Below are 1153433 nucleotides of genomic sequence, written 5' to 3' on the forward strand. Positions count from 1 at the left end.
TTCGAGTCTGCAAGATTCTTTTTCAAAGCTCTAAAACATTACCTCTGTTTCTCTCCCCACAGATGCTGCCAGGCCTGCCGAGTTTTTCCAACATTTTACATATGAACAAGGAGCAGGGGAGGAAACAGAGGCCAGAATTCCCTAACTGTTCCTGCCAGCAGGATTTTCCCATCCCACTGATGCTAAATCCCTGCTGTGGGTTTCCCAGCGACAGGGATGCCTACAACAGGGAATCCCATTGACAGAGGTGGGACCTGGCCAATAGAAGGCCACTTCCACTGACAAGAAACACACCCCCTAATATCACTAGGCCATCGCCTCCCCATGTGGGTGGACAGATTGGTGGACTGCTGTGACACCCTGCATGTCAACTGAACACTGAGAGCTATGATGGCAGCAGTCTAAGCTGGATGGCAGAAGCTGTGGGCCTCATGACATCAATCTGAGCTTCCATTGCAGGGCTGAGAAATTAGGTGGCTTCTGCCTGTGTTGTGATGGAAGCTGAAATATCAACCATCAGGCACCAAAATGTGGAAAAGGTCTGCAATTGCTGTTTAATTTTTCTACCACTCCCATTTTTAAAAGATAGGCTCCAAGCTTTATGTAATGTCCTGTGTTAAGTTGGAACTGCATTGTTCCATGCTCTTTGACAGGAACTTTCAGGAGTGTGCATCAAACTATGTTCCCATGCTGTCTCCTCATCTAAATGATTGTAGCTTTGGGCCAAGCAGAGCTGTACTGTCAGCTGCCTAAATACACAGTAGGGGGACCTAGCAGTGTGGGTGTGGGCAAGTTGTGAATCAATGCTACCATGTCCAAGAAACTGGTGTGAATTAATTTTTAGCCTATATCTCTGGTTTCCATTACTGTCAACATAATATGCAAATGCACAGTATTAACTTATACATTTCTTACTAATACTGAGACCATAAGTAATGTTATGGTTCAGTTCAGAAACTCCAAAGTGTTTTATGGAGCCTGCCTGGATCATAAGTTCTGCATCTTGAATTTGGCTAGGACATGCATGCTAGGTTCCAAATGATTCAAATGACTCACTCGGGAACTTTTATCAAACACATTTTATTTAAGATTATAGTTAACATGTATGGTAAGAATATTAGCAATACCTTCTGTTAATTACAAACAACACCCTTAAGGAATATAAGAGCTGTCCCAATCAAACCAATCCCATAAACAATACCCTTCAAAACAGGTTTAATACAGCATAGACTAATGTGCACGTGGTGCTGGAATTGAGTACTTTAGATGACGTCTGCAGCTCTCGGGATAGACTCGGGAGAAGTTTAAAGTCAGAACAGCATCCCAAAATACCGGGGACTCTAGGCAAACCACCAACAGCTGATTCCCCCCTTCAGAAAGGCAAGAATCTGCTTTCAGATAACCAGCAGAATTTCCAAATTAAACAGAGACAGAGAGAGGGAGCGAGAGAAACTTCTTTCCAGCTTAATGTCATTTCTAAAACCAAACTAAATGACAGCTCAAACTGAAAACAAAAGTGCCCCTGTCATCTGACCAGCCAACCAGCTTTTCTCCTAACAATGCAGAGTCATAAATATCCCAGTAAAAATAAACAAACCTCCCTTTGAGCATCAATAAAAAGACTTCTCCAACAAACCAGTGTCGTAATGAAAACAACTGAAGTCAAAAAGATTTGCTGACAACAGCAGAAAACATGATTTAGAAAAACAAAATCTCTTAAAGGTACACTAACATCATAGTAACAAGCACAGAATTACATAGCTTTACATCAAATTTAAAGCACAGAAACAGGCAATTCAGTGCTGCTGATCTGTCAGTGTGTATGTTTCACATGAATGTCCTCCCATTTTACTTCATTGATTCCTACCTCAATGCAGAGTTCATTGACATAGAAATGTAGAAAATAGGAGCAGAAGGAGAGTTCCAAGTGGAAAAAGCCATTCAGTCATTTGAAGCTGCTCTGCCATTCATTATGATCATGGCTGATCATCCAACTCAATAGCCTGATCCCACCTTCCCCACATATTCTTTTATTCCCTTTGCCGCAAGTGTTATATCTAACTGCTTCTTGAAAACATTCAATGTTTTGGCCTCAACTAGCTTCTGTGGTAGTGAACGCCACAGGCTGGTTACTTTCTGGGTGAAGATATTTTTCCCTCACCTGTGACCTAAATATACTACCCTGTATTTTCAGACAGTGACCCCTGGTTCTGGATACCCCCACAATCAAGAACATCCTTCTTGCATCTACCCTGTCTGGCCTTGTTCAAATTTTATAAGTTTCTATGAGATCCACCTCTCATTCTTCTGAACTCCAGCAATCCTAACCAGCTCAAACGCTCCTCATACGTCAGTCTGGTCATCCAAGGAATCAATCTGGTAAACCCTTTCATTAGCTATCTAGCTTATTTTTAAACATATCTCAGCTCATCCTGCATGGAAGGAAATCTGTCATCCTTAACTGGTCTGGCTTATTTGTGATTGCAGCTACATAGAGATGTGGTTGACTTTTAAACGTCCTCCGAAATGGCCTAACCAGCCACTCAGTTCAAGGGAAAACAGGACTGGGCAAGAAGTGCTGGCCCACCCAATGACACCTACATCCCACGAATGAATAAAACAAAAGGTTTGCCTCCATCACTCCATGTGGTATCAAATTCCACATTCTAATGACTCTTGATATTATTCGTTTTTCCTGATTGTAATGAAAAATAGCTTAAAAAGTATAATAAAATAACTTCAATGATTGTACTTTGGCAGTCTCCAGTGCAATCAGACTGAAATATGTTTGGCTTTGCAGTGTTACATTGAATACCATTATATAATTCTAAACACTCTTTGAATTGGTAGCAGTCTAGTGAATCAAATTCACATGTAGGATTAGCTTAATGTTACATTAACGCTTTATTCCAGCATTGCCCTTCATTATTTTTAGTGAGAAACATTTTATTGGTTATACTGCTGGCAACATTGCATTGTAGGAGGGGAGACCTGGAGCAGCAAGGCACCCTGCAGAGTAATAGGGTGGAAATTCCACATGTCCTCCATTTCATTCTGCACATCAAGGGTTCAGAGTAAAACTATCCTGGTATTGACCTCCCCGAGACCCAACCACTGAAACAGCCTTAACAAGGTAGTAACACAGCAAATGTGCTCCTTAAACCATTACCAGCTGCGGAAGGCAGCAAGAGCTCTGATAAAAGGGCCATTTTGCAGATTGTATATCCAAGGAGATGCAGAATCGTCATAAAATACTCACTAACTAAACATCCAAGATTCCATCCATCAAAAAGCAAAAAAAAGTATTTCATTTATACAGAACCTTACCAAGTCTCTCGAAACACTTCACACAGATGAGCTACTCTGAAATGCTGCAAATGCTGTTTGAGAAGGTCATTCTTTACATTAATAGTATTGAACCCTCCAGTATCTGTTGCCGTTTCATAGATAAAATATGGTAGCTGTGTTGTTATTTAAAATCCCTCAGATTGTAATCTTCATTTATTTGAGGCAGTTCAGGCAAATTGTTAACTCTTTAAATGCAACAGTCATATATTTGCATTATTAATAAATTAGATGCTGATCCTTGTGGGGCCATGCTGTGTATGTTCCAAAACACTGTTTTGACATTCCTCACACTGTCTTGCTTGTTGCATTTCCAAATCAGTAAAACTCAGTTCTTTGATTTCCTCACACATTCTATTTTAATTGCATCCTGATGCATGTTAAATGGGCCAATAAGTACATTAATTAAATTCGTATCAATATTGTGAAATCATGTCAATAACTGCACCTATGACCACTGTAGTGCTAATTTATGCAGGAGCCATATTTTGACCTTTATTTGAACTAAAAAATATAAATATTGATAACAATGAACATTACACTCATTTTGATTATCGAAAGTATGCTTACTTACATTCATAAGATAATCCTTTATGAAATAAACAAACTAGTATCCAGCGTTATTGGTAGGCATATGGGATTAAAGCATTGTAAAGTCCATTTTCAGGCACAAGGGTCATGGTTGTGACCTGCCAGTATTTGATCCGACGGAGACAAGTAGCATGCAAATATGGTGCTGCCTTTTCATTACCCTTTCATAGTGCTGGTTGGAGCAAGATCTGGATTGCTGGGTTGCCTGTGCACTCAACAGGGACTGAGTGGTGTATGCAGTGAGCAATTGGTGCTAGCCAATTCCTCTCTAAGTGAAGTTCCAATTATTGGAAGGGAACTGCTGCTAGCCTATTGCACTGACACAAATGGAGATCTCTCCTTTCACTGGGTCTTCTAGGTTCACAGATGTGCTGCAGATGCTTTAGTCACTGAGGTGATCAGGAGGAGAGAGGTCATGTTTATGTTGGGGTTCAAGCCTGTGCTATGAAAGAAATAGGAACAAGTGTCCAGAGAATATCAACTAAAGGAGGACCAATGGCTGTAATACAGGCCAATGGTTTGATGATGCAGAAAGTCAAGGTTATTGAATGCAACTTCAAAGAAACTCATAACCACTGTAATACCAACCTCTTATGTTGCTCAATTCACCACACCCCCATTACTCACCAAAAAGCACAGCATTCAGGACTCCTGCCTAATATCCAGATACTCCATATCACTCCCATACACCTTTCAATTATGCCAGACTCAGACCAGACTATTGCTACCACACGCTTTCAGCTACTAAAGTGTGGCAACACATTGATTGATATTCTACCTCTTCCTTGCAGGGCCAGGTTGCCCATTGCCACCCAGAGGAAAGCAGAACTACTGACATCCAGGACATATCATCTCCTGAGCTTTTCAGAGCATCATGGAGCTGGTAGTGACACAGCCCATGGCAATGCTGAGAGTGCTGAAGAGCATGAAGGAATTCAGCTCCAACTTGGCAGAAGATATCTCCCCCAGCTTCCAATTACCACAGCCTCTTCAAACGCATCTTGCTGTAGTTCCATCGTTCCACAGGCACAGCCACTATATTTGCAGCTCCCAAAACAATCACAACTTTTGTGTGGACAAGTCACCAAATCCTCTGCCCTCTCAAATGTCAAAAGCAGAATTGACCAGGAGCTAGCACCACTGAGCAGCATTTTCGATTTTTCTAACAGTTTAAAAATACTTCTTGATACAGTGAAGAATTGTAACGCAGTAAACTTCGATTAATAAAGATGAAAGAAGGCTCATACCAAGAAAAGGTGTTGAAATTATCATATCAATCTGTGGGTGACTTAAAAATGACTTTTGAATTATCTGCAAAACTCTTTTTCTATCTAAGTTGGGGTTCCTCGGTTCACAGAGAAGATATTTTATTCAAAACATGCCTAACAATGGCCTTGCACCCAATAGGTCCAGCTTAATTTTGAGAGCCTCCTTGAAGGCATGTGAACATGCAAAATTAGCAGAAAGCCCTCAATCAACCCTATGGGCATGGACTTTTTTATTTGCAGAGGTGGGGGACTTGTTTCTAGTAATATTCTTAGCACAGAATATGGCAACAATTCAAGTTGCTCTGAACACAGAAATCCTGTGATTGCATTGGCTATGCTGAAAGCAGGGGGCATTGCACAAAGGAAAGCAATGCAATGGAGCGGAATCGCCTGGTCGAACAGTTCTGCGCAGTTCAGTTCACTCCATATTTCTCATTTAACAATAGGAGAAAATAAATCTGTTTTCATTCCAATTCATGTGACAGTATTTCATCATTTTTGAATTAGAGCAGCTAAGTGAGTTGTGATCAGCTGATTAACCACTGCTCCAGTCCATTTCCAGGCAACCTCTCCTAATCTCTCAATAGTCTGCTACATTTAATCATCCAACATGATGGAGTAAGGTGCAAAAAATGTTTCCTCAGAAGTTGTGTCTAACTTCTTGGTCGAGCTATTGTTTTGATGAGAGGCTGCAATATTTATTCCTTCTGGGGGGCAGAAGTCAGTCCAAAAGGCACAGCAACACCATTTCTTAGTATTTTAAGAGGTTGGTCAAATATTACTTAACATAAAATATAGAAAGTGGATTATCTTCATGACTTATCAGTTTTAATCACAGTGATTACAGTAGTTTTTTTACTGTCTCCCTCACTTTTTCCACAAGCACAATTTTTGATTTGCTAATTTAATGTACAAATTGATTAATGTTTGAGCAGAAAAGCTACACAAGGGTTGCATGCATCGTCAGAATCAGGACAGGAATCTCAGGCAATGGTGTCAATTGGAAAGATTTTGTAAATAGCAGTTACTTACAAAGATTACTTTAGAAATAAGGGCCAGAATTTTCTGGTCTCTCATGTCCCGCTACTGGTGCTAGTGAGAACGGAAAATTTGGCACTCAGCTGAATCTCCATTCACAGCAGCGAGACCAGATAATCGCAGCCACAGGCAAGGTCGGAGAATTCTGACCAATAAATGTTAAAAAGCAAAAAACAATCTGCCATCTTACGTCAACTGAAAAAAGGTTTCAACTCACTTGGTTGAATGTGACGTACCTGTGAAACATTAATGCAAATGAAAACAGATGTTTTCTGCAGTTACGTGCAATATTAATTTGTATTATTCCAAAATGTCGAAGGGACAAAAATCAGCAACTACAACGTGAGAAAGCTGAGATTGTTTTATCTATTTGCATCGCTCTTTCATTCAAAAGCAGAATTTACACTCTGCACTGGCAGGACACTGACATTAATATTGCTGCCTGTCCCCAGTGAGATAGGAGAAAAGTCTGATCTCAAATCCTCTGTTGCCACCTGGTGTATATAAAAAAATGTTGCAGTCTTCATGTGAAAGCTTCTTCATGCCCTATTGTTTATTTTCTGAACTTTAAGAGGACTGCGTTAGTAAATCAAAATTATGAAGGAGGGAAAAAATATCGATCACTTATACAATTAAAACTAAATTGTGTGATAATCATTGGTTAATCTCATAAAACACAAAATTTGAATTTGTCTTACTTGGGAGTGTTAATTGTTGAAAGACTTCTTAAATTTTACTTTATAATGCTTAGCTTCACAATCCAAAATGGATTTGAATGTTTTTTATTGCAAAATTATCATACTGGTTAAAAAGAATAAAACTGAAACAGTGTACTGAGACATGACTGTAAGACAATAACCTTGTCATATGCAGTAATGTACAGAGTTGTCACTGTCAGTCCAAGGGAGTTAAAAAGGACTGTCATTAGGCTGACAGTACTCAACGTATCATCCTTAACTGACTGTTTAAATTATAACAACCCCACCTTCTGTCAGTGCCTGCATTCAACCATCAAGACAACTAACCTGTCTGCTAAAATCAAATTTTGCTTCACTAATATTGCTTATTTCGTAGGTAGAGGCCATTTTCCTTTCTTTATTAATCATACTGAAGCATGTATTACAAATGTTACCACTACCAGCTGGACATTTCACGCAAAATCTACTTCAAGAGAAAATGCTTACTTGCAGCTTTCAGCAATCAACAGTTTAATTCTTATTGTTTAAATTAACAGCCATTTTCAACTTTGTTTTGGTGTTTCTGTTTTCTTTCAGACCTCACATGGTTCAGTATAATGGACATCCTAAGAGACTATTGATACAGCTGAGACCCAGGATGCCCTTTGCACAATCGTAAGGTATTCTATGGGTATTTCTAATACGGCAAAAAAAATCGGAACAGTTCTGGCATCATCCATTTTCTCCACTCCCACCCGTCCTTCCCTGCAGCAGTATACGTTCACAGCCTTTAAATACCCAGTTACCTCTGTGGCTTTGGAAAGCCGCATGCATTTGCCATTAAATAGGTGATATGAAAAGCAAATTTCATGATAAAAAAAATTAATATTAACGACTAAAGATGAATTAAGTGAGAAGAAACATTAAGCACAGTGATTCATTCAGATCTTTCTATATGTACACATGTGCATACAACCTCTCTTCCACAAGGAAACAAGCTGATACTCAAGTACTGGCAGGAATGAAAAATAATCCAGACCAAACAAAATAAATGATCGTTGTATTTTGGTGGTTTCCAGTGTGAACAATAGAGTTCATGTAGTAACATTATTACTTCCCTTGATCAATTCATCCAAATAAAGACAAAATATAAAGAAAAAGTCTTGTTGGATAAAATGCTAAGGGACAAAGTCCACGTGATAGTTGTATGTCAAGAGTCGAGCAATAATTTCACTACTGTCAACTGTTAATTCCTGGTGAACAGTTACAACCACAGGCCTGACTGATTGATTTTCACCGGTCAAATTCTGGGAGTGAGTGATTATGCAAGAACACTCTTTATTTGTTCCATCAAGTCGTCTAAGACAGATTATTTTAAAAGTAGTGGACCAATAATAAAAACGGAAATTATGGTCGGGGTGTTTGAATCCCTCCCCTTGCCCAAACACTGGCTTGTCTATAGGATCTACATTTAGCCAGCTAAAATACTGCAAGCTGCCCCTTTATTTTGAAGAATTTCAAAGTTATAAAAAGATTTATGGTGGAATTAAATTGATAGGCATGGCGTGCTTTTGATTGTGAAATTGTTGAAATATGAAATGTAAAACACAATGCTCTTCATTAAAATGTTGTTAGTGATAGATGTGGAATAAATGTAGGGGGCAGAATGGCCTACAGATGCTAATAGGGCTCAGAGTGCATAAGTCTGGGGATTGTAGGAAATTAATTCTGAAAATTCAAGATAAGCAGCTGGCACCCGTTCCACTTTCACAGTCAAATCACCCAATGGAAGCATGCAAATATAGACTGTGTGTCTCGCTGTTGGCAGCCCTCAGGTAAGTTATGGCAATGAGGACAGCATGGTGGCACAATGGTTAGCACTGCAGCCTCACAGTGCTCAGGATCCCAGGTACAATTCCTGGCTTGGGTCACTGTCTGTGTGGAGTCTGCATGTTCTCCCCGAGTCTACATGGGTTTCCTCTGGGTGCTCCGGTTTCCTCCCACTGCCCAAAGATGTGGTTAGGTGGATTGGCCATGCTAAATTGACCCTACTGTAAGTGGGATTGGCAGGCTAAATACGTGGGGTTACAGGAATAGGGCCTGGTTAGGATTATGGTTGGTACAGACTCAATGGGCTGAATGGCCTTCTTGCGTACTCTAGGGATTCTATGATTCTATGAGACAGGACAACAGGGGTGGGTCCAATCGTGACTGGCAGTAGTACTCCTCTTCATGGCTCCACAAAATAATATTAAGAAAAACAGTTTACTCACCTTTATAGTAGTAGCTGCTGACTAAGTCATAAGGCCATAAGATATAAGAGTCGAATTAAGCTATTCGGCCCATCAAGTCTGCTCCACCAATTGATCATAGCTGATGTTTCTCAACCCCATTCTCCTGCCTTTTCCCCATAACTTTTGTTCCCCTTGCCAGTCAAGAACTTTCTCTCTCTCTCTCTCTCTCTCTGTCTTAAATACACTCAATGACCTGGCCTCTACAGCCTTCTGTGGCAATGAATTCTATAGATTCACCACCCTCTGGCTGAAGAAATCCCTCTTCACTTCAGTTCCAAAGGGTTGACCCTTTACTCTGAGGCTCTGTCCTCAGATCCCAGTCTCTCCTATTCATGAAAATATTTTCACCACATTCACTCTATGCACGTTTTTGTAAAGGGTCTTTAAACTGGCCAATAGAAAGGAGAATTGGGAAGTATGTATCATGCCTGGTGAATGCACTGCACTTTGCATTGGTACCCACCAATGTGGAATCCCACCATTATATCATATTTGAAGCAAGTGCATTTTTACAATTTACATGTAAAATCTAATTTTCCTAATGATGGTGTCCTTTTAATTCCTTTAACTATAATACTGCGGGAAAGGAGACATTTGTGTAAAATTTCAAGATTTCCTCCGTGACTGGTAAGTTGAGATTTCTTAATTTTTTTTAATCAAGAAACCGCTTTCTAAAGGTTTTATTTTCTGTTATGGTTGGTGGTCTTTGCCTCTGACTTCTATATGAACAGCCTAAATGCCACTATGAACAGGAGGTGGGCTTGTAATATGTTAAAATGAGCAACCTAAGCATTCCCCGCCCCACTCCCAGGGAGGAATTATTGTAAAGCATTCCACTAAGCAGCCAGACAAGTAAAAGCTGCTAAAAGGCACACCAACTGTGACATGGGAACTTCACCCCATAATATTAATGAATAGCATTGTTAAAAATCTATGGTTTCCACAAATTTCTGAATCTTTACCTTGAATCCTTTGGTGACTTGTCTGTGAAGGAAGATTCATACACAAAAGAAACAGAATAAAATAAAAAGTAACAAATTCACTGAAAGAATACCATAAATTCTAAATATATTTAGCAATAGTGTATCTATTCTATAATCCTACTTCATAATGTTGAATATTAGTAGATAAATTATCCATTTTGATTGGCTTGCCCTCAGGGATTAATTCCCAGCAGGGTCACATAGTCTAAGAACCCTATTTGAATTTGAAAGCTCTACCACAAGAGATCTATCTACTAATGGTTATAATGCAGTCCCCAGCAGGTTCAATGGTAGAATAAGGGGCAGAGAGCTGATTAATGCACTGTTGTTCTCTCTCATGCTTTAACTAGGTCTCTGATTCCATTCCGACACAGAATCCCTTGAAGATTGTATTGCAAGCAAACTAGGATTTTACAAGGGGAAAGCATTATGAATTAATGATTATCAAAGATAATGCACTTTGAAAGCAGCAAAGGAAATGTATTTAAGTAATGTTTGAAATAGTAATGTTAATTTTCACACATCAGATAGTAACTGGCTGGGAGCAAAGGCTAGAATTAGCTCAGCCAAAATTCTTATAGTTATTATAATAAGAGTGACTTAAAAACAAGCTTTATTACATGAGCCATAAGGTAATGCTGATGACATTACCTTTGTCTGCTATTTTAATGGATGAGATAACCTATTAAAGAATAAATTGGTTAATGCTTTAGACAAAACAATATTGCATTCAGATTAAAGCTTTGTATGCTGATATTTCTAGGCTAGTAGAACTTCAGTAATGCATTGGTTTTATTAGTTATAGAAGATATTGTGTAAAGAAAGTCATAAATTTCATACAGCATACAGTAGAAGAAAAAATGTTTACCTCCCAAATGTATTTTTATACCAGGGTAGCAACTTGCTAAAATGCACCTATCATTTTGCCATGTAGAAATAAAACAGCAATTATTTTGCATGGCTATGTTTGATCCAGAAAATAATTGATCCTTGCTCTGGATCTGTCATCAGATAATAAATCAATAGATAACAATTTATTCAATTTAATTATCAAAAACAAACCATATAATTTTCATGATCTTTGCTAATTAATACAACTTAATTTTCGGGGAAATAGCAAGATATTTAATCATAAAAGGACATAAGTTTTTTATTCATTCGTGGGATATGGCCATCACTGGCTGGCCAGCATTTATTGCTCATCCCTAGTTGCCTTTGTTCAGAGGGCAGTTGAGAGTCAACCATATTGCTATGACTCTGGAGTCACATGTAGGCCAGGCCAGGTAAGGACAGCAGATTTCTTTCCCTAAAGAACATTAATGAACCAGATGGGTTTGTCTGACAATCAACATTGGCTTCATGGTCATCAATAGATTCTTAACTCCATTTTTTTATTGGATTCAAATTTCACCATCTGGCAAGGTGGGATTTGAACCCAGAACCCCAGAATATTAGTTGAGTTCCTGGATTCATAGTCTAATACCATGAGGCCATTGCCTCCCATTAAATGCTCAGCTGTTTAATTGTACAAGCCCAGACTTTCCGCCCATGCCGAATCAAGGTGTATCTCTACCTGGTAGGAGTTCCACCTATCATACAGATGCTCTCTTATACCTGAATGATCTTCTGGCCTTGGGGTATTTTACGCATTTTTAATGGGCCACAAACATATACAGAGGAGCACAGAATAACATCAAACTGCAGCCTCTGAGCTGCCAGTAAAACTGTTACACTTGATACAAATTTAAAATTTTAGCTCTCAGACTTGTGCAATCAATTGCAATTTCTGAATTTAAGAAGTAAAAAGCAGGCTCTTTCTGCTACTATAGCACCAGTGCACGAGCAGACATCTCTGGGCATAGATCTTAATTAAATTGTTGTGATGTTGCAAAATTCCACATGCCGTGTGTATAAAGTAACTTTTCTTATTGCTATCACTGTACAATATATAACAGGGCATAATTCCTGAGTAATAAGAATAGTGGTGGAAGAAACAGAGCAGATGATAAGGGATTGGAACAGATCCCAAAAGCAAGATCAGCAGAATCTTAATGCTAGTTGTGATTTTCCAGTCGGCCTTTAAAGTAGCTTAAAGTGGTCTTACTGAAATGAGCCTTGGTAAATGCACATTACATGCATTGAAATGAGGCTGGCAAGATTTTCCATCCGTATAGAATAGAAACAGGCTGTGAACTCCTTTCACTATCTGAAGTGGGCTTAAGGGAAGCTCCATGAGGGATGAAACTTTTAAATGAGGCTCTTCAGTTTTTTTTTATTTTCCAGTTTGTTTTATGTACTGCACTCTGTTATTAATTGTTGCTGACATTTTTATGAGAAAACATTTTCATCAATACTGAAATCCAAGTATGGCGAGGTCTCCAGTTGACAGCTGCATTTTGAATCTGTTCACATTTGGAATATTTTTTATTTATGTCACAAGTAGGTTTACATTAACACTGCAATGAAGTTACTGTGAAAATCCCCCAGTCACCACACTCCGGCACCTTTAGGGTACACTAAGGGAGGATCTAACATGGCCAATGCACCTAACTAGCATGCCTTTTGGACTGTGGGAGGAAAATGGAGTTCCCAGAGGAAACCCACGCACACACTGAGCGAACATTACAGTGACTCAAACTAGGAATCAAACCCTGGTCCCTGGCATTGTGGAGCAGCAGTGCTCACCACTGTGACATCCCTGAAGTTGCTGTTATGTTACAAAATTAGTATAATTTTTAGAATATTAGTATGTAGGCTATGTAATGAAGGGGCGAGATGTGTAAAACTGGTTGACGTACATTCTCGAATCATCCGCTTGGTTACTACTGCATAATAATACCTTTGCAGCTTCTGAAAGACACATCTATTCCCACATGATGCAGACAGCACATATACCAACACATTGTATGTCTTTAACCCCAATGCACTTGTGGGGTGTACAACACTGGCGGCAACTGTTATTTCCTGCTAGGTAGAATATAACGTTGTTCTCTGGGAAACGCATATAGGAGCATCAAAAATGACAAACCTCCTTGTGTCCGTTTCAGGCACTCTGTGGATGCTTTGGTAATCCATGATAAAATCAGAAAGTGCTGGAAATATTCAGCATGTTGGGCAACATCTATGGCTGGCATGGCAGCACAGTGGTTAGCACTGCAGCCTCACAGCACCAGGGATCTGGGTTCAATTCCTAGCTTGGGCAACTGTGTGGAGTTTACACATTCCCCCCATGTCTGCGTGGGTTTCATCTGGGTGCTCCAGTTTACTCTCGCACTCCAAAGATGTGCGGTTTGGGTTGATTGGCCATGTTAAATTGCCCTTAGTGTCAGGGCGACTAGTGAGGGACTATACTTGGGGTTATGGGATAGGATCTGGGTGGGATTGTTGTTGGTGGAGGCTCGATGGGCCAAATGGCCACCTCCTGCACTGAACAATTTTGTGATTCTAAACAAAGTTAACTCTTTGTTCAGGACTTTTATTATATCGTTAATCCATGACTTGGTCAAAAACTGTCTTACTTCCATAGTTATTTTGCTTTGTATGGACAACAGAAAGGTTGAATTTACTTTTAAAGTACCTACATATTTGTAAAAACGCTAAACAAATGTTAAATGCAACTGTTAAATTTTAGGAAATCCTCCCTAAAAGCTGATAATTTATTAAAGTAAATGCTCCCAGAAACTAGTCCAATATGGACAATGGTGAACCATGTATCATTCGGGCAACCCTCAGGAGTTCTTCTACCTGGAAGGAGGTCATTGAGGATTATCTTTTAATACTGGAATTGAAAAGTATACTTCTCTACATTATTTACAAAGGATGCCTCTGGTGCCCATTATTTTATCTGATGCAAAAGTAAGCCTATGTGAGTGCAATATTCTTGTAAATATCGTGTATTATTTTTCCATTAATCCTTCCTCACATCATCATACCTCAAGCATAACAACATAAATTTGGAGTGGGCAGGGTGCGATTTTCAGGGACTATTCACCACAATCCAAATATTGTTATGACCGCAAACTCTTGTGAGAGGGCCATGATGGAATTTGCAGTGGGCGATTTCCCTTCCCATCCCCTACCCCACTGGTGACATAATGAGGTTAATGCCCAGAACCTGCTTACCATGAAATCGACTAACATTTCGGCTTAATGCACATTTCTGTGAGTGTTATATGCCTCCCTCCCCTTCACTGGCGGAATCACTACTGGTCTCCACCAGTTGAGATGACCAAGCTGGGGCATAGAGGTCAGTGAAGCCCTCGGGTGGTCAGGGACGTGGTTTCAGAGCCTTTCGGGAATCTTTTGATGGTTGATCCCATTATGTGTAGGCCTTTACATCAGCAATTAGTGGTGAGAGCTGATGACAGTGATGATGGATGCATGTGGGGGTTGAGGGGGTCTGCCTTTCTGATGTGGCGGGGAGAGGGGGAGTGGTGGGCAATGACCTGCATATTTAGTGGTGGGCAGGAGTTGCCCTTCTTGGTCAAGGGTTAGGAGTGTTCCCCTTGTCTGCGGTGGTTGCAATGTCCACTGGGGGACTGGGGGGTGGAGTAGCCTGTCACTTTCCTTTGAGATCACAACACCCTTTAGAAATGGCATTCAGGTCTCTGTGGAGTTGGTCTTGCCGACTCTATGATGCCCCACCAAACAATAATGATGGGGCAAAATAAGTCCCTTTGCTTTTCTTTGACAAAGTGTCAAGAGATCTGGAATGAAAACCTGTCTGTCTTTCTGGGGAGATTTCACAGTCAAAATCTGACTGGGAAAATTTGGGAAAATTCTGTTCTTGGGCCAGAATTCACCAACATCATCCATAGCTGGGATTCACCGGTCCCACTGCTGTGAATGGAGATTTGGCTGAGCACCAAATTCTCCGTTCTCACTGGCAGCAGTAGCAGGGCATGCAATACCAGAGAATTCCAGCCTTGGTCTTATATATATTATGGCCAAAATTCTTTAAGTCTTGCTCTACTGCTAGAAAAGTGATGGAGCAATCGGACAGTCCAGCTCACAGTCATGCCCTATGGAAACCATGTCCAAAATTCTGGGGCTGAATTTTACCGGCCACCTGAGGATGGGAAAATTGGTAGGTTGATCCATAAATTATGGCACCTGGCCTCTTTGATTTGTGCACTGCCGATGATCAGAGCTGATAGCCTCCAATTGGCTGCAGCTCTATGAGGCAGGTTAGTGATGGATGGAAGCCCCACTTCATACTAATTAAAGGACTGTTGTCTTAAAAGTTAAAGCAGGGCAAGCTGTTAAACAGGGGAAGTCTCACCCCGAACATTTATACTGAGAGGAGGAGAACACAGCCCCCAATGTAAAGTCCAGCCTCTGGTGTTAGGTTCACTCATATAAATGGAGATGCTAACTTATGCTACTAAGCCTCATGTTGGGGATATTTAGAGTGGTACCTTGCTTTTGCATTGGGATAGAGGTATTGCAACACATCACATCTTTAAAGTCGGTCCAGTTAATATTACATTGCCATTTCCATGCCAAACTATAGTATACTGAGCACCACTTCCAGCAGCATGTGCACAAGCACTCTCACATCTATAAATGCCATGAGCCAGAACATTGCCATATCACCATTAATCAACGCTGATAACGTGACTCTAGAAGTTATTGATAATTTCACTCATCTAGACTCCATAATCACCAACAATCTGTCACTTGATCTTTCTATAAATGAATGCTACTGGAAAATTGCTATTGGGTCCCAGTGGCACATTGCAAAATGGAGATGCCTGCAACATGTAGGCCTTGCTGTATTTGATATTCATTCATGGGATGCCAGCATGTTTCGACTAGCGTAATTATCCGTCATAGGGTACCCTCTTAAACTGCGGCAGTCCATGTGGTGCAGACACACTGACAGTGCTGTTGAGAGGACTTTGGCCCAGGGATACTGAAGGAATTGCGATATATTTTCAAATTAGGATGATGTTTGACTTGAAGAGGGACTTGCTGTTGGAGGTTTACCATTGCATCTGTTACCCTTAAGAACATAAGAACATAACATAAGAACATAAGAAATAGGAGCAGGAGTAGGCCATCTGGCCCTTCGAGCCTGCCCCGCCATTCAATAAGATCATGGCTGATCTGTCGTGGCTCAGTTCCACATTCCCGCCCTCTCCCCATAACCCTTAATCACCTCTCTTATCAAAAACCCATCAACCCGCGTCTTAAAAATATTTAGCGAGGTAGCCTCCACCACCTCAACGGGCAGAGAATTCCAGAGATTCACCACCCTTTGAGTGAAGAAGTTCCTCCTCAACTCCGTTCTAAACCGCCCCCCCTTTATCTTGAGGCTGTGCCCCCTAGTCCTACTGTCCTTTCTGAGCGGGAAGAGCCTCTCCACCTCTATCCTATCCATCCCATTCATCATCTTATACGTCTCAATGAGATCTCCCCTCATTCTTCTAAACTCTAATGAGTACAAGCCTAGTTTATTCAGCCTCTCCTCATGGCTCAACCCCCTCAACTCCGGTATCAGCCTAGTAAACCTCCTCTGCACTCCCTCCAAGGCCAAAATATCCTTGCGTAAGTACGGCGCCCAAAACTGCACACAGTACTCCAGCTGCGGTCTCACCAATGCCCTATACAGCCGCAGCAAGACCTCCCTACTTTTATATTCAATCCCCCTCGCTATGAAGGCCAGCATCCCATTTGCCTTCCTGACCACCTGCTGTACCTGCAAGCTGGGTTTTTGCGACTCATGCACAAGGACCCCGAGGTCTCTCTGCACCGTCGCCTGCTGCAGTTTTTCTCCACGTAAGTAATAATCCTTCCTACCATTATTCCTACCAAAGTGGACCACCTCGCACTTGCCAACATTAAATTCCATTTGCCAGTTCCTGGCCCATTCGCCCAGCCTATCTAGATCCTTCTGCAGACTCTCCACACCCTCCGCGCAATTTGGCGTTCCACCAATCTTGGTGTCATCAGCAAATTTCGACACCATACACTCGGTTCCCTCCTCCAGATCATCTATATAAATGGTAAATAGCTGAGGCCCCAGCACCGACCCCTGCGGCACTCCACTAGTCACCATCCGCCAATCCGAATAGCACCCATTGACCCCCACTCTCTGCCTCCTATTTGACAACCAGTCCTCTATCCACGCTAACACCCTACCCCCAACTCCATGTCCCCTGACCTTCTGCAATAACCTTGTCAAACGCCTTCTGAAAATCAAGAAAGACCACATCCACCGGCTCTCCTCTATCCACCGCCCTAGACACATCCTCATAGAACTCCAGTAAATTTGTTAGACACGACTTCCCCTTAACGAAACCGTGCTGCGTCTGCTCTATCAAGCAATTCCCCTCAAGATGCCTCGCTATTTCCTCCTTGATGACGGATTCTAACATTTTACCTACAACAGACGTTAAACTAACCGGCCTATAATTCCCCGCCTTTTGCCTGGCACCCTTCTTAAACAACGGCGTAACATTAGCCGTTTTCCAATCTTGTCTTTCTAGGTGATAGAGGTTGCAGGTTTTGAATGGGCTGTTGATGAAGCCTTGGCAAGTTTCTGCTCTGCAACTTGTAGACACTGCTAATACTATGCATTGATGGAAGGAGGAGTTAATAAATAATTAATCTAAACAAACAAAAAACAATTCCATCAACACTTCACAAGTTCAATTTTATCACCACCAAGTGTAAATAACCCTAATTCTTGAAGCCTATCCTCATGACTAATTACAACAAGACTATTATTCGAGTCATCTTCCTGCTTCACTGTCTGAAGATCTTCAATGTGTGTGGGAATTGAAACCTCACACAAAATTCTAACTGTAGGTGTAACTATATCAGATATTTGTCTGTTTTCGATATGGTGGACTATGCAATACAACCAAAAATTCTATGCACTTTGCCGAAACTTTTCTCACATTTGCTGAATGAACACTTGCTCTGAGTATCTTCCTCAATCCAGTCCCTTTAATAGGAGGATGTAGAGTAGAAATTCTGAGCATTGGAAACAAAATTATAATAAGGAGCAGCAGCAATGGATGATGAAAGGGCATTGGGAAGACTGGAAAGCTCAAGAAGGAAATAATCACGAGAATGCCACAGGGAGCATGGAAAGAAATGTAAAGTCCCAGATGACCTGCAGTGATTTGACTTGAGAATCACTGCATCTGAGGCAAGATTGAGAAGTCAGGCCTTCATGAGTAACCTCAGCAGGTATGGGAATTGAACCCAAACTGTTCATGCCTTTCTGCATCATTAACTAGCCATCTGAATTAAACCAACCCCAATGATGTACAGAAGGTTAAAATCCATAGAGAGAAAGAGAGAGAGAGAAAGAGATGGGGTCATATACTCCGCTGAGATGCGACCTGATGTGGGAGAATCTTAAGAGACCCTGCTTAGAAATTGAGACCAAAACTACACACAGCACTCCAGGTGTGATCTCATCAAAACTAGAAAACTGCAGCACGATTTCCTTATTCTTGCACACCACCTACATTGCGGTAAAGGTAATCACATGATTGGCCTTTCTAATTGCTTGCTGCTATGTGCTAACTTTCAGTGTTGATATAAGAGGACACCCTGAATCTTTCTAAACAACATTTAGAGGTTTCACACCTTCTGATAAACTCTGTTTGTCAATGCTTGCTACCAAAGTGAATTGCCTCACACCTCTCCATAATATAATCTCACACTTGTTGCCCGCTCAGTTAGCCTGCTTATACCTCTTAACATCCTTGTGAGTATGGGATCTGACACCTGACAAAGTTATACCACTCACCTGACAACCCCTTTCGATGTCCTGGGTCATCCTGGTTCAAAGCCTCCAGATTGGAGGGGCGTCAATGCCACTACTCATTATCACGGACATTTCCCTCCATGTCTGCTTGGTTGAAGAACCTGTCCTCATTCTCTTCATCACTGGAGAATTTGCCTCACTTCAGCTCCTCAGCTAGATCTCTAGATGATGGTGGGACACCTGGGGCCAACCATCCCAATCCTCTCAGCGTTCCTGTGGTTGTTGCAGCCAAAAATCCAAGTGTTGGTGAGTGTCTCTGAGGTATGCTGTGGTTTCTTTAATTAGAAATGCTTCTTCAGCCAAAATGCAGTGCTCTGTAATTGGTGAGGAAGCCTCGAGGCAGGTTCTTTATTGGTTTCCCCTGGGGAAGATTAATCTTGAGGCTCACTACTCCAGTGATCCAGTTCATGACCTGAAAATGTTCCTCAGGACTCAGAAAAAACTAAATTGGGAAAATTCAGCCTTTATGTCAACAGGATCAGGTACACAGGGAATCAATCTAATGCCTCATCTAGAAGTTATCATTGTAATTTGCAATACTTCTGTGAAAGCATACAACCTAACTGTTAGTCAAGCTTTTGCACATGCCTGTGCTGTCTGAGCTGCTGTCAAAACTTACTTTCAAGTTTGAAGTCTCTTAATTCACTAACTATCTGCCAAATTTTGATATTCCAGTGGAGGAGTACAGGCATTGGTAGATAAATTCAGAGCAATCTAAATTTACAGGAATTCTTTTGGTAGTAATTCTTTCAAATCAGATTGAAGCATTCCCAAATGGTGAACCGATTGGTGTCAGTAATGGGACAGTGAGCATTGAAGAAATGTTGGGAATAAGTGTGCATAAAAATATATGTAACAAGAGAAATAGAAAACTGTTAAAAATGGCCTCAAAATTGCTTAATGAATCTTATTTTTGACCATTTAAAACCAGGTACTTTCACAGCCATCCACCTTAGTTGCCTGTTTGTAAGAGCATCCCATGGAAGTGACATAAAATCTGAAAACATTCACGAAAAATTTAATAATGGCATTGTTATATTATTTGCATATCGTAATATAATAGAAAGCTGTTTCAGTTCTTTACCTGCCTTTGCAATCTTGGAAACAAAAAGGGGAGAGAATCTATTTTACGTGGCAAAACTTTTTCAGTCTGTATTTCTCTATAAACAACAATATCAGCTTGTATTTATATTGCACTTTTAATCTAATAAAACATCCAGAGGTTCCTCATAAAAGCGTTATGCAACAAAATTAGACAGCGAGCCACATGAGGCGATATAAAGACAAATGGCCATAAACTTGCTCAAATAGATTTTGAGGAGAAATTTAAAGGAGGAAAAAGAACTGGAAAGTCAGAGAGGTTTGATGAGTGAACCACAAAGTTTAGGGCCTTGGCAGCTGAAGGCACAGGCATTGATGGCGGAACAATTAAAATTGGGGATGCTCATGAGGATGGGGATGCTCATGGATCAGAAGCTAATGGGCCCAATTCTCGAATCGCGGCGCATCAGTTTTTTGGCATGTTGTGTTGGGAGATGTATTGGGAGATATCCATCACCAGAGAGCAGGCACAGTTGAAACCATGCTGGAAACTGGCGGGAAGATCAAGTCAGTGATCTTAATGTTTTAAATGTAACTTATATGTCTTTATCGGGCATGGGACTGAATACACCGGGCCGATAGGATCTCCCACCCTGCCAAGAGTATTTTACTCTGGAAGGGTTTAGTGTAGCTCCCCACATTAGGGAACTAGCAGGAGACCATGTTGGAGTGAAGGCGGGGGCAAACGGGGCCCCCCAGAAGTTGGGCGGTGGAGGGTGGTGCCCCCTGGGCATGGCCACCCTGGCAGTGTCAGCCTTTCCCCAACACTACCCAAGAGGCAAAGTGCCCATGCCCACAGTACACCTTGGCACTGCCCACTGGGCATGTGGCAGTGCCACGGGGGCAGGGCCTATTGTGTGCAGGGCCTGGGGGGCGCTTGGTGGGAGAGGGGGTTGTCCTGCTGTCACTCTGCTTTGGGATTTGGTTGGAGTTGGAGTAAGACCAGTGATGGGGGCGGGCTGGACAGGGAGGGGTGTGTGGTCTGCTGGGGGTGTAACCGTCTTTCAGAGGTTGTCTGCCAGGGCGGGGGTCGATTATCAATGCTGGGGCGGGGGGGGTGGCTGGGGATTGGGGCACTCCGGGTTGGGAGAATGGGATGGAGGGAGGTCAGCAAATGGGGGAGTGACAGATTGGGGCCACTGAGCATGCGCAGAGGCCTAGAATTGTCAGACTCCGAGTTGTATAGGCCCCACTCCCCTAAGCTTTTAATGATATTCACTATTGTGACATCTGCAGTGCAAAGAGTGTGGGAGATTCAGGTCTGAACTCCCAATGAAAAAACAGTCATGATTTACACCATTTTTCCCGGAAATTCAGCATTCAGCTTTTTTTTTGGGAGAATCAGGCCCAATAGCTTCTGTTATCCCAATACTAAATTGGAGGAGATATATGCTCATTCAGTAATGCATGCCAGATAAACAATCAGAAAAATTAGCAACAATGGAGGAGTCAAGAAACATGGTGGTGAAAGAGAGCTGGATTATTACCTGAACTGTGTACAAATAGGCATAGGGTACATAAAATGACAGAGGTGAACATGTGGCTCAAATGCTGGTGCGGGAGAAGTGAGTTCCAATTTGTGGGGCACTGGCAAAAGCACTAAGGAAAGTGTGGACTGTACCATGGGATGGTCTGTTCCTGAATCATATTGGGACCAGTGTTCCTGTGAACCGCATAAATGGGAAAGTAGAGAGAGTTCTAAAGTAAATAGTGGGGGCAAGGGATCAAATGTGGAAAGATGTGAAATATTCAAGAGTAGAGATGAGGGAAGAGAGGAAAATAGTAAGGTGGGAAATGAGGGTCAGAGAATGGCAGGAAGGGACAGAGAGAAAAAAAACCTAAGAATGTACAAAGAATCAAGACTAGTTGTTACAAAGATAGCAAAAAGACTAAATTAAAGGCTCTAGATCTGGCTGCAGGAGGCAAGGATTGGGTCCTTGGGCTATATAACATTCAAAAAGAATAGGAAGTGAGGTAAAGGTAGAGGGGTAGCATTTTTGATCAAGGATGGCATTAGTACAATTGTTAGAGATGACCTTGGTTCAGGAGATCAGGATGTGGAATCAATTTGTGTGGAAGAACAGAAGGGAAAAGAAGTCACTAGTGGGAATGGTCTGCAGACCACATTAACCGCAATGTAGGGAAAAGTATACAAGAGGATTTATTTGGTGCTTATGAGAAAGGAACAACAATAATCATGGGTGACTTTAATTTAAACTGAAAAAATTGGATTGATGAGAGATGAGAAGTTCTTAGAATGCTTTTAAGAAAGTTTCTCAGAACAGCATGTTCTGGAACCAACCAGAGAGCAGGTTATCTTAGGCTAAGTATTGTCTGTGCGACAGGATTAATTAATGACCTCAGAGTGAAGCACTCGAGGTAACAGTGACAACAATATGATTGAATTTTACATCCAGTTTGAAAGAGAGTAAGACTGGTATCTTAAAATTAAATAAAAGCAACTCTGTGGGTACTAAAGCAGAACTAGCTGAAGTGAACTGGGATATAAGGCTGGGGGATAGATCAATTAAGTTGTGGCAAACATTGGACGGTATATTTCAGAATACTCAGAATAATCATGTTCTTGCTCGAAAGAAAACATTAAAAGGGATGAGCCATCATTCATAGTTAACTAAAGAAGTTAAGAAAACCATCAAACTTCAGGCAAAAAAGCCCATAACTGCGCAAAGATGAGTAGCGAATCAGATGATTGATCAGAATATAAGGACAGCAGAGAATGACTAAACGTTTAATCAGTAGAAAGAAATTAAAGTATGAGAGAAGGCTAGTTAGGAATTTAAAAACATGTAGCAAGAGTTTCACAGTGGCACTGCTGCCTCACAGCACCAGGAATCCGGTTTCGATTCCTATCTTTGGTCTCAGTCTTTCTGGAGTCTACATGATTTCCTCATTTCTTTGTGGGTTTCCTCTGGATGCTCTGATTTCCTCCCACCGTCTGAAAGATGTGCTGGTTACGTGCATTGGCCATGTTAAATTCTCCATCAGTGTACCTGAACAGGCACTGGAATGTGGCGACTAGGGAATTTTCACAGTAACTTATTGCAGAGTTAATGTAAGCCTACTTGTGGCAATAAATAACTGAACTTTCTGCTGGTTTTTAAACAGGAAAATCATAAGTAAAGTGAGCATTGGTCCTCTAGAGAGTGAGAATGGAGAATTCATAGTCCATAATTATGAAATGGACAAATATTTTGCTGCTCTGTTCACTATAGAAGGTACAAGAAACATTACAATGACAGTTATAAATCAGGGAATGGAGTAGAGAGAGGAAATCAGTGATATTAAAATCAATAGGAAAGACGTACTAAGCAAATTGACAGGGCTGCGGGCTAACAAATCTTTGGGTCCTGCTGGAATAGATTGATGTCTGAGGTGGGGAAGGTGTGAGAATTAATCATTAAAGAGATTATATCTGGGCCCTTAGACAACCTCAAGATAACTGGGGAGAATCATTATGATTTTATTAAAAGGAAATCACCTTTAACCAATATATTAGCATTCTTTGAAGGAGTGACATGTGCTGTGGACAGAGGAGAGCCTGTATAAGTACTGTATTTAGACTTCCAGAAAGCATTTCATAAGGCACTACGTCAAAGATTGTTGCAAAAGACAAAAACTCATGGTCCAAGGGGTAACATATTTGCCTGAATTGATGATTGGCTGGCTGTGTGGCAGAAAACGGAGACCATGCATAAATGGATCTTTATCTGATTGGTCAGATGTGACCAATGGAGTTTCACACAGGTCTGTGCTGGGGCCTCAACTTTTCATAATTTACATCAATGCTATGGATGAGGGGAGTGATGGCAATGTATTAAAATTTGCAGATGACACAAAGATAGGTAGGAAAGTACATTCTGAAGAAGACATATGGAACATGCAGATGAATATAGATAGGTTGAGTAAACAGGCAACAGTCTGGCAGAAGGAATATTATGTGGGAAAATGTGAAGTTATCCACTTTGGCAGGAAGAATAAGAAAGCAGAATGTTATTTAACTGGAGAAACACTGCAGAATGCCAAGTGCAAAGGGATCTAGGTATTCTCTTGCAAGAGTCACGAAGTGTTCATATGCAGGTGCAGCACGTTATCAAGAAGGCTAATAGAACGCTTTATTATTAGAAGAATTGAACATAATAGTAAGGATATAATGCTTTAGATATATAGGACATTAGTAAGACTACATCTTGAATACTGTGTGCAGTTTTGATCTCCTGAATTAAGGAAGGATGCAAACACGATGAAGGTGTTTCAGAGGAAATCTACTAGATTTGTAGCTGGGTTGAGTGGGTTGTCTAATGAGGAAAGATTGGAAAGGCTGGGCTGTTTTCCATGAGAGTTTAGATGCCTAATTGAAGTATACAAGATGCTGAACAGTATTGACAAGGTGAAGGTGGAAACAATGTGGCTGAGTCCAGAACTAGGGGGCACTGTTTTAAATTTAGAGTTTGCCCTTATAGGACAGAGCAGAATATTTTCTCTCAGAGGGTTGTGCAACTGTGGAATTTTCTGCCTCAGAAGGAAGTGGAAGCGGGATCACTGTATATTTCTAAGGCAGAGGTAGATAGATTCTTGTTAGGCAAGGGAATCAAAGGTCATGAGGAGTAGATGGGAATGTGGAACTCAACACAAACAGATCAGCCATGAACTTATTGAATGGTGGAATAGGCTTGAGGGATCAAATGGCCTACACTGCTCCTATTTCATATGTTCGTATGTTCATATGGATGTCTTCAGTGCACACGTGAAAACCCATGCCATGCTTGAGCTGATGTTGCTGAGAGGCTAAATAGGAGCTATCCAAGAATAGATCGTTGGGGGACACTAAAGTAGTGGAATAGCAGCAGGAATAGAGCCATTGCAAATGACACTCTGGTTACAACTAGATAGATGGGAATGAAAACAGGCTAATGCTGTTCCACTCGGCTGGTTGACAGTAGTGAGGTGTTGGAGAAGGATCATGTTACCAACCATGTCAAAAGATGTAGACAGGTCAAGAGGGATAAGTGGGGATATATTAGTTTTGTTACATAGGATGTCATTTCTGATTTTGATAGCACTCCTTTCAGTTCTGTGGCAGGAGCGCAAATCTGATTGAGAGATTCAAGCATCAAATTCTGGGAAAGCTACGCACCAAGCTTGGAGATGGTAACATATTCAAGGACTTTGGAGAGAAAAGAATGCTTGAACATGGCTGGTAATTTGTAAGGAGCATGGTGTCAAGGATTGTTTGAGGAGAGAGGTGTTGAAAACAGATTTAAAGGACAGAGGAGCAGCACATGAAGAAAAAGAGCCATTAATAATATCAGCTAACATGAGGACCAGGAGGGAAAGTTTAATGATCAGCAGTTTAGTGGGAAGAGAGTTGAGGGAACAGGAGGTGCATCTCATGGATGAGGTGAATTTGGAGATGACATAAAAGAAAAAGGAGCAAAACTATAGAAAGAGGCGAATTCAGGCGAGAGCCAGGTACATGAGGAAGCTATGAACAGAAAGATCAGTTACCAACCAGTTAACACAACCCATGCACTTGCTTCCAGTATCAGAGTTGGTTAGTCCAGATTTGGAAATAAAATGTATGAGAGTATCGAACTAATAACAATAACTTTGACAAAGTGTAATGAAATTTGGTATCCTGTGATATGACATGAAGTGTAAATATCAGTAAATCTCAGGCCTTTAAATGAATCAAGAGCTTTAATAAGATAATGGGGACCTGTTTCTGACTGTTTGTCCTAACATTACCCACCATGTGGTTCAGTCCAATATTTATTTAAGGATATTAATAGCCTACAGTGCAGGTTAGTACACAATGACCTATGGGGGAGGCTTCAGCTGTTTAAGATTGAAACTTCAAACACAACCCAGCATGAGTTGAAAAGACATCACAGTAAACAAGGTATAATAGTTGTTCCAGGAATGATGTATGGTTAAAATTAGTCTCAGTAATAGCTGTGGTTGTGTCGGTCAAAGTGCAACATTACCTTTCTTGTTCAGGTTAAGTAAATGTTTTAGCTCATGAGCCACCATCAACGAGCAAAGGACCTACTTAGCCTGGCATTATGTCAAAAACTTAAATGGTCTAGTTAGGAATTTTATATGTAACAGATTTACAGCATTTTGATAAGTGGCACCAGACAAGAATTATACCTTTCTTAAGCTAAAACTCATAATAAATCTCATTTCAAGAATCTTTTTTTATTGTCAGTGATCATCTAACGACAATGCTTTTTGCCATCATAGGCTTGACAGAAACATGATATGCGAAATTGTTATGTCACATCACTTATCATGATTTAATACAAGTCAGCCAGAACCATTTTAATAAATCAAAACAATAGCTTTATACTGTAATGATTCTGTGGTATGCTCATTCCGTTACTATGATATATAAGCTTTTTCCTTCAAATGATTTACTGTCCATGATATAAAAGTACTAAGACTGCAGGAGACCAGAGCTCATTTTTCCATTTAGCTCACGTATGACAAATGTGGTGACTTAAAACTGCCCTTTATGTATTTTTGTGACCGAGAATTCTACTTCCATTTCTTCATCACATTTTGACTTATCTTCCAGGATTTCGAAGTAATAGCTCCACCACTCAAATGGTTAGAATGTAGGATAATTGAACAGAAATTTGTTGGTCTTTAAAAAACTATTTCCATTCTTGTGACTGTTGTGGGCTAATTCACATTGCATGCACTGACCCGCACAAAATGTGAAAGTTAATTGAAGACTGTTGGTGTGGGTTTACTGGAAAAACTGAATTTTGAAGAAGTGGCTGATTGGATGAATGAAGGAAATGCAACAGTTGAACTGGATTTGGATTTTCAGAAATCGTTCAACAACATATCTCACAAAGGGCTTGTTCAAAATTTCAAGGTGTGCTAAGGTAATCAATAGTCCAATTAGAAAGTTGGTTGATGGACAGGAATTATTTTTTTGATTTGACTTGCTTTGATTTATTATTGTCACATGTATGGCATACAATGGAAAGTATTTTTTTCTTGTGTGCTAGACGGACAAAGCATACCGTTCATAGAGAAGGAAACAAAAGAGTCAAAATGTAGGGTTACAGTCATAGCTAGAGTGTAGAGAAAGATCAACTTAATGCAAGGTAGATCCATTCAAAAGTCTGACAGCAGCAGGGAAGATGTTCTTGAGTCAGTCGGTACGTGACCTCAGACTTTTATATCTTTTTCCCAACGGAAGAAGGTGGAAGAGAATGTTTGAGATGCGTGGGGTCCTCAATTATGCTGGCTGCTTTGCTGATGCAGCAGGAAGTATTTACAGAGACAATGGATGGGAAGCTGGTTTGCGTGATGGATTGGGCTTTTGAATTTTCTTGCGATCTTGGGCAGAGCAGGAGTCATATCAAGCTGTGATACAACCAGAAAGAATACTTTCTATGGTGCATTTGTAAAAGTTGGTGAGAGTTGTTGCTGACAATTTCCTTAGTCCTCTGAGAAATTAGAGGTGTTGATGGGCTTTCTTATCTATAGTGTCGGCATGGGGGGACCAGGACATTTGCTGGTGCTCTGGACACTTCAAAGTTTGAAGCTTTCGTCCCTGTTCACTTCATTCCCATTGATGCAGACATAGAATTTGAAGGTATGCTGGGTACAGCTTGCAAGAAGTCACCTCACCAATGAAGGACTGGTGTAAATGGATATTGTTAGAACTGCAGAATGGTTGGAAGTAGTGTACCCTATGGTCAGCACTAGATTCTGTTGTTCCTGCATATTTGATTTGATCTATTCAGTCATGGCATGAGACTATTTGTGCTGTTCATCCTTCAGTCCTGTGCTTTCTAATCTATATTGATTCCCTGTTAAGCAATATCTTTATTTTAAAATTCTTATCATTCCATTCAAATCTTTCCATGGCCTTATTCCTCCCTACCATTGTAATATACCTACAAACCTCTGAAAGATCAGAATTCCTCCAATTATGGACTCTTGGCAATTCCCCATTGAGAATTCTGCCATGGACAACAATGCCTTCAGCTCTCAAGGCCTTAAACTCTGGAATTCCCTCCCTGGACCTTATCTTAACTGGCCTGCCTACATGTTATTTTAAACCCCACAGAAATATGGTTGACTATTAACCAGCCTCTGACAAGACCTAGCCGGCCACTCAGTTCAAGGACATTTAGAGATGGGCAATAAATGCTAGCCTAGCTAATGACACTCACATCCCATGAATGAATAGGAAAATATACCACTCTCAGGCTCTCTTCCCTCCTTTAAGACATATCTTTAACCACCCTTTTTGACCAAACTTTGGTCTTAGGGCTTAATTATTCCTTATGTGACTCCTTGTCAAATTTTGTTTAACACCCCCAAGAAACACCTTGAGATATTCTTCTACATTAAAGGCGCTATCTGAATGTAAATTGTTGTCGCTTTTTAAATGCTCAATTTTTAAAAGGTCAGATCACCACTGGCGTTCAGTTACAATTCAATTGCAAGGAAGATGAATAAATGATAAGAACTGCATTCTAGACAGCAGCTTGAAACAATCATCAGGGTCATAAGTTTTCGTTGAGGGAACATTAAAATGAGTAGGTTTTTAGTGATACTGATGATGGAGTGAGTTGTGGATTTTGCAACAGGTTTTTTTAAAACCAGTTCAATCACATTATATGTAGTTTTGATAAGCAGACCATTTGATCACATTGTTCTGGCCATTGACTATTTGATCGCAGTATGATGGCTATTGATCAAAGGAAGTCAAATGCTGAGACTACAATCGCTGCAAAATCTAACGGCAAGTTTTCATATTAATTAAGTGGGTTTAGAAGCAAAATAAAATGAACATGCAAGGAAGACATGATGATAGATTGACAGAATGTGTACCACGAGGTGGTCAAATGATACACTGACAACAGGAACTTATATTTATATAAAGCACCACAGTGCAGCAGGAGGCCATTCAGCCCCTTGAGTCTGCACTAACTCTCTGACAGAGTGTCTTACCCAGGCCCGTTCCACCATTCTATCCCTGTAACCCCATAACATTCACCATGGCTAATCCATCTAATATAAGAACATAAGAACATAAGAAATAGGAGCAGGAGTAGGCCAACTAGCCCTTCGAGCCTGCCCCGCCATTCAATAAGATCATGGCTGATCTGTCGTGGCTCAGTTCCACATTCCCGCCCTCTCCCCATAACCCTTAATCCCCTCTCTTATCAAAAACCCATCAACCCGCTTCTAAAAAATATTTAGCGAGGTAGCCTCCACCACTTCAACTGGCAGAGAATTCCAGAGGTTCACCACCCTTTGAGTGAAGAAGTTCCTCCTCAACTCCGTTCTAAACCGCCCCCCCTTTATCTTGAGGCTGTGCCCCCTAGTCCTACTATCCTTTCTGAGCGGGAAGAGGCTCTCCACCTCTATCCTATCCATCCCATTCATCATCTTATACGTCTCAAAGAGATCTCCCCTCATTCTTCTAAACTCTAACGAGTACAAGCCTAATTTATTCAGCCTCTCCTCATAGCTCAACCCCCTCAACTCCGGCATCAGCCTAGTAAACCTCCTCTGCACTCCCTCCAAGGCCAAAATATCCTTGCATAAGTACGGCGCCCAAAACTGCACACAGTACTCCAGCTGCGGCCTCACCAATGCCCTATACAGCCGCAGCAAGACCTCCCTACTTTTATATTCAATCCCCCTCGCTATGAAGGCCAGCATCCCATTCGCCTTCCTGACCACCTGCTGCACCTGCAAGCTGGGTTTTTACGACTCATGCACAAGGACCCCAAGGTCCCTCTACACCATCGCCTGCTGCAGTTTTTCTCCACGTAAGTAATAATCCTTCCCACCATTATTCCTACCAAAGTGGACCACCTCGCACTTGCCAACATTAAATTCCATTTGCCATTTCTTGGCCCATTCGCCCAGCCTATCTAGATCCTTCTGTAGACTCTCCCCGCCCTCCGCACAATTTGCCTTTCCACCAATTTTGGTGTCATCAGCAAATTTCGTCACCCTACACTCAGTTCCCTCCTCCAGATCATCTATATAAATGGTAAATAGCTGAGGCCCCAGCACCGACCCCTGCGGCACTCCACTAGTCACCAATCGCCAATCTGAATAGCACCCATTGACCCCCACTCTCTGCCTCCTATTTGACAACCAATCCTCTATCCACGCTAACACCCTACCCCCAACTCCATGCCCCTGACCTTCTGCAATAACCTCTTGTGAGGTACCTTGTCAAACGCCTTCTGAAAATCAAGAAAGACCACATCCACCGGCTCTCCTCTATCCACCGCCCTAGACACATCCTCATAGAACTCCAGTAAATTTGTCAGACACGACTTCCCTTTAACGAAACCGTGCTGCGTCTGCTCTATCAAGCAGTTCCCCTCAAGATGCCTCGCTATTTCCTCATTGATGATGGATTCTAACATTTTACCTACAACAGACGTTAAACTAACAGGCCTATAATTCCCTGCCTTTTGCCTGGCACCCTTCTTAAACAACAGCGTAACATTAGCTGTTTTCCAATCTTCCGAACTTCCCCGGAATCCAGCGACATCTGGAAATACACATACACATCTTCGAACACTGAGGGATAATTTAGCATGACCAATTCACCTAATCCATACATCTTTGAACTGTAGGAGCAAACCAGAACACCTGGAGGAAACCCTCGTGGGCACAGGAAGAACTTGCAAACTCCACACAGACAGTCACTCAAGGTTGGAATTGAACCTGGGTCCCTGGCGCTATGAGACGGCAGTGCTAACCACTGTTCCAATATCCTACAATAGCATTGTAGGAGCATTATAAAACAAGTCTGACACCGTGAGACATTGGGAGATGTTTGGTCAGTCAACCAAGAACTTGTTTTCAGGTAAGTTTTCAGAAATGTGTTAGAGGAAATCCATCTAGTGAGGTGGAGAGATGTAAGGAGGTTATTCCAGAGCTTATAGCCTAGGCAACTGATAGCAAAGCCACAAATGATGGTCTAATTACAATTGGAGAGGCAGAAGAAGCCAGAATTAAAGGAAAACGGATATCTCAGTAAGTTTTGAGGCTGGAAGAGATTACAGTCAAAGGACATATCCTGATATGAAAAGAGGCGAATGATAACTCTAAAATTACGAATGGAGGAAGAACATCAGGAAGATGTAAAGGTTGTGTCTCTACCTAAATGAGCAGCTGACAAAATTTTGCTTATTCTGCTGTATTATTGCTATTTACTTTGTTTGTTCAATTTCAATAGTCTCCACACAATCAATATGGAGTGTCCGTCAAATGTGTACACTGTATTGGTAAACAGCATATTCCTAGCAGGAAGTTAGGAAAATCCCATGGAGATTCATTTGCTTCACATTAAAAAGAAACTGAACAGTTAAAAAACAGCATTTTGCACATTTTCAACATGGAAGTTCAAGAGGAAATGGCCCCAGCAACAGTATAACCCGTCCATGTTTGTCCCATTCACACTGAAGCAGGGTTGTTGGATTGAACTGCCAGTGCCACTCTTGCCATCCATTTCTTGACTGTCAGTGCAAAACTTGTTGGGGGCAATTCCCCCAGCCCGCGGTGCTGCTTTTGTAGCACAGCGGGCCAGGAGACTGAAGCAGAGGCTGTTTAGCGGGCTTCCCACTGGGTGCCATGGCCTCTGCGCATCTCCAGGCGCTGGATTTCCAGTCACTCTCATCATCAGACATCGGGAAGTGCCACCAGACATAGGGTGGGGCCTAATGGAGAGTCGGCAGTGTGGGGCTGATCTTGATGCTGACATATTGGCACATGCGCAGTGGCCTGCTCAGTGCTATGCTGTCAGCCCTGCCAGCAGAAACAGGCCCCACCTCCTGATTTTTGCGTGATTCACGCTAGTGAATTCTGTGCACATGCGGGAGATTCATTTTGGAAATCCTGCTGAAAAAACCAACTGGATTTACTCCAGTTTTTACGCGCATTCAATACTTAAGAAATTTTTTGGGAGAACCTCACCCTTTGTTTTGGATTACTTGAAATTTCATAAAAATGATAGCTCATAAAGTTGGGCTATTAACTATTCATGTTGCCTTCTCTTTCTTTAGTATCTAGTGCCAGGAAACATAATCACAAGCTCTTGAAGCTCTTTGCAGATGGTACATGAAGGACATGCCTGATGGCAGAACCACTGGTCATCTCTTCCTGTGGAAAAACTCTCTTCAGACTCTTCCGAAGTAGAATCTGACCTAGAAAATCCCTTGTAGAAGCCCACACTGTCTGCCATCGCCACAGCCGCCCACCCCACCCTTACACTGAACTAAGCCACATTCTGCACAAATAACTGGACTACATCTGTATATATCAGTGTTACACCGATACAGGCTATTATGAGGTCCCTCTGTGTTCTCCTCTACCTCAGGCATTAGCCCATTTAAAATAATCAGGTTAACACTTATGGTGACAGCACCAGTTGAAAATTAGTGTATAATTTAATTTGTGATGTGAATAACTGTTTAATTACTTGGCACAGTTATTGTTATTTGGAATTAGTATTTTCATTTTTAAAACATTATTACGATTCCCTTGGAGGAACCCTGAACCAAAATAACCAAATCCATTGCAAGATCCCCAAAAGAGGAAATTACCACCATGGTTCACTTTATGTAGCTTTTACTTTAACACAAACCAGAACCAATGTAAATTACACATAAATGAACAGGCAAATGATACTTCAAATAAAAGTTCTTTTAAATTTATTTAATTAGTTAGTGCCACAAGTAGGCCAACATTGACATGGCAATGAAGTTACTGTGAAAATCCCATAGTTGCCACATTCCAACACCTGTTTGGGTATAGTGATGAGAATTTAGCATGACTAATGTACCTAACCTGCACCTTTCGGACTGTGGGAGGAAACTGGAGCACCTGGAGGAAACCCACACCAACACAGGGAGAATGTGCAGACTCCACATAGACAGTGACCCAAGCCAAGAATTGAATCTGGGCCCCTGGCTCTATGCAGCAATGCTAAGCACTGTGCCACGCCTAAACTTCACTTCAAATTGTCAATACAACAAAGATACATCTTACACAACCTAAAGCATTTGCAATACTCCCTACACAACTATGACACTGTGTAGCTATAGTTCCATAATATGATGTTCTTTATTCATGCCGGGTAATTCAGGAGTCCTATCCAAAAGCAGTTTTCATCTTATCATCGCAATTATTGTCAATAAGGCATACTTTTATGAATCTTTCTCCCTTGGATCACATGATGTGGGGTTGCCAACGTTGGACTGGGATAAGCACAGTAAGTAGTCTCACAACACCAAGTTGAAGTCCAACAGGTTTATTTGGTAGCATAAGCTTTTGGATCTCACTTGATGACTTGTTGCTCCTTCATCAGGTGACTCACCTGATGAAGGAGCAACGCTCCGAAAGTTTGTGCTACCAAATAAACCTGTTGGACTTTAACCTGGTGCTGTGACACTAGTTACTTTGTTCTTGGATCACAACAGTCTTGATGGTGTAGCTTTCCATAATTGCTTTTCAACTAACAAACTAAAAACATCCTTGTTTACGGTTTGGCCACTTCTGGGAAAACACCCAGCTCTTCGGCATGTGTGAGCTATTCACATAGCTTGTCTAGTTTTAGACCCTTTTAGCCAGTCCTCACGGTACCTCCAAGAGTTCCCATCCCCTTTTCTGCCAAACAGAAGAACTGACCTCTCCCTGAGAATGATTTGCTTCTCTGCATGAGAAATCTCAGGCTGAAATCTTTCAACATCGTCCACAGCTGGGATTTTCTGGTGCCACTGAAAGTTAATGGAGTTTTGGCTGGAATATCAAAATTTCTGTACTTGCTTGCAACAGGTCACACCACATTCAAGACACGAGTGTTCTTCATTCTATCTCTGTCTACTTTCTCTTTCCATCTGCTGATCGCCTTCATCCTTGTGTCTGCCAGTCATATGCTTCTTTCTTAAAATCCTTTTTGTTGGTATTGCTTCCAGGCCAAGGATCATCAGGTTACATGGATGAGTAGGTTGTATTATCCAAGTAAATTACAATGGATCCCTTTACAATTGATGCATATACTTAAAAGTCCTTTTTTAAAACATTCTGAATAAACAATTTCAGATTCCACTGAGCTTTTAAAAAAAATCACAAGTATTCCTTGTATGTATTGCTTCTGTGTCAAAGCTCATCAGAATATGCAATTTTTAACTGTTCACATTCCTCATGTTAGTTTGTCTTGGAGAACTGCTGGTTTTGCTGTGCTTATTGTTTTCTCAGCATGGAAATGATTATATCGGCTCGATGTATGAAAAGCAAAAGAAAGAGGAAAAAGCAGGTTGAATTAAGAGGAAAACAGGAATCAACACCGAGACCCAGACCAAGCTCTTCTTCCATATGATAGAGGTCGTAAAGGGGAACTCCTCCACTTTGCCTCAGAGGACTTGATTAATGTTCCATCTGGGTATTCAAACCCACTTCTAATGATATGGAAATTGATAAATTACTCTCCAGCAATTATCGAATAATGAATATTAAACACTTTTGTTCCACTTTATAAAATAAAAAATGAGTCAAAATTGTGTGAAATCATGAAAACAACTGGATGTTTCCTAGTGCCTCTATAAGATGCCTCGGCACAGTTTCTACAGAATAGATGTTGTTGCTGAAATTATTACTAGTAGAATCTTGTGAATTATGGGCTCTATCTCAATATAACTTTTCACAAGCACACCTCAAGACAAATTTCTGCACCAATCCCAAGATGACCACAGATAATTTTTGTCAAGTTATGCAGAGTTATGTTCAACTGCCATTGCAGTTAAAAGAAAATGATCATTTACATAATAAGAACATAAGAACTAGGAGCAGGAGTAGGCCATCGGGCCCCTTGAGCCTGCTCCGCCATTCAATAAAATCATGACTTGTCTTTTTGTGGACTCAGCTCCACTTACCCGCCCACTCACTACAACCCTTAATTCCTTTACTGTTCAAAAATCTATCTATCCTTGTCTTAAAAACATTCAATGAAGTGGCCTCACCTGCTTCACTGGGCAGGGAATTCCACAGGTTCACAGCCCTTTGGGTGAAGAAATTCCTCCTCAACTCGGTCCTAAATCTGCTCCCCCTTATTTTGACATCTCATAATTCCCAAAGAAGTACAGTTAGCCAGGATTTTACGATGTTGTTTGCTGGTGGACAATGCCATTCTGTGGCACCATACTAAAGTTTAACAGCTGTTGCCTTCATATTATTTCATTTTTATTGTCATAGCTTAGAATATTGCCCCATAATGATATCAGCTGTGATTTATTAGGCAACTGTTAATAGAACTATAATTCAAAGATCTCTACTTCCTTCAAAACAAAAACTTAGGTGTTGATAAGCTGCATACAAGTTTCATGGCTTAAGTGTTTAAAATAACATAAGCTTTTTTTTTGTTAGACCTGTTCTTCTTATTTTGTTCAGTTAGTGACATTTGTCGCCAGTGAAATTAAATCTACATAGACAGGTCTGATTTAACCACATTTTTAAAAAAAGTATATGTTTTACTGTATACCAAACATCAGTCAGGGTCCAATGAGTCAAATTTCATCAACAGCAGTGGGGACAACAAATTGATTTTACAACTATAATAACAAGGGTAGATTCCACACATCTGCAAAATATTGTGGTGGACCAACTGTCAATTTGTAGACACGGGGTGATTTTCACTTGAATTGAAATCCGTCCTCCTCACCGCACTTGTAAATGTGTTGGGTTCCCTAAACATGGACAACAAGGATTTGTAACACGCAGTAGTTTATCCACTAGCTGAACAGATACTTCATGCTTGTACTCTGTTCACATTCCCTGGGAGAACGCAAGTGTTCCCGGCACATTGATATTTTTTGTAACTCTATCATCACTAGGCCTATAGGACTCATCAGTATTTTCCATGACACCACTGCTTGCCGCTGTTGTCAGAATCCTCTTTACTGGGTAATTTGGGACATGGTATGGAGAACATCCATAGTTATGAAGAATTTCTGCCCTGTTCTAAATCCACTCCTAAAAGGCCCCCACCAGAAAATTGCCAGAATATTGCTCCTGAAATATTGATGAAAATATTGCGTCTTTGTTCTTCAAGTAAGCTATTTGTTCTGGGCATTCAGACAGCTAGAAGTCTTCCACATAACAATCTTGTAATAAATGTGATTTTTTTTAACAAAGTATCCTTTCCAAAAATACCTTAAGAGTCCTGTCACTTTTATATTGGCTGTTTTCATAAAATCAGAGCTATTACTGACTATCCACAGGAAAACCTACAATTGCAATGCTTTTTCCACTATGTATACAGTAAACAAAGTGGCAAGAAGATACACTGACTTATACAATGTCTTTTGCAAACTCAGGATGTCCGATAACTTTGTAGGCTTTCTAAGTGGCAAAGTGAAAAAAATAGCCAACAACCATTTTACACACAATGTGGCCCCAAAAGTGGCAGTTAGATTAATGAGAGGGTCATCTATATTATTAATGGTGGTAAGGGATAAATGTTGACCAACACAGATTTCCTGCTCTCCTCACATAGTAATGTGGGAATTTTTTTTTGTTCATTTAAGAGAATAGACAGAGTCTCAGATTCATCTAAAAGACAGCTGGCCCAATTCTCCTATTCTGGCGTGTCGGGTTGGGAGATGAGTGTGTCAGCCATTTTGCGGGATTCGTGCATGTGTTCCTGGAGCATAGGCGTCTCCCACAGCAGGAGAGCAGGTGCAGTCAGGATTATACCGGAAACCGGCGGGAAAACAGGTAAGTGATTTAAATGTATTTAATCTTATTTAAATATCATTATCGGGCCCAATAGCATCTCCCACCCAGCCAGGAGCATTTCATTCTGCAGGGGTTTAGAGTAGCTCCCCGCTTGCAGGGAAATAGCAGGACACCCCGCTGGAGTGAAAGAGAAGCAATAAACCCCCCAGGGGGTTGGGCAGCAAGGGTTAGTGCCCCCGAGTATGGGCACCCTGGCAGTGCCAGCCTGACTGTTGGCACTGCCCAAGGGGCAAAGTGCTCATGTTCGGGGGGGGGGTGCCTTGGCACTGCCCACCTGGCATCAGGCAGTACCGAGTTGGCAGGGCCTATTGTGGACAATAGGTGTGGGTGGGGGGTCCTGCTGCCACTCTGCAGGTAGGATCAGTCGGGATTAGTGAGAAGTCAGCAACTGGGGGGGATGGGGGGGGTTGGTCTGCTGGAGGGATGGCGGGGGGAGCGGATTGTCACTGCTGGGAAGGGAGCCTGGCAATTGCGATGCTCCAGGACGGCAGGGGGAGGGTTTGGGGCTGGCCCTGGAATACTTGTGCGGGCTGTGATCAGTCCGTGATCAGGCCATGGAGGGGGGGCTAGAGGGGCAGCACTGTGGAGATCCCGGGCTGACCAGTGATCAAGTTGGCCAGCAAACTGCAGTCTGACAGTTTGGGGCCACTGCGCATGCATGGAGGCCTGGAACTGTCAGACTCCAGTGTGAATAGGCCCTGCTCCCCCGAACATTTATTCAGATTCACAATTGTGATCTCTGCAGTGTGCAGGATGGGAGATTTGAGCCTGAACTCCCACTGAAAAGACAATCATGAATTACACCATTTTTCTCACCAATTCAGCACTTCGAATTGTTTTGGGAGAATCGTGCCCAGCATCTCTGACAGTGTAGACAGCATCTTTGTGTTCAATGCAATTGTTATTAAAGTGGAATTTCAATTTATGACCTACTGGCATGAAGTTAGAGGAATATGACAGCCCAGAATAACACCTGGAACTTACGCAAAGAAGCTCAAACAAATAAAATTGATGTCTTTTGCTGAACTTTCCTCCTACCCACCACAGAGAAACATGTTAAATCTGATTTGATTTTTAAATAATTGTAGCACCATGCGCAGAACATAAATGACATCATAGCTATTGATTCTGAGAACAAGGTTCCAGTTGTTCTTCATTTGTGAGATGTTTGGGAAACAGATGACAGCCACCAGGATAGAGATAAAATCTTAGATATCTGCCATTATTCTTACCACCAGAGACAAAGAACTTATCTGTTAGGATGGCAGTACAGCCAGCCCGACCCTTCACATTCTCAAGTCAACAAGAGTCAGTGGCATATTATTGAAAACCAAACAATTGTATTCATCTAAAAATATCTTCAGTTCATCTTGCAATAATGGGCTAACATACATTTTGGCAAAATCCTCTGTTCTCTTATGTTCAAATTTAGCTTATTCAGAAATATCAGCACCTCTTGGTACACATAGCCTAGTTGTGAGATCAATGTACAGTATTACAAAGGGAAAGTGTATTAAATCCTTCATAGCACTAAAACATCAACGGCAACTATGTTGAGGAAAAAAGATCACGAACAGAGAATGTATTCCTGGTATTTCTATGTTTCTTAGGAACTCAAACAGTAGGAACATGGGAACAGTTCATCTATCTGGCTTTTTACAAAAACAAAGAACAAAGAACAGTACAGCATAGGAGCAGGCCTTTTGACTCACTAAGCCTCTGCCGATCACATTGTCCTATCTAGACCAGCCGCCTGTATCCCTCTATCCCCCGCTTGTGCACATGTCTATCCAGATAAGTCTTGAATGTCATTAATGTATCTGCCTCAACCACCTCACCTGGCAGTGCATTCAAGGCCCCTCTCTGTGTAAAAAACTTCTCCCCCTGTACATCTCCACTGAACCTTTCCCTCCTCATCTGGAACTTGTGCCCCTTGTAATTGTCATTTCTGCCTTGGGAAAAAGCTTCCAACTGTTCACCTTATTTTTCCCCTTCATAATTTTATAAACTTCCAACAGGTTGTCCCTCAGCCTCTGTCTTTCAGGGAGAACAATCCCAGTTTATTCAATCTCCCCTCATAGCTAATAGCCCCCATAGCAGACAACATCCTGGTAAACCTTTTCTGTATTCCCTCCAAAGCCCCCACATCCTTCTGGTGGTGTGGTGATCAGGATTGGACATGGTATTCCAAATGTGGCCAAACCAAAGTTTTATATAACTGTAACATAATTTGCCAACTTTTATTCTCGATGCCCTGCACGATGAAGGCAAGCTTGCCATATTCTTTCTTCACCGCCTTTTCTACCTGTACTGTCACTTTTGAGGATCTGTGGACCTGTACTCCCAGATCTGTGTGTGTCTATGCTCCTGATGGTCTGCCTTTTGTTTTATAGCTCCCAACTGAATTGGATCTATCTAAATACACCTCCTCGGGTATATCTGGATTAAATTCCATCTGCCATTTCTCTGCCTAATTTTTCAGCCTACCTATATCCTGCTGTATTCTCTGACAATCTTCATCAACATCAATGTTTTCTTCCAAGTCATTTATATATTATAAACAACAGAGGTCCCAGCACTGATCGCTGTGGAACACCACTAATTATAGACTTCCATTCAGGAAAACAGCCTTCCACCACCACCCTGTCTTCTACGGTCAAGTCAGTTCTGAATCCATCTTGCTAGTTCACCCTTGATCCTCTGCGATTTAACCTGTTACACCAGCTTGCTGTAATATAAATAGGGCCTAGTTTTAAGAATTGGATGTCCTGAAATAAAGAATTGGGCATATTAAAATCAAACACAGTCAAACCGTGGGCAGGTCAATTGTACAATACACAAACATGTCTGGGTCTGATTCATCAATCACCCATCAAAGGTCATTACACCCTACTGATACTTAGCAGGAGACCATTGCACTTCATTGAAATACACCGGTCTATTGTTAGAAGCCCAGATTGGGCCAGACTTTCTGTCACCGAGAGTTCCTGCCGAAGGTTAATCTGATAACAGGTTACATGTAAGCAACAGCATGGAGATAGACACCTGGGGACAGATCCTGGTGTCCTGTCAGGCAGACATCAAAAAACACACTGGGTATTGGGACCCCCTCTGGGGACCTCATTGGCCGGAAGCCAGAGAGGTTTCTAGAAAGGCAAGTAGGCAGGGGACATCTTCAGACATCAGCAGCAAAGACTCGATGAAGGAGGCAGCCTCTGACCATCCGGAAGACTGACCAGAGAAAGAAGGAAGAAAGGAAGGAAGAAGCTGCCATCAAGACTCACCTTCGTGATGACGGACCAGAGGGACTCAGAGAATCGAGCGTGCAGTTTTAACCAAACCATCTTTGCAGGTAGTATACTCGAATCTGGGGTATCCTCTTGTTTTATGTGGGTAAGTTAAGGGTTAATAGTGTTATTATTTTAAACTTGTTGAACCTTTACTGTGTTTGTCCTTTGTCCACCTTGCAAATAAGGGCACCGGGGTAAAACTTTGGAGTAAGCAAACTGGTTGAAAGTATCTGAGAATTAATAGGTACAACATTGCCATAAGGAACCTTGTCAAATGCTTTACTAAAGTCCACATGGACAACATCTACACCCCTTCCCTCATCAATCATTTCTGTCAGCTCCTCAAAAAACTCAATCAGATTAGCAAGACATGACCTCCCTTGTACAAAACCATGCTGTCTGTCGCTAATAAGACCATTCAGTTCCAAATGTGTGTAGATCCTATCACTAAGAATCTTCCCCAACAATTCTGACCGCAGGTAGTGCATGACCTGGAGAACTGGAGGGACAAGGAGTGATTTTATATATTCACATGCAAAGACCTGGTACTGAATACTATGTGGGAAATAGACAGCTTTCTCCCTCCACAACAGCTCACTCAGCAGCCATAGTGCACTATGGGTGGTCTGAATTGCTTGACTGTGGGACTTTGGTCTTTCATTGTGAGAAAATCCTGCCCTCAAACTCGCCAACAGCTCCAGCAGCACAGGCAGCACCAACAGCTCTGTAGTAGGTGCTGCCATGACTGCAACCAGTCCCACAATGAAACCTCAAAGCATCCTGGAGTAAGCTAAGATCAGGGTATTTGGTGGAGAATGTTCAGCCAGTTTAGGGAGGCAGTCATAAGGTTGGTCAGGGCTGGGGTGGGATGGTTGAATTTTGGAGAGCAGACTGGTTGCAAGAAATTTGATGTATTATCTTAACAGAGCTGTCTCCTAATGCACAAGAGACAATCCCTGAATGTAGTACCCCTTCCTTCTTTTCCATCCTATTCAAACCTTTTTTTCAAAATGGTTTGCCTACTCCTGCCCGACTGTCCAAACCAACATTATTATGGCAAGGGCAATGTATTATTGGGATTAATTGGCTTATGGACAAGCTGAAACCAGACCTATTTTTAAATGCCCTCCGACAAAATACACACCCAACCAGGGTCAGATAAGATCCAGCCCATAGTCTTTCCAATGCAAAACAATCGCTTTCAATACTTGCCCCGATTTGTCAGATTACATTTTTTGATGTTTATTAAAGAAGTGCAATTTACTCCTAAGAAAATTTCTTAAATATTTCAAACATTGTAAACTACAAAACTTGTTGAGAGTGAAGGCCTACAACAGCTGTGTGATATGGACTCGTAATGAATTAGCAGCCAAATTTTTCACTGTGTGCAATCTTCCTTCCACTGAAGTTCACGGAACAAGTCCTATAGCTGTGGTTTGTATTCTCACTGCTGCTTTATATAGGATGCAGTGTGGCACAGTGATAGCATCTCTACCTGTGGACAAATCTAAAGTCAGGACTTGGTGCTATGAAAGGAGTGTTCATAGCCCAGTTCAAAGGGCTGACAATCAGCTTGGGATTCTTTCCACCACTTTCCCCCACTGTTCTCCAAAAGGTGAACAGTATGTGAGTGAAGACATGCTGAAAACAAGCCCTTGGTTTGAAATGAAAAAACTTGGCAATATTTTCCAAGTCAGTGGAAAATAAAAACAGGCCTGATCAAAAATCAGTTGTTGATTCTCTCTGACCCCATTTCGCATTGCAGGCTTAATCCAATTTCACCCTCAATATATTGAAGAAAAACAACTCCATTTGATATTGACAATACAAAAACAGTTCTTGATTTTTAAAACAATTCCAAGAGAACTAAATTTGTAGAACCTTTTCCCTAGAATTTACAATGCTGAAAATAGAGGAATTGACTGAAAAATGAGAAAAATTGAATGTATTATTGTACACTTACAGTACAAGGAAATATTTCCACATATTGGTGAAAACATCGACTTTTATTAACCCATGCATTTGAAAGGGGTGTGCACTCAATAGGCATTCAGAATATTTATCGGCATCAGTCCAGACAATAATAAAGTGGTCAAAGTGTGTATGACTGTGTATGAATATCACTTTACAAATGGTACAGCCCATTGAAACAAATCACCTATAAAATAGGTCATACTAAACTTACAAATAAAGATAAAAACAGAAAATGATGGAAAATCTCAGCATCTGTGGAAAGGGAACAGAGCTAATGTTTAGAGTCTGGATGACCTTTTGTCAAATAAAGACATTGGTGATCAATTTTGAATGTACCAACAAAATGAGCTGAACTTGCATTTTATTCAATAGGTTCTTTCCTGAACAGTGACTTATTGTTACGACTCATTTAACTTACGTGTTGTCCATATCAGGACAAAACATTCCACTCTCACCTGTCACCACTATTGAATGGCTGGATCCACATACGCAGAATTTGACTGTCCCCAATGTCTCAGCCACAAATGTTGTTAAGTTGCCATCTTTAGCGCAGATGTCATGTGGGGCTTCATGTCCATTCTGCCAAAACTCCCCAGAGCCCCAAACAAACAGGAGCTTTTTAGATGATCTTGCCATATTATGCTGTAAAAGAGAACAATAACATTATAAATCTTTCTCATTGTCGTCAAAGGAGTGTGGCAGTGTTCTGTTCAGAAGGAAACAAGACTTTGTTTTTAAAGTTTATTTGTTAGTGTCACAAATAGGCTTACATGAAGTTACTGTGAAAATCATCTAGTTGCCATATTCCAACAGCTTTTTAGGTACCCTGAGGGAGAATTTAGCATGGCCAATGCACCTAACCAGCATGTCTTTCAGACTGTGGGAGGAAACCAGGGCAGCTGAAGAAAACCCGCAGACACAAGGAGAATGCACAAACTCCACACAGACAGTGACCCGAGCCAGGAATTGAACTCAGGTCCCTGGCACTGTGAGGCAGCAGTGCTAATCGCTGTGCCACTGTGCCACCTTTTGTGAGACAAAGACAAACAGGCACTTACAACATTCTTGTGTACAATTTTGTGTGGAAATAATTAACCTCAATAAGTGAGGTTTTACATAACTTCCTCTCATTTCAGTTCTATGCTTGAAATGATAGCACCTGCTTACAATATAACTAAATCCCAGTTTTCATGCACCTCCTTATTTCATTTACACTTCTTTTGTTTCTTTGATGTTGAATTTGCTTTTCATGAGTATGCTTGCTATGTACTAATTGATGCAGGTTGTCATAATTTACTTCACGATAACTGTCTTTGTTGCACACTAAGATAATAACTTAAGACTCTTATAATTTGGTTGGTCATGCCTTGTTCCACCCACTTCCATGGCAATGTCACTGGCTGGTGGCAATAATGTAGGACCGCCAAAAACCAGCGTTAAAGTGCCTTGCTCGAACAAAGTAGTCAAAACACCTTCTGGTTTCAGTGCCCCTGTTACTGGGCACTATTATTCAAACCCACCATAACCTCTTATTACAAATGCCCAAACACTTTACATCTCTTAGACCACATATCCTATCTGTCCCTAGGAAATTTTATTTAACCTTCGTCACACACACACACACACACACACACACACACACACACACACACACACACACACACACACACACACACACACACACACACACACACACACACACACCACTTTTTTTAACTACACAGAAAAGATAACCTCAAAAATATAAAAATATACATCTTTCATCATATCATAAACAGGGACCTGTCCTCTGAAGGCAAAACAAATGTCCAGGCATTGTATCTTTTTTGAATAAACAAAAATATAGAGGACAATCCCTGCATTCACCACAACAATATCTTGACCAATGAAAGCCAATTTGTCAAACAATTAATGCCCATTTTCTCATGCAGTAATTGTTCCCTGAAAATTTGGCATTCTTGCCTCTTTCCTTATGAGTGTAAGACATAAAGTGTTGATGGCGTATCTCTTTTTTAAGCAAAACTCAAGTTCTTGTTATCATGGTTGCCAACACCAGTATAGGTGGACAGAATAGATTCCACAGCAGTTTTTTGAAGGAGAGCAGTAATTCTTCCCAGCATCCTTTTAACACCCACCCAGAAACACTAAAAAAAACCCAGATGAATGGGTTATTTATCTCATTCCTATCACTAGAATACTGTGTGCCAATTAAAAAAGAGAAAGACTTGTATTTGTATCATACTTTACATGCCCATTCGACATCTCAAAGCGCATGATAGACAATGAGTAACCTTTGAAATGTTGTTACACTTTTACATCGACCCAATGGGGCCTCACTTTAACATCTCATACAAATGACAGTACCTCTAACAGTGCAGCGTTCTTTTATCGCCACACTGGAGCAGGAGTCTTGATTTTTGTGAGCAAACCATAGACTTGGTCTTGAATCTGGAATGTTATGATTCAGTGGAAAGAGTGCTACTAACTGAGCCACAAATCAACTATTGCTGATAAAACAATAACAACAACTGGTTCGATGAATGAAGCCCCAAAAATGCTTGATATAGTGAAACAGACATCTGAAACATTGTTGATTCTGGGACCCATTTTTAAGAATGACTGAAATTATAGAGTGCAACAGAACATTTCAGTGTTGTTTGCAGCCTCCATCATTTTTCATCATTTTTTTTGGATTATAAAAAATGAGCATTCTGGGGGGTAACTGTGCTTTAAAGGTAACCTTTTGGATGCACAATATTTAGCAGCTTACCTCAGTAGCTTTTACTACTTCTGAATATGTTGCTTGCAAGAGCAATCAAAGGCTGAGCATTTTCTTCTTAACATTCTTGTCCTTAATCTTTTTCCCATTTTTGCCCTTTTATGCCTCCTGTTATATGATTTTCTAACTGATGGCATGCCATATCCAGTTTTGATTCTTTTTAAATCTCTTCATGGAGGAACATTCAAAAACAAAAATGCTTAATTACACAGCTGACATGTCACAACAGGAAAATTCTTCAAATTGGCCTTTTTATTTACAAGTCAGAACTTGTTTCAAAATGTTCGCTCAATTCTACCTGTCTCTGTGGTTTCAGGTTGCTCTTCATCACTGGCACAATGGCACAGTTACATTGTTCAAAGCTTATAGATTTGTTGTTAATACTTAAACCCCAAAAATGCAGCCCAGTGCTTCTATTTTTGTGTTAAGTTCATTTTGATTGAGAGGCATTCCAATATACACGTGATATTATTTCATAAATATGACTATTTCCTGTATATTAGCAATAAATTTGAGCAAATACCAAATGTTAATAACATGGCCACCTCTGCTATATCTGTAGCATTACCTGGTTCAGTGGTCAATTCTGCATTGCCGGAACACAAAATAATAATAACAATAATATTTCTGAAAGTGGAATACCTCAGTGTCAGCCTGCATTGGAAGCCTCCCGTAAAATCTCCAAAGGGTTTTTGTTCATTATTTGTTAAACTGCCCTATAGCACTTCTCTGCCACATAGCCCACGGGATCACGCATGATAAAGAGGTTGACAAGTCAGCAACGTAAACATTTCATTCTGTGCCGCATATTTTAATATCTTGAAAGTGAGAATAAAACTCAACAAGGTTTTGCAGGAGTACATTCTCAGAATGCAAACTCACGGGGTTGATTTTTAACCTAATGTCCCATGGCAACCGGGCAGGTGGTAGTTAAAAATGAGCTAGTTACTTACCCACTCACAACTCAATCCTCTCCAGATTTTAACTGCAGGATACTGAAGGCCGGTGAAGTGTTCACTGAAAGGAGGCAGGAGGCTATGAATTTGTAAAAATAGATTTCTTAGTGTGCCAATAGGCCATCAACAGGACTTTACTGGGAACCTGAGTAGGAAGTGGCCTTCTCACTAAGCAGGTTGGCAGCTGGTTAGAGGGATAAAGAGGACATCCAGGTCAAAACATTCTTAGGACCAAAAGGAGCAAATTTGCCCCTTCCATTCTAAGAGACACTCACAAATCAATTTATTTATTTATTTTTATTCATTTATTGGGCATGGGTGTCACTGGCTGACCAGTTGCCCATCCCTATTTGCCCTCAGAGGACAGTTGAGAGTCAATCATGTTGCTGTGGTTCAGGAGTCACATGTAGGCCAAGATCCGGTAAGGTCAGCAAATTTCTTTCACTAAAAGACATTCGTGAAACAGATGTTTTTTTTTCCGACACTGGTTTCATGGTCATCAGTAGATTCTGAATTCTAGATATTTTTTATTGAATTCAAATTCTGCCATTTGCCGTGGCAGGATTCCAACCCAAATCCCAGAACACTGACTGAGTTTCTGGATTAATAGTCTAGCGATAATGCCACTAGGCTGTCGCCTCCCTCCTTACCTAGAAGCTGGAGGGTTGCTAAATAGTTCCCTAATTTTCCTTGCTGGTAACCTCTGCACCCACTCCTAGAGTTAAAACCAGCAAGATTTAAATGAAGGCCAGGCAGCTAATACTGCAGTGTCCTCTTGCTGCCTGTGAAGGCAGCTTTCAAACTGGGAACTTCTTCCAAGTTAAAATTCAGCCCCGGATATTTAATTACTCTGAGGAAACTGACTCCATTTTATACAACCAGCAATGTGGCTGTAAGTACTTGTGCCTATCACACAAACTGTAGGAATGAACATATATTCAGTCAAATAATTGTCATATTGGATCACTCTGACCTGTTAGGTCTTGCAAAATAAAAGTGCCATTATTTAATACTATTCTTAGCAAAACATATAACATGAAGCTAGATACTCCATAAAACATTGGAGCAAATAGAAGATTGAATTTGTTGCAACTGTAACCTGAAATAAAAACAGAAGCTGCTGGAAATGCTCAGCAGGTCTGGCTGCACATCTGGTGGGGGAAAGAGTTAGGGCGCGATCTTACTGGCTGTTCACAGCCTGCTACCACTGCAGCGAGGATGGAAAAATTGGTGCCCAGCTAAATCTTTGTTCACTACAACAGGACCAGAATATCTCACAGCCGTCAATAGCAGTAAGATTCCGGCCTTAGATGGAAAATGTCTTCTTCAGAACAATACAATAATCAAGAAAGTTTGAAAGTAGGAAAGAAATTGAGAAAAGTAAAAAAAAGACAGCAAGGGATAGAAAATGACACGAGTGGCATCTGCTTTTCAGGTGTAAAACAGATGCAAATCTAATTTAGCAGTGGGACAGCTGGCACTAAATGCTTCAACTGCATAGAAATAACACAACTACTTCCAAGAAAGTACTTGTCAAAGTTTCAAATGTATGAAACGTAGTAGTACAAACAGTTCCTTGCTATGTACAGTAATACGCTTAGTGTTATTAAATATTTATGTCCTGGTTGTATTTTTTAACATTGACCTTTCTAATTAAAGCACAACCCCTGAGGATGTAAAAAAGCTGTGCAATCAGATTTAAACCTAATAATTTCACATGGTGATGAAAACTTGTACCTGAGGTCGTTGATCGCTTTAATTCTATGACAGTAACTTTACTGTGCAATTCCCAAGTTGGCTATATCTGAAATTTTGAAAGAGCAAAGCAATACATAACCTATTATAAAACTATTCTAAATCAATAGCTAATTTCTCAGTATTGATTACTATTTAGACATTTAAAATTCACCCTAAAGCAACAATATAACTTTATAGCAATGAGTTCCCAACAGATGCTCATAAGTATTAAAATTATTGACTACTGGCATAAGATCAAAAATGTCAGCCGATCTATTAATCTTTATCTAAAAAAAATCATTTATCCAAGCTCAACCTTTATTGCCAACATCTAAACTGAATTTGTTTAATAAAGCTCACCTATCATTTCTTCATAAATGAATACTGTAAATCTCTCAAGTGATTATTCTTGTAAAGTTTTATAGTTTGAAACACTAGAACAAAGTTGTTTTAGATGGTGGAACTCCCTTTTAATACATTTATTTTATTCAAAAGCATTTGCAGAGCTTGCTGTATCCATTATTTGTGCATTGCACCGGCACAAAAAAACAGAAAGGCTTTGCATTTGTATAGAACCTTATTGCAACTCTGAGAAGAACTTCATACAATTTACTTCCTTGAGTACAGTCAGTGTTAGGAAGGCAAAATAGTAATATTCCAATTACCAAGGGATTTATTATCTTTTAAGCATTCACTGATATAATTTGTGATTTGCTCCTCCCCAAAATGAACTCACGATCACTAAAGCAATGCCTCTTTAATCACATGGTGCACTTGAGTGCATCCATTCACTGGTGGAAAGCAGCAATTGTATTAATTGCAAGGACACATCAAAACTAATTAAATAAATCATTGGAAGATATCATCAGAATTACAGAATCTTGTAAATTTGTAATAGGACCACTGCAGTGCAAATTGTACTAGGTGAAAAAGAAACTTACTAACATTCAGTGATTGAGACTCAGTTCATTGGGCTTATTATCTGTATAAGGTAAGATTTAACGCACAATACTTTTATGACAGTGAAATAGTGCTGTTAGAGCACACCGCGGTGACACTTCCGCACCTTCAAGTTTGAGTAAATTTGTAAACTCAATACGACCCCCTAAATGTGGACATTTAAGTAGCTGACATTGGAAAAATGCTGTAAACCTGGTCAAATCCAATCACACGCTCACTCCTCCCCAAACTTCAAGTTGAAAAGAAACTGACTTGAATAGACAAGCAGAAGAGAATGGGAAGGTAAATTTTGAAGGTTCTTTTCAGGGAACAGAGCACGTGGCAGCTGGAGTGACATGGTGATACCCAGCAGAGGTAGCCAGAACAGCTGTATGGGTCCCAGATGAGGTATCTGGAGCAGCAGAGTGGAGCCCAGGCGAAGTAGCCAGAGCAGCAGTGCGGATCCCAGGAGAGACAGTCAGAGCAGCCATGTGGATCTCAGGTGAGGTATCTGGAGCAGCAGTGTGGAGCCCAGGTGAAGTAGCCAGAGCAGCAGAGTGGATCCCAGGTGAGGTGTCCGGAGCAGCAGAGTGGATCCCAGGTGAGGTATCTGGAGCAGCAGTGTGGATCCCAGGTGAAGTAGCCAGAGCAGCAGTGTGGATCCCAGGTGAGGTATCCGGAGCAGCAGTGTGGATCCCAGGTGAGGTATCTGGAGCAGCAGTGTGGATCCCAGGTGAGGTATCCGGAGCAGCAGTGTGGATCCCAGGTGAGGTATCCGGAGCAGCAGTGTGGATCCCAGGTGAGGTATCCGGAGCAGCAGTGTGGATCCCAGGTGAGGTATCCGGAGCAGCAGTGTGGATCCCAGGTGAGGTATCCGGAGCAGCAGTGTGGATCCCAGGTGAGGTATCCGGAGCAGCAGTGTGGATCCCAGGTGAGGTATCCGGAGCAGCAGTGTGGATCCCAGGTGAGACAGTCAGAGCAGCAGTGTGGATCCCAGGTGAGGTATCCGGAGCAGCAGTGTGGATCCCAGGTGAGGTATCCGGAGCAGCAGTGTGGATCCCAGGTGAGGTATCCGGGGCAGCAGTGTGGATCCCAGGTGAGGTATCCGGAGCAGCAGTGTGGATCCCAGGTGAGGTATCCAGAGCAGCAGTGTGGATCCCAGGTGAGGTATCCGGAGCAGCAGTGTGGATCTCAGGTGAGGTATCCGGAGCAGCAGTGTGGATCCCAGGTGAGACAGTCAGAGCAGCAGTGTGGATCCCAGGTGAGGTGTCCGGGGCAGCAGTGTGGATCCCAGGTGAGGTGTCCGGAGCAGCAGTGTGGATCCCAGGTGAGGTATCCGGAGCAGCAGTGTGGATCCCAGGTGAGGTATCCGGAGTAGCAGTGTGGATCCCAGGTGAGGTATCCGGAGCAGCAGTGTGGATCCCAGGTGAGGTATCCGGAGCGGCAGTGTGGATCCCAGGTGAGGTATCCGGAGCAGCAGTGTGGATCCCAGGTGAGGTATCCGGAGTAGCAGTGTGGATCCCAGGTGAGGTATCCAGAGCAGCAGTGTGGATCCCAGGTGAGGTATCCGGAGCAGCAGTGTGGATCCCAGGTGAGGTATCCGGAGTAGCAGTGTGGATCCCAGGTGAGGTATCCAAAGCAGCAGTGTGGATCCCAGGTGAGACAGTCAGAGCAGCAGTGTGGATCCCAGGTGAGGTATCCGGAGTAGCAGTGTGGATCCCAGGTGAGGTATCCGGGGCAGCAGTGTGGATCCCAGGTGAGACAGTCAGAGCAGCAGTTTTACATGGAATTTACAGCACAGAAACAGTCCATTTGGCATTCCCCAACTATACTGATGTTTATGGTCCACTCAAGCCTCTTCCAAGAGTTCTTGATCACACTACTGAGGTAACATTCAGCTTCTTTCTCCCTTATGTGTTTATAAATTCCTTGAATGTATATTTTTAGAATCGTAGAATGGTTACAGCACAGAAGGAGGTTATTCAGCACTCCAACTTTGTGCTTGTTCTCTACAACAGCGACTCCGCAAGTCCTGCTCCTCGGCCTTTTCCTTGTAACATATTTTCTCTACAGACGATTAACCGTTTCGCTTTTTTAAACTGCAACTGAATCTGTCTCAGGAAGTGCATTGCAGATCCTAACCACTTGTTGCATAAAGAAGCTTTTCCTCATGTCTCCTCTGGTGCTTTGGTTAATCTCCTTAGGGTTCTTTACATTTTGTCAATAGGAACAGTTTCTCCCCATTTACTCTGTCCAAACCGTTAATGATTTTGAACTTGTCTAACAAATCTCTCCTGAATCTTCTCGTCCTCAAGGAGAACAGCCCCAGTTTCATCACATAACTGAAGGCTCTCATCCTCGAAATCATTCGTGAAAATTCTTTCTGCATCTTGGCTTAAACTTTGTCATCCATCCCATTGAGGCTGAACCAGTGTTTTATGAAGGTTCATAACTTATTTGCTTTTGTCCTCTGTGACCCTATGCATAGAACACAGGATTCAACACAATTTATTAACTGCTTTCTCAACCTGCCCTGCCACCTTCAATGATTTATGCACTTACACGCCCAAATCTGTCTTTTCCTGTGTTGCCAATAGAATTGTACCCTATATTTTCTGTTACCTGTTTTTCCTTCTGACCAAAATGTATCCCTCTGAACTTCTCCGCATTAAACTTCATCTGCGGCATGTCGGCTCATTTCATCACCCTGTCAATACCCTCTTTAGCTTTCTCACCATCCTCCTCGCAGTTCACAACAGTTCCAAGTCTTGCATCATCTTCAAATTCTGAAATCGTTCCCTGAACACACAGGTCTAGGTTAAAATAGTTAAATCAAGAAAAGCACTGGTACTTTTATTTACCACCCACCTGTCAGAAATAAGTAAAGTCTTCTGTTTGCAATGGGACTAAATTAAAAATTAAACTGTTGTACAATAAAATTCTAGCTATGCTAAAGACCACATGGATTGAAATGCACCACTAATTTTCACTTAAAAAGCATTGTTCACTGACATTTGGGAACTAAATTGATTATGCATAAGAACATAACGAAATAGTAGATTTCCTCACAACACATTTCCTCACAAATCTTGCATCTCAAAATTTCCCACTACACCTAAGCTTGACGAGATTGCTTGGACAAATCTTTATCATAATCCTGAAAGCTATATTGAATGCTTTCCACATACACCATTGCAAGATGAACAAAAGTAGCTGCGTGTACTCAATGTTGACTTGATAATTAGCCATGGAAAGCTACTCAAGCCAATTCTGCAGCCTTTGACTTCTCACATGCAGCATATTATCTCACACAACAGACATCTGCTGTGGAAGAAGCAAAGGGAGTTGGCAGAGTTAGTGATGAGGATGGAACAGTCACACAGGGTTCAGTTTAATTGTGTGCTAACATTATGAATGGAGACTGCAGTGCCACATCAATGGACAAGTGAAAAGAGAAAGAGCAGTCGGTGCAGAAAAGGATGCTCCAGTAGTTAGAAGTTAGAGAAAGCACATTTCTAATACCTAAGGCAAGAGCTGTACCATGATAGATTTTAAATGGCTCCCAATCACAGTATTTCATTCCTTTATTTACTGCCCCATTTCCACTTTATTCCCACCTGTTGTTATTTTCCTGATGTCCGAGCTAGGTTCCAACCAAAGATCATTGAACTGAATTGTTGGGCAGGGTATTACAGCCTTGCATGAGCAAAACTGGAAATTCATGCTTGAGTTTAACAGACAATTGTGTTGTCCACCCCTCGCCCACTCTGATTCTGTGGTGGGTGAGGCAGTAAAATTCCAGCGATTACTTCTTTCTTAGAACCTGTTAGATGATAATTCTAAAATCATGGTGGTGGGGTGTGGCAATATTGGATAGTCTCATTCAAGAAGAGGGTCTCTGAAAGTAAGGGTGTATGTGGCCTTGAGAAGTGGAGGGATTAGATTAACAATGAGAATGGAGTCATCAACATGGGGGGAAGAACAGAAATATCCACATAAACAGCAAGTTGATTTGATTTATTATTGCCACATGTATTATTATACTGTGAAAAATATTGGTTCTTGCGCGCTTTACAGGTAAAACATACCGTTCTTATAGAAAGAAACGAGAGAGCGCAGAATGTAATGTTACAGTTATAGAGTGTAGAGAAAAATCAACTTAATGCAAGGTAAGCCCATTCAAAAGTCTGACAGCAGCAGGGAAAAAAGCTGTTCTTGAGTTGGTTGGGACGTGACTTCAGACTTTTGCATCTTCTTCCAAAAGGAAGAAGGTGGAAGAGAGAATGTCTGGGATGCGTGAGTTCCTTAATTATGCTGGCTGCTTTACCAAGGCAGCGGGAAGTGTTGACAGAGTCAATGGATGGAAGGCTGGTTTGTGTGATGGATTGGGCTACGTTCACGACCTTTTGTAGTTCCTTGCAGTCTTGGGCAGAGCAGGAGCCATACCAAGTTGTGATATAACCAGAAAGAATGCTTTCTATGATGCATCTGTAAAAGTTGGTGAGAATCGTAGCTGACATGCCAAATTTCCTACATCTTCTGAGAAAGTAGAGACGTTGGTGAGCTTTCTTAACTATACTGTTAATAGGGTCAAGGGTAATGGGTGGTTGCAGGAGGGAGTGAAGTTAGGAGGTGATGACTGTGGAGGCAGGAACTTGATGTATGATAATGGAGGTTGGAAAGTGTTGGTTGCACTCAAAGGTTAGCAGCACCATCTTCCCCTTGCTAAGTAATGAGGTAGTTGGAAAAACAAGTCTGAAAAAACTAATATGGGAGAGGGCTCAAAGCATGTGGGATGAGTTCAGGACCACTCTTTTGAGCTGAGTGATGGGATACTCTTATTAGTTGCTCAAGTCATGGAGAACAAGGCTTAGCTGAGTACTAGTTTTCAGGGAAAAATGCCAATTGAAGGAGTATTGCTCCTTGACTAATGGTACGCATTCCTGAAAGAATCCATTAAGTTTTGGGACTCCATTTGAGTTGCCCTGATGTAATCAGGTAGTCAACACTGAGGGCAATACTGACAATGAGAATCAAGCACGATGGGAATTTTGGTCAAGTTATATTAAACTTAGATGCAGGTCAGAGAAGGCTGCAGCAACTTATGGTCTGTCCTGTAAGATGTAACCTGACACTTCCTGTGTTGACCAAATAAAGGATGGTTGTGTGGACTATGCTGGATACACTGGAGTCATTGTCACCACATATGGTGAGGCTATGTAATTCTCAGACAGTTTGATATAAATGTTTGGGAGTTGCTTACAAGTAACTCATTGTCTATAATCAAACATCGTGATCAGTTTCTAGTGATATCATTGAGTGAGTGCCAGAGAGTTTTATTGAATAATGTGAGAAGTTTAAAATATAAGATGTGCTTTAAAAGTTTTGGTCTTCAGCAAAGTCCTGAGAATCACCTTCACAACATGTGCCCTGAAGATTTTCTTCAGAGAAAGACAAAGAACCAACAGGGAAATTCCTACTGGAGAGCAAGCCTGACCAGCTCACTCAAACAGGCATTTGTTTTCAGTCAAAAGCTTAAAGTTAAAATTAGAGTTAAAAGCTTAAAGTTAAAGTTAGATGAGTCAAAGTGTTGCAATTGAAGCGAGTTTATGTTGAGTATTGAATAAAGATAAAAGCTTTGTTAAATTTGACTTGACCCCCTGTCCTTTGATTTGTCACACAGGAAAAATCTCTGGGGAAAGGTTTTAGGTTTATAGTCAGATAACAGTAATATCTATTCCTGATAGAGGGATGGAGTTAAATCATTTCAATACTGCTGGACAGAAGCTATATGCACACTTCAAGCATTAGTATTCAAGTTAAATGGCCATTGCTTACAAGGAATAATGGGCGGGATCCTCCAGTTGTGCTGTTCTAAAAGCTGGAAATTCCCACCTGACTGTCAATGGACCTTCACATTGTTGGCAACCTGCCCACTATAATCCGGCCAATACCTAAAGTCGTGACAGATGTTCTCTGTCTTGAGTATCTAGCCTCATGGAGGCAAGCCGACAATTGCCTGACAGAGGGTTGTGGCACATGTATTCCCCCTGATCCAGGCACTCTTTGAGAATGCAGTCATGAGTGAAATAGAGGATCATCCACCTGTGGCCCTGATCAGCCTACAAAACGTGCTGAAGGGGTGGCCTGGGGGGTACAATAACTAGATGGAGGGCAGGTCAAAGGCTTTGCATTGGCTTCCTAGATTAGAAATGGAGGGAAATCAGTCAACAGTCAACAAAAGTCCCTAATGTATTCATTGACAGATACGAAGAGGAGTAGAGCCTGCAGGCAACCCTGCCTTGTTTCTAGCTCTAGTTCAAATAAGGGCAAAGGCCTACCATCAACTGGCACAGACCCAGGAAGAACGGCAGCCTGAGTAGTAAGAGGGAATACAGCCCTAAAAAATAAAAGGTGTTCCCAAAGAGGGGCAAATTCAATGAAGATTAATGGCCCAGCCAGTGTATATATAGAAGATGCTGCACATATTTGGAAACGAGGGAAAGACAATGCCACAAGCACATTCACTTGTCCAGGAATGTGATAACTCACATTTTATACCTTCTCCAGGAAAAACCGATGTCACACGGATTTGGAGGGCAACCAATGCCAGTGACTTTGAAGGATACTACTGCACAGAACTTCAGGCCAGCGGTTACTTCCACTGGAAACCCAATCTCCCAATCAATGGCACACCAATGCGTAAGGGAGGTGACGGATGACTTTTTCAATAATGTTCACCAGTTCCACATGGATGCCAGAAGACAGGCCACCAGAGCTGTTACATTTGCGGCAATATGTGGTTTCCCGCAAGATGTGGGAATGCTGGCGTTGGACTGGCGTAAACACAGTAAAAAGTCTGACAAACCTGGTGTTGTCAGACTTTTTACTTGTTTCCCGCAAGTACAGAGCTCATCAAATGCACACATGTGGCCGAGGGCTCCATGGTAGTAGCCTGTGAGATTCATCAATCGGAAAAGGGGAAAGAGGTCGAGATGCCCTGTCCCTCTCACACCTAGCTACCTAGAAATATAGCCATGGTTAGAGTTTTCGTGGGCAGGTCCAAATGCAAATCCAGCAGAAACTACTGGACTTGGATCTCCAAGGCGGCCATCATCCTTCTTATTGTAGCTGCTGATCCTTCCCCAGTATGTGATTGAGAGGCCGTTTGTCCAGGAACTGATACAAGATGGCTAGAAATGGCTGGTGGACATTCAGTGCTAATGTCCCATCTGCTGGCGATGTGCGACATCCCTATGCATTCTAACCCTTGGACTGCCTGATCCCCTTTTGAGAATGTGAGTTTGTCGAGGGTAAACAATGCACTTACCCTGATGGAACACAGCAGATCATTCATTTTCTTCCAGGACTATAAGCCGGTCTTATTTTGGGCCCCATGGGCAGTAACCATCCTGGTGACCATCTCACAGGCCACCTTGATCAGGTGGTGGGCCTCCTGCTCCCAGCCTGAGGAAACAGCGCCTCTTGCCTTCCATGGACAGTGTGGAGGAGGGTTTCCAAGTGGGGTTACAGGAATAGGGCCTGGGTGGGATTGCAGTCGGTGCAGACTTGATAGGACGAATGGCCTCCTTCTGTACTGTGGGCATTCTATGACCTATGACCACAATGCTAGTAAGAATGATCCCCTGTATCTTCCATCTGTTATTTTCTTTTCATGAGACAGGGTTTGAAGGAATGGTTTATAGAAAGATAAAGGCTAAAACAATTCATAATAAGGATTTGACCACGTAGACATCAACAAGCAAGATCACAGTGAATTCAAAATTGAATGGATAGAGAACTTATAAATTGTTAGAACTCACGAAATTTGAACTATTCCTCCTCGAAGTAATGGCCTGATTGGCCCTACATCACCTTTACCAAGTTAAAATCATATCATTGAAAACACAATAACATACTCTAAATGGAATACAATTAAAAGTGAAGTGTACATTTTTTTAGCTTTTAGAAATATTTAAACAACTGACCTGAAGTAGCAGGAGACCTAGAGTTGCTGTGGGGGATAATTTGAATCGACTGGCTCTTTTTAAAACCCTGCTGACTGTCCATAAGGTTTGCCTTTTACTTTCATACTTAATAAATACCACACCTACAGGCTTACTAGACAAGCCCAGTAACTGTCACCCTTAGCGACTACAGCACTTGTAACACAGCTGACTGTTTATTCAACAGACTTGCCAAGACTCTGTTAGAAGAATAATTGTTGTTTCATCCATTATGTTATATCAAAGCAAGCCAGTTGGAATCTCTTAATGATAAGGAGATCCTCGAAGGAGGAAGTTGCTCTGGAATTCTATCTTCTGAACAATTACAATGGTGCTCCGGTTTCCACCCACAGTCCAAACATGTTGCAGGGTAGATGAAGTGGCCATGCTAATTTGCCCCTTAGTGTCCCAAGATGTATAGGTTTGGGGGAATTAGTGAGGCAAATATGTGAGGTTATGGGGATAGGGCTTGGGTATAATGCCCTGGTGGAACGTCAGTGTACTCTCGATGGGTCGAAAGACCCCCTTCTGCACTGTTGGCATTCTATGATAATTCTACATTGACTCCTGCTCCCAACCTGAGCAAACAACACCTCCGCCTTTCCTGGACAGCCAGGAGAAGGATCTACGGAGAGTTATCGCTGAACCATGGGGTTGAATGTTGCTCTCTTCTCTTGGACATTTCTCTTGTTGAGTCATCTGGAACTCCTGGCCTACAGTGAGTGAATAGCTGTCCCCGGTGCTGATTAAGTATGGCGTCAGGACCTTTGACCCCATGAGGTAACGGTGAGGCAGACCGCCCTGTCCATACTGTCACAGGATTCACCAAACTCCTTACAGATGAATAATTAATGAGCTGAACAGCAAAAAAATGGTGGACCTCAGCCGTTCTGCCACCCAGCAGATCTTTGAATTTCCCATGGATGATGTCTATATCTACCATCAGGAAATGTGAATGACCCAGCAGAGTTATACTCAAAACTTGCCCTAACACATTCACTCATGAATTACCACACCAGCCAAAATATTAAAATTTCCACTCATGCGATTTTGAGACTATCTGTATTAAACTGAAAAAGCAACAAGTTAGAAAAATAAAATCAAGCCTATAAGGGGTTTGGGATGAACAAGAACTCTTACTTCCTGTAGAAAATATTTTTCCTTATTTAAATCATTTTATTAAATGAAAGACAAAGGAGGAAATCTTACCAAAACAATTCTATGAACTGAATGAGCACGGAAACAGAAGAGAGTCGCACCCATTTTTTTGGGCGAACTTCCATATGCTATCTTATGGCACTTAGAAAAGAAAAATTCCAGTGTGATTCTCGCCAGTAAGAGGGGTGGACAGAGTCTATTCACGCTGGGAAGCCGGCTGCAAACTGTTAGAGTTCACTATTGTGCATGTGCCCTGATTTCCCACTGTGTACAAGAGTGCACTGAGAATCTGTCAATCTCCCAGCCCAGACATCGCATTCCCACTTCCCCTATTCCCTCCCCCAATTCCCCACCCACTCACAACCTCCGATCACCGCACCTGATCAGGAGCCCCCCCAGCTGATCATCTTCCTCGATTCCCCCGACTCTCACAGGTTGATCACTGTCCCCAGTTGCAGCTCCCCCTCCAACCAATTGCTGCACCTGTTTGCCACCACCAACCACTTCTCCCCAGTGGCCAATGATTCCCAATGCAGAGTAGACTGCTCTCCATGCCTTGCCTCCCCTTCAGACCCTTTCCCCTTCAGGTCCCACCTCTTGGGACTACCCGGTGCCTGATGGGCAGTGCTAGGATGCCAGGCTGGCAGTGCTTGAGTGCCCGGCTTCAACTCAAAATATGGCCCTACTGTTTTTCCACAAATGCTGTCAGACCCGCTCAGTTTTTCCAGCATTTTCTGTTTTTGTTTCAGATTCCAGCATCTACAGTATTTTGCCTTTATGATACGATTGAATGTTTGTGGAAGGGGTAGCAATCAGGTGTGCTACTTTGTCCTGGATGGTGTCAAACTTCTTGAGTGTTGGTGGAGCTGCACCCATCCAGGAAAGTGGAGAGTATTCCATTACACTCCTGATGTGTGCCTTGTAGATTTTGGACAGGCTTTGGGGAGTCAGGAGGTGAATTACTCATTGCAGGATTCCTAGCCTTTGACCTGCTCTGATAGCCACAGTATTTATGTAGTTAGTCTAGTTCAGTTTCTGATCAATGGTAACCCTCAGGATGTTGATAGTGTGGGGTTTAGTGATGGTAATCCTGTTGAATGTCAAGAGGCAATGGTTAGATTCTCTCTTGTTGGAGATGGTCATTGCCTGGCACTTGTGTGGCATGAATGTTACTCGCCATTTGTCAGCCCAAGTCTGAATGTTGTCCAGATTCTGTTGCAGTTGGACATGATCTGTTACAATATCTAAGGAATTGTGAATGATACTGAATGTTGTGCAGTCATCAGCAAATATCCCACTTCTGGCCTTATGATGGAAGGTCATTGATGAGCAGCTGAAGATGGTTGGGCCCAGGACACCACCCTGCGGAACCCATGTATATAGTTCACATCTCTGAACCATATAAGAGGGCAGGTACTATACCTCTTAGGCCATGATATCGGTTCTGATCCTGATGTCCAGGCCTTCAAACACCCTTCCCCAGGTGACCAAAACCTGCAGTGGCACAATGAAGGCAATGTTGAACATTAATGTGGATATACACTCCTGTTGACAGTGGGCTCCCAAGGTTAAAAAGTGGTCCACATTGTCCAAGGTCTCATCATGGATTTGGATGACCGAGGGGCAGCGCTGTGCGGCAGGCGCAGGGTAGTTGAAGATGTTTAGTGTAAAGCCCTTGCTTCATATGCCTTAATGAAGATGTTGGCAATGGCTTAGAGCTCAGCCTCTGAGTTTGCACTGATGCAAACATCATCTGCATAATGTAGTTCAATGCCAAAAAATTGGATGACCTTGGATCTGGCTTGTAGGTGGCAGAGGTTGAACAGATTCCCTGTCTATTCTATGGTTTGGTTCCACTCCAGCAAGGACCTTGCTGAGGGAGAGATGGAGCATTGCAGCAACAAAGGTCAAGCAGAGTGTCAGTGTGATGACACAGCCTTGCTTGACCCCAGTCCACATGTAAATTTTGTCTGCGGTGGATCCATTGGTCAGGGTCACAGCTTCCATATTATTGAGGAAAGTGACAATCTGATGGGGACAGGTGAATTGGAGGAGGCTCCATAATCCCTCATGGTTGACAGTGCGGTCAAAAGAACGCCATGTGTAAGGATTGGTGCAGTTCCCCGCATTTCTCTTGCAGTTGCCACACAATAAATATTTTATTTGTTGTATCTCTTAGTGTGCACAATCCCCATTGAGTCCTTTTTTTATTTGTTCGTGGGACATGGGCTTCACAGACTAGCCAGCATTTATTGCCCATCCCTGGATTCTTGAGGACATTTAAGAGTCAACCACATTGCTGTGGCCCTGGAATCACATGTAAGCCAGATCAGGTAAGGACAGCTGATTTCATTCTCTAAGGGACATTAGTGAATCAGATGGGTTTTTCCAACAATCGACAATGGCTTTGTGGTCATCAGTAGATTCATAATTCTAGATATTTTTATTGAATTTAAATTCTGCTATCTGCTGTGGCGGGATTCAAACCCAGGTCCCCTGAACATTAGCTGAGTTTCTGGATTAATAGTCTAGCGATAATATCACTAGGCCATCGCCTTTCCCTAGTCTGGGAGGAGCTCTTCATCCACAGACAGAAGCTGATTAGAGAGAACACTAGCAATGACCTTTGACATGGCAGATCTAAATTTAGTTCAGGAGTCTGGAATCCTTGAATGCACGTATGATAGATATGAAAATAGAAGTTAGTGTTATCAAGCAGGAAGATCAAGAGTTGCACTCAGAGAGCGAGAAATATAATACATGGAAAATGAGAATTATAGGGTTAAAGATAAAATTCAGCTGTCACAGTGGAAATAAAAGTCAGTGATTCACAACCTATGTTTTTAAATTAATTTATGAAAAGTGGGCATCGCTGGCTTGGCCAGCATTTGTTGCCCGTTCATTGCATTTATGGCTGAGGCCATGGGCAGGATTTTCTGGTCCCTCATATTTGGTTTGAAGAAGGAAGTGCCATCCATACTGGCAACATGCCTTCTGAGATGGGCATTGATTTTGATGGCCTATTAGTACGAGATTAAATATCGTAAGTCAACAGATCATGCAAATGTAGACATGTTTTTGCTATTTCCCATGAAGATCGATTCATTTCTAACCACGGAGTTACCTGTGAATTACAAATGACATCCCAATGTCTGCCAGAGAAATGAGTAAAGTACCTCACAAGGATGCTCAGTAAAGTGCTCAATTATGTCAGGTATGGCTGGCCTAACGAGTGTGATGATGGGAAATTGTAGGAGTATTTCACATGAACTGTGTTGATCAAGACTATTTCCCATGGGGTTTAAGAACCGTTATTCCACTAAGGTTTAGAGAGAGATTGTTAGTTGAACTTTATCAAGTTTAGCAGGGAAAACCCATATGAAAGCTGTAACAAGAATCTATTTTTGGTATCCAAAGCTGGATAGTGATATTGAGAAGTTAGTGAAAAGTGTTTCTCAGAATGAGAAATGATTGTGCAGAGGTCTTTGGGGAAATATTTGTTAGGTAACAAGTTAAGCAGTAATTTCTATGTTTCTCTTTGATGCAAGCTGGACAATTCTCCATTCTCTTTCAGAGTAACCCGACAACCCACAAAAGGTTGCTTACCTTACCAGTTAGTGTTTACACACCTTCCCAAGACAAGGTTTAGTTTGTTTAAGTATGATGTCAATAGGTAAATAAAAGAGGGCAAGACAAAATTATTTCATGATACACCAGGCATGAAACTTAAAGGGTTATTGCCTGTCAGGAGACCATCATGAAATACATTGAGTTGAAAAGGAAAAATTTGTTATTTTAGTCTTGTAAATACTGTTTTTTTTAATTCACACGCATATGCTTTACTGGCTAGTCCAGACTTTATTGCAAATCCCTAATTGTCCTTGAGAAGGTGGTGATGCCTCTTTCTTGAACTGCTGCAGTCCATATGGTGTAGATATACCATAGTGCGGTTAGGGAGGGAGTTCCAGGATTTTACTCAGTGACAGTGAAGGAACATCAATCTAATTCTAAGTCAGGGTGTCAAGTGGCTTGGAGGGAACTTCCAGGCAGTAATGTTCACATGTGTCTGCTGTCCTTAACCTTCTAAATGGTAGTAGTCATGAGTTTGGAAGGTGCTGAATGGGGCGCCAGTCAAGCGGGCTGCTCTGTCCTAGCTTTTTTCAGTGTTGTTGTACATGTACTCATCCAGGCAAGTGGGAAATATTCCATCACACTCCTGATTTGTGCTTTGTAGATAGTGAACAGGCTTTGGAGGCAGGAGGTGATTTCTTGTCATAAGTATTTATATGGTTAGTTCAGTTCAGCTTCTGATCAATGCTAACACCTAGGTTGTTGACAGTAGGGGATCCAGTGGTGATAATACCATTGAATATCAAGGGGGCAATGGTTGGATCCTACCCTATTAGAGATGGTCATTGCCCGGCACTTGTGTGTTACGAACGTTACTTGCTACTTGTTAGTCCAAATCTAAATATCGCTTAAGTCTTGCTGCATTTGGACATGGGCTGCTTCCAGTTAAATTTGTTTAAATGATTAGCTGGAGAAAGGTAATATTCTCTGGTGGTTTCTTTCTGTTGGAGAAAGTAAGATCAGTTCTTCAGACCCATCTAAGTGTCTGTGAGGCCTGCCTTTCTCAACCTCAAGCGAGAATGATAATCCGAGGGGTATGCGTGATCCAGTATAGTTCCAAACTTAGGTTAGGATTGTAATCCACTTCATTATATCCATTCCAGCTGAGGATGTCTCAACAAAAATAGAAACTTTAGCTGCCTTATGAGATGTTTATTTATCCAGTTTGTTAACAGTGTTTTCTACATGCTGTCCTGCTCATCTTTGTACCACTCTAAAATGTCCTCACAGGCCTGAATATATTCTTTCTCTACTGCAAAGGTGGTTATATCTGACCGGGCACATAATCAGTCACAATGGCAGTCTTCTGGTTGTGATACTTATGGCCTTCCCCCTACCAGAGACTGAATTAGTGGTAACTATTTCCCACTCCTGTCTCTCTCCCTCTCTCTCTGACTCACCATCCTCCCCAAATTATCCAACATCAGTCTTTAGCCTGCTAGTTCTGTGAAAATATACACCACTGTGCTTTGAGTCTTCTCCAAACTCTTGTGAAACAATAGTTTTTATTTTGTCTGCGCCCTGTACCTCTTTCTTTTCGCTATCCCACTCCTATTGTGTGAATGAAAACAAGACCATATTGCTCCCCTCTTCTTATGTTCGCGTGTGTGTAAATAACCTGACCCTTTTAGTTCATCCCATCTCTAAATCTTCATAGAGAATTGGATCATAGAAAAACTGAGAAATTGGAAAATATGCCACCACTTATAAGTCAATAATCACTGCAGACATTTCTCAAGGTGGTGTCCTAGGCCCAACCATCATCAGCTGCTTCATCAATGACCTTCCTTCTATCATAAAGTCAAAAGATGTTCGCTCACAACTGCACAATGTTCAGCATCATTCATGAGTCTTCAGATACTAAGGCATTCCATATTCATATGCGGAAAGACTTGAACAATGCCCAGGCCTAGGTTGACAAGTGACAATGTTTGTGCCACACAAGTGCCAAGCTATGACCATCTGCAATAAGAGAGAATCAAATCACCATCCTTTGACATTCAGTACCATTGCTGAATTCCCCACTATCAACATCCGAGGGAACTAACACTAACCAGAAACTGAACAGGACTAGTCGTATAAATACTGTGCCTACAAGAGCAGATCAAAGACCAGGAATCCTGCAGTGGGTAACTCAACTCCTGATTCCTCAAAGCCTATCAAACATCTATAAGGAACAAGTCAACAGGGGGATACTCCAGAACAGAGGAAATGAGAGAGAGCATCCGACCTAAGGAAGAAGTATACAGATCAGCCAAGAAAAATAACAGATCTGAGCAGTTTAGAATTCAGCAAAGAAGGACCAAGGGATTGATTAAGAAGGGGAAAATACAACACAAAAGTGTGCTTGCAAGGAACATAAAAACTGACACTGGGAGTTTCTGTAGATACATGAAGAGAACGAGGTTGATGAAGACAAATGTAAGTACCCTACAATCAGAAACGGGGGAATGTATAAAAGGGAACAAAGAAATGGCCAAGCAACTGAATATATAATTTGGCTCTGTCTTCACAAAAGAGGACACAAATCAAATGCCAGAAATGTTGGAGAATGCAAGATTTAGTGAGAGGGAAAAACTGAGGGAGATCAATATTAGTAGAGAAATGGTGCTGGAAAAATTGATGGGATTGAAGCCAGATAATTCCCCAGAGCCTGATAATCTACATCCCAGAGTACTTAAGGAAGTGCTCTAGAAATAGTGGATGCATTGGTGGTCATCTTCCAGGATTTTATAGACTCAGTCTCTGCAGATTGAAGGGTAGCGAATGTCAGTCCAATATTCAAAAAGGGAGATGGGGAGAAAACAGGGAATTATAGGTAAGTAGATTGTAGGAAAACCATCAATTGTAGGAAAAATTCTTGAATCCATTATCAAAGACTTTAGAGAACAGCATTAGAGATCCAGTGGCAGGATCAGATGGAGTTAGCATGGATTTATGAAAGGGAAATGATGCTTGACAAATTTGTTGGAATTCTTTGAAGGTGTAACTAGTAGAGTTGACAAGGGGGAAACCAATCGATGTGGTATATTTGGACTTTCAGAAATGCTTGACAAAGTCTCGCACAAGAGAATATCATGCAAGATTCAAGCACATGGAATTGGGGGAAGTGTATTGAGATGGATAGAAAACTAGTTGACAGAGATGAAACAAAGATTAGGAATTAAAGGCTGCTTTTCAAATTGGCAGGCTGTAGCTAGTGGGGTGCCACAGGGATCGGTGCTGGGACCCCAGCTATTCACAATATATATTAATGATTTGGATGAGGGAACAAAATGCAACATCTCAAAGTTTGCAGATGATACCAAGTTGGGTGGGAGGGTCAACTGTGTCGAGGAGGTAGCGATTCTTCAGAATGATCTGGACAGGTTGGCTGAATGGGCTAATCATAAGAACATAAGAACATAAGAAATAGGAGCAGGAGTAGGCCATCCAGCCCTTCGAGCCTGCCCCGCCACTCAATAAGATCATGGCTGATCTGTCGCTGCTCAGTTCCACTTTCCCGCCCTCTCCCCATAACCCTTAATCCCCTCTCCTATCAAAAACCCATCAACCCACGTCTTAAAAATACTCAGCGAGGCAGCCTCCACCACTTCAACGGGCAGAGAATTCCAGAGATTCACCACCCTTTGAGTGAAGAAGTTCCTCCTCAACTCCGTTCTAAACCGCCCCCCTTTTATCTTGAGGCTGTGCCCCCTAGTCCTACTGTCTTTTTTGAGCGGGAAGAGTCTTTCCACCTCTATCCTATCCATCCCGTTCATCATCTTATACGTCTCAATGAGATCTCCCCTCATTCTTCTAAACTCTAACGAGTACAAGCCCAGTTTATTCAGCCTCTCCTCATAGCTAAACCCCCTCAACTCCGGTATCAGCCTAGTAAACCTCCTCTGCACTCCCTCCAAGGCCAAAATATCTTTGCGCAGGTGCGGCACCCAAAACTGCACACAGTACTCCAGCTGCGGCCTCACCAATGCCCTATACAACTGCAGCAAGACCTCCCTATTTTTATATTCAATCCCCCTCGCTATGAAGGCCAGCATCCCATTCGCCTTCCTGACCACCTGCTGCACCTGCAAGCTGGGTTTTTGCGACTCATGCACAAGGACCCCGAGGTCCCTCTGCACCGTCGCCTGCTGCAGTTTTTCGCCCCGTAAGTAATAGTCCTTCCTACCATTCTTCCTACCAAAGTGGACCACCTCACACTTGCCAACATTAAATTCCATTTGCCATTTCCTGGCCCATTCGCCCAGCCTATCTAGATCCTTCTGCAGACTCTCCACACCCTCCGCACAATTTGCCGTTCCCCCAATCTTGGTGTCGTCAGCAAATTTCGACACTCTACACTCGGTTCCCTCCTCCAGATCATCTATATAAATGGTAAAAAGCTGAGGCCCCAGCACCGACCCCTGGGGCACTCCACTAGTCACCATCCGCCAATCCGAATAGCACCCATTGACCCCCACTCTCTGCCTCCTATTTGACAACCAATCCTCTATCCACGCTAACACCCTACCCCCAACTCCATGTCCCTCGCCTTCTGCAATAACCTCTTGTGAGGCACTTTGTCAAACGCCTTCTGAAAATCTAGAAAGACCACATCCACCGGCTCTCCTCTATCCACCGCCCTAGACACATCCTCATAGAACGCCAGTAAATTTGTCAGACACGACTTCCCTTTAATGAAACCGTGCTGTGTCTGCTCTATCAAGCAATTCCCTTCAAGATGCCTCGCAATTTCCTCCTTAATGACAGATTCTAACATTTTACCTACCAATGGCAGATGCAGTATAAGTTGGATAAGGTGAGGTTATTCACTTTGGAAGCAAAAACAAGAAGGCAGATTACTACCTGAATGGGAAAGGGGAATAGGCAGAGAACGGGGATGAGAAAAGTATCAGCCATGATTGAATGGCAGAGTAGACTCGATGGATCAAATGGCCTAATCCTGTTCCTATGCCTTATGGCCTTATGATCTTATGTATTAGTATACAGTGAAAAGTTATCCTTTCAGGGTCTGCCCCTTTAAGTTGACCTCTAGTTTTTTAAAAATTTATTTTAATTAGTTTTAATCCAGAATAGGGATAGCAACCAAGTCAGGCAAAGCAACAGAAGCTAATGGGATTTACTCAGTATTCCCAAAGAGCATTGGATCACAGGGAAGGAATTATAATAAAGCTGTTTACCAGCATCTGCAGCACAGGCACCATTCCAAAAATCTGACTTCAAAGCAAGATCGTGACCTTTGCCAAGTCTGGGAAACCACTCGATGACTCATGAGGCTACCACCCCATCACACAGCTCTCAATACATAAAGGCCTCTGGTAAACAGACTGAGTTTCACTCTGGAAGTGATGATCCCTCCTCCCACTGCAACAGGCAAGTTTTTGCACAGGTTGCAGTTGCTCAGAGCAGGTCTTGGTAATGACCTCACACACTGAGGTTGGTTCCCAGAAAGGTCTGCAGACAGGAGCCACCTTTATGACTTTTCCTATGCCCATGACACAGTGCGGCACTCAGGTATGCTTGTGAAAGCGCCAGGGACCTGGGTTCGATTCCCAGCTTGGGACACTGTTTGTATGGAGCTTGCACGTTCTCCCTTTGCCTGCGTGGGTTTCCTCCGGGTGCTCCAGTTTCCTCCCACAGTCCAAAGATGTGCCGGTTCGATGAATTGGCCATGCTAAATTAACCTTTTGTTTCAGGGACTCTAGCTAGGATAAATGCATGGAGTTATGGGGATAGGGGCTGAGTGGGATTGTGGTCGATGTAGACTTGATGAGCTGAATAGCCTACTTCTAACCTGTAGCACCTTATGATTCAAAATCATTTTCAAAATCATCGGCTGTGCCAAAACCCTACAACCAACCAACTCATAATCAGCAATCAAGAGTTTCTCGTGCACCTTGGAGGTCAGATCAGCTGCCTGTGCATAATCGACAATGGGCTCGCAGAGAGATCAGTCTCTGCAGTTGCTCTCTTCAACATGTATACCAGAGATCTTGCCGGCAGGAGGAGCTGGAAAATTCCACCAGGATTCAACATTCCACAGAAAATCGGGATAATCCTCAATCACTTGAGGACAGGTCGGAGATGAGGACTACTTGCTCCACAAGTGAAACATGGGAAAACAGCTCAAATAGTGACTGACTATCCACGTCAGACAATCTAAGTCAGACAAACGTCTCTACTTTCTCAGGAGGCGAAGGAAATTCGGCATATCCGCTACAACTCTTATCAACTTTTACAGATGGACCATTGAAAGCATTATTTCTGGTTGTATCACAGGCTGGTATCTCTCCTGCTCTGCCCAAGAGTGCAAGAAACTACAAAAGGTCGTGAATGTAGCCCAATCCATCACACAAACCAGCTTCCCATCTATTGACTCTGTCCACACTTCCCACTGCCTTGGCAAAGCAGCCAGCATAATTAAGGACCCCACACACACCCCAGACATATTCTCTCCCACCTTCTTCTGTTGGAAAAACTTATAAATGTCTGAGGTCACATTCCAACCAATTCAAAAGCAACTTCTTCCGTGCTGCTATCGGCCTTTTGATTGGACTTACCTCACACTTTTAATCTTTCTTTATTCTAACCCTAATGTTTCTAACCCTAACCCTAACCCTTTGCTATGACTGTAACACTACATTGTGCACTCTCTCCTTTCCTTCTCTATGAATGGTATGCTTTGTTTGTGTAGCATGCAAGAAACAATACTTTTCATTGTATACTAATACATAAGATCATAAGACCATTAGACATAGGAACAGGATTAGGCCATTCAGTCCATCAAATCTGCTCCGCCATTCAATCATGGCTGATATTTTTCTCATCCCCATTCTCTGCCTTTTCCCCTTAACCCCTGATCCCCTTATTCATCAGAAACCTATCTATGTCAGTCTTAAAAACATTCAGCGACCTGGCCTCCACAAGCCTTCTACAGCAAAGAGTTCCACAGATTCATCATTCTCTGGTTGAAGAAATTCCTCCTCATCTCTGTTTTAAAGGATCGTCCCTTTAGTCTGAGGTTGTGCCCTCTGGTTCTAGTTTTTCCTACGAGTGGAAATGTCCTTATGTCCACTGTATCCAGGCCTCGCAGTATCCTGTACGTTTCAATAAGATCACCCCCCGCCTTCCCCATCCATCTAAACTCCAACAAGTACAGATCCAGAGTCCTCAACTGTTCCCCATATGACAAGCTCTTCATTCCAGGAATCATTCTTGTGAACCTCCTCTGGACCCTTTCCAAGCCCAGCACGTCCTTCCTTAGATACGAGGCCCAATACTCCAAATGGGGTCTGACCAGATCCCTTTACAGCATCAGAAGTACATCCCCGCTTTTGTATCCTAGCCCTCTCCACATGAATGCTAACATCGCATTTGCCTTCCTAACTGCCGACTGAACCTGCATGCCAAAACTAAGAGAATCCTGAACAAGGACTCCCATGTGACAACAATAAATCAAATCAAAATCAAATCAAATCAAATCATGTAGAACCTGAACTTCTGCCCTGAGAGATCAATTTCCAGTGGCATCACAAACACTCACACTGCATCAAATGAAGCTTCAACATTGGACTATAACTGCGTCCAAAGCCATATGAAAAAGAGTTACATTACACTGAGCAATCTGTTTGAAAATGTAGTCCCACTCAGTTCAGCTACTGTTAGTTTTTTTTAATCATCAAAGTTCAATACCACTGTTTGGCCACATGATGGTGCAATAGACCAAAATCAGGTAAAAAATAACAGCTGATTGGAAATCATTGCCACAGCTTTGTGTTTGATTTCAGCAGCTACAGGTCTTGCCATCAGGGAGCCCATTGTCTGTTATTCACCATCCAGAAATTATTTATTGTCACTGGAGCTGCCCCATCCTCAGAAATACTCATGCAACTTGGATAATCAACATTTTCAGTGCTTAAAGTTAAAAAAATAGTTTTTAGGAATATTTGGGAGATTTCCATTCAATAAAATCCCAGCAGTATCATGAGGAGAGCAATCAATTTCAAAAGGGTGAAGAGGATTTACAAAGGGAACAAACAGGGGAATTGAAATTTAAAGAGATGAGAGAGAATATGGATTTTCCCACTAGTGTCAGGACCAAGTGTGGCTCCTGAGTCCAGATGCGTCGGGAATCAGACATGGATTCCTGTAGGCACCTCCTAATTGGTTGCCTCAGAGCTCCCCATCCTATTATCCATGGCAATCAGGCTCTCAATGCCTTTGGCCCAATTAAAGGACTGGTATCTCCCGAAAGAGATGGTGCCACTGAAATAATTGGAGAAGTGTCTCTGAGATGGCTTACTATAGGCTGAGTGGTCATGTGGATGTTCGGGTGACACGGGTATCACTGAGAGAATCCTGAACAAGGACTCTCATGTGACAATAATGAATCAAATCAAAATCAAATCAAATCAAATCATGTAGAACCTGCCCTGAGAGGTCAATTTCCAGTGGCATCACAAACACTCACATTGCATCAAATGAAGCTTCCACATTGGACTATAACTTCAGTCATGTTGATTATCACTGAGAAATGGTGTCAGGAGCATGGCAATCCTCCCGGGCAGGGACAGGATATGTAAGAGCTGCTCAGTCATCGTTAAGAAACATCTCCTGTTGTTAGTCCCTGGTCACCGATTATTCCAACCCAATACTTCTACATGGTGTCAGGAGGTGGCAGAACGTCACAGGGAGTTTGCTACATCGAGCTGCTTGTGTCTGACAAAAACTCTACCGACAACTGAACACGTGGTGTACCTACTATGGTGCCAACCTCTCAGATAAAGAAGGCACAGGTGTACATTTTCCTAAATGTAGCTGGTCCTGAGGTGGTTGAAAAGCACCAGTCCATTGTTTTTCAAATGGAGGGGGAAATTCAAGCATATCTGTTTGTCAGTAAAGAGCATCATACTGGATAGACATATGTTCAATAAAGCCAACCAAATGTTTGGTGTCTATTTAGTCATACGCTGCAACTTTGGCACACTCACTGACAGGTTGGTGAGAGATCACTTTGTGTGTGGGATCTAGAGTGATTGTGCCCTCAAGCAGATACTTCACGAGAAAGATTTAACCTTGGAATCTGCTGTTAACATCAATATGCTGAATGAGCAATCAGAAAACAGCAGCAAAGAGTTGAAGGTTTTTGCAGTACAGGATACGCCATGTCTGCTGTTTGGCAAATGCCGCAACAAGTGTGACAAATGAAACCATTTTGCACAGTGCTGCAGATTCAATCCACAACAGCCTGTCCACACCATCAGCCACACGGCCAGTCAATTCTCCATGGTTTGGAGCATGAATGGGGTAAATAAATTGGAATGCAAACTGAGCAACCAAAAACACTTCACTGTGGGAGTGTTGACACCATTACAGAGAACAGTGAGCTTTTCACCATATTAAACTATGTTAGTTTTCCATCCGTGTGGAAACAGGAGTTCATCGGGACAATATGGCTCCCGGTATAAAGATCATCTGGCGGGATTCTAAGAAGAAATCCACAGGCACTCATTTGGGAGCCAGTCTGTCTGTTTAAAGGTATTTTCACTTACTGAGATCATTTTAGTTTAAGACATACTAAATCTGTCTATATTTGTGAAGCTAAGGGGGGAATAAAGGGGTATTGTATCATAATCCAACTTTTCATGTTTAATAAGTACTTCTTTTCTTGTTGTTAAAACTAATTAATGGTCCCGTGACTCTGTTCCCTGAAAAGAAAGGCAGTATTTTGAGCCAGGGTTCTATTCTGAAATCTGAACATGCCTTATCTATTCTGTTAGTTACGTCCTCAAAACCTCCAGTAGTTTTGTCAGGCATGGAATAGTTTAAATTAGAGGGTCATTAGATTGGTTCCACTGGTCAGCACAACATCGATGGCCAGAGGGCCTGTCCTGTGCTGTAATGTTCTATGTTCTATGATTTCCCTTTCACTTTGTCTAATCCCATTCATTTTTCCTATGCACATTGTTATTATTTACAAAAGCTTCCCCTACTACTGGTGTTAGGCTAACTGGTCTGTAATTCCCTGTTATCTCCTTCCCTCCATTTTCAACTAGTAGGATTACATTTGCCACTCTCTAGTCTGCTGGGACGGTTCCAGAAGCCACAGAATTTTGGAAGATGAAAACCAATGAATCCACTATTTCTATGGCCACCTCCTTTAGTGCCCAGGGGTGTGGATTATCAGCCTGGGGGCTTATTGATTTCCAGTCCCATTAATTTCTTCAGCAATTTTTAAAAATTATACCAATTTGCTTCACTTCCTCCTTCTCCCTGGACCCTTGGTTCTCTAGAATTTCTGGAAAGTTATTTTTGTCTTCCTCTGTGAAGACAGAACTAAAGTAGCTGTTTAATTACTCTGCCTTTTCTTTCTTCTCTGTTTTGCATTCTACAATTTCAGACTGTAACGGACCAATATTTGTCTTCACTAATTTTGTTTCTTTTTACACATTGATAGATGATTTTATAGTCTGCTTCAAAGTTATTTGCAAGTTTACTCTCGTACTCTTTCCCCCTCTAATCAATTTCTTCATCCTTTTTTGCTGAATTCCCAACTGTACCCAATCCTCAGGCTACTTCTTCTAACAACTTTATATGACTCCTCCTTGCCTCTAATACAATCTTTAATTTCTTTTATTAGCTGTGGATGGACCACTTACCTAATTGTGTTTATCCACCAGAACGGAATATATAACTTGCAATGCACACTTGTTCCTTACCTATTAGCCATTGCCTATCCACCATCATGCTTTATAATAAAGTGCTCTAATTTATCTCAGCTAACTCATACCTTCACACTTTCTTTTGTTTAGATTTAGGACTCTAGTTTCAGATCAGAGTTCTTCACTTTGCTTCCTAATGAGAAATTCTATCATGTTATGGTCTCTGTTCTCTAAAGAACCACGACAACAATTTTTTTTTATTCATTCAAGGGATTTGGACTTCACTGGTAAGACAGGCATTCATTTCCCATCCCTGATTGCCCTTGAGGAGGAGATGGTGAGCTATCTTCTTTAACAGCTACAATCGATGTGGTGTAGGTACACTCATAATCACAATGATGTTAGGGACTTGTTCCAGGATTTTAATCCAGCAACAGTGAAGGAACTTCGACATATTTCCAAATTAGGATAGTGAGTGACTTGGAGGAGAACTGCCAGGTGGTGATGTTCCCCTGCATTTGATGCCCTTGTCCTTCTACATTATAGTGGTCATGGGTTTGGAAGATGCAGCCAAAAGACCCCTTCTCATCACATTAGCCAAATCAAAAATAGTATGTTCCTTAGTTGGTTCCTTCACGTACTAGTCTAAAAAAAACATCTTGTAGACGTTCCAGGAATTCATTCACCAGTATGATTGCTAATTTAGTTTGCCCAGTCTATATGCAGATTAAAACCACTCATAATTACTGTAGCACATTGTTACAAGCATCATTAATTTTTTGTTTAATGTTATCACTACTGTTTGGAGGCCTATAGACAACTCCTAGTAATGTTTGCTGCTCCTTGTTGCTTTTTAGTTCCATACAGACTTATTCTATATCTAGATTTCTATATCTATATCTAGATTTTCTGAGCAAATATATTTTCTTATTTGTCCTTAACTGATAACGCCAGTAATGCTGCAGCAATGTTCCTTCACATATGACCTGCGTTGCCTTCTCCAGGATGTTAAAACATACAGTGGGAAATTGTCAACCACCACCATCCTGCCTCCCTCCAACAAGAATCCTTTCTTATTGTCTCCAATTGCTCCTGCACAAAAGAAGGAAGTGTGTCAGTGTGATGATACTGTGCTATTTTAATATACTTTATGCATAAGGTGGGGCTGCTTTAAGAGGCACTGTTTTGTTACAGAAGTTGATTTATCTGAAAACCATGAAGCAGATCCTTGGAATGCGAGCTAATAACTGATTTTAGCTAGGAAGGTGTTACTTTGTAGAAGTAATGGGCCTTTTGTTTACTTAGGATCTCCTGGGATTTTAGATTCAGTATACATGTGAGTTTTTGATTAGGTTGATTGACAAGGGCAGAGACATGGGAGCTTGGTTTAATTTTCATTTCAAAATACAAGAAATTGCTGCTGGGACTGGCTAGAAGTTGCAAGTCTCTCTCTGTCTAAAGGCTTTTTGAAGCTCCAAGCCTGGTAACCTGAGTCAAAGCAAGTGTACCTATGTTTTGCTGACTAATTTTAAAGAGAAATTTAAGCCTATTAGAGAAATATTGCTTGACTGGAACTCAGTTTAGCAGTTAAGACTTGTATCTTGTCATGTTTAAGTATTGTTCAAATGTTAAAGGTTAAACTGATTCATTTGTTATAAATAAACTGGGTTGTTAAATAAAGTATACTTTGATAAAAGTGAGTTAGTAGAATCCAGTCTGGAGTGAAACATCTTATCCTCACACTAATGCCAAAATAAAAAATTGTTGGGGTCTAGTCTGGCTTCATAATATACCTTGGGCTTTCTGGTCTGGTACCCTAACAGTCAGTGAGTGCACTGCAATTATGCTTGGGTAATATGGCTTTTGTAGTTGATTAGCATGTTCAGCCATGCTTCAAAGACTCATCGCAAGGTTCAATTAAAGCAATGGTTCTCAACTGGTGGTCTGTGGACCACTGGTGGTCCATGGGGAAAACAGAATGCAATTGTGTTCATCTCGTTTAGATGAACACATTTTTGAAGAAATAAAGTTATACAAAATTGAGGTGCAAAAATATTCAGTGTGTTTGGTGCTGTGTGACAAGGAGAGAGTCTCAATGATTAAATCACTGAAGAAATTAAGCAAGACAGATATTGCATATTTAAGAAACACAATAGATATTATGAAAAATACCAGAATGAGCTTGGTCTTGACAAGCGCTGCAGTGCTATTGTACCCAGATCTTCTATCAGGCTAAAGGAATATGATTGCTGGGGTGGGGGGGGGGGGGAGGGAATGAGGATATTGAATTTGATGATCAGCCATAATCAAAATGAATGATGGAGAAGCTCAAAGGGCTGAATGGCTTACTCCTTCTTCTAATTTCTATGCCTCATGATGTTGCTTATCCAAACACTGCACTGGGTTTTGCAGGAGGAGCTACAAAGCCCTGCTGCTGTGTTTCCTCACATGGAGGTGGTTCCTCTGGCTGCAGCACTGAACTGGCCTTTAGTGTCACTGCTGGCTATCTTGGAGTCTAAAGGGCATGAGCAAACTGAAACCACGCAATCTGATTCAAAAGGGATGAAAGATAAATGGATGGAAAGTGTGCAGAGCTTCACTGCAGTGCACACAACCAGTTGTGTAATTTGAGCTGGTCTGCAGTGGGACCTTACACAATGTAAAGGATGTAACGACAAAGATACTTCACCTGACCAAATAAACTGTTTCTGAACTTGGCAACATGGTTGGAGAATAGAAGCGAGAGCTGCAAAACTCTCTTGATAATAAAGATTGTTGAAAATGCATCAGTGGTCACCAATTCTCAGAGGCAGATCGACTTCCCATCTATTACCTCCATCAAGCTCATACAAGCAACCAATGAGTCAACACAGCATAACTTCCTCAGCACTGTTGACCACTCATCTGACCAAAATGTGGAGATTGCATATGGGCATAGAGTGGCTACAGTAATGGAAATGTCCAAAGGGAACAGAAATTTTGGGTTAAATGACACATTGTTTTCCAATTTTCAGCTGGAGGAAGTCATGTAAAGTAAAAACACAAATGAGGCTCATGATGAACCACCCAACGAGGATTCTGCTCCATTTCTTAGCAACGGATTAAATGGGAAAATTTATTTGTAGGGTCAAAAGAGATTGAGCTGAGAGCAGGTCCAGTACTAGTCACAGCAGCCACAATTCCTAAGAGCTTCGGTCGATAAATTGCACCTTCAGTAGACACTAAATCGGGTCAATTGACTTGTCATTGTTCAGAGTTTGCAGATGGTGATGAAAGGACCTAACAGGGTTCCACATCAATCTGTATAAAATTATCAATCCCAGGCAGTCAAACAGCGATTCCCAATCTGTAGATAACCTTAAGCAATGATTTTATTGCAGAGTCAGTGATAGTTTTTCATGTGCAGAACAAGGCAGAAACAACGATCAAGAAAATGGAGATGTAAGCCAAGTGACTTGATAAATCAGTTTAAAACTCACCTGTGAATCCGTCAGGTTTTTTTTGCAGAAATGCAGCTTCTAAACAGTGTGAAACATGACATCAGAGACCACTTGCAACGTTTGAAAACACAGCTATGCAACTATTTCCCCATCCCCGACACAAAGTTCAACTGGATATAAAATGTGCCAAGAAGACCCCCCTCCTCCCCTCAAAAGTGATTCAAACTGATATAAAATTCATGGAGACCATTTTCCCATCCCGCTGCTCTGCTTTGTCAAACTCATGGGGGGGGGGGGGGGGTAGGAGCGGGGGGGTCGAGCCTGGCTCTGACGTGTCCAGGAGGCCAGTGATTGGGGAGGGACGTGGGGTGAGGGGATTGGTAGGGCAGCACTGGGGGGTCACAGGGCTGGCTCGCAGTTGAGCTGGCCAGCGGTCGGGAGGCCAGCAATGCGGGGCTTCTGCGCACGCACCGATCTCCACTCTGACAGATTGTTGCATGCGCAGTGGCCCGCTCAGCTTTATGCTGCTGGTCTCCAGTGGGAATAGGTCCTGCACACTTATTTTTATTGTGATTCACACTATGGCACTCTGTGATGCACAGAATGTGGGAGACTCATTTTGAAAGTCCCGCTGAAAACCCAGTGGGATTTACTCCAGTTTTTAAGCAAGTTCGACATGTAGATTTTTTGGCAGAATTGCAACCGATGTAACCAAACTGAAACTAACTGTCCCTTCTGCCCTGCGGTTGGCATCTGCAAAACCTAATGAATCTTGGGCCTCCTGTTCATGTACCAGATGGGAAAGAGCCGCACATGCGTGATTTCGATTCTTATGTTGGCCAGGCCAACAGGAGTTGAAGCTGAAGACAAAAGATCCCATGTGCCTGCTCAAAAAGCGAAATCTGAAAAAGGGTGCAAAACCCTAGGAGAAACAAAAGACAAAGGTTGATTTGATTTATTATTGTCATATGTATTGGGATGCAGTGAAAAGTATTGCCCCTTGCACACTACAAAGACTAACATATTGTTCATAGAGTACATAGGAGAGAAGGAAAGGAGAAGGTGAAGAATATAGTGTTATCGTCACAGCTAGTGTATAGAGAAAGATCAACTTAGTGTGAGGTAGGTCCGTTCAAAAGACTGATGACAGCAGGGAAGAAGCTGTTTTTGAGTCAGTTGGTACTTGACTTCTGACATTTGTATCTTTTTCCGATGGAAGAAGGTGGAAGATATATGTCTGGGATGTGTGGGGTCCTTAATTGTGCTGGCTGCTTTTCCGAGGTAGTGGGAAGTGTAGACAGTATCAATGGATGGGAGGCTGATGTGAGTGATGGACTGGGCTTCGTTCACAACCCTTTGTAGTTTTTTGCGGTCTTGGACAGAGCAGGAACCATGCCAATCTGTGATACAACCAGAATGCTTTCTACGGTGCATCTGTAAAAGTTGGTGAGAATTGTAGCAGACATGCCAAATTTCCTTACTCTCTTGAGAAATTAGAGACACTGGTAGGCTTTCTTAACAATAATGTCTACATAGAGGGGCAGGACGGGTTGCTGGTGATCTGGATACCTAAAAATTTGAAGCTCTTGACCATTTCTACTTCATCCCCTTTGATGTAGGTAGGGCCATGTCCCCCACTATGCTTTCTGAAGTTGACGACGATCTCCTTCATTTTGCTGACATTGAGGAAGAGATTATTGTTGTCGCAACAGTTCACCAGATTCTCAATCTCTTTCCTGTACTGTGCCTCATCATTGTTTGAGATCTGATCTGCAATGGTGATGTCATCAGCAAACTTGAAAATCAAGTTGGGGGGAATTTGGCCACACAGTCAGAGGTGTATAAAGAATTTAGTAAGAGGCTGAGGACAGCATTGTGGACCAGCTGTGTTGAGGATGATCTGGTGTTGTGGAGTCCTTAGTGACTGATCTGAGGTTTCTGAAGTTTAGGATCCAGTTACATGTCCAGGGCCATGAAGTTTGGAGATGAGTCTTGTAGGAATAATGGTGTTAAAGGCTGAGCTATAGCCTGAAGAGAAGTCTGACATTGGTGTCTTTGTTAGCTAGGTATTCTAGAGTGGAGTGTAAGGCCAGGGAGATGGCATCTGCTGTGAACCTGTTGCAGTGATAGGTAAACTGTAGTGGATCCAAGTAGTCTGAGAGGCAGGAATTGATTTGCGCCATGACTAAACTTTCGAAGCACTTCATAATGATGGATGTCAGAGCCACCGGACAATAGTCATTGAGGCATGCTGCTTGGCATTTCTCTGGTACCAGGATGATGGATGTCTTCTTGAAACAGGTAGGGACCTCAGATTGGTGTAAAGGGAGCTTGAAGATGTCTGTGAATACCCTTGCCAGCAGGTCTGTGCAAGACCTGAGTGCTCATCCGGGTACCCCATCTGGGTCAGTTGCTTTCCGTGGGTTAACTTTTGAGAAGGCTACTCTGACATCAGCAGTGGTGACCTTGGATACAAGTTCGTCTGAGGCTTCCGGGATGGAGGGCATGCTCTCACTGACCTCTTGTTCAAAATGGGCTTAGAATGCATTGAGCTCATTGGCAAAGGATGCTTTGGAGCTGCTGATTTTATCTGCCTTCATTTTGTAACCTGTATGTCTTGCAGACCTTGCTATGGTCAGCGAGGGTCTGTGTGGCTAACCTGGCATTTCAGGTTGGTATGGTACTGTCTTTGGCATCTTTAATGGATCTCTGTAGATCATATCTGGCTTTCTTGTATTGGTCAGGGTTGCCTGACTTGAATGCCTCAGACCTGGACTTCAGTAGGTAGTGAATATCCTAGTTCATCCACGGTTTCTAGTTGGGAAACACACAAATTTGCTTTTTTAGCACATAGTCTTCTACACGATTACTAATGAAGTCAGTTATTGCAGTGGTGTACTCGTTCAGGCTGACCGCAGAGTTTTTAAATACTGACTAGAGTACTGACTCTAAGCAGTCCCGTAGAGGTCATTCAATTCCTCAGACCAACATTAGTGAAAGTGGTCGCAAAGTATGTCCTTTCAAGAGGTATAGCAGCATTTAAATAACACTGGTTATACAGGCAATGAACAGGCTGCACTCAGTACTGATTTCAAACAGAAAGCGTTTAATGTGCTAAGGGTAACACAAAATACGGACAATGTAATTCTCTGTCTTAAAACAGGAGAGATAGCATAAAACTAAAGATTTCTGGTTGTTTGGCAGCTTGGTAAGGCTCCTGCTCTGCCCAAGACTGTAAGAAACTACAAAGGGTCATGAATGTAGCCCAGTCCATCACTCAAACCAGGCTCCCATACATTGACTCTGTGTACACTTCCTGCGGCCTTAGAAAAACAGCCAGCATAAGTAAGGATCCCATGCACCGCAGACATACTCTCTTCCACCTTCTTTGCGAAAAACATCCGAAAGTCTGAGGTCACAGGCAAACCAACTCAAGTACAGCTTCTTCTCTGTGCCATCAGACTTTTGAATGGACCTACCTTGCACTAAGTTGAACCTTTCCTTCTCTATGAGTGGGATACTTTGTATAGCGCCCAAGACACGATACTTTTCATTGTATACTAATACATGTGACAATAATAAATCAAATTAAAATATAGTTGTCTTTCCCCTTCCAGTGAGGCGGAATTGCCATGAATCAACTGTGCGTGTGTTTCTGCGAAACAAGATTATAATCCTGCCATGCCAGTTTCCCAAAATAGAAACAGAATTAGTTTACAGATAATTTTCAGGGCGTAGCGCTGCTGATTATTTAAAAATCCCAAGAAGGGTGGTGGCTCCTTTCGGTCGAAACCCCGCCGCTGACTCCACCGATTGGCAATGATCTCGAACTACATCTCAGCTCCTCGGCCGCAGTCATGGGGAAAGTGAAGAGTTTTACCATCCTCTATGACCGTGCTGTTGACAACTGCGTCCCCACCTACAGCAGCGGGGAGTGGGTCTCTGGCCGGATTATTGTAGAGCTTGACGCTCAGATCGAGGTGAAAGTTCTTAAAATTCACGCCAAGGGACAAGCCTATGTTCACTGGACGGAGACACACAAATCGGGTTCCAATTCTCGCACTCGACACTACACACAGCAGATCAGATACTTCAAACACGAGTACTTTCTCATCGGAACTGGTAAGTTTGACTCATTTACGTATTTGGAGTGCTCCATGTAAATCCGCCTGCCATTACTGGGAAAAGTCTGGAAGTGCTGTGGGCAACATTACATTTTTACTTTAAAAAAAGAACAAACAGGAAGTGATGGAAATACTCCGGCACTTTGTACTTTTATTTCAGATTCCCACCAATCGGAGTATTTTCCTTTGACTGCATCTTTTTAAGTTTTTGCAAATACGAAACTTCGAAATGATATTGTTGTCAACACTTCAAGTTTCACGTGTGCAGTTTCAGGGGCACAAGCTGCATTTTTTTTGCATCGTACCAGCTGTCATAGGGTTGGGGAATTTCCCCGAGGCATCATGATGTTGAAGCGCCATACAATTTGCAAATATCTGGTTGTGTTTACAATGACCCGGATCTTGCTGTTGATCAAAAGAAACTGACAGTAACTCCTGGTCTCCGTGTGGCGCACAGCTAAACAGGGGAAACTTGCATCATCTCTGCTCTGGCACAGGACGTGCTGATTAAAGATCCTCCTAGATTAAAACTGAGAAATCACATGGTGTGAATTTGCTATTGTAATCCTGATGTAAAAATCCTTGTCATTCAGAGTGGTGCCTCGTTGAAAGAGATGCAAATAGGGTTTAAACGATTACCAATGGTGATGAAAAACGTATTTTAAAATTGAGAAACTTTAAATTTCACAAATATGATTTTAAAAATCCAAAACTTTTTTTTCAAAATGATATTTTAGGTTCTACTTAAATCTCTATCTCAATCTTAATTTCACTTTTAGAGCAAGTTTAGATTCACCAGGATGTTTCCTGGTCTGGAGGTTCTTGGCTATGAGGGGAGGTTGAATAAGGGAGGATTGTTTTCACTGGAAAGACGGAGGCTTTTTCCAAGGGTGAAGGTGTCAATTACAAGCAGGCACAGGTTCAAGGTGAGAGGGGGAAAGTTTAAGGGAGATGTGTGCGTGATATTTTTCACGCACAAAGTGATGGGTGCCTGGAATGCACTGCCAGATGAGGTGGTGGAAGCAGGCACATTAGCCACAATTAAGAGGCATCTAGATGGGTACATGAATAGGGAGGGAATAGAGGGATACAGACCCAGTAAGGGCAGAAGGTATTTTTTAGGTAGGGCATCATAGGCCTAATGGAACCCAGTTTGGGAGATACTATTTTAATGTAATTGACTCCTTATCCTTTTTGATGACATTATTGTTGCAGAACACTAGAACTCTCCCAAAGCTGGCAACAGAATGTAATGTGAAATCCACACTAAAGTTATTGCTTGATGTTTGTGTGCAGCTCACTATAACACACAGAAATTTAAAGTTTTTAAAAATTTATTGAGTAGTCACAAGCAAGCTTACATTAACACAGCAATGAAGTTACTGGGGTGGCACGGTGGCACAGTAGTTAGCAGTGCTGCCTCACAACATCAGAGACCCAGGTTGATTCCCGGCTTGTCTGTGTGGAGTCAGCAGGTTCTCCCCATGTCTGCGTGGGTTTCCTCCGGGTGCTCCAGTTTCTTCCCACAGTCGGAAAGACAAGCTGGTTAGGTGCATTGGCCATGCTAAATTCTCCTTCAGTGAACCCGAACAAGCACCAGAGTGTGGCGACTAAGGGATTTTCACAGTAACTTCATTGCAGTGTTAATGTAAGCCTACTTGTGACTAATAAATAAACTTTAACTTTTACTTTACTGTGAAAATTAGAGTAGGTCACCAGGCTCTTCAAACCTGCCCTGCCATTCAATACGATCATGGCTGATCTATGCTGGCCTCAATTCCTTTACTGTGCCGTTTTCCCACAAACCTCTATTCCTTGATCCATCAAATATTTATCCACCTCCACTTTAAATGCTTCTAATAATCCAGCCTCCACTACCCTTTGGTGCAGAGAATTCCAGTACAGCACAGAAAACAGTACAACACAGGAAACAGGCCCTTCGGCCCTCCAAAAATTCCAGAGATTCACCACCCTCTATGAGAAGAAATTTCTATGTACCTCAGTTGTAAATGACCAGCCCTTTATCTTGTAGCTATGTCTCCTTGTTCGAGACTCTCCCACCAGTGAAATCATCTCACCGTCTACCCTGCCAAGCTCCCTCAGTATCTGATATGTTTGAATAAGGTCACCCCTCACTCTTCTAAACTCCAAGGAATACAGATCCAACTATTTAGTCATTCTTGATTTGAACCTGTAAGGTCAGCGTTGAGTGGCATCACTCTGACACTAGGCACAAAATCTAGGCCAACATGCTTGCTTATAAAGTTTGGGCAGTTGTATGTTTCTCCTTGTAGTTTTGTGCCAATAGCTGTTACATTTAGAGCTATCCACTCAATCACCCATGAGTGGAAACAATCTTTCATTTTACCAAGTTAAAGGCCCCCGATGACACTTGCTTTTTTTACTGCTGTAACTCTGCGTGTCTCAGTTTTAAATTTTGGTACTACGTGCAAAAAGCAATGGGACCTGATGCAATGGGACCGCACTCATGGACACAATTTTGCCACTCAGTAAGGGTTAGTGGTCTAGAGGTACACCTATAATCAATCCCATCACCTGGAAATATTGTCATAGTGTCTGAACTAGTGGTGCATTCATTTCCAAGATCTGGACCTGTCTTTTTAAAAGTTAATACCCTTTTTCCATGTTTTTTAGTATACTTACCACCCATTGAGCACAATAAAAGGCCCCATATATTATCAGTTTAGTAAACCTGTCTGCTTAACTTATTGGTCAACTCATTCCTGGATAAAATTAAAATCCTCCTCAAAGAGCACTATACCAGTTCTTGTCTTGTTTCCACTCATTCATGGCTCATAGATAACATTGGCAAAGCCAGCATTTATTCCCCATCCTTAATTGCCCTCAAGAAGATGATGTGGTGCTGTTTATTGAAGTGCTGCAGTCCATGTGGTTTAGGTGAAGGGGTATGGTGCCAGGTTGCTGTTAGGGAGGTGGTAGTGTTCCAAGGCACCTGCTGCCCTGTTCCCTCTAGATAGTAGAGGTCATGGATTTGGAAATGTTACTGAAGGAGTGTTGGTGAATTGCAACAGTGCATTTGTAGATGGTGCATACTGCTGTCAGTCACTGTACATCAGTGGTGGAGGGAGTGAATGTTCAAAGTGGTGGATGGGATGGGCTGCTTTGTCCTGGATGACTCGAGTGTTGTAGATGCTGGACTTTGAGGAGTCGAGAGGTTATTCTGCAGAATTCTGATCTGCTCTTGTCAGCGCAGTTATGGCTGGTCGAATCCTGTTTCTCACATATCAAAGGTGGTTTTAGTGTTGTGCCAACTAGGCTTGCAAGTCTGTAAGATCCCCTGATATGGGATATCCCAGACTTTGGGATATGACAAAAAAAAGCAACAGATAATGATGATGTCAGTGCAAGTTGAAAGAATATATTAAGTAAATGATACTTAACAATCGGCAATAGTTGAGCAACTGCTTTTGGTCCATACTCCTGGACGTGGACAACTTTGTTCTCTCCAGGATCTTTACTTCTGTGGCTCCTCCCTCTGTATGCCGCAATTCTCAAGATCGATACTTTTATTCCCACCTGAGGTCTGCGTATGTGCACCTCCCCAGATACAGACTTGGCTACCCTTGCATATGTGTGGCCTGGCCATTTTACTCCAGGCCCATCCCTACCATTTTTGTGCTATTTTCTGTTCACATGCCATCCAGGCATCACTTTTGGCATCAGAACAGCAAGTTTTCTGTGGGAATTGCTTAACCTTTTATCCACAGTACAAATCAAACATTCATGTAATTCAAAACTTCTCCACAAAATTCAATCAACATATTAGTGGGAACACCTTCATAAGTAAATAAAGCAACACTTCTACAATTTCCCACAGCCGACCTGTCATACTGTACTGTAGGAGTGTTAGCCTATGAAGGTGGCGTGTGTGGAATTTTTAAAAAATGCTGTGAAATTGGTCATCCTGACCCAGAACTTTGGATCTCTGGATGCGTGTACCCTGGAGGTACACTCCCCCAACCAAGATGCACTGGGTGATTCTTCATAAGTCCCCACACACAGATTGCATGGGAATTACCTGGAAAATTCGAACTCAAGGAATGCAATTCCTTTGTGTCTGGAACCCTTCAAAACACAAATCGGACTCTTTGGATGGGTCTGACTTATACTTTCCAAAATTGTTATCCAGGAAATGTTAGAACTATTAAAACCAGTTGTAACATCTGGGTAACTATACAAGAGACATCCCCTCACTCACCTGCCACACTATGCCTCCCCTAACTCCCACCCTACCAATTTACCCCCTTGCCCAACTACTGGCCAGTCTACCCACCTCTCCCATCAATTCAACCTGGCACCATACTCCTTCACCTATTTTACACACTTGGGTTCTCTTCATAGCTTCTCAAAGTGGCTTCGGGACCTTTTAAACAACCCAGAATATAGCAACAAGTGCTATAAAAAGGGGTTGACTTCCCCCCGTGATTCTGCACTATGAGGAAAAACTCCCAATGCAGGTAGCTCCGCATTTCTGAAGTGGCCCGGTTCAGAGGTCCCGGTGAAAAATGCGGTGCTCTGGTACAAGTTAAGTAAACAAGAGCAGAGTGGCGGTCCAACGGCAATTGGCGCTCCTTTCAAGATTTGGATTCCTGTGATCAATTGCATAGGCTCTCCAACTATTTAGTTTACCTCCTGCCATTACCTATAGCAACAGTGATTGTCCATCCATCATTCCTAGAATGGCCAAGGTGCAATATGTGAAAAATACCTTACATGACAGATTCTCATCATTTGATTGTGATTATGATGCTGTCCATATTTGGATAAATTATACTTCACTTCACTTATGGTTGTGACCAGAGAAGCTATTTCCTTTTGACACACCATGAGGGCTGCTGTCGTTTGAACACAAAATAATGACCTAGTTTTTAAACTTCAAAACCTTCTAGCCACCTAAAGGTTATATAATTATATCTGATTATTGTAGTCCATGTTTAATCATGTTTCTGCACTTAAAATTAGGAAAAATTACTCATCCTGCAATTAGTTTTGCAATAGACAAAATAAGATCGTTTATAAGAACATAAGAACATAAGAAATAGGAGCAGGAGTAGGCCATCCAGCCCTTCGAGCCTGCCCTGCCATTCATAAGATCATGGCTGATCTGTCATGGCTCAGTTCCACATTCCCGCCCTCTCCCCATAACCTTTAATCCCCTCTCTTGTCAAAAACCCATCAACCCACGTATTAAAAATATTTAGCGAGGTAGCCTCCACCACTTCAACGGGCAGAGAATTCCAGAGATTCACCACCCTTTGAGTGAAGAAGTTCCTCCTCAACTCCATTCTAAACCGCACCCCCTTTATCTTGAGGCTGTGCCCCCTAGTCCTACTGTCCTTTCTGAGCGGGAAGAGTCTCTCCACCTCTATCCTATCCATCCCATTCATCATCTTATACGTCTCAATGAGATCTCCCCTCATTCTTCTAAACTCTTAACGAGTACAAGCCTAGTTTATTCAGCCTCTCCTCATAGCTCAACCCCCTCAACTCCGGCATCAGCCTATTAAACCTCCTCTGCACTCCCTCCAAGGCCAAAATATCCTTGTGTAAGTACGGCGCCCAAAACTGCACACAGTACTCCAGCTGCGGCCTCACCAATGCCCTATACAGCTGCAGCAAAACCTCCCTACTTTTATATTCAATCCCCCTCGCTATGAAGGCCAGCATCCCATTTGCCTTCCTGACCATCTGTTGCACCTGCAAGCTGGGTTTTTGCGACCCATGCACAAGGAACCCGAGGTCCCTCTGCACCGTCGCCTGCTGCAGTTTTTCGCCCCGTAAGTAATAATCCTTCCTACCATTATTCCTACCAAAGTGGACCACCTCGCACTTGCCAACATTAAATTCCATTTGCCAGTTCCTGGCCCATTCACCCAGCCTATCTAGATCCTTCCGCAGACTCTCCACACCCTCCGCACAATTTGCCGTTCCACCAATCTTATGCTGTGAATAAAGAGGTAGGAAGGTGGCTAGTGACAATTCTACAATCCTTTGGCCTCCACCCTGATTAAATTGGTATTAGGAAACCCTGTGTTTGGTCTTCCCCTCCCACTGCAATCCATGCCCACACATGCTGCCAGTGGTATTAACCCTGTAGTGGGCGGAAAGCCCATCATGCAGGGAATAAGCCGACCTATGTAGGTTACTTCAGCCTCCCAAGGGAAGGGTCCCTCATTCAAAGACACTTGGTGTGTGATCAAGGAACCAAGCATCAGGAGGGGTGGGCTTGCAGAGAACTGAGCCATGCTCTTTCTGCAGATCTTCCTCCTCCCCCTTGACCCCTATTGTGCCACTCCCATCACTCACCAATGCCTGAGTCCCTGTTGCAGGATGGGGATGGAATATGCATTACTGGCAGCAGCCACTGCTTTGCTTGTGGCACTGCTATCCAGGATAGCTGTTGGACTCTGCTTGGGCAGCAACTCCCAGCAGATAAGCTGCTGCTGTCCAGTTAAGCACCTTTCATTAAAAAGGCAATGTGGGCTTTCACTGATAGGCAAGACCATCCTTGCCTCTGTTTAAAGGCTTACTCATGTGTTACTCCTGCTCGTATCAATCCTGGCATCATTAACCGGCTATCCAATCAACTGAGCTAAACTGACTCACTGCTGATGCCAGACCTGTACCAGACAATGGTTATATAGTGTAATATCTTGGAAAGAATGGTGACCACCAAATGGAGTAATTAAAGGATTATTTATTAACAGGAATAACTGCTTACAGAGCATGAGAAAGATGCTACACAGTCTCCAGACTGCCTGAGAGAGCCTGCGCTCAGGCCTAGGATTCATGTGTTCCCACCTGATTGGCCAAATGAGTTACATGCCCCTCTGAAACTTTGCCTCTTAAAGGGGCTTACTACAACATCCCTCCCATTTTAAGTCCCTTATTAACACATATCAACAAAAGTTAAACTATTTACAATATAACACCATACAGTCCATTATAAAGTCAGTCTGTCCAGGGATTTCTTCTCCCTCTGGGAGCGATACAGTCAACAGGGGGAGCCTCATCAGCAGAGATAGACTTGGTCTGACTTTCAGAAATGGGACTTCCAGCTTGTCAATGTGCATCAGTACAGATCACTTCTCCATTTCCCACAGGAACACTACTCAACCTTTCCTCGGGCTGAGTAAGTTTCCTTCCTGCTTTCAACCACAACAACCTCACTGGTGGGTATACTCAGAGAGGACATCCCCATTGCTTCTCGATGCAACTTCCTTCTTCTTAAGTGATCTGTATGCTTTTCAATAGTTTACCTTGAACTTCTGCTTCATACAATACAGGGCCTGTCCTGGCCACATCAACACCTAGGACCCAACCCTGACCTATCCCAAAATTGTTAGTGTACACTAGATTATCCATGATGAACGTTCGCTCGGGCTTTGTCGAAACATAATGTCTCTTTTGCACACTCTGCTTCGCCTCCACCCTGGAAACTCCAGGCCCAACCTTGTTCAACTACCCATCAGCAACTTGGCAGGAGTTACTCCAGTGGTCATGGGGGGTCTTGTCATTCTATAGGTAATACAAAAACGCGCTCATTTGGTCTGCAGGGATGGTGGTGGTTGCTTCTGCACGGCTGCTCAAAAGTTTGCACAGCCCTCTCAGCCAGTCCATTTGAGGAGGGAAGGTAAGGTGCAGTATGGATATGCTTATGTCATTTAACAATATGAAATGCTGGAACTCCTTACTGGTAAATGCTATCCCATTGTCCCGCTGTCATACACCTCTGGCAAATTATTGATGGCAAAGGTTTGCCTTAACTTTTCCACTGTTGCAAAAGAAGTCATGGACTTCATTTCATAGATGTTTAGCCATTTTGAGTGTGCATCCACAATAAGTGGGAACATTGTGCCCAAGAATGAGCTTACAAAATCAACGTGGAGTCTCAAAGCTGCCCTGCAAGTGATCACACATGCAGGCAACTCCATGACGTCATCATGAATGGATATTCTATGATGTTTAAAGGGCTTCCCCATGAACTCTGTATTTTTAATGCAATGGGAGAGGTGTTAACTATGCAGGAAGGACTGATACTACATGACCAGAGGTTCGTCATCCCCAGCTCTCTGCAGAAGTACACACCCAGCAACTCTACCAAGGGCATCCTGGGCAGAAGCAAAAAGTGTAAGGCAAAGGAAATAATGTACTGGTCTTCAATGTACAGTGATATAGAAAGGGAAGAGTTTCAAATATGCACTATGCATCAAGCCAAATCAAACCAAAGAACTATTGCATCTGCATGAAGTCCCAGACCTTCCATGGTCACTCACTGCACAGATAATTCTCAGTTATTAATACGCAGGGTGAAGTTGATTACTTGCTCAACATGAAGAATACCACAGTAATTGGAAAGCTGAAGAGATGCTTAGATACACATAGCATTCCACAAAGGCTGTAAGAAGTTCAAAGACTTTTCTCATACATGAGATTTTGAACATATTACAACAGCCCCCAACCTACAATTGAATGATTTGGCAGAGCAAACAGTACATTCAGCAAAGCACTTCCTCAAAAAATGCCTCCACAACACAGACTTGTATACCACACTATTTAGTCTGTGTAATCTGCCAAGAGAGGCTCTGCTTTCCCTAGCACACAGAATGTTCTCCACATACACCAAAACCATGATCGCTGTCACCAACACCCTGTTGCAACCCAAAGTAGAAACAAATGTTAGGGAAGCCCACATGAATCTATAACAAAAAGATACAATTACCATAACTGCTGTAGACTCTACATTCTAGAACCGAGCTGCACAGTCAAAGTGCAAACCACATGTGGCTATGATAAACTGGTAGTGGTCTACAACCATGTCTCCCAACCAGTCACATGGTCATCTCAGATCATGCCCTGCATGTCAGGAACTGCCATTATCTGTTACAGGTACCTAACCCAACACTGCCAACTGTCATGGATGTAGTCTATATGGATTTTAGTAAAGCGTTTGACAAGGTCCCTCATGGCAGGCTGGTGCAAAAGGTTAAATCTCACAGGATAAAAGGTGAGCTAGCTAGATGGGTGGAGATCTGGCTTGGCCATAGAAGACAGAGGGTTATAGTGGAGGGGCCTTTTTCCAATTGGAGGTCTGGGACTAGTGGTGTTCCGCAGGGCACTGTACTGGGACCTCTGCTGTTTGTGATATATATAAATGATTTGGAAGAAGATGTAGCTGATGTGATCAATAAGTTTGCAGACGACACAAAGATTGCTGGAGTTGCAGATAGTGATGAACATTGTCAGAGAATACAGCAGGATATAGATAGGCTGGAAAATTGGGCGGAGAAATGGCAGATGGAATTTAATCCAGATAAATGCGAAGTGATACATTTCAGTAGATCTAATGTAAGGGGGAACTACACAGTAAATGGCAGAACCATCAGGAGTATAGACACAGAGGGACCTGGGTCTGCAAGTCCACAGATCCCTAAAGGTAGTAGCACAGGTGGAGAGGGTGTTAAAGAATGCATATGGCATGCTTGCCTTTATTGGACGGGGCATAGAATATAAAAGTTGGCATGTGATGTTGCAGCTATATAGAACATTGGTTAGGCCACATTTGGAATACAGCATCCAGTTCTGGTCACCGCACTACCAGAAGGACGTGGAGGCTTTCGAGAGAGTACATAAAAGGTTTACCAGGATGTTGCCTGGTATGAGGAGAGATTGGGTAAACTGGGGTTGTTTTCCCTGGAAAGATGGAGGATGAGGTGCGACCTAATAGAGGTGTATAAAATTATGAAGGGCATAGATAGGGTGAACAGTGGGAAGCTTTTTCCCAGGTCGGAGGTGACGAACACAAGGGGTCACAAGTTGAAAGTGAGGGGGGCAAGGTTCAACACAGATTCAGGGGGACGTATTTTACACAGAGGATGGTGGGGGCCTGGAATACATTGCCAAGCAAGGTGGTTGAGGAGGACACGCTGGGATCGGTTAAGACTTACCTAGATAGCCACATGAACAGACTGGAAATAGAGGGATACAAACGAATGATCTAGTTGGGTGCATGAGCGACGCAGGCTTTCAGGGCCGAAGGGCCTGTTCCTGTGCTGTATTGTTCTTTGTTCTTTGTCACAGAAGTCCACAATCTACATCCCCTGCACTGGTGGAGATGGAGCCTCTTCCTGCCACCAAAGTAGATGTTATGCACACTCCAGGCATGCCTGATGCCATTCACCATGTGAACAGTAACCTGGGTGTATCCCAACATAGACAACTGGTGTAAATTACACACTCTGGGGGCTGAGCAGACCAAACCCCAAGCTCAAGGACTATATTTACTGACTTAGGTGTACATATGGGCACATGTGCATACCTTTTGTTAAAAAGTGAGGGTGGTGAAAAGGACATGCTTGGGCTTTGTTTCTGATTTTGTGGTACAAGTTCATGTTTTGTGCAATTTAAATGTTCAATATTCTTTCAACATTGTTTTTTGCACATGAGTATGGATCATCCCAGCTGAAATGGAGAAGATGTAGAAATGTGTATTCATTTATATATATTACCATGACCTGTACACAGGAAGTATCATGTTGGCAGCTTGAGAGTTCTCACCAGTGTGGCTACAGGCAAGGTGTGTAAGAGCTGCTGAAGATCTGGGTGGCACAGTGGTTAGCACTGTTGCCTCACAGTGCCAGGGACCTGGGTTCGATTCCCGGCTTGCTTCATTGTCTGTGTGGGATATACACATTCTCCCTTTGTCTGTGTGGGTTTCCTCCACTTTTTGAAAGATACGCTGGTTAGGTGCATTGACCCGCATAGACGCCAGATTGTGGCGACTAGGGGAATTTCACAGTAATTTAATTGCAGTGTTAATGTAAGCCTTATTTGTGACTAATAAATAAGCTTTAAAACTTTTAAGATCTTAGAATAAACCGTTCAGAGTTGTAATCCTTTGTTACATGATGGCCGCACCCAGTGAATGGGCAAGAGATTAATTTTGTAATATGACCTCCATGCGAGTAACCCGCATTCTCCACCAGCTCCTTTGAAAAAGGGAGAAGGGGATTTTCTGAAAGCATTGTGAGAATTTAACTGCATCAGTTTGAATTGCAACAAAGAGTGTGCGTTCCCTGAGCAGACTGTCAGTGTCATCTGGCAGAATGCCTCATCACCAGAACTCACAAACAAGCACCAAGACCTGGCTTGGCTGGTGGTGAGAAGGGCACTCCCCGTCAGATCCTTTACGCACGCTTGAGGTCTCAACATCACCGCACGCTGCCCTTGAAGCGGCTGCGGGGGTGGTGAGGTGGTCGCACACCTCCTTGTGGAATGTGCCTTTGCAAAGAAGGTCTGGAGTGAGATGCAGTGGTATTTGTCGAGGTTCGTCCCGAACAGCTCGGTGACACAAGACTCTGTGCTCTATGGGCTATTTCTGGGGACGCACACCGAGACAAATATCAGTTGCTGCTGGAGGGTCATCAACTTGGTGGAGGACGCACTTTGGTCCACCCGAAACTTGCTGATCTCCCAGTTGAAAGAATTGTCCTCAACTGAGTGTTGCAGACTGGCACATTCCAAGATCCAGGGCTACGTGCTGAGGGATGCGCTGAAGCTTGGGGTAGCCGCTGCAAAGGCACAATGGGGAAAGGCCACACTATAAGGCCTTTGAACGGAGGCAGACCGAGGGCCCGGGAACTCAGAGTACCCTCGACCTGCGTAACTGTGTGCCAATCTGAGAAATAAAGAACACAGTAAAATCTGAGGCATGTATACTGTTTTAAGCAATGAAATGTAATGAATGTAATGTGTAAATAAGCATAGTATTGTACTGGAAAAAAGATTTTGTTTTGCATTGTTTGTAATGTTTTTGCAATAGGTGATTTGAGGTTTTTTTAATGAATAAAGTAAATGAAGTATGTGCGTTCTGAGAAATGATTCAGCAGCGACTGTCCTATTTCTCAAACCTTACGCAAATTTCGGAGCGCTGACGGCAATTGCAAAACGGGGTGTGGTGTCTGTCTTTCGTTGGATTCATGTCTCTCTGACCATCCAGAACCCGCCCCATCTTCCACCCGTTAGTGCAGGAGATGCTCTCGAACTACACCTCAGCACTTCGGCCGCAGTCATGGGGAAAGTGAGGAGTTTTACCATCCTTTATGACCGTGCTGTTGACAACTGCGTCGCCACCTACACCAACGGGGAGTGGATCTCTGGCCGGATTGTTGTACAGGTGGACGCTGAGCTCGAAGTGAAAGCTCTTAAAATTCACGCCAAGGGAGAAGCCTATGTTCACTGGACAGAGAGTGATGGATCAGATTCGGACAGCCAAAGCTACTCTCAGCGGATCAGATACTTCAAACACAAGCAACTGCTGCTGGGTAAGTGCGTCCCTGCATTGCAAAGAAACCTCAAACATCTGAAATCGACAACAGTTCCTTTTCAGTGAATCACAATTGATCTGTGCGGGTCCACTAATATTGTGATGAACTGAGGTAGGAACAAAGTCTGGAAGGTTTCTCCAACCCAACATTTTCACCGTAACAAAAAAAAACCTTCCCAGCGATTTAGTTCCGATTTCCAGCATCGGCAGCAGTTTGCTTTTACTGTATTTTAAAGGTTTTTTTTTGCAAATGAGCAACAGGTTAAATGATACTGTTGACAGCATTAAATCAGTTCCGAGTTTGCAGGAGTGAAAAAAAAGCTTGGAGCCACAAGCTTCCTTTCTTTTGGTTGTGAAATGAGTTGGACAAATTCCAGGAAGCTTGGGCATGTTGGAGTTGCTCCAGAAGTTGCCATCATGAATTGGGTTTACATTACTGATGTAAAGATGTTTGGTTACAAGTGTCAGTGGTGACTGCTGCCTGTAGGTTATTGCTGTCTGGTGACGGCGAACCTGGGTTATCATGGCACCTAGGAATTTGGGAGTCCGTGTCCATAACTCACCCAAAGCTTGCATGCAACTTCAGCAAGCAATAGGGAAGGAGATGTTGCAATTTTGAGCCAGATTTCTTCAAATAATGAATTTGGAAAGAGGTTCAAAGTTCTGTTTGTGCTTTCTCCAACTTCTTAAAAGATTAAATGCAATTGGGAAGTGTAGATGCTGCGGTTTGACCCCATTGTTTACTGACAACACCGTGGTTTGGGATGATGGTTTTATTTCTGCTCCGCACCATCTAGCAGTCCTGTACATAACACTTAGCAGCAGAATGGTAAACTCCAGCCCAACTTTCAGGAGAGGTGTTAGAAAACAAATCTATATGCAGGGAGTGGTGGTTTGGAACTCTCTTCCTCAAATGGCAGTGGATGCTGATTCGGTTGTTAGTTTTAAGTCTGAAATAGGCAGATTTTTATTGAGCAGATATATCAAGGGATATGGGCCTAGAGTGGGTACGTGAGGTTAGGCCGCAGATCAGCCATGATCTTATTAAATGGTGGAGTGAGCTTGTGGGACTGAATGGCCTAGCCCTGTTTCTATATTCTCTTCACAAAATTTGAATCCCCAGTATGTGACAATTACAAGAGCAGAATCCTGCCTGTACAAGATTGCACAGCCACAGTAATGCATCTCTTGAAAAATGGACACAGGGCTCTATCAAATTCCTAACTTGCCAGTCCGAATCAAAGCAAACAGGAAATCTGTACAAGCTGTTCTTAATTTCTGCAATCCTTGAGAAATCTATACAGACTTGCACCACATTCCTGTTGTGAGAACACCATTAGTTTCTGCAATTCTTGAGAAATTGTGTGGATGGGATTTTCCAGCTGCGCTCACCCCAAGATGGAGAATCCCGCCTGAGATCAATGGATCTTTGCATAGTTTGTGTCCCACCCGGTACCATTCCTGTGGCGAGCAGGACGGGAAAATAACAACACATTTGGTATGTGTTTGTACCAAATTATTTATCATACAAAATTGAAATCATGTGTCCTAAGAATCTGGGTAAGAAGAGCACAGTCTAAAGTACTGAACAGGGGCAAGAGCAGGACCAATAGAAAGGGGTCATAATGCAGTACTCACAGCTGCTCCTGAATAGGTATTCTAAGTTAATTCATTGCACTGTCTCTGGACGTTGCTGTTCATAAGGTACAAGTCTCATCAAATCTCAACAGCAGTCTCCGATCGTTCGCCATCAGTGCATACAAAAAAAATTTCCTACTGAAGTAACTTTTAGTCTTATTGAGTGTGACCATAACTGAACAGAAGACAGCATTGGAAAGCCTGTCAGTAAATTGAAAGGCAATGCAAGAATTTAGTTATTTTGTTTGTAAAGAATCATAGAATCCCACCATGCAGAAGGAGGCCATTTGGGCCATCTAGTCAACACCAACCACAATCTAACCTCGGGCTCTTTCCCCGTAACCCCATGTATTTACCCTAGCTAGTCCCCCGACTCTATGGGGCAATTTAGCATAGCCAATCCACCTAGCTTCCACATCTTTGGATTGTGGGAGGAAACTGGAGCACACGGAGGCAATCCATGCAGACATGGGGAGAATGTGCAAACTCCGCACAGACAGTGACCCAAACCGGGACTCAAACTCAGGTCCCTGGCACTGTAGGGCAACAGGACTAACCACTGTGCCAATATGCCATCCACTGCCACTGTGCTGCCCACTTAGACTTTATTGACAATGTTGACAATTATAGACTACAATTATCACGTCACAGTGGCACAGTGATTAGCACAGCACCAGGGACCCAAGTTTAATTCACAACTTGAGTCATTGTCTGTGTGAGTTTGCACATTCTCCCCATATCTGCGTGGATTGCCTCTTGGTGCTCCGGTTTCCTCCCACAATCCAAAGATGTGCAGGCTAGGTGGATTGGCCATGCTAAATTGCCCCATAGTTTTGGGGGAACTAGCTAGGGTAAATGCATGGGATTATGGGGAAAGGGCCTGGATGCGATTGTGGTCGGTGCAGACTTGATGGGTCAGATGGCCTCCTTCTGCACTATAGGATTCTATGATATAGATTTTCTTTGTCTAGATAATCCGACTATCCATCAGGATCCTTAGTATCTTGTGGCTCCTAATAAGACCATTTCAATCAGCACTGGAGATCAGTTGGTATTCGCAAATGAATAAGCCTCACCGTACTTTTCAACAAAGTCTACTGGGATAACAAATGATCAATGCTAGGAACCAAGAAAACAAGAAGAGAAAATTCATTATGGAACCAAAAAGCATCATTAGGATTTGTTATCCAGTTTCCTGTTTGAATATTAACTCTGGTAAACCCTTGCAAAGATCCAGTGCAACTATGATGAATTTTGAGTTCCGTCCACCACAATTATGTATAGTATCCATATCTCGTAGTGTTAATATAGACTTTTCATAGAGTTTGCTGAAGTAATGAAAGTTTTCATTTTGTTAAGAAATAACTTGCTGTAGCTTCATCTTGTCATGAAATCTGCATGAGAAAGAAGTGGTGATGTATATTGTGTCTACTTAACATATTACAACTGGAATTAACCTTATACTATTATATCCCCTCAAAATATATAGATGAGTAAATCATCAACAATACTGAGGTATCCTCTCTATTCTTTGTTCTGAGAATGGGATTGTTTGGTATGCATCTGGACCATCCTTTGATGGAGTACTTATTTGCCCTGAGCTCACACTTCATCAGTTTTGTGTCCATCTCTGATTCCAATAAGAAGTCTCACAACATCAGGTTAAAGTCCAACAGGTTTATTTGGAATCACAAGCTTTTGGAGCGCTGCTCCTTCATCAGGTGAGTGGAGAGTTAGACTTCGTCAACATGACATATATAAACCTGATGAAAGAGCAATGCTCCAAAAGCTCGTGGTTCCAAATAAGCCTGCTGGACTTCAGCCTGATGTTGTGAGACTTTTAACTGTGCCCACCCCAGTCCAACACCTGCATCTTCACGTCATGATTCCAATATGTCACAGAGTTGTTGCTGGTAGTGTTGTGCTTTGGTCAATGCACAGGGTTCTGCCCTTTCAACAAGGGCTCCATCAACCCTGTTCGGGTCTTGCCATTTGGATACAGGTCAAAGCATCTGCTGTACTCAGTTGTTTTCCAGAGCACACTTTGTTTGCATAAAACCACATCCTGAAGCATTGAAGGTGGCACGGTGGTTAGCCTGCTGCCTCACAGCACCAAGGACCCAGGTTCGGTTTCTGGCTTGGGTCACTGTTTGTGTGGAGTTTGCACATTCTCCCCTTGTCTGCGTGGGTTTCCTCCGGTCTCCAGTTTCCTCCCAATGTCCGAAAGGCATGCTAGTTAGGTGCATTGGTCATGCTAAATTCTCCCTTAGTCTACCCGAACAGGAACGTGAGTGTGGTGACTAGGGGATTTTCATGGTAACTTCACTGCAGTGTTAATGTAAGCCTACTTGTGACACTGATAATAAACTTAGCTAATAGTAAACTTAAAGTTAATAATAAATTTTGTACTGAAAGAAGAGTTTTGCCAAGTCCTTGAAATTAAAGCTTTGAGGTTTGGCTCCAGCTTGAGTTGGACGTCACAAACAGAAGCTGCAAACTTTTCACAAGTGCGCGTAGCAGCTAAAGCTTCTTTCTATATCACTGCATATCTCTGTTCAATCCCTGTCGGTAAACGGGATGTGCAGAAAACTGGTCTAAATGTTCCATCTGTCTGTGTCTGAAATCAGTCCCTGGCGCCGATCAGTTTTCCATGTGGTGAATCTCCAGCCTCAACAACGGTAATCATAAAGAAGCGATACAAAGGAAAAGCTTATGCACACAAACAACTATCCAGTAATAACTACAAAGTGCTTTCAGCAGATTTTGGAATTGATGGCCTGCCCAACTAGGGAAGATGCCACAACGGAGAGGAGAGTAGGAAAATTACATTAAAGTGGCAAAGTTGTCTATGTAAAATTCAAGGCCAAGTTTTTAAATCCTTCAGCATCAAGAATTGCTGACTGAATGCCCGAGCGAGCAGTTGTTATGGCATCACTTCAACATCCATTAGTATCAAATAACAAAGAGCCTGGCCCATAAATGTACCAGCAATTGTTATCCCTCCTTATGCTTTGTGAATGGAGCGAAGTTTAACATTAGATTAGTTCATTAAGGGAATTGCAAGCATCATAATAACAACAGCAACACTAATGTCGATGCTTATTCTGCTTTCACTTGGCAAAGCTTTCAGGGCACTTTACTGGGATTTGCAGGGAGTTAAAGACCCTGAGCAGGACTCAAAGACAAAGATTTTAAGACCAAAAGAAATAGGAATACAGGTAGACCATTCAATCCTTCAAGCCTTTTCTAGCATTTGATAACATCATGGCTGATCTAACTTCATTAAGTTCACTTTCTTGCCTTCTCTCCATAACACTTAATACCCCTGATTAAAAACTGATCACTCTGAGAATTTTAACATCAGCTGCAATCTTGTATTAGGAGCACAGTACCACATATTTTCTAAAGGACTACTTGAGAGAGAGAGCAATCCCACCAGTTGTGTGCTTGCATAATTAATTCCTGTGTAGCTCATGACATGATTTTTTTTGATATTTCTAAACGACTAACTCATTAACATTTGCTTTTTTTCCAGATGGTTCTGACCAAGTTACCGTTCTACCTCCTGGCAGACATGAATATCCATTCAGCCTTATACTTCCACAAACGTATGTTGGTATGAGTGTAATTTAATATAGTACTGATTGCGTTTTAGATTGGTCCATTTAGCCGGTTATCTAATTAGAATCAAAGAATGGCTACAACACAGAAGGACATTATCCAGCCTGTCATGTCCACACCAGCAGGACCCAATTCAACTAGGTTGCTTTCCGCTGTACACAGGCAAACTGTTTCGCTTCCTCTGCTTATCCAGTTCCCCTTTGAAGCTGCCTCAGCCACAATGTCAGGCAGTGCACTCCACCTCCTTATCATTCTTCTTTTCTAATTTATACATGGGATGTGGGTGTCACTGGCTAGCTCAGCATTATTTCCCTTCAGAAGGTGTTGCTCAGCTGTCCTCTTGAATTGTTGCAGTGCATGTGGTGTAGTGCACCCACAGCACTGTTAGAAAGGGAGTTCCAGAACCCTGACCCAACAACAGTGAAGGAATGACGATATAGTTCCAAGTCAGGAGGGCACATGACTTGGAGGGAAACTTATAGGTGATTGAGTTTCCATGCATTCACTGATTATAAAGATTTTTCCTTCAGGTCACTGTTGATCCTTTTGCCGATCCTCTAAAATTGGTGTCCTCTGGTTCTTGGTCTTTCTAGCAATGTTAACAGCTTCTCTCTATCTAGTTTGAATGGGCCCTTCCTAATTTTGGGCACTTTTATTAAATTGTGTCTTAATTTTCCCTACAAACCCCAACTTCTCTTATCTGTCCATGTTACTGAATGCCCTCATCCCTGGAACCATTTTCATAAATCTTTTCTGCAACCTCTATGAGGCTTTTACATCCTTTCTGAGATTTGATGCCCAGAACTAGACCGAATATTCCAATTGAAACCAAACTAGTCTTTTATAAAGGTCCTTCATTATCTCACTTCTTTTGCGCTTCTATGGCTCTATTTATAAAACCCAGATTCCCATATGCCATTCTAACCACTTTTCTAACATGCTTCACTGCCTTCAATACTCTTAAAACTCCCACATCTGTCTGTTTGTGCAGCAAAAAGTCTGACAACACCAGGTTTTAGTCCAACCGATTTATTTGATAATACTCACAAGCTTTCGAGGGGACTGCCTCTTCGTCAGGTGAATGGAGAGTTTTTTTACTGTGTTTACGCCAGTCCAACGCCGGCATTCCCACATCATGTTTGTGCAGCCCCAGTTGTACACTTTTCTTTTAGAGGCTCTGTCTATACTGGGGAATCTTCTGGGTCTTTTGTTGGGTGTCCTAAAGGTGCAGTTCAGAATCGTTCCCTGGCACCTTCATTGCATCTTGGAAACGTGTGTTCTTTGTGTGCTGCAATGTGATTTTTGAGAACCTGCTGACCATATTTCTCAATTGTTGGGTATAAATGGGATTTGAAGCTACATCCAATATCTGATTCCAAGCAAGATTTATGTTCTAGTTAGTCCTATTTTTGTAGTTGCATTATGACTAAGCCATGATTTAATTTTGTTTGATTTTGATAAATACTTGTATTGCCCACTCAGCTTTCCAGCAGTGACGTACATGAATTCATATAAATGAGTGCATCCCCATTGCTCTCTCACCAGACGTGATGTTTGTTTCCATTGTAATTCTAATACAGAATATCATTTGAATACAGTGTTATGATAGGCCTTTTCTCTAATGTAATTGTTTTACTGGTTTTAATGTCAGATTTGAACTGAGCTAAGTTTTATGCTGAATTACTGCATCAGGAATTGAACCTGCAAACGTCTGACTCTGAAAAAAAATTGGCACAACCAATAGATTACTCGACAGATAATTAAGATCCAAGCTGGAACGCTATGTTGAGATGACTGAGCATGTGTGGGCTTTGGAGGGCTTTTCAGCCTGCAAGAGACTGTTCTGCAAGCAAGATTTATGTTCTAGTTAGTCCTATTTTTGTAGTCCTATCTGTTGCTGAGTTATTATTGTTTGTAAGGTTTATTATTTTATTATCAACAGAACATCCATTTTTTGACAATGCATTCAACTACCTTTATTGAGGGTTCAAATTACCACAAACACGGCATTTTTAATCTTTATTTTTTCCTTTTCTTTGCTTATTTGGCCCAAATTTATTGACAGTCAATTAACTTGAAGCGCAGTCATTATGAATATGTGAGCAGTGGTAGTAATCTGTAAGTACACAGCAAGGTCCCATGAACAGGATGGAGATCCTTTTGCTGGATTCAATTGAGGAAGGAATTTTTGTGAGCACACTGAGAACATTCTGTGTTCCTCTTCAGATGATGCCATGTAATTTTTAATACCCACCTGGCAAGCGAACAGGGTCTCAGCTTTATTGTCAGGTTTGAAACATTACTGAACTGAACTAAGTTTTATGCTGTATTACTGCAGCAGGAATTGAACTTGCAAACATCTGATTCAGAAAAATACTGGCACAAACAATAGATTACTCGCCAGGCAGAGAAGTAAGATCTAAACTGGAATCCTATGTTCTTGCCCAGTCAACAAGTCTGTCCGAATCCTCCTATAGCCGGTTTACATCTCCCTCACAACACACATTCCTGCCTAACTTTGTATCATTCACGAAATTGGAAACACTATAGTTGATCCCCATATCCAAATCAAAGTTAAAAGTTAAAGTTTATATATTAGTCACAAGTAAGGCTTACATTAACACTACAATTAAGTTACTGTGAAAATTCCCTTGTCACCACATTCTGGCACCTATTCAGGTCAATGCACCTAACCAGCACGTCTTTCAGATCGTGGGAGGAAACCGAAGCACCCCGAGGAAACCCACACAAGCATGGGGAGAAGATGCAAACTCCACACAGACAGTGACCCAAGCTGGGAATTGAACCCGGGTCTCTGGTGCTGTGAGGCAGCAGTGCTAACCATTGTGTCCCTGGGCAGCCCCATTGATAAATATTGTGAACAGCTGGGGCCTAAGTACTGATCCTTGTGGTATCCCACAGCCAATGTGAGAAGTAGAATTCATTACCACAGGAAATGGGTGAGATGAATGATATAGATGCTATTTAAGGAAATAGGAAATAAATGATATCCAATAGAAGGGGATGATGGGTTTTCCTGATACAGCTGGATAACGAAATGTGGGAAGAGGTTGAAGTGGAACATAAACACTAGCATGGACTGCTTCAGTGCTTCATTTCACTTTCCATACAATAGATCGAAAACCACAAAATCAAGTGGGGATTGCATACGAATGTCTCATCGGAGGAAGTCAAACTCCTAGGTCGAAATCTTCCATTCACGTTCGCAGCTGAAAGCAAATGGAGTTTTGGCCGGAATGCCAGATTTCCCGTTCTCACTCGCAGGGGAATCCACCCATAGTATCATTTCAAGATTGATTTGGATAACTTTAGCATTGCACATTATTCGATTGATGTTAAACAATTAAAATTGGTATTATATGTCATTGATGCCCCATGATGCCTTGTCTCCCTGACAGACCACCACTTCCTGCCTCCTTCAACGGTGCCTATGGCAACGTGAGCTATTGGATGACAGCCAAACTGCACAGGCCATGGAAAATGAGAAAAAAAGTTAAAGAAATGTTTACAGTATATGACCAAGTTGACATCAACACTCCATTGCTGTTGGTAAGTCCTTTGGAATTATGTGGTACACGTAAATTGTGGAATTACTTGGTAAATCAAGGTGTCAATTTGCAAACTGCTAGCACCATGTTCTTCACTCACTAACTTTTTTTTTGTCACTCTTTCATTGGATATGGGCACCACTGGCTAGGCCAGCATTTATTGCTCATCCTGAATTGCTCTTGAGCAGCTGGTGGTGTGCTGTCACTTTGAATTGCTATAGTCCAAGTAGGTACCCCTACAGTGATCCTCCGACAGTGAGGGAACGGAGATGTATATCCATCTCAGGATGGCAACTGGCTTGGAGAGAAACTTGCAGATTATGATATTGGTCAGGCGGGGCATGGGGGAGGAAGTTATCACCAAAAGAATCATTCGAACATTATGGTTATACAGTATTTATAAACATGTAACTGCAAGCAATTCATAAATGTGCGGGATGAGTTTAGGTCTGTTGCCTCATATACAAACTGAAGGTGGTCACACAGACTGCCCAGCGCCAAGCTTAGGAGTCACGTTGCGAGGAGATAAAATGATGTTCTAAATACCTATTGCAGGTTAATATGAAATACTCCCATTCATGAAAGTCTATTTAAAATATTTATGTTTTTGCAGTGCTTACCATATTTAACATGAACAATAGAAACAGTTGTTCATATAAATGCATACGAAAGATAGCTCATCCTTTAATAGTCTCTTCGAGCTGTCAATCAAACTGAACTTAGTAACCCCTCTATTGTGATAACTTGCAGAAAGCTGTCGACAACTAATAATGATGTAATGATAGCCCTTAGAGTTATGTCAATAAGCAGCTATTGGACTTGCTAAACTATTCCAAACTACCTTCTAACCATTCTTTTGAAGTTAATTGAAATAAAAACTTTCATTAACTGAAAGAGTCATTAGACCATTGAGTGGAGCTCCTCACAAAAAATAGCGGCAAAGTACCCCAACTGCTATTATTGCCTATTGTCTCATGAATTAAAAATTCAAATTGAACTATTTAACTTAAATTGTAGATAAAGCATGAAATTCATAGATGCCAGTGACCAACAACAAACTCTAAAGATTATTATCAAAGTCTTACTAGCCCTCTCTCCCTCCCCCACCAAAACTTTGATTGCATTTGCTTTATTGATTTTAAATTCAATGATTTCCTTAAACTTCAATATAACTATCCATGATACACTGGGGGGTTTTGTAAATAGTGTTTCATTTGTACTTTTCAATCAACCTTCCTGTGAGTAAATGAAAACCTTTTACATCAGTGGTTGAATGTTAGGGGCCATCAAGAAAAGTATGATTGCTGATCTATGCACCAGATATGGGATCATTGCCCACTCTTGTAGAATTAATAATCTTGATACCAGCAGACACATCATGGCCAGGAGATGATCAGGAGTGGAGTGGGGTAGTTAATACTGGAAAAAACAGGGAATGTGGCCCCAACCTCATGGCAGGTGGCACTTCTATGTCGTCCAGACACACACCATGGACAGATGGTACACTGCATTGATATATTTGTCTGGGGCTTCCACAGGACAAACTTTTATTTCCCAGAGTGCAGGATATTTGACAGGGAAAGGGGGGAATGACTGGCTCCCCAAACCAAGTGCCACTTCCAGCATTCATTGTGGGCCAAGTAGGGATGCTTCCCCCACTTGTCCCTTGAAGGAAGCCATCAATGTTTTCTCTGACAATGATAGCATCTCTCATAGAAACATAGAAGATTGGAGCAGGAGGAGGCCATTTGGCCCATCGAGCCTGCTCCGTATTTCATCATGATCATGGCTGATCATCCAACTCAATAGGCTAATCCTCCTTTTTCCCCATAATCTTTTATCCCATTTGCCCCAAGTGCTACATTCAGTTTTGGCATCAACTATTTCCTGTTGTAATGAATTCCACAGACTCACCACTCTTTGGGTGAAGAAATGTCTCGTCACCTCCATCCTAAATGGTCTTCCCTGAATTCTCAGACTGTGACCCCTGGCTCTAGACTCCCCCACCATTGGGAATATCCACCCTGCATCTACCCTGTCGAGTCCTGTTAGAATTTTATAAGTCTCAATGAAATTCCCTCCCTCATTCGTCTGAACTCCAGTGAAAACAATCCTAACCCAGTCAGTTGCTCCTCATAAATCTCTCTTAAGCAATTGCCCTCTCACGCAAACATCAATCTTTCACAATGTTCAATCACTGTTGATTTAGCCTACTCCAAACTCAAAGCACAGATCTCTCTATGTCACAATCTCCATTGATTTCTGCCACCCTGTCACATCATCTGTGATTGCTGTAATAAAACTCCCTGGACAAACCACCATACCTTGATTTAAAATTTATATAGTTATTTAGGTAATTTAAAAGTTGAGCTTGATGGAAATAAAAGTAGTTACTATGCTTTCTGTTGATTTTCCAGACACCACAGGTAGCTACAGGTGAGAAAACTATTTGTTGCTGCTGCTGTGCCTCAGGCCCAATAACCCTAAATGCCAAAATTGAACGGAAGGGCTACACACCAGGTAAAAATCAGAAAATTGTCATACTGTGAATATCTGTACTAACCTTGCATGTGCAGGAACTGCTAATTAATTTCACCAGTCCACACAATTTCAATCATAGAACCTCTTACATGCAGAAGGAGGCAACACATCCACCCCTATTCCCATGTATTTATCTTCCTAATCCCCCTGAAACTAAGGCAATTTAGTATGGCCAATCCACCTAAAGTATACATCTTTAGAGTGTGGGAGGAAACTGGAGCACCAGGAGGAAATCCACACAGACACGGGGAGAATGTGCAAACTCCACACAGTCACCCGAGGCCGGAGTTGAACCCTGACGTTCTGACACAACAGTGCTAACCATTGTGCCACTGTGTCGCTTTAATACTTTCCTGTCGTAACTAAACCATCTATGCTTACCATATACTTCGTAAGTAGTCTCAGAACATCAGGTTAAAGTCCAACAGGTTTATTTGGTAGCACAAGCTTTCAGACCAGTGTTCCTTCCTGAGCGCACACATCTGAGGAAAGAGCAGTGCTTCGAAAGCTCATGCTACCAAATAAGCCTGTTGGACTTTAACCTGGTGTTGTGAGACTACTTATTGTGGCTACCCCAGTCGTACAGCAGCAACTCCACATCATGGCTATCATATACTTAGCTGTAATTGAGACTCCCTCCTGTAATATGTTTTTCTGCAATAATTAAAAACAGTTGCTTGGAGTAGAGAGGTCATATATTGGTGAAAGGAGAACATGTTGTCAGAACAGATGCAAGGTGGTCAAATTTCAAAAGGAGCATCAGTTTATCCTGCATGAAAAAAATGTGCTGATTGGTTGGCAAGGCAGTTCTGGTTGCTGCATTTCCTTAGCGAATGCACCAGAGAACTATTGTCCCTCATGCTTTTAAAATTCAAAATATTACTCAACTATGGCCATGCTTGGGGAAACTCAGAACATAACGTCGAACATTTGATGTGATTCCTTGACTGTATAACACCAGCCGAACAATCCCAAGTATGCTTAAGAATTGCACTAACAAGAAACTTAAGATCATCTGTTGAGCTCAAAATGTAGTTCACCTACAGAAGCTAGACATATTCATACTCAAGAACCTGTTCTCTGCAGGCAAAAAGAATATTTCTAGATATTGCACCTTTTCTGAATTAAACAAAAACATGGGGAACAATAGTTCCCTGGTGCATTTCCATGGCTTCAACTAATCAGAGTTGACTTGCCAATGCATGAGTACCCTCTTATGCAGTATCAATTGTTACTCCCTTTGAAATTTGGCATTCTTGTACCTGTCCCAATGAGTACAAGATAAAATAATTCAACAGCATGTCTCCATCTATCTGAAACCAACTGAGATTTGACCTGTAACCTCTCACTGCAAAATCTTCAGCATCTTATATGCACGTTCAAGATGTTCATACACTTCTATGAATTTTAAAATGTTTTGCACCTCACTGTGATTTTTGGAGGAGGATCAATAATTTGGTATTGCAGCTCTACAGCTGTGAGAACCAATTAGTTCCCGAGTTACACCATTCAAGGAAAAGGAATGGAGACTCAGGATCCGATTTTACCATTTTCATTCTAATTGCTGAAGGCGCAATCCAGATTCAACTTGAGAATCTGCTTTCAGGTGCTCCCATACGCACTTAGCCTGAAAAAAAAATTGCAAGTCTGAATCGTGCTGTGGGCAGGGCTTCGCGCTCCCGAAACAATCGGAGCTCTGAACTGCGCATGTGCAATGAGAAAAAAATTTGAAAATTGTGCCCCTGTCACATCGCTCCTGGGGTGCAAAAACAGGATAAAGCGGCCTGGGAGCAATGGTCCCCACAGACATCACCCCCACCTCTACAACATAACTTTCCTCCCCCTTATCCACCCAACCCCTGCTACCAAAACTGATTTCAACCCTCTACCTCTTTTCCCCTCCCACCAATCACCCGCAGAGTGGCAGTGGGCCCCGCTGCCCCTGCAACCCACCCACCACCACCAGAGATCCATCTGGCCTCCCCCAGTTATTTCACATACTCATAGTCAAGTACTTAGACTGCAGCTCGTACTTGCAAAATCCACCGAGATACATACTCAGGCCTTTGTTGAAGTTGTGTGTGTACAAATAACTGTTGCTTGATTCAACAACCTTTGGGATTGTGTTTAGCAACAGCCAACTCGCAGTAAATTCTAAGAGCTGCATTTCCAAGTTTAGAAGATAATTAGGGAAACTGTAATAAAATAATTTCTTCTACTTCTGAAGTTGCTGGTGTAGGGGGAAAAAGACAACATTCATGGCAAGTGAAATATAATCTAAGTAGCATTTATAACAGGAATGATCAGAATCCCCCCCGCCCCGGCCCCACCAGAGAATGATCGGGCCTCCCTCTTCCCTCCCCCCTGGCCACTACCGCCACCCCCACCCCCACCTCCCCCACCCCCACCCCACCCCACCCCACCCCACACCGTTGGAAGCTCTGAACTTATCTCTTCAGAAGCTGGAGTGCCCGAAACAGATCTTTGCCGAGCAGGTCTGCTTTGCACCTAGTCTAGAATTGTGAACACAATGGTAAAGGAGGAAATGCTGGTAAAGTTGGACGAACAGCCCATTAATTCAACTTAAATGCGTGGAAATGCATTTAAATCGCCATTGTGCCCGTTTCAGGCACGAATCAGATCACAGCCATTTTTGGGCCTTGGTAAAGTGGGGATCTGTGCGGATGCAGGCGTGGATCACGTTAATGACCTCACGCCCGACTTTACCAAGTTTTCGCACCCGAAAACGGGCATGACGCAATCGTAAAATCAGGCCCTCAGTTTCTTCCTTAAGCATAACCACGTGACTTCTGAAACGTTAATTTGCATGTGTGCCTGTGTGTGTTGGTTGTGTGTGTGTTTATTGGTCGTGTGTGTGGATTGGCGTTGTCTGCCAAGGGCTGCCCATGGGTTTGGGGATGGGTATTCCTGGCCTGCTGTCACATTGACCAAAAGGAAGAGTTCCCACACATTCCAACATGGGTGATTAGAAAAGTTGGCACAGTGGTCTAGCTACATATTATCACCCAGTGACTGGTACTGATAGTCCACATTGAGTTGATGACAAATTGAAGATTTAAAAATGGGTCACTTCTAATTCTGTGACAGTTGAGATATCCTGATTGATATCCTGAACGTATGCACATTTTTATCAATTTACAATTACAATTTACCCCCAAGTCTAAGGCATGCAATGAAGACTTTATTGATTTGAGCAACTTTATGTCAAGCTGCTAAAATGTTACATTGAACACAGAAGTGATTAAACTAATAGGATTAGTTTCTGTTGAAGTCTTTCCCACATTTCGCATCAGTGGGTCAGTGGGGTTGATAATACATACTGCAGAATGTTATAACCAATCCCCAGGTGGGATTCCCCAAATTTGTGAGTCTGGATGAAATCTCTCAATTTGTTACCCTCCTTGAGAATGATCATGGCACAAGCTACAATTTGCAAAAAAAAAATCCCAGATAACACCCCTCAATTTGCTCAGTTGCAGCTAGGATACTCCAAATTTTTATGTCTCCAGGATTGAACTGGCTCCCAATCTTTATTCGACCCCCTCAGTTGGTTACACCACTACTAATATGGAAAAACAAAAATTCCTGTTTGCGATACCTTGTTTTATCCCAATATTTATGTTTTAAAAGGAACTAATTTTATCAGGCTTTTTTGAATTCAAGAAAGTAATTAACTATTAAAGGCAAGGAAATCATAAAACACATGCATTTGCATTCATATTGTTGAGAAATGAGAATTGAGTCCAAAGTAAGTAAGCAAAAAAAAGTATATGAATAGACTTTGACATGTCCATGAGGAGTCGAAGATCAAACTTTGCGGCCGTTGTGATTGATGATTCCACTAAACATAGAACATAGAACATTACAGCGCAGAACAGGCCCTTTGGCCCACGATGTTGTGCCGACCAATTAAAAAAGCAATGACCCTCTAACCTAAACCAATCCCTTTCCATCCATCAGCCAATTTATTCACAGCAATTTATTCACTAGGCCTGATTTTAGATGAATAATCGGTTTGAGGTTCCGATGTTTTGCTGTTTGATTGAGAAGCTGCCCTGTTATGTTTTCAGCTGAGGCTTAGCTGGTTTGGCTTGTTTTCTTAAGCTCCGCCCTGTACTTTCACTACCTCACTAATGTCTCCACGATTTGTTCCCCTTGAACTTCTTAAAAGCCTTTCTTTTCGTTCTCATTGTATCCTGATTATCTCTGGTCATCCATGGTTCTCTGGGCTTGTGATTCCTACCTATCACCTAGAGGGAACATGCTGGGCTGGCACCTTCCCCATTTCCCCTTCCACTTCTCTTAAGTAGATTTTCCCATTAGAGCTGTTCCCAGTGGACCTTGGTCCAGATCCTGTCTTATTTTACTAAAAATCCACGCTCCCCCAATCCAAAACGTTTTTTGCGACTTCTCTATTTCCTTGTTCATAACCGGCGTAAATTATACCATGTTGTGATCACTGTCACTGAAATGCTCCCCCAGCATCATCTCAACCACTTGTCCAGCTTCGATCCCCAGAATCAGGTACAGCACAGCTCCTTCCCTTGTTGGACCCTCCACATATTGATTTAAATAGTTCTCCCATACGTATTTCAAGAAATCTACTCCATCCAAGCCTTAACATTATGTATATCCCAATTAATGTTAGAAAAGTTGAAATCACCCAGTAACAACCTTATTGTTATTATTTTGATACATCCCCACAAACTGAGTACATATTTGCTCCTCAATATCTTTCTGACCATTTGGGGTCTATAATAAACACCTAATAATGTTGCTACCTCTTTTTTATTCTGAAGCTCTACCTACAAAGCTTTGTTTGATGTCCCCTCCAAGATATTATCTCTCCTTACTGCAATAACTGAGGGCTTAACTAATAATGCAATGCCTCCTGCTCTTTTACCTCGTCCCCTGTCTTGCCTGAAGATTCTACGTCCTGGAATGTTGAGTTGCCAATCATGTCCTTCCTTCAACCATGTCTCTGTGATGGCTACTATATCACACTTCACGAATCAATCATTGCCCTCAACTCATCTATTTTACCTGCAATACTCCTGGCATTAAAGTAGAGGCCATCCAGCCTTATTCCCTTGAAACTTAATACAGCTGCACTTCCTTTGACTTGTTTGTTTTGCTGTATGATAACATGCCCTTATTCTGCTAAGTCTGTGCCCTGTCCCCTGCCAAATTAGTATAAACTCCTCCCAACAGCACTCGCAAAATGTCCCGCAGTCTGGATGGAATATACCAAATAAGCTGCATTGTGGGATTTGTTATTTCTGCAGGTGACTCAATTCTGATATTTGCTGAAATTGAGAATCATTCTTCCCGCAAAGTGGTGCCAAGTGCAGCCATTTATAAAACTCAGACTTTTCATGCTCAAGGAAGGAAAAAGAAGGCCATAGATCTCGTAACCAAATTACAAGGCGCACCGGTTTTAGCCGGCAAAATGGAAAGTTGGAATGGAAAGGAACTGAAAATTCCAACTGTGCCTCCCACGCTAATGAACTGCAGCATTATCCAGATGGAATACTCACTGATGGTAGGTGGTTTTTCAATTACTGTTTAGTGCTATCAATGCACATGATAATGCCCAGGCCTTTAAAATCAAAGTCTTACCCCACTTCAATGCACCACTGTGCTTTCCTGTCCACATGTCTGTCCTTGGCTTTTTACAATGTTCTAATGAACCCCAATGCAAACTGGAGGAATAGCACCTCATGTTCTGATTGGGCACTTTACAGCCTTCCGGATTGAACACTGAGTTCAACAACTTCAGAGGAGGAACTTTCTCTTCCATCTTCACCCCATTTCCATTTATTCCATTTCATTTCATCCTATTCATTCATTTTATCATCCTTTTTCATTTCTATTTTTCCACTCCTTCGTTCCAGCTCTCCTTTTCACACCCTCCCCCTCCACGTCCCCCCATCCCCTCCCTTTCTAGGGCAACTGCCACATTGCTCAGGCATCCCTTTAACAATCTGTACCTCTGTTCTGCCATTCTTGCATTCTGATCACTTAATGCACACTCTGAGCACCTTCTCAGCTTTCTGTATCCTCATTTGCATTCCCTTTGTCCAATTCCACACTTCTCCTCACCCTGAGCCTAATAGTATGAATCTCTGCTGATTCTCTTTGCTCTTAGCTCTGACGAAGAGTCATCTAGATGACTCAAAATGTTGGTTCTATTCTCTCCCTGCAGATGCTGCTAGATCTGCTGAGATTTTCCAGCATTGTCTGTTTTAGTCTTACCCCACTGTTTCTCTTGTCCTTGATTTTCTCACTTAGTAATTTCAAAGTGAGGAACTATTAAGTTTCTCAGTACTGAGAAACTAAGAGTCAGCAGGGAATTAATCTCTGCCAATCACAGCACGTCCACAGCCACTTAACACTCCAAGGAGCATTAATTGTCTGGAGGCGGGAATACATTCCTCATTCAAGAAGAAATGGTGCCTCAGAGAGTGTTCAGCCAATCTACTTGAATGATAACTCTGTCACCCCAGCAACAGCATTTGGAGCATTGGCCACAGCTGATTCCTCTGGAAGTTCCCCAGCATTACAGATGCCAGTCTTCAGTCAATATAATTCATTCCACATGATATCAAGAAATGGTTGAAGGTATTGGATACTGCAAAGTCTGTGGGCTCTGACAATATTCTGGTGATAGTACTGAAGACTTGTACTCCCAAAATTGCCGTGTTCCTAGTCAAGTTGCTCCACTACAGACATGACTGTTATCTACCCAGAAATGTGGAAAGTTACTCCTGTACACCAAAAGCAGGATAAATCCAACCCGATAATTAATGCTTCATTAGTCTATTCTTGATCATTAATAAAGTGATAGAAGGGGCCATCAAGAGTGCTATCAAGTGGTGCTTGCTTAGCAGCAACGTTCAATTCGGTTTCTGCCAGGGCTATTCAGCTGTTGACCTTATTACAGCCTTAGTTCAAACTTGGACAAAAGAGCTGAATTCTCGATGAGGTGAGAGTGACTGCCCTTGACATCATGGCAGCATTTGACCAAGTGTGGCATTAAGAAGCCCCAGCAAAACTAGAGACAAAGGGAAAAGCCTCCGCTGGTTGGAGCCATAGTTAGCACAAAGGAAGATGGTTGTGATGGTTGGATGTCAGTTATCTCAGTTCCAGGGCATCACTGCAGGAGTTTGTCAGAATAGTGTCCTCAGCCCAACTATCTTCAGCTGTTTCATTAATGACTTCCCTCCATCATAAGGTCAGAAAGGGGATGTTCACTGATTGCACGTTGTTCAGCATCATCCATGAGTCCACAGATACTGAAGCACTCCATGTCCACATGCAGCAAGACTTGAACAACGTCCAGGTTTGGGCTAAACAGTGGCAAGTAACATTTGTGTCACATAGTGCCAGGCTGTGATCATCTCCAGTAAGAGAGAATTTAACCACCAGCCCTTGAATTCAGTGGCATTACCATGACTGAATCCCCCACCATCAACATCCTAGGGGATTAACATTGACCAGAAACTTAACTGGACTAGCCATATATATTGTGCTTATAAGAGCAGGTCAGAGACTAAGAATTCTATGATGGGTAACATACTTCCTGACTTCCCAAATCCTGTCCACCATTTGCAAGGCGCAAGTTAGGAGTGCAAAGCAATACTCTGCAATTGTCTGGATGAGAGCAGCTCCAACAGCACTTGAAGCTTGGCATTGTCCAGGGTAAAGCAGCTCATTGATTGGCACCCCCATCCACAAACATTTACTCCCTCCACCACTATCACACAGTGGCAGGCATGTGTTCCACCTACAAAATGCACTGCAGGAACTCACCGAGGTTCCTTAGCAACACCTTCCAAACCCATGTCCATTACCATCTAGAAGAACAAGGGTAGCAAACACATGGGAACACCACCACCTGGAAGTTCTCTTCCAAGTCATTCAGTGTCGCTTAGATAAAACCCTGGGATTCCCTTCCTCACAGCACTGTTGCTGTATGTACATCTCAGGGAATTCAGTGGCTCAAGGTAGCTCACCATCGCCTTCTCAAGGGAAGTTAGTGATGGGCAATAAAGCCAAGCCAATGATGCCCACATCCTGCAAATGATTTTAAGAAAAGACTAGAAGCCATCACACCAATATAAATGCTGGCGCCAGTGGATCTAGGAGGCCCGGAGTCACAGTGGAGATGGGGGCGGATATCTGGTGGTGATGTTAAGTGGATGGCAAGAGTCTGTCGGCTGAGACAAGTGCAGGCAGACAAGGGGAACTGAGGGATGCTGTGAGCAAGCAATGGCACAGTGGCATTGTCACTGGTATAATAATCCAGAGACCCAGAGCAATACTCTGGTTCAGAAATCCCCACTCACCTGACGAAGGGACAAAGCCCCGAAAGCTAGTGGCATTTGCTACCAAATAAACCTGTTGGACTTTAACCTGATATTGTGAGACTTCTTACTGTGTCAACTGCACCATGGCAGATGGTGAAATCTGGAATGAAAGGTTTGAAGATGTAATAACTCCACGGAGGCAAATGTCCCATCACCAAGTTACTTCATTTACACAATACATCTGTACACAGCCAGCTGTCTAGTTGCTCCCTGCTGAATGCAGGCTGGGAGTTTGACATACCTGCTTTAAATAGTGAGCATGAGCCTCCCTGATTTAACCATCAGTTAAGATTCATCACGTTTCTTTTTGATACCAACCAAATAAACGAACTCAAATTAACTTAAGGACAAATTAAAAAGGGCAGCTCCCAAAAGGAGGGCTGGCAGCCCGAACCAACATCTAATCACAAAGGAAACTTAAAACATCAAGTCAAAATGGGATTGTCGGGGTTTATAATGCACTCCAGTCCCTGCAGTGCCCAGCTGACGTAGAAGGCATCAACTGTGTCCGTGGACACCGCATGTTCCCTCTCCAGGGACATGTGGCTGCGAATATAGACGCGGTAGAGGGACAGACAGGATGGATGACCCTGTCGATCGCCCGCTGCCTGGATCTATTGATGTCATGTCTCGCCATGTCCAGGTTCACAAGGAGGTCATTATCCCGCCCTGCCTCTCCGCACCAGGTGCCCGTAGATCAGGAGCATGGGACTGAAGTGCAAACAAAACATCAGTAAAAGGTTTTTGAGAAAAACAAAAAGGGAGTGCTACCTAAGACATGAAATGTAGACATGGTCCACGGACTCCACAAAACACAGAAGGAGCAAGCCTGAGAACCTGTGAACCTAAAAAACTTACGGTTGTATGGAACTGCTGCATGCAGCATTCTCCGCCCCAGGTCCCCAAGATAATTGGGGGAGATCCCTCCGTAGAGAGACCTCCTGTGGGGACCTCCACCGCCCGGTGGCAACAAGGCTCGCCAAGGTGTATCCAGGCAACAGGCGAGGACATGGTAGTGGAAGACGTGCAGCAGCAGCCCGTACAGGAAACACCTCTGTGTGATAGAAAAGGACACGGAGGACATTTCCGTGAGGTGGCACATGTGCGGAATCTGACCTGGGATGGAGGGGGGGGGGGCCTAGGCTTTGGGTCAGTGTGAAAGTCTGAGCAGGGGAACGCTCGGGCGAGATCTCACCGCATACCTGCGCCACCTCAAAACTGGGGGCTGAGCATGACCAATGACTCATCACGTCATTCATACTCCAGCAAGCCAACTCATTAGGCTGGCTGAAGTCATCACAGAAGCTGAACATGAAACTATCATCGATTACCACAAAAACTCATTTGGTTCACTAATGTCTTTTCAGGATGGAAATCTACCATTCTTACCTGCTGTGGTCTACATGTGACCCCAGAACCACAACAATGTGGTTGACTCTTAAAATGTCCTCTGAAAGGGTCTAAAAAGGCACTCAGTTCAAGGGCAATTACGAATGGGCAATAAATGCTGGTCCAGCTACCAATGCCAGATCTCATAAAAGAATAAGAAAAAAATCTAAAAAGGCGGCCAGCAGTAGAAGGTACCACCTCGTCCTCCCCCACCACCCCTTCCACTCTCCTCCCCCGCCCTATGATGGAGCTATATAAAACACTTGTTAGGCCACAGCTGGTGTGCAGTTCTGGTCACCACACAATAGGAGAGGGTGCAAAGGAGATTCATTGGGATGTAACCTGGGCTGGAGCACTTCAGCTATGAAGAGAAGGCAGGCTAGGCTGGTGTTGTGTTCCTTAAAGCAGAGAAGGCTGAAGGGGGACATGATCAAGCTGTACAACATTGTGAGGGTTATAGAGAGGGTGGATAGGAAGAAACATTTCCCCTCATGAAAGAGGGCATAGATTTAAGCTAAAGGGCAGGTGATTTGCGGGGATTTGAGGAAAATCCTCAGTGTTTCTATGTTTTTTCATAGAAACCTTACACCGCAGAAAGAGGCCATTCAGCCTGTCGAGTCTCCACTGTTAACAATCCCAACCAGGCCCTTTCCCTGTAACTCCACATATTTGCCCCACTAATCCCTCTAACCTACACATTCCAGAACACTAAGGGGAAATTTAACATGGCCAATCAACCAAACCCACACTTCTTTGGACTGTGGGAGGAAACTGGAACACCTGGCAGAAACCCATGCAGACACAGGGATAATGTACAAACTCCACACAGACAGTGACCCAAACCGGAAAACGAACCCAGGTTCCTGGAGCTGTGAGGTAGCAGTCCTAACCACAGTGCCATTGTGCTTTTTCACCCAGAGGGTGATGAGAATCTGAAACCATGGAGTGTGCACTGACCATCAAGCACCTATCTATTCTAATCCACTTTTCCAGCACTCAGTCCAAAGCTTTGTATGATAATGGTGTTCTAAGGATCATGTAAATGCTTTTTAAATGTTGTGATGGTTCCCGCTTTTACCATACTTTCAGACAGGGATTTTCAGATTCCCATCGTCCTCTAGATGAAAAAACAGTGTTAGCACTGCTGCCTCAGAGCTCCAGGGACCTGGGTTTGATTCCCGGCTTAGGTCACTGTTTGTGTGGAGTTTGCACATTCTCCCCATGTCTCCGTGGGTTTCCTCCGGGTGTTCCGGTGTCCTCCCACAGTCCAAGGACCCAACATATCATCTTTGCTTTCTCTACATCACTGTTTTGTATGGGCACTAATAAGCTTGTGTCTCATTTTAAGCCCAGCGATGAGAATGGAAGCTTGATGTGTCTCTCTGGTGTCTTCAGAGCAGATTATTAATGATGCTTAATGAGTGTTCAACACACCTTGCTAGATAATAATATGATAAACTGATGATCAGCAAACATTTTTGTGCCTGATTTGGACAGCCAATTTAGAATTCTGGTAATGACGTAAATAGATGTAAAGTGCAATATTTGTGCATTCTTATGGAAGCTAGTCTCAAGGACAGATTGCCATGTAATATGGAAACTTTCTGGCACAAGTCGCTGCCCTCTGTAGAGCAGGAGTAAAGGAAGCAAGCGTATTTGAAAAAAAAGTATTGGCAACAATGCTTTTTTTTAATTCTTAAAAGATTGTTTCTTTTTTCTTAGGTATCTCTAGACATCACAGGCTCATTGAATTTAACTGTTAATTTACCAATTGTTATTGGTACAATTCCCTTGCATTCCTTCAGCAACCAGGCTACCAACTTTAATACCCAGTATGGTATGAACTACAACAGCTTTAATAACACAGTCTCTGAAGGACCCCCAGGTAAGCACAAGATCTGACAAGAAGTACAAAGCTATGTGAATTGAGGTAGACAATCAGATATGATCATATTGAAAGGCCCAAAAGACTAAATGGCCTACTGCTATTGCTCTTTGCATGTGGATGACTAGCAGAGGGCTCAGTAATTGAATTGAGCTACCCTTCTGAGAGAAAGATTCAACATTATTAAAGTGGTTTGCACAGGCCTTCTTCACTAAAGTATGCCGGTTTACATGCTTACATGGGCACATCAGAGGAGATGTTAAGTTACAAGTACTATCACAGGGATAGACATTCCCCAATTTCAGAAAAGCTTGGGTGCACCATAAAACCAGATTCTATTACAGTGATTCTGGGTATCGTACCCTTGGTAGGCTTTCACTTGAACATTGCAACCTGTAGAGGGTAAAATCATTGTCAAGGATTTGCTTATTTCAATCCAGTGACTTGTAGATACGCCCAATGTTGGCAACCTGCCAACATTCATTGCTTAGACTTGCCTGCAAAGAATATCGACCTGCCACAACAGATGAGTTATAGGTTCCAGAGATTTGAGTTACAAAAAAACAAAATTGTAAATCAGTGAATCATCAGTCCTTCAGAGCCGCTAACAAAACTATTTAGCTCGGATCCTTTATTACTGAAAATCCCATTTAATCAGGTTTACAGGATATTCTTGGCTCCAGATTCAGCAGAGGAAGGGAGGTACTTGTTTGAAGAACATCACTGCTTTAAGGATATTATTCTCAACAGGATATGGTGTCCAGTAAACTGATGCAACTAGACAGATCTTCTGGTAAACCAAACTCCAAGCAGGCGTCACCTAACACTCTCACATGAATGATGACCTTTGGTTATAGTTTATTTAACAATCATAAGTATTTTGTATTAATCCAGCTTAAATAAGAACAATCTGGGTGGATGCTTACACTGTAATCCTTTCCTTTCCAGGGAACTCTGACTTTTTATTCACCAAACAGAACCTGGGATACCAGATGGGGGATGAAATGTCTTAAGAAGGACGATGGTTTGAGGTTTACATTTGCTCTTTGGTTGCAGACCTGACATAATTCAACTTCACTCCAAAAATCTATTTAATTTAGAATGGAGCATAACAATTGTTGTATTATGTTATTTCTTTGTGCACATGGGTATAGTAATTGTTAAGTTAGTCACTGTAAATGAAACAACCTACTTGCTTGAACACTAACTCAGCCGTTGCATGAACAATTGTATTGTGTTCTGTATTGTGCTGGTTCTGTTCTTTTTGAATATATTTTCAGAGTCTTCCCCATAGTAGTTTTTATTTCAATAGTCAATTGATTCCTTATACATTTATATATGTCTTGTATTATCATAATACCACTATTTAATACCATGACTCATAAGAACTAGGAGCAGGAGTAGGCCATTTGGCCCCTTGAGCCTGCTGTGCCATTCAGTAAGATCATGGCTGATCTTTTTGTGGACTCAGCTCCACTGACGTGCCCGCTCACTAAACCCTTAATTCCTTTACAGTTTAAAAATCTATCTTTACCTTAAAAACATTCAATGAGGTAGCCTCAACTGCTTCATGGGGCAGGAAATTCCACAGATTCACAAATCTTTGGGTGAAGAAGTTCTTCCTCAACTTTGTCCTAAATCTGCTTCCCCTTTTTTTAAGGCTATGCCCCCTAGTTCCGGTTTCACCCACCAGTGGGAACAACCTTCCAGTTTCTATCTTATCTATTCCCTTCATAATTTTATTTGTTTCCATAAGATCCCCCCTCTTCTAAATTCCAATGGCTATAGTCCCAGTTTACTCAGTCTGTCCTCATAAGTCAATCCTCTCAACCCTGGAAACAACTGAGTGAAGCTCCTCTGGACCCCCTCCAGTGCCAATAACCTCCCTGTTTTTAAACTCCATCCCTCTAGCAATGAAGGACAAAATTCCATTTGCCTTAATTATCTGCTGCACTTGCAAACCAACCTTTTGTGATTTGTGCACAAGGACACCAAGGTCCCTCTGCACAGCAACATGCTACAATTTTTTACCATTTAAATAATAGTCCATTTTGCTGTTATTCCTGCCAAAAGGAATGACCTCACATTTACCAACATTGTGCTCCATCTGCCAGACCCTTGCCCATTCACTTAAACTATCTATATCCCTCTACACACTTTGCTCTGCTTAGTGTCATCTGCAAACTTTGACGCACTATACTTGGTCCCCAACGCCAAATCACCTATATAAATCGTAAACAGTTGCGATCCCAACACTGATCACCAATCAGAAAAACACCCATTTATCCTCACTGTTTGCTTTCTCTCTATCCATGCTAATACATTACCCATAATGCCACGAACCTTTATCTTATCCTTCATCTGTTACGTGGCACCTTGTCGAATGCCTTCTGGAAATCTACGTATACCACAGCTACTGATTCCCCGTTGTCCACCGCACTCGTAATGTCCTCAAAAAATTCCAGTAAATTAGTTAAACATGAACCTGCCTTTCATGAACCCATGCTGCGTCTGCCCAAGGGGATAATTCCTATTCAGATACCTCGCTATTTCTGCTTTGATGATAGACTCAAGCATTTTCTCCACTACAGAAGTTAAGCTAGCTGGCCTATAGTTACCCATTTTTTGCCTACCTCCTTTTTCATAAAGTGGCATCACATGCATACATACATTTTCGTATTGTTATACCTAAGGCTCACGATCTTTGTGGAGATTTCTTTCAAACTAACTTTTGCATTCTATTCATCTCATTCATATTTAATGATATTTTCTTATATTTCTCCCTGACAGCAGCCTGAGATTAAGCCAACCTTAGTGTCACTTTTGATATTGAAATGTGCTTCCAATTACATACCCGCGTAATCGCTAAAACTGCCTATTTTCACTCTCATACCCACTCGATTTTGTCCCTTTCTTGGGCCACTTGCTGCTGAAGCTCTCATTCTTGCCTTTGTTACCTTTAACTTAATGATTATCCTGGCTGGTCTCCCACATTCTATCCTCCGCTATCAGTGCCTTAACAAGCAGCAAGTAGCATTCATAACATTTGTTTCTGGTAAGTATTGATTTTAATGTTTTCAATTTCCTTTATGGCCTCACCTTTCCCTATCTCTACAATTCCTCGAGTCCACACCAAGGTTTGGGATATCAGCACTCCTCTAATTCTGGCATATAGCTTCCTAGATTGTAATTGCTCCACCATTCGTAGCTGCTTCTTCAGTTGCCAAGAGTCTAAATTCTGGAATTGCTTCCCTATACGTCTCTATCTCACCGTCGCCATTTAAAACACACCTTAAAACCTACAATGTCTACCAGGTTTTTGGTCATCTGAACTAATATACCAGACTATTAGAGTTCTTGCAATTCCAGAGCCTTTTTAAAAGGTGTATGGGACAAAGATCTGCATACCCCTTCTCACTCAAATAGCATTACCATCTCTGAATCGCCCACTATTAACAGTCTGGTGGTGACCATTGACCAGAAACTGAACTAGATAGCCATATAACTATTGTGGCTACAAGAGCAGGTCAGAGGCTAGGAGTCCTGTGGCAAGTAACTCACCTTCTGACTCTCCAAAGCCTGTCCACAATCTATACTAGTTAGGAGCGTGATGGAATACACTTTACTTGCCTGGACAAGTGCAGCTCCAACAACACTCAAGATGCTTGACACCATGTAGTACAAAGCAGCCCACTTGATTTGTACCCCATCTACAGCATTCACTCCCTCCACCACAGTAGTAACAGTGTGAGTCATCTACAAGATACATTGGAACGATTTACCAGGGCTCCTTAGAAAGCATCTTCTAAAACATTTAGATGATTAAGGGCAGCAGATGCATGGGAACAGCATCACCAGGATACATTGGTACATTGATACATTGGCCTTGATACATTGGAACAATTTATCTTGTAGATGATTCACACTGCTACTGCTGTGGTGGAGGGAGTGAATGCTGTAGATGGGGTACAAATTAAGTGGGCTGCTTTGTACTAATTGGTGTCAAGCTTCACCTCCAGGCCATTCACAACCCTGACATGGAAATATATTGCCATTTCTTCACTGGGTCAAAATCCTGGAACAACCTCCCTAACATCACTATGGTTGTTTCTACGTCACGTGGACTGCTACAGATCTAGAAGGCAGATCATCACCCTCTTCCCAAGGATAATTAGGAATGGGCATTAAATGCTGGCCTGGCCAGCAACGTCCATATCCCTTAAATGAAATTTTTAAAAATGCCAAAAGATCTTATTGTTGTTGGCGAGGGGAAAGGAGGCATAACTCTGCGGGGTAATGGGAGGTGCCATGCAAGGTGTGGAGTGGCACAGTGATTGTAAGTTGACAGCACGAAGAAGATATCAAAAAACTGGCTGTCTTTAATATAATATATTTAACATAATATAAACATAAATATTTGTTTTCAATCAGGAATTAAGTATTTTAGGATATTATAATTAATGGGCTTTCTTGAATGGGTCTGTTTTGTTTTACATTTTTTATATACTACAAACAATAGTTTATTTCATCTCAGCATGACTCCTGAGGCCTGTTGATCGTGGATACTGAGTCAGTTGGCATTCAGGAGGGTCTAAGGGCAAAGGATAGTGCATAGGGGATGTGTTGGCATAAGTTGGCACTCAGTGGCATAGAGCCTGTAAGGGACGATGAGCATGAATATGGAAGCATAGGTTGGCATGAGTTGGCATGTATATATAGGCATGGGGAGTGAGTGAAGGGGTATGAGCGTTAGTGGGCCTAACAACTGGTAAAAAGTTGCAGAGAACTGAAGTGGACCATTTATCAGCCCGCTTCTACGTTCCGTAACTCCTATGGCTGCCTCCAAGATGTATCCAGGTCTATTGGACTCAAATCTACGAATGCTTCTTTGACCAACCTTGGAATGCAAATTGCACTGTTTTGGGCAGTTCTCCAAGCTAGGAGGTTTCCTGAGTTAATTCTAACTGCCTTGGGAGCAAAAGTCTAGCCCAGCATCGCCTTATGAGATTCTATGTCATATTGTATTTTATAATGCACCGTGGGACATTTAATTATGCTAAAGTCACCATATATATTTAAATTGTCCTGTATATGTAAAGGATTTCTGTAGTTCTACAGCACTTCTGATCTGTTATATTCCAGGTCTTACATTTTTTATTACATTTTTATTTAGCATGGAAGGTCTAACATGAAAAATCTGCTGTACTTAAGTATTCTAATTAGAGTGTATTTTTGTGTGTTTCCCAAAATGCGCCTTTCATTTTTTGATATAATTGAGCAGTGTTATTGTTCAAGAACAGCTGCTGTGTTCTGTTTTCCTAACTAATTAGCTCCAGTTTGCCCTGGGATATATTTAGCAACAAACTAAATTAATACAAATGTTTTAAAAAAAGCCTAAAAAAACTTCCAAATCTGACTGCAAGTATTCAGACGTTTGGGGTTTTGAAGTTGAGATAGAGCTCAGTGGAAACCCTGTAAAGTAGAAAACATTTAATGAATGAGACAAAGCCGTAAGTCCATCAAGCCCATCCTGTCTCAAAGATCACTCCCGTTCTACTGTATCGTTCATTATCTTCCCTCTACAGGGGCTCATGGTTTTATGATATATTTTTGATTCCACTACAATGCATTCATGACGTGCAGGCAATGTTTTACTCATTATAAGCTCTCCTGACTTGCATTTCACCAGTGTCAATCAAAGAAAGATAAGATGGATCCTCTATCAGGCAGGCAGTCAGCTTCACCACGTTGTCAGATCTTGCAGTGCAGGTGTAAATTTTCCCTATTGCCTCTTAAACCTGTTGATGTTGGGGGCAATTCTACCAAACAAATTCTAAATGATGAATTCACATGAAAATGGGAGTAACTCCCGCCACTTTTTTTTTAGCGTGATTTTCAGAATGAATCTCCCACACTCTAGCAAGATTCACAGTGAAAATCTGGGCGCAGGGCCTATTCCTGCGGGAGAGGTCAGCACATAGCGTGGCACTGCCCATGGGGCACCCCTCCTCTCCCTACCCTCGAGCTCATGGAGGGAGTCTCAGTGGCCTCTGTCCCCTCCAGCAGAGTCAAGCCGCCAGCTCTCCGTTAGTGGGGTGCAGGATTAAACTGGCTAGAGTGAGCCATTCTCGGCAGGTGTGAGCGAGCCCTGAGACATTCAGGAGTTAAATATTTAAATCAGCTCTGTGTCAGAAATTTGGAGCCGGAGAACTTGTGGAGGCTGTGGCCCAGCAGGGAGTCCACTGAACAGCCTCTGCTGAAGTCTCCCGACCCATTAAGCTGCTAGAGCAGCGCAGCTAGCTGGGAGACTCGCCCCCATTAACTTTTTCAATATCCACAGCTAGGTGGCTGATTCCACATCTATGTTGCTCATTGGGAAAACGCTATTGCCTGAAATCCCTGTTATCTCATCTTGTATTCTGCTCTTTACAATAGGGAACAGTTTGCCCAGATCTTTTTGTTAATTCCCATTGTATAACCTAAACCAGTTAAGTTAGGCCATCTAGAATTGTGTTTTCCAAAAAAAGAACGATCCATTGCCCTTAATGTTCTCTGATAAATTAAAAGCTCGTATTGGATCAGCAGATATTTCCTCCAGTTAAATATTGGGAAATCAATGATTTCTGTCACAAATTACATTCTCAGGCTTTCAGATCCATCCCGCTCCCTGGCATCTGTCTGAGGGCTAAATATTTGCAAACTCGGACTTGTATTTTATACATATGTTGACTTCCGGTTAAGCAACACCTTGATTTTAGAATTCTCATCTTCAATTTTAAGTTCCTATATGGCTTCACCCCTCCTATCTCTGTAATCTTCAGCTGTACAACTGTCCAAGATATCTGTGCTCCTCGAATTTCAGCCAAATAAGATCCCTCATTTTAATCATTCCACTGTGTAAGAATGCAGATTACCACTACATGGTTTGTTGTAACTTAACCAAACTCCAGGGGCACAATCTTCGGCGCTTCATGCTGATTGGATCTTCTGGTCCTGCCAACGGCACGCCCTGCACCATTTCCCAGTAGCGTGGGGTCGAAAGCATAGGAAATCCCATTGACTGGCGGGACCACAAGATCATATCGCCGGCCAAAGGCACAGTGCTTTCTGCCACTGAGAAAAATGCCACAAGGAGGCCAGAGAATCCTGATGAAAGTGCCAGTATGGTTTACAAGACCAAAAAGGTTTTCAAAGTAAAATAACTGCTGAATACTTCTCAGGGTAGGAATGAAATATTATACTCTGTGTAATCCTGGTGTTCCATGCATCAATCACTGAAAGTAAGTGCACAGGTACAGCAGGCAGTAAAGAAGGCAAATGGTATGTTGGTCTTCATAGCGAGAGAATTTGAACATAGGAATAGGGATGTTTTACTGCAGTTGTACAGGGCTTTGGTGAGGCCATACCTGGAGTATTGTGTGCAGTTTTGGTCTCCTTATCAGAGGAAGGATGTCCTTGCTATAATACAGCTAGAGTACAGCGAAGGTTTACCTGGCTGATTCCTGAGATAGCATTTCTATCATATAAAGAGAGACTAAATTAGTTAGGGTTGTATTCACTGGAGTTTAGAAAAGTGAGAGGGGATCTCATAGAAACTTATAAAATTCTAACAGGGATAGACAGAGTGGACTCAGAAAGAATGTTCCCATTTGTGGGGGTGTCGAGAACTAGGGGGTCAGAATTTGATGATCAGTGTGTTATCCAGTTCCATCTGTGAAAAAGGGTATAATGAATATTTTCAGAAAAACTCTTGGGGCTACAGTCGTGAGGGCAAAGTGTTCATTTCCAACTTAAAAAGCTATGTAAAGGCACTGCCAAACCTTTGACCGTTTTCCGCATGTTCATACATAAGAGCTTTTTTGTTTATATTCACCTGAGCTTAGAGTACAGTTAGATATGTTCATACTTGTGTGGGATCTGGATAATTTTGTGGCTTATCTGTACTAGCATGTTCTTGTATTTTTCTGATAAATGTTTAAATAAAAGGAATTATTTCCAAAAATCCTTGTTTTACCTTGTTTCCAAGTTCAATACATTAAGTCAAAATGGAATTCTCAGTGCAAACCTCTCTGTATTCCTACATCACTTCCCTACTTTAAGACTCTCCTTAAAATCTATCCCTTTGACCAAACTTTTGATCATCTCTTTTATGTGGCTCAATATTGAAGTCTGTTTTTTTAACATTCCTGCGAAGCGCATTGTAGCACTTATTAAGATGCTAGATAAATTTACGTATGATTACATAGTATAATTAGCACAGAAGCAGGTCATTCAACTCGACCAGGCATTGCCTGTTCTACTTGCACCCGTCCTTGTCTACATCTAACATGATACCAAGGATGAGATTTTGACCAAACTTTTGATCATCTCTCCCAAAACCTCCTCATTGAATTTTGTTTTAGCACATTGCAACACTATGATATTCAAGGTGCTACATAAAGACAAGTTTACAAAAGTCACATAGTAGAGACAGAACAAAAACAGGTAATTTGACCCAAGCAGTCTCTATTCATGTCTGCTCCCATCTTTTCTAGAGCCATCTATTCTGTTCTTCTCAAATGTTCATTTAGCTTCCTCTTAAATAGCTATATTATTTGCTTCAACCATTCCTTATGGTAGTGAGTTCCACATTCTTGCCTCTCTGTGGGTAAAGGAATTTGTTGTGAATTCCCCATTGGAGTTACCATGGAATCATCATTGAATCATAGAATCCCTACAGTACAGAAGGACGCCATTTGGCCCATCGGGCCTGCACCGACCATAGTCCTCCCATCCAGGCCCTATCCCTGTGACCCCACATATTTTCCCTGCTAATCCCCTGACACTAAGGGGCAATTTAGCATGGCCAATCAATCTAACACACATATCTTTGGACTGTGGGAGGAAACCAGAGCACCTAGAGGAAACCAAAACAGACATGGGGAGAATGTGTAAATTCCAAAGACCGCTACCTGAGGCTGGAATTGAACTCGGGTCCCTGACACTGTGAGGCAACAGTGCTAGCTTCTGTGGCACCATGCTGATTTCTTGGTGACTATCTTATAATGATGGCATCCAGTTGTGCTGTTCCCAATTAGAGAAAATACTCTATCCTATAAAAATCTTTCGTAATTTAAAGACCTCTATTAGTTCACTCTCAGTCTCTTGTTTTTTCAAGAGAGAAGAAACCCAACCTGTTAGTTATTCCCTGATGTACATACCTACACACTTTGGTATCTGCCTTGAAAATATCCTCTACACCTTCTACAGTACCCTATTCAATGGGCTGAATGGTCTGCTTCTGCTCCTATGTCTTATGGTCTTGTGTGCCCTAACTAAAGTTTGTTACAGATTTAACATAATATCCCTATTTTTCAAAGTGTTTGGTTTGCTTTTTCTGAACAGCTTCACGAATTTTTAACACAGAGATTTTTCAGTCAATCCTATTAATGGTGAGCCTCTCCTGCAAGTTCCTTGGTGGTGGAGGGTGCGAACAATAGAACCCATGTTTATATCGGTAGGACTGGAAAATTTTGCCCCTTAGTGTCGGGGGATTAGTTAGGGTAAATGCATGGGGTTGTGGGGATAGGCCCTGGGTGGGATTGTTGTTGGTGAACATAAGAACATAAGAAATAGGAGCAGGAGTAGGCCATCTAGCCCTTCGAGCCTGCCCTGCCATTCAATAAGATCATGGCTGATCTGTTGTGTCTCAGTTCCACATTCCCGCCCTCTCCCAATAACCCTTAATCCCCTTGCCTATCAAAAACCTATCAACCCGCGTCTTAAAAATATTTAGCGAGGCAGCCTCCACCACTTCAACGGGCAGAGAATTCCAGAGATTCATCACCCTTTGAGTGAAGAAGTTCCTCCTCAACTCCGTTCTAAACCGCCCCCCCCCCTTTATCTTGAGGCTGTGCCCCCTAGTCCTACTGTCCTTTCTGAGCGGGAAGAGCCTCTCCACCTCTATCCTATCCATCGCATTCATCATCTTATATGTCTCAATGAGATCTCCCCTCATTCTTCTAATCTCTAACGAGTACAAGCCTAGTTTATCCAGCCTCTCCTCATAGCTCAACCCCCTCAACTCCGGTATCAGCCTAGTAAACCTCCTCTGCACTCCCTCCAAGGCCAAAATATCCTTGCGTAAGTGCGGCGACCAAAACTGCACACAGTACTCCAGCTGCGGCCTCACCAGTGCCCTATACAGCTGCAGCAAGACCTCCCTACTTTTATATTCAATCCCCCTCGCTATGAAGGCCAGCATCCCATTAGCCTTCCTGACCACCTGCTGCACCTGCAAGCTGGGTTTTTGCGACTCATGCACAAGGACCCCGAGGTCCCTCTGCACTGCCGCCTGCTGCAGTTTTTCGCCATGTAAGTAATAGTCCTTCCTACCATTATTCCTGCCAAAGTGGACCACCTCGCATTTGCCAACATTAAATTCCATTTGCCAGTTCCTGGCCCATTCACCCAGCCTATCTAGATCCTTCTGCAGACTCTCCACACCCTCTGCGCAATTTGCCGTTCCACCAATCTTGGTGTCATCAGCAAATTTCGACACCATACACTCGGTTCCCTCCTCCAGATCATCTATATAAATGGCAAATAGCTGAGGCCCCAGCACCGACCCCTGGGCCACTCCACTAGTCACCAACCACCAATCCGAATAGCATTCATTGACCCCCACTCTCTGCCTCCTATTTGACAGCCAATCCTCTATCCATGCTAACACCCTACCCCCAACTCCATGCCCCCTGACCTTCTGTAATAACCTCTTGTGAGGCACCTTGTCAAACGCCTTCTGAAAATCAAGAAAGACCTCATCCACCGGCTCTCCTCTATCCACCGCCCTAGACACATCCTCATAGAACTCCAATAAATTCGTCAGACACGACTTCCCCTTAACGAAACTGTGCTGCGTCTGCTCTATCAAACAATTCTCCTTAAGATGCCTCGCTATTTTCTCCTTGATCACGGATTCTAACATTTTACCTCCAATAGACGTTAAACTAACCGGCCTATAATTCCCTGCCTTTTGCCTGCTACCCTTCTTAAACAACGGCGTAACATTAGCCGTTTTCCAATCTTCCGGCACTTCCCCGGAATCCAGCGACGTTTGGAAAATAATCACCAAGGCATCCTCTATCACCTCCGCCATTTCTTTCAGAACCCTTGGATGCATTCCATCCGGTCCTAGGGACTTGTCCACAATCAGTCCCTCCAGTCTGTCGAGCACCGCCTCTCTAGTAACAATAATGTCATTCAGACCCTCCACTCCTACCATCTTTCCATCGCTAACACCTGGCAAATTATTCACGTTCTCCTCCATGAAGACCGAAACAAGACCGAAGATCGTGCAGACTTGATAAGCCGAATGGCATCCTTCTGTACTGTATGATTCTATGATTTTACATGGTTTGATGGCGATGTCATTTGGGTGTTTCACAAACTTCTGTCTTGGTGAAGAGAACATCTCTGTCAATGAACCTGCTGTGTATTACTTTGAATCTACCTATGCAAACACCTTGTCTTTTTGTTAAAATCCCACAACCCCTAAATAGTTCAGACTTACAAAAAGACAAATTGAGAATTGGCAACGAGTCTGGATTTTTTGTCGAGAACATTGAAAAAAGATTTTAAGTTTAGAAAAGAAAACATTGAGTATTGGAAGGCTGGCAAAAAATCATCGACAGTATCAAAGATTGAAGTGCCAGTGTAGGAAAATAAAGCAATAAGAAAGGACAAATAAATATCATGAAAAAGAAATCAGGTAGACTCCTCTAAGCTGGAGGTTCTGTGTATGTGTCACAGTGAGTAGTGGCAAAGGAGAAGACTCACGATGCACCTATAAAAGCTCTTTATATGGTTTTAAAAGAGGAAGTTGTTCCGATCAGAGAAGGGTGTAATTCTAGGCAGTATCTCAGCGTATTTGAAAAGAAGGGATGCTATGCTTTATGGCTGGGGCTGTTTGAAAAATATACATTCCCCAGGATCCCCAGGGTAAAAAAAGGGAATGCTGGACAGATAGTTAACAAAAATATGTACTGATCAGTCTTGAGTCCAAGTGACTACAAGAGAAATAAAGTAAATGAATCATGGAGTTCCTATGCAGGAAACAAGAGAATAAAACTACACACACGTTGCTTGTACCAAGTTTTCTGAGTACAGTAGGAAGTAAAACTTTCAATTTGCTCCAGAGCTTGGTTCATCCAGCAAAGCCAGGAACCAAAACTTACAATGACTTGACAAGATCTGTATGATCCAGCCCAGAAACTCCAAGTTGTTTCATGAAGATAACCTATCCCCTAAGTTTTTAATGTTTAAATCTGGCCTGGGTGAGCAGAAGGTGCTTCATTCAAGGTATGATTCAAGTGACCCACTAGAAAGCTTTTATCAAAGTTTATTTAAGAACAAAATTAACATATAATAAGAAAAATCAGCATTACTTTTACCAATCACAAGAAACAACCATGATATAGTATAAATCTTAACAGCTGACTGTGATGTTTCAAGTCAAGCAACACCTCAACCATACACCTCATTCCAGGTTTGGTACAGAAAACAAGTAGGCTCACGTGATGCTGGATTTTGCAGCTTTTTAACACCGACTGTGAATTGGTCTTTTAGATATTGGATTAAAACTCTGAGGTTTCCCAGCCCTGGAACTTACAGCATGCCTCTAGACAGAGAGACAGAAAAATGCACTACCTTCTTATAGTAGCTTCTAACAGCAGCTCACAGGCAGCAAAACTTTCAACTCCAGAGGGGAAAAAGCAGCCATCACATCCAAACAGCATCTGAGCAAAATGAAATTAAAACCTTGAACTTTTCTATGGGGAAAAAAAACTGTCCCCAAGCAGCGCCTAACCTGTCAATCATGTTCCACCCAGCAATTCCAAAACTTCAAGACACTGCATTAGCCCAGATTAAAAAGAAACAAGATGTCTATTAGATTGTGTCAGTAACAACAAGAGGCGACCGGCTACAGGCAAAATGTTGCCAGTAAAAGCTTGCAAAGGAACATGATTAAAACACATATCTTAAAGGCACAGTATCATCACAGGTCCTTGTAATGTATTACCCTCCAAAACCATTGATCATTGAGGAATACAAACATTGAAATTAGAAGCAGGAGGAGCCCATTTGGCCCATCAAGCCACCTCCATCATTCATTGTGATCATGGCTGATCATCAAATTCAATATCCTGATCCTTCCTTCCCCCATATCCCTTTAGCCCCAAGAGCTATATTTAATTTCTTCTTGAAATCAGACAACATTTTGGTTTCAACTATATTGTGTGCTAGTGACTTCCACACATTCATGGTCCTCTGGATAAAGAAATTTCTCCTCACCTCAGTTTTAAAAGGTTTACCTCTTATCCTCAAAGTATGACCCCTAGTTCTGGATTCCCCTACCATTGGGAACATTCTTTCTGAATCTACCCTGTCTAACCTTGTCACAATCTTATAAGTTTCTATGAAATCGCCTCTCACTCTTCTAAACTCCAGTGAATATATTCCTAATCAATTTAGTTCCTCTTCATATGGGATCTGCCATCCCAGGATGGTAAACCTTCTATTGCGAGGACATGCTTCTTCAGATACAGACACCAAAACTGTACACAATATTCCAGGTGTGATCTCAGCAACATCCAATACCATTGCAGCAATTCATCCCTATCCCTATACGCAAATCCTCTCACTATGAAGACCAACATATCACTTGCCTTTATACTCTTGTACTATACCTACGCACTTACTTTCAGCAACAGATGCATGAAAACTCCAAGGTCTCATTGAGTATCCACTTCTTTCAATTTAAACCCATCCGAGTAATAATTTGTCTTTCTATTATTGCTACCAAAGGGGATAACCTCACATTTATCCACATAATACTACATCTGCCATGCAGATGCCCACACACTCAGCCTGCCCAAATCACACTGAAGCATCTCTGCATCCTCCTCACAGCTCACCTTCCCACACAGCTTCGTATCATCTGCAAATTTGGAGATAATACATTCAGTTCTCTCTTCCAAATCATTAATATATACTATGAACAATTGGGGTCTTAGCACAGATCCCTGCGGAATTAATCACTGACTGCCAATCAGAAAAAGACCCATTTATGCCAACCCTTTGCTTTCTATCTGCTAACCAGCTTTCTATCCATCTCAAGACATTAACTGCAATCCCATGTGCTTAACTTTACATAATAGTCTCTCATGTGAGACCTTGTTGAAAGCCTTCTGAAAGTCTAAATAAACCACATCCACTGGTCCTTCTCAGTCAACTCTGCGAGTTACATCCTCAAAAAATTCCAGTAGATTCATCAAGCATGATTTCCCTCTTGTAAATCCATGCTGACTTACTCTGATTATAGCACTGCCTTCCAAATGCCAAATTATGAAATCCTTGAAAATAGACTCCAGCAACTTCCCCAATACCGATGTTAGGGTCACTGGCCAATAGTTCCCTGTTTTCTCTCTGACTCCATCTTTGAATAGTGGGCATACATTAGCTACCCTCCAATCTGTAGAAACTATTCCAGAGTTCAAAGTCTTTTGGAAAATAACCACCAATGGATCTATGATTTCTAGGGCTACTTCCTTATGTACTCTAGGATGATGATTATCAGGACCTGGAGATTTATCTGCCTTCAATCCCATCAATCTCCCCAAAATCATTTCTCTATTAATGCTGATTTCCTTCGGGTCCTCACTAAAATCTGTCTCTCTCAGCACTTCTGACACATTATTCATGTCTTCCTTTGTGAAGGCTGAAGTAATGCACAAATTTAATTCCTCAACCATTTCTTTATCCGCTGTTATGAATTCTCCCATTTCTGACTGTAAGGTTCAATGGTTCAGTTTCTGCTGAAGGCATCAAGTGAAGAGCAAAAGCATTGCTTAGTTTGTGGCAACCTTAAAAGGATGGCACAATATTCAGAGCTTGGTGAGTCATTTGAAGATACTCTTCAAGATGCCTAGTTTGTGGCCTCCAAAATGAGGCTATCCAAAGAAAATTGCTTACTGAACATGCTTTGACTTTAAAGATAGCAGTAGAAATTGCAGTGTTGATGAAACTAGCTGCTAAAGAGGCTTCACAATTTGATGCAGGATTGAAGATCCCCAAGTTAGGAACTGCCCATAAGAAGTTAAAGCAGCAGCAAGCATATCACAGATATGCCAAAATGGGCCATTCAATGAATGAATGCTGGGGCAAGGATAGCGACTGCAGAAATTGTGGTAAAATGGGTCACATTGCAAAAGCTTATTGGACTAGACCAGCTTCCCTTGAGAAGAATATTCAGAAGAATTTGGGTATCTTCAAGAAGTAGAACAAGTTGCAATCTACAAAAAGAATTTGTAATATGGAAGAATAGAATTATGGATGAAGAAGAAAATGTCTAGAAAAATTATGTAGAGCTCCAACTGAATGTTTTATCTATACAGGGTTAATCACATAAACTCTAGGTGATCCCTACAGCAACTTATTAGGATCGAGTTTGATATTGGTGCTGCTATTTCGTTAATTCTTGAGACTATGTACCAACATAACCTGAAACATCTTCCTTTAAAACTAGCTGATGTGATTTTAAGGCGATACACAAATACGGGAAGTTATGGCCCAGTGATATAATCATTAGACTATTGATCCAGAAACTCAAGTAATGTTCTGGGGACCTGGGTTTGAATCCCACGACAGCAGATGATAGAATTTGAATCAATTAAAAATATCTGGAACTCAGAATCTACTGATGACCGTGAAATCATTGTCGATTATCGGAAAAACCAATCTGATCTATGCACTAATCTGATCTGATGCACTAATGTCCTTTAGGAAAGGAAATCTGCCATCCTTACCATCTGGCCTACATATGACTCCAGAGCCACAGCAATGTGGTTGATTCTCAACTGCCCTCCAAGGGCAACCAGGGATGGGCAATAAATGCTGGCCAGCCAGAGATGCCCAATGTCTCGAGGATGAATTTTTAAGAAGTTAAAACATTACATCATGCTCAATGGAGAGTTTGGTGGAAAAAAGTAGTTTCCTCTCCATGTGACCTCTGATAATTTTCCAACTCTATTTGTGAGACCATCATTGGAGAAGATAAAGCTTAATGTTTTATTGTCAAAATAGACCTATGGGACCTTCTGGATAAATATAAGGGTGTATTCGAAAAGACACTCGGCTCAAGTTCAAGTGAAACTCATGATAAAGCCTAATAGTCAACCAAGAAGTCTCAAAGCAAGGGCAGTACCATATGCAATTTGTCCCATGGTTGAAGAAGAATTAGGACAACTTGTTAAAACTGATGTGTTACAGCCAGTTACAATGAATGACTGGGCTACCCCCATCATATCAGTCATGAAACCGGATGGTTCAGTTTGTATTTATGGTGATTTTAAAACAACCTTAATCCAGTATTGTGTTCTGATTAATATCTGCTTCCTTTGATTGAAGATTGTTATCAGGTGGGCAGAAATTCAGCAAGGTTGATCTTTCACAAGCATATTTACAGATTAAAGTAGCTGCTGAATCTTAAACATTGCTTACCATTGTCACTCATTAGAGATTATTTTGTTATAAAAGGTTTCCTTTTGGAATAACATCCACACTATTCCTATTCCAGAAATTGGTGGATCAATTGTAAATAGTCTCACTGGTGTACAAACGTGAATGATATTCTCATTACAGGGTCCAGTGAACAAAAGCACTTGAATAATTTAGAAGCAACACGGGAACATCTTCAAACACAACCTGCACGTTAGTCCATTATTTGGATTTCTTTATTGAGAATAAAACTGATATAAAACTCTTAAAAAGGTAGAAGCTATGTGATGCAATTGAGGTCCTTTCTAGGATTTGTAAATAATTATGGTAAATTTGTTCCTAATTTAGCTAAATTATTGAAGCCATTGCATAATTTACTGTGTGAAACAGTCATGGGACAGGACAACACAATGTGAGAAGGCATCAAAATACCTGTGAGCTCATGAACAGATTATGGGTGAAAAAAGTGTAAGAGATCCAGCAGACAGTTGAGAGTCAACCACATTGCTGTGGATTTGGAGTCATATGCAGTCCAGTTCATGTAAGGTTGGCAGATTTCCTTCCCTAAGGGACATTAGTAAACCAGATGGGTTTTTTCTGACAATCAACTATGGTTTCATGGTCATCAATAGATTCTTAATTCCAATTTTTTTTATTGATTTCAAATTCCACCACCTGCCACAGCAGGATTCGAAGCAGGGTCCCCAGAACATGATTGAGTTTCTGGATTAATAGTCTAACGATATGATGCATGAGGTTTCTATAGCACAGTCAAGCGGCCTGCAGGGAGACAATAGTCTAGTGGTATTATAGCTAGACTATTTCCATGCTATAAACTCTATGACTCTTTGACACCTCAGGTGAGGGGCAAGGTCAAGAAGGCAAAGCCTCTGTGAATAACCTCAGCCAGTGTGGGAATTGAGCCCGTGCTGTTGGTGCTGCCTGCATCACAAACCAGCCATAAAGCCAACTGAGCTAGGCTGATGGCCTACCCTCTGAAAATTATATTTTTATTTTATTCATTTGTGGGGTATGGACGTCACTGGCTGGCCTGCATTTATTGCCCATCCCTTGGTGCCTGAGGGCAACTGGGAGTCAATCACAATGCTGTGGCTCTGGAGTCACATGTTGGCCAGACCAAGTAAGAATGGCAGATTTCCTTCCCTGAAGGACATAAGTGAACCAAATGGGATTTTTCTGACAGTTGAGAATGGCTTAATGGATTCTTAATTCCAGGTTTTTTTAAAATTGAGTTCAATTCCACCATCTGCGTGGTGGGATTCAAACCGGGTCCTCTGAACATTAGTTGAGCTTCTGGATTAATACCTTAGCGATAATATCACTAGACTATCACCTCCCAGAACATTTTCGGCAATTAACATTTTAAACTAACGATCACCAAATTTGTTTCCCAAGAATGTTCATCTGCTGCTGGATCCCAGAAGGTGAGCAGCTCCTCTAAGAATATCGTGAAAATGAGGATCCTGATACGGTATCAGCAGGCCTGAAGGACACCATATAAAGTGGCAGGAAACAGCACAGCACATTGATTTCACGTACCCATGTCTCAGGGCGGGGAAACTGCTGCACCACCAGGGAGCAGCCAGAGAACAATCACACCAACAATTAAAGTTTTATTTATTAGTCACAGGTAACACTGCAATGAAGTTACTGTGAAATTCCCCTAGTCACCACAGTCAGGCACCTGTTCAGGTCAATGCACCTAACCAGCACGTCTTTCAGAACATGGAAGGAAACCGGAGCACCCGGAGGAAACTCACGTAGACACGGGGAGAATATGCAGACTCCACACAGACTGTCCACCCAATCCGGGAATCAAACCCAGGTCCCTGGCGCTGTGAGGCCACCATGCCACCCCAACAGCTCAGAAATAATGCAGATGCCATTGTTTCACAACTCCTCATCAACTCAAAGATACTGCCAGCCAGGGAGATAAGTGGATGTTAAAAATAGCACTAATGCAATCTCTGAAGATTGTCACAGAGCAGGCAGAATTCCCAAACCCTTACACACAGGAGGAATCCAGGTTTCAATATTCCATGGAAAATCTGCACACCCCTCAATTGCTTGAGGACAGATCGGGGAGACGAGGGGTCCACAAGTGAAACATGAGGAGCGGTTCAAATTGTGACTGTGACCATCCAACTCAGACCATCACCCACCCAGACACTTAACTTCTGCCCTGAAAGATCCATTTCCAGCGGCATCACAACCACTCACACTGCATCAGCTGAAGCCCCGACATTGTACTATAACAGAGCCATGTGAAAAAGAACTGCATTATACTGAGCAACCTATCTGAAAATGTAACCCCTCTCAGTTCAGCTACTGTTAGTTTTTTTAAAATCACTACATTCAATACCACTGTTTGGCCACATGATGGTGCAATAGACCAAAAACAGGTGAAAACAAAACTGATTGGAAATCATTGCCGCAGCTTTGTGTTAGATTACAGCAGATACCGGTCTCGCCAGCAGGGAGCCCATTTATCCACCATCCAGAAACAAAATATGCATGTTTACTATTTATTGTCGTTGGAGCTCCTTTACCCTCAGAAATACTCAGGCAACTTGAATAATCAAAATTATCAGTGCTTTATGTTAAAAAAATGTTTTTATGAATATTTGGGAGATTTCCATTCAATAAAATCCTGGCAGTATCATGAGGAGAGCAATCAATTTCAAAAGGGCCTGCAACTGTAAAGATGCCTCTTAAACATTGCTGTTGTATCTGCTTTTACCACCGGATTCCAGGCACTTCCAGGCAACGGATTCCAGGCACTTACCACCTCTCAGCAAACAATTCCCCTCTCACATCTCCTTTAAAATTTCCCCTTATTACCTTAAACTTATGTCCCCAAGTAATTGACATTTCTATCCTGGGAAAAAGACCCCAACTATCCATTCCATCCATGCCTCTCATGTTTTCATAAACTTGTATCAGGTTGCCCCTCAGCCTCGGATGTTTAAGTGAAAATAAAAGTTTTTCCAACCTTTCCTCAGGGAGCTTATATGCTTCTGTTAGGGTGAGGGGAGACCTGATAGAGGTCTACAAAATTATGAGAGGCATAGACAGGGTGGATAGTCAGATGTTTTTTCCAAGGGTGGAAGTGTCAATTACAAGGGGGCACAAGTTCAAGGTGAGGGGGGGCAAGTTTAAGAAAAGTATGAAGGGGAAGCTTTTCACGCAGAGAATGATGGGTGAATGAAGTGCGTTGCCAGAGGAGGTGGTGGAAGCCGCACATAGCAGCGTTTAAGTAGCATCTGGATGGGTGCATGGATAGGGAGGGAATAGATCAGAAGTTTTTTTTTAGTTAGGGCACCATGATCGACACAGGCTTAGAGGGCCGAAGACCTGTTCCTGTGCTGTACTTTTGTTTGTTCTTTTGTTCTCTTTGTTATACAGGGGTATTGGCGGGGTCACATCCGGAGTATGGCGTACAGTATTGGTCTCCTTGTTTAAGGAAAGGTTTAAATGCATTGGAAGCTGTTCAGAGAATGTTTATTAGATTAATATCTAAAATGGTGGGTTGCCTTATGAGGAAAGGCTCGGCAGGATAGGCTTGTATCTGCTGAAGTTTAGAAGAGTAAGAAGCAACTTGACTGAAACATATGAGGTGGTGAAGGGTCTCAACGGGATGGATGTGGAAAGTATGTTTTCTCTTGTAGGGGAACCTAGAACTACAGGTCACTAATTAAAAATAAGGGATCACCCACTTAAACAGACAAGTGATAGAATAGGACCATCCAAGAATCTAATGACAGCACAGAAGAAGCTGTTCTTGAATCAATTGGTATATGTTTTCAGACTTTTGTATCTTTTTTCCTGATGGAGGAAGTTGGAAGAGAGAATGTCCAACAATCTGTTTCTGTGGCAGCTGCATTCAAGTTTGGCAGTTTCATCTCAACAACTGTTTGGATTGTATATGCGCCAAGCTGAATGTTAATACAGCTACTGGTGTGGGGGCAGTGTCAGAGTGTTTCACGCCCTCTCTGAGGAAATTGTGTTTATTTGGTACATGTATTCTGATCTTGACTTCAATTTAGTCCACAATATTACGGTGGTTTATCCATGGAAACTTTGGCAGCCATGCAATGGGTACTAAAACTGCTGTGCTTGGGAATGATCAAGACAGTCAAATCATTTGAGCATTAGTATCAGAATCTAATTTTTACTTTGGTATTTGATCCCAGTTTTCTCTCTCCTTTTAGTAATGGTTTCACATGAGAGAAGAGAAACGGGGATAACTTTTTTTAAAATAAAGTTTATTTATTAGTCACAAGTAGGCTTACATTTACACTGCAATAGAGTTACTGTGAAAATCCCATAGTCGCCACACTCCAGCACCTGCTCAGGTACACAGAGGGAGAATTTAGCATAGCCTCTGTCTCTGTGGATTCAGATTCACAGAGGGCGAAATGATGTTGCCAGGACTGGCTGAACTCAGACCACAATCAGACAAGAGGTATGAGAATCAGAAAGAGAGCTCAGTCATGGCAGTTAACACCTTGACAAGAATGAGGAAATGTCACCCATACTGGTTCTACATTTGCCAAGTCCTATTTATCTTAGCACGTCTAATGAAGTAGTAGTATGACACCAAACCAAGATTCAGACACCTGACGAGCCAGAGATCTCCCAAGCTTTTAGATGAGATTCACATACCTACAGATGCCGAATCTGTGCTGCCACTTCCTCCTTCCAGGATCACAGAACTGTTTCACCTTTTGCAACAAAACCATGATGGCCTTAAATACCTTGGAGTTTCTGCTTGTCCCAAAGATATGAGGGTCAATGTGGAGTACCTTGACCCATCATTTCACTTGAAATCAAATAGGGATTTCAAATTGTCACAGAAATCACCAATGTCAGGTAGTAAGGTAAGCTTTAATCTTTCCTCATGCCAGATTTTACTCAACTTTGTGCATGGCTGCCAGTGGAAACAAATCATTGCAACAGATCTAACCAATGCCCTCCACCAGATTCCTTAGCACGATCTTCCACATGGAGTGGTCACGTCCTGCAAAGGTGTTCAGGTATCAACTCTTATCTGCCGTAAGCATGCCAGATCTGAAACTGCCCTTGAGGAATTGACATGCTGTATCCTAGATGAACTTTGAGAGGAAGGTATAGTCATTATACTTGCAGATGACCCCTACTATGGTGGTAGCAGCCCTGAGGAACTTCCTTACAACCGGCAACACGTACAACTTGCCTCTGTCACAATGTGGCCAATAAAATGTCACCTTCCCGAAGACTATGACAATTATCAGATGGATTTGGCTGCCTTGCAAGCTAATCCACACAACAAAACCTTACGCTCGACTGGAGAAAGTTTCTGGCACAAGATCGTTCATTGGTGAGTGTGAGGTGTTTTCAAAGGTCCTTCCTCAGTGTGCCTCTTACACAGTGTCCCCTGGATGCTGTTACCACTGGTTGTCAGTCCAGTGAAAAGATCACATGGATCTCCATATAAGCTTTCAGTTGGCACAAACAGCTCCTTCATCCACCTTCCTTTCTCTCTCCAAACTAGGTTGTCAGAGACAGAACTGTTATGAAGCAAGACATCACGTCCATTCTATATGTGATTCATGACCACGGGCTTGATGCAAAATTTCACCTTCTCCTCCTTCAAGTGATGCATTGTGCAGTCCAACCTTTGTTCTTGTATCCTCAGACAGACAGCAAGTCTAATATGCTGGCCCCTGAGAAACTGTGCTGGGGAGACTATTCTTCTATCCGTGTATCATTTCCTTTTCACTGTCAGTCATTGACATGCCTCTGTCAAACCCCTCGCTGGATCTATGAACATCCCTTCAGATTTCACAAGCTGCGATGCAACTGACCCACATCCCACGTCCGTTCCTCCATACACCAGGCCTCCAATTCTACTGTTCATTAAATATCTATTGTTGATACTGTGATAGGCTTCCTTTCACCAGCAGGCCAGCATGGCTAGTTATCCAGTTTGAATGTCTCCTTCACATGCGTGGCCAGCTGCTGCAAGGCACCTGCCCTTCAAAGAAACTTACCAACACATTCACAATGTCAAATGCTACCATTGCACAGATGGTTCACTTGTCATTCACCTTTGTGAGCACTGTTATGGAGTCAGTTTTTGAGCTGGAGATAGAAACCATTCATCCCATTGTGTCTCTGCCAGCACCTAGAGGATCACTCTAACCTGAAACCGGAGCCCTGGGAGGAAACCGACATGGACTCTGGGAAAATGTGTAAAATCCATGCAGTGGCTTACCCTAGGCTGGAATCGAATCCGGATCCCTAGTGCTGTGAGGCAGTAAAGCTAACTACCATGTCGTCCAATGTCAAATGCCACCAATGGGTTGCTACCATGGTTCTGGAATTGATCTATGTCCTCTTGTAGTTAATTAGAGTCATGCTCAGTGTTTGCTACTCCTCTGGACTCGGTACAATTGTTTTGTAAGTTTACAAGTTTTGTAATTTTACTTTGTATTCCAATATCCAAGGTCTATAAGACCTGGTCCTAGCATAAACATTGGAAAACATTACTGTTTCTACCATCCCACAGTCTGTCTTGAGCCATCTTCCTTTCCAGTTTGATAATGGCCTTCCCATTCCAACAGCATCCATTTTGCTAACCAGCTTTTTACATGGTCTTGTGTCAAATACTTACCTAAGATCCCTACAAGCAACACCCATTGCATTCCCTTCTCTATTACTTCAACACAAAAATAGGATGGATGGCAAAGTGGGAAATGGATGCTGTTTAAATTTGCCCCAGATCCCTGGCGCTGTGAGGCTAACCACTGTACCCGATCCTGAAGGCACTTGAAAGGGTGGATACTGGAAGAATGTTTCCCCTTATGCAAGAGGCTGGAACTAGCGGACACAGTTTTAAAAATAAGGGGTCTCCCATTTAAAATCGCGATGAGGAGAATTTTTTCCCCTGTGAGTTTTTAATCTGTGAAATTCTCTTGCTTGGAGTATATTCGAGGCAGCCCATTGAATATTTTTTAACACTGAGTGATAGATTCTTTGTTGATGAGGGTGACAAACGGTAAACAGGAAAGAGGAGACCACAATTAGATCAGCCATGGTTTCATAAAATCATGGAATAGGCTCAAAGGGCTGAATGTGTCAAATTGCTGGTGTGCACCGACTAGGCTAGAGCTCTGAAAATTTCCACTGCAATCTCTAGAGCAGAACTAAACCACCCTGTCAGCAGTGACTTTATCATGCAGGTGTAGCAAGCAATTGCAAAGAGAAATAGTATGTTGGTCTTTATTGCATGAGGATTTGAGTACAGAGATAAAGATCTCTTGTGACAAGACAGCACGGTAGTACAGTGGTTGGCATTGCTGCCTCACAGTGCCAGGGATCCAGATTCAATTCCCAGCTTGGGTCACTGTCTGTGTGGAGTCTGCACATTCTCCACGTGTCTGCATGGGTTTCTTCCAAATGTTCCAGTTGGCTCCCACAGTTAAAAATAAGTGCTGGTTAGGTGCATTGGCAATGCTAAATTCTCCCTCAGTCTACCCAAGCAGGCGCTGAAGTGTGGCAACCAGAAGATTTTCACAGTAATTTCATTGCAATGCTAATGTAAGCCTACTTGTGACATTAATAAATAAACTTTATAAACTTTATGTAGAGCAATGATGCCACCACACCTGGAGTATTGTTTGATGAGGAGGGATTGAGGAGACTGTGCTTGTATTCTCATAAGCTTAGAAGTATGAAAAGTGACCTTATTGAACTATACAAAATTATTTCAGGGTTGAAGAGCGTAGATGCAGGAAGGATGCTTCAGCTGGCTGGGGAGTTTACAACCAGGGCACACAGGACAGACTTGAGAAGGAATTTCTTCATTCTGACCATGATGAACCTTTGGAATTCTCATTTAGTAAACTCAAGGTGGAGACTGATCGACTTCTGGATATTAAAGAAATCAAGGCACATGGGGATGGTGCAGGGAAATGAAGTGAAAGATCAGCCATGATCTATTTGAATTGTGGAGCAGATCCAAAGAACCAAATGCCTTACTCTTATTTCCTATGTATCTATGCAGCAACAGCTCACCATTTATTAAATATGCCACCTTATCAAGAGCTGCAGATTGCCTTTCAATGGTAAAGGCTTTTCCATACCTTAACCACCACCCCCACAAATACAATACAATCCACCCTTACTGTTGTTCTGCTAATTACAAATGTGTGCAGCATTTACAGCCCACTCTTACTATAACAAGATACATGTTTCAAAGCAGTGTATACCTTGCATCACCAAATTTGAGTGGGCATGGCAGACAAACTGCCCACGTTGTGCGCATTCTTCATTAATTCCCCTGTGTTTAGTTGAATTACAACAAAGCTCAATAATGCTGAGAGTGTATCTGAGAATCATTCTAGTCACTTTCTGGCCACTTACAATCAACGTTTTCAATGAAAGGTGCAATGAATAATTTCCCTCTTCTCTCGGGTGTTCCACTCCTTCAAAAAGGGCAATGATTTATTGATGCACCTCCTTTTGTTTGTTCCCTTAAGGGCCAATATCCTTGAAAAAGATTGTACATCAGTTACTTTTCACTCACATCAAAACACAATTGTAAAGCCAGTTATAGTCCTTTCATCTCAACTCCCACTCAATAACATTTCCCTTCTCCCAGCCCAATCACTTCCATCTCTGACAGCAACACAGAAAATTTAAACGTGATGACATTTCATTTCCAGCATGGCAGTATATGTTTTGTGTGAGATCACTTGTGAAGCAGAAATGCCAGTAGTTGTTTGCCTGCAGTAGAATTAATATAAATTTTTCTGCTATTTCTAAATAACTAATATATTAGCATGTGCTTTTTTCAGGTAGTCCTGAACATGTTACCATTCTGCCTTCCAGAAGACATGAATATCCAATCAGCTTCATTCATCTACAAACAGAAGTTCATAGAAGTGTAATTTAACATGGTACTTACTACATTTTAGATTGGTCCATCCAATTAAAATCACAAAATGGCTACCACACTGAAGGAGTTTATTCAACCTGCCATGTCTACATCAGTAAGTCCAATTCAGCTAGGCTTGTTTACCCCATAGCCCCGCAAATGTTTTCTCTTCCAGATTTGTTGATGGGATGTGGGCATCAATGGCTAGCTCAGCGTTTATTGCTTACCCCTAATTGCTTTTTCAGAAAATGCTGGTGAGCTGCCTTGTTGAACTACTGCAGTCCTTGTATTATAGGAATACCTACAGTGCTGTTAGAGAAAGAATTCCAGGATTTTGACCCAACAACAGTGAAGGAACAATTGCATTGTTCCAAGACAGGAAGGCACATGGCTTGGAAGGAAACCTGCAGATGATAGTGTTTCCATGCATTTGCTGATCATAAATGTTTTTCCTCGATGTTGATTCTTTTGCCATCATCTGAAATTGGTTGCTGATGCTATTTACTCGGTTTTGTTTTCATACAATTTTGAGCACATCTATCAAATTGTCTTTTAATTTTCTCTACAAACTCCAACTTCTCCTATCTGTCCATGTAACCGAAGTCCCCCATACCTGGAACCATTCTCATAAATCTTTTCTGCAGCCTCTCTAAGGCTTTCGCATCCTTTCTAACATTTGATGCCGAGAATTAGACTCAACATTCCAACTGAGACCAAACTAGTATTTAATAAAGATTCTTTGTTATCTCATTTCTATTGCACTTTTATGGCTCTATTTATAAAACCCAGATTTCCATAGGCCATTTCAATCACTTTCCTAAAAGTGATTTGTGTGTATAGATGGCATCACCATCAATACACACAAATCCTCAGATCTCTCTGTTCGTGCAGCCTAGTTATACAGTTTTTTTAGACGATAAGTCTATACTGGGGGATCTGTCTTCTGGGTCACTTATTGGGTGTCCTAAAGATGCAGTTCATTATGTCTCTGTGATAAACCTCATGACTTGCATGGGGAATCACCGACTGACTTCCTTGTAGCACTCATTGAATATGGGATTTGTAATTGACTAACCAGGCTCATATACTCAGCCCTGTGTAAAACAGGCATCTGAGTGGGTCCATTATTCCATTGTACTGGTTGGGACCTGTTGTTTACCGCATGCTTGCGGTTTTGCTTTAATTTATTTTGTGCAATATTGTTCCTTTACAGATGACGCATAGAGTTATTATAGGTCCCTGGCACCTTCATTGTATCTTGGAAATGTGTGTCCTTTGTGTGCTGCAGTGTGATTTTTGAGAACCTGCTGACCATATTTCTCAATCGTTGGGTGATAAATGGGATTTGAAGCTACATCCAGCTGACTCTGATATGTGCGCTGTGATTAAACCACGATTCAAAAATGTAATTTTGTTTTGATTTTGATAAATACCTGTATTGCCCACTTAGTGTTGACCTTCGCAACAGTAACGTTCATGAATTTAAATAAACAAATGTATCCCCATTGCTCTCTCACTATATGCTAGATTTGTTTGCATTACAGTACAAACACAGGCATTTCCATTCTGTTTTTTGTTTGCTTATATGTCCCAAATTAATTGACAGTCAATTTATATGAAGTGCAGTCATTATGAATATGCAGTGATAGTAACCTGTAAGTACACAGCAAGGTCCCATGAACAGGATGAAAAGGTTAGTCTTCTTTTGCTGGATTTGATTGAGGAAGGAATGTTTGTGGGCATACTGAGAATATTCTGTGTTCTTCTGTAGATAGTGACATGAATTTGTTTAATAACCACCTGTAGGTAGACAAGATCTTATCTTTAATGTCAAATTTGAAACGATACTGAACTGCCAATCTTATGTCAGTCTATGCTGAATTACTGCAGCAGGAATATAACCCACAAACATCTGACTCAGAAAAAAATTGACAAACCAGTAGATTACCGCACAAATAGAGAAGTATGGTCTAAACTGGAATGCTATAATGCTACACCATTCATTCGCCATTTCAACCAAGCAACCTATTCTCGGAAACAGTCCTAGAATATTACTGCCCTTCTGCTTTTGGCAGCAGTTGTGTTTCTGAAAGTGTTTGGACAAGTGTCAAAGCAGAGAGCTTCTCTTCTCCAGGGTACCTTCTATGATTTGAAACATAGTAGGTACAGATTGTTTTCTGCCGCACAGCGGAGGTAATATTTGCTACATTCATTGGGTGAAAAACACTGATATAGAATCTATTCAATGGAAAATAACATCAGATAAGGTGCAATCTAGGCTGCCAATTTGCTACCACCTGTATTTGCTTGGTGATTAAATTAAAATTGCCCCCCAGTGGACTTTGATCCTGGAGAAATAGTGGCTGAAGGTATATTGTTGCCAAAATGTTTGGAGAAGGATCAAAGTACTCATGAGACTTGCTATGTCTTTATTGATCTTTCCCTGTTACATCGCTTCCAATGTCATCAGTTACAGTAGTCCTTTTTACGCCCACACTCCTTGCTGAAGTCTTGCTCTTTATGCCCCATTCTTCTCACAGGAGCCTCGCTCTTTATGCTCTGACAGGATAGGATGTTGATTGACAAGAGGACTTGTGAAGTCATTAAGGATGTTGGTTGACAAGAGGACTTGTGAAGTCATTAAGGATGTTGGTTGACAAGAGGACTTGTGAAGTCATTAAGCTTTGTCTCGCACCATGTGACTGCTTTTGGTGTGGGAGAGGTTGCACTGACTATTTAGAAGACTCTCTTCGTACAGCCTCAATGAATCTGTTATAGGGATTCAGCTACCGATATTCAGCAAGATTCCTTTTTGCCCTGACCAACTAACAAAAGATAACGGGAAAGATTGAACAGACTTGGTCTCTTTACCGTTGAAAAGAGAAGGAAATATATAACCTGATAGATGTCTAGAGTAAACATCAAGAGATGTTTCCACTGGAGGATAGAGCAAAACAAGAGGCCGTCAATATAACAAAGTCACCAACAAATAAAATTGTGAATTCAGAAGGAAGTTTTTCACCCAGATATGGTGAAAATAGAATTTGTTACCAGAGAAAGTGAGTAACTCAAATAGTATAGATGCAGCTGAGGGAATGGTGGGTAAATGGCGGCACGGTGGTGCAGTGGTTAGCACTGCTGCCTCATAGTGCCAGGGACCTAGGTTTAATTCCAGCCTCAGGTCATCGCCTGTGTGGAGTTTGCACTTTTTCTCCATGTCTGCGTGGATTTCCTTTGGGTGCTCTGGTTTCCTCCCACAGTCCAAAGATGTTTGGGTTAGGTTCATTGGCAATGCTAAATTGACCTCAGTATCAGGGGGATTAGCCAGGTAAAATGAGGATTATGGGGATAGAGCCTGCGTGGGATTGTGGTTGGTACAGACTTGATCAGCCAAATAGCCTCCTTCCATAGTTTAGGGATTTCAAAAAGGATATCAAGTAGGAGAAAATAGTGGGCTCTTCTGATGTAGTTGTGATGTGGAGATGTTGGCGTTGGACTGTGCTGGGTGCAGCAAGAAGTCTCACAACACCAGATTAAAGTCCAACAGGTTTATTTGGAATCGCAAGCTTTTGGAGCACTGCTCCTTCATCACCTCATGTGTGAAACTGTGTGAAACATAATGCGAAGGCAACTGAGAACCATCTGAAGTGACCCTAGACTGTGTTAAGGACTAACCCAAACAATGCACAGTGAGTACTCAAATCTTTCAAGTTTTTTATTAACCTGCTAGCAAGAAGAACAGACATAGTAAACAGTGAATTTCAGTATGGTGCTCCATTGATCCATACAGGTACTTAACAGTTATAGTTAATTAATTATATAGTTGTAGTTATAGTAAATGAGAAATGAGCAACTTTCTAATCCTTAATTTGCAGACATAGTCCACCAGTCACAGCATAGCCTTTTACTCTTTCTTAACCAAGAGAAAACCATCTCCCTGATTAGCATCCTATTTTGTTATTTGATAATTGTCATGGTAACTTGTCCTTGTTTGCATCCTGTATCATAGAGTCATAGAGGTTTACAGCATGGAAGCAGGCCCTCCGGCCCAACTTGTCCATGCCACCTTTTTTTTTTAAATCCCTGATCTAATCCCAATTGCTCGCATTTGGCCCATATCCCTCTATCCCCATCGTACCCATGTAACTATCTAAATGCTTCTTAAAAGACAAAATTGTGTCCGCCTCTACTACTACCTCTGGCAGCTTGTTCTAGATACTCACCAACTGTGAAAAAATTCCCTCTCTGGACACTTTCGTATCTCTCATCTTAAATCTATGCCCTCTGGTTTTAGACTCCCCTACCTTTGGGAAAAGATATTGACTATCTAGCTGATCTGTGCCCCTCATTATTTTATAGACGTCTATAAGTTCACCCCTCAGCCTCCTATGTCCCAGAGAAAAAAGTCCCAGTCCATCCAGCTTTTCCTTATAACTCAATCCATCAAGATCCGGTAGCATCCTAGTAAATCTTTTCTGTACTCTTTCTAGTTTAATAATATTCTTTCTATAATAGGGTAACCAGAATTGCTCACAGTATTCCAAGTGTGGCCTTACCAATGTCTTCTACAGTTTCAACAAGACATTCCAACTCCTGTATTTAATGTTCTGATCGATGAAACCAAGCATACCGAATGCCTTCTTCATCACTTTGTCCACCTGTGCTTCCACTGTCAAGGAGCTATGAACATGTGTCCCTAGATCTCTTTGTTCTGTAACTCTCCCCAGCGCCCTACCATTAACTGCCCTGGTTCAAGCTACCAAAATGCATCACCTCGCATTTGTCTAAATTAAACTCCATCTGCCATTTATCAACTCACTGTCCCAATTGATCAAGATCCCATTGCAATTGGAGATAATGCCCTACTCTCTTCCTTGTTAGTCTTTTGCCCTTTATGTATTTGTAGCTCTTTGGATTCTCGTTTGCCTTATATGCCAAAACAATCTCGAGTCCCTTTTTTGCCCTCCTGATTTCTCTCTTAACTCTACTCCTACAGCCCCTATCAAGCAATTTACTTGATCCCAGCTGCCTATGCATGTCATGTGCCTCTTGCCCTAGCCTGGAATGCAGTGTTTCTGAAACTGACGCAAGTTGTATTAGTCTCTTATCCTGAGTACATAGGCACTGGCCTCACTGAAGCCTAATAGGCTAATAATCATTTTCCATTACTTAACAGAGTTGTTTATCATTACTTAATTTCCACAACTGTATTGTGTAAGATGTGGGCTGAGTGCCAGATATAAGCCACCCATCCAGGCTGCACTAAACAGGCTAGCAATAGGTTGTTTTCTGCAAGATGTCAAGCCAATCCTCTTCCTCCTGCTGGCTCAAGTGTTGTACCCAAGGACCTTGCTGCTCCAAGGCCTCCATGACGATGTCTCTCTTTAATAGAACAATGCAAAGCAGTAGACTACATGAACTTGCATCTATCTTTGACTAGAAGAGTCTCAGGAAGCGCAGTTGTGAACCCCAAAGAGTCCTTCAGGGCTGGCAGCACATTCCACCGTATGATTTTTGCCCCACACTCTCAATTTGGCATAGGGTCCATGTCTTCCACCCCATGCCCATTGGCCAGCCATATCAAACAGAATATCTACTTGACAGGCTTTTTATGATTTGAAATCTGACTGATTTCCTTCACTATCACAATTCTCTCAATCGCTCAAATTCTTCATCAGATTTTAAATAAACTTGATTGCTTCGCCACTCTCTCCTCTTCCCCACTAAGACTTGATTGCCTTTGTGTTAATAAAGATTCAATTTAATGATTTCTGCAAACTTCACTACAAATATTCGTGAAAATGGAGAGTTTTGTAAATGGTGTCTCATTTCTAGCTTTTAATCAATTTTACTATGAATATATGGAAACCTATAGAGATCTTTCACATCAATGATTTATGAATGTTAGGGCTTGTTCATCAGGAAGAATATAATTGTTGATTGATGCATTGGATATGGGAGCAGCATTGTCTACTCCAGCAGAACTAGCAAACTTGATTTCTGCAATCCCACGATGGGCAGGTTAGGGAATGGGGTGGAGTAGTTAATACTGAAAGAACAGAGAATGCAGCTCCAACCCCATAGCAAGTTGGTACTTAGAGTTTTATGGTGACCAGACACTACGCCATGGAGAGACAGGACACTGCATTAGTACATTTATATCAGACACCCACAACACAGTTGGGAGCCAACTTTAAACTTAACAGATGATTCCTCAGAGCTCAGGGTACTCAGTAGAGAAAGTGAAGAGTCAGGGTCTGGGATGTCCGGCTCCACAAACTAAGCATTGCATCCAGTTTGTGGACCAAGAAAAGTAGGAATGTTTTCCACCCCAAACTCTTCAAGGAAGCAATCAGCCTCTCCTCTGTCAATTGTAGCATCTCTCTTATAGAGTCACTCTCTAAGCCAGAACACAACCTCTCTGCTGCAATCACTGTCAATTTTACCTCATGCCCAAGCCCAAACCATTGGTGTCTCCATGTCACAATCTCCATTGACTTCTGTCACCCTCTCATGTCACCCATGATTGTTGGGGAATGTCTCCATAGTTCCCTGATTGTGATTTTCCCACAGCAGTTAGCCTGGCTGTCAATTTGGCTGGCTGCCTGGCCAAAAACGGAAGAAAACAATGATAATGAGGTCCTGCATTATATTCATCAGTGCGTCTTCCTGACTTTGCTGTGCTCTTCAGCTATTTTCAGCCATCCCATCATCCTCCCTACCTCCCCATAAATATCAAAGCCCACATGCCTGTAATAAAACCCTCCAGACAAACCACTAATGCCTTGATTTAGAAATTATATAGCCAGAAATTTTCAGTTAATTTGTTATTAATGTGAGAAGATTTCATTGGTGTGTTATTTGTTAACAAAACTTTTAACCTGGTTTATTGAACACAGGTCAATGATGCTGCTTCACCCTGCAAACAGAGGAGATCTTTAGCCATTGTTCCATCTTGAAAGAGTTTAGCTTGATGGAAGCAAAAGTATTTACTGTGCTTTCTATTGATTTTTCAGACACCACAGGAAGCTACAGATGAGAAAACTATTTGTTGCTGCTGCTGTGTCTCAGACTCAATAACCATAAATGCTAAAATTGAACAAAAGGGCTACAACATGTTAGGTAAAAATCAGAAAATTGATGTCACTGTTTGCAACTACCCTAGCACCCCCCACCCCCACTCCCCCATCCCTCACTGGGACCGGTACCCCCACTTGTGGATGCTGGCACCACAACACAATCTATGGTGCCATGTGTCACCTGATTAGGTTGCCTGCCATTAGCATTGTGAACACAGCTGGCAGGGAGAGCATGATGTGGATATGCCGGCGTTGGACTGGGGTAAACACAGTAAAAAGTCTGACAACACCAGGTTTAAGTCCAACCGATTTATTTGATAGTAAACTCACAAGCTTTCGGGGTCTGTCCCTTCGTCAGGTGAATGGAGAGTTCTGACCTCAGACAGAGCATATAAAGCACAGACAGTTTACAGATTACTGGTTAGAATGCGAATCTTTACACCTAACCTGCTGTTCAAGTCCTAAAGTGGCCGACAATGTGAGTGGAAGGAGCACTGATCACAGGTTACAGAGATGTGTATTGTCTCCAGACTGTACAGTAAGTGAGGTTTTGCAAACCCAGGCAAGTCATGGGGGTTACAGATAGTGCGACATGAACCCAATGAACCCAAGGGAGAGCATGCAGATTGGTGTACGGGCATGACCACTGCACCCTCTTGAGCCATGGTGCAACTATAGTATTCCCTTCCAGACGTGTTGCAGATCAGGCACACGGGAAAGACTCTTTATTATCACAAGATGGGTTCCCATTCACTGCAGAGTACTTGCACAGTGATTGTTTATGTTAACCTGAGCACTTCTGCTTGGAGCATCAGCTGCTTGAACCGATTAGCCCCCACTTCTCTACACCTAACCTCCTCCCCCCCACCCCCCACCCCCCACCAACCCTGGCCTCCAAACTCCAACACTCAATCCAGTCCCTTACCACACCCTAAGCCAGAGTAATGGAACAGCCCAGTGGCTGCAGACAGCAGCCTGACCAGCACTCAGTAAAGGAGAACACCCCATTCCACACAGACTACATGGAACATCCCTGGGCTTAGGGATAGCACTTCCAGCTCTCCAAGAACTTCCCCATAACAAGTCGAAAGCTTCCAGGCCCTGTTTCCAACCTCCTCTACAGTCTGGGAGCTGCAGCTCCACAAAGCATACCTCCATTCTCCTGTTCAACGCTGCCATGCTGGCTTTTATACAGCAGCTGTAAACCCAGCCAGCATGACATCACGCTAGCATTGAGGGGGGGATGCTAGCAGTGGCGGAGATTCTAGTCGTGCACCCGCTAATTAGATGTTAAGGTACGTAAACGCATGGTAATGTCGTTACGCTGATTTTCGACGTGGATCCATCAATACCAAAAAATGTAGGCTGGGAGACATGTGGAGGCCCAAGGCCCAGCGCAAATTGGCCATTGCTAGAGTCTGCTGGCCCGCTGCGTTAAAAAAGCAGCACAATCACCCCCATTCTATCTGTATCCATTCTATTAAAATCTTTCATAATTTTAAGGATCTCTATTAATTTACTATCAGCCTCTTGTTTTTCAAGAGAGAAGAAAGACAGCCTGTTAGTTATTTCCTGATATACAGACCCACACACTTTGGTTTCTGCCTTGCAAATCTTTAGTCCAAAGTCCAAAGATGTACGAGTTAGGTTTATTGGCTATGCTAAATTGATCTTAGTGTCAGGGGGATTAGCAGGGTAAATGTGTGGGGTTAAGGGAATAGGGTCTGGGTGGGATTGTGGTGAAGTGGTGGAGGCTACCTCGCTAAATATATTTAAGACGCGGGTAGATAGGTTTTTGGTAGGCAAGGAGATTAAGGGTTATGGGGAGAAAGTGGGAAAGTGGAACTGAGCCACTTCAGATCAGATCTTATTGAATGGCGGGGCAGGCTCGAAGGGCTAGATGGCCTACTCCTGCTCCTATTTCTTATGTTCTTACATTCTTATGTTCTGCATCTTCTCTAGTGTCTCTGTACTATTCTTGTAAGATGGCAAGAGCGTGCAGTATTCTATTTGATGAGCCGAAAGGCCTACTTCTGCTGCTATGTCTTATGTGCCCTAATCAAGGTTTGTTACAGATTTATCATAACATTCCTACTTTTCAAAGTGCTTGTTTTTTTTTAAACAGCCTTACTAATTTTAACACAGCGGTTTTCCGGTCATTTCCACTGGCGGCGAGCTTCCCCCGGTGGTGGAGGGTGCGAACAATGGATATCGGTAGGACTGGAAAATTTTGCTGATGGCCTCTGCCACAAAACACATGCTGGGGGTTGGGGTGGGGGAGCATGGAAAACATCACCCATAGTGTTTGACGTGCAGTTATTACAGATTAAAGCAGACAGCAAGTTCCTGAGACAACACAATCACTGTTAAATGTGGAAAACACATAGTTGCTGTTTGACATGTCTTATCCATCTGGATACTTGGCCATAAGCAGTATCTCTCTGAGACACTCAGCATTGAAATAGATGGAATCATTTAAAGTTGTTGTGCTTATGCCAGCATTCAGTGCCCCTTTTGTCTTCACTGGGGTTGCCACATGTAGATGATTGTACACAATCTCTGCTGCATTGAGGGTGATACAGAAAGATGCTACCGGACACAGTTTCATGGGACAGTCTTGTCCCCTCAAAACATTGACTGGAATGCTGTTGTCTATTCCCAAGATTTTCTGCATCAGTTTTCACCCTTCGGTGTCTTTGAGCTTTGAGGGTGCTTAATGCTGCCACCTGGTGACAAAAAACTTTGCACAGTCAGTTCAGCTGCCAGATCCTCTTTCAGACCAAGCAAAGGAGACAAAATAGCCACAAAACGTTCAGGAATGCAGTGTGTAATTGATACCTCTTTTTGTACTACATAAATTGAAACAGTCTAATTTAGCTAATTACATAATCTAATATGTCACCTTATATTGAATGCTGTTAATTTTTTCATTACATTTAAACCAACATAAACCTGAATTGTTGATATAGAATTGTATTGTTAAACTGACACCAAATAATGCTATTTTGTAATTCCACATCCAATTTATCTGTTCAGCTAAACACAATCTTAAAACACAGACGTCATGGGGTGCATTTTTCAAATGCTCTACCCAACAGAAATCTTATCTGCTGAACCAATATTTGAATAGATAAGTCAGCAATACATTTTCCTTTAGCTCCTGTAATGACATAAAAGGACATTATAAAGAAGGACATTGCTATTGTGCGCACTGACCTAAATTGATTCATGGTCCAACAATGCCTCAATTTTAAAATTCTTATTCTTGTTTTCAAATCCCACCATGGTTTCTTTCCTTTCTCCTAATCATCTCCAACCCCGCAGACATCCAGATCATAGAATCCTTATACTGTAGAAGGAGGCCACTCAGCCCATTGAATCTGCACTGACTACCACAGAAGATATATCCCTGTAACACCACTAATCCCTCTCACCTACACATCCCAGGAAACCAAGGGGCAATTTAGCATGGCCAATTCACCTAATCTACACATCTTTGGACCATGGGAAGAGTACCTGGAGGAAACCCAGGCAGACATGGGGAGAATATGCAAACTCCACACAGACAAGGTTTGAATGTAACCAGGGTTCCCTGACACTGTGCGGCAGCAGTGCTAACCACTGTACTACTCTGCCACCCAAATGTTTGTGCTTTCCAGCCATGGCCTTTTCAGCATCCCAAATTCCAATTCCTCCACCATTAGTGGCTGTTCCTTCAGTTGATTAGGCCCCAGGCTCTAGAATTTCCTTCCTAAACCTCCCCATCTCTCTACTTTGCTTTCCTCTTGTTAAGTTGCTCCTTAAAACCAACTTTCCTTAACCAAGCTTTTGATACGATCCCAGCTGACACTGCTGGACAAGTCTGTTCAGAGGTGAAACCTAGTTTGATAGATCTGAACTTTCTTTCAGAAACCATCAAGGGCAGTTACTGAACAGATTCACAGGAGTCTGCTGATAATGATTTGACAAAAGAATAAAACACTTACTAAACATGGCTGGCACAGTGGTTAGCGCTGCTGTCTTACAGTGCCAGTGACCCAGGTTCAATTTCGGCTTCAGGTCACTATCTGTGTGTATTTGCACTACCTCCCTGTTTGTGCGGGTTTCTTCCGGGTGCTTGGGTTTCCTCCCGCAGTCCAAAGATGTATGAGTTAGGTTTATTGGCTATGCTAAATTGATCTTAGTGTCAGGGGGATTAGCAGGGTAAATGTGCGGGGTTAAGGGAATAGGGTCTGGGTGGGATTGTGGTCAGTACAGACTCGATGGGCTGAATGGTCTCTTTCTGTACTGTCGGGATTCTTTTCTAAAAATGAACTATATTACATTGGACAAAAAGATTGGACCAATAATTGAGTCAAATCACATTATTCCTTTGCTCCAACTATACCTTTACCAATATATACAAAGTCATAAAGATTATCTATCTATACTCTAATGTTCAGCATAAGTATGTGCAGGACATATAAACTAATAGCTAAATTCACAATGTTCCAAAATGAAGTGACACATGCCATCCAAAGTAGATTGTATGGCTTTTTCAACAACTCCCCCTCTGATACCCAATGCCTGTAAGACCATGCTGCTTTACTCTGGATTTTCATGTACATACAAGTTTCACCTTCTATGTACACACTCAGATATTCATTCCGTCATGTCATGCTCCAAAGGCCCACAGTTAGGAGTCGCCAAACTTTGGCTGCTTCCTCAGATTTTCAGGCATCTCTCAAGCTCATTCTGCTCCAAGTCTGCTCCTTGTAGTTATGTCTTCTTAATTTGGATCATTTATCTTTGCTCCTTGCTTTTAACTTAACTCAACAGGACCTGTTTCCGATTCTTGTTAAGGTTCTGGACCCAAACTCCAGGATATATCATGAAGCAAAATTAGACCCAACATTTTTTTTCTATTTTGGCATAACTGTGAGAATGGGATGCTTTGCTCCAGGAGTAATTCTACTAACAAATTAGAGATCTTTTGTCAAAGCAAGCTTTATTCATAACATAGGTTAAATATAACTCAAACAAAATTAAGCAGATTAACTTTAAACAATTGAACAAAAGTTTAATAATGAATGGAAACAACTTTAATTTCTGACTTAACGCTATTTCAATTCCAAATAACCAATATTCCTCTTAAACTCAAATGCCACTTTAAATACAATAAGCAAACCCAGGCATGCTTTCTATATATTGTGTTAATCGTATTGAAGCTATCAGAGAGGTTTTGATTTTCAAAGCAGCTTGCAGACTTCTGTCTGTAACCAACCACAGCCAGAAACTGAACACTAAACTGAAACTAAACCAGCAACAAGTCCTTGCCACAGACCTAGCTCCATAGAACCCTACATACCTAAATCTACCTTCCATTCCTTTAATAAAAAAAATCCAGGGGACCTTTTCTGTTGTAAACAAAAGTCTATTAGCTCTCTCCTAAGTAAATACTACATGTCTAAAATGAGTAATTATCCTGCTTTCCCAGCATCTGAGCTGCGTGCCTGCCAGACATACTGACTGCCTATAGAAAAAGAACTGAACAGTCCCCTTAAAGTATATCAGTAGCACAGTATGATCACACTGTCCTTCTTCATTGGCTTGGAACTATCTTCGAAGACTTGTTTCTGCCCCCCTTCTTGATTTGGGATCATCATTATTTGAAAATTTTTATCAGTTCCCCTCCCATATCCTGTTCCTTAGGACACCTTCATTGGAATGGCACTCTTCTTCCAAGTCACCTGACCTCCTTTATGCGCTGTTTCAGTTTTGGTCTTTTTTTCCTTTCTGCAGGTGGACAGAACAGGTTTCCAAGGTGAAACTAATTCAACAATGAACTGTGCATGTGCACGGGGCCATTTACCAGACTGAAGGCAGTGAAAATGGACCAGCTACACAGGTGCAGCCAATGTCTGGTCAGCACATGCACAGGAGTGCCAAGAACTAAAGACACAAATTGCACATTATTTTTTATTCATTTATGGGACCATCTTTCCAAACCAAAAACATGATAAAGTTACTTATAATTTTTTTAAGCAATTAATAACTACAAGGCTTCAAAAAGAATATAGACTAAATGTAGTTAATACTATAATATAGTGAATATATAGATAATATATTTGCTTCCTCCCTTCCCCCACCCCCACCCCCAAGACTAAACAGTAATGACATCAATAGATTGGATAATGGGGATGCAATGGCCTAGTTGCATTATCACTAAACTATTAATCCAGAAACTCAGCTAATGTCCTGGGGACTCAGGTTCAAATCCCACCATGACAGGTGTTGGAATTTGAATTCAATAAAAAAGTATTTGGAATTAAGGATCTTCTGATGACCATGAGACCATTGTCAATTGTCAGAAAAACCCATCTGGTTCATTAATGTTCTTTAGGGAAGGAAATCTGCCATCCTTACCTGGTCCAGCTTACATGTGACTCCAGAGCTACAGCAATGTGGGTGACTCTCAACAGCCCTCCAAGGGCAACTAGGGATGGGCAATAAATACTGGCCAGCCAGTGATACACAAGTCCCACGAATGAATAAAAAAAAAACGAAAAAAATCGCAACACTGTGAACATAAGAACTATTTCTTGCGTTCTTATGTTCAGAGTGTTGTGAATTCCTTTGATCTCTGTCTGTTTGTGAATGAATGAAGTAGATTTATTCATCATTGTTGTTGCTGTGAATGTTCATCATTCATTTCAAGCCTCACCGCATATTTTCATAACCCCTCACTGGAGAGATTGAAAAAATATACCTGTGAAAATTACAAATATCCAGATCACATGGGAATACAAAATCAAAACAGGCGGTTGCTGGAAATCACATTAAAAAAAATTACTGGAAATATTCACCAGGCCAGGCAACGTCTTCAGCAACACAGTTAAGAAAGGACTTTTATCAGTCCTATGGAAACAAGCTGAGAGGTGAGAAGGCTGGAAAAATAGTATGGGAAGGCGTCTAAAGATATATCCGATGTCCTGCCTCCTTGCAGCAGGGAAGCTGACAGACATGCTGTTCACTGGACACCCAATTGAAGCACTTACATCGCCAAATAAAGGCCTCTTGCCAACTCCACAGGCATTTTATCAGTGGCAGAGCAGTCCATCACCTCTAGAGGAGACTGTCCCATGAAATCTGGCAGCAGGCCAGTGGGCTTGAAAAGGAGCTACATTTTGTGCACTCCAGGACTTTTAGAGGGCCATAAGGAGCAATCGCCGCCACCAGGGCAACAATGCCATTTGCCCTCATCAACCCACTTCTGACCCCAGCATCCCAAGTGTTGTGACTTAATTGGCCACCATGGGAATATGCCTTCCTGGGTCCTGTAGCCAGTCAAAGTGGGGTCACACCACTTTCAGTCACAGTGGTGGGAATTTAGCCTTGGTCATAAAATTGATCCATGTCACAAGTTTTTTAAGCAGAATATTGGAATGGCATCAACCTGAAAGGTTTACGTAGCTTTTCTCACTCTACAAAAACTGCTTGACCTGCTGATCAGCTGAACATTTTGCAAAGGGGCACCATTGTAATATCCCTGAGTGACGTTATCATGGAAGTTTATTTTAAGCAAATTGTGAGATAACAGCCTCCTGAACTTTGCTGCTGAGAAAGCATCAGCCTGCACCATAGAACACAAAGGACATTGAATAAACTAAGTGGTAAACATGCTGGAAAATTTCAAATTGCAAGTCTTGGGTTTACAGTTTTAATTCATGTAGAACTGGAACTAGAGGACATTCTAAATGATGAATGAGATAAGGCTGAACCCTTAAAGTCCAAGCATTCTGGTAGAGGCCTTTCTTGGTTCCTCTGTACTATACTTGATTCAGTGGGGCTTCCCAAAAAGAGACAACACCTGGCCCTCGCTGACACTCCAGCTGGTGGGTGAGACCCCAATTGCCTCCATTGAAGACCACCCTATCTGTATTGATGTATTAGAAACAATGAATGTATTTAACATGTGCTAGTGCACGTGCCTGAGTTCCATGATCGTACTGGCTGAATATCACGTCTTCAGGTTGGATGAGGTTTGACTTATGAAAGACAGTCTTTCTCAAATGGAAATTAAAGCTTTGAAAGAAGATGTGGGAAGCAAGGCTGAACAACCAAGAATCCACAGGAATTCCCACCTTTAGCATAAATACCATCATTTGGATGAGAACACATCTGGAATCGCAGATTGAATCCAGCCAAGACAATTGAGACTTGTATATCTCCTGCAGCTGGAAGAATCCCCAGGAAATTGTTTTTGTGCCGTTTCAATCTAGTTTGTGTTGATCCATCAAAGCAAAAAAAAATCAGCAGCAAATAAGTTGCACTAACAGATGGAAATAGAAACTATACATTAATTTTTTTTTTTACTTTGTTCATGGGACATCGCTGGCTGACCAGCATTTGTTGCCCATCCCTAGTTGCCCTTGGGGGGTAGTTGGGAATCCTACACATTGCTGTGGTTTTGGAGTCACATGTAGGCCAGTCACATGTAAGGACAGCACATTTCCTTCCCTAAAGGACACTAGTGAACCAGATGGGTTTTCCCAACAATCAACAGTAATTCCATGGCCATCAGTAGATTCTTAATTCCAGGTTTTTTTAATTGCATTCAAATTCCACCATCTGCCATGGCAGGATTGAACCTGGGTCCCCAGAACATTAGCTGATTAATAGTCTAACAATAACATCACTCGGCCATCGCCTCCCTTGAACACACATTTTCCTCAGTTGTATTAAGAACATTAAGATAAAGGCAAAATACTGTGGTGCTGGAATCTGGAACAAAAACAGAAAATGCTGGAAAACCTCAGCCAACATTTCAAGTCAGGGTGACTCTTCGTCAGAGTAGTAATTGAGATTTGTCTATCTCTATTTTCAGAGTCTCAATTGAGAAGTTCTTCAACATGTTCTCTGCAACAAACATTGACTGCATCCCTGTCCTTAGTGAGCTCCCCTTCATGCTTGGCTCCCAGCTCTGTCAATCGTAAAGAATTACAGAGGAGGTATCCTCCTCAAATTTGGCTACTCTCAGAAATTTTTTACCAGCCTCCGTGAATCATGATGACATGCAAGCCATGATCGTAACCACTAAACCACCACAGAACCTATCTCCATGAAGGCTGGGGTCAAATAAGATTATGTCATCACACCAACCCTCTTTGCCACTTTCATCACTACAATACTGCATTTAACCTCCAAGATAATTACTTGTAAATGTAGAGATATTCTATGAAATTGATGGAAAATTTTAACTAAAACATTCACATAACACAGGAAAAAAACAGAAAGGTAGATTATTTCTTAAATGATGGGTGGTTGGGGAGTGCCTTTGTTCACGAGTCACTAAATGCTAGCTTGCAGGTGCAGCTAGCAATTAGGTAGGCAAATGATATGATGGCCTTCAGCATGAGGGGATTAAGTACAGGAATAAGAATGTCTTGCGGCAGTTATATAGAGCCTTGGCAAACTTTCACCTGGAGTACCATGCAGAGTTTTGGCCCCTTTCTTTAAGGACGGATATACTTGCCATGAAGGGAGTGCAACAGATGTTTACCAGATAAATCTTGGGATGGAGGGATTGTCTTATGAGGAGAGATTGATGAGACCAGCTCTATATGCCTGGAGTTTTCATAAATGAGGGCTGACTTCAATGAAACTTACAAACTTCTTACAGGGAGTGACAAGCTGAATGTAGACAAGATGTTCTCCCTGGCCAGTGAGTATAAAAGAAGGGAACATAATCTAAGGTAAAGAGGTCAGCCTGACTCAAAACATTGCCTCTATTCTCTCCCTGCAGATACTATCAGATCTGCTGAAGTTTTTCAGCATTTTCTGTTTTTAGAACATAATATAAAGGGCAGGTCATTTCAGACTGAGACAGGGAGGAATTTCTTCGGTCAGAGGGCAGTAGATTTTCAGAATTCTCTACCCCGAGGGCTGTAGAAGCTCAGTCATTGAATACGGCCAAGACGGAAAGCGATAGATCTTCAGAGTCAAATGATATCAAGGATATGGAGATGGTAGGGTAGTAATGAGGTTGATGATCAGCAATAATCTAAATGAATGGCAGATCAGGCTCAATGGGCCAAATGGCTTACGCCTGATCCTATGTTCATAATTCAACTCTCAGAACACTTTCATTCTTAGTCATGCCATATTGAGAATCCAGAATCTTAATTACTTCAGCATTTTTCATTGGACTGGAATCTGGTTAGGGATTGCATCCAAGCTATCTGGCCCCATAATGGTGGAGGAAGACATTAACTTTATTCCCATCACCCATTTTATTTGTTTTCATCCAAATGTTAAGTTGCCATTCATAAATACACCAATTTCTTTCCTTCATTGATCTCAAATATTTTGCCATTTTTCTATTCAAAATTTATATCTGCTGACAGTTCATACACCTGTGGAGCGAAAATGCAATTGTTTCCAGACTATGTATTATATGCTGACTCTCCAAACTTTTCACGAATGTAAGGTGTGCACATGGAGTAATCTTTTGAAACATTCAAAACATCCTCAATTTTAACTTTGAGAATTCCACAAAGTGTGTGATGGTGCTCTCTAGTCTTTGATTAATCGCCATCTTTTTGTAGTGTTTTGGGTCTGGAAATCACTCACACAGAGACTACTTTTAATCAGCCATGTTATGGCACACTTTATTCACTCTTCCCAGCAGAGAGGACAGTATTACAAACGATCATCTCTTACAATATACCACATGCATCGTCACTTCTATTGATACAAGCACTTTATTTACAAATTTTTTAAATGAAATTCAAATTCTCGAGAAAAGAAATAGAATGGGGATGAAAGGGTTGATATGTGAGGAGAGATTAAACAGTTTGGACTTATACTCACTGGAGTTTAGAAGGATCAGAGGGGATCTGATCAAGGTATATGAAATTTTAAAAAGGATTGGTAAAGTAAATGTAGACTAAATGTTTCCTTTTATGGGGCAATCTAGAACAAGCGGTCACAGGTACAGGTTGAGAGGCAGTAGATTTAAAACTGAGATGAGGAGGAACTATTTCTCAGAGAAGGTGGTGAATTTGTGGAACTTGCTGCCCCATAGCACGGTGGAGTCAGAACCATTGAATGGTTTCAAGAAGGAGATAGATTTATTTCTAATTTTAAAAAGGGATAAGGGGATATGGGGAACAAGTAGGGAGATGAATTTGAGACCAGGGAGAGATCAGCCATGATCTGATTGAATGGCGGAGAAGGCTCAAAGGATTGAATTTGCCTACTTCTGCTCCCAATTCCTATGTTTCTAATCAAGAGTACACCATACGGCCAGATGAACGTGTTCCATCATTTAATGCAATCATGACTAATTTTGGGCTTCACCAAACTCCACCTTTTTTGCCGGTCCCCAGATCACTTGGTTCCTTATTTTGACTGATTTTTGGTGCCTCAGGGAACCAAAATATTCATAGGATCAAGAGACACCAAAAATCAGTCTAAATAAGCTGGCCTTAAATATATTTAACAATGAAGCATTGTTGAGTATCTTGAGCAGAGAACTGAATAGGTTCACTTTGAGTGATGTAATTTCTCCTCATCTCAGCTCTAGTTGATGGGGCCTTTATCCAGAGACTGTGCCCTATGTTTTAGATTCTCTGACCAGCAGAAACAACTTCTCTCAACATCCACATCAAATCCCCTCAGAATCTTCTATGTCTTGAGCTTGGGCTGACAGGTAGCAAGTAACATTTATACCACACAAGAGCCACAAATCTCCAAAGAGAGAGAATCTACCATTCAGTGGCATCACCATCACTGAGTCACCCACTATCAACATCCTGGGTGTTACTACTGACCAGAAACACAACTGAAATAACCATATAAGTACTGTGTCTCCAAGAGCAGGTCAGAGGCTAAGGATCCTGTGGTGAGTAACTCACCTCCTGACTCCCTAAAGTCTGTCCATAATCTACAAGGCAGAAGTCAGGAGTGTGATGGAATACTCTCCACTAGCCTGGATGGGTGCAGTTCTAACACTCAAGAAGCTCGACATCATCCAGAGCAAAGCAGCCTGCTAGATTGCCATTCCTTTCACAAACATTCACTCCCTCCGCTACCAACGCACAATAGAAGCAATGTGTGCTTTTGATACGCAGAAGCCATCCCCTCCGGATGCAGGAACTCAGCCAGGCTCCTCAGAACTTACCTTCCAAACCATGACCTCTGCCATTCAGAAAGCCAAGGGCAGCTGATACATGGGAACATCACCCCCTGGAAGTTCTCCTCCAGCCACTCACCATCCTGACTTGGAGTTATATTATTGTTCCTTCACAACATCAGGTTAAAGTCCAACAGGTTTATTTGGTATCACAAGCTCTTGGAGCGCTGCTCCTTCATCAGGTGAGTGGAGAGTTGGGTTCACAAACACAGTATAAATGGACAAAGGCATAATTGCAAGATAATGGTTGGAATGTGAATCTTAACAGGTAATCAAGTCTCTACAGATGCAGACAATGCGGGTGGAGAGAGGGATAATCACTGGTTAAAAAGGTGCGAATTGTCTCAAGCCAGGATAGTTAGTAGGATTTTGCAAGCCCAGGGCAATTGGTAAGGGTTACACATAGTGTGACATGAACCCAAGATCCTGGTTGAGGCCATTCTCATGAGTTCGGAACTTGGCTATCAGTTTCTGCTCAGCAATTCTGCATTGTCGTGTGTCTTGAAGGCCACTTTGAAGAACGCTTACCCGAAGATCAGAGGCTGAATGCCCGTGACTGCTGAAGTATTCCCTGACAGGAAGAGAACACTCCTGTCTGGTGATTGTCAAGCAGTGTCCATTCATCTGTTGTCGTAACGTCTGCACGGTCTCGCCAATGTGCCATGCCTCAGGACATTCTTTCCTGCAGTGTATGAGGTAGGCAACATTGGCCGAGTCACATGAATAAACAGAGGTAAGCTATTTCCTATGTTAGAGACACACAGTACAAGGGGCCACGGGCTTAAGGTGAGGGGGGAGAGGTATAACACAGATATTAGAAGGAGGTTTTTCACACAGAGGGCAGTGGGGGTATGGAATGCTCTGCCAAGTAAGGTGGTGGAGGCAGGCACACTGGAGTTGTTTAAGAGTAACTTAGACAGGCACATGAGTGGGTTGGAGATGGGAGGATATAGGAGATTGTTTTAAATAAAGTTCATTAGCAGTGGGACGTCCCTGGTCATGTAAAAGGATATGGTATGATAATAATGTTTTTTTCTCTTTTAATTCACAGGTTTTAAGTCGGTCTGCCTTGTTGTCCAACGAGGGGCATACACGCGATGGGTTGTACTTGGGCTGCTCTTGAATGTTCAAGATTGGCCTAGTACTTCATGTCGTTAGTGTGTGCTTAAACTGGACCAGATGCTGGGCAAGCCGACAGCTCAGTGACTATCACTGTTTGCTGTGCAGACACATGCATTTGGGCCGGTGTCTGTGGGAGTTTGCGCATTCTCCCCGTGCTTGCGTTGGTTTTCTCCGGGTGCTCCAGTTTCCTCCCACACCCCAAAGATGTGCTATTAGGCTGATTGGAAGTAATAAATTGTCCCTAAATTAGTTTCCCTCAATGTGGATTGCCATAAAAACAATAGATAAGGGTCATGGGTGGAGGGGGGGACGGGTAATATTAAAATGGCAGTGCTGGCTCGTTGGGCCTGTTTCCCGGACTTTTTTTTGTTCTTTGTACCGTGTACCTGGTGGGTGGTGTTCTCACTTGTTATGGTGGTATCTGTGTTGATGATCGGGCACGTCTTGCAGAGGTTGCTGTGGCAGGTTGTGTGGCTTTGTGGTTGCTGTTCACTTGAAGGCTGGGTAGTTTGCTGTGAACATTGATCTGTTTGAGGTTGCATGGTTGTTTGAAGGCAAGTAGTGGGAGTGTGGAGATGGCCTTGGTGAGATGTTCGCCTTCATTGATGATATGTTGAAGGCTTCGAAGAAGATGTTGTAGTTTCTGTGCTCCGGGGAAGTACTGCACTCTTGTCAGTCATGTCCCATGTTTGTCTTCTGAGGAGGTCGATGCAGTTTTTCACTGTGGTGCATCTGAACTGTCTATCGATGAGTTGAGCACCATATCCTGTTCTTACAAGGGTGTCTTTCAGAGTCTGTAGCTGTCTGTTGTGTTCCTCCTCATCTGAGCACATCCTGTGTATACCAAGGGGATGGCTTCTTTAACATGCTTAGGATGATCACTTCTCCAGCTTCCACCCAAAACAAAATTCAATGAGATCACCTCTCATTCATCTAAACTTGAGAAAATATAAATCCGAATAACTTAATCTTTCATCATAAGCCACTCCCCTGTCCCAGGGAACAATTTAATAATTTTTCACTGTACTGCCTCCAATATGCTTTCTTAAATGTGAGACCAAAACGACACAAAGTTATCCAGATATGTTCTCACCACAAACCTGCACAATTTTAAGCTAGGCTTTTTTATTCCTGTACTCCAATCCTCTTAAGGCCAATATGCCATTTGTCTTCCTAATTGCTTGCTAACTGCCATGGTGAGAGTTGAACTCATATTGTCTTGATTGGTAATCCAGGCCTTTTCTCCACAGTAATGTGTAATTACTACACTATTGTACTCCTAATCTTGCTGTCAAATAGTGTATGCATTGAAGAGTTGCTTCAAGATATTTCAGGTATCTTATTATTTAAGATGATTAAAGGGTTTGATGGGCTAAACAGAGATAATCTATTTCCAGTAGTGTGGAAAGGGGAATGACCTTCAATTTAGATTTGGGCTCTGTGGCCTGAGATCAGGAAGCACTTCATCACATTGGAACTCTGGAATCTTTGCCACCCACCCTCCTCACACTTCAAAATAAAGAACTGCCATTTGGTCAATTGAAAATTTCAAAAATGAGATTGATTGTTTTTTGTTAGGCAAGTTATTGAGCAACACAGAACCAAATCAGATAGAAGAAGCTAAGATAGAGATCAACTATAGTCTAATGAATGTGGGAATAGGCTCCAGAAGCTGAATGGTCTACCCCTACACCTATGTCGAAGCGTTTAAAAAGTCAAGCCAAACTCATTTTGCGTGGATACGTTTCACCTTGTTCAATTTTATAACCCTCTGCATAAAGAATAGCAACACGAAAACATTTTAAATGACTTTTATATGTAGCATTTTGACAGCTGTGCATGAGATTTTGAAAAAGAAAATTAAACAAATCAAAGGGTTTAAAAAAGCGAGGGGCTGCAAACGTGCATGCGGGAGTAAACAGAGAAATGTTGAAACGTTGTAATGAATTTAGCAGATGTTAAGTCGTGGGAGAAAGGAAACTAAGCCAATGAAGTCCCTAACTTTAGAGAATAAATTTGTAACTGGCTATAACCTGAAACAGCCACACGGTGTCGTCAAGGCACAGAGACTGAAGCCAAATCTTGCGCTTTAGGTTTTTTGGGGGGGGGTATGACTATTGCAGCAGCTGTCTTTTGCATTTTACTATTAATTTACATTATCATTCGACAACGATTGTGCCAATTTGAAGGTGTGGAATGAAGTATTCAAATTCCATTCGTGGGTTAGAGACGAATAATGCAACACGGGAGTGCTGCGGATGTATGCTACGGGCTCCAATGTGCTACCATAACAAGCCGGAGAGTGGCGCCTTGTGCATAGAATTGGCCGAATTCATTGCCTTTTGTCACCGCATTAGTGTAAAAATCGCCTTGGAGACATACATTGCGAAGGTTGATGTAATTCTTGTTTGTAAAGTGCGTGCAAAAAATAGAAAAGTGGGTGTTTTATATGTTGTTTTCCCCCTCTCCCTCCTGCCCCCTGATCTGTTGCGATCAAGGCAAAAAGGAGATCTTTCGAGGGGAGGGAGGGGGGAGGAATGACCTCGATCAGCTGTTGATCAGCTGGCACCAGCTCCACTCTCTCAAGGCGGAAGCAGAGTGAATCATGCACAGGCGCACTGAGGTTGTTTTTCACAAAAACCGTTTTAAGTGAGGTGGTAGGTATGATATCCCCGTCTTTTGTACAGACCAAAAGCTGGGCAACAGCATCTCTGCCTGTCCAGATCCAGATGCTTCTTTTTAATATTGCAGTGGTCGCGCCTGCAGCTTTTGCAGCCAAAGGCATTGATCAGTGGTGAAGATCCTACTTTTCAGATCTTCATTTTTTTGTACATTTTTTATAGTCACATACACACACACAAGACATTATATCTGTATAGATATATAACCATGGTGCTGGGGAAGGTGAAGAGTTTTACAATAAGCTATGACTGTCCCAATGATAACAATATCCCCGTCTATGCCAGCGGAGATTCAGTCTCTGGGCGGGTGATTATAGAAGTTACTGGTGAAATCAGGGTGAGATCTCTTACAATCCATGCGAGAGGACAAGCGAAAGTGCGCTGGACGGAATCGAGAAACGCCGGTTCTAATACTGCCTACACTCAGAACTACACTGAAGAAGTGGAGTATTTCAACCACAAAGACCTATTAATCGGACACGAGAGAGGTAAGCTTGGAAACTGTAATGAATCAGTCTTACAATATGGCCTGGAAGTTTGCATTGTTCATCGTCTTTGTGCAGCTTACTGTAACCCTACTGTAAAATGGGAGCAACGCAGGGCAGCTCGTTGGCTATTTGGAATTGAGTGTTTCATTATGTAATAAAACACTCTATTAAGATATGCGGTAAAACAAAAATCCATTCGACATAACTTCACAGATGTAAAAGTTCGGTATCCTGTGGCTCACCTTTCACTGCCAATTTGTTTGCCACTAAGTGGCGAGATGTTGCACAGGGGTGGATAACAAATCCTGGTAAAACAAATTTTCGTGTCAATATCTCGCCGGTTTTGTTGCAATGCTACTGCACCGATTCATGGGGTTTAACCCCCTTTTTTTGTCTCTCTGATCATGCCCGTCATTCCGGAGTATAAATGTGATACACGTGAAAAATGACTTCTCTACCGAATAATGCCGACACAAACTTCATCCACCGAAGCTTTTCTTTATAAAACAAATGTCGCTTTTATTTCGAACCCAAGAACTGCCAAAAGAACCCAACAATATTGTGTGAGTTACAATAGAAATGCCCGAATGTCTTTCCAGAATTGCAGTAATTTATATAATGCCCTATATATGCAATGGCTTCCAGACTTAGTCCTTGGATTTTACAGCCCAGAAATATTTTCGAAAATTGATTCCTTTTGTTTAAGCAAAAAACCTAATTGATATGATGCATTGGGGTCGTATTTTATTTACATGTGTTATGCAGGAGAGGTTATAGGAACATTTATTATCATTCGACAATATCACTTGGATGAGATGCAATGACATCAAAATGGATATTTTATATTGTGGATTTCTATCATGACATCTCTTGACCCAATATTATTGTAAGTGTAAATCGTATACTAAATAATTGTAAATGCATTGTACATTTGGTAACATTTTTTTAAAAAAGGTTAGTTGTTTTCCTAAGTTTCCACCCTTTGTTCAAAGCGGTTCAATCCTGTTTGGGACAAGCATTGGGGGAGAGGGGGTGGGCTGTAAGTCTTCTCTTCTCTCATTGGTTTACATCGTCAGATGGTGAGGATGACTTAATGCTATTTTGCAGAAAAACAATTTGCAACAGCTGCTTCGCACCTTCAATATATATATTACCAAATGAAAATCTGTATTTTCCTTAATAATCTTTTCAACTCTAACGTAACGATCCTGATACTGTACCCACAATATTTCAATTGTCAAAGCTTTCACTATAAAATTATGTCAATTAATTCCAATTTTATGGACATTTAGGAATATATTGCAAACAGTATTGTGTGTAAATATATAAGCTGTGTATTTATACATCCAGTTTGAATTCTCACTGGCAATTCAGTTAATGGGTTAAGAACAATTATTAGCTCGAATGCTTAGGGTCTCTTCAAACATACTTTGACTATCTCTGCGATTCCCCAATCGATAGTGTGCATCGTCTAATGGTCACAATGGATATGCATTGACTGTAGTACATTTTCTACCTTTTTTTCACAATGAAGTTACGGATTCTCTATCTCACCCAAGTTTCTGTGGTTCAGCTTAGCTTTGTTGCAGTTGCCCCTCCCCGACCTGCCGATTGGTGCTGCTGTTTGTTAACACTGTTGCTAAGGCGCTGTTAACTTTCCACTGGCCAGCGGAGCTGTCCATCATTTCGTTAGTTCTGTTCCAGCCATCAAGCTTTTTTAAAAATCCTCTAGAGAAAAGAGTTCAAGGCTTTTATTTTTAAGAAAAGGTACAGTAGAGAAGCGTGGATTGAGAGAACAGGGGACGTGGCAGAAATGCAACATTGCTTTAGAATTTTTGTATCATTGTTGCCATTTTATTTCTTAGTGGTTACAATCTTGCCTTCCCTGAAAAAAATCAATATCATTTTGATTCAATAATTGTTCAAATTATGGTTCCAGAACATTTATGTTTGACATGCCAAAATGTAAAAAACTAATCATAATCCCTTGCGAACAATTTTCTGCATTTAAGGAGCAATTGCAATTTGTTACCCTTTGCAGTTTGCAGAATGTGCTCAATGTGCTGTGACTGTAAGTCCCTCCCTCTTGCTCCAGCCTCTCCCTCAGCAGGTTAGGCTGCACAGAGCTGATGAATACCATGTGGTTGCGGCTGCTCTGGGCTGTTCACTCCGGTTCAGGCCGGCTCTCTCCGCTGCCTGCCTGCTGCTGCTGATTGACAGCTCGCTACTTGTTTACCGCTTCACTGCAAAGCTTAGCGTGCTGAGCTGGCAGAACAGAGGGAGAAGGAAGAAAGGCATTGAATCCTGAGCAAAATCTTGCAGGGAAACAAAGTTGCACAGGAGGGTTTTAATCAATGCAACATTTTAATTTAAAAAATGTAACATTGTTGTTCAATATTTCTGCTTTTGTATTCTTTTTGAAATGACGAATAAATATAAAATTGTTCTTTATATTGCACTACGAGGTTGGGATTGCACGTTTCTAGTTATTATTTGACTCCTTTTTTTAAAAAAACCAAGTATTGATTTTAATCTCCAGTGTAATGTGGGGAAAGATTGAAGGAATCCCAATTTTACCAGGCAGGTGCAGTTTGGTAAACGGGTTCTCAGTAAATGGAAAGCAGCATCAGGTTGTTGCAGAATTTGCTGACGTTTTCTTTAAATCCCCATGCTTGTCAGTAGCCGTATACCTGAATGTGGAAAGGACCCGACGTGGTCTCAAGCGGTCACGTCATTGCGGAGAATAAGGAAGGTCAAATTGTTTATCACTTTAAAATTAAAATCCCGAAAGGCTCAACTGTGGCTGTGCAAGGGTGGAGCTGCTCGGAGCTTTGTGCCTCCTGATAGGAGCACTTCAAACAACGCCGAAGATCCCCTAGTAACTCTAAAGCCTTACCCCTTTACCTTACTGGTCTGTACCTTCGCCATTTCCTGGAGAGGTAATGGGCTCATTGCTGTCATTTACTGGGAAGCAAAAAAGGACGTTGTTAACTACTATTACAGCCTATTTATAGACAGCAAGACCATCACTAATTTTTGTTTCGCAGCTTCCTGCTTGAGTTAGATTTTAAAATTCTGGTCTACATGCACTGCCCTTCAACTGACAAAGGTTATATAATTGACATTTGATTAATGCAGCTTATCCGTATAGTTTCAGCAGTAAAGAAAAATCAAATAATGCATTCTTGGGGAAGGAAATCGTTGTTCCTGGGCTGGCTTATGTGAGATTCTAGCCCCATATCTTTTGTGGTTGACTTTTAACTATCCCCTCCCCCCAAGTCTTGTAACTATGCCACTCAGTGGAACTGCTACCGGCAAGTCATAAAGAAAGCCCCCCAAACTAGGAATGGACAATAAATGACATGTTTGCCAGTAAACCCCACATTCTCAAATTATTTTAAATTATTGGAGAAAACAGGTGTTAGCAGTCCTATTAAAACATTGACAAACTAGAGCAGGGCTTGTGCAAGCTTCCATCAGATTCTTTTTGATGTTCATGCTCATTTTTCCAGACTGTTTCAGGTGCATTTCTTGCATTAATACTTGGTTTTAATGTTGTCCAGAAGTTACTTTTCCAATATAGATATTTCCCCAAATTGGGTTTGTCAGTAACACTGAGGGGTCTTGATGTTTTACAAAGTAATTTTTTGCTTATTCAGCTTATTGGTTGTGAACGTTTACATAACTCATAATTGATTTGCTGCGTCAATTAATTTAAACCACTTTTATTTCAGATGATGATGATTCTGAAGAAGACCTCACCACTATACCTTCAGGGAGGCATGAATATCCATTCAGCTTTGAGCTTCCACAAATGTAAGATTTTGCATTTTTCTTTATTGCCGCTTCCGTATGATGTCTCTCAAAGTAAATTGCAAATCAAAAATGTGAATATGAATTTATACCACAGATTTACTTATCTGAGATTTATTCCTCATACAAAGCCTTTTGGTTGAGGTTCTGTTAAAGAAGCTGGTTCAGCCCATTTAATCTCCCCCTTTCTCAATAACAACCTAACACCTCTTTTTATGGAGTCTTTTTTTTAACGTGTCCATGCTCTGGCCATCCCCCAATTTTTCTACCGATCCATTTCAGATAATCACCTTAGTGTTGATATACATGTTATATACAGCACGCAATTTGGTCCATGCTGGTTTTTATGTTGACATGAGTCACCTGTCAGTCTACCTCATTTGACCCCATTAACGTAACTTTCAACTCCTCTCTCTCGTTTTGATCTAGCTTCACCGTAAATGCATCTGTGCTGCTTGCCTTTGCTACATCCTGTGGTAGCATGTTCCACTTTCTAACAACTGTACAGATGAACATGTTTCTTCTGAATCCTGCTATTGAACTTTAGAGACTATCCTTTGATTTATATGGAATCATCCTCTCTGCATCTTTGCTATAGATATCTTTCACAGTCTTGTACGTCTATCTCTCTTCTAGCTTATGCCCTTTTTTGCTACAGTTGCAGATCCAAAAGTATACACAGGGGATTTTCAGTTTGATGAACGAAAGGATCTGAGATATTGTGATCAAAATTATTTCAACCAACTGAACTGCCTATGAATTTTAAAATAATTACTTGCGTAACTTTTGACTGATGCTTTGTCCCAGTTGATTCCTATGAAAGTGACTGTTGTTGCAAATTTGTACCACAGTACTTGTGGCTATTATGATTTTTTTTACACCTGGCAGACCATTAGCTACCTCCTTTGAAGGCAAATATGGCAGTGTGCGCTATTGGGTGAAAGCTGAACTGCACAGGCCATGGATGCTGGTAATGAAAGTGAAGAAGGAATTTACAGTCTTTGAACACATTGACATTAACACTCCATTGTTGCTGGTAAGTGCTGGAGGCTTTTGCAAAATAACCAATGTAAAATTCCACAGATTTCTTCAATCATGGACATTTAATTCAATTTAAAAGGGATGCAAAATGTTAATATAGGCTCTCAATAACTGAAACCAACAGGTTACAATAAAAGAAAATGATGGCTGAAGCAGCTTAGTAGAAAGATTTGAAGAAAAAAATATTGCTATTGTACTTCTCTGAAACAATTGCTGTTTTAGCTCAGGTTAGGTCCTTTAAACTGAAGTATAGATGATTATTTTAAAGACTTGCATTGGTTTTGCTTAAACTGAAATGTAACCTAACAACTATTTTGATTATTTTTCATAAAATTATAAACCTATTTAATTACAGTAGTCCTACAAATTCCCCAATTAGATTCAATTGGTTCTCCAGACAAGAACATTTACAAAGCAGATACATTCATCATGTTTTAAAAATACTTATCAGCACAAGAAATTGTAACCCCCACCTACACAAAGCTATGCAAACTTTACTCCTGCAATCCTGATTAGTTGGAAGTGAAAGATGGCCAACAATTCAACTTTGTCACATTCTAGTTTGGCTCAGATTTTTAAAAATAATTTAGTTCTAAATGCATTTTTTATTAGTTTAATGGACAGTTCTAGCAAGAATAGGTGCATTATGAAACAGAAACAAGATGCACATGTGAAAAAATGCAATCTTTTAGTTCTCCCTGGTCAGAGGCCAGTGCATTTCCACAATTCAGGTCATATAAGTGTCAAAACAAGCAGGAAAGGATATAGCCACAGAAAAGTAAGACCATTCCAGTGTAGAGGTCATCATAACTATGTTCTATCCAGACAGTTACTGGCATGTACTTGCATTTCTTGCGGTACAAGACTGGGTAATGACCAGGAGCAGATTTTTCTTTAACCCAAACCAATGCACATAATTAATATGATTTCAATAAAAGTTCCTAATTGCCACACATTTTTCTAGACCCAGGCACTGATTGCTGTTTTTTAAATATCCATAGCAGTCAAAGGTATTTTTGAGAACACTGCTCAAAATTGGAACCTCTAAACAGTTCAGAACAAACTAAAACATTTCTGACCAGTGGTGTTTCAGTGATAATTTTAACTTGTCCATTAAGGGTGGTGGGATACTGTGCACCAGCTCGGAGACTTGACATTAAGCACTCTGTGCAATGTGCAAATTGAAAAATGCCTGTAGTAAAATTCTCTGTACAATCATTAACACCTTGCACTTAAAAGTGTATAGCAGAGATTTTCGGGCATTTTGCTATTAATACAGCTCCATATAACGTCCTGAGCGACTGTCTATTCTGAAGGGGAGCAGGGGTATTTATTGTGCTTTCTGTTCTTTTTGCAGTCACCACAGGCAGGCACAAAAGAGAAAACTCTTTGTTGCTGGTTCTGTTCCTCAGGCCCAATATCCCTAAGTGCCAAAATCGAACGGAAGGGCTACACACCAGGTAAAAATCTGGAGTACTGAAAGCTAAATAAATCCTTGGTCTATGCTAAATTAACTGATTTCAGCCAGGCGGCAGTATTGGTGCTACAACTGATTTCAGTGTGTATGGACTAAGTCAAAAATTTAGCCAAGCTTTGCATTCCAAAATTGCTATCCAATTATCCCTACTTCCAACCACCCTTACTGGAAAGTGCACATGTACATTCTTTGCTTCAGGAGAGGTTTAGGCTTGGCTGTCATTGAATAGCCTTTCTCAAATTTATCAAATTGCCTGCTAGCAGTTATTGTCTTCGTCAGCACCAGTCTGCACGTTCAGATCACTACCAGAGGGTTGCTGGTGGTAATGGGACCACATCTTGGCATGGGTTGCCACTTCACAAAAGGGTCAAAGAGATTTGCGCAGATTCTTTACAACAGTAACGATCAAATTTATAGTTAATTAGTTTTCCAAATTTTATAATTGCCTCTTTTCAAATCTTGTCTTTTAATTGCAATAAATTAATTAAAATCTGTTTCTTTAAATTACTTTTCCCAGTAATGTTTTAACTGAAAGGAGCAAAATGGCTCCTGATTTCCATTGTTAACACTGAGGCCAGTACTATTCATGTTGTCATTTTAATAGATGCCTGTTAAAGCACAAATATTATTAATACAGAATGGCACAGATCAATAATTTGATGCATTAGATGTTATTGAAACAAAACTGTAAACTCTTCTCTCAAATGACACAATGCACATTCCAGATATAGTGCACAATATAATTTACATTTGTGTGTATGGATGTGCTCTTCTTGTGCAGGTGAATCAATTCACATATTTGCTGAAATTGAGAATTGTTCTTCCCGTATGGTAGTGCCAAAGGCAGCCATTTACCAAACACAGACTTTCTTTGCCAAAGGGAAAATGAAAGAAGTTAAACACCTTGTAGCCAACTTGCGAGGTGATTCATTGTCATCTGGAAAAACAGAAAGTTGGAATGGAAAACTACTGAAAATTCCACCTGTGTCGCCCTCGATTGTAGACTGCAGTATAATTCGTGTGGAATACTCACTGACGGTAGGTGATCTCTTGAGTTACTGTTTTGTGTGCTCCGTTGCAAAACGAGGGCATTGAAAAGGACTTCGTTGGTGGCATCAGTCCATCAAAGAAGGTTTTATTGTGCTACCATCTTTTTTCTTGCCTTAGTTTTCCCTCACCTTTTAATTTTCTTCTCTTTGCCCATCACCCAAGTCCAGCTTGATATTTGAATAGGGTGTTTAGTTTTTAGAAACACCCAAGATAGGTGGGGATCCTTTTGCAGCCAGTTTCCTTCCTTATAACTTGACCAAGGCTGAGAATCTGGCTGTCGAGGAAAGCCCAAATAACTTGAGGGGGACATTTTCACAGTGTTGATATTTTTCCTAACCCTTTTGTTTTAGGTTTTCTGCTGTAAACTTGAGGAGCGCAAAATTCCCTTTTCCACAGGTAACGTTTGTGTATGTAGGTGTTTGTAAGATGAAGGGAAAAAAAATGAATAAAATGTCTTTTTTCATGTTTGTATGTATTTCTTTCCCATTTAAAAAATTATTTTCTCCCTTCTCTAGATCACCACGCACTACATCCCGGCCAAGAGGGCGTGAAGGTGACCTGCTCCCAGGCCAATGCCGCTCTGTAACCGGCTGCCAGGAGGTGCGCGGGGTGACTTGCCCTGTTTTTAAAACTGTTAAAACATTTTTTTTTTATTATTTTTATGGGGAGACAGTTAGCTTCCACTTATCCCTCCTCCACTGGCCCGGTTGAGATTGGTGACACACTGTCTTGGGAATAGTGTCATTTTATATTTTAGAAGAATTGTCCCTTTTCTAGGAGCCTGCTAGTTTAAAATGCTGTTGCATTTTTTTTTGGTGGGTTAGTTTGCTGTGTTCATTCTAGGGTACGTTTCTGTGATGCATAACAAATTTAAGAAACTAATGTCAATTCGTGTCCTTCTGCAAAAAAAAAGTGCGTGCTGGAGGGTAACTGTGGTTTCCTGTGGGGAATTCAGTAGTGACTGTGTCATCGCAAACCACATCACCTGTTGCTGTGTAGTCAAATCAAAATTTCTTTCCTGTAGAACACTGGGATAACTTGGTGATGAATGCAATGTACTGAATTTGAAAATAGCCCTGTAGTAAAACTTGGGAAATTGTTTATCAATGTATTTTCCCCTTTTACTTGACAATCTTTAGCTCATGCAAGATTTTTCAGCTCCCTGATGGGTGAGGCATTTATACAAAGGCATACTTTCAATTTTGTTTCATTTTCGTATTTGCATTTCAAAGAGCTAACACAGAAGCCTAAAGGATAAAAACATTATATACTGAACCAGGGAACATCAAAGTTACCAATCTAATTACTTAGCCTTTGCTGCGTTAAGCTGATCTCAGCCAACATGGATAATTTGGATATCTCTGCATTTGGCTGAGGGTAAGGCGGGGGAGGGTTGTGGTTGGAAATCAATCCAGGCTGGTGTTTCCTGATCACTGTTCAGTACCTCTACGTTCTCTAAACATGCGACCGTCAGTTCAAAACAAGATCACGTTTGGCTGTAATGTCAGTCATAGCCTACAACTGATCCCTATCTAGGATCCTGAATGAAGAATGGTTATTTGGGTGAAATCTTAGGCACCAGTAGACTATCAGACAAAAAGAATCACTGCCTTTGATGGAAAGAGGGGATGACATTTGAGGGGGAATCTTCATTTGAAATTTGCATCCAACTAAGAATGGCTCAAAAATACTTTACAACGGTCCTTTAGAAACCGTGCAAGATGGATGAGTTGCAACCTATGACTTTTGAGAAATGAGGCCAATTATATTTACAAAGAATTTACTGATATATTTTTGAACACAAGTATTGTAGTTTAACTTTATCTTTTCAGTAACATGACGTTCAGAGGTAAATGGCAGTGCCTTCGCCCAAAGCTTAATGCACACAATGTATGTTATTGAATTGTGCCACATGTTGTGCCGTGAAGCTCACATGTTTTGATTCCAGCTCTGTCGGGTTAGGTGATATCTGCCAGACATTGGCGAAGGCACTACTTTTGGCCTCGGTGGTTCCAGGATTTGGATGGTAGTTTTCTCTTTAATATGGAGAAAACAAAACTGATCAGGTTTCCCACCCCAGATTGCTATCCAAGAATCATGCTGTAAGTGCATGTGGATGAATATGTTGGAAACTGGATTAGTTGGACCCCAATAATGGAGTAGATCACCGATCTTCAGTAACCAGGTGGTTGTGTGAAAATTAGTCACTTGGGTGAGGTATCAGAGGGCTGTACTGCTGCCGTTGGCACCTTGCTCCAGCACAAGTGGAAGAATAAGGGGAAAAAATTGGAGGGGGGTGGAAAAACAAGTGTCGGTGATTAAAACTTTCAACTTTCTTTTTCCTTAGGTCTATGTGGACATCCCTGGAGCAATGAATTTAACTCTGAATTTACCGCTAGTTATTGGTACGATTCCCTTACATCCTTTTGGCAGCCGAACATCCAGCGTCAGCAGCCAGTGTAGCGTTAATTTGAACTGGTTAAGCCTCGCACTGCCTGAAAGACCTGAAGGTAAGAACAAGTTCTGGCAAAAATTGTAATCTATTAGAGGGCAGCTTTTCTTTGGCTGACTGGATTGAATGATCACACATTGTAGCATTTAGTTGGACTAGCTAGAAGGTCCAAGGTTGGAATACTGGCTTGTGCTGAGTTAACTAAATTCAATTCAATTTATTGCATTACAATTGGCCAAAGTGGCGGATTTAAAAATAAATCGGTCGGGCCTAATGTTCTGCATCCATTGGCAAAGATGAACATGTGACTGGATGCAACAGGAATGTGTTTTACTCAGAAATTTTACAGGCCAGAAGGTGGCTAGTTAGCCCATCTTGTCTGTGGCAGTCAACGAGAAGGGTCCTATGTAATCTCTCTTTCCAGCTCATAGTCCATGGTCTTGTAGGTTACAGCATTGCAAGCGTATGTCCAAATGCTGTTTTACGTATCATGGGAGTTTCTGAGGCTACCTTCAGACAGTGAGCACCAGATCACCACCAGAGTGAAAGAAATTCCACTTCAATGCCCTGTAAAGTCTATCTGTAATCCTAAATGTATACCACCTAATTGTGGACTCCTCAAACAAGGTGAATAAGACCTTCCCATCCAACTTATTTAGAACCCTAATAATTTTACACACTTGAATTGTGTCTCCCCTCAGCCTCCACTGCTCCAAAGGAAACAAACCTAGCCTATCCATATCAGTCCTTGCAACTAAAATGACCCATTCCAGAAAACATCTGCATAAACTTCCTTTGTGCCCTTGCTAGTGAAATCACGTTTCCTATAATGTGGTGAACTGCACATATTATTCCAACTCTGGCCTAATGAATGTTTTATGTAGTTTCAGCATTCCTCTTACCTCTTATATTCCATGCCTTAGCTTGTAATGGATAAAATTCTGTATGCCTTTTTGACCGCCTTATCTATTTGTCCAGCCCGTTCAGGAATCTTTGGATGTTCACTTCAAGGTCCTTCTCAGTGTCCTCCCATTAATTATGAACTCCTTAGTCTTGTTTGTTCTTGCCAAATGCATTACCTCACACTTCTCCAGATTGCACTCCATTTGCCACTATTTTGCCCACCTGACTAAGTCATTCTTTTTGTGATCAAATACTTGGCCAATTTTTGTATTAGCTGCAAACCTCTTACTCATACCCTCCTCCATTCAAGTCCAAATCATTGACATAGAAACTGAATAGTCTAACCTTCCAGTTGCAGAAACACCCATTGATCTTTGCTCCTTGTCTCTGAGCCAACTTTGCACCCAAATTGTCTCTTTGCCATGAATCCCAAGACTTTTATTTTGGTGACCTGTCTGCCCCTTTACGAAAAGTGCTTAAAATCCCAGGTACACCATCTCAAATATACTGCCCTCATCAACCCTACATATTATCACCTCAGAATTCTGTCATGTTAGTCAGACAAAACCTTCCCATAACTAATCCATGTCTTTCTAAATGAAGAATAATCTGCTGCTCAGGATTTTTTCCAATTGAGGTTATGCTATCTGACTTGTAACTCTGTCTTTTCTCCTTTTATTTCTTATTCAATGATGAAGCTGTCTGTTGGACCTTGGCACCACACCTTTAAAAAGTCTCACAACACCAGATTAAAGTCCAACCAGTTTATTTGATGTGTGTTTACTATGAAATAAACTGGTTGGACTTTAATCTGGTGTTAAGAGACTTCTTACTGTGTTTACCCCAGTCCAACGCCGGCATTTCCGCACTACACCTTTAGCCAGGGAGAATTGGAAATGATGACCAATCATTCTACTATGTCAGTCTCGGATGCATTTTGTCCAGGCCTACGCACTTATCCACTTTGATAGTTAAAACTCTTGATACTTCCTCAGTCACTGCTTAATTTTATCTAATATTTCATACTCCTCTCTGATTGATTGCAATGGCTGCACCATCTGTTTATTTTGTGAAAATGGATGCCAAGTGCTCATTAAGAGCCATACCAAAGCTTCCGTACGCACATATTGCTCTTATGCTCCTTTACTGCCTGTTAAGTTTTCCACTTGCTCTTTATGTATTTATAAAACATCTGTATGTTTTGCTTGATTTTACTTGTCAAGGGTGGCACAGTGTATAGCATTGCTTCCTTGAAGCTCTACGGACCTGGGTTCAATTCTGGTCTTGAGTGGAGTTTGCACATTTTCTCTGTGTCTGCGTGTGTTTCCTCCCATAGTCCAAAGATATGCAGGTTAGGTGGACTGGCCATGGTAAATTGACCCTGAGTGGCCAAGATGGGTAGGTTAGATGGAATAGCCATGGTAAATGTGTAGGAGCGAAAGAGAGGGCCTGGATAAAATACTCTGTCAGAGAGTTGGTACAGACTCAATAGGCCAATTTGCCTCTTCTGCACTGTAGGCATTCCATGATCCTAATGTTTTTTCTGCCTGCTCTTGCTTTCCTATTTTTTCCATCCACCCAGTTTCATTCCCTGAAACCAAGTCTAGAACTGCTCCTCTCTCTGAGTTTGCTACACACTGGCTTAAAAAAAATCTCCTGTTCTCCTGACTGTATTTTAAGAATTTGCCCCCCCTCTGTCTTTTACTCGAATTTTCTCCCAATTAATATTGGGTTAGTTGAATTGGCGTCCCCATTATTCTTAGAGAATTTGCATTTTCATTTTCTTCTGACTGTTTGCAACTGCTTCTAGAAAGGTGAGACCTGTGAAAGCTGATGTGTTATACTTGACCCTTTAACAAACTCCCCCGCCCCACCATCCTGAATGCATTCCCATGGTGTGATTGCCCCTTTTTATTGTTCTTCAGTTCAATCCATATGGACTCATTTAATCCTTCTTGCATATCATCCTCTCTCATCAGAACTATCATTGCTTCTGCAATCAATATTAGAACCTCCCTCATCTCCTCTGTAAACCTGATCAGCAGGAGCATTGAGCTGCCGTTCTATGTTATCATATTCTCAACTGTTGATTTGTATTATTAGCATATTTGCCTTGCATTGAACCATTCAGCACGGTCAGACTCATTTGTTGATTTTCTTTCCTTCATTTCCTCTGCATTGCAACCACACTTGCACTCCTTTCCAAAACTTCCATTTCCAACTTTATTCCCTTCTGAATCTCTGGCTTCCCTTTCCCTGGCCAAGTTAGTTGAAACCTTTACCAACAACATTAGCAAAACCGCTCGCAGGAAAATGGTCCCTGCCCTCCTTCAAGTGTAACCTATCAGCTTTCACAGGTCTCGCTCTCCAGAAGCAGCCCCAATCCCTCAGAAGCCTTTCCTCCTGCACCATCTCTCCAGCTACATACCCAGCGGCTCTACCTTCCAATTTCTAGAACTCGCAAGCAGATTGCACCAGGACAAATCCAGAGATTACTTGGGGGTCCTGCTCTTCAATCTCCCAGCTCCCTAAACTCTGCAGAAATCCATTTTTCTATCCATATTGTTGGTGCCGATTATGGACTGTCTTCTGGCTGTTCGCCCAATCCCCTCAATGTCCTGTCGCCACTGCAACGACATCTGTGACCCTGGCACCATGGAAACAACATGCCATCCTGACGTCATAGCTCCAGACACAGAAGGATGCTTCTCTATCTAGTCGTCTTCCATTTTTCATTCCAACTCCTGCCTGTACATCCAAGCCACTTAGTGCACTTAGAGTCACAGAGGTTTACAGCATGGAAGAAGGCCCTTCAGCCCAACATGTCCATGCCGCTTTTTTTTAAAACCCCTAAGCTAATCCCAATTGCTGGCATTTGACCCTTATCTCTCTACACCCATCTTACCTATGTAATTGTCTAAATGCTTTTTAAAAGACAACATTGTAACCGCTTCTATGACTACCTTTTGTTCCAGAACTCACCACCCTCTATATGAAAATATTGCCCGTCTGGACCTTTTGTATTTCTCCCTCTCACCTTAAACCTATGCCCTCTAGTTTTAGACTCCCCTACCTTTGGGAAAAGATATTGACTATCTAACTGACCTCTGCCCTTCATTATTTTATAGACCTCTATAAGATCACCCCTCAACCTCCTACGCTCCAGAGGAAAAAAGTCCCAGTCTACCCAGCCTCTCCTTATAATTCAAACCATCAAGTCCTGGTAGCATCCAAGTAAATCTCTTCTGCACTCTTTCTAGTTTAATAATATCCTTTCTATAATAGGGTGACCAGAACTGCACAGAGTGGCCTTACCAATATCTTGTACAACTTCAACAAGATGTCCCAACACCTGTATTCAGTGTTCTGACCAATGAAAGCAAGCATGCCGAATGCCGTCTTCACCACTCTGTCTACCTGTGATTCCACTTTCAAGGAGCTATGAACATGTACCCCGAGATTTTTTTGTTTTGCAGCTCTGCCCAATGCCTTACCATTAACTGAGTAAGTCCTCCCCTGGTTCAGTTTACGAAAATGCATCACCTCATCTTTATCTAAATTAAACTCCATCTGTGTTTGTCAGCCCGCTGGCAAACTTAGTAACCATGTCTCCTGTATTTTCATCCAAATCATTAATGTAAATGACAAACAACAGTAGACCCAGCCCTGATCCCTGAGGCACACCAGTGGTCACAGGCCTCCAGTTTGAAAAACAATCTTCTACGACTAGCCTCTGGCTTCTTGACAGAAGCCAATGTTGTATCCATTTAGATAACTCACCCTGGATCCTGTGAGATTTTTACCTTGTGCAACAAACTACCATGCAGTACCTTTTCAAAGGCTTTGCTAAAGTCCATGTAGACAACATCAACTGAACTGCCCTCATCAACCTTCTTGGTTACCCCTTCAAAAAACTCAAACAAATTTGTGAGACATGATTTTCTACTCACAAAACCATGCTGACTGTCCCTAAATAGTCCTTGCTTCTTTAAATGCCTGTAGATCCTGTCTCTCAAAATACCTGTCAACAACTTACCCACCACAGATGTGAGGCTCACTGGCCTGTAGTTCCCAGGCTTTTCTCTGAAGCTCTTTTTAAACAAAGGCGCAACATTTAGTGGACTTGGGTTAGGTCTCACTCTCTGGAGGGACCATCAGTCACCAGTTCAGAACTAAGTACCAGTTGGACAATGAGATGCTATGAGGATTCCTGCTGGGTCTTCCTTGTCCTTCTGACTGTCACTCCTTCCCTTTCTGCATGTTTTAAGCTCTTGAACATAGAACATCAAAATTACAGCGCATTACAGGCCCTTCAGCCCTCAATGTTGTACCGACCTGTGAAACCAATCTAAAGCCCGTCTAACCTACACTATTCCAATATCATCCATGTGTTTATCCAATGACCATTTAAATGCCCTTAATGTTGGCGAGTCCACCAGTGTTGCAGGCAGGTATTCCATACTCTTACTACTCTGAGTAAAGAACCTACCTCTGACATCTGTCCTGTATCTATCACCCCTGAATTTAAACCTATGTCCCCTCATGCTAGCCATTTCCAACTGAGGAATAAGGCTCTCACTGTCGACACTATCTAATCCTCTGATCATCTTATGTGCCTCTATTAAGTCACTTAACCTCCTTCTCTCTAACAAAGACAGCCTTAAGTCCCTCAGCCTTTCCGCATAAGATCTTCCCACCATACCAGGCAATATCCTTCTAAACCTCCTCTGCACCCTTTCCAATGCTTCCACATCCTTCCTATAATGCGGCGACCAGAACTGTACACAATACTCCAAGTGCGGCTGCACCAGAGCTTTGTACAGCTGCAGCATGACCTCATGGCTCTGAAACTCAATCCCTCTTTCAATAAAAGCTAACACACCATCCACCTTCTTAACAACCCATTCAACCTGGGTGCCAACTTTTGGGGATCCATGCACATTGACACCAAGATCTCTCTGCTCATCCACACTACCAAATATCTTACCATTAGCCCAGTACTCTGTATTCCTGTTATTCCTTCCAAAGTGAATCACTTCACACTTTTCCGCATTAAACTCCATTTGCCACCTCGCAGCCCAGCTCTGCAGCTTATCTATGTCCCTCTGTAACCTGCAACATCATTCCGTACATCCACAACTCCACCGACTTTTGTGTCATCCGTAAATTTACTAACCCATCCTTCTACGCCTTCATCCAGGTCATTTTATAAATGACAAACAGTAGTGACCCCAAAACAGATCTTTGCGGTACACCACTAGTAACTGAACTCCAGGATGAACATTTCCCACCAATCACCACCTTCTGTCTTCTTACAGTCAGCTAATTTCTGATCCAAACCACTAAATCACCCTCAATCCCAAGCCTCCATATCTTCTGCAATAGCTTACCATGGGGAACCTTATCAAACACTTTACTGAAATCCATATATATCACATCAACTGCTTTACCCTCATCCACCTCTTTGGTCATTTTCTCAAAGAACTCAATAAGGTTTGTGAGGCACGACTTATCCTTCACAAAACCGTGTTAACTATCCCTAATCAAATTATTCCTCTCTAGATGATTATAAACCCTATCTCTTATAATCCTGTCCAAAACTTTGCCCACAATAGAAATAAGACTCACTGGTCTATAATTACTAGGGTTGTCTCTATTCCCCTTCTTGAACAAGGGGACAACATTTGCTATCCTCCAGTGTTCTGGCACTACTCCTGTAGACAATGACGACCTAAAGATCAAAGCCAAAGGCTCTGCAATCTCCTCCTTGGTCTCCCGGAGAATCCTAGGATAAATCCCATCCGGCCCAGGGGACTTATCTATTTTCATATTTTCCAGAATTGCTAACACCTCCTCCTTACGAATCTCAATCCCATCTAGTCTAATGGCCTGTATCTCAGTATTCTCCATTTTCCTGTGTGAATACTGACGAAAAATATTCATTTAGTACCTCTTCAGACTCTATGCACAACTTCCCACTACGGTCCTTGACTGGCCGTATTCTTACCCTAGTCATTCTTTTATTCCTGACATACCTATAGAAAGCTTTTCCTTGATCCTACCTGCCAAAGACTTCTCATGTCCCCTCCTGGCTTTTCTTAGCTCTCTCTTTAGGTCCTTCCTGGCTAACTTGTAACTCTCAAGTGCCCTAACTGAGCCTTCACGTCTCATCTTGACATAAGCCTCCTTCTTCCTCTTCTCAAGAGATTCAACTTCTTTAGTAAGCCACAGTTCCCTCATTCGACCACTTCCTCCCTGCCTTTCAGGTGCATACTTATAAAGGACACGCAGTAGATGTTCCTTGAACAAGCTCCACATTTCAATTGTGCCCATTCCCTGCAGTTTCCTTCCACATCCTTTGCATCCCAAATCTCTCCTAATTGCATCATAATTTCCTTTCCCCCAGCTATAACCCTGCAGTACATACATATCCCTTTCCATTGCTCATGTAAATGTAACCGAATCGTGGTCACTATCACCAAAGTGTTCCCCTACCTCCAAATCTAACACCTGGCCTGGTTCATTACCCAGTACCAAATCCATTGCGGCGTTGCCTCTTGTTGGCCTATCTACATACTGTGTCAGGAAACCCTCCTGCACACATTGGATAAAAACTGACCCATCCAAAGTACTTGAACTATAGCATTTCCAGTCAATATTTGTAAATGTTTGTCAATACTTGAGGTGATGACCTCCAGAAACATGCATTTGGTGAAGCTCTGGGCCTTGTGGATGCAGTAAAAAGTCTGACAACACCAGGTTTTAGTCCAACCGATTTATTTGATAATAGACTCACAAGCTTTCGAGGTTTCCCTCTTCGTCAGGTGAATGGAGAGTTCTGGCCTCAGACAGAGCATATAAAGCACAGACAGTTTACTTGGTCTCCCAGTTTACTGTCTGTGCTTTATATGCTCTGTCTGAGGCCAGAACTCTCCATTCACCTGACGAAGAGGGAAACCTCGAAAGCATGTGAGTCTATTATCAAATAAATCGGTTGGACTAAAACCTGGTGTTGTCAGACTTTTTACTGTGTTTACGCCAGTCCAATGCCGGCATACCCACACCTTGTGGATGCCCCATGGTGACTCCAGCTTCCACTATGCAACCTGAAGCTTGACCTAATGACACTCCTGGATATGTGACTGTCCAAGCCACAAGGAAAAATCATGAATTCCTACATGGCACAGGAGGGATGACCAACTTCCTGACACCTACTGTTTTGTGGTGCCTTGTGAAGCATCACCACGTACCGGAGACTAACCAATGGTTTTTGCGACTGTATACCAGCAAGAATCTGTGCCTGAAGGGGAGGCAAAGCAGGACAAAAACCATGAATAAAACCAGCCATGACATACTGTATGTTTTACTGAGGTTCCTGCTGGATGTTAAACTCGTAAAATAGGATTGTGTGACACTGCAGTAAATTGAACCATTTCAGATCATAACACATAACTGTTTTCATTTCAGCTCCACCTAGCTATGCAGAAATTGTGTCTGAGCAGCAACGACGAAATAACCTGGCCACCACAGCAGTGCGGGATGAATTAGAAAGAGTGTTTGAGGGACCATTGTTTGCCTACATCCAAGAATTTAGGTACCAGCCCCCACCTGTGTACTCAGAGGTAAGGATCTTTTATCTTCTTTGCAAGAATCGGGATATGGAGACTTATTGGAATTTTAAGTATGCCAAATAGATGTTACTGAAAATCTTGTGTAAAACATGTGAAATTAAGGTAGATGGCCCTCAATTCTGAGCTGAACCTGCCCAGACGTGATGTATTAGAAATACCAAAAGGCATTCCTTGTGCAAACCTGTTCTGACTGACACCTGGGGCATGAGTTTCATGTAAAACGTGTCACACCAACTATTTGAAAAATGCCTCATTGTCACGTTGGTGGGTGGCAGCTCCCCAAATGCACCTGTGTCAGCGAGTGTCTCAGCTCATCAACAGCAAGTCTGAGAATTTGGTTGTGTTATCTCCTTGACCAGAGATATGAGCTAATCCCTCCAAAAGGAAAGTCACAGGCGAGGCCGACGAGTAATTTTCAGTTTCTGCTTCTCAATGGATTTATTAATTCAATAGACGTTTAAATGTAGGCAGCTATCACTACAACAATGTTCAGAACATCAGGGCATGCAACCTCTTAAACTGATGCCAAAATAGGCCACAAAAATGCCCATTTTCAATGCAAAAGATCAAAGAAATTTGCTTGAAGTGACTTGTACTCATTGTTACACTCCCTAAATTTAAAACCATACAGCAAAGAAGAAGAGCATTCTATACCAGATCTTTGAAAGAGTTAACTGATTAGTTCCACTTTTCCTTCTGTTTGGACCTTTTTCCATCATACATTCCAGATAATCCAAACATTCTGCATCAAAATATTTCCCCTTGATTCAACTCTTGACCTATTAGCTAATTATTTTAAATTTGTGGGCACCTAATTACTAGCTCTGTTACCAGTAGAAACAATTTCTCTGCTCAACCAAACCTTCCTTATTCTAAACATCTCCATTAAATCTCTTCTTAACACACTGCACCATACCCATCAAGTAACTAAAACCCTGTTTCCTGGTACCACTTGACTGAATTTCTTCTGTGGTATCTTCAAGACCCTGTCATCCTTTTTAAAGTTTGGTGCCCAGGACTGAACACTGTACTCCAGTGGAGTCCTGATCAGTGATTTACGAAGAATTGGCTTAACGTGCCTTTTTATATTCAGTGGCCCTGATATTTATGGTAAGGCTGCAAATGACACTGAACTGGTAAGGCAGAGGGCAAGGACCTCATTAACATTTCAATTCTCGCTGGGCTGAAGCCAAACTGGCAGCAGAAGGTGGCTGTCCTGTCAGGTGGTCAGGGATGCCTGTGATGGAAAGATTTGGGCAGAGGCCAGTGACTTCCTTACAGGGCTTGGACAGAACTGTCCTGCCCCTTCTCACCCTTTATCTTGGAGAAGGGTAGCTTCCATACACCATTTACTGTTACGTTTTCCGGCCCCTTGGGTAGCTCATTCAGAAACTAATATTTTAAAGTGAACATCGGATTATGCAGTGGAAGCCCAACTTTAAAAATGTTAACTAATGTCCCATCACTCTGCAACGGACCTTTCAGTAGTACTGAAAGGAAAAGAATCATTCATAGTGTATTGATCATTTGTACAATTTTCAATATTTAAATGATGTTGCATGATAGCAAAATCCATACTTCTGCATTTAGAAAGCCAAAATCCTATATGCTTTTATATCAGCCTTCTCAATTTTTGTCCTGCCAATTTTCAAATGTATTATCCCCTTGGATCCTGTCCCCTCCTCCTCCTCCTCCTCCTCCTCCTCCTCCTCCTCCTCCTCTCTCCCTCTAAACGCATTTTGCACTTTTTCTGCATTCAATTTCCTGTGTTGTGTGTTGACCCATTTCACAGCCTTTCTCCTCAATTCTGCTTCTGTCCTTGTTTACTGCATTGCCAAGCTTTGTGACGTGTCAAACCTTTGAAATTATATCTCTGGTACCAAAGTCCACGTCAATCATTTCCTTAATTGCAACACTTGTCCCAAACTGTTCACCCTTCATTAACAAAACTCAGTGTCTCTTCCGTTCTAAATGGTAGTGCATAAGTTAGTTCTTTTTTTCATTTTGGCTTTGCTTTATGCTTATTTTACTATTTTGCTCATCAAAACCCGGGCTGCACCTTTTGGCTGCATTTATATTACATCAGAATGAGTTGAATTTAAAAACACTTGCAGTTGCATTTTCATGGAGATTTGCGCCTAATGTGTCTTTGAATATTTAATCTGTCGTTCATTCAACGAGTATAGAATACATTCATCACTGTCTTAGGGCTCTGCTAATGCTGATTTCTAGCGGTTTTAAATTTGTAGCATATGCTAATGACGTTCTCAAATTTCAGCAATACCAGATTTTGAGATGAATTATCAGTTACATATTTAAGGAAATTAAAGGCCTGGGATTCTTGGGAGCAGGAGTCAATGGTCAGGGTAGCTGATGAGGTTAAACCGAGGTGCCACCTGGTGCACGTTTTGAAAGCCTTCTCAGCCTTTTGGATAAGATGAAGCATCAGATCAAGCCCAGGATGGGGACAGTACCTCATCATGTCAGCTTGGATCCTGTTTGTCTCTCTCGTGGTAACTGAATTGGATTCAGTTGGAATTTGAATTTAGATTTTTGGATGGAATAAAAAATTAGAAATAGCTACTCATCTCCACCATTGGACTATCCTTTATAATAAGCCAATCCCACCCATTCTTTCCTTGGAGCATAGGAGGCTTAGGGGTGATCTTATAGAGGTCTATAAAATAATGAGGGGCATAGATAAGGTAGATAGTCAGCACCTTTTCATAAAAGTAAGGGAGTCTGAGCGGTCATAGGTTTAAGGTGAGAGGGGAGAGGTAGTGAAGGTTCAGAGGGGCAATTTTTTTACTGAGGGTGGTGAGTGTCTGGAACGAGCTGTCAGAGGCATTAATCAAGGCGGGTACAATTTTCTCTTTTAAAAAACATTTAGACAGTTGCATGGATAAGATGGGTGGGTATGGAGGGATATGGGCCAAATGCAGGCAATTGGGACTAGCTTAATTGGGATCGGTCTGTTTCATTTACTTATTCTTTGAATGCATCTTGCTTTACAGATTGACCCTAATCCAGATCAGGCGAATCAGAACCGAGAAATGAACCCATGCTGTTCCTCCCGCTGATTTGGCTTTGTGTGGCTCTCGAGCCTATTCTTTCACGATGGTTTTAAAAGTGCATCGCTGCGCTGTTAAGGATGAGACGCAGAAGAGAAAAGGACGGCGATGTTTTATAACAGTGGATATAAGACAGAGACAATTTGTGCTAATGAAACCGAAAACCTGTGGCTTAGACGGAAAGCTGCTGAAAAATGCCGGAGGAAATCTTAACACTTTCAAGCGGCACATCCAAGAAGCAGCTGAAGTGGACAAGTGGCCACAGTCTCATGACATTCACACCATTCTACTGGGGTTCTCGACCTTACAACAGAAATTTGCACATATTATTCAGTGCTTGTGTTGCGCTTCATATTCCATTCAGTCTTGAAGATGGCTGTTTATTTTTACTTCTGGTTGTGGTGAATTGCAGGCTGCAGACTTCCAAGTTACTGATTTTTTTTTTTCTCTCTCTTTTCGTCTGGGGTCTGCACAGTTCAAAAAGATCAAGTCAGCAGCGTACAAAACTGACAATGCACTGATGTTATGTAGCCTGGACTGTACCTGCTTTGCACGTGCTCAGTATTGTCGTCTCAGACAGGACTTGCAACACCAACCTACTGTGGCTTCTTTTTAAAACATCAAATGCCTTCAAGCCAATATTCGTTCTTTTGCAGCCTATTGTCGTAGAATAGCAACTGATCAAAAAACCCGGGATGAGGTTGCAGAGAAGATTCTGGGTTAATTTTCTATTGTTGGGAGGCTATGTATTTTGTTGTTACTCCTATTTGTTGCATTTCTACAATATACAGAGTAGTTTTGTGTTTCAGACTGCCTAAAACACTCAAATCTCAGGTGAATTTGTCACTTGCCAAATTGTTGGTATTTTCTTTTTTGTTCAAATGTGTTTTGATTAAATTGCACTGTTTTAAAGCAAGGGACACTTCCAAAATATGGATGGATTTTGAATTCCTTTTTCTCCCCCCTTAACCACCACCATCTGACCATAATATTTACCCTCACAAAGAAGCATTATTTTTTTCCCTTCTATATTTTGTGACCCTGCTTCTGGTGAAGTGGGCCAAGATTTGGCCAACCTATTTCCAAAAATAAAAAAGAAATCTAACAATTCTATATCATCTATAAAAGTCTGAAGAACCTGAACACTTTGTTTAGTATTGGATGCTACAAGTTTCGCCCAGATTGAAACTTTTAGAACCGGTCACGGGCATTTCTGTTGCAAACGAACGTCAAACTCTTCCAGTTCGATCAGCCGTAGGATTGAGTACAAGTGGTCTTATTCCATGAGTGGCCTTTTTGTAAAGAATCCAAATGCAACTGAAATATGCTGTTCTGCATTGCCAAGTGCAGCACAAACATGGGATAGACATGTGGAAGGGTTTGACTATGGTTATTCTGCTGTGTATTGTTCTGCTGCAGTGTGGAGGGACGGCATTGAGCTTCACAACACTTTGCAATTGCCCCTGATCTATAGATTATTTTGTGGGGTAGTTGGCATTATAGGGCATTTGATGTTTCCATTTGGGCAACTCTCGTTTCTCTTTTTTTTTCAAAATTAGGGATCAACAATTGCTTATGTTCTGCAGCAGGTATGAAACCTGATTCCATACAAGATAAAACTACAAAAAATTAAGAAGGGATTGATCAATATTCTTCTGCACGCCTTCATTAGCCAAAAAAGGGCTGGTCATCATTACTCAGGATGCTCAGTTTCTCTTTGCTTTTGAGTGCAGTTATTTGAATGGAGTTCTCAATGCTTCAGATATAGATGCATTGCTGAAACTGAATTGGTGCGAAAATGTTTCCTTTTATATAATTTTTTTTTCAATATTGATTGATCCCTAATGTAAGAAAAAAAGGACTTCGTAGTCCAGTATTCAATTTAGTTTCCTGATTTAAAAAATTAGGAATAAATATTTTAAAAAATCCAAAATGTTCTAGAAACCAAGTGCAATATTTAATGTTTTTTGTAAGGTTTATTCCTTGACCGTGTACAGACTTTTTTTAAGTTTTGTGCTGTAATTATCTTTGTAGATTTTGTTAAGAGATAAAAGTTCCATGTCCTGTATGGTTTAATTTTTTTTGTTTAGCTGTTCGTGTAAAATAAAAAAATGTTTTGCTATTGAATTTTTTTGCACTTCGTATTTCGTCTTTATTTGCTGCCTCTCTCCCCAAAGCAGACAATAATGTAAAGCTCTACAAGTAGCTGAAGGCACAGCCCAGGGAATTTCCGGGTTTGCTTCCTGCCAGAGTATCAGCATGGTCTTTTCAATTGGCTGCGGAGTCATGAGGGAGGTGAAAAGAAAAGTGACTCTAGCCTATTGCTATCTGCTTCCCCCTGGTGGAAATTGGATGTACATGAAAGTATGGCAAGGTGCAGGATAGAGCTCAGTTGTCGGATGCCCCCAGACACCCACGCGCCTCCCAACACTCACTTTTTAAGGTTTGACATGAAAGCTGGATACAAGACTGACCCACAAGCCTACTAACGAATGGAAATTTATCTTTTGAAATGTGGGATTTGGAGAAGCAGATGAGTGCAGCCAATGGGGTTGGGGGGGGGAGGCGGTGGTGGTGGCGGTGGTAGGTGAATGGATTGAAGATTTTGTGTTTAGTTATGGTGGTAATGGATTATCTACACACAATCAAGGCAGGCTAGATGATCTGTCTTGTCTCATGTTCGATCTAAATTCAATGCAGCTGTTTCTGCTTTTACAGTGAGGAAAGCTAAGGCAAACAACACTGACCTATTTTCAGTGAGGAATTTTTAAAAAAATCGAACATCCAGGATTAGAATTAGTGAATTTAATACTGAACTTAGTTGTTTTTATTCTGCAATCATCCTCCTCCCAGAATTTTCAACATTAGACATGCAAATACTTTTTTGGTTGGTTGAAATTCTAACCAAAAGTGAAATATTCCTTTTCAAGTTTTTATTTTTCCATCATGTGTAATATAGACCAAGAACCATTGTGTTAATGCAATTTGAATATGCTGTTCACAACCTATCTTTTTCTACTTAACATTAATTTTCACACACAACCCTCCAAAATGCAGCGTATCCAGTACGTAAAGTGAGATTGTTTGGGGGCAGAACTGGCAACTCAGTGCAGTATCCTGTGAGGGTTGTGGGCCATCAACAGCAGAATTGTATTCTTTCACAACCTGTAACATTATGGGCCAGCATCCTCCTCATATCTTCATTGAGTCAGGATTTTTTTATTTCAGAAATATACTTTATTCATAAAAATCTCAATTGAACTATTGCAAACCTACATGTCTAAAAATTGCAAACAGTGCAGAATAAAAACATTTTTACAGTAGTATACAAATTACAGTCATTACATTTCAAAACTTAAAACTATATACATGCCTCAGAATTTACTGTGTGCCATTATTTGTCAGATTGTTCTTGGAATGCTGCCGGGATAGTTTCCTGGAACAGTGTGTGTTGGAGCCGACGAGGGAGCGAGCTATCTTGGATCTGGTGCTATGTAATGAGGCGGGTAGAATTAGGGACCTTGCGGTGAAGGATCCTCTTGGGGAGAGTGATCATTGTATGGTGGAGTTTCTGGTGCAGATGGAGGAGGAGAAAGTGGGTTCCCGGATGCACGTCCTTTGTTTGAACAGAGGGGAGTACGGAAGGATGAGAGAAGAATTGGCGAATGTGGACTGGGGGAGCGCGTTGGAAGGTAGGTCTGCTGAGGAGCAGTGGAGGATCTTTAAGGAGATCTTTCTTGGTGCTCAGCAGAAATTTATTCCGATGGTCAAAAAGGACAGTAGGAGGAGAGGTAATAAGCCGTGGATAACGAAGGAGGTGAAGGAAAGTGTTAAATTAAAAGCGGAGGCATTTAGAGTAGCAAAGAGTAGTGGGCGAGAAGAGGATTGGGAGAGGTTTAAATGTCAACAAAGATTGACAAAGAAGTTGATAAAGAAGGGTAGGAGAAACTATGAAGCTGGGCTAGCGCTTAATATAAAAAAGGATAGCACGAGTTTTTATAAATATATAAAAAGGAAGAGGCTAGCTACGGTGAACGTTGGTCCCTTAGAGGATGAGAAGGGGGACTTAGTGGTAGGGGATAGGGATATGGCTGAGGTCCTGAATAACTTTTTTGTTTCTGTCTTCACAGAGGAGGACGTGAATAATTTGCCGGGTGTTAGAGATGGAAAGGTGGTAGGAATGGAGGGTCTTAATGACATTACTGTTACTAGAGAGGCGGTGCTCGACAGACTGGAGGGGCTGATTGTGGACAAGTCGCCAGGACCGGATGGAATGCATCTGAGGGTTCTGAAAGAAATGGCGGAGGTGATAGTGGATGCCTTGGTGGTTATTTTCCAGACGTCGCTGGATTCCGGGGAAGTGCCAGAAGATTGGAAAGCGGCTAATGTTACGCCGTTGTTTAAGAAGGGTGCCAGGCAAAAGGCGGGGAATTATAGGCCGGTTAGTTTAACGTCTGTTGTAGGTAAAATGTTAGAATCTGTCATCAAGGAGGAAATAGCGAGGCATCTTGAGAGGAATTGCTTGATAGAGCAGATGCAGCACGGTTTCCTTAAAGGGAAGTCGTGTCTGACAAATTTTCTGGAGTTCTATGAGGATGTGTCTAGGGCGGTGGATAGAGGAGAGCCGGTGGATGTGGTCTTTCTGGATTTTCAGAAGGCGTTTGACAAGGTACCTCACAGGAGGTTATTGCAGAAGGTCAGGGGACAGGGAGTTGGGGGTAGGGTGTTAGCGCGGATAGAGGATTGGCTGTCAAATAGGAGGCAGAGAGTGGGGGTCAATGGGTGCTATTCGGATTGGCGGATGGTGACTAGTGGAGTGCCCCAGGGGTCGGTGCTGGGGCCTCAGCTATTTACCATTTATATAGATGATCTGGAGGAGGGAACCGAGTGTAGGGTGTCAAAATTTGCTGATGACACCAAGATTGGAGGAAAGGCAAATTGTGCGGAGGGTGTAGAGAAACTACAGAAGGATCTAGATAGGCTGGGCGAATGGGCCAGGAAATGGCAAATGGAATTTAATGTTGGCAAGTGCAAGGTGGTCCACTTTGGTAGGAATAATGGTAGGAAGGATTATCACTTACGTGGCGAAAAACTGCAGCAGGCGACGGTGCAGAGGGACCTTGGGGTCCTTGTGCATGAGTCGCAAAAGCCCAGCTTGCAGGTACAGCAGGTGATCAGGAAGGCGAATGGGATGCTGGCCTTCATAGCGAGGGGGATTGAATATAAAAGTAGGGAGGTCTTGCTGCGGCTGTATAGGGCATTGGTGAGGCCGCAGCTGGAGTACTGTGTGCAGTTTTGGGCGCCGTACTTACGCAAGGATATTTTGGCCTTGGAGGGAGTGCAGAGGAGGTTTACTAGGCTGATGCCGGTGTTGAGGGGGTTGAGCTATGAGGAGAGGCTGAATAAACTAGGCTTGTACTCGTTAGAGTTTAGAAGAATGAGGGGAGATCTCATTGAGACGTATAAGATGATGAATGGGATAGATAGGATAGAGGTGGAGCGACGCTTCCCGCTCAGAAAGCACAGTAGGACTAGGGGGCACAGCCTCAAGATAAAGGGGGGGCGGTTTAGAACGGAGTTGAGGAAGAACTTCTTCACTCAAAGGGTGGTGAATCTCTGGAACTCTCTGTCCGTTGAAGTGGTGGAGGCTACCTCGCTAAATATTTTTAAGACGCGGGTTGATGGGTTTTTGATAAGAGAGGGGATTAAAGGTTATGGGGAGAGGGCGGGAATGTGGAACTGAGCCACGACAGATCAGCCATGATCTTATTGAATGGTGAGGCAGGCTCGAAGGGCTAGATGGCCTACTCCTGCTCCTATTTCTTATGTTCTTATGTTCTTAGCACACGGTTATGCAGGCTGAGGGTATTCTGCAGTAGGATTTTTTTAAAACTTTATTCCAATCCAATCAAGTCAAATTAAATCCAATTCAGAGTCCCAACAAGTTGAGACACTCCCGATCCAAGCTGACAAGACAGGGCTCTCACTTCCTGTCTTGGGCTTGATCTACATGATCCAAGCTGATTGGAGTAGGTGTAGCTCCGCCTCCAAGGCTTGATCTCATTTGCATCTTAGCCCAAAGTCCAAGATGCTGCTTTAAAAAATTGCTTCAAATGAAGCTGAAATGTAACCCAATGACTTCAACTAAGTGCAGCATGTCGATACTACACTTGATCTTAACAATGAGGCATATAGGAAAACAAGCTTGGCAGTGACATTAAAGGAGATAGCGATGCAGTGAAGCTACAACCTAAGACTGCCTGTGTATCAAATAGTGAAATCAGCCTTTTGAGTAAGATCAAATGTTGAGTCAAGTCATAAAGTTACATTGTAGCTTTATTTGAAACAATTTTTTAGAAGTGGCAACTTAGCCTTTTGGATAAGATGCAAATAAGATCAAGCCTTAAAGGAGGTGCAATGTCTATTCCAATCAGCTTAGATCATGTAGATCACACCCAAGGCGAGGTGAGACTTAGCCTTGTCAGGTTGGATCAGGAATGTCTCACTTGCTGATACTTTGAATTGGACTTTGATTCGATTGAATTAGACATATACACAAATAAAATAGTGAAGTCGGGGTGCTACATATGGGGCTAAGCAATCCCATTATCAGTAAAATGAGCAGCCCTGCAACATCTAGTTGTAAATGGTGGTGAGCAATTAACCAACAGAAGGCAGATGTTCCATGGACAATGCAGAACCTGGTATTTCAGCATTAAAAACCAGACTGAAGCTTCTGCAAACCTCTTCAGCCAAAAGTACTAAATGAATAATCTTTTGAATCCTCATCCTGAGACCCTTGCCATCAAAGATACCAGTTTTCAAGCCAATTTGTACTCAACATGATACTAAGAATCCAGCGGGTGCATTGGACGCAGCAAAGGTTATGGACCCCTGACAAAATCCTGGATGTGGAGTTGAAAACACATGGCCTAGAACTAGCTGATTCCTATTCAGTTACAACAATGTAAAGATTGCCCAGGTAGCTGCCATCTACAAGCTATGTTAATTTTGAGAAGAACTTAGTCGTTGCCTTTAGACCCATCTGAGTATCTATGCTTGTCACCGATTTCAGGCACTGAGCTATTGTCAATAGCATGCAATCTTGCCACCTCATGAGTGTGTGTGGAAAAAGGCGCAGAGGCTATAGAACTATAACATCCAGAATGCGTTGTTATTCTCAACATGAGTGCCAGGCAATTTTTTTCTTTTGCAAGGAACAGAACCTGAAATATGGAAAAGTTTGAATTTGACATCAGGTGAGTTTCACGTTCTAAGGAATGCTCCCTGAAACCGCCAGTACTTTTGATGAAGGGAATGTCTGAAACCACCAAAGAAGTGAGGTTTAAGTATTTTAATTACTTCTTCTAAAAGGTGAAGAGCCAAGTATAGAAACCAATATAGAATCCCCACAATGCAGAAGGAGGCCATTCAGCCCATTAAGTCTGCACCGATAACAATCCCATCAGGCCCTATCCCTCTAACCCCACACATTTACTCTGCTAATCCATCTAACCTACACATCCTGGGACTCCAAGGGGCAAATTAGCATGGCTAGTTAACTAACCCAAATATCTTTGGACTGTGGGAGGAAACTGGAGCACCCAGAGGAAACGCATGCAGACAAGGGAGAATGTGCAAACTCTACACAGTCACCCAATCTGACAACTGAACCAGTCCCTGGAGCTGTGAGGCAGCAGTGCTAACCTATATTGGTTTGGGATAACAGAGAGATTAACTTTTTTCATTCATTCATAGGACATGGGCATCACCAGCATTTATTGCCCATCCCTAGTTACCCTAGAGGGCAGTTGAGAGTCAACCACATAGCTGTGGCTCTGGAGTGACATGTAGACCAGACCAGGTGAGGACGGCAGGTTTCCTTCCCTAAAGGGCGTTAATGAACCAGCTGGGTTTTTCTGACAATTGACAATGATTTCACAGTCATCAGTAGATTCTTAATGCCATTTTTTTATTGAATTCAAATTCCACCAACAGCCATGGCAGGATTCGAACCCGGGCCCCCAGAGCATTAGCTGGGTTTCTGAATTAATGACCACTAAGCCCCTGTATAAATTTGTTAGTGATATTTAAGTTTGTGATGTTGACAAAGCAGAAGTTGGGCTGAACACATTATGCAGATATAGGGGAGATTTCTGGGACAAGGTCAGGGGAGCGAGCTTAATTTCCTGAAGTGTTATGCTGACTAATCACCAACAAAATGCTAGTCAGGAATGTATATTTAACTCACTGAGATAAGTAAGTAGCTTGGCTTTGTTTTTCATGCTACAAGGAGTAATGCAAAATTTGTTATGATTGTTACTCTATTCACATATTACATTTTTTAAAATCAGCTTGTTGGTTTAACTGGCCTCATCTCAATACAGTAAAGACACATCCAACATTGCATCTACGAAACACACTTAGGAACTCATGTAAGATAATAGTATCCAGTTAACAGAACAAAGGGCACGATCTTACGACCTTGTCCCATGCGTCCTATGATGAGGTGAGATGATAAGAATGCATGAGAGGCGAGAAAGCAGGTGCACTCCAGTTTCTCCCCTCTCACTCTTACTGGCCCTGTTTTGCTGGCGAAATCAGTTTCGTGCCCATTCTGGGCACAAAGCTGATTTAAATATTGACGTGAATGAATCAGTGAGCCCCGGATGTTATTGTCCAGGCTGACTTATCTGCTTGCTGGTGGAGCTTCACACCGGCGAAAATCAAAGCTGGTCTCCACCAGCGGAGACCAGATGTGATGGCCTTGCTGGGGGGCAATCAGAGGCTATTGAAGCCCCCACATGGTTGGGGACATGGCTGGGCAACTTGGCAGTACCCACTGGACACCATAACTTTCCAATGCTGAGGGGGTGGGACAATGACTGAGAAGGCAAAGACAGGGTAGGGGGAGAACTCTGTGAGGGGGATCAATTTGGAGGGTGTGGGTGACAGGTGGGGGATCAGCAGAAGGCACGATAGGTAGCAGTGGGGAGGGGCAGTGCAGGGGGCCAGCATAGGGAACAGGGAACGGGCAGGAGGTTTCTTCACTGGGAGAACATGGCACTTGAACAATGGCATCCCATTCGCTCTATTGCTGGCTTCAGTGCTGAGCATAACTCCCCCCACTGGCCAGAATCACACCTGAGCGTTTTTTGCACCGAATGCCGCTAGTTTGCGACTCACAACTTGCTTGCTGAGAAAAAAAGGTGCCAGTCTGTCCCATTTTCTCATTCGCTTGGCATTCAGAATTTTCATCATTTCAACATCCCTGGCTCACCCTGTTGTATGACTGGATATTGTTCAGTAAAGTTAAACTCCTAATAATAGGTTATTGTTGGAGGATTCTCACATGCACCACTCTGGTGACACTGACTAAATTGGAAGTTAACCCTTGGAAAACTGATGTGGACTGGTGGCATAAAAGTGATTTAAAATATTTACAAATTAAAATAAAACTGAGGCAGAGACACTTTTAAATGTTTTCCATATTAAGAGGCAGAACTTGAGATTATTAGATAATTGATAAAAAGGACTCAGTTCAAAGTGTGCAAGACTGACAGACTGTGAGAAAGAGTCATGCAGACTGGAAGAAGAAGGGAGTCCAGGTTTAAGGCTAACAAGAAAAAAGAGCATCACCATAGCCTTCAACTGTCAGAAACAAGTGTATCAGCAGCAAGTCTAGTACACGTCACTAAATACTTCGTCCATTTTTTTTTTAATTGAGTTTTATTTGTTATCTTTAAGCAGTGGATGGTACTGATAGTTTTATTCTGGCATTTGAACTGATAGCTTGTCCTCGAGTGATACTCGTATATGTAACATCAGAAGGTCAGAAGGCTCTTCCTTACTAAGCATAGCAAGGGTTGGACCGAACAGATCATTCAGAGGCTGTGTCTGGGGGAGATTATGATTCAAGGTGGTAAGTTTAATTGATAGCTCAAGTTACTAAACCCCAGACGTGGAGAACTGGGATAAATTCAGAGGTCAATTATTTGGCCTCCTATTAGGAGGGAAAGAAACTTTCTGGAGGAATAGCAAAGCAAGAAATATGACTCTTCTTAAGGTGTTAAAGTTTATTTATTAATCACAGGTAAGGCTTACATTAACACCACAGTGAAGTTACTGTGAAATTCCTCTAGTTGTCACTGTCCAGTGCCTGTTCTAGTCAATGCATCTAACCAGCACGTCTTTCAGAATGTAGGAGGAAACCAGAGCACCCAGAGGAAATCCACGCAGGCACAGGGAGAACGTACGGACTCCACATAGACAGTAACCCAAGCCAGGATATGAACCCAGGTGCCTGGCACTGTGAAGCAGCAGTGCTAACAGCAGTGGTGCTGTGCCACCGTTGCTAACTAGATTCAGGGAAAAGGCAAATCAATAAAGTGTCTCATGGGGAGATGTGATTTTCCCATGCGGTGCAAGCCATTATAAAATAAGTTCACTAGTCATTACTCTGTGCTACATATATAAGAGGTAAACCAGTTTGTTGATTTAAATAGGTCTTTCTTGCAACTAGAGTGCAAAATTTTCAGTTTTTCTAAAAATAAGAGTAACAGATGTGGGTCATATGAGATTACAGTAGCCCAGTTTACATAAACAATGAATTTTCAATGTTATGACCACTAAGTCACGCTATCATATGACTAGATATTGGATAATAAATTGCAAGGGACACAAAGATTGTGATTGTTTACAAGAGAGGCGAGTGACGTTAAATGAAATGCAGGCTGATGTGGACTTAACTTTCATTTTGTGCTGAAAACATTACTGTGCTAAAGATTTTTTTGTATCATTGATGGTGCTTGACATTTGCATTAAGGCAATAAAAATGTTTGTGAATGAGTTGCTTTTAGATTTTGCATTTTGAGCCAAATCACTTGCACCGTGGTCAATAACCAAATATTCAAGGTGCTATTCATTGGAGATATTTCAATGGGAGAGTTTGAGGCCATTGACGCCTCTAAGACTGTTACTGCAAGAATTACACGTCAACTATGAGATATAAATAAAAGTAGATGCACTTCTTCTGAAAGCACTTTAAACAAATATGTTATGTAAAGCAGGGCTATATAATTAAATATGTAAAATATCTTATGAATTGTAATATAAATGATAAGTTTGCTGAGAAAAACAAAATATTTGCATCCCAACATTTTATAAAACAGTAGGTGGAAATCTTTTTACTGTCAGGCAATTATCTTTCGATATCAAGCAATATTTTTACTTTGCGTCAATTATATGATGCATGACTTTAATATATTTTATACTACTTTTATGCTGTATGCAGTGAACAGATTAATTGTAAGCAACACCACGTGAGATCTAATCTGTTAAAGATGTCATACTGATTCTAGACGTTTGATATGGTATTATGACACTGCTGGTTAAATTCCCCTCTATATTCATTATTAATTTATCTCCTGTATGTCATATAACACCAAACATTTCTGCCAGTGTAATTCATCTGTATCCAGAACCAATGGAAGGTTGTATCTTTCAAGCAGTTCATGCATTTGCTATATCTTAATGAGGATCTTCCACAAGGTATGGGCCTTTCTTCTCGACAGTCATGATTAACAAATTGGGAAATAGCCATTGTTTACCTGGTGTTTCTGACCTTTTGAATAGTTGTCAAGTTTATTTGCGATTAAACCCCATCACATCCTTTTCTTTTATGTACTCCTGTTCAAGAATCACAATACTACTTTCAGGCAATCCTCTGAAATATTGGGATTATTCCTCTGGAACTATAGCTCTGGAGGAAGTGAAAAGCTATACTCCAGTATATACTTCTTTCCAATCTTTGTGTAATACAATATTCCAGACTTACTGTTTAGCTGACACATCATCTGTTAGAGATGATGGGTTAAATTCCTCTCAATATCCATTATTAATATATCTCTGTGGTCATAGAGTCTACCAAATGTAATGGATGTGATACCTGTACTACAGTATTTCATTTTGGTTGTCTGTTGACATTGTCAGCTATTCAGCAGCTTATGCAATTGTCTCATGTATAATCTTGAGCTGGAGTTTAGGACACCACACACCAGCCCAGGACTGGTTTAGCAGGTGGGCTTAGCTGTTAAGTCAGGCACTAGGCCATTGTGCTATATGTATATATATGTATGTTGGGGTTTAAGGTGCATACTGCCTCTTTAAGAGTGCAGGTCTGGTGACCCCTAGGGGATTAGGTCCTCCATTATGGGACCTTGTTGTGCAGTCTTGCATCTGACCAGGGAACAATGTTATTAGAACATCTCTAATAAAGAGCTCTCCAGTGTTCAAGTTATCAAGTTACTCGTGCTTCTTTATGCACCCTAAGTCAATGGGTGCATACATATTAGTCAATAGCACCATTCTTAGTGCCTACCTGCCCACACCCACCCCTACCACATTTTACCAACTGTAGGGAAGGCATCATTATAGAAGGAGGCCATTTGGCCTACTGAGCCTGCATCAGCAACAATCCCACCCAGGCTCTATCCTATCAACCCTACACATTTATCCCACTAATCCCTCCAACTGACACATCCTGGGACATAAAGGGGCAACTCAGCATAGCCAATGCACCAAACCCACACATCTTTGGACTGTGAGAAGAAAAGGGAGCACCCAGAGGAAACCCACACAGACACAAGGAGAATGTGCAAACTCCTCACAGACATTGACACAAACCGGGAATCAAACCTGGGTCCCTGGACCTGTGAGCAGCAATGCTAACCAGTGTGCTGCCCGATCATGGTTTGCCCATAGCTCATTAATTGGCTATCTAAAGGCTTCCTCCTGCCACTGCTGACATTGGTTTGAAGTCTACACTGATTGTCCAGCTGGCAGATTTTACTGGGCAGTCTGGTGACTGGTCAGGGGGTCATGGAGGAGTGGAGCTGCCTCTTTTTTGGGTTCCCTCATGCCTTTGGTAACCCACTTCCCAAGTACTTCAACCAGCCACCATCCCTCCCCCACATACCCCGGTTTCTCCTCCCCCTTTCTGTGTCCACCAGGGCATTTCCACCCTCCACCATTTTGCTTTCTCACTGCGACTTGCTCTCGGGAGATCCTGGAATAACATTAACTTACTAGTTCCATCACAGCTCTCTTCCATCTGGACCTGCTGAAGTCCAAGAAGTGGCTACTGCTTCTGAAGATGGGACTTAGATCCTGATTAAAGCTGAAGGCCTACCTCAAGCCAACTAACAACCCAATGGCTATTAAATGGCTGTGTGACTGACCTGTCAGCATTTATGCAGCCCCCCTCAACACACCCCACCCCACCTCTGCATAATCCTTTTGTCCTCTTGTTTCCGGTTATGCGATAATTTTTTTGGAAATAAAACATGTCCAAAAACTCCAGAGTCAAAGAATAGAATCAAGTATTATACTGCACCAAAAGAAGGCCGAATAGAACATCAGGGCTGTGTTGTCCTTTGAAATAACTATCCAATTTTGTCCCTTGCTCCACCTTTCTCCCCATATCTATTCAAATTATCCTCTTCAAGTTCTCATCCAATTGCCTTTTAAAAATTTCTGTGTGGTTCAGAGACTGTCTTCATCCTGTCGGACAGTGAAAGTTTGGGGACATCTATTTTAGAGAATAATAAGTGAAACTATTATGTTTTAATCCTATTTACTAATAATTACTAAGTGCCTTCTTCATTTATAATCTACCCATCTCATGAAACGATGATATGCTCCTTGTACTCAACTCTGTGTTCATTGAAAACAGAGGGTGCGATCTTATCACCTGTTCTTGCCATGCTCCCACTGCAGCGAAGATGGAGAATTTGGCGACAAATTAAATCTCCATTCATTGTAGCGGGATAGGAAAATTCCGCTGGTGTGAATGATCAGAAAATTCCAACCTAAATGTCTTCAACATGGCACAGTTTGATAAAATTTATAGAGGCTTTGGGCTGTCCAAACATCAGGGTGAGTCTCCCTCTCAATCTCTCCGGTTGGGTCCAAAGGAATGCACAGCACTATTTTTGGCACAGGCTTGCCTGTAGAAGTAGCCGGCAAGATGTCAGGACTGAGGCAGTTGTCAGCATTTGGGCTCCACTCTAGATATTATAGATTCCCTACAGTGCAGAAGGAGGCCATTCGGCCCATCAAGTCTGCACTGACCACAATCCTACCCAGACCTTATTTCGGTTACCCTACATATTTACTTTGCCAGTCCCCCGATTCTTCCAAGATATTCACAAGGCACTGAGGCTATTTGCCCAAAGCTGGAAGTTTGGTTTGTCAGCACCAGTGGATGTCCTCATTACAGTCTGCACACTGCATGTCTGGAGGTCCGACGTCTTCTTGAGTTCTTCCAAAGCTTTAATCTGGGGCCACAAGGGCGTAGTCTCCTTGCGTTGCCATGAGGAGGCAGAGCGGTGCACTTGCCAATGAGGAGGCTGTGTATTGACAGACATCCTTTTCATATTGCTCCTAGCCAGTGGTATTAAGTAAGAAGCAAACAAGCACACAAAAGCTGAAAGCGTGCTAACTCACATATCAACTTGTGTGCATCACATTGACCAATAGGAACACTTACTTAATAGTATAATCTTATTTATCCTTATCCTGTTCTGAGTTTCCCTCCTGAAGGAATGTTGTAATAAGTTCCACAGGCATCATCTTTGATGATTATTGAAGTGTGAACCTGGACAGAGTGTTGGTGGACCATTAGAATATGGAGATATATCTCAGCTTGACACTATTCTTACCTGACATTTATAAGTTTTCAATTTGCAATCAAGGTCGTTGGATAGTAATCAAGGGCAGGAGCACTTTTCTCCTCCTTAGCCTGGGGACATAGATTCTAATTATTGTATACCCACTGTGCAGCTGCTTTTCTGGTTGTGATTATATAATTCAGGACAGACCTGGGACTGAATCTGGGGAACCTTCCTCATCTGTATTGTTCAGTATCTAACCTTACAGCATACGCTGTGCAAAAGGGCAAGGAACTCCCCTCCACCCTCATCATCTTGCTCCCAAAGACACACCTTAAATTTCCTTTCATATTATGTTACATCCCTGAGTAAAGAGTAGGCAGGTAGGGAAAGGATTTGTTGCTGTAATCTGTATAAACTGTACGAGTTTGAGATTAGTTTTGCTGCCTTCCTCTGGCAGTTTAACCAACAAGAGGGACACAGATTTAAGTCAATATCCCACCATTGTGTTGTACAGCATGCTGGTAAACCAATGTTGATGTACTGCACCTCAGAGAATCATGTTTTGTTAAAGCTTGTAAGCAGCAAAAACAAGTACCTCATCAAGCCTTACATTGAGACCAGGATTGTCTAAAGTTCCTGTGGATGTCTTTTGCTGGGCAAGAAATTAATAGTTAATTCAACTGATATCTGCAGCCAGTAGTACCTTGCCCAGGAGGAATGAGCAAAGGTTTTGGATCAATTAACCCATTCCTCCAATCTAATTATGCATTAGAGATCTGCACAATATAACTTTCCAATATTTTCATATCCAAGATGTTACCTGCAAAGCAATGAGATCTGAAGGCTGGTGGCTGTCTCTTCAGCAGATCAGAACTCCCACCTCACCTGACAAAGGGGCAAACCTTGAAAGCTAGTAGCATTTACTACCAAATAAACTTGTTGGACTTTAACCTGGTGTTGAGAGACTTCTTACTGGGCTTTCTCTTCAGCAGAGGGGTACAAAATGTCTAGATATTTTTTCTAATTACAATGACCTATGATAGTATAATGTAAATATAGATAATATAAATTCTAATGAATCATTATAGATCCTAAATGAATTGATATTTGTTATGTTTTATATTTCAGAAAGAAGTATATATTGTTACATTGAAAATGAAGCATATCTGTCTTCCTGAACATAGCAAAGAAGTTGTGAAGGATCAATTTATTGAGTTGTAGTTCTCAAATGATATATAAATCTCATGTGTTGTTCACAGTTCAGTTCCATACCATTCCGATTACAGAAGTGTACAAACTGAAAAACCATCAGTGATTTACAGGAGCCGCTTCAAGCTGGTATCTCTTAACTCAGTTTCTAAAAAATCAGAATTCTCCTGTTCATATTGCTGATGTTTATGGTGACAGGAATTGGATGCTGGCTAAGATTTCTAAAGGAACACATCAGCTTGTTTTCATTAGATCAGTCACGCAAAGAATTGAAATAATCAGTTCAGCTGGGGCTGGATTATACACGTTATATTAAAGCTACACATTTATTTTCCTACGCTTTATTGCACTTTCATTTTCTTTGTTTAAGGTAATCGTTAGCTCACAATTTTAACACAAAGAAAATGAACATGAAAGAAGATCTCAGAAAGAGCCACGGCCTAAGACTTATATCGAAACAGCTGACCTTGATAACTTGGCAAATGACAAAGTTGCAAGTTAGCTTTAATCAGCGCCACGTGTGATAAATACATTGTATACCACAGCCCTTCATCATTTGTTCTGTTTATGGTGATAATTTTCTGAGTTTACACTCCTGTCCTTGCCAATCGGCAATTGGGCAAGCATTTGGTTACATACCTCCTGCAGTTGTCTGCATCACATGTGACATTAAAATGATAAGGATTGTTGATTGTCTCCTTTTGAGAAGTTTTTTTTCACTATGCTGCTTGTGCTTAGCTATAATATTAGCTCCATGATTTTGTGAGAATACATCTTTGTGTCTGGTATAAAAGAAAATGCTTACAAGATATTCAGGGGAAAATTTGTTTGCCCCTGATTTTCCCCAAAGTAAAATAACCTGTCAAAATCTCATGAACACATGATAACCACCAGTAAGAGAAATAGCACTGGAACACCACTGTAGGCTATGGAACAACAGCAAGTTAAGCATTTAAGGGAGAAAATGGAAAATATAGCTATTTAAGCCAAGTAGTGTGTCGATATGTAGACAATCAAAAGTTACTGCCTTCAGGAGAGGAAAGTAAGGGGAATTTTTCTTTAATAATCCTCATTTGCAATAATACAAGATGTAGTCCACTTGCCAGATCTCAGTTTCAGGAACAAGAGCTTAAAACTATAACAGCAGAACTTGGCAAAACCCAGAAGGACAAATTTGGTTGACAAAACTTGGCTGCACTAATGGAAAAATTTGAAGTTGTGTGATAAAACACACAAGTTGGTGATACTAAAAGTGAATCCTGTGGCATAAAGATGCTAAGGGAGAAGATTCATTCTGTGAACTAGCATAAACCTGCTCTTGATAAATTGGTTATATTTTACTGATGGACAACACCAGAACAAATCACTGCCCATTATTTGCAAAGCCACTAGAATTTCCAACCTGCAACCTTTCATTTTCATGATATGGGGGCAAACAAAACTGTCCACCCATACAGGATGCAAGATGTTAAAGGAGTAAAGCAAAACATAGAGATATACAGCACAGAAACAGGCCCTATGGCCCAACTTATCCATGCCAATTTGAAAAATGTTAATTGTAGAAAAAAGCTAAAATTAATTTAATAAAAGAGTAAAAAAGAGACATGTTGTTCTTATAAGACCAACCATCACAATGTGGACCATCCTGAGGATGCTGGCCAGCATCTTGGTAGCATTTCAGCATAATTCTTTATATATTTCAACAACTAATGGAGCACTTCTGAAACTCCATTAGTAATAATCATCTTACCCAATCTCACATAGTGCCAGCCACAGTGCTTCATCCTTCTTTATTAAGGCAAGCTGTGATGATGTTAGTCAACATTGTCTGAATTATCTATTGAATGCTTACTTTATGCCATACAGTGCACTTTGTTTTGTATTCATTCTCATTGATTATACCTGTGGATGTTGGAGGGACTGACAACATCCTTTTGGACAATGGCAGGAGAAAGTTTGTGAATTGTCACGAATGGATTCCAAACAAACTGCTGGCATCACTGTGAATCCAGGGCTATCTTTGTTGGCGTTGGCAACTGTGTAAATGTGGTAAATTTCAAAAGCTTTACAGCATCTTTTGGGTGTTGGTGACAAATTCCAAGAAGTTAAATATGTCCATCTGGCAAAGGCTACAGAAGATTAACAGCGTCATCCCAAATGCTGACCATGGACTCTCATTAGTAGCCTTGGAAAGATCAAATGTTTAAGTGTGTTGTTGTGCTACATGGTCACAATGCATATGAGACTATTATTCAAGGAATAACTAATTGCTGGGAGTGATTATGAAGTTGTAACCTCACAAAGAACTTCAGGTTATGTCATAAACCATGAAAACAAACTACAAATATCTTTTACTCAGTAAGTTAATTATGTGGTGAGATAGCCTTGAGTGATTTCAGAACTATTAGCTCTATATCATACAAGGGCCAATTGATCTCCTACAATCCATTTATTGAATGCAGGTCAGACTGTGAGTCTAAATGGAATGCACGTCAATCTTTTGCCCTGAAAACCTTAAAGAAACTTGCAGTTTGGGATGTTGACTGTACTGTCCTCCCGTCAAGGGAGAAACAAATGCAAGTCGTGAGAGACTGCCTGCTTCAATGAGATAGCTATCAGGTTAACAGGGTGGTGGGACCAGGCATTTATCAGGAGGTGGTACATTCCATTAATGCCAGAAGCAACATGTAGAGAATGTGGCTGCACTCACAAGAATTTTTATGAGGCCACCAGGAGAGACAATGGAAGCCAGTATCATTGTTCTATATTTATATAGTATGCCAACAATTGAGGAGGCCCTGTGTGGATATGTCTCTGCTCCTGAGCCAGAAACCTCATATGCAAGACCCACTCCAGGACTTGCTGATCAAACAAGGTGCATTCATAACATGGTCACAAGGCTAGTTAGCAACATGTAAATTGTTCCAACACACACCAATAACAGATGGTAAGAGTGAAAGATATTCCTAGTTAGTCATTTTTTTAAATTCATTTGTGGACAAGAACATTGCTGGCTGGTCAGCATTTATGGCCCATCCATAGTTTGCCAGTGGCAGTTGAGAGTCAATCACATTGCTGTGGCTCTGGAGTAACAAATAGGCCAGACCAGGTATGGAAGGCAGATTTCCTTCCCTAAAGATGGGTTTTTCTGACAATCGACAATGCTTTCATGGTCATTGGTAGATTCTTAATTCCAGATATTTTTTATTGAATTCAAATTCCACCATTTGCTGTGGTGGGATTCAAACCCAGTCCCCAGAATATGAGCTGAGTTTCTGGATTAATAATCTAGCAAAAATACTATTAGGCCATTGCCTCCCATGTGCGGAAAGAGAGTTGGGGCTTCTACCATAACTGTCCATAGCTCCATCCTACAACATGCATGTAAAACTATATGTCGCCACAGCAACGTGCACTCCCTTTGTGCTCTTTAACACACCATTACCACCAAATATTCCTATCATGTGTGGAATTTAATGCCCCAATGTCAGCTTGGTTGCAACAGGTCATTTAATCAGGGGTAAGAATAGAGATGGAGAATCTATCTCTATTCTAAGCCTCTATTCTATCTGCCTCTATTCTAAGTCATAGAATCATACAGTGTAGAAGAGGCCCTTCGGCCCATTGCACCTGCTCTGACACACAAGAAACACAACCTCCCACCAAATCCCATTTGCCAGCACATGGCCCATAGCCTTGAATGTTATCATGTGTCAAGTGGTCATTCATGTACTTTTTAAAGGATGTGAGGCCACTTGCCTCTACCACTCTCTCAGGCAGCCCATTCCAGACTGTCACCATCGTCTGAAGGTGAGGGCGCAGAGGTTCTCACAACCTTCTGCCCCTCACCTTGAACATATGTCCCCTTGCGACTAACCCTTCAACTAAAGGGAATAGCTACGCCCTATACACCCTGTTCATGCCCCTCAAAATTTTGTACACATCAATCAGGTCACCCCTCAGTCTTCCCTGCTTCAACAAACTCAACATAAGCCTAATCAACCTCTCTTCATAACTTTGATGTTCTATCCCAGGCATCATCCTGGTGAATCTCCTCTGCACAGCCTTAGTACATTCTTAATCTTCCTATAATGTGGCAACCAGAACTGTACACAGTACTCTAGCTGTGGCCTCAGCAAAGGTCTATCCAACTCCAACATGACTTCCCTGATTTTGTAATCTATGCCTTTATTGACAAAGATAAGACCATAAAATCATAAGACATAGGAGCAAAATTAGGCCACTCGGCCCATCGAATCTGCTCCACCATTCAATCATGACTGATATTTTACTCATCCCCAATCTCCTGCCTTTTCCCCATAACCCCTGATCCCCTTATTAATCAAGAACTTCTCAAGCTCTGTCTTAAAGACACTCAGTGACCTGGCCTCCACAGCCTTCTGCAGCAAAGAGTTCCACAAATTCACCACTCTCTGGCTGACGAAATTCCTCCTCATCTCTGTTTTAAAGGATCATCCCTTAAGTCTGACATTGTGCTCTCTGGTCCTAGTTTTTCCTACTAGTGGAAACATCCTCTCCACATCCACTCTATCCAGGCCTTGCAGTATCCTGTAAGTTTCAATAAGACAAGTGCTCCATATGCCTGTTTCACCACCCTACCAACATGCCTTTCCGCCTTCAGAGATCTATGAACAAATATGTCAAGGTTCCTTTGTTCCACGGAACCTCCTAGTGTCATGCCATTCATTGACTACTTCCTTGTCAAATTATTCTTTCCAAAGTGTAACACCACGCACTTTTCAGGGTTAAATTCCATCTGCCACTTATTTGTCCATTTAACCCTTCCATCTATATCTTCTTGTAGCCCAATACACTCTGCCTCACTGTTAACCAGCTGGACGATCTTTGTGTCATCCGCAAATTTACTGTCAAAATAATTCAATCAAATTTGTTAGGTATGACTTCCCTCTGAGGAAGCCATGTTGATTATCTCCGATAAAGCCTTTCCAAATGGAGGTAACGTTCTCCTTCAGAATTTTCTCCAATATGTTCCTTACCACTGGCGTGAGACTCACTGGTCTGCAGTTCACTGGTTTATCACTGCAAGCCATTTTAAAGGAAGGAACCACATTAGCTGCTCTCCAGTCCTCTGGTAGCTCACCGGTGGCCAGAGAAGAATTAAAATGTCTGTTGCGGGAAGGCCCATGGTGGCAATCCTGCCCTGTTAAACCTCTGAATTGAGGCCCTTAGGTGGAGAATTAATACCCAGTTAAAGAACAAAGAACAAAGAAAATTACAGCACAGGAACAGGCCCTTAGGCTCTCCAACCATGCTGCCCGACTTAACTAAAACCCCCTACCTTTCAGCGGACCACGTCCTTCTATTCCCATCCTATTCGTGTACTTGTCAAGATGCCTCTTTAAAGTCACTAGTGTATCCACTTCCACTACCTCCCCCAGCAATGAGTTCCAGGCACCCACTACTCTCTGTATAAAAAATCTGCCTCATATATCTCCTTTAAACCTTGCCCCTTGCATTTTAAATCTATGCCACCTGGTAATTGACTCTTCCACCCTGGGAAAAAAGCTTCTGACTATCCACTCTGTTCATATCCCTCATGATCTTGTAGGCTTCTATCTCCCTTCAACCTCTGTTGCTGCAGTGAGAACAAACCAAGTTTTCTCCAAGCTCTCCTCATAGCTAATACCCTCCATACAGGCAACATCCTGGTAAATCTTTTCTGTACCCTCTCCAAAGCCTCTACAGCCTTCTAGTAGTGTGGCAACCTGAATTGGACACTATATTCTAAGTGCAGCCTAACTTAGGTTCTATAAAGCTGCAACATGTATTCGCCAATTTTTAAACTCAATGCTCCAGCCAATGAAGGCAAGCATGCTGTATGCCTTCTTGACTACCTTCTCCACCGGTATTCCCACTTTCAGTGACCTGTGTACCTGTACACCCAGATCCCCTTGCCTATCAATACTCTTAAGGGTTTTGCCATTTATTGTATATTTCCTATCTGTATTAGACCTTCCAAAATGAATCACTGCACATTTGTCCAGATTAAACTCCATCTGCCTTCTCTCTGCCCAAGTCTCCAACTGATCTATATCCTGCTCTATCCTCTGATGATCCTCATCACTATCCACAAATCCATCAACCTTTGTGTCGTCCGCAAACTTACTAATCAATCCAATTACATTTTTCTCCAAATCATTTATATATATATTACAAACAGCAAAGGTCCCAGTACTGATCCCTGAGGAACACCACTTGTCACAGCCCTCCATTCAGAAATGGGCCACATACCCACATCATGTCTCTTCTGGGTTTAGCCTAGCAATGGGTGGCAGTTCTCCACATGCAGGGAGAATGACAAACAGACTTATATAAGTTTGATTTTGGTGTCATGGTTTAGAGGGTGAATGTTGGGGTGACACAGTGTTCCCTTGTCCAAAGTCCTTGATTGAGTGATCCAGCACCAGGGAGTGGGGGAACAGTGACAGTCAAATCGCTGTGCAGGCTGCCAACTGCCTTCCCCCACAATGTGGGAATGCCGGCGTTGGACTGGCGTAAACACAGTAAAAAGTCTGACAACACCAGGTTTTAGTCCAACCTATTTATTTGATAATCTCTAAACTGTCTGTGCTTTATATGCTCTGTCTGAGGCCAGAGCTCTCCATTCACCTGACGAAGGGGCTAACCCCGAAAGCTTCTGAGTCTATTATCAAATAAATAGGTTGGACTAAAACCTGGTGTTGTCAGACTTTTTACTGTGTTTCCCCCACAACCCCACCCAACCCTGCTGCCACCATTCACCTATGGCCTGGGATCCAGTGATGACTCTAGGCTTCAGGTGGATGTTGCACCAGAAACAATCACACCTCTCTGTCTCTCCTTTCACTGTCATATAAAAATTCCCTCTCCCTATACATGATGTGAAACAGCTTTAAAAACAGTCATAAGCTATCAGCAATAAAATCAATGTTCCTGCTGCAGACAAAAAAGAAATCCCCAACAGATAACTCAAACTAGATGACTGACCAAAAGTGAAACAGAACAAATTAATTTTTTTTGCCAGAAGGTTAGCATTGTGCAAGGATGCAACTTTCCCTAACCATCATTATTATCAATATTATAAGTACAGCAACATCTATTACTTCATAAGGAGCATTATGCCTGCATTTTCATTTTACGTAAATGATTCTTTTTGAGACCCAAGTTTTGCTTCAGGAACAAGTTATTTATTTTCCTGACTGAAGAGAGTATAACGTTGTCATCATGTCACTTTAGGTCACATATTCAGTTTAATTCCTTCTAAACATTACAGTTAAATGTTACAATAGATGTGACAGCAGCCAAAGCAAAGCTGAAAGGTCCTAAAAATGTTTAACTGAAATAGTTTTCTTGTGTGGGACTTTTGGAGTTGATGAAAAGGAAACGCGTAATTTTGAAGAGCGACAGGACTAATTTTCTTGGTCTGCTGAAAATAGTACTGAAGGAACCAGTTCCACTGCTATGAAGTAACCAGTGTTTCATTATTTGGTAAGCAACTCATACATTTGTCACTCCAATTGCCATTTGGCAATTGCTTCATGCCTTATCCCAGCAATGGAATTTTGTAATAAGAACAGAGAGTGCTGTAAGACTCAACAGGACTAGCAGCATCTGTGAAAAGTGAAACAGAGTTCATGCTTCGAGTCCAATTTAACTCCTAAGTTCTGAAAAAAAAGTAATATTTGGCTTTGCTGTGTTTTTGGTTTTTATTTCAGACATCCAACATCTATAACATTTTGTTTTTACTTTTAATGAAATTTTGCAACTAACAGATTTTTGTTCATATAACCTGTAGGGAGGGTGTGCAGTAGCAATCAGTTGAACAGGGAATAAATGAATGAAGTAAGGAATGTAGAATAAATGACCTGAAATAGAGGTAAAGACAAAATCCATAAAAGCTTTTGAAAGGGAAACGGATAAATACTTGAAAAGTAACATTGAAACAAAAAGCAGGGATTGGGACTAAGTAAGTCTTTTAGAGAAGGACGCCAAATACCCAAATGATCCCCAATTTCCTGAGGCCTCACTGTAATTATATCAGTGCTGTGGGATGGAATACCCACCTGACCTTCACTGTGATGTTTTATGCCTTCACAATTGTAAGGTTTAGTTGTGCAGTCAAACTGTTCCGTTCTACAGGTGTCAAGTCCAAATACCAATGTTAAAATTCACCAACTGTTTCTTCATTACTATAAAATGGTTGATGAAGCAGATAGTGCTATCACAACAATAAAGGGATCGTTGCACTATGGAGAAGAAAAAGAAGCCAAGAATTATACTCCAGATTGCCATGCTGTGACCTCCTGATGGTAATACTCATGTGTTGATTTGAGGTCAGCACAGAATCAAGATCAGAAATAGATATTTATCAAGATCAACATCTTTGCTTTCCCTCCACCCCACTCCCCCACATCACCTCCCACCAGCACTGAGCACACAAGTATTTTCTCATTTAAACTCACACATGAAGAATAACCATTTCTGAAGTAGTTGAAGGAGGAAGGGAAAGTTAGGGAAAAAAACTGTTAGTCATTACAGTATACTAAAAATTTAATTCAAAAGTCATTTTACAAAATTATGCCAACCGGTATATTCTTAGGAAGATCCAGCCTACAAATGTGAGGCTAACTCTATATCTCATGCAAATTTCAGACCATATAACATTTGTAGAAATCGGGATTTGTTTAACAGGTGACCTTCCCACAGAGTTCCTCACTGCAGTAACTTCCTAAGCTGTTGATAATAGAAAGTGCTAATGTCCTTGCTCTGTGATGTTTAGCTGTAAACAAGGCTTGAAAATGTTTTCTCCAGTGATGACCTTGTGATACCTGAATCATTTAAAATTGGTATTAATGAATAAACGAATACAGAATCAGACAGGTTACAGGCCAGAAGGAGGCCATTTGCCACTTCATTTGGGATTTTCTGGGACAAGAAAATTTTGCCCCTTTTGTCAGCACTGGCTCTCTGAAGAAACAATTCACCTAATGCCATTCCCACCTTCTCAACAGTAGCTTGACAGTTTCTTCTGTTTCAGATAGTAATCCAATCCCCTCCTGAATGCTTTGATGAAGCTTGCCCCTAATATTCCCAGACGACGCATTCCAACTCCTAACTACTCACTGGCTGGAATATTATCACCATTCACGCCAGAGGGATTTTCCTATTGCACTGCAGTGAACAGGGATTTGGTTGGGTGCCAAATTCTCCGACCTCGCTGCAGCAGGAGCATGGCATGAACAGCCAGTAAGATTGCACCGACTGTATGAAAAAGTTTTCATCATGTCGCCATTGCTTCTTTTGCAGCTGCCTTAAATTTATGCTCTCTTCTCGATCCTTCCATCAATGCATTCAGTTTCTTCCTATTTACTCTGTCCAAACCCCTCATGATTTTGAATATCTCGATCAAATCTCGTCCCAATCATCTCTTCTCTCAGGAGACCAGTTCCAACTTCTCCAACCCTCCTGCAGAAATGAAGTTCCTCATCCCTGGAGCCATTTTCATGAATCTTTTTTGCACTTTCTCTAATGCCTTCATAGCCTTACCAAGAACTGGATGCAATACTCCTGTTGAGACCAAATTAGTGTTCTATCCATGTTTAACATAATCTTTTCCCTCTTGTACTGTATGTCCCTATTAATAAAGCCTAGGATGTTGAATGCTTTATTACCCTCTCTCTTAACATGTCCTGCCACCCTCAATAACTTATGCAGATTTCAGATTTAGAATCATAGCATTCCTACAGTGCAGAAAGAGGCCATTTGGCCCATCAAATCAGCACCGATCACAATCCTCCCAGACCCCATCCCCACAACCCCACTTATTTACCCTGTTAACCCCCTGACATTAAGGGGCAATTTAGCAAGCCAATCAACATAACCTGCACATCTTTGGACTGTGGGAGGAAACTGGAGCACCTGGAGGAAATTATGCAGAGATAGGAGAATGTGCAAACTCCACATTGATAGTGACCCAATCCAGGAATCGAACCTGAGCCCCTGGCACTGTGAGGCAGCAGTGCTAATCACTGTGCTGCCTAATTTTCTCTTGCTTTTGCTTTTGGATGGCAACTGTTCAACATTCTGCCATTCTTACCTCCTCCAGACACCAAATCCCATTCATCCTGACTCATTGACCTGTATTGGTCTACAGTTAAGCAACACTTGAGTCATTGACCTGTATTGGTCTACAGTTAAGCAACACTTTGATTTTAAAATTCCCAGCCCTGTTTCAAAATTCCTTCAGACATGCCACTTCCTTTCTCAGTAATCCCCTCCATCCACACAAACCTCTGAGATACCTGCTGTCATTTGATTTCTTGAGCTTGCCCAGTTTTAATCACTCCACTATGTCTTCAGCTTCTTGGGCATTAAATTTTACTTTCTCTAAACGTCTTCACCTCTGGATCTTACTTTCCTCCTTTAAAATGTTCCTTAAAACATACCACTTTTGGTCATCTGCCCTGATATCCCCCAATGTGGCCTGGAGTCATATTTTGACTTGTGTGAAGCACATTGGAATTTTTTATGATGTTGCTACAAGTTGTTGTTGTAGCTGGAATGCTCCAGCTCCAAAACAGAAGCCTTAAACAATGCTTGATATCACCATCTGCCTACTCTGCATGCTTCGGGTGAATGACCCAAAAGATACCCACTGAACCTCAAATTTGCTCCCAAGTGAGTAATCCTAATTCACTATCCATCTCTGCCCAGTGAATAGCCAGTGCCAAACTGAGTGCACTTCTGGCAAAAGTACTCAGAGGCATGAATGCACTGGACTATATACTTGCAGAAGTTTCCTGCCTCCAAAGCGGCTCTTACCTGGTTGTTATATCCTACTCCACTTGATCAAGTGAGGCATTACTGATCCTTGATAAAATCAAAATCAATGGGAATCAGAGGGAAAAATCTTCACTGGTTGGAGCCTTTGTTCGAGCAAAGGGAGATGCTTGTGGTTGCTGGAGGTCAATCACCTCTAGCCCAACACACTGCTGCAGGTGTTTCTAGTGCCCTATGCTTAACCATCTTCAACTGCTTCATTAATGACAGTCCTTCAACAAAGTTAGAAATGGGATGTTGTCTGATGATTGCACAGTGTTCGGTACCATTGCAACTCCATAGACACTGAAGGCCTCCATGTTCATATACAGCAAACACAGACAATATTCAGGTTTGAGCTGATACACGGCAAGAAACATTGTTCCAGGTATTGATCATTTCCAACAAGAAACAGTTAAACCATCTCTTTTTGATATTCAGTGGTATTATCATTATAGAATTCCCCCCATATCAACATCCTAGGAGTCACTTTTGACCAGAAACCTAATTGGGCTAGTTATGTTAATACTGTGACTACATGAGTAGGTAGTACTCAGTATTCTGCAGTGAGTACCTCACTTTCTGACTCCCCAAAGCCTGTCCACCTCTGCAAAGGCACTAACCAAGGGCAGCTTCAACAACACTCAATAAGTTCAACAGAAGGACATAACAGTCTATTTGATTGGTGCTCATCCATTACTCTAAACACCTACTCCCTTCACCATTAACCCATTGTAGCTGGAGGGTACACCATCAAAAAATGCTGTGCAACAAGTGAATGAGGTTTCTTTGATAGCGCCTTCCAAATCCACAACCTCTACTGTCCAGAAAGACAAAGAGAGCAAGCACATGGGAACACTATCACCTGTAAGTACCCTTTGAGTCATCCATGAGCCTGACTTCAAAAAATATCACTGTTCCTTTGTGCCACTGGGTCAAAATCCAGGAATTCCCTACATAACAGCACTGTAGGTGTAATGCCACAAGGACTGCAATGGTTCAAGAGGTGCTCAGCATTACATTTCTAAAAGAATGGACAATTAAAAACTGATTTTTTCAGCCACACCCAAATCCCATTATCGTTTTTTAAAAATTGGTGCAAATCCTTGACAAACTTAATAATGTGTTCGGTAATGACACATAATTTTACTACATGCAATTTGTTTCTTTTCTCTCAAATTACTGCATGTATCTGGAATGTTGTCAACTTGGCTGAGTCACAGCAGTTTTACCTCTGAATTACAAATTCATGGATTCAGACTTCACTCCAGTTCTATGTCTCAACAAGACATAGATAGAATGCAAGACTGGGTGGAGAAGTGGCAGATGGACTTCAACCCAGATAAGTGCGTGGTGGTTCATTTTGGCAGGTCAAATGAGATGAAGGACTATAATATTAAGGGTAAAACTCTTAGCAGTGTGGAAGATCAGAAAGATCTTGGGGTCTGGGTTCATAGGACTCTCAAATTAGCTTCGCAGATAGAGGATGTGGTTAAGAAGGTGTATGGCGTACTGGCCTTCATCAATCGAGGAATTGAGATTAGGAGTTGGGAGATAATGCTGCAGCTGTGTAAGACCCTGGTCAGGCCCCACTTGGAGTACTGTGCTCAGTTCTGGTCACCTCATTACAGGAAGGATGTGGAAGCTATTGAAAGGGTGCAGAGGAGATTTACAAGGATCTTGCTTGGATTAGGTGGCATGTCTTATGAGGATAGGTTGAGAGAGCTCGGTCTTTTCTCCTTAGAGAGATGAAGAATGAGAGGTGACCTGATAGAGGTGTATAAGATGTTGAGAGGTACAGATCGGGTGGACTCTCGGAGGCTTTTTCCCAGGGCTGAGATTGTTGCCACAAGAGGACACAGGTTTAGGGTGCTGGGGAGTAGGTACAGAGGAGATGGGGAGTAGGTACAGAGGAGAGGTAAGTTTTTCACTCAGAGGGCGGTGGGTGTGTGGAATCGGCTGCCAGTGGTAGTGGTGGAGGCAGATTCAATAGGGTCTTTTAAGAGACTTCTGGGTGAGTACATGGGACTTAGTAAGATTGAGGGTTATTATAGGTAATCCTAGTGGGTAGAGATATATTCGGTGCAACTTGTGGGCTGAAGGGCCTGTTTGTGCTGTAGTTTTTCTATGTTCTATGTTCTAAAACTTACTTCAGTGCAGTACTAAAGGAGTGCTGCATTTACTAATGGAACTGTTTATCTTATTAAAGATTAACACCAGGCTGATTCTACATTTCAGATGGGTATGAGATATCCCTTGGATCTTTACATCAAAAGCTGCTGTGTATTGGCCAATATCTATATGACAGACACAAACAGATGCAATGGCAATTGATTCATCTTTTTCTTATTGCAACATGCAGATCAGCTGCATTTGTCTCCAAAACAAAATTGGCTACACTTCAAAAGCAGTTAATTGGCTATTTGAGGTATTTCCAAGATATGCAAAATATGATATGAAAACAATTCGTTTCTTAGTTTAGCAATCATCAGTCTTGTAATTATCTTCTTCTCCTCCTTAGCCAGTCCTTTGGGATTGAGGATGACTTGCTCCCATTCTGGTTCAGCATGTTCTCAAATAGATGGTAAATCTGACGTATGAACTGCAGACTCTGTTGCATGCAGGAAAGGTGGTGCTTGACAAGTCAGGCTGATGAGTTGTTTGGAGGTTTAAGCGCTTTCTCCAGTGCCTCAGCTTTGCCTCTGGAATGCTATAGGGGCTCCATTCTTGACAATGGATTTGGAGAATCTTGCAAGGTACTGTTGATGGTACCATTGCGTGCTCTAATGAAGTCTTAACATGTGGTTTGTGCCTTCCCAAACAAATCTTCTCCGTATTGTTCAGTCACAATCTAGGGACTCCGATCATGTGTCTGGGATGGCAGTGATAGTCCATGGCTTCAGGAATGCTTTCAGGACATCCCTATGGCATTCCTGCTATCCGCCTGAGAATCACTTGCCTTAATTGAGTTCCACGTTGCTTTGGGAATCTGGTGTCAGACATACAAGTGACATGACGTACCTTCCAGACCTGGTGGGAGGTGGGTAGTTTTCCTGCCTTGGGTATCATAGCGGGTGGGGGTGGATCATGAAAGGTCTGTTGACCTCAGTAGGATTTTTCCAATTTTGGGTCAGTGCGGCCAGAAAATCTCACCCATGATTTTGAACAATAACTGCCTCACTGCTGGGCAGGCTGGCTGAGGGGAGGATGATATGGTTGGAGACCCTTTCTTACAAATTTGGAGGATCTTGCGAAGGCAACACTGATGGCACATTTCCAGTGCTTTGAGGTGCTGCTGTAATTGACTGCTTTATTGAAGCATATAGGATCACGGGAATCACTGCTTCACAGTAAACCATAACTTCAATCATGGGATTGAGTTCCTAGACCTCAAATACACTTCTTCTCAGTCAACCAAATTCTGAGCTAGCCAACTGAAGGTGGTTAAATTTTGTTGTCTATTTCTGCCTTTGTCAATAGGAGGTTCAGAACATCTGGAAAATGATCCATATTTTTCAGAATCTCACTAGTGGTCAGAATGAATGGGGGAAGGTATTGCATTGTGAGAGCTGGTTGAAAGAGGACCTTCATTTTCTGGGTGTTTAGTGAAAGGTCCACTTTTTCATGTTTTTCAGAGAAAGAATTGACAATGACCTGGGGATCAGTTTCTGCTTGAGCGCACACACGTGCATTAACTGCATACTGAAGATCTATGGCTGGCATTTTCCAGTCCCCTGCAGCATGTTTTCCAGTGGCAAAGGTGGCTCACCATTGCCTGCCAGTGGGAAGTCCTGGTCCCACCAAAGTCAATGGTGATTTGTGTGGCTCACCCACCCTGCTACCAGGGAATCTGCTGCAGAGGTCACCTTCAGGGGGCCAGAAGATCCTACCAGCAGGGAGAACCAGAAAATCCCACAATCTAACTGAGGTCAGAGTGGTTTTGGTTTTGGGGTGGTGGAGGTTGAACAGTTTCCATTTGTTCTGTCGATAATCTCCACATATATGGATAATTTCCTGAAGGTTAGGTGCAGTATTGCAGCAAAGAGAGTTGGTATTGCTGGTACAGCCTTGAGTGATCTCACTTTTTGCCAAAATAGGATATTTGGTGGTTCCATTGATGAGGATAGCAGCTTACAAGGTATTGTGAAGCAGGTGGAGGATGGTGACAAATTTCTGACGGCAGCCAAATTTGCAGAAGGCATTGCATAAGCCTTTGCAGTTGAACAAAGGAACGTAAGAAATTGGATCAGGACTGGACCACAAGGCCCATTGCACCTGATTCAATACAATTGTGGCTGATCTTGGGCTTCAATTCCAATTCCCACCCAGCTTCCCATATCCCTTAATTCCCTGAGTGAACAAAAATCTGTGTATCCAGCCTGAAATGTTTTCAGCATTGGAGCACCCACAACATTCTGGCATTGGAAGTTCAAAAGGTTCACAACTCTTTGATGGTTGAGTCTCTCAATTGCAGTTCGAGTTCGAGTTCGAGTTCGAGTTCGAGTTCGAGTTCGAGTTCGAGTTCGAGTTCGAGTTCGAGTTCTTCATAAACTACCTTCATTTCTTTGATTCAACTCCACATACAATCATCCCCCAACCTCCAGTGCTACATGTAGTTTTTTTATATATCAGTGACTTCTATTGGATAATTGACATCAAATTAGGACTTAATTGTTTGTTAATCCATTCCTAATATTTGAGTGAAGTAATTTCTCCTCGTCTCAGTCCTAAACGATTGGCCTTTTATCCTAAGACTGTGCTCCCATTTTTTAGATTTCCCAGCCAATGGAAACAATCTCTCATCATCTATCCTCTGAAGTTCCTTGAGAATTTTATGGGTTTTGATGAGGTTACCTCTCATTCTTCGAACTCCAGCAAATAAAAGCCCAATTTACTCAGCATCTCACGGTTGGACAACACCCCCACCTCAGGGATCAATTCAGTGAACCTTTGCTACACTGCCTCCAATACAAGTATATCCTTTCTTAAATGTGGAGACCAAAACTGCATACCTTAATGCAGATGCAGTCTCACCAAAACCCTGTACAACTGTAGTAAGCTTTCTTTATTCTTAGACTCCAGCCCCTTTCAATAAAGGGCAATATGGCATTTGCCTTCTTAATTGCTTGTTGCAACTGTGTGCAAATGTTATGTATTCCTTGTATGAGGACACCCAAGTCTCTTTGAATGTCAACACTTAGAAGTTTCTCACCTTTTAAAAAATACACTGCTTCTTTCATTCTTATCACCAAAGTGAATAACATTACACTTGCCTTCACTATATTCCATCTGTTATCTTGGTGCCCACTCGTCTAAAACTGTTCAGATTTCTTTGCAGACTCTCTGTGGCCTTTCCATAGCTTGTCTTTCTGCCTAACGTGGTATCATCAGCAAACTTAGGTATATTACCCTCTGTCTCTTCATTTAAGTCATTGATATATTTTGTAAACAGCTGAGGCCTCAGGCAAAAACCCAGTCTGCAGGTGCAGCAGGTGATCAAGAAGCTGAATGGAATGCTGGCCTTTATAGTGAGGGGGATAGAATATAAAAACAGGGAGGTGTTGCTGCAACTGTACAGGGCACTGGTGAGGTTGCAACTGGAGTATTGTGTGCAGTTTTGGTCCCTGCATTTGTGAAAGGATATATTGGCCTTGGACGGAGTACAGAGAAGGTTCACCAGGCTGATACCGGAGATGAGAGGGTTTGCTTATGAAGAGAGATTGAATAGACTGGGTCTGTACTCGTTAGAGTTTAGAAGGCTGAGGAGGGATCTTATAGAGACTTACAAGATAATGAAGGGGCTAGATAGGGTAGAGGTAGAGAGATTCTTCCTGCTGAGAAAGGATAGCAGATCTAGAGGGCACAGCCTCAAGATAAGTGGGGGGGGGGGGGGGGGGGGCAGTTTTGAACAGAGTTGAGGAGGAACTTCACTCAAAGGGTGGTGAATCTCTGGAATTCTCTGCCCATTGAAGTGGTGGAAGCTACCTCGTTGAATATATTAAAGTCATGGGTAGATAGATTTCTGATAGACAAGGAAATTAAGGGTTATGGGGAGAAAGCGGGAAAGTGGAACTGATCCACTTCAGATCAGCCATGATCTTATTGAATGGCGGGGCAGGCTCGAAGGGCTAGATGGCCTACTCCTGCTCCTATTTCTTGTGTTCTTATGTTCTTACGTTTATGTTCAAGCGCTCAACTGCTTGTCAACTTGAAAACAAATCCTGTTTATACCCACTTTCCATTTTCTTTCTGTTAATCGCCTCTACTGTTAATACGTTACCCCCAAACATGAGCCTTTGTTTGCCTATTAACCTCCAATAAATTGTGAAACAAAATTTCAAAGCCAGCTTGACTTGTTGTAGCTAGGATAGGGCTTAATGGTGACAGCTGAGCGATCTATTCTCATGTCTGCATTCCAATTTAATGTTTCCGAAATAACAAAGAAGCATTTTCAGCTTTGGATGGTGAGAGTATAATTGTTCTGTGAATGTCTTTCCTTGACTTTCACTCAATAAAGGCTGTATGCTTCATGTGGTTGTTGCCCAGTAGCTCAGCAAACTTACTCAGTAGGCAGCTGAGCTAAAGTAGATCATGCAGGGTAGTTGGTTCAGTTCATTGAGCATGGTGATTTCAGCTCAGGGCTGTGCTAAGATATTTCGATCTGGCTTCTGTGTTATGTGAGGAGCGGAAAGTTGGCCAAGATTCCCGTTCTGGTTCCTAATAGCTATCCAGTGATTGCATATTCGAACTGTGCGTGCATGTAGATGACAGGTAAGGAAAGACTGGGCTTTAAAACAGATGTGGAAATCAGAAATAAAAAAAAATAGAAACATACATCAGGTCAGGCTATGGAAAAATAAAAAAAAAATTCAGGTACAACCATTTAATATACTATAATTGCAAGGCTGACCTGATGAATATTTCCAACATTTTCTAAAACTGTAAAAGATTTGGATTTGCTTGCAATTATTTGGGGATCAAAAATCCTTAGCCCCAAGCCAGTAGTATAAGTAATGGTAATGGGGATATCAATGACTTGAAATCCTGACACGGTCTATTTATTCAGGTTCAGAATGGGGTCACATTACTAAATCTGATTGGCTTGCTATCTAATTGGCACATCATTGGCACCTGCCAGTAGATGGATGTTAAGAACATAACATAAGAACATAAGAACTAGGAGCAGGAGTAGGCCATCTGGCCCCTCGAGTCTGCTCTGCCATTCAATAAGATCGTGGTTGATCTTTTCGTGAACTCAGCTCCACTTACCCGCCCACTCACCATAACCTTTAATTCCTTTACTGTTCAAAAAATAATCTATCCTTGCCTTAAAAAAATTCAATGGGGTAGCCTCAACTGCTTCATTGGGCAGGGAATTCCACAGATTCACGACCCTTTGGGTGAAGAAGTTCCTCCTCAACTCAGTCCTAAACCTGCTTCCCCTTATTTTGAGACTATGCCCCCTAGTTCTAGTTTCACCTGCCAGTGGAAAAAATACCCATGCTTCTATCTTATCTATTCCCTTCAGAATCTTTTATGTTTCTATAAGATCTCCCCTCATTCTTCTGAATTCCAATGAGTGCTGGCACTTCCTGTTCTATATGGATATGGTAAAGTAATGGTTATGATGATGGATGAGCAATCCCGAGGCCTGAACTAACCTGGAGAACATGAGATTAAAACCTGTCTGTTTAAAAAATTGAATGCAGTTCAAAAGGAAATGAAAACTGGTCTGTACAAATGACTACGACGCAGCTGGATTGTTGGGAAATCCTAAATGATTGACCTAGTGTCAAATGACGATCACCTAATGAAGGAGCAGCATTCTGAAAACTTGTGATTTCAAATAAACATGTTGGACTATCACCTGGTGTTGTGTGACCTCTCACCTTGTCCACCCCAGTCCAAACCAGCATCTCCACATCATGTCCACACAGACAGTCACTCTGGGCCAGAATTGAACCCAGGTCCTTGGTTCTCTGAGGCAGCAGTGCTAACCACTGTGCCAACATGCTGTGCATGTTTGGACCAAGGCTAAGGCGTGGGGCCAAGTGGTTCTGGTGGAAGTGAATAATTGCTGCTTGATAGTCTTGTCAACAACACTTCCTATCATATCTGGGAACTTTTACCAACAAAGGGGAAGCTGTCCCACAGGCTTGTCAAGTGACAGCCTGATATAATCATTCTCATTGATTCAAATCTTCCAGCCAATGTCCTAGACTTTTCCATCACCATTCGTGGGGTATATTCTGCCCCACCTGCAGGACAGACCTACAAGAGGAGCAGCAATGTCATATATAGTTAGGAAGGCATTGTCCGAGAAGTCCTCAACATTGCATCATGGCATCAGGTCAAAGAAACCACCTGCTGATTACCACTTAATAGCTTCCCTTAACTGATGAATGACTTGTTTGTGTTGCTAGGCTAGATCACTAATAAATCTGGGAAGGACGTGTTCGGAGGTTAAGGTGCTGGAGAAACCTGGGCTGGCAGCCTGCACTATTTTCCAGGACATCAAACACAAATATAACATTCTCAAGCTGTTAACTTGTGGCTACATAAATTAAAAGGTATACATTAAAGGAGATTCATGAAGTGTTATACAACCAATGAATTACCTTTGAAGTGTCGTCACTGTCACATATTCAAACACAGTCTATTATGGACAGCAAAACTGCACAAACTACAATATGCAACAGCTCTCGCATACTCCCATCATAAATCAGGCAGGAGCGCCACAAGAGAACCCAAGCTTATGGTGGGATCTGTGTACACTGAGTCCTGATCTCAGTGCCCAATGCCCAACAGGCCTTATTTGCGGTGGCATTTCTGCCTTGCTCCACACTTGGTCCAATTGATATCTGGAGAAGGGGTCGCCCAGGCTGAAAGTCCCCTTGACCCCAGACTGGCAGAGAGTACCAGGCGGTATGCCAGAATAAAGGTGGCCTACTAGCTGCAGGAGAGACGCAAATGGGGCCCACTTAGGGATGCAAGTTTCAACTGTGGGCTGACTTGCCATAGACAATAATATTAAAGGGTGGTAGGGTGATACAGTGGTTAGCATTGCTGTCTCACATCGCCAGAGACCTAGTTTCAATTTCAGCGCCGAGTGACTGTCTGTGTGGAGTTTGCATGTTCCCCTTGTGTCTGCGTGGGTTTCCTCCAGGTGCTCCAGTTTCTTTCCACACTCCAAAGACATGCAGTTAGGTGGATTGGTAAATTGCCTCTTAGAGTCAGGGGAACTAGCAAGGTAAATACACGTGGTCACGGGGATAGAGCCTGGGTGGTTTGTTCTCAGTGCAGGCTTGATGGGCTAAATGGTCTACTTCTGCACTGTAAGGATTCTATGATCAGATTCTATGATTCTGTGAAATGCTATAAAGAGGTCTGTAGGTTAATTAAAGGCCACATTTTCAGTGGAGATCTACCTCACCACAATCTCCTTGGCTTAGCCAATGGCTAAATATGTTTAACAGTATTGCCTGGGGCATTAAATGTTGCCAGGACACTAGGAAATTGATTATCCTTCTCAAAATAGTGTCATGAGACCTTTTATATTTATCCCAGCAGACAGACTGGAGCTAGGTTTCAGGTCTTCTAACAATGCATTGATCACTCAGAGGGTGGTGAATCTCTGGAATTCTCTGCCCATTGAAGTGGTGGAGGCTACGTCGCTAAATATATTTAAGATGCGGGTAGATAGGTTTTTGGTAGGCAAGGGGATTAAGGGTTATGGGGAGAAAGCAGGAAAGTGGAACTGAGCCACTCCAGATCAGCAGGGCAGGCTCGAAGGGCTAGATGGCCTACTCCTGCTCCTATTTCTGATGTTCTTATGTTCTTCACTGAAGTGTGAACTTAAATTAACTGCTGGAGATCTGAAATGGGGTTTGAACACGTGACCATCCAATTTATTAGCAAGAGTGCCAACAATTCATCTCAAACTAGCAGAATAATGTTAACAAAAATATATGTCTGTTGCATTTTTTCAAATAATTATTTTTCTCTTGTGGGAATTTGGGTTCTCTTGAGCTTTTACGCTCACTGTTGGTGCAAATTCTTTATATTTTGTCTCTAGTGCCAAACATCCCAACAGAAATTGACTTAGAATCATAGAGCGCAAAAGAGACCCATCAGCCCATCAAGTCTGCACCAACACGTGAAAAACATCTGACCTCCCACCTAATTCCATTTACCAATACTTGGCCCATAGCCTTGAATGTTATGACGTTCCAGGTGCACATCCAGGTATTTTTTCAGTAGACACATTTCTGACTCTTGTGCTATATTGTGCAATTTCACACGATTTCAGTTGGCGATTAATGCCACTTAAGAGCCTCACCCTGCTTCTGCTGGACGTTGCTGGTACTTACCCAGCAGCAGGCAGAGCACTCACCTTGTGTGAAGCCCGAAAAGGGCACTCTATCGGGGTGGCTTGCGGACTGCCAAGTCCCACTCAGTGTCTGATCAAAAAGCCCAGAATCAGGATGGAAGTGCCTGTTGAGTGCCACACACACACATACACCATCCTGGAATCCCTCTCCCATTCACTTGTTACTTGTGACCTGGGTCCCTAGGCGATCCAGGGTCTCAGGTGGGTGTGTCACTACCAGCAGCCATCACCTCCTTGTGGCGCTGCCAATTAATAAAGAGTTGCTGGTCTCTGACTGGCAGCTCTCGGCAGGCAGAACTTCTGCCCGCAGGGCCCCGGAATGTGGAGGAAGTCTACCGTTGGCTATTTAATCCTGGATTGGCACTTAATATGGCATGCCATCCTGAAAAGGAGAGATGCTGGTTTGGGGCAAAATTGACCCCTATCTCAACATTCCACCCTTTTCTCTTGTCTAAAAGACAGTTTTTTTTAATGGGAGCTTTTATTTGTAAGCATTAGGAAAGGGGATTTCTGAAAATTCTGTCGCAAACAAATTCTGGAAATCAAGCCTATTGTAAAACAGGGATAGAGTTATGCACAGTGTAGTTGAACTAATTATATATAGTCACGCAATACTGAGAGTGATTCAATGTTGACTCATGATTCCCAACCAGTCAAAGGATTTCCCCTGCCTTCTTCTTATTTTAAATGGTTCTATCTTTGAGAAGCTCTGAAACTAAACTTAGCTGTTTTAAAATTTATTTATTTATTAGTATCTCAAGTAGGCTTACAATAACACTGCAATGAAGTTATTGTGAGGGGGGTTGCCTTTGAGGGTTGAACCTCTAGTTCTGCAGTAAAACAACTCTTGTTATTTGTTCCTCTTTCACACAAATTTCATCCCCCCACCCCCCCCACAACTTGAAAATCAAAGGTTGAGCAAAATGGGCAATCTGTGGCAGTGTATTAATGTTTTCAGAAATTATAACATTTCCTTTGTCATGCTCTTCTGCATTCCTGGTGAGGTGGCAAACAGACAGGTTTTGTCTTTGCTGATTGTTCTGAAACATAGCCACAAAACATATTCCCAAGATATAGTTGGCATATTTTAGTGAGATCCATTACCCTCATACTCATCCATGTTTATTTGTTTCACCTTTTAAAATAAGCACATTGCCTATGCTAATCTTCCAGCTGGTTGCAGACCAAAATCTAGGCTGACGACATGTTCCAAGATGGGGAAGGGGGAGGGGGCCAGGGGTATGGGAGATTAGGTTTTTGGAGTCGGACAGAGAGGACAAGTCCCCTTTTTCATGCGCTCCCTCTACTTTCAGCTCACATCCAAACATTGTTGTCCCTGTGATGCCTTGCCCTTATCTTGTGGCTCGTTGTCTTGTTGTCCCCTGGAGCTTTTTCTTATATATTATATATTATTATTTGTGCTAGTTTTTTCTTGTGTGGGATGGTGAATAGGGAGTACCCTTGTGTGGCAGAAGAGAAACACAAGTGGGCGCAGAGAAAAAACAAAGGAAAACAAAGCGATGGTCTGCTTCAGCCATATTTTAGGTGGTTGGGGTTAGCTGTTTATTGAGCTGGTGTGTATTAGGGGGGATAAGGAGACCAAGACCTAAGCCAAACATTCTCGAGGACGAGCAAATAGTCCTTTCTTTGATTCACCAACGCAGCAGAATGTCACAAAAAAAAATTGGGAACAAGTCAATGAGTAAACTGATAGTTTTTTTAACTCTTTAGCAAAAGTTAATTATTACTTCAGACTATTTAAAATGGGATATGAATGCAGGAGAATGGCATAGTGGCATTATCACTGGATGAGAGTATTGTTCTGGGGGCCTGGGTTTGAATCCTACCCTTGAAGATGGTAAAATTGAATATTATAAATCTGGAATTAGAAGTCTAATGACGTGCATGAAAACTTTGTTGCAAAAATCCATCTGGTTCATTAATATCTTTTAGTGGAGGAAATAGGCTATCCTTACCTGGTCAGGTCTGCATGTGATTCCAAACCCACAGTGATGTGGTTGACTCTTAAAATGGCCTCAGTTCATGAGCAATTAGGGATGGGCAACAAATACTGGCCCAGTCAAAGATGCCAACATCCCATGAATGAATAAAAAGAATGCTTTTTTTTAGCTGTTTGTATTTATCTCAGCAAAGGAGAAGGTGGTGTGTGAAAGATCATAGAACCATAGAAATCATAGAATCCCTACAGTGCAGAAGGAGGCCACTAAGTCCATTGAACCTGCACCAACAAGAAACCCCATCTAGGCACTATACCCATGTATTTACCCTATTAATCCCCCTGACTAAGGGATGATTTATCATGGCAACATAGCATGCACATCTTTGGACTGTGGGAGGAAACTGGAGCGCCCAGAGAAAATCCACGCAGACACGGGGAGAATGTGCGAACTCCACACAGACAGTCACCCAAATCAGAATTGAACCCGGGTCCCTGGAACTGTGAGGCAGCAGTGCAAACCACTGTGCCACCATGCCAGTTATCTGGTTGCTTCATCTTGTTCTGTTTTTTTATTAGGAGTTGTTAATGGTTGCCCAATTTTCATGCATCTTTACCTTTGTGATCGACAGATTCATTCTAACTTAGATTAATAGGTCATTGTCGATTGATGTGGCACTGAATAATGTATGCCAGATCCTTTGTAATCCTTCACCAATTTACTCCTCTCCCCTTCTGCAGCCTTGCTGGGGAACAAGATATATGGACACCAGTCACCAATGTTCCCTCTAAACAGCATGAAAGCATGGCCACACAACAATCAGAATGTGCTACCAAAGGAACAAACAGGCTGTGCACAAGCAGTGATCCCCGTAAGATACATACTTGCACAACCAAGCACCAATCTAAAAGGCACACAGTACAACTAATGAACTGTGTACAGTGAAGGGAAATTAGAGAGACCATTGGATAGAATGTTATGTATCCCATTAGGCTGAGAGAGAAGGGCTCAAATTTGGATGGCGTGGCAGGGGCACCACACACATCACCTACCCACCACCTCTGGAATTTTAGCAATGGAGGGGAGGCATTAGCTCACCTGCCTGCCCTTGAATCAATTGAGGCTCTTTAGCAGCCTATTAGTAGCCATTTAAAGCCCCCTTCCTGCCAATGCCTGTACTTTCCTCTTGCAGCCATATTGAGGGCTCAGGGAGATCAATCCCCTTCAGGCACATTGTGCCTAACCGAGGCCAACTCCTTCCTCCCTTCCCTCTGCCCTCACATACACAATTTCTTCCCATTCCTTCTTCCTGAAACTGCCCCCTTTCCTCGTCACCAGGATCTGCCAACCTGGGCCCTGATTACCACCTCATCTGGCTCCAGCAACAATTTTTGATGGGGACGGCCTCCAATCCATTCAGCTGGCCAGCAGCTCGGCTGAATTTGTTCAGGATGGGGCTGAAATTCTCACCCTCAGCTCCTAAAAATAGCTTGAGGCTTCACAGCCACATGAAGATGGACTTCCCCCACCCCTGTATTTTTTTTAAACGTCATTCCAATCCAATCAAGTCAACAACACCCCTGTATTTTTTAAGCCAGTAGGCGGGGCCACCAACCCTACATAAAATTCCACTCAGTCAGCCACACTCTGATCTTATCCAAGCAGCCACTTTCACATAAGCTCCCCAGTAATTTTTATTTAACCAGCCCTAATGAGTAACAGTTTGTTCTATACATTAAGTGACCCAATTTTGTGGTGTTACAACGCTGATCTCTGTAGTGCCATCCCAATCTGAGAATAGTTCATCAGCTGAGCATTTGTTTTATTGAATATCACAGGAATATTATTACTGTGGGGAAGCATTACAATCTTGTCCATGTTTATCCTGATGCCCACACCCAAAGTGAATGAGTCAGGGGGCCAGACTGGCACTGCCGAGCTGACAATGCCCAGAGGAAACCCTCTCATATCCCAACCTCCTGGGGGCTTCGATGGCCCTCCTATACTCCAGCAGGATCAGGTTGCCAACTCCCCGCAAGTGGGGAGCTATTATAAACCCTGCTGTATTTTCTCCTTCCTAAACCAGGTGCTGAGAAGAAATAACAACAACAAATCCCGGGAATTGAACTTCTAACTTTCCTGGTCTCTGTCACTCACTGGGTAAACTTGTAGAGTTACCGAGGAGCCCACAGTCCAAAGTCTGATATATTTTCATCTGGTATGACAGGTAGGTTCCTGTAATTCCTGTTCCCTGAAGGTCGAGGAAACAATTGGGATTCCTGTTTATGGTAATTCACTGACTCCCCATGTGTATGGATTTTGGATAGGATACGTGTCCTCCACATTTGATTAATCTGTCAACGCTTGCTATTTAGAATTCAGTCATTCAGAATGACTATTTGAGAGAACACTTCCTCTTGTGTTGAATCAGCAACGATATCATAAACCCGTTTTGTTTTACATATTTAGTTTATCACACATGCTGCACAGGGGAAATCTTTCTCTCCTGTTGAAATATCACTGGACTATTAACACTCATCGAACTGCATCCCAAAATGAGCCAGCGGCTGTGGAAGAGAAGAGAAGAAAAGCAGGGAGGGCTGAAAGGAAATCAGAGAAAATGAAGCTTGTGTCAATGTTTTCACAGCTGCTGGTGAGGCACTAACAGGCACGCAATGGAAAATATCAGCCACAATCACTGAGTGCTGCCAAACTCAAAATAGTAAAAAAAAGAGAAGTCTGCCTTTAAAGGCTCTTATTAAATCCTGGTATTAAATCTGGTGAACCTTTCATATTTTGGAAGTGCTCTTTACTTGCAAATGTTGCTGCCTCCTGCCACACGCACACAGGCATCACAGACTGGGCGTGTGAACATGATAGCAGCTGTTGCTGTCTGCTAATCGGCAAATCGCATGTCAGCAGCAGAGGGCCTCGGCAAGAATGAAAGGAAACCAGTTCTCATAAGCGTGAGTCAGCATGAAGAAATGAAAGGTTCCCCTCCACCTATTAACTTTACTTGGGCAGTGAACAAGCCACTGTAGTAGCTTCATTGCAGTAATATTTCCCAAGTCCCCAGCAGGCAGTGACACTCAGTGTGTGTGCATTCCTGGAAATCATTGCTCACAGTACGTAACTTTCTGCCCATTCATTTTAATGAGTGAGGAGTCACAGCCCGGCACCAGGATTTGTTTTTATGTCATTCCTCTAAAGCCCTACTCACCTTTGATTTATTTTTTTTTACAATTTTAGATCAGTAAAGTAAAACTTTAAAAAAAATCCTGAAAGTGTTGATTCCTTCCTAGAATATGGTTTAGAACATAATCCAGAAGCCCTGACAAATCCTTCCTGGACATGGGTTCAAATCCCACCACAGCAGCTGGTGGAATTTAAATTCAATAAATTATAAATTGGAATTGTAAAGCTAATCTCAGTAACAGTGACCATGAAACCATTATTGGTTGTCATTAAAACCCACCAAGTTCACTAATGTCCTTTAGGAAAGGAAATCTACCATCCTTACCTGGTCTGCCTAGAACAATGTGGTTTACTCTTAAATGTCCTCTGAAATGGTCAAGAAAGCCATTCAGTTCAAGGGTAATTAGGGATGGGTAGCAAATGCTGGTCAAGCCAGAGAAGCCGACATCTCATGAAAAATTAAGAAAGAAGAAACATATGGGGGGAGCAATTCTCCCAGCCTGCTGCGTAGCCCTTTGGTGGGCTCCCACTGGGCACCATGGCCTCCATGAGTCTCCGGTTGCTGAGTTTCCTGCCAGGTCTGTGCCAGCAATCAGCAGAGAGCTGTATAAATTATTCTAATGAGAATTAGCATCCCAATAGCAGGCCCTGGACTGAAGTCTCTGGGATCGGCAGAGTCTATCCCCCTCCCCTGCCAGGAGTGTTTCACTCCAGTGGGTTTATAATAACCCACTATTAGTGGGAAGCTGGCAGCCCGATCCCACTGGAGTGAAGGAGGGCCATCGAGGCCCGTCAGGAGATTGGGGTAAGGGGGTTGCCCCCTGGGCATTGCCAACTTGGCAGTGCCAGTCTGCCTCTAGCATTGCCCAAGGGGCAAAGTGGCAAGGGGGCACCTTGGCAGTACCCACTGGGCATTAGGAGGAGATCGGTGGGGCTCCCGCTGCCACTCTGGACTCAGCGGTGATACAGGGAGATAGGATAGCAATCGGGGCTGGCCATTGGTGGCGGGAGGGGGTCTGCTTGCCAGATGGGGGTTGGGCTTGTGGGAGTTGGTCGGGATTGCGGCGGGGAGGATCGGCCTGTGGGAGTCGGGGGAATTGGGAGATTGAGACTGCAGGGGGAAAAGAGGATGATTGAGGCGGGCTTGGGAGGGGGAAGTTGGTGTGGTGTAGCTGGCCTGGACATGTCCGGGGGTCCAGCTATCGGGGAGGTCAGAGGGCCAGTGATGTGAGTTTGCGGGGCTGGGATGCTGGCAGTGCAGGGCTACTGCGCATGTGCTGATCTCCACTATGATGGAACAGCGCATGCACAGTGGCCCACTCAGCACTATGCTGCCAGCCTCTCCGGCGGGATTAGGCCCTGCCCAGTGTTTTAATGAGATTCACACTAGTGCACTCTTCAGTGCACAGAGTGTGGGAGATTCATTTTTTAAGCCCTATTGAAAAAACCAGCACGATTTACTCCAGTTTTTATGCAAATCCGACACATAGAATTTTTTTGGGAGAATCTCACCCATGATATCAGTGCAAGAGTAAAACATTCAGCCCCTTGAACCTGCTCCACCATTCAATAAAATCACGACTGAACTTATACATCCACTTCATTTTCCTGTTGATTCCCCATATCGCTTGATTTCGCCGACTGATCAAAGAAACAATTAATTGACCTTGATCTTGAATAGACATTCACACCCACAAAGGCAGAAAATTCCAAAGACCCATGACTCTCTGAATGAAGAAATGTCTCCTCATCTCAGTCTGAAATGATTGACTCCCTAACTTGAGACTCTGCCCATGTGTTCTAGATTCTCCAGCCAGAGTAAACAACCACTCAGTGTCAAACCTGTGGAGTCCATTCAGAATATTGTATGTTTCAGTGAGATCACCACTCATTCTCCTAAATTCCAGAGCAGAAAGGCACAATTTACTCATGCTAACAGCAACAAAGGAAAACCCTCTCATGTCAGGGACCAATCTAATTAAACTTCACTGTAAAAGATAAAGTCGCCATAGTTCCAGATGACAATATCCCTTTGAGGGGGAGAGCTGACTGGTGGTGATTTAACCTGAGGAGCACCACACATCAGGCTTCAGTCTGCATCAAAAACCAATTGCCCAGCCAACTGAGCTAACCAACTCCCCAATCTTCATTGTGCCAGTACCCCAAGGCAAGTTTATCCGTCCTTAGATGTGGAGACTGAATCTTTGCACAGTATTCCCTATGCAATTAGAACAAGATTTAGCATGTATTCTTGTACTTCAATCTCTTTGCAGTAAAGACCAACACTCCTAATTGCTTGCTGTACCTGCACACTAACTTTCTTTGTTCCTTGTACATATATTCAGTCTCTCTGAACATCAACATTTAGAAGTTATACGTCATTTAAAAAATATTCTGCTTGTCTGCACTTACTACCAAAATTAATGCCCTCACACTTCTCCACATTATACTCCATCTGCTCACTTAACCTGCCTATATCTCTTTGCAGCCTCTTTGGGCCCAATTTTACCATTTTGATTCTAAGTGCTGGGACTTGAATCTGGGAATGTTTCAGATCTGACTTTTAGACCCATTCTCCGGTGCCCCCATACACACCCTGCCTGAAAAAATTTCAGCGAGTCCAAATCATGTTGCACAAGCCTGTGGGTGGGACTTATCGTGCCCAAAACCCTGCTGCACTGATTGGCACCTTCAACTGTCCATGCTCACAAAAAAAAAGAATGCGGCTCCCCTGCCACATTGCTCCCACACCGGATAATGCTTTCCCCTGGTCCCCACAGAAATTGCCCCACCCCGACAACATTACTGAACCCTTCACCTGCCACCCAGACCAATCACAGCCCCCTTTCCCGCTTCCCCCAACGATCTCAGGCAGAGTGGCAGCAGACCCCCCACCTCCTCCTCACTCATCTCAGGCAGAGAGATCCAATCTCCCCCCTCCACCCGACAAATAACAGGCAGGGTGATCCCCATTGCCCCCATCCCAGACCCTCCCACACGAGGCTTCCATCTCCTCCAGACTCTGGGGCTGTATGACGCCTCCCTCTCTCTTCCCTCTCCCCAATCATTGAGGCACTGATTAAACCCCCCCACCTCGCTCACCACCACCACCACCCCTTCCCATCAGCACACCTGCAAGTGCTCATTTGCCTTCCCCTCAGTGTTAAAAAGCGAACTGTATGTAATTTGCTGGAATGTTCTGCCAAACAGCCTGCAGCTGATCTGCCTTAATAAGGAGCAACTCCATTAAAAGTTCAAGAATGGATAAACAAGCAGGCATTCCTGCACAAAATGAGTGCATGACCGGCCAGTATAGGTATAGTGTCTCAAAACTGGCAAGCTTAGGACTGAGGGCATGCTGGATTCCAGATCTTCAGAATTTTGGATTGGATGGTTCAAGTCATGAGCAGTTTGGGTCAAGCCTTGTTGAATAGGTTAAAGGTCATTCAGAGTGCTGGAACAGATGCATGTGCAGGTGACGAAAGAGATTACTAGTCAGGTGTCTCCCCATGCCAATGCAGTGCCTAGCTGAATTGCCCAGATAAATTAGATTTCTTTTATTGTACCCAATTAAGATTGATACATGGCACGTTCTAAAGATGACCAACTCTCGGAAAACTTCAGTTTTTGGACTGTTGGATTTGAGACAACGTATCGTAATTATTAAGGAAATTTAGAATTTGGGAGGCCCTGGCTGGTTAACTGCTTCACAATACCCATCTCAAATCTTGGGGTGGTCTCAGGCTGTCACACAAAGTAATTGATTGTTGGCTTGCTTTTTGTCCAATTTCTCAGCCTATGTTGAGGCAGTATTATTCTGGAATGGAGTGTGCACCATTTTCTTCAACTGGCTACCTAACTTTTCAGGAACAACAAACAACCAGCAGTAGACAACGCAGCAGGTTTTGTGGTGCAGTGTTGGCATCCCTACCTCTGAGTCAAAAGCTCTGGGTTCAAATCCTACACTGGGACTTGATGACCTAGGACAGCATGTACATAAAGTGGTGAAACAGGCTGACTAACAGCTTATAAATCCATCGAATGTGCTTAATGACAGTTGATAAATGTGGGAGAGTTTCCTGGTCGGCCATAATGCAGAGGGCAATAGCAAACCACTGCTGTAATTTAACCAAGCAAAACCATGAACCAATCCAATAGAAGTCACTCGTTGCCAATACTGCCTTCGGGCATGGCACTTGAAGTAGGAATAGGAATCCAGGCTTCTTTGACACAGAAAACTGAGACAATGGCAAGTATTCAGTGTGCTTCCAATTTTTCTGTTTTTCTTTACACCTTTCAGAATTGGCTTGCTAGGTTAGGATTTGTTTGTTTTCACACAATGGATTATTCTCTGATTGAAATAAAAACTTGCTGCTTCCTACATCCTTGTATTGAGTGTATACTTGTGATATTTTGCCACCATGAAGCAATATTAGCTGTAATATTGGCATAATATTGTGAATGTCATTCCTTACGAAGCATTCGTTCTACCTTTTCTCAGAACCAAAGAATGGTTACGGCACAGAAGAAGGTTGTTCAGCCTTTTGAGTCTATGTCGGGCTTTCCACATGAGCAAGCCAGCTCACTCCACTCTCCCCCACCTGCAATTATTTTCCTTTGGGCACCTAACCAATTCCCTTTTCAATGTCACAATTGAGTCTACCTTTACCACCCCTCCAGCAATGCATTTCAGGGTGGTACAGTGGCACATGGGGCAGCACAGTGGTTAGCACTGCTGCCTCACAGCTCCAAGGATTTGAGGTTAATTCCAGCATGGGTCACTGCTTGTGTGGAGTTTGCACATTCTTCCCTTATCCGAATGAGTTTCGGTTTCCTCCCACAGTCCAAAGATGTGCGGGTTAGATGCACAGGCCATCCTAAATTGCCCCTTAATGTTCCGGGATATGTAGGTTAGGAGGGATTAGTGGGGTAAATATGTGGGGTACATGGGGATATGGTTATAGGTGAAATTGTTGTGCCGAATGGCCTTCCTCTGCGCTATTTGGGTCTATGATTCTATGATTATTATTACTATGATTATTATGGCCAGAATTCTCTGATCTCGTTCACCCCACCACCGCTGCCAACAAGGACAGAGCATTTGGCTCTCAGCCAAATCTTCATTCAGAGCTGCAGGAGCAGAGAATCCCAGGCGCTGACAAAATTGGAGGATGTCATCTTTGAATCTTTTGCCACTCACCTTAATTCCAGGTTCTAGACCTTTCTATCAAAGGGAAAGGTTTCTCCCTATGCTGTACCCTGTCTGAATTCCTCATGATTTTGAATACCTCTATCAAATATCAAATCTCTCAACCTTCTCCACTCCAAGGACAACAACCTCTGATTTTCCAATTTATTGACATCCCTGGAATCATTCAAGTAAATCTTTTCAATATACTGTTTGGCCTTCACATCCTTCTTGAATGAGGTGCCCAGAATTATTTTTCAAACTCTTTATGGGAAGTAGCCAGTGACTGCCTAGGCCTACATTTTTATACCCATCCCTAATTGCCCTTGAGAAGGTGATGGAGAATTGCTTTCTTGAATCGCTTCATTCCATGAGATGTTGATATGCACACAGTTCTGTTAGGGAAGGAATTCCAGGATTTTGACAAAGGGACAGGGAAGGGACAGCAATATAATTGTAAGTCAGGATGATGTGGATTTTGAGGGGAATTTATAGGTGGTGTTGCTCCCATGCACTTGCTGCCCTTACCCTTCTAGCTGGTAGAGGTCACAAATGCTGTCAAAGAAACCTTGGGAGTTGCTGCAGTGCATTTGCAAGACACCAGATGCTGGATTTTGTCAAACTAGTTCTATATAAAATGTCATCAAAACTTCTTTATTTCTGTCAATATTCCATTCTTATTGACAACTTTATCAATCTGCCTTGTCACCTTCAACAATTTTTGCTCCTGCACCTCCTTTGGAATTTATCTTTTGGCTTCTATGCATCTCCAGTTTCTTCCTACCAAAATATCTCACTTCACACTTCTCCACATAAAATTTAACCAGCTACATACTGCAGCAGGCGACGGTGCAGAGGGACCTTGGGGTGCTTGTGCATGAGTCGCAAAAACCCAGCTTGCAGGTGCAGCAGGTGGTCAGGAAGGCGAATGGGATGCTGGCCTTCATAGCGAGGGGGATTGAATATAAAAGTACGGAGGTCTTGCTGCGGCTGTATAGGGCATTGGTGAGGCCGCAGCTGGAGTACTGTGTGCAGTTTTGGGCGCTGTACTTACGCAAGGATATTTTGGCCTTGGAGGGAGGAGGTTTACTAGGCTGATGCCGGAGTTGAGGGGGTTGAGCTATGAGGAGAGGCTGAATAAACTAGGCTTGTACTTGTTAGAGTTTAGAAGAATGAGGGGAGATCTCAATGAGACGTATAAGATGATGAATGGGATGGATAGAATAGAGGTGGAGAGACTCTTCCCGCTCAGAAAGGACAGTAGGACTAGGGGGCACAGCCTCAAGATAAAGGGGGGGCGGTTTAGAACGGAGTTGAGGAGGAACTTCTTCACTCAAAGGGTGGTGAATCTCTGGAATTCTCTGCCCGTTGAAGTGGTGGAGGCTACCTCGCTAAATATTTTTAAGACGCGGGTTGATGGGTTTTTGATAGGAGAGGGGATTAAGGGTTATGGGGAGAGGGCGGGAATGTGGAACTGAGCCACGACAGATCAGCCATGATCTTATTGAATGGCGGGGCAGGCTCAAAGGGCTAGATGGCCTACTCCTGCTCCTATTTCTTATGTTCTTATGTTCTTATCCATGCCAACAGCCTATGTCCTCTTCAAGCCTTTCACAATCTTCCCCACAGTTCAATACACTTCCCTAAAGTGATATTAACTGTAATATCAGTAAAATATTGTGAATGTCATTTACCACAAAATATTAGTTCCATTAGTACTGTGTCATTTGCAAAGTTTTGCCTTAATTGGACACCCATTTTCAAGTCAATAAACTATATAATGAAAAGCAGTGATCTTAATATTGATGTTATAATCCTTCAAGGAGAAAAACAACTGTTCACCACTGCTCTACGTTTCCTGTCCTTGAACCAATTTTGTATCCATTCTTTCCCTTTTATTCCATGAGATGTAACAAGCCTGTTATGTGATACTTTATCCAGAGCATTTTAGAAGTCCTTTTGCACCATATCAATCACATTGCCCTCATCAGCCCTTTCTGTACCTCATCAAGAAATTTAACCAAAGTTAGTTAACAAATGCATTCAGGCTTTCCTTCATTATTCCACAAGTGTCAAAGTGATTGGTAATTTTGTCCTAGATTAAACAGACTGACTGAAAATTGCTGGGTTTATCCTTTGAACACAGGTGTAACATTCACAGTTCTCCAGTCCCCTGGCACCATCCCCAATTCTAAATGAAAACTTTTTCATTGTACTCTGACCATTGGGGCTCTGGAACTCATGTGCAATAATAATCAATTTTCTGCGGTCCTTGTAATGTAAAACTCCTTTTCTCCATTCCTGTTTATTGTGTGAATGCAAAGTGGGATGTTACTAACACTTCTTTTTGAGGGTTTTAAATATGTGAAATAAACTAATCTTCTGAGTTAATCCTAACTTGAGTTTGCTGTTGGATTAATAGTCAAATTGGATCACACAAAAACTGAAAGGTTGGGAAAATACACCACTGTTTATTCGAAAAACAATCTCTCATAAAATATCATGTATACAGATTAAATACATATCAAATATTAGGGCCATTGCCTTTCATGATGTATTTTGATGATTAAGGCAAAACTTCAAAATTTGCAAATGACACAATACTAATGGAACTAATATTTTGTCGTAAAAATCTTTTAAAAATTCTCCTTGTTAAGATGTCATGGAGGTTTGCAGGATAACCCTAACAAGAGACTGGATTTTTATTAATTTAAGATATTTCACAAAAAATGCTTATTTTGTAGTTTGCTCCATTTAATTATGCATTTGTGATTAGGACAATAGTGTGCATAGAAACTATCATTTGACCATGAGAGAAGATATTGTGTAAACAGGGACAGGGGAAGAAAAAATGTGATTCAAAGTAGATCAACCCCAGTTCTGTTCCATACAACTACAATGTCAGTTCCATAACAAGCAGTTAATTGTTATTACCATAAACATCACAAGATTTTGACATCAAATGGCATGTTTGGGAGTTGGAAAATTGCCAGATCAATACCAAAGAAGTCTGTAATTCATCAGAGGGACTAGATTTAACATGCCTAATCAAATCTTGCTCCTGGATGCGGTATATGCAACATTTTAATTGAGGAATTCCTAGATTATACGAGAACCAATGAACATTAATAACCAGCTGGACCGCTCCATAATACACCACTATATAGTTCAAATATTCTGGCAGAGCATCATGTTTGTGAGTGATCTATTTGTCATTCTTGAAATAGAGTTTCAACCGTTGAATGGGGAATTCAAGCTTTTAAATAAGAATGAGCTATTATAAAAATGCTTCCTGATTTACTACTTTAGACACATATTTGGCACAATTCTCATTGTTCTCTTATCCCAGGTAGACATCAGAGGTGCAGTTATTAGCTTCAGAGAGTGAAATATACTAAGAGATATCACAATGACAGTGTGTAGAAAGGATTTGCTTTAGGTATTGAGGAAAAGCTTTGACACCCTGCATCAAATGGTTTCTAACTTAAAAATATGTCCCATTACTTAAGGTTGTTTACAGTTACAAACAGGAGATGAATACATGATTCAGCTTCAATTTGGGATTATGTCAAGGGTATGAAAAGATTGGTTTATGTTGCAGTATCATATTATTACCAGATCAAGAAAAACTTGTTCTTCAATATTTTCAGCTCCTATTTATCTTTGACAGAAACTTGTCTCATGGGTGACATAATTGACCACGCCTTTCTTCTGTTGTTTATCTCGATAGAACTGCACTCACTTGGTTTCACTCTGAATATTTAATTGTCACCAATGAATCTCTGGCAATTCTTACCCACATCATTATCTCTCGAGTCAAGGATCCATTCCTCACTCCCTCCTCTCTCCCAGCTTTACAGTATCCTTTGTGGGCACCATCTGAAACATGGGCGCAGAGTTTCCATGTGTGTTGACAATACAGAGCTCACCCTCCAAACAAAATCCATTTGCTCTAATAGAATGTTGGAACAGGGTCAAGAGACTGAATGGCCTACCACTCTTCCAATATTCCGAGGTTGTTATGATCTCTTCATTGTTTTTGAGCTATCCCATTGTTTCATAGCCAGTCTTGGATTGATCATAACCTTCTCCACTTTAACACTAGGAAGACCAAATTATTTTATCCCTAAAACAGATGTTTGATTCTTGCCTGATTTCATCTTACTCCCTGGTCACTTTCTCAAGTTAAACCAGACTGTAAATAATGTCCATGTCCTCTTTGACCACAGGCCAAGGTTCTAATACAGCTTCATTTTTTTATAATCTATTTACGGGAAACGGGTGTTACTAGCTAGGCGAGCATATATTGCACATCCCTAATTGCCTTTGAGAAGGTGATGGTGAGCTGCCTTCTTGAACCATTGTAGTCCATGTGGTGTAGATACACCCACAGTTAAGGAGTTCCAGGACTTTTGACCAAGTGACAGTGAAGGAGCAGCAATATATTTCCAAGTCAGGATGTGTTTAGGTGCTGGTGTTACCGTGGGTGGGATTTTACAGCCTTGCTCAGGCGAGACCAGAAATTCCTGCTCAAGGTCAATGGAGATTTCTGTTGTCGGACCCTCGCCCGCTCCAATTCTGTGGTAGAGTTCCATCCCATGTATCTGTTGCCTTAGTTCTCCTACATGGCAACAGTTGTGGGTTTGGAAGGTGCTGTTGAAGGAGCCTTGCTGGGTTCCTGCATGTATCTTGTAAACTGCTGTCACTGTCCTTCAGCGATGGAGGGATTGTCTGTTTGTGGAATGGGTGTCAATCAAATGGGTAGCTTTTTCTGAATGGTATTGATCTTCTAGAATATTTTTGGAGTTGCACTCACATCACACTACTGACTTGTTCCTTATAGGGGTATACAGACTTTGGGTAGTCAGGAAATGAATTACTCACTGCAAGATTCCTAGCATCTAACCTGCTGTTGTAACCATAGTATTTATATAGCTAATCCTGTTCAATTTCTGATCAATGGCAACCTCCAGGATGTCGATGTTGATAGTTGGGGAGGTGGAGTGGGGGGTGGGGGGGTGTGTGGGGAGTTGGGGGTTTGGGGGGGTATTCAGTGACAGCAATGCCATTGAATGTCAAGGGGCAGTGGTTAGATTTTTTCTTTTTGGAGATGGTCATTGCCTGGCACGGTGTTAATGTTACTTGCCACTTGTCACCCATGGCTGGATATTGTCCAGGACTCGCTGCATTTGGACACTGATTAATTCAGTATCTGAAGAATTACTAATGGTGCTGAATATTGTGCAGACATTAGCGAACATCCCCACTTCTAATATTCTAAAGTGAGGAAGGTTATTGATGAAACAGCTGAAGATGCTTGCACCCAGGACACTAAAGTAAAGTTAAAGTTTATTTATTTGTCACGAGTAAGGCTTACATTAGCACTGCAATGAAGTTACTGTGTAATTCCCCTAGTTGCCACAATCCAGCGCCTGTTTGGATCAATGCATGTTGTCAGCACGTCTTTCAGAATGTGGGAGAAAACTGAAGCGTCCGGAGGAAACTCACGCAGACACGGGGAGAATGTGCAAACTCCACATAGACACCCTGAGGATCTCCTGCAGTGATGTCCTGGGTCTAAGATGATTGAACTCCAACTACCATAACCATCTTTCTTTGTGCCAGGAACGACTCCAACCAGCAGACAGCTTTCCCTCTGATCCCATTTGACACCAATTTTGCTAGGACTCTTTGAGGTGACACTTGGTAAAATGCTGTGACAGGCAGGTTAGTGGACCAAATGGATTTTAATGACGATCAGCAATGGTTTCCTAGTTATCATTAGACTTTTAATTTCAGGTTTTCTATTGATGGGATTCAAATCCAGATCTCCAAAGCACTACCTGGGTTTTTGGATTACTCATCCGGTGACAATAGCACATGCCATGGCCTTCCTCTCTTTGCCTGAAACATTTCCTACTTCCATCTCTTTAGCATCATCGGTTCTACTCCTGCCTTGCAATCTCATGCTGAAACACACATACACATGTTTTCCACCTACATATTCATTATTCCAATGTTTTGTGAGCCAACATGTTATAGTCTATTTCTGTAAATAGTGCATTCAAAAGTCTGCACATTGTAATCTATCCCATATCAAGCCCTGTTCACACATTACTCTGCCCATGGATTTCCTGCCAGTGTGGGGTGACATCAACCTGAATTTCCATTGGTGGGACCAGAGAATCTCGCCACTAGCAAGTAACACACCACCTACTGCTGGCGAGAAACACATGGCTGGGAAGCCAGAGAATCTCACCCATTGTGTGAAGTCTTAGCTTCATCACACTTCCTATTGCTTTAACCTCTTCCAACCGCCCAACTCTTGGTTCCTCTGATTCTGGTTTCCTCCTCCCTTTGCTTCACTTTTGGCAGCTTATGCATTACCGTGTGTCTGGTTTCCATTGCACTGACTTCAATCAGGCCTTTGAGATTGGCTGATTGGAATATGAACTCCTTGATTAAGGAGCCAATTGATGAGCCAATCAGGGAGTCTTTTCTTTGTATTTAACCATGAGTGTCAGTTCCTCTGGCACTCTTGAAGATAGACTGCTGACTGATAGCACTCTTAGAATTGTAAATAAAGGGATTTTGGCAAAGGGACTTCTGCCTCCAAAGACTTATTAGATCAATGCTCCAAAATTCCCTCCCTAAACCATCTGCATCTCTCCACTTCTCTCATTTCATTTAAGACCCTCCTTAAAATCCATCTCTTTTACCAAGCTCGTAGCAACTCATTCGTTTTTCAAAGCCTATTTTGTCTGATTGGGTTTCTATGAAGTGCCTTGGGATATCTTTTTTCTACATTAGAGGCTAGTTTGTGTAATTATAATTCTATACCTTAGTTGTGCAAACATAATTCAGCAGGTGCAAACCAGTTATTGTGGCGCCACGTATTTTCTGTGTAGCAACAGGATGTCTAACTTTGTGCACGCATTCATCACCCTGCCTTTACATTTTATAGATCCCAGGAGCCTGCAGCAATTCAGCCTCTCCCAGCAGACAGTCTTAGCCCAGCACATAGCATAATTCTTAACTTGAAGCATTCACCAGTGCAGAGAAACAACCCTAATTTCTGCAAAATGTGCAGAAATAAGTGACGTACAACATGCATCCACTGAAAAAGAAATGGGCTGACTTCACCAGCATTTAAGCTTCAGTCAAATTACAATGATGACGATAACTTGCCATTGTGCAAGCATCTATTTGTTTCTCACTGCTAGGTTTTATAAGGTTTGCTTCAGTTTGGAGGGATCACATCCAAAATCGGAAATCTCCAGTAGCTCTGAAAGTTCAACAAAACAACTGAGAGCTATTGGAGACGTACATTGGATGTGCATTTAATGGAGTTTACGCAGACTTGGAATAAATGTTCCAAACTTTGCAACAGTGTCCTGCAAGGAGGTGGAAAAATCAGGTAATCAGTACCAGGGCAGTCAGTACCAAATCTTCAGCTCCATGCATCGCAACACAATGTCAAAACTACATTTACCAAAGAAAGGAAAAGCGGCCTTTCTCAGGGCATATGAAACTGAAATACTTCAAAAGTGTTATCACTGTTGTAAATGTATTACTTTATGTACAGCAAGATCCCATAAATAACAAATGAGTTACTTTTTTTACTTAAGAGACATGGGTGTCACTGGCTGACCATTATTTATTGCCCATCCTTAGTTTCCCAAGTTCAGAGGCCAGCTGGGAGTCAACCCCATTGCTGTGATTCTGGAGTGACGTGTAGGCCAGACCAGCTAAGGATACAGATTTTCTTCCCTAAAGAACAGCAGTGAACCAAATGTTTTTTTTCCAACAATTGACAATGGTTTCATGGTCATCAGCAGATTTTTAATTCCAGATTTCTTTTTACTGAATTCAAATACCACCATCTGCCATGGTGGGATACAAACCCATGTCCCATGAATATTAGCTGAGTTTCTGGATTAATAGTCGAGTGATAATACCATTAGGCCATTGCCTGCCCAATGACTGACCAGTTAACTGACCAATTAATATGGTATGGCTGTGTTAGTTGAGATTTAAGTGCTGACCGGCATGCTAGGAAATTTAAACCAAAGTGTCTTTTATATCCATAATCAGAGGAAGCCTTAGTTTAATGTTGATATGGAGATGGAGGCGTTGGGCTGAGTGGGCAAGTAAGAAGTCTCACACCACCAGGTTCAAGTCCAACACGTTTATTTGGTATCACAAGCTTTTGGAGCGCTGTTCCTTCATCAGGTGAGTTTCATGTTGCACCAGAAGGACATCACCTTTGGCAACACAGTGCTAAATGTTATATGCAAGTATCAGACAAGATTCATTTAGTTCTAGAGTGGAACTTGAACATCTTAATTAGATAAACAGCATTTCACAAACATTGAGCAACAATGTTTTCATTGAATCATAAAACCCCTACAGTGCAGAAGGAGGCCATTCATCCCATTGAGCCTGCAGCGGCAACAATCTCACCCAGGCCCGATCCTTGAAATGTCATGTATTTACACTACTAATCGCCCTGACACTAGGGTCAATTTAGCATGGCCAATCAACTTAAGCTGCACATCTCTGGAGTGTGGGAGGAAACCGGAGCACCCGGAGGAAACCCATGCGGACATGGGGAGAACATACAAACTCCACACAGTCCAAGCCGGGAATCAAACTAGGTCTCTGGTATGTTAGACAGCAGTGCTAATCACTGTGCCACCATGCTGCCCACAATCAAGACTTGCTCAAGAGTGAATCCATTACAGCTTTTCACCTTGAGTATTACAGGAGAAAACACAAGTACAATGCCATCAATATGACCAATGCAATCTTCCAAGTTTCTCTCCTGAGGAGTGACAAACACATTTTGATTGAAAAACGTAACCCACTTTGATTTCTGCCATTCTGATACCTAAACACAGCTTACATTTTTCAATAGATTTTTAGTTGGTGCTAAATCACTTAAAAAAAACTCTCTTTACGTTGGTAGCCCTGAATGAGCAGTATTTAGTATTTCAGTATTTAGTCATAGAGTCATAGAGGTTTACAGCATGGATACAGGCCCTTTGGCCCAAATTGACAATGCAGCCCTTTTTTTAACCACTAAGCTAGTCCCAATTGCCCACATTTGGCCCATTTCCCTCAATACCCATCTTGCCTATGTAACTGTCTAAACAAAGTATAACAAAGCTTTTTTATGCACAGAGGTTCTATATTATAATATTCATTTGCTGTTATATACTGTTAGTGTCCAGTATGACAATTTATTTTTCCCTATTTTTGATTAACATTTTGTTCTCCCTGTACTCCTATGTTTCTCTGTGCGATGCATTGTCTTACACACTAAAAACATTAAAGTGAACTTTCTTGATTCAGTACTGCTGCAATTTTTAAATAATCTTGAATCTGTTGTTTAAAAGTTCAATAGGCTTCAGCCATGGTGAGATTGGTTCTCTAGCTAAAGTAATAAGATGAATGATTTTTGCCTGTAACAAGAACAAAATAAGCTTCCATTTATACAGGATCTCTAATATAGAAAAAAATCGCAAAGTACTTCACAACGGCATTGCTGCTATTGCAACCATAGGCCAAAGTTTATCTCATTGAGCTTCTGACAGTCAATGTTCGAGCATCAGTCGCCAACATCAAGAAGCAAATCGCTTCAAAGCTCTTAATGTTTAAACAATGCATGGCACACAGAAACAGGAATGTAGGAAGAATGTTGATCAAAAATAGGGAAAAATAAATTGTCATACTGGAAGCTAACTGCATACAACAGCAAATTAATATCATAATATGAACCCTCTGTGCTTAAACAATCTTTGTTATACTTTGTTTTCCAGCAAACAAGGAGTCTGATAGATTGGGTCCACTGCGCATGCACAGATTTCCAGAACTGTCAGACATATAGGCCCCACCTCCCTGGGTTTTTAATGAGAATCACAATTGGGACCTCTGCAGTGCACAGAGTGGGAAGATTCGAGTGTGAAGTTGAACTGACAGAACTGTCATGATCTAGAACGGTTTTCCCAATTCAGTGCTTTAGGGAGAATCACTGCCCCCCTCTTTATTTCAACTTTCAGAAGCAGTTTTCTTTTAACAGCCACAGCATGTAGCCAAGGCTGACAGGACTTTTTAAAAATATGTTTTAATGCATTATGGCACTTACTATAATTGGAAAAGTTCTGTAATGAATAACAACAATGTAAGGGTCAACTTATCTTCCCAAGGCAGATCTTTATGATGAATCACTGCATTAAAGATATATCTACATTGCAATACAACATCAAATAATGACATTTGAAGGTGCAAAACATTTTATACTTATCTCTCAGAATGTTCCATAAGAACATAAGCAGGAATAGGCCATCTAGCCCCTCGAGCCTGCCCCGCCATTCAATAAGATCATGGCTGATCTGAAGTGGTTCAGTTCCATTTACCTGCCTGCTCCCCATAACCCTTAATCCCCTTATCTATCAGAAATCTATCTACCCGTGACATATTCAATGAGGTAGCCTCCACCACTTCAATGGGCAGAGAATTCCAGAAATTCACGACCCTCTGAGAGAATTTCCTCCTCAACTCTGTTCTAAACTGAAGCCCCCCCCACCCCCACACCTTATCTTGAGGCTGTGCCCTCTAGTTCTAGTTTCCTTTCTAAGTGGAAAGAATCTCTCTACCTCTATCCTATCTAGCCCCTTCATTATATTGTATGTCTCTATAAGATCACCCCTCAGCCTTCTTAGCTCCAACGAGTACAGGCCCAAGCTACTCAATCTCTCCTCATAAGCTATAAGCTAACCCCCTCATCTCTGGTATCAACCTGGTGAACCTAGCTCTCAGCAGACTTCTCTCCAGTGATCACAAACTTCCCCAAGGAGATACTTTTCTAGTGCTTCATGAACTCTGGGCAGCACAGAAAAATAGTGTTTTGGGAGGAAATAACTTTTTCCTATAGTGTTGACAATTGGGACCCCAACCTCAGGTGCAATGCATGTGTATTTTGCTTTTTCGACCTGTGAAAAGTCCACACAAAAATGGTGTGGAGTAGGGAAGGCACAGGAAAATTGCTTTTCCAGAAAAAAACTGAAGTTCATAATTTTGCCATCTGATCAACAACTCCATTGGGAGAAGAAAAATTAGCTCCTGTTATGCAGAATTGTTTTGAGCAAACATGAAAATCCAGGACTGGTAACATGTGGCTCTGCAACAAAGTTAACATTATGGACCAAATGGTTGTTAATGGCAGTAAGTCCATTAAAATTTTCTGGAGCCCTCCCAGGCACTAATTTAATGGTCTTTGTCAGGTGCAAGTAATTCTAATGTATCTAAATAGGAGGAGGGGAGATGGAAGAGAATGCAATCAAAGAGCTATGTTTCAAGGTAGATTTCAAACCAAGAATGCATAATGAGGCTTGTCTGAGAGCTTAGACATCCATTAATCTGTTGAAATAGCTGTATCCAAGGTAAAATGTTGTTTAATTGACAGCTTGCTTTCTTAGATCTATTTCTTGATTGTTCAATGTTTTATTTTATTCTTTCACATGACATGGCTAGACCAGTATTTTTATTGCCCATCCCTACTTGCCTTTGAGAAGGTCGTGAAGGCAGAAATGCCTTCCTCCCATGCATTCTGGAGTAGAGACATTGCAGTCTAGGTCATATCATCAAATTTCCAACGTTGCAAGTTATTAAAGACTGATACTGACAGGTTGTATGAAATGGACTATTTCTATGTAGTAACTGCCATGAAACCCAATGGATCAAACATCAGCTACTTGACTTTTTCTTCCTTCTGGGCTTACATCTGTGTCTCCAATTAAAATAACTTCTCTTTATTTCACAGGATTAGTTATGTGAACTTTTAAACCAACACACTCCTATTTGCTAGTACAAAAGAGGCAAGAAATCTTCCTAATAATATATTCAATTTTAGTGTGACTGAGTGGTCAGTCTAATATAGAATCATAGAACCCTACAGTGCAGAAAGAGGCCCTTTGAGTCTGCACCAAATACAATCCCACCCAGGCCCTACTCCCATATATTATACCCACTAATCCCTCTGTCCTACACATCCCTAGACACTAAGGGGCAATTTCTTGACATAGCCAATCAACCTAACTCGCACATCTTTGGACTGTGGGAGGAAACCAGAGTACCCGGAGGAAACCCACACAAACACGAGGAGAATGTGCAAACTCCACACAGACAGTGACCCAAGCCAGGAATCGAACCCAGGACCCTGGAGCTATGAAGCAGCAGTGCTAACCACTGTGTTACCATGCCGCCCAAAGTAACAAGCATTCTGGTGACATTGTATTTCATACAGCCTTACAGTTAACTAGCAACACAGATGCTAATTAAATTATGTAAGTAGTATCACTCTGCCTCCCAGTACACAGGCATGTTCAGTGCATGTAATTTGAGACATTTCACTTTGAGAAGTAGCGACACTGTTCTAACATTCACTATATAAGTTGTACAAATAGCTATCAAGGTCAAACCATTGCTTATACAGCGCATCACACAAAAATACTGTGAAACAAATCATTGGAGCCCAATTCCAACATAGTGTGAGATTATGTTCAGAATTCTCCATATGTAGAGATGTGAATATCGATGGTGCTACTAAAGCAGATATTTCTCCATGGATTCAGAGTTAAGAGTCATATCACACCTCTTTAAATAGATGGCATCACAGCAGCCTTGGTGGAGGCCAAGAATAAAGATGTAGCCCACACTGCCTCTTGAATAAAATGTTGTGAGGCCTGGGATAAAACAAATGGACTGAGAACATTGAAAAAGAGCTTAATCCTCAAATACAAAATAAGTAATAAAGCTCCACAAGTCTCATTGACCTTAATATACAAAGGCGTTAACTTGTAACCTTTAACCTTAATTTTGTCTTTTATCTCTGACTCAAAGTGAATGACTTAAAATCCCACTCCTTTAATGTGAGCACATAATCCAGCCCACCACTCCAGTGTGTACTGGTGGAATGCTGACCATTGGTCATTTCTGTCATTAGGATGAAACATTAAGAGTAAGACCCCATCTTCCCTCTCCAGTGGTGTACAAAAATCAATTCTGTTTGAAAAATGGCAGTGGTGTTCTGTCATCCTATGCAGTATTGATTCATCAATGTACATCACTAATACATTCTGGCCTTGAAATTTGGCTGTGTAACATTGTTTTTGGGCGCTGAATGGTCACCTTAATCTCTGGTACAATGGTGAGGTAGTGCATGCTCATTACCAGCTGGAAGTGTTAAATTGTTAAAGGGTAAAAGATTGGAATATAGTGTCTGAAACAGGTGTATACAAAACCACCAGGTCTATTTGCTGCTCTTTGAGGGAGTGCCTGTTAGAATGCAAGGTTTTAAAAGATATTTTCTTAAATGCAGAGCTAAAAGCTGCAGGAGTGTTTCACCCTAACCCACCTTCAAAGAACAAAAGCAAAATAACTGCAGATGTTGGAAATTTTCTGAAATGAAAACAGAAAATCTTGGGTACACTCAGCAAGTCAGGCAGCATCAGGGCAGACATAAAAGTGATGTTTCATTACCAGTGACCTTTATGATGAGTGTTAAAAGAATGTGGACCATTGCCTTCCACTTTTCTTCACCTAACCCCCTGTGATTGTCACCACTATCTTTCCTCCAATCACCATCATTACCTCTAGGCTACTGCTTTGTTCCGCATTTTTAAAAATTTATTTGTAGGACACGGGCGTCATTGGCTGGCCAGCATTTATTGCCCATCCTGAGTTGCCCTTGAGAACATGGTGGTGAGCTGCCTTCTTGAACAACTGAGTGACCTGATGGGCTATTTCAGAGGGCTGTTGAGAGTCAACCACATTATTGTGGCTCTGGAGTCATGTGTAGGCCAGGCCAGATAAGGATGGCAAATTTCCTTCCCTAAAGGATATTAGGGAATCAGATGGGTTTTTCCTACAATCAACAATGATTTCATAGTCATCAGTACATTCTTAATTCCAATTTTTAAAAATTAAATTCAAATTCCACCAGCTGCCATGGCCTGATTCGAACCCTAGTCCCCAGAATATTAGCAGAGTTTTTGGAATAATAACCTAGTGGTAATACCAGTAAGCCATCACTTCCATCATAATCCCATTCTATATTAATAAGAACATAAGAACATAAGAAATAGGAGCAGGAGTAGGCCATCTAGCCCTTCGAGCCTGCCCCGCCATTCAATAAGATCATGGCTGATCTGTCGTGGCTCAGTTCCACTTTCCCGCCCTCTCCCCATAACCCTTAATCCCCTCTCTTATCAAAAACCCATCAACCCGCGTCTTAAAAATATTTAGCGAGGCAGCCTCCACTACTTCAACGGGCAGAGAATTCCAGAGATTCACCACCCTTTGCGTGAAGAAGTTCCTCCTCAACTCCGTTCTAAACCGCCCCCCCTTTATCTTGAGGCTGTGCCCCCTAGTCCTACTGTCTTTTTTGAGCGGGAAGAGTCTCTCCACCTCTATCCTATCCATCCCATTCATCATCTTATACGTCTCAATGAGATCTCCCCTCATTCTTCTAAACTCTAACGAGTACAAGCCCAGTTTATTCAGCCTCTCCTCATAGCTCAACCCCCTCAACTCCGGTATCAGCCTAGTAAACCTCGTCTGCACTCCCTCCAAGGCCAAAATATCTTTGCGCAGGTGCGGCACCCAAAACTGCACATAGTACTCCAGCTGCGGCCTCACCAATGCCCTATACAGCTGCAGCAAGACCTCCCTACTTTTATATTCAATCCCCCTCGCTATGAATATTACCCCCTTCCCATCACCCCACTTGCTTTTTGATGACTGATGCTGGCAACACAGTGGCCTGAAATTAACAGAATTGAAAATGGGGTGGGTTTTATAAAGGGCAAGTGATCTACTCCTCCAGTTCACTACCAAAGCGGTAAAGGTGAAAATTATTTTGATATGTGGGCAGGGGAAATGGCTGCTAAAACCAATGGATAACAACATAAATATGGAGACAATTCATAGAGTGGCAGAGTGCCGGTTCCCATTTAGTGTTTGATGACGGCAAATATTTTGCTAGGAAGAACATTAGTAGCTTGTTGTCATCCCAGAACCTCCCCTCCAACCCATAGATGCCTGGCAAAAGGCTTTGGTCATGGCACTGCAGATGTTTGGCAGAAGGTTTTGGCTATGGCTAATGATGCGTATGTAGTGGCAGGACTTAGGAACGAGTTTGGCTATAAATAGTTCTTGCATGCCAGATACATAGCCCAAAACTGCAATGCAGAAAGTGTTGCCTGTTAACTGTCTACAGTAATATAGGAAGTGCCAAGCCCAAATGTCTTGCATCCTTTTCAATGCACACCAGGAGAGAAGTGGCTCACTCAGATGCATCAGGTAAATGAACACCAGTAGCATGAAGAAGGTTAAAAAAAATCTTGTTGTTTGGTTAAATATTTGCTTCAAGATTCACCTGAAATGAAAACAGGCAGAAGTCAAAATTAGAGGAATGCAAATAGTAGAATTTGGTGGAAAGTATCTGATCTAGCTGATCTTATATGATGTGAACTGCAAAGGCAACTGCAAGTAATAAAGTAAACATGGATTATTATTGCAATGTCAAAATATATCCTGAGTCCTTAGAGAATTACTGTTCCCTGAAAGTGTATCTCCAAAGACTAATCGTTTCATTTTCTCATTCATTTTCTAATAGTAATTCTCAACAGATGTAGATTATCATCATGCTAATATCCTCAAGTACCGGCAGTGAATTAACATTATATAATTTAAAAATACCAATAAAGATTAACATCAGCTGCAGAAGAGTATTTTCTGAATATCCTCTGCATCCTAAAACTCCTGTACATTAAACTATGGTTCTCAAAGTGATAAATGGAGGTATGAAAATTCCTTGAAACTGAAGAAAAACTTTAAAATGAATGATGACTAAGAACAAGGTGTCAGCTACTTTTCAGAGATCATTAGCAACTTTTTTCTCACCAGAATACATATCATTGTAAAATAAGCAAAAGTTTGCAGATGCTAGAATCTGAAAAAAGACCACAGAGTGCCGAGGATACATATCACTCTTCCTGCTTTTGGTTGAAAATTTTAATTAGACATGTTTGTGAGCATCAAGGTTTTTAGAAAATAAGTGGAAGTCAATGGTGCTTATTTATTGCTAAACTGTTAATAATACAATAATTTCCCAGCTACTATCAGACTTCATCCAAAAAATGAGGATCAGGACAGTCAGAAAATTTCAAAACTACTTGGTCATCTCCCAAATTTGTTGGCATTCAGGGCCATTCTTTGGATAAATGTATTTGGATTCACCAAGATATTTGGTTAAGCTTCATACCTAACACTGTTATTGAAGATGAAAGACTTTGGAATTATGGGTGAATAACTGGCTATGTTGAACTTAGAATTGGTTTGGTAAAAATAAACCAAAAAAGTGTTGTGAACAGAGAAGGCCAAAGAGAGAGTGCAAGCACTCTTGAAGTAGTGTCAGACAGCCACAATGTACAAGCCTGCATTCCACATTATGAAACAAGATGGGCACTCAGCCCTCTGGGGAGAGTGAAAGACTTTACATTGTTAAATAGAACATAGAACATTACAGTGCAGTACAGGCCCTTCGGCCCTCAATGTTGCGCTGACCAGTGGAACCAATCTAATGACCTTCTAACCTAAACTATTCCAATGTTATCCATATGCCTATCCACTGACCATTTGAACGCCCTTAAAGTTGGCGAGTTCACAACTGCTGCAGGCAGGCCATTCCATGCCCTTACTACCCTCTGAGTAAAGAACCTACCTCTGACATCCGTCCTATAATTACCACCCCTCAATTTAAAGCTGTGTCCCCTCGTGTTAGCCATCACCATCCGAGGAAAAAGGCTCTCACTGTTCACCCTATCTAACCCTCTGATTAGATAGTTGGCTTTACACTGCCCTGTAACCTATGTTTCTGAGATGAGATACCAAAATGCAATTACCTGTTCTAACAGAATCACTCATAACTTCCTGTTTCCCCAGCATTAGGTTTGGTGGGACTTATACCAAAGATGCAATGGGAAAGTGCCCAGGTAATGGTTTACATGGCAACTGTCTAGAAGCACTAACTTCCCCTGGACAATTATACTGGGCTGGGAACTATCCAACAGAGTGATTTAAATTGGTAACTATGGATGGTTCTGCCAGTGCTACACTAATAACTCTCTGACAGAGTTAGAAAAAATAAAAGAGTTTCACTTCAATGTAACTGATTTCATTGTCAGACCAATTCCACCTGCCCCCCCCCCACACACCCTGCCATGGTATTCCCCATCTGCACAGGATTCCCCACCCTTCCCTTTGACTTGAGCTCCCCTCCCCCCAACGCCACCAACCCAATTGGGCTGAATACCCTCCCTCACGACCTGACCTGACTGATCACCCTCTCGCCCCTCAAACCCCCACCCTCCACCTCCACCTCCACCAACCTGACCAGGCTGGTCAATGCCAACTCCCTCCGAACCAACCTGACCCCCATTCCCCCAAGTCCGATCCCTCCACAGTGTCTGATCCCCCGATATCTGACCACTCTATCCCTGATGTCAGGACCCCCCCCCAACACCGTCCATGCCCAACCCTCTCCATTTCCCACCCTCCCACTCCCATGATGTCCAATCTCCCAACACCTCTCTGTTGCAGTGCCAGGGAACATGATGAGGGAGCTTTAAATGACAGCAGCAATTTATTGAATAACAGCAACAAAACAATACACACAAACTCAACACTGATACAATTCTTGTTCCTCTGAATCCCTAGTTTGCAATTAGGGTTTCTCCTCCCTGGACCCGCTTTCTACCACTCCATAGTTCGAGATTTGTACACTCTGTTCCGATAGCTCCTGGGTGAGTCACGTGACTCGCAAACTATCACCCCTTAAATGCGCCACGCTATCCCATCCCCACATGCCTGACCAACCCCAAGCCCAATTCTCCCATGTCTGACCCCATCCCATGCTCCCAATGCCTGTTGTCCCTGATGTCTGACACCACTCCCATCTCCAAATCCCATCCATGTACATTGGACACTTACCTTCTCCCTGGCCTGTTATTTTCAATGGAACTTTTGTACTCACCTACTTTACATTAGCTAGTGCCATAAAAAGGGGGCATGTCCTCCTTTGCGATCTCTTGGATCCAGAGAGTGGCTGCACTGCCTGAATTTTGCCCAGCCAGAATCAGACCAGTCATTCAATGCCAGAGAAGGCTTAATGCTCCTAATGACCTACTCTTGCACCTATTTCTTATGTTCTTAAGTTACATGATGGTGACTTCTCAAAGGTAGTCTTCATCCTCAGTTTTACCCTCCATTGATTCTGTAAGGAGAGCATATTTGGGAGGTGTGATCAGTTCCTTCTTGAAGATTATGTAATCTGTGAAATGGCTATCAGAGGAAACATCAGGTCTGTAATTTGATTGGGATTTATTTAGGATTTTTCCATGGTTTCCATGGGGGGAGTTTTCCCGTTCAGCCCACCATGGGAATCACAGAGGGTGGGGGCAGACCACACAAATGTCCATTGACCTCAGGTGAGATTTTCCGGTTTTAAGATGAGCACAGCTAAAAAAACCCACCCCATGTGTTTCAATGGTAAAACAAGGCTTTTTAATGGGATCTTGAAAACCACGCAGTGTGTTTAAGTGAATAAAAACCTAAAGCTATTCCTGGAGAACAGTAAGAAACAAATTTAACAGCCTCTATCTGATACAAACTCGGCAGAACAGAAGTGACTCTATTCATCTTCCATTCCTGTCCTGCAGTAGGTTAACCTATTTGCCAGGGGGCCCCACTTAAAGCTGATCTTAAATTTGCCAATGTACATTTATACAAAGAACTAGTTCTACCTTTATCCATTGGGTGCTTTGCTCAGTAAAACCTGAGAAGAGCAATATATAGTATAAACATAACTTTGTAGTTAAATAAGGAACAGAAGTGTACTTCTTCAGGACCCAAAAATAAAGTCTAGGCCCCAGTAGCCTTGATGTCTTCACAACCCAAACCCCATATCCCACACACACCTCCCACTTGTCAGATCTGCATCCCCTTATCTAAGTGCTGTTGGCACCTCAATACTTGGTTCAGGTGGGCAACTGGGCAAGAGGATGTAAAGGACCCCAATGGATACTATTAGCCTGCTCTCTCTCTCTCTCTCTCTCTCAGACTTCCAGGTTAGCATCTTGCTAGCTTCATGCCAAGGAGTTAGAATTCTCTCTTTACATTCTGTTGGTAAAGATGCTTCATCATTTGTGCTTGTACAGAATATAGCTTGAAAAGAAAAGTTTGTTTACTGCTTAATTGTACTTAAGTTTGTTTGCCCTACTTTCTTGCATTTCTTCAAATAAATCAGCCGCTTATTTTGGAATCGAACAATAGCATCTTCTGGAGTGACTAGTAGAGACGGAAAGTTCCACTAAGCCATTGATGTCTGAGTTCAAAAAGTTTATTTATTTATTAGTGTCACAAGTAGGTTTATATTAACACTGCAATGAAGTTACTGTGAAAATTCCTTAGCTGCCACACTCCAGTGCCTGTTTAGGGACATTGAGGGAGAATTTAGCATGACCACTATACCTAATCGTCATGTCTTTCTGACCATGGGAGGAAACCAGAGCACTCGGAGGAAACCTAAGCAGACACTGGGAGAATGTGCAGACTCCGCACAGACAGCAACCCAAGCCGGGAATCAAACCTAGCTCCCTGTTGCTGTGAGGCAGCAGTGCTAACATCTGTGCCACTCTACTGTGTGAGACCTTTGCAGGAACAGAAAATCTATAGCCATTAGCTGATGGGAGACCAATTCTCTGTTTATGACAATGGGGTGAAATCCCTGCACAGTAGAATGGTTCAGTAAAATGAAATCACTTGTTGGCTGTGAGTTAGGACAATTGCCTGCTCTATCACAATCTCTTTGAAAAAGAGATCCCATTGAAACTTTCAGAATACTGAAAGGCCTGGACATGGAGAAGACATTCCCATTAGTAGCAAAGACGAGGATCCAAGGACACAGCCTCAGGAGTAATGACCCTTTAAAACTAAGATGATGAAGAATTTCTTCAGCCAGAGGGTGGTGGATCTATGGAACTCATTGCCTCAGAAGGCTTTGGAGGCCAGGTCACTGAGTGCATTTAAGACAGAAATAGATAGGTTCATGACTGGTAAACGGATCAAAGGTTACAGGAAAAAAGTGGGAAACTGGGGTTGAGAAACTTATCAGCTGTGATTGAATGATGGAGCAGATTTGATGGGCCAAATGGCCTAATTCTGCTCCTATATCTTATGATCTTATGGAAACTTCCACAGGGCATATTGGTTGTTTCCCCAATCTGCTGTGATGGTGATTTTCCAGCTGCAAATGTCATCAATGGGTTCTCAATCTAGCATGATAAATGTGTCATGGTGTTAGCTACTTGAAAAAGGTCAAATTTGCCTTTCAAACAAGTGCCAAATAAAAACTGCCTCGCCCATCAAAATCTAGTCCATCACATCCATGTTAATCACTTCCAGCTGCATCCAGGCATGTCCTGAAGTTATCCAACTACTGCCTTCCCCAAACATATCCCATCCTCAGAATTGTGCCTTTAATCCTCAAAAGGCTTTGCAATGGAGGCACAGACGTCACGAAAGACACTTCATAAATGCAATCCCTGAAACGCATCCCCATATTACTGTCCAGATTCAACAACAACATTGAAATCTGTAAACAAACAGTTGAGTGAGACATGGATTGCCAGGCAACAGAGGTGGAATGGAAAGAGTTTTAGAGGCACTCATCACAACTACCATTCACAGCAGAATGTATGGGATTCAATAGACCACAACACACAATATTTACAATCCACAGATTTCTCTGTGAGGTAAATGTTGGAGGCAATGTGCACAGAGAGTTATACGGTGGCTGAATTTGGGTCCCTTTCCTCAATGTCAGCTATTCTGGGTAGCAATCTGCAAGGACATGGCATGCAGATCAGTGCTTATAATCCATGCAATTCTGAGCCTGCAGGCTAGACCTGCCCACAGGACACTCCCAAACTAACCAGCACAACTATACTGCTGGCCACAAGATGTTCTGATCTCTCACAGAGTACATTCTCTTCACAACAAGCATGTAGGTTAAACATCTGTGGGACATATGTCAGCTGGAAAGGTTAGATTCTGCGTAGAATTTGGGAATAACAAGCCATTCTATGGTCCATTCCTGGAATCCCACATGCCTTAAGTGCCTTTCACACAATCTCAACATAACCCTTCAAAGCTGTTTGAAACCAGAAACCAGCAACCCCCTTCCTATTAGTACAAAAAAAAACTCCAAACCTACAGGGCTCTTTAACATTTGTACAAGTCCTCAAGTACACTGATATACTAATATCCCTGTAACTACTGTCATGACATTGAAAGCATTCCTGATATGTGCATATACGGCAATTATCAAAAAACAAAATGTGCTGGAGTTACGCAGCCTGTCTGGCATTGCCTGTGGTGAGAGAAACAGGGATGGGGATTTTCTCAGAAAAGTCTCAACATCAGGACCAGATGTGAATCCTGAGCCTGCGTGGGTGGCAGTGGGATTGCAGTAGCAATCTTCTGATTTGCTCGGCTGGCTCTGCATGCTGCTAGGAAGTTGCAGGTAGGCCATCACCTGTCAGCAGGTGGCCTCCCCCTGCAGTGGGGTGATGCTCTGCCACTGGCTAGGTGCTGGTGGGCCTTCAATCAAGCACTGAATTATTTAAATTAATTGCTCGCTTCCAATGGGTGAGCAGCGGCTACATTTCCAATGTCACCACTGATAGATTGGCCCGACAGAACGCATCAGGTAGCAGTCCCAATGCTTCTCGCCAACATTTTACCATGTCACTCTCACAGCTCCAAGTCAGCCATTTGGAGGTCAATAACATTTCAGGCAAAGTAACCGAGGTGGGTTTGGGGGGAATACTCTGCCCTTGCTCTTGTGGGCAGGAACAGCAGAAAGGGAGAAGACGTCAAGCAGAAGACTCAAAATGGCTTTTATTCCAGCTGGATTTCCATATTCGATTCTCCTGCAGGTGGTGCCAGGGTAGTGTCAGGGAGAAGTGCTGTGGGGGGGGGGGGGGGGGGGGGGCAATGGCAGTGCTGGGGAGAAGTGGCAGTGCCAGGGGGCTGTGCCAGGGAAAAATGCTACGGGAAGAAGTGGCTGTGCTGGGGCAATGCTAATGCCAGTGAGAAGTATGGGGTGGGTGCAGTATTGGGGTGTTCTGTGGGGCGGTGATGAGGTTTCTGTCGTTGATGGGGGTGAGGAGGTGGTGGGGGGAGCAACTGGTGGGAGGGAGTGGTTCTCTGTCTGCGGGGTGGGGAGTGGGGTGGGTTTTCATGTCAGTGGAATGTTCCTTTTAACTATTTTTTTACATTGTTCAAGAGCCTCAGCTGCTGGTGGGGCAAACTCACTCTGAACCCACCCCACCAGCATGACATTGTGGGATCTGCTCCTTACACATTCTGCTTAGGGCGGGAAAAGCCAACAGTGCCACTGGCAGGCTAAACTCTGCTTTTCCCACCCTAGTTGACACTTTGCCAAAAAATGGAAAAATTCTGTTCAATGTTTCAAGTCAATGGCCTTTTAGCATAGAATTATAGAAAAAATAGTTACAGCATAGAGGTCCATGCTGGTTCTCTGTAAGAGCAACTTCATCTATAACCATCCATCTGCATTTCCTCATAGCCCTGTAAATTATTTCTCTTTAGATAATTGTTCAATTTTGTTTTGAAAGTCATAATTGAACCTGTCTCCACCAAACCCTCAGGCAATGCATTTCAGATCCTAACCACTTGCTGCATAAAAAAGTTTTTCTTCATGTCACCATTGCTTCTTTTGCCAATCACCATAAATTAGTGCCCTCTGATTCTCAATCTTTCTGCCAAGAGAAACAACTTGTCCCTATCTATTCTGCTCTGATCCATCATGTTTTTGAATACCTCTATCAAATCTCTTCTTAATTTCCCTTTCTCAAAGGAAAGCAGCATCAGCTTCTCCAATCTATCCATGTAATTCAAGTTCCTCATCCTGGGAGCATTCTCCCAAATTTTGTGGGCACCCTATCTAATGCCTTTGCATCCTTCCTTAAATATGGTGTCCAGAACTAGACGCAATACTCCAGTTGAGGCTGAACCAATATTTTGTTTTACAAGTTTATCATAACTCTCTTGGTTTTGAAACCCATGTCCCTAAATATAAAATCTCAGGCTCCTGTATGCTTTGTTAATTGCCTTCTCAAAATATGCTATCACCCTCAGTGATTACTACACCTTGAACCCTCCCTCCCCTCATTCCCCCCTCCTCAGGTTTTCTGCACTTCCTTTTAGAATTCTTTCTTTTATTTTATACTACCTCCTTTTGGCCTTCCTATCAAAATGAATTACATCACATTAATCTATATTCAATTTCATCTGACCACATGGTTTCATAGAAGGTAAATCATGTTTGACACATTTATTTGAGTTTCTTGAGGATGTAACTGGAAGGCTGAATAAAGGGTAACCAGTAGACATAATATCCTTGAATTTCTGAAGGACATTCAATAAAGTCCCACAAGAAAGGTGAATAGGCAACATAATGGCTCATGGAGTGGGGAGGTAATACATTACCAAGGATAAAGGATTAGTTAAGGGCCAGGAAGCAGGAATAGGCATAAATGGAGAGTTTTCAAGTTAGCAGGCCGTTGTTAGTGGAGTGCCCCTAGGATCAGAGTTGGGGTCTTAATTATTTACAACCTATATTTAATGACTTAGATGAAAAGACAGAGAGTCATGTACCTAAGTTTGCTGATGATACAAAGCTAGGTGGGTACGCAAGCTGTAAGGAGGGTATAAAGAGGTTGCAAGGAGACATGGACAGGTTAAGTGAATGGGCAATGGGATGGTGTATAATATGAGGAAGAGTGAGGTTAATTGAATTGGCTAGATGAATAGAAAACAAAATATTTTTTAAAACACATGAAAACTGTAATGTTGTTGTTCAGAGAGACCTGAGTATACTTGCACATGAAACACAAAAGGTTAGTATGCAAGTAGAGTAAGCCATTAGGAAAGCAAATGGCATTTTGGACTTCATTGCAAGAGACTTGGAGTACAGGAATCATGTTACAATTGTGCAAGGCATTGATGAGACCATACCTGGAATAATGTATTGTAGTTTTATTCTCCACATTTAGGGAGGAATCCACATTAATTGGAGGCAGTATAGTTCACTAGTTTTGTTTTTATGTTCCCTGGAATGAGAGTTCTCCTGTGATGAGATGCTGAGTTTATATTTTCTGGATTTTAGAGATATAGACCTAATTTATTCTCGAGTTTAAAGAATGAGAGGAGACCTCATTGAAGTGTACAAAATTCTGAAAGTGCTTGACAGGGTAGATAGTGAGAGATTGTTTCTCTTGGCTGAGAGCTCTAAAACACAGGGCACAGTCTTAAGATAAGGGTACAATCATCTTGGACTGAGATGATGAGAAATTTCTTCAAAGAGTTGCGAATATTTGGAATTCTCTACCCCAGATGAATGTGGATGCACCATTGTTGAATATATTTAAGGGAGAGATAGGCAAATTACTAGTGTCTCAGGGAATCAAGAGATAGCAAGGGGAAATGGGTGATAAAGTGAAGTCCAAAATCAGCCATCATCTTGTTGAATGGGGAACGGAGTGTACCAACCATGTGGCCTCCTCTTACTACTTTCTCTATGGTTCTTGTGTTCTCTGGCATAGGCCCATAGGAACCCCCATTACACTGGCAGGACTCATTACCTGTAATATGTACTGAAGCAATCCATACCAATATGCAGCAAGGCCTTGACAATATTCAGGTATGAGTTGATAAGTAACAATTTAGATTACCTGACACAAGTGCCATCTTCAATAGGAGGGCATTTAACAATTTCCCTTTGACATTCAATGGCATTATCATCAGTGAATCCCTCATGGACGTTCTCAATAACCAGAAACTGAACTGGACTAGCCATATAAATACTGCAGTTAGAAAAGTAGATCAGAGGCTAGGAATCCTGGGGTGAGAAATGCACCTTCTGATTCTGAAAAGCCTGTCCACCATCTACAAGGCACAAGTCAAGATTGTGATGGAATATTGTCCAGTTTCCTGGATGACTGCAGTTCCAATGACACTCAAGAAGCTCAACACTATCAGGACAATGCAGTCCACTTCATTGGCACTTCATTGACAGTGGCACAATGGTTAGCACTGTTGCCTCACAGTGCCAGGGGCGCGGGTTCAATTCCTGGTTCAGGCCACTTTCTGTATGGAGTGTCCACATCCTCCCTGTGTCTGCTTGGGTTTCCTCTGGGTGCTCTGGTTTCCTCCCACGAGCCAAAGATGTGCAGATTAAGTGGATTAGCCATGCTAAATTGCCGCTTAGTGTCAGGGATACTAGCTAGAATAAATACATGGGGTTATGGGGATAGGCCCTGGGTAGAATTGTGGTCGGTGCAGACTTGACGGGGTGAATGGCCTCCTTTTGCACTGTAGGATTCTATGATTCTACACCTCACTTCCTCTAACACCGATGCACAGTGACAGCAGTACTATCTACAAGATACGCTGCAACAATTCACTAAGGCTTCTTAGACAGCACCTTCCATACCTGCAACCTCTATCACCTAGAAGGAGAAGGGCAGCAGATACGTGGGAATACCACCATATGGAAGTTCCCATCCAAGTCACTCACCATCCTGACTTGGAAGTATATCACTGTTTCTTCACTGTTGCTGGGTCAAAGCCCTGGAACTTTCTCCCTAACACCATGTGGACTGCAGTGGTTGAAGAACCATCACCTTCTCAAGGGCACTTAAGAATGGACAATAAATATAGGCCTAGCCAGCAACACCCACATCCTGTCAAAGAGTAACAAATGTGTCAAAAACCCTTTAAAATATCAAATATATATACAAAACCCCAATCCAATTTTTGAATGAATTACTGAATACTATGTCACTGTTGGAGTGGTTGGTAGGGAATATGTTGTTGAGTAGAGTTTAAAGATCAGAGGATAAGGTAAAGATACAGTTAATAGAAAGCTGGAAGACACTGAAGAGATAGAGAGTGACAAAACTGGATGGATTTGTTCATTTGTAGGGCAGGGAACCAATAAAAGTCAACAAAAGTTTCAAAGAGTTGAAGAAATCCATATGGGATAAAATACAGGTGACAGATTTGGGCCAGAATTTTTCACTGACCAACTGTGTGCAGAGTAAACACAAATGGTTGTGAAAGGGGCCATGATGAATTTGGGAAAATATCATTGCACTATCTGATGATATTTCGGTTGCCAAGTGCACACTGAAGTCAAAATCACATCCACCGACAGTTAAAGTGCCAATTAAGGAATTAAGAATATACTGATGACCATGCAACCATTGTTGATTGTCAGAAAAACCCATCTTGTTCACTAATGCCCTTTAGGGAAGGAAATCTGCAGTCTTAACCTGGCCTGGTCTGCATGTGACTCTGGAGCCACAACAATGTGGTTGACTCTCAACTGCCCTTAAGAGCAACTAGGGAAAGGCATGTTCCACAAATGAATTAAAAATAATTCATTCTACATCCAGCGTGAGATTAAAAAAAGTCTACGGGACATTGTTAAGTTGAGGAATTAAGAGCTTTGCTGTGAGTTATTTGGAATTGTATAGATCGATTCAGGCAATTTTTTTCTGTGTTTTGGGGAACTCTCTGATTTTTAAGCATTTGCAGAGGTTTTCCTACAGTGCAAAAACCCATAAAACCATCTGGACAAACAGGGGTTGTTGACTCTGTTTGAGGGCTTCCTTTCAAAGAGGAGAAAAGAGCCAGAAGGGAAAGGAGACCAGCTTCCTGCAAACACCGACCCAGAATTGGCCCTATGGACCAAGGGGCGCAGCTGGATAGGGAGGAGGGCTGACAAGAATTGCAAGGCAGAAGAGTCCAGAGATGGTGCCATTATCCAGTGAGTAGGGCATATAGGCCGAGATCATGCTACTTGGACATGTCAGATGTTCAGTGCCAAAGAATGATGTCGGGAATCAATCATGGGCTGGAGTCCATCCTCTTCCAATCCTGCCAATCACACTCACCCGACAGGCTAAAAATTCAGGCCCTGGCTGAGTTTATGACGGAAGGCTGATGAGGAGGATATTGCAAAAAATTAAATCGTGACAAAGATATGAATGAAGGGGCGAGTGACAAAAGTGTGTGTGGTTATATCTCAAACTATATTGCAAATGTATATGGTTACATAATTCAGAAAACATTGGTGGCCCTGGATACAATCAGTGACACGTGTCATCATATACTACAAGCTTCTTTGTCATTATAAAGCAACCTGAAAGCACTTTACCACAATGACAATGCATCTTTAAGACAATGAAGCACTATTGTTCCACATCAGGCAAACAAGTGTTTTTCTTATTATTTTTGTTTCAGTGACAACTTTTGGGTTTTTTTAATAAATGAAAAGTTGTACTTCTAAGTATTAAAGTTGGTCAGAATGACACAAATTTGGGTTCACTGAAGATTTCTGTAGAGTACACTGCTGATGTAAGTTGACACTGTTAAACAGAGGGCCAAGCCCTGCTCTGAGTAAACATAACCGGTTTAATCTGGCTTGGCAGCCTAGTCAGCCCTGCAACTCACTAGCACCACACCACATAACAAGGATAGTTTGGAAGCACGGGATGTTTCAGCTCAGACTTGTCTGCTTATCACTCTTTTTAGTGATAGCCTTTCTCGGAATTGATCAGCAACAGATTCAGAACCCAGTGTGGGCTTTTCTGTGAAGCAGATAAAAAGTTTTCTACCAGCAGCCAATCTCCCACTGTATTCATTTTAAAATGGATTAAAAAGCAGCCACACAACAAGCTGTGGCATTTGTTTACTGTATGCTCTTTTTTAAAATTTCTCTTCAGGACCCTACCCTCCTGACAGCCTGTATTCCCAGATGATGGAAACCAGGCAAAAACACCAGCTTGCGTTTTTAATAGTGAAGCCACTAACATAGAAACATAGGAATCAGGAGCAGAAGTAGGCAAATTCAGCCCTTCAAGCCTGATTCAATCTGATCATGGCTGTTCTCTCAATATTTTTCACTGTATACTAATACATGTGACAGTAATAAATCAAATCAGATCAGATCAAAAAAATTAAATCCACCTCCCCATCTGTTCCCCATATCCCTTTATCCTCTTTTTATTAGAAATATGTCTATCTCCCTCTTGAAACCATTCAACGATTCAGACTCTACCACACTACGGGGCAGCAAATTCCACAAGTTCACCACCCTCTGCGAGAAGTAGCTCCACCTCATCTCAGTTTTAAATCTACCACCTCCTAACCTATACCTGTGACCCCTTGCTCGAGACTGCCCCATAAGAGGAAACATTTGGTCTACATTTACTTCTTCCTTTTAAACTTTTATATACCTCGATCAGATCCCCTTTCATCCTTCTAAACTCCAGCGAGTTTACAAGCCCAAACTGTTTAATCTCTCCTCATACCTCAATCCTTTCATCTCCAGAATCAATCTGGTGAACCTCCTCTGAACTGCCTCTAATGTCACCATATTCTTCCTCAAATAAGGATCAAAACTGGACTCAACACCCCAGATGTGGTTATCACCAACACCCTATACAGTTGCAACAACACGTTTCTACTTTTATACTCCACTAAAGGGAAGAGTAATGACACACATTAGGAATTAGTGGAAGAGATTATTGGAAGCATGACTGGTTTTGAGTAAATTTTTGAAGTAAAATAATAAATATAACACATCGGAGAGAGATTTAGTAAGAAAGTTAGAGAGTTCAGGGAGGCAGCTGAAGTTTATTTCTCTAATAATTGAACAAAGGCCAGAGTCTAAAATCCAGAGAATGGACAGAGAGATAGAGATTCACCCTAAGTAAGGGAGGGATTTTTAAAATATTTGTGTCAGGAATTTCCTTGCCGATTCTCTTAATCTTGTCCCTTTAACAGAAGATTGAGAGGTATGCCACTTACTGATTTTACTTCCCTAATCTTCCATTTTTGTGGCAGCCAATCAGAAGAATAATACCTTGTATGTTTTCCTTTAAATGCGTTGAAATAGCAAAAAGTCAAGTTTAAACAAATAACTTGCATTTATATAGTGCCTTTCACATCCTCAGGAGGTACCAAAGGTCTTCACACTCAATGAAGTTCTTCTGAAGTGTAATTGCTGTTGTGATGTAGAAAACTATAATATAACGTAATTTAAGATTGATATCATGCAATTCTTCTTCACACGCTCCAGTATTCAGAGATTTGACAATCCTCAAAGCATTGAGAATTATCAACAACGCTGCCCTCGCAAGCTCCTCCAAATCTAATGGCAAGAAATAAGTCCAACAGCAGTGTCCTCTCATTCTAAACAACCTCTGCTTGGCAGAGCACATCATTCATATGCCTGACACCAGGCTCCTGAAGCAACAGTTCCACTTGGAATATGATCACAGCAGAGACACCCAGGAACATTGCACAAGGATGTCCTGAAAGCATCCCTGAAGAGGTCAAACATCCCTACTGCAAATCCCTGGCTTGTATTACTGACCACAGTGGAGAAAGTTCATTTGGGAGGCACTGAATACCTCAGGAAACTTTTTCAGCAATACACAGAAGCAAAGTCAAGGTGTTGGAAAGAGCACAAAAACCTCCAGACAACTCATCCAACCGGCATCTCAAACATCATCTTTCCCCCATGTGTTAAGGTATGCAATTTGACTTATCAGCCATCCCAGAATCTACTGAATTGAAGCGGAAGCAAGTCATCCTTTCTCCTGAGGGATGTAGTATAACATATGCAATTTAAGACTGATATCATGTAACTCTTAATCACACAAAGAGTGATTAACCGTGTGGATTGAACTTCCAGGCAGAGTAATGGAGACAATGATTGGGGAATTATTTGGGAGAAAATTAAACAATGAAATAGGGAACATCAGACTTTCTCTGATGAATTAGAATAGGTTGAATGGCCTTCCTCATCCATAATAATCCAATGATTGAAGTGTTGGGGAGTGTGGAGCCAGTGAAGCTTGGTTATGTCAAGGTAAGTAAACAAGACTTAGCCTGGAATAAAATGCATAGGATGTTTAGGATGAGTTAGTGCTTGTAGAAGGGGAGCCGGAAAGATTCACGCAGAAGTAATTGTAGAGTTAGACTACCTGGGGGTGACAAAAGCTTGGATGACTTTTCAGCAGTGTAGAAACTATTGGAACAAATGCAGGAAAGGTTATCTAAGGAAGTGGGTTTGTGTTAGAAGGATATGGGATTTGACAATGAAGAGCACACTGGGATTATGCATCACAAAGTTGGAGATGGGTTAGCTGTTGCCTAAAATCAAGAATTTCTATCAGAAGTTGAGAATGATGTTTTTATTCTTCCTGACTGAAAATGGAATCTGACTTGTGCTGAGAGTTTTGTGGGATCGGAGATAGAATAGAGGGAGAATTGCAGAGCAGGGAAAAGAGCAGGACGAATCAACAAAGAAGATAGCTCACCTTGAAAGTCAAAATGCCTTGAATTCTTCAACTTGGTGTGAGAAATGACAAAAGAAAGGACGTGGAAGGAGGCTGAGAAATGCCATTGTTCTTCTCTTCATTGATACTGAAGTAATTAATAGATTCAGCCATGAAGAGAAGTTGGGAATATCATGGCCAGCAGCACTTTTTTTTATTCATCGCTGGTTGTGCCAACTGGTTGTCCATCCCTGGAGGCATGCAAGAGTCAATTACATTGTTGTGGATCTGGAATCAAGAGAACATTAGTGAACTAGATTATGACAGTCAACAAAGGTTTCATGGTCATCATTATATTTTTAATTCCAGATTTTTTATTGAATTCAAATTTCACCATCTACCATGGTGGGATTTGAACCTGGATCCCCAGAACATTACCCTGGGTCTATGGATTACTAGTCGTGCAACAATACCACTATGTCACTGCTTCTCATGTGCGCATTCCTTATTGTTGCATCCAGTACTTCAGTGCTTCTTAAAGTCATGCCCAAGTGGCTGGACACTGGTATTTATGGTAATGGAGACCTTGTGAAGAAGCTGAGCAGCATCATCCATATGACACCTTTGGCTGAAGATGTTGCAAATATTTCAGCCTTGTCCCTTCAATTCATAGATTGGGTTCATGTCTATGGTCAGAGCGATAAATAAGTGATCAATAATAGAAAAGTACCTGCAATGAAAACTTGGGAAAACTCACAATGCCATTCTTGAGACAATCAAAAGAGCATGCATGCACTAGTCTGGGATGACTCACTGTGCCCTGATCACTAGAGTCTTATCTCAGCAATCAGGCATCCACAGTACATACTGATAAAACATGTTGATGTAGTATAGCTCATACAGCACTAACATGCTCTATCATATGCCAATACACACTGAGATTCATTGTTTCTTCAAATCAGCATATAGAATCAAAGTTTACTCTGAATTATGAATTAAGAGGAGCAATGACATAATTACACCTAAAGTTTAATTTTGCTCAATTCCTACCTGGACATAAAAATATTTGTCACAGTGCCTCCTTTGCATCTTGCAAAAGAACATATAAATTAAATGCAAATATTGCTGATATCACTTTGCATTACGTATGCTGCCTTATTGGGAGTTTACTCCTTTAGGAATGCTCACATGGAACACCTGGCAAATAGGATCATGTTTCTGGAGCACCGGGGCACTCACTGTGAATTTCTGCAGGTGACAACTCCTGCCTTCTAACATAACAAATTAGGTCATGAGCAATGAGGTATGCAGGTCCCAGGGGTATAACCATATCAGCAATTGTTTTGACCTGCAGCTCATTGTTGCCATTAGATCATCTTCATAATACTTTGTTTTACCTTTAAAACAAGCTAAGAGAAAAGCGAATGACAGTTTGAATGCTAGCAGCAAGACTAAAAAGCATATGAATGAAATAATTGAAATTCAAATTGATTTTGAATGTACAATGGCCAATGGCGAAGCATTTATTAGTGAACGAATACTGCGATTTTGCTAATGACCTACTGAAAAGGCAGCAGTCTCATTGCGGATGAAAGTGCAGCGTGCAGAGAATTAGAAAAACTGTTGGTGATAGAAACAGTAGAAGCACAATTGAAATTTGTTTTGGCTGTACCATTTTCGACATTGTTCTTCATTATTTTCCCAAATGATGCATTATTAATGAATGAACTTTAATGTCAGTAGCTACTATTTTGAATATGACTTCACACAATTTCATAAGGGGATTTAAAATGGCCAAAGTAATTATTGTTTAAAGATAGATCCTATTTATTTATATTGGCTCTACCTATGACTACCTATAGCATATCCACCAGCAATCTATTTAAGTCAAATAAGCCAAAGCTGAAAAATAGCACCGTTTCTGGCACAGAAAAATAAATTGGTTTCATGATAAAATGTTCTCATCAGGTATCTAACAAAATGCATTTCATATAACTTACCTTAGATCAAAATAAATAACTGTAAAGTGCGTTAACCTTGATTTGGAATTTTTTAAGTACAAATAATTAAACTAAATTAGTTTTACTGTTTTGCCCAAAACTAATATAATTGACTATAATTTCTAGTGGCAATTGAGACGGAATGCCAGTCTGCTAGGAGTTCTTTGCCTGGGAATTCAGACATTCCCATTTTGTCCAACTTTCTGACTCAGGCCGGGTGAGATCTGTTTAGTTCAACAGGATCCCATGGCCTTCAATTCAGAGCAGCAATGTCAGAGGTAAGGAGGACATACCCCATTTTTACAGCACTCACTGCCTGCCATAAATCAGGTAAGTTTAAATGTCAGCCAATGAGAGAACAAGCAATTGGCAGGGTGGAGGGTAGTCAGTGGTTGGGGAGGGCAATCAGGGAGATGAGGAGGGGGTTATTAGTGGGGAGGGTGATGGAAGGGTGAGCCAGTGCTATAGTTACCCAGAAGCAAGAAGTGGTTTTAATTTCTCTTCAACTTTTTCTGGGTAACTATTGTAAGAAACAGTTAGAACTATCAAAGTTTGCCTGTTAAATCACATTTTTGGACAGTTCTCTGTGGAGGGAGCAGGTCAATTGCCCAAAAGAAGTTTGAACATTCCAGGAAACAGCCATACAATCCTTACCTGGAAACCTCTGGGGAAGGGTTGTGTGTGTGTGTGTGTGTGTGTGTGTGTGTGTGTAGGGAGGGGGGTGGGGGGGGCGGTGGGTGCGGTGTAGGTGATGGTAGCAGGGCATGTGGGGGTGGGGGTGGCGCTGCAGCCACCTAGCGCATCTTTAGGTTCACCCCCAGGTATACTACTCTGGAACTTGGACGTTACACACTAATGTCAAAATCTGCTTTTGCCAAATTGGGTTTCTGAATCAACCTATAGATTGTTATAATAGTATAATCCACAAGTTGCAGTAAGATAAATGAATGCAGTCATTGTTTAGATTTTAAAACAGCATTTATTATTAAGATTGTCACTTTAGAAAGTACATTAAATGATTCAATTGAAAAACTCTGATCTTTCATGTTGTTTCCATTCTGTTCTATATCTGCTTTAACCTAACAATTGATGAGATGGATCTTTTAACCAGTTTAGAAGGGCTGTTTAAAATCATATATTACATGATAGCTCCCCTCTCACCAGTCCCTGGCATAGGCACTTACTACATGATCTAGCAGGCATACTGGATTTTCCTCTTCTGTCTGCCATGAAAGCTGATGTACTACAAACACTGCCACTTAGTGGCCTAGCTATGAATGTACAACACTCATGGAAACAACAGTAAACAGATTCAAGTGACAGACAGTTCAGTGACTTGGATTTCAATCATCTGGCGTAAAGCCAACGCCGTAATGACCAGCCAGTTATGTTACTATTCAGATATTCATAGATGTGATTCCTAGAATAATGACAATGCATATGTTTCTCCACGGTCAGTTTTTCCATTATCTTCTCTGAGTGATCGAATCTCGTGTATGTCAGTCTGTAGAGACAGCTGTACATATTACCAATTTATATGCACAAGACAAATAATGAATTTCCAATTATGTAATGGCACATATCTAATTTCCAGCTTTTCTTTCTGAAATGCAAAAACCAGCATGTTCTATGCATGTCATTATTTGTCCTGTATGTTTTATTGTCACAGAACTGTAGTTTTACAAATATTTCATTTCCAGTTGTCCAACAAACTTAACTGGAGGAAACCAAAAACATGTCTGTGTGTGTTTGTCAACCATCTCTATGTATCTTCTCTTAGAACTCTGTATCAATGTGACTATCCAAGGTTGTCAGATTGGTGAATCTCACAGATCTATGTATAGAGAAAACTACTTTGTTTCTTTTACCCCTCCCTTCCTGACACACAATGAGTAGTGGATATGAGTGCGTTTGTTATAGATTTTTTTTTATTCAGCGTCCTAAGTAGAACCTTTTTTTTAACTCATTCATGGGATGTGGGCGTCTCTTGCTAGGCCGACATTTATTACCCGTTCCTAGAGGCTCTTGAGAAGGTGGTGGTGAGCTTAAATTGGTGTGATTAATGTGGTATAGGTGCACCTACAGTGTTATAGTTGTCATGGTTTTAGAAGGTGCTGTCGAAGGAGGCCTGGTGAGTTCCTGCAGTGCATCTTGTAAATGGTATATAGTGCTGTCACTGCACAGTGGTGGAAGAAACAAATGCTTGTGGATGGGCTGCCAGTGAAGTGTGCTGTTTAGTTTTGGAATGTGCTGTGCTCTTTAAGTGTTTTTGGAGCTCGCTCAGTCGAGCATGTGGAGAGTACAGAAACATAGAGGACAGGAGTAGGTCATTTGGCTCTTCGCAACTGCTCCATCATTCAGTTTGAACATGGTTGATCCTCTATCTCAACACCATATTCTTTCCTCTCCCCATACCCTTTGACACATTTAGAGTCTGGAAATCCATCTATTTGCTTCATAAATACATTCAGTGATTTCTATTCCACAGCATTCTGTGGTTGAGAATTCCAAAGAACCACCATAAGACGTAAGGTGTAGGAGCAGATGTAGGCCATTTAGCCCATCAAGTTTGCTCTGTCATTCAATGAGATCATGGCTGACCTGATATAATCCTCAACTCTGCTTTTCCACCTCATCTCCATAACTCTTAATTCCCTTACTGATTAAACATCTGTCTATCTCAGCCTTGAACATATTTAACAACCTAACCTTCACAGCTCTTCTGTGGTAAAGAATTCCAAAGATTCACTGCTCTCTGCGTGAGGAAATTCCTCCTCACCTCTGCTCTTTCAATACAGTTACAACACTGGCATCTACTTGAGAATGTGGAAAATTGCCCAGGGATGTCCTGTACACAAAAAGCAGGACAAAACCAACCTGCTAATTACTGCCCAATCAGTCCACTCTCGATCATCAGTTAAGTGATGGAAGGGGTCATCAACAGTGCTATCAAGCAGCATCTGCTCAGTGGCGTTCAGTTTGGGTTTTGCCAGCGTCACTCAGCTCCTGACCTCATTACAAGCTTGGTTCAAACATGGACAAAAATGCTGAATTCCAGAGGTGAGGTGAGAGTGACTGTCCTTGACATCAAGACCACATTTGACCGAATGTGGCATCAAGGGACCCTTGCAAAACTGGAAATAATGGGTATCAGGGGGCAAACTCCCCATTGGTGGAGTCATAGCTGGTACATTAGAAGATGGTTGTGGTCACGAAGGGTCAGCCATCTGAGCTCCAGGACATCTCTACAGGAGTCCTTCAGGGTAATGTCCTATGCCTAACCATCTCCAGCTGCTTCACCAATGACCTTCCTTCCATCACAATGTCAGAAATTGGGATGTTCGTCGATGATGCACATTGTGCAGCACCATTTGTGCCCCCTTCAGATACTGAAGCTGTCCATATTCAAATACAATAATATCCAGACAATATCCAAGCTTGAATGACAAGTGGCAAGTAACATTTGCGCCACACTAATGCTAAGCAATCGCCATCACTAGTAAGAGACACTCTAACCACTGCTCCTCGACATTCAATGGTATTACCATCACTGAATCCCCCACTGTCAACATCCTTGGGGTTACTATTGACCAGAAGCTCAACTGGACTCACCATGTAAACACAATGCTACAAGAGCAGGTCAGAGGCTAGGAATACTGTAGCAAATAACTCACCTCCTCTCTCCCAAAGCCTGTCCACCATCTACAAGGCATAAGTCAGGAATGTGATGGAATGCTCCCCACTTGTCTGGATGGGTGCAGCTCCAACAACACTCAAGAAGCTTGACACCATCCAGGACAGGGTGGCCTGCTTGATTGGCACCACATTCACAAACATCCACTCCTTCCACCATTGACACACAGTAGCGGCAGTGTGTACTGTCTACAACATGCACTGCAGCAATTCATCAAAAATCTTAGACAACTCCTCCCAGACCAATGACCACTTCCATCTAGAGGGGCAAGGAGAGCAGATATATGGGAAAACCACCATCTGTGGGTTCCCCTTCAAGCCACTCACCGTCCTGACTTGGAAATACATCGCCGTTCTTTCACAGTCACTGGGTCAAAGTCCTGGAATTCCCTCCCAAATGCCATTGTAGGTCAACCCACAGCACGGGGATTGCAGTGATTCAAGAAGGCAGCTCACCACCACTTTCTCAAGGGCAGCTAGGGATGGGCAATAAATGCTGGCTAGCCAGTGATGTCCTTATCCCACGAATGAGTAACAAAAAAAAATGGGCAATTTCTCATTATGCCCTCTGGTCCTAGACTCTCCCACAATAGGAAACATCCTCTCAGCACCTATCCTGTGAAGCCCCCTAAGAATCCTAAATGTTTCAATAAGGCTGCCTCTCGTTCTTCTAAATGCCAATTCAGGCCCAATTTACTTAACCTCTTCTCAGAAGAAAATCCCTCCATATCTGGTATCAACCTAGTGAACCTTTTCTGGACTGTTTGTAATGCCAGTATATCTTTTCTTAGATAAGGGGACCAAAACTGCTTGCAGTATTCAAGGTGTGGTCTAACTACTGCCTTGTATAGATTTAGCAAGACTTGCCTACTTTTATATTCCATTCCTTTTGAAATAAAGACCAACATTGCATTTGTCTTCCTAAATATCTGCTGAACTTGCATGCTCACTTTTGTAATTTATCCCTCTGTGTTGCGTCATTCTGCAGTCTTTCTGCATTTAAGTAGTATTTAGCTTCTTTATTCTTCCTACCAAAGTATATAACTTTGCATTATATTCCAACTGCCAAGTCTTTACCCACTCATTTAAACTGTCTATATCCCTCTATATCTGTTGACTCTTTGTGTCATACTCACCACTTGTTTCCCACCTATTTTTGTGTCATCCACACATTTGGCAATAGTACATTCACTTCCCTCATCCAAGTAAATGTAATATATTGTAAATCATTGTGGCCCCCGCACAGATCCCTGTGGCACTTCACTAGTTACAGGTTGTCACCCTGAAAATGCACCTCTTAGCTCAACTTTCTGTCATCTATCAGTTAGCCAATCCTCTATGCATGCTAACCACCATCAGAGTACAGAATTTTCTCCTCATCTCAGTTCTAAATGACTTACCCTGTATCCTGAGACTGTGACATCTTGTTCTAGATCCCCCAGTCGGAGCAAACAACATCCTTATATCCAAGCTGTCTAGCCCTATTAGAATTTTATATATTTCAATAAGATCCCCACTCATTCTCGGAAATTATAGTGAAAATACAGGCCTAGTTGACTCAATCTCTCCTCACATGACAATCCTGCCATCCTGTAGTGAACTCATGCTGCCCTTCCTCTTTGGCAAGTATATCTTTTCTTATGTAAGCAAATCAAAACTGCATGCAAAACTTCAAGTTTGATCTCACTAAGGCCCTGCACACCTGCAGTAAGGCTTATTTACTCCCATACTCAAGTCCTCTTGCAATGAATGCCAACATACCATTTCGTTCCTAACTGCTTGCTATATCTGCATACTTGCTTTCAGTGACTGGTTTATTGGACACCCAGGGCCTTTTGTATGTTAACATTTCCCAATCTATCAGCATTTAAATAATACTCTGCCATTCTGTTTCTTCATCTGAAAGGTATAATTTCACATTTATACTGCATCTGTCATGCATTTACCCATTCACTCAACTTGTCAAAATCACCTTGAGGCCTCTTAACATTATCTTCACACTTCATATTCCCATCAGGTTTTGTGTCATCAGCAAACTTTGAAATATTACTTTTGGTTCCCTCATCTAGCTCATTGATGTATAATGTGAATAGCTGGGGCCCAAGAACTAATCTGCGCGGGACCTGACTCTTCACTGTCTGCCGCTTTGAGAAAGACCCATTTATTCCTACTGTCTGTTTTCTGTCTGCTCACCAATTCTCAATCCATGCCAATATATTACCCTTAATCACATGTATTTTAATTTTGCACACAAATGACTTATGTAGGACTTTATTAAAAGCTTTCTGAAAGTTCAAATTCACCTTATCCACTGTTAGTTATGTCCTCAAAAAACTCCAAAAGGTTTTTCAAACATGATTTCCCTTTCATAAATCCATGTTGACTTTGTCTAATACTGTTGATATTATCTAAGTGTCCTGTTATCACATCCTTTACAATAGAGTCTAGCAGTTTTCGTACCGCTGATGTCAGGCTAACTGGTCTGTAATTCCCTGTTTACTCCCTTCCTCCATTTTTAAATAGTGGGGTTATATTTTCCACCCTCCAATCTGTCAGGACTGTCCAGAATATGGAGAATTTTGGGAGGTAACATCGAATGCACCCATTATTTCCAAGGTTGTTTCCTTCCCTGGCATGCAGATTATTAGGGCCTGGGGATTTATCAGCTTTCAGTCCTATTAATTTCTACAACACTGATTTTGTAGTAAGACTAATTTCCTTCCATCCTTCTTTCTCACTAGATCCTTGATTTCCTTAGCATTTCTGGGAAGTTATTTATGATTTCCTCCTGACTTGTGCCTTGTATGTGGTGGACAGGCTTTGGGAAGTCAGGTGATGAGTTATTCACTGCAGGATTCCTAATCTCTGGCATACTGTTGCAGCCACAGTATTTAATAAGCTAGTCCAATTATGATTCCGGTCAAAGAATGTTGGTAGTGGGGGATTCAGCAATGCTGGTGCCATTGAATGTAAAGGGGCAATGGTTAGATTGTCTCTTATTGGAGATGGTCATTGCCTGGCACTGGCACTTTTATGGTGAGACTGTCACTTGCCACTTGTCAGCCGACAATAGATATTTGTCCAGGGCTTGCTGCATTTGGACTGGACTACTTCAGTCTGAGTCTGGTGAGAGGATATCAGCTCAAGTTTGATCACTTTGTTATAGGGCTTTGCTTTGTAAATTGCCCTCTGAGTAAGTGAATTAACAGTTTGTTTCACTGAATGCTGACCTGAAATATATAATCAAGCCGTAGTGATTTATCTAGGTTAGGTACTTTTGGATCAACCTCTAACCAGATTGGAACACAGGCTTCTATGAACATCATTGAAGCTGCTCTGGGATGCGTGGCTTATCCCATAATGTATCTCAATAAGACAGTTTGGGAAGGAAGCAAAGAGTTTAATTGGCAGTATTTGTCAAGCGAACAGTACATTGCTTGCATATGTCAATGGTCCAAGAAATGAAGTGCAGCACGGTGGCATTGTGGTTAGCACTGCCTCTTTGGAGCCGACAAGGGAGCGAGCTATCTTGGATCCGGTGTTATGTAATGAGGCGGGTAGAATTAGGGACCTTGTGGTGAAGGATCCTCTTGGGGAGAGTGATCATTGTATGGTGGAGTTTCTGGTGCAGATGAAGGAGGAGAAAGTGGATTCCCGGACACCCGTCCTTTGTTTGAACAGAGGGGAGTACGGTAGGATGAGAGAGGAATTGGCGAATGTGGACTGGGGGAGCGCGTTGGAAGGTAGGTCTGCTGAGGAGCAGTGGAGGATCTTTAAGGAGATCTTTCTTGGTGCTCAGCAGAAATTTATTCCGATGGTTAAAAAGGACCGTAGGAGGAGAGGTAATAAGCCGTGGATAACGAAGGAGGTGAAGGAAAGTGTTAAATTAAAAGCGGAGGCGTTTAGAGTAGCTAAGAGTAGTGGGCGAGAAGAGGATTGGGAAAGGTTTAAATGTCAACAAAGATTGACAAAGAAGTTGATAAAGAAGGGTAGGATAAACTATGAAGCTGGGCTAGCGCTTAATATAAAAAAGGATAGCAAGAGTTTTTATAAATATATAAAAAGGAAGAGGCTGGCTAGGGTGAACGTTGGGCCCTTAGAGGATGAGAGGGGGGACTTAGTGGTAGGGGATGGGGAAATGGCTGAGGCCTTGAATAACTTTCTTGTTTCGGTCTTCACGGAGGAGGACGTGAATAATTTGCTGGGTGTTAACGATGGAAAGATGGTAGGACAGGAGGGTCTCAATGACATTATTGTTACTAGAGAGGCGGTGCTCGACAGACTGGAGGGACTGATTGTGGACAAGTCCCCAGGACCGGATGGAATGCATCCAAGGGTTCTGAAAGAAATGGTGGAGGTGATAGTGGATGCCCTGGTGGTTATTTTCCAAACGTCGCTGGATTCCGGGGAAGTGCCGGAAGATTGGAAAACGGCTAATGTTACGCCATTGTTTAAGAAGGGTGGCAGGCAAAAGGCAGGGAATTATCGGCCGGTTAGTTTAACGTCTGTTGTAGGTAAAATGTTAGAATCCGTCATCAAGGAGGAAATAGCGAGGCATCTTGAGGGGAATTGCTTGATAGAGCAGACGCAGCAGGGTTTGGTTAAGGGGAAGTCGTGTCTGACAAATTTATTGGAGTTCTATGAGGATGTGTCTAGGGCGGTGGATAGAGGAGAGCCGGTGGATGTGGTCTTTCTTGATTTTCAGAAGGCGTTTGACAAGGTACCTCACAAGAGGTTATTGCAGAAGGTAAGGGGGCATGGAGTTGGGGGTAGGGTGTTAGCGCGGATAGAGGATTGGTTGTCAAATAGGAGGCAGAGAGTGGGTGTTAATGGGTGCTATTCGGATTGGCGGTTGGTGACTAGTGGAGTGCCCCAGGGGTCGGTGCTGGGGCCTCAGCTATTTACCATTTATGTAGATGATCTGGAGGAGGGAACCGAGTGCAGGGTGTCGAAATTTGCTGATGACACCAAGATTGGTGGAAAGGCAAATTGTGCGGAGGGTGTGGAGAGTCTGCAGAAGGATCTAGATAGGCTGGGTGAATGGGCCAGGAACTGGCAAATGGAATTTAATGTTGGCAAGTGCGAGGTGGTCCACTTTGGTAGGAATAATGGTAGGAAGGACTACTACTTACGTGGCAAAGAACTGCAGCAGGCGACGGTGCAGAGGGACCTCGGGGTCCTTGTGCATGAGTCGCAAAAACCCAGCCTGCAGGTGCAGCAGGTGGTCAGGAAGGCTAATGGGATGCTGGCCTTCATAGCGAGGGGGATTGAATATAAAAGTAGGGAGGTCTTGCTGCGGCTGTATAGGGCATTGGTGAGGCCGCAGCTGGAGTACTGTGTGCAGTTTTGGTCGCCGCACTTACGCAAGGATATTTTGGCCTTGGAGGGAGTGCAGAGGAGGTTTACTAGGCTGATGCCGGAGTTGAGGGGGTTGAGCTACGAGGAGAGGCTGAATAAACTAGGCTTGTACTCGTTAGAGTTTAGAAGAATGAGGGGAGATCTCATTGAGACATATAAGATGATGAATGGGATGGATAAGATAGAGGTGGAGAGACTCTTCCCGCTCAGAAAGGACAGTAGGACTAGGGGGCACAGCCTCAAGATAAAGGGGGGCGCGGTTTAGAACGGAGTTGAGGAGGAACTTCTTCACTCAAAGGGTGGTGAATCTCTGGAATTCTCTGTCTGTTGAAGTGGTGGAGGCTACCTCGCTAAATATTTTTAAGACGCGGGTTGATGGGGTTTTGATAAGCGAGGGGATTAAGGGTTATGGGGAGAGGGCGGGAAAGTGGAACTGAGCCACGACAGATCAGCCATGATCTTATTGAATGGCGGGGCAGGCTCAAAGGGCTAGATGGCCTACTCCTGCTCCTATTTCTTATGTTCTTATGTTCTTATGTTCACAGCACCAGGCTGGGGTCACTGCCAGTGTGGAGTTTGCATGTTCTCCCCATGTCTGCATGGGTTTCCTTCAGGTGCACCAGTTTCCTCCCACAATCCGAAAGACTGGCATCGGCCATGCTAAATTCTCCCTCAGTGTACCCGAACAGACACTGGAGTGTAGCGACTAGGGGCTTTTCACAGTAACTTCATTGCTGTGTTAATGTAAGCCTGCTAAGAAATAAACTTTAAACTTTAAAATAAAGTGATACTGTTCACTGCTCACCTTGAAGAATGTTGCTCAGAAAGATCTAGCAATCTCTGTGTTACAACATTCATTAATCCTAACATTAATTTTATTCTGGCATCAGCAATTAAGTATCAATAAGCAGGTTAAGCAATCAATCAAATTGTAGAATTCTTACAGATAGCAGACCAGGAAGTATTAAGCAGGCTTTATCATTCATATTTTAAATAAGTAATTAAAGATTGGGACATACACGTTGGGACATACAGATGGGTAGAAGCAGAAATATAACAAAGGATCTTTAAAATATTTGTATTTTGTTTAAATAATGGAATGTATAGCAAGGATTGGAAAAATTTGAACTCTTAAAAATATAAAATTTGTTTTCCTTATCTGGAGAGGTTGTGTAGCAGTATTTATGACTAAGCTCAACACTAAAGTACAGTTAAATTTCATTCAAAAATGCATAAATTTGACTAGGATTTTTATAGGTAGATTAATAATGTGAAAAATGGAAGTAAAACCAATGATGTCTAATTGATTTCTATTCTTTATGCTCTACAATAATAGTTCAGTGCCTATTGGGGTAGATCTATTGATGGGGATATCAGACATAGGAACACCCCTTAGATAAATGCAGCATTGAGTTACAGTGATACTTCAGAGAAAGCTGGGACATTCACTAACACGGCGTTGCTAAGACATTGAGCAGAAGGGCATCTAGTTTAAAATAAAAATGCTTGAATAGGCTGATTAATCTTTGATTAACTGATCCAAACTAGCTTGAAGCTGATTATGTAATTGTTGTTCAGTACCATTAATTTGGTTAAGTCCTAAATCTAATAACCTGGTTAGCAGAATATAAAACTGGCACCTCAATTTAGCATCTGCAGGGGAGTCAGTGCAAGAATCTTCACTTTGTGGAAGCATAGTTGCCTGCTGCCCAACTTTCTCTGGGAATGTTGGATTATTCACAAGCTGATTTCATTATTTTTCAATTCCGTGCAAGTTGTCATTCTTAAATTCCTTTTCCTGATGGTAAAATAAAATCGCATCAATTTACATGTCCTCCATGAACAATTCTATAAAACATTGTTTCCTGAATTTGTTTTGCTGTTATTAAATTTACTTGTCAAGTGTGAATCCAACATTGAACAATAACACCTCACCTGTGCTGCCAAGGCTACACTTCTCACAACAATGACGTTCCAGTTCCTGTTAAAGCTGTGAGAACAACCATTGCTGTTACAGATGCACAGAAATAAGATTGTGTATCATGTATTGGTGCCTTTTCCATGTTTTTGACATTTAAGAAGAAATCAGATTAGCCATTGTGCCCAGCCCCCATCACCCAGCTAGATGCAAATCATATCTATTTACCAGGAGTCCACTGATCGTTATAACAACATGACATGGTGATATGCACTGGGGTCGCTGGCTCATTGAATCGGAGCTGAAACATATTACTCCAATCTCCAGCAACTTATCGTTATCAGTTTTAGTTGAGATGGTGCCGCCAAATTGGACTTACTTTCCCACTTGATGTTACTAAGGTTGTAAATTTGGTGCAAAATACAGGAATCACTGTAATTTTCCACCATATGCTACCAGTGGAAGTAATGCAGATTTATTGATATAAGACAGCTGCCTTGTTACAAAGCACCTAACTGGATTAATTAGCATGATTTTTTGCCATTCAGTGGCTAAATTTAATATTGGTATACTGGCATGCACACTTCGAAAACTACATGAAATATAAATACAAATGAACTGCTTTCCAATGGAATACCTTGCACTTCATTGCAGAATGAGGATATTGAATATAATTAGACCTGAATAATTAATCTGCTGCTGTGTTTGCCACATGCTGATTCCAAGTTAGGGCATCGGAACTCGGAGTGCCTGAGGAATAATGTGGTTTATATCATCTAATTTTCACCATTGATACATGTTTACAGGGAGAATGAGGGTGATCAGTCAATGATCTTAACCTTGGCTTGCTTCTTGGACTCTTTGCAATGCTCTCAATCATAAATGGATACCAAGATTTATTTACCTTACAAGGGAGAGTGCATTCAATGTAATCTCAGTGTACAATTGGGAAAAGCAACTTTCTTGATAGCAAACTGGGCAGAAACTGGATGGCTTTACCCATCAGTTATTCTTAAGCTTCTTTGCGCTTCTTGATTTTCCTGCCCACTGAATCCAGAGAGAACTCATTTTAAAAAAACATAAGGACTAGTTGTGTTGTAGCTCCAGATTTCCTGTTTTCACACTTGCAAAATGCCTAGCATAATGTAGAATGGGACTCCTATGGCATGTTGCCAGAACCCAGGTAGAAGTGAAACGCTTGTCCACCTGAAGACTATGGATTGTTTTCACTAGAGATTGCTACCGCTGGGAATAACTTCTTGGAATATTTTTTTCCTGCTCTTCTTACTTTCACAAGACTTTTTTCACTACTTTTAACAGTATATGGCTACGGGATAATTTCTGTTCCCTAATGGTTAGTCACCTCATCAATGATCAATTACCCTCTGGTGCTATGTTTAAATACCATCTAGATGCAAAACTCTTTAACTTCACTCTCCGCTGTGCCAGAATGAAACTGACCACCATAGATATATATGGCCTGCATTTTACAGATGAGTGCAATGTCATTGTCCTCTCTGCACAACATTTGCAATCCACTGTCAACCTCTTCAATGCTGCAAACAAGAAACTTGGCTTGTCCTTGAATGTTGCCAAAGCAAACTCAAATATGAACTCACATGTGGTCAACCAAATATTCCAACCCCAATGTATGTTGAAGGAGTGACTCTGGATACATTGAGCACTGCCCATATCTTGGCAACTACCTCTTTCAAAAGGTTGCCATTGATCAAAAGAAGCAACACTGGATCAGCTGTGCCAGCTCAGCTTTCTACAATCTATGCAACAATGAGCTCTATTCATGGGGATATCTATATATATTTTAATAAAATATAGAGTGCGATGTCTTAGCCCCCTGATATTCAGTAGATTTGGTAGCATCTGTAGAGAACAGAAGTTAATTTTTCAAGTCAAAGGTTCAGTCCTTTCTGTGTTGGTTCTCCTCATCAATGGCAGCCTTTTGAGAGAGATAGCTGTCAAGGGATAGGAAGTGCCCAACAAAGTGTATCCTTCAACAGCTCCCCGTTTCTATACTTTCGAATAGGGTTGTATCTGGATACCTGATGAGTGGCTCATTTTCCAAACCCTCAATGCTTTTTCCCATTTCCAAGGTTAAAGTATAGAGTGTGCTAGGATGCTTATCAAGAACCTGGGTGGCTTCTGCTACAACAACACTTGAAGCTTGATATCATACGTGGCAAGACAGTTTGCTTGTTCAGCGACTTTAAGATTGCCGTCAATATCTGTCCCCGCCAACACCAGAGCACTGTGGTTGCTGAATGTTCAATCTACAATCAGATGAACTACAGCAACTCAGCAAGGTTACTTCAACAGTGTGCCCTCCACTGTAACTTCTATCTCTGACAAAGGGAAAGGCAGGAGCGTTGTAGGAACATCATCAACACTAAGTTCCCCATCAAAAATCATACCATCATGACTGGGGCATTTTTCACAATTTGCTTATTTGCTGCCGGGTTAACATCCTGGAACTTTCCTCCTAACATTATTATGGAAGTACCATCAACACAGTATTTGTAGCAATTCAAGGGAAAGGCCCACAATATTTTCTCTGGGAACTAGGATGGGCAATAATTGCTGCTGTACCATTTCACCCACATCCTGAGAAGAAATTAAAAAGAAAAATAACATTCCCGTACACTCCACCTCATCCAGTGATTATTGGTTGCTTGTGACTTTATGTCTTACCCTAAATTGAAGAGAATTTATAGCTCAGGCAGAATAATCTTTTCACTCCAGCAATAAGTGCTCACTATTTCAAAATCTGCTCAAGTGACATCATTTGTTCTTCTATTCATATTCTTTGCCTAACAGTTAGCTTGCATGATAGATATGGTGAAACGTGTCTGCCTGTATGAAATGACTTTTGACTCATAGCAGCTGACGAAACTTGGAGAAAGCACATACCTTTTAGAGTAAAGATATGAATGATGTGGATTGTATAATTGGTTCCAGGCAAGGAGTTGGTCTGTAAGTGTATCTATTCTTAAAGCAGATTAACAACTGTGATATGTTCCACCCTTGGCCCTTTTTGAACCCGAAAATGAAAGTTTGTAAACTTTCCTCTTTTTCTGAGATCCCTGCACACATGCTAGAAACTCAAAGTAAAAAGTCTGACAACACCAGGTTTTAGTCCAACCGATTTATTTGATAATACTCACAAGCTTTCGAGGGGACTGCCTCTTCGTCAGGTGAATGGAGAGTTCTGGCCTCAGACAGAGCAGGTACTGTCTGGAGACAATACACATCTCTGTAACCTGTGATCAGTGCTCCTTCCACTCACATTGCCAGCCACTTCAGGTCTTGAACAGCATGTGAGTATTATCAAATAAATCGGTTGGACTAAAACCTGGTGTTGTCAGACTTTTTACTGTGTTTACGCCAGTCCAACGCCAGCATTCCCACATCAGAAACTCAAAGGACAGGGTTTTTCAGCTGCGCTCGCCCCGAAACTAGAAAATTCCGCCCGAGGTCAATGGAGCTTTGCATGGTCCGTTCCCTGCCTCCTACAATTCCTGTGGTGGGCAGGATGGGAAAATTCCCACCAACTTGTCTAATTAAAATGGTATTAAATGGAAACAACTCTGAAGTCAAAGGGTTCAATTTTACTTCTGACAACATCATTGAAGATAGCTTTATTTAAATAATGAAATTTATATGTACTTCGGTGCCTGTAATGCAGAAATGGTGTATTAGTTTGTAATTTTAATATAATCTCTGTTCAATTTTACCCTATATTTAATATCCCATCTACCACTTCCCCTGCTACCTGCTGAATGTGTTTGTCAGTTCTTGCTGCGACATGATTGTTACATTTTTGCATGCTTTTAACCTAATAATTAGATTGTTTATTAAATTTTGAATATATGTCACACTGCAATTCAACCTTCATGTTGTGAACGTGGCTCTTGATAAAGTACCCTTACTATTATTTCATAGAAGAAGGCCATTCGGCCCATTGTGCCTGTGCCTGCTCTCCTAATTAACAATTCACCAAGTGCCATTCTCCCACTTTCTCCCCGTAATCCTGCCAACTTAGTTTAAACCCTCCCAAATTGCACAGACAAATCGTCCCTCAAGGAACTCAGTCCGAGCTCTATTTAGGTGCCAATGGCCCAAGAATTGAAAGTGCTCCCTCTTGCATCATCTCTCCTTCCACACATTCATCTGCTTTACTTATTTTATTTTCATATTTACTTGCACATAATACTTGGAGTAATCCGGAGATGACTACTTTGAGATCACAGTGATCTGCTTCATTCTCCTCCTCAGATATTATCAGCTGGAAAAAGTACAGACTAAAGTCGTACAGCAACTTGCTGGATGCTCCACATCAGGTGTCCTGTAAGAGCATTCTTGTGTTAACATGTATTCCTAGTCTGTCAGTGGATGGCACTCATTGTTGTGAACTGGAAGTGACATCCTTCTCCTTCCTGAAGACAAATCCAGCTTTTAAATGAGGTACGGAGCTTTCAAACTAGTTGCAGTGAAGTAGATCCTGATGTGCATCTGGATAATATGGAATTGTTACCAATGCCTTCCTTCACATATTGCTTAAATTCCTGATTTAGGTGCATTGTACATACAAGGGGTAAATTAGTAAATCAGCTTTCCAGATATAGAGTCAGGGAACCTTCACAAAACAATTTAAAGTATTTGTCAATGGACCCCATGAGCTTTTCATATGAAAACCGAATATTTTTTCAGATTTGCAGGGCCCAATTACAATGACACTGTGAAGTCCTGTGAACTGGTATTTATTTCTCCCAAATGATCCATTAACATACTCTGTTGTATTTATCGTCAGAATCTATTGACTTAAGTCAGTTATTTACTCATTACATAAGGGGCAGTGGAAATCTGGAACTCTCTCCCTCTGCTGTTCAGAATACATCAACTGAAAAACTCAAAACTGTGTTATGATCAGGTGAGGAGCAGTGAACTAACTCCTCACTGCTTGATTCTAACTTAAAAAGGATCTGCTATTGCCAATTCAGTACATACTTGACTGTGTGCAGTCTTGTAAGAAATAAGTCAGACAAGAATGAATCCATTTCATTGCTCAGTTTTCAATTTTACCATCCTCATAAAAGGTTCTATCACATGACTTCTATCTCCGTGTCAGTTGTATATTCTGAAGAATGGAGGACAAGGTCATATCTCGTCTAACTATCCTTTAGCCATTGTTTCATAACTGGGGTGATTTAAAAAATACACCAGTAAATGAATCCTGAATGATCCATCGTCTACCTTGATAAATAGGGCTCCTGTTGTCTCTGTTGGGATCACCATTGACTTTGACTCTTCCTTTGAATTGATTTATTATTGTCACATATATTAGTATACAGTGAAAAGTATTGTTTCTTGTGCACTATACAGACAAAGCCATACAAAGAGAAGGTGAAAGTGGTGAATGTAGTGTTATAGTCATAGCTAGCGTATAGAGAAAGATCAACTCAATTCGAGGTAGGTCCATTCAAAAGTCTGATGGCAGCAGGAAAGAAGCTGTTCTTGAGTCAGCTGGTACGTGATCTCAGGCTTTTGCATCTTTTTTCCAACGGAAGAAGGTGGATGGTGTGGCTTCACAGGCCCAAATTAGCAGCTACTTTGAGTCAGTGTCCTTTATCTAACAGAAGTATCTTATTATTTTAAAGATTTTAATATCTGTATGATCAGTTGATTAAATTACACATCAATATTCCATATAGAACATCTTTGCAACACATCCACCTCATGTGGAATGAAACCAGAATTGTAGTCACATTTCATTGTAAAATATCAACAAAACACTAAAATAAAGAAGCACATACACACCTATTCACATGATTAAAGTGGTTGAATCAGTCATGTTCTATTGTGGTTTTGGTAGCTCGATCATTCTCAGCTGAGTTAGACTCTGGCTAATGCATGACCTGCCACATCACTCTTTCCGTTCAGGTGGTAGTCACAAACAAAACGTACCTTCACTGGAAAAAGATTGCTCTTGTTTAGAACTCTGACTTTTCTTGGTCTTTTGGAATCAGGCAAAAAAAAGAGATCAGTGCCTATTCCTACTCTAAGTTCTGATTAGGTATTGTCTGAAGTGTTTTAGTTTTTTAAATTGCTGTTAGCTTTGACTTTGCAGTCACAAAGCATTCTTATATTATATATTGTTGTATTACCAAAAAGCATTTGTAAACATCTAGGAAGTAATTAGCTAGGAATTCATTGTTATGTGTACCTGTTCAAGGGGGTTGTATTTTACAGTTGCATTAGAGAGTTATGAGGTAACTGGCAGATCCAGTTCAAACTGGTCCTTTGTTTCTACAAGGCAAAGAGTTCTGATCATTCCAAGTTTAGAATGTTATTATTGCCAACATCTGGGAACAAGGCAATAAGAACACATAACATCTTGTAAGTTGCTGTAAAGAATCAGTTGTATTATGCAAATATTTCTGAGTGGGGGCCTGTGCTGTTCTGACCAGCTTTAACTCATCATCCATAATCCAAAAAATTGATAGTTAACTCCTGGCATTGTTACAAGTCTGATTTCTAGAAAGTCAGTGGGTTCCAGCTTGATTTTAAGCCATGGTAGGGTGCCTGGACTAACTTTCTGCACATCGCTTTTAGTGGACTTTGCCTCTGTATGCTGGGTTTGTTGAGGTTTAAGATTTAAACTTGTTCAATGTTTAAACTTGTTCACTTGTTTACCGATGGATTACTCTGCATAGATTTCACTGCTGTGTCCTTTGTTGTCACCAGTGGTTCATTTTGGGGTAGGATTCTTTCTCTTTCTCTTTTGTCTTGAGAATGGGCTTCCCATTAACCTTACTGCCCCAGTTGACTGTTCAGCTCCACATAATACATTTCCATAAAAACTGATATAGATATTTTAGATAATTTGTTAGTTAAAGCTATTAAAAGATATGGAGCAAGGGTGTGTAAATGGAGTTGAGGTGCTGATCAGCTGTAATCTAATCGAATGGCAGTACATGTATGGATGGCTGAATGTCCTCTTCCTGTTCTTGTCTTAGAATTTTAAAATAATGTACACCCAGACAGTGGACCAGAAAGCGTTGCCTTAGTCAGCACATAAAAGTGACATTCCTGCAGCAAAGGTGAGAAGGAAATGAGGAGAAAGGAGAGAGTGACTGAAATTTAACATTGCCTTGCAATTTGAACTTCAATTAAAACTCATTAACTTATTGCTGATAGTATAATGATGTCCTGTATGATGGAAGCTCTGCTATAACCCCAGGGAAAACCTGAAGCAGCACTTTGAGGACAGATTTTGTTCATTTTAATTGTCAGCAAAAATACAGAAAGTTAATTTAAAAGATCCTGTTTCTATTTATGTAGGATAACTTAGGGCTTCACTGTAGGCTTCCTATTTTAAAATAAATGCTGTACAGCTAAAGCCAGTGCAGTTCACATTGTTTATGTAAAGGCTGCAAAAACATGGATGTAGATCTGTAGGCTGACAGTAGGTTGGAGTCCATGTGTGCAGTGCAAAAAAGGTGACATGTTGCAAGCTCATGTGCAGAATCCTTCACATAAAAACAGGAGGCAATGTCTCTCACTTTGTTTCCCATCCCCCAACATTTCCTATTCCTTGCTGAATGCTGTTTCTCTGTAATTTTTTTCTGGCTCTAATGAAGGTATCTATAATTGAAATGTTAATTTCGCATAGCAGCTTCCAGTCAAATCAAAGAAAGCGCTATACTTGTCTCTTAATCTCTATCCTCATCACTGTCCAAGGGCCCAAACATTCCTTCCCAATAAAACAGTATTTTTTTTCAACATAGCGCACTGTATTTAATGCTCACAATGTGCTCTTCTCTATATAGGCAAACACAAACTGGGCGATTGCTTTGTAGAACATATCCCTTCAGTTTGCAAGCATAACCCTGAGCTTCCAGTTGTCTTCATTTCCATTCCCCATTCCACTCCCACTCTGACCTTCGAGTTCTCATCCTCCCATACTGTTTCAATGACATTAAATGTAAGTTTGAGGAACAGCACCTCACCTTTCACTCAGACACTTTATAGCCTTCCAATCTCAACACTGAGTTCAACAATTATAAATCATAACATCTGCTTCCTTTATTTTTGTTTGTTTTTGGTTGCAGCTGTGGATAATAATTCTGCATTTTCCCACTGACATTTTGTCTAGACGCCTCTTTCATTTCTGTTCTTGTCTCATTACCACCCCAGTTTTACCTTGAAGCATCATCTCTTGTCTCATTTTATGTATCCTGTTTTCCACATTATAACAGAACTGCAGGACCACATCCCCTTTGCCTTGCCCTTTCCCTGCCTCTGTACTTGCTTAAAACTGATTCTATCATGAACTTTTTCCAGTTCAGATGCAATGTTAACAGCAAGAGAGTGTGAGAGGAGCAGCGGGATCATTAACAGAAGGGAAAGTGAGAGCCAGTGGGGCCATTAATGGTGAAAGAAGCAATGGGGCCATTAACAATGAGTGCGTGAGGAGCAACAGTGCCATTAACAGTGAGAAAGTATGAGAGCAGCAGATCCTCTTGGCCTGGGAGGAGGTTGCCACATTGGTCAGTGGCAGAGAGGTGAAGAGAAGGATACCCTGCAGTGTAGGAAACAGTTGAATGATTGAATCAGCGCTGTCAGGCTGCTGGAAGGTCCATGTTGCATCCCTAAAAGGGAAATTTATAGTTACACTAGCCTTCCCTTTCCCCACTGCCTTGCAATAGTCTTCGCTTCAAGTGCTTATCCAATTCCGTTTTGAAAGGCATGAATGCATTTGCCTGACCATGCTCTCAGATGGTGCATTGCAGATCCTAACCACCTACAGTGTAAAAACCACCTTTGGTTCTTTTTATAATCAACCTAAATTTGTATCCTTTGATTCTCAACCTATCCACAAATGGGAACAATTTCTTCCTATCTACTCTTTCCAGACCCCTCGTAATTTTGAAAACCTCTAACAACTTTGTTAATAAAACCTCTAACAACTAAAGCAAAGAGCATCATTTTCACCAAGCTATCCATGTAACTGAAGTCCTTTATGGGTGGTGGGGGGAGAGATTCACCTGCCCCATTAGTCACTGGCAGAAATTCTGAGCACCTGCTGAATTAGGTGTAGGGCCTAAAACAGGATTTCTGCCAGATGGCAAAGCATTTCAGATTTATCCAGCCCACCTTCCTGGCCCCGATTGGGTTTCCACCTGGAGCAGGTGGCAACCTGACAATCATGAAAAGCTCCTCATTGACACATCATTAGTGGGCCAGATGGCCCATTCATGGCCACCCACCATTCACCTGCCTCTGCAGAGGGAAATGCCCTGGGCAGGCTTTCATGCTGGTCATGACCAATGTGGACCTGGCACATTGGACACTGAAGGGGGTCAAGGAGGTAAGTGGCAGTGCCCCTGTGCTCCTCTGCCACTACCAGGCAACAGAGACAGGGTCCCCCAAGAGTCCTGGGAGTTGGGTGGGCTCAAGTTGGGGACAAGGAGTTGACCCTGGGATGGGGTTCCAGTGGCTTGGCTTCCTCATTCTAACACTGGAAAACCTGAACTGCTGGCATGGTGATTTCAAGTTTCTTACTGATCAAAGACTTCATTCTAGTCTGAGTACTGTAAAAACTTTGAATTGGACTGGTCACTTTAATCTCCGTGCTCCCAGGACATCTGGCAGGCTTCCAAATCCCAGCAACAATCCATTCTGCAATCCATTCTCTCTAAGAAGCTGCATGTCTGAGAAGTACCCTTTCAAATCCTCTGATTGACAGAATTCAGTCACTTTCGCTGGGTGGTGTGGGGTGAAAAGGGGGATTCAGAACCCCCTTCTGCACAATTACTCACTTATCTCCATTCTTTTAACCCAGCATTTATTTCAAGTCCCTGAGCCTTTATAGAAAGCTGAAAGTCTTTGAAATACCTTCAAACCCTTTGAAAAGCCATGTTTGTATTCAATTTCAGACAGTGCTTAACTCTCCTTTGATTGACAGCTTAATGGGTTTTAGACAGCATGTAAAGCCCACCATTCCATATGCCTTATTGATCACATTCCCAACCAGCCTTGCCATCTTTAATGATTTATACACATATACCCTTGGTGACTCTGCCTGTGAACACCCCCCAGTATTGTGAAGTAAACATCAGAAGGGCTGGTAAAGGAGTGTAAATTAAAATGGATGAATTCAATTGCAAATTGAATACAGAAAATGGAAATAGTGGCCGCGATTCTCCCAAAAGTGCTAATTTGGCAGGAAAACTGTTCTAAATCCCGACTGTTTTGTCAGTTCAGTTTCTCATCTGAATTTCCACATTCTGTGCACTGCAGAGGCCCAAGTTATGAATATCATTAAAAGCCCGGGGGGGCAGGGCTTATTCACACTGGAGTCTGACAGTTCTGGGACTCTGTGCTTGCGCAGTGGCCCGATCTGTCAGACTCCCCTTTTGCTGGCCTCCCTGGGACCCCCGCAGTGCTATCCGTCCAGCCCCAGCAGTGCCCGATCATGGCCCCCACAGCAATTACCAGGCCAGCCCTGACACCCGCCATTCCATAACATCCCGATGCACAGCCCATCCCCCCCCAGCAGTGGCAATCCCCCCACCCCCTCATACCCCCTCACCCTGGCAGAAACCCCCCTGCTGACACACCCCAAGGGTCAGATGCCTCCGGAAGCAGCCCCCCCCGGCAGACCATCCCCCCTTCATTCCCCAAACGTGGGGAGCCAGTATAAACCCCGCCAGAATGAAGTACTCCTGGCAGGGTGGGAGATTCAATCGGGACCTGCAACTTCCCGATAATGAGCTGATAAAATGTTTAAAATATATCTTTAAAAGGTTCAAATTACTTACCTGCCTTCCTGCCAGTTTCCAGTGTGGTCTGACGATGACTGTTTGCCAGCTCTGGGAGATGCAAATGCATTCTCGGCGCATGCACAAATTCCTGTTCAAGGCTGGAAATCTGCGTTTCCCAGCTCGACCCATCAGTAAAGTCATGGGTCGCAATGGGAGAATCAAGGCCAATGTGTGGAAAGATTAGGTTAAGAGAGTGAGAGAAAGGAAAAAGGAAAAGTAAAAACAAAAGTTAAAGCTTGAAATATTAGTTTTTAAAATTTTCAATCACAATTGAAGATGGAGATATGAAATTCTACACCTGTAATAGTTAATTTTCAGTGCTACAACAGTTGACTAGTAGTTGCATTTACCAAAGATGTGTAGGTTAGGTTGATTGGCCATGCTAAATTGACCCTAGTGTCAGGGGGATTAGTGGGGTAAATATCCGGGGTTACGGGAATAGGGCCTGAGCGGGATTCTAGTTGGTGCAGACTCGATGGGCCAAATGGCCTCCTTCTCACTGTAGGGATTCTGTGATTCTAATTAACAATTTTCACATCATTAAAAAGATAGTTAGATGAAAATGGTCAATTTAATTTTCTGTGGCATGATTAGTTCATATCTGTCGTACCATCACAGCAACTCCATAGCATTCAATTCATTTTAATGGCAATGTAAACAGTGCGGTGTGATTTTTGTAAAGTTAATAAGGGTGAAATTCAGACAGTAACTTTTGGATATTTCAGTTTAACCACACATTTGCTCCTTGTCTGAATGCATTGTACCAGTTGTGAATTAACAATGTCAAGAACCATAAATTCCATTGTAATTTTGACAGTTTTTTTGTCCATTATTACCATATGATCAGGGGTAAACTGTGATTAGATACTCTGGGGAAAGAATAACTCATGACTTTCCAACTACCCGTGATTTATTGAATCGCATTGTATCTGTTCCCACTTGACCTGAATGATCACAGAATTGGCTCTTTCCTTAGTCAAGACTTTAGACTGGCCTGAAGAACTTTGGGATGTCCTGAGGTTGTGTAAGGTGCTATACAAATGCAAGCCTTTCTTTTTTCTGAATGTGAATGGAAATCTTGTAAAACAAAAAGTGGCTAAGTTCATGAGTCTGGACTTCCCCTGGAGCATCTGGCAAAATGTGGCAGTGATTGGAACTTTTAAGAACAGTACAACGAGTTGTTTTTACATGAAGGATTAAGAGTTTTTAGGATAAATACAGGAAGGTCAACTGAAAGTACTCTACGTCAAGAAAGGCAGCACATCATGGATTGCAAAATGTAGGCTGTAAGATTAATTAAATATGTAACTTAAGGATCAGGGATGAATTTATGAAATAAAATGGATTGGTTAGTTTTAGACTAATATAGTTTTTAGAGGAATGGACTTGATGAATTATAGCCTCACGATCTATGATTTAAACTATACTCTCCTTGGCATTATAAATAGTAGTCATTGATGATAGATTTTAAATTCAGAGAAGAAATTTGCAGAATTGTGACAAAATATGTGATACACATTAAAACAAATTGTAGACTTTAAACACCAGTGAATTGGACACTCCATTGCACGATGGATGCAATCTGTTGTCACAAGGACATTCTTGCAGAATAAATAATGATTAGGACCCCTGCTGTGAAGCAACAAAAAGCAGTTCCAGCCTAGAACATTATCTGTTCTTTTTTTCTAAATTCTTTTGGAGGAAGGGAACTCATTCAGCTGACTGAGTGAATTCAGTTAGGTGGCTGTGCCTTTCTGGCACGTCCAAAGATATGCAGGAAGTGACTCTGATGCTTTGTTACACAAACATGGATGTGAATCAGTATTTGCTCAGTGAAACACCCTCAGGGCGATTAGCAAGCCAAAAGCATTAGCAAGCAGTGCTGCTTTTATAGTCACTTCTTAAAAATCAGTCATAGTTCTTTTACTTTTCAGGGCTCTCTGTGCTTCAGCTGTGAAGTTAGGCAGATGAGACAGCTGCTTGTATGAGACTTATTATACCGTAAGTTGCCTGTTGCGTAACAGTGAAGGCAGCTATGGCGTGACTTGTTCTCAGAGAGGTCTCTCCCTCAGTGGGGGAATCAGCTGAGTTACCATACTGTCTGCTCCTTGACTGGAGCGGGCGATCACTAATTGGGGCTTACTGACACAGTACACCTGTTTCTAAAAATTCCTGACACATGATTTCCAGTCTGTGTGCCAGTATCCATTTCAGAAAGCCTGCGAACTCCCCTGATGACTCAGAAGATTTAGTTCCTGAGTAGTTCAAACATACTGATCAGGAAGGACCGGGGTTTCTGTTGTGTTAGCACATTTCAGCTTTTCTGTTTTTTGGAATTACAGTTGGGCAAAGCACCAGGATTAAGGAATGAAATATTATCCAGAGTTCCAGGTGACAATTGCTGGAGGTTTACAGGGGAGTTGCAGAGATTCAATATAGACAAACAACAAACAAAGAACAAAGAACAGAACAGCCTACAAGCCCGCACCGCCCATTTTAACACTCAGTGAGTGCCCTATTCAAGTCATTCGTTGAGCGTCGACATTTTTGTCTACCTCTAGTGGAACTCCACAATAAAGAGGGTGCAAATTTAGGGAATTATATGTGCGCCAGATTAAGGGAGATCCAATTCAGGGACAATTTATTGACACCAATCAGCCTAAAAAGCATGTTTTTGGGATGTGGGAGGAAACCGGAGCACCCGGAGAAAACCCACGCAAGCACGGGGAGAATGTGCAAACTCCCACAGACATTGATCCAAGCTGGAGATCCGACCCGGGTCCCTGTAACTGCACAGCCGACAGTGATAGTCACTGAGCTGACGTGTTGTCCGTCAATTGGTCCAGTTTAAGCTTACACTAACGGACGTGAAGCACTAGGCAACTCTCGAAGCAACATCCTAGAACAATCCTCGCACAACCCATTGCATGTATGCCCCTTGTTGGCCAACAAGGTGGATGTAAAAGGAGACACGAAGGGTCAAATGGCCTCCTTTTATGTTGTAACTTTTTTATGACGCTATATGATTTAACCTGGTGGGAGTTGAATATCTGTACATATAGCAGGTTAAAGGGGCAGGAAATGGTTCTGTGCTGGGAAGCCAGCAGGAACTCACCATCTTTCACATTTAACTGGAGTTTATTCATTAGTGTGAGGGAATACTCCCCACTTGCCTGGATGGGTGTAGCTCCAACAATACTTAAGAAGGTTACATAAGAACATAAGAACATAAGAAATAGGAGCAGGAGTAGGCCAACTAGCCCTTCGAGCCTGCCCCGCCATTCAATAAGATCATGGCTGATCTGTCATGGCTCAGTTCCACATTCCCGCCCTCTCCCCATAACCCTTAATCCCCTCTCTTATCAAAAACCCATCAACCCGCGTCTTAAAAATATTTAGCGAGGTAGCCTCCACCACTTCAACGGGCAGAAAATTCCAGAGATTCACCACCCTTTGAGTGAAGAAGTTCCTCCTCAACTCTGTTCTAAACCGCCCCCCCTTCATCTTGAGGCTGTGCCCCCTAGTCCTACTATCCTTTCCGAGCGGGAAGAGTCTCTCCACCTCTATCCCATCCATCCCATTCATCATCTTATACGTCTCAATGAGATCTCCCCTCATTCTTCTAAACTCTAACGAGTACAAGCCTAATTTATTCAGCCTCTCCTCATAGCTCAACCCCCTCAACTCCGGCATCATCCTAGTAAACCTCCTCTGCACTCCCTCCAAGGCCAAAATATCCTTGCGTAAGTACGGCGCCCAAAACTGCACACAGTACTCCAGCTGCGGCCTCACCAATGCCCTATACAGCCGCAGCAAGACCTCCCTACTTTTATATTCAATCCCCCTCGCTATGAAGGCCAGCATCCCATTCGCCTTCCTGACCACCTGCTGCACCTGCAAGCTGGGTTTTTGCGACTCATGCACAAGGACCCCAAGGTCCCTCTGCACCGTCGCCTGCTGCAGTTTTTCTCCACGTAAGTAATAATCCTTCCTACCATTATTCCTACCAAAGTGGACCACCTCGCACTTGCCAACATTAAATTCCATTTGCCATTTCCTGGCCCATTCGCCCAGCCTATCTAGATCCTTCTGCAGACTCTCCCCACCCTCCGCACAATTTGCCTTTCCTCCAATCTTGGTGTCATCAGCAAATTTCGACACCCTACACTCGGTTCCCTCCTCCAGATCATCTATATAAATGGTAAATAGACACCATCCAGGACAAAGCAGCCCGCTTGATTGACACCACACCTTCAAACATTCACTCCCTCCATCACCGATGCTCAGAAACAGCAGTGTGTACTATCTACAAGATACACTGCCACAATTCACCAAAGATCCTTAGACAGCATCTTCCACACCTACGACCATTTCTATCTAGAAGAACAAGGCAGCAGATACATGGGAACATCACCACCTGCAAGTTCCCCTCCAAGGCACTCAAGAAGGGGAATTGTGCAGGGGGTGGGGTGGCTGAAGAGGCAATTGTGATAGAGGGGTGGCACGTCGGGGGCCCACCAGAGTACTCATCAGGAGGGTCCTGATGCAACCACTCATGTTGGTGTTGGGGGGTGGGGGGGTTGGGGTGGTAACAATGCCACTGATGATGGAGGGGTGGGGGGGTTCTGATGTCCGTGTACGGGATGAGGTCTCTTGTTCAATAGAAGATCAGGGCATACTGTGCAATGGTGCTTGACTGCTCTGAGATGGCATCGCTTGTGTACTTTGGCCCTGCCCCCTACCCCCTCCTCCACACCAGCACAAAGCCTCCAGTTGTCAGAAAAACTCAGTGCCATAAAAATTGCTGGGCTTGCTCACCCAAAACAGCAATGTGGAACACTTCCGTTTTCAGACTTTTATGACGCTTAGAATTTTTGGGGGGGGAAGTTCTGTTCAAAGTAGTGAAGTGAGAAGTGAATTCAGACACAGATAAAACAAGAAGATTTAGAAGCGCAAATCAACTGGCAAAGATTGAATCAGAATGTTCCCATTGTGGGTTAGCCCTTGATTCCTGAATGTTTCTTCTGTTGCTGGGAAAGACCATTTAACGCTTCGATGCAAAAGCAAGTCAAATTTACCCAGTAGCCAACAAAATAGAGTGTCACATGTATGTAATGTGGAAGAAGCTGGTACCAGTGGTTTAGATGTTTACTCCCAGGTTAATGTGAAAGTGGGCAAGATAGCTCCCATTACTGTAATGCTCCTAGAATCATAGAAATCCTACAGTGCAGAAAGAGACCATCTGGCCCATTGAGTCTGTAACGACCATATATCCTACCCTCATATTTCTACATATTTACTCGCTAATACCTCTAACCTGCGCATCTCAGGACACTAAGGGGCAATTTTTAGCGCGGCCAATCAACCTAATCTGCATATCTTTGAACTGTGGAGGAAACCAGAGCATCTGAAGGAAACTCATGCAGACATGAGGAGAATTGCAAACACCACACAGACAGTGACCCAAGCCAGGAATCGAACCGAGGTCCCTGGAGCTGTGAAGCAGCAGTCCTAACCATTGTGCTAGTGTGCCGCTCCTGGCAAATGGAACGTCTCTTAAGATGGAAGTAAATACCAGGGCATCTGCAGCTGTGATGGGCCAATTGAAATAATACTGCAGTAAAGTTAACAACTTACACAGGAAAAACCATAAAAATAATGGGCACAACAACAATACCTGTGAGCTATGGGTAAGACTTTGACCAGCGCCTAGTGATAATAGAGTCAGGCTAAAGACAAAACCTTATGGGCTGTGTTTCGCTTAAGGGAATCAAGTTAAATTGGACCAAGATATTCCAAGTGCGGGAAGGACAGCTCAAACTGATGAAGAAATATGAGTGCGTCTTCAATGATGAGTTAGGCAGGGTAAAAGACCTGCAGGTGAAGACCTATGTGAATCCAAAGGTGACCCCTTGATTTTTTAAGGCAAGGACAATACCATATGCCTTACCAGAAAAAGTGGATACTGAATTAAAGAGATTGGAAGAATAGGGTATTATCCAGGCAGCTCAGTTTGCCAAATGGGTAGTCCCCATGTTGAAGCCAGACGAGACAGTTCACATTTGTGGGATCTACAAGTTAGCAGTTAATCAGGCTGCCAAGTTGGATAAATATCCTGTCCTGAAGATTGAAGACCAGTATACAAAGCTGGCCGAAGTCAATTTTATACAAAGCTGGATCTGAGTCATGCATAGCAACAACTGGAATTAGGAAGTGTTTCCAAAGGTCATGATAAACACACACAGAGGCCTGTTCCAGTATATACACCTGCCCTTTTGTGTGTCGTCAGTATGTGCTATTTTCCAGACAACAATGGAAAGTCTGTTGCAGGAACTGCCATGGGTTATATGATGTTCTAAGAGCATAAGAACATAAGAAATAGGAAGAGGAGTAGGCCATCTAGCCCTTTGAGCCTGCCCCGCCATTCAATAAGATCATTGCTGATCTGAAGTGGATCAGTTCCACTTTCCCGCTTTCTCCCCATAACCCTTAATTCCCTTGTCGATCAAAAACCTATCTACCCGTGACTTAAATATATTCAACGATAACAATATTCTGATAACTGCATCACTAGAGGAGGTATCAAAGTGATTTCAAGAGGCTGGAGTTTACTTCAAGAAGTAGAAACATACTTTTTAAGCCACTGAGGCAGCCTACCTGCATTACTATGTCAATCCACAAGATCATTCATGGAAGACAAGGTCAAGGCCATAAAGGAGGCATTGACCCCCAAAAACATATCTGAGTCCAAGCCATTTTTAGGAATGGTGAATTACCATAGGCGGTTTTTACCAAATTTGTCGACATTTTTGACCCCATTGCATGTGCTGTGAAAGAAACACCAGCATTGGTTTTGGAAGACGCTTCAGATAGAAGCTTTGAACAGAGTAAATCAATTGCAGCATTCTTCAAACTTACCAGTACTTTTCACCCATCTAAGAAATTGGTGTTGACCTGCGACGTCTCTCCAGATGGCATGTGTGCGGTGTTGTTCATGAGATGGACAACATATCTGAAAGGCCAATTGGACATGTCTCCTGGACCCTCTTGGAAGCTGAAAAAAAGCCACTCACAAATTGAGAAAGAAGGCTTATCAGTAGTTTTTGTCAAGAAATTCTGCTAGTATTTGTACAGTAGGTACTTTCCTTTTGTTTCTGACCACTTTTGTGTCTTTCTAAAGAAGACAAGGCTATTCCACCAATTGCACTAGCAAGAATTCAGCATTGAGCATTAATCCTCTCTACTACAAATATACCCTCAGGTAGCGACCTAGAACACACGTTGAGAATGCGGAAGTACTTAGTCGCCTATATTTGCAAGACAGTATTGCATATCCCCCAGTGGCACAGAAAATTGTCATGCCATTGAATTTCTTCAACACATTGGCTGTCTCGGCAAAACAGATCAAGTACTGGACGAGTTGGGATCCACTGCTGCCCAAGGATAGTAATGGGTTGGGCTAATAATAAGCAAGTTACTGAAGAGATTAAACCATATTTCATGTGAAAAGATGACTTGAGTTGCCAAAATCGCATCATACTTTTGGGAGCAAGAGTAGTCGTCCCTGGGCGAGGAAGAAAGTTGCTCCTAGTTGAATTACTTAGTGCCCATCCGCGTATATCTAAACTGAGGGATGCTGACCATGAATTATGTCTGGTGGCCTGGCAATGATGCTGACATTGAGAACCTATTAAGCACTGTGAACTGAGTCAATTGCAACAAAGGTTGCCGGTTATGGCCCCACTTCACTCTTGTGAGTGTCCTCGCTGGCTATGTATACGAGCCAAGCTGATTATGTTGGTCCTTTCATGGAGTTTTGTTCCTTATGGATGCATGTTCCAAGTGGATGGAAGTGTTTGAGATGAAGTAGCTGACATCACAAGTTATAGATGAGCAGTTACTCCAATGCTTTTCCACCCAAGGAATACCTGAAGCCATGATGGAGCAGCCTTCATGCAGTGCTGGTTTATAAGAACTTCACCGCCCTCAGTAGTATCAAGCACATTAGGACTGCTCCTTGCCACCCAGCATCCAATGGACTAGCTGAACCATCCGACAAACCTTTACATCTGGCCAATTGAAGCAGTCAGGAGCGATCCTGAAGACCAGGATCTCATGATTCCTTCTGGGCTATAGAACTACTCCACATACAACAATGGGAGTCCCACCAGCAGAGTTATTAATGGACCGTCATCTCTGAACGAGACTGAGTCTCGTGTTTTCAAATTTGCTGGGGAGGGCAGAGGCCAGACAAAGCAGTCAGAAAATAAGTTATGATTCATGGAAATCAACATGGTTGTTTTTCAATGGGTGAGACCGTGTATGTGAGGAATTTTGGCTGTGGATCAACTTGGGTCTCTGGAGTTGTTGTATCCAAAACTCCTGTCTTATGAAGTGGATGTACAAGAGAGGATTGTCTGGAAACACGTAGACCATTTGAGAGATCGAGAGTTGCCCCAGAAGCCAGTACTGACATTAGGAGCTATATTGCCAGCTGGAAATGTTGTTGACTATCCAAGCATCGAAGTACCAGATCATCCTGTAACAGGTTCAACAGATGTCCCCATGAAAACAGATGAAACTGAGATGCCTATACTTGAGGAAACACCTGTGATTGTGGTTTCTACTGACAACACTCTAGTGGAAGCACCCTAGACACAGCTCCACTAGGAATCAGAAACCACCTGAAAGACTTAAATTTATAATGGGCTGGGTTCATGTACTTAATGTTTAATTATCTGGTACTGTGTGATTGAGTTTTGAGATTTGTATGAAAGGAATTAGAGGGGGAGGAATGTGTAGATTGTCCCTTTAAGGTTCAACCTGCAGTGTAAGGGTCACAGGACCTGGGGAACCAATTGGGAAGCACGATGGAGCATCACTCTGGTAAACAAGTGTTTCTGTGGCAGAACCTTCTCGGGAGCTGGCTGCAAGCCTCTGTATAGCCTTTAGTTGTAAGTAAATATATTATTGTTTTTCCCTTAACTGGTGAACAAGAATTATTACATAAGTGTAAACAGAGAAATACAGAAATTAGAAGTAGGGGTAGGCCACTCGGCCCTACAAGCCTGCTCCACCATTCATTATGATAATGGCTGATCATCAAATTCAATATCTTGAATCCCCCACTTCCCCCCATTTCTCTTGATCCCTTTAGCTCCAAGAGCTGTATCTAATTTCTTCTTGAAATCGGACAACGTTTTGGCCTCATCTACATTTGGTTATAGTAAATTCCGCACATTCACCATCCTCTGAGTGAAGAAATTTCTCCTCACCTCAGTTTTAAAAGATTTGCCCCTCATCCTCAAACTATGATCCCGAGTTCCGGACTCCCCCACTCTCTGATTCTAGTGAGAACAGGGCCGATAGTGCTACAACTGTTTTACATGATGGAAAAAAAAACTACTGAACAATAATTATATTTTAATAATTAACCTTTGCCTACCCTTTATTCCAGCTTTTCATTTGTCCAGGCCAATTTAAACATGAAAATCTTCCCTTTTTTTAATGATTTTTTTTAGTGACTGCCACCCACAGATGGCAGTCACACTAATGACTGCCAATTTGAGCTAGAATGTGGACAACTTCCCAGGTGTTTCTGCCTTCCTCATCACTATTTGAGCAGACAACCTCTCTCGGGTCATTAAGGACTCTGAATGCGAGCAAACACCACTTCTCAGCAGGCTGGCAATGGAAGCGGGAATACAGATAGAATTGGGTCCATCGCCTGGTTTCTATCTCATACAGGAAAATCTGGCCTACAAACTATTGTTCACAGGGTTTGTTCTGAGAATGTGCCTTCACTGCTCCCGAAGGGATTTCCAAGAGTTGGGAAGTTATTTCTGCTCATTCAGAGTTTTTGCCTTCGATCTGCTGTTCCCAGCAGCCAGCCTTCTCAGCAGCATGGGAGCCACTTATATAGATCTACCTTGGACCTCTGGGCCTCTGGTGAGGAACTAGAGGAGTAGCAGCAGCAGCTACATACTCCTCAGAGGTTACTGCAGAAGGTCAGAGGACATGGAGTTGGGGGTAGGGTGTTAGCGTGGTTAGAGGATTGGTTGTCAAATAGGAGGCAGAGAGTGGGGGTCAATGGGTGCTATTCGGATTGGCGGTTGGTGACTAGTGGGGTGCCCCAGGGGTCGGTGCTGGGGCCTCAGCTATTTACCATTTATATAGATGATCTGGAGGAGGGAACCAAGTGTAGGGTGTCGAAATTTGCTGATGACACCAAGATTGGGGGAAAGGCAAATTGTGCGGAGGGTGTGGAGAGTCTGCAGAAGGATCTAGATAGGCTGGGCGAATGGGCCAGGAAATGGCAAATGGAATTTAATGTTGGCAAGTGTGAGGTGGTCCACTTTGGTAGGAAGAATGGTAGGAAGGACTATTACTTATGTGGCGAAAAACTGCAGCAGGCGACGGTGCAGAGGGACCTCGGGGTCCTTGTGCATGAGTCGCAAAAACCCAGCCTGCAGGTGCAGCAGGTGGTCAGGAAGGCGAATGGGATGCTGGCCTTCATAGCGAGGGGGATTGAATATAAAAGTAGGGAGGTCTTGCTGCAGCTGTATAGGGCATTGGTGAGGCTGCAGCTGGAGTACTGTGTGCAGTTTTAGGCGCCGCACCTGCGCAAGGATATTTTGGCCTTGGAGGGAGTGCAGAGGAGGTTTACTAGGCTGATTCCGGAGTTGAGGGGGTTGAGCTATGAGGAGAGGCTGAATAAACTAGGCTTGTACTCGTTAGAGTTTAGAAGAATGAGGGGAGATCTCATTGAGACGTATAAGATGATGAATGGGATGGATAGGATAGAGGTGGAGAGACTCTTCCCGCTCAAAAAAGACAGTAGGACTAGGGGGCACAGCCTCAAGATAAAGGGGGGGCGGTTTAGAACGGAGTTGAGGAGGAACTTCTTCACTCAAAGGGTGGTGAATATCTGGAATTCTCTGCCCGTTGAAGTGGTGGAGGCTGCCTCGCTAAATATTTTTAAGAAGCGGGTTGATGGGTTTTTGATAAGAGAGGGGATTAAGGGTTATGGGGAGAGGGCGGGAATGTGGAACTGAGCCACGACAGATCAGCCATGATCTTATTGAATGGCGGGGCAGGCTCGAAGGGCCAGATGGCCTACTCCTGCTCCTATTTCTTATGTTCTTATGTTCTCAGCCACCTGATGCTCTGCTGGACATAGAGTCTGAATATAGAACTCCACCTCACAGGAGGAGATACCCCCATTATAGGATAAACAACATTGGTTCCATGTCCTGGGCATGTCTGAGCACCAGTATCTCAGGACTGTCAGACAGATTGCTGACATTTGTAGTCTCCTGGAACAAAATCTCCAACAAAGTGTGCAGTGAACATATATTGCCAGTGGTGCTGTGAATTCCTTACCCTCTGGTTTCTTCCAGGGATCTTTTAAAGTGTATTTATTTATTAGTCACAAGTAAAGCTTACGCTAACACTGCAATGAGGCTCCTGTGAAATTTCCCTAGTCACTGCAGTCCAGTGTCTGTTCGGGTCAATGTACCTAACCAGCATGTCTTTCAGAATGTGGGAGGAAACCCACGCAGACACAAGGCAGAACATATAAACTCCACACAGACAGTGACCCAAACCAGGAATCGAACCCAGGTTCTCTGGCGTTGTGATTCAGCAGTGCTAACCACTGTGCCACCATGCTACTGGTGGAAAGAGCAGTGCTCCAAAAGCTCATAATTCCAAATAAACCTGTTGTGCTTTAACCTGGTGTTGTGAGACTTCTTACTGTGCCCACCTCAGTCCAACACTGGCATCTCCACATCATGCTTTACACAAGTCCAACTCTCAAGTGGTGGATAGCATGTTTGCCAAAGCTGCCACTTACATCCATTGTGATATTGGCAAGGCCAGGCAGAAGAAGGGGCTCTTGGAGTTGGCGCTCTGCCTGAGTTTCCACAGGCTCAGGGAGTGATATGTTGTACCTCTGTGTCAGTCTAGAAGTCGCCCCCAGTAATCTGCACCTCCAGTTTGAATGACAGCCAACTCAATTTAACGAACTGATTCAGGGATCACTGATCTCCCCCATGTCGATCTCCACGTTCACTAGAGCTCCATCCAATGCTACTTGGACAACGATACCCTGAAATTTCCGCAGGACATCCTTATACTTCCGATCATATAGATCTCAACTAATCTCACATTGACCTGCTGCCATGTGACAACTGTATGCAGTGATACCCCTTCCTCCAGTTCGTGTTTTCTTCATTTACATTCTTTTGATGTACTTTAGCAAGTTGACCCTTCTTCTTGCAACTGTAGTACTTTTGCCTTCATAAATTTATAATTCTGTGTCTGATGTTGGCCTAAACACTTTTTAAGCGGCCTTGCTACTACTAACTGTATACTTTGTGACCTTAGACTTACTCAGCTGCAGCTTATTTACTTCAGCAGACGACTGGCAGTTGTTAAGTATAACTTATCTCCAGTCACATTCCAACATGTCCTTGGACAATGCTATTTGGCAAGCTATGTCAGCAACTTACTGTGAATGCATTCACTTTTTTAAATTGCACACTAAACTGTCCCACAGTGCACTCTCTTGCAGTTTTCCAAAATTGCAATGAATGAATTTTTTTCACAAAGGCTTGATAAATTATCCACTGTCCTCACTGGGCAACTGATTCCTTGTTCCAATTTGATAACTTTCTACAATTCCCAGCAACTTGGGATTGAAGTGCTGCCCAAGCTGACACAAAATGTCCGACAGCAGAGTTTGCAGGGCTGAGCAAATTCCTGAGCATTTTATACACTTTCTGGGCCTGCTTCCATCAAAAATATCACCCTTCTCTGTCTGATTAAAGTTGGATTAGCAGGATCTCCAATGATATCATTAGAAGTGAAAAATATCTCTAGTTGCTCCACCTAAGCACCAACAGACTCTTGGTCATGGCTATACTCTTCCAGCTTCCCAATAAGACCTGCTGATGCAGCTTTCATGGAACATCAGTTGACTCATGTTACAAGCACCCTTCCTTCTAAGACTGGTCGATTATTATATCCTCTCTCATCAAACAAAACCTCACAGTTCCTCTGCAGGTTTTTTGGCAGCTTTTCCAATCCAAATGAGTTCAGTTAGACAAATCTTACTCTTGTTGCCAGGCTGTGATATTTGGACAGGACAAAACCATTGGAAAATATGAACTTGTCCACTTTAGCAGGGAACACGGAAAAGCAGGATCGTGGTTGAATGGAGATTGCAGAACTCAGCGACATAGAGAGATCTGGGAAGTGAACAGGTACAAGTGATTAGGAAGGTGAATGGAATATCAATGTTTTCTGCAAGGGGAATCCAATGTAAACATAAGGAATTGGGGGTCATAGAGTCATAGAGGTTTACAGTACGGAAACAGGCCCTTTGGCTCAACTTATCAATGCCGACCTTCTTTTTTTTAAACCCCTAAACTAATCCCAATTACCCGCATTTGGTCCATATCCCTCTATACCCATATTATCCATGTAACTATCTAAATACTTTTTAAAAAACAAAATTGTACCTGCCTCTACTGCTACCTCTAGCAGCTTGTTCCAGACACTCATCATCATCTGTGTGAAAAAAAATTGCCTCTCTGGACATTTTCGTATCTCTCCCCCTCACCTTAAACCTATGGCCTCTAGTTTTAGTCTCCCCTAACATTGGGAAAAGATATTGACTATCTAGCTGATCTATGCTCCTCATTATTTTATAGACATCTATCAGACCACCCCTCAGCCTCCTACGCTCCAGAGTAAAAAATCCCAGTGTCTCCTTGTAACTCAAACCATCAAGTCCCGATAGCATCCTAGTAAATCTTTTCTGCACTCTTTCTAGTTTAATAATATCCATTCTATAATAGGGTGACCAGAACTGCACACAGTATTCCAAATGTGGCCTTACCAATATTCTGTACAACTTCAACAAGATGTCCTAACTCCTGTATTCAATGTTCTGACCGATGAAATCAAGCATGCCGAATGCCTTCTTCACCACTCTATCCACCTGTGACTCCACTTTCAAAGAGCTATGAACATGTACCCCTAGATCTCTTTGTTCTGTAACTCCCCCAGTGCCCTACCATTAACTGAGTAAGTCCTGCCTTGGTTCTACCTACCAAAATCTATCACCTCGCATTTGTCTAATTTAAACTCCAAATGCCATTTGTCAGCCCACTGGCCCAATTGATCAAGATCCTGTTGCAATCGGAGATAACTTTCTTCACTGTCCACTATGTCACCAATCTTACTAACCAAGCCTCCTATATTTTCATCCAAATCATTAATATAAATGACAAATAACAGTGAACCCAGCACTGATCCCTGAGGCACGCTGCTGGTCACAGGCCTCCAGTTTGAAAAACAACCCTCTAACACCACCCTCTGGCTTCTGTCAAGAAGCCAATTTTGTATCCATTTAGATATTTCACCTCGGATCCCATGTGATTTAACCTTGTCTTGTTAGAAAACCCTGGGGAAATGGGAGTATCTTAGGGGGAGACAGAGCTTGAGGGAGGGGAGACCGATGTGAAAAAGGGGCCCTTAAGGGAGGTGCCAGCCAACCACCCTCCCCTCCCCCAACCCCTGCTACATGTTCCAGGCCTGAGCTGGGTAACCTGGCTGGCTTTTACCCCACCTCTGAATTCCCTCTGCCAGCTACAGGATTGAAGCCTGATAGGATTCTGACCTTAACTGACCACTTAGCAGTCACAATTGAAACAAAGAAAAACAGGATGCCCTAGGTCTCACCCACTCCCTTAAAATTGCAGATAGTTTAGTAGGTGGGAGGATGGAAGGAGTGTCAGCCCGGGAATTAAATGGCTCTCTCTACCGGTAAACCCACCAGCGGGGACGGCAAAATTTTGCCCATGAATTTGAATTGACAAGATGAGAGAGTTCTCAGTCATTATTGTGCAGGCTGTTAGTGTACACTATCTCCTGACATCATGCTAATGTGACTGAGTCCTGGTCCTGGACTCAATATGGCAATAGGTAGCTGGGAGACCTCATTTCTCCAGCTCCAATTGCTTTGCATGTCATGGCTTTGCCTTTCTCCACTGCATCCTTTTCCACAGCTGTCAGGCTTATAGTGGCTGTAGGCCTCAACTTTAACCCTCCCCCCCACCCCATCCCCACTTCCAGAAGACTCCTGGTTCTCTGCCCCTCCTTAGAGTTTGGTGCTGGCTTTTGCTGCAATTAGAGGAGGAAGAAAGTTATGATTATGAGAAATGGATTGTGTTCAGAGGATGAAGAGCAACTTTATGAAGGATCACTGTAAGGAATGGATGTGACGTAGCACAATGATAAGGATAAGTGGCATTGAGTATAAAAGTTGGTAAATTGTGTTATAGTTATATAAAACATTGGTTAAACAACATTTGGAATACTCTGTCCAATTCTGGTCATGGCACTACCAAAAGCAATTGGAGGCTTTGGAGGGAGTACAGGAAAGGTTTACCAGGATGTTGCCTTGTATGGAGCATATTAGCTATGAGGAAAGACTGAATAAACTGGGATTGTGTTCCCTGGAAAGACAAAGGCTGGGGGTGACCTGATTAGAAGTTTATAAAATTATGAGGGGTATAGTTAGGGCGAACAGTTGGAAGCTTTTTCCCAAGGCAGAAATGACAATTGCACGGGTAGCAATTTCAAGGTAAGAGTGACAAAGTTCAGTAGTGATGTGTGGGGAAAGCTTTTTTTATACAGAGGGTGGTGGGGGCCTGGAATTCACTGCCAAGTGAGGTGGTTGAGGCAGACACATTCGTGACATTTAAGAGTTATCTGATAGACACATGAACAAGTGGGGAATAGAGGGATAAGGTAGTAAGTAGGTTTAGATAGGACAACATGATCTGCGTATGCTTGGTGGGCCGAAGGGCCTATTCCTGTGCTGCACTGTTCTTTGCTGTTTGTTCATCCCCTCTAATTGTCCTGCCCCTCAGCTTGAAGCTATGTCCCCTCGTAACTGACACTTCAACTAAGAGGAAAGCTGTTCCTTGTCCACTCTATCCATGTCCCTCATAATCTTGTAGACCGTGATCAGGTCATCCCTCAGTCTTCTCTGATCCAATGAAAACAACCCAAGCTTACACAGCCTCTTTTCATTACTTATATGTTCCATCAGAGGCAGCATCCTGGTGAATCTCCTCTGCACCCCCTCCATGTGGCGACCAGGACTGCACATAGCATTCTAGCTGTGACCTTACTAAAGTTCTATACAACTCCAACATGATTTCCCAGCTTTTGTAATCTATACCTCGATTGACAAAGGCAAGTGCCCTATATACCTTTTCACCACCCTAACAAGGCTTTCCACTTTCAGAGATCTATGGTCAAGCACGCCAAAGTCCCTTTGTTCCACAAAACTTCCTTGTGTCCCACCATTCATTGAGTACTCCTTACAAAGTGTATCATCTTAAATTCCAACTGCCACTTAGCTGTCCATTGACCATTCTGTCTATATCTTCTCACAGCCAAGACACTTGTTCTCACTGTTAGCCACCCTTTCAATCTCTGTGTCATCTGCAAACTTACTAATCTTACCCCCCACACAGTCATCAATGTCATTTATATAAATCACGGATAACAGGGGGGCCCAAAACAGACCCTTGTGGTACACCACTGGACACTGGCTTCCAGTCACAAAAGCAGCCTTCTGTCATCACCCTCTGTCTCCTACAACTGAGCCAATTTTGAATCCGCTTCATCAAATTATCCTGTATCCCATGTGAATTTACCTTTTTTACAAGTCTCCCATGTGGGAATTTGTCAAAAGCTTTGCTGAAATCCATATAAACTACATTGACTGCACTACCCTTGTCTATACACCAGGGCACCTCCTCAGAAAATTCAATCAAATGTGTTAGGCACGATCTCCCTCTGAGGAAGCCATGCTGACTATCCCTGATCAAGCTTTGCCTCTCCAAGTGGTGACAGACATTCTCCTTCAGAAGTTTCTCTAATAGCTTCCCTACCACTGGTGTGAGACTCACTGGTCTTAATTTCCCTGGTTTATCTCTACAACCCTTCTTAAATAGCAGAATCACATTAGCTGTTCTCCTGTCATCTGGTGCCTCCCCAGTTTCCAGAGAGGAAGAGAAAACTTGGGTCAGAGCCCCTGCAACCTCCTCCCTTGCTTCCCAAGGCAGCCTAGGGCACAATTCAGCTGGACATGGAAATTTATCCACTTTTAAGGTTGCCAACAGCTTCAATATCTTGTCCTTCCCCATGTCAATTCACTCAAGAACTTCTCAGTTTCTCTCTTTGGATTCCATACCATTGTCCTCATTCTCCTGGGTGAAGTACTCGTTCAACATTCTAGCTCCTCTGGCTTCACCCACGGATTATCCCCTTGGCCCCTGATGGGCCTCATTCTTTCCCTGGTTATTGATATACTTATAGAATATCTTGGGATTTTCCCTACTCTTACCAGCCAGAACTTCCTCATATCCCCTCTTTGCATTCCAAATCTCTCTTAAGCTCCACCCTGCACTTTCTAACCTCACTAATGCCTCCACTGATTTGCACCCATTGAACTTTTTAAAAGCCTTTCTTTAATTTCTCATTGTATCCTGAATATCTCTGATCATTCTTTGTTCTTCGGGTTTGTTATTCCAACCTATCATCCAAGAGTTGTGCTTGCACCCTCCCCATTTCCTTTTTGAATGCCCCCACTGCTCTCCTGTTTTGCCATTGGTAGCTGTTCCCAGTCTACCTTGGCCAGACCCTGTCTTATTTTCTTCAAATCCTAAAAGTACTAAAATATGATAAAGAGTTTTAATGACTTAGTGAGGCAATACTTAAACTTTAGGCATCAAATCTTGTGGAGCAAGTAAAACGTCCAATCATTTCTAATAAAATAGTGGTTAACCACGAGAGAAAGGGCAAACAGAGGGAGTTTATCATTTCTCTTGCAGATCTTCAGAATGATCTATTATAACAGAAATTCTGCCTGTTTAAGTTCATAAAAAGCTGAGCAATAAAGAGAACATTGATTTAAGCCAGTTATTTAACCTTTGAACAATGAACTCAGGGAGACAAGTACAATGTTTTAAGCCTAAAATTAGATAAGCAATTAGATAGGCGGCACGGTGGCACAGTTGTTAGCACTGCTGCTTCATAGTGCCAGGGACCCAAATTCGATTCCCAGCTTTGGTCACTGGCTGGATGGAGTTTTCATGTTCTCCCCGTGTCTGCATGGGTTTCCTCTGGGTACTCCAGTTTCATTCTGAGAGATGTGCTGGTTAGGTGCATTGATGCGAACAGGCACTGGACTGTGGCAACTAGGGGAATTTCACAGTAACTTCATTACAGTGTTAATGTAAGCCTTACTTGTGACTAATAAATAAACTTTTATTTCTTTCCAATTAGAGCCCTGAAAATCCTGGTGGGCTGCAGTGATACTGAAAGTGTGATGGGGAAGATTTCAGGTTATAATCCTATTCTAGTTCCCAGGAATTGGGTTCTTTATTTAAAGTCATTGTTAAATCTAAACTTGAGGATTCCAATGTGTTGTTTTAATTGGCAGGGCTTCCTCCCAAATCCTTAGCAGGTCGGGCAGAATCATACTATTTTGGAACTACTATAGAGGTTTATTGAGTTCTTTACTCAATAGATGCTATTTAAAGTATGCCTTCTGGCCTAACACACTGAATTCAAAAGAACACCTCAGAATCAAAGTTATCATGTACAAAGCCTCATATTTTTGAATTCTGACATGGGATGTGGGCCAGCATTTATTACTCATCCTTAATTGTGTTTGAACTGAGTGGCTTGCTCGGCCATTTCAGAGGGATTAAGAGTCAACCACATTGCTGTGGGTCTGGAGTCACGTATAGGCAAGGATGGCAGATTTCTTTCCCTAAAGAAAATTAGTGAATCAGATGGTTTTTTATGACAGTCGTTTCATGATCATTGTTAGACTTTTAGTTTCAGATTTCTATTGAGTTCAAATTTCACTGTCTGGTGGAGGTGGGGGGAGCACCTATAATGTGGCACGGACCAAGCTATTGGCTTATCCTGTTGATAGATTATCACTTTCTGTGGATTTGTAATCAGAGTCCAAATACATACATTGAACTTTAGGTACAAAGGCTGATATTTTGAATGCTGGTGGAACTGTTTGCTTGGCTTGAATATGGAGAAATTGTTGACCTGATTCTCGTGCAGCATTTTTGGTCATTTCTGAAATTATTTCTTATGGGTCAGGAACAAATGTGACAAAAACTGTTGGATTGAATTTTCAACATGGATGTGGGAAACAGGAGCTGGGTTTGTTTTGTGATCAGAAACCTTTGTTTTGTGGTCCTTGGGGGATCTGATTAAAGTTAAGATTTTCACTTGGGTGAGCATTTAACTGGCATGGATATGGTTTTCTGACAAATTAAGGAGAGCGGGAGGGCTCTTGAAGCTGGAGGGTTAAAAGGTAACAAGAAACTGCCCCCCTCAGCCGCTTTTTAACTCCCAATCAGCCTCCTGTACTCGCTTTTAACAAGACTCCTGGTGACTATAGTTGTTTACCTGTCTTGTGTGGAGGCAGGCTGCCTTTCTAAGCTTCAAACCTCTCCCCTGACTTATACACTGTCCAGCACAGGTAAATTTGAGGCCTCCATCCCTCCGTTCCTGCCTCCAAGGTTTGACAAATGTTGCCATAATGAGTTTCTTCAAAGGAATCCCCCTAGACTTGTGTTTTTTGGAAGACCAAGAGGAAGAGCAGTAAACAGTGCCAGACAGACCCGACTGCATCAACAGTAACTTGTCCCCACCTGTTGAAAACCTTGCACCCGCATTTACAGACTATTTTCACACAAGCAGAATGGGTGAAGAGTGGAACATGTGCAGTCTCCAATTCTTAAGAAAAGAAGGGGCAAGAGGAGGGGAAGGGCTGTCACAGAAAGAGGGTATTTCTAATATACATTGTATACTCTAACAAAATTCCCCTCAAAGTATTTTCTTCCAAGAAGAACATCTTAGCTTCTCCAACCTAACTGTTTGGCTCAAATCGCTCATTCTTGTGTGGAATCATTATGGTAAATGTCTTCTGCACCATCTCAAGGACCCTCACATCTTTCCTAAAATGTGGTGACCAGAAAAGAATGCAGTACTCCAGATTGTGGCCTCATCAGAACAATATAAAGATTCAGCATAGCTTTCCTCTGCTTATAAGCCCAAGATTCCACATGCCTTGCTTGTTACCCTCTCAATCTTGCCACTTTCAAAGGTTTATGCACATGTACCCCAAGTCCCTCTATTCCTCCACATTCTATAGGACTGTGCTATTAAATCTATTTTGCTTCCCCCGCCTCCCTCTCCAAAATACATCACCTTCCAATTCTTTGTATTAAATTCCATTTGCCACTTGTCTGTCCATTCTGCTAGCCAATCTATGTCCTGTTGAAGTTGATTGGTATCATCCTCATTGTTTGCCACACTTCCATTGGCAAGTATTGAAATTTTATTTTGTATTCTAATATCCAAGTCATTATATATATCAAAAACAGCTGTGATCCTAGCACTGGACCTTTGGGAATAAGACTGTTTAACATCCATCAGTCCAAAAAATAACCATTTACCACGACTTGCTGTGTTCTGTCCTTAAGCCAAGCCAAGCTAGCACTGACCTTCCTATTCCATGAGCCTCCAAATGATAACCAGCCTTTATCAAACTTTCTTAAAATTCATGCAGAAAATATTCTGTGCTTTCTGTTTTTCACCATTTCTGTTAAATCATCAAAAAATTCAGTTAGATTAGTTAAGCATAATCTGCCTTTTACAAATCTGTGCTGGTACTAATTGATTAACACAAATCTCTCCGTGTTTTTGTTGATTATTTTTCATGATTATTATTTCTGAAACTTTACCCATGTTAAACTGACCATACTGCAGTTATTAAGAATTCTCTTACACCCTTTCTTGAATAAGGGCGTCACATTTTCCACTTTCCAGTCCTCTGGCATCTGCCCCCATGGCTAGAAAAGATTGATTGAATATGACCAGCCCTTCATTTACTTCACCTAATCAGGAAGAGCTATCCTTTCCAGTATATCATGCCCATCAATTTTCATTATCATGACCATCTCCTTTCTCACTGATACTTTGTCAGTACCCTTTTCTTTGTAAATCCCAATACAAAGTACTAATGAAGTATTTTAGCCTTGCCTTGTGCATCTAAATGTATATCACCCTCCTTGTCTCTAACAGAATGCATCCTTGGTCTTGGTCAACATTAATCCTTCAGGCAGCATCATTAGAATAAATTATCTGGCCTCTACGCTGTTTGTGGGACCTGGCTGTATGTAAATTGGCTTTGAGGTTTCCTGCATTAAAACAGTGAACTTCAAAAATACCTAATGTTCTAAAACACCCTGGGATGGTCTGAGGCAAAGAAAATCCAATATATAAATGCACATCTTTCTTTTAGTAGCCTCATGCTCCCTAACATTTTTTTCCCTTTCCAGGAAAAATGCACTGTATTAATTGACTTGGGAGTTCTTGGGTCCTGAACTCACAATCAATGATTTTGAGGAATGGATGGTCAGTGATGGTCAGTGCAAAGGAGCATGGATGTAGGATGTGAGACTTCAATGTTCCAGTCTGCAATACATAAAATGAAACACTTGATATGAGTGCTGGCAAATTATTTGCTTCAAGGACATGGAGCATAATGCATGGAAACCATTGTTCTTGGAAATACCCATGCACTTCCTTGTAACTCAAATACCTGTCATTCGACTGAAATCACTTACCTTTGTTCACCTAGTGAAGTTATTAAACTTCTTCTGACACAGCATTACGTTCATTACTTTGGCCAACACTACTTTTACATTAGATTCGGAGAAGTTAGATGCTTCTTGATTTCAGAAGGCATAAGTCATTGTCTACTACACCTTATGCTGTTCATTTAAATTGCCACAGATATTTTATGAATATTTTTATTTGTCTTGTTTTGTCTAATGATTATCCCTTTAAATGTAGTCACAAGGCATATAAAGTAAGTCATTATTGGCATATAAAGTAAGTTACCGTGAACAAAACAGGCTTAAAATGCAAATAAATTCAATATATGCAATGTCAAGTTAGTTTCAACTTTTTTTTTCAAAGTCAGGTTTGAGGGGAGCCCCTAAACTGCTTTTGAACAAACGTAGACCGTGATTTGTTTTGTGAATTGAATTATGGTCAATTACGTTTGAATGCAGTTGGGGAATAATGCAGAAGATTGGGAAAGCTTTCAAAACCAGCAAAGGATGACTGAAAATAAATATTTAGAGAGAAATTGGAGTAGGAGAGAAAAGAAGCATGAAAAATAAATAAAGATAGTAAAATCTTCTATAAATTAGTAAAAAAAAAATAATAGCTTTGCTAAGCATTGATCCCTTTGACTGTGAGACTGGGGAATTACCTGCAAGCAATTGGACCCCCCCAGGGGGTTGGGTAGTGGGTGGGAGGGGGGGGGTAGTGACCCCTGGGCATGGACATCCTGGCAGTGCCAGCTTGTGCCCCAGCACTGCCCAAAGAGCAAAGTGCCCATGTACAGGGACACCTTGGCACTTGTCCACAGGGCATCAGGCAGTGTCAAGTGGGCAGGACATATGGAGACAGAGCCTAATGAGGGCAAGGCCTGGGGGCAATTGGTGAAGGTGGGCTTCCCACTGCCACTCTGCATTGTGATCGATGGGGGCAGGAGGGATGCCAGCGATCAGGGCGGGTGTCAGTCAGGGGGGTTTCTGGCTCCTGGGGGAAGTGGGGGAGGATTGGCACTGCCAGGAGGGGAAGGTCAGCTGAGGGAGAATCTGCACTGCTGGGGGGATCATCACGGGGGAAGGGGGATGGCTGGAGAACGGGCCGGGCTGGGGGGGGCCTGCCTATGGGTCGTCAAAACTGCTGGGGGAGGGGAGCTGTGGTGGGGGGGGGGCTATGCTTGAGGTCGGGGTGCTTCAGGATGGAAGGGTGTCTGCACTGTGGAGGGGTGGGGAATGACTTGCCTGAACTTGCAACATCTCACTGTGCTGTCTGAAGACAATACATATCTCTTTAACCTATGCTTAATGCTATCTCCACTCACATTGTCTGTACCTTTAAGACTTGATTAGCTGATTAGCTGTAAAGACTCGCATTCTAATCAGTATTCTATACACTGTGTGGGCGTCTATATGCCCTGTTTGTGATCAGAACTCCCCAAGGCTAGTGGCGTTTACTACCAAATAAACCTGTTGGACTTTAACCTGGCGTTGTGAGAATTCTTACTGTGTTTACCCCAGTCCAATGCCGGCATCTCCACATCATCAGTGATTGAGCTGGCCAGCAATTGAGCTGTGATTGATGGGGGGACAGGAGGGATGCCAGCGATTGGGGACTGACAGTTCAGGGACACTGCACATGCGCAGAGGCCTGCTGGTTTCAACCTCATGGGCAGGAGTAGGCCCGGCCCCTGAAATCTACTGATATTCAGTCTGGTGGCCTCTGCATTGCACAGAGTGTGGGAGATTCTAGTGTGAACTCCCACTGATAAAAAACAGTTTTCAGTACATGGAATTTTTTTTTGGGAGAATTCTATCCAATGTATTCAGAATGCAAATGGAACTAAAGGCTAACAAGTCCTCTTGACATGGTGGCCTTTATCCTCAGGTCTCCAAAGAAGTGGTTGATTCATTAGTTGTCATCTTCCAACCTTCCCTAGAATCTTAAGAGATCCCAGTGGATTGAAAACAACAGATGTAACTCCTCTAATTAAGAAAGAAGTGAAGCAGGTAGTCTGGAACTATAGGCCTAACATCTGTCATTGGAAAATGCGACAATCCATTATCAAAGCGGTAGCAGCAGGATATTTAACGTATAATATTATCATCAGAGTAAACATAGTTTTGTGAAACGGAAATCATGTCTGACAAATCTATTAGAGTTTTTTGAGAATGTAAGAAGCAAGGCAGTTAAAGGTGAATCAGTGGACATCATGGATCTTGATGTCTAAAGACACATAAAAGGTTACTACCCAAAATAAAAGCTTATGATGCTGGAGGTGATATATTAGAACATAGAACATAGAAAAACTACAGCACAAACAGGCCCTTCGGCCCACAAGTAATACCTATCATATCTTCACCTACTAGGCTTACCTATAACCCTCAATCCTATTAAGTCCCATGTACTCATCCAGAAGTCTCTTAAAAGACCCTATCGAATTCGCCTCCACCACTCTATAGCACCTCTGCTATTTCTACCGGTTCTATACAAACTTTCCCACTGTCACATTTTATAGGTCCTATTCCTTCACATCTCATCCTTTTACACTTTACATATCTCTCTATGTGTATGGTGTCTTCCTGAATAAACCTTCTACATTTTGGTCAGTCACAAGCCAGAGACTGCCATGTATCAGCAGGGATGTTTGATCTCTTTAAGGCTCCCTTGGCGTGGGATTCTCCTGCCTACTGGTTTCAAGCAAGATAATTTCTTCAGGAGTTTGGAGTCAACTATATGAGTGACATACCCAGCTCAGTGGAACTGGTTTGATTAGCACTTCAGAGCTGGAAATGTTGGCTCAAGAATGGACTTTGCTGCTGAACTGCCTTTTTTACTATCGAATTTAAAGAATCCTGCAAAGGCACTGCTGATGGTATTTCTCCAGTGCCTTGAGGTGTCCAATGTAGGTTGTCTAAGTCTTTGAAGCATATAGGAGCACAGGGATCACTGTTGCTCAGTGAATCATGATCTTAGTCTTGGGTTTGAAATCATGTCTTCAAAAACTCTTTTTCTCTGTTGGCCGAAGACTGAGCTGGCACTTTGAAGATGATGAATACATAAACAATAGCCCTTATTGTTTTATTATTGTCACATGTATTAACATACAGTGAAAAGTATTGTTTTTTGCGCTATACGGACAAAGCATACCATCATAGGAAAGGAAAGGACAGAGTCACAGCTAGAGTATAGAGAAAGATCAATTTAATGTGAGGTAGGTCCATTCAAAATCCTGATGGCAGCAGGGGAGAAGCTGAGTCGGTTGGTATATGACCTCAGATTTTTATATCTTTTTCCCATGGAAGAAGGTGGAAGAGAGTATGCCTGGGGTGTGCAGGATGCTTAATTATGTTGGCTGCTTCTCCAAGACAGCGGGAAATGTAGACAGAGTCAACGGATGGGAAGCTGGTTTGCTGCTTTACTATCATGCTTAACTAGCCAAATTCTTCAGCTCTCATAAGGACTTCACAAATGCACATTCAAACAGCTCCCTGTGTGCTTCTTGCCACAGATCCTCATGTTTGAAATGGCTATGACATAAACTTTCATGCAGTCATCAATTTCATAGTCACAGGTAGGCCTGACTGGGTCAATGATTTTCGCCATTTGTCCTGTCAGTAACAGGCAAACCTCCCCTATGGCTCCTTTGGTGAACTTCTGGTGGAATTTCTAACTAAGATCTTCCGCATATATGATGTGTAAATTCTTTGGGGTGGGTCCTGATACCCGACACTAGGTACAATTTCAATAGCATCCAATGATGCTGTGCTGACACAGAATTTTTTTTAATATTCATTTTTGGAGACCAGAATTTTCCCATCCCGCCATAGGAACCTGTAGTGTTCCCTGCCAATGAGCAGGGTGAGCCTTTACACACAATTTTGCCCTTCTTACTGAACTAATTATGCATCACCCAATTTGTAACACAACTCATGGCAGGGCAGACAGGAATTCACACTGCCCGCCATCATGTCCGGGCAATATATTTAAAAGGCACTTTGACAGTCAGTGAATCAATTGACACAGACATAATAAGCTGAATGGATTCTTTCTATGTCATAACCTTCCTACAATTTTATGACATGCAAAACTGGTTCCCGATGAGAGTCAGCGGCGAAGTTTCTTCCATCATTTTATGCCGTTGGGGACACAATTGTTTTATTCCAACATTGTACCTGTGGAATTCATTACCACAAGAAATAGATGATGCCAAAACATTGAATGTATTCAAGAGATGGCTAGATTTAGCACTTGGGACGAATGGGATCAAAGGTTATGGGGAGAAAGCAGGATTAGGCTATTGAGTTGGATGATCGGCCACAATTATGATGAATGGCGGAGTGGGCTCAACGGGCCAAATGGCCTCCTATCTTCTATGTTTCTATTTAAAAGGTGTGTGGATATGCAGATCAAGACTCATAACTATGGCTAAAGAGCAAATGTCGGTAAGTGGAATTAGGCTGGTCGGTTTATTTTTTGGCTGACGCAGACATGGTGGCCTCTTTTTGTGCTGTAAAGCTTTTATGATTCTCTGAAAGAACATAAGAACATAAGAAATAGGAGCAGGAGTAGGCCATCTAGCCCTTCGAGCCTGCCCCGCCATTCAATAAGATCATGGCTGATCTGTCGTGGCTCAGTTCCACTTTCCCGCCCTCTCCCCATAACCCTTAATCCCCTCTCTTATCAAGAACCCATCAACCCGCTTCTTAAAAATATTTAGCGAGGCAGCCTCCACCACTTCAACGGGCAGAGAATTCCAGAGATTCACCACCCTTTGAGTGAAGAAGTTCCTCCTCAACTCCGTTCTAAACCGCCTCCCCTTTATCTTGAGGCTGTGCCCCCTAGTCCTACTGTCTTTTTTGAGCGGGAAGAGTCTCTCCACCTCTATCCTATCCATCCCATTCATCATCTTATACGTCTCAATGAGATCTCCCCTCATTCTTCTAAACTCTAACGAGTACAAGCCTAGTTTATTCAGCCTCTCCTCATAGCTCAACCCCCTCAACTCCGGTATCAGCCTAGTAAACCTCCTCTGCACTCCCTCCAAGACCAAAATATCCTTGCGCAGGTGCGGCGCCCAAAACTGCACACAGTACTAAAGAGGATGAGTTATGTCAGCACAATAGGCAACACAAGAATAACGCCATAGGAAGAACTTAACATTCGGCTTGCTTTTACATTTGAGCTATCAGTAATAAACACAAAATACAATTTATTGTGCTTGTTTGAAAGAAAGATGCAAATATTTTGCTGGTTTTTATTTTAGAATTTGTTCTAAATTCTACATGAATTGTATGTCCAAGTTAGTCACAGTGACTTAAATTTTACTTCTCTCTAACTATGTAAAAAAAACCCTACAGGAAATGATTTTTAAATAGATTCGACTAAAGGCTAAGGTCAAATATCAGTTGAACATTACAAAAATGTAGTACAAACATTGAAAAGTAAAACACTGCTCTACATTTTTAAATGCAAAATTTTAGTGCAAAAGAAGTATGTTTGTAAAGTATAAAAATATGAACAAATTTGATTCAAAAAACACAAAAAATGTGTTAGAGGTGAGTGTCTGCTATTGGTATTCTTCGGAGTTCCACAATCTGTGAGTTAGCAATGCTCCCACCATCTTGGCTTCCGTGATATGATTCATTGTCACTGGTGTTGAGGCCTGCACCTGAGACAAGAAGAAAAATTTACTCAAAGTAACTCTGAGAGGCATATTTGTTCTTTCCGACAGATGATACAGAATTTATCACCTGGAAATAACGGAAACGGTTGAAGGTTATCTTTTTGAATATGGTAACACAGAAATTCTCCAGAAGGCTCAGTTGATAAAGAAACCATATGGCATGATACTGAACCAGATGTCGTGTTGAACAAGTTGTCTGCAAGTTTTGTGCTTGGCCCTTTAATGAATTCTAATGCAGTGCCCACCTTGAAGTTTAATGCTTGCCCTTTATACTCTGAAGGCATAAGTTTATTTTCTGGGACCTCTGTAGTCCGAATTAGGCAGTCTGCTGGCATACTAGCTAGTAGGGCTTGTCTCATCAGGCCTCCGGTGTACATTGTAGATGCCCATGTTGATGCCGCTGGAGACACCCTATTGAACTGATATTTATGCCTTTGAAAACAATGCTTCTTGGGCTGTAAGTAATCTGGCCTTGAAAAAAATCATGGAATTTGCTGTCAATCACTTCATTATATTAATGTTGTCTGTACCAGTGTTTTAAAAAAAGCGGACCATCCAATGAGTTGACATCCCATTAGCAGCAAAGAATTTTAGCACTAGGTCCAGTTTGTAAGTTGTAGCAGTTGCTATGCTATGTTGCTAGGTCACAAAGTGCATGTTCAAATTGCTTTTATTACTGTGATGTCTATTTTAAGAGCTGCACTTGACTCATACCTGAATAGCCCTTAATGTCCTATAACATATGCTGAGCGCTCCTTTTAATGTACTGCTGGTAAAACTAAATGCAGGTACGTAATGATTGTACTCCTAAAAAGTTCTATGCTGTAGGTGTACACAGAATAATTCTTCACAGAGATCAGCATTTAACTGATATAGATGTCATGAAACCAATTAACAAACTGTCTTCTGATTTGTGTAGGATAATAGTCATAGTGAGCTGAATCTTACCAGCCTCTGGGGATGGACTGGGAGGTGGGAATGCTGGCAAAATGACACGGAAAGGTATTGCGTAGCCAAAGCTTCACAACCTTTTTAGTAAAGTAATTCCTTCCCATCTCAGTCCTAGCCGATTGCCCTCTTACGCTGAGACTGTGCCTGATGTTTTAGTCCGCCCAGGAGTTAAAATTCTCACCCTTAACTCTGATGTTCATTTGGTCCCAAATTTGGTCCCAGTCAGCAGAAACTATGTTGACTCTGTCACACCCTTTCAGAATCTTACATGTTTCAATGAGATCAGCTCTCATTCTTTTAAATCCAGAGAATATAGGCCCAATTTACTTAGCCTTTTATCTTAGGGCCCCCTCATTCCAGGAACCAATCTAGTTATACTCCATAGCACCACTTCCAAAACAAGCATATCCTTTCTTAAAACTGCACACAGTCTTCCAGGTATAATCTCACCAAGTCCTGATCAACCATTAGAATGACTTCTTTACTACTGTATTCCAATTGCTCTGAAATAAAGGCCAACATGCAATTTGCCTTCCGAATTGCTTGCTGTACCTGCATACTAACTTTCTGTGTTTCTAAGAGCATGTAACTTACATGAGGCCTAGTTAGAGCAGAAACTTTGTCCACATCATATAAGGCACTGATTCAGAACAGGCATCAAGGAGAGGAACAATTTCAACGATGCTAGTATAAGTTGAATATTGCGATGAATTGGTATTTAGATGGCGTTCACCTAGTTCCTGTCTTTCCTCCCTGGCAATCTAATGAGATTCTGTTGTTAAAGTTGTCTCGGGCTCCCGCTGCCATTTTCATGCAAGCCGACTACTTGTTAAACTAGTTGCCTGCCCGGGAGTTAAAATTCTCACCCATAACTCCGACGTTCATTTGATCCCAAAGCACATAACAGAAATTAGTAAACATGTGCTCTATGCAAGGATTAGACGTCTACAAAGTTGCTGTGCCAGATGAGATATATCCTAGATTTCTCAAGAAATTTAAAGTGACATTTGTGAAGCTTTAGTTGATATTTTTCAGGGTTCCTCGAAAAGCAAAAGTGCCACTGAGGGCAGAGGCACTGCAAGAGGTGGGATTTTATGGCCTCGCTCGACCCGAGACTAACTATCAATGGACATTTCCACTGTCCATTCCTCACCTGCCCCAATTCCGTGGTGGGCAGGGCAGTAGAATCCCAACGCCAATGAACAAAGAGGACAATTTGTATAACAAACATTGTAGCGAAACTACTTGTGGACATTTCTGAACATAGTTTAGAGGTAAAGAACATACTATTGGACTTAAGCAGCAAACAATGGATCACAGGACACGAACACCAAATTCAAAGCCTCAAGCAAGACATGAGATTAGGAAAAACTCTTCATTCCGCAGAATAGTGCGATATAGGATAAATTTCCAAAAAAAGTAGTAGATTCAAGATCAACTGGCATTTTTGAAGAAACTGAATTGTTCTAATTTCAGAAAGGGGACTGCAAGTTATAGGGTTGAATTTTTGGGTCCTGCCAGGGACAGGAACAGAAGCGGATGGGGCCTGAAGATCTTGGTGCCAGCTGCTGTACTATTTTCCTGATGTCATCCCTTGCATTGCCTGTTTTGTTCAGGCAGGATCAGAGCCAACAGGATCACCCATCCCCTCATTAACTCTCCTTAAGGGTGCAATCAAGGATACATAAAGGAGGCCAACTATGATTTTCCAGTTCACTTCTGTTCGCCCCCAGCAGCAGTAGCTTATTTAGCTGTAAGGAGGTGGACACCTGACACCACCAAGCCAGGGCCTGCTGCCAGGTGCCCACCTGATAGGGCTGAGATTTTCCAGCATTTTCTGTTCTTGTTTCAGATTCCAGCATCTGCAGTATTTTGCTTTTAACATCCCGATTCGATAGAAATTCTGTCTCTGTGCCAATTAAAGGGACAGGCAGTGAAAATGTGAGTGAGTGACTCCCCCCTAGGGCCTGCTTCAGGACCCGGAAACAGTCCTAACACCTATTTCCCCTGCCTGGAAGGAAAATGCAGCCCATAGAGTTGGCAGCAATACTTTCTTCAGGTGTGGTGTTGGCATGGTGGTATTGTTGTCACTGGTAATCCAAAAATCCAGGGTAATGCTTTGGGGACTGGGATTCAAATCCCATCATGGCAGATGGAGAAATTAGAATTCAATAAAAATCTGAAAATAGAAAATAAAGGAATGATGACCGTGAAACCATTGTTGATTGTTGTATAAACCCATCTGTTTCACTCATATCCTTCAGGTAAGGAAATCTGCAGCTCTTACTTGGTCTGGCCTGCATGTGACTCCAGACCCACAGGAATGTGGATTGCCCTCTTAACTGCCCTCTAAAATGACCTAGCAAGCCACCCAATTCAAGGGCAATCAGAGATAGGTAACAAATGCTGGCCCAGCCAACAACCTCTACACCACATGAAAGAATCAGGCAAAAAGTAGTGGAAGTAATTGAACTTGAATGTTTCTCACTCTACCATTTGGGTGATAATTGGGTTACTGGAAACGTGTGATGAGTCAGTGCAGCTTCCTGTGGGCTTGATCATTTCCTCTTGTTTTGGTATGCAGGATGTCAGGTGAAAAACAGTTATTTATGTGTGCATTGAGTGCTGATAGAGGCCACAAAACTGATACAGTAATAAATCTATTTTAGCCATTTCTTACAATGTTTCTTTTTGTGTGTCCTTTTTACTGTTAGTTTCTCATGTAGCTGTTATAAATTATTTAATTATGGCCCCAACGTGAGTGAGTTTTGCAATGGGAATCCCGTAGGTGTATGCCAAATAGATCTGGTTGCACAATGCATGCTCTGTGCACACCCATCGATGCGCAACTGCATAGGGGAATGTGGGTGAACATAACTTTGAGAGATGGGATTAGTCCACACAGAAGCTCTTTTTCCCTGAGAAATCTGGAGCAATAGAGCAGATGACGTTTTGAGGATATGTCTATGTCTAACTAACAGTGTGGATCCTCTCTTGGAAACTCTTTAATTATAGCATGCCATGTTTTTATTGGCATGAAAGGCTGATTTGTCATTGTAGCTTAAGTAGATTCCTGCCACTGTGTGTCGAACCATTTTTGAAGGCCTTGCATACCTATTTTATAATGGCATGGACATCTCAGGATCTGGGTCTAAAGGTTGACAGATGCAGAGTTGTGCAATTTGCCATAAGGATACCATATAGCAAAGGGCTGACAATACAGTGACAGCAAGAATCAGCTACGGACTGGATTCATTCACAATAAAAGCATTGCAATAAAAAACATCCAATACTACAGTTCTTCCTCATGATTCTATCAGCTCTGCCGTTTCCGATTCCCTAAAAAGCAGGAGCCTGAGCGTGAATTCACCATCTGATAAAGCAAGGTATGTTCACTTCTACCATCAAGTTATTTATCAATCACTCACCAGTTTTTAAGGCAAATATTAAGTCATCAAACTCCTGTGATTCCTCATCAGCCACCAGGTTGCGGTTGATATAACCCCCTGTAGTGCTGTAGATGCTGCCAATCTGTGGACTTTGCTTGAAGATGCTGCTTGCTTGACTGCCAGGTCTTAAAGAGGCTCGTTCCCAATCAGCAGGTATCTAGAGCAAACTTCTAACAATTAGAAACTTCTGCATAAAAAAACATTTTATTTATTTATCAGTGTCACAAGTAGGCTTATATTAACACTGTAATGAAGTTACTGTGAAAATCCTCTAGTCACCAGAGTCCAGTGCCTGTTTGGGTACACTGATGGAGAATTTAGCATGGCCAATGCACCTAACCGGCATGTTTTTTGGACTGTGGGAGGAAGCCAGAGCAGCCGGAGGAAACCCACACAGACAGTGACCCAAGTCGGGAATCGAACCCAGGTCCCTGGCGCTGTGAGGCAGCATTGCTAATCAGTTAAAACAACCAGGGGCAGAGTTAGTAAGTAAAGTTTATTTATTAGTCACAAATAAGGCTTACATTAACACTGCAATGAAGTTATTGAGAAATTCCCCTAGAGTTGTACATTCCATGACGAAATTTGTCATTGGTTGAAGACAAACAGAAATAGGATGGAAAACACTATTCTCATGAAAATGATGTTCTTCTAATAAACGAGCTTGCCTGTGTGGTCCAGTCAGCAGCACTCTCAACTTGTGCTTTGACCCTCACTCCAGCATGTATATGGCGTGAATTTCTACTAAAGTTATCAGCCAGAACTCTGCCACTTTGCCCGCCATGGAATCAGAGTGGTCAAGGGTCCAACAATGGAAATCTCTGTTGACCTCGGGCAGTAATTTCCGGTCTCGCCTGAGTGAGGCTGTAAAACCCTGCCCATCTTCTCCATTGGTGTAATCTTGCTGGAAGAGATATAGAAAACTCGAACACTAGCATAAGTGATGAGCAGGAAAGAAAATCTAGTGCTGTTTTGTGAACAACAGGAAGTTTTCCCAGTGTTCTGGCCAACATTTATCCCACAATCAACACTGCCCAACAAATTAACTGGTCATTCATTTACGCACAGTGGGATCTTAAACTGTGAGAAATAACTGCAGTGTTTGCCTATGTAGTAATTTAATTTCAAAGTAATTCATTGTACATGAAGTATTTTGGGACAAATCTGAAAGACCAGGATACTCCCAAAAGTAAGGGCCCAAATGATGGGAAAACGGAGTATTTCCCACCCATTTTTTTACTGAATGAATCTCTGATGCTCTGAGCGTTGCAGAGTGCCTCAGTGTGATCCACTCTGGAAAATAAGGGGCGGGGCCTTATCCCATCCGTACACTGCTTAATGGGCACTGCACATGTGCCGATCTCTCAGTGGGGAGATCAGTGCACGTGCACTGCACCCCCCCATCATTGGGCTCCCGGTCGCTGGTCTTCCCAGAAGCCTCCCTGATTGCTTACCTTCCCAATCACCCCCCACCCCTAATCATTGCCCTACTGGACCCTCCCCACCCCCACCGCACCAGTCCTGATCTCCCCCCAACAGGAGAAGCCAATGTGGTACCATTATTTAAGAAAGGAGAAAGAGATAATCCAGGAAACTGCTCAGTGCCAGCACCCTCCAGAAGATCAGTGGCAAATGGATGTCAATCTGGATAAGTGCGAGGTGAAGGGCTTGGGCAGATCAAATAAGGCATGATGAATGACAGGATTGTGGGAAGCACCAAGGATTAAAGGGACCTTGGCATACATGTATACCGGTTCCTTAAGGTAGCAGGACAGGTGGATAAAATGGTTAAGAAGGCATATGATACACTTCCCTTTAGGTTATGCTGGAACTATCAATGACTTGGAAGAGGGGGCTGAAGGGTGGGTTAGTAAATTTACTGATGACACTAAGATTAGTGGAGTAGTGGATGAGGTGGAGGGCTCTTGCAGGCTGCAAACAGACTTGATAGGATGCAGATCTGGACAGAAAAGTGGCAAATGGAGTTTAACCCTGATAAGTGTGAGGTGATTCATTTTGGTTGGACAAACTTGAATGCGGATTACAGGGTCAATGGCAGGGTTCTGAGGAATGTGGAGGAACAGAGAGAGGTCTTGGGGTTTGTATCCACAGGTCTCTGAAGGTTGCCACTCAAATGGATAGAGCCGTGAAGAAGGCTTATAACGTGTTAGCATTTATTAACAGGGGATTTGAGTTTAAGAGCCGTGGGGTAATGCTGCAACTTTCCCGGACCTTGGTGAGACCACATTTGGAATACATGTGCAATTCAATACACCTCACTATAAGAAGGATGTGGAAGCATTGGAGAGAGTGCAGAGGGGATTTACCAGGATGCTGCCTGATTTGGAGGGCGTCTTATGAGGAAAGGTTGAGGGAGCTGGGGCTTTTCTCTTTAGAGAGAGGAGGATGACAGGCAATTTAATAGAGGTTTATAAGATGATGAGGAGAATAGATAGAGTGGATGTGCAGAGACTATTTCCTCAGGTGGATGTAGCTGTTACTAGGGGGCGTAACTTTAAAGTTCGTGGTGGGAGATATGGGAGGGATGTCCAAGGTAGATTCTTTACTCAGAGAGTGGTTGGGGTGTGGAATGGACTGCCTGCTGCGACAGTGGAGTCAGACACTTTAGGAACTTTCAAGCGGTTATTGGATAGGCACATGGAGCACACCAGAATGATAGGGAGTGGGATGGCTTGATCTTGGGTTTGGTCATAGCTCGGCACAACATCGAGGGCCGATGGGCCTGTACAGTGCTGTGCTGTTTTATGTTCTATATAAAGCATTGGTTAGACTATAGCTAGAGTACTGTGGGCAGCTTTGGAATCTACATTACAGGATGGATTGGATAGAATTGGAAAGGGTGCAGAGGAGCGTTTTAGTTATGAAGAGAGATTGCATAGATTGGGGTTGTTTTTCTTGCAGCAGAGGAGACTGAGGGGGAACATGATTGAGATGTATAAAATTATGAGGACACAGATAGATAGGAAGAAATCTTTCCCCTAGGTGGAGGGATCAATGACTCGGGGACATAGATTGAAGTTAAGGGGCAGGAGGTTTAGAGGGGATGTGAGGAAAATCCTTTTCACCCAAAGCATGGTGGGAGTCTGGAACTCACTGCTTGAAAGGTTATTGGACGTAGAGACCCTCATAATATTTAAGAAATATTTAGAAGGCACTTTCGTTGCCAAGGCATACAAAGCGATGGGCCAAGTGCTGGAAAATAAGATTTGAAAGTTAGGTAGTTTGTCTTTGATTAGTGCAGATGCAATGGGCAGAAGGGTTTTTTTTCTGTGCTGTGTACCTCTGTGTCCTGAGGGGATATCCCCTGTTCCCAAAGAGCCATCTCTGTAGCCTGGGATGTCCCTCAAAGATTCCAGGGCTCTGTGATTAGCCAAGGATGGATCTATCATATACACTCCCTAGAAAACGAGCAGACATAGGCAGGACAAGTATCAGGTGGTTGCACACCAGCTGCACATTGAAGGAGGGGAACACTTTCTGGTTGATGAAGGGACTCCTTGGTGCCACGGGGTGCAGAGAGCAACATGGGTGCAGCCTACCAGCCACTGCACCTGTGGCAAACCAGCTACATACCCAAGCCCTATAGCCCTCTCATTCTGCCAGGCTTGGTCCACACCAAAGTAGATGTAGTCGACACACCTTGCATACATTGTAATCCTCATGGATGCAGTTGTGGGTCAATATGGATGAGATACCACAGAGATCCCTGGTGGATGCCTGGAGGGACCCCATGGCAAAGAAGTTGAGGGCTGCCGCAGCAAGCAGGTGGCCTCCGCCACCACAAGGAGATGGCACAGGTGTCGCACTGTCTTCTTAGTTAGGCAGATTCTTCATCGGCAAATGATGTTGGACAGCTCCAGGAAGGAGACACAGTGCTGGTAGATCCTGAGTGGCGGGCATTGGGGACCAGACAGAGAAGTGATGCAATTACCTCTCAATCCTGTGCCACCATGCTTAGAGCCCTCAAACTTGAGGCTTTAATGTCATTCCCTGACTTTGAGACTGTGGAGAGCTGATGTTGCCAAGGGTTAACTTTCGATGGCCAATTAGTGTCACAAGCATGAGTCTCATGAATGCAGCAGGGCACAATTGCTTTCTCCTTCAAGGAGAGGCAGAGCTAATAGACTAATAATAATTCAGAGAATGCAGAGCTGTCATCCCTTTACACCTAAGGCTCCTGGACTGCAGATGCATAGGTTGACATTCCCGTCCACCCCCCTCATCCCCTCAAATCCCTGGGCACCAAGTTTCTTTACCTTTCTGGTCTCATCACTCAGCCTATCTGACTTGGCTTCATTATGGCCCTCATCACATCCCACCCTCATCCCCAGGCAGCCACCAGAAGCCACCTCTGAGTGCTTACTGGGCCCACCCAAGTTTGGGAACCCCATCAACCTACAAATGAGTATGCAACTCTGCAGATTGGCTACCTGCTGCTGCTGCGATCACAGCAGGTAAACTCACTTAGGTAAAGATTGTCCGACGGGAACATATTAAGTTGCTGACCCGACGTGTATTTCTCAGAAGTTAAGAAACGTAGAAAATAGAAGTGGGAGTAGGCCATTCGGCCCTTTGAGCCCACTCTGTCATTCAGTTTGATCATGGTTGATCAAGTTGTTCCTGGTCCCAACTTGTTGTCTGTCTCTAAGGGATTGGGATGATTTCACCTTTAATTAACAGCTACTGCTTTTCTGAAGTAATTCTGAAGTGTGGAGTTAGTAGGAATCTTTGATTTGTTATGAGAGATTTATAAATGTCAAGTTATTTCAGTGGTGTTTGGATGCTCACTTTTTTTGGGCAATCGTGACATTGACAATATTTTCTAACACAGATCTCAGAATATCATGCCGCAAATAAATACTGCTGCGAGGGTTGAGTTCAGCAGTTATTACTCCATTTTTCCATTTTTGCAGCCTGAATTTGAATCCATCTAATTCAGACTGACATGGTGCTTATTTCTACTTGTTAGTAAATATACTAATGAGGAATGCTTCATCCAGGATCAGGGCAAATTGCTCTGCATAGAAAATCTGGTGGCAGCAATAGACAGTGAATCAAGTTCCAAATTTGAGATTCGATATAATTGGACTTTTAGTTGGATTCAATGGTTCTAGTTTAGAGCACCTCCATATAGTAAGCATAGAGTTGCAAATCTCAATTACAGCTTACATAAGATACCATTTAATTGGCTTACTTCAGACCTATAACTGATTGCTCTATTCTTCTATGAAACAACTAGAAGACTCTTAATTAGATGGATATGTACTATTCACCAGTCAATTCATAACAAGTATATTGTCTACTGCAACCATGGGAGTCGATGGCCCAGTGATATTATCATTAGACTATTAGTCCAAAAACTTAGCTAATGTATGGGTGAGCCAGGTTTGAATCCCACCACACAGATGGTGGAATTTGCATTCAATAAAAAAAATCTGGAATTAAGAATCTGCAGGTGTCCATGAGTCCATTGTCAATGGTTAGAAAAACCCATCTGGTTCACTAATGTCCTTTAGGCGAAGAAATATGAAGTCCTTACCTGGTCTGGCCTACATGTAACTCCAGAGCCACAGCAATGTGGTTGACTCTCAACTGCCCTCTGAAATGGCCTAGCCAAGGGCAACTAGGGATGGGTAATAAACGCTGGCCAGCCAGCCACTCCCATGTCCCATCAATTAGTTTTTTAAAATGGTATATACGAGGTGGTGGTACTTAAGGGGCACTATGATGGTTGGGCACTACTAAATGCTAGCTGAACCACATTTCCTTTGTGGCTGTGAGTGGAGCCTGAGCTGCATGTAAACACTACATTTAGAATCATTTAAACCAATGGCAATTGGGTGGTTGGGACATGGTTGTAGTGAGGAGAGGTTATTGAAAACAGATATAAAATATTTCTGAGCTAGAAACTGCAAACTCTACTTAATAAGATTTCAATGATGTATTAATGAGAAAATTTGCTCTTTTGGTTTCTACCTTCACCCTACCTCACAATCGGTGTGGTATTAGATTCCTGGGACGAATCCTTGTACTATTGGAAAGCTTCAAGTGTCACAAGAGTTGTTGCCTAGCCTTTGATCTGTGCCAAGAATAAAATACACTTTGTGACATAACCACAAAGGAGAACGTTAATCTTAGGCATGGCAAGAAGTAAATCAATATGGCGATGGCTCAGATTTAAGGAATTATTATTCACTTCGCTTTTCATTACTGTCAAAGCAATTGGACAATACCTGGACAACATTAATATAGAATATTAATTTACAGAAAACGCAGAGTTTTTGTGAATCTATGACAGTTAGAAATCAGAACCAGTTATAAAATAAATCTATTTATTGTATTCAAAATATCTGCAAATTTTTGATAGTCTTTCTGAAAATTATTTAAACAATAATGTCACGGCAGCATGGTGGCACAGTGGTTAGCATTGCTGCCTCACAGCGCCAGGGACCCAAGCTTGGGACACCCTCTGTGTGGAGTTTGCACGTTCTCCCCTTGGCTGTGTGGTTTCCTCCCACAGTCCAAAGATGTGCAGATTAGGTGGATTGGCCATGCTAAATTGCCTCTTAGTGTCAGAGGGACTAGCTACAGTAAATAAATGCGTGGGGTTATGGGGATAGGGCTTGGGTGGGATAGTAGTCAGTGCAGACTTGATGGGCCGAATAGCCTCCTTCTGCACTGTAGGATTCTACGATTCTATCATTCAACTGCATGCTGTTTTTGTACAGTTTTATAAGGAGTTATTAAAACAGCAGTTCAATGTCCCAGATTCTTTTAGTCAGTGGGGAATGAAAGGAATTAAGCCACATTTAATCCTGTGGATTTGCATTGAAGGTTTTGGATATTGTAAAGCCATTTATGTGCAGCATTCCCTCCTTTGGGTAACCAGTGTGAGCAGGACAAGGAACTGACCAGCCAGACTGAAGAATGGGAACTGCAGGAGGAGGTAGAAGTTGGCCATCAGGGCCTGAATGAGCAGGAGAGCTTGGGGCACCCAAGCTACTGAGGTGCCATCATGGGAAATGGCTCTTTCTGACTGAGTAATAGCAGTGCAACTATACCCCTGATACTGCTCCTATCATGGGAAAGTGTAATTGATTTGATTTGATTTATTATTGTCACATGTATTAGTATACAGTGAAAAGTATTACTTCTTGTGTGCTATACAGACAAAGCATACTGTTGATTGAGAAAGAAAGGAGAAAGTGTAGAATGTAGTGTTACAGTCATAGCTAGGGTGCAGAGGAAAATTAACTTAATGCAAGGTAAGTCCATTCAAAAGTCTGACAGTAGCAGGGAAGAAGCTGTTCTTGAGCCGGTTGGTATATGAGTTCAAATTTTTCTATCTTTTTCCCAGCAGAAGAAGGTGGAAGAGAGAATGTCCAGGGTCCGAGGGGTCCTTAATTATGCTGGCTGCTATGCCAAGGCAGCGAGAAGTATAGACAGGGTCAGTGGATAGGAGGCTGGTTCGCATGATGGATTGGGTTATGTTCATGACCTTTTGTATTTTCTTGTGGTCTTGGGCAGAGCAGGAGCCATACCAAGCTGTGATACAATCAGAAAGGATGCTTTCTATGGTGTGTCTGTAAAAGTTGGTGAGAATTAGAGCTGAAGTGCCAAATTTCCTTAGTCTTTTGAGAAAGTAGAGACATTGGTCAGCTTTCTTAACTATTATGATGGCACGGGGGGACCAGGACAGGTTGTTGGTGATGTGGACAGCTCAAAACGTGAAGCTCTCAACCCTTTCTGCCTCGTCCCCGTTGAAGTAGACAGGGGCAAGTTCTCCTTTATGTTTCCTGAAGTCGATGACAATCTCCTTCATTTTGTTGACATTGAGAGAGAGATCACTGTTGTTGCACCAATCCACCAAATTCTCTATCTCATTCCGACACTGTATCTTGTCATTGTTTGAAGTCTGACCCACCATGGTGGTGTCGTCAGCAAACTTGAAAATTGAGTTGGAGGGGAATTTGGCCACAGACTCATAAGTGTCATAAGTTGCCCACGGTCCTTACGATGCAGGAGGACGATAATGACTTACAGTGAGGACAGAACATTGGTCCACAAAGTCTGACTGCCAGTGGGTGGCACAGTGCCTCACGGCGCCAGGGACCTGGGTTCGATTCCTGGCTTGGGTCACTGTCTGTGTGGAGTTTACACGTTCTTCCCGTGGCTGCGTGGGTTTCCTCTGGGTGCTCCGGTCTCCTCCCACAATCCAAAAAACGTGCTGGTTAGGTGCATTGGCCACGCTAAATTCTTCCTCAGTGTATCCGAACAAGCGCCGGAGTGTGGCGACTAGGGAGTTTCACAGCAACTTCATTGCAGTGTTAATGTAAGCCTAACTGTGACACTAATAAATAAACTAAATGGCTGATTCCTGCCTGGCTGAAGGCAGCTCGTGAAGTCTCAGTGACCAGGGTAATCTCAGGATGATGAGATGCAGACAGAGCCTCCTCCTTTGATGCAGGCTCCTCCATAGTTAAAGTGTACCCCGATGGTCAGTGTCACTGGTGCCAGAGAAATGGCTCTCACATGGGCGTCGCTGCGCTTGTAGTGAGATCAGATTTTCCCAATGACTGGTTGAGTGGTCAGGCTGACCATAGACGAGTGGCCAAGGTGACACTGGCATGAGGGTGTCCAGTCGGTGTGAAGGAAGGCCAACCAGTGGGCTAACGTCCTCGTAAACGGGTGGTGGAGGCAGTGCTGTTTGTCAGCATCTAGCGATTGCATGTTAGATGTATGCTACTGTGTTTGTAGCAGGTTATGTAGCAAAGGAATGTGAGAGCAGGGATGCAGTAAGGCGGTACAAGACATTAGGTTTAATACTTTACAGAGGGGTACACACATTCACAGAAATGCTCGCTATGTACAAGTGGCTAACAACGCATTGTGCAACTCTCATTCCTTTAACTTCCTAACCCTGACGCTAACTCATCTTGGTGTTTTCCCAGGATCCACAACTGAGGTGGAGGAGGCCTGTTGTCCGCCACACCATGGTGTCTGTGATGACGTTGGTGGGCATCCTCTGGAGAACCAAGACCTGAAGGACCCAATCTGCTTCAAGGCAGCATAAGTTTGGTGGTGCCACCCTCATTGGTGTGTGGGGCTGGAGTAGTGTTGCTCACAGGAAGAGGGGACTCCGATAGGCTGGATACTATCAGGGTCTCCTGGGTGAAAGGCCCCAGGCTATACACCAGGTGCTCCTACTTCTTATGGAATCTTGGGAGCCCTTGGATTCGTCCTTGGGTTCGAGGGCAGCTGGACTGAAGTCCAGAAGCCCTGGCATCCTCTGGCAACAGCATCCCTGGATACCTACAAGTGCCTCCACCATGCCCTGAATCATTCCCTGAACTGTGAGTGCATGGTCTGAACCATGCAGTGAACATCTGCCGTCATGGAGTGCACATCCTGCACCAAGGTCTCCACTGCAGCCGCCACCCTCGCTGTGTTGGCTTGGTTACCTTAGAGTGATGGCATAACCTCCTCCAGTCGACCGTGCGCTCCAAGCAGTAAAGCTGACATCCCTTCCTGATGTCCCTGACTCTAGCTTTGTAACTCCAGCAGCTGAGGGATGTCAACTGACTGCAGCTCAGCAGTGCCCTGGTCTCCAGGTGTCCGTTGAGTGCCAGATCTCTGGGACAAACCTGCCTCCAACTGTTGTGGATCATCAGAAATGAGCTGCTCACCAATTAGTGACCCAGAAGCTTATCCTACTGATTTCAACTGAATGGTGTGCGTGTCTGTGCTGGTGGAGATGCAGGCAACACCCCTGATGCCTCTTTGATGGGAACATTTGAGAATTTGTCAGAACTACTCCACTGGCTAGTATCCAAAGCCACATTTGTGAATGGCCTAGGCTGCTCCATTGGCTTCCCTGTAAGGAAAGGGACGTGGGATTAGTGCATGGCAAGGCATAATGATAGGAAAGAGAAAACTCATGTTAATCTGGCCAGATTGATGATTATGTCGTGGGTCCTTACTTTTATCTCTTGCATTCACCTTGCTCTTGACACAGGTACGGTCCTCTTCCTTTGCTACTAGCTGGAGGACTCTGTTCTTGATCAGTGAGAAGGTTTTCACTTTGGACATGTCCCTGTTCATCTGTGCCCTCTCCTTTTTATTGTGAGCCAGCTTGTTCTGCAAGGAGACGGATGAGGAAAGCGTAAACAGGACGCATGCTGGGTCAGATGGTATTTGTGGTTGGTGAGTGGGAGCTGGAGTGTGCTGAGGAGAGGAGATGCAGGGTAGATGAGGAGGCTTATGGGAGAGTGAGTGGTGGGGACCTATGAGGTGGCAGTGATGAGCTCCCAGTGGATGTGTGATGAGTGTGTGAGTGGGTGACTTATCATGGATGCACAGAAGAAGACATTCATCTCCTTTCTGTGCAGGAAACTTATGCTGACCAGCATTGTCACTGCCTCCCATGTGGGTTTGGTGACCTTGCTGTTTACTCTTCAGCCAGCCCGAGGGTATTGTATGTCCAGCCTCTCCTCCAGCACATCCAGCATTTTGGGGAGTGTTCTTTCAGAAGACCAGCCTACCTAGCATGCCATCCTTTTGATTGGACTTGGAACAAGTGCTGAGGTGTTTAAATGGTGCATCCTCTTTATTGAAGTGCTCACGCAATACTGGGGAGGGCAAATCAGAACCAGCCCACCATCTGTGTGGTGTGAAACTTATGAAAAAAAAATTCCAAGTTCCTAAAAATACAGCACGAGAGTTCATCGATGTCACCAATGGGCTATTCACTGTTCTTTCTCGTCTAAGCAACACTAAGCCAAATTAATGAAAAATTCTGCCCATGATCTTAGTTGCTAGCTGAAGGAATTATATAATAGGATTTCAAAACTTTTGCTGTAACAAATTATTAAAAGCACCATTGACTATTTATTTTGTAGGCAACTTATACTTGAAACTACAGAGAGGAACATTTACCTTTCATATTTATCACGTTACACATTCTCCATGGGATTATTGTCCTTCTAGCTAACATTTCAGTGATGCTCCCAACTTCCAATTGGTTCTTGTATCCCCACTTCATCATGTAGTAACTTCGAATGACTGTCTTTACATGCTTTCCTCAGTTTTTGGACAGTTTCTTAAATCTACCACCAGCAGTCAAGTCTATTCCAATAATTCTTCTGATGTCCAGCCATGCCAGAATAAATCTTTCAGAGTCTGTAGAAGGCTTCAACTAGAGACTCCCTCATGTATCCAATGTAGGGGTTTGGAAAGTCAAGCAGCCTTTTTCTCTGCTAACCACAACGAACCTTTGTCCGCCTGTGATATTTATTGATTTGTCGGGCAGCCTGTAACCTGATCTCAAAAATAGCTTTCTTTGCCCCTTTCTTCTATGACAATGTGAAACCCATGAACATTGAATCTTGGCTGAAATATTTATTAACCATCTTTGATCTATGGTTCTACGCTGCCAGATGAAGTGGTGAATGCGAGCTCACTTTTAACATTAAAAAAAAACTTGCACAGGTACATGGATGAGAGGGGTGTGGAGGGATATGGTCCAGGCGCAGGTCAGTGGGACTTGGCAGAAAAAATGGTTCAGCACAGCCAAAAAGGGCCAAAAGGCCTGTTTTTGCACTGTAATATTCTATGGTTCTATGGTTCTATCTCAACACCCTTTCATCTTAGAAATAAATGGATAGTTTCCAGCACAACTGTTTAAACCAGATACCTGTAACACTTTTCAGGGCCTTTAAGAGACTTAGGATCTACTCATTGTAAACTCAGAGACTGCTACCATTTTCCCCAAGCATAAATACCTTGCTCCTCCTTCTCAGTAAAATAATCTAAGATTTCCTTTGTCTCTGAAAATCAATCCACCCCAGCTTACGATCAAGCAGAGATCAGAAATGATCACATGACCCTCTACATTTTACCCTGAATTTAAAGCTACAGTGTTCAAAATAAAATAATTATAATAATATGTATTTTTTGTCTTGTTTCTCATCCTTTGTTCTCCACGTTACTCAGCTTCATTGCTCAGAGGGAAAACTATTGACCAGTCACCATGTGCCTGGCATGGTGGCACAATGGTTAGCACTGCTGCCTCACAGCACCAGGGTGCTAGGTTCAGTTCCTGGCTTAGGTTACTGTCTATGTGGAGTCTGCACATTCACCTGTGTGTGGATCTTCTCTGGGTTGTCTTGTTTCCTCCTGATTACGTGGATCAGCCATGCTAAATCCTTCCTAAATGTACCTGAACAGTTGCTGGAGCATGGCAACTAGGGGATTTTCACAGTAACTTCCTTGCAGTGTTACTGTAAGCCTATTTGTGACTAATAAATAAACTTTACTTTACTTGCCCTGATAGAGGGTGCTGAAGAACAGACCAAAATACTGCTTCCTCCAATATTAGTTCCCTCTTCAATCTTTGTTCTGTCCCTTGCTATGATGGAATGGACTCCTATGGTGTCCAGTACTATGAAGCACAATGTATTGTAACTTTGCAACCACAGCATTCATTTGAACGACAACTCAATCAACTTTTTTGACAGGCAAATCCTGACCTTTGTGTGACTAATTCGGACCTAGAGCTTCTTTGCCCAAAATTAAACGGAATTTTTTTTGGAAGTTGCTGGTTTTAAATGAAATACAGCAGCACTATAACACTCTCGATCACACAGGTGATGCATGTGTCTATAAAGCTGCATGAGATTTCTGAGAACACACAGACATTTATTTGTCTGGATGCCTGCAGAATGTGGTGGAAAATGTTAACACCCGCTTATGGACAACATGTTCACTGAAAGCAGTCAAGCAAATCTGCTCTAAACAGCTGGTTCTAGAAGAAGAAAACAACTCCTTAAAGAGTAGCATTAGATGTACTGCTCTATTTTGCTATTTTTGGAATATCCTGAAACACGCATTGCTTTACTGCTAGTTAAAAAGGAAATGAAATTCAGGCAGAGTTTCATTTCATTACATTACTAGTTGCTATCACTACAGCTATGTCTTATTCGACTGGTGACGACAATTACAGTTCAGTAGTGAAATCATGGGCTACATTTTCTTCTGCTATATCATTGGAATTTAGAAAAAGGAAAGGTGGTGCAAGCTGAATAGTAGGCAGAAAAACAGGGCAATGAACTGTAATATTGCCATCCCACTCAATCTGAACTTTCATCCCCCTGTCCAAAATGGGGCTATTGCCAGGCATCCCTGCCTTCCCTACTGCACACAAATGTCATCAAAAGGTGAGGCCCAGAACCCTGTTCTATTTCTATCCCATCCACCTTCCACAGGAGTACCTTGTGAAAGATGCTTCTTAGCCCAGACTAGTAGCAGTGAGGTGCTGAACATCCTGAATGGAGTATTGGGCAGCATGGTGACACACTGGTTAGCACTGCTGCCTCATAGCACCAGGGACCGAGTTCAATTCCGGCCTTGGGTGACTGTCTATGTGGAGTTTGCACTTTCTTCTCGTATCTATGTGGGTTTCTTCCAGGTGCTCCAGTTTCCTCCCACACTCCAAAGATATACTAGTAAGGTTGATTGGCCATGATATATTGCACCTAGTGTTAGTGGGATTGGCAGGCTAAATATGTGGGATTATGTGAAAATAGCCTGTGTGGGATTGTTGTTGGTACAGCTCAATGGGCTAAATGGCCTCTTTTTGCACTCTATGATCCTAAATGGCTCTTGTGGGCCTCCTTTCAATTTTGGCTTCACACCAAGTTCAAGGCTTGGCAGAAGGCCTACAAAAATTCCCTCTTCTCTTTCGAACTTTTCTGCCTCTTCAAATGATTGGCCATCTCTTATGATGATGCACTGGTGGTTTCAGTCCAGCGCTATTGGATTTTTCACAATCTCAGCAGCTGCCTCCCATTTGAAAGCAGGGAGTGCTAGCCCAGGAACCTATCTTGGATTGCAACTGATTTAAACAAAATGGGGCAGGATTTCTATTATCTCACAGTAGTGGGTAGATTTTATTTTAGCAGTTGAAGAGGGAATCTAGCTTTATGACAGCACTTCATGCCCTCTGAGTCCCTGGAATTTTCATGTTGAGTCAATAGCAGATGGAAAAATAGAAATAGAATTGAATGTTTCCCTGATGAAACACAAACTCTTGCAGGGGATGGTTCCACTGATACTTTGAATGGCTATTTTTCATGTATGTATCTAAACAGTGAGTGCCAGGAGTTGATTTCCTTTTGGTTGTTTAACAGTGCACCCTTCACTGGTGTGGGTGCAAATGCACCTCTGTAGGGAAGCACAGTGGCACAGTGGTTAGCACTGCTGTCTCTCAGCACCAGGGGTCCAGGATCGATTCCCAGCTTGGGTCACTGTCTGTGTGGAATCTGCACGTTCTCCCCGTGTCTGTGTGGGTTTCCTCCGGGTGCTCCAGTTCCCTCCCACAGTCCGAAAGATATGCTGGCTAGGTGCATTGGCCATGATAAATTCTCCCTCACTGTGCCCGAACATGCACTGGAGTATGGCGACTAGGGGATATTCACAGTAACTTCACTGTCGTGTTAATGTAAGCCTACTTGCTACAAATAAATAAATCAACTTAAACTCTCCCCCTAAACCTCTGGAAAATCTTTTCATTTCCAATACTGATGTTTTTAGTATCTTGTCCACATCAGTCAGATCCCTCCACACCCACTAAAGTTTGTTGACCAATCCTATCTCAAAGTCAGTAGGCCACTGGACTCCTGGCCAAACCATTTTACATCCCTCTTTTTCAAAATTCCACTGAGCTTAAAGTCTAAAGTTTATTTAGTAGTTACAAGTGGGCTTACATTAACACTGTAATGAAGTTACTGTGAACATCCCCATACACACATATAAGCTTTATACGCATGATTGTGCAGGGAAAGACACATATTCAATATTGTTTTTTCAAAATGTTCATAATGGGTGGACATCAAGCCAATTAATACTCTCACTGTTAAGCAGTAAAAACATGGCACATTGTGTAAAGTCATTTTTCCAGTTCCGGTATATGAGTGACCATACATATACATGCAGCGCATTAAATTTAACTCCATTCCACACAGAGAAAAATGCACCAGAAATAAAACACTTGTGCAGTTGAAGCTCGTTCATGTTCCAAGTTTTTAGTTTCCTATCACAAGCAGTTTGTTTCAGTGTTCAAAGCAGCCCCCGATACTGAGGTGTTGGTGTGGGGAACGGGGAGGGTTGGGTGTTCTCCCACCTGTCGAGATTTCAGGGCAGGTTGAGTCTGAATGCTCCCTTGTGTGTGCTGCGGATTGCATTTGAAACAAATTGCTCACTTTACCAGAACTATAGCAGCTCTGGAAAAAAAAAATCCTCTGAAGCGGAACGCAACTTTGAAGGAAAATAATTGAGTGTGACGGTGTTGCAGGTAATTTCTGAAGGTCACGACGTTAATTTATGGTCTGTGCTGAGCTAATTTATAGGAATTTGAAATTGTGAAAGTGAGAGACAGAGAGACTGGACTTTGGATTCCACACACACACACAGGGCGGAATTTTACTGGCACATCTGCCCAAGTTTCACCCGATCCCCCCCTCCCCGGGCCAACGTTCTCCAAGCCGAGCCCGCCCCCGAAATCGGGGCTGGCACACACACACACACACACACACAGATACTCACTCAGGCATGGATTACACACACACTGACTCTCACAGGGGCATGGAATCCACACACACTGACTCTGACTAGGGCATGGGTTCGACACACACTGATTCTCACTGGTGCATGGGTTCCACACACACTGACTCTCACTGGTGCTCGGGTTCCACACACACTGACTCTCACTGGAGCATGGGTTCCACACACACTGACTCTCACTGGTGCTCGGGTTCCACACACACTGACTCTCACTGGAGCATGGGTTCCACACACACTGACTCTCACTCAAGCATGGATTCCACACACACTGATTCTCACTGGGGCACGGGTTCCACACACACTGACTCTCACTGGAGCAATGGTTCCCCACACACTGACTCTCACTGGGGTAGGAGTTCCACACACACTGACTCTTACTGGAGTGGGAGTTTAACACACACACACACTCTGACTCTTAGTACAAGTTACACACACACACACACACTGATACTCACTCAGGCATGGATTACACACACACTGACTCTCACTGGAGCAGTGGTTCCCCACACACTGACTCTCACTGGGGTAGGAGTTCCACACACACTGACTCTCAGTCAGGCATGGATTCCACATGCACTGAACTCACTGGGGCAGAAGTTCCACACACACTGACTCTCACTGGTGCACCGATTCCACACACACTGACTCACACTGGGGCATGGGTTCCACACACACTGACTCACACTGGGGCATGGGTTCCACACACACTGACTCTCACTAGGGCATGGGTTCCACACACACTGACTCTCACTGGTGCTCGGGTTCCACACACACTGACTCTCACTGGTGCTCAGGTTCCACACACACTGACTCTCACTGGTGCTCAGTTTCCACACACACTGACTCTCACTGGGGCATGGGTTCCACACACACTGACTCTCACTGGGGCATGGGTTCCACACACACTGACTCTCACTGGTGCTCAGGTTCCACACACACTGACTCTCACTGGAGCATGGGTTCCACACACACTGACTCTCACTGGTGCTCAGGTTCCACACACACTGACTCTCACTGGGGCACGGGTTCCACACACACTGACTCTCACTGGGGCACGGGTTCCACACACACTGACTCTCACTGGTGCTGGGTTCCCCACACACTGACTCTCACTCAAGCACGGATTCCACACACACTGACTCTCACTGGGGCACGGATTCCACACACACTGATTCTCACTGGGGCACGGGTTCCACACACACTGACTCTCACTCAAGCACGGATTCCACACACACTGACTCTCACTCAAGCACGGATTCCACTCACCCTGATTCTCACTGGGGCACGGGTTCCACACACACTGACTCACACTGGTGCTGGGTTCCCACACACATTGACTCTCAGTCGGGCATGGAATCCATATGCACTGAACTCACTGGAGCACGGTTCTACACACACTGACTCTCACTCAAACACGGACTCCACACATTCTGACTCTCACTGGGGCACGGATTCCACATACACTGACTCACACTGGGGCATGGGTTCCACACACACTCACTCTCAGTCAGGCATGGATTTCACATGCACTGAACTCACTGGGGCATGGGTTGCACACACACTGACTCTCACTGGTGCATGGATTCCACACACACTGAGTCACTAGAGCATGCATTCCACACACACTGTCTCTTACTGGGGCGTGTATTCCACACACATTGGCTCTCACTGGGGCATAGGTTCCACACACACTGACTCACACTGCAGCATGTGTTCAACACACACTGATTCTCACTGGTGCATGGGTTCCACACACACTGACTCTCACTGGGGCACGGGTTCCACACACACTGACTCTCACTGGGGCACGGGTTCCACACACACTGACTCTCACTGGGGCACGGGTTCCACACACACTGACTCTCACTGGTGCACGGGTTCCACACACACTGACTCTCACTGGGGCACGGGTTCCACACACACTGACTCTCACTGGGGTACGGGTTCCACACACACTGACTCTCACTGGGGTACGGGTTCCACACACACTGACTCTCACTGGGGCACGGGTTCCACACACACTGACTCTCACTGGTGCATGGATTCCACACACACTGAGTCACTAGAGCATGCATTCCACACACACTGTCTCTTACTGGGGCGTGTATTCCACACACATTGGCTCTCACTGGGGCATAGGTTCCACACACACTGACTCACACTGCAGCATGTGTTCAACACACACTGATTCTCACTGGTGCATGGGTTCCACACACACTGACTCTCACTGGGGCACGGGTTCCACACACACTGACTCTCACTGGGGCACGGGTTCCACACACACTGACTCTCACTGGGGTACGGGTTCCACACACACTGACTCTCACTGGGGCACGGGTTCCACACACACTGACTCTCACTGGTGCATGGATTCCACACACACTGAGTCACTAGAGCATGCATTCCACACACACTGTCTCTTACTGGGGCGTGTATTCCACACACATTGGCTCTCACTGGGGCATAGGTTCCACACACACTGACTCACACTGCAGCATGTGTTCAACACACACTGATTCTCACTGGTACATGGGTTCCACACACACTGACTCTCACTGGGGCACGGGTTCCACACACACTGACTCTCACTGGGGCACGGGTTCCACACACACTGACTCTCACTGGGGCACGGGTTCCACACACACTGACTCTCACTGGGGCACGGGTTCCACACACACTGACTCTCACTGGGGTACGGGTTCCACACACACTGACTCTCACTGGGGCACGGGTTCCACACACACTGACTCTCACTGGGGCATAGGTTCCACACACACTGACTCACACTGCAGCATGTGTTCAACACACACTGATTCTCACTGGTGCATGGGTTCCACACACACTGACTCTCATTGGAGCACGGGTTCCACACACACTGACTCTCACTGGGGCACGGGTTCCACACACACTGACTCTCACTGGGGCACGGGTTCCACACACACTGACTCTCACTGGGGTACGGGTTCCACACACACTGACTCTCACTGGGGCACGGGTTCCACACACACTGACTCTCACTGGGGCACGGGTTCCACACACACTGACTCTCACTGGTGCACGGGTTCCACACACACTGACTCTCACTGGGGCATGGATTCCACACACACTGACTCTCACTGGTACAGGGGTTCCACACACACTGACTCTCACAGGGGCACAGGTTCCACACACACTGACTCTCACTGGGGCACGGGTTCCACACACACTGACTCTCACTGGGGCATAGGTTCCACACACACTGACTCACACTGCAGCATGTGTTCAACACACACTGATTCTCACTGGTGCATGGGTTCCACACACACTGACTCTCACTGGTGCACGGGTGCCACACACACTGACTCTCACTGGGGCACGCGTTCCACACACACTGACTCTCACTGGGGCACGGGTGCCACACACACTGACTCTCACTGGGGCACGCGTTCCACACACACTGACTCTCACTGGGGCACGGGTTCCACACACACTGACTCTCACTGGGGCATGGGTTGCACACACACTGACTCTCACTGGGGCACGGGTTCCACACACACTGACTCTCACTGGGGCACGGGTTGCACACACACTGACTCTCACTGGGGCACGGGTTCCACACACACTGACTCTCACTGGGGCATGGATTCCACATACACTGACTCTCACTGGAGCATGGATTCCACATACACTGACTCTCACTGGAGCATGGGTTCTACACACATTGGGTACAATCTTTCTTCCCCCCTGTGCTGTATAGAGGGTGGGTAAATAGAGCAAGACTTGAAAAATCGAAATCGCAGCCAGGGTCAGGCGGTTCAGGATCCTCCTGGGCAACTTTTGGTGGTGCAAAGAGCATCACGCCCATTCAATTTCCATGCATTGGAACAGTTTTACATATAATTAGTGAATTTGACACTGCCCTTTCCCTCCTCCCGTACCTTTCCTACCTCTCCGGCATGACATCACATTGGCGCAATTCACAAATTGTCTCTAAAAGTCTGGGCCAGGTGCAACAGTGGTGAAAGGGAGTGAGGAGGTAAGTCCCATTAAGTGACAGTCTCAGAGTACTAGGGGCTTATCCAGTGCTGCAAAATTGCTGTGTGGGGGCTTGCATGCATGCTGGGGTTTGTTGGGGGGGGGTGGGGTGCAGTGGTATCATGCTGGTCTAGGAATCCACAGTTTGGAGGTGAGTACTGGCTGCAGGCTCACGGTGCGCGCATTGTCCCTGTCTGCTAACAGACGTAAATTCTTCATAACCTGTTTATTTGGGCCCCTCATAATTTTGTACACCTCAATTAAGTCTCCCCTCAGCTTCCTCTATTTCAAAGAAAACAAACCCAGCCTATCCCATCTTTCCTCTAATATAAAATTCTTCATTCCTGCCTACATCTACGTCAGTCAGTATCGCTTTTATTTTGTATTCCTTTCCCTTGTTTGTTCTCCCCCACATCATTTCCACACTTCTCCAGATTGAATTCTATTTGCCACTTGTCTGCCCATCTGACCAGTCCACTGATATCCTCCTGCAATCTGCAGTTTCTTTTTCATTATCAACCACATGGTCAATTTTTAGATCATTTGCAAACTTCCTAACAATTCTTGTTCATGTAATTTGACATGTACAGTCAAATCTTTATTATGCGGCGTGGGCGGGGAGTGAGTTTTGCTGGTTAATCAAAAATGCTGGGTGATGAAGAGTTCCATTTACCAATGGAATACAGGGAAACATCTAGCGTGAACTAACATGTAAGTACTCTGGAAGTAACATAATTCTTTTTACTTACAATCTTCAAAAATATGTTCACACCTACATTAAAGTATAAAATAATACTGCATGAAGGTACGGGTTCCAGATAACTTCATAATCACTTCTGGTTGGGAAAGTGATCATTTGTATTGGGAGAAAGACCAGAAATTCTAATAGAGAATTCTAGTTGGTAGAATATTAGTTAACACAAAGATTATTGTACCATGAATGGCAAGAAACCTAGTACAGAGTGTCGCAGAACTCCACTGAACGAAAACAGCCATCCAGTCATAAAAACACCCATCCACCATAATCCTTTGTTTCTTGTCACTGAGCCAATTTTAAATTCCATGACATACTTTGTTTTGGATCCCATGAGTTTTTAATTCCCTGGCCAGTCTGCCATGTAGACTTTATAAAATGCATTACTTCCCTCATTGCTACTTCCTGAAAAAAATCATTCAAATTTGTTGGACAGGACTTTCCCTCAAAAATCCATCCTGATTATCCCTGATTGAACTGTACCTCCTTAAATGATGATTTTATATTCTCAGAATTCTTTTCCAATAAATTGTCCGTTATTGGGGTTAAAGCTGAATGGCTTAATTGTAATTTGTTGGGCTATCTCTTCTTCCATTTATAGGCAACAGTACAACATTAACTGTTCTCCAGCCCTCTGGCATCACACCTGTAACCAGGAAAGATTGGAAAATGATGGTCATAACTTTAATTATTTCTTCCCTTGCTTCCCTTCACATCCAGGCATACATTTAGTCTGTGCCTGGTAACTTAATACTTTAATATTTCCTCTCTCATTAGGTTTAACCTGATCCACACTCTTCCTCATTAACTACGATGTCTACTCTGTACCTATTTTCACGAAAGAGGGGACAAAAGGCTGAATTTTCACATAGGCATATGAGTTGCACCATTTCCTCACTTTAGAAATCTGAGTCCATCACTTCTGCCCGTACCTGCTATATTTTCATTTCTTGGAGATCTGGGTTTCCAGTTTTCGGTTTTATGTGTCGAGGAGTAGGAGAAGGCGAGGGGGTTCTGATTCGACTTGGCTAGAAGACCTGCTTCAGTTTTCTGGAACATTGGCCCAGCTCTACAACATAGTTTTCATGTCCCTAACCGACTCACCCACCCATCTCCCATGTCTCCTCATATCCACCTTGTTCTCTCCATATCCCCTCATACCTCTTCATGCCTCTTCATAATTCCCATGCTCTCTTCAAGACTCCACATATCCCATGCCTCATCCATGCCTCTTTATATGTTCCATGATCCCTCAAATCACGATGGGCTCTCATACTCATCATGGCACCTCTGTACCCAACATCTGCATGTCCTCATATGTCTTCCATTGTCACTCACTCAATTTCCACTATGGACAGACTCAGAAGCCATGACTTTGAAATGGACATGAAAAATATAATCTTCTAACAATCTGAAAGATTCAGACCCACTGAAAAAAAGGATCTTATCCCAAAAGTCATTAAAAAAAGTCCCCTCTAGTAGTCAACCTATTATAGAAATAAGTATTGAATCATTTATCGCATCAATGCCAGATAATCCTTCACAAGCCTCTTAAAACTGTCACTTGAACTGTGAACACAGCCTGTTGAGTTAAGTGGTTCTGTAATTTTTGAAAATCAACCAAACATTCACAATAGCTGCAGATACATAAAAACCTACTGGAAATATAAACAGTGGAATCTATTCAAACTGGAAAACAGAAGGCACTTTTTTCTAAGTTATTGCATGGTGACTTTCCATTTCAAAGCAAATTGCCCAGCAATAAATGGAACAGAGCAGGTAGTTACTTTCAACAACAGGGCAACTCTTTTTTTCAAAATTCATAGTCCAAAACATGACATGGAGATTTTCCAGAAAAAGCTTTAATTGCATCTCAGTGAGAGATGGTGACATATGACAATGTCTCTAGATCAGTCACTCAGAGATCCAGGCATAAACTCTGAGGAAATGAGTTCAAATCCCACCATGGCAGCTGGTGGAATTTTAATTCAAATTAATAAATTTAATTGCAGTAATGGTGGCCTGACAACTATAATGGCTTGTTGTTAAAACGTAATGCTAGTGACATCTGCATCCCATGGAAGAATTTTAAAAAGTGACATTTGAAGATATCAAAACATCAACACAGAATGTTCCCAACTCCTCAGCAATCTTTCTCCTGTGGTCACAAACACTCCAATTTTTTTAAAGAATTTCTAAAACCCAAACTAGCACATGAGAATAGCAGGGTGGGCTGGTGAGTGGATGAATTCAAATTTCACATCGGGCTCACAATGACCACCCTGTCCTCAGAAGAGCTGCATATGGGGTCATCATCCTACCCAGAGACAATAGCCTGGTGTTGGGAAGGCATTGCAAATTTCAAATTAATGCAAAATATTCCTGACCCCATTCCTACTTCCATTGCCACATGAAAATCTGGCCCAAGGTATTCATTCAGATCCATGCTTCCACCTCCACACACGTTCCCTTCAGGCCCCACTCTAATTGTGGTTATCCTCTTGTACTTTATGTATTTTATAAAACATCTTTGGTTTTTGCTTGATTTTACCTGTCAATGTTTCAAAAATATCCTTTGTTTGCTTTTCTAATTTCCTTTCTAATACTACTCTTGCATTTTCCATACTCTTCTCAGCTTTCCGCGGTATTGTGCTTTTGCCATTTGATATATAATTCCTTTTTATTGCCTTATCCTGCTCTGTGTTCGCTTTGACATCCAGTTGATTTGGGATCCCCACCCTTTTTCTTTGTTGGAACGTATTAGTTCTGAAAACTCTTTAGAAACTCTTTGAATGCCTCCATCCTATTCAAATGGCAGTTCCCAGTGCATTTTTGTCAAAAGACATCACACCTCAGTAAAATCCTCTAAACTTGTAAGAGTAACTACCAAATTCATGGAAGTAACCGATCAGCACAAAGTAATGTAAACAAAACCTTTCACTCAAACGGTCAAGGAAGTAACTGTGAGATGGCTGTATTTATTGACAAACTTGCCTGTGACATCATTGCTCTTGATTGTTGTTGTGTTCTCACCTTGCTTTCACTGGTGATTTCCAGGGAGCCCAAAAAACCCATGGGCCAAAAGCAATGTCAGTATTGTTGTAGTTGAACTACTACTGTGTTGAAATTGATAATCCCAGTCTCCTGAAAGGTTTGTGGAAACACGGCCGAATGTGCTCGAGTTAAATATGGAAGTGTGTGGATTGGAGTTGGATTTCTGATGTGCTCACATTTTCAAACTTAACTCCTCTGACTCATACCCAAACCCATGCACTCATCCAGTTAAAACTCTCCCTACCTGCCTACAACTGTGAAGTCAATGGAAAAGAAAATCCAGCATTATGTGAAACAGGACAATATTGCTATGCTATTTTGTAGCTGAAGACCAATTTCACATCTCACCCCCATGAGTCAGGAAGTTGAATCCAAAAAATAACAGGCATGCTTGGGTAAAGTGGTGTGTTTAAAGTCTCAGAAAGCAAACATCTGACACAATCTTGTCTCACACCCATTCACTTCTGGCTTAAGCTTTGGCCAGAGAGGCAGGTTGGTACTTTATAAATGACACTGAGACTGTTAAACTCATCCTGATGAGAGTTTGGTAGCTATCGGATGGGGGGCATTTACACCCACCTCCTGGATCTAGTGTGTCTACAATCTGATACTTGCCCTCCAACCATTTCATGAGGTTTCCTGTCCTGCCTGCAACATGGCCTCTGATCTCCCCCTACCAGGCTCCAATTACTCCTCTCTTCGGCCTCCAACCTCCCCCACCTCCACTCCTCCTCCCACCACACACATACCAGCCCATCAACCTTCCAGTAGGACTCTCAATTCCTACCATGGCCCACATTTTGCCCCAGGTCTCCATTATGCCTACCACTAGAACTCTCATCCCTGTTAAACCCCTGACCTCCCACCAAAACCTTCAATTATCCCACCTCAAGCCACAAATTCTCTGTGGCCGGGCCACTGATTTCCCTCTTAAGACCCCACGTGCCATGAAGCCTCTGACTCCATACCCCAGGTATCTATCACCTTCAGGACAGTAGAATTGGCAAATCCGATCATCCCTTTCCCCCTTTAAGCAACCTGACACATCCCCCCACCAGCAGAGCAACCCACCCACCCCCACTCCCCCCAACTCATATCTATCTTTTCCCCCTGCCTTCACTGACGAGCTCTCTGCCCAAACAGAAATCAAGCCTATAAATCCAGAAGGGAATATAATGATGATTGATGACACATTGATGTTGTGGAGTTAAACTGCATAGTATCTGAGGGAATCCCGATTCTCAGGCTCCTCTCAACTTTCAGACTGCCTCACTCTAAGATCAGGAAATAAAACGTCTGCCCTGAATGTTAACTGATGACATTAGTTATCATTGACCTGTTGAAAGCTCTTGTGCAAAACAGGAACACTGGCCAAAAGTAAGCCATAAAAACAGATCCATCTCCTCAAGTTCCTCCATGCATAAATAGCATGATAATACTTCCTATGCATCATTAGACTTTCACCAATATGGAGGTTTCTGTAACTAATTAACTATGTCAATTAGCCACTATTTATTTTATGGGTGGCAGTGAAAATTTCTCTGGTCAAACACATAATCATTTGCAGCAGAAATTGACATAACAATCCAACCATGGTTAGTTATTGATTAACAATTTAACTGACTGAAGTATTTGGCACATACTTAAACTGCACCTGAACATAACAAAGACTTTAAACCTTAGTAGCACATTGTGTAACTTTCCTCATTCTACTGACAGGCTGGCAATGATTGATGGCTTCTTGGTCTTTTGGCTCAGATCAAACATAGGATCAAGCCTGAGATCAGGTATGCCTGCCCTTGTCAGCTTGGATCGAGTGCATTCCTTTTGTGGGGGCCGTAAATTGGTTTTAATTTAAATTTGAATTGGTTTTTGGAACAAGCAAGGGGATGGATTAAGGGCTTGCCCTGTCTGTTTGGCATATTGGCTTTGTGACTCTGAGAAAGAAATAACATTTTAAAAAAATTTAAGATTTGTGAAAGCAAGTCTGAATCCCAATTCTAATGCTTTTAAGCAGCACTGTATTTTATTTTGCTCACTCTTAGATGTGAAGGTGATCATATTCATCATCTGGGGTGTTTTGTTAGTTTTCGATAGGGGCGTAGGTGGCTGCTCAGACTGATCTGAGCTTGGCAGGTTCTGCTGCAAACAGGAGTGGATACTGCAGACAACTGAGCTTTCAGCATTTTGCTGGCTAGGAATTTCCTTCCTCTGTGTTTTTTCTCTCCACCTTTGATTTGTGCTTGATTTTGAAGGAGGCCCCACATTTATATTTGGTTACACTAGTTGCAATGATCCCGGAAAAACTTCTCCAAGGCCTTGAAGTTGATATCAAAACCCCTAAGTGAAACCTTCAGAGTATCTTTGTAGTGCCTCCACTGATGAGAGCACACTCCAGAGTCAAGGCAGATTATTTTGGTAAGCCAGTGCCATATATTCTGGTTACATGACTGTTCTAACTCACTTGTGACTGTCTCAGTATGGATTGGGATTTGTCGGTCTTGCCTGTGGCGGAAATCAGCATGGGCAGAACCAGAAAATTTGGAAAGCAGCCAAAAATCCATGGGCCTGACTCTCCAGCCTAACCCGCAGCTAGAATTCTGACATCCACCCTCAACTGGTTTGGCCTGCCTTTTGAAGAGGTTTACCTGGGTGGGGTGGTCACTGCCACATACTAACAACCACTTGGAGCAACAGGTGAGTGCTGAGTGAAGTTGAGGATCAATATAGTATGAGCCACTCCAAAAAGTGCAGTGAGCCCTCTTGTGAAAGGTATACATCACGCTGCACCCCCCATTCCTGACTCTCAGCCCTGCATCAGAGAATGATGTGAGCTGGTAACTAATGATGGTTGTACTTTGTACTAGCATTGTTAATAGAAAGAAGACTCTCGTAGAAACCCTACAGTGAAGGAGGAGACCATTTGATCTATTGAATCTGCATCGACTCTCCAACAGAACATTATACCAGGCCTATCCTCTGCCCGAACCTCACTAATTCCCTCTAACCTACATGTCTTTGGACACCAAGAGGCAATTTAGCATGATCAGCCCACATAACCTACACATCTTTGGGCTGTGGGAGGAGAATGGAGCACCTAGAGGAAACCCATGCAGACATGAGGAGAACATGCAAAGTCCACACAGTCAGTCACCTGAGGCTGGAATTGAACCCTGGTCCGTGGCAGTGCTAACCATTGTGCCACCATATCACCTTGTGGGAATGAGGAGTTAGGGTTCATGGACATGCATTGAACAAGCATGGGGTGTTTATTATTGGCTTCCAACAACCTGTAACATTCATCATGCCAGGAAAGTCTTTCCTTTTCTTATCACAATAATTGACATTTCTAAAGATTTTTCATTTAAGAACAGTCAAGATCTTGTGGAAAGAACTGAGAGCTAAGCTGTTCAGGCAGCCACTCTCTAGCTCCCTTCTGTTTGCATTTTGAGTATTTTTCCCTAAAATTATGGCATAACTTCTACCCAAAATGTCCAAAATTTTGATTTGATTTGGATTTATTATTGTCACATGTATTAATATACAATGAAGAGTATTGTTTCTTGTGCACTGTACAGACAAAACATATCGTAAGAGAAGGAAACAAGAGAGTGCAGAGTGTAGTGCTACAGTCATCTTAATATGAGATAGGTCCATTCAAAAGTCTTATGGTAGCAGGGAAGGAGGTGTTTGTTTGTACGTGACCTCAGACTTTTGTATCTTTTTTTCCCGATGGAAGAAGGTGGAAGAGAGAATGTCTGGGATATGTGTGGTCCTTAATTATGCTGGCTGTTTTGCCAAGGCATTGGCAAGTGTAGACGGAGTCAATGGATGGGAGGCTGATTTACATGATGGATTGGGCTACATTCACGACGTTTTGTAGTTCCTTGTGGTCTTGGGCAGAACAGGAGCCATACCAAGCTGTAAGACAACCAAAAAGAATGCTTTCTATGCTGCATCTGTAAAGGTTGGTGAGAGACATGCCAAATTTCTTTAGTCTTCGTTAGTCCTTCCTTAGTAGAGGCATTGGTGGGATTTCTTAACAATTGTGTCGGCATGGGGGAAACCAAGACAGGTTGTTGGTGATCCAGACACTTAAAAACTTGCAGCTTTCGAACATTTCTACTTCATCTCCATTCATGTAGACAGGAGCATGTTTTCCACGATGCTTGCTGACATCAATGACAACCTCCTTCACTTTGTTGACATTGAGGGAGAGGTTATTGTCATCGCACAAGTTCACAGATTCTCTATCTCAATCCTGTACTCTGTCTCATCGTTGTTTGAGATCCGGCCCACTATAGTGGTGTCGTCAACAAACTTGAAAATCGAATTGGAGAGGAATTTGGCCACATTGTCATAGGTGTATAAGGAGTATAATAGTAAAATACAGCTTTGTCAGTGAGCTAGCTCCCAAGTCAAAGGAAAAATGTCCTTAACGTATCATAATGGTGAATTGAAACATCTGAATTACATGCTCATGAAAAAAAATTAATGCAATGTGTTTTTCTTCATTAATGTCTTCCTATTACATTGCTGGGCATTAGGAAAGTGATTGTGCTACATGCCCAGTACTGCCATGGAATTGGCAGAAAATATTACATTAGGTTATCTATGGTCAGCCTGCAGCATGTAAAATCTGAAAGAATGGGGATTGTTACTTCAGCGGCCCTGGAGGTGGCTGTCTACATTCTGCTGCTACAGATGCCAGGGGCGAGATTTTCAAAGGCCCGCAGGTTTGGGAATTGGTGGAGATTGGAAATGACACTTCTAGACATCATTTCAGGTTTGCATTTGGGACAGTTTCAAATGTTCAAAGTGCTGGCAGGGTTAGAAGGATTGGGAAATCTATTTGCCTCCAATGATCAGCCCTCTGAGTTCCTCTAGGGGCTTGTTAAGGGATTGGTGTTGTTCAGGAGTACAATCTTTAAAGCTAATTATGGCAAATTTGAGTGCTCCAGTGCATGTAGTGCATAGCTGCTGGAGTTGCTGCATTGCAAAAGAAAAGCTCTTTGTTTAAGATTGAAAATGAATGACCAGGCCCTCAGTAATCTGCACTGGGACAAACACATGACCTGGTCACCCTCATTCTGAAGTCTCTATTTTCATGCTCCTTTGATGAGCTGCCTATTCTCCTCAGCAAGGCAGTGGCAATCTCCAAAATGGCTGCCTACCACCTTTGCTGCTGAAGCCAATGAGGTAGCTTCTGCTTCCTGGATGTACTCAGCACCATTAGCTACCTGCCAAGCTCGCCTCAGACCAATTAAGGCATTAACATTCAAGATTGTATTGCCAGAGCGATGGGAGGTGGGGTCTCAAATTCATCTGGACATCGGGTTCCCGAATGAAGCTTTGACAATCTAGCCCCAGAGATCTGCAGTTTTGACACTTCACCCTTCTCTTGGATAGGCTCCCTGCCACTGCCAGCAAGCTTATTTAGTAAATTTACAGAAGCCAGGCTAATTTAGGAAGTCATTGGTGGAAGTCCTGCTGTGGCATGCTATCGACAGTAAGAAGTCTCACAACACCAGGTTAAGGTCCAACAGGTTTACCTTGGTAGTAAACGCCACTAGCTTTCGGAATGCTGTTCCTTCGTCAGGTGAGTGGAGAGTTCTGGTCACAAACAAGTCGTATAAAGGCACACACAGTTTACAGTTTACTTAACCTGGTGTTGTGAGACTTCTTACTGTATTTATCCCAGTCCAACGCTGGCATCTCCACAGCATGCGATCAAGGCAGGCCTCTGAAAGTGTTGTAGGACGGAAGATAAAAAATGCACAAGATAGAGGGGAAAGAGAAATGCTGCTTAGCAGAAAGCACAGTAAAAGAGAAAGGTTTTGAGAAGTTTCTGAAACAGAAAGTGAGGTGGCAAGATAAGAATAGTTCAATTGGATAACCCCTGAAAATAGGTGCAGTGATTGCAATGTCTGATTATCCAGTGCCCGATTGATTGCATTGTAGGTAGGATGCCAACTTTATACTGCCTATTGATGTCCATGTTTGCTTATGCAGCCAACACTCTCCATTCTGTTGATTGCCTGCACAGATATTCAGGAGAGTCAAATACACGAGAAGCCAAGCACTTCTTAAAGGTTGTCTGCAGTGTTTAAAGCCAGCCTGCACCTCTTAAAGAGGAGCTGCATTGTTACTGCTGGTGGTTCTGAGTGCATTCTGAATATTGTGCTGTGGAAGATTAAGCAATGGTGGGCCATAGAAGACAGCAGACACCAAAATATTCAGATGCTGAACTGCAGTTTTAGTTGAGGAGGAAGAAAGAAGGAAAGATGGCTTGTATTCTCAGGGACACTGGAGGCCCTCTAGACAAACGTTCATAAAGCAGTGGCAAGAAATAACAGCAGAGATCAATGTCGGGGGTGTAGGCTGAAGGGCCTGCATACTGTGCAGAAAGGAATTTGATGATCTCATGTGAATGTTCAAGGTGAAGAGTGCATCTCTAAATGCTTCTAATTGCACCACAAACTTCTTGCACTTTTCAATTCACTACACCTCTAAAATTCACTTCAGGTCTCATGTCAAATATTCATATGCTTTATCTCACCCTTGCACAATTTGCACTGTTGCAAACCTTCCATCCTCATTTTACAGCATCTTCACCCTAACAACTATGCAACCATGAGGCCACATTGCCCAAATGCATTGCGTAATATTCACAGCTGCACTTTCCTCTTTCTTACAGAACTTAGCACACATCGGGAGACAGCAGGGATCACTGAGAGGGGAGAGGCAGATTTACATGTTTTAACTCCCATGGAAGAGGCAACGCTGGACATAATGGGAAGCAGCATTGCTGAGAACCCTTCCTCTCTATTCTAACAGCTTGTCTTGCTCTGCATGCCATTGCTTATTCTGCCATTCTTGCTCAATGCCAAGAGGAGGCCCTACGTTTGAAAGGTCTGTTTTTGTGCTGTACATCCTATGAGTGGTTTGTGCACAAGTAAGTACTTCAGCATCATCCAGACCACATCTTGTCACCCAAAATGGGTAGAATTGTAGCAACAGCTAGAAAAGATAATCCAGCATTTCACTTGCAAGTAGCTGATGATCATTTTAAATGGCATGTGATGCAAATATTGTCAAATGTGTGTTTAGAGGTTTGGAAAGTTTTAGGCTGGTCCACAGAGCTCCAGAACTTTTTTTATTCATTTGTTGGCTGGCCAGTATTTGTTGTCCATCCCTAGTTGCCTGAGGGCAGTTGAGAGTCAACCACATTGCTGTGGCTCTGGAGTCACACGTCGTAAACTGATTAAAATTAAGATTTCCGTGTGGGGAAAGTTTTTATTTGGTAAAGAGGCCAGTTTTCTGTCCAATGATCCAGTGGGGGCAGGAGCAGACATGGGTGATTTGCAGTGTGGGACTAATTTCAACTCTCCATGGTAGTGATGCTGAAGGAGAGATCTGAGGTTTGTGTTAAAGCCTTCCATTGCACCAGAACAAAGCAAGATGTGACTGGGGCCTCACATTCCTGCCACTGGGGACAGACCAACCCTGACTTTATTAATGCTGACCCAGATTTAATGCTGGAGGTCATGAAGGAGAGAAGGGAGGTCTTCTTCCTGAATGATGCTAGGAGGAAGCAACAGAGGTATCTCTTGGTTCAGCAACATCTCCCTCCACTTCCTCTTCTCTTCTCCTGGCCCTGCTCCTCCTCCAGTGAGCTATCTCTTTCCAAGGCCTCATTGTCCTCAAGATCCACACATATTTGTTATAGAGTGTGCTGCAAACAACTACAATAACTGCACCCCCTGCAGTTTGGTATTAGAAGGCACCATCTTACTTATCCAGTCACCAGAATTGTACCTTCAGAAGCCTGAAAACCAAGTCAATGTTGGTCCTACTGAGCAGGTGGCAATGGTCTCCATGTCTGGGGCTACTGTAGAGAAGTGAGTAGTCATCTATTTAAAGGGTATCCTTTGTCCCTAGGATTTATCCATGTACTTTGAAGATTGGAGTGAAGATATGCAGCAACTCGAACTTGCAAAAGACAAAGAACTTATGGCAGCTGCCAAGAAACTGAGCACACACATGGAGGAAGCTCTTATTGTGGCTGCACGTTAATTGGATGGAGTGGGAGTGGAAGCCCTTCTCATTCTTGGATCTCAGTGGCCAGTTTTGGGTGCCTTGATGGTCAGATACAATTTATGATGCTCTGCATCAAGGGAAATCTGGAGATGGAAGTGAAACTCATTACTCTCTGCTCCTTGAGGCTGTATCTATCATTAAATAAATGTACAGTTCAGCTCTGGCAAAATGCACATCAGTGCCATGCTAGATGCAGTGGCGAGCAATATTTGTGAGATGTCAGTAAGGTCCACAGCTGATCCTTGGAAGCAGCCAGAAATAAGGTGCTTCAAGACCGCAATGACTTGGATACTACTGTCAGGGCATGACAACCAATGTTGCAAGCTGGAAGGTCTTTGCCGACAAGCGCACAGATGCTCATTTCCATCTGTCCTAAGAGTTGCAGTCCCCTGCAGCACTGGATTTTAATCACCTCAGGTAACTTAGCTTTCAGCTCTAGGCCCTCTCTGAGGAATGGGTCTTCTGGCCCCTCTCTCCCTTCTTGTGCCCTTCTAATGCTCAGGGTTCTGCCCTTTCTGCAGATATATTTTCCCCTCGTCACCACTGGGCCCAAAATCTGGGCAACTGGCCACCCAATTGTCCTTGACAGTTTTGTCCATTGTTGTTCTGCCTCTGAGCCAGGGGTTTTCCAACCTTTACCAAGTCCTGGGTGCTGAGTGCCCACTCTCTTGCCATCTGTGCAGTACCAGTGGCACCCTTTTTCCAAGTGCCCAGTCCCCCCGTTTAAGAACATAAGAACATAAGAAATAGGAGCAGGAGTAGGCCATCCAGCTCTTCGAGCCTGCCCCGCCATTCAATAAGATCATGGCTGATCTGTCACTGCTCAGTTCCACTTTCCCGCCCTCTCCCCATAACCCTTAATCCCCTCTCCTATCAAAAACCCATCAACCCACGTCTTAAAAATATTTAGCGAGGCAGCCTCCACCACTTCAACGGGCAGAGAATTCCAGAGATTCACCACCCTTTGAGTGAAGAAGTTCCTCCTCAACTCCGTTCTAAACCGCCCCCCTTTTATCTTGAGGCTGTGCCCCCTAGTCCTATTGTCTTTTTTGAGCGGGAAGAGTCTTTCCACCTCTATCCTATCCATCCCATTCATCATCTTATACATCTCAATGAGATCTCCTCTCATTCTTCTAAACTCTAACGAGTACAAGCCTAGTTTATTCAGCCTCTCCTCATAGCTCAACCCCCTCAACTCCGGTATCAGCCTAGTAAACCTCCTCTGCACTCCCTCCAAGGCCAAAATATCTTTGCGCAGGTGCGGCGCCCAAAAATGCACACAGTACTCCAGTTGTGGCCTCACCAATGCCCTATACAGCTGCAGCAAGACCTCCCTACTTTTATATTCAATCCCCCTCGCTATGAAGGCCAGCATCCCATTCGCCTTCCTGACCACCTGCTGCACCTGCAAGCTGGGTTTTTGCGACTCATGCACAAGGACCCCGAGGTCCCTCTGCTGACCTCCAGGGTGATGTTCTGGGACACATTTGACTGTAGCAATTCTATGGTTCTATAACTGGCTCTCCATTTTGTACCCACCTCCTTTCAGCTAATCAGTTTTTGAAGGCATGGGTATCTGACTGCCTCTTTTAAATGTTGCACAACAAGCCTTGACAAATTCTCAACAAGCTTTCAAACAGTTTTAACTAACCTCAGGAGGGAGGAGAGTGGGATTGCTGCTCTGCCTACCCATGGCCTGGGCGATTCTTGCTGGCTCTGGCAACGTCCTTTTGAAATTGACGTTTCCCGTCATTGGTATTTAGGGACCAGCAATTCTCCACTCCCAACTTTGGGAGGGTACATAAATTCAGCTCATAATGGTGGAGTGGAAACCACATGAAAGAGAGGGTAAGATGCTGACAGTCAAACAGAAAGTGATTGCCGGGGACAGAAGGTTGGAGGGTCTCGCAAATATTGGATGGAGTGAGGACCTGGAGAGATTGGAAGATGAGAATGATGGCTTTGAAATCAATTTGCCCATGTACAGGGAACTTGGAAACGTTGGGAATGATCTAAGCGGGCGCAGGGTGTCGTGAGTGGCAGTGCTTTATGTGAATGGGGATGGCATTTTGGATGTATTGTCTTTTGTCAAGAAATCAAATAGGAATTAGGCAAGGGTCACTTTAGAGAAGGTCAACCTTGAGTTAAAATGGGCATGAATTAAGTTCTAGGTAGTAGTTGGGTACAGATAAGGGATTTAAGAAGGGGTAGACATGTTAGGATTTCGAGAAATATATAGAAATATTAAAAAATGAATGCTTAAATTACTCTTTTGATCCTTTTGTTTGCTTTTCCACTGAGGTGCTATTTCATATATGTTACTGAAGCAAAAATAAATGCAAATGAAAATGTTGATGAAATTTGTTGTTTGCATGGATGGACCACAAAGAGAGACGTGCACTATCTCAACTAACCAATGACACAATTAAATCATGAAAATTTGTAGGCCCTCTGCCTGAATGATCACAAGCCTCGCTGAACGCATCTGAAAATTCCCTTGAGAGCCACTAACACCTGTTTAACAACCAGTGAGAAAGAATCCCCAACACCTCACTGTACCATTATTCCCAGCCATTTTGAAATAATTTTGCAGCATTCAAAGTTTTCCAAGGAAGCATCTGGGGCAGAAGATTAGCTGACTAAAATGTTACATATATAGTTGTGCTAGAGGAGAAAGCTTTAACATCACATCAGAAGGAAAAACACGTTCATTCTTATGACACTCATTTTGTTAATGGGATTTCATTACTTATATAAAACGTATTGACAAGAATATCCATATGCACTTCAAATTAAACTCCAATGGTCAGATAAATCTAGTGTACTGAAGCAGCCTTAAAATCAAGCCTCTATGAAAGTGTAGCTCTGGTGAGTATTACCTCCTCCATTGCCGTGATCAGGTTTTGAGTAGATTTGCTGATCTCTCCTCCCACCGATGATGCAGCGCTACCTGGTGTGAGATAAGCTGACCCTGGACTTGGATGACCACTGATTTCCATACTGTAGCTTGCTTTTACTGGCCAGCAGAGCTGGTTATGCAGGATAAAATATACCACAAAAACGTACAGGCCCTAAAAAACACAACCAAAAATATTATAAACAGTCTATCGAGGTGGTTAAATAGATTCGATAAAAGCTTAAAAATGTAATATACAAATAAAAAGAGGTTTGTTCCTGGCAAGTTTTTTACGCAGAGGGTGGTGGGTGCCCGGAACTTACTGCCGGAAGAAGTAGTGGAAAGAGACACAATAATGACTTTTAAGGGACGTCTTGACAAAACACATGAATAGGATGGGATTGGAGGAGTATGGTTCCCGGAAGGGTAGGAGGTTTTAGTTCGGTCAGGCAGCATGGTTGGTGCAGGCTTGGAGGGCTGAATGGCCTATTCCAGTTCTGTAATTTTCTTTATTCTTTATAATAGGATTGCTAGTATGTAGATTTTTGACCATTTTGGTTTTATTACCTTGTTTCATTTTTTGTAAAGTTTTTTGGTGAGCATCAATGTCTAAAGTTACTAATTTGTAATCTGGATTCATTTTCTGTTATCCCTCATAATATTTTCCTCTGATCTTAACTATACGGTTATACTCATTGGAATTCAGAAGAATGAAGGGAAATCTTAGTGAAACATATAAGATAAGATAGAAGCGGGAAATTGTTTCCACTAGCGGTGAAAATAGAACTAGGGGGCATAGCCTCAAAATAAGGGGAAGCAGATTTAGGACTGAGTTGAGGAGGAACTTCTTCACACAAAGGGTTGTTAATCTGTACAATTCCCTGCCAGTGAAGCAATTAAGACTACTTCATTGAATGTTTTTAAGGCAAGGACAGATAAATTTTTGAACAGTAAAGGAATTAAGGGTTATGGTGAGTGGGCGGGTAAGTGGAGCTGAGTCCACAAAAAGATCGACCATGATCTTATTGAATGGTGGAGCAGGCTCGAGGGGTCAGATGGCCTACTCCTGCTCCTAGTTCTTGTGTTCTTATGTTAATTTCTGTTTTTGAGATTGATATCTGGTGATGCCTTTCCCGCTGGCCAGAATGGTGGGATTCTGCACCAGATTGGAAGCTCATTAAGTATGCACAGGCCAGTTCCCTATGCATCACCTGGTGGGCTGGCAGCTGATTTGTCTAACTGCTGCCGTCAATTGGCAAGTTTGAAGGTCCTGGCACCATCTTTAAATATAAGCCCAGCACACACTCAGCACTCTCTCCAGTCCACCTATCCTCACCAGATCAAGCAGGATACATGCAATCCAGAGGGAAAAGTCTAGCAGCCTCAAGATTCAACACCCCCTCTCCTCCCCAGAGGAAGGAGACCCCTATAGTCCCCAAACCCAAGATTTGTACTGATCTGTGATGGAGACATAGGAGGGTCTGTAGGTCCAACGACATGGTGCTATCCACAAATACCAGCTTTGAATGGAGGTGCAGGGCAGGAAATGGTCTGCCCTGCAAAGTGTAAACAGCACAACAGGACCAGAAAGGGTTGAGATGAATGTAATTTCCCACTGGCATGACCAAGATCGCAAGGTATGAAGCGGTGCCGGTGAGCAGTTGTTTTAATGAGCATTCATGAGATACAAATGAATGCAAATGGTGTTCATGCCACCGGCCAGTGCGAAGACCAAACTCCCCGCCCCGACAACAACTCCCCCCCACATTGGGAGAATCATAACGTGATTTTACACTGCTGGGTATCTAACTTCTTGTCTCCTGTTAGATTCTACACTCCCACAAACTCAGCATGGGTGGGATGGAAGAATTCCATCCCGTGATCTATGTTCTATGTGTTAGCAAGACGGATAACAATGAGTCGCTAAATATATCTTAACTTAACCTCTTTCCTGCTGGATAGATAATAATTTTACATGTTTTGACAAAAAAGCAGTTTAAGGGTTAATTTGATATGTATCCAGTTTAGATAATTGCATTCCATTTCCACAAGTTTGCTTGACTGTACATTGAGGTACTGCTGGTGGGCAAAAAGGATCTGTTTCTTTTTGGAGCATTGTCGAGGTTAATCATCTGTTAGAGGCTACCATCTCATGCTCAGTAAACAGCCTCTCAGGCTGATTTTCATTTGCTAATAGTTGTTTAAAAGTGTGGTATAACAGCTTTACAGAAACAGTTGCCCTTCTGTAGTTGTTTGTGCCCAATGTCCTAAATTCCCACAAGGCCTTAAACCCTTATAAGGAAGACCCTAGTCAAAACAAAATACCACATTACTAAGATCATCTTTTCTCACCAGCATACATCACTGCAGCCAAAACAGGCTGGGATGGCACTGTTCATTTTACATGTTTATCAAATTCAGAAACATCACTGTAAATATCTGAGGATTTCGCCTACATTAAAGATTAGAATTTTCAAAAATGTTACTCATTTAATCAATAAATCATCATTTAAAAAAACAGAATTTGTGATTAGGGTTTAATTATATAAATTTTGCATTAAGTGTGTCTCAGGAGATAGCACAGGCTGGCAGCATGTATCAATTTCTGTCCTTGATCATCAGTCCCAGTTATTCCTGATCTCACAAGGCATCATGGTATTTAGAAGATCCTCACTATTGACAGTATCCTTAATTCTGCAGAGCTTCTGTGCGCTCACATTTACCTAACTGCAATCAATGCAGGTAGCTACTCAAGACTCAGTGTTCGCAGGGGGCTTGGAAAGGGACCAGAAAATCTTGAAAACAGGATCAATGCAAACAGTACTTTTTTCTCCAAATTTCTTAAATTGGATTACATTTTTTTTTAAGTTCCATTTCATACAGGACAAAAATGAAGTGAATTCATATTAAAACTGAATTAATCCATACTTTCACTTTGCAATATCAGGCTCAATTCTGCTGGGAAACTGCAGAAGAACTGATGTGGAGAATTTGCTACCAGACTTTCAGAGGCATACAATTCTTAGCTGAAGCAACTTAGAAGCATGTAAATAAAAATATTCTTTTGTTTGTAATCACGTCAGTTTAATGACTTTTCATACTCTATTCTCCTTCTGTCTGATGGCAATGAGTTCCAAACATGTGCACATACTTACCTGTAAGGTGTTAAAAATAATAAACAGAATTAACATCCAGAAGTGTCGATATGCCATATGTAGGCCTCCCCACAGCCATGTCAGTGATAGCAAAGCGAAAAGGTATAGCACAAGGGGAACCTCTGTGAATAAAGGACGAAAAGAGTGAGATGACATATTGGAAAGTTCTGGAACATATCTTAATTGATTAAAAATGTTGCATTATCTGTTGATTGCCATTCTGTAATTACCAATATGAGCAACACTGTGGGGGAGATATTATGCTCCTGTTTTTAGGGATGGGAACGGCAAAGGAGGTGGAGAATAGCATGGGAGTCCAAAAGTAGTTTTTATACCAGCAAGATTTCCTGGTGCGATTATCCCAGTTCCCTGCCAATAATGTAACCGGATTAAAAACTGGGATCGCCATTTGCTTCAATTTAAATTTCGATATTAGGCCTTCAGTGGGGCGATGCCCCCCAAAATATTCTAAGTGCTGAATTTGTGGAAAAACTGGTGTAAATCATGATTGCTTTTCAGTGAGAGTTCAGACTTGAATCTCCTACACACTGTGCACTACAGAGGTCACAATCGTGAACATCATTAAAAGTTTGGAGGAGGGGAGGTGGGCAGGGCCTATTCATGCCAGAGACTGACAGTTCCGGCCAGTGGCCCTGAACTGTCTGCCTGCACTTTGCTGGTCAGTTTGATCGCTGGCTAACCCAGGACGCCCACAGTGCTGCCCTCTCCATGGTCCAAACGTGGCCCACAGAAGCATTCCTGGGACAGCCCCAAAGCCACCCCTTCTTCCCAGAGTTCCCCGATCTCTAGGCCCCGCCCACCCAGCATTGATGATCCCCATGGTAGGTGCCTCCGTGGGAAGCAGGCCCCTCCCCCCCAGGAGGTAGAACCCCCCTACCCTGACAGACCCCCACCCTTCCACAGGAGGCACACCCCCCAGAAGATGCCCGCATAGGCTGCCCCAATCGCTGGCCTCCTTCCAGTCCTGACTGGATCCAAATAGCAGAGTGGCAGTGGGACACCCTACCCCTACCAATCATCCCTAGGTCCTGCCCCAAATAGGCCCCAACACCCCCCCCAGGTGGGCAGTGCCAAGGTGTCCCTTCAGCATGGGCACTTTGTCCCTTGGGTAATGCCAGGGACACAGGCTGGCACTGCCAGGGTGCCCATGCCCAGGGGGCATCATCCCTGCCGGATTGATTGTGACCTCAACGGGAAAGGGAGTGTTCTGTGGGAGGAGAAGCAGTTATATGCGTGGTGGAGGGGCATTTTGCTTTTTATTTATTTACATCTGGGCGCCCTTTAGAAAAAGGCACCCTGATTTTTACCAACTTAAATTGCTGGCGAATGGTCACACAGACCCAAATTCTTAGCTCTATTTTCTCTCCACAGATGCTGTCAGATCTGCTGAGATTTTCCAGCATTTTCTATTCTTGTTTCAGATTCCAGCATCTGAAGTATTTTGCCTTTATTCCTTCTTACGTAATTTGTTTCAAATAATGGAGGTTTCAAGTTTGTCAGAATCATGTAAACACGTAGCATCTATTTTGAACATACAGCAAATAGGAAACTGGGGAACATGAGACTCTAACTTGAAACATTTGCTTTAACACTCAAGCTAACATACACAAAGATTAAATAGATATTCTATCCAAATATCAAAACTGAATCATTTGAATACTCCCTGCAGTGGCAATCCAGAGGCTAATTGAATCTATCAATGTAAATAACCTCAATAAACAACATCTAGAAATAACTCAAATTAGATTTGACCTAATTAGATAAACAATTCAGGTTCATGCTTGCGTACTGTGAAATCATTCTTTGTGCCATTCACCCATTGTACCTGGGGTCTCTTTGAAAGAGCTAGCCAATTAGTCTCTCTCTCCTGCTCTTTCCCTGTAGCCCTACAATTTTTTTCTTTTCCAAACAGAGATTTGATTCCCTTTTGAAAGCTTTTATTCAATCTGCTTCCATCCTTTCATGCACTATAAACCGGTTCGTAAAATGTGAAAAAAACTCATCAACTCTCCGGTTATTTTGCTAATTATTTTAAACGGTTTCCACTGGTTACGGATCCTCCTGCCAGAAGGACCAGTTTCTGCCTATTTACTTTATCACAACCCTTCATAATCGCCCCTTAACTTTCTGAGATCTAAGGAGAATATTCCCATCTTCACTATTGCCTTTCCATATCTTATAACCTTATCCTTGGGATCACAGTGATAAAACTCCTCTGCACCCTCTCTGAGATCCTGACATCCTTGTCTTGTAACCAAGATTGCCAAATAGTCAAGTACTGTTTACTGGTGTCTCAAAACAGACATTTTGATCTCTTATTAGGAAGCCAAAAAAACCATGGATCATCCAGGAGGAATGCGTGAGGAAGCCATCCAAGTTTCTTCATCACTGACTCCAATGCTGCTCACGTGAACTTTCAAAAAATTAACTTATGGGATGTGGGCATTGCCGGGTAGGCCAGCATTTATTGCCCATTAGTCAGTGGTGGTAAGCTTCCTTTTTGAACCGTGCAGTCTCTGACGTGCAGCTATATCCACAGTGCTGTTAGGGAGGGACTTCCAGGATTTTAACCCAGTAAAAATGAAGGTACAGCAAATATATTTCGAAGTTAGGATGGTGAGTGTTCCCAGGTATCTGCTGCTTTTGCCTCTCTTGGGTTTGGACGGTGTTGCCTATGGAACCTTAGTGAGTTTCTCCAATGCATTTTGTAGATGGTACACATGGCTGCCATTGTTTGTTGGTTGAGTAGGGAGTGAATGTTTGTGGAAAGGGTAGCAATCAAGTGGGCTGCTTTGTGCAGGATGGGTCAAGCTTCTTGAGTGTTGTTGGAGCTGCAACCATCCAGTCAAGTGGAGAACATTCCATTACACTCTTGTGCCTTGTAGATTGTGGACCAGGATTTGGGGAGTCAGGAAGTGAGTTACTACCACAGCATTCCTAGTCTTTGACTGATCTTGTAGTCACAATATTTATGTGGCTATTGCAGTTCAGTTACTGGCCAATGGTAACTCCTCAGGGTGTTGCTAGTGAGGAATTCAGTGATGGTAATGCCATTGAATGTCATGGGGAAATGGTTAGATTCTCTCTTGTTGCTGTTGGGCATTGCCTGGCACTTGTGTAGCGCCAATGTTACTTGCCACTTGTCAGCCCAAACTTGGAAATTATCCAGATCTTGCTGCTTTTGGACATGGACTTCTCCAGTATCTAAGGAGCATGGAATGGTACTGAACATTCTGCAATCATCAGTGAACATCCCTAGTTCTGACCTTATAGGAGGGAAATCACTGATGAAGCAGCTGGAGATATTTGGGCCTAGGACATTAGCCTAAGGAACTCCTCCAGTGATGATCTGGACCTGAGATGTTTGACCTCCAACCACCACAACCAACTTCCTTTGTGCCAGGTATGACTCCAACCAGTGGAGCGTTTTCTCCCGATTCCTACTGACTAATCTTTACAAGGGTTCTTTGAGGCCAAACTTGGTCAAATGCTGCCATGATGTCAAGGGCAGTCACTCTCACCTCACCTTGAGCATTCAGTTATCTGGCTCATGTTTGAACCAAGGTAGTAATGAGTCAGGAGCTGACTGACCCCGGCAGAACCAAACTGAGTGTCTGTGAGCAGACTATTGCTCAGTAGGTGCTGCTTGATAGCACTGCTGATGATCCCTTCCATCTTTTCACTGATGATCGAATGTTGACTGATAGGTGGGACAGAGTGGCTGCTGGTCAGAAGGAAGAAAAAAACTGGCTGCTGATGTGTGTGAGAGTGGGAGTGCATGTGTGATTGACAGAGAGACTGTGTGTGAGGGAAAGAGACTGTGTATGAGACAGTGAGAGTGTGAGTGAGAGTGAGTGTGTCTTCATATATGAGTGTGTGTAAGCAAGAGTGAATGTGTGTGTCAGCGAGAGCATTTGTGTGTGTGTGTGAGAGAGAATTTGTGTATGCATATGTGTGTGTGTGAGCAAGATTGTGTGTACATGTGTGATAATGTGTGTGTGAGTGAGAGTGTGTGTGTGTGAGGGAGTGTGTGTTTAATAATGTGTGTGTGTTGTTAAGATACCAGAGCACAAACCCCAATGCATGTTATGGAGCCTGACTAGACTCCAACATTTGTGTGACGATATGGTGTTTCACTCCAGGTGTGATTCTGTTGGCACTCTAGGAAGCTTTTATCAAAACAAACTTTATTTAACATGCAGTTTAACTATAACAAATGAATTAGCCTAACTTTACCAACTGAAATACCTAAACATGAGAAGATACAATTCTTAACTGAACCTTTCTCTATTAATTCCAATTCAAGCAATATTCCTCTAGTAGACTTATAGACACCTCTTCAAAATCTGTTAACAAATATCATAGGTTTACATGCCTGTACACTCATATGGCCTTTTGAACATCTCTGGAGAGAGAGACAGCTCCAAACAGCAGCCTCCAGAAAGAGAGACAGATAGAAAAACACCTCTTACTTCTTTCAGGACCACATAGAAACTGACTGTTTAAAATAAAAGAAGTCTGTGTGTTTCTCCGACAACTTTATCTTCACCCATTTGCATGACTCTACCTCTGTCAATCAACATAATCAAAACACTACTCTGAAACCACAGAGAAAAATCCAAATAAACAAAAATGCTTTAATTCAGATTAAAACAAACACATCCCTAGCTAAAATCAATCATTAGCCTGTATTCTCAGCATGTGAGCTGACTAGTATAGACAAATCGGCACTGTGTAAAACAGGGCTCAATTCTAAACATACTCCTTACAAGAAACATGATATGAATACATTTCTTAAAGACAGTGTATCATCACAGTGTGAGTGAGAGTATGTGAGACTGAGAGAGAGTGTGTGTGTGTGTGTGTGTATGCGTGAACACGATAGTATGTGTTTGTGTATATGTATAAGCAATTTATTGCTTTAACATTTCTTTATCTTTACTCAAAGTTGTTTCCTTTCTTCATAATTCAGCATCTTAGTGGGATTGATGTTTAATGTTGTGCCAAACCATAGGTGGGATTTTATGGTCTCGCTTGTCCTGAAACCTTAAAATCCAGCTCAAAGTCAATGGACCTTTCCATTGTCTGCCCCTCGCCTGCTCCGATTCCCGTGGCAGCTGGAAAGGTAAAATTTCAGTCTATATCTTTTTGAAATTTGCCCATTGTGTGAGAAGAAAGATTGAAATGTGACTCCTCACGTGAAAAGGTTGGACAAGCCTGCCATTGAGGAAGTTTTGTCCAGTGAGCTAGAGGAAGGGAAGGAAGTATATGACTACAAACCGGAAAGATTAAAGCTTATATACCCGAAACATTCATTTAAGGTCAATTAGTTGAAAACATATTGTTTTAGAAGAAGTTTTAGCTTTGGAATACTTTGTAAACCTATTAGTGATACAAACATTTAATATTTTAAAACCAAGTCACCCTTATTCTGTAGTGATCTCATACTATCAGTAACGTGGCATTGGAAGATAATATGTATGTGAAATCTGCTATGACTAAGTGTAGCTGATCTTTTCTGGTCAATTTGACCTGCTCCATTCTTGTTTAAGCACAAGCTTGGTAATGTTCTTTTCCCTCCTGAGTATCTTTGAACCTTGACCCTGAATGGTACTTAGTGACACAGCAAGTTGGAAAAACTAATGCACAAACTGAAGAATAGGCTGCACGTTTATTTTTACTCTGCTGAGTTGTCAGGCATTGAGAGGAAGGGAAAGCTATAAAAAGCACTATTTAGGGGAAAATGCGGTGTTTGGATAAAAGCGAAGGGAGAATAAATGTGCTTACCAGGAGACATGGACTCACAGGTCAAATTAGCTGTTGTAACTTCTATGGGCCTCTCAATTAAAACAAGTGTAGATGAACTTTGGCATTTCTTTTACTTTATCTAATCATTTTGATCATTTTGTTTTATCCTTTGATTAATCAGTCAGCCCTAATGATGACATCAGTGGGATTATAAAGGGACAGAATTCAAACACACAGAGATGTAACTCCCTCAGAAAACCAAGGGATATTCATTCCATTCCATTTGAATCATTAAATATGTAAAACTAGCATCCATAAAGCTGTCAGGAGGACACATAAAATAAAAGCAGGAGACCAAATATTCAGATAAACAAGTTGCAAAAGAGAAGATTATGGGCAGGATTTTCTGGCCGTGCTTACCTCAAAACTGGAAAATTTCACCAAATGTCAACAGGCCTTACCATAGACCACCACCAGCCACGCCCCCACCGCCCCCACCCCCCCCGGGGCTCGCTACGATTCCCTTGGAGGGCGGGACAAAAAATAAGTGGAAAAGATATTCTGTAGACTCAACTTTTGGAATTATTGATGGACACAGTAGGTTGCCAACTCTGGTTGGAGGTATTCCTATATTGGCAGTTATGTGAGGATTGACCATGTGATATCTCGGATGGGGGTTTGGGTAACTATCCAGTCTCTTGGTACTGAGCAGGCATTGGGGTGTTGGGATGTTGGGCTGCCGGAGATGAGGGGGTTGGACTATGAAGAGAGACTAAATAGACTGGGTCTGTACTCGTTGGAGTTTAGAAGGATGAGGGGGGATCTTATAGAGATGTATAAGATAATGAAAGGGTTGGATAGGGTAGAGGTAGAGAGATTCTTCCCGCTTAGAAAGGATAGCAGGACTAGAGGACACAGCCTCAAGATAAGGGGGGTGGGGGTGCAGTTTAGATCAGAGTTGAGGAGGAACTTCTTCACTCAAAGGGTGGTGAATCTCTGGAATGCTTTGTCCGTTGAAGTGGTGGAGGCTACCTCGCTAAATATATTTAAGTCACGGGTAGATAGGTTTTTGACAGACAGGGGAATTAAGGGTTATGGGGAGAAAGCGGGAAAGTGGAACAGATCCACTTCAGATCAGCCATGATCTTATTGAATGGCGGGGCAGGCTCGAAGGGCTAGACGGCCTACTCCTGTTCCTATTTCTTAAGTTCTTATGTTCTTATAGTGCCGATGGGCACTGGACGAGTGTCTGTGATGGCATGTGCCCTCAGCCAGCCCACTGGAAATGATATATCCTCCTGATGATCTCCTAAGGATCAGTGCTCATTGGCACACGTGACTATAAATGTCAACTTCGTAATTTTAAGGAACGCAAAAATAAATTATTATATTTCTGCTCTTTCCACGGACTGAGTAATACAACAAGTATATTTATTCTGAGTCCACCGAATGATCTTAACATGCAATGTAACTTTAGATGTGTTTATTTTTAGCACATTTTGTAAGTAAATTAGTGCACAACTTAAATGTTTAACCAAGACTTGGAAAGTACCACCGATATATCCAAACAGGAAGGAATCAGCTGCTGACAAGATGCTGTGGGTTGCTTTCTCTCAGTTATAGTGTAGGCTGTTGACCTATGCTGTGGTTAATTTCAAACACCACCTACTCCATGAACTATTTATAGAAATTTATGCAATGGAACGTTTGGCCATATTTTCATAGATTTGTATTTTTTCACTAATCTGTCTGCTGTGTTGTGAATGCATCGTAGGGCTTCATCCGGAAGGTTACAGTTTAGGATCTCATAAAATGCTTTTCTCATGCTTAACAAAAACTCTTCCAGAGGCAAAGCACTCTCACATCCTTTGCTCTGAAATATGTCCAAGTGTGCAAAGTGGTCTGAGGAAACTTGCCATGCTGGAGAAAAATAACTTATGATTTGAACTTATACTTGATGATCACTTCAACACTGGTGATAATTAGTATCAGACATGTCGCACCCTTTTACATTAGATTGAATAGCCAGAATAGTCTATATAACCTTATATATCAAAGAATGATTCAGTAACGTCAAATTTGTAACAGTATAACAAAATGAAAGCAAAAATTTGACTCCCTCTTTTACACAGAACTACAGAAGTTTACAGTGTAGATGAAAGCCATTGGCCTAACTTGCCTGTATGAACCTTTTGCTGGAGCAGTCCAAAACTAATCCAACTACCTTGATCTCTTCCTGTAACCTTGTTTCTCCCCCTGCTTCAAGTGTTATCAGCTCTTCCTTTAAAAGGCGCAGTGATGCTTGTCTCAACTATTTTCTATGACAAAAAATTCTTAACTTAATATGTAAACGTAGTTATCCAAACTTCTCTCTCCAATTTCTTTTAAACTGATAGCCCCCTGTTACTGACTCTCCAATCAGAGGAAATAGTCAGTTCCTATCAAACTCTTCATCATTTTAAGCAATTCCAGCAAATCTTCTTTAGGCTTTTTCTGCTTCAGTGCAAGTAGTCCCAGTACCAGTCCCTTCTCATAACTGTTGCTTTCACATCCCTGCCAGGATCCTAGAGTGAAACTATTCAGACTTCCTTTCTGATTTAATCAACTTTTTTTTACAGCAGAGTGCTGACAACCACACACAATTTTCTAACTATGTCTAATCTATGGCTGATAAGACTGAAATTGAACATGGAAGGCTGGAAAAGGCATTGAAGAAGCAAAATACTGCAAAAGCTGGAAATCACTTTGAAGCTACATCCTGACGTGGAAATATATTGACATTCCTTTATCATTGCTGAATCCTGGAACACCCTCCCAAACAGGAATGCGGGAATATATTCACCATAAAAACTGCAATGGTTCAAGAAGATGGATCATCACCATCTTCACAAGGGCAATTAGGGGTGGAAATAAATACTGGCCTTTCCAAAAAAATGAATGTAAGAAACAATTAATTTACAAATATAAGAGAGGTTTTAGTTCCCCAACACAGGTGAGGCTGTGTCAAGCAACATGTAAAAATGGAAAACATCTGAAAATTCAAATAAAGTCACTTCTAGCCTGCCCACTTTGAGTTTTAGCAGGGGTGGGAGAGTTGGGCAACCAACCTGCTTGCTGGAGGCAGATTGATTATTTAAATATTATGTTGAGGCTGCGTATCTCAGAATGATGTGGAGATGCAGGCGTTGGACTGGGGTAAGCACAGTAATTTTACTATCAAATAAACCTGTTGGACTTTAACCTGGTGTTGTGAGAGTTCTAACTGTCTCAAAATGAATCATCATTTTAAATTTACCCCTGATCTGTCAGGTTTCCTGGGCCTTGGTAAATTTATTGGCTAGAGGGAGTCATGCAGGATATGCTCAAAATGCTTGGGATAGAAATCACCAAGACACCCAAGGTCAGAATCAAATCCAGGTCCTTAGTACTGTGAGGCAGCAAAGCTAACCATTATGCTGCCTAATATATGTGAGAATGTGTGTGAGATTTCCATGTTGGCTTAGAGGAGGGTAGGTATACAGAAAATATAGACTGAAGTGTTTTAATACTTGGAGCAATGAATATATGGGACTGACCAAGGAGGTGGCGAAGATAAAATTAGGTAAAGAATTTAAAGGGTTGGGCAATTGGGTAGTACTACTGCCTACAACAAGCCAGATGGACTACACAGCCGTTGCTACTTCTGTACTTTCCTATATAACTTCATGCAATTTAAGTATCAAAGTACAGCTGTCACATACTTCAGGAAGTCATAAAAGGCTGGCCAGAACATTACGCACTGTACAGTGGGCAGGGATATGCCAATATGGATCTGTGCCAATATCCTCCTCTCCACTTGCTGTTCAACTCTAGTGTCATAGGCTATGTAAAATAGAAACTTTGCCCTGTAGACACATGACATTTTTTTATGAGAAAATACTTACAACTCCCTGCATGTAAAAATATTAATGATTTTAACACAAGTAATAACTTAAAAATAAGTGATTAAAGTTGGCACACAGGTTCAGAACTGAGACATCAATTTTACTGTGTTGTAGCCAGTTTAATTAACCTGACTACCTTTAACCTTGTTGCTCTCCAAAGGGGTGTTTATAGCAATGCAGAAAATAACTCTCTTCATGATTCCTAAAAGAGAGATGATACCTGCTGTATGGCATCATGATGCAGAAAAACCCACATTAGCCTCAAGCAAATGTAAATTGGCAGCTCAATGATAGTTCTTGAAACCAATTAAGCAAATGCAACATGACATTATTTTAAGGACATTGATTGGCTTTTACTTTCCTCCCTGTGTACAGATGACTTTAAATAAATAATCAGAACTTTAATTTCACTGACCTACTTGTTTTATTAAAATGTATCTTGTTTCTCATGGAGGTATTATCTCAAATGACCACATACTCAATCTGTCAATTTTAATAATACTTTATGGGTCTTACCCACATTTGTTGAAAACTTGCTTACATTATTGAACTTGCAGAAGATTAATCAAATTATCCACTGGAGAAGGATAAGATGTTAAATAGAATATGTACGTAAATACTTTTTAAAAAATTGTTCATTAATGTTGGGCCTGCATTTATTACCCATCCTTGTGGGCATTTAAGAGTCAGCCACTTTGCTGTGGAACTAAAGTCACAAGTACGCCAGACAGGTAAGGATGACAGATTTCCTTCTCTAAAGGATATCAGTGAACCAGATGCATTTTTACAACAATCGACAATGGTTTGATGGTCTTCAATAGACTTTTTAATTCCAGATTTTTATTGGATTCAAATTGAATTCACCATATGCCATGGGAATTGAACCTGGGGGCTCTATTTTACCATTTTGATTCGAAGTGCTTGGCGGACTTGAAACTGGGAGTGTTTCAGATCTGACTTTTAGACCAGTTCTGAGGCATCCCCGAATGCACTCTGCCTGAAAAAATATCAGCGATTCTGAATTGCGCTGCAGAAGTCAGTGGGTGGGGTTTGACGTGCCCAAAACCCTGCAGCTCCAACTGGCACATCCAACTACGCAAGTGTAGAAAAAAATGATAGAATGCTGCTCCCCTGCCACATCCCTCCCAGAGTGGATGCGGACCCCCACCTCCCCTTCCACTGATCTCAGCAGAGTGGAAGCGGACACCCCTTCCCCTTCACTAACGTCAGGCAGAGTGGCAACAGAACTCCCCCTTCCCCTCCACTGATCTCAAGCAGAGTGGCAGAGGACACACCTTCCCCTTCACTAACCTCAGGTAGATTGGCAGTGGACCCCCCTCCCTGCAACAATCTTAAGCAGAGAGCCATCGGACGTTTAGCACCTACCTCCTCACTGACTGGAGTGCCCAAATCGGACTTCTATGGAGCATGTCTGTTTCATGCCGATTCTGGATGGGTGAATGCTGTGATAAAGGGGGAAGTGCCAGTAAAAGGTTGGGCATGCAACCCATTAAGTCTATTTAAATGCATGCAGATGCTTCTAAATGGCTGCTGTGCCCATTCTGGGCGTGGTCCCGATCACAGCCATTTTCGAGCCTTGATCAAAGGAGAAACGGTGTGGAGGCAGCCGCGGGTCGCAGTACTTGCCTCACACCCAACTTTATAAAGTTTTCACGCCCAAAAGCGGGCGCAACATGATGGTAAAATAGGGCCCTGGGTCTCCAGAGCATTACCCGAGGCCTCTGGCTTACTAGCCCAGTGACAATATCACTATGCCTTTGCTTTTTATTACATTATCCAGAATAGGAACAAGCAAGTTCTGTCGGACATTCTGACTCATAGTTTATTCCTTATCTGACACTTGAAACAGAATAGCTGGCCATTATTACATCGGGAATTGGGGTGCATAATCTTATTCTGGCATTTCTTCCATTACAGCAACTATTCACTTCGCTGCAAAGCACTTTGGGGTGTCCTGAGGTTATGAAATAAAGAACAGTTCAGTTCAGTGAAAACAATATCATCAACAAACTCAACCTGATTTGTTCTCACCTTTTCAATTCAGCATCTTACCCTTACCCTTGGCCTGCTGCAATGCAACGATGAAGCCCAATGCAAACTGGGGAGCAGTACCTCATCTTCCGATTAGGCACATTACAGCCCTCAGGACTCAAAGTTGAGTGTGACAACTTTAGGCTGCGGCCTTTCTCCTCCATCTTAACCTCCTTTAATATATTCAAAACGCTTTTTTTCCAATGCAAAAGTCTTCCCTCCCCCTCCCATACTGGGATAGTTGTCATTTCTTATTAAATTTTACTACATGTTTGTTGCAATGTCTCCTAGCTCCCACTAATCTATGAACTGCTGCTTTGTTTCAGCTGTTCCAACCCCCCCTTTCATACAGTACATAATGCTACACATTTCTACCTCTCTTCAGCTCTGAATAAGTCATATGGACTCGCAATGTTAACTCTGTTTCTCTCTCCCTACAGATGCTGCCAGATTTGCTGAGTTTCCCAATATTTTCTGTTCTTGTCTCAGATATCAACATTTTAGCACTAGTGCCTCACAACGCCTGGGGTTCGATTTCCGGCTTGGGTCACTGTCTGTGTGGGGCCTGCACATTCTCCCGGTGCCTGATTGGGTTTCCTCCGGGTGCTCCAGTTTCCTCCCACAGTCTAAAAGACGTGCTGATTAGGCGCATCGGCCATGCTAATTCTCCCTCAGTGAATGCGAACAGGCGCCAGAATGTGGTGACTAGGGGATTGTCACAGTAACTTAATCGCAGTGTTAATGTAAGTCTACTTCTGACTAATAAATAAACTTTACTTTTATTTTGTTTTCATCAACAAACCTGACTGGCATGGAATGAAACTCATGTCTGAAATATAAAAGAATATCAATTCACCCACTAATTCAGATCTTTTATTGCAACAAAAGCTGCACTTTTGCAATAAAACAGTTTCATTCCTTTAAGATACATAATATAATAATTCCTTTAAAACTACTATGAATGAAGCTAACAAATGCTTCTTAGCACTGTCTTGCACACAGGAGATTAACTGCTGTATAATATGGAGTGCGGTGTTGTTCTGGCAAGGCAAGCATTTGCTGATCATCCCTAGTTGCCCTTGAACTGAGTGACTTACTTGGCCATTGCAAAGGGCAGTTAAGAGTCAACCACATTGCATATAGGCCAGACAGGGTAAAGATGACAGATATTCTCCCCTGAAGGGCAATAGTGAACCAGATTGGTTTTCAATGACAATCGATGATTGTTTTCACACTCACAATTACTGAGACTAGCTTTATATTCCAAATGTTATTATGTAATTTAAATTCTACTGACTGCTGTGGCAGTACCAATTCAGCAATTCCGTGTTACTATTATTTTAGTTTTCGGACAGTGTCAAAACAAAGAAAAATGCAACTAGTGTTGAATATATGAATAGGAGAGATTGAAATGCATAGAAGATTTGTCACCTTTCCTGCATAGAATAGTTTAATACCATCATAAGTATGAAGACAAAAATGAGCTTTAAGGAAAAATTGTCTTGAAAATAATATTGAAATTATTATGTTGTAACTCATTCAAACTATAACATTCATGTTGTCCTTACCTGTACTATTAGCTTTTCCTCTGAAAACATCATCATAGGACTTCCATTGTTGAATCATCTGATAGACATATATAAATATCACGAAAACTCCCACAAGGCACAGTAAGGGCATCAGAACTGCTGTGGCAAGAGCAGCATAAATATTTGGAATGAAGCACCTATGGATAGCAAAGAATAGGCAACAAAAATCCCTTTTAGTATATGTCTTTGTCAGCCTATTTTTCATGTGATCAGATAACACCTTTACAGTTAAGTTCACAAAAATATTAATTTCACTAAGGTGAACTGTGACTTACCATGTTTAAATATTATTTGCACTCCTGTGTAACTCTTTGTAAAATAAGAAAAAACAGACTAATGTTTCAGTGACACACAATAATATATTTCCCACATTATTAACACTTGTTAATGTGTTCTTCACCTATGATTTTTGTACGCAGCATAATATGTTCTTTCCTCAAATGAGCAATATCATTGTAGTTGGTACAGTTGCTCTAGAAACATAAGGCTGGATCTTTGTGGAATTGGGATGAATCTAGAGACCTTTAAAAATGGCAGGCTTGACCTGGATGCAGTACTGCCCCTATTTCCAACAGATTCAATTTTTGCAGGTAGGGAGTAGGGGGGAAGAGTGTGTCTCACACATTTGGGAAACCCAAACTCAGGAGGATCATCTGAAATTAGTGCTGAGTTCACATAGATCCCATTTTCACTATTTCAACAGACTTAGCCTGCAGTGTAGAACCTACAAGTTTACGGAGCAAACGTAAACACTCTTGAAGGGCGGATAAGGTCTGTGACGTGTCATGATCTAAAATTATTTAAATCCTCAGCTTTCTAAATCTGAAATAAATCAAATTGCATCTATCAGTTGGAGTGAAAACCAAACATGTCTTTCTGGAATGCATCAATTGGTAGGTCATCTGGTGTAGCTTAGGTTTTTTAAAAATTGTATCTGTTCCTAAAATTTCAATAGATTTCATTGTTGACATTTCTCAAGGGCTGGTGTGACAGCTGAGTTCATGATAAATGCCGGGCTAATTTTCACATTTTGATTGAGTTTTAAGAGAATATAAGAGAGTTGGCTGCTTTTGATGTGGTTACTGAATAGAACTTTGCTTTGATAACAGATAGACCACTTGAATGGATTTAAAATCTTTGAATGTGTTTTATGAACAAATCTCTTTTTCTCTACCAAATGTGTGAGTGGGAACTCTTTTAGATTGTTGCATATTTGCTATTTTTCATCTCTACATGGCTCCTTAGATCTGCCCAAGTGGATACTGGTTGGGAGTATGGGAATGGTATGAAGGGTGCAGACTAAAGGGTCTTAACAGCTTTTTAGGAAACTTGACTTAAGTCTCAGAAAACTGAGAATGACCCTCTAACCAGCCCATCTCAACAACCACCTGTCTCCGTGGTCACCTGTGGACTGCCTTTGGAAGCGGAAGGCTTGGTTGAATCATGACCCCAACACGCACCCCCCCCCCCTCCAACCCCACTACTTGAAGCATCCAGAGGGAAAATTGAGCATGTGGGAGTTGGTTTCATGGAGATGAGTCCTCACTCTAGTCCTTAATTGCTGGTCCCATTGATATTTCAGAAATAATAATGGTCCCTTACTGAGATTCCATTCTCAACACAAAGTCATCAGCAGAGAGAGTGGAAGCAGACATAAGATAGCTACAAATTTATGGAGGAGACATAAACGCTCCTGTCTTCTGATCCACACATTGCTTGATGACTTTATACTTGGGGAAGAATCTTATCAAATTAGCCAAATGCTGAACTCCACCAATATATTAATTAATGCAAACCTTTTAAGCAATAAAACTGAAAGTGCACTGATCTATCTTTAGATTACTCCCATTTCATACCCTTCAGAATTTCACTACACATTGACAGAACTGTAAATTAACAGATGCCTTGAAATTATATCATTGTGACATTGCAGTATAGTCTGAAACATCCTTGAATTAAATCATATTTCAAAAAAAGTAAGTTAAGAAAGTAAGAAATACCATCAGCAGTAGACTATACAGCTGTTCGAGATAGTCCACCAATCAATACAATCATGGCAGATATTCTGTGACAGAGCACAGAAACAAAAATCTGTCAAAGCCAGCCTTGAATATATTCAACAATTGTTGAGAATACCCTCTGGAATTGATAACTCCAAAGATTTTACAACAATTAGCAAAGGAATTTCATCCCATCGCAGTCTTAAATGATCAACCCCATTAAACTGAGACTGTACTCCAGTGTGGTCTCACTAAAGCCCTGAAAAATTGTCTAGATGTCATTATTCCCCCTCCAGAAAGGCCAGCATGCTATTTGCCTTGCTTGCTGCACCTGCATGCGCACTTTCTGAGTTCCTTGTATGAATACACCCAGGTGTCTCTGAACATTAACATTTAGAAGTTTCATGCCTTGTAAAAAATATTCTATTTGTCCATTTCTTGTTATCAGAGTGAATAATCTCACAATCATCCACAAAATATGCCATCAACACCTTGACATTTACTTATTTTACCTGTCTATATCTCTTTGAAGCCTCTTTGCGTCCTCATAGGTTACATTCCGACCTGACATTTTATCGTCGATGAACTTGGATATATTATTTTTGCTCTCTTTATCAAAGTCAGCAATTTTTGTGAATAGTTGAATCCCTAGCAATGATCCTGGCAGCACTCCACTGATTACAACATACCAACTTAAAAATGTCCCAAGCAACCAGGATCTCTGCTTCCTGTCACTTAACTAATCCTTTGTCCATGCCAATATATCACTCCCAACAGCATGAATTTTCTCTTGTTTATTAACCGTTGGTCTGGCATCTTAATGATTGAAAATTATTGAATTTAAATCAAAATACACATCATCTACTAGCACCTCTTTCTCGACCCTACCAGTTACATCCCTAAAAAATCTAATAAATGTCAAACATGGTTTCCCATTCATAAAACCATGTTAACATTTAAAATGTACTTAGAACATAGTATAATCAGGCCAGGTATATTTTTAAGATTCCTTAATAATGGATTCTAGCATTTTCTCAACGACTAATGTCAAGCTAACTTCCAATCTGTTGGAACTATAGAGAATTTTTGAAAATCATAACCATCACTATCTTTGCAGAACCTCTTTTAGAACCCTAGGATATGGGCCACTACATCTGGGGGATTTCTCAGTTTTTATTCCTTTAAGTCTCTCTAATACATTGTCCATGTGGATATTATATTGATTTGAACATTAAGCTCCTCCCTGGTAATAGACCCTTGCTTATCCTTTAGTTCTGGTATGTTCTGTGTCGTCTACTGCAGACACAAAACACTTGAGTATCTCTGCCATTTCCTTATACCCCACAATAATTTCTCCTGTCTCTGCCTCTAACGGCCAATTTTCAGCTTCTTCAGCTGAAAAGCCATTAAGTTTGAAAATTAGAGGCCAAAGACAAAAAAGTCTGAATTTTTTTGTGATAAGGAATTGTGTGTGCATTATCATGCATTGTGGCAAAGTCACTGAAGCACGAGGACTTAGTAAATTACAGCACTCTGTGGTGCAATGCAGACACTTTTACACCAGTTCAAATGGGTGGAATTGTAACAGTACTATGACAGGAGTGCAGTTAGGCTCATGCCTGGACCCCAAATCTAACAGCCACCTGACCAAGATGCTGACGTTACAGTTACCTTATTACAAAGGTAAAGAAATGTGATAGCATGTAGAGAGAGGGTGAAATGGAATGCAGCACCCTCTCAGTGCAGCTGTTCTGACAGTGAGTACAAATGCTCCATCACGAGGTCAATCCAATATTCCAATACTTCCACAGAACTGCCTTTCTGATTTAAGCATTCCCTTAGTACTGTCTCAGAATGCAACATGACCGATGTATATAGTTTGAAAAAACTGTACACCCTATAATGAACAATTTGAAATGTTTGTAATGTTCTCATTACTGAACTGAAGCGCCTCAGTATGCACCTTGATCTATGGAAAAATGTGAATATCATTGCACTTTGTTGTTATAGAAATTTGAAATATTTTGTAATGTGACTTTCAGATTTTATATAAATAAGTATATTCTTGCAAAGTAAAAACTGACTCTACAGCAGTGCAGCACTCTAAATCCTGTCCCTCTCACAGAACAGTACTTCCTCGAAACCGCATCTCTGAAGATACAGCATTAAATCAATATTTAACCTCCAACACTGCAGAGATACCTCTGTACTGCCTCTCTGTCAGTGCAGCAGCCCTGACTCTTATTACAATAGCATGGCACTTCTTCATTACTGATCGTCGAGCAATGGTTCTCTCAGAATCTCAGTCTCAGACGTCCAGACCTTGGTCAGTCCTGGCCCCCTGAGGTTACTGCATTGCCTCGGCACTGTACATCCAACAGTGCAGCACTTTCTCAACGGTGACCAACAGGTAGGTGATTCCAGGCTGATTTGATTTATTATTGTCACATGTGTTAGTATACAGTAAAAAGTATTGTTTCTTGCATGCTATACAGCCAAATCACACTGTTCATAGAAAACGAGTGAGTGCAGAATGTAGTGTTACAGTCATAGCTAGAGTGTAAAAAAAATCAACTTAGTGTGAGGTAGGTTCATTCAAAAGCTTGATGACAGCCTGGTGATGGGAAGAAGTGATTCTTGAATTGGTTGGAATATGACCTCAGACTTTTGCATCTTTTTCCCGATGGAAGAAGGTGGAACACAGACTAATTGATGGGACAGTTGAGCAACAGTGAAGGATTTTTAAGGAGATTTTTCTCTAGTCAGCAAAAATATATTCCAGTGAAAAAGAAAGAATGTAAGAAAAGAGATAACCAGCCGTGGATAACTAAGGAAATAAAGGAGAGTATCAAATTAAAAACCAATGCATACAGAGTGGCCAAAATTAGTGGGGAACTAGAAGATTGGGAAAGCTTTTAAAAACAACAAAGGACTACTAAGAAAGCAATAAAGAAAGGAAAGATAAATTATGAAAGTAAACTAGCACAAAATATAAAAACTGATAGTAAAAGTTTTTACAAATATATAAAACGGAAAAGAATGGCTAAAGTAAATTTTGGTCTGTTAGAAGATGAGAAGGGGGATTTAATAATGGGAAATAGGGAAATGGCCAAGGCCTTAAACAAGTTTTTTGTCGGTCTTCACAGTGGAGGATGCAAATAGCATACCAATAATTGACGGTCATGGGACTGTAGGGGGTGAGGACCTGAAAATGGTCACTATTACTAAAGAGGTAGTGCTGGGTAGGCTAATGGGACTAAAATGGGGCTTTCTTTACTCAGAGGGTAGTAAGGGTGTGGAATGCCCTGCCTGCAACAGTTGTGGACTCGCCAACTTTAAGGGCACTCAAATGGTCATTGGACAGGCATATGGATAATATTGGAATAGTTTAGGTTAGAGGGTCATTAGATTGGTTCCACTGGTCGGCGCAACATCAAGGGCCGAAGGGCCTGTACTGCGCTGTAATGTTCTATGTTCTAAAGAGAACATGTGGGGTCTTTAATTATGCTGGCTGTTTTTCTGAGGCAGCGGAAAGTGTAGACAGAATCATTGGATGGGAAGCTGGTTTGCATGATGGGCTGGGCTACATTCATGACCTTTCGTAGTTTCTTCCGGTCTTGGACAAAGCAGGAGCCATACCAATCTGTGATACAACCGGAAAAAATGTTTTCTATGGTGCATCTGTAAAAGGCAGTGAGAGTCGTAGCTGACATGCCAAATTTCATTAGTTTTCTGAAAAAGTAGAGGCATTCATTGGTGGGCTTTCTTAACTATAGTGTCATCATGGAGGGACCAGGACAGGTTGTTGGTGGTCTGGGCACCTAAAAACTTGAAGCTCTTGACCATTCCTACTTTGTCCCCATTGATGTAGACAGGGGCATGTTCTCTACTACGCTTCCTGAAGTTGATGACATTTTCCTTCATTTTGTTGACAATGAGGGAGAGATTATTGTGGCTGAGTGACATCACCCCGAAAGTCTGCTCCTGGCCTCGCTATGGGTAGAGATTTACCAAGTTTTAAACCTTCCCTCCTGTTCTGGTGTGCCTTAGTCTTATTGTCCAGCAGCTGTCAAAAAAATTGGTGATGGCATAGCTAAAAGTCTCCTGCATGGCGGCAGCAGAACCAGCTAGAATGACTATTTGACTTCCAATCACAGGCTTCCTCCCTTTCACCCTTGCTAGTCCTCTGATCACTGATTCTGCCTCTGGAGGAGCAGGAAGATAGGAAGAGAGAGAACCTGTGATTGGAGGGGCAGCTGACGCAGTAAGTGTGGGAGAGACAGGATTTGTGATTGGAGGAACAGTTGTTTCTCTCCAGAGTTCACTGGTCCTCCAGTCACAGCTCTGTAGCCAGTTCCCTCTCAGTGACTAACAAAGTTGAGATTTTTTAAAGCCCTGCAGCTGTCCTGAAGGTTGAAATATAAATATTTAAAATGGTGGGTTTCTAAAGTGTCAACTTCAGAAATTAGCCCAGTGGTGGAAATATCGCAGTCCCATTTTATATCCTTGTCAAAGCTCGTACCAGCTGTTTTTATATTCCTGGCTAGTTTACTCCCATATTCTATTTTTGCCCATTTTATCAATTTCTTGGTGGCCCTTTGCTGGATTCTAAAACTCTCCAAACCCTCAGGAGAATACCATTGTTTGCAACATATACAACTTTTATTTTAACTAATACTAAGGTTATTTATTAGTATCACAAGTAGGCTTACATTAACACTGTAATGAGGTTACTCTGAAAATCCCCAAGTCTCCACACTCCGGCGTTTGTTCGAGTACAACAAAGTAGAATTTAGCATGGCCAATGCACCTACCAACACATCATTCAGACTATGGGAGGAAACTGGAGCACCCAGAGGAAACCCCCACAAACAAGAGGAGAATGTGCAGACTCCGCACAGAGAGTGATCCAAGCCAGGAATCGAACCTGCATCCCTGGCACTGTGAGGCAGCAGTGCTAACCACTGTGCCACCCGGTAACTTCCCTCCAACTTCCCTCCAACTTCCCTCTAACTTCACAAATGAGCCACAGAAGAATTTCACATATATTTTGTGTGCAATTTTAATGCATTTGAGGTGCTAGAGCATTTAATTTTGATGTTGAACAGTAAGGTTCTAGTTGGGCTTAGGAATTTGTAGAGGTTAAAGCCATGAGCCAGGAGTTAAGTATAAAGGTTTTGCTATTTCCTCATAAATTAAAATATTCATAGGTAGTCTGAATCAAGTGATCAAAAGAAAACAATGAAATCCCTGTTTTCATAGCCTGAAATGTTCTTTTCAATATTTTTCTCTTTTCTATACATAGATTCTTTGAGCAGTGTGAGAAAATTAATTGTCTGAATTCTGCTTGGAACTGTCAGGTTTCCCTCATTATGAATGAATTTAGTTAGTTTGCAGTCTTAATCTAATCAAAACAATGACACAGCCATGACGAACTTCCACAACTTAACTTCTGATCAGCTAAACATTCAATCAGATTTCTAAACAATAAAGAGCTGAATTTTTAAAAATAGTTCCCAAAAACAATTTCCTTTTTTATTATTCATTCGTGGGACATGGGTATTGTCGGCTGGCCAACATTTCTCACGCATTGCCAATCCTTATGGATTTAAAATACCCAGCTTTTACATCAGAATTGTTAGAATTAGTTGTTTTGACGCAGTTAGGTAAAGATGTTTTAAAGATAGTTCTATACACGATAAGTCTCTGAGGAAACATTTCCAGTTTTTGAGAAACAGTCCTTCCTGTCTAAACAATAAGAAGTATTTTTGATTGCTATACAAGTTCAACACCATAGTGTCACAAGCAGCAAAGGCAAAATTAGAAGCTGCAAATTTTTGGAGGTCCCGCAACTGAAGTACTTTGTCCCTGAATATTCAGTGTTAGGGACTTAATAGAGCAAGCATGTTTTGTGACTCCCAACATGGAACACATGCAGTTTTTAAAGCTCAAAGAGTATATCAAAGTTTGAGTGGTCCACTGCCTTTTCAAAGAGTTGGAGAATCACTTTCTTCCCAAATTAAACTCGCATTAAACCAGTTGGCGACTTTCTAGTTCTGACCTTATGTTCCCTGATAACAGTGAAGATGTACTTCTGTCTCAGGATTTTCAGTCAACAGGATGTTACTACTTTTGTCTAGGCATTTCATAGACAAGAATTATAAATGCTGGGAATTTTTTTGAGATGCTTCTCTGTTTGCCAAATCTGTGTGAAAAACATCAGAATTGATTAGTGTTGCATTTAATAGCGCTTATAGAGACCACGGCTATGATCTGAAGCGGGGTGTGGGGAGTGATATTGCAGAATTCCTCAAAAGAAACCCAGCAGTTTGATTTTGGGGTATTGGCCACGCTAAGTTCTTTAGTGTTGGGGATTAGCAGGGTAAATATGTAGGGTTATGTGGACAGGGCTTGGGTGGGATTATTTTTGGCACAGACTCGATGGGCAAGGTGGCCTCCTTCTGCACTGTAGGGATTCTATGATTTTGAGAAGGTATGGATGGCTGTAGCTGAGGAATTGAACAGCCGGAGCTTTATGACCAGCTTAAGGATACGAATCAGGAAGCGATTTAAGACATATCTGGGTCAAAAAAGGTCAGAACATTTGCTGATTCAGCTGAATCCCCGAATTAAGCCATCTCAACTCCTTCACCAAATCTTGCTAAGTATGCTCCATCATATTGCTCCTTAGATCAACTTTCAACATCATGGGGTCTTCATTTTCTGTATATATCCTCATCTCCCCATTTATCCATCACTGTTGCCACTTAGCCCAATCCTTATATAATTTGATGCATTGTTTCATTGCCACTCTCAATTAATACACTAAATCCATCAGGTGAACGCAACAATTCTGTATTTATATAGTACCTTTAATGTAGTAAAGCCTGAGGTGCTTTGACACTAAATGACATAAGGAGAGATTAGGATAGATGACCAAAAGTTTTGCCAAAGAAGTGGGTTTTCATGAGCATCTTGAAGTAGGAGAGATAGGGAGAGTGGTGGAGGGATCTAGGGATGGAAATCCAAAGCTTAGAAACTAGGCAGCTATTAGTACAGCCAGGAGTGGTGGAGCAATTATAATACTGAATGCACAAGAGGACATAAATGAAGGAGAGCAGGGGCACCCAGATGAGCGTAAAGCTCGAAAAGATTATAGAGTTGGGAGGGGAGACACCATGGAGGGATTTGAAAACAAGGATGAGAATTTTAACACTGTGATCTTGTTGTGGGAGTCAATATAGCTCAAACACAGGGATGATGAGCGTATGGCATCTTTGTGCAAGTTGGGAGGCATATGGCATAATTTTGGATCAGGTCAATATCCCATCTTCACTCATTTTTACAGGTCTGTTTTTGCACCCTTTCTAGTACAAGAAAGCACAAAAGTCAAAGGAGATGACTCAACCTGGCACACCACAAACAGTCTAGCTAACTGATGCAGAAAAAGGCACAGCTAGAATAATGTGCACACCATAGGAAGAATGTGATGGCACTAGAAAAGATGCAAAAGAGATTCCCCAGTATGTTGCCTGGATTGTAATGTTTCAGCTACGAAGAGAGGCTGATTTGATTGGAATTGTTGTCCTTAGATTCTCCTTAGAGGGGAGGTGAGGAGGTGGGGGGAGGGAGGGTAGAGGGGGACGGGGATGTGGATGGGACTTGATTGAGGTGTACAAAATTATGAGGGACATAGTTGGGAAGAAAATTTTCCCCTCCATAGAGAGCTCACTAACCAGAGGGAACAAAGAACAAAGAACAACATAGCACGGGAAACAGGCCCTTCAGCCCAACGAGCCCGTGCCACCATTTCAACATTGTGAGTCCCCTCTCCACCCATGACCTTTCTCTATGCTTATGGCACTCCACATTGGAAATCAGATCGAGGGGAGACTAATTTAGGGACAATTTATTACACCAATCAGCCTAAGAGCACATCTTTGGGGTGTGGGAGGAAACCGGAGCACCCGGAGAAAACCCATGCAAGCACGGGGAGAATGCGCAAACTCCCACAGACACTGGTCCAAATCCATGTATCTGCACAGCAAACAGTGATAGTCACTGAGCTGTCATGTTGCTCAGCAGCTGGTCCAGTTTAAGCGTACACTAATGACGTGAAACACTAGGCTACTCTCGAAAAATCTAACAGCAGCCCTCGCACGAGCCACCGCGTGTATGCCCCTTGTTGGACAAGGCGGACCGAAGCACCTGTGGATTAAAAGAGAAAAACATCAATAACGTGCACATCTAATGCAAACATTCAAGGGAATCCCCAGAAGCTCAAAAGTAAAACAAGTGAGCCAGAAAATATGTTGGAAGGTCCATAGGAGTCAATTGATTCCCAGGGACGTCCCAAGACTCTTGATCCTTATTTAAAACAGTCTTCTGTATCCCTCCATCTCCATCCCGCTCACGTGCCTATCTAAGTATCTCTTAAACAACTCCAGTGTGCCTACCTCCACCACCTTACTTGGCAGAGCATTCCATACCCCCACAACCCTCTGTGTGAAAAACCTCCCTCTAATATCCAAATTATACCTCGTCCCCCCTCACCCTAAGCCCGTGGCCCCTCGTAATATGTGTTTCCAATCTAAGAAAAAGATGTGTTTACTCTATCCATACCCTTCATAATCTTATACACTGTTTACTTTATCTATACCCTTCATAATCTTTTACACCTCTATTAGATCTCCCCTCATTCTCTGTCTTTCTAAGGAAAACAGCTTCAATTTGCCCAAACTTCCTTCATAACCCAGTCCTTCCATACCAGGCAGCATCCTGGTAAACCTCGTCTGCACTCTCTCCAGGGTCTCCACATCTTTCCGGTAGTAAGGCGACCAGAACTGGACACAGTATTCCAAATGCAGCCTAACCAATGTTCTATACAACTGCAACATTAGACTCCAGCTCTTGTACTCTATACCCCTTCCAATAAAGGCCAACATACCATAAGCTTTCTTCACAACCTTCTCCACCTGTACTGCCACCTTCAAAGACTTGTGCAATTGCACCCCCAGGTCCCTCTGCATTTTAATAGTTTTAAAATAATGGGAAGGAGATTTAGAGGGGATTTTAGGAATAACTTCTTCACCCAGATACTCCTTTACTGGAAATAGATAGCCATGATGTGGAGATGCCAGCATTGGATTGGGATGGGTACAGCAAGAAGTCTCACAACAGCAGGTTAAAGTCCTACAGGTGAGTCACCTGATGAAGGAGCAGCACTCCAGAAGCTTGTGATTCCAAATAAGCCTGTTGGACTTTAACCTGGTGTTGAGAAACTTCTTGGGGAGATAGAGCATTTCCTGGTTGGCTGCACCTAAATGTATAAGGCAAATAGGTCACTGGTGGATTATTTGACAGAGTTGAAAATTGTGTAAGTTTCCTGTGATGCCAGTAGCCAATGAGTGGACACTGATTCATCTCTCTGGATGAATTCTGATAGGTACAGGCTGCCATTAACTGCACATATGTGGCCATACAAGCACCACCACAGAAACCAAGATTTTTAAAAATAATTTGTAAGGGCCAATCAAGTGTGAATATACAGCTGGTGTGAAATCACAAAATGAAGTTCATGCAGATGAATGTCAGGTCACATAGGAGTTGTCATGACGCTTTTATACGGTGGCAATCCAACATTTAATTCCTTCTAGAAGCACAGTTAAGTTATGGCTCATAGGAGACAAGAGATACCCCCTTCAAACTTGGTTCATGTCATCTGTGAGGAAGCCCACCATAGGAGCATTACACAGGAACCACATAAACTTGAGGTGTGTCATCAAGCAGACTATATGAACGTTGAAGATGTGCTTCATATGTCTTGATATATCTGAAGATTTAATGTTCAGCAATGAGGGTCTCTACAATAGTCATGGTTTATGCATCCTGTATAACTTTGCACAGAGGATTGCAGGTAAAACAGAATGAAAGGGCTCATTCATCTTTGGATAGAGAAGGTGGAAGATGAAGATCAGATACCTATCTCCAGATCAGCTTGCACTAATGCTAATGTTGATCTAATTTTGCAAAGATTGTCAATACATTGAAGAAAGAAGTGGTGGCATCTTAAATTGCATTAAGGTAGACAAGTCCCCGGGGCAAAGCTTTGACAAAGGGTCATCTGGTATCGAAACATCAGCTCTTTTCTCTCCTTATCGATACTGGCATTCCTGCTGAGATTTTCCAGTATTTTCTCTTTTGGTTTCATGGGAATATGAGGTTGCATGCCAGATACTGGGTAAGGGAGAAAAGGATGAAATGTGGAGTGCTTTCAGTGGATTTTCAATTACCTTGATTCCTTTTAAGAGGGACCTCGGAGTCCTTGTGCATGAGTCGCAAAAACCCAGCCTGCAGGTGCAGCAGGTGGTCAGGAAGGCGAATGGGATGCTGGCCTTCATAGCGAGGGGGATTGAATATAAAAGTAGGGAGGTCTTGCTGCAGCTGTATAGGGCATTGGTGAGGCCGCAGCTGGAGTACTGTGTGCAGTTTTGGGCGCCGCACCTGCGCAAGGATATTTTGGCCTTGGAGGGAGTGCAGAGGAGGTTTACTAGGCTGATACCGGAGTTGAGGGGGTTGAGCTATGAGGAGAGGCTGAATAAACTAGGCTTGTACTCGTTAGAGTTTAGAAGAATGAGGGGAGATCTCATTGAGACGTATAAGATGATGAATGGGATGGATAGGATAGAGGTGGAAAGACTCTTCCCGCTCAAAAAAGACAGTAGGACTAGGGGGCACAGCCTCAAGATAAAGGGGGGGCAGTTCAGAACGGAGTTGAGGAGGAACTTCTTCACTCAAAGGGTGGTGAATCTCTGGAATTCTCTGCCCGTTGAAGTGGTGGAGGCTGCCTCGCTAAATATTTTTAAGAAGCGGGTTGATGGGTTTTTGATAAGAGAGGGGATTAAGGGTTATGGGGAGAGGGCGGGAAAGTGGAACTGAGCCACGACAGATCAGCCATGATCTTATTGAATGGCGGGGCAGGCTCGAAGGGCCAGATGGCCTACTCCTGCTCCTATTTCTTATGTTCTTATGTTCTTATCCCGCTATTGGGCCAGCACCACATAACTCTCAGCACAAGCTGCAGCCATCTGCTGAAGCTCAATAATGTATTATAAGACTGTGGATAGAATTTTTCCTATCTCAAAGGTGACAAACAAGTTGGGATCCAACATCCACACAGCCATGGTCAGAGCCTACATGACCTCCTTCAAGCGCCATGATTGAAGGCACCCACTCTCTACATGGCAGCCATTCTTTCATTTCTCTGCACCACAAATCCACTAATGATTAAGTTGGACTCCTCCATTCTTACTGCTATTGAGCCGAGTGTGAGTAACACACTTGTTAGCACTTGGCTAAATTACTAATGCACCACTAGCATTCTCCTGCTCAGCTTCAGCATCTGTCAGTTGCTCAGCAGAGCTTGGAAAGGGTTGCATGCCCCAACAAAGACCGTTCACAGCTGCCCCTTCTACCAATGTCTATCTGTGTTTAATTGTGAGGAGCGAATCACCAGGATAAAATCCATCTAAGTACATCCTGTGGTTATGCACCCATAGAAGGAATGAGGTCCTCTGAGGAATCTTCCTCGTGGCTGTCCTGCAACACTTGCTTTAACCCAGAAAGAGAAAGGAAAGGGATGTGGTTCAGCAAGGTAACAAACCTGATAACTGTAATACCCAGACTACTCATAGTTCAGTCTTTGTTGAAATAAAGTCACCATGTGTGTCACAGATATTTATAATTCTGTCACTAGCTACCTGCAACTTCCTTATCTTGCCAACTCCAATTGAGAATATATCACTTTTCTCCAGGTTTCTCTTTTTCTGCATCAGTTAGCTAGACTGTTTGTGGTGTGCCAGGTTGAGTCATCTCCTTTGCCTTTTGTGCTTTCTTGTACTAGAAAGGGTGCAAAAACAGACCTGTCAAAATGAGTGAAGATGGGATATTGACCTGATCCAAAACTATGCCATATGCCTTCCAACTTGCACAAAGACGCCATACGCTCATCATCCCTGTGTTTGAGCTATATTGACTCCCACAACAACAAGATCACAGTGTTGAAATTCTCATCCTTGTTTTCAAATCCCTCCATGGTGTCTCCCCTCCCAACTCTATAATCTTTTTGAGCTTTACGCTCATCTGGGTGCCCCTGCTCTCCTTCATTTATGTCCTCTTGTGCATTCAGTATTATAATTGCTCCGCCACTCCTGGCTGTACTAATAGCTGCCTAGTTTCTAAGCTTTGGATTTCCATCCCTAGATCCCTCCACCACTCTCCCTATCTCTCCTACTTCAAGATGCTCATGAAAACCCTCTTCTTTGGCAAAACTTTTGGTCATCTATCCTAATCTCTCCTTATGTCATTTAGTGTCAAAGCACCTCAGGCTTTACTACATTAAAGGTACTATATAAATACAGAATTGTTGCGTTCACCTGATGGATTTAGTGTATTAATTGAGAGTGGCAATGAAACAATGCATCAAATTATATAAGGATTGGGCTAAGTGGCAACAGTGGATGGATAAATGGGGAGATGAGGATATATACAGAAAATGAAGACCCCATGATGTTGAAAGTTAATCTAAGGAGCAATATGATGGAGCATACTTAGCAAGATTCGGGAAGGAGTTGAGGTGGCTTAATTAGGGGATTCAGCTGAATATAAAGACATACCCTGTCTTTACATGCCCTGTTTGTGATCAGAACTCCCCACTCGCCCGACAAAGGGGCAGAGCCCTGAAAGCTAGTGGTGTTTGCTACCAAATAAACCTGTTGGACTTTAATCTGGTGTTGTGAGACTTCTTACTGTATTTACCACAGTCCAACACCAGCATCTCCACATCATAAATTAAATTTGCCACTGTTCTGCCATCTGACCAACCCATCTATCACCCTGTAATCCCCCTCGCTGTTTAACACAACAACAATTTTTGTTCATCTGCAAACTCACTGATCATAACCCCCACATTCATGTCTAAATTATTCATGTACACAATAAAGAACAGGAACTAGCACCAATCCCTGCGGTACACACCTGGACGCAGGCTTCCAGTCACAAAAACAACCTTTGACCAACACCTCGGCCTCCTGTCACTATGCCAACTTTGGATCCAATTTGCCAAATCGTCCTAGATCCCATGGACTCTTACCTTCTTAATCAGTCTCCCATACGGCACCTTTTCAATAACCTTACTAAAGTCCATGTTGACTACATCAACTGCACTGCCCTCATCTACACTAATCAATATCTGAGGAGTTATGATGGTACTGAATATTAAGCAATGATCAGTGAGCATCCCGAATTATGACCTTATATTGAAAGGAAAGTCACCTTTGAAGTAGCTGAAGATGGTTGGGCCTTGGACACTACCCTGAGGAATTCCTGCATTAATATCCTAAGACTGAGATGATTGGTCTCCAACCATCTCAACCATCTTCCTGTGTGCCAGGTAAGATTTCAGGAAGTGGAGAGTTTTCCCCCTGATGTCAACTTTACTTGGGTTCCATAATGCCACACTTAACATAAGAACATAAGAAATAGGAGCAGGAGTAGGCCATCCAGCCCTTCGAGCCTGCCCCGCCATTCAATCAGATCATGGCTGATCTGTCGCTGCTCAGTTCCACTTTCCCGCCCTCTCCCCATAACCCTTAATCCCCTCTCTTATCAAATGCTGCCTCAATGTTCAGGGCAGTCACTCTCACATCACCTCTCCTTTGCGTGTGCATGCAGTGCATCTCTCTTATGTACAACTCATTCCTGTGTAGTTGGATTCCCACAGTGAGAAGTCTCACAACACCAGGTTAAAGTCCAACAGGTTTATTTGGTAGCAAATGCCACTAGCTTTTGGAGTTCTGCTTCTTCAGCAGGTAAGTGGGAGTTGTGTTCATAAACAGGACACATAAAGACACAAACTCACATTGTCTGTACCTTTAAGACTTGATTAGCTGTAAAGATTTCGCATTGTCGTGACAGTGACCATGACACCACACAACCCTGCCACAGCAACCTCGGCAAGACGTGCTGGATTATCGACACAGATGCCATCATCTCACGTGAGGACACCATCCACCAGGTACACTGTGCATACTCTTGCAACTTGGCCAACGTTGTCTACCTGATACACTGCAGGAAAGGATGTCCCGAGGCATGGTACACTGGGGAGACCATGCAGACGCTACAACAAGGGATGAAGGAACACCACTTGACAATCACCAGACAAGGCTGTTCTCTTCCTGTTGGAAAAGACTTCAGCAGTCACGGGCATTTGGCCTCTGATCTTCAGGCAACTGTTCTCCAAGGTGGCCTTCATGACACATGACAGCGCAGAATTGCTGTGTAGAGATAGCCAGGTTTTGCACATGTAAGGATGGCCTCAACTGGGATCTTGGGTTCATGTCACACTATCTGTAACCCCCATGACTTGCTTGGACTTGCAAAATCGCACTAGCTGTCCTGTCTGGAGTTAATACACATCTCTTTAACCTGTGCTTAATGCTCTCTCCACTCACATTGTCTGTACCTTTAAGATTTGATTAGCTGTAAAGATTCGCATTCCAATCATTATTCTGTAAATTGAGTTTGTGTCTTTCCATGTCCTGTTTGTGAACAGAACTCCCACTCACCTGACAAAGGAGCAGCGCTCCGAAAGCTAGTAGCTTTTGCTACCATATAAACCTGTTAGACTTTAACCTGGTGTTATGAGACTTCTTACTGTGTTCACGCCAGTCCAACGCCGCCATGTCCACATCATAGCTGGATTCCACCAGAACAAATTGCTATGGATAATAGTGCATTGTCTTCCAATATGCTATTAGACACATCCAACATGCCTCCTATCCTGATCTTGCGAGTTTGCAAGCCTCCAAGGTTGAAAAAGGTTGTATCCACACAAGTACTCTCTGCCAATTTGGACAAAGTTAAAAATCAACTTTCAAAGCCCTCATAAACATCTCATGAGGATGTTAATTGCACCAGTTGTTACTTGCTACCTACCATAATTGAATCCCCAACTTTGCAGAGTTTGTTGTTAAAAGAACAAATTATTTGGAACATCGGTCCCAATTTTTGATGAACTTGTATAAAGGAACAATATATCTTTGAGTGATTACTTCAGTCTGGAGCATTAATATAGATGTTTTTCTCTTTATTTATATCTATTCTCAACCTATTTTTAATAACCATTCAAGTTCATGTCTTCAGGAATTTAGAATATATCCTGTGCAACACATGCAGATTACGATGGCAGAAGGCAATGATGTCCCTGACTTTGGTAAAGACATTGTGACATGAGAGAATATATAAAAACATTACCAACTCACAGGTAAGTCAAGGCTCAAGTGAATTGTTTAGATCCCACAGAAGCATTATTTTGCTCTTGCTGTACAATTTATCACTTTCCTCATTAATAACCAATGCCAACATGTCAACTTGACTGAACAGCGAGATTCCCCAAAGTATAGATTGCATCCATATAGTCATTGGAGCTTCCATTATTAATCAAATTACCTATATTAACAGGAATTAAAAGTAAAGTTTATTTATTAGTCACAAGACAGCTGACATTCACACTGCAATTACTGCGAACATCCCCCAGTTGCCACACTCTGGTGGTTGTTCGGGTACACTAAGGGAGAATTTAGTATGGCCGATGCACCTAACCTGCATATCTTTGAACGATGGCAGGAACCAGATCATTCAGTAGAAACCCACACCGACACAGGGAGAAGATGCAAACTTCACACAGACAGTAAACCAAGCCGGGAATCGAACCCAGGTCTCTGGTGCTGTGAGGCAGCAGTGCTAACCACTGTGCCACAGTGCCCATTATGGTTTTGATTTTGATTTTGATTTGATTTGTTTTATTATTGTCACATGTATTAACATACAATGAAAAGTATTGCTTCTTGTCCGCTATGCAGACAAAACATACCGTTCATAGAGAAGGGACCAAGAGAGTGCAGAATGTAGTGTTACAGTCATGGCTAGGGTGTAGAGGAAGATCAACCTAACGCAAGGTAAGTCCATTCAAAAGTCTGACAGCAGCAGGAAGAACTTGTTATTGAGTCGACTCGTACGTGATTTCAGACTTTTGTATCTTTTTCCTGAAGGAAGGAGGTGGAACAGAAAATGTTCAGGATGCATGGGGTCCTTAATTATGCTGGCTGCTCTGCTGAGGCAGCGAAAAGTGTAGACAGAGTCAATGGATGGGAGGCTGTTTTGTGTGATGGATTGGGCTACATTCATAACCTTTGGTGGTTCCTTGTGGTTTTAGGCAGAGCAGGAGCAATACCAAGCTGTGATACAACCAGAAAGAATGCTTTCTATGGTGTATCTGTAAAAGATGGTGAGAATCCTAGGTGACATGCCAAATTCCTTACCCTTCTGAGAAAGTAGAGACATCGCTGGGCATTCTTAACTATAGTGTCAGCATGGGGGGGACCAGGACAGGTTGTTGGTAACTCAATGCCGCTACCATAAATAAACGGCCAAAATCTTGAAAGACAATCCTAAAATGGATTATCAGGGAATAAAAATCTAATTTGACTAATTCAGGTATTATAAACCTGCAGTGTAAAGATCATCCACACAATAAGCAATCAAGCTCTTAAATCTCTTGCAAAGTTGCACTCCTGGGATTGGATTCTATGCATCTAGAAGGCATAATGCAAATTTGAGGGAAGCATCTCAAATTGCTTGCTGTTTTCACATCAACTATCACAATGCCACTTTTTTTAGAAACTGTTTTCATTTCAAGTTTGGTTCTAAGCCTGTAAGCCTACTTAAAGTGGATCCTAGTGTGCAATGCAACTTCCTGGTACAAAGGTCAAAGCATTTTGTTTGGAATGAACTGAACTGATTAATAAAACTTCACAAGTTGGCCAAATAGTTGGTGGCGCTTTCTTCGGCACCTTTTAATGTCCACTTTCACTTTCCCAGCATAATATGTTTCCAGTGGGTGAACATGTTCAGAAACAAGACGAACGTGTCCTGTTCAGCAAAATGTAAACTACTGAATAACTGCCAATTCTAGAAACACCAAATAGCACATATTGTCACACATAGGCAGCTGTGTTTTTTTTACAACAGTCACAAAGCCAACAGTTCTTAACATTCTTCAAATAGAGAAGCTATAAACTTCTGAACTCAAACGGTGATAAAACATATATCCTCTTTTATAAGCTGAAGTCAAATCCAATCACATGTTTTTTTAAGATTTCAGTGTGAATGCAGCACCCCCTGTGAATAAATGCTTAATTCATACCAGGTCCAGAGACAAGTTGGGTTTGGGTTCCGCTGTGATCATTCAGTGCTAGACTTTATTAGATCTTAAACATAACAAAATAGTTAAATTCAAGAGAGTGATTGCCTTGACAATAAGGTACTAAAGAGCCATAAGACAATGGGGATCAGGGGACAACTCACATGTGGCTAGATCATACCACAAAGGAGAATGCTTTTAGTTTTGGAGGCTAATCATCTTCATCCAAGAAATCATTACAGATGATCCTCAAGAAAGACATAACTAACTACAACTGCTTTATCAATGACTATCACTGATGATTTCAGTGTTGAGATCCATTCACAATTGCTCAGATAATAAAGCAGCCTGTGGCCCCATGCAGCATGATCTGGACAACAATGAGGCTTGAGCTAATAAGTGGAAAATAATATTCTCCCTCTACAAGTACTATGCAACTTTCATCTCGAACAAGACAGTTCAATTACTTCTCCATCTAAAGGCTTTATCATCAATTATCATCACCAAATCTCCAGATGACTTGGGGGTGGGTGAGCATGGGAGGTGCAGCGTGCAGGGAGGGTATGGTGAGGAGGAGACGGGTGGGTGGAGGCAGGCACCATTGACCAGAAACTTAGCCACATTAATGCTGTTGCTATTAGATGAGGCGGGATATCCTGCTGCAAGTAGCAAGTGGCTGATCTACTAATTTTCAGGGATCCCTTGATCACCAGCAAGGCACAAGCCTGGGATAGTGTAGCTGCAGCAATACGTAAGAAGTAATATGAATACGTAATCCAGAGAGGAGCAGTTGCTTGAATAATAGTTCATCTACCACTCAAACATTCTCTCCCTTCAATACCAATGCACTGTGGCTGAAGTGTCTGCTACCTACAGAATGCAATTCACTAAGGCCCCATGAGCACCTCCAAATCTTGCATCGAAAAATCTCCACCATCGAAAAGAAGGGCAACAAATGTATGGAAACATGACCTTCATATTTCCTTACAACTCACACACGTTCCAGACTTGGGCACATATTGAGGTTCCTTCATCCTCAATGGGTCAAAATCCCAGAACCCCTCACACAACAGCATTGTAAGTATCCTTGTGGACTGCAGTGGTTCAAGTAGGCTTACCATCTTCACCTTTTCTCAAGCAATAAATACTTGTCTTACTAGTGACACTCATATCCCAAGCATGAATAAAAATAAAATGAAAAGCTTAAACCAAATCATGACCAAGTAGTAAGATGGTCTGCCACTGGCATTGTTTAATTATAATTAGTTTGGAGACGAAGTATAACTTGTTCCTCTCAGTAGGTTCACTAGCCTACTCTGAAAACTATAATTTTGAGGACATTATTTTACAATCTTGGCTGCTACATGCCACCTATTCCAAACATTTTTGTATTAATTCAGAGTCTCCACAGATAACAACAGAATGATACCTGATCAAATATGTCATTGTTTACAATCCTCACGAACACTCATCTCCCACAGAGCTCTTGAAGTTTCTGACATTTATATAGTGATATATGATTATATATCATATCAGTTACTGCACTTTATCTTGCAAAACCTTTTAGTAGCTTCATGCTTACAGCAGTATAATATTTGCTTTATCTTTATAACCTTTACAATTTTTACACTGCAGAGAAGCCTGATACCACTGATGTCATTTGGTGTCCAAAATGGGATCCGCTGTACAGATACCTACTTTTAGGGTGTGTCGGGTTGGTACCATATTGGTATAGCATTAGCACAGGTTCAGTGAATGGCCGCCAGAGATATGAAGAGCATTTAGGTCATAATAGATATGAGCGAGGCTATTTTAGATTCCAGCTGCATCCTCTCAACTTTGCACAGCTGAACACACCTTCAGCAGTAGCAGGAAGGATCTACCATCAGCTGAAGTTAAAGGGATCATTAACAGTTTAGGTGCTGCGCAGGGCTCGCACAAGAATACAAGAGGTAGGAGCAGGAGTCGACCACACAGCCATTCCATATGACCGTAGCTTTCCAGCCTGCTCCCCATATTCCTGACATCTGAATATACTAACCTTAAATACAGTCAATGATGGAGAATCTATAATCATCTACGGTAGAGAATTCACAATCATTTGAGCGATGAAATTTCCTAAATTATCCTGGGATTATGCCCCCATATTCTAGATAATACTGTAATGAAGTTACTGTGAAAATCCCCGAATTGCTATTCTCCGCTGCCTGTTCGAGTACACTGAGGGGAAATTTAACATGGCCAATCCATCTAACCTGCACATTTTTGGACTGTGGAAGGAAATAGGAACACCCGGAGGAAACCCACACAGACACGGGGAGAATATGCAGACTCCACACAGGCAGTGACCTAAGCTGGGAATCGAACCTGGGTCCCTGGCACTGAGAGGCAGCAGTGCAAACCACTGTGCTGCCTCACGCTTCTAAGTTAGAGCGTTCACAAAATTATGAGGGAAATAATTTCTCCTTACCTCAGTCTTAAATTACCAGCTCCTTATCCTGGGACTGTGGCTCAGCTACCAGCAACAATCTCTCAGTCTCCACCCCATCAAGCCTCTTCAGACTTTAGTAGTTTGCTTGTTCTTCTAATCTCCAGAGAATATAGTCATAATTTATTTAGCCTCTTATCACAGGACAAACTCCTCATCCCAGGGAACCGATCTTGTGAACCTTTGATATATTTCCTTTGCTGCAAATATACCCTTCCTTAATTATGGAGACCAAAACTGCACACAGTACTCTGAGTTTTGTCAAAACCCTGTAGCAAGATTTCCTTATTTCTGTACTTCAATTTCCCTGCAATAAAAGCCAGCATGACATTTGCCTTCTTCAGTGCTTCCTGCACCATGCTAACTTGCTGAGTTCCTTGCATTAGCACAGCTAAGTCTCTCTGAACATCAACATTTATAGGTTTCATTATTTTTAAATAAAATTTGACTTTTCTATTCTACAAAATGAATAACCTCACACTTCCCTACATAGAGCAGCTTCTGCCATCTTATTACCCACTTATTAACCAGTCCATATCTCTTTGCAGTATCCCTATGCCATCACAACTTAGATTTCCATCAAATTTTGTAACATCAACAAATTTAGATACATTACTGTCTCTTTGTCGCAGTCATTAACAAAGACTGGGATTCCCCCAAAAATATTCTAATGTGCGTAAAAACTGGAGTAAATCCTGCTTTTTTTCCAGCGGTGTTTTCAAAATGAATCTCCAACTCTCTGTGCATCACAGAAAGCCCTAGCATCAATCACAATAAAAATCAGGGAGCAGGACCAGGGAGCAAGCTACTACACATGCGCCAGTCTGTCATAGTGGACATCAGCACTGCCGGCCTCCTGATCGCTGCCAGCTCAATCGCTGGCCAGCCCCACGACCTTACAACGTCCGTGTGACACCCTCATGCCGCTGTCACTGGGACTTCTCTGGGGCCATCTCGATAACCCTGCTCCGAGGCAGTCCCAATCTCCTGATCCCCTCCACCCACCTGCAGTCCCACCACCCCACCACAGCCCCGACCCTGCCAGCAGGCCGACTCAGCCCCTTCCACCTGATCGCTGTCCAACCTCCCTCTGTCACTGATTCCAAGTGCAGAGTGGCACCAAGACCCCCTACCACCATCCTCATTGATCTCCCCCTCCCTAATCCCTGTCCCCTCTGGCCCCATCCACTCTGGCACCAACCCTTTGGCACTGCTTGATGCCCAGTGGGCAATGCCAAGCTGCCCCCTGGGTATTGCCACTTTACCGCTTGGCCAGTGCCTAGGGGCTAGGCTGGCACTGTCAATCCAGCAATGCCCAAGGGGTGCCCTCTTTATCCCTGAACTCCTGAGCTTCCAGTCCTAGGCCTGCAAATGATATTAAAATAGAGATTACCATATTTAAATCAGCTCCACACTGGAAATCCAGCGGCCGGAGAATCGCAGAGGCCATGGCGCCCAGCAAGGAGCCCACTAGATGGATAATTGCCCCCACAGTTCATAAACAGCCGAAGCTCATGTTTTTATTTATTCATTCATGGGACATGAGCATCGCTGGCTGGCCAGCATTTATTGCCCATCCTTAGCTGCCCTTGTTCTGAGGGTAGTTGAGAATCAACACCATTGCAGTGGCTCTGGAATCACAGATAAGTGAGGACAGAGTAAGGACAGGACTGAGTGGGCCACTGCGTATGCGCCGATCTGTCATAGCGGAGACCAGCATGTGTGCAGTAGCCCCGCACTGCTGGCTTCCCAACTGGGTAAGGATGTCAGATTTCCTTCCCTAAAGGACAATAGTGAACCGGATGGGTTTTTCCGACAATCGACAATGGTTTCATGGCTATAAGTAAATTCTTCATTCCAGATAAATTTATTGAATTCAAATTCCACCATCTACTGTGGCGGGGTTTCAACCCGGGTCCCCAGAACATTAGCTGAGTTTGTGGGTAATAGTTTAACTATCATCTCCCCACTGACCCTTGCAACACTCCATTAGTTACAGCCTGCCAACTTAAAAATTCCCCACAGAGACATCCTTTCTCAGTGGTGCTGGTGAGCTTGCCAAACTGCTGAACTGTGCTTGAACCAAAAGCTCTGTGGGGCTGGCCCCTTTCCTGAATTGGATGGTGGTCATAGTGGTGGTCTCTTAATTGGTCACGTTAAGCCCATAAATTCCAAACCAAATTTATGAATCAAATACATCTCAATCGCATCACTGAAGTCAACTTGAACATTCTTTTACTGCCTTCTCCCATTTGCTATACCTGTCAGTGTTACCCATGCATCATGGTGGCACAGTGGTTAGCACTGCCGCCTCTCAGTGCCAAGAACCCAGGTTTGATTCCTAGCTTGAGTTACTGTCTGTGTGGAGTTTGCATGTTTTCCCTGTGTCTGCATGGGTTTTCTCTGGGTCCTCCAATTTCCTCCCACATTCTGAAAGATGTGCTGGTTAGGTGCATCGACCTGAACAGGCACCAGAGTGTGACGACTAGGGGAATTTCACAGTAACTTCATCACAGTGTTAATGTAAGTTTTACTTGTGACTAATAAATAAAGTTTATTTTTATTTACTGTCGCTGCAGTATGATTGGTGAAGGGCTGCTGACTTTCAGTGGAGGAAACTGCAGAGAGTGTTGGAGGAAGATCTCGAGCAATTTTTGGGTTTCTCAGCATGAAGCAACTTCAACAGGGAATCTGTGACATGTCTGAGCAGGGCAAGCAGCCATGGCACAGTTGGGCAAGCAACCAGACAGAAGAATCCTCACTGAGGTAACTCAGGGCCAAATTTGACAAGGCCCATTTCCAGGCATGGCATAGCTAAGCTGTAAGAATGCCAGCATTACGCTGGAATGACTAGAAACTCTGCTATGACTCAGTTACATCAGATCCCAGCCTTTCTTTAGAGTATATACTATGGTTTTCTAGATGGAGGCACTGTGTATCTCAAATATGGCCATTATTTGTAAGGACTGAGGTTGGGTGGGGCGTCAAAACAATGACATTCCCAAACCATGGCACTTCAGTGATATTCTAGATATTATTGGCAGACAGACAAAAAAGTTTAAAGTTTATTTATTGGTCAGAAGAAAGGCTTAAATTAACACTGCAATGAAGTTACTGTGAAATTCCCCTAGTTGCCACAGTCCCTGTTCGGGATCATGCACCTAACCAGCATGTCTTTCAGGCTGTGGAAGCAAACCAGAGCACCCAGAGGAAACTGATGCAGACACAGGGAGAATGTGTAAACTCCACAGAGACAGTGACCCAAGCTGGGAAATGAACCTGGTGCTGTGAGGCAGCAGTTTTAATGACTGTGCTGTCATGCTGCCCCACTGGTCATAGCAGATGTTCCTCATGAGTAGGAGCAAAATTAGCAACCATCATGGCGTCCAGGACAGAATTAAGCCTGAATGTCTAAATCATTTTGGCTTTAAAATTGTTTTTAAACCTTGTCGCTTTTCCAAGGGGGAACTCAGTGAAGATATTCTGGGAGGTGGTGGCGGGGGGAGGTGGGGAGGGGGAGGGCTGGGGGGGGGGGGGGGGTGGGTTGGTTGCTGCTGGCACTGCAGTTGATTGATTTTGTGCCATTTCCAGCAGTTAAGCTGTGCCCCTCTTGGTATGACAGCTTGCCACTGGCGGGCCACTTCCAGGACTTCCATCTGATCCAGCCCATGCAGTGGAGTCACAGCTGAGGCTTCTGAGAAGTCTGATCTGGCATTCACACAGACACTCTACAAAGCTCTTCAAGTTGCACATATCAAAGTATTGTCACTATTGGCTGATGCACCTCTTTCCGTTCATTCTGAGTTTGCCATTCCCTAATGTGGGCTTATGTCACGGATATTTGGTAATTCCTAAGTCAGCCATCGTCATTTACATGTCATACAAAAACCTCCCTACAGCAGCGAGAAACATAAAAATGAAATACTCCAGGCACAAAAGTGAGCAGCCATTACACTGCAGAATCCAAGCAGAAATAGGTCCCTCCCAAAATATATTATAATTACGCTCCAAACCTGCTGTAAAATGTGAGTTTATTCAGGATTCCTGTTCTGCTGATACATTTTATGCAACACTAAATAACAATTTTACAGGCCATTCATACTTTATTATAATGCAGCGTATGAAAAGGCTTCACTCCTGAGGACTGCATTATAATGAAGATGGAACACAATTCATGCTTCACTCTTCTCATGAATGATTCACAGCAGCAGTTCTTTAATATTTCTGTATCATTTCCTATTTTAGCATTACCTGTTAGGTGACATCAGTACATTTTAACATCCTAGAATTAAGTAAATTATGCAGAGCAAGTTTGGTTACAAATCATCGATCCACACGCTACCATTGGTGCTAGTAGTGGGTAAGTACTTGATGCTAGTCTACTATTTTTATAGACATTACTCTACTGAAGTAACCACACTTAGAATACTGGGTAGAGGAATTACATGCAAACCATTATCTGTCCTTCTGCTACTATTCAAAAGTAATTTTTAATGATAATCTTGAGTAAAATTTTTAATAAAAGGTTATTTAATGGGAAATGGGCATTGCCAGCATGACCAGCATTTGTTACCCATCCCTAATTATCCATGAACTTTATGGCTTACTAGGCCAATTCAGAGTTCAGAGTTAACCATGTTGCAATGGACGTAATGACATATATAGAGTAAGAAGTCTCACAACACCAGGTTAAAGTCCAGGTTTATTTGGCAGCACAAGCGCTAACTTTCGGAGCGCTGCTTCATCAGATAAGTGGGAGTTCTGTTCACAAACAGGCCATATAAAGACACAAACTCAATTTACAAAATAATGGTTGGAATGCGAGTCTTTACAGATAATCAAGTCTTAAAGGTACAGACAACGTGAGTGGAGAGAGAGTTAAGCACAGGTTAAAGAGATGTGTATTGTCTCCAGACAGGACAGTTAGGGAGATTTTGCAAACCCAGGCAAATCATGGGGGTCACAGATAGTGTGATATGAATCCAAGATGCCAGTTGAGGCCATCCTCATGTGTGCGAAACTTGGCTATCAGTCTCTGCTCAGCGACTCTGCATTGTCATGTGTTGTGAAGGCCGCCTTGGAAAATGCCCACCTGAAGCTCAGAGGCCAAATGCTCGTGATCACTGAAGTGTTCCCCAACAGGAAGAGAACACTCTTGCCTGGTGATCGTCAAGCGGTGTTCATTCATCTGTTGTCATAGCATCTGCATGGTTTCCCCAATATACCATGCCTCGGGATACCCTTTCCTGCAGCATATCAGGTACACAACGTTGGCCAAGTTGCAAGTGTATATACCGTATATCTGGTGGATGGTGTTCTCACGGGAGATGATGGCATCCATGTTGATGATCCGGCACGTCTTGCAGAGGTTGCTGTGGCAAGGTTGTGTGGTGTCGTGGTCACTGTTCTCCTGAAGGCTGGGTGGTTTGCTGCAGACAATGGACTGTTTGCGGTTGTGCGATTGTTTGAAGCAAGAAGTGGGGGTGTGGGGATGGCCCTGGCGAGATGTTCGTCTTCATCAATGACATGTTGAAGGATCTGGAGAAGATGTTGTAGCTTCTCCGCTCCGGGAAAGTACTAGATGACGAAGGGTACTCTGTCCACCATATCCCATGTTTGTCTTCTGAGGAGGTCAGTGCGGTTTTTCTTTGTGGCACGTCGGAACTGTCGATCGATGAGTTGAGCGCCATATCCTGTTCTTATGAGGACACCTTTCAGCATCTAGAGGTGTCTGTTGCAATCCTCCTCATCTGAGCAGATCCTGTGTATACGGAGGGCTTGTCCATAGGGGATGGCTTCTTTAACATGTTTAGGGTGGAAGCTGGAGAAGTGGAGTGTTATGAGGTTATCTGTGGGCTTGCAGTACAGTGAAATGCTGAGATGACCATCCTTGATGGAGATGCATGTGTCCAAGAATGCAACCGATTCCGGAGAGTAGTCCAAGGTGAGTCTGATGGTCAAATGGAACTTGTTGATGTCATCATATAGTTGTTTCAGTGATTGTTCACCATGAGTCCAAAGGAAGAAAATGTCATTGACGATTCTAGTGTCTCAACATCATGACATATATCGGCCAGGCCGGATAAGGGTGGAAGATTTCCTTCATTAAAGGACATTAGTGAACTAAATAGGTTTTTATAATAGTCATTGACAAGTTATCATGGTCACTATCACTGCATACAGCTTTATAATTACAGATTATTAAATGATTTTAAATTCAATGGGAAACTTAATGGGATTTGAAGCCATACCTCCTAAACATTAACCTGGGCCTAGAAGACCATTAGATATAGGAGCAGAATTATGCTATTTCCCTTTTCCCCATCTTCTGCAATATCCTCACCACCAAGAACCTATCTATTTCTGTCTTAAACACACTCAATGACTTGGCCTCCACAACGTTCTGTGGCAATGAATTCCACAAATTCACCACCTTCTGGCTGAAGAAATTCCTCCTCATCTCAATTTAAAGGGTTGTCCCTCTACTCTGAGCTGTGCCCTCGAATCCTAGTCTCTTCTACTAATGGCGACATCTTTTCTGCTCTATTCAAGCCTTTCAATTTTCAATGTAATATTCAATGAGATCCCTCTCTCACCTTCCTAAACTCCATCGAGTATAGACCCAGAGTCCTCAAACGGTCATCATACATTAAGCAGGACACCTTAGGATTATTCGTCTGTGACATTATCATGGCACCATCATCTCCCTCTCTTACATATTTCAACATATATTTCCGAACCACCCCAAAAGATATACTGGCTGAAATTTTCCTCTGTTCCCATAACTGAATTGGAAATGCAGCAAAAATCTTCCAGTTAAAATTTAGGAGACTATTGTAATTTAGAGTAGTTGCTTTAGTGGATGAGTAATCCACAAATTTAGATTTATGATCTGGAGATTTAGGGAAGAATTTGATTTTTTCATTCGCGGTCTCACCTGCTGGCTGCAGAGTGGCAGCAGTCCTGTGTTGCCTCCAATGATGAAGGGTCACTGGTATTAAGTGCCCATTAGACATTTAAATGATCAGCCTTCTCCAGGATTAAGGACCCTGGGCGTGGAAATCTTGCTCCCGGAGAACTGTTGGCAAAGCAGAGGCTGGCAGCTCTCCATTGTCCTCAACACAATTAGGCACAGTGGCAGCGGCTGGCAAAGAGCTCGCCTGAGGGAGTCCAGGTGAAAGGTGAGTGAGAGGGTTGTGAGGTAGGGATTGTGGAAGAGGGATGGGGGGGCAAGTTGGAAGTAAGATCAGGGGACTGATTCTCAGCATGCCCACCACTTTCCAATGCCACATGTTTGAATGCCAACATGGCGGCAAAAAAATTTAAATACAGCGAATTAAATCCAGAATAAACAGCTAAACACAATGATGGTGATCATGTAACTATAGGGTTATTAGGGAGAGAAAAGCTATTTGACTAATTGATGTTCTTCAGGGAAGAGACATTAGACTTAGGAGCAGGAGTAGGCTAGTCCAAGAATAGAGCTCAGAATGAACAGAGACCAGTGAATCCTGCAACTTCTTAATCTACCATCTTCCTCTGCAGCAAATGTGGCCGAGAGCAGGGCTCCTCAACAACATGAGGCAGGGCAGAAATTACAGAGCTTAATGCCTCAACAGCTAATGACATGGCCACCAATGGTGGAATAATTAAAATCAGGGTTGCTGAAGAGGCTGGAATTAGATGAGAGAAGATCTCTCAGACGGTGGTTAGGATGCAGAAGATTGTAGGTTTAGAGAGGGGGAAGGCCATGGAGGGATTTGAAAACAAGGATGAGAATTTAAAATCAAGGTGTTGTTTTTTGGAAATCCAGGCCAGCAAACATAAGGATGGTGGGTGAATATGACTTTGCACAAGTACGGACACAGGCAGCAGACGTTTGGAAGACATCGGGGACAATTCTCCCAAACAAGTTCTAAATGCTGAATTCACAGGAAAACTGGTGTAAATCACAATTGTTTTTTTCAGTGGGCGTTCACACTCAAACCTTTCACACACTGTGCAATGCAGAGGTCACATTCATGACTATCATTAAAAGCTCGGGTGGGGGGGCAGGGCCTATTTATGCCAGAGGCTGACAGTTCCAGAATTCTGCGCATCTGCTGTGGCCCCAAACTATCAGCATGCAGTTTGCTGGCCAGCCCAGGACTCCTGCAGTACTCCCCCTTCCGACATCCCCTACAGCCCTATTGTGGCCCCCACGAGCATTCCCAGGCTAGCCCTGATGCCCTCCCATCAGGAACACCCCGAACTCCAGCTCCCTCCACCATTCTCCTCAGCTGTGATGATACTCCAACTGTCACCTGAGCAGACAGCCCCAAAGGGAAGCAGACCACCCCCTCCCCCCACCCCCAGGGAGGCAGACTACCTTCCACCACAACAGGCCCAACCCCCCCCCATGGGATGCAGACCAGGCCCCCACAGATCACCAGCCACCCCCCCCTCCCCCCCCCACCCCCGCAGCCTGCTCCGATCACTGGCCTCCCTCCAGCTTCAACTGATCCCTGTGCAGAATGACAGCGGGCAGCCCCACCACTACCCATCACCCCAAAGCCCCAGTTCCCTTGGCACTGTCCCCAGGCCCCCGCTCGGCACTGCCCATGGCTGATGGGCAGTGCCAAGGTACCCCCCTGGGCATGGGCACTTTGTGCCGGGGGCACATGCTGGCACTGCCAGGATGCCCATGCCCAGGGTCTACCCCACCGCCCGACCCTCTGGGGGGCCTGATTGCCTCCTCCCTTCACTCCAGTGGGGTCTTCTGGTAGTTCCTCAAAAGCGGGGCGCTATTCTAAACCCTGTCAGAGTGAAATTGTGGGAGATGCTATCAGGCCCGGAGACTTCAGTCCCAGGCATGATAATGACATTTAAATGGCATTAAAATAAGATTTAAATTATTTACCTGCTGGTTCCGTCGATTTCCAGCATGGTCCAGATTGCATTGGGAGATGTGCACACGTCAGGAAAGCATGCATGAATCAGCACACATGTGATTCTTCCGGCCCAGCGCGCTAAAAAATTAGCGGGTCAGGATGGGAGAATCGCCTCCCTCAAGTTTACAGAGGATAGAATGTGGGAGGTGGGACATGAATGCATTGGAATTGTCAAATTGAGTGACAACAAAGGCATGGTTGAGGATTCCAGCACCTGATGAGTGGAGGCAGGGGCAGAATCAGGCAACATGATAGAGGTGGCCTTAGTGGTGGTGCGGGTATGAGGTCAAAAGCTGGTCAAGTAGGACATCAAGGTGAACTTTTGGCTGGAATTTTATGAGAGTCCAGTAATGGGACTGAAAGCGGGTTCCGAATTTGCGTGGGAGAACGCTGGGACCCTAGGAATAATTTTACTGGTGACGGCCTGTTGAGAAACCGCTGCTGGGACTGCCATTAAACTAACAATGTTGGCCCCACTCAGAGAACTGGCAGTTCGATAACCCTGGCAGTTCCCCTGGTGGAACTGGGATACTGCTGGGACTGCAGAGAGAAGGGAATGCGAAGCATCATCAGGTAGGAATTTGTATTTAATGTGCTGGGGCAGACAGACACCAGCACAGCAGACAGACCCAGCAATCAGAGGAGTGAGATCTGGAGCAGCGGCACTGGAGCTGCAGAGGTTACTGCCATCAGGGGGGAACCCCTCTGTGAATCATGGAGAGAACCGAAAGAAGGAGCTTTCAGGGAAGCTCCAGGTGGGCTGCCTGAATATACCTGTCCATCTCATTGCACAGGAGGGGCTCACCCTATTGCCAACACAATATAAATGCCAGTGGGGATTAGAAAGTGGCTGTTACTTAGCCAGTTAATTTAGTTGATAGGCTGCTCATCTCCAGTTGGCAGGCGGCCATGTGCAGCCATTCCCCTGTCTGGGAATATGCCATGACAATGGGAAGATGTGAGGCTCTTCTCCCAAGACCTTCCACCACTATTTTATAAGCCCTCTTACTCTGTCTCCAGAGGGCTGATAAAATTTTTGGTCGCAAATTCAGTCTTAGAGTGTTGCCATGGAGATGGGTGGACTTGGTAGCTAGGGAATGAAAGACAACGGCTTCATTCTTCCCCATGTTTAGTTGGTGGGAAACGTCTGTTCATTCAGTGTTGAATGTTGAGCAAGCAACCTGATAATTTAGTGACAGCAGAGGAGTTGAGCGCACAAATGATGAGGTAGAGCTGGGTGTGGTCAGCATATATGTGAAAGCAAATGTATTTTCAGATGATGTTGTCAAAGGACAGCTTGTAAATGTGGAATAGGATGAGGCATAGGAAGGATTCTTGGCCTCTTCTGCTGGAGCACGAATATAGAAAAACCTAAGTCATCCTCTTTGGCTGCTATAAACATAATAGTCCCAATTTTACGAGGAACATCAGTTAAATATTCATCGTCTGCCTTATATCTATGCAATCCTTGCATAACAATGAACAGTGAAAAAGTGTGGCTTATTTTCTCTCCCTTTGCCATCGATTCTGCTATGTACAGAGGTGGAGCTGCTGCAATCAGGCAGCTCTTCGTAACATGTTGCATTGCTGCTGTCAGTTTAACACGACGAGCACGATGAGAATTTATAAGGAGGGACAGAAAATAACTTATACATTTCCACACTTAAAATTATGCAAGAAATGGAGAGATAACAAATGCATGCAAGCGTGAGGATTGCTTTGTGAAACGCTGTCAACTAAACAGCAAATTATTCACTGAACAGAAATGAGCTCTTCCTGTGTCTAAGCTTTGTTATTGCTGCTAAGGTCTAATTTGTTTCAGCTAGTACACTTCTGATTTATTAACATTACAACCATTTTACATAGTAGATTTTACCAGTTGTACTCCAGGCACAAATCTTTCGCTGCCAGGAGAACATTTAAGGAATTTGTGGAAGTATATTAAGAGCCATAGCAGGATTTTCTGCATTCCTGATACATTGTTTTTGTCGGCAAAGCTCCGTGCTCACTGACAGTTTTCCCTCTCAACCAATCTGCTACGTGTAACTGGATCTACTGTATTTACAGTACAGATAATGTAATAAAAATGAGGAATGCACATTATAAACCAAAATTTGCTTCATGTATTGGGATAGCCCAACTCTGTTATTCTATGATTTTAAGTATTGTTTTTAATTATGTCATATGAACTCTGACTCTGTTGTAGATTGGCTGAATAAAGCCTCTGCAACTCTTATCAGAAATGCTACATCTGTTTCTCACAGATGGTGAATAGGAAGCTTGTAAATTTCTGCTGACCTTCATGCAAAATAGCTGGAGGGACGCTTTCTATTGGTTTGCTGAGCTGTTGCTGAGTGAATTGTAAGCCAATGCTGAAGGCTTGGATTGGTTAATTTGCAAAAGAGCTTGTTACCAAGTGAGAAAAAAAACACTGCCAACAAAAGAATTGAGCATAATTCATATTCTGACATGAGAAATGGTACTCGCAATACAAAAAGGCATTCTTGCGCCAGCTGTGTTTTAACTTTAACATGCAACTATTTAAACCTTTTGAAATGACAAAGGTTAGGCGAGAATGAAGCAATTGATTTGCAAAAGAGAAAGCACAAAGGAGGCAGCATTTCATACTCACGACATGTATGTCTGGAAATGTGTACTGGTGCAATTTCTAAGCCTCTTTCGAAGCTTTGTCACTTCCAATGGTAATTACTCTGTCGAATTTAAGGCATAATAATGCTAATGCTGCAAGTGTGCACTATTTAAATCATTCCCGCTTGACAATTAAAGAATCACAAACAGCTTGTTTAAATTGTAAAACGGATTACTTAGCAACTTTCAGGGATTGTAGCCGGTAAATGTATTCAAAACATAACCCAGGGCACCCATTTTGAGAATGAAAGGAAGTAACTATGTCTATTCTGACTAGATCATCTGTATTTGGCAGTATTTTATTAATCTCCACCTTACGACTAATTTCCCAAAAGAGACACTGAATAAGTAATCAGTGAGGTTTCTCTCGGATTCTTTCATTAATAAGCATGAAGCAAGTCATCATTCTAGAGGTGTTGCTATCCCATGATTCATAGCAATACAGAATGTCCTTGACAGGAATTATAGAGACTGGGTGGCACAGTGGTTAGCTCTGGGACCCGGGTTCAGTTCCCGGCTTGGGTCACTGTCTGTGCAGAGTTTTCACATTCCCTCCATGTCTGCATGGGTTTCCTCTGGGAGCTCCAGTTTCCTCCCACAGTCCAAAGATATGCAGGTTAGGTGGATTGGCCAGGCTAAATTGCTCCCTAGTGTCAGGGAGACCAGCTAGAGTAAATGCATGGGGTGGGGTTAGGGGATAGGCCCTGGGTGGGATTGTGGCCGGTGCAGACCCGATGGGCTGGGTGGTCTCTTTCTGCACTGTAGGATTCTATGATATCTATGATTACTTTTAATAAAGGGCTTTGCCTCCTGGGACAAATTCTGGGTAGGCATGTTTCTACAGCTGCTTTCACTTAGACGCCACCAAAACATTTGCCAATTCCATAGCCAGGTAGAAACTGTAAAAACCGAAGGAGATTTCAAAAAAACAGAGAGAAACAAAAGAAGATTTAATGATCGGAGAGAAGAATACACCAATATCTTTGGGTTATCCCTTGCACGCCATGCAACAGATATGGACTAAGGCAAAATATTGCAGATGCTGGAATCTGAAACAAAAACAGAAAATGCTGGAAAATCTCAGCAAGTCTGACAGCATCTGTAGAGAGTGAATAGAGCCAACAATAATATGGACTGCTGCTTTCAATCTCATTCATCGTTTTAGTGCAAGTGGAACAAGGATTGAAGGAGTTGGAGGACCGGGTGAGTCGGATAATTGGGAGGGAGTCAAAGGGAAACTGGAAGGCCGAGGCGTGACGAGAGGAAGTCAGAAGGTTGTTGGGGGGAGGAACAGTGGAGGGTGGAAGGGGGGATACTGAAGAGTTGGGTGGTACCTGTATAGTTGCCAAGGAGGTAAGACTAGAAATTTTCCTGTCTAATATTTCCTGGGATCTATTCTGTTGAGTCAGAACTAACGTTTCAGAGGATTTTAGATGTAGAAGAATTTACTACTGAAAGTCCAAACTTCTCAGGCATTTCTCATGGAGTCCTTATGTTGGGACTTAAAAGGAGCCCCTAGTACATCTTCTGGGTAATCTCCAGGGTATGACCGATTAGAGACCAGAGGATGTGGGTCAATAATTCTCACAGCCTAATCGGTGGCATCGGGATGTATTCGTGCTGACGCAGGTGTCTGATGTCTACTATAATTAACTGACCATGTCCTGACCTTTGATATTTTGGCAGAATCGGGAGTGAAAGTTAGATTACTCGCTCCTTCATTTATACCAATGAAGCAAGGCCAAGGAATTTTGGATCCTTGGCTTCTGTCAACTGAGCTGGTGGGAGATTAGTAAGTAAATAGAACATGACTCGTTAGCGTTTAGAAGGCTGAGAGGGGATCTTATGGAGATATATAAGATAATGAAGGGAATCGATAGGGTAGAGGTAGAGAGAATCTTCCTGCTTAGAAAGGATAGCAGGACTACAGGGAACAGCCTCAAGATAAGGGGGGTGCAGTTTAGATCGGAGTTGAAGAGGAACTTCTTCACTCAAAGGGTGGTGAATCCCTGGAATTCTCTGCCCATTGAAGTGGTGGAGGCTACCTCGCTGAATATATTTAAGTCACAGGTAGATAGGTTTCGGATAGACAAGGGAATTAAGGGTTATGGGGAGAAAGTGGGAAAGTGGAACTGATCCACTTCAGATCAGCCATGATCTTATTGAATGGCGGGGCAGGCTCGAAGGGCTAGATGGCCTACTCCTGCTCCTATTTCTTATGCTCTTATGACACAGCACAAGAGGGTAGATGTAAATTGAGAATTAGTATTTGCTTTTGCCCAGAACTAATTAGTATCATTGGATATTTGTGATCATTCTGTAAGTAGCCTTGGTCAGTAATAAAATGTATTATTATGTTATTTGTAAGAGTTAGGAACATGACAGTGTACATCCAGGGTGCCTGTGATATTTACAACAACACTGCAGTCAGGTGCTGAGCAACAACTTATCAGCCCACTAGTTGCGTGGAGAGCTGCAAGAAACACATTTAATGCCGCTCCAGCATTTTGAGTCCTAAAGTGTGATCATTTTGAAATTCTGGGAATCCGAAGAAATAACATGGTGGTAGCAGATGTGTGAGAGTTAAGCCCAAACATTTTAAATGGAATTAATGCTGAAATAGATGGAAAAGAAATCAACCCAAATTAGTGCTCAAGAGAATAACTGAGTGAGTCATGTAAAAATGAAATGGCTGCTGCTGTAGCAATGAACACACAGCTACTGCTCATGTTCAACTGGAAAGCTGATGATTTTGGAGAAGCATTTGAGAGGTTTAAAAGAAAGTGACGGCTGATGTTTCTAAAAAGGATCTAGTGAAGAGGAAAAAATCAGGATTTTGTAGGAAGGAGAACAAGGGTTACATTTGTTTAATAGCGGTGAGATGAGGGAGAATGACTGTTAAAAACTCAGGCAACATATTTGGAAAATTCAGCACATTCCCCCACCAAAGTCAATGCACCAATTGGATCCACTGATATTAATATCAAAGCTTGAGGCAGGAATCAGGTAAACCTGTTGATAATTTCTTAACAAGATTGAAAAATGCGATCAGAAATTGTAAATCCAAGGAAACAGATGAAAGGCTGATGGATCGACTTATTTGGGGCTCTTCCCAGCCCAAATTGCAAAAGGATTTGATTGGAAAGGACAATCTCACAATATCAAAGGCTGTACAGCTCATGAAGCCACCAGTAGGCAGATGGAGATGCTGACTATCCAACAATCAGGCCTTTAGGATAACACAAGAGAAAGGTTATTGGGTGGATGCATTGTTGTATTGTCCCTGAACTCGTAATCCAGAGACCCAAGGTATTGCTCTGGGAGCTTGCTTTATAGCCCATCAGTGCAATTGGTGGAATTTGAATTCAATAAAAAATGAGATTAAATTGAAAAAAAAGTCCAATAATAATCATGAAATCATTGTTGATTGTTGTACAAACACATTTATTTCACTTTTTTTTATTCATTAAATGCTGGCTGGCCAGTGTTTAATGCCCATCCCTCATTTCCCGAGGCTCTGGAATCACATGTAGGCCAGACCAGATAAGGATGGCTGATTTCCTTCCCTTAAGAACATTAGTGAACCAGATGGGTTTCTCCGACAATCGACAATGGTTTCATGGTCATCAGTAGATTCTTAATTCCAGTTTTTTTTATTGAGTTTAAATTCCCCCATCTACCATGGGAGGATTCGAACCTGGATCCCCAGAAAATTAGCCAAGTTTCTGAAATAATAGTCTAGCCATGATACCACTAGGTCCTTTAGAGGAGGAAATCTGCTGTCCTCAATCAGTCTGTTCTACATGTGACTCCAAAAGGGTAATCTGTTGACTTCTAAATGCCCTCTTAATAGATGGACTTTGAACAGATCTAGCAAATCAATACTGAGCAACAGAATTGCACTCAATCACAATCTGTAACCACATGGCTCAGCATTTCCTCACTCTACTATTACTATCAAGCCAGGTGATTAACTGTGGTTCAATGAAGACTGCAAGAAGTATGCCAGGATCAGCACCGGGCATACTTAAAAATGAGGAGTCAACCTGATGAAGCTACTGTACAGGATTACATGCGTGCCGAACAGAATAAGTAGCAAGTGGTAGACACAGCTATGCAATTCCATAACCAACAGATCAGATCTAAGCTCTGCAGTCAAATCTAAGCTCTGAAGTGCTGCCACATCCAGCAATGAATGGTGGTGGACAATTAAACAGCTCACTGGAGGAAGAGGCTCAACAAATATCCCCACCCTCAACGATGATGGAGCCCAGCATATCAGTGCAAAAGATAAATCTGAAACATTCTCAATCTTCAGCCATAAACACCGAATAGATGAGACATTTTGGCCTCTTCCAGTGATTCCCAGCATTGTGGATGCTAGTCTTCAGCCAATTCAATTTACTCCATTTAAAATGAAGAAGTGGCTGAAGGCACTGGATACTGCAAATGCTTGGACCTCTGACAATATTCTGGCAATAGTACTGAAGACTCGTGCTCCAGAACTAGCTGCGCACTTAGCCACGCTGCTCCAGTACAACACCATACTGCCGAGGTATGTCCTGTATACAAAAAGCAGGTCAAATACAACTTGCCAATTACTGACCTATCATAAGTAAATTGATGAAAGGAGTCATCAACACTGCTGGCAAGTGGCAATAACCTGCTCACTGGATGCAACAGTTAGTAGAGAAAATAAATTCAACACAAACCACTCCGATCAGGAAGAGGGTAAGAAATAAGCTTACTGCCATAAATCTGAAGCTGAAACTAGGGCAAAGTAAGCCGCTCAGACTATACCAATTATTTTCTGAAACTTTCAAAGAAAATGGTTACCCAAAGAAAGATGCTCTGAAACCAAACATTGTCACGTGTAAGGAAGAAATTGTGGTGGGTTTCTCTTGTCCTGCTGGGGTGCATGCAGTGAACCACCCAAAAGCCCATTTAAGATCCTGTAAATCCCAATGGTGGATGGGATCAGAAGAATCCAACATAAGATTTGTCGGCTCGGAACAACCCGAATCAGAGGGAAACAAAATGAAAGGTAGTGACTATGTTTTTCATCGCTGAAACAGATGGTGCTGTTATTCTGGGCTTGAGCAGTTGCGAGCAAGTTATTTTGCAGACCTTTTGCAGGAGGCATCACTAAAGGTTGAGTGTGTAATGTGATTGAAAAGAGTCCTCCAATCAGAAGTAAGAAAGTGAATGCCAGAGCAGAGAGATTTTGTCAATTCCACCTTTAATAGAGCAAAGCCAAATAGATTGGTTGCCTTCAGATATTGATATTTCAAGGCCAATATCAAAACAAACTAAGAGCTCTTGACAGAAAAGAAAAGAGGGCTATTTAGAAAGGTCAGTCTGATGAGGAAGATGATTTCCAGGAACTTACAGTACTTCAAGATGAAAATTTGGAGCTAGAGAATCAAGTCGCTACCTTGGAAAGATTGAAGGTTGAGCAGGACAAAATGCAGAAAGTTGAAAAGGAGCATATGGAAGAGAAACTCCATGTTGTACAGATAGCATGGGAAGCATTCAAGAGAATATCCTGAAGCTCAGGTCAAAACCTCAACATGCTTCAAACAGAAGAACTTGAAAATGAAAAGAACAACAGTGTTGAGTTCAGGTGCTCAGTTTGATTAGAAACGTTGATTGTTAATCTTTTTTATTTAGATATAAATAAAGATATATGTCAATGATCGGAAGTTATTTGTCCAAAGATATGCAGGTTAGATTGATTGGCCATGCTGAATTAACCCTAGTGTTTGGGATTGGCAGGGTGAATATGTGGGGTTACAGGAATGGGACCTGGGTGGAATTGCAATTGATACAGACTCGATGGGCCAAATGGCTCCTTCTGCAGTGTAGGGATTCTATGATACAGGGGCATATTCTATGTAAAGAAAGATGTTTGTTATATTATTTGTATATATTGTTATATATTTTGGACATTATTCAGCAATTAGAAATTAATAGCTATGAGAACATATATTCAGTTTGCCATATTTTATTACTTTGCTACAGCCAGGTATCAAGCAACAATGCATCAGCCACAAGGTGAAATGCGCTCAATAAAGTTTCAGCTTTTTGACTCTGAAAGTGTAATTATTTCAAAACTCTAGGAACCAGAAGATGTAACAACTAATATACTTGTAACAACAGAGGAAAGGATCTCAAAGCATCCATATTTGCGAGCCTTAAGTAAAAAAAATGCCAAATTTGCCTGCATAATTTTGATGTATAAATGGTTCCCCATCTAGTAGAATTAATGTTGCTTGGGTAGAGTTTCTGCATTCATCCTTAAGACACATGGAACAATTCAGGAATGTGTGCATTTGATGTTGAGATCACAGAACATAGGAGGAGGCCATGTAGCTTTTCAAGCCCACTCCACCATTCAACTAGACTGTGGATCATTATTGTGAAATCATTTTTCATGTTAAGATTACACTGTAATCCTCTTCCAGAAGGCAGATCTACCTGCTCATTATTGAATGACAAAAATGTGCCTCAAACACATGCAAAGGAGTTATAGCTGCATCAAGCCTGCAACAAAATTAATTAATTAAATATGTACACGTGCCTGTACAAATGTAATCGGACTTCTGGGTCAGTGGCTCGGCTTCAAATTAATCAATTAATAAATGGACAGTGAATAGCTTTGTCAGGCCTCAGTGCCATCAGGATAGACACAAATGTTTTAATCCTTTCACTTTCCATTACCATCCATCAAAACTACTTCCTCATACAAAAAAATGTTTGCAACATGATAGGAGATAAGAATTTTTAGGGTGCGAAATTCAATCTAATGGCACAAAACCAACATACCGTAACCTTAGTAGCACAGCAGATGCTATTGGCTACTTCCTGCACGGGCTATGCTGTGTCAGGCGACGGGAGTGGCAAATGCAGGTGTCTCATCTGCATGCAGCCAAAGAGGTTGTATGAGCGAGATCATGACTTCACAGGTCAGCAATAGACTGATGCAATGCACAAATAGTAAAACTGGCCAACGAATGTGCAGGGAATGCCTTCCTTACTCACTACTCAAACAACAAGCACTGGCAGGATGGATCCTGCTTTGGGACTATTTGAAGGGCAATGCAACAGGTTCTAGCTCACGGGCTACTAACTTACATATGCTCAGGCAAAGTTGATAGAAGCTCTGTGGTGAGTTACTGGGGGAGGTTAATGGTTTCTACTGATCACAGAATATCTGACAGAATTATATAGGGCTGAATTTTCATGGATTTGGGGAAACCCCATGGAGTACCTGCAGTTTCTGCTATCGATACATTAAATGTACTGGACGACTGAAATTTTGATTGGCATTTTTTTAAAAAAGGGGGAAAGTTATCCAGGAATGCTTTCTTTAAAAGCCTTTTCGTATATTTTTGAAACGTCACCCTACCCGGCAAAAGACAGCAGTCTACAGTCAACTGAGGACTGAGACCCAGCGTCACATTCATAAAAAGGAATAACTGGCAGATGGACAAGATGCATGTGATTCAGGCCTATGCTGATCAGTACGACATGCACAACTCCAGGTTGCCCAGACAAATCCATGAACTCCCCTCAATTGGACAAAACCCTTGATGATCACAGGATAGCACCTCAAGGATGATGCCATCTAGATAGGCTGGATCTAGATAGGCTGGGCGAATGGGCCAGGAAATGGCAAATGGAATTTAATGTTGGCAAGTGCGAGGTGGTCCACTTTGGTAGGAATAATGGTAGGAAGGATTATTACTTACGTGGGGACAAACTGCAGCAGGCGGCGGTGCAGAGGGACCTTGGGGTCCTTGTGCATGAGTCGCAAAAACCCAGCTTGCAGGTGCAGCAGGTGGTCAGGAAGGCGAATGGGATGCTGGCCTTCATCGCGAGGGGGATTGAATATAAAAGTAGGGAGGTCTTGCTGCAGCTGTATAGGGCATTGGTGAGGCCGCAGCTGGAGTACTGTGTGCAGTTTTGGGCGCCGTACTTACGCAAGGATATTTTGGCCTTGGAGGGAGTGCAGAGGAGGTTTACTAGGCTGATGCCGGAGTTGAGGGGGTTGAGCTATGAGGAGAGGCTGAATAAACTGGGCTTGTACTCGTTAGAGTTTAGAAGAATGAGGGGAGATCTCATTGAGACATATAAGATGATGAATAGGATGGATAGGATAGAGGTGGAGAGACTCTTCCCGCTCAGAAAGGATAATAGGACTAGGGGACACAGCGTCAAGATAAAGGGGGGGGGGGCGGTTTAGAACGGAGTTGAGGAGGAACTTCTTCACTCAAAGGGTGGTGAATCTCTGGAATTCTCTGCCCGTTGAAGTGGTGGAGGCTACCTCGCTAAATATTTTTAAGACGCGGGTTGATGGGTTTTTGATAAGCGAGGGGATTAAGGGTTATGGGGAGAGGGCGGGAAAGTGGAACTGAGCCACGACAGATCAGCCATGATCTTATTGAATGGCGGGGCAGGCTCGAAGGGCTAGATGGCCTACTCCTGCTCCTATTTCTTATGTTCTTATCTGTCAGTTGGAAGTAGCAATTTGAACTGCTCATGAACCAGGAGGCCATCCGTGCCATTCGACAATGCCCTGTGAAGGATCCCTTGGCAATCCACCAGCTATTGGTGAGCTTAAGCAGATGAAAAATCTAACAAATGAAAGCCAATAAATCTTGCGGACCAGATGGTATACTCCCGTCACAACTCTACCAGTTTATCTTCTGCCTCTGGGATGAAGAGGACTTGCCCTCAGATCTCATGAAACCAACCTTCATTACTATCCATAAGAAGGATGATAAATGTAATTCCAACAAATACAGGGGGATGTCTCCCACCCATCCCGGAAACCCAGCTTCCAACCATCTAAGGATATAGTGGACATGGTCTTTGTGGCCAGACAGATCTAGGAAAAATGCTGGGGGCAAAACCAAGAGTTATTCCTTGCCTTCCTCGACTTGAGCAAGACATTTAATTCTTTAATTAATGAACTCTTTGGATTTTTCTTCTATGCTTTGGTTCTCCCACTGGAAGAACGTATGGATCTGGAATCGGGCATCAATAGACTCACTAAGCATGATGGACATCATCTTCGATTTCAAGGGACTGCCAATGTATGGTGTGTCAATGTGCATGAAAGTGCAACAGCTTGGTGTGAGAGGAGGGAGCATGTGGAGCCATGGAAATTGGGAGGGGAGGGGGGACATAAAATGAGGTATTAGGTGTGTGTGGGGAGTGTGGACTGATGGCTAGCGGGTCTTTCCTTTTTCATTATAACTTGGACAGTGTCACATAGCATCAAGATGGGCTTTTAAACAGCCCATCTCAGCACCCTGAACTTTTTTCCTAGGCTGGCTGGCCTAACTGTAGCCTGGACCCACCTCATCAGAATGAAAATCCCATTTTTTTTCTGGGAAGAAGAGAAATGTAGGAAGGAGACTATATCCATCAATTGCAACTGGAGAAAGCAGCAGAGTCAATATTGTGAGGATTTGATTCAGTTTGATGGAACTTCCTCACCCCAACATGGATACACCATCCCATTTCAACATGTCCATCTCAGAGTCTATCTGAATTCATGGAATCCCCTCCTCTGAGTTGTTGTCTGATTTTCCACCATGATTCCCAACTGAATGTGACACGTCTGCAGAGCTTTGATCTGATTTATGGTGTGGGATTGCTTAGCTCTATCTATCTCAAGTTGGTTCTGTCACTTAACATCTTCTGTGTTGTAGCTTCATCACGTTGGTATCTGAAAATAAGTACATCACGTTCTGCTCCTAGCATGGCATCCTTCATACCTCATTGAAGCAGGGTTCATACACTGGCTTAATGGTAGTGATAGAGTGAGGGATATGTCAATAGGTTTCAGAATATACTGGAGTAAAATTCTGCTATTGATAATGGCCCACTGTGCATCATGGATGCCCAGTTTTGAGCTATTTCAGTCTATTTTGTAGATGCCTGAGCCAAGAAATAGGTTTGTTCTTGATTCAGGATACAACCTCAATGTAGCTACGTTGCCGAGCTGTTGGCAACACTGAATTGGTATGCAGACTCATTTGATTATTAGCGTTGCACAGTTGGTGTCAGGCAGAGTCCTGCAGGAGTTTTGAAGACGAGTGGTCACCAGACACTGATCTAGATAGCAAGCAGGATCCAAGATGTGGTGGGGTGAAATTTGGGAATGGGCTAATGGGATGTTACAGGGCAAATGGTGGTGGGTATGATTAAAGTGGAGTTTAAAGTGGAGCTAGGAGAAGTACTCTTGTTCTTCCTTGTCCCATAATAAACTGATATAAAATATGAACTTATCTTTTAGAAGGCAGCCTTCAGCAAACCTTGCACCCTTTAAATGACCATTCATCTGGCTAGCAAGTACCTGAGAATACTGACTGCAATATGCATTGAGCATGTTATGGTGAATAGCTAATGGATTTTGCTGAGTATCTCAATACAGCATATATAACATTTGTAATGGCCCTAATGTCTTTTTTATGCATGGTCCCCTAACCTCTACACAAGAGCCTTTACCAATATATTGGATGCCACAGAATCTGTACGCACACACTGCTTGCCATGTTGGATATTTAATTTTTGATACCTGTCAGGTGCTGCAGTGCAAAGAATATCTTGATTTGGAACTGGCCATATGAAGTGCAATTGTATCTTCCAGTCCTGACTTGCCTTCTGAGGACAGTATAGGTTTAGGCCTATGCTCACTGAAATTTAGAAGAATGAGAGCAGATCTAATTGAGGTATATAAGATGATAAAGGGGATTGACAAGGTACATGTAGACTGAATGTTTTCCCTTGTTGGGTGTTCTAGAATGAGAGGCCATAGTCTTAGGCTAAAGGATTAAAACAGAAATGAGAGGGAAACTACTTCACTCAAAGGGTCATGACTCTGTGGAGTTCTCTACCCTAGAGCGCAGTGGACGCCAGAACACGAAACAAATTTAAGGGGGAGATACGTTTTTCATTAATAGTGGGTTGAAGGGTTACGGGGAGCGGGCAGGAAGGTGGATTTGAGGCCGAGATGAGATCAGCCACGATGGTGTTGAATGAACAGGCTCAAAGAGCTGAATTGCCTACTCCTGCTCCTTGTTCTTATGTCCTTCCTAAGTTCATATTAATTAAGGAAAATATAATGTATGAAGAATTCCTTTGCATATCATTCCAACTCTGTGCATTCATATTCTGCAAATTGTTCCAAATGTGGGTAAAAGGCGATACCATTTGTAGTAATTCAATTATCATTACACAAACCTCTCAGATTTCAATGTTAAGGTAAGAGCTTCTTTCCTTTCTCATCTACAAACAAAAGTTTGGCTGTGGATGAAAAATCCAGCTAACCAATCTGCTAAAAATCACTTGCGGCCCCTTCAGGAATGTATTCTAATCTCAGACAGTATGTTTTCCAAGCAAATGTTTATCAAATGCTGCAGGTTTTCCATTAATTCTCAGTAAGTAATACTATCGGCAGAATGTGAATTTGAGGTCCAAAATATCATCAGATCCATTATAATTGAATACAAATGCAGAACATATTTTCCATTTAGCTAAGAAATAAAGAACATATGCACTGGAGTTTGTTTTTTATTGTGTACTTCCTGAACTGATTTTTTTCTACTGTTCTTTTCTTAACATAATAAATCATGTTTACAAATGTTCCAGGGGCACTTCCATGTTTTATAGAGTCAACACAGTTACCTGTAGCAAAGCTGGGCAATCCACGTGTACAAGAAACAGCTTGTAAAATTAATCTTTCAATTGACAAAGATGTATTTGCTTAGTGCATCACATGTTTGTGCTTATATGCATTTATGGACATCACACCAGAAGCACACAGTCAAATTTTGTACAATGAAAAATGCTGATCAGTGGCTGAGTTTAAAACCATGAGAATTAGGTTTCCAAGAGAGGGGAAAATAATGAAATAATGCAGGAGCTGAAAAACCTAGTGCCAAAAATGAAACTAATGATAGGAAGCATTTCCCTAATTGGTGGCATACCATCATTAATTGTTACGAATGGCACAGTAGTTAGCACTGCTGCCTCACAGTGCCAGGGACCCGGGTTTAATTCCAGCCTTGGGTCACTGTCTGTGTGGAGTTTGCACATTCTCCTCATATCTGCGTGGATTTCCTCCGGGTACACCGGTTTCCTCCCACAGTCCAAAGATGTGCGGGTTAGGTTGATTGGCCATGACAAATTCCCCCTAGTGTCAGGGGGCTCATGAGGGTAAATATATGGGGTTACAGGGATAGGACAGTACCTGAGTGGGATTACTGTCAGTGCAGGCTCTGTGGGCCAAATGGCCTCTTTTTGCACTGTGGGTTCTATGATTCTATAACTTTTCATGTTAAACAATTATCAAATAATTTGTCACTTTCAAAACTATTAGATATGCTCACTGTTGTAACACACTTCAACATGCTGTAACTCCACTGCTGCATAAAGTTAAAAGTTTCACTCCACCACAACACATTAATCTCCTGAATTTGCATGTCAAGACAACATTTTATGTTAACTATGCGATGTGTAGCTCTTAACCAATCATGTAACTAACAGGTTCACTGTGTCATTATAATAACCAAGCCAAAAATACTCTGTGTACTTTGTATAAAGTTACACGATGCATCACAACTTAATGACTACAAGTTTCCATGTGCAGCTGCTGAACTTTCAGCAATGGAACAGGACCAACAATGGCTTGAATTCAAAACCACCACAGAAAAACACTGTCTGGTCTACCCGGCCTGAAATAGCGAGACAATCTGATAAAACAGCCACTGTCACGCTAAGAGGCGAAAAGGAACAGAACAAAACAGAACACTGAGTTTCCTTCGTCTGACTTCCCTTGTGCCTCAATCTCATGTGTAAATGAACTTTAATGAATCCAACATGATGGATTAATTTATTCTATATAAAAACAATGGCAGTTTCATAAATTAGATTCTAATACTCTTTCAATGTTTTAATTATGTGCATAATATTAAATTGTGCATAAACGTGAAAGTTAGGTAATAATGTCCATTGTTGATATTTAAGGAATTAAATCTTCAGAATCCATCTTGTTACAGCACGCAACTAAACAAAACATTTAAATTCTTATATCTTGCTACAGTCTCTCCCTATATTTCAGATAGAAGGATTTTAGTGCCCATTACCCAAATAATGTACTTAGCACACTTTAGCTCAAACTATTGACTACTGAATTGCATATATAATAAGAGTTGTATTGTCTCCCTGTTTTCTACGTGGTATTGCTATAAATATTAAATTGTGGAGGATAGCCTGGACACTGGATCCTGCAGTTGCTGTGGGTGGCTGTTGGCTGAATCTAAAAGAAGCTTCGCTGGGTGGTGATGGTAAAAAGTGCAGAATTAGTGGATGTTCCTGTGCCTAGAGTTCCTTCATTTGAGTTGTTCAACAGGGTCACTGAGGTTGGGGACTTATGATGCCACAGACACAGGACGGACGAGGACAGTTGGCTGACTCTCAACAGTTAATTTTGGAGTTAAGCTCTCAGCTGATTTTTGAGTTGATAAGGTGCCACACAAAAGATTAACAAACAAGATTGAAGGTGGCTTGGATAGAGGACTGACTAACCAACTGAGAGCAGAGAGTGGGAATAAATGGCTCTTTTTCTGGTTAAAAGTCTGACAACACCAGGTTTTAGTCCAACCTATTTATTTGATAATATTCTCACTAGCTTTCGAGGGGACAGCCTCTTCGTCAGGTGAATGGAGAGTTCTGGCCTCAGACAGAGCATATAAAGCACAGACAGTTTAGAGATTACTGATTAAAATGCGAATCTTTTTCTGGTTGGCATATTGTAGCTAGTGGTGTGTCACAGGGTTCAGTCCTGGGGCCCCAATTATTTAAAATCTATATCAACGACTTGGACGCAAGGATAAAACGTACAATAGCCAAATTTGCAGATGACACTAAAATAGGTGGGAAAGCAAGTTGCAATGAGGAAATAAGAAATTTAGAACATTGACAGGTTAGATGAGTGGGCCAAAATTTGGCAGATGGAATTTAACATGGATAAATATAAGGTTATCCATTTTGGTTGGAGGATAGAAAGGCAACTTAATGTCTAAATGGAGAGAGACTTCAAAATGCTTCGTGCAGAGGGATCTGGGTGCCTTTGTGTATGAATTGCAAAAAGTTAGTATGCAGTTGCAATAGGTAATAAGGAAGATAAGTTGAATTTTGGCATCCTTTGCTAATGGAATAGAGCATAAAAGTAGGGAGGTGCTGTTGCAACTGTATACGGCATTAGTGAGATCACATTTGGAATACTGTGCACAGTTTTGGTCATCTTGCTTGAGGAAGAATATAAATGCAGTTCAGGGAAGGTTCATTCGATTGATTCGAGGGATGAAAGACTTGTCTCATGAACAGAGATCTTGGAAGAACTCTAGCAAATTAGTCAAACATAATTTACCCTTCTTAAAAACATGCTGACTCTGATGGATTACATTGTGACCTTCCAAATGTCCCATTACTAATTCCTTAATAATAGACATTAATAATGGACATTAAATTAACTGGTTGATAGTTTCCCACTTATCGCCTTTTTCCTTTTTTGAATAGATGTGTTATATTAACCTTTTTCCTTTTTCTGGAACTTTTCCAGAATATAGGAATTTGGAATATTATAACCAATGTTTCCACTATCTCTGCTGCCACTTCCTTTATGACTCCAGGATGTAAGCCATCAGGCCCTGGGGACTTGTCTTCCTTTAATCCCAATAGTTTGCTCAATATCTTTCCCTGGTGCCCAAGGCAAGGTATATTGGCAAAACCATGCATACACTATGACAAAGGATGAATGGGCACCGTTCGACAGTCATTAGACAGGAATGTTCCCTTCTTGTTGGGGAACACTTCAACAGTCAAGGGCATTCAGCCTCTAATCTTCAGGTAAGCATTCTCCAAGGCAGCCTTCATGACAACGCAGAATCGCCGAACAGAAACTGATAGCCAAGTTCTGCACACATGAGGAAGACCTCAACTGGGATCTTGGGTTCATGTCACACTATCTGTAATCCCCACAACTTACCTGGGCTTGCAATATCTCACCCACTGTCCTGGCTTGAGACAATTCACACCTCTTTAACCTGTGCTTAACCCTCTCTCCACCTGAAATGTCTGCACCTGTAAAGTCTTGATTACCTGTTAAGACATGCATTCCAACGATTAACTTGTAATTGAGTTTGTATCTATATATGTCCTGTTTGTGAAACAAATCCTGCACTCACCTGATGAAGGAGCAGTGCTCCAAAAGCTCGTGCCACCAAATAATCCTGTTGGACTTTAACCTGGTGTTGTGAGACTATTTGCTGCTTTAACATTCTCCTTTGGAACAATCTCTGCATTGCCTGTTACAATTGGGGATGATTCTAGTGGATGAGCACTTGGCAAGGATGGAACTGGAACTGGCTCTGTCACTAAAGTGAGGATGAAACAGCTCCAGCAGGGGCACTGGCTATTCGGGTGAAGTTCGGCATCTAAAAGACAATGAAGAGGCTCTCAATGTGTCCTTCCTTAACTGAGCAGAAGAGCAAAGATGTATCCTTTCACACATGTTCTGTCTACCAACAAGAAGGAAGTTGGATAGGTTTGGAGGGAGACCGGAAAAATCAAACAATCCTTCAGCTGAAAACAGGATTGAGGTAGCACAGAAAATCATGGCATCCAAGTGCCACACTGAGAGTGAGCAGACAATGTTCTTGATGGAGAATCTGTTCAGAAAAGCATGTGGAGAAACACTAGAGGTATTGACCATACAGAGCTTGCAACAGATCTTTGAAGCCCTGACAAAGTTGTGTGCTTGTAGCAGTAGTCTGCCACAGCTGTAGCAGAAATTCTACAGATATGAGCAGTCTGAAGGAGAGAAGTATAGTCTCTTCATGTCTGGACTTACCTAGACCTGTTTGACTGAGTCATTCTTCTAGATCCTCCTTCAATCCAACAAGGGAAAGAAACTGAGGTGAAAAATCACTTAGTTGAAGCAGTGAGGAATGAAAGCATCCAGATGGGACAAAGAAGACTCATCAGTGGCAAATCCCATCATGGGCAGAACAAGAAAATTCCACCTCTTGTTTTTGATTCGAGTTACAAATGCCTTTACCCCCACAAAACCATCCCTTTCCCTAGCAACTGTCTGATGGTGAACCAAGCTGTGCGCACACTTAATGTTATATTTGAAGTTGAGTAATTCTGACCATTTCTCCACCATCTCGCTAAGGCAGCCTATTTCTACCACTCCATTCAATTTGAGTCTATTTGATTGAATCAATTTCTGCCACTGTCAAAAACCTTCATTCATGCTTTTGTTACCTCTAGACTTGCCTCATGACCTACCTCTCACACTCCAGCTCCTGTCCTAAATCATATCAAATCCACATACCTCCCCCCACAACCCATACTCCTGGTCTACACGGTTTTCAGTTAACACCACTAAGCTCCTTTTTTCTAACAATTCTTCCATGGCAGTGTGGCTCCCCATTTCTGTAATCTTGTCCATCCTCACAACCCACTGAGTATCTGCGGTCCTCTAATCCTGGATCCTGGACCCTCCCTGATTGTAGCTGTTTCACTATCACTGGTGGCCATGACTTTAGCTATCAAAGCTCTAAACTCTGGATTTCCCTCCCCAAACCTCTCCATCCTTCTAATTAGCTTTCCTGCTTTAAAATGCTCTTGCAGCTTCCCTCTTTGTCGAAGTTGCTGCTTATCTGTCTTGATATCTCCTTATATAATTTGATGCATAATTTTGCTTCGATATTCCTGAGCAATACCTGGAAAACTTCATTATATTAAAGACTGATATAAAAACAAGTTGTTATTATAAGTGGTCTCATCTTACGTCAAAGAATAGAACTGTGGTGCATTGAAAGTAAGTTGGCCCATGGTTTACTGAAAAATATGAAAAAAGAAAGGTCCTTTCTTTAAAAAAAGCTAATTCTTATATTACAAACTACTGCAATGGAAAACCCAAGCCATGATTTTCCCCCAAAAAAACCTGTCATACTGGTGATAAAGCTGGAGAGATCTGGTCTAAATTATCCCACATTCAGTCATTTTTTGGGAGAGTGATGAGTTCTGGGGAAGGGGCCTTAAGCACATCAGTAAGTCCGGCTGCAAAGCAGTTGGGCACCATTTTGAAAGTCTCCCCAGTTACACAGTGCACTAGGGGCCCTCCCCCATGGACATCGGGACTCCCTCCTCTTCACTGGCAGCATATTTCCCCACTCCCTCTCAGGCCCCACTCCCTTGATGCTGTCCCTGACAGTGCCCACCTGGGTGTCATGTGGGTACTGCCATAGTGCTAGGTGAAACTGCCAGATGGGCACTGCATAACCATGACCCCAACCACTCAAAGCTCTAAGCCCGCCCCCGTATGGCCATCGTACACAGCCAGTGGAGCCCAGTAGTGATTCTTACTAATCTCACAGCATGCCCAAAGGTCAGAAGGTCCTGGGAACTGAGAGAATCTGGCATCAAACAGGCTAAGCATATATAAATGTTACTTTAAATATGTGAATCTGCTTTGTGTGATCTGGTTTGCGCTACATGAAAGGGACCAGGATGATTGCAAACTGTTTGGCACCAGGTATAAAACCGATTTTTAGGCCCATGTGTGTTTTCTGGGATCAGTGCGATCTGCGCCAGGCGTGGTGAGGCCGGAGTCTTTCACATTGTACCCCTTCCTGCCCACACTGAGGCCCTTACTAACAAAGGATGCAAGGAATGCTGCATATAGTTTGCATTCAGTGTTGCTGGAGCACAATTAACAAATAATAGCACAGATTCTGTGATCCTGCCACCATAAATGTGAAGCTAATAGGCAGATCCCAATCCAGTCTCTGTGCAACATAAGAAGTAGGAGCAGGAGGAGGCCATCTAGCCCTTCGAGCCTGCCCCATCATTCAATAAGATCATGGCTGATCTGAAGTGGATCAGTTCCACTTTCCCGCTTTCTCCCCATAACCCTTAATTCCCTTGCCTATCAGAAACCTATCTACCCATGACTTAAATATATTTAGCTAGGTAGCCTCCACCACTTCAACGGGCAGAGAATTCCAGAGATTCACCACTCTTTGAGTGAAGAAGTTCCTCCTCAACTCCGTTTTAAGCTGCCCCCCCGCCTTATCTTGAGGCTGTGCCCTCTAGTCCTGCTGTCCTTTCTGAGCGGGAAGAATCTCTCTACCTCTACCCTATGCATCCCCTTCATTATCTTATACATCTCTATAAGATCCCCCCTCATCCTTCTAAACTCCAATGAGTACAGGCCCAGTCTATTTAGTCTTTCTTCATAGTCCAACCCCCTCATCTCCAGTATCAGCCTAGTGAACCTCCTCTGCACTCCCTCCAAGGCCAAAATATCCTTGCGCAAGTGCGGCGACCAAAACTGCACACAGTACTCCAGCTGCGACCTCACCAGTGCCCTGTACAGTCGCAGCAAGACCTCCCTGCTTTTATATTCTAACACAGATTCTAGATTATAACACAGTGAAATTGGAAACCAGAAGAAAGTTTGCTGCAGAGACCTTGGTACCAGTGTTATTAATAGACATGAAAAATTCTAAATAAACATAATTTTTTTAAGCTTGTTTCTTTTGAATTTTTCAATATTTTTCTTCGAATTTTGAGCCATAATGACCTGTTTGAAAGACTACTTGGCAATTCAGCCTGAGGTGAATTAGGCTTAATACATACAAGCTGCTTTTGCCTTATGCTCATGCTGTGAATTCCCAGGATGTTGTTGTTGTGGTGGTAATAAGAAAGTAAACTTGCAAGGTTCACTAAGACCAGCAGCCGGGGAGACACATTTTTCCTTGTTTTTCCTGGCTGCCGGCCTTAGTGAACCTGGCAGGTTTATCTTGTTGCTGCCAGCTGCACAAGACTAGTTCACTGGGAGTTGACAGCTCCACTCATTAATCTCTTGGACTTTCAGGAATATTGGTATTGCAATTGCCAAGGGTCTTAGTTAGTTTAGCTCCATCACAGTGCTGAGTATGATAACCCTTAGAAGAATTTTCAAGGCTTTTTTAGCTTGTGGCTCAGTGTAGTCTGGATCTTGGATGATGAAGCCAAAACAAGTATTTGTGTTACATCTTTACTGTAATAAGATGTCCCCCAAGGAGAGACAAGAGTTGAACGTTAGGTGCCTTTTGGAGATTTGGCAATGGACACAGCTAGTGTACTCTCAGGTTCAGCCTGAGTGAGAAGGTATAGGGAAATAAATTACATTCATATAACACCTTTCTCAACCTCAGGGCAATCCAGAGTGTTTGATAGTATTTCCTAAGTATGGAGGAGGAGCTGTAAGAGCGGGAATCGTGGAGTGAAGTGTGACTTAATCAGACAGGAGCTGAAATTTTGCTTTCCCAGTAGCGGATTTAAATTTAGAGATTAACTCAGTGGGGTTGGGCCTCATGCTCACCCTACTTGTATTACAAATGCATGCTATGAATACTCATTATATTAAAACTTTTTGTAGTTATGTTCCATCTTCATATAAAGTCCACAGTGCACGAGGATCTGGTAGCACCGGATCATGTTTGTTTAAAGATGGCGTGCAATAGTTGGCTTTGTGCAGTTTGAGGTCAGCAGTTTTCCTCATTGAACTCTGCAGCACAGGGGAGGTGAGGAGACGAATGACAACTTGAATGGAGGTTTGGAACTGCAAGTGTATAGTGTGCAAGAAACAATATTTTTCACTGTATACAATACTTGTGACAATAATAAATCAAATGAAATCAAGAGTCAGTTGTGAGGGGTGAAGGGGAGTGGACTGGAATCAGGGACATGGAAGAGTGAAGTGAAAAGATGGCCTGGAAGTGGTTGCAGTGGGGGAGTGGCAGGGTGCAAACAGTCTTTCAAATTAAGAAAATGAAGGACTTATCGAGCAGTGTCTGTCGTGTCCAACGGTGGGTCATTCTTAATGTGTTGAGATTGTTGCAGGGCTTTGAGTTCATCTGCAACGTGTCAGTTATCCTTGCTGAGAGTGATCTCGGGCAATATTATTTACAATACACAGATAGGAAGGCCATCTGAACCTGTGAGTTAAACCATGTCCCAAGTAGAGGTGAGTACAACACTAGACACCAACATGAACATTCAGTAAAGACCGAACAAAATAACATCACCTCTCCTGTAACTAACAGTGTGTACCAACCATGAGGGTCTCTGACTAAACTAGTCGCTGCAGGCAACAATGAAAGCAATGCAATGTGAAATAGTTACAAGTAAAATTCAAATTTGAAAAACACCCATGCCAGCTTTGTGCCCTTAAATCTTATGTTAATTACAGTGGAACTGGGGAAGAAAATTGTGGCTGGGATGAAGCGCCTCTCTGTTTATGCAGAAGGCTTTTGTCTAAACTTGTTGCATTGTCAGCTCATGGTGGACTTTACCATTGAAAAGCTCCCCCATGTATCTGATCATGTATCTCCAGTGCAGAACCATTCGTCCCTTTATCCAAGTCATTAATACAGTTTGCAAATAGTTAAAGTCACAGCATGATCACTGTGGCACTTCACTCACTACAGTTTGTAAACCTGATAATTAGCCATTTATTCTGACTCTGTTTCCTTCTATTTATGCTAATGTAGCATCCCATCACCATCCTGTCTTGTGCACATTATACCTTTTATGTGGCACATTATCAAAGAGCTTTGGAAAATCCAAATACGTGACATCAACAAGTTCCCCTTCATCCACCCTGCTTGTCACAGGCTTAAAAACTCGAATAAATTTGTCAAATATGATTTCTCTTTCACTAAACCATGTTGGTTCTGACTGCATTAGTTCTGCTACCATCTCTCTAACAATGGATTCTAGCATTTTCACAATGATAGATTGGGCAAAGTAGCCAATAGTTTCTGTCCCCGTCCTGCCGATAAAAATAGATCAAATGTGAACATCAGATAAGAAGACATCAGTCGAAGTTCAACAACATTGCAAACAAGGTCCTTGACATTTGGAAGTGACCATTTATTCTTAATGCAAGATATTTATCATGTGCATGATTGTCAAGGTTCAAGAAGCTGTGAATACTGGGCCTTAGGCTTTGTTCTGCTGCAGTGGAAGGAATCTCCCCCCAGGTAAATGATGAAAATTTGGATAGGTACAAGCAGCATAGGCCTTGTTGGCCATGCAGGCCTTGGGGAATCATCGGTGGTGCTGGCTGCTTCAGGGCAAGTAAATGTTTTAATAGGGACCTTAATGCCTTTACCTGCATGTGTAATGTGATAACAACTAACAAGACAAGGGAGAGATCAGCCATGATCTGACTGAATGGCAGAGCAGTCTCAAAGGGATTAATTTGCCTATTTCTGCTCCTAATTCCTATGTTCCAACTGCCTGTTCAGACAAAGGTAAAAGGTGCCTGACCGATCTGGCAGTTGGAAATCTTCCAGTCGCAAGCGCATACACGCTTCTTGCCCTAGTTCTGAAACATAAGGTACCTCACAAGACCATGAAATTGAGCTGCAGTTTGTATACTTAGATTAGATAGTGCCTGAAAAGTGGGTGATTTGCGACCTGTCTAAATTGGAGAAAGGGTGATGAACCATATCAGATGATGTCTATCAAGCTGCACTCCAGAATGAGGTTATCTTTAGAGATTCCACTAATTGTGTGTTGTTTGAATCAAAGTATTCAAACTTTTTTAGGGTTAAAGTTAACTGGAATTCATTCAAACTATCTGACTTTAAAAGAGTTTCTCTTGACAATAGCTACAGTTCGAGATGGTTATTTTTCAATTCTTGGTAAGCACTGACGCTGAAGATATTCTTAACCAAACTTTCTCATAGCAGATCTGTAATTTATAAAATTTCTGTAAAAGGACTGTAGCAGGATGTGCGTGTGTGCGTGTGTTTATGAACATGTTTGTGTATGAGGCTTATGGGGGAGGGTGATGAGCAGGAGCAGACCAAGAAGCAGACTAAGATTTTGGTCTGACATAGCTTTGCATGTTAAAGTACAACAGGAAGTGGGTGATACTTACCAACTAGTATAAATAACTATTTGGCCTAATTCTAGAAACAGCAAAGTACTGACAAAACTCATCCCCACCCTGTCTTATTACAGGAAGTTTCAGTCTGGCTGAACAAAGCTTTAAATTCAACAACTGAATTTAATTCATGACTTAAGCCAGGAGCTCTTCTATCTTGCAGAAAATGCTTGAATATGAAAAGGCAAAAATAAGTTATGACATATCTTATGTTCTCTGGGATGATTCCTTTTATTTTTGTTGAGTTCACCATCACTGACCTTCCTGGAAATGAAGATGAACCATAACCTGACAATTTCTAATGTGCCTTCTAATCAGTGCATGATATCGATCAACTAGACTGGTCAATGCTTTTGTGACTTGCAATACTCACACATCACCATGTACAGTCCCATAGATTTCCTGCATGGTCCAGTGATAGGCTCCTCTCAGGATAATTACAAGCAGGGCCACAACAAGGGCAGGTAAACCCCAACTTAGAATGAAGAACAGTAGGTACCGTCGATCTGTGTGTTCGTCATTCATTACAAGCACTTGCCAGAAATTGATGGACTAAAGAGAAGGAAAGAAACATACAGTAAGTGGAACAACTCCCCATTCTACCCATTGCAAACACATGCATGTTCCAAGTTTGTGATTTATTTTACATAAAGTGGCCTCCATCATAGAGACCACAATAGCAATTATTTTCTGATCCAAAAAATTAAGTTTGCTCTGTACTGTTGGTGTGCCATTGGCACAATGGATGATTTTGCTGTATCAGCATTTTTAATATCAATAATTCTGTTTTTAATTTAAAATAAAAGCCTTTATAGTGTTTACAATTGTAATAAAGAAGTATGAAGCATAATATAGCCAAAAATGGCTGGGTTATGGTGCAATTCTGCTGTGGGACAGGATAGTGCATCCAAATTCAAACGTCACAATGCTCACAAATACGCACCATGTAAAATAATGTCCAAGTGTTGTTTCAAATGTAGTTCTGAAATTCACCGAGCAATGAATATCAATCAAGCAAGTTTTACAGAAAATAGTTCTTAGCTGCAGGATTGATATTTTCAATTCCTTTGACGCGTGCATAATAAAGCAATGAGGAAGAAGTTATCAAGTTATCCTTTCAGTCTGGCTTCTGCTTTTTCTAATGATCTTGATAATGCTAATGTTTCACTGTACTTTCATCAATGAATGGATGATTGGGCTCTCAGCCAAGTCTCATTATGTATATTTGGCTGAGAGGCCAGACAACCATTACACTTATTGAAACACCTGCACCCCAGAGAGAACATTGCTTGGTTGACAGCTCAAGCTCTTGGCTCTCTCTGATATATTTACACACAGTTAAGCAGATTCAAGGGGTTGTGGTTTCTGTTACTTGACACGTTTATTGCTTTCAAAGTGAAATAACTTTTTTAGTAGGAAATTATGAAAAAGTTACTTCTTAAAATTTTTTATGTATCCTACTGCCATATGGGGTTCAATGAATCCATACTGTGTACAATGGGCCAATGGGTATTGAAGTATCATAGCTTAGCGTGGGAGCATGGGGATTATAGGGGATGGGTAAAAGTGCAAAGCTTAGCATAGGAAGCATGATAGGTCATAGGTAGTGGGTGGCATAGCAAGCAGGGTGGATCATAAGGGTGGGCAGAAACGCACAGCTTAGCATGATTAGCCATATGGAATGGGTGCCAGGCCATAGTTTGGTACAAGGGTCGTGAGAGACCACAGGAATGGATGGAAGGACAGAGCATGGCATAGGGAGTATAAATACCTTTGGGGTAGTTGGGGGGAATTGGAGTGACATGGCTAGGACATAGGAATTATTTAGATGGTGACGGAGTGTGAGGAGTGAAGGCAGGAAGGCTTCTATATTATTATTATAACTGGGATTAAGTGGTAATCCTTTTAAACTGCACATCTCTGCACCTGGCAGCCCTGTGGCTGCATCCAAACTTTTTCCTGGGTTGGCTGATCTGACTCCCAGCTCCTTACTCACTGAGCAATCAAAATCTAACTTTTGCAGGCACTTTCTTCCAGGCTGAGTTGGGAATTTTCCCGACTCCTGCTACCTGCCTCAGGATGAAAATTCAGGCCAATGTGTTGAAAGGTACTTACATAAGCGTGGTGACCCTAAATATCTTGATGATTCCACCAATCTCCCACAGTAACGAGAGAAAAATCTCCAAGGAAATGGAGGAGATCGAGATAAATTTGTTGGAGATTCCTCATTTTCCTTTAAGGAGCTAAACTTCTGACTGACTATTGCAACTGATGGCCATGGACCGAACTCCTTACAAGGGAGGTTCCCACTTCCCAAGCTGGAGAGTGACTCAGCATATCAATGGATGTCAGTAAGCTAAATGGGTCTAGTTGCCCTAAACTTCACAAGGGCACGTGTGGGTACCAATGGTCAGGTATGAGATCTGAAACACCAAAGATTTCATGCCTTATTTTTAAAAATTCTTTCATGGGTTGTGGGCATTGCTGGCAAGAACAGTATTTGTTGCCCATCCCTACTTTGCCATTGAATGGCATGCCAGGCCATTTCAGAGGGCAGTTAAGAAGCAATTGCATTGCCATATTTCAGCAAGATTTCAGCAATAATACCTGCGTTGGCTCTGTGGAGAGTACCAGTAGCTGGAAGGATCATTGCTGAAACACTGTTAGGGTTGGAAGCAGTTTTAAGGGATGGAACTAGAGTAAAGCTAGATGGTGTTGGAGAGGAGGCAGAGTGGAGAGAAAGAATTGGGTGGCTGCTACAATACCGCACCCCTACTGAAACACTGTCAGGGCTATTAGCATCATTTCCTGTTTTGACTGCCATTTCCTCCATGAAACAACAGTAAATCAGGATATTACATGATTCCCTTAAACACTACCCTGCAGAGTCATTTGAAATTCAGTTTAATATCCCGTTTAATGGGAGTGAAATCAGTAATTCCCTTGGAAAGGCTGTAATTTCCTCCAGCTAACAATCAAAGTTACCGTCATCAACCTCTGCCACAAGTTACATATCCCCAGCCATTAACTCCCAGCCCACCTTCCCAGCTACTGTTACCAGTTAAATCTGGCTGCTTACACGCTCAGAATCCTGCTCAACTCAGAACCAAATTTCCAATCCCGGCTCCCCTCCATCACAAAAACTGCCTGCTTCCATCTCTGTAATATCATCCACCTCATCTGCTGCCGGGAAACTCAGTCATACCCTTGTCAGCTCAGACACACTTATTCCAGATTTCCCAGCCAACTTTCCATACTCTACCCTCAAAAAACTATAGACCATCTAACTTTCTTCTGCTGTATCCTTTTTCAGATCATCCTTCTGACCCATCACTCCATCCTTGCTGACCTATATCGACTCCTGAAGGTGGATCTTTGTCCCTCTGGTGGGAGGGGAAGGGGTGTAAGTCTTTAATTGATATGGAGATGGGTTTCCTGCTTGGTAAGAGCCAGTGGTCGTGGGAATAGAGAAGGGTCATATGAAATCAGGAATTTAGACTCCCCAGAGCCACAATCACTGAGACTGCGGGTTGTTCTGATGGAGATGTTCTGTGGTTTGTGCCAAAGCCTTCCACATCATCAGAGCGCAGGGAGAAGAGTTAAGAGAGCCAGTGGTGTGGCACTTAGGTCAGAACAGCCTTCGCTGCACTGATACCAAACTGGATCTATTGTTAGAAACCTGGAGGGAGAGGTGGGAGGTCTCCTTCTGGAGAGTGGCAAGAGGATCCTACAGCTTCAGGCGGAGCACTAAGTGGTTCACTGAAGTGTGCTCTTACAGTGACTGTACGTTGTTTTTCTCTACTTGAATTATATACACCACGAGACTTTAAGCCACACTCCTATGTTTTATTGCTGCCTTGATATTGAAAAATGGTCTGAGGTGGTGAAGGACAGTGGAGTCCTCGATGGTGAAAGCAAAGCCATTGGACAGATGTGTTCTTTTCATCAGTGGCAAATAATGAGATATTTCAGGCTTTGTCTTCCATGCAGTTGTTTGCAGTTATCTCAGATTCCCCTCAATCTGGGTGAGAAAGACTCTGTTGAAACATTCAAGAGATCCCTGATGTTGATGGTATCCTCATGAGCCATAAGTGCCCCAAGGCACGTCCAGCCATCTCGCTGTGCAGCAGGAGCAATGCTCTGTTCAGCATCATCTCTGTATGTCTCCTTTTCCTTACCCTGTCTCACCCCCTGCTCCTCCCCCTACGTCCTCGCTGTCCTCAAGGTTCACACCTCTCTGGAGTTCCCTGTTATGACAATTGTAACAGACCACTACATTGATAGAGCTCCTTGCAGGAGGGTAATGGAGACTATGATCTGACCACTTCAGACACTGGAATGACATCTTCTTAATTCTGAAAGCTTGTTCAGCAATTGTCCGACTGAGTAAGTGACATTGGTTGTATTGTCAAAGAACAAAGAACAAAAAATCAGCCTGGGAAACAGGCCCTTCGGTCCAACGAGCCCACGCTGCCATCTCAACACCACCTCTCTACCCATGACCCCTATCTAATGTTTTGTGGCCATCCAGATTGAGGGAAAACTGATTTAGGGACAATTTATTCCTGCCAATCAGCATAACAGCACATCTTTGGGGTGTGGGAGGAAACCGGAACACCCGGAGAAAACCCACGCAAACACGGGGAGAATGCGCAAACTCCCACAGACACCGGCCCAAATCCATGTGTCTGCACAGCAATCAGCGATAGTCACTGAGCTGTCGTCTTGCCCAGTATCTTGTCCAGTTTAGGCACACACTAACGACATGAAGCACTAGGCCAATCTCAAACAACCAAGAGCAGCCCCAGTACTACCCATCGCGTGTATGCCCCTCGTTGGACACGAGGTGGACCGACTTAAAACCTGTGAATGAAAAAAGAAAAACATTATTATCATACTATACCCATTTACATTTCTAGGGACACCCCACCTTTGCCTGGAGCTCACATGGAGAGATGAGTAGCCATGTCTTTAAGGGTTTTCAGTTATGCTCTAGAATACATTCATACAATTCAAGGTTTTGGGTGATAGTTTCAGACAAATGATGATTGGTAGAGGATGAAAGAATCATGGCAGCTGCCAGAAAAATGTCTGTACGCATAGAGGTAGCTCTTGTGGTGATTGCAGACCAGTTAGATGTTGAAGGAGTAGAAGCTTTTCTGGGAGATTAATATCACTGGTCAGTCATTGTGACCCTAGATGGCCACATGGGTACAATTGGTGGTGCCCTGCGTATGAGGAAATCCGGCAATGGCAGCAAAACCCAATTCTTCCTGTCCCTGTGAGATTGGGCCAGTTGTGAAATGAATGTATTATCTAGTTCTAGCAAAGAGGGCATGAGTGATCTACAAGATGCAGTGGTGTGAAACTGCTTGCAAAATGCCACTCATGTCTGCAGCTGATCCAGAAGTCAAAAGTTCAAAGCAACAATGACCTTGCTGGTCAATGGTGATCCGAGCAGTGAGGTGTGAGGTCTTTGGTGATGAGGTCAAAGATCTCTGCGGCCCTCTGCATGGAAAGTCGCAATCTCCCACGGATCTCGGTCATCTTTACATAGCTCTTTCTTTGCTGAGGGTCTTCCTTGCCTTCATTCTCTCTTTCCTCTCCCATGCCCCCAGCTGCTTGGGGTTCTGCCCTGCCTTTGGAGGATGTAGTCCATCATTGCCACTGGGCCTAAAATCTGACAGTCATGCCACCAGCCATGGGAAATGTGGCGGGTTAAAGGGATAGGGCCTGTGTAAGATACTCTGTCAGAGAGTTGGTGCAGACTCGATGGGCTAAATGGCCTCTTTTGCACTTAGGGATGCTATGATTCTACGAAAGCCAGCAGTTGCCAACTTCCTTTTAAACATATGGCCATCCTATAGTGATTGACTACAGCCTTCCCACTGTTCTTCTGTCCCCGCAGTCTCAGCGGGCTGAGAACCCTGTTCAATGCCTGCATGCTGCATGCCCACTCTTCCCACCACCTGAGTATGCCAAGGTCATCTCCTTACCAAATGTTCCATTGATCCTCTTATGGAAGCAGGGTCATGCAACTAGAGCAGCCATGACTGACTCCACACTCTACCCACTGCCTTTCAGCTGATATGCAACAGTCACCTCCAAAAACCCATTTACCCCCTTTAAAATTCCACCCCTCCATCCAACAAGTTCTGAATGAGTTTTTATCCTACTATGATTGGCCTCATTTGAGAGGACAGCAGGATTGTTGTCACAAGAACACAAGAAAGTAGACCATGTGGCCCATCGAGCATGTTCCACCACTCAATACCATCATGACTAATCTTGGGTCCATTTTCCTACCTCCCTTAATTTTGAGACATTAAAAATCTATCACAATCTTTAATGTATTCATTCTATAATGTGGGTAGAGTGTCAGTCATGACTGCCCTAATTGCATTACCCTGGTACCACAAGAAGGTCAATGGAACATTTGGAAACTTGGTGTACTCATGTGGTGGGAAGAGAGGGCACACACAGCATTCAGGCATTGAACAGAGTTCTCAGCCCACTGGCACTGTGAGAGCAGAAGGACAGTGAGCAAGGATGTTAATCACTACAGGAAGTTGGCAGCTGGCATTTGTAGAATCATAGAATCCCTACAGTGCAGAAGAGGCCATTTGGCCCATCAAGTCTGCACCAACTCTCTGACAGAGTATCTTACACAGGCCCTATTATCCCACATAAAATAAAGTTAAAGTTTATTTATTCGTGTCACAAGTAGGCTTACAATAACACTTCAATGAAGTTACAGTGAAAATCCCATAGTCGCCACACTCCAGCGCCTGTTCGGGTACACTGAGAGAGAATTTAGCATGGCACTGCTCCTAAATAGTATGACTTTTGATTGTGGAAGGAAACCAGAGCACCCAGAGGAAACCCATGCAGACACAGGGAGAATGTGCACACTCCACACAGGCAGTGACCACATGGGCAGGTTTAGGGGGTAAAGGGATGAGTTGGCAAAATTCTCATATTTTGTGGCTCAGATGGAGCTGTGTTTATCCAGGTGGCTTCCTTTAAGCCTACTGCTCAGATGTCCCTCTGACAAAGTATACACAAAGGCTGCTAAGTGGAATACTGAAGTCTACTACAGGTCAATTATAAGCGTCTGCCGGGTGTCAGCTGGTCATAATTTCCTATTTCCTGCCCTTGCCAAGCCATTAAGGTCAGAAAAAAAATTAGTTGAAAATAATACTTACTTTCCTTTTTTTTGACACGTAGAAGTGTAACATCTGAAGTGTGATCGATATGTGCTAGATGCAAGGCCTTTTTACCGATAGTAAATTTAAAGCAAATTGAAAAGTATCTATAACTCAAGTGATTCTGTCTTCATTCTCGTGTATTGAAAAATACTAGCAGTTATCACATAAATAGTCCCAGGAACATGTCCTTCAGATTGTTGGAATAGATTCTTTTAGCCCTGTTCAATACATTTCTTTCATTACCCTAACTCTTTTTTAGGAAATGAGGAAATTTGGCCAATTTCCTGAAGATTTAAGGTAAGAGTTTTTTTTTGCACTGACCTGAATGAGCATCCAGCTGAACTGGCACAGGTAGAGGTAATGCATTACCAGTCCTAGGGCAGAGCAACTTTCATCGGAGAGTTCTCGACTTAGGTAAATGGATATCAAAAATGAGATCTGAAGGAATAAAAGGTTTTAAAAAACTAAGTTGGTTAGCAGCCAATCATATTAAAGTATTTTCACAAACAGCACTTCAGGAAGGAAAATATCCTTTACTTTCAAATTTATTTTACATACGCATGGGATTAAGGTAGAAACTGAAATATCATAAGCAAAGTTAGATACTTCTTAAAAAATGTAGGTTTTTATCATCATGAATAAAGTTGATACTGAACAAATTAGCTCAGCAACAAATAAAATTAGTTCTTCTGGCAAGACAGGTGTAATGCCCAAACTATGTTAGGGGCTTTAACAAAAAGAAAATATGTGATTTGCACACGTAGATTTAAACTAACAACAACAGATTCATTGAAAGAGATGTTCTCTGCACTGCATTGGACAAAAACTGAAACTAAACAGCAGCCTGTGAAACACCCTCATGACATCAGCATCAAATCCAGTGATCAGTTCTTAAACCAGTCAGGCAACACTTAAATATATAACAATTGGTTTCTCAGAGGTAATTGTGAAGTTAGTGCACCATTCATTTATACCTCATTCAACAAAGTGTAATGTTTTCAAGCATTTCCACAGTGTGCCGCTTAACATAAAATTAAAAGCTCTCATCAGTTCAATAAATTCTAATTGATTGTAGTCTGTAGGGACTTCAAAAGTACACCCTTTGGAGAGTTACGGGTAGTAACTTATGGATTTTTGTATTTAACTGCATATGGGTGAACTTCAGAAGTTGCGTTCAGTTTCAGAAGTACTATGGCAGAGAACGCTGACAGTTTATTCATCAATATCCTGTCAGGTTTGGGCTAATGTGTTGGTAGGATACAGTGCAATATGGAATTAATGGTCTAACTGGCATTTTTTCCATTCATTCTTGGAATGCAGGCATCACTAGCAAGTCAACATTTATTGTGTTATGATCCCAACTGACGTTAATACTGGACAAGTCAGATATTGGAATGAAACATAGATTGGTAGATCCTAATCTTATTTTTGTCTTTAGAAATCATGGAGATCAGATACTGAATACAGTTACAGGAGTCTGCCAGTATACTGTTAGCACAAAGAATAAAATTATTAAACAAGGAAAAATGAAATAAATTACACTAGACAGAAAGATTGGAAAGAATTTCAACACAGACACTAGAAAATGATTCAATATGCATCATTCCTTTCATCCAGTCACCCTGACAGACACAAAACCCAGTGAAGATTTATCACAGTCTAAACACCCAGATTTTTTGCTTGGGTTAGTTCAGTTTCAGTTTTCATCCAGCAAACTGCTGAACATTCTCTTCAGCTGGTATCTTCCTGAGCAACCCCAGGAACCACAATTTAAACTCATTATAACGTTATACATTATTCTGAATAACTACTTGTCCCATGGCCTTTGATAAGCTAGTGGCAAGAAGCCTCACTGAACCAGTGCAATCTTTGTGGGCACAGTCACCTTGAGTTTAGGAAGGACTTCCAGGACTTTGACTCAGTGACAGGTTCAAGTCAAGATGATGTGATATGTTGTGGGAGAACACTCAGATAGTGGCTTTCCCAATTGTCTGTTGCCCTTTTTCATTTGGTGTAGAGATTGAGAGTTTGGCAGATGTTGTTAACGGAGCTTTGGAATATAGCTGCAGAGAATTTTGTAGAGACAATATACACAGCTGCCACTGTGCATCTGTGATGGATGGAGTGAATGTTTCAGCTGGTGGATGGAGTGCAAGTCAAGGTGGCTGCTTTCTCCTAGGTGGTGTCGAGCTTCCTAAATAATGTTGGAGCTGCACCCATCCAGATATGATGTGGGTATGCCGGCGTTGGACTGGCGTAAACACAGTAAAAAGTCTGACAACACCAGGTTTTAGTCCAACCTATTTATTGTCCTGACGAAGGGGCTAACCCGAAAGCTTGCGAGTATATTATCAAATAAATAGGTTGGACTAAAACCTGGTGTTGTCAGACTTTTTACTGTGCTCATCCAGATAAGCAGAGAGTATTCCATCACAATCCTGACTTGTGCTTTGTAGATGGTGCAACGAATTTAAGGCAGTCGGGAAGTGAGTTACTCAACCACAAAATGTCCACACAGTATGTGTGATTGGTCCAGTTCAGTTTCTGGTCAATGGTAATCCCTAAGATGTTGATAGGCGATTCAGCATTGACAATGATATTGAATGTCAAGTGCAGAGGTTAGAATCTCTCTCGTCAGAGATGGCCCTTGCCTATAACCGATCTGATGCAAATGCTCCTTGTCACTTGTCTGCTCAAGCCTGAGTTTTATTCTTTATTCTGGATATTCTTGCTGCATTTACGCACAAACTGCTTCATTATCTGAGGAGTTGCAAATGTAATTGAACACTGTATAATCATCAGCAAACATTCAGATACCTAACTTTATGATAACGAGATGGTTACTGTTGAAGCAGCCAAAGATAATTGGCTCTAGGACACAGTCCTGAGGAACTCCTGCAGTGATGCTCTGAGGCTGCACTGAATGGCCTCCAGCAAGCACAACCATTTTCTTTTGTGCTATCTGCAACTTCGACCTTCAATCAAGGACGTTCCGCTGATTCCAACTGACTTCAATTTTATTTGGACCCCTTAATGCCACATGTGGCCAAGTGAGTTTGTGATGTCAAGGACAGTCACTTACAATTCATATCCGAATTTGGCTTATTGGTCCATGTTTGAATCATGGTTGGAAAGGGATCCATAGGTGAATAGTCCTAGCTGCACCCAAACTGGGCATCAATGAACAGGTTATTGCTGAAGTTAATGCCACTGGATAGGGTTGTTGATGACACCAGCCATCATTTTGCTAATGATCGAATGTAAAGAGATGGGCTGGTAATTGTCTGGGTCGGATTTGTGCCCCTTCTTGTGAATAGGACATCCCTGGGTATTTTCCCACACGGTTGGATAGATTCAGTGTGGTAGCTGTACTGAAGTAGCTTGACTAGGGTCACAGCTAGTTCTGGAGTTCAAATGGAACACAAGGTCGGGATGTTGCTAGGATCTGTAACCGTTGCTGTATTCTGTGATTCTACATTCAACATGGAATGAATCAAATTGGCTAATGACTGGCATTTGCGATGTTGGGTGTGATCTGGGGGAAGGCCTGCAGTTCATTTTTTTCCTTTTTTGCTATTTGCCTAGAGCAGAATGAAAGGCACTGGAGTGATTATCATTTGTTGCTGCTGGCATTAACGTGGGGGTTATGGCTTCCAAATAGGGATAGAAGTTGTACTGTCCTATTAATGCCAAGAATGTGGTAGACAATTTTAAATCAGGTTGCCTAATAGACGTCAAAGCATCTGCCTTTCCGTATGCAAAGAGTCGTCCCAGAAATTGTAAGGAAATAATGTTTGAACTCAATGGGCGGGATTGTATAAGTTAGAATTCTGATTTCCACAATATTTCAGCTTTAAACATGTACCCAGGCTCACAACATACAAAGCCACGTGAATACATCATCGTGTAAATTCTGGGCACCAATAAGGCGTCCAAGTTAGCTTCATTACTGACTTCCCCCCTCCCTCTCCTCCCCCCACTGCCCCCCATACATTCAGCCAATTATCAACTGTTGGGTAATGCGTTTTTCAGGTGCATAATGAATAACCAATCGGTTGAATTCTTTTCCCCTTTGTCTTGTTTACAGTATATTCTTACTTGTTGTTCTTTTACAACATAACAGTGGAATGCAAGATGAACTGGTTTGTTGAAGTTGAGCTATGTGCTCCAAACCTCCCCTCCCCCATCCCTGGTACCAGTCTGAACTGGATATCGCCAGTTTGAGCAGAACCCTAGATTAAAGCATCCTTTCTGTATCAGCTTCTGCTCACAGCCAGCAGACAGTGCAAAACAAAAATCACACACAATTCACCAAAGCTGAAATATTCATTTAACATCATTTAGTCACAGTATGAATTGCCTTTTTTTTAAAGATCTGGGTCTACTTATTGTATTGTACTTTATTTAAAAAAAGGAAAAATAGCAAACATATTCTAATCCTTATGGTGAAGGCAATAAAATCAGGTCAAGACTTAAAGAGGAAATCATTAAAGATGAATTTATGTGGGGGTTCACTGATCCTTGATCTGCAAGCCTTGGAGAAATGGCTGCTACTCTATTTCCCCAGAGTTCTGTCAGTCTTCTCCTAAAGTTGTGCCAGGGGATTGGAAGAATTCCCTCGGAAAGTCCAGAAGAAAGTTGTTTGGAAAACCTTTGCTAAATAGTCAGATGCAAAAATGAACTATGTTTATATCAGTCACATCATTGCATAGCAAAAATGCTGTCAGATCTTCACTATGATATAGTGACAAAAAAAATGACATCCAGCTGTTTGGCTGAACTCCATACCATCATTGTCTTCATAATGATACTACTATATGTAGTAAACGAAAATGTTTTGACATGTGCTAAGACAACAGATGTGGTCCAGTACAAATTCCACTGCAATCTCTGCGAACATGTTAAAAAAAATCCTGCTTTCAGGACAAATTAGCATTTGGCAGAGTTGCGATTGCTTTGAAAACAGGTGCGCTATGGAACAGTGTAAATTATAAGTTATTGGCCACCTTCAAATAAAGTAATTTTAAGATGAAGAATTGGCACAGACAAAATTGGTTTGGTAATTTTGAGCAAATTTTGCAAACTGTTGCTCTAACGGAATTAACAAATGGGAAGTTTCACAGGTCTCAATGACCCTCACGTTTTGGGTTCTCAGCATAACTCCCAACTGAAGCTGTGTGTTGGGAGTGTGAATTTGTAAAATTACAGGGATTATTTTCATCTTTATCACCCAGCGCACAAATCTAGAGGGATATGGATCACCAACCTAATTTTGGCAGAACCAGCCTAATATCTATTCCATGATTCCAAACGTAGGAAAATATTGCAAGCTTTACACAGGGTGGGCAATCAATTCTTCCACATTACTGCGCAGATGGTGAAGGAGATGTTACTCTACTTCTTTTGATTGACCCAGTAATGTTCATGCTTCAAAAGCGAGGTACAGATTAAGGGTAATTATCCAAACAAAGGTATGAATTGAGAAGCGTGTTGTGATTTGGCAATATTTTTCATTTGAAGTATCCTTTGGAACAAGTGAATTTTTTTTAGGCACATTGCATGAAAGCAAAACAATGCTGAAAGCTAAGAGGTCTTTGAAAAAACAAAGGGTTAATAGATGAATTGAAATTTCTCTTTTATTCAATTGGAAATAAAGTGTGTGATGACTGCCTCCCACTGACCTTCTGAGATTCTTCAGTAATTATAAATTTACAACACAAATACATGAAAGGGAAGCAAATTACAAACCTGCACTATGATTTGCTCCTTTTGAGGAGTAACATTATACTGTATAGCTTGTAATTTGTTGCTTTTAAAAATAGATTTATAATTACCATAGTCCAGAAATTCAGACAAGGTGACAGGAGAGTGATGCAGTGTATTCTCTGCCCCTGACTGGGGAGGCCCAAATCTCCACAAATATTCAGGCCTTGTTTTAATGATGTTAACATGACTATCAGCAAAAAGTAGTGAAATAACATTATATTTGGGGGACTAGCTAGGATAAATGCATGGGGTTATGAGGATAGTGCCTGGGTGGGATTGTGGTCTTGATGGGCTGAATGGCAGACTCGATGGACCAGATGGTCTCTTTCTGCACTGTAGGATTCTATGATATCTATGGTTCTTTGATTAGTCCTCAGATAAATGGCTCTGGGAATCAGTTGCAAGATCAGAGCCTTGGAGTGGGCTAGGACCAGACCTTGGATCATAACTCTCGAATTGCGGCACTAAAGAACGTCGGACTGGATTTAGAGATGCAAAGATGGGTAACCAAGGAGTTCCAAGAATCAATGGTCCTCGACTCATGGGAGTAGGAGAGGGGAGATTGGGCTTGTGGGTGATGGTGGTGGCTGGAATGGCACTGATTGTGGATACTAGTAGCTGTAATATGAGTGTGAACAGCAGTGAGTAACTCTTTTAATGTGTGCTTAAATGGAGCGCACCTGCTCATAGAGTCACAGAGGTTTACAGAATGAGAACAGGCCCTTTGGCCCAATCTGTCCATGCCGCCAGTAAGCTAGTCCCAATTGCCCGTATTTGACCCATTTCCCTCTATACCCATCTTACCCATGTCAACTGTCAACTCTCCACAGCTCTCTGTTCAGCTAAGTCACTTCACTTCATGACTGGACTTATAACAAGCAATTTCTGGGTTTGGTTTCAAATCTTGGTGAGGGGCTTAAGCAAGTGTTAGCATAAGCAAAGAGCCTAACATCTTTTAGACGTGGGCAGAGGATGCATATGTTTTGCCTTTATCACTCTAAGCAGCTGCACTCTTTTTAGTCAGAAGTGTGTATTTGTCTCTTGCCCACCATATTGGGTCTTAACTGTTGGAATAGCATCCTAAAAATGGACACCGTGAGCAGCAATCTCAAGTATTTAAGTTTAACTTGGACTAAGGTTACTAAACTGATCCTTTAATTGCATATATTAAAAATTATAGGACATAATTCATAAAAGTTTGTTAATACTACTTTAGGTAATGTGTTTTCAAAATAGCATATTATTTTAGATAAATGTTTACCAAGGGCAAAGTCATAAACTATAAATAACCAATAAAGACAGTTACTATTTTATACAGTGATTACACCCCATGAAAATGCTATTCAAAGTGATACACATTTGTTTATTTTGTTTTATTCGTTCACAGATGTCGTTGGCAAGATTGGAATTTATTGCTGTTCTACAATTGTTCTTGAGTCACTTTCTTGAACTACTGCTGTCCATGTGCAGTTAGGAAGGAAGTTTGAGGATTTTGACCCAGAGACAGTGAAGGGCTGAAGGGCTGACATGAGATTCCAGGCCTGCGGTGGCAGGATGTCGATTAGACTCATGAATGAGCCATTCATGATCCCTGAGTCCATCCCAATTCAATGAGGCTCACATATGCAATGGGAGCCTCATGAGCATCCCACACCTCTTTAAGGACAGCTAGCAAACTGATCAGGTTTGACAGCAGCCTCGCAGAGGAGGGGTGTCCCTCACTTTTCGGCTGGGATCTGGCATCGGGAAGAGAGTCTCACTGAAATCACAGCTCTGCCCTTGCCTCTGACCCTCCTGGGCTTCTCTCCAAAACACCGGCCCCCTGCCACCCCGTGATTCCCATCCAGCCCTCACTCACCTTTGGCCTAGGGGCGCTTGGTGACTCAGGGTGCCTGATGGGTGCACTGCCAGCAGCTGCCACCACTCCCAATGGCATTGATGAGCTATGGAGTGCTTCTGGCCTCTGATTGGCTGTCAGCTCTCAGCAGCCAGTCCTGGGGATCCTGAGGAAATTCTGACACAGTAAGAAGTCTCACAACACCAGGTTAAAGTCCAACAGGTTTATTTGGTAGCATGAGCTTTCGTAGCGCTGCTCCTTTATCAGATCAGTGTCGAATCACCTGATGAAGAAGCAGTGCTCTGAAAACTCATGAGACAAAACAAACCTATTGGACTTTAACATGGTGTTGTGAGACTTCTTACTGTGCCTACCCCCGTCCAACACCGGCACATTCGCATCAAAGTTCCGACAGTGAGCATTAAGTACCTGAAGATCGTTTATTAACATTGGACCTACCCATGGAACTGACGGAATTTTCTGCTGGTTCTTCAGCCGGTGGACAAGAATTCTGTTGGGTTGAGTGAATCCAGTTTTTTTTAAACTACTATTTGATAAATTTGGATCCAATAGATTATGAAAGATAATCCTTGGAAAATGAAAATAATTTATTGTTGTGTTGTTAATATTTAAAAGAGATTAATGTCTAAATCTTTGATAATTATTGGTTTTAATGACAAAAATCTGGACGATCTCAATGAGTGTATGATGTGCATATGTAAGTTTTAAACATTTCTTTCCATGACAACTGGCTAATAGTTACTGCTGGTTAGCTTTGACCTAATTTCATTCTTCCTGTTCACTATTTTAAACTACAGAAGGATCTTATATTCATACCAACTGATTTTTCTATTGAATGTACAAGAATAATTGTACTGCTGCAGCAATTTCTTTTGGAAATTATTGCTAATTAGGAGCTTTTGTCAAGGCTCTAGGTAATATGCAGGCTGAGCAGTATTGTTACATCGGAGGAGTAATTTACATGTATCATTCCTGTTAAAAAGGTGATCTGCTCTTAGGTGTCCGCTTGTACCAAATAGAAACCCGAGCTACGTGAGACTGCCCTCACATCTCATTGCTTCATAACACTGGGTTCCAACTCCCCTGGCACGGCACTGCCTAAACAATTGGGTTTCTTGGAACTCACTGAAGCATCTGCTTTATTAAGATTCTGTACAAACCTTTCATCTGTGCATAAAAAGGTGTTGTACACACAGTAATGCACAGACTTGCACAGTGGCTAAGCCAAGTTGTGCATTCTGAACTAAATCATTAAACTGACCCTCCAAGAAAATCCTTCGAAAGCAATTCAAGGCCTGAGGCATCATGTAATATTATAGTATCGATTAAGCATGGGTAAAGGAATAGGTAACATAATATTAAGCACCAGTAAAGTATCTCCAGATGCTGGCAAATTATTTCTGTGGGTATCATTTATTTTCTTTAAGGTACTTCCACTTGCATTAACAGTAGGTGGATTTGCTGCATAGTAGATTTTCTTCTTGCATTATTTCATTGTTTATGTAGCAAACTTATTCCTGCATTTCCAATCCGTTTGAAAAAATGGGGCTGCAGCTCCTACAAAATTCCACCAGCTTCCCACTATAGTGCTGGTTAGTGATTGATGGATCTTAACTGAAAATGAAAGACTGTTTGCATTGGGCTTTCAGTGATCCCGGAGTTTCCAATTGGTGCAACATCTCTGCCTCTTGGGAGACAGAACCAGGAGCAGAGGGCCCAAACTGCAGGAGTTCTGACTCCACTTGGACAGCTAGCATGCAAAGTCAGCTTCAGTGTAACAGCCTCCTCACAAATAAGAGGACTGCACCAGTTCAAGGAAAGAATTGTCTACATTTTGTCCAAAAGATTGATCTCCTCTGAGGAAAGTTCCAAAGAACATGGCTGGGGTAAGCCTGTGCAAATTCCACTCACCCACCAAACATGCCCCTCCACCACCCCCCGCGCTCATCATTCCGATTAAATTCAGGAGTTTTCAGATGTATGGGGCAGGAACATGTCACATAATGACGCTTGTAACCACCCAACATGCATTTTAATTCTAATTTGCAAACTCCATTGTTACCACCAAAGTAACATCCCGAGGCAATTCAAGGCAAATATGACCAAAATAAATATTTATCCCATAGTTGCTTCTGATATAAACAGGTAACCAATGCTACACGGATTGGCTGATTGGCTGATAGAGGATTAGAACATAGAACATAGCGCAGAACAGGCCCTTCGGCCCACGATGTTGCGCCGACCAGTTAAAAAGCAATGACCCTCTAACCTAAACCAAACCCTTTCCATCCATAAACCTATCCACGGATCTCTTAAACGCCCCCAAACTAGGCGCATTTACAACTGCAGCAGGCAGGGCATTCCAATCCCTCACCACCCTTTGGGTAAAGAACCTACCCCTGACATCCGTCCTATAACTACCACCCTTAATTTAAAGCTATGCCCCCTCGTGCTAGCTTTCTCCATCCGAGGAAAAAGGCTATCACTGTCCACCCTATCTAAACCTCTAATCATCTTATATGTTTCAATAAGGTCCCCTCTTAGCCGCCTTCTTTCTAACGAAAACAACCTCAAATCCCTCAGTCTCTCCTCATAGGACCTCCCCTCCATACCAGGCAGCATCCTGGTAAACCTCCTCTGCACCCTCTCCAAAGCCTCCACATCCTTCCTATAATGTGGGGACCAGAACTGCACACAATACTCCAAGTGCGGCCGTACCAGAGTCTTGTACAGTTGCAACATGACGCTGCGGCTCCTAAATTCAATCCCCCTACCAATAAACGCCAAGACACCGTATGCCTTCCTAACAACCCTATCTACTTGATTCCCAACTTTCAGGGATCTATGTACACATATACCTAGATCCCTCTGTTCATCCACACTATTCAGAGTCCTACCATTAGCCCTATACTCTACACATCTGTTATTCCTGCCAAAGTGAATTACCTCACACTTTTCCACATTAAACTCCATCCGCTACCTCTCGGCCCAGCTCTGCAACTTGTCCAAGTCCCCCTGTAAACTAAGACACCCTTCCTCACTATCTACCACACCTCCGACTTTGGTGTCATCAGCAAATTTACTAATCCACCCAACTATACCCTCATCCAGATCATTTATAAAAATTACAAACAGCAGTGGCCCCAAAACAGATCCCTGAGGCACACCACTCGTAACTGAACTCCATGACGAATACTTACCATCAACCACCACCCTCTGTCTCCTATCCGCCAGCCAATTCCTGATCCAATTACCTAAATCACCCTCAATCCCATACATCTGCATTTTCTGCAGAAGCCTTCCATGGTGAACCTTATCAAATAAGGTCAAATAGTAGGCAGAGAGTGGGGGTCAATGGGTACTATTCGGATTGGCGGTTGGTGACTAGTGGAGTGCCTCAGGGGTCGGTGCTGGGGCCTCAGCTATTTACCATTTATATAGATGATCAGGAGGAGGGAACCGAGTGTATGGTGTCGAAATTTGCTGATGACACCAAGATTGGTGGAACGGCAAATTGCGCAGAGGGTGTGGAGAGTCTGCAGAAGGATCTAGATAGGCTGGGCGAATGGGCCAGGAACTGGCAAATGGAATTTAATGTTGGCAAATGTGAGGTTGTCCACTTTGGTAGGAATAATGGTAGGAAGGACGATTACTTACATGGTGAAAAACTGCAGCACGCAACGGTGCAGAGGGACCTCGAGGTCCTTGTGCATGAGTCGCAAAAACCCAGCCTGCAGGTGCAGCAGGTGGTCAGGAAGGCTAATGGGATGCTGGCCTTCATAGCGAGGGGGATTGAATATAAAAGTAGGGAAATCTTGCTGCAGCTGTATAGGGCACTGGTGAGGCCGCAGCTGGAGTACTGTGTGCAGTTTTGGTCGCCGCACTTACGCAAGGATATTTTGGCCTTGGAGGGAGTGCAGAGGAGGTTTACTAGGCTGATTCCGGAGTTGAGGGGGTTGAACTATGAGGAGAGGCTGAATAAACTGGGCTTGTACTCGTTGGAGTTTAGAAGAATGAGGGGAGATCTCATTGAGACGTATAAGATGTTGAATGGGATGGATAGGATAGAGGTGGAGAGGCTCTTCCCGCTCAGAAAGGACAGTAGGACTAGAGGGCACAGCCTCAAGATAAAGGGGGCGCAGTTTAGAACGGAGTTGAGGAGGAACTTCTTCACTCAAAGGGTGGTGAATCTCTGGAATTCTCTGCCCGTTGAAGTGGTGGAGGCTGCCTCGCTCAATATTTTTAAGACGCGGGTTGATAGGTTTTTGATAAGCGAGGGGATTAAGGGTTATGGGGAGAGGGCGGGAATGTGGAACTGAGCCACAACAGATCAGCCATGATCTTATTGAATGGCAGGGCAGGCTCGAGGGGCTAGATGGCCTACTCCTGCTCCTATTTCTTATGTTCTTATGTTCTTACACCTATCTCGATTTTATGGCTAAGGATTTTATTTTCCTTTTCAAAACTGGGTTACTGGGATAGAATCCATAGCATCCCTACAATGCAGAAGGAGGCCATCAAGACTGAACCAACCACAATCCCACCCAAGCCCTATTCTCATAACCCCACATATTTACCCTGCTAATCCCCCTGACACTAGGGCCAATTTAGCATGGCCAGTCCAGCTAACCCACACATCTTTGAATTGTGAGAGGAAACCGTAGCACCCGGAGGAAACCCACGCAGGCAAGGGGAGAACGTGCAAAGTCCACACAGATAGTGACCCAAGGCCAGAGTTGAACCCGGGTCCCTGGCATTGTGAGGCAGCAGTGCTAACCACTGTGCCGTCCTAACAAGGCTGTAAATTCCTTTAATCAAAACTAAAGTGCAATCTAGTTTGGGTGGATATAAACATGGATATAAAAGAGGTTTAAAACAAGAGTTCAGCCAAACCTGTTCACATGTTGTTTTTTACAATGGGGGTTGAAAAAAACATAATAACCACTGAAACCACAGAATCAGATTTTCAGTCAGCAACAAGGTTCTTAATGTTAATAAGTAACATAAGGATGAAGTTTTTGGAAAATGAAATAACTGGAGCCAAAACCTACAATGTTCATATTGGCAACAAAAGTAAACAAAACAGTTTTATCCCCAGTGATCTTCCAGTTATTGTAAATATGGCTGAAAACTTATTTGGCCGGTTCTTTCTTGTCCTTGGTTTGTGTGTGTTCCTTCATTAATGTTGTAATTTTCACCTTTGATTTTTCCTCAAGGCCAGAATGTGAATAGATGGGCACTTTGTGTGCTCTTTACAGTAGATCATAACAAAACATAGCCTATGGCATGACGTCTGGTGTTAAGGTCAAACAAATTTCCACTGCAATTCAGCAAGGAGCTGAGACCAAGATGCAGGCAGTAGCCAGGTAAGGCACAAAAGGTGCTCAACTGGATAACCTCGGTAAACTGGAGTGGGATCTTCCAACTCCACATTTAAAAACAAAGTCTATTTCTAAATGGTGAAAAATTGTTTAGCCCTGAGATGTAACAGGATCTGGTGATGGTGGGGTGGTGGGGGCGGTGGGGAGCGGGTAGGGGGGGAGGCGGGGTGGTATGGGGGGTGTAATTAGAAGTAAGTAGTTAGGAAAGCTAATAGAATGTTATTGTCATTGTGAGGTGAGCTAAATACAAAAGTAGGAGGGTATGCTCAAGATGTACAGAACACTGGTGAAACCACATCTGGAATAATAGGGCGATTTTATCATTTTGATTATAAGTGCTGCATCTGGGCATAATTCAGATCCAACTTGTAAACCTGTTCTCTGACGCCCCCAAATGCACTTACCTGAAAAAAAATCGCCAGTCTGAATCGCACTGTGGGTGGGGCTTATCACGCCCAAAAACTGCTGCTCCAATCTGAGCCTTCAACTGCACAGGCGCAATAAAGAAAAATTTGCAAAACGCCCCCCTGTCACATCGCTCCTGGGCCGCAAAAAGTGGATAAAGCGGCCCTGAAGTGATGACCTCCACAGACATCATCCCAGCCCCACAACATAACTGTCCCACTTATCTACCCATAACCCCTGCTACCCAGACCGATTGCAACCCCCTGCCCCCTTTCCCCCTCACCAATCGCCCGCAGAGTGGCAGCAGACACCCCCCCTACTCCTGCACCCCCACCCCCCAAGAGAATGATCTGGACCCCCCACCCCCCCAACCAGAGAACCAACTGCCCTCCCTCCTCACCACCCCCCCTTCACCCTTCCCCACCAGAGAATGATCGGGCCTCCCTCCTCCCCACCCCCCCCTTTCCAGAGAATGATATGGCCCATCTCCCTACGATGCCCTCCCCCCCGCCACCTCCGCCACCACCACCGCCTCCCCCACCTCCACCACCACCACTGATCTGAGTTAGAGAGCCGCTGGAAACTCTGAACTTACCTCTTCAGGAGCTGGAGCGCCCGAAACAGATCTTTGCTGAGCAGGTCTGTTTTGCACTGAATCTGAATGGGCGAATGTGATGGTAAAGGGGCGAATGCCGGTCCAGCTCATTAAATCAATTTACATGCATGCAAATGCTCTTAACTTGATGTTGTGCCCATTTCGGGCGTGGTGCTGATCACAGTGCCGATCACAGCCATTTTTGAGCCTTGGTAAAGTGGGAATCTGTGTGGACGCAAGCGAAAACGGGTGCAACGCAACAGTAAAATCGAGCCCAATGTGTATAATATCAGTCTCCTTATTTAAGAAAGGATCTAAGTATGTAAGAAGCAGTTCAGGGAAAGTTTATTACACTAATACTAGGAGCGGATTGTCTTCTGGGGAAAGATTGGACAGGTTAGGCTGGTATCTGCTGGAGTTTAGAAGCGTAAGAGAGGACTTGATTGAAACATATAAGACAGTGATGGGTTTTGATGGGGGGATATACGGAAGATGTCCACAGGTAGTGGCTTGGGTCCAACCATTTTCAGCTGCTTCATCAATAACCTTCCCTCCATTATAAGATCAGAAGTAAGGATGTTGGCTAATGATTATACAATGTTCAGCATCATTTGTGATTCTTTAGATGCTGAATCGATCCATGTCCAAATGCAGCAAGATCTTGACAATATTTAGGCTTGGGCTGACAAGTGGAAAGTAACATTCATGCTACACAAGTGCCAGGCAATGACAGTCTTCAACAAGAGAGAATCTTGCATTTGGTTCTGACATCACCATTGCTGCATTCATCTGGGTTAACTATTGAACAGAAATTGAACTTGATCCACCCTCTAAATTCTGTGGCCACAAGAACAGGCCATAGGTTGTGAATTTAGTGTAAAGTAATCCCCTTCCTAACTCAACAAAGCTTGTCCATCATCTACAACGCACAAGTCAGGAGTGTGATAGAATACTCTCCACTTGCCTGATGTGTGCAGCTCCAACAACACTCAAGAAGCTTGACACCATTCTGGGCAAAATTGCCCTCTTACTGGCACTCTATCCTGCTTAAACATTCACTCCCTCTAACACTGTCACACAGTAGCAGCACAACCTTTATCTGAAGGACAAGGGTATCTGCATGGTTCCTCCAAGCCACATACCATTCTGACTTTAAACCAAATCAGCATGCTTTCAATAATGCTGGGTCAAAATCCTGCAACTCACTCCCTAACATGGTGTACCTACAGCACTTAGACTTCAGTGGTTTCAGAAGGCAGCTCACCACAACCTTCTCCAGGGAAGTCAGGCATGACAATAATGTGATGGTGCCACATCAATAAACACATGACAGCAACATCACACTTCATTCTGGTTAAGGTCCTCTATTAACTCATGAACCTTCCCCGAAACACAAAGACTGCAGCTCCTAAAACACCTCCCTCCACTCTAACATCTTCAGATTCATATACCTCAGTTTGCAAGGTTTAATTTTACTTTTTGCCAGGTATATCATTAAGGTTTTACTTTCTCTTAATATTCTTCAGTATTTTGCTAGTTGACTAGCTGTTAAAATAGAATCATAAAATCATACAGTGCAGGAAAGGTCCTTCAGCCCATCAAGTCTGCACCAAGACGAGACACACTGAACCTCCCACTTAATCCCATTTACCAGCACTTGGTGCCAACTGCTTATCCAGATACCTCTACCACACTCCCAGCCAGCGCATTCCAGACCGTCACCACCCACTGGGTAAAATTTTTTCCTCACATTCCTCCGCCCCAAATCTTCTACCTCTCTACTTGAACCTATGTCCTGTCATAACTGAACCTTCAACGAAGGGAAACAGCTGCTCCTTATCCACTCTGTCCATGTCCCTCATAATCTTGTACACCTCGATCAGGTCACCCCCTCAGTATTCTCTGCTCCAGTGAAAACAACCCAAGCCCATCCTACTTCTCTACATAACTTAAATGTTCCATTCCAGGCAGCATCCTGGTGAATCTCCTTTGCACCCCTTCATAGCAATCATATCCCTCCTACAATATAGCAACCAGAAGTGCACACAGTACTCTAAGCTGTGGCCTCACCAAAGTTCAATACAATTCCAACATGACTTCTCTGCTTTTGCAATCAATGCCTAGATTGATAAAGGCAAGTGTCTCATCTGCCTTTTTCACGACCCTACTAATATGCCCTCCTACCCTCAGAGATTGTGGACAAGCCATTCATTAGTATTCATTGAATACTTCCTTGTCAAATTACTCCTTCCACTTTGGAAGGAATAATTTGACCTCACTTGTCAGAGTTAAATTCCATCTGCCGCTTATCTGCCTATTTGACTATCCCATCTACATATATCTTATAGCTCAAGATACTCAACCTCACTGTTAACTACCCAGCCAATCTTTATGTCATCCGCAAACTTTTTAATCCTATCCCCCACATAGTTATCCATGTCTTTATATAAATAACATTAATAGGGAATCCAGCACAGATCCCTGTGGTATGCCATTGGACACAGGCTTCCAGTCACTAAAACAGCCTTTGCTATCACCTCTGTTTCCTACAACTGAGCCAATTTTCAATCCACTTTATCAAATTATCCTGTATCCAATGTGCATTTGCCTTCTTTATAAGTGTCATGTGGGACCTTGTCAAAGGCTTTCCTGAAATCCATATAAATTACATTAACGCCACTATCCCCATTCGCACAACTGGTCACCTTGTCAAAAAATTCAATCAAATTTGTTAGGTATGGCCTCCCTCTGATGAAACCATGCTGACTGATCTTGATCAAGACTTGCTTCTCCAAATGGAGATAGACGCTCTCCTTCAGAATTTTCTCCAGTAGTTTCCCAACCACTGATGTGAGACTCGCTGGTCTGTAGTTCCCTGGTTTATCTCTACAACCCTTCTAAATAGCTGAACTAAATGAGCTGTTTTCCAGTCCTCTGGCACCTCTCCCAGAGAGGAAACAAAAATTTGGGTCAGAGCCCCTGCAATCTCCTCCCTTGCTTCTCAAAGCAGTCTGGGACACAATTCATCCAGACCTGGTAATTTAGTCACTTTTAAGTCCTCCAAAATCTCGTCCTTCTCCATGTCAAGTTATTCAAGAAGTCGCAGTCTCTCTCACTGAATTCCATACCATCGTCCTCATTCTCTTGGTTGAAGATTGATGCAAAGTATTCATTCAGCACTCTACCAATATGCTCTGGTTCCACCCACAGATTGCCCCCAAATGGACCCTACTCTTTCCCTGCTCATCCTCTTCCCAATGATATACTTAAAGAATATCTTGGGATTTTCCTTACATTTACTAACCAAAGCGCTCTCATATTCCCTTTTTACTTTCCTAAACTCCGTTCTGCACTTTTTGTACTTCACCACTGCCTCCATTCACTTGCTCTCTTTGTACTTGCTAAAAGCCTTTCTTTCCCTTTTCATTGCATCCTGGATATCTCTGGTCATCCATAGTTCTCTGGGCTTGTTACTCCTTCCTAAAACCCTAGAGGGAATATGCAGGGCTTGTACCCTTCCCTTTTCCTTTATGAATGCCATCCCCCTCCCCCACTGATCTTCTGTGAAAGCTGTGAAAACTAATAAGTAGTTAACAGCCATAATTGTAAAAACTAATTGGGACTGAAACTATATAGTGTAAGCTTTTACTCCAAAGCAAATAAATATTTCTTCCAGTAGAAATACTTCACATTTATGCAGTATCTTACTATATTTCTCAGAGACATGCTTAAGCACTTCACTTACAAAAATATTGTTCCAAAGTGTAGCCAACTGTTATTATGATTTTCAAATGTGTCACGAATTTTGGGAGGATGGCAATTTCTCATAAACATCAATGAGATAATTAACTACCTACAGACATGGGATAACTTCCGGTTCTTCTTAAAGAATTCCAAGAGGTCTTTCATTCCCACCCAAAATATTGGAATAGATGGACAACACCTCACTTCACCATCACATCCAAATAATAACTTTACTGTCTACAATAATTCCAGGAATCAACCGTAAAATAACTATGCTTTATTGTACAAAATGAAAATAAACAATAACCATAAGCCTGCGGTGAACACAATGGGGTCCAACAAGGACTAAAAGGTTAATGGACCCTCTTGGGATCTTGCTTTAGACAAGGCTTGGCATACAAGCTCCACTGATTGGCTAATTTGCAATCCCCAGGGAGCTTGAGTTCAATGAGCCCAATTGGGAGGTCAATTAGTGATTCCCATGCAGGTCATGGGGGTTATCACACTATCAAAAGGGCCAGCCAAAATCACAGATTTAATTTCACAGTATTTTATCCTTAATAACATGAGTCCCAGCCTTACTTTGAACTCAAGTTAATCAGAACAGTAGTTTGTGAAGAAAGTTAGATAGCTCCTATATATGGCAGGCCATGCCCCATGATGCAAGAGTAGGCAGGACTGGAGGAAAGTGTTCCAAAACTGGAAGGTCAGTGATTGGAACAGTGAGAAGAACCTGGTGCTCATATCAGCTTAAGGATGTCTCCAGTGTGCAGACCTCATCAAAAATTTCAATCAAATTTGTTAGGCATAGCCTCCCTCTGATGAAACCATTATGGCTGTCCCTGATGAAGCCCTGCCTCTCTAAATGGACATGGATACTCTCCTTCAGAATTTTCTCTAGTAGTTTCCCGACCATTGACGTGAGACTCACTGGTCCGTAGTTCCCTGGTTTATTTCCACAATTCTTCTGAAATAGCGGACCTAAATAAGCTGTTCTCCAGCCCTCTGGCATCTCCCCCATGGTTAGAGAGGAAACAAAAATTTGAGTCGGAGCCCCTGCAATCTCCTTCCTTGCCTCCCAAAGCAGCCTGGGACATAATTCATCCAGACCTGGTGATCTGGTCACTTTTAAGCCTCTAACACCTCGTCTTTGTCCAACCAGAAATAAATGCAAGAACTTGTACAAATTGACCCTAAAGAGGACTGATCAACTTGTTGGACCAAAAATGTGCAGAGAGACACACTCAGCATTCTTTCAAGTGGTTATACAGCACTGTATCCATTCTGGACACCACAGATAAGATAGGATGTCAAGATCTTTGCGAGGGTGTAGGCGAAATTAAGTAGAATGCTGCCAAGAGTGTCAGACCTCAGTTATACAGTCATGGAGGTTACAGCATGGAAGCAGACCCTTCAGCCCAACTTGCCCATACTGCCCTTTTTTAACCACTAAACTACTTCCAATTGCCCACATTTGACCCATATCCCTCTATACCCATCCTACCCATGTAACTGTTCAGATGTTTTTTAAAAAAATAAAATTCTACCCATCTCTATGACTACCTCTGGCAGCTGGTTCCAGACATTCACCACAGTGTGAAAAAATTGCCCCTCTGGACCCTTTTGCATCTCTCCCCTCTCACCTTAAATCTAGTTTTAGACTCCCCTACATTTGGGAAAAGATGCTGACAATCTACCTTATCTATGCCCCTCGTTTTATAGACTTCATGGAGGTTACATGGAGAAATGAGAGAAACCAGAGTTGTTCTCCTTATAGCTGGGAAGGTTTAAGGAAATTAAATAGTGTTCAAAGTCATATAGGGTTTTGGAGGAGTAACTAAGGAGAAATGTTTCCTGGTGACAAAAGATCAGTAAGGAAAGTATAATATTTAAGATAATTAGCAAAACAATAGAGGCAAAATGAGAGATTTTCTTTTGACATAGCAAGTTATTATGATCAGGAATGCACTGCTTGAAATCTTGTACTCGTTAGAGTTTAGAAGAATGAGGGGAGATCTCATTGAGACATATAAGATGATGAATGGGATGGGTAGGATAGAGGTGGAGAGACTCTTCCCGCTCAGAAAGGACAGTAGGACTAGGGGGCACAGCCTCAAGATAAAGGGGGGGCGGTTTAGAACGGAGTTGAGGAGGAACTTCTTCACTCAAAGGGTGGTGAATCTCTGGAATTCTCTGCCCGTTGAAGTGGTGGAGGCTGCCTCACTAAATATTTTTAAGACGCAGGTTGATGGGTTTTTGATAAGCGAGGGGATTAAGGGTTATGGGGAGAGGGCGGGAATGTGGAACTGAGCCATGACAGATCAGCCATGATCTTATTGAATGGTGGGGCAGGCTCGAAGGGCTAGATGGCCTACTCCTGCTCCTATTTCTTATGTTCTTATGTTCTTATGAATAACTCTCAAAACAGAAATGGATAAATACATTTTCAAGAGCCCTGGGGAAAGGTCGGGGGTGTGGGATGAAGACCTGGCAAAGGCACATATGGCTTTCATCTATGCTGCATCATCCTCAGATTTATTCCCTTAGCAGATGACATTCAAATTTGTTGATCCTATCACAAGCTCAGATACTCTTGCAGACTGCCAGGAATGAAAATCAGAGGGGAGTAGGGCACTTGGTTTTCAAGCCCAGGATTAGTAATAGAAAAACACTGACTGATGAAACATACATTATCTGTGCATGGACCAGTCATGTTAGGTTCAAAACTAATACTCTAGTTATCTTCCTGGCCTTGCAAGTTTTCCACTGTAACATTCAGGATGATGGTTATAAATAGTATTTCAACATTAGAGTTTCAGATAAAAAGACTGACTTGTATAGATCGTTTGTGAAATACTATTTTTAATCAAATTGACTGTGTGACTATTAATATATGTGGAAAAGGTTACACATTTCTGGTAGAAATACATCAGGAAAGCCTTAATCCCCCATTCCCCCCGCTCCTCCCACCTGAAACTCACTGCAATGGGGGAGAGTGGGGTTAAATTCTTAAAAGTGAGAAACCCAACCTTAACTTGCTTACCATCAGATTGTGGTATTAACCTTAGTAAATTGTGGGAATAATGCACTCACGAAATGGGTCAGTAATTATATCACATTATTGACAGAGTGTGTCTGAGGATTCTGCTACCATTTAAGATCTAATGACTGCAGGTTGGGTTCCTAGAATCTAGGCAACACACAGCCAAATGAAGGGAGTTAAATGCCAGCAGGCAAATGCTTTTTCAGTATGGCTTGTGGGCCAGGAGGAGCAGGAATGCTTCTTTCCAGCCCTCAAACTAACCTGTTCCAACTTGCTCCCCTCCCTGCCATCTAACACCAACTTGTGATCTCTCTCACTCTCCTCCCACCCACACAGAACTTCTTCTCCTCATATCTCACCATGCAATGTCAGCTACCATTCATCCGCCTTTACATTGCTGCCAGATGCGAACTATAAAAATGCAAAAAATGGTCCTGTTGTTAAACCTGACAGGACCTCCGTGTTCCCCATATTTATGGGTTTTCAGACTGTTAAAATTCTCGTCTAGCCCCTCTCCTTCTTGTAGATCTCCTTCAATTACTTTTCTTGACACACAGCTTATTCCCATTTTCGTATTTTTCTCTTGTTTTAAACTATTTAATCACAAAAGCATTTACAACAGAGAAATAGGCTATTCAACCAACATGATCTGTGCCAGTACCTATAATCCTCCAACCATTCACATTCTTCCAACTCTATCCACATAACGAGAGATTTGGAAGGGGTTTGACAGGATAGACACTGAGGTTGTTCAATTCCAGCCTGGATGACTGTGTAAAGTTTGAAGAGTAAAGTCGCTAAGAGACTGTGTAAAGAGTCTGTGTCTGTGTGGGTTTCCTCTGGATATTCCAGTTTCCTCCCACAGTCCAAAGACGTGCAGGTTAGGTGGATTGGTCATGATAAATTGCCCCTTAGTGTCCCAAGATGTGTGGGTTAGAGGGATTAGTGGGATAAATATGTGAGGTTACGGGGTTAGGGTCAGATGCTCTGTCAGATTTTTGGTGAACAATCAATGGGTCAAATTACCTCCTTCTACACTGTTTGGATTGTATTGTTCTATGACATATGGTTCTTAATTCTGATTTTATCTGCAAGGGGGAACATTTTCTTCATGTCTGTTTAACAATTGTTGTCTGATTGTGCAGAGTTGTCCAACATCTTTCAAACCTGTGTCAATATAGGGTTCCAGGTAATGAGATGAGTAGAAAACTGGCTAGCAGATAGGAAGCAAAGCATTGACATAAGTGGGTCTTTCTCTGATTGACAGTCAGTTATTAGTGGGATTCCACAGGTATCTGTGCCAGGACCCAAACTGTTCACATTATATATTAATGATTTGGAAGATGGAACTGAATATATGATCTCCAAATTTGCAGATGATACAAAATTGGGTGGGAGGGTGAGCTGTGAGGAGGATCAGAGATGCATCAGCATGATGTGGACAGGCTGAAGTGGGCATTTGCATGGCAGATGTAGTATAATGTGGATAAATGTGAGATTATCCACTTTGGTAGCAATAATAGGGAGCCAGATTATTACTTGAATGGGTGTAAATTGAGCAAGGTTGATATGCAACAAGACCTTGGAGTCCTTATGCATTAGTCGCTCAAAATAAGAGTACAAGTACAACAAGCAGTAAAGAGGCAAATGTATGTTGGTCTTCATAGCCAGGCAATTTGAGTATAGGGAATAAGGATGTTTTGTTGCAATTGTATAGGGCACTGGTGAGGCCACACCTGGAGTACTGTGTACAGTTTTGGTTTCCTTATCTGAAGAAGGGTGTCCTTCCTACAGAGGAAGTACAGCAAAGATTTAACAGGCTGATTCTTGGGTTGGCAGGTCTGTCATATGAGGAGAGACTAAATTGGTTAGGATTATATTCACTGGAGTTTAGAAGAGTGAGAAGGGATCTCATAGATACTTATAAAACTCTGACAGTGTTAGGGTAGATTCAGAAAAAATGTTCGCAATAGTGGGGGAGTCCAAAATTAGGGGTCTTAGTTTGAGGATAAGGAGTATACCTTTTAGAACTGAGATAAGGCAAAATTTCTTCACCCAGAGGAAGGTGAATGCGTGAAATTCCCTGCCACAGAATACAAGGAATTAGGTATAGCTCTTGGAGCTAAAGGGATCAAGGGATATGGGGATATTGAACTTGATGATCAGCCATGATCAAAATGAATGGCAGAGGAGGCTTGAATGGCCAATTCCTGCTTCTAGTTTCTATGTTTCTACGACCTCTACCACCTGGACAGAAAATCCATTGGATCTTTGCCACTTGGAAGTTCTTCAAGTCTTGGTTTGGAATTGTATTGCTGCTCCTTCGCTGTTACCGGGTCAAAATCCTGGCACTCCCTTCCAAACAGCACTATGGCTGTACCTACATGACATGTACTTCAGCAGTTTAAAATGGTGGCTCATAGCCTACCTTCTGGAGAAAAAGGCAATAAATATTGGCTTATCCAGTGATGCTCACATCTAGTGAAAGAATGCAACAATAAGATTGTGCTATTATCTATAGCCTCCTCTATGGTCAAAAAATAAGAGCTTATCAAAACAACGATTATTGGATTGGAAATGCACAAAATGAAATACACATCTCTGTGAATCTTACAATCACAAAACTGTTATAGCCTATGCAGTGTCTGTACTGGCTCTCCAAATGAGCAAAGCATCTGTTGCCAATCCACTGCCTTTCATATAACAGTCTAATTCCATTTCTGAATTTCCCAATTGAATCTGCCTCCATCATACTCACAGCCAGTGCATTCCAGATCTCGCTGGGTGAAAAAGTTTTTCCTTGTGTTGCATTAGCCTCATTTGCCAATTACTTTAAGCCTGGGCCCCCTTGTTCCCAAAGTATAGTATAAACAGTTTCTCCCTATCTACTCTGTCCCAACACCGCATGAATAAATCAAACTTTATAAATGGATAAAGACTGGGCTCCAATTCTATCCTTCACCGTCCAGTTACCTGCATTCTAACTTGCCTCCCTATCAAACCACAGACAGGATTTTCCACTCCCATCAGTAGCAGGTATCATGTTGGATGGGATGGGGAAATGTGGAGAATGGCAGAAAGACAGCAAGTGAACCATCCCAGGACTCCACTGGAGACCCCTGCAGGATTTATCAAGCAGCTGCTCACCCTGAGGCTAATTTGCAGCAATCTCCAGGTTCCCACAAATGCCATTGACTATACAATGTGGCTTTAATTCTCAGCAGGAAATGGCACATTCAGAGAATGGCACTCTCTCAATGTGCCATTGGTCTGCACCCACCTGACGCAAATAATACAGGTATGTGCATGATACCCTGGAAGCTTCCATGACTTATGCATCTTGCGTCATTTGCTGGTACCACAAATGCTCAGGGGCCCTCAGTAAATCCAGGCTTGTCTCTTGGTGATAAAGGACGTGATTGCTCATTGATCATAAAGTGCCTCAGAGGAGAGGTTTAATGTTGTTCATTTTGCAACATGCTCATGGAATGAGCAGATCATTGGTTTCAATGAAGATGCATTTTTGATGTTCAGACAGATGAGACTCTCCAGTGCTCTACCCACAACAACACCTGCTTCATTATGCTGCACTCAATACAACCTGGTGCCCCAAGGGAGTGTTTGTCTTGGAAGAACGAGAGATGGAGAAGGTACACATCTCCTCTGATGATGAACTCAATGAGGATGGAGAAGCTGAGACTCCAGAGGAGGAGGCCATTCCATGGGCCAGACATGGTAGGCATGCATGTGACATGCGAATGGCCACCAAACTTCAGAAGGTTGATAACTAGAACATGTGCGCCTCTTTCACCAGTGCTTTCCATGCTTGTCCATCTTACCACCTTGGTGTGATCCTAACCAGGTCAACACATATTTAAGGTATGGCAGTGTTGGGAGCCTGTGGCCTTTCTGTTATGGGATAATAACTGCAACAAAGCATTTTGTGCACGGAGTTCAGATAGTGCAGCCTCTTTCATCATCTCTCCAACATTTCACTGCCTAATACAGCCTTCAAGAGACAGGAGCAGCAATGTAATCCTTAGTATCCACATGACAGTATATCCAAAGCCTGGTAAGACACCTCAAAGAGGATAATCATCACTCTGTATTCTTGCCTTCATGTATGAGGTTGATTCTGAATTCACATTGTGTTTTGTCTACACCGGCAATCCTTCAGGCAAGACAAATGTTTGGGCCTCATCGTCAGACTCAGTTCCCAGCGTTATATTTCTTCAGGATGCAGTCACTTGTAACTCTCAGTAATCGATGTGAAGCTGCACTTCAGTTCACCTTTCAATAGATCACAAAACTTTCAGAAGGAGCACAGACTGATATCTGTCAAGCTGTCTTCACTGTACCTCTGTTTGGTATCTCCCAGTGTCCCATGCTGCCCTTGCTGTGGCATTTGTGGGCCTGAAAGAAAACAATGACACTCCATCTGGGCCTGAAGGACCTGATCATTGATAATAAAGAGCACATTTCAGGTTTTTTGGTGACTCTCCCCGAGCCTATTTGAGACCTCCACCTTTTCATTCCAGAATTCTGACAAATGCAGACAGATCCCAGGCACACCAATGGAGGGTAAGTTGCACATTACCATGACAACTAATCATCTCAGAACTGGCTGAGGGATAATGTGATAAGACGCTAACCAGTGCTGCATCCTCTCATATCCAAGCCAGGCACCTGGGGCCTCTGCACATCATTCCTAAGTCACACATTTTCGACCATCCAGCAGAAATCGCAAGGCTCAACATGTGTCAGCAAGGCTCATAGCTCTAAGTCATGGAGGATGGAAGGTGCAGACTAATGTTGGAGTGAATGTTCAGATGTACACATAGACATGAAAAATCATAGCAGGCAAACAGGAGCATGTAAGAACTTCGAATTTGGGTTCATACGTGGAGCTCACAGGGCTTATGGAAAATACATGGAGGCCACTGAAAGATACACTAACTCCATGCACATTGCCAAGATTTACACTGAGCACCCAACAATGCAGAAGCACTAGGAACTAAAGCAGCCTCCAGGTTCTAAACTGAGACAATGTTGTATGAAGCCCTGAAGCAGGTTTCAGAAGTTTCATGACTAACCACAACTTCCTGAAAGGCAGAGACTTCATTCATATTGTTACTCTGCAGAGAACAGGCAAGCACTGTAATCAAATGGTTCAAAACACCGCAGAGTGGGGGCTGACAATGGGACATCTGTGACACTTGACAGTGAAATGTATCATCAGCTAGACGAGGCATGCACAACACAAAAAGTGGAATGAGTCAAAAGCTATTTACATTTGTGATCATTCGAAACAGATTGTGAATGCCCATGTTACCTTTGTGCTCTATGTATTTCTTAGCTTTTTATACTGTACCGCTACATCTAGGTGTTTCCCCAAGATCCAGGCAGCACGGCAGCACTGAGGTTAGCACTGCTGCCTCACAGCACCAGGGACCCGGGTTTGATTCTCGGCTTGGGTCACTGTCTGTGCAGAGTTTGCACGTTCTCCCCCTGTCTGCATCGGTTTCCTCCGGGTGCTCCGGTTTCCTCTCATGCTCCAAAGGATGTGTGGGTCAGGTTGACTGGCCGTGCTAAATTGCAGTGTCAGGGAGACTAGCTAAGGTAAATACATGGGGTTACGGGGATAGAAATTGGGACAGACTGTGGTCAATGCAAACTTGATGAGCTGAAGGGCCTCTTTCAACACTGTAGGGATTCTATTCTATTCCATTCTATCCACAGAAAAGGTGGAGGCAGTCTGCTAACTGGTTAGCCCTGTCATCTGTGATGATCATGGTGGAGGTCCTCTGCAGTGCTGAGGCTTCTCGGGGCCTGGGCTACTTTAGGTCTCCTGCTGTGGGTGAGGTGCACCCTCCTCCGCCTGTGGAGCTGCAGATAATTGGGTCACAAACAAAAGGATTGGGATCAACTGGACACTCTCAGAGTCTTTTTCTGGTTGATGTGCAGCTCACAGCTCTTCTCCCTTTTTCGTGCCTGAGAGCACTCCTCACTCCTTAAGGAGAAGGGCCACATGGAGTGAGGTTGAATTTTTCCAGCTGCCTCTCAGTTAGCCACTGATGGATACCACCTTTGGTTAGGGTGATGTAGGGCAGATCCTGGTGCATATCAGGCATTATATCATGGACAAAGGTCTCCCTGGTAGTCACCATCTTATTATGATTCACCTCAGTGTACTGGCTTTTTGGTGCACTGATATCAGACTGTACGTGGAAGGACTCCTCCATTATCTGCTGCAAACAAGTGACGGCATCTGAGAACCGAGAACAAAGAAAAGTACAGCACAATTTGGCCCTCCAAACCCCTGAATGATATTCTCCTGTCTGTCTTTGTAGCTCCAACACCTCTGTAAGGGCCAAGTCCAGAAGGTCATCAACTGAGCCTGGCCTCCACAGCACTCTGAGTGCCCAAGACCTTGGATGTACCTGGGACTACCATTCAGTTGGTCATCTTGGGGTTTGCCTTATAAAAGACTTAGGTAATGACTTACAGCTGAGTAAGCCATTGCCTGTTACCAGGGGAACTCATACTCAATGGGCTCTGCAGAGAGATAGATCTGACATCCCCTGTAGATCTCATGGGTGGGTTGGGGGGGCGGGGGGGTGTTCATCAAACCGTGAAGGTGAGAAGGGAGAATGAATGTTTGGCTGCATAGTCATCATTACAAAGCGGTCACAAATTCATGGGTGACTGATGGGTTATTGATGGCTCCTCAATGGCTTGGGAGACAGTGGACTCATCCTTGATGCAGGTATGGTTCTGGTCCATGTCAGCCAGCTTTGCTGCATGTTCTTCAATAATGGTGAGGGCATCGAGCTCAAGTATCAGCCCCCCCACCCCCAACTCTGGTCTGGGATCTCTCTCTGTTGTGGGTGATCTTTTCCTGCATACAGAGAAATGGACAGCCTGTGAGGAGAATGACTGCCAAGATAGATAATCTTGCCTGACTTTTGTGTGTGCCAAATGGACCTGTGGAAGGACTGAGGATGTGAGAAGAGATGAAGATGTCAAAGGATGTACGAGAGATCCAGTGGTAATGTTCCTTGTGCTTGTTGTGTGCAAGATCCCTGTGTATTGTAACCCTGTCTGATGGTCTTGTGAGAGTGTGCAAGAGAGAAAAGGTTGACTTTTCCTAGTGGAGTGAGATCATTCTTTCTTTTCCTGCACTGAGTGGTGGTCCTCTTCCTCTGAGGAGTGTGAGCACTGACCATCCTGCCCATCTGCTCCCAAGTCAGTGCACTGAGGTCGGTGACTTTGTTCTGCCATCATGAGGGTAAAGTCTGTCTTGGTTTCCTCAATAGAGTCCAGAGGCACCTCTGACACACAGTTGCTGAACTTGAGGGTTGTAAGCTTCTTCCTTCACAGGGCCATCACGTGCCACCACCAGTCCTGGACTGCAGAGTGAATGAAATGCAGTTTAAATGTGGCACTCGGATCCGATGACGTTATGGTAGATGAATGAATGCCAGACCACCCGGTCATGAGATCCCACATGCTTCACATGAGTGCACATATAGTGAACGATCTGACGTCGAAGCCCACCACCCTACATGGTGGGAAATACATTGGTTTTTGGGACCCCCACCTCACTTTTTCTCCAGAATTTTCTAATTCTACCCTACCTTTCATAATCTTGAAGACATCTGTCAGGTCACCCTCAGTGTTCATTTTTCTAAAGAGTCCCAACCTGTTTAACCTTTCCTGATGGTTACAACTATTTCATGTGTTCACATTGATGCTGCGTTTTAGATTTTTCTGATCTACTTTTCCACACTGACAACTATGAATGTGGTTCCTTTTATAATCAATGCCCTGAAAACATTTTAACTTTAAAGTAAAGGATTAAGTGGCATATATTCCTTCTGAATTTTACAGGACAATTTTCAGCATAATGAATGCAGAAAATAGCTGACATTTCCTGCTGGGAATAATATTTGCTGCAGTAAGATTGCATAATTCCAATAGTTAAGAGGTCATAGCAGTTTCACATTCCTCAGCAGCCATTTAAGTATGAAAGGCAACAGCCAAGGAAATCAGTTAGTTACTGGGAGTGGGAATGGAAAGTTTCCATCAGTCAACCCAAAATTAAGGCCTATATAGCATGGGAGGGGGGAGAGATAGGAAGTCAGAGGGACTCCCACTGCAGCGCAGAGTAGGTAAACTCACTGAATTGAGCAACATCAAACTCATTAATTATGCAGCTAGAGATTGAATGCCCAATTGTGTGTCAGGGTTGGCAGGAAGTCACACTCACTGCTATCATATGCAGGCACCATATTTAAAAAGGACCCGGGCCTTCATTCATGCATCACATCAGACTCTGCAGGACAAACATGTCTTGAGCCCCCCCCAATGGAAACACTAGTTAAGAAAGCTCACCAATGCCTCCACTTTTTCAGAAGACTAAGGAAATTTGGCATGTCAGCTACAACTCTCACTAACTTCTCCAGATGCACCATAGAAAGCATTCTTTCTGCTTGGGTCAGAATTTCATATGGCTCCTGCTCTGCCAAGACTTCAAAAAACTACGGAAGGTCATGAACATAGCCCACTCTATCACATAAACCAGCCTCTCATCCATTGAATCTGAGCCATATCTTACCATTTTGATTCTAAGTGCTGGGCGGACTTGAAATGGAGAATGTTTCAGATCTGACTTTTATCCCGTTCTGAGGTGCCCCCATGCGCCCTCTGCCTGAAAAAAAATCAGCGATTCCAAATTGTATTGCACGAGCCTGTGGGCAGGGCTTAACCCGCCTGAAATTCTGCAGCTCCAATTGGCACCTGCAATTGCGCATGTGCAGAGAAAAAATGATAGCATGCTGCTCCCCTGCCACATCCCTCCCAGGCTGGATAATGCCTCCCTCTGGCTCCGACAGACATTGCCCCATCCTCCCCAACATAACTGATCCCCTTATCCCCCCCACCCCCTCCCGCCACCCAGACCAATCATGGGTCTCTCCTCCCTTTTCCCCTATCAATCTCAGAGTGGCAGCAGAACCTCTTTGCCCCCCCCCCCCACCCCCACCAACCTCAAGCAGAGTGGTGCAGACCCCTTTTCCCCCCACTGATCTCAGGCAGAATGGCAGCGGACCCCCCCTCCCCCCACCAATCTCATGCAGAGTGGTGCAGACTCACCTCCCAGCCCCCCCACACCCCCTCCCCCCCAACCCAAACACATCTCAAACAGAAAACCACCAGAAGCAAGGCACTTACCTCCACACTAACCCTCATTGATGAAGCGCCCGAATCGGACTTATATAGAGCATGCCTGTTTCGTTCTGATTCCAGATGGGCGAACGTGGTGGTAAAATGGGAAGTGCCCGTAAAGTTGGGCGTGCAGCCCATTAAGTCAACTTAAATGCATCCAAATGCATTTAAATGGCTGTCAAGCCCATTTTTGGTGCGGTCCCAATCGCGGCCATTACCGGGCATGGATCACGCTACTTGAGTCATGCCTGACTTTGCCAAGTTTTTCCACCCGAAAATGGGTGCAATGCGACAGTAAAATTGAGCTGTTTACACTTCCTGCTGCCTCGGCAAAGCAATTAACATAATTAAGGACACAACGCACCCCAGGCATTTTCTCTTCTACCTTCTTCCGTCAGGAAAAAGATACAAAAGTTGAGGTCACGTACCAGTTGACTCAAGAACAGCTTCTTTCCTGCTGCCATCAGTTTTTGAATGGACCTACCTTGTATTAAGTTGATCATTCTCTATACCCTCGCTATGATTGCAACATTACATTCTGAACTCTCGTTTCCTTCTGTATGAACAGTATGCTTTGTATATGAATGTATGCACAAAAAACAATACTTTTCATTGTATACTGAAAAACACCCTTCCACCACTATTCTCTGTCTTCCATAAGCAAGCCAGTTCTGTATTGATCTAGGCAGCTGACCCCAAATCTCATGTGAACTTAGTTTTTGTACCAGCCTGCCATGTGGGACCTTGTCAAACACCTTACTAAAGTCCATATAAACTATATGTACAGCCCTTGCATCATCAATTTTCATTGTCACCTCTTTAAAAACCTCAGTCAAGTTGGTCAGACATGACGTTCCCCATACAAAACCATGCTGCCTGTCACTAACTAATCCATTTTCCTCTAAATGTGCATATATCCTGTCCCTTGGTATCTTCTCCAAAAGCACCATTGATGTCAGGCTCACTGGCCTATAATTTCCTGGATTATCCCTGCTTCCTTTCTTAAAGGTGGGAACAACTTTGCTATTCTCCAGGCCTCTGGAACCTCACCTGTGTTCAAAGAGCGTGTGTCCTGCCTCAGCTCCAATCCAGCTAGCATCCTGGTGAGAACCCTATCCAAAAAGCGCAGCATGGCCTTATTGGCTGCCATCCCCTGCTGTCATTGTGAAACAAGGGATAGAAATAATCATTAATGGGGCATAAGATTTGGCCCAAAAATACGCTGGCGCTGTCAGTGGGAAACACTCAGTTTTTCACGCTGGAACCAACACTGCCATTTTCTGGTAAGATTTCACCCTCTGTTTAAGACACATGTCTGTTATTTGATCGAAGCACCAGTTCATTTAAAATAGATTGCGATCTGGATGAAAAATCAGATAAAGAATTGCTATATAAATTATTAAACTTTTAATATCACTAGCAGTTACTTTGAGGCTTCAATACCTGTACATGTGTTAACACATATGCAAGTTCAGAGATAGAAGAGAGTTTCCATCTTTATTGAATGGATTGCAGGTAAAAGTGAATGTAAATCTAAAATAAATTGTCAAAAAAAAGGAATGTTTGCACAAAAGTTCAAATTGGATCAGTAAACCATCCTAACAGAAAAATGTGTTTTTCTATGTCACCATTTACATGAAGGCCTGAGCTGTTTACTTAAAATAACTCCACTGTCATGCAAGCAACATTTTGGAGAGTATCTGCTGACTCTTGCTCAAAAGCAATAAAGTTAAATGCTTTAAATCAAATCTCTGGAAATTATTACTTTGATAAATTTTGTGTTATGAAGGAATACAAGATATTAAAAACCAAATTTCCACTCAACATTCTGAATGTTTGCCATTTATTTCAAGCAGGCTAATGTCTGCAAAAAATCCATGAAGATCAAAATATCTGGGCTTACACAATATCAAAAACTTTTAGATGCAACCAAGGATCATTAAGGGAATAAAAAAAGGCTGGTCCAGTTCAGTTTCTGGTCAACTGATAATTGAGTAGACTGATGGAACGGTAATTGGCCAGGTTGGAATTGTCCTGTTTTATGTGTATGGGTCATACCTGGGAAATTTCCATATCGCTGGGTAGATTCCACTATTGCAGCTGTCCTGGAACAGTTTGTTTGGGACCTAGCTACTTCTGGAGCACAAGTCTTCAGTACTATTGCTAGAATACTGTCAGGGCCTGTAGCCTTTTCAATATCCAGTACCTTCAGCCTTTTCTTGATATCATGTGGGTGAATCGAATTGGCTGAAGACTGAAATCTGCAATGTTGGGGACCTCCAGAGGAGGCTGAGATGGATTATCCACTCAGCACTTCTGGCTGAAGATTCTTATGAATGCTTCAGCCTTATCTTTTGCATCTATGTGTGGGGCTTCCTCATCATTGAGGATGGGGATACTTGTAGAGCTTTCTTCTCCAGTAAGTTGCTTAATTGGCCATCATCATTCACGGTTGGGCGTGGCAGGTTCGCAGAGCTTAGATCTGATCCGTTAGTTATGGGATCATAATCCCGATCTATCACTTGCTGTTTCTGCTGGAAATTTTGCCTTCATGGCCAATTCAACTCTATGAGCCTTCTCCCCTCATGGAAGTCCTCACTTCTGAAAAGATTGATCAACCTGCAACAGTAAACAAACCTACCCTCTGAAGAAAACCACCATTAGACTTTTGATCCTGAATCCTGGACTCATGTAAAACCGTAACTTAAACTGTTATTGTGGCCTGACCCTGTATACTTTTCTTCGCTGTATCCCTCTTTTATTGTATGGGTGCACAAAAGGACAGACATTGCAAAACCCTTTTCCCACATTTTGTTCTATGAAATAAACCAACGCTTTATTTTTATCTGCTCAAATTTGCTATGTGAGTTATTTATCAAGGATTGGAACACTCCAAATTTAAGGACTGGGGAAATATTTATAAAGGGGGAAAACAAAAAGCAAGAACACCTATCTACGGATATGTAGTGAAAACAGAAATCAGAGCTGTTTAAATTAATCCCTCTCCTGTCTTCAACAATAAACTAACATTAGGCAGATCTTGCTTTGATCTGCTGTTTATGCAATTATCATCTCCCTTTGTCTGAAATGGAAATGTGTTGTGCTAATTCCAAGTACAGACACAATCTGGAATCATTTTCGTTCTGGCTGGGTGGTCTGTGATTACCTTATTCAGTGATATTTTATTTGAACAAAATCCCAAATCCCCATTGTAGAACAATCCCACATCTTCCCTTCATGCTGCTAGGGACCAACACATAATGCTCTTGGCCACAATGTCATATATAAGCCAGCACAAAACAGCCGTTCCAACAATAACAGCATACGTTTATATAGCATCTTTATTGGAATGAAAAGCCCAAGGCATTTCACTTGTTATGAAACAAAGTATGATACTTAGTTGCAACAAGGTATTAGGTTAGATGAATATTTGCTCAAAGAGATAGGTTTTAAGGAGTCTTAAAGGAGGAAATTTAGGTAGCTAAACAGCAAGGTTTAGAGATAGTGTTCCAGAGCTTAGACCTAGGCAGGGCATGGGCACCAATGGTGAAGCAATTCAAACTGGGTATACACAACATACCAGAATTAGAGCAGTGTGGATATCTTAGAAGGTTGTGGGGTTGCAGAGGTTACAGAGATATGGAGGGGCAAGGCATAGAGTGATTTGAAAACAAGGGTGAGAATTTTAAAGACAAGATGTGCTATACCAACGACCAAAGCAGGTCAGGGTCATGGGGATGAAAAAAGTGGTCAATAACAACTTTATCAAACAGACCATTACATACATTGTTTTAATGAAAGTCCACTATACAACCTGGTGCATTCCCATAGTGCCTATCTCACATAAATGAAAACAAAATACTGTGGATCCTGGAAATCTGAAATGAAAACAGAACATGCTGGAAATATTCAGCAGGTTTGGCAGCATTTATGAAGAAGGAACTCTCCTTGAAGAAAAAACTTGACTTGAAATGTTCACCTGTTAAGTATTTCCAGCACTTTCAATTGCTAGCTGCAAAGAGTGGACACCAATGTGACTTGAGGTAAGTGTGGGAGTTTAAGAGAATACATCTTAATCTGTTTCCTTTTTGAAATTGAACAGCAGATTTGTGCTCCATATAGGCAATGCCAATCCCCCAGGGCAGCATCTAAGCATTCTTGGTATTCAAACAGCAGTTTGATCTTGTTAATATTTCATGGTCTCAGTGTGAGTTTCCACTGTGACACTCAGGTGTGTCTGGTGACTTCTGCTTGTGCTGCAACTGAACCCTGGGAAATTGACCATCAGAAACTGCATCATGATTAGGTTCATAAGTGCTCCCAAAGAATTGGCCACCAACCCCACAATGGAAATGATGGACTTCAAGCTCTGTGTTACCCAGGCTATTCTTTCATCCTTTATCGGCTGCAGCACACACATGCCCAGTGACTGACCACATGCTACTTCCAACTCTATAACACCCTCTAAAGCTGCCAATATCTGAGCTGGTGGCTGTGAGTGTAAATCAAGTGACAGTGTCTCTTCTTCATACATCACTTGATCCTTTTGCACTTAAGCCTCCTGCACCAGTTGTTGACCAGGTGGCTGTTCTTGTGTATCTAGAAAGGCGCATGAGTAGGGATGGTTGAGTGAAGATGTGTGCTTAGAAACCATCTGCAGCTTGAAAGTCACGTGAAATCTTTGGCTGAAGGAGAAATGGGATACAAGAAAGTAGATCAGGCAGGAACATACCATCATCCTTTCTGGTTTCAGCTCTATTGTTGGCCACTGCCTCAGTTGCAGCCTAACCAATGATTGCCAAGGTTTGCTCATAAATGCCTGGGTGGTCATTTGCCTCTCACTGTAGCAATATCAATGTGGTTCCTCAGAGGTATCAAGAACCAGGTTTGAAAGGCATATCCCATCTCCTACAAGCCAATTTGAAGAACATTTCCTGGTAGAATGAGGTGTAGAATGCTGCAGCATCAGAACAACGTGATAACTCCCAGGTCATCGAGTGCAAACCTGCTTGAACCATTTATTATGGTGTGCATTGATAGGATAAAATCCTTGTGAGATTGATTAAAATTCCTTGTGAATCTGGTTGTGTTCAGATTTCCACCGGTGTGACACTGATGTCACCTTGTAGCTGTGGGGGTATAATCGGAAAGGTGAATGTGATTGCTCACCCATTCAGACTGGGTCAAGTTCACAGGTGACGACAATGACTCAACACCCTGATAAACAAGCTATTAGTGATCTGCTTTAAATATTTATTTGCAGTTCACCGAGGGATCTTCAAGTTGTTACTAGTGCTGCACTGGAAGGAAATGGAGGCAAATTAATTGCAGGCAATTGTGACTTCCATGTCTGCGAAAAACGTGTAACCACCAGACCCAGCAGCGAAGAGCTCTTCTTGAAAGAGGCTGCAGATGTTTGCATCCACCTGGTGTATCAATTTGAATCTGTAGAAACAGCTTAGCCACAGCAGAATTAAGCCAATGTCCATACACTTTCTCCAGTGGGTAAAGCCTCCTACAATCTCTGTATCCCTACTGCTCTCTTCCTCCTGTTCTCTGCTCGATTCTGCTTTCAATGTTGGCTTTCCATTCTGTTTTCCAGACCTACGTTCTCCTGATCTGTGCTGTGGACTTCTCTCTGGTTGCACCTGCACCAGGTTCCACCACAGCACAACATCACTGCTATGAGTGATGATGATTGCCTTTCTTGTCTGTGGAAAGGCATTATCCAGCCCGGGAAGGATGTGGCAGGCATTCTATCATTTTCTTTTCAGCCCATGCATAGTTGGAGGTGCCGTTCGGAGCTGCAGGATTCCGGATGCATTAATCCCCCATCCATGGACTTCTGCAGCATGATTCGGAATTGCTGATTTTTTTTCAGGCAGGGTGTGTATAGGACCACCTGCAAATGGGTCTAAAAGTCAAATCTGAAACACTTCCAGTTTCAAATCTGCTAGAATCAAAATGATAAAAATAGGCCCTCTAAATGCTGAATTTGCATAAAAACTGGAGTAAATCCCACTGTTTTTCTCAGTGAGATTTTCAAAATGAATCTACATTAAATCCAGACAGCACCCCCTCCCACCCTCCCTTACCCTCTGACCTACTGGGGGGCCTCCATGGGAGACTTCAGTCCCGGGCCCACGAATGATACTGAAATGATCATTTGCATAATTTATTCAGCTCTGTGGCTATTTCTTGTGTGGAGTTAACAATGCTGGAAATCTGGCGGCCAGAGATGTGCAGAGGCCATGGTGCCCAGCGGGAAGCCCACCACACGGTTTCTGCTTGAGTCTTCTGGCCAGCTGTGCTCCTCGAGCAGCACAGCAGGATGGGAGAATCGTCCCATATAGGTTTCAATAAGATCATCCTTCTCAATTGCAGAAGCTATAGTTGCTTGATAACATTTTTATTGCTGAAATGAAAAGGTGATGATGCTCAATTTTTGTTGGGGGACAAAGAAATTCTGGGTGGGATTTTCCAGCTGGTCCTGCCAGCGGGATCTTCCAGTCCTACAAATGGCAACACTCCCTCGCCACAGATTCAAGAATGTTGGGGGGTGCAAACAACGGAAAACCCAATTGACAGTGGCAGGACTGGAAGGTCATATTGTCGCAAAAAGACCATCTCTGCCAACCAAAAACATGGGACAAAATCTCGGCCAGTGTCAAAATCCCTTATTAGGAAAACTGAACAAAAATTAAATGATTTAATGGTTTATTTAATATCATAAACAAAAACATAATTTCAGTGTATATATAAGCTAACTTAAAATAAGTCAATTTATGTTTAGTCACAAAAGGTCTGGCAAATAAACAGTTAATTCCATCTCAGTATTGTTGCAGTAATATATGTTGATGAGCAAGATTAAAGTAAAAGTCTCACATACTTCAAAAGACGTAGGATTATACGCAAATGAAATTGTCAAGTTGCAAGGTTCACACAAATTGTCTCAAGAATAATAGCTTGAAGATTTACTGGACATTTCCTTCTGCTTGACGTGGTTTGCGAATATCACGAGGCCACAGAGAGTTCATACAATATGTCATACATAACTTGGCAACAACTTGTAAACTTTAAGGGTGCAAATCAAATACATCTGACAAAACTCAAGTTTGGATTGTTTCCTTTTCTGAGTTTCTCACAGAATCATCAAACTGCCGCTTCCTCTGTTACAGACTGTAATAGTCAAGAGGCTTTGTCGTCAGAGGTACTTCATATATGTGAAGCAATAGCAACATGGTTGAAGGACTGTTAAGAAATAACAGAATACTTTGAATGCTGCGAATGCAATATGCAAACACAATGATGCTGTTGTAAAAGTCAACATAGACTGAGTAATTATCGTTTGTTTCATTGAACTGGCAGTACAAACAAAGAACAAAGAAAATCACAGCACTGGAACAGGCGTTTCGACCCTCCAAGCCTGCAATGACCACGCCGCCTGACTGAACTAAAACCCCGCAACCCTTCTGGGGACCATATCCCTCCATTCCCATTCTATTCATGTATTTGTCAGGACGCCCCTTAAAAGTCACTATTGTATCTGCTTCCACTACTTCCTCGGAAGTGAGTTCCAGGCACCCAGCACCCTTTGTGTAAAAAAACTTGCCTCGTACATCCCCTTTAAACTTTGCCTCTCACATCTTAAATCTATGCCCCCTAGTAATTTTCTCTTCCACCCTGGGAAAAAGCTTCTGACCATCCACTCTTGTAGACTTCTATCAGATCGCCCTCTCAACTTCCATCATTCCAGTGAGAACAAACCAAGTTTCTCCAACCTCTCCTCATAGCTAATGTTCTCCATACCAGGCAATATCCTGGTAAATCTTTTCTATATCCTCTCCAAAGCCTCCACATCCTTCTGGTTGTGTGGCGACCAGAACTGAACATCATATTCAAAGTGCGGCCTAACAAAGGTTATATAAAGCTGCAACATGACTTCTTGCCAATTTTTAAACTCAACGTCCTGGCCGATGAAGGCAAGCGTGCTGTATGCCTTCTTGACTACCTTCTCCATCTGCATTGCCACTTTCAGTGACCTGTGTATCTGTACACCTCTGCCTATCAATACTCCTAAGGGTTTTGCCATTTACTGTATATTTCCTATCTGTATTAGACCTTCCAAAATGCATTACCTCACATTTGTCCAGATTAAACTTTATCTGGCATTTCTCCACCCAAGTCTCCAACCGATCTATTTCCTGTTGTATCCTCTGATGGTCCCCAATGCTATTCACAAATCCACTAACCTTTGTGTCATCCTCAAACTTACTAATCAAACCAGTTACATTTTCCTCCAAATCATTTATATATATTACAAACAGCAAAGGTCCCAGCACTGATCCCTGAGGAATGCCACTTGTCATAGCTCTCCATTCAGAAATGCACACTTCACTGCTACCCTCTGTCTTCTATGACCGAGCCAGTTCTGCATCCACCTTGCCAGCTCACATCTGATCCCATGTGATTTCATCTTCTGCACCAGTCTGTCATGAGGGACCTTGTCAAATGCCTTACCGAAGTCCATGTAGACAACATCCACTGCCCTATCCTCATCAATCATCTTCGTCACTTCCTCAAAAAACTGGATCTAGTTCATGAGACATGACCTCCCCTTCACAAAACCATGTTGCCTCTCGCTAATATGTCCACTTATTTCCAAGTGGGAGTAAATTCTATCTCAAAGAATCCTCTCCAATAATTTCCCTACCACTGATGTAAGGCTCACCGGTCTATAATTACCTGGATTATTCTTGCTATCCTTCTTAAACAAAGGAATAATGTTGGCTATTCTCCAATCCTCTGGGACCTCCCCTGTAGCCAGTGAGGATACAAAGATTTCTCTCAAGGGCCCAGCAATTTCCTCCCTTGCCTCTCCCAGTATTCTGGGGTAACTTTCTCAGTAGCATTTTTTATTACACATCTGTAAATAAACCTTTCGCTTTACATGTTGGATGTTTGAGGCTATCCAAACTCTGCTCCTTCCATCCTCCTCCAAACCCACTTTACACAAAGAATACTCCAGTCAACCAACAACAGATTGCATCCAGATAGCTGCATTCTGGAAAGCTGAATCTATATGTGGGCCAGAATTCTCTGGCCTTGCCAGCCCTGCCAGTGAGAAAGGAAAATTTGGCACTCAGCCGAATCACCCTTCACAGCAGCAGGACTGGATAATCCCAGCCGCTGGCAAGGTCAGAGAATTCCGATGGTGATCTCAAACACTCCTCAACCTTTATCTTCTATATCTCTTAGAACAACATGAATAATTCAATTGTAGAATAATGGAACAATAGAGCACAGGGCCATTCAGCCCATCAAGCCTGTGCTAGCTCTTTTAATCAGCAGTCCAGTTACCCCACTCCCTCACTCTTTCCCCATATGCCTGCAAATTTTCTCCAGATACTTATCAAATTCTCTTTTGAAGGTTACAATTAATTCTGCATTATAAATCCTAACTGCTCGCTGCATAAAAGAGCTTTTCCCCTTGTTGTCTCTGGTTTCTCTTTATTTACTCCAAGCCGTTCATGATTTCAAAAACCTTTATCTGATTTCACCTCAGACTTCTCTGTTCTAAGGAGAACAATACCAGTTTCTCAGAAGAACTCAAGCTTCTTGGGATTGTTTTTACACAGTATCAACCTGAGGTGCTACCTTTAACTTCCTGTGAACCTGTTACTGCAAGTCTCTCTGCTCTGTTTCAACACTGAGCCCACTCAGTGTATAATTTTCCACTCAGAGTATAATTACTGCTATTACTAATAACCAGACTGCATTGCATCATAGTTCTCCATTTCTTGGCCTGGTAGGGATATGTTATGGAGGCAGAAGGACCAAGAAAACAGTGGGGTGGCGGGGGGAATGTCCAACTGAATTAAGTACTTATCGGGAAATGAACTGGCCAATGTCAGGTCCTACCCAGGATTTAGGACCCCAGCCTGGAAAAGCCTATCCCCGGAGCTGTTAGCCAATCAGAGGCTACCAGCTCTCCAGAACAGACAACATCACTGGGACTGGGCCTGCTGCCAAAATACAGTGAGGCCTTCACCAAAGATCACCTAGAATCCCTCGACAGAGGTCAATGAGTCAAGTTGGAGGTTGCAGGAGTGGCCTGTCTGTGTGTGGGAGATTAAATGCAAGGATGTAAAGGTGGCTCTCACAAGGCAGCTCCTTCCCCATGCCAGGTCCCTGAATCAGGCACCGTGTCTTTGAGGAGATAATTTCGACAGGGTTTGCTGGACAGTCTTCAGGAAGCCTGGGAAACCCATGTGAGTGTGGCAGAATCCTTGGGCTACCACTAAATAGCCTGGTTGGGCTGAGAGATAATGATCTTCAAGTGGCTCATTAATAACTTCAATTAGCCAGTGGACGGGTTCCCCATGTCAGCCCACTGCTATTGTTGGTGTAATGTGGGTCAGTTTTCTCTCCAGCAAGAATGGGATACGTGACCTTTCCCATAATTATGCAGACCTGCCCACTTCTAGCCTGCTATGTGGACTCCACTAAATCCAGCCTGATGAACCAGAGTTCCTTCATGTGTTTATCTCACATGGCTCCAGTTATAAAGAGCACTTGTGTCGTCATCAGTTCAATTTTTAGAATCATAGATTCCCTACAGTGCAGAAGCAGGCTACTCAGCCCATCGAGTTTGTACTGACTCCAGCGGAGCATCCAAACCAGGCCCTATCCACATAACCCCAACAATTTACTCTGCTATTCCCCTCTAACCTGCACAACTTGGGACACTAAGGAGCAATTTAGCCTGGCCAATTCACCTAACCCGCATACCTTTGCAGTGTGTGGGAAACCAGAGCACCTGGAGGAAACCCATGTAAACATGGGGTGAATGTGCAAACTCTATACAGGCAGTCACCCAAGGCTGGAATTGAACCCATGTTCCTGATGCTGTGGGGCAGCAGTGCTAATCACTGTGCCACCGTGCTACCCAGGTCATGTTGATCTTCCCACGGTCAAAAAATACATCCTCGCCCTAAATGAAGAAAACCCATGGGTGAGGATGTCACAGCATATTCCATCATTTCTCAGCAACTTCAGGAGAGGAGCAGAGGGAATGGTAAGAATTTTAAAACAAAAAATAATTTAAAATGCCACAGAGGTACAGAGTTACGATTGTCAACTGCAAAGAACATGAAAAAAATCCCTGGGTTTGCAATCTCTTTTTCTTAAAAAGGATCTGATAAAATATACCAAAGTAGCCTAAAAACAAAAGTAAATTGACCTTTCCTGATCAAAATAAATACACTGTTCTGTCACATTTGACCCAGAAACAAAATATAGTTTGACTGTCAAGTTTCAGTTTTTGCCTACTGTACCAGTGCCATGGGAATTACCATCAACAACAACAACTTGCCCTTTATATAACCTTTCCCATATTAAAATGGTTTACAGCAGAGTTACAAAATACAATTTGCTGAGGCACATAAGATTTTGAGACATTAAGGCAGATGAGCTGATCACAGAGATATGGTTTTAAGCATCATCATAAAGGAGGAGAAATGGAGCTGTGAGGAGGTTCAGTGAGGTAATTCCAGAGCTTAGGACCTAGGCAGCTGAAGGTACAACCAAAGTATAGTAATAGACATTGGGGAAATGTAAGTGGGTGAGAATTGGAGGGGCACAAAGATCTTGGGAAGGTTGCAAGGGCGGCACATGTGACAAAAATCCAGAGGAGCAAGGCCATGAATGGATTTGAGAAGGAGGATGAGAATTTTAAAATGAAGTTTTGTGGTGGCTGATGCAAATCACTAATCATCGGGATAATGGGAGAGCAGGGCACAGTATGAGTTAGAATACAGGTAGTAGAGGTTTGGATGAGCTCATATTTATAAAGGGGTGCAAGATGAAAGGACAATCGGGGGAGTATTGGAATGGATATGCCTACAGGTTCAAAATGACAAATGAGGGTTTTAGCAAATGAGCCAAGATGGGGCAGAGATGTACAATGCGCCATGAGGTTTAGGCCTGGTCACTACATCCAGGTTTAGTTCTACATCAAGCACCACTTGATTTGGACATATGGGTCTTGAATTTACTGCATATTTGCTCCCATACTATTTCTTGGTCTAAAAGATCACTAACATTAGAATCATAGAAACCCTACAGTGCAGAAAGAGGCCATTTGGCTCAACAAGTCTCCACCGACCACAATCCCACCCAGGCCCTACCCCTATATCCCTACATATTTACCCACTAATCCCTCTAACCTCTGCATCTCAGGACACTAAGGGGCAATTTTAGCATGGGCAATCAACCTAACCTGCACATCTTTGGACTGTGGGAGGAAACCGGAGCAGATGACGAAACCCACGCAGACATGAGGAGAATGTGCAAACTCCACACAGACCGTGACCTGAGCCAGGAATTGAACCCAGGTCCCTGGAGCTGTGACGCAGCAGTGTTAACCATGTGTTACTGTACTGCAAATCAGTTTACAGGTGCAACACACACAAATTTCATCCACCTTTATATAGCTGTCTCTCAGTCCCTCAGCCCAAACACATCTCTGTCCATAAAGGGTGTCACAGGAAGCATTTTAAAGCTTTCCCAGTTGAAAGTTTTTAAACATGTGTGCTTAAGGCAGATGATGAAGGCTGAAAAAACTGAAGCTTAAGTATTCATACTGAAAGAAGTTTGTTTAGTGCTTGCCTTGTGACCTGATTGTTCATACTGATTTGACCATTTTGAAAACATGGCAATAGGATTTGCCACTGCAATATAAAAATGTTAGATTGACAAATGGTTGCACACCATAAATTTAAATAAAAATGTTTGCTCAATAAACTGCTCAGTAAATAGATCACCCCTACATAGAAATCCTTGCTACTTTTCTTCTAAAAAATGATGAGGTCAGATATAGCACATAATGTTAAGCATGTAACTTTGATGAAATAAAGGGTGGCACGGTGGCAGAGTGGTTAGCACAGCTGCCTCACAGCATCAGGGACCCAGGTTAATTCCAGCCTCGGATCAATGCCTGTGTTGAGTCTGCACGTTCTCTCCATGTCTTCGTGTGTTTACTCCGGTTTCCTCCCACAGTCCAAAGATATGTGGGTTAGGTGGATTGGCCATGCTAAATTGACCCTTAACAGGGTAAATGGACCCTTAGCAGGGTTATGGGAATAGGACCTGGGTGGGATTGTGTTCGGTGCAGATTTGATGGGTCAAATGGCCTCCTTCTGCACTGTCGGATCTCTATGATTCTAAAGTAGAAATTCACAATAGGGCAAGCAGCTTTGGAAAGAAAAAGCAAGTTAACAATTCAGCTGTCATTCCAACAACGAGGTACAGATTATGATCAAACTCCTTTGCACTTTCAGCATTTTCTATTTTTAATTTCCAAAAATCTGTTTTCAGTTTATAATATTATCAGGAAAGAAATCATTAGCTCTGATGTTGTCACTCCAGAGAATTCTCCTTCCAGTGTTGACAACAGGATAGGGATGCTTTTCCTCTTGGGACCATGGCTAGGCATCCCTAAGAGAAAAGAGGTGTGTGGAATTTTCCAGTCCTGGTCATTTGCATTGCTTGGGTGCATACCTGTGCAAGGGACTCATTGAGGCCCGGTTTTAATGGGATGGCCCCTCCTCACAGGAAAGCCTTTTTTCAGGCTGTTCCATTGACCTCCAACAGTCAATCATGCGAAATTGTCCCTCAAAACCCACTTTCCTGGTCAAATAAACAGCACTTGGGCAGTCAACATCCCTTTCACTGAATTGGATCCCATTCCTTGACTCTGGAATCTCGAGTATGCAATTAAGCACTCAAATTGCCACAAAGAGTTTTAGACGAGCTAACCTGACATTATCATTTAGGCACAATTGTGAGGGGTGCCGTAGAAACATCCTATCTGTCCCACAAAACCTCTCAATAATGACTTGTTGTAAAGTTGTAAAGGCTGGACTTTACAGTGTCTGGTGAGGCTAGGGAGGTAGAGCAGGAAGTATGTGATCTGCTCACTTCTGCCTCTGTTTCTGCACATTGAATCAAGAGTCAGCTGGCCGATCAACAGCTCCCAGAAGAAAAGAAACAATTTGGACCAGTGTTCTTATTTCCCTGTTTTAGTGTTTCTTTCCTTCTGGGTCAGCAGGTCAGAATGTCGACCAATTCAAAGTGGGGTCTCCAAGCCCAATCGGGTGTCTAGGGTGGAACATCTGTCTGAATAGGGATTAGGGCCAGGAAGTTGGTTTCCCACCACCAATTTAGAGGCCCACTTCCTTCTCAATCAATATGTTTTATGCTTTACTCTGCTGTTCATCTGCCCCTGTGCTGCCTCCCCAAAGCTGGTGTTAACTCACTTCCTATCATTTTCCATTGCGACTGATGAAAAATGGAGTGGGCAATGGAAAACTGCAGTTGACTGGATTTTTAACAAGCTTAATGGTCTTTGTTTGATTTCAATTTCAGGACACATTCGCCTTCTACATTTCTGGAGACTGGCTGCGGTTCACATTGCTGACCAAACACCCTGACACCATCCAGCAGCATCACCCAATATTTTACTAAAGCGTGAGAGGGGTGGGGGGTGTGTAAAATCCAACACTAACCGAGACAAGAACAGCTTCTTCCCTGCTGCCATCAGACTTTTTGAATGGACCTACCTTATATTACACTGATCTTTCTATGACTGTAACATTATATTCTGCACCCTCTCCTCTTCTTCTCCCCTATGTACTGTATGAACGATATGCTTTGTCTGAATAGCATGCAAGAAACAATACTGTATATCAGTGCATGTGACAATAATAAATCAAATCAAATGAATGTGAAAAGCAATGCATTTGGGGAGGGCAAACAAAGCAATGGAATACTCAATAAATGGGAGGATGGGAGGATAATGATAGGGGTTGAAGAAGTGAGGGATTCTGGAGTGCATATACATTGGTCCTTGAAGATAGCAGAAAAGGTAGATAAGGTGGTCAAGAAAGCATATACAGTGCTTTCCTTTACTAGGTGAGGTATTGAATACAAAAGCAGCGTTGTAATGTAAATGTATAAAATGCAGTTTTATTTATAGCTCTGGTCACATTACAGGAAGCACATAATTGCAGCTGGGAGGAGATATTAGATAGAAAAGAACTGTTTTCCTGAGAACAGAGGAGGCTAAGGGGTGAGCTAATTGAGGTGTACAAAATTATGAGAGGCCTAGACAGGGTAGACAGGAAAGACTTGCTTCCCCTAGCTGAAGGGTCAATTACCAGAAAGCATAGATTTAAAGTGCTCAGTAGAAGGATTAGAGGGTACATGAGGAAAAGGGTTTTCATCCTGAGAGTGGTAGGCATCTGGAATTCACTGCCTCGATCTGAGAGTGAAACTGAAACATGCGCCTCATTTAAAAGGTACCTGGATCTGTGTATAAAGTGTAGTAACCTGGAAGACAACAAACCAGATGCTGGAAAATTAGATTAAAATAAGCGGCTAGTTTCTTTTTTCTCTTTTTTGGCTGGTGCAGACAGATGGGCTGAATGGCCTCTTTCTGGATGGTAACGTTTCTATGGTTCTATTTCAGTTGTATTCTTGTATTTAATGTCCCATCTATCAAACGTAGAGCTCCATTTGCCTTTTGTGTCTACATGCTACTTTTAAAGATCCATGAGGTGATTTACCTCTTCTAGTAGGGAATCAGTGTCAGCACAGCCAAACCCACCTTCCTGGTTGGCAGCTTAGTAAGTAAACATGGTGGACTCCCATGAAATCACCAATGGCAAGATTTGAGAATCGAGGATATTGCATGGTGCAGAATAGGAAAGGCCTCACTCAGCAGTGACCCTGAGACATTCTGTTCTGGCATACAAGAGGCCCTAAAATGAGAATATTTAAGGCTGCTCCAAGTTAGCACACATTCATTTGTATGGCATGATACTGCTGGTTACAACTAAGCTGTATACTGAGAGCGAGGGATCCTATTTTGTTAATAGAGGTGATAGTATTGAGTAAGATAGCATGTCTGACTTTCTGGGTGCATCTAGGGCAGCATGTTGGCACAACGGTTAGCATTGCTGCCTCACAGTGCTAGGGACCCAGGTTCAATTCCCGGCTTGGATCACTGTCTGTGTGGAGCCTGCACGTTCTCCCTGTCTCTGCATGAGTTTCTTCCGAATGCTCCAGTTTCCTCCCACAGTCCAAATTTGGGCTGTTTAGGAGCATTGGCCATGCTAAATTCTCTTTCTGTGTACCCGAACAGGCTCCGGGGTGTGACAATTAGTGCAATTTCACTGCAGTGTAAATGTAAGCCTACTTGTGACACTAATGAATTAACTTAAACTTAAGGAAAGGTACTTCCTTTTTAAATACAGTGCAAAATTAGTTGTGCTGAAAATTTGAGGGAATCCATCAGAACAGAATCCTGTGCATTAAAGAATTAATCAGGTAGAAACAAGGGAAAACTGAGATTGTGTATGGGGGTGAGGAGTTGTGAGGGCTTTCAAGCTCTCTTTTTTTATTATAATTGGGACTGAGACCCTCTGCACAGAGGTAGGCTTTTAAACAGCCTGCCCCACCAGCCTGCTGCCCCTGGCTTTTTCCCGGTTGATTGGTCTAACTTCAGCCGACACCCACACCCTTCCCATCCAACGGAAGTCACACTGTCTGCCTCAGTGATGAAAATCTAGGCCACAGAATTGTTTACAGCACAGGAGGAGACCATTTGGCCCATTACATCCATGCTAGCTCCCGCTAAGGAATCTTGTCAGTCCCACTCCCCTGCTCACTCCCCATAGCCCATTCAATTTCCAAACATTGATTGCTTTAGCACCCACCATCCTTGCAGCCAGCGAGTTCTTCGTTACATTCTCCACACCCCCGCCGCCCCCCCCATATCTCTTGCTTAGAATCTTAAATCCTGATACAATCAGCCAATAGGAAGAGTTTTTCCTTGTCTACCTTATCTAAGCCTGCTGTAACCTTGAACATCTCTATCAAATCTCTCTCAGTCTTCTTTGCTGTGGGTCTCAGCCCCAGTTATAATGAAAGTCAGCACCTTCAGGAGAGAAAAAAAAAGGGCCTGGTAGTCCTCACAACCCCTCACCCCATACATAATCCCCAGTTTTCACTTGTTTCCACCTGATTAACTCTTTAATGCACAGGCCTCCATTCTAATAGTTTCCTCAAGTTTTCAGCACAACTTATTTTGCACTGTTATTTAAGGAAGTACCTTTACTTAAATTTAATTTTATTCATTAGTGTCTCCTTTGCTCCAAGGCCAGCCTTTGCAAGCTAATCTTGTAACTAAAATGCCCCAAACCTGGAACTATTCTAGTAAATCTCAAGGACCTTCACATCTTTCCTAAAGAGTGTTGATCAGAACTGGATACAGTACTCTGGTTGGGATCTTTCCTGAGTTTTATCTAAGTTCCCTGCTTTTATACTGAATAATAACTCTGACTATGAAGCCCAAGATATCATACGCTAAATAATCTCTCAACATGTCCCGCCATCGCCAAAGATTGATGCACACCCACCCAGCCTCTCTGATCCTGCATGTTTTTTTAAATAATTGTTTACACTGCCTCTCCCCATCCTTCTGTCAAAATCCATCACCTTTCTCTATCCATTTGGGCAAGGTACAAGAGATGTTTTGACATTTTTGGAACTGTACCTCAGAAAAGTCAGCACTTCAGGAGGTAAGGAGGGAAAACTGAAAATAACAGAATAAAATCTGTCACCAAGGTTAATCTTGACTTAACAATCCTTTAAAAATCAGGTTCTGACCCGACTTATGAATGTTATCGGTAATGATTAAATTGAAACTTGGGAGGTGACTGAATAAACATGATCTACTTTCAGGAAAAACTCATAAATCTCCAGGGACTTTCCTAGGTTCGATCAGGTTATGTGACGTAATCCTGTTTTTCATCAGTGATAAGTCATCCGGTTGAAATTCTATGAATCATTTTAAAAAGACAGAACTGTAGCAGGGTGGGATTTCTATCCGTCACTGTAACCACACCTTGTCCTCATCTCTGACCCTGTGTGAGGTCACTTTAATATTTGTGGTTGAGAGGCGGCCCTTGAAGAGACACCCTGCTTGATGAAGTTCAAGAAAACGGGAAGAGCAGGCAGATTCATTTCCCAGGGATAATGCTGAGTGGGTGAATACCTGGCAGCCACACATAGAAATCAGATAGGAGCGACTGCACAGTTTTCCGATGGAGGATCTGTAAAGTTGTAGGTAGCAGCAGCACTTACTTATCTTCCTAGAAGTCAAAGTTCTTTGGACTTTTGTGGTCATTCTTTTGTGTTAATATGAATTAGGCTGAGATGAACAGGGGCGGAGAAGTGGTGGAGGTAGTGGGAAGTGCATTGGCCGTGCTTAATTCTCCCTCAGTGTACCTGAACAGGCGCTGGAGTGTGGTGGCTAGGGGCCTTTCACAGTAATTTCATTGCAGTGTTAATGTAAGCCTACTTGTGACACTAATAACTAAGCTAAACTAAACTAAACAGGCTTGTGCTGTGGTGGGGAAGAAAATCAGGTCCATATACAAATCTTAGAAGAGGCTTGATTGGTGCAGAAACTGTGTCTGGGTTAAGTTCAGTCCATCGGTTAATATCAACAGCAAACTTCCTTTAAATCTATTACCCATTATACCTCGCTAACTGCACAGCACTAAGTCTATAAGAAAATACATTTTGTGCACACCTGCTATGTAGGTTCACCTTGAAAGTTTAATACAGGGATTAATTGGTTTTTAACACATTTAACACTGGTCAGAAAGTGTACCAAAGTGAGTGCTGGTGGATGGGGGTGGGGATAATGATAGAGGGTGTGGGTGGGCATGGTGTGCCATTGATGTGCCTAATTCCATTAAGAATTTGGGTTGGAGACTCATACTTAGGTCTGGATGCGTGACCTTGTCACTGTTCTGATAATGATGGAGGAAATTTTTCTGTAATTGTCCACTGTGTATTGGTTAGCTTTAGGACAATCAGATGGGAAGCTCACATTAACAGTACCTGCCCAGCATTCTTCTGTGGGCTGTGACCAAGCAATTCAATATACCCAGGTGCAACAGCAGAATGGTTCCAGATCTATGTGAACCATAGCTTTTGACATTCGAACCAACTGCTAATTAACAAAGCATCCAAACTGTGGAGATTATTTACAGTCCAATGTTCAATTTGCACTATTGTAATATAATATGTCAGTGAAATTTTTAGCATATCTGAACACAAGCTTCCTCCATGATACACAGCTCCAGAATACTTTGACCAGTGTTGTCAACAATGTTAAAATGGCTCTAGCAATCATACACTGTATTGTGCTGCCACCTGCAGGTGACAAACAAATTTACATCTAAAAAATGGTCTCAAATTATTCTCACAAATTTAGTGTAAAACAAAACTAAAGATTGAACGAAATAAAGATTGGAACATAAGGATTGGAAAAGAGACAGGCTATCAGCACCTACAAAGATAAGTTAATCTATCATTTCTGATTAAATGTGTACAATGAAAAGTTCATCTCATTATTTTCTTGCTGTGGTTTTTCAGCATATTCTATTTTTAATTCGATTTTCAGCACTTGCTGTTTTTCTTTTTACTATTTTTTCAGGAATTTTGGGCTTAATCAAGTCCTGTTTGTCTGTTATCATGATTTCTAGTTGTCCCTTTCACCCAGTCCCAAATCATCCCTTTCAGCAAAACAAAACAGACTTGCATTTAGAAAGGTTGATATTGTAATGCTGTTTTCATTGGCGCTGCCTTGCATACAGCAAGCACTTACCAGAGTCACAGGTGCATTGACCTCGGTTTTCCAATATGTGCAAGTTGTGTTTGCAGCTGCTTGTGCGATTTGGGGCCTCGCAAAACTTTCCATGGATAGGTGAAGAGATTGGTCGGAATACCGTCCAATTACTAAGTGCCAAACGAATGTTTAGGGTATCCCATGCCCAATGCACTTCCAAACATAGAATCCTACAGTGCAGAAGGTGGTCATTTGGCCCATTGAGTCTGCAACGACCACAATCCCACCTAGGCCCTTTCCTCATAACCCCATGCATTTACTCTAGCTAGTCCCCCTGTCACTAAGAGGCAATTTAGCACAGCCAATCCACCTAACCTGCACATCTGTCGATTGTGGGAGGAAACCAGAGCACCTGGAAGAAACCCCTACAGACACGGGGAGAACGTGCAGACGCCACCCAGACCGTGACCCAGCTGGGAATCAAACTCGGGTGCTGTGAGGCAGCAGTGGTAGCCACTCTGCCACCACGCCACCTAAAAACACTGAATACTCTTGCCTCTTGTCTCCTTCCCTCTATTTAGGCTCACCACCCACCCTCAGTTATTTTGATCCTTACCAGATCTCACTCAGCTCCACCACAGCTAGTCTCTTTGATGCTAATCACCTTCCTCAACATAGTTTCCCAAATTGACTTTCCATCTGTATACACAGCTACTGTTTGCATTCTGTCTTCACTCTCCTCCAATTAGCTTTCTGCCTCAACAGAGAAATAAATGGGCTTCAACCAAAAACACAAATGGAAATCCATATGATGAATTATCTCTCTGTGAACTCTCTCAGCCAGTGATGCTGTCGACTTCATCGTCCTCTTACCACATTTTATTCTGGTTGGAACGGCTCTCACATCATCTTGCTTAGCTTATAATAGCCAGAACATCTGTAACAGTAACTTCCCTTTCTGCCCATATACCATTACCTCCTGAATTGTCTAATCATGTCCTCCTTTCCATCATCTTGGAAATGGAGATAAAGGTACCTTGTTGTTGAGCAGGTGGCAGGGAGATTGCGCAGTTAGTATGGGGCATGCAGGGAGTGGTTATCCTCCTGGCATCAAACAAGCCGAAGAACAGAAGCCAAGGCAGCTAAGGACAATTGGATAACCAGCTGAGCACAAGAAAGGTAGCAGCTAGCAATCTGACACAAATGTCTCTGTGGCAAGAAGGAACAAATGCATTTTCAGGAAGGACGGAGCCCCGGAGCATCAAGAGGGAAGGGGGCAGGGGCAATAAATAAGGACATGGTAGCCGTCCCTTCAGCATAGGAACCATCGGCAAAGACAAAGCTATCTGCAGATTCAGGGAAAGGGACTGAGTGGACCTTGAGCAGTTTGACGTAGCAAGTGAGAAGGTATTGGAATCTTTGACTGCCTTAAAAACTGACTGATCTGCAGGCCCAGTTGAATTGCATTCCAGACTACAAGTAAGGTGGTGGAGGCAGGCACGCTGGACTTGTTTAGAGTTTACTTAGATAGACACATGAGCGAAACAGGGATGGAGGGTTAAAGGGGAGTGTTTTAAATAAGGATCAGAGCCTCGGGACGTTCCTGGAAATCAACTGTTACATATGTTAATGTTTTTCTCTTTTTTACTCCGCAGGTGTGTTGGTCCACCTTGTTGTCTAACGAGGGGCACGCACATGGTGGATCATGCGTGGGCTACTCTTGGATGTTTCGAGAGTGGCCTAGTACTTCACGTCGTTTGTGTGTGCTTAAAACTGGACCAGCAGATGGGCACCACAACAGCTCAGTGACTGTCACTGCTAGCTGTGCAGATACATGGATTTGGGCCAGTGTCTGTGGGAGTTTGCGCATTCTCCCTGTGGTTGCGTGGATTTCCTCCGGGCGCTCCGATTTCCTCCCACACCCCAAAGATGTGCTCTTAGGCTGACTGGTGTAACAAATTGTCCCTAAGTTATTCTCCCCTTAATCTGGTTTCCAGTGGGGGTACCATAAGCATAGACATGGGTCAAGGGTGGAAGAGGAAAAATACATTGTTAAGACGGCGGCGCGGGCGAAGGGCCTGTTTCCCGTGCTGTGTTGTTCTTTGTACCGTGGGAGGTGAGGCAGGAAATTGCAGAAGCTCTGGTGCAAAGTTTTAATTCGTCTGTGAGCATGGGGGGAGTGCCAGAGGACTGGAGGGTGGCTAACACTTCCACTTTTCAAGAAATGTGGAAGAACCAGGATCTTACAAACCTATGAGTCTCACATCAGTACTAGGGAAACTATTGGAGAAAATTCTGAAGGAGAGAATTAGAATATTTTGAAAAAGTGATCAAGTGTGTGGATGAGGGAAGTGCAGTTAATGAGTTTTTTGTGTATTTAAGTACAGCCTTTTGAGTCCCACATGGGGAACTGTTTGAGAAGGTTGAAGCACGTAGAATTCAGGGAAATTTGGCAAAATGGATCCAAAGCTGGCAAAGTAATAGGACACAAAGCATAGTGGTAGAAGCTGTTCGAGTGACTGAAGGCTGGTGACTACTGGCACACCACAAGGTTTAATGCTGGGTCCTTTATTGTTTGTGATACATATAAATGATATACATGAAAATATGGAGGGAATGATAAGTAAGTTTTCAGATGACAACAAGATTAGAGGGCGGATAATAGTGAAGAAGAAGGTCGTAGGTTACAGGAAGATATGGACGGGTTGATCAGATGGGCAGAGCAGTGGCAGGCGGTATTTAACCTTGATAAATGTGAGGTGATGCACTTTGTAACAAATAACAAGATGAGGGTGTATTTAATGAATGGCAGGACACTAGGAAACCCAGAGGAATAAATGGATCTTGGGGTGCTTATTCACAGATCCATGAAGGCTGTAGAGCAGGTGAATAGATACCTGAACAGTGTCCAAACCAATAGAGTTTACCAGCAATGACAGAGCCTACTACTCATCTAACAGTAGCGTGAAAAAGATATGGAAGGGGTAAGGCCTCCAGACTGCCTGAACCTACAAACTTGGAGATTGAAGGGGGGAGATGGAGTAGTGCAAACAATCTACGTACATAGGGCAAGCTAGATACCTTGAAATACATTGGATAAATCATAAAACCCCGACAGTGCACAAGGAAGCCATTTGGCCCACTGAGTCTGCACTGACTCTCCAAGAGTATTCCACCCTATCTCCATAACCCCACATATTTACCCTACTAATCCTCCTACATCTTGGAAGAGTAAGGGGCAATTTACCTAACCTGCATATCTTTGGACTGTGGGAAGAAACTGGAGCACCTGGAGGAAATCCACACTGACATGTGGAGAATGTGCAAATGCAGACAGTCATCCAAAGCTGGAATCCAACCTGGGTCCATCTCATGGTGAGGCAGCAGTGCTAACCATTGTACCACTGTGCTGCCCACTTGGGGAAAGGTGTAGTATAAGGGTCTTGCATATATAGGGTTAATGTGGGACTGAGTACAGTACTGCAAAAACAGAGGGGCAACAGAATGCATTACTTGCAGCTATAGGTTAGTCTAGTGTTGGCCATGCAGAAGCAAGCATGGAAACAATTTCTAGCTTGAACTTATATATACATAGATCTTATAATTAATAAAGACTATGAAGACTTCATCAAAGACCTACTAAATCATATCCAACATCCTACAACACCCTACAACAAAACCAAAGCTCTATCTCTCTTCTCAGGTGGACGTAATAGATCTCCTGGCACTATTCCAAATAGCAGGGGAGTTATCCCTGGTGTCCTGGTCAATATTCATCATTGATTAGTTGGGTGGGAGGGTGAACTGTGACAAGGATAAAGAAATCGTTCAGCATGACCTGGACAGGTTGGATGAGTGGGCAAATCAGTAGTAGATGCAGTATAAGCTGGATAAATGTGAGGTTATAGAACATAGGACATAGAACATTACAGCGCAGAACAGGCCCTTCGGCCCACGATGTTGCGCCGACCAGTTACAAAACAATGACCCACTAACCTAAACCAATCCCTTCTCGTCCATAAACCTATCCACGGATCTCTTAAACGCCCCCAAACTAGGCGCATTTACAACTGCAGCAGGCAGGGCATTCCAATCCCTCACCACCCTCTGGGTAAAGAACCTACCCCTGACATCCGTCCTATAACTACCACCCCTTAATTTAAAGCCATGCCCCCTCGTGCTAGATTTCTCCATCAGAGGAAAAAGGCTATTACTATCCACCCTATCTAAACCTCTAATCATCTTATATGTTTCAATAAGATCCCCTCTTAGCCGCCTTCTTTCCAGCGAAAACAACCCCAAATCCCTCAGCCTCTCCTCATAGGACCTCCCCTCCATACCAGGCAACATCCTGGTAAACCTCCTCTGCACCCTCTCCAAAGCCTCCACATCCTTCCTGTAATGTGGGGACCAGAACTGCACACAGTACTCCAAGTGCGGTCGCACCAGAGTTGTGTACAGTTGCAACATGACGCTGCGACTCCTAAATTCAATCCCCCTACCAATAAACGCCAAGACACCGTATGCCTTCTTAACAACCTTATCTACTTGACTCCCAACTTTCAGGGATCTATGTACACATACACCTAGATCCCTCTGCTCATCCACACTATTCAAAGTCCTCCCGTTAGCCCTATACTTGACACATCTGTTATTCCTACCAAAGTGAATTACCTCACACTTCTCCGCATTAAACTCCATCCGCCACCTCTCGGCCCAGCTCTGCAACCTGTCTAAGTCTTCCTGCAAACTATGACACCCTTCATCACTATCTACCACACCTCCGACTTTGGTGTCATCAGCAAACTTACTAATCCACCCAACTATACCCTCATCCAGATCATTAATAAAAATTACAAACAGCAGTGGCCCCAAAACAGATCCCTGAGGCACACCACTCGAAACCGAACTCCATGATGAATATTTACCATCAACCACCACCCTCTGTCTCCTATCCACTAGCCAATTCCTGATCCAATTCCCTAGATCACCCCCAATCCCATACATCTGCATTTTCTGCAGAAGCATACCATGGTGAACCTTATCAAACGCTTAAAACCTTATGTACCACGGAAGCAAAAACAAGAAGGCAGGTTGCTACCTGAATGACTGTAAATTGGGAGAGGGGAGTATGCTGCAGAATCTGGGTGCCCTTGCACACCAATCACTGAAGGGGAGCACGCAGGTACAGCAGGTGGTAAAGAAGGCAAATGTGTATGTTGGTCTTCCTTGCGAGAGGTTTCAAGTACAGGAGCAGGGACTTGTTGCAATGATACAGGGCCTTGGTGAGACCACACCTAGAGTATTGTATGCAGTTTGGTCTCCTTTTCTGAGGAAGAATGTTCTTGCTCTCGAGGGAGTGCAGTGAAGGTTTACTATGCTGATTCCAGGGATGGTGGGACTGATGAATGAAAAGAGATTTGGATTAGGATTGTTTTTGCTGGAGTTCAGACAAATGAGGGAGGATCTAATAGAGACTTATAAATTGTAACAGGACTAGACAGGGTAGATGCATGAAGGCTGTTCCCAATGGTGGAGGTGTCTAGGACCAGGGGTCACAGTCTGAGGATTCAGGGTAGACCATTTAGAACGGAGATGAGGAGATATTTCTTGACCCAAAGAGTGGTGAGCCAGTGGAATTCATTCCCACAGAAGTAGTTGATGCCAAACTTTGAATGTATTCAAGAGGTGGCTAGGTACAGCACTCGGGGTGAACAGGATCCAGGGTTATGGGGAGAAAGCAGGATTAGGCTATTGAGCTGAGCAATCAGTCATGATCGTGATGAATTGCGGAGCAGGTGTGAAGGCCCAAGTGGCCTCCTCCTACTCCTATCTTCTATGATTCTATTAACATTACAGAAACAGATTATCTGGTCATTATCACATTACTGTTTGTGAGACCTTCCTACACGTTTGCTGCTGCATTTCCAACATTATAACTACAATTCAAAAGCATTTCATTGACCGCAAAGGGTTTTGATATGCCAAGTGGTAGTGAAAGGTGCTATATAAATTCAAGTCTTTCTTTCCATTAAGAAAAATTTGGAACAAACAGCGGAGATTATTTAAAAATTGGAAAAATGGGAAGTCTGACTTATATTTAATTACCAGCAGCTTTGAGGCAGCATGGTGGCATAGTGGTTAGCACTGCTGCCTCACAGCACCAGAGACCCGGGTTCGATTCCCAGCTTGGGTCACTGTCTGTGTGGAGTTTGCACACTCTTCCTGTGTCTGCATGGGTTTCCTCCCACTCTCCAAAGATGACCAGGATATAAAAACATAAGAAATAGGAGCAGGAGTAGGCCATCTAGCCCTTTGAGCCTACCCCGCCATTCAATAAGATCATGGCTGATCTGAAGTGGATCAGTTCCACTTTCCTGCTTTCTCCCCATAACCTTTAGTTCCTTTGTCTATCATGTACATTGGCCATGCTAAATTGCCCCTTAGTGTCAGGGGATTAGCAGGGTAAATATGTAGCATTACAAGGATAGGACCTGGGTGAGATTGTGGTCGATGCAGGCTTGATGGGCTCTATGACCTCCTTCTGCACTGTAAGGATTATATGAGGAACTAAGATGAAAAAGGCGTTTCCCATGGGTGGTATGGTAGCACAGTGGTTAGCACTACTACGTCACAGTGTCAGGGACCTGGGTTTGATTCCCAGCTTGAGTCACTGTCTCTGCACATTCTTTCCATGTCTGTGTGGGTTCCTTTCAGCTGCTCTGGTTTCCTCCCACATTATAAAAGACGCACTGGTTATGCGCATTGACCCAAACAGGCACCAGAGTGTGGCAACTAGGGGACTTCCACAGTAACTTCATTGTAGTGTTAATGTAAGCCTTATTTGTGACTAATAAATAAACTTTAACTTTAGGGTGGCATGGTGGCTAGCACTGCTGCCCCACAGGTCCTGGAACCTGGGTTTGATTCCTGGCTTGGGTCACTGTCTGTGTGGAGTTTGCATATTCTTCTTATGTCTGAGTGGATTTTCTCCGGGTGCTCTGGTTTCCTCCCACAATCCAAAGATGTGCGAGTTAAGTTGATTAGCCATGCTAAGTTGCCCCTTAGTGTTCTTGGATGCATAGGTTGGAGGTAGTTGTGGGGTAAATACGTGGGATTGTGTGGATAGGGCCTGGGTGGGATTGTTGTCAGTGCAGGCCCAATGGCCCGAATGGCCTCCTTCTGTACTGCAGGGATTCTATAATTCTATGATCTCTAAATTGCTCTCAAATCCACTATAAGATAACATTCAAGCACACGAGTTAACACTGTGTGTTTGGCAGTATCCAGACCGCATTATACTGGTGCCAATATCATTTGCACTGATCGAATGAAAACAACTTCTTTCTTGCAGTGAACCTTGTCATATTCTGCCTATCTAGTGGTGAATGCAGTTATTTCCATTCCTTCAAACCCCAATGCCGCAGCATTAACCGATTAAATCCAGCAGAATGGTTAATGTCAAATTCTTTCAAATGGTTGTAAAAATAAATATGATGTCACAGAAGACTTGGATGAAAGAGTAAGAAACTGCCGAAATCAAACCAATTACTGTCGCCTGCACATGATGAAATAAGAAGCCTTTGTACTCCCAAAGGAAGTTAAATATTTTTAATATAAATAACTTTTTAAGTTTCCACATAGGATCATAAGATGTTTACAGCTCAGACAGAGGCTATTTGGCCCATTGTGTCTTGCCAGCACTGCGAGAGCAATTCAATAAGTCTACTGCGCTCTTCAAATGCTTCCGCTGACCCCCCCCCCCCCATCCCCAGCGCCACCCCCAAAACTCTTCTGCATAGGCTGCAATTTTTTTCTCTTCAGATAATTATCCAACACTATTTTGAAAACCATGATCGAACCTGCATTCCACATCCTAATGAGTCACTGAATAAAAAGTCCCTTTCCTCATGTCACCATTGTTTTTTTCGCCAATGACTTTAAATTGGTGCCTCCAGTTTTTGATCCTTCCAAAATCGGGAAGAGTATTTCCCCATATTCTGGGCCCCTCATGACTTCAAACGCCTCTATTAAATCCTGACTTAATCTTCTCTTCTCCAAGGGAAACAACCCCAGTTTCTCCAATTTATGGATATAATAATTGAAATTCCTCATTACTTGACAAATTCTCATGAATCTTTTTCCATATCTGCACTGTCATTCAACAAGATTATGACTGATCTTCTACCTCAGCCACACTTTCCCACACTATCCCTATATTCCTTACTTCCCTTAGTATCCAAAAATCTCTCTATCTCTCACTGGAAGACACTCAACGACTGAGATTCCCAGTTTGCTGGAGTAGAGAACTCCAAGGGGTCACAAGCCTATGAGTGAGGAAGTTTCTCCTCATCTCAGTCCTCAAAGATTGACTCCTTATTTTGGGATTGTGACTCCTAGTTCCAGGCTCTCCAGCCAGGGGATAAGTTCTCCCAACATCTAGCCTGTTAAGCCTCTTAAGAATTTTCTAGGTTTCAATGAGTTCAGGTCAGATTCTTCTACAACTTAGGGAATATCGGCCGATGCTGCTCAATCATTCCTCATAGGACAATCCACTCATCCTAGGATTAAGCCTAATTTAACCTTTGTTCCATTCCCTCCAATGTAAGGATATCCTTCCTTTAGGTCAGCAACCAAACTGTGCATTGTTTCAGGTGTTTTTTATACAAATTATAGCAAAACTTCTTCCCTTTTAGGCCCAAATTTCCAATAGTGAGGTGCACAAACATCAGTGCAAACCTCCCACTGCCTGTTCCTTTTGACAATTGTTGTGTGCAGCATAGTGCTAAACCCACTGGTGAATGGTGTTTTACCTCAGCAGGCACGGTGGCATAATGGTTAGCACTGCTACCTCATAGCACCAGGGACCCAGGTTCAATTCCCAGCTGTCTGTGTGGAGTTTGTACATTCTCCTGTCTGCTTAGGTCTCTTCTGGTTTCTTCCCACAGTCTGAAAGACGTGCTGGTTAGGTACATTGACCTAAACGGGTGCCAGAGTGTGGCAACTAAGGGAATTTCATAATAACTTCATTGCAGTGTTAATGTAAGCCTTACCTGTGACTAATAAGTAAACTTTACTTTACTTTACAGGCAAACTTGTGCATAGCTAAAACCAAATCAAATTAACCTGGAGGAGTTCTGACGATGGGTCATCCAGACACGAAACGTTGGCTCTATTCTCTCTCCACACATCTGTCAGGGCTGCTGAGATTTTCCATCATTTTGTGTTTTTTTCTATTAATCTGACCTACTTAAAGCTGGACTGCACTTCTTAAAGTCTATACTTAATTATTCCAATGCATGCTTGGCCAACGTCCCACATTCCACCTTCCACAAACTCAAGGTCGTCCAAAATTCTGCCAACCTTTTCTTACTCCCATCAAGTCCCATTCATTCACCACCTCTGTGCTTGCTGATCTATTATGGCTCCCAGTCAAGTAACAACTCAGTTTTCAAATTCCCAACTCCATTTTTAAATCCCTCCTTGGCTTGTTTTTCCATATTTTTGAAATTTCATTCAGCTCCACAATGCTCCAAGATATCTATGCTCCTCCCTTCAATATCCTCATTTTTAATTGCTCTACTATTAGTGGCCGTGCCTTCAATTGCCTAAACTCGAAACTCTCTAATTCCCTCCTAATGCTTCTATTTCTGGTTACTCCAGCTTTCTTTTTAAGATACCCTTTAAAACCTACCTCTCTAAGCTTATTATCACTTCATGTGGCATGGTGTGTAATTTTGCATAAGAATGTGCCCCTCAAATGCACTGGAATGTTTTGTTACATTAATTCTACTAAATAAATACAAGTTGTTGTTGTTTACTGAATCAGTCTAAAACTCAAAGCACAATTCTATCTGTTTCAAATTCATTCTTTCATGGGGTGTGGACTATGCCAGCATTTCCCCCCACCCCCCAACACTCCTAATTGCCCTTAAACTGAGCAGCCTGGCAAGGCCATTTCAAGGGACAGTTATGGGTCAATCACATTGCTATGGGTCTGGAGTCACATGTAGGCCAAACCAGGTAAGGATGGTAAAAAATATTTCCTTTTCTAAATGACAGTGAGCTCCAGATTTTTACTGAATTCAAATTTTACTATCTGTCATGGAACTGAAATGGCATATGGAGTTTACTCTGGACAAGTGCGAGATGATGCATTTTGGAGTATCAAATTTAGGTGTGAATTATACTGCAAATGGCAGAACTCTTAGGAACATTAACATAGAGGATCTGGACATGCAGGTCCACAGTTCTCTGGAAGTGACAACACAGGTGGCCATTGATCAGCTGGAGCATTGAGTACAGGAGTTGGGAAATCAAGTTGCAGTTACATAAAACCTTGGTTAGGCCGCATTTGGAGTATCGCATGCAATTCTGGTCACCACACCACTAGAAGAACAAGGAAGCTTTGGAGAGAGTGCGAAGAAGGTTCACCAGGACGTTGCCTGGTCTCAAAGATGTTGACAACGAGGAGAAGTTGGATAAACTTGGATTGTTTTCACTGGAAAGACAGAGGCTGAGGGGAGACCTGATAGAGGTCTACAAATTTGAGGAGCATACTTACGGTGGATAGTCAGAGGCTTATTCCTAGGGTGGAAGTGCCAATTACAAGCGGGAACTGGTTCAAAGTGAGAGGGGGAAATTTTAAGGGAGATGTGCAGAGGAAGTTTTTCACACAGCGAATGGAGGGTGCCTAGACTGTGCTGCCAGAGGAGGTAGTGGAAGCAGGCACATTAGCAACATATAAGAAACATCTGGATTTGTACTTGAATAGGGAGGGAACAGAGGGATACAGGTCGAGTAGGTTTTCTTTTTCAGTTTAGTTAAGACATCATGATTAGCATAGGCTTGGAGGGCTGAAGGGCCTGTTTCTGTGCTGTATTTTTCTTTGTTCTTTGAATCCAAGTCCCGAGCTCTGTGTTTCTGGAATACTAGCCCAGTGATAATACCATTGCTTCCCCCAAAGCGAATGGCTTATGTAACGGGGGCTGGGTGTGCGGGGAGTGGTCAAGCATAGAGAATCATAGAATCCCTACAGTGCAAAAGGAGGCCATTTGGCCCATCCTGTTTGCACCAACAATAATCCCACCCAGGCCCTATTCCCATAACCCCACATATTTACCCTGCTAATTCCCCTGACACCAAGGGGCAATTTAGCATGGCAAATCAACCTAACCTGCATATCTTTGGACTGCAGGAGGAAACCGGAGCATCAGAAGGAAACCCAAGCAGACACAGGCAGAATGTGCAAACTCCTGGGGCCAAATTGGACCTAGGTCCCTGGTGCTGTCAGACAGCAGTGCTAATCACTGTGCAACCGTGCCGCCTCAGAGGCCGTATAATGGCATGCAATTTTATTATAATTGGGATCCTGATGTTGAACATTGGGATTATTATTACATCACTGGTGGGTGGGCTGGCGGGGGGGAACAATTGCAACAAGACGTCCCACCGACATAAAATGCAGTTTGTGCCACTTGTGAGATTTTCCACTCTCTTCATCAAACTCATCCGAGAACAACAGGGGCAGAAAATCCCAGTCTATGTCTCCATAATAATTGCTAAATCAAATTCACAAACGTCATTTTGTGTAATTCACATATTTTGATGCGAATGCTTCACACAATCCTAGATGGTGCTTTAGTTTGAGCTTTTTAAAATGTTCTTTATGTTTCCCACCCTGTGCACGAGAGGTCCAACTGCAAACAAGGAGAACCTTGAGAAGAGAAAATAATTCAAAAGCTGTAGACAAGTGTGTAGGTGATCTTGGAAAGGACTTTACAGCTGGTTTCGAGCATGACAGCGCCTGTGCTAAATGAAACCTCACTCCACATATATATTTATTTGTCATGAATCTAAAAAGTTCTTTCACTTAAATGTCAAATTCCTTCAAATATGCTGAAAATAATGGAAATTTGTAATGGCTCTGCTCCTGCACTATTAGTCACGTTATTTTAGGACTGCAATGTTGTCACTGAATGAGCACCGATAATAAATAGTAGTGGAGTTGTTATCCAAAGACAATCTGAAAGGAAAACCCACCTTTTTTTGTTAAGTGTCATGTACTGTTGTGCAAAACAACTGATATATGAAATCGCTACATTGCGTACAACATAAGGTGGAGATTAACGGTCGTTTCATAACATAGTGCAATACACTGGTGAAATCTCAGTTGACATAGTTCTGAGAGATTTTTACCTGAGTTCCTAGGCAGGCAACCATCATGTGCATGAGAAGCTTGGCTGCAAACATGGAGAATCTTGAGCACAGCAAGTGACACAGAATGGCCAGAGCAAAACCTATAGACACACATCATAGGTGATGTTAGAAAGGACTTTGTGCTAGGCATCGAGCGTGACACTATAAACAAAAACAGAAAATGCTGGAAAATCTCAGCTGGTCTGTTCAGCATCTATGGAGAGAAAACAGAGCCAACATTTTGAGTCAGGATGATTCTTTGTCAGAGCATGGCATTTTGCCAATTTTCCTGACTTCTGTATAAACATCAAGGGCTTTTATATTTTTTAAAAAAGTGTTCAAAATATGCACTGCTAATTAGATCTAACCAAATTACTTCATCCACAGAAGCCAGGCAGATTTGGCAGGGAATTGGTGTAAATTTCTCACATTAAAGGTGGGATGAAGGATTTCTTAACTCAGATCGGACTGCAGCAGTTCCCCTTGGAATGTAGCATGACTGGGAAGATCAACAGGGGCAACCTAAAAGCAGGACACACTGCTAGAGGAAGAGGATGGTGAGGAAAGGGGAGAAGGGCTCACAGCATGAGGTTTTCTCCATCCCTGATGCCCAGGGAACAATTCTGCTCTCTGAATCTGTGAGGAGCCTTGAGTTGAATGTGTGTAACTCATTAAGCATACTCTCATTGAAATCTGCTATTTGCTGCAACATCAACTTCAGCCCAGAATTTCAGAAGGACCACATCATCAGTGGCTGTGAAACCAACTATGGAAATAAACTTCTAGGCGTCCGAATCCTTCCAGGTTCAAGCAGGAGGTATTTGCAACATTTTACAGTTCGCGATCCATTATTGTACAAAGAATGTAACTTAGTCTCTGCATTTCAAAACAGCTGATTACATTCAATTCTTTCTTGTCAGAGTATAACAGGTGGAGCAAACATGCAGCTTCCCGAGGACTAGGTCCAAAGATGTGCAATTTAGGTGCATTAGCTGTGTTAAATTGCCCCTTAGATAGAAACATAAAAGATAGAAGCAGGAGGAGGCCATCGTTATGATCATGACTGATCGTCCAATTCAGTAGCCTAATCCTGCCTTCTCCCCATAACCTTTGATCCCATTTGCCCCATATGATATATTGAGCCGTCTCTTGAATAGATTCAATGTTTCGGCATTGTGTAAGTTAGATGGATCTGCCATGATAAATGTGTGGGGGAAGAGGCTCCTTTGTAAGATATTCTGTCAGAGAGTCAGTGCAGACTCGATGGGCTGAATGGCCTCTTCTGCACTGTAGGGATTCTATGATTCTATGACTGCATGCACATGACTTAGGGAAGACCACTTGTCAAATCCACCATATACCAAAACCAAAAGGGATTCCACTCCCTCAAAATCCACAGGCAGTGAATCAGGCAAGTCAATGGCAGGAATCCTGGCCACAGCATTTCATTCTACAAGACTCTTTTCTTCAACTTGTATTTGAGCCACCACTGTAAACTCAGGGTGGCTACTGGACAGCAAGGGTTATTTGCTGAAGTGTAACTCTGAAACATGCAAAATTCCAACCGGGTTTGATGGGGTAGACCTTGAGAGAATGTTTTTGCTGGTCAAATAATCTAAAACATAGGGGCACAGTCACAAGATAAGCAGCCAATCATTTATGACTTCGATGAGGAGAAATCGCTTCACTTGAGTGGCCATGGATACCAGTGTCCAAATGGGTCTGTAGCATCTCAAAGCAGACCAGCAATTTACGTTCCAGCAGATTAAGTAGGACACTGAGCTGCCACCCAAAGAGACAGACAGTGGGCCCGATTTTACCATTGTGTCGCACCTGTTTTTGGGTGCACAAACGTGGTAAAATCGGGTGTGAGGCAATTGACATGATTTGCATGCATTTAAATTGAATTAATGAACTGCCCGCCCAACTTTATCAGCATTTCCCCCTTTACAACCACGTTCACCGAACTAGAATTGTGTCGAATTGGACATGCTGAATAAAAGTCTGAATCGGGTGCTCCAGCTGCTGAAGAGGCGAGTTCAAAGCTTCCAACGGCTCTCTAACTCAGATTGATGGTGGAGAGGGGGGGGAGGCGGGTCAGATTATTCTCTGGTGGGGGGAGGCAGGCGAGGGTGAGGGAGGGCCGATTGTTGTCAGGTTGGGGGGTAAGAGGGCCGATCGCTGAGTTGTTGGGGGGGCGGAAGCAGGTCAGAGGTGCTTCTGGGGTTGGGGGGGGAGGGTAGGGAGTGAGGCCAGATCATTCTCTGTTGGGGTGGGGGGCGTTGAGGACAGATCACTCTCTGGAGGTGGGGAGGGAAGTGAGGTCAAATCATTCTCTGGATAGGGCGGGGAGGCGGGGAGTCAGGCCAGATCATTCTCTTGGGTGGGGGGTGGGAGGGGTGGAGTGAGGCCAGATGATTTGCTGGGGGGGGGGGGGGGAGGTAAGTGAGGCCAGATCGTAAACTGGAGGTGAGGGGCAGGTAAGATGTATCTATGGTGGGTGGGGAATGGGAGGGGAACAGCAGGGTCCACTGCCACTCTATGGGCAATTGGTGGGGGGGCAGGTGCAGGAGGTTGCGATCGATCTGAGTAATAGGGGGGTTGGATGGGTAAGGAAGAGAGTGATGTTTGCATGGGCCATCACTCCTACTTTTTGCTCCTGGGCCACTTTCTGTGGGGAAGTAAACTGTGAGGAGGACACAAAGACGCTGCAAACATGTATAGATTGTATAAGTGAGTGGGCAAGAATATGGTCGAAGAAATGTGCTGTAATGTGGAGAAATGTGAAGTTATCCTCTTTGGTAGGTAAAACAGACTGGAGTGAATAGTATTTAGCTAGACCTGGGTGTTCTTGTACATAAATCACAGTAAATTAACATGCAGGTATAGCAAACAGTTAGGAAAGTACATTATATGTTAGCCTTTATAACAAAGGGTTAGAGTTGAAAAATTGAACACCACCACCTGACAATTCACCACCAAGCAACTCAGCACCCAGAGAAAGAAATATATCACCATTCCTTCCCTGCAGTTAGGGCAAAATCCTGAAACTTTACCCCACCTCCCAAATAGATTGTGGATAGACCACATAGACTGGATTAGTTCAGACATGCAACTCACCAGCACTTCTCAAGAGCAATTAGAGATGGGCAATGAATGCTGGCCGAGCCAGCAAAGCCCATATCCCTTGAATGAATAAGAAATAAAGTAGTTTTCAGAATATTTATGAGGCCGCATCTGCAAGCACGTGTACAGTTTTGAATTTCCTCACCAAAGGAAGGATACACTTTCCCTTGAAGGAAAGGTTCAATTGGCTCATTCCTGGGATGAGGGGATTATTTTACAAAGGTAGATTGAGTAAATTATTCCTATATTCTCTAGAGTTGAGAATAAAACTGATCTTATTGAAACATATCAAATTCTTTAGAGGATTGACATGCTAGTGGACATGCTAGTATTCTCCTGTCTATGGAGTCCAGAAGAAGGATCAATCTTAGATTAAACAGTCAGCCGACTTGGGACTGAGGTGAGTTTATGTTACAGCCTTTCAAGAAATTGCTGTCTACGTCGAGGTGGTGCAGTCCAAAGCCAGGGCTTCAAAGCCCAGGGCTGTTTGAGGACTGTTTAAAGGTCCCCTCACCCCCAACCCCTGTGAGAAGTCAACAGCTTTCCATCAGCCACTCTGCAGCCATGAGTACATAAGAGCACTAGACAAACCAAAACTGACATGGTGGAACTTTTGTGTGTGTTTTTTATTCATGGGGCATGGGCATCACTGGCAGGCCAGCACTTATTGGCCATCCTTAGTTGCTTGAGGACAGTGGAGAGTCTATCACATTGCTGTGGCTCTGGAGTCACATGTAGGCCAGACCAGGTGAGCATGGCATATTTCGTTCCTGAAGGGACATTAGTGAACCAATTGGGTTTTTCTGACAATTGACAATGGTTTCATGGTCATCAGTAGATTCTTAATTCCACGTATTTTTTATTGAATTCAAATTCCACCATCTGTTTCAGTGGGATTTGAACCCAGGTTGCCAGAACATTAGCTGAGTTTCTGGATTAATATTTGAACGATAATACTACTAGGCCAGCACCGCTCTCTTCACCCCCGCACAACCCCCCCTCCCCCATTATTATGTATTACTGGAAGGGCAATTAGGCAAAGTTGCTGTATAGTTCTTTTTATTCCAGGATTTTGGCAAAGCAAAAAACTGTGATGGTCTGTAGTACAGGGATAGAAAGGTGCAGAAGTTTGGAACAATAGTAAACTGGAGATAGATTCAGGGGAACCAGAGTTTGATAAGCTGCTCATGGATGGCCCACTCATAGTGATGATAGCCAGGATTACGTTCCCTTTTCTCCTCTTTTCTTTAATTTTCTGAGATGCTAGCTAAAGGCCTTGTGTCATAGGCTGGCCCTCATGGTCTGAATTTCATGCCCACCGGGCACATTGGGTGGGCGGACCAGCCAGGAAGCTGATTTGGAATTCACTCCCCAGCGACATTGCATTAATGTGATTTCATTAATAAGGCATGAAAAGTGTCCCTTAAATAGTCGGGATATCTGGGGCAGTCTGGAAGCTGGTCTGGTGCTAGGTCCAATGGTGACTCTGCAGGGGGTTTGAAAAGCTGACAGCTCCCTAAGGATAGTGATTGGTGAGGAGATTTGGGGAGCTGTCTGAAAGAGAATACTTGACTTTACCCTTCTCAGTAGTCATGACTTTAGCAACTGGAAGTCACAGCAGGCAGGAGGACAAGTCCAGTGCGCAATGTTTCCCCTGTCTTTCAGATGAACACCTCAGATTACCGGTAGAGAAGGTCAGGGATAATTTATTGCCAAGGCACAACAGCAGAAGAGCACCACATCTGACCAAGAAGGTCTAGGCAGAGGTCACAGTCTAGGGTAGTCCACCAAACATGGTTCCAATGCCGCTGTCAGCAGAGGGATAGGGGCACCAAGATGCAGCATTCGCAAACATAAATTTAAATCACTATGCAGAAGAGATACTTTCCATGAGTGATCTTGCTGTCTGCCATAATTTGTTAAGTTGTTTACTGGTGTGATTGTTAGCACCTTATGTTAAACAATTGTAAGTGCCAAGAGCATAGAAATTTTGCTTTTCTGTCAGTGTATGCTTCACTTGTTTTGTGGGTGCATGGCACATCAGTACCTCATGCTGGATGAGAGTAGCTGTAAACTTTGTTGCACAGATACTGAGTGGGCCTTGGGTTCAGTGGAACGAAGAAGGTAGAAGCACTGCTTCAGCAGCCAGCTTGAGGCACGTTGAATCAAGGCCTCTCTGGCTTCCCTGCCACCCTGAAGGTTAGAAGTCTGCTTTCACCGTGTTCTTCTCCAGGTTCCTCTTCTGATCCACCACTGCCGCCATCATCTGCAGCGTGTGGAGCTACCTCTATATCCACATTCTATTGCAACTTCCCTCTTGCGGGAGCCAGAGTGTGGAGAGTGCAATACACAATGACTAGAAGAGATATAAGCTGTGGAGAATAGTGCAGTGCTCCCACTGAATCTCCCAGGTATCTGAACCTCATCCTCGTCTGGCCAATTGTCCACTCCATCGCAGCCCTGTGGAGGTGTGACTCCTACTTCAACTCAATATTAGTCAGAGTGACTGCACGGAAAATCAATTGGGCCAACCCCACTTCATTGTCTTGGTGTTCAGGCTCCCTTAAAACAAAACCAGTGGTGCTACGGAATTGAAATTTGTGGCCTGTGTCTCTGAAGTATTCCTATCTCAGTTCAATCAACATTAAGTAAACCAAGAATGGGAAGGGCATTTGAACTAAAACAGCTGGCATTGGTATAAACAATATCAGATCAATTCAGGGGCAGTTGATGACTTTTGGTAGAAAGTTAACTATTGAGTTAGAAAGAAAGGTGATTCATGATTCAGACTTTTGTATCTACTTTCTAATCTTCTTACAGTGAATGTGCCCATAGAAGGTAATAGTGATGGAAACACAGTAGCTATTGTAACACCATAATAGTGGCCACATTGTAAATATGTCCCTGTACTTCAAATTAATCAAGTAAATTGGCTGCAGTAATTGTGGTGATACATGGGCATGCCAGTCAATTAAGTCATTGTATCATTAAGAATCTTACTTAGAGCATTTTTTTTTAAGAGTCAACTTTGTACTAGAAACTCACAGCAACTAGGCAGGAGAATTTAGATCATAAATTTCACCAGCTTTGCATCGGCTCCTTTCCGCAATTTTGCTGGAATCTCAGCAGAAGCCCCATTTACCATGTAATCATACTTTTGTCTGCCTTTGACATGAGAGGAGATACAAGGAAAATCCTAACCAATGTATTATGGAAGCACTTCAGCCTTATGGTGCTTTTCAACTCTCGTTAAGTGGTAATAGACTTTACAGAAGAAATTTGGAGTTTATCAGTGAAATTCGGTGGTAATTGTAGCAGTTTTACAAATAACCTCCAGTTTAACCCTGCAAACTTGCCACACAGCCATTCCATGCCTAATAACAAAGAGCTGCTGTGTTGAACATTTGAATTTTGGTTCAGATTCAGAAATAATACTTTTCTCTATAGATTCTCCAATAATTTACCGTAACTTTGGCAGAGAATCAATGGAAACTCAGGGGAAATAGTATTTAAAGAATGCTATTTCCCCTGTGTTTCCATGAATCTTAGAGAGATATTACTGTCAATGATCCAAAGAAGCCCCTTTATATTGTAGGAATTTGAAATCTGTTTAGCAGACCTGTACTTATGTACACTCGTCCTCGAAGCAGTCACCAGATTGTGTGGGCAATTCTCCCACCACATCATATTCAAATCTATACAGCACATCACTGAACAAAAGGGCATATGCCAAAGTTAACATTAAGATCTTGTATGACCTCCTCCTTCTCCTCAGTGAAATGTTTAAGCCTCTTCCACAGTTCTATGGTGGCAGCAGAAATTTTCAGATGCCAGCTTCACAATTTACCCTGCTGACATTGATCACATGCTGCCTTTTCAATGTCAATCACTTGCTGTTAGATAGAGCAGTGTATGTGTGTGGCGTGTATGTGTATGTGTGGGGACTGGCGGGGGTTGGGGGGGAGGTGGTGGGATCCACAATGCACACCATCAACCTATTCCAAAAGTGATATCACAGCAGAAGGTGGGAGAAGCATCACATTTAATTTTGTTTTTCTGTGCGGCCTGTTCATATCAGTACACAGTACCTTTGCATTTCTTTTGTAAGGCCACACTTCCACAATATCTTAAAGGGGATGACTTGTGATAATTTCTGGATTGCTGCTACATGGAAAGGGATTTATGGCCTTGCTCATCCCAAAACCGTAAATTCCTGCCCAAGGTCAGTGGACCTTCCCAGCCGCGGCCTTTCGCCTGCTTCAATTCCTGTGGTGAATGGGTCGATAAAATTCCAGGTTAGGAGTTTAATGCCTTGCATAGATGGAATACTCTCCATTTGCCTGGATGAGTACAGCTCAAACAGCTCTCAAGATGCTCAACACCATCCCAAACTTAGTAGTCCACTTGATTGGCAAGCCTGCCACCTTAAACATTCACTCATTCCACCACTGGTGCTTAGTAGCAGCAGTGTGTACCATCTGCAAGGTACACTGCAGGAACTCACCAAGGTCTCCTTAAACAACACTGTCCAAACTCACAACCAATACCATTTAGAAGGACAAGGGAAGTAGACACTTGGGAATATCCACCACTTATAAGTTCCCCTCTAAGCCACACCATCCTGACCTGGAACTATATCGTCATTCCTTCATTGTTGCAGGTTTAAAAGCCTGAATCTCCCTTCTTTACAGCACTATGGATGTACCTACACAATATGGCCTGCTGCAGTTTTTGAAGACAGTTGACCACTACCTTTCAACAGCAATTAAGGATGGGTAATAAATGCTAGCATAGCCTTTAAACATCCTGTGAATGAATAAAAAATCTAGTCTTCTAAACTTAACATTTCATTAACCTTTCTGATTATTGTCTTAAAATGTTGATGCCATTTTAATAATTCATCTGCCTGGACCTTCCTAAAGCCCTTTGGACCTCTGATGTTTCTAATTTTTCACCATTTGTAAAATACTTTATTCAATTTTCTTTAGGACCCAAGTGGATTGCCCTACATTTATTACAATTTTGCCTATTCACTTAATTCTCAATTTCTTGCAGAGTCTGAGGATTTGGGTAGACCATTTAGCATGAAGGTGAGGAGACATTTCTTCATCCAAAGAGTTGTGAGCCTGTGGAATTCATTACCACAGGGAATAGCCGATGCCAAGACATTGAATGTATTCAAGAGGTGGCTAGACATAGCACTTCGAGCATTTGGGATCAAAGGTTATGGGGTGAAAGCAGGATTAGGCTATTGAGTTGGACAATCAGCCATGATTGTGACAAATAGTGGTGCAGTTTTAGAGGGCCAAATGGCTTCCTCCTGCTCCTATCTTCTATGTTTCTATATATTTTTCTCTTTATAATTGTTATAATGGCTGCAGGGGATTATCAATAGATTTTCCCATGGGCCTTGTTGAATATGATCGCACCCTATGAGGTGAATGGAGGCTCATCCAATAGGGAAAAAGCAGCGAGGGTTTTAAAAACAGCTGGCTCCACACAGGCCGGCAGTCGATAGACCGGGACTGATCTGCACTCTAAATTTTGAAAGGTTTTCGGTATTGCTGTAAATAAAAGGGTGATTGGTGATGGAAGACTGGCCTCAGTACAGATATAACAATAACCTTATGTTACTATCTACACTGTTCATGGTGTCACTTATCTTTATGTCATTAACAATGCTGGATATCTAGATTTTTATCCCACCATCTAAGTTATTAATAAATATGGTGAATAATTGAGGCCCCAACGTAGAACATTGAACCATTACTCCCATTCTGTTAATACCAACCCATTATCGCTTTTTTTCTATCTCATGCTGCTCAACTAATCTTCTAACCAGGTTAATAATTTGCTTTCAGTTCCATGAACTTCAACTTTAGCTAACCTCTGAAGCACTTTATTAAATGTCTATTGGAAATTTGTGTAAGTTACATCAAACAACATTTCCCTTTCTGTTACTTTACCTTTTCAAAAAGTTCAATAAAGTTAGTCAAGTTCATGCTCGTTCCCATCATAGGAAAAATTTCAAGATGGTTAGGCATTCCATCCTTAATAATAGACTCTAGTGATTTCCAGACAAATGATGTTAGGCTAATTGCTCTTTAGTTCTTTGGTTTCTTTTGGGTTTTTTTGAAGTAATGGAATGGGATGCATAATTTTTCAATCTAAAAGAATCACAATTCCCATATCAAGAGAACTTTCCTTATTAAGGTCCAGGCATCTGCAATATTCTCACTGACATCCTTTCAAACCCTGGGATGCAAACCATCTGGTCCTGGGGATTTGTTACTCTGCAAGTGCCATTATTTACTTCATTACTGTTATTTTGATGTTAGTTTTGCTGAGCTCCTGCCCTGATTCAATATTAACTTTTACTGGGATATCTGACATATTGACTGACCTCTCCTTTGACTGCAAATATTGATGTGAAGTAACCATTCAGCATGTCAACAATTTTCTTACTTTCATGACAATATTAGCATTATGAATTTCTCTAGAGCATCTTCCATCTCCTAATATATGTAATGTATTGGTATTGGTTTTCATATCTTTGTTTCTTTCCATATTCCCTTTATGTTTTTACTATTTCTCGCCGTTTGTTGTTCTTTGAATCTTTCCCATTCACCAGGATCTGCAGTATTTGCATTTTAATGTGCTCTTTCTTCTGTCTTATGCCCTTAATCCTTCCATCATCTGTGGCCTTTTTTGACAAGTAAAGCTCTTGACCCTCAGTGGTATCTGTCTCACTTTAATTTCTTATTTGAACATTGCTCACTGATCTTCTGCGACTGTAAAGATCAATAAGTTTGCCCATTTACCATGGACACTCCCTGTCTCATCCTATTATAGTCAACCTTACTTAAACCTAGCATCTTAGTGGCTGTTTTGCATTTTCCTTCTCAAAAATTCAATTGTATTTGGATCACTATTCAATAAATGTTCATGCACTGGTGGGCTGTGAACTAAATCTGGCTCGTCATCTATATATAATACAGCTTGGCACTTTGTCAGTTCCAGGGCATATTATTACTATTGCAGACACACTCAAGAAATTCACTCACTTCTTGCCCCTGGTGGTTTGCTGGTCCCAATCTGTGGGTTGAATTGTCCATTTAGTTGCCTTAGGGCAGTAGTGGGCGGTTTCAGTGGCATTGTTCCTGCTGGCCAGAATGCCAAGAACTCATGCCTGATTCCACACTTGGAGCCTAATTAATTATGCATGAGTTAGTTTCTCTCTGAATTCCCTGGTGGGCCAAGAGCTGATCGGTCTGCCCGCAGTCAGCTGGTGGGTTTGAAGATCCGGACGTCATGTTTAATCATCACTGCAAAATACTTGTCCAACTCTCTCTCGCCCACCATCATCAGGAGACTGATCAACATGGCATCCAGCCAGAAGCAAAAGGCTTCAAGGAAAAGGCAGCACCCCACTTCAGTCATCAGGTCCTCCACACTCTGATCCATGCAGTTTGAGTGCAGAAGCATGTATGTCATCTACATCAGGGATGACTCCAAGAAGCACCTGCCTGGGAGGCTGTCGCTCAATGGGCTGTCAACTGCACCTGAAGCACCATGCAGCGCAGGAAGCGAATGAATGATCTCATCTGCTGCACCCTCTCTCAGCTCCCTCCAATATCAAATTCGCATCATGCACTTTCTTCATGGATTTCATACATCCATTAGTGGTGGACACATATGGTGTGGTGGACACTCTTATGGACACTTGCCATCGCACCTGCAATGTTGTTCATGCTCCATCCTCTAGATCTTTTGGTGAGGTTTACCACACACAGGTGACATGCATTTAACCCACCCTCTGATCACATGCCTTTCTTCTATCTTCATACAGGCCAAGCTGGTGCACAAATGTGAATGAACCCAGACCAGAAGAGAGACGGCAGAGGTCCTCACTGTCACCAAATTTGAGGAGGCTGCAGCTGAGCTGGCTGGAGAAGACAGGGATCACTCCTGTGTGCAAGGGGAGACTGGCCTCTCCCAACAACTTAATATGGAGCACAGGTCCATCACTTCATCAAATCCTGATAAACACAGTGAGTAAAACGTACACTGAAATATCTTAAACTCATCCATTAAAACTCCAGTTTCTTCTCTTTAGGCACCAGCAAATCAAGGCCACCCAAGCAGCTCAACAGCAATCCAAGCCGCCAGAGCTCGTCTGAGGATGAGGGGACTCACGTAGAACCATCAAAGCGTTCACCTGAACCCTCCATCAGCACAGACACACAACTCATTGAGGTATAACTCTACATTAAACACAGGCTCACTTTCTGGAGAACATTTCACTGAAATGTCCCCTCAGTGGAGGTTAATTCTGTCCCTCAGAATCTTTTCCAATAGTTTGTCTGCCACTGAAGTTAGACTCACTGGCTGTAATTTCCTGGTTTTTCCTTATTTACCTCTTGAATAATGGAACCACATTAGCTGTCCTCCAGTCCTCTGACACCTCTCCTGTGGCCAGAGAAGATTTGAAAATTATTGTCAGTGCTGCTGTAATCTTGTCCTTTGCATCCCACAGCAGCCTGGGTTCATTTAATCTGAGCCTTATCCCATTAAAACTGTTAATACCTCCTCCCTCCCAATGTTAATTTGTTCAAGTAAATCAGAATGCATCTCCTGATTTCAATACCAACATCACCCTTCTCCACGTGGGTACAGATGCAAAATACTCATTGAAAACCTCACCTACACCTTCCAGCTCCACACACAAATTGCCAGATTGGTTCCTAGGGGGCCCTACTATTTCCAAGCTCATCCTCATGTCCTTAATATACTTAGAAAATTTGATTTTCCTTTATTTTACCTGTCAGTGTTTTTTCATGCCTCCTCTTTGCTATCCTAATTGCTTTTTTAAGTAACCTCTGTACTTTCTATACTCCTCTGGGGCTTCTGAAGTTTTCAATCATAGAATCATGCAGCATAGAAGAGGCCCTTTGGCCCATCGAGTCTGCACCATCGTGTGTGAAACACCTGACCTCCCACCAATCCCTATTTGTCAGCAGTAGGTCCATAGCCTTGAATGTTGTGACAGGCCAAGTGCTCATCCAGGTACTTTTTAAAGGATGTGAGGCAACCCACTTCTACCACCCTCCCAGGCAGCATCTTCAAGACTGTCATCACCTTCTGGTTAAAAATGTTTTTCCTCACATCCCCTCTAAACTTCCTGCTCCTCACCTTGAACTTGTATCCCTTCATGACTGACCCTAAGAGGAACAGCTGCTTCTTATCCACTCCGTCCATACCCTTCATAATCTTGTATACCTAGATCAGGTCGCCCCTCAGTCTTCTCTGCTCCAGCAAAAACAACGCAAGCCTATCTAACCTCTCTTCATAACTTAAATGTTTCATCCCAGACAGCACCCTGGTGAATCTCCTTTATACCCTCTCTAGTGCATTCACATCCTTTCTATAACGTGGTAACCAGAACTGCACATAGTACTCTAGCTTTGGCTTCACCAAAGTTCTATACAACTCCAACATGACTTCCCTGCTTTTGTAACCTATGTCATGATTGATAAAGTCAAGTGTCCCATGTGCCTTTTTCACCACCCTATTAACATGCCCTTCTATCTTCAGAGATCTATGGACAACGCGCCAAGGTCTCTTTGTTCCACAGAACTCTCTAGGGTACTGCCATCCATTGAATACTTTCTTATCAAAATACTCCTTCCAAAGTGCATCACCTCACAAATGTCAAATTCCATTTGTCACTTATCTGCCCATTTGACCATCCCATCTATGTCTTCTTGCAGCCCAAGACACTCAGCCTCACTGTTAACCACCCATTCAATCTTTGTGTCATCTGTAAACTTACTAATCCTAGCCCCACATAGTCATCTGTGTCATTTATATAAATGACAAATAATACTGGATCCAGCTCAGATCCCTGTGGTATGTCACTGGCCACTGGCTTCCAGTCACTAAAATCGCTTTCTGTCATCACTCTTTGTCTCCAACAACTAAGCCAATTTTGATTCCAGTTTCCCAAATTACCCTGTATCCCACGTGCATTTGCCTTCTTTATAAGTCTCCCATGAGAACCTTGTCAAAGTTTATGCTGGAACCCATATAAACTACATCCACTGCGCTGTCCTGATCAACAGCTGGTCACCTCCTCAAAAAAATTCAATCAAATTTGTTAGACATGACCTCCCTCTGATGAAGCCATGCTGACTATCCCTAATCAAGCTTTGCCTCTCCAAGCGGAGATAGATACTCTCCTTCAGAACTTTCTCCAGTAGTTTCCCAACTACTGATGTGAAACTGGTTTGTAGTCCTCTAGTTCTATAGGCCTTCTTGAGCCCTCGGTATCTGCTCTCTTAATCTGTCCCTTATTTTGTTAATTTGGTTTAATTGCTTACTCAAAAGAGTAAAAAGAAAGCTCATCTGGGCTGAATACTCTAACCTGTTAATCTGCTCTGATATTTTACTCACACATTTCCTATTTCTTTCTCCTTCTTTAAAGAGTTTACATCCTTGAGTTTTCCCTTAACTTCGTTGTGCCTTTTGTAAAACTTCTACCTTTTATATTACTCTTGTCTTTTGCTGTTTCCAAACTATTATTGTAACAACTTTTCCATCTGAGCCCTCCTCCGATTTATGAGATGTGCTGGAAAGATGTTTCCATGCGATAAATTATTCATTTTGGTGAGAAACAATGTAAAGATTGTTTTTGTCCTTCTCTTTTATTTATCATTTTTTTCTCTTACTTTCCTGTCACCGCATCATTCACCTTCATTCACAGACTGAATACAAATTGCTCATTGCTGTCACCAATGCTGTTTTGCATCAGTTAACAGGATGCTAAAAATCTTTGAGATGTTTGCCTCTCCGGCCAGTTAACAAAGTCTTCATTGTAGCACAGTTAAGGAAAAGAACAGCTACTTATTAGGGAGTCTGAAACCTACATTTTCTCCAAGGGCACATGGGACAAATAAAATTCCTCCCCCACTTTATGGCACATGCAAGGTCAGTGTGTTTTGGGAAGGTTCCAGGTATTGGAAAAATGAACTGAGATTTTAACCTAACCTGCTCAATGGGAATGCGGTAAACAGACCATTAAAATCTTGAGAGGTGTCACTGTCCCATTCCTACCAGGAATCTGCCAATTGTCACTTCAGCCTTTGGAGCTGAATCTGGTAACATCCACTGAAAATCAGTGATTGTTTCATTAATACACATAAATCAGGGTCCTATGATGTACTGACAATGTTGATAGACCTTAAGAGCTGCATTTTACCCACCTGGCAGGGATGCGGTGAGAAGATGAAGAGAGCTTATAATGGTGAGGGAAGGCCAGACCAAATTACCTTCCCACCTCCATAGTATTTTGCCAGCAGCAGGAAAGGTGCACAGAATTCAGGAAAGCCAATTAAGGGCCTTTTCTCACTGCTGCTGACATTTTACAAGTGGTATGTGAGCAGTCCACTGAGTGGGGAGACTGTCTAGTAAAGTCTGGCAGCCTTACAGTGGGCTTTGAGGTTTGTGTGGCGGGGGGAGGCTGTAGCACATGAAAGGGCCCCCACCCACTTGCCTCTGCAGCAACAACCATCCCATCCTCACTATTCCCCCACCCCCGCCCCCCCGCCCAACTCTTGATCATAGAAACCCTACAGTGCAGAAGAGGCCATTCAGCTAGCAACGCTCTAATAGAGTATTTTACCCAGGCCCTCTCCCCCTACTCTCTCCCTGTAATCCCACACATTTCCCATGCTGATTCCATCGAACCTAAACATCTTGAGACACTAAGGGGCAATTTAGCATGTCCAAGCCATCTAACCTGCACATCTTTGGATTGTGGGAGGAAACTGGAGAATCTGGAGGAAACCCACGCAGACACAAAAAGAATGTGTGAACTTCACACCCCATACCACACAATGCCCAAACCCGGCCAGGTAGACCCCACTACCACTGGTCTCACTTATCAATGGCAAGGGTGGTCTGCTGACATGACTGAAAGCATTATTTAAATAGGCACCGAATTGCAAGCATGAATATCATGGGAAACCTTGTGTGATTGAGCTTAGTGGATAGCCAAGGCACTTCTGTGCTAGGAGGTTGATAGTTTCTAATTTTTATTTTGTCTTGATCATTCTAAATAAGCACTCGCAGCTTGACATGGGTGCCATTCTTGCTTCTTTGCTCTTGAATAAAGGGACAAGAGGAGAAGCAACACCAAAAACCAGGAGAAACAGAAGCCCAGCCTGTTGAACATAGGAAGTAAAAGATCTGATCAAAGAAAGTCTTAACTCACAAAGTCTGTAGGCTGCAGTCATTTCCCTGAATATCTCTGAGAAACATGGTACCAGGAAGTGATGTTTCACCAGTCTGTTGATGATTTATTCATGTAGGGCCTACTGCCTGCTGCACCACTGCCATTAATTGTTTCATCTCAGGTTCTTTAGAAGACATTCGTGTAGCATCCAACAATAATTGCAGTGGAAAATCTGTGTGGGCGTTAATTACTGGCACCACTGCCCAACCAGAAACTTCTCCAAAATTGGATGAAACACGAGTCGAAAGCTAAGTTTAACTATCTGATGAAGTTAGGGTTTACACTCTCGTCCCCGGTGTGGAAATTTGGCATTCAATGACTGGAGAGACAGGTAAGTTTTTGATTATTAAGGGGATCAGGGGTTATAGGGAAAAGACAAGCGAATGGGGATGAGAAAAATATCAGCCATGATTAAATGGCAGAGCAGACTCAATGGGCCAAGTGGCCTAATTCTGCTCCTATGTCTTATGATCTTATGGAGTTTGATTTTTTCCTAAGTTGAACTCAGCAGCTATATATAATGCATTAGGGACAAACACTGCTATTACAAGTTTGTGGGAATGGACAAGTTAAGTTTCATAGAAATTAAAGCTCTTGTATTGATTCTGACAGACATTTAAACCAGAACCAGGGAGACTACTTATAACGTTAGATATTTATTAACCAAATTAGTTATGAGCTTTTTTTTATGGTTGATTTTTGGGTAAGCGAGGGAAGGTCAGAAATTGCAACACTTCGAACAGTAGCAGCTGAAATAGATGCAGGAAGACAATTAAAGTTTGATCTTTTACCCTTATAGTGTTGGAAAGGTAATTGTGTTCTTTCTACACTGGCCAATCAGCAGCAATCTTATGCAATGTGATCATGTGTTTTTCCAAATGATATTTTCATTTCCACATACCTGAAATGCAAACAAATGCAGCTGCAAAGAAGGCTTCATTGTATAAGGAAAGACTGTCTGTTAGGGCAGAAGCTGTGTAGGTAGACATGTGTGAGCAGGCACACTCCACGTAGTTTCTGGTATCTTCAACCACTCGACAGAATTGCGTGTCTGATAGCCAACTATGAAAAGAAATATACAGTAAAGAATCCTGCAGAAGACATTAGCATCTCAAATGTAAAAATGAATTAAAATTAAAAATATAGTGGGCGATTTCCAACCTTGCCATGCCTGGCTCAGACCTGGGAAAATTGTGTGTGGGTCTAAAAACGGATTTTGTGCACAGCGCCAAATGGTTTGTAATCATCCCGGTCCCTTTCTATTGACGCAAACTGGACTGTGCCCAGAAAGGGCGTGAGGCTGATTAACATATTTAAAATAGCATTTAAATATGCTTAGCTCATTCAAAACCAGATTCTCCCAGCTCCTGGGATATTCAGACCATGTGAGCCTAGGGAGAATCACTTCTGGTTTCCACTCGCAGAAACCAGGCATGATGGCCACACTGGGGGTGCTCAGAGGCCATTGAGGTCCCCGGGGGTCCAGGACCTGTCTAGGCAGTGCCCATCTGGCAGTGCCCACCTGACATACTGGTTGTGCCTACTTGGCACACTGACAGTGCCTGGTGGGCACTGCTAGTGTGCCAGGGCAGTGCCAAGAGGGTGGGGGTGTGGATGGGGCCTGAGTGGGGTTCTTGAAGGGGTGGTGCATGATAAGGGCACGATAGGTAGGGGCATGATGGGGGGATACGCAAGGGTGGGCCATGAAGGAGATTAGGCGGGGGGGGGGGGTCAAAGGGCGGGCCATGGAGGGGGCCACAAACAGGGGCATGAAGGGGGGCCCACTGAGAGGACCCCAATGCTGGCAGTCAATGTCGGTAGAGGATGGAGAAACATGCCACTGATGAGGGGTAGGGAGTCCCGATGTCTATGGAGGTAGGGGGTTTCCCAATGCCCTATGAGATTATGGCACCCTTTCAGAATGGTGCTCAATTGCTTGGCAGCCGGGCTCACCACTATGTTTAGGCCCTGCCCCTCCCAGAACCAGCATGCAATTCATTATTTTCCCAAAAACAAATTAAATGTGGGTTCTCATCGCTATGACACTTAGGGCAGAATTTTCCAGTTCTGCCTGCCACAGGAATCATAGCAGACGGAACACAGACCATGCAACGGTCTGTTGACCTTGGATGGGATTTTCTGGCTTTGGGACGAGTGCAGCTGGAAACTCCCAACCCTTAGTCATTTTTTCGGCAATTCTACCCATAATTTCTTTCTCGTCAGTTGATGCCATATATATTCTAATTTTTGGATGGAAAAGTATTGGCAGTGGTCTGGCTACGATCAAACCTACACTAAAGTTGTATTTTCATTGGAGAGGCAAAGATCGTGCATTCCACGTTGGGTAAAAAAATAAATTCGACCTATGTATGTTTGCCTGTAACTTGGATTAATCACAGTGATAAGCCTCTAATCTTAATCCAATAAAACAGAGAAACTAATCTGATTGTGTAAATTTCCCACTTGGTGGATTAAGTCAAAATGACCTTCTCACAGCCAGTAAGGAAAGCAAAAGACCAACTTACTCAGCTGAGAGTGCTTACCAGATGAGTTCATGTTTGCAGCCCACAATTTTTACTCAGTCATGGGCTGTGTGCAACACTATTGCCCAATATGTATTCCTGGTAGGTGAAACTTTGAACCATCAGTCAGCAAGAAGACAATAACAAATAGGCTGTCATTCTGCGTGAGGATGAAGTGTACTTTCTGGGGTCAGTTGTGAATTTTGGGCAGTGGAACATGCTGACCGGGTTACCTGTTCTAGTGATGAAGAGACACTTGCACTTTTGAGGCCCTGACTTCCTCTGAAGTTTGGTAGGCAAGCTGCAATGACAAACACGCATTCTGATGCTGCTCGTCGCTCTTCCACCTCAGGAATATAGAATGTCGGCAAGCCAGCAGAGAGCTGCTTGGTGGGTAGGCGCTTGGATGGATGTTTGAGACGAGGCCAGACAGGCCGCTGGCCATTTTGTGCAGCTGAGAGGAACACTCTGCAGTTCCCTCACAAAGAAAAGGTCGAATTTAAACATTTTACAGACGTTCCCCAATTGGAATGTTACTACACATACGTGGAATGCTAGTGCCACAAACTCCACCCACATCCTCCACAAAATTACAATTCTAACTACACTGTTAGATTCTGATTTGCTTGTTTGAGGTGTGGGCTTAGTTGTTTGGTGGCAGGCCATGATAAAAATTACAACAAGCTCATCATCAGGTTCACCAAGGGGATAAAACTATTTAGGCCCTTATTCTGCTACTGATATCAATTTTCCCAGGTGAATGACATGGGCATTGGGATAAATAGGATGAATTAACTGTGTGGATGGACCAGTGCAGGGGAGAAATCTAGAATTGTCAGGAGTGTGCAGGTCCTGCAAATTTAGTGATAGAGTTTCAATATCATTTATTTTTAAAATCTGCTTCCTGCCCAACATTCAGTCAGCCTGTCAATGTCAGCCAGGATGGGAGAGGCAGCAGGAGAAGGGATTCCTGGGGATGGTATGCAGTAACTGGGAGATATTCCAGTACAGGAGAGGGGTCAAACCAACAAACAGGAGGGAGGGAAGATGAAAGACATTGCAAGGTGGCGGGGGGAAAGGGACGGGGGTGGAATTAAAATCTCTCCACAGCCTTTCCCATCATGAGTGAATTTCATTAAATCATATGACAGGCATCATGTTATCCTCTATCTATTATGTTTGATGGATGGAAAAAGTTATGGATGCACATTTTGATTTTTTGACAAGTGTTTTTGGAGGACAAGGCATTCTGCTAGTAACATGCAAGCAGAACTATGCCATTCAGTGTAGAAATCGGGCATCTATATGTTTCTAATTCTCTTCACTTTCACAACAGCACCTGCAAAAATAAACTGAGTAGTCACATGCATCAAGTTAGAGACCAACTTGAAGTTAGCAGGAGTTGGAGACAGGGCTATAAAGATATGTAGTGCATCCTGCATTTCAAAGAACAAAGAAAATTACAGCACAGGAACTGGCCCTTCTGCCCTCCAAACCTGCACTGACCATGCTGCCCATCTGAACTAAAACCCCTTGCCCTTCTGGGGACCATATCCCTCTATTCCCTTCCTATTCGTGTATTTGTCAAGATGATCCTTCAAAGTTACTATCATATCTGCTTCCACTAACTCCCCTGGCAGCGAGTTCCAGGCACCCATCAGTCTGTGTAAAAAACTTGCCTCGTACGTATCCATTAAACCTTGTCCCTTGCACCTTTAACCTTCATCCTCTAGTAATTGACTCCTCCACCCTGGGCTTGGGTGGGATTGTTGTCCATGCAGACTTGATGGGCCAGATGGCCTCTTTCTGCACTGTAGAGTTTCTATATATATTAAGAAATCAGTCTTACTTAGGTCCTTGGGGGATGCATTGAGGATCCAGACCTTCAACATTCAGGGTCTTTGACACAGACCCCTTGATACTGATGGCAATTTTTGGTTTTTGCCTCTCACACTATTCCAAAAAGTTCAATGGAAGGATGGAACTCAGCATGACCAAGTCCCCACCTAATTTATGATCCTTTTGACATATGCAGATTGATATTTATAGGAAAATGACTGAAACCATTCTTTTTTTCTGAAGTGGAATATAGCAGCTACATATTTATTCCACTATTTTTTGCATTTAATTACAAGAATGCAGTTGTTAAATGACATGCACAGTCAATTATTTCATAATTGCACCTTTCAGCTGCTTGGTTCCACAGAAGACACGCAGATTTGTGTGGAACAATGCGACTGTCTGGAGTGTGAATTTGATAGATTATTTCATTGCTGTCCACAAGAGGCCGTGAACCACGATCCTTTATGCTTGCTGAAAATATCTAGGATGCAGCAGGAATCAGAAGAGACTAGGATTATAATAACAACAACATTATTTGAAACAGCCTTAACCATTCTTTTTACTTAACCAAGATCAAATCACTTCGTAGATGTAACTTCTTATCTAATATGACACCACATAATGATAGATGGACTGTAATTTTGTCACTGCGGCAGGAGACATGACCCCCCGGGTGCATTTTTCAGCAACTAATTTGTTGCTGCTGGGATTCCTGTCCCTTTGAAGGACATGAACCCACCTCCAAGTGCTGGTGGCCAATTGGAATGCCAGCTGCTCAGCAGCGGATCCCAATAGTGGTGGTCATTGCTGGGACTGCACCAGCAGAGTGGATGTCTTGGGAGTAGAACCAAAGGAGTGACTGGGGTTTGGGGGTGCTGTGCCCAGTTAAGTAGGGAAAGTGCGGGGACATCAGTGATAACTGAAGTGGAGTTGTCTTGAGGCAGCCAATGCCAATGGGAAGGGCTCTCCCCTCTGTTGGCCACAGAGTGCTTGATTAGGAGAAATCTCTCCCAAGGGTATGGGGAGGCTGCCAGAGTTGTAAAATACCAGCATCAGCAGGAAGAGGCCTTTAAAAGGTCACTGAATTGACTCAATTGGCCTTTGATTTGTGGGCTGTTTGCCACTGTTAAAATGCCATAGTGGCAGGAGAATAACAACATTACCTGCGTTCCCTTGCCATTTGATGTTTCTCACTGCTTCCCAGCCTGCCCCTAGAAGCCTGGTAAAATTCAGTCCAGGTAAAAAGGTGCACCACTGAGTAATGCTCATGTGAACTCAAGTGAAAGTAATATCAGTTTAACAATGAAATAAAAGCCTTTTAACACCAATGACAATCATTCAGAAACTGTCACCAAGTGCTGTTTCGGTTATTCGTGAAATTGTCTTCAAAACCGTCTTTATCTGAAAATTATTAATATAACCAATTATTTATAGAATTTTATCATTTTTCACCCTTGTTCAGGTGAACAAATGCAAGTGGAATTCAATGAGAAACAAAGATCTCAGGTGGAATTCTCTGACCTCGCCCATTCCCGTCCCACTGCCAGTGAGAATGGAGAATTTGGCACTCAGCACTGCAGTGGCATGTGCAAATCCCAACCATGGACGAGACTGGGAGTGTCTGACATTCAAGTATGACTGGAAAACTATTTATGTCACAGACTGCACATCCTTTCTAGACCAGAAGAAAACTAAGATTGCTCTGTTCAACAGAAGTCAATGAAAAAAGAAATTATGCCATATTTGATACCACCAAAGACCAACTTCAATTCCATTATTTCAATCTGTTCATCTCATTCTGAGTCATCAATAATTTTATGTGTAACTATTTTTAAAGAAGCATTTTTAGAGAACATTTGTCCTACTTTATTGTTGAGTGCAATTCCTTTTACACTGGTTTGAAACCATTGTTGGCTGCTGTACTCTGTGAATTGCAGACGTCGACAGCTTTCATCTCCCGTGGCAAGCGAGGATGTAGGAGATACTTCCAGCAGCCGTTCAGGAACTTGCAGAGAATCACCATTCTTCCCTTCAAACTTGTGTCCATTGATTTGTTGGGGATACCAGTGATATGATTTAATAGTGAGGTACTGGCAGGTATCAAGAATTGTTTTGCCCCTGTAAAATTAGGAAAATAGAAGTTACAATAAGTTTGCTGGTGATAATTCCAAACCTTAGGATAAATATCTCAGATAAACCAAAAAATAAATGTAGTTAATGTGATCAGTTTGGACCAATGCTCATTTTTCCCCAGTTCAATCTTAGATCATCTTTTTGTCATCATATGAAAGAAGATGGTACAAATTTTTATCCTGAGTCCGAGAAACTGACGAGCAAAGTTAATATAAGTCCACTAAGTTAAAGCAGCTTGGAGAGTTCACTGAACTGGAACATCGGACAAAAGTTAAGGCAGAACTTTGCAGAGGGAAACATGTTGGTCAAGCCCACTTCATCATGGGAAAGGTCCAACATCAGTCTCCCAGCAGCAGGAAAACTAAGTGGGAGAGCTGAAAATTCTGATGTGGTATCTCGGTCCACATTGATGGCACGGAGGGAAGGAAGGAGAGAGAGGAAAGAAGAGGATGTCAATTAGGCTCTGTTACGAAGCCATGACACCCATTATCCCTGAGCCCATCACAGCTTGTTTATGGGTCAAGAATAAAATAGGGGCCACTTTCCTGTGCTTTCACATAGTCGCCCAACAAACTCTGTTAGCTCTGCCAATGCAACCTCCCAGGATGAGGGCCTTGGTGGGGGGATGGCTGAGGAGCCCTTTCTGCCCTTGCCTCCAAATTCGTTCCTGCCCTCACTCACCTTTGGACCAGAGGCCCACAATGATTCTAGGCATCTGGTGGGTGCAGTGCCAACCAGCAGCCACAGCTCCCACTGGCAGCACTGATGAGCTGCTGCCACTGAGTGACTGGCAGCTCTTAGCAGGTGGGACGCTGGCCTCTGGAGACCTTAATAGCGAGACAAGCCCATCAGTAGCTACTTAAATGCATGAAGGGCATTTGATTCCATCGGGCCTCTCCAACAGAACTTATAGAGGTTCCCCGCCAGTTCTCCGATGTCATGGTAGGCGCGATTGTTAAGGAAGAATTTGCTAGGCCAATCCTTCTCGTGGACTGTATTATATTACACAAATAACACATTATAGAACAGGCATGATGACAATTGTGGGGAAAATAATGGCGGCTGGTCCAGCTACAATCAGAATCAAATAAAAGCAATATTTTATGCTATTTTATAACTACTGAATTTTACTCGACTAATTAAGTTCCAAGTAAATAACTACAGTATTTTCTGTAAAAGCTTTGCTATTGATAAATGAGATTTCAAAGTTTTTTTCCTGTCTGAGGTTCAAAGACCTTGTGATGGTTCCGAACTGAACATGTGAACTACGGTCACTCAACCACTCCCTAAATATTTATATTTTAAACAAAATCATTTCTAAATATAAGTGACTAAATTAAACTGTGATCCAGAAATACTGAGAGGAGCTTTAACTTCCAAAATGAGTCACTTAGCACGTGAAAGTATAATAAACTTTAAGCCCAAATCCAAAGCAACCACATCTGTATTTAATGGAGGTGGCTTGATAAGAGGGATTGGCAAATAATCCATTCTCAGAAGAACAGATTAGTTTTGTTTAATTATTATAATGAGGCTTTCACCTACCAAATTTTGAGATGATTTCAATACTTTGGGCAAGAAATTTGATCTCTGTAGCTAGTATTACACAGAGCAGTCTAAGCCGACCTGAGGCTCAAGCTAATTTCAAAACCAGACCTCACTTGAATGGATAGGCTTTGCTGTGGGTATGAAACAGGTATCCAAAAGCAGCCTGCTTAACAATTCAGCATTTAACCTATGCTGAGTCCTCTAACACTGGTAGCTCCAGCACTCTTCACTCTTTGACGTCTTCACTCCCCAAATTCCCATAATTTTTCTCTTTACTCTGTCTGAGGGCCTGTTTAAACAGCAAATCCCTCCTCATTGTTCCTGACCAGAAATTAAGGGTGGGATTGACAACGAGTGAATTCAGCACTGAGGAAGTTGTAATGGTTACAGGGTGCATAAATAGGCACAGCATTTACATGTTTATTAGGTTTCCTACAGGTTGCATTAGCTAGACAACAGAAATGTGTTTCATTCAAAATGACATTCATGTTTTAGAACCTTGTGCAACTTGCTATACAAAATTGGAATGTGTCTGATTCCACGAAAGATAAAGATTGAAGGTACATTTTAATTTGAAGTACATCTTTTTGGCAGAAGGATATAAATATGGAGGAGGCAGCATCTCACTGATCAAGTGTAAAGGCAACCTTGTGCCAGTATTTGAATACTCCATGCATAACCACAAGTGTTAGAAACACAGGAGAAATTTAAATATGGGTGAGCACATGTTTAGATGTTTGTTGAAATCCTGAAAAAATGTGAGTGCATCAGAAAAGTGACTGAATGACTTCTGCATTTCACTTCAGTGCATTAGGCTGCTTGTGTGCAATCCCCTCAGGGTGTGGGCTGTCACTTTCAATACTTATTGTCCAGTTAGAGCAATATTAAAGCATATGCAACTGAACTTGGGTTGTATCTATGGCTTCCCCGGCCACCTGGAACCTGCCAGTGAAAGCAAGGCAAAAACACAGCAGCTCAAAGCCCTGTACATTTGCAATAGTTTATTCGAGATTTTTATGAATAAAGTATATTTTTGGAAAAAAAAACAACTGAAGGGAAGGAAGAGACGAAAGGGAAATTGACCAAGACATGCAGATTATTATTGGGCCTCCTGACACTCATCGGTCAGGAAACCTGGAAATTATATATCAATTCAGCCGGCGTTTTAAAAGAAACACTGAAAGATACACTTCACATTCTTCCAGATTTTCTCCTTCTTGGACTACTCCTCTGCCCACGTGTCTGAACATTAAAATTAGGTCCTTAACTTAGGCAGTAGCACACCAAGCTTATTCAGTAACATATGACTGGAAACACTGCACCAGCACAAATTGCAAGGACCCATTAAATAGTCATGCAACAACAACAAAAGAAGTACACAGCAGAAGTTCAAGATGACTTAGACAAATTGATGGAAGAGACAGACAAGTGGCAGATAAAATTTAATGCAGGGAAGTGTAAAATGATTAATTTTGTTTGAAACAGGCCATGGAAAATAAAGATAGAATTCTAAAGGGAGTAAAAGAGCAGAGGGATCTGCCTATATATGTGCATAAGTCACTGAAGGTGGCAGGACAGATTGAGAGCATGGTTCATGTTTCTACAAGTGGGGGATCAAAATATTGAATTTGATGATCAACCATGATCATAATGAATGGTGGAGCAGGCTTGAATGGCCTTCTCCTGCTTCTAGTTTCTATGTCTCTATGTTTTAATGAAGCAAAGAGTATCTTGAGTTTTCATAATAGGGGAATAGAGTAAAAAAGCAACGAGGTTATGTTTAACTTATGTGCAGTCCTGGATGCCACACGTTAGGAAAGATGCAAAGGCAATAGAGGGAGTGAAGAGAAGATTCACAAAAATGTTTCCAGGAATGAGGAACTTCAGGTACAGATAGATTGGAGAAGTTGGCACTGTTTTCATTGGAGCAGACAGAATTGAGAGGAGACTTCACAGAGGTATTCAAGATCATGTGGGGTCTAAACAGATAGGGGAAAGTGGACACAGTTTTAAGGTAATCAGCAAAAGAAGCAATGGTGCTGATTTCACGCAGCGAATGGTTGGGAGCTGGAATGTACTGCCTGTGAGTGTGGCATGTAAAAAGCAACTGGGTTATTGTCTGAAAAGGAAAAATAAGCAGGACTAAGGGGAGAAGGTTGGGAAATGACACAAGATAAATTGCTTCTTCTGAGAGCCAGCACTGACATGATGGGCCAAATGGCCCTTTTTGTCTTGTATCCATTCTGTGATTCTCTGACAAATGAATTTCCATGCAATTACCACTGAACCTTTGAAAATGATATTTGAAACTGTAGCTCATAGAAAATGGTTACATGTCCAGATATAGAATTAAGACTCAGTGTAACAAGTGGTATCGATGTATGTTCGATCAGGTACTGAATAGTTACTATTCCCAAACTTGACAAAGAATGGTGTACTCAGCATAGCAGCAAGAGTTGTACTAATATTTGCTGAACATCTTGAACTAAAATTAATCAGATCATGACCTCAGTTACATAATATTTACTGTTTTACTTTAGAGGCTGCAATGTGAACCCAATTTCCACTATGTAAACTTCTATCCTGTTACACCACGTCGGACTCTTCCAATTAGTTTGTCATCCGTGTCACATCACTGAAACAACACGAATCAAAGTGGCAAATGACATCTCACAGAGTCATAGAGGTTTACAGCATGGAAACAGGCCATTTGGCCCAAATTGTCCATGCCACCTCCTTTTTTAACCCCTAAGCTAGTCCCAATTGCCTGCGTTTGGCCCATATCCCTCTTACCAATGTAACTGTCTAAACATTTTTTAAAGAAAATATTGTACCAGCCTTTACTACTACCTCTGGCAGCTTATTCCAGACACTCACCACCCTCTGTGTGAAAAAAATGCCCCCTGGACTATTTTGTATCTCTCCCCTCTCACATTAAATCTATGCCCTCTAGTTTTAGACTTCCCTACCTTTCGGAAAAGGTATGGACTATCTAGCTGATCTATGCCCCTCATTATTTTATAGATCTCTATAAGATCACCCCTAAGCCTCCTACACTACAGAGAAAAAAGTCTCAGTCTATCCAGTCTCTCCAGCCTCTTCTTATAACTCAAACCATCAAGCTCCAGTAGCATCCTTGTAAATCTTTTCTGTTATCTTTCTAGTTTACTAATATCTTTTCAATAATAGGGTGATCAGAACTGTACACAGTATTCCAAGTGTGGCCTTACCAATATCTTGTACACTTCAACAAGACATCTTAACTCCTGTGTTCAATGTTCTGAACAATGAAACCAAGCATGGTGAATGCCTTCTTCACCACTCTGTCCACCTGTGACTCCACTTCCAAGAAGCTATGAACTTGTACCCCTAGATCTCTTTGTTCTGCAACTCTCCCCAATGCCCGACCAGTAACTGAGAAAATCCTGCTTTGGTTCAATCTTCCAAAACCTCGCATCACCTCGCATTTATCCAAATTAAACTCCATTTGCCATTCGTCAGCCCAATGGCCCAATTGATCAAGATCCAATGCAATCCTAGATAACCTTCTTCACTGCCCACTATGCCGCCAATCTTGGTGTCATCTGCAAACTTACTAACCATGCCTACTAAATTCCCAATCAAATTGTTGATATAAATGACAAATAACAGTAGACCCAGCACCAATCCTTGAGGCATACCACTGGTCACAGGCCTCCAGTTTGAAAAACAGCCTTTACAACCACCCTGTCTTCTGTCCTCAAGCCAATTTTATATCCATTTGGCTACCTCACCCTGGATTGCATGAGATTTAACCTTATGCAACAACCTACCATGTGGTACCTTGTCAAAGGCCTTGCTGAAGTCCATGTAGACAACATCAACTGCACTGCCTTCATCTACCTTCTTGGTTATGCCTTCAAAAAAACTCAGTCAAATTTGTGAGACATGATTTTCCACTCACAAGCCATGCTGACTGTGCTAATCAATTCTCATATCTCTAAGTGTCTGTAGATCCCTCAAAACACTTTCTAACAACTTACCCACTAAAAGGTGTAAGGGCTCACTGGCCTGTAGTTCGCAGGCTTTTCTCTGCAGCCCTTCTTTAACAAAGGCACAACATTTGCCACCCTCCAATCTTTAGGCATCTCACCCGTGACTATCAATAATTCAAATATCTCGGCAAGGGAACCTGCAATTTCGTCCCTAGTCTTGCACAATGTCCTGGGATACACTTCATCAGATCCTGGGGATTTACCTACTTTGATGCGCTTTAAGACTTCCAGCACCTTCTTCTCTGTAATATGCATACTCCTCAAGACATCACTATTTATTTCCCCAAGTTCCCTATCATCCATGCTTCTCTCAACAGTGAATACTGATGAGAAATATTCATTTAGAATTTCACCCATCTCTTGTGGATCCCGACATAGATGAACTTGTTGATCCTTAAGAGGTATCACTCTCTCCCTTGTTACTCTTTTGCCCTTTATGTATTTGTAGAAGCTCTTTGGATTTCCTTTGCCTTATCTGCCAAAACAATCTTGTCTCCATACATCATGTTCACAGTCTGTGACTGTTAACATAATGTATTATCCCTGCCTGACCTCTGTGCAGCCTTTGCAGTGATCAACCATACCGTCCTTCATCAGTGTTTCTCCTCAGTTCAGTCCAATTTCCCTTGTTTGGTTTCTTATCCTTTTCTTAAAATATGTGCTCTTCCTTAATAATTTTGGCCACAAATAGGAGAGTAGTTTCCACATGTCATAAAGTCATGGTGTTATGTACAGTACAGCATTGCTGGAAACCATTCAGCCCACTGAGTTCATGCCAACTCTTTGTGGATCAATCCAATCAGTCCCATTCCCCCTCTCCCATAGCTCTGCATGTTTATTTATTTCTAGTGCCCCATTGCTCTGACTTTTCCCATTCTCCTTGTAAAATCATGGGAAAAAAAATCTGCTTGTCTGCCCCAACTTTGGTGATAGATCAAGCTTTCAACTTGATGGTAACAGATCATCATTGACTAGCACAGCACAGCATTTGAATCCCTATATAAATAAATTGTAGGCACTGTTTTCTCAAGCAAATTTAAGCAAATTAACACACAAAGGGTTTGCGTGTACTTAGATATTCTAATGTGAAGCATTGAAAAAGTGTTAAGGAAATGGGCGGAATTTTACAAAAACAATTCTGAGTGTGAAAACAGGACGGAATTTCTGGGTGAGCTCACAGCCGCAATCGCATGGCACTTAGTTAACAAAAAGACCTGATGCGGTTGGGGGAGTTGAAGCTTGTCTGTAAAGCCAGCTGCAAAGTTCTTCAGGCACCATTGCGCAGGTGCCCTGATCTCCCAGCGTATTGGGAGATCTCCTGACACCCACCACCACTTCACCACCCTCCCCCCTCCCCCGTCCCTGATATCAGGACCCACTGCCAATCACTCCCTGGTTTGGTCTCTGCCTCCCACTTGCCTGTGACCCTCACACCCCCGGATATCACCCCCATACCAATCGCCACCCTAGCAGACTTCTCCCCACGCCTGATCATGGTGCCTACTGAGTTCCCCCAACCCGTGCGATCATCACCCCGGGATCAAACCCCTCTGTAGATTTCTCCCCTTCTCTGACCCTCCCCTACAGAGATCCCCCTCCTCGTTGCCTCCCCTGTCATGATTCCACCCCTTTTCAGACCCTATCCCCTTGACACTGTCCCTGGGTGCATGTTGGGCACTATCATGCTTGTTGGGCACTGTCACTGCCCAAAAGGTACTGCCCGGCCTGGTTCCCAGCCGCCTGAGGGCTTCTTTCGCCTCTGGTCCCACCAGCAAGGCCATCACATCTGGTCTCTATTGTGGAATCCATATGATAGTCCGTGCCTCACTAATGACGTGCTAAGCATATCTTGCATATTTAAATTGACTTTGCACCCTTTCTGGGCCTGAAGGTGATTTTGTTGGTAAATCAGCACCGATAACATCATGACAGGTGAGAAGCCAGGCATGATCCCTCTCATGATACCTTACTGGCTTGCCTCACTGATTGACTGGTGGGATGAGCTGGTAAAATTGTGCCTAGCGGCTTTTAATAAGGAAGTCAGATTGCACAGCTCACAGGAGATCCTGCCATGCTAGGGCGGATAAAATAAACATTCTGGTCTGTTGATCTGTATCAAATTTGAGACTGAAATCTTGTTGTTTGAAACCAGCTAAACTGCCATTTCACTCTGAATTTCTAATATGATCAAGCCATCCCAAAGGGAATCTTCACTTTTTTGCTAATTGGCGCTTTGAAACCTTTACTGGAAATGTTTTAGCCGTTTGTCATTATTTCTATAATGAGTACTTTGAGTAATAGCAATGAAGAAATATGACCATCTGCTTCTCTTCCCTAGCAACAAATAAACAAACAAGTTAAATCTTCAGGCTGGTTTTCACTTGTGCAACTTGAAAATCCAAATTTTTGTCACAGTAGAGAATCTCTCTGCTTTGGCAAAAATCCCAGAAATGGCTGAAAATTTGCCCTGAATCTGGTATTTCCTGCCTTCATAGGGGCAGGACTGGAGCTGGGGCAGGATTTTTCACTGTGTGAATTCCAGCTGTGTGAATCCTGGAATGTATAGATTAGACCAGGTAAGAGGACACATGAAATTGGTGGATTTGTTGGGTAGTCAGGCTTTTAGAGAGGTAAAATACCACTTTGGACCAGGTCCTAGGATGCTTTTGGAAGAATTAAGGCACCCTTTGCAATTGTCAGAACTAAACATGATTATACACATTTTACAGACAAGCTCATTGGATAGGATTTTAAGGATGGTGAGTAATTGGCACTCACTATCCTGCGAGTTGGCACTTGCTGTGCAGCCACCGATGCGTTGATTGGCAGTGGGTGGTATTTCCATTATTATTTCCAGTGAGAGCCGTCAGTCAAATTAATTGGTGGACGGCTCTTCAACCTGGCCAGGCACAGTACTGCAGTTGCCACAAGTGGTACTGCAGTGCTGTGCCTGGAACTAAGTCCCAGGACTTTCGAAATGATAAGTCCTGGGGAGGGAAGGTATAGAAATGCTCAGGGGGTGATGGGGGGGTGAGGGAAGCAGTGTGTGCCCCCAACTCTGAGGGGTCCTTTTCAGGCACCATCCCATCTTCCCACCAAAACTCGGGAAAGGTTTTATTATCCCTCTCCCATCCTACCCCTCACCTGCTAGCCTAAAAGTTGAGGCTGGGTACGAAAGGCTCTTAAGTGGCCATTAAGGGTCTTAATAGGTGAACAGATGGTTTCCCTGGTGGGTTTCCTGCCCACAGCTCTGACTACTCAAGCGTGAAATTGCATCTGGGTTTGGGAGGATCTCCAGAAGAATGCTCCCTCCGCCTCAGAATCCACCTTATAGGGAGCATAAAATTCTGCCTATTGGAACTGTAAAGCTGTCAAGGGACAATTTGCTGTTAAGGAACTGTCCAGGAAGTGTCAAAATATACCAGGTGAGTTGTTATGGCGGCGGTAGGGACAAAAGATGGTGGGTAGGGAGAGCATAGGTTGGCATGAGTTGGTAATAAGTTCAAATGAAGGGTATGGAGTACCATGACGGTGATAGAATGGTATGGGGTGTGACGGGCCATAGGGTGGGGGGAGGGTGGTAGTTGGTAGAGGGGGATTTTTTCCTTCATTTATGGGATGTGGGCATTGCTGGAGGGGCCAGTGTTTATTGACCAGCCCTGATTGCCCTTGAGAAGGGTGTGTTGAGTTGCCTTCCTGCAGTCCATGTGGTGTAGGTACATGCACAGTGCTGGTAGCTCCAGGATTTTGACCCAGCAATAGTGAAGGATGGTTTAGTATGGGTTTTGAGGGGATCTGGGAGCTGGAAGGGGTGGTGGTATGGGTTGGTTTGGGATGGATGGGGCATAAGGGAGTGTGTATGTGGGGCTGGAGGGATTTTTTTTGTTTCTTTTTTTTATTTAAACACAGTGCTGGATCACTGAGGCAGACCTTGTACGCAGCCTGATCCTGCACCTGGTAGCCTCCACACTTATTCCAGGGTCACTTACCCCAACACCCATTTACAGCACCTCTCCTCAACTGAAAATCTGAATTGGGGGCACATATTTTTAAAGATTGGGTTTGCTGAGTCACGATGTCTCCCACACTGCGCACCTGACCTGGGGACTGAAACATAGTTCTAGACAGTTGGAAAATTCTGAGAGTGCCTCTGGTGTGGTAAGCCAATAGATCATTGTAAATTGTATTAATTGCTTTTACTTCTTTCGTACGAATGAATGTAAGCTGGTTGTAATGGGAATCCTATAGCAGAGTTTGTCTTGCGACAGGAAAAAAAAAATGAAGCCGTGGAGAAGAGTTTTGAACAGAAAATGTTGCAATTGATTGATTTATGCTGATTTCTTGTAACTGGATCGCAACTATAAATGACTATTTGATTCTTGGATTGAGGCTGGTGAACCACTAGTTGCGGCACTGGGGTCAGTCTGTACTATGGTTCGTATTGAAGGCATTCACTGGAATTCTACCACCCTGCCATGGAATTGGAGCAGGTGACAAGTGGACTACAGAAATAGCCATTGACCTTAGGCAGGAATTTTCAGAATGAGCCATAAAATCCCACCTGGTGCCTGAAAGTCCAAGAATCTTCATCTGATTTTCTTGAGAGTGAGAGAGTGAAGTACACTACAGCCAAATAACTGTATTTTTCTCCCTAACAGTTATCAACAAGGAGGATTGCACAATGGTTAAATTATGATTTCTAGGGAACTTAATGAAGTTTTTGTTTGGATGCGGTGCCAATCCAATTTCATCATGAAGTCAATATTGTCCCAATTCCAATTCAATCTTTTAAAATAAAAAAAGTCTCTTTTGTTAAGAGGTGTGCCAAAATTGGGTCTTTTTGCAACTTTTAAGAGCACGTTTATTCTGAGGAAGAAAGCAATAATGAGGTTCAATGAAGGTTGTAAGGTTTAAAGTTGTCACAATTTCACAATTTCTGCTTAAAATTTTACATAACTACTTTTACAAAGATTTTAGAGGAAATTTCAATTTCAGCAGAGGCACAAAATGGGTTCAGCATAATAATTCAAAATACCTTCAAAAGGAAGGAAGATTGAGTGGGTGTTTAATGGCAATCTGCTACCACACCCTTTGCGCTTCCACCAAATTTAAATTCAACCTCTAAGCATTCTAAAATTACTATTGATAAAGTATGGATCTTTAAATCAAAATGCTGAAGTTTTTTGTCACTCCCATGCTAAATCATTTTCTGCACTGTACTCCTGTTAAATTAAGAAAAATACTTTGCGTTTTAGTCAAATGATTTATTAAAAAAAAGCAAAGTCCTGTAGAAAATGGCTACTTCATTTTTTGTGGAGATTTGAGTCTGTTTGTAAACCAAAACCAAAAGAAGATAAAAGGATTCAATTCATTGCTATAAGCAAATAGGAAGATAGCTGAATGTGTTGCTAATTTTCCAGTTTTCATGGTCCCAATAATCATCCCCATTTTCCACTGACAACATTTTACTGTCAACACAATGCCTGGTCTGTCACAGCTTGAAATCAGAATATGTTTGTACTTAGCTGTGGCCCTGGCATGATATTCCTACTTCAAGATGGAAAATAGGGTTACATTCTTTCTCCATTTATTCAAAGAATGCTTTGAACTAAAAAGCTACTTACAAGTCCTCAATATCTCTGGGCCTGGTTTATGATACGTTTCCTTTGTTGTCATTCACCGAAAGCTACTAATATATTCAGCACTCAAAGCATTATTTTCAATCCCTGGATGGGTGTAAATAATCGTTGCTGCTTTATTCACTAATTCTGTACAACCTCAATAAGCTTCAATAATTTTACCTCTGACCAGGTGATCCACACTCTACATCAGTGAGCAGTGAGAAAGCAAATGTCTCGGTCACTTCAGCCAGCTGACTGAATCCTTTAGTGTCCTTGCGCGTGGGGTCGAGCAGTGCGCAAAGAATATTATAAAGTAGTTCTCTAGTGGTGTCACTGATTGGCGTCTTCTCTCCCTCTTGTATCACCTATTGGATCATGAACAAATTAGCCCATTAAATTCATTCTCAAGGTAACAAAGTTGTAACTGAAAAAAAGTATTGTTGGACAGGATCTTATTTATTTATCTTTATTGTCATAGAGTGCAAAGCACATAAGCATGGTAGTAAAAACAAGAACAACAACAACATCAGACAATACACACATAAAAATCACACAGTGTTACTGAGAATGCTTCTAAAAGTCACTGGGCATGAATTTAACAGCTGTCCATGCCACAGTCCTGCTGAAGCGAAATGGGAGAATTTGGTGTCCAGCTAAATCTCCGTTCACTGCAGCAGAATGGGAAAATCCCGTCGGTGTGAACAGCTGAAACATATCAGCCACTACAGTTTCAGCATTCACAACAAAAGCAGACAAAGCTTTTCAAGTATCAATAATTCTATGTGAAAAGAAATTGCGAATACCAAGGCGTGAATCAAATTTCTGCTATTTATAATGATGATCAAGAAAAATACTGTAATTGTGACTCAACAACTTGTCAGGCTAGAAGCTAGTAAGGCCATGTATCAAGTTATAAAATTCAACCAAATCAAAGATCAGTCTTCTCCTTGCTAAAGATAAGAACATAAGAACATAAGAAATAGGAGCAGGAGTAGGCCATCTAGCCCTTCGAGCCTGCCTCGCCATTCAATAAGATCATGGCTGATCCGTCGTGGCTCAGTTCCACATTCCCGCCCTCTCCCCATAACCCTTAATCCCCTTGCCTATCAAAAACCTATCAACCCGCGTCTTAAAAATATTGAGCGAGGCAGCCTCCACCACTTCAACAGGCAGAGAATTCCAGAGATTCACCACCCTTTGAGTGAAGAAGTTCCTCCTCAACTCCGTTCTAAACCGCCCCCCCTTTATCTTGAGGCTGTGCCCTCTAGTCCTACTGTCCTTCCTGAGCGGGAAGAGCCTCTCCACCTCTATCCTATCCATCCCATTCAACATCTTATATGTCTCAATGAGATCTCCCCTCATTCTTCTAAACTCTAACGAGTACAAGCCTAGTTTATTCAGCCTCTCCTCATAGCTCAACCCCCTCAACTCCGGCATCAGCCTAGTAAACCTCCTCTGCACTCCCTCCAAGGCCAAAATATCCTTGCGTAAGTGCGGCGACCAAAACTGCACACAGTACTCCAGCTGCGGCCTCACCAGTGCCCTATACAGCTGCAGCAAGACCTCCCTACTTTTATATTCAATCCCCCTCGCTATGAAGGCCAGCATCCCATTTGCCTTCCTGGCCACCTGCTGCACCTGCAGGCTGGGTTTTTGCGACTCATGCACAAGGACCCCGAGGTCCCTCTGCACCGTCGCCTGCTGCAGTTTTTCGCCACGTAAGTAATAGTCCTTCCTACCATTATTCCTACCAAAGTGGACAACCTCACATTTGCCAACATTAAATTCCATTTGCCAGTTCCTGGCCCATTCGCTCAGCCTATGTGGATCCTTCTGCAGACTCTCCACACCCTCCGCACAATTTGCCGTTCCACCAATCTTGGTATCATCAGCAAATTTCGACACCATACACTCGGTTCCCTCTTCCAGATCATCTATATAAATGGTAAATAGCTGAGGCCCCAGCACCGAACCCTGGGGCACTCCGCTAGTCACCAACCACCAATCCGAATAGCACCCATTGACCCCCACTCTCTGCCTCCTATTTGACAGCCAATCCTCTATCCACGCTAACACCCTACCCCCAACTCCATGCCCCCTGACCTTCTGTAATAACCTCTTGTGAGGCACCTTGTCAAACGCCTTCTGAAAATCAAGAAACACCACATCCACCGGCTCTCCTCTATTCACCGCCCTAGACACATCCTCATAGAACTCCAATAGATTTGTCAGACACGACTTCCCCTTAACGAAACCGTGTTGCGTCTGCTCTACCAAACAATTCTCCTCAAGATGCCTCGCTATTTTCTCCTTGATCACGGATTCTAACATTTTTCCTACAATAGACGTTAAACTAACCGGCCTATAATTCCCCGCCTTTTGCCTGCCACCCTTCTTAAACAACTGCGTAACATTAGCCGTTTTCCAATCTTCCGGCACTTCCCCGGAATCCAGCGACATTTAGAAAATAATCACCAAGGCATCCATATCACCTCCGCCATTTCTTTCAGAACCCTTGGATGCATTCCATCCGGTCCTGGGGACTTGTCCACAATCAGTCCCTCCAGTCTGTCGAGCACTGCCTCTCTAGTAACAATAATGTCATTCAGGCCCTCCAATCCTACCATCTTTCCATCGCTAACACCCGGCAAATTATTCACGTCCTCCTCCGTGAAGACCAAAACAAAAATGTTATTCAAGGCCTCAGCCATTTCCCCATCCCCTACCACTAAGTCCCCCCTCTCATCCTCTAAGGGTCCAACGTCCACCCTAGCCAGCCTCTTCCTTTTTATGTATTTATAAAAACTCTTGCTATCCTTTTTTATATTAAGTGCTAGCCCAGCTTCATAGTTTATCCTACACTTCTTTATCAACTTCTTTGTCATTCTTTGTTGACATTTAAACCTCTCCCAATCCTCTTCTCGCCCACTACTCTTAGCTACTCTAAACACATCCGCTTTTAATTTAACACTTTCCTTTACCTCCTTCGTTATCCACGGCTGATTATCTCTCCTCCTACGATCCTTTTTAACCATCGGAATAAATTTCTGCTGAGCACCAAGAAAGATGTCCTTAAAGAGCCTCCACTGTTCCTCAGCAGACCTACCTTCCAACGCGCTCCCCCAATCAACATTCGCCAATTCCTCTCTCATCCTACCATAGTCCCCTCTGTTCAAACAAAGGACACATGTCTGGGAACCCACTTTGTCCTCCTCCATCTGCACCAGAAACTCCACCATACAATGATCACTCTCTCCAAGAGGATCCTTCACCGCAAGGTCTCTAATTCTACCCGCCTCATTACATAACACCAGATCCAAGATAGCTCGCTCTCTCGTCGGCTCCAACACACATTGTTCGAGGAAACTATCCCGGCAGCATTCCAAGAACTCCTCCTCAAGCCCACCGCGTCCAACATGGGTCAACCAATCAATATGTAGATTGAAATCCCCCATAATTATCGCCGTCCCATTCCTGCACGCCGCATTTATTTGCGCATTAACAGCCCGCCCCGCCTCCAGATCATTATTCAGGGGCCTATAAATGACACCCACCAGCGTCTTCCTCCCTTTGCTGTGCCTAATCTCCACCCACAACGATTCCACTTTCTGCTCTTTGGTCCCTATATCATCCCTTATTACCACCCTGATGCTATCCTTAATCAGCAGAGCTACGCCCCCTCCTTTTTCCTCCTGCCTATCCTTCCTAAACACTTGATACCCTTGGACATTCAGCTCCCAGTCCCTGTCACCTTGCAGCCACGTCTCTGTAATGGCCACCTGATCATATCCATTTGTGCTGATCTACGCCACCAGCTCATCCACTTTATTCCTAATGTTTCGTGCATTCAGATAAAGTGCCTTCATCCCAGCCTTCACCTGTACCCTATTTGCCAGAACGCCACCAACCATACTCACGCCCCCTACTCCTTTTATTATTGGGACATCCTTGGCCTCCTCCCACACCTGCACCCTCTCCTTTACTTTAGGCCCCATAATGTCACCTACCCTCGCACCCTCCCCCCCCCCCCCCCCCCCCCCAATTAGTTTAAAGCCCTAACTACAGTCCTATTTACACGATTAGCCAGGACTCTGGTCCCAGCACGGTTCAGACCAAGCCCATCCCAACTGAACAGGTCCCACCTACCCCAATACTGATGCCAATGCCCCATAAATTCAAACACATTTCTCCCACACCAATCCCTGAGCCACCCATTCACTTCCTTAATCTTATCAACCCTATGCCCGTCTGCACTCGGTTCAGGCAGTAGTCCGGAGATAACCACCTTGTCGGTTCTACTTTTTAATTCCATTCCCAGCTTCTCATACTCCCTCCCCAGATCCTCAGTTCGCATTTTGCCTACGTCATTGGCACCCACATGTACTACAACGACCGGATTCTCACCCTCCCACTCCAGGTTCCTCTGCAGCCCAGATGCGACATCCTGGACCCGAGCACCAAGCAGACAACACACCCTTCTGTGCACTTTGTCATTGTGACAAAGGACAGTGTCAATACCCTTCACTCCACTATCCCCAATTACTACTACGTTCCTTTTCACCTTCTCTTTGCCTATGACCTGTGTCTGCATCACTGTACCGTGTGCAGTTTGCTCACCAAGCTCACAGCCCTCGTTCTCGTCCACACTGGAAGCAAGAACCTCAAACCTGTTATGCAGATTGAGAGGCTAAGGCATTTGGTCCCCACCATCCTTCCTCCGGTCCCCACCCTCCTTCCTCCTCTCAGCAGGCCCCTCCTGTTCCTGACCCTTAGAGTTAGCCAGTCTAGGGGGGGTGGGTGTCTCTTGCACCCCATTGTCTATGGCACCCTCTCTCCCCCTGATGAGCCTCAGTGTCTGTAGCTCAGAGGCCAGCTCATCTACCTTGAGCTGGAGCTCCTCCAGTAACCAGCACTTACTGCAGACATGGTCACATGGAAGGACCCTGGGGTCCACCAGTTCCCACATTGTAAAGATTGTAATTCAAGAATTCTTAAGCACCCTTAGAACAAAGAACAAATAAAATTACAGCACAGGAACAGGCCTTCAGCCTTCCAAGTCCTCACTGACCATGCTGCCCGACTGAACTAAAACCCCCTACTCTTCCAGGGACCATATCCCTCCATTTCCATCCTATTCATGTATTTGTCAAGACACCCCTTAAAACTCACTTTTGTATCTGCTTCCACTGCCTCACCCAGCAGCGAGTTCCAGGCACCCACCACCCTCTTTGTAAAAAACCTGCCCTGTACATCTCCTTTAAAGCTTGTCCCTCGCACCTTAAACCTGTGCCCCTAGTAATTGACTCTTCCGCCCTTGGAAAAGGCTTCTGACTATCCACTCCATCCATGTCTCTCATAATATTGTATCAAGTCGCCCCCTCCATCTCCATTGTTCCAGTGAAAACAAATCAAGTTTCTCCAAACTCTCTTCATAGCTAATGCCCTCCATACCAGGCATCATCCTGGTAAATCTTTTCTGTAACCTCTCCAAAGCCTCCACATCCTTCTGGTACTGTGGTGACCAGAATTGAACACTATATTCCAAGTGCGGCCTAATGAAGATTCTATAAAGCTGCAACATGACTTGCCAATTTTTAATGCCCCAGCTAATGGACTTCTTGACTACCTTCTCCACCTGCATTGCTACTTTCAGTGACCTGTGTACCTGTACACCCAGATCCCTTTGCCTATCAATACTCTTAAGGGTTCTGTCATTTACTGCATATTTCCTATTTATATTAAACCTTCCAAAATGAATTACGTCATATTTGTCCAGATTAAACTCCATCTGCCATATCTCTGCCCAAGTATCCAACTGATTTACATCCTACTGTATCCTCTGATGGTCCTCATTGCTATCTGCAAATCTACCAACCTTTGTGTCGTCCGCAAACTTACTAATCAAATCAGTTACACTTTCCTCCAAATCATTTACATATATTACAAACAACAAAGATCGCTGCACTGATCCCTGAAAAACACCATTTGTCAAAGCCCTCCATTCAGAAACACAGCTTTCCACTGCTAGTCTCTGTCTTCTATGACTGAGCCAATTTTGTATCCACCTTGCCAGCTCACCTCTGATCCCATGCAAATTCACCTTCTGCACCACTCTGCCATGAGGGACCTTGTCAAAGGCCTTACTGAAGTTCATGTAAACAACATCCACTGCCCTACCCTCACCAATCATCTTTGTCACTTCCTCAAAAAACTCAATGAAGCTCGTGAGACACGACTTCCCCTTCAGAAAACCATGTTGCCTCTCAATAACACCTCCACTTATTTCCAAATGAGAATAAATTCTGTCTTGAAGAATCCTCTCCCATAATTTCCCTACCACTGGTGTAAGGGTCACCAGCCTGTAATTACTTGGATTATTCTTGCTACCTTTCTTAAGCAAAGGAACAACATTGGCTATTTTCCAATCCTATGGGCCCTCCCCTGTGGCCAGTGAGGATGCAAAGATTTCTCTCAATGTCTCAGCAATTTCTTCTCTTGCCTCTCTCAGTATTTTGGGATGTATCCCATCAGACCTTGGGGACTTGTCTGCTTAATGTTTCTCAAGAACTCCAACACCTCCTCCTTTTTCATCTTAATATGACTCTAACTATCAACACACCCTTACCCAGACTCATCATTCAGCAAGTTCTTTGATGAATATCAATGCAAAGTACTCATTTAATACCTCACTCCTTTCCTCTCGCTCCACGCATAGATTCCCACCCCTGTCCCTGAGTGGGCCAACCCTTTCCCTGGCTACCCTCTTGCTCTGTATAAAAAGCCTTGGGATTTTCCTTAATCCTGCTGGCCAATGCTTTATCATGACCCCTTTTAGCCCTCTTACTCCTTACTTAAGTTTCTTTCTACTTTCCTTATATTCCACACTTGCTCCATTGTTCCCAGCTTCCGAGCCTTGACAAATGCTTTCTTTTTCTGAGGATTTGCCCTCAAGCATCTGCCCCCAATCTACATTCTTCAATTGCTGCCTAATATTGTTGTAATTAGCCATCCCCCAATTTAGCATCTTATCTTTATCCATCAGTACCTTAAAGCTTACTGAATTGTAGTCACTGTTCCCAAACTGCTCCCCTACTGAAACCTGGCCAGGCTTATTCCCCAATACCAGGTCCAGCATGGCCCCTTCCCTAGTTGGACGATCTATATACTGGATTTTCCTTACAAACTCTGCCACATCCCTGCCCCTAGCACTAAGTGAATGCCAATCAATATAGGGGAAGTTAAAATCTCCCACCACAACAACCCTGTTACTTTTACACCTTGCCAAAATCTGCCTACATATTTGTTCCTCTATTTCCCGCTGGCAGTTGGGTGGCCTATAGTAAACTCCCATCATTGTGATTACATCTTTCTTATTCCTGAGCTCTACCCATATTGCCTCACTGTATGAGCCCACCAAGGTGTCCTCCCACAGTACAGCTGTGATATTCTCCTTAACCAGTAGTGCCATTCCCCCATCCTTTTACATCCCCCTTCATACTGCCTGAAACATCTGGATCCTGGAATGTTAAGCTCACAAGCTATTCCCTTCATGCCTTCCATTTCCCTGGCAACATGTCTTTGCATTCTTTCTGTGTATATCTCTTTGAAAGTGTGGATTCCAAACTTGTGGATGCAGACTCCAGATGTGGGCAAACCAGCTGCTTATAGAGTTTAAGATAAATGCTGACATCCTTATTCAAAAAAGGGTGCATTCAGCGCTCATGAAACATTTTCTGCCCATTGAACTGCCTAAGCCATATGATTCATAACCTTCAGTCACACCCAAATCCTTTTCAATAGTTGAATATGCTAAAGGCTGGCCATCGAAATTTCTGTGTTTGAAATTGAAAACACTTCCACATAACAGGTAAGTTGCCACTCTTTGGACCACTGCACTGGGATACAGAGTTCTTGTTCCAAGTATGTTAGGCAAAGTGGCAATTCTAAAAGAAGTTCCATAGTGCAAAGGCCTAGGTCTTGCAGTTCAGCAAGTGCAGGTGGAGAATGCCTGAAGTATCCATGGTCTCAGGACAGCACTTGTTGTCCAGGACCAAGCAGTGGAAAATAGGGTATTTATCTGCCACAAATTTCTTTCAAACAGAAAATGCCTACAATCTAGAAAATCACAATGAGTTACATGATATTACTAGGAATTAAATAGTTCTCATTTGGCTAATGGTTAATGACTAAGATTTGCTTCAAGCTGAGCCTTATCAATGTAAATTTCCTTTCATTTCACCAGCCACCCCAGAGTGCACTGGACATTAGCACGGCATCTTCAGTAAGTGGACTCAAGTGGAACTATTTTCTGCTCAATTTGTCATTCAGTTACAGTCATCTATATCTTATTATTCAAAACTAAAAATTAATATGTATGATTCTAAGTTATTCTAATTTCTGTAATGAACATAATTACTACACTTTCAACGCAAGCAAATTGAGTTATATTGTCGACCCAGATTTACTTTGTAATAAGCAAATGCTAGATATTTTTAAAATCTCTTTATAATTTTATGTATATGCACTATGGTATCAAAGTCAGATGAAATACATGCTTGTCTTGAATTGCAAACTTTACCTTTTCAAACACGCTTATTACTGCACTGAGCTGTTCTCCTGTAGCTTCAATATTAAGCTTGTTTTGCAGTTTCTGAAGAATCTGATTTATTAAGTCATCATCGAGGGGTTGGTATAACTGATCAACCAAACCCCAGAGGAACTGAGAAGTGGCATCTGTAACTATTGTGATGTTTGCTATGCTGTAATCCTTATCCAGCTGAGTTCCTGCAGTTGGATTGTAGAGCACTACTTGAAATCGCTTGGGCAATGGATTTGAAGATGCCTGCTCTGGAGTAAGGATAAGGTCCAATGCGACGCTTGACTGCCCTGGTTGGAAAGTTAAAATGCCTTCTGACTTCACAAAATCCATTCCTGCAATAGCTGGCATTACTATAGTTTGGCCAACCAGCTCAGCTTTTCTTAATTCCTATAAAATACAAATTAATTCAAAATAAGAATATATATTTACTCCAAGTCAAGTAAATAACCAAATATTGATCATGCTGTTGTGCTTCACACCAATGTGAATTTATTTTTAATGCATATAATTATTTCATTACAAAAGTTTTTATTGAAGCAAATTATTTGCAGAGAAATTAAGAATATGTAAATCCATGATGATAGAAACATAACAAGGTGCAGAATTCTCTGAACCAAGAATGGCATCTGAATAATGCACACCATCATTCATATGGAAATTTCCCAACAATTTGTGGAGAACTGATGTCCCGTGACTTGTAAATCACCACAAATTGCCAGCCAATTGCATGTTCTCCCCCTATTTGCCTGGAGTTCCTCTGGGTGCCCCGGTTTCCTCCCACACACTAAGATGAGTGGGCTAAATTGATTGGCCATGCTCAATTGCCTCTTAGTGTCAGAGGGACTAACAGGGTAAATAAATAGAGTGAAAGGGATAGGGCCTGGGTAGGATTGTTGGTGGTGCAGCTCAAATGGGCTGAATCGCCTCTTTCTGCACTGTAAGACATTCAATATAAACCTGCACAGAAAATTAAGTCTTGTAATTAATAACATAAGTAGCCATTAATGATGTGATGAATTGTTAATGACAGCCAATTAGTTTCTCTCATCTGGAAACAGAACAGTTAAACGTGCAAAATCTCACATTCTTTCACATAATGAATTCTTGTTGGGAGATTTCAAAACCGTCAATTTTTTTACTTTACCTTTTGGTCTCTCATTTAATGCACCCAATATTTCCCTCACTTTATTTCTGTTTCTGTAGCTGCTTGGACATTGAATTCATCCACCCTGATCCATCCTCTTTCTCAGTCCTTCCTCTGTTTATTTCTCAATTCTTAAACCTCATTATAGTTAGTACAATTCCAGAGGGGAGATGTTCAACAACATTACAAATAAATTAATTAGTCAAAAAAATCTGGATGGACTTTTTTTAATGAAAGACTTTGGGAAGGGGTTTTTGGGGGATTTAGGACTATGAAGTTAAGTGGAAGTCTGGAATTTAATCAACTTCAGATAATGAGCAGGCAATGGGTATAAAATTGAACTGTCCATATTATTTCTATTTATATATTATGCATTATCAGGACTAACATCTCAGTAGGTCCGGTCTGGTTTAACCAATGTTAATTATCCATATACATTTTGGCAGAATATGAATGTTGAGTTGTGATACCAGCACAACGAAAGCAGAAGTTGTCGACGCAGAACGGTCTAGTAAGTGTTGCCCAAAGGACACCCGCAGAATTAGCTGAGGAATTTTATCATGGCTATAACTGACAAATGTGATTAAAAAGTTATGCCAGAGTAGTCTGTATGAGTTACCATGGCACAAACGTTTGGAACCTCTTTTTCAATTTTTGTCTGGTTGTCTTACACACACAACAGAAATGTAGAATATAAAATGTGACGGGTGAAACACTGGTCAGAGGAGATAATATTCATGATCTGGTTGGAACACTGCAGGCACCAAGCTGTCAGGAACTCTTTCTGAAAGTTGACAAACATACTTACTTCCATTTCCCTTCCACACAACCAGATTATAATGAACTGTCATGCCCAGTAAAGGCATGTCCTAACCACAACTTTTAAAACATGAACTGTAGTCAGTTTGGAATCTTCTGGAACTAACTTTTCTTCCAAAAAATGAACATTAAAATCACTGAATCACAGATATTTACAGCACAGAAGAAGGTCATTTAGACAATTGTGTCTGCAATGGCTTTCCAAATGAGCATTATGACCTAGTGCCATTCTCCTGCCTCTTCCCCGTACCTTGTACATTGTTTGCAGATTGTGTAGAAACAATGCTGCAAAGGATGGCTGCTGACAGTCACCTGATCTGATCGGTGAATTCCAACTACCACTTTGCCTTAAAAGGACAAAAGAAACACCTTCCAATGTGTCAATAACTATATCCTCAGACCATCCAAAAACAATGGGTTTTCTATCCAGAACAAAAGACATGATTGCCTCAGACTGTCCAGTGTGAATGTTTACACACAAAGACCCAGGTTGTGGCTAGTAAATTTAATTCCAATACCATATTTGGAAGGTGGCATTAAAGAGCCATTTGGTAAGGCAGCCATTTCGGCCTTCCCTTTAAAAAAAAGGCTTTAAGGGCTGTCTGCAAAACGCAAAACAACAACAGAAGAGTCAGCAGCAGCAGTAACATGTGTGCCTTTAAAAACTGGAGATTGCAACATCATAAGATCTCCAAGTCTGTTCCTTAAGTCCTGCGCCACAGAAAAGCAACCTCTTGATAATAAGACTACCAGTAACTAACTTTGTAACCTGCTTAAAATCCATTCCTCTGAGGGAATCCTGCAACAATTCTGATATACAACTTCGGTTGGAAAACCAAGAAAAAGCTTGCTGCTTGCTATTAAAATTGAGCATACACTCAGGGATTAAGAAATTAAGAAATATCTTAATTTTCGAAAAACACATTGATTATGAACAGTAAGGAAAGGTTTCAGTTTTCTCTCATCTATGATTATTACCTGAACCAGCGGCAAATTTGACCAAACATTAGCAATAATTGTCTTCCTTGCAGCCTCAAATCTCCATGACTCAACTTTACAAGGCCAAGCCTCTTGATATTCTGATCTAACCAAACTTCAACGGATCTTCACCAAATTATTCCCACTCTCAAATAGTATGCAGTTCCTACAAACTATGTTGAAAGCCCAAATACATTCTGCTGAATAAAAGCCAATTACTGTGGATGCTGGAAACTGAAACCAAAAGAGAAAATGCTGGAAATCTTAGCAGGTCTGGCAGCATCTGTAAGTAGGGGAAAGAGTTGATATTTCGAGTCCAGATGACCCTTTGTCACAGCTATTATTTAAATGGTAAAAAATTGCAGCTTGTTGCTATGCAAAGGGATCTGGGTATCCTTGTGCAGGAATCTCAAAGAGTTGGTTTGCAGGTAATTAAGAAGGCAAATGGAATTTTGTCCTTCATTGCTAGAGGGATGGAGTTTAAAAACAGTGAGACTATGTTGCAGCTGTATAAGGTGCTGGTGAGGCCACACCTGGAATACTGTGTACAGGTTTAGTCTCCTTACTTGATAAAGATATACTGGCACTGGAGGGGGTGCAGAGGAGATTCACTAGGTTGATTCAGGAGTTGAGAGGGTTGGCTTATGAGGAGAGACTGAGTAGACTGGGGCTATACTTATTCGAATTCAGAAGAATGAGGGGAGATATGATAGAAACATAAGATTATGAAGGGAATAGATACGATAGAAGCAGGGAAGTTGTTTCCACTGGCAGGTGAAACCAGAACTAGGGGCATAGCCTCAGAATAAGGGGGAGCAGATTTAGGATTGAGTTGAGGAGGAACTTCTTCACACATAGGGTTGTGAATCTGTGGAATTCCCTGCCCAGTGAAGCAGTTGAATGTTTTTAAGGCAAGGACAGATGTATTTTTTGAACAGTAAAGGAATTAAGGGTATAGTGAGCAGGCAGGTAAATGGAGCTGAGTCCACAAAATGATCAGCCATGACCTTACTGAATGGCGGAGCAGGCTCGAGGGGCCAGATGGCCTATACCTGCTCCTAGTTCTTATGTTCTGAACATCAAATGACAAAACAAAGTATACTTTCATAAAACAAAAAGAGAAAAGTTTATGAGATACATGTATAAGATACTTCAAACCTGGGGAGCTTTGGAATGGTGTTTTGAGGCTCCAGTCCCTTGATGAACAGCCCAGAGTTCATTAGCTATTGAAACATCTGCAAAACAGCTAAAAAAAACACTGATGGCTGTTTACGCTAAAGTTACTATTTGGACAGTAAAAATGCTGAAATCATGAAGTACTTGATATATGGGCATTTCTGTGCCTATACTTAACCATGCAAATGTACAGTGGCTAACCACTGTGCCACTGTTCCACCCAGACTCCTGCCTCTATTCTAGATCATATTTTCCCATGTAAACATTATTCATGTGGGAGCTTGATGGTGGGTAGTGGCACATTGCTTATTCAGAGGGTGACACTACTGCTGAGTCCAATCTTGTCCATACAGGAACACTTTTCAACTGGAAGGTCTAGATGCTGATTTTCTGCTCCAAAGTCCAGAAATGCTGAGATCAGCTACAGAGAACAATAGAATCTTTACAGTGCAGGAGGAGGCCCTTCAGCCCATCAAGTGTACACTGACCCCCGTCATGGATTGGCCATGCTACATTATTCCTTAATGTCCAAGATCTATAGATTGGGGAATTAGTGGGGTTACGGGGATGTTCTGGAAAATGTGTTCTGAAAGAGACTCAGCGCAGCCTCAATGGGTTGAATGGCCTCCTTCTACACTGTAGTGAACCCTCTGAAAGAGAACTCCACTCAGGACCATCCCCCCGCCATATCCCTGCAATGCCATGGATTCATCATGGCCAATCCAACTAACCTGCATAGCTTTGGACTGTGGGAGGAAACCAGGGCATCTGGAGGAAACCCATACAAACATGGAGAGAATGTGCAAACTCCACACAGACAGTTACCCAATGCTAGAATTGAACCTGGATCCCTGGCATTGTGAGGCAGCAGTGCTAATCACTGTGCCACTATTCCACCCAAAGCTCCTGCCTCCATTCTAGATCATAGGGAGAATTTCACAGTAACTTCATTGCAGTGTTAATGTAAGCCTTACCTGTGGCAAATAAACTTTAAACTTCAACTTTTATGAGGCAACTATATACATATTCTTCACTCAGAGAGTGGTTGGGGTGTGGAATACACTGCCTGCTGTGATAGTGTAGGGACTTTCAAGCAGTTATTGGATAGGCACATGGAGCACACCAGAATTATAGGGAGTGGGATAGCTTGATCTTGGGATTGGACATAGCTCGGCACAACATTGAGGACCGAAGGGCCTGTACTGTGCTGTACTGTTCTATGTTCTATGTTAGAGAATGGGTCTCAGAAATGATACAATGGTGTGAAATCAGCTGGTTACTGAGCCATTATGGAAAGTCCTTTCAAAAAGATAAACATAGTGATAATGTCATTTTAGAAATGTGCTCCAATGTAGTTCATTTTTAAATATTTGTAACATGTGCTCGTGTACATCCTGACTTCTCTTATTAACTCCTTTATCACCTATATTGGTCAGTAAGCTACGAATAACCTATGCTTTGCTTTGCATTATCCAGTTAAGAACTATGACCCTTGAGCCCATGTTCATCTTTGTCCTATTTTTTATTGTCTGTAAGCACTGTGATTTGGCACCTATGTTGCATTCTATTGCTGAAGTGGACACAAAATAGCCCAAGATCAATAATGGTTTCAAACCTGTTTATTAAAAAGCATTGCAAACGTGACTTAAGTAAACCTTGAACAGATTTTCAGTGTGGCTAAAGTACTACGGTGTATGAAAGAGGTTTTCATAGGGGGTCTGGCAGACGGAGTTCTCACCTACTAGGCTGAGAACCTGTGGGGAATGCTGTCAGTTGTGTGAGATAGCTCCTTAGGCACTTTGATGGCCATCTGTGGTCTACTTCATGACTGAGGTTCCCAGTGGCAAAAGACCTGCCCGGCAAGAGGAAAGTACTCCATCGCACTCCTGACTTGTACTCTGTAGATGGTGGGCAGCCTTTGGGGAGTCGGGGCGGGGGGGAGTTACTTGCTGCACAATTCTCAATCTCTGACCTGTTCTTGTAATCACATAACTATATGGCTAGTCCAGCTAAGTTCTTGTCAATGGTAACCCATTGGATGTTGATGGAGGTGGATTCAGCAACAGTAATGCTGTTGCATGTCAAGGGGAGATGGTTAGATTCTCTCTTATTAGACATAATCATTGCTTGTTTCATTGCAGGTTCCTTGTTATTTATCAGCAGAAACCTGAATGTTGCTTAGGTGTTGCTGTATATAGATGCAGGTTGCTTCAGTGCCTGAGGAGTTGCAAATGGGGCTAAACACTGTACAATCATCAGGGAACATTGCCACATTTGACTTTATGTTGGAGGGATGGTCACTGGTAAAGCAGTTGAGGATGGTTGGATCTAGGACAGTATCTTTAGGTCTTCCTGTCAGCAATGTTCTGAGGCTAAGGTGATTGTCTCCCAAAAACCACAACAATCTTCATTTCTGTTAGGTATGGCTCCGACAAGTGCAAAGTTTCCTTTTTGATTTTGATAGATGCAAGTTTTGCTCGGGCTCTTTGTCGGCACACTTGACCAATTATCAATTACAGTCACTCTCACCTCATCTTTTGAATTCAGCTCTTAGGTGCCTGTTTGGATCAATAATATAATGAGATCCTGAGTGGTCCTAACTGACCCCAAACTGGTAATTGGTGATTAGGTTACTGCCGAGTAAGCGCTGGTGGTGGTATTTTCTATCTGCTGATCATGGAGAATAGGCTGATGGGGTGATAAAATGGATGGATTGGATTTATTCTGCTTTTTGTGGACAGGACCTACCTGGACAATTTTCCCACATCATCTGACAGATGTTAGGGTTGTTACTGTATTGGGACAGCTTGGTTAGGGGTGTAGCCAGTTCTGGGAGCACAAGCCTTCGGTATTATTGTTGAGATGTTGTCAGAGCTCATTGTAGCCTTTGCTGCATCCAGTGCCTTCAGCCATTCCCCGATACCCTGTGGAATGAATTAAGTTCTGTAATGTTGGGGGCCTCAGAAGGAGGCCAAGGTGGATCATCCACTCCTAAAGACAGCATCAGCTGGAGAGGATGGTAGTTCTGCCTGGGCTCTCTCTGTTGGTGGTATTGCCTGTAATGGGGAGGTGCCAAATAGCCAGTAGCTCTCGGGGGCTGGATTCCCAACCCCAACTGGGGCTTAATGGGACGAGAGGCCTGATGCTACCCATATAATGGTCTGCTAACCTGGCAATTGCGTTGGGCTCCTGTTGAAAGCAACTGGTGTTCCCACTTATTCTTCAGTCTGTGGGCAGGACCCTCATTAGCGAAATTAAATTCTGCCTTAAACAAATACAAGTCTTTCTTTCTTTTATTCATTAGATAGATCCTCATACGCAATCTTTCTATGGGTACACAATTGTTAACCAGATTATTTTAGATAGGTTCTCAGCACCAACACAATATAACTGTGTTAATAATACATATTAACAGCATCAACAATAATTTCTATATTTTAAATATATTTAGTAATTAGATTAATTATAATACCAGACAATCTTTTAGTTAATTTGTGCCATATTATTCCGTCAACCGTTTTAACAATAAATGCTAAATACTATTTTGTTTATACACAAAGCATTCATTTTCTACTCATCAACATAATTTTAGCTTTAAATGCAACTGAAACAGTTAATTAGGATGTTCCTTCCTGGCCATGTATTCCCACAGTCATTGCTGCTGGCAATGTATTTGGTTTTGTTGACCTACAGGGAACTGCAAATCTCGATCCCCAAAAATCCACAAATCAAAGTCAACAAAAGCTCCTGGTTAGCTGTAAAAACAGTAAATCTATGAGCTAATATAAATACGATGCACCAAACAGGATTCTAAAACAAAGCCTGTAATTTATTAACTTCATGCACAACATCTTTAAAATCCTGTAAAAATGTGCACCGATTGTATTCCAAAGATTTAAATGCAATATAAATCTATGTAGTGCCATTCAGGGGGATGAAGTGCCACCTGCTGTTTTACAATGGTATTGCTGGTAATTCAGGTTGAACATTATGTAACACAGGAATGCTGTTAAATGTTGTATTTTATACTTTTAATCATTAATTATCTAATTATTATCAGTTTCGATTTTTAATCATTTATTTCTGACCCTTGCATTTTCTTTCCAAAACACACCGATCTCAAGGCTCTCACCACCACCTTCTCAAGGGCAAGTAGCGGTCTGCAGTAAATGCTGTGTGCCTCCGACACTCATGTGACATGAACAAATAATAAAATACAATAAGTGTCAAGATTGAGATTTACAATCAAAAATGAAAGACAAGAGAAATCCCAGAATCCCACAATATGTGATGATACCACTTAGTGCATTTGCCTAATTTTCTTCTTCACAGCATCTGGGCTGTATTTGTCCTACCAAAATCGATGATCTCACACTTAGTTATGTTAACCTCCATCTGCCAAATTTTGCCCCTTTCACTCAACTTATCCGTATCCATTTGTAAATTTCTTATTTCATTATCACAACTTACTATCCCTCCCATTTTATTGCCATCTGCAAATCTGGCTATGGTACCTACTAGAACAGCATAGCAAATTTGTATCTAATTGCAGCAATAATCCAAGCGAGGTCAGTGCCATTGGTCCCGACTGCCCAGAAGAGGTTTGAGCAGCATGTGCTACAAGCACATAGCACGGTCAGCGTACTCTCCCTAAACACCGTCTGTCCCTTTTACAGGAAGCGTCCGACACAACCAGGGGATGTTATATAAGTGCCCTTCCCAGTATTAGGCATTCTATTCAGAACCAATGCAGACAGTCAGGTCGAGAGAGTCGTAAGGCTCAGTATTATTACTGGATTCCCCCAAGTGCAAGGCGCATAGACTGCACTCATGTGATCATTAGGTCTCTTGCAGGCCAGCCCGTATTCGACATTAACTAGCATGGATTCCACTCCTTCCATGTCCAAGTTGTCTGTGATCACTACCAGCAGATCCTGCAGTTACATTAGCTTTTCACCCCCAATCCCCTCACACATAAGCAAGGATGACTTGCAGACAAGGGATTGCCAAGGATGACTGCTGACAACAATGAGGTACCCAAAGACTGGGGCAGAAGAACGCCATAGCCTGAGCCAAGCCGCAACTGGACCAGCCATTAAGTAGACTATTCATCTTAAAATGAGTTTCAGGTATTTGGATTGATCTGATGGTGCTCTTCAATATGCCCCAGCAAGGGACTCCTGCACTATGTGGTCTGCTGCACTTTGCACAACCTGGTACTGCAGAAGGGGAAGGCCATGATTCTGAAAACAGAGCAGAAAGCAAGGCATCCTCAGACTAGAAGGAAGCTAAAGGGGATCTGTAACATCTTGACAAATACGATGGGCCTTTTGTGTTACTTACAACAAGTGGCTGTGATGGAAAAATAAATCCAGACTGGTCTTTTAGATTCAAGCTGGTTTATTATAAGACACTTCCTCGGTGCTACTAATTTACAAGAAGCTCTCTTACCAAAGTGTTCCAGCTGTCTCGATTTACAGGACGTCATTGCCACATGTTAAACTAGCAATTTCTTTAACAAGGTAATTGCCATACGCTGTGGTTAATTGTACATTGACATTTTGGAGGGCACCAAGATCTAGGCATGCGGGAGGCTCATGAGGCAACAATCGTTTCTCTTGATGGACTTTTGCCTTTCAGACAAATAAATAATCCACACTACAAACACAAAGAAATCAGTCACCTCTGTTAAAAGCTTAGGTCTCTTGTCCACTAGGTACCCAAACAGGAAGCACCATCTCAACAGCCCACTGTCAGGGCCCTAGGGTTTACTCAATAGCCTGGTCATTTGGTATGGGAATCCCTGCCTTTGGTAAAATGCTAGTGGCAGCAGAAGGCCCTAAATTGGCCATTAATTAGTTTAATGAGCTCAACTGGCCACCTGACACCTATCCAGAGGGTTAAGAAAGGCATAAAATTCTAGCCAATGACCCTAACTTCATCGAGTAAAAAAAATTCTTTGTAAACTGCAAATTTCTAAAGGAGCAAATCGCAAGGAATTTTTAACATAGATTAGGAAATAAAGCTTCAAAAGGAAGAGGGCCAGTAATGAGAGAATGCTGAATACAAGCAGAAATATATCCTTAAAGATCTCTCTTGTGCACATTTTCTGATTGCACAATCTGATTTTCTGCTGTCAAGTCTTTGCACAAACATTTTCGATCAAAATTCCTTCTTTTCAGAGTTATAATGAACATTGCCTGTGCAATCTTGTTACATTTGCTCTGTAATCTTGCCAGCAGGTTCCCATAAATAATTAAAAATGCTTGCTCTATTTTTTTTCTCATAATCTTCTTTCTCAGAAACTAAAGATTGTAGCAGGTCAGAGCAGGAATGATATTCAAATTTCATTCAGCAGTACATAAATTAGATCGTTGTTACCCCTGGATGATGAAACACTGTTCAATCCGATTACAAGGGAATGTAATACCTCATCGTTGGCTTGTTGCAAACTTTGAGTGGGAAATAATGCTTTAAAAAAGCCTATACATAAAGATCCAATAATTACTTACGTCAGTCAAAAAACAAGTTCATACTTATTCATGGATTCAATGCTGTTTATCCAGAGATTTCAGGAACACTTATTCAGGTAAGTTGATTTTCAAATAAGTGACTGCATTAATGTTGTAATGGATTAAATTGTATTAATTCTATATGGAAACTTTATATCTGACAAAATTACAGTTAATCACAACATGATTTGTTGGATTCGTTTTAAAAATAATCTTTTTCCTAGTTGTTCTCACCTGTGTATAGTAGCTAACACTGACAACGGCATTTGTACCAGCCTCCCTGACAACCTGCAAGCTGACAAATTTGGCCTTCTGATGAATGACAGGAAACCGAGATCCCACACCGAAAAAGATCAACTCATGAAGCTCATCACTCTCCAGGATTGTAATGTTTAAGAATCGAGCACTGCTGTTTATTGTGGCCCCTGCACCCACTTCGTAGATTTCCACAAGAAACCACGTTTCAGGTTCTGGAATCTGCAGAAGAACATTCAAAGAACAGTAGGTATATAAGAAGCCTTGGCCATTTGTTCACATCACAATGTAATCAGTATTTACGTGGCATGGTGAGACAGAATCGCAGTCTAAAATTGAAACTCAAGCACCGAAATGTAGCGGTCAGTAGTTTTAAAATTTCATGCATGGGTAAAGCAAACATTAATCAAATGCAACAAAAAATATACATAATTAATTGTCCCATGCTTCCACCTTGGACAATGGTACAAATCCAAATTATGAACAACATATTAATAATAATTTCATCAATAAAGATGTATTAAATAATGAAAATACTGGACTTAAATAAACTTAATTTTCCATTATTTGATATATTGTTAAAGTTAACAATGTACAAGATTATATTATTTGCCTTTGAGAATTAAAGGCTTAATATAGAACATAGAACAATACAGCACAGTACAGGCCCTTCGGCCCTCGATATTGTGCCGAGCTATGTCCGAACCCAAGATCAAGCTATCCCACTCCCTATCGTTCTGGTGTGTTCCATGTGCCTGTCCAATAACCGCTTGAAAGTTCCTAAAGTGTCCGACTCCACTATCACAGCAGGCAGTGCATTTCACACCCCAACCACTCTGAGTAAAGAATCTACCTCAGACATCCCTCCCATTTCTCCCACCATGAACCTTATAGTTATGCCCCCGAGTAACAGCTACATCCGCCTGAGGAAGTAGTCTCTGAACGTCCACTCTATCTATCCCCCTCACCATCTTATAAACCTCTATTAAATCGCCTCTCATCCTCCTCCACTCTAAAGAGAAAACCTCTAGCTCCCTCAACCTTTCCTTATAAGACCTATCCTCCAAACTAGGCAGCATCCAGGTAAATCTCCTCTGCACTCTCTCCAATGCTTTCAATCCTTCTTATAGTGAGGTGACCAAAATTGCGCACAATATTCCAAATGTGGTCTTACCAAGGTCCTGTATAGTTGCAGCATAACCCCACAACTCTTAAACTCAAACCCCCTGTTGATAAACGCTAACACACTATAAGCCTTCTTCACGGCTCTATCCACTTGAGTGGCAACCTTCAGAGATCTGTGGATATGAACCCCAAGATCTCTCTGTTCCTCCACATGCCTCAGAACCTTGCTGTTGACCCTGTAATCTGCATTCAAGTTTGTCCTACCAAAATGAATCACCTCGCACTTATCAGGGTTAAATTCCATCTGCCACTTTTCTGCCCAGCTCTACACCCTATCAATATCTCTTTGCAGCCTACAAGAGACCCCTAGCTCATCCACTACTCCACCAATCTTGGTGTCATCAGCAAATTTACTGACCCACCCTTTAGCTCCCTCTTCCAAGTCATTGATAAAAATCACAAATAGCAGAGGACCCAGCACGGATCCCTGCGGTACACCGCTGGTAACTGGCCTCCAATGTGAAAATTTTCCCTCCACCACCACCCTCTGTTTTCTATGAGACATTCAGTTACTTATCCAATCGGCCAAATTTTCTTCCATCCCGCACCTCCTTACTTTCTTCGTGAGCCTACCATGGGGAACCTTATCAAACACCTTCCTAAAATCCATGTATATAACATCAACTGCTCTACCTTCATCTATACACTTAGTTACCTCCTCAAAGAATTCAATCAAATTTGTGAGGTAAGACTTACCCCTCACGAAACCGTGCTGACTATCCCCGATTAAGCTGCATCTTTCCAAATAGTCATAAATTCTATCCCTCAGGACCCTTTCCATTAACTTACTAACCAACAAAATAAGACTAAATGGCCTATAATTACCAGGGTGATTCCTATTTCCTTTCTTGAAGAGAGGAATAACATTCGCCACTCTCCAGTCCTCTGGCACAATCCCTGTGGACAGTGAGGACTCAAAGATCAAAGCTAAAGGCTCCACAATCTCATCCCTTGCCTCCAAAGTATCCTAGGATATATCCCATCTGACGCAGGGGACTTATCGACCATCAGGTTTTTCAAAATTGCTAGTACACCTTCCCTCAGAACATCTACCTCCTCCATTTTATCAGTCTGTATCACACTCTCATCTTCAAAAACGTGGCCCCTCTCCTTACTGAACACAAGAAAAGTATTCATCCAGTGCCTCACCTATCTCTTCTGAATCCATGCACAAGTTCCCACTACTATCCTTGACTGGCCCTTACCTCACCCTGATCATTCTTTTATTTCTCACGTAAGAGTAAAACGCCTTGGAGTTTTCCTTAATTCGACCTGCCAAGGACTTCTCATGCCCTCCTCCTAGCTCTCTTAAGCCCTATTATTAACTCATTCCAAGCTACCTTGTAACCCTCAAGTGGCCCAACTGATCCTTGTTTTTTCATTCTTACACACACTTCCTTTTTCCTCTTGACAAGACATTCAACCTCCCTTGCGAACCATGGTTCCCTCGCTCGGCCATTTCCTCCCTGCCGGACAGGGACATACCTATCAAGGACACGCAGTATTTGTTCCTTGAACAAGGTCCACTTTTTGTTTATGCCCATACCTGACAGTTTCTGTTCCCATCTTATGCTCCCTAATTCTTGCCTAATCGCATCATAATTATCCCTGCCCCAAATATAAACCTTGCCCTGCCATGTGACCCTATCCTTCTCCATTGCGATAATGCAGGACATCGAATTGTGGTCACTATCTCCAAAGTGTTCTCCCAAAAGCAAAGCTAACACTTGGCCCGGTTCATTGCCCAGTACCAAGTTCAATGTGGCCCCACCTCTTGTCGGCTTATCCACATATTGTGTCAGGAAACCCTCTTGCATACACTGTACAAAAAGTATCCCATCTGAACTATTCGACCTATAAAGGTTCCAATCAATATTTGGAAAGTTAAAGTCATCCATGATAACTACCCTGTGACCTCCACACCTATCCATAATCTGCTTTGCCATTTCCTCCTCCACATCTCTATTACTATAGAAAACTCCTAACATGACCGATCCTTTCCTATTTCTAACTTCAGCCCATATTACCTCAGTAGGCAGATCCCCCTCGAAATGCCTTTCAGCAGCCATTAAACTATCCTTGATTAACAATATTACTCCTCCACCTCTTTTACCGCCTCCCCTACTTTTACTGAAACATTTATACCCCAGAACTGCCAACAACCATTCCTGTACCTGTTCTAACCATGTCTCCGTAATGGCCACAACATCATGGTCCCAAGTACCAATCCATACTCCAAGTTCACCTATCCTATTCCGGATGCTCCTTGCATTGAAGTAGATACACTTCAACCCACCATCTTGTCTGCCTGTACACTCCTGCGACCTTGATACCTTTTTCAGTACTCACGACACTCAACATTGGCTTTTGGACTACAGCTCATTTTCCCATCCCCGACAAATTAGTTTAAACTCCCCCATCTCCCTGAAGGGCCTTAGCAAATTTCCATCCCAAGATATTGGTGCCCCTCTGTTTCAGGTGCCAACCATCCTGTTTATCCAGGTCCCACCTTCCCCAGAATGAGCTCCAATTATCAATGTAAATGAAACTCTCTCTCCTACCATCCCTGCAGCCACATGTTAATCTGCACTCTCTCCCTATTCCTCAACTCACTAGCACGTGGCACCGGCAACAAACCAGCTTAAAGGTGTAATTAGATATGAATGAATTAACTGAAATGTTCTTTCTTTGATATCCTTATTTTAATTTTCTTATTATTTTTATGAATGTGTCAACATTAGCATCCTTTCAGGACATTGCACCTTTCTTAGGTACCTTAACTTCAAACACAAAAGCTTACATTTTACTCATATGGGCCATTGGTGGAGCATATCCTGATCAAAGAAGAAGCAGAACTTTCAGGGGAAAGAGTCCTTGGTATAGACATGCTGACCAAGATTTTTCCACCAGTCAACAGTGGCTAGATAAAAGGCCTACAATGCCCCATAACATGCAGGGTGGGATTTTCCAGCCGCGCTCGTCCCTGGATTGGAAAATCCCGCCCAAGGTCAACAGATGTTTGCATGGTCCACGTCCTGCCTGCTACAATTCCTGTTGCGGGCAGGACAGGAAAATTCCACTTGTAATCATTAAAGGCCAAGACAGGACTATGCCTCCCAGCCCCAGTTTTCCACTGAACTGGGAAGTGAATATGTCAATATGAGGTTCGGAAAATCACAAAATAATACAATACAGATGAACAAGGTTCAGCTCATTGTGGTTCTTTGGTACAACTATTTAACTAGTCTCCCTATCACCCATGACTTTATTTTTCCTTTTATTTATTTATCCATCCAATTACCTTCTAAAAGTCACTATCAAATCTGTTTCTGTCACTCTTTCTGGCAGTGCATTCCAGGTCGGAAAAACAACCTGTGTAAAAATAAATTGTTTATTGGCTTTGGTTCTTTTGCCAATCTGTGTCTTTTGATTATCAACCTGTCACGAGGTTGGGCCTTTAAAATTAAGCACACCCATTTTCAACCACAAATTCTGGCCAGGAACAGACTGTGTTAGCATCATATTGGAGGTGAGATAATGCCTTCAATTCAAAAAGGCATTCAAATTCATGTTGTATAACGCTCTTTAGTGTATTCTACTTATTGAAATAAAGGGTGTAGGGGGGAAGCAGGAATGTTCCCTCTACTTTTTAAGATTGTCTGCTTTCAAATCTAAAGGTTCTCTGATTAGATCGTTTTAGCCTATTTAATCATCTTAAGTAAGCCATTGTAGCTGAGCTGCATTGAAGAGCTAATCGTTTTGAAATGTGTATCCACTGAATAGGTAGGTGTTTCTGATTTCTTATTCAATTGGCTAATATACTTTAGGTCCATTCAAATGATAGGGTAAGTTTTGACTGCCTTCTCCAGGTGTTACTGGACTGTTAACAACCTCTAGGTGGCCTTACTGCCTTAAGTGGCCTGATAACACCAACAGTGTTCAAACAGTTCATTTTACAAGGGGCTTTATCATCTGGTGGCCAAAATGCGCCTCTGTTTCAGGCAATAGATGCCATGTCGAGTGAAAATAGGATGTAATGGTGAAAGTGATCAGAATCTATGCAGTTCAGACTATGATTAGTTCCAAGGGTAAATGTAGACAAAGGTCAATCTTGAACTATTTCTGTGGGCCCAAGAAGCAGTGCACTTCCACTGTTCACAAAAATAACTTGAGCCAATGCTGTCCCACTCAGCTTCACCCAAAACTTGCTGAGTTGGCCTACTGTTCAGGCTTTAATCTAATGAGTTGTATTGGGAATTGTTTGGTGCCCTGGAGTCATACCCAGCAAATTAAAAAGGGGTTAAAGCATTTCAATTGTGTGGGCCACTTCATCACCAAAATGGACAGCTGACTAGCTCACTGTGTCAGTTGGCTGCCACAAGTCAAAATCTATCCCACAAAAAGAAGAATTTCCATAAACAGTGTCCATATATCGCAACCAACTATTTAAATAGCAATACCTTTCTCTTTACTGACCTCATCTGGTTTGATTTCAATGGTGATAGTACATTCAGTCTCTCCACTAACACAGAGGGTAATTCCTGATGTAGCTGTGAGCTCATTGACCAAATTTACCCCGTCTCTTTGCAGTACAACATCCGTTTCATTAAATGTCACACGCCATGAAATCTTCACATCCTCAAAAGATCTGTAAATGTGAAATAAATGTCACAGCTAAAATATCTGGGGAAGTAATGAGTTCCTTCATATTGAAACAGCTTTAAAAAAAACCTGTTATTCCTAGATTTCTTCATTTTTCTATTAACATAGAAGTGAATAAGGTTGAACTGAGAATATTGGCTAGATTTTCAACTTCATCTCACAGACAGAAATGTGCTGAGGCAGATCATATGTTCCTCAGAGAAACATTTTCATTCCAGTGAAACACTCTCTTCTACCAACATTTCTTTGGCTCTGAATACTACAGCAAGAAATCTCACAATACCAGGTTGAAGTCCAACAGCTTTATTTGGAATCGTGAGCTTTCAGAGCACTGCTCCTTCATCGGGTAACTTGATAAAGGAGCAGCGCTCCAAAAGCTTGTTTACTTTATTCCAATCCAATCAAGTCAAATCAAATCCAATTCAGAGTCCCAAGTTGGGACATTCCCGATCCAAGCTGACAAGACAGGGCTAAACTGAAATCAATGGGAATCGAGGAAAATGGTTCACTGATTGGGAGTCACGCCTGCCCCAAAGGGAGATTGCTGTGGATGTCGGAGATCAATCATCTCAGTCCCAGGACATCATCGTAGGAGTTCCTCAGGATAGCGTTCTACCTCCAAACATTTTCAGCTGCTTCATAAACTACCTTCCTTCCATTGTAAGGTCAAAAGTGGGGATGTTTGATGATAACTACATATTATTCAATATCATCTGAAACTTGGTCCAGTGACTGCATTTAATACTTATCCTATCCAACCTAAATCCATCAAGGTCAAAATGGATATTTTAACTCCCAGTTGGGGGTTAAAAATCCCAGTGATACTTACAATTTCTCTGTTGACTCCAGTTGGGAACTGCTTTATCTTAACATATAAAAGATAAAGACTATTTCCATTAATTGAAATTTTACCTGTTCTTTTGCCTCTCAATCGTTAGCTGAACCTTCCTCTGTTCAGAATCTTCGTCCAACACTAGGTTACTCTGGGGGACCCACATAAAACCAACAATGCCATTCTGTACATCACTTCCTGTTTGGAAATATATAAAGGCTAAATAAAACAATCAAATGGAAATAATGAGAATGTGTTTAAAAATAAAAGCAGGATCTGGGAATCCCCTGGTGCAGTGACTTCCTTTGGCTTACAGGATACAGTCAGGAAATAAAAGTTGCTTCGCTCTAAATTCAGGCAATGCTAAACCAGTCCTCAAAAGCTGAACCCAATCTGAACATAAAGTAAACAAAATCCCATTCCTAGTGATGGCGATATGTAGGACCACATGAAAATGAGAAATAAAGGTTTCAAAATCAGCTTTCAATGTATGTCAGCCATTGTTATTGGGAAAGAAGCTGTAGACAAAAAAACAGAAATGAAAGGAGGTCATTGATAAATTTGAACAGCATATCATCTGAGCCCAGCCCTGATCTCCTGATGGAAAATTGTTGTATAGATAGCTAGATGAGATGACTGTGAGAAAATGTATCCCCTTCGCCACTTCAGCACACCCTCTGGGAATGATGCCAGTATTCCATTCTAGACAGCACAGGCTACTGAGGAGTTCAGCATTGTTCACATGATCTGTAGTATCACTTGGAGAGATGAGGCCACCAAACGATGCTGCAAATTCTGCAAAAATCTGCTTGTTCAGCATGTATTCTTTGCTCATGCAAAGGTCCCACACAGCTATGGAACTTCTTTGTATATCATACGTGGTACCTTTGTTTTGAAGGGCATACCTTCAAAGTGCAAAGTGGAATGAGAAACATTAATCCATATAAATCAAATTCATATATTTCATTTGCAAGATGCAGAGTCATTTACTGACATTCTTGTTAGAACCACAAGTTGCTTCCTTGTTCCTTTCAAATTATCAAGCTCTTTCTGCTGGCGCAAAGTGATGCCGCTCCAAGGGCACAAACCAGCCGAAAGCATTTCTCATCAAACTTGTCAAAGGCACCTCATTGCTGACATGGCCAAGGAACTCCAGTGGGTAACAGAAGGTCTATACTATCCACCTCAGAAGAAGCACCTTCTCTCCTGTAACATAGTGAGTTTTTTAAGATGCTCCTATCCTACCAAAGGTAACTGTTGCATTTTGCAGGTAGCTAAAAGAAAAGTAAATAAAACATGATGGAAGTCCAAACTGAAGTGCAATTTGGAACAAAAAAAAGGTTGGTACACTTAATTACATAAGAGGAAAGTAAAGAGAAAGAAAACCCTTGCCAAATCACTGTGCAGCTTTAAGAAAACCAGGAAGTGCTTTCTACTGCTATGTAGCTGTTTATAATTTCTGTGTACCTTCTTGAAAGGGCACAACGATGAAGGTCTCCCCCACTCCCTCCTACCTCCTGCGCCCCTCCCCTCCACTAAGCTAAAAGCAAGGATGAAAGGACTTGATTTATATTATTTCTTTACCGTGCAGCATGAAAAAAAAATCAGCAATGTGTTTAAACTTCAAGCCTCTACTCTGTCTTCCCATTTTCCTTGACTTGGATACACAGAAGCAGAATGTAAGGCTTGAAATGGACCACTGAGAGTTCTTACAGATAAATTTCTGACAGTTTGCACACATCATGAGAAAATAAACTATGAATTGTGCACAGCTCCAGCATCCTGAAACCAGTACTGTATTGAGAAGATCACACATATGGGCTGGCTTAGATTTGGATCATTTCTGAAACAAAGTCCACCCCCTTCCAAAAAACATGAAAGCTTTAAACTAGGAATCATGCTGTAAAAAATAAAAGCAAATTACTGCAGATGCTGGAATCTAAAATCAAAAGAGAAAATGCTGGAAAATGTCAGCAAGTTTGGCAGTATCTGTAAGGAGAGAAAAGAGCTGATGTTTCGAGTCCAGGCAACCCTTTGTCAAATCATGTTGTAAAGCCAGAAAACAGTACTGTTTCATCAAAATCTATTAAAAAGTATCGAAAAGTTCTATTTGGACGATGCAGAAAATGGACAAATTACTGGGGGAGACCAGGCTGCCTGAAACCAGGCAGATGGTCAATAACAATTGCCAAGTCATTTGCTGACTTAACTGTATCCTGTCAGCAGCTGTTTTTATGTGGACTTTTGCTCAGGCAGCTTAACCAGTCACCCAAAGTTGATGGGGGTCCTCTTTTAAGTATGCAAAGTAGGAGTACTCCTTCGAGACCCACATGATGAACTCAGCCTCCCATGCTCCATCCATCTCCCAACTCCCTATAACCCACTGAACCCAGGAGCCTCTGTAGAACCCCATTCTCCATAATTATCCAAGTATCAATGTGTGATCACAAACCACTCAATTGTCTGGAGCCTAGCAGCCTCCTAAAATGAGTGGGAAGCATACTGGAGGCATGTTAGTGATGCCCAAGCGTTAAAATAACATGAGCACAATTCCTGCAAATGCGGTTGAATTTCCAACACATCTTCCCACTCACCCATCCAAATCTGGTTGGATTGAAGCCATTGATTAATAGATATTATTGCACATTTTGACAGCTGTCAAACTCACAACAGTAATTTAGCAAAAATATTGAAAATTATAATGGTGCCAGCACTGCCAGTTAATAATTGCTGATATTGTTTACTGAATATGAACCATAATAAATATGTTACCTAAGATAATGATCTTCACAAAAGCCATGTATCCATATTCATCTATTCCTTCCACAATTTGTGCACCTCCACGAGGATCTGTTAGGAAGACATAAAAGAACTCCTGTCCCTCTGGTTCATTGTCATCTATAATTCTGATGGATACATTGGTCTCCCTTTGCTCATCCTGTAAAGTTATATTCAAGGCTTCATCTACAAAATCTGCTCCTTCTTTGGCCCAGGAAAAGGTGGAATTTTGCTGGATGGTTTGGAAAGGACTTTCTTGTGAACCATCTGCAACCTTTTCCTCTCCAAACATTGTAACACGTGCACTGATGATTCCAGTAAATCCCAGTGTCCTTCGAATGTAAAGGAACACTACACTTGCTATACCATTGTCAGTATCCTCCACAATGTGTATCACAGTGGGTCCAATACTCAGGACACCATTAGTGGCATCATTGGCAATAATGGTGATGGATGACACACTAAACTCTAGATTCAAGTGAGGTTTTTCTTCTGTGTTATTTGGCTGAAACCCCAGAACTTCAACGCTGGATAAACTTAGGTAGAACACCTCATCCATTTCTGGAATATTATCATTGATGACAAACAAGTTAATAGTAGATTCAATCTGATGTGAAGTAAAGATGAGTTCTCCATTTTGGATGTGCTCATAATCTTCATTCGGTTTGGCACTTCCTGCTGTTGTATAATAGGTCAATTTTATTTGATTGCCATGGAAACCAAATAATCTCTGGATATGTAAAGTAATTAGGCCTGCATCTTCTTCTATGTTGACTTGCTGTGAATTGGGGGCAAGTTGGAAGATTCCAAATGGCTCGATTTCAGCTACAGTAAATCCTGCCCTGTAAAAATTAAACAGCACTGAGTATTTTCACCCCTCGTGTACATCGATAATACAATCACAAAATATTAATGGATGACAATGATCATTCATTAATTTTAATTCATTGATACGAAAGCAACATACAGTCCAATAGCATCTAATTGTTTCTAACCTCCACCAACCATTCCTCAAATTTGTTTGAGGTACTGACTACTCTTCATTGAAGCATACAAGCTGTGCAATGCCCAACCACCTTCATCAATGATCTTCCTTCCAACACAAGGTCGGAAATCTGCCAAGCCCATCTGGTTTGACCTACTTGTGACTCCAGACCCATAGCAATGTAGTTGACTCTTAACTGTTCTTGAAGGTAATTAGGGATGGGTGAAAAGTGCTAGCTTTGCCAGTGATGCCCATATTCTCCAAAATAATTAAAATTTCAGAATTGACACTGAGGCGTTACTTTCCCTAGTTGGAGATGGTGCACAGTATCAGTATGAAGGGCTAATCATTTAGATCAGTAATCTCCAAACTCCAATCTGAATGCAGCCCGCTGTGGGCTGGATGTGGCCTGTGGACCGTAGTTTGGAGACCCCTGATTTAGATGATGAAGTGAAATTTCTTTACTCAAAGAAATTATTCAAAACTGTGAATATTTGGAATTTTCTACTCCCAGAGGATTGTGGATAATCTATCACTAAATATATTTAAAATTGAGGTTGACAGTTTTTTTATCCCTCAGAGAATCAAGGGATATGGGATAGACCCAAGTACTGAATGACAATTCTGTGTGAAGAACAGCATTGTTTATTTCTCATCTTCTTATGTTTATGTGAACAAGAATTTCTGATATCTGTTGTAAATTTTCATTCACTAGTAGAATGTGTCAATTTGTCTGACACTCTCAATTTGCTTTAAAGTATTACTGATATTTACATACCCGTAGTACTTCGATATTCCTCCTTGATCTTATTTACCTCTTTTACAGAATCAAAGACACAAGTTTCTTTAGTCTTTTCTCTTAATCTGGCCTTTTAATACTGGGATATGAAAATGCTGGCATTAGACTGAGGTAAGCACAGTAATGAGTCTCACAACAGCCGGTAAAAATCCAACAGGTTTATTTGGCAGCACACGCTTTCGGAGTCTCGCTCCTTCATCAGGTGAGTTCATCCACCTGACGTGGAAAGAACTGTGGAACTCAACTCTAACAAAATTTTTTGAAAGTAAGGCTTTGGAAGGGCCCGAGGCTTACAGCAATTGTCTTGTTTAAATAAAAACCTTCATGTAATAACTGTAAACACTTAAATCAGCTGTGAAAGCTATAGACAAGTATAATTATCGATCATGAGAAGTATTTTATGCAACTAACTGACATTACCTTAGTTGAGCTTGACCAGAAAAATTACTGTGCACCGCAGACAGATGTATAGCGAAGGATTCCATTCCAGTAAAGTTAGTAGTAGGTACTGTGAGAAACACTGACTTGCTTTTCTCACCATGAGAAAGGACAACTGAACCTTATGTAAAGTAAATAATGAAATTGGATTAACTCAGAGAAAAAATTTGGAACCTTTATTTAAGGTGATAAAGGACAGATAGCTAATAATGGTGCAAGATGTTGATGAACATTTAACACTTAATCCCTATTAACAAATAATGCCTAAAGAATAGGCTAGAAGTTTTTTTTAAATTACTATATTTATAATAGAAACATTTCTGAGATTAGAGAAAAATGCAGCAGTTTTATGCTCAGACTATTGCGAGTACAAATCAGACAATTTTACTTATATCTCCTTGTGTCCATGTCTCCTTTGAAAGTGCAAAATTGCTGAATTCATCCTAATTAGACTTTATGTGCTATCACAGGAGTTTAAATAGTCTTTTCCAATTCTAATTCTTTAACTGCCTCTTTGTTGAATTAATTTTCAGTTCACAAAGAGAAGGGCATTCAAATAATTTTAAGAAATGTAGAACGTTTTAAATAAGATAATAGGTTAAATATCGGAGCTTGTTAACAAATGAGCGTGTGGAGGTACAATTTCAGGAATCAAAATCCAATGGCCTAAAACACCAGAATATCAATATTTAAATTGGGATAACACGGTCGCCTAAAAACAGGAGTTTGCCCCACTGATTATGTAAATGAAGATTACCTTAGAGGAGATAGTGAATTAATGTCACTGGGATAGTAAACCAAATGATCAGACTAATAACCCAGGAAAATGGGTTCAAATCCCACCATGGCAGCTGATGGAATTTAAACTAAACTAATTCATAAACATCCAGAGTTAATAGCTTGGGTGAGATTTTCTGGCACCTCAAGATCTGAAATTCCTGTCTGAGCTCAACAAGCCTTTAAATGGTCCGCTGGATTTTCTGTCTTGCCCTGCAATAGGCGAGACAGCCCTAGTTTCAGTAATGATGACCATGAAATTACCATTGGTTATTGCAAAATGGTAGCTCAGTAATGTCCTTTCAGGAAGGAAATCTGTCATCATTACCTGATCTGGTTCCAAACCCACAGCAACAGTGACTGATTCTTAGCCAACTTCTGAAATTGCTTAGCAAGCCACTCAAGTTCAAGCACAATTGGTGATAAACAATAAATCTGGCCTTGTCATGAAGAATAAAAAAGTTTAAGGCATTAATGTGCCTTTGTACATGGTTCTAGATGAGCAAACATTATTTAAAAGTTATGAGTATCTGCTAAATAGGTTAACTCATATGTCCAAACAACATCCCTGATAATCTCACACAATGGCAAGTTGTTCACACTTTTGGCATAGACCAAGAAATTTTGTCTGAAGGGTTCAAACCATTTAGTTTATCCCAAGTAATTGATCCACTGGATCTTTTCTACAGGAATAAGTAGATTTATCTCACAGCTACATTTGAAGTAAAGATCGAGGGGAATTCTAATGGGCAAAGGGAGGTAGGTATGGGGTGAAATGATGTACGGGTTAGGTGGATTGGCCATGCTAAATTGACACGGGGGATTAGCAGAATAAATGTGTGGGGTTATGGGAATAAAGCTTCAGTAGGATTGTGGTCGGTATAGACTCGATGGGCCGAATGGCCTCCTTCTGTACTATAGGGATTCTATGGATTCTATGAAATCCCTGAAAAGTGGTACAAGCCCAACATCATCCTGCCTAATTCTGGTTTTGACCTGGGTGGGTTTGTAATGTGGAATCCCCATGCAGCTGACAGCAAACTAATTAAAGTACTCAAATGGTTAATTAATTTTGACTTTAACCCTGCATTCTGGCATTAACAGTCAGCACACAAGTTCACCAAGCTCTCTGTGCATAGCCAGCATCTATGAGGAAAGAGCTCTGGTTAGCACTGCTGCCTCACAGCGCCAGGGTCCCAGGTTCAATTCCAGCCTTCGGTGACTGTCTGTGTGGAGTTTGCACATTCTCTCCGTGTCTGTGTGGGTTTCCTCTGGGTGCTCCGGTTTCCTCCCACGCTCCAAAAATGTGTGGGTTAGGCTGATTAGCTATGCTAAATTGACCTTAGTGTCAGGGGGATTAACAGGTTACATGTGTGCAATTATGGGAATAGGGCCTGGGTGAAATTGTGGCCTCCTTCTGTACTGTAGGTATTCCATGATTCAATGCAAGGGCACAGCGGGGAGCTGACAAAAGTTGGCTTATCTGATATGCTATAAAGGCTGAAATCAGCTAGCTTGTGGTGAGCCACAGTGAAAGAGTTATGCTGACAGGATTAATTGTGTCAGCCTAAAACCAGTACTTTGAGAGTCCATTGCAAGTTGTTGACATTAAAAATGCCTCACAGTATAATAACCTCCATCTCGTCCTCCTTGTTAGCCTTCACTGGAGTATGGGTGTAATGCATGCAGAAGTAGCCTGGATCTCTGAGAGGAGCAACTGGATCTGCTACATTAATAGCTGCAGCTTTAGGGGCACCAACAACACTAACAGCAGCTACCTCCTTTGTGCTGCTCCAGGTGGCAGAGAGCTCCAGCTCAAAAGAGGTGATACACTCTCCGCATGATCCACAGGCATCAGCTGCCTGCGGTCAATATCCTTTGGGTTTTGGAGCCCATGGGAGCCCTGCCAAAGCTCCACCTGCACTTGTGCAGGGATATGCTCAGTTAACGGCTTATAAAAAGGGCTAAGAGCAGTGAAAAGATTCCCACTGCTGCTATGTACCCTCTCCACATATTTCCTCTCATGTTCACCTGCACCTTGCTGCCAGCCATGTGCTACAGTGCACTTGGCTGCAAGTCATTGAGACGTCGAGTCACCAAAGTTCTATCTGGTGTAAAGTCGCAATCACAATGTGTGGACTCACTGATCTGGGCCAGCATTCACTCAGTGGCTTGCTGTGACTGTCATTCCCTGCATCAGGCCATCCTTTCTATGGAACTGGACATTCATGGAAATGCCCAGGATATTGTGTCACTGATGTAGGGATAGACTCCTCCAATCTCACTACAAAAGTGCACACTGACTGTGGAAATGCTAACACCAGCACATATTTCCCATTGCTTCTCCAGAAGTTGCCTTTTTGTGCATGATCTTCAAGGCTCGGCATCATGTCCAACTGAGCAGAGTTTGGTGTGTTCTGCGTATGTCCTGAGATTTGACAGGAATTCTCCACTGTTGTCCTGCCCATCCTCATATGCAATGTGTACACCATCATGGAACTCCTAGCTGCCTCTAATGCAGAACGACAAAGGTGAGTGTATATGTGCCGATGGAGGGTGTGCAAGCATCATGTGACAATTCATTCTCAGAGTGCTGGCTTTCCTTTGAGGACTCTTCAGTCTGCTTGCTCATGGCCTACTCCAACACCCAGAAAGAATCTGAGAGAGATCAAAGACACGAGTGACATTGAGAAAGGGTACAAGTTCAGAATTGTGCATATCATGACTGTTCAGTTAGTGGTAACATTAAAATAATGTGGGCGGCTGTTGAGTGCTAAGTGAAAGTACACATCATCTACTGTTGTCTGCAGGCCTCACCCAGTTCCTAATAGCAGATGCCAAGTCTACATGTCACACTGTCAATCTCCTGGGTGTCCTCCTCTGATGAAGGCAGGATTGTCATGACTGCAAGTCCATCCCTGGTTCCCTGCCTTTTCTAGGACTGTGGGCTCTCTAGGACTGTGGGCTCTCTTCTCTTTCAATAAAAGAAGGCAGAGTTATGAAAAGAGAAAAAAAAAGACTTGCATTTATACAGTGCTTTTCACAATCACTTGAAACCTCAGTGCATTTTACAGTCAATTAAGTACTTTTGAAGTAATATTGTGATGCAGAGAAGTGGTGATAATGGGATGATAACATTTAAGAAGGGTACCTATGAGGGATGGATATGAGACAACAATAAGACGAGTTGAGATGAGGAACTGAGGAGGTCGCTAGAGAGAAAAAAAATGTAAAACTTCAAAGTGTGTCGGTCAATTGCTGTACAGGAGAATATTAGGGAAGCCATAGTGATGGACACAACCTGAGGATGGTATGACACTCACCTTGCCAGACCTAATGAGGTCATTAAATCTTTCGCAACATGGTATCCTGGTCCAAGTCAGATCACTTCTGATGCTCACAGCCTGTTCTACCTACAGCCATGCCTGCTTCATTATGCTAGCTCACCTTTTCCTCCCATCTTTTGTCTCATAAGCAGGACTTTCTGATGCCAATCAGATCTTTGCTGATGTATTTTTAAATAGAGAGTGCCTTACTTGATCCTGCTCTCTCTGATTGATCAGAAAACAGGCGTGACCCACTCCAGTTCTTGAGAACTGGTCCCATCATTTTATTAGAGCCACAGATTTGAAAATGTTGGCCCTAGAGTTAGGTCTGTGAAAAGCATGAAGTCAGCCTAAGTTCACAAGTCACACTTCTCACAATTAAGTCTGATAAATTGTTATCACTGGCACTTACCAGATGCAGGTTTGATATTCCCAGATATAAATCCGGCAGGAACCATGCCATCAGGGTATCCAGCACTCCACTCTACAACAACAAGTCCATACACACCATTCCGTGATATTACAGCCTCACATGTGCCAGCAGAAACATCCGAGACTTGAAGAACCAAAGAATCAAAGCCAACCTAAAGAGAAAAACATTCAACAACTACAGTAACATTTAAAAGCAGTAAAACTATTAGATTTAATAAGTGGAACAAATAAATGCCCACTTTTTTTCCATGGATTCTGTGTGGAAAGAGATACAGTATGATTTTGTGACTCTTGGGGCCAGATTTTACCATTGTGTTGCCCCTATTTTCAGGTGTGAAAACCTGGTAAAGTCGGGCATGAGGGAACAGCTTAATCCATGCCCACGTCCATGCAGGTTCTCACTTTACCAAGACCCAAAAATGGCCGCAATCGGAACCGTGCCCGAAACGAATGGGACGTCAATTTAAATGCATTGGCATGCACTTTAATTGATTTGATGAGCTGGACGCCCAATCTTACCTGCACTTCCCCCTTTACCATTGCATTCGCCCATTCAAATTCGGTGCAAAACAGACATGTTCAGCAAGAGTCTGTTTTGGGTGCTCCACCTTCTGAAGAGATAAGTTCGGAGCTTCCAGTGACTCTCTAACTGGTGACTGGGGGGGGGGGGGGGGGGGGGAGATGGTGGTGTTAGATCATTCTCTGGTGGAGGTAAGGGAGGAGGAGGTGGGTCAGTTGTATCTCTGGTGGAGGGGGCAGGATGGAGGCCCAATCATTCTCTAGTGGGGGGAGAGGAGGAGGGCCAGATCATTTTCTGGTGGGGAGGAGGGGTGAGGAAGAGGGAGGTGGGCCAGATGGATCTCTGGTGGAGGGGCGGGGAGGTAGGGGTGGGGGTGGTGTCCGCGGCATTTCTGTGGGTGATTGGTGGGGGGGGGGGGGTGGGGGGGGGTGGGGGGGGGGAGGCTGGGGCAGGCAGTTGTGATCGGTCTGGGTAATGGCAGGGTGGGTGGATAAGGGGGATAGTTATGTTGTGGGGGTGTGGCAACATCTGTGGGAGCCATCACTCCCGGGCTACTTTATCTGCTCTTTGCAGCAGGGGTTTTGTGAATTTATTTTTCATTGCGCATGCGCAGTTGAAGGCTCCTATCGGAGCAACAGCGTTTCGGGCACAATAAGCCCTGTCCACAGCATGATTCAGACGTGCAGTTTTTTTTTCAGGCTGAGTGTGTATGGGGACACCTGAGAACAGGGTTTACAAGTCGGATCTGAACTGCACCCAGATTCAGTACTTAGGATCAAAATGGTAAAGTCACCCACCCCCATGGTAACAATTCCTGAATTTTGGATTTCTGGGTTCTTGGATTCTTTCTCCACGGGGCATTTTACTTAAGGCAGAGTTAGACAGATTTTTGAAAGACGAAGGGCTCCAATACTCAGCCTGAAACAAGCATTACATCCCTGTTTTGCATGGTACGAAGGCGTTGAATATCATAAATATTCAACTCACAATCCTGTTGAAATCTGTGTTTTAATTATTATTAGATCATAGAATAGGACCGTGTACTGAATACTTAATTAATTTAATACCTGCATATCGATCAACTTACTGAATAATCAATAATGCAAGACACTTCTGCGAATGAAAAAATACTACAAAGTAAGAACGACTGTGAAATATTTCAAAGTCATTACTACATTACTTAATTCAAATAAAATAATTAGAAAGGAACTATAAATGTCTTCTGAAATTTTTAGCTGTTGAATGGTCAAACGACTATTAAGATATTTTAATCCAAAATTATAGACTTTAAAAAATACCTCAGAATTTGCTGCTTCTTCTGGGACTAAAATAATGGCAGAATCCATCCCATTGAAGAGTAGGGGAGGAATGGAAGTATTTCCACTGAAAAGGTTCACATTTATTAACTCAACAGAAGCATCAAAATCCAGTCCAATGAAGGTCTACAATAAAAAGTCAAAAGTAAAATGCCTTTAATCAATAATCACCTTGGACTTAGAAAAATTGGTGTCCACTACTCCTTTGCTGTACCACAGCAGTGTCATATGTGAGACAATCTGCAGAACAATTCACGGTGCAGCATCCTAACATCTTGCACTTAGGTAGTATAGAACCATGTTTTGCTGAAAATATGGATGTTGAAGCTTTTCATTTTGCACTCATCAGGACACTTCGTAAGAAAACCAGTATAAGAGGGAAACAACAATTTATACTGTGTGAGAAAATAATTCTGATTAGTTGGCAAGTGGCCTCTGATTAGCATAATTGTTGTCCTGGAGAATGTACCAGTTGACAGTAATTGACAGGTAACTGCTAAGCATTTTTTGAAATTCAAACTAGACAGCTTGACACTGATGGTGAAGGTATGCTTGTGGTAGTCCATGATACAGAACACCCTGGCAGATTTCCCAACTAGTATTTCAAGGTTGGCTCATTACATGCAAATGTTTCCCTCTTATACTGGTTTTCTTCCAAAGTGTTCTAATGCATGCAAGATGGAAATCTTTGACGTGCTTCTTTTCCCAGCAATTTTGCAGTCAGTTTATTTCTAAGTTCTACTCCAACTTACAGCTTCCAGTAGTACAATGATGACAGTGATGCTGTAGAAAAGAAAATATGCTAACAAGGCAATGCAGGATCTTCTAAGGTTAAAATAAAGGATATGGGTTCTGATTTTTTCCTTCCAATCCACATAAATGCAGGTCACACAGAAGACACCCAAAGAGTCTCTAGGTGATTTTAGTTCCAGATCCAGTAGAAGTGGCTGAGGGACTTCACTGGTGCATTCTGGGAGAAGTCAGACCAGCAACATTTACCAAGAAGCGAAAAGCAAAAGGTCTGGTGCCAAAGAGCGGTAAGCCCGAAACACTACATTAGTGTCTCCCTCCCTCCCTCACCCTCTAACCAGAAAAAAGACCACCGTGAGACAGTAAAAGTGAAGGTAAGAGTTTTATAAATTTTCTCAAATAATTTAATTGGTGCTCGAAATGTTAGTTGATGGGGTTAAGTGTTGCACTTGTGAGATGTGGGAGATCTGTGACGCTTCCAGCGTCTCGGACAACTATGTCTGCAGGAAGTGCATCCAATTGCAGCTCCTCACAGACTGCATAGATAGGTTGGAGCAGCAGTTGGATGCGCTTAGGAGCATGAAGAGGCAGAAAGCAGCATAGATAGGTGCTTTAGAGACGTGGTCACACCGAAGGTGCAGACAGATAGATGGGTGACAGCCAGAATGGGCAGGCAGTCAGTGCAGGAATTCCCTGTGGTCATCCCCCCCTTTAACAAGTATACCATTTTGGATACCCTTGGGGGAAATGGGCTATTAGAACTTACCAGCAGCAGCAGCCAAAGCAGTGGTACTACGGCTGCCTCTGTTGTTATGCAGGGAGGGATAAAGAGGACTAGAACAATAGTTATAGGGGATTCTACAGTTAAGGGTACGGATAGGCATTTCTGTGGATGTGAAAGAGACTCCAAGATGGTATGTTGCCTTCCTGGTGCCAGGGTCCAGGATGTCTCTGAATGGGCAGAAAGCATTCTGAAGGGAGAGGGTGAACAGCCAGAGGTCGTGGTACATATTGGTATTAACGACATAGGCAGAAAGAGTGATGAGGTCCTGCAGCAGCAGTTTAGGGAGTTAGGTAGAAAGTTAAAAAGTAGGACTTCTAGGGTTGTAACCTCATGATTACTCCCTGTGCCACATGCTATTGAGACTAGGAATAGGAAGATAGTACAGCTGAACACGTGGCTAAACATGGCAGGAGGGAGGGTTTCAGCTATCTGGACCATTGAGGTCTCTACCAGAGCAGATGGGATCTGTACAAGAAGGACGCAGGTTGCATCTAAACTGGAAGAGCACAAATATTCTGGCCTGGAGGTTTGCTAGTGTCACACGGGAGGATTTAAACTAGTTTGGCAGGAGGGTGGGAACCAAAGCAAAGGTGAATTAGCTGAAGGGGAACTGAGAATAGGGCCAGTCAGATTCAGAGAAACAGTAGGCAGGGTGGGATTGCTAATCAGAGAGGGTGTGGTGGACTGAAGTGCAATACAGCGAGACAATATGGGTAGAGCTCAGGAATAGGAAAGGTGTAGTTACGATGTTGGGGGTTTACGATAGGTCACCCAACTGCCAGCGGGAGATTGAGGAACAGATATGTAGGCACATTTTGGCAAAGTGTAAAAGTAACGGTGTTGTGTGGTGGAAGATTTTAATTTCCCCTATATTGACTGGAACTCACTTAGTGCTAGGGGCATGGATAGGGCAGAGTTTGTAAGGAACATCCAGGAGGGCTTAATGAAACAGTATGTAGATAGTCCAACTAGGGAAAGGGCCATACTGGACCTGATATTGGGAAATGAGCCCAGCCAGGTGGTTGATGTTTCAGTAGGAGAGCAGTTTGGGAACAGTGATTACAATTCAGTAAGGTACTGGTGGATAATAATGTGTAGTCCTCAAGTTAAGCTGCTAAATTGCGGGAAGGCTAATTACAACGATATTAGGCAGGAACTGAAGAATGTAGATTGGGGGCAGATGTTTGAGGGCAAATCAATATCTGGCATGTAGGAGGCTTTCAAGTGTAAGTTGACAAGGATTCAGGACCGACACAGTCCTGTAAGGATGAAGGATAAATATTGGCAAGTTTTGGGAACCTTGGATAATGAGAGATATTGTGAGCCTAGTCAAAGAGAAAAAGGAAGCATTTGTCAATGTTAGGAGACTGGGAACACACGAAGCAAGTGTGGAATACAAGGAAAGTAGAAAGAAACTTAAGCAAGGAGTAAGAAGGGTTGAAATGGATCATGAGAAAGCATTGGCCAGCAGGATTAAGGAAAATCCCAAGGCTTTTTATACACATATAAGGAGCAAGAGGGCAGCCAGGGAGAGGGAAAGCCAAGGACAAGGGAGGGAATCTATGCATGGAGCCAGAGGAAATGGGTGAGGTATTAAATGAGTACTATGCGTCAGTATTCAGCAAAGAGAAGGACTTGGTGGATGATAAGTCTGGGAAAGGATGTGTAGATAGTTTGAGTCATGTTGAGGTCAAAAAGGAGGTATTGGGATCTTAAGAAACATTAAGGTAGACAAGTCCCAGGGCCTGATGGGGTATACCCCAGAATACTGAGAGAGGCAAGGGAAGGAATTGCTGGGTCCTTGAAAGAAATCTTTGTATCCTCACTGGCTACAGGAGAGGTACCAGAGTATTGGGAAATAGCCAATGTTGTTCCTTTGTTTAAGAAGGGTAACAAGAATAATCCAGGTAATCACAGGTGGGTGAGTCTTACGTTAGTGGTAGAGAAATTATTGGAGAGGATTCTTCAAGACCGGCTTTATTCCCACTTGGAAATAAGTGGATGTATTAGTGAGAGGCAACATGGTTTTCTTGAACTGGAGGTCGTGTCTCACAAACTTAATCGAGTTTTTCGAGCAAGTGACGAGGATGATTGATGAGCATGGGGCAGCGGATGTTGTCTACATGGACTTCAGTAAGGCCTTTGACAAGGTCCCTCATGACAGACTGGTGCAGAAAGTGAAGTCACATGGGATCAGATGTGAGCTGGCAAAGTGGATAAAAAACTGGCTGGGTCAAAGAAGACAGAAGGTAGCATTGGAAGGGTGAGTTTCTGAATGGAAGGCTGTGACAAGTGGTGTTCATGATGTGGATATGCCGGCGTTGGGACTTACTTCTTTAGGTGAATCTTCACCTGAAGAAGAGGGAAACCTGGAAAGCTACAAGTGGTGTTCCTCAGGGATCAGTGCTGGGACCTTTGCTGTCTGTAATATATATATAAATGATTTGGAGAAAAATGTAACTGAATTAATTAGTAAGTTTGCAGACGACACAAAAGTTGGTGGATTTGCGAATAGCGATGAGGACCACCAAAGGATACAGCAAGATATAAATCAGTTAGAGACGGGCGGTGAGATGGCAAATGGAGTTTAATCCAGACAAATGTGAGGTAATGCATTTTGGAAGGTCTAATACAGATAGGAAATACACAGTAAATGGCAGAACCCTTACGAGTATTGATAGGCAAAGGGATCTGCGTGTACAGGTACACAGGTCAATGGAAGTGACAATGCAGGTGGAGAAGGTAGTCAAGAAGGCATATGGGATGCTTGCTTTCATCGGCCGGGGTATTGAGTTTAAAAATTGGCAAGTCATGTTGCAGCTTTATAGAACCTTAGTTAGGCCGCACTTGGAATATAATGTTCAATTCTGGTCACCACACTACCAGAAGGATGTGGAGGCTTTGGGGACGGTACAGAAAAGATTTACCAGGATGTTGCCTGGTATGGAGCGTATTAGCAATGAGGAGAGGTTGGAGAAACTTGGTTTGTTCTCACTGGAGCGATGTAGGTTGAGGGGAGACCTGATAGAAGTCTACAAGATTATGAGAGACATGGACAGAGTAGATAGTCAGAAACTTTCTCCCAGGCTGGAAGAGTCAATTACTAGGGGGTACAGGTTTAAGATGCGAGGGGCAATGTTTAAAGGAGATGTACAAGGCAGATTTTTTACACAGAGAGTAGTGGGTGCCTGGAACTCGTTGCCAGGGGAGGTAGTGGAAGTGGATACAGTGGTGACTTTTAAGGGGTGTCTTGACAAGTACATGAATAGAACGGGAATAAAGGGATATGGTCCCTGGAAGAGTAGGGGGTTTTAGTTAAGCCGGGCAGCATGGTCGATGCAGGCTTGGATGGCCGAAAGGCCTGTTCCTGTGCTGTAATTCTCTTTGTTCTTCAGATCAATAACCCAAAGCAGACGTTAGCCTGGCATAGTGTCCCCCTGAACAGCCAAGCCATTGAAAGTAGAGTGGAAAATCAGCCAGCGCTGTAGAGGTAAGAAAATTGGAGCTATACTTTTTACTGTGGGCTATAGGGCTTCAGGCTGCTGTCCAAATGATAGCCAGATGACTTCAAGCCAAAAGTTCCATCAAACTTATGTGATATATGTGACTTAGGGCCAGTTACAGACAGTAGGGGGAAGTTGTGTGTGGAACCGGAAGAGATTGGAGAGGCATTGAACCATTATTTCTCTTCGGTGTTCACACAGGACGATATGAATGTAGCTGAGGAGGTCAATGGGGTGAAGGGGTGTAAAATAGAAAGTATTGCAGTTGATACAGAGGATGTGTTGGATATTCTAGAAGGGTTGAAAATAGATAAGTCCCCTGGTCCGGACGGGATTTACCCTAGGATTCTATGGGAGGCAAGAGAGGTGATTGCAGAGCCACTGGCTCTGATCTTCAGGTCGTCGTTGGTCTCTGGTATAGTACCGGAAGATTGGAGGACAGCGAATGTTGTCCCATTGTTTAAGAAGGGGAACAGAGACTTCCCTGGGAATTATAGACCAGTGAGTCTTACTTCTGTAGTGGGCAAGGTTTTAGAAAGAATTATTAGGGATAGGATTTATAGTTATTTGGAGAGTAATGAATTGATTAGAGATAGTCAGCATGGTTTTGTAGCGGGAAGGTCGTGCCTTACTAACCTTATTGAGTTCTTTGAGAAGGTGACCAAAGAGGTGGATAGGGGTAAGGCAGTAGACGTGGTATATATGGACTTTAGTAAGGCGTTTGATAAGGTTCACCATGGTAGGCTTCTGCAGAAAATGCAGATGTATGGGATTGGTGGTAATTTAGGTACTTGGATCAGGAATTGGTTAGCAGATAGGAGACAGAGGGTGGTGGTTGATGGTAATTATTCATCATGGAGTTCGGTTACGAGTGGTGTGCCTCAGGGATCTGTTTTGGGGCCACTGCTGTTTGTAATCTTTATTAATGATCTGGATGAGGGTATAGTTGGGTGGATTAGTAAGTTTGCTGATGACACCAAAGTCGGAGGTGTGGTAGATTGTGAGGAAGGGTGTCGAAGTTTGCAGGGTGACTTGGACAGGTTGCAGAGCTGGGCCGCGAGGTGGCGGATGGAGTTTAATGCGGAGAAGTGTGAGGTAATCCATTTCGGTAGGAATAACAGATGTGTTGAGTATAGGGCTAACGGGAGGACTTTGAATAGAGTGGAGGAGCAGAGGGATCTAGGTGTATGTGTACATAGATCCCTGAAAGTTGGGAATCAAGTAGATAAGGTTGTTAAGAAGGCGTACGGTGTCTTGGCGTTTATTGGTAGGGGGATTGAATTTAGGAGTCGCAGCGTCATGTTGCAACTGTACACAACTCTGGTGCGGCCGCACTTGGAGTACTGTGTGCAGTTCTGGTCCCCACATTACAGGAAGGATGTGGAGGCTTTGGAGAGGGTGCAGAGGAGGTTTACCAGGATGTTGCCTGGTATGCAGGGGAGGTCCTATGAGGAGAGACTGAGGGATTTGGGGTTGTTTTCACTGGAAAGAAGGCGGCTAAGAGGGGATCTTATAGAAACATATAAGATGATTAGAGGTTTAGATAGGGTGGATGGTGATAGCCTGTTTCCTCGGATGGAGAAAGCTAGCACGAGGGGGCATGGCTTTAAATTAAGGGGGGGTAGTTATAGGACGGATGTCAGGGGCAGGTTCTTTACCCAGAGGGTGGTGAGGGACTGGAATGCCCTGCCTGCTGCAGTTGTAAATGCGCCTAGTTTGGGGGCGTTTAAGAGATTGGTGGATAGGTTTATGGACGAAAAGGGATTGGTTTAGATTAGTGGGTCAATGTTTTTTTTAAAATAAGACTGGTCGGCGCAACATTGTGGGCTGAAGGGCCTGTTCCGCGCTGTAATGTTCTATGTTCTATGTTCTATATAAAAAAAAATCCTCTGCCCTTTGCATCCTTCACGGCTGCCTTGCTGCTGTGCTTCTCAGACCTTCTAATTAAAGGGAAGCCTGGTGCAAACTTGATTTGACTGAAAGCTCTTCTTGAACCCCTCTCCAGCATAACAGCAGGAAAATAAAGCAGAATGCAACAGTGTTTACATAGCTGCTTGGGCCCATTGAAGTGCAGATGCTCTGTGCACTCGATTCAGTAAACCAGCAGCAGAGTGCCTCAGCATACCTCAAGCACAGGTAGATCCATTAAGCTGAAAAATAATTTTATTTTTCCCTGAAGCTGTTCCACTCACCTGATTTGTGATTGGCACTCTGGCAATGGCAAATCTAGCACCATCTCTGACTAACACAGTCCCCGAAAATCCATCCTGCCCATCAAACGTGAGCTTGTATTCCACAATCACATCCTGGAATGTCCCTCCGTGTCTTGTAATGTTAATCTGAAAGTAGCGACTCAAGTCACTTGCAACAATCACAGTTTGCCCTTCTGAAGAAATGGCAAACAATCCGTAAGGGTCATCATTCGCAGGTACATGAAATCTTGAACTGTCCCTTTCCTTGTTCAAATCAGCTCCTCCCTCCACAGAAGTCAGCCTCAGTATGTAAACTTCATCTAATTCTGGAATGTCATCAGCTAACAGTTGAACATTTATCTCTGCATTTGACTGCGTATCTAGGATTGTGACCGTGCCATTGTTTGTAAAAAAGTCGCCTGTCATATCAGAGTCACTCTGAAGCAACCAATGTACCTTAAATCAAGAATGAAAGGCAGTTAGTAATTTGAATGAGAGCAATTACAAACTGTGTTAAAAATGTGATCCGTGAAATTTGACATCTAAACATATGCATTTCTGATGCTGAATTTCTTTCTGTGTTTTCTTAAGTTAAAACGTCCTGTTTGAAGAAAAGCTGCGAAGTATTTAAAGAGTGAATTACATTTGCACAATATCAGTCAATAAGTAGATCTCGCAGAGAGCCAAAGTTGGGAAAACTGAGCACCTTTCAGACTTTATGATTAAGTCAATTCATTGAATTAATATAGAGTAAAATAGAGAAAATGTTGAGCAGCCAAATAAAGCACATTTCTTTCTTGCAATGTTAATGAGCGCTAAGAAAAATAAACCTTGTAAGCCCGGATTCTCCCCTTTGAGGTGGGAATTGCAAATTTCCCAACATTGAGTACCAACCGACTTAACAGCTTCTTTCCTGCTGCTGTCAGGCTTTTGAATGGGCTTACCTTGCATTAAGTTAATCTTTCTCTATACCCTAGCTATGAATGTAACACTACATTCTGCACTCTCTTGTTTCCTTCTCTATGAACGGTATGTTTTGTCTGTATAGCGCACAAGAAACATTACTTTTCACTGTAAGTTGATACATGTGATGATAATAAATCAAATCAAAGTTGCGATCCCACCTCCTCCCCAGCTGCCCTCGTACAGCCTATTCGCTTGATGCAGTGACAGCAACAGGCTGGAGCCAGGGTTGCCATCTCCCAAAGGATGTCCAAAACTGCAATAGAGGCAGGTGGATGTGGAGTTGGGCAAGTTGGAAAGCCTGCCTTTGTTTGCTGGGACATTGTTCCAGCATGAGTATTAGGCACCCTAGCCCTCATGTCTGATACCCCTCACTACCCCACCCACTAACTCCGTCTCATTGACAGCCATAGGTGAGGTGCCTGAAGATTGGAGAGTGGAGAATTTTGTATCTTTGTTTAAGAAGGGCTACAAGGAAAAGCCTGAGTACTACAGGCCAATGAGCCTCACATCTGTAGTACGTAAGTTGTCAGCAGGTATTCTGAGAGATAGGATCTATACGCATTTAGAGAGGCAAGGACTGATTGGGGACAGTCAGCATGGCTTTGTGAGTAGAAAATCATGTCTCATGAATTTGAGTTTTTTGAAGGGGTAACCAAGAAGATCAATGAGGGCTGTGTAGCCAACACTGTCTACATGGACTTTAGCAAGGTTGTTAACAGGGTACCGCATGGTAGATAGTTGCATGAAGTTAAATCTCATGGGATCAAGCCAATTGGATACAAAATTGGCTTGATGACAGAATGTAGAGATGCCGGCATTGGACTGGGGTAAGCACAGTAAGAAGCCTCACAACATCAGGTTAAACCTGTTGGACTTTAACTTGATATTGTGAGAACTCTTATTGATGATGGAAAACAAGCAGTGGTTGTAGAGGATTATTTATCAAGCTGAAGACCTGTGACCAGCAGTGTGCCTCAGGGATCGGTGCCAGGTCTATTGTAATTTGTCATTAATATTAATGATTTAGATGAGTATTTACGAGGCAAGGTTGGTATGCTTGAAAATGACACTAAGGTTGGTGGCATAGTGGACAATGAAGAAGTTATCCAGGTTTGCAACGGGGTCTTGATCAATTGGGCCAGTGGGCTGAAGAATGGCAGATGGAGTTTAATTTAGATAAATATGAGGAAATGCACTTGTGAGGTAATGAGGTAATTGAACCAGGGCAGGACATAATCAGTTAATGATAGGGCACTGGGGAAAGTTATAAAACAAGGAGGTCTTGGGGTACAGGTTCATAGCTCCTTGAAAGTGGATTCACCGGTGGACAGGGTGGTGAAGGCATTCGGTGCGCTTGTTTTCATTGATCAGGACATTGTGTACAGGCATTGGGATGTCTTGTTGAAGTTGTACAAGACACTGGTAAGGCCACACTTGGAATACTGTGTACAGTTCTGATCACCCTATTATAGAAAGGATATTATTAAACTAGAAAGAATGTAGAAAAGATTTATTAGGATGCTACCAAGACTTGATGGTTTGAGTTATAAGGAGAGGCTGGATAGATTGGTATATTTTTTAGCGATGATCTTATAGAGGTCTATAAAATAATGAGGGGCATAGATCAGTTAGATAGGCAACATCTTTTTCCAAAGGTAATGGAGTCTAAAACTATTGCGCTTAGGTTTAAGTGTGAGGAGAGAGATACAAAAGTGTCCAGAGGGGTAATTTTTTCACAGAGGATGGTGAGTGCCTGGGAGAAGCTGCCAGAGCTAATAATAGAGGTAGGTACAATTTTGTCTTTTAAAAAGCATTTTGACAGTTACATGGATAATATTGGTATAGAGGGATATGGGCCAAATGCGAGCAATTAGGACTAGCTTAATAGTAAAAACAGGACAGTGTGGACAAGTTGGGCTGAAGGGCCTGTTTCCATGCTGTAAACCTCTATGATTCTTTGACTCTTCCTTAACCCCCCTTGCCCCTTCCAAGGTGTATTTCAGGGTAGCGTACTAGATCCAACTATCTTCATCAATGATCTTCTCTCCATCATAAGATCAGAAGTGGGGATATTTGCGGATAATTGCTCAATGTTCAACACCATTCACAACTGCTCAGGTATTGAAATTGTGTGTGTTGATAAGCAGCAAGACTTGGACAATATTCAGGCTTGGGTTGGTAAATGGCAAGTTACATTCATGCCACACAAGTTCCAGGCAATGACCATCTTTAACAATGGTCTATCCATCTGCTCTTGGCTTTCAATAGTGTTACCATTGCTAAATGCCCCACTAACAAAATCCTAGGTGTTAACATTGACAACAAACTGACCTGAACAACCATTTAAATACTGTCGCTACTAGAGCAGGCCAGAGATTGAGAATTCTGCAGAGAGTAACTTACCTCCTGACTCCACAAAACCTGTCCAGCTGATCTACAAGGCACAAGTCAGCAGTGTGATGGAACATACTCCACCTCAGTCTCCTCCAAGGTCCTCAGCACCACAGATGCCAGTCTTCAGTCAATTCAATTCACTCTACATGACATCAAGAAATGGCTGAAGACACTGGATACTGTAAAGGCTATGGGCCCTGACAATATTCTGGCAATAGTACTGAAGACTTATGCTTGAGAACGTCCCGTACTCATAGCAAAGCTGTTCCAGTAGAGCTACAACACTGGTATCTACCAGGTAACGTGGAAAATTCTCCGAGTAGGTACACAAAAGGAGGACAAATCCAACCCAGTCAATTAAAGCCCCATCAGTAAAGTGATGGAAGGGGTTTCAATAGTGCTTTCAAGCGATACTTGCTCAGCAATGACCTGCTTATTGATAATCAGCTTGGGTTCTGCCAGGGTCACTCAACTCTTGACCTTGTTACAGCTTGGTTCAAATATGGGCAAAGGAGCTGAACTCCAGAGGTGAGTTGAGAATCACTGCCCTTGATATCAAGGCAGTATTTAATGAAACGTGGCACCAGGGAGTTTTAATAAACCTGGAGTCAATGGAAAACAAGGGTAAAGCTCTCTGCTGGTTGGAGTCATACCTAGCACAAAAAAAGATGCTATGGTGGTTGGAGGTCAAACATTTTAGTCCCAGGACATCACTGCAGGAATTGTGTTCCAGCCCCAACTATCATCAGCTGCTGCAAAAATGACATACCTTCCATCCTAAGATCAGAAGTGGGGATGTTTGCTGATCATTGCACAATGTTTAGCAACATTCACATGTCCTCAGATACTGAGACCATCTGTGTCCAAATGCAGCAATACCTGGACAATATTCAGGCTGAGGCTAACAAATAGCAATAACATCTGCGCCACACAAGTGCTAGGCGATGACCCCCCCCCCAACGGCAGAGAATCTAACTGTCACTCTATGGCATTAAATAGCATTTATTGGAGTTGGTGGCATTGTTGTGCTTTCACTGGACTAGTAATCCACAGACCTTGGGTAAAGGCTCCGGGGACCCAGGTTCGAATCCCACCATGGCAGCTGGCAAAACTTGAATTGAATTAAAAAAAATCTGGAATTAACATTCTAATGATGACTATGAAATCATTGTTGTTTGCTGTCTTTTAAGGAAGGGAATTTGCCATCCTTATCTGGTCTGGCCTACATGTGACTCCAGGTTCAAAGCATTGTGGTTAGCATTCAAATGCCCCAAGGGCGATTAGGGATGGGTAAAAAAAGCTGGCCCAGCTACTGCCGTCCACATTCCAGGAATGAATAAAAATGACAATCACTGAATCCCCCACTATCAATATCCTGGGGTTACCACTGACCAGAAACTGAACTGGACTAGCCAAATAATTACTGTGGCTACAAGAGCAGTTCAGAAGCTCGGAATCCTATGGTAATAACTCATCTCCTGACTCCCCAAAGCTTGGCCATCACCTTCAAGGCACAGGTCAAGAGTGTGGTGGAATACTCTGCTGATGCCTAGATGAGTGTAGCTCCAATAACACTTAAGAATCTTGACACTATCCAGAACAAAGTAGCATACTTAATTGGCACACCCATCTGCAAACATTCACTCCCTTCATCACCGATGCACAGTGGCAGCAGAATGTACAAAACACAAGATGCACAGCAGAAACTTGCCAACACTCTTTAGGCAGCATCTTCCAAACCCACAATCACTAACACCTTGAAAAATGTTAGCAATATGACATATGAGAACACCATCACCTGCAAGTTCCCCTCCAAGACATCTACTATCCTGACTTGGAAATATATTTTGGCCTTGGAGGGAGTGCAGAGGAGGTTTACTAGGCTGATACCGGAGTTGAGGGGGTTGAGCTATGAGGAGAGGCTGAATAAACTAGGCTTGTACTCGTTAGAGTTTAGAAGAATGAGGGGAGATCTCATTGAGACGTATAAAATGATGAATGGGATGGATAGGATAGAGGTGGAGAGGCTCTTCCCGCTCAAAAAAGACAGTAGGACTAGGGGGCACAGCCTCAAGATAAAGGGGGGGGCGGTTTAGAACGGAGTTGAGGAGGAACTTCTTCACTCAAAGGGTGGTGAATCTCTGGAATTCTCTGCCCGTTGAAGTGGTGGAGGCTGCCTCGCTAAATATTTTTAAGACGCGGGTTGATGAGTTTTTGATAAGAGAGGGGATTAAGGGTTATGGGGAGAGGGCGGGAAAGTGGAACTGAGCCACGACAGATCAGCCATGATCTTATTGAATGGCGGGGCAGGCTCGAAGGGCTAGATGGCCTACTCCTGCTCCTATTTCTTATGTTCTTATGTTCCTTCAAAAGCAAAAACCAGTTGTGATGACTATGTAGGGATGTGGAGGTGCCTGTAACCCCCAGTAGGGCTACCTTCCTCCATTAGGAGTTCCCCTTTTGCATGTGGGTGGTTTCTCTTATCTATGAGGAGGACATGTGCGTAGCTGGGATGGGGTGGTGGGGAGAGTTTTTTTTGTGTATGGAGGTTGGGGAAGTGTTCCCCTCATCTGCGGGGGTGTCCTGATGTTCATGAGTTGGAGGGGGGGGGGAGGGAGGTGAGGGGGGTGCATGGTGGCACAGTGGTTAGCACTGCTGCTTCACAGTGCCAGGGACCTGGGTTCAATTCCGGCCTTGGGTCAATGTCTGTGTGGAGTTCGCACATTCTCCCCAAGTCTGCACGGGTCTCCTTCGGGTGCACTGGTTTCCTACCGTAGACCAAAGATGTGGAGGTTAGGTTGATTGGGCATGATAAATTAACCCTAGAGCCTGGGGCGGGGGTGGGTGGGGGGGTGGTTTAGCAGGGTAAATAAGTTGAATTATGGGAATAGGGCCTAGATGGGATTGTGCAGACTCAACGGGCTGAATGGCCTCCTTCTGTACTGTAGGGATTCTATGAATTTTACAATTAATGAAAAAATGTTCAACTTAATCAAAGAGCAAAGTAAGTCACAGTATTACCTTCACATCCCCCATTGTTCCTTTAGTTCTTGTTATAAAGAAGGTAATATTTAACAGTTCTTCTTGATTAGATGGTTCTAGGTAAGTCTTTACACTCAAAGACCTCTCAGTAAACTGAACCACTCCATTGGGATTTCCAAACTTTAGTATCTAAGGAATGACAAAAGGACAATTTTCACAATTGCTGACATTTTGAAGCTTATTGATGATCTTTCTCAAAAATTAGTTTTCTTAGTTCTGAACTCTGAAGTCTCAGATATGTATGCAAGAGTTAACTCACCTCCAATCCTACCCGTGCAACCAAAGCAAAAGCATCAGGTTGTATGCAAATGTGCACTGAAACATGATTTGTGTAATACATAGAGAACATCCAGTATCACTTCACTGTTGCCGATTAAACAATTAGCACAGCATGGTGAGAGCATTAAAATATTGGTGTCATAGTACAACAAACTATAGATTCATTCTCAAATTTTGTTGAGCACTAACACACTTCTGTGCAAAAGAACTTTGCTTACAGTAAAAGAGGGGATTGTTATCACCAGTTCACTATCACCCAATTCTTAACAACTCATTCAAGAATAGTATAAATAGGGCATACCAGTTGATGGTTCAGCCCAATGCTGCTGTGTATACCTGGGAGGTCAGATATGGAGAAAAATGGTGAGGGAAAATTAAATAGAAATATTACCGAAAAGAATGCTGCTTAGTTATACATTCAGGATATCAATGATAGTTGTAAAAGCTGAAGATTCTGAATAATTCATTTTAATAAAGATATGAATGAAGTAACAAGGCACAAAGAAATGCAATTGGGTTTAACGGAAGTAGGATATTGGGGAACATTTCCAGCACATTATTCAATAAGCTCTGTGTTTCAATGGATGATTTATAGATTGTTGATATACAAATAGAAGATGTCTCTTATATCAAGCCTGGAGTGTAATACAAATTCAATAGAAGAGAAAAGATCAAAAGGATTTATTATATGTCCAAAGAATTGTTTAAAAAATATCATTCATCCCAATCACTTACTGTTAAGAATAGTTTTCCAGCCTTAGGGTCAATTTCCGCTTCACCAGAGTCCACGCTAAGTTGGATGATGAAAGTCTCTTGTATTTCAATTTCTCCATGTGGTAAGATATTCAACTCGATGATTCTATTCCCAGTGTCCCCATCTCTAAAATAGAACGATCCATTCACAGGGTCACTTATGTCTGTGTTGGATGATAGTAAGATTAAATCTGAGTTTGGGCCGAGAATGTTCCATTTTATCTGGAGAAGAAAGTTGATACAGTGAGTTACAAGGGCCACAAAAACATAACTTGGGAGGAAAATAATTTAGGGGAAACAATTTTTTGATATTGTTACCTCAAACATCTGCTGGATAGAGGAAGAGTGCAATTTGCATGGTTGGGGTTGAAGGACGAAGGGGGTGATGGGGGAGTGGAGGGGTGAGCAGATAGTGCTGTGAGAGTAGGAAGATGGGGTTCATCCATCAAAATGGGTGAAGACAGCGACACATTTTTGAATCTCGAGTGTATAATTTTCCAATCATAGATTTAAACCATCAAAGAAATCATGCAGTCCCATCAGCCAAATTTCCACTAAAGGACATGGCTCCTCATCAGTTGCATAGATAAATTACCTCGGTTGAATGAAAGCATCATGACATGTAAGGCTGATCAGTTAAATTTACCTTGAAGTTATGTGTGAAAGCTGCAACTAACTGAATGAAAATGGTATGGATTAAGTCACTTTCCACGCCCTCATTCAAGGTGTTTCTACTAAATTTTAACCTTAAACTCCTTTAACTCCCACGCTTGTGACTTATCTGCTATTTAGCTTCACTTAACCTCACCATTCATACAATCCCTAACAAAAATCTATCTTAAACTAGATATCAATCAAGCGCTCATTCCATGAATATTTTTTCCTTGATATGCCCTGTCTGTGAGGAGTCCAGAAGTGCATGCAATATTCTCAATGCAGCTGAAAGCTAAGACATGGCACAAAATAATTGCACTTCTGATTTTATATTTAACAGTTCAAGGTATTTTTTAATGATTCTTTGGGTATGGTGACAGCAGCAAGGCCATAATTAGTGCTCTTCCCTAGTTGCTCTGAGATTATCACAAGTCAAATACATGGTGTGGGACGAGATTCATATATAGGTTAAACTGAGTCATGGATATTCAACAACAATTTGTTCCTTTATCGCACCAAGTAAAATTTCTCAAGGCACTTCACAAGCATGTCATCAAACAAAATTTGACATGGAGTCACATAGGTGGGTAGTAGGGTAGACAACAGGAGTTAAGCTTTAAGGAGGGACTGAATGATAACATAAAGCGAGATAAAGAGGCAGAAAGGTTTAAGGAGCAAATTTGCAGATGAAGGCATAGCTATAAATGGTGGAGCAATTAAGATCAGGAATGTTAAAGAGGCCAGGAAATATCCTATTGCTTACAACAGTTTCATAATGTTGCTCATTAACCTTCAACATTCCAAAGGATTTTGCAGCTTGATAGTAATTTATGATCTGATCATGTTAATCAGGATTCAGTCTGTAAAAGGTTCTTTGGTACTTTTTTGAGGTATAAAGAAATTTCCATGTTGTGGTAAGTAGTAGTACGAACATACATATGAACATACAGATGAACATACGAATTAGGAACAGGAGTAGGCCAATTGGCTCATCAAGCCTGCTCCACAATTCAAAAGATTGTGACTGCTCTGCTTGTAACTTGAATCCCACATTCCTGTCTACCTACGATAATTTTTCACCCCAATGTTAATCAAGAGTCTTTCTAACTCTGCCTTAAAAATAATCAAGAACTCTCTTCCTTAATAGAGTTTCAGAAACTCATGGTGTTCTGGGAGAAAGAAAATTGTCCTCATCTCAATCTTAAATGAGGGACCCCTTATTTTTAAAAGATTCTCCCACATGAGGAAATATTCTCCACATCCACCCTATCAAGTCCCCTCAAGATCTTAAAAGTTTTAAACAAGTCACCTCTTACTCTTCTAAACTCAAATGGATACAAACCTAACTTCTCCAATCTTTCCTCTTAAGAAACATTACAGGGTTCAGTAAAGTTATAGAACTCAATAGAGTGATCAGTTTAAGCAGGGACACTACTGGAAGGCTAAGTTTAGGGAACTCATTTGTTTGCTCTGCAGTTCAAAAAACAGTGAATTTAGAATATGGTTTTGGGTGAGAAGCACTTAAGGATTCACTGAAAGAAAACCATTTGCACTATGCAATTCCAAGTAGATAAGTCATTGTGTTAAGCTAGTGGTAACTCTTCACTGGTTTACATGTCTAAGATATTGCCGGGATAGAAGAATAGTGGGGATGTGAATCATTTTCTTGTGTTTGTGTTGCGATATTTCAATTTTTTTTTGTCTGGTTGTTACATAGTTCAGTTTTCTCATCTTAATAAACATTTAATACCAGGCAGCAAAGTAGCACAGTGGTTAGCACTGCTGCTTCACAGCTCCAGGGACCTGGGTTCAATTCCCGGCTTGTGTCACTGTCTGTGCAGAGTTTGCACGTTCTCCTCGTGTTCGTGTGGATTTCCTCTGGGTGCTCCGGTTTCCTCCCACAGTCCAAAGATGTGTGGGTTAGGTTGATTGGCCAAGCTAAAGTTGCCCCTTAGTGTCCTAAGATGCTTAGGTTAGAGGGATTAGTGATTAAAATATGTAGGAATATGGGGGTAGGTCCTGGGTGGGATTGTGGTCGGTGCAGACTCGATGGGCTGAATGGCCTCTTTCCATACTGTAGGGTTTCTATGATTTCTTATGTATTAAAAGTTCATCAGCAGACCCTTGTAATTTTTTTTCAGTAACTTACCTCCAAGTTCCATATCAAGTGGTTCGGATCTTTCAAGCCAGGTTTCACTCTGGGATCCTAACACTAGCATCCAGGAAGAATATCTATTACATAGGGTTAAACTCAAACCTACCTGCACATCGCCAATAAATCCTCCTGTTCTTTCCAGCATCAGTGTTAATATCTGTGTTATATTGGGATTAGGGATAGTGAGATGGGTCACATTTAGGAATCGAATGGTCCCGCCAATGGAGTCACTTTTACGGATGGTTACTCTGGTGGTTAGTTGTGTTCCAAGTACTGCTCCTCCTGTTGCTGCAGTCAATTGAATCTCAAAATCCTCATCAGGTTCACTGCAGGGAAATAAACTGCAAATGTCAATCTGGCTTCTACTTCAAAACTGTAGAGTAAATTTAATCATTGCACAAAAGATTGAACAGTGGATTACGTATGTGTCGGAAAATGTTAAGAGTAGCTGTTTCAGTGATTCAGAAAGACAAAGAATTTACAATGTTTAGATTCATTGACCATCTATTTACTTACTCATGTCACTGAGTGATTCAAGAAATTACCAATACCTGTTCTTCATTTTTGTTCATAGGATGTTGGCACCACTGTCTAAGCAAAACTTTATTTCAAATCCTTAATTGCCCTTGATAAGGTGATGATCAGGTACCTTCTTGATCTGCAGCAGTCCACATGGTGTAAGTATAGACACAATGCTATTAGGGGGGCAGTTCCAGGTTTTGATCCAGCAACAGTAAAAAGAACAGCAATATACTTGCAAGTGGAGGGGAACTTGCAGGGGAACGTGGAGGTGGTGTCCCCATGCATTTGCTGCCTTTGCCCTTCTAGATGGTAGAGATTGCAGGTTTGGAAGATGCTGTCAAAGGAGCCTTGGTAAGTTGTTGCAGTACATCTTGGAGATGGTACACATTGCTGCTGGTGGTGGAGGAAGTGACTGGTTAAGGTGATGGGTAGGATGCCAAACATACAAACTGCTTTGTCCAGGATGATGTTGAGCTTCTTGAGTGTTTTTTTAAAATACTTCTATTGGATGAGTATATATCTGGCAAGATCAACTTAATGCAAGGTAGGTACATTCAAAAGTCTGATGGCAGCAGGAAGAAGCTGTTCTTGAGTTGGTTGGTATGTGACCTCAGAATTTTGTACCTCTTTCCTAATGGAAGAAGGTGGAAGAGAGGATGTCGGGGTGCATGACATCCTTAATTACGTTGGCTGCTTTTCCGAGGCGGAGGGAAGTATAGACAGAGTCAATGGGTGGAAGGCTTGGTGCCCAACTTCACTGTTCCCCCACCACCCCTCCCCGCTCCCCCCTCTCCACACACCTCCCACCCCCCCCGCAAAGGCCTGCCATCTCATTTCAACTCCGGGGAATTGCAAATCCAAGGCTTAGATTGGTGAATGCATAACTTATGGAATCAAATCTGAGGCAACACATCCTGTCTAAGCTGTAAATAGGATGTATTTTGCATTATATTATTCACATGTTTCTTCTGGAATATTTGCTTTAATAGTGTGTTAAAATTGTCAAATTTGGTTATAGGGATCTAATGAGCATACAGGAGGAGTCAGTTTAATTAGATAGTTACTCTGGTGGCAAGCTGAGGTTCAAACACTAACCTTTTGATATTTTAGCAAATATTTTCCTTACCTTTCTGTGTCATCAATAATGGTCACATTGATAAAGCCCTGGTTTTGTCCATCGTGGAATATGACAGTACCATTTGGAAGAATGTAGTCAACTCCATTGGCAGTTGCTGTGATAGCTCGAGAGGTAAACTCTGCTGTGACCAATCCATATGTTCCCCACCTTCTGATCAAAGGAATTCCAAGTATCCCAATGTCCTCCTCAACTGCACAATCAAATGCAGGATTGATAATTGTTAACCTTTCTGGTTATTAAATTCTATGTAGTCACACAACGTAATTGTAAATGGTAGCTGAAAGATTTGTGTTATAGTTTTTATCATTAGCAATATGGAACTAACACTTTAATCAATTTATATGTAATTATAATAAAATAGTTCTGTCTTAACTTTGTTTTTTCTTTATTCATTTTCCACTGTGTTAGATACAATAATTAAACGCATTGAATATTTTTGTACATTGCTAGGCTCAAGCAGAGAATCAAATATGTCAAAATGGCACTGCATAATCTACTGCAGAAATTGACTATAAATTGTTACTTGTAGTAAACTGTGGTTATCAAATAGCTCCAATTAATTACATCACCATTGTTATTCTTCCACCTGACATGTCACTACATTACCAATGACATGAGAAATAGTGACTCTCCTGATGAACGTTGTTACACTCACAGCTGACATTACTACTGGACAGTAAAGTCCCCTGGGTGAAATCCCAGCTCAATAGACTATAACTTTTATTTTTATTTGGAAGTATGGATGAACAGTCACATGATTACCACTCAACATTTATCAATTAAGAAACGAGAACTATAACACACTACTCTTTCACCCCACCTCTATCCCGACAGGTATACACAGATTTGTAAGGATAACGTAAGTTACAAAATATCTCTTATACTCTAATGTTCTCAGGCAATACACAGTCTGTGTAGACCAACAGGTGAAATGTAGTCAAACATACCACACTCTGAAACCAAATGACAGATGTCAGCCAAAACAACTTCTACAGATTTCTCATCAAGTCCTCCCTCGATGTTTGTCACACTGCGAGACAATGGGTCTCACTGGAACTCTGGCTTTCACATGACTGTTTTCAAACTTTACTCTGAAAAAAAAGTCTTGGAATCTTCACCCAAACAATACCTTCGATACCTTCATCAAAGATCCTCTTTTAGGATTTCAGACTCTCTTTTCAGTCTTCCTCTGCCTTGGAGTTTCATGTGCATTCAAGCTTTCACACAATTTCTCAGGCACCCAGCCATGCCAACTGAACATTACTACTTCACAGGCTGTATTAAGGTGTCACCAAACTTTTTGGATATCTGGTTTCTCACCTGACCGACTTTAAAGCTGTTTTTTGTAGCTGTCTTTTTAACTCAGAGCTCTTTCTCTGCTTTTCACTTTAACTTCACCTGAACAAGGCCACATTCAACTTTTTATTCTTTGTTCCTTTACCTTAACTGTCTTCCTGAGACACACTTTGTCCCAATACCCTGATTTCTGGACTTCCTTTTAAAGTCTGCTTCCGTGTAGCTCCCTTCTCCTGTCCAGTTTCTCTTATTTCCAGCTTAAAACTAACTAAAAAGAGTTATTTCTATCCTCAGGTGGCCCCTGGTTGTTAAGCAATGACTTAGTTTTCCTTTAAGCCCTGTTTGCTGTCATGTCATAGATCCTTATGACCATACATGTAGCTAAGCCAAACTGAAGTAATTAAGCCTTTCAAATACAGGAACACAAAATTAAACTTATTTAAAGCTATGCCTTATTTCAGATACCCACAAATACAAATGTACATCTGTTTCCTGACAACATGGTCTATGGTAACATGGTCTGTGCCCTGTTTCTCCGAGTCAGAATCCCTGTTAGCAGAGCTTTCCTTAGGACTGCAGAATCAGTTACAGGGCGGGTTTTTATGGCCCTTGCTCAGACAAGACTAGAAACTCCTGCCTGAGGTCAACAGAGATTTCTGCTGTCGGACTCTCGTCCGCTCTGATTCTGGGCAGGCAAGGTGGTAGAGTTCGCTTAGTCTTTCACCCTAACTGATACGTCATTGAGAGTGGGGCGGGGGGTACTTACCTTCTACACTGTGGAATTGTGGATCAATCTCTATAATACCCTCTGCATTGTCATTTGTTTGTATTACTATCCTAATGGATGAGATGTTACCCAACACAGGAGGCTGATCTGGCTGTAGTCCATGATCCCCAACAGCGAAATCATGAAATCTGGTAAAACATGGAAGGATAATAGCGTTTCCAATTTATTACATGTCAGATGTAAACAAAAAAAAATCACAGAATATTTTAGCCCTAACTCATGAGAGAGTCATGATGGTCTAGAATGCAATCCTGGAAAAAGTACTAGAAGCAGATTGAGCAACAGCTTCCAAAAAAACTGGATATAAATTTGAAAAATTGAAATAGCGGGATGATGAAGAAAGAGTAAAATTGGCTGATCTCCAGGGGCTCCATTATTTAGGCGCTCTTACCTACCTGTGTACTGGGAGATCTCCTGCAGATCCTACCTGCACCACAGACATTGGAACCTGCTCCCCTCCATGTCGTCGATTGCCTCGTGCCAGTCTCTGACCCACCATACAGACTTTGCCACTTCCCCCCACCAATCGTCATCCCTTCTAGAGAGTTCCCTCCCCCCTACCCTGCTGCCGATTGCCCCTCACCCCATCCCTTGGCAGAGTTCCCACCACTGTCCCCACACCCGCTGATCATGCCCTCCCAGCAGAGTACCCTCCTCCAAATCTCCCCACCCCACAGAGATCCCTCTCACCACCATGGTCACTTCCCTGGCAGAGACTCCCCCCCCCCAACTCCTCCCCCACTGTTCATCCCACTCTGGTAAAGTTTCCACCTTCCCTCCCACCCCTTGCAGTTACCCCCCTTGTCTCCCTCACTTTCATTATTCCACCTCACAGGCTGTGCCCCCACTCAGGCCCCTACCCCCTTCAGGCTCCCAATCTAATCAAGCCCTACTCCTTGGCAGTACTATGACACTGTCCAGCCATATCCTTGACCATCCGTGGACTACAATGGCCTGTTAGCCCCTGGCATGGTCATTATATCAGGTCTCAGTTTCTGGATACCACTAGGGATTCCCATCGGCTTCATGTCCTGCTGGCGGGTGGGAGACTTTAAGGAGGCTTGCTTAAAGCTGATTTTGTATATTTAAATGAATATTCATGTATGCAAATCTGGTTCACACCCTCACTGGGATGAGGTCTCCCTGCCACAAATCCAATTATGGTCCTCTCGCTAGAATCACTGGACAGTACCAGATTTGCACATGTGGGAGTGGGGCTGGAGAATCGCCCTCCATGTTTTTTCCATCACACCAGTGATTACTCCATCAATAGCTGCCAAGTGCTTTGAAGAATCCTGAGGTCAAGAAAGATGCCTCACTTTTACAAGTCTTTTTCTTTTTTAAAACCAGTATAAGAAACACAGAAGCTCCCAGCTATTTTAGCCAGTAAGTATGATTCACCAATATGGAACATGATTTGTATTTGTCTTGTTTATCAGTGTCTCGAAGGCCATGTAATTGAAGATATGAGGCACTCTGACACTGCCTAGTTTGAAGTTGATCGATTATGACGTGACCAGTTAAATGCAATTGTTGGATCTGTAGAATTAGGGAATTGTTTTATAGGGGCAAGTGGTACTAAGCCATGTCTACCAACATTCCTATATTTTGGGGTGAACTAGGCTCATCCATAGACATTTACAGCCACTGGGCCTTTCATTAGCTTGAGGCAGGACTTCTATCATCATCAGAGATGTAGACCAACAACTCTCTTATCCCATCACTGCCAACAGGAGCAATGCTGGGACTGCAAACAATCCCAAAGAAGTATCACCAGTGTAGCCCAGGCATTCATTTAAGTCCAGGATCTCGACTGGGTCAAGGCTGGCAGGCTGTGGTGAGGAAGGTGGGCAGGTCGTGGTGAGGAGGGTGGGCAGGTCAATCTTGATAGGTTGGGAGAGGAATCAAGTGGCAACGGTAATAATCTTGGAGGCACAGGGTGTCAAAACAGAAAGGGGATCCCTCCTCCCCCACTCCACAGACCATCAGGTTTCAAGATACCATGGCACCCAATTTTATGCCCATTTCATCCCATTGTGAGGCTTAAAATTCAGCCTTTTAACACTGTTCACTGATCAATGCTAATAAATGCATTTGTGGATTAATACATTAACCCTGGTTTAATAAACTAGAAATATTTATACAAGTGAATCAGAAATACATATACAGTATATATTATGGAATGCTTACTCATTTAAAAACTTGCCCAACATTCTTCATAGTGTAATGAATGTATAATAATTATTATTTCAAAACTCAATGGCCAAGGCTAACGGTGTACCATTTGGTGTACAAATAGCAGTTTAGAGATTGAATCTACTGCTTCAACTGATACTTGAGATCACCTGCAGATTGTTAATTTTTGACTGGCTCTGTAGAGAACAGTTGAATGGTTTGACCACTGCATCGGAGGAGGCAAGGAAGGAATAATGGCACAGATTTGCCTTCAACAAATTAAAACAAAATCTTTAACTGGTCAAAGCTCTCAGTGGCAAGTTTCGCCCACCAGCAGCATTAACTTGTTAAAATTACCCCCCCAGTGCATCATCACAAAGTCACAGGATGACACAAATCAAAGGTTTGGATTGTCAGCGTACGTAGCCTTGGTAAAGGCTTATGTGGCAAGTGAAGATGACAGTGTTAATTGTATATTAATTGTGTACAGGTTGAAGACACTAACTGAGGATTCATTTGTTGCCTATGAATAGAAACAGATTGAAACTGTGGTGTTAGGTCAGGAGATGCACGCTTGTTGCGTGCATCTATCTATGTAAATAAATACCTATATGTAAAGATTGGTTCCAATTTTATTCTCCACAATCTGGCTTTCTGCAGTGTAGAAGGCAGTAGGGGGAATTAAATGTTTTTATTAATAATATAATTACTACGAATCTCTGGACTCATTGTTTGTGGAACAAGCAGACAGGAGTATCGAGAGAGAGGTGAGTGAGTGGCTGACTTTTTTTAAGGTTTTCATGGGGTTTCTAATTTTTAAAACTTACTTTAAAATTTAAAAGGAAGTGGGCCGCGGGGTGTGCTGGGAAGTTTTTTTTTAAGTACACAAAGTATAAAAGGAAGGCCGCACATTACAGCGGGCAGCGTCGGGAGCAGGCAGCGGAGTGAGCAGGGACCAGAGTGTGAGCTGTAAAAGCATTGGCTCTTCGGGCTTAGGCGTAAAGGGCGAGGCAAGGTAAGTTTAATTCCTAATTGGGACGAACTTAAACTAGGTAATTGGGATGGAGGGACTTGTGATGTGCTGTTTCTGCATGATGTGGGAGCTGGTGCACCCCAAGGTGATTCCCAGTGAACATGTCTGCAATAAGTGCTCGTTGCTTGAGGAGCTCCGGCTCAAAGTAGACGAACTGAACTCTGAGCTACAGACACTACGACACATCAGGGAGGGGGAGTGTTACCTGGATAATGTGTTTCAGGAGAAAGTCACATCCCCAAGACTAACTAACTCAGATGGGGGTTAGGAACAAGATGGGGTGGCTGCGGGCGAGGCGAGGAGTTGGGGGAGGAAGGCGGGGAGTGGGGGGAGGAAGGCGGGGAGTCAGATACAGGAGGTAGAGTCCCAAGAGCCTCAGCTCCTGAATCTGCACAACAGGTTTGAGATTCTTGCTTCCAGTGTGGACAAGAATGAGGACTGCAAGGTGGACGAGCAAACTGCCCACAAAACCGAGGTGCAGGGAGCAGTTGAAGCGGAGGAAGTAAAGAGAAAGGTAGTGGTAATTGGGGATAGTGTAGTTAGGGGCATAGACACTGTTCTTTGTGACAGGATAGAGAATCCCAAAGGGTGTGTTGCCTGCCTGGTGCTCGGGTCTAAGATGTCTCATCTGGGCTGCAGAGGAACTTGGACTGGGAGGCTAATAATCCTGTTGTCATGGTTCATGTAGGTACCAATGACATAGGCAAAACAGGAACTAAGGATCTGCAGACGGAGTATGAAAAGCTAGGAACCAAACTAAAAAGCAGAACCAACAAGGTGGTAATCTCTGGATTACTACCCGAGCCACACGCAAATTGGTGCAGGATCAATCGGATTAAGGAGGTGAATGCATGGCTCAAGGATTGGTGTGGGAGGAATGAGTTTGAATTCATGGGGCATTGGCACCAGTATTGGGCAGATGGGACCTGTTCAGATGGGATGGTCTCCGTCTGAATCGTGCTGGGACCAGAGTCCTGGCAAATCATATAACTAGGACTGTAGATAGGACTTTAAACTAATTAGTGGGGGGGAGGGTGCAGGGGTATGGGGAATTACAAAATCTAAAGTAAACGAGAGGATACGTGAGCAGGTTAATGTTAAGGATGGTCCACTAATTAAAAGAGTAGGGGGCAAGAGAGAGGTTAGTAGCGTTTCTACAAATCGGGTCCAGATAAAGGCTGGCATAAAGACACTTTACCTGAATGCACGAAGCATTCGAAACAAAGTGAATGAGCTGATGGCACAAATCAGCACAAATGGGTATGATCTAGTGGCCATTACAGAAACATGGTTGCTGGGTGACCGGGACTAGGAACTGAATATCCAGGGGTATCAGACATTTAGGAAGGATAGACAGGAAGAAAAAGGAGTGGGGTAGCTCTGTTAATAAAGGATAATATCAGGGCGGTAATGAGAGATGTTAAGATTTCCAGAAGGTGTTCAACAAGGTGCATCACAAAAGGTTGCTGCAGAAGGTTAGGGTACACGGAGTTGGTGTTAGCATGGATTGAGGATTGGCTATCTAACAGGAAGCAAAGGGTTGGAATAAATGGGTGCTTTTCTGGTTGGCAGTTGGTGACTAGTGGTATGCCGCAGGGATCGGTGCTGGGGCCTCAACTGTTTACCATTTACATAGACGATCTGGAAGAGGGGGCTGAGTGTAGGGTAACAAAGTTTGCTGATGACACAAAGATGAGTGGAAAAGTGAATTGTGTGGAGGATGTGGAAAGTCTGCAGAGAGATTTGGATAGGTTGAGTGAGGGGGCGAGGACCTGGCAGATGGAGTATAATGTTGGCAAATGTGAGGTTATCCACTTTGGAAGAAATAATAGTAGGATGGAATATTATTTAAATGGCGAAAAGCTGCAGCATGCTACTGTGCAGAGGGACCTGGGGTCCTTGTGCACGAATCGCAAAAACTCAGTCCGCAGGTGCAGCAGGTGATCAAGAAGCTGAATGGAATGTTGGCCTTTATAGCGAGGGGGATAGAATATAAAAGCAGGGAGGTCTTGCTGCAACTGTACAGGGCACTGGTGAGGCCGCAACTGGAGTATAAGTGCAGTTTTGGTGCCCTTATTTGCGAAAGGATATATTGGCCTTGGAGGGAGTACAGAGAAGGTTCACCAGGTTGATACCGGAGATGAGGGGGTTAGCTTATGAGGAGAGTTTGAGTAGATTGGGCCTGTACTCGTTGGAGTTTAGAAGGCTGAGGGGGGATCGTATAGAGACTTACAAGATAATGAAAGGTCTAGATAGGGTAGAGGTAGAGAGATTCTTTCCACTTAGAAAGGCAACTAGATCTAGAGGGCCCAGCCTCAAAATAAGGCAGGGGCGGGGGGAAATTTAGAACAGAGTTGAGGAGGAACTTCTTCTCTCAGAGGGTGGTGAATCTCTGGAATTCTCTGCCCATTGTAGTGGTGGAGGCTACCTCGTTGAATATGTTTAAGTCACGGGTAGACAGATTTCTGATCGATAAGGTTATGGGGAGCATGCAGGTAAGTGGTACTGATCCACTTCAGATCAGCCATGATCTTATTGAATGGTGGGGCAGGCTCGAAGGGCTAGATGGCCTATTCCTGCTCCTATTTCTTATGTTCTTATGTAGATCATTAACCAACAATTCAGCTACTACACATGGAAAAACACAGACTGCTTCTTAGAGTTCCAATGTTCCATGAAAAATATGCCTGAAGTATAGGAAGCAAAGGACTGCAAATTATAACATAATTTAAAATTCTTCTACAAATGAGAAATAAGTATTTAGAGCTTACTTAAATTCAACATAAGTTTGTTTAGGTTCAGCTATTCACTAACATGTTCCTAGGCTTACAACTTCACAATTATGTGTCATGAAGCTGTCAGCCTGAGACTGGTATGACAAAGTACCCAGAATAAACTTGCACACTTAGTTCAGATAGAAAAGAAAATAAAACATGAAAAGTAATACAATTTATTCTTTCAGTCACGATCTTATGTCAGAAAAGGTCAATTATTTTATATCATCATACTTTTTGTGAAAATCTGAAACTACAATGACCTGTAGAGCATTTGGAAATTAAATGTTATTCCTGAATCATCAGATCAATTTTCAACACTCAGAAAAGGAAAAATTACACTGTAAAATCATAAAATATAAATCTTGCTGTTAACTACCTGGACTAAAACCACATTATCACACATCTTGTTTAATGTACAAGTGACCAAGTGATTAATGATAATCAGATGAAGAGATGGATCTTGTAGTAATTATTTAAAGATCACTGAAGGCAGCAGACCAGGTGAATAGGATAATTAAGGCATATGGGACACTTGCTTTCGTCAGTTGTGGCAAAAAGTATAAGAGCAAGGAGGTAATGTTGGAGCAGTTGGTTAGGCCACAGCTGGATTATTGTGTGTGGTTTCATCACCTCACTATAGCACAAATGTGATTCTTGTTAAATCTGAAACCATGCAATCGCAACAAAGCTCCAAGAGTATCAGCCCACTGCAGGCAAAGACTGGGGGGACACAAGACGTTTGCCAGGATATTGCCTGGGACGGGAGAGACTGGATCGGCTTGGATTGTTTTCTTTAGAGCAGAGAAGGCAGAGGTGGCAACATGATTGAGATGAATGAGATTATGAGGGGTAGAGACAGGCTGAATAGGAAGCAGCTGATCCCATTGGTTTATTTATTATTTATTAGTGTCACAAGTAGGCTTACATTATCACTGCAAAGAAGTTACTGTGAAAATCCTCAAGTTTCCATACTCTGGCACCTGTTCAGGTACACAGAGAGAATTTAACATGGCCAATGGGTCTAACAGGACGTCTTTCGGACTTTGGAAAAAAAACCAGAGCATTTGAAGGAAACCCCTGCAAACACAGGGAGAACATGCAGACTCTGCACATACAGTAATCCAAGTCAAGTATCGAACCCAGGTCCCTGGCACTGTGAGAAGTAAATCATGAGGGGGCACTGTTTTAGGGAAAGAGGCAGGAGATTCAGAGGAGATTTGAAAAAAACATTTTTTCACTCAGAGTGGTGAGAAACTGGAATGCACTCGCTGGAGAGGTAGTGGAGGCCAGAAAACTTACAACCTTTGTATTTGAAACATCATAACATTCAAGTACATGAGACAAGTGCAGGTAAATTTGATTACCAACTAAATTGGTACTTAAGTCAATTTTAACTACCATTAAAATCGGTTTTAATGGTCTTTATTGTTGGTGCAGACTCGATGGGCCAAAGGGTCTTTTCTGCACTCTATGACTATGACTCTATGATAACCTAGGATAAAAACAACATTCTGTTCTTTCTAGCATAAAGAAGAAAAAAAGCATGCCACAGAACCAAAAAATACTGGCGGCACAGTCTCAGGACAAGGTGATCATTTAAGACTGAAGAGAAAAGTATAGAGAGTGGGTGGGAAAGTTGAGTTGTGGCTGAAGATTAGCCATAATCACATTGAATGGTGAAGTAGGCTCAAGGAGTCTTATCATCTACTGCTGCTCCTACTTATATTCTCATATTCTGAAGATTGACCTCTGAGAGGCAATTTCTAGAAGGGCTTTAAGACAATAATTTCCTGAATCAATGATTGCAGAGAGAAGACTGAAAGAGGTTCTGATGTAGTTCAGTGCACCCATTTCCAAAGAAACGTCACAGGCTTGAACCGAGGGAACATCAGAATGAGATCAAGGAAATCAAAACAGAATGCTATGTTCAACCTCTAAAGCAGGAGAAAAAGAAACTTGGGGAAGACTCCAAACAGTGAAGGAGCTGACACTTGGAAAGGAAACAATGCTGAATCTGTGTACTTTGAAAATTCTGGGAGAGTGCAAAAAATTTAAAGTAGAAGCCAATTGATTCTGTGAAGTGCATTCCAAAAGTATATTTTTCTACATGGCTACAATCCACCACATTCAGAATTCTAAGAAAAACCTTGACTATTGTAATTGACCATTTATCTATGCTATCTGTGAAGTCAACACTTGATAGTATAAGGCTCACCTCCTAAATGAAAACTGACATTCCACACACAACAATACAACTATGGTTCCTTATAGTTTCCTTTAAAAAATTGCAGCTTGAATAACCGTTGTGCTCTTTATAATTACAGGAGAAACAATTACTGAGACACTCCAGGAATGTGGATCAGCATTTCATATCACTGTGATTCCCTCCCATGATAGTCTCAACATCCCCATAACAGTTCATCAGGTAATACAAAAAAACATTTGTTCTTTATCTATACAGCCTTTAGCAAGAATAGATATCTACAAAACAACCTTCTGTTTGGCATGAACATGAGCTCTACATTGGTAATAGGAACATTTTTAAAAGTCCAACTTGATGCAACCGCCCAATGAAAATTCTGTAAGATAGTGTTCAAGAAAAACCCACACCCTTAAAGCATTGCTCTCTTAGCTTTCCTTTAAGACAGTATCACTTGTCCCCGTTGGCTCCACTGAAAGTCCAACAGAATAGAGTCCAAAATTCTGCATTGGTATTTTGACCATTCTGGAAATGAGAAAAAAGTTCAGTTCCAAGAGAAACCCTTTTATTAGGCCCAGTGCTGGAGGTGCAAATGTATTTGCTCCTTGATATATGCTATATTAATGCATATATTCCCTGAAATACTTCCACTGTTTAAAATGTCATTTTTAGAGGTGTTAAAGGTGTTTAATAGAATTACAAGTCTGCCCACGCATTTTCAACTAGCATTCAAAACCAGTTTCACAGTTATAACATTCCTCAATAGATTACTTACCTATCTGACAGAAGTTCTACTTTAAGAATGCTTACGAAAAAATGTTCAGTGCCTTCAGGAATATTGTCATCAAGGATATCAATTGGGATCCACTGTGCCTGTTCGCTTGGTTCAAATATCAATTGCCCAGACTTGGAGGTGAAATCCATGCCACCTAGTGCAGTCCCATTGAATGTCTGATACCACAAGAGAACACGGCCGAAACTGCCACTGGACCGCACAATGGTTATGTTAGCCTGACAAAAAAAGAGAAATCATAAAGGTGCTCATTTAGTTAAGAGTTCAATATCTTTAGTCGTGAAATAAAAAATCTGTGCTTTTGCAAAGAAAATAAATTTATATGCGCATAATACTTCTTATGAAAGGATAAGTTAATTTATTATTTAATCAACTAATTCATCGAAAAATATTTTTATAATCTACTAAGTCTGAAAGCTTTGTAAAAACTATAGTTCATTACCAGCAGCAATCTAATGCTGAACACCATTATGAAAAGTTCAAGTTGCAAGTAAATTACTTTTAACTAAAAATATGTTTAGTGTGACTTTTGTCGTGAAGTACATTGTTATACTAAATGCATGCTATCAATAGGTAAAGAGAACATGTGAAAAAATAGATTATTTATTTTTCTAGAGAAATGTCTTCTTCCACTTTATTTTTAGAAATCAGATAAGATCAAGTTTATGCTTAATTGTACGGGCATAGATAAGTTTTTAATCAAGAATATAACAGTTTTGTATCACAAGACTGCAAACATAATTGTTACATAATGGGCTCGATTTTACCATTGTGTCACGTCCATTTTCGGGTGCAAATACTTGATAAAGTCAGACGTGAGGCCATTAACATGATCCACCCCCGCGTCCTAGCAGATGCTCACTTTACAAGGCCCGAAAATTCGCATCCAGGTTCAGCGTGAAACAGAAATGCTCAGCAAACGTTTGTTTCGGGCACTCCGGCTTCTGAAGAGGTGAAATCAGAGCTTCCAATGGCTGTCTAATTCAGATTGGTGCTGGGGTGGGGACGGAAGTGTGCCAGATCATTCGCTGGTGAGGGAGGGGGGGAGGAGGCGGCGGGTCAAATGTATCTCTGGTAGTGGTGGTCAGGGGGGTGGCAAGGGCAGTGGGGGGAGGCTAGATCATTGTCTGGTGGGGGTGGGGGGGTGAGGGGAGGGAGGCCAGATTGTTGTCTGGTGGGGTGGGGGAGGGAGAGCAGAAGGAAGCCAGATCATTGCCTGGTGGAGGACAGAGGGGTGAAGGGGGGGGAACCGCTGCTCCTATGCAAGCAATCGGTGGGGAGGAAGTGGGGCAGAGGGTCGCGATCAGACTGGGTAGCGGTTGGGTAGATAAAGGGGACAGTTATGTTGTGGGGGTGGGGCGATGTCCGTGGGAGCTATCGCTCCCGCTTTTTACTCCCGAGCCGCTTTATCCACTCTTTGCTGACCGGGAGCGATGTGACAGGGGCAGTTTTTTCAAGTTTTTTTCACTGCGTATGCGGAGTTCAAAGCTCCAATTGGAACTGCAGCATTTTGGGCGCGATAAGCCCCACCCACAGCACAATTCAGACCCGCAATTTTGTTTTCAGGCTGAGTGTGTATGGGGGCACCTGAGAGCAGATTTTTCCAAGTTGGATCTGAGTTGCACCCAGTTTCAGCACTTGCAATGAAAATGGCAAAATCAGGCCCAACGTCTCCTGCTTTTATGTATTTCTTAATTTTGGACACAGCCCTAAGTATTTTAACTTAGCCAAGTGCAAAAAGCTTATCTGAGCAAGATCACAAATGAAACACAAACCTCAAACTCCTCAATTCACCACACTGTCTTCAAGAACCTACCAACATTTTTCGATCAAGCACAACTTCTACTTAACACACATAGCCTTACCTCTCCCTCACACACTTCACATGGCTGTAAGCTTCACACACGTTTCTCAGCTTGAATGGTCAGCTATTCAGCCCATGATGGGGGCAAATCACCCAAGCACATTCAATAACCCATTTCTTTCTTTCTTTCAAGACACGGTGATACATAAGACAGACAACCAAACCTTGGCAGGAGACAGGCACTGCTGCATGACCTCAGTCCCACAGAGGCAATGTGACCACGAATGAGGCAAGTGACTGGACTGAAACTACACAAGATTTTTAGAAAAGTAATAATTTATGGGACATGGGCATTGCTGACTAGGCCAGCATTTATTGCTCATCTCCAATTGCCCTCGAGACAATAGTGGTGGTTCTTGCACCGTTCAATCCCTTGGTGTTTTTACACCCACATTGCTGTTAGGAAGGGAGTTTCAAGATTTTGAGCCAGCAACAGTGAAGGAACTGTGATACATTCCCAAATTTGGATGGAGAGTGGCTTGGAGGGGTCTTCCAAGTAGTGGTGTTTCCATGTTGTTCTTCTAGATGGTAGTAGTTGTGAATTTGGAAGCTGCTGCCTCAGGAGCATTGGTAAGTTCCTATCTTGTAGATGGTAAACAGTGCTACCATTGTTCGTTGGTGCTGGGGCGAATTACTGTTGGTAGAAGGGGTGCCAATCCAGCAGGCTAATGTGACTTGGATAATGTTCTTCAGTGTTGTTGGAGAAGCTGCATTCATCCAAGCAAGTGAGGAATAGACCATAAGACCATAAGACACAGAAGCAGAATTAGGCCACAAGACCCATCGAGTCTGCTCTGAGTATTCCATCACACTCCTGACTTGTAGCTGGTAAACACAGTAAGAAGTCTCACAACACCAGATTAAAGTTCAACCAGTTTATTTGATAGTAAACCCACAAGCTTTCGGGGTTTGCCCTGTCGACAGGTGAGTGGAGAGTTCTGGTCTCAAACAGAGCATATAAAAGGCACACACAGTTTACAGAATACTGATTAGAATGCGAGTCTTTACAGCTAACGTGCTATTCAAGTCTTAAAGATGCAGACAATGTGAGTGCAGATAGCATCAGGCACAGGCTAAAGAGATGTGCATTGTCTCCAGGCAGGACAGTAAGTGAGACTTTACAAGTTCAGGCAAGTTACAGATAGTGCGACATGAACCCAATTGTAGATGGTATTTTGGTACATTGTAGATGGTAGACAGGCTTTGGGGAGTCGGGAGGTGAGTTCTTGCTGCAGGATTCCTGCTCTTGTAGCCACACTATTTATATGGCTAATCCAATTCAGTTTCTAAACAATGATAACCCCCAGGATGTTGATAGTGGGGGATACAGTGATGGCAATGCTATTGAATGTCAAGAGGTGATGATTAGATCCTCAGTTGTTGGAGATGGACATTGCCTGCACTTATGTGGATTGCCATTGGAACATTTAAGTCCAAGAGGAGCGCAAGATGGATGAGGATAAAATAGTGTCACTTCTCCTCACCAGCTCAATCACTGATACTGAATATTTCTTAGAGGGTAACACAGGGGCTGGTAACACACTTGATATGCCTCTGCACACAGGTTGGCTGCAGCCAGGTTGAGAGGGTTATGAAGTTTCCAGGTCAACCTAGGGTGAGTTTGCACCTAAGTTTTGCTGCAGAGGAATTAATAACATATCAGAAACAAAGGTGATGGGTATACACAATGAAACACTTTGTACATGAACAAGTCTGTCAGAAAGCCTAGTACCACTATCAAGAAATATAGGATGCATTGGTGTTCGATTTCCAAAATCTCTAGATAAGTTCCTACAGATTGAAGGGTGGGAATTTTAACCCCATTATTTAAAAAGGGAGGAAGAGAAAAACGGGAGAACTACAGACTAGTTAGCCTGACATCAGTAGCAAGGAAGATTCTAGAGTCTATTATAAAAATAACGTGATAACAGAGTATTTGAAAAGCATTAACGAGATTGGACAAAGTCATGTTTATGAAAGGCAAATCATGCTTAACAAATATATGGAGCTTTTTGACTGTCAGCAGTCGAATAAATAAGAGAGAACCAATGCAAATGATGTATTTGGACATTCAGAAGGTTTTCATAAAGTCCCTCATAAGAGATTAATGGGCAAAACAATGGCTGGAGGTAATATATTCACACGGACTGAGAATTGGTTAGCAGAGAGGAAACAGAGAGTGGGAATAAATGGGTCTTTTTTTAAAAAAGAGCTAACAAAGTGAGCGCTGGTCCGATTAAGATTGAGTTTGGAGAATTAATAATAGAAAATAAGGAAATGGCAGATAAATTGCACAGGTATTTTTAATTGGGCTTCACCAAAGAGGATACAAGTAACATCCCAGAAATTGCCGTAAATCAGAGGTCACCCATTTAAAACAGAGATGACGGGGAAAAATATTCCCTCCTAGGGTTGTGAGAATTTGGAATTCTTTTCCTCAAAAGATGGTTAAGGCAAAGTCTTTGAATATCTTTAAGGCAAAAGTAGATAAGGGAAAGAAAGGTTATGGGGGATGAACAGGAATGTGAAGTTGAGGCTAAAATTAGATAAGCCATGATCTTATTGAATGGTAGAGTAGACCCAAGGGGCCAAGTGGCCTGCTCCTGCTCCTATTTCCTGTGTTCATATGTTCTCTATGGTCAGAGAGAACATAAAGTACTCATACCCCTCCTGCACAAAGTGCAAATGGCCCTTATTGCAGCAGAGGATGGTGAGATGTACTAGCCTGGAAGAAATCCAAAACAAAAAATATCCATTGTTTCAGTAATGTAAGAACTCATGGAATATCAGCTGACCCAAAATATTACGAGGGCTTGATCTTACTATCTGTTCATGCCATGCTCCCACTGCAGTAAGGTTGGAGAATTTGCCGCCATTCTCCATTCACTGCAGTGGGATGGGAAAAATCCTACCAGTGTAGACGGAGGTAAAATTCCAGCCTGAATGTTGAAGCAGTTTTTAATGATTTGAAATATTTTACATCCCTACAACCTTATCTTAGCGTTCCTTTACTTAATTTTCTTAGATTTTACCATTTGCTTTGGTTTCTTTTTTGCTTCTTTCACTATTTCTTAGTCTTCTTCATAAATTACTTCATATCATCTCCTAATTATATTACAAATGTAACTAATATATATATAAAACCACACACAGTAAAAAAGACTTTGAGATTACACAAAACATCTTTATCAGCTGATTCAAAGTAACGGCATCTAAATAACTTCAATTCATTTTATATATATTTTAAAACTTCGGCACCTGTTCTCCGTTTTCAAAGATTTGAAGATGTTCACGTGAGAATGTAAATTGGCCATAGGGAAAGTCGCTGGCTGCCACAGTAATGTTAGCAGCATTTGATGTGTCATTAATCACAGCATCACCACTGACTCCTACCAACTGAAGTTGATAATGTTGCTTCTCTTCAGGAATGTCATCATCGACTGCCTGAATGGCAAAAGTGGTCTTAAAGTTAAAATCTCAATAGCTGAACAGGTACAAATTTAACAGTGCACGTGGAATGCAATAAGCTGCAAATGCTAAAAAATCTTTTGACAAATAAAACAGAAAACACCCAATAGGTCAGTCAGTATCCGCAGAGAGAGGAGAGGAATTAATGTTTCAACTATGGACTCTTTTCCAGAACTTGTAGATATTATAGATGAAGAACATTTAATAAGGAATAGAACAAAGGCAAGAGGGAAGAAAAAATATACACACACAAACAAGAATAAATTATTTATGAAATGCTTGATAAAAACTTTAAGAGCTGAAGTGATATTAATATAAACAAAGGAAGATGAGAAAAATTACAAAAAGTTAATATTTACAAGATAAATATATGAATAAATGAAGGTAAAATACTGCGGATGCTGGAATCTGAAACAAAAACAAGAAAATGCTGGAAAATCTCAACAGGTCTGACAGCAACTGTGGAGAGAGAATAGAGCCAACGTTTTGAGTCAGGATGACCCAGAGCTAATGAAGAGTAACCCTGACTTAAAACACTGGGGATTGAAGCGGGTGGGGGAGGGGGTGGGGAGGAGACAGACCATGCAAAGGCCAGTAGACCTTGGGCAGGATTTTCTGGTTTTGAGAAGTGCGCAGCCAGAAAATTCCACCCATTGATGCTGTTCTTTCTCCCTAGATGCTGTCAAGGCCTATTGAGATTTTCCAAAATCTTCTGTTTTTTTTTGTTGATATATCATTTATTCATGCCAGGACAAGGCAGATTTTTCAAAGAGGGTTAGGGGTCGGTGAAGTGAGTGGATTCCCTTCTTGGAAACACTGTACAGACACATTTTACACACTTCGGGCCCAATTTTACCATTTGGAGTCTAAGGGCCAGATCTGAGCATAATACAGATCCCCCCATTACCAGAGAGCCATCCACCCCCCCTCCCCATCAGTGAGCAATTGGGCCTCCCCCACACCACCAGACAACGATCAGCCCTCTCGCCCCAAACCCCCTCGAGATACATCTGACCCGCCTCCCCATTCTCCCCCCCCAGAGGATACTCTGACCCGCCTCTCCGCTTCCCCCCACCCCGAGAGGATGCTCTGACCTGCCTCCTCCTACTGCCACCCCCCCGAAGATGCTCTGACCCACCTCCCCTCCCCCTCCCAAGGATGCTCTGACCAGCCAACACCCCGTACCCTCCCCCCAACCCCGCACCACCCTTCCCCCTCCCACCAAGAGGATGATCTGGGTTAGAGAGCCGTTTCAGGCTCTGAAGCCACTTCAGAGGTTCCCCAGCAAAATAAAAATTGGCTTTGGATTTTTATTTTGCTGGTCGCTTACAGCGCAGATCTGGAACGGATCAGAAGAAGGTAAAGTGGAATTTGGTGGGAGAGTTGGGCACGCGGTTCATTAAATCGATTTAAATGCATGCTAACGCATTTAAATCATCAGGCTGCCCGATTCGGGCGTGGACAGGATCCGCGCCCAAATCGGGTGTCGGTAAAGCTGCGATCTGCTCAGATTCGGCTGCAGATCGCGTTAAAGGCCCAACGCCCTAATTTACCGCAACTGAATTTTTGGTAAAATCGGGCCCCTGGTGTTGATTTCTTTTAACTGTTCCCTTCACCCAGCACTTCATCAGTTTCTCTTGCTCTCCGTTTTTATTTGTATCGTCAACCTCAGTTTCTAACTGTTCTGTGTTTCATAAATGTCTTTGATTTTTCTCTCATACTGCTTTTTACAGATTTATATTAATATTGTTCCAGTCATGTAACATCTTCAATTTCCACATGACCATTTTACAGGGCATTCAGTATTTTCACTTGTGTCCTTTTTCTCTCTCCCCTTAGTACAGATCCATGTTTTCTTCTGTGGTATCTAGTTATGAACCTTGACTTCTCTGTCTTCTGAATGACTTGTTTCCGGCATTTTACACATGTACTACAAATTCAACAGTATCTGGAGCATGATATATTGTATCTGACAAACTGATTACTTGAAACCTTATCTGCTAAGTTAAGCTGCTTAACTGCAAAAAAGCACTAACATCTGGCAAGATGTAAAAAATAATTACTATACAAAGTAACAGTATAGTTCCACCAATTATGCAATGGTGAAAACCTCTCAAAGCATCTTATCTTCTTGTAATAATGATCAGTGGTGGTAATCCCGACCATTTCCTCCATCCCCACCTTGTCTCAATAAAGTCCATTTACAGCAACTGTGGCAATTATACTGTCACACAGTTGGCTACTCAGCAAATTCCCTACAGATCAATGTTGAAACTTCATGGTCTGACTTATTTCAAACTTTATTCCACATTTTATACCTGTAACAAAATGGTGGCTGATGATTGTCTGTCACGCAGTAAAAGTGCTCCGCCTGTTTTAACAAATACATTCCGAGATTCCGGAGTTATAATCCAGGTAACTGTAACTTCACCAAAAATTCCTGAGCCACGCACTAATCTGCAGTAAAACAAAAGAGTCAAATATTTTTCTATCGAATATTCTTTGTGAATATTTTACATCGTAAAAACTGTATAAATAATATCTGGTATCTTTTACTAATAAATCAAACTACTTTATGGAAACATGTGAATGAGCGTACATATAACATGTCACTTCTTTTTTGATTCACTTCAGTATTTGCACAGTTAACAGGCAGGAATGCAGATGTTGATCACAGGGCTGTCTGAAACCATCATGCCAGGAGTGATCTTTAGCTCTGCTAGGACTAAAACGGACAATATAGGCACAACATCTCCATCTGGGGAGAGAGTGGCAAGGTCAACCCCTTGCCCCCACCCCACCCCTGACCAAATCCACCCAACCATCAGGAACCTTGAGGGACCCTTCATCTGCAGCCTGGCATCAGCAGAGCGGCAAATGGCCACTGGACCTACTTCCTTGAACCATCGCGTGGCCCAAGTCGCCAAGCCAGGGTGCCAGGGAATAGTGCACTGAAAAGCTGTGTGGCCTGAAGGGAGCGTGACAGAGGAAGGGAGGCCAGCAACTGGGGTTGGAAATCAGGGTGGGGAGCCAGCCATCTGGGGAGAGGTTTTGGGGCTGTGAAGCACTATGTATAATCCCTTCAAGAATATATGATAAAATCCATATTTGTATCAATGCACATTTTCTGAGCAGGAAGGAGTGCAAGATATGAGTTCATAAATAGATGCCGTAATTCCATAATTGGATGGTTTGCCGTCTGCAGAGATCTAAAGGAAAGAAAGAACAATGTGGCAAAAAGATACCATCACTAAATAAACATGTACAGTAACCATATCCTATTGATTCTTTTCTAATGTCTAACTGGAAGTTCATGAGCTGCACTTTACAAGTGAAAAAGATACATTATTTGCATTTTAAGGACATGCAATGTATGCTTAATGGTGCCTTATACATTTTAAGTTATGAAAAAACATGAACTTATCTGTTAATCTTAATGGTTTCTGCAGAAAGTGATTTTATAAATGCGACATACATTATAAGCGCAGTCCCATTGTAGCTGTTGGTTGGTTCTCCGATTAGAATATGCTTAGTTGATTCAGCTATGGCAATTATCCCAGATGCTGCACTATCACCCAGGATAATGATAGTGGCGCTTCCTATGGAAGAAATATTTTGTTTTGTTAGATGAACAACACAGAGAAAATGTTGTTTTCCGAATGCCAAGGTACAAATGCCTGTTTGCCTACACGCACAATCCCTGACTTCACAGAACCATAGAGGCTGCCCATCGAGTCTGCACCGGCCACAATCCTATCCAGGTCCTACCCCCACATCCCTCCATATTTTACCCACTAATCCCTCTAATCTAAGCATCTCAGGACACTAAGGGGCAAATTTAGCATGACCAATCAACCTAACCCGCACATCTTTGGACTGTGGGAGCGCCCAGAGGAAACCCACACAGACACGAGGAGAATGTGCAAACTTCACACAGACAGTGATGCAAGCCGGGAATCAAACCCAGGTCCCTGGAGCTGTGAAGCAGCAGCAGGGCTAACCACTGTGCTACCGTGCCACCCCCGGCATTCAAGTCATGACGAACAGCACTTACAACTTTTAGAAATTTATACCCTGTTTTGGTTTTACAACATTGGGTGAGATTCTCCCAAAAAAATTATGAGAGCCGACTTTGTGTAAAAACTGGAGTAAATCCCGCTGCTTTTTTCTGCGGGATTTTCAAAATGAATCTCCCACACCCTGCGCACTGCAGAGTGCCCTAGCGTGAATCTCGCTGAAAATCATGGGGCGGGGCTTATTCCCACTGGAGAGGTCGGCAGCATAATGCTGAACAGGGCACTGTGCATGGGCCGGTCTGTCAGAACTGAGACCCAGTGCAACGGCCCCGCACTGTCGGCCTCCCAATTGTTGGACAGCCTGCTTGGTGTCCACCCCAATGACCCCTGCGTTGTTGCCCCTCTACCACCCCTGCCTGTGGTCCAATCACTGGCAACCGAGTGTCTGGGCCAGCCTTGCCCCTGCCCTCCGCCCTTAGCCACCTCTATCTACCCCCCCCCCCACAATCCAACTGTCCCGACTTCCCGATTTCCTCCCCCCCACTCCCACAGCCGCCCCAACCCCCACTTCACAGCCCCAACCCCACTCCTCCAGCAGGCTGGCCACTCCCATGCTGATGGCCAGCTCCCAATTGCTGGCCTCCCTCCCTCTGTCACTGGAGTGACAACACGATCCCCCCACTCCAACCGATCTCCTCTCCCAGAACCACCCCTTTGGCTCCCCCAATAAAACCCCGTTTGGCACTGCCCAGTGGACAGTGCCAAGGTGCCCAGTGGGCATTGCAACTTTGCCCCTTGGGCAGTGCCAGAGGGCCAGGCTGCCATTGACAAGGGGGCACCCCCTCCTTACCCTCAACCTCCTGGGGGCCTTGATGGTCCTCCATCACTCCAGCGGGGTTAGGTCACCAGTTCCCCACAAATGGGGAGCTATTGTAAACCCTACTGGAATGAAACATTCCTGGGCGGGGGGAGATGCTAGTGGACCCAGAGACTTCAGTCCTGAGCCCGCTAATGACATGGAAATTCTAATTCAAATAAATTATACAGCTCCGTGCCAATTTTGGCACAAAGCTGGCAGCACCGGGACTCTAGTGGCTGGAGAGTTGCGGTGGCCATGGCGCCCAGCGGGAAGCCTACTAAACAGCCTCTGCTTGAGTCTCCCAACTGAGAGAATCTCCCCCGTTGATTTTGACTTGATGAGTTCACACCAATGAACTGTTGGTGTTTAGCAACTGTTATGTTTCTTTATGTTCCACCTTTCACAACATCAGAAAGGACAAATTGCTTCTAAGATAAAGAAGATCTCACAAACACTGACGTGACAAACATCCCAGTTTAAAACTAACCAAGTCAGTGGAAAGTGGTGAGTAAGATGCCTGTTTAACAGAAGTTTTTATATTCATTATAAACTGGTTTTCTCTTCATAACATCAAATAAAAGGCTGGATCAGGGCGTAATATAGATCTGAGCCCAGAATCCTCTTTGCAGCACAGCCATACGCTTTTTGCCGGCTCCGGTCCGATCTGCACTCTGGGTGGGGCTTGGCATGCGCAGTTTGAAAAAAATTTGAAAAAGTGTGCCCGGGTCGGGAAAGAAAAAGCAGAAAGCGGAGAGAGTGGCTCTCTGACACAGATCATCCTCTGGGTGAGGGGGGGGAGGAGGAGGCGGTTCAGAGCATCCTCGTGGGTGGGGGGGGGGTGGTTGGTGAGAGGGCGGTCAGTTGTGGGGGGGGCAGGGTTGCCCACCGCCACTCTGCGGGCAGTTGGTTGGGGGGGGGGGGGGGGGGGGTGTCCGTTGCCACTCTGTGGGCAACCCCTCCTCCTCCCTATTGTGAGTGTGTCAATTCTCACCAACTAAATGAATGCATACTTCAATGAGCCTACGCTCTGACACTTATAAATAAATTCAATGATTCAATTTTTAAATGACATCTAGTGTATATTCCTCATATCTTCTATATATTATAGCAACAGGATACCAGGAGGGGGGATTTGTTCCTCTGGTAGGGAGGAAGGGACATCCGCAGAATGGCAGCGGACACCCTTTCCCCCCCCACCAGAGATCTACCTGCCCCCGCATCAGTGAGCGGTGGGCCTCCCCCTCACCACCAGACAACGATCAGCCCTCTCGCTCCCCTCCCCCCACTCCAAGAGGTATGTCTCACCCACCTCCCCTCCTCCTCCCTCTCCCCAGAGGATGCTCTGTCCCGCCTCCTCCTCCTGCCCCTCCCCAAGGAATGCCCTGACCCGCCTCCTCTTCCCCCCCACCACCCCCCCCCCCCCCCCCCAACGCCAAGACCCAACGCCCGAATTTACTGCGATTTCATACCCGAAAATGGGCGCGAATATTTGGTGAAATCGGGCCCAAAGGGTGATTCTATAGCTGAGTTCATGGTGTCACGACCTAAAGTTGATGGAAAGGGAATACTGCGTTTCACTGAAAACAGGGTTCAGGAACCAGTGCCCCATTGAACATTGCTCCTGTGGGAAAATTAGTTCTGATTTATGAGGTTTGACATTTTCAAGCACTATTGTGTCCTAAGTCCAAGGACTGCCAGTATTTTATTGTAATTATTGTTAAAATTGTTACATTGCCCAATGAATCTGATACACTTACCGTATAGGGGGGAAATCTCAGCATCATTGGTAGCAGATACGAGCCGAATCATAAAGTGCTCTTCTCCCTCCATAAGAGCATCTGAATAAATGTGTAACACAAGTGCTTTTTTGGTCTCAGTCTAACATAAGAGAAGTGCAACAGATTAGTAACCTTTAGGTTTTTGTTCACATACAGATGAAAGCTTTTGCATATTTAGGTTTACAATATGTGATATATAAAACTGTGCAGTTGATCGCAAGTTATGAGGTTCACCCAAAGTTTATTTATTAGTCACAAGTAGACTTACATTAACACCGCCATGAAGTTACTGTGAAAATCCCCTCATTGCCACACTCTGATGCCTGTTTAGGTACACTGAGGGAAATTTAGAATGGCCAATGCACCTAACCAGCACATCTTTTGGACTCTGGGAGGAAAGCAGAGCATCTGGAGGAAGCCCACGCAGACACAGGGGGAACATGCAGACTCCACACTGACAATGGCCCAAGCCGGGAATCGAATCCAGGTCCATGGTGCTGTGAGGCAGCTGTGCTAGTCACTGTGTCACCATGTGTAATGGGAGGGGAATAAAGAAGGAAATCTATAGACAGAAAATAAAAAGAGATTTTAATTACCCACTCATTGGGACAGGGAGAGAGTAAATAGCAGGTAGGGAATGAATTTCCTAAAATTTTTGCAGGATTCCTTCCTGAAGCAATAGGTTTGGATCTACAAGGGAAAAGGTTATGCAAAATTCAATTGATCAGATAGATGAGCTAAATGTGACTGAGCACCTTAATGCTCATAAGTTAAGATTTAACGTCCTTATGGAAGAATTGGACAGATTTTAGAAGAGTGAGATAGCTGAGGATAGGCAGTCATGTAGGACTGTCCAACAACATTCTTTCAGAAAGGGGATTGCAATTTTTCAGAGTAAGTATATATACCAGAAGAATGAGGTTACTTCAAGGTTCAAAATACTATGGATAAATAAAGAGAAGCAAAATAACAGTAAAGAGATCTGGAGGATTGGGCAGGTAATTACTGCTTTCAAAAAGGGAGGCAGGATCAACCATTTAGAACACAGGAGCAGGGACAGGCCATTCAGCCCATTGAGTCTGATGTCAATAGTATCCAGAAATCTGTCTTAAACATGTTCAATGATTGAGCCTCTTGGGTAGAGGAGTCTGAAGATTTACCACCCTCTGAGTGAAGAAATTCCTCCTCATCTCTGTTTTAAATGGCCTGCCCCATATCCTGAGACTGTGCCCTCTGGTTCTAGAATCAACAGCCAGGAAAACATCATACCCTATAAGAATTATGTACCTTCAATGCACCTCTCATTCTTCAAAACTCATGAGAATACAGGCCCAGTTTCCTCAATCTCAAAGTAATTACAGGCTAGTGAAATTAATATCTATGTAGAGAATATTTTAAAATCTTTAATTAGTGATGGAATATTAAATATCTATTGAAGAAGAGCTGAATCTGAAATTGTTAAAAGCCTACTGAAAAGACATTATAATACATAAAAAGAATTATTATAAACCTTAGTAAAGGAGAACAGGGAACTAGGATGTGACTTGATCTAAGCTGACAGCTTGCAAGCAGGCAAGTAGGCAGAAGGAAGGCCACCCACTGAATTTTCCATGCCTTCCCTTCTTCAAACCCACTGGTGAGGGAGAAAAAAACCAGCTTGTATAAATAGCCAATGTAAATTATTGAATCATAGAATTCCTAGAGTACAGAAGGAGGCCATTCGACTCATCGAGTCTGCACTGACAACAATCCCACCCAAGCCCTATCCCTGTAACCCCACAAATTTACACAGCTAATCCTCTTGACAAAAAGGGACGATTTATCATGGCCACTCCACCTCACCCACACACCTTTGGGCCATGGGAGGAAACTGGAGCCCCTGGAGAAAAACCCACGCAGGAAAGGGGAGTATTGCAAACTCCACACAGACAGGCACCCGAGACTGGAACCAAACCTTGGTCCCCGACACCGTGAGACAGCAGTACCACCGTGCTGCCCTTATTTTAGAAAGAAGCTCATGATTGGCAAATATTATAGAGTTCTTTAAGTGGATGGATGGGAGAAATGTAGTGCATTTGATCTGTAATCGACTTTCAAGGAAATGTTCAATTTGGAGTACTGTGCACAGATCAGGTCGCCTCACTACAGGAAGGATGTGGAAGCTATTGAGAGGGTGCAGAGGAGATTTACAAGGATGTTGCCTGGATTGGGAGGCATGCCTTATGAGGATAGGTTGAGGGAGCTAGGGCTCTTCTCCCTGGAGAGACGAAGGTTGAGAGGCGACCTGATAGAGGTTTATAAAATGTTGAGAGGAATAGATAGGGTGGATTCTCAGAGGCTATTTCCCAGGGCTGAAATGTTCTCTACGAGAGGACACAGGTTTAAGGTGCTGGGGAGCAGGTACAGAGGAGATGTTAGGGGTAAGTTTTTCACTCAGAGGGTGGTGAGTGAGTGGAATCGGCTGCCGTCGGTGGCGGTAGAGGCGAACTCGCTGGGGTCTTTTAAAAGGCTTCTGGATGAGTACATGGGATTTAATGGGATTGGGAGCTACAGATAGTTCTATGGCCTGGTAGGTATGGATATGATCGGCGCAACTTGTGGGCCGAAGGGCTTGTTTGTGCTGTAGTGTTCTATGTTAAGATTTGAAAAGAGATTATTGGAGAAAATTAAGAGGTATGCAATGAGGGAGAAGCTGTATTAAGAACTAACCAGACGTAAAGTATCAGAACAGCAATTACTGACAGCTTTCAGCACACTTAGGAGAAAATAACGGTATCCTACAATGATTGATTGTGGAACTGCTTATGTTCACTGTGCCCATCAATAGTTTGAATACAAGGCACATAGGCATATGGTATCCAAATTTACTATTTTACTATCATAGGACTTATTGTAAATAAAGCTAAAGACCAAAGAAAACTGCAAGCTGCAAGTGGTAGAAGGAACCCAATGTCAGTAAATGTGAGTTTGTATCTTTTATTTAAGAAAAAGTAATAATAATACTTTGAATGGTGGATAATTGGGTGATGTGGATGAGCAAATGGATGTGGGAGTTTAGATTCATAAGACATTAAAAGCAGAATCATTAATGGGTCACTCTATATGCTTTATGCCAAGAGGTGTAGAATATGAAACTGAAGATATAAAGTGAATTTAAGTAAAACTTATGCAAGAACTCAGCTGGAATAGTGAGCCAGTGAGATGCACGGTATAGAAAGGATATTGGGGCAATAAAGAAGGGAGATGCAGCAGAGATTCACCTTGATGTTGCCTGTCTTGAAGGAACATAAATGTACAGAAAGAGTTGAAGGAAAGTAAGTGTTTAAAGTTTTGAAGGAATGGGAGAGAATTGACAGAAAAAGAGAGGGCACACTTGGACCTCTTTATACATGTTTCTTGAGTGCAAGTCAAATCAAACAGTTCAATTTCTGACTCTATGGGGCGAATGTTACTGTCCCGCCCACCACAGGATTTTCCAGTTTCAGGGTGAGCGAGGCCAGAAAATGCCACCCAGTGTCCCTTTCTCTTAGGCTGTCTGAAATAGATTTGATATCATATTGGCTTAAATTGTACTCAGCCCCATTCCTGGAAACCACCTTAAACAAATGTTAGACATTTTCCGTACAATAATGAAGGAGTTCTGTTTAATGAACCCTCTCCAAAATTAGTCATGGGCATGCTCCAATCAGATTTGTCAATTTCTTTTGTCATCCAAACAGTGGTCCTCATAGGGTTTGTTGGAAGTCATCAAATGAAAAAGATATTTTTCTTCTTTTTAACCTAACTTAATATACAGCCAGGAAGATCAGGAGTTGTCCTTCAGGATTCATAGTACCAGTTTGGGCTGAAAATCCATGGTCATCTCCAATTCCTCCCATTTACCTCCCAACAATTTCTTAGGCTATAAACATAAAAAGCATTGTAATTCTTCTTCTTGCATGTAGTTGAGTTAAATAGGATGAATGTATAATTTAACTTAAATTGTAAAGAGCAATGTGTCAAGTGGGTCAGTGGAGATTATTACGTGGAAATGCTTCACTTTCCTTGGGCTTCACCATAGCTTAATCAACTTCTGCTGCAGATGCTGTTGCTCTGTTTCAATTATATTTCTGCTTTGTACCTGATTGAAGGATAATGTCCCAGAAAGGGGTGAAATGTCATCAACTGCAGAGTCATCCACCTGCCAAATAATCTGGACTGAACCACGACCATCATCACGAGCAACTGTAAAGGACACCAGACCAGCTGGATCATCAGTGGATTGTGGCTCTCGAACAGTCACCTGAAAGAAAACAACTGAGCTTCACTGTACAATAATCACAGATGTCTGCTTTGTCACTCTATCTATAATACATCTCAATTAAAATTTTATTCATGTAAATTAAAGCTATGCATTCCATGACTAATATAGGTTGTCCACAAAGGCTGCTGAAAATAACAAAGGGTGAAGTTGAGAGATTTGCAGTACTGACATAATTGGTGCTTTGCATGTCCACACAATGCAAAGCAGCAGCCAACAATGCAAACTGAATATTAACCTATGTAGCATCACATCAGAAGAATTAATCAACGCTCCAGTCAGACTGCTATATACAATCCTGACCATCAGACAGACACATGGCAGCATTAAGGGTGAACTCTGAAAATGGTGTCGAGAATGGGCACTAAATTGATGATTCAGCTCAAAGGTCTCAGTTATGAAAGAAATCCTGGGCAGATCTACCAAGACAGTCGAGTGAGGAAGAAGAGAAAGGCCTACGACCAGATAGAAAGATGTAATTAAGAGAGACTCAAACACAGCGAGATTGGAAGAGGAATGGGTGACCATCAGGAGGAGATGGAGAAGGGTGATTAACCAGTATTGTGGTGACCCCAAGTAAAATGGGAGAAGCCAGAATAAAAATTAAAAGATTTTTTTTCACTACAGAGTGTTCGAAATGTGGAATAAAATTTTTGTCACAGCCAAAATCCCTGGAATGTCTTACAAAACATCTATCACTGTGATGGGAAACTATAATTTCTAATATGGATAAGTTGGATGGATTTTTATCTATTTTGTGATGTTGATCCTAAGGATTGTGGATAAGAAGAAAGGTAGAAGCAGCCAAAGAAACAGGATTGATATTAATGCCTGAAAATTTTAAATAAAAATTAAATATTGCTTCAGGTAAATTTTATATTTTCTGGACATTTAGAAATGAAATAATCACGCTGTAAGTATACAGTTGTTATGAAACACCAGCATAAGCGATATGGTCAGATACAATCCAAACTCTTATTCCCATTGAAAATGTGCTTCTTTCTCTGAAGAATGTTTGCAGCCACACCTCTCTATTTTGCATTCCCATATATTCTGTGCTCAATAGCAGTAAGTGTGAGTTGGTACCTTTCCTTTAAGAAAAGGGGAATAATTGGGTGATGTGGAAGAGCAAATGGATCTGGGAGTTTGGATTCATGAGAATCTACCAGCAATTGTCAAAAATCTCCTTTTCCTGAGATCAGACTTTTAACTCTGAGAACATCATTAGTTCTCACTCTGCTGCTTGCCTGCCAGAGCTTTCCTCCCAAAGGAACGGCAAGTCGACTTCGACATCTAGGAGCAAAATTATTGATTTGCTGCCAGCAGCAAAATTTGAAGGCAGCTATATATTATAGATTAATCTTCACGCTGAAACAAATTTGAATCAGATAAATTACTAATGATTCTCATAAAGCTTCAAGAAGGAACAGATTGTTCTCGGGGTAAGATGCAAATCCATCCAGCAGCAGAATAGGATCATAAAATCTCTACAGTGCAGAAGACCATTCGGCCCAATCTGCACCAACTCTCCGTCAGAGCACCCCACCCTATCCCTGTAGCCCCACATATTTACCCCGCTAATTCCCCTAGCTTACACATCTTGAGACACAAAGGGACAATTTAGTCATGGCCAATCCATCTAACCTGCACATCTTTGGACTGTGGAAGGAGACTGGAGCAGCCGGAGGAAGCCCATGCAGACAAGGAAGGGACATGCTAACTCCTCACTGACAGCCGGAATTGAACCTAGGTCATTGGTGTTCTGTGGCAGCAGAGCTAAACAGTGTGCCACCATGGCATCCACGGCAGTTGTAAAATGTAGGGCCCGATTCTCCCACCCCAATGCGCACGCTTTTTGATGCATTGGGTTGGGAGATGCACATGTTGGCCATTTTGCAGTATTCGCAAAATGTTATTTCAATGTCACCATCGGGCCTGGGCTTGAATTCTCCAGGTCTGATAGCATCTCCCACCCCGCCAGGAGTATTTAGCTCCAGGTTTGGAATAACTCTCCACATTTGGGGAGATAGCGGGAGACCCTGATGGAGCGAATGGGGGGGGGCAATCGGTGCCCCCCAGGGGATTGTTTGGTGGGGAATGGTGCCCCCTGGGTATGGGCACCCTGGCAGTTCCAGTCTGTGCCTCCTGGCACTGCCCAAGGGGCAAAGTGCCTATGCCCAGGGGGCACCTTGGCATTGTCCACTGGGCATTGGTCAGTGCCAAGGAGGTGGGGCCTATTGTGGGCATGGCTTAGGAGTGATTCATGGGGGTTGGGTGGTCTTGCTGCCATTCTGCCGAGGGATCGGTTGGGGCTGGAGGGAGGACAGTGATTGGGGTGGGGGTCTGCCTACAAAGGGTGGAGGATGGTCTGCCGGGAAGGTGGTGGGGGGGAGCTGGAGATCGGGGCGCTCCGGGACAGTTGTTGGGGGGTGGGGGAACATCGGGGATGGCTTGGGAATGGCTGTGGGGCTAGTCAATCACTGGTCAGCAAACGGGAATCTGACTGTGGAAGTTTCAAGTCTAAACTCCACCATAAAAACAATCGTGAATTCCACCAGTTTTCCCACCAATTAAGCACTTAGAATTTGTTTGGGAGAATCAGGCCCGTAATTTCAAGTAAAGTCTGACTTACTATTGTCTCTCAAATCGTGCCACTCATCTATGCAATAGACTGGGTAATTCAATGCCAGCCCCCAATCCCTGTAGGCAGTAGGAGAAGGTTGGGGGTTGGAGTTTATGATCAAGTGGGAAGGTGTGGGTTGGAGAACCCGCCACATTCGCGACTCTGTCCCATTAAGTCTGGACAGGAAGACTCAAGAATGGCCTTCCTCCTGAGACCGATTAAGATAGTTAAGTGGCCAATTAAAGGTCTCATTCTGTCGCTGCTCATATTTAAGAAGTAGCCCGTGGGTGCCACACCACACAGATTTGCTGCCTGAAAGCGTTTATTTTATTCTTTCATGGGATGTGTGCGTTGCTGGTTAGGCCAGCATTTATTGCACATCCCTAATTACTCTTGAGAAGGGGGTGATGGGCTGTCTTCTTGAAGTGCTGCAGTGCATGTGGTATAGGTACACTCACAATGCTGTTACTATGGAAGGTCCAGGATTTTGACCTAGTAACAGTGAAGGAATGGTGATATATTTCCAGATCAGGATGGTGTGTGCTTCGCAGGTTTCGACGGTACTGTCGAAGGAACCCTGGTGAGTTGCTGCAGTACATCTTCTAGATGGTGCTGATGGATGTGTTGGTGGTGGAGGGAGTGAGTATTGAAGGTGGTGGATGGAATGTTAACCAAACGGACTGCTTTATCGTGGTTGGTGTTAGGTGTCTTGATGTTAGATCTGCAGTCATCTAGGCAAGTAGAGAGCAGTTAATCACATGTTGCTTGTCACTTGTTAGCCCAAGCCTGAATGTTACCTAGATCTTGCTGCATATGGGAACAGACCTTCAGTATCTGAGAAGTTGCAAACAATGCTGAACACTGTGCAATCATCAACAAACATCCCAAATTCTGACCTTGTGATGGAGGGAAGGGCATTAATGAAGCAGCTAGAGATGACTGGGCTGAGGACACTGTCCTGAGGAAGTCTTGCAATGATTTGTGATCGATCACTGATCGATCTCAAACAACCGCAACTGTCTTCCTTTTCGTTTGGGTTTACTCCAAACAGTGGAGAGTTTCTTGCTGATTCGCATTGACTCAGTTTTCCTAAGGCTTCTTGATGTCACACTCATTTACTTGCTGCCTGGATATCAAGTGGCAATCACTCTCGCCTCTCAGGTTCAGTAGTTCTTTAACGCTAAGGGTCGACACTGTTGTAGCCAAATGGCCAAGGCCTGAGAAACTAGGCCTGATGGGCAATTGGATAACCTATATTAAAGAGCAGTCAACAGCCTCCTCAGCCAGACCTTAAGGCATTCAAACAGGCCAAGTTTAAACACAGATGCAGATCAAAGGCTAGCAAGTGCAAGTCTGAACTTATCCTGGAAGCTGGAACTGGCAGTGCTCAGCCCTGACCAAACAAGAACAGTATTTGTGTCAGGTTTTGGCCAGGTTCTCTGGGACCATTACCATATATGGAAAGAAGCCACCGAAAAATGGACACCTAGGGAGACTGGCATCTTCCATATATGGAATCAGCAATCCCATTGGTTACTGGAACCCCCTGCCTGGTAATCTCATTGGGTGGAAGTCAAAAGAGTGCGAAGAGGGGGGATAAGAAGAGGCCATTCTCAGCGAAAACTCGGTGTTGGTAGCAGAGACACATCAAAGATGTGATGGCACGGTGGCTAGCATTGTTGCCTCACAGCGCCAGGGACCTGGGTTTAATTCCAGCCTCCGATCACTGTCTGGGTAGAGTTGCACATTCTCTCCTTGTCTGCATGGATCTCCTCTGGGTTCTCTGGTCTCCTCCCCCACACTCCTCCCCCACACTCCAACAATGTGCAGGTTAGAGGGATTTGCCATGCTAAATTGCCCTTTAGTGTCCCAGAATGTGCAGGTTAGGAGGATCGGTAGGGTAAACACTTAGGGGCAATCCCACCCAAACCTGTTCCCCGTAACCCCTAGTGTCAGGAGCATTACATGGGGTTATAAGGATAGGGCCTGGGTGGGATTGTTGTCAGTGCAGACTTGATGGGCCAAATGGCCTCTTTCTGCACTGTTGGGATTCTATGATTAAGCGAAGAATCAGCGTAAACCCAAGACCAATTTTTGCCATGTGGAAGTCCCTGAATTTGGAACTCAGCAAAGACCCAAGACTAAGGTTTATATCGGTTGGAGCGAGCCTGGCCGGTTTAACCTCACAGGTAATATTCAGATTTCAAATAATGGTGCTATCCACCAATCTAATTGGGGATAATTGAAGCAAAAAAGTTGAAACGACTATTCCAGGGATGCTTCATGTTAGGACTGAAGCAGGTTAAATTGGTCTGGTCCACCAAGTTTTATGACGTTACAGTATTCTACCAAGCAGTACCAGCCGCTTTTATTTAGTTATAATTATGTCCACCTCGATCAAAATGGGGTAAAATTTGCCTTGTGCACCAGTATAAAACAGGCAATAATCATTTAGGAACATCATTAGCCTGTTGTAAATTTCACCTGACTCATTTTCCACTTGAAAGAAAAATTAGGGCAGAGTGTAAAAAGGATTGACAATGCTACACATTCCCTTTTGCATTATCACTCAAGGTAAATTTCACTTTTCATACCCCGTTATGGTACCAAAAGTACTGTAACAAAGACAAAGTTTTTTTTTAACCATGAATCGAAACATGTCCCTTGTTTGTCTCATGAGTAACAGCACCTGGGTAAACGAGTTTTAATACCAACTGGTCAAAGTGTCTAATTTCCAGACAACACTGTCTCTCATGACACCTTATCCACCAATCTAGGGGATAATTGAAGCAAAAAAGCTGAAATGACAAGTATTCCAGGGATGCTCCACGTCAGGAGTGAAGCAGTTTAAATCAGTCTGGCCCACTGAGTTATACTGAAGTTTCAGTGCTCTATCAAGCAGTACACCCACTTCACAAGGTTACATTACAATTTATTAGTTAAAGACGTTCTGATTGACAAGTTTGCATCACAAAACAGAGAAGGACAACATGCTCAAAAATCATTATGGAACTTTACAATCATATAGGAACATCTTTTCAAACCTCCTTAATTTTTCATACTAATAATTATGCCCACTTCAATCAAAATGGGGGTAAATTTGCCTTGTGCACGCGTGCAAAATATGCAATACTATATCATTAGCCTGTTTTAAATTCCACCTGATTCATTTTCCACTTGAAAGAAAAAAGGGTAGAGTGTAAAAAAGGGCTGACGATGTTGTACAGTCCCTTTTGCACTATCACTCAGGGTAAATTTCACTTCCCCGAACCTCCATGCAACCCCCACTCCCCGCATCAATATAACTGTGATTCGGAAACTTGTGTGCAAGTGCACAGCTTTTCTTAAGATTTCAGATATCTACCCTCAGCCAGATTCTTAACAAACGTACCAACCAAATTTCAGTAGTAAGAAAGATTCTAGTAAATGGAGAAGATTACTCACAGATTGTTCCTCAAACCCAAACACTCCAACAGGTGAGTCATTGTTTGGAATGTTGACAGTAACTACAATATCATCTCCCATTTTGGCACCTCCTATCACTCGAGTCAGGATCACACTGAATGTCTCCAGAAATTCTGTCAGGTTATCATCCACTATAACAATGTCCAGAACAGCAGAAGACTACAAAAATGGAAGAATGAAAATATATTTCACATTGAGGGTTGATATTTCATGAATCTGCAGTTAAGAGAGCTTTAAGACTATGGAATAATTTTTGTAAAGAGCTCCATCCGGTTTACGAAGACTTAATTTGAGGTTGTTGCTGCTTCAGCTATTTAAAAATCATTTTTTTGGCTAAGATAAAGTGTAGTATCAACATGCTGCGCTTGGTTGAAGTCATTAGGTTACAGTTTAGCTTTATTTGAAGCAATTTTTAAAAGTGGTATCTCGGCCTTTTGGCTAAGATGCAAATGAGCTCAAGCCTTAGAGGAGGAGCTATGCCTACTCCAATCAGATTGGATCATGTAGATCAAGCCCAAGACAGGAAGTAAGAGCCAGTCTTGTCAGCTTGGATCGAGAATGTCTCAACTTGTTGAGACTGTGAGTTGGACTTGATTGGATTGAATTAGAATAAGAACAAAAAAAAATCTTTTTTTAATGAGTTAAAAATAAAAGTAAAGTTTATTTATTAGTCACAAGTGAGGCTTACATTAATACTGCAATGAAGTTACTGTGAAATTCCCCCATTTATGCATTTATTGCAGTAGTCCTGGAACTTTAAATTAATAGCACAATGGAATAATGACAACGCCTAAGAATAGTTAAAGCTGTATGTTATTTTGCATCCAGTTTCCTTTATAATTTTAAGAGCTAAAGTATTTAAAAAATGACTAATTTATTAGATTCCTGGGACAATGTGATTTGTCCAGGCAATATGATTGCATTTCTTCAGAGGCTGCACCAATCTCCTTGCAGGGTGGTTTACGACTGTGTTACGGTGGGTTTAAACAAGCTTGGCAGAGGGGAATAAAAACTATGCGGCAGAGAGAAAAACCATAGTAGGTAAAAAATTGAGAGATACAGGCAGCAGCAGAATAAGAAATAATAAGTTATGAGGTGGGGTTAAACTCAGAGGGAATACAATGATGTCTAAAGTAGGTTTACAGCACATGTATGTGAATGCATGGAACAGCAGGTGCTCATGGCCTCTGATAGTATGATGTAACAGGAGCAATGTATTCTATTGATATAATATTAATATTGCAAGCCCACGTCTTTTCTTTCCTTCCCCATCTTTCCTGAACACCTTGCATACAAGAATATTTAGTATCCAATCTTGCCTTTCTTTGAGTGAGACAGACAAGATGTCCGAAAGAGGTCAAGATCAAAATCTACTTGGTTAGAGATAAATAAAAGAGGAGCATTTGGGTTTCTGGGTGTACTTCATAGGGTACCAGCCTTAATTATCTTAAAAGGACCAAAATAGCAGCAAAAGCATAAAGGACAGAGAGAGGAAAGAGTTTTGAAAGTGTATTCAGGAAAGTGTTGTAGCAAACTTCTGGTCCAACAAGGATATAAGAACATAAGAACATAAGAAGTAGGAGCAGGAGTAGGCCATCTAGCCCCTCGAGCCTGCCCCGCCATTCAATAAGATCATGGCTGATCTGTCGTGGCTCAGTTCCACATTCCCGCCCTCTCCCCATAACCCTTAATGCCCTCTCTTATCAAAAACCCATCAACCCGCGTCTTAAAAATATTGAGCGAGGCAGCCTCCACCACTTCAACGGGCAGAGAATTCCAGAGATTCACCACCCTTTGAGTGAAGAAGTTCCTCCTCAACTCCGTTCTAAACCGCCCCCCCTTTATCCTGAGGCTGTGCCCTCTAGTCCTACTGTCCTTTCTGAGCGGGAAGAGCCTCTCCACCTCTATCCTATCCATCCCATTCAACATCTTACACGTCTCAATGAGATCTCCCCTCATTCCTCTAAACTCTAACGAGTACAAGCCTAGTTTATTCAGCCTCTCCTCATAGTTCAACCCCCTCAACTCTGGAATCAGCCTAGTAAACCTCCTCTGCACTCCCTCCAAGGCCAAAATATCCTTGTGTAAGTGCAGCGACCAAAACTGCACACAGTACTCCAGCTGCGGCCTCACCAGTGCCCTATACAGCTGCAGCAAGACCTCCCTACTTTTATATTCAATCCCCCTCGCTATAAAGGCCAGCATCTCATTCGCCTTCCTGACCACCTGCTGCACCTGCAAGCTGGGTTTTTGCGACTCATGGGCAAGGACCCCGAGGTCCCTCTGCACTGTCGCATGCTGTAGTTTTTCGCCACATAAGTAATAGTCCTTCCTACCATTATTCCTACCAAAGTGGACAACCTCACATTTGCCAACATTAAATTCCATTTGCCAGTTCCTGGCCCATTCGCCCAGCCTATCTAGATCCTTCTGCAGACTCTCCACACCCTCCACACAATTTGCCATTCCACCAATCTTGGTGTCATCAGCAAATTTCGACACCATACACTCGGTTCCCTCCTCCAGATCATCTATATAAATGGTAAATAGCCGAGGCCCCAGCACCAACCCCTGAGGCACTCCACTAGTCACCAACTGCCAATCCGAATAGCACCCATTGACCCCCACTCTCTGCCTCCTATTTGACAGCCAATCCTGAGGAAATAAGGGTGAAGGTTTTGGAGGCACTGGACATTACGTTTCAATCCTATTTAGATACAGGGATGGTGCCAGAGGTCAGAAGAATCATAAACATGGATTCAAGGAACAGCAGGCCATCCAGTTTAACTTTGGAGGTGGCAAAGCTTTTAGAAATAATAATTCAAGCAGAATAGTTAAAGGAAAATTTGTTTTCATTCTTTCTTTGGATGTGGGCATTGCTGGCTAGGCCAGCATTTTTATTGTCCATTCCTAACTGTACCTGAGGAAAAAGTGATGTACTGCTTTCTTAAATCGCCACAGCCCATGTGGTGTGAGTACATCCACAATGCTGTTACAGGGATGTTCCAGGACTTTGGCCCAGTGACAGTGAAGGAACAGTGATATAATTCCAAGTCAGGATGATGTGTACTTTGTAGGGAAAATTGCAGATGGTCGTGTTCCCATGCATCTGCTGTCCTTGCCCTTCTAGGGTCACAGGCTTGGCAGATAATGTCAAAGAAGCCTTGGTGAGTTGTTGCAGTGCATCTTGTAAATAGTACACACTGCTGCAACTGTACATCAGTGGTCAAGGGAAGGCTGATCAAGTGGATTGCTTTGTCCTGGATGATGTTGAGCTTCGAGTGTTGTTGGAGCTGCACTCATCCAGGCAAGGGGAGAATATTCCATCATACTCGTGAATTGTACCTTGTAGTTAGTAAACCAGCTCTGGGGAGTCAGGAAAGGAGTTATGCTCTGCAGAATTCCCAGCCTCTGATCTGCTTATGGCTGGTCCAGTTTGATTTCTGGTCGAAAGTAACCCTGGGATGTTGGCAGTGGGCAAGTCAGAAATGGTAATGCCATTCAATGTCAAAGAGAGATGGTTGGATTCTTTCTTGTTGGAAATGGTCAACGCCTTGCACTTGTGCCAATGTTCCTTGACACTTGCCAGGCTTGTCAGCAAACTTGAAGTGGAATAAAAGGGATACTGGCAGCATGGATAGGAAATTGGATGAATGACAGGAAGCACAGAGTAATGATGAAGGATTACTTTTTCAACAGGAGAAAGGTATACACTGGGTGGTCCCCGAGGATTGGCATTGGGTGTACAGGGCACAATTTCAAAACTGGCAGGTATCTCAGTGTCCATGTTGTCAAGAATGAAGGGATGCAAATATAAAGTCAAATATAAGTAAGTTAGCAGAGAGCAGGACTTTTTTTCTTTTACACAGAATGTTAAGAGGCTGTAGAAAGAAGCCTGTAGAATTGTAAATGGTGTAGGCACCAGTTGAAAAAATTCAATTTCAGTGGAGACAAAATGGTTGCCAGTGGATTGACCATCTGTTTCCAGCCAGTCAGGGATATAACAGGTAGTCAGTTCACTACTGTGCATTGTCAGTCTCAATCAAATGTTGAAGTTGAATCTTACCATCATATCGATGCTTAAGATGGTTGAAGGAAAAAGGATTAAAGGGTTATTGGAACAGGGCATGGACCTGTGATTAGGATTATTGCTATGTGAAGGGCAAACATGAACACTGGCTGGTTGGGCCAAATAGCCACTCTCTGCGATGTAATTGCTACGTAAAGCAAAATAAAAACGTACCTCTCCATTAGCGAATGTGAGGCTTCCATGGGCTGGTGTGAAATCAGAAAAATTGGCACTTCCAGGCTGTGCTTCCCAATCTACATTTACTTCTCCAAATTTACCAGCGCTGCGGATCACCAGCAGCTCTAGATGGTTTCTTGGAGGGGCTGCCTCATAAGCAACAACTGCACCAGTCTCATCCTGAAAATTTGACAGAAATCAAAATTTATGTAACATTAATTTTTATAATCATAGATTAAAACAATATAGAACCAGCATTTCATATTAACAGATTACCTTACACTGAACAATTCTGATCTATTGTGAAATTTCAAATGAAAATTTGTGCTTTTCTTTTGTGAGAATGTTTTTCACTTGAATGTCTAAACCATTTAAAGTATATTTTAGTGTTACACACTTATGAGCAATATCCCACAAAAGTCACCATATTTTGTCAGAATCAATTAGTAACATGTCATTAACTTTCACTTCTCCGCAACCTTTAAGACTGATTGGGATCATCAATGGTTAGGAAGAATAAAGTTCATTTATTAGTGGCACAAGTAAGCATACATTAACATTGCAATGAAGTGACTGTGAATCAAACCCGGTTTTTGGCATAGCAAGGTAACAGTGCTAACCACTGTGCCACCGAGGCCACTCCATGGATATTACCCGTGAGAGTGTCTCAAAACTCTGGGGATAATTTGAAACACTGGTTCTTAGTGGTGTATATTCGTTTGGAAAATGTGAAAAACTATGTACAACCCAGTGAGGAACCAGTTCAATCAGTATGCAAACAATTAACAGAATATTTTGCAACGTAAAGAAAAACACATGACAAGAAAGACTAGCATATCCTGTGACACATAAGTTTATGAATAACTAAACAACATTTTATCTGAAATTACCTCTTGTTCCCAAAAAAACCCACATTCCCCGAACTCCCTTTTCCAAAACAACATCGAATTTAGTAACTCTGCCTCTCTCTAGTAACAAGAAGTCTGCACCTCCTCAGAAATGGGCAAGAGGCTAAATAGGTTATGTACATACATTCTAATGTTAATCACATCTGGTTAGCAAGCCCAGCACTAAAAGGCTGGTAGAAAAGGTTAAGGCGCATGGGATACGAGGTCAGGTAGCTAGGTGGATTGAGAACTGACTGGGCAATAGGGGACAGAGGGTAGTTGTTGAGGGGACCTTTTCGGGCTGGAGGCCAGTGACCAGTGGTGTGCCGCAGGGCTCAGTACTGGGACCTCTCCTCTTTGTAGTATACATAAACGACTTGGAAGAGAGCATACGTGGTGTGATCAGCAAGTTTGCGGATGACACCAAGATGGCAGGATTGGCGGATACTGAGGTGGAATGTCAGGTGATACAGCAGGATATAGATAGGTTGGTACATTGGGCAGATAGGTGGCAGATGGAATTTAATCCTGACAAATGCGAGGTGATGCATTTTGGAAGGAATAATGCAGAGAGGAGCTATGTGATAAAAGGTAGACCGATTAGGAGTATAGAAATACAGAGGGGCCTGGGTGTGCAGGTTCACAAGTCTATGAAGGTTGCGGCACAAGTGGAGAAGGTTGTGAGGAAAGCTTATGGAATGCTGGCCTTTGTAGGAAGGGGTATAGAGTATAGGAGCTGCCGTCTAATGCTTCAGTTGTACAGAACGTTGGTTAGACCGCATTTGGAGTACTGCGTCCAGTTCTGGTCACCTTACTACCGGAAGGACGTGGAGACTCTGGAGAGGGTGCAGAGGAGGTTTACCAGGATGTTGCCTGGCATGGAAGGACTGAGTTACGAGGAAAGGTTGGAGAAACTGGGACTTTTCTCCTTGGAAAGACGGAGATTAAGGGGAGACATGATAGAGGTATATAAGCTACTGAAGGGAATAGATAGAGTCAATAGTGAGAGGCTGCTCCCTAGATTGGGTACAATTACAAGAGGTCATGATCTAAGGGTGAGGGGGGAGAAGTATAATTTGGATGTGAGAGGAAGGTTCTTCACGCAGAGGGTCGTGGGGGTATGGAACGCGCTACCGAGTAGGGTGGTGGAGGCAGGCACGTTGGACTTGTTTAAGGCTTACTTAGATAGACATATGAGCGAAACAAGGATGGAGGGTTATAGTAGGGGGTATTAAATAGGGTCAGAGCCTCGGGAGACACCGGAAATGCAGACTTATATGTTAACGTTTTTGTCTTTTTATTCCGCAGGTGGTGGTCCACCTTGTTGTCAAACAAGGGGCATGCACACGGTGGGTCGTGTGTGGGCTGCTCTTGGAGGTTCCGGGAGTGGCCTAGTACTTCGTGTTGGTGTGTGTGCTTGATCCTGGACCGGTAGACGGGCGCCGCAACAGCTCAGTGACTAGCACTGCTAGCTGTGCAGATACATGGATTTGGGCCTGTGTCTGTGGGAGTTTGCGCATTCTCCCTGTGGTTGCGTGGGTTTCCTCCGGGCACTCCAGTTTCCTCCCACACCCCAAAGATGTGCTCTTAGGCTGATTGGTATACCAAATTGACACTATTCTCCCCTGAATCTGGCTAAGTTAGGGGTTCCACTCGCATACACGCAGGGCAGGGTAGGTGTAGGACAATGCGGCGGCGCGGGCTCGTTGGGCCGAAGGGCCTGTTTCCCGTGCTGGGTTGTTCTTTGTTCGTAAATCATCCGGGCTCAATTGCCTCTTTGACCTCATCGGAAGAGGTTCTCTCCAGCGAGGAAAACATCTGCTCATATGAACAGAGAACAGTCATGTTGGCCTCATCATTGGAATAGGAGGCCATTGAGGCCCCCCAAGGGAGACTTTGGGCAAGGGGAGTGCCCCTTGGGTAGTGCCAGCCTGGCAGTGCCATGCTGTCATCTTGGCATTGCCTGGCACCTCAGTGATGCCCAGCAGGCATGCCAGGGAACAGGGCCTATAGGGGCAGGGCCCATAGGGGCATGCCAGATATGGGTGAGAGCCTGAAGGGGTGGCCCAATTGTGGAGGAAAGGGGTCCTGCCGCCACTCTGCTTGTGACAGGACCAGGGAGGAGGAGGCCCACTGCGCACTCTGCATCATGATCAGGTTGGGGGGAGAGGGCCGTGATTGGTCTGGTTGGCAGTGGCTACATGTCTCTGTGGTGATGGGCTCACAATTGTCTGTGGGCTCCCATGATTGCGGGGTGGGGGGGCGGCGGATGGGGAGTTTGTGAGGCTGCCTTCAGCAGCAGGGGACTGACAGCTCTCTCTCTCTCTCTCTCTCAGACCCCTACTATTGAAATTGCCCATGTGCACAATCAGAGGTCTGCACATGCACAATTGCTCTTTCTACAGTTGTATTGTACATCTGCAGACATGGAGTCTGTGCATGCACAATAGCTCCCTCTGCAGGTAGGCCAGCAAATTAAGCCTATCCCACTGCCTGTAGCAACAATGGTCCAGCCCATATTTTCAATGTGTAAGTCTGTAAGATTGGGCATGAAAACTCACCCAAGAAATGGATCAGGAACTCTCCCATTTTTATACCAGCTAGACACTTGGGGCCCTATTTTAAGCATTTTGATTCTAAGTGCTGGGCGGACTTGAAACTGCGAGTGTTTCAGCTCCAACTCTTAGACCCGTTCTACAGTACATCATATGCACTCTGCCTGACAAAATATCAGTGATTCCGAATCGTGCTGCACAAGCCTGTGAGTGGGGCTTAATGTGCCCCAAATCCTGCAGCTCCGATCGGCACCTCCAACTGCACATGCACAAAACAAATATAGAAAAACATTCCCCTGCCACATCCCTCCTGGCCCCCACAGACATTGGCCCACCTCCACAACATTAATAACCCCCTTATTCTCCCATCCCTTTGCCCCCAGACAGATCCCGGGCCCCTCCCCCATCGTTCTCAGGCAGAGATATCCACCCTCCACATACCAGGTAGAGTGACCCCCTAACCCACACCACAGATCCTCCTGCAGAAGGCCCCCATCTCCTCCGGACTCTGATAGCTGTGTGACACCTCCCTCTCTCTCCCCTATACCCAATTATTGAGGCACTGATCCACCTCCCCCAACCCCTCCTCCCCAGCAGCTGCAAGTACTCACTTGCCTTCCCCTCAATGCTAATAAGAAAACTGCATGGAACTTGCTGGAATGTTCTGCCAAACTGCCTGCAGCAGATCAGCCCTAACGAGGGGCAGCTCCATTAAAAACTCAAGAATGGACAAGCAGGTAGGTGTTCCTACACAAAATGTGCACATGACCAGCCCCTTGATTTTCTAAGGGTGACTTTGGGAGGCTGCTGGATACAGCAAAGGCAAAGCAGGACACCCTCTTCCCTCCAGCAAGACATAGACCCAGGGGTTCTGATGGAAATGTGGCCTGGGAAGATATTGTTGCCTTGGTCAGTGCCACAGCACTAGCCCCTGAACTGCGAAGCAGTACTGGAGAAAAGTCAATGACCCTCATCCATGCAGCAAGGGTGAGTGCTGAACCCCATCTTGCATCTTCCTCCAGGTCCTCCCATCCCCAACACCCTGCATGCTCCCAGCCCCTGATCCCCAACCACCTCCTTCCTATCCCTCCCAAGAGCCCCACTGCACTTGCCCTCTAAGGGTCACAACCTGATACTCTGCAGGAGTCACGCCATCAGTTCTTTCATAACTCCTTCTGTCTCCACAGGAGAAGACCGTCCATAACACCCATGAGAGGGCAAAGACAAGGGGTGGTGTGCCAGATGTCTGGGTCCTCACCCTTTGAGGAGCGGGTGTGGGGGCTCTCAAGGGGAGGTGTGCACTGTCAGTGATAGCATGATCAGGCTGCTGTCAAGACATGAACACCTGTCATCCCTCCACTCACTTTGAGGCAACTTCTCGGGCACAACCTTCGGGTGCAAGGGGCAAGGTTTAAAGGAGATGTATGAGGCATGTCTATTTTCACAGGGTGCCTGGAACTCACTGCTGGGGGAAGTAGCAGACACAGATATAATAATGACCTTTAAGGGGTGTCTTTTTAGAAATGTGAATGGGATGGGAATAGAGGCATATGGTTCCCGGAAAGGTAGGGGGTGACAAATTAGATGGGCAGCTTGGTCACTAAAGACTTAAAGGGCCTGTTCCTATGATGCAATTTGCTTGGTTCTTTGTTCTGTGTTCAATGGAGAAATATGAATCATGTGCTTAGCATCCTGGATTCCTCTCCCTCCCTTGCATTTAACCTTGTGTCCTGTGTTGCAGGGACACATCTGGGAGCCCAGAGCCTTCTGGACTCCAGGCCTGTGCCGCAGCTCCTGCTCATTCTGGTCCAGACAACTCAGATGAGTCCCTGGAGGATATGGGTGAAGGGACCTCAGAGTGGCACCATTTTGGCATCAGCTTCCACCTCACAACTCACCATCCCAGATACTGACCTGTTGGTGGATCCAGTTAGTGGTGAGCCTTCTGGATCACTCTCTGGTGAGCGCAACACATCTGTTGATGTACCTTGGGTGGAGGTGGGAACATCCAAGGCCTGCTGGAAGTGAGGACTCAGCTAGCCCCAGCCTACATGCTGGGTCTCTGTGATCACTTCTCCCTCAGCTGCTGGAGATGCAGCAACAGAGCCAGAGAATGCAGGAAGAGCTGACAGCCACACTGGGCCAACTGCGAGACTGTTTGGAGGCGTCCCAAAGCTTTCAGTGGACCAGTTATTGCCTGTCTTGTGTGTTCCCAGGCCAACACTGCAAGGCTGACATCTGCAGTGGAAAACCTCAGGTAGGGGATCCTCAAATGAGTGGCAGGCTCCAAGCAGGCCACAGCAGAGTCCCAGAGGGCCACTGCTGAGTCACAGCAAGCCACAACTGAGAAACTGAACAGGATTCCTGAGGTTCTGTGGCCCCTGGCTGGGAGGCTCGAGAGCATGCAGGAGACCCAATGGGACAGTGCTGAGACAGAGTTAAGGCAGTAGCCCTTGAGAACATGGCCAAGTTGCAGAGGATCATGGCTGAGGGGTTGCAGAGTGTGGCCCAGTCTCAGAAAGCACTTGCTGTGGCCATTGAGAGGTAGTCCCTGACTCAAGTGGTCATTGCAGAGGGCTTGACCACCATGGGTACAATGCAGGTGGTCCTCCAGGACTGGCAGTGCAAGGTGATGCCAGAGCTTCTGGAGCTCACTGCAGAAGCACCATCATCCCATGGAGTGACTCAGGGCCCAAAGAAACTCCAAGGAAAAGAAAGGATTTGAGCCCTTGCTGGGTCATTCCAGTCAGGAGACTATGGCTGTGGTTATACCTACAAACTCCTCCCTTCCTGATGCTGGGGCACCTCAGGGGCAGTGGGACGAAGGTGGTGTCATGGAAACATCCCAGACACCTGAAAGCTGGCCAGGGCCCTCAAGGTCCAGGATCTCCAGAGGATGCCCATCATGCACATCACAGGCAGCTGGCCCCTTCCATCTCCGATGTACATTCTGGGGAGACACTGAGACACAGTGGTAGGCCACATAAGGTTAGGAAGTTGTAGTTGCACTGAGATGGCACGGGTGAAGGGCTCTACTAGTTAAAAAGATATTTAAGCACCTTAACATTTGTGTTCACATGTTTTTGTGTTGGAACTTCTAATATAAACCTTCATTGCAATTAAATGTTTTCTCACCATCCACCTGTGACTAACTTTTCTCAGATTTGCCTCGAATAGTAAGCCTCTTCCATTGATGATCGCTAGAGGGACATTTCATGTTGATGTCAGTTGGGGAAGCCCCACAATGTTGCGTAACTGAGAAAAGGAAAGTATTGGTTCCCCAGACCCCATGAGTGGTTCTCTCCCGTTCCTCACCCCAGAGCCCTTACCCACTATACAGACGTGGGCCCAGGCGCCAGTGTGCATGCAGAGCTCAGGTAGGAGTCAGTAGTTTGCACCAGGGCATCATCATAATGCTGCTTAGCAAGTCGTCATCACCCTCCTGCCTGCCAAAAAACTCACTTACACAGTACCCAGGCCCACCACTCTGGTGTGACAATGCTGCAGGAGATATAAGGAAATGGGGTGTGCGCACAGGGAAGGACGGGGGTGGAGGGAAGGGGACATGAAACCCACAGACACAAACCCCTAGTGACTGAACTGCCTGGTGATCAGGGCCTGCCTTGCTGCCCTTGGATGCTTCATTTGAGCTGCCAGCCCTCCTTCTCCTCCTCCTCCTCCTGGTTATCCTCCCCAGTGATGCCCAGCTGGTCAGCCTCCACATCCTCCTCCTCCAATATATCACCACTTTGTCGAACCAGATTGTGCAAGGCACAGCACATGACCACTATGGAGGAAGAGACCACTGGGCTGTATTGGAGGGCACCTCCAGATCGGTCCAGGCACCAGAATCGCATTTTGAGGAGCCCAATGCATCTCTCCACTATCTCACGGGTGGCTACATGAGCCTCATTACAGCGGGTCTCTGTTTTAGTCACAGGCATCATCAGCCATGTCTGAAGCAAGTAACCCATATCACCCACAAGCCACCCCAGCAGCCTGGGTTCTTCCTCAGATGCCTCCAGGATGTCCAGCTCCTGGCAATGAAGCTGTCATGCACGCTGCCTGGGTGTCTTGTGCAGACATGCATAATGTTCATATTATGGTCGTACACTAGTTAAACATTCAGGAGTGGAATCCCTTTCTGTTGATGAATCTTCATGGATGCTGTAGGGGGGCCTTGAGGGTGACGTGTGTGCAGTGGATGGCCCCCTGAATGTTAGGCATCCCTGCAATGGCTGTGAACCCTGCAGCCTGGGCTTCCTGATGGGCCTGGTCTGTTAAATTTGATGCACTGCCCAGCCTGGGCATACAGAACTTCTATGAGCTGCTTGACACAGGTGTGCACAGCTGATTGGGAGATCCCACAGACATCTCTGCTAGGGGTCTGGAAGGAGCCAGTCACATACAAGTTCAGAGTGGCTGGGTGTCACCCCCCATGCCTCTAGGTGGCACAGGTGTTGCACTGTCTCCTTTCAGAGGTGGCGATGATGGCAGCACAGTGTCTGACATCTGTTCAAATGACACTCGTGCACGGAGCTGCCAGGGTCTCTGCTCCCTCCTTCTCCTGCAGCCCCTCTGGCAGCCACCTCCTGCCTCTGGTGATTGTCTCCCTCTACTCCTGCAAGTGGTAATGCCGGGTCTCCTGTGCCCACAATTCTTCCCCCTCAGCTCCAGCAGCAACCTAAAGGACAGCAAAGTTGATTGGTTGTATCGCAAAAACCACCTCATCACTCTGAAGGGGGCAGAGGGGTGGGATGGAGAGGAACACACACAGATTAAGGAATGCTGCTTGTCCCAGCACATCAACAGTCACTTTCCATACCCCCAATTCCCCCAGCCACACGTTCCCCACAATCACAGCCCCCCAATTCCCCCAGCCACATGTTCCCCACAATCACAGTCCTCCCATTTCCGTAGACACATGTTCCCTGCAATCACAGTACAGCCTCAAGATAAAGGGGGGGCGGTTTAGAACGGAGTTGAGGAGGAACTTCTTCACTCAAAGGGTGGTGAATCTCTGGAATTCTCTGCCCGTTGAAGTGGTGGAGGCTGCCTCGCTAAATATTTTTAAGACACGGGTTGATGGGTTTTTGATGAGAGGGGATTAAGGGTTATGGGGAGAGGGCGGGAAAGTGGAACTGAGCAGCGACAGATCAGCCATGATCTTATTGAATGGCGGGGCAGGCTCGAAGGGCTGGATGGCCTACTCCTGCTCCTATTTCTTATGTTCTTATGATGTAGACACATGTTCCCCACAATCACAATCCCCCTAATTCCCCCAGTCACATACTTCCCAAAATCACAGCCCCCTCTTTCCCCCAGTAACATGCTTCCCACAATTACAGCTCTTTGCAAAGTTGAGGCTGCAGAAGTGCAATTTGCAATGGCTTTGTGCACATCCTTCAGCTGGAAATGAACTGAGTGCACTAGGACCCAGCTGCACCGCAAGACCCAAGGTCAGTGCTGAGACCTGGGTCTGTGCTGCAAGTCAGACATCAGAATGCTGAGAAACAGCCCGCCACCCCCGACACATCTGCAGGACCACTACCAACCTGAGGCAGAAAATACCTGCAACAAAAGGACACCCGTGAGCAACAGAGAGCCATCAGATGCTATACATTACCTCCTCACTAACCTTCACTGGTGGAGCACCCAAATCAGACTTTTATGGAACATGTCTGTTTCGCACTGATTCCAGATTGGCGAACATGGTGATAAAGCAGGAAGCGCTGATAAAGTTGGGCATGCAGCCCATTAATTCAATTTTGGTCCATTTAAATGACTGTCACGCCCATTTCGGACACAATCCCAATTGTGCCCATTTTCAGGCCTTGGTAAAGGGAGGCGGGCGCAGATTGCACGACTCGCCTTACACCCAACTTTACCAAATTTTCATGCCCGAGAATGGACATAAAGTGATGGTAAAATCAGGCCCTTTGACTCACTCTCGTAAAATTCCACCCTATAAATCAAATTGAGGTAACCGTTACCCCACAATACAAGTTAGATGATCAAGTTGAGAAAACGTCTTTTCCTGGCTCTGCAAAGGCACAAAATTGTGCCTTTTAGAGGGGGTCTGCCATGGCTCTAAATGTAAAATTGAACAGGATCTGTCTGACAGTCCAATGGAAAACTAGCCTCCTTTCCCATTGAGGATGTCAGCAGTGATATTGTTCAGTTTCTTTGATATTGCACCCTGTGGACTGGGCTGTTTGCATCTCTCAGGTTTCTTGGCCAGGATTTTCCCCAAAAAACTATAAGTGCCAAATTAGCGTAAAAACAGGAGTAAATACTGCTAGTTTTTTTAGCGGGATTTTCAAAATAAATCTCCCACACTCCAAGCAATGCAGAGTGCCTCAGAGAGTCACTCTGAAAATCCAGGTGTGCATGCACTGATCTGCCATAGTGGAGGTCTGAGCATGTGCAGTAGCCCCACACCGTCAGCCTCCTGATCGCTGGCCAGTTCATTATTTTGCAATGCTGCCCCTGCAACCCCTCATGCCATGGTTGCTGGCCTCCTGGACATTTCCAGGCCATTCCCAACCCGTCCCACCCCGCCTGCCTCAATCTCCCCCCATGCCCCCCTATCAGCAGCCCCGATTTCCCCTGCAAAGCCAACTACCCACAATTCTGACCCCCCCCCCCCCCAACCGAGTGGGCTGACCCTCCACTCGCCCCACCCCAACCTCGATGGTCAAACCTGATCACTGTCTTTCCTTTTCTTTAAATCCCTAAACTAATCCCAATTACCTGCATTTGGCCCATATCCCTCTATACCCATCTTACCCATGTAACTATCTAAATTCTCTTTAAAAGACAATATTCTACCTGTCTCTACTACTACTGGCAGCTTGTTCCAGACACTCACCACCTTCTGTGGGAAAAATTGTCCCTCTGGACACTTTTGTATCTCTCCCCTTTTACCTTAAATCTATGCCCTTTAGTTTTAGACTCCCCTACTTTTGGGAAAAGATATTGACTATCTAGCTGATCGTGCCCCTCATTATTTTATAGACCTCTCTAAGATCACCCCCTCAGCCTCCTACGCTCCAAAGAAAAAAGTCTTAGTCTACGCAGCCTCTCCTTATAACCCAAGTTCTGGTAGCAACCTAGTAAATCTTTTCTGCACTCTTTCTAGTTTAATAATATCCTTTCTATAATAGAATGACCAGAATTGCACACAGTATTCCAAGTATGACCTTACCAATGTCTTGTACAACTTCAACAAGCCATTCCAATTCCTATATTCAATGTTCTGATCAATGAAACCAAGCATGCTGAATGCCTTCTTCACCACTCTGTCTACCTGTGATTCCACATTCAAGGAACTATGAGCATGTACCCCTAGATCTCTTTGCGCTGTAACTCTCCCCAACACTCTACCATTAACTGAGTAAGTCCAACCATGGTTCAATCTACCAAAATGCATCACCTCGCATTTGTCTAAATTAAACTCCATCTGCCATTTGTCAGCCCACTGGCCCAATTGATTAAGATCCTATTGCAATCAAAGATAACTTTCTTCACTGTCTGCTATGCTACCAATCTTGGTGTCATCTGCAAACTTACTAACCATGTCTCCTATATTCTCATCCAAATCATTAACATAAATGACAAAACAGTGGACCCAGCACTGATTCCTGAGGCACACCGCTGGCCACAGGCCTCCAGTTTGAAAAACAACCCTCTACAACCATCCTTCAGCTTCTGTCAAGAAGCCAATTTTGTATCCATTTGGCTACCTCACCCTGGATCCCATGAGATTTAACCTTATGCAACAACCTACCATTCCGTACCTTGTCAAAGTCCTTGCTAAAGTCCATGTAGACAACATCAACTGCACTGCCCTCATCTACCTTCTTGGTTACTCCTTCAAAAAACTCAATCAAGTTTGTGAGACATGATTTTCCACTCACAAAACCATGCTTATTGTATCTAAAGGCCTGTAGATCCTGTCTCTCAAAATACCTTCCAACAACTTACCCACCACAGATGTGAGACTCAAAGGCCTGTAGTTCCCAGGCTTTTCCCTGCAGCCCTTTTTAAACAAAGGCACTCTCCAATCTTCAGGCACCTCACTCAGGGCTATGATTCAAAACTCACACGTCAATTTTTCCCATTGTATAATAAAATCTCCCTTGCTATCCACTCCCATTGTCTTCACTGCATGTAGTAAGAAGGCCGCCCAGCTCCCTGCCTTAACAGGACATCTCTCTTACTTTCCAGCTTCTCCACCAGGATTTCCAACGCAGCATTCAAATTGAAGCCAATTTTCTTGCATGTTATACTATTATTCAATGTTCCATGAATTAAATTCACTTCCTGTACTTTTTTCCCTTTTAGATGGTGCTCGCCATTCCTAATAATGCCCTCCTACTAAAACATCTAACCAACTAACATTGTGGTTAGCACTAACTGGTCACTGAATGCATTTAACTGCAGGTAGCATGAAGTTGGCATATGCTTTTGCAATGCGGTTAGTAGGTATGCATCCTGCTCCGTGTACACTTTTGGGTGCTACTCTATTTAAACCATCACCAACCTGACATGTAAAACTCTGTAGGCCAAAGTAGAAGGGAGAAAAAAACAGGATTTCAAAATTATAACAATTGCTACAGCATATGGTTAAAGAAAGAATTTCAAACATTCTTAAGTGCAACTTAGATGCAATATTTCAATAAATGAGTACATTTTATCTCTACAGCGTATGGCAAATCATACCCTTGTTACGTTGAACTGGATGATTCCTCTGGGGTTATCATTCTCTTCAATTGTTACTTCTGCCAGTTCCATTCCCAAGTGTTTTACACTGGGTTGTCCTCCAACAAGGGTAGGATCAGTCAGTTTTACACTCGTAATGTTAACTAGAAAGCTTTCATGTAATTCAGGAGTGTTATCCTTTCAAAAGAAGGAAATATATTTTTAATAAGATCCAACTATCAACATATCCAACTATTAAACATATCATCAACAGTTGTGTTGCCTTGCTGTGATACTGAAACAGAACAGTAACAATGCTAACTTGAATCAAAAGCAGTGGCTTCCATGTTACAGAATCACAGAAATGACACCACAGGAAGTCATTCAACTCATCACACCTGTACCAGTGCTAGCTCATTATTTAAAATACTTACTCCTTTCCCAATTCTCTACCCTGCCCCAGTCCCCACATTCTTCCATCAGATTTATCTAATGGCCTTTTAAATAATATGTTCCATCGTAATAGCTACTGATGGAAACATCACAAATTTGAATAGTTTTTTTTTCATAAAAAGGAAGTGCCGTGGATGTAGCGTACATGGACTTCAGCAAGGCGTTTGATAAGGTCCCCCATGCAAGACTTCTTGAGAAGGTGAGAGGGCATGGGATCCAAGGGCCTTTGGCCTTGTGGATCCAGAACTGGCTTGCCTGCAGAAGGCAGAGAGTGGTTGTGGATGGGGCTTTTTCTGAATGGAGGTCAGTCACCAGCGGAGTGCCTCAAGGATCTGTTCTGGGACCCTTGTTGTTTGTCATTTTCATAAATGACCTGGATGAGGAAGTGGAGGGATGGGTAAGTAAGTTCGCTGATGACACGAAGGTCGGTGGTGTTGTGGATGATCTGGAAGGATGGCAAAAGTTGCAGCAGGACATAGATAGGATGCAGGACTGGGCGGAGAAGTGGCAGATGGACTTCAACGCGGATAAATGTGTAGTCGTCCATTTTGGCAGAACCAACGGGATGAACGAGTACACTATCAAGGGCAGAAGTCTGAGTAGTGTTGAGGAGCAGAAGGATCTTGGGGTCCGGGTCCACAGGACTCTTAAATCGGCCTCGCAGGTGGAGGAGGTGGTCAAGAAGGCGTATGGTGTACTGGCCTTCATTAATCGAGGGATTGAGTTTAGGAGTCGGGAGGTAATGCTGGAACTTTATAAGACCCTTGTCAGGCCTCATTTGGAGTATTGTGCGCAGTTCTGGTCGCCTCACTATAGGAAAGATGTAGAAGCTATTGAAAGGGTGCAGAGGAGATTTACAAGGATGTTGCCTGGACTGGGAGGCATGCCTTATGAAGTTAGGTTGAGGGAGCTGGGACTCTTTTCCCTGGAGAGACGAAGGTTGAGAGGCGACCTGATAGAAGTTTACAAAATGTTGAGAGGAATGGATAGGGTGGACTCTCAGAGGCTATTTCCCCGGGTTGAAATGGTCGCTACGAGAGGACACAGATTTAAGGTGCGGGGAGGGAGGTTCAGAAGTGATGTTAGGGGTAAGTTTTTCACTCAGAGGGTGGTGAGTGAATGGAATCGGCTGCCGTCAGTGGTGGTGGAGGCGAACTCGCTGGGGTCTTTTAAAAGACTTCTGGATGAGTATATGGGGTTTAATGAGATTGAGGGTTATAGATAGGTCTGTAGGTTGGTAGGTGATGTGATCGGCGCAACTTGTGGGCCGAAGGGCCTGTTTGTGCTGTAGTGTTCTATGTTCTATGTTCTATGTAACTTCCTTTGGCCTTTTTGTGATCATCCCAAATGGCCACTGTATCTATGCTTTCAGGTGGAAATGATGCTGGCAGTGAATTAGATGGTGAGTTTAAGCCAGGTTCAGCATGTTTCTGTTCTTTCAATTTTATTGATTTCAGGCTCAAAAGTCCACTTGGTGCTGAGGTACAGGGGCATTATTTAAATGGCAATGGTGAATCACAAAAACAACACTGGGGGATTGGTGCACAGCATTTTAAAGATGCACCCAGTAATCCCTGCATTATCTGCAGCCTGCAAGAAGAGCTCAGGCAAGATATTTCTTTACAACTACTTTTTATTTGAAAGAAGCTATTTGTGGAGGAGGACAATTTCTTGCCCTTAGAATTCTCTCCCCCTCCAACCCCATTTTATTGTGAACTACGTGATATAAAAGTGTTTGGGATAGTAAGGGTTAATGTGGGATTGGGAAAACGTTACATTTGGACATAGAGAGTCACAATATGGTAGACTGCATATGTGGCGAGAGGCATGCATGAGAATAATACCTTGTCAAGGCAATCACATATATATGTACACAGTTATATGTTGCTAATAAACACTAAATGTTCAATCACAAGTGCCTCATGATTTCTTTGTGAGAGCTACTAACAACCCTTACAACATGGGCAGAGGGAGGAACCCAAAATCACAAGGCATGAAAAAAGTAAGCTGCACTTCTATTTACATACACTTCATTCAGGTCAAAGGGATTGCCTGAAAAAGCTCCATTGCCAAATCTGATCAGATACAAAGTCAAAGAGCCTAGTCCAAACACAAAAGGATGAGAAAACCAAAGCAAAACAAAAAAGCTGAGGGGCAGAAGAAGAATTCATTGTGCAGATCAAATGCCAGATCTGATTAAATACAGACTCAATGGACATGGCCAGATCACAAAGTGGTGAGCAAAAATTTTAAAAAGGGCCAAAAGGCAGCCAGACCTGATCAAACACAAAGGCAAAGGATAGTGACAGGTCACAACAGGGTGAGCAAAATTCAGAAAAAGGCTGAACTATCTTTTTTAGATCAGGCAGCACTTGCAGATTGACTTTATAAAGAGCATAGCTGTAAGAATGCTGCAGCTCAAGTCCAGAGTCAGTGCTTTAATGCATGATGGCCAAGTGCAAACAAAAAAAAAAGGCACAGCAAATAATCACCTTCAAAATGAGTTGCTGAACTCAGCCAAGCAAATATCTGGCTAAAATTACTGGTTTAAAAAATTTCCTGCAGAATCACTACATTGAAAATCAGCTCTGTAAAACCCAAGCTCGCAAAAATCCAATAAGAGAGCAAAAAGAACAATAACAACAAAGCCGTTTTGAAGGAAAAATGATTTAAAACAGAAGGCAGAGCAAAGATTTATCTTCAAGTCAATTTCTCAAGCTTAAAATTAATAATAGCTGCCCACTACAATACATATTCTGCAGAATGGCATAAATTTAACATGTCTCTGTGCCTGCAGTAGAAGCACACCAAGACCCAACAAGCGCAGGAAGAAGAGGAAAAAAAGTTACTGCAGCACCATTTTGAAGAACTTAATTAAAGCTTCCCTCTGCTGAGAATCAGACATGGATAGTAAATCGACCCTACCAGATCTATTTCAGCTGATGGAAGGACCAAATCAGGTGCAAAATTGGATTTTATGGTGAAGAAAATGTTTAAGTTATCAGGTTACATCAGAATTAAGTAGGGGATCAAAGGAAGGACACGTTATATTCCAAATATTTATTTCGTGAAATTGCAGATGAAATAATCCGAATGCAAGCCATTGATGAATGCTCAGCCAGCTTTGATAGGATATTAAAACCCTTTGACAAGTATTTTAATCATCAAGTTGTGGAGAGTGCAGACTTTAGAGTGCAGATTCCCCCCACCCTCCAACCAATTAAGCATCAAAAGGGCAAGGAGACTCTAAGACAAGGGAAATAATACTCAAGAAAACCACAAGATGGCGGGAGACCCATGTCAGCACAATGAAGTGCACGAGCCAAAGAGTTTAGTGCCAAAGTAAGACGAGGTTGAGAAGCAGACGGGAAGCTCAATCACTGAACGTTTCAAAAGTGACAAATCAAAAGAGGGAGTTGGAAGAACTTAGCCAAAAGTAGTCAGGCACACAAAATATCATTATAAATATATTTAGGTAAAGACTTGGCAGGAGATGTTGCAAAAAACTGTCCATCATAATAGGGATAAATGTGGGACTGAGGAAATAGTACCTCATGGCTTTAAATTAAGGGGGGGTAGTTATAGGACGGATGTCAGGGGTAGGTTCTTTACCCAGAGGGTGGTGAGGGACTGGAATGCCCTGCCTGCTGCAGTTGTAAATGCGCCTAGTTTGGGGGCGTTTAAGAGATTGGTGGATAGGTTTATGGACGAAAAGGGATTGGTTTAGATTAGTGGGTCAATGTTTTTTTTTAAAAATAAGACTGGTCGGCGCAACATTGTGGGCCGAAGGGCCTGTTCCGCGCTGTAATGTTCTATGTTCTATGTTCTACCATCCATATTATGAAGGTGGGTGTCACATGGTAGGAGACTGTATGGAGTGTCTAGTAGAAGTCAGCATGAGATACCACCTCGTCAGGACTATACCTCACATGTACATAGTTATATGTTGTTAATAAATACTTAGGGTGTGATTTTCTTGCTGTGCTTGTCCCAAGACTGGAAAATCCCGCCTAAGGTCAACAGACCTTTGCATGGTTCGCCTCCCACCTGCTACAGGAATAGTATCAGGGGGGTGCAGGGGGGAAGAGGAAAATTCCATCCTTAATGTTCAACAATGCAAGCCTTAAGATCTCTTTCTGAGACTTATTAACAGCACTGACAACAGACTATCTGATTCCCTCCTTCCTCAGCCCCCATTTTAACTTGTTGAAAATCATTTCTTCGGGTCCTGGTAGCCCATTAATTTTGACTCCTGCCTGCCAGTGTTGACATCATTCTATCAGCTTCAGGTGAAAGTCAGAGTCAGGGCACTTTAAAATCTCCCAAGTCTCATGCCTATAGGTGACAAGCTCCATTTGGCATCTGCATCTTGATTCTCACCTTGAGCTAAAAATCAGTCCGCATTTTTTCTGATTACGAAACAAGAAAAAGATGATCTGTAATTACTTCTGAACAAGACAATGATAACCACCATCAGCTTTTATAAACTTACAGGTAATATTGTAATTCTAATCAAAGCCCGTGTGGCATTTTCCTTTATAATAGCTGTGCCCTGACTAGCGATGTAGTCCAGGTTTTCAGTTGCTTGATTAACAGGTAGAAGCATTGGATCTGTTTTGGAACTGTATTGGACAGCAATATCTCCCACAAATGCTTGTTCACGAATAATTGTTAAAGTGATATTAATTGCATCAACTGTAAAAACACAAAATAACACTTTAAGATAATCCTAACTGTTGTATAGTTGTCAAAATGTTTTAACATCATTTATTAGCTGGATTTGCACTGTATTATGTTCAATGAATCTCCCTATTTGATGTCATGCATTTTTATACTGTTTGTAAAGTCAAGAATTTAACCCACTGAATTGGTATACAAACATTAACACACAAAATTTACAGTATTAGTCAATGAAACAGTATTGTATATACGAAGCACTTCTTCACTTGAGAACATCTCGAAGAGTTTTAAATAATTTTATTTTCCTCAAAGTGGAGGAACTGTTGTTTTGCAAACATTACAGCCATTTGCAATAGCAATATTCCATGAATAATCATAGAATCTCTAAAGTACAGAAAGAGGCCATTTGGCTCATCGAACCTGCACCAACAACAATCCCACCCTATCTCCGTAACCCCACATTTACCCAGCTAATCCCCCCGAAACTAGGGTCAAGTCAGCCTGGCCAATCAACCTAACCAGCACATCTTTGGACTGTGGGAGGAAATCGGAGCATCCGGACGAAACACGTGCAGACATGGGGAGAATGTGCAAACTCCACACAAACGGTGTCCCGAGGCCAGAGTATAACCTGGGTCATTGGTGCTGTGAGGCAGCAGCGCTGACCACTGTGCCACAATAATGGTGAGACAATCAACAATTAATATAATCACATTATATTCATCAACAAATACAGCCCTTCAGGTCTGCTCCACCATTCAATCAGATCATGGCTGATCTTTCCCTGTTCTCAAATCCACCTTCCCACCTGTTCCCCATATTACTTTATCCCTTTTTTATTAGAAATGTGTTTATCTCCTTTTTGAAACCATTCAATGATTCAGACTCCAGACACCAGATTATCTAAAAATCCTTGCTTGTTCACTTTTAAAAATATTGTTCACAAATATAAACTGTGTTTGCTTTTAAATCACTAAGAATTGTACAGTTTAATTATAAATATTCAAAGTCTTAAGAATTCAAGGGTTTCTGAAACAACTATGTGATTAATCTCAAAGATACAAAACAAAACTTACGCTCAGGCTCTTGCAGAGAGACATGGAGTGAGTTTATGTGCCATCCAACCACACCATAGGGGGAGTCATTCGGAAGAATAGTCAAGACAGCATTTCTTCTATCAAAATCAATAGTTGCTCCATTGGCTTGATCTTCCATTCCCGTTGTGGTGACATTCACAAGTGTTACAGTTACAATCTCATCTATTTCTGGAATGTTGTCAGCCAGTACTGTAAGTGAAATTGTAGCGAGTGCTTGACCCTCTGTAAAAGTGAACTGTAATATTGGAATAATAGTTAAAGGGTAAAACTTTGAAGACGGATTATGAAATTCTCCAGCATCAATCAAAGGAATTGAATAATACCACCTCACAGCAGCTATCCATCCTGTCCCCTTTCATAAATTAACTGATCATCTAGCAGGCCAGTATTTCAATAGAAGCATTGTTAAAGAAGGCAAGGTCTAGGTAAAGTGTTTTCTCTTCATTTCCTTTTGACAAAAATGTACATTATTTTTGTAGTTAATATCAGGGACCATTAAGTTGTTGGATTACTGTAAACAGCTAACAGGTTTCATCAATGTCCTTTAGGGGAAGAAACACACTTTTCCTGCAGGGAGTTGGGCTTTCATCAAGGTTGAAGCCTTGAAAAAAATTCAGTGAGCACTGAAGCATTTGACAGCCATCCAGGATTTGGTATTTCATTAAAGAAAGGTCAATGAGAATGGAAAAATGCTCATTTAAAGTTTATTTATTAGTGTCACAAGTAAGCTTTCTTTAACACTGCAATGAAGTTATTTTGAAAATCCCCTAGTCGCCACACTCTGGTGCCTGTACGGGTACACTTGAGGAAGAATTTAGCATGACCAATGCACCTAAGAGACACATCTTTCGAACTGTGGGAGGAAGCCGGGGCACCCAAGGAAGCCCACGCAGACACAGGGAGAACATACAAACTCCGTAAAGACATTAACCCAAATCAGGAATCGAACCTGGATCCCTGGTGCTGTGAGGCAGCTGTGCTAACCACTGTGCCACTCATTATGTAATGGGTCCTGATGTTCAGATAGTATTTATCAACATAGCAATCAAACTGTTGAGGTTCATTCTTCATGATTTTCACAGTAACTTCATTGCAGTGTTAATGTAAGTCCGTTCATGGCACTAAAAATAAACTTTAAACTTTAATTAATTACAAAATCTCGGACTCTGAACAGTTAATGAAATGTGAGGCATTTTGCATCTCAAGTGTTCATGTGTTTTGTGATAAAGGAACAGAATGCAATAGATCCAGGGTTAGATAATGGTATTATGAGTGACTTACATCCACAGGCCAATTGGCCAGAGTGGATATTTAGGTGAAATAAATTCCAGAGGGATCTGATAAATGGAAAGGTGTGACAATTATGGGACTTGCAAGAAAAGCTTAAATATTGGTTAAATATTCAGGATGATAGCCAAACACTGAGGTCCATGGACTGGCAAAGTGGTGTGAAAGAGTGGAAAGTAAGTAAGTGCAGAGCAAATAGTGATTGTGAATCCAGAAGTGAGTCTTGTAATAAAAAATGGATCGCAAGTTAAGAACCTCCAAAAATGCAAGAGGAAAACCTTGCAGTAGTAACGCCATCAGATATGAAAGAGAAATATAAGGTGCAGCTTAGAGAGCTAATGAGATAAAGGCCACAGAACAGTCTTGCAACAGCACTGGAAACAGAAGTCGTGTCAAAGCTTTGATGATTATCAATAAACTTGAGGATAAACTAATAAGGCAAGGAAATCAAAGGGAATTCGAAATTAGAGCAAGTTTAGGAGTTTATTCTTAGTTAACAGCCAAAGGTTAAAAAACTTTATGACATAGGTGGATTTGTACTGAAGAAGTCCTTGCAGATTGTATATATGATGCTAACGTGAAGCCTATTGCTAGAGATTTTGAAGGGTGACTGGGTGATACAGATGTTAGAATAGATTCACTCATGGCTGGAAAAGTAGGCCTGAATTCTCCCATCCCGCCCACCACTGGAATTATAGCAGGCGGGTTGCGGACAATGTGAAATCCCTTGACAGTTGGGCAGGAATTTCTAGCTTTTAGACCAGCGCGGCTGAAGAATTACACCAGTAATGTAAAAAACCAGTTTTGCTCTTTTGGCCATATATTCATATGACAGTAGATCAATCAACATGCAAGCTGTGTTTCTGCATGCTGGGCATTTCAGAGAGAAGGGCTCCAGTAACCACCCAAAAGGGGCAACAGATGCAGAAGGCAAATTATGGAAAGCTAACAGGTGTGTCTAAGGCCTGAATGATACCTCCAGGGTAAGGTATTCTGTACGGCCAAAATAGGACATGTTCAACTTAAAGCAAATCCCACAAAATTTTATTGGCACTGTAAAAGTAAATCTTCAGGACTCTTCATGATGCATGCTGATGGGGAGGTACTGCAAAATTTGAGAAATATCTTGTTAATTAGACTGGAGTAGATTTTAATATCAGAAGTCAGGTTTGAGGGACTTTTGGTTCAGATGTTAAACAAATCAGATTTGAAATAACTATAAATCAACAATTTTCCTCACTGTATTACTCCCACCCACTTAATCGAACTAGGATGCCACAGAAAGATATTGTTTTGCAAAGCAACTGTGACTAGTCAGTTGAACTGGTTGCGCGCTCAGACTAGATCAACTAGTTTTGTTGTGTTTGAGTTCTGAAATAACTTGAAGTAGAGAATGTTTTAAGGGCAAATAAGACATAAAGAAAGTTAAAATGAAACAGACAGTTTTGGAAATACAACCACAGATGCTGCCAGTATCTTCTGCATTTTCTGTTTTTATTTCAGACTTCTGGCATCCAAAGCATTTTGCTTTTATCAAGCTAAATCTGATCAAGTCATACTTAACCTCCCATCTTGAGCTGACACAAAGGACATGAAGCTAGTGATTTTTAGTGATGTTTCACACGCCAGTAAGTTTCATAATATTTACGATCGCCAAGAATGAGAAATTTCTTTTAACCTGGGAAGCCTTAGAAATAAAAAAAAATTGTTTAACGTACTTCAGACTGCCAAAAGACTGTCTCTCATGGAAACAGTGGATTTGGGATTCTCTTTGTCAAATATTTTAATGAAATTCAATACAAATGGGTATACTGAAGGTGGTGTACCCATTAAATGTTGCATAGATACTTATTCCTTGTGGGAATGAGCAAATGTTACAATAGTCCATGTGGGCTTGGAACAAATGCTTGATTGAGAGGAAATCTCTAAAATTAAATTAATTGGCTCCAGTTCTATCCTTCACCACTTGGTTTTCAGGAATGTAACACAAGTGGAGCACTGATTGCATTTCTGGACCCATCCTTCTCCTTAATAAACAGTTAAAAGTTTATTTACTAATGTAACAAGTAGGCTTGCATTAACACTGCAATGAAATTACTGTGAAAATCCCCTTGTCGCCATGCTCCGGCACCTGCTGGGTACATTGAGGGAGAATTTAAAATGGCCAATGCACCTAACCAGCACGTCTTTCTGACTGTCGGAGGAAATTGGAGCACCCGAAGGAAACCCATGCAGACATGAGGAGAAAGTGCAGGCTCCACAGAGGCAGTGACCCAAGCCAGAAATTGAACCCGGATACCTAGCGCTGTGAGGCAGCAGTGCTAACCACTGTGCCACCCATTGAACTGGGGATTGGTATGCCATATCTCACTTGGGTTCTAACATCCACTATTATACGAGAACCCAATTTAGCCATGGAAGTCAGAACTTCTGGTATGAGGAGTTCCCATTTAACCAGAGAAGGCATAGCATGATTATGAATCGAACTATTATTATACAGTATAGAGATACTCAAGGCACAGACAGTCCAGTGATCAACTTTGAAACCGTTGTTATTTCTATGTACATAAATGATTTAGAGAGCGGCAAATAAACAAAAAAGTTTAACTCTGCAGATGAAACCAAACTTTAGGGGTCAGGGGCCTGTCAAAACAAATCTTCCACACAACAGGAAACAAACAACCCCAAAATGAAGATGTTGGGAAAGTAGAATCATGGCTGGAGCATAGCAATTAATGTGGACAAATGCAAAATGATGAGATTAACAAAGGGAAAGTAGTAGGGATAATTTAAACCAGTTAACTCCACACAATATTGGTAGATAACTCACTGTAAACATTATTGAGTATTACGTCAACCGTTTTAAGGGTGTTCTGGTGAATAGTACCACGAGACAGCTGAAATCCCAGAGATAACAGAGCCTGGAACACATTATACTTGGTACCCTGTGTACAATTCTGGCACCTGTACTACAGCAAGGATATCCACATATTGGACAACTAAACAGATACTTGATTTAAAACATCTGGACTATGAAGCGAGATGATCAATCTGGGATTGCCTACTCTGAAGAAAAGCAGCTCAGCAGAGATATTGTGCAAGTGTTCAGCATCTCCTTCAATTGGACCCTGATGATGTGGTTGCAATTACCACCAGTTCTAGAACTGGACAACACAGGTTCAAGCTTAGAAGAGGGAAATTAGAAGGACAATTTATAATTCAGGGCTTGATGCAGACAGTGGTGAATAGGCGAATGGACTACTAAGGTATCCAGTGGGGGCAACATGTGATATCAACCAATGCACTGTCGAATAGTTTCTGGTTCTGGACTTACCTAAAGTAAACACAGATAGTAGAAATCGAAATTGCTGAGACTTAGTTCAGTGATTTTTGGAGTATAAAGTAAAATTAAGGAAACAAAACAAATTAGGTAACATAGCAAGAATCCAAATTCTTAGATTTAAATCCAGCTCATTTACAAGATTCCGACCACATGGGAGAAAAATCAAAAATAGTGAAGTATTCTTACTACTCCAGAAGTTGGGAAGATATCATTGATGTTTCCATTGGCTACCCATTGTACAGTCACAAGTCTGTGTGTTCCACGCAGTCGTTCAATATTTAGAGTGACCATATTGTTCTGTTCCAATTCTTCGACTTCCTTGGACAAAGAACTCTGTAAGGGGGACAGGAAGTATTCTCAACTTCTCATGCTGCATAAAATTCTTGTACTGACATTTCTGTAGTCCACTGACAGTTTAATCATAAATTTATCTACAAAAAAATCCATGTACTTTTACACTTCAGTCAGAGTAAGCACTCTATGCTTTATATATTTAAGTCACGGGTAGATAGGTTTTTGGTAGGCAAGGGAATTAAGGGTTATGGGGAGGAAGTGGGAAAGTGGAACTGAGCCACTTCAGATCAGCCATGATCTTATTGAATGGCGGGGCAGGCTCGAAGGGCTAGATGGCCTACTCCTGCTCCTACTTCTTATGTTCTTATTCTTTCTGGTTGTATCACAGCTTGGTATGGCTCCTGCCCTGCCCAAGACACAAGAAACTACAAAAGGTTGTGAATGAAGTCCAATCCATCACACAAACCAACTTCCCATCCACTGACTCTATCCTACACTTCCCACTGCCTTGCAAAGCAGCCAGCATAATCAAGGAACCCATGCACCCCAGAAATTCTCTCTTCCAGTTTCTTCCATCAGAAAAAAGATACACAAGTCTGAGATCATGTATCAACCAACTCAAGGACAGCTTCTTCCCTGCTGCCATCAGACCTTGCATGAAGTTGATCTCTGTACCGTAGCTATGACTGTAACACTACATTCTGCACCCTCTCCTTTCCTTCTCTATGAATGGCATGCTTTGTCTGTATAGTACTCAAGAAACAATACTTTTCTTTGTATACTAATACATGTGATAATAATAAATCAAATCAAATCAGAAGATATGTCAATCAGTATTCTCAGAAATAATGAAAGATTCCTCAATCACAAATACTATTTAAATGTTGCACTGTCGTCTCTTTATTTTAAGACTTGAACAAATCGTCTTTTCCTGATAATACTACAACCCTGGAACATTAGACATGTAAAATACCTCTCACATGTTTTGATAACAATAAAATATAGTTTTAGAGAAAGCAAATCAATATGAAAATGAATGCCTGCATTTACCTGCGCAAAACCAATGATCCCATGTGCATCATCATTTGACTGGATGATGATAACTACTTGATCATTAGAACCAATCTCAGCTCCTCCTTTTGCATTTGTGAGCTTCACTGCAAAAATCTCATCATCCTCTGGCACATCATCATCAAGAATATTTATTGCTATCACAGCATCTTTATCCCCAGGTTCAAATATGAGTTCACCAGACCTACAGGTGACAGTATAATGTTTACATTAATACTAACAGAAACATAGCAACTTATAGAATTTTTAAATACAACTCAATTGCATTTTTAAGTTGGTCCAAAGTAATTTGTTTCTTCTGAATTTGATTTGTACTGTACACATTCGTCCAATCTTATTCCACAATACATGATTTTTCACTTGACCTAACAGCAGATAAAAAAGTCTCACAACATCAAGCACCAACTGCTTTACTTGGAATCACGACTTTCAGAACGCTGCTCCTTCATCAGGTGAGAGGAGAGGCAGGTTTCACAAACACAGCATATATAGACAAAGACACAATTATAAGATAATAGTTGAAATGCAAGTCTTTTCAGGTAATCAAGCTCATGATTCCAAATAAACTTGTTGGACTTCAACCTGGTGTTGTGAGACTTCTTACTGTGCTTACCCCAGCCCAATGCCAGCACCACCATATAACAAATAAAGAAACAACTTTCAATTATATAGTGGTTTTCGCTTGCTCCAAATGTCTCAAAACATCTCACAGGCAAAGATCTACTTATGAATTGCAAGTAACATTGTACAGATTGTATAGCAGCTGATTTACAGTTGTGTTATCCCAAAGATGAAATGTAATAGATAACCAGATAATCCATTTTGGTGGGGTTAGTTATGGATAAATATTGAGCAGAATACCAGGAAGATTTCATGCTTTTTAAATAGTGCCATGTGATTATTTATATCCATCTGAACAGTCAGGTGAAGCTTGGATTGAAAATCTTCTTTTAAAGACAACACCTGCAACAATGCAGCACACCCTCACCAATACATTGAAATATCAGCCTACATTAGTTGCTTAACTCTTGGAGTAAACCTGTAATCATCTGACTTGAAGGCAAGAAACTCAAGCTGACAACAGACAAGCTTTCAATATTTTACTGTATTTTGAGAAAGAAATGCACAAAGACTCATAGCTCTCTGAGAAAAATAATTCTGTTATTCTGTCTTTAAAGGGCACCCTCTTATTTTTAAATGTTTTGTAAATATTTGAGGCCCCAGTGCTGAGGCAAATGAATTATTGCATCTTACCAACCAGAAAATTATCCATTTAAGCCTGCTCTCTGATTCCTGTTAGCTAGCCAATCTCCTACTCATGCCAGTGTGTTACTTCTGACAACATGACTTTGTATTTTCTACAATATTCTTTGATATGGCACCTTAAAGATGCTTTTTGGAAATCTAAGTACAGTATATCCACCCATTCCCCTTTATCCACTACACAAGTTACTTCCTTAAGGAACTTCAATAAATTGGTTTAATATGATTTTCCCTTGACGATACGATGTTGACTTTGTCTGATTGCCTTGGTTTTTTCTGAGTGTCTGGGTCTTTAATAACAGCTTCTAATATCATGCCTATGCCAAATGTTAAGTTAGCTGGCTTGTAGTTTCCTGCTTTCCGTCTCCCTCAGTTTTGAATAAAGAAGTTACATTTGTTATTTTCTAATGTAATGGCGCCTTCTCCAAATCTGCAGAATTTTGCAAAATTAAAATCAATGCACAATTCTCTTACCACATAATTTAAGATTCTAATATGAAATCCATTGGGACCCAAGGACTGTCACCTGCAGTTTGAACAATTTGCTCAGTACCACATCCCTGGTGATTGTAATTTTTTTGAGTTCCGCCCTCCCTTTCATTTCAGATTTATAGCTATTATTTAAGAGTTACAAAGGTTTAATTGTTCCAACTTTTCCTGGGTAATTATTTCTATAAGACAGTCAGAACCATCTGAAGGCTGTGATTTAAATCAGTGAGTTGGATGGTTCCCAGTACAGAGAAATTGCCCAATGGAAGTTTGAACTTCACAGGCAATTGCTGTGCAATTCTTACATGGAGATTTCCAGGGGGCATTCCCCCGAATATCTTTGGGGTAACCCCGAGGAACGACACTCTGATTATCAGAAGTTATGGATCAATGTTTCTCTGTGCCTTGTGTAGACTCAGCCCATCCACCCTGCTCCCTTGGGGAAATCTTGGAAATCATAGAGCAATGTGGCAAGTGTGGAGATCTGACAATGACATGCTGTGGCTCCATTTACCACGTTTTTGTGCTTGGGAGTAAATATTCTCCGAGTCCCAATGTATTTCAGTTACATCAAGTTCCTCCCAGCTGTTTAAGAGAAAATGCATTTACTTCAAATGAAACAAAGAAGCAAAAGGAAATTAGAAATTCTCACCCTGGAATAAAGTCGGATTGGTTAGATACAGAAGCTAGCTCATAGATCCAGGAATCCAAATCACTTGCAGCAGCAATGAGGGTTTTGGTTCCATTGTGTGAAGGAGCAGTGACAGAAAGCATATGATTTGCTGGTGGGAGTTCTAGCACCAATTTAAACTGGCTAGTTGCTGAATTCCATTTGTAGAGGTTTGACTGATTTTCACCAGCCAGCAGGAGATGAACTGAAAAAAAAAAAATTTCTATATTATGGCTGGAATCTTACCACTGTTCACACCGGCAGGATTTTCTCATCCCGCCACAGCAAAGAGATTTGGCTGGCCGCCAACATCTCCGACTTTGCTGTAGTGCGAGTGTGGTGTGAACAGCCAGTGAGATCACACCCTTAATATTTAACTGATCAGCAATAAAAACAACCTATGTAATGAAGAACGACAATTAAGATACAATAGAGCAAAACACGATGGTCCATATGGCTGCCTTCTGCACTGTACAAATCCAGTGCCTCTGCAAAATCATTCATTCCATATCGTTTGGAGGTTAACCCCCACTCCCATTATAGTCAATCGATTATCTAAAACTGAGCATCCCTCAATTTCCTTTCAACAGGCACTTTGAGTAAGATTCGCAAACTATTTCATTGCATTCTAAATGGAAAGTTTCCCATTTAAGAAATAGTCTGTATGACCTAACTCTGGTCTTCTAACTCCTGACTCCAAATCCTATTATGCCAGTATTCTGATAATTGAGAATGTGGGAAAGAGTTCTACTCAAAGTGATTGTTTTAATAAAAACATTAGGCAGAGTTAGTATTTAATATAACCCCCAACTAATTTAAATTTTGTCTTAACCTCAAATTATAACCAATGTATAAATTCAAAATTGTTTGGTTATGTTTATGAATCAGGTAACTGATTATCATGTCATAAGTATTATTAGGGTTCACACCTATCTTATCAAAGCAATTGTGAAGGAGTTGGTAATAGGATTTTTGAATTGACAAGATCTCCATCTACCTCACAAAATATACACATTTGGAATGCAGAAGCAGAGATTAGAAAAGCCTGACTCAAACACACTGGAGTTTCACTGAATAGTATGTTTTGGGACAATGATATCGCACACACTATCTCCTGATAGTCTTGAAATCACATTCATGTGAAATTAGTACTGAGTGACTGGTTCACGTTAGTTCAATTAAAGGTTATTGGAATGTGATCAGATGGCTAATAGAGTGAATCGGTGACCCAACGAACAACTGGACATTTTTGCAGCAAATAGCTCCTATGGGAAGGATCACTGGGAATTCAGACAGACCCAGGTCAAAAACAACACAGAAAGGAACAAGCAGAGCAAGCCAGGGCATGCCATAGGTACAGAGATCAGGAGAACTCGACCCTGACCATATTTGGCAGATGGTTTGTGTATTCCCTGGTTTTGGACAGATTTTCTGGCACCTTGGGTTCCTGCCACAGCTTTATTTGGAAGGAGGTTATGTGAAATATGCGTACCTGGCAATTGTCACCTAGGCTGCACCTGGTGTTGTCCAAGTAAGGAATTTGCAACCTCATCTGTTGCTATGGCCTTCACCCTCTGACCCCATTGGCTGGGAGCCAGTGAAACTTCCATACGGATGCAGTGAAAGGAGAAAATGGGAGACACCTGGAGGTCACTAGCAGTGAAGAATTAGCACAGCCCGCAGCAGACAAGACTTGGCGGCAACCCAGAGATGATGGAAGAGGGCATATGGGAATAGACTTTGGAGACGAGAACCCTGAGACAGCAGAGGCTCAGAGAATTAGACCTGTGGCTCAATCAAGTTCATCAGTGATAGTATTAGAATCTTAGGCAAATATAGTTAAGATAATTTTGGAATAGTAACTGTGTTTTGATATTTATTGAACTTGTTAATAAAACTGAATTGGACTGAGTCATCTCGTATTGATCATCTCATAAATAAGGGCACCTGGATAAAGATATATGAACTGGTCAAACTGCCTGTCCTGTTTCACAGACAACAGGAATGATACCATATCACTAAATAAGAGTCATTTCTGAATTGTGATTTTAGGTTTCCAGAGGACTTTCTGCAAATTGTTCCAGTGCTATTATTGGGAATCCCATGAGCTGAGGTGTTTGGAAAAAGAGAAAGAAGGATGTCAGGCTTCATAGGATTCCATGGGGATTGATACTGGGACCACTGCTCTTCTAGATCTATAAATAACCTGCAGCAGGATTTTCCGTGTTCGCCCCAAAACCGGAAAATCCTGCCCAAAGTCAACGGACCTTTGCATGGTCCGCCTCCCGCCCACTACGATTCCTGTAGTGGGAGGGACAGGAAAGCTCCCCTGCTAGAGTTGGAAGTACAGGTCAAGATTTCAAAATTTACAAAAGACATAAAACTTGGAAGTATTGTGAACTGTGAGGGGGAGAACGATAGATTTCAAGAGGACATGGACAGACTGGGAGAATGAGTGGATAGGTGGCTGATGAACTTTCATGCAGAGAATTATGAAGTGGTGCACTTTGCTAAGATGAATGAAGAGGTACAATTTAAAATGAACAGTACAATTCTAAAAAGGGTCCAGGAAGAAAAAGTTCTGGAGAGGGGTTATGTGCAAAAATCATTGAAGTTGGCAGGGCAGTTTGTGGAAACAGTTAAAAAGACATATGGGATTTTAGTTTGGCTTTATAAGTACAGGAAGAGAGCATAAAATCAAAGAGGTTCTGATGAAACACTGGTTTGTCTTTGTTGGAAACAGTGTCCTATTGGGTACCAGACTTTCAAAACAATGTGAAGTCTGTGCAGATGGTGCAGAAAAGATTTGTCAAAATGTTTCCAGAGATGAGGGATGAGGGATTTCAGTTATGTAGATAGAATGGGGAAGCTGGGGCTGTTATCCTTAAAGAGGACAAAGCCAAGAGGAGATTTGACAGAATGGAAAGGGAGAAACTGTTCTCATTGAAGGAAGGTTGAAAAACCACAGGATCCTGACAATAAGCTGAACAGCAAACAAACCAAAACAAGAGGAAAAAATGTTTTTATGCAAGTGAGTAAATAAGATCTGGAATGCTCTGCCTGGCTGTGTGATGAGGCAGATTCAATTGCAGCACCTGAAAAAAATGCAGGACCACAGGGTTGGGGAATGGAACTCTCTTGCAGGGAGTCAGCATGGACATCATAGGCTGAATAGCCTCCTTCTGTGCTGTAACCATTCTATGATTCTGTCAGCAGTGCCCTGTGATCATTTGCTGGAAACCACACACCTCCCTCTGCAGGCAGAGGTAAACGTACTCTGGTTTGACATTTAGGTCCTGTAGAGGCTTCTCTTCACAGGGAAAGCTAGGGCAGAAGTCTTGATGGCATCACTCATATATGTGAGTGATGATTAATGATTCATCATCATTTTGGTCACTTCTTCAGAAGGACCGTACCATAGTCATGCTTTCATTGTTATTGTATTAAAGAAGGCATGCCATGCCGATTAAAGACCAGAGCAGCCTAATTGGTCACAACTACCAAACTGCCATTAACTTTATTTACAGAGCCCAACACAGGTACTTGCTGATGCCCGGGGGGAAATATCTTTATAGGACGTGGAAGATCAATAAGATGGTTGTAGATGTATCATCTGCTGCATAGACATCTAAAGCTAATAGACAGTACTGGGTTAGGTATGAATATAATGAATGGATAGAGCCTGAATTTGGCTCCACCTCCTGGTAACTGTGTCACAGAATCATACAATGCAGAAGAGGCTCTTGGCCCATTTGTGTCTGCACCAGTACACAAGAAACACCTGACCTCCCAGCTAATCCCATTTACCACTTGACCCAGAGCCTTAAATGTTAACAGAAATAGTGTCACCTTGCTGACCTATGAGAAAGATGTTGTGTAATAGCTCTCATTGCAATAACCTCAAAACTATTTTTTAAAAATTGTTCGCATAAATTGCACACATTAATTATAAATTTTGTACACTAAACATTCCATGCACCATTTATTTTTGATAAAAAAATTCCATGATATACTTGGTACTTTGAACAGTTAATATCTGGAACCTTACCAATGCCAGAGGGAGGAGTGAAAAGGAAGACACTTCGCACAATTTTAGCAGGAATAGTCTGGGCCAATTTTACAAAACGTTGACCCGTCTCCCAAATGTACACTGCACAGGGTGTATGGTTGCCTGAGAGGTATAGTAAAGGTAAATTTAGTTAATGCATTGGTGCATAAATAATATTCTGTACTCAAAAGTGGCTAAAACAATGGATCTGAAAGCCCTTCAAAAAGTACATTAAATGAGAACAGTATTCTTCAGGAATTACAGTAAATTGCAGTTCGAGAACAAACTATTTTTGACAAAATAAAGTTTATTCAACTGTGAAAAGCAAAAGTGTAGGCATCTGAGGCGTCTTTACATCGATTCATGCTCTGTCCACCAAGGCCCCTAACATGGGAATGTGAATTAGCTGGCATCCTTTTTATGCCAGGATTTAAGCACCATTATTGGCAACATAAATCTGACAAAATCTTCTTTTGGCTGCTCCCCATTCACTAGTCTGTGCAAAATGGATGCAACAGTTTGGTTTTATTCTCGAGTTTGGGGAGGGGAGGGGATTTTAACTTTGTGACCTACTCTCAGGAAACAATGCCTCCCAGGAATGAAGTTCTAACTAGAGTCAGAGGCTTCAGTATGTGGTGACTGGGGGGGAAGGGAGGGGAGCGAGGGGTGCAAAACATGATTGCAAACATCCAGGGTGGAGAAGGTCAGAGACCTCTGGGGGAGATTAGAGGTTTGGGTAGGGGGTTGATTTCAGAGATCTTTGAGCGGAGGTTGTGGAGAGATCAGAAGAATTGGAGTTGGGGCTGGAATGTCCAATCATGGGGTTTGGCAAGGTAGGAATTCTGGATCAAGTGGGAAGGTAAGAAGACAATTACCCCTAGATCCTCACTTCCCTGTTTTCCTCAGCCTCAGGAAGCTCTCCTGTCCAAGTTTAAATTGGAAATGGTGGGTAAAACTGAAGAAAGCGGCCTCATATGATATTTAAATTGCCAAGCCACCTCCTAGGGAAGGGTTGGCTGCCCGCCTCTGTCCTGCCTCCACTAAAAATAGAAATGGGCGTGCAGCATTTAGGATTCAAATCTTTAAACACCTTAATCCCCCACATATCCCAAACATGACTATCATTTGGGGTAAAATCTTAGCCAACATCCCCATTAAGTCAGCCTAGAGAGTGGTGGCAAAATCCCTTCAATCAATGATACAGATAATTTAGTTGGGTTTTTAATAATAATCTCAACTGAAATCTGATGTGGTAGTACTATGAATGCACAACTTCCAGGCTGCTACTCCAATATCACAACTATTAAATGTGTCACACTACAACCTGAGCTAATGAGAACATTAGTGCAGAATGGTCATGCTTGGTATTTACTGAACTTGAGCTTCCTGGCTTAAAAGAACTCCATTTCAAAAACATGGCTTCACATACAAGAAAAAGATATACACTGGGGCATTTTTTGAAAATTAGTATCTATTGAAAAGAAATGGCTGAGTAAAAAACTCAATTACTTACCTCCAATTGCATTGTTACAAAAGACGAGGTAGATATCAGCACCAACATTAATGCTGCTAACATGCGTTGCTCCTTGGTCCATCAAATTCTGGAGGTTGCTGAACTGGTCATCACTCCATTGATAGAGAACAGATGCTTGGTTAAAGCCCAACTGGGAAACAGCCAGGTACAGTAGACTTCCTTGCTTAAACAGAGTGAGACCAGTAGCCCCGTGGGTAGGAAGGTTTTGATGCAAGATAAATAAATGCCCACTCCACCTATAGATCTGTGGGCATATCATTTGAAACAGGATATTAACTTTAAACCAAAGGAAGTATTTAATTTTATTCATCACAGTGTGAGCCTATTGTGGAAAAGCTTTTTTCCGTTTTAGCCATAACCACATCATGCAAAACAATAGTAGAAAAACAGATCAGAATCTCACCCCTTTGTCAGGCATAAAAGAGATATTAAGGAAATAAAATTTTAATGGTGATCACCTGACTGAATCTGCAATGGAAATGCATCAATTGCTGTATTGTTCAGGTCATTTGTGGTTTTCAGAACTTTCTTGTCTTATTTTTGCCAGCATCTGACTCAGCCCATGGCTGCAAATGATGTTCTGAAAAACTCTGCATTTAGGCACCTTCAAGCTCACTCACTGCACATCAGTTCACTAATGAAATTCATTAATCTATATACACCATTGTCCTCCTCCCTCAAGAACTTTTCAAGTAACATTTTAACTCTAACTTAATAAATTATATCTTTACTTCTCCAGGGCATCCTCTCTGTTTAGCACTGTAATATTGTCCTTAGTCAATATTGCCACCCCGCCCACCTTTCTTTCTTTCCCTATCTTTCCTGTACACCTTGAATCCAGGAATATTTAATAACCAGGCCTGTCTTTTGTTGAACACGGTCGCTATTATCATCACCTCATTTTCCCATGTGGCTACCTGCACCTGAAGTTTGCTGGCCTTATTTACCATGGTTTATAAATTTACATACATAATTACACCTTACTGCATTTCTTCTTAGTCTGAGCCCACTTGATATTTGTGATTCCTTATTCTAGCCTTACTTATTTCTTCCAATTCAAGAAGTCATGCAAAAAATTCAGTCTGCAGTCAAAAGGTTTAACCTTAAAACACCAAGTTGTAAAACATGAATTCTTTGAATTATACCACCGGCCTTGCTCCCAGAGTGGCAGGACTGTTCTAGGAAGAGAGATTGGGAAAATTGAGCCTGTTTTCTCTAGGATTTTCAAAGAATGAGAGATGATCTTAGTGAAACCTACAAAATGTGTGAAAAGTTTGACAGGGTAGTTGCAGCAGCAAGTTTCCTTGTTGGGGAGTGTAGAACCAAGGGATACAATTTCGAAATAAGGGGAAAGCCACTTTGGACGGAAACTAGGAGAATTTATTTTATTCAAAGGGTTGCGAATCTTTGGAATTCTTTACTGCAGTGGAAATTCAGTCACTGAGCATGTTTAAAGCAAAGATTGACAGATGGGTTGGAGATGTGGGAGGACTGAGGCAAACTGTGGGATTGTGCAGACCACTTGCTTATGACCAATCATAAAAACATATTTTTCTCTTTTCTGAACACCCATATGAGAAGGCTCTTACCTTTGCTGAACTGAAACAAAAATGTGCAGCAGCAAGCTGATTGCATAACTGATGCTTTCAATCTCTTGAGAAACAGAATAAACGATTCACGAATGTCCATGAAGAATGACAGAAATGTTGCCATGGATGCCTCCAATTATACAGCCTATCACCTGCTGACCAGTACTGATAAATGAATTTCAATTGTACAGAGGTTAAAATTCAACTTCTCCTGTGGTGCAAAATGAAAGTTAGTAAATCTGCTGTCTATCAAAAACCCAAATGATAGATGTCAATAAAATGCAAAATGTGTGCCAGCCATGGATCAGCAGGTGCCACTCTCACCTCTTAGTATGTTCAAGTGCCTTTCCAGGACTTGAGCACAGAAACCGAAGTTGATACTCAAGTGCAGTACCAAGGGAGTGAGGCACTGTAAGAGATGTAGGCTGGAATTTTCCAGCCAATCATGCCCCAACCTCACTGCAAACAAGAACGGAGAATTTGGCACTCAGCAAAATCTCCGTTCACTGCAGTGGGAATAGAGAATCCCACCAGCATGTATGACTGGGAAATTCGTCCCATAATCTTTCTGATGAGATTGAAAACCGAGGTCCCCACCTTTTCTCTCAGATGGACTTAAAAGATTCCACAGCACTGTTGTGAAGAAGATCAGGAGAGTCATCTCTGGTGTCCTATTCAATATTTATCTCTCAAATAATATGAGATAGATATTAACCATTGCTCTTAGTGTGAATTTGGTGTGTGAAACTTCACTGCTATATTTCCTACAGTAGTCATGATGTGGGTATGCCGGCGTTGGACTGGTGTAAACACAGTAAAAAGTCTGACAACACCAGGTTTTAGTCCAACCTATTTATTTGATAATATACTCGCAAGCTTTCGGGTTAGCCCCTTCGTCAGGTGAATGGAGAGTTCTGGCCTCAGACAGAGCATATAAAGCACAGACAGTTTAGAGTAATCTCTAAATATCTCTAAATAATCTCTAAATAATCTCTAAACTGTCTGTGCTTTATATGCTCTGTCTGAGGCCAGAACTCTCCATTCACCTGACAAAGGGGCTAACCCGAAAGCTTGCGAGTATATTATCAAATAAATAGGTTGGACTAAAACCTGGTGTTGTCAGACTTTTTACTATATTTCCTACAGTACAGTGAATTTGAAAGTTCTCAATTGCTTTTATAACATCTTGTGGCTATGCAGTACAAACTCAAGTCTGCTTTTGTTTTCCTTCTTAAAATTGGGCAGTTCACCTGGATTCAAGGTGTACAGGAAAGATAGTGAAAGAAAGAATGGTGGTCGGGGTGGCAATATTGATTAAGGACAATATTACAATGCTAAACAGAGAGGATGTCCTGGAGAGGTAAAGGATATAATTTATTAAGTTAGAGTTAAAATGTTACTTGAAAAGTTCTTGAGGGAGGAGGACAATGGTGTATATAGATTAATGAATTTCATTAGTGAACTGATGTGCAGTGAGTGAGCTTGAAGGTGCCTAAATGCAGAGTTTTTCAGAACATCATTTGCAGCCATGGGCTGAGTCGAATGCTGGCAAAAATAAGACAAGAAAGTTCTGAAAACCACAAATGACCTGAACAATACAGCAATTGATGCATTTCCATTGCAGATTCAGTCAGGTGATCACCATTAAAATTTTATTTCCTTAATATCTCTTTTATGCCTGACAAAGGGGTGAGATTCTGATCTGTTTTTCTACTATTGTTTTGCATGATGTGGTTCTGGCTGAAACGGAAAAAAACTTACTAATGTCCTGCTAAATTAGAATTTCATCTCCAGCTATGTGCAGGTTAAAGTTGACACAATATAGCACAGAGGGCAATCCCCACTGGAAATATATTTCAAGAATAATGGAGGGAAAATCCACAAACAAAAATTATCTAGATGGTGGGAGGCAAAGGACTTGGAATTTGATTGCAAAATTAGATTTAAAAAAAAGTTATGACAATCATAGTGCAACTAAATCATAGAATCACAGAATGGTGACAACACAGAGGAAGCCTTTTGGCCCACTATGTGCTGACTCTCTGAGGCAGCAACTCCCCTTGTGCCAGTTCAATGCCTTTTCCCCAGAGCTCTCAAATGTTTCTTTTTCAGATAACATTCCAACCCCTTTTTAGAGGCCTTAATTGATCCTATCTCCACCAGGCCCTCGGGCAGTGACTTGAGATCCTAACCACATGCTGTGAGACGAAGTGTTTTCCTCATGTCACCACTGCTTCTGGTTTTCAGCCCTTCCACCAATGGGAACAGTTCTTCCATATGCAATCTGTCAAGACACCTCATGATTTTGAATGTCCCTATCAAATCTCTTGCAACCTTCTTGAAGGAGAATAGTCCCAACTTCCTCAATCATTCCACATAACTGAAATTCCTCAATTCAGGGAGAACTCTCATGAATCTTTTCTGCACCCTCTCAAATGACTTCACATCCTTTCTAAATAATGGTGCCCAGAACTGGACACAATACTCCAGTTGAGGTCAAACCTGTGCTTGATATAGTTTGAACATGACTTCCTTGCTTTGTACTCTAAGCCCAGGATGCTTTATTAAATATGCTCTCAATCTATCCTGCCACCTTCAATCATATACACCCAGGGTGCTCCTGCACCTCTGTTAAAATTGTACCCCTTATTTTATATAATCTTCCTGCGTTTTTTGATCAAAAAGAATCATTTTACTCTCGACCTCCTCTTGGGAAATAAGGGTGGGAAGCTTTCAAAAGTGTGTTAACCAAGGTTCAGGGTATGCACATTCTTAGAGTGAAGGGCAAGGCTGACAGAAATAGGGAACCCTGGATAACTCGGATATTGAGGCCATGGTCAAGAAGTTGAAGGAGGCACATGACATGCATAGGCAGCTGGGATCAAATGAATCCCTTGAAGAGTATAGCGGGTATAGGGGTAGAGTTAAGAGAGAAATCAGGAGGGCAAAAAGGGGACACAAGATTGTGTTGGCAGATAAGGCAAAGGAGAATCCAAAGAGCTTCTACAAATACATAAAGGACAAAAGGGAGAGAGCATAGCCTCTTAAGAATCAACAAGGCAATCTATGTACTGATCCACAAGGGATGGGTGAAATCCTAAATGAATATTTCTCATCAGTATTCACTGTTGAAAAAAGCATGGATGTTAGGAAACTTGGGGAAATAAATAGTGATGTCTTGAGGAGTATACATATTACAGAGAAGGAGGTGCTGGAAGTCTTAAAGCTCATCAAGGCAGATAAGTGGCAAAGACCTGATGAAGTGTATCCCAGCACATTGTGGGAGGCTAAGGAGGAAATTGCTCGTCCCTAGCAGAGATATTTGAATCATCGATAGTCACGGGTGAGGTGCCTAAAGATTAGAGGGTGGCAAATGTTGTGCTTTTAAAAAGGGCTGCAGAAAAAAGCCTGGGAACTACAAGCCGGTAAGCCTCACATCTGTGGTGGGTAAGTCGTTGGAAGGTATTTTGAGAGACAGAATCCACAGACATTTAGAGATGCAAGGACTGATTAGGGACAGTCAGCATGGCTTTGTAAGTGGAAAATCGTGTCTCACAAATTTGATTGAGTTTTTTGAAAGAGTAACCAAGAAGGTAGATGAGGGGAGTACAGCTGATGTTGTCTACATGGACTTTAGCAAGGCATGGTAGGTTGTTGCATAAGGTTAAATCTCACGGTATCTAGGGTGAGGTATCTAAATGGATACAAAATTAGCTTCTTGACAGAAGACAGAGGGTGGTTGTAAAGGGTTGTTTTTCAAACTGGAGGCCTGTGACTAGCGGTGTGCCTCAAGGATCAGTGCTGGGTCCACTATTACTTGTAATTTATATTAATGATTTGGATGAAAATATAGGAGGCATGGTTAGTAAGTTTGCAGATAACACGAAGATTGGTGGCATTGTGGATAGTGAAGAAAGTTATTTTTGTTTGCAATGGGATCTTGATCAATTGGGCCAATGGGCTGATGAATGGCAGATGGAGTTTAATTTAGATAAATGCAAGGTGATGCATTTTAGAAGACTGAACCAGGGCAGGACTTACTCAGTTAATGGTAGGGCATTGGGAAGAGTTATAGAACCAAGAGATCTAGGGGTACAGGTTCATAGCTCCTTGAAAGTGGAGTCACAGGTGGACAGAGTGGTGAAAAAGGCATTTGGCATGCTTGGTTTCATTGATCAGAACATTGAATAAAGGAGTTGGGATATCTTGTTGAAGTTATACAAGACAGTGATAAGGCCACATTTGGAATACTGCGTACAGTTCTGGTCACCTTATTCTTTCCTATTATAGAAAGAATATTATTAAACTAAAAAGAATGCAGAAAAGATTTACAAGGATGCTACTGGGACTAGATGGATTGAGTTATACGGAGCGGCTGGATAGACTGGGGCTTTTTTCTCTGAAGCGTAGGAGGCTGAGGGGTGATCTTATAGAGGTCTACAAAATAACGAGGGGCACTGATCTGCTAGACAGTCAATATCTTTCCCCAAAACTAGACAGCATAGGTTTAAAGTGAGAGGGGAGAGATACAAAAGTGTCCAGAGAGGCATTTTTTTCACCAGAGGGTGGTGTGTCTGGAACAAGCTGCCAGAAGTAGTAGTAGAAGCGGATACAATTTTGTCTATTAAAAAGCATTTAGACAGTTACATGGGTAAGATGGGTATAGAGGAATATGGGCCAAATGCGGGTAATTGGGATTAGCCTAGGGGTTTAAAAAAAAGGGCGGCATGGACAAGTTGTGCCAAAGGGCATGTTTCCATGCTGTAAACCTCTGACTCTATAACTCTTATCTGCATTAAATATTAACTGCCACTTGTCCATCCCATTCCACCAAACTATGAGCTTTTGAAGATTTACATTATCCCCCCATGGTTCACAATAATTCCAAGTTTAGTATCGAATGAAAACTGTGAAATTGCTCCCTTTATAAAATGTTTTTTGGAAGTCCAAATACACCACATTAGCAATATTACTGTCATCAACCCTCCCTGTTACCTCTACAAAAAACTCAAACTAGTTAGTTAAACATCATTCACACTGGCTTTTTTAAATTAACCTGCATTCACCTAAATGACCATTAATTTCATTTTGAATCGCTGTTTCTAGAAGCTTCTCCAACAAGGAGATTAACCTGAATGGCATGTACTTGCTGGACTTATTTTTTTTTGAACAAGGGTATAATATTTAGAATTCTCCAGTCCTCTGGCACCACTTCCAAATCTAAGGAAGACTGAAAAATTATGGCCATTGCCCTTGCTATGCCCACTCGCACCTATCTCGGTACCCTTGGATCCATCTCATACAGTGATTTAATGATTAGCCCTGATCAACTTTAAGTGCAGACAGCCTTTATAATACCTCCTCCTAGTCAATTTTACACCCTACAAGTGTCTGAATTACCTCCTCTTTCACAACCTAGGCAAGAGCTTCTTCATTAGTTAAGACTGATGCTAAGAATTCATTTACTATCACAGCCATGCTCCCACCCTCTTTTTGGTACCACTTTTCTTACCATCCTTTTTTATTTACAATGTTATCAAAGGCTTTTGAAATTATTTTATATTACCTGATAGTCTTGTGTCATCTTCTATGCGTACTCTTCTTATTTACTTTCTCAATTCCCCTCTCAACTTTCTGTATTCGGCCTAGTTCTCAATTGCATTATTCTCCTGATCAACTTTAAGTGCAGACAGCCTATCTAATACCTGTTCCTAGTCAATTTTAAACCCTACAGGTGTCTGAACTAACTTCTCTTTCGTGACCTAGGCTCATACTTCATTTTAATCTCTATCTCTTTCATCATCCAAGGAGCTTTGGATTTATTTGTCATTCCATTCCCCTTTGTAGGAACATACCTTGACTGTACTTAATCTCTCTCTTCTTTAAAGGCAGCACATTGTCAGTTACAGTTTTGCTTGCTAGTCTTTGATTCCAATTTCCTTGCCAAATCCATTCCTGCCACACTGAAGTTGGTTTTCCCCCAGATAATTATTCTTACTCTGGAACACTCATTGCCCTTTTCCATAATCAATCTAAATCTGAACTAAATGTTTCCCTGCAGACATTTGATCCATTTGGTGCACCTCCTGCTCAAAAACAAGGTCTAGAAATGCCTTCTTTCTCATTGGACTTGAAACATACTGCTGTAGAAAATTCTCCTGAGCACTCTGGAAATTCTTGCCCCTTCTCTGCTTTTGGCACTATCATTAGCTGAGTGAAGTACAAACAATTTGCTTGAATCACAGAATCATTATAGTACAGGAGGAGGCCATTCAGCCCATTGAGTCTGCACCAACCACAATCCCACCCAGGCCCTATCCACATAACCCCATGCATTCACTTTAGCTAGCTCCCCTGACACTCAGGGACAATTTAGCATGGCTAATCCACCTAACCCACTCATCTTTGGACCGTGGGAGGAAACCTGAGCACATGGAGGAAACCACAGAGACATGGGGAGAATGTGCAAACTCCATACACACACACTGACCCAAACCAGGATTTCAACCAAGGACCCCGGCACTGTGAGTCAGCAGTGCTAACCAGTGGGTCACCATTCCGTTTTAGTAATGAATCTGGTTATGCTTCCATCAGTTGCTGGTCAGGAACTCCGGTAATATGCAAGCATCCTTAAACAGGTTGATCTCAAAATGGAAATAACAGAATTTGGAATTGGGAATCTTTTGCTGAATCCAACTCTCACATGGCCACATCCATTTGGCAGGATGTAGTTGGTGGGGTGGGGAAATGCAATTCTTCCTTCCATTTTATTTTTTATAAGAACTTATGATGGGGCTTAAATGGGATAAAACGATCATCTACTGTCCCAAGTAGCAGACACTTCCCTCAGTCAGCCTGATTTCCATCCCCTCATTTGAGGAAAATTTAATTGCCAACCTGATTAAATTTAGTAACAAGTCATGAACAGAAGGCTGTCTTGGATACTGTTTGCTTCAGAAATGATTTTCTGATAGAATCACTAGAAGTCCAAAAGGATTTGATCAAAAAAATACCGTTACAATAAACACAGGAGTCAAAGGTCTAGCAGTTTTGCAGTTTAAGTGCAGGAAGTGCAAAGGCGGGCGGCAGGAAATTTGGTGGATCACAATGTTTGTGTTTTGGCAAATTATCTGCAAGAGATTTTCCCTTCTGCTTCTTTTTTTAATCATTATATAAATAATGGCTATCATGAAACCGAATCCATACAGGATTATGGGATGGCACGGTGGCACAGTGGTTAGCACTGCTGCCTTACAGCGCCAGGGACCCGGGTTCAAATCTTGCCTCAAGTTAGTGTTTGAATGGAGTTTGCATGTTCTCCCCATGTCTGTGTGGGTTTCCTCTAGGTGCTCCTGTTTCCTGTCATAATGCAAGTGTGCAGATTAGGTGGACAGACCATGGTTAATTGTCCCTGAGAGTCAAGGGGATTAGCAGGATAAATGTATGGGGTCATGGGGATACCAATTGGGTGGGATTTTTATTGGTGCAGGCTTGATGGGTCTTCTTCTGTACTTTGGGATTCTACAAATCTATGTCATCTCAAAGTTAACCTTTGAATTACTGTCAAGGGTATCCGCTTGGCTACTAATGATCAAATATTCCTGGTTGTCTTGTGTGAAGTGTTTCACATCACTGGTTTCGGGTACAATCAAAGACTGAATCTGTGGGGAAAATCAAAACAAACACTGATAATATTTTGAAATTATAACAACAATTAATTTAATTTAATAGTCGAGCATTTTATATCACCAAAGTAATAGAACCACACATGATAAAATACACTGTAGCTGAAATTTTCCAGCCATTCCCAGTGGCAGGATCTTCTGGTTCCACCAACGGCAACCCAACCCACCCCACCCCCCACCCCACCGTAAGTAACCAGGCAGCGGAGAGTGTGAACAACGAGAAAGACCATTGACAGCAGCAGGAAGATCCCATGAGCGAGATGAGCCACATCATTCGGCAAAACCTGCTGCGGGCGTAGGTGACATCCCGTCCTTCAAGTGAACTTGGTTTATGCCAGCTGTGTGAAGCGGAACCTTAGTGGCTGGCTGTCTGGTGCACTTGCACCAGCTTTCACTTCCCATTGACTTCGAAAATATTGCCCAAATTTTTAATTTTAAAAGAAGTAAAAGCAAAAGTGAGACGAGGAAACAAGTCTCCAAAAAGGACACGAACTAGTCTTCAGTGAAACGCAGTGGAAAGTAGAGCAAGTGAAGTAAAAATATAATGAGCCTGTTTCACGCTGTTGCCACGCCACAGACCGATTTGTCACACACAGAGTGGGAGTTTCCAGCCACACTCGCCTCAAAATCGAAAAATCCTGCCCGAGGTCAATGGACCTTTGCATGGTTCGTTGCCATGCCACCCGCCTGCTACGATTCCTTTGGCGGGCAGGACAGGAAAAATTCCACCCCCCACCAGCAGCATCACATCACTTACTGCAGTACAGATAAACATTGTGGCAAAAACATGCAAGCATATTGGTATTACTATTTTTTTGGTTTACAAACAGTCACTCAGATTTAAGTTCCTTAGTTTGAAAATTACACTGGAATTACACAGGGACTAAGAGTGGAATTTTACATCTGTTCTACAATCCATTGACTTCACTGGGACCAGAAAATCCTGACAGCAGGATTGGCCGCAAAATTCCACCTCACGTCTCAAGATTCCATTATAAGCGAGGCCATGTCATATTGAGGTCCAGTGTATGTGACGGGAATCACACCTGGCTGGGTACATACAAATTAAGGATAATTTGTTCCCCCAGTCTATTAATCTGACTTAATCAGATAATTACAGATGCATGTTTTAAAGATCTTTGTGATATATCTCATTTTCTTTGGTTCTTTTCTGGTCGCAGTGGATTCAGTCATGCAGTGCTGTCCCAACTTCAACATTCTTCATTGGGAAACCTGAATATGAGGAGCTGGTCCTCACACAACATCCAGAAACATGGCAGGAATTCTGAGTAATTTGCCAGCTAATATTTGACTCATAAGTTTCTGCCTGAGCTCAGCAAACTCAATATATACTAAACATTTCTTAATCTGTGTGGTTCAATATTGTGACAATCAGGAACCTTACCCAGTAAATCAATAAATGCTATTAATGACAGATTAAGATGTTTGCCCTGACTTTTTTCCTTCAGAGCTAGGATAATGGCACTATTTTTGTTCATACACCAATCTAATGGACCTGACGGCTGCTGATTTTCAGCGTCCACAGTATTTTACTCTTGCTTCCTATGAACGCTACTGTATTTGCATCAGAGAAGGGGAGGCCCGGGAGACGATGTGATTATGAGTGATGCAGGTATGGGGATATAGAATGTAGTAAAAAGTCTGACAACACCAGGTTTTAGTCCAACCGATTTATTTGATAATACTCACAAGCTTTCGAGGGGACTGCCTCTTCGTCAGGTGAATGGAGAGTTCTGGCCTCAGACAGAGCATATAAAGCACAGACTGTCTGTGCTTTATATCCTCTGTCTGAGGCCAGAACTCTCCATTCACCTGACGAAGAGGCAGTCCCCTCGAAAGCTTGTGAGTATTATCAAATAAATCGGTTGGACTAAAACCTGGTGTTGTCAGACTTTTTACTGTGTTTACGCCAGTCCAACGCTGGCATTCCCACATCATGATATAGAATGTAGCAGAGGAACCTCAGCCCTTACAAGTGTCCAAAAGGTTGGAGGTCTTTACGACTTGTGTGGGCAAGAACAGGGGCCGCAAGAAGGATGAGCAAACTAACCACGGCACCAGTGCTAGGAACCAGTTGAATGGGGTAGTAAAAAGTTATGTAACTGGAGTAGGGAACAGCACAGTGGCATAGTGGTTGGCACTGCTGCCTCACAGCACCACAGACCTGGGTTCAATTCTGGCCGTGGGTGACTGTGTGGAGTTTGCATGTTCTCCCCACGTCAGCATGGATTTCCTCCAGGTGCTCCAGTTTTTTCCCATAGTTGAAAGATATTCAGGTTAGGTAGAATGGTCATGCTAAATTGACCCTTAGTGTTCAAGGATTATAGGTTAGTTGGTTTAGCCATGGTACATGTGTGAGGTTACCAGAATAGGGTGGGGGGTGGGCCTGGGTTAAATGTTCTTTCAGAAAATCGTTGAAGACTTGACAGGCCGAATGGCCTCCTTCTGTACTGCAGTGATCCTACAGTTCCATGAGCCAGTATAATTAGACGAATAGGTGCACTAGGGACTGGAACTAAACAAATTAACCCTACAGTCACAGCAGAATGTATAAACAAAAAGCCTTTCAAAAAAAGTTATTCATTGATAACTTTCTTTAAAAAAACAAATTTTCATTGCATCCTAATACAAGTGTCAATCATCCACACCCTTTAAAGCTGCAATAACTTTAGAAGAGACTAAGAAACGTCCTAACCTTATGTAAATAAACATTGTGCAACTGACATCAAGGTTCAAGGAGCCTGAGTTATTAATCAGTGTTTTCCCTGTGTTTCGACAGGTAACTGGATTTCTGGATGCTTAGCCAATTCTCATTATGTATTCTTGGCTGGCAGCCTAGACACCCATTGGAGTACGAAAACACCTAAGCTCTAGATAAAGTATTGCTCAATTACACATGCCTACAATTTCACCTATTAAAACTTTAATGGGTGTATACTTTATGCAGTGCATAATGGGTAGGTAGGCATGGAAGTGCCATACTTTTGCATGGGGGCATGGAGAGGTATAGAGGACTTTGGGGGCATTCGTTGATAAGGAAGGGACACAATCGGCCACAAAACATGGGCAGAGGGCATTTTGTGGACATTGGAGCATGAAGCAACATAGAGAGCATGTGGAGGTTGAGGAGTGGAAGGCCTTTTTGCTATTATTTTAACTTAGACAAAGTCCCGCAGCAGCAAGGCAAGCATTTTCAACTGCATGCCTTGTCACCCGGCAACCCTGATAGCTACATCCAGACATTTTTCCAGGGCAGCTGGCTCAACTGCAGCCTGCACCCACTTTCAAGACGGAGATGGACAGATTTTTGATCGACAAAGTGGTAGAGAGTTATTGGGTACAGGCTGCAAAGTGGGGTTAAGGCACAGTCAGATCAATGGTGACCTTAATGATTGAAGAAGCAGGCTTGAGGAGGGAAGGGGGGAGACCAGGATATTGGGGGAGGCTCAACTGGATAAGAGGTATCAGGATATTGAATTCAATGATCAGCCATGATCAAAATGAATGGTGGAATAGGCTCAAAGGGCCAAATGGCCTATTCCTGCTTCTTGTTTCTCTGTTTCTTTATAAATGGCTTACCCTTCAGATTGTTCCCTTGTGGCAATACTTCATTGTCAAAAACAACTTTAAATAGCTTGTTGATTCACATCCAAAGTAATAATTAAAAACAAGAATAATATATATATCATACCAATCTCAATTCAGAATGCAGTGTGAATCTGTAAACACTGTTATTGGATGCTTCCATTCCTGATATTCCACTGTGAGTAATGATTATGTAGGATGAATCATTTCTTATGAAGGCTGAGCAACCTGTGGGATTCCATGTTTTGAAGTTCTGAGAGAACAACAATGACATCATATTTCCAGAGTTATTTCACAGATTCGTGGAAAGAATCAAGTTTTCATTTCCAGTATGCAGTCTTAGTTTGTTTTTACCTGTACAGGGACAAATACACCTTGCCATCGATAAATTGTTGATAAAACCTCTGCATTGGAGTTGTTTGCAGACATTCGAAGAAATATTCCAAACAGGGTGCTGTTTAACGTCACAAAACACCAACCTGAGCCGAGTGATTCAGGAAAATTCTGCAATGTAGACAGCACTTCGATGTCACCCTCTGAAAAAGTAAAATAATTCTGCATATGTATTAGCACATTAGTTAACTACACATATGAAGCAGGACAAAATAATTATCTTTTGAGAAAGAAAAGCAAATGCAATTTCCTGTCCTTTTAAAAACATCATTCTGGTCTGTCATCAGCTGTCTCTCAATCTGGATGAACTCACCTCTCTTTCATTTTTTACCTTTCTTTTATCCCACTTAGTTGCTACAAGAGAAGTTAACTTTCTTATAGAATCCCTGCTGCTGCCAGACTTTTGAATGGACTTACCTTGTTTTAAGTTGATCTTTCTCTCCACCCTAGCTATAACACTACACTCTGCACTCTCTCGTTTCCTTCCCTGTGAATGGTATGCTTTGTCTGTACAGCATGCAAAAAACAATACTTTTCACAGTATGTTAATACATGTGACAATAACAAATCGAATCAATTCAAAATACAATGCAGAAAGGGGCCATTTGGTCCATCGAGTATATACTAACGTTCTGAAAGAGCATCTTATCCAAGCCCATCCTATCCCTGTAAACCTGCGCATTTACTAAGGTTAATCCTCCTAACCTACACATATTGGGACACTAAGAGGCGATTTAGCATGGCCTATCTCTCAGTCGGAGAGTCAATGCAGACTCGATGGGCTGAATGGCTTCTTTCTGCTCTGTAGGGACTCTATGATCCTATGAGATCATAACAATGAAAATACCCCAACAATGCCGTGTTATTATCGCGCACATTTTTCCATTTAAAATCTCTTTTTCTGTCGATGGCAATGTAAAATTGCATACTTTGACTAATTCAGCAAGTTAAAGTTTCAAATTGAAATTATGGTGTGATGTTTTGTAGCAAGGTTTCTATGGCTCACTATATCCAGCAGTTCCAATGTTACAACTCACTTAATCCAAATGCTGTTTGAGCCTGCGTCTTCCATTCGATGGTGACTCTGTTCTCCAAACCATTACTTCGAGAAATCTTTAAATACAAAGTGTTATCGCCTTCCTTCACAATCACTGAGCGAGTCCTGAATAAAACAACAAAAAAGTAAAACATACTCATTCTTAAAAATTAAATAGTTGAGGTGCAAGTCAACATTGTATGTATGAAGCTTTAACCTGCAAGAAGAGCAGCACGGTAGTTAGGATTGCTGCCTCACAGTGCCAGGGACCCAGGTTTAATTCTGCTCTTGGGTGACTAAATGGAGTTTGTATATTCTCCCCATGTTTGAGTGGGTTTCTTTTGGGTGCTCTGGTTTCCTCCTACAGTCCAAAGATGTGTGGGTTAGGTGGATTAGCAATGCCAAATGTGTGGGGTTACAAGGATAGGGCAAGGAAGAGGGTCTGGGTAATACGCTATGTCACGTAGTCGGTGCAGACTCAATGGGCTGAATGGCCTCCTTGTGCACTGTAGGGATTCTGTGAAAAAGATCAAGCACAAAGCTGGTGCATCTGTGAACCAACTGACATTTGGGGCTGAATTTTCCAACACTTGGATTTGAAGGGGAAGTGGGAGTGGATTTGAAGGGGGAGTGGGAGTGAGGGCAAGATGGGAGAGCTGCAGTCCTGGTAAAATATTGGGGGAGCAGGGTTGAATAAGGCCAGCAGTTCAATGCATTTCTGCCTCCTCGTACTTTCCCCAAGGACAGCTGGCAACAGAGTGAGCTGTCCACTCCAAAGTAAGAAGTCAATTAGATAAATGAGGCCATATTTAGAGGCCATTTTATGCCAGAGCTGGTGTTTCCCCCCAGTGTTGGAGCAGCATTACACCAGCTCACTAAGGCAGCCTCCAGGCAACAGGCCCTGGGAGAGCCATTGGAACCAGTGGTTCCATGCCCTAACGGCAAGGCCACAGGGGTGGAAGGCCATAGACCCATGCTTCATAGTCTGGCAGAGAGGTTTTTTGTTCACCCTCGGATATCTTCTTTTCGTTTTGCAGGCTCAGGGACCTGCATATTGAGGTGTCTTTGCGCTCAGCTTCCTAACTGACTCAGCAGCATCCACCGGCCTTCCTAAATAGGATGGAAAGCACAGAGGTGGCCGATTAGGAAGCTGTTTTTCAGAATATTGCACCAGTGGACAAACTGATAACTCGTGGAGCCAGACCTTCATATGGGCTTGACGTTGGTGTCCTGAAACCCCTCGAAACTCCAGCCCTTATTATTTAGGCTAATGCACAGGGAACAACCACTAAATAAGTTTTTAAAGCTGAAATTCAAGAGTTTAATTGAAAGTAATTTAACTGGTACAGTGAAGTATTTTTTCAACTGAGGGGATCAATCAAGCAGTGTGATAATCCTATTATCAACTTAATAAAAATTATTTTGGCCCTTTCAGCTTTTAAAATAGATTTCGCGAGAATAGATACAGTTCTATTATCATTTTCCAGACATTTTAATCATTTCATTCAAATAACCAGTAATTATTCAAGTGAAGAATGCTGTACATTTTCATGATTCCTAGTAAGAGACTAATGAGAACAAAAAATCTGCCTTGCCCTTATTAAATAGGTGCCTCATATCTTTAAAACAGAGTCTCTGTTGTGGCTGATGTTTGTAGGAGCTGAATTGCTGGTATATTGTCTTCTAGTAAAGTAATGACGCTGAGGTAATAGATTCTACTCTGAAAATTAGGTTGCCCTGAGACTCACATCATCATTAATCATGTTCAAATTATATCGAAAAAGCTGATTATGGTCCCCATGACTTAAAACATCCATGTTCAGAATAGGCAGTCATGTTTATCAGCCAAAAGGCAACAGCCATAGCCCATTTACATTATCAATTTCAGAATTGCCAGTTATTGCATCTTAAGTGCTCTCTCTATTTCCCTTTCTGGACTTGAAGCCAATTTCACCAGCAAAACAGTGCCGGTACGACTAGGGGAGGCGCAAATCTGATTTTTCACCTCCTGTCTGATCTTACCACCTCACCTCGCTGAAAGGTGAGCAGGTCAAAGTCATAAGATTGCATGCTAAATATTGGAGGTTGAATTACTGCGCTTTCTTCAAGACACAGAGGTTCCGCCAACCTTCTGTGTTCAAATGTTAGGATTTTGACATAGAACCTAAACTTCCCTTTTGAATGCATAACACACCATTACCAATCATTAGTAAACTGCCTTATCTTTTGATGGGTGCAGGACAAGTAAATTACTAACAAGTGTGATTAAATAAGTGTATGTAAGTATAAATAAAGAATCCATTAAATTATGATAAACATGCCTGAAACCTGTGAGCATTCTGTTCTCTGTTGACATTGCAAAGCAATGCAAGTTATACTAATAAATGGTTATGGAGGTTTTATAAATATCGGATCTAATATGAAATGAGACAAAAGATCATGTACCACATTGTCCTCCACACCCAAGATTTGGCATGGTGGCACAGTGGTTATCATTGCTGTCTCACAGTGCCAGACATCCAGATTCAATTCCCAGCTTGGATCACTGGCTGTGTGGAGATTGCACGTTCTCCCTGGGTCAGTGTGGCTTTCCGCTGGGTGCTCCAGTTTGTTCCCACAGACTGAAAGACGTGCTCATTAGGTGCATTGGCTATGCTAAATTCTCCCTCAGTGAACCCAAACAAGCGCTGGAGTGTGGTGGCTATGGGAGTTTCACAGTAACTTTATTGCAGTGTGAACATAAGCCTTACTACAGATAGACAGAAAGATAGAGAAAGATAGAGAAAGATAGGGATAGATAGAGATAGATAGGACAAAAGGCATTCAAACAAACATCGTTCTCATGATAGTGGGAACTGAGGTTCTTTAGCCATTTTTATTTAAAAAATGTCTGCACCTCACAAGCAATCTGAAAGTAAAGGAGGCTATAAAACACATATGAAAATAATTACTTTCCTATGAAAATAATTACTTTCCTGAATTTTGGTTCAGCATAATTAGCCAAGCTCTGGTAATACTGATGCTTTGGGATAATAACTGTTTTCACAGACTGTGATGCATGTTAGCTGGCTAATTCTGAAGAGTGTTCATTAGCTGAATAACAAACATACTGAATAGAAATTGAGGCTGACATTTCAAAGTATGATCCTTTGGGTTGAGAACTCGTTGCACTGCTATAATTATTGTAGACTCCCAAGAGTATAATTATTTACATTGGCTTTAAATGTATAGGCTATATTTTTCTGACCTGTTTTCGATTGGGAAGATGCTAAACAGTCCTAATGGTGCCTCATTCTGAAGGACTGTTATCAGCGTCTGTACTTTCTCTCCCAGTCTAGCCCCTCCAGTAGGGTCAAACAAAGTAACCAAGAATTGTTCATCCATCTCTGCTTCTTCATCCAATATGGCGTAAATCTGCAGAATCTGGTGTCAAAAAAAATCAAATTACATCTAAAGTACGGATTCAAATGAGTAATTTACCACCATATAGTTGAGCATAGTATAAGGAGCACCCAACATGGTTACTTACAAAGTGGCACAACTGTGTGGTTCATGACATATGCCAGTATGCAAAAAAACCACTAGATGGAGTACTAAACTGAGTTAAATCAAAATGAAATCAAGCAATTTGCTGTTTTTTTGACTGCGGGTTGGGGGAGAGGGAATTGACAGCTGATCATCGCTGTCCGTGAAAATGGCAACTCTGGTGAAAATCATGCAAGACCACGGCAACCAAAGCACGCTGGTGAGATCTTGTTCTTGGGTTCTCCTCGCACATGACGCAATGAGATTCTCACTCACTGGCTCACTATCATCTTGTCAAGAGCTATTAAGGACGAACAATGAATACTGGCGTAGTCAGCGACTTCCCAATCTCACAAATGATTTTTTTTTAAATCCCAGTTTTAATTTTGCTCTCTGTAAAATTTGCAAAAAGTGAAGGACAATCAATGCATTTACCAAGTATAGTTTTAATAGACTTTAAAAGATTTTACCTTCATTCTCTCACCATCTTCCAATACAATAACACCTTTTGCAGGATTCAGGTCAAGTGAAGAGTCAGATCCATTCATGTTTGTGACAATGTACTGAACAGTCACTATTCCAAACGTCCCCATTGGTGGGTTCCGTATAATATGCAGCGTCGCAACACTCTCTGACAAGCCAAGGGCTGTTGGCTCCTTGAGAAAGAGGTGCTTAGTGTTGTTAAATGACAGAATCCCATGTCCATCATCATTGGCATTGATAGTTACTGTAACTGTAATAAATAAAGTACATTGTAAGCTGTTATCTTTTGGATTAAGATGTTAAAAAATGTTGCACCATAGCCCTCGAAGTGGTCTGAGGACCTGGGAGAGTTTCATCATAGGACATGCATCAAAATTAGTTTTCTGCACATTTTTAACCCCACTATTAGGAACAGCAGGGAAAAATTTCAAATTAAATAACAATAAAACAGTACAATATTGGTAACAATAGCTATGCATCAAATTTCAATACACATTTAAAAAAAAAGTTTAAGTAGGTTTTCTTTTATCTTTCAACATCAAGTCAAGGAATTTCACCTGAAGGCTTCAATATGTTCATTGCTAATAATACAGAATCAAAGAATCCTACAGTGCAGAAGGAGGCCATTCAGCCCATCAAGTCTGTATCGACCGCAATCCCACCCAGGCCCTATTCCCATAGCCCTACATATTTACCCTGCTAATCCCCTGACACGAGAGTCAATTTAGCATGGCTAATCAACATAACCCGCACACCTTTGGACTGTGGGAGGAAACCGGAGCACCCAGAGGAAAGGCACATAGACACTGGGAGAAAGTGCAAACTCCACACAGGCAGTGACCTGATGCCAGAACTGAACCCGGGTCCCTGGCACTGTGAGGCAGCAGTGCTAATCACTGTGCCACGATATGAATAAAAATCAACAGTATTGTTATTATATGCTTAATTTTCTTTAATGTGCCAACACGTATCTAATTTCGAAATCAATCCATATTTGCAATGATTAAAAATAGAACTAATACAATAATGGAACTGAAGGCTTATCTTCACCTTTATATAACAGTTGCAAAAACCACTTAGCCTTTATCCTACATCTGGACTCCTCAGTTAGCTTACTATTATGAAACATTGACTGGCTTTAACTAGTCTGTATTTGATCTTGTTAGCTTCTGTAGTTCAACAACAAAAACCCTGACTTCTCAAATGGATAAAGAGATTAAAGTTTCTAAGGGAGGATATTCTTTTTCAAGCAGGTTTATATACTTTAAAATAATGGTGGTGGAAATTTGGTATCAGCAACTAAATACATCAGGAATTTCTCTGTGCTGTGCTGTTGGTAATCATGTGACAATTGCATATTGACGGCGTGAAAGTCCTTGTGATTCGTAAAGGCAAGGAATTCATCTGAAGCAACTTTCCATCTCGTTTTTCCCCCACCACGGTTTCCCCTCACGCCGCACCCCCCCCCCCCCCGCCGCCGCCCACTCTACTCGGGCCAGCTGTTACATGTCTAAGGTTGTTTTTTGACACTCTGCAATTTACATATTCTGATCTCAGTTTCTTCATCTTATTGTCCATGATATCTTTGTCAATTACCCCCTTGTCCATTTTTTTTGTCATCGGTTCTGACGAACAGTCATCCAGCCTCAAAACGTTAGCTCTATTCTCTCTTCACAGATACTGTCAAGTCCACTGAGATTTTCCAGCATTTTCTGTTTTTGTTTCAAGATTCCAGTATCTGTAGCAATTTGCTAATATTCTCGTATAAACTTCCATGTGATACCTCATCAAATTATTTCCTTTAACCCACGTACTCTACATTCACAAGAGTAAAAAGGGTTCCAGTTTCATTTTGGTTTTATTTGTGAACTTTGGTGCCAGGAAGTCTGGATGGACTCCTGAATGTTTTTCTCTGTGAATACATTTTTAATGAGGATTCACACCTCTGAAGTCAAATAGATGGGTTAGAAGTTTGGTGACTGGGGAGAGGAAAACACAAAGTAGAAAAAGAAATTCCTGTTGCCTTGCAGCTGTGGTCCAGGGAGATACACAGAGAACAGACAGAAGAGAGAGTACAATGTGTGTCAGGGAGTGAAGACAAGGATTTTCAGCTCTCTGAGAAGAAAACATTACAAGGCTATTGAAAGAGTAGTTGACTGTATAGTCAACTATAGAACTCAGTAATTTTGCATAAATGCAATTGGGAGACAGAGTTTAGGGTGGAGATTTGAGTACCTCAGTGAGAAATACAAGTTGGGTAAAAAGCGCCAAATGAATGCTCAGGAACTCACTGAAAGAAAACAGTTTGCAATTGTGCTAGTCCCAAGCAAGGAGCCTGTGTATCAACCTAGTGATAACTTTTTATTGGCTTGTGTATCTGTACAAATATTGCTGGCATAAAGAAATATTGGGAATTTGAATCATCTTCTTGTATTTGTATCAAGATCTTCCCAACCATTTCATCTGGTGTATATAGTTCATTTTCCTGTTCAATTAATATTTTATGCCATGTTAAAAGGTCATCAGCAGACTCTTGTGAATTTGTTCTGTAACTTCCCTTCACAATTTCTAAAACAAGTTAGAATCTATCAAGCCAGGTTCTACTGTATTCATATCAGCTGGGATTGTTTGTTGTTTTCTTATATTTTTGAGTTGAAATTACAGCAAGGTGAGACTCATTCTTCCACATGCCAGATGGATTAAAATGTGTATGAATATATATAAAGGATGATAAGACCAATTTGGTACCATATCCCATTGTCTCTAGTCATTTATGTAGCAGAAATTCTTTTAATTACCTGTGGTTCTTTCTCCTAGTTCTAGTCCAGAAGATGGATTCATGAGAACCAGCTGGAAATCCTCATCTCCTTCAGGAATATCATCGTCAAGAATTGCAACCTTAACATGTTTGTACCTTTCCCCATCATCAAAATAAATGCTCTGCAAAGTCAAGAAAAACAAATTATCGCTGAGTGTTATGATCACCCGCAGCACCCATTGAAAACACAATGTCAGGTTGGAGGCAGACAGAGAATGATAATACCAGTATGTGTATTGCGCCAACTGTTCCTGGCACTGTTCATTTTGACACAGGCATTTCAGGGCCTGGCAAGATCACCTGCCCCTACAAGATAGGCAGCTCCGAACCACAGAAATGGCCTGGTTACTTCACGAATTTCTTTATTTGAATTCTTGAAAAAGCAGCTGAAAGCTAAATCTGAACTGGAGATTTCCAAAGTAGAAAACATTTGCAGCTTAGTACTGGATTGAGCACAATTCTTCATATTTTTGTTCAGAATGGTTTATGTGTTTGTGATGGGGGAGCTCTGTAAACATAAGGGCAGAATTTTCCGTTACTTTAACAGAGTGCTGGCTGAGGTGAGGAAACCGATATGTAGCTTGCAGGCTGCACTGCCGGCTTTTCTCACCACATTTGGCAGCACTCTGTGCAAAAGAAATATCGGCTCACACTGTCACATCGGCAGGTCGGGACCTAACGAAGCCAGCAATGCAGACTCTTGTTTTCAAGAACGCCCTGACCGAATGTTTTTAAAATAGCATTCCCCTCCCTCCTATAAGGGAAACACCCCCAGCAAGAGTAATCTCTCCCTCTACATATAAGGGGAACCCTCCCTGCCAATGGATCAGCCCAGAGGGCCCCTGGCACTGCCTCCTGGCACCAAAGGGCAGTGCCAGTGGACAATGCTAGGGTACTGCCCAGGTATGTGTCTCTCTCTCTCCCCCATGGGCTACACATACCTGTGCATCCCCCCACCAACCCCCTTCCCAGTTGATTCCCTTTGCCCAATTCACATTTTGCAAAAGCAGTTGTAAACTTTACCAGTGTGACTCGGGTGGAGTGTTCCAATTGTCAGTGGGCAATATGGTGGGGAAGCCCTTTAATTATATTGGAATTTATAGAAATGATGTCTTCGAACTTTGTGGGAAGGAAATTTGTTAAGCAGGTTAAGTCTGAAGTTTGCAGCCTCATTAATATGTTGAAAATGTCAACCCACCACCTTCTCTGCCTGCCTGAGTAAAGTGTGGAAGTTGGCGGGCTAGATCCGTCTTCTCAACATGCTCACTAAGGGGATGTAAGTCCCACTCTCAGGCTGTTTTGCCCACTGGCAGCCTGTTATGGCCATGGGGGAACATACCACCCCTGAAATGCAGCCCATAATTTGTGAATGGCAATTCAGGGACATCAAGTCTATATATATATTTTTCCCCTCTGGCCTATGCTTGGGCTATACAAATTCTGCCAGCATAGGCAGAGGAAAATCTACCCTAACATCTTAGAATCGATTATTCATGATTATGATCCAAAACTTGATCACAAAATTAATTCTTACCATTGGTGTCACATTGAAATCCCATCCCAATTGTGCTCCGAGATTCTTGGCAGAGTAAAACAGTGATACATTCCCATACGTGCCCTTATCTCGATATATCACCAAGGTTATGTTTCCTGTGGTTTCATTCACCTCAAAGCTTGCAGAAAAAAAAAAGCAAAAATTTATCCACGAGTTAACAAAACATTCTTACAGGATAACTTCAGAAACTGGGTAATTTAATCAACAGAGAACAGATAATAGAAGCATAGAATCATGCAGTGCATAAGAGACCCTTTGGCCCATCAAGTCTACACTGACACTTGAGGTTTGTTGGTTTTAAATCATAAAATCTCATCACTGGAGTCAAATTGAGCAGATGGTGCTGTGTAAGAATTCCCTCCACCTTTCTCCTTAATTAAACTGAATTAAATTATGGGCAGGCAATGGCCTAGTGGTATTAACACAAGACTATTACTCCAGAAACTCAGATAATGTTCTGGGGACCGCAAGACCATAAGACATAGCAGCAGAATTAGGCCACTTGGCCCATTGAGTTTGCTCCACCATTCAGTCATGGATGGTATTTTTCTCAACCCCATTCTCCTGCCTTTTGCCCATAACTCCTGATTCCCTTATTAATCAAGAATCTATCAACCTCTATGTCCTAAAGACACTCAATGACCTGGCCTCCACAGTCTCCTGCAGCAAAGAGTTCCACAGGTTCACCACTCTCTGGCTGAAGAAATTCCTCCTCATCTCTGTTTTAAAGGATCGTACCTTTAGCCTGAGATTGTAAGTTAGTTTTTCCTACTAGTGGAAACATCTTCTCCATGTCTACTCTATCCAGACCTTGCAGTATCCTGTTAGTTTCAATAAGATCATCCCTTATCCTTCTAAACTCCAACCGAGAGTCCTCAACCGTTCCTCATCTGACAAGCTCTTCATTACAGGCATCATTCTTGTGAACCCCCTCTGGATCCTTTCCAAGGCCAGCTCATCCTTCCTTAGATATAGGGTCCAAAACTGCTCACTATACTCCAAATGGGATCTGACCAGAGCCTTATACAGCCTCAGAAGTACATCCCTGCTCTTGTATTCTAGCCATCTCAACATGAATGCTAATATTAGATTTGCCTTGCCAGCTGCCAACTGAACATGCTCGTTAGCCTTAGGAGAATCTTGAACAATGATTCCCAAGTCCCTTTGTGTTTCTGATTTCTTAAGCATTTCCCCATTTAGAAAATAGTCTATGCCTCCATTCCTCTTTCCATAGTGCATAACCTCACACTTTTCTGCATTGTATTCCATCTGCCATTTCTTTGCCCACTCTCCTAGCCTGTCCAAGTCCTTCTGCAGTCCCCCTGCTTCCTCAATACTACCTGTCCCTCCATGCATCTTTGTAATATATGCAAACTTAGCAACAGTGCCCTCAGTTCCTTCTTCCAACTTTAATGCATATTGTGAAAAGTTGTAGTCCCAGCACTGACCCCTGAGGCACAGCACTAGTCACTGGCTGCCATCCTGAAAAAGATCCTTTTAGAACCAGTCTCTGCCTTCTACCAGTCAGCCAATCCTCTATCAATGTTAGGATCTTACCTTTGACACCATAAGTAGTCTCACAACACTAGGTTAAAGTCCAACAGGTTTATTTGTATTAAGAGTGTTGCTCCTTTATCAGGTGCATCTCATGATGCCAAATAAACCTGTTGGACTTTAACCTGGTGTTCTGAGACTACTTACTGTGCCCAAGCATATCCATCGCTGGAATCTCCACATCATGCCTTAACACCATGGACTCTTGTTATTTAATAGTCTCTTAAGCAGCACCTTGTCAAAGGCCTTCTGGAAATCTAAATAAATCACGTCCACTGGTTTTCCTTTATCTAACTTCCTTGTTGCCTCCTCGAAGAACTCTAACTGATCTGTCAGACATGACCTCACCTTGACAAAGCCATACTGACTCAGTCTACTTTATCATGCACTTCTATGCATTCCACAATCTCATCTTTAATAATGCAGTCTAAAATCTTGCCAATGGCCGAAGTCAGGCTAACCAGCCTATAATTTCCCGTCTGCTGTCTCCCTCCCTTCTTAAGCAACGGTGTCACATCAGCTACTTTCCAGCCCTCTGGGACTCTTCCTGCCTCCAGTGATTCCTGAAAGATCACCACCTATGCCTCCAAGAATCATCTGGGTCCTGGATCGAATCCCGTCATGATGGAATTTGAATTCGATAAAAATCTGGAATTAAGAATCTACTAATGACCATGAAATCATTGTCAATTGTCAGAAAAACCTATCTGATTCACTAGTGTCCTTTGAGGAAGGAAATCTGCCATCCAATCTATCTGGCCTACTTGTTACTCGAGAGCCCCAGCAATGTGGCTGACTCTCAACTGCCCTTAGGGAACTAGGGATAGGCAATAATTACCGGCCAGCCAGTGATGCCCATGTCCCATGAATAAATACAAGAAAAAACTGAAGGAAATTCATAACATAACTCATTACATACCTCATTACATAACTTAGATCTGGTGTTATGTAATGAGGCAGGTAGAATTAGGGACCTTGTTGTGAGGGATCCTCTTGGTAAGAGTGATCATTGTATGGTGGAGTTTTTGATGCAGATGGAGGAGGAGAAAGTAGGATCCCAAACTTGTGTCCTCTGTTTGAACAGAGGGGAGTACGATAGGATGAGAGAGGAATTGACGAATGTAGACTGGGGTCGCAGATTGGTCGGTAGGACTGCTGAGGAACAGTGGAGGATCTTTAAGGAGACCTTTCTTGGTGCTGAGCAGAAATTTATTCCGATGGTAAAGAAGGATCGTAGGAGAAGGGATAATCAGCCATGGTTAATGAAGGAGTTAAAGGAGAGTATTAAATTAAAAGCTGATGTGTTTAGAGTGGCTAAAAGTAGTGGGCAAGTAGAGGATTGGGAGAGGTTTAAAAATCAACAAAGAATGACAAAGAAGTTGATAAAGAAAGGAAGGATAGACTATGAAGCTAAACTAGCGCTAAATATAAAAAAGGATAGTAAGAGTTTTTATAAATATATAAAGAGGAGAAGGCTGGCTAGGGTGAATGTTGGACCCTTAGAGGATGAGAGGGGGGATTTAGTGGTGGGGGATGAGGAAATGGCTGAGGCCTTAAATAAGTTTTTTGCTTCGGGTCTTCACGGAGGAGGACGCGAAGAGTTTGCCGGGTATTAACGATAGAAGGATGGTAGGAGTTGAGGGCCTAAATGAGATCACTGTCACTAGAGAGGTAGTGCTCGACAGACTAGTGGGACTGATGGTGGACAAGTCCCCAGGACCGGATGGAATGCATCCCAGGGTTCTGAAGGAAATGGCGGTGGTGATAGTGGGTGCCTTAGTGATTATTTTCCAAACCTCGCTGGATTCTGGGGAAGTGCCAGAAGATTGGAAAACGGCTAATGTTACGCCGCTGTTTAAAAAGGGTAGCAGGCAAAAGGCAGGGAATTATAGGCCAGTTAGTTTAACGGCTGTTGTAGGAAAAATGCTTGAATCCGTCATCGAGGAAGAAATAGCCAGGCATCTTGAGAAGAATTGTTTGTTAGAGCAGACGCCGCACAGATTCGTTAAGGGGAAGTCGTGTCTGACGAATTTATTGAAATTCTATGAGGATGTGTCTAGTGCGGTGGATAGAGGGGAACTGGTGGATGTGGTGTTTCTCGATTTTCAGAAGGCGTTTGATAAGTTGCCGCACAAAAGGTTGTTACAGAAGGTTAGGGGGCATGGAGTTGGGGGTAAGGTGTTAGCGTGGATAGAGGATTGGCAGAGAGTGGGTGTCAATGGGTGCTATTCAGATTGGCGGTTGGTGACTAGTGGAGTGCCGCAGGAATCAGTGCTGGGGCCTCAGCTATTTACCATTTATATAGATGATCTGGAGGAGGGGGCTGAGTGTAGGGTGTCGAAATTTGCTGATGACACAAAGATAAGTGGAAAAGTAAATTGTGCGGAGGGTGTAGAAAGTCTGCAGAGGGATCTAGATAGGCTCAGCGAGTGGCCGAGGACCTGGCAGATGGAATACAATGTTGGCAAGTGTGAGGTTATCCACTTTGGCAGGAATGATAGTAGGAGGGACTACTACTTAAAGGGCGAAAAGCTGCAGCATGCTATGGTGCAGAAGAACCTGGGGGTCCTTGTGCATGAGTCGCAAAAACCCAGTCTGCAGGTGTAGCAGGTGATCAGGAAGGCAAATGGGACGCTGGCCTTTATAGCGAGGGGGATTGAATATAAAAGCAGGGAGGTCTTGCTGCAACTGTACAGGGCACTGGTGAGGCCGCAGCTGGAGTACTGTGTGCAGTTTTGGTCGCCGCACTTGCGCAAGGATATTTTGGCCTTGGAGAGAGTGCAGAGGAGGTTCACTAGGCTGATACTGGAAGGGGTTGAACTATGAAGAGAGGCTGTATAGACTGGGATTGTACTCGTTGGAGTTTAGAAGGATGAGGGGGGATCTTATTGAGACGTATAAGATGATGAAGGGGATGTATAGGGTAAAGGTGGAGAGGTTCTTCCCGCTCAGAAAGGACAGCAGGACTAGAGGGCACAGCTTCAAGATAAGGTGGGGGGGCAGTTTAGAACGGAGTTGAGGAGGAACTTCTTCACTCAAAGGGTGGTGAATCTCTGGAATTCTCTGCCCATTGAAGTGGTGGAGGCTGCCTCGCTAAATATATTTAAGACGCAGGTAGATAGGTTTTTGGTAGGCAAGGGGATTAAGGGTTATGGGGAGAAAGCGGGAAAGTGGAACTGAGCCACTTCAGATCAGCCGTGATCTTATTGAATGGCGGGGCAGGCTCGAGGGGCTAGATGGCCTACTCCTGCTCCTATTTCTTATGTTCTTATGTTCTTATGAAATGTACCTCGGTTACTAGCCACTTAGCACTGCAAGGCACCAGCACATTCACTTCAACCTTCAGAATGCGAATGTTTAAGTTCCATATATGATTTTTAACAGGTTGAATTCAAACGGTAAGAGTTGGGCATATAATTGATGGTCCACCCAAAGCTCCCTCTTAAGGGGAAATTTACATAGGCAAAGTTAATAGAACATAAATAAGTTTTAAAATTAGTTTCCAGGATCTGAGACTTGCTGGCAGGAATACATTTATAGCTCATCCACAACTGCTCTCCAACCCAGTGAACGTCTCTCTTTGAAGCACAACAGCAGTGGATGTTGCTGGGAGATGAATAGATATTAATTACTTTTATGAATCAGTGTGATTAAGAACATTTTGTAACAGATTAGACTCTACGTGGAATGAAGTACTATTCTTTTCTCACTGTATACAGTTTAATGTTCTTGTTTTCTATCTGAAACAGTACATTAGAAGTCGTTCAGCTGTCAAAAAGAAAACAGTATTTGCTCCAAAATTGTCTCATGCCATAGTTCAACGGCAAGATTTTGCAATGCGTTACATAATAAATTAAACAGCAATGCATTACATAATAAATTAAACAGCAACACTGAATGAACCAAGCATACTTAATTATAGAATTAACTTCAAAGTTAAAAATGTAAACTTAACATATCTTATCACATAGCAATGCATACATCAATATATAAAAGCAATCTAGGAATTTATTAAAGAGTAATATATGTTTACATTCTTAAACACTTACTTAATGGTTTGCCACTGAATAATGCCTTTTACGCCATCATTTGCACCAATAGTTATCTGGGAAACTTGGCCTGCTGCATCTGGAAATTAAACCAAATCTTTAAAACCAAAAATGAATTACAAAAGGTAAAAATAGAAGAAGGTCCTGAAAATATAAGCTCAGAAAGCAAGTATTGGTTGTGGAGAGTATGATCTGAAGATGGCTGGAATGGGAAAACAGGAAAGGGGGTTGGATTCAGAGCACCAACATAGGCGCATGTGAAAAGGCAAACAGGGACAGTTAGATGGTCTGTTGGCTGTTAAGAAGCCTATAATTACCTTCTGAGATCGGGAACTCTAATTCCCAATCAACCTGAAGTTTCCCACACGTGCCGCAAATGTGCACTTTGGAGATTATATACTCTTCTGCTGAAGACTGGCCTTGTATGACTGCGCATGAGGTGGTAGATTGGCATGAAAATGCAGGTCAGGTGAACTGGAACTTTTTTTTTATTTGTTTGTGGTTCAGATGCATCGCTGGCTGGCCAGCATTTATTGCCCATCCCTAGTTGTCCTTGGGTGGCAGTTGAAAGTCAACCACATTACTATGGCTCTGGAGTTGCATGTAGGCCGGACCAGATAAGATTTTCTTCCCTCAATAACATTAGTGAACCAGGTGGGTTTTCTGACAATCTACAATGGTTTCATGGTCATCAGTAGATTCTTAATTCCAGATTTTTTTTATTGAATTCAAATTCCTCCACCCCATGACAGGATTCGAACCCGGGTCCTCAGAACATTAACTGAGTTTTTAGATTAATAGTCTACTGATACCACTAGCCCAATGCTTTCCCTTCAATGAGGGTTCCAGGAACATGATGGTTCTGGGGAGTGGAACACAGGAGTGGGACAGAGAGAGGTTCCAAATCAGAGAGGGTGCCAAGGGGCATTGCCAGAGTACTGCCTGGCTATACCACTCTTCCCCTGGGGCTACACTTGCTTTTATGCCCCAGAGGGAGACTCACATGACAAGTTTATGTCTAGATGAACCTGTTGTATACTGCGCCAATGTAATGTCACGCCAGTGTATTGTCAATATATGGTAGGGGGTCAATATCTGGTGAGCAGGCAGGTTATTTAAATATATTTAATATATTTAATAATATTTAAATATATCCAAATGAATGTAAAGCATGTTCATGCCCATTGACTGATGACATCGCCAGCGAGGAAAATGGAAGATCTGAAATCACATTTTCACTGGCGAGAACTGCAACTTCTGGATCCTGAGCCCCGCAGCATTCACACGGACTGCAAATGCAGGCTCAAGATCACCCCCAGAATTAACATTTCAGATCAATGTCTTTTCACCAGAGATCAGCAAGAGCTTGGTAGCATCAGGAACAAATCTGACACCCAGTTCAAAATAGAATCACAGTTTGACCAAGGAACGCACTACCACAGAAAGTAGTTAAGGCCAAAACATTGTCTGATTTCAAGAAGAAATAAGATATAGCTCTTGGGGCTAAAGGGATCAAGGGATATGGGGGGAATAGGGGGGAAGCAGGATATTGAATTTGGTAATCAGCCATGATCAAAATGAATGATGGAGCAGGCTTGAAGGGCTGAATGGCCTACTCCTGCTTCTGGTTTCTATGAGACCACAGAGGCTGAGAGCATTTATGCAAAGTCAAAAAGGTGATTGATAAGGAAATGCAATGTTGTTGTTGTACACTATTTAATACGTAAACATATAACATAGAATACACACCCAGTCTCGGAGGAAATCGGGTCAAATCATCAAAGATGAGTTCCACAGATGTTAGGTTCACAAGGAAGAACTCCTGCAACTCAGGAATTTCATCCTGCAAAAGGATTATTTCATAACAAACAAAGCAACAATATATCTGCACAACCTTAAAAATCAAAGCTAGGCTATTGAGGAATGAAATCAAGCTGCACTTTTTCCGCCCAATGGGTAACAGAAATGAAGAATTTTCTCTGCAAAATGCAGGGGATAAGCAAAATGCAATTGAATTTTTTAAAACTGTTTCAGCCTTGTTCTAATTAAGTACTAGAAAAGGATGGAGAGGTGGTATATTCTCCTCCAGTTCCAATGTACTTGAGTTACTGGTCACCATATATTTTAGTACATGAGCTATCCTACTTTCTTTTGCAGCAGTTCAGTATTTAAATAATAACAGAAGAAACAGTCACGTGATATAAAATGCTTATTATTAAGCCCTCCAAATAGAATACCAACTCACCTCTAAAATAGTGATGTTTATGGCTATAGTGGCCACTCCTTCCTCCATAATAACAAAATCAGACACAGGAACAAAATCAAGACTAGGTTCAGCCAATGACTCCTCTTTTGGGTTCAGAGGGAGCAAAGACCCTTGGACCGTCTCAAAAGTGATGTTAATTGCACCTACATAGCAAAAGAAAATAATGCCGTAGCAAAGTATATTTCAAATTATTAAGAAATCAAATACAATTGTGATTTCTTTCTTTTAGGTTCCATGCCAGTGGAACAATGAACTAACTGATAAATTCAGGCTCCAAAGATTCCCTTGAGTTTTCAGAGAGTTTTCCATTTTTTCCTGAAAATGTTAGAATCCGTCATTAAGGAGGAAATTGCGAGGCATCTTGAAGGGAATTGCTTGATAGGGCAGACGCAACACGGTTTCATTAAAGGGAAGTCGTGTCTGACAAATTTACTGGAGTTCTATGAGGATGTGTCTAGGGCGGTGGATAGAGGAGAGCCGGTCGATGTGGTCTTTCTGGATTTTCAGAAGGCGTTTGACAAGGTACCTCACAAGAGGTTATTGCAGAAGGTCAGGGGGCATGGAGTTGGGGGTAGGGTGTTAGCGTGGATAGAGGATTGGTTGTCAAATAGGAGGCAGAGAGTGGGGGTCAATGGGTGCTATTCGGATTGGCGGTTGGTGACTAGTGGGGTGCCCCAGGGGTCGGTGCTGGGGCCTCAGCTATTTACCATTTATATAGATGATCTGGAGGAGGGAACTGAGTGTAGGGTGTCGAAATTTGCTGATGACACCAAGATTGGGGGAAAGGCAAATTGTGCGGAGGGTGTGGAGAGTCTGCAGAAGGATCTAGATAGGCTGGGCGAATGGGCCAGGAAATGGCAAATGGAATTTAATGTTGGCAAGTGTGAGGTGGTCCACTTTGGTAGGAAGAATGGTAGGAAGGACTATTACTTATGTGGCGAAAAACTGCAGCAGGCGACGGTGCAGAGGGACCTCGGGGTCCTTGTGCATGAGGCGCAAAAACCCAGCTTGCAGGTGCAGCAGGTGGTCAGGAAGGCGAATGGCATGCTGGCCTTCATAGCGAGGGGGATTGAATATAAAAGTAGGGAGGTCTTGCTGCAGCTGTATAGGGCATTGGTGAGGCCGCAGCTGGAGTACTGTGTGCAGTTTTGGGCGCCGCACCTGCGCAAGGATATTTTGGCCTTGGAGGGAGTGCAGAGGAGGTTTACTAGGCTGATACCGGAGTTGAGGGGGTTGAGCTATGAGGAGAGGCTGAATAAACTAGGCTTGTACTTGTTAGAGTTTAGAAGAATGAGGGGAGATCTCACTGAGACGTATAAGATGATGAATGGGATGGATAGGATAGAGGTGGAGAGACTCTTCCCGCTCAAAAAAGACAGTAGGACTAGGGGGCACAGCCTCAAGATAAAGGGGAGGCGGTTTAGAACGGAGTTGAGGAGGAACTTCTTCACTCAAAGGGTGGTGAATCTCTGGAATTCTCTGCCCGTTGAAGTGGTGGAGGCTGCCTTGCTAAATATTTTTAAGAAGCGGGTTGATGGGTTCTTGATAAGAGAGGGGATTAAGGGTTATGGGGAGAGGGCGGGAAAGTGGAACTGAGCCACTTCAGATCAGCCATGATCTTATTGAATGGCGGGGCAGGCTCGAAGGGCTAGATGGCCTACTCCTGCTCCTATTTCTTATGTTCTTATGTTCTTATAAAAGGCTTTTGTGTATTCGTCTGTCTCTTCCAGGAATTTGCGTAACTGAATTATGTTAGGAATGAGGGAAAGGGTGTGGTTGGGAACGATGTATATGGAAGCTATACCAAGTCAAAAGGGATAGACTCCACGGGTGGGATTTTACAGCTTCGCTCAAGCAAGGCTGGAAATTCCTGCCGACGTCAATGGACATTTCTGTTGCCCACCCCTCGCCCACTCCAATTCCATGGCGGGCGAGGCGTTAGAATTTCGGCAAGTGGGCCAGTTCTGCTGTTGTTTTTGATGGATTTATAAGCCAATTCGTAGGCAGGAATATTACCACCATTCATGCCAGTGGGATTTTCCCACCCTGCAGCAGTGAACAGAGATTTGGCAGGCCGCCAAATTTCTGACTTCACTGGAGAGTGAGTGTGGCACGAGCAGCAGGTAAGATTGCGCCCTTAATGTATTATTATTACCTGTTATATATTTCTCCCAGTTTTCATTAAACTGAAACAGAAATGAAAATGTATAACAGCTAGAGATTCGCTGTCAGTCATTTTTAAATACTACACAAAATCAAAGTTATCCTTGAAGTTTCCAAACAAACTGCCAAAGCCACACTCCTTAATAATCTGTTTTTAAAAATCATGTTTTCTCAGGAAATTGATAGAAATATTACATTTCAAGAGCTCCTGTAAATTCTCGACCCTTTTATCTTAACTTTCATTTAATGTTAACTGGAGCATTCAAATGCCATCAATATTGCCAGGTTCAATTCACCATTTTGTTTCTTTTCATCAGAGAGTCTCATAAATCTATTTGAAATGCCACAATACACAGATTAAAGTTGCATGTGGGATACTAATGTATAAATTCTGACACATTCATTTGAAATTCCTATTTTTATTATTCCAATGAAGATCCTCATCCATTTATTTTTTAAAGTATTAACACTTAAGATCGTAGAGAAGATTTCAGTGAATGTATTAAATGCTCCTCTATTATTTTTGGTATTCCTTCATAGGATGTGGTTGGTACTGGCAAGACCTGCCTTTGTTGCCCATCTCTAATTGCCCTTTCAAAGCACCATTAAAAGTCAACCACATTGCTGGAGTCACATGTAAGCCAGATCAGATAAAGATTGCAGATTTCCTTCCCGAAAGGACATTAGTGAACCAGATAGGGTTTTTGCAACAATCGTTGATGTCACCACTACTGAGACTAGCTTAGATTCCAAATTTATTAGCTGAATTCAAATTCCACCAGTTGCAAAGGTGAGATTTGAAGCTATGTTCCCAGAGCATTTGCCTGGACCTTTGCAGGCTCGTCCAGTATTTTCCTCGTGAGCGTCTGCATAACTTCAGGGACATATGATTTAACTGTTCCATTATCTGAGAAAAATATCAAATTGAATTGGGTCAGATCTTTCAATGGAGTGGTGATTAATTGGATTGCCATTCCACTTGAAAATTCTTATTTTAAAATCCAGGCGATCCTATCTTGCTTGAACTTCCAGCTCAAACTCGGCAAGTGCAGCGTATCCCCGGGGCATAGTGCTGATAGCCTGTCGAGTTACAGGTAAGGAAGGTGCACTCCTTTTTTTGAAAAACAGCATAGCTGCCATAAACCAGGTCAGTTTAAAGGTCCAGCCAGGACTAAAGGTCTTTGGCAAGATAAGGAAGGGGGTTGAGTCAAGCTTGGAGTGGGAGGGGAGAAAAGTTAGGTCTTTTGGGGAGAGGTCAGGTCAGGCCTTGTAGACGGGCATTGGGTAAGGCTTTAGTCGGGGAGTTGATGTCAGATTAGACACTGGGTTGAGGGAGTATCTGTGTTTGGCTGTGCAATTGCTACCCGAAAGATGGAAAAGGTTTTAATTCTTTTAACTTTTTCTGAGAAACTATTGTTCTAAGACACTTGGACCATCTGAAGTTTGCAATTTCGATGCATTTTCAGATACTTCCCAGTGCAGGACAATAGCTTATTGGAGATTTACACTTCTGGCCAACTGCCGTACAATCCTTACCTCTGAACCTTTGGAGAATGGGGTCGGGGGCCATGGGGCTATCCCCGCAATACAAAGCCCATTATTTTATACATGCTGAACAATAGTAACACCAGATTAAAACTTACTCCAGAGAAGGTTGGCATAACAAGACAGAAACTCATGGGCTGGATCTTATGCTGAGGGCATGCTTCTTGCACCTTGATTTAGCTGGCTCATCCTGCTTTAATGTTTGGGCAACAATCCTTCAATTAATATGCAAAGGGACTTCCATCCACTTCCAGGAGAATGTCCCATGTCAAAGAGCTGTCAGTCAATAGTAGGCCAACAGATCTGCACACCAACAGCATCAAGTAGCAGCAGTGGCCACAACTAACATTGCAGGTCAAAGAAGTACATTGGAACATTGATGTAAATCCGAGATTTCACTGGGGCCAGGCTAACAGGTCCCAAAAAGGTGGGCGGGGGGCCAGTTGGGCACAATGACAGGGAAGAGGGGTGTAGGGAGAGGAGGGTAAAAATGGGGAGGGAAAACTGGGGGAGGTGGACTCCATTTGACACAGAAAACTTGGAAAGGATGGACCGCTTCCTTTTGCAGACAAGCAGTTCGCTGGGTTAAACCTGCTGGGCTGCACCTTGGGCATAGCCCTCTTCCACCACCTGTTAGATCAGAGCAGTGGCTACATAAGAGCACTAATTGGACATAAATTGCCCACTTAAGCGCTTCAATTGGGCCAAGGGAGTCACCTCCCCAGCCACTACTAAAATCATCATCGCCAATGTCAAGTATCCTAATTTACCAGTTCACTTGCTGGCTTTCTTGTAAAATTCAGCGCCACGAGTGGAGACTATAACAGGATATAGCCCAGAATGAGGGAGTTCAGAACAGGGGGAGGATTATTTTAGCTATTTCCATTAAGAAGCTCCGGCAGTTCTGACTGTGTCACAATGCACCAAGCACCCCAAAGATTGCAACAATAGCATTGCCAATGGGAAGTGGCAGTCTTACTGGGACTAATAACAGGTATATGTACCACTGTGGATATGTCCCCTCTGTGCTTCTTCAGTAAAGTTCATTGAATTTGTCACAATCCAAATTTAGGGCTCAGAGTGGAATGGTGGCTGGTACAAGTAACATTGCTTCAATAACATGGATGCTTGTTTTGATCCACAATAAGTGTAATTACCCGACCTGAATCTTAAATTATCCTTCCCTAAGATTTGTGATGGGGTCATTGATAAGTCACAACAGTGGGTGGTAGTTCCGTCTCATATATTTCCATAACCTCAACACATTTCAGATTCCTACTTTACTTATTGATGCAATATTACTTGAGTGTTCAGAGAATTTAACAGGCATTAAGTTGGAAATGTAATGCCATTTATATGTTTTATATGAATATAAATACTGTGGGAAAAATGGTTTGACTTCTAAGGGCAGCACGGTGACACAATGGTTTGCACTGCTGCCTTACAGTGCCAGGGATCTGGATTCACTTCTGGCCTTGGATGACTGTGCGGAGTTTGCACATTCTCCCAGTGTTGCATGGGTTGCCTCTGGGTCTACTGGTTTTCTCCCACAGTCAAAACATGCGCAGATTAGGTTGATTGGCCATGCTAAATTGCCCCTTAGTGTCCAGGGGGATTAGCAGGGTTAATATGTGGGGTTATGGGGATAGTGCCTGGGTGGGATTGTTGTCGGTACAGACTCAGTGGGCTAAATGACCTCCTTCGGCACTGTAGGAATTCCATGATTCCTACTTTTGCTGCAACTCAATCATTATACATTTGACTAAGTCACATCATAATGTAAAAAGGAAACAAACTAACAGGTTCTCTTGTCTAATTTCAAATCTATTTGAAATATATTTAACTAACATTGTCCTAATCAATATTTTGTTACCTAGGGATCCAAATTCCCGATTCACAAACAGCTGAACAGTTATATTGCCTTCCTGAATGGAAACAATTTGAGAAGACAGAGCAAACTTCACCACCCCATGTGGCTCATCGCTGGCTTCCACTGTAAGGACAGCTTCATACCCCTGGTTAGCAATAATAGCTGCACCTGTTGAGGGAACACCTGCCAAAAGAGAATTTTTAAAAAAAAAGATAATCCTCTTATTTTCTTAAAAACCTAAGTAACTTATAAGCATAATCCATTATTTTTCAGAAATCGCACATGGTCTACCAGATATATCGCTAGGAGTCAATTAAGAAACTTCCGCCTGGAGTGCAAATCACAGGCAGGGTTTGGAGGAGCGGGGAAGAGGCATCTGTAAGATGAAAGAAAGCTGATTGAAGCAATGGTCATTTAATCTCACAGGCATATTTCTCAATCAAGGGGAAACACTGATAACATTTTTAGAGTTATGCATTTGCAGACTGCAACACAGTGAAAATTAGACAGATTCTGTAACAGGAGGAAGTCTCTGCCACCCATGTGGAGACGATGAAACTTCACCTCAATGTAGGTGGTAAGCCCATTTAAAATGGAAGTTGAGATCCTGTAACATCAATGGAGGATGATTTTCTGTGTTGGTTGGGACATCGTTGAATATGCACAATGCAACACTCAGCTGTTTGCTGAGGTAAAGTCATCCCTCTAGACTCTAAAGATCCAGCATGGACTGCTGCTACAGTACAGTTCCACCATATGAAATATTAATATGGTTCCCCACTACCCCTGTACCCTCATTGCACCCCCCTCCCATAAGACCAGAAGACATAGGAGCAGAATTAGGCCACTCGGCCCATCGAGTCTGCTCCGCCATTCAAACATGATTTTTTACTCATCCCTATTCACTTGCCTTTTCCCCATAATCCCTGATCCCCTTGATAATCAAGAACCTATCTATCTCTGTCTTGAAGACACTCAATGACCTGGCCTCCACAGCCTTCTGCAGAGTTCCACAGATCCACCACTCTCTGGCTGAAGAAATTCCTCCTCATCTCTATTTAAAAGTTTTGTCACTTTAACCTGAGGTTGTGCCCTCTGGTTCGAGCTTTTCCTACTAGTGGAAACATCCTCTCCACATCCAGACCTCGCAGTATCCTGTAAGTTTCAATAAGATCAACCCTTGCCCTTCTAAACTCCAATGTGTACAGACCAAGAGACCTCAACCGTTCTTCATACAACAAGCTCTTCATTCCAGGGAACCTCCTCTGGACCCTCTGCAAGGCGAACACATTCTTCCTTAGATATGGGGCCCAGAACTGCTCACAATACTCCAAATGGGGTCTGACCAGAACCTTATGCAACCTCAGAAATACATCCCTGCTCTTGTCTTCTAGCCATCTCAACATGAATGCTAACATTGTATTTGCCTTCCTAACTGCTGACTGAGAGAATCTTGAACAAGGACTCATAAGTCCCTTTGTGTTTCTGATTTCCTAAGCATTTTCCCTTTTCAAAAATATTCTATGCCTCCATTCCTCCTTCTAAAGTGCATAATCACACTTTTCCATATTGCATTCCATCTGCCACTTCTTTGCCCACTCCCCAAACTTGTCCAAGTCCTTCTGCAGTCCCGCTGCTTCCTCAATACTACCTCTGCATATTTTTGTATCATCTGCAAACTTAGCAACAGTGCATTCAGTTCTTTCCTCCAAATCGTTAATGTATATTGTGAAAAGTTGTGGTCCCAGCACTGAGCCCTGAGGCACACCACTAGTCACTGGCTGCCATGCTGAGAAAGATTCCTTTATCCCCACTCTCTGCCTTCTGCCAATCAACCAATCCTCTATCCATGCCAAGATCTTACCTTTATCACCATGGGCACTTAAGTTATTTAACAATCTTCTATGCAGCAGCTTGTCAAAGGCCTTCTGGAAATCTAAATAAATCACTTCTGCTGGCTCTCCTTTATCTAACTTCCTTGTTACCTCCTCAAAGAACACTAACAGATTTGTCAGACATGACCTCCCCTTGACAAAGCCATGCTGACTCAGTCCTACTTTATCATACACTTCCAAGTACTCTGCAATCTCATCTTTAATAATGGACTTTAATAGTGGGCTTTAATAATGACTTCCTGGGTCAGTCAAAGTTCTGCTGTACCATGTGTCTCGTTGCAAATCCAACCAGCCCCTAAAGGTGAACCAGGCTACCCCTAAGATGACTCAGTCCATCTGGGGAGGGGGCTGGTAGAGGGGAAAATAATTCATTCCATCATCTTCATGAAACCCAACTCCTGCTCCCTTGATTATCTCCTAACTCAGCTCCCTTACAAACCATCTTGGTAGAAAGTCACCTATAATAAATCCCATCCTTTGTGTACTTCCATAAGTCATATTATTATAGCCAAAATAAATACTTGATTGGATGTTGCTTATTACCCTGAGTTCTGATATTTGACAAAATAATTCTGTACTCCTCCTTTTCTTCAGGAATGCCATCATCAAATATGTGGACAAGAAAGGATGCATTTAGAACACCCTAGAAGGTTACAAAGATTGCACACACAATTAGATTGTAGAGAGAATACAACAGAAACATGTACAGACAATCATGGCATCAGGCAGGATAAGTACTATACCAGCAGAAATCATAAGAAATTCAACTACCAGTAAAGATATCATGGTAACAAGTAAAATTTATTTAAAATGGGGAACAGAAGGGAAACTACTTGTCAACATTTTCACAGGAAAATGGGTGTTAGAGGACAAAATGTTCGCGACTGGCTGACGCTGCCACTGACAGTGAATCGAGTTTTGGCTGGAACGCCAAATTCTCCATTTTCTCTCATGACGGGTGCCACCATGGACAAGGCTGGAGAATCCAGCCCATTGTGAGAGGATGCCCGGATTTTGTTTTTCTTCTAAGCAGTGGCTGACAAGGTAACTCATTCTGGTACGATGACTTCTCTGAATCATCAATGAGGTTACCATGGTAAGGACTTAGTGAATGGCAACCCCAAGCACAAGTATGCATTTAAATTAATCACTTCCGTTATTGAAATAAAGGACAGGAATTTTTTTTGTGGAAAAATGGTCTAATACTAATTTTAAGATTATGTCCTCTTGCTTTGGATTCCTCACAGGAGGAAATGCCTCCTGTAATAATAGTAATTTTAAAGTCCTTCACCAGAATAGCCCTTAACCTTCTTTAGTCAAGGAAATACAAGCCAAATTTACTCAACACCCAAGTGAACTGTTTAACACCCAATATCTAGTGCATCTGTGCTGTACCCTCTCAGTATTGCAGGTTGTAGGTTTGGGAGCTGCTGTCACAGAAGCCTGGTTTGCTATGCTACTTAATATAGGGCTGCAGTTACATGTAGGTAAGTCACATGGAATGGTAGCAACCTCCCTCTCTTGGAAGAGTTTCATAAACTAATGGGTTTTAAAAGACAATCCAGTAACTCATTTGTTTTTTTTCCTGTTGCATCTGGTTATTGAGCTCAATTTTACTTTGAAATAAAATTGCCATGATGGGATTTGACCTCAATCTCACAATACCACAAACACAGCGCTACCATATCCCTGGTAAAATTGGCTAATTGTTCAATGATTTACTGCAGTGTTACCATGAATGCAGTTAGCATTTGCAACCTTTTTTTGTAGGGTTTTGTCTTTCACAATATTTAATAGTCGATATATTAAATACAGAAAGAAAATGATGAAAAACTAAATTATAAAATAACAATATGAAGCAGATACTATACTTTATCAGCCAATCACTAAACTGTAGTAATTATTTTTCCTCACTTTTAAAGAACAGGAATTTTATTTTGCCTACAGTGACTTCAAAAATGTATCCACTGATTTAAAGAAGAAATAAGTGTGTTCATTAGTTCAGGTGAGTGTTTTAATTACTTACTTCAGAAAGAAAAAGGGTCCCATTAATGTCCAAAAAGTTTTCTTGAGCATATTTCCCATGGATGTTCCAGTCAATAGTAATGTTTCCTTGTCCAGGGGCACTCCTTTCAATCCAGAACAGCAAACTTTCCCCTACAAATTAGGAAGCAGAATCAGATTGGACCATCAACCCTTTGTTATATTCAGGCAAGTAGCTGTATGTTTATCAGTCATGCATTGTGGCTTATGAACCAAACACTTCATGCAAAGTTATATATGTAAAATTAAAAATGAACATCTGTTGAACCTTAAATGTTCAGCCTACATATGGCAAATGTAATAAATTAGAAATGTTAACGTTTACTCAACTGAGAAAGACTTTTATCCCAAATACCAATGACTAAGAGAAATTCTTTGAATCCAGAATAAGTTTTACAACACAACACAAAAGAATTTTAAAACAACCCCATTTTTGTCTTGGTACAAAACACCTCTCACCTGCACTCTGTACATTAGAACTAAAAACGTATTTAGTTCTCAAGCTTTGTTAAAATCAAAATGATAAAAGCCAATACCATAGTACATCCTTTAGAGTGAAGAGTCACAAAATATTCTCAATGAGGGAGGCACATGTTTCTGTATTACTACATTCCATGAAATGCAATTAACAAAATCTGCAATAGGTTAACAATTTAAGATTTCAACTTTACAGATTCACTTATGAAACAATGTCACAGTAACTTCTATTTATTTCTGTGCAGCAGAATCAAATGACACTAGGTTGCGTTACTAACTTGGAATTTTGAATGTGTATGTAGTATATATGGCCTCACCCATTCACCACCCCATCTGTCATGGTTATCCTGTCTGATTAACTTGGTAACAGATATAACCCTTTGTATGTGTCTGCAGGATTACAGAATGGTTACACTGCAGACTTACAAGTAAATTTATTGCTCCCATAGTTTTATCAAGGACTCATGTTTGAAAAGGGGCGAGCTGAGATTCATCACTGCAGCGTTATAAACCATCTTAAGTTAAAGTTCCATTTAAACCATGTGAACAGTGGAAAGTTCCTTTTATCTGCATCTTTCACCTTTCGCCAGTGATTGGGACATGGAGTGGAGAGGGAGGAGGCCACGGGATTGTCCAGAGATCAAGCTGGCCAGAAATCAGGAGGCTGGCAGTGCAGGTTACTGCGCTTGCACCGAACTCCGCTATGACAGAGCAGCCCACGCTCAGTGGCCCATTCAGTGGCTATGCTGCCAGCCTCTCCTGCGGGAACAGGCCCTGCCCCCAGCTTTTCATCGTGATTCGTGCTAGGGCACTCTGCAGTGCACAGGGTCTGGGAGATTTATTTTGAAAGTTCCACTGAAAAAAGCAGCGGGATTTATTCAAGTTTTTATGTGAATTCAGCACTTAGATTTTTTTTTGGAGAATTCCACCCTTGTTATTCTACACTGCACTACTGTCTGCACTTATCCTTTGACACTCTTGATTATCTATTGGTGTTGGGCTATTATCACTCCGCCTATATATTCTGTGCCTAAGCATCTCAATCCACTTTATCTGGCAAAGGAACAGCACTCCGAAAGCTTGTGATTTCAAATAAGCCTGTTGGACCATAACCTGATGTCATGTGACTTCTCATCATGTCCACCCCAGTCCAACATCTCCACATCATAGCTGAGGATAGTGGTCAGTTTTCAAATAGTTGTTTATGGGGTGCTATTAAGATACGGATCCTGGGAATTGATCTGATTATTGAGAGAAACATATGGGCATTCTCTAAATCTCAAGAGATAGAAAAGCTTATATGAAGGGAAAGAAGGCAAGAGGTACTGAGATGAACATGAAAATCAGTGAGGATAAAATAAATATAAAAGTTAAGGATGGAAAGAAGAAACAATAATTTGGTGCCTGTAGGCACAGTAGACAAAGCAGGGATGAGAGGTCAGAACAAGTGAAGCACCAGAGAAATATGAAGTGAAAAAGATGTAGGGGGCAATTGTCCCATCCCTCTGTCAACTCTGCACTAGAAATAGGTGCAGAACTGCATTATACTTGCAGGGGACGATTTAAATATATTTTGAATATCATTAGCGGGCCTGGGATTGAAGTCTCCAGGCCACTTGCATCTCCCCTCCCACCAGGAGTATATCACTCCTGTGGGATTAGAGTATAGGTCCCCACAAGTGCGGAGCTGGTGGCACAAACATGCTAGAGTGAAGGGGTGCAATTGGAGCCCTCCAAAGGGTCGGGCACTGGGGGTGCCCCAGGGCATTAGCACCTTGGCAATGCCAGCCTGGGCCTTTGGGACCCAAGGGGAAAAGTGCCAATTCACAGGGAGCATCTTGGCACCGCCACCAGGCATCAGACAGTGCTAAGGAGGCAGAGCCGAATGGGCAATTGGTGGAGATGGGGGTTCCCGTTGTCACTCTGCAGTCAGATTTGGTGGGGGAGGAAGCCCAGCAATCAGGGCTGCCCATCAGGATGGGGGGAAGGATCAGCCTACTGGGGGGGAGGGGCTGGTGGGTTTGGGGGCAGTGGGAGGGGTTGGTACTGCAAGGTGGGGATGGGAATGGGCAGGGTGGGTGGCTAGGCCCAGGCATATTTGGGGAGGCAACGATCAGGCTATGGGTGGCTGGAGAGCCGGTGTTGCGGGGATGGCCAGTGATCAAGCTGGCCAGCAACCAGAAGGCCAGCAGACAGTGGTCACCATGCCTGTACCAATCTCAGCACTGACAGATCAGCACATGATGTGGATATGCCAGTGTTGGACTGGGGTAAACACAGTAAACTGTCTGTGCTTTATATGCTCTGTCTGAGGCCAGAACTCTCCATTCACCTGAAGAAAAGGGAAACCTCAAAAGCTAGTGAGTTTACTATCAAATAAATCAGTTGGACTTAAACCTAGGGTTGTCAGACTTTTTACTGAGATCAGCACATGCGCAGTGGCCCATTCAGCGCCATGCTGCAGGCTCTCCAGAGGGAATAGGCCCCACCACCAGATTATTTACATGATTCACACTGAGGTACTCTGCACTGCACAGAGTGTGGGAGATTCTTCTCTGAACTCCCACTTAAAAATAAACAACATGATTTACTCCAGTTTTCATGCAAATTCGACACTTGGAATTTTTTTGGGAGAATTCCAGCCATAATTTTGCAATAACAGCGCGCCACCATCGCCAAGAGCAGGAAATTCAGAAATTAGTGCTCGAGCAGATTTTTTGATATATAATTACATAAACTAAATTATTACTAGCATTTCTCACATTGATCAGATTTAGAAAACCAACATTAAATTGTCCAAACAGAATTTCATTCTGTGCTTATAAGTGGATGTAAATGGCTATGTACACACCTAGATGTGCTGCATTCCTAAGTGCAAACATTATTAGGCAAGAAGAGATCATTTATAACATGCAAATGAAAAGGAATGCCAAGAAAACATTGCATGTTGCAAATATTTTCATCAAGAATAACCTTTGTGGTCCTGATAGTTTGTTTGTGAACTTGAATCACTGAATAAAATATTTTGCTGTTTATTTTGAAATATTACTACCTTTATAAATGTCTTCACTCATTGAAGTTTTTTCTACTTAAAATAAGAAACTGCCCAAATGGTTATGTATTGAAACATGCAACCATCTTTACTGCAAAGTAATTTCCTTTACAGCAAAGTTAGAACATAACACAACACAAAATACTTCTAATTTTTTGTCTCAGTGTTCTCGTTCCACAATATTTTCCCGAATTTAACAATGCCAAATTGACATGTTGTATGTACCAGCCAGAACATAGTGAGATGCGATTGCATGCTAAATCCATGTATAGTTACAAAAAGTCATGCAAAAAAAAATACACTTGCATTTACCTGCAAGGCCAAACTTTATGTGAATGTTAAATATATTTATTCTACATAAAAATATAAGCAAGGGGTTGTAAAATCACTGGAGTGGAAGAAAAATGTACTGGCTTTAGTTGCAGTACGACGCTCATTTAGAAGAATCTAAAAATTGTCAATAATCATAAAACAAAAGAGCAACCATTTATTAAACTAAAAATACATTGAATGGTTCTATGTTGCAACTGAAAATAGGTTTGCAAATCAAAAAAGCACAAAAGTCAAAAGTTATAAATTTAGAAAATAGTTTTTAAATATTGGAAACAATTTCAATCTAAAATGAATATTCAAAAAATCAGCAAGTGTTATTAATATTAAACATACAGAATGTTAAAAAATACACTTCTGAAAAATATAAAAATGATTAAAATTTTTGGAGAGACAATCTCGTTAAAAACTTACAGTAATTTTGCTTAAATTAGTTTTTTAAGTTTGAATCCACATTTCAAACATTGAAATAATAAGCAAAGTTGAAAGGAAGTGTTTCCTAAAATAATGTAACTACATTACAATGTTTACAGCAGTGCATTGTGATCATAATTGAGCACTGAAGACATTCTTCAAACAGTAACATTATTTGTTTTGCCAGTACATACAATATTGCATTGGCTTTTAAATAGAGTCTAATAATATCAAGAAACCACCACATATTTTAAATATGGATGCTGGGACACAGGAGCGTTATTCAAACTTTGTGGTCCTGCCAGGTATCCTCTCCCATCAAGATCACAATCATAAATTGTACACCTGACATGTGCATGGTTTTTTCACCATTATCTCTAACTTATGCTTTGTAATTTCAGTAAGGTATCCTTAACGGAAGTCTCCAGGCATATAATTACTCTTTGAATCATGTATTTAACAATTACATTCAGTCACACCTAGCAAATTTTGAAAATAAAATTATATCATAATTGACTGTACATCATATTAAAAAAGTACTTCATCTCTCTCTCTTCATAAAATAATACTACTTGCTGGACTTATCCAATCTACAAACATCCACAACGTTTCACACAATATTTGCTTTTCGAGAATAGTAACTATTGCTCTTGGGCATCAACTGAGGCATTCCAGCCAGCAATGGAAATGAGAACAGGACAGAGGAAACATCATGATCTTCTTGGAATAGTGCCACATATTTTAAATGCATACCCACAACATCTAACTAGGAAGAAGACACCTTGGCTTCTCTCATCCAAAGGATGAACATAATGTGGATATACTTTTGAAAATACATCCATTGCAAAAATAATCTCAGATTTTTAGTAAGTGTATGGCTTTATGCAAAGCCATTGGACCCATAACACATCTGTAGAATTTTACTTGGATCATATATGACTACAGTCCAAGAGCTGTGCATAGCATTTACAAGTTTCACTGGATTTCAAACTAGGAGTACATCAGGGCTTAAGTTTAACATTGTTTCATCTGTTCTGCATGACATTGTCCAATGGCTGCCCACCCAGAATTGCCGGTGCATCTCAGTGAGAAGTGAAATTGGCAAGTTCCCAATAGGGGAACAATATCTGGGCTCTGACAGAGGCCTGCAGCTTAATTGAATGATCATAAATTTAGTTTGGTCCTTGAGCTTCACTGTTCCAGTGTACTGTCAGACACCTGCTTGATTTTGAGTGCAAATTAATTCAGGGGACATTTTGTCATTTAGGTTTTTTGTTTTATTCACTCATAGGATGTGCGTCAACTTTTATTACCTATCCCCAATTAACCTTGAAAAGTCTTATGCTTGGTAAATAAATAGCTTAACAGCCATTTCAGAAGGCAGTTAATAGTCAACCTCACTCCTATGGGTCTGGAGTCACATGAAAGCCTGATCAGATAAGGAAGGCAGATTTACTTCTCTTACAAAATGTTAATGAACTGGATTTTATGACAACGCAGTAGTTACATGATCACCAAAACTAACACTAGTTTTTTAATGCCAGAGTTATTTGATTAATCAAATTTAAATAATCACACAAGATCAGAAGTGAGCTAGCAAGGTGGATACAGAACTGGGTTGGGCATAGAAGACAGAGGCTAGCATTAGAAGGGTACTTTTCTGAATGGAAAGCTGTGACTAGCAGCATTCCACAGGGATCAGTTCTGGGATCTTTGTTGTTCATAGTATATATAAACGATTTGGGAGGAAAATGTAGCTAGTCTGATTAGTGAGTTTGCAGATGACACAAAAATTGGTGGAGTTGTGGATAGTGAAGAGGATTGTCAGAGGATACAGCCAGAATAGACCAGTTGCAAAGTTGGGCAGAGAAATGGTAGATGGAGTTTAATCCGGACAAATGGAGGCAATGCATTTTGGAAGAACCAATGTATGTAAGAATTATACAGCAAATTATAGAACTCATAGGAGTATTGACAGGCAGAGAGATCTGAGTGTGCATGTCCACTGGTCACTGAAAGTGGTAACACAGTTGGATAAGGTAGTCAAGAAGGCATACGGCATGTTTGCCTTCATTGATCGGGGCATTAAGTTTAAAAATTGGTAGGTCATACTGCAACTGTACAGAACCTTAGTTAGGCTTCATTTGAAATGCTGTGTACAGTTCTGATCTCCACACTACCAGAAGGATGTGGATGCTTTGGAGAGGGTACAGAAAAGGTTTACAAGGATGCTGCCTGGTCTGCAGGGTTTTAGTTCTGAGGAGAGGTTGAAGAAACTCAGTTTGTTCTCACTGGAACAATGGAGGTTGAGGGGCGACCTGATAGAGGTTTACAAGATTATGAATGGCATGGACAGAGTGGATAATCAGATGCTCTTTTCTAAGGTAGAAAAGTCAAGTACTAAGGGACATAGATTTAAGGTGCATGGAGAAAAGTTTGGAGGAGATGTGCAAAGCAAGTTTTTTTTTATACAGAGGGTGATAAATGTCTGGAACGTGCTGCCTGGAGACGAGGTGAGAGCAGGTAGAATAGCACCATTTAAGGGGCATCTAGATGAATACATGAATAGAATGGGAATGGAACGATACAGACTCCGTAAGTGCATACAGTTTTACTTTAGGCAGGGATCAAGGTAGGCTTGGAGGGCCAAAGGTCCTGTTTCTGTGCTGTACGTTCTTTGTTCTTTGAAAAGGTGGAATTTGAACTCGTGTCTCTAGATTTCTTTTTATTTACTCGAGGGATGTGGGCTAGGCCAATATTTATTGCCCATCCTTAATTGCACTTGAGATGGTGATGTTGAGCAGCCTTCTTGAACCGATGCAGTCCATGTGGTGTAGGTACACCCACAGTGCTATTAGAGAAAGAGAGTGCTAGGATTTTGACCCAACGACAGTGAATATATTTCCAAGACAGTATGGTGAGTGGCTTGGAGGGGAACATCCAGAGGTGGTGTTCCAATGCATTTCCTGCCCTTGTCCTTCTGAATGGTAGTGGTTCTGTGTTGAGTAGATTTTGTCAAATGGGCCTTGGGAGCTCCGATAGTGCATCTTATAAATGGTGCACACTGTTGCTATTGTGTGTCAATGGTAGAAGGAGTGACAACAAAGAGGACTGTTTTATTCAGGATAGTCATTGCCTGTCACTTGCGTAGCATGAATGTTATGTGCCACATGTCAGTCCTGGCCTGGATATTGTCCAGGTCTTGTTGCATTTGGACATGAACTGCTTCAGTATCTGAGGAGTCATGTATGATGCTGAACACTATGCAATCATCAGCAAAATTCCCCATTTTTGACCTCATGATGGAAGGAGGGTCATTGATCTAGCAGCTGAAGGCCAAGGACACTACTGTGAGGAACTCTTGCAGTGATGTCCCGGAGCTGAGATGACTGACCTCCAATAACCATAAACATCTCTCTTTGTGCTAGGCATGACTCCAACCAGAGCATTTTCCACTGACTCCACTTTGCTCGGAATCCTTGATGGCACACTCAGTCAAATGCGGCCTTGCTGTCAAGGGCAGTCTCTCTCATTTCACCTCTAGACTTAAGTTCTTTTTTCTACGTTTGAAGCAAGACTGTAATGAGGTTAGGATTTGAGTGGCAGAACCCAAACTGAGCATCACCGAACAGGTTATTACTAAGTGAGTGCCACTTGATTGTGCTTTTGATGACCTCTTCCATTGCTTTACTGACGATTGAGGGCAAATAGATGGGATTGTAATTGGCCAGATTAGGTTTGTCCTGTTTTTTGTAGATGACATTCCTGGGCAATTTTCCACATTGTTGGATAGACGTCAGTGTTACAGCTATTCTGGAACTGCTCGGCTAGGGCACAGCAAGTTCTGGAGCACAAGTCTTCAGTACTACTGCGAGAAATATTGTCAGGGCCCATAACCTTTGCAGTATCCAGTGTCTTGAGCTGTTCCTTGGCATCAAATGCAGTGAACTGAGTTGGCTGAAGACTGGCATCTATGATGTTGGAGATCTCCAGATTATTCAAAGCCTCTACATTTCTATCACAATAACAAACATAACGCTACCATACCCTCTCCCAAGTTATAGTATGCTTATTTGAGGCCAAATCAAATATAACTGAAGCTCATATAAATCTCATTTGAACAAAACAACTATTGCAATTTACACTCCATTTACAATTATTTAAAAGCCAATGCATTATCAAGAGTTGTATCCCTTCTTACCAAAATTGATAGTTTTTAATGGTCAGAGCTGTACTTCGGCTGTTGTTGTCACAGACTTTCCAAAAACATTAATGCAAAGATACTCCATCATAAAAATATCAGCACAAACCACATCAATGACACTTTTAAACAGCTAAACTGAAGACAGTAGTTTCCATCAAGACCCATCTGTAACAATTTGATCATTTTTACATAAGTATTAATATTGGGTGAGGGGTTGTAAAATATTCCTTTCAATTTGTTGCATGACAACTAAAATCATCATTTTCCACTCTTTAACAGTTGGCAGGTGGAGATCATTATAATGATGCTTATGGAAAAATGACAATTACAGATGGCTGAACAATATTGCTGCATATTATAAATCATGTAAAGAATCACCAGTGATCACCAACATACTGTTCCCAAGAGGTCTTGAGCAACAACAAACTCTCATACATAATCAATAAAAGTACCAATATTCAACGACCCTGCTGATGCACTGAAAATAGATTTGTCAAACATGATTTATAATAATCTCTTGACAGGACCAGGTATAACCCCCTGGACTAGAATCCTAGAAGAAAGCAAGTTGCGGATTAGTCCTTAAGAAAATAACTTAATCCTGTCAAAATTCTGTGAAACGAAACAGACACTAAATAATTCTTCATTTTCCAGTCTCCAACTGGCCATGAAGCAAGAGATATCCTGTTGGTTGGCGATGATTGGATAGAGCAGCCTGTCCAAAGTAGGTTTAGAAACAGTCACACTTTGGATTGCTTTCAATTATATTTTGGTCTGAGTTCATCGTTAATTTAAGGTTTATCCTGGATTCAGTCTTTTTTTTATTTTGTTCGTTATTTGTGAGCTATACTGGGGCGTGTGAAACCATGAAGATGATGTTCAAAATTTTGAATAGCACTGTTGATTAAAATGTACCTATTTAGAGTACCAGGAGGATAAAATAAAAACTACCTGTCACAAAATCCACTAAAATTATTTTTCAATTTCACGTACTTGTAGAACGTCAGTTATTATTCTATCCTCCTACTTTCATTTTTGCGAAATAAAAATCGAAGGAAAGATAGCTGCCCTGGTCAAAATAATAATGCAAGGCTTCGAAAGATTGTGGCACCGTAGAAATCGATGACAATTATTAGAACTGCTGTCATTATACACGGAAACCAACCTTCACATCCAATGACAGCCCAGGAGGCTGCCTGAAAATTAGCTACTCCTGCAACATTATCATTGGCTAGAATGAGCACAGTGACAGTGTCAGAGCTGGGCAGAATGCGACTGCCACCCTCAGTGTGAGTCAGGCGGACTAGAATGGTTTCATTGCCTTCTGGCTCTTCATCATCCACAATTATTAATGTAATGATTCTCCTACTCTCACCTGCATGTAAAAAAAATGAAGTAAGATATAGCTTTTAGCTTACTTGACTTATTTATCTGCATTTAAAATACCATCCAAGACTGTTTTGACAATTTTCTTTCTAGATATTAATCATAGGATAGAATCATAGAATCTCTACAGTGCTGAAGGAGGCCATTCAGCCTGCACTGACAACAATCCCCAACCAGGCCCTATCCTCATAACTCCACTAATCCTATTGACACTAAGGGTCAATTTAGAATGGCCAATTAACCTCACCCACACATCAGTGGGAGGGAACTCATGCAAAAATGGGGAGAATGTGCAAACGCCACATAGACAGTCATCTGAGGCCAGAATTGAACCCAGGTCCCTGAGCTGTGAAGCAGCAGTGTTAACCATTGTGGCAACATGCCACCCAAAAGAAGGGATTTTCAAAGTACCAGACATCTGCGAAAATCAGAATCCTTTTTTTGTTCAACATGTATTAAAATAATCAAAGCAGAATTGAAACAATTTTGCATACTTCAATATCCAATGAAAATCGGATACTGTTAACTAATTTTTAAGAAAGCTGGTGTGAAAAAGCTGTCTGATATCGACCTTGACAGATGCATTTAAAAGGGAGCAGGATAAGGACATGAGGGTGAAAAAAATATCCTGTAATCGATAAGGTGAGACAAAGTGAGGCAGGAGGACATTTGTGTGGAGCATCAACACAAGCATTGACCTGCGTGCTTGAATGACCTGTTTCTGTGCTCTACATTCCATACAAATACTCCAGCCATACCATCTGATGGATACCAAATCTAAGATGAGGGAAAAAAGGAAACGGAGTACTAAGAGAGAAAGCTAAAATGTCAGTAAGGTCTCATCTGTAATGCAACATTCCAAAAATGTATTTCATGTTATGTGTAGCCCTTCATGCATTCAAGATAAAGCAGTGAAATCAGAAAAAGAATTATTAATTCATATATACATAACAGTCCTACCTTCTGCAAATGTTAAAATTTCACCATCACCAATGAAATCAACATTCTTTGTAGCTGTGCCATCAACCACGCTCCACTCCACAGTTACCTCACCGAGGCTTCCACCACGCCTATCTATGACCAGTTGTATAGTTGCCTGACTTTCTTCTGTTACTTCAAGATAATGCCCTTCATCTGTGGCATTAGGATTTGTACTGTAAATCAAAAAGGTCCCAAATGCATCTCCGTTCATTACTATCACAACAGTGGAGGTATTTGGATGGCCAATTGTAGGTCGATTTGCTAGGATAACCACTTCATTCACCAGTTCCACGCTTACAAGCAAAATGGCAAATCCTTCATCACGTTCTGGTGCACTATCACTTCGGATTGAAACAGAGAGATTTGCAAACTCATTGCCTTCATGCATGATTGTCCAGGATCCAGTGACTGGCTCATAATCACTGCCGGCTGTTGCCTGGGCACTCAGAAGAGTGGACACACTTGAGCTATTTTTGAGATAGGTCATGAATTCTGTACTGTTGCTCAGTACAGTAGACAATGAAGTTACCCAGGAGCACTTGGACATCCCAGAGATATTTGCAAATGAAAAGGCTGAACAAGCTTCTTCCTTGAGGCAAAGAGCTGCACAGGCACGTAAAGCATCTCTCTCCAGAGAAACATTCTCCTGAATAACAGATTGGCCATTTGCAATTCCAGGGACTGCGGGTTGATAATAAGAGAAGATGTCCTGTCCCTCTTCTATCAATAGGTTCACAAAATCAATGTTGGAGGTGCTGTAAAATATTTGCAATTTCCCAAAATGGCCTCCACTACATTGGAAAGCAAGCACAATTAATTGCTTTATTAGAAAATATGTATAAGTCCCACCTTAACATACTGCATTTCTAGTTCTAAGCAGGTTACTGTCATAGTGCTTGGAACTCAGTATTCAGTTGAAGCATGAGCCAATGTCAACAAAATGTATCTCTAAATTAATTTTAAAAGTCTGGATGAACTTCAGCATTACAGGCTCATCTGTCATACAGACTTAATTAATGCAACGGGCTATCAACAAGACTGGCTTTTATAAATCACTACAATGCAGGAAAATTATCAGGAGCTTCACTTCAGCATAATTAGATGAAGATTAACAAGCCAAGAGTATATATTTTGCAGATGGCTACGGTCAGATAGGTAGGTTTAACGAGTGTCTTAAAGGAACAGAGTGAGTTGGAAGGCAGAGAGGCTTAAGGGGTGAATTTCAGACCTCCAGATCCACATGGCAGAAGGTACAGTTGCTTATAGAGATACAAAGAGAGCAGGGCATGCAAAAAAAGCCAGAGTTCCTGGCGGGCAATGTCTTTGGTCATGCCAATGTTGAATTGGAGGAAATTACAGGTCACCAAGCAATGCATTTCTTTTTATTGCCTCCAGGGCAGAAGGAGACCATTTGGTCCATCAGGTCTGCACTGACTCTCTGAAAGAGCATTGTACCCCAGGTGTACCCCAGGTCCACCCCTGGCCCGATCCCCGTAACCCCACACATTTACTCCTCTAATCTCCCTAACTCATACATCCTGGGACACTAAGAGGGAATTTAGCATTGCCAATCCACCTTCAAGTAACAAGTCTGACAACTCATGGGCAGCAAAGAGGTCAAAAGCAGTGATATTATGTTAGGCATCATCAACTTAAATGTGGAGCCTGACATTATCATGATTTCAGGTCTAGGCTAACTCCATAATACACTTTGAACGATAGTTAAACCTGGAAATGCAGATTTTCCATTATAATAGTGAGCATTGTTTGACCTCAGCATTATTCTTTTCACAAAATACTGTCCATTATGTTATGATCTGAATGTCACAAAAAGATGGATTGAATTGGTAAACTCTCACAGCGTGCAGCACACCTTCTTCTCACTGTGATATTTGTTATGGAATTTTCTTCCAGTGGTTCCTGAACTCTGTACACCATTTGTGTGAAATGGACAGTACCGTGTGGGTTGTCATTTGCTGGAACAATAATATTTGCCACATTGTCCCTCCCAATGGAGCTTCCATAAGTGGAATGGGTAAGCGTCACTTGTATGACCTGTTTTGGGAAGAAATCACTTTAAAATTAGTATACTAGCCATATTAAAATCAACCCAAAGTTACATTTTCCATAATTCCAGGTGAAAAATTTAACCCTTATTTTCTAGAAATTCCCAGCTGAAAAATAAGCATTTACTGATAGAAATCAATTTGCTCTATTCCCTTGCATTTATTTGGACTTCTTATACCCTTCATGTCTAACATATAATAAGTCAATTGCACCATAAAACGCCATTACAGGCTATGTGAAAGATGTAGAGATCTGACTTGCAAAATGCTGTCTGCATTATATATTTTTGTCTCTTTACGATAAATCTGTTTTGAACAAATAGCTTTTTTTAGCAATATCCATTGAAAACCAAATGGGTAGAGTTTTGATTTGCTATCATCCTCATTTAAATATCACTGGTCTATCCATCAGAAAGAAAAGGAAAATGATGTACAGCAGCAACAAGGGAGCAAAGATTGACAGACGTAATGAATGCAGTGATTTTCCTAGTGGGGCCAGAGGAGCATTTTTTCATCCAGCTTGGAGGGTCCATAGAACTGCACTCACCAGGCAAGCAGCATATTTGATCACGTTCCTGAATTGTGCCTTGTAGATGCTGAATAGGCTTCAGAGAAACATGAGCTAAGTTACTCTGTACAGTATTCCCAGCCTCTGACTTGCTCTTGTAGCCAGAGTACTTAAACAGTGGTCCACTTCAGTTTCTGATCAATGGTAACCCCCTGCAAGGATGCTGATAGCGGGGGATTCAGAGGTGGTGATGGCACTGAACATCAAGGAAGGATGGTTAGATTCTCTCTTGTTGGAGATGGTCATTGCCTGGCACTTAGACCATAAGACATAGCAGAATTAGGCCACTCGGCCCATCGAATATGCTCTGCCATTCAGTCATGGCTGATATTTTTCTCATCCTCATTCTCCTGTCTTTTCCCAATAACTCTTGATCTCCTTATTAATCAAGAACTTATCTATCTCTGACTTAAAGACACTCAATGACCTGACTTCAATGGCCTTTTGCAGCAAAGAGTTCCAAAGATTCACCACTCTCTGGCTGAAGAAATTCCTCCTCTTCACTGTTTTAAAGGATCGTCCCTTTAGTCTGAGGTTGTGCCCTCTGGTTCCGGTTTTTCCAACCAGTGGAAACATCCTCCCCATGTCCACTTGTATGTCATGAATTGAACTTGCCACTTATCGATCCATGCCTAAGTATTGTCTAGGGCTTGCTTCATATAGTATCAGAGAAGTCACAAATGGTGTTAACTACTGTGCAATGATCTGTGAACATCCCCACTCCTGACCTTATGATGAAGTGAAGTTCATCGATGAAACAGCTGAAGATGGTGACCATAATATGATAGAATGTGACCATAATATGATAGAATTTAACACTACGTTTCATTCTGAAACTGGGATCTTAAATCTGAGCAAGAGAAACTATGAAGGCATGAAGGCAAATTGGCAGTAGCGAATTGGAAAAATATACTGAAAAATTTGTTAGTAGACAGGCAATGGCTAGAATTTAAAGGAGAAATGCATGGTCTTCAACAGTCATATGTTCTTCTAAGACAGGAACATGTGATGGGAAAGGTGAATCAACTGTAGCTAACTAAAGAAGTTAAAGATTGCATCGCATCAAAGGAAGTGGCTTGTAAAAATGCCTGAAAAAGTAATGAGCCTGAGGATTTGGAGCAATTTAGAATCCAGCAAACGAACTGATTAAAAGACAGAAGAGAGAATATGGAATGCAAGCTAGCGAGAAACATAAAGGCATTCTGTAAAGCTTCTTTAGGTATGTGAAAAAGAAACGATTAGCTGGGAATAGTGTGGGCTGATTACAGGTGAAGACAGGAGAACTTATAGCGAAGAGCAGGGAAATGACTGAGGAATTAAAAAATGACTTCGCAACTGTCTTCATGGAAGAATGAGAGGTCACGTGACACCAGGTTAAAGTCCAACAGCTTTATTTGAAATCACAAGATTTTGGAGCACTGCTTCCTTCCTTCCTTCTCAAAGCTTGTGATTTCAAATAAACCTATTGGACTATAACCTAGTGTCATGTGGCCTTTCATCTTGTTTACCGAAATCCAAAACTGGCATCTCCACTTCATGGAAGATATAGAAAATATCTCAGAAATGCTAGGCAACCAAAGGATTTGTGAAATTGAGGCACTGAAATAAATTAATATTAATAAAGAGGTAGTACTTGAAAGGTTAACTGGATTGAAGATTGATAAATCTCCTGGACCTGTTGAGCTATACCCGCAAGTGCTGAAGGAGGAAGTTATGGAGTTAACGGCTGCATTGGCAATTAACTTTCAAATTTTTACAGTTTTGTGAAAACTACTGCCGACTAAAAAGGAGCAAATGTAACTTAAATATTTAAAGAAGGGAGAGAGAGAGAAAATGGGGAACTACAGACCTGTTAGTTCCCTGCCTGTAGTTGGGAAAACATTAGAAGCTATTATAAAGGATGCAATAACTGGAGACTTGGAAAATAATGATATGATTGGACATAGTCAACATGGATTGATGAAAGGGAAATCATATTTCACAAAACTAGTCTATAAGACCATAAAAAGCAAGGGCAGTCGTAGGCCATTCACCTATTTAAAAGCATTTTGTCTTTACCTCTTCAATTTCAGGGAAATCATCTGCTAAGAGTTCCAACTGCAAAGTTTGAATAGATTGTCCTGGAGTAAAAGTCACCTCACCCAAAGCCACCTTAAGATCACTGGTAATTTGCTGTTCATTCATTGTGGCAATCCAATGGACTGTGACTGCACCGAGTGTTCCAGCATTTCGAACAATTGGCAGATTTATCTTCGTAGTTTGAGATTCTGGCTCTTCAACAATAAATTCTGTCCTTTCAAAAACTACAACAAAAAAAAAGCCATTAGGGTTAACTCAATCTTCAGATTCCAAACCAATTACTTAAATTAACACAACATAAATAAGTTCAAGGTATCGGACAGTACCATATGAATTGCAATTTGCAATCATTCAGGGAGTTTGACAGTTATTAACCTTTGGGACTTGTGGATCCTGCCTCAATAATCTGATTGAGTTTTCTGGGAAAGTGATCCATATAGCCCACCAGACTGGCAGTGTTGTTTGCACTCTGACTTCTGAGTCGGTCAGTCATATGTTCAAATCTCCATTCCAAGAACTGAGCATACAATCTAGAATCCCTACAGTTGCAGAAGGTGGGCATTCGGCCCATCGGGTCTGCACTGACCACAATCCCACCCAGCTCTATTCCCATAACCCATATATTCTAATCCCCTGATACAAAGGGACAATTTAGTATGGCTAATCCAACTAACCTGCACATCTTTGGATTGTGGGAGGAAACCGCAGCACCTGAGGGAAAGCCCATGCAGACATGGGGAGCATGTACAAACTCCACACAGACAGTCACCCAAGGCTGGAATTGAACCCGGATCCCTGTGCTGCAAGGCAGCAGTATTAACCACTAAGCCACATGCCATCCAGTATCTAGTCTGATACTTCATCAAGAGATTGCTGTACTATTCAAGGCGCTGCATTTCAAATGAGATGTTGAATAATTTTGGCCTACTAATGAGCCTAAAATAAGAGCATGCTAGATACATGTACCAGTACTGGTGGCCCAAGTCTCACCAATAATTGGGCCTTCGACCCATTCAACATATTGTCAACATATTGTGGATCCCAAGTGACTGCCATTTTTACAATGGAACTGACTTACGTCACAAACGCACTGATAAAATAAAAAACAGGCACTTCATGAAAAAAAATTAATGAGGGTTTATTCAAACAGCCTGAACAGCTAGGCCAAGCAGCAGTTGAGTCTTTTAGAAAATAGCAGGTGAGGGGTGAGGGGTTCTGCTCACACAAGATCGGGGCTCACATAGAGTTTATTCATTAGTGTCACGAATCACATTAATATCGCCGGCGCCTATTTGGGTGCACGGAGGGAGAATTTACTATTGCCAATACTCTTAACCAGCGTGTCTTTCAGACTGTCCCACCTGTCAGCTAGGCTGGCTGATGGCATCTTCTGAAATCTCACCACATGATCAACACAGATACAATGGGCATACCGCTGGCAATCTGAAGTTTTAATGCTCAGGTGGTGGGGTGTCTCTACAATGTAACCCAAACAATGTGGAACATATCACTGCAGTTTCATGCATTTGGCACACCTGAAAGCTTTTGTGTTTTCAAGTCTGATGTTTTCAAACAACAATAACAGCAAGTGGACTGCAGCATTTCAAAAAGATAGCTCACCACCACTTTCCCATGCGTAGCTCGGGATGGGCAATAAATGCTGGGCAGCCAGCAAAACCCATGTCCCAAGAATGAATCAAAAATAACAACACTTCAGCTGCCAGTTCAGTCTGGACTAGCTGGCTTTCTGGCAATCACCATCACTGGTACTAGTTGAGAGGGAACATTATCCCTTAATGATCAGTTTGGCTTGATTGTTAACAGTCTTACTTTCTGCTAAGAAGCAGCCTTTTACACATTTAACACACTTTGATGGGATCTAGATGTAAAGCCTGATGTAGGAACAATATAAGCTAAGACTGGATTTCAAGAATATAAATTTATATTGATTTGACGCACTGCAGAATAGATGGGATTAAGTTACAGGTTTAATAGCTAACTTTAAGAAAACATGCTAAAACTGGAAAATCTTTATAAGCAGCATACCCATAGTATAACTACATCTGGATATTCAATCTTTTAATTCCATTCGTGAACAAAGCCTTGTTGATCCATCATTGCAACCTCTGTTATCAATCTAATCCTAATTATTGTCTAAAGGTAGGTAAATTATCTGGTTGTAACCATGTGTTTCAACAACTACCATTTGATTTCTAAACTTTTGATTTTACCAAAAGTTCCATAAGGGTCATCTGAAGCCTCAATCGTAATGGTTGCCTCTGTAACAGCTCCAAGCACAGCTCCCCCAGTGGTCTCATTAACAAGTTCAATACGAAATGACTCTTCAAGTTCCGGAATTATGTCATTAAGGAGGTAAATTGGCACAGCTTTACTTGTTTCTCCTTCCAGTAAGATAACATCAGAAGACGCTATACTGTAATCTTCACCTACAGAATACAAAAAAAGTTCTCTCAAAAATTTTCTTAAGGGACAATGTATGTACATATTTTATTCTCTCTCAGTGGCAGATTTGTGTGTTCAACACTTTCCAGAATTGCTATGTTTGCACAATTTCAGTTATTACTGGGCTGTGGTATTTTAAAAGAAAAACTGCAGACCACAAAAGTATGAAACATGCACCAGTTTTTACTGGGGAAGGTGTTGCCTTCACAAGCCTTTCTTTTTAATTTTTATTTATTTGTAAGTGTCACAAGTAGGCTTACATTAACACTGCAATTAAGTTACTGTGAAAATCCCCTATCGCCACACTCCAGCACCTGATCGGGCACACTGAGGGAGAATTCAACATGGTCAATGCACCTAACCAGCATGTCCTTTGAACTGTGAGAGGAAACCAAAGCACCCGGAGGAAATCCATGCATGCAAGGGGAGAACGTGCAGACTCCGCCAGGAATCAAACCAGGGTCCTGGTGCTGTGAGGCACCAGATCTTTTGCCTTCATCTCTCAGTCTCTACACCTTGCAATACACTTTCCCAACCAAAATCAAAGGAATGTGCCTGTCATCAATTCTTCTCTAAAACTGGCTGCAGTAGATCAGTTTGACTCATTATAATTTCTCACTTTCCCCTCACTGTGAGGTATTATCTGGCCTCCAATCTCATTCCCTAACCTCCATTTCTTGAGAAAAGCAATTTGCATTCATATTGCATCTATAATGTCAAAAAAATTTCAAAACACAAATAGACATTTGGAAAACAAGCACGGAACCTTAGCTTTAAGAGATAGGTTTGGACGGTGTCTCTGAAGGAAGTGGGAAAGGTGGAAGGGACTTTATGAAGAATGTGAATTCCCATAAGAACACCCCAAAGGGTCTGCTGCCAATGGCGCTGCCAAAGAAAGGGGCATATAGAAAGCTAACTGGTAATCATGAGTGGAAAATTCCAGCTACAAAGTGATCTCTTACCATTTCCAAGCAAGCAATGTTTGATTTTCTTAACTCTGATTCACAGCACAGCCAAAATCATATTACCAATAACTGCAAATTAACCAATGTGACTGGCTGTGAAATGCCCCCTGAAAATTGAAAGGCAATTGGGAACAGGCAATAAATGTTGGCCCTGCCAGTGATGACCACATCTCATGAATGAATAAAAAAAGTACAGAAAAAGACTTCAACTCTAAGTGTTGTATTAGTAGGTGTAAATGTCTCTTACCAACTCTTGCAGTCATTGATAAAGCTTGGAATTTTACTGAAACATCTGCAAATATGCCTCCAGTTCTGGTCACGTTGATTATCGGCCCAACATAATCTTCAGAAACCCGCACAGCAGAAGTAGAAAGCTGCAGGGTCCCAAATGCATCATCGTTGGCATTGATTATCACATGAGCCATGATGTCATCCTTTGTTCCAAGGCGGGGAGAACCAGCAACTAAAAGATGGAGTTTCTGTCATCACAGGTGTGCATCCTATTACACTAATCCATGTGAAAATTCCCCCAAAATTTCCATAAGAACAAGTTGTTTTATCACTGATTCGTCCACAGATTTTTACATTCAGATCGTGCTCTGGATTGTTTGGTAACTGAGGCCAGAATATTACAGTAACTGTGCTTCCCCAGTCCTCAATACCCAACCTATCTGCTTCCATTGGTATTTTACCAGCAACAGGATAGGTGTTGAGCAACCCACCCTTCCTGGGGCCAACTGAGGCCTTTTGAGGCCAATTGAGGCAGCTGATGGCTACAAAGACCTATGCCCATCATCACTCATACTTCATAAATGGCAGAAAGCTGGAGGCAGGCAGGCCATGTTGTGAGACCACAAAGTAAATCCTGGCAGCCTCTTGGTCACTGGCCCTCAAACCCCCTTGCCCAGGCTTTTCTGACTGGCCTCAGCCAAACTGCCCCACTTATCTGGGGTCCAGCCTGCAGTAATAATTTTCATGGTGGACTGGCTGAAAGCCTAGAGATAGCCACCACTCCAGTTGGCCACCTGATTGAACAGAAGCTCTCAGAGGCCAGACTTTCTCCCAGGCAGAAGCCACGACTTGGGACAATTAACAAAGTGATAGCTGTTAAATTGGGTCAAAGTTTCCCAGTCCTGCAGAGGTCGGCTCACAAACCAATCTTTCTGCCAGGGGGTTGGGCTGCTGTCACCATGGAAGTTTCTGGCCTATGGCCCTTTGTACAAATTGCAGCTCAATTCACGAACCCACACCAGGACATCAAGTTGGATACAATACAGTGAGTCGCCACTTCACTTCAAAAGGATACAAGTTTCCCACTGGACAGGAACCTAGTTATCAGAAATCAGAGCTCTCTTCTGCTCATTTGATATTTCAGATATTAAAATTTGATTATGAACCATTCCAAAATAGGAAAACTGCTCAGTCAATTGTATTATTGTCTATTAAAGCAATCAACATCTTTGAACCAGCACTGAAAAGTGCTGTGTCCACTCTTCAAGATGTCAATTTTTTAAAATGGTACTGAACAGCCAATCCAGGAGGCTCACATCTTAACACTTTCTGCAAGTAAATTTCCCAGCAAATGATTACTGGCGAGTGATAAGCCTGTACACAACTTTCTCAGCTGGGATAGCTCCAATCGATATTTGGGACAAGAACGAATTCCAATCTGTCAGGTTTCTAAAGGAGTTATTAACAATTACCTGGCTGCATCTTCTCTGTATTGTAGAGATTCTCCGATTCCAATTACACCATGAGTTAGTGTAACCTGAGCGGCTCCTTTCTGAGTGAGGATAAACTAGTATTCAGGTCTCCACAAGAGGGCAAAATACCCTACTAACTTTAACATTAGCAATCTAAATTGAGATAATACCTATTTCAAAAGTGAAAATATTTTAAATAATTTATTTCTGCACCGGTCTTCTCTCTTACGTAGAATCAACCACCTGGTTAGTTTTTTTTATATCAGATTAAAGTGATAGTAAGCAAGATAATATGGGATATAAATTTGTGTAAAACTGTAGCTAAGCCTTTTTATAGGCAAACACATGCCTCTATGCTTGCTGTTGGCATTCCTCCGTAATCCTTGCTGAACCTCTCTCCACACAACTGCCATTGTAGTGCCTCAGTGGCATAAATAGTAAGAGTCTTAAAAATAAAATCTGCTTGGCAATTTTCTTCCAAACAATAATACTGGTTCAGAAAACAATATGTTACTGCCCTGGCACTTGAATATTCAGTAACAATGTGAAGAGTTTAAGTTGGGCATTTGGATGATAGCACACACTTGATCAACAAGAGCTTATATAGCCATTATTAACAGCCATTAGGTAGAAAAGAATTAGAATAATACTGAAAAGACAGATATGTTGTTGAAGTTTTTCGTCTTGCACTCATTACGACAAACATAAGAATGACAAATTTCAAATGATAACAAGAGTTTACACAACAGGAAAAAGGATGTGGATTTGTTCTGATAGGGCAAGGAGAAAGCAGTCGAGAACTTCAAGCTTCCATGCTCCTGGGGTAATTCAAAAAAGGCACAAGGTTTGAACATATTCCTTTGTTTGAAGCAACTGGGAACCTGTGTATGAATATATGTCACTTCTAGCAAGTGTAAATGAGCCACTTAATGAGCTTGACTGATTATCTTAAATTAGTTGTTTCTGTAGTTTTGGTGCATTCAAGATTGATCAGCAAGTGCTGCCCAATTACAATATCACATCTCACTGTAGACATTTTGTTTTGCGTTTTGCAACGTGCCCTAATCAGCAACATGTTTCTCTTTTCAGCAATGTAAGTACTCGTACTCCCTTTTCAACCAACAAGTCATTTTTGAAATAAGTGGACAGAAATCTTTCAATTATAACCTATATAGGAGAAATTTATTTATAAACTAAATAAATTAAAAATCATCTCAACTCCTCAGGAAAAGAATGGATAACTTTGGCATGTAGCCAGTGATCTAATGATCGAGATATTTCCATTACAATTACTACCCTTATATGTTTGATTCCTTAGACAATCCTTAGATCAGTCATCCAACATGTGAATAGATCTGTGAACAACCTTAATCAATAAACTACAGTAAGCATGGGAACAAATTCTATCATTTCGGAACAAAGAACAGGACAGTGCAGGAACAGGTCCTTCGGCACTCCACCAAGCCTGCGCCAATCATATTGACCTATCTAGACCAACCACTTATATCCCATTTGTTCATATGCATATCAAGGTAAGTCTTGAAGTGAATGTTATTCCACATCTACATACTGATGCATGACCACTTCCAGACTAACACAGTATTATCTAATTTAGGCAAACATAAATCAGGCACTGTACTGTATTATGGTTATAATTACATTTTAGATTTAACTCTATTTATTAGTGTCACAAGTAGGCATACATTAACACTGTAATGAAATTACTGTGAAAATCCCCTAGTCACCACACTCCGGCACCTGTTCAGGTACACTAAGGGAGCATTTAGCCAATGCACCTAACCAGCCGGTCTTTCAGACTGTGGGTGGAAATCAGAGCACCTGGAGGAAACCCAACCAGACACGGGGAGAATGTGCAGGATTCGCACAGTCACCCAAGCTGGGAATCAAATTCTGGTCCCTGGCACTGTGAGACAGCAGTGCTAACCACTGTGCCACCATCTATACCTGTTAAACCATATACTTTGTGCCGGACATGAGGATTGTAATTCAGTACAATTTGGATGGGATATCATTTAAATCACTTGAAGGTTGAAGCTGCAAAACCACAACTAGAAGGCTTCCTTACATCCTGCACATTTTAAAGAACTCAATTTCTGTGGCAGATTATTGTGTTAAAGAAATATTTTATTTGGGAGAGGAGCTACTGTCACAATTATGAAATGAGTAAGATTATTTTGTTGTGGAAATATAGCTTTAAGTGTAGGATAAATTAATGGGGTCATGTGGCTTATTTTACCATCTGGCTGACAGCAATACCTATGTATGTCCTAAAACAGCAGGGCAAATCGAACCTAGCCAATTATCATCTCATCTGTCTACTCTCGATCACCACTCAAGTAATAGAACCAAACAACAATTGTTAGCAATAACCTGCTCAAAGACGTTCACTTGGGTTCTGCCAGGACCACTCAGCTACAGACCTCATTACAGACTTCGTTCAAACATGGACAAAAGAGCTGAACTCCAGCAGTGAGATGAAAGTGATTGCCTTTGACATCAAGGTTGCAAATGACCAAGTGGGGCATCGAGGAGCCTTAGCAAAACTGAAGTCAAGGGGGGGTAGGGGGGAAAAGCCCTCTGTTAGTTGGAGTCATACCTGGTACAAAGCAAGATGGTTGTGGTTGTGGGAGCTCAATCAACTCAGCTCCTGGAGTTCCTCAGAGTAGGGTCCTTGTCCCAACCATCTTTAGCTGCTTCATCAATGACCTTCCTTCCATCATAAGGTCAGAAGTGGAAATGTTTGCTGATGATTGCACAACATTCAACATCATTTGTAACTTCTCAGATATTGAAGCAGTGCATATCCAAATGCAACAAAACCTGGACAATATCCAGGCTTAGATTGACAAGTGGCAAATAATATTCATACAACACAAGTACCAGGCAATGACCATTCCAACAAGGGAAAATCTAACCATTGCCGCATGTCATTCAATGGCATTACTATTGCTGAATTCCCCACTATCTACATCCTGGGGGTTACTATTGACCAGAAACTGGACTAGCCATATATATTCTGTGGCTACAAAGGCTAGGAATCTGTGGTGATTAACTCACCTCCTGACCCTCCAAAGTCCATCCATCATCCACAAGGCACAAGGCAGGATTGTGGTGGGGTACACTCCACTTGCCTGGGTGACTGTAGCAACGTTCAAGAAGCTTGACACTATCCAGGACAAAGCAGCCTATTTGATTGGCACTCCATCCACAAACATTCATCCCTCCACCATCAATGCACAGTGGCAGCAGTGTGTACCAAATACAGGATGCACTGCAAAAATTCACCAAGAATTCTTAAGAAGCACTTTGTAAACGATGGTCACTACCATCTAGAAGGACAAGGGCAGAAACACATGGAACATCACTACCCGAAAGTTCCACTCCAAGCCACTCATTATCTTGACTTGGAAATTATCGCCTTTCCTTCATTGTCGCTGGGTCAAAATTCTGGAACTCCTTCCCTAAAAGCACTCTGGATGTACCTACATCACATGGACTGCAATGGTACAAAACCACAATCTTCTCAAAAGCAATTAGGTGTAGGTAATAAATGTTGACCTAGCCAGCGATGCCAACATCCCAAGAATGAATAAAGAAACAAAAATAGGTGAAGAATAAAATAGAATAAAAATCCAACCAAATGTTTTGGCTTACTCACTTGGCCTGTCCTGCTCCCCCTTAAGCAGCACAACATTCTGCAGCTGGACAAATACAGACTCTGGTCGCTCAGGTTCTACATCATCCAATATGGGAATGGTTACATTAACTGCTGTCTGATTGGCTTCAAAGATGACAGACCCAGATATGGCAAGGTAATCACTTTCTTCTGTTCCCCTTGCAATGAAATATGGCAAATCAGTTGACTTTGTGTCATGCACAGTTGAATACGTGACCAAGGCAATGCCCTTGAGTCCACTTAAGCGCTCAATTGTCAGTGTCACATTCTGGTCTTCCTCTTCAACTCTAACTGGTCGACTTCTTTCCGAAAAGATGAACACACCATAGGGGTCATCATTCGCTAGAACTGTCAAAGTAGCATTTGTCAGACTTCCCAGACGCCCTTTTGAAACATTACTTATGTAAATAATGAACTCTTCATCCAATTCTGGAACTTCATCTGGAGCCACCTGCAGCACAATGCCTGCTAGAGACTGTCCTTCTTCAAATGTGACATTGCCATGGATATTGATCAAATCGTTGCAAGGATCAGAGACGACATTCCAAACTAAAATAGTCTGGGATAGGGCACCGCCAGCTCGTACAACCTAAAAATTCAAGCAATACATTAAACTCATACATTGTATAATGCAGGCTATCAATTTTAAAGTCTCTCCAATGTGTCCCACAATGTAAGGCGCTATAATAATATTAGGAGGTATGCACTTAAGGTTAGAGGGGGAAAGTTCAAAGAAAAAGTGAGGAGCAAGTTCTTTACACGGAGAGTGGTAAGTGTCTTGAATGCACTTCCAGGGATGGTGGTGCAGGCAGACATGGTAAGGGCATTTATGGGGCTTTTAGATAAGCACATGAATATGCAAGGAATAGATGGATATGGACCAAGGGCAGGCAGAAGGGATTAGTTTATTTGGCATCATATTCGGCACAACATCGTGGGCCAAAGGGCCTATTCTTGTGCTGTACTGTTCTATGTACAATCTATTTTCAAATCTAATACTGTAAGCTAAGCATCCTATTCGCCAACAGCACAATTTCTATTTTCAACATGGGCAGGACAAATTACTGACCTGTAATAAAACAATTTCATGATTCCCTTCCGGTTCTGTACCATTCAAATGCAAAGAATCATTGCTGAATTGGAACACTCCATTGGCATCATCAGAGGCATCAATAATCACTATGATTTCAGATGCTATCCCAAGACTGGCTGCAAATAAAAATCAATTGAAAAAGAATCACTTTAATCTTTTCACTGCTTTGGACTGTTTAGGTTATCTGAAAAAAGAACTGATATTTATCTTATAGGTTTCATTGAAATATTGTGTAAGACAGTGTGTTTTAAATACACAATCTTATAACTTTCTTTTTCCAAATGCGAGCGATGCCATTGATTAAAGCACTGAGCCTAAAATTTCTGGGGCTGCAAATTAGAAAAGGCAACTTTGGAGACAGATGCCAGAATTTTACCGCCTTGCCTATCCAAGGCTCATATGATCCCGCTTGAGGCCAATGGATAATGCCATTCTGCAAGCTTTTCCCATCCCGATTTGGAGTGGGCGAGGCAATAAAATTCCAGCCAGGAATTCAATTTGGATCTCAGGTCTTTATCCAGGGTTTGTCCTGTTTATGGTATTGTTTAAATTTTGATGAGGGTAGAGACACGGAGCAGATCTTCCATTAGTCCTCCATTCAAAGGAGTTCCTCAACCATTCCAGAAATTGTATCATGTAAGCCCTGAGGAAATCTTACACCAGTCTTGGCTGGTGTAAGTCCCAATGAGGTATTTTGCAAGTCCTGGATATTATTTATTAATCCAGGCCTCTGGATTACAATAAACTAAAATCCCAATATGGCAATTTCAGAATCTGAATTCAGTAATGAGATGCAATCTGATAAGTTAACAAAAGATATAGGAAAAAAGTGACCATAAAACTGGTCAATTGTCCTAAAACCCCAAATCATCCTCTAGGGAGATAATTATGTTTGGTCTGTATATGACTTCAACATGCCTGACTCTTAAAGGCCCTCTGAAATGGTTTACTGAGCAACTCCATGGTATCAAGTCACTGTTTTGTTGCTTCATTAACAGAAAACCAAAAGAAACATAGTGCAAAATTCTCTGGCCCAACTTAGAATGGGCAATAAATGCCAACCTTGCCAATAGTATCCATATTCTTGGAATTTTTAAAATCATTTCTATTATTACATAGAAGTATAAGGAAGTTGGGAGTTTGAAGTTGGAAGCCAGCTAGTAAAGTTACTTGATATTTAATCAATCTTCCTTGGGGGTCCAGGGGAAATTATGCACAATGTGTTTTAAGCAGCCTAAGTTGTTTAAATATTTTTCAAGATAGATTGCGAATGGTCCTTGAAAAATTGGGTTTATTAGGGTACAATGTTCATGTTATTGTTCTGCATTTTCATATTTTATGGATTAACTAAAACTATCACTGAAAACATGACAATCACAACATAATAACAACACAGTTTATTAAAAGGTATGGTTTTTCATGTAACAAAACTGCCAGAAGCTCGCGTAAGTCAATAGTATACATCTCCCAGAAATGAAAACTGCATTCTGAGAATAAAGTGTAAACAAAAGCATGGGACAAAGAAGCTGAAATATTTCGGCCAAATCTTCCAAACTCTGGATCATCAGAGATCAGACAGAAGATTGAAGATTTGTGCTGGGACACTGCTTTCCTGACACATAGACCTACATGGCAACAGCTTGGGAAGTTTCAACTTGCAATGGGAAATCCATTTCTCCTGGGACACTTTGTGAATGCCTGACTCTGAGCTAGATTCAGGGATTTTGGACAGTTCAGTGGTATTTATCTGGGTCTGACAGCTGGGTGACTACACAATCAGTTCCCCAATCTACTGCCCTAACGCAACCCAACTAAATGTCCCCACCGTGACTATCAGTCTCAGTCTTGACCACCCTACTACTCCCGACCCACCATGGCTATACGCACCCCTCATTCCTCCCCCCAGCCCCAAATGCTCTTCCTTACGACCACTGACCGACCTGATTAGCCATGTCTAGCACCGCCTCAAGGTGACCTGCCTATCTACTGACTGGACTATTCACTCACCCATCTATCCATTAACCAACTTACCCATTCATGCACTTGCCTATTCACTAATATTCAAACTGGATATTTAAACTTACCATACATCAGTCAGTACCATAAAAAGGGATGAGACTGTCTTCCCCGACTCTTACTCCGTACAGCTGAATTCCCTGAGGGATGCAGCACATTTCTGCGATAAATGGTATCAAAGATTGTGAAGAAATGTGCAGCAGTGTTGAATTGGGGAATTTGCAAGCGCAGCAGGAATCCGTTTATCGTTGCCACTGCTCAAAAGATTTGGGTGATTAGGGATTAGGCTGCATCATCAGTACATTATTATGGTTAAAATTGTTTCAAGTTTCAGAGCTGTGATACTTAACCAAAATCTTTTAGTCATTCAATAATATCAACTACTGTTGCAGTTCTTCTAATTTCTCCAATTCTCCTCCCAATTTCCAGGTGACAATTTCAATTCCTCCACAACTCCTCAGCTGTCAATATGCTGTTCTCTGCCAAGGACCCTATACCTTTCACCCTGTCCTAACCAATTTTTTCGCACACAGTGCAATTTCTCCACCCCACATTCTACTTCCATCCTTTGTTCTTCCAAACCTAGCTTTTGTATGATCCCTCTCTTTCCAATCTAATATCACTGCTAGACCCATCCGCCATCTCCTTTGTATGCTTAAGAATTCTCTACTGAAAACACTCTGAAATGTCTTTAACAAAGCACTCAGATTTTCCCAATGTCAACGTTTCCTTAAAATCTAACTCCTTAGCAGCATTTGGACATCTTCATATCTCCTGTTCAGGTCTGACCCTCATTAGATGAGCTTATTTTTTAACATCTAAATGTGTACCTACATTTAATCAAATCTGAAACAGAACTCTTAACATCCCCATTGATGAAGTTGTCAAAAAAGTTTTGCTTCCTCATTCCTGCAAAATGAACTCCCACCTTTACACTATCCTTAACTTTCAATAAAGCCCATTGTATTTGAAATCTGAATGTTTATCCAATACCTACATGGAGCTTCTAACATATCAATAACACTTCCAGAGAGGATAATAGACACTTGACAGGAATCTCGCTCGCATCTCTGAAGTCTATCTCCCACTTTACATAAATGTTTTAGCTATAGGTTTGTTAATTTCTTCCTACTAAGCCCTATACATGCCTTCTGGCATGCCCCTGCTCCCTCTTCATATCAATGAATGAAAATTAAGATTCAACATCTTAACTTTCAGTCAAATTCATTCTTTCAAATGACTTTAAAACAGAAACTCCTTACATCCCTCTTTTTCCCTTCACTCTTAAAGCTACAGACTTTTAAAACTCAAGTAAAGAATAATTTGACTCAATTTTAGATCTGGTAAGGATTTATATCTTCATCCTTTACAGATGCTATTAGGCCTGCTGTGTACTTTCAGCATGTATTTTGTTTCAGATTTCCATTCTTTGGAGTTCTTTTTGCACCTTGATTCACATAATCTTTTCAATTCTTCTTTCTGAACTCCAGAATTAATTTTCCTATCTCTTCTCTCCAACGTCTCTTCCTTGGATGACTACTTGCACAGTAAAAAGTCTGACAACACCCGGTTTTAGTCCAACTGATTTATTTGATAGTAAACTCACAAGCTTTCGAGGGGACTCCCTCTTCGTCAGGTGACTTCGTCAGACTTTTTACTGTGTTTACCCCAGTCCAACGCCGGCATATCCACATCATGTCTACTTGCATCCATCATTCTTCCAACTTTGGCCTGTGTACTCCTGCATTTCAATGTCACTTCAGGCATTTCACATATTCCTTACTGTAATTCCTTTACTGAAATTCTCAACTTTGTTACAACTCTTCCTAGTTTAAAAGTCTTCCACAAATCTATCTATTTCTTTAATACATGTGAAAAAGGTGTGTTTTTGAAATCGGATTTTTCGGGGGTCAACTCTTACACAAGCAATATTTTTGAGGGATTGAAATCCATGCTGGTTCTTGGGAACTGCCAGCAAGCACACAGCCTCAGTAGCTGCTGTCCATGGTGCTGAACTTCCAGATTATCAATTTCTGATGGTTTAAATGCCAAAATCACAAACTCGTGAAAAAAATGCCAAAAAAAACTCACTGGATTGTTTCCACCAACCTCACTCCAAAGCTATCACAGATTTTTGGAAAATTAAGGATTTTGGGACCAAAGTTTGGGAATGACTTATGCAAGATTGACTATTTCTTGGGTATATAAGGTACATCTAGCCTTTCCTGTTACTTTCTTTCATAGTAAGACAAATAATCAACATTACAAATTAATTCCATTAATTCAGGTTGCAATATTGTTTGGAAAAATCATTCTACTGGTAAGAAGAAAGAGGCAGTCAGAAAATTTAGTTCTATGCAATCATTTAATAAAACTCAGTAACTGAGACTGGTAGAGCATGAATAAGAGGGCATGAATATTCTAGTGAAATGGAAATTGATACAGTTGTCAATTAGTGGCAAAACTTATGAAAAGGGTGAGAAAAGACCATCAGATTTGTCAGCGTTCACCTAATGCATCATCCTTCGCACTCGCTCGTAATATTAACTGAGGAATGAAATTTAAACAGCACAGGAAAGACATAGACAGTAGGTTCTTACCACGAATGTGTAAAGCTGGAAGGAAGAACTCCACCTCACCATCACCACTACCGCCGGTACCTATGCCAAAGAGTTCAGCCACTTCAAAAATAAACACACACCACATTCACACACACAAAAAAAGGGAAAGCAATGAACAAGAAAAAATGAACCACTGACTCAACTGAAAAATCAGATAGCACCTTTTCTAATAACATAAAGTAATATTATTTTAAACTAAAACATTTAATATTCACAGCACATATCACATTCAACTACTTCAGGGGTGTAAATGCTCTATAATCTTTTCCACTCACTTTCCATAAAGATGTGTATCTTGAGTAGAAAACGAGAAAATAAGTTGGAATAGCATAGACCAGAATACAAATATGACAGGTTTAAACAAGGTCAAAAATGACAAGTTAAAGTATAATTATTCATCACAAGTAGGCTTACAATAAGTTACTGTGAAAATCCCCTGGTCGCCACACTCCAGCTCCTGTTCTGGGTACACTGAGAGAATTTAGCATGGTCAATGCACCTAACCAGCACATCTTTTGGAATATGGGAGGAAGCCCCCACAGACACGGGAACAACATGCAGACTCCGCACACACAGTGAGCCAAGCCAGGAGTAGAATCTGGGTTTCTAGCTCTGTGAGGCAGCAGTGCTAACCACTGTGCCACCATGTATGCCACATGCAGATAGTTAGCTTTGATTTCAGAAACCTTGCCACAAATTTGTAGACTGAACTAAATGAAGTGACCAGGGGAACATGTTTTACATAGTTGAAAACTACACACAAGACAGTTCAGATTGGAAACTGACCATGCGGAAACTGACAATTCTATTAAACTGTAATCACGTTATGTTGCCTTAACATTATATTGAAAAATGATCACTTTGTTCCTGCATATTAAGAAAATTGAGAAACTGAAGAATTTTTTGTTGCATACCAGAAGCATTATAATGTATGCTTACCTTCTTGTTCTGAATTCAGAAGTGCCACCTTAAAGCTCTTTGGCAGCTCAGGAACAGAGTCATCTGTGATATTTACAGTTATGTATTTATATTGCTCTCCAGGCTTAAAATCCAGAATGCCTGCTGCGTCCTGGAAACCAATTTAAATGTATTAGTAATTTCTCAATGGGCCACTGTTTCTGATTATTTGATGACCAGATACCAAATCAGGCGCTGAACTCCATCAATTATCTAAGGAGAGTTGGGATCACACAAAAATTCAGTTTAATAGATTTTAAACAAGCTAATAAAACAATTGATATTGAATTTTCATTTGGGTGTTGAGGCCCTTTTCAGTGCTTTTGGCTGTTTCTGTGATGTTTTTATGAAGGAAACCTGACTTTCCTCGCTATTTCTGATTCCAAGCATTTTCCTCTGGCTTTTTTGAAAGTTAGGAACGCCTAGTGTATGAAACATACATTAACATATGGTTATGGGGGAGGTGGTTGCAGGATGCTAATGTCACTTGCCTAACCCATTCAGTCTGCAATCACCTTTCAGGCACATGGCATTAAAATTCATCATCTTGCTTTCACTCACACTTTGTCTTCTTCATACGTTTGGTTTCAGACAGTGCTGAGCTTTATTCTGCTATTAACACCTGCCCAAGGCCAATGTGTTATTATTTTACTACCACCATTACCAGTCTCCTGCCTCTAATCTATCCTTGATCTTCTCTTATGCTCCACCTGACCCTACCTTCCCTAGTTTTCTCAACAGCATAAAATCTGTCACACTTCTACCTCTCTTCAGTTCCAAACTAAAGTCACATTGGACTCAAAATATTAACTCTCTCCACAGATGCTACCAGACCTGCTGAGTTTTGAGGACTTCTGTTTTTCTTTCAGATCTCCAGCATCTGCAGTATTTTGCACCATGCAAGTTATAAGATCTGAAGCCTATTGGAGAGTTTCAAGGGCTGAAGCTTCTCCTTACTTGCTTCACTCATAGTCACACTCTCCTGTCCTTGGCCAAGGACCAAATCTGAAGTACTTAAACTTTAGGTGTGTGACTGCCTCCTGGAACATTGGCTAATGAGATTAAAAGTATTACAAGATTTGTTTTATTTGGCAGAATGTATCTTCTCTCAACTTCCATCTCCCTGTCCATCCTCCCCAAAAGAATGTATTGTCCAATAATATTGTATGGAACCTGAGGACTATACATTGTGCATTCTAATGAATAACTATGGTGTATCCATGGGGACATAGCAGTTATGTGGGATGGATGGCATGAGAGTATCTGAGGTGGCATGAGGAATCTGAGGTGGTACAGAAAATCTACAATGGCATAGGGTGACATTGAGGGAGGAGGGTGAGAGTGAATGGAGGGGTGAGGTTTAAAGAGCCTTCAAACAATGATTGGAGACATATTGTTGAGGCTGAGAACCAAGATGGGCCTTCTGCTTTTAATTGCAAGTCATTGCTTTTTCATGTTCAAACTGTCTTAATTCTTTTGCTCTTTGTTCCTCTCTCTCTCTCTCTCGGTTTTTGCTTCTAATTCAAGCTGTTTCATTTGTAATTGAATTTTAGCCAATTCCAATTCAGACTGTGTTTCTGGCAATTTAAAATGCTGAGCTATCACTGCGATTATCTTAACGTCCTTCAGGTAATGTCAACTGTAGCTTGTTTTCCAATTTCAAAAGCTTTGCTTTATCACCTTTTGTAAACCACCCCTAGTGACTTCTTCCATACCAATAAAAACTTCAGCAACTGACCGAGCCATTTTTCCACAAGGCACACCGTATTTAAACTAACCAAATGTAACACCAGAAAAGAATCCACAGATATTCAACACTCACTGTCTTTAAGTTCAATAATCTTAAGCTAAACAAGGAATTAAAAAGTTTAATTCCACAAGAGCTCCCAATTCATTAGGCATCAAATCAGAAAGTCCAAGGTTATGAAGTTAGACCGGATCCAAACCCAAAAAGGATGGCACAGCAGTTAGCACTGCTGCCTCACAGCACCAGGGACCCACGTTCAATTCTGGCCTTGAGCCACTGCCTGTGTGGAGTTTGCACATTCTCCCCGTGTCTGCGTGAGTTTCCTCCCACAGTCCAAAAGTATGCCAGTTAGGTTGATTGGCCATGCTAATTTGACCCTATTATCAGAGGGATTAGCAGGATAAATATATGAGGTTACAGGAATCGGGCCTGGGTGGGATTGTGGTCTGTGCAAATACAATGAGCTGAATGGCCTCCTTCTGCACTGTAGGGATTCTATGATTCTATGGAACTATTTTTAATTTTGGCATCAGTGTGAGCATGAAGTGTTTCACTCAGATATGATTTTACTGACCCATTAAGAAGCTTTTATTAAAAGAAACATTATTTACCAATACAGTTTAACTATAACAAAAAGAATTACCATAACTTTTATCAACTGAAATATTTAATCATGACCAGATACAATTCTTAACAGCTAGTCAACTCCATTAGTTCCAATTTAAGCAATATTCCCCATAAGTAATAATCTGTTAGCAAAACACAAATTTATGTGTGGTATGTGAGCTGCTAATCCTCCAGAACACATCTGGAGAGAGGTACCTATTTTCTGACAGGTTCCAAACTACCATCTTTTGAGAAAAAGAAAATAATGCTTCTGGCTTCTGGCAGACCCAAGCAGACAACTTCCTGCTTGTTGCTCTATAAGCTTAGCTCCCCATTGTCATGACTTCCTCTTGTTAATCAACCTAATTATACCCTACCCTGAAACCCCAGAGGACAAAAAATAAACAAAAACTGCATTAGCTCACATTAAAACAAATACCACAATATCTTGGATCAATTATTCTGTGTACTCAGCAGGTGGGCTGCCTGGAGCACACAAATTGGCACCATAATCAGAGCTGAAGCTCAAAACATTTCCTTCACAAGAACTGTAATACAAATTCACTTCTTAAAGGCACAGCATCATCATATTAGAGAGAAGAGTTTATTTTATAAAACTGACTTTCAACTTACCTGATAATCAGATGGACTGGAAGCTGTCATGGGAACAGTTTGGTATGCTACCATAATATTTCCCAGAAGACCTTGTGCACGAACTACTAGCAATCTGAGTAGTCCAACCTCCTCTTTCACAGTGATACTTGGTACAGAGAGTGCAGGGGGGATAATTGCATTGCTATCAGGAGGTAACTCAGTAGAAAACTGCAGTAAACCTGAAAAATGTTACAATAAGACATGACTTTAAGGCTTGTTTATAATCTGTGCTAATTTTGAAAGAGGTTTTCCTCATTATTGCATTTAATAATTCAGATTTCAGTGTGAAAGAGTTTGTGAGTTGACATAGATGTGTTGCCACTTTTAGGGAAGGGAGGCAGAAATTGGTCAGTCTCAGGGATGGAAACCCATTTGGACGACTATGTTGGTGAGTTTGGCTGCAATCAGGCTGTGAGGCCTTGGACTGCATGGCATTTTGTGTTTCTATTTCTACCTGCCTCAGCCCCACTTCTTCAGCTATTCACACAACTTTTCTGCCTTGTAAATATGGAAAACTTCTTTGATTTCTCCCATTATGCCATATTATGTCTGATGCTAATATCATTTCTATAATTTAATCATCTCCTGTCATCACGTTTAATGCTGCGTGGACTGGTTTATTTGTCAGCTAAGCTAAGCATCCCCTCAGGACTGTAATTACTTTGAAAACAAGCAGAATTATTATACAGATGTTAAAGCTTGTCTACAGAGCTTTCTGAAGGATTCAACACAGCTCTATCACAGCATTCTTTGTCTCTTTAGGCAGCCAATTCCATCACAGTCAGTGTGCCACTGTTGCACTGCAATCCAAAAAGATTCAGGCAGGTCACGTTCTTTAAAACCGAAAATCATGGATAGTTTTTTCCAGGTTGCACTGTTTTTCCTCTGTACTTGCGGCAAATCAGATTCCCACAAAACTCAAAAATGATATAGCCATTCACTTGTCAGCAGTCAGATTCTGCAACCCTGCCAATTTCACATGGGAATTAGTAATGCAACATACATGATTATGTTTTAACTTTAAAATATGAGATGTTTTCCACTGAAGTATCCATTATGCCGGCAAACAATGAACACAACTACCCAAACTTACGGGCCGGAATTCTCCCATCTCACCCGCCACTGGAATTTTAGCAAGCGGGTTGCAGAGAAGGTGAAATGCTATTGCCAGTCGGGCGGGGATTTCCAGCTCTTAGACCAGTGTGGCCGTAGAATTCCGACCTCAATCTTCAGCACAATAAGAGCACAAAAGCTACTTCTACCAACATCACACAACTATGCAGATTGGCATGGTGCCTAACATCAATATCAATTTTCAATTCAAAAGATGAAAACCGCAAAACATCAGAGTATTAAACCTTTTCAAATTATACATTCCCAACTACCGGTTAATTTTAATCACAATATAATTATTGGCATTTCACATTTTATAATATCATTACCATTTGGATGGTCACTGGATTTTACAGTGATTTCAGTGCTAGCCTTCTCTGGATCTATACTAGCCCCACTCGTTGGAGTCGAGCCCACTTTTCCATCGCCAGATATTGCAGAAACCAGTGAAACTACAAAGTGTTCAGCAAGCTCCGGTAAATCATCATTGACAACATGCACATTCAAAACCTGCAAGAAAAAAAGAAGCCCTACAATCAGAATTTAAAAATTAATTAAACTGGTAAATATGATCAGGAATAATGATTGTCAACTAAATTTTATATTAGAACATTAGCTGTTGGGAACCACATATATAAAAAGCAATATTTAATTACGCCTTTTAGCATATGTTTTTGCTCCACCCAAAATAACATTAATATCCCTTGTGGAAGAAATGAAGCAACATCAGAAGTGCATTTTTTATAAACACATCTGCAGAGCATGCAATGGAAATCTTCCAACTTGAAGGAAGGAAAGAGCAAATACCTGAATACATTTCAATCAGGCAGTAATTTCCCAGATTTTTCTTTGCCTGAGTTAACTCCTCAGGTTTTCAATTTTTTTTACTTCCTTATGACTCAGTTGCAGGAGTCTGATTTTAATTTTCAGTTGTATATGGATGGTATGCTCGATGCAGTAGTGCCATTTACTGAAACGCGTAACGAGTTATCTTTAAAGTGACCTTAGGATGATGCTTGAAAATAACACTCCTATTCCTTCTCAACCTTCCTAAAAATATATTGCAGCCCGATGCTGTTCAAAACCTTCCTCAATACAGCACATAAGAGTCCCATTGAGTCCGCTCCATCACATTAGAAACAACTGAATTCACTGACTGATCCTTCAACTAAGGGGAATTGCTGCTCCTCATCTACTCTGTCCACGTTTCCCATAATCTCGTCCACCTCTATCAGGTTGTCCCTCATTCTTCTCTGCTCCAATAAAAACAACCCAAGCCTATGCAACCTTCCTTCATAACTTAAATGTTCCATCCCTGGCTTCTTCTCTTAGTGTAATCACATCCTTCCGATAATATGGCAACCAGAATTGCACACAGTACTCTAGCTTTCGCCTCACCAAAACTCTATAAAACTCCAACATGACTTTCCTGCTTTTGTAATCTATGCCTCAGTTGATAAAGGCAAGTGTCCCATATGTCTTTTTCATCACCCTACTAATATGCCCTTCTGCTTTCAGAGATGTGTGGAGAAACACGCTTTTGTTCCACAGAATTTCCTAGTGTCGTACCATTCATTGAGTATTTTCCTGTCAAATTAGTCTTTCCAAAGTGTATCATCTCACACTTTTCAGAGTTAAATTCCAACTGCCAATTATCTGTCCATTGACCATTCTGTCTATATCTTCTCATAGCCCAAGACATTCTTCCTCACTGTTAGCCATCTGTCCAATCTTTGTGTCATCTGCAAACTTATTAATCCTACTTCCCACATAGACATCAATGTCATTTGTATAAATCACGAATAACAGGGGGGCCCAACACAGATCCCTGTGGTACTCCACTGGGCACTGGCTTCCAGTCACTAAAGCAGCCTTCTGTCATCATCCTGTCTCCTATAACTGAGTCAATTTTGAATCCATTTTATCAAATTACCCTGTATCCGATGTGCATTTGCCCTCTTTACAAAGCTCCAATGTGGGATCTTGTCTAAGGCTTTGCTGAAATCGACACAAACTATGTTGACTGCAGCTGGTCACTGCCTCAAAAAATTCAATCAAATTTGTTAGGCATGACCTCTCTCTAATGAAGCCATGCTGATATCTCTAATCAAGCTTTGCCTCTCCAAGTGGAGATAGATGCTCTCCTTCAGAAGTTTCTCTAATAGTTTCCCTACTACTGACATGAGACTCACTCCCCTCTGGGATCTCGATCTTTTTCCATAGGCCCAACCTGCTCGCCAGCTCAATGTGGTGGGCAGTTCATTTCCTACCCTTCTAGAACCAGTGAGCTTCAGTGTAACGTACGCATAATGCCCACAGTACAGCAGTGCCACGTGGATGAAGTCTGAGCCTCATAATGGCTTGTGCATCATGACAGCACAAATAAGCAGATACATCTGGTGTTATGCTTATTTCAGGTGCTATCTGAAAATCACCCTGACAATATTAGTCTCCAGCTGGCCTGGGTCTGCAGTTATACACATCTGAAAAAGGAAATTCAAGATCAAGTATGATAAAGCCTGCATCCCACAACTATGCTGCATCCTCTGTTGGTACTCCAAATGACACAATGCCTAACATGAATCTTTGGTGGTGAGATATGTCATCACCTCTGAGCTTTGCGAGGGATGAAAGGTAATGGTACCACTTGAATTGGCAAAATCACTCATATTGCTGTTGTCAAATTCAATCTGTGAGATACTGTAATTCACATAGACATAGTCTAAGGTTCCTCTTGTTCTTTCCACAATGCATGATATTGTAGATCCCTCTTCAGATGTCTGTAAGAGGAAAAACAAAGTAAAAATTTGCTGGTTGCTCAAAAATGATACATAAACAAACCACCTTATCGGAGGGAGAAGAGGAACAAATTCTATTCAAAAATAGGGAGAAAGATGAATATGGTAGCTTTAGGCCAATTATCTAATTGTCAGTTTCAGGAATAGGGGCTAAAACTCTAGCAGCAATGCTCCACTGCTGGTGTGCACTGAGTTGGTAATCCAGCTACTGACTGGGAAGGACAATAATCTTATCCTAGGTCACAGTAACAGAAGTACTTTAATATTCGCAGTGGACATGGATAGCAGAATTTCTCACCCAGGGTAGCTTGCACCAGATTAAGTGGCACCTGCTATTCTGATAGAGAGAGAAAGAGCCTCTCGTTGAGTTGAAATAAATCTTTAAAAATGTTTAATTCTTCCCAAAAAGGGAAATATCAGCGTGCATCATCAGGCAATCAATCTTGCTAATGTCAATTATTTTTGTTGGAATACAACTTTGAAAAACCAAATAGAAATAGAAGTCCAGTGGGAACAGATTTGGATAACTAGAACAGTGAAGCCTTACAGACGCAATGGTTTATAGGGCCTTTTCCTGATCTATAAGCTTTCATAAAAAAAGTAACGTTTATTTATTAATCACAAGTAAGACTTAAATTAACACTGTGAATTTTTCCTAGTTGCCACAGCCCGGCGCCTGTTCGGGTCAATGCGCCTAACCAGCATGTCTTTCAGACTGTGGGAGCAAACCGGAGCACCTGGAGGAACCCACATAGACATGGGGAGAATGTACAAACTCCACACAGACAGTAACCCAGGCTGGAAATCAAGCCCAGATCCCTGACGCTGTGAGGCAGCAGCCTTAACCATTGTGCCACCATGCCACCCCTTTTATCCAGCTACTCTGGGTAGTAAAGCCTCAATGTCCTTGATTCAGTTAAACACTTGCATCTTGAAATTGCCTGAAAGTATCAGGTTCATTTTCAGCAATGTGCTACCAGGGTGGCACGGTAACACAGTGGTTAGCACTGCTACTTCATAGCTCCAGGGTCCTGGGTTTGATTCCCTGCTCGGGTCACTGTCTGTGTGGAGTTTGCACGTTCTCTTTGTGTCTGCATGGGTTTCCTCCCACAGTCCAACAATGTGCAGTTTAGGTTGATTGGCCATGCTAAGAAATTACCCCTTAGTGTCCAGGGATATGTAGGTCAGAGAGATTAGTGGGTATAATATGTAGAGATGTGGGGCCTGGGTGGGATTGTGTTCAGTGCAGACTTGATGGGCCGAAGGGCCTCTTTTTGCACTGTAGGGTTCTATGATCTATGACCTAAAACAGAAATATAAATTTCACCTGTGGTATGCAGGTTCCAGTAAAACCAAACAGTCCATTGGCATTATCACTCTTCTGTATTCGTAGTCTAGCCGTGCTATTATCCTGTGATATTCTGGCTCCACCATTCGCTGCAGTCACTTTTAATGTGAAAGATTCCTCTCCTTCCTCTTCACTGTCATCTTTTGCAGCCACTATGAATGATTTCTTTTTTTCTCCCTGTCTATATTCCAGGTATCCTGATATTGGGTGAAGGTCAGCCTTCGCAGGAGTAGCATGGATTTCATGGATTTCTGCTCGGTTCAGCTTGCGTACATATAATCTCACATCTTGCATTAGTCCTGTAAACCTGTTCTCCCCGTCAGCATCTGCCCCAACTCTTAAAACACCAGGGCCTGGAGACATGGAAATATTATTGAAAACAACTGTAGCATTTAGAACTACTTAAAAAACTATTGTAATTTTAAACATAACTTATTATGATGTTGCATTAATCAGCTGACATAGAAAACTTAGATATGGAAAATAGCAACGAGCAGATCAAGACCACAATATAACTTGGATGAAATGCCATTTTACAGCATGGAAAATCGTTCAAATGAAGTATTATAACCTTGTGTTATGTTTGTCGACTGACAAAAGGATGAAGGTTACATTTGTCGGTGCACAAATGGGATTTTAAAAAGGACATTGCTAGCAGGAAGGACTTTCCATAAACAATATCAACACTGTCTGGACAGAATCAGCCAAAACAATGCAAAAGATCATGGAATTTTAAACATGAGTGTGTTATACACAAAATTACTAACCTTTGTATTTTCCATGATCTTTTACACTGACCCAAAACTCGATTTGCCCGAATCAGGCTCTATCCACAAATTTAGCCACAATCTCAGATCAAAACTGTGAGATTCCACTGATTGGTGGAGGCTTTTCAATTGTACTCACCTTCTTAGATGCACAGGCACCACTCATCACACGCTAACTTTTTGTTGTGAACTTTTTTTTATTTCAGAAACTGACAGGTACACAACAATTAAACCAAGAAGTGACTTGATAGAATTTATTTAAGCAGGTTATAGTTATTTTAAATCTGGTTTTAAACCAGGGTAGAAACTCTGGTTTATAAGTGCATACTTTTGCTGATGAAATTATCCCCAGCTATACTAATGAAATCAAACCAGAGCAGTACAGGCAGTGGAAGGGCTGTTTCAACTCTCCAATGTTCTGTTCTATCACATTTAGTGGGCTGGTACGGCATTCCATTTTTGAACATGTTTGCTCTCGGGAAGTCCAGCATTTTTTGCCCACCCCTAATTGTTCTTGAGAATGTGGTAGAGTTGAATCACCTTCTCAAACCACTGCACTCCACGTGATGTACATACACCCAGAGTTGTGACGGGTAGGTAATTGATTTTGACCCAGCGACAGTGAAGGAACGGCGATATACTTCCAAGTCAGGATGGTGTGCAACTTGGAGGGGAGCTTGCAGTCAGATTTTCCCATGCATCTGCTGCCCTTGCCCTTCTGTGTGGTCAAGGTTGCAGGTTTGGAAGATGCTGTCGAAGGATCCTTGGTGAGTCACTGCAGTGCATCTTGTAGATGGAACATACTGCTGCCGCTTTTCTCCGACAGTGGAAGGGCAAGGGCAGAATCTTATGAGAAGTTGGTAGAGTGGAAATGCTGGTGAGAAAACTAGTGTGGAACTTGTCAGCTCCACTGGCCTGTTTTCTCTGCAGATTTTGTCCCTTAAACTGCAAAAGAGGAGCATGGTTTGCGCTGTCACTCTGGTGGGGTGTGGATAGTTAGAGCCAGGAATCAGCTCCACTGAGATTGTGCAGTAGGGCAATAAATAAATATAACTTCCCCCCTCCACCACAAATGTACAAATGTATCTGTGGCCTCCCGCAACCGCACGACCTACCCTCCCCACCCCCCAATCACCGTCGTTCCAGACATCCCTCCTTCTGCAGTTCCCCCCACCACCCCCAATCACGCCTGGTACCCCCTCCTTTCCACAACTGGGAAACTCACATGGAATTCCCCCTAGAACTTGTCCTGGCAGTGCCAACTGTGCCAGGGGACACTGCCAGGGGGGTGGTATTGACAGGACACTGTCAGGCTATATCCCTCTCTCCTAGCAGTTATACCGACCTGTGCACCGGAGGGATACCCTCGTCATATTCACAACTGAGTGAAGCTGTTATAAATTAAGAGAATCTCATGTGGTGGATAATCTGGTGAGGCGGTGTTGAATTGGATTTAAATTTATTAAATTGCAGTGAAATCAGGTTCTTATCCATTATGGTTGTGAATCTACTTACATTGCCAGCAAGGGGCAGCAAAAATCGGATATCTTGATCTCAACAGCGAGATGCGTGATTTCCAGGTTTTGCCGGATCTTGAGCCATCACAGGCGATATTGCGGGTGGAGAGTACGGGCTTAAGATTTCATCCTGAAGTTTAAGCTGGTGGATGAGATGCTAATCAAGCAAGGTGCTTTGTCCTGGCTAGTGTCAAGCATTGTGAGTGTTATTGCAGCTGCAATATTTCTCTGTTTGATCAGGCTATTTTTCCGGTAAATGGCAACCTCAGGATGTTGATAGTGGGGGATTCAGCTATGGATATCCCATTGAATGTCAAAGGAAGATGGTTAGATTTCCTTTTGTTGGGGATGTTCATTGCCTGACAGTTATGTGGCACAAATATTATTGTCATTTATCACCTCATTTTCTGCATGCTGAACATGCATGAGTTGAACAGAGTCATGAGCCACGTGGTCAGTGGATTGCCCTTGGCAGCAAATTGTCATTCTTCTTTCTGCTGTATTTGTTCAAATGCAGTTGGTATAGCAGACTGCTGGAGAACAAATGCATCGTGTCTGCTGCCTAGGTAGGGAAGGCAATGGCATAGTGCTAATATCATTGTAATCCAGAGACCCAGCCGAGTACACTTGGGACATGGGTTCAAAACCTACTGCAGCAGCTGATGGAATTTAAATTCATAAATTAATTTGGAATTAAAAGCTAGTTTAATAGTGATCACAGAAACAGTGTGATCATAAAAAATCTCATCTGTTTTACTAGAACCCTTTAGAGAAAGTAAGTTGCTGTCTTTTCCTAATCTGGCCTGCAGAGATCAGCATGATCTGATTGAATGGTGGAGCAGGTTTCAAGGGCTGAATTAAGCATCTGCTCCTAATTCCTATGTGACTCCATATCCACAGCAATGTGGTTGATTTTTATATGTCCTCTGAAATGGTGCAGCAAGTCACTCAATTGTACAGAAACCAGAAACTACAATGGCATACTCAGCCCTGTCATCCCTGCAAAGTCTTCCTTGTCAACATCTGGCACTTGGGTCAAAATTGGTAAAGCTGTCCTACAAACTAGTCATTTATCCCTTATCAATAAGGGATGATTCCATCAGTCCAACTATGGCTCTGACATCACCATTACCATCCCTGGGTATGACCTCCCCCGCCAACAGGACAGATCCACCAGTGGTGGTACACAATGAGAAGCAGTTGCCCTAGGAGTCCTCAACATTAACTTAGAATCCCATGAAATATCATAGCATCAGGACAAACATGGGGAAAGAAACAAGCTGCTGATTACCACCTATTATACCGCCTCAGCTGATTAATCAATATTCCTCCATGTTAAACACTACTGGAAAAATCACTGAGGGTGGCAAGGATACAGGATGTACTCTAGGTGGGGACTTTAATGTCCATCACTGAGATGGACATTGGTAGTACCGCTACTGATCAAGCTGGCCAAGGCTGAAAGAACATAGTGGCTAGACTGGGTCTGCAGCAGGCAATAAGAGAACCAACAAGAGAGAAACCCCTACTTGAACTCATTCTCAACAATCCACCACTCACAGTTGTATCTGTCCCAAGTATGACCACCACACAGTCCTACGATGGCACTACCATTGTACTAAATGGGATAGATTTTGACCTCCCCAAAAGGTCGTCAGCGTTACAATGCCAGCCTTCAGCCAATTCTATTCATTCCATGTGATATCAGGAAATGGCTGAAGGTACTGGGCTGAAGCAAAGGCTAAGGGCCCTGACAATCTTGCTGCAACAGTGCTGAAGATTTGTGCTACAGAACTAGCCGTCGTGTCTCTGTTATCAATGACAATGCTCTGGCCGTAGCCAAGCTGCTCCAGTACAACTAAAATGCTGGCATGTAGCCAGTAATGTGGCAAATTGTGCCGATACGTCCTGTCCACAAAAATCATGACAAATCCAACCTGGCAAGTTATCTCTCAGCCTACTCTCAATCATTGGTAAAGGTGTCATGGACAATTCTAACAAATGAGAACTACTCAGCAATAACAAGCTTAACTGATGCTTAGTTTAGGTTCCGCCAGGGCTTCTCAGTTCCTGACCCCATTACAGCCTGGGTCCAAACATGGACAAAAGAGCTAAACTCAAGCGATGAGGTGAGAGTGACTGGCCTTGACATCAAAACAGTATTTGACTGACCATGACACAAAGGTGCCCTGGTTAAACTGGTGTCTGTGGGAATAAGAAAAAACTCCATGGTTGGAGTCATACCTAGCAGAAAGGAAGACGGTTGTGGTTGTTGGAGGTCAATGATCTCAGTCCCAGAACATCACTGCAGGAATGCCTCAGGGTAGTGTCCTCGGTCCAACATCTTCAACTGCTTCATCAATAACCTTTCCTCCATCATAAGATCAGAAGTGGAGATGTTTGCTGCTGGTGTCACACCAGCATTGCATCCAGGTTAACATTTCTAGGAAAAAACCTGAGCACCCGGAGGAAACCCATGCAGACACGGGGAGAAAATGCAAAATCCACACAGTTACCCAAGGAATCAAACCCGGGTCCCTGGAGCAACAGTGCTAACCACTGCGCCACCGTGCCGCAGGATAGTTGGTTAGAACTCCCATAAGACAGTATGAACACGACCCAGACCTGGAGAACCAATTTTTGTCAGCCTCAGTAGACCACCCTCTAAGAAAATGAGCACCACTCTGTGGTAAAAGTTACTGGAATTCTCTAAATTTAAAGATTTATAATAGCCATGCTGAACAGAAAAGTGGGAGGATCGCTCTGAGTGTAATTTAAGTTAAGATATTTTGGAACAATTTTAAAGAACTGTTCATATGTGAAACCATTCTTGTGTTTAAGAGTAATTTTTTTTTAAAAAGCATGTACTTTAACATAAATCATCACAACTAGCTTGAATACACAAATTCCTTATCTGAGAACTCGTCTCATAACATGCAAATTGCAAAAACATTTTGGCAGCTGTTTCCCTTTGGGATTTGGACAGCTCGGCATTTACCATCAACTGTGTCTCAGCAGGTGGGTGTGATAAGACGCTCTCCCAGGCTTTCCATCTGTTACCAAAGCTGCCAATTGGGATCCAAGAGTGCCATGATTTTGACAGAACATAATAGGATAGCTTTGGCCAGTTTTATGCTTCAGCTGCCTACTACTACCCATTGCCAAGGAAGGGTGGGTCTCTCAAGGGTTGGATAATATTACAGAAAAATCAATCGTGAATCACTTATGCAAGTGAGCTTAGACCAGAAAATGGGATTCCCGTTGCACTCGTTCTCTTGGGCAGCATTTTCATTAGTTCTGACCTATTTAGAACTTACAGAGGACAAAAATCAGCTACATTGCCTCTGAGCTGTACAAGCCAGTAATCACAACATTTGGACTCAGGAGCAGAAGTAGGTCATTTGGCCTTCTGAGCCGCCTCTACCATTTGATAAGATTGTGGCTAATCTGATTGTGTGGTCGCAACTCCATTTTCCTGTCTGCTCTCCATAACCCTGGATTCCCTTGTTTATGAAAAATCTAACTCTGCCTGAAATAAATTCAACCACCAAGCTTCTCTGGGAAAACAAACCTCCAAGAGAAAGAATGCCTCCAATCGAATTAATCACCATTGTGAGCTTCAAAAAGGCTCTTAAGATTATCGGGATGATTCTCCCGGACTGCTGCACTGCTTGAGTAGTGCAGTGGGCCTGGAGACATCAGAGGAGGGTCAGTAGGGGGATTCACATCCAGCACCCGGCTGATTGTGAGTCTCCCAGGCAATGTTTTCTGACACAATCAGTTCCAAAGAACAAACAAGGAAAAAAGAACAGTACAGCACAGGAAACAGGCCCTTCGGCCCTCCAAGCCTGTACCGCGTATTGGTCCAACTAGACCATTCGTTTGTATCCCTCCATTCCCAGGCTGCTCATGTGACTATCCAGGTAATTCTTAAACGATGCCAGCGTGTCCACCTCCACCACCCTACTTGGCAGCGCATTCCAGGCCCCCACCACCCTCTGCGTAAAAAACGTCCCTCTGATATCAGAGTTATACCTCCCCCCAACTCACCTTGAGCCCGTGACCCCTCGTGATCATTTCCGCACTGGAAATTGGTGAGAGGCTGATTATAATATTGAAATTGCTGTTTCAATATCATTGGTGAACCTGGAACGGTTGTCTCCAGGCCCACTTGTGTCTCTCCCCGCACCCCTAACCTCCCCACTGGAAGGAGAGGTTCCCACCAGCGGAAATTACAACTGGCCCCCATCAAAAAAATTCAGTAGTGAAAATTATAGCCAGCAATAGATCTCTGTGGCAGCTTGGATTGTGCTCATTGGCTGACCTACTTTTCAACCACAATGTGTTGAAGATGAATTTAACAAATATATTAATTGTATTTATGATCAATAGCTTATTACTCACACAGGTGATGGGAATAAACCAGGAAAGTGGAGTTGAGGGTTATTATATCAAATCAGTCGTGATCAAATTGAATGGCAGAGCAGATTCAATGGGCCAAATAGTGTATTTCTGCCTCTTGTGGTCTCTTGGAAATGTACATTACAAATCAGATTTTGTGTATCTTCTTTACGAGATGTTATGGCTGGATTAGTATTTGTTTGGTCTCATTTCCACAACCATTTTAATTGCAATTATCCAAAGTTGGAGGCTTTTTTGTTGTCCGACAGTACCTTTCCAAATGATAGCGGAAGATCCATATAGAACAGAGGTTCAATAAACACTGCCAGCTTGCATAGGATAGGCACAGTCATTTTAGCCACTTGGTCATTAAGAAGCAAACAGCACAGCCATCTTCAAACTGTCATCAGGAATATCACTGTCACAAAAGACTGCATTCAAAATCACTTGATTTTATGACAAGCTCCTGGCAACATGAGCGCTGTTTCTTTCACACTGACGACTTATCATTGATATCAAAAATGCCATCACCCCCAAATTGGCAAATGGCACCATTAAACTGGATATGATCATCAGTTTCTAACACTTACCATCTGCAACTGTTTCCCCTTTGAGACTCTTAATGCCCTCAGGAACCAGAGTCCCATCCAAATAAAATTCAATTAGCCCATCATCCACCATGATTATAATGTGTATCCAAGTCTTTTCTTCCAAATGCTTCGATGCGGTAACTGTGGCAATATGAGTAACATTTGACCCAAACAGAGTATAATGGAACATTATTGACACAGCGGATTCATTTGTCATCACTTTCAGAGCGTAATAAGTGCTGCCATTGTTGTTTGTTTTTGAGATGATAAATCCATCAGTGTTGGAATTAGGTATCATCCATGCAGATAATGTAAAATTTGCAACTATATTATTCATCCTTGGATGATACTCCGGGTTAATGGTTCCATAAACACCTTCAGCTCCACTAAAGTAAAGAGCGTCTGTACCCGTGCGATGTCGCCTTGCATGAGGCCGTAATTCAACAGAACTGGGAAACGTTCCAACTAGGATAAGGTCTGTCATTTCAGGCAGTCCGTGTCTGAAGGCATTGGACAGTATCTCCCATCCAATTCGTACATCCCCAAATGTGCCTTTTTGTCGCAGGATGGTGAAGTTTGTGATAGAAGACATGTCATCAACTGACAGGACATCTTCCGCAACTTCCCTCTCTTGGCTTTCTGCATCCAGAACGAAAACTCCAAAAGGATCATCATTAAATGGAATCACAACATTAGCACTTAAGCTTCCATTTGATAATTGTGCACCAGGCCCAGGAAACCCTCCTATAAAGCCAATAAAGAGATGATTAATTTTTCCAAAATGATTCTGCTGCAATTTTTTTTTTAATTCATTCATGGGATGTGGGCGTCGCTGGCTGGGCCAACATTTATTGACCATCCCTAACTGCCCTTGAATTGAATGGCTTATGAGGCAATTTTTAAGAGGCATTCAAGAGACAACCACATTGTTGTGGGTCTGGAATCACATGTAGGCCAGATCAAGTAAGGATGACAGATTTCCATCTCTAGTGAACCAGATGTGTGGTTTCATAGTTATCATTAGTCTTTTAGCTCCAGATTTCTTAAATCAACTTTTACACAAGATTATGTTGTCTTTTTATTCACAAACACTTGAACTCCTGCAAAGAAACTAAAAGATAAAGGGTGCGATCTTTCCACCCTGCTGAGCTGGTCAAGTAGCAAAGTGGACAGGAAAGGTGAAAATCAGGTTTGTACCTGCTTTCTCTCTTCTTGTGATATTACCAGTCCTGGCCTGCCGGCATAATCAGGCTCACGCCTGGGCTGGGTACAAGGCTGATTTAGATATCTATAAACTTATTTTAACATCATTAGTGAGCCTGAGACATAATAGTCTGGACTTACTTAGCTTTCTAACTTCACAGGGGGAGACCCTCACTGGTGAGGGTCACAGATGGTCCCCTCCAACTGGTGGAATTTAATCTCAATTAATCAATCTGAAATAACAGTGACCATGACAGTGATTACCAATTGTTGTAAAAACCCATCTGGTTTGCTCATGTCCCTTTAGGGAAGGAAATCTGCCATCCTTACCTATCCTCCAGACCCATAACATGTTGTTGACGCACAGCTGCCTCATGTTGAAGGGCAAATAGGGATAGGGAACAAATGCTGGCACAAGAGAGTACTGCAATACCTTTGCAATATGTAAGATAAAATATTTCTTCAAAAGGCCTTGCTTGGAGCACATACCTGAAGCATTTAGCAACCTCAGAACATAAGTTTCATCAAATTCTGGAATTCCATCAGCAAGTGCATAGAGTGTGATAGGATAAGCATGTTCTCCAGTTGTGAACATCACAATTCCAGATGTTTCTAAAAACTCTTGCCCAGGTTCCATGAAAGAGTCATTGATAAACAGCTGCCATGAGATGGAAACATTGCCAAATATTCCTCGTTGTCTTAAAATCCTGTTTGTAAGCAGGGGTACAAAATGAAGGAAAACATTTCACTCACGTTTTAATGGTTTGGGTTGGCATATGTTAAATAAAATGAACATTTAAAAAGGTGTGAAATTACTTCAGAAAGAGATGGCCCTCAGGAATTACAGGAAATAAATACATATTTACCTGGCCTCGACAATTACACTGAAACTTGTAATTGCCGGGGTCTGCACTGAATCATTCCCCAGCACAATCCAACTCCAGCAAAGTCAAGGAGGCCATGTCCTTTCTTACTGCACAAGCTGCCTTACAGCAAATATGTTTCAAGAGCACAGTAAAATTGACAGGCAAGGGAAAAGTTAAGAATACCAGATAAGTGGATAGGAGTTGGATAGTTGAGGGTTTGAGATGGGTGGGAGGAGGGTGTGGGAGGATGGCGGCATAGGGTTGAGGTTGAAAGGGGTTGATGGTGTTGAAGGGGATTGCTGAGGTTGGGTTGAGGGGATTGGCTCAGTGGGGAAGTTGCAGCTCCAGCAGTGGGACATGTGATTGGAAGTCAGGCATAGGTGGGGAATGGGGGTGGGGGAGTTCGTAGGTCAAGGCTGGGAAGGGTTGAGGGCATGCTGAGAGTGAATGGAGGTCAAAGTTAGGTGGTCAGGAGTGGGGGAGAACCAGAGATCGCAAGTGAGGGAATGTCAGAGGTCGTTGGATGGGGAGGTTGGAAGTTGGGCTTGGGGTGAGATGGATGGGATGTGGGGGTTGAAGGTCATGACAAGGTGTTCAGAGACTGTGAGGGGCATCAGATGTTGGACTGGGGATCAGAGGTCGAGGTGGAGGGATTGGCGGATCTGAGGTCGGGTTGAGGGGGAGGAATGGGAGGTCGGGTGGGGGGGGTGGGAGGTCGGGCGGAGGGGGACGCGAGGATAGGCAGAGGGAGATGGGAGGTAGGGCAGAGAGGGACGGGAGGTCGGGCAGAGGACGGGAGGTTGGGCGGAGAGGGACGGAAGGATAGGCAGAGGGGGACGGGAGGTCGGGCAGAGGGGGACGGGAGGTTGGGTTGGGGCAGCGGAAGGTTGAGTGGAGAGGGATGCGAGGATAGGCAGAGGGAGATGGGAGTCAGGCAGAAGGGGATGGGAGATCGGGCGGAGGGGGATCCAAGGTCAGGCGGGGGAGGGATGGAGGTTGGGCAGTGTTGGGAGGTTGGACAGAGTGGGATGGGGGGTTTGGCAGAGGGGGTTTGGGGGTTGGGTGGAGCGGGGTGGGGGGTCGGACAGAGTGGGATCCGAGGTCGGGTGGAGGGGGGGTCCGAGTTCAGTCGGAGGGAGATGGGAGGTTTGGCTGGTGGGGGTCTGAGGTCAGGCAGAGGGGGGTCTGAGGTCAGGTGGAGGGGGGGTCCAAGGACAGGCGGAGGGGCATGGGAGGTTGGACTGAAGGGGTTGGGAGGTCAGGTTGAGGGGGACAGGAGGTCAGGCGGAGGGGGATAGGAGGTCAGGCGGAGGGGGACAGGAGGTCGGGTTGAGGGGGACGGGAGGTCGGGCGGAGGGGGATCCGAGGTCAGGCAGACAGGGATGGGAGGTCAAGTGGAGGGGGACATGAGATCGGGCTGAGGGTGATGGGTGGTAGGGCAGATGACGATGGGAGATCAAGCGGAGGGGGACGTGAGATCGAGCGGAGGGGGACGTGAGGTCGAGCGGAGGGGGACGTGAGGTCGAGCGGAGGGGGACGTGAGGTCGAGCGGAGGGGGACGTGAGGTCGAGCGGAGGGGGACGTGAGATCGAGCGGAGGGGGACGTGAGGTCGAGCGGAGGGGGACGTGAGGTCGAGCAGAGGGGGACGTGAGGTCGAGCGGAGGGGGACGTGAGGTCGAGCGGAGGGGGACGTGAGATCGAGCGGAGGGGGACGTGAGGTCGAGCGGAGGGGGACGTGAGGTCGAGCAGAGGGGGACGTGAGGTCGAGCGGAGGGGGACGTGAGGTCGAGCGGAGGGGGACGTGAGATCGAGCGGAGGGGGACTTGAGGTCGAGCAGAGGGGGACGTGAGGTCGAGCGGAGGGGGACGTGAGGTCGAGCGGAGGGGGACGTGAGATCGAGCGGAGGGGGACTTGAGGTCGAGCGGAGGGGGACGTGAGGTCGAGCGGAGGGGGGCGTGAGGTTGGGCAGAGGAGTATCCGAGGTCAGGCAGATGAGGATGGGAGGCTGGGCGGAGGGGGTTCTGAGGTTGGGGTAAGCAGAGGGGCTCAGCTCAGGACCACTGCTGGGCTGAGGGACAGGAGTCGGATCAGGTCTAGTTAGGTGTGCAGAGTTGACTGGATGTTGATGGGGGCAGTAAATCCCTGGGGGCGTCAGGGAATATAATGGGGGTGGTTGGGGGTCAGGGTGATGGGTATACTATGACAGGTGTGGAACAAGCCATGGCTGTTGGTTTGGGTCTTTGCAGTGGTATCTCACAGGTTAGAAGAGGCCTTACAAGGGGGTTCTTCTAACTTCAATTTATACAATTAACAGAATTGACTTCTGCTCTACAATGTTTCACCTCTTTCACTTCTAAATCCTCTGTTATCATGAGGCTAATAAATGGAGAATGCCACATTTTTAAATAACTACAAGGAAAGGACAGCAGAAGTAGATCACTTATCTTGATTGCTCTGCTGAGTTTGTTAAACCTTGCGCTGCACAGCAAAAGAATCATTTTGTTCCATTAGCTGCAAAAATACACCTGAAGCATCCCCAACTCCCGAAATCCAGCCCTCCTACACCTTTTACCTCAGCATTCCTCCCTCAATGTTCTGAGCCCCTCATTCAGCAGCACTACTCCAATCCCCGTCTGCCACTTCTCCTCAATTCCCACCAGGTATATTAGAAAGCAATCAATTCATTGTCTAATCGGGGCCTAAATTCTATCCTTATTCTGCTTCTATCCCAGCATGTGAGGCACTACAATGGCATAGTTTGAATTTCAGCCCCAGAATATATAAAGTACAAAGCTATAATGGAAAGCTGCAGTCAAAATATTTAATCAGCATGTTATTTTTTCTAGTGTAAGAGATTACCAAGATTTGTTTCAAAGTAATCTTATTTTTTCAATTGCTGGGACAGTTCACATAAGCTTACATGCCCCCCCAAGTTGGAAGGTGATTTGAATTTCATTCTACTTTCAAATTTGATATTGAAGCTTTTTTTAAATAATCACGTTTTACTACTTACATAAAACTGTTGGTCATTCCTTCGAATACAAACTTTTCAAAAGGTTCAAGTGAAAAGATTCCATTAGGATCATCATTTGCTTCAATAATAACTGTAGCTTTTGTGGTCCCATGCACAACAGTATCTCCTACAACAAGACATGAACCCAAAGCTTAATATCCTTTCTGAACAAGAGACAAAGTCAGCTGATTAGATTACCGATTTCACAAATTAATTTGGGGTGTTGGTTTACTACATAAATAATACCATGGTGATGCTGAACAGAAATCAGTATATCATAAGGAACAATTATCTTATTCATAAAATGTACTGAAATTATGAGCATTATTTTGAAAAATGCATTGATGATTTCACTATAAATTAAGTCATGCATTGTAAATGCATTTAAAAAATACGCATTTAAAATTTAACTATAAATAGCAAACAGTATAAATCATCCCTTAAAAGCATAAGACTGCATCAAACGAGGAGGATCCTTCAGGTTTATTTCTTCCACAAAAACTACCATATCCCAATTTTAGTCCAACAGAAATGAGTCCAATCTCTTATCACTAGTGTTCAACCTTGCTATTAATGATTTATCAACTAGAGGTGGGATTTTCTGGCTCGTCCCAAGACTGGAATGCATGGTTTGTGTCCTGCTTACTATAGGTCTACAAAAAAGTGGCAGAAAGTTCCATTTGCTTGAGACAATGATGAATGCCCTAACATTTGATGTATTCAATTAATAATGCACAGTTTTATTCAGGATGTCTCAAGAGCCAGAATTTTCCCGTCGCACCCGCCACAGGAATTATAGCAAGCGGGACACGGAACATGCAAGATCCACTGACCTTGGGCGGGGTTTTCCAGTTTTGGGGTGAGCGCATCTGGAAAATCCTGCCCAAGGTCTCAGAAATTAGTATTCTATATGGAGTTAATGGTCTATTTCATTTTGGTAGAACAGGTAAGCAATACTGTTAGTTATTTAAGTACCAAAATATTTTCATCAAAATGCGGCTCATTGTGAGCAAATTTAATGTTTATTTTATCGCTACCCATAAATCTTAATTTAACCACATTAATCTAAATTAGCTAAAATAGCTGAAACCTATTTGGATAGCTTACAAGACCATTAGACCATAAGACATAGGAGCAGAATTAGGCCACTCGGCCCATCAAGACTGCTCCGCCATTCAATCGTGGCTGATATTTTTCTCATCTCCGTTCTCTTGCCTTTTCCCCATAACCCCTGATTCCCTTATTAATCAAGAACTATCTGTCTACATTCTTGCTCTTTTCTTCATATTTAGAAAAAGAAAAACACCTGTCTTGAAGACAGCGCCTGCAACAACAATCCATGTCCACCATAGGAAAACAGGCAAATAACAGTACCTGTAGAATTGAGCAACACAATGTAGAATGTTTCATCTGTTTCAGGAATATCGTCTTCATTAATAACAACAGAAATAGTCTTAGTCCTTTCTCCTACTTCAAATACCAGTGTTGTATTGTCACTCAGAGAAAGAAAGTCTCCCTCGCTGTTGGAGGTCCCATCACTCTGGACATTGTAAACAACAGTCGCTACAAAGTCAGCAGATCCATTTCTAGCAACTGTGAAATTGGCAACACTTCCTTCCTGGACTCGAAGGATAATTGGGTCTAAAATTAATCAAATCAGACAGGGTCAGTTTCACCAATGCAAAATACCTGACAAAACATGAAATACATTTCATATAGTCCATCTTAGAAATGTACCTTTGTGAACATTATGCTTATAAATGATTTGTAAGAATGCTTACAAGTATCGTATGGAGAATAGCGGTTCAGTGGATATAGAAAATTGCCTTATGTTGTATCAGGTCAGTCTTCCCGCAATCATGAACTAAGTGCAATATTCCATTTTGTCCATGTTTTCCATATGATTGCCATCAAAAAAATATCAAAAAATGCTGGAAAAACTCAGCAGATCTGACAGCATCTGTGGAGAGAGAATAGAGCCAACGTATTGAGTCAGGATGACCTTCGTCAGAGTCCATCTCTCTCCACAGATGCTATCAGACCTGCTGAGCTCTTCAAATATTTTCTGTTTTTGTTTCAGATTCTTGCATCTGCAGTACTTTATCTTTATCAAAAAATAAATCACTTACATTCAATGAAACCAGATCCCTGCACAAAGGACACCGAGGATTTAAATCACGAGGAGAAAGATCCAAAGATGTGCAGGAGAGGTGAATTGGCCATGCTAAATTGCCCTTAGTGTCAGGGGGACCAGCTAGGATAAATGCATAGAGTTGTGAGGATAGGACCTGAGTGGGATTGTGGTCGGTGCAGACTCGATGGGCCGAATGGCCTCCTTCTGCACTGTAGGATTCTATGATTCTATGAGAGGTAGTGTAAATTTGTGATATATTCCCTGGAATTTAGAGAGTCGTGTGGCAAATTGATCAAAGTTTTCAAAGTATTAAGGAGAACTGATAAGGTGGAAAGGGAGAAACAATTTGGTTGGTGAACCTAGGACTAGGGGCCACGGAATCAGGGTCAGCAGGTAATACTTCTACAAATAAAGGTTGAAAAGTTTGGCAGTCTCTTCTGCAATGTCAATGCTCAATAGAACTGCACTGAATGTGTTAACTAATTTCAAAAGGCTTTGAATTTTCTAAAAATCCTTCAATAAAGTACCACATGGTAGATTCATCACTAATGTCAGAACATATGAAATCAGAGTGTAAGTAGCAGAATGGATATAAATTGGTTATGGAACAGAAAAGAGAAGGTAGGTGTTAAGGTAGCTACTCAGACTGGCAAAGGGTGAGAAGCAATGTCCCACAAGGATTGGTGCTGGAATCACAGTTATTCAAAACTTACACAAAAAATTTGAGTTTGGAAATTGGAAACACAACTACAAAACTTGTAGATGACACCAAATTGGAGAGTATATTTAATACTGAGAAAGACAAAAACTGCAATAGAATACAATGAATCATTAATAAACTCTCAGAATGGGTCAAAGATGTGCAGATTATGTGGATTAGCCATGATAAATTGTCCCTTAGTGACCAAAGATATGTAGGTTAGGTGGATTTGTCATGGTAAATGTATGGGATTGAGGGGATAGGGCAGTGGGGTGAGCCTGGGTAAGATGCTATTTTGCAGAGTCAGTGCAGACTCGAAGGGCCAAATGGCCTCCTTCTGCACTGTAGGGATTCAATAGGTGTGTAATTGGTAAATGGATTTCAAGATGAATAACTGTTAGGTATTACATTTTAGTTGAAAAATAAGGAAGCCATGTGTACCTCTTGGAAAATAAGAGTTGAGAGTCTAAACGGGATAGGGAGCAATGAGAGCTTGGTGTACACAACCACGAAAGGTAGCAAAGCAAGTTAATAAGGCCATATTAGAGTGCCATTGGAATGATGCATAAAAGATTTGAAAATATGTTAGCCAAAGAGCAGTAAGAATGTGGAACCAGAAAAGCAGTTGGCGCAAATAGCAAAGCTGCATTTAGAGCTGCAACAGGGAAGAAAAATAAACATATGAGAAAAAAAGGAAAAGGATAAGCTGGTAGGTTAGATGAAGGAGGTTGGAAGGAAGTTCATGCACAACATAAACAGTATCATAGATAAGTTGGCTTGAATGGTCAACCTTTTAGGTAATTCATTCCACATAAAAACAAAAGGCAGCACAATAGTTAGCACTGCTGCCTCACCCAGGGATCTGGGTTCAATTCCTGGCTTGGGTCAGTGTCTGATGTGGAGATTGCACATTCTCCCCATGTCTGCGTGGATTTTCTCTGACTGCTCCAGTTTCCTCCCACAGTCCAAAGACATGCGGTTTAGGTGAATTGGCCATGTTAAATTGCAGCTAGTGTCAGGGGGACCAGCTAGGGTAAATGCATGGGATTATGGGATAAGGCCTAGTTGTGACTGTGATTGGTGCAGACTTGAAGGGCCGAGTGGCCTCTCTCTGCACTGTAGGATTCTATGATTCTATGACCTGTAAAGGAGAGTTGCCTACTTGGATTCAAAATGTGAGGTCAAAGGTGAAATGACAGTAACATACTTCACAAACCACACAATTCTCTATTAACTTGTTTTATCTAGAATTAATAATAGTTTTGTGGTTAAAAGTTGAAGACATTTAACAAAATGCATGTAGAAAATTTTCTAAGAAGTGAACCAAACCTTCAAAATAAATAGGATCATCATTTTTATCAATAAAAAGAGTTGCATTAAGTACACTTCCAAGCCTGGCACCTCCAGTGGTATTCCAAAGGATGACTCTGAAAGATTCTATATCCTCAGGAATCTGGGTATAGATTACAAACATAACAAAGCAAATTAACTTGGAATTTCAAAGTTTATGTAACTTTTTTTTCTGTATAATGAGTGAACTACAGGTTTGTTTCCACTTTAGTCATTAGGAATTTACAAAGAATTCAACCAAATACTCTGGGGAATAACTTAACATTGGACTATTGCATATTACATTTCCTGCAGACATACAAGCCTCAATTATCCTGGTCAATATTATGTTTGTCACAGAATATGTTGTTCCAATGTTTACATAACTGGTGGTAATATTTGTAATTAGACAGGCACTCCGTGTAAATGATGGCATCTGTCACACAGCAAAGTACATATCCTAATTTTTAACACTTTTGGATGGCCAAGATTTCAACAAGTTGAAATTTAAAGCCATTGGAGTAAAACATCATCCATGATGCATCCTAAATTCTATTATTAAAGTCTCATCAACATTAACCTGGATATAATTTGGCTTCCAGTGAAAATCAGAGGGTGAAGTGATAGATGAATCTGGCAAAGCAAATTACTTAATATTAATAGAAACATGGAGGCTTGCTGAATATTGGAAAGTTATTCCTCTTGACCCAATTAATGATTTACAATACCTTCCTGAATTTATTTACCTCCATGTATACCTCCTTAACCAACTGCAGTACCCCTCCCAAACTCTGTATCCATGTCACCTATTCCATTCCACACTCTGGTCACTCTCTCAGCTTGATCCAGGTTGCTCACATCCTTAAATCCTATTTGATCCTAAACATAAATTTCAATTCCACTTTCACACTAGAACCACCTGCTTCCAGCACCATAACATCACTTGACTCTGTCACTGCTTCAGCTTATCTGCCTCACCTGCCTTGTCATCTCCACACTGATTGTTTCCCTGGCTGGTTACTCCAAAACTTTGCTGCATTGTACCCCATCCAGTAAAAACTTCCATCCAGCCATCATCCTTAGGCTAGCTAACCAACATGTGGTTTACATTCCCTCAATACTAAAAGCTTTTGAATTCTCATGTTTATGTCTGTTCATTGCTGTGTGCCTTCCCATTTCTGTAAACTATTTCAGCTCTGGAATCCCATTAAAAACTCTGACTTTATTTGGCACGAAGGTGAGAAACAGGAGCTGGGTTTATTTTCACTTCAGAAACCGCCTGCAGTGGGAAACTGATTAAAGTGAACATTTTCATGGGAATGCGCCCTTAATTGACATGGAGACTATAATGATTTCAATGAGACTCATGGCATTGGCCTCTTGGAGTATAAAGAACAAAGAAAATTGCAACACAGGAACAAGCCCTTCGGCCCTCCAAGCCTGCACTGACCATGCTGCCCGACTGAATTAAAACCCCCTACCCTTCCAGGATCCATATCCCTCTATTCTTATCCTATTCATGGATTTGTCAAGACACCTCTTAAAAGTCACTACTGTATCCACTTCCTCTACCTCCCCCGGCAACGAGTTCCAGGCACCCACTCCTCTCTGTATAAAAAATTTGCCTCATATTTCTCCTTTATGCCTTGCCCCTCATACCTTAAACCTATGCCTTCTAGTAATTGACGCTTCCACCTTGGGAAAAAGCTTCTGACTATCCACTCTGTCCATGCCTCTCATAATCTTGTAGACTTCTATCAGGTCGCCTCTCAGCCTCTGTTGTTCCAGTGAGAAAAAACCAAGTTTCTCCAACCTCTCCTCATAGTTAATGCCCTCCATACTAGGCAACATCCTGGTAAATCTTTTCTGTACCTTCCACATCTTTCTGGTAGTGTGGTGACCAGAATTGAACACTACAAGTTCGGCCTAACTAAGGTTCTATAAAGCTGCAACATGACTTGCCAATTTTTAAACTCAGTGCCCCGGCTGATGAAGGCAAGCATGCTGTATGCCTTCTTGACTACCTTCTCTACCTGTATTGCCACTTTCAGTGATATGTGTACCTGTACATCCAGATCCCTTTGCCTATCAATACGATCTCCCCTTCACAAAACCACTCAATCAAGTTTGTGAGACACGACCTCTCCTTCACAAAACCTCCCCTTCATAAGTTCCTGATTGAAATCATAATTGTTCACATTCTAATCAGTAATCTCTAAACTGTCTGTGCTTTATATGCTCTGTCTGAGGCCAGAACTCTCCATTCACCTGACGAAGGGGCTAACCCCGAAAGCTTGTGAGTCTATTATCAAATAAATAGGTTGGACTAAAACCTGGTGTTGTCAGACTTTTCACTCTGTTTAATCAGAGAACCTCAACTGTACATAAATATGGGAGTTTCAGGTCCATTGGCACTCCTGATTTTGAACCTGAACCATTGTAGTTTGCAAATAAAAGGAAATCTGGTGAAGGGAGACCAGCTTCTGAGGAGTTATTTCAGAGACAACAATTCATGTCCACTTAGAGCCAGTGGTATCAGGAATGGAGATGGCTCATGTGAAATGTGGGACTGAGTTAGACCCCACATAGCAGCCATCATTGAGGCTGCTGGTTGTCCAAATGGAGAAATCTGCATATTGTGCCAAGACCTTTCCTTACACCAAAGGGAAGTGAGATGTAACGGGAGTGTAAAAAGGCCTGGTACCAATAGCAATGTTGTCCATTGCTTCATCAGTGCCCAACCTGGATCTAATGTTTAACAAAAGAGCATCTGATCTCGAAACGTCAGTTCTTTTCTCTCCATACAGATGCTGCCAGACCTGCTGAGATTTTCCAGCATTTACTCTTTTGGTTTCAGATTCCAGCCTCCACAGTAATTTGCCTTTATCCTGGATCTAATATCAGAGGCCAAGAGGTTGGAAGGGTGCGGTGTGGTCCTCATCCCAGAGGATGACAGTAGTGCACCATGTCATCTACAAGAACTTCGCTGTTCAGCATCATTTACTTCTGTATCCAATTCCTCCTCTTTTACTTCCACTTGCTACCGTGACAAACTGTTTCTTTCCAGGTCCTCACCATCCTCAACATCAACATCCATCTGAAGAGCCATGTAATGGAGAAGAGAACAATCTACCACAATGACTGAGACCCTGAAATGAGTTTATTGCAGGGCACTGCCTAACCTGTCCAAGCACTGTGATTGCATCTTCAAAGGCCCAATTACCTCCTAAATGGTTGTCTGGCTCAGCAGTTGGCATTGGTTGTACTGCCTGTGCCTGTCTGGAGCTCCTTTAGAAGAGTGTATAGCTATGTGGTCAAAGTATATCCCTTATCTTTATAAGACCCTTGTCAGACCCCACTTAAGAGTACTGTGCGCAGTTCTGGTCGCCTCACTACAAGAAGGATGTGGAAGCTATTGAGAGGGTGCAGAGGAGATTTACAAGGATGTTGCCTGGATTGGGAGGTATGCCTTATGAAGATAGGTTGACAGAGCTAGGTCTCTTCTCCCTGGAGAGACGAAGGTTGAGAGGCGACCTGATAGAGGTTTATAAAATGTTGAGAGGAATAGATAGGGTGGATTCTCGGAGGCTATTTCCCAGGGCTGAAATGGTCGCTACGAGAGGACACAGGTTTAAGGTGCTAGGAAGCAAGTACAGAGGAGATGTTAGGGGTAAGTTTTTCACTCAGAGGGTGGCGAGTGAGTGGAATCAGCTGTCGTTGGTGGTGGTAGAGGCGAACTCGCTGGGGTCTTTTAAAAGACTTCTGGATGAGTATATGGGATCTAATGGGATTGGGAGTTACAGAAAATTCTATGGCTTGGTAGGTATAGATGTGATCGGCGCAACTTGTGGGCCGAAGGGCCCGTTTGTGCTGTAGTGTTCTATGTTCCATGTTTAAATCCACGGATCCATCCATGCACATTGTGAGTTGGAGTGAATATCTGAGGCAGCAGAAACTGCTGACTGATGAGGGAATCATGGCAGCTACCAGGAAAGCAAGTATACACATGGAATCCTTTTTGTGGTTGCAGACAATTGGAAGTTGAGAGAGAACAAGTCCTTTCTGTTGATGAACCTAGCTGGCAGGTTACTTTGTGGCTTGATGGCTGTGTGAATGCAATTGATGATTCTGAGGAAGGATGCTCTTGCTCTCAAGGGAATGCAGTGAAGGTTTACCAGGCTGATTCCGGGGATGGCAGGACTGACATATGAGGAGAGATTGACTGGGTTAGGATTGTTTTCACTGGAATTGAGAGGAAATAGGGGGACCTCATAGAGACTTATAAAATTCTAACGGTACGGGACATGGTAGATGCAGGGAAGATGTTTTCGATGCGGGGGGGGGAGGTGGAGTACAGAACCGGAGGTCACAGTCTGAGGATTCAAGGTAGACCATTTAAGATAGAAGTGAGGAGACATTTCTTCACCCAAAGACTGGTGAACCTGTGGAATTCATTACTACAGGAAGTAGTCAAAGCCAAAACATTGAATATATTCAAGAGATGGCTAGATATAGCACTGGGGGTGAATGGGATCAAAGATTAGGGGGAAAAAGCAGTATTATGCTATTGAGTTGGACGATCAGCCATGATCATAATGAATAGCTGAGCAAGCTCGAAGGGCCAAATAGCTTTCTCCTGCTCCTATCTTCTATGTTTCTATGATGCCCTGCACCTGGGGAATCCAGTGCGGGAGGTGAAACATACCACACTCTCTTTGCTGAGGCATTGATTGATTAGTCTGGAATTAAATTTACTGTCCAGCTCTGGCAAAGGGGGCATTGGTGATAAGGGAGATAAAGTGCTGTGTGGCCATTTAAGATGATACCAAGTCCATAGCTGATGTCTGGAAGAAGCCATAACAAAGAAGTTCAAAGCTGCAGTAATTCTGATGATCAATAGCGAAGTATTGCAACCAGTGTGATGCAGTTCCAGATTCTTCGTGATGGGGTCACGAGTATCAGTGACCATCTGCTTGGTAAATCACAGTCCACTGTAGCAGGGGGCTTGGCCATGTCCACGTAGCTTTGTATTTGGCACTGAATTGTGTTGAGTGCCTCCACTGCCTTCCTCTCTCCTCCCATGTTCCCCTGATGCCTCATTTTCCGCTCTCCTCCAGAGGGTGCTGACTCTTTTATTGCCACTGGGCCCAAAATCTGACAGTCATGGCCCTTTGTAGCTATAACCTTCCTTTTGGATATGTAAGCACCCAACTGTGACTGACAATCTTACTACCTGTTCTTCTGGACTCCCTTCCCTTCAAATGATTGGCAACAAATACCTCCAGAAACCCATGCATTCCCCCTTCAATATTCCACCTTCTTCCTCCAACAAGTTCTTAATGAATTTTTAAAATACTTTAGTTGACCTCAATAGGATGAGGAGCCGGATCCCTATCCCACCCTTTCCCATCTAGTGAAAACTATCTGTGCCAAGAATGATGTCCTTCATTCCTGACCTTGGGATGGGGGTGATGCGTGAACAATTCAATCCTCTGTGTTTCTCTGACTGCTGTTCATTCCTAGGAAGTTGGTCCCACCAACTGTACTTTGAGCAGCTGAGGATCTATTTTCTGGAATTCTCCTAAACCTTGCTCTCTTCTCTCTTTAAAACTAAATTCTTGGCCAAGCTTTTAACCACCCACTTAAACTCCTACTTTGCCTCAGCATCCAGTTTTGTATGGCTATGCTGCTTTAAGCAACTTGTAACATCCTTTTCATTGAAGATAACATAGCTGTGCAATCAGTTACTGATTCCTATTGCATGTAATAAAGTACAATAAAAGAAAGATCAACACAGTTCCATTGGAGCACATGTTGCCATCTGATCTCATGATCGAACTCAAATAATCAGACTCAGTGTGGGGTCAATTGTTTAAACAATTTTTGTTAGGCACTCACTCTTGGATATCTGTTACAGGAGGGTGTGAGAAAATAAATTCTGGAAGATAGTGTTGATTGGGACAATCATTACCTGGTTACACATATGGGAGAAATTCATATGTTACATTGCATTCCAAAAGTGTAATTTTTCTCACCAGAGCATATTCATCTAGTTTTAAATTACTCTACAGAGAAGATTAAAACAGCAAAAAATAGTTTCACTCTCCACTGGGGATATCTCAGTGACCGGCTTAAGGTAATCAATTCCTCCATCCTGATTACATCTTCTGGTTCCCATTAATTCAAACTAAACACACTTCAGACTCAAAAATACTGGAGCTTCATCAAGTGTATCATGTGGCGGCTAGACCGATGCATTGTTACTTGGCACATGGCTGTAGTATGACAGTGAATATGACACTACAATTAGTTCCTTGCTGTTTATGAATGACAACTCCCTTAATGTTTGGGCCTTCAGGAAGCCTAAAATAGAACTTATTCTTGCAACTGGATCTAAGTGAAGAACAAGCTGGAAAATAGAACATAGAACATTACAGCGCAGTACAGGCCCTTCGGCCCTCGATGTTGCGCCGACCAGTGGAACCAATCTAATGACCCTCTAACCTAAGCTATTCCAATGTTATCCATATGCCTATCCACTGACCATTTGAACGCCCTTAAAGTTGGCGAGTCCACAACTGCTGCAGGCAGGGCATTCCACGACCTTACTACCCTCTGAGTAAAGAACCTACCTCTGACATCCATCCTATAATTACAACCCCTTAATTTAAAGCTATGTCCCCTCATGTTAGCCATCACCATCTGAGGTAAAAGGCTCTCACTGTCCACCCTATCCAATCATTTGATCATCTTGTACGCCTCAATTAGGTCACCTCATAACCTTCTTCTCTCTAATGAAAATAACCTCGTCCCTCAGCCTTTCCTCATAAGACCTTCCCACCATACCTGGCAACACCCTGGTAAACCTCCTCTGCACCCTTTCCAATGCCTCCACATCTTTCTTAAAATGCGGCGACCAGAACTGTATGCAATGCTCCAAGTGCGGTCGCACCAGAGTTTTGTACAGTTGTAACATGACCTCACGGTTCCGAAATTCAATCCCTCTACCAATAAAAGCTAACACACTGTACGCCTTCTTAACAACCTTATCAACCTGGGTGCCAACTTTCAGGGAGCTATGCACATGTACCCCGAGATCTCTCTGCTCATCAACACTACTAAGAGTCCTTCCATTAGCCCTATATTCTGTACTCCTGTTACTCTTACCAAAGTGAATCACCTCACACTTTTCCGTATTAAACTCCATCTGCCACCTCTCGGCCCAGCTCTGCAGCTTATCTATGTCCCTCTGCAAACTGTAACATCCATCCTCACTGTCTACAACTCCTCCAACTTTGGGGTCATCAGCAAATTTACTAATCCATCCTTCTACACCCTCATCTAGGTCATTTATAAAAATGACAAACAGCAGTGGCCCCAAAACAGATCCTTAAGGTACGCCACTTGTAACTGAACTCCAGGTTGAATATTTCCCATCAACCACCACCCTCTGTCTTCTATCAGCTAGCCGATTCCTGATCCAAACTGCTAAATCACCTTCAATCCCATGCATCTCCATTTTCTGCAATAGCCTACCATGGGGAACCTTATCAAACACTTTGCTAAAATCCATATACACCACGTCAACTGCCTTACCCTTATCCACCTCTTTTGGTCACCTTTTCAAAAAACTCGATAAGGTTTGTGAGGCACGATCTACCCTTCACAAAACTGTGTTGACAATCCCTAATCAATTTATTTTTCTTTAGACGATTATAAGTCCTATCCCTCATAATTCTTTCCAAAACTTTGCCCACAACAGAAGTAAGGCTCACTGGTCTATAATTCCCAGGTTGGTCTCTACTCCCCTTCTTGAACAAGGGGACAACATTTGTTATCCTCCAGTCTTCCAGCACGATACCTGAAGCCAATGACGACATGAAGATCAAAGCCAAAGGCTCTGCAATCTCCTCCCTAGCCTCCCAGAGAATCCTAGGGTAAATCCCATCCGGCCCAGAGGACTTATCTATTTTCATACTCTCAAGAATTGCCAACACCTCCTCCTTATGTACCTCAATCCCGTCTAGTCTACTACCTGGTATCGCAGTATTCTCCTCGACTACACTGACATTTTCCTGCGTGAATACTGATGAAAAATACTCATTCAGTGCCTCTCCCATCTCTTCAGGCTCCACGCACAACTTCCCACTGCTGTCTCTCACCGGCCTTAATCTTGCCCTAACCGATCTTTTATTCTTGACATAACTATCAAGAATAAAGAAAGCTTTAGGATTTTCCTCGATCCTATTCGCCAAAGTCTTCTCATGTCCTCTTCTAGCTCTTCTTAACTCTCTCTTTAGCTCCTTCCTGGCTAATTTATAACTCTCCAGTGCCCTAACTGAGCCTTCACGTCTCATCTTTACATAAGCCTCCTTCTTCCTCTTCACCAGAGATTCAACTTCCTTAGTACACCACGGTTCCCTCGCTCGACCACTTCCTCCCTGCCTGACAGGTACATATTTATCAAGGACTCGCAGTAGCTGCTCCTTGAATAAGCTCCACATTTCAGATGTTCCCAGCCCCTGCAGTTTCCTACTCCACCCTATGTATCCTAAATCTCACCTAATAGCCTCATAATTACCTTTCCCCCAGCTATAACTTCTGCCCTTCGGTATACGCCTATCCCTTTCCATCACTAAGGTAAACATAACCGAATTGTGGTCACTATCACCAAAGTGCTCACCTACTCAAGTCTAACACCTGGTCTGGTTCATTACCCAGTACCAAATCCAATGTAGCCTCAGCTCTTGTTGGCCTATCAACATACTGTGTCATGAAACCTTCCTGCACACATTGGACAAAAACTGACCCCTCTAACGTGCTTGAACTATAGCTTTTCCAATCGATATTTGTAAAGGTAAAGTCCCCTATAACAACTATCCTGTTACTTTCACACCAATCCAGGATCATCTTTGCAATCCTTTCCTCTACATCTCTGGATCTTTTTGGAGGCCTATAAAAAAACTCCCAACAATGTGATCTCTCCTTTCCTGTTTCTAATCTCAGCCCATACTACCTCAATAGACAGGTCCACATCAAACGTCCTTTCTGCCACTGTAATACTGTCCTTGACTAACAATGCCACGCCTCCCGCTCTTCTACCACCTTCTCTGCTCTGACTGAAACATCTGAACCCCGGAACCTGCAACAACCATTCCTGTTCCTGCTCTATCCATGTCTCTGTAATGGCCACAACGTCGAAGTCCCAGGCACCAATCCAGGCTGCAAGTTCGTCCACCTTATTGCGTATGCTCCTCGCATTAAAGCATACGCACTTCAAACCACCCTCCCGCCTGCCAATACACTGCTGTGACCTAGAAACCTTATCCATGACCTCCCTATTCTCATTCTCCTGTACATTGGAGCTACAATTCAGGTTCCCATCCCCCCTCTGAATCAGTTTAAACCCCCTTGAATAGCATTGGCAAATTTCCCCCCCCCCAAGATATTAGTACCCCTCTGGTTCAGGTGCAGACCATCCCTCTTGTAAAGGTCCCACCTACCCCAGAATGAGCCCCAGTTGTCCAAGTATCTGAACCCTTCCCTCCTGCACCATCCCTTTAGCCACGAGTTCAAATGTTCTCTCTCTCTATTCTTTTCCATGCTATCCCGCGGCACAGGTAACAAACCAGAGATAACCACCCTGTTTGTTTTAGCCCTAAGCTTCCACCCTAACTCTCTGAATTTCTGTTTTATATGCCCGTCCCTTTTCCTACCTATGTCATGGGTGCCTACATGAACCACAACTTGGGGCTGGTTCCCCTTCCCCTTAAGGATCTTGAACACTTGATCAGAGATATCACGGACCCTGGCACCTGGGAGGCAATATACCAACCGCGAGTCACGCTCGTTTCCACAGACTCTCCTATCTATCCCCTTAACTATGGAATCACCAATCACTAATCGTGTTCTTTTCTTCCCCCTTCCCACCTGAGCATCAAGGACAGGCTCTACTCCTGAGACCTGTACTCCATGGCTTACCCCAGTTGAGTTTTCCTCCCCAACAGCATCGAAAACAGAGTACTTATTTTGGAGAGGAACAGCCTCGGGGGATCACTGCTCTGAGGTAGCCCAGGAGTGTCCTAGAGAACATCAGTGCAGCAAGAAAAGGGAAGTGGGCATGAGCACTCCAGCCCTTACCAATCACCCCTCCAGTGCACAAAGTACCTGTGTGAGTTACAGATTGCGTCCCCCACATGCCAGGAGTGCTCCACATTTTCATTCTAGCAGCTGAATTTTCAGGCCAGACACCTATATTTCAAGTGACAACAGAAGCATTCTGTTATATATTTTAAAGATATTAACCTGGAACTGACACAGAAGGTGTGATTCTAACTCAGTCAAATCCCATTCACTTACACAAAAGTTCCTGGAGAAACAGGGCAAGAATTCACCAGCTGCTTTAACGTAGTGATGACCCCCAATCAGAAGCAGGAAGAGAAAGGATTGGAGTATTTGAGGAGGATGAATCATGCTTGGAAAGGTGTAAGAGAAGCTCTAGCTCCCAAAATCTATTACCCAGCCCCTCTGTGAGATGAAACTCTAGGCCCTTCTTGGGCTGAAAAAAATAATTCTCTGCAGGGAATGTTTGCCCAGTATTGGAGTTTCCATCTTAGAAATGTCTCTTTTGTCCAGTAGATTTCAACCACTGGACAGAGGAAAGCACAACAAAAGAATTTGTGGCCATCTGGAAATGTCTGCAAACATGTGCTCAAACTATTGCTGTAGCTATGACAATACATTCGTAACCAATCCAGACTTTAAATATTAAGTTAGATGATGAAGAGAGCCAGAGCCAGGTTTAAACCTGCCATTATGATGCATTGAACTGGAAAAAGCAGAACTCACAGCATCAGGAAGGGACTGAAGAGTGATGTTCTTTGATGATTCAGCATTGTTAAAGTTGACCACACCTTGGACTGGATAAACATCATTTGTAAAAGTAGGGTCCACAATCCAGAACACACTGACATTGCCAAATGTTCCTTGGTCACGGATCACAGGAAAGGTTGCTGATAAATTAAAGGAAAATGCTTAATTAAGTTTAGCTATACAAGCATAAGTTATTTAAAACAGATTTGCAATAAAATGATCAGTGGAAATGAGCAAATTTGAATGTGCATTTGGACCCTTGGTCTTTGATCAACCATTTGTCCAGTGTTTTCCACAGGTTTGCAAAATCCTCATATATTGCCGAGACAGATGAACTTTCCTGGTGCCTTGACTCCAAGGCAACCAAAGCACATTTTCCTGGGTCAGAGTTTATCAAACATGCAAGGCAGGCTCTTGGCAGTATCTGTGCCACACAGAGGGGATTCGCAGTACACCTTCTGCAGTGTCAGAAAATAGAGTTAGAGTTATAAAGGGGCAAAGATACCTTGAAAAGGAACAGCAGTGTGCTGCCATACTTGTAACACTCCCTTGGAAGGCATTCCAGAAAATAATATTCAAAGGAGAAAACAGTAAAGCAGAGAATTTGTTCAATGGAACAGCGCCATGTGTACTTTAATAGTGAGAAGTCTCACAACACCACGTTAAAGTCCAACAGGGTTATTTGGAATCATAAGCTTTCGGAGTGCTAATCCTTCATCATGTGAGCAAATTGTCTTTAGAATTGGGAATGAACATTAATTGTCAGAAGGAAGATGTGATTCTTATTAGTGGGAAAAATCCGATAGTAAAGGAAATGTGTAATTGCCACAGAAAGCATGACTCATCAGGTATAGGATCACAGGAAAAGGAGCAAGTTAGTTAAGCCCCTCAAACCTGATCCAACAACGATATCAATTATTTACCTACCTTGTTTCTATAATGCCCAATTATCCTGGCCCAACAAAAATATAGCAATATCAATTTTAACATTTTCAACTGACCTAGCCTCAACAACCTTTTCTCTTTGGAGGTCAAGATTTCTACTACCACATTTGTAAAGAAGTGCTTCTTGGCATCACCCCATGAGTGGCCTACAGCTTTAATTCTAAAGTTATTCCCTTTTGTTCAGGATTCCCCAACCAAAGAAAATAGCTTATTTCAATCTTACCCAATAAAATCCTTAAAACATCTTTTACACCTCAGTTAGACAACCCTTTGTTTCTATACTAGAGAGAATACAACCCTTGTCTAAACAACCTGTTATAACTTAACGCTTTCAGCCCCAATATCATTCTGAAGGAGTTATATCCCTTCCATGGCTACTTCCTGAGCTGTGCTGCCCAGAAATTAATACACTACTCCAGCTGGGGTGAAACCAAAGCTTTACATAACTGCAATAAAACATTCTATCTCTTAGTACTTCAGATTGCCTGAAGGATCCTGTAGACCAAATAATTACTGCAGAACCACAACAGAGATAGAATTACAGAATCCCTACAGTAAAGAAAGAGGTCATTCAGTCCACTGAGTCTGCACCGACCACTATCCCACCCAGGCCCTATTCTCCAAATCACACGTATTTACCCTGCTAATCCCCCATCACTAGAGTCAATTTAGCATGGCCAATCAACCTAACCCACATATCTTTGGATTCAAATGTTTGGAACAAGAACCTCTCTCATTTCCTCATCTTCTTTCTCTTCCATTGAGCCTGGAGATCTATGTTCCTGGTTCCATTCCTTGGATGAAAAATTTATGGAAGGATCATCAGACACAGTTTTTCTGACCTTCCACCCTCAGGAACTCATCAATTCTCAGCTTCACCCATTCAAAACACCACCTCAATGAATGCTGAACTCTGCTTCCATTGCATTTGCTTCCATATACACTTCGGCCAAGACTCTTCCATCCTTCTTCACCCGTATAGCGGATCTTTTCTCTCACTTTAGGATTTTCATTCCACTTGTATCCCTCTACCTGGCCTTTGTGCACATCTTTTAAGTGGGAACAGCCAGCATAACATTAATTGTCTCAGTATATTTGCTCCCTCACTCACTCGAACATATCACCCTGTGAACTTGTAGAATTCCATTATCTCAAGTCCAACTGTAATACTGTATTCAGTCCTAAGGTTGCCAAGTATTGTTGTTCAACAAACCAAACTCTATCTCACTGAGGCTGAACGTTAACTCTTTGATGTCTCCTCCAACCAGCCCCCAGGACTATAAATCCATCGCTGAATATTAAGTCATTGTTTCAATACCATCATTGACCCCAACTCCTCTGAAGTTCTTCCCTCCATGGCCTCAAACCTCATCCAGCATCAATCCCTCATAATCTTCTCCCACTTTCTAAAGGTCCACAAGCAGGACTTCCTCAGCAGACCCATTATTTCAGTCTGGTGTTGGACCACCATACAATTTCTCCCTAACTCAGCTCTTTTTTTCACTATTAGTCCAAACTTTTCCTAGCTACGAATTTTCTGACACCATCTGTCCTTATAACAGTTTCCACACCTTTAATATCTTCTCTTCATCATAGCAATCCGTGCTTTCTACCCCTCTAGTCTCCACCAACAGGGTCTGTGAGTTATTTGTTTTTTATTTGAAAGGACACCCAACCAGTCCCCATCAAGCACCACCTTTACCACCCAGAAAAAAACTGTTCACACATTGAGCACCACTTTCTTTGACTTTACTCACTTCCTTCTGCCATATGGATTCTAATTATGCCTGCCTTTTCCTGGGATATGCGGAACATTCTTTGTTCCAGTCCCACACAGATCGCCCATCTCACCTCTTCTGTTGCTATGCTGATGAGCGTACTAGTGTTGCTTCCCTTGTCCCGAACTGCAAAATGTCACCAACTTTGCTTCCAGTTTCCACCCTTTACTTGTTTTAACATGGTCCACTTCCATCTCTTCCTTGACTTAATTCTATTTATTTCTGAGGATAGGCTTTCAACCAATACTCACTATGAACGTAATTGTCTCCTGTAGCCACCTTGACTATACATCCTCGCACCTCGCTGCCTGTAAGGACTCTACTCCATCCTCCCAGTTTTTCCATCTCTGCTGCATCTATCATGCTGATGCCACCTTCTATATTATTTCTTTAACTGTCCCATTACATCTCCTTTTGTCTGGCACCATCATTGCTTCCAGTATTTAACCTCTCCTGACTTCCAACTTATCATAGACCTTGCCTTCCATATTTCCCCACCAAAGTACTTGCTCAAACCCTATCACTTGTCCCACTTTTTCACTGTTCTGACAATAAGTTATCATTCTGAAACATAAACTATTTCTCTCTCCATGAGTGCTGGCTGCTCTGCTGTGTATTTCCGACAATATTTTGCTTTTACTTCAGGCTAGTGTCACTAGACTAGTTGCTTTTAGAGGCTTTGATTGCAAATGACCAGACTTCACACATTAAACCATAACTATTTTCATCCAAAGAATTCTAAAAATTATATTGTCCTTAAATATGTTAATTCTTTCAGTACTGCTAATTTTGTTTAAATCAAAAAATGACTACTCTTCTGCTAGTTACATTATTTCATTTCTAAGGGGATGTGTTTAAACATCAGTAACACAAAGTTATTTTACCTGTGTACAAAGTATCTCCCTTGCTTTCATTTATAGTTTTAGTAAATTCTTGAGTGATGAATTGTATTACACCATGAGGATCATCGTTCTTCAAAACTGTAATGTTGATCTGTGTAGCAGTTCCTAACTTGCTGGGTGGTAAACCGTGGCTGTTGAGTGTTGCAGAATAGTGCTCATCCAGCTAATAACAGGTTAAAAGATTGAAATACAGATAAACAGCAGACATGAATCTCTGATGTTTTTAATTAAGGTTTAAAATAAACAATGTTCTGGATTTACATTGCATTGCTAACATGTTAAAACATCCCATAGCACTTCACAGGAGCATTATCAAATAGAACGACACTGAGTTACATAAGGAGCTAAAATGGCCAATCTTGGTCGGAGACATTGGGTGTGATTTACACCAACCCGCTGTTGTCAACAGGGTTTCCCATTGAATGCACCCCATACTGCCATGAAATCCACAATGCAGATGCACTGTTGGCAGGACTGGAAGATCCTACCCCGGTGGACAGCCAGAAAGTTCTGGCTGTAAATTTTAAGACATGACATCAAAGAAGGAAGAGAGACAGAGACATTCAAATCCCAGAATTTGAGATCATGACAGCTACTAATTAAGTGCTAAAATGAGAAATGGTCACCACGCCAGAAATGGAGAGGAGGGTAGGAATTGCAGAGGATTGGAGGGCTAAAGACTTGGAGGAGCTGACAGCAATTGGTAAGGGTAAAGTCCTGGAGGGATTTGGAAACCAGGGCGAGAATTTAAAATCGAGGTCAGTGGGCAGAAGGGTGATGCAGACTTCTTTGGATGACCAAATGTTTATTAATGCTGAAACATGGAATATTACAATAGGAGAGGCACAAGATTAAGAAGCTTCAAGCAAAAGGACAAAATGTTTTCTTCCTCAGGGTTAAATGATATGAAATAAAACATGCAGTTACGCCAGTCAATCAACACCCTTAAAAAGTGGTGGAGTATCTGATTACAAACAGCATTGAATGTCTTACAAATATAACATTCTTGAGTTACTGGGACTTGGGGAATTCCATGCCGAACCAGTTATTGCTGATTAACTAACATAGATTATCGGCTCAAATGGAACGCTGGAGACTTTTTAGATTTGCCAATAAGGGAATGGCAAAATGTTTGAGAATGTTGGAAAATGAGCTAGGCCATGTTAAATAAATGCTATAGGAGGTTGCAACAATATTTTCTGCTGCAACAGAAAACATTAGATAAAATGGTTTTCCTGCTGGCAGAATTGTCTTCCCGCTAAAGTCATGCAAAACAATAGCAGACATTCCACAATTATCAGTCACCAATCTCATAGTGTTTGGTTTAAAAATGGGAGCAAGGTCTGCTGCTTTTTCAAGCACTGCAGAAACAAGGTTACCCAGAAGATTTCTTTGGCATACTGTCTTCATCATGCTATGAACGTCCTATCCACCGGAACAACCACGTTAAAACTTCTAAGTGCTAAATGCAGCTAAGGATTTGATTTCAAAGAAGCTGCTCTTTTTAACAGCACAATACCTTGTAGCACAATATCCTATGTCAATATTTACTTCCACAATTATTGATTGTTGCCAAACATATATTTCAAAGTTTTTTTTTATAATCTGGAATTATGAATTCACATTCCCCAAAGCCTTACCTCCGGTACACCATCTTGCCTCGCTAATAATGTTATTGCTATCTCTCGTTCACCAGGATCAAATTCCAAAACTCCTGTATTCCCATAAAACTCAAAAGATTTTTTTGGCTCCACAACATAGCGCAAGAATTGCTTCAAAAGTGCCCCACGGTATCGGACAATCTTTAATTCAAAGGCAGCGCCTTCCTGAGAGAGGAAATATTTTTGGTCTGTTAACAGTAAATGAGCAAATCGCAGTTAAAAATAAAATCACAGTGTTTTGCAACAAACAAAAGACTGAAATTATGGAGTGGAGTGCCACTGAATTATGCACATAATAATCAAACTCAGCGCAAAGGTGAACATATTGGTGAACACTCCCTCAATGACCTCCCCCTTCCCCCAAACACCCTGCCCCAAAGCCCTGAGAAAATGGGCAGCACGGTGACACAATGGTTAGCACTGCTGCTTCATAGCGCCAGGGACCCAGGTTCGATTCCTGGCTTGGGTCACTGTCTGTGTGGAGTCTGCATGTTCTCTCCGTGTCTGTGTAGGTTTCCTCCGGGTGCTCTGGATTCCTCCCACAGTCTGAAAGACACACTGGTTAGGTGCACTGACCCAAACAGGTGCTGGATTGTGGCGACTAGGGGAATTTCACAGTAACTTCATTGCAATGTTAATGTAAGCCTTACTTGTGACTAATAAATAAATTTTAAACTTTAGAAAAGCTTATCCCCAAACGAGGATAATATGATGCATTTATATTCTATTTTGTACCACTGTGATATTTTTCTTCTTTGTATTCCTGCTATCTTTGCCTTCCAAATTTCAGACAATTCTCAGACATAACTCAACAGTTCTCTATGCACTTGGCGTTTCTTCACTTGCTTTGCTATCTGACCCAATTTGGTAATGTTCCTATGTAAACCACAAAGAACCCTTCTTCAAGATTATTTTAGTTACCAATTCTATCTAATTGCTCCTCATTCAAATAATGGCAGATTAACACTCTATTGGGCCTTAATTTCTGCTTTAATTGGCATACAATTTCAATCAGGCAACTTTAATTTCTAGCAATGGTGGAAAGCTGGTGATAGAGAATTAATTATACACCCCACCCAATATTCTGTTCCAGGCAACAAATGTCTATAAGGGAAATTATCCCACTAAATAGGAAATGAATAAGTGAATAGAAACAACAATTAACTGTTAATCTTGAGTAGTAGGTAGCTTTACCAGCTGCTCCTTACATCAGAAAATATTAATATGCAAAAGCAGGACGGGAGGTAAAAGCAGAAAATGCTGGAAAAAGCTAGCAGACCTGGCAGCATCTGCGGAGCGAGAAATGGTAAACATTTCTGGTCGACATCAACCTGAAACATTAACCCTGTTTCTCGCTCCACGGGTGCTGCCTGATTTAGTGAATATTTTCAGCATTTTCTGTTTTCTTGGTGATTTGCAAGTTCAGTACAAGGCTAAATTTTAATTAATTGTATTGTAATCTTATCAAAGCCAGTCTTCCATCACCAATCACCCTTTATTTACAGTGGATTCTCAATGCCACTCAGCAGCTACAGATTGCAGATCAGCCCCAAGTCTGGCTTGAGTGAAGCCAACTGATTTTAAACAATGATCCCCAACCCGGTGCTCATAGAGTCATAGAGGTTTACAGCATGGGAACAGGCCCTTTGGCCCAATTTGTCCATGCCACCATTTTTTTAAACCTCTAAGCTATTATTGCCTGCGTTTGGCCCATATCCCTCTATACCCATCGTACCTATGTAACTGCTGCTCCTTCTCTTGTGAGTATATTATCAAATAAATAGGTTGGACTAAAACCTGGTGTTGTCAGACTTTTTACTGTGTTTACGCCAGTCCAATGCCGGCATACCCACATCATGCCTTCTCTATAGGGCCAGCCTCTACACGCCTAACAGGGGAGCTCTTATTCTGCAAAGCCCACAGAAAGATCTTTTGACGATCTCCCACAGCCATCATAACAGTGATAGATGGGATTTTTTTTAAATATTCAAACTAACTATAGAAGTATCTGACCAGCTTGTGGAATTTTAAACAGATCATTGAAATCAAGATGAAGACATTTCAGCTCTGTGAATTAAACTGGTTAAATATCACAATGGAACCAAATAAGGCAATACCAAGTTAAAACCTCCACAAAGTGTTTCAAGTTTTGTCATAACCTCATGTATGGATGTCCTAGCTTAAGCTCCCAATCTTGATTAAACACTGTTACACATTCCCAGATTGTTCTTTATCAGTAAAAGCTAAAGTTGCCATAATCCCAAATAGGCTGCTTTTCCCTCTAAGGGGGAGAGCTGACTGGTGGTGATTTAACCTGAGGGTCACCACACCTCAGGTGAGGGGCAAGGCTGAGAAGGCGGGTCCTTCATGAATAACCTCAGCCAGTACAGAAATTGAACCTGTGTTTTTGGTGTCACTATGCAGCATAAAGCAACCATCCAGGTAACTGAGCTAATGGACTCCCAAATTCTTTATCACTGAGGTCATTGCAAATGTGGGCTAAATTGTACTAAAAAATGGCAAACTGTTGTTTCTAGTGAGAAAACCACCTTTACATACCTATAGAAACTTTTACAGTGTGTTTTTATGTTTATACTCTATCTTCCCCTTCTTAATTAATCTTTTGGTCCGCTTTTGTTGACTTTAAAGTGCTCCCAATCCTTGGGTCTATTGCTTTTTCTTACCGATTTGTATGCTTCTTTGAATCTAATACTGTCTGTAATTTCCCTTTGTAAACCGTAGTTTGGCCATAGTTTCCTTTCCAGACTTGTGCCAAATAAGCATAAATAACTTTTGGAGTTCCATAGACTGCCATTGCCTGTCTATGGTCTTTCCTTTCAGCAATGTATCCCAGTCCATCATAACCAACTCTTGCCTCATACCATCGTAATTACCTTTATTGAGATACAGAATCCTGATCTCAGAATCAATTACTCCACTATCCATCATGATAAAGAATTCTCTCATATTATGGTCATTCACCCTCAGAGGCTCTCCCACTAATTAGATTGCCAACTAATCCTTTCTCATTGCACAATACCATTGCAAGAAGGCCTGATTCCCTTGGTTCCTCAACACAGTGATTCAGAAAACCATTCCATATATATTCCAGAAATTCCTCCTCAATTGCACTGAGACTAATTTGACTCACCCAATCTATATGCAGATTAAAGTCATAATCACAGATGTTCTCTTATCATATTTCCTGTCTAATGCTATTCCCAACATTACCATACAGTTTGGTGGTCTTTAAACCACTCCATTAATGTTTTTTGCCCCTTGGTGTTTCTTAACTCGACCCATACAGATTCCACACCATCTGTGCTAATATCTTTCCTCAATATTGTATCAACACCTTTTTTAATGCAACTCCACCACCTTTTCCTTATAGCCTGCCCTTCCTAAACACTGGATAGTTCTCAATATTTAGTTCCCATCCTTGGTCACCTTGGAACCATGTCTCCGTAATCCCAACTATATCACACCTCTTTAAATCTATCTGTGCATCGAATTTATCCAAAAATAAAGAAGACACCAACATTTCATTTGCAATTTGAAATGTCAGGACCATATATAGAACTGAAAGACAACTTGCTGCTGTCTGATACTGCACACACGGCAGCTGGAATTTGACGGACTAAACATTGATATTGCTTCCCAACAAGCAGCAAAGCTCTTTGAGACTGTATCACTGAATGAGAAACATTACATTCTTCGTTCTTTGTTCTTTGTTATTACATGTTCATCTGGCAAGGGAAATAGTTTAGAGGAAAAACATGGGCAAGGTGTAGGCTGCACTCGATGATAGAACTTCTGAAACATTTGTGCCATTCTATCTGTCTCTCAACTGAAACAGAACCAGTTAAAATCATGGATGTCCAGGCTCTAACTCTATATTCTGTTACAGAGCTGAAAGACTAGGAGTGAGATTTTATAGCCACACTCATCCCGAAACCGTAAAATCCCACCCAAAGTCAATGGACATTTCCACCGTCAGCCCCTTGTCCGCTTCATTTCTCAAGGCGGGTGGGACAGTAAAATTTTGGTGCAGATTTACAAGGAACTTGAAATTGCTATCAGCAAAATCCCAAAGACAGATCATCCTTTCCTACTGAAGTGGGTTTGACCATATGCCATGGCCTTCCTACTTCAAATATAAAGGCAAGGGAAAGATAATTGAAATTGAGTAGAGACTACTAATCTATCTGCATATCTGAAGTTTTTCATTTTTGAAACCATTCTTGTAAATCTCTTCTGCACTCTCTCCAACTCATTCACATCCTTCCTACAGTATGGCACCCAGAACTCTACGTAATATTCCAACTGAGGTCTAAATAGAATCTTGTATAAGTTCAGCATAACCTCCTTGCTCTTGTACTCTATGCCCCATATTAATAAAGCCGAGAATACTATATATGTTTTATTAACTGCCCTTTCTGTCCTGCCATCTTTATTGACTTATGCACATATGCACCCAGATCCCTGTGCCCCAGCACCTGCTTAACAATTTTACCTCATTTCATGTTTTGTCTCCATGTTCTTCCTTCCAAAATATATCACCTCACACTTCTCCACATTCACTGAACGTCATCTGCCGCCAGTTTGCCCAATACTACAACTTGTCTATGTCCTTTTGAAGTTCTCCACCAATCTCTTCATTGTTTACAATACTTCCTCACAATATATTTATATCATACGTAATCTTTGAGATTTTTCTTGTACACCGAAATCTAGATCAGTAATATATATCAGGAAAAGGGTCCCAATACCAACCCCATGGGAAACACACTACAAGCCTTCCTCTAGCCTGATACATATCCAATGACCATTACTCTCTGCTTCTTATTATTATACCAATTTTGCATCCACATTGCTAATGTCCCTTTCATTCCATGAGCTATAATTTTTCTCACGTCTGTTATCTGGCATTGTATTGAATGCCTTCTGAAAGTCCACGTACACCATGTCGACAGCATTACCCTCATCAACTCTTTCTGTTACCTCCTCAAAAACCTCCAGCATGTTAGTTAAACATGATTTCCCTTTTAGAAATCCATGCTGCCTCTTCCTAATCAATGCACATTTTTCCATGCTACTACTAATTCTATCCCGAATAATTGTTTCTAGAAGCTTGTCCACACTGATGTTAAATTCACCGGCCTTTTTGAACAAGGGTGTAACATTTGCAATTCTCCAGTCCTCTGACACTTCCCCTAAGTCTAGAGAAGACTGGAAGATTATGGTCAGTGTCTTGCAATTTCCATTCTCACTTCCTTCAATTCCCTTGGATGCAGCTTAAGGAACACAATCTAGGAACTGTTGAGCATCATGGGAAAAATATTTGCCTGTGTTGCCCTGGTCAGACTCCAGATCCTGGCTGAACCTACCTATTCCACAATGGTTTGAGAATTAGAAGACTTCATGGGATGTGGGCATCACTAGCATTTATTATCCATCCCTAACTGCCCTTAATGGGGCATTTAAGAGTGAACCACACTGCTATGGATCTGGAGTCACATGTAGACCAAGTGAGGGTTGAAGATTTCCTTCCCGAAAGGACACTAGTGAAGCAGATGAGATTTTACGACAATCAACAATAGTTTCATAGTCATCATTACACTTTCGATTCCAGATTTCTTTTTTTTAAAACTGAATTCAAACTTCACCATCTGCTGTGGTGGGATTCGAACCTGTGTCCCCAGATCATTTCTCAGGATCTCTGGATTACTGATCCAGTAACAATGCTACTGCCTCCCCATTGGCTTGATCTTCTCAGTCTGGCAGCTACAAGAGAAATTTTGCAAAAAAAATTACAAAATACTGGGTGGGATTTTCCATCCACATTCGCCCTGAAACCAGAAAATCCCACCCATGATCAATTCACCTTTCTTTGGTCCACCCCTCATCCATTTCAATTCCCATGGCGGGCAGAATGGAAAATTCATCCCACTGTCTTTGTCAATCACACCAAAGCATTCAATCATCTGAGCAATGGTGATTTACTCGAATTGAAGAAAATTGGCTGAGCTCCAAAGCTGCCCAGCATGATCTCCACTTTCCATTACATGACGTCTAAGGTCAGCTATGATACGACAATGCTGAAACCATTTGAGATCCACACTAAGGTTAACAGAGTTATGCTCTGGCATCGACACTCTGGTATACTCTTCACTTTGTCTCTGTCATAAGCCTTCTGTTCCTCTACATCATATGCCCATTTACATATCAGAGCTAACAGAAAGGTGTTCAGCCTTGCTGTCCTGAGATCCAAGACAAAGGTGCGCCAAATCCTCATCAGTGAGTTGCTCTACACTGATGAATGCCACACGAGCATTTCAATCTGAGGAACAACTGCAGCAGACTCTCTCACACCTGTAAAGTGTTTGGGTTGATCTGCATCATCAGGAGGACAAATGTCATAGTTCAGGATATGCCATCAATCAGCACCGACAATGTGATGCTGGAGGTTGTTGTTGTTTCACATCTCCAAGGCTCCATGATCATTAGCAATCAGTCACTTGATGATGAAATCAACACATACATTTCAAAGGCTGAAACTCTTCTGTTCAAGCTGAATGAGAGAGTGTGGATGGCACTGCTGTATAACTGTGCCAGAGACCCTGGCTCAATTCCCAGCTTGGGTCACTGTCTGTATGGAGTTTGTACATTCTCCCCATGTCAGCGTACGTTTCCTCCGGGTGTTCCAGTTTCCTCCCACAGTCCAAAAATGTGCAGACTGATGGATTGATCTTTCTAAATTGCTCCTTATTGCCAAGGGTACAAGCTAGGGTAGTGTGGGATTGTGGTTGGTGCAGACTCAATAGACTGAATGGCCTTCTTCTGCACTGTAGGGATTCTATGAAAAGCAACATGACTGAGAATGACAAACTGTGAGTCTACCAAGCCTGGGTCCTCAGTACAATCCTCTACAGTTTGACAACATATGCTAGACAGTGGAAAAGGCTGAATGTTTTCCACTTGTGCAGTTCCAGATCTAACCTCAGTATATCTTGAAGGACTAGGTCACCAACTCAGAGATCCTGTTGGGTAATAATTCATAAGCATACATTTATTAATGAGCCAATGATGTCTGTACAGAATCTGCCACACACATCAGATGTATGATAGCTGTATACCCAAGACCTTCATAATGAACTGGTCACTGAGTCACAACTTGCCAGATGTCTATACCTCCACTACAAGGACATCTGCAAATGAAATATAAAGAGAGAAGAATTGGCACAGACAACAGAGAGACAGGTACCATTAGCCATGACCTCTAGAGTGTGACTATCTGGAAGGTCAGTAGCAGAGTTGAGGAGAACCAGAACGCTCAGTTAGCCAAGAAGCCAGTCCAAGGAAAACAGAGGCCAGAAAACCCTTCACTTCTTCACCCAATGTCTTCTTTTGCAACAAAGACTACCATGCCTGAGCCAGGTGTTATTTAACACAGAGTTGACCATCAAGAGCCAAAGCATCATCTCCTGAGACAGAAGGCTTCCAGAGAGACAGAGAGAACCTAAATGAATCATGAGTTCCACAAATGAGCCATACCACCAAATTTTCAAAATGCAATCCCGATGCATAAAGCTTTGTCCTCGGTGAACTGAAGAGAAGATTTCATCCTCCAGCTCACTCATTAGTTTATTTCAGTTGCAACTTAGCAGAAATCTTTCAATTGGCTGTACAGAAGGAATTGAGTCAGGATTCCTCTCTGGAGCATTATCCAATGAGCATTAGGAATGTGCATGTGTGGTGATCATCCGAGGATAGAATATGGTTTGGTTCTGTTGGCCTGTGGTCAAGTAGCATTCTACCATTCATTATGAAGATTCACACCAGGATAATAGTGGTTGGATTGATATTACAGAACACACCAATGAATCTATACCCTAGTGTAGCAGAAAGTTCATCCTTCAGCAAACAAATGAATGGAAACTAAGGAAGTAGGCAAGAATTCCTTGTATGTATAAAATATCAAACATTGATGTGTTAAAAACAAGTTACAGTCAATGCTGTTAAAAGCAAGCTTGATCATATATAAGCTAATTGCAACTATTATGCGTGAAAGAATTCCATTTCATTTTGTGCTCTTTCTCCCTTTGGTGGTAAAATGAAATTTCCCAGGTCACATTTTTAGCGAATGTGCTTTCCTATAGCTAGGAAACTCACAACACTTCAATAGCCCAGGACATAAACTTAAGTAAGCTGTACCCTCCAGACTTACATGAACAAAATACGGTCCCCTTGTTTGTGGGGAGAATTCGAATATTCCGCCTGGATCATCATTTTGTAAAATAATTATCTTTCTGCTGGTAAATCCTGATTTCACAATATGATTTTCAGGGTCAGTTCTGCAAATGAAATACAAAGTCAAAAACTGCAATTGTTTCTGATTCAGAGAAAATAATTACATATGCATTCATACAGCAGTAAATCATTTAGCTGAAATCCTTCCAGTTTTCAATCTTCGACTGAACAATGTTCATTCCATTTTGAATGCCACAATCCCACCCAGGCACAATGCTAACAAAAATCAAAGCAAATCAAAATCATCTTCTCCAACAGTACATGGTCAACCAGCCATTAAAAAAATCAGGTTAAAAGGTAGCATTAAATAATAAACAAAACTTCATGCAAACAAATAAGCCAATTCCGTGCCAAATAAAATGAAACTCACATATACATAGGATCAAAAGAATGTTTAACTTATAAATATATTATTTTTTGATCCATGACTATGGAGAAAGTAGTATCATTTTCAGCAATAACCATCACAATTTGAATCAGTGTTTATTTTACACACCATAAGTTTCTGCTTCATTATTTCAATGCCTACATTGTGTTTAAATTAGCTCAACTTTACAACATCAACTTAAATTAGAAAGAGTGAGTGAAACATACATTTATTACAAAACTCATTTAAAGAGAAATACTAGAGAGGATTTTAACATGGGTGACTGGGTAGGATTGGCTGCAAAGGTTGGGGGGGTGGCGTTAAAAAAGCAAAAATTTGAAGCACATTGGGAAGCCAAGTTGAACCCAATGATATCCGGGTTTTATGAGCAGCAGACAGTCAACCTGCTCCCAGGACACTGGTCGATACTTTAGCTATGTCACTGAGGCACAGAGTCTCAGATATACATTATTTTGTATTTTAACTGTGACTGGTTAGGTTTACCACTTCAGGAAACCTGGAAGCTGCAGCAAGACAGCAACAGCCTCAAGGAGTCTTCACAGCATGAATGCTTCCCCTGGATCCCCAAACTCCCCTGACCGTCAGACCACAATCCCCGTACAAACCCCTATCCTCTCGGATTAGTCCACATCCACCCCGCAGTACCACACTCTGACGTTCAGATTGAATTGGGCCCCACCGCCACCACCCTCCAAATTAGTTGGTCCTGTGGCCACTTCCGTAGTGCTCCCTTCAGAACTGGAAGTCCATCAAATCAGACTGACTTCCAGATCAGGAATAAGCAAAGCCAATAGTCTCATGCATTTGAATGAAGAGTACCAGCTGGTGGGGAATCTGGACTTCTGGGTTCCCAGTGGATTTTTGGATTTCCCCAAACTCTAGCACCTCAGCAACTAAAAATTAACCCCATTGAAAAGTGTCTGTGAAGATAAAAGGAGACGAGATGCACAACCATGGTGAAGCATTAAAATGGTGACCAAAAGTTTGATCGAAGTTTTAAGTCATTTAGAAGTACACTCGGGACAAAAGAGAAGGGGTTGTTGGAGAGATTATTTCAGGAAGTTTGGGATTTTTGTTTCTGCTGTAGCATGAAATCCAGCAGAAACCGATTTTGTGTTTGATCTTTGTAAACCCACAGGGGAGGTAAACCTCATTCATCACTGAGTTGGATTCAAATTCATGTCCCAAGACCAATGTGCCAATCAACTGTGTCCTTTAATTCTTGAGAGGTCAATTTTAACAAACCAACTGTACAGAAAAACATATTTTTGGTTTCTGGTAAACCATGCTAATAGTTGTTCCTGCATGCAAAACAGAAAAGAAATGTTAAGATTACATTCTCAAATCACAATCAATCTGTAGCATCAAGGCAACAAACAATTTTATGTGGTGACCAACAAAGCATTGGCCCACGTCAATTTTCAACTCAACAATGGTCTGAATGGTATGATCTACAGCCACACTGAATTTCAATAGAAATAAGGATTCCTGCATTTTTAAACTATTTGATTAGTGCTGGCCTATATTTAAACATATAATAAATCTGGTTGAGTTTGTGTAAAGCAAAATGCAGAAGGGCAATGCAAAGTAGGTTACCTGGAATAAAATTGTGATAAGCAAACAAAGCTTCTTCAGGATCCTATAACACTGACTTTCTCTTTGATTGTTAACGAATAATCAAAACAACAACTAAATAAAGACAGTAACCATGGAAGCAACCTGCAGATATTAATTAACTATCTTACATGTTGTAAACCTAAAGCTCCCTTGATTTCAGTCAAGTTGCATGCAAACAGATGATGTGTGTGTGCTAATATTGCACTCGTGAAACATCATATAAAGTGAGAAACATAACATTTTGAGCAAAATCAGAACAGCACAATTCACTCTACTTACCCAAAATATACCACAAATCTTTCTGTCTCTACCCTGTAGGTACAGAGTGGTAAGGAATATGAATTTCCTTTCCAGAAGGTTCAGAAGATAGGATAAAAAAGGTCTTTTTTCATCTTCAACATCACACAACATGCACACTACAAAAATCCTACTTGCTCTGATGACAATTGTATTCAAAGGGTTTGCTATTTGCCAGTGAACTAATGTGGCCCATGACTAATCAGAATGTCAAGATCAATTTTTGACATCATGCTGAGACAAATCAAGGAAGAGGATGATTGCTAAACACTGCGGTGGGAAGCTGTGCTTGCTATTGGTAAAATACTGGCGATCCTGTAAAATGGCCCTTGTTAGGGCTTTCAATTATGTAAATTGCTATGCACCTCCAGTGTGCCTCACAGTCCACCCACTGCCCATTACTGGGAAACTTTTCCACTGGCTGAACAGTGACAGAATGCTGTCCCAATGTGGCTCGCTGCTATTTTACTGGCCCAGTAAAACTCAGCTCATTGACTTCAGATACTTGCTTCTACAGTTAGTTCTAAGGTAAATATTTTTTATTTTTATTTATTTTTTATTTATTTATTTATTTATTTATTGCTTATTTATTAATTTATTATTTATTTTTTATTTATTATTTATTATAAAATTTTTTATTATAATTATAAATTATTATATATTATAAATTTATTATTATTTATTAATAATTTATTAATTATTTATTGCTCCTATTTCTTATGTTCTTATGTAACTTGCACTTAAGTTATGCTGATTTTATTGCTGGTGAAACTTTACATTTCAGTGATCACAAGGTGCTTCGCAGGTCTGCATGGGCTATGGAGTCTGTGTGGAGTTTGCACATTCTCCCTGTGCCTACGTGGGTTTCTCTGGGTGCTCCGATTTCCTCTCACAGTCAAGTGATCATAGAAAATCATAGAAACCCTACAGTGCTGAAGGATGCCATTTGGCCCATCGAGTCTGCACTGATCAACGATATGCAGGTTAGGTTAATTGGTCATGCTAAATTGCCCCTAAGTATCAGACGGATTAGCAGGGTAAATATGTGGGGTTACAGGAATAGGGCCTGAGTGGGATTGTTGTCAGGAGACTTGATGGGCCAAATGACCTCCTTCTGCATTGTAGGGATTCTATTATCCCAGCTGTGTACATTTCATAGCTTGCTAGATGCCAACACACGGCTCCCTATTCTTCTGACAACAAGCCCATTCTGTTATTAACTTTACCATTGAAAGTGCTGTAAACAGACTGTTGAAAACAGATCTTTTAGTGGTATGCGCCTCCTCTAGCAGCAGAAGCACTGCCTCTTTATATCAGCCAGGCTGGTGGCAGACTGATAAAGTAACTGCTGTGGAAGAAGGGCAACTGGAACTAACTGCAATCTGCAGAAGTTCAGCTTTACTTTTGTTTCAAAATTAATATTGTTGTTCATCAGAAACAAAGTCTATGATAATAACAAAGTGATAATAATAAGTATCAACAAGTGAAATTGTTCGTACACTGCATTCGGCCAGTCAGGGAGGAGGGACTTCACCACCGTACTGAGTACAGAACTACCAAAAAACCCAGAGGTCCATGAGTCCCTAACAACTGCAAATGGAACAACATCAAGGCAACAAGAGCCACAGGAACGACACTATCTCTGGACAAGGAACATCATCTAGATGAACAGATAATGTCCACACATATGCATCCCATTCAGAGACCTGGACAATTTAAAGACTATGCATGCAATGCATGTGTGCTATCTGATTAGGGAAGTTAATACACAAGAGCAGTGGGTAACTTACAATCATGATGTGGAGATGCTGCTATTGGACTAGGGTAAACACACTAAGAAGTCTCACAACACCAGGTTAAAGTCCAATAGGTTTATTTGGTAGCAAACGCCAATAGCTTTTGGGGCTTTGCTCACATTGTCTGCACCTTTAAGACTTGATTAGCTGTAAAGACTCGCATCCTAATCAGTATTCTGTAAATTGAGTGTGTGCCTTTATATACTCTGTTTGTGATCAGAACTCCCCATTCACCTGACGAAGGGGCAAAGCCCCGAAAGCTAGTGGCGTTTGCTACCAAATAAACATATTGGACTTTAACCTGTGTTGTGAGACTTCTTACTGTAACTTACAATCATGCAGAATGTTGCATGTAAATTTGCCTTCTATTTGCTAGGAAATGGGGACTCGCTGAAGTTCAGATGAATGAGGTGGGATCTCATAGAGACATAAAATTCTAACAGGACTAGGCAGGGTTGATGCAGGGAGGATATTCCTGATGGTGGGGTCTCCAGAACCAGGGGTCACAGTCTGAGGATTCTGGGTAGACCATTCAGGACAGTGGTGAGGAGGCATTTCTTCACCCAAAGAATGGTGAGCTTGTGGAATTCATTACCGCAGGAAGTAGTTTATGTCAAAACACTGAATATATTTAAGAAGCAATTAGATATAACACTTGGGGCGAATGGAATCAAAGGTTATGGGGAGAAAGCAGGATGAGGCTATTGAGTTGGTCGATCTGCCATGAGGGTAATTGATGTCAGAGTAGGCCGGAAGGGTCAAATGGCCTCCTCCTGCTCCTATCTTCTATGAATGTTTGAATCACTTGTTCAATGTGAAAAGGGGGAATGTTTCAATCTTTTGCTCGACAGGAAAAGGGGGGATATTTGGGCTTTGAAATATAAGTAGTCTGATGTCACATCTCGCTTTCCATAGTCATGTGAAGCTATCTCTGTGAAGGCAGATATCTTAACCAGTTCAATAATGCCTCTGGCTAAGACGACACTGATGAAGCACTGCTACCCTTAAACTTCAAACAGGACTGACAGGATCAGGAATACTCCTCTGCTTCCCACAAGGAAAAATTATGCCTCCTTCCCAACTCCTGAAAACGAAACTCTCTCAAAATGCCCTCCTAATTACTGGCATTACTTTGATCCTTGATGCAGCCTCCTAGTGTCTGAACGAACACTTCTCACTGTCACCATTTTCAACCTAGCCTGCGCAGGGATGTATAGATGAGGCTTGTAGATTTGAAATATGAAGAGCTGTTCAGGCCTGTGAATAGGCCCACCTGTTTGAAATGATGAGGCCATATGTTGCCACATTTAGGGGCACCTGACACGACTTCTCCCTCATCCACCCAATTCCTCTTCTGGGTTAAAATCAAGCTTCCAAACTAATGAAAAAATCTGGGTCTACAAAATAGCAACTGAAATAGGAGAACTGATTTAGCAGTGTAAATATCCAAACAAGGCCGCAGAATGCATCGAAAATGTATTGGTTAGTTTTCAATTTGTCCGGTTTACCTGTTTTTTGGTACAATCACTCTCTACACTGGGCCAATGAACCTGATGAAATTGTGGTTTGGTTTAGCTGTTTACTGAATCATGATGCACAATAATACTGCAAGCTTGCAAACATTTTGATATTTATCTGGGTGTTAGCGATAGAAAGGTGGTAGGACTGGAGGGTCTTAATGACATTACTGTTACTAGAAAGGAGGTGCTCGACAGACTGGAGGGGCTGATTGTGGACAAGTCCCCAGGACCGGATGGAATGCATCCGAGGGTTCTGAAAGAAATGGCGGAGGTGATAGTGGATGCCTTGGTGGTTATTTTCCAAACGTCGCTGGATTCCGGGGAAGTGCCGGATGATTGGAAAACGGCTAATGTTACGCCGTTGTTTAAGAAGGGTGCCAGGCAAAAGGCGGGGAATTATAGGCCGGTTAGTTTAACGTCTGTGGTAGGTAAAATGTTAGAATCTGTCATTAAGGAGGAAATTGCAAGGCATCTTGAAGGGAATTGCTTGATAGAGCAGACGCAGCACGGTTTCATTAAAGGGAAGTCGTGTCTGACAAATTTACTGGAGTTCTATGAGGATGTGTCCAGGGCGGTGGATAGAGGAGATCCGGTGGATGTGGTCTTTCTAGATTTTCAGAAGGCGTTTGACAAAGTGCCTCACAAGAGGTTATTGCAGAAGGTCGAGGGACATGGAGTTGGGGGTAGGGTGTTAGCGTGGATAGAGGATTGGTTGTCAAATAGGAGGCAGAGAGTGGGGGTCAACGGGTGCTATTCGGATTGGCGGATGGTGACTAGTGGAGTGCCCCAGGGGTCGGTGCTGGGGCCTCAGCTTTTTACCATTTATATAGATGATCTGGAGGAGGGAACCGAGTGCAGAGTGTCGAAATTTGCTGATGACACCAAGATTGGGGGAACGGCAAATTGTGCGGAGGGTGTGGAGAGTCTGCAGAAGGATCTAGATAGGCTGGGCGAATGGGCCAGGAAATGGCAAATGGAATTTAATGTTGGCAAGTGTGAGGTGGTCCACTTTGGTAGGAAAAATGGTAGGAAGGACTATTACTTACGGGGCGAAAAACTGCAGCAGAAGGGGTCCTTGTGCATGAGTCGCAAAAACCCAGCTTGCAGGTGCAGCAGGTGGTCAGGAAGGCGAATGGGATGCTGGCCTTCATAGCGAGGGGGATTGAATATAAAAGTAGGGAGGTCTTGCTGCAGCTGTATAGGGCATTGGTGAGGCCGCAACTGGAGTATTGTGTGCATTTTTGGGCGCCGCACCTGCACAAAGATATTTTGGCCTTGGAGGGAGTGCAGAGGAGGTTTACTAGGCTGATACCGGAGTTGAGGGGGTTGAGCTATGAGGAGAGGCTGAATAAACTGGGCTTGTACTCGTTAGAGTTTAGAAGAATGAGAGGAGATTCTTCACTCAAAGGGTGGTGAATCTCTGGAATTCTCTGCCCGTTGAAGTGGTGGAGGCTGCCTCGCTAAATATTTTTAAGACGCGGGTTGATGGGTTTTTGATAGGAGAGGGGATTAAGGGTTATGGGGAGAGGGCGGGAAAGTGGAACTGAGCAGCGACAGATCAGCCATGATCTTATTGAATGGCGGGGCAGGCTCGAAGGGCTGGATGGCCTACTCCTGCTCCTATTTCTTATGTTCTTATGTTCTTATGTTCAGTTTTAGAATGAACAAAATTGCTTAACTTCACGGTTAATTAAACAATTTTTATCTTAAATTGGCATTATAATCAAATACCATGTATTGTGCAAGAGATCTAGAAAAGAGCCAGAAATTCCTTTTGAATCAGGGAAAAAAACTTGCATTTATATAAACACTTTCATAACTCCAAAACATCCAAAAATGCTTCGCAACCAATGAAGTGCTTGCGCAGTACAGTCACTGTTACATTGAAAATTCACAGAGTCCATTCAGCCCATCATGTCTCTGCCAAACAAAGAGCTATCCAGCATCATTTCATTTTTCAGCTCATGGTCACCACATTGCGGGTTTTGGCAAATGGGGAACATATTGTAACACTGGGAAATACAACAGCTCATTTTACCACAAGGACCCCCAAACATCAATCAAATAAGTAACCAGACAATCTTTGTTTAGTGATATTGGTTCAGAAACTGATACTAGTAGGGACATTGGGACAACTTTCCTACTCATTTTCCAACAGTGTCGAAAGCACTTTCATATATAAACATTGAGACAATGGGGTATTAGTTTAAGCCACACCCAAATGGCAGCACCTTGAAGAACATGCACAATGACTACAATGTTTTAAGAAAGTGCTCACCATGCCCTTCCCAAGGATAATTAATATAGGGCAATAAAGACTGGCCTTGCCAGCAACATACATGCTGTGAATTTTTTTGCATTTCACAGCATGAAATGTAACACTAGATTATATACTCAAATCCTGGAATATTATATTTGAAAAATTATTGAGAAAACATTTTCTAAAATATTATAAGCAAACAAACCCAATGGAAAAAGACACATACCGGTCTAATGAGATAATCAAAGTCTCATTTATTTCAGGCAAATCATCTGATTTTATTGTGATGTTGATTGTCGCGTTGCTCTGGCCTGATAAGAACACAACAGACCCATTGATTGGGCTGAGGTCCTCACTGGTGATATTGTGATGATTAACCCCTATAGGTCTCAAATGCCAATATACCTCGGCGGAGCCATCGGTTCCATCTCGCTGCAACGCAATATATATCTGAAAACAAGATCACGACAACTCAAGAATTAAATTGAGCCCAAGTTCTAGAACTCCCTCACTAACTAACTGCACTGTGGGTGCACTTCAGGACTACAACGGTTCAAGAAGGCAGCTCACCAACACCTTCTCCAGGGCAACTAGGGATGGGCAATAAATGCTGGTCTAGCCAGCGACGCCCATTTCCCATATTTTTTAATTGGAATGTGTCTGTGCTTTAAACCATCTGTAAACATAATTAAATGTAAATGTCAATTTACTATTCATAATATTCACACAGATGTTTATTTGTGAAAACTGATTGTCCAGTATAATGTCAAAGAATGCTGGAAAAACTCAGCAGGTCTGGCGACAATTATAGGGAGAGAAAATAGAGTTAACGTTTTAAGCCCATTACAGTATTACAGCTCTCAGGACTCAATGCCGAACGCAACAATTATAAACTGTGACCTCTTGCATCCATTTGAATCCCTTAAAAAAAATTCCATACATTGCAAAACTACTACCCCACCCTCCTGCCCCCACAACCAGGCCATCTATCCCCTGTTGTACATTTGCTACATTTTTGTTGCAATCTCTCCTGGCTCTCATTAATTCAGCTGTTCGACCCCATTCGTGCTATAATATCCAGCACCTTTCCCCTCTCTTTAGTTCCGAAGAGTCAAACAGACTCAAAGTGTTAACTCTGATTTTTCTCCCTACAGATGCTGCCGGGCCCGCTGAGATTTTCTAGCATTCACATTTATGGTACAGATTACAGAATCCACAGTATTTTGCTTTTATTTTGCTAATTCTCCAACGCTGTGCAGAGAAAAATACCTCTGATTTATGTAATTCATCTTCTGGAATAGTTTCAAATTGTGCAAGTGGTCACAGAGGAATTTTCCAGTTTCTCTTTTCCAAATTGGTCAGCTTTTCAGCCCTCCCAGGAGATCACACGGGCTTAAGTGGAGGGGCAGCGTACTTATTTTTTGCTGCCTTAAGGACAAGAACTTTAAGGATCAGGCTGAATAGACTAGTCAGTTGCAGATGTGTACCATTCCAGTCATAAGTTTTCTAACTAAACGCTTAAATATACCTGACTTTCAGAAGAATTCTCTGGTTCATGAACAAGAAGAGTCTCATTGCTGGTAAATCCGACCTCTCCATTTGCTAATTCAGGAGTTATTGTCCTTGAGATGTTCAGAGGATCACCCAGCCTTGGACTCACTGATGTGACAAGAGGAATGTGGTTTACTAACTCCACTGTTTCAAGCTGGAAAAATGAACAGAGGCTTGTCAGGCTTAAATCAACTCCAAATTTAAGTACCATGCCCAATCAGGTTAAAGAAAATGTAATAGTTAGATTTTTTTTTCCAGACATTATAATTAGAACAAAAAAAATTATAGCTGGTGCTTTTTTTCCTTCAACATAAACAATTCTTGTACTGAGGTCACCAAGACTCCAAATGTAGAAAAATATATTATCAGAAAATCTGCATTGGCGGGGGGGATGTTTTGACATTTAAGGATATCATCCATGATCAGTACATTTGTATGTGAGAAGTATATGTTTTCATACCCTCAGAATGAATGCCTCAATTAAACAATTCCAGCAGCAAACTTTTGTGAGTTTAAAACTAAAGAGGGTGATTTATTATCTCACACTTACCCCAAATTTGAGGAAAGGAATCACTCACTCAATCTCACACGTGCAACAATTAGATGCAGATGAAGGTTTTTGATAAGAGAGGGGATTAAGGGTTATGGGGAGAGGGCGGGAATGTGGAACTGAGCCATGGCAGATCAGCCATGATCTTATTGAATGGCGGGGCAGGCTCGAAGGGCTAGATGGCCTACTCCTGCTCCTATTTCTTATGTTCTTATGTTCTTATGTAATATACTGTTGGAGCTTAGAATTATCTCAGCCTTCTTCATTACAAGCCTGTAATTTAGCTGCCATTGTTGTTCTAAAGTTGAAGTCCTTGCAAAGCAAGGGATTTTCAATCATCTATGAGATTTCTAGGAGATTGGTTCTGAAATGAACTAAAATTGGTACAGGTTGGGGAGTGTCTTTCTCTCTCTGTTCAATCTTCCACTTTCAAGGTTTTGCTAGTGATTACTTGGCTGCTTGGATAACTTGCAGCTGGCTCAATGGCTTTGGTGGAACTCTGTCCACAATCAGCTTCCTACTGGTTTAAAAGCAAACACAAAACATGGCTGTCTCATCATGTGACTTCTTTACAAATTCAAGGTCCTTTTCCAAATCATGTGAGTAGTTAGGTTGATTTTCCATGTTGCGAATTTCACACCTCTTAAATTTGAGACAGCCAGTGTTTTTGTGTTTGATCTTATTGAATGGCGGGGCAGGCTCAAAGGGCTAGATGGCCTACTCCTGCTCCTATTTCTTATGTTCTTATGTTCTTATGTTTCAAAATGCTGATTCCTTTTTGGATTAGTTACAGGAAGAGGGGTTGATCCAACATCAACTTGGAAAGTTCCAATTCTTGCCACTTGGGAAGAGTGGTTTCAAACCAAAAGCCATCTTTTGCAGTATTCTGTGCTCAGTTTTAAAGTTTAATATACACCAATGTAACAGTAACTTCCAATTACACAAGCGACACACAGTGTCAGACCTACCAATGAAAGCTTTTTTTATTCATTCGCAGGATGTGACTGGTGCTGGCTAGGCCAGCATTTTATTGCCCATCCCATTTTGTCATTCAGAAGGTGATGATGAACTGCATTCATGAACATGCAATCCATCTATTATAAGAAAATGCAAAGTGCTGTTAGGAAAGGAGTTCCAGGACTGCCAAAGTGAAGGAACGGTGATATATTTCCAAGCAAGTGACTTGTTGGAGAACATCTAAGTAGTGGTGTTCCAAAGTGAAGGATTCAGCACTGTCATTGAATGTCATGGAGAGACAAATAGATTATCTCTTATTGGAGATGGTCATTGCCCAGCACTTGTGTGGCATGAATATTACCTGCCACTTATCAACCCAAGCCTGACTATTATCCAGTTTTTGCTGCATTTGGACACAAGCTGTTTCAGTATCTGAGGAGTCAGGAATAATGCTTAATGTTGCACAATCAATGAATATCCCACCTCTGACCTTATGATAGAGGGAAGGTCATTGACAAAGCAGTTGAAGATGGTTGGGCCACGGACACTATCCAGACGAACTCCTGCAATAGAGTGTTGGACTAAGATGACTTTTTTCAATAACCACAACTATCTTCCTTTGCGTAAGGTTGACTCCAACCAGCAGAGTATTCTCCCACTGATTCACACTGACTCCAATTTTGATAGCACTCCTTGATGTCACACTTGATCAAATGCTGACCTGATGTCATCGGTTGTGACTCTCACGTCACATTCAGTTTGGTTCACAGTAATTTCACTGCAGTGTTAACGTAAACCTTGTGACACTGATGAATAAACTTTAAAACTTCAAACTTGTCCATGTTTGGATAAAAGCTGGAATTAGATCAGGAGTTGAGCGTCTCTGGCAAAACTCATGCTGAGCATTAGTGAGTAGATTATCAGTGTGGCACAGTGGCACAGTCAGCAGTGCTGCCTCACAGAGCCAGGGACCTGGTTCGATTCTTGGTTTGGGTCATTGTCTGTGCTGAGTTTGCACGTTCTCCCTGTCTCTGCATGGGATTCCTCCAGGTTTTTCAGTTTCCTCCCAAAGTCCAAAGATGTTCTGATAGGTGCATTGGCCATGCTAAATTCTCCCTCCATGTACCCAAACAGGTGCCAGAGTGTGGCGACTAGGGGATTTTCACAGTAACTTCATTACAGTGTTAATGTAAGCCTATTTGTGACTAATAAATAAACTTTATTGCTGAGTAAGTGCTGCATGTCAGCACTGTCAATGACACCTTTCATCACTTTGCTGATGATCGAGAGTGGACCATAGGGAAGTGGTTGGCTGAATTGCATCTGTCCTGATATTTGTGCAGAGATCAAACGTGGGCAATTTTCCACACTGCTGAGTAAATGCTTGTGTTGTAGCTGTACTGGAACATCTTGACCAGGTATCCGGCAAGATCTGGAGCACAAGTCTTCCATACTATTGTTCGAATGTTGTTAGGGTCATTGCCATTGCAGCATCATGTGCCTTGAGCCATTTCTTGGTATCATGTGGAATGAATCAAATTGGCTGAAGATTGGCATCTGTGTTACAAACATATGAATTAGGATAGGCCAATAGGCCCCTCCAGCCACCTCCGCTATTCAATAAAAAATTGATTGATCTACGTTCCAACCTCATAACCTTTTAACTAACTCCCTCCTTGGCCAAGAATCGATCTACCTCAGCTTTCATTTCAAAACAATGTTTCATTTGCAAAAATCTAAAAATCAGAAAATATTCTTGCAGAAGATTGCAGCTTAAATTCCATGATTTCTCAGTCATCAGACAAACTACAGAGGAACTATTTATTTCAACTCACTTTCTTTGGACAAGCATACTATTTTCTTTTTAATTTGGCTGGCTTTTTATGAAATGGGACTGCACTTCCAGCCAATCTTTCAGTTCCATTAATGTAAATGGCCGCTTCTGTCTTCTGTCTTGGTATTAATAACAAAATTCTCCAATGATCTCAAATGACAGATCAAATGACACACGAGCTGGGGTTTTCTCTTCTGTTTGACTGCCAACAGATATATGAACAGGGTCATTAGAACACTCTGAGTCTTTGATTGGAAGCTCGCCAATTCGGGTTAGAGATGAGCGTGCTGCTGAGGGATATACATGTCTGTGGTTGCTTACAGGGACAGACATGATATTTTTTGGCATGGAGGCATTTAAATCTCTGGGGAATGTCTCAGAGGCCTCCCACAGTGTCTTCACAGAGAATTTGCTGATCTGCTGTTCCTCAGTCGGTTCTTTGTTTCTTCCCCTGAAAATAATATAAAGAAGGAAGTTTCGAGGTTGGGGGGGGGATACCCACTTCTTTGCAATAGCTGCTGGAGTACAAAGAAAGGCAACCTCTCAGTATCTGCTAGGGGATTTTCAACTACCTCAGCCACCCCAGGAAAAAGCCAATTCATTTCAACACTGGCCTAATAACGTGACAATGTGCTATTGATCTTTACGTTGGTTTGTAAATTAACACCGACAAACCGTGAATCCTGGTTAATATGGCCGGGTAAATAAAAGTTTTTAACAAGTGGGAAGGACAGGTTTGAAATATACATTTATTCACATGCATTAATCTACTGGCTCACAGATTCTTCTAGGTATCACCCAAAGCCCAATCAGGAAAGACTATGGGCAGTGGTCCAACTCGGCAGATCTTTTCCCAATGTTCCAAAGAAATTTGCTGGCGCAGTTCACCTCTGAAAATTGCTCAGAAAATCCAATTCTGTGTCTTACTTCTGGATGAACTCAGATGTGTCAAATGGCATTTCTCATCCATTTCTACCTAAAGTTTTGGCAAGCAACACCCTATATCTGGCCATTAAGAGGTGCAGGAGAACTTCTTGCCTGTTAATCTTTCTTAACTTAATGCTAGAAAGCAGTGGGCTTGTTAGAACTATTCACTACCTGATTAAAATACTCATCATGCAGGAAACAACAGTCACTTGGCAACATCCTAGCATTGTATAACATTAACCCCCTGTGTTATCAGACATGTAGTCCAAGTATTTTATTTTAATTCTGTGAAAACAAAGGAAAATGATGTACAAAAAAAATGATGTACAAAAGAGTACAAGTACACTAAGGCAGGTAACCAAAGTGAGCGAGAGTATAAATTGCTGAGAGAGGTGAAGTATTCTGCTGAACTGCGCACTAATTCCCCATTCACCATATTGATAGTGTGTGAACTGAACCAAATGAAATATTTTTTATGTAAAACCAGTCACAAACTCCAGCGAACAAAGGAATTGTAGCCAGCATTACACACAGCTTGACTTTGACACCATTCATAGAATTAATAGCATTCTCTACACGGTATAATTTAGTACTAGCAACTTTACATTGAGAAATGTCTATCCATCTCAGCATGTTGGATAGCTTCAAAGCAACTACATTTACTAGAACAAAGGAGTGTGATTTTCAGAAAAATGGTGTAACTGTAGCTACATTTAGTTTTTTTACTAGAATAAAGAGGTTAGTTCAGTTCTGAATCAGGTATTAAGATTTCTTAAATATAATCAGACTAATATTTCATCTTCGAGGTCAGAAGCAATAATTGCAAGATAAATATGCACCAATAATTAAAGTAAAATAAACATTAATTTTTTTTAAAGAGCAAAGTATAATTTGGAAGGATGCTCTTGAATAGCATTTTTGATGTTCTTAAATATCCAACCTGATCCATAATGTTTTTCTGCTGTGATACATCAAATTTAACTAAGAGATAAAATTAAAACGGTAGCCAAACATACATGATTTCATGCATATGCAAATTGCATACAAGGATACTCATTAAGTATGAAATAAAATAATGTAAAATAATAGAATGCAATGGGAATTAACTTAGCAAGGAGCAAAATACATGGAAGCCGATCAGTTTCCCAGCACACACCCAGTGCCTCCTGTCCCTGGGACCCCCATCCTGCCCAAACTCACCTCCATCGAGGGACCCATTGGCAATCTTCAAAGTATGCCCAAGTCTTACACTGGCAGCAGCCATTGTTCTCGGTGGCACTGCCAGGACTGCAGATTTACCTACCTCTGTTTGGCCAGCAGTGCTCAGGGGACAGATTTCCATCCTTCTTGGGGCTTGACTGCGTGGAACACCCAACACTGTCCAGGTAAACATAGTTGCATTGGTCCTCCTGGAGAACAGCAATATGGGATTCCCACAGGTTCTCTCATCAGTGAGTGGGTGCCCATCACCAAAATTAAATTCCTCCCATAAAGTGTTGGAGAGCACTGTGACTTGTTTGCTGTATTTTCAAACTTGAATAGATGGCATGACTGAACTCTACTGCTCCCCCTGCCACGGATTCGGAGTCTGACAACAGAAATCTCTGTTGACCTCGGGTGGGGATTTCTGGTCCCGCCTGAGTGAGACTGTAAAATCCTGCCCATAACTGAGAATATTTCATGGGGCACTTCATTTCTAAAGGACATTAATTAATTATCGTTCACTCCATGGGTACAAATGGCAGGATAACCACAGTAGTTATTTTTTGAAAGTGGCAAGAAATTAGAAAAACAAGACAATTATGAGTAAATAATAACAGTAATCCGCTATACTGTTCCAAAGATCTGAAGATGGTGGAAAGAATATTTTTGCTTATCCTTAATTCTTCAGCGCAATACAAACTATTAGTAAGTATTACTTGAAAGAACAGCAGAAGAAAGTATTAAAGTGCCGTTTTGCAAACATTTTAAATAATAAATAGTTTGATGATATTTAAAGAATGGGATGATGTATTTGGTTAGAAAACTCCTGTTTTCAGTCACAACTCACGTAACTCCTTGCAAAGTACTTAATTAAATGATCAAATCAAATATATTTCAGATTATTTGAATAATATTAACAATTACTGTATAAGATAACCAGTCCCAAAGGCAGTTTAACTGAGATTTTTCACCAAAAAGTCAATGTCACTGTTACAGATATTTTAAAATCTATAACTGTTGTGCAAAAATGTATCGACAATCTGGACTACGAATACTAAACAAATGTTATACCCATTTTCATTCATATTGACGTACCTGCACAAAAAAACTTGCTCCATTTTGAAGGAATGCATCGTTTCTTATTGGTAACTTGAGACTTATCTGTGATTGTCCTGGCATAAAGATAATATTGTTTTCGCTAGAAACATTAAGGATATCATCCTTTGCTTTAGAAAGATCCATAACACCAGGAGGGATGTACAGTACTGTATAGTTTAATCTCACAACACCAATGGTCCCATTGTGACGAGCAAAACCCAATGACAGAAACCGCCCAGCTGGGCTACTCTCTATCTTCTGTTCTTCCATAGAGTCGAACTGAATTAAGCCATAGACATCATCACTATCCTGAATATAGAAAATGATCTAAACAAAGGAAAGACAAAAAGTGTGAACAGCCTAATTTTGATCCTTGGTCTACCCTAATAATCTAAGATCCACAATCTGCAACTGACAGTCATTCGTTTGACACTCTTGTTATCTCACCAGGCTATATGAAATATAAAACCTTCATGCATATATCATTTTATACACTGCATTTATTCAAAATATTCACAAGTAATTTTGAAAGAAGATTGAAATCTTCTATGCTGCAAGAATGGATATGTTTTAGCAGAACTCAAAGAAATTTCCCAATATTAAAAAAAAGTATCATAGTTATAGGAAGGTTTCTGGAAGAGTAACATGCTGAATGGATTCAGCAAACAGCTAGCTGAAGAGCATTCCCACCCATGGGGAAAAAAATTTCTAGCCTGGATTTTCCTAAGCTACTGCAAATGATGAGAAACTTAAAAGTTCACAACAACATATAACACAGTTCAGACTAGCAACTTAAATTTTACAAGCAGACATAATCCAAAACATAAAATTCAGATTGGCATTCCAGCAGTGTACTGCACTGTCAAGTGTGCCATCTTTCAGATGATATATTAAATCAAGGTTTCATCTGTCTCCTCAGGAAGGAGTGTAACACTCTGTGTCACTGTCTGAAGAGGAACCAGTGCTTCTATTGCCACCCTGGTCAATATTCCTCAGCCATATAGGAAATGTGTATTTTTTTACACGTCTTGTGGCTGTTATTCTTCATTGTACCTTGTGTGTATTATTAATTCACTTCTATGTGTATATTGTATTTTTATGAGTTCCCAGTAGATGAAGGGATAATTGTACATTACTGCCAGCCAGATAACAAGATCAGCACACAGTAACACTGAAGAGCCCCTGAATGAGGGAGATAAAAAGAATGAACCTGCAGGAGGTAGGTGCACAGATTTCAAGGTGACACAGGAAAAGAGAAGAACAGGAGTCAAAGTTGTCTGTAGCCATAAGAGTCAGTGGGCAGAAGAACTGTCTGAGCTGGAAAATTGACTGCCTTTCTTTTGAAAAGCATAACTTTTGTTGCTTAATGAATTGTCCTGATACAATGACATCATGTTTCTCCTTGTATGAAATTTCTTGTCTTGTCTCGGAACCTCTTACCTCAGTGAAATAGACTATTTGTTCGTGTATCTCTGATGCAAGATTTCTTAAGTACTCCAGCGGCAGGGAAGTGCTTTTGGATGACCTGAGTTTATGAAAGGTGCTTTATAAATACAAGTTCTTTCCTTCTTTCTTTTTACTTATGTCATCTATCGGTCATCAAAATGTTATGCAAAGAGGTTTCATGTATATTTTTAGGAGTATGCTGCAGAAAATTACAATGCATGTCTAAACAGCAATTTTAATAAACATACTTGCATGGGTTCATCTAGTTCTGCTCCTCCTTTTATTGTACTGTTCAAGAGTTGGAACAGATATGCCTCTGCTTCTTCTGGTAAATTATCATTAATGATGGAGAGATGCACTGTGGCCAGCATTTGTCCTTCCACAAGGTTTAGAGTTCCTGAAGCTGGCATTAGGTCTGCAGTGATGGCGGAGGAGTCACTACTATTCCTTGAAATAAGCCAGTTCACTGAAACATTACCATGTGTCCCACCATTTCTTACAACAGTAATCCCATCAAACCTGCAATCAGAATATCCAGGAAAGGGTTACTGCATGGATTAATGAACACCATCACAACAATTAGATTTTTATTGGCATCAAAAATCTGTCATTCTTTAACAATTACTTATATTTAATCTAACCGTTTGGATCGTCTATATTAAATCTGACATCACATTAGCTACACGTAGTTTTAATGACTACCCTGTTGTCAAAAATAATTTATTAATGTCATAAAAGACTCCAAATAGATTGAAAAAATGTTTTTCTGCTGACCCTGAATGAATGTCTGACTCCAAAATGACCCCCAATTTCTCTATTTCTGCACACAACCGTGTCTCTGAATCCTACATTAAGACTGGACCACTCAGTAACCTTGGTTGATTATGAACCTGTTTAGTTGATATATTTCTCTAACAAACTGAATGTTGTTGTTAATAACATGCGGCCCAGGTCTGAGCTTTCCTATTTTTCCATTCCCATCATCCTTGCCTCACTGTCTACCCTCTTTGTGCTTCTTGCCCCTTTGCCATGACCCCTTATAATTCCGACATTTCCAAATTGATTACCTCAACCCTGTCTTGCTTCCTGACTCCATTCACTGCTGCCTCCCTGCAAACTCCATTGCACTCCACTGTCCCAGGATGTCTCCAGAGTGAGAAGGGATCTCATGGAAATTTAAAATTCTAACAGGATTTGACAGGATTGATTCAGAAAGAACGTCCCCAATGGTGGGGAGACCAGAACTAGAGATCATAGTTTAAGGACAGGAGGAGTAGACTTGGAGAGCTGAATGGCCTAATCCTGCTTCTATTTTCTATGTATGTTACTATGTCCTAGACACTCACTGCTCCGAGACAAGCTCACTGCCTCCTCCAACCTCAATCAAAGCACTCTGTTGTGTCTGGTAAACAGTTTTGCTCCCGTTTTAAGTTATTTGTTATTGTCACAAGTAGGTTTAAACTAACACTCATGCAATGAAGTTACTGTAAAAATCCCCTAGTCACCACACTCCGCGCTGCTTTGGGTATATTGAGGGAGAATTTACCATGGTCAATGCACCTAACCAACACATCTTTTGGAATGTAGGAGGAAACCAGAACTTCCAAAGGACACCCTCGCAGACATGGGGAGAACGTGCAAACTCCACACAGGCAGTCACCCAAGCTGGAAATTGATCCCAGGTCCCTGGCGCTATCAGGCAGCAATGCTAACTGCAGTGATCTCCTCTAGCACTGCATCACCAAGCGCATACTTTGGTCTTTCAGCACCAGCTCATTTCTATCCCTGAGTTCCATTAATGATAATTCTCATTCAATCACCTGGACCATGCCCTTCTAGAATTCCCTCCCTAGGTATCTTAGCATTGACATTTTCTTCACTACCTTCAAAAAATGCAACTGCCTCTTCTTTAAACAAAGCTTTGACTCCCTCTGCTTAAAAGATTTAATGTCTGCTTTATTTAACGTTTGCTTAATTTCTTTACAGCTTGTTCCATACTCATTACCTTATAGAGCTTGTGTTAAGATAATTTGACATTGAAAATTGCTCATTTATGAGAACAAGAGAAATGAAGTAAATTCTTTGAATCTTTTCAGTAGATCCAGTTAAATAAATACAGAACACAAGCACCAGATTCCCGAATGATAGTAAATTAATTTCAACTATTAAGTTTGAGAGCAATCTCAATGATTGTTCTCCTGTAATTTGGAGAATTGCATACTAGAAGAACTGAAGCCAGTGGTCACAGGTACTCTGACCAGATTGACATCAAAAGCATGCAAGATTATTTCTGCAAATCAAAAAAATTACAAAACATAGTAACGCACAAAGCTGGAATGCAGAAACATTGTATTATATCCTACCTTGTCATCATGTCTTCATTGATAACAACATTTTGTGCCAGAAGGCTGCTGTTAATGGACAGAACTCCATAAGGTTTGTCATTTGGCTCAATAATAATCTGAACTGTGTTGGGAGTAAGCAGCACTGCATCTCCCTTTATTGTATCTTCAAGTAACACAATCTGAAATGACTCTGCAATTTCAGGGGTAGGATCATTGATGATCTGAATTTTCAGATTTACTTCATAAATGTAAGGCAGGAAAATAATGGTTCTGTTTGGTTGAAGATCAACAAAATCAGACTGTAGCAATGCACTGGCAGAACTGTTGCCAGTCACTATCTGGTAATTAATAGAAACCAGAGCAGCATCAGAACCAATTATATTTCCAAACTGGTCCTTCCCACGTATAACTGGTATGGTAATCACATCATCTGTCTCTGACACTGTGTACAATGCTTGAGTTAATAGTACTGGGCTGTCATTTTTGTTGATTTTAAGTTGAAAGCTGCTTTGTGTAACATTGATTTCAGCTCCTCCCTCGACACTCGTTAGCTGTACTGTGAAGACTTCATCATTTTCAGGGATCTGGAAGAATGAATGAAATGTCTTACACGTGGAACAGATTAATCTTTGATTTAATGACAGAAATTTCAGGTGTTTGTGGAGGATAGCAGCATGACTCGCTAGAGGTCAACGATTTGGGACTGTACTACAGATGCCATGGCTCATTTAAATTTCCTCCAAATCCGAGGTATTGGGAAAGAGGGAGCGCACCCATCCCACCATGTCTTGGGATGTATTTGATGGAACACTGAAACCAGCCGGCAAATTAAGTTCTATCAAGTTTAATTTTAGTTCCAACCTCACATGCGCAGGTAATTGACCTGATCTTCCTTCCGACTGTCATCTAGAATGCCCATACAGGCACAGGCCTTCCATTCTGATTATGATAATTACCCTGTCATTACATAACAGAATGGGTTATAGGGTTTAGGGTATGGACACATGGAAGGGGACGATTTTATTGGCTTATCACACCAGTCGATCAGCATGGCAAGCCAGTAAGATCGTGAAGGAGGCGAAAAACGGGATTTCCCAGCTTTCGTGACTCTGCCGGCACTGGACTGCTGACATGATCAGCATTGTGCCTGGGAAAGGAGGAAGGCTGATTTAAATATTTAAATTTTCATTTTAATATTATTAGTGAACCCTAGCTCACTTGCCTTAATGGCCTCACAGGTGTAGGTCCTCACTGCTGAGGCTTCATCGGCGAAGTTCAAATATAGTCCCAAGCGATGGACATCATTCAGATGGCCTCACTTGTGGGATTAGAGGCCACTGAGGCCCCTTGGAGGTCAGGGGTAAGAGATTGCAGTGCCCCTTAGCTGGCACTGCCAGCTTGGCACCCAGACACAGCTCACCATGCACCCTGGCACTGCCCACTGAGCAGTGGTCAGTGCCAAGAGTCGGAGTCTGAAGGGGACGGTCCAGAATCTGAAGGGGAGGCTGCGATGGGGAGCTGTGCACTCTGCAACCTGGAATCGCCAGAGCGGCAATTGATCTGGATATTGGTGTGAATGGGGTCATCATTAGGTCAGGAATGGTGAATGGGGGCAGTGATCATTCAGGGTGGGGTGAACAGGGTCGATAATTGGCTGGGTGGAGGTGCACAGGTTGGTTATTGGCTGGGGGTGGGGGTAAATCGGATGGGGGAGCTGTGATCGGGGTGTGGGGGAGTTTCAGGTCCACAGTCGCTAACAGGGTTCAAATCACACTGTACACTGGGAGATCATGTGCAATGATGCCCTCTAGCAGTCATCAGCTGGTTTCCCAGCGTGAATAGGCTCTGTCCACACCCCCTACTGCTGCAAATCACACACATTGCCTCTTTTCTTTTTAAGTGGCCTAAGATTTGAAGCTTACTCTTGCCAAAAAAAAGGGTATGATTCTCGCTTCCATTTGCACACTCGTTCAACACTGTGAATGGTATGATTGTCCCCACCACCCCCCCACCCCACCCCCCCCACCGTCCTTCCGGGGTCCTACATTGTCACATTACACTGAGAGCGATAGGACTATAGAATTTTGGGGCTTTGAGCTTTACATTTCTGTGATGTTTATGTCTAAAATTCATACCTTTGTTAAAAAGTGCTACATAAAAACCTGCCAGTAGGGTGTGCTGGAGTCGGAGACTGAGAAGTGTTTCTCTTTTGTGTGGATAAGAATAAAAGGGGCCTTCCTGTTTTGGTGGGTAGTTTAATTCAGAAGTGGTTGTGTGTGTGTTTAAAGCTCTTAATTGTTTAGAAGTGATACAACACTTCCATTTCTGAATAGTGAAACCACATCGAAGCTTAGAATCCACACACATTTACTGTTGGAGAAATAATATTCTGCAGGATATTCATACAAATTCTCAATTGCACAGATTTGCATTTTAAAAGTAGGTGCAGTGTGAAATAAACCTACTAAAGTAATTCACTTCACTCCTCACTTGTCATACATTTGAGTGCTGGGAGAATCAAAAATTAACATTACAATCAGACCTGGATAAATCCAGCATGCAGTTCATACATGTGTAACTGTAATTTGTATGTTAAATAAGCCACAGGAGACCAAGACTTTTGACAGGGAACTTTCACAAAAGAAGTGTCTATTGTCCCTAGATAAATGCCCTGAACAATTCTATGCAGTTGCTTGATAGTCTTTTTGACGTCTTATGGGAGAATTCAGCCTGCTCAAAAGATAAATTAAACATTGTTACATACACTCAATTGAAATAAGATTAAAAGTAAAAACTTGCATGGTGTAATGTTTGCTTAATTTATGAAACTGAATAATATTAAACACGAACGAAAACCAAAACCTTTGTTCTTTTAGTATCTAGAAAAGAAAGAAGGATACTGATTCATGGTAGTTATCACACAAACATAATGAGTTGATGGATTAAACATCGTTCAACTAAATAAAACCATTTCTTTTCCAATCCTAGTGCAGATACAGCAAGACAGTTTGTAAATACAAGCTTTACAAACTTGTTCAATGGCTGTGTCCTGGTATTTTACAAGGCTGTATTTGTTGCCAATGCCATGCATGTGCAGTTTGAGTGATCAGCTCTGTTCATCACTGTAATGTGGAAATGCTGACGTTGGACTGGAGTAAGCACAGTAAGAAGTCTCACAACACCAGGTTTACATCCAACAGATTTATTTGGCAGCACTAGCTTTCAGAGTCTGATGAAGGAGCCTGAGACTCTGAAAACTAGTGCTGCCAAATAAACCTGCTGGACTTTAACCTGGTGTTGTGAGACTTGTCACTGTTAGTGACAAGGTAAGCAGCAGCCTGGACCAAAGATGGCACTGACCTAATCATCACAGCTGTATTTTAGGCAACAGTGTCATAAGAACATAAGAACATAAGAAATGGGAGCAGGAGTAGGCCATCTAGCCCTTCGAGCCTGCCCCGCCATTCAATAAGATCATGGCTGATCTGTCGTGGCTCAGTTCCACTTTCCCGCCCTCTCCCCATAACCCTTAATCCCCTCTCTTATCAAAAACCCATCAACCCGCGTCTTAAAAATATTTAGCGAGGCAGCCTCCACCACTTCAACGGGCAGAGAATTCCAGAGATTCACCACCCTTTGAGTGAAGAAGTTCCTCCTCAACTCCATTCTAAACCGCCCCCCTTTTATCTTGAGGCTGTGCCCCCTAGTCCTACTGTCTTTTTTGAGCGGGAAGAGTCTTTCCACCTCTATCCTATCCATCCCATTCATCATCTTATACGTCTCAATGAGATCTCCCCTCATTCTTCTAAACTCTAACGAGTACAAGCCTAGTTTATTCAGCCTCTCCTCATAGCTCAACCCCCTCAACTCCGGTATCAGCCTAGTAAACCTCCTCTGCACTCCCTCCAAGGCCAAAATATCTTTGCGCAGGTGCGGCGCCCAAAACTGCACACAGTACTCCAGCTGCGGCCTCACCAATGCCCTATACAGCTGCAGCAAGACCTCCCTACTTTTATATTCAATCCCCCTCGCTATGAAGGCCAGCATCCCATTTGCCTTCCTGACCACCTGCTGCACCTGCAAGCTGGGTTTTTGCGACTCATGCACAAGGACCCCGAGGTCCCTCTGCACCGTCGCCTGCTGCAGTCCTTTTATCTTTAGTAACATTTAGTAATAAATGTGCACTCAGAACAGAATTATCCCAGCACTGAAAGTTAACATAAGTTCCAAATACATTAGATGGAGAAAATACCTAAACTTAACAATATTATTTCTGATGAGTAAATTTCTGCAGAACCTCATTACTGCTTTTATATTGGATTTGATAGGAAAATCTGGTTCACTCAGCATTGTTTGAGTAATATTGCACTTTTTGGGAATTCAGTGACAACATTAAACAAATGTTTGCATTCTCATAGCGAAAGCTTCCTTATTCAAATATAATAACCAGTAAGATAGCTTGCATCTTCTGTATTGGAGTGGTCAATAACCGCAAGGAAATGTTAGGAGTAATATTATCAATCAGTTAGAGAATTAGGGATTATAAACTTAACTGGAGTCAGTCTGATCTACCCAAGAACACAAATGCACTCCCTTTTCCCTCTTCTGGCAAACTATATTTGGAATGTTTTCATATTTTAAATGACTTGAGTTATTTCCAAAACAACAAATAAATCTTTCTGACGTGAGCCAGGAGAAGATGGGTCAGAATTATTGTTCCTCAGAACAGTCTCAAGTGTTTAACGGAATAGAGTGAATTTCTTCTGTCTTCTAATTTAATGAAGCAAATTAACCCATTTATTTTAAATAGGTTAACCTGTTAAAAAAAGGAAGAACAATGCCATGTGAATATTTCATCTCGTCATCAGTTTTTATGGGCAGCAGTCACTTCTGACTGTTTGATCCCTAAGGCCTGTTCACCCTATTTCCTTTTCCGCACCAGCACAATCAGCAAATCAAATTAGATAAGTGTCCAGATATTTTCTTAAAATGTTTTATCAAAGCATTATGTAATTTTCTGAAGAGAGTACAAATGACGCAACATCCTTTAAACTAAATTAAGACTACACTAGTTTCAACTGAGATTGTGGCCTTTCAGTGAGAATCTGCCACAATTATAGTGTTAAAGTTTTAAAGTTTATTTACTGGTATCACAAATAGGCTTATATTAACACTGCAATGAAGTTACTGTGAAAATCTAGTTGTCACACTCCGATACCTGTTTAGGTACACTAAGGGAGAATTTAGCGTGATGAATGCACCTAACCAGCACTTCTTTCTGACTGTAGGAGAAAACTGGAGCACATGGAGGAAATCCACGACAGGCATCAGTTGTAATAATCATGTACTCTTGGGGCCTTGTTCTTCCAAATAATTTGGGTTGTATTATGAGGAAAAGTCGGACAGGCTTTCCTTGTATTGTATCCACAGGAGTTTAAAAGAGTAAAAGGCGTGTTGAGTGAAACATAGGTCTTGGTAGGATAGATGTGGAAAGGACCATAGAAATCATAGAAACCCTATAGTGCAGAAGGAGGCCATTCGGTCCATCGAGTCTGCACGGCAGCAATCCCACCTGGTCCTTACTCCACATATTTACCCTGCTAATTCCTCTAATCTACACATCCCGGACTCTCAGGAACAATTTAGCATGGCTAATACACCTAACCTGCACATGTTTGGAGTGTGGGAGGAAGCTGGAGCACGCGGAGGAAACCCATGCAGACAAGGGGAGGATGTGCAAACTCCACACAGGCAGTGACCCAAGCCAGGAATCGAACCTAAGACTCTGCAGCTGAGAGGCAGCAGTGCTAAACACTGTGCCACTGTGCTGTCATGCCACTGTGTCACCGTACTGCCAGGATTTTCCTCTTGTGGAAGAATCTGTTTAAAAATAAGGAGTCACCCATAGAAGAGAGAGATGTGGAGAACTTTTTTTCCCTCAGAGGGTTGCGAGTCTTTGGAATTTTCTGCCTCAAAAGGCTCAAGGGGCCTACTCCTGCACCTAATTCATATTTGTGGCTGAAAACCATTTCACTCAGTAGAGAATATTTACAGTTGCATTCTTTAGAACTGTGTTTCTTACCTGGTCATCTATAATGGAAATGTTATAAACTACCACTGCTCTCCCAGGAGGAAGAATGATGTTTCCCCTTGCTGGACTGATGTCTTCATCTGCAGAATTTGGGCCTGCTGTAATCTGCCAGTACAGAGATAATGATGACAAGACAGTTATTAGTTTGTATATAAGTGGTGACATATTTCAAGTAGATGACATCACAGCTGAGAACAGGGAGCATTGCACAATTGAAGTTTTAAACTATGACATATTGGAATGGAATTGCAATCTGTAAATTAACACAATCTGGATTTAAAATAAGCACTTATATTTCTATGTTCACCATTTCATGCAAGGCAAAATTTTAAAAAAATTCTCACTGATACTAATACAAATTGTTTGACATGAAGGAAATACCCTATGTAAATTGATAAGTAAAATTGTGCCAACCCCCACTCCACACTTCCATCTCTATCTCCCAGAGCAAAAACTAGGATTTTCTACTGAGGTGACCTCCTTTGACTTGTATTCTTCTGTTTTGGTTATGAAATTAAATCTGGTATTGACTTTACCAATTGCTGTTGTGTATTGATTGTACCTAGTGGACATCTAGCCCATTAAAACTTGGTGTGTATAATTCACTCATTGCTATTTTTACCCCATTCATGGATAATGTGTATTGCCCGTTTTCCCTTCCTATGTCTATTATATCACATTCATCTGCGTTAAATTGTGCCTGTTCTACGCACTCACATATTTAGCCAATTTGTTCTATAATTACCCAAATGCCTCCGCTGGTAGCACTGGCCATCCCAGTTCGGTATTAAAAGAAATGCAATTAATTTGCATTGATTTTCTCAATCATTGATGTAAGTTAAAAATAATTACGATCCCACTTAGTTTGAACAAGTATTCATTGTTTTCTGTCATTCAGCTATTTTTACATTTATACCTAATTGTATGACATTTTGAGTCAGCAGTTTGAGAGTTCAAGACCCACTCTAGGGCTTGAGCACATGATCTAGACTAATATTTTTAGCGCAGTCCTGGAGCATACCACATTTTTAAAGATGCCATCTGTATTTTCTTTGGTTAACTAAGGCACCATCATCGGTTCAGAAAGTTCTTTGAAAAAAGCCAGGCAGTTCTCCAGGTGTCTTAGTCACCATTCTTCTCTCCAAGAACACTTGTTTTGTGAAAATTCATTGCCATAACTGCCTACATACCATGTATTTTAAAAATAATCCATTGGCTATAAAGTGCAGAACAAGGATACCAAAGGTCCTAAAACAGAAAATGTTGGAAAATCTCAGCAGGTCTGACAATGTTTCAAGTCTAGAAGACCCATCGTCAGAGCTGCTGTCAGACCTGCTGAGATTTTTGAGCATTTTCTGTTTTTGTTTCAGATTCCAGCATCTGCAGTATCTTGCTTTTCTCAAAGTTTCTGTATTAGTGCAAGGTTTTTCTATGTGGAGGTCCATAAAATTTTACTGTCAAATGAAAAGAAATAGTAAAATTACACATAAAATACACAATGTATAAGAAACCAGATGTTATTCTGGCAGTTAATGGAAAACAGCCATATAATTGTAAAGGATGTCCAAAGAGGATTTCAGTGGAAGTAGTCCCATTAGAAATCATGTCCATCGGGTCCAGAAACTGAAACCATGAAACTAATTGTTACTTAAGTGAGGTGGCTATCTGTTAACAAGTGACCTGTGCTACATTAATTAGGCAGTGGCAATAAACCACATGCTGCTTTCTGTTATTAAGCTAAGATGGGACTGAAAATTAATTTGATATCACTTACCTCAAAGTATACAGTTACAGTCCCATAGGTTCCTTTCATTCTGATTAGAGTAAGCGGCACAAATGTATTTCTATCCTTTGCCTCATCCACTATAATTATGGAAGACTGAGGAAGAGACAGAGAAATATAATTTCAGCAACATACCTCTTAGCCTGAACGGCTCAGACAGATCCGTAACCTTGACAACGTCCAACTCTCACAGGCAAATGAATCAAATTTTAAACGTGGTTCAGTAATAGTGTTATATTCCATGGGAAACACGCTTTGCAAAAACCTTTCAACCTTTAGATAAACATGAGGGGGGAGGGGGTGATTTTCAGCCTGTGTTCATCATCAGTAGGAAATGGGGACGATTCTCCAACCTTACTGCTGATTCCAGGGAATAGTGTGCCTGCCTAAAATTCCGATTCACCCCCGGCACCACACAATTTGCGAGTCTTCCGGCCCGTTTCCAATGCCACAAACCAGACTGCACCCAGAGAAGGCGCAAGTCTGATTAGCATATCTAAAATGGTATTTAAATACGTATAGCCTATCCAAATTCCACTCTATGCAATCCGTCTTCGGGCACAGTGCAATTAACGGCGAGAATCATTACTGGTCTCCACAAACGGAGACCTGGTGCAAAGGTGCCGCTAGGGCATTTGGAGGCCACTGAGGCCCCGGCGGGTCGAGGGCATGGCCAAGTAGTGCCCATCGGGCAGTGCCCATATGGTGGGGCCCACCTGGCACATTGGTGCGCGTGTGGTACACCAGCAGTGCCTGGCAGAGACTGCCACACAGCCCAGTGATGCCTGTTGGGTACTGCCAGTGTGCCAGGTGCAATGCCGAGGGGTTGGGGCATGAGCGAGGGACATGACGGAGTGACAATGCAGGGAGAGGGGTCTGACAGTAGGGAGCGTGGATCTTGAAGGTGATCTTGATGGGGGAGGAGAGGCATGTCAGGGGTTGGGCAGGAGGACCGATCAGGTGAGCCCTGATGCCCTGATACTGGCAACCCATGTCAGGGAAGGGGCGCAGGAAGATGCAACCGATGAGGGGTGGAGGTCCCGATGTGCATGGGGTGAGGGAGAGGATCTCTCAGTGCACTGAGATCACGATGCCCGTGCACTGAGAAGCCGTGCTCACGGGAATGCGCCACTCCCAATTCTCTGAAAGGATGACTGAGTGTGGGAGGATTGCAGTGTGGAGCACAGCTGGGAAACTAGCACAGATCACTCCATTATTCTCGCCATTATGACACTCAGAAATCTTTTGGAAGAATTCCACCCAATGTTTCAAGTCAAGGCATATGCAAAAAACCCCACAATTCTGGAACAGAAAGCATGCTTTGGTTGATGCATCTTGACATTTAAGAACATAAGAACATAAGAAATAGGAGCAGGAGTAGGCCATCTAGCCCTTCGAGCCAGCCCCACCATTCAATAAGATCATGGCTGATCTGAAGTGGATCAGTTCCACTTTCCCGCTTTCTCCCCATAACCCTTAATTCCCTTGTCTATCAAAAACCTATCTACCCGTGACTTAAATATATTTAGCGAGGTAGCCTCCACCACTTCAACAGGCAGAGAATTCCAGAGATTCACCACCCTTTGAGTGAAAAAGTTCCTCCTCAACTCCGTTCTAAACTGCCCCCCCCGCCTTATCTTGAGGCTGTGCCCTCTAGTCCTGCTGTCCTTTCTAAGCAGGAAGAATCTCTCTACCTCTACCCTATCCATCCCTTTCATTATCTCATACGTCTCTATAAGATCCCCTCTCATCCTTCTAAACTCCAACGAGTACAGACCCAGTCTATTTAGTCTCTCTTCATAGTCCAACCCCCTCTTTCTGGTATCAGCCCAGTGAAACTCCTCTGCACTCCCTCCAAGGCCAATATATTCTTGCGCAAGTGCGATGACCAAAACTGCACACAGTACTCCAGCTGCAGCCACAGGAATCAGCACTGTTACACATTCTCAATATTAAATTTAATGTCAAAGCTAAGTCATAGGCTTATGTTTTACTCCCAGCCACTTCATCTCATCTCATCAATCTGCCAAATAATACTGCAATCAATCCTGTCTTGTCCATATCTGGCATATTTTTCTATAACTCTATTTCCATCCTGAATGCACTTGCCAGTTCACTTTATCTAACTTTGTTAAGTTCTCCATCACAGAGCAGCACTGTTGCTTACTTAAAAAGACTACAAGCTACATCTCCATGACACATAACAGTGTTATCCACAGTATCACCCATCTTTGAGCTCCAAAGGTAATGGCAAAGGACATACAGTACCTCCCCTTTTACCCCTTGCCACCGGAATCAGACTTGTGACAAACTTGCATCTCACTGTCCTCCCCACTATCTGAAAAGACACATCAGGCACTTGTTTCTAAGAGCTGAATTTCAGGTGCCCTCACTCGACTTATTTTCTGTAGAGGTGGCATATAAAATAGATGGGTGGCTAGCCCACCACCTTCCCACCCATCCTACAATGTGTAAGATCTGCACGCACCAAAATCAGTAACCCACCCACCAAATAAATTAAAGACCAGTTAGAGATATTAGTGAGTCTGACCTAGGTAGTGCAAGGCTACACCAGAACTTGGCTGACATAGGCAGGCAGGCAGGAAATGGCAGGCCATTTTTTAAAGCCTTCATGAAGAAGAGTGGGAATGAAGGGAAGGGCATCTCATTCAGGGTGGCCTATGTGCGTCAGAGGCACTAACCCCAAGTTGTCATTCCCCTCTTCCTTCCTTCCACCTACTATCCAAAACCCCTTCCCACCCTGGACTCTAATAACGGTGGCATAGTAGTTCACACTACTGCCTCACAGCACCAGGGACCCAGGATCAATTTCCAGCTTGGATTACAGTCTGTGTGGAGTCTGCACATTCTCCTTGTGTCTACACGTGTTTCTTCCAGGTGCTCTGGTTTTCTCCCACAGTTAGAAAGGCGTGCTGGTTGGGTGCACTGGCCATGCTAAATTGTCTCTTAGTGTACCTGAACAGGCACCGGAGAGTGGCAACTATGGGGATTTTCACAGTAACTCCATTGCAGTTTTAATATATGCCTACTTGTGACACTACTAAAATAAATAAAACAATAAATATTCCTCTCCTCCCAAAAGTTCTCCTATTTTTACTTGTCTGGGGCTACAACCTGATCTTCTCGCCACCAATAATTCAAATACATTAACCAGCAACTCCCCTGTCCCATATCCTCCAACAAATAATGCCCAAAATCTGATAGACAGGGGGAAATCTTGAGCCCACTCTTGCCATTGGCAGAAATGGTGGTGAAGTCTCAAGATTCGGTAAAACTCTGAAAATAGCAGATCTTGCCAACGAGATTGTAACTTCTGATTTTTGCCTCCCCTCGCTGGTGACATGCAGGGGGGAGGGGGTGGGTGAGCAGGTGGGGAATGGGTGAATGCCAGCTCTGATCCAGAGGGAGGGAGGCATGGAAGGGGACCCTTGACATCCCTATGTTGGGGTGGGGGATGAGGTCATTGTTTGGGTCTGATCAGGCCATTCCTTATACATGGCGCCCCAATCTCAGTGCAGCCGACCTTTGACAGTGTGTTAAGGCCCCGCCCTTCTATATGACAGTGTGAATCATGCCGACCTATTTTTTGTGACAAAGTGTCGTAAGATCTGGAGAATAAAACCAATATGTTTCTCTGGAGAACCGGAACCAACACTGATATTTCTAGGTGAGTTTCCCCCCCCACCCCCCCCCGAGTCTTCAGGCACTAAGCATATTGAACAACAGAGTGAGTTTCCAACTTTGTGTAAGGGAACATAACCTGCACCTTGGTGAAAACGTCCAGGGGTGATGGAATGGATGGAGAAGGCCTGTCGCTATTTTTTGCCCCAAACGTACTACAAGCATGATTCCAAGCTCGCAAATCTCAAAGTTCCTCAACAAATTTCCCAGATCCACAGGTACCCATTCCCCGCTCCCCCACCACTTCATCCCATATTTTGGAACAACACCCCACTCCCCCAGCCACCACCTGAGATCCATAACTCCATAATGAATGTTTCCAAATTCCCACTGAATTCACGAAACATCACATCCCAGTCACGTTCCACCGGGATCTTCAAGAGACCATTTTTAATGTTTCCAGATCCTGACATCCCCTCCTACTAATTCATATCCCATAACACTCATTGAAACCTTACACATTATACTAATGCAAAATGCTCTTACATTCTGGTAGTCCATCTCCCCAGTGGGTGCTGCAAATGTGCTCATATTCAGGTTTCCCCAGTTCTGTTAGGGCTTTATGCAAATTTCTTCCAGCTAATTGCTTTATACGAAAAAGCACTTTCACTATTTCAATTTATTCATGGAAGATGCAAATTTTTACCAAGGAGCGAGCAAACAATGCAAGCCAATCAAATTATTAAAAACATTTGCTGAAAACGTCTTAATTCTTCATTCACCATTTTGTTTGTCTTCAAGTGTATGAACTAAAAATTATGGGCGGAATTCTTCAGCAGCGCTGGTCTAAAAGCTGGAAATTCCCACTCAATTGTCAATGAGATTTCACATTGGCCGCAATGCACCTGCTAAAATTTCAGTAGTGGGCGGGATGGGAGAATTCCAGCCAATGATCCTGAAGTACTTTTAAACTTAAATATTTCACACTAATCGGATTAAACTTAATTATAAATTTGTCTTTTAGTATTCTTAGTAGTTTTATTATATTTTCTATTGTAACCCTCAAAAGATTAGACTTGAAGTTATTACACTGACCCATCTTTAGCACTCTGTTCACTTCAGTGAAAATGCCACTGTCTGAGCTTGGTCAAAATTTCCTGTTACACGTTAATGAGGGCTTTGGATTGATTCATATATACAATGGACTATCTCTCATAATGTAAAAGGATTGAGTTTTTCCAAATTAATAGTAAAAAGAAAAGAGGCAAAACGCATTTTTTTAAAGTAATAGATAAATATATACACTGGAAATCTCCGACCTCAGCCACTGCTAGGATTCTCCAGTGCTGATGCAGTGAAAGGAGTTTTGGCTGAGTGCCAAATATTCCTTGCTCGCTGGCGGTGGGGGTGGGGCGAACAAGATCAGAGAATCTCACCCCTAAGTGACTGTTAGAGAAAAGGTAAACTATGCACATCAACCAATATTCCTCACCATTTTCACCCCCACCCCTCTACCCCTCACTCCCCAACACCATCAATTAAAGTTTACTAACTATCATATTCCCACATGCTGAAATTCCCTCCAAAAGTTACCTCCCTTTGGCATCTCCATCAAATGCCTAAACCTGCAGCGCCTTCTCCCATGTGGAGCCCACACTTTCCATATTGTTTAGTGTTCTGAAAAATTCTCTTTGAAATGAGAACAATACAGTTCCTGAGCTGACAGGTCCTTATTGACTAGCTATAGAGATACAAGTAGTTCATTTTATTAATAAAATATTATCAGCCAGTTTCACTTCCACAAGCTCAGACATTCTTCTAATGGGTGGAGGCATACTCATCCCATGGTTAATTATTTTCTGCTTTTCAAACAGTTTTCTCAAAATTACATCAAACCCATGTGGAGCACTGGGCGATGACTAGATCTGCAGAATTATTTTAACATTGCAATCCACTGCGCTCAGACATTATGATGCTGGTCAACCATGCAGTCATGGAATCATTTGAAACACGGAGTGTGAAGGATTATACATGACCATTCATTAATGTAAGAACAATACAGCACAGGAACAGGCTCTTCAGCCCACCAAACCTGTGCCAACTCCGAATCCTTACTTAGACCCATTACTTATTGCCCATATGCAGTTACTATCCCTCTGTTAACCTTCCATTCATGTGTCTATCCAGATACGTCTTGAACTTTCTTGAAGAGTTCTTAGAATGCTATTGAGATAGTTTCCTCACATAGTATGTTACAGAATCTACAAGGGAGCAAGCTATCTTGGATCTGGTCCTGTGTAATGAGACAGGTAAAATTAATGATCTCATTGTGAGTGATCCTCTTGGAATGAGTGATCACAATATGGTTGAATTTCTAATACAGATGGAGGGTGAGAAAGCAGGGTCTCAAATCAGTGTCTTCTGCTTGAACAAGGGGGATTACAATAGGATGAAGGTGGAGTTGGCTAATGTAGACTGGGAACACAGATTAATTGGTGGGACAGTTGAGGAACAGTGGAGGATTTTTAAGGAGAATTTTCTCAGTACTCAGCAAAAATATATTCCAGTGAGAAAGAAGGAATGTAAGAAAAGGGATCACCGGCCATGGATAACTAAAGAAATAAAGGAGAGTATCAAACTAAACACCAATGCATACAGAATGGCCAAAATTAGTGGGGAACTTGACGATTGGGAAAGTTTTTAAAAAAAGCAAAGAACTACTAAGAAAGCAATAAAGGAAAGATATATTATGAAAGTAAACTAGCACAAAATATAATAACTGATAGTAAAGGTTTTTACAAATACATAAAACAGAAAAGAGTGGCTAAAATAAATGTTGGTCCCTTAGAAGATGAGAAGGGGGGTTTAATTATGGGAAATAGCCGAGGCCTTAAACAAATTTTTTGTGTCGGTCTTCACAGTGGAAGACACAAATAGCATACTAATAATTGACGGTCATGCGACTGTAGGGGGTGAGGACCTTAAAATGATCACTATTACTAAAGAGGTAGCGCTGGGTAGGCTAATGGGACTAAAGCTAGACAAGTCCCCTGGTCCGGATGGAATGCATCCCAGGGCACTAAAAGGAACGGCAGAAGTAATAGCAAATGCATTAGCTGTAACGTATCAAAATTTGCTGGAATCTGGAGAGATGCCAGCTGATTGGAAAACAGCTCATGTAATGCCACTGTTTTAAAAAGGAACTGGACAAAAGGCAGGTAACTACAGGCCAGTTAGTTTAACATCCATAGTTGGGAAAATGCTGGAATCTATCATTAAGGAAGAAATAGCAGGACACCTGGAAAAGAATGGGTAATCAAGAAGACACAGCATGGATTCATGAAGGGAAAGTCATGTTTGACTAATCTACTGGAATTTTATGAGGATATAACAAGTGTGATTGACAGAGGGGAACCGGTGGATGTGATGTATTTAGATTTACAGAAGGCATTCCATAAGGTGCCTCACAAAAGGTTGCTGCATAAGATAAAGGTACATGGAGTTGGGGATAAAGTGTTAGCATGGATTGAGGATTGGCTATCTAACAGAAAGCAGAAAGTCGGAATAAATGGATGATTTTCCGGTTGGCAATCAGTGACTGGTGGCGTGCCGCAGGGATCAGTGCTGGGGCCTCAACAATTTACCATATACATAGACGATCTGCAGGAGGGGATCGAGTGTAGGGGAACAAAGTTTGCAGATGACACAAAGATGAGTGGGAAAGCAAATTGTGTGGAGGACACAGAAAGTCTGCAGAGATTTGAATAGGCTAAGTGAGTGGGCAAGGATCTGGCAGATGGAGTATAATGTTGCTAAGTGTGAGGTTATCCACTTTGGAAGGAATAATAGTAAAATGGACTATTACTTAAATGGTGAAAAATTACAACATGCAACTGTGCAGAGGGACCTGGGGGTCCTTGTGCATGAATCACAAAAACTCAGTCTGCAGGGGCAGCAGGTAATCAAGAAGGTGAATGGAATGTTGGCCCTTATTGCGAGAGGGATGGAGTATAAAAGCAGGGAGGACGTGCTGTAATTGTACAAGGTAGTGGTGAGGCAACACCCAGAGTACTGTGTTCAATTTTAGTCCCCTTATTTAAGAAAGGATATATTAGCTTTGGAGGGGGTACAGAGAACGTTCACCAGGTTGATTCCAGAGATGAGGGGATTAGCTTACGAGGAGAGATTGAGTAGACTGGGCCTGTACTCATTGGAGTTTAGAAGGTTGAGGGGAGATCTTACAGAGACATATAATATAATGAAGGAGCTAGACAGGGTGGAAGCAGCGAGGTTATTTCCGCTTACAATGGAAACAAGAACTAGGGGACATAGCCTCAAAATACGGGGGAGTCAATTTGGAACAGAGTTGAGGAGGAACTTCTCCCAGAAGGTAGTGAATCTTTGGAATTCTCTGCCCAATGAAGCAGTAGAGGCTACCTCGTTAAATGTGTTTAAGTCACGGATAGATAGATTTTTAACCAATAAGGGAATTAAGGGTTATGGGGAGCAGGCGGGTAAGTGGAACTGAACCCACTATCAGATTAGCCATGATCTTATTGAATGGTGGAGCAGGCTCGAAGAGCTAGATGGCCTACTCCTGCTCCTATTTCTTATGCTCTTATGTTGCTAACATGCCTGCTTCCACCACCTCCACTGGTAGTGCGATCCACGCACTCATCATAGAACCCCTACAGTGCAGAAGGAGCCCATTCTGCCCATTGAGTCAAAAACACAATTTCATCCAGGCCCGATTTCCTTCAGTTCTCATATTTACCCTGTTAATCCCCCAACACCAAGGTCAAGTTCGCATGGCCAATCAACCTAACCTGCACATGTTTGGACTGTGGGAGGAAACCAGAGCATCCGGAGGAAACTGACGCAGACACGGGGAGAATGTGCAACTCCACACAGGCAGTGACCCAAGGCCGGAATTGAACCCCGTGCCTGGCGCTCTGAAGCAGTGGCGCTAACCACTGTGCCATCATGCCACCCCTGTGTGAAAAACTTTAGTTAGTTGAGAAAGCTGGCATGACTGTGAAGCAGAAGGGCATAAACTCCCATCTATTCTGATTTTTAGTACAATTCAATTTCACAAACAGCTTACATTTTATACCACATTTAACATAGCAAAACATCCTGTAGGTCAGGTGCCATTTCCACAGTATTGTGCAACAGGATGGTAAAAGAATATTAAAAATGCATAGCAACAAAATTGGTGTGATCACTTATTTTATTGTCCTGCTTTGGCACAGTTCAGTTGAAGGACCCTTTGACTTTCTTTTGGAATTTTAAGTTTACTTTCTTGTCCCAGCTCTTTCAGCTGAGTATTGTTGACATATCACTCAATGTTGATTTCTTCAACATCATCAAGCTCTAACACCTTTAGAATTGAAAGAGCTTTATTATTCTGGGTGTGCCCAACAGACACTGTTAAGAAATAAGCCGTTATGCTGTACCATAAGATTAAAAAATAATAGGAACAATCTAAAAATGTCACATTCTGAAGGCTGCCTCCCCCTGTCGCTTGCTGTGAATATATTTAAGGAGTTCAGGTCCATGTTCTCTACAACTTTCCATCCATTAATTTTCCGCAACATAAACATTTCAGATATCTAAACAACTACCCTGCTGGACAAAGATTCTTACCATATTGAAAGATATAATTCCAAACGCATTATCATTCGACAGAATAGTTATTGTCGCATTATTGGGAATTCCAAGCTTCACATTTGCAGAAGAACCCTACAGTTAACAGAAAAATGCAGTACTGTCGTTAAGTAAAATATTTTGTCACAGGTCCAATTGTTGTTTCCTTTTTATATATAGGTTTTGAATGCATAATTCCAGTTGGATTGGTTATAGAAGACTCTTTTTAGGTAGACAGGTTTTTATGCATGTAATAATAATTGTTTGCTTGTCTTCAAAAACTTTAATCAATGATTAAACATAAAGGAAATTACACAATCCCAATGACAATGGCTATAAACATCCTAGCTAAAGCACACTTCACACTTCCAACTTAATTTTTGGAGCATTCAGTGCAAAATTAATAGTCAAAACTAAAAATACATTTGCAAAAACTTTTAATCCCATAGTTTCTGAACACTCCTGTAATTAACAGATAGATCATAGTTTTGTTCAAGAGTGTAAATTGGTCATGATCTGTAACTTTTACAGAAAAGAAATTCTTTGGGCACCTCAGATTAATTAAGACTCCATGTTAATAAAGGGGTCTTTCAAAACTCATTTATCATGGTTTGACAACCTGTTAATGACACCATAGCAATAAGAAACTAGGTATAAAGTATGCAGTTCTATTTGAAAATAAAGTTTCCTTTCAGTCCTTTGCCTTTATACATTATCCTTTGACTTAAATGTTAAAAAGCTGAATTCTATACCCAGCTCCAGGTCAAAGGTCTCCCCAATTTGATTCATGCAGTGAAATGAATGGTTGTGGGAAGATAAATGCATCGAACACATCTTTCTTTTAACTGGATGTATCAGTGTAACGTACAGAATTGTGTTAACTAAAGCTTGTCTGTGAAATACTGTTCTAAAATTCTTAATGATTATCATACTTCACATTGAACCTAAGCAAAAATTAAACAAGAAACATTTCAATGCTGCAGTGAGAATTATTAAGGTTTCATATTCAAAATTTGTTTTCATGGGTGATACATTATTTGCATCCACACAATAGAAAGTAAATTAATTAAATTATAGAAGAAAAACTATTCTGATCTTATTTATCAGATGAATATTTGAAATCTACAGTAAATTTTAGATTCTTGTCATTAAAAGATACAGAGGCATCCAAAAACACTGGAAGGTAGCTTTTAGCTTCTTAGCAAATTAATATGGTGCACAAGTTCACAAGAATTAGAGGTAGGGATAATGAATCACAGTGGGCTGATAAAAAGTTTATATGGCAAAAATTACAATTAAAATATTGCAAGTCAGAATTAAATGTTTTGAAAGTTGGAATGTTTTTACATTTAAACTATGTCAATTTGAAGCAACTTTAAACACCACAAATTTTTAAAAATTGAAATATCCGCATAACAGAAAAATTGAATCTAGCAATGGCTGATATATTGATTTTTGCAAAAAGAATAATGTTTAAATTCAGTTTAATTAAGTTGATGACCTCTATATCACTCTTTGAAAGCATCTATCACAAGTATACGAACATCAAAATCCTCAATTTCATAAAATACTTTGCAGACTGTGGAATTACTGATTTTAACATGCGCATTAAAAGGGACATCGATGTAAATAAAGACACAGATATAAATAGCCAAATGTTTAATTTTACTCTTTCCTCCAAATTACCAATGGTAAACTATTCTGATTCATTCAGCCTGTGCTCAACTGGATGCAGTGTTAAAGCTCTGATGTTTGTATTATTCACTCCTAAGTACTCAATATTTTCTGAAGCTCTAAAAGAAATGTGATAAATATTGTGCTGCACACAGTTTCAGACTCATAATCACTTGATCTTAAGTCAGAACTTCATACGCCCCACACAGGAGTCTATTATGAGCAGTTTCCATAGCAATGTCCTTAGCATCTTACTGTTCACACAGCACATTATTCAATTTTTACCTCCATCATGAATGAATTAGCCTCCGCTTTGAACTACCTGCAGTTGTAATTTAAATTAGATTTAGGCTGGCAGATTAAAGTGAATGAGTTTTTAAATTCTCAGAACACAATGGAATAATAATAATGAAGAAAATGACCATTTAAAACAGAGATTGCAGACTCACAGAAGCTTTACAGTGCAGAGGAAGACCATTTGATTCATCGAGGCTGTAGTGGCTCTCTGAAAGAGCATTCGACCTAGTACCACAGCCCTGCCTTATCCGCGTATCATTGCACACTCTTCCTTTTCATATAGCAATCCAATTCCTTTTTCAATGTCTCGACTTAACCTGTTTCCACCAACTTCTCAGGAAGTTTGTTCCAGACTCCAACCATTCCCTGAATGAAAAAAGTCTTTTCCTCACACTAATATTACTCCTTTTGCCAATCGTTTTGAATCTGTGCCATTTAGCCCTATAATAATAGCTTCACATATTTTCAATGGCTTCGGACATTGATTAAATGAACAGGTAAGTGACTGGTTGGTGAATTCTACACTCTCTTCCTCCAAACTGGAGCTGTGTTTAAATTACAACCATATAGATATAAGTACAGTATTAAATTTATAACTTGACTAGTATAATTACTGTACAAATGTTCATTGAGTGAGATTTTAAATTTTGAAACCTTAATTAAATACAACACAACATGTGTGGCATGTTGATGACGTGTTGCAGCTGTAGCATGTGAAAAATAGTGGACACCTATGTGATCCACAATAACCATATAAGCAGTAAATGTTGGCAACGCATATTGAAGAGCTTGAGCACTGTGAAATCCATGTATAGGTTATGCACTACTATGTTCTACAAGTATCCCTTCACTGGTCAATATATACATTGAGGTCCGACAACTCTACATGCTATTGCCCTCATCCGCAATGTCAGAAATGTTTGCCCACCATTCCAGCTTAATGCCAAAAGAGAGCACTTCAAATCCAATTTGTGGAATAAAGGTTATCCCGATAAGATAATTGCTCGTTGTGTATTACACATACTCATGAATGAGCCTAACCGTACCACTTTCAGACTTGAAATGTGCCCAGTTTATCTCAAATACACTCTGGTGGGGTGTAGAATTTGAGCAATAGTAGTTTCACACTGTCACTATGCAATAGCAACACAAGTGTTATTTTCCATTAGCAGAATGCAATCAACAAGCTAAAAAGACACTCTTATTACTTGGTAAGTGGGGGGTTTTCAAAAGTGTGTTAACCAGAGATCAGGGTAAGCACATTCCTCTTAGAGTGAAGAGCAAGGCTGGTAGAAATGGTAAACCCTGGATGACTCGGGACATTGATGCCCTGGTCAAGAAGAAGGAGGAAGCATATGGATGCATAGGAAGCTGGGATCCCTTGAAGAGTATGGAGGATGCAGGGTTCAGAGACAAATCAGTAGGACAAAAAGGGGACATGCGATTGTTCTGGCAGATAAAGCAGAGGAGAATCCAAAAAGCTTCAACAAATACGTAAGACTAACTAGGGAGAGAGTAGAACCTCTTAAAGATCAACAAGGTCATCTATGTGCAGATCCACAAGAGATGGGTGAGATCCATAACAAATAAGGTGCTGGAAATCTTAAAGTGCATCAAGGTAGATAAATCCTGGAACCTGATGAAGTGTATTCCAGGACATCATGGGAGGCTAGGGAGGAAATCACAGGTCCCCTAACAGAGATATTTGAATCGTTGATAGTCACAGGTGAGGTGCCTGAAGATTGGAGGGTGGCAAATGTTGAGCCTTTGTTTAAGAAAGGCTACAGGGAAAAGCCTGGGAACTACAGACCGGTGAGCCTCACGTCTGTTGCGGGTAAATTGTTCGAAGGTATTTTGAGAGATAGGATCTACAGGCATTTAGAGATGCAAGCACTGTTCAGGGACAGTCGGCATGGCTTTGTGAGTGGAAAATCATGTTTCATAAAGTTTTTTTGAAGGGGTAACCAAGAAGGTAGATGGGGGCAGTGCAGTTGATGTCGTCTACATGGACTTTAGCAAGGCCTTTGACAAGGTACCGCATGGTAGGTTGTTGCATAAGGTTAAATCTCATGGGATCCAGGGAGAGGTAACCAAACAGATACAAAATTGGCTTGATGACAAAAGCCAGAGGGTCGTTGTAGAGGGGTATTTTTCAAACTGGAGGCGTGTGATCAGCAGTGTGCCTCAGGGATTGGTGCTGTGTCCACTGTTATTTATCATTTATATCATTGATTTGGATGAGAATTTAATAGGCATAGCTAGTAAGCTTGCAGATGACACCAAGATTGGCAGTATAGTCAACAGTGAAGAAAGTTATCTAGGATTGCAATGGGATCTTGATCAATTGGGCCAGTGGTCTGACGAAAAGCGAATGGAGTTTTATTTAGATAAATGCGAGGTAACCCTTCCACTTTGGCAGGAATAATAGTAGGAGGGATTACTATTTAAAGGGCGAAAAGCTGCAGCATGCTACGGTGCAAAGGGACCTGGGGGTCCTTGTGCATGAGTCGCAAAAACCCAGTCTGCAGGTGCAGCAGGTGATCAGGAAGGCAAATGGGATGCTGGCCTTTATAGCGAGGGGGATAGAATATAAAAGCAGGGGGGTCTTGCTGCAATTGTACAGGGCACTGGCAAGGCCACAGCTGGAGTACTGTGTGCAGTTTTGGTTGCCGCATTTGCGCAAGGATATTTTGGCCTTGGAAGGAGTGCAGAGGAGGTTCTCTAGGCTGATACCGGAGATGAGGGGGTTGGACTATGAAGAAAGACTAAATAGACTGGGTTTGTACTCGTTGGAGTTTAGAAGGATGAGGGGGGATCTTATAGAGACGTATAAGGTAATGAAAGGGATGGATAGGGTAGAGGTAGAGAGATTCTTCCCACTCAGAAAGGGCAGCAGGACTAGAGGGCACAGCCTCAAGATAAGGGGGGGGGGGGGCAGTTTAGAACGGAGTTGAGGAGGAACTTCTTCACTCAAACGGTGGTGAATCTCTGGAATTCTCTGCCTGTTGAAGTGGTGGAGGCTACCTCGCTAAATATATTTAAGACACGGGTCGATAGGTTTTTGGTAGGCAAGGGAATTAAGGGTTATGGGGAGAAAGCGGGAAAGTGGAACTGTGCCACTTCAGATCAGCCATGATCTTATTGAATGGTGGGGCAGGCTCGAAGGGCTAGATGGCCTACTCCTGCTCCTATTTCTTATGTTCTTATGTTCTTAACTCAGTTTGGTAGATTGAACCAGGGCAGGACTTACTCAGTTAATGGTGGGGCATTGGGTAGAGTTATAGAATAAAGAGATCTCGGGTACAGGTTCATAGCTCCTTGAAAGTGGAGTCACAGGTGGATAGAATGGTGAAGAAGGCATTCGGCATGCTTGGTTTCATTGGTCAGAAGATAGAATACAGGAGTTAGAATATTTTGTTGAAGTTGTACAAGACATTGGCAAGGCCACACTTGGGATGCTGTGCGCAGTTCTGGTTAGCCTATTATAGAATGGATGTTTTAAACTAGAAAGAGTGCAGAAAAGATTTACTAGGATGCTACTGGGATTTGATGGTTTGAGTTATAAGGAGAGACTGGATAGACTGGGACATTTTTCTCTGGAGTGTAGGAGGCTTTGGGGTGATCTTATCGAGGTCTATAAAGTAACGATGGGCATTGATTAGCTAGTCAATATCATTTCCCAGGGGTGGGGGAGTCTAAAACTAGAGAGTATAGGTTCAAGGTGAGAAGAGAGAGATACAAAAGGGTCCAGAGGGGCAATTTTTTCACACAGAGGGTGGTGAGTGTCTGGAACAAGCTGCCAGAGATAGTAGTAGAGGCGGGTACAATTTTGTCTTTTAGAAAGCACTTAGATAGTTACATGGGTAAGATGGGTATAGAGGGACATGGACCAAATGCAGGCAATTGGGACTAGTTTAGGGGTTTAAAAAAGGACGGCATGACAAGTTGGGCCAAAGGGATTGTTCCCATGTTGTAAACTTCAAATATCTATAAATAAAAGAGTAATATGGTATATGAACTTCAGTGCCAGAACAATGCTGAGTACGTGTGCTGCATGACCCAATTACAGGAGGACTGTACCAAACTGCATGGGGGTTGATTCTCTGGCCCTGTTTGGGCAAGCTGAATTCCCATCAGGGTTGGAGACTTTCACTGAGGGCCATTATGGGATTTGTAATGGGCAATCTCATTTTGAGATTCTCTCCATCCCTAGCCAGCTATGGAACCTGGTTCATGTCCCCAGTTAGCATATTTAAATTCTAATTTAGTTATTTAGAATTGGCTTTCAGACAAATTCATCTGGCTCCTTTAATTCTCTCACCCATTAGCACAACATGAAGCCAACAGGAATCACTGCTGGCCTCCAAAAATGGAGACCAGATGTGATGACCATGCCGGGGGGCTCAGAGGCCATTGTAGCCCTTGGGTGGTCGGGGACATGGCTGGACTGTGCCCTGGCACTGCCCCTTGGCAGTACCAAATCTTACAAAGAGTGCTCCAATCTTTGAGGAGCCAGCTTTGCCAGTGTCTTTAGGTCCCACTCATCTCATTCATGGTGCAAATCACCATAACCTCCAAAGAAATATCTCAGTGTGAGTGGATTGCAAACAGGATCGCACCGAACCACCTGGTGGAAATTGCACTATGTTGGACATTTCTGGCTGTTTGCAATAGACAGAATACAGACCATAGTCAACCAGCTTTGCTTGCAAGACACAGAACATAACAACTAACATTAGATGAGATTCCACAACTAAGCAGCATTTGTTGAACAGATGAAAAGCTACCATTCAAAGCACTTCTTCTCTCAGAGAATTCCAGCACTGTTTGACAAGTGATTGTCAATTTTATGGCAGGCTCTTCACCTCTCTAAGACATCAGTCCTCTCCAGCTGTACTCTTCTGCTGCCACGCCATGGGAGCAGTTTATAGAACTCCAATTTGCAACTCCGTAGGGGGCAGGATCAGAGTCCACACCACAATCTCCAATCACATAAGCAACACCAGAAGCAGCACTAGCTGCCACCTCTTCAATCTCACATCCACAGTAAATGGGATGGGCATCAAGATTCACCTGGAAGAAAGCGAGACAGCCAACACATCCACAGGCAGATGATCAATTCTCTTGACGTGTATATGCACCGGAACTCAGGCTCTTAGACAAGTTGCAGCTGATACCTGCAGTCTCCTGAAACAAGACTCCTTTTCCTAGTGCGGTAGATGCACATGCAAAGTGCAAAGAGTATTGTTCCAAGAAGCACGATGGAGAAGAATGTTGTGCAAGTCAGATTGTGGGGTGCCCCATCAAGGTGCCACCCAATAACCACATGCTCCCTATGTGTGACGCTGAGGCATAGGTGGGAGAAGCAATAAGCTGTGGGTGAGTGTGGTTGATTGTTGCTGGAATGGGGATGTCAGTTGTCTGTAAACAGTGGAATGGCTGAATGTGCAAAGTATATTCTAAGGATATTTCCAGAGTGGCTCAAGATCTGGCCTCAAAACTTGGCTGTGCATCTGGAGAGATACACATTGGTCTGACAAATTGTGGGAAAGTTTTGCCAGACTCTTGGCAAAGCTCACCAATTAGTAAATTGTGTTCTTGACCTGCAAATGATCCCACTGTTGTGGTAGAGACAAGTGCAGAGGATTCCACTCATAAAGGCTAATGTATTTGGTGAGGACCCTCTGAGCATTTCTAATGTCCTTATTTTTACTTTCCAGTTTAGTCAATTTTTGTTTGTTCATTTCAAAATCAAAATGTAAACTGATTACGCTGAGAGGACAAATTTATCTTTGCAATAGTGATATGCATCACTGGCACCCAGTTTCTCTTACTATATCATGTTAACTTGTTTGTACCTGTAATACTTACAACTTAAACACATGGTCGATATTTTATGAAGTATTTGCCCTCATGTGGAATTGTCCCATTTAACTTGAAAAGGATTTAATAAGAAAATAAAGTTACCTGCAGCCTTAGGTAAAATACAAAAGTTTCATCTGCTTCTGGAAAATCATCGTCCTTAACTGCAACATACACGGTTTTGTTGGTTTCTGTTGTCAGTAATAGGGCTGCTGCAGATGTGTCCTCAAAATCGCCAGTATCTTCCCCTTGAAGCTGAGAAGATTCGTAAAGAGTACATGAACTTGTATCATTTTGCATGCTTTCAAAATCACATTCAGGAAAGTTTTCAGGGACCTTTGATCGGCACAGAAATGCTAACCCAAATCTAACTTCTTTGCTTCCAAAAATGATTAGATCAACAATTGCTATGCAAGTTCTACTCAACATAACTTTAAATCTTTTTTTCAAAAAAACAATTATTGCTTCAAATGTCATCAAATACAAAGGGTAGGACTGTAATTACATCAATATTACTTATTTTCATTGAAATTATTCATTTCAAATTGGTTTAAATGGTGTGGCTCATTAACAAAATAGATGCAGATATCGCAGAAGACTTTATCAGTAACTGGTTCTGCTGTAGAAAAAAAATCTTTCAACAAGTTATGTCGAGACATTTTTAACTCTTTCAGTTTGATTGGAAATGGAATAGTGCAGTCTGGTTTTGTTTAATTTTCCCTTTGCGGAGCAATATTTGTTGGTGGAGCTAAAATAGTAGTCTGTATTGGTGATTATGAACTCATACACAATTCCACAGTTTACCAATTATACTATTGTGCCACCTCTTGAAACAACAACTTTCATTTATATTGCAACTTTAAAGGGGATAAAACATCACTTCACAGGATCTTAAGGGAAAGAATTCCAAAAGGTTCAAGGCCAGGAGAGCATTAGAATAATTGTGTCTCGAGGGAACAAAGGCATGAATGAGGATTTTAGCAGATGAACTGAGGCAATGACAGAGGTAGGCAACTTTATGTAAATAGAAGTAGTTGGTAATGGAGAGGATATTAACAGATACTTCTCCATGAATATAAGGAACCTTCTTATATTATGATTCATGACCTTCAACTGGATTAGTGAGTAATCATTCACATAAAGGTGTATCTTACCCCCAGTTTAAATTACAGCAATAAGTAGTATTGAACAATGGATAATAGACAAATACTTTTAGAATAGTTTGCAGGAATGTTGTATCAGCCGGTTAATATACCAAACAGCAATCACCAGCTAAATAAAGATCTATAATGGTCAAACTAATAATTTCCATATTTCTGTTTCTTCCTAACATGTAAGGTTTTTGCAAATAAAATGTATAAGTCTATATCATATACAGTATTATCGACTGTAAACTTGTCATTTGATCCCTTACACTGACAAAATGGCACAACAGTGTCAAAAGTAAATGACTGTTTTAATTAAGGTCCAATGGCACTAAATAATTTACCAACACTTTGTGAATTTGTGAATTAAAAATATTATTCAAATTCAACCTTCATGGCACTTCAATGACAAATAATTCTACATACATTTGGAAAGAAATTTTCTCATCTTTTAAAATATTCATTTTTGTCTTATTTTATGGCAGAAATTCAATAAGCTTATTTCTTGAATCAAAAAGGTGATCCTGTACAAATAGGTATATATATGCTCTTCTAAATTAGGAAATTGGAAACACAAAGGGACTTGGGAGTCATTCTTCAAGATTCTCTTAAGGTTAACATGCAGACTCAGTCGTCAGCAAGGAAGGCAAATGCAATGTTAGCATTCATGTCAAGAGGGCTAGAATACAAGAGCAGGGATGTAGTTCTGAGGCTGTATAAGTTCTGGTCAGACCCCGTTTGGAGTATTGTGAACAGTTTTGGGCCCCATAGCTAAGGGAGGGTGTGCTGGCCTTGGAAAGTGTCCAGAGGAGGTTCACAAAAATGACCCCTGGAATGAAGAGTTTGTCATATGAGGAATGGTTGAGGTCTCTGGGTCTGTACTTACTGGAGTTTAGAAAAATAAGGGGGGATCTTATTGAAACTTATAGAATACTGTTAGGCCTGGATGGAGTGGATGTGGAGACAATGTTTCCACTAGTAGGAAAAACTAGAACTAGAGGGCACAACCTCAGGCAAAAGGGACGATCTTTTAAAACAGAGATGAAGAGGAATTTCTTCAGCCAGAGAGTGGTGAATCTGTGGAATTCTTTGCTGCAGAAGGCTGTGGAGGCCAGGTCACTGAGTGTCTTTAAGGCAGAGATAGATAGGTTCTTGATTAATAAGGGGGTCAGATGTTATGGGGAAAAGGCAGGAGACTGGGGATGAGAAAAAAACAGCCATGATTGAATGGCAGAACAGACTCAGTGGGCCGACTGGCCTAATTCTGCTCCTATGTCTTATGGTCTTCTGGTTTCTTATGACCAAGGTTTTCACAAATGTGAATAAGTTACGAGGGAAAGCCTAACTCACATGTGCCACATGTCCATTTTGTCTTTGAAACAAAGTTAATGAAAAGGAATACTGGACAGAATATACAAAGAATGGCTGATCCGTTTCAAATCCTTTAAAAGTTAAATGTCCCACTCAAACAGTCCAAGTGTATGTCATCCTGAATGTGTCAACAGTTTACATAAATGCTACAGTTCAAGTATGGATTTGCACTTGAACTGAACTGACAGAACTTTTCAGGACTAGATCTTGTTAGATGATTATAATGGAATCCTATAGAGCAGAAGGAGGCCATTCAATCCATCGAGTCTGCAACAACCACAATCCCACCCAGGCCCTATTCCCATAACACCATGCATTTACCCTAGTTAGTCCCCCAACACAAAGGGGCAATTTAGAATGGCCAATCCATCTAACCCGCACATCTTTGGACAATACATAACAAATTTAAATTTTTAGTGCTTGCTCATTTTGTGATGTTCTGTGGTTGAGCCATTTGCATCACTTCCATTAATACAATAGTTTCCAATCAATTTCACCTATAGAATCTAAATGCAGCACACAATCTACTTCTAAAAATTCAACTTTACTAAAAACCCCAAAAATGTACACTGTGACACCTGTGCTTGCACACAGTGTGTGAGGGATGTGAAGTCTCGGTCATAGTTTGAGATATCCAGTTTCATACAATTCAGGGGATGGACATCTTGAGACAATGCAATGCAATGGACTTCATTTTCACTTGGGGAAAAAAATCCATCTCACATATATGGAACCAAAGTAGGTCTTCACTTTGAGTGTTCATGATGTCAGAAGGGGATACTTCTGCTTATAAGACTCTAAGTCTTTGCTCCTGGACCTAACTTTCAGCTCTGGCATTTTGCACAGTGATGATTTCCATGTAAAATCCACTGCTTTCTTCAAACGCCTGTTGAAATTTTGCTGTCAGTTCTCCAATGTTTTGATTTAATTTATTATTGTTGCCTGTATGAGTATACAGAATTTCTTGCGCACTATATAAACAAAGCATACCGTACATATGGAAAGAAAGGAGAGTGTGCGAAAAGGATTTGAGACAAACATAATGAGTTGTTATATCTTGTCTATCTCCTGAAATCAATTGTTGAATTCCTTTTCCAATTGGTTCAAATGGTCACAGAATTTGCTTGGATGGAACTCTTTAGGCGGAATTCTCCCAAAAATATTCTCAGTGTCGAATTTGTGTGAAAATTGGAGTAATTCACATTGGTTTTTCAGTGGGAGTTCAGAGAAGAACCTCTCACACTCTGTGCACTGCAGAAGCCACCAGTGTGAATATCATTAAACTTCAGGGGGAGGGGCGTGGAGAGGCTGGCAGCATAGCGCTGAGCAGGCTACTGTGCATGCCAGCAGCAGGAAGCTGCTATGCCTCTAGAACACTAACCAGAATTCCTCAGGGTAGGATGCAAAGCCCAACAAGTTTCAGTTTTTCAGTGAGGTTAGCTAACTCTTAGTGTTTACTGATGTCTGAGTGGCTTTTTCAGAAATCCATGGAATCTTTCTTCGTCACATCTGCCAATTATTGTGCAGTATGGCATGTTCATCCACAGTGTGCCTGTTATCTTAAATGTACTTTATATCCTAATATTCAGCATTAATACAAGATAGATAGTGTAATTTGTTTCATCTTTAGTACCTTGTATAGTCAGGTTTAGTTGTGTTTGTTCAAACCCCATTGAGTCTTGTGGCTATGTTCACTTAGCTAGTGTCCTGAGTTTCTAATTTTGTCTAAATTATTGGTCAAGATCTTGGGAATGCTGTGCAGGATCATAATTCCTCTTAAACATCTCAGATTTTTATTCCCCATCGTTGGTCTTCAGTTGCCAAGGCCCTAAGTATTGTAATTCTTTCCCTAAAACTGAGCCTCTGTTTTCTCTTTTAAGAGGCTCCTTATAACGAACCTCTTTAACAAAGCTTTTACTTATAGGCCCTAATATCTCTTTCTAGAGTTCAGTCAAATTTAATTTGATAACACTCCTGGACTTTAAGATATTTAACTGCACTATAGTTACTATATAAGACGTTTCTATTGTCTTGTTCTGATCACATTCTTGGTTTTGAGTTTTAGAAGTACATGAACAGTAAGTAGACTTATCTTGATCCTTAAAGAGCTCTTGTACCTTATTCCCTGCTTCCCCACCCCAGCTGAAGAAGAACCGTCAGTCATCCAACTGCAATCCATGGAGTAAAAGCTGCCTGGCTTATCAACTGGTGAAGGCCTCACTATTTACCATGGATAAATAATGACAGAGGCAGAATGAGACACTTAGGTGGCCAATTTAAGTGGCCAATCTACTAATTGGCCACTTAAAGGCCTTAATAGGCCAAAGGGTGGGTGGGCTGCCTGATGTCTCACCCGCCCATTCTAAAATGGGAGACAGGTCAGAGCACAAAGCCAATGGGAAGGTCAAATCCAACCAACAAACCAGAAAGTTCAAGTTGAATATCACCACATTAACCACCAGGGGAAGGTGATTGAATGCAATTTATGACCCAAGCCAGAAACTCCAAGGTGTTTTGTGAAGTTAGCCTAGACCCTATGTATTACATTTGCTTTTTGCTTGAGTGAGCATAAGGTGGTTCACTCAAGGTATGATTCAAGGAAGCTTTTATCAAACTAAGTTGATTTAAGAACACAGTTACAATATAACAAAAAGAATTAGCATAACTTTTAGAACATAGAACATAGAACATTACAGCGCAGTACAGGCCCTTCGGCCCTCGATGTTGCACCGACCAGTGGAACCAAACTAATGACCCTCTAACCTAATTTTACTAATTACAAGACTTGAACATGACACAGTCTAATTCTTAACAGCTAGCTATCTATGTTTTCCCAATGTAAAGCAATCCCCAGAAATAAACACCCTTCTCCAGACTAAGTTAGCACTAAAGCGAGTATGTTCACATGATGCTGGATTTGCAGCTTTCAATTCCTATATGAATTGATCATTTAAATGTTGAATCAAATCGCCGAGGCTCCCAGTTTTGGGACTTTAAGAAAGCCTCTGGAGAGAGAGAAATAGAGAGACACAACTTTCTTCTACCAGCTTCTGGCAGCAATTGAATACAAAACTAAGACTTAGAATGCTCTGTGAAAAACAGCTGTCCCCAGGCACATCCCCTGACCTGTCAATTATCCCCAAATCTAGGGCTACTCAGCAATCCCAAAGGACCATTGAAACTGCAGAACACTGCATTACTTCAGATTAAAATCAACCTGATATCAATTATACTGCTTCAGCGACAATAAAAGACATGGGCTATAGACAACACAGTGCTGACAAAACATCCTGCAGAGAAACATGATTAAAATGAATGTCTTAAAGGCTTACTACCATCACAGCTGTGTGAAACTTTGCCATACAGTTTTCAGGTATTTAATTTACTTATAAAAATTATGAGAACAATAAATTAAATGTGGTGCCAATCACATCTGTGAAAGCAAGATATACAGGAATTACATTACAATGTTAATCCAAAGAAACATAAAAATCTGTTGGTGCTGCAATTCTGTCCATCTGATATGAAGCTGTGAATGACCAGAATTTCTGATAGTCCAACACTGACAGGACTAAAATCAACATGCTTCGCCCCCACCTGAGAATTGAGAGCCCGGATGCTAATCCAATTCCCTTCCCAGATGTTCCCCACCAGAACTCGCCCCATGGGGTACAACCCAAGTGTTTTTAGTATCTTGTCCAACTCCAAGCTTAATTGCAAACTCAATGATGAGTATTACCTACTTTATCTCTTAAGCATTGCCTATCTCTGCACTTACATCATCCCAAAATTGCTGGAACTATGATAAAAGCTTTTCTCCGCTGAGCTTTTCTCTGACTTCTCTATTACCCTTCACACTTTTCTAAAATTCCAACTTGCCAAAATCCCACATTCCACACAGACTCTTGTTCATCTGTCACCAAAGTTATTACTGACCTCCAGTCCTCAGTGTAATATTGTACATTATATCAGCCACAAGCCACTGCGGCTAATAATCCAGATGCGGAAATACTGCAGCTGTTGAAAATAAAACAAGGGAATGCTGGAAATACTCAACAGATCTGGCAGCATCTGTGGAGCTAACATTTTAGATAAGGTGCTTTCATGAGATCTTTCATCTGTTCTGTCAACTGGTCAGAAATGTTGGGGGAATCATAGCGGGTGGAGGGTGCAAACTATGCAAACGTCATTGACCTCAGGCAGGATTTTCCAGTTTTGGGGTGGGAGCAACTGAAAAATCCCTCCATTTAAATTCTGTTTTCTCCCTTCATAAATGTTGTCAGAGCTGATGAGTTTTTGCAGCATTTTTTTGTATTTATTTAGTTTAAACCGCTCACAGCTAATTGGGAATCTGGTTGTAGCTAATTGTATTTTTGATTAATAAATAATGAGGTGGCATGGTGGTAACACACCTCCGGGTGCTCTGGTTTCCTCCCACAGTCCAAAGACATGCTGGTTAGGTGCACTGGCCATGCCAAATTCTCCCTCAGTGTGCCCAAACAGGCACCATAGTGCGGCGACTAGGGGACTTTTACAGTAACTTCACTGCATGTTAATGTAAGCCTACTTGTGACTAATAAATAAACTTTACTTAAAAAAAGAGCAATAAACACCATCATTGGACATAGAATCATAGAAATTATAGGCATGGAAGCAGACCATTCTGTTCCCTGTGCATTCAATCTTCACCTGTGCAAGGTATCCGCATGTGTACCTAAACTTTGGTGAATTTGTTGGTAAAATGGTAAAACGGATTTTTTTTTATATTGCAGCTTACCCATACTTACTTCTTTACTGGTTATCAGTTAAAATGTTAAGGGCCAAGGTGAAAAACCATGAAAAGAGCAACTTTGGACCAGAATTTTCTGCAACAATGATACTGATGACAAATACCACAATTCACAATGTTGGGTGCTACAATCATCCAGTAGGGAATCGGCACTAAAATTTACAGAATAAATAGGAGCAACAATAGGCCATTTGGCTGCTCAATCCTGCTCAATGATTCAATAAGATTATGGTTGATCGGATCGTGGCCTTAATTCCACATTCTTCCAGCTGACCCTGGAGGCAGAGCGTAGGTAGTCACAGATGAGGGTAAGTGCCAAAGCAAGCTGGTTAAAAGGCCCACCTTAATTCTCTGAAACTTCATCCTAGATGCATTACAGGCCCTCTAGCCTTCACCCTTCACAAAATATAAACAAAAATCCTGGTGTAGCTCCCACTCGTACATACTTGATAGCATTCATAATGACTTGGTTTCCTCCCACAGTTGAAAAGATGTGCTGGTTAGGTGCATTGTTCATGCTAAATTCTCCCTCAGTGTGCCCAAACAGGTGCCAGATTGTGGCGACTCGGGGATTTTCACAGTAACTTCACTGCGGTGTTAATGTAAGCCTACTTGTGACACTACTAAATAAACATAACTTACAACATAATAGCCCTCTCGGTAAACACCAGCAAATAACTCTATTGAAACTGCACATTAAATGCTAATTTTCTTTCTAACCTACATCAGATGGCTAGTCAATCAAAGCAGTTCACAAGATTTTTTTTATTCAGCAGGAACAGTTCCAGCCTGTATTTTTAATGTTTAAAGAGCAAGGCATTTAAAAAAAACTTGAAATTGTGGCACTTAAATAGATCTCAAGAATATTTATTTCAACTCCATCAATTGTTAAAATGTTTACAACAACCAAAATATGGTCTGTTTAAACTGAACAGATCAATTGGTCCTGCTGATTTCAGGGTTCCTGTCTGTGTGAGTCACACCCTGCCCGTTTTTTCCTACTGGCAAAAGCTGGACCTGTCAGAAATTGGGACTGGACTTCCACCTCTGGGTCCTGTCCAACATTTCTAAAGGCCAATGGAGTCTTCCCAACAATGTGAGAATCTAGCACATAGTATCCTCTTCACAACTTGCTTTCTTACTGATTCTATCAGCAAATTTGGCCACCCTACGTTCAAATCTTCAATCTAACTAATTGTGAATAGTTGAGGCCCCAGCACTGACCCCTATGGAATTCCACTGGTTACAGTTTGTCAGCTTGAAAATAATTCATTTATCGCCACTCCCCATTTCCTGTTAGTTAGCCATTCCAAGCCAATATATTAGGCCCAATACTTGGGCTCTTTGCTGGTGCAGTAGCCTTTTATGCGGCACCTTATCCATGGTCTTTCTCAAATAGCAGTGTTACATTTTCCAATCCATTGAAACTTTCCAGAACCTAGAGAGTTTTGGAAGATTGTAACCAATGCATTCAATATGTCTGTAGCCACTTCTTTCAAGAGCCTAGGCTGCAGGCTATCAGGTCCAGGGGGCCTGTTAGCTTCTCACCCTATTAGTTTTCCCATTATATTTTTCTCTAGTGACCACAATTGTTTAAGTTCCCTCCTCCCTCCCTTTAGTCTCCCAATTTCCTACTGTTCTAGGGCTGCGCATTCCTGAAGCCTAGTTCCTACTTCTAAAACAACGTATTTTACCAGATTCTGTCGTGGTCTCTTCTTGTATCCAATCTCTTTGGACAACATTGTTTAGAAAAACAAATAAAATTAACTTTGCTACACTGCTATAATTATATTAAGAACTGATATTTCCATTTTAAAATAGAAAAACTCTCCAGAACATTAAGCATTAAGATAAATTTTATATTTTGCCCAGTGCTTCAAATATAATTTATGGCAGAACTCCCCTTCAGGTATTTACAATGCGTAAAATGTCGAGTGAAAGCATAACAAGTTGTCACAATTCAACAGCAGGATTGCCGCGACAATCTCTGTCCCTTACCAGTAAGAGTGCTGTGACATTGGCTGGTGTTCCAGTCCTTTCAATAACCAGGCGTATAACTGAGGTGCTTGTTTCATTCACCACAAACTTTGTTTGACCTGCTAATTTTACTTCTGTATTTCCGAAAGTGAGAGAGACACAAAGAACCAAAACAAGTTCAGCCACCGAGAAAACAGCAGGCATTCCTATAAAGAGAAATGAGAGAAAAAATAGAAGTTTAAACTAGGAACAGTGATGATGCACAAATTGTTTAAGTAAATATTTTTAGATTCGTAGAGAATTTTCTCCAAATAATTTTGAAGACACTTGGGAAAAAGGTTTTCTCATTAATTTTAATATTGGTCTTCTTATTTACTCTATGATAATTCCATTGGCCTATACAATGCCTCCTTTTCATTACTAATCCCCTCACCTAGGGGGAAGCGATGGCTTAGTGGTATTGTCGCTAGACTATTAATCCAGGAAACTCAGCTAATGTTCTGGGAATCTGGGTTTGAATCCCACCATGGCAAATAGTGGAATTTGAATTCAATAAAAAATACTTGAAATTAAGAATCTACAGATGATCATGAAACCATTGTCGATTGTTGGAAAAACCCTTCAGGTTCACTAATGTCCTTTAGGGAAGGAAATTTGGTGTCCTTACCTGGTCTGGCCTACATGTCACTCCAGAGTCACAGCAATGTGGTTGACTCCCAACTGCCCGTTGAACAAGAGAAATGACAATAAATGCCAGTCAAAATGCCCATGTCCCACAAATGAATTTTTAAAAACTCTCCTTTTCTGGAGATCCTTCCACTTTCACTTCTGTCACCAAATATGAGGAGCTCACAGATATTTTGTCTCAAAAGTTAAGGCTTTTTAGTCCACTACCTCTGGATCCTTGTGCGTTTCTGTCTCCCTGATGCCATTAACAACCTGTTTCTCTGCAATTCATGACACCTTTCATCATCGCCAAGAGAAATACCAGCTGCCCCCTCAACCTTGCTTCAACCCAATGACTCTGTAGTCTAATTTTTACCATTGGGATCACTGGCAAAGTCAGCATCTATTGCACATCCTGCATTGTCCTTCAGAAGATGGTGGTGAGTTGTTTTCTTAAAACACTGCAGTCCATGTGGACTAGATACACCCACAATGCTATTAGGAAGAGAGTTCCAGGGCTCTGGCCCAGCAACGGTGAAGGAACAGAAATATCATTCCAAGTCAGGATGGTGTGTTACTTGGAGGAGAACTGGTAGGTGGTGGTGTTCCCTCTATGTGTGTGGCCCTTGTCCTTTAGGTTCTTGAATCGTGAATTCAGAAGCTGCTGTCGAAGAAGGTTTGATGAGATGCTGCAATGCATCTTGTAGATGTAATCAATTTTTCCTTTTCCCCATCAAAACTATCAGAGCCAGTTTCCTTTGCAAAACCCTACCTTCTGCCCTTCCACCAGTCCATCCCTAATCTTTCTTTTCGCTTCAACCTCCTTTCCTAGCTCAGTGCCTGTCGCTCCCACCATAATTTATCCAAATCCCTTTGATCTAGAATCCCTTCAAGTGCTCTATCAACAGCCTCTGCATTACCACCAACACAGTAAAAAGTCTGACAACACCAGGTTTTAGCCCAACCGATTTATTTGTTTATTTATTTACCACTATCAAATAAATCGGTTGGACTAAAACCTGGTGTTGTCAGACTTTTTACTGTGTTTACCCCAGTCCAACGCCGGCATTACCATCAACACACATGCTCTTCAACATCACTGTGGATGTGAAAAAGGTTTGCCCATGATATCCACTTCTGTCACAGGCACGCATGTTAAATGCCACACATGTTAGATGCTATAGAATGACTCTACCTCTATTCCCCTCCTTCCTACCCCATCAGAGTCAGTACATCTGCTCCAATTATTTTTCCTCCTAACCAACAAGTATAACTCAAGAGTGTCCAAAATTCCCTTCCCTGGTCCTTATACCATTATGTTTTTTCTTCTTTTATTAATGTCACAAGGAGGCTTACATTAACACTGTAATGAAGTTACTGTGAAAATCCCCTAGTTGCCACACTCTGGCACCTGTTTGAGTACACTGAGGGAGAACTATACTACAGCAATGGACCAAAAGCCATTATGGCAACATTGTGGCACAATGGCTGGTACTGCTGTCTCATAATGCCAGGGACCCGGGTTTAGTTCTGGTCTTGGGTGACTGTCTTTGTGGAGTTTGCACTTTCTCCCCGTGTCTTCATGGGATTCCTCTTGGTGCCCCAGTTTTCTCCCACAGTCCAAGAATGTGCAGGTTAAGTGGATTGGCTATGATGAATGTGCAAGGTTACAGGGATAGGGTAGAGGTGAGGGCCTGGGTGAGAGGAACTTTCAGAGAATCATGAGCATTGACCTTTTTCAATGTATTGGACATACATCTGATCTTGTAATTTTCCTGTTTTATATTCGTGTACTGTAACAATCATACAATTGGATAACCAGCGGGGCAGCAATATTTAGCTATTTAGAGTGGAGCAAAGAAAGCAAAGAGGTTCCCATTTGATGACTGGGTGCTAGGTGTTCAAAACATTGTTCAAAGTATCTGGGAAAGGAAGGAGAAAATATATGGAATAGATGGCTCTTCCACTGAAATACCATGTGCAGCTGATATGGGAGGAAATCTAGCAGTGGGTCAGTGTTGTTCCCTGTAAGACAAGCACCAACCATAAGTGGACATGAAAGAATGCCAGTCCACCAAACCTCACCCTCTTGTTAGTGAGAATTCTGCAGGAAGAATGTCAAGCAATAATAATGATCCCCAATTCAGGGAAATAGGGTCTGTTTGGGGATTTCCTACCACATCAGAAGTCTGGGTTAAAAAAGGGTACTCACACCTATGGTGTTCAAATAACACATATTCAGAATATGGAGCAAAGTGTACAACAGTCCACCATCTAAACCTGCACAATGATGTATCTAGTGTTTGTCTTTACTGTAGTCCATCAAGAAGTCTATCTCTAAGCTATAACGATACAAGGGAGGGCAGCACCTCTCAAAGGCACTCACTTTAGAGCGACTCACTCTGTATTGGTCCTCACATTCACCCGGCTCTCATCTGTGATTCTCCTTGTTACATTGACAATGACCACATCCCAAGTGGGCCTAATCAGGTGAGGGTAGCCACCTCCTGTCCTTGGTAACTTAAGGATTTGTCTACCTTACCATATGGAAGACTGATTTTGGGGGGCTGGGTAGATGAGACCAACCTAAGGTCCGAAAGATAAAAGAACACCCTGGTCATCCACTCCATCTAAATCTATCTCCAATCATCTAGATTCATCTTGCTAGTGAACCAAGATAGACCAGAACAAGAGAATCAGGGTGATAGTTCACAACTCTGGAGTACACAGCAACTGCTGTGTTAACCAAGTGGAGCATTTTGGTCAAAGACACAGAAGAAACAACACACAAACGTTCATGTTGCTACTGTTGGAACCTAACTTTAAAGTTTCACGACTTCTGTATGCTTGGAAATCAGATATAGGCAACCTCGAATTTTCCCAAGGGTTACTTCTCAACTGATAATTGGATGCATCAAGGGAACAGCCAACTGCAGAGTTTTGTCTACAGTCGTTGCAAATCAGATGAGTGATATTGCCACATCCAGGCAATCATGCATCCCTGTACTAGTGATAGTACATGTGTCAAAAGGTGTGCAGGATCAAATGCACTGGATAGTGCTGACATGTAGCGATAGTGGAGTACATGTTACAATTCCAACAAGTGAAACCATGCAACCTGACAGCACATTTATGTCTTCTAATTACCAAAATAATTGACAAGTAGCAGACTATACGTCACTTGCCACAAACTGCAAGCACAATGGTGAAATAATTGCACAATTATTCAGCTATGCACGGAATGTATAATAGATGGAATAAGTACACTGCATTGGATTAATATGTTGTGCTGTATGTTGTTGTGTCATTGCTTACAATATAGAAGAAGCACAACAAAAGATAATAATAGATGACATTTGAGGGGCAATGCAACAAATTCTAGGGCATGATTCAGAGTATATATATGTGACTACACAAATTCCATGTTTAAGAAAAGGAACAGCTCTGGAACTTATTGGGAGATGTTCTAGAGTAGCAATAGACACACCACAATTCCTTGCTATACCTGTGATTTTGAAACTGATTCAAATCTTTCAGCTCTCTGCTTTGCTGTAGTTTCAGCATTCTGTTTTTATTCCTCTGTATTCAAATATCCCTATTTAGGCACTAAGCAAGTTAAAATTATCTTTAAAACACTGTAGTAGACTATACCGTAAGGAAAAAAATCTTGTCCATTAGTCAACACATTAAAGTTCTGTTTCAATATCCATATTGATTGTTGCTTGAAACTTTTTATGCATGCCTTTGGTTTTGAGGATGATAAACTATGCTGGTGGCTGATGGCGTTGGCTTCTCAGGAACCAACCTTCTGCTTTTCCTTTCCTATCGAGTGAGCATTGCACAGATGATTGCCTCAAAATGAAAGCATGGTGGGAGGTGCCAGGAAGTAACCATTCAGCCACATTAGTGTGTGCTGATTGTTACATAGCAGCTGCATGATAACAGAACACAATCATAGTTCACTCATGTTATTGCATTACTCATGAGCCCAAATTAGAACCTGTACGAAACCAATAATTCCATTAAGACAGGATATCTGTAGAAATATGCTGCCTTTTATAGTGCTACTGATGATCATTAACAAAGATAATCAGGACGTTTGGCCACATAAATAATGTGTCAGTGATTTCCAAAATATATTTCTGAATAGACATTTGGTTTTACTGCATGAAGCACTTGACAATACCAGCTAGAAGATCCCAACAGATAGTTGGCAACAGCCATATTGAATTACAGGATCATTGTGATATGTGATCATACCTAGAAATATTTGAGGAAACAGCACAGATCCATCACCCTTTTCCTATTGGACACCCAATTTTTAAAGCACTTCAGTTACTCCCAGGGAGCTCTGTCTCCAACACTTTGAGTCCCATTATAACATGAGTACCTCTTTTTCACTCTTGCTGGTCTTCAACTAATTGCATTACTTGGAACACTGAATATAATATAGAAAGGCATCAAAATATTTAGATATGGCTCAGTTCCTTAGCAAATCAACTGTTCATTTGCCAATACGTTACATATGTTTTGTCGAGAGCTGAAATTATTTAACCAAATTCCACATAACCCAAACATTTATGAAAAGTCATTGTAAAAATAACACTTGAATGCTACCTGGTCACTAGCACTATGAGTTAGCATTCCTTCCCTTACTAAACTGCATATGGAAACTGATACAGTGATACACGATCCTTAGTAGTCATCTCATGAAAGGTTAGCCCCACTGCCAAAGCAGAGGTCATTTTGAAGTCTTTGTGTTACTCACTTGGAAATAGAGAAGTTGTTTCATAATAGTATCATCAATTAATAATCACCTGGTATTTCTAGTCCACCTAGTAACAATTAGCTGCCATTACTCACCTTCCTACGCACAATGTTGTAAGTCCCATGAATATTAGATAGTTACGAGTTGCAAAGTAAATTGCGTTAACCTTTTCAAAAGCCTACATTTAGGTCTGAACAAGTAACACTTCAGACAGAAACAAGAAAATGCTCCTGTTTACAATACTATCTTTGTTTTATATAAATATTACCATTTCGCATTTACTTTGTGGATGGAATAAATGCACAAACTTCCCATTAAATATCTTGATGTATTGAATAATAATGAAAATGTACTATGTCTTAAATAAAATTATATTTAGAACTTTTGCACTATCAACAAGATAATATCACATTGAATAAATTTTAGGCTGTTTAGATTATGGGCGAGATTTTCAGGCCATTTCCGCCAGCAGTATCTTCCAGTCTGCAACAGTGATCCCCTACCAGGGGTTCCCCGGTGATAGAGAGTGCAAACAATTGGAAACCCTGTTAACAGTAGCAGGACCAGAAGATCCTGCTGCCGGCTAGTGGCAGGCTGCCTCTGTCGCTGCCAAACGTGCTGTGGGTGGGAGAGGGGGTGGCAAATCCCACCCTCTATTTCAAAGCCAGTATACAAATCAAAGGCCTGGCTTCCACAATAAGCTAAGCTGTGAAAATGATTATTTTAATACAATATTAGCAATATCATAGAATCATAGAATCCCTATAGAGCAGAAGGAAGCCAATTGGCCAATTACAATGACAACAATCACACCTAGGCCCTATCCCCACAATCTCATGTATTTACCCTGCTAATCCCCTTGACACTAAGGGCGGAATTTTATCAAGGTTCCCCAATGTTCATACAATCTTGTCCGAGGCCAATGGAGAATGCCGTTCTCCGAGCCTCGCCTGCCCCCGGAATCGGAACGAATGTGCTGGTAAAATTCCGGCCTGAAGGTCAATTTAGCATGGCCAATCCACCTAAAGTGCACGTCTTTTGAGTGTGGGAGGAAACCGGTGCACTTGGAGGAAACCCATGCAGACATGGAGAGAACGTGCAAATTCCACACATACAGTGATCCAAGCAAGGAATCTAACCCGGGTCTCTGGTGCTAACCACTATGCCGCCATGCCGTATTTTCCAGGATCTGAATTAGCAAACTGTACAATATATCATCCCAGTAATCTACTGCTTGATGTATTGATTATTTTAATTCATTGAAACTGCTATTTAATTCTTTATGAAATAATTAGTAATGCAATAATTGAATTACAAGGAAGGTTAGCCCTATAGGCATTATTAATATTCCTCTGGCACTGGCACTCTAAAATTGTAAAACATTAATGAGTATATTTTATCACATTCATATATATTGGCTAAAGAGGAATACAGTATGTTGGAAGCAGCATCAGACATCTCTAAAAATGAGGTGCAAACCTGAGGAAGCTACAGAGGTGGATATGCATGCTAAACAGCAAAAACAGCATGCTATAGACACAGTTGGAGGCCTTGTGGAGCAGTGTGCAATATACCTGTCTCTGAGCCAGAAGCTCTCAGTTCAAGTAATATCCCAGAACTTGATGGCCAAAGAAGGTACACTCATAACCCAGCCAAACAGATTGAGTATCTACTTGCAAATATCCTCCCAACAAACACCAATGGCAGGCAGTGAGAGCAGGACAGATTCCTGGTCAACCATGCAATGGGAAGAATGTTGGAGCCACTACCATCACTATCCATTGCACTATGCCACCACAGGCATGTAAAAGTGCATTTTACCCCAGCATCTCAGGTTCTCTCAATGAACTGTACACACTATTGACAGAGCTAAACAATCGCACAACCAAGCAATCACAGTACCCCTGCCGTAGCCAGTATTGAATAGTGGTGGAAACTTGAACAACTAATAGGAACAGGAGGTTCCATAGATATTTCCACGCTCATGTGTATGCAAAAGAAACATTCACCATCGTCTTCATCCATAAGTCGCCAGCAAATCATTCTTCACAGCCTCCTTTCAAGGTTGTCACAATCACAGATGCCAGTAGTCATCAAATTCAATTCACACCACATGAATTCTAGAACACACTGCATTCAGAGGACACATCAAAGGAAATGGATCTATATAATGCTGAAGACCTATGCTTCAGCATGAGCCAAACTGTTCCAGTACAACTACACTACGAACATATATCAGATAATATGGAAAATTGATCAGATATGTCCTGTCCAGAAAAAGCACAACAAATCCAACCTGGCCAGATACTGCCCTTTCAGCCCAATTGTCATTAAATGGATTGAGGGAGAAAGTAACAGTGCTCACATGGGACACTCACCAATAATTTACTCACTGCTACTTAGGTACTGCCAGGACAATGTGCCTTGGTCAAAACATGAAATGAACTGAATTCCATTGGCAAGGCATTAGGGTGACTTCAGCTACCGGAAGAGACAAGCTCAAATGATCCTGACCATCACCTTAACATGAATATGTCAACATAATATTTGGCATTCACATGGAACTTTTTCAAGTTGCCTTGCGAGGTCACCCATCCAGACAACAAGCTACTCCCACTCCATTACCCCTCCCAATCATGAGCTCAGCAACTCCCAACATTCTTTGTACTTCTGCACTGAAGATAGCTAGGAAAGGATTTAAAACTTACTCAATCTATTATTTCAATACAGTATACTCCTCCCCAAGATTTCTTCCAATCCTTGTGTCCTATAAAACTTAGCCTGGCAACAGATTATATGAACATTTGAATTGTTAAGAATAACAGTTCACCTTTGCAACAAGTATTCAGAACCAAAAATACAATTATCCAATTCAATGTTTCAAGTCTTAAAGGAAGTTTATTCAGCACCAAGTTAAGAAAATGCCCACAGCCTAATGCTCCCAATTTTTATACAACTAATATAATAAAATTATTTCCTCTTTGCCATTATAATGTGAACATTAATCGTCTATTTCCAGTATTTTTCATCATAAGTTACATGTCAATGCAATGACCAAAGTTCCTGAAGAGGGATTTTTGATTTCAGTCCTGCAGTGTTTTTTTTTGATGATTTCCTTACAGTTTCTTTATGTAGTTTTCCTAGTCCTGTGATATACTTTACAATATAAATACTAACTACTTACAATAGTTAGTTTAATTTTCCTGCTATTCATGCTCAGAGTTGTATTTTCTATGACAAACATATCAGAGTAATTCCAATTCACCCCGACTCAATTCTATGCACCAAAAGGTATCTTTTTTGGAGTTAGTTCCCAACCCCAAATAAAGTGAACTTTCCGCACAGAAATAGCTCAACTGAATTTACTTTTGTCAACTGTTATCCAAATGTTTTTTAAAAGGTACCATAGCAATTATAAAAGTATAAATCCCAAACAAAATAATAGATGTAACTGGTTGTATAATAAGACAATTATACACATTGTTACTTTTTTTTATAAGCCTGATGTGGAGCTGCCGGAATTGGACTAGGATGGGCACAGTAAGAAGTTTCGCTATACCAGGTTAAAGTCCAACAGGTTTATTTGGAATCACGAGCTTTTGGAGCATTGCCCTTTCATCAGGTGAGTCTACCTGATGAAGGATCAGTGCTCTGAAAGTTCGTGATTCCAAATAAACTTGTTGGACTTTAATCTGGTGTTGGGAGACTTCTTATTATAGGCCTATACAAACAAATATTCCGGTAGCACGAAGGCAATGCAATGTACTTCTCCAGCTACACTTTCCAAAGACAATTTAGAAACAGGATTGCATTCTCTTTAAATACCAGTTTCGCACCAAGTTTGATGAAGCTGACTCTTAATTGGTTCGGTATTTCAATCAAAAGAGAAGTATAATCTTGGGCACGACTATTTACAGCAATTGCACTTGAACATCAGCTGTCACCTGCAGTTAACATTGAAATGTTCTCATCGGAATTGCACTATTTCACATCAAAGGACAAATCTAATTTCTGTCGGAAAGGGCTCTTCAGAAAAGGCTCAGATTTCAGAGAAGGGGAATAGAGGGGGATAGATGTGGCTAGATGTGGATCTCCCCACCTCCTCATCCCAGATTTCAATTTGAATCATGCACTCAGAAAGGTGGTGATCTCTATCCAGCACCTTGAGACACTGTAGAGCGAGGCGCATCCACTCACACTCAACAAGATAAAGAACACACACGTTCCCAGGGCTGCACAGAGAGTGAGCTTCATCCCTGGAACTACTTTACCTTTAACAGGTGCAGAAACCCTTCTTTTCTTTTATTTGCAATATCTCCAACCTTGCGCAATCTGTCTATTGGCAATAAATCCTTCCTATGTATTTTGTCAGCAGCCCCCGTTATTCCTGATATAGATTTTATCCCGATAGATACTCGCAAACCGCAAGACAACACTGTTTTGAAACCATCTGGATTTCAACTCATCCCGCCGCTTCCTTTAAACTCACTTGCAGTGGTTTTCCAGCCTGGTGCCGCGGTGCCCTGTTGAAGGGTCCGTGGGAAGTGTGCAGAAGCTCTCCCTCTTTCTCTCTCTCACTCTGCAAACTGCGGGCTCCGGGCTGGCAGGCAGAGCGCATGCGCCCAGCCCTCAGGGATGGCTAGCTGACTGAATGAGTCTCTCGCCTGGCAACCCCCAAAACCCATCCTCCTGCTTCCTACGGATGTGGAGAAGGTAAAATCTCCCTGCTGGAAATGGAGGAGTAGACAGTTAAAAAGTTGCTTGTCAGTGAAAAGGATGCGTTTTTATCACAACTTTTTTGCATTCAAAGTCTTATGCATGCAGGAAATACTTGTCCAGTTTCCAGTTGTGATTTTTTTCACCTTTCAGTCACTGCAACTGCTTATGTGAAGAGTTAGATGAGAAAAATGCTGAGTATAAATAATTGCCTTATTTGATTGAAATGCAGACATTGGCTAATAGGTAGTTCTGAGTCGCTGAGCAGAAACTGATAGCCAAGTTTCGCACACATGAGGATGGGTCAACTGGGATCTTGGGTTCATGTCGCACTATCTGTAACCCCTATGACTTGTCTGGGCTTGCAACATCTCACTTACTGTCCTGTCTGGAGACAATACACATCTCTTTAACCTATGCTTCATGCTATCTCCACTCACATTGTCTGCACCTTTAAGAATTGATTAGCTGTAAAGACTCATATTCTAATCAGTATTCTATAAACTGTGCATGCCTTTATACGCTCTGTTTGAGACCAGAACTCTCCACTCACCTGACAAAGGGACAAACCCCAAAAGTTTGTGGGTTTGCTATCAAATAAACTTGTTGGACTTTAACCTGGTGTTGTGAGACTTCTTACTGTAGTTCTGAGGAACCCATTCCTCAAGACTCCCTCCAACTCCTTTATGCCTGTTGACAGAAAAGGTATTTTACAAAGACATAATCCAAAAAAAATCATGTCATAGGAGGAGAAATTTGAAGGATCACTTGTTCAAAGTTTGACCAAAGGACCTTAAAGTGTTTTTTAGAAAGAGTTTTAAATGAGAGGAAAGTGAAGGAACTTAGGGAGGGCATCCCCAACACTGGGACAGAGACTGTTGATGGCATGGTCAACAACATTGGAACAAAAGTGGGCTCGGTATTACAAGATGATGGCGGCATCATGAAAATCATTGGAGAGTTTATGATTGAAGACCACAGGGGGTTGCAAGGTGTAAGAGGGATGAGATATGGAAGGATATATAATATAATATAAAGTATGTGCAAGGGCAAGAATTTGAAGCATGTGAATACTCAGAGCAAATTGGGTTCAACAAGGATAAAAATGATAGAAAGGACATGTTTGCAGCATAGGATATGGGCAGCAGAGATTTGATGAGCTGACATTCATAGAAAGTGGAGAATGTGAGTTCAGTGAGGCAAAAATTGTTGACATTCATGATTCCTCCATTCTACGACAGTCACATCACCATGAGCTCCTCAAAGGCTATTCAAGATGGAGGGAAAATGCCAGCCTTGCCAGCATTGCCCACATCCTAGGAAAGAATTTTTTTTAAATTATGGCAATTGATAGCTATCAATTAATTTACAACAGACCCAAGCATAAACTGGAGTAAACACCAATGGTGGAAGCCATAAGGAAATTGACAAACTTGCCTTTACCTCCCAAGCATGCTACAGTTATCCTATGTCTCATCACAAATTACTCATACACTGTACTGTATGTCAAAAAATATTAGAAAAATACAGATACAATTTTCAGATCAATGAATCAACAAACTTCTACCGACTCCCTAAAGAGCCTATTCCATACATTTACTACCTATTCACTGAAGTATAGTTTTAACTTGGTGACAAGCTGGGAAAAGGAGAGCCCAATATCAGGTATGGATTCTGTTATACACTTGGCAATGAATTCCCAACATGGCAAAGCTTCATATCACTTCATTGATGCCTCCCTAGAGCTGATGACGTGGTCTATCTGAATCTGCAGGGAGATTCTTCTCTGCTGATGGGAGGAGGAAACCTGCTTCAGAGAACAAGAAAGTATGGCAGACTATGAACTTTCTCCTTCATCCTGACCCTCTTTTTAAAACCATTTTTTTCTAATACCTGCCAGACCCCCCTCCCATAGGACAAGCCATCACTTGTTCTTTAGTTTTGCTTTCACAGAGCACTGACCCTTGTTCCGCTATTAACAAATTCTGCTATTTTACCTTTATGCAACTATCAGCACTTTTAGTTTTAAAGACTACATTTATATTCCTTTTGTCCCGCAAATGAATAAAAAACCCTCCTTGTTCCCACCTATCCCTGATATATTACTTCAGCTATTCCACTCCCTCATAAACAGTATAAAATCAATCACATTTCTCCCTCTCTTTAACTCCAAGAAGAGTCACACAGACTTACATAGAAACTAGAAGCAGGAGTAGGCCATTCGGCCCTTCAAAAATGCTCCGCCATTCACTTTGATCATGGCTGATCATCGAATTCAATATCGTGGTTGCCCCTTTCCTCCCATATCTCTTGATTTCTTTAGCCCCAAAATATCAGCACTTGAGACATTAATTCTATTTCTCTCTCCATAGATGCTGCCGGACTAGCTGAGTTATTCCAGGATGTTCTGTTTATATTTAAGGTATGGCTGGATGTTGCTGAGGAGATTAGCAGCAGGAGCATGGGGCCACACTCTTTGAAGCAGTGCTGAGAAAGGGTTATTGACCCTAACAGATTAGGAAAGGTGAATATAATGGCACATTGAAGTACATCCTGATGTATGCCTCACCCCAACACAGCTCACTCTATCTTCCCAAATATACTCCTGCGCCTCATTCATTGTATCAACCGACCTTGCAGCTGCACCTGCCTCTCTCTAATATATTGAGGGCCTTCAACCTATCTGACTTAAATTTAATTAATTTGATTAATTATCACACAACTACATGGTGCACACACTTCACTCATGTTGGCTAGGTTTCAGTAGCCAGTGAAACATGGTGATGTGCACAATGTTGTCTTAACACCTTGGTACTTTGATAACTCTCATTCATATCCTTCATCATCCACAGACCCATCAGTCATCCCGTAAGAGTTGGTGCAGTAAGACTCCTCCGAAGACATCACTAATTCTGAGGATGCCCCTTCACAGAACTCATGTGTATATGCTCAGTTACCCTGTAACCCCTCAGTGTATACCCCTCAGTGGGACCTGCAAGAAAAATGGTAGGGTTTTCACAGGGTGTCACCATCTGAAGGACACAGGACAATCCAAGTTCCGCTCAGCTGTGTGCGGTTGACTGCTGACAAAGAGGGTAAGTCTAGAGCAGCAGCAAAAGCTGTGCAAGGCACTGGCAGTATTTCTAGTTATGTTGTACATGCTTGGAGAGAGATTGAAGGAGACAGCCTCAAGCAGGATGCCACAGGTTTTCTTGATATTTTCACCAATGGAAAGAGAGACTACCAGCATGAAGCATCAAACAAACAATGAAACAAGTGCGTGTCAGCCCTCACCAGTGGCCTGCTTAGTCTGAATGCTGACAACCTAGCCTTGCCCCTTCAGCATTCCATTGAATCACAGCAAGTTGCTTTCCAAAGGATTGCAGAGAAGTGCAAATGGACCGTGGAAAGGAAAAGGGAGAAATGGAAGTGGGAATTCTCCTGAAAGTGCTGAACATCTCCACTATTGCCTCCCCTCCCATTCTGCCAATCAGTGCTCAACGTGTTGCCTCCTATCCTACTGACCAACTCTGCCCCAGCTCAGCTCCTGATGCAGCATTCACTTATGGGACCCTCACGGGTTTGGACTACGGAGGATATACTACGAAGGAGTAGCAGAAAAAGGAAGAGTAGAGATTTGAATTTGCACAAGAGGATGCTACTGAATATTTAGCACAATGTTAGATTGTTATTTTCAGTTCAATTTTTCATTCACATAAGAAAATATTTATTTGCAATATTTCCTATATTGTACATTTGTGCTTGCTGCCTGGCAAGTGGCGTTCCGACTTGTAATGAATGATAGGATTTAAAGGGGAGCAATGGGTGACAGAAATGGTTGATTGATTGCAAGAAAATTTTGTGTTGGGAAATGGGAAGGAAGCCAAGTGGGTTCACAGTGTGGCTGCCAGATGGGTGCACTGGTTCAATCTAATCCAGTGGCCCCCAAATCTCCAATGGGTTCATATAAACTTCAGAGGATTCACAGGAAAAAATCCTGTAATGGCAAAAGCAGAAGTGTTTGCATGTCGAAATTATCAGAAAATGACTGTTTTTGGTTCGGTATGCACCAAATGACTGGCGCCTGGTACTCATTGGCAGAGTAGCCTGTCATTCAGAATGGTCAATGTCCAAAGGAGCCAATCAGGTATATAGATCATCCCGATTGACAGGTTATTTGGCCAATGATTGCTGTTGTTCCATTTCCACAGGACAGGTAATATTCCCTGACCAAGCAAGCCTGTGTGGAGGTTACAGAGGAGGTCAGTAACTGTGGGGCTGTCTATAGGACTTGGCTATCCTTCTGCCAAAGACTGAGCGACCTTTTCCATGCATTAAGAGTGAATAAGGATCAACATTCTCAATGTCAGTACAGATCTATGGAAGGGGAAACATATTGTGTGTGGGAGCAGTTAGCTGGTTAAGTGCATGTGTGCTCACCAACAATGACAGGTTAAGGAGCCCCATTACCCTGCCAAGTTCTTGGGGGCTGGGACATTGGGATGGGGAAAGGTTACATAGCATGAGGAGTGCAATGCAATGTAGAGTACAGAAGAACATGTGCTTTGAGAACCACCCAGGAATGTTGATCACTCCAAATATGAAAATCATCAATATTTTATTCTCTCCAATGGAGAAGGGTGCCCACAAAGTGCCTGAGAGGACTGGGGAAGAGGAGAGTGGCAAACATGATGGTCCTGATGAAGATGGAGGAATTCATCCTCGATCTGGTCATTCAAGAACGAGCAGTTCAGCTGGGCAAGGAGAGGCCGGAATTAGTACTGGGGATTGTGAGCATCAGAGGGATACAATATTGGGATCTACAAACAGTTGCCCATCTACCAATAGTTGCCCTTTCCACTAACAGCAGGACAAACACAATCCAGCCAATATTTTTTGTTATTCATTCATGGGATTTGAGCATAATTGGCTTGGCCAGCATTTATCGCCCTTCCTGAATTGCACTTGAGAAGGTGGTGCTATGCTGCTTTCTTGAATGGCTGTAACCCATGTATTGTAAATCCACCCACAATGCTGTTTGGGTGAGAGTTCAGAATGTTGACCCAGCTACATTGAAGAGATGGCAATATATTCCCAAGTTAGGATGGTGAAAGGCTTGGAGGGGAAATTCCAAGTGGGGAACTTCCCATGTGCCTGCTGTCCTCGTCCTTTTCAAAGGTAGTTGTCATGGATTTGGAAGGTGTTGTCTTAGGAGATTGAATGAGTTTCTACAGTGCATCTTGTAGATGGGACATGTTGCTGCCACTGTATGTCATTGGTGGAGGGAGGTTGGTGATGGGGTGCCAATCAAACAGGCTGTTTTGTCCTGGATGGTGTCAAACTTCTTGAGTGTTGTTGGAGCTCAACTTTTCCAGACTGTGAAGATGTGTTCCATCACATTTCTGACTTATGCCTTGTAGATGCTGAACAGGCTTTGGGGAGCTATGAGGTGAGATACATACTGCAGAATTCCTAGCCTCTGACCTACTCTTCTGGCCACAGTAATTATATAACATGTCTAGTTCAATTTCTGGTCAACAGTAACTCCCAGGGTGTTGATAGTGGCAGGATCCAAAACGGTAACACTGTTGAATATCAAGGAGCAATATTTGGATTATCTTTTGTAGGAGATGGTGATTGATTGGTAAACGTGTGGCACAAATGCTATTTGTCAATCCATATCCAGGTCTTGTTGCATGTGGACATGAACTCCTTCAGTATCTGAGGTGTTGCAAATGGTACTTAACATTGTGCGGTCACCAGTGAACATTCCCATTTCTGATCTTATGATGGAAGAAAACAGCTGAAGATGGTTGGGCTTAGGGCACTACCTTGAGGAACACCTGCAGTGATGTCCTGGAACTGAGATGATTGTCCTCCAACCACCTCAACCATCTTCTTTTGTGCTAGGTATGCCTCCAATCCGTAGAGGGTTTCACCTGATACCCATTGACCCCAGTTGTGCTAGCGATCCCTGATGCCACATTCAGTCAAATACTGTCTTGATGTTAAGGGCAGTCACTCTCACCTCACTTCCACGGTTCAGCTCTTTTGTTTACATGGTATGAGGAAACAGCTGAACGCACTGGAGAAGACAATGACTTTAGACTCTGACAATATTCCAGCATTTGTACTGAAGAGTTGTGCTCCAGAACTTGCCTAGCCAAGCTGTTTCAGTACAGCCACATTACTGGCATTTACTTGTCACTGTGGAAAATTGCATTTGTATATCCTGCACAAAAAGCAGGAAAATCTAACCCGGCTAATTTCTGCCCCATCGGTCTTCTCTCGATCATCAGATGGAAGGTGGTGTCAAGCTACATTTGCTCAGCAATACCCTACTCACTGATGCTTACTTTGGGTTCTGCTAGGGCCACTTAGGCCCTGACCTTATTGCAATCTTGGTCTAAAAATGGACAAAGAGCTGAACTCTGGAGGTAAGAGTGACTGCACTGGACCCAAAGGCACCATTTGACTAATCTGGCATTAAGGACCCCTAGTAAAACTGAAGTCAATGGGAATCAGGGGAACTATCTACACTGGTTGCAATCACACCCAGCACACAGAAAGATGGTTGTGATAATTGGAGGTTAATAATCTCAATATACTGCCAGGTTCCTCGTGATAATGTCCTAAGCCAACCACCATTATCTGCTTTATCAATGCTCCATCATTAGGTTAGCAGTGGGATATTCACTGATGCTTCCACAAAGTTCAGCACCATTCACAATTCCTGAGGTACTGAAACAATCCATGTCCAAATGCAGTAAACCTGGACAGCATTCAGGCTTGGGCTGGCTAATGGCATGTAGCATTCACACTACACAAATGCCAGCCAATGGCTATTTCCAACAAGAGAGAATCTAACCAATTCCTCTTGACAATCAATGGCATTATTATCGCTAAATCTTGCATTATCAACATCCAGGGGGTTATCATTGACCAGAAGTTGAACTGGTCCAGCATACAAATCCTGTGGCTACAAGAACAGATGAAAAACTGGAATTCTGCAGAGACTGACTTATCTCTTGACCTCGCAAAGTCTGTCCACCATGAACAAGGCACAGTCAGGAGTGTAATGGAAGACTCTCCGCTTGCCTGGATGAATGTGGCTCCAACAACACTCAAAAAACTCAGCACCATCCAGGATAAAGAGGCCCACTTGATTGTCCTCATTCACCAATGGCAGCAGTGTGTACCATATGCAGTGTGTACTGCAGAAACTCAGCAAAGCTGTTTCGATAGCACCGTGACCTCTACCTTCAAGAAGGATAAGGGCAGCGGATACTTGGGAATACTACCATGTGCAAGTTCCTTTCCAAGCCAGAGCTTCCAAACACTATGAGCCCCGGCAAGGACAATTGGAGGAGTCCACCCACACCATGAGTGTTGCAATCACTGTCTCTCTCTGAATGCATGACTTCCTCCATTGAGAGATTGGTTGGGTAAATTGTGCAGACCTCAACCCACACGTTGACACTGAACTCAATCAGACACTGCTAATGTGAGAAGGGTTGAGGTGCCTGGATCATTAGATCATCATCCCTTTCAGTTAAGTAAGGGGAGACAATAGGAGAGTACCTCAGTATACCCTGATAATAGAAGAAGCTCCTGCCATTGGGTAGGTCTTTCTAAAAATGCCAGGGGCTTCGCATCCTCAATGAACCAGTGGATATCTGCCAAGGGTACCCAGAGCAATGTGGCATCAAGATCAGCAGCACCTTCCAGTACGACTGGCAATGAAGGCAGAGAACCAGAGTGCAGTAGCCATAAAATCAAGTTTAAAAATCACTGCAGACACACACGGGTCATCATGCATGCTCATACATAATGTTAGGCTGAATGTTATTTTGTTGTGATCCACTCCAATGAGTGATTATCACTTCTCATGGTTGTGTCATCTTCGTGAGAGAGTTTCATGTCTATATGATAGTGATCAGGGCAATAATCTCAGGGTCAGTTCCAATGGACTTCAGAGACTCCCTGTGAGAGTAACGTGATGATGCAGGCCTTTGAGATGTCATCAGTGTCTTACCAATTATTGTTGATAGATAATAGATGGTGTTTCATTACTGTTGCTGACAACAGACCTCCAGATTCTGAAGTGAATTGCCTCATTATCAGGGACTCCCACTCCTCCCTGACACCCACTTTCTTTGACCGTCATACCATGTGCACCTGATGAAGGAGCAGTGCTCCGAAAGCTCATGATTACAAATAAATCTGTTGGACTTTAACTTGGTATAGTAAGGCATCATACTGTGCCCACCCCAGTCCAACACTGGAATCTCCACATCATGGCCTCATATGGTGTGGTATACCATTTGGATGCTGATGTCCCTCATTTGAGCCATTGTTGGATCCTTCATCTAAGGAAGCTTGATAATGATCTCATCCTCCAGTTCATTCCCCCTCCGTAACCCCAAGTTGTGCAGTTCTCTCAGGGGTCACCCTGGTGGAAGAATGGCTCGAACTGTATCCATTCCTCTGCCTCAGAATGTAAATGCCTGATTGGTGTTGTGAGCCACCTCTTTAACAGATAATCTTTGTCCTCAAGTAGCCAACCATTCAGATGCATGGGAGGCATAAAGATCTCTGGCATGTGAGATTGCCTGAGGATATAAACTACTAAGGTACAAAATACATGCAGCTGTATGATCCTCTGGTGGTGGTCACATATGATATTCATAGTCAGTGAATGATGTCCCTTTCAGTTTACAAACTCCTCTGGCTGTCCTCTGGGTGCCTTAATGGATCATGCATGCAATTAATTGCCCTTTCACTTAAGGAAATCCCCCAAATCCCCTTTCTTGCTCTCTCAGCCTGGCTGTCCTCTTCAGTGGTGAAATTGTTCAAGTTGTCCCCGCCCTGAACATTGTAGCAGGATGATGAGCTGCTGGTTGTGATATGCTGCTGATCCTTGAAATGACGCGTAGAAATTCACAAAGTGGAAATGGTTGAGAGCTTCAAGTTTTTAGGTGTCCAGATCATCAACAACCTGTCCTGATCCTCCCGCGCCAACACTACAGTTAAGAAAGCCCACCAATGTCTCTACTTTCTAGGAGGCTAAGAAAATTTGGTATGTCGGCTACAACTCTCACCATCTTTTACAGATGCGCCATAAAAAGCATTCTTTCTGATTGTATCACAGCTTGGTATGGCTCCTGCTCTGACCAAGACCACAACAAACTACAAAGGGCCGTGAACAAAGCTCAGTCCATCACTCACACCAGCCTCCCATCCATTGACTCTCTCTACACTTCCCACTGCCTCAGAGAAAGCAGCCAGCATAATCAAGGACCCCACGCACCCTGGACTTACTCTCTTCCACCTTCTTCTGTTGGAAAAAGATACAGAAGTCTGAGGATACGTACCAATCAACTCAAGAATAGCTTCTTCCCTTCTGCCATCAGACTTTTGAATGGACCAACCTTATACCAAGTTGATCTTTCGCTGCACCCTAGCTATGACTATAACACTACATTCTGCATCCTCTCCTTTCCTTCTGTATGTATGGTATACTTAGTAGTATTGGGTGTGAGAAACAATACTTTTCACTGAGTTCTAATACATGCGACAATAATAAATCAAATCAAATCAACTCAACGTAACCCTCAATGTCATAAGCATTGAATGGCCAGCCATATAATTTGAGCTTATTTCGTTCAAGCATTGCTGCAAAGAGATGGGATTACTGTGGATGCTGGAATCTGAAACCAAAAAAGAAAATGCTGGAAAATGTCATCTGGTCTGGCAGCATCTGTAAGGAGAGAAAAGAGCTGACATTTCAAGTCCGGATGTCTCTTTTGGAACTAAAGTACAGCTGCCTAAGACATTGGTGTTAAGTCAGCTGAAGGTAATTTGAGTTATACCTTTCCTTCAGGATAAACTTTTTTCCTTGGGGGAGCTGTACAGGGTGTTCTCTGCATGCTTCTGGCCTTTCTGTATTACCATGCTGCACAATTTGCTGGACAGCTGACTATTGCTGCCCCTTGCCAGCTACCTTCATCTCCCTCCTTCTCTTCTTCTCCTTACTCAAGGAACTTCCACCAGTGTGCACTTTTCCCATGCCAACTGCCCTCTCTGACTCTTTCCTGTCAGCCTGCTCTGAAAGGGTCCCTCCAAGAGTGAAGGTCCTCATCCAAAATAATCTCTTCTAAATTAACTCTTTAATGGCTCCCCTGCAGAAATGTACACAAAATGACCCAAGACCAATTCCCTCACTTCTCACACAGTTTAAACTGCAGCCTCCAATTCTTCATTGTCCTCTTCTCATTATTCCACATAATTCTACTTTTGTGTTGCTGAGTCCCCCTTCCATGATTCCCTCTTACACCAGCCCTTTGGTATGTTCTGAAAAGTACAATGTTAGTGGATAAGTCCTATTCTTAAGACCAGAGGTATTTTTGGGAGCAGATCTTTGCCTTTAATAAAAGTGGGAAACATCTTAGAAACCTATTGCAATTACTGACAGAAGTTACTTCTGGACATGGGCAATCAAGTAGATGTAAATGATTTGGATTTTCACAATGAATCTGATAAAGAAACTTGAGGCTTCTAGATGGATTGAGAATCAACTTTACAACAGAAGACAAAAGGTGGGGGTAAATGAAAATACAACCTGGGTTCATTTTAGGCAATATTTATGAATGGTACAGTACAGAGTGTCTCTAATCATATTAAATTTGCTGGTGGCACAAGTTATGTTGTTGTAATGAGAAGAAAAAAAGATAATTCACAGAAACTTGAACCAACCATGAAGATGACTTGGAATAGAATAGATGGATTTCATATGGATCAATGTGGGGTAACTCAGATAGAAATAGTTAAGTGGCATTAAACATAACCTGGGTTGAATTGGAGTGATACTTGAATAAACCCTTAAAGAACATTGCCAGTCTGAAGCATAAAACTGGATAAAGTGAATAGTCAGATGCACTTAGGCAGAACAAGTCACATAAATTCTACTGACAGTGTAGAGAAATGGTGAAGCCAGATGTAGAGTATGGTGCCCTGTTTTGTTGCCCTATCTGGATTAATACTTGAAGGTGAAAAATATTGCAGAGAGATCGGGAAAGAACTTGGGTATGAGACTAAGTGGATTTCTCTTCAAAAGCGTTGATGGCACACCCAATGGGCCCTATCACCTACTTCTGTGCTGTATTATTCTAAGATTTTTTGATTTTATGACTCTATCTCAAATGGAATATTGGCACATTTCAAAAGATTCAGAGAAAAATAATCAGAATGTTTCCAGAATTGAAGGAAAGCCTGAAATGGCTAAATAAATTAATGCTGAATTAAAAATCACTGACTCGATGTGATACCGATCTTTAAAATAATAAAAAGCATTCATAAAGTTGCGCAAGCATGCTATTTAGTTCAGATAGTTTGACTAGAACTATTAAATTAAATAAAACAGAATATCTGAGGGTGAGGCAAGCTTAGATTCCTAAAATGTGTTGCCCAGAACTAAACACTCACCTGAACTGAGAGCTAACCAGTGATTGATAGAAATTAAACATAAGTTCCTTGCTTTCATTTTCTATGTCTCTACAAATAAAGCCAAAATACCACACTTTTTTTAACAGCTTTACCAACTTGTCCCACTACCCTTCTGTCCTAATGCTCAAAATGCATCAATGCAAATTGTTATGTCAAGAAATTTATGCTGGAAATATATCACTTTAATGTGCAACTATTGAGTTAGATTTAATTTGTAAAAAAGTACATAGTAGTTACTGACAATTATACATCAAAAATAATCTAAATTGTGTTACAATGTATGCTACAAGTACCAACATTTTAAAAAGGTGTTGATATATTTATGAAAGCAAAAATAAGATAAAACAAAGAATGCTGCATCTTCCTACTTTTCTAAGTTCCTTTTCTGCCATCCAGTGAAAATTGAACTACCTCTTTTTAATGGAGTACAATGCAAACGCTGTTTTATTAGCCGCATGGCTGTTCAGGACTGGCTAGCCTCTTTGCTGATTAGCTATTTAGAAGGAGCAACAATAACAATGCTGAAAGGAAAATGCCTTCAAGGGATTCCACACAGTCTATGTAGCAGCAGTGCCAAATAGAGAATGACAAATTGCAAACCAGATTACTTCAGTGCATTTAATCAAATTGGCTGGCTGAAATGTCAATTGCCTGTTTGTAACATTCTCAACAAAGATCAGAATCACCGTGCTTCAGAAATATTATTATGGAAATATTCATTTTCCATTGATTGTTATTTGCTTCACCTTTGAAAATGTGGGAAATTTCTAACCTTCTATCTAAACCCTTCAAGTTTGCTTATTTGGCAGACAGATAGCAGATGGTAGGATTAAGGCCGTGTTAAATCCTTAATAAGGTCAGCTTGAGTGATTTGGAGCGCACATACACAAGACAAGGCCCACCACTGCTGACAAGTGTTGTGAGGGAAAAGGATGATTTATTTCTGCATCACGCCATGGAAGAATGTGTGATTAGATAGTCATTTCACTAAGAAATGACATGGTCCCAACAAAAGACAGAACACTAATTAGACACTTTTTTCCCCTCCATAACCAAGAATTAACTTAACATTGCTGAAACCCAGAGTATTTTGCTGACGACTATATTCTGACAAGCATGAGTAAATGCACTTTCATGCACTCTTTCATCAAGCTATCAAGCGAATTGATGAAGGGTGACTAATAGAAAATTGAAGGCTGAGGGTCAACCATAGCAAGACCAGGAAGCTCTGGTCTGATTCTTCAGGTTCTAACGCAGAACTCATTGCTTGAAAATGCATTTTTAATTTATTCACTTGCTTTCAAATAAAGTGCCCAAACTACAATTCTTCAGTTTAACTTAAATTTTGAGATATTGTTACATGGTTCGGAAAATGAATGGGAAATATTCAGATTTAAAATTTCTCCTTTACAATTTTATGTTAATTTAATTTAGACTCGATGGGCTGAGTGGCCTAATTCTTCTCCTTTGTCTTATGGTTACTTCCAGAAGCGAGTAAGGTTTTCCTTTGCACAACAGAACCTAGCGAATATTGTAAATGCTAACAGAAACATTTTGGATGAGCCAATTTGTGGTAAAACTTGTTCAAAGTACATTGGGAATTATTTATATTTATATATGTGTTTTACTGAAGAACAGAATCAATTCCTGTTCAATTTTAATAAATTTCTTCAAAGAATATGACTGAGTCTTGTGGATATAAAACTCATCAGCAATAACAAATCTGATCTCAAACCCATCCCTCAAAGTCTCTTCAGAGTTGCCAAAGATTTGAGTTTTCTCTTCATCCTATTTAATTTCATGAATTTGCTAGTTTTCACCAAAAGATAACCAGTTGAAGTAGAAGCATTTTGATTGTGTTAGGAAACATTTTTCACACTGCGACTCTGTTTGTGACGAATATCAAAGAAATATAATCCCTCCACAATACAGATTTGATGATTTAAGAGTGGCATGGTGGCACAGTGGTTAGCATTGCTGCCTCTGAGCGCCAAGGGCCTGGGTTCAACTTCAGCCTTGAATGACTGTCCATGTGAAGTTTGCATATTCTCTTTGTATCTGTGGATTTCCTTTGAGTGCTCCAGATTCCTCCCATGGTCTGAAGATGTGCAGGTTAGGTGGATTGGCCATACTAAATTGTCCCTTAGTGTCCCAAAATGTGTAGATTAGGGGGATTAGTGGGGTAAGTGCATGGCGCTTGGGGGTAGGGCAGATCTGGGCCAGGGTATGATGCTTTGTCAGAGAGTTGGTGCAAATGTGATGGATTGAATGGCCTCCTTCTGCACTTAAGGGATTCTATGATTAAGCATCCTTTTACTTAATATAAATGGGCCATTCTCAACAGTTTTGATGTAAGTTCCTCATTCAAAATTCTTCCAATCACAAATGGCTTTGCCATTCAATGTTGTTTTATTCATTCATGCAATGTTGGCATCACTGGCTGGGCTTGCATTTATTGATCATCCCTGAGGGCATTGAAGAATCACATTGCTGTGGATCTGGAGTCTCATGTAGCTACACAGGTAAGGGTGACAGATTTCCTTCCCTAAAGGACATTAATGAACCAGATAGATTTTTATGACAATGGTTTCATGGTAATCATTAGACTTTTACATCCAGATTTTATTAACTTCAAATTTCACCATTGTGGGACTCAAACCCGGGTCCACAGAGCATTACCCTGGGTCTCTGGATTACTAGTCCAGTGGCAATACCACTATGGCAGTGCCTCCCCTATCGTTTGTGTTTCCCCCCAGAAGGATTAAAATAATAGATAACGTCCACACTAGGGTCTGGTGCAGTCAATTATTATTCAGATATGATCCTACTGCCCAGCAATTTAAGAATTCAGATCAGTGGTAGTAAAACTCACAAAGCCAATTCCAATTTGAGTGGCATAAGATATGTTGACACATAAACATAAAGGATTTATGTCACAAAAGGAGGCCACGTAGCCCATCGGGTCTGTGTTCACTGACAAAGAACTATCTAGAGCACAGTTAGAAAATGTAATTCTCAGTTATAAATTATCATGTTGCAGAGTCCATAAATCTTTGTAACAGAGAATGAAATAGCTTTTTTTTAAAACAATGTTAATATTAAAAGGTATAAGGAATGGTAAAAGGTGGAAGAAAAAAAATTAGGACTTGTTTGATCAATTGATTTGTTTCTCTGCTATAATATTCAATTATTTTATTATTTTAATAGTCAGTAGGAAAGAATCTATATTTATACAGCACCTCGCACTACATCAAGACATCGTAAAGCTCTTCATAGCCAATTGAATACTTTTGAAGTATAGCGACTTTTGTCCTTTGGGAAGTCACTCTGAAGGTTACATCTTTTCTCATTGTACTGTTTGGGAATGTGAATATATTATCCACACAGGAGGGATTATGTGCAGACCTCCCACCGCCTAAACTGAACAGCTCACTGATGCCATTTGGGAAATCAGATGCATACTCTGTCACGAGACCACCAGGGATGAGAGTAAGTCTTTCCCATACATCTACCAGACTAACCAAGAGTATGGATGTATAATCATAGCTCGCTTCCATGGAATTGGAGTACATGTGGCAAGCTAAAAGCATATCCTGTGGCTCCTGTCACAGGTTTTAGTTGTAACACTAATGCCATCCTGAAGTTCAGTGTTTACATTCAAGTGTACATTTTTCCTCACTGTCATAAGTTTGTCATCTTAAAAGGCAGCAAGTCAATCTGAAATTATTAAAATATTGAAAATTTTGGATGTTTCAGAATAAGACTGAACTAGGGCATTCAGAATAATGTCAGATTTGGAATTCATTTCAATAAACTTCCAAAAAAGAATCACAGGCTGTTTTTGTTTTATTCCCCAGTGTGATCTTTCATGAGAGTATTCACATTAAAGTGTTACTTTATCCACAGGAGCATTATATGTTCTTATGTTCTTATAAAAATTAGAACAATTCAAATCTGCCAATATTTATTTATTTTGATTTTTATATTAAAGCAACTTTAATAACATTTATGCAAGGTTTGACAGAGATGTTTACTGTATGAGTTCACTCACGATTCATCCATGAACAAGCTACCCTTCAGTAGTATGGTTAAGTTTTAAATAGTAGAAAGAAAACAATTTGGACAAAATAAAAATTTTAGGTCACAAAATCTACAGGGTGTCCTCCATTTTCCTGCTGTAGCTCTGGATAGAAGCTGGTACCAGGGGATGGATTGAAATAGTCAATCATTGGAATTTTCACAGAGGCGTCCCCACGTCCCTCATCAACTGGAATAGAAACAAGTTCCCAGTCCAATGAAGGGTGGCAAGTGATCTCTGGAAGCCAGAGGATCAATCAGCAGCCTTCAGTTTGAGTGGAGCAGCAGGTTGTGATGGCAAGTAGATAACAGAGAAAAATTTCATTCTGAAAGCAGCGTCTCACAAAACTTCTTAAAAGTTCAAACAAAAGATGGCTCTTACAGGCAGGCTACTACTTACTGGGTAAATTTTACAGAGGAATGATTTACCCATCTTCCCCGACCTAAACGTTAGTTGACACTTGGGCTGACATGAAATTCGGTTACACTGCAGCGATCTTATGTTGAGGATGGCCTTAGTTAGTTAAGAGAAGGTCCCCCTCAGAGCCTGGAGGTCTCATCCTGGAGAGATATTGCAAAGAGGCACTGACCAATTTGATTGTCAGACAGCTTTGTAGCCTCAGCAGCTCCAGAAGAGAGGAATGGTGACTACTATTTGTCAAGTGCTGGTAAATGGGATTAGGTAGGAGGTCAGATGTTTCTCGTGTGTTGGTGCAGAATCAATGGGCTGAAGAGCTTCTTTTGCAGTATATGATTCCATGACTGCTGGGAATTTACCCATCTCAAAGGAGAGGTGAAGATGGATACCAGAATTAAGCTAAACTTGGAGATTTTGGGCAGGCACAGCTGTGAAAGCCAAGTGAGGGTGGGAAAAGGGGTGGTGTGGGGCTGGGGGAAGGGACTGTATTAGAGGGGTTGTGAGGGAAGCCTAAACAAGGGAGTGATCTTGGAGTGCAATAGATGCCCCAAAAGTACCCCAAAAGGCGAACCCCACTTCCTGTCTGGCAGCAGCCCACATTGTCAAAGCTACTGGGCTGTTCACCTTTCTTTGTCTTCCCCTGCAAGCCAAGAGAATTTGTGACAGAGGCAGAAGAGGAATGAGGTCTTTAAGTGGCAGTTAATTGTCCACTTGTTCATTGTCCGTAGGCCTAAATGGGCGAGCTGCCTGATGCCTTACCTGCCCCCTTAAAATGGGGGAAGGTCATGGATTAGTGTGAAGGTGATGGGCTGGTCATCTGCTTTACTTTACATGCCACCCCACCATCAAATACACTGGCAGGGACTGTATATGTGCTGGGGGTTGGGGTGGGGTGGGGGACGGACTGGTGTAGGTAGGGCGATGCACCTCTACATGGCAGTCTATGATTATTCCCACACCTAGGCAGGCAGAAAGGACCTTCAGGATTGTCCTGATTGCTATCCTCCTGGTCTACCAATGAGTGACCTCCTCCAGGCACATAAATAAAACCCAGGCAGGAAATTAGAGGCCAACTGGAAATTTTCAGACTGCCTCCTTGAGTTGGAGCTAATAGAACTCTAAATGATTCTGATCAGCTACCTGTCACATGGTGAGGTTATTCCTGCCATTCCTGAGCCTCTAAAACAGCCAGCATGGAGGACAACATCAGGAATCCACCATGCCAACTGGCAGCAGCATTTCCAGGCTCCATCCAGGCTCTTTCCTGCTCCCAGCAATGCTCAAAGATTCTGGTCTAGGTCTTCACTGTTTCATACCTTGTTTCTACCGACTTTTTAATGCAATAGTCATTGGGGTGGATCCAATGGGACAGTTCGGGATATCCTGCACTGGGAATTGCCACTTGTCTGTCTTTGGAGAACAGCATGCCAAATGAGTTGAGGCATTTTGGCATCCAGATAATAGGAAATACAGACGGAGCCCAGGATAGGAAAGTGATCTGGATCCATGGAAAAAGGGGGCACCTTTAAAACAAAAAATGTTGCATATGGGGCTAATCTTCCATCAGGAGAAAGGTACAAAAGTCAGATCATGTACCAACCAACTCAAGAAGAGCATCTTCCCTGCCTGCCATCAGACTTTTGAATGGACCATCCTTATATTAAGTTGATCTTTCTCTACACCCTAGCTATGACTGTAACAGTACATTCTGCACTCTCTCCTTCTCCTCTGTGTACTCTATGTATGCTTTGTCTGTGTAGCACACAAGAAACAATACTTTTCACTATATACCAATACATGTGACAATAATAAAATCAAACGGGGACATGGCTCAGATGAGAAATGGCCTGACAAGTTTCCTGCAGACCCCAAACAGATTTTCCAGTGCATCAGGTAGGCAGGTATTGGTGATGCACCCACAAATATCCTTTCAGCTTCTTCCTCCTCATCCATCCCCATGTAAGTTAACTGCCCTTCCACTGGCTCTGTTCATTCAATCAGAGTCAGCAACTGAGGAGCATTAGCTGATGCATTCCCAAAGTAATCAAAAGGATCAGGAACCATAGATTTCATGCCACGTCTCCAGAACATTGAGAATGAAGGAGAAGAACCACACGTTAGATTTGTAAGTCCCACCGCATTTTTAGCTATTTTCTAAGCCATTAGAAGCATATTTATATCTGGTAATAGCATTTCTCAGCCAAGCCAGTAAATAGATACTGTTGGCAGATTTTACACTTTTCTATTCAACTGGAACAGATCCACTTATGGCTAACTCCACAGTAGATGGATTGTAATTTTGGTAGCTGTGGAGCCCCTATATCAAATCACAAAGCAAGTTTAATCTTACAATAAGTGAACAGATGTAATCAGGAAATGCCTTGACCCAACTTGTATGAAACTGACCCTGGCAAAGAAAAAAAAGTCAACAAACTGTTCAGATTCATTAATGGCTTCTGCCCTCCACAAACGGCAAAATCTGTGGAAAATATTCAGAAGGGCTTGACACAGCAAGAAATCTGCAGTTTATCTTTAAATGCATTTATAACCATTGTCATTTATATAACCTTTGTGCCTCTGGTATATTCAGTAACTTTGGACCAAATGTGTGAGCTAGAATAATAAAAACGATATTCACGAATATCGAGGTTAATCTTGTAAGCATAGCGTGGAAAGCATAATTATTTATATGCATTAAGAAATAAAATATTTCAACTGTTACCATATTACTATCTCCTCTAATTTTATTGTTGTGTGCCCTCTTATTGCGCTGTGCAGTAGATCTAAGTGGGAATATTGGCCATCCACAACTAATTCATTGAGCTGCATTGTATGTTACGATAGCTGCATGGCACCCCACGTCAGCTTGGAGAGAACAATGCTACAGTTTACTCACCAGAGTTTATTTTTTAGCCTAATGCTTATGTTTGTGAATGTAAAAATGATATACTGTAACCATGATATCATCTGTGTCCTATATTCATTCTCCCTTAAAAGAAATCTTCTGGCACTTCTCATGGTTTTCCTGTGATATTTAATCTTGACAGTGTGCACCATAAATTTCAGAGCAATCCCATCCATGTAGTTTTTTTTATCCTAACTGACAGTTAAGATATATTACCAAATAATGTATTTTTGCACTTTGACATTTCAAGCTACATAACACACTTCCAGACAACCAAGAGTCATTAATTAGGTCATCAACCATCTCACCAAGATTCTCTGGGGCAACGTTGGCTGGGGCCAAAGACTAAAAGGGTTGTTTACCACCCTGCAGAAACATATCTTCTGATAAGTTGACCATGACAGCAGCATTAATAGTATTTCACAGAGGTGCTTGATAGCTGAACTCTGCCTCCCAACTGAAATGGCAGACTGGATGCAGAGAATTAAATGCAACAGAGGGTGAAGGTGTAATTTCAACTAAGTTTCCAGGGTAGATGCTGAAAAACAAAAAGGTCATAAATAATATTTTGACCATTAAGGCCTTTTTCAAATAGAACCTGTGGGAGAAAAGAAGTGAATGAAGAATTTTAGCCCGTCCCTCCCCATCACCACATTGTTTTTGTCCCAGATCCCTTCTGAAATGGCTCCATATTTAAAAGGTTTTTCTTGAACTTGATCTTTTCTTGGGAACTCATGTTGTTGGAATTATAATTACTGTACAATTATTTACCCATCAATTTTCACATTGATGTCCCCAGGTCTTTGAAGTTCTGCCAAGAAGTTCCACCTTCTGTGAGGTCATCAGATTATATACTTTCCTGCATTTGTTGATTTTTGAGCATATTATTTCTGGTGTATATATTAATAATACAACAATGTGGTAGATTTTGATGTTGTCCAACAGTGCAAAATGATCATAGTCAATCAGCAGCAGAGTCTATCTTTTCCTTATGGAGATATAATGAGAGATTTGAAATGGACTGCCAATTTGCCATCACTCATATTACATTATCACACAAAGCCAAACTCTATCTCAAAGTCCTCAGTGAGAACGCTGGCTACTTTTAGGTAACTGTTTGAATTTAGGATGCAAGTTCTGGGGATTACGTTAATGCCTTGAAAGGGTTTTCAGACATAAACAAAACTGAAAACCATTGTTTCAAACCATCTTATATTATCTTTCTTATTTGGTTCTCAGATATTCTAAACTGTAGCAACATATTTGATAAAAGGAAATTTCTTTTCTGCTGTTCTACTCCTGGAAGAACAAGAACATTTTTCAAAACACTACACTCAAAACGTTTGTCCTATTTAGGCAATTTGTTTTCATTTTTAACGAATTGACAATTAAGTTATATTGCCATAGAAATGTGATATAAATAGTTATTATTAAAAGAAAGTAAAATTATCGAAATGAAAATCATAAACCAGTAATAACTGATAAGTTAACAAGGTCACTGATAATATCACAATGTGCATGATTGCTTCTCCAACACTAAGATGTTAAAGATAAAAATAGTTCAAGAAGTAACATGACATTGTCCTTTTTTGGATTTAGAATATTTTCTTCAGACTGTTCAGATGGCTAATAGGTACTGAACATGATCAGCAAAAGATTATTTTAAAAAACAAACTACTTTCTGGCAAACTTTCAGATAAGCTGTTTGATCAGTCTGCACTGGAAAGTTCTAGCTGTGCTTTGTTCTCTACTTGATCTCAGCTTTTTGTCATATTATCAGAGTCAGGATAATCCTCAAGTGCAAGCTGTGCTGCACTTGGAGCTAGAGAAACTTTGTGAATTAGCTGGCACAAGGAGATGGTTATGAACTGATTACTTGTGGTGTTTTAGACTAATCCTTGAATGAACCAAACAAATAGCATCCAGGATTTCAGAATGTATCTGCAGATGGATTAAAAGAAGAGGATGAAAAACAATGATTGACCGGAATAATAAGTACATTTTTGTTCCATTTTGCCTTTACTTTCCATTATTTCTGGTAGAATTCCTAACTTTACAGAATGGGTTTTTGTGCCTTTAGCTGCTGTGTTTGGGCTGCAAAGAAGGAAAGTGTGTGGGGAATCTATTAGGCCTCCTATATTGCATCTGCAGCACAGCCCTGAAAGTGATACTTCACTCTAGAGATCACAAACATTCCTTCCACTAATTTGCTTTGAAAAATAGATTGACAAAAAGAAACTGAGGGTATGTTTTATTCCAAACGTTAATAATGTTGTATTTAGGATATTTTGGTTTTTTTTTCTACTGACCGTTGATTTCAAATCATCCATGGCAAAGAAAGGTGTCTAACAGCGGAGGGAATTTGTTTTGTTCCTTTTTACCATTCACATGTTGGAAAGGCATCATTTGGCTGAATGAGAAAGGCATAATCCATTTTCTTTTCATTAATATGGGCTTAATATAAATGTAAACCTTCTCCATTTTCCCTAAGGAGAAAGGAATATAAATAAAACTACTTTCAGTATTAAAAGTGGAGCCACAAAAAGCATCATGTGAAAGTTTACACATTCATTCACTGCGATTATTGTCAAATTTATTTTTTGAATTGTTCTAAGATACCAGCCAGTGCCATTCTATGGTTAGCTGAAAGTAGCCACTTAAAGAAAACTTAAGAGTGGCTCTCACTCTGAACCGTGTTCCTCCTCCCAAACACACACTCAACATCAGAAACTGGCTTTTTGAAAAATTGACAGGAACCACAAGATTAATTTTAACTTGCAGGACCCCATGGGTTTGGGAATAGGTGGGGAGGATTAAAGGTGTGGAAATTCATAGTGCCAATTCCATCCATCAAACGTCTGCATTGAATCGCAGGGCTGTGCGCAATCAACTCTGTGGGACAGGCAGGCTGTTGATTTCAGTGTGGTAATCACGCAAAGTAATATTGACATGGAATTTGGAATGTGCACAGGTTTCCGGTCTTTCTTGAACTTCCTAATGAAAGTAAGGCAAGAACATGGTGACAATTAAGAAAGCAGAAGACATGAGAGGGAAATATGTAACTGAGTTCCTAACAGCTACTTTCTTACCCTGATTGTGCAAAAGGCTTTGTTCACAGAAGAAGTTGTCTTCACAAAGTTGGTGATGACTTGCACAACTTCTGATGTTTGTTTACTTTAGAGCCATGAACTATCAGATTAACATGGATGTCGCTTATGCTGTTCCAAGTTGGACATCAGGTGAGGATCAAAATTACCAGAAGCAGGAACAACATCAGCAGCAGTGGAAAGACCTCCAACAGGAACACCAGAAATGGAATAATAATAGCAGGAGCTATAACCTGTACCTCAGAAACCTGCTGCTCCACATGAAACAAGGTGATCAGGGAATTGCATCCTTCAGGAGGCTATAGCCCAGAGACAGGAAAAAGGCAAAAGATAAGCTTCCACAACAAGTCAGAACACCTGTCTTTCAGGAGACTCAGGATCTTGCATCCAGTAACAGGATATATTTACAGTCTGCTGGAACACGATCTACTATCCAGTGAACATGTTGGCCAAACTTTGTTAGTGCTTCCACAACCCTCCACTTCCTTGCCTCTGTTTCCTTCCAGGGCTCTGCAGAAACCATTTACAAGATCTTGCTGTCAATAGTCAACACATGTATGGCGAAAACTGCAGCAGGCGACGGTGCAGAGGGACCTCGGGGTCCTTGTGCATGAGTCGCAAAAACCCAGCTTGCAGGTGCAGCAGGTGGTCAGGAAGGCGAATGGGATGCTGGCCTTCATCGCGAGGGGGATTGAATATAAAAGTAGGGAGGTCTTGCTGCAGCTGTATGGGGCATTGGTGAGGCCGCAGCTGGAGTACTGTGTGCAGTTTTGGGCGCCGCACCTGCGCAAGGATATTTTGGCCCTGGAGGGAGTGCAGAGGAGGTTTACTAGGCTGATACCGGAGTTGAGGGGATTGAGCTATGAGGAGAGGCTGAATAAACTAGGCTTGTACTCGTTAGAGTTTAGAAGAATGAGGGGAGATCTCATTGAGACGTATAAGATGATGAATGGGATGGATAGGATAGAGGTGGAGAGACTCCTCCCGCTCAAAAAAGACAGTAGGACTAGGGGGCACAGCCTCAAGATAAAGGGGAGGCAGTTTAGAACAGAGTTGAGGAGGAACTTCTTCACTCAAAGGGTGGTGAATCTCTGGAATTCTCTGCCCGTTGAAGTGGTGGAGGCTGCCTCGCTAAATATTTTTAAGAAGCGGGTTGATGGGTTCTTGATAAGAGAGGGGATTAAGGGTTATGGAGAGAGGGCGGGAAAGTGGAACTGAGCCACGACAGATCAGCCATGATCTTATTGAATGGTGGGGCAGGCTCGAAGGGCTAGATGGCCTACTCCTGCTCCTATTTCTTATGTTCTTATGTTCTTATGTTCTTAAGACTACCAGGGCTGGGTAGTTATGTGAAATGTGCCAGTCAGAATGAACGGGCACTCAGTTAGTGGTTCTACCTAGTTTCCCAATAGTGCAGGGCAGCATTGACTGGTCATGTGTGGAAAATAAGGCACCCTAAGATATTCATCAGCAGAAGGGCTACCACTCCATAAGGCCAGCGTGAAACCACAAAGGTTGCTTGTAGAAATGCATGTGGGATTCCCAGTCAGCTGCCATGATGCTTTTGTCCTGCACAGTCCATTCGCCCAGATCTCTTCATATCTTCACGCAGTCTTACCAGTTAGCTGCTTGGAGACAAAGGATGCATAATTAAAACATTGTTGATGAAATCCCTGAGCAATCTTCAGAAGTTATACAATAAAATATTATATGACAACAAAATATTCTATTGAGCATTCCATTGACATGCTGAAGATGAAGCTCAGATGCATGGAGAGATCTGAAGGCATTCTTTAATCCTCCCTAGCCAGGGTCTGCAGTATAGTTCTGATGTGCTGCACCCTGCACAGTGTTGTTCGACAGCATATTTCAGACTTACAGTGGCATGTGATACAGAGCCTCTTCAAGTGATTCCAAGGAGGAAGAGGTGGAGTCAGAAGATCCTGCATCCAATGCATCAGCAATGAAGTATATTGCTGCCTGGGATGCCCTCATTATTGCACAGTTCACTTAGATTCCACTAGTCCACCTCTCTGACAGCCAAATTCAGATTTCAGCCAATGTAGACTTATTAAAATTAGCTTGAAAAGGTGGGTAAAATGCTGCCCAAGATGGCCACTGGTGGCCAGGTCACCTCCAGGCAGACAGATAATTACCTCATTTCTGAACATGATTCTGGAATGTCCTTAAAATGTAAATGACAGTGGGCAGACTGGCCTCCCTTGAATAGACATCCACAATGCAAAATCACTTGTGAATTTAAACATTCTGTTGTCTAGACATTATGGGCAGAATTTTGCTATCCTGCCCGCCACGGAAATCATAGCAGGTGGGACACAGACCAGGAGAAGGTCTGTTGATTTCAGGTGGGATTTTCTGGACCTAAGGTGAGCATGCCTGAAAAATCCTGCCCATAGTTACCAAGTTTGAAACTTAACAAAAAGACCTATGCAGGCACCAGTTCTTCATAAGTAGATGTGAATAACCCACCCATTTCCTCATTGTGTGGCAATGGCTTCAGAGTTCTGAATCATTATAGGAGAACAACAGAGTATTAATCATATAACCAAATCTTATTACCCCAAAAATGAAAGGGGGCCTAGTCAGTCTGGAAACCACCATGACAAGAGGGGCTATTCCTCCAGCCAGCTGAACAGAACCTTGCATTACAAGTCAACAAGGCAATGAAAGGGTGTTATGACCTAGCCTAGACCCCCTAGGTTCTGGTAAGATCCAGTTAGGGACCAACAATGTTGTGTTTAAAGTAAAAAAAGGTTGAGATTCAAGACACATGCTCAGAGAATATTGCCACAAGATTCCATGGGTTTTGCTCAAACAAAATTAAACTTTACTACACAAGAACAGAAAGATAAAACAATTTGCTATATTTACTAGATTCTAAAATTCGGGGCTAATATGAGGTAATTAACTGGCAAGCTGTAGTTGACCACATCACATTGCATAATAAATGATAAATGCAACCAAGACAGAGTCCATGGATTTCTCAACACCCCACCCTGATCTAAGTAAACACTGAGTCCACCAACCTCATTCGAGCTTTGCTGCTTTCACAAAGGAATCCAAAAGGGAACAACTTTTCACATCCTCTAGGAATCTCACTAGATTACCTCAAGCATACAGTAGACACTCTGTCATTTTCTTGCATAATAAACTCCAATTAAATGTCTCACGCTCAAGCTCAGAAAAGTATCTTCTCATGCACTCTCTGACTGTGATTGAAAGTTTAATCCCAAAGTTCATGCTCCAAAAGTTGGAGACTTTCTTCACACCAGCTTAGTCTGGATTCAAACCAAAAGAAGTGAAATTCTGTGTGATAGTTACATTGTGACAGTACGAGAAAGATTAATTTGCGTTTCAATGCTTGTGCCATTTCTGCACTATTATTGTGCATTTTTTCTTTTGCACACCCAGTCCCCGCAAGATCATTTCAATCAGAATGGAAATCATGTGGGGATGTTGGCCTGGATTCTCCCAAAAAAATCCTAAGTGTTAAATTTGCATGAAAACTGGAGTAAATGGCACTTTTTTTTCAGTGGGAGTTTCAAAACGAATCTCTTGCAGTCTGTGCACTGCAGAGTGCACTAGTGTGAATCACACTGTAAATCAGTGGGTGGGGCCTATTCCCACTGGAGAGACTGGCAGCATAATGCTGAGCAGGCCACTGCGCATGTGCTAATCTGTCAGTGCCAAGATCAGCACATGTACAATGTCCCCGCACTGCTGGCCTTCCGATTGCTGGCCAACTCGATTGCTCGCCCTCCTAACATGCCCAGATCCAGCCTCTACACCATCCCCTCCCCCCAGAGCCTTGGCCTCCTTTGCCACTTGCTCAACAGTGTGACGTCGCTCTCCCCCCATCCCAATACCCAGCTCCAATCGCTGGCCTCCCTCCCTCTGTCACTCAGTCCACAGTGCAGAGTGACAGCTATCTGTAGTCAACAAATCTTATTACCCCAAAAATGAAAAGGGAACCAGTCAGTCTGAAAATTATCACGACAAGAACGGTTATTCCTCCAGCCAGCTGGGCATTGCCGGGGTCCAGGTTGGCATTGCCATGGTGCCAATTTACAGGGGGCACCCACCCTGGCGCCTGACCTCTGGGGTGCCCTGATTGCCCTCCCTTCACTCCAGTGGGGTCAGGCTGACAGCTCCCCGAAATTGGGGAGTTACTGTAAACCTCGCTGGAATGAAATACTCCTCATGGGAGGGGTGGGGAGATGCTAGTGGACCCAGAGACTTCAGTTCAGGGCCCACTAATTCTATTTAAAATATATTTAAATTCTTATCTGAATAATACGTGCAACTCCCCACTGATTTTCAGTGCGGAGCTGACACCACCAGAAATCCAGTACTGGGAAATGCTATGGTGCAGGAAGTCCAGTGTAGAATCCACGTATCAAACAACACTTGAGTCTCCCAGCTCACTGCACTAAAAAATTAATGCATCAGAATGGGAGAATCACTCCCAAGATTTTCCTGCCCACGATATTACAAGAAGTAATGGGGAATTTTAGACCTTTGAAGAGTCCCAAAATATCCCGGTGGTGCAGGCTTGATGGACTGAATGGCTTATGTGTGTTCCTATTCCATATGACCTGGTTTTACAATGGCTTTTTCAAAAGTCATTCCCCCCCAGCCCTTACCTCCCAGTACCATTCTCCTCAGGAAGACTTTGAAGCAGATAGCGCAATATGGATTCCATTTGGTTCTAGTACCATGATAGAAACATACAAACACAGAAAATGGAAACAAGAGTAGCCCATTTGGCCTTCCCAGCCTGCTCTGCCATTCATTAACTTTTTTTAAAGTTTTATTTATTAGTGTCACAAATAAGATTACATTAACACTACAATGAAGCCTGTTTGGGTACACTGAGAGAGAACTTGGCATGGCCAGCGCACCTAACCAGCATGTCTTTTTGAAGCCAGAGGACCTGGAAGAAATCCACGCAGACATGGAGAGAATGTGCTGACTCTGCACAGACAGTGACATAAGCTGGAAATTGAACCCGGTTCCTGGCATTATGAGGCAGCAGTACCAACCGCTGTGTCACCCTGCACCCCATGGCTGATCATCCAACTCAGTAACCTGTTCTCATGTCTCCCATTGTAGCTCAGAGTGGTTACTTTTGCAGAGTGCCCTGGGCAGCTCCTGAATTCACCACCAGAATTTTAAACTTCCTATGGATGTCTGCTCATCGGAATATCCACAGGGTTCTGACATGCATCTTTATCGTACATCTGATCCCCAAAAATCTGAAGACCAAAAGATTTGGGCCATAGTATCCCCAATTCTGTCCCTCCCAATGCGGAGGTTTTATGCCTCAAATGACTCTCATCTCAGTATCCTACACCTACACACAATCAAAGCCAATGTTTTAGTTCCAGATAGAAAATAAACAACACTGGGAGATTCAATGTAAATTTTCAAACCCTTATTTTGTTTAAGATTCTCCCCGACTGATGTTGTGTGAAACAACAAACAGTCCTCTCTTCAAAAAGGATGACTCAGTCTCATTCTCTCCATGGACTAATGAGGTACTTCAGGGTCCATGGTAGCTCTCAAGTTCAGTTTCTCAGGCTTCTGAAGTGTTTCACTACTGACTATAAAGAAAGCTTGGTTCAATTAACATTATCAGATTGAATACGTTTAGAAGTATTTCTTGTCTTGATTATATTCCCAGGCCTTCCATTATTAACTTCCCCCTTATTTTACATAAATCATTACAAACTCACCAACATAATCTACCAAACTTTAAAACAACATGTTTTGAATTTTGCTGTGATCTTGGAGAGTAGGAAAATCCCATGCTAATATTGTGTAGATGCCATGTAATCTTCGGTCTGATCACATTTTCAGATGACAATACAGTTCATACACAAACATGGCATTTCCTGTTAAGTTTCTACCACGAAGTGTTGAATTTGATATGAGCTGCCTACGAGAAATTTCAAATTATTTTGGAGTCATACTGTAACACCGATAAATATAAATAAGTTTAAACCAGCAGGGTTAGAAATTGGTATGCATTCTGCCCTTGTGCCTGGCATTGAACAAGTAAAAAGTATAAAACAGAAATGCTGGATCAACTCATCAGGTCTGGCAGCATCTGTGAAAAGAGAAATAGTTGATTCCATATGACTCTTCTATGGGATAGAAGACAGGTAGAAATGAAAATAATTATATAGTTGGAGAGGTGGGTTGATGAAGTAAGGCTGAATAGAAGAACAGGGAAAGGTCAGAGCAAAGAAGATATTAACAAATGTGTCATGGGCATAAGACAAAGAGGGATGTTAATGGTGCCATTCAGGAACGAAGAGTGTTAATAGTGGCAAAGGTAAGATAACAGCACATGTTAATAGGAGAACAAAGGTCAGTACTCAGTGAGAGTAAAACCGATAAAGGAGCAGGTGGCCATGTTGGGGGAGGTGGTTGGAGTGGGGCAGGGATTGTGTGATGGCAAGCTGCGGAAAATGTATAATTATTTAACAGTGGTGCAACGTTCACCCAATCTGAAGAGGCATAAGATCCACTACTGACTTTGTCGAGTCTATGCATCCAACTAATGCAAGGATTAGGCCCAATGTATATCCACAGACCATTTGATAAAATTTTTACTAACAACTAGATTGGTTGTTAGCAATAAATCAACCATCCTAGAGAGGCGGTGCTCGACAGACTGGAGGGGCTGATTGTGGACAAGTCCCCAGGACCGGATTGAATGCATCCGAGGGTTCTGAAAGAAATGGCGGAGGTGAGAGTGGATGCCTTGGTGGTTGTTTTCCAGACGTCGCTGGATTCCGGGGAAGTGCCGGATGATTGGAAAACGGCTAATGTTATGCTGTTGTTTAAGAAGGGTGCCAGGCAAAAGGCAGGGAATTATAGGCCGGTTAGTTTAACGTCTGTGGTAGGTAAAATGTTAGAATCTGTCATTAAGGAGGAAATTGCAAGGCATCTTGAAGGGAATTGCTTGATAGAGCAGATGCAGCACGGTTTCATTAAAGGGAAGTCGTGTCTGACAAAGTTACTGGAGTTCTATGAGGATGTGTCTAGGGCGGTGGATAGAGGAGAGCCGGTGGATGTGGTCTTTCTAGATTTTCAGAAGGCGTTTGACAAAGTACCTCACAAGAGGTTATTGCAGAAGGTCGAGGGACATGGAGTTGGGGGTAGGGTGTTAGCGTGGATAGAGGATTGGTTGTCAAATAGGAGGCAGAGAGTGGGGGTCAACGGGTGCTATTCGGATTGGCGGATGGTGACTAGTGGAGTGCCCCAGGGGTCGGTGCTGGGGCCTCAGCTTTTTACCATTTATATAGATGATCTGGAGGAGGGAACCGAGTGTAGGGTGTCGAAATTTGCTGATGACACCAAGATTGGGGGAAAGGCAAATTGTGCGGAGGGTGGGGAGAGTCTGCAGAAGGATCTAGATAGGCTGGGCGAATGGGCCAGGAAATGGCAAATGGAATTTAATGTTGGCAAGTGTGAGGTGGTCCACTTTGGTAGGAAGAATGGTAGGAAGGACTATTACTTACGGGGTGAAAAACTGCAGCAGGCGGCGGTGCAGAAGGACCTCGGGGTCCTTGTGCATGAGTCGCAAAAACCCAGCTTGCGGGTGCAGCAGGTGGTCAGGAAGGCGAATGGGATGCTGGCCTTCATAGCGAGGGGGATTGAATATAAAAGTAGGGAGGTCTTGCTGCAGCTGTATAGGGCATTGGTGAGGCCGCAGCTGGAGTACTGTGTGCAGTTTTGGGCGCCGCACCTGCGCAAAGATATTTTGGCCTTGGAGGGAGTGCAGAGGACGTTTACTAGGCTGAGACTGGAGTTGAGGGGGTTGAGCTATGAGGAGAGGCTGAATAAACTAGGCTTGTACTCGTTAGAGTTTAGAAGAATGAGGGGAGATCTCATTGAGACGTATAAGATGATGAATGGGATGGATAGGATAGAGGTGGAGAGACTCTTCCCGCTCAAAAAAGACAGTAGGACTAGGGGGCACAGCCTCAAGATAAAGGGGGGGGCGGTTTAGAACGGCGTTGAGGAGGAACTTCTTCACTCAAAGGGTGGTGAATCTCTGGAATTCTCTGCCCGTTGAAGTGGTGGAGGCTGCCTCGCTAAATATTTTTAAGACGCGGGTTGATGGGTTTTTGATAAGAGAGGGGATTAAGGGTTATGGGGAGAGGGCGGGAAGGTGGAACTGAGCCGCGACAGATCAGCCATGATCTTATTGAATGGCGGGGCAGGCTCGAAGGGCTAGATGGCCTACTCCTGCTCCTATTTCTTATGTTCTTATGTTCTTATGTTTATCCTTCAGGTCATCAACTAAAAGCCAGTTTTATAAAACTTCACCCATAAAACTAGTAAAAATGCACCCCTACTCCAAGATCCTCACAATTTAGAAACATAGAAATTGAAGCAGGAGTAGACCATTCAGCCCTTTGAGCCTGCTCCAGCATTCATTTTAATAATGGTTGATCATCAGTATCCTGATTCCACCTTCCCCCCCCACCCCCTGCATATCCCTTGATCCCTTTAGCCCCAAGAATTATATCTAATTTCTTCTTGTAATCACACCTTCATTTGGCTGCCTAACCTTACTCCCACATCATATCTAACAAGGGAAGGAACCTGAAATAGAATGTCCTCATGCAAAGTGGCTGCTGCGTTTCCCAAATAATAAGTGACTACACTTCAAAAATATTTGAAAATTTTAATAATTTACACTTCAAAAATATTCAGTGGTTCCAAAGAAGTATTGTATTGTAATCAAAACATTAATTTTGTTTCTTCCTCCACAGATGCTGCCAGATCTACTGAGTTTTTCTAGCATTATCTGTTTTTATTACAAAAAGTATTTCATAAGCATTGGGATATCCAATGGTCCCAAAAAGCATTAAATATATGAAACTTGTTCTTTCTTATAAATATACTAAACAGGGCAGCTAATGTGGCTCTAGACATTACTGGAAAAAAAATCCAGGTTTAGTAGTGAAAAATTTAGCCAAAAATTTTTCTTGCATTTTTGGCAGCTTTTGCCCATTTTAACTTCAGACCTTGTGGAACAATAGCATCAGGAGCATGATTTGCAAGTGAGCATACCAGGGATTTTTAACAAGCAGGAATTTTTCTCTGGCAACATCTACAAACGGTACACATTCTGTCTCATCTTTGTCTTTGAGGTTTCTTTCCAGCTGAATATGGAGAAGCATACTTACTGTTTCCTATTATTTTAAACAATGGTATGATTTTTGCAAATAGCAAGGTAAAACTGGTGTTTGAAATATTAAACACTGAACTGGATAATGCAACTGATCAGCAATCATGTGCTTGTTTCAGATTTTCTCTTGAACAGGAGTCCAATAGTATTCATCTGGGGAGAAAAGCAAACAAAAAGCATCTCAATCAACCAAAATGTTTATGTGGTTTAAAGTTTGCAAACACGTTGATAAATAACTCATAGCTTTCAAAATGTTGGAACGTTTAAATACCTCTTTTGGCTAATTGCAATAGCAATCCAAAGAAATTCATTCTAGCTAAAAATCCATGTCAGATGAGCCAATGCTGTTTTTTTCCCAAAAAACTTGTTCCTGAATTCTGTTCAGCATGTGTGGCGGTTCCCTATGGATTGTTATTTTACATCAACAGCAGCGAAAGAAGCAGACAAAGCACCGTGTCCACTGTGAATATCAAAAAGTAACCATGGAAGCATTTGTCCACTTGTCAGAGCCCAATGAATGATGCAGCCATTCATTTCCCTGAATCAATATTTGCACTATTTGAACATGCTACTTCAGGAAAAACCGAAAACTGTAGGTTCAGAAGAGATTGTTGTCTTGGTTTCAGAAAAAAATGTTTTGAAATACTAGTAAATAAATCATCCATCTCAAGTGCCACAGCATTAAGAGCTCTGCAAAGGCTCAAATAATCTCAAATATGATTTATAGCGTAGCCTTTGGCTCTATTCCAGATACTGCAATTAAAATTTGTGCACCGGCACCAATCTTTTGTACGGTGGCAAAGTTATCTTTGTTTGTGTCTTAATTTATTTTTCGAAATCCATTCATATTATCACCCAAGGAATGATTCAGTTTGTTCACCTTGCTAACACATTGCAACGTTGGCTATATCAATCATACAAATAGTTTCACTGGAGATTGATTTACTCAGTTCATCAAAAGAGATAACAAAATATGCTTGTGATTAGATCTGAAGAAAATATGGCTGGCTATGCCATTTGTTTATGCTACATTAAAGTTTTGCTTATATTAGCAGTTAGAACGAATAGCCAAGAAGACTGGATACATCAAAAATGATGAACTAACAATCGGGCTATTCATGGTAAGAATTACTTATTCAAGACGTGGAGGTGCCGGCTTTGGAATGGGATGGGCACATATGAAATCGCACAACACTGCTCTTTCATCAGGTGAGTGATGAAGAGACAGTGCTCTGAAAGCTTATGCTACCAAATCAACCTGTTGGACTTTAACCTGGTGTTGTGAGACATCTTATTGTAACTTATTCAAGACAAATTCACGCACTTCAATCTATTTGAAGTGTTACATTTTCTTTGTACAAATGATAACAATATTTTAAGCATTTTCTATTTTTGTTTTAGATTTCCTGCATCTGCAATTATTAACTTTTACACAAAATTTAGTCTAATTTGAAAGGTAAATGTTGGAACATCATACATGTTTGAAACTGTCCAATTATATTCTGCAAGTTCCATTTAATTCCTTGGAGTAAACTTTCTGATTTCGTAAAGAAGGTTCCCCTGATCTTTCATCAAAAATTCAGAGGGGACCCCAGAGAAATGGCATGAAGGACTGTGCGTACCATTTCTCCAGGTTTATGTGGATCTTCCACTGAAGTTATGGAGAGAGACTGGGAAAATGCCCAAGGAAATTTTACCCCTTTGTCTCAGGTTAACTATAAACAAAAAGTCACCCTGAATGTTCTGCATTGTTCATTTTATCCTTAGTAGGCTCTGAAAGCTGAAGAGCATGTTCCCCTATGATGTACAATGAATATGTCTAGAAAAGTTGCTAAAAAAGAAGTGGAACTGAAAAGCTACAAAGCTTTACAGGGAGTCAGTGCAATGATGCTGTGTGTTTAATTAATTCACGTCTGCAGCTTGCTTTGAAATGCTGACACCCTGGGGTGTCATGGTTCAAAGACTCCTCCTGTGTCCAGTCTCTGCTGTTGTAACATTTAAAAAGCAATCAGATTATCACCATCCCTCACTGACTCATTCACATAATAAAAAGTTTTTGACAGCAGAATGTCCCCTTTGGCTGTTCTCCTCTCCTTCCACCATAATCTGTCAGGTCAGAGATCACTTCCTCATCACTCTCATCTCCCACTAATCCCCACCCAACCAACTCACAAAAATAAAATGTGCTTTCTGTATATATGAATTGATGGGTCAAGTCCATCTCATTCTTGCCCACTGTCATCAAAAAATTGTTCTGAAATTGCATAAGTGACCCCAAAATCCAGCAATTTCTTTAAATAGTCATGTCCCTAATTACTGAAAAAGCTGAAAGTAATCTATTTCCTCGGCCTACATTTTAAATTTACAAGATTAAATGAAAGCTAAATTTGTTTCCGTTGTACTAAATATTGTGGATGATGCAAGGATTTTGTTTTGCTGGTGCATTCAGCAGCATAAACTTGTTTTCAGAGGAACACAAAGCTTGTTGCAAATAACCATACCATGCAGATCTTAATTTTGATATTTCTGAAATATTGGGAATTCATTGGGAGAGCATAATAATGCATAATTTAAAATAAATGAAGTCTCTGAGATTCGTTTTCCATACACCTGTGGGACCAGAAAATTTGAAAGGCTTTCTTACAGCCATTGTTTCAGCTGGTACCATTTCCTTTTTGACAATGGCTATATCCCCAGGGTAGGGCCACAATGTATCTCACGTTACTTGGAGAAGGTGGTTCATAAGGAAGAAATTTTGAATGCTGGAGAAGTGAGGCAACATCTAAGGAGGAGTTGTCATATAAATTATTACTTTGTCAAAATAATGTACTAGTCTTAACAGAACTACATGAATGAGGAGAAATAAGGACACCCCGACATACAAAGGAGGCAATGACAGCATTGTGCATATCCAGCCAAATGGCAGATTATGAAAGGTTGCTGTGGCCATAAATGTTTATTTTTATCTGAATTGTATCTACTGTGCCACTGCAGACATCAGTGAAATCTGTCTGCAATGTATTGCTGCATAAAATTGCTGCACATTTGTGCTACACAAGCGCCAGGCAGTAAGCATCTCCAACAAGAGAGGACGTAGCTGTCTCCCCTTGACATTCAAATACATTTATATTCCTCAGCCACCACAGTGGGATTTGAACTCATGTCTCTGTATTAACATAATCCTATGCTAATGTAGTCTAATTGAGTGCTTCTTTGAGACTGGCAATTCAGTGAATTACTGAGGAAGTGCTGCACTGTCAGAGATATTGGGCGGGATTTTATGGCCTCCTACGTCCCAAAACTGTAAAATCCTGTCTGAGGTCAATGGACCTTCCCATTGTCTGCCCCTTGTCCACTCTGGTTCCCGTGGTGGGCGGGGTGGTAAAATTCTGGCCACTGCCCTTTAGATGATAAGTTAAGGCCTCACCCCCCTACACAGATCCCATGAATGTATTTGGCGAGCGTAGGTGTTCTCCCAGTATTCTGATCAGCATTTACGTGTTACCATTATCTGTTACCATTTATCACATTAATGTTTGAGGAATCTTGCTGCTTGCAAAGTGGCTGCTGAATTTCCCCAGATTACCTGCATTTTCTTTCAATGGCTCAATTTGAAAAGTAGATCATTAGCTATAAATCACTTTGGTACATTCTGAGCTTCAAAAGTGCTGCATCAATGCAAGTTTTTCTTTCTCAATGTTGAAAGTTATCGGTTATTTAAGTAATGCTGGTATTATCACATTACCTTTACAAATCAGCTCCATAGTAAATGCTGCTTTAAATAATTCATCTCATTATTCATCAATTGGTATAATTAATTAGGGATCAAGTATTAATACTTAATGTCATTTTTTTCAACTTGTATCTGTTATTTTGTACAGGAAGTAAAGGAGGTAACTTGCTGCTAGGTTGTCTGATGGAACTGGGTTTTGCGAGGAAAGCTTCCCATCGGCACCTAAAACAAGCAGTAACAGATCTGCCATCTGTTGTACACCCCACCTAATTTTCCCTTCTATTGAAGTTAATTTGAATATTATCCTTTTTTAATTCCCATGTTGAAAGGTCTGCTCATACATTCCAATCTATAACATTGCAAAATCAGGGAAACTTTTGAAATATAATTGCATCAAGACAACCTGGAATTTTGTCCAGATTTTCACAGGGTTTTGGAGAACCACACATCTTCCAAAATAGCATGTGAGATTCAGACAAAGAAAGTCAGCACGGATTTACAAAAGGGAAATCGTGCTTGATGAATCTATTGGAATTCTTTGAGGAAATAACTCGTAGAGTTGACCAAGGAGAAACAGTAGATGTGGTTTAGACTTTCAGGAGGTCTCACATAACAGACTACTATGCAAGGTTAAAGCACATGGGATTGCAGGTAATGTCTTGAGATGGATAGAAAGCTGGTTAGCAGATAGGCAGCAAAGAGTTGGCAGAAATGGGTCTTCTTCTGAATGGCAGTCAGTGACCAGTGTGGTTCCACAGGGATCTGCACTAGGACCCCATTATATATTAATGATTGGAAGAGGACACTGAATGTATTATCTCCAAATTTGCGGATGATACAAAGTTGGGTGGGAGGATGTGCTGTGAGGAGGATGCAAATATGCTTCAGTGTGATGTGGACAGGCTGAAGTGGGTGTATCTATGGCAGATGCAGAATAACATGAACAAATGTGAGGTTATCCATTTTGGTAGCAATATAGGAAGACAGCTTATTATTTGAATGGATGTAAATTAAGGGAGGTGGATACTCAGCAAGATCTTGGTGTCCTCATACATCAGTTGCTGAAAGTAAGAGTGCAGGTTCAGCTGACAGTAAAAACAAATGGTACATTGAGCTTCATAGAGTGAGGATTTGAGTACAGAGATAGAGATGTTTTGCTGCAAATGGATAGGGCATGGTGAGACAACACCTGGAGTACTGTGTGCAGTTTTGGGGTATCCTTATCTGAGGAAGGATGTCCTTGCTATAGAGGGAGGACAACGAAGGTTTACCAGGCTGATTCCTGGGATGGCAGATTTGTCATATGAGGACAGACTAGGTTAGGATTATATTCACTGGAGTATAGAAGAGTGACAGGGGATCTCATAGAAACTTATAAAATTATAACAGGGTTAGGCAGGGTAGATTCAGAAAGGATGTTCCCAATGATAGGGAGAATCTAGAACTAGGAGTCATAGTTTGAGGATAAAGGGTAATCCTTTTAGAACTGAAGAGCAATTTCTTCACTCAGAAGGTGGTAAATGTGTGAAATTCACTACCATAGAAAGTAGTTGAGGCCAAAACGTTGTCTGATTTCAAGACGGAATTAGAGAAAGCTCTAGGGGCTAAAGGGATCAAGGGCTTTGGGAGGAAGAGGGATCAGGGTACTGAATTGATGATCAGCCATGATCAAGATGAATGGTGGAGCAGGCTCGAAGGGCTGAATGGCCTACTCCTGCTTCTAGTTCCTTCCTGTGTGTTTAAGATTCTCACCTTTGCCCCCACTTCACCAGTTGCGCAGGTACCGTTCCCCACTCCCCCCGGCCAGCAGAAACTATTGAAAACTAAAGAAAAAAATTTGACTGAATGGCACTGATGTATGCTGGGACCCTATGTACTCTGCACATCCCAAATTCAGTTCTGTCTAAATGCAAGTTCAGACTTTTGGGAGACGCAGACTTCTCTCTGCATCTGTTTAATTAAAGGCAAAAAAGGCAACTCAATTGGTAAATTGAAGCAGTTGTGGTGAAAATTGTAATCCTTACACTTTAGATACTTGGATACTTATACTATTGGAAAAAAATGATTGAAAATTTTCAGATGTGGCAACGTCAGAGGGAGCATTTTCAAAAAGGATATTTTGAACAATTTGTGGAATAAAGATAGGTCCATCTGGTGGCGGGATTGTGCAATTAAATTTTAATACTTCCTATAACCATAGGAATTTACAATGGAAAAGTCATGACTCGATGCATTATGGCACACTGTAAATTTTTGTAGAGAAACAGTGCATAGATGTAAGATTTTTAAATTAATTTTATTTATTTAATTGCATATTATATTAAGCATAATAAATGATGTGTTCATATCATTTCTGGAAACCCAGGATTCTTAACAACTCCAAGAATGCCAGAAAGTTTGTTTACACCTCTAGCTTTCAGTGTAATCAGCCCCATTAATAAAATTCCCAGTTTATAAAATTTCCCTCTACATTTTGCATAGATGGCGGGTGGAATTCTTCCAAAGAAATTCTAAGTGTTGAATTTATGTAAAAACTAGACTAACTGCCGTTGTTTCTTTCAGCGAGATTTTTAAAATGAATCTCCGACACTGAGCACTGCAGCATGCACGAGCGTGCATCTCATTAAAAATTAGGGGGCAGAGCCTATACTCACTGGAGAGGCCGGCAGCATAATGCTGAGCAGGCCACTATGCATGCACCGATCTGTCAGCACTGAGAACAGCGCACGTGCAGTAGCCCGCACTGCCGGTCTTCTGATTACTGACCAGCTCGATCAATGGCCAGCCCTGTGACCCTGCATCGCTGACCATGTGAGCTCCACACCACCTGATAGCTGGCCTATCAGATGTGTCTAAGCCCTGCCTCCAATCCCTCAATCTAACCACACCCCCGCCAGCAGTCCCAGTCTTCCTAACCTGACCACCACATCCCCTCCACCAAACCCCATCCCAATGGCCAGCCTCGATCATTGACCTCCCTCCCTCTACCACTGATCCCGACTGCAGAGTGGCAACAGGACAGCCCCACCCATCTCCTCTACAGAGGTCTCGTTCCTTATAGGTCCTGCCCTACTCTGGCCCCACCCCTTTGGCACTGCCAATGCCCAGTGGGCAGTGTCAAGTGCCCCCAGAGCATTGCCACTTTGCCCCTTGGGCAGTGCCAGGCAGCTTCAGTCCCAGGCCCACTAATCAGATTCAAACTAGAATTTAAATATACTAATCAGCTCCACACCGATTTCTGGTGTGAAGCTGATGACGCCAATAAATCCAGCAGCTGTGGTGCACTGTGGGATGTCCGCTACACGGCCTTCGCTTAAGCAAATAACACAAGCTGACAATTCAGTGGTGTACTGAGAGTGTACTGCATGACTGATTATGTCATGTTTCAAAAGAAGGCATTAAACTGAGACTGAGAATTCAGCTAGAAGTGTAAACAAGTGACCCATCTGAATTTCCTCCAAAGGTCCTGAGCATCACAGATGTCAGTCTTCAGCCAATTCAATTCACTTCATAAAGTATCAAGAAATGGTTGAAAACACTTGGTACTGCAAAGGCTATTGGGCCTACCAACATTCCATCAATTGTACTGAAGACATGCCCTAGAACTAGCTCTGCCCCTAGCCAAGCTATTACAGTGCAGCTACAACAGTGGCATCCACCTGGCAATGTACAAAATTGCCCAAGTATGTACTGAACAGAAAAAAAGCAGGACAAATTACCACTCATTCAGTATACTCTTGATCATCAGTAAAGTGTTGGAAAGGGTCAACATCACCAAGTGTATTTGATTAGCAATAACCTGCTCAGTTATTATTTCACCTGGCCACTCAGCTCTTGACCTCATTACAGCCTTGCTCCAAACATGGGCAAAAGAGCTGAACTCAAGAGGTGAGTTGAGCGTGATTACTCTTGACATCAAGCAGCATTTGGCAGCATCTAGTATGAAGGAGCTGTAGCAAAACTGAAATTGATGGGAATTGAAGGAAACTTTCCACTGATTGGAGTCAACAGCATAAAGGTTTTGGCCATTGGAGGACAATCATCAGTCCCGGGACGTCGACGCAGTGTTGTCTCCTAGGCCCAACCAACTTCACCTGCTTCATCAATGACCTTTTCTCCATAATAGGTCAGATGTGGAGATGTTTACTGATTATTGTGCAATATTCAACACAATTTATGGTCCCTCAGATACTGAGGTGGTCCGTGTCCAAATTCAGCAAGGCCTGGACAAAGTTCAGGCTTGGGCTGATAAGTGGCAAGTAACATTTGTGCCACACAAGAGCCAAAGAATGACCATCTCCAACAGGAGAAAATCTAACCATCTCTCCTTGACAATGGCATTACCATTGCTGCATCTCTACCATATACATCCTGGGGGGTTGTATAGTTTCTGATCAGAAACTATATTGGACCAGCCATATATATGCAGTGGCTATAAGAACAGGTCAGAGGATGGAAGTTCTGCAGAGAGTAACTCACTTCTGACTCCCCAAAGTCTAGCCACCATTAACAAGGCACAGGTTGGGAGTGTGATGGAATGTTCTGCACTTGCCTGAATGACTGCAACTTCAAAAGCGTTCAGTAAGTTCAACACTATCCAGGACAATACAGTTAGCTTGATTGGCATCTCGTTCACCATCTTAAACATTCACTACCTCCACCACAAATACACAGTGGCAGTAGTATGTACCATCTAGCAAAAGTCCCAAAGGACTATAGGTATTTCTTTTTCATTAGAGAGAGATAACTTTGGAATTTGTATATTGAAGGGCACCATGCCACAAGCATGGGGCAAGAAAGGGCTTCCATAAAACACTACAACTGCTACAGAGACTGAGCCTACACAATTGGCATCATTCTGCATTACACTTTAGCCATCTGACCAACTAGGCTAACCAAACCCACTGGCAGCAGTGTGTACCAAGTACAAATACATGGCACCAACTCACCAAGGCTTCTTTAACAGGAACTTTCAAGCCCATGACCTCTGCCACCTAGAAGGGCAGCGGATGCATCAGGACAGCACCACTTGCAAGCTCTCGTCTGAGCCACACACGATCATGACTTGGAAGTGTATTGCTATTCCTTCACTTTTGCTGGATCAAAATCTTGAAACCCTTTTCCTAACAGTGCCATGAGTGTACTGACACCACAGAGACTACAGTGATTCAAGAAGATAGCTCATAACAAGCTTCTGATATGCAATTAGGGATGGGAAATAAACACTGGCCTAGCCAGTGACACCCACATCCTGTGAATGATTTTTTTTAAACAGTACTTTTCTGGCCAGATTCATGCGCTAAAAGAAACTGAACAGCTGAAATGACAGATAATTCTAGCAACGAATGCATGGCTATTATCTAGAATTGCTGTCTAACCAAGAGATATGCCTGAGAGGAAAGCAGTTATGCGTAGCTAAAATCTTTGACATAAAAAGATTCTTTTGTTATAAAACTATTCAACTTTAGTCCACATTCCATTCAGTTAGGCACTATGCTGCAGGTAGAAATTTTTCATCAAATTGGAAAGTCCATGAAACACAGTTTTATCCAGAAGTCTTTATCATTATTGCACTGCATAAGGAATACATAATAAAAAAGGTTAATTAACCTCTGTGGTCAGTTTATAACTTTATTGGTTTCCAGATACTATTTTACCATCAATAAGCTTTTATACCTTTTTGCTTCTGTGTTAATGTTTGATTGATAACTACTATAAAGACAAGAAATGCTGGAAATACTCAACAAATTTGTGGAAAAAAAGACAGCACTGTTTCATGTTGAAGGCCCTTAATCAGAACTCAACGAACTTCAGCACATTTCAACATTGTTTTCACTGAACCAGTCATGGTGACAATAATGCCCAAGCCCAATTGTTTGGGCAAAGATCTAGCGCAGCTGGATTATTTGATCCCACCATTCTGGAATTGAGTTGGAAATGTGAAGATTTTCCAGATTTTCTGTGAGCTCCCCTCAGAATACCTTTCTTCAGTTGGGCTGTTTTTGGACTGAGATATTGGACTTCTGGGCACGCAGTGTCTTGGTGTTAGGTAGACATTCATTACCGATCAAACAAGTCTCTGATCGGATCAGCAGGCATTAGTCCCATGCATAAACTGAATAATAGACATTAGTTAAATCTTTGACCAGAACAATGAGCAGTCAAGCCTGATGAGTGGGATAACTTGATCTTGGTTTCAGACAAAACTCTGCACAGTATCGAGGGCCGAAGGGCCTGTACTAATGTTCTATGTTCTAATGACATAGTCGAGGAGGTGTCAATGCTTTGATCTGGGATGCTACCATGTAGTTTTATATTTGGTCTTCTGGTGGAAGAGAGTGTGATAATGAAGCCATACTGAGCACACCTTTTGACGTTATTTGCATTGATTTTTCTACTCCCTTTTTTCCAATGATTCTGCTTGTGAGAAACCCTGATCAGAACCCCAAGGTATATTTTGAAGTCAGATTAGTTCCGAACTTTTTTTCTATTTTGACGTAAATGAGAGGAAAAGATGATTTACTCCAGGAGTAACTCCACTGACAAATTAGGGATCCTTTATCAAAATGAGCTTTATTCATAACGCAGTTTAAGCCTAACTCTAACAAAATGAAGTAGTTTAACACTTAACAGTTTAACAATTTGTAACCATGAAAAGAAATAACACTAATTTCTAACTTACCACTATTTCAGTTCCAAATAATCAACATTCTTCCTAGAGACATACAACCCACATTAGCTACAGTTCACAATCAGAGGTATACTTGCTCTAACTTAGGTTAACAGCCTTGGAGCTTCCAAAAGGATTTTGTTGCGAGACAGAGTAGACTTTTGTCTTTAAACAGCTCCAGTCAGCAACTGAACTCTAAAATTGAAACAGAAAGCTGTTTCTCTGTTACAAACCTAGCTCCTCCCAATGTTCACATGTCCCAGTGACCAAATCAAAATTTGACACTGTATATAAAAAAAAGCTGCCATTCTGTTAATCAAAAAAAACCAGATGACCTTTGCATCTACAAACAAAGGTCCATTAGCTCTCTCCTAAATAAACACTACATGGCTAAAATGAATAATTATCCTGCTGTCCAGCACCTGAGCTGCATGTTTCCTATACACACTGACTATAAAAATACTGAATCTCAAAATATTCTACAGAAACATAAAACATATCAATAGCACAGCATTATCACATGGTCCAGACATTGGAATTATGGTCTTGGCTTTAAAGTCCCCCAGAAGAATGATCTTATCTCCTTTAGAGTCAGCAGTGAGGACTTCATCAAAGTCAAGGCAGAACTTTACCTTAACATCGTCATCGGAGTTGAGGGTTTGTGCACAAATATTGGTGATGGTGGTACATTTGTTATGGTTGAGCTGTAGGTGAATTGTCATGAACCTTTCATTTCTACAATTGGAGATTTCTACAGAGCATCCAAGATTCTATGTTGGATGACTGAATCTATGGACATCAGTGTCACTATCAAACTTTTTTTCCCAGTCAAAGGTGTTTCCCCTGTTCCTTCAACTTCCTTTACTAATAAGGCGGTCTCACTGAGAGTCAGCGGTTTCAATTTGGATTCTTGGTTGCCCATATAAAACTGCAGCTCTTTCCAGACACTATTGAGATTATTCCAATTTGCAACATTTAAATATTTCTTTCCTTGACCACAGAGGTGACAATCCTGCAGATTGTGATTCCCCCGCTAGGAAAGTGTGACTATTTTTAGGGCTTCTTTTTGAGCTTCTCCACGTTTGTGTGAGCAGAGTATCCTGAAGAGGATTCTTCAGTCACAGATGCTGCTGCCCATAGCCATGTCATCACAACATATGTGACAGGTGCATGGAGATCATTGGGTACCTGTGTGCAGTTTCTTGAATAGGACTTGCAGGTTCACAGTCCTGTTCCTATCGCTTCGAGACTTGGCAAATGGACCCTGACACAATTATCTTGCACATAACTATTTTTAAAGTGGGAACCTTGGGATGGCATCAGTGTCTATGTGATCTCAACGGGTGGAGGGTCATGTTTCAGTAACATGTTGAACAATGATGACCAGGACCATGCTCCTGCAACCCTCTTCTGCTTTTGCAACCAGTAAAATACCCTACCAGGAGCGAAAAGCTCCTGGCAGCAGTGCACAAGGGATTGTAGCAGCACACAAGCCTCTCTACCATGTTAGGAGTGATCCACGTAATGTGTAATTTTGTGGTGTTGATTGGGAGATAAACATTTAACAAATTCTTCTTAGAATAATGCAATAGAATCCTCTATATCCACCTGAACTGATCTGACCTCAAGTTAACATTTTAAAATATTGGTTCTTATTTATAATTGACTTCTCAAAGCAGTAATATTTTTTACATTGAATTTCAAGTATTCATAATTTAATTAGGTTTATGCTTGCAGTTATACTTCTGTATGAACTTAAAAAGATAATACAAGCAGATTAAAACATGCCAGTTTTGTACATTTTTTCAACCATTACAAATTTGATTTCATTTATTATTGTCACATGTATTAACATACAGTTTATTGTTTCTTGCACACTATACAAAGAATACCGTTCATAGAGAAGGAAACAAGAGAGTGCAAAATGTAGTGTTACAGTCATTGCTAGGGTGAGGAAAAAAATCAACTTAATGCGAGGTAAGTCCATTCAAAAGTCTGACAGCAGCAGGGAAGAAGCTGTTCTTGAGTCAGTTGGTATGTGATCTCAGACTTATGTGTCTTTTTCCTGATGGAAGAAGGTGGAAAAGAGAATGTTTGAGGTGTGTGGGGTCCTTAATTATGTTGGCTGCTTTGCTGAGGCAGTGGGAAATGTAGACAGACTCAATGAATGGAAGGCTGGTTTGCATGATGAATTGGGCTACATTCACAGCCTTTTGTAGTTCCTTGTATCTTGGGCAGAGCAGGAGCTATACCAAGCTGTGATACAACCAGAAAGAATGCTCCTATGGTGCATCTGTAAATGTTGGTGAGAGTCGTAGCTGACATGCCAAATTTCCTTAGTCTTCTGAGAAAGTAGAGGTGATGGTGGGCTTTAACTATAGCGTTAGCATGGGGGGACCAGAATAGGTTGTTGGTGATCTGGACACCGAAAAACTTGACGTTCCTCAACCCTTTCTACTTCATCCCCATTGATGTAGACAGGAACATGTTGTCCTTTACCTTCCTGAAGTTGATGATAATTTCCTTTGTTTTGTTAACATTGAGGGAAAGATTATTGTTGCTGCACCAGTTCACCAGATTCTCTATCTCATTCCTCTACCAAATTCAAATGATCATTTTTTATAAATTCCCCCTACTCCTTTCATGCAGTGATCTGCACACTTGAGTTATCCTTTATCAATGACTCATTCTCCTATTCTCTCATGGATTCACGGTGTAACTATCTTACTTAGTTATCTTATTGATAGTTCAATTCTTATCATATATAATTGCTTTTACACCAAACAACATTTTTAATTAATTGAAAGGTCTGTCTTTCATTCAATACTAATTTGTAGTTGTCAATTTTCTGTTTTTACATAAATCCCAATTAGTAAGTAGAATTTATACCAAACACCCCAATACAGAACTAACTTATTTCCCTCGATTAACAATCTCCAAAATATCCTCCATTTTATTCTTTCACGGGGTGTGGGGACACAGGCAAAAATCAGCATTTGTTGCCCATGTCTAATTTCTCTTTAAATCAGAGGGCAATCAAGAATCAAGCAAATTGTTGCATGTCTCGATTATATGTTTCATGGTCACCGTCACTGAGGCTAGCTTCATTGTTTGAGATTTGTTAATTGAATTTAGTTTCCACAAGTTGCAAAAGTGGGATTTGAACCTATGACTGTCTGGGCATTAGCCTGGATCTCTGGTTTATGAACTCAATGAAATAACCACCAAGCCACAATCTCTGTGGAATATATGAATATATGTATCAGAATACACTGGCTTATCTTTAATTAGGTTTATTTAGATATTTATATATAAATAATATTTCTATGTTTTGAAACTAAAAAAAATTGTCTTTGAGCAGGAAGGTGGTGGGGTACATTGTATGTATCTACATTCTCCCAAGACAATACTTGCAGCTTTAGTTCCAGACTTAAGACTTTTTTGTAGGGGAATCCACACCTCCCTTTCATTCTAGTATAAAAATGTCAAAAACAGCACAAATAACTCTTCATTGCAATCATCAACCTAATTCAAATCCTAATAAACCCAATCCCAACAATTAATTCGCACTAATTTAAATCCCAAGAAACCCAATCCCAAAAACTGAAATCGCAATAACCCAAACCCAAGCACAATCATTCAGAACGCTAAACCAATAATTCACACCCAGTGCCAATAATTGAATTGTACTAACTCAAATCCTACTACTCCCAATAACCCAATTCCAATAATTCAATCACACTAATTCAAAACTTTAATAATTCTAACAAACCCAATTCCAACAATCCAATTACACTAATTCAAATCCCAGTAAACTTAATCCCAATGAATGATTTGCACTAATTCAAATCCTAATAATCCCAATAACCCCCAATCCAATCTTAAAATCCTCATAACCCCAACTGAAATCATTAAAGTCCCAATAACCCCAATCATTTAGATCACAATCATCCCAATAACCCTAATCCCAATAATTTAAATCCTAATTACAATAACCCAAATACCATTAATCCCAATAATTCAAATCCCAATCACAAAATATTGAAAAGTTAATCTTTTCACAGTAACTTCATTGTAGTGTTAATGTGAGACTACTTGTGGCACTAATAAATAAACTTTAAATTTAAAATCACAATAATTCAAATCCCAATCCCAATAACCCCATGGCAACAATCCCAAAAATTCAAATCCCAACCACAATAACCCCAATAATCCCAACAATCCTGATAATTGCGATCATTCAAATCCCAACCCCCAATAATTCCAATCTTGACCTCAACAATCCCAATAATTCAAATCCCAACCCCAGTAAACCCAATAACCCCAACAATCCCAATAATGTAAATCCCAGCCCCAATAATCCCAATATCCCCAATAATTCAAATCTCAGCCACAATAACTCCAATGATCCGAATAACTCAAATCCCAACCCTAATAATCTCAATAATTCAAATCCCAATCATTCAAATCTCAACCCCAACAATTCCAATTACTCAAATCCCAACAATCTAAATCCCAGCCTCAATAATCCCCCCAAATCCCAACAGTCCTAATTATTCAAATCCCAATCCCATCAATCCCAATAATCCAAATCCCAGCCCCAATAACCCCAGCGCTATCAATGTTAATTCGTTGACATTCAAACAACAACGGTTCCAGCTCCCTCACTGCCAGCTCGCGCTTTCAATCTCGCGAGATCTCAGGGTATGGCTGATCTGGCAGTTTGAGGATCCGCTGAGAGGCAGTGAGGCACCGAGAGAGAGGCCGCACTCAGAGAGATTACCCCAGAGAGGGAGAAGCTGGAGAGACGGACCCAGAGAGGAAGAGGCCCACACCGAGAGACTCTCCTGAGGTACAGCCGACCCCGCCCTCACACCCTGAACCCTGGCCAGAGCGCCATGTTTGCTCCCGGCCGACTGCCGGCTACGTGGCTCGGCCCGCGATGAAGAGATGGGGAAGCCCGCAGAGCGAACAGGTGAGTCCCGCCCCGACCCCGGCACCCGCTCCATACGGCGCACGGAATGGGCTTGGAACGGGAGCATCCGCCACCTCTCCCCGTCCCCGGGAGGGAGGGGCCTGACGCAGAAAGGGGGCCATTCAGCCCATCAAGCCCCAGCTGGCAGTCCAGTCAGCTGTGGTACCCCTGTAGGGAAGCAGTGTATCCAGTGTCTGACCCTGAGCTACCTGATCCAGTGGGCTGGGTCCCAGAGTTAGCGACTAACACCTTCCCAGGAGAGATTCTAAATATGGAGCTGTGTTTCCAAGCGTAAAATCCAACAACATTTAAATACCGCTTTGACTATATTGTAAACTTCTCCGTAAATAAAACGGATAAGATTGTCTCCAAAATCTTCCGACAGGAGGGATCTGAATTATACACTCAACTCTGTTCCCATATAATAGGTAGCACTGTGCTTTGGACATGACTCAGCCATTAAAGGTACCTGTGCAAACAGAAACATAACAGGTTAACAATATCTTTGACGTTGCATCTGAAGATAATAGCATAAAGATAGAAAAGTACCCACGTACACAAACCGAATCAAATAGCGCTTGAAGATCTTTTGCGTAGCTTTGAACAATAGATTTTGGGAAGGGTATATAAGCATTTGCAAAGGTATAAAGCAAATTCCCCAGGGTGATAGCAAGGCCAAAGAAACGCAGGGGAACTTTTTCACTGGAAATTTGAGGCAGAGGATTTTGAGACTGTGATGTGGTAAATAGTAATAGAATTTTTCTAATTGTCACTGAGCTAATAACCCCCTATCTTTTCTGTATGCTTGTATATATTCTATATTTGTATATATTACAGAATCCCCACTGTGCAGAAGGAGACAATTTGGCCCATTGAGCCTGCACTGACAATAATCCCACCCAGGCCCTCTCCCCTTAACCCCATGTATTTACCCTGCTAATCCCCCTGACACTAAGGGGCAATTTAGCATAACCAATCAACCTAACCCGTATGTCTTTGGAGTTTGGGAGGAAACCCACACAGACATGAAGAAAATGCAAACTCCACACAGTGAGTTCACGCCAGAATTGAACCCGGTTGTCTGGCACTGAGGCAGCAGTGCGAACCACTGTGCCACCGTATATATCTTGGGTTACTAATTACACAGTTAGGTATTCTGGATCTCAGAAATCTGTTTGAATTCAAAATACTCTGAGGTTGTACACACAAATCTGTCAAACATTCCATCACGGATACATAACCTAGGTAAAAATGATTGTATGGTGTATGTTTAGTCATTGAAAACAGGAGGTGTCAGATATGACCCCTTGTTTGTGTTGATCTTAGTTAGCGGAGGAGTTAGGTAGATGCACCAACCGATGTCAGCACCCTTGGATCAGAGAAGGGAAAATAAAGTGTTCCTCTTACAGCTGCGGCTGTATAGGGCATTGGTGAGGCCGCAGCTGGAGTACTGTGTGCAGTTTTGGTCGCCGTACTTAGGCAAGGATATTTTGGCCTTGGAGGGAGTGCAGAGGAGGTTTACTAGGCTGATACCGGAGTTGAGGGAGTTGAGCTATGAGGAGAGGCTGAATAAACTAGGCTTGTACTTGTTAGAGTTTAGAAGAATGAGGGGAGATCTCATTGAGACGTATAAAATGATGAATGGGATGGATAGGATAGAGGTGGAGAGACTCTTCCTGCTCAGAAAGGACAGTAGGACTAGGGGGCACAGCCTCAAGATAAAGGGGGGGCGGTTTAGAACGGAGTTGAGGAGGAACTTCTTCACTCAAAGGGTGGTGAATCTCTGGAATTCTCTGCCCGTTGAGGTGGTGGAGGCTGCCTCGCTAAATATGTTTAAGACGCGGATTGATGGGTTTTTGATAAGCGAGGGGATTAAGTGTTATGGGGAGAGGGCGGCAATGTGGAACTGAGCCACGACAGATCAGCCGTGATCTTATTGAATGGCGGGGCAGGTTCGAAGGGCTAGATGGCCTACTCCTGCTCCTATTTCTTATGTTCTTATGTTCTTCCTCATCTACATCCAATGAGAGCTGCTGGGAAAATGTGTTTATGAATATTATGTAAGAGAATGTCTGGCTTACTTCCAAAGATTGTTGTGCATTTGAGCAGAATTCAGTGTATTTTGACGTGGTTCTAGGTGCGCTGTATTTGTTTTAAAATGTTGAACTAATAGAAGTGGCTTATGTTTAAAAATAAATTGTAAGTATTTATCTGTGAAGTGAGAAACATTCTTTACGTGGAGAAGTCAATGGATAGAATTGACGTTTTGGTAGGAAAATAGGGGAAGTATTATATAGCAGGATATTGTGATAAGATGACTGGTTTTTGTTTCAAATGAATGTCTTAGAATGGGCTAACTGGTCTTACTCATCTGTACTACTTGTATTCAAGTGAATTATTTGATGATCTTTCTTAGACCAGTGTTAAACTAACTGCATTAAATTTCTTTACAGTTGACCATGACAGGGAGAAGTCAAACTCGTTTTCTGCCGGCTACTGTTCAGCCGGCATTGGGAAGTAACGTTTATGTGTTTGCAAGTTGCACACCTTCAGAAAATGAACTTTCAGAAGAGGATGCAGAATGTTTTGAACTGAGACCAAGAGGAAAGAAAATACGAAGTACATCTAAAGATCGGTTGGATGATATTGTGTACCTGGTCCGGGAAATTCAAGAGGGTGACACCTTGAATGCACTTGCTTTGCAGTACTGCTGTACTGTAAGTGATGATTTGAGTCATAACGTAAAGGATTATTACAAAGAAGAGGTGGAAGGAATGGTAAAGAAAGCTATAGGCAGAAAATAGGATTGAAATATGCAGAGTATGAAGTAAAGGGATAATACAGTCTGGTTTAAAGAATATGCTAAAGGTGGCAAGTACGCAAAGGTTTTGTTGGAGAAAATGAGTTATAGTGGCTGTAAAATGTGACTCATTCCGTTCACAGCTGCAGAGTGAATGAGACTTGCGGACTTCACTGACGATTTTTACAATACAGAAAGAGGCCATTCGGCCCCTTGAATCTGCATTGGCTCTCCCGGATAATTCCGCCTAATCCCACTCCCCTGCCATATCCTCGTACCCTTGCACGTTCTTTTCAGATAACAGTCCAATCCCCTTTTGAATACCGCAATCAAACCTGCCTCCATCACCCTCTCAAGAAGTTTGTTCCAGATTCCAACCACCACCCCGAGTGGGAGGAAAAAACTCTTCACATCACTTCTACACCTTTTGCCTATTATTTTGAACTTCTGTCTTCTAGTTACATAAGAACATAAGAAATAGGAGCAGGAGTAGGCCATCTGGCCCTTCGAGCCTGCCCCGCCATTCAATAAGATCATGGCTGATCTGTCGTGGCTCAGTTCCACTTTCCCGCCCTCTCCCCATAACCCTTAATCCCCTCTCTTATCAAAAACCCATCAACCCGCTTCTTAAAAATATTTAGCGAGGCAGCCTCCACCACTTCAACGGGCAGAGAATTCCAGAGATTCACCACCCTTTGAGTGAAGAAGTTCCTCCTCAACTCCGTTCTGAACTGCCCCCCCTTTATCTTGAGGCTGTGCCCCCTAGTCCTACTGTCTTTTTTGAGCGGGAAGAGTCTTTCCACCTCTATCCTATCCATCCCATTCATCATCTTATACGTCTCAATGAGATCTCCCCTCATTCTTCTAAACTCTAACGAGTACAAGCCTAGTTTATTCAGCCTCTCCTCATAGCTCAACCCCCTCAACTCCGGTATCAGCCTAGTAAACCTCCTCTGCACTCCCTCCAAGGCCAAAATATCCTTGCGCAGGTGCGGCGCCCAAAACTGCACACAGTACTCCAGCTGCGGCCTCACCAATGCCCTATACAGCTGCAGCAAGACCTCCCTACTTTTATATTCAATCCCCCTCGCTATGAAGGCCAGCATCCCATTCGCCTTCCTGACCACCTGCTGCACCTGCAGGCTGGGTTTTTGCGACTCATGCACAAGGACCCCGAGGTCCCTCTGCACCGTCGCCTGCTGCAGTTTTTCGCCACGTAAGTAATAGTCCTTCCTACCATTCTTCCTACCAAAGTGGACCACCTCACACTTGCCAACATTAAATTCCATTTGCCATTTCCTGGCCCATTCGCCCAGCCTATCTAGATCCTTCTGCAGACTCTCCACACCCTCCGCACAATTTGCCTTTCCCCCAATCTTGGTGTCATCAGCAAATTTCGACACCCTACACTCGGTTCCCTCCTCCAGATCATCTATATAAATGGTAAATAGCTGAGGCCCCAGCACCGACCCCTGGGGCACTCCACTAGTCACCAACCGCCAATCCGAATAGCACCCATTGACCCCCACTCTCTGCCTCCTATTTGACAACCAATCCTCTATCCACGCTAACACCCTACCCCCAACTCCATGTCCTCTGACCTTCTGCAGTAACCTCTTGTGAGGTACCTTGTCAAACGCCTTCTGAAAATCCAGAAAGACCACATCCACCGGCTCTCCTCTATCCACCGCCCTAGACACATCCTCATAGAACTCCAGTAAATTTGTCAGACACGACTTCCCTTTAATGAAACCGTGTTGCGTCTGCTCTATCAAGCAATTCCCTTCAAGATGCCTCGCAATTTCCTCCTTACTGACGGATTCTAACATTTTACCTACCACAGACGTTAAACTAACCGGCCTGTAATTCCCCGCCTTTTGCCTGGCACCCTTCTTAAACAACGGCGTAACATTAGCCGTTTTCCAATCCTCCGGCACTTCCCCGGAATCCAGCGAAGTCTGGAAAATAACCACCAAGGCATCCACTATCACCTCCGCCATTTCTTTCAGAACCCTCGGATGCATTCCATCCGGTCCTGGGGACTTGTCCACAATCAGCCCCTCCAGTCTGTCGCGCACCACCTCTCTAGTAACAGTAATGTCATTAAGACCCTCCAGTCCTACCACCTTTCCATCGCTAACACCCGGCAAATTATTCACGTCCTCCTCCGTGAAGACAGAAACAAAAAAGTTATTCAAGACCTTAGCCATATCCCCATCCCCTACCACTAGGTCCCCTTTCTCATCCGCTAAGGGACCAACGTTCACCCTAGCCAGCCTCTTCCTTTTTATATATTTATAAAAACTCTTGCTATCCTTTTTTATATTAAGTGCTAGCCCAGCTTCATAGCTTCTTCTACCCTCCTTTATCAACTTTTTTGTCAATCTTTGTTGACATTTAAACCTTTCCCAATCCTCTTCTCGCCCACTGCTCTTAGCTACTCTAAATTCCTCCGCTTTTAATTTAACACTTTCCTTCACCTCCTTCGTTATCCACGGCTTATTACCTCTCTTCCTACTGTCCTTTTTGACCATCGGAATAAATTTCTGCTGAGCACCAAGAAAGATCTCCTTAAAGATCCTCCACTGCTCCTCAGCAGACCTACCTTCCAACGCACTCCCCCAGTCCACATTCGCCAATTCTTCTCTCATCCTACCATACTCCCCTCTATTCAAACAAAGGACACGTGTCCGGGAACCCACTTTCTCCTCCTCCATCTGCAACAGAAACTCCACCATACAATGATCACTCTCTCCAAGAGGATCCTTCACCTCAAGGTCCCTAATTCTACCCGCCTCATTACATAGCACCAGATCCAAGATAGCTCGCTCCCTCGTCGGCTCCAACACACACTGTTCCAGGAAACTATCCCGGCAGCATTCCAAGAACTCCTCCTCGAGCCCACCTCGTCCAACATGGGTCGACCAATCAATATGCAGATTGAAATCCCCCATAACTACTGCCGTCCCATTCCTGCACGCCGCACTTATTTGCGCGTTAACAGCCCGCCCCACCTCCAGATCATTATTCGGGGGCCTATAGACGACACCCACCAGCGTCTTCCTCCCTTTGCTGTTCCTAATCTCCACCCACAACGATTCCACTTTCTGCTCTTTGGCTCCGATATCATCCCTTGCTACCACCTTGATGCTGTCCTTAATCAGCAGAGCTACGCCACCCCCTCTTTCCTCCTGCCTATCCTTCCTAAACACTTGATAGCCCTGTACATTCATCTCCCAGTCCCTGTCACCTTGCAGCCACGTCTCTGTAATGGCCACCAGATCGTATCCATTTGTGTCGATCTGCGCCACCAGCTCATCCACTTTATTCCGAATGCTTCGTGCATTCAGATAAAGCGCTTTCATCCCAGCCTTCTTCTGGACCCTATTTGCCGTAACGCCACCACTTGGGACATCCTCAGCCTCTTCCCTTACCTGTACCCTATCCTTAACTGTAGACCTCCTAACATCACCTACCCTCGCACCCTCCCCCCCCCTAATTAGTTTAAAGCCCTGTCTACAGTTCTCTTTACTCGATTCGCCAGCACTCTGGTCCCAGCACGATTCAGACCAACCCCATCCTGCCCGAACAAGTCCCACCTACCCCAATACTGGTGCCAATGCCCCATAAATTCGATCCCATTCCTCCCACACCAATCTCTGAGCCACCCATTCACTTCCTTTATCCTGTCAACCCTACGCCCGTCTGCACTCGGTTCAGGCAGTAGCCCAGAGAAGACCACCTTGTCGGTTCTACTTTTTAATTCAATTCCCAGCTTCTCATACTCCCTCCCCAGATCCTCAGTCCGCACTTTGCCTACGTCGCTGGCACCCACATGTACCACCACAACTGGGTTCTCACCCTCCCACTCCAGATTCCTCTGCAGCCCAGCTGCGACATCCTGTACCCGAGCACCAGGCAGACAACACACCCTTCTGTGCACTTTGTCATTGTGACAAAGGACAGTGTCAATACCCTTCACCCCACTATCTCCAATCACTACTACGTTCCTTTTCCCCTTCTCTTTGCCTATGTCCTGCTGCATCACTGTACCGTGTGCAGTTTGCTCACCAACCTCACCTGCCTCGTCCTCTTCCAGACTGGAAGCAAGAACCTCAAACCTGTTATGCAGATTAAGAGGCTGAGGCCTCCGCTCCTCACCCCCCTTCCTCCTCCCAGCAGCCCCCTTTTGTTCCTGACCCTTAGATTTAGACAGTCTAGGGGGGGTGGATGTCACTTGCACCCCATTGACAATGACACCCTCTCTCCCCCTGATGAGCCTCAGTGTCTGTAGCTCAGAGGCCAGCTCATCCACCTTGAGCTGGAGCTCCTCCAGCAACCTGCACTTACTGCAGACATGGCCACTGGGAAGGACCCTGGGGTCCACCAGTTCCCACATCATACAGGAACCGCACATCACATGCCCCTCCATTATTCAATATAATTTGTTGTGGGAAAAAATATTTTCCTTGTTTTTTGCTGTAGTAGTTTTGAAAAAAAAATTTTTTTTTTTTTCCTTGTTCTTTCCACCTGGCCTTTTTACCTTCCAGCCCTTTTTGATATTAAGCCCTAATAGCTCACTCTGCTTCCCTCTCACTCCGCTGCCCGCTCCAACGCTGCCCGCTATCTACACCAGGCCTCCTTTTAAACTTGGCGCTGATTTAAAGCTGATGGGCCACAACTGCCTGATAATCACTCCCTCACAATTCTTAAAGCAGTAAATACAATAAGTAAATGCTTTAAACAGTTCTACAAAGAACAAAGTGCTTTAAACTTATTTTAAACAGGTTTTTAACAGGTAAAGTCTTAGCTTTCTCTCCTTTCTCTCTGATGCTCCTTCCTCGTCTGCTCCAGCAAACAATGTCTTCTTCAAGCACTATTAAGAGGGAACAGTTCCTCACTATTTACCCTATCCATCCCCCTCTATCGAATCTTCTCTCAGCCTTTTTTCCCCCAAGGAAAACAGTCCCAACCTTTCTCATTTATTAGCTACAGTTGTTTATCCCTGGAATCATTCTTGTGAATCTCCTCTTAACACTATCCAATGACTTCACATTCTTTCTCAAGTATAGCACATAGTACTGGACTCCAGATGAGGCCAACTTGTGTTTTATACAAGTTCAACATTTTAAAAAATTCATTAATGAGACATGAGCATTGCTGGCTGGCCAGCATTTATTGCCTATCTCTAATTGCCCTTGGAGGGCAGTTGAGAGTCAACCATGTTCCTGTGGTTCAGCAGTCACATGTAGGCCAGGTAAAGAAGATTAATTTCCTTCCCTAAAGGACATTAGTGAACCAGCTGAGTTTTTCTGACAATCTCAATGGTTTCATGATCATCAGGAGATTCTTAATTCCAAGTATTTCTTATTGAATTCAGATTCCGCCATCTGCTATGGTGGGATTTGAATATGGTCCCCAGAACATGAATTGAGTTTCTGGATTAATAGTCTACAGAGAATGCCATCACCTCCTTGCTCCTGTACCCTCTGTCCTTATTAATAAAACCTGGATATCACACATTTTGCAATATTGTTAAGATATCATGGGTGGAATTTTCTAGCTCACCTGGAAACTGGAAAATCCCGCCCAAGGTCAGTAGGTCTTTTCATGATCTTCCCTCGCTCACTCCAATTCCTGTGGTGAGTGTGACAGCAAAATTAGCCTCTATAAGCTTTATTAACTGCTCTGTCAACATGCCGTGCGACCTTCAATGACTTGTGTACATATGTACTTGAGCCCCATTTGTTCTTGCACCGCCTTTATAATTTCTCCCTTTGTTTTATACTGTCTCTCCATATTCTTCGTGCCAAAATGAATCATCTCGTCTTTTATGCATTGAACTTCATCTACTACTTGTTTGCCCTATCCACCAATATACCTATGTCCTTTTGAAGTTCAAGAGTACCCTCGTCATAGTTGACAATGCTTCCAATCTCCATATCATCTGCAAATTGTGAAATCATGCCCTGCACACCACAATCTAGGTCATTAATAAAGCAGGAAGAGCAAAGGTCCAACACTTATCCCTGGGGAAATACGCTACAAACCTTTCACCAACCTGACTTGTAAGAAAATGCAGAAAGCAGTTCCACTATTGATTTTTGTAATGCTGTGCTTTTGTTAATTCACACATTTCGCAATATTGTTGGGATCAATACTTTTGGAAATAATACTAGAAAAAAAACAGACAAATAAAATCTTTATTTCTCCAAAAATAGATCAGTGCCTTGAAATAAGAGTAAAGCTTTTATGCATCTCGTGCATTTTCTTTTGCTTTTTTAAAAAATAGTAAATAGAATAAAATGAAAAAGACTAAATGGCCCAGGTCTTCTGATCCCTGGATATTCAGAGAACGGATGTACACTGCAAAATATACTACAGGATCTGTAAGTCCCAATTCAGTGAGAATTGCCCAGGAAGTTTATATTCTGCTCCCTGGGAGCCTCCAAAAAACTATCCACTCTTCAGCTAGAGTCTGAGACTTTGAATAGTTCCAACCTACTTATCTAGTTAGTTCCCATGGAAATGTTAGGAAATAACCTAGTCTTAAGACCTAAGTACTTACAAAATTGACCCCCCCCCCCCTCCAAAGACTCACACTGACTGTGTACCCTGCTCCTGAATAACCTCCAAGCTGCCTCGCTGATTCCATCTGACTAGCTCCCTACCACCTGACTCCTTCTACTTAGCCTCAACTATTCCCTAATCCACTCTGACTAACCCCCAGAACAGTTAGCCACTCACCAACCTGCCACTTCACTTACCGGTCATTTTACTCATCCTATCCTTTGACTCAGTTGCATTTTCTTGTCTGTGGCTTTGGAAAGCAGCGTTAGGATACTTAAACTTTTTACTTGCTGGAATATGACATTTAGTGCTGTAAAAAAAAAGGCATTGAGTACTATTGCCACGAGGACCACAATCATTCCAATGCACAAGGAATAGGCATTAAACACATGCTTGGCAGCATCACCCATTTCCTGAAGAAAAAAATTAAGAAAATATCTGATGTTGAAATCCACTTATTATTGATCCACCAAGCAGTAAATTAAGTTTGAAGATCACTCCTTAACTTCATTCATGAGAACAGAGAAGTCCAAGTTTTTCCAAGTCTTTTATCATAACCATATCTTCTCATTTTTGGGTAGCATCCCAGTAAATCTGTACTGCATGTTACCAATATCCTTTCTATGACAGGGTACCCAAAACTATTCATTGATTGCACTCACCAACTTGTACATATGCATCATTACCTCCGTTTTTGGACCTTGTACCTCATATATAGCATTGATAGGGTTAATCCTTTTTCTAATCCAAATTTAAATCCCAACGTGCAGCACTGCCCATTTGGCAGTCCTGTGTGTACTTGTAATTGATTACTAATATCTGTGTGTGCATTTTAAATTAAAAGCAAAAACTGCATCAAGAATGCAATGCTGTGTTTGATATGACAAAAGCAGCACCTTTAAGAATACAATGATACTATTTTATAATGCTATTTGGTAAATGTTTTACAAATTGGATATTTTCAAATCTGAACAAAAAATAATGAATGACTTGAGTTAGATGGTTGCATGTATGCTTTTTGTTTGCATTCTAGTGAACACATGCACTTATTTTAAAATTGTGCAACATTTAAGCTGCCAATAATAAAAGTTTGAACAAGTTTGGTACCTTTTAAAAAATATTCAGTATTTCTATTCTTACCTTCACACTTCCCTACAAAATACTCCATCTGCCAACTTGTACACTCAGTTAATCTGCCTATATGTCTTTGTAGTCTCATCTAGCTTTGTGCCATCAGCAAATTTAGATACATTTCTCTCTGTCTATGTCTAAGTCACTAATATAGATTGTAAATAACTCAGGCTCAGCAGTGATCTTTGTGGCTTTTCACTAGTCACAGCCTGTCAATTTGAAATTGCCTGTTTATCCCTACTGTCTGTTTATAGTATGTGAACCGATCCTCTGTCCATGTTAATATGTTCAACCTGCCCTCCCAACACCACACCCACAGCTGCATGAACCTAATCTTGTGTGTTAACCTTTTTCTGAAACATTTGGAAATCAAAGTATATTTAGGCATACTGGTTCACGCACCTTCCAAGTTACATCCTCAAAAACTCAGCAAATTAATTTGTCAAAACAAAATTTCCCTTTGTAAAACCACGTTGACTTGTTCTAATCATATTTGGCTTTTCTAAGTACATTATTAAGACCTCCTTTAATAGTAGAATCCTAATGTCAGTCTAATTGGCTTGTTTTCTCTCTCCTTTCTTGAAAAATGTGAACATCCAATCTGCTGAAACCATTCTCGAATCTATGGAATTTTGAAAAAATCATACCCAGCACATCTTTGCAACTATCTCTTTTAGATCCCCAGGATGTAGGCCATGAAATTTTGTCAGATTTTATTCCCTTGAGTTTCTTCTGTATTTTTTCTCTGCAGATATTAAGTGGCTCAATCTCATCGCTCTTATTAGCCCTAGGTTACTCTCTTTCTGCATGTAACTTGTGTCTGCTACTATGAAGCCAGGCAGAAACTATTTGTTCAGTACATTTCCTTATTTCCCATGGCAATTTCTCTGCTTCTAAGGGACCAGTGTTTACTTTTTATATGCTTGTAAGACTACCATGATACTTGGTAATATCATAATCTCTCTCATCTCATTCTCCTAATTCAGTTATTACTCCTGTAGTCCCCACTCCCCCTTTCTTACAATTGAAAAATCTCACTCGAACAAAACAATGCTGTCTCATAAAAGAACACAAAAATAGGAACAGGAGTATACCATAAGGCCAGTTGAGCCTGCTCTGTCATTCAATACGATCATGGACTTAGGTTCCATTTTCCCATCACTCCCTTATTCCTTAATTCCCCAAGAGCCCAAAAATCTGTCTATCCCAGTCTTAAATGTAGTCAACGATGGAGCATCTGTAACCAATGAGGAGAGAATTCTGGAGATTAATAATCTTAAAACAAAGTTGCAAGTTGACTTGTTTAAGTCCATTTTGGAAAAAAATAAAACTATGGATTCAACAATGCAACTGGATATCACAGTCAATATGAAGAAAGTTATTTTTATTTTTCTATTGAGAATGCAGAGTAGCAAAATTGAAGATTAAAATCTGAATCTTGAGGAGCAGGAAAATGACAGAGGGTCAAAATACAGCCGCAGAAATCTTATCTACAGCAAATCAAAGGCCACAAGAATAAAAGAACACGTAATACTTTTGGCAGCAGCAACGCATATTTGCAGTCTCAAATTGTTAAGAGGATTTTGATTTAAAGTATCATATAATATATTAAATAATTAAGTGCAGTTGCTTATCTGAAATTGAAATACTTACCAACTTTGATGTTAGAATCGTAATATGATTAATCATGTGCATTTATGCTGCCTCCTGATGGTGAAGAGATGTGGGTGAAAAGCTTTTTGAAATAATATAATGGGCATACAGTCCTAGAATGATTGTTTTGTCACTAAATATTTAAATTTAATTTTCAGGTTGCAGATATCAAGAGGGTTAATAATCTTATCAATGACCAGGACTTCTTTGCTCTCAGATCTATCAAGATTCCTGTGAAAAAGATTACTTTACTGAGCGACACGCACAGTCCAGTCAAATCAAGACTAGTTCCACGTCCTGTCTTGGAATCTAATGCACAGCTTCAGGAATCTAATACTGCCGTAGATTCCTCTTCCTCAAATGAAAATGCTGATAACTTTCTCCGAGAGGTTGATAAAGATATAGAAAGGATAGTGAAATCAAATGATACCACTAGAGAGCATTTAAATGAGGTTGTTTCAGCTTTATCTACACAACCACTTTATCAAGCAGCAGATCGGAAAACTTTGCCACGAAAAGATCCCCATTATGGAGCTGATTGGGGCATAGGTTGGTGGAATGCAGTGATGATAATGTTAGTAGTTGGAATTGTTACACCTGTGTTTTATCTTCTCTACTATGAAGTCCTGGTAAAAGTTGAGACAAGCCATCATTCTACTGTGGAATCAACAAACCTACCTGTTACTCAGCCTGCACAGCAAGAGCCAAAGTATACCTATGAAATTAATCCCATGAAAAGGACTAAAGTGGCTTCAAAGGAGGCCCTTGAGCATGTGAACTCAAAAGTTCACATGACTGTCACCTGACCTTAACAATCCAGCACACAACGCTATGTGCAATGCAAATGTAAAATTACTTTGTCCAATAGCCTCTCGTTGCAATGGAGAGAAACTGGAAAAATTGGATCATGCTACAAATGTTCATATATTTAGCACAAAAGTGAACCACGTTTTGCAAAATAATTGATCAAGCAGTTGAGACTTGCCTTCCAATGTTATAGGACATGGTAACATACAAAATAACATATTGAATTTTCTGAATTTAAAGTGACTAGAAGTTTGTGCCTTAGTCAATTGATAATAGCATTAATAATTGAACTTGGGTTAATATTGTAGTTCCGAGCAGCTGCCTTGTGTTAGTCATTAACCAATGTCTTCCTTTACCTGTCCTTGATTAGCTTTGTTAAATGCATTTCTAAGCTTGACATGATCAAGATTTGTTCTGTGGTCCAACTTTTCTCTCGGATGAGATTATATTAGCTATTGAATTGCAACACCATTTGTGTTTAAGGATTCTGTAAAATTTTAATATGTAATTTAAAACGTTAAAAATTAAAACCAATGTCAAAAATTGCATTTAGCATTATCATCATGGGGCAGCATGGTGGCATAGTGGTTAGCATTGCTGCTTCACAGCGCCAGGGTCCCAGGTTCGATTCTCAGCTTGAGTCATTGTCTCTCTGTGCAGAGTCGGCATGTTCTCCTGTGCCTGCGTGGGTTTCCTCCCACAGTCCATAGGCATGCTAGTCAGGTGCATTGGCCATGTTAAATCCTCCCTCAGTGTACCCGAATAGGTGCCAGAGTATGGTGACTAGGGGATTTTCACAGTAACTTCATTGCAGTGTTAACGTAACCTTACTTGTGACACTGATAAATATACTTTAATTTTCACTTCATCTCACCTATGTTTTTTTTGTAAAACCAGGGATGAATAATGATATAGGATGGCACATCGGTTAACACCGCTGTCTTGCAGTGCCATGGACTGGGTTCAATTCCAGCCTTGGATGACTGTGTGGAGTTTGCATATTCTCCCTGTGCCTGCATAGGTTGCCCCTGCTGTCCAAAGATGTGCAGGTTAGGTGGATTGGCCATGCTAAATTGCCCCATGGTGTTGCAAGATGTGCAGGTTAGGCAGAGTAGTGGGATAAATGTGTGAGGTTAGTGGGATTGCCAGGGGGAAGGTGGGGTGGGGGAGCCTGGGTAAGACACTATATCGGAGAGTCGGTGCAGGTTTGGTGGGTCGAATGGCCTTCTTCTGTACACATTCCAAATGTCACAAAACATGTTTTCTTAATCTTATCTGTTCCTAGAAAGGAATTCTGTTACGTAAAAATTAATAGTTTAATATAAAAATGTATTTATTGACTTAAATTACCATAATTGAGAGCATGTGGATGTTTTATTTGTGTTGAGCTGTTGAGAAAGTGTCACACAAAACAGTTATTGATTCTGTAGATCAAAGCTGGAGATCATAATTGTGAAGAAAGGATTAAATTACTCTAATTTACTGATATTGCATATCAAAATGTGGCTATTGAAGAATGAAACTCTGACATTTACACCGGTTATATTTTCTTAAAGCTTTCGAACAAAATTGTATTCTTTAACTTTTAAAATAAAATTAAAACCCTTTTATGCCCAATGCATTTCTCATTTATATTTATATTTAATGTTCAGTGAGTCAAGACATTAGCCCCAACATTCTTGGCATTGGGATTACACTCATCGTTGACATGACATAATTTGCAGGGTCAGTGGGAGGGCAACTAATTTTCGATGCAGGAGGGAATATTTCCAGCCTATAACAGGAGGGTTGTAGTCAAACTTAACTGTGAACTGCTTGAGCCCTATAAATTGAGGCAGATCAGAAGGATTTTTTTTAAATGTCTGCGTCAGGGATTCCATGCCTTATTGAACCTGTACTTCCGTTCTGTTTGAGGGCATTGCAATTAAACTCGGTGCTTATCTCTAATGATGCAACAAGCCCCAAACCGAGCCTGACATAATAATTAAGCTTCTTTCCACCCCTTAGAAGACCTGTTGGAAACTCTCATCGTAAGCACTGACCCAGTATAAATCAATGCCTGTTGTTTTCTGTGAAAGTGGAGCTTGTACAAATCTCCTATCAGTGTAATTGTAGAAAAACAGAATTTGCATCCATAGTATGCATTCCAACTACACCTTCACTGTGCAAGTTATTTTTAAGATTAACTGTCTCAAACAAAAACAACAATGGGTAGAAATTTCTAGCCGCGCTTGCACCAAAACCAGAAAATACTGCTGTGAGGTCAACGGACCTTTGTGTGGCCTTCCTCCTGCTTGCTACAATTCCCTTGTTGAGCAGGATGGGAAAACTTCTCCCCATATCTCATGAGCTTCAAAGACCACTAAAATCAGTTCTAAATGTATTTTTGTTTAGACCATATAAACCTCCAAAAGATGTAAAATTGTACTTATTAGAAACTACAATATGTTTTCCTTCCTAAATATATATTTGCTAAATTTTAATAAACAAATGTAGCTTCTTACTTTTGCCACTCGGTACTCATTTTGGAGTGAGAAGCAACTTAAGAATTTTTATTGATTTAAACAAAAGACTTCAAAAGAGCACTCCGATTTTTAAATTGCAGTTTGATATGATTACCAGATTAATCTGACCTTTTCTCCCCCCCCCTTACTATAAACAAGAGAAAGCTGAAAAGGATGAGTCTGTTAGTTGGCAACCACCAATGAAAAATGCACTTGTCTGTTATGTTGTTTCTGTTAAAATATTTTCCTGATCTGAAAATATTACATCTATTTCATAGTTGAAATCACTGTTTAAAATTAAAAGCTGTTCATAGAGCTGGTACAACAGTCTGAGCCAGCCAGCGATACTTAACTTTCTCCTTTTTGGCCAAGTACAATGGATAGAATCCTAATGTCTTGCCAGCAGAGGGAAACATGGCAGATAGGAATTTGAGGCCAAAAATCTGTTTGCCCAGCAGTGGGATCAACTTTAGAATTCTGTTCTTGGCTGGCACGATGGTACAGTGGTTAGCACTACTGCCTCACAGTTTGCACATTCTCCCTATGTGCGGATTTCCTCCGGGTGTTCTGACTTCTTTCCACAGTAAGAAGACTCACAACACCAGGTTAAAGTCCAACAGGTTTATTTGGTAGCAAAAGCCACTAGCTTTCGGAGCGCTTGCTCCCCTTTGACAAGTGAGTGGGAGTTCTATTCACAAACACGGCACATTAAGGCACAAACTCAATTTACAAGATAATGATTGGAATCTGAGTCTTTATAGTTAATCAAGTCTTAAAAGTACAGACAATGTGAGTGGAGAGAGGGCTATTAAATAAACCTGTTGGACTTCTTACTGTGTTTACCCCAGTCCAACGCCGACATCTACACATCATGACTACCATCGACACTGCAAACTGCCGGTTCCAAGTGCAGAGGATCTCCAAGAAGATCGCGCATATTGACACAGACATCAAGTTTCTACAAAGATGCAAGAAAATAGACAAGATACCGAAAGGACTACAGATCACAAACCCACTCAGGTCAACCTATAACACAGGCTACGCTGAGAGACTCTGCCGTCGCACCTCTCTCACACTCCTCAAACACCTCATACTACAGCAAACGCCACATCCTGGAAACCAAGATAGAGTCCATATTTTCAACTTGCATTCAGGACGCAGGCCAGCTGCGAAACTCTGCCAAGCAGACAAGACAAAGGAACTACACCATCTACACGCACACCAAGAGCAGGAAACTTGAGAAACTCGGCATCACCACTAGCAGCAACCAAGCCTCCCCTGGTACCACAGTAGAAAACAGTACCATTGCAGGGAAGACCATTGTCAACTTGTCGGACTACACAATTCAACCAGATGAAATCGAAGTTCTCAGCCAAGGGCTTGGTTTCTACCCCACCACCAAAACAGACCCCATTAGTCTCGCAGCAGACACAGAGGAATTCATCAGGCGAATAAGACTGCGGGATTTCATCCACAAACCCCGAGAGGCCAACAGTGAACACAATGAGACAGTCAATGAACCAGAACAGCTGATAGAGAGATCTGCAATGCAGCAACTGAAGAGGAACGAGTCGAATTGAACTCCTCTGGAAGGCCACTGCCCTCGACTTGACATGTATGCCCAAGCCATCAGGAGGTACGTCAACACCAGATTCATCAGCCGCACTCACAAGACAGCCCCGAACATCACCCAAGCACAACGCAATGCCATCCACGCTCTCAAGACCAACTGCAAAATTGTCATCAAACCAGCAGACAAAAGTCGGGCCATCGTCATACTGAGCAGAACGGATTACTGCAAAGTGTATTGACAACTGAACAATAGGGAACACTACAGACAGTTACCCACTGATCCAACCAAAGAACACACTCTTCAACTCAACACTGAATAAGACTTTTGATCTAGACCTCCAGAGCGCCCTGCATGCTGTCATCCCACGTACTGCCCGTATTGGAGATCTCTACTGCCTCCCAAAGACACACAAGGCAAGCACACCCGGCTGTCCCACGTATCAGGCAATGGCAACCTGTGCGAAAACCTCTCCGGCTATGTCGAGGGCATCCTGAAACGCATTGTACAAAGGACCCTCAGCTTTTGTCGCTACACTACAGACTTCCTACAGAAACTCAGCACACATGGAGCAGTTGAACCAGGAGCACTCCTCGCCACAATGGATGTCTCAACACTCAACACCAGCATCCCCCACGATGATGGCATTGCTGCAACTGCCTCAGCACTCAACACCAACAACTGCCAGTTTCCAGATTCTATTTTACAACTCATCCGCTTCATCCTGAACTACAATATCTTCACTTTCAACAGCCAGTTCTTCATTTGGACACATGGAACAGCCACAGGGACCAAATTCACACCTCAATATGCCAAGATCTTCAAGCATATGTTTGACCAAGAGTTCTTCACCACACAGGACCTTCAACCGATGCTATACTCTAGATACATCAATGACATTTTCTTCCTTTGGACTTGTGGTGAACAATCACTGAAACAACTATATGATGACAACAAGTTCCATTCCATCATCTGGCTCACCATGGACTACTCTCCGGAATCAATTGCATTCTTGGACACACTCATCTCCATGAAGGACAGGTCACCTCAGCACCTCACTGTACTGCAAACCCACGGATGACCTCATGATGCTCCACTTCCCCAGTTTCCATCCTAAACATGTTAAAGAAGCGATCCCCTACGGACAAGCCCTCCATAGACACAGAATCTGGTCAGATGAGGAGGATCGCAACAGACACTTCCAGATGCTGAAAGATGCCATCATAAGAACAGGATATGGCGCTCGACTCATCGATCGACAGTTCCAACGTGCCACAGCGCAAACTGCACCGACCTCCTCAGAAGACAAATATGGGACACGGTGGACAGAGTACCCTCTGTCGTCCAGTAATTCCCCAGAGCAGAGAAGCTATGACATCTTCTCTGGAGCCTTCAACATGTTATTGATGAAGACGAACATCTCACCAAGGCCATCCCTACACCTCCACTTCTTGCCTTCAAACAACTGCACAACCTCAAACGGACCATTGTCTGCAGCAAACTAACCAGCCTTCAGGAGAACAGTGACCACGACACCACACATCCCTGCCACAGCAACCTCTGCAAGACATGCCAGATCATCTCACATGAGAACACCATCCACCAGGTACATGGTACATGCTCTTGCAACTTGGCCAACGCTGTCTACCTGATACGCTGCAGGAAAGGATGTTCCGAGGCATGGTACATTGGGGAGACCATGCAGACGCTACAACAATGGATGAATGAACACCACTTGACAATCACCAGGCAAGACTGTTCTCTTCCTGTTGGGGAATACTTAAGCAGTCACGGGCATTCGGCCTCTGATCTTCAAGCAAGCGTTCTCCAAGGTGACCGTCACGACACACAACAGCGCAAGGTCGCTGAGCAGAGACCAATAGCTAAGTTCTGCACACATGAGGGTGACCTCAACCGGGATCTTGGGTTTATGTCACACTATCTGTAACCCCTACGACCTGCCTGGACTTGCAAAGTCTCACTAACTGGCCTGTCTGGAGACAATACACATCCCTTTAATCAGTGCTTAACCCTCTCCCCACTCACGTTGTCTGTACCTTTAAGATTTGATTACCTGTACCAACCTAACGTTGGTTAGGCCTCACTTGGAGTACTGCGTCCAGTTCTGGTCGCCGTACTACCGGAAGGATGTAGAGATCCTGGAGAGAGTGCAGAGGAGATTTACCAGGATGCTGCCTGGTATGGAAGGGCTGTCTTACGAGGAAAGATTGAACGAACTTGGGCTGTTTTCCCTTGAGAGACGTCGGCTGAGGGGGGATCTAATAGAGGTTTATAAGATTATGAAGGGGATAGATAGAGTAAATGGTGGTAAGCTTTTTCCGCTATTAGAAATGGATAGAACGAGGGGTCACGGGCTTAGGGTGAGGGGGGCTAGGTATAAGACAAATATTAGAGGGCAGTTTTTCACACAAAGGGTAGTGGGGGTGTGGAATGCACTGCCGAGTAAGGTGGTGGAAGCAGGCACGCTAGGGTTGTTTAAGAGTCACTTAGACAGCCACATGAGCGGGCTACATATAGGGGGATATAGCAGGCCTTACTAAACATTGTAGGCTTGGGATTCCGTTTTTGCCTCAGGGATGTTACAGTCTTTGCCTGTTTAATAATGAATTTTTTTGTCTCCACAGGCATTTAAGTCCAGCAAGGGGCATGCATGCGGCAGGTTGTAGTGGGCTGCTCTTGGACGTTGCTTCGGGAGTTGCCTATTGCTTCATGTCGTTAGTGTGCTTAAACTGGACCATCTCGAGGGCAACATGACAGCTCAGAGACTATCTCTGTTGCTGTGCGGACACATGGATTTGGGCCTGTGTCTGTGGGAGTTTGCACGTTCTCCCCGTGGTTGCGTGGGTTTCCTCCGGGTACTCCAGTTTCCTCCCACATCCCAAAGATGTGCTTTTAGGCTGATTGATTGGGTACTAAATTGTCCCTATATTGGACCTCCCTGATCCTCGCACATTAGGCGTAGACTAAAATCATGAATAGGTCACTGAGACAGTGGGACGGCGGTGTGGGCTCGTTGGGCCGAAGGGCCTGTTTCCCGTGCTGTGTTGTTCTTTGTTCTTTGTTCTTTGTTCTTTGACTCGCATTCCAATCATTATTTTGTAAATTGGGTTTGTGTCTTTATATGTCCTGTTTGTGAATTGAACTCCCACTCACCTGATGAAGGGGTACAAGCACTCCAAAAGCTAGTGGCTTTTGTTACCAAATAAACCTGTTGGACTTTAACCTGGTATTGTGAGACTTCTTACTGTGTTTACCCTAGTCCGATGCTGGCATCTTCACATCATTCTTCCCATAGTCCAAAAATGTGTGGATTAAGTGGATAGGCCATGCTAAATTGTCCCTAAGTGTCTGGGGGATTAGCTAGGGTAAATGCATGGGGTTAGGGCCGGGTGGGATTGTGATTGGTGCAGACTCGATGGGCCAAATAGCGTCCTGCACTGTAGGATTCTATGTTCTCAGGACTTTAAAGGTGGCTCAAGCTATATGACCAATGATGTCAGAAACCCTTCTGCATGTATTATCATGTCATGAATGTTCAATAAAAGGTCACCTCACTCGAATTAAGCTCCTGCTCCAAATTAATGAAGTTCCCTCTCTCTACCAGTCAGAAATTAGAATGTTCACTTTTATGGGTAAGTTGCATGCACCTGGAAGGCTTGACTTCTTACACACTTTGAGTAGAAATGATACTGCTTTGGCCATCTTGCGGTCCGCTCACAACTTAATTCATGTTGGATGCCAGTAAACGAGCTGAGTGAAGGTGGGACATGGGATGTAGGTGAAGGCTGGAGGAGAGGTAGTGTGGATGGTGGAGTGGAAGCTGGATGAAGGATGCAGGCAAGAGGATGTGGTGATGGAGGCTGTCTGGGTAAGGAAGAGACTGGGGGAGGCAGGGAGGTAATGTGGGCTGGAGGGCAGGACCTTACCTGTTGGGTTGAGGGTTCAGTGGCTGAGTGGGGGAGGGAGTTCTCTGGGTCATAATTTGATAGCAACATCAGAAGCTGGAGATGAAGTGATCCAGCTGAACATATTTTCAAAGGTCAGAACATGGTATGCTAAAAGTAATGGCTTGCATGATGCATGGCCAGGCAACACATTCATTAATGATGGCCAATGCATTTGCACATGTGATTATTGTGTAATGACTAAAGTTTTAAAGTTTCTTTATTTGTGTCACAAGTAGACTTACATTAACACGGCAATTAAGTTACTGTGAAAATACCCTAGTCGCCACACTCCAGTGCCTGTTTGGGTACACTGAGGGAGAATTTAGCATAGCCAATGCACCTAACCAGCATGTCTTTTGGACTGTGGGAGAAAACGGGACCACCCAGAAGAAACCCATGCATACACGGGGAGAACGTGCAGACTTTGCACAGTGACCCAAGATGGGAATTAAACCCGTGCCCTTGGCACTGTGAGGGAGCAGCACCAACCACTGCACCACCGTGCTGCCCCATGTTGATGTGAATCAAAATAATTAATTATCAGACTCTGATGGGAGCCCACATTCCAGACCCTTGGATGCCCACGATCATTAAAATGACAAACAGCAAGACTGGAACTTCGGTCGCATCTGCTCATGACTTCAGGTCTATTCTAGAGCATGGACCAACTATGATGACTGTGTCTATGCTGGTGGAGGGTGCAGGTGAATGCCGTGGCAGTGTATCTTCTGAGAATTTGGAGGTATCCTTCTTAAAGGTAGCATAGACATGTAGCTGTGCCTGGTCTTCTTTGTTCGCCTCTCTCTTTTCTTGCTGGTACCTCGAACAGACAAAAGAAAGATTTAGCGATTGACTAAACAGGCTCCTGTTGAAGTGGAAATTTTTCCTGCTTCTTGACTATGGTAGAGAGACTGAACATAATTCGTTCCAACAAAACAACTTATCTTTATTTCCGAAAGACTGCATGCAGTATTGGTAAAAACTTGAGTTCAGAGAGCCGTCGTTACGACTTGCTAATTCTGCCCTCAAGTCCGCCCTTACATAAAGAATCAGTTTGGTATTTATACATAATCATTATCAGTTTTTGTGACCACAGCTTATTGAAAAATTTGATCAATAATAATGTCATAAGCATTGTCATAAATAATGGTACAACCTGCTGACCTCCTAAAACTCTTTGTCTCATCGTTCATACTTTTATCTTGTCCTTTTGATAGAACAGAAGAAGGCTGATGACTTTGTCATTTCTGATCTTATCTTGTCTTATTCATACATCACTAGGTCATGTGGAATCAGTCTTATCAGGTCTTGACCTTCTTGGTCTTGTTCATGTCTTAGGTTATGCGGAGTCAGTGTTCCTTATTTTGTACCAAATACTTGACCAATTTTCCCATCATGTCACTATTTCATTCGTACAACTTCACACTCCTTAATTAAAGTTTTACGCTGAGCACAGCTGACAACTGCAGATTGGAGGCATCCTTACTGGCTTCCTGGGACAGTCCTATCTTGCCTCAGTGCAGGCATGGTGCTACTCCTCCCTGGCTATCTCAACAGCCTGCTCGTTGAAATAGATGAAGTTTCAAATGTGCAGAATTCCACCTCCAGCCTGGGACTGCTCCCAATTGTGAGCAGAAAGACAGATTGTCCACCCATTGGTTGTATGAGCAATTCAGGAACATGCATGCCTATGGCTGCTGCTGACCTCTCCCCAGTAATAAGAGGGATATCCTACAACTGATAGAAAATTGAGAGCGTGAAGTGGCATGCACACATTCAGTGCACATGTCCTATCTGCTGGTCAGTAGTGCAAACCCAATTCCTGTTAGACTGCCTGATTCCCTTCCATGTGTCAGTTCACAGTACAAGTAAATGATGCACTTTACCCTAATGGAGCAGCAGATCCTCTTCATGCCCTGATGGGCATTTCTGTGCTGGGCAGTGGTGGATTTACAGTTAGCATGGCCCTGTGCTCAGCTTCAATTGTATCCTACCCCTGACCTCCGCTATGTTCCCCCTACCTACCTCCACGCCACACCCCTCGACCACATCCTCCAGGAAGTTGCCAAGCTTATCAGTAATGTAAAATATTAATAGGTTGAACATTCAGGATAGAGAATAAAGTCAATGGTTAACTTATACCTAAGCTTGTCTCACAGCCTATTTATAGTTTTTTTTTATTCATTTATAGGATGTGGTTGTGGTTGGCTGCACACATTTATTGCCCTTGAGATTGGCTTGCTGGGCCATTTCAAAGGGCATTTAAGAATCAACCATATTGCTGTGGGTCTTAAGTCACATGTAGGCCAGGCTAGGCAAGGCAGCATATTTCCTCTTCTAAAGGACAGTAGTGAATCAGTAGTGATTTAAATAACGATTGACAATGCTTTCATGGTCATCATTAGATTTTTAATTGCAGATGTTTTAGAATCATAGAAACATAGAAACTAGAAGAAGGAGTGGGCCATTCAGCCCTTCGAGCCTGCTCTACCATTCATTTTGATCATGGCTGATCAATAAATTCAATACCCTGATACCCCCTTCCTCCCCAATATCCATTGACCCCTTTAACCCCAAGAGCCATATCTAATTTCTTCTTGAAATCAGATAACATTTGGGCCTCAACTACATTCTGCGGTACTGAATTCCACACATTTACCACCCTCCGAGTGAAGAAATTTCTCCTTACCTCAGTTCCAAAAGATTTAGCCCCTTATCCTCAAACTATGACCCCTAGTTCTGGATTCCCCCACCATTGGGAACATTCTTTCTGCATCTACCCTGTCTAACCCTGTTAGAATTTTACAAGTTTCTATGACATTCCCTCTTACGCTTCTAAACTCCGGTGAATATAATCCTAACCGACTTAGTCTCTCCTTATATGGCAGACCTGCCATCCCAAGAATCAGCCTGGTAAACCTGTGCTGTACTTCCTCTACATCCTTCCTCAGATGCACACTGCACACAATACTCCAAGTGTGGCCTCACCAATGCCCTACAATTGCAGAAAAATATCCCTATTCCTTTATTCAAATCATCTCACTATGAAGGCCAACGTACCATTTGCCTTTTTTTACTGCCTGCTGTACCTGCACACTTACTCTCAGTGACTGATACATGAGGACTTCAAGGTCTCGTTGTGTATCCACTGTCTCAAATTACACCTATTTAAATAATAATCTGTCTTCCTATAATTGCTGCCAAAGTGAATAATCTCACATTTATCCACATTATTCTGCATCTGCCATGCATAAGCCCACACACTCAGCCTGCCCAGATCACTCTGAAGCATCTCTGCATCCTCCCCACGGCTCACGCTCCCATCCAACTTTGTATCGTCTGCAAACGTGGAGAAAATACACTCAGTCTAAATAAACCACATCCACTGGTCTGCTGTGGTGGTATTTGAACCTGGGTGCCAAAGCATTCCTCTCGTTCTCTGGATTACTGGTCCAGTGACAACAATACCGTTGTGCCGCTTTTGAAATTAATTAATATTTGGAGTAGGTATTAGAATTCTTGATTTGCATTAGGTTGTGTGGGCAGGAAGGGCTCATCATGTAGTTTCTTGACTAACGGCCTCCAGATTAATTTAACCTGTGATTCTCTTTCATTTCTCTTCCTGTCCTTACACTACAGTTTTTATACTGTAATACAAAATGTAATAATGCTCAGAGATGTCCAGTGGTCATGAACAATGACAATACAGCCAATACAATGCTGTTGAGTTGCAGTCACTGTTGCACACAGGGAGCTCCCACAAACCTTTACCGGATAGCTTGCTTTAGTGGCACAGGTTTTTGGACAGTGTGACTGCAGGGAAAATTCCTCTGCTCTTCTAGAAAATACTGCTAGTCCAAACCCACATTAACATACCCAGTAAAGAGAGCTGAAGGTTCAAGTGAACATCAAAACAAGCCCCCCTTTCCTAAGTGCTTCCTTCTGACTGAATGACACTGCAATGGAAATGATATGCCCATTGCCTCTAGTGAATGTAAAAGCCACAAGAGGCAGCGAACATTACAGGGACACCACTGGAGAGCCTCCCTTTAAAGTTTTGTCTTTCAGATCTCAGCCACCCATGCCAAATCCTCCTCCCCTGACTCTTCCTCTCCCTTTTCTCCAGCCACACCAAGCTCACAAATTATGTAATGGTTTGTTCTAGTCCCCTGAGAGCAGATAATGCCAGGAGATCTTTTGTGTAGAACTAAGCAGACAGTTTAATCTCTCAGATGATAGACGGCACCTCCAACAGTTCAGCACTCACTCATTATTTTGGGAGCATTTTGGGGCCTCACACAACAGCACGTTTCATTATAAATCCACCTCTGGTGATGGGCCCCTGGGTGCTAACCTCCACCATGACCTCTGTCCAGGCCACCATGGTGAAACAGGAGTGCCTCCTGTTTCCTTTCCTGGATGGGCCTGCAGGTATGTCCCCAGGGAGGCTTTGTTGAACCTTGGGGCTGCATGTTGTTTCCTTCTTTGGGACAGTCTCATTCAGTGTTGAAAGACAGTAGGATTGAAGCTCCTGTCCTGCAGTGAATGCAGCACCCTTTAAATATAATACCCACACATTCCAACTCACCTCTGCCAGTGAAAATCACTGTAATTTCTGCTCCTGCCATTAATGCTTGTGAATGGAAGATTCTGCTGAATATATAGAACCATTTGAAATATTTAAGTATATTTTGCTTCATTTAAAGTGAGTCACATATACTTTCAACTCATAGAATCATAGAACCCTACAGTACAGAAAGAGGTCCTTCGGCCCATCGAGTCTGCACCAATCACAATCCTACCCAGGCCCTACCCCCCATATCCCTACATACTATACCCACTAATCCCTCTAACCTACGCATCCCTGGATACTACTGGATTAGCATGGCCAATCAACCTAACTTGCACATCTTTGGGCTGTGGGAGGAAACCGGAGTACCCGGAGGAAACCCACATAGACACAAGGAGAATGTGCAAACTCCACACAGACAGCGACCTGAACCAGGAATCAAACCCAGGACCCCGGAGCTATGAAGCAGCAGTGTTAACAACTGTGCTGCCCGGTACTCCTTGTGGATAATTAACGATCATTTTACTAAGCCTCCAGTTCAGAATTCTAAAAAGCGAGGGACTCAGAGGTTATGCAAATGTCGCAGATACTTCTCTAGTGAGACTCCTTGTTTGGTTTGCACCACAGCTGCAGCCTGGATGACCCACTGATGTTGGGTGGTTGCAGAGGCCTTGGATAGACCAGAAAATAGCTTAAAAGGACCTACTGTGGCCATGAGAAGCAAAGCCAAGTGGACAAGCAGCTAGGGTCTAGATGAGAAAGTGGCTTCAGGTGGATTTTTTCTCTTGCGAAGTGTTCTGAGCCTTTACTCCTCAGCATTGTGTGTTTAATATGGGGTGGTGTGAAGGCATACTGCTGGTTGTTGAGGTGATCATTGAAGATGAGGCTTCAATTGGAGTAGACCTCTTCCCGTAACTTGCCTGTTACAATTACCCTTCTTATGTAGTGGGGTGGGGTGGATGACTTCAACGAGTTCAATCATGATGCTCGACACTATCCGTAAAATAGCACCTTGCTCAAATGGCAACCTATCCACTGCCTCAAGTATTCACTCCCTCCAACATTGATGCGCCATTCACAAGACACGCTGTAGCAACTTGGCGAGGCTTCATTGGCAGCACTTCTGAAAGCCAACTTTCATCACCTAGATTAGAAGGATCAGGATGTAGTTGTATGAGAACATCTGCTCCTCATCCGAGGTGTCCTCAAAGTCTCAAATACTATTTCTGATTTGCAGATATATCACTGTTCCTTCATCATCAGTGGACCAAACTCCTGGAACTCACTACCAAAAGTCCTGTGGAAGTGTCTTCAGCACATGCACTGTAAAGGTTCAAGAAGGCAGCTCACCACCACCTTTGAGGGCAACCAATACCAGCCTTACCAGTTATGTTCACATCCCATAAATGTGACAACAATAATCTCTCCCTCAGTGTCAACAAAACAAAGGAGATTGTCATTGACTTCAGGAAGCATAATGGAGGACATGCCCATTTCCACATCAATGCGGATGAAGTAGAAATGGTTGAGAGTTTTTAGGTGTCCAGATCATCAACAACCTGTCCAGATCGCCAAACTGTCCTGGTCCCTCCGTGCTGACACTACAGTTAAGAAAGCCCACCAAAGCTGCTACTTTTTCAGAAGACTAAGAAAATTTGGCATGTCTGCTACTACTCGCACCAACTTTTACGGATGCACCACAGAAAGTATTGTTTCTGGTTGTTTCACAGTCTGGTATGTCTCTTGCTCTGTCCAAAACCGCAAGAAACTACAAAGGGTTGTGAACAAAGTCCAGTCCATCTCTCAAACCAAAAGAGAAAACACTGGAAAATCTCAGCAGGTCTGGCAGCATCTGTAAGGAGAGAAAAAAGCTGAGGGTTTGAGTCTAAATGATCCTTTGTCAAACCAGCCTCCCACCCATTGACTCTGTCTACACTTCCCGCTGCCTCGAAAAAGCAGCTGGCATAATCAACACCCAGGACATGCTCTCCCACCTTTCTCTGTTGGAAAAAAAGATACAAATGTCTGAGGACACGTACCAACTGACTAAAGAACAGCTTCTTCCCTGCTGCCATCAGACTTTTGAATGGAACTACTTTGCATTAAGCTGGTCTTTCTCTACTCTTTGGCTGTAACATTACATTCTGCACTCTGTATAGTGCACAAGAAATAATACTTTTCACTATATACCAATACATCTGACATTAGTAAATCAAATAAATAAATAAATAGGAAGCAAATTTTCTACTTCTTCCCGAATTGGTCCTGGTTTTTCCCATCTGCATGAAAATTACATGTCTTAGTGGGTGAAGGTGGAGGGAGGTTGTTTGTAATAGCAAACGTGAAGGGTGTGAAGAAGAGTAGGGGTGTGGAGCTAGTTGGATGCTCTTAGAAAGAAACAATATGGGTGAATGAATCCATTGTGTTGTAAACTTTGATGTCCAGGTAACTGACATAAATTTGGCTGTATCCGCTGTTCTGTCAGTGTGAGGGTAAACTTCTGACAAAATGAAGCAAATCCCTAAAACAAATCAGATTTCACTTAACAACAAAATGGTTGAGAATTTTGGTATCCAAATACTTTATTAACACAATATTACAGTGGTATGTTAAGTTTACATCAAAACAAAATCATATTAAAACATCGATCCTCAAAATAAATAAATAATTTGCAGAAATTTCAAATATTTGGCAAACTTTATAGCAAATATCAATCATTTACTCTGCACATAAAAATATGCATGTACTATAGAAAAATCAAATGCAAATAAGCTACGGTACACCAACTCTCTTTGAACAACAAAACCTATCAAAAAAAGTTCCAAGGCAAAATAATACTGCACTTTTATTTTCAAGTAATTAGTTTGATAATATCCTGTCGGGGTAGTTCCACTACTTCCAGGCTGACCACCATTTTCCTTTTAGAAAACTGTTCCTATATTCCACTATGCTACATTGACAAGGGCAGTAGGTTGACTGAAATATATTCTCTTCTATTCCAAAATATTATACTTGATAAGTAAAGGGCATCTTGGAAACTTATTAGCAGCAAGTTAAAGTTTATGATTAAATTCAGAATGGAAAAGTGAATGAGTTTATCAGATGTATTTAACTTCAGCAGGGTGTTCTCTGAGCGTACAACTCGCATTTATTTCTCACCCAACGCTTCTAAGATAGATTATTTGCTGGTTTACCTGATTTGTCATTTTAAGGACTTTGCTGGATTCATCTACAAAACAACACTTCAGAAGTAATTCATGATCTGAAGTGTTTTTCAGTATTCTGAGAATGTGAAAGGCACACAATTGCCGAATTTTACCACACCCCCCAACCCCGTCCCCTTTCTCGTTCCCCCTCGTCCCCACGAGGCTTGTAAGATCCCGCCCGAGGCCAATGGAGAATGTCATTCTGCGAGCCTCGCCTGCCCCGAGTCCAGGGCAGGCGTGCCGGCAAAATTTCGAAACGTCGCTCCGTGGATATCATTTCAGCAAAGCTTTTGGTCATGTTGTTAGCTCACAAAGCATGGAACAGGAGTAAAGTGGATTGAATATTGCTGAGATCTGAGAACATAAACAATCGTTCTGAATAGAAGTTGAACAACTATACTAGGGTCACTAAAGCAGTCTCAGGTTTAAATAGGAAAGATAGGCTTGAAAATTAGGTAAGACGACTTGGGAAGAGAATTAGAAGTGTTAACATGAACTAAAACATCTGGGCTGCAGGAGAAGAATTGGTCATTTTGATGACAACTCCCTGAACCAACAGCAAGTATAACTAATGGATGTTAGGATGAGTATCCCAAAGAGGTGATGATGAGGCATTCATACATCCACACTTGCTGCATAGTGTACAATTCTTGTTGCCATTCTCCAGTAAAGATACCCAGCTACTGGTAGCACTGCAATGCTTCCAGAAACAAAAGGAAATCAAACTGAGAATAGCTCATATGACATTAGCCGAGTAAGATAGGTGGAAGAGATTGAAATGATTTGCCGTGGCACAGTAAAAGTTCAGTAAGAGATTATTCCAAATTCATAATGGAATAGAAAGATAGATCTCCAGAGGATGTGGGCTCAAGATTAAGAGAGGGAAGACACACAGTCAGATTGAACCACTTTATGGAGAGAGGGTGGTAAGTATATGGTACAACTGCGTAGAGACCACTGGAAATATTTGAGAGAGAAATAGATATTTATCTGATGGAATGGGAATTAAGCGGCAGAAGGGTGGACTGCATTGCCTTTTCTATCCAGTACTTTCCTACATTGATTAATATATTAGTGTATTTGAAAACAATCAAATACATTCTCATGATTCAGTGCTGTTTAGACTTATTTAAATTACTAGAGTAATGTAGCATTCATATATTTCCTGCAGTACCTAAACAATATTGAAAAGGTGATGCAGATCTGGAGGTTTGAAGTACCCAAGGATATTCACTTGCACAGTGCAGAAGAGGTAGGTTACACGCCTGCGCAGTGGAGGCAACTGGTTTCTGTAAACATGATTGCGTTTCCTTCTGATAATCACAAATCGATAACAGTCTTTAACCCTACTGACAGCAGCGAAGCACCCCAAAATATTCAGTCAGTATTAATCAGATTTATTCCAACCTATTGCTTCGAACACTCACTTATGCTAAATTCAAGTCAGAACAAGCAATGTGAACCCGTACATTCCCACACCAAAGATACAAAAAAGCGATCCACTTTCACTGACAGCACTTTAAGGTTCATCATAAACAACCAATGAGCACTGTCAATAACCGCTGTTCACATGCAAATTACCACCAAGGAAGATATTTTGACATGTTCCTCTCTTTCCTACAAGATTTGCATAATTATATAGTAGTACATGAATGCTAGTGCAACCGCCAACCCAAATGCGTTTAAAATAAGATCTGTTTCAATGACTAGTCCAAACTGACCAGTACTAGTGTAGGCTTACTGAGGCTTAGGAGGAACCCATTTATCTTCATTGTAAACAATATTTCATATTTGGATTCCTTTGCGTGTGCAAAACAAAATCCTGCAGTGACCTGAGGAAAGTTAAAGTAATCCTGCTAGAACGTTGAATACTTTCACAGTATACATTAACTGCATATGCTGTCAGACACCGCTAGTATGTAGCTTCGTCCATATTATCGTCACTAACTCCATAATCATCTCCATCTTCAAAGTATGATGCAATGTAGTCATTTTCCTAAATGCAAAACGAAAATAATTTTTAAAAATTACAATAATGCATAATAACTTATTGGCAAAAAGCATCAGCAGGAAATGCTACCGAGATCATAAATTTCCAATAATAAAACAATTTTATCAGTGATAGTCAAGCATTTAATTATTTTATATTTTCAGAGGAGTACTGAACAAACAGAGATGAGTACTTTTCTGGTCAGCAATACCCATGCAGCAGAATATTAACAAGTCATCAATTAGCTACCTTCACTGGCTTAAAATACTAAATACTGTACCTCTTCATATTCCTCCTCATTATATTCTTCATCCACAGCTTCTCCCTCCTCGTCACTTTTTTCTTTCTCCTTCTCTTCAGTTTCTTCATCAGACTTATTTTCTGCATCCTTCTTCTCTAGAACCTACATAAAAACAATTATCTTCAATGTAAGAAAACTGAAAATTGCTCTTACTCCTTCAATAAATTAAAACAATTTATCCAAAAAAGAACAACAATAGGATAATGCAAATTTCACACAACATGCTAACTCCAGCAAGACCGGATCCTTTAACCATACATATGACATTTGTAAGATACAGACAGCATAAAAAGGTCATTATAAGGGCACAACATTCAGTGAACCTAAACAACTTGTTCAACTATCTGCCATGGGCTCAATGGGCTCCAGTGTTAAATTAAATATTTCACAAGCATTCGTACTTGTTGATTTTTTGCAAATGATTAATCCAAGGAGCAGGAAGTTATGAGCAGGAAGTAGTGATAATGAGGAGGATAGGCAAGTAGCAAGTGGGAAAGAAGTATTTAGAGGACTATTTAGCCTTTTCTGCAACTGTGACCAGTTGCTTCTCGAATGTCAGAGTAAAGGAATAGAGGCATGCAGCTAGTTTGGACAGTGTGAGACAAGGCTATGGATTTGAAAACAGGGATGAGAATTTGAAAAATTGAGACGTTATTTAATTGTGATAGGTCAGCAAGCACAAGGATAATGGGTGAACTGGGCTTGGTGTGATTAAGGACACAGACAGCATGGCTTTAGATTACCTTGGGTTTATAGAGGTTAGAATATGGGAAGCATCAGAAGTGCATTAGAAAAGTCAAGTCTTAAGGTAACAGGCATTAAAGAGGGTTTGAGCTGAGGTGGGGTAGAACAATGTTTGTAATGGTACACAGAGATGTGTTCGGAAGCTCATCTCAAGGTCAGATAGGACATGAAGCTTGCAAAGTCAGGTTGATCCTCAGGCAGTTTCAATGAAAGCAATGGAATCAGTTGTAAGGGAATGCTGGGGAGGCAATGGCAATGGTATTATCATTAGACTATTAATCCAGAAACTCAGCTAATGTTCTGGGGACCTGGGTTCGAATCCTACCATGGCAGATGGTGGAATTTGAATTCAATAATCTGGAATTAAGAATCTACTGGTGACCATGAAAACCATTGTTGATTGTCAGGAAAAACTCATCTGGTTCACTAAATCCTTTAGGAAAGGAAATCTGCCTTCCTTACCTGGTCTGGCCTACATGTGATCCCAGATCCACAGCAATGTGATTGACTTTTAACTCTCAACAATCAATGCTGGCCAGCCAGCGATGCCTATGTCTCATGAGTGAATAAAAAAAATGGTTTATTGTGGAGTCTGAAGACAATGGTTTCAACCTTCCCAATATTTAATTGGAAGAAAGTCTTGCTCCTTCAGAACTGGATGTCAGTCAAGCAGACTGACAATTTAGAAGGGTGAAAGAAGTGGCAGTGAGGTACAGCTGGATATCACCTGCTTACGTGTTGAAACTGATGCAGTGTTTTTGGATGGCATCACCAAGAGTAACATGTATATGAAAAATAGGAAGAAGCTAAGCGTCGATCCTTGGGAGACATAAGCAGTAACTGTGCAGCAGTGGAAAGTTAAATCATTGCAGGTGGTTCTCTCGGTATTATAAGATTGAAAAGAATTTGGAAACAGGCCACCAGCTTGAGTACCATTGAGGAGTTGGAGGAGGGTTGTGTGGTCAACCATGTCAAAGGCTGCTGACTAGTTCAGAAAGAGCAGGGAGGATAGTTTACATTTGTTACAGTTACGCAGCTTGCTATTTGTTACTTTGTGGAGAGAAATTTCAGTACTGCAGCAAGGCCATTTGCAAAGATCATTGTCCAAAATAACTTTTAATTTATTACAGGGGTACTCTAGATTACTGAATTGGTAATATTAATGAAATTGAAGCACATTTGTAAGTCACACACTAGCGATCAAAATGTATTTGTTATTCTACTTCTCACCTCCAATGTCTGTATTATATCCTCACTCGACTTCTTAACTATAGCTTTAGGAGTTTTCATTTTAGAGACCGAGGGTACTTTTGTACTATCTTCTGCAAAAAAAATAAAATAATGGAATAGAGAAAGCAACAAATAGTCGTTTGTTCTGTAAGATTCATGAAGTTCATAATGGTAATTGTATGAAAGCTACACTGGCAGTGAAAGTTACATTGCTATTTGACAAAAAGTAATTTTATCAAAAACGCTTCATTAGCTGTCAATCTTATCACTCCCTTAACTCAAAATACTGTTTGTTCACCATCGTTTCATCATTGTTCACTCTAGTTATTAACATTTCCTTGACAGCAGAAAAATATTTCATATGCACAAAATAATAATCGGTTCCCATAAATGAAGTCAGCAAGTCTCAATGGTTGCATTCAAAATCCATCCATGCATCTAGACATCGCGTTGCATGGAAAGTAATTGTCTGGATAATTCAGACTAAAAAGGTGGGGTACATTAGACTGGGATATTAATAAAGGTCATTCTAATTTTCTTTTGTCATTTATATGGCGTTTATGAATAGCTAGAGGGTGAATTCCACCAGAATTCAACTAAAATTATTATCCCAAGTGTAAGACATTTGTACAAATTATAGATCTTTTCTGTTTGACACTTATTCTTGCATGGGATTGCAAATATAATCAAAAAAGCTAAAACAACTGTACCCTATAAGTGTAATCTTATTGCTCAAGTACAATTTCTTAAGCATGAAGCAACAGGTAATCTTCTGCATAAAATTACCTTTACTTTTTCGAATATTGGTACAATACAGATACTGTAAATATCATGTTCAAATACTTCATTCATAAATTTATTTCTAACACAAATGGGTAGCTCCAGCACATCAGTGTAAAAAAAAGGCTGAAGCATTTTCAGCCAGAAGTGCCAAGTGAATGATCCATCTCAGCCTCCTCCTGAGGTCCACAGTGTCACAGACGTCATTCTTCAGCCAATTCAATTTCTGAAGGCACTGGATACTGCTAAGTCTATTGGCCCTGACAACATTTGAACAACTGTGCTGAAGACTTGTGTTCCAGAATGAACTGCACCCCTAACCACGTTTCAGTAGAACTACAACATTTGCATCTACCCAGCAACATGGAAAATTTCTCAGGTATGTCCTATACACAAGAAGCAGGTCAATCCAGCCAATCTCTGCACCATCAGTCTACTCTTCATCATCAGCAAAATGACAGAAGGGGTTTTCAACAATGCAATCCAGTGTGACTTGCTAAGTAATAATATGCTGACTGATACTCCACCAGGGCCACTCAGCTCCTAACCTCATTGCAGTCTTGGTCAAACATGCACAAACAGCTGAACCCAAGAGGTGAGAGAGAATGACTGCCCTTGATACCAGGGTAGTATTTGATGGCCTCACCTCCAATGAGGCTCCGCCTAGGGTCTGCCCTTGGCATTGCCCCAGCATAGGTTGGAACTGCCAGGTTACTTACCTCTGCACTACAGAAGGGATCCCCTCAACTGTTACTCATTTGGCCAAATCTGTTGTGTGCCCATTAATAATATTTAAATACATTTAAATCTATTTAAGTGAAGTTCCTACCTATTGTCAGATAGGCAAGGGTTAGACTATGAGACAGCCAATAAGAGGCGGAGAAAGATCGTAAATCCTGTTTCCCGATTCTCTTCAGATTTTGCACAGGGATCCCCCACATGGAAAGTGTGGGCTCAAAATTTCCCCCCAAAGGAGTCAGAAGCTATACTGCAAGTCAAGTAGATTATTGAGATTGGTTTAGTGCAGTTGAAATGATAGTGACCAAGAAAGGGAAATGGAAGGGTTGAAAACAATAGTTGCAGTGTTCCAAATATTTAGCTGGTAGAAATTATGGATTGCCCAGATCTTTATATTCGACAAGCAAGACACTAGATGGATCAAAATTGGCAACGTTTCGACTGTCAGAATGTATGTAATTTGAGTCCTCAATGTCAACAAAAGGACTGTATGGAGATGAGGTCAATGACTACTTCACTCCCAGGGGCAAAAGTACGGAAATAGGAGGATAAGCCATTAGGACTGAAGTTTTGACTAATCAGAAAGGCAAGGATTAGACTTTAGGAGAGCAGAAAAAGGTGACATATAATCAAAGGTTGTTGACTTTTGAGATTTGACTTGGTGGGTAAGATGACAAAGCAATAGAAGCAGCTGATTAGATTATCTTTATCTTTGTCAAAGGCTCCTTAAATTTATTGATTTGAGAAGGCAAAGAATGTCATGGTGAAGAGGTTATCACACTCCTGAATGACAGTCTTGGCATTCAAGAGAGTGGCCTGGTAGAGCCTGATGTAGTCTACCAAAATCTGACAATGAATGATGAAGCCAGTTGGGCACTGGAGCTCAAGTTTGCATTCCTTGAATTTGAGAATGTGAAGATAGGGGTCGTAGCAGGAGGAAAAAGAGTTGAAGAGGTTGAAGGTTTCTTGTTCTTCTTGAGTGGTAGAGTTCTGAAACAGTAGTGTCAAATGAGCTTTGCTGAGTTGCTGCAATGCATCTTGCAATGTTGCCACTCTGCACCAATGTCAGTGATTGTAGAAGATGGTGTGGGGGGATGCCAGTTAAGTGGGCAGTTTTTTCCTGGACAGTGTCATGCTTCTTGAGTGTTGTTGGAGCAACATTCATCCAGGAAAGTGAAGGGTACTCCACTCCATTCCTGACTTGTAGATGGTGGACAGGCATTGCAAAGTCAGGTGAGTTTCTCTCTGCAGAACTCTTAGCCTCTGACCTGTTCTTGCAGTCAGTGTTCATATGGGTGGTCCACTTCAGCTCTCAATGGTAACATTAACAGTGGCAGATTCAGCAATGATAATCTCATGGAGAGAATTTCAAGGGTTGTTCTTTTTGGAGATGATCATTGCTGGCACTTGTGTAGCATGACTATGACTTGCTACTTCTCAGTCCAAGCCTGAATTACCAGGTCTTGCTACATACAGGAATTGACAACTTCAGAATCTGAGGACTTGCAAATAGTTAGTGAAAACCCTCACTTCTGACTTTACAATGTACTAAGGTCATTGATGAAGCAGGTTGGGGCTAGGACAATACCTTGTGAGGACATCCTGTAGTGATGGCCTGGGACGGGGTTGTGGTCTCCAACATATTCCTTTGTGCTAGGTATGCACCCCCTCCCCAGTTTCCACTAAGTCTAGGTTTTGCTAGGACTTATAGATGCTACATTCAATGATGTCAATGGCTGATGTCAACTCACCTCATGAGTTCAGCTCTTTTGTCCATGTTTGGACCAAAGCTGTAATGAGATGAAGAGCTGAGTACCACTGCCAGAACCCAAACTAAGCAGTGAAGGGTGATGATTGAGACTATACTGATGGGGTGGTAATTGGCCAGGCTGAGTTTGTCCTGCCTTTAGTAGACAGGACATACCTGGGCAATTTTCATCTTTGTCAGGGAGATGCCTGACAAGATTATGTTTGTAGGGGTAACCAAGAAGGCAGATAAGGGCAGTGCAATTGACCTTGTCTTCATGGACTTTAGCAAGGCCTTTGACAAGGTGCCACCTAGTAGATTGTTGCATAGGTTAAATCTCATGGGATCCAGGATGAGCTAACTAATTGGATATAAAATTGGCTTAATGAAAGAAGACAGGTGGTTGTGGAGAGTTGTTTTTCAAACTGGAGACCTGTGACCAGCAGTGTGTCTCAGGGGTTGGTGCTGAGTCCACTGTTACTTGTCATTTATATTAATGATTTGGATGACAATTTAGGAGGCATGGTTATTAAGTTTGCAGATGACATCAAGATTGGTGGTATAGTGGACAGTGAAGAGGTTATCTCGGATTGCAACAGGATCTTGATCAATTGGGCCAGCAGGCTGATGAATTGCAGATGGAGTCTGATTTAGATAAATGCAAGGTGATGCATTTTGGTAAATCAAATCGGGTCAGAGCCTACTCAGTTAATGGTACAGCATTGGGGAGAGTTATAGAATAAAAAGATCAAGGAGTACAGGTTCATAGCTATTTGAAAGTAGAGTCATAGGTGAACAGGGTGGTGAAGAAGGCATTCAGCATGTTTGGTTTCATTCATCAGAACATTGTATACAGGAGTTGGAGCATCTTGTTGAAGTCATACAAGGCACTGGTAAGGCCACACTTGGAATATTGTGTACAGTTCTGGTCACCCTATTGTAGAAAGGATATTATTAACTAGAAAGAATGCAGCAAAGACTTACTAGGATGCTACTGGGACTTGATGGTTTGGCTTGTAATTAGAGACTGGATAAACTAGGATTTTTTTTTCCCTGGAGTGGAGGAGGCTTAGCAGTGATCTTATAGAAGCTTATAAAATAATGCGGGGCATAGCTAAGATAGATAGTCAACATATTTTCCCGAAGGGAGGGGAGTCAAAAACTAGAGGGCATAGGTTTAAGGTGAGAGGGGAGAGATACAAAAGGGGGCAATTTTTTCACACACATGGTGAATGAGTGTCTGGAACAAGCTGCCAGAATAGTAGAGATGGATACAATTTGTTCTTTTAAAAAGCATTTAGACAGTTACATGGGTAGAATGGGTATAGAGGGATATGGGCCAAACGTGACCAATTGGGAATAGCTTAGTGGTAAAAACTGGGCACATGGACAGGTTGAGCTGAAGCGCCTGTTTTCATGCTGTAAACCCCTATGGCTTTATGCCAGTGTTGTGGCTATATTGCACGCTTGGCTAGGAGCACCGGACGTTCTGGAGCACAAGTTTTCTGTACTATTGCTGGAATGTTGTCAGGACCCACTGCCTTTGCAGTATCCAATGTCTTCAGCTGTTTCTTGACGTCACACAGAGTGAATCAGCTTGGCTGAAGACTGACATCTGTGATGCTGGAGCCCTCAAGCGGAGCCAATACAGATCATTTACTCAGCTCTTCTGGCAGAAGATGGCTGCAAATGCTTTAGCCTAGTTTTTTGCACTGATGTGCTGGGTTACCTCATCAGTGAGGATGGGGATATTTGTGGAGCCTCCTCTTGTCCATCACCATTCACAATTGGATGAGGCAAGACTGCAGAGCTTTGATCTGATCCATGGACTGTTGGATTGCTTAGCTCTGTCAACTGTATGCTGCTTCTGCTGTTAGGCTGCAAGTAGTCCTGTGCTGTAGCTTTCCCAAGTTGACATCTCACTTTTAGTTATGCCTGGTGCTACTCCTGTGTGCCATCCTTCACTTTTCATTGAACTGGGGTTGACCCCTGGCTTGGTGGGAATGGTAGAGAGGGAATGTGCCTGGCCGCAAGATTGCAGTGGAGTACAATTCTGCTGCTGCTGATGGCCCACAGCACCTGATGTTCATACCTGTTCAAAATCTATTCCATTGAGAATATGCCGCATAACACCATGGAGAGTACCCTCAATGTACAGACAGGACTTTGTCTGCACAAGAATTGTACGGTGACCCAGTCAGTGCTGTTACTGAGCCACTCATGATGATGGGTATTGAAGTCCCCCACCCAGAGTACATTTAGTGTCCTCGCCATCCTGTGTGCTTCTTCCAAATGGTTTCCAACATGGAGGAGTACAGATTCATCAGAGCCGTCATGGGGTCCAGAATCAATGTTGAGAACTCCTCCCGCCTGTAATAATATCTTACATGGAAAAAGAATGAGGCAGCACTGATGAAATTAAAACCTAACGGTCACAGGGTCCCAGAACAAGCTGCAGGTATTTGTTTTAATAATTTATGTGTTCTCAAATTATATGTTGAAGTTTTGTTTTACAAGCTGCTCAGACATGAATAGTTCTGAATTGCAGAGTTGTTGTATAAATACTGGAAATATTTTGCTGCATCAATACTTGAGTAAATTTGATTTTACTGCTTCCCATGGATAATGTCAATTTAGCATAGCCCATGATGTAATGTAGGCTGTTGAAGAAATTAACTATGATTCAAGTGTTCTTTCCTCATTCCACTGAATATGGGGTTACATCTTCCACCCAGTGCCAAGAAGTAAAGTTGAGATGATCTTACAATGTGATTAGTAGAATACACAATGTAAAATTTTGCAAGATGCCTTTCAACAGCTGTTCATCCTTCATGTTTAATACAAAACACAAAATGCATATACTGAAAGGCAACAGTGCCAGTTAATATTAATAATGCTCTGCATCCCAAACATTTACATTGGGAACAACAGAAAACATTTGTGGAAGTTAATTAAAGTCCTTGTCATACAAATGGAAGTTATTTTCACAAACCAAATATCACGTTACAGATCATACTTACTTGGTTTTTTAAACTTTTTGATCCTTGGCTTTAGCTCCCGTGGAAGTCTTCTCCAATCTAAACATTTAAGTTACATCATTAACATGCAGGACACTAGAATTAACAGTATTTTTAAGTTATGCAAGAAATCTCAGTAAAACAGTTATTCAAAGTTGAAAGAACAGATCAATGGGAAAGAAATTAAGCAGATTGAGTTTAAACTAAATATGTGAGATTATATGAGGCAAGGCATTCCACATTTCAAAATAGCATCTCCGATATAAAATAATGCAAAGGCAACTTTTCAGGCTTCCTTTCAGAAAAGGAATTCTAATATATGATCAGAGGAATTAACTGCTTCTTATTTTTCAAAGTTACATAACCCAAACCTTAAAGTATTCAGGGTAAAGTTTCCATCCATTCACAGTTGTAAGGAAGAAAATCTAGTCCTTTGCAACTTCAAAACACAAAAGGGTGTTAATCCATCTGAGAAAACATAATGGAGGTCTTCTCTCTCGAATATGTTTAATTGCATTTTTTTTTATTCCCACACTCTTCAATCAGATGGATTAAGAGGATAGGGTCCAATGCAAACACTCAACTAATGCAGAGCTGAGTAATAGCTAATCATACTGGGATCAGATAAGCATCTAATGGTTGACCTCTGCCTGGTTTCTAAAGATAAAAATCACTCCAGATATAAAGTGATGTTTGACAGTCTAATACTTTTGCTAATGAATTTCTATACACTCATGGCTCCAGTTCCCAGACCTTCATGGTAGGGTAGTTTTAATCCTTTCTGGAAAACAAGTGCATGGTTTAAATTTGTATTTACAGCCCCCTTAAATCCACAAAGCTTCAATTTTTTTCTTCCAATCCGCACTCTCCTCTAGAAAGACTTGAGCCTGACTTTTTTGCCGGTCAGGTATGTGCACTTGGTAGACTTGGAAACAGGCCCAAAACATGTTAGCCGTGATCAGAGCTGGAATGCAATTTCACACTGACTGACCAATTAACGGCCGTCCAGTGCAAAACACACGCTGTGAAAGGCTGAGCACTGCCTGAGAGAGCAGGAAGAGGTTGATCACCAAGAAAGGGAGAGTGCGGAGCTGGTGCTTCTAACGTGCTTCCTGAGGGAGACAGTCATGGTGGAGCTGTCGCAGGGAGCTGCTGCCATGTGAAAAATAAATATTGCTCTGCCATGAGTGTCTGAATAGCAAAGACCTCAGTCCCCAGACACATCTGTCAATTTTATTGCAACCCTGACAGTTCATCCCTCCCTGGATCAAGGGTGAAGCTAAAATGTAAAGGTCGCCTGTCAGCTGTGAAAGCAGATGGCCATGTAAAATTGCATCCAGTTGGCTCATTAATGGGCTAAATTGCCTTCTTACTTGTCGATGGACCCATTTCCAACACTGGCGCATGCCCTCCGACTGAAATATCACATATTTGCTGATGACTTTGGGACATGCGCCCGATCTCTTCTCCCATGGTTTCATATGCTCTCAGGTCAAGTCCATGCCTGCTCATTGATGTAAAAAATCTGGCCTTTATTTTCATGAAGACGGTAGCAGACTATTCAGCCCAACTGGCACATGCCAATGTTTTGTTTCATACAAGCTTTCTCCCAACCTTCTTCATCTAACCCTAATAGCATATCTTTCCATTCCTTTAGCCCTTTCATGCTTATCTACCCTTAAATGTATCCATGATACTTGCATCAACAATTCCTTACGGTAGCAAGTTCCACTTTTAAAAAATATTGGATTCAATCCATCCGGGATAGGTGTTTTATCCTGACCAAGATCCATCCTGCCTTAAGTGTCTTTACATCCTTTTTAATCTGTACTTCTAATGCCCATTAATTCCCCTGGTAAATACTGAGGCAAATAAATTGTTTAGGAGTCATGTACAAACTATCAAATCATACTCTGGCATATATATATATATATATATAGTAAAAAGTCTGACAACACCAGGTTTTAGTCCAACCTATTTATTTGATAATATACTCACAAGCTTTTGGGGTTAGTCCCTTCGTCAGGTGAATGGAGAGTTCTGGCCTCAGACAGAGCACATAAAGCACAGACAGTTTAGAGATTACTGATTAGAATGCGAATCCTTACACCTAACCTGCTGTTCAGTCTGCTTTCTTGCATCTCTGTAAAAACTTGATGTCTGTGTCGATATGCGCAATCTTCTTGGAGATCCTCTCCACTTGGATCCGGCAGTTTGTGGTGTCGATAATAAATAGGTTGGACTAAAACCTGGTGTTGTCAGACTTTTTACTGTGTTTACGCCAGTCCAACGCCGGCATACCCACATCATGACTACTATCGACACCACAAACTGCCGGATCCAAGTGGAGAGGATCTCCAAGAAGATTGCGCATATCGACACAGACATCAAGTTTTTACAAAGATGCAAGAAAGCAGACTGAACAGCAGGTTAGGTGTAAGGATTCGCATTCTAATCAGTAATCTCTAAACTGTCTGTGCTTTATGTGCTCTGTCTGAGGCCAGAACTCTCCATTCACCTGACGAAGGGACTAACCCCGAAAGCTTGTGAGTATATTGTCAAATAAATAGGTTGGACTAAAACCTGGTGTTGTCAGACTTTTTACTGTGTTTACGCCAGTCCAACGCCGGCATACCCACATCATATATATATAGAACAGGTGCCTTGATAAATTTGAAAGAAGTTACCATTCCACTAGTTACATATCTCTCACAGCCTAAGCTACTTCTCTCCTGCTACATGTTTGTTTAAAATTGTTACAGTGCAGGCCACTCGATCCATCATGTCTGTACCTGCTTTCCTAAAGGGCAATTCATGTACTGATACTCACCTACCCTTAGCCCACATTCCTACATATTTCCCTTTTCAGATATTTAGAAAATGAAAAAAAATTACAGCACACTGCCTATCATATACTGGTCAAAAGATTGGTGAGAGAGAGAGATGGGTTCAAATTTATGGAACATAGACTAGTGCTGGGGAAGGGGTGGGCTCCACCTGCATCACGTTGGGACCAGAATCCTAGCAAATTGCATAACTAGGGCTGTAGATAGGGCTTCAAAACTGAATATGGGGGAAGGGAGGGGGGGTGGTGAGGCAGTTGCATGGGAAATTAAAAAGTCAAAGTTAAAAGACAAGGTAGGTGTGCAGGTTACTGATGAGGGACAGAAGATGCGAACATCATATTACACCAATGAATCATGCAAGAGTAGGGAAAACTGAAATAGAATAAACTTACAGTTTTGTATCTGAATACACAAAACATTTAGAATAAAATGAATCAGTTAACAGCACAAATAGAGACAAATGAGTATGATTTAGTGGTAATTACTGAGACATGATTGGTAGGAAATCCGGTTTGGGAATTGAAAATCCAAGGATACTGAGTATTTTGGAAGATAAGGCAGAAAGGAAAAGGAGTTGGTTTAGCTTTGCTGGAGGCAGCAGACAGCAAGTTATAGGCTAGTTAGCCTGACTTCAGTCATTGGCAAGATTTTAGAGTCCATTATTAAAGGTGAGATCGCAGAATACTTGGAAGTACATGATAAAATAGGACTAAGTCAGCATGGCTTTGTCAAGGGGAAGTCATGTCTGACAAATCTGTTAGAATTGAGGGGGTAACAAGGAAGTTAGATAAAGGAGAGCCAGTGGATGTGATTTATTTTGATTTCAAGAAGGCTTTTGACAAAGTGTCACATAGGAGACTGTTAAATAAGTTAAGAGCCCATGGTATAAAGGGTAAGATCCTGACATGGATAGAGGATTGGTTGACTGGCAGAAGGCAGAGATCGGGGCTAAAGGAGTCTTTCTCAGGATGGCAGCCGGTGACTAGTAGAGCTTAGAAAAGTGAGAAGAGATTTAATTGAGGTATACAAGATGCTAAAGGAGATTGACAGATCAGAGGTAAAGAGGATGTTTCCTCTTGTGGGGCAATCTAGAACAAGAGGTAATTGTTTTAGGACAAGGGATAGGCAGATTTAAAACAGAGGGTCATGAGTCTGTGGAATTCACTACTCACAGGTACAGTGGATGCCAGGGCAGTGAGTAAATTTAAGGAGACAGGCAGATTTTTAATTAGCAAGGGGTTGAAAGTTATCAGCAAAGACAGGAAAATGGAGAAGAGGCCAAGATTAGATCAGCCATAATCATGTTGAATGGTGCAGCAAGCTCGAGGGACTGAATTGCTTACTCCTGCTCCTAGTTTTTAAATGTTATGTCTGTGCTGGTGTAAAAACAAGCCCCCAGCCTAATCCTATCTTTCAGCAGTCAGTCCATAGTCCTGAAGGTTACAAGACTTCAGCTGTATATCCAGGCACCTTTTAAATGAGCACAGTAAGAAGTCACACAATACCAGGTTAAAGTCCAACAGGTTTATTTGAAATCATGAGCTTTCGGGGTGTTGCTTCTTTATCACTCACATGAAGGAGCAGCGCTCCGAAAGCTCATGATTCCAAATAAACTTGTTGGATTTTAACCTGATGTTGTGAGACTTCTTACTGGGCTCACCCTAGCCCAACGCCAGCATCTCCATATTATGCCTTTTAAATGAGTTTAGGGTTTCTGCTTTACTACTCTCAGGCAGTGAGTTCCAGATCATTACCACTCTCTAGGCGAAAAAAAAGTATTTCATCTTCACTCTAATCTTTCTACCAATCAATGTAAAATCTATGCCTCCAGGCACTGATCTCTCTGCTAATGTATATATAGGCCTTTCTATCCACTCAATCCAGGCCCCTCACAACCTTATACATCTTAAATCAAATCTCCCCTCAGCCTCTTCCATTCTCCAAGGGGAACAACCCAAACCTACCTAACCTTTCCTCACAGCTACGATCTTCCAGTCCTAACAAAATGCTCCTAACCTCTCATGTACTTCCCTAGTGCAAATAACATCCTTTCTGTAATAAGGTAACCAGAGGTGCACACACCACCCAAGTTGTGGCCTAATTAATGCTTTATACAGTTCCAACATAAGCTCCCTGCTCTTTTATTTGATACTTCGGCCAAAAAAGAAAACTTTTTCATATGCCTTCATAACCAGCTTATCGACCTGTCCTTCAGGGACATGTGGACATGCACTCCCAAGATTCTTCCTTCCTCTACAGTTCGCAATATCTCTCATTTATTGTGTAATCCTCTGCCTTGTCTGACCTCCCCTAAGGCATCACCTCACACTTCTCTGTGATGCCTATTTGCCACTTTCTGGCCCCACTTGACCAATCCATTGATGTATTCCTGCAGTCTGCAGCTTAACTCTTCACTATTAACCACACAGACATGCCTGTGTCAGCTGCAAACTTCTTAGTCATGCTTATCAGAAAAATCAGAGCTGTCACATGTTTAGAACTAATCCATGAAAATACTCCAAATAGTCACATGATTACTATCAGTTAATTACAATTATAGAATCCTGCAGGCAGACATTCAGCCCATCAAGTCTGCACTGACCACAATCCCACCCAGGCCTTAGCCCCACAACTCCATGCATTTACCGTAGCTTGTCCCCTGACACTAAGGGGTAATTTAGCATGGCCAATCCACCTAATTAGATTTTATAGAACTTTATTAAAAGGTACTCAAAAGTAATATTCAATAGAAGTAAATATAGTATACACCCTTACAAATAGTCCAATAGAAATATCCAGCTAATTCAGTAAATCACTTGACAAGAGGACAGGGATATTATAACATGCACTAATAAATTATTTTGTAGTTACCTGGTGTCCAATCTTCGTTGCAATCTTTCTCTTGATACTTGTGGGCATATCTTTCAACATCTAAATTAAATGAATATCTTTGAATGTAGCATTATGTGATTTAAATTTTCCAAACATGTTTCACTATAGAATTCCATAATTGAATTAATTGTAATTACACAAGTCACTTTTTTTAAAAAAAGTCTGATCAACTCTTCGTCCTTCATTTCTACAATGTTGCATCCATCCACTGACATAATTTCAGCCACTTCTTGAATGAACTAGAATGGTACTCAAATATTCCCGGTCATCCAGTTCTGCTATGTAAAATGATCACTGAGTTTCTGTTACTGTACTTGCTTCAGCTGCCACCTGGTGGCTAATCCAAATAGTGCAGGATAAAGTGACAGAACCTGATCCATGGAATGAAGCGCAAATCTTGCTTTCAAGCCGTGAAGAACAATATTAAACTTGCACTTGAATTATTTTTCATGAACATCCTGACCTGATGTCTTTTATTTAGAATCAAAGCTAAAGCTACCATCCCCTTTTTTGTTCATACGTAGACATGGACATCACTGGTTGGCCAGCATGTATTGCCTGTCCTTAGTCATCCTGGAGGTGGTGGTGGTGAGCTGCCTTCATGAAACGCTGCAGTCCACATTGCAGGAAGGCGAGTGGCTTGGAGGGAACTTGCAGGTGGTGGTGTCCCATGTATTTGCTGCCCTTGTCCTTCTAGATGGAAGTGGTTGTGGGTTTGGAAGGTGCTGTCTAAGGATCTTTAGTGAATTGCTGCAGTGCATTATTTTGATAGTACATACTGCTGCTATCGACCATTGGTGGTGGAAGGAGTGGGTGTTTGTAGATGTGGTGCCAATCAAGCTGGCTGCTTGTCTTGGACGGTGTCAAGCTCCGAGTGTTATTGGAGCTGCACCTATCCAGGCAAATGGGGAGTATTCCATCACACTCCCCACTTGTGCCGTGTAGATGGTGGACAGGCTTTGGGGAATCAGGAGATGAGTTACTTATCTCAGTTTATCTTTTAAAAAGATATCAACTCATGCTGAGGTATAGTTCCATGTGCTGAGTGGACTCTTGTACCAAGTGTGCAAGTAGGCATTCGTCATGCTATAAGCCTAGGCAGCGAACATTGGTAGGCTATTCAACCAGACAGAACAAGCATCACAGCTGAACCTGATTCTGTCTTCTATGGGATATTGGGTGATGAACAAGCAAGAATGTGAATCCTGGTTTACATGGAAAACATAGAAAATAGACAGGAGTAGGCCTTTCAGCTCTTCGAGCCTGCTCCGCCATTCATTTTGATCATGGCTGATCATTGAATTCAACATCCTGATCCCCCTCACCCATATCCCTTAATCCCTATAGAAAACAAGGGATATTGAGCCCAAGTAGAGGGACACATCCTGCCAACTGAGATTAGTTGGCACAAATTATCAACTGAACTTGAGAAAGAAAGAATAGAAATGTCTGCTGTGGCACTGATTGATGACACAACAGAATAGTTTGATAATTTACTTGGGTACAGGATACAGATCAATAGGACAGTATCACACAAAACTGGCAATACATATGTTCATCTTTATGATCTTGGTGATTTTGCCTTTTAGAGTTCTTAGAATAGATGCCTAAAAAATATTTTGCCCATTCAGTATTTCTGGATTTCAAAGCAGCTTTGAGCATCATTCTGCATTTGTCTGAACAGAAGATATAGGAGGAGGAGTAGATCTCACAGCCCATCGAACCTGCTCTGCCATTCAATATGATCATGGCTAACCTCAACTCCATTTTTCTGCCTGCTCTCCATATCCCTTAATTCCCTGAGGCACCAAAGATCTATCTGCCCAGCCTTCATGCAGCAGCCACAACTCTCTGGCATAGAGAATTCCAAAGCCTCAGCTCTTTGAATGAAGTAATCTCTCCTCATCTCAGTTCAAAACAATTGGTCTCTTATCCCGATGCTGCGACCCCACATTTTTCAACTCTGACTGTAGGAAACAATCTATCCTCTCAAGCCCCTTCAGACTTTGTAGGTTTGATGAGGTCACCTCTCATTATTCTAAACTCCAGAGAATACGGGTACACTTTACTCAGCCTCCCATCAGAGGACAGCCCCTTCATCCCAGGGACCAATTTAGTGTATCTTTGCTGTATTGCCAATGATGCAAGTATATCCTTTCTTAAATGTGGAGAAGAAACTTGCATACAGCACTCCAGATGTGGTCTACAAGACTTCTTTATTCTTGTCTTACAATAAGAGCCAATATGCCATTTGCCTTCCCAACTGCTTGCTGCATCTGCATGCTAACATGCTGCAATCCTTGTACTAGCACATCCAAGTCTCTCAGAACATCAACACTTGCATGTTTCTTACCTTTTTTTTAATTCTTATGACTAAAGTGAATAACTTCACATTTCACTATCTGCCATCATGTTGTCACTTCATCTAGCAGCCTTGGTCCCTCCCAAAGTTTACCTTTCACCTTGTTTGCTATCCTCAACAAATTTAAATACATTACTTTCTACCTCTTCATCTAACTTATTGATATAAATTGTAAATAGCTGAGGCTCCAGCACCGATCATTATATTATTCACTGTCCATCAACTTGTAAAAGTCCTGTTCATGCCCACTCTATTTAATATCTATAAACCAACTCTAAACACACCCCCTATTAGAAACATGATACACATACATTTCTTAAAGGCACAGTATCACCACGGGACTAATGTTTACTTTAACCACTCTTCCTTTTTGTATACTTCTGAAAGTTACTCCAATTTGATCTTAAATATCTGGCTGGCTTACTCCTATAGTCTATTTTTTCCCCTTCCTAATAACGTTTTAGTGGCCCTTAGTTGGGTTCTAACACACTCCTCATCCTTAGACTTGCTACTTTTTTTTTTAAACTACATTGTAGCCCTCTTTTAAGCCACGAATACAGGTCGAGTATCCTTTATCCATAAATCCAAAAACCAAACACATCCAAAAACTATATTTCTTGTGAACCTCAGCAACATTTAGTGTGGGAAGTCCCTGACCTGAACTGACCTGGTCTGAGCCAACACAATCTTTAACATGGGAACTTCTTGGCCTGAGCTGATAGCTTTATTGCTAGTCAGTCCCACAATGCACTGCTTGGAGAAACTGTCATGAAAACATTGCACAAACTAATTTTGAGATCAGTTTTGCCAATTTGATTGTTCCAGTTTGTATGAAGGCTAAAGATCTTCACAAGTATTATATTTTCTTTGTCATAGGCTCCAGTAATTTCTTGTTTAATGCTCTGCTCAATAACCACTGTTACAAGGCCTATATACTACTCCCACCAGTGTTTTCTGACTCTTGCTATTCTTAATTTCCACCCATATTGACTCTACTTCATGAACTTCCGAAGCCAGACCTTTTCTCAATCATGTCTTTATGTTATTATTTCCTACAAGGGCTATCCTATTTGCCATTCTATCAGTTCTGAAATATACCAAACCCTGGAAATTTATTTCCCAACATTGATCATCTTGTAACTATCTCTGTAATGGTGATTAGACCAAAATCGTTTATCTCAATTTGTGCCACTAATTTATCTATCTTATTGTGGATGCTTCATACAAAGAGCCACTAATTATGTTTCCTTACTTCTATTCCCTGCAATGACCTCATTCACAGAGAAACAATTTTTGTTGGCCTTTGTTCCTTCCTGTCCCACTCAGCTTGTCTTTACCCACACTCCTATACTGGTCTGATAGGTTGAGATAGAGAAAGGTCAAATTTTCTCTTTGGATTTCTAAGCTTCTCTTCATCCGAACCATTCCTCAACCCCACCCCACTACTAGTTTAAAGCTCTGTCCACAACCCTAGCTATACAACTGGCCAGGATTCTGGTCCCAGATCAGTTCCAGCACAGTCTGTCCCAAGCTGACTCTTCCTCCCTCTCCACCACCCGAGTATTAATGCCAGTGCCTCATGAATCTTCCCACACCACTCTTTGAACCACCTGTTTAATTCTCTAATCTGCTTTATCCTACGCTAATTAATACCTTGCTCAGATAATAATCCAGCGATGATCACCTTTGATGCTCTGCCTTTTAATTTGGAACCTGATTCCTCAAATTCTCTTATTATTCCTGGCTCCCACATAAACCACAACAAATGGATCCTCCCCCTCACACTCCAAGCTCCCCTCAAGCCCTGAGGAGATGCCCTTAACCTCTGCACTGAGCAAGCAACACAACATTCAGTTCTACCAGTCATGGCTGCAGAGAACAATATCTATCCCCCGACTATATGGTCTCCTTTCACCACCAAATTCCTCTTTGCCCCACCCACTTAAATGACATCCTTCACCACTGTCAGTATGTTCATCCATTTTGCAATCCTTGTCCTCATCCAGGCAGGTAGCCAAAGTCAGAAACTGAGGCTCCTCCATCATTGCATGCTGGGTCCTCATACCTGTCTGATCTGCAGCCATGTCCTCCTGTCCTTTACCACATACTAACTTGAAAGTTCTGCTCACCTAGAGTGTGACCACCTCTAGGAAGGTAACTTTCCCCTTCCTAATGCATCACAGTGTCTTCAAGCTCTGCCTCCAGCATGATTCTGGGCAAATTGAAAATATCTATTGCAGGCATATTTGTCCTCTCCCTGTTAATGGCTTCACTGCTCCCCCTTTTATCACCCCTTTAGTCCTCTCAAACCCTTTTCCTGTTAATGGTTCCACTGCTCCTCTCTCACTCTCAATGATAATGGCCCAGTTACTCCTCTCACACTCTCTCACTGTTAATGGCCCTGCTGTTTCTCTCGCAATCCTCACTATTAATGACCTTACTGCTCCTTTCCATGGGTCCTCATCTGAGCCTGGTCAAAATCTAAAAGAGTTTCAATGATTTTTTTTGAAGCATTTGTGTTTTTACCAAATTCTTGTCTCTCAAACAAAATTATTCAAATTAGTTTATAAAGCAAGTTAATATAGTCAACCATAAAAAAACCTATAACAAAGTATTAAAAAATTATAATTGATATCCATTTCCCAGGTGGACAAATTCCTAACCAAACTCACTTCTCTACATCCTGCATCAACTCGTACCCCTGGTGTGATGTTCTTATGTGATATCAGTGAATGCACAATGCATAACGCATGGCCAGATTACTGAAAAAATTAATTCGAATTTGTACGGTCTCCATTTGAATAGTCCACGGCCAGTCAGAAGCAATGGAACAGAAAGTGCAATTTCTGTACAAACAGCTTAAGAGTGCAAGAGCTTGAAACTCAAAAAGTACATGGTTTTTACCTGTGGAGCTATTGATATGCATAGTTCGGAGAGAAGCTTTACTGCAAATGTTGGAAAGTGATTACAAAGTCTGGAAAAGCAGATATGTCATCCTTGATAAGCACCTTGATGAAGTGGTAGGCAAAAAGTTGTGCCATCTTTGGGTACAAAGTCTATTCTTCAGAGCCTGCAGTTCAGTTTGAACAGACTGCATGAAGTTTGGATAAGGAAGAGAGACCCTCAAGTCTTCTTCATTTCATCTGCATTGACCTGCAAAACCATGTCCATGACACACACAACCTTCCACATTTATACTTAAAATACTTGCATTCTGAGCTTTACGTGACTCTTTCGTTGTTAGGCCTCTCTAGATTGTTTTCTTTTCACTCATTCTCCAAATGTGGACGTCACTGGCAAGGCTATTTATTGTCCATCTTTAGCTTGTCCCAGACGGAGTCTTTACAAGGCCATTGCACAAGGTGGTTAACAATCAACAATCTTGAAATATCAAAAGGGCAAAATATTTTTTCATTATATGTCTTAAGGACTCAAAAGAATAAGATCAACAAAATTATAAATTTGAATTTAAATAGTAAACATTTGATCGGAATCCTGTTTGCAGATGAATGATCAAAGAATAAGTATTCTGTTGTATAATAAATCAGAGCTGCATACAGGCAGCATCAGGTAAGGATGTTAGGTTTTCTTCTTTAAAGGAAGGAACATAATAAACCATTTTGGTTTTTACTACAATCCAAGAACTTCATGTTCACTTATTAATTGATGTTCAAAGATTTTGTTTGAACAAAATGGAAATTTTCAACCTACTTTGATGGGATTTTAGCATGTTTTTTTTGGGTGATGAGAAGTCCAGATCCTGGTGCCTTTATGTTCATTTATACTCCCTTCCTCAGTCCATTTCCTCTCTTCCTCCTTTGCAAAAACAGCTGCGGGGATTCCCATGCTGTGGATCAAGTCATTTTTCATTCATTCGTGAGGTGTGGATATCAAGGCCTGGACCAATGTTTTCTGCCCATCCCTAATTTCTGCCTTCTTTAAACTGCTGCAATCCACATGATGTAGATACATCCACAATGCTATAAGGAAGTTCCAAGAATTTGATCCAGCAACAATGAAGGAACATGGGTGTTTTAAGATGCGGAAAACTGTCTAAACAAGTGCCCCCAAAAATAATTAAATTCCAAGACTCTTGACAAATCAAGAAAAGTCAACAAGATACCAGAAATTGTTGTGTGGCCCATACTCATGGCCATGTACCTGTTAAAGTGAATGGCCTATTTCTAATTCTGCAAATTCAATGCAACTTCTTGCCAATATTTCAAGTTTCCTCTATAGCTGTATCTATGGAAACTTTTCTTATACGTAAATGCAGCACACTATTCCTTACCTTTCTTTGCAATGGCACTTTCAATGTAGTAAGGCAGTTTCTTGCTGGCTCCTCTTAGCTCTTGCTTCAAGGCCAGAAGGTAGTTTACATCTTCTCCTGTATTCAAGGGGACAGGCTTAAATTCTGTGGGCTATAGATTGGTAATGTAGGTTATCTTAGAGCACAAAAATATGAGGCAATGTTATAGTTGGAACTAGATAGGCACATACTGATACAAACATGCATTTTTTTGATATACCAAATTGCATACCATTTTTCCAGCACAGAGTTCCAACATTTGTTTCATTGAAAAAATTAATCTTTGTTATTGAGGGTAAAAATAGTCTTATTTTTCCAGCATACATTTTCCCCTTTCTCCATCATTCAAAAACCTACTTTAATGGAGAAAGATCTTGGGCTTTCCCATTCTATTACTGAAAAGTTCATTAAGTGTGAGAGTTACCCAGTAACAAGTATTCCCTCTGACTCCCCCCCCGCTCACAGAATCCCTACAGTGCAGAGGGAGGCCATCTGGGCCATTGAGTCTGCAGCGACACTCAGGTCCTATCCCTATAACCCCACATATTTACCCTGCTAATCCCTCTAACCAATGCTGGGACACTAAGGGACAATTTCGCATGACCAAGGAACCTAACCCACACATCTTTGGCCTGGGGGAGGAAACCCATGCAGACACAAGGAGAATGTGTAGAGTTTACACAATCAGTGAACTAAGCCAGGAATTGAACCCCAGGTCCGTGGAGCTATGAGGCAGCAGTGCTAACCACTGTGCCACAGTTAAAACATGGGTCTCAAATGTGTACCGGCTACAGGATCAGCTATGACAGGGTATTTTATAGTAAAAAGTCTGACAACACCAGGTTTTAGTCCAACCGATTTATTTGATAATGGACTCACAAGCTTTCGAGGTTTCCCTCTTCGTCAGGTGAATGGAGAGTTCTGGCCTCAGACAGAGCATATAAAGCACAGACAGTTTAGAGATTACTGATTAGAATGCGAATCCTTACACCTAACCTGCTGTTCAAGACCTGAAGTGGCTGACAATGTGAGTGGAAGGAGCACTGATCACAGGTTACAGAGATGTGTATTGTCTCCAGACAGTACAGTAAGTGAGGTTTTGCAAACCCAGGCAAGTCACAGGGGTTACAGATAGTGCGACATGAACCCAAGATCCCTGTTGAGACCGTCCTCATGTGTGCGGAACTTGGCTATCAGTCTCTGTTCAGCGACTCTGCGCTGTCGTGTGTCGTGAAGGCCGCCTTGGAGAATGCTTACCTGAAGGTCAGAGGCTGAATGCCCGTGACCACCGAAGTGTTCGCCAACAGGAAGGGAACAGTCTTGCCTGGTGATTGTCGAGCGATGTTCATTCATCCGTTGTCGTAGCATCTGCATGGTCTCCCCAATGTACCATGCTTCGGGACATCCTTTCTTGCAACGTATCAGGTAGACAATGTTGGCCGAGTTGCAAGAGTATTTACCATGTACCGGAGTCTTCAACATATCATTGATGAAGACGAACATCTCGTCAGGGCTATCCCCACACCCCCACTTCTTGCCTTCAGACAACCACACAACCTCAAACAGACCATTGTTCGCAGCAAACTACCCAGTCTTCAGGAGAACAGTGACCACAATTCCACACAACCCTGCCACAGCAACCTCTGCAAGACATGCTGGATCATCGACATGGATACCATCATCACACGTGAGAATACCGTCCACCAGGTACATGGTAAATATTCTTGCAACTCGGCCAACATTGTCTACCTGATACGTTGCAAGAAAGGATGTCCCGAAGCATGGTACATTGGGGAGACCATGCAGATGCTACGACAACGGATGAATGAACATCGCTCGACAATCACCAGGCAAGACTGTTCCCTTCCTGTTGGCGAACACTTCAGTGGTCACGGGCACTCAGCCTCTGACCTTCGGGTAAGCATTCTCCAAGGTGGCCTTCACGACACACGACAGCGCACAGTCGCTGAACAGAGACTGATAGCCAAGTTCCGCACACATGAGGACGGTCTCAACAGGGATCTTGGGTTCATGTCGCACTATCTGTAACCCCCGTGACTTGCCTGGGTTTGCAAAACCTCACTTACTGTACTGTCTGGAGACAATACACATCTCTGTAACCTGTGATCAGTGCTCCTTCCACTCACATTGTCAGCCACTTCAGGTCTTGAACAGCAGGTTAGGTGTAAGGATTTGCATTCTAATCAATAATCTCTAAACTGTCTGTGCTTTATATGCTCTGTCTGAGGCCAGAACTCTCCATTCACCTGACGAAGAGGGAAACCTCGAAAGCTCATGAAGTCTGACAACACCAGGTATAAGTCCAACCGATTTATTTGATAGTAACCTCACAAGCTTTCGGGGTTTGCCCCTTTGTCAGGTGAATGGAAAGTTCTGGCCTCAGACAGAGCATATAACAGCACAGACAGATTACTGATTAGAATGCAAGTCTTTACAACTAACCTGCTTAGTTGTAAAGACTCACATTCTAATCAGTAATCTGTCTGTGCTGTTATATGCTCTGTCTGACGCCAGAATTCTCCATTCACCTGACAAGGGGGAAAACTCCAAAAGCTTGTGAGTTTACTATCAAATAAATCGGTTGGACTTAAACCTGGTGTTGTCAGACTTCTTACTGTGTTTACCACAGTCCAATGCTGGCATCTCCACATCATGGCTTATAGCAAACCCACTGCCAACAATAACATCCTGCTCTGTGGCATTCTCCATATATCACTGTCACCAAATGTGTGACAGCGTCCATATAAGAGGCAGAGGAATTTATAAGGATGTTGCCAGGATTGGAGAACATTAGCTATAAGAAAAGATTGGATAGGCTGCAATTGTTTTCTATGGTAGAGCAAAGGCTAAGGGAAAATTTATTTGGGGTATATAAAATTACAAGGAGCTACATGGAATGGATTTCCCTTAGTAGAGTGGTCAGATTGGGCAAACAGGAAACTGGTGTGAAATCTAATGCTCAGCTGTAATCATACTGAGGGGCTGGGTATGTTCAAAGAACTGTCTGGCACATTCCTGCCCTTATTTCTCTGTTTTTATTTTGTATTCTTTCACATATTCTGAATGTATTACTTTGATCGAAAAATAAATCACATTTGAGCCAGGTACAGGAAGATCACAAGCTCAACAACATAAAGAGCAAGAACAGCATGAAATGCATTAAGGATTATGCTGGAGCATGACCCCTCCAAGAGTGAGTTCTGATTTGATCACGTGACCTATTCATCCAATAAGATTTGGCCAAAAAAAAGAGTGCAGGCTTTTACCCTCACTTCTTGGATTTGAAAGTTGAGAAAGCATAGCTTGTTTGTAAATAAACAGTTCATAACTGATTAACCTGGTGGGCAGCTCTGCTGCCTCATAGCGCCAGGGACCTGAGTTTGAGTCCAGACTTTGGTGACTGTCGGTGTGGAGTTTGCACGTTCTCCCCGTGTCTGTGTGGATTTCCTCCGGGTGCTCCAGTTTTCTCCTACAGTTCAAAGATGTGCAGGTTAGGTGGATTGGCCATGCTAAATTGCCCTTTATTGTCCCCAGAAATGTAGGGTAGGGGAATTAGCAGAGTAAATGCATAGGCTTAAGGTAATGGAGTGGCAGTGGGCAAGATGCTCTGGAGATTTGGTGCAGACTTGATGGGCTGAATGGCCTCCTTCTGTACTGCAGGGATTCTATGATCTAGAGTTTCCATTGCTAGAATCACCACATCTCCTTGATAAGCGTTAAGCCCTATAGCCCCACTTCCCTGCTGTCATTAGATTTCATCATACATGAGAGACGATGCTGTTTAAGGGAATAAAGAGGACAACATTTTGGCAGTGTATCCTTTTCATAATAAAACAGTTACTGATAATACCGGGCATGAACTAGTGAATTCATCGAGGCTCATGTTTAGTTTTTTTTAACATTTTAGTGCAAAGGTTTGTGGCAACTTATAGAAATTACAGCAGTCACGTTGCTTATTCTAAGCATTATTGAGCATGCTCTGAAAACTCAACCGCAGTACCACCCAATGGCCAAACAAAAAAATGCACCGCGTCTAATTTCAGGACTGCAATGTGAACTTTTGCAACATGGTTTGGACGTTTTAACGCTCGGCTTTATTGCATCACTGCAATGTATGTAATAAATACATATATTGAGTGACATCATGGTGATAGTTATATCACTTCTTATTCAAAAGGGTCAAAATCTTAAAAAGACATGTTGCAGTTAGCACTTTATTTAAAGAGACATTAGGAGTAAAAATACAGCGTTCCCGGCTGCATGAAACGTGTGGTCAGAGAACCGGCCGCCTGTTTAATACACTGCTCGATTTTTCTGTCCGATGAAATCTACCTTCAATGACTCCCAACAGATGGCCAAAAAAAGTTTCAAATGCTTTTTTTTCGTTATAATGTAACCAAGCCGGTTGTACTCAGATGAGTTTGGACATAAGAGCGCGAGAATCATTAACATCTATTTTAGTAAACCTAGGGAGCATGAAGAGATGGTCTTAAATAAAAGAATCGCGTTCATGCTTTCCCTGTATAGAAAGCCATGATATAGCCAAAAATTGTCAACGTGTTCCCTAAAGTGACACTGCCCCTTTAAAACAAAACCCTCTGCTAACACTTACCGGAAATAAAGGGAGAGGTTGACATCTAGTCTCAGGTAAAACCTCGCCCCGGGAAAAGCCGATAGCTTCGATATTAAAAGTGAATTGTCCTCTGCCTCGGCCGCGACCTCCTCCAGACATCGCGACTGAAAAGCTTGCACAGCACCAACTATGTAAAATAAAGCAGGACAGGGAAGTTACACAGTTACAAACTGAGCCAGTTTCTCAATGGGAAAGGACACCACTGCATCAGATGGCTCATCGCACTTGCTGCGGGATCAGTGGCCACGCCTCAATCAGAAGTGCTGCTTCATTGAAATAATTATATTAAGTTCTAAGTGCGCTCATGCTTTAAATGTTTCCAGTAACTCCCCCAGAAAAGCTGAGGATTTCAGAGCCGCTTGGTCGGTTGCTTCTATACGCTGGAGTTTATACCTAGAATTGACTGAGCGGCGCTAGAATGACAAGGCGCTGCGCCCGATGCCGACTGCGTGTTTCCATTTAAAAGCGAGATCTGACAGGCATTTCCCAACTCTCGCACGCACACATATTCACAAGTGTTGGTCTCAAACAGACTCACCAGCTACCGGAACTGCTCAGCACGCATGCACCTCTTTTGGTGGAGCCACGTCCCATGCAATGTGGCGAACAGAATTTCATCATTCAACACAGCATTTTTTTGAAATGAACTCTCTGCTGTCACTTAACTATTGCAAGCCGGAAGAGTCAATAAAAAATAAAACCGTGGGGTGGATGTTACATGACACATTATCAAAACAGCGTCGTCAGGCGAAATTGATATGAACACTGAGTAAACGTTTAAGTAAAGTTTTTAAAGATTATTAGTGTCAGAACTAGGCTTACATTAACAGTGTAATGAAGTTACTGTGAAAATCCTCTAGTCACCACACTCTGGCACCTGTTCGGGTATACTGAGGGAGAATTTAGCTTGGTCAATGCACCTAACCAGCACATCTTTCGAACTGTGAAAGGAAACTGGAGAACCCGCAGGAAACCCACGCAGACTTGGGGAGAACTTGCAGACTCTGCACAGACAGTGTCTGGGTCCCTGACGTGTGAGGCAGCAGTGCTAACCACTGCCACCGTGCCACCCATGAATAAGGAATTTGTACCTTGAAAGTTAGGAATCAGTTATCTGGGTTCTCTTATAAAATTGAGCACAGAAGTTATTCATTCAGTTCAGTGATATGTAGTGCTAATGTGCAGCATATGGAAACAATTACTTTTTTTTCTGAAACCAAATCTATTTCAGTTCTATTCATAATAAACACTCTAGTCTTCTGTGCCATTAAAAATGAATTACAGAAAGGGACCATTGTCTAGAATACATTGACTATTGGTGAAACTAAATGATTTGCCAGGCCGTCTCCAGTAACTTACAGAAACAAATGAACGTTAAGATATTCTATAACATTGGAGGAAGCAGTGGGTATTGTCACTGAATAATCCAGGGTCAGGCTCTTGGCACCCAGGTTTGAATCCCCCCCCATTGGCAGATGGTGAAATTTGAATTAAATAAAAATCTAGAATTAAAAGTCTAATGATGACCATTATTGTAAAAACCTAGCTGGTTCACTGATGTCCTTTAAGGAAGGAAATTTGCCGTCCTTATTCATCTGGGCTACATGTGACTCCAGATCCATGAAAGCCCTCTAAAATGGCCTAAGCAAGCCACTCAGCAAGGGTCCTTCAGATTTGGCAATAAACACTGGCCCAGCCAGCAATACTCACATCCAATGAATAAGAAAGTATTTTCCCTTGATGTAGTCTAGCTGACAGCACAGTGCAGTACTGAACTGCTCCTATCTCCTGTGCTTGGGTGTGAATCGCTATGTTAAAGTAAGAGCTAACAAGTTATTTCTGGGCATTTTTAAATCAGATTGATTTGCAACTGGGCCACATGGACTGCAGCCATTCAATAAAGTGGCTCACCACCACCTTCTCAGGGGTGAGCAATTGGCTTTGCTGGTGATGGACATATCTCTAGAATGACAATACAAAATTCATCATCTGGAGTTTGATATTATATACAGCAACTACTCTAAAATGATAGAAGCTTGTTAAAGTTCAATGTTGCACAACTCCTGGCCAGTAGGGCACTAGGACACATTTCTTGTCAAACTCTGCATGATCAGTGTTGGCCATCAACAAGATCATACTAGCAACAAAGGCTTGAGAAATTGGAAACTTTTCGTCTCACTTTCTAGGCTCTCTCTCCCCTTCTATGTTCCCTTTTTTATTTGATGCCCAATCAATGCTTAATGATGAAAGCAAATTACTGTGGATGCTGGAATCTGGAAGAAAAACAGAAAATTCTGGAAAAACTTAGCAGGTCTGACAGCATCTGTGGAGAGAGAATAGAGTTAATGTTTCGAGCAGCTCTGACAACAGGTCATTCAGGCTAAAAAGGTTGGCTCTGTTCCCTCTCCACAGATGCTGTCAGACCTGCTGACATTTTCCAATGTTTAATGATGGCAATTTAACCTATAGCTTTTCTTTAAAAGATTTTGAAAGATAATTGTGGTGGAGTTAGAAGCTCAACCCTTAACTTGCAAAGCATTTCTCCAGTCTAAATTATCATGTTCATAGAATCATAGAATTCCTGCAGTGCAAAAGGAGGCCATTCAGCCTATCAAGTCTGTACTGACTCTATGACAGAGCATCTTTCCAGGCTCAGTCTCACCCTGTCCCTGTAACCCAATGCATTTACTCCATTAATCCCCCTAACCTACACATCTTGGAACACTAAGGGGCAAATTGTTATGGCCAATCTACCTAACTTGCATATCTTTGTATTGTGGGAGGAAAGCAGAGTAGCCTGAGGAAACCCACACAGACACAGGGAGAACATGCAAACTGCACACAATCACCCAAGGCAGGAATCAAACCCAGTTCCCTTGTGCTGTGAGGCAGCAATGTTAACCACTGTGCCACCATGCCACCCAAGGTCAAGTAAAATCATTAACAAGGGTATTAAAATACATTAGGTAATTTTTGTTATGCTTAGTTATATAATTATGATCAGGAATTTCCTCACATTAGATAGTTGTGTTTGATACCCATTTGAAAACTTATTCCCCAAGAGTATAGAAGTAGAGAAGTGTTGTTGCAATTGTACGGAGTGTTGGCAAGATCAACTGAATCATTGAATGGTTTTCAAAAAAGAGATAAGATATATTTCTAGTAAAAAAGGGGAATAAAAAGATATGGGATGCAGATAGGGAGATGGATTTGAGACCAGGGAATGATCAACCATAATCTGATTGGATGGTGGTGCAGGCTCGAAGGGTTGAATTTGCCTACTTCTGCTCCTAATTCTTATGTTCCTATGTTGTTCCCAGCTATTGACTCTGCCTTTCCCTGGCAACATTCTAAAACTAAACCATTCTATTTATAACCTTGGGGTCTTCTTTGACCCTGAGATGAACTTCCAACCACATATTTGCTCCATCACTAGAGCCATCTATTTCCACCTCTATAAAATCATCTGACTTTGCCCTGTCTCAGCTTATTCACACTATTGTTCCCCCTAGACTTGCCACTCTTGGCTGACCTCCACATTTTATCACCTATAAACCTGAGGTCATCAAAAACTCCACTACCCATGTCTCAACACTCATCAAGTCTAAAATGTGAAGTTATGTACTTTGGAGTTAAGAGCAGAAAGGAAGAGTATTACTTAAATGGTGATATGTTGGGAACTGTGACTGTACAAAGGAATCTTGGTGTCTTTGTACAACAGTCAATGAAAGTGGAGAGTTAGGTGCAACAAGCAATTAGGAATGTATAGTTTTATAAAGTTTATTAATTTATTAGTCACAAGTAAGGCCTACATTAATATTGCAATATAGCGACTGTGTAATTCCCCTCATTGTAAATAGTAAGTTGGCCTTCATTACAACAGGATTTGGGTTCAGAAGTAGAGATGTCTTATGGCAGTTATACAGGGCCTTGATGAGACTACACCTGGAGTATTGTGTGCAGTTTTGGTCTCCCTACCTAAGAAAGGATATACTTGCCATAGAGAAAGTGCAGTGGAGGTACACTAGGCTGATATCGGAGTGGGTAGGACTGTCCTATGATGACTGATCAGTTCGACTGGGCTTGTATTCACTGGAATTTGGAAGGCTGAGAGGAGATTTGATTAAAACTTATAAAATCCTAATAGGGTTCGACAGGCTAGATGCAGGGAGGATGTGTTCTCTCACTGGGGAATCTAGAACTGGGGACACAGTCTCAGGATATGGGGTAGATCATGTAGGACTGAGATAAGAAGGGTCAATAACCTGTGGAATTCTCTACCACAAAAAGCTGTGGAAGCCAAGCCACTGAATGTATTCAAGAGATAGTTTTTTTTAGATTTTGATGGTTTCATGGAGAATGAAAAGAAAGTAGGAACATGGCATTGAGATTAATGGCCAGCTATGATCATACTGAATGGCAGAGAAGGCTCAAAGAGCATACTCCTGCTTCTAGTTTCATAGAGTCCCTAGAGTTCAGAAGGAGGCCATTCGGCCCTTCAGGTCTGTACTGACCACAGTCCCACCCAGGCCCTATTCCTGCAACCCCATGCATTTACCCTGCTAATCTCCCTGACACTAGGATCAATTTAGCGTGGCCAATCAACTTAACCCGCACACCCAGGAGAAAACCGGAGTACTCAAAGGAATCCCATGCAGACATGGGGAGAATGTGCAAAATCCACATAGACAGTGACCCAAGGCCAGAATTAAATCTGGGACCCTGGCACTGTGAGACAATTGTGCCGCCATGCCATCTCTTTCCATGTTTCTAAGTCTGCTCACCTATTCCCCTATGCTCATTGACCTACAATAGCTCCAGATCAAGCAAAGCCTTGATTTTACAATTGGCACCCTTACTTTCAAATCCCTTCATTCCAAGATAGTGTCATTCCTTTAATTGTAAACTCTTGACCATTCCAGATTTTAGTTGGTGCCTCCGCCTTCAGTTGTCTGGGCCCCAAACTCTGGAATTCCTTCCCTACACCTTGCTGCCTCTCCATCTTCATTAAGACACTCCTTAAAACCTACCTCTTTGACCAAACTTTTGACCAAATCTGACCAAATATCTCCTTATGGGTTCAATGTCACATTTAGTTTTATAGTATTGTTGTTATTTTCATTTGGACGTTAAGAATTGTAATAATAGTAATGTTATTTAAAAGACATTCTAAATAATTTGATTGATCCATTAGTGGGGTTACTGGGATAGGGCCTGGGTGGGGTCGTTGTCATTGCAGGCTCGATGGGCTGAATAGCCTCCTTCTGTACTATAGGGATTCTATGAAGAATTTATGAAATGAACTTGTAAATAAAGTCAATACTGTGGTACATCAATCCCAGAGGGGGCGAAAACAATGTTGGTTCTAAATCCACATCCAAAGGTCGTCATTAAATGGCAGCAGAGGAAAAAAAACTCCAAGATAAAAATTGTAAAGCAGAGGTGTCACGTTTTCACGAACTTCTGACGGCCCACGTGCAAAGAGTGACTGTGGCATTGAGAAATCAATCACCCGACATCATCACTGCAGCAATAAAGGACAAGCTGCCCTTTTAGACATCACACATTGAACATCGGTGATGGAGACTTTTTCAGACGCGCATAGATATGAATACTCAGTTATTAATAATTGTTGTTTACCGATACTGCCTGAATGGTACTGCGTTACAAATGGAGTGGAACTGCGGTTTCTATATGTTTATATTGCATTCCCGATGTGGTTGTGAATAGGACAAATAAAGCCCCCTCGAGCATATTTCATCTTTGCCAATGGATGTACAATTTGGTGAATTGGACTTTCAATCAATGTGTTTAAATCTAACAATGCTAACAACATCCTTGTTAAACCATACGGTATTTGACACATTCCGATTCAGTCTGACATTGTTTTGTGTTCAGAATCAGTCACCTTAAGAACATAAACTCTTTACTTCCGAGCTCGGGGTTGTTGAAACAGCTTGGCTAATCATTGTATGATCACATTTAAACTTTGAAATGGAAAGGAATCAAACAGAACAGAATTCCATAAGAAAGAATGAGCGTAATGTATCCATATTTTGCGAGGGAGTTGCACATTTTTAGTATTTGTATCTGTGGTCATGTATATAGAAATGTGTGGGTGTATGGGTTTTTAAATGAGCTGACGCAACATATGCCATAGGATAGGGGATATTCGTTTGTTTACGTTGATGCCCACGCCAGTGAAAATGTATTTTATACTGCATTTCTGTTGAGTGTTTCTTTTCTTCCTTGCTGTCTATGGATAAGCCCATGGCTTTGAAAGCTCCGTCACAACATCAAATGTCGTGAGGATCTGTCAGCAGGTGATAATGTTTGGAATCATTGCAGTTGGAGCGAAAGGTAGTCTAAAATGTAATTCAAATCCTTTTTATAGGGCATGGACGTTTTAATGTAGACAAATAGCAAAGTGATATTGTTGATGTTTACTGATAAACTGCTTGCAGAGCTGACATTTCATGCTTCATGGTTGTTTAAATATCCCTGTGATCTTTCACCTCTGGTATCTACAATGAACAAGGATAAAACATGAAGGGGTGATTATCGGAGATGCAAGAGTGGATGTAAAACCACCCTTAGTACTAGAATCAGAATGGTTACAATACAGAAAGAGATCATTCACCCCAATCTTTTCCTTTCTTTCAAATTATAATGTGCCAAACTACAAATAAGATTAGAAAACTTTCTAGAACTTTCTCATTCCTTCATTTGTGAATTCAACTGGGTTTGATCTGCAACAGTTCTAGCCTCTTTAATTGACTGTCATTTGTGTTTACCTGATATATATTTATAATTTTATGGATTAAATGAAATGTATTGTCAGACAAATCACTTTTAAATACTTTCATAATTAACCTAAACTTTATTCCCTGGGCCTTTGTAATGAAATGTGATGAATTATCTACATCCATGGCACTTTTTTGAAACACAGTAAGAAGTCTCACAACACCAGATTAAAGTCCAATAGGTTTATTTGGTAGCAAAAGCTGCAGCAAGTGCTCTGAAAACTAATGGTTTTGCTGCCAAAAAAACCTGTTGGACATTAATCTGGTGTTGTGAGACTTCTTACTGTGTTTACCCCAGTCCAACGCCAGTATCTCCACATCATGACTATTTTGGAAAGCAGGGGACTTGTATGTCTCTGGTACTCTGGGCAATAGTTATCCCTCAATCCACATTTGTATTACAGATTACCTAGTCATTATTAGATTGCTGTTTGTTGGGGTTTGCTGTTCACAAGTTGTCTGCTGAGTAATCTACATGACAATAGTGACTACATTACAGAAGTGTTGTAAAGCGCTTTGAGACGTCAATTGTTTTAAAAATAATTATTTCACGGGTTGTGGCCATTGCTGGTTGGACCAGTATTTATTGCCCATCCTTAATTGCTCTTGAGGAGGTGGTGGTAAGTCACCTTCTTGAACCACTGCAATCCATGTAGTGTACTACATGGGCCCACTGTCCTTCCAGGAAAGGAGTTCCCAGATTTTGACCCAGTGGCAGTGAAAGAATAACAAGAACAAATAAAAGCATAGCACAGGACCAGGTCCTTTGGCCCTCCAAGCCTACGCTGATCATGATGTCTCCAACACTAAAATCGTATGCATTTCCGGAGTTCGTATCCTTCCATTCCCATTCTATTCATGTATCTGCCTAGTTGCCCCTTAAATGATGCTATCATACCTGTTCCCACCACCTCCCCAGGCAGCGCATTCCAGACATTCACCACCTCGGTGTAAAACATTTGCCTCACACATCTGCTCTAAACTTTTCCCCATGCATCTTAAATCTATGTCCCCTAGTACTTGACTTTTCTACCCTAGGAAAGAGCATCTGATTATTCACTCTGTCCATGCCACTCATAATCTTGCAGACCTCTATCAGGTCACCTCTCAACCTCCGTCATTCCAGTGAGAACAAACCAAGTTTATCCGTCCTCTCCTCATAGCTAATATCCTCCAGACCAGGCAACATCTAGGTAAACCCCCTCTGTTACCTCTCCAAAGCATCCACATCCTTCTGGCAGTGTGGTGATCAGAATTGTACACAATATTCTAAATGAGGCTGAACTAAGAATCATTACAGCTGCAGCATAACCTGCCAAATTTTATACTCAATGCTCTGATCGATGAAGGCAAGGTATTGACTACCTTATCCATCTGCGTTGCCACTTTCAGTGACGTGTGCGCAGATCTCTCTGCCTGTTAATATAGTTCCAAATCAAGATGGTGTGTAACTTGGAGAAGAATTTGCAGGTGATGTATTCCCATGTATCTGCTGCTCTTATCCTTCTAGGTGATAGAGACTGTGGGTTTGAAAGATCCTGATGAAGGAGCCTTGGTAAGTTGGTGGCAGTGCAGGAATGGTGAAGGTCTGACCCTCAGTTAATACTTCGATCAGAGTGCAAGAGTTAGTGACACAGGCTTTTGATGTGAAGTAGCATCCACAATAATGTCCACACACTCCATAATAGACAACGAGCATGCTGATGTTTTTTTCAGAATGCAATACAAGATGAAAACAGATGACTCCATACTCTGATATATGGGGCAGTTGCTCATTGAGAGGCTTTCCAATACTTCAGGCAATTGCAAGTACACATCAATAGCTTTTTCTTGGAGGCTGGGCTGTGGCATCAACATTTGTCTTCTTAGGCTCATTTGGTTTTGATCTGTGATTCACCAAATGCAGATCCTTTTCAGTTGCTGTCTATCCCACCAAGAGTGCCAATACCTATGCTGGTACTTGGTTCTGAATGAACGTAAGTGCCTCTCTAAAGGGAGTTGTTCTCCTCTCAGTGCTGTTTTACAGGCTCAAGATTTTCAGATGGACTTAGAAAAAGGGAGAGTCAGAAGTTAGTGTGGCACAATAAAGCATGGCAGTTTCCTATGATTAGCGTTAATAATGCAGCACAGGTTGCTACATGTCTGAATGTGTGATTACATGAGGAAAGTAAAAGGCTAAAATTATTATAGAGACACCTTGCTTAACAAGGCTTCCAGCTACCTTTCTCCATTTGCTCCAATTGTAACTATGGTATTCACTGTCAGCCAGGTGAGAGTTTAAATGTTTTGAGTCTGGCCCTTCTGAATTTGGGTGCTCAGCGCTATCATAGCTTTCACTACAGTAAGAGTGGAACTGAGTTAGTGGACTGAATTCAATTGACACACAGGAGTTGGAGAGAGAAGTGAAGGTGCTAATAAAATCAAGGGGAGAAATGTTGGATTGACTCCCTAACCAGGAGTGTCTGTCGGGGGAATTTTACTGACAGTAATATTGGAATTGGGCAGACTGTCCATCTTCAAGAAGAGGATGACAAATTTACATATGTAAAGGCCCCTGATAAATGGAGGTGGCCTCCAAGCGGCAGCCCAGAGGATCTTCTTTTTAAAAGCAAGGAAGGTGTCGTGGACAGGAAAGGCAACCCCACACTTTCAATGATTTCCGCAGAGGGGTTTCCCTCTAGCACTTGGCCCTTCAACATTTTTTAAAGATTATTTCCCCTACTCGGTGAAGACAGCAGGTCTTCGCCTGCCTCAAAAGTGGCCATCACTCCTGGTGGGGCTGCTGAGTTGGCAGCCCTCAGATTGGGCTGGCTGTGGTCCTTAATAGGATGGCAGCCCCAGGCAGCAGCCACTCAATCTGTAATTTTCAATGGAATGGCCTGCCAGTTGCCCATTCATTCCAATGACACATTTCCTTATAATGTTGGGTGGTCTATCCAATTGGTAAAGTTCAGCCCAGTATATAGTTCTTGTATAAAGTTGTGCATCAGCCTGAAGGGTCCTTCATTAAATATGCAAATTGCACTCCAATGATAATTGTCCAACCAATCTGAGTGGAGAAGCCTTTGAGGTTTTCCAACCATGTGAAGATAATGAAGGAGGATTGATTGAATAGCAGCAGCCCCAATAGGTAAGCTTTTTTTCTTCTCTTGTTACATTACTTATGAGGATGTGAAAAGACATGGTCCTTCCAAAACAGCTCCACTATGACTAATCTTGTTGCCAGCAATAGTTCTTTCAATGCATGTCCACATTCACACTGACAGGACCGGCACCTGATCGTACAATCTTATGGGGGGGTGACAGAGATCTTAGCTGTCAGCTGGAGAGCTGGTGAGACCTCTCCACATTGCCACTTTTTGAGAAAAGGCTTGCTGCATCTTTTGCCAATCTGTGGGTCTTCCCCTATCATCAAAAGCCCGTAGGGTGGAAATCGCCACCACTGAGGAGATGGATGCCACTTCTACTACACCTATCCAACGCAACAGCTTGAGGAAGTACCCAGGTACTGGCTAGTTATGGCAGGAAAGGGTTGCATTAGTGGGGGGAGGGATCTGCAGCATGGGCAGTGGGGTGGCTTTTGGATCTGCACCCTCCCTAACCCCCAACTTACCAGATTTGCCTGTTGTGCCCCCAACATGATGAGCCCCCAGCAATGGTGGATGAGACCCTTAATTGGCCATGAATTGACTACTTGAAGATCTCAACACAGTGCTGGGGTAGGAAGGCTGTCCATAAGCCTTTCTGCCACAGACTTAATCAAGTTGCAGGCAAATAGGTGGTGAGGTCACAATTAAAAATTAAATTTACCAGGGTGGAGAGCACAGATTCTGCCCAAAGATTCTGGACAGATTGCTTGTATTGATTTGCGTTGAGAATAATGAGAAGTGATCTGATTAAAGCATGTGAGATCCTGAGGAGACTTGACAGGTAGCGGCTGAAAGAGTGTTTCCCCTTATGAGGGAAACAAACTGGGGGCCTCAATTTAAAAATAAGTGGTCTCCCACTTATGAAAGACATGAGAAGAATTGTCTGACAGTCATTAGCCTGTAGATTTTCTTGCCCAGAGAGCAGTGGAGGCTGGGTTATTGAATCTATTCAAGGATGAGTTAGAAAGATTCTTGACTGACAGGAGATTGAAAGGGGAGAAGGATTGGACAGAAACGTGAAGGCCACAATCAGAACCTCCAAGATCTTATCAAATGGTAGAAGAGACTCAAAGGTCCAAATGACTTCTTTCTCATTTGTATATTTGTATATTCTGCAGCTGAGGTGATGGGAGGATTTGCCATTTAGCTCATTCCAGCCAGCCCACTTCTCACTCTGGGTTAAAAATCAAGGCTTATGTTTTTTACAATGAAGGAGTTTATAGAATTTAAGATTGGGGCTAATAAGTTTAAAATGGCAAGAGTTGAAATAAAAATAATTAGGTTCACAATTCTAAGTGAATTGACAGCATGTTCTGAATGCTTCAAACTTTTTTTTACTATTAGCCTGCCAAGTTTTGGTACCAGCCACCAAACTTCTGGCCATAGCAACAACATCATGTGAACTGATCCAAAAGCCAGCATATAGCCCACTGAGAACATTTTCTGTAACTCCTGCATTGGCCAAGAAGGATGAAGACAGTGATAAAGACAAACAGGTATTAATGCAATTTTAAATTTTGCCTTTTGCCTTTTCAATCGTTGATGCATATTGGATGTGAATTTACCCATTTTTAAAAATTTCTTGCTCTTCCTTTTTGCTTATATGCCAAGCAATCCAACTAGAAGCCTGGTCCCATAGAACAGGACTTTTCTTCTCCAATACTAAGCTGTATTATTATATAGATATTATCACATAGCCCAAGGGAGCCTAAGTTAGTGATTAACTTCCACAAACCTATCTCTTCCAAAGAACTCAAAATTCAGCATACCTTTCAGTGTGATTTCAGCATATAGCTGGAGTTAAAATTTTATTTGCTAACAAGTTGAAGAAGCTGACTTTCCAGTTTTCGTGCCAAATCAAAGCCTCTGATTGTTCTCATGCTTTTTATTTCCCTTATTGTGAGCTTCCCACTAAATTTTGAGTAAGTTAGTTGTGAGATTCAATGGCATTACAGTTTTAGGTTTCCGAGTTTTGGAGATTTGAAATATTGAATTCTGCAGCAGGAACATTTTTTGCGGCAATTCTTTGGGCATTTTTTCTTCACAGATCCGGACTTGCTCCGAAGTATCTAAGTGTGTAAGGCCATTTAGAGATTTTGATGCCATTCCATGTTTGTAAGCCAACATTATGGAGAAGTAGTAACAGTAGTATTGGATGAAGCAAGGGAGAGTCAGGCAGGATTTCAGTAGGACGCACCCCACTTCTCTCTCCCTATCGAGGGCAAGCTTAATAATTGAGGAGTATGCCAAATAAGAACTGTTGGGGTATTAACTTGTTATGGGGAAGGAAGTAATTTAGGGTTGCAGAGGAAAGTAATGCCAACTCATGCTTCTTACCTTCATAGTTACCTTTATTGAGATTCAAGACTCTGGTCTCAAAATCAACTACTCACGATCCACTTTGATGAAGAATTCTATCATATTATTGCCAAGAGTTCTCTCACAACTAGATTGCCAACTAATCCTTTCTTGTTGCACAATTCTCAGTCCAAGATAGCCTGTTCCCTTGTTGGTTCTTTAAGTATTTGGCCCAGAAAACCATCCCTGTATACACTCCAGAAATTCTTCCTCTATTGTAAAGTAACTCATTTAACTCATCCAATCTATATGCAGATTAAAGTCACCCATAATCACAGATGTTCCACATGCATCTCTTCAATTTCCTGTCTAATGGGATATACTCCTGTGGCGAATTGTTACTCATGGGGTCCCGCAGGGTTCACAACTATTTACAATATATATCAATGATCTACAAGCCGGTACAGAGTGTAACATAGCAAAGTTTGTTGTCGACACAAAAGTAAGTGTGAAAGCAGGCTGTGAGATAAAATGTTTACAAATGGATATTGACAGGTTAGGGGAATGGGTCAGACTCTGGCAGATGAAGTTTAATGTGGATAAATGCAAGTTTATCCATTTTGGCCAGAAAAATAAAAAGACAAATTACTATTTAAATGGGAAGCAGATTCGAAAGGAATCTGTGCAGAGATGTCTTGGTGTCCTTGTGTATGGGTCTCAGAAAGTGGGTATGCAGGTGCAGAATGTTGTAAGAAAGGCAAATGGAATCTTGTCATTTATTGCAAAGGGTCTAGAGTGTAAAAGTAGAGAAGTGTTGTTACAATTGTATAAGGCATTGGTGATACCACACTTGGAGTACTGTGTTCAGTTTTAATCACCTTCTTTGAGAAAGGATGTGATGGCACTGGAGACGGTTCAGAAGAGGTTCACTAGATTGATTCCAGGTTTTAAGGGGCTGTCATCTGAGGAGTGCTTGAGTAGCTTGGGCTTGTGCTCGTTGGCGTACAGGAGAAGGGGGGGGGGCGGCAATTTCATTGAGGTATATAAAATATTCAATGGGATTGATAAAGTAAATGTCAACCAAATGTTCCCTTTTCTAGAATAGTCTAGGAAAAGAGGTCATAGTTGTAGAGTAAGACAGGGGAGGTTCAAGACAGAGAAAAGGAGAAGCTACTTCTCATAGAGGGATGTGAATTTATGGAACTCACTGCCCCAGAGTGCAGTGGATGCAGAATCAATTAATGGATTCAAGAAAGAAAGAAATATTTGATCAAAAGCAGGATAAAGGGCAATGAGGAAAGGCAGGAAAGTGGAGTTAGGATGAGATGGGAATTGGTCATGATCATTTAGAATGTTGGAGTGGGCTCAAAGGGCTGAATTGCCTACTCTGCCTCCTAATTCCTATGTTCCTATGTTGTCCCTATTACCACCTATAGTTTGGTGAGCTGTATACCACCATTCCAACCCCCCCTCCACCCCCCAACCCCCTCCCAGAAGCAAAAAAAGGACAGAAAACATAAATAGATAGCAGTCTTGAGAATATGGATTGCAGTTGTGTTCAATTCAGTGAAGGAATACAATACGTAGACATTTTGATTACGTACACTACCAGATTCTCCGTCCTGATTCCTATTGGCCTGCCTACCTACACCAATCACATTCAGGACCTCTTACATTTGTAAATCTGAAGATGTTGGAAATTTCTCCATCTATTTGATATCCTGCATGACCTTATCCTGCAGAAAGAGACAGTGAGGTAGTGAATGGGTTAAAAAGGCAAATAGGGGAACTTGTGGCTTGTGCATATAGTGAATATGTTGAGATGCATAGAAGTAAAACTGAATGAAAATAGCAGGTGATGAATGCAAAAGAAATGTGTGTGTTGAAAGGTGAGATGGTGGGGAAGTAATTGTTGAGACTGGTGGGGGAAGCGGAGATAAAACCAGTTTTTTTCCAGTTCTGTTGGGACAGTTGGCTATACCAACCCTTGCTGCTCTTATGAGGTCATTGAATCTCTTTGTACATTGAAATCAGGTCCTGAGTGTAATGCTGATGGCACTGGTTCTGTCAGTTCCTCTAACTAAGTCTTTCCGCCCATCTGTAGTGCCAAATTTTTTGAAGTATTCTTCCACTAAAAATGAAAAGAGGAATTGCACGCTCCCTTTAGGAGATGCAGACCCATTTTAAATAGGCGTTGGAAATTGTGTGTGATATTGCTCAACTCTCAACATGGTCAGGAAGTCAGATCTTCAGTTGGCCCAGGAATTAAAATCTGCCTTTTCCTATGCTCATCTCATGCCTGTTTTAAGTTAAAATTGAAGCTAATTTGTGTTTTCACAGACCACTCAGAGAAATGAAATGAAGATAACGTATCAACACCTAAGAAAGTCCTTTGGGAAAAGAGATGATCTGTTACGTTGTCCAAAATGTGGAAGTGAAAGTATGCATATGGAGGCAATTGCCTGTAAGTCTAAGCTTAGTGGTTTGCATGGTTAGGCCTACTGCACTATCATTACTGCAAATATGAGATTTCAGCACAGATTACTCCGAAAATTGATGTAGGATCTGGTCAGAAGAAAAGTAAGTTTACAGGGGTAAAATGAGTACCTGCAGCTCCCATAAGGCCTTTGGCATACACATAGTCATGCCATGCTGGGTGTGCACCACACACCATATTGGTGAGGGACACTCATTTGATACCCAGGATGCATGCCCGAACCTGGCATCAGGCCCATTGCCAATGCAAATCAGAGTCTAACAATTGTTTTAAAATCCCTGTAACCTGTTACAATCAATATTCCTGCTTATGACACTTGATATATATGATTTCTGTTAACCAGTTACAGCATCAATACACTTGCCTAATTACAATATCCGAATACTAGTAAGTAATGTCAACCTAATATACTATCTGAATGTTAATGAAGCACATATTCAAAGTCCTTGATGGCCAGTAACTGCTTTCTGGAGCAGTGGCTTGAGACTCTCTTGTGGTTATAAAAGTTACCGTCTTTGTCCTTTTGTCTACTTTATGTATAGTCACAGCTGTTTCAGAGAAATTCTGACATGTCTGCCATGACTCTAACCAACTTTTACAGATGCACCATAGAAAGCACTCTTTCTGGTTGTATCACAGCTTGGTATAGCTCCTACTCTGCCCAAGACTGTAAGAAACTACAAAAGACTGCGAATGGTGCCTAGTCCAGAATTCAGAACAGCTGTAGAGTTTGTCTACACTTCCCACTGCCTCAGAAAAGCTGATCAAGGGACTCAGCATTAGGAAAGGGGAGGTCCAGTGACAACTAACCTGTCTGCTAACCTCTGCCTTTACTGCCAACCCTTCTCCATCCTGCAACCTCCACCCTGCAATCACTTACCTGTGGCTTGAATCCTGGGTGATCCTGGGGCTCCAGTGCGTGCATGCTGATGGCAGCTATTAGCACCTCCTTGCCACCACAGAGGAGTGCACAGCTGCCAGCCCCACCTGATTGGGCAACAGCTCTGGGGGCTGGATTCCTGCTCTAGAGTCCTTGATCACGGGAAAAGCCTTGCACTTCTGCATGTTACACTCCAACTACCACCTTAAATGCTCAAGGGACAAAATGCCCATGCTCAGGGGGCACCTTGGCATTGCCCATCAGGCAGTGCCAAGGGGTGGGACCTTTGGTGGGTGGGACCTAGGGATGATTGGTGGGGGAATGGGGTCATGCTGCACTCTGCAGATAGGATCAGTCTTGGATGAGGGAGGGTAGTGATTGGGGTGGGTTGGGGAGGAGAGAGGTTGCCTTTGGGGGGGGTTCTGACCCGGTGGAGAGAGGGGGGGCTCGGCAGATGGGGGGATCTATTGGGGTGGGGGAATTACCACTGAAGGGGGGTGGCTGGGCATTGGGGCGGCACCCGGGGTTGGGGGAGTCAAGGCTGGCTCAGGAATTGCTGTGGGGGGCATGATTGAGCTGTGGGGGGGGGGGGGGGGGGGGTGCGGGTTAGAGGGGCAGCACTACGATGGTCCTAGGCTAGCCAGCAATCGAGCTGACCAGCAAACGGGGAGTCTGACAGATTGGGACCACACCACGTGCGCAGAGTTCCAAAAGTGTCAGACTCCGGCACGAATAGGCCCCACTGAGCTTTTAATGAGATTTACAAATAGGCTCTCTGCATTGCACACAATGTGGAGATTCAGGTGAGAAGCTGAACTGACAGAACAGTCGGGATTTAGAACAGTTCTCCGGCTAATTCAACACTTTTGGGAGAATCGTGACCAATGTTTCAGGTGCGGCCTCACCAAGCCCCTGTATAAATGATTCAAGGCATCCCTGCTCCTGTACTTAAGAGCAACACACCATTTTTCTTCTTTACAGCTTGCTACACCAGCATGCTTACCTTCAGGGACTGGTGTATGAGGACACGCAGGTCTTATTGCACATTCCCCTCTCAATTTATAGCCATTTATATAATAAACTGCCTTCCTGTTTTTGTTGCCAAAATCGATAACCTTATGTTTATCCACATTTACTGCACTGCCATATATTTGCCCACTCATTCAGCTTTATTCAGATCACACTGAAACATCTCTGCATCCTTCTCACAGTTCACACTCCCACCCAGCCTTGCACCATCTGCAAATTTGAAGATATTATTTCCCTCATCTATATCATTAATGTATATTGTGAATAGCTGGAATCCTTGCACTAATTCTTGCAGTACCCCACCAGTCACAGCTTGCCATTTGGAAAAAGACCTGTTTATTTCTATTCTTTGTTTCCTGTCTGCCAATGAATTTTCTATCCATTTCAACACATTCCCCCAAATTCCATGTGCTTTAATTTGACACATTAATCTCTTATGTGGTACTTTGTCAGAAGCCTTCTGAAAGTCCAAACGGATCATATCCACTGGCTGTCCCTCATCAACAACCTAGTTACATCTTTGAAGGATTCCAATAGATTGGTCAAGCATGCTTTCCCTTGCGTAAATTCATGCTGACTTTGTCCAATTCCGCCACTGTTTTCCAAGTGGGCTGCTATCTTTATCTTTGATAATGGATTAGAATTTTCCCCACCACCAATGTCAGGCTGACAAGTCCATAATTTCCCATTTTCTCTCTACCTCCCTTTTTAATAGTGGGGTTACATTAGCTACACACCAATCTGTAGAAACTATTCCAGAGTCAATAGAATTTTGTAATATGACCAATAATGCATCCACTATTTCTAGGGCAAATCTGTGAGAACTGTTCCAGAGCCTATAAAATCTTATAATATGACCACCAAGTGCATCCAGTATTTCGAGGGCCACTCCTTTAAGTACTCTGGAATACAGATTATCAGACTCTGGGGATGTATTGGCCTTCAATCTCATCAGTTTCCCCAACACCATTTTTCTACTCATACTGATTTAAGATAGTTCCTCCCTCTCAACAAACCCTGTGTTCCCCAACATTTGTGATATGCTATTTGTGTCCTCCTTTGTGAAAACAGAACCAAAATATATATTTCTTTGCTCCCCTTTATAAATGTCCCTGTTTCTGACTGCAAGGGACCATCATTTGTCTTCATCAGTCTTTGTCTCTTCAAGTACCTATCAAAACTTTTACAGTCAGTTTTAATATTCCTCACAACCTTACTTTTGTACTCTGTTTTCCTCTTTGTAATCAATCCTTTGGTCTCCCTTTGCTGAATTCTAAACTCCTCTGAATCTTCAGGTCCACGGTTTTTTTCTGGCCAATTTGTATGCCGCACCCTTGGATCTATTACTATTTCTAATTTCCCTTGTAAGCCATGGTTTGACCACCTTTTCCATTTTACTTCTGCGCCAGACAGGAATAAACAATTGTTGCAGTTCACCCATATAGTCCTTGTGTTTGCCATTGCCTAACCCACCATCATCCCCTAAAGTAACATTTCCTAATCCACCATAGGCAACACATGCCTCATACCAATGTTGTTTCCTTTATTGAAATTCAGGACTCTAGTCTCAGAATCAACTGCGTCACTCTCCACTGAAGAGTTTTATCATATTAGGATTGCTCATCCCTTCAGGGTCTCACACTAGATTGCCAATTATTTCTTTCTCATTACACAATACCCATTCTGGTTTGGCCTATTCTCTTGTTGAGGATTGGCCTAGAAAATCATCCCATATGCACTCCAGGAATTCCTCCTCTACGGTATTGTGACTAATTTGATTTGCCCAATCAATATGCAGACCTCGATCCATGCCAGTATATTACCCTCAATCCCATGCACTTTAATTTTTCACACTGGGTTTTATCAAAATCTTTCTGAAGAACTAAATACATCACACCCACTGATTCTCTCTGCACTATTCCATTAGTTAAATACTCCAAAAGCTCAAATATGATTTCCATTTCATTAATCCATGTTTACTTTACCTAATCCCATTTATAATTTCTAAATGTCCCATTTCCACATCACTGAAATGACAAGAAATTTTACACCAGTACTATCACTATAAAAACCCTTGATAAAGTAACACTTTATTGATTGTGGTGTGACTGAACTTCTGGTGGTGTACTAAGTTTACAATTACTACTGAAAAGCCTCACTAGCCCTTAAAAACCTGATTTTTAAATTGTGGAATGTCAAATTTCTCCATTATGATCAAATTGACATGTTTATAAATATCTTTTATAATATTTTAGCTTCTAACTTATTCCCATGTGTGTATCCCCATCATTTATTTTGCTCTCTATAAAAATACCAGTGGAAAAAACGCCATGCATTTTAATGTGGAGTTTGCACATTCTCCCCATGTCTATGTGGGTTGTTTCTTCCCACAGTCCAAAGATGTGCAGATTAGATGGATTGGTCAAGCTAAATTGCCCTTTACTGTCCCAACATACATAGGAATTCACAGAGTAAATTCCTGGGGTTATGAGGATACATCCAAAAGATGTGCTGATTAGGTGCATTAGCCATGCTAAATTCTCCCTCAGTACACCCGAATACTAGCCTGAGAGTGGCGACTAATGGATTTTCACATTAACTTCATTGCATTGTTAATGTAAGCCTACTGTTGACACTAATAAATAAAACTTAAAACAAAAAGGTGGAGGGGAGGACCTGAATTAGATGCTCCATTGGAGATTCAGTACAAATGTATTCAGCAATGTAAGGATTTTATGATTTTACGATTTTACTTTCTTGTTTGCTGTGTGAGAATACTTTGATTATAATTAGCTAATTGCACGTCATTATTGGTGACATCGTTGTTACTGGATGCCTGGAGATTCCCTTGACTAAGCACCAGATTCAAACTGACGTTGGAGACATGAAAATGTGTTCTATAGTGCTTGTTAGATCTTTATGGTATCTTCCTTCAAGGGTCAGTGTTGAGCGCTATTACTTCATCTCGGACTTAGAAATCCATGCCTTTGCATATAACATTAAAGAAGTTTTCTTTTTTCCTAGATTCCACGCCATTTGTAAAATGCCAAAAATGCCAACACTTCTTTTTGATGATGGAGTCAAAAAAACCCTCTGCAAACAGCTACAAAGATGTAGAGCTGTGGCATACAGCTGGTCAAAGTGAATGTCAAGTGAATCTACCAACACCAAAAGAAGTAATGTGCATACTTTCTTTTGCTGATACTTCTTTGAAGTTTGACTCTCTGCCAAGTTAGCTTTAGACTGGTGTTGTTTAAATTTAACTAATATTTCAGCTGTCTACTCGCTCCTGACATTTGCACGATTCCAAAGTGGGAAGCCAACTAATGGTGATTGAGGGAGATAATGGAAGCAATTTTAAACACCCCCACTCTGCCCATGTTAGGTAGGAAACTAAAAGTGGGGAAACACATTCTCTTCACTGACTCCTGAGCTTCTCAATACCAGTGGTCCCAGCCTGCCGCCTGTACTGCATGTGTTTTCACCTGGCAGCTAGATAGCCATTAAATTCAAATGGATCTCTGCTTTTCTGACATTTTCATCATTCCCAGTTGCCCCTCTTCTCCCTCTCACCTTCCCCATAATTATTGGGAGCGCTGGCACAAATTTTGTGCAATATAACAAAAGGTGAAAATGTCTGTACTGTTCTCCAAGAGTTTCTGCCAGTCTTCTATCTTAATCTCTATCAGAGTTTCAGGATCACGTTTAGATTTAGATATGTTTCCTATTGGTGGTAATTGTGGGATAATGCACCAACGATTTTGAACCTTCAATATCTGATTTAAAATTGCATTACTTCAAGGGCTTCTGCTATGGCAAATCGCAGCCCCAATATTTACAAGGAGATGGGAGAGAGTGTTGGCGGAGGATTTTGGGGAGCTGTTTTGCATTTGTAAAATGAGAAATTCAATTAACAATTTTTGTCTCATGTCCAGACCATTGCCAGGCCAACTGAGAAGCTGCTGGCTGTTAGGCAGTTAGGTCTCCAGCATCAGGTCTCTCTGGGCTTTTTTGATTCATTCATGGAACACAGGCATCGCTGGCTGGCCCAGCATTTATTGCCCTGCCCTAATTGCCTTTAGAGGTCAGTTGAGAGTCAACCACATTGCTGTGGCTCTAGAGTCAGATGTAGGCCAGACTGGGTGAAGATGGCAGATTTCTTTCTCTAAAGGACATTGGTGAACCCGTTTCTCAATGAATCTAGTAGCATCTGAGCCCAGCTTTCAATTAAAGTAACTGTTTGAAAATCAATTTCATGACCTAAGTACTTTATAAATTGTGGAAATTTGTTATATGTCTTTGGCTTCAGCTCCATAGATTTTTGGATCAATATGTTATTGGTCAACACCACGCTAAGAAAGTTCTCTCAGTGGCTGTCTACAATCACTATAAACGACTTAACAGCAATATTCCTTCTGAAGTCTCACAGCAGACGGAGGTTTACGGTGATGGTTACTCCCATACTTCAAAAGGTAAGTTTGGAGATTTTGATCTGTACCATTTTAAAATGTTTCTGGCTCAAATTGCTATTATTTGGGAACTTAGATGACTCCAGTAAAGTCAACAACTTTGAATCAAAGTTGGTTTGAGGCATTAAAATAAACAAAAACCTTTCAGTCGCAATGGAAAAGGAAAATTGATTCAATCTCTGAAATTAGCTCATTTCAGCTGGAATCATAGTCATAGAATCAGAGTCATAGAGGTTTACAGCATGGAAACAGGCCCTTCCACCCAACTTGTCCATGCCACCCCTTTTTTAAAACTTCTAAGCTAATCCCACATTTGGCCCATATCTCTCTATACCCATCATACCCCTGTAATTATCTAAATGCTTTTTAAAAGACAAAATTGTATCGGCCTCTACTATAAACCCTGGCAGCTTGTTCCAGACACTCACCACCCTATGTGTGAAAAAATTGCCCCTCTGGACACTTCTGTATCTCTCCCCTCTCACCTTAAAACTATGCCTTCTAGTTTTAGACTCCCCTACCTTTGGGAAAAGGTATTGACTATTGAGCTGATCTCTACCCCTCATTATTTTATAGACCTCTATAAGATCAACCCTCAGCCTCCTACACTCCAGAGAAAAAGGTCCCAGTCTATCCAGCCTCTGCTTATAACTCAAACCATCAAGTCCCAGTAGCATCCTACTAAATCTTTTCTGAACTCGTTCTAGTTTAATAATATCCTTTCTATAATAGGGTGACCAGAATTGCACACAGTATTCCAAGTATGGCCTTACCAATGTCTTGTGCAACTTCAACAAGACTTTCCAACTCTTGTATTCAATGTTCCGATGGATGAAACCAAGCATGCCGATGTCTTCTTTACGCTGGAGTGGCAGTAAAGGTTAAGTGAAGGGGTAGGGAACAAAATCAGTTATGAGGAGCTCTCCTGATTGCTTTAAAATTCATTCCTGTTGGAAGTGTGTTTGGGGTTACATTATATCACGTCGCATCCATCTTTTATAGGCACTATGCAGTCATTCAATGTCTCAAAATGGCGCAATGTGACATGTCTGCTTCGTAAACTGGTTTGTGTGTGAAAACACACCTAATGACTACTTGTAGCATGCAAAACGGACATATCACAACACATTTTGATTTCAATTAACAGGTGATTTAAACCCACCGCTTCCACATCAGCTAGTGCCCTGCAAGTCGTGTAAAGTGTGGCAGTGAGTGTCTTGCATTTATGCTTGGGTGATATGGCTTTCATTGTTGAATAGCTGCAGGTATGTGACAGCAATGAGTTGAGAGTAGAAGGCATACAACAGTGCTAAATGTGTCAGAGTGCAGTGGAACATATGTAAATGTAAGCTATGAATCTTGATTGACAGATATTGTTGGTAGGTGAGTGATGGAGATGTATTGAATTGAATTGAATAGATGATTAAGTTAGTGGTGCAGCTGGTAGGATATGCTGTTTGAAGATTGAACTCATTGAAACACATGAGATCATTAAACATCTTCCAGTTGTTTTTCATGTTCTGGATCTCTTGGTGTTGACCTCTTTCAGTACTTCGTCTCACTACTGTATACAGTTCTGGTCATCCTATTATAGGAATGATATTATTAAACCAGAAAGAATGCAGAAAAGATTCACTAGGATGGTACCAAAATTTGATGGTTTGAGTAATAAGGAGATGCTTGATAGACTTGGGCTTTTTTCCCTGAAGCTTAAGAGATCTAGAGGATGATCTATAAAATGATGAGGGGCATAGATCAGCTAGATAGTCAACATCTTTTCTCAAAGGTAGGGGAGTCTAAAACCAGAGGGTATAGGTTTAATGTGAGAGGGAAGAGATACAAAAGGATCCAGAGGCGAAATTTTTCATACAGAAGATGGTGAGTGTCTGGAACAAGCTGCCAGAGATTGCAGTAGAGACAGTTTCCCTCAATCTGGATGGCCATAAAACATTAGATAGGGGTCATGGGTAGAGAGGTGGACTGGTGCTTTTGAGATGGCGGCGCGGGCTCGTTGGGCCGAAGGGCCTGTTTCCCGGGCTGATTTTGTTCTTTGTTCTTTGCGCAATTTTGACTTTTAAAAAGCATTTAGACGTTACATGGGTAAGATGGGTATAGAGGGATATGGGCCAAATGTGAGCAATTGGAACTAATTTAGCAGGTTAAAAGAAGGGGTGGCATGGCAAATTGAGCCGAAGGTTCAGTTTCCATGCTGTAAACCTTGATGACTCTACTTTGAGTCTACCCTGCCCATTTGTGAAAATAGAATATTCTTTATATTTCACCTTTTGCATCAAGATCCCCAATGCAGCAACAGAAAATCTTGCTCTATTTCATTTTGAGACATTCTATAAAGCATTAAAGCATTAAACCATTGACTCAGTTCACATAGGACTTCCACCACTTACTTCAGCCAAAACTGTTTATGACAGGCAAGCTACCTCTATTGAGCACAAAATAACTTATGAAATTGGGCCTCCTGCTGAATGCATACTGTGAATGAACAGTGTAGATAGCACTGAATGCATACATTGATCGCATGATCTAGCAGACCTGCAATGCAATGGTAAGCATGGGGTAATGGCATACTACATTTCCGGTGCCCGCTTTGATGGGTTATTCATCCACTCTCTCCCTGTCCCAACTCTGTGTTCTTAGAAATCAAGTGAGGACAGGTTTGGGGCTGACAGAAGTAATAGCTTTGCCAACAGTCACAATCCCTACCGTTTTGTGAAGGATATCTTCATAGAATCATAGAAACCCTACAGTACAGAAGGAGGCCATTCAGTCCATCAAGTCTGTACCGACCACAATCCCACCCAGGCCCCATCCCCACAACCCCATTATTCACTCTGCTAATCCCCCGACACTAGGGTCAATTTAGCGTGGCCAATCCGCCTAACCCGCACATCTTTGGACTATGAGAGGAAACTGGAGCAACCAGGGGAAACCCACGCAGGCATAGGGAGAATGTGTAAACTCCACACAGACAGTGACCCAAGGCCGGAACTGAACCTGGGACTCTGGCACTGTGAGGCAGCAGTGCTAACCACTGTGCCACTATGCTGCCCAAGTGTGCTACTATGCCGCCTTCCTGGGTATGATAAAAGGCCTGCTTATTTCTGTGAAACCATTCCAGAATAGTCATTCCAGAAAAAGTGGAAAGATAAGGAGAGTATTTTTAAAACTTCAGAAAGCTTGAGGAGTTTAATTTAAAAAGTTTCATTCATCACATTGGTGCACATTACATTTCAGGTCATGGATCAAAATGTGAGCCAACGAGCCATCACCAGTTCAAAATATAATTTGCACAAAATATAAGAATAAGTGTGATGTGCATAAAGTGTCATGGATTAAGATAGAGTGAGATCTATAAATAGCTGTTACTTCATCAAATTCTCACTATTCCTAAGATTCCAGCTCAAAAGCTGTACATTTTCATCTTCTAGGCATTGGGAGAGGGCAGGGGAATGTTGAATGTGGTTTGTATGCTATTATTTAGAGAAATTTGCTTATTTAAAAAGACTTATCAATAATGTAAAGCTAGGCTAAATAAGGCAGGATTACTTCCATTTATAGTTTCATTATAAGATAGAATACCACAAAAAGAAAAAGTGACATTATAAAATAACACTTTTTAAGATGTTCATCTATATTTTTCCAACAGAGCTGCTTCAACTAACAGGATTGATTCCACCTTCATCTTATTTTTCACAACAGCCATTACCGAAGAGAAGTTTCCAAAAGAACTTTGATTCTGATGATGACACTCTTCATTTAGACAAAAGTAACATCATTCTGCTTGGACCCACAGGCTCAGGTGAAGTTTCAGTCAGATTAGAAACACAAATCCAACTATTGTATCATTTTCATGTCATCTTGCTTCAGTGGCTCACTATAGTATGAAGGGGTTCATATCAAGTCTGGGTAAGAATGAATTTGCATACACATTGAAAAATGTGCATTTTTATGGTACCATTTATATGGTCTCTCAGTACAACCCAAAAGCTTCACGCCCAGTTAATTGTCTATAATGTAAGCACAACAGCCATTATGCACAGGGCAACATCCCAAAACAGCATTGAGCTCAATGGTCCATTAATCTGCTTTTGATGGTATTAGTTGAGGGAGGAATGTTGTCTAGGACTCAGGAAGAATTTTTTGCTGTACTTTGAATTATGTTATGAAATCTTTGCATGAAACATTTGTTTCATGTTGGGATGCTATCCCAAACATGAAAACCTGAATCATTGGAAAACAGTGGTTGGAGCTTTCCAATCATTCACACAGGCAGGAACTCGCCGATGGTGCACCCCACCATGGATTTCCTGGCAGTGAGAAGTACATTCAATGGGAAACACCACAGACAACAGTGGAACCGGAAGATCCCACCAGCAACCAATGGCAGGCCACTTCTGCTGCTGCAAAATGGATGAGTTGCACAGAATGTCCTGGCCAGTGCCTCCATTTAACATTCCGGATGAGATTTTACAGCCTCACTCTAGTGAGACCAGAAAATCCTGCACAAGAACAACAGACATTTGCATTGTACCCCCTCATCCGCTCCAATTCCATGGTGGATGGGTCTGAAGAATTTTGGTGTTCATCTGAAGCCAAGTATTTCCCAAAATACAGCATTCCCTGGAATATCAGCCTAATTATTTATTGCTCAAAGGATGGTGCCTAAACTTACAAGCTTCAGATTCAGAAGTGAATGTTGGAATCAACAAGAATCATAATCCCTGCCAATATGCTATGTTCAGTTCTATACCAGGACTGAAATTAAATCCTGTTACTTGCATTTCTTTGGCAGAAGCACAATAGGTGAAATTGGAATTGTGTAATGTTAGTAACGAATGCACTAACACGCTCCTATGATCCTCCCTTGTTCTTCAAGTTAACTAAGGCATTTGTCTAAAGATGTGCAGGTTAGGTGAGCTGGCCACGATAAAATGCCCCTTAGCGTCCCAAGATATGTTGGTTATGGATTTAGTGAAGTAAATGCATAGGGTTGCAGGGATAAAGTATGGGTAAGATGCTCTGTCAGAGAGTCAGTGCAGATTCAATAGACCAAATGGCCTTCTTCTGCACTGAGCTGCTTGAGCCTTGTGCTTCCAGGGGTGTGAGGATGATCTGGTCTGCTTCGCTGTTCGGCCTGCAAGAGAAGCCCCTGGTATCAGTGCATTACAGGGGATACAGAAGGAACTAAATTCATATTTCCCTTTTGTCTTTGCAAAGGAAGACATGAATAATATACCGGAAGTTCTGAGAAACAAGTTATACTGAGAAGCTGAGGGAAATTAGTGTTAGTAGAGAAATGGCTTTGGGGAAATCAATGGGGTGGAAGGTGGATACAACTCCAAGGCCTGATAATCTTCATCCCAGAGTACTTAAGAAAGTGGCCAATTAACATAGAAAATAGAAGCAGGAATAAGCCATTCAGCCCTTTGACCCTGCTCTGCCATTCATTTTCATCATGGCTGATTATCAGAATCCCCCTTCCCCACATAATCCTTGATCCCTTTAACCCCAAGAGCTATATCTAAATCCTTCTTGAAGTCACACAATGTTTCTATGGTTGTGAATTCCACAGTTTCACCACTCTCTGGATGAAGAGATTTCTCCTCATCCCAATCCCATAAAAGGACTTATCCTTATCCTCAAACTCTGACTCCTAGTTCTGGGATCCCCCTACATTGGGAACATTCTTTCCAAATTTACACTGTCTAATCCTGTTAGAATTTTATAAGTTTCTAAGAGTTCTCATCTCACTTTTCCAAACTCCAATAAATATAATCAAACTGACTTAGTCTCCCCTCATATGACAATCCTTTCATCCCTGAAATCAGCCTAGTAACCAGTTGTGAATTCCCTCCTTTCTGACTGTAAGGAGCCTACATTCGGTTTTTGTCAATCTTTTTCCCTTTACATATCCATAGTCCAAAGATGTACAGCTTAGGTCAATTCACCTTGGTAAACTCAGAGTTACAGGGATAGGGCAGAGAGGAGGCCTGGGTGGCATGCTCTTTCAAATAGTCAGTGCAGACTTGATGGGCCAAATGGCCTCTTTTTTCATTGTAGTGATTCTATGGTTCAATAGAAATTTTTACAGTCAGTTCTTATGTTCTCCGCTAGCTTACTTTCATACTCTATTTTCTCCTTCTTAATCGCTTTTTTTATTTCAAAAATATACTTTATTCATAAAAATCTCAATTAAACCAATACAAATCTACATATCTATAAATTGCAAACAGTGCAGAATAAAAACAATTTTACAGTCCTATACAAATTACAGTCATTACATTTCAAAACTTAAAACTATATACATACCTCAAAATTTACTGTGTGCTGTCATTGCTCAGATTGGCACACAGTTACACAGGTCGAGGGTATTCTGCAGTTCCCGGGACCTCGGTCTGCCTCCGTTAAAAGACCTTATAGTGTGGCCTTTCCCCATTGTGCCTTTGCGACGGCTGCCCCAAGCTTCAGCGCATCCCTCAGCACGTAGCCCTGGACCTTGGAATGTGCCAGTCTGCAACACTCAGTCGAGGACAGTTCTTCCAACTGGAAGATCAGCAAGTTTCGGGTGGACCAAAGTGTGTCCTTCACTGAGTTGATGACCTTCCAGCAGCAGTTGCTATTTGTCTCGGTGTGCGTCCCCGGAAACAGCCTGTAGAGCACAGAGTCCTGAGTCACCGAGCTGCTCGGGATGAATCTCGACAAATACCACTACGTCTCACTCCAGACCTTCTTTGCAAAGGCACATTCCACAAGGAGGTGTGTGACCGTCTCATCAGCCTCCCAGCCACTTTGAGGGCAGCGTGTGGTGATGTTGAGACTTCGAGCGTGCATAAAGGATCTGACAGGGAGTGCCCTTCTCACCACCAGCCAAGCCAGGTCTTGGTGCCTATTTTTTAAAACTTTATTCCAATCCAATCCAATCAAATCAAATCCAATTCAGAGTCCCAAGTTGGGACATTCCTGATCCAAGCTGACAAGACAGGGCTCTCACCTCCTGTCTTGGGCTTGATCTACATGTTCCAAGCTGATTGGAGTAGGTGTAGCTCCTCCTCCAAGGCTTGATCTCATTTGCATCTTAGCCAAATGGCCGAGATGCCACTTTAAAAAATTGCTTCAAATGAAGCTGAAATGTAACCTAATGACTTCAACCAAGTGCAGCATGTCAATACCACACTTGATCTTAACCAAAAGGCCAAGAAGCAATTTTTTTTTTTGTTTACTTTATTCCGATCCAATCAAGTCAAATTAAAGCCAATTCAGAGTCCCAACAAGTTGAGACATTCCCAATCCAAGCTGACAAGACAGAGCTCTCATCTCCTATCTTGGGCTTGATCTACATGATCCAAGCTGATTGGAGTAGGTGTAGCTCCTCCTCCAAGGCTTGATCTCATTTGCACCTTAGCCAAAAGGCCGAGATGCCACTTTAAAAATTTGCTTCAAATGAAGCTAATGACTTCAACCAAGCGCAGCATGTCAATACTACACTTGATCTTCGCCAAAAGGCCAAGCAGTGCACTTATATATTATCCCAGGCGAGGGTGGTGACCCTGCTGGAAGGCTGTCTCATGGAGTAGGGGTAGAGTGGGTCCTGGCTCTGCTCCACTCCATGCAGCTTCTTGGTGAGGGTCCTCTCTGAAAGGCATGGTGTGGGCTCCTTGACTGCTGTCCCCTGAGTCATTGTGGAACAAGTGCTGGGGAGCCATTTACATGGAGCTCCCCAGTACTTGCAACAGTAAGTCTTTCTTGGACGGGCAAATCAGTTGGAACATGCTGCAAGTGTGATGTGATATCTGTGGGCATAAAAATTATTGATTAATTAGGCATAAGATTCGACCCAAAATCATGCCGTCAGCAGGAAACACTCCTTTTTTTGTGCTGGAACCGACGCTCTGCCATTTGTTGGCAAAATTTCACATCATAGGTCAGTGCATTTGTTAGAATGATGGATAGAGAAATTTGGTATGAATATTTAAAATACTCAGTAATGATGTCGCTGATGAATTTGGGGACGTGTTTTAATTATATCGATGGATGAGTTTATCTGTTCTTCTGGTGGCAGCAGCACTGGGTTGGGTTCTTTTAAAAATCTCTATCTGAGGCATTTAAGAACATAATAAGAACATAAGAACATAAGAAATAGGAGCAGGAGTAGGCCATCTAGCCCTTCGAGCCTGCCCCGCCATTCAATAAGATCATGGCTGATCTGTCGTGGCTCAGTTCCACTTTCCCGCCCTCTCCCCATAACCCTTAATCCCCTCTCTTATCAAGAACCCATCAACCCGTGTCTTAAAAATATTTAGCGAGGCAGCCTCCACCACTTCAACGGGCAGAGAATTCCAGAGATTCACCACCCTTTGAGTGAAGAAGTTCCTCCTCAACTCCGTTCTAAACCGCCTCCCCTTTATCTTGAGGCTGTGCCCCCTAGTCCTACTGTCTTTTTTGAGCAGGAAGAGTCTCTCCACCTCTATCCTATCCATCCCATTCATCATCTTATACGTCTCAATGAGATCTCCCCTCATTCTTCTAAACTCTAACGAGTACAAGCCTAGTTTATTCAGCCTCTCTCATATTTGGCTAAGCACACGTTGTTAACTGAACATTCATAGTTAAAAACCTACAAGTTGGGCGGAGGGAGAGAGAGAGAAAGAAGGAGAGAAGAAATCATTTGGTCTTCTTTCAGTGTCTCAATTGCTTCTGTCTTTAACTGTTTTGCAAAGAAATCAAGTGCTTAAACACATAAAGGATTGGATTTTGACATTCACCAACTGCTCAGTGATCCTAATATGATCATTCCAATTATAACTTGATTAGATCATAGCTTGAAATTTATTTCTCAGTTAGGGTTCTATTGTCCAAGTGATTATGTCTAGAATTTGTCTCCACCCAATTGAGTATTGTTCCTGGTGCAGCTTTATAGATAGGTTTCCCCCATTTTAATGTTTTTCGGAAGACAGAAGATACAATGATGCAAATTTACATGCCAATGATGTAGCCATCTGTGGTAATGATTGCGAATCACTGAAATGTGGCTTTAATCTTAAAAAAGAATCAGTTAGGGGTTTTTGGCCAGTAAATTCAAAAATCATTTTCTATATGAAGCAAGGGCCTCACAACAATACAATTTTATTTCAAAACCAATAATCCATTTTATTTTCATAGGGAAAACATTGTTAGCCCAGAGCTTGGCTAAGTGCTTGGATGTACCATTTGCTATCTGTGATTGTACAAGCCTAACGCAAGCAGGATATGTTGGTGAAGACATCGAATCGGTCATTGCTAAGCTGCTGCAGAATGCAAACTTCAATGTTGCAAGAGCTCAACAAGGTATCCTTCTTATTTTGGTCAAAAAATACAATCAAATGAGACCAATCGGTGAATATTAGTGTTTATTGTTTTACTATATTTGTTCCAATGTGTCAATACTCTTGTGGATTTGTTGAGGGTGACAGCAAGAGTAATAGGGTCTTTTATAACAACAGGAGACTTGTATTTTGGCACAAATCATTAAGTAACTTGGAACTCATTCCTTTCAATGGCCTCCATTATTTTATGGTGATGAACAGTTGCGCATCTCCACATCATGAACAGTTGCGAGCAGGTTTAGTTTGCTTTTATCATTTTAAACAATCAATGAGCAGAAATGTATCCCATAAAAAGGTAAAATGGTGAGATATGCAACTAATCCAACAATGCTATAGGAAGGATTTTATGAAACAGGAAAGGGTGCAAAAAAGATTGACAAGGATGTTACCGGGACTGGAAGGATGGCATTATAAGGAGAAGTAGATAGGCTGGGACTCTTTTCCGTGGAGTGTAGGACAATGAGGAGTGGCCTAATAGACATTTATAAAATCATGAAGGGGCATAGATAAGGTGATTAGCCAAGGTCCTTTCCTTAGGGTAGGGGAGTCCAAGTCTAGAGGACATAAGTTTAATGTGGGAGGGAAAGATTTAAAAGGAACCAGAGAGCAACTTTTTCACACGGTATGGTCTGTGTATATGGAATGAGCTGCCAGAGGAAGTGGTAAAGGTGGGTGCAATTACAACATTTAAAATACATTTGGACAGGTACATGGATGGGAAAGGTTCAGAGTGGTATGAGCCAAACGCAGGCAAATGAGACTAATTCAGTTTAGGAAACCTGGTCAGCAAGGACGAGTTGGGCCAAAGGACCTGCTTGTGTGCTGTATATCTCTTTTAAAAAAAGATCAACCTGGACGGTGCTATAATGTGGTGCTGATGCTGAGTAGGTGGTCATATGTAAACAATTGCAATATTAGAGGTTATTTGGATTTATTTTTAGAGTTGAAATCAATATTGGCAAGCATGAACAGCGTTTTGGGGGTGGGGGGGATTCTCCCAGTCCAAGAGATTGAAGCAGAGTTTCGCAGCCTACCTGCTGGGCACCATGTCCTCCTCGAGGCTCTGCGGGGTAGATTTCCAGAGTTGTCAGCTTCAACCAGAAATAGTGAGGAGCTGTATAATGTATTTAAATATGAATTTGCATCCAATTAGCGGGCTTGGGACAGAGGTCTCCAGGTCCGCTAGAGACCTGGACACCTCTGTCCGGGTGGCACGGTAGCACAGTGGTTAGCACTGCTGCTTCACAGCTCCAGGGCCCTGGTTTCGATTCCTGGCTCAGGTCACCGTCTGTGTGGAGTTTGCACGTTCTCCTCGTGTCTGCGTGGGTTTCACCCGGGTGCTCCGGTTTCCTCCCACAGTCCAAAGATGTGCGGGTTAGGTTGATTGGCCATGCTAAGAAATTGCCCCTTAGTGTCTAGGGATGCGTAGGTTAGAGGGATTAGTGGGTATAATATGTAGGGATATGGGGGTGGGATTGTGCTTGGTGCAGACTTGATGGGCCAAATGGCCTCTCCCTGCACTGTAGGGTTCTGTGATTCTGTCTCCCCGCACCCGCCCCCCCCAACCCCCACCACCCCCCAGCCCACACCAGGAGTGTTTCACTCCAGCAGGGTTTACAATAGTTCCCACTTGCAGGGAGCTGGTGACCCAATCCTGCTGGAGGGAAAGGGGACCATGGAGGCTCCCCAGAAGGTCAGGGAAAGTGAGGGGGGGACCTCTCTGGACATTGCCAGCTTGGCAGTGCCAGCCTGGACCCCTGGCACTGCCCAAGGGCAATGTGGCAATCCCCAAGGAGGTATCTTGGCACTGCCCATTGGGCATTGGGGAGTACAATGGGGGAAAGGCCAGAAGGGATAGGGCTGAATGGGGGGAAGATTGGTGGGGGGGAGGGGTGGCCGTGCTGCCACTCTGCACTCGGCTGTGGGAAAGAGAGGGATGCCAGTGATCGAGGCTGGCCGTTGAGGTGGGGGAGAAAGGGATGGGCGGCCTCCTGGGGGGAGGGATTGGGGCTGCAGGCAGGTGGAGCGTCGGGATTGGAGAGTGGAGGTCTGGACTGCCAGGGAGTGTGAGGAGAGATCAAGGTGGCTGAGGAGAGTGGTCAAGGCTGGCCCGGGAAGCCAGCGATTGATGATGGTGGCGGTGGTGGTGGGGCCTTGGTCACATGGCTAGTGATGCGGAAGTCACGGGGCTGGCCAGAAATCACGAGGCATTGGTGCATGCACAGTAGCCCGCTCAGCGTCATACTGCTGGCCTCTCCGCCCACTTATTTTTTGAGTGAGTCATGCTAACACACTCCGCAGTGCACAGCGTGTGGGAGATTCGTTTTGAAAATCCCACTGAGAAAATCATCTGGATTTACTCCAGTTTTATGCAAATTTGATGCTTAGATGTTTCTGGGAGAATCCCACCTGTGAATTTTCACTCTGTTGCTAAGTGCCTGTAATTATGTTGTTGGTAAACTGTCCATGTTATACAATTTTTATCATGAGATCATTGATTGGTATGAGTGATGTTATTTACATATCGATTTAAATGTAAGAAGCCAGTAAACTTCTAAAATTGAGATTTTAGAGATACAAAGCAGGTAAATGGAGTTATATTGGAGATCATTCGCAACCTCACTGAATGGCAGAACAGGCTCGGGGGCTAAAAGACAGACTCCTGTTCCAATGGTTGAAGTTTTCTCGCCGTTCTTGCTGACAGGATCTTCTGATTCCACTGGTGACACCTGCCCCTCCCCTCCCCCCACAGGTTCCCCAGCAGCAGAGTGTGTGAACAATGGGAAAACTGGTTGACAGCAGCGGCACTGGAAAATCCTGACACCACCCAATGGCGGACCACTTCCACTGCTGCAAAACACAGCACGGGAGTGAACAGAAAATCCCACTCAATGTTTCCAAGCTGGGTGAGGGGAGGGGAATTGGGGGGTAGGTGAAGCAATTGGTAGTATTGTTGGCAGGCAAAAGTTGTCTATTAATTTAATCTGACAGTAGGGTAAGGAGAAAAATCTAGATTTAGGGTGGTATCCTCCAGCACTGGGTTCCCAAATTTGTTTGGGTTCTTGGAGAATTGATTACATGGCAGCCACCTCTCACTATTGGTCTACCCATTACTTCAACATCATGGCTCACCATCTTCCAGCAGCAATTGGAAAGCAAACAGACTTTTCATGATGCAGTTAGATTTTCTTGGACGTGTAGTAGCCTTTTTCTTCTCCACAGCTACATTTTAATGTGGTTAGCACATGTGATTCCCAGCTTGGGTCACTTATGCTCCCTCGCTGGTAGGTTTTTAGATAGGGGTGCTGGGGTGAATTTGAAAGGACAGGATTCATTCTGCGTTCCTGCTTACCCCAACAGCACAATAATTTACTGCTGGAGTGGATAAGGCCTCATTTGAAGCATGAAATGGATACTGGGCACTCAGCATCAGTGTGGACCACTTCCCTACCAACTCTTTGAATGGCGGGAAATGGACCTCACCATGCAAAGAATTCAGGTCTACAATTTTTCTCTTGGGCTGTGTGCAGCAGAGTCTTATAAATTTATTTCCAGTTCCTGGAAACTCCAGTGCAATTCAGGTCAGTTGGCAACCTGACTGCAGTGGTTTCTTTGGGGACTGACAATTGGCTGTCAAGTGCCTAAAGAAACTAACAGCAGCATCCACAGCCTCTGCAGTAGTCAAATTTTGCAAAGTTGGCATCAAATAGGCACTAGGCTCCTTCTTTGCATATGCAGAGGAATAATGTCTGTTTCTGGCACATGTCCTGGATGCCTAACAATATGATACACTGCACACTTCCAGCGCAGAATGAGCAGGCAATTGCCAGACTGAAACCAAAGCCACTGCTCAAAACCACTTTTTTGTATCTACAGCACAGTAAGTATATGGGTCCTCCACAATGTTAGATGGCCAGCTCACAAGGTGATGGGAGCTTACTCACAAGCTGGGCTGAAAGTTCATTATGCTCTCAAAAGTAAGATAATTTAGGTGATCTCAGCTTCATGCAATCGCGGTACATCTGCAAGGCTCATGTCACCCAATATATTTGAAATTGGAAATAAAAGAAGTCTTTGAAAAATAGCCCACATTTCCCCCACCTGCTGGTCTCCTTCATTATCTGTACCTTCCCATTTCACCCTCATGAATCCTCTCTCCCTCACCTAGCAGATAAGTTGGCAATAATTATTGCACAGCTAGCAACCCTTCACTGTTAGCTAGTGCTCAAAACTATGGTTCCTGCTTTCTGGGAAGGATGTGTTTTGAGCAATGATGAAATGTTCAGAAGGACTGACCTTGGATGATTAGGCAATGTTATTTCTGAATATCTGCCGAGGGAGCCTGAACAGCATGGAGCACCATTATTACCTATTAACAAGAGCAGCCATAATCAACACATGTTGTGTTGCAGGCTGTTATACATTTACCAGAGAGTTCCATAGTGAGACTAAACAGTTTTTAAATATTTATTTATGTATTTTGTAATCCGTAAGGAATTGTGTTTCTTGATGAAGTGGATAAGATTGGAGCAGTTCAAGGCATACATCAGCTTCGTGACGTAGGAGGAGAAGGTGTGCAGCAAGTAAGTGATATGGCCGGATTTTTGCTACTCATGGACATGATCCCAATTGTTTTCAAAGCTGTGAGGTAGGCCTTCTTGTTCTCATCCTTCACTCATCACTGTCCCATGCTCTTTCAAAGCACCCTGTCACCTCCAGGACAACTCATATCTCACTCTCACCCATGCCCCCTCATAGCCTCCATGCTATCTCTGTAGCCATTCACTCAGTATCCACCATGGCAGGCCTCAAGAACCTGTGGAGATGAAATAAAAAACTTCTAGTAATCTAAAACAGATCTCATTCTTACACATTTGACAGTGAAATAATCTCCCATTCATGAAATTCTTTCAAACCTTTAAATCTCCTCATGGTTAATCCCTTATAAAGACAAAGAAACCCAGACCAAAATCAGCTAATCTTGTAATAGGTTCTTTAAACTGTCAACCAAACTGTGAACCCGAATTCTTTGCTGAGATACCTCTTGAAATCCATCCAAGTATTCATAATGACAGAATAGCCTTAGGGAAGTCAACAAAGACCTCTTTTGCAAATTTAATGATCAGATGGCAATGTTATTTTCTTTCCTACAACAGATGGCCTATCAACAAAAACAATCTAGCAGAGGGTGTTTTTTTTTTAACTCTTACTGACAGTTTCAGGCTGTTTTTCTCATGGATAAGGAACAGGAAATTAAAAAGCTTTAGATCAGGACACCTAAGCAGACCTTACCCACACACATATTTATAGTTCATCAATTTGAGACTTCCATACTTCGGATTAAGGCCCTTAAACCAGCAAAAATGAGGACTGTTAGAATTTGGAACTAAGTTCAAATGACCATGTTTGAATTTGTGTTTTCTTCCTTCGTGACTCTTGCCCTTCCCCTGCTAGTAAAAATGGAACCTGTTGGAAGTGGAGATAGGACACATGCATCAATGTCTCCTGCCATTTTAAAGGTTTGTGGAGATTTCTGTTTTCCATGAAAATAAGCCCATAATATCTAATGAAACAGCAGAGAGGGATTTTCAATAGATGGGGTGGACTTGATTAAAAATAAAGCTCAGACCATTGGATTTATAAGGCCAGTTAAAAACACTTCAAAACAAATAATAATGTTTCAGAACCTTTTTTTGCCTTAATATATTTGTGTACAGTGGAGTAGCAGGAGTAACTACAACCTAAAGTTTTTAGAGGCATGTGAATAGGAAACAATAACTTTTGTGATAATTATGATTGCGTAATCTTTACAACTTAAATTGCACAATTTTTGTTGCTTGCACATAGAACATAGAACATAGAACATTACAGCGCAGAACAGGCCCTTCGGCCCACGATGTTGCGCCGACCAGTTTAAAAAAAATGACCCACTAATCTAAACCAATCCCTTTTCGTCCATAAACCTATCCACGGATCTCTTAAACGCCCCCAAACTAGGCGCATTTACAACAGCAGCAGGCAGGGCATTCCAATCCCTCACCACCCTCTGGGTAAAGAACCTACCCCTGACATCCGTCCTATAACTACCCCCCCTTAATTTAAAGCCATGCCCCCTCGCTATTTTCCTGTGTTTCCTTTCTAGGTGCATTGAATCACATGCCTGTAAAATAACCCATTGGCTTTTGTTCTTTTCATTTCAATGCAGGCAAATCCGGCAGGTTTCTTCACTGGTGTGTACATTAGCTTGCCCAATTTGCTGTTATTCCACACAATCAAGTATTCCTGGGCAAAGATTTTGGGTCTTTGATTTGCTGGTAGACTTTTGCAATTCAAGTAATATCCCATTGAAACCCAAGTTGATTATTATCTAGAACTGAGTGTTTGTGCACTACTCAGTGGATAATGTGAATTATTAAAGGTTTGAGTTACAAATCTTGCTAGTTTACATGAGTGATAACATTGTCTTAATGGAGAGACACTGGCACCACTCCTCCTTGGATGTTGCACATTTTTGTAGTATAGTCATCTGACCGGGTGCTGGAGTACACAGTCAGCTTCATTGAAGTAAATTATCACTATGTTCAGTCCACAGATGTTTTGTGAGTGTCCTAGGGTTAAGCTGCAACTTATCTGGCAGCAGCAACAAATGAAGGATTTCTGATTCTTTTTAAAAGTGTTCTCCGCCTAAAGAGAGAGACAAGATGGTTGCAAACACTAGGGTGGCTCCCCATAAGTGCTGCTAGAAGACATCCCATAAAGGAATAAGGTCCTTTGAAGTGAAGGGCCATTTACAGTGAAGACAACACCAGAGCAATCTTTTGGAAGTTACATAGAATTATGTAATTTTTACAGAACAGAAATAAGCCATTTGACTCAATTGGTTTATACAAGTGTTTATGCTCCATATTAGCCTCATCTCAACCTACTTGATCTAACTTTATCAGTAATCCTTCTGTTCCTTTCTCCATCATTGCACCTATGTTACTCATGTGAACTACTCCTTGTGGTTGCAAGTTTCACATTCTAGGTCCACAACTGTGAAATAAATTTCTTTTGACTTCCCAGTTGGATTTAGTAGTGAATTTTCTCAGATTTGTGACCTCTATTGTTGGACTACCAACAAGTGGTAGTCTTCTCTATGTCAACCTATCAAGAACCTTCATAATTTTAAAGAGATTTCTTAAGTCTTAGTTTTTTTCTTTTCTGGACAGAACCAGGGGTTCAGTCTTTTATGACAGTTATAAGTTCTGGTATCATTTGTACAAATGTTTTTTGCAACCTCTCCAGTGCCTCTCACTCTTTTTATCACATGGAGACCAGAATGGTCCAGAAATAGCAGGGTAAATGCTGCTTCATCTGTGCACCAAAACTGAGACTGGGTGAGGAAGAAATCTTTTCATCTCAGGGAAGTTGCCAAGGTAAGGACTGTTCAGATTTTATTTTATCATTTGGCCTTAAAAAGTATCTTAACTCTTCAATTTAAGTGTAAGGCTGTGATATACCACTGGTGATTTACAAACAGAGGTCTTAAATTGCAATTTTAGGGTATAATTGTGGTATTTTTCTTTTTCAGGGCTTGTTGAAAATCATAGAGGGAACAATAGTAAATGTCCCAGAACGGAGCTCGAGGAGATATCGCACAGATACCACTCCAGTGGACACCACCAACATTCTCTTTGTAGGTTCAGGTGCTTTTAATGGACTGGACAGAGTAATCAGCAGGAGGAGAAATGAAAAGGTCTATTTTTAATTCTCTAAATATTAAATGTTCTTTCCAATATTTGTGGGAACTTGTTAGAATGTTCTCAGTGGTGACATTACCTGAATAATTCCTATAGCTTCATGATGTCTGAAACAGATTATTTCACAGGTTTAAGGTCTGCTCAACAGTCTTAACCAAACTTGACTTTCTCCATATCAAAATGACATTAAAAATCTGGAACCATACAATCTACAGCCATTCTGTGGAGTCCCCTATAAATTCAAAGGGAATTTGCTCAATTGGCTGGAAATTGGACCAGGGCCAAAGTGAGGGTAGATATTAGCACCAAAATCAATGTAAAGGGGTGGGGACTCCAGACAATGGACTCTTCATATCCTGAGTCTTTGGGATCCAGCATATAATCGCTGCAAGCAGATCTAGTGAGTAAGACATCAAATTGCTGTGGGGAAAAAAATAGAATTGTCTTGTATCCTTTCCCACCTTTCTCTTGTACAAGGTTTCTTCAACATTGTTTTTTGGTTCTCTTCCATGTGGCACATGAGGTAACCTATTTCTTTCTTTGTCTTTACATTCAGCAGAAAGTGTTCTGGGTTGTTTCCATAATGAAGACTCCACTTTTGTTTTATGTACCAGGTTATTAGCCACAGAAGATTATAGATTCTATAGAGTTCCAAACTCTGCCTATATCAGGCACAAGCATCCCCCTGGATATCAGCCTAATCAAAGATTGGAACACTTGGTTCCTTTTGCTATGCCTTTTTAAACTTAGCCCCACAAAACTTATCCTACAGCGGGCTTTCACTCTTCAAACCTCAGCTCTGAGTGGCATTGTTTAAGTCAAAGGCCTCTGAATTTGGCTGCTTGCCTGACCTGACATGTTTTTGCAAACTAGCCATAATCCACCCAAAACTTCTAAACATTAAACTTGTCATCCTACTTACTGCTGTATTCCTGCTGGTTTTCCAGCACTGTTTCAGAAAATGGCTATTGGTCGATGAAGATGCATGATGCTTTTTGCTATGTATTTGTCCTGTTTCCTGACCTGTCCATGCTGCACACTGCTCCCAATTCCCTAATTAAGAAGTCACCATAATCCAATTTCTTTATTTTGAAGCAGGAACTGGTATTAAGGTCCATTAAGTAAGTGCTACACTGAGAAAAAAATCAATGTTGATTCGTAACTGGAAATTTTGGCATTATGGCCTTTCTTTGGGTGGGGTAATGTTGACAGCATGGTTTTCATCTGACGGAGTTGGAAATGATCATTTAGTTGATTTGAGTTTGACTACTTTTTTATTATTTGCTAAGGTATTGCATTAAGAACATAAGAACATAAGAAATAGGAGCAGGAGTAGGCCATCTAGCCCTTCGAGCCTGCCCCGCCATTCAATAAGATCATGGCTGATCTGTTGTGGCTCAGTTCCACTTTCCCGCCCTCTCCCCATAACCCTTAATCCCCTCTCTTATCAAGAACCCATCAACCTGCTTCTTAAAAATATTTAGCGAGGCAGCCTCCACCACTTCAACGGGCAGAGAATTCCAGAGATTCACCACCCTTTGAGTGAAGAAGTTCCTCCTCAACTCCGTTCTAAACCGCCTCCCCTTTATCTTGAGGCTGTGCCCCCTAGTCCTACTGTCTTTTTTGAGCGGGAAGAGTCTCTCCACCTCTATCCTATCCATCCCATTCATCATCTTATACGTCTCAATGAGATCTCCCCTCATTCTTCTAAACTCTAACGAGTACAAGCCTAGTTTATTCAGCCTCTCCTCATAGCTCAATCCCCTCAACTCCGGTATCAGCCTAGTAAACCATCTCAATCAGCTGTTACATTTTCACAGCCCATCTCTTGCTGCATCCCTGGTCCCCTCAAAATGCTACTCAAAGTCAAAACCCCCTTCCAATGTAGCAGCTCCATCAGAACCCCCTCTCACCACTGCCAGACACTCAAGACACCAGACCAAATTATGTAAAACACCTGATTCCTGCCTGGAAGCCACTAAGGGGAACATTGGCTGCCCACAGCCATTTAATGATCAAATGATTGTTAATAGGCTGGAGGTGGGATTTCCACCTCACAGGAACAGGGAATCCCAAACTCTGACTAAGTGACTCCTGCTGTCCATTATTTCCAGAACCAACTTCCACCCTGGTCATTCATTAAGTGCTCTCGAGCACTTCAGCACAGAGGAACGCAGCTTTGGATGGACATTTGGTTATGTGTTTGGAGGTCTTCTAAATGCAAAAAGTGTCGGGACTTGGCAAGGGGAGTGTGTGAGGGACAGAAATGGGGGTGGTGGTGGGCGGGGAGAGGGGGTGGTGGTGTGGAGATGGGGGGAAGGAGGGCTCAACGGGCTCAAAGCTGAAACATATTCATAATGTGATTCCATTCATATGCAGAGATGCATTTGCTGCAAACAATGATAATATGCTCAAGCCTTGAGCCTTCTTTGAATTACCTGAGAAAATGTTGCTTCCTCCATGGTAGTGCCTCAACCAGTCAGAATGGACTTGCCAACTAATCAGCATCCCCTTTTCTCCTGTATGGTAAATTGTGAGTGTTTGAAACTTGACATTCATGGGTTTGTCCTGATAAATGCAAGATGAAAAGCTTTGACTATATATCTCTTTTCAGCAAAATTAATGTTAATACTTTCCTCACAATTTAAACTGTGAACTGTTTGAAATTAATTTATGCAATAAAGCTTTGAAAAGTAAATGGAAAGTAAAATAACCTATTTTTTTCTCACTCAGTACCTAGGATTTGGTGCAATGACCAGTCTGGGCACTGGCCGTCGAGCTATAGCAGCAGCTGGCCTGGCTAATTCTTCTGGAGTGAATACACAAAAAGAATCCCAAGAGCAAGACAAGTTGCTTTGTAGTGTGGAGGCTAGGGACCTGATAGAATATGGAATGATTCCAGAATTTGTGGGAAGATTTCCCGTGATTCTCGCACTGCATAGTTTAAATGAGGACATGCTAGTTCGTGTTTTGACAGAACCACAAAATTCAATAATAACTCAGTACAAGATGTTGTTTGATATGGATAAGGTATGCGTAAAAGGGAAACAGAAGCCTGGAACTGTATAGCTATAAAGAATGATACATTTCAATGGCCTAATTTTATCTGTATAGGTAGGAGTAAAAGAAGAACACCAAATTGACCACAGGGCACAAACTATCTTACTAGATGCATCTCTACCAAGAAAAAAATAAATGTTGGCATTCTTTTGAAGCAGAACTATGTGTTGCCAGAATTATGGGACACACAGAATCATAAAATTTTAAAACATTATGTCGGGGTGTGAGCATTTCTGGATAGGTCATCATTTATTACGCACCTGTAATTACTCTTGAGCAGGTTACAGCACAGCAGGGTATTCAGTCTATCCAATCTATGCTGGCATTCTGAAGGAACAGTTCACCAAGTACTACTTACTTGTCTTTTCCCTGCAGCCCTTCAATTTTTTCCCTTTGCAGATAATCATCTAATTCTCTTTTGGTAGCCTCAACTGACCCTGCCTGCACTACACCCTTGTGTAGTGCATTCCAGATTCTATCCACTAACTTCGTGCAAATGTTTTTCCTCACATCACCTTTGCTTCCTCTGTCAGCTACCTTAAATCTGTACCTTCTGGTTCTTGATCCTTTTACCAGTGGGAACAGTTTCTCCCAGTCTACCCTATCCAGACCTTCCATGATTTTGAATTTCTCTATGAAATCCCCCCTCATCTTTGTTGACAGAGAACAATTCCAACATCCTCAATCTTTTTATGTAACAGTGGAATCATTCTAGTGAATCTGATCTGCAGCCCTGTATTGTCTTGACAATTTTCCTAAAATGTGATGCCCACAATTGGGCAAAAGACTCCAGATGAGGCTGAACATAAGTTTAATACAAGTTTAAGATCACTTCCTTGCATTTGTACTGTATGTTCCTATTTATAAAACTCAGGATGCTCTATGCTTTACTAACTGCTCTCAACATATCCTGTCACCTTCATTGATTTGTAAATAGTGGTATAGTGGTGTTGTCACTGGTGACCCAATACAATTCTCTGGGATCTGGATTTAAATCCTATCATGACACATGGTGAAATTGGAATTTAATAACAAAAATCTGCAATCAAAAAGTCTAATATAGAAACTAGAGGCAGAAGTAGGCCGGTGGGGTGGGGTGAGGTGGAGTTGGGGGGGTTGGAGTGGAGGGGGGGGGTTGGAGTGGAGGGGTGGGGTTCGGTGGAGGGGTGGGGTTCGGTGGAGTGGGGGGGAGGGGTGGGGTGGAGTGGGGGGGGAGGAGGGTTGGGTGGAGTGGGGGGGGAGGAGGGTTGGGTGGAGTGGGGGGGGAGGAGGGTTGGGTGGGGGGAAGTGAGGGAACCTCCTTTACAGGTAAACTGTACTCATTTGAGGTACCTCCCAAGGTCATAGCCCCCATCAATCTCTTAAATGCCTCTGCTGGCCTCTCATACCCAGTCCTCATCCCTCCCCAACCCCTGTTGCTGAGATCTGCAAGCCTGGCCCTGGCAATACACTGAACATAATTTGAACTCCAGCTCCATTGCAGAACATTTCCCTCTGGGGCTGCCTGTAGTCCCAGCTGTGGCCACCACTCGAACTGGGCAGGGCTGAGACTCCTGTGATTTTGGTTATCTGATTGGCCAGCAGCTCGCTAAGCCTGAACATCCATCTGAGATTGGAGCAGATGACTCATCTTAAGTCAAGTGACGTTGTTCCCCATGTTAAAGGGCAGCTGGCAATACCTTGGCAGGCTTCCTCACCTGACTGCTTAACTGAGGGTGAGGACTTCGCTGATCTATAAGATCCAGCCCATCAGTTCTAAAAACTGGCTCACTGTGGATATTAAACTGTCTGACCTGTAGTTTCTGGGCTTATTTTTACACTCTTTGTTGAATAATTTGCAATACTTCAATCCTCTGGTGCTACCCTGAGTCTAAGGAAGACTGGAAAATTATGGGCAGAACTCCTCAATTTCCATTCCCACTTCCTTCAGTACATTTGGATCTGATGAGATCAGAATGAACACTGAAATGGGCTTTTGAAATTTATAAAGAAAAGTTGAACATCTCTATCTTTTACCTCCCTAATTCTCTGACATTGGTAGGGGAGTCTATAACTAGAGGGCATAGGTTTAAGGTGAGAGGAGAGAGATACAAAAGTGTCCAGAGGAACAATTTTTTCAGGAGGGGGTGAGTGTCTGGAACAAGCTGCCAGAGATAGCAGTAGAGGCGGGTACAATTTTGTCTTTTAAAAAGCATTAAGATAGTTACATGGGTAAGATAGGTATAGAGGGATATGAGCCAAATGTGGGCAATTGGGACTAAGGGGCGGCATGAATAGGGTGGGCTGAAGGGCCTGTTTCCATGCAGTAAACCTCTATGACTCTATTTTAACAGAAATTGCTAACCACATTTCTTGGGCTCCTAATCTTATGTGAAATGTAAACTAAATTTTCATGTGTCCATATGACACATTCTCAAGCAGCACAGATTCAACAGATTCACTGTCGCCTTGACATTGGTACTGAAATGGGGAGTGTTTACCTTTATCCTGAATAGATTCAGGTGATTAAAAAGTATCCTGCAAAAGTATGAAGTACAATGTATTTAAAATGAAAACAGATAATTAAAAGAAAACAACAATAATTTAAGTAAACTAATCCTTAAAATATTTCTGAACCTAAATAATAAAACAGCAATGATATGGGATTTCTCAGGAATCTCCTTGGACCTTTTATTTCAGTGTCATTTCTCTATTACGGATGCAGCCCTGCGTGCTATCGCAAGTAAAGCAATTGAAAAAAAGATAGGGGCCAGAGGATTGAGATCAATCATGGTAAGTTCATTTTTACCGGGCTTTGTGCACCCATTAAAGATTGCAGTTGCATTTTGGGGGTTAAATTTAAAATATTTTGAGATTGACGTCCAAACCAGTCATCATAGCAGTACATCCATTGCCATCAGCCGGGGAGAAAATCCAAAATGTTATTCCCACATTTTGTTGTAATCTAGCTTGCTGGACTGTAACAAAGGCCAAACTCAAAAAGATAGGTGAACTACCATAACAAGTCCTATCCTTCCTGTTGAACGTTTTATAATATTAAAGATGCTATAACAGTAGTGGGTATAACATGTGGCCCATGGGCTGCATGCAGCCCATCCTGGTTGAGAGTGTGGCCTGCAAGACATTCTGTTGACAAATGCCAATGGGCAGGTTGCATACAATGACTGTGAAAGCCAAGCGTTCCCTTTGCATCCAGTCAGCATTTGTAGAGGTGCTACAGTTCAATCTGCAGGCACTGCAAATTCCAGGTACGGAAGTGTAGTTAGCAAAATTACCCCACCCTAGGAGATCATCTTGGTTAAAACTGGAGAGAACATGGGGGAGTTGCTTTTTACATGTTAATTTTGAACTTTCAGTAAGTTAAGTATAAAAGGTTTTTCTGTTTTTACCATTTGAAGTTGATTGCAGTTAACATATGAATGATTAAGCATTTTCTATAATTCATGATTAAATATTTGGCATGTATTTAATCCTATTCATGGGTCATGGTTTGTGGATAAGCCAATTTCAATCTTGCACCCAACTGAAATGAGGGAGGGATAGCCTAGGTTGTCTATCACTGTGCTATATCAAAACAAGTGGTTGTTGCAGTGTTGCAGGTAATTTGGATCTTGAGCGGCAGAGAGGGCCTGGGTAAAATAATCTGAAGGACAGTCAGTGTAGACTTAGTAGGCCAAATAGTTTCTTCTGCACTGTCAGGATTCTATGGACTCTATGGAAGACTCTACCTAGAACTTTGCATCACTCATCATAGTCATTAATATCATAGGTGAGGTTAGAAACTCTTACCATGAAAATAGATGGACACAAACCAAACTGTGTCCTGCTCCATGGTCCACAGTATTGAAGCACTGACCATATGCTGTGTTTCAATTCTGTTTTTTGCAGATAATGTACTTTCATACGTATGTCTATGTTCTCCAAGATGGAAGTGTAATTATTTGACTATATGCAATAAAAGTCTACCTATGAATTACATTTTTGGAGGATAGCTTTGTCTGCTTTTATTTCAGGAACAGTTACTGCTGGAGCCAATGTATGAGATTCCTAATTCGGGAATCATTGCTTTTCATATAAATAAGGATGTTGTTGATGGTAAGAAGGGTCCACAGTATGTTAGGTAAGCTTCTGTTTTTGTATCATTTAGATGCAATTATTAAATATTTCACTGTTAAGGGACTAAATAAGCACGCTAAAATCAGAAAAGATAATTTGTATGAAACAATAGTACTGTGCCTGTACTGTAATTACTGCAGAATCAGTGTCACTTTAGTCAGAATACTTGTATCTCAGAAAAGTCTGGTCTATATTGCTTACATATTATAGATTTTTTTGTTCTATGTATGAAGTTAAAGAGAAATTATTTCATTATGATGTTATTGTAGATCAGTGGCAGCTTGCTAACATTATTTTCATTAGCGTTACACAAAGAAAAAACATGCTGCTTTGACTATTGCATTTATATGGCTATACGTTAGATTCTAACTAACAATGTTTGTACATTGCCTTCAATCATCTTAGCTTAGAAACCAGGTCTGAAGAATCCTAACAGTATTGACATGTGTCTATATTGTGAAAATGACACTTGTGTTTTAATGTCTGTGTTTTCTTAGCTTCTAGTTATATTGGTATTTGAACTGAATTACAATGGCTGCTTTTCATAGGGCACCACGAAATGAGGATGACAAGTGCAAGCTAAGCAGCCAGGATCTTGGCTTGATGAAAAGAATTGACACCAATAAATGATCAGTCAAGTACTGCTGGGACATAGTGTGAAACTGGCTTTTTTGGAGGATAAGCTGACGCAAGTAAAGCATTCCCACTTGTGATCAATAAACGGAAGATGTTTGCACATATAAGCTCTTCATCAACTTATTTAAACTCCTGTGCGTGGTCGAGGGTGGGGTGGGGTGGGGTGGCGGTAGTGCGGGGAGGTGATGATTATATATGATAAAACTTCCCAGAAAATAATATTTGGAGGTTTTTCTTTAAAAATGTCAATACCATAACTCTGTAAATGATTTTTTGTTTCCTTATTTGTCAGACTGATTAAATATAATGTTCAAGAATGTAAAATAAATTAGCTTATTTTTTCATTCAATTAGAATAAGTGTAATTTATTTCTGTTATTGTACCCTTTGTTTTTGTACCTGTTACTATATCAGTATCTTCTGTACTGTTTGCACAGAAACTGTTCTGCATTATGTACAATCTCAAGCAATGGAACCAGCCTGGCAAATCTTCTATAATTTATTTGCAAACATTTATTACCTCTTAAATTTGCATATATCATTGCATCACATTTGGAAGATAACTACAGCAAAAATAAGATAACATAATTCTTTCTTCCCTCAAATGATTTTCACATTTTTTTCTTAAAGTATGGGTCATGGGCCCAAGTTCAAATGCTGAAAGTGTCAAGGGTCAGAACTTATAGCTCTCCACAACCATCAGTAGAGGACCCTGCTTAAATCATTGAATGGCAATTAGACTGGACTTCAAAGGACACACTGCAGTTGTTCTCACTGCAGCATCATGAAAAGTGATTATATTTTTCTAGGAAATTTATGGATCATTTACTAAAACAGAAGTAGAGCTCACACCAATTTTTAGTTATTAATAGTTCTTTGGTCTTCATGGGGCATAATAGGCAAAAATATCTCTTGAAATGTAAGAGGGAATGGGCAGTCAGGTGTATGTACACATGGACTGGAATTTTCAGTTGAGGGTAGAATCTCAGGAAAACAGTAACAAAAACAACTCTTGTTAGTATATCACTACTAACATAATCATATGTCCCAAAATACTTCTCAGGGACATCATTAAAAAAAATACAATATTGAGCAGCATAAGGAGATTTTAGGTCAATTGACAAAAAGCTTAGTCAACAAGCTGGGTTTTAAGGAGTGCGTTAAAAGAGAAAAGTGAGGTAGAGACACAAAGGTTTCTGGAGTTTAGGGTTCAGCCATCAACAGTGAAGCAATTAAAATCAGAAATGCAAGAGGTCAGATGTGCAGACATCTTGGACGGCTGTCGGGCTGGAGGAGTTTATAGAGATACGAGGACTTCATTCTAACCAGGTTCCACCCTAAGTTCACCCCACCTCAGCTGAGGGTGCAATTTCTATTTGCCTCTCTAGCTCCTGCAATTTCAGAACTTTAGTATTAAAATTATACCTGGTGTCAATGGGAGATGGCAGCTTGATACAAAATTTGAGTTTGGGGGGTATTGGTGGGGAGGGGAATGAGTATGGGTCAGGACTTTAGAACTGAAAATTTCAAGGGTCTTTTTTTGAGTAGAACATAGAACATAGAACATTACAGCGCAGAACAGGCCCTTTGGCCCACGATGTTGTGCCGACCAGTTAAAAAACAATGACCCTCTAACCTAAACCAATCCCTTTCCATCCATAAACCTATCCACGGATCTCTTAAACGCCCCCAAACTAGGCGCATTTACAACTGCAGCAGGCAGGGCATTCCAATCCCTCACCATCCTCTGGGTAAAGAACCTACCCCTGACATCCGTCCTATAACTACTCCCCCTTAATTTAAAGCCATGCCCCCTCGTGCTAGCTTTCTCCATCCGAGAAAAAAGGCTATCACTGTCCACCCTATCTAAACCTCTAATCATCTTATATGTTTCAATAAGATCCCCTCTTAGCCACCTTCTTTCTAATGAAAACAACCCCAAATCCCTCAGTCTCTCCTCATAGGACTAAAAATAGAACTACTGAAGAGTAGTCTTCAGTGATTGCTTATAATACACAATGGCACCACTTGTATAAGATGATGTATAAGACGTATAAGATGATGAATGGGATGGATAGGATAGAGGTGGAAAGACTCTTCCCGCTCAAAAAAGACAGTAGGACTAGGGGGCACAGCCTCAAGATAAAGGGGGGGCGGTTCAGAACGGAGTTGAGGAAGAACTTCTTCACTCAAAGGGTGGTGAATCTCTGGAATTCTCTGCCCGTTGAAGTGGTGGAGGCTGCCTCGCTAAATATTTTTAAGAAGCGGGTTGATGGGTTTTTGATAAGAGAAGGGATTAAGGGTTATGGGGAGAGGGCGGGAAAGTGGAACTGAGCCACGACAGATCAGCCATGATCTTATTGAATGGCGGGGCAGGCTCGAAGGGCCAGATGGCCTACTTCTGCTCCTATTTCTTATGTTCTTATGTTCTTATGTAACTTATTTGTTTTCAGCCAAATATGTAACCTTCGTTTGGAATTACACCAGTCCTTTTTGTTACGATTGAATCCCCCTTGCACCAGATATGCCTTTGGTGTCAATTGTTCCATGACATACTGGGCTGATTCGCTGGGTGCCAGAGTACAATAGGTGCTCATCTTTCAAATCACTCAAATTTCCTCAAAATCGATTTGGGAAGTTCCAAACAAACGTGTCACAATGTTCTCAGCACTTAATTTCCCAAATGAAATGTAAAATAAAGTTTCATCCCAGTCTTGTTGTCATCCTTCTCATATGTGGCACTAAGTAAGGGTGGCACAATAGCACAGTGGTTAGCACTGCTGCTTCACAGCTCCATGGACCTGGGTTCCAGTCCCGGCTCGGGTCACTGTCTGTGTGGAATTTGCACATTCTCCTCATGTCTGCATGGGTTTCCTCCGGGTGCGCTGGTTTCCTCCCACAGTCCAAAGATGTATGGGTTAGGTTGATTGGCCATGTTAAAATTGCCCCTTAGTGTCCTGAGATGCGTAGGTTAGAGGGATTAATGGGTAAAATATGTAGGGATATGGGGGTAGGGCCTGGGTGGGATTGTGGTCGGTACAGATTTGATGGGCCGAAGGGCCTCTTTCTGCACTGTATGATTCTATGATCTACGATCTAAGTAAGACCAACAACATGTGCTCAGTTTCAGGCAGCCAATATTGATGTAACTTCATTTACACCTCCCCAACAGAGGGGACAGCAGAGAGGGCAATGTGAAAAAAATCAATATATAGCAGGCTAACTACAGTGTGGTAGGGGCAAGGTGGCAGAGTGAGGACTCATTACAATGTGTGTGTGTGTGTTGAGGGGGGCAGAGGGGTTCATTACAAAGTGTGTGTGCATATTGTGGGTTTGGGACTGAAATTTGCACTAGAAATTTAGAAGTTTATTTGACTAATCTCACATTAAAATCAATGATATCAGGATGGTCTTTAAGGAATCTTGATTGCTAATATTGCTTTAGGTCAGTAATGCTGAACGCAAATGCAAACTTTAATATTGTCCACTGCTGGTCAAGTCCATGAACTCTAAGTCGAAATACTGGACTGGGGAGTACATTTTGTAACAATATATTAAAAGCATAGATTTTCATATTGTATGATGTATTATATGTTGATCTATAAACTGATTTAATTAATAATTAAGTTACAGTCAAAGACTCACAACTTACTTTCATTGTTGATACAGCTACAGCAGTATGTTATTTTTAATAAACATGTACTAATATTGTTATGCTGCTCTGTTGCCATTTTATTTTTAGTTTAATTATATGAATTATATGTTTTAGTTTATATCATATTAACTTTGAATGTTTTTCACAGGATACTTGGGGGTCTTCATAGCACACTAGTGTGCCCTTGGGAGCCACTGCCCTCCCAAAGGCACATTGGTGTGCTGTGAAGACCCCCAAGTGTCCTGTGAAAAACATTCAAAATTCATGTAATTAAACTGAAATTAACTTTCCTCTTCAGCTCTGCAGTTGGCATCTACAAGAACCGACAAATTAGGGAGAGGCAAAACCTAGTGGTATTATCGCTAGACTATTAATCCAGAAACTCAGCTGATGTTTTGGGGAGACCCACGTTTGAATCCTGCCACAGCAGATGGTGGAATTTGAATTCAATAAAAAGTATCTGGAATTAAGAATCTTATGATGACCATAAAACCATTGCTGATTGTTGGAAAAACCCATCTGGTTCACTAATGTCCTTTAGGGAAGGAAATCTGCCATCCCTACCTGGTCTGGCCTCCATGTGACTCCAGAGCCAAAGCAATGTGGTTGATTCCCAACTACCCTCCAAGCGTAACTAGAGATGAGCAATAAATGCTGGCCAGCCAGCGACACCCATGTCCCACAAATGAATTTTAAAAATGGATCTTGGGCCACCCATGCATGTGCCAGCCAGGGAAGAGCTGATTTTTTTGATGCATTCCAATGGCACTTGGAGCTGAAGACAAAAGATCACATGTGCCTGAACAAAAAGCGAGATCTCAAGAAGAATAGAAAAACCCTGGGAGAAGTGAGAGACATGGGGAGTTTGCAAAAAACAGGTGAGCAGACAGGGAGAAGTTAAAAACAAAGTTTCCAGTAAGGGAAGAAGATAGAAAAATAGGTGTGCCTCAAAATGTTTTTTATGCTACGGTGGTGTGCCATGACATATAAAAGGCTGGCAATCACTGGTCTAGGATTATCTTAATTTCCAAGTGTTAAAATGAGGTTGCATTGGGGGATAATATGGAGAGCCCTGCCCTAAATTCTGGAATTCTGTTCATAAACCTCTGCATCTCTCTCTCCTTTAAGACACTCCTTAAAACCTAACACTTTAGCCAAACCATGCTAATAATCTTCATTGATAGTTCAGTGTCAAATCTGTTTGGTAATGCTGTCACTGTAGGGCACCCAGAGATGCTTCTCCCAGTTCAAGGTGCTGTCTAAATGCAAGGACTTGCTTCCACACAAATGCTGGTGATGACAAAGAGTCACCCAAACTCGAAGCTCTGACGAAGGACCATCCAGACACAAAACATAAGCTGGAATCTTTCTGCCATTTGTGTCAGTGGGATTTTCCCATCCCACCAGAGTGAATGGAGGTTTGGCTGATCGCCATATTTACCAATCTCACTGCAGCAGGAGCGTGGTGTGAACAGCCGGTCAGATTGCACCCATTAGTTCTGTTCTCTCTCTGCAGATGCTGGTGGACCAGCTAAGATTTTCCATCATTCTGTGTTTTCACTTCAGATTCCAGTGTCCACAACAGGCGGCACAATGCCTCACAGTGCCAGGGATTTGGGTTTGACTTCTCGTTTGGGTGACTGTCTATGCAGAATCTGCATGTTCTCCGTGGGCGGAATTTTCCTAGCCTGCCTGCTATGGGAATAATATTGCGTGGTGGTGGGGGGTGGAACATACAAAGGTCCATTGACTTCTGGCAAGATTTTCTGGTCTTGGGGGTAAGAGTGGCTGGAAAATCCCACCTTCTGTGTCTGTATGGGTTTCCTCCAGATGCTCCAGTTTCTTCCCACACGTCATAGAAACCCTACAGTGCAGAAGGAAGCCATTTGGCCCATCGAGTCTGCACTGACAGCATCCCACTGAGGCCCTATCTCCATAACCCTGCATATTTACCCCGCAAATCCCTCTAACCTATGCATTCTGGGATACTAAGGGGCAATTTAGCATAGCCAATGTACCTAACACGCACATCTTTGGACTGTGGGAGGAAACCAGAGCACTCGGAGGAAACCCACACAGACACTGGAATAACGTGCAAATTCCACACAGACAGTGACCCAAGCCAGGAATTGAACCCAAGTCCCTGGAGCTATGAGGCAGCAGTGCTAACCACCTAAGTCTGAAAAATGTGCTGGTTTGGTGGTTTGACCATGTTAAATCCTCCCTCAATATACCAGAACAAGCACCAGATTGTGGCAACCAGGGGATTTTCACAGTAACTTCATTGCAGTGTTAATGTAAGCCTACTTAGAGTCATAGAGGTTTACAGCATGAAAATAGGCCCTTTGGCCAAACTTGTCCATGCTGCCCTTTTTTTTAAACACCTAAGCTAATCCCAGTTGCCTGTATGGCCCATGTCCCCCTATACCCCACGTACCCATGTAACTATCTAAATGCTTTTTAAAAGACAAAATTGTACCCCGCTTGTTTCAGACACTCACCACCCTCTGTATGAAAAGATTGCCCCTCTGGACACTTTTGTATCTCTCCCCTCTCACCTTAAATCTATGTCCTTTACTTTTAGACTCCCCTACCTTTAAGAAAAGATATTGATTATCTAGCTGACCTGTGCCCCTCACAATTTTATAGACCTCTATAAGATCACTCCTCAGCCTCCTATGCTGTACAGAAAAAAGTCCCAGTCTATCCAGCCTCTCCTTATAACTCAATCCATCAAGTCCCAGTAACATTTTAGTAAATCTTTTCTGCACTCTTTCTCATTGAATAATATCCTTTCTATTATAGGGTGACCAGAATTGCACACAATATTTCAAGTGTGGCCTTACCAATGTCTGGTACTACTTCGACAAGACATTTCAACTCCAACAGACTTCTTACTGTGTTTACCCCAGTCCAAGAGGGCACCTCCACACCATATGTACACTTCTCCAGACACCACTATTTATTTCGCTACATTCCCTAACATCCACGCTTTTCTCAACAGTAAATGCTGATGAGAAATATTCATTTAGGATCTCTCCCATCTCTTATGACTGTAGTAAATAAACTTTTGAACTATTTTGGTTGTATGTGCTGGTGTGTGTGTGTCTATGAGACACAGAGCCCGCCTCCTGGCTCTGCTGATTGGGTGGGGTTGCTGGGCAGTGTTGGGGGGTGGCTGTGAGGATGTTGCCGGGCTCGGCTGCCGGGCTCCAGGGGAGTTCCCGGTGGGACTGGTTCTGGTGGGAGGAGGTGTCGGACGGACTGTACCTGATCCGCGAGAGCTTCTTGGAGCCGGCGATGCGGGCCAACATCTGGCTGGTGCAGGGCTCGCAGCGGGACCTGCTGATCGACACGGGCCTGGGCCTGAGGAACCTGCGCAGCTACCTGCGCTCGGCCGGCCTGATCGGCAGCAAGCCGCTGCTGGCCGTGGTCACCCACATCCACTTCGAGCACTCGGGAGGCCTGCACCACTTCGACAGGGTGGCGGTGCACAGGGCCGAGGCCGCCGCCTTGATGCGGGGCAACAACTTCGCGACGGCCACTTGGCTGTCCGACTCGGCCATTAGGAGGTCCCCCGGGCCGGGCTGGAGCGCCAGACATTATAGAGTCATAGCTGTGCAGCCCGACAGGATACTAGACCATGGTAAATGTTTCCGCGTTAGTAACCGCTAACCCTGTCAATCCGAGCGCCAAGACAGGCATTGATGTGGGAGGTTTAACAGGGATCAGCCCGGGCCAAACTTGCTACTGCTGCTGTACTCAGTAATTATCTGTGTCTGTAACATGAACCCCCAGTATAGAGCAGGGAGGACTTAATTCATCCTGAGTTTGAAGGGAGGGGGTCTCACTATTTATGATGTAAGTGTTTCTTACTTTAAAAGAGGACAGTTTGCTCTTGATTGCTGTTCTGGAATTGTACTGGAAAGTCTGTTTCTAGATAAGGACAGAATCTGATTCAGATGCCATGATAATACCTGCGATGTGCTATTGTGGCCATTAGTATTCACACCAAGTTACTAACCGCTCAGCATCCCTTCCTGTCTCTGTGTTACCTGATACTGTTAATTGTTCTCTCTCATCAGATATGGTTTCTTGTTCCCTAAAATCCTCCAATATCTTAGTGCAATTGTCCAGCTGGTTGAGTCTCCCATCAACTTGTTCTATTATCAGTGGAAAAGCCAGCTTTTATTCCTCATTCCTAATTGATCTTGGGAAATTGATGATGAGCTGCCTTCTTAAAATGTTGCAATTTGTATTTTTTATTCATTTATGGGATGAGGACTTCACTGGCTGTGCCAACGTTTATTGCTCGTCCTTAGTAGTCCTTGGGATGGTGGTGAGCTGCCTTCTTGAACTGCAGAGCTGTTCATGATTTTTGACCCAGCAACAGTGAAGGAACAGCAATATATTTCTAAGTCAGGACGGTGAGTGACAATGGGAACCTCCAGATGGTGGTGTTCCCTGTTATCTGCTGCTTTTGTCCAAGGTGGCAGTGGTTGTCAGTTTGGAAAATACTGCCTAAGGAATTTTGGTGAGTTCCTGCAGTGCATCTTGTAGATAGTACACTCAGCTGCCACTACTCAGCAGTGGTAGTGGGATTAACAGTTTGAGAAAGTGGTAGAAATCAAGAGCGCTGCTTTGTCCTGAATGGTGTTGAGCTTCTTGAGCGTTGCTGGAGCTACGCATGTCCAAAGAAGTGGAGAGCATTTGATTATAAAAAACAGTATAACACAGGAACAGGCCCTTCAGCCCACCAAGTCTGTACCAACACTTGTGCCTGTCTAATCTAATATTTTCTTGCCTGTATGTGGTCCATATCCCTCCATTCCCCGCCTATTCATATATCTATTCCGACGCCTCCTGAATGCAGCTATAGAATTTGCTTTCACCATCACTTCTAGCAGCAATCACCACATACATTGTGTGGAAAAACTTGCCCCTTACATCTCTTTTAAACTTGCCCCCTCTCACTTTCAACCTATGTCTCCGAGTAATTGACACTTGACTATAGGAAAATGACTCTGACTATACACTCTATCCAAGCCTGTCATAATCTTGTAAACCTCTGTCAGTTCCCCCTCACTCTCCAGTGCTGCAATGAAAACATTCTTAAGTTTGTTCAATCTTTCTTCATAGTCCATATCCTCCAAACCAGACAACATCCTGATAAATCTCTTCTGCACCCTTTCAAATGCATCAACATCCTTCTTGGTAGTGCGGCGATTAGAATTGTAAACAATATTCCAAATGTGGCCTAACCAAAGTCTTATACAGCTGCAACATGATTTTCCAATTCTGAAACTCAAGGCCCCGACTGATGAAGGCCAGCATGCCATACTTGTCCACCTGAGTTGCCACCTTCAGGGAACTGTGGATCTGCACACTTAGGTCCCTTTATATGCTAATAATTCTAAGGTCTCTACCATTTACTGTATACATTCCTTCCAAATTGCAACATCTTACATTTGTATGCTTAAATTCCATCTGCCATCTTTGAGCCCAAGTCTCCAGCTGACTTATATCCTGTTGTATCCTCTGAGAATGCTCCTCATTATCTGTTACTCCCCCAATTTTTGTATCATCTACAAATTTACTAATCAGACCACTTACATTTTACTCCAAATCATTTATTTATATTACAAACAACAGAGGTCCCAGCACTGATCTGATCTTATATGACTTCACCTTTTGTATTAGCCTGCAATGAGGAAACTTATCGAAGGCTTTACTAAAGTCCATGTTGCTCGTCCATCGTCATCGATGAGGACTTCGACACCATTAGTCATTCTGTGGTGTGTCCAAAGATGACTGATCAGGCCAATTTGGGCACGGAATGTCCTGGCACATATTGGACAGACTTGTGTAGACACTAGTTGTTGCGCTGGTGGCTGTGGACTTGCGCAACTCGCGCTTAGGGTGTGCTTCAGCAATACACCTTGCTTCGTGAGCTTGACAGCCTTTATGGATGAGGCAACGCCAGGTAGGGCGGTTTTGTGCCAGCATTTCCCAGGTGTTCGTGTCAATGTCAAGCGACTTCAAGGAGGCTTTGAGCGTGTCTTTGAAACATTTCTTCTGCCCTCTATGCGAGCGTCTACCTGCAGAGAGTTCCCCAAAAAGGAGCTGCTTGGGTATGCGCTTGTCTGACATACGGATGACATGACCTTCCCACCAGGTCTGCGGTCTCATCAGCAGTGTGTGGACTGATGGTAGACTTGCTCTAGACTGAACTACAGTGTCTGGTACTTTGTCTTGCCATCTGATGCGTAATATTCTGCCAAGACAAGTCATGTGGAAATGATTGAGCTGTCTTGCATGCCTTCTATACACAGTCCACGTTTCACAGGCATACAGGAGGGTAGTGAGTACCACGGCGCTGTAGACCTTCAGTTTTGTTGCTGGGCTGATTCCTCAACGTTCCCATACAGTGCAGTGCAGTCTACCGAAAGCAGAACTTGCTTTTGCTGTTCTGCAGTTAACTTCTGCATCAATAATCACTGCTCGGGAGAGGGTGCCGCCAAAATAAGTGAACTGGTCCACTGCCTGTAGTTTCTGCCCTTTGATTGTGGTTATGGGTTCTGTGTATGATGCATGAGGAGCAGGCTGGTGCATGACTTCAGTCTTTTTAATGTTGATGGTGAGTCCAAAGTTGTCACAAGCTGTAGAAAATTTGTCCATACTGACTTGCATCTCTGGCTCTGAGCCAGCATACAGGGCACAGTCATCGGCAAAGAGGAAATCTCTCAGAACAGTCTCTTTCACTTTGGTAATAACTTGAAGTCTCCTCAGGATGAAAAGCTTCCCATCCACTCTGTACTTGAGGCTGATTCCAGTAACACTGTTCTGGAAGGCATCATTCAGCATGGCAGTAAACATCATGCTGAACAGTGTGGATGCGAGCACACAGCCCTGTTTGAAGGCATTGGTGACTGGGAATGCCTCAGAGGATTCTCCGCCGTCCAGTATTCTGGCCATCATGGAACTGGCGTACTATCTGAATGAATTTGGGGGGGCAGCTGAACTTTGACATGATCCTCCACAGGCTTTGTCGGCTTACAGTATCAAAGGCCTTCGCGAGGTTAACAAAGGTTGTGTAGAGCCCACAATTCTGCTCATGACACTTCTGAAGTTGGTGTGCAGCAAAAATCATGTCAGTAGTCCCACGACCTTTGAGGCAGCCACTCTGTGACTCTGGAAGCAGGCCTAGCTCCAGATGAGTGACCAGACGATTTAGCAGGACTCTTGCGAGGGTTTTTCCTGTGATGGAGAGCAGCGAGATTCCTCGGTGGTTGTTGCATACTTGCCGATTGCCCTTCCTCTTGTAGATGGAAGCATCTTTAAGTTCCTGAGAAGTGGATCCTTGTTTCCAGAAGGACTGGAACAACTCGGTGAGCTTCTCGGTAAGTGCAGGACCAGCAGCTTCATAGATCTGTACGGGTATGGCTTCTGCCCCTGGGGCTTTGGCACTGGCTGACAGCTTCCGTGACTTCGGTTACTGCTGGTGGGTCATCCATGGCGCTGTTGATATCAACCTGGGGAATCCTGTCTATTGCCTCATCTTTAATAGATGACGGTCTGTTGAGGACGGCTTCAAAGTGTTCAGCCCATCTCTGCAGGATGTGAGCCTTCTCTGTAATGACAGTTGTACCGTCTGTACTCAGGAGGGGGGAGCTCCCGAGAGATTGAGGTCCATAGAGAGTGTTGTGTTGGTGATGAGGAGGTCGTGTGCTGCACAGGTCTTCAGTAAGAGTAGGCCATTACTGTTACACTTGCCCATGCCATGCCTCCCATTGACTCCCTATCAAATTGCAGAGTCATTCCCTACTCTTGCATTGAAATCGCCAAGCAAGATCAGCTTGTCAGTACTGCTCACTGCTGATAGTGGGGTGTTTAGTTCTTCGTAGAATTTGTCTTTCATCTCGTCCAGGTTGTTCATTGTGGGGGCATTGGCACTGATCAGGGTGGCTTGACTTCTGTAGTGGAAGCTGTAATGTCATAAGTCAGTTGTTCACATCCTTGGGTAGACTATCAAGTTTCCGAACAAGGTGACTCCTGACGGTGAATCCAACTCCAACATCACGACGCTCATTGCTGCCGCGACCGCTCCAGGAAAAAGTGTATCCACTACCAGTTTCAGTCAACTGACCTACGTTGGCAAGACGAGTTTCGCTCAGGGCTGCAATGTATCTTGCAAGCTCTCTGGCAACTAAGGCTGTTTTTCTCTCTGGTCTGTCTGCTGGAGGGTTGTCCAAAAGCGTGTGCACGTTCCAAGTGCCAATGGTGAGCGGTGTCACCTTGTGTCTTATTTTGTGTGTTCGACCGCAAGATGGGATCCCCACCAGCCACGGTAAACTGGCCAGGGTGAAGTGAAGCAAGCAATGTTTAGGGCACCTTTTCTAGCCCCTTCCTCATTCGACAGAGGTGAGTAGCGTGTTCCTGAACAGGACTGCTCAGTCGCCCAGGTAGACGCCAGGTTCCTCTGCTGCTTCAGTCAGCAGAAAACGACCATTAGATCTGAGCTGCCTGCATGCAGGTCCATATCTACAGCTCCCAGTCTATCCACACCTGCTTCACCGCTCGCCCATCACCACAGGACTTCAAGGGTTGAACAGGATGATGATGATGATGGTGTCAAAACTAGCGCTTGATTTGGATGAAAGTGAGGGAGAGTTGCGCAGCATCAGCCTCACTCTCTCCCAGTTACCATCTAAATCCAGTGGCAAGACAAGAGTCAAGATGGTTGGAGGTGGGACTAGGCGCAGTGGATGACCAGGACGTCTTCTGTGTCTTGTCCTGCTCTTCGCGTTCCATGATGCTTGCAGAGACCGCCTTCTTGACTGTTGGACCTTCCATTGGTCTCTTCCGCTCAATCTGCCGGACTCTGTCTTCACATGCTGGGATAGACATCTTCCTATCTCACCGAGGGTTGTGACCCATCGTCTACCCTCACCTGGTTTAGCCGGCTTGTCGAGACCGTTGCCCGGGGTGTGGCCACTGTCGCATGCAAACAGCTACGGGGAGCCACAGGTGAGAGCTGAGTGCCAGGCGGGGACAAAGGCTGGACAAACTGCCCTGAAAGGACGCGCGTGACATGTTCCCCTACCAAACCTATTACCCTTCCCTGACACCCCATACACCCCAATAAAGTCCATGTATACAACATCCACTGCTTGCCCTGGTCAATTTTTCTTGTCACTTCCTCAAAGAACTCAATCAAGTTTGCAAGGCATGACCTCTCCTTCACAAAACCATGTTGTCTGTCACTAATAAGTCTGTTCTCTTTCAGATGTGAGTGCATCCTGTCCCTAAGAATCTTCTCCAATAATTTCTGTACCACTGACATAAGACTCACAGTACTGTAATTTCCCGATTGTTTCTTCTGTCTTTCTTAAACAGAGGAATAATGTTAGCTACTCTGCAATCCTCTGGTTCCTCACCTGTGGCTAAAAAGGATACAAAGATTTTGGCCAAGACCTCTGCAATTTCTTCCCCCTCTCAGTATTCTGGGATAAGCCCTACCTGGCCCTGGGGACTTGTCTACCTTAATGTTTTTCAAAACTTTCAACACCTCTTTTATTTCAACATGTCATAGAATGTCAACATTCCTTTATACACTGTCCATCCACCACAATCTTCTCCTTTGTGAGTACTGATGCAAAGTACTTGTTAAAGACCTCACTCACTTCTGGCTCATCTGGCTCCACACACAAATTCCCTCCACTGTCCTTGAGTGGACCCACCCTTTACTTAGCTACCCTCTTCCCTTATGTATGCATAAAAAGCCTTGGGATTCTCTTGTATCCTGCCTACCAAGGACATTTCACAGCCCCTTTTAGCCCTCCTAACTCCCTGTTTAAGCTCTTTCCTATTCTCTTTGGACTTGTCAAGAGTCTTATCTGTTTCCAATTTCTTGAAATGTATGCATGCCTCCTTTTTCACTAAGTTTACAATCTCTTTTGTCACCCAGGATTCCTGAATCTTGCCATCTTTATCCTTCATTTTTACAGGGACATACTTATCCTGAATTGTTAACAACTGATTTTTAAAAGATTCCTACATATCGGATGTGGATTCACCGTCAAATAGCTGCTTCCAGTCTACATTCCTTAGCTCTTGCCTAATACTGTCATCATTAGCCTTCCCCCATTTTAGTACTTACACTCTGGGATGACTTCTGTCCTTTTCTACAAGTATCTTGAAACTGATAGAATTGTGATCCCTGTTCCCAAAATTGTCTCAGTGGAGGACCACCACCTATCTGGGCTTGCTTCCCAGAACCAGGTCTAAGATAGTCCCTTCCTGAGTTGGATATCTATGTATTGCCTCAAGAAGCACTCTTGGACACATGGAACAAACTCTGCCCTGTCCAAGCCCCAGACATCAAAGGAACCCCCGTCTATGTTGGAGAAGTTAAAATCGTCCATCACAACAACCCTATTCTTTCTACATCTTTCCATAATCTGCTGATGTACTAGTTCCTCCACCCCACCCTGGCTGTTGGGAGGTTTGGTGTACAACCCCAACGATGTGATTGTACTCCTGTTCCTGAGCTCTACCCAAATGGCTTTGCTGCATGATTTTACCAAGGTGTCCTCCCTCTTGTGTAGCTGTGACATTCTTCCTAATCAGTAAAGCAACATTCCAACCTATTTTGTCATCCTCTCTATCTCGCCTGAAGCATCTAAATCCTGGAATGCTAAACTGCCAATCCTGCCCTTCTTTCATCCAAATTTCTGTAATTGCCACAACATCATAGTAGCTCCATGTAGTAATTCAAACTTTAAATTCATCTGCCTTATGTGTCATACTTCTTGCATTAATGCAAATACACCTTAGACCATCTGTCCTGTCATGTTTTGTACACTGTGTTTTATTTCTCTTAGCCTTACTGGAACCATTCACTGAGTTCTCCTCAGTCTCTGTAATCTGTACTGTGTTTTTTTTTGATTTTTGTCTTTGGTTTTTCTGCTTTCCACTTTTCCCCTTACTGTCTTTTATTTCTGTCACTTCCCTCTGACTTCCTGCAGTGGTTCCTATTCCCCTACCACATTAGTTTTGCCTGCCACATTATCACACTCCTGACTTGTGCCTCACAGATGGTGGACAGGCTTTGTGGAGTCAGGAAAAGATTTCTCGCCACAGGATTCCTAGCTTTGGACCTACTGTGGTAGCCACAGTACTTATATGGCTAGCTCAGTTCAGTTTCTGGTCAATGGTAACCCCCAGGCTGTTGATAGGGAATTTGGCAGTGATAATGCCATTGAATGTCAAGGGGCAAACGCTAGATTCTCCCTTGTTGGAGATGGTTATTGCTTGGCACTTGTGTGCACAGATTTTACTTGCCACTTGCCAACCCAAAACCTGGATGTTGTCCAGGCCTTGTTTCATTTGGATATGGACTACTTCAGTATCTGAGAACTCATGAATGGTGCTGAACATTGTATGATGCAGGTACACCCACAGTACTATTTGGGAGGGAGTTCTAGCATTTTGGCACTGCAGCAAAGGACCAGCTGTATAGTATGTAATTTGGAGGGAAACTTTTAGATGACGGAGCTTCATGATTGTTATTGGAGCTACACTATCCAACCAAGAGGAGAATGTTTGCGTCAAGCTGTTAACCTATGCTGTGCAGGTCATGTAGAGGCTTTGGGTGGTTCGGAGGTGAGACACTGCAGAATAGCCAGCCTTTGTTCTGCTCTTATAGTCAGAGTATTTATGTGGCTCATCCAGTTAAGATTTAGGTCAGTGGTAACCTCTGTGATCTTCGTGGTGGGGATTCAAGTTTGGATGATGTTGTGTATCAGGCTTGTCCCAGATACACTGAAGGGTTGGAGCAGCTGGGAACCAGGATGGACAAGACCTGGGGCAGGCAGGCGGGGAAGGTTCGGTGAAGGCCTAAGTGACCCTGGCCCGGAGAATATCCGTGAACTGAAGTAACGGCACAGTGAACAAATTTACTTTCATCAGCTGCGGGAGAGAGTTTGGCGGGTGCTCGGAGCTGGAGGGGAAGGTGGTACTGTTGGATGCACAAAACTGAGAGCTGTCCGGACCTTGGGCAGCCTCAATGGTGAGTGTGAGTTTCCCTTATATCCAGTCTCAGTTTTTCCACTCTTCACAACACAGCAACATATAACACCCACTCATGCTCGCCCACAAACTTACACTGACCCTTTCACATGCTATATGAATAATAGAATCCTTACAGTGCAGAATGAGGCCATTTGGCCCATCAAGCCTGTACAAAGAAAAAGCCCACCCAGGCCCTATATCTGTAAACCAATATATTTACTTTGCTAATCCCTCTGACGTTAAGAGGCAATTTATCATGGCCAATCAACCTGACCCACATCTTTCGAGTGTGGGAGGAAGCCGAAGCACGTGGAGGAACTATGTGAGATTCCTGTTTATGGACTACAGCTCAGCCGTCAACATCATTATTCCCACAAAACTCATCTCCAATCTCCTAGGCCTTGGCACCTCCGTTTGCAACTGGATCCTAAACTTCCTAATGCACTGATCGCAGTCATTAAGGATAGGCAACAACACCTCCTCCAGATTATCTTCAACACTGGTGTCCCACAAGGTTGTGTTCTCAGCCCCCTACTATACTCCTTATGCACCTATGACTGTGTGGCTAAACTCCCCTCGAATTTGATTTTCAGATTTGCTGACAACACCACCATAGTGGGTTGGATCTCAAACAATGATAAGACAGAGTACAGGAATGAGATAAAGAATTTGGTGAACTGGTGCAGCAACAATAACCTCTTCCTCAATGTCAACAAAATGAAGGAGATTGCCAGTGGCTTCAGGAAGCGTAAAGGAGAACATGCTCCTGTCTACATCAATGGGAAAGAAGTAGAAAGAGTCCTTAGCCTCAAGTTTTTAGGTATCCAGATCACCAACAATCTGTCCTCCCATGCTGACACTCTAGTTAAGAAAGCTCACCAACACCTCTATTTTCTCAGAAGACTAAGGAAACTTGGCATGTGAGCTATGAGTCTCACCAACTTTTACAGATGCACCATAGAAAGTATTCTTTCTGGTTGTACTACAGCTTGCTATGGCTCTTGTTCTGCCCAAGACCACAAGGAACTACAAAAGTTTCTGAATGTAGCCCAATCCATCACGCAAACCAGCCTCATCCATTGACTCTGTCTACACTTCCCGCTGCCTCGGCAAAGCAGCCAGCATAATTAAGGACCCCAAGCACCACGGACATTCTCTCTTCCATCTTCTTCCATCAAGAAAAAGGGTACAAAATTCTGAGGTCACATATCAACCTATTCCAGTACTGCTTCTTCCCTGTTGCTGTCAGACTTGTGAATTGATTGACCTTGCATGAAGTTGATCTTTCTCTACACCCTAGCTATGACTGCAACACTACATTCTGCACTCTCTCGTTTTCTTTATGAATGGTATGCTTTATATAGTGTGCAAGAAACAATACTTTTCACTGTATGTTAATACATGTGAATAATAAATCAAAAAGGAAACCCCACGCAGACATGAGCAGGACTTGCAACCTCCAGACAGATGGTCACCTAAGGTCAAAATTAAAACTGGGTCCATAACGCTGTGAGAAAGCAGTGCTATCCACTGTGCTGTCCATAAGTTTTCATTAATTGCTGTTTTTAAAAATTTATTAGTGCTGTGCCTTCGCCTAGCAATTGCTTATTTCATTAAAACCCCATTTTTAAAAAATAAATTTATCACTGTGTCAAACCTTTATCTTTCTGAAATTTGCTCACCAGCCTCTTGAGTGAAAGAAATGTGAAAATGTGACCCTTCCCCCAGAAAACTTTGGACAAGCCTGTTCTACATCATGGGAGCTGGTTAGATTTATTGGAGATGGCCATTATCTGAAACTTGTGTGGCATGAATTTCACAGCAAAAAGAGGTTGGGTGCTGTCTTTGCTGTCCAGAATAATCCTGGAATTGTGGGAGATGGTAGTAAAGGAGATTGAAGCTGAATGATGAGTGGTTTCTCTGCACACTCTCAAGGTCATTTGCATCTTTCCTAATGTTTGATGCCTGAACTGAGCACAATATTAATGGTCAGCTTTTTTTTAGTTTTATACACTATGGGTAGTGCTTGTCTGGCCATGCTCATTCCATAACTGGAAAATCCCAACTGAGGTCAACTGACCTTTCCATAGTTAGCCCTTCGCTATGATTCCCATGGTGGGCGGAATGGGAAATTTCCCTCCAGTATTGCTATTCATGAACTCCAGGATCTTATGGGTTTTGCTAACTATCTATCTATTTTGCTAACTCCAGGATCTTATGGGTTTTGTCAATATGCCCTGCCACCTTTAAAGATTCATGTACATGAATCCCCAGCTCCCTCTGCCGCAAAACGTTCTTTAAAACTGTGCCTTTAAATCTACATTGCTTCTCTCCTGGCTGAATTCAAACTGAGCATAGATTGTTGCTGAGTAAGTGCCATTTGATGGCAGTGTTGATGACGTCTTTCATTACTTTGCTGATGATCGAGAGTAGGCTGGGGCAATGACTGCCCAATTTGGATTGCCCCTGCTTTTTGTGAAGAAGATGTGCTTGGGCAATTTTTCATATTGCCTGGCATCTAGATGCCAATATTGTAGCTGCAGTGGAACAGCTCTGCATTGATTTGACTGTAAATTCTGGACCATGACTTACAAAATAGGCTTACAGAGATAAATCAATCTCATCGTTTGAAATAAACTCTATTAAAAAAAGTGAATTAACCAGGATTAATTTTCAACTTACCAACTTCAATGAATGAACACCTCATTGGACTGTTACTCTGGAATCTGAAATCCAAGTGAAACAATATTTCTTTTCTCTAAACTGTAAATCTTTATTTTCTCTATCCCTCTTTTACTGTATGAATATAAGACTTGAAAAAATTATGTTCCTCCTGTCTTTTGAGTGTGTGCAAATAAGTTTTGAGTTTATTCTTTTTGAGTTTGCTGAGGGGTTATTAATAGAAATTGGAAAACCAAAGGATTGGGAAATACTTATAAAGAGGGAAGCAACTCAGAAACAGCTTTCTGTTAATGGACAAGTGGTGAATGGAGAAATTTATGTTCTTCAAATTAACCCTCTTCAATAACAACTCATAGCTTTTAAGATGTGATTTTAGCACTGAACCTTAGAAATCATGACGGGCTACCACCCTGCCTTCTGCAAAGCAACATTTTTCTGTTTTCTGTAAAACAATTGGAAGCCAATTTTTTAAAAGTCCAACTTGAAATTGATGTTTCTATTTCAGACTTCAGTTTTGCTAACCAGCCTTTTATGTGGTACTTCATCAAATACTTTCTTAAAATCCATATAGATATGCTTTACCTTCATCAATCTTCTCTGAAAATTTATCAAAAACCTCAACTTGGTTCGCATTTTACCAATTTGTGCTGGCTTTCCTTAAATAACTTAAACTTGTCCAAGGATTATTTTTCCTTGTTTCAAAAATCTTGCTCACCGCTGATGGGCACCATAGGAAGGAGGATCAGCTGGTACATACCCAGGGGCCTACACTTCTTTGACTTAGGGAGTGACCTGCCCATCCAAATGCAATCTTCCTGTGATCGCTCCAGCTCCAGCTCCACAAGCCGAGGAGCCACACATCAGAGCCTCGAAAACAGGTCTGGGTTCTCCAGGTCATGGCCTTCCAGAAGACACTGCCAACGTCGTCACAGAGAACAAGGCATAGCAGATGGCAGGCTGCCTACACCGCCACTGTGAATGTGGGGGATGCACCAAAATGTAGCAGCAGGGGTAGAAATATTAAGGTCTAGTTGCACATTAAGGTCTAGTGGGTGTGTAGTTAAGCATGTGTATAAACGTTCATCTTTATAAATAAACTCTCACTAATGGCAACTTTTTGATGACCCATTGTTCTGTGTTCCTGCAATTCTGAAATGAAAACCTGCACAAGATAAAGGCAGGGTGGTCAGTCTGTCTGCTTTGTGCAAGTTTCCAGGTACATTGATGGTGTTTCTTCACAATGACTGAACGCATCAATTATGTCTGTAAGTCATTGGGAAAGAGGATGTCTCCCACAATATATAGGCCTAGCATTACTCCTCCAATCATTGTACATGTGGCTGTATGCACATTTCAGTTGTGGCTGGCCACACATTCCCATCTGCTTCAGTCTCTGATGATACTATATCTCAAGGGTGCAGTTCATGAAGGATGCTTCTGGGTCAGAAGTAAAACCATCCCTGCTGCCTCACTATATGGCCCCAATCATTGAGAGCAAGTGAGCTGCCAATGGACAGACATTCATAGAAGCTCTGTGAGAATCAATGCACGGTCCCCAAATTATTATCAGCCTTCTGGAATGAATGAACTATGGGCAATGAAGTGTCCCCATGACATGCGTTACCACCAGTGGGTGTGCATTGCCATTAGTCAGACGGGAGAGCAATGCTGACAGAAGCCATGTAAAGATAATAGGACATGGAGTTGGGGGTAGGGTGTTAGCGTGGATAGAGGATTGGTTGTCAAATAGGAGGCAGAGGGTGGGGGTCAATGGGTGCTATTCGGATTGGCGGTTGGTGACTAGTGGGGTGCCCCAGGGGTCGGTGCTGGGGCCTCAGCTATTTACCATTTATATAGATGATCTGGAGGAGGGAACCGAGTGCAGGGTGTCGAAATTTGCTGATGACACCAAGATTGGGGGAAAGGCAAATTGTGCGGAGGGTGTGGAGAGTCTGCAGAAGGATCTAGATAGGCTGGGCGAATGGGCCAGGAAATGGCAAATGGAATTTAATGTTGGCAAGTGTGAGGTGGTCCACTTTGGTAGGAAGAATGGTAGGAAGGACTATTACTTACGAGGCGAAAAACTGCAGCAGGCGACGGTGCAGAGGGACCTCGGGGTCCTTGTGCATGAGTCGCAAAAACCCAGCTTGCAGGTGCAGCAGGTGGTCAGGAAGGCGAATGGGATGCTGGCCTTCATAGCGAGGGGGATTGAATATAAAAGTAGGGAGGTCTTGCTGCAGCTGTATAGGGCATTGGTGAGGCCGCAGCTGGAGTACTGTGTGCAGTTTTGGGCGCCGCACCTGCGCAAGGATATTTTGGCCCTGGAGGGAGTGCAGAGGAGGTTTACTAGGCTGATACCGGAGTTGAGGGGATTGAGCTATGAGGAGAGGCTGAATAAACTAGGCTTGTCCTCATTAGAGTTTAGAAGAATGAGGGGAGATCTCATTGAGACGTATAAGATGATGAATGGGATGGATAGGATAGAGGTGGAGAGACTCTTCCCGCTCAAAAAAGACAGTAGGACTAGGGGGCACATCCTCAAGATAAAGGGGAGGCGGTTTAGAACGGAGTTGAGGAGGAACTTCTTCACTCAAAGGGTGGTGAATCTCTGGAATTCTCTGCCCGTTGAAGTGGTGGAGGCTGCCTCGCTAAATATTTTTAAGAAGCGGGTTGATGGGTTCTTGATAAGAGAGGGGATTAAGGGTTATGGGGAGAGGGCGGGAAAGTGGAACTGAGCCACAACAGATCAGCCATGATCTTATTGAATGGCGGGGCAGGCTCGAAGGGCTAGATGGCCTACTCCTGCTCCTATTTCTTATGTTCTTATGTTCTTAAGATAATGGTGTATCCTCCCGAATGACATTGAGATCAGCAGTCTCCATATTCTGTATGTTGTCCTTACTACAATATCAGAGAGACTTGACACTTAACATTTGTCTCCTAAGGACCACACTGTTCATTCATCATCTGGAGCTGCCTCTCAAAGCTCACTCAGTCATGTCCTGGCCAAGACATTAATGGTGAAATTTGAATTTAGTAAGATTCTGAAATTAGAAGTCCAATATCACCACTGTTCAGTTCTTGTACTTATTTGAGATTTCCCTTCAAATTTGCATTGCCATCTGTCTCAGTCTTTGGAAGTCTAGCTTCTCAACTCTATCCAAATAGATTCTGTCTTTGCCCTTCGCAGGACATCCTCTCTTTCCAACACTCCAATGTAATTACAAGTTTTTGGCACATCCAGATCCATGAATTTTTATACCCTCAGACCCGGTTTCTTTGCAGGGACATGCATGATCAATTTGCTGTTTATGCCCAGTCATTTTAGTGCATTTGGTGGGAAGAATTAGGAAAGGAATCATGACATAAATGGTACACTCTTAAAAGAAGAAGCTGGATGAGAGACCTGGGGCTCTGTGTACATATACGTACACAAATTGAAAAGGCTGCGTGCAATCCTTGGCTTCATAAACAGTGGCACAGTGTGTAAAAGCAAAACAGTAATGCTAAACATTTAGAAATCTTTGGTTAGGCCTCAGGTGAATTAATTGTGTCCAATTCTGGATCACACACTTTAGGAAGCATGAGAAGGGCACTTAGAAGAATGGTCCTAGATTTGTGGCACTACCATTATTTGGAAACATTGTCAAAGTTGTGGCTGCTTTCCTTTGAGAAAAGATGATTCAGGGAGATTTGATAGAGATGCTAAAATCATGAATGGTTTTGATGAAGTAACTATTCCATTGGCAGGATAGGTAGGTAACCAGCAAACACAAATTTAAAATAATAAAAGAATAGAGCAAAATAATTTTTTAAAAATGCAGTGAGTTGTTCTGAACTGCCTAAAAGGTGGAAACATACCCAAGAATGAAGGGAACACATCCAACAAGAAATTTCAAAAGCAAATTGGATGAATATTTGAAGGGGAATACAAATGTATGGCTATGGGGAAAGAACAGGAGCTGAATTGACTATCCCATTCAAAGAGTTGTGTCGGCACAATGAGCCAAAAATCTGTACGATGATTAAAAGGAGTAGTTTGTGCATTAGTTTAAAATTGGTGAAAGCAAATTGGCAGCTGGTTTATTGCTGTCAATTCGGCATTGTAACTACCTGTGCATACATATAAAATGGGCTGCCCAATCCTTACTACCCATTCCTTACCACCCATTTTACAGAGTTAAGGTGTATTCCAAGAGTGAACCAAACTCTGTATTTTGCTCATCAGTTTCAAAGATAACAATACATTTCACAAAGATATTGAGCAAATGATTGTGTATATACAGTAAAATTTAAGATGCTTTATTATTAGATGACTTTTGATTTCATGTACCCTTGCTATGTTGACACAAGTTCATGTATTTACTTTCAAGTGTTGAATGTAATGGAAGAATTCCAAGAGAAATTTGAAACTTCTATGCCTTTTATGTTAGGTGACATTATTAATCTTGGAAACCGTCAGCTCAAAGTTCTGCACATGCCTGGTCACTCCAAAGGTAGCATCTGCTTTCATGATCAGGAGAACCGCATCCTTTTTAGTGGAGACGTAGTATACGATGGAAGCATGGTTGACTGGCTGCCTTCCAGCAATGTCAGTGACTACATTCAAACTTGCAAACGTCTAATGACTCTAGTGGATAATGACCTTGTGATACAAGTGCTACCTGGTCATTTTGACCCCTTTGATGCTGAAAGACTTTACAGACTGGCTTCAAGCTATATTGCTAATGCTGGTGTGTGCCATAAAATTTTATCCTGTGCTACAAAATGCATTGTATGCTTAGCTCTATGGTTCAGGAACTATGGCAGATGAATAGACCAATAAGATAGGTGGTACAAAGTTTAACACCATATATGCTTGCAGATTCCTTTTAATTAAGATTGATGTATGTGAAAGGACTGTATTTGTAAATCAAATGGTGCTCTGTTCTTCAGTAGTTAAGGCTAACACTCATTAATTGTAGGAGGCAGTTTTGTAACCACTGATTCATAAGTAGGAGTGATGTCACAAAGCAAAAATTCAACAAAATAATTTAGTGAAGTAAATTATGATTATATTGTTACAAAAGTGTAGAAGTAAAAGTTGATTCAACAAAAAACTTTCATTACAGAATTCATATGTTGATCAATTTTGTATTTTATGAAAGGCAGCCCTAAAAAATAGTTGTTTCAGTGCCATTCTTTTTTCATATTAGACTGATGTAATTTTGTTCCCTGCTGGGAGCTCAGATAAAATGTGCTTTACTGGCTTTTGTAGGTAAATGAATGTAATCACAAAAATGCCTGCTTATATTTTACCAACTATGACTACACTCATTCCCCCAACCACAGATAACCATTATCCTTGAGTGGGAGGAAAATCTCTCTTGGCTTTATACTAATGTTAAAGAAAAGTTGAAGATGATCATTTAGTGTATGATAATGGAATATGAACATTGTAATTCCAGTCAAACAATCCTTCCCTGTGAATTTCTCAATTGGTAAGCAGCATGCAAAGAATTATCTTGTTTGATAGCCAGCAATAATGAATGCCACAGTGTAGCCAGTTTAATCAGCAGGTAGGTCCCTTCCAACAACAGCAATTGCTATTTGAGAAAAATAAAAACACAAGAAAAAATAGATCAGTAAAGTTCATTTTGCTGTTGAATCATTTTCATCTAATATAGTAATCCATCCATCATTACTGAGTAAATATGTTTTCTTTGATCTGTTCCATACCTATTTTTCCACTTTATGTTCTTTGTTAACTGATTTCTCACTATTTACTACACCAAAATTTAAAAATCTGAGTTTATCTTATTCTCCTTAATCACCGCCTTTGAGAAGTGAAACTTCCGTCTTTTGACTGTAATGTGTGCAATAGAATCCCTCTTTGACCATAGTTTTATCTGGCAGATTTGGCAGACTTTGCAGATTCTTATATGGGTAAGCTATGTTTCATGTAAATTTTGAATGGACTTTCTTGTTAGCAATTATACCGTCACCTGCATTTCCTCTTAAGTTGGTGGCAGATCTTAAACCTAAGGATTACAAGACTGTTAGAAAATAAGAAAGGAATGTTCAGATTAGAGGAGCTTCACTGTAGAATAATATAAAGGGTGTAGGCTGCACCCTATACTATGGAGAATAACAGGGTCTGGTATTCATTGTAAGAATTAAATCTAATGACAGCTTATTTAATGTAAGTGCATCTCTGCAACATGTAAGGCTGCAATTTATAATTTTGAATCTGACAGCACCTTGGCATACTGCTTAGTTGTGGTCTGGGAAAAGCCCTGTGGACATGCATTTACCTGCATGTGGAATTCTTCTGGCAAGTAAATGTTCAGTAAATTAAACACATGCTGAACAGTTTACACTCTTCAAGAACATTTAAATAAGCTCTGCTTCGGTTTATAATGTCCCCAGAAGATACAACAAACTGACCATGATTTAGTTATGATTTAATTGACAAAACTTGCTTCATGCAGTGTTTGGTGAAATGGTATGAGATTACTTCATCCTCTTTAATTTTCGGGGTATGATTAGAATTTTCTTGTCCATGGAAGCAAGGTTTAACTTGAACTTAAATTTAAATTTAACTTAAATTTAAATTAATATGTTGCAAATATCTTGCCATACTTACTAACTCTATGCTGGATGCACATCTCATTCTTTAAACATTTTAATTGTTTTTAGAACATAGAACATAAATGACAATCTGCTGTTTCCCTTTGTCTTTCCACGTCTTATTGTGCCAGTTCCATTCATTATATACATGTGTGCTTTTTTACTGTTGTATTTTCTCAGTATTAAATTTAAGTTGCGATGTATTTTCCTATTTGCATAACATTTCTAAATTTTGCAAGTATTCTGTTTTGCAACTTTCTCCATTCTTCTTGTTTTTTTTGGTAAGTTGAATTTAGGATGATGTCAAATTGGGTTTTAAAAACCTTTAAAGTAGCCTAAAAGAATGAACACTGGGGGAAGTTTGGAATATCTCAATTTTAAGGCAGTAGAAAAGAATGTAATTCATGACTAGATTTTGAAATTAGATGCAAAAAAAAACAATCCATAGAAATTAAATATTTTCTCTCTTTATTTCTTCAATTTTCATACATCTTACGAAGTTGGAAACAAACATATTGTGAATACAATTAATAGGTATTCTGCAATTTGTACATAATTTTCTCATTGAAAATTAACATTTGCATCTAGCTTTTTAGAATTTTCTTACCCGAGTTGGAATAAACGCAACACTCTGAAAAATCACAGGATCTGTTTCCCAATCATGTGATTACTATAATTCACCTTCATCTTTGCTCATGAGTTATGAATAATTTCTCAGTTCCCTATAATCCTGGTTGTACATCACATCAGGATTTTAAAATTGTAAGCAAAAGATTATCAGAAGAATACTTTGGGCATGTGAAGCATCAGTCAGTGATTTAACATGTGTTGCATCAGCATTCCTTCAAATGATAAAACAGAAATGATTTCTCCAGTAAAAATGCTTTGCTTCTTGGATAAACTAGTTATAATAAATAGTTAAATATTTGTTAATATTTTAACATTTATAATAGTTCTGTTAATCAGGGAATAAGCATATACTGATGTCAATTACTAAATTTGTTTAATTTTCTGCTCAATCTAAAAATATTGCCATTACTAATATCATTCAAATTCACTGTAGATGTAATCAGAATTTTCCAGTCCAGTTGATGATTTAATCCATTTCTTTCCCTCCATAATATTATTAGTATATAGAAAATGCTTGGCAATGAAATTAATGCTGAAAAGATAAGTGTACATTGAGCTATGTGAACCAGGAATATGCTAAGTTAGCAACGTAAAGTTTCAAGGTGGGATAAGCCCCAGCTATTCTACATTCCTGTTGTTCTAGTGATTGTAGCTGAGGATGTGTTTCTGCAAGATAGTCATCCAATTTGATCTTGGAGAGACACAGCTACTTCTTTTATACCCACCTACTGATAAATTGTTCCAAAACCAAGAAACAAAATAGTGTGGGTGCTGGAAATCTGAGGTTATAACAAAGCAAAAACCTGTCTGGCAGCATCTGGGAAAGTGAATGTTTTGAGTTGAAATTCTTCTTAGAAGAGCCATATTGGATTTGAAACAATGACTTGTAGCTTCCGAGCTCTGAGGCTGTACCTCAAAGATGCCTTGGTAACCCCCCGCCCCCATCCATCACTCCTGAAGTTCCCAGGTAAGGATTGCATAGCAGTTGCCTGGGAAGTTCAAAGTCAAAGATTCATATGGGTAATTGCTCTGCACTGGGAATCATCCAGTTATGTGATTTAAATCCAGAACTTCGGATAGTTCTGACTGTGCTATGTAAAGGTTATCCAGAAAGCATTAAAAGAATTGAAACTATTTCTTGCATCTGGGTAACTATAGCACGGACCCCCCCAGAGGATGCTGCAACTCCTCCTGCCTCTGACCCCTATGGGTCAGGGGCAACCTCCTCCTACTACATCCACATGTCCTGATGACACCCAACAGCTCTCTCAACACCACAACTACCCTCCTGATTGCCCCTTAGACCCCACCTGATGACTACTCTCTCCCCACTTCGAGTATATCCCAAAGCCTAATCTCCCACAGGACCTTGACTACAAGCCAACCCTCCAGCCTACCTGTTCAGAGATGTGTGGGTTAGGTGGATTGGCCATGCTAAATTGCCCCTTAGTGTCAGGGGGACTAGGAGGGTAAATGCATGGAGTTATGGGGATAAGGCCTGATTGTGGTCAGTACAGACTCAGTGGGCCAAATGACCTCCTTCTGCAACTGAAGGATTCTGTGACTCAATACCATGATGTCCTACCCCCTTAGCCTTGTTCTGCCCACTTAACTGTAAAAACCTACTTTCTCCCTGGCTGGACCCTTAAACTCACCTGCTTTATGGCAGTTAGTGCTGTAAAAATGGAGCAGTCTTCCTCTCACTGAAGCTGCAGCCCTGGACAGAAGACCATGGGAACCTCTGCTTTACAAAGATCTCATCCAGCCTGAGTTGAAAGGTTAGCTAAGATAATAATGGCTGCATTTCCAGGTAAGTAACTAAGAGGAGTGAGGATCTGAGTCAGTTGCCACTCCACCAAAAGGAATGGCCTATCAACTCTGTTTCTCTCCACAGATACTACCAGATGTGCTGAGTATATTTTCAGAATTTCTGTTTTTACCTAAAGTAACCTTTTCTTGCAACTTGTGTGAATCTACTCTTTTTCAGCTTATACTGATATCTGCTTTTTTGCTATCCTCAACCAAATCAACTATTTCTGTCATGCATTGGAATTTCTTTCACCATTTTTATACACAAAATATATTTTAAATGTTGAGGTTTATTAAGCAAATGTACTTGCACGAATTTATAAGAAGCACTGACACAAAGGGTCACTAAAATACCCTTTGTCGACATCTTAAAGTCCCCAAAGACTGAAAACAAAAAAATGTCTCAGTAACTGCTAAACATTTCACATCCAGAGGAGGGCCCTTGGTCTGAGGTACTCAGCAGAAGTGGCCTGGCATTGGCCTCCCCCTTGGATGGGAACAAAAAGATAAAAGTGGGAACAAATCAAACATTTTTAAACAGATAGTTGTAAAGGCAAGTTTTTGACAGGTTCAAAAGGTTAAGATTACAAAGATGTAGTAAGAAGTTTTTAAGCCAAGTGAGTATAAAATGTTATATTATTGCTTGGAAGTTAAATTGTATTGATTGAGAATTATACTGATTGACTCACTTAGTTCAATCGTAATGGTTGCCCTGCATGTTTGCTAACTAAAATAAATCAGTTTAACAATTTGCATCTGATCTCATTAATTGTTTTCTTGGTTGGAATAATGTAGGGGAGATGCTTGCATAGTGGTAATGTCACTGGACTAGTAATCCAGAAACCCAAACTAATGCTCTGGAGATATGGGTTCAAATCCAACAAGGCAGCTGGTGGAATTTAAATTCAATTAATAAACATAGAATATAAACTATTCTTAGTAATCATGACTAGGGGCTGGATTATATGTGTCCTCTGCTGGATCTGATTTTGCCAATGGGGACATTTAAAATGGGGCTGCCCACACCTTCACCTTCCTGTCCATCCACATGAGTTTGGAGTGGACAGGTACCAAACTTGGCCAGCCTGCCATTTTTAATTAATTCAAGATAAACTGAATTTGTTAACATGCCAATTAACCCCAATATGCTGTCACGCCATAGTGTAGTTGGCGTGGGCAGTCAGGTATATGTAGGCATGCTGTTTTTGTTTGAAATAATTTATGGCCTAGCATGCCACTCAGTTCATGAGCAATTAGGGATGAACAACAAGTGCTGGCCTTCCCAGGGACACCAACATCCTATCAAAGAATAGAGAAAAAAAACTGTATTTGAAAGAACATTTATGATGCTAAACATGTGACATCCTGGTTAATCCACTGCATCCCTGAGCAGTATTAACACCCATGCAGCTCACTTTCATTGACTCCTTCGATAGGCTGCCCCCTTGCTCTTGTATTTGGTAAATAACAGTCCTTCAAACCCACAGTAGAACCTTCAGCTAACTGCCCAATATCCAGGGAATGGCCTTTGTATTTTTCCTTTCCATTTTTCCTTTCCATTCCTGTGGTTGTTGAAGCCTCAGGAATCAATGTCCAGTTTCACCATTTTAAAACATGCCAGGATCAGATGTTGTCCCGATGCTGCAGATATCATCCAAAACCTACAAAACTTTCATTTGACAGATTCAGCACATCATCCTACTCACCCTCTCTCATTGGCTGGCAAATGCTGAAGCAGGTGCCAATGCAATCGTTAAGTTGAAGAATCAGGGTTAATGCAATCCTAAATCAAATGGGTTCTTAACCTGGTATTTACCTTCCAACTGGAAGCCTTAGGATAAGTTTGCACACAGTGCTTCCCATTAATTCTTGAACTAAGAAGTGTAATCCACCCTGACCAGTGGATGACCTACATTGAGGTTGTCCAGATGCTACCGCAGATAATAATTGCTAAGGGAGATAGGAAGTGGGTGACCACCAGACAGAGGAAAAGTAGGAAGGCAGTGCAGGGGTCCCCTGTAGTCATCTCCCTCCAAAATAGATATACCATTTTGGATACTGTTGGGGGAGATGGCTCACTAGGGGAAGGTGGCAGCAACCAGGTTTATGGCACCGTGTCTGGCTCTGCTGCACAGGACAGCAGGAAAAATAATGGTTGAGCTATAGTGATCGAGAATTCAATTGTAAGTGGAATAGACAGGCATTTCCAAGGACGCAAGCGAGACTCCAGGCTAGTATGTTGCCTCCCTGGTGCAAGCGTCAAGGATGTCTCGGAGCGGCTACAGGGCATTCTGGAGGGGAAGGGTGAACAATCAACTGTCATGGTACAAGCCAGATGAGTTGAGTGAGGTCCTTAACAAGTACCTTGCATCAGCATTCACAAAGGAATACAGGTCCTTTGTGGTCCAATCCTTTAACAATTAGCCCATGGTTAAAGGGGATACAAAATGGTTAAACTGGACATTGATTCCTGAGGCTTCAACAACCACTGCAGGTGAAAGTACTAAACTGGGGGAAGGCTAACTATGATAGATAGTATTTGGTAGGAGCTAAGGAATGGAGACTGGGGGCGGCTGTTTGAGGGTAAATCCATATCCGATATGTGGGTGTCTTTTAAAAGCCAGATGTTAACAATTCAAAACAAGCATGTCCCTATAAAAATGAAGGATAAAGGTGGCAAGATTCGGGAACCCTGGATGACAAGACAGATTGTGAGCTTAGTGAAAAAGGAGGCGTGCATAAATTTCAGGAAATTGAAGACAGGTAAGAGTCTTGACAAATACAAAGAGAGCAGGAAAGAGTTTAAACAGGGACTTAGGAGGGCTAAAAGGATCCATGAAATGTCCTTGGCAGGCAGGATTAAAGAGAATCGAAGGCTTTTTATGCAAATATTAGGAGGAAGAAGCTAGCTAATTAGAGGGTGGGTCCACTCAAGGACAGTAGAGGGAATTTGTGTGAGGAGCCAGATGAGTGAGGTCCTTAACAAGTACTTTGCATCAGTATTCACAAAGGAGAAGGATGTGATGGATGGGATGTGTATAAAGGAGGATGTTGACATTCTAAGACATGTTGAAATAAAAAAGGTGGAGGTTTTGAAAAACATTAAGGTAGATAAATCCCCCAGGGCCAGGTAGGGTCTATCCCAGAATTCTAGGAGAGAGAAGAAATTGCTGAGGCCTTGACCAAAATCTTTGTACCTTTTTTAGCCAGGGGCAAGGTACCAGAGGATTGGGGAGTAGTTGATATTGTTCCTCTGTTTTAGAGGGGCAGAAGAAACAATCCGGGAAATTACAGTACTATGAGCCTTACCTCAGTGGTGCAGGAATTATTGGAGAAGATTCTTAGCGACAGGATGTATTCACATCTGGAAGAGAATATAGTTAAGAGTGATAGGCAACATGGTTTTGTCAATTGGAGGTCGTGTCACATAAACTTGATTTGAGTTCTTTGAGGAAGTGACAAGTTTTTCATACAGAGAGTGCTGAATGCCTGGAACACGCTGCTGAAGGAGGCAGTGGAAGCAGATTCTATAGCAACATTCAAGAGGCAGCTGGAGAGATACATGAATAGGCAGGGAATAGGGGGATATGGACATGTAGAGGCAAGAAAATAATAGAGAGGCACCTGTATTGGCACAGATTTGGTGGGCCGTAGGATCTGTTCTTGTGCTGTAATGTTCGTTGTTTTTTGTTACACTATATGCCAGCAGGAGGTGATTCTAATTAATAATTTTCTGGCCTCACAAACAAAGCTGCTGGGCAATCCTGCTATTGTGCCTCAGGAGAACACTAAATCATTTGAGGAGTAAAGACAGCAATCCTTTTATTTTGGGAAAAAGTATTTTCTATAACATTAAAACTGTTACCAAGTGACAAGGAGTGGTTATGCTTAGGCAAACGGACAACAGTTTGTTATTCAAGGGTGCTAGATCCAAACAGTTGTGCTGAATTACTTGGCTATGGATTTTACCAGTATCTGATTGATAATTGAACTGTTTAGTTGAATACATAATTGTATATGAAGAGTGTGGTAATGGTCATTGTGGATATGTTGCTTGTATCCCAAATATGTGTGGCACTGTGTAACATCATGGCACAGTGGCTAGCACTGCTGCCTCACAGCACCAAGGATCTGGGTTCAATTCCCGGCTTGGGTCATGTCTGTGTAGAGTTTGTACGTTCTCCCCATGTCTATGTGGGTTTCCCCAGGATGCTCTGGTTTCCTCACAGAGTCCAAAGATGTGCTGATTAGGTACATTGGCCATGCTAAATTCTCCCTCTGTCTACTCAAACAGGTGCCGGAGTGTGGCAATCAGGGGATTTTCACAGTAACTTAATTGCAGGGTTAATGTAAGCCTACTTGTAACTAATAAATAAACTTTACATTTTTACACCTACAACTTGGAGATACCTTTATATCTTCAGATTACACTTTTTAGACTGCCATTCTTTCAGACTATATTTTAAATTAAATCTCCGTTCCCATTGCAATTCTTGTCCTCAGTAATACTTGGTTCACAGTATTCTGCATAGGATACTTGATTGAGGCTCAGCTTACTTGTAAACTGATCAATTGCTAAATATTATATTTATTCTGTAAGTAATGCAGCACTTCCAAGTCACTTGTTTGTCCCCTGGTCCTGTTGGGGATTATTTGTCCTGTTTCTCTTCCTGGTTCTGTCTTGCATTTAGATGTTGACAATTTGGGTTTGAGAGTGAAATACAAATTAAGAATTAAGAATGATAGAAGTCATTCAGCTTGAGAACATGTAGGCTTGCTCTCCACAGTTAAATGTTTTAAAAAAATGTCCTTGAAAGTGAGATCATCCCTGAAGAGATTTTCCCAAAATGAATTGGGCTGATAAGTCCTGATGACATTCTGCTCCTTTCAGCCAGTCTGAAGACTCGAGCTGCAGCACTGTCCACATCTGCAGATGTTCATGGAAGTTCTGAAAATGTTTTCACTGCTTGACAAGTAATTTCCAACTTCTTAAGAGTTAGTTTACCTGTCTGGGACTTCAGTCACTGTAATCTTCACTTCCCTGCTGTCAGCCTTCACCACAGCATGGGAGAAGCTTATACAGCTCTACCTTGAACCTCTGTTGAGGAACAGGAGGAGCAGCAAAACTAACAGCAACAGCAGGAACAAACCCCAGCAGCACCAGCTGTTTTCTTCTGAGCTACGTGGTGTTGGTGCAGACACGCTGGACACACAGGTCTCGCTGGGATGAGGCAAGACTCCAAAAACGGGGTCTAAGTCAGAGTCAGTTCTTTCAAACTCTCTATGAGCACCATATCCAAGTAATTAAGCTTTATTAGGATGCTCAGATTTTCATGTCAGGTTGTTGCTGACACTGTAGCCTCCTGGATTAAGTGGTTGAGCTGGGAAGGCAGGTGTGGCCACTGTGCATCAAAATGCATGTAACTAGAGGGACAGATCACCATTTTTTGCCTCTCCCTAGAGTTCTGCACTCTTTTTCTGAAAGGAGAAAAAAACAGAATTGTGAATGTGAGAAATGGATTGTGTGAAGAGGAGGAAGAGACGACAATTGTGGAGGAAGCATGAGGTTTGTCATTTGAATGAGTTATGGCACTCACCTTTCTTGCCCTCCTAAGATCCTTGATTCTTACCCTTGGAGTACTGTTTCCACGCTGAAGAGATGACACTCATGCTGCTCACTTCCTTGGCCACATCCATCTGGCCTATTTATTTTGATAGGTTGACCTCTTGCTTTCATGCTTGGCAAATATCACCTCATTGAGGTCCCTCAAATTCCGGAGTAGAAATTCCAGCTAAGTGCCCAATAACCAGCAAGTAATATTTGCAGTTCTGTGGTTAATGAAGCCCAACGATTAGCCTTCATAGTTCTCACCATTACTATGGTTGGTGAAGTCTGACAGTCAGAGGCCGTTCCAACATATGCCAGGGCCCAGCAACAACCTGCCATGAAAGCCTGAGCAACCTGAAAAATCCTTGATTTGAAAAATTCAGACTGTCACCCTGCCCACCCTCTCTAATTGGTTGCTAAATGCTGAAGCAGGGTCAAATATTGTGGCTGAGTTAAAGAGCCAGTGCAAAATCTGCTCCTGAATCAAAATAGTTTCTAACCCACCACTGACCTTCCCACTGTGTGCAAGTCTCTTATGTTAAGATTCCACTCTTCTAATTGTTTGATTTGATCTTGGCTATGTGATTGCTTAGCTCGGTCTAAAGCATTCTGTTTCCACTGTTTAGCATTCATGCAGTCCTATTTTGTATCTTCAAGTTGATACCTCAATTTCAGATATATGTGTTTTTTCAGGTATAGTGCTTCTGATTCTACCGTGACCTTCATAATCCCCATCAAACCAGTGTTAGTTCCCTGGTTTGATGTTAATGGCAGAGTGAGGAATACGGCTTGTCATGAAATTACTGATGTTGGAAATAGTTGTCTTGCTGATAACCAACAGCTGATGCCCAGTGTTGAAGATGGGATTTTGTCTCCACAAGCACTGTGTGATGGTCCCTCTCTACTGCATTAGGCAGATAGTGGGGATGAAATCAAGTCGGTTTTTTACTTGTTAGTTCTCTCATCATCTATTACTAGCCCAGCCTGGCAACTGTGTCTTCAGGACTCGGGCAATTCAGTCAGTGACGGTGCTTCTGATGGACACTGAAATCCCCATTTCCAGAGTGCATTCTGCGACCTTTCTCAGTTTTTCTTCCAAGACACATAAATTGAGGTTTTAAAGAAACAGACAAAGACAGCTTTGGAGGAAATTCCAGAGATTAGACAAAATTAGGACCCCTCTGTTTGACCTGATGCCACGAAACTTCATGAGGTCTGAACTTAATGTTGAAGTCTCAAACGGGTATTCCTTTCAGTCTGTGTACCTTGTGCTGCTTACTCAGGACATACTCTTGGATGGTGGTGAAGGGTTTCTGGTATGCTGGATGATGATTGTGATTCTACAAGTAATGTCTACGTCAGGCTGTTGCTCACCTAGTCTCTGGAAAGCTCTCCTAAGTTTGGCACAAGTCCTCACATGTTTGTGAGGCGGGCTTTGAGGGTTGATCAGACTCAGTGTGGTTTTGTTGTTTTTCAAATTCAATGCCCAGGTCCATGTTGAGTAGTCCTGCCAATATTTTCCAGTTTACTTTTTTGAAGGGATTTTGATATAACTGTGGAACTTGCTAAGCCATTCAGAGTTAACTTGTAGGCACACATAGACTAAATTGGGAAATGATAGCTGTTTTCCTGCACTAAAGTTCATTAATGTGGGTTGTAATCAATTTGTGAGCTTCATGGCTACCACTGATAGTTGTTTTTCAGAGATTTGTTTAATTGACTTAATTCAAACCCATGAAATATGGTGGGATTTGAGCTCATCTGTCTTGCGTATAAATCTAGTTATCTGGGTTTCAAATTCAGTAACAAAATCACTATACCAGAGATTAAAGGATTGGGACCAAATTCCAGTTCATTGAGGGATGTTACAACTGGCATTTCTAAGAAATAGCAGAACAGTTTTTGTTGAAGCTATATTGACAGAGGTGGGAACACTGAATAGCATATCAACCATCTTCGAAATCATCAATGAATGTTCGGGAAGTGTCTGTTACTTCTGAACTGGACCGGAGATTGATGCAACATAAGATCCAAGCCCCTACGTTCAGGTGTTGTCTTCAAAGTAGGAACGAAAAGTCTGTCACTTTGTAATGCATGGCCTTATTCAAAACACAGAGTTCTCCTGGACTATTTTGCGAGTACCTGAGGAGATCAGAGAGGAAAGTCACAGAAATGTTTTCTCCCAAATGTTTTTTTGTAACCTGTTGTTTCGACTCTCCTGGGAAATAATATTGTCTCGATTGGGCTGGTAAGACTATATATTTTAAGTTCCGCAGCTGACTTGTCATTTTTTAAATATGTTTCATTTTAATGACTTAAATGCAAGAGATTTAACATCAAGAAATAAATGTGGAAGAAAAACAAACTAACTGTGTGACCTAATTTGTTCATGGATTACAACAATGTATAGACAAGGGAAGAGTCTGTGGAAGAGATGGGTTCACAGATGAGGGTTTGCAGACTGGGATTCTCCCAGGGATCAGCTACTGATTGGGTTAACCATAGCAACAGATTCGGGCAGGATCCAGTTATAGGACCAAAACTGGCAACCAGCATAATTAAGGACCCCACACACCCTGGACATTCTCTCTTCCACCTTCTTCCTTCAGGAAAAAGATACAAAAGTCTGAGGTCACGTTTCAACCGACTCAAGAACAGCTTCTTCCCTGCTGCTGTCAGACTTTTGAATGGACTTACCTTGCATTAAGTTGATCTTTCTCTACATCCTAGTTATGACTGTAATGCTACATTCTGCACTCTCTCATTTCTTTCTTTATGAACAGTATGTTTTGTCTGTATAGCGTGCAAGAAACAATACTTTTCACTGTATGTTAATACATGTGACAAAAATCAAATCAAATGTACAAAATAATGGGCAATTAAAGACCATTGTTGCCCTCAAACTCAGGTCAACAATGCCATGGACAATGACACACACACAAATTATTGTACGACAAATCTCCTTTATTATAGTCTACCAAGCTATCACAATAATATCAAACTTTTATAAAACTTTAGCACACCAGACATCAACTTTGTTGCAAAAAGAATTTAAGTAACTACTTTACTTTGTTATACACACAAATATAACCTCTGACTTACTTTGTTATACACAAAGCATTCAAAATGTCTCAACTTCACAAAATATCAAAACTCACGACTTGGACTTAGAGAGCCTACACATGGTGAGGCAAACTGATCAGATTTTCTCCTGATGAGCTTTGTTCTGATGTCTCCAAGTCTCAGACTCGGGGTCTTGCTGCTCCTTCTGAAGTGGTTGATCCTGGTTTATTGCTGCCGGTGTCTGAATTTCTCCTTCTTATATAGATGTTACTGGCATTGATCGTGCTTCCAGGCACATACTCACAAAATAGGCACTAATTAATCCTTGTGTTTTTGGTCATGAATGCTGAAAAGTCATGCCTCTGTCAGGGTCATAATTCTCTTAGGAAAATGACACACGGGAGACTGTGTTCAATCACTGCCTGTTCAAAGCATAGCAACAACCATAGGAGCATAGGAATTAGGAGCAGAAGTAGGCAAATTCACCCCTTCGAGCCTACTCCGCCATTCAATTAGATCATGCTGATCTCTCCCTGATCTCAAATCCACATCCCCTCCTGCTCCCCATATCCCCCATCCTGTTCTTTTTATTAGAAATATGTCTATCTCCTTCTTGACACCATTCAATGATTCAGACTCCACCACGTATGGGGCGGCACTCGCAACTGTCAACAACCACTGTCCAATCAACTTTTATTCTTGCTCCATGGCTGCATATCCTGTTCTTTGCTGCTCCCCCAGTCCTTAGCCTGACACAGCATTTGTTTTTTATAATCAGCAGGTTCTGCTGGTGTCTTCACTTTGCTGATGCCTTTATGAATACCCATCAGACTACACCATAATACCTATCAAGACGGTCCCATCCAGTACAGGATATGAAATACTGCTGTCCCCCCCACAACACCTCACCTCCACCCCACCACCCCATGTAGGAATACTGTCTCTTGGATTGAGCATTGGGCAAAGAAACATGGTCACTTAAAGAAGACTCTTGACAATTCTTCCCATCTTCCTGAGGTTCCAGAAGAGTTAATTTAACTACCAACGCCATGTAACTGGCAATATTCTCTCAGAAACATTGCCCATTTTAAGGGAGTAAGGTAATCCCACACTCGACATACGTTATCGATGTCTGTTCCAGAGCACAATGACTGTGACAAGCCATGGCATTTGCTATCTAGGGGCATGACCTTTAGACTTATTGTACATTTCCATTAGTGAAGTAACTTTCAAAAGGGAATTAGATAAATACTTGAAGATGAAAAAAAAAATTACAGGGATTATGCAGAAAGAGATGGAGAGCGGAATTAACTGGACTAGTCTTTAAAAGAGACGTTTCAGACTCAGTAGGGTGGATGGCAACCTGTGCTGCAAGAACATTAGAACCAGGAGACTTTAACCTGATGTTGTGAGACTTCTTACTGTGATTGTCCCTAGTGTCAGAGCGATTAGTAGGATAAATACGTGGGGTTGGGTGGGATTGTTGTCGGTATAGACTCGATGAGCCGAATAGTCTCCATCTGCACTGTCGGGATTTTAAGGTTGTTTATATTCTGTCTGCCTAGGATATTTCTCGCTCATGATCTTTACCTGTACAGTGCTAGCCTGTTACATCAACTGTGTCCACGCCAGCGCCATCACCAGTGACGCTGGCTGTCAGCACGCAAGGGATTCGCCGCGCCCTGCCCCCACCCCCCGGCCGCGAGACTTGTAACCGTCGCTTCTCGAGCTTTGTGCCGACGGTTGGGCGGTTCGCTGTGACTGACAGCGCAAACAGCCAATAAGAGGAGGGCGTCGCTCCGCCGATCTTTCACAAGCCGCAAGTAGCCGGACCTACCCAATAGGCGCAGAGGTGAGGCGGGAGGGGGGTCGGTAGGCAGTGTGTTGAGCGTTGAGAGCGGATATTTGGGGTCGGTACAAGTGTTGTAATCTCGAAGCGGACACTCGGGGAGATTCGGTAGGCAGTGTTGCGCATTGGAAGCGGACACTCGGGAGGGGTCGGCAAGTTGGATGGTGAGCCAGAAGCGGCTGCGGCAATGAGTCTGTCAATAAGGTGGGTCGACTTGTGTTATTTTGATTTTTTTTTGGCAATGGAGCAGTAATCCAAACTCCCTTCTACCCCCCTCCCCTCCCAGTTCCGTTTGGCTCCGATAATCCTGCAGCGCGGGTTATGTTGCGAGTTCGTGCGGCGCTTCGGCCTCTTTTCTGTTATTGGATTATCGGATTGGATCTTGCGGCTCAGACCGTGGGTCAACTAATGGCACTGATGGGGAGGTTTACTAGACAATAACAATTTGTCCTTTAGCGCCTTTAACTTCGTAAAAGCCGGGGAGTTCCCTCATCCAGTCATTGTTACACCGCTGTTTGTGGGATCTTACTGTGCGCAAATTGGCAGCTTTGTTTCTTGCACGGTGCCTACACATCAACGGTGATTTGAATTGCTATAGCGCCCTTAACATAATAAAATGCTCCAAGGTGCTTCAACTTGTCAGACACCATTTATTTATTAGTGTCTCAAGTAGGCTTACATTAATACTAATGAAATTATTGTGAAAATTCCCTAGTTGCCACACTCAGGTGCTTGTTTGGATACACTGAGGTGGGAATTTAGCATAGCCAGTGCACCTAACTGGCAGTCTTGGATTGGGAAGAAACTGGAGCACCCAGAAGAGACCCACACAGATACGGGGAGAATGTACTGACTCCACGCACAATGACCCAAGCCGGGAATCGGACCCAGGTCGCTGGAGCTCTGAGGCAGCAGTGCTAACCACTGCCACTTATTGAGCCGCATCAGGTGACAAGGGGGTCAGAAGTTTGCAAAGAGGGGAATTTCACAGTAATTTCATTGCAGTATTAATCTAAGCCTACTTATGACTAATAAATGGTGTCTTCAACTTTAGATAGCTAATTCTGGAGCTTGGCCACCAATGTTGGAGTGATGGGATTTCTCAGGAATCCAAAATTAGATGAGTGGATATCTTGGTGGGTGATGGGGTTAGAGGAGATTACAAAGAGGCAATTGGATGGAGGGGCTTGAAAACAAGGATGAAATTTTAAAAAATTTCATGTGTTGTTAAGCTGGGAGCCAATGAAATGAGTGATGGGTAAATGCTATTTGGTTTGTGCTTGGGATACAGGTAGCAGAGTTGTCAATGACTCCCAAGTTTATGCAGTCTGTTAATATGGAGACAGTGGAAGGGTTGTGAAGGCTGTGAGATAGTGCTGTGTGTCATTGGTATACATGAAATCTCATGTTATGTTTTTGGTTAATATCACTGGGAGGCAACACGTGAATGATAAGTAGGGGGTATTCAAGGATGTCACTTGTGGGGCACTAGAGGTAACTGGGAATAGGAAGACAATTCAAAGATGATTATTTCCTAGTGATCAGATAAGAATTGAATCAGATGGATGCAGTCCCACTCAGCAGTGCTGGAAAGGCTTTAGAGGTAGATGATGTGATCAACTGTTTCAAAGCTGCAGAGAAGTTAAGAGTTAGTTTGCCTTTGCCTCAATTGCATGGATATAATTTAAGACTTTGATAGCTGTTTTAGAATTGTGGCAAGGATGGAAACTTGCCTTTTGGAGAAATTAATAATGGAACTCTGGGAAAGATGGACATAAATTTGGGAGGTGACAGTATGCTCCAGGACTTTGGAAAGGGAGGTTGGATGTGTCGCAGTAGTTTGCAAGGATGAAAGGGTCAGTGGCTTTTAAGGAAAGGGATGATGTTTACAAATGGTCACACCGGGGCAACGGGAAGAAGGCAAGTGGGTAACGGTTAGGAAGGGGAAATCTCACGTGATGGAGAGCACGCCGGTGGATGTCCCCATTCAAAATAAGTACTCCTGTCTGAGTACTGCTGGGGGGGGGGGGGGATAGCTCACCTGGGGGTGGAAGCGGTGGCCAGGTCTCTGGAGCTGGGCCTGACCCAGTACTTCAAAAAAAGTAAGAAAAAGAGCAGCAAGGCAGTGTTAATAGGGGACTCCATAGTGAGGGGATCAGACAGGCGTTTTTGCGGACGCAGACGGGAGTTGCGGATGGTGGTTTGCCTCCATGGAGCTGGGATCCGGGATGCCTCTGGACGCGTCCCAGACATCCTGAAAGGAGGGTGAGGAGCTGGAGGTTGTGGTTCATATAGGTACCGCAGACATAGGCAGGAAGAGGGAAGGGGTCATGAAAAGGGATTATAGGGAATTAGGTAGACAGCTGAGAAAGAGGAACACAAAGGTAGTAATCTCAGGATTGCTGCCTGCGCCGTGGGAGAGTGAGAGCAGGAATGGAATGAGGTGGAGGGTGAATGTGTGGCTGAGGGACTGGAGCAGGGGGCAGGGATTCTGGTTCCTGGATCATTGGGCCCTCTTTAGGGGCAGGTGTGACCTGTTCAGTAAAGATGGGTGGCACTTGAATCCCAGGGGGACCAATATCTTGGCGGGAAGATTGGCTAGGGCTACGGCGGGGGGGGGGGGGGCTTTAAACTAGAAAAGTTGGGGGGAGGGAATAGAGATGAGGAGACTGAGAGTGAGGAGGTTAGCTCCCAGGTAGAGAAGGACTGTAGACAGTATGAGAGGGAGGTTAGATGGGTAATGGAGAAGGGAAGTGCCCAGACTGAGGGTCTGAGGTGTGTCTATTTTAATGCCAGGAGTGTAGTGAACAAAGTAGATGAGCTTAGGGCGTGGATTGCTGCTTGGGAATGTGATGTGGTGGCCATTAGAGACTTGGATGTCTCAGGGACAGGACTGGGTACTTCAGATGCTGGGATTCAGATGCTCCAGGAAGGACAGGGAGGGGGGGCAAAAGAGGTGGCGGAGTGGCACTGTTGATCAGGGACAGTGTCATGGCTACAGAGAAGGTGGATGCCGTGGAGGGACTGTCTACGGAGTCTCTGGGTGGAAGTTAGGAACAGCAAAAGGCCGATAACTTCCCTGTCACTTTTGGGCGGCCTATAGAAAACACCCAGCAAAGTTGAGGTGCAGATAGGGAAATAGATCCTAGAGAAATATAGTAATAACAGAGTTGTCGTGATGGGAGACTTTAATTTCTCAAACATCGACTGGAATATCCCAAGGGTAAGGGGTTTGGATGGGGAGGAGTTTGTTAGGTGTGTTCAGGAGGGTTTCCTGACACAGCACGTGGATAAGCCTATGAGAGGAGAGGCTGTACTTGACCTGGTGCTGGCTAATGAACCAGGACAGGTGACGGATCTCTCGGTGGGAGAGCATCTCGGGGATGGAGATCATAATTCTATCTCCTTCACGATAGCATTGGAAAGAGATAGGATCAGGCTGGCTAGGAAGGTGTTTGTCTGGAGTAAGGGGAAATATGATGACATCAGGCAGACAGTTGGATGAGTAAACTGGAAGGAGGTGTTCTTGGGGAAAAGTACTGAAGGAAGGTGGCGGATTTTCAAGGAATGTTTGACTGGAGCTCTGCATGACAATGTTCCGATGAGACAAGGAGGTTTTGATAGATCGCGGGAGCTGTGGTGCACCAAGGTTGTGGTGAACCTGGTCAGGAAGAAAAGAAACGCGTATAAAAGGTTCAGAGAGCTAAGAAATGTTAAGGATCTAGAGGAGTATAAGGCTTGTAGAAAGGAGCTTATAAAGGAAATTAGGAGAGCCAGAAGGGGACATGAGAAGGCCTTGGGTAAAATTAAGGAGAATCCCAAGGCGTTCTACAAATATGTGAAGAGTGAAAGGATGAGAAAAGAAGGGATAGGACTTATAAAAGGTGAAGGGGGAAAAGTCTGTGTGGAACCGGAAGAAATGGCAGAGGTGCTTAATGAGTACTTTGCCTCGGTGGAGAGAGTCTTCCCGCTCAGAAAGGATAGTAGGACTAGGGGGCACAGCCTCAAGATAAAGAGGGGACGGTTTAGAACGGAGTTGAGGAGGAACTTCTTCACTCAAAGGTGGTGAATCTCTGGAATTCTCTGCCCGTTGAAGTGGTGGAGGCTGCCTCGCTAAATATTTTTAAGACGCGGGTTGATGGGTTTTTGATAAGCGAGGGGATTAAGGGTTATGGGGAGAGGGTGGGAATGTGGAACTGAGCCACGACAGATCAGCCATGATGTTATTGAATGGCGGGGCAGGCTCGAAGGGCTAGATGGCCTACTCCTGCTCCTATTTCTTATGTTCTTATGTATTCACAGTGGAAAGTGATCTGGGAGGTTGTACTACAGGTTTGTGGCAGACTGAAGAGATTGAGTATGTGGATATTGAGAAAGAGGATGTGTTGGAACTTTTAAATTCTATCAAGATAGATAAGTCGCCGGGACCGGATGGGATGTACCCCAGGTTACTGTGGGAGGTGAGGGAAGTGATTGCAGAGCCCCTGGTGGTGATCTTTGCATCGTCGAAGGAGATGGGAGAGGTTCTGGAAGATTGCTGATGTGGTTCCTATTCTCAAGAAAGGGAACAGGGATAGCCCGGGAAATTACCGACTGGTGAGTCTGACCTCAGTGGTTGGTAAGTTGATGGAGAGGATTCTGAGGGACAAGATTTATGAGCATTTAGAGAAGTTTAGAATGATCAGGAATAGTCAGCACGGCTTTGTCAAGGGCAGGTCATGCCTTATGAGCCTATTTGAGTTCTTTGAAAATGTGACAATATATTGACGAAGGAAGAGCGGTAGACGTGGTTTACATGGACTTCAGCAAGGTGTTTGATAAGGTCCCTCATGCAAGACTTTTTGAGAAGGTGAGAGGGCATGGGACCCAAGGGGCTTTGGCCTTGCGGATCCAGAACTGGCTTGCCTGCAGACGGCAGAGAGTGATTGTGGCTGCGTCTTTTTCTGCATGGAGGTCGGTCGCCAGTGGAGTGCCCCAGGGATCTGTTCTAGAACCCTTGCTGTTTGTCATTTTCATAAATGACCTGGATGAGGAAGTGGAGGGATGGGTTAGTAAGTTCGCCGACGATACGAAGGTTGGTGGTGTTGTGGATAGTCTGGAGGGATGTCAGAAGTTGCAGCGTGACGTAGATAGGATGCAAGACTGGGCAGAGAAGTGGCAGATGGACTTCAACGCGGATAAATGTGTAGTGGTCCACTTTGGCAGGACCAATGGGATGCAGGAGTACAATATCAAGGGGAGGAGTCTTAGCTGTGTTGAAGAGCAGAAGGATCTTGGGGTCCGGGCCCATAGGACTCTTAAATTGGCCTCGCAGGTAGAGGATGTGGTCAAGAAGGCGTATAGCGTACTGGCCTTCATTAATCGGGGGATTGAGATTAGGAGTCAGGAGGTAATGCTGCAACTTTATAGGACCCTTGCCAGCCCCCACTTGGAGTACTGTGCGCAGTTCTGGTGGCCTCACTGCAGGAAGGATGTGGAAGCTATTGAGAGGGTGTGGAGGAGATTTACAAGGATGTTGCCTGGATTGGGAGGCATGCCTTATGAAGATAGGTTGAGGGAGCTAGGTCTCTTCTCCCTGGAGAGATAAAGGTTGAGAGGCGACCTGATAGAGGTTCATAAAATGTTGAGAGGGATAGATAGGGTGGATTCTCAGAGGCGATTTCTCAGGGCTGAAATGGTCGCCACGAGAGACACAGGTTTAAGGTGCTGGGAAGCAAATACAGAGGAGATGTTAGGAGAAAGTTTTTCACAGGGTGGTGAGTGAATGGAATCGGCTGCTGTCGGTGGTGGTAGAGGCGAACTCGCTGAGGTCTTTTAAAAGACTTCTGGATGAGTTATATGGGATCTAATGGCATTGGAAGTTACAGATAGTTCAATGGCTTGGTAGGCATAGATGTGATCGGTGCAACTTGTGGGCCGAAGGGCCTGTTTGTGCTGTAGTGTTCTATGTTTAAGTTTGTTGAAGTTTGTTTACTAGTGTCACAAGTGGGCTGACACTAACACTGCAACAAAGCTGCTGTGAAAATCCTCTAGTTGGCACATTCCAGCGCCTGTTCGGATGCACTGAGGGAGAATTTAGCATGATCAGTGCACCTAAACAGCACGTCTTTCCATCTGTGGGAGGAAACCGGAGCACCCAGAGGAAACCCATACAGACGTGTGACGAGCATGAAGACTGTGCAAAAACAGTGACCCAAGCCGAGAATCGAACTAGCGTTACTGGTGCTGAGGGGCAGCAGTGCTAACCACCTGCTGCCCATGGTAAATTTTGAAGGGGAGAGGGAGAGAACCTGACTATAAAGAAAATGACACTTTGGGGATCCAAGAACAGAAACTGAGTAGCCAGCAGTTAGTGGGAATAGAGTTGAAAAAGCAGGAGGTTGGCCGCAAGAGCAAGTGGACAAGATGAACAGTAGAAGTGATACCAGGGAGTCTTAGAAGGTTAACCTAAAGAGCTAGAGGTGGGGAGGGAAGTTACAGCCGGATCGTCGGAATCCAGGAGCTGCTTGCATTTGTTATTGGAGTCGAGGATGGAGAGGGCTTGCGGTAATGAAAGCAACCAGCAGTTACCTTCATTGCAGGATAATACTGGAAAATGAGTAGTTTTTGCAGTTACAAGCGAGGTGTGATTCAGTTAGATCTGGCAGTGAATGGCTAAATCAGTTGTCTGCTATATATGTTCAAGCCTGCATCCCTTGGACTTAAGGAGTAGAGATGAATGCCATCTCCGTGGGAATGGCCAAGGTCTGAGAGAGAATAATGGGAACTAGAGTTTCTAGGGTTGAGGTGAGTGTGGTTGAGCCAATCGTGGCTGCAGAAGTGTTTGTTAAATGAAGGGCCAAAGAGTTCTTGAAGAACAAGTGCATGAGATCACCACACCTCCAAGTTAGATCCTAAGTCAAACAGCACTCTTCTTTGCTGGGTCAAAATCCTGGAACTCACTATCTAATAGTACCGTGAGTGTACGTCCACTCAATAAACCGCAGCATTTCTTAAAAGGAGGTTTACCATCACCTCGCAGACAATAACTGCTGGCCTTGAAATTTGTGTCCATATCTCAAATGAATTTAACAAAACAGTAGCTTAGTGAATAGTTTGAAAAGACAGAATCTAAAAAATGAAAAAGGTGGTCAATGCATTCACTAACTTTATATGGTCACTGGTAATGATCCTCTAGTAATAGCCATATTAAGTTGACAAAATGAATTTGTAGATGCTTGAACTTTCAAGGAATATAATTCTCATTATATATTGCTATTAATAGTCTGAAGTCTGCTGAAGAGCTGCAAAATAATTACCACTTTATAGTCTTCTATGCACCATATGATTGCATTTTGCATCTCAGCCACTAATTATCCAATTTGATGAATGAAGTTGGTGCTCCTTGCTCTTTCATTATGTCAGCAGCTTACCGAGCAAGCGGCAAAATCCTTAGCACACTTTTATCAGTGTTTCACGATTGATTTAGGGTGGTGAAGATGAAAGACATGGACGTTGATGTTGAATATTATCTCAGTTTTTTTTAAAAAAGATGAACAGATTAAATATTCCACATAGGGTTTAAAGATGAATGACATTTGCCACGACCTAGAGTAGTGTTTAGCTGTCTGGGAGGGTCAGCGATTGAATCATCATGTCAATGTATGTAATGCAAACATACTGTAGAAAGAAGTAGCTTCTATTCTAGTGCTATTTTCAATTCCATTTAGGAAAAGTAATGCCATGGTAGAAGTGGATGAACAAGGCCCAAAAGTTTTGGAAACTGACCTATTTGTTTGCCTTTTGAGTTGTGTGATGGTGTGGATTGTGTTTTTGAAGTATAGGGTTGGGGATTAATAACCTACTGTTCTTTTACTGTTAGCCCAGTTAAACAACAACAGGCCTGCTATTTGTAATTGTTATTAAGCTCTAAGAATATTCCAACGGAATGGGGTCTGTCTAATTAAACCTATTTCCCATTATGCCGAGATACCTGTGTTTTAGTATGTCTAAGTGTTAGACTGCATACAATTCCAAGCATGTGTCAAAGTTTATTATTTTTCTTGGATGAGAGACTGGGAGGACAGTGGCAATGCAGTACAGCATTGCCAATCTGAATTGCCCAAGGGTTTTTGGATTCAACCGGAGTGTTTGGCACTGCATGTACATCATTTGTGGACAAACTCCAGGAATGCATGGTTGTGTATTGGAAATGGTGCTGCACAAGCAACCAAGAGGTGGAATATTCTATCATGATAAGTTGTAAAATTGAATTCAGTAAATCTGCAAACTGCATGATGAAATGACTCATGAAAGCAGTCAGATTTTCACGTCATGTTTGGGTGTGGATGATTTTGGCAAAATTGCCATTTATTGCTCACCCGCAGTTGCACCTTCTGAAGGTGCAGGTTGGTGTGTTTGAACAGCTGTAGATTATTTAGTGAATGCGCTCCGACAGTGCAGTGTAGACACTGAAGGAAGGACAAAACATTGTCTCACGGGAGGTGATGGTGTTTCTTGCGCCTTGATGTTCTGGAAATCTATGACCAATATTTTGAAGTCTTAATTATTTAATTAATATCATTGTTAGGGTTTGACAGATTTGTTAGTTGTGAAGATGACTCAACAATCACGCACTGTGACTTGAGGTGGCTGCTTGCGTTGTTACAGCATGTGAACCATATAGATTGAAGACAATTACGTAGTCCAAGCTGTAGTAATTTTTTTCCCACTAATTCATTGCATTATTTGGTCTTGAATGTTGCATGTATCTGGGGAGTTTGTAATAATGAATTAGTAAAAATTATGGACTGCAGCAGTTCAAGGAGGTGACTCAATTGGGGAAAACAATAAATGCTATCCTAATTAGTAACATCCACATCCCACAAATGATTTTTTTTTGATTTTATTGTCGCATGGGTGGCATGTGGCATAGTGGTTAGCACTGCTGCCACATAGCACCAGGGACTCGGATTCAATTCCTGGCTTGGGTCACTGTCTGTGTGGAATTTGCATGTTCTCCCCTTGTCTGTGTGGTTTCCTCCCACAGTCCAAAGATGTATGGGATTGGCCATGCTAAATTGCTCCTTTAATGTCAGAGGGACTAGCTAGGGTAAATGCATGGGGGCCTGGGTGGGATTACGATCAGTGCAGACTTGGGCTGAATGGCTGCCTCCTGCACTATAGGATTTTGATTCTGTTCTGCATCTATTGGTATTGTGTGAAAAGTATTTCTTGTGCACTATAGGGACAAAGCATACTATTCATAGAGTACACAGGGGAGAGGGTGCAGAATATAGTGTTCCAGTCATAGCTAGGGTGTAGAGAAAAATCAACTTAATATATGGTAGGTCCATGACACCCTTGAAGAATCTGTTTTTGAGTTGGTTGGTATGTGACTTCAGACTTTAGAATCATTTTCCCAATAGAAGAAGGTGGAAGAGAGTATGTCTTTGTGTGTGCTTTTCTAAGGCATCAGGAAGTGTAGACGGAGTCAGTGGGTGGAAGGCTGGTTTGCTTGATGAACTGGGCTATGTTCACAGCCCTTTATAGCGCCTTGCAGTCTTGGTTAGAGCAAGAGCCATACCAAGGTGTGATACATCTGGAAAGGATGCATTCTATGGTGCATCTGTAAAAAAAAAAAGAATTTATGAGATTCGAAGTGGACATGCCAAATTTCCTTGGCCTCCTGAGAAAGTAGAAGTGTTGGTGGGTTTTCTTAACTATAGCGTTGGTGTGGAGGGTCCAAGACAGGTTGTTGGTGATCTGGATGCTGAGAAACTTCACCCCTGTTGATGTAGACAGGGGAATTGTCTTCCACTACGCTTCCTGAAGTTGATAACTATCTCCTAAGTTTTACTGACGTTGAGAGAGATTATTGTTATCCTACCATTTCATCAGAATTAAGGGATTGTTGACACCAACCTATTTGAAACCCAAATTTAAGAACATAAGAAATTATGTTTAATAATTAAATATTTAATAATTATATATTTAATATATTTAATAATTAAATTATATTGCGTTTACTGTTTATTGAGTTTACTGTCGCCTCTTGTCAGCATTATCCAAACTGACTCTGAAAGTTAAAGCTATCATCTATCAGAAATCCCCAGTAACAAAATAAATTGGTACAAAGAAAATTACTGCATAGGAACCGGGCTTTCGGCTCTCTAAGCCTACTCCGACAATGTTGCCCGACTTAACTAAAACCCCTTACCCTTCCGGGGGGCCATACCCCTTTGTATACAGATGTCTTTGTATCTTCCAATCAATATCTTTCATTCTTGAGCCAGGCAGAACCATAATAGTGCATTGACTAAATCATCACTACATCCTGAAGCCTAATCTATTGCTCATGGTAGGTAGTACAATCTTGCTAGGCTCGACAAAACTTTGTACGAATCTTCATGTATTTATGAAAAACACTTGCTGTTGCCAGTTATTGTTTAGAAAACAGAAGTTCTGGGTCCTCAGAACATTCTCTAGTTTCTAGTTAATAGTCTAGTGATAATACCACTACACCATCACCTCTTTACGGGAGTATAAGTGAAAGTTACTCAGAGGCTTGAGGCTGAAATTACCTGTAGGTTTGAGCTGTCAGTAGTTTACCAATCACTTTGCTAAATTAAAACCCTGATAGTGTGGACTTTTCTTTGTGAACCTTATGAATGTAATAAATGTTGTGGCATATAACTGCATTAATATAACACATTGTATTATTTAACTAACTTTTTTGCATATGAGTTTGTCATAACTGTAGACTACCCTGAGGTTGTTCCAGTCCTTGAATTTCTGCATTAGAAATAATGGGAAATGGAGGCCTGTATTAGATAATATGGTAGAGTGATTTATTCGAGATGTCAAAACCACAAGCTCTGCCCCTATGGTTTATGATCATGTTCCTCAAACATTGAAACAGGAGATACAGAAATCCCTGCTTTCTGATACTATTAAAGCAAAGTAGATTAGTTCAAAATAGGGACCACAATGTGCCTTATAAAAGTATCACAATGTACCTCACTTATATGCTATAGGAGGTATAGTCTGTTTAAGCATGTATATAATCATTTTTGAACAAGTATTATAGATTTAAGTTTTATTTTTGTATTTTCTTATGAACAAGCAGTTTGCCCCTTGGCATAATGAGAAATAGGTTTAATTAGACTGCATTCTGTTGGAACAAAATAGTATAGAGCAGATATCCTATTACCAGGGGCAGGCCAGGCAGCTACAAGCTAGCAAGGTTTTTGAAAAGGATAGATGGATTCAGCTTCTAGTTATAATGAATAGCTGCAATACAGCCTCCACTGAAAAGGAGACAGAAAAAAGTCAGGGAAGATGACTCCCTTCTCACTCCCAGGACTGCAAGTGTTAGAAGCAATCCTTGAACCTACTGGATTTGCATAGTTGAGGTTACTAGGCAACAGGGGATGAATCTATAGCTTGGCTGAATAATTAATTCCTAATTTTGCTAGAAGGTAGAATGCTACTGGACGAAGTAAAAGTGTATTAATGTAAATGGACCGTCCAGTAAAGTACATAGTTAACAGTACTTTAAAACAGTTTGAAATGATACTGACTTAAACTCAGAGCTAACCTTTCCTTTTCTGCTTGGCAACAATCCTTATAGAAGTTTAAATCTATAGAATTTTTGAAATTCAACAGTGCTTTTTTGTTTTTGAGGCTGAGAGCACCTGACTCTCCTGGTCTGGCCTGGTTCATGATATCTTCTGGGAGACTTGACAAGCTAGTATGCTGCCTTCTGGGAAATCTAAGCAGCAACCTTTCACATGTGCTTCAGCGTTTTGTTAAACGTGTTCTTTCCCTTTGATTTCTCTCTCTTATTTCACCCTGTTTCAGAAGTGCTCATTACCTAGACCTGATCCAATTTGTTTGTTTACTTTAGCTTTTGTGTTTTGAAAACAAAATTTACCCTATCTTTGTGTCACTTGAAATTTTTATTTACATATATAGCCCCCTTTGAGTTAAACAACTACTTCAAAACTATTTCTTGCCTTCTGTAAATTCCTATTGACTTTTCTTTTGGTTCATAAACATATTAAAACCACTTCTTGCTGCTGTTTTAGACCCTTGCAATCACTCCAGAGTTAACTTGGGAGATTCGTGGTCAAGTATGCAGACTAATAGGAAAACAGGTGTGTTATCTAAGGAACTTGGCTTTGTTTGCCTTGCCTTTCTCCTTGGGGAAAGGAGCCTAATTGTACTTGAACTGATGGTCCATTCAATTGCAGTTCCTTTTTAAAATTTATGTATTTTTTCACATGGTGCAATTGCCTAGACCAGCATTTGTTGTCCATCCTTAATTGCCCATGAGAAAGTGGTGTTGAATTGCCTGCTTGGACCACTGCTGTCCACTGGTTGCTGTGGTGTAGGTACACTGGGGTACTATTAGCAAGGGAGTTCCAGAACCTTGACCCAACAACCATGAAGGAAAAGCATGCAGTATGTAGTTCCAAGTGTGGGTGGTGTTCCCATGTATCTGCTGCCCTTGTCCTTCTAGGCAATAGAGGTTGTTGGTTTGAAAGGCGCTGTTGAAGCCATTTTAGTGAGTTGCTGCAGTACATCATGTGTATGATGATGTACTTTTCTTTTACAGATGCTGAAGTGCTGAATGTGTTCAGCATTTTCTATTTTTTTTGAACTTCCAGCATTTGCAAATTTAAAATGTTTATTTTAGTTAGATTTTTATTGTCTTGGCAATATTCTTGTTGACCACTAATTCCTTCACTCGAGTTCATTGTCCAGACATTCTGTAGGAAGCTGACAAAGTAACAACTGAAACATTTTCATTCTTTAAAAACAAATATTTCTGATCATTCATTGAGTACTTATGCATGCCAAAATATGAACTGTATTGACTATGGGGTTGACTGATTATTGACTGAGCCAAATTCTATACAAATATTGCAGAGTGGATGGGCAATAGTTATTTCTTTAGAAATTGGGTAGCTACAAAGTTTCAAAAATATTTTAATGCTTTTGTGGAAAAACAGTACATCCAAAAGTTGTTTGATATGGCTGAAGCTTTGGTTTTGACCGGCCATGTTTAAATACAAAAGACATGAATTAATTTTATTTTCCCCCGTCTTTCAGAAACGAACTTGCCATAGACAAACCAAAAAAGAAAAAGCGCCGAGAATTGACAGAAGAACAGAAACAGGAGATTAAGGAAGCTTTTGATTTATTTGATACCGATAAAGATAAAGCAATAGATTATCATGAACTAAAGGTACATTTTGGTTTGAACCTACTTTGATAGCTGAGCAGTGTGCATTTAGTATAACTGTTATTACTTGAGCTATTTGACTTGTAGACTGATTTATTGCATTCTTCAGATGATTGATAAATACATAGTCTACTGTGGAAAGTGCATGTTCTGGAGGTGAGCTGGCTGATAAGTGTTCCTTTCTACTAATTCTTGCAGTAATACCAGGAAATATATCACATCGCAAAACAGCTGGATCTCTTGCTATGCCATCAGCCCCCATGTGGTCTGGAATGTCATGAACATCTTTTTAAAATAAATGAGAAACTGCGCATCCACTGTAGTTTTGCTTAAGAGCCCAAGGTGTTAATTTGTCAATTCATAATTTTCTCTGTCACCATGGGGAAATATCCATTTAAATTAAACATGGGAATTATCAAATTTATATATTTGCATACAGGAATGCAAAAATGGTTGCCTGATAAATTTAAAAAATTGCTGCAAGCCTTAACTCCTTTGGAGTTTTATAAGAAGGTGAATAAAATATCATTAGGTGTGTGAATTTCTCACTTCACCACCTAGGTATGTTTTTTAACTTTCTTAATCGAAAGAGCCAAATGCTGTCTTACCTCCCTCTCTCAATCTTTGTATCTTTTAAAATGCACAAAATTTAGAAATGTATTCAATTGTCTTGTGAGGGTGACTAGAATTTCACTGTAGTCTTGATGAAAGTTGGGCTTTCACCATTTGAAAGGTTAGTTAAATCTCAGTAGTTCCAATTTTTAACTCTGACTCCAATTTTAATTTTTAACTCAAAAAAGAATATGTTTATAAAAAAAATTATATCATCTCCCCTTTTTTTTCAGTAGTTGTTCCAAATGATTAAAAGCATTGAATGTAATGAAACAATTTTTACTTGGTGACAAGAACTTTAATGCTCCTCTGCAGAGGGTGGACCTTTCCATAGCTTGTGGGCTTAAACACTTACACAATAATGCTTCCTAGTAGAAAAAATAATCTTTTCCTTTTCTTGTTCTTTATTCCATCATGTATTCATTTTCATGCCCTCTCTTTCAATCCAATTTACAATTTCAGATTACTACTTACTTTTCAAAATAAGGATGAGTATCCTTCACACTTTCTGCTTTGTTCCTCACTGAAACAGTGTCCTGTTCATTATTGGAATTCCTGTTTCTCTGTGGGCTTACAAAACTTGCCACACACAGATCAACCCTGGCTCAGTGAAGAATGCACAAGTCAACCTGGTGAAGCGACAGCACAGAATTATTTGCATGTCAAACAGCATGCAACAGACAACGGTGAAATGATCCCACGACCAACGAATCAGATCAAAGATCTGCAGTCCTGCTACATCCAGCAGTGAACGGTTGTATAGAATTAGAATACTCACTGAAGGAGGAGACTCCACTAATATCCCCAAGCTCCAATAATGGGAGAGTCCACTGCATCTGTGCTAAAGACAAGGTTGAAGCATTTGTGACAACCTTCAGCTGAAGTGTTGAAGGGAATGATCTGTCTTTGGCGGGGATGGGTGGAGCTTTCGGCCTTCAGCTGCTTCATTAATGATCTCCCTCCATCATAAGGTCAGAAATGAGGATGCTTGCTCAATGTTTGGCACCATTCGTGAGTCTTCTGATACTGAAGCAGTCCACGTCCAAATGCAGCAGGACCTGGACAATATGCAGGCTCGGTAACATTCATACCAAGCAATAACCATCTCCAATGAGAGAATCCAACCACCTCCCCTTGACATCGTGGCAAGAGGTTAGCACTGCTGTCTCAGTGCCAGGGGTCTGTGTTTGATTCCTGGCTTGAGTCACAGTGATGCAGAGTCTGCACGCTCTCCCCGTGTCTGCATGTGTTTCTTCTCTCAGTCGGGAGACTTTCACAGAATCTTAATTACAGTGCTAATGTAACACCACTTGTGACTCTACAGATAAAATTTAACAAGTTAAAAACAAACTGATCAATGGAATTTCCGTCACTGCCCCACTATCAACATTTGGGAGGTTCCCATTGACCAGAAACTAAATTGGACAAGCTATATAAATACTGTGACTACAAAGCATGTCAGAGACTAGGAATCTTGAAGTGAGCAACTAATTTCCTGACTCCCCAATGCCTGCATTGACTCAGTGGTAGTAGTGTGTACCATCTACAAGATGCACTGTAAGAACTTGCCAAAGATCTGCAGGCAGCACCTTCCAAACCCACAACTCCTCTCAGCTAAAAGGACAAGGGCAGCGCAGGCACACGTACCAGCACTGGAAGTCCCCCTTCAAGCCACTTGGCATCCTGATGTGGAAATCTATCACTGTTCTTCCTCTCTACCTCAAAATCCTAAAATTCCCTCTCCCATAGCACTGTGGCTATACCTATACCACATTGACTGACTGCAGTAGTTCACCATCTTCTTGATAACAATTAGGGATGAACAATAAATGCTGACCTAGCCAACAATGCCCACATCCCATGAACAAATTATAAGAATGCATGAAGGAATAACTTCTCGACTAATATGTCATCACCTAGACCATCACTGCCTCCAAATGTGACCTTTTTACCTTGATTAAACCTAGGTAGCACAACTTATTCAGTGGGCATTTCGCACTTTGCGCTGCCAGGGGTTGTGACGAGATACCCTACCTGACATGATAGCAAGGCATTAATAGTTAACAAAAATACATAATTAATATTTCAAATCCAGTTTAAGCTTCCGTTTTTGATTTCTTAAGTTAAAGAAAAAACCAGCTATCAAAATGGTGTGTTCATAATTTAATGCAGAAAAAAAACTAGTGCTGAGTTTTAACTGTGTGATGATACCACGCCTTTAAGAAATGCATTTTTTTGGTGTAGGCTTTGCTTTAACAACCTGTTCTAACTGGTGCTGCTGGGTCTGTATCTGGGCTATATTGTTACTGCAACTGCATAATTGCGAGAATGTTGGCTTTAATCTGAACTAATTCTATTCTATTATTTTACTGTTCCCTGCGGTGTTTCTTGATTAGGTTCATTGAAAGAAAATCACGTGTCTAGATAGAGCTAGGCTTACACAGAGGAATTAAACTTAGATGCTGTTTGCAGTTGTCAGAGAGCTGTTCCTCTCTTTTCCCCTCCTACATGTTGAGACTGGAACATGCCAGGAAATGAATCTTTCTCTGCAATTCTACTGTTTGGGACTGGATCTCTGGAGATGTTGTATGAGAGTCAAAAGGCAGATGTTTGTCTGGTTCTCTACCCAGAGATATTAAGACTGGTAATCTAGCATCCATGTGAGCATATCTGTTTTTGGTGCTAACTGGTTTTGAATAAGGGATTTACGCCTATGTGGAGCAGCTTATATTTGAAGCTATAGAGATGACTAACTGTTAGGAATTCAGACTTGTTAAGAACTTTTTTGTTATATCCTAACCTTAATCTTAAATTTTTTTTGATTAAAAATCTTCCTAGTAGGTCAGTTGAATCATAACTGGAGCAGAATACCTTATGCTGACCCTAATGCCCAAATAATTAAAAAGTTAGGGTTTTAATACAACTTTTGAAATTTTTGATCTGGTCCCTAAGAATAAGAGCATGATGAAGCTTGCTTCTCTGATATTAATATAGTATGACGGACAAATAACTTACAGTATGTTGATAGAATGTAGGTTGATCAAAGTTCATTGACAAAACTTTTATTTATATTGTGGAGAATGCAGTTATTTTATCACGTTGAACAAAATCTCCAATCTTTGGGTGGAGGTGTAATGCAGAATATGTGCCACATTTCAAATTGAATATATATTTTTTTAAATACTGCAAAGTTTATATGGTTCTTCATTTTGGATTGGGAGTAGCATTATCTGGAATCATTCTTTTGCTTTACTCATAGGGTGATGGGTACACCATGTAGGGAATTGTGCATTGTTGTATGTTTTATAAACTTTTCAGTTATGTACTCAGCTGGAATAATAACCAAGATAACCAAAATCAATGAGAACTCTTCAATTTTGACACACACTGCTGCTAATTTAGAATCATCTTCTTTAATCTTTTTTTTAAACTGGCCTGTTAGGTTGCAATGAGAGCACTGGGATTTGATGTGAAGAAGGTTGACGTGTTGAAGATACTGAGAGATTATGATCGGAACGGCACAGGCAAAATTTCGTTTGAGGATTTCAATGAAGTTGGTAATTACATTCACAAGTATTAGTATTTTCCTTTTGCTTAAGTTTTGTTTTATATACATGTATGTTTTAAATCATGATCTGGCAAGTTCAGATTTAAACCCTAGGAAGATGTGATAACAGAATTTTTACACTTTTGTTTTCTTCATGCTTGGGGGATGCACTACTCCAATCTGGTATGGGAGGGGCTAGGAAGAATGAATATTTGGCATGTGGAAAAGCACATTAGTTGTCATTTGAGCAAAATCTGTCACCTTAACAGTACCATAGAGTGATTGCATGTGAATTCTACTTTCATATTCTTGATATGGAATCATGTTTTCCATTGCTAATGTGATAATATGGAACATTTACAAGACAGAAACAAGCTATGTGGATCAACTGATGCTTGCCAGTGTTCCTGCTGCGCATGAACTCAGTAAGGATAGGCAACAACACAACACCGGTGCCCCTCTAGGTAGTGTCCTCAGCCCCTTACTCATTTATGTTTGGCCAAGTTCCCTCCAATTTGATTTTTAAGTTTGCTGATGACACAATCGTAGTGGGTCGGATCTCAAACAATGATGAAATGGAGCACAAGGAAGAGATAGAGAATCTGGTGTACTGGTGTGACGACAATGATTTCTTTCCCCCAGTGTCAACAAAACAAAGGTCATCAACTTCAGGAAGCAAAGTGGAGGAAATGCCTTTTTTTTTACATCAATGGGGCTGAAGTAGAGCTTCAAGTTTCTAAGCGTCCGGATCACCAAACTGTCCTGGCTCCTCCTTGCTGATGCTATAGTTAAGAAAGCCCACTACCGCTTCTACTTTCTCAGGAAACTAAGGAAATTCGGCATATCCGCTATGACACACTCTCCAACTTTTATAGATGCATTCTTTCTGGTTGCATGACAGCTTGGTATGGCTCCTGCTCTGTCCAAAACTGCAATAAACTACAAAGGATTGTGAATGAAGTCCAGTCCATCACTCAAACCAGCCTCCCATCCATTAACACTATCTACACTTCCCACTACCTCAGAAAAACAGCCAGCATTATCAAGGACTCCACGCACCTTGGACATACTCTCTTCCACCTTCTTCCATTGGGAAAGAGACAAAAAAGTCAGAGGACATGTACCAACCGACTCAAGCACAGCTTCTTTCCTGCTGCCATTTGACTGTTGAATGGACCTACCTCACATTAGTTGATCTTTTAGTGCACCCCAACTATGACTGTAACACTATATTCTGCACTCTCTCTCCTTTTTCTTCCCTATATATGGTATGTTTTGTCTGTTTAGTGTGCAAGTAACAATACTTTTCACTGTATACCAATGCATGTGACAGTATATTAAGCCAATCAAACTTCCTTTCACTACATTCCAGCACACATCAATACAGCATTGTCTGTAGGAATTATTGCAAAAACTTACCACCGAAGGGCAACTCCAGTTGGCCGTGTATTGTAAAAGGTTTAGCTTTCTTTCATTATGATGTAGTATTGTTTATTAGCCAAGGCACAAAACATAAGAGCAGCAAGGTTATGCTGGAGCTACATAAATGCAGACTAGGTCATAGCCGAGGTTCTGGCCGCTACATTATAGGAAAGATGTGATCACGCCAGTGTGTGTTTAGAGAAGACTTATGTTGCCTGGATTGCAGAGTTTTAGTTATGAGGACTGACTGGATAGGCTAGGGTTTTTCCCTTTGGAATAGGGGATACTGAGGTTGACACAGTTGAACTGTAGAGGTCCAGATGGGGTGGATAAGAAAGTCCTGTTTTCCTTCATTGAGGGGAACGTAACTAGGAAACATAGATTTAAAGTTGTAAATTTAGAGGAAGTTCTTGGAAGTTTTTCTTTTGACTTGTCGGATGATGGGACAAGGAACTCTCTGCCTGAAGGTCCGATAAAGGCAGAAATCTTCCTAATGTGATACTTGGGTATGCACTTGAAGTGTTGTAAGCCATGAGGCTATGGATCAAGAGATGAAACATGAGATTAGACTTGGTTAGCTCTTTGTCAACTAGCGCAGACAGATAAAGAAAATTACAGCACAAGAACAGGCCCTTCAGCCCTCCAATCCTGCACCAACCTTGCTGCCTGTCTTAACTAAAACCCCCTATGCTTCTGGGGTTCATATCCCTCTATTTCCATCTCACTCATGTACTTGTCAAGATGCTCCTTAGAAGTCAGTACCATATCCGCTTCCATTACCTCCCCTCGCAATGAATTCTAGGCACCACTCTCTGTATATAAAAAAAAAAATCTGTCTTGTATATCTCTTCTAAAACTTGTCCCTTGCACCTTAAACCTATGTCTCCTAGTAATTGATTCTGCCACACTGGGGGGAAAAAACTTCTGACTAACCAATCTGTCCACGCCTCTCAATCTTGTAGACTTCTATCAAGTCTCCCCTCAACCTCTGTCGCTCCAGTGAGAACAAACCAAGTTTCTCCAACCTCTCCTTATAGCTAATGCCCTCCATACCAGGCAACATCCTGGTAAATCTTTTCTGTACCCTCTCCAAAGCCTCCATCCTTTTGGTAGTGTGGCGACCAGAATTGGACACTATATTCCAAGTGCGGCCTAATTAAGGTTCTATAAAGCTGCAACCTGACTTGCCAATTTTTAAACTCAGTACCCCGGCCAATGAAGGCAAGCATGCCGTATGCCTTCTCGACTACCTTCTCCATCTGCATTGCCACTTTCATTGACTTGTGTACCTGTATACCCGGATCCCTTTGCCGATCAATGCTCCTAAGTGTTCTGCCATTTACTGTATATTTCCTATTTGTATTAGACCTTCCAAAAATGCATTACCTCACATTTGTCCGGATTAAACTCCATCTGCCATCTCTCTACCCAAATGTCCAACTGACCTATATCCTGCTGTATCCTCTGGTTCTCATCGCTATCTGCAAATCCACCAACCTTTGTGTCATCCACAAATTTACTAATCAGTTCAGTTACATTTTTCTCCAAATCATTTGTATCTATTACAAATAACAAAGTTCTGAGGAACACCACTTGTCACACCCCTCCATTCAGAAACGCACCCTTTCACTGCTACCCTCTGTCTTTGACTGAGCCAGTTTTGTATCCACCTTGCCAGCTCACCTCTGATCCCATGCGACTTCACCTTCTGCACCTGTCTGCCATGAGGGACCTTGTCAAAGGCCTTACTAAAGTCCTTGTAGACAACATTCACTGCCCTACCCTCATCAATCATCAAGGTAGGCCAAATAGCTTCCTTGTGTGCTGGACATATCTGCTCTAAGTACCTTAAAGTAGAATAATTAGACATTAAATAATGGGTTTGTACCTTTTTAAGGTGATATTTTCTTTGAGTCGATCATAGGTTTAATTGAAATAACCAATAAACCTTCAAAAGCCCAAATCTAAAAGTGTCAAATGTTCAAAATCCTTTTTTAATAACTCATTATTGGTGGTTCTTGATTAAATTCTGTACAAAGTATGCCATTTTCTGTTTTGTTTTAACATATTAGTGACCGATTGGATTTTGGACAGAGACCCACAGGAAGAGATGCTAAAAGCATTCAAACTGTTTGATGATGATGACTCTGGTAAAATCAATCTTCGAAATTTACGCCGTGTTGCACGAGAGCTTGGTGAAAACATGACTGATGAAGAGCTACGTGCAATGATTGATGAATTTGATAAGGATGGAGATGGTGAAAGTAAGTGAATTTTTTAAGTCTCTTTATAGCAATGTGGTAAATATTTTCTTTATAACCTAAGACTGGGGCAGGAGTAATTAATCTGGACCTTTGAACCTACTCTTGCATAACTGACCTACCCCAAATCGACTTTTTCTCTTAATATTCCATCAGTATCCAAAAATGTATCCTTTTCATCACCTTGAATGTATTCATAATACAGTAAGCCCTCACTTTTAAGTCTCCTGACTTAACATTGTTTCATTTTTAACATTTATTCTTTTCTTAAATTTGTGTTGCCTTTTTTGTTTTTACATCATCTGCACTCTGGGGCAGCAGTTGCCATAACCAGAGGCTGCGTTAGCAGGAAGAGAGTAAAAGAGCATGCTGCAGTAGAGAATTTCAATGATTCTCAACCACTTGAGAGTTATTACAGCACAGAAGGCTATTTGGCCCATCAAGTATGTGTTAGTTTTCAATGGAGTAATTCAGTTACATGCATTTCCTGGCCAGCACCAATCCAATTATTGGAAATCATCGATCATCTCATCTCTGCTTCTACTACCCTCCTAGGAATTCTAGCACATGCTGTGCCTTATTTAAAAAAAACAAATCCCCTCTACAATTTGCCAGAACCTTTAAATCTTGGTTTCCTGTGTGAATGAACAAATTTCTCAAGTGCATGACCCCTTATAGAATCATAGAATCCTACAGTGCAGAAGGAGCCCATTGGCCTATTGAATCTGCACCAACCACAATCCCACCCAGGCTCCATCTGCACAACCCTATGCATTTACCCTAGCTAGTCCCCTGATACTAAGGGGCAATTTAACATGGCCAATCCATCTAACCTGCACATCTTTGGACTGTGGGAGGAAACTGGAGCACCCGGAAGAAACCCATGCGGACACAAAGAGAATGTGCAAACTCTACACACTAGCTGGCAATCGAACCCGGGTCCCTGGTCTGTGAGGCAGTACAGCTAACCACCTTGCTGCCCCAAAATATGAAAATATGACCCCAATTTCTGGAGTCCTCAGTTGGGTGAAACATCTACACAATCAAGCCCCCTTCAGAACTTTGTCCATTCAAGTCATCCCTTGTTCTTCTAAATTTCAGGGAATATAGACCTAGTATGCACAATTCCTTCAATCATTGGCTTTATAATGGGATCATATGCTGCAGAAGACATCTTGGAATTTGGTTTAATATCAGTTTTGCTGGGAGGAGCACTGCTGCATGCGTCCACCAGCTGTACTTGCATCCCTCATATTTTCCTTCTGGAAGCAGCCCAATTAGATTTCTGTCAGCTGGTAAATTGCCTCTGGAGGCACAACAGGTGCCAGCAGTCTTTCTCTAACATGAGACCCAAGACATTTGTTTTTTTTGAATAACCATCTTCTGTCCTATATCTGCAGTGTTATCTATTTTGAGTTAAACTGGAACAATTTGGAGGCAACCCTATTGACTGTAAAATAAAAACTTGACATTGTACTGTTGAAGGTACCAAAAGCCAATTAGGGATGCAACTTTACTGGAGGTCTGTAACTGCAACTTATTAGAAACCAATATAAGTTCAGGAGCTCAAAAGTATGTGAAGAGCCCACATTCTGTCTCTGCTACAAGGTGTAGTTTCAATATCCTATACCAGAGCCATCACTTTTTTTGACAGCTCAAAACTGAAATAAAATGAGATTAGTATCCCCCTGAGTGACGTGATAGAAGACTGTCTCGATGTTGTTACAGTTCACGTTTTTAAGCTTGATGACACATGACAAACATCAAGAAAAGGCAAAATATCACTAGTAACCATGCATGCAGATATGGTGTGTTCAACAGCTAGGTTAATGTGCTTAAATTATTCCTGCCATCTCATTAACCCAGATGATGACGATACCATGAATTTTCAATTTTTTTTTGTTAAAGAGTAGTAATTATAAAATGTATTTTATTTTTCTTAGTTAACCAGGAAGAATTCATTGCTATCATGACTGGAGACATCTAACCTTAAAAAAAACTGAAGAAGTATTGAACAATTTCTTGAGGGCATTTTAGTTATCCTTGCCCAAGCACTGCATAGGAGGAAAAAGAAGCACAGAACACAGGATTTTCACTCTATCTTCCTCAAAACCAATCAAATGTATTCTGAAAGAATTTTTAATGAAATTTTGTCATTATTCTCAGAATTCTTTGTATGTTTGTTAGCAGTTTGTTTTATTTAGAAACCTTAAGTGTTAAATATCATAACTTTATTTTTGTCACTTACTAATAGAACAGTTTTTACACAATCCATTCCTTTTGATACCTTTCAATATGATTGTATTAATACATGTAGAGTATTGCAGGTAGTCTAAAAATATTTGTAACATTATTACCAAAGTTTGTCATTTTTGTGCTATTCTTTAAAATAAAATGAAGCATTTTCACTTGGATACTAAATGCCATTGTTGTTACGCATTTCAATTGAATACAGTGCAGAGTTTATTCTTAGTCTAGTTCAATGTTGTGCTTCAATCCCAAGCTCAAAATGCATTATTGATATTTCTTTTCCCCCAAAATAAAGTCACCAAAGCTGAGAGCTGAATTAAGATTACTTCAGCTCATTTCACACATTCTTCTTCCCTCCTTTCAAAAGAACTTCAACCATTTTCCCCTGCATCTAACAGTTTCTTAAATGATTTTAGGGTTTTAATGTTAGCATTTATTGCAAAAGGACTGAAGTATTAAAGAGAAGTGTTGTTGCAATTGTATTAGGTGTTGGTGAAACCGATCTGGAGTATTGTGCCCAGTTTTGAGGAAGGGTATGCTGCATTGGAGGCAGTTCAGAGAAGGTGCATTAGATTGATTCTGGGAATGAAAGGATTGACGTATCAGGAGGGATTAAACAATTTGGGCTTATGCTCACTGGAGTTTAAAAAGGTGAGAGGGGATCTGATTGATCTATATAAAAATACTCAAAAGTGATTGATAAAGTAAACAGAGATCAGATGTTTCCTCTTGTGAGGAATCTAGAACAAGAGGTCACAAGTATAAGTTTAGAACATAAGAACATAAGAAATAGGAGCAGGAGTAGGCCATCTAGCCCTTCGAGCCTGCCCCGCCATTCAATAAGATCATGGCTGATCTGTCGTGGCTCAGTTCCACTTTCCCGCCCTCTCCCCATAACCCTTAATCCCCTCTCTTATCAAGAACCCATCAACCCGCTTCTTAAAAACATTTAGCGAGGCAGCCTCCACCACTTCAACGGGCAGAGAATTCCAGAGATTCACCACCCTTTGAGTGAAGAAGTTCCTCCTCAACTCCGTTCTAAACCGCCTCCCCTTTATCTTGAGGCTGTGCCCCCTAGTCCTACTGTCTTTTTTGAGCGGGAAGAGTCTCTCCACCTCTATCCTATCCATCCCATTCATCATCTTATACGTCTCAATGAGATCTCCCCTCATTCTTCTAAACTCTAACGAGTACAAGCCTAGTTTATTCAGCCTCTCCTCATAGCTCAATCCCCTCAACTCCAGTATCAGCCTAGTAAACCTCCTCTGCACTCCCTCCAGGGCCAAAATATCCTTGCGCAGATGCGGCGCCCAAAACTGCGCACAGTACTCCAGCTGCGGCCTCACCAATGCCCTATACAGCTGCAGCAAGACCTCCCTACTTTTATATTCAATCCCCCTCGCTATGAAGGCCAGCATCCCATTCGCCTTCCTGACCACCTGCTGCACCTGCAAGCTGGGTTTTTGCGACTCATGCACAAGGACCCCGAGGTCCCTCTGCACCGTCGCCTGCTGCAGTTTTTCGCCATGTAAGTAATAGTCCTTCCTAGCATTCTTCCTACCAAAGTGGACCACCTCACACTTGCCAACATTAAATTCCATTTGCCATTTCCTGGCCCATTCGCCCAGCCTATCTAGATCCTTCTGCAGACTCTCCACACCCTCCGCACAATTTGCCTTTCCCCCAATCTTGGTGTCATCAGCAAATTTCGACACCCTGCACTCGGTTCCCTCCTCCAGATCATCTATATAAATGGTAAATAGCTGAGGCCCCAGCACCGACCCCTGGGGCACCCCACTAGTCACCAACTGCCAATCCGAATAGCACCCATTGACCCCCACTCTCTGCCTCCTATTTGACAACCAATCCTCCTATCCACGCTAACACCCTACCCCCAACTCCATGTCCCCTGACCTTCTGCAATAACCTCTTGTTTAGATTTAAAACTGATGAGGAAGAACCACTTCTCGTAGAGAGTGGAACTCATTGTCCTATAGCATGTTGGAATTTTTTTATTCATTTGTCGAACATGGGTGTTGTTGGCTAGCCAGCATTTCTTCTGTATTTTTAACCAACGGTGAGTGAAGTTCACAATCAATGTGGGATATCAGGTAATTCAGGTAAGAGTAATAGCAGAACACAGGAAATTCTGATAACCATCCAATGCACTCACACAAATGATGATGGAAGTATAATGGAACAGGAGATCATTGGTCCTGTTTAATCTAGCTCCATGTAATGATGTAGTATTCAGTTGTAATTAAATATTATTGTTAGTTGCTGAAGATTGTTAGATGTCTTGTCTATTGTATTTTGTTTCTCAAGGTTTCATGAAAGATTGACACATTTGCCTCCAGTTGCACCTTGTTACAGAATTTACCATTCATGAAGATAAATCTGTTTGCACAGTATTTTAATTTACAGGTAGTGTAAATTTAAATTTCTGTATTTTACTCAATTGAGAACATTATAGAGGAAGAGATTTGCTTTTTTTCCTCCCTGAATTAAAAAAAACCTTAATTATTTTTGTGCTGTTCAAGCAAGAAGACCTAATATCAAAATACTAAAGAATTGTGTATATTTTCATATTAACAATAATCCAGTCTCAAGTCTTCATGCCATTTTATTGTTCATCATTTTTCAATCTGTCCCTTTCCAAAAAAAAATGCTACTTGGATAAATGCAAATCACATGGCTCCCCTCCATTACCCAAGTTTTCTCATCAATTTTGATGATCGATAAGATGACTACTGTGAGAATTATGACTAAACAGAAGAAAGTCCTTTCCACAAGGATTTCCATATTGAATATAGTCAGGGACTGAGTATTCACAGCCTTCTGGAGTTGATAATTCTGATGTTTCTCAACTCTGAATATGTATTTCCTAATTTCAATCTCAACTGGCCAATCCTTTATCCTGACAGCAGCAATCGCCTCTAATTGTTTTATATACATTGGCTCACTGCATTATTTTACATGTCTGCTAACATAAATGTGCTAATTTGTGTGGACTGTGCGGGAGCAGCTTAGTGAACATTGATTGTGATCACCTTCCCCACTACTAAACTCTCCATCCAGGGGAAACAGTGGCTCAGAATCTATCCTGATAAGCACTCTTAAGAATTTTATACACTTAATAGATCACCGCTCATCTTTCTAAACTGCAGAGAATGTAGATCAGTTTTCCTCAATTTCTCCTCATCAGCTCTCGCATCCTAGGAATCAATCTACTGAACCTTTCTTGCACTCCCTCCTAAGGGAAGTATGAGAGGTCACATGACACCAGGTTATAGTCCAACAGGTTTATTTGAAAGCACGAGCTTTAGGAGCACTGTTCCTTTTGGGTGAAGTGACGAAGGAGTAGTTCTCCATAAGCTTGTGATTTCAAATAGACCTTTTGGCCTGCCTAGCATATTGAAACACTTGGTAGGTCATTCTTCTGTCTGTGAAAAATCTGACAGCTTTTCATCACAGACTTCAATTACAATGCAGCCACAAATAAATAATCTTTCAATGTACCTTAGACTCAACATCAGTTCAGCTGACACAAGTCAGTAAGAAGCAGACGGATTGTCCTGACCTTTGGGATCTTTGATTCATGTTTGGCCTATTACAAGGTTCCATTTTGGGCTGAAATATGCCTTGAATACTTTTAGGATAGTTTTGAAGTCTGCGGGGGTTTCCTCCATCTCCTGATACATGGCATCAGCAACAAGCTCTATTGTGTAGAGGAGTGATCTAACCTGTGCTGCTTTGGCTCCAACCCCGATGTTACTCTACCTCAGGAAGTGTTTTTTTTTCTACAAATCCTAATACTGGTCTCTCTATGGGCAATCTAGGTATTTGAACAGCTGCAGAAAGGGCAGTGACTGGTGTTGACATCACCACCAATTCTCAGTGTACCACTTGCCAAGTTAAGTCTTGTGATTTTTGCTTTAACAATTATTTTTCCCATTTCTCCCTGTTGGTGTTTTATCGATGGCACTGAATCATTGTTAATTTTGTGTCACCATTGCCATATTTCGCAGTTGGTCTCATGGGCCTATTCTTTATTGGGAAGATTTCCTTCTACTCGTGGGTAACTCAGACTCAGGTGGATTACTTCAAAATTATTTACAGCTACAAGGTGAATATATCCCTTGAGTGCAGATTCTCATTACCATGACAACTCATTATGCTACATAAAAATAGCCCATTCAGTTACAATTTTTCCTGCCAGCATTTTATGCCAATTTATCCATCCCTGATCCATTCTTATCCCACTAATTAAGCTTTCCCCTGTTAATTATTCATACACTGGTTTGTAAACATTTGAGATCCACTAATTGTTGTGGTACTAATTGCATTCTGAAATCCTGAAAATGACTCATTTATTCCTACTCTCTGTTTTCTATCCATTAATAAATCATGGGTATTGCTCGTTGGCCAGTAGTTATTGCCCATCCTTAGTTGCCCCTAGAGGGCAGTTGAGAATCTGTCACAGTGCTGTGGTTCTTGAGTCCCATGTAGGCCAGACCAGGTAAGGATGACCAATTTCCTTCCCTAAAGGACATTGGTGACCCAGATGGATTTTTCCAATAATTGAAAATAGTTTCATGGTTATCAGAAGATTCTTAATTCTGGCCTTTTTTTATTTAATTCAAATTCCACCTTCTGTTGTAACAGGATTTGAACCCTGGTCCCTAGAACATTAGCTGAGTTTCTGGATTAATCGCCTCCCACCATATTATCCTATGGTGGTAGTTAAACTCTTTTTGAAGATGGTTATTGTGTGACACTTGTGATGTAAATATTATTTTATCAGCCCAAGCCTGGATCCTATCTTGAAATTTTGTGACTTTTTGAGCACCATTTGTGATATCTAGAGTGTTACGTCACTGATTTCCTTTTTCCTTTTCAGAATATAATCTGGCATCATGTACCCACGTTATTGTTTCAGCTACTGATTTAACTTAAATAATGGAAGCAGCATATCAAACATAAAACCTAGATACCATCAGTTTTGATGAAAATAAAGGAACAATGAAATGAATTGGAAATCAATATATGAAACCTATGAAATACCAGTGGAAAGAAACAAGTAGGAGAAGCTTAAACTCTAAAGCCTAGAGCAAACTCACTGTGACAGCACAAATGTCATTAAATACAATATGAACATTCGAAAATTGTCTTTATTTTAAAGTATTTTTTCACCAACAACAGATGGCGCTCTTTCTCCTCAATCAAAATTGTTTCAATTCTCAAAACTACTCTTATTTGCAGAATTCACCTTTATACCCATTAAACATACTTAAAAAAAAAAGTTTCAGGTCCAATGTTATACTGTCAATCTGTACTTCAAACTTGTTTTGCTCAAATTTTGAAATTAAACATTAACAATTCAAATTCTAATTCAAGAACTTTGCAACTTACCACTTGAAATTAGAGCAAAAATAACCAATGGGAAGCTAAACTTATCTTGCACAAGATCAAATAAATCAACAATCTTTAGTTTGCAAAGTGTACCAATCAAATTAGCTCCAACTAGTGTGGGAGTGAATAAACCTTGACCTCCAATAGATTACAGCAACATTTTTGAACATGTAATAGCTTTATGATTTGACGTCTAACCTATTGTGGGAAGCTGTTACATTAAGAAAATTCTGTACATCTTTAAGCAAGATGTCGCTATCAAACACCCTACGTCAAATTGGAGGCTAGTTCCCCACAGTGTCCTACAGGGATCAGTGTTAGATCCCTTTCTCTTTACCACCTACATTGAGATTGCTTTGAGGCATGCTCATTGAGGGAGTGTTGAATTCTGTTACACTTTGGGTAATTTTCAATTTGAAATGTATTGCCCTCAGGCTGACATGAAATGTGTGGTAAATAATCAAGGGAATTACAATTGTATAGGGGCAGCTAGGAATGGAAAATAATGTATGGAGACAAGTTGAATTTTACGACACTTCTTGCGATTTTTCAAGCAGATATGTTTTATAATGTACTTCTACAATTTTATGAATAAAGTATATTTTTGAAGGGAAGAGGGGAAATAAATTCTATATTAATGATCTGTGGACTGTAGAGAAAGATGGCAGATTCCAATATTGAACTAGAATTCGGCCAATCCTATTTAACTTGGACAGATTGCTGCAGCTTAATGCAATCAGCAGGGGACAACGCTAACTATATTTACACATTCCGAGAAACTGAACTGAAGACTAAGGTGACAATACAAGCTATTGGTGTCTAAGTTCATAACTCTAAACATGTTCAATCAATGCAGAGAAGTTACACTCAAGGGTTCTGTGGCACATTTGCAGGACTATCCATTACTAAGTGAAACATTCCATTTTGTAATCAGAGGCAGGGTGATTAATCAATCGATGAGGAGGGTGATCCCAGGGATAAGGTCTGAGACCTTGAAGTAGGGGGAATCAGAGTGTTAGTATAGGGCAGTGGGATATTTGGGCCTGGTTATTATGGGGCGAAGGAGGAGTGGCAATGGTGGTGAAATTGGAAATCTTTGTTGGGGGTTGGATCGAGCCTGGTGGAGGTGGCAGGGGGAAGATCGGAGCTGGTGATGGATGGGCGTGGTGTGAGCTGGGAAAGCATTATGGAGACATGCCTCCTTAGTTAGCTACCTGAATCCAGGAGTGAGTGTGAAGGCACTTACCTCCTGAATCCTCAACTTGAAAAAGATGCTGCATTCGCCAATGCTCAAGAAAGCCAACCAGTGGCGGCAAAGGTTCAAAAGCAGAAAGGCAGACACATCACACGTTTGAAGTTCTAACTCACCTGCTTGGATCAGGTTGGTCACTTTTCCATATCCTTGTCTCCGTTAAAGCTGAAAATGGGTTAGAGGCAGGTTAGGAATGGGAAATTGTTTTCTAAGACGTTAACCTTCCTTCTCACCCAAATGATCTGTTTTCTTCTGTTAACATTCAGCCTGTAGACTCAGGAAAATGAATAGATGTCTATTAAATGATGGATAGACTAGATTGTGCGCACTCAAACAAATTATTTTAATTTGATAGGTTGATGAGGAGCAGAGGTAAAAATGAAAGGAATAGGTTAGATGCTAGATATTTCTTCTCTTTCCTGAAACAGTAGTTCACATGAAACCGACTGTTGGCTTAAACTGTGGCTGCAAATTTGCTGGGTTCCTTCATGAGTGAACCAGATCCTCTGGGTGGGGTGGAATTTACCTAATGCAAGAAGTATGTACCAATTAATGTAAATATAATGGGGAGATCTCATAAAGACATACAAAATTCTAACAGGACTAGACATGGCAGATGCAGGGTGGATGTTCCTGATGGCGGGGGAGTTCAAAATGAGGGGGTCACAATCTGAGGTTTCAAGGTAGACCTTTTAGGATGGAGGTGAGGAAACATTTCTTCACCCAAAGAATTGTGAGCCTGTGGAATTCATTACCACAGGGAGTAGTTCATAGATACCCTACAATGCAGAAAGAGGCCATTTGGCCCATTGAGTCAGCACCTACCACAATCCCACCCAGGCCCTACCCCCATATTTACCCACTAACCTACACATATCAGGATACTAAGGGGCAATTTTAGCATGGCCAATCAACCTAACCTGCACATCTTTGGACTGTGGGACAAAACCAGAGCACCTGGAGGAAACCCAGGCAGACACGATGAGAATGTGCAAACTCCACACAGACAGTGATCCAAGCCAGGAATCGAACCCAGGTCCTTGGAGCTGTCAAGCAGCAGTGCTACTGTGCTGCCCTAACATGCCCAAACATTGAATGTATTCAAGAGGTGGCTAGATATAGCACTTGGGGCAAACGGGATCAAAGGTTATGTGAGAAAGCAGGATTAGGCTACTGAGTTTGACAGCCATAATCATGATGAATGGCAGAGCAGGCCTCCTCCTGCTCCTGTCTTCTGTGTTTCTATGTAAATCATGGTCAATGTTTACATTATATAATATTTTATAACTAGTTGAAAGACTACTTTCAATCCTCCAGAGGGATCAGAGAGGGAGTGCCCATAGCTTTCTCCTAATCAGCTACAAGCTTTTGATCTGTTTCTTGACTCCTTTAGAAGAACACTTGGCATCTAAGGGGACAGTTTCTCGACCTGAATCGGGGATCACAACATTTCAGGGTAGGCTGGATGAACCAGATGGTACTTTCTGTGTGACATTTTTGTACATTCATAATTGATATTGATGAACTGTATGAATGATTGTGGTTTGTCACTTAGCTTAACTTTGATATTTAGTTCCTTGTTTTTTCTTCTGAATTTTAATAACGTTTTCTGATTAAAATCTGATTCATACAGGTTTTCTTCAGTTTCCTGGTAAACAGAATCTGAAAAGCAATTCCAATAATGGGCTTTTGGGTTCAAATTTCCTCCAAGTTTTATTTTATTTCTATGTTAAAACTGGAAGCTTAAAGGTCAGCAAATATATGTTTTTTTTAAATTGACAATTAAAAGTAGCTTTAATGATCCTTAACTACTTGAATCACTTCATTCATCCTTGCCTACCCCCTCCACCATTCCTGGATACATGACTTATATCTTAGCATCTTGTTGTTCAAATAATAATCCTGCTCCACACACCAAATAAATGAAATAGAAGCAAAATAGCACAGATGCTGGAAATCTGAAATAAAGACAGAAAATGCTGGATAAACTCAACAAGTTTGGCAGTAACTGTGGGGAGAGAAATAGATTTAACGTTTTGTATGCGTATGACTTCTCTACTTTAGAAGGATTATATGGACTCGAAACATTAACTCTGTTTGTCTCTCCATAGAAGCTGTCAGACCTGCTGAGCTTATCCAGCATTTTATGTTTTTATACCAAATAACTGCGTGCTTTAGCCAACATACTTTTTATATTCAGATGAAAACTATTCTGTTATCTACTTGAATATCTGTGCTCATGCAGTGGCCAGCCATTTTCCAGAGTCAAAATCTAAGATGTAAGTTTATTTATTATTTTCACAAGTCGACTTACATTAACATTGCAATGAAATTACTGTGAAAATTCCCTAGTCGCAATACTCTGGCCCCTTTTTGGGTACATTGAGGGAGAATTTAGCATGGCCAATGCACCTAACCAGCACGTCTTTTGGACTGTGGGAGGAAATTGTAGCACCACGCAGACAGGGGGAGAACTCCACACAGCCAATGACCAAAGCCAGAATTAAACCCGGGACCCTGGTGCTGTGAGGCAGCAGTGCTAATCACTGTGCCACCCCACACTGCATTGAACATTCAGTCTGGGATCATACAGAACACTGTGTGGAAATTGATCAATATTTCACTCAGGGAGAAACATTCTGTACAATGAGCGTTCTTCCTATAATTCATTTCAAGCTTTAAATTCAATTCTTTCCTCACCTTTTATCATATCTTGGTTTAAAGAATTCTTTCTTGTTTTACTTTCTAACAAACTTCATAGCATTTATAATACTACTTTAAGCAATCTTATTCCATAAGGTTGTTAAGAAGGTGTACGGTGTGTTAGCTTTTATTGATAGAGGGATTGAATTTGGAGCTGTGAGGTCATGTTGCAACTGTACAAAACTCTGGTGCGGTCGCACTTGGAGTATTGCGTATACTTCTGGTCGCCGCATTATAAGAAAGATGTGGAGGCATTGGAAAGGGTACAGAGGAGACTTACCAGGATGTTGCCTGGTATGGTGGGAAGGTCTTATGAGGAAAGACTGAGGGATTTGAGGTTATTTTCGTTAGAGAGAAGAAGGTTAAGAGGTGACCTAATTGAGGCATACAAGATGACCAGAGGATTAGATAGGGCGGATAGTGAAAGCCTTTTTCCTTGGATGGTGATGGCTAACACAAGGGGACATAACTTTAAATTGAGGGGTGGTAACTATAGGATGGATGTCAGAGGTAGGTTCTTTACTCGGAGGGTAGTAAGGGCGTGGAATGCCCTGCCTGCAGCAGTTGTGGACTCGCCAACTTTAAGGGCGTTCAAATGGTCAATGGATAGGCATATGGATAACATTGGAATAGTTTAGGTTAGAGGGTCATTAGATTGGTTCCACTGGTCAGCGCAACATCGAGGGCCGAAGGGCCTGTACAGCACTGTAATGTTCTATGTTCTATGTTCTACAACTCAAATTTTCCCCTTTTTTCCCAATAACTTATTTTGCACATCAATTTTCATTTTCTACTAATGTTATAAGATATCTACCATAGACATGCATATGTATATATGTAATATTGATTATATTTTGCAGAATGTTTAAAACTTCATTAAAGATCAATAGACATTTAAAATATTAATTAGATATTGCTGAATGCATGAAATATTATATCGGACTTTCACTGTGGCAAAATCCATTTAAAGCCTCAATGCACACGGACAATACCAATTAGACTGGAAGGTTGTGTTATGATAGATTCTCTGAATGTTAAAAGATCCATCACGGTAATATTAGATCCATAAAATGAAGCACTGGTACAGTGTAGTGCTATCTTTTGAGTCAGCTTGCATTTTTACACGCACAGACATAAGTGCACACACTTATAAGAAAGTTCAAAGGTTCACTGCTCCTTTTATGGGTCCTCAAGCATTTTTGTCACTTGTCTTCAAACTCAAAGCCCACAAAAGAAAATTGATTGACTGACAGAACAAATTATTGTAATCAAGTCCATATGTGCCTCAGTATGAATATGCACTTTTCTGAGTGCAAGTGAGTTCTCCCATGCTGTTGCAACTCAGCCCTACTGCCTGATGCCTTGGACAACACATCTTTCACTCAAACCTTAGTTACTTGTACAGCTATCCTCTAAATCCTTATACTGTGCTTTAATCTTGCCAAGTATGTTGGTTTTGAGACGCTCACCTCTTGGCTATCAACATTAATTTCAATAATTTTCTTTCCTCTTTTTATACACTTTACTCATCTTACCCTCTTCCTCCCCTTCCCCCACTTCTATTCACGTTATTAAATATTAGGATTCCTTAATCCTGTGATATATGGTGGAGGCAGTACTAATTCTCTTCTTACTTACATCACTCATTCTCCCTGTCCTTTTGCATTCGTCCTTTCCTACCATTACTTCTCTCCTTCTCTCACTATCATCTCCATTCTCTCATATTCCTTTAAGTTTTTCCTCAACCTCCTCCATCCCTACTCCTACCTTTCCTTTCTCTTCCCAAGTTTATCGTTCACATTTATCAGATTTTTTAATCTCATTGTTAAATTTGCCTTGGTTCTTTTGGGACCAATGAGAGCTCAAATCCTATGCTAAAATCTATTGTCACTGCTGGTATTTTGTTTCAGTGTTGGGGTTGATGTAACACCCTGGTGAATGTTACAGCTGCAACTTAGGATTGCTGCCAACTGTTCCCCTTTATTGCGAGAAATGGGTGGCAGGTGGTTTAGTACCAGCCTTAAAATCCACATACTCTTTCTTTCCATTGACTTCAATAAAGAGGAAAATTAGGCAGGATGCAAAACCAGTGCCTGACTTGCTGCTAGCTGTTCTGTGCCTGGCAGTAACAATTAAAACCAATGCCCCAATTTTTTTAAAGTTAGGGTTGTCCTAGATCCTGTAGCACAGAAGACAGATCTTGCCTGATTTCCCAATCTGAGCATTTCCCCTAATTTGAATAGGCTACAGGCACAGGAAAAGCTTTCTCAGGGAACTCGGTCTATAACAGATTTGGCTGGGAATTAAAAACAGGGAGTGGCTCCCGAAAGGTCTGTAACTAACAATTATAGGGGAAGTTGTGGCAGGGACAAAAAAGACTATTTGATCCCAATGGCATAGCTGGGATATGTGCTCAACGCTAGCCCCTTTGATGTTGATGCTGAAGAGTCAGAATTCCTGCTGCAGAGCAAGCAGCAAAGGTCAGTGACCTCTAACTGGGGCAGAAAGGCCACCTTCCAATCAAAGAACAGTTATTATCGGCACCAAAAGTCAGTGACTGGATTTGGTGCTTTTCTTAACCCGACACGAGCTGGGTATTTTCCAGGCCCTTTGTGCCTCCATTCCTTACTTTAATGTTGATAAAAGAAAGGAACCATAAAATGTCCCTTTAGCAAACAGGATCAAGGAAAATCCCAAGGCTTTTTATGCATACATTAGGAGCAAGAGGATAGCAAGGGAAAGAGTAGGCCCGCTCAAGGACAATGGAGAGAAGTTTTGCATAGAACCACAGGAAGTGGGTGAAATCCTTAATGAGTTTTTTTGTTATGGTATTTACCAAGAAGAGGGACATGATGGTTGATGAGGTCAGGGATAGATGTGTGAACATTCTTCAGAACAGCAATATATCAAAGGAGGAAGTGTTGAGTATGTTAAATTGCATGAAGGTGGACAAATCCCAGGGCTGGATGGGATCTATCCCAGATTACTGCGGAACGCAAGGGGAGAAATAGCTGGAGCCTTAACGGATATCTTCACACCCTCTTTGACCACAGGTGAGGTTCCAGAGGACTGGAGAATAGCCAATGTTGTTCCCTTGTTTGAGAAAGGAAGCAGGGATAATCCAGCAAGTTATAGACCAGTGAGCCGACATCAGTGATGGCGAAGCTTTTGGAGCAAAATGGACTAGTTAGTAACAGGCAGCATGATTTTGTACTGGGAAGGTCATTTCTCAACAAATTGATGGAGTTTTTTGAAGAAGTGACAATAAAAATTGATGAGGGAAGGGCTGTGGCTGTTGTTTACATGGACTTTAATAAAGCATTTAACAAGGTCCTGCATGGCAGACTGGTACAAGAACTAAAATCACATGGGATTTGGGATGGGCTGGCTAGATGGATACAGAACTGGCTTTGTTATAGGAGACAGAGTAGCAGTGGAAGGATGTTTTTCAGAATGGAAATCTGTTACTAGTGGTGTTCCGCAGGGATCAGTGCTGGGACCTCAGTTGTTTGTAGCATGTATAAATGATCTGGAGGAAAATGTGGGTTGGTCTGATTAATAAGGTTGTGGATGCCGCATAGAAAGACAAAGTTGCTGATAATAAGAACATAAGAACATAAGAAATAGGAGCAGGAGTAGGCCATCTAGCCCTTCGAGCCTGCCCCGCCATTCAATAAGATCATGGCTGATCTGTCGTGGCTCAGTTCCACTTTCCCGCCCTCTCCCCATAACCCTTAATCCCTTCTCTTATCAAAAACCCATCAACCCGCTTCTTAAAAATATTTAGTGAGGCAGCCTCCACCACTTCAACGGGCAGAGAATTCCAGAGATTCACCACCCTTTGAGTGAAGAAGTTCCTCCTCAACTCCGTTCTAAACCGCCTCCCCTTTATCTTGAGGCTGTGCCCCCTAGTCCTACTGTCTTTTTTGAGCGGGAAGAGTCTCTCCACCTCTATCCTATCCATCCCATTCATCATCTTATACGTCTCAATGTATATGCCAAGGATTGTCAGAGGATACAATAGGTCATAGTTAGATTGGAGACTTGGGCACAGAATTGGCAAATGGAGTTTAATCTGGACAAGTGTGAGGTGATGCATTTTGAAGGATCAAATTTAGGTATGAATTATATTATAAATGGCAGAATTCTTAGGAACATTAACATACAGAGGGACCCGGGCATGCAGGCCCACAATACCCCAAAAGTGGCAATGCAGGTGGCCAAGGTGATTAAGAAGGCATGTGGCATGCATGCCTTCATCAGCCGGGGCACTTAATACAGGAGTTGGGAAATCATATCACAGCTATATAAAACTTTGATTCGGCCACATTTGGAGTGTTGTGTGCACTTCTGGTCACCACATTATCAGAAGGATAGAGAAGCTTTGGAGAGAGTGCAAAGAATGTTCTCCAGGATGTTGCCTGATTTTGAGCGTGTTAACTATGAAGAGAGGTTGAATAAACTAGGATTGTTTTCCATTATTTTCATTGAAAAGACAGTCTGAACAGAGACTTGATAGAGGTCTACAAAATTATGACAGGCATAGACAGAGTGGATAGTCGGAGGCTTTTTTCAACGGTGAAAGTGTCAATTACAAAGGGGCACAGGTGAGTGGGGGAAAGTTTAAGGGAGATGCGCAGGGTAAGTTTTTCACACAGAGTGTGTAGCTGGAACATGCTGACAGTGGATATGATGGAAGCAGGTACATTAGCAACATTTAAGAGCATTTGGATGGGTACATGAACAGGGAGGTAATAGAGAGATACAGACGGAATAAAGGCATCATGATCAACACAGGCTTGGAGGGCCGAAGGGCCTGTTCCTGAGTTGTACTTTTCTTTGTTCTTTGTTCTCTGTGCTTATATCAAAGTTGGCCTCTTTGTGGGATTACCAGAATATCTGACCCACCTTCATCATACACTTGGCAGCTCACCTAAGTTATGCTGAACAGGCTGGCAGCCAAAAATGGTTTGGACACTGGCTCCTCTGAACAGCACAATTAATCTGCCAACTTTGTATCACTTTGAGTAGAAGTTTAAAATTGTACTCATTGCTTGTGCCAACGCTGGTTGGCACATTCTTTCATAGCTGGAGATAGTGCACATGGAACACCAAACAAATGGATATGCTTCTATTGCATCACTCTCTTCACCTCTTGGGCATTGCATAATGGGGTCAGTGGATTTAGTGGTTAGTCCTAAGGTGGGATTTTCGTGCTTGCCCCAAACCGGAAAATCTTGATCTTTGCAAGGTCTGTCCCCTGCTCCTTATAATTCCTGTGGTGGGTAGGACGAGAAAATTCCCTCCCCCACATCTCCCAATGCCCAGCATACTCTCCCCTTTCAGAGATGTTGCCACTGTTGATTGCTATTTATTGGCCTAATGCTTCTTTGTTTATGACCACTGATGGTTATAACCATATTTCTTTAGTCAGATGCTGCCTGCCCATTAAGTTAGTTCAAAGCCTTTCTGACATACAGGCCTTAACCTGAATATTACTGTCCAATTTGTTGCGATCCAAGGAAGTAGGTCGTGCAGATCTGTGTCTGATTTCCTGGCCACAGTCATGATTCTTTCAGCCTGTGCCCATCCTCTGTCGCACTGTTAATTCAACAACTCTTGTCATACCCCGGTTCAAGTCTGCTCTGGGTTACTGTCTGTATGGAGTTTGCATGTTCTCCCCTTGTTTAACGTGGGTTTCCTCCAGGTGGTCCTGTTTCCAAAGATGTGCAGGTTAGGTGGATTGGCCATGCTAACTTGACCACTAGTGTCAGGGGGATTAGTAGGGTAAATACATGGGGATACGGAGATAAGGCTGGGATGGGATTGTTGTCGGTGCAGACTCGATGAGCTGAATGGCCTCTTCCTGCACTGCAGGGTTTCTATCATTCTATGATATCACAGGCTGGCTACCGGATAGCAAGACAGGATCTAGGATTAAGTAGGTTATTCGCTGAAGTTTAGAAAAATGAGAGAGGATCTCTTAGAAACCTATAAAATTCTAACAGGACTAAATAGGGCAGACACAAGAAGGATGGCCTGATGACTGGGGTGTCTGGAACCACAGGTCATAGTCTGAGGATACAGGGAAGATCTTTAGGACAAAGGTGAGGAGAGATTTTTTTCCCCCAGAGAGTGGTTAGCCTGTGGACCTCACTATCACAGAAAGTAGCTGAGGCCAAAACATTGTGGGCGGAATTTTCTGTTCATTCATGCCAGTGATGTTTTCTGGTCCCGCTGCGGTGAATGGAGATTTGGCTGAGCACCAAATTCACTGTCCTTGCTACACCAGCAGCAGGCATGAACAAACTGTAAGATCGCGCCTTGTATGTTTTCAAGAAGCAGTTAGGTACAGCACTTATGGTAAAGGGGATCAAAGGATATGCGGGGAAGGCTATTGAGTTGGATGATCAGCCATAATCATAATGAATAGTGGAGCAGATTTGAAAGGCCAAATGGCCTCCCCTTGCTCCTATTTTCTAAGTTCCTATGCTTACGCCTCCTATCGGGAAATCAGGCTCATATTCAGAATGAGCCTTGCCACCACTAGGAATATTGTTAAGAAGACCATGGGTGTGTTGGTTTGCCCATCTCAATTAGGTGAGCAAAAGCTCTTTGGCTGTTCTCTCATCCGATCAGATATTCAGAGAAAGAAGTAATTTTTCTCATTATTCAATGTGAAATCAAGCCTATGGATGGCAGTAGTGTAGCACATTTATTGCTCTAGAATTTGTCTATGGGGTAATTGGACAGTCTGCAATTCTCATGCATTTAACCATGGGCATGCCTATAATCCCTGCCCACTGTCTGTGAGTCTTCACACCCTATGTGGAACATTGGGAAATCTACCCTCTCATCTTTATTCTGCTGAATTCAGTGAATCTTTGATCATTAGCGCAGTTTGAGCTCTGCTGTCACATCTTCAGATACCCTGCAGTTAACAGTTTTCTGAATAGGTGGAACATTTCTAATCCTCAGAGACTATGCGCAGAGATGCAAATGTGAAGTGTTTTATTCTGGCTGCGAATTTGGAACTTCAATCAGTCAATGTACTTATAGTAACACTGACACTGCTCATCCAGCCCTACCATTGGAGATTTGGCATGGTTATGTCTGTAAACCCTTTCGCAGACTAAGAAATAGCTAACCCACCATTAGGTCAACCAGTTAATGGTTATATTTATTCTGTAATTGCTATTTTTATGTGCTTTGTCTGTCATCTTTGTGGGAGAACAGAAATGTTACATTACATGCACAGACAGAGCAGCATCCGACCGTAATGAGGTCTATGTGATGTTACAGTGGACTCTTGAGGTGTAGCTAGGGCAGAAGTATAAAGCTTGCATATATTGTCGACATGTAGTCTGTATGCTCAAAGTCCACCCACACATCTGTAAATAGTGCAGTTTGCAGGAACAATACATTAACAATTAATCTTCTTCTAATGATACTGACTTTATCACAATCTCAAAGTCAGTATTACTTTGTTACTTTTTGGGCAAATATTATTTTTGCACTGACATAGACAATTATATAACATTCTATTGCTTTTAATTCAAAATTGCTTAATTTTTTGTGTTAAGTTCCCATTTGTTGTTACTTATGTTGCTTGTTTCAGATTACTGGACAATTCAATTGTTTTTATTGTCAAGAAAGCAACTTCAAATTGTTAAGAGCAAACTTTATAGACAAATGTGGATCTAAACACCATAGAAATCAGAAATTCAGTCGTACCAAGAGATTCACAGGTTGATAAAATCTTTAGTTTTGAAACATCATTTCCTCTCTGAGGAGTATGATAAAAAAAAATCAAATGGTTGTTGATGCTGAAACTGCAATTTATGTTCATGATTTTATGGAAACTGCTTGGATTACCAAGCAGGCAGTGTCAATAAGCTTCATCCCAAAATTTATGATGGCTATAGAGACGATTCAAGAAGACTCTTTGGAAGTCACAGCAGGTAGACCTCAGGTAAAATGTTTGATTGTTGCAATGAAACAAATGGGTTGTCAGGCTGATTACAAAGAGAACCAGGAATAATGTTAACTTTCAGCAATGGTGTAAAATGGACACAATCAAATCAGCTGCCAAAGTATACATCTTGCCTAATTATCTTCAATGTCAGTGGAAAAGATAATCTGGCAGAGGGTATTATGAGTTGTCAATTCAACTTTGCAAGCTTTACACCTTCAAGGGAAATAAAATTGCCCCTACAGGATGTACCTAAAGGAAGTTATATTGCCTTTTTTGAGAGTGCTGGTCAGATTTTCCTGGAGTATTCTGGAGTCCACGTTATAGGAAGCAGCAATGATTTTCTGGCCGACTCCATGGTTTGACTCTGCCATACTCAGAGACGCATTGCTGCTGGAGTCGGAAGTCTTGGCTATGATTCTTTTCCAGGGCTTAAGAATTTTTTTTATCATTTCTGTGTTCTGATTGATTGTCAACATAAAAGCAAAATATAGAATATACATCATCCTTTAATCTGTCCTTTGCAAAGGAGAATTAGAGGCCTTAGTCAGTCAGAGACATACAAGGTTGTAGCAGTTTCATCTAATGTAGGGTCTAAGTCTACAGCTGTAATCTTTTTGCCTGAACACTATTTAAAATTGTCATGTTACAACTTCATTGCATATCCTCTTCCTTTCCTTTGAATTACAGATCTAAAATGGATCACAACATCTATCCACCCTTATCACAAACTCCTGATGAAATGCTCGCAAACAATTTCCTTTTCACATCCAACTCCCAAACAGTCTGAAGTAAATACAGGAGTGCAAAATCCCATAAAAGGTCCAAATCATATTTCACATTGACGTAAAGATATGATGTGATTGTATCTGCACCCTGCCAGTGATAGAACAGGAATGCTGATGTTCAACAATGGGAACTCCACTGCAATAAATTTGCATCTGATAATCAGGCCTCCATGCCAGTTGGTCACCAGGCAGACTGCTGGTGGGGACCGCTTTCCTGTTTGAAGAAAAGGTTTATGGTGAATTAAAGACCCAGGAGGCATTAAAGAATGCCTTGCCATTGGAAAGGGTACCAGAAGATTCATCCTGGTGGGGGCAAGGAGAAGAGATCCTGTTAAAATTAGAGGAACTTGAGGCTTTATATACGTGACTACATCACTGATGAGAATGTGGTGTACTGTATAAAAGTGCTGTGGGGTTTTTGGATATGTTAGAAAATCAATGAGTTTCTTTTGTTTGATGTATCAATTGCCTACTAAATAATGTTTAATCAATGTTAATTTTACTTTGTTACAGTAAAAGTCTTAAGATAAAATCTTGTATAATACTTTGTGGAGGTCCCTGGGAAATTAAATCTTTTATTTCAATGTTATTGGTTTCTAAGTTGACAATAAAAGTTGCTCACTGTACCATGTTGCAACAGGCCTTTGTGGCCTGTGGTCAATTCCTGCACCTCTCCAGATGGACTCTTCAGCCTTTCTCATGAAGATCACTGAAGAAAATCAAATTCATTGAGGCCAAAAAATCAGCTAGGGTATGGGTATCTCCCTTTGGTAATGAAAAATCATGCCACTCCTGAGATAGGTCAAAATCTGCAATTTAAAAGCTCGGTTATTTACCATTTTGTTTTACATCTTGTTGGTGATGGCAGAGTCCTGTAAAGCTGCAGAGCGTAATGCAAAGCAATTTTCTTCTCCTTCTTCTTTGGCAGTGCCTCTCAGTTGAGGATGACTTGCTTCCACAATAAAAATGAGTTTTCAGGTAACTGATAAGTCCAATGTATGACACTTGGGGTTCAATCTTACCAAATAAGTTCAAAGTGCCCAAGATGTGAAAATGGGAGAGAATTATGCCAATTTTTTGGGTGAGTTAAATATCCAATCTCACCACATTCTGAGGAAAAACTGAAGCAAGATTTGATTCCCACCAACAGGGGCGGGGGGCAGGGTCTAAGCTCATCCAAAAGCTGGCAGCTTGTGCCACTGTGTGTGTGCAGATCTCTCTGTTCTGTGCAATAGCACAGAACAGAGAGATCTGTCACTGTCTCTCCCCACCGCCATCCCCCCACCCCCCCGCCCCAGCTACCTCTGGCATCCATGATCAATTGCACCCCCTGCTGCATGGACTAGCTGATTGTCCACCCCCACCATTTCCCCGATCCCAATTGTAGAGTGTACAGAATCTCACTGCCTGCTCCATTAGGCCCCATCCCTCCCACTAGATCTCACCCCTCAGGCCCTGACTCATTGGCACGGTCTAGTGCCTTGTGGGCACTGTCGTGTGCCAGGTGGATAGTGCCAGTGTGCCAGGCTAGCACTGGCCAAAGGCCGCCCACTGCCCCTGATCTCCTAAGGGGGGCTCAATGGTCTCCAGTCCTACCGGCAAGGCCATCACAACGCATCCCTGTTGATGGGACCTTACATGATCCTCGCCAGTGAGGATCTTCACCAGTGAGCCCGTTAAGGCAAGTAATTGATGATTGCGCCTCGGGCTCACTTGCAATATTTAAATTCTACTTGCCATTGAATTTAAATATTATGATCAGCCTTGCACCTGAATAGGGCATGAGGCTGATCTCACCAGATATCCAGTGTTTAGTGTAAGGCTCATTCTCTTGTACATCTCACCGAAAATGTTGACAATGGTTTAGAGCTTGGCTTCTAAGTGTGTGCAGACACAAGCATCGTCTATATATAACAGTTCAATGACAGAGGGTGGGATGGCCTTGGCTCTGGCCTGCAGGTGGCGGAGGTTGACCAGATGCCCATTTGTTCTGTAGTTTAGCTCCATTCAAATGCGGAGCTTGCTGGGATTGAGATGGAACATTGCAACAAGGAAAATTGAGAAGAGCATTGGTGTGATGACACAGCCTTGCTTGATTCCAATCAAAATGTGAATTGGGTTGGTCAGGATCACAGCTTGTATATCATTGTGGAACAGGCAGGTGATGGGACAAACCTCTGGGAGCAACCAAAATGGAGAAGAGCGCTCCATAATCCCTTGCGGCTGACAGCATTGGAGGCCTTTGCAAGATCAAAGAGGCCATGTGCAAGGTTGGTGCTGTTTCCTGCATTTCTCTTGTAATTGCTGTGTAGTGAAGATCATATCAGTTGTGCCCTTTAGTGGACATCATGAGTGTTTACATATCGCAAATTTAGTGAGCGTGCAATATGCAATATTCTCACTAATACTAAATTTGAATGGCAAATCCAGAGCCAGATTCCATTAGACTCGGAAGACAAGCAGTGAAAGACACTACTTGATATGTAGATGCAGTAAGTTTTGATTACAGTGACCAGTTACATTCCTGAGGATTTTATAAACCTATTTGATCTTATTGCACAGTCTAGGAATATTTTGGAGCCAACTGTCCTGAACTTAGATTAGAATAGATTTCTATTTCTATCTTTACCTCCCTAATGAATGCTTATTTTGTAAGAGCGAAGATCAGGAAATACAAGGCAGAGACCAGTAATGCCAACTATACCTCCTTTAATTTATCTACAATTATGTTGGCTGGAACTGATGCAAGTCATACTATTTTCAATAATATCAGGCTCTGGGTTGCCGTGGAAATAAGGTGGGAGGGCTCATTCATGGCCCACCAAAGTGAATTTCCTATGCTTATGGCTAAAGGGCATTCAAATTCAGCAGCACTCTTATCAATTTTGCACTTTGAACCCTTTTGGTGTTTGGGAATCAGGCAGGAAAGCCGACAGGTAAGCGCTATCATTCTTATCTAGATTCACGTCCAGAGGTCTGCTGTCTGCCATTCTACAAAAGCCAAAATGTTTCCTTACTGGGGGTGGGGGTGTGGGGGGAGGGGTGGGGAGTGCAGACTCATAGCTGCAGGCCAGCCGGGCTCCAATTTCTTACTGTGTTCTGTGTTTCTTGGCACAAGGCCCTGAGAATGGGGAAGGCCCACACCCAGCATGTGGAGGACCTTGTGAACCCCGCGTGATGCATGGAGTGGTGCTATGCACTTCAAGCAGGAGATTTGAAGCTCTAATCAGGCTGAGCCAGCAGTACAATGCCCAACACGAACTGAAAGGTGAATGCCAAGACAAAGACTGCTTTTGCATGTTTTACAGTGAATGGCATTGAAGATCAAATGAGCTGCACACACAAAACTCACCAAATGAATACACAGGAGCTAAGTCTTTAAGGAGGGGATATCAGATTTTTTTATATGAAGAAATTGTATTGCTGTCTGTGCTACTGAGATGGAATATTGTTGCTCAAATAAAGCTTTCCTCATAACCTAACTTAAAAATTCTGATTAAAACAATACAATCACATTCTGCTTAACAGACTAAATCAAAACATATCACCTGATTTAAGTCAGGCATTTTTTTATCACGAGGAATATGCAGATACATCCAATCCTCAGGCATTTGTCAAGGCTGATAATCCCATGGGAGTGAAATTTGAGTAAGCATCATAGTCCTCACAGAAAAGTGGGGCAGTTAATGCATTTCTACTTAGTTTACAGCATTATGTAACCTCTGAGTACACTTCACATTATCTTTTGATTGACAGCATGTGCCTGTCCTGCTGAAGAGAAACTGCTGTGTGTGGAGGTTGCACAGGGTTAGCTCCCAAGAGACACTGACAAGCTGGCTGAGTTATGCTTGATTCTTTGCACAACAATAGTTATTTGGATTTAATTGAAGAGTAAAGTTGCATAATGTGTTATCTGAACTCATCTACATGAATCAGTGCCTTTTTCATATGTTCATTCGTTGACCTATTTTTGTGTGTTTGTGAATAGACAATCACAGCTTAAGTGTGTGTGTGTGTTCTGAAAAGAATCCACAGCAAGCCCTTCAAAGAAGATACAATTAGATCCCCAATTAAAGACGGGTGGTGGATAAGCATTCTCCTCAAAAATCAAATTAAATGCTAAAAGCTACGATTGGCTTTAAGACTCTTTCCTTGCTTTTTATCTGCTTCTGCTAAATGTATTTTTTTTAAAAAGCAAAACAGTGTTCGTTGATGGTGTCGTCACAGAACGGTCTGCAGATACTGTGGCCAACAGCAGAATGGAGGTATATTGATTTACATATTGTTAACTTATTTAGTGTTGAAACAATAAAAGGCTAAAGCATTCTGAGCTAATTCTTAGATTAAATAAAAGCAAAATTATGCAGATGTTGGAAATCTATTATAAGAACAGAAAGTGTTACAAATGTGCAGCAAATCAGGCAGCATTTGTGGGAGAACAGAATTCTCAGATGGAATCTTACCAACATTCATACTGGCTGGATTTTTCCATCTGTTATGCATGTGGGGTACAGCCCCTTTAACAGGATGGGTCAGATGACCTGGTGCAAGGGTTGACCTGCCCAGGAATCTGCCCCTAAAAGTAGTTGAAGGCTGGAGTGTGAGAAGAACAGTTTGTCAAGAAACCCCTGTTTGTTCCTGTGGCTTGCCTTCATGCACATTCTTTGGAGCTCCTACTCCTCCCCCCCACCTCCCTGGTCGTCTCAGGTGTAACGCCATTCTGCTGCAGTGAATGGAGATTTGGCTGGCCACAAATTCTCTGACCTCACTGCAGTGGGAGCGTGACATGAACAGCGGGTAGAATCGCGCCCATAATATTTCAGTTATGAATTCTCAATTCTGATGGGTTCCGTACCTGAAATGGCAACTTCCCTTTTTCCCTAGTAATTCTCAGAAATTGCTCCCAAAAATATCAGCACCCATACTCTCAGCATCTCATTCTTTCTCTCTCTGAGCAGAATTCTCCCAATCCCCCACTGGCAGATTTGAAGGCAGAGAGGGGAAGGTGGGAGATGGGAGAGGGGTGGCAGGGTGGCAGGGCGGCCGGGGGGGGGGGGAGGGGGGGGGGAGGGGAGGGAGGGGGGGGGAGAGGGAGGGGGGGGAGGGGGGGGGAGGGGGGGAGGGGGGGGGAGGGGGGGGAGGGGGGGAGGGGGGGAGGGGGGGGGGAGGGGGGGGGCCGGTGAGGTGTTAGAATATGATGGGTCCAGAAATCAGTTTCATGCCAGCTTAAATGTACAAAGGGGTCCTCAGTTGTGCCCACCACAGCGAACTGCATGACCCGCCAGTGACCTCATTCACATCCCGTTAATAGGATGCAGATGAAAACCAGACCTACCCTTGCCACATTCTCCGTGGTGCCTGGATAAACACATCAATGTGAAATATTTTCAGAACAACATGGCAGATATTGGGACTCCTCTGAACAATGCTTGGGGCTGCCTCTGGAGCTCGGGATGGAGGCAATCTACAACATTGGACCCTGGAACACCACAGCAGGGTATGGGGGGAGCATCTGCAGGTGGACCTTCCAGATTCAGTGTCCTGGAGATCCATCTTCCAGCCTCAGAAATATTCCTGGAGATCTGACTTCATTCTCCGGAGGTCCATCTTTTGGTCTCAGAGAACTCCTGTAGACCGATCTTCAATTGGTCTTCAATCCGATCTTCAATCGGAGGTCCATCTTCTTTCTTCAGCAATTGGGCACCTTTTCTATACGGCACCAGGACTTGCCATTCAGGCTTGCCCCACCATTGAATCCAATGTAAAACAGCCTTACTTAATGAGGTCGGGGCTGGAAAATTTGGCATGTTTTCCTGCCAGCCTCTGCAACAGGAAACACTCCACATTCCTGCTTCTCTTGCCATGGCATTTAGTCTCAAAGTGGGAGAATTCCGTCCATTGTCTCTTCAGGCACTATGCCCCAGGGGAGGTTATTGGCGACCATGGACTTGCAAATTAATTATGCTTGGGAGGCACGGATCATCTTCACTGGTGGTGAAGGTAGCCAGTTTGTGAGACTCTTTGAAAAGATCATTCTCTGTCTACCTCAATCTCTTCTACATTCAATCTTGCCCAACATATCAGACTTTCTAAACCATGATTTGTTATTACATGGCCAAGAATTTCCTAAAGATAACAAAAAAGGATGTAGGTAGCTTGCCATAAGACTATGTATTGATAGATAGACTCCCCTCCTGTTTTAAAAGCAGTTAATGGTTCCAACTACAAATTTCTGTGTTACATTTATTTTGCTAACCCTTTGAGCACCAAGCAGCAATTTCAACACTCGTAATATGTAAACATATGACAGAGGAGCTCCTTAGAATCAATATTATTTCTAGGACAAACTATATTCTCTTACTTTATTTAAAATATCATTATTTTAAACTGTATTGGCAATTTCAAAATGGGGAACAAAGATAAGTCCCACCAATATTATCTGCTGCCTGCTGGAACAGGAAAAAGCAGTGAGAAGAAAGCTAAATAGTTTTCATATTTGTTTCCAGTGCAGTACAAAGCGCACCTGGTTTGAGGCCTTGCTGGCCTGTGTTGAATTTGGCTTATACCCGATAAATGTGGGAGCCAGCCGTGATCAAAGGATTCAGCACATACTGTACTTCCGTGGGAGTGTTGACAGAATAAATTTTCTGCACAGTAAGGCGAGATTGTTAAGCTGTGAGAACCAGAAAACTCGGCATCATGAGAAGACAGATCGGAGAAAATGTCATTCATTTCATCTTCCTTTTCCTTATCCAAATCAATGCTGAGGAATCATTTTAAATTGGAAGCTAAATTTGGGGCGTTCTACTATCCAGCAGGAAAAGCCCAGTTAAAATCATCCAAGTTACTTGCCTACCCTAGAGCTTCCAGGAGCTGATTTGTTTTTATAAAAATTGGAACCACAGAATAGGAATAAGAATATTGCCCTCCAGCCTACTCTGCTATTCAGTAAGATCATGGCTGGTCTTTGACTTCAATCCTCTTTCCTGCCTGAATCTCTATACCTTGATTTCTTTAGAGTCCAATAATCTATAGTTTCAGCCTTGAATATGCTCGATGACTGAGCATCTGCAACCCTCTTGGACCTTCAAAGACTGAACCAACTTGGTAAAGAAATCTCTCATCTCAGTCCTAAATGATCAATGCTTTACCCCGAGACTGTGTTCCCTGATTCTAGACTGTCCAGGCAGGGAAAACCAACCTCTCATCACTTACCTTGTCAAAATCTTATACGTTTCATTGAAATCACATTTCATTCTTCTGAACTCCAGAGAGTATAGGCCTAACCCCTTTCATTTCTTCTCATAAGTCCTTCTACCCAATGGCTAGAATTCTCTGGCCCATTCACACCCCACCACTGCTGCCAGCAACAACAGAGAATTTGGTGCTCAGCCAAATCTTCATTCACTGCAGCAGGATTGGAGAATTCTAGCTGTAGGTGAGGTTGGAGAATCTGGCCCAATATGTCTTCAGGGAATTTAAATCTGTTCTTCTGAATAGGGGGTGAGCACAGCTTCCCCATGGTGGAAGGTCCTTTTTAAAGTGTGCAAGTCAAGTCCCAAAACATTAATGGGACTGAACTGTAACTAGCAGCTTGAACGACAATTGTAGTGATTTTCCCACAAAGCCAAATAAGTTGTGGAAAAGTGAGATAAAAGAGGTTCCAAAAACATAACTTTTTTTCAATTTTCTAGCGGGGCCAGGAAGCAGTAGAGTGCTCCTCTGGGCTCCTCAAGGACCTCCATGTCACAGAGGCCAGAGTTTTACCGACATGTCAGCCCCGATTCCAGGGGCGGGCTCGGCTCAGAGAATGGCATTCTCTGTTGGCCTCGGGCAGGGTTGTGCGAAACTTGGGCCGACGTGCCAGTAAAATTCCACCCGGTGTCTCTTCCTCATCAATCACAGAGCCCTCATAGGGTGGTCCAGCACAACCCATTCTGCCACTGACCTGGTGTTAATGCAAACAATTTTATCCTGCCTGCTGTCAGCTCCCAGTCGGAATGGATGGAAAATTATCCGGACAATTGAAATGAAGCCCGAGAATTAAAATTCCATAGGATTTTAATTCTGGAATGCTGGGAGAGTTTCTGACTCACACTGCTATCTGCTGGGTATGCCACCCGGAAGGGTAATAAAAACTGTTCCAATTGTAAATTCCAAGTGGGAAGTATATAAATACTTGAAAGATTTTCAGGGCTGTGGACAACTTGGAGGTGTGAGGGTTAATTGGATGACCCTTTCAAAGAACCAGCACAAACAAAATGTGCTGTGCAATTCTTTGCAAACTGGCCCAGAGTTAAACACATGATCCTGGACCCTGTTATCTGAAATCAGTACTTAAGTAAAATCTTAATTCTGGGAACAGGTTTTGTAAGAATTCATTCAATTTTTTGCTTTATCTGTGTTTCATGAAGGGAAGTGAAATAATCCAGCTCAGCATTATAACATTCTCTAATATACTATAATGGTCAACAAAGCATTTATTGTTCATGATTCAGAAAAGGAGAAATTTTGAAGCACACCTGGCCCTTGTTATAAGTCATTTAAAAAAAACCTGCCTTCTTGTGAGTGGGTTGAGCAAGCAAGGCTCACCTGTTTCTGATATTGCGCCGAATGCAGTTAATTGCTTTTGTCCTGTCCATTTTTTGAATTAAACTTTTCTTGTGATTGTTTACATATACATCCACATCTGAAGCACATGTGGGGCATCTGATGGCCATGCACAAGCAGCATTTCAAACAAAGAAAAGGCTTTTAAACTCTTTGATACTGGGGATTTTTTTATTAAAGTGGGCCAAGGTTAATAGAAATTCTGGGGGATTGGTGGGGGGGAAGCTGTTAAAGAATTCAAGATCAAGAAATCTGGTAAGCACTCTAGAGTAAGACAGGTATTGCATCAGTTTAGAATTTTCATTGAATCCTTTATTTCAGATGAAGATATTTTTGTTTATATTGAAATCCGCAAAATTAAGCAATTCTTAGCTTTAAGTTCAATCTGCTCATTCTTATGATCATTCACTATGTTTAAAAGTTTCCCACCATCTCTGGGATCAAATGACTGCACAGAACTCCTTGGGCACAATGCTAACTCTGGGTGACAATATGACATATTGTTGTATCTCTTTCCGTACCTGGTTGTGCACAAGATAGGCTATGTTCTCATAGCGAGTTTTATCTGGAACAGGTCACTAGCTTGTCACCAGAGGCTTATTAATTGAGGGGCGCCACAGTACATCAAGCATTGTTAACAATGAATCTCTTCCCCTCTTATTGCCTGCCATTGCCATTGGAAGGATCTTGCAGGTCGACGCTCAACTTTCTGGCTGTGTTATGGATTCACCTTCCATGATCATCAAGCCTGGGATGGGACTCAAACTCAGAGCTTCTGGCTTCGAGGGAGGGATGCTACCCTCTGTCCACAAGGCCTCCCATAATGTGAAATGGGCAATATTCAAGTTAGCTGCCTGTTATACTTCACACCCAGCCTTATGTTACATGGGAAGATGATTGGGGCATGTTGTTTAATAGGCGGCCAATTTGATGCCGCCTCATTTGATGATGGTGCAGCATGGCTCAGAGCAGAAGACCAGATTTTCTGAGTCAACATTCAAGGCCCTGGTGCAGGACGTGAACTGGAAAAGACAGACTCCATATCTTTAAGGGGCTAGGTGACTCTCCAGATAAACACTTAGAATGGAATGGGAGCAGATAGTTATGGAGGTTAATGCAAGCTGTGTTAGCCTGAGGACCTGAATGCAATGGGACAATAAATTAGCTTAAAGCTCACATGAGTAATCAAGACCTGTAAATACCATATTTGTGCAACTGGGCTGAACTGCTCCATTCACTGCACCTATTTCATTCATTTGCAAACAGTCTCGATCAATCATAAATCATACCTCACAATCTTAGTTTGCCTTCATCTTCACAGACTTAGCATTTCTGGAAGCTTCACACACGCATCTTACAGCTTGCACACATTGTCAGCTATTCAGCCCTGACAGTAAGGTCATCCAAACTAACTAATACACTTCCCGCTCTCTTGTAACACAAGGTGGCACACAATGGGAGGGAGCAGCAGCTAATGAGTGGAAGGCAGGTACGGCTGTATGAGCTCTCTTCCATGGAGGAAATCGTCATATTTGGAGTAGGTGAGGTGTTGATCACCGACAGTGAAAAGATCACCTTCTCAATTTTCACTTTGCCTTCATCCCTCAATCCCTTATGATTTACAAGCTGCAGATGGTGTAAACATTCACCTTTTGCTTCTATTCTGTTCCCTCCCCTCGAACATACCCCCATGCTTTTCTCCTTTCAGATACTCAAAAAGTGTCACTAGGTCAGGTACTGGTACAACAGCGAGGAGGTCAAGCTAAGTGTTGGACTGTTAAAGGAAAAATTCCATTACTCAGTTTCACACTTGCAGATACCAGCTCAGCTATGGGCACCATGTGGATATGTGAGTATGGTGCAGTGAATATACATATGTTGAGTGGAATTTAACCTGGTTGAAGGAGTGGGCTGAGAGGCAGGGGGTGGAGACAGAGCAGTTGAACTGGGGGGTGTTAAGGCAGGGGTTGAAATGCTGGTTGCCTTCCCAACTCCCTGTGTTTCAGTTAAAGGGAAGGAAGGTTGATGATTGGCCACCTGTCCAGAGGCTGATTGAGACTTTTTAGTGGTTAATTGAGAGCCATTTAAGGGTCTCATACCACCACTGCTGAGGGTCCACTGCCATGCTGTGAGACTAATAAAAGCTTCCTTATGTGCTTAGGGTTGGGGGACTGCCTCTTGATTTGGCACTCTATGGCCCCAGCAGCAAGGTTTTCCCTGTTGAAATAACAGCCTCATGCCCTCAGCAACAACCTCCACTTCCAACCCCTTGATGGGATCTGCCTGAGTGGCCTCACTGGACCCAACCCTTTTCCCTGGGTTGTGGAACCTTCTCCATATTGCTGATTCTGTGCCATACTAGCAGTAGCCATGGATCTCTGTGGCCACTACCACCTCTGCTTGGCCTCCCTTGGAGGTGGGATCATCTTTGAAAGGAAGGAAGATTCAATGCTGCCAAGAAGTGAACTGCCTGATGGACATAGAATTGCACTGGGGTTTCTGGAAACTGCTGTAGTTGGATTGCCTTCCAACTAACTACCGGGGCCTCTGCTTTGGCCATTATGCTCAGCTTGGTGAGGCATTGGACTAAAGTATTGTCAGCGATGTTAGCGGGAAAAGGTTGTGCGGTGCAAACTCACCAGAGGGTGAGGTTGTGTAGTGTTGTGTTGCAGAGCGCTCAGGGTTACAGTGAGGTAGCTTACAAAAAAAACACTGATGGACATAAATATTGAAATCTCTGTTGCTTTGGCAGGATTACCAGAAACCCTGTTGTCACTGTTAAAAAGCATGGAGGCGTCTAGCTCCAATTTGGCACAAGGATTTATGCTGAATTTGGAAACTAGACCACTCGTTCTAGCATGGAAGTAACGGCCAACTCCTTGGGAACACATGCCGGCTTGACCGTGATGCAGGGCCAATGTCTCAGTTTCCATGCGGCACAAGCAGAAGTCACATTAATGTCTGAGTGCTGCTGTTAAATCTCATGCTGAAATCCCAGCTTGTTTCCACGCAGACCCAAATTGGTGATACCAATATTCAGAGGTGTTGCAGGGTCTCATAGCAGTCCAGCCAGCTGCACCCCTGCAGATGACTAGAATTGCTCAGATGCTGCCTCAGAGGAGTCCAAGTGGTTCCGTAGATCATGAACCTACTGTCCTGTCTCCGGATGACAGCATTTGACTGCCCATCACAATCACTCTGCCACTGCCTTTGTTGCTGCCTGTCAGCCAGTCAGCCTAGGCTGCTTTTGCCCATGCGTAGCTCCAAGACAGAGTGCTCAGAGCTGTTTGAGGTCATCCTGCAAGGCCACTTTCCGTCTGCCCCATTCCAGAAACCATGCAACAGCTGATTGCGTAGCACTGTATATGAGCACTAGGACAGGCAAAATTACCCAAAGGATACACACTTAGAGAATGCACAAGTTGATTAGTTGAGGTCTGCATGTGTTTGAATATAATGGTTGTTCTGTGGTGGTTTTTATGTCAGCATTTTGATCAAAAGAATGCTGTAATGATCTGTATTAGAGGGATGGTAAGGTGTGGGAGCTTTGTACAATCAAGCTTCAAAGTTATGTTTATGGGAATTGTGGTTGAACAAAGAGATCATGGACAGCCTGGCCACATGACAGTGCCAGATGTCTCTACATTTCCTCCTCCTGCTCCTTCTGTTCCTGAGGCCACATTGTTGAGGATACAGCAAGGCATAATGAATCAGAATGCTGCTTTGACGAACTATTATAACATTATTCTTTCACAGGATGTGGGTGTTGTTGGCTAGGCCAACGTTTAGTGCCCATCCCTAACTGCTCTTGAGGATGTGCTGTTGAGCTGCCAACAATGCTGTTAGGGAGGGAGTTCCAGGACTTTGATAGTGATATATTTCCAAATCAGGATGGTATATGGGTTGGAAGGCCAGCTTCCCAGGTATCTAATGCCCTTGTCTTTCTCGATGGCAGATGTCATGGGTTTGAAAGGTACTGTCAAAGGAGCCTTGGCAGGTATATAATTTCCATTAAAAATCTGTTATGGTCAAATGATCATTTAAATTGCTTTGTCATTTGTTTCCCAACACAGCACAATGTCCAGAGGAAGTTAATGCTTCTGGACATTGGTCGGGTAAGCCCTTACCTAGGAACTTCCTAGAGGGATTCCCCAGCACATCTTTGGGATATCCCCTAAGTCTGACACTGGGATTACAGGAAATTATGTGCCACAGTCTGGTTCTCAACTTTGTTTTCCACCTGACATTTGTCATAAACACGCTTATCATGCTTCAACTTAATCTCCATGTCTTCATCATCTAGGGAGCAGTAGACTTGTTTGCTCTACAAGAATGTGCTCGAACCATCTCTTCAGTTAATTGTTTGGTTGTCGTTTTATCTGCTAATCCTTGATTCCAATTTATTTGGGCCAGGTTCATTCTTATCCCATTGAAGTGGGCTTTCCACATTTAATTATTTTTACTCTGGATTTGTCTTTGTCCTTTCCAATAGCCAATGCTCAGACCTTATAATACAATGCTCAATGTTCCTGAATGCCCTCCTATTGACAACTGATCCACTTGGCCTACCTCATTCCCAAGAAGCAGGTCCAGCAATTCCTCTTTTCTCATTAGACTGAACACATCTACAGCTGTAGAAATATCTCCTGAATACACTCCAGGAATTCTTGCTACTTTTTGCCCTTTACACTACTACTATCTCAGTCTATATTTGGATAATTTAATCCCCCTTTATAACTATTCAAACATTCGAGCACTTCTCTGTAATTTCCTTGCAAATTTGTTCCTTTACATTTTTCCCACTGGTTGGTGGCTGAAAGACTACACTGAGCACCTTCTTTGTTCCTTAGCTCTAGCCAAATTGATTCTGTCTTTTACCCCCTGTAAACATCCTGGATGGGATTTTCTGGCTGTACTCTCCCCAAAGCTGGAAATTCCAGCCCAAGGCCACGGACTTTTGCATGGTTCTGTCCCGTCCACTACAATTCCCGTGGCAGGAGGGATGGGAAAATTCCACCCCCTGTCTCTCCAACCCATCAACGTTCTCCTTAATACAGCCACACCTTGAGCCCGCTTCGCTATTCGATAAGATCATGACTGACTAGTTGTGACCTAAATTCCTGTCTGCCCTGACTATTTGTGGTTGCAACTCACCACTTGTATTTACTACACTCTGCACATTCACATACATGCTCAGTAACTCTAAACTTTCTTACTTTTTCCCTTATTTTGAACCCAACTAATACCTTACCATTTCCTACTATAATACTGTCGGTCTCTCCCAATATTCTTTGTATTTTGATATTCCAGTTTCCTCCCACAGTCCAAATATGTTTGGTTTAGATTATTGGCCATGCTAAATTGCCCTTTAGTAGGATAAATGCTTGGTGCTATAGGGATAGGGCCTGGGGTGAGATTGTTATCGGTGCAGGTTCAATGGACCTCCTTCTGCGCTGTAGGGATTCTATGATTCCTCTCTAGTATTCTCCTCTAGTATTGCCTCTGGTTCCCACAACCTAAGTTAGTTTACCTCCCAATCACACAAGACAATCACCCCACAAGGAAATTTCATCCCAGCTTTGTTTAGGCGCAATGCTGCCTAGCCGGTACAGATCTCAGTCCTCCCAAAACTGATCCCAATGCCTCAGAAATCTAAGACTGTCCCTCTGGCTTCATCTCTCCAGCCATGCAGCCACTACTTTGGAGGTTCTTTTTTCTAATTTCCAACTAGTTCCCTAAATTCTGACTGAAAGACCACATCGCTCTTTCTAGCTATGTTGTTGGTACTGATGTGGACCAAGATTGTTGGCTGTTCACCTTGTTCTCTCGGGATATTTTGTATCCATTCAGTTACATCCTGGATCCTGGCATCAAGGAAGCAACATACCACGACAGCCAGTTCTCCAAACTACCAAATCTCCTTCCACTATTACTTTTCTTCGTGCCCCGCCGTATAGCTGAACCAGTCATGTTGCATGGACTTGGCTTTGGCTGTGCTCCTGAGATAAACCATCACTTCCTTCAGTATTCAGAACTTTGGTTGGAGGCTGAAATGCACTCAGGAGACTCTTGCACTACCTGCATATTTTTTCCTCGATTGACTGATGGCCACCCATTCCCTTTCTTTTTTGCATATAGCTAAGCTGCAGAGGTAGCCATATCTAGAAACATTCTATCTGCAAAGATCCCTGTCTCGCAAATGCATAGCATTTGATACCAGCTGCTGCTAGGATTCCAAAGCTGACAACACTTCCTGCGCATATGGTTATCGAAGGACACAGAAAAAGTCCTGGAATTCCAAAATGGAATGGGATGTGCACACCAGGGATCAGAGCTACCCAACCATTCTTAGCTAGGTTCTTAATGAATTACAGATAATTCACACATTGTTTAGGTGGATGTAAGGGAAGTAGGGAAGACTCTAAGTGAATTAGGCTTACTGTTGAGAATCTCTCACCTCCTCCTCCTCCGTCTTTGAGCAGTTTCATCTCCCTCTCATGTTCTGAGTGGTACAGAGGTGGCTCAGGATGCTTCCTGTTATTGACTTAAATCTAATTCAACACAAATTGAATGTTCCAGGGGCAATAAAAGGTAGAATTTAGGACAGTGCCAATCCAACTTCAAATTTTTACATATCATAGTTATCATAGAATCCCTATCATGCAGGAAAAAGCCACTCAGCCCATCAAGCCTGCAACAACAACAATTCCTATCCCCTTTACCACACATATTTACCCTGTCAATCCCCTGATACTAAGGGGTAATTTAGCATGGCTAATCAACCTAACTGCACATCTTTGGAATGTGGAGGAAACCGGAGCACCTGGAAGAATCCCACACAGACAGGCAGAGAATGTGCAAACTACCCACACAAATCTTTCAGTAAAAGCAAATTACTGTGGATGCTGAAATCTGAAACCAACAGAAAAAATGCTGGAAAGTCTCAGCAGGTCTGGCAGCATCTGTAAGGAGAGAAAAGAGCTGATGTTTCAAGTCCAGATGCCCCTTTGTCAAAGCTAAAAGGCATAGAAAGTGGGAGATCTCCCTACCTTTTCTTTCCCTTTGCTTTCACTTTTCTAAATTTTTACCTCCGTCCTATTCATCCCCCTCTCCTCCCTGCAACATCTTCATCTGTCACAACTTACCTCTGATTTCAGCTTTCCTGTTGTTCGGACATTCACGTTCTTTATTCTCTCTGTGGACAGCCATTCGCAGTCTTTTCTCCTGGTTTCTGTGGCTATGGCTCTTCATACTTTTCCTCACCCTGCAGTATAAATATCTCCCACTTTTTATGCCTTTTGGCTTTGACAAAGGGTCATCTGGACTCTAAACGTCAACTCTTTTCCCTCCTTGCAGATACTGCTAGACCTGCTGAGATTTTCCAGCATTTTCTCTTCCGGGCACACAAGTCTTTCCTTTTCCATTTTCTCTCTGTACATTACAAACGGTATGTTTTGTCTGTATAGCGTGCAAGAAATAATATTTTTCACTGTACCCCAGTACATGGGACAATAATAAGTCAAATCAAATTCTAACTGTATAATGTACATAGCATCTAACAGATTATACTAAATATCAATTCATTGTAATTGAAAAACTAGTATTACTTTGTGAAATATCATTGCTAAAGATACAATCCTGGTGACAAACTCACCAGCAATTTTAAACTTACCAACTTTGCTTTTAACTTGCATGTAGGTGTAATGTCACTCTAAGGGTTTTGAGTATTGAACACAGATTTTTTGTGGTGGATGTAGAGTTTAATGAATACTGTTTAATCAAGTAACTGCCTTCAGTGTCCCCCATCTGGCCTCAGAATTAGGTAGTCAGCGCCACATATAATATTCTTGTCATCATTACCTCCAACTGTCCTGTAAATTTTAATCTCCAAATATTATTGATGGCACAACTTGCTGCTCAGATTGCTGGGTCACCAAGACCGAGGCTACGTATCAGGGAGAATGTATTTCATATTTTAGTGAAAGAATTTATTGAGGAATCAGTCAACTCTAGCTCAAAAATCCATCAGCTAATAGTTTGGCTGCAATTACCACAAAATAAAAACTTCCACATCAAAATGAATCCAAAGAGCTGGTTAATGAACTAAAAAGTTTGGAAAGGATGTATGTTTAGGTCTCCAAATATTGTTGATGGCATTCTACACACAGCTTGCTGTCCAGATTGCTGGCGGAGAGTCTTTGCATAGGGATCAAGAATCTAGTTGCCAACTCATCATGATACTTACCTGGAGTGATTGATACTAGAGACTAAGATGGAATTTCTAACTTTGAATGGCATGTCTGGATGGAGATACCATTGGCTAATGGTAGTTTTCTCACCTCTGAAGAATAATTGGCTTTATGCCTCACTGCAGAGAGTTATGGTAAGTGGAGACCAGACTATTAACTCTGAGTGTTGAATCATAGAATAATTACTGCACAAAAAAGAGACTATTTGACTTCCCATTTTGTGCTAACTCTCTGTAAGGAGCAATTTTGTGAGACCAGCTCCCATGTCTTTTCCCTGTAGCCTAGCATTTTTTAAAAGTTAATTTCTCTGTCTGATTCGATTTTGAAAGCTAGGATTGAATCTGCTTTGACCACACTCTCAGGCAAATGCAGTTTCTCATGACACCTTTGGTTAGGGGACCTTCACAGTAACTGCATTACAGTGTTAATGTAAGTCCATTTGTGACAATAATAAATAAACTTTGTTTGCCATTCATTGGTGCCCTTTCATTCTGGACCCTTCCATTAATGGGAACAGTCTCTCCCCATCTCCTCTGGCCCGGCCCTTCATAGTTTAAAGAAATCTCAATAAAATTCCTCTCAATCTCCTCTTCAAAAAACAACTCCAGCTTCTTCAAGCTAACTACTTAACTGAATTCCATCATCCTTGGCCCCAATCATGCACTTCTTTTCTGCATCTTCTTTAAAGCCTTCACATGCAGTTTGAGATGTGGTGCCCAGAACCAGTGGCGTAGCTAAGTGGGGTGCAGGGGGAGTGACCGCTCCCCCTGAGCACATTTTTCAGAAGTGACGCCTTTTATGCTCACTAATTCCTGCCCACACACAACCTCCTGACTGACAGCTTGATAAACCAATCGGGAGCATGGCTTCTCACTCACTAACTCCCGCCCGTACCAAACCCCCAGACTGACAGCTTGATAAACCAGTTGGGAGCATGACTCTTCACCCACTAACTGATAAGTTTACAGAGAGGCTGAAACCTGTATTGGGAGTGTACATAACCTAGGAACTGAATGGCAGAAACACTCATGTAAAGTGCAGTGAGGTGAGCAGATAAACACACCAGTACTCATTTGTTAATTACACTGTATCATTTAATTCTGTCACAAAGTTGAGCCAGTAGTTATGGAGTTGAAATGTCCCATTTCTCTGTTGAAATTAAGCATCACGCAGCACTCCTGAGATTATAGTGTCAGAGAGAAATATTCATTGTCCTTCCTACTGTCTGCAAGTGTCCACATGAGGGGATTTTGAATGCCTTTTGAACTTCATGCATGTAATTCGTTAATTATAGCCTACCTGTGATTATTGAATTTGAAAAAATTTATATTTTGTGGTTATATATTGTGGTTTATGGGGGAAGACCCACATGCTGACCCTTACTGACAGCTTGATAAACTAATCCGGAGCACGGCTCCTTACTCAATAACTCCCACCCACACACAACCCCCTGACTTACAGCTTGATAAACCAATCCTAGGATGACAATGTCACCCCCCTCGCTCCGCCAATCTGGTACACAGGAACTCATGTAGTGCTGACTGACAGTTGAGTTCACCAATCACAACACGGTGCATCCAAAAGCTCCGCCAATCTGGACACAGCTCCTCTGCCCTGCTCTGTCAGTGGGACAGCCCGGTCTACAGATGAACATCGGGATTCAGCAGTAGTCATTTTTTAATAAGTGGCGCCTTTTCAAAAATAAATGTCTTTTTAAAGGAAAAAAAAATTACTGAGAAAAGAATGTTTGTTTTGTGTGCAATGTGATGACGTCAGTGCAGGGTGGGGCCTGGACAGGGCAGGCAGGGATTGGCGAAATAGTAATAAGAGGGCGGTCGTTTTTTATGTTGTGGCATCTCTTTTATATGCTTGCTCCCCCTAACCTTCGAACCTGGCTACACCACTGCCCACAACTAAACACAATGCTTCAGTTGAGGCCAAATGAGTGTTTAATAAAGATTCACCAGAACCCTCTTGTTTTTGTATGCTTATGTCCCTAATTATAAAGATCAGGGTCCACAGAAATTCATACTCTGTGCATTTTGTTGATATCTAGAGTGAGTTCTTAGGTCACCCAAGAGAAGAAATTCTCAGGATAAAGATTAGCAGGATGGTTGTTGGAAACCATGCCAACTATACTTCACTAGTAGGTGCTCAAGAACCTCATGTGTAAGATGTAAGTTAAGGCCTGCCTTAGGGCACAGCACAACATCAGGTGAACTGATTGGTGTTGTTCCATAATTAGATAATTTGTTTTCAACTGCGCAGCATGCTGATAATTTTTTGAAAGGAGAATAGTATTTATTGGACTTAACACCCAATCTAAATAAAAATAATAAAAATGCTCTGACTCTAATACACACTTGCATTCAAGGGTTCACACACCTACAGACCAGTACATTACAAAGTGGGAGAATAGGTTGAGTGATTTGGAAGTCCGATAAAAGTCAGTTTAATATGGATCTTGTAATTTGATGTCTTGGATTGTTTCAGACTAGGCTTGATGACACTTCAGGATTCCGCCTCAAGATGATTTAAATATGTCGACAGGTGACTTGTATCTTTTCTTTTGAAGTCAGCAGCAGCTGTGTTGATTCTTACTGCCATACCACTCTGATCCTGGGGACAGGTGAGGCTCAGAGAACAGCATTCTCTGTTAGCCTTGGGCGGGATTGTATGAACCTCGGGCAGGTGTGCTGGTACATTTCCGCCCTGCCTGTGGTATGTGTATGGTCAAGCAACAGGCAGGGCTAAACTTGCAGAGGAATAGAAAAGGAAAGAGAGAGTGTGCCCACCCAGGATCCTTCTTCTCCTGCAGCTCTTCATGTTCTGTCCTGTAGCCTGGAGAAAAGCAGTTTCTTCAAACACAAAAGAAGGTTAGTTGACTCATCACATGATCCCATCTCACAATCTGACCAGTTACCCAAATATGACCATTGCAAATTGATTCCAAGTCCATGATTTAGACATGATTATATTATGGCTGGAAGAATTTCCATCTAACCCAGTGTCCATTGTCCAAAGTGATTGTGTGCAATTGTTTGTTCCACACCCAGTTGAAGATACAAATGGTAGTCTGGGTGCTTTGTGAATGATTCAGGAGATGGGCCATCCATATTCCTCCCAGGTGATTGTCTCTGATGGGTTATTTTAGATAGCCTGTCTCCACTACATTGGCTTTGTAATTTGTAGGATACAGCTATGTTAATATTTAGCCATCTCAGAAGTCATTGGAATTCCATTTTTCAGTCTTTTAAAACTCAACTAGTTGTTTGAGCCCAATAAATAAAGTGATTTCAGTATAAAGGGTTATGGGGAAAAGGAGAATGGGGATAAGAAAAATATCAGCCATGATGGAATGGCGAAGCAGACTCGATGGGCTGAGTGGCCTAACTCTGCTTCTATGTCTTATGGTCTTATGGTCTCACGTGAGTACAACTGTCTCATCGGTAAAGAAAATTCTCCATTAAGTATGTTCCTCAGGTAAAACTTCTTGATTTTGTGGTGAAAAGTCTATCAAAGATTTGTTACCAAACTTAATCTGACCAAAAATTTTATAGCATATAACACATGGGATGACTGAGAGTCATCAGTAAGCACACAGACATTTCCTTTTCTATTATATAGAATTAGATGACAAGATGGATGGATCCAGTTCCCTCTTAATGAGATCAGTTTAAATCAATATAGTATTATTTATGTTTATTGTAAAATATAAGTCCTTTAAATATACTGACAAACAAATAAAAGATGACTGTGAGCATAACAAATGAGTGTTAGAAAGCATACATTCATAAAGATAGATAAAGACAGAAAAGTTACTGAATGCAGTCTGAGGAAGTTGCAGGCCACAACCTAGGACAGGGATAATAAATAATCCTGAGTTATGGAGCCAGCACAGTGCTTTTAATCATTGAAGTCATTTACTGCTGAGAATGGCTTTGTTGATCTGCAATAAATGTGACTGCCAAAAAAATAACGGTTCTGATAAGACTTCATCCAGGTAAAAAAAAGAGGTCTATGTCTGAAAAATGCTTCTGTGTTATGTAAACTTTCTCTCATAAAGAGGGAATTTTTGCTCAGACCCATTAAAAAAAAGCTGTAATAAAGATTTATACCCAATGTCTTGTTTGTCAGTTAATATTGTTCTATAAAATACATGCAGTAGGATTGTCATGTCTGCAGTCATTAAGGCCACTTGGTCAGTTAATCCAAATTAATGGCCCATGTTTACTGCCCAAATTGCAAAATGCATAAGCACTTTTTTTGCATAGTAATTTACTGCCAATGGAAAGTGAAGGCATTCATACAGTGAATGTATAATGGATGGAACACCAAATTAAACAATTTAACAACAGGACATAAAACACTTGACCTTTGTCAAGGAGTTACTTACTGCAGCAAAACTGAAAACTCGCTAAATCTGCGCCAATTCCAGAGAGCATACATTTCACATTTTAGTGGATGAATTTATTGAGGCACAAGACAACAATGGACTCGAGCACGTTTTGAATTTTGACTACAATTACTATAAACAAAAAAAAATCCACACCAACCCAAATCAAATCCAGGGAATATATTCATTTCTATTAAACTTCTCTTTAATAAGGACATTTGATTAATCTAAGTCAGCATAAATGGTGGCCAAAGACCTTAGGGGAAATTTTCCCGTTCCGCCTACCACAGCTGGAATTATAGTGGGCAGGGAGCGGACCATGAAAAGGTCCGTTGACCTCAGCTGGGATTTTCCAGTTTTGGGACGAGCACGGTCAGAAATCCCACCCCTCATCCTCAGTTCACTGTTGCCCTCAGTTTAGGCCAGGCTTTATATGGGTTCCATTTTGGGAACAACATTTGCCTTGTAGACAGTTGTAGCAATCGTATTTTCAGCAGCTGCTTCCTGTAACCCAATGTACTTTCCCCTTAAGAGGACAGACTGCCTTTAAGAAATGTTTGGCAGCATCGCACAGGTTGCTTGATGCTGACTGAGCACTCAGGCAGCCAGCAGCCCTACGCCACTGGGACCATCACTGTAATCAGGTAAATGAGGAGGCAGTACCAAATCTGTCTCAAAATGGCACGGACCAATTATTGGCCCTTAATTCCAAACTTGAGGCAATTTGAACTGGGGTTAATAATTACAACAGTTCCATTGATTGCTGTCTTCAGGAATATTGACATTTTACCACTGGAGGATTTAAATGAGGTAGCTCTCCAACACTCACAATTGCCATATTGAATGCCTTAGTGGTGGAACAGGAGAGACACCATGGCTCCAGTGGGTCTAGGAGCCAGGGACCAACTTAGATTGGAAGTGGGTGGGCAGGTAGGTCAATTCCAGTAACCACCAGTGGGAAGAAGTCAATAAGAAGGAGCTTAGTTTGTAGGACACGCTGAGAAGCTGAAAAAGGCTTTAATGACTTCACCAGAGTTGTCAAGGTAAGAATACTGTTCTATACTTTATTCATTCATGGGATATGGGCATCGCTGGCCGGACTAGCATTTATTGGCCACAACTGAGTGGCTCCAGGCCATTTCTGAGGGCTGTGAATCTAGAGTCGCATATAGGCCAGGCCAGGTAAAGATGGCAGTGAGCCAGATATGTTTTTACGGCAATGGTTTCATGGTCATCTTTTAATCTTTTAATCTCAGATTTTTATTGAATTCAAATTTCATCATTTGCCATGGTAGGATTCAAACCCAGGTCCCCAGACCGTTAACCTCAGGATTGCTAGTCCAGTGACAATGCTACTATACCATCCTCTTATTCTCTGTTCACACTTGTATCACCGGCAGCCTCACTATTCACAGGTCTTCCTTTAAATGCTTTCCTTTACTCATAGAATCATAGAATCTCTACTATGCTGAGGAGACCATTCAGCCCATCAAGTCTGCACTGACCACAATCCCACAGGTCCTATCCCCTTGACTTTACATATTTATCCTATTAATCTCCCCGACACTACGGGGTAATTTACCATTGCCAATCAATATAACCTGCACATCTTTGGACTGTGGGAGGATACTGGAGCACCCAGAGAAACTGACGTAGACACAGGGAGAATGTGACCCGAGGCCGGAATTGAACCCAGGTCCTTGGTGCTGTGAGACAGCTGTGCTAACCACAATGCCGCTGTGCCACCCACACTCTCTTCACACTTCACTCTCATTCCTACTCATACATTCTTTCCGACACTCCACTCCCACACATCGATCAGCACTATCGCAATCCTAGCTTCCCCACACCTCACAAAGTGCACACAATGGGCCGGATTTTATCATTTTGATTCTAAGTGCTGAATCTGGGAGTGATCCAGATCCGACTTTTAAACCTGTTCTCCAGTGCCCCATACGCACTCCTGCTGAAAAAAAGCAGCGATTTTGAATCGTGCTGCAGAAGCCTGTGGGTGGGGTTTATTGCACCCAAAACATTGCAGCTCCGATCGGAGCCGTCAAATGTGTATGTGCAGTAAAAAAAAATTGAAAAATGCTCCCCTGCTGCATCACTCCTAGGCTGCATAATCCTTTATCCACCCACCCCCCTCACTACTCAGACTGTCCAAAACCCCCTGCCCCACTTACCCCCCATGAATCGCATGCAGAGTGGAAACAGACCCTCACTTCCCCCCACCAGAAATCCGTCTGACCCACCTTCCTCCTCCTCCCCCCTCCCGACCAAAGATCCATCTGACCCACCTCCCTCCTCCTTCCCACCCCACCCCCCCATCAGAGAACAATCTGGCCCACTTCCCTCTTCCTCCCCCCACCCCCTACACGAGAAAACAATCTGGCCCTCCTCCTATCCCCCCACCAGAGATCCATCTGGCCCACCTCCCTCCCCTGTTTCATGTTGAATCTGGGTGGGCGAACACAGTGGTAAAGGGGGAAATGTGGTAAGTTTGGGCGTGCCCCCCATTATGTTAATTTAAATGCATGCATTTAAATTTGGGCACCATGCCAATCACGGCCATTATAACTGCTTGGTAAAGGGGGAACAGGCGTGGAGGTGGTCACGGATTGCGCTACTCGCCTCATGCCCAACTTTACCAAGTTTTCGCGCCCAAAAACAGGCGCAACGCCAAGGGAAAATCAGGCCCAATGTCTGAACTATGCCATCGTGACAAGCACAATCTCAAACGTTTCACAAGGCTGTCACTAATGCATGTTTTCATAGAAGATCGTGCACAACATGAGGGAACGGGTGGCAAGGGTGGCCAAGCCCACCTGCTTTCCCCTCTGGAGGAAGAAATGCTGACTATCAAATGTAGGGGGAGTCATGGCCCTGGCAAGTAGCAAAGCAAGAAGATAAATTGTGCAAGGTTTTCCATATTTGATCCTCTTTTTTCTGTTTTACTTCTATCTCATTCCGCACTCTGCATGGCAAACTGCAATGGTCACTTGCCTCATTCTATTCTTCCTCTATATTAAAATCTAACCCTCATAACTCTATCATTTTAAATGCTGAAACTGATTAAGCTTTTCTTTGGGGAAAAGAAGGAAGCTTTGCTGAAGATGCCACATTACTGAAACTCCCTATAAACCCCACATCAACACAGATACCTAGGGAGTAGAGGTCAGATCAATGTCAGAGAGCCATAGACAGAGTCATAGAGGTTTACAGCATGGAAACAGGCCCTTTGGCCCAACTTGTCCACGCCTCCCCTTTTTTAACCAGTAAGCCAGTCCCAATTGCCCGCGTTCCACACATGTCCCTCTATACCCATCTTACCCATGTAACTGTCTAAAAGCTTTTTAAAAGACAAAATTGCACCTGTCTCTACTACTACCTCTGGCAATTTGTTCCAGACACTCAGCACCCTCTGTGTGAAAAACCTGCCCCTCTGGACCTTTTGTGTCTTTCCCCTCTCACCTTAAATCTATGCCCTCTAGTCATTGACTATCCAGCTGATCTATTCCCTTCATTATTTTATAGACCTCTATAAGATCACCCTGAAGCCTCCTGTACTCCAAAGAATAAAGTCCCAGTCTATCCAGCTTCTCCTCATAACTCAAGTCCCAGTAGCATCCTAGTAAATCTTTTCTAGTTTAATAATATTATTTCTATAATAGGGTGACCAGAACTGTACACAGTATTACAAGTGTGGCCTTACCAATGTCTTGTACAAATTCAACAAGACACCCCAACTTCTGTATTCAATGATCTGACCAATGAAACCAAGCTTGCCGAATGTCTTCTTCACAACTCTGTCCATCTGTGACTCCACTTTCAAGGAGCTATGAACCTGTACCCCTAGATCTCTTTGTTCTATAACTCTCCCAATGCCCTACCAGTAACTGAGTAAGTCCTGCCCTGACTTGATTTACCAAAATGTATCACCTCGCATTAATCTAAACTAAACTCCATCTGCCATTCGTCAGCCCATAAACCCAATTGATCAAGATCCCATTGCAATCTGAGATAACATTCTTCACTGTCCACTATGCCATCAATCTTGGTGTCATCTGCAAACTTACTAACCATGCCTTGTAAATTCTCACCCAAATCATTAATATAAATGACAAATAACAGTGGACCCAGTACTGACCCCTGAGGCACACCGCTGGTCATAGGCCTCCAATTTGAAAAACAACCCTCTACAACCACCCTCGGTCTTCTGTCAACAAGCCAATTTTGTATCCATTTGGTTACCTCACCCTGGATTCCATGAGATTTAACCTTATGCAACAACCAACCATGTGGTACCTTGTCAAAGGCCTTGCTAAAGTCCATGTAGACCACAGCAACTGCACTGCCCTCATCTACCTCTTGGTTACCCCTTCAAAAAACTAAATCAAATTTGTGAGACATGATTTTTCACTCACAAAACCACACTGACTGTCTCTAATCCGTCCTTGCATCTCTAACTGCCTGTCGATCCTATCCCTCAAAATGCCTTCCAACTACTTACCAACTACATATGTGGGGCTCACCAGCCTGTAGTTCCCAGGCTTTTCCCTACAGCCCTTTTTAAACAAAGGCACAAGATTTGCCACCCTCTTACTTCAGCTGTCAATGATTCAAATATCTCTGTTTGGGGACCTGCAATTTCCTCCCTGGCCTCCCCCAATGTCCTGAGATACACTTCATCAGGTCCAGGGGATTTATCTACCTTGATGCACTTTAAAAATTCCAGCACCTCCTTCTCTGTTATGTGTCCTCAAGACATCACTATTTATTTCCCCACGTTCCCTAACATCCATGCTTTTCTTAACAGTAAATACTGATGAGAAATATTAATTTAGGATCTCACCCATCTCTTGTGGATCCACACATAGATGACCTTGTTGATCCTTAAGAGGCCTTACTCTTTCCCTAATTGCTTTTTTGCCCTTTATGTATTTGTGATGCTTTTTCTTTGTTAACAAACATGCTAGACATTCAAGGAACAAAAATCCTTTCAATTGAGGAAGATAGTTGGATGGTAAAAAAGAACTCTCGAAACAGGGTCTGCATAGCATATGGCACCTTAATCATAGAATCCTACAGTGCAGAAGGAGGCTATTTGACCAATTGAGTCTGCACCGATTACAATCCCATTCAAGCCCGATCCCTACAACCCCATGCATTTACCTTAGCTAGTCCTTCAGACACTAAGGGGCAATTTAGCATGGCCAACCCCCAAAACCAACACATCTTTTGACTGTGGGAGGAAATCGGAGCTCCTGAAGGAAACCCACGAAGACGCGGGCAGAATGTGCAAACTCCATACATCAGTGACCCAACCTGGAAATCAAACCCAGGTCCCTGCCAATGTAAGACAGCAGTGCTAACCACGGTGCTTCCGTGCCACCCCCTTAAACTCTATGAAATCTGCAATGTGAATGATCTTTGTTCTCTCTCTCTGATTCAGTCTCTTCATTAGAAAGAACTATAGAAGTTCACCCAGAGATACTGAGCTCCAGTAACGTCCCTGATGCAATGGTGCACAACAAACTGGCAAATGCTGCTCATGAAGGCAACAGAGGTGTTGACAGCTAGTAGTAGGGCTGTCTATGTTTGTTTTAAAGTTCATTTTGACAGAATGACCAACATTTATTACCCATCCCTAGTTGCCCTTGAGAAGATGGTGGTGAGCTGCCTTCCTTAACTGCCCCAATCCTTGGGGTGTAGGTGCACCCACAAAGCTGTAAAGGAGGGAATTCCAGGTGACAGTGAAGAAATGTTTCCAAGTTAGGATGGTGACTGACTTGGAGGGGAACTCCCAGGCGATGGTGTTCCCAGTCATATATCCTGTTCTTGTCCTCTAGATGGTTGTGATCATGTGTTTGGAAGGTGTTGCCTAAGGAACCTTGGTGAGCTCTTGAAGTGCATCTTGTGGATGATACACATGGTTGCCACTGTTCGTTGGTGGTGGAGGGATTGAATGTTTGTGGAAGATGAAACAATTAAGTGGGCTGCTTTTTCATGAATGGTGCCGAGTTTTTTGAGTGTTGTTGAAGCTGCACTCATCCAGGCAACTGGAGAATATTCCATTACACTTCTGTCTAATATCTTGTAGATGTTGGACAGGATTTTGGAGGGAAGGAAATGAGTTACTCATCGCAGGATTCCTAGCCTTGGATCTGTTCTGGTAGCCACAGTGTTTATATGGCTAGTCCAATTTAGTTTCTGGTCCTTGGTAGAGTGCGGGTGAAGCTGAGGTGTGAAATATGCTCCCTGAAGACCGATTATTAGTAATAATTCCACACAGTTCCCTCATCCTTTCACATGCAACTGATGCTTTTCTGTCTTCTTTTCAGCTTTCCTCTGTCCTCCATTATTAAAAACAAGCCTACCAGACAAGAATAAAACTGTTTTCAAGGCATCTGCAAATACCTCAGCACCAGATGGTCCAGAAGTTAACCAACAGCTTAAGGGGGCAAACAGGCAACTAATATGTTTGGAATAGATGCCTCCTTTAAGAAGCACTATTTCAGGATCCTTGCTGCTTGTTAGCTTCATGATTTGTGGCAAGCTTATAACAATTGGCGTGTCAAACATTAGGGCAGACCAATTTCACAAAGTCATTGCAAAAAAAGTCTTAACTCATGTATAAACAAATGTTGGAACTTAATCCTAATTGTCAGATATGCAGATGACATGCATATCCCTTGTCATATTGGACCTGAAGAAGCCCATTGACATACCATTTCTAGGTCATGGTCTTCTAGGGTCACAGGGAAGGGGAATTATGCCTCCCTGAAACATACATTGTGAATACCGTTTTACTACAATCTAGCATTTTCCGTTGCTGATTCAAGATTTATAACTCATGTCCTGGAGATTTTCTTTTGCTATCCAGACCTTAAATAGAATTGTCCCTTGTCAGTAAGATGACTTTCTGCAGAAGCTATTTTATGAACACATTTGTTGAGTTTTAAACTTGAAATAATTTGTAATGAGATAAGTCCTTGATTTTCTAACCACTCTTACATAGGTACTGAGTTTCAAAGGCTTCCACTGTTAACATTCATCTCTCTCCTTTAGTATATCAATACAAGTGTCCCTCTGAGTAGTTGGATTGTGCACAATACAGCACATTGAAAATGTTCAAACTTTCAGGGATACATCCTGGAGGGCACTTTGTGTTAGGTTGCCAAATATTCTTTCAAACATGTTCCATTTCATCCAATGTGCCTCATTATATTTGTACTCACACGGGGTCTGTGGGCTGTGTTGAAGTGGCAACATCCCCATCTTCAGACTGCAGCCACAATCCCCAAGGAACCATCCATTCACCCTGTCAACTTGTTTAAAAGCCCCTGGCGATCCAGTCTGATTTAAAGTGAATGAATCATGAGCTGAGCCAGGGAAATTGGCAGTTGCCTGCATGGTTTCATGGTTGGCATTGCCAACAATTTGGGTATTGACAGAGCACTATCCCATTGATTTATGTATGGAAAAGATTTTGCCTTGGGGTCCTGATTTTCACATGATTGCAATCTATCAGTCCACCACTCTGAACACATAATCCAGCTAAAGTATGGAAATGTAACCGGCTAGCAGGCTTCCCTTCTGCTGATTTTGAGAAATAGAAGAATCTCCCATTTTTGAGTAGATGCTAATGCTTAACTGCTAATGATAAAGTTGTAGCAATCATAGATTAGCATTCAAGACAGCATTGGCTTGTGGTCAATGCGAATGATGATACATCTCTGGTGATATAAAAACTGCCATGAACACTGCTGCTTAGTGTGACCCAAATGTTTGGATCCTGACCAGAAGATCCTTTCAACAGGATATGTGATGATATTACCCACATAGAATGCTCTAATAGACATTGATGAATGTGTCAAGGATCTTGGCATTTTGATTTTGTGAAGTTAATGGATCTCCCTTATTCAATGTGTGTAAGTAACTTCTCCACACAGTTCCCTCAATGATGGTGTTAGATTCAGGTGCCAGCATTAATCCTGTGAAAATATTTTGCCTCTGAGCAGACAGGTTATGAGCTCAAGATCCACATCTTTTTCTTGGGTACACCATCTAAGCTGGCATTGAAGTGCAATGCTGTTAGAGCTGCAGTCTTTCAGATGAGATATTGAATCTGAACCCATTCGCACTCTCACAGGATTCCAATGCCCAGCAGTTTCCCTGGGCCTGCTCCTGCTCTGCTTTAGTATTATAAATTTGCCGAAAGGGCAACTGAAAGCTGCCACCTGCCCAATGTAGACATGATAGTGGAATGGAGTAACTCTGAGGCAATTCCTGGCATATGTGTTCTGGCCAACATTTATCCCTCAACCAACACCACTGAAACAAATGGACTAAAAATTGAGTGTGGCTCATTAGTAGATGGAGGCATCATAATGCACATTTATGTACCTTATGCCTGCTGCAACTGATGTAGGCAGCATTCAAATTTCCTTCCGATTACTTACCTCTGCAATTGTGACATTTAGCCCAGTGCTAAATGTGTTACTCAGAGGCTTACCAGGAGGCCCAGGTTCCTGCAAGGCTAAGACCAGTGAAAGCCAGCCTGCAATTCTTAAAGGGGAAGTGTATTCCAGCTATAGCAGATGCTAGAAATGGATGAGGGACTTCCTCAGATGGAAAAGGTCAGAACAATGGAGCAACATGTCTGAAGGAGGACTCCCAGTTTGCTGGATTCAACACTGGAGATCTTTAGTGCAGGAGCTGGCAAGAAGGAGACTTTCTTTCCTGAGGGTGCCAGGAGGATCGCAAAACAAGCAATAGCCTCAGAAATTGATACCAGGAATTTGGCCTGTGGGCCACACTGCAGTGCCCTAAAATGTTCAGTGAAGTATTATGCAGTACCACCACAAGTTCACCACCAACAGGATACTGCCATTAAACCAAAATGACATTCTGCTTATTACACAAATGAGTAATGTGGTATTTGAATTTCAGTGCCTGTGTGATGATAGTGGTACAATTGAGATATATACACACACATATTTATTTGTGTTTAAAGGGAATGTTTAAAATTCAGCTTTATTCTACAGGTAGTCACTATGTCTGGAGGGCATGTAGCTCAGATGTTGGAAGAGCAGGAAAATTACTAATTTCAGCCATGTAGTGTTTACTTGGGGTAGAGCTGATTGATTTTTGTTTATAGATGGAGATTTCCCGTGAGGCTTTTGATTAGGTTTATTAAAAGGGACATGATGTGGTATTGGTCTATGTCAGGGAAAAACTAAGCAGTTGCTTTTGGAGGTCTGATGACGTCAGAGGCAGGCTGTTTCTGAGAATTTATCCACGCTCCATAAAATCTCTCTGAAAGCTTCAAGACTGCTAACACATTTTATAACAAGTATACCCGGATATTCCAACTATGCTTATTTAAAAGTTGATCCAGGCATGAATGGGGCTTATTTGGAACTAGAACAGTAATAAGCTAGAAAATAAAGTTGCTTCCTTTCATTTTTAAATATTGTTCAACTGTTAATGGTTAAGCTGCTTCATTGTTAGAGTTATATTTAAACTGCATTATTCAAGAAAGTTTGTTTTACTATAAAACATCCATTCTTTTTTATTGGAATCACTCCTGGAGAGAAATAGCTATTTTCATGTTTATGCTGAAAAGAAAAAATGTTGTTTGGATCCAGTCTGGCTTCCTAATGTAACTTGAGGTTCTGATTCAGTATTCTAATAGATGCAATTATATGGGACATACATTCCAAAGACTAATGGATTGTATCAAATTGCATGGCCCCTCAGCTGTTTGCAACTGGAACAGTACTGACCGTACCCAACCAGTCCTTATTTGCATAGTTTAAAACACAGTGACCAATGTTAGATATGATTCACTAAACAATCTTGAGTGTGCTAAGAATTATGCTGACAACCAATTAAAGCCGCATGTATTAATACACAAGGTGCTGTTCTTTGCAAACAGAGAGAACATGTGTACACATTGCATCTGTTTCAGCTAAACAAGATAAGCAACAGCCTTGCTATAAATTAAAAAATAGCCTGTCCTCACATTTATGCCAAAAAGAAAAAAAATGTTTGGGTCTAGTTTGGCTTCTTAGTGTAACTTGGGGTTCTGATTCAGTATTCTAACAGGTGCAGGTATGTAGGACATATCCAAAGACTAATGGACTGTATCAAACAGCATGGCCCCTCAGCTGTTTGCAACAGGAAAGGTAGTGGCTCATTCTCTGGGTCATTCCCCAGGGTAATGTCTTGACGAATCAGAGTCAATCTGTTTGGTTCGCATTTACTTGACAGTTAACTGTCAGTCATCAGTTAACTGGTGCATTCTCCATGACAATGCCTCTACCAATCAAAATCCACTTATCAATCAATCAACAATTTCCCCTCACGATGAGTAAATTATTCCCTTTACTTTTAGTACTCATGTGAATTGTCCTGGTGAGTGCAAGACAAAAAGCTTTGACAAAATGGGGGCTATTTTACAAGAAAAATTCTAAGTGTCCTGTTAGTGTGAACATAGGAGAGTTTCAGATTAATTTTATTGGCCAGTCTTTACTCTGAATCTTATGGACTTAGTCCAATAAAAAAATGGGCTAGACTGTTTCCAGCCACTCAATGAAGCCAGCCAGCCTGCTGTACCAGCACAGCAAGCTATTGTGCATGTGCAGACCTCTGTGGCTTCACATGTGCATTTGCAACAGCAGAGGTCTGACAGTTCAGAGAGACAGAGAAACTCCTGTCAGGTTTCTGCTGCTGCAACTGGTCTCAAGCACCCCCCTCCAGCTATTGCATGGGCCTGTGGTCAATCGCAAGACTCACACTGCCCAGAAATATCACTACCCCCCCTTGCCCAGACCAATTGTGCCCTCTCTCCCCACCGAATGCAAGCAGAGTGGCAGTGGACACCCTTCCCCACACCGATTGCCTGCAGAGTAGCAGTGGCCCCCCCACCTGACTGGACAGCCCTGGCCTGGCCCTGCCCTTTCAGGCACTGCCCTTTCAGACCCTACCCCTTTCAGGTCCTGCCCCTTGGCACTGCTCAGTGGGCATTGCCAAGTGAATATAACGTCGAGGACAAGGGTGGGGCTGCCCCTTGGGCAGTGCCAACTTGGCAGTGCCAGCCTAGTACCTGAGCAGTGCCCACCAGGCACCTTGGTATTGCCCACTGGGCACTTTGCCATTGCCCACTAGGCACCTTGGCACTGTGCAGTGGGCAGTACCAAGGTGCCCGGTGGGCACTGCTCGGGTACCAGACTGGCACTGCCAAGTTGGCACTGCCCAAGGGGCAGCTCCACCCTTGCCCTCGACCTTCCCTGGGGGCCAGAATGCCTTCCGGTTCTACTGGCGAGGCCAACACGACTGTTCTCTGTTCATGGTGACTAGGAGTCTTCCTCACCGGACAGAACCTCTCCCAGTGAGGCCACAAAGGCAAGTCAGCTGAGATGATTGTGTCCCAGATCCATTTAATCTATGTAAAATGAGATTTAAATATGTTTAAATGAATTATTCAGCCTCCCGCTGGAAATGGGCGAGAGGCTGACTGCACCAGATATCTGGTACTGGCATGATCACAAGAGGCGAGAAATAGGGCATGAACCTGATTGCCCAGCTCACACATGATTTTACCAACGCGAACCACTCATTGATGGGCGGTGTGAGCCAGTAAAACTGTGGCCTTCATGTCTTTGTCAGCAACACCCAAGTTCTGTACTAAGAAATGACCAAACAGTAGAATGTTGAACTTAACTTGGAATATAAATTAGAATCCAGTATCCTGTCATTCATCATTATTTAGAGATGATGGAAGAACTGACTGTTAATTCCAACATTACTTTCCAGGGCTAAATTAGCATGGCTGCAGCTAGGGAAAAGGATATGAGGGACTTACCTTGAGGAAGTGAATATAAGAAAGGAGGGAAAAAATTAAGACAGAAAATCTTGAATGGCTATTAATTACAGAGTGCCACAAGGTTGCTTGATTAAATGTGTCAATTGTAACCTTCATATTAACTAGCTACAAAAGCGCTCTGAACTCACAACCCTCCTAAGTTAATTTTCTCTTCTGCTTATTGATTGTGCGTGATTAGGGGAACATTTTGTAACAGAAGACTTTCAGGCGTAGCATATCATTTTGTATCAGAATTATAATCAGTGCCAAAAGTTCATGATCAAGGGGTTCAGTCGTTTAATGAATATTGGATCAGCACATCTTTCAATGCAAAAGCATAACACTAATACTTTCGATATAATATCCCTCAGATTTGAGTTATATCATGTAAGAAATAAGATGGGGGAATTTCTCTAGGATTTCTCCTGAGTTCCCACCATAGCTTCAGTAAAAACCTTGGAGAAATGGTCTAAACAGTTGGCTTCAGTCGTCTGGTGGTTTTCGTTGTTTATTCCATTTAGTTCTGCTGATGGCCTGCTGGAGAACCTCTGTGGAAATTCCAGGCACTGTTTTCTTTTAATAACTAGCAAAGGAGCCAATTTTCCTGTCGTTAACTCTGCATGTCTTCTAGTTGTTGGAACATTAGAAAAAAGAAATCACAGATCCATTACAAACTTGCGCTGATTGGACAATGGGTGCCCTTTACATATTTCATGATAATCTGGAGACACAATGAAAGAATGCTTGAGTACGAAGGAACAGTTCATTATTATAATGGTCTGTACAGTACATCAATATGAAGTTGACAGTGTGGTCCCCAGCCCACTTCTAATGAGTGTCATGTTGTTATAATAAGATAAGCACCAATCCCTCATTAGGGATTGCATAAACGCATTGCGGCTTCATTTATTTAGATGAGGCACAAGAGAACATTTAAACATACGTGGAAGATTTGAAGATGTCAGCAGCAGAGCTATGTTCTGTTCACAGACAAAAGTGAAACTAAGACTGGTTCGCATAACAGAATTCCTTTCTAGTGATGTCATGCTGCTATCTTGTAAAGACATATGACAACAATGAGGTAATTGAACTGTTTGTGCAATTACCCCCTTCAGAGTATTGCTGGCATTTACTTAATCCACCTACTTCTAGCAAGCTTTCTGACTTACCCTTCAGCTGATCTGATGGTCATGAAACAAGAACTTGCATTTCTGTAGTGCCTTTCACAACTCATGATATCCTAACAGACAATGAAGTTTATTGCTGGAATGTCATCACTGTTGTAATTCAGGGCAATACGGGTAAAAATTTACATGCATCAAGGTTCAGAAACAGCCCTGTGAGAGCCTTACATTTTATAAGAAGATGGTTTGCCCCATGGTGGGGCAACTCTGTGTTAAGCATCATCTTGTATGGCTCAGGCATGACTGTCTCTGCTGTATTTGCTGCAGAGGATGACAGTGGCTGTGCAGCGAAGGTTTACTAGGCTGATTCAGGTGATGATAGGACTGATATATGGGGAAAGATTGACTAACTAGGATTGTTTCTGCTGGAGTTCAGACGAATGAGGAGGGATTTCATAGAGACTTATAAAATTCTAACAGGTCTAAACAGGGTAGATGCAGGGAGGACATTCCTGATGGAGGGGGAGACCAGAACCAGGGGTCACAGTCTGAGGATTCACGGTAAACTATTTAGGATGGAGGTGGGGAGACATTTCTTCACCCAAAGAGTGGTGAGCCTGTGGAATTCGCTACCACAGGAAATACGGATGTAAGGATGCCAAAACATTGAATGTATTCAAGAGGAAGCTAGATATAGCACTTGGAGCAAATGGCATCAAAGGTTATGGGAAGAAACAGGATTAGGCTATTGAGTTGGACGATCAGCCATGATCGTAATGAATGGTGGAGTGGACTCAAAGGGCCAAATAGCCTCCTCCTGCTCTTATCTTCTAAGTTTCCATGTGAATGTGCACAATTTGCTGACTCCTTTCCTTCCCTGGGCCCGCTTCTTAACCAGCTGAACTTTTTATTTCTGACAACTTTTTCCAATGTTAGCCCCCAGAAACCACAGCCATTAGTGATTGTCTCCCAGTTGTCAATGTCAATGTCCTCCATCTTCATAACTTGCCTGCAGATGTCCTTCTGGAGGAGGTGTGGGTACCCAGGAGGTGACCCTGTAGCAAATTTACTGTACAGAGGTCTTTTGGTATACGACTGTCATCCATCTGTTAGAAGTGATGGAGCCATTGCACATGTTGTTGAAAATGAAATGAGTGTATGCTTGTGGATTTGCACACTCAGGAATATCTGAATTGGTGGTGATGGTTCTTGTTGGAAAGTCTACAGCACTTTTTCCTTCCCAATGTGTGTTGCTCAGGTCTCACCATTGTCAAGGACTGTGCTGTGGATGCAGGCTTGGTAAACAATGAGGTTGTTGTTCCATACTCTTTTACTCAGTTTGGATGTAACAGCTACAGCTTTTGCGATGCCTGTGTTGATTTTATCATCAAGTGACCGATTGCTGGTGATTTGTGGAGCCTAGATATGTGAAACTAGCAACAAACTCCAGGTGAGTAATGTTGAACAGCTTTTTGTCAATTCTGGTTTGTAAGTATAGCATCAGAGGTCTTATTTGTGATTTATAGTTTGTAAGGGTTATATTTGGTAGTGATGAGGACCAGGAGAGGAGGGCCCGAAAGAATTAGATATAATCTGATCTCAAACATTTTCTAAAGGATTAATTTAAAGGGGTAAGATATGGCAGGAGACCTCCATGCTCCGTATGGGAAGCCAGAATCCAGCATGTGTGCAGGAAGTGTCTCCAGCTGCAGTTCCTGGAAGCCTGGGTTTCAGAGCTGGAGCGGTAGCTGGGGACATTGTGGAACATCTGTGAGTTGGATACTACATACAGAGAGGTGGTCAGGAGAGGTGGGACCAGTAGAAATTGGAGAGGGTTACACCTGGGCAGGACCGGAACTGTTGTCCTGGAAGGAGTATTTGCTGGAGTGGTTGTGGAGGATTTATACTAAAATGGCAGGTTGATGGGAACCTATGCAAGGAGTCAGAGGAGGGGGAGTCATGGACGAAACCAAACACAGAAACGGGAATAAGAACAGTGATAGGCAGCAAAACTAAGAGCCATATTCATACAGGGCCCAAGTGAAAAATAATTGGCCAAGAAAAACACCAAGATTGGGGGAAAGGCAAATTGTGCGGAGGGTGTGGAGAGTCTGCAGAAGGATCTAGATAGGCTGGGCGAATGGGCCAGGAACTGGCAAATGGAATTTAATGTTGGCAAGTGTGAGGTGGTCCACTTTGGTAGGAAGAATGGTAGGAAGGACTATTACTTACGTGGCGAAAAACTGCAGCAGGCGACGGTGCAGAGGGACCTCGGGGTCCTTGTGCATGAGTCGCAAAAACCCAGCCTGCAGGTGCAGCAGGTGGTCAGGAAGGCGAATGGGATGCTGGCCTTCATAGCGAGGGGGATTGAATATAAAAGTAGGGAGGTCTTGCTGCAGCTGTATAGGGCATTGGTGAGGCCGCAGCTGGAGTACTGTGTGCAGTTTTGGGCGCCGCACCTGCGCAAGGATATTTTGGCCTTGGAGGGAGTGCAGAGGAGGTTTACTAGGCTGATACCGGAGTTGAGGGGGTTGAGCTATGAGGAGAGGCTGAATAAACTAGGCTTGTACTCGTTAGAGTTTAGAAGAATGAGGGGAGATCTCATTGAGACGTATAAGATGATGAATGGGATGGATAGGATAGAGGTGGAGAGACTCTTCCCGCTCAAAAAAGACAGTAGGACTAGGGGGCACAGCCTCAAGATAAAGGGGGGGCGGTTTAGAACGGAGTTGAGGAGGAACTTCTTCACTCAAAGGGTGGTGAATCTCTGGAATTCTCTGCCCGTTGAAGTGGTGGAGGCTGCCTCGCTAAATATTTTTAAGACGCGGGTTGATGGGTTTTTGATAAGCGAGGGGATTAAGGGTTATGGGGAGAGGGCGGGAAAGTGGAACTGAGCCACGACAGATCAGCCATGATCTTATTGAATGGCGGGGCAGGCTCGAAGGGCCAGATGGCCTACTCCTGCTCCTATTTCTTATGTTCTTATGTTCTTATGTTCTTAAAAATAACAGATCTGAGGATGGTAAGCAATTTAGAATTCAACAAAGAGGGACTAAGGGACTGATTAATAAGGGGCAAACAGAATACAAAAGTAAGCTGTGGAAGGGTTGCCTGGTATGGAGGGCATTAGCTATGAGGAGAGGTTGGAGAAACTTGGTTTGTTCTCACTGGAACGATGGAGGTTAAGGGGCGACCTGATAGAAGTCTACAAAATTATGAGAAGCATGGACAGAGTGGATAGTCAGAAGCTTTTTCCCAGGGCGGAAGAGTCACTTACTACGGGCATAGGTCTAAGGTGTGAGAGACAAGGTTTAAGGAAGATGTACGGGGCAAGATGTTTACACAGACAATGGCGGATGCTGGGGGAGGTAGTGGAAGCAGATACAATAGTGAGTTTTAAGGGGCATCAGGATAAATACATGAATTGGATGGGAGTAGAGAGATATAGTCCCTGGAGGGATAAGGTGTTTTAGTTCAGATGGGCAACATTGTTGGTGCAGGCTTGGAGGGCCGAAGGGCCTGTTCCTGTGCTGTAATTTTCTTTGCTCTTTGTTCATTTGAAGCATAAAAACTGACTCAACAGTTTCTATAGGTATGTAGGGAGAAAAATATTTGGTGAAAACAGAAACAGGGGAATTTATAATGGGGAACAAAGAAATAGCTGACTACTGAGTACATATTTTGGTTCTGTGTTCATAAATTAGATACCAGAAATTTTGGGGAACGCATTATTTAGTGAGAAGGAGGAACTGAAGGAGATCAGTATTAGTAGAGAAATGGATTTGGGGATTGAAGACTAATAAATCCCCAGAGCCTGATAATCTCCAATCCAGAGTACTTAAGGAAGTGGCCCGAGAAATAGTGGATTCTTTGTTGGTCATCTTGCAAGATGACCACCAATAGACTCTGGAACAATTCCTACAGATTGGAGGATAGCTAATGAAACCCCAATATTTAAAAAAAAGGGAGATAGAGAGATAACAGGGAATTATAGATGAGTAAGCCTGATGTCAGTAGTGGGGAAATTCTAGAATCTATTATCAAAGATTTTATAGCAAAATACTGGAAAACAGTGGCAGGATTGGACAGAGACAGCATGGATTTACAAAAGGGAAATCATGCTTGACTAATCTACTGAATTCTCTGAGGATGTAACAAGTAGAATTGATGTGATTTATTTGTACTTGTTAACATCCTGCAGCAAAATTGGATTGTCCTCCCCAGGATGCAAGGGTGGGAAAATCTTATGGAAAGCCCGGCTATCCAAACATCAGGGTCTTGACCCACTTGGAATACAAAGCACTATGTTTGGCACTGGTTTGGTTGCAGGAATTGCCAGAATGATGACACATTTAGACATCAGTCTGCCTATGGATTCCAATCCAGATGTTTTATCAGGGTTTACTCCTTTAATCTTCAACTCTCCCCAGCTGTCATAGAATCATATAATCTACAGTGCAGAATGAGGCCATTTGGCCCATTGAGACTGCAGCGACAACAATACCCAGGTCCTGGCCTATCCCCATAACTCCACATACTTACCCTCCTAATCCCCCTGACATTAAAGGGTAAATTATCATAGCCAATCTACCTAACCTGCACATCTTTGGACTATGAGAGGGGAAACCGGAGCACCCGGAGGAAACCTACGCAGACATGGGGAGAATGTGCAAACTCCACATAGTCACCCGAGGCCAGAATTGAACCCAGATCCCTGGCACTGTGGGGTAGCAGTGCTAACCATGTTTTGGCAGTGGAGCTATTTGTCCACAGTGGGAAGTTTGGTTCATCTGTTTCCAAGCAAGTGGACTTGTACATAGCATGGGATCCAAATCTGGGATCCTTGAGTTCCTCTGAAGTTTTATCCTGAAGCTGTGAGGGCTCTGGTTTCCAATCATACCCTCATTGTCACACAGCTAAGGATTGCCAATGGAGAGACTGTGTCTACTTACAATGAGAGACTTACACATTTGGGTCTCTTTATCGCACTGTGCTAGCCACTGCTGTAGGCTGAAAATGAGAAACAAACCAGCACACAAGTGAAAAACATGTTAGCTTCCTTCACTCACGCACACACATATGCATCATATTGGATACTTCAACAGTAATGAACTGTTTTAGCAATGTTGATTGAGAGGTAAATATTAGCCAGAACTCTTCAAGGAGCCCTTCTTTGTAGAGTCCCTTGTTGTGGGATACTTTATGTGCACACAGTTTGGGTGAGCAGGGCCTCAGATTAAGTTTCCATCCAAAGATAGCACTGTTTGTTTGTGCAGCACTTTCTTAGTATTGCATTGAATTGTAGGCCTAAATTATATGCTCAATTGTATGGAGCGAGACTTGAAACCACAACCTTCTGTCACAGTGGCAAGGGTATGATCATTGAGCCAAGACTGGCACTGCAGCTTTTGAGTTATCTTGTGGAAACAAGGGTTCTCCCTGGGGTGCACTTATTGTAACTGACTCCTCAATGTGGGAAGACCACTGTTTCTCCAAATGGTTCCAGATGCTGTCTTCAACTGCCAGATCTGTTTCAGCAGTAACCATTTAAAAAAAAAGTTCCCCCTTAAGCTGCTGGGACCTTCTAACTGACTTGGGTGACTGCTAAAACTGAGGTAGCAGTCCCTGAGATCTTTTGGTCAAGTTTTCCAGCCTCTTAAGCTGATGGGATCTTCCGGTCCCATTGACATGAATGGAGATGGAATAGAGTCATAGAGGTTGACAGCATGGAAACAGGCCCTTCGACTCAACTTGGCCATGCTACCCTTTGTTTTTCACCACTAAGCTAATCTCAATTGCCCATTTTTGGCTCATATCCCACTATATCCATCTTACCCATGTAACTGTCTAAATGATTTTTAAAAGACAAAATTGTACCTGCGTCTTCTACTACCTCTCACAGTTTGTTTCAAATACTCACCATCCTCTGTGTGAAAAAAATTGCTCTTCTGGACACTTTTGTATCTCTTCCCTCTCACCTTAAATCTATGCCCTTTAGTTTTAAACTCCCCTGCTTTTGGGAAAAGATGTTGACTATCTATTCTATTTATGCCCCTCATTATTTTGTAGACCCCTATAAGATCACCGATCAGTCTCCCACGCTCCAGGAAAAGAGTCCCAATCTATCCAGCCTGTCCTTCTAACTCAAACCATCAAGTCCCGGTTGCATCCTAGTAAAACTTTTGTGCACTCTTTCTGGTTTAATAATATCCTTTCTATAATAGGGTGACCAGAATTGCACACAGTATTCCACGTGTGACCTTACCAATGTCTTGTACAACTTCAACAAGACATTCCAACTCCTGTATTCAATGTTTTTACCAATGAAACCAAGAATGCCAAATGCTTTCTTCACCACCTTGTCCACCTGTGTCTTCACTTTCAAGGAGCTATAAACCTGTACCCCTAGATCTCTTTGTTCTATAACTCTCCCCAACCCCCTACCATTAACTTAGGTAAGTCTTGCTTGCAGGCCCTGCTGTGAGGAAACTCCACTGTGGGCAGTGGAAGGGGGGAGGGGAGATGTGGGGGGGGGGGTGTGGGGAGAGGGGGGGCTTAGAAAATTCCTCAGCAATTGTATCAATATTTGCCAAGGGTTTTGAGGAGCTACTAAAATTTAGGAGAACCCTATTCCCTGCTACCAAAAAAGTGTTTGAAAACTGCTGACACAAAGTACTGCAACAAAATCAGCGATTACAAATAGAACTTCCTGTATATATATTTTCAATTGATAATTATAGAACATATTTTGCTAACTTGGTGTTAGTAGCCATATATATGTTACACTTCAGGCAAAAGCACACTTAGTTAAACGTTATGTTCTCTGTAAAAAATGAAGTAAGAGGCTACTCACGCACCCAGGAAGGGTGGTTAAAGATTGAGCTGCTGCCATGACTGTCATTCCTGAGGAGTTGGGGGATTTGATCAGGCTGGTTGACAGTCTTTGGGGAAGGGGAGGGTTGAAAATGTTAACTAGAAAAGTTGGCCTGATCATTGTGTGAGGGTTGGCGGTGGAAAGGAGCAGAGGAAATTTGTGAACCAGAAAGGGTGGGTGGCAAGGAGGGGTGGGGCGAGTTATTTGAGAAGCAGTTTGGGTGGGGTTCAATAGCTGGAATAGTGGTGGACCATGATCTTTTTACGTGTGGTTCTCCATTAACCCCGCTATTTACCATGGCTAACAGACCTAACTATACAGCCTGGGTAGGGTAAGGGGCAACTTAGCATTGCCAATCCATCTAATTTGCATATAACTGAACAGTGGGAGGAAACCGGAGCACCCGGAGGAAATCCACGCAGACACAGATTTCTAGCATCCGTGGTATTTTGCTTTTTCTTAAAATACACTTCTTTGACCACCTTTGGTCATCTGAGCTAATATCTCCTGATGTGGCCCAGTGTCATATTTTGTTTTCTGATGCCCCTGTTTTGGGATGTTTCATTATATTGCAGATGCTATATGAATATAAGTTGTGCAAAATCTGGGCCACAAATAGTAATGAGGAAAAATCATATAGCTCAAATATATATATCACTTTCAAGAATAGTGCACTGATGGTAGTCACAGGTTGTCACAAGTTACTGGATATTTGCGAATGGTATCAGAGAAACAACTTTATTGCATAACACCAACAGCAAAATAACGTACTTTAAGGAAAAGCAAAATAGCACGGATGCTAGAAATCTGAAATTTAAACAGAAATGCTGGATAAACAGAACAGTTCTGTGGAAGAATCACATAGACTCAAAATATTAACTATGTTTCTCTCTCCACCAATGCTGCCAGATCCATGGAGTTTATCCAACATTTTCTGTTTTTATTTTAGGTTTTAAGGTGCATCTTTAAAGGAGGAAATCAAGGTAGAAAAGCAGAGAGCTGGAGGGAGGGAATTCGACAGCATGGGGCCTGTGTAATTGAAGGCACTGCCAGCACCAGTGGTGGAACAATTAAAACTAGGGATACATACAAGGCCAGAATTTAAGGAGCACAAGTATAATGGAGGGTTGTGAAACCGAACAGAATTACAGTAACAGAGAGGGGCAAGACCATGGTGGGATTTGAAAACAGGGGCGAGAGAGATTTGGTAAAGACTGCAAAATTGTCAGCACTTACCTTTGTTACTCCACTGAAATTGACAGCAACTCATGGAGTCCGCATGTGGGCAGAGTAATGTAGAAATCCAGAAATTACTGTCAATGATCCTATGCTTCCCAAGAGTTCCCCACTGTTGAGGCATTTCCCACAGTGCACTGAATAAGAAGCAATTGAATGACAAAAACTTCCACTCCTATACTGTTGGTCTTAGTGTAAAACATCTGAAAAAGTCACACCTTATTGAATGAGGTGTCACTTGATGTTTAACAGCATGCCAACTTCATAAGTACTGCCAAACATGCTCACTGGTCTTGAGAAGCTAAATTTATATGTGTGGAATGTCAAATTCCTCTGTAACGATTAAAAAAAATGGTAAAATGTTTGTTTTTCTCCATTTTGGCTTCTATCTCAATCCAATCAATAATTGTCATTTTAAATTTCAAATAAACCCGAACAATATTAAATGCCTTTAACTTTTTTTTGTAGTGCTTCAATGTAATTAGCTGGTTATCTATGTGTTGCACAACAAGACATCTCTTTGACTTGGCATCAGGTTTAAACTACTATTGAGCAAAAAGAAAACCATGTCACAGAGTACTAGATTTTTGTGAGCTGTTCTCTTCAAGGTCAGCAGTGAGCATTGTTGCATTGCTGCAAATCTCAAAATCCAAACTGATGTCTCTTATGTGCTTGACCATATTTAAGAAGTGTTGTTATGATATTTAGAATTAATCTAGAACTACGATAGGGACAGTGACAGTGAACTCAGTCAGTGCTGTCCCAAGATTAGATATGATAATGAGTGCAATACTGAGCTGGTTAGACCTGTTACTTCACTGTGTACAAAAGTCAAGCTTGCTGGTAGATGCGAAAATGCTGGCATGTTTCTCTCAGCCTTTCCACAGTGAAGGTGGTGACCCATAATAGTGTTAAATTAAAAATTAAAATTTGTCTTTTACGTCTGACACTTTTTTGGCAGTGGAGTAACAGTACTAACAATTCAATTGTCAAAATTTACAAATGAAGACACCAACATCTTTAAAAACGACACTGGAAATGTGATACAAAAATGGAAAATAGTCGAAATGCATGGTAAGTTAGTCCAAGGCTGAAAGATAAAGACAAATTAACACATCAGTAAAACTCAAAAGAATTTTCCAGTTCTAATCCCCTTGCCACTTGCCTAAGTGAAGCTGATTTGTCCATCAGAGGGCGCCATGTGTCTAGTTATGTTACAGCACCCAATCAATTAAGAAAATGCCACATGATATTCCTTTGGTGTCTGAAAAGCAGCATGGATCTGGTAATAGCTAGAAATGGATTCTGGGTCTTGTCTGCCTCGAAGCAGCTTTACACATGTATTCATCACATTTAATATGCTAGATGAGAAGTGAAGAGATTCATGTACAATACTCATTTCTTCTTCACATTGTGCAGGCTTGACTCATGATTAGGCCCACGTTCTAGTGGTGACATTTAAATTTTACACTAATCTGAGCATCATACCCTCTGCAAATTAATGAGTCTGTGAACAGTACCGTGCATTTGTCATTTGAATTTATGTTAATACAATGAGCTCCCCTGGTGATGTTGATGGGCCTCAGCAGCTGTTCAAACCACAAAATGTTCAGGCATCTTGCACCACATTTTATCACTTGTCCCTTTCAGTGGACTTTACAGCCTGTCACTTGTGCACCAATCACGGTAGTGGTTATTGATAGGTCTGGTAATTATCTATGACTTTATATCCGTGCTCTGACCCCAAAACAATGAGCTTAAGTAATGGATCAGTGTTCAGAAAATTACATTTGTGACACTGTAACAGCCCCCAACCACGAGGTCAGCAGAAGTTCATTTAGGAAGATTGACACTTACAAATTTTGCTGTCATGCTAAATGGTAGCAAATTTTTGCAGATAAAACTTTGGAGAGCTGGTAACCGCTCAATCAGGATGTGTGTGCTGCATTCAGTTGTGGTGGCTGTGGGGTGATACCCTTGACGTGCTAACCTAATGTGTGTAATACAAGCCACACGATACTCATGTTGTCATTTTCTCTGCAAAATTATCAAACAAGGTTGACAAATATAATTGGATTATCAAGGAGGGAGAGTAAAACCCAGCAGTTTCCTGTCTGAATAGTTCAGTGTAAGCTGCCTCGATAGTAGGTCGTTTTCCTGTGGTTGAGAAAAATACTTGTAAAGGCACAGCCTGTGATTCTAGATATAATTAAAACAAAAAAGGAAAATACATTTGTTGGTGCGATTGCAAACCATCTGATCTTGGGGTCCAACAGTTCATAATTGAGTATCTGCACTCAACTAAGACTAATGCTTTTAAATTGCTTTATTTTTTATAGTCAATATTTTTGAATAACATATGCTGTTAATGTAATTAGTGGGTAGAGGTCCAGAGGTGTTAGGAATGTGTACAGGCTACATTAGTAATGTTAATATATAACCCGCTGAATTTACCCACTGATTACTGAATTTTATATTTCTTTTGATGCTGAAGATGTTGTTTTGTTGCACATGGGATGTCAATAGTTTTTTTTTGTTTAATCCTCACAATGCACACCCTCTCCCCAACCCCCCGCATGCTAGTCTAATTCTTAAAGGGACACAAATTAAGTGAGTTCACAGGGGATTTCACAGAAGGTTGTTGTTGTTCCTCAACCATCAACAGGTTGCTCCATGTCAAGGAACTGGGTTTCTAACAAATGGTCCAGGCATGAACTGACAGAATGTTTCAGAGAAGTGGCTGCCAAGTGGATTTATATATTATGCAGCCTTATGACCAGGCATCCCACTTACAAAATTGCTAATGGACGTTGTGCACATCTTGGACTAATTTTCAAGTATATCTTTGGGGATTGTTATGTGCAGAAGGTAATAAATGTGGATCATTGCAGAAACCTCACTAACCACTGCTTCATAATTTATAAGAGGTTTTACATCCAAGTCGTATTTTAAAATCCACATTGTCCATGCGCCTGGCCCTGGATCTTGTCCAACATTATTCTATTAAAGAAGCCGCAATAAGAGAAAAACCCAATAAAGAAAAGTACCTCATCTCCTCTGGTGTTTCAGTGGGCAAAAAGTTAGATTTTCTTTCTCATCATTTGATGGTAACTTGGCAGGATAGTGTCCATTCTTTGTAAAATCCACCTGATTTCTCATCCATTGATTGGGTTTCATTCTGTGATATAGAATTGGAAAATCCAAAGTTTCTTGTTAGCTGAGCAGCTGCGACAGAGCCAGGACAACAATTAGTGCACACTCTGGTTCAGAGGATTTCTGACCAGTGGCACTTGTTGAAAAGGTCATCGAAACCTACATGGCCTCGTACTTCGGTAAAGGGCATGTTTGGGCTTGTCAGTGTCATGATCAAATAACTTGTCAACATTTGCTGTCAAGGCTTATTCGTAATACTGCTGTCAATGTAGAATCAGTGCCCTTAGGAGAAACTATAAAGAAAGGTGAGAACATTATAAAAGGAAAGGACCAGGACTTACTGTCAAAGTAACAAGGCATTGTCATTGAGGTAAATGGTACAACAAATTCAGGAGAGGAGCATATGCACAGTTAAATATCCAATATTTGCTGCTGACTTTTGCCACTTGACCATTGTATTCATCAAAACAGTATTGCGTTTCTAACGTCCTTTTTTAAAGGAATTTTCTCATTAATTACCATCAAACTCACCATGGGACATTAAGTCTGTAATTGCAAACACAAATATCCTTTTAGAGCTAGACATGAAGGCATGTAAAATCTCCAGCACCAACACATCCCTCCCTGATATGCTCAAAACATTCTACGGCCGTTTTGAACAAGAGGTCGGCAAGAGCATGCCCTCCTGCCCTGGCAGCCTCAGATGAACCTGTACCTGAGGGAACCATCGTAGGCGTCAGAACGGCCTTCTTGAAAGTCAACCCATGAAAAGCGACTGGCCCAAATGGGGCACCCAGGCAAGGTGGCGGGGGTATTTACAGACATCTTTAACCTCTCTTTACACCAATCTTAGGTCCCTATCTGCTTCAAAAAGATGACCATCATCCCAGTACCAAAGAAAAGATAGGCAGCATGTCTCAATGATTATCGTCGGGTGGCTCTGACATCCATCATTATGAAGTGCTTTGAAAGGTTAGTCATGGCATGGTCTCCCAGATTGCTTGGATCCACTACGGTTCGCTACTGACGCAACAGGTCCACAGCAGACAACAAAGATCTCAAACAATGATGAAATGGAGTATAGGAAAGAAGAGATAGAGAATCTGGTGAACTGGTGCGATGATAATAATCTCTCCTTCAATGACAACAAAGCAAAGGAGATAGTCATCAACTTCAGGAAGATTAGTGGAGATCATGCTCCATCAATGGGGTGAAATAGAAATGGTCGAAAGCTTCAAGTTTTCAGATCACCAACAACCTGCCCTGGTCACGAACAATTATACTTTCTCAGGAGGCTAAGGAAATTTGGCATGCCTGCTACGATTCTCACCAACTTTTACAGGTGCACCATAGAAAGCATTCTTTCTGGTTGTATCACAGCTTGATATGGCTCCTGCTCTGTCCAAGACCACAAAGGACTACAAAGGGTTGTGAACAAAGCCCAGTCCATCATGTAAACCAGCTTCCCATTCATTGACTTTGCCTGCACTTCCCATTGCCTCAGAATAGCATAATCAAGGACTCCACATACCCCAGACATACGCTCTTCCATCTCTTCCGTTGTGAAAGAGATACAAAAGGACACGTACCAACCGACTGAAGAACAGCTTCTTCCCTGCTGCCATTAGACTTTTGAATGGACCTATCTTGTATTAGGTTGCTGTTCCTCTACATCCTAGCTATGACTGTAACACTGCATTCTGCACTCTCTCCTTTCCTTCTCTCTGTACTGTATGCTTTGTCTGTAAGCATGCAAGAAACAATATTTTATTGTATACTAATACATGTGACAATAATAAATCAATCAAAAAATTTGTGGCACGGGGGAGGCTATTCAGCCTGTTTTGTTTATGTAGCTGAAACAGCTGTACAGCCTAGTCCCACTTTCTAGCTCTTAGTTCGTGTTGGTTAAGACACTGTTTACAAGTACTTTTTAAATGTGATGAGGGTTTCTGCCTTTTCCACCCTTTCAGGTAGTGAGTTTTAAAGCCTCACCACCTTGAAAAACTTTCTCATAGAATCATAGAACCCTACAGTGCAGAAAGAGGCCCTTCGGCCCATAGAGTCTGCACTGAACACAATCCCACCCAGGCCCTACCCCCATCTCCCTACATATTTTACCCACTAATCCCTCTAACCTAAGCACCCTAGTACACTAAGGGGCAATTTTAGCATGGCCAATCAACCTAACCCGCACATCTTTGGATTGTGGGAGGAAACTGGAACACCCAGAGGAAACCCATGCAGATACGAGGAGAATGTGCAAACTCTACACAGACAGTGACCCAAGCAGGGAATTGAACCCAGATCCCTGGAGCTGTGAAGCAGCAGTGCTAACCGCTGTGCTACCATGCCACCCACCTTCTCCTCTAACCCTTCTACTAATTACCTTATATCTATCTCTCCTGGTTATTGAACAATATTCCCTTTAAGGTGTGCAGCTACATGGTTCTATAGTTATCCAGAGGTTACCATGCAGCTTGTGCACAAGTTGTCCTGTTCAAAATTGTGCATGTGCATGACTGTACTAAAGCATGTACATAACTGAATAGGCTGTGTACAACAAGATTAAAATTAGAAAGGATGTTTTTATTGAACTCTCAGCTAAGGGAATTAATTTGTTTCTATTCAATGTACCTGGACTCTTCATAATTTTATACATCTCAATTATATTTCCCCTCGGTTCCAAAAAGAACAATACCACCTGAATCAATCTTTCTTCATAAAATTCTCCAGTTTCTGCAGCATCCTCTGAATCATGTGATCATTCCTGTACTGTGGTGACCAGAACTGTACACAGTACTCTAGCTGTGGCCTAATTAGTGAATTGTACAGTGTCAACATAACTTCCCTGTTCTTATATTTTATGTTTTGTTTTGGCTAATAAAGAAAAATATCTTAACTATTTTATCTGCTGCTACCTCAGGGATCTGTGCGGATGCATTGCAGGATCCCTTAAGTTGTAAGTATCCTACCATTTATTGTGGATTCCCTTGCCTGCTTCCCCTCCCCCAATGTATTACTTCACACTTCTCAGACTGAATTCCTTTTGCCACTTTTCTGCCTGCCTCACCAGTCCATTAAATATCTTCCTGCAGTCTACAGCATTTGATGGCAATCCCCAAGATCTTGATGCTGGGAGATTCAGCAAACCAAAATGTCAAGGGAGATTTGATTAGATTCTCTTTTTTAAGAGATGGTCATTGCCTTGTATGGTACAGATATTATATATTACTTATGACCAAAGGTTGAATGTTGACCAGATCTCGCTGCATTTGGATATGGACTACTTTGGTATCTAAAGAGTTACAAATGGCACAGAACCCCGTGCAATCATCAGTGAACATCCCCACTTATGACCATATGATGGACAGAAAGTCATTGATGAAGCAGCTGAAGGGAATTGGGCCGAAAGTACCACCTTGGGGAATTCTTGTGCCAATGGCCTGGGGCTGGGATTATTGGCCTCTAACAAACAAAACCATCTTCCTTTTGGCTGTGTATGAATCCCACCAATGGAGAGTTTCCCTCGATTCCCATTGACTTCAGTTTTACTGGAGCTCCTTGATGCCTCAGTCAGTCAATTGTGGTTTTGATGTCAAATGCAGTTACTCTCATCTCACATCTTGAATTCAGCTTTTTTGCCCATGTTTGGATCAAGGCTATAATGAGGTCAGAAACCAAGTGGCCTTGGTGAAACAATAAACTAAACATCAGTGTGCAGATTATTGCTGTGTAGGTGCTATCTCATAGCACTGTTGATGACACTTTACATTACTCTTCCGATGGTCAAGAGTAGATAGACGAGACAGTAATTGGCCAGGTTGGATTTGTCCTGCTTTTTGAGGATGGGACACAACATGGGCAATTTCCCACATTGCTGGGTAGATGCCAGTGCTACAGCAGTACTGGAACATCATGGTTAGGTGCATAGCTAGTTCTGGAGCACAGCTCTTCAGTAATACTGCATGGGTGGTTTCAAAGCCCGTCACATTTTTTGTATCTAGTGAACTGAATTGGTTGGATACTGGTGTCAATGATTTGGAGACCACAGGAGGTGGCTGAGGTGGATCATTTACCAGGCACTTCTGACTGAAGATGGTTGCAAATACTTCAGCCTTGTCTCTTGCACTGACCTTCTGGGCTCTCCTATCATTGAGGACATTGGGCTTTTGGTGGAGCTTCTTCCTTGGGTTAGTTTAATTATATCTTCATTCATAGCTGAATGAGTCAGGACTGCAGGGCTTACATCCAATCCATTGACTCTGGGATCACTAAATTCTGCTTCACATGCTACACATTCACATAATATGCAAGTAGTCCTGTGTTGCAACTTCACCATATTCATAGAATCCCTACAGTACAGAAAGAGGCCATTTGGCCCATCGAATCTGTACAGACCACAATTCCACTCACCACAAGTCCTATTCCCGTAAACTTCATTTATCCTGCTAAACACCCTGACATTAGGGTCAATTTAGCATCACAGAATCACACAATACTGCAGTGTAGAAGAGGCCCTTCAGCCCATTGAGTTCACACTGATGCATGAAATGTCCTGACCTGCCCACCTAACCCCACTTGCCAGCACTTGGTCCACAGCTTTGAATGTTATGGTAGGCCAAGTACTCATCCAGGCACTTTTTAAAAGATGTGAGGCAATCCGCCTCTACCACTGTCCCAGACAGAGCATTCCAGACTGTCACCACCCTCTGAGTAAAAAGGTTTTTCCTCAAATCCCTGCTAAACCTCCCACCCCTCACTTTTAACTTTTGTCCCTTCGTAACTGACCTTGCAATTAAGGGGAACAGCTGTTCCCTATCTACTCTGTCTGTGCTCCTCATAATTTTGAACACCTCAATCAGGTAACCCCTCAGTCTTCTCTGCTCCAGTGAAAACAACTCAAGCCTATTCAACCTCATTTTATAACTTAAATGTTTCATCCCAGCCAGCATCCTGGTGAATCTCCTCTGCACCCATTCCAGTGCATTCATGTCCTTCCTATAATGAGGCGACCAGAACTGCACACAGCACTCCAGCTGTGGCCTCACCAAAGTTCTATATAATGCCACCATGACCTCTCTGATTTTGTAATCTATACCCCAATTGATAAAGGCGAGTGTGCCATATGCCTTTCTCACCACCCTGTTTACCTGCCTTTCCGCCTTCAGAGATCTATGGACAAACACGCCAAGATCCCTTTGTTCTTCAGAACTTTCCAGTATCAGACTTTCATAACATACTTCCCTGTCAAATTACTCGTTCAGGGTTAAATTTTTCAGGATTAAATTCCATCTGCCCATTTGATCATCTCATCTATATCTTCCTGTAACCCAAGGCACTCAACCTCACTGTTAAGCTCCTGGCCAATCATTGTGTCATCAGTAAACTTATTGATCCTACCGCAACCCCACCACTGCCCCCCCTCCCACCCCCACACACACACAGAGTCACCTATGTCATTTTTATAAATGATGAACAATAGGGGACCCAGCACAGATCCCAGATCATTAGTAGTCACTGGCCTCCAGTCACTAGAACAGGCGCTAAGCCAATTATGAATCCACCTTGTCAGATCATTCTGTATCCTACATTCTTAATGAGTCCCCCATGTGGGACTTTGCCAAAAGATTTGCTGAAAATCATGTAAACTATGTGAACCACTCTAACCTCATCCACACACTTTGTTACATGCTCAAAAAATTCAATCCAATTTGTTAGGCATGACCTTCCAATCAATCAGCATGGCTAATCAACCTAACTCAAATATCTTTGGACTGTAGGACGAAACCGAAGCACCTGCATGGAGACAGAGGAGAAAGTGCAAACTCCACACAGACAGTTACCCAACGCAAGAATTGAACCCGGGTCCCTAGTGCTGTGAGATAGCAGTGCTAACCATGCCACCCATAGCTAAAAGTGGGATTGCCAACTCATTTTTAGCTATGCTTGCTGTTGCTCCTGACATGCTATCCTGCATTGCTCTTTGGACTAAGTGTGATCCCATGGTTTGATGGTAATGGTAAAGTGGGGGATATGCTAGGCCATAAGGTTACAGATTCTGGTATATTACAGTTCTGCTGCTGTTGACCACAGCACCTCATGGATGCACATTTTGATCACAGAGAATCATTGATTGATCACCTTGTGGGGCTTGTTGAGTATGTGTTCCCCTGGTAACTCCAGCAGGAGTTCATTATGTGAGCCTTTTATAAAGCAGGCCTAGGACTGGGACTGTTGAACTGTAATCCCAGGCAGGGACTAGTGAGTGTACACCATGGTAATGGCTTTACTTTGCATTCTGTAATAAACTATGCTCCTTTCTAGTCAGGCTTCCTGAGTTGTTTGGCTTACTTTTCCTTACTCTCTTAACATTATCATTCTGTAACTCTTCTGTTTGATCTTTCTGCATCTGATTCACCCCCTTTTAATTCACACACTTACTCTGTCCTTTCTGTGTTCATTCCCCAAACCTAAAATCTCACGAGTTAGGGAGCTATCTTGTTGCCTGAACAATCCATTTGGATCCCAGATGCCCTGATTCCATTAATGCACAGATATCAGTTGGCACTTTCAGCAACATTGTGAGCAAAAAGGTTTTGAACTGACAGTTGCTGGGGCAAGTTCACATAATGGTACAAGCGTTTAGTCATGCTGCTATAGAATATTCTGGTTCAATAGAAAGTGTTGAAATTAAGGGGAATGTTATATTTCAAAGAACCAACAGGAAGGAAAATGAGGGCAACCTGGATCATCACTAACAGCAGTCACATGGTCATGTAATCAAAATTCAGAATGTCAGGAATAGGCAAGGGTGTGAAAGATAAAGTTTAATGTTTATTCATTAGTGCCACAAGTAAGCTTACATTAATACTGCAATGAAATTACTGTGATGCAAAGAGAAAGAGAAATCGAATAATGAGTCCAAAGCCTTAAATTTTAGTTTTTAATGACTCAAGGATTTGTGGCTGGAGAGTTAACTTTTAAAATAGTTTTGGGAGAACTCTGCTTATGATCTTAGTTTGCAACAAAAGGATTATGGATTGTGGAATTTAGTATCCTGCAGTTATACAATTAAACTAGACCTGCAGAACTGAAAAAAAAGGTAAATTGATCTTATATATTAAGTTTTAAACTGGAGATTCTAAAATGTCAGCCTTGGCATGATTCTGTTTTACATTTTTTCAAGGGGAAAGTATTGGTTGAGAGACAGCCAGTCTATAAAAGCCTGCCTGTGCATTGCTTCTTTACTAAAACCAATCATTGTGTGAAAAATGATAGTGGACTGTGAATATTGTGCTCGGGTCTGTGTCACGCTTTTCACATGAGAAAATTCATGAACATTATTCTCTTGAAGCATTTCCTGTTGCACTCCCTGTGCATTCTGTTCCCACATATATACACCCAGCAGAAATACTTTGTGCTAATGTTTCCAGTTACATTTTCAGACAAGCTGTACAATAGTAAAAAAAAGTAAAGCCAATCTACCTTAACAATGAATGACATTGTGTGGCAGTGTTTAAGGTACAGTGCACTCTGCCATGGTGTACTGGGGTGTGGCAATTTGCACCTGTAAATCCTTGTATAGTGCATTCCCAATCTGAAATAAGCTATTATGGGAAGGTGGCAAGCAGAGGTCAAGTACTTCTCTAAAGCAGATGTATGAAGCTATTATAGCAAGGGTAATCGAGTACTTTAGCACACTTCAGAAACTTTGAATTATGGAGTAAATTCAAGCTTCTTGCGCTGTGTCACACTGAAAGGGAGGGAAGTTTTGGGAATTGGTAGTGTTAGAGGTCCACGTGTGACTTGCGTTCCCTTCATTTGCAGCTAGCTTCTGGGTATAGTAGGGTCGATGAATTTATGTTGAAATGTGTGTAGTCCTCAATGACATATGGGTAAGGACGTAATTGGGATATTGTACAAAATTACAGTCATCCTACATTTAAGAAGATGTTGATGAATTGGTAAAAATGAAGAGAAGCCCAACAATGTTCCTGGGACACCAAGCTCTAATTTATAAAGAGAGATTTGCAAAATCAATTTTGTTTTCACAACAGAATAGCAAAATTGGGAAGGGATCTATAAACAGGTTACTGAACCTTATTCTGTTTATAGAGCTGGAGGACAGAACAGAAATAAAAATATTACTAGAGACAAAAGGGGTAGGGGAGAGAGAGCAGGCGTATCATGTTTAAATAGAGGACTGGGCAATGACCACACTAAATGATGGGACAGGTTCAATGGGTCGATTGACCTACTCCTATTTTCTATGTTTCTAAAACTTTGTTGAAATGTTTTACCTGCAGCATAGTGGATATGAAGAACAGGCTTCCGGCAACTACAACAGACTCTTTTAAAAAGGAATTGGATAACTGTCATTTTGGGAACTGGATTGAAAAGATAGATGATCAAGTATTATATATGCTATGATAGCTCCTGGGCTGTTGGGCCATGGGAAGCCATGTAAAGGATTCAGTTTATCTAGGTTAATTAACTCGAATTATAATGGGAGAGTAATGTCTTAAGTATTGCTAGATTATTTTCTGGAGGTAGGCCACAATTTGAAAAGGTTTTCTTTTATTAAATATTTTTGTCATTAATATGTGGTTATTCACACCTCCCTATGGATTTATGAACTTGGAACAAACTCATGACAATGCAACTTACACAAGAGAAAGAAACTGACTTGGTGGGTTGAGTTACCTCTTCTCTCTCCATGGTTTTGAAACATAAAGGCATTGTTATCACAATGTGGTTGGCACTGCTGCCTCACAATTCCAGCCTTGGGTGACTGTGTGGTATTTGCATATACTAGCTGTGTCTGAGTGGGTTTCCTCTGGGTTCTCCAGTTTCCTCCCACAGTTAAAGATGTGCGGGCTAGGTTAATTGGCCATGTTCAATTGCCCCTTAGTGTCAGAGGATTAGTAGGGTAAATACATGTGGTTATAGATGGGGTAACAGGGATAGGGCCTAGGTGGGATTGTTTTTGGTGCAGGTTCGATGGGCCTAAAGGCTTCCTCGTACAGGACAAACCTGATGGAGAGACAACGTGGGAAGCCGAACCAATCAGGTGCAATAGCATGCATTCTGGGTTGGGGAGTAACCACAGTTGGAACCCGGGAAGAGAAGAGAGTAGGCGTATATTACAGTTCTGACAGACCCTTTATTGTTGGTAATAAACCCTTTATAACTAGAAGCCACAATGAATCTCCTTTGAAGTTATAAGCTCCTGGTAAAATGTGGAGCTCATGATAACAATAATAGATACCTCCAATTACAGTCCTGGATCTCTCACTATCTTGGGAAACTCTGTCATTTGTCCATACTTACAGGCCTGATTGGATAAATACTCACCCCCAAAAGGTGACATCCAAGCTCCACATCCCTGCTTAGTGGTGCAAAATCATTATCTTCCTCCCTCCTCTGAGGAGGACTGCACACAAATACCTTTGACTCAGTATAATGTGACACTGTAACCTTGGACATCTCTCTTCCTCTTCTTGACACCTAAGAGACAATCTGACCAGAAGACTGAAGGAGTAGAGCTGGGACCAATGTGAGACACAAAGGATTATTTTTGGTTATAGCGCTTCTCTCAAAGTAAAGTTTATTTATTCATTAGTCACAAATAGACTTATATTAACACTGCAATGAAGTTACTGTGAAATTCCCCTAGTCACCACACTCCGGCACCTGTTCAGGTCAATCCATTTAACCAGCACATCTTTCAGACTGTGGGAGGAAACTGGAGCACCTGGAGGAAGCCCACACAGACAAGAGGAGAACATGCGGACTCAGCACAGACAACGACCCAAGCTGGGAATCGAACCTGGGTCCCTGGAACTGTGAGGCAGCAGTGCTAACCATTGTGCCACCATGCCCAGTGAAAGACTCTGGTGCAGACCACTGCCTTAACTATATTCACACTGCTCCCATGATGCAATCCCAGCCTTGCTCTCATGCTGGTGTCCCATTGTCCTCCAATGAAGTGACAGAATTACATCCACTAGTACCATCATGTGTCAAGGCAATCTGAACATCTCTCTCAGCATCAGCTACTGATGACTCACCTGATGAAGGAGCAGTGCTCCAAAAGTTCATGCTACCAAATAAACCTGTTAGACCTTAACCTAGTTTTGTGGGACTTCTTACTGTGTCATAACTAGGGTGTAGAGAAAGATCAGCTTAATATGAGGTAGGTCCATTCAAAAGTCTGATGGCAGCTGGGAAGAAGCTGTTCTTGAGTCAGTTGGTACATGACCTCAGGCTTTTGTATCTTTTTTTCATCCAGGCTTGGACTGACAATTGGCAAGTAACATTCATGCCACACACGTGCCAGGCAATGACCACCTCTAGCAAGAAAGGAGTTAACCATCACCCCTTGACATGCAATGGCATCACCATCTCTGAATTCCCCACTATCAACATCATGGGGGTTAACGTTGATCAGAAATAAACAGGACTAGTCATATATAAACTGTGGCTACAAGAGCAGGTCAGAGGCTAGGAATCTTGCAGTGAGTAACACACCTCCCTACACCACAAAGCCTGTCCACTATCTACAAGGCATAAATCAGGAGTGCGATGGAATACGCTCCACTTGCCTGGATGGGTGCAGTTCCAACAATACTCAAGAAGTTTGACACCATCCAGCACAAAGCAGCCCATTTGTTTGCTACCCCTTCCACAAACATTCGATCCCTCCACCACCAACAGTGGCAGCCGTCTGTTCCATCTACAAGATGCACTGCAGGAATTCACCAAGGCTCCTTATGCAGCACCTTCCAAACTCACAACAGCCACCATCTAGAAGGGCAAGGTCAGCAGATATCTGGGAACATCATCACCTGGAAGTTTCCCTCCGAGTCACTCACCATCCTGACTTGGAAATATATTGCCATTCCTTCACTGTCACTGGGCTGCCTCCTTAACAGCACTGTGGGTGTACTGACACCTCATGAACTGCAGCGGTTCAAGACGGTCTCTCACCTTCATCTTCTTCGGGGCAACTAAGGATGGCAAAAATGCTGGCCAAGCCAGTGACGCCCAAGTCCTGTAAACTATTTAAAAAAGAAGTGCCCTAGCCATATCCATGTCCATTTGCTTCAAAATGCTTATGGCTTTCAGGTAGGCAGACCAACAACAATCCAGACCATCGCCATAGTGCTCTGCCCCCTTCTGTTCTGCAATGACAACTGAAATTTATGCTACCCTCATAAATCATGCATTTGGAGATATTGCTTTTCACTGCATCTATGTAAGACAGTGCCTATTCATGTCTGTTTTGTGTGCAGCTACATTAGCTGCTTGTACCTCAGTGCTGAAGGAGAGTCAGTAATGTGCCATGTCTCACATTTTATCTGCAGCATGCAGATGTGACCCTTGAATCTATGTGTCTATGAGCCAAATGACTAACCTTGCCAGAATGCAGCAGGTCACTGAAGCCACAGTCTCTGGAGGCTCCTGTGGCTCACCACAGTCACAATTTTGACACAAACCTTCGTAGCTGTGGCAGGCAGATCTCAATGGCCAGTAGTGTATGTGACTGCCCTTCTCCTCTACATCTTCTCAACTAAGACCTGCATGTTTTAATCTGAGAATCCCTTCCCCCACAGCTCTGTGCAACATTCTATTAATGAGAATATAAGGCAAAAAGGATCATGAGAAATTTAGATTGCAATGCTCTCAATCACTTCTGTGTGCTTACATGCACTAACCATTTTCAACATTTCATCAATGAGTATTGTTAATGGTGCGGTGGAGAAAATGGCTTCACACCTATCAGAGTGACAGATTATTACAATGCAGAAGAGATGCTTCGGCCCATCAAGACTGCACCTGATGCATGAAATGCCCTGACCTACCCAGCTAATCCCACTTGCCAGCACTTGGTCCATAGTTTTGAATGTTATAGTGTGCCAAATACTCATCCAGGTACTTTTTAAAGGATGTGAGGCATCCGACCTCCACCACCCTCCCAGGCAGTGCATTTCAGACTGTCACCAGCCTCTGAGTAAAACGGTTTCTCCTCAAATCCTCCTCTAAACCTCCCACCCCTCACTTTTAATGTGTGTCTCCTTGTAACTGTTCCTTCAACTAAGGAGAACAGCTGTTCTCTATCAACGCTGTCCATGTCCCTCATAATCTCGAACATCTCAAAGCTCCCCCCCCACCACTTCAGTCTTCTTTGGTCCCGTGAAAACAACCCAAGCCTATCCAACCTGTCTTTGTAACTTAAATGTTCCACCCCAGGCAGCATCCCGGTAACTCTCCTCTGCACCCCCTCCAGTGCGTTCACGTCTTTTCTATAATGTAGCGACTGGAACTGTACAAAGTATTTCAGCTCACTGAAGTTCTAAACAATCATAGCCTCTCTGCTTTTTGTAATCTATACCCCGATTGATAAAGGCAAGTGTGCCATATGCCCTTTTCAGCACCCTACTAACGTGCTTTTCCGCCTTCAGAGATCTATGGGCAAACACACCAAGATCTCTTTGTTCTTCCGAACTTCCCAATGTCAGACCTTATATAGTCAATTTCCTTGTCTCCTTACTCCTTCCAAAGTGTATCGTCTGACACTTTTCAGGGTTAAATTCCATCTGTCACTTATCCGCCCATTTGACCATCTCATCTATGTCTTCCAGTAACCCCAAGATACTCAACTTCACTGCTAACCACCCGGCCAATCTTTGTATCATCAGCAAACTTACTGATTCCAACTCCCACTTAGTCACCTATGTCATTTATATAAATAACGAACAGTAGGAGACCCAGCATGGTTCCCTGCGATATGCCACTGACCACTGGCCTCCAGTCCCTAAAGCATCCATCTGTCACCACCCTCTGTCTCCTACCGCTAAGCCAATTATGTATCCACTTTGTCAGATCACCCTGTATCCCATGTGCATTAGCCTTCTTAATAGGTCTCCCATGTGGGATTTTATCACATGTTTTGTGCCACGTATGTTGTGACTGCACTCCAAAGTGGCATGCTGTGCTCAATTATCACTGACTGTCCTACTGGCTTGCTCCCCCTGTGTCAGACTATTATTACATTACAGTGTGCAGATATCAGGGACCTGGACATAGGTCCAAAGCGTGGGCAAATCCTGATAGATGAGTGTTAAGAGGGAAAGTGGCTGGATAATGGGAATGACATTGTTCATCATTCATCCACTGAGTCTATCTAGTTAACTATGTTATTGCATATTATTGGCAAAAAGTAGTGGTAGCGAGATAATGCCATCTCCATGCTTGTGATTCCACTCAGTGCTTTAGTTCAGTATACTTTTGATTAGGCAACAGCATTAGCAATTCTTCCTGAGCAAAAGCTTGTGATGGGCCACCCGTTCCAGGTCAGCTAACAATTGGACAACATTTATAGCTTTGGCACTGACTGGATAACTCAATGACGTCTCCTCTAATGCTGAGCAATTAAGGACCAGTTGCTCAAACAGACCTTTCAATAGAGGCACTTTTATATGTGCCCATGCTGGGCCCACCTCCAACCTCTCATTGCTCCCAGACTTTGATTCTGGTTCACCCTCCCTGACTGAAAATCACAAATGTGGGCAGATTATTTTAAAGTTTGCATTCTTGAAGCCAAGAATTCTCTGGGGGAGTGTAACACTGAGCTGATGTCCCTGTTGATAAAGTTCAGGATCCTGCAATGCCTTTCAAGTCACCTGCCCTGCTGCCTTCAGTGATTTGTTCATTTACCCCCGCAAGTCTCTCCATTACCACACTCTTTCAGAATTTTAACATTTAATTTAAAATACTTCTCTTCAATCTTCTAGTTTGATTTGGATTAGGGATCCAATTCAGGAATTATCAAGTTTCATAGGTCATCTGTATTTATATTTACCCTTCACTCAAGTTTAACGTCTATTAAATTGGTTAAAAACAGACCACATTCAGACTCCATAACCTGTCTCATTAAAATTGAACAAGTAAGCTTTTAACATTTGTAACACTTATTCTGAGAACTGAAGAGTTTGTGGCCACAGATATCGTGTACTCTTGACTTTGAAAACTTGCTGCTGGATCTTAAAAGGGAAACAGTACGCAGAAATGTGAATTATATATCAAGAATACAGAATATACTATGGACTGAAGGAACAACACCAAGAGTCTCAAAGTTCTTAAATACCAGTGCTAGTCCCTTTGGAGCAAGTGACTCTCAGTCAGCTGACTATTTTTGACATTTACATTCATAGGCCTACAGAAATGCAGTCAGACCTCACGGCAAAGATGCAAACCTACACCGGCACACAGTGAATCCATAAGTAAACAGCTTCAATTTCACAAGAACATTAAAGACCTCAGCTCGTCCAAACACTACAATACACAATATTATCTTATGCATAAGACAAAGTATACATGCCACATTATACTCGTAACCCTCTCATACTGCCTTGAGTACATTACTTCTTTTACTGCAGGAAACATCTGATATTCTTCACGTATGTCTAATCTCCACCTCCTCAGATCTTTCTTGTAAAGCTGAATTTTATTTTCCATCCTTACCTTTGAGGCTGTAGGGTAAATGTGCATATAGTGATATCTACTTTTATCTATATAGTCCTTAATGTAAGTCTTTCTATGGCACACATAGCAAAACTTCTAAGAATATGCCCATGTGTGAGGAGACCTAGTAAATTGATGGACCCTTAGTTCTTTTGAAGAAGTGACATTATACTTGACATGGAGGCTATAGGGGAGAATGAGATGGATGGTGATATTAGGAGAGAGAGAACCAACTCTCAAGCTGAGAACTGGTTCCATTTTTAGCATCCTTTTGTATTCTTGCACATCTTGTATTTACCCATTTACTGCTACCAGTGTGTGCCTTTAAGTACAAGAATGTCTGTTAATTTCCCAGAGAACTCATTTTGCATGTTAATGCATCCTATTTAATCTCTGTAGGTGTGAAACAGAGCACTTTTGAATCTATTTTCATCACCCTTTCAGGTAGTGCATTTGAGACCTTAACAACCCGCTGTGTAAAGATATTACTCCTCATCTCCCCCCTGGAATTTTTGCCAATTATCTTAAATCTGTACCCTCTGGTTACTGATCTTTCTGCCATTGGAAACAGAATCTCCTTATTTAGTCCATCAAATTCCTCATTATTTTGAATACTTTTATTAAACCATTCTGGTAAATCTCTGCATCATCTCTGAGGCTGTGACATTCTTCCTCAAGTCTGGAGCCCAGTATTGGTAGCAATATTCTAGCTGAGGTCTAATTAATGATTTATAATGGTTTTACTTGTTCTTGTATTCTATTCTGTTCTCATTCAAGTTAATCTCAAAATGGCACAATTTTACGGCATGGAAGAAAAATACAATTGCAAATATTGGTTTTAATTAGTTTTATTGTGCTATTGCAAAACAAACAGTAATTATTGGAATTGAGTGAAAGTCAATAATTAGATCACCAAGCAGAAATTTGCTTATTTGTTGGTTTTGCAGCATAAATTTGGCAGAGTAGGGTTTCCACCAGCCTGGTTATGTGCTAAACACATTCTCTATTTGTCATTTTTAGGCTTAAGGGGAAAGGGGTTCTCACAGCAGCTTAAGGAAATCATCTGCCTTGAGTTTTGGAAACTGTGGTGTATGAATGGGGAATTGGGAAGGCAGTGACGTAGTGGTATTGTCATCCAGAGGCGCAGGTTAATGCTCCGGGGACCTGGCCTTGAATCCCACATGGCAGATGGTAAAGTTTGAACGACATTAAAACAATCTGGAATTAAAAGTCTAATGATGACCAGCTCCCCACTTCACCAAAGGGGCCCATACAAAAATATGGGATGCTTTGGAGGAGAGAAGGAAGACAATCACCCTCAGGCTGCAGGAAAATCTCCAGCAAGATGACAAACTCCGTCTGGGAAATGGTGGTTGCACTGGCCAGTGCCAGCACCCTCCACAAAAGGACCACAGAGCATAGAATCCCCACAATGCAGAAGGAGGCTCCCCATCCCCTGACCTTAGCCTGGCCAACCCACCTGATCTGTACATGTTTGGACTGTGGAAGGAAATTGAAGCACCTGGATGAAACCCACGCAGACTTGGGAAGAATGTGCAAACTCCACCCAACAGTTATCCAAGACCAGAATTGAATCTGAGTCCCTGGCACTGTGAGGCAGCAGTGCTAACAACTGTGCCACCATGCCACCATCATAGTTAAGGTTAAGCACAATGTTAAGGTCGAGCATTCAGTACATATGCACACTACATACAAAGGCACCACACATGCACACATACACAATCGCACACATGCGCACACACACACTAACCCCTTGGTGTACATTGGATGCAAGGCTTTACACAGTGGCCATTCCCCATAGCACCCTGGCAATGGCTGTCCTGAGCTTGAATGTGTACTCCTCAGCACATAGTCCTGGACCTTGGAATGTACCAGTCTGCAACACTCAGTGGAGGATAATTTTTTGCACTGGAAGATCAACAAGTTTCAGGCGGACCAAAGAGCGTCTTTCACTGAGATGATGACCCTCCAGCAGCGGTTGATTTTTGTCTCAGTGTGCGTCCCTGGGAACAGTCCATAGAGCCCAGAGTTCTGCATCACAGAGCTGCTTGGGATGAACCTCGACAAATACCGCTACATCTCACTCCAGGTTTTCTTTGCAAAAGACATTCGACAAAGAGGTGTGTGACCATCTCTTCCACCCCACAGCCACTTTAAGGGCACCATCCGCTGGTGCAAATACTTTGGGTGCGCAAAAAGGATCCGGCAGGGAGTGCCCTTCTCACCACCAGCCAAGCTAGGTCTTGATACTTTTTGTTCTGGTGATGAGGTGTCATTCCAAATGCTTCTGACAGTCTGTTCAGTCCTTTCACCAAAATTCCTTTATTTTCAAGATCCAACGTTATACAGAGTGCTCTCAGTATGCAGTCTATATTTAGGGTGCCAGAGGAACTGACACTTCTGTTTAAGTATAGGGCATAGGGCTTCGTGATTGGACCATTAAGGAGCACATATTCAAGCAGGGCAACCTCAGTTGTCTGATTAAAGTTGTTACAATCCAGCACCTCCTTTTCCCTTGAGGCCTTGAGCACATTATGTGCAGACCACCGTTTAATGGTGATGCGAACAAAGATGTTTTTCTGAACAAATTGTTCCATGGGGACCAGGCGATACCCAGCATGGTCTAATTAGGCAGACTGTTCCACGGCAAAATGTCCAGAGCCATCTGCACAACACTGGAGACAGGTAGTATCTCAGTACACAATGACATTTGGTGTTCATGTACCAAGGATCTTTGCACAGGTTGATGCAGCCACACAAAAGTAGCCATCAGGATGAGGGTGGTATTGGGTACATTCTTTCCTCCCTTATCGAGAGATTTATGCATGGTGTCTCTTTGGAACCGGTTCATCTTGGATCATCAAATAAACTTAAAGATAATTCAGATGATTGCTGTGGCTCAGGATTGGTGTATGGGCCAAACTTTTGCTACATACAGCAACCCTGAGACTACCTCATGCCTGATGACCAAGTTTTTGCCTACAATAGACAGGGAGCATTGCTTCCATATGCTCAGCTTCTACTTTACCTTGGCAAAATGCTTCTCACAGTTTTTGGTGCATGCCATAGCCACTCCAAACCATATCCCCAGCACCTTCATGCTGTCAATCACAGAGGTCTCTCTATACAAACTTTGGGCAGTAAAATCAGATCTTAATCACTCATTATGTGAAAAGGTTTCTCCTCATAAGGCAGCACGGTGGCACAGTGGTTAGCACTTCTGTTTCACAACACCAGGGACTTGGGTTTCATTCCAATCTTGAGTCACTGTCTGTGCCGAGTCTGCACATTCTCCCAGAGTTTACTCTGGGTGCTCTGGTTTCCTCCCACACTCCAAAGATTTGCAGTTAGGTTGATTAGCTATGCTAAATTGCTCCATAGTGTCAGGAGGATGAGTAGGGTAAATATGCAGGGTTACAGGAATAGGGCCTGAATAGTATTGTTGTTGGCGCAGGTTTGACGGGCCAGATGGCTTCTTTCTGCACTGTTTCTATGATTCATTTCTCCATTGCTTCTTTTACCAAGTATCTTAAATCTGTGCACTTTTTTCTTGATCATTCCATCATACATAACAATAACGACACTTCTTAAGTAGTGCATTGGCTGTAATATATTCAGGACATCCTGTAAATGTAAAGAATCATAGAATCCCTATAGTGCAGAAGAAGGCTATTCAGCCCATTGAGTCTACACCAATAACAATCCCACCTAGGCCCTATCCCTGTAATCACACACATATTGACCCCACTAATCCCTCTAACCTAGGCATCCTGGAACACTAAGGGGCAATTTAGCATGACCGATGCAACTAACTCGCACATCTTTAGACTGTGGGAGGAAACTGGAGCACCCAGAGGAAACCCACACAGACATGGGCGGAACGTGCAAACTCCACACAGACAGTGACCCAAGCCAGGAATCGAACCTAGGTCCTTGGAACTGTGAGGCAGCTGTGCTAACCACTGTGTCACTGTGCAATAAGACTCCATGTAAATACAAGTTCTATTTTTTTGACCCTCTCACATGTAATGAAAGTTGCATGGATCTTCATTTCCTCCAGGGAAATGTTTGCAAAAGGCTCCTTTCATGAACTTGATGCTGACTTGTTTTGGTGTACCTGGACTATTTGGTCTGCAAATGACAACTTCTCTCATTCAGCACATTTAGTTCAGTAAACATGTAACAAATATGACCAGTTTCTCTAACGATGTGATCAGACCTGGCTGAAAAACAAACAAGCAAACAAGTTTTCAGCCAATGACAATTTTTTTTATTGACCTGGCAAAGGAAAGTTGATAATTTAGTGTGTATTGATAAAGTTTGCCCTATTTTGATGGTGATATTTCAGTTATTGGAAATATAAAACTTTTATTGCACTGACTGTGTCACTTATAGCTAAAGCTTCTTGACTTTTCCAGAACCACCACTGAAAAAGAAATGCCTGGCTTTGTACTTTATTGCAGAAACAAATATTAGTCTTTGAGAAGTGGTTGTCATTAATCTTTAGTATAGGTGTAGCAATAAAGGAATTACTCCTTGGGGAGCAGGGTTTTAGTGGTTGGTCTTTGTTATGAGACTCAGCAGTTTCTGTAGCAATATAATGGGTTATAGGTAATTGCAGGAAATGTTTTGTCACATAGTGTCCCAGTGGATATGCTTTTATTGTTTTTCACCCTGCAGTTTCTATTTTTTGGTGATTCTTGAGCTTATCGAGGTGAGGAATGTCAGCACCAGGGAACAGCACATATTTCCACTTTGAGCACCCAATGTCAGTATCAAGCATTTCCAGGTCAGCTATAATACAGACCAGATGGAGCATGGAACTCTTTCTGTTCTCCCTCAATAACACCATAAGCCTAACCTCAGTAGGGCAATCATGACTTGTTTATTTTTCCATTTCGCACACCAGTCATTCAGTGACCTTTCTGAGGAAGATTGCCAACTTAATGCCAATTTGTTCCAATTTACAAGCAGCTTGTGCTATGGGTACGTAAACTGTTCTAACTTATTTCATGTAAGTGTTTACCTCCAGTAGAGAGAGGACATAATCATTATAATGATATGGTATCACTGTGACCTAGTCTTAAGCTCTAGTGCCAGGAGTGAAAGGTTGATATCTAACTATTGCATATAGATCATTGATGAATTCAAGCAAACTTCTTTAAAAAAAGTAACTTCAGCAGATTCTGTAACTATTGTATCATATTAACCTATGCATCATTTCCAGGGGTATCATAGCTTGGTATGGCAGCTGCTTTGACCGAAACTACAAAGTATTGTAAACGTAGCCCAATCCATCAAACAAACTATCTTCCCACCCATTGACTCTGTCTACACTTCCCACTGTCTAGAAAAGCAGCCAGCATAATCAAGGATCCCATGCACCCCGGAAATTCTCTCTTCTATCTTCTTCCATCAGGAAAATGATACAAAAGTCTGAGAACATGTACCAACTGACTCAAGTACAGCTTCTTCTCTGCTGTCATCAGAAGTTTGAGCGGACCTACCAAATATTAAGCTGATCTTTTTCTACACTCCATCTGTAACTGCAATGTTATATTCTGCACCCTCTCCTTCTCCCCTATGTACAATATGAATCACAGAATCCCTACAGTGCAGAAAGGAGGCCATTTGGCCCTTTGAGCCTTCACTGACAATCAGCCTTGGCCCCTGCTAATCCCCTGACACTAAGGGACAATGTAGCATGGCCAATTAACCTAACATGCACATCTTTGGAGTGGGAGGAAATTGAAGCACTTGGAGGAAAGCCATGCAGACATGGAAGAATGTGCAAACTCCACAAGACAGTGAGCAAGGCTGGAATTGAACCTGGGTCCCTGGAGCTGTGAAGGAGTGGTGCTAACTATGTGCTACTGTGCTGTCCAATGATACGAATAGTATTTTTTTTATCTGAATAGCACATGAAACAATACTTTTCACTGTATCCCAATACATGTGACAATAATAAATGAAAAAGGCATGGAAAGCTCTTATTCTACTTGTCTAAATAGCAGGTGAGGAACTGAAGCTGGAATGTCACATGTAGCCTCCCATTTACAGTTCAGCATCACGTTACATGATTCCAGATGGAGCAGATACACCCATCTCTATTCAGATCTACTTTGTACACCAGATTGCATCAAATGATCTGCCCAATGGGTCCAGCTCAGTGGCTCTTGCAGTATCCCAACAGTGAGGATTGACAGGTTGAATCTCAGCCATTGATTCAACTTTGATCTTGCCTGACTTCTTGGGCCACTCATCAATTCATAGCCAGTCTGCGCCATGGAACATCAAGCCCGCAAGGGAAGTCACCAATCTCAGAGGAGTGAAAAGTCAACTGGCAGCAGCCGTTTATTGTGGAAAAATTGGCTACTGCTTATTGGAGGAGTTGCCTTGATGTTGACTGTGGAGAAATCCATGACCCAAGCCATCTGGTAGCTGAAGAAGGAAGCCTGGCAGCAAGAGACAGGAATTGGGCAATATAAATGTTTTAAAAAATCATTAAAACATGCAAATTAACAGCATTTTGCATTTACTGTGGTCCAGCATAGACAAAGTCACAGTGAACCTGAATCAAAAGATTGGCCAGCTTAACTGAAAGTATGTTTGTCAGCAGCGAGGATTAAAAATTCTTTAACAGGTGGGAAATTGACTCTTCCACTCTCTGGGTCAGGTGGTAAAAATGCAAACCTTACTCTGATGTATTGAATCTCCATTTTCCAGACAGCATGCAAAACCTGTCCTCTAAATAATTTGGAAATATTTATTGGCCAATGGTCTTCATCTTTCCATGTAAAGTTTATTTTTAGTTTTTTTTGTTTCAATGTTTTGTATTGTTCATTGTTTTTTGCTCAGGGATGACTTTGAATGATCAGTAGTAGAATGTAGATTGAAATATATTACAATGGAAGATTAAAAAAACCTTAAAATGGTCATTGATACCTCTAACAGATCATATTCAGAAAGCATTAAAGCGGAACTTGTATAATGTAATACATGGCAATAAAGTATATTTAGCAATTGTATTACTTTAGGAGGAAAGATGAAGTTAGCAAGTTGTCCATTCAGATCCCCTTTCTCCTAGCTAACTCTGAGTTGTTTTTGAAATCTAATAATGTGGAGATGCCGGTGTTAGACTGGGGTTGGCACAGTAAGAAGTCTCACATCATCAGGTTAAAGTCCAACAGGTTTATTTGGAATCATGAGCTTTGTGAGCACTGCTCCTTCATCAGGCAAATGGGGGGTAGGTTTCACAAACATGGCATATATATAGACAGAGACTCAGTTGCAAGATAATGGTCGGAATGCGAGTCTTTTCAGGTAATCAAGTCTTTAGACAATGTGAGTGGAGAGAGTGGCAATCACAGGTCAAAGCAGTGTGAACTGTCTCAATCAGGACAGTGAGTACATTGATTACCTGAAAAGAATTGCATTCCAATATTATCTTGCAATTGAGCCTTTGTCTATATATGCCGTGTTTGTGAAACCTACCTCGCCACTCACCTGATGAAGGAGCAGTGCTCTGAAAGCCCGTGATTCCAAATAAACCTGTTGGATTTTAACCTGGTGTTGTGAGACCTCTTACTAAAATCTAACAATAATGAGTCCCTTCAGAATCCAGTAACTTCCTTTCTGAAGCCCCATAATAGTTACTGGACAGCCACATGCACTGACTAAGGCGAACTTGACTTTGTATCGTAATGTAAAATGGGAAAATGAGACAGCCCAATTACATCTCCATTGGTTTTTATTTTCAAATTGCAGATAAAAATCACAAGAAAGTTAATTGAGAAGTTGATTCCCTATGACACATTATATACTATTGTGGAAAATCAAAACCTACTCCGTTGTTTTTTCCATTTGTTACTCACTGTTTGGTTGTAGCAATTCTGCATGAACTTCCTGTTTACATTAGTTTTTCTTATCTCAGATCTATGCTCCTACTTCTGGATTTCCCAATACAGCAGTAAAAAAAAACATCTATTTCTAACTCCTTTGCAATTTGTAAAGCTTTTCTCAAGCTTTCCCTTATTCTTCTGTTCTCAAAAATGAAAGCAGTCCCAGGGTACATAAGGACTACATTGCAAATGTATGTTGTAGTGATTATAACTACAAAATCTAATTGAGACTTTACTAACTTGGGTTTAGATGAGACCGAAAATGAAGTGGAAATGGGTTATAACCATCATCGAAACTCAGAGATTAGATTGCCGCCAATAAATGACTCCAGGTATCTGTTGTGTCTTTTTAATACTGCACATTGTTCATTTACCAAGGGTCGTGTTCAGCTTTGGGTTCACTCCTCTGAGTCCACAATTGTTGCTGGTGCAGTTGCCAGCTGCTGCTGGAGTATGTGCCAGGTGCACGATGGTGTTCATGCTGAATGATTAATGATTGTAATTAGTCCAAATTTATCAAAAATAATTTGCAGTTCGTTCTAAAAATTCTATTATTAGTATATTTTATGTACATTTAAATTGTGAGTACTTAGCTGCCTTCTTCAAGGGTCATCAACTGTTTTATTAAGATTAGGAATATATTCAAAATCCTGTGTCTTATGGACGTTTGAGGAGTCAGTCTGGAGAAAATGTTGGTTCAGTAATAAAATTCTCTTGCCTATCTTCAACACAGTTGATAAATATAGTATGATTGAGAATACTAGGTAATTTGATATGAGTGTTAAGAAATGTCCCGATGATACGAACAGTTGCATGTTAATGGTGCACCAGAAAGTCTTTTTATTATACAGGCAGGCTGTTTAATTTGGTGAATTCAATTAGGAAGTACACCAGTGAGAGGATGCAAGTGGGACGTGGGCTTGACTCTTGATTCCAGTCCAGCTTGCCTTTGCTGGATGCCACTGCCGGGTCCATCATGAAACACATTTTGTCAATTTGATAGTCTCATTCCAGTTTCCAATGGGAATGGACCAGAAACAAATACAACCACCCAATCATGCACCCCTCCCCCCCACCCTCCCACCCCCTTGCCTCCCTGCACCATTTGTACTAATTGGCATTAAATTAGCAATTAGAAATTAATTTGGAAATTTCCACTCTCACACAGTTGGCCTGTATCTTGGCTATGTGATTCGATACCTAACCACACAAGAAAGCAAAAACAACAAGAAGGCTTCACCCCAGATTGGTTCAGTTTGTGCTGACAATAATTGACCATTCAAAGATCACTTACATTTAATCTACATCGTGACATTTGGGAAGTCATAAAAGATAGAAAATGAGAATTAAAACCAGGGCCAAAAGCAGCATCTCTTTGGCTCAAAATTAAATATCCGTTTTGTATGGATCAAGCCAGTATCAGGTTCGATCCCTAGTCTGTGCATAGTTAGCAGATTTCAGTTTAGGTGATGATGGGGCATTTTAATGGCCTTAATGACTTGACTTATATCTAGCTTTCTTATTGAAGAGAAAGAGGGTAAAGTTCATCGCAGGTAGCAGTGTAAAATGGGTGCTAGAAAATTGACTAAGTTGTCCATTTCTTTTCTATTCACATCACTTCATTATTTCCCATTTGGTACTATCCACACAAGACAACTATTAAATATGTATGAATGTAGAGTGAGGACACCATCAGGGTTGATAGGTGTTCACTTTCCACAATCTGCTGATATTCAGATGTAATGGCACAATGTGTAGTGGGTCAAGAACCCATTGGAACCTGAAGTGTGGCTTTCCTTGGCTCAGTGGCATTGACATCCCTTTACTGGGTTGACTATATGCATCTGTCTATGAGTTGCTCTCCATTTGTATGGTCAGAATCGCTCAGGAAATAAATGCTTGTGGTGTCTGGAGGAAGTGGAAATATAAGAGGAAGATGTTGGAAGGGTGCCCTCCAGTTCTTGGACTTCTCCTGGTGTTGCACTACAGGCCCTAAGAAGAAGAAGGGAGTTGCTGTTTCAAGAAGAGGCCAGAAACTCTGACTAAGATGCTTGGAGATTGGCAGGGTTGCAAGCAGCAGGAGTATGTTTACCTGGATACAGTGTCAATTATGTCAATAAATCGGGCAGGGTGAGTGGTATATGCTGGGATGGTGTTGATCACAGCATGTGTTTGTTAAAGTCTTTTTAGTCTTCTATATATTAGCAGCAAGTTTTTATTAACTACTAATAATTTGAAACAAATATACAGTAATGGGTACAGACACAGAGCTACCTCCATCTGAGCTCTTAACTTGTCTCTGGCCTACATCGCACTGTGCCTAGATCCAGGTGCCTTCTTATATCACTCAGTGGGCGCTGCTGCATTCAATCCTACATTAACCCTATTTGTGCCAGGGCCTGAGTTTTTACGGTCTCCAGTGAATCAAATTAGTTGAAGGCTGGCATGTGATGCTGGGAACCTTAGGAGGTGGCCAAGGTGAGCCATCCACCTGGCCTTCTTTCTGGTTGAAGTTGGTTATAACTGCTTCAACCTTATCTTTTGGACTAATGCGGAGATTTGTGGAGCCTGTTAGTTGTTTAATTGTTTACCACCATTTATAACAGGATGGAGCAGGATTGCAGAGCTTAGATCTGATCCATTGGCTGTACAACCACTTAGCTCTGCCTAGCATTGCTGCTTCTGCTGTTTGGCATGCAAGTAGTCCTGAGTTGTAACTTCACCAGTTTGACAGCAGGTTTGCCCGATGCTGCTCCTGGCATACCATCTCCATTGAATGAGGGGTGACCTCCCTGCTTTATGGTAATTGTAGAATTTGGAATATGCTGGGCTGTGAGGTTACAGATTATTGTTGAATTAAATTATCCTACTGCTGATGACCCACAACAGCATTTTAAATTTATTCATTTGTGGGACATGGGCGTCGCTGGTTGGCCAGCATTCATTGCCCATCCCTAATTGCCTGAGTACAGTTGAGAGTCAACCGCACAGCTGTGGCTCTGGAGTCAGATGTACACCAGACCAGGTAAGGATAGCAGATTTTCTTCCCTAAGGAATGTTAGTGAACTGGATGGGGCCAATTGAGAATGATTTTATGGTCATCAGTTGATTCTTAATTCCAGGTATTTTTTATTGAATTCAAATTCCAGCACTTGCAGTGAACATTAGCTGCGTTTCTGGATTAATAGTCCAGCGATAATACCACTAAGCCATCACCTCCTCTTATGGATAATCAGTTTTGAGTTGCTAGATTGGTTCAGAGTCTATCCTGTTTAGCATGCTGGTTATGCCATAGAACATCATGGGTGGTATCCATCTGAAGCCAGGCCAGGATGTTAAATTTGAACAAAAGAATTAAGATGGTGTGAGGGCAAATTGGCTGAGGTAGCTTGGGAAAATCATTAAAAGGTATGACAGTACATAGACAATGGGTAGTTTATAAAGAATCATTACATAATTTACACCAACTATACATTCCTTCAAACCACAGAAACCCAAAAAGAAAAGCCAGTCAACTGTGGCTAACAAAGTAGGTTACAGATTGTATAAGATTAAAAGAAAAGGCCTAAGAAGTGCAGATTAGTAGTAACCCTCAGGATTGGGAGGCTTTTAGAATATAGTAAAGAAGGACCAAGAAACTGATATAGAAAGGGAGAATTGAATGTGAACATAAGCTAGCAAAGGTTTCTGAAAGTACATAAAAGGTAAACATTTGGCTAAGACTAATGTGGGTCCACTACAAGCTGAATCTGGAGAATTTACAATAGATGCCAGAATTTATATTGTTTAAGTGGATACATGCCTGATCCAAAATTATGTGAGAAGATGTCAAGAGCACATGCCTACATCTTTGCACATTTGATTTGATTTATTATTGTCACATTGGGAGATAGTGAAAAGTATTGTTTCTTGCGCTCTATACAAATAAAACACGCTACCCATAGAGGACATAGGGGAGAAGGAAAGAAGAGGGTGCAGAATGTAATGGTACAGTCATAACTAGGGTTTAGAGAAAGGTCAACTTAATATATGTTCATTCAAAGGTCTGATGTCAGAAGGTAAGAAACTGTTCTTGGGTTGAGTTGCACAATAATTTTGTTGGCAGGCACATGTGGGAGTCGGCAGCAGGCCTGCCGACTATTGATCAATGAACTATTGAACAATGGCTTGTGAGTTTACTATCAAATAAATCGGTTGGACTAAAACCTGGTGTTGTCAGACTTTTTACTGTGTTTACCCCAGTCCAACGCCGGCACATCCACATCATAACTATTGATCAACCAGCTAAGACAATCGAAAGGTCAATTAATTGGAATATAATGTTTCCTGTGCAATTTATATGTTGGTGCATGGGCTACATGGACAGGCGGCTGTCCTGTTTTCCCACTTTTCTCATCTAAGAGCAGGTTAAAAGGAAGCTGGAGCATTGACTGTGTGAATTGTTATGATTTCAAGTGATTTTGCTTTTGCTTTAGTTTTGAGATTTCAGCCCTTTTCCTCTTTTTTTTTCTGAAGAACTTGCTTTCTTAGTCTTGTGCTGCATACTCTTTTGTTCTGTTAACTCTGTTGGAGCATTTCTGTCCATTGCAACCATCAGTGCATGGGGCATTGCCATCTGCATCTGAGAAGATAGAGTTTGTGTATCTTGCCAAGCGCACCTCTTCTGTGGAGAAAGAGAGAGGGTGAAGGGAGAAGGAGCTAGGTGTCTGCAGGAGAGACCTGTGGAGGGGAACTGCAGGCATTGGGGTGCAGGGCCAGCAGGGAGAGCAAGGCACTGAGAAAGATGCCAATATCCTGCCACCAGAGTGTAGAGACAGCAATCCAGTTACCGGAACATGTCTGAGGTCCAGTGCTATAGAAGGCTCTGTCTTGCTAAGGCTGCCATAACATCATTATGTCTCATAACTGGGCCAAAGATCATCTCCAACAGTATGAGTGGACACCCAATTCCAATGGCTGTGTAGGTCACAGCAGCGCTCCATTTCTATGCACCTGGTTCATTCCAGAGTCAGCGGGGAACCTGTGTGGAGTGTTCCAATCAGTTCTCCATTGCTGCATGAAGCTCGCAACTGATGCTCTGTTCAGATGGGCCCTCACATTCATCATTATGGGACAGATGAAGCAAGCCAGACTGAGTGAGCTTCACAACTATTGCCATAGATGGTACCCATTTGACCATCAATTCTTCAGTGGGTCAGTGAGGTGTCTTTATGAATAGAAAGGATTACCACTCTATGAATGTGCAGATAGTATGCAACCACAGGACCCAGATTCAAGTCTGTGTAAAATATCTGTGCAGCTCCCAAGATACATTCATTCTGCAACACTGTCAGGTGCCAAGGCTGTTTGTGGATCCAGCTCAGCTGGATGGTTGGTGACAAAGGCTATCTTTGAAAAAGTGGCTCATGAGGCTGTTATAGCATTTGGGACAGAGGCAAAAGAGAGGTATAGTTGGTGTCATGCCTCCATAAGGGCAGTGGTTGAGAGGACAATAGGGTGTTGAAGATGAAGCTATACTGCCTAGACTGTTCTGGTGGTGCCCTGCAATACCCTCCAGAATACACGTTGCTTATCATTGTGGTCTGCTGCACTCTTCATAATCTGTCACTAGCAAGGAGGAGCCCACTGGAGGATGATAACAAGACAGGGCTCACATTTCTGACAATACAATGCCATGATCCCAAGGTCACCTCACAACCTCTGGAACACATTTTGTTGCTCTTGCTGTCAATTATAAGGCACTGATGAAGCTGACACCTATGGAAAACATAAAGCACACTTAGGGCATTAAAAAAAATCTTGATTTATATTTTTACCAGTAAGGAACAAAACATAAAATGGTTGCCACAGTTACATGAAAACAACATATTACACTGAAGAAATGAATGGATGTGATCTGTGAAAACTCCAAGCTGTGCTTGATGTGCTTTTATTCTATGTTTGCGAGTGCAAAGTCTTGGTGCACCATCTTCTCGCTGACAGTGCTTTGGAGGCAAGTTGCTGACTCTGCTGTTTTTCAGCCCTAATGACGTGGGCAGTTGTCCTCTGGCCAGCGAGGCCTGAGCTCATCCAGCGACATAGCTGGGCATTCGTCAGTCATGGGGTCTTAGAAGATGCCACTGTCACTGGCAGAGGGGCAAAGGAGCTGTGGCCCTTATCTAGAGCACTGTGAGAGAAGCACACAGGGACAACAAAGCAGATTGCCTGTCAGCATGACGTAGTTTGTATCTTCCTGTTCATCCATGATTGACAGGTACCTGCCAAGTCATTGCCAGTGTGTGGGCTTGCCAGTCCAAACACAACCCTGTTGACTCCTGATTGTCTGGAACTTCCTCTCCATGAGATTTGCCATTCTCTCAATGGAGGAATCTGTGTACTTGAGTGAACACAGCAAACATGCTCCACCATGGCCTCTCCATGACAGAAAGCAGACCTTCAAGGATCTCCACCAGATCATGCCATGCACCTACTGGATATCCAACACCTGCACCAGTTGGAAGACTATAGGTGCTCATCATGTGTCTCTGACTCAACATGGTTCTCATTTCCAGCTGAGCTGCAGCTGCCAGTGCCAAGAGCATGTTTTGCCTCTGCCAGCTCTTTGTGCAAGTGTGACATGCCCTTCGCACTGTGTGCCACCATCTGAAATAAGGAACTAATGGCCATCAATGTGCTTGTTTCTGCACTGGTGCCTTTTGGCCAAAGAAAGTGTAAACAAATGGACCTGTCTGTGGTTCCTACTCAGGTGTCAAGGCAGATTCCTCCAAGTTCCAGCAACCTCTGGAGGATGGTGCATCTGAGGGAGGAAGGCAAAATGTCAATCATCACATAGTCAATGTGCATGCTAGGTGGCCTGGTGAGATTGAGGATAACTTCATCGAGACATTACTATTTCTGGATTTCTGGGGACTCTTGCTTCAAATTTCTAATTTGAGATGAGATGAGCCTACATTGTTTGCACTCTCCACCAGTTTTACAACTGTCCTTTGGACTCCTACCTTGCTCCAACACTCCTCTCCATAACCTGATGGCCTTCCTCAATGCTTGCACCCAAGGGTGTCCATCTCAAACTTGCTTAGTATAAGCTGAGCCTCTAGTTTAGAGGTAAGTACTTTTTTTCACTGTGGGCTTCATCACGTAATATATTGGCATGGATTAAGGATGAGCAAACAGGCAGAAAATAGACAGTCAAAATAAACAGGTCGTTCGCACATTGACAATCTGTGTCTATTGGGGTACTGCAAGGATCAATACGATCTGTTCATAACATATATAAATGATTTGGTTGTGTGGACCAAATGTAATATTTCCACGTTCACAGGTGACATAAAGCTAGATGGAAATGTGTGTTGTAAAGAAGATGCAAAGGTGCTTCAAGTCAATTTGTACAAACATAAGTGAGTGGGCAAGAACAGCAGATGGAATATAATGTGAAGAAATGTGAGGTTATCCACTTTGATTTGTGTGCAGAACATTTCTTAAACGCTGAGAGATTAGAAAGTGTGATTACAAAGGGACTTGGATGTCCTTGTCAAAAAGTCACTGAAGACAGCTTCTGCAGCAAGCTATTCAGAAGCTTAACAGAATGTTAGCCTCTATTGCAAAAGGATTTGAGTATAGAAGTAGCAAAGACCTACTTCAATTGTATAGAACTTTGATTAGACCTCACTTGGGAGTACTGTGTGCACTTTAGGTTCCTTTACCTTAAGAAGAATATTATTAAAATAGAGGGAATGCAACAAAGGTTCACTAGGCTTGTTACTGGGATGGCAGGACTGTCTAATGAAAAGAAAAAGGGCAAACTGAGCCTATATTCTCTAAAGTGTCGAAGAACGAGAGATGATCTCATTGAAATCTACAAAATACTTAAAGGGGAGATATAGGTAAGATGTTTCCCCTGGTTGGAAATCTAGAGCTAGGGGACACAATTTCAAATTAAGAGAGAAGCCATTTTTAACCAAGATGATGAAAAAATTCTCAGCGGGTTGTGAATCTTTGGAATTCTGTACCCCTGGAGGGCTGTGGAAGCTCAGTCACTGAGCATGTTTGAAGTAGAGATTAGCAGAATACTAAATAGCAATGACATAAAAGGATATGGGGATAGTGTGGAGAAAAGTTATTGAAGTGGAAGATCAGCCATGATTGTATTAAATGATGGAGCAGGTTGGATAGGCTGAATGGACTCCTATTGCTCCTACATTCCTATATTGCTATTGTCAATGTGAATGTGGGACTTTGTCTCCACAAGGACTGTGGGATGGTCACTGCGAACAACACTGTCACAGCAGATAAAATTTCATCCTCAATATCTCTGCCCACCTCTGAAGAATGGCTCCTTTGGATGGGCAGCAGGATTTAACCTGTTCATCGAACATTGTAGTTCAGCAATGAGTAGGACAAAACAGACAGTTGTCAAGCAGAGCCATTGTTGGTGCTATGATGCCCAATATATTTTAAGGTCCAGGCCTTATTTGAATTGTTTTAATGAGATGTACTCTGGTGCTCCGATAGAGCTCTCCACTGGGGAGACCAGGAAGTTGGCTGGATCTTACTTAGGCTTGTAGGAATGGCTGGTCATACTATTGCCATGAACTGACTTGTGGCGTGATTGAGTATTTTTACATTCTTGCTTCTCCTGGATCCAAAAAAAAATAGTCATTTCCGTTGTTTTTTTTCGGCAGCTAGGCAGTTTTTAGCAATCTCCTGAAGGTTAAGTTGATCAATGCTGGTACAAACTGATGGAGATTGGTCCCTTTTTATGCATTCAAAATTCAATTGGTGTCCCATGTATGTCAAAGGATCATTATTCAAATATTATATGTAGCCTCATGCCTGAATTAGATGGGCACTCTAGCCATCTACTTAAAGGCCCCTGCCAAGATGATGGTAACTGGAGCATCGACCTAATGGGGCTGAATGGATGGCGTGTGACTTCCTCCGGATGCTCCGGTTTCCTCCCAGTTCGAAAGGCGTGCTGATTAGATGCATTAGCCATTCTAAATTCGCCCTCAATGTACCCTAACAGGCGCCAGAATGCAGTGACAAGGGGATTTTCACAGTAACTTCATTGCAGTGTTAATATAAACCTACTCGCAACACTAATAAGTAAATTTAAACAAACTTAATGTGTGCTGGATATCATTAAAATTGGCTCTAGAGCATTCAGTTGAGGAGGGAGCAAAATTGGAGAGGAGAATCAAAAGTGGTTTAATTAAATAAAACAAGGATGAAGAGGAACAAGTAGTGGTATGTTAGTGAGACTGTTCTGCTGAGTGCATTATGAATTTTTAAAGCAGCTTGAAGAATATCATTAATGGTCACTCTCTGCTAAGAAGGAACATTGATCTCAGTATTAGCATCTCCCACAACTAAAATCATGAACCACTTGAATGAAAAGTATAGTATATATTATTTTTCCATTGCAATGAGTGTGCTTTGGGAAATGACTTATGTCTCATTGGATAGTACTGTGTCCTTTTGGTTTTCACTACCGGCAGTACATTTACCCTGACAGTGTTATTTTTAATTCTATTTCCGTTAGTTTATTTGTTCATTATTTCTGTTAATAAGACGTGCTAAACTAGATTAAAATTACTTACAGTAATTACTTACAGATTAATTAAAATTTAAATTAAAATAGATAAATTAAACAAATTAAAACACAGAAGAAATAAGGAATAAAATAGAAAGCAAAGTGTAATGGATCAGGTAGTGGAATGAGCCTCCATTTGTGACATATATGTGAATCAAGCTTGGTTAGATATGATCAATGCCTATGTTCTAGCTTGCTGCATAGGTTTCATGTGAAATGAGTTTAGGCAGTCACAATCCAGTTCTTTGTAGTTGAATCTATAATGCAGAACTCTTGTCAGTTGACATTAAATTCGACTATCTCTCAGGCAGGGACAACAGGATGTTTTTGTCAGAAATGGAAGCACCAATGCAGCATGTGATGTGCTCACAAAATGGAGGCTAAGTATTTCTGCTGGACAAGAGTGGAGGCAGTAAAAAGGGCTACTCAGCATCTTATCATGATATACATCGCTCAGGAATATGTATAACAAACACCAAATGAAGTAATTGAAACATTTTCTATTGCCTCAAGCTTATGTATCTAATTGGTAAGCATTTTAATACACTGGAAAAATACTTGCAATGTTTTCGAACATCCTGCGGGAGCCTACTTTAATGACTGTTGTCAATAGATGGACTTTGTTGCTAAGCCAATTGTATTATTGTGAACTATGCTTGAAGTCAAGTTAATTAAGTCATTATAGCTGTTCCCTTAAAAGTGCCGTAGATGTTACTTAAGCAGAAGAACGCACTGTGTGTAGCAACATCTTGAAGCTGCTATTTATGAATGGATTTATAATATTGATATTGAGGAACTTTTCAGTGTAATATCATAGTGCTTAAGAAATCAATGTTAAGGTAGTTTCACATTAGAAGAGTATTCCTTTCTAGTGAAACAGAGATATTACCACAAACTGTACCTCACTGTGAATGAATAAAGGAAAGTAATCTTGGGAAGGCTTTCTTCCATGAATGATAGTTAAAGCAAATATAGAGCAAACTTTAATGAAGGTGAAACATCTTGAGCTATATTTTCATGTTTGAAAAAAAAAATCTTTCCTTGTAGTTAATGATCTGCTAACAACTTCAGGAACAAACAGGTTGTGAAATGTAAAGAAAAAATAACAGTTATCTTCGTGTACCAGTGACAAAATTCCTTTACCATTTCTCAAGAAATTAAATCCTGAAGGTTATGAAGCCAGTGCCTTTCCACTGCAATCGGCTTCGGTGAAAATCAGCCTACAAGATACAGGTCTGATCTACACTTGAATAGAATGGTGCATACATTCATCATTAATCCTTTTAATTAGGCTTAAACGTAAATAATTCGCTTTTTAACTTGCCTTTTAACATTGTTGATTCACTGGTTTTTGAAGCAATACTCAATTAATAATCCTACAACACTTTCTACTAAGGACATGCCCCTTTTCACTCACATTGTTATCTTGCTCTTTCTGTGCGAATGTATTTTTGCAGAAAAAAGTGGGTCAGGATGGAAAGTCATCTGAATCGCTATTGCTGTGTCATTGATTCAGAGAGCTGCTTATTTGTCATTTATACAGGTATCTTGGGAGAGTAATTTGTTAGTGTGTATATGCCACAGCTTGCAATATTCCCAAACAGATCATTTTTACATGCAATGCTGACCTAAAATTTGTTCCAAGTATAAGATAATCTAGCAGTTAATAGATCCGTAGAGCGAAATGGATGTTGAGCATTAAAGAGTCAAGAGAAAGTCAGATAGAGGCATGGGTACACAGAGAAAACCACTTTAGCAGTGACTCCATAATGCACTCAAAGAAGGTGGTACACCAGAAAGATTTAACATATATTATTTTCAACCATATATATTCAATCTACTGTTTTGACTATCAATAGTCTTCTGGAAAATGTTCTGTTTTGAAACATTTAACAAGAAGCAAAAGTAGGCCATTCAGCCCCTTGAGTTTGCTCCACCATTTAATAAGTTCATGGCTGACCTGATAGTAACTTCAACTCTGCATTCTGTCTACCCCAGTAATCTATCGCCCTTTCTTACCGAGGATCTGTTCACTTCTGCCTTAAAAATATTCAAAGACTCTGCTTCCACTGCCTTTTTGGGAAGAGATTTCCAAAGGTTCACGACCCTCTGACCTCATTTCCATTTTAAATGGGTGACCCTTATGTTTATGCAGGAAAATTAACAATTAAACAGGAAAGTATTAACAATAAAGGTCATCAATTTTAAAATGCATATGGGATTTAATTATTCTTTCATGACACAATGGTTAAAGTGTTCATGTTACCAGCCTGTGTGCATTATTTTAATACAACAGTTAATGCAGTTTTGTAAAGAGAATTTTATAAGAAGTCATTAGCCACGATACTACTGGAAGGAAATGCATCCCTTGGTATCTTTTTCTTACTAACTGTGATTCTCATGTAGCAAGCAATGAAAGAATGTTAAAGACGGCTATTTGTGAGTTGTCATGAAAACAAGAGTTGCTACTGTGAATGCTGGTGCTGTTACTGTGTGGTTCCCCATTGTTGTCTGTAGTCTGCGGAGGCAGTTGGATAAAATCAAGAAGAACTGAAAATCGTGGAACAATACAGCAACATAAAATGGACAGGAAAGTGGCTGAAAAATTAATTAAACTTTAATTTAGAATCAGGGTAAACAAAGGCAACTTCGAGATTTAAAGGGAAAACAATAAAAAATAAAGTAGAAGTGGATCAAGGAAAGAAAATGTCATTTAGGGGATAGGGTGGGGTGGGGGGGGGGGGTGGTGGTGAAACGAAACACTGAGCTTTATCCATAAGGAATATTTCTATAGTTTCAATGGTTTCCATGGTTCCCAACCCTAACCAAAGCCTTGCATTTACTTAAATTTTCATTGTCATTATAAATGGAGCACAGTACATCACAATTTCTAAAAAACAGGCACATTTACTGTAAGTGCTAAATTATGTTGCCTCATGGGAGTCAGAATATGGATTTTGTAAATATGAAATGAAATAAAAGCTGCTAATAGGATAAATCACTACAACATCAAGATATGTTTTGTGGCAAAAACTCACAACTGCCTGTCTTATAAGAATTGAGGTTTTCTTTTTCCGACAAATATGACAACAATATTAAGAACTGCTCTCAAAAGTAAATATTAAAGTATCCAAGAACGCTCATAAATGATGCCATTTACATTATTCTACTCAAGATGAAACATTTTCGTTTCATTCTTGTTTGGAATATCCACATTATTATATGTGACCATAAGAGCTAAAGAATGTCTGACGATGATGCAACCTTTATTACCCAGGCAGGATCACTCTCTACAAAAGCCCAGTGGAGTCTGATTGACAAATTACAAAGATACAAAGATTTTATAGGAGACAAACTCTCAGTTTGGTTTTTGCTTGCAGGTTTTCTTCCCAGTTCATACTGGATTTTTAGTCTAAGTTTTGAGAAGAGAGTTGGCACAAAATGCCAGTCCCTGAGAACTTTGAATCATGGCCCACAAAGTCAGCATTGCCAACAAATTGGCAGGACTCTGCTCCCTGAGGTAGGATATTGTCAGCCTCAAATCCCAGGTATATTCAACTCTTGCACAGAGAATTCCTTCAGGTAATGAGATATGGTACTAGCTAGCATAGTTAACTGCAGCATTGTGTGGAGGCAAGTCAATGAAAAGGAGGAAGAAACTGGAAGGAATTGGGCGTGAGATCATAATTCAGCCTTCATCCCCACACGCTTTCTGACTGGGTTGAAATAGTGAAATAGCACTGATCAACAAAATGGATACATCCAAGAGTTGGAGATACATGACCAGGGAAATGACAATGGAGAAAATAATGCAGCACCCTAACAAAGTGAAGTTGCCTTGTGGTATTAATAACATTGAAAATCCTAACTTTTTAAATCATTAATGAATAAGTAAACATAAGTAGACATGAGTAGAATGTTCATTTGCTCTAATCTTTTTTTCACTAAGTTTGGCTCTCATTGTATTGCTGAGTGATACTGGTAATCCTACTGCCAGTGTAAGTAAGATAAATTTGTATTCCTTGGCGTGAATTAGGAACAGTCCTTAGTATTACTGTACACAATGACACAAGCATCAATTAAGTCAATTTTAGCCTAAATGTGACCAAGATTAGCCAACCTACCATTTGCCGCAGTAACATGTGCATTTGAATTGTGGATCAGTGTCTTCTGCTACGATGGACTAATGGTTAGTCACAATCGTGCTATATATACTGCTTTATGAGAAGTGCTGTAATTTATAGAAACACTGGAGCTTCTTGTCATTCTCTGTCATGCAATCAGAGAAGAGCTTTTTGGCTTCTTGTGCAATACATTACTTTTATTAAGTATTTCAGAATCTATGTGTGAATGCTCCTGTACTGCCATTTTAAGCTCACAGAAAATGTGGCAGAAATTTATGTTATTTTGAAGGGATTGTAACAAATAAGACAAAAATGAAGGAGGTGTTTCTACTTTGGTGTAAACCGATCAAAGCCAAGGTATAACACTGAAGAGTGGCGACATTCTTTAGTGTTATTCTCTGACGGCGTACAAACAATTACCAAGGGGCTAGAAGTAAAAGCAAGGTAAATTTAGAACACTACAGCAGAAAAACTCAGGAGCCCTTCTCAGCACTGAGTGTCAGTGTATTTTGTTTAATTTTCAAAGAATAATTGGGTAAGTTTTGACTGTGTGATAGAGAAAAATTGTGGGGGTCCACATTTTACATCTCTCAATATTCAAACAAAAATGGGAAGAAGTTTAATGGAGTTCTGGCTTACTATCGCACATTTTACACTATCACACAAAATAAAAAAAAACTATCCAGTATGTTTTCCACTCTTGGGAGAAGGAAAGGATAAAAATGAATGGCCATTGATAAAAAACAGGTGAAAATCAATTTAACATTTAGCAAGTATTTAATTAAAATAATAGTTCCTACAGCCAAAATGGCTACGAGTATTTTGTTTTGAAAAATTAAAAATATTATTTGACTTTGAACTTTAGAATGAGCAGTCACAACAAGGAACCTCTGCAAGGTCAACTGCAAGCTACAGTGACATAACAGTGCCAGCTGTCACAGAACTCTAGGGATCTTTGATTAGTGACATCCCTGAGCATGGAGAACCTGACAGAATAAGAATAGAACCAACCTGTTCAGCTAATTGTATCCTAATAGCTAATTTGTTAGTTTAGCTCAGTGGTGGCATTCACAACCCTCAGAAGGTTGTGGATTCAACTATCTGTTTAGGTGCACATAAATAACCTATCTTATGTTTTGATAAAGAGCAGGGCTGTTAACCTTGTGTCCTTGCTAACATTTATTCCCCGACCAATGGCACCAAAAACAGAACATTTGGTTATTGTCACATTTATTATTTGAGGGATATTAGCCATGGTAAATGTGCAGGCTTATAGGGATAAAGCAGAGGGTGGGCTTGGATAAGATGCAGTTTCAGACAGTCAGTGCAGACCTGATGGGCTGAATGGCCTCCTTCTGCACTGTAGGGATTCTATGGCATAACCTTCTTGTTCTTGTACTCTATATGCCCCTATCAATAAAGCTCAGGAAATTGTTTGCTTTATAAACGGTCCTCTCCACCAGTCCAGCTATCTTCGATGATCTGTGCACTAATATACCCAGGTCCTTCTGCTCCTTCACCCTTTACTTTATATTATCTGTCCATGTTCTTCCTACAAAAATGCACCACTTCACACTTCCCTGCATTGAACTTCATCTGCCATTTATCTGACCATGCCACTGACTTGTTTTTGTCCCTTTGAAGTTCTACATGATCCTCCCTTACAGTTTACAATGCTTCCAAACTTTGTGTCGTCTGCAAACTTTGAAATTATCCCCTGCATGCCAAGATCTAGATAATTAATATGTGTCAGCAAAAGCAAGGGTCCCAATACCAAACCTTGAGAACTTTTCTCACCCAAAAAATATCCATTGACGATTAGTCTTTTGGAAAATTTGGCTGGATGCTGCATTGGCATAGTTTAGTGCTGGACTAGTTATCTACTTTATAACTTACTCACTGGCCAATTCTTGCACTTTGAGTGGTCCTTTAGTCCGCCTGACCTAGCTTGGCCTGAACCACTCTTAGCTCGAACTGCCTGACCTATAATCCAACAAGATCTGAAATCCGCCTCGGTCTGGAGGTTGCTGATTTTAAGACAATGCAGTTGTTTTAACTTTGTGTGATATTTATATCCTTTAGAATCTTTTCCATTAAGTGTTGTTGGTTTGAATAACTTATAGTTAACCTATTTATCTGCTTTTCTCTCATTGGCCAATATACCGAAGGATATACGAAAGTTTGTGGTCAGAGCTTCTACTATTTGCTTGCTGAGTTCCTCTGCTGACAGGGTAAATCAAGGCAGCTGCTGTGAATCTGAGGGTAACATATACCACTCATAACTGCTGTCACAAATCATACATTGGGGCATTGATATGCCAATGCATTCACATCATTTGAAATACAGGATGTGAATGATAGAGGGCAAAATAAAACCTCCCCGACAATCCAGTACAAAGATGTGAAGGCTAGGTGGATTGGATATGCTAAATTGCCCTTAGTGTGTCCAAAGATGTATAAAATAAGTGGATTAGACATGGTAAATGCACAATGTTATGGGGATAAGGTGGAGGGGGGGCATCCAGGGTGGGATATTCTTTTAGAGAGTCAGTGCAGACTCAATGGGCCAAATGGCCTCTTCTGCACTGCAGAGGTTCTATGAGTCGATAAGTATGCCCTATTGCTAGAGTATTATCCATCTTTATTAGGCACTCCCCTTATTATTACAATAGTGTAGAATTTTCCCCATTGTAATGGATTGCAGTATTTGCAATACATTACACATTTATTTCAATGGTCATATCATTTCTGTTTTATACTGTTACAGCAATAACAGATTTAAAACAACTAGTCACAAATGGATCCAAAACCCCAATTTGTCAATTAACCCTTCATTTCTGTATTATTATTATTCACTTCTCTTTGTATTTTTGTACAGATTGTTGATTTTTTTTTCCTGACTGCATTCACTGTTTCAGGTCAGGGCACAGCATTCATCCATTAGTAACTTACTCCAGACACACACTACACTAGTCTTGGCAGTGTTGACATTTGCTGACCTGAAAAGAACCTTTATCCTCATCAGCACTCCATTTATTTGAACAGACAGGGACTCATTCATGAAGTAAGCATTTCTTGTGTGTGGCTGAGACATGGTCACTCTGGAATTATGCTTTCTATAGCAGGGTACACACTGGTAAGTGCTTTATAGACTAGTACGTAACTGTACAGAACTTGAACTGAGAACTTTCAGAATCAGGAATGAATAAGTGGCCTGAAAAGCCATGGCCCAACTTGTTGCATGCACACTGTAAATCCAGTCGTGGGATAAGTATGGGCTATATATTAGGCTGTTACTTGGGTGAACCTGGTTCTGGCTTGACATCTGGAATCCCAGGGACTTTGTAGAGGGATGAAGTCCTTAACAAGATCATTGAGGTGAATGTTTCTGGGATTGCCAGTGTTAAGGATTCCTGGGTTCATGGCCTCACAGGGACTTTGCAGTGTATTTGGACCCAATCTGGAAGCCATGTTCCAAAGGTTGCTGATGGGGTGAATTTCAGGTAGTACGATTTGCTCCACTCCCAGACTGAATAAAGACAATTGTTTTTACAGCTTTTGGGGGAGGCCTTTGGCCTTTGATCTATTCTGAATGATTTAGGCACCTGCCATTTGAATGCACATCCAGCAATCCCCACTTAACCTGCACATTTTGGCAGAAGTCGTTTTGGGTACATCCTGGTATATTTTCTAGTTTTTTGTTTTTCTCTTCCACACCTAGTAATGCACAAAACAGAATTTCATCCATTCCCATAGTGAGGATTTTCCCCAGGACAGTTCACTAGCCTATCACCAGAGGCTTGTTGCTTGAGGGATGCCAGTTGTCTTGCTTACTCTTGCCATCTATCATTGGTATGTTGGCAGGATTTCACAGGTTGATATTCAACTTGTTGGTCACATTATGAGCACATCTTCCTTGGTCATTGAGTCCTGGGGTGGACTTAAACCCAAAGTTTCTGGCTCAGAGATGAGGATGCTATCCACTGCACTGCAAGGCCTCCCCTGGAATATATGCCAGGATTTATAGTTCCATGATTTCTAGCATTAACAGAATATCCATTTGGTGAAATATTACAGTGTGAAAAAGGTAGAATCCTTCTAATACAGAAGGAGGCCTTTTGGCCCATTGAGTCTGCATTGACCACAATCCCACCCAGACCCTAACCCCACCTATTAACACTACTAGTCCCTTGATACTAAAGGGCAATTTAGCATGGCCAATTCACCTGGCCTGCACATCTTTGGAGTATGGGGGAAAACCAGAGCACCCAGAGGAAATCCACGCAGACATGGGGAGAATGTGCAAACTCCACACAGATAATGATCCAAAGTGGGAATTGAACTAGATCCTTCG

General features: G+C 42.1%; 8 protein-coding genes across 24 annotated transcripts; 6 read left to right on the top strand and 2 right to left on the bottom strand.

Annotated features, from left to right (window-relative positions):
- The first annotated feature begins 78588 nt into the window (after positions 1 to 78588).
- LOC145343162 (arrestin domain-containing protein 3-like) lies at positions 78589 to 118717 on the top strand. 2 transcript variants are annotated; one of them, XM_080189127.1, is made up of 7 exons: positions 78589 to 79589; positions 97132 to 97204; positions 100637 to 100787; positions 103204 to 103306; positions 108634 to 108890; positions 114829 to 114991; positions 115940 to 118717. In XM_080189127.1, exons 1-7 carry the CDS (start codon positions 79325 to 79327, stop codon positions 116002 to 116004), a joined length of 1077 nt encoding a protein of 358 aa, XP_080045253.1. In that variant the 5' UTR covers positions 78589 to 79324; the 3' UTR covers positions 116005 to 118717. The 2 variants fall into 2 exon arrangements, with proteins under 2 accessions (XP_080045253.1, XP_080045254.1); XM_080189128.1 differs by lacking the exon at positions 78589 to 79589 and adding an exon at positions 91651 to 91956.
- Positions 118718 to 163427: 44710 nt separating this feature from the next.
- On the top strand, positions 163428 to 187578 carry arrdc3a (arrestin domain containing 3a). 7 transcript variants are annotated; one of them, XM_080189129.1, is made up of 8 exons: positions 163428 to 164013; positions 167748 to 167829; positions 168715 to 168862; positions 170225 to 170327; positions 171126 to 171382; positions 173742 to 173904; positions 182217 to 182371; positions 185395 to 187578. In XM_080189129.1, exons 1-8 carry the CDS (start codon positions 163734 to 163736, stop codon positions 185458 to 185460), a joined length of 1254 nt encoding a protein of 417 aa, XP_080045255.1. In that variant the 5' UTR covers positions 163428 to 163733; the 3' UTR covers positions 185461 to 187578. The 7 variants fall into 7 exon arrangements, with proteins under 7 accessions (XP_080045255.1, XP_080045258.1, XP_080045261.1 ...); XM_080189132.1 differs by lacking the exon at positions 163428 to 164013 and adding an exon at positions 164025 to 164576; XM_080189135.1 differs by lacking the exon at positions 163428 to 164013 and adding an exon at positions 165451 to 165780.
- A 126602-nt stretch (positions 187579 to 314180) lies between these two features.
- Positions 314181 to 838753, bottom strand: adgrv1 (adhesion G protein-coupled receptor V1). Of its 7 annotated transcripts, XM_080189137.1 has the most exons (91): positions 838683 to 838753; positions 828781 to 828965; positions 819583 to 819732; positions 811645 to 811740; positions 802348 to 802452; positions 800565 to 800678; positions 794501 to 795066; positions 792386 to 792656; positions 790689 to 791018; positions 784100 to 784276; positions 782798 to 783021; positions 774611 to 774737; positions 766363 to 766548; positions 764705 to 764885; positions 761074 to 761237; positions 750226 to 750349; positions 747437 to 747703; positions 746063 to 746189; positions 742672 to 742889; positions 740980 to 741723; positions 733684 to 734057; positions 732168 to 732338; positions 729888 to 730068; positions 728425 to 728624; positions 725421 to 725550; positions 724461 to 724541; positions 719821 to 719960; positions 718734 to 719340; positions 713599 to 713814; positions 712155 to 712370; positions 709903 to 710147; positions 707084 to 707265; positions 705190 to 706001; positions 704009 to 704218; positions 694350 to 694480; positions 692867 to 692966; positions 690432 to 690611; positions 684830 to 684993; positions 684334 to 684427; positions 682585 to 682663; positions 676961 to 677099; positions 675407 to 675548; positions 672596 to 672858; positions 671848 to 672023; positions 668602 to 668726; positions 667526 to 667707; positions 667278 to 667424; positions 663431 to 663541; positions 654271 to 654535; positions 652758 to 652880; positions 648692 to 648914; positions 646267 to 646471; positions 645109 to 645255; positions 640272 to 640527; positions 639008 to 639210; positions 634084 to 634260; positions 621915 to 622097; positions 617651 to 617830; positions 611404 to 611565; positions 607263 to 607383; positions 604106 to 604229; positions 602949 to 603087; positions 600421 to 600606; positions 595281 to 595516; positions 586300 to 586448; positions 584226 to 584427; positions 582684 to 582903; positions 579751 to 579990; positions 578716 to 578865; positions 572335 to 572790; positions 565088 to 565231; positions 563250 to 563421; positions 558717 to 558855; positions 556507 to 557354; positions 553815 to 553932; positions 552717 to 552888; positions 547035 to 547277; positions 536151 to 536558; positions 527753 to 527937; positions 516102 to 516354; positions 514578 to 514717; positions 510774 to 510934; positions 494455 to 494555; positions 432859 to 432975; positions 425703 to 425881; positions 369958 to 370115; positions 356646 to 356767; positions 353474 to 353665; positions 329054 to 329191; positions 319013 to 319190; positions 314181 to 314618 (listed from the first exon to the last, which is right to left on the bottom strand). In XM_080189137.1, the coding sequence occupies exons 2-91, from the start codon at positions 828961 to 828963 to the stop codon at positions 314500 to 314502; spliced, it is 18786 nt and encodes a 6261-aa protein (XP_080045263.1). In that variant the 5' UTR covers positions 828964 to 828965; positions 838683 to 838753; the 3' UTR covers positions 314181 to 314499. The 7 variants fall into 7 exon arrangements, 6 of the variants coding, with proteins under 6 accessions (XP_080045263.1, XP_080045266.1, XP_080045265.1 ...); XM_080189140.1 differs by lacking the exon at positions 712155 to 712370; XM_080189139.1 differs by lacking the exon at positions 704009 to 704218.
- A 46420-nt stretch (positions 838754 to 885173) lies between these two features.
- Positions 885174 to 900100, top strand: lysmd3 (LysM, putative peptidoglycan-binding, domain containing 3). Of its 2 annotated transcripts, none has more exons than XM_080189145.1 (3): positions 885174 to 885405; positions 887982 to 888245; positions 897841 to 900100. In XM_080189145.1, the coding sequence occupies exons 2-3, from the start codon at positions 887988 to 887990 to the stop codon at positions 898486 to 898488; spliced, it is 906 nt and encodes a 301-aa protein (XP_080045271.1). In that variant the 5' UTR covers positions 885174 to 885405; positions 887982 to 887987; the 3' UTR covers positions 898489 to 900100. The 2 variants fall into 2 exon arrangements, with proteins under 2 accessions (XP_080045271.1, XP_080045270.1); XM_080189144.1 differs by having other exon boundaries at positions 885175 to 885528.
- A 14375-nt stretch (positions 900101 to 914475) lies between these two features.
- Positions 914476 to 942391, bottom strand: polr3g (polymerase (RNA) III (DNA directed) polypeptide G). 3 transcript variants are annotated; one of them, XM_080189712.1, is made up of 7 exons: positions 941897 to 942391; positions 937246 to 937341; positions 930572 to 930631; positions 924858 to 924914; positions 918573 to 918664; positions 916578 to 916700; positions 914476 to 916303 (listed from the first exon to the last, which is right to left on the bottom strand). In XM_080189712.1, the coding sequence occupies exons 1-7, from the start codon at positions 941919 to 941921 to the stop codon at positions 916220 to 916222; spliced, it is 537 nt and encodes a 178-aa protein (XP_080045838.1). In that variant the 5' UTR covers positions 941922 to 942391; the 3' UTR covers positions 914476 to 916219. The 3 variants fall into 3 exon arrangements, with proteins under 3 accessions (XP_080045838.1, XP_080045837.1, XP_080045839.1); XM_080189711.1 differs by having other exon boundaries at positions 937246 to 937375; XM_080189713.1 differs by lacking the exon at positions 941897 to 942391 and adding an exon at positions 940622 to 940659.
- A 5133-nt stretch (positions 942392 to 947524) lies between these two features.
- On the top strand, positions 947525 to 988096 carry LOC145343544 (ATP-dependent clpX-like chaperone, mitochondrial). The gene is made up of 14 exons (XM_080189793.1): positions 947525 to 947573; positions 948185 to 948277; positions 953214 to 953365; positions 956508 to 956631; positions 961598 to 961749; positions 962883 to 963045; positions 966707 to 966859; positions 972220 to 972384; positions 976917 to 977005; positions 979996 to 980160; positions 982898 to 983194; positions 985904 to 985996; positions 987238 to 987344; positions 987889 to 988096. Exons 1-14 carry the CDS (start codon positions 947525 to 947527, stop codon positions 987968 to 987970), a joined length of 1884 nt encoding a protein of 627 aa, XP_080045919.1. The 3' UTR covers positions 987971 to 988096.
- Positions 988097 to 994816: 6720 nt separating this feature from the next.
- mblac2 (metallo-beta-lactamase domain containing 2) lies at positions 994817 to 1013185 on the top strand. The gene is made up of 2 exons (XM_080189795.1): positions 994817 to 995276; positions 1010818 to 1013185. Exons 1-2 carry the CDS (start codon positions 994817 to 994819, stop codon positions 1011195 to 1011197), a joined length of 840 nt encoding a protein of 279 aa, XP_080045921.1. The 3' UTR covers positions 1011198 to 1013185.
- Positions 1013186 to 1025966: 12781 nt separating this feature from the next.
- Positions 1025967 to 1049446, top strand: cetn3 (centrin 3). Its single transcript, XM_080189146.1, has 5 exons — positions 1025967 to 1026156; positions 1039048 to 1039183; positions 1043235 to 1043349; positions 1046834 to 1047025; positions 1048966 to 1049446. The coding sequence occupies exons 1-5, from the start codon at positions 1026140 to 1026142 to the stop codon at positions 1049007 to 1049009; spliced, it is 504 nt and encodes a 167-aa protein (XP_080045272.1). The 5' UTR covers positions 1025967 to 1026139; the 3' UTR covers positions 1049010 to 1049446.
- Positions 1049447 to 1153433: the final 103987 nt, after the last annotated feature.

Source organism: Carcharhinus amblyrhynchos, chromosome 5 (genome assembly GCF_965287045.1).
Source record: "Carcharhinus amblyrhynchos chromosome 5, sCarAmb.v2.hapA, whole genome shotgun sequence".
In the NCBI taxonomy this organism is placed as follows: domain Eukaryota; kingdom Metazoa; phylum Chordata; class Chondrichthyes; order Carcharhiniformes; family Carcharhinidae; genus Carcharhinus; species Carcharhinus amblyrhynchos.

What these genes read in the sequence shown, in the direction of transcription:
- LOC145343162 (XM_080189127.1), top strand. Translation starts at nt 79,325, where the DNA reads ATGGGGAAAGTGAAGAGTTTTACCATCCTCTATGACCGTGCTGTTGAC. An exon ending in GTACTTTCTCATCGGAACTG is followed by an intron (nt 79,590 to 97,131) that starts GTAAGTTTGACT and finishes CTTTTTTTCCAG; the next exon opens with ATGGTTCTGACCAAGTTACC. An exon ending in AGATGGAATACTCACTGATG is followed by an intron (nt 108,891 to 114,828) that starts GTAGGTGGTTTT and finishes CTTTTTTCTTAG; the next exon opens with GTATCTCTAGACATCACAGG.
- arrdc3a (XM_080189129.1), top strand. Translation starts at nt 163,734, where the DNA reads ATGGTGCTGGGGAAGGTGAAGAGTTTTACAATAAGCTATGACTGTCCC. An exon ending in AGCTTTGAGCTTCCACAAAT is followed by an intron (nt 167,830 to 168,714) that starts GTAAGATTTTGC and finishes TACACCTGGCAG; the next exon opens with ACCATTAGCTACCTCCTTTG. An exon ending in CCCCACCTGTGTACTCAGAG is followed by an intron (nt 182,372 to 185,394) that starts GTAAGGATCTTT and finishes CTTGCTTTACAG; the next exon opens with ATTGACCCTAATCCAGATCA.
- adgrv1 (XM_080189137.1), bottom strand. Translation starts at nt 828,963, where the DNA reads ATGCCTGCTGTTTTCTCGGTGGCTGAACTTGTTTTGGTTCTTTGTGTC. An exon ending in GTCAAATATCAGAACTCAGG is followed by an intron (nt 690,612 to 692,866) that starts GTAATAAGCAAC and finishes CTCTTTTGGCAG; the next exon opens with GTGTTCCCTCAACAGGTGCA. An exon ending in TTGCCTGCCTAGGAACTCAG is followed by an intron (nt 432,976 to 494,454) that starts GTAAAAATCTCT and finishes TTATTCCTTCAG; the next exon opens with ATCTCATTTTTGATATCCAT.
- lysmd3 (XM_080189144.1), top strand. Translation starts at nt 885,496, where the DNA reads ATGAAGAGATGGGGAAGCCCGCAGAGCGAACAG. An exon ending in GAAGCCCGCAGAGCGAACAG is followed by an intron (nt 885,529 to 887,981) that starts GTGAGTCCCGCC and finishes ATTTCTTTACAG; the next exon opens with TTGACCATGACAGGGAGAAG. An exon ending in CTTTGCAGTACTGCTGTACT is followed by an intron (nt 888,246 to 897,840) that starts GTAAGTGATGAT and finishes TTTAATTTTCAG; the next exon opens with GTTGCAGATATCAAGAGGGT.
- polr3g (XM_080189711.1), bottom strand. Translation starts at nt 942,016, where the DNA reads ATGTCTGGAGGAGGTCGCGGCCGAGGCAGAGGACAATTCACTTTTAAT. An exon ending in CAAAAAGTTTAAAAAACCAA is followed by an intron (nt 918,665 to 924,857) that starts GTAAGTATGATC and finishes TTTTTTTTGCAG; the next exon opens with AAGATAGTACAAAAGTACCC. An exon ending in ATATAATACAGACATTGGAG is followed by an intron (nt 916,701 to 918,572) that starts GTGAGAAGTAGA and finishes GTTTTTATGTAG; the next exon opens with GTTCTAGAGAAGAAGGATGC.
- LOC145343544 (XM_080189793.1), top strand. Translation starts at nt 947,525, where the DNA reads ATGAATACTCAGTTATTAATAATTGTTGTTTACCGATACTGCCTGAAT. An exon ending in TGTTGTTTGATATGGATAAG is followed by an intron (nt 983,195 to 985,903) that starts GTATGCGTAAAA and finishes CTTTTATTTCAG; the next exon opens with TGTCATTTCTCTATTACGGA. An exon ending in GAGGATTGAGATCAATCATG is followed by an intron (nt 985,997 to 987,237) that starts GTAAGTTCATTT and finishes CTTTTATTTCAG; the next exon opens with GAACAGTTACTGCTGGAGCC.
- mblac2 (XM_080189795.1), top strand. Translation starts at nt 994,817, where the DNA reads ATGTTGCCGGGCTCGGCTGCCGGGCTCCAGGGGAGTTCCCGGTGGGAC. An exon ending in CGACAGGATACTAGACCATG is followed by an intron (nt 995,277 to 1,010,817) that starts GTAAATGTTTCC and finishes CTTTTATGTTAG; the next exon opens with GTGACATTATTAATCTTGGA.
- cetn3 (XM_080189146.1), top strand. An exon ending in TGAGGATTTCAATGAAGTTG is followed by an intron (nt 1,043,350 to 1,046,833) that starts GTAATTACATTC and finishes TTAACATATTAG; the next exon opens with TGACCGATTGGATTTTGGAC. An exon ending in TAAGGATGGAGATGGTGAAA is followed by an intron (nt 1,047,026 to 1,048,965) that starts GTAAGTGAATTT and finishes TATTTTTCTTAG; the next exon opens with TTAACCAGGAAGAATTCATT.